Source organism: Ambystoma mexicanum, chromosome 9 (assembly GCF_040938575.1).
Source record: "Ambystoma mexicanum isolate Mex_15411 chromosome 9, UKY_AmexF1_1, whole genome shotgun sequence".
NCBI classification, from domain to species: domain Eukaryota; kingdom Metazoa; phylum Chordata; class Amphibia; order Caudata; family Ambystomatidae; genus Ambystoma; species Ambystoma mexicanum.
Window position 1 is genome coordinate 59,478,532 of NC_090931.1, and position 1,068,941 is coordinate 60,547,472.

The following is a 1,068,941-nucleotide window of genomic DNA, read 5'->3' on the forward strand; positions in this document are numbered from 1 at the left end:
CTCCAGGTAAGATACAACGGTGCCCATATTGCAACCAGGGCCACAGTGGAGCGCACATTCGAAGTGCTCAAGTCATGCTTCCGCTCCCTTGACCGCTCTGGCGGGCAGCTACTCTATGCACCCCCAGTAGTGTGCAGGATCATTGTGGCAGCATGTATCCTGCACAATGTTGCAACACGGCAGGGTGTACCGGTGGACATGGTGGTGCCCCCACATCCCCAACCACAGGCACAGGCGCTGCCCATGGGAGGGGATAGGGCACGTGGCGAGGAAGCCCGGACCCAGCTTGTGGCCACATTTTTCACCTAAACTCCCACAACTGCGGAGTGCACACAGGCCTGGCATATACCAGGTGACAATCAATGATGACAAAGAGACAGTCAACTGTCACAACCTTACCACCCTGAGAATGTTACCACGGAAGTGCTACATTGTGTGCATCCCTAGCTACTTAAACATAACCAATCCTGTGTGACCAAAAGGAACACATGCAAGGTGTGTATCACACCCCCCCACCCCCGTAAAACAGGCCATCACAATCCCTGGTATGTCACCCAAACCCTCCCAACCCACATCGCCCTTGTCTGCCACACCATGACATGGCATGCAATAGCAAAAGGCCAACACATGACCAATAAGATACGAAGTGACATGTCATAAATGAAAACTGGCATGAGACAATGACGCCTAACATGGAATCAGATGAAATGACTGACCAACAACCTCCCACACATACAAAGTCAGACACAAATGCTTTCCACCAGTCGTAGCATGAACACAACACTGAATGCCTGTTCACATGCACATTGGACATGGCAAAATCCCTACTCCCGAACCTGTGTGCTGTGTGTGTCTCCTGCAACACACTGCACAGCACAGAGCACAGTGAGCAGCCATTGTGTTGCAGATACACCTTGAGCATCACATGAAAATGATAAATCAAATCAATAACCAAATGACGCATGTCCAGGATCCCCAAATGTTCATAGATCATGCGCTGCAGGGACACAGCGGGCCCCAGAAGACAATCTGTGTGCACCTGTGGCCATGGAAGGGTGGTTGTATGTGTGGTGGATCATTGTGCAACTGTGTGTGTCATTAGGGACATGCACTCAATATATGCATGTGAATAAAGTGACCCTCAGTGTCCTGGACACATCACATGTGAACATTGTCCATGTGAACACCCCAGCATGCCAAACCACACCAATCCCCTGACACCTGAAAAGTAAAGACAACACAGGAACAGGCATTGACCAGCACAACACATCATGTACATAGTACCCCACAATTACAATGTCAGAGTGCCCAAAACAGTGTAGCCCAAGCCATCTGTCCAACCCCAAAGGCCCTCACTCATTTACACATCACTGTGACCTTCTGAACAACTGTGTCTGGGGTATGTAGCCTTCTTCCTTCAAGTCTACCTGGCTACAGGATCACCCTACCCCTTGGTCTCCATGTTCCAGCTTGCGTGTAAATAGGGTCCAGCCCCCTCAGAGGCCACCTTGACTGGTAAAAATACCAAATTGCAGAGAACTCCAAGGAGCCAAACCCACAAACCAGGGAAAAAGCCTGTAGGCACCAAAAAACCCTGGAAGAGTCTCCAGTAGATGACTTGAAGTAGCAGGAAATGTCAAAGCACATGTACAAGCACAATGATAGAACAACCAAGGTAGCACAGTTGAACAATGGTCATACAGGATGGGTACCATTTATGGTACATAACATACAATGAGGATGCAACAACTGATGGGTAGTGCCACAGCTCCGGTGTCCAGGCGCGAACCAACCACCCCCTCTGTGGTCTGGGCGCCTGCAAGGTCAAACTTACACAGGCCTCTGAGTCCCCGGCGGGGAAGGAGGGTCAGAGATATGTTGTTTGGACAGGCATTGGTATGCAGGATAACTGGAAAGAGGGGCAGGAGAGGGGAGTCGGATTGGCAAGGGAAAGTAGTCAAAATACAAAAAAATAATATTCACAATAACACATACTCAATCTGAGAAAACATGTTCATCATGCACATTGTACCAAATGAGTCAAATGCAAGCCAAAGAGAGACTTACCTCTGGGGTGAGTGCTGGCCTCCTGCCTGTGCACTCTCAGGTCTGGTAACAGGAGCAGTTCAATGCTGCAAAGAGAGCATGAGTTACTAATCTGAATGTGTGTTAACAACACACACACACACAACACCATCCATGCCACAAAGTAAGTGACTCCTCCACAAACAAACACTCCTGTCTGCTGCTTTGTACCCATACGTTAGCTTGGCTCCCTCATGGTTCATACACGTCAATGCAGTAAGGCAGGCGCATGTGGGCGCGTGGGAAATGGAAGACCAATGCGTCAAGAATCACACATGATACAATGGTCCCTGGGTGAGCTGCTACACACGTATAGCGAGGTGCAACTTTAGTACAAGTTGTGTTCTGGCAGCTGCGGATTTCAATAGGTAGTGCAGGTGGCAATTTGCACATGCCAATGATATGCACTGCACACAAGTCTGTGCCTCGCAGGGTGTCCCTGTGCGCTGTATACGTTTCTGGCTAGGAACGCTACTGCCCTAATAACTCTGCTCCAATGGAGCAGGGGGTACTCGAAAATATGTTCGATGGCCCCTGCGTGTGCCCCTGACAACTTGTAAAGCCACTTTGCATTCGGCCCTCAACGCATGTCAGCTGTACTGTGCGCTTCTCCAACAATGCCTGGCAAAGCTCCCCAGCAATGGTGCTACTTAGCATGCATGTGCAAGTGGCCTGGTGGAAGGTTGGCTGCGGTGTGGGCTCTTGTGCTGCACACCTTGCCTGGAGCTCCTGGAAGCACGTCTGCTTCTGTTGGATGTCTGCGCACAAGCCCTGTGCTTCTGCTTGCACACACATGCACACGTCTGCACCACCGAACGTGGCCAGTCATCAGGATTACTCGTCCCTGTGTCTACTGACAAAGCTAGTGTGGAGGCTCATTTTCCTGCAGAAAGGGCATAAAAGATATTAACAAGGCTTGAAAGTTCCTGTGTGTGTGTCTGTCTTCATGCTGGTTGTCACTGGGCCAGGTTACAGACCTACATCCAAACTCTTCCCACTATCAGTGTGACTTTGACAGGCCAAGGGTGCAGGCTACTGTCTACAGCATGAAGGGCATCAAGCACATATACAGGCAAGAAAATAACATACATCACAATCCACATCAATTAATGGAGACATCAATCACGTACTCACCCAAATTGATTACAGACATGGGGTAGATAAAACGCTACAAATCCCCACTAGGGGGGTTAACACAAATAGTACAGCAGCAAACAGGTCACAGTTTTGACGAAAGTCCAAAGCCCTTGTGTAAATGTTTGTTACACCGAACCAGCCTAGCAAGCCCATGGATAAGGGAAGCAGGAGTGGCCTATGTGAGTCAGGACCCCAAGCTGCAAACACATACACGAGACAAGCTTGAAGGGCCCAGCTGGAACAGACAGTGGATGCTTTCAAAAGCCACAAAGCACCACACCGTCACATGAATGCACAATAGACAAACAATATTAAACTATATTAACTAATTAAACTAACAATGAACAACCTACATAACCTAATTAAAATAACTATCAAATAGTCAATATTAACTAACTAAACTAAAATTAAAAATCAAAAATGGCCACAAACGACCCGGGGGTGGGGGAGGCACCCAGGAGGGGGGAGGTACAGGGTGCACCTCAACACCCACATGCGATGATGTTGAGACAAAAAAAAAACCTCCATGGGCTCAACGCCTGCACAGCCCGACCTGTGTGGGAGATATCTAGTCGTCCGAGTCAGCCTCTTCCTCAAAAGGTTGACGTAGCACAGGAGCCCGGCCACGCCTAGGTGCAGCTTGCCCCTCGTCGGTAGCAAGTCAGCCGGACGGGTGAGCCTGGTTCTGTGTGGCGATTACACGTAGGTCAGCATGCAGAACCTCCTGTGATACACGTGCTTCCTCTTGCAAGGTAACACGTGTAACACAGAGTTCTTCGTGCGTGGCCTGGGTGGACAACTGATGCACCTCCTGGTAAGCCGTAGCTCAGCCGAGATAGTACGCTCAAGCTGCTCAAACCTCTCCTCTGACCGCACCCTCTGGGACATCAAGAGGAAACCCAGAGTGGATCTGAGGGACTCATACTCAGCCCTCAGGGCCTCCATGTGTGTCTCTGCGTGAGCAGCAATTGCTTGACGCAAAGACAACATTTCAGCCTGGCGTGCCCTGTCTGAGGCCGCCATGCCCAGCCTGAGCGAGCGGGACGTGGACTGTGCTGCCCGCTGCTGGAGAAGCACCCTGCCTAGCAGTGGGGAGCACGGATTGGGCCACACGCTCCATGCTCACAGCAATGTTTTCCATTGCTGCCCCCTGGCGTTCTGAATTGGCAGTCATGTCTTGCTCTCACTCAGTATACTTTGGTGGCGCGCGGCCACCGCGTTGCTGGGCTTGACACCTGCGGGTCCCAAGGACCGGCCGTCCTTGTCGGGTCGGCACCGCCCGCGGCTGCAGGACTACATTCCCCCGTCGACTTGCTGTCCCAGGCACATCAATGACTGATGTGGAGGGTGACCCTGTGTCCCGACCCACCACAGGCGGAGGTCCCACCACCATCTGGCCCCTCAGTGCAGGTGTCGTGGATAGAGGAGCGTCCACATCAGAATCACTCACCCCTGATAAATGGACCTGATGCACAGCCAACTCAACATGGACGCAAGAGTGGTCATCGCAGCTGGACTCATTGCCAGCCATAGACAAGATAGTCTGTAACACATGTGGGTTCTCGTGGTCTACCACCCCACGATGCCCACTTGTGCTGTGTTGCTGTTGTGATAACAACCCTGTGCCTGGCATGACAACACCATCCTCTGGCTCTATTGCGTCATCATCTGAAAAGTGGAGGAAAATAACATCAGTACACATGTCAGAAGCACATAACACACACTTTTTGCTAAAAATCCTTGATAGAGTTGCCTACCTGCAAATTCAGGATTACTTAGAGACCAACAAACTGTTAGGATTGCGTCAATCTGGCTTTCAACCTCAACATGGAACAGAAACTGCCCTTGCTGACCTCAAAAGTCAGATTGATGACATAAAAGACAAAGGCAAGGCTGCCATCCTACTCCTCCTAGACCTTTCAGCAGCCTTCAACCTGGTCGACCATAAAATACTCTGCAACCACCTCTCTTCCGCCGCCCACTTCTCCCCCTCTGCTGTCACATGGATACAGTCCTTCCTTGCCAACAGAACCATGAGGGTTTTTTCATCAGCGGCAGCAGCAGACCCTATCCCAATCACAATGCAGCGTCCCACAAGGATCCTGTGTCTCCCCCACCCTCTACAACATCTTTACAAAGCCTCTCTTTGACAAACTGGACCATCTGGGTGTCACCTACACCAACTACGCAGATGACACCCAGATACTCCTCACCATCTCTGGCAACTACAGTGTTGACGTCACTAGGATCAACGAAATCTTCTCCATCATTCAGGCATGGATGGCCTCTGCTTGAATGATGAGAAGACCAAACTTCTCCTTGTCGGATCACCTAATAACTTACAGAAACTTAGCTCGGACTACACCAACATCATTATCGATGGCAACACTATCCCCATCGCTAAAAAAGTGAAAACCCTTGGCTTTTATCTCGACGCCAATACTAACCTCGCTAAACAAGTAAACATGACCGCTTCAGCCACCGCCTACACCGGGAAACTAATTAGAGCCAATTTATCCACCAGTAGTTGCCTCACGCTGGCTAGGGCTCTCATACAATCCAAGTTAGACTACTGCAACAGCCTTTACCTAGGTGCCAACCAATCTATCATCAACAAACTACAGGTTCTCCAAAATAATGCACTACGACGAGCATTAAACATCTCTAGGCACGAGCACATCTCTGCCACTAGAATCTCATGCAAATGCTCTCCATTCAACAAAGAATGGACTCAAAAACCCTGTGCCTTACCTACAAAGCCTTAAACCACCTAGCCCCTCCCTACCTCATGAGCTAATTCACCATGAAGCCAGCCACCAGAATTACCAGATCCTCCAACACTCTATGCCTCACAGAGCCCAGATTCACCTCTAAAAGAGCCAGCGGCTCGAGTTTTACGGTCCTCGCCTCTCAACTCTGGAACACCCTGCCTCTGAACATCAAGCTGACCAAATCCTTCCAACTATTTAGGAAACTTGCCATTGGATGGTTACTGAATAAAAACCAACCCTAGTTTGATTTAGCCCACCTCAAATTGTATATATTGTACATGCATAAATGCCACAACTGTATGTCTAATTACCTCTGACTGTATATACTGTACATACCCTTTACTAATGTATCATTGTAATTTCTATTTACTGTGCCTTGTAACCTATCCTTAAGCGCCCTTTTACTCCCGGGTCTGGAGCGCTTTATAAATAAAATAAACAAACAAACGAACAAACAAACACACACACATAGACATCACACAGACAGCCAACACATCAAGCAGACATGTCAGACACAACTGAGAACCTGCCATGCATGCAAGGTCACTTTGACATGGCATCAGTGAGTAGGCATGTAGAGCGGTGTAACACAGCTCAGAAGTGGGTTGATGCAGTGCAGTACATGTGTACGTTACCCACTATCTACATGAACAAGTGCATCATGATGTGCATCAATATATGTGAAGGCAGTGCAAGGGCAAGTTCAGGCATCATGTGCAATGTGCATGCAATGGGTTGCATGGTTAAAAGCAAACCACCCCTCCCCCTAGGTGGAAATGCAGGGATGGCTTGCATGGTATCAAAAGGATGACCAGAGACCTGTGTATTGGCAGACAGTGTTGACTAGCATCAATTACATCATCTGAGTCAACTGACAACACAGCAGATGATGATGGGACAGTAAGCAGGACACATGATGAACCCTCGGTGGTACACCCATGTGTGCAGAAGACACTACACCAGTTGGACAGAGTCAGTGGGCCTGAAACAGGGTGAGGCCTGTGCCCCACACAGACTGTCACACCCTAAACATGTGTGGGACGAAGGACTGAGCCAGAGTGGGCATGGGAAGGCTGATGAAATGTAGGTCATCCTGGACCCGTACTACAATGATCATCCAGTCAAGGACACATAGGGGCATGCATGGAATGCACATGGAGCATGAATGGGCACTCATGTCCCTGCGGAGCATCTGCCTTCTGCACAGTCCAAGTGAGACAGCCTGCATGAAGGACAGAGGATGTACCCCACTGCATGTGTCTGGGCGGTTGGCTGGTAGAAGTTTGCATGTACACAGGAGGCTTGAACAGGGCATTGCATCACGGCAAAATGATGCACACCAATGCAATGTTGAAATTGGGGTGCAGGGGGGTGGAGGGGGCAAGGGAGCATGCCTACGTGGAGTACCCGCATGCAGGCAGAGGACACATGCACGTCAGTCATGCAATGACATAGTCCCAGTGCTGATAGGAAGGACACCCCAGGCTACACACAGAAGGGCCAGTGAGCTGGAACATGGACCGGAGGGGCATCCGGGTGACTAGCATGTGAGCAGGGTGCAAGTGTGGTGATGAGGACAGTCCCCGTCTACTCTACATGTCCACCATCCTGCATAGCAGGCATGCATCAGTGAAGCATTGCATGACTTGCACATGAGAACCATGTACACATGACATGTAGTGCCAGTCATGCACAACACATCACATAAGTAAAACACACATGGCCTCAACAAACATGCAACAACACTCACTGGACTGGGCATTAAAGTCCTGCATCTCTCCCACTCCTTCGACCAATTCTGGTGGTATGAACTCCGCAACGAGTGACTCGTGCGGAGTGAGGTCTTCCTCCTCAGGTGCTGGCCCACCGCCAGTCACCAGAGTCATGTTGTAATTTGAGGCACGCTTAATTTTAGCGCTGCGTTTGAGGTCATTCCAACGCTTTTTGCACTCTTGCGCCGTGCGCACCTCATGGCCGAATGCACTCACATCTTCCGCAACTTGCTTCCAGTGGGTATCACAATGGGCAGCCGTAGTTTGACAATTCGGCCCCACTAGCATGTCACGGTTGTGGTCCCGCACGTAGCTCACAGGGAAGTCCAGTTCCTGCTTGCAGAAAGGCTTCTTCCTCAACGTGCCGGAGGCCGTAGCTGTGTCTGGGGTCCCAGCCTGTACTGCAGGTGCAACCTTCCTCCTCTTGGACGCTGGTCCGGACCCTGGCTGGCAAATGCCGCCCTGATCAGTATGGGCAGTGGCGCTGGTGGAATGAGCCGAGGGAGTGGCAGGTGGAACATGGAGTGAGGCCCTGACTTGCGTCAGTGGCTGCTGGGTGCCCTGGAATGGACCCTGTGCAGCAACATCCGCTGTACCAGGGTCGTTGACCGGGACTGTCCTGGTTGATAGACTCACAACCGGGGTATTGTCGGCTGCATCTGCCCCTGCACTTGCCAACACCCGGCTGGTCGGGGCAGCAGATGACATTGCTGCCCCAGGGACACGTGCCTCAGTCAGGGCAGCCCTGCGTACACCTACGGTGTGCCTCCTGACCACCTGGGATTGTGCCAGGGACTCTTCAAGTGCCAACGCAGCCTGCACTGGCAGACCCTAAGCCTGGGTGGTGGTGTCCACAGATGCACCTGCAGCTACCACTACCCTTGGGCCCGTGGCAGTAAATGAAACGGACTGCCGGGTCACATGGGTGCCAGTGTCAGATGCAAGAACTGCATCTCCTGGAGCCGCAGGGGGTGGTGGCATGACTGCACCAATATGTGGCACAACATCGTGCCGAGCTGGCGCACCCCTACCTCTTCCCACTCTGCAGCCACCCTGGACACCCTGGAGTCCCCCTACTCCCTGGTCACCCAGGCCACGTCCCTGACCACACGCACCATGTGGAGTACGCCCAGCTGAGGCGCCCCTAACCTTACGTGGCCTCGCAACCATGGCGCAGATGGAGTAGTGCCGGCACAGATGGAGTAGTGCCAATGGAAGGTGTACACGACAATTGTCCTGGGCAAGTGGGGTGAAGGGGGTGGGATACAAGATGTTAACAGCACCCCTGCACCTGCAAGGCTGTATGTGACCCCAGTGATGAAGTGACAGGTCACGCAATGCTCAGCCACCCCAAAACTGCAGTAAAAACCGTGCACGCAACCCCTGGTAGCCCACGTGTGTGGAATTAACCTTCCGCAGTACGCGGTGGCACCCAGGGACACGCAGGCTACTATGACCTCGAAAACAGGTACGCGATACACAGGGGCACCCGCAGTGGGAAAAATAGCGTGCATGACTCACTGTCAGACTAGCGTGATAATGAAAAACACACGTAGCCAATACCCCCGCCAAAGGAAGAGATACGTCCTTGATCCGCTGTGAAGTTGTGATGGCGCGCAAAACAACACGAAGTAGCAACACACACGTCGGTCCCCACGAAAGGCACGTACAGCGAACTTCTGGCCCTGCTCACCTTTAACCCATGCTGAGGCAAACGCCTGTGCGCGTCACATCACTTACGCGCTTAGGCCCTTTCCTCGGATTACACGCATTAACACGTGGACGTGCTGGTATTTCATGTGCTGAATCACTATGCACCCGTCACGAGGAAAACGCCTGTGCGCGTAACGTCACAGACGCGCTTACGCGCTAAGGGCCTTTCCTCGAATTACAAGCTGACGTGCAGTTTTTTCACGTGCCAAATCCCTCCGTATCAAGCTGGCCACGCGACAACACACGGAAGATCACGCTCCTGCCCAGAAGGCCATTTTCCTGCCCCCCAGAGCCCCGAGCATGCTCCCACCTGCCATCTGCTGCTGCCTGCCTGCTGCCCACGTGCTCTGCTATTTGGTGCCTGCACATCAGCCATCTGCAGGGGTCCAGTTGCTGTGTCCACCCCTGCTGGAACAGAAGACTCCCGACTGGTATACCATCGCTCCACGGCCCAGCCCCAGGACCCAGTTGCCCACCCACACCTGCCAGAGAGGCAGAGGGCTACCAGCTTCAGCGATAAGGAAGTTGGTATCCTGGTGGAGCAAGTTCTGGGGCATTATGATGCCCTCTTCACACCATCGCGCATCGACAAGGAAGGACGGGAGAGGATCTGGGAGGACGTAGTGGTTGCCATCAACGTGGAGGGGGTGGCAACCCGCGACATCAAACACGTCTGGAAGCGCTGGGAGGACTTCAGGTCCAGGACCCTCAGCAAGGCACGGCGCCTCTTGAAGGCAGAGGATGCAGAGGGGTGCCGGGTCAGCCTGACCAACATCCAGATGAGGGTTCTGGAACGCATAAGCCCAGCGCTCCACGTCCAGATCCTTCAGAGGCAGACCCGTCTGGAGTTGAGCGGTAAGTGGCCATGCATGTGCAGTGTGCTGGTAGTCAGCTACTTGCCTGTATGTGTGACATAGGCCATGTATGGATGTGTGTGTGCAGGGACATCATGGTGCTGCATGTGAGATCAGTCATGTGTGAACCACATGGATGGTGCATGTGTTCCAATGCAACATGTGGAGCAGCATGCGGAATGCACACATGAATGCATGCCTGTCTCTGTTCTTGGTCATGGATGGGGTGTGAGAGATGGTTGCTGCTGTCATGGACATGTATGGTGTACATGTCTGTGTGTCTGAGTAGCGTGTGTGTGACTTTTAAATGCCATGGATGCATGACACATGTCCGTGCAATGTGTTGATTCACTGATGCAGTCTAGTCATCCTTGTATCCACTGTGTAGGTGTACGAGGCCAGATGCATGCCCCTCCGGTGATGTGTGTGCATGGGATCAGTATGACCCATGATGCATGTGAGTTTGAAGACAACATTTATGTCAATAGATGCCCTTGTACATGGATGCTAATGTTGATTGCATGCGCTGTGCCTGTTTCTCTGCATGTGTGTTGGCTGCATTGACCTATGTGTTGTGGAGGGACAGGATGGAAGTGACGTTTGACAGTGCCACTCACGTGCTATTGCTTCCTGTCTAGGGGACTATTGTACAGTACCCTGATGCTTGTGTTCTATGTCTCCCTCTACACAGCGTTGCGTGAAGAAGAGGGCGGAGACGGCGCTGTGGAGCAAAGTGGCGGGGATGCCTCCACCGGCCGGCGACGCAATGCCCAGCCACCCTCCCAGGAATTACCATCATCCGGGAACGAGGGGACTGGTGCCGCGTCTGCCACTACGGCTGCAGCGGAAGGGCCGGGTGAGCCCCCACAGGGGCTTGCGATGGCGGAAGATGGTGCGGAGCCATCCAGGTTGGTGGTCTACACAAAGGAGGAGAAGGCCTCTACTGAGCCGCACATGGGGCCTGTTGGGGGTGGTACCACTGGTGCAAGTGGTGCAGGCCAGGGCCATGGGCAGGAGGCAGCACAGGTTGCCACAGAGGGGCCTGTGCATGTCACTCTCCCTGACCCTGTGACTGCACCACCATGCACCAGCAGGGATGCCCCGTCCCAGACCCGTCCGCAGGTAGGGGGGAGGCCCACGTCATCTGGCATTCCACTACCTGCGGACGAGGAGACCCATGACCGTATGGGGTCCATCGAGATTGGTGTTGCATTGCGCACACGTGTCATTTGTGATGATGTGTGTGCTTCCTGGGGGGACCACGCACGCCATCACGAAGAGCTGCGTACCAACGTGGCACAGTTGGGAGGGGCCCTGGTCGGAGGGTTCCTACATGTGTCGAGCACACTGGCGGGCCTCTCCTCCTCTGTGGAGACTATGCGCCAGTCGTTCTCCCTGCCGTCTTCCGGCCCAGATTCCACCAGGGCCCCCTGTGGACCTGGCCCGACCAACATAGCCAGCTTGGTGGAGATCACATCCCTGCCACAGTCAGGAGTCGGAGATCCAGCAGGGGTGGACACCCCACCAACTGGAGACCAGCAGATGGAGGATGTGCCGGCATCATCGGGCAGGGCACATGGACAGCAGCAGCAGGCTCAAGGTGGGAGTGATGATGGCTCCGGGCCATCAACATCAGTGGGGCAGGCATCGGCCGGAGGGCAGGAGGACCCTGGAATGGGAGTGTCTTCCATGTGGCAGCGGTTGGGCCAGCGGATAGATGCGGAGCGGCGGCGGGCGGAAGAGGCATGGCTCACCATGGTCAGTGCAGAGTTCTCCATGCGCAGGGTGTTGAGGCGGGCTGTGTGCCTCGAGGCAACTCGCAGGGAGTTGGAACAGGCCATGACTGCATCCCTGCGAGACCTCGGGGCCAGGGGAGAGGCCCACCTCCGGGACATCGACATGGAGTTCGATGATGCCCTGGCCCAGGACATCACAGAGTGAGCCATAGAACTTGCACGCCGCCATTGTATATAGTTAGTTAGTGTTAGGTTTCCTTTCTGTTTTTATTTATTTTGGGGCGCTTGGACAATGCCCCACCTTTTTGTTTATAGTTGTTCATTAGGTAGGTTTTTTTTAGGTTTCCTTTCAATGTTTGGGCTAATGGACCCTAGATTTGTACTTTGTATCTAGTTCTACACTGGATTTCACTTCTTTTTTTTTTTTCATGGATCAATGGTTTTGTCTTGTTTTTTCACTTTGGATTTGTTTTGACGGACAGACACTTTGGACCCATGTGCTTTTGGATTGATTTGGATTCTGCTTTCACACATTTGTATTTTATATTTTGGACATGCAGCTTTTTCTTCATTATTTCGATTATTGTGTGCTTCATTTCATTCCCTTGCTTTTGTGTTTAATACATTTTCATTTCATACTTCAATGTGTGGTAGTCTCTCTTTGGTTTCATGCATGTCACGATGTGTGCTTTCTCTATCCCATGCACCCATTGTTTGTGTGTGACGGAAATGTGTTGATGTGCATACTTACACAAAGGAGTTGAAGAAGGGCACTAGGTGTTGTTTCGGTGTGTTAATTAAACAATCGTATTGCACTTGTATTTGCTGGTGAAGTTTTAGCCTGGGGCTACCAGTCTATATAGGTCCTATCGCATAAGGACCCAAAAATATAACCAAAGAAAAATAGAGTGAATTGACTCTATTAGGACTGGTGCTCTCAGTTTGCCCTAAAGATAGGGAATGTCCACTTTTGCACTGTGTGTTTGTATTTTCGTGAAGATTCAAATTCTACATTGGTCAGACACAACGGACTGCCAAAATTCGATGGAATGAACATCTTTCATGCATAAGGAATCACACAGTAACTTCGGCAGTGGCCAGGCATTGGCAAGAGAAACACCATAATCTGGCACAGATCAGATTTGTAATCTTAGAAGTGGTCCGCAAATACAACAAATATGAGAATCTTCAAAAAAGACTCGACCAACGAGAAACATTTTGGATTGATCGACTGAGTTCTTTGACACCCAAGGAACTAAATGGAAAAATAAACTATATGTGCTACCTATAAATATCCACTTTGTGGATTAACATAGTTGCCTTGTTCACATCCAGTTCCACTGTCCCGTCTTAATTTGATGATGGCCTAACTGTATCACAGTCCCCCATTTTTGAGTTGACCCTTGCATGTGCCTCCGTAATATTCCTATCTTGCTTACTGAGTATTGACTCCCTCCCACCCTTCCAGACAATGTATTCATGTCGTAACTCCGTCCCACCCCCCATGACATTGAATTTGGCCCCTGATTTGGTTTCTATCTCTGCCCATATTAATACCTTTGACAGCTTGTCCTAAGATCGGGTCCTCCTCTAGGACCATTTTTTGACACCCTGCTATTAAGATGTGTATCACTTTAATTACCAAAGACCTCCTTTTATTGTATTCACGAATTGCGCTATCAAGATGTGTACCACTTTAACAATCCAGTACTTGCTTTTACTTCATTCATGCAATGCGTGCACAACGAGATTTCTCAACACATACAGGCATTAGATCGCCGGAAGAATCATATCTAGTTTTACTTCAATAAGCACAGCGTGGTCATAGCGACAGTCCCGCCTATTGTGCTACCACAGCGGTGGGACCCAAGGCGTACGTGTTGTCATGTGATGCCTTTGGATCCCCATGGCAACGCATACATTCTGCTCCCGTCACAACATCCAGTTCTACTCCAATTAGCACAGCATGGTCATGGCGACAGTCCCGCCTACGGTGCTTGCACAGGGGTGGGAGCCAAGGCGTACATGTTCCCACGCAACGCCTTTGGATCCCCATGGCAACGCATAAATTCTGCTCCCGTCATTCGCGCTTGCGCCCCTGCAGACGCGTTTGACCAGCACGGAGCGATTTTGCTGAGTAACGGTAAGAGTTTGTCTCGCGCTCCAGATTAGAATGTGTTGAGTGACATACCTTAGTCTGATTACTTTTCACATAACATTAACAGGTATACTCAGACTGGACTCTTCTCCCACGGGACCCACAGCCATTTGAACCATAAGGTACTTTTAACCAATTACCTAATTGCCACATGGTTAAATTGAAGATCGCAACGCGAGTGACATTTCCGATCTCTAATAAAGATTTCTTTTTTCTGTTTTTCCTAATCACCACTTCACTGTTGGAACATTTATAACACACCTTGGAACGGGTATGTGTGATTACATTGCGTTTGTTTTTGGAATTACTGTCAAATGATTATTTTATGATTATGTTGATTCATTATTTTGAAATTGTGAACGATTGGGCATAATGAAATAATTGTACGGCCCTGACAAAGGTTTTAACAACTGAAATGCATTGGCAAACGTACATAGAATTTGAGCCAATATCTTTATGCCTGGCCTCATTGAATACGAAGTAGAATATTCAAGTTGGTGTGAAATAAAAATATATTTTTTAAGAAAATGATGTACAGTATCTAATTTGAATCTTCACGAAAATATGAACACACAGTGCAAAAGTGGACATTCCCTATCTTTAGGGCTGCTGAGAACACCAGTCCTAATAGAGTCAATTCACTCTATTTTTCTTTGGTTGATGTGCATACTTGCATTTGGGATGCATCATGTGATGGGGATTTCAATGTGGGGTGGATGTAATACCTTGTTGTGTGTTTAGACTGAGGTGGCGTGGGGTGTGATTTGGGTGGCCATGAGGCCCATGATTGTGGATCGTCATGACGTGTTGGGGGGGACATGAGTCGGGGCCTGCTGGCAGGTGCCTGTCACTGCTGGGTGTGTGAGTGGGTGGGGGGACATGAGTCAGGGCCTGCTGGCAGGTGCCTATCACTGCTGGGTGGGTGAGTGGGTGGGGGGACATGAACGGGGCCTGCTGGCAGGTGCCTGTCACTGCTGGGTGGGTGGGGGTGCGGGGACATGAGTCAGGGCCTGCTGGCAGGTACCTGTCACTGCTCGGTGGGCGGGTGCAGGGGGACATGTGTCGGTGCTCACTTGTGCATGGTGACATGTGGGCTGCCTGCAGGGCCTGGGGAGGGGGGAGAGGGCACACCTGGGAGGACACATACTGCCAATTCACGTTGGGGCACCCCAGGAATACACGTACCCCTCCTGCTGCAGCTAAAACACATGTAAAATGTCCCGTGCACCCCCAAAATAGACGTACCCCGCTTGTACAAGGCCTATCGCATGTAAAACATCCCACGCACCCCCAGAATACAAGTACCCCTCCCGCGGCAATGAAATTGTTTGTAAAACTCCCCACGCACCCCTCAGAATACACATACCCCGCTCGGCCAAGGCCTATCGCGTGTAAAACGTCCCACGCACCCCCAGAATACATGTACCCCTCCCGCGGCAGCGAAAACGCATGTTAAACTCCCTGCGTACCCCTCAGAATACACGTACCCCGCTCGCACTGGGCCTATCGCGTGTGATACTTCATGCGCACCCCCGAAATACACGTACCTCACACGCACAAGGCCTATCGCGTGTAAAACATCCCGCGCACCCCCAGAATACACGTACCCACCCGCGGCAGCGCTAACGTGTGTAAAACTCCCCACACACCCCGCTTGGCCAAGGCCTATCGCATGTAAAACGTCCCGCGCACCCCTCAGAATACACGTACCCCTCCCGCGGCAGCGAAAACACGTGTAAAACGTCCCGCGCACCCCTCTGAATACACGTACCCCGCTCGGTCAAGGCCTATCGCGTGTGATACTTCACGCGCACCCCTGAAATACACGTACCCCGCTAGCACAAGGCCTATCACGTGTAAAATGTCCCGTGCACCCCCAGAATACACGTACCCCGCTCGCACAAGGCCTATCGTGTGTGATACTTCATGTGCACCCCCTAAATACACACAGGCACCCCATCCACCCTGGGCATGCCCCACAGGCAGCCCACGCCACAGGGGGGTGCTTTTTCTACGCTGTTTACCTGGCGCAAACGGGGTACGTGTATTCAGAGGGGTGTGCAGGGAGTTTTACACATGTTTTCACCACTCTGCGCCTCAGCTGCTTATGGATGTTGAAATCCATGAATACGCTGTACGCTGAAATGGGTTTTGGCGCACACGGCTGGCGCAGACTGCCGCACGCGCACACTGTGCGCCAGCCGCGTGCGCCACTTGTGCGCCGAATTCTATGAATTACCCCCTGTATGTTTAAACTCGAATATGTAGATAAACGTTATGTCGTAAATCTCCCCCCGTCTCACCTGAGATTGCTTCTTGCTCTATTCCGTGGGAGGATTCCTCTTGTGGACGGATCGGGTCTTGTATAGGCTCGCTCGAGTCTCGTCCGGCTGCAGAGCGCTTTCAGAGTTCCGGTAAGGCCGCTGTTCCAGGATGTCCAGGAAAAAGGTAGCGGTCGCTGGGAATCAGGATTCCGGGAGCAAATTAGAGGGAAGGGGTGAAAGGAAGGAAGAAGGAACCAGGAACAAGTGATAGTGGATTCGCCGAACAGCACACACACGTCAAGTCACTACCTAATGATAGCATTGAGACGTGAGGGGCCGCAGGGGCGTGGCCAATTTATAGAACGTGCCGTGTGCGACGTGAAGGCTGGTGCGAGGCAAGTCGCTTGACGCGGCCATGTTGGGAGTAACAAAGAATACAAGCCCCGTCGGGATAAGGACCAGGAAGTCCAGAAAGGGCAAGTTCTATGGTTCATGACAGCATGCCTCCTCCGAAGACCTGTTCCACCAGGTTTGCCCGGGTGTATGAGATGGAATCTTCTAAGCAATCAAGGGGTATTTAAGTTAGAAACTGGTTCCCAGGTTCTCTCGCTAAGAGGATATCCCTTCCATTCAACCAGGTATTGAAGTCGACCCCGTTTATACCTGGAATCGCATATTCTGGACACTTCATATTCCAGCTGATCGTCCACAACAACAGGACTGGGTCTGCAGGATTTTCGGGTGGATTGGATGTAAGGTTTCAATAGGGAAGTGTGGAAGACTGGGTGTATTTTCTTCCAGGAATCAGATAGCTTGAGTCGGAATGAGACAGGATTGATGATTTCCTTTATGGAAAATGGTCCATGATACCGAGGGGCCAATTTGTTTGGCCGTAGATGTCGCGGTAATAGTTTCGAGGACAACCAGACTTGATCACCAACAGAATAAGAAGGCGCTGGTCTTCTTTTGGAATCCGCATAAAGCTTAGTGCGTGTTTGAGCCTCTTTCAATTGTTCCTTGACTTCCTTGTGTATGTTGATGAGAGTCTGTATCCATGAGTCGAGAGTAGGTACTGGAGTGGGTTGTGGAAGAACAGAAGGTAAAACGGACGGGTGAAAACCTTGACTGCAATAGAAAGGGCTGACCCTGAGTGCTGAGTGATCGGAATTGTTATAGGCAAACTCGGCCAGGGGTATGAGAAGAGACCAGTCATCCTGAACCTTGGTGGCAAAACAACGAAGATATTGCTCCAGAGTTTGATTTACACGTTCCGTGGCTTTGTTGGTTTGTGGGTGATAACCTGATGAGAGAGCGCATTGGATTCCTAGAATACGACACAGATGTTTCCAGAATTGTGAGACGTATTGAGGTCCTCGGTCCGATATGATCTTGGAAGGAAGTCCATGAAGACGGAAAATATGTTCCAGGAAGATTCCAGCAAGTTCTGAGGAGGATGGTAGTTTATACAAAGGTGTAAAAAGAGCCATATGAGTGAACAAGTCTATGGTTACCATGATGGTCGTGTATCCTCGGGAAGGTGGTAATTCCACAATGAAGTCTGTAGCAATAAACTCCCACGGTCTTGTTGGCAGCGATGGTTGCAGTAGAAGACCCGCCGGGCTCTTGTTATCATGTTTGTTTTGACTGCAGATAGCACAATCCTTGACGTACTGTTGTACGGCGGTCTTCATTCGAGGCCACCAAAACTGTCTTTGTATAAGACGGAGGGTGTTAGTTATACCACGATGACCGGAGTGAAGGGTATCATGCCAGAGGTTTATTATCCTGTGTTGTAATTTCTGCGTAGGAATGACCAGTGCATTGTCCATGAATAGATATTCTTCCTTAACTCTTAGATTCCATGGATTCTTCCTTGAAATATCCTTCCAGAGGTCTGAGGACTGGGTTTGCACTCGGATTTCTTCCAGGAGGTTGATTGCTTGAGCTACAAAGATAGTGTGGGGAAACATCTTAGGATAGGCCTTGTCCTCAGTGGCTACGTAGTCAGGACGTCGAGATAAGGCATCAGCAATCATGTTTAGTGATCCGGGAACATGAGTGATTTGGTATTGGCTGGGCAAAGAAGTAGGCCCAACACGCCTGACGACTGTTCCTGCACACCAACGACTGTAGAATTTGGAGATTCCGATGGTCTGTGCGATCCTCAACTGGATATCTTGCACCCAGAAGTAGGTGTCACCATTCAGTGAAGGCTTGGCGGATGGCCAACAGTTCCTTCTCCAGGACGGAATAGTGTGTCTCGCTGGGAGTCAGGGTTGGGAAAGGTAAGCAATGGGGTGCTCCAGTCCATCCTTAAGTTCCTGTTTCAAGACAGCCCCTATGGCGTAGTTAGAGGCATCCGTTTCCACTAGGAATGGGCGATTTATGTCAGGCTGTGTCAGGTTGGGGGCTTGCGTGAACTCTGTCTTCAATCGTTGGAATGCTTTATCTTGCGGCGTAGACCAGATAAAGGGGGTGTCTTTCTTCAATAGAGCAACGATCAGCTGAACGATCTCGGAAAAGGTAGAAATAAACTTCCGGTAGAAGTTGGCGAGCCCCAGGAAGGATTGAACTTGTTTCACAGATGTGGGAGCGGGCCAAGCCAGTATGGCCTTTACCTTTGAAGGGTCCATACCAATTCCTTCTGGGCTAAGGATGAATCCTAGGTAGTGAAAAGAAGTAACGTGAAACAAGCATTTTTCGGGTTTGGCTAACAGTTTGTGTTCACGAAGTCGTTGTAGTACTGCCTTTACATGTTCTTCATGTTTTAGAGGATTCTTGGAAAAAATGTATATGTCATCCAGATAGACAATGACAAAGAGGAACAACATATCAGAGAACACCCTATCCATAAAACTCTGAAAGACTGCGGGAGCATTGGCTAGTCCAAAGGGCATGACTAGGTATTCATAGTGACCAAAGGGTGTTCTAAAGGCTGTTTTCCATTCGTCTCCTTCCCGGACACGGATTAAGTGGTAGGCACCCCAGAGATCCAACTTCGTGAATATTACGGAGCCTCGCAAAGCTTCCAGGATATCTGAGATCAGGGGCAGTCGGTACCGATCTTTGAGGGTGCATTGATTTAAGCCTCGATAGTCGAGGCAAGGTCTGAGTTCCTTGGTATCCTTCTTGGGAACGAAAAACAACAAAGCACCCGCTGGAGATTTCGAGGGTCTTATGGTGCCGTTTTCAAGACTGGTGTCTAGGTATTCCCGAAGGGCCTTTATCTCAGGTTCGGAAAGAATAAACATTCTGCTGAAGGGTATTACAGCTGAGGGATCTGTATCTATGGCACAGTCTTCGGGCCTGTGAGGGGGTAAGGCTTGGACTATGGCAGTAGAAAATACATCAGCATATCCCTGATAGGCCTCTGGAACTTGTATGATATTGGAAACCATGAGTGGTGTTTCTTGGTCTCTTGGTGGTTCTTTAAGAGTTATCGATATCAATATCAGATATAACACAACTATCTCTGAAAGCCAGCACACGGAAAGGCAACTTGCAGGTGTAGACGCTGCTGTGTATGAAATGCAAACAGGAAGGGAGAGCCATTCTAATCTGTCGCCGCACACTCCATTAGTCGCCTTCCAGTCTGAGTGATTGCTGGAGTGATAGCTACACGCTGCAGGCGGCCGTCAAACGAGGACAGCGGGAAACGCGTCCTTACTGAGCGAAGTCATCACTGGAAGCCGAGCGATGTAATTGGCGTAAATTGTGTATATTCTAAAATGACAGAGTATTCCGCCCATGTGGGAGGCACTAACAATGGGAGAGGCTGGCAGGAAATGGGCAGGAGGCATAGAGACATGGCCGGCCATTCTACTCGGTGTCTGTAAACATTGCATTCTTCTGTAACAAGTCATCCGGTCACAGGCACCTGGAGCTGATGCTGCTGTTGCAGGAACCAGGACGAAGTCCGAGGTGGAATTCAGCATGGCGGCCTAACCTCGTGCTTACGGGTGATCCCATTGTCTGACAGAGGCACATTCCGCGAATGCAAAAGTGTCAGTGTTAAAGCGCAGGGGCGGATGAGGTCATGTGTGTGTATTTTGAATGTCAGCGTTGCACCATTGGATTCCTCTGTAAAGTACTTGATGGCGACAGAAGATTTTCTGCTGACAGGTGTCGTGCATTTCCTACCTATAAGAATACGCAAATATTTGCATTCTGCCTGGTTTGCAGTTCTGCTTTTGTCCCTCACTGGAACCATTCCTCACCACCTTCCGCAAAACTCTGAAAACTACCCTCTTCACATAAGGCCCGACACACTAGCACGAATACTTATCATATATCAGTTGTAATATATGACCAAATGCAATATTTGTAACAACAGTATGAAGTTTTGTAGTATTCATAATGTGTCAACAACCGCTATCATGCCTGTAACCTGTAACTAAGTTATTGCAAGTAACAGCGCCTCAATGCCCCTGGGCTGCTTGCGTGCTATATAAATATAAATAAATAAATAAATAAAATCGATGAGGGATCCAGGGATAGACAGTGGGACATACAGAACTCTGAGCCCAGGAACAATGATCCTGCTGTCCAATTGATATACGGATTGTGTTTTTGTAACCAGGGCATACCCAAAACCATGGGGTAATGGGCTGATTTAATGATGTCGAATGTAATCCGCTCTTGATGATGGTTTATGGAAAGTTGGATCTCTTTAGTCTGCAGGCTTATGGGTCCTGTAGAGAGGGGTCTTCCGTCAATTTCTTCCACCGGCTGCATGGTGTTTCGTGTCTCGTACGGAATATGATGACTAACAACCCAGTCTTGATCAATGAAAATTCCCACAGCTCCACAGTCCACCAAGGCCAGAATGGGATAGGTCTTGTCTTTGGAGGGCGACAGGAAGGCCTGTAGTATCACCAAATTGTTTTGTCCAGGAGAGTTCAAGGATGGAATTGATGTAGAGCAAACATCTCTCTCCCGACACCTCGCTCCATCTAGGATCGGGAGCTGGCGTTTCCCGAACACCGTGGAGGGGCTAGAGGGCATTCTCTGACAAGGTGTTTATCCGAGGCACAATATGTGCAGAGGCCTGTGTGGATCCTTCTCATCCTTTCTTGAGGGGAAATAGGCCCACGAAAGGCCCCTATTTGCATGGGTTCCGGATCTATGTTAGGGGTTGGGGCAGAATCAGATTTAACAGAGATCTTAAGGGGATTCTTTTGAAAGGGTGTCTTGGTCTTTCTTCTTTCAGCCTTTCTTTCCTGGATTCGGAAGTCTATTTGCATGGCTAGATCCATAATATTTGCATGGCTAGATCCATAAGAGCCTGGAATGAACTAGGACGAGCCACCCTGGCTAATTCATCCTTAATGTCCTTGTTTAGACCCCTGCGAAATAGAGTAAAACTTGCTTCTGAGGACCAATCCGCTTCCTTGGCCAGTTGTTTAAATCTAGTAACGTACGTTAGCATATCCTGAGTACCCTGTCGGAAATCAAGTAAGCGTTCCTGAGCACTAAAAACCTGTTCTGGGCGGTCGAACATGGTCTTGAGTGCCTGAATGAATCTGTCATAATCATCCAGGAGGGCGTCCCCTGAGTTGACTAAGGGAGTGGCCCAGGTCAACGCGTTCCCTGTGAGGTGCGAGATTATGAAGCCCACCTTCGCCCTAGAAGTTGAAAAATAATAGGGCTTAAGAGTAAAATGCACCAAGCAGGAATCCAGGAATCCACGTAAGGATTTTGCAGAGCCATCATATTTGTCTACCACTCCACCCAGTAACATACTGTCTTTGTTAGCGGGGTCGCGAGACAAAACAAGCTGCCTTAACGCAGCATTCTCAGTCTTTAAGTTCTGTACTTCAGTTGTGAGCTCTTGCATGCCACGCATAAGGTCCTGGACTGCTTTCTCCATAGCATTATCATTGTCGGCCGTTTGGTGTCTCAAACTGTCGTAAATCTCCCCCCGTCTCACCTGAGATCGCTTCTTGCTCTGTTCCGCGGGAGGATTCCTCTTGTGGACGGATCCGGTCTTGTATAGGTTCGCTCGAGTCTCGTCCGGCTGCAGAGCGCGTTCAGAGTTCCGGGAAGGCCGCTGTTCCAGGATGTCCAGGAAAAAGGTAGCGGTCGCTAGGAATCAGGATTCCGAGAGCAAATTAGAGGGAAGGGGTGAAAGGAAGGAACAAGGAACCAGGAACAAGGAATAGTGGATTCGCCGAACAGCACACACACATCAAGTCACTACCTAATGATAGCGTTGAGACGCGCGGGGCCGCGGGGGCGTGGCCAAGTTATAGAACGTGCCGCGTGCGACGTGAAGGCTGGTGCGAGGCAAGTCGCTTGACGCGGCCATGTTGGGAGTAACAAAGAATACAAGCCTCATCAGGATAAGGACCAGGAAGTCCAGAAAGGGCAAGTTCTATGGTTCATGACACGTTATTCTAAAAATTGGTATTTTTTTGTTTGCCTAGATTATTCGGAAAGATAACAGTTGCACCTGATGATGGGACTTTGAGTCCTAAAACACGTAGTGTTGGATATAAGAATATTGAAATGAGAGACCATCTTCATTGAAGTTCGACTAATTATATTCAAGATTGTTATCTGAGAGAGATAGATAACTGATACAGTGTTATCTGTTGGTATTACATTTTTTTCTTCTTCTAAGAACACAAAAGTGAGTCCTTTTATGAAATGGATTATCTTTATTATTTGGATTGTAAATTAATGAAATTGAATTGTTGATTTTTACCAAACATCATTTCTTTGTATTATAAATTTCATGTCGCTAATCTGCTATATTAAAATAAATATATTAAAAGTACATGTGGAATTGTGTTTTCCATGAGGAGTGACTAGGTATCTCATCGAGAGATTTGATGGGCTATTGTTAAACATGTTACCTTGGTCCTTGTAGCAAGGATTGTACCTAGGGCGCCTGAAGTGTATCAAGTGATTTATTTGAATTTATTTATTTATGTATTACATTTATATAGCGCACCTAACCCTGAGGCATCTCGGCACGTGTGCTTAAGAATATGGTTACAGACAAAAAACAAACGGTCTTGAGCATAAGGAAGTTGGTTACAACCAGTTACTTTCGACTTAGTCTCATCTTATTCATGGGAGTTGGTTACATCCAATTACTTTCAAGCTTACTTATACTTATATTGAAATGATAGTATTACTCTTCAACAAATCTGATTGCAAAATATTTGTAGTGCACCTCAGCGGACATATGTTACTTGAGCTCCTCTACTCCACCACACCGGCTCGTGCCTCCAGCATTCACTCGCCTCTGCTGGAGATGCCACGCCCTTTTCTGAACCTCTTCTAGTTTGATAACCATTTTTAAATGTCCTGTGCACAGGTGTTTTCACCAAACAACTAGCACGCTCATTGAGCTTGCGGCTACTGTTGCCCTGCATCAACTCCTCCAACCTCCTCGTCTCAGTACCTAGATGATAATTGGAGTCCATTGATGTCAATTGATGACTTAGGTAGTTGTGGGAATTGGAGTCCATTGATGTCACTTGATGCATAGCATTTGGAGAATCTCTCTCAATTATTACATATGAACGATCAGTTCTACATGAAAGGGAATAAGAACTGAAAAAGGTTTTCTTGGAGCTTTTCTTCTTTGGGTCATAGATGGGAGTTTGGCATAAAGGGTGCTGGGAAAAGGTGTCTTCACTTTCTCTGAAGGGGGTGAAAGATGCATGGCAATAGGCCATTAGGGTATCAGGTATCAGGGGGTCTTCCTCATGGGCAAATGGGGATACCGCACCTCATCCAGTGAAGCCATGGCATCTACCGGTAGTTGTCTCCTGCTATGTGATCCTCTCTCATATAGCTGCACCCAGGGTCAGGATCATGTAGCGGCTGCCGTGCCCTGGTCACATGGGAGGAGCTTACCGCCGGGAATCTGTGATGACTCCATTGGATTAATCAAACCGCTTCCGATGTGTGCCGGTCTCTCCCTTTTAGGAATAGTTATTATTCTCTCACATCATTTAGGCAGTACAGGTTTTGCAACAACTCCTTTTCTCTTTTAGCTCTATCTGTTTCCCTTTTATGGTGGGTTATGCTTCTCTTTCCTTACCCAGGCAGTTCAGGTTTGTCAGAATTACTTTCTCACTTTTCTCATTTCTACTGGGACGAGTTTAGCGTTCTTATAATGATTCCTGTCTCGGCTCCCGTTACTTTCTGATTCAGGTGGGAATGTCTCGAGGGGGTTGCGTACAGGTCGCATCTCTACGGGCATTCTCTCTTCTTCGTTCGTCTCCTTGTCGGTGTCTTTGCCCGAAGCAGTTCGTGTCTCTCCCCATTTCGGTATTCCTCACTGAGGAACCACGTCAGCTGTAGCGGTCTCCCATTGGCGGTCTCGGCTTTGTTTTGCCCGGGCAGCCTGCCCACCACTGTAATCTTGTGGTCACCACCACTACTCCAGCTCCACTCGGGGTTGTGTCTGTACTCCTTCAGTCTCCACACAGCTTGCCTCTCTGTTGCTGGATTCCAGCAACTTGGACTTTGTGGGCTCCGCGCTTGTCCGTGGCCCCGCCTCCACATAGCATAATGTTAACAGCGGACCTCCCCTGCTTCAACATGCGATCCTCTCTCTTCCCTCTCCAGAGTTAATGAGCACTCCTCTTTAAATCCACTCATCTCTGTGGATCTAGACTTTTTAGTTAAAGATTCAGCTTGTCAGGGGCAGACCTGGGGGGGCACGCAAAAAGCATGCAGCAAGGTATGCGGTGGCACCTGTAGTGAAGAAACTGGTGGGTGTCCTGCACTATGGGCCACGTGTAGTGAATGTGTGTGGTGCTCAGGTGGGATGGGGAAGGGTGCTGCCATACAGGAGACTGCTTTGTCCTCCCTGTAGGCTGCAGGCGTTGCAAGTGCATCGAGACTACACTTCCCAGCATGCCTCGCGCACAGACAGCCAATCAGGAAGCAGATCGGGCGTGGTACGCCCCAACGCGCATGCGCGAGAACACCGACACGGGGCTTGTGCTCGAGATCGCTGTGGAGGAGGACGTGAGACACCGAGCTCCGTAGGAAAACCCATGCGAGGGGCCCCGCCCCGCCTGATTGAGAGTCTGGCCCCTCGCCGAAACTCAGATAAGTGTGGGACGCATATCCGGGGAACCCAAGCCACGCAATACTCTATCCTAAGAGAGCCCGTAGAGAGAGTTTTGGGAAGCGCAGGGGGCACAGTCTCCCAGTCCATAACGCTCGCCCCTGCGTCGGCATACGAGATAAGTACAGGCCCCGGGGACAAAAGTGTTTAGCAGCGCGAGTCATGCAGGAATGAGGAGCGCAACATTGGCACCATAAAAAGGAGAATACCCGCGCCCCAAGCCACGCGCGGCGAAGTTTACCCAAGCCCCAAGCCACACGCGGCGAAGCTCGCGCTGACGCGTTTCTAACGACCTGTTAGGCGCCTGGGGAAGAAAGTATGAATGCGGCATGGAGTGAATGACCGTGCGTATGTGTGACCTGGAATAACACATACCTTTTCTTTGTAGAGGAAGACGTGACCAGTCCACACCGTTTTTGGAGACGCAGCACAGACTGACAGCTTCCCAAGGACCGAGCACTCGGACCGGACAATGAACCCAAGCTAAGTGTTGCATGCTAGTTTACCTGTGACAGTGGTTACCCACTGCCAATTGAACCGTTCAAAGGGGTCAAATGTTGCTTATGTGATTCACACTTCAGAAAGTGTACTGAGTGGTCTAGCCTGCAGACTCTGCAGGAATTATCATGTGGTGTGTTATGACAATGAAGGTGTGCAGCAGTTGAACCTCACCCAATTTCCCTCTACCTACCCATTACCTCGCCCTACTCCTTTTCCCGGTTTTCCCACAATCCCCCAACCTATCCAATCAACGAGACCCTAACCCTCTTTCCCTGCCCTGGTCGCGAAGGCCTGCGTAAGCTTCGTCTTGCAGGTATCAAGACCAGTGTGGGGGTAGTTGGTACATCCACTCCTGCGCCAGGTATCGGTGTGCAACCCTGACAGAAGCACAAGCCCACGAATAATCACGGCGCCTGAGTGGGTTTGATACCCTCCCCCGTTTCTTGCAACATGGAGGAGATTGCTAAGGTCCTGCAGGACCTGCAGAACGAATTGGCAGCATCTCGACAGGAATACGCTGCCTTATCGGTCCAAGTCCGAAGTCTGGCAGCACAGACCTCGCCCTTACCTGGTTCAGCCCCGATCCCCATCCAAGTGCAAGTGTCACCAGAGCCCACCGTTCCTCTTGCACCCCCAGAGCGTTATGCTGGGGACCCCCAGAAGTTTACTACTTTCATCACTCAGTGCCGCCTCCAGTTTCTTACTAAACCCATGGCCTTCCGGTCCACCCAGTCTAGGACGGCCTTCGTTATTTCGTACCTCACCGGGGATGCTGCTGCATGGGCCAATCCTTTGGTGCATAAGGACGACCCACTACTCTATGACTGGGATGGGTTTCTGGGTGAGTTTGAAAAGATATTCAATCGTCGGGCAGCCACCCTGTATAAGGATAGAGAGCTTTTGACGCTCAGGCAGGGCAACAAGGAATTGGTAACTTACGTTACAAACTTCAACCGCTTAGTAGCGGAAGCGGAGTGGCCTGCCGACAAGCGAATGTCTCTATTCTATCAAGGCCTGCGGGACGATCTGAAGGATCTAATTGCCCAGGTTGATCCACAGCCGGTGGAATGCTCCGACATGATCGATCTTGCCTTACGGTTGGATCATCGTCAGGCTGAGAGACGGGGCGATAAAAGAAAAGGTGAACCTCGCCCGATGGTCCGGTTAGATCAGTCTCGTGGACCTCGTGGGCAAGTAGAAAGGTCTGGTGGGGATGAACCCATGCAAATAGGTTCTGTCCGAGGACCCTTATCCATGGAAGAAAAGGAGCGACGGAGGAAAGAAGGTGTTTGCCTTTATTGTGGTTTAGCCGGGCATTTCGTGCGAGAGTGCCCCACAAAGCCTAAGAGTCAGGGAAACGCATCCGCTCGGCGGTAGTGGGGGTCACCCGACCGAGCTTACTGGAGGTTAGGGCCCCAGTCACGGACAATCCCAATTATGCTCCCCATATTAAGATATTGGGTCAATTGGGCTATTCAGGGCACCAGAGGATGGTATCCATGCTGGTGGACTCGGGTGCAACGGGAAATTTCATTGATACCAAGTGTGTGGTAGCATTAGGGATCTCCGTTTACCCGAAAGAAACACCAGAGCCGGTTCAGGCTGTTGATGGCTCCCCTCTCAGTTCAGGCCCTATTACTCATTGTACCCAAACATTAACCCTACAATGTGGGGAATCACATTGGGAAGAGATCATCTTTGACGTGATTGCCGCCCCACAGTTCGGGATTATTCTTGGATTACCTTGGTTACGTAAACATGATCCAGATATTCGTTGGCTTACTGGTCGGGTCGCATTGAACTCCACTTATTGCCAAACACATTGTAAACCAAAACCCCTCATAGTTCCGTGCATCGTTGGTACTGAAAAGGACCAGCCGGCCAAGACATGTTTCACAGACCTACCCGAAGAATACTCCGACTTTGCGGATGTGTTCAATAAAAAGGCTGCAGAGACTCTGCCTCAGCACAGATCGTTCGACTGCAGAATAGATCTTGAACCGGGAGCTGTTCTCCCGTGCAGTCGTATCTATGCGCTGACAGAGGCTGAAAATGAGCATCTTCGCGAGTATATTGCTACAAACCTGCAGAGCGGTTTTATCCGTCATTCCAACTCGCCAGTCTCTTCCCCCTTATTCTTCATTCCTAAGAAGTCCGGGGAGCTCCGGACTTGTATCGATTACCGCGGGGTAAACCGGATTACCATCAAAAATCGTTACCCCCTTCCTCTCATACCAGTTCTGTTAGACCAGGTACGAGATGCGGTCATCTACACTAAGTTGGATCTTAGAGGCGCTTACCACCTAGTGCGGGTGCGTGAGGGGGACGAATGGAAAACCGCCTTCCGTACAAAATTCGGATTGTACGAATACCAGGTTATGCCATTCGGCCTCTGTAATGCACCCGCAGCCTTCCAACACTTCTTGGACGAAGTTCTCCGAGAGTTTCTAGACATCTGTGCAGTTGTCTATATAGATGACATTCTGATTTACTCTCGTAGCCCTCAGGAACACGTCCAACACGTTCGCGCCATATTGTCTAAATTGCGGGAACATCAACTCTATGCCAAGTTAGAAAAGTGCGAGTTTCATCGTACCACCGTTGAATTTTTGGGGTATTTCTTGACACCCACCGGGGTACAAATGGACCAGAAAAAGGTGCAAGCGATACTAAGTTGGCCATCCCCTGCTAACGTAAAAGAGGTACAATCCTTCTTGGGGTTTGCCAACTTCTATCGACGCTTCGTAAAAAACTTCTCGGAATTGGTAACACCAATCACCAAACTGCTACGTAAGGGATGCACCTTTGTGTGGGATCAAACCGCAGAACGAGGTTTTCGGCTACTTAAGAGCGCTTTTACTAACGCACCTGTCCTGAGACACCCCGACCTTGCTCAACCATTTATAGTGGAGACTGATGCCTCCAGCTATGCGCTAGGGGCCATATTGTCTCAAAGGAATCCAGAAACAGGCCTACTCCATCCGGTGGCCTACTATTCGCGAAAGCTGTTACCAGCTGAGGCAAATTACACCATTGCAGACCGTGAATTACTTGCCATCAAAGCCGCCTTTGATGAATGGCGACATTATCTGATGGGGGCTCGGCACACAGTGACTGTAATAACCGATCACCGGAATTTACAATTTATCCGGACTGCTAAAAACTTGAGCCCGCGGCAATTGCGTTGGGCCTTGTTTTTCGCGGAATTTGATTTTATAATTACATATAGGCCGGGGACTAATAACCGGAAGGCCGACATACTGTCACGGTACCCTGAACCTGTCAGTAAATCAGAAAATGTTCTACAGACTATAGTTCCACTAGCACGTATAGTGGGTGCTACGACTGGACCATTTGAGATGATTCAGCAAGAATTATCCATGCAGGATTTGCACAAGTGGTGTGCAGAAGACCCGCAACACCAGGTAATTGCTGGACTTCCGTATCACGGCCAGCAACTCTTCTTACCCGCTACCAAACTCCAAAAAAAGGCCATGTCTTGGTGCCACGATTCCCCTCTTGCGGGCCATCCAGGTAGAACCAAGACCCAAGAACTGGTATCACGGTATTTCTGGTGGCCTCAGTGGCGGCGAGACGTACAACAGTATGTGAGTAACTGCGATACGTGTGCACGCAATAAATCCGACCACGGTAAACCAGCAGGGTTGTTGTGCCCATTGCCAACACCCTCGGCACCCTGGCGCTCCATCACTATGGATCTCATAGTAGACTTACCAGCAGTACAGGGGTTTACCTCCATCATGGTGGTGGTTGATACGTTTTCTAAAATGGCACACTTTATCCCTTGTATGGGAGTACCAACCGCAGGTCAAGTCGCAGAGCTATTTCTTCAACATATAGTACGCCTCCATGGACTGCCCTCCCACATAACAACGGATAGGGGACCACAATTCACCTCCCGCTTCTGGCGTGAATTCTGCAAAATCATAGGAATGGATGTGAGCCTGACATCGGGCTATCATCCGGAAACAGACGGCCAAACGGAGAGGGTCAATCAGGGGCTAGAACAGTACCTACGCTGTTTTATTGCCAGTCGGGAAGCAACTTGGTTGCAACATGTATGGTTGGCAGAGTTAGCATACAACAACGCCAACCATACTTCCACAAAGCAATCACCCTTTTACTGCCTTTATGGCTACCACCCCAAGGTACTCCCTGTTGCATTGGCAGAATCCAAGCCAACCCTTCCAACCATAATAGGACGGAGGAAATGCATGGAACAGGTGTGGAAAGAGGCGCAGGATAATCTTGTACAATCCAAGACCATCTACAAGAAATATGCTGACAAGCATCGTCGAGCCTGCCCTCAATATCGAGTGGGAGACATGGTTTGGCTCTCCACTCGTAATATAACTTTACATGGACCACGTAAATTACAACCACGATATCTGGGCCCTTTCCCCATAGAACGAATCATCAATCCCGTAGCCGTGCGTTTAAAACTGCCCCCTCAAATGAGAATACATCCAACGTTCCATACCGCATTATTGAAGCCAGCCCCTAAGGCTACCACGACCCGAAAACCACCACCTGTCCTAGTCCAAGGAGAACCTGAGTATGAGGTCCAAGCAATCCTGAATTCTAAAAGGGATAGGGCAGGACGGGTTCTGTATCTGGTAGATTGGGTCGGGTATGGGCCTGAAGATCGCTCTTGGGAGCCCTCAGCTCATGTACATGCCCCAAGACTGCTGCGCACCTTCCATCGCAACTTCCCAGATAAACCCCGGCCTCCACCGGCCTTCCGTGGGGGGGGGAGTGATGTCAGGGGCAGACCTGGGGGGGCACGCAAAAAGCATGCAGCAAGGTATGCGGTGGCACCTGTAGTGAAGAAACTGGTGGGTGTCCTGCACTATGGGCCACGTGTAGTGAATGTGTGTGGTGCTCAGGTGGGATGGGGAAGGGTGCTGCCATACAGGAGACTGCTTTGTCCTCCCTGTAGGCTGCAGGCGTTGCAAGTGCATCGAGACTACACTTCCCAGCATGCCTCGCGCACAGACAGCCAATCAGGAAGCAGATCGGGCGTGGTACGCCCCAACGCGCATGCGCGAGAACACCGACACGGGGCTTGTGCTCGAGATCGCTGTGGAGGAGGACGTGAGACACCGAGCTCCGTAGGAAAACCCGTGCGAGGGGCCCCGCCCCGCCTGATTGAGAGTCTGGCCCCTCGCCGAAACTCAGATAAGTGTGGGACGCATATCCGGGGAACCCAAGCCACGCAATACTCTATCCTAAGAGAGCCCGTAGAGAGAGTTTTGGGAAGCGCAGGGGGCACAGTCTCCCAGTCCATAACGCTCGCCCCTGCGTCGGCATACGAGATAAGTACAGGCCCCGGGGACAAAAGTGTTTAGCAGCGCGAGTCATGCAGGAATGAGGAGCGCAACATTGGCACCATAAAAAGGAGAATACCCGCGCCCCAAGCCACGCGCGGCGAAGTTTACCCAAGCCCCAAGCCACGCGCGGCGAAGCTCGCGCTGACGCGTTTCTAACGACCTGTTAGGCGCCTGGGGAAGAAAGTATGAATGCGGCATGGAGTGAATGACCGTGCGTATGTGTGACCTGGAATAACACATACCTTTTCTTTGTAGCGGAAGACGTGACCAGTCCACACCGTTTTCGGAGACGCAGCACAGACTGACAGCTTCCCAAGGACCGAGCACTCGGACCGGACAATGAACCCAAGCTAAGTGTTGCATGCTAGTTTACCTGTGACAGTGGTTACCCACTGCCAATTGAACCGTTCAAAGGGGTCAAATGTTGCTTATGTGATTCACACTTCAGAAAGTGTACTGAGTGGTCTAGCCTGCAGACTCTGCAGGAATTATCATGTGGTGTGTTATGACAATGAAGGTGTGCAGCAGTTGAACCTCACCCAATTTCCCTCTACCTACCCATTACCTCGCCCTACTCCTTTTCCCGGTTTTCCCACAATCCCCCAACCTATCCAATCAACGAGACCCTAACCCTCTTTCCCTGCCCTGGTCGCGAAGGCCTGCGTAAGCTTCGTCTTGCAGGTATCAAGACCAGTGTGGGGGTAGTTGGTACATCCACTCCTGCGCCAGGTATCGGTGTGCAACCCTGACACAGCTGCTCTTTTCTCTTGTTCCTTCTTCAAATCTTGCTAATTGGAAGTATTGGATATGGGAAATGGTCCTGTATATGCCATTATATCGCTACAGGAGGTCCTTCACAGGTGAGGTCACACTTGCCTCGACTCCTAGGGAGGGTGTTGCGGAGCGGGCTCACCTTCCTAGCCTCAAAGGGAGGGGCTAACCTTGGGGAGAAGTGACGAGTTCCCTTGATTTGTCATGATGGGTATTAGTTGCAAGACAGGGGGGCCTCATTACGAGGTAGGTGGTAAGGACACCGGTGCCGGTAATCCCTTACCACCCTATTCCGAGGTTCCTTAGCTTGTCCTTTCCTAACGCCTGGTTTTACCAGGCGTTATGGAAGGGACCCGTTAAGGGACTTCAGAGCTAATAACGGTACCGCAAATTGCAGTACCGTTATTAGCTCCATCCCCATTCCCATTGAGCCCTGTGGGGGCTCAAATGGGAATAGGGAATGGGTCCCGGAAAGGGGGTTTACTGGGTCGGAATGGTTGGAATGCCCCGGTAAGTCCCTATTTCGGGAACCCGGACCCGGAATACGGTAGCCATGGTGCTAATAGCACCATGGCTACCTCCTACCTCGTAATGAGGCCCATTGACATCACATAGCCAGGTAATCACGCCATTGGGCCTCATTACACGGTAGGCGCTAAAAAATGTGATTTACCGTCATGGCGCTATTAGCGTGTCCGCCATCGTAGGAGACCGCTAATAGCGTTCCATTACGAGTTAGCGGACACGCGCATAGGGCCATGCCGGTAAATGACCCTACCGCCATGGCGGAAAAGCACCTTACCGGCTCCGACCAAAGTGCTGATAGCACCTCCGCCCTCATGCTGCACGCTATTAGCGGTCACCGCTGTTAGCGGTCACTGCTATTAGCGGTCACCGTAAAACACCGGAACCGGAAATAGCGTCATCGCACCGGAACGGGAAAGAGCCCGGCGGCCATCTTTAAAAACACAATCCATTGCCATCCCCTGCACTCAGGACCTGCAGCAACACCACGACTGGCAAAACCACATCCCAGAAGAACAAACAATGCCCAAGGCCCTAAAGAAAGCCGATGCGCGCCAGCGCAAAGAACGCTTCTCAAACGAGGAATTGAAAATGCTGGCAGACACCCTGGCTGCAAATGCAGACGTAGTGTTCGCTAGCGACATGCGGCGCCCGGCACTCCTGAGAAAAAAGGAAATCTGGGCTGAGGTGGCGCAGAAAGTCAGTGCGGTGGGCTCCACCCCCCGCACCGTAAAGGACGTGCGCAAGCGGTGGGATGATCTGCGCCTCCGTGTACGCAGCATTTTATCGGCCAACAGGAATCTGGCCATGGGCACAGGAGGCGGAGGTGGATCCCCGATGAAGATGCAGGAGTGGGAGGAGACATGTGCCAGCACCATTGGCATAGAATCCATCGAGGGAGTGGGCCGAATGGAGTGTGGTGTGGCAACAACGTCAGACGGAGGTGAGTGACCACGCAAGACACAGCAATGCCAAGCATGAGTCCCTCCCCCAAATGTGAATTGGGAATCAGCTAATGGATGGGGTCATCACACACACATGTACACAACCCTGCATATATGCCCTGCACATCCCCACACAACCACATGCATGCAGCACCTCACACACGTGTCACCCTGACACATGTCCGGATGACCCACCCATCTGGCCAACAACCTGCAGGCCCAAAGTAGATGTCCAAATCCAAAGAACTGCAGCAACAACAACATATGCATGATGCACGTTGACCCATCACTGATGTAATCCCTGTCTTGCTCCCCCACAGGGTCACAATCTGACAGTGAGGAGCTGGACTCTGCAACGCAGGCCCCACCACCCAAAAAGCAGGCCAAGGGAAAGGATGCAGGCACCAGGCCCAGTACATCGAGGGGCACTGGGATATCTGGAGTGGCCCAGCGTTCAAAAGCCACCCACGCAACGACCACACCAAGGGTCGAAATGCCATCCGACACTGTGGCAGCACCCCCACCACCCACCCCCACCACTCAGGAGCCAGTGCCAGAAGGCACACCGTCCGCAGCCAATAGCTCCGTTGGGGAAGCAGCAGCCACGGCACCTATGAGTGATGTGGACGACCCATGTCCAACACCGGAAGGGCAGCGTACACCCAGCCCCCAGCTGTCCCCACTCCACAGCCCATGCAACACATCCAATGGCAGCATCCATGAGGTGCATGCCGGAGATGCAATGGATGGGTCATTCAGTCCCGTGGCGAGCTCACCTGATGTCGGCCACATGCAGCAAGCTGCGCCGAGGAGTAACAGGGGCAGGGCCGCAGACGACACCATGAGCCTGATACGCCAGCGCCAGGAGGAGCTCAATGCCCTGGTTGCCCGGCAAGTGAGCGAGGCTGCCTCGACCAGGGAGGAGATCCGGGTGTTGTCAAGGGACATGAAAGCTGCCATGGACAGCAACACGACGCGCCTATGTGACGAGATGGCCGCTGTGAGGCAGGTCCTAACGCGCATTGCTGAGGCGATGGAGAGCATGCGTCACTCACAGGGAGCAGATCAACCAGCCACGCCCTCGTCTACTAGCTCCGACCAGACAACCATCCTGCGCAGGTCCAGCCGGTCCTTGCGGCGGTCAGACTCACAACCCCCCAATGGTGGTAGTGGAGGAGGGAAGTAGGGCCAGCCTGTCCCTGTTGACACTTGGGAACTAATGCAGCACTGATGTGCACACCATGTTCGGTGGAGTTGTGGGGGGAGGGGGGTGAGGGTGTTCGGTGGAGTTGTGGGGGGAGGGGGGTGAGGGTGTTTGGGGGAGTTGTGGGGGGAGGGGGGTGAGGGTTGTTGGGGTGGAGGGTACATGCACGTTTGAATGTCATAATGCTCAATACACACGTAATGGCATGGATAATCACATGACTGGACATTGATAATTGTGTATGTGTGCTTTATTGTTGAAGGGTGCACTGTGATTATGTCCTCCATACACCCCGTGCCCTGAGCTGAACACCAATTGCACCCTCCTAATCCATGTGCATCAGAAACAATGGTCTATCAGGTGCTGCCGCACAGCACGTCCCTCATGGGCATCGCCACCTGCATGACCTGCAGCCCCCTCTCCTCCATCCTCATCCCCGTCATCATCCTCAGACGGTGGTCGCAGTTCTATGTCAGGGGGCATTGGCACATTCCGTCTGATACACATATTGTGAAGCATGACACATGCCATGGTGATCTTGGCCACCTTCTCATGCCCGTACAGGAGTGCCCCGCCTGACCTGCTGAGGCACCGGAAGCGTTCCTTCAATAGGCCGAATGTCTGCTCGATCACCACGCGGGTACGGGTGTGTGCATGATTGTAGTCCTCTTCGTGCCTGTTCTGTGGGTTCCGCACAGGGGTAAGGAGCCACCTCTTCAGGGGATAACCTGCATCACCTGCATGGGTGCAACAATGGGTATGTGTAAGTGTCTACATAATGTGGAGCGTGCACATATCACACAAACAAACATTGCATATTCAACGACATCCACTGATCCAAGCACGCATGGCAATCAGGGTAACTGCAATGTGGGAAGGTGAGGTGGTCCTTGCAAGTGGACATGCACCATGCATGCATACAGCAGGGATTGCCATGTCCCGCCAGAGTTTAAGTGATTTGTGTTTCCTGGCCCTGGCAACGTTAGTGCCACACTGCTAGTACACTGCCATTCCTTAGTTGATGTCCCCATGCTGTTTGATGGCAATTCTGTGGTGGGGTACGGGTGTGCCTCACCACAATGGCTACAGGGGATCCATTTGTATGCACTCATGTGCGCGGACCATTTCTGATGTTGTTCAGCGTACATTTCAGTTGTGATTTTGATATGCATGTTGCTGATTTGTGTAATGGGGGAATGGTGTGTTGTGCGGTGTGCATGTTGTTTGGAATGGCCTGTTTGGCGTAATGGATTGATATGTTTGCCGTGGCACTCACTTCCGGCATGTGGTTTTGTCTCTGGTCCATTGTGGGCTGCCTCACTGTACAGTGATGCAAATATGTATGTCCATTCTTCTCATGACACAAGTTCACGCCCAGTTGGAGTATGCATCTCCCCCCCCCATTCACGCCCAGTTGGAGTATGCATCTCCCCCCCCCCATTCACGCCCAGTTGGAGTATGCATCTCCCCCCCCCATTCACGCCCAGTTGGAGTATGCATCTCCCCCCCCCATTCACGCCCAGTTGGAGTATGCATCTCCCCCCCCACTCACAATCCACATCACACTGACATGTGGTCGGCCTGCTACTCACCAAGTAGCCACGAACGTTGTCCAGCATGTCGCTCCATGTATCGTGGTATTGTCGAGTTCCGCAGGACCATTGCATCATGGGTTGAACCGGGATATCGGGCACAGCAATGTGTGATGATCTTATTGGAGTCACATACCATTTGGACGTTGATGGAGTGGTATTGCTTTCTGTTACGGTACACTACCTCATTGGCATGTGGGACCAGCAGTTCTACATGGGTACAGTCGATGGCCCCGATGCAACTTGGGATGCCTGCCAGTGAATGGAAGCCAACTTTGGTGTTGGAGATCTCCTGGGCAGTCCGTGGCATGTATATGTCTTGACTTGTGTGCTGCAGGAGGGCATCGAGCACCTGGTTCAGTGTGCGTGAGAATACTGGTTGTGATATGCCATGCATCTGACCTACCGTATGCTGGTAGGTGCCTGTGGCCAAGAAGTGGAGCACTGTTACTACCTTCAGTAGAGGGGGGATGGCAGTACGGATGTCAATGAGACTCACAATGTCGTTGTATATCATGTCTACTATGGTGGTGATGGTATCCCAGTCCAGACGGTACAGGGTGTGTATCTGCTCAGGGGTTAGGTTGACTGGACTGGCTCTGATCCTGGGAATTGGTGGCTGCCTCTGTGGTATCACTAGGTGCACTGGTGGTGCTTGCTGCGCCTGTCTTGCCCTCCTCCTCCTCCTCCTGCGTCTCCTCTGTGCTGCCTGTTGTTGTAGCTGCTGCACAGCAATCATGTCCTCTAGCCCATGTAATGCTGCTAGTATTGCATCCATCTTGGTGTGGGAATGGGTGTGGGGAGGGGTGTGGTGTGCTCTTTTGTGCTGCCAGTCTCCATTGCCTCCACCTGTGCTGATTTTGTCCACCTGTGGCAGGTGGGAACTCTGCTGTGCTCTTTTAACGTGTGGTTCGCGATGCCGGTATTAGCGCCTTGCCGGTAAGGGTTCTTTGGGTCTACTACATGCCGGTATTGCCATGTACGCATGGCTCGTGATGCCGTGATATTAGCGCTATGCCGCTATTTCCGGTCTGAGGGGCCGCGCGCTCACGGACTTGCCGCTAATAGTGCCACCGTACTTTGCGGTGCCGCTAATAGCGGTATGTCCGGTTCGTGATTGGGGAGGGGATTTACCGATACCGGTAATCCCTTACCGGTAACAGTATGTCCCTACCGCTTACCGTGTAATGAGGCCCATAGTCCACCTGTTGCCAACCTATGGCCAGGTAGTAGTACCGTCATGCAAGTGCCTGGCAAATGCCTTTCCAACGCCCACAAAAATGTTGGCTTTGCCAGTGGTTTTTTATCGCTTTTCAAATGGTTTCTTCTTGCTGACTGAAAGGAAGAGAGTTGAAAGAGAGAGACAGACATAAGATTGTAGACGCATGTGCGAGGATCGTTTCATTTTCAGACCTCGCTTAATGGCGGCTGCAAATCCTCGAAAGTGATCAAGCAAACGGCTTCCAATCAGCAGAGATTACAGGCAGCGATGAAAGCCCTGGCGGGAAAAGCCACTGAAACACATTACCCCGGGAATTCAGTGCAATTAATTCGCAGTGTTAAGGCACACGGACAGACGCTTTGTCAATTTCACAGGACACACATCTATCACTCTGTCTTGCTACAGCGCATGAAATGCAGGAGAGAGGCGCCGCGTCAAGGCACCTGAAGGAATAAACCGGGTGAGGCAGAACTGGCAGGGTGCCAAGCTAACACCTGATGCCAGCAGCATGGCGGGTCTTAGAAATGGACCTGCCTGCCAGCTGAGCTCTCCCCGGAGTCTGGCATGAGCAACTTTCGCAGTTACACCAATTATTCCAAAAAGCTGCATAAGCGTGCGCGGCATTGTTACATGGAATCTGGCGGTCCGGATCTCTATACGAATGCAAATAAAAACAAACGCTGGCAGTGGCAGCGTTAAGAAACGGATTGCGCTGCAGTACATTTCTGGCGGGAATTCGGTTTTTTATCCACGTTTTTCGGCCCAATTTACCGTGAACAGAAATTCCACCGTGGTAATCTGCCATCACGTTTCATTCCACGGTAAATCCGGCGGACTGAATGGCAATATTGGTAACCAGGGCCTCCTTACGAATGAGCCTCGTAATGCAGGCCTTGAAGTTTTGCTGTGATCGTGAAACTACCACAGGAATGCCGCCAAACTCAGAATTACGCCCAAACACTGAGCCCAGTGGAGTATCTCCCTAATGCACTGCCCATCACAGTATACCACTAGATCCCAACACTTGCTTTGATGTGAGCTACCTACGTCATGAAGAGGTGTCGTTTGAGCTGTGGATTAATAATAATAATTTGCATGGCTATATAGGGGTTCATGCTGTAGCCTCCTCGTTCTTGGTGTTTTAATAATCACTATAATGACACTCAATAACGAATCCACGTCATGAGAATGAAAGGCTGAGTTGGCCCCGCAGTCGCATTATCTATTCTTTGCTAAGTGCAGGCTGGACCTATATGAGAGGTGAGCACTTAACTCATGAGCTATCCTCCCAGAGCTAGCTCACAGGCGGATCACTCAGAAGGTTTAATTTGCAGTGTGATGGAAAATACTTCACTTGCGCAGCCTGCCAGTTGTGCTGCAGTGTGAGTAAATGTGTGATGTATAGTGTGATGGACTTTGAATTGGGGAAATGCTTTTTTGTGTATCCAAATGCTGGCATACTCCATGTTTGTACACCTTTTTATTAGTGGTAACCTAAACTTTATCCACAGATTGCCACTTTTTTGTGCGTGTATATGTTGTGGGTGCTCGTGAGAGCATGTGACTGTGTGTTTCCTAGTTGTCTGGAGCAGGCCCCCAAATGATATGATACATAAAATGAAAGTCCAGAAGGTTTTTATCCAGAAAGTGGCTTTGGATGGTTAAACGCCTAGAAAGTCTAGACTTGTCATCGATAACACAACTGAATATTCCCCTCTGAGAATACTCGAATGGACCTGAAACCTTTGGCTAAGGTCAAGAGGCTAAGATTTAAAATGAAGCACTGCGACTTCGCAAACTACTCTAACACTGAAGCACTGCAGTCTCAAATCAACGCAGGATGTGAGTCCCAGACGTTCAGGAGGAAATTGCCACAGAAGGCCTGCACTTTGGATGAAATACTGACACTTGCAAGGGAAGAAAGGGCAGTGGACTCGCAAGTGGAAAGCTTTAACACCACAGCACCAGCAGACGCAGTGCATCAACTACAACAGGAGAGGAGACAAGAAGAGCCATTCTGTTTCAGATGTGGATTTGAATACCCATGTGAAGGAACATGGCCAGCCATTGGCCAGTGATGCGCCACGTGTGGCGAAGAGGGACACTTTAAGGCGGTATGTCGACTGACCAGAGAGATGGGGCGAGAGAGAGGCAGAGAGTCGTTCTCCAGGTACAAACCAGACCTCTTCCCTCAGCGCCACAATCATCGGGGGCAACATCACATCCCCCGCAGAGACACAATGACCCTGAACCAAAGAGCGGGAAGCCAGTGACGAGAGATATAAGAGAGAGAAGAGGGAAAGGAGATGATACGTTACTCGTGTGAGACCAGAGCGCAGATCCAGACGCCATGTGCGCTACCTGGTGGAGCAGTCCCGTCTGAATCCGAAATCAGCTTGTCTGGAAGCAAACAACGAAAGAAGGCCTACATATACGCCCTGGGCAACCCAGTGAACACCAAACACAGTCCTACACTGATCATAAAATTGAACGAAAGGCCCACTGAATTTCTCATAGACACCGGGGCTACAGTGAACGTGGTCAGTGTGTGAAAACAAAATCAAAATATCGAGGCTGAGTACCCAAAAAGGAAATACACCGAACACGGGTTACAAAGGAACATACAAAGTACTTTATTTTATACTGAATCCAGTTACAAAAACAGAGCAAAACAGAGCCCTCAGTACAACACAACAAACTCCAGCGTGGTTCAATGTGTTCAGTGAGAGACCCTGTACATTAGAATGCATTGGCTTTTTATACACTTTGTTAGCACGATGTCCAGCCCCACTTCGGGTTAATATTCCACTTAATACATCACCGATCTAGGGTTCATGCCAAGTCTCGAACAACCGCATATAACTGGTTTGCTTTTAATATATGTATCAACAAGCCTATACAGCAACTGTGTATTCTGGGGTTTTCCATGTTAGTCTTCTTAAACATTAATACAATGTGGTTAAACAAGTGTTCTATGTTCAGTATTTGAATACATTGTTTTTATAGTATACTCGTGGATTCGTTTCTTTACACAAGTAATCCCTTACACACAAGTCAACGAAGGACAAGGTCTCAGTTCACGACCTCAACAAGTGGCCTGCAGGCAAGTTACATATTAGCTATGTACAGACTTCAAGACGGCCATGTTGTATTTTGGAATGACATCGTCCACCATTTTAACTCACAGGGTGACTTTTACAAAGCAAATCCTAAAATGGTGGATTGACCTAAAATGGCGGCTTACATTGATTTTAAGGTCAGGACCTTGCAACACGGATTCTTTCACAAGTGACTTTCGAGCAGCTTGGCGTAGGCCAATATACATAAATGTATTGCAATAGGAGGCATGATATAATTTCTCTTTTGACAAGTGAGAAGGTATTCAAGGAACTGCCACAAAGTCCAAAGCTCAACCCAGCGACCGTCGATATATATGCTTACAGAGCCACAACACCTTTCAAGTGTATAGGACAATTCAAGGGATCGTGCCGCTACAAGGGGCAAGAGAAAAGAGTAGTGATACATGTGCTGGCGACAGGCAGCGAAAGTGGCTGCGTACTCAGCTTTAAGACGGCCATCGATATGGGCCTAATACATGTGCTCTACAAGATCATGGTGCACAAGTACATAGATCCAGTACTCATGATAAAGGACCTGAACCCCAATCTATTCAGAGGCATCGGGAAACTGCGAAACAGACAAGTGAAGCTGCACATCAACGAAAAGGTGCGCCCCATAGCCAAACACTACAGGGGCATACCGGTGAATATCCAGAAGAAAATGGAGGATGAGCTACATAAGCTCATAGAACAGGGCATCATAGCCACCACATGGGTCTCACCCATCGTTCCGGTGCCGGTGAAAGGCTCCAATGGAATAAGATTGTGTGTGGGTATGAGGAGACCCAATCAAGCTATTCGAAGGGAAAGACATATGGCACCACGTATCAGGAATATGATACATTTACTAAACGGAGCCAAGGTGTTTTCAAAACTGGACCTGAATCAAGGCTACCACCAGTTGGTATTAAGTCCAGAAAGCCGGAACATCACGACTTTCGTCAGACACCAGGGACTGTATAGGTATAAGAGATTGAGCTTTGGGGTCTCTTCGGCAGCAGAGATATTTCAGGTGGAAATCCACAACGTGATTCAGCACATCCCGAACTGTATAAACTATACCGACGACATCCTGGTTTTCGGGACCAATGTGGGTAAACACAATAAGACCCTAGCCAAGGTGTGTATGGCCCTTGAGGCTACCAATCTTACTCTCAACTCGGAAAAAGTGAGTTTAGAAAAGGCACGCTGCATTTCTTTGGCCACGTGTTCTCAGAAAATGGCATGACGCCTGATGTTGACAAAGTTGCAGCACTCAACGAGACACCACCTCCAACCAACGTCTCAGAACTCAGATCTTTCCTGGGCCTCACCAGTTACTGCACGAGGTACATAAAGGACTTTACCACAGTCAGCAAACCTATCAGAGCGTTGACTAAGCAGAATGCAATCTTCAACTGGTCGGAGGAGTGCCAACGTGCCTTCGAGATCATTCGGGAAAGAGTGGCGCAAGCCAAAAACATGTCCTACTATGACTCGGACTGGAAAACCGAGCTAACAGTTGATGCAAGTCCAGTGGGACTAGGCGCCATCTTGGCCCAAATCGACTCGGAAGACCCAACGCAAACACACATTGTTGCATATGCTAGCAGAAGCCTCTCAGTCACCCAGCAGGCTTATTCTCAGGCGGAGAAGGAAAGTCTTGCAGTGGTGTGGGCGTGTGATCATTTTCACCTGTTTCTTTATGGTAAACCATTTCGAGTAGTGACTGACCATCAAGCACTTCTGTTTTCTCTATGGCAACCCACAGGCCAAAATGCCACCCCGCTTCGCAAGGTTGGGGCTCCTGCTACAGGACTATTCATTCAAAATCGTACATAGACCAGGGAAGGAGGAAAACCCAGCTGATATTTTATCCAGACATCCAAGAACGGGGTGTAACCCTGAACCTAGCGCCCTCAGAGGACAACCTTCTATTAAAGGGCCATAAGGTGGTGATTCCAACATTGTCATGATTCCTGCCCCTCATGTCCCCAGCCCTCCATGTCATGGCCCGGCCACGATCACCTACATGGCCCTCAAGGGCCTCTCCATCCCTCCAAAGACCCATTTGGAGTCAGACTTGGCGCTTGTGGCACCAGACTCACTCATTCCCATAGGATAACATTGGGGATTGGACTTGTAGTGCATTGATGGGGACAAGATGGATGCCCCCACCTATTTCGGTTCCCAGAACTGCATGGTCGGTCTAGTCTTTTGGGTGTGGTTCAGCCCAGAGGCACCTGGGATACCCAGAGACTATTTAAGCCACACCCAGGCTGAGAAACATGCTTTGCGTTTTCTGCACCTGCAGCGTGACACTCACTGTGTTCGGATCGGTCTCCAGTAGGCCTGCATCTTTCTTCTGCGCTCAGCTCCTGCAAGAACAAGAACACCGCTAGGAACAGCCTTACCTTGCGGCGCTTCTGCCCATCAGTCATTGCTCCTTCTGTTCTGCGGGGATCTTCGGCGGTGTCATTCCCATCCCGGTACGCCGCTTCCTAAGGAAACGGGAAAAGAACAGAAAAAAGGCATTAGTAAGCATTCTGCAAATCTTCGCTTATTTTTAAATACTGTACGAGCTTCAAACGCTTACCTGAATCCCAGCCACTCCGGGGGAACTCTGTCTCTGGAACTTCTCATCCATCTGCAAGAGGGAAAAGACACTCCAGGTTAGCATGGAAACATCTAGAGGCGCTGCATACCGCGCTTACCCACCGCATTTGTTCTTCATAACCGGCATCCACGCTGAAAACGTCGCGGCACCTAAAAGACACAGAAAAAGAACTCAGTTCAATGCAAATACGAAAGGGCTGCATCGCGCATCGCGCTCTCACTCACCTTCAGCGCTACTCATCTCAGCAGCACGCCGCCATCCCCGGACGCCGGCCATCATCTAAGGAAGGAAAGGAACAAAGTTAGAGAACTATTCAAAAGACTCATTATACTTACCTGTCGGACTCTTGCCAGTGGAGTAACTAGGCAGCAATGAGCCCACATCAATCAACCCCACTGCATCAATCAATCAACCAGCGCCCCTGCGCTGAAGGCAGGACGGAGGGCACACTATCCAAGAAAACAAGGTGAACTGTGGATCAAAGGGAAGGGTTGGACCCCGGGGAAGAAGGGGTTCAAGCACACAGAGACAATAGGGAGTTAAACTCTACCAATCCTGTGTTTCAGGCCCAGTCTCCAGTCGAATAACCTCCAGGGAAGGGTTCGGGGTCATAAGAGGTCAGAACAGGCTGAATGACGTCCCCGTGGATACCAGGTGAGCGTTACAGAACGCAAAGACTCACATAAAAATCCACCTAGGCGTCATGGAAACGTCAAAAACCAACCAGTTAGCCCACATGTTGGGGCAGCTACGTTGCGAAGTACATGCAGCCAGGCAGGAGACCAACACCCTGAGGAGAGCTGATAGTAGCCAAAGAACGCACTGATGATTTAAGCCAGCAACTTCTCCAGTCACAAGCAGGGCATGCACCATTGCTGGGAAGCATGCCCTCGATGCCAGCGCCATCAGCCAATCGCGTTCAGATAATCCTTCCTGGGGCAGTTCCCTTGGCCCCGACCGAACGATTTACGGGAGATCCCAAGAAATTTGCAACATTCATGAACCAGTGCCACCTGCACTTCATTTGTAGGCTAGGGGCCTTTCCGAATGACCAATCACGGGTCGCTTTTGTGCTATCCTACCAGAGTGGTAGCGCTGCGGACTGGTCTGTACCCTTTGTGGCCCAAGACGATCCTTTGCTGCATGACTTCAGGGGCTTTCAGATGGAGATGGAAAAGCTGTTCGCCCGTCGTACTCATGGGCAGGCATTAGACAACGAACTTCTGTCCCTACACCAAGGGAATCAAGACCTATTAACATACATAGCCACGTTCAATAGACTCGTAGTTGAAGCAGAATGGCCAGTGGAGAAGAGAACCACGTTATTTCATGAGGGGTTGCGGGGGGAGCTCAAGGATGTTCTCGCACAAGTAGTGAACCCCCAAAAGACTGCTCAGAATTCATTGACCTTGTTGTTCAACTGGATCATGGGTTGCAGGACCGAAGAGCAGATCGAACCAGACCGGACCCTCACCCTATGTATGTGCGTTCAAAGGACAATACTGCCCGAACAACGGAAGGTTCAGGAGAACCAATGCAAATCGGGGGGGTCAGATCCCCCTTGACTAAAGCGGAAAGGGATAAAAGGAGACAGCAGCAGTTATGTCTGTACTTCGGAAGGTCAGGTCATTTCCCTAAAGAGTGCCCTGTGAAGCCACCGAGGAGGACGGTAGGGGCCACGGACAAGGAAGATACCATCAAGGAATCAGAAAACTCCCCAGCCCGACAAGTGTAGGGGTCCACTTGTCGAGCGAACAAAGTGAACTAGAGACCTCCCATTTTGCACTATCTGTGGTCTTGATCAATCACCAACAACCATCTCGGATGCACGCAGTAAGAGCGTACATAGACAGTGAAGCCGTTGGGAATTACATCAACCAGGATCTTGCGGCAAAGATGGGGCTTCCGTTACGCCCTAAATCAACCACCGACACTGTTACCACAGTCGACGGCACGGAAATAGCTTTTTGTCCAGCATCCCAATGCACTGCAGCTTTAACCCTTCTTTGCCAGGATGGACACCAAGAATCTATCGTTTCGACCTCATTAAGGCACCACAGTTCCGGTTGATTTTGGGAATGCCATGGTTGGTAGCTCACAATCCTCGAATCGATTGGCGAGCAAAAGATTTGGCCTTTCCTGAGACTTGCACTCACACATGTTATCGCCAAGAGAAACAACCAATAGACACCAGAACCTCCACGCTTGCGACTGTGGCAATCGGCACCCTACCAAGTGAATACCAGGACTTTCAAGATGTCTTTCAGAAAGAACAGGGTAATACCCTGCCACCACATAGACCATACGATTGCCAAATCGACCTGATACCCGGCGCACAAATCCCTTGTGGGCGAATTTACGCACTCACGGAACCAAAAAACCAGCACCTGAAGGCCTATCTTGACCAATACCTGGCCAATGGGTTCATCCGTCCCTCGAAGTCTCCAGCAGCCAGTCCTCTATTCTTCGTACCGAAAAAGGAGGGGGACTTGAGAACGTGCATCGACTATCGCTCACTGAACCAGATTACCGTAAAAAATCGCTACCCCCTGCCACTGATCCCTGAATTGCTTGATCAAGTCAAAGATGCCCAAATCTACACAAAACTAGACCTGAGGGGGGCATATCACCTTGTTCGTGTAAAACAGGGGGACGAATGGAAAATCACTTTTCACACCAACTACGGCTTGTACGAATATCAAGTAATGCCCTTTGGCCTTTGCAACGCGCCTGCTGCCTTTCAATACTTCATGAACGATGTCCTACGGGAATTGATTGATGTCTGTGCTCTAGTGTACATCGACGATATCCTAGTATATTCCGCATCAAAGCAGGACCACGTTAAACACGTCCGATCCATATTGGAGAAACCCCGTCAACACCAGCTCTATGCCAAGCTCGAAAAGTGCTCATTCCACGTCTCCGAGGTGGAATTCCTGGGCTTTATTCTCAGCCTGAATGGAATCTGAATGGATGTACACAAGTTAGATGCTATCCTGAACTGGACATCCCCAAATTCATTCAAGGGGGTTCAAAGTATGCTGGGTTTTACAAACTTCTACCGCTGGTTCATCCCAGTATTTTCGCAAATCGTGCATCCCATCACGTCATTACTAAGGAAAAGCAACAAAAAGTTCCATTGGACAACAGAAGCTGAGGAGGCTTTCCAGGAACTCAAAGCAAGATTCACATCTGCCCCAATTCCACGCCACCCTCGCCCTGATCTCCCATACCTGGTGGAAACGAACGCCTCAAGCATGGCTATGGGAGCCGTCCTTTCACAAAAGGACCCCGAAACGGGCCAGTTACACCCTGTTGCCTTCTGGTTGCGTAAATTCGCACCCCCTGAACTCAATTACGCTATCACAGACAAAGAACTCCTGGCCATTAAGTCAGCCTTTAAGGCATGGCGGCACTACCTCTTGGGCGCCAGACACACAATCACCGTAATAACTGACCACCGGAAACTCCAGTACCTAAAAACGGCAAATGCCCAATCCTCACGACAACTACGTTGGGCTCTTTTTTTTGCTGAATATGACTATGTGATTACATTTCGACCAGGGGTGAAAAACGGGAAGGCCGTTGCCCTTTCCCATATGGGGGTGGAAGAGCAAGGGTATCAGACCCCTGACCCAATAGCAATCATCCCGAGTGACAAGCTCCTAGGAATCACAGCAACCATAACTCAGAAGGAATTACATGAAGAAATCCAAAACCTGATGAGTCCGGAGCAATTACAAGCGTGGAGTGCACAATGAGAACATTACATGATAAAAGATCAGTTGCCCTACTTCAGTTATCGTTTATTCTTACCAAACCAAGAACTACGAGAACAAGTCATGTCCGGTTATCATGATTCCTTGATCAAGGGACACCCCGGAATCGCTAAAACCCTAGCCAAGGTAAAACCAAATGATTGGTGGCCCACGTGGCGTAAAGACATTATCCAATTCATCCTATCTTGTGGAGTGTGTGCTCAAAACAAGTCATCCAAGCAGAAACCGGCTGGGCTATTACAACCACTGGAAATCCCACCAGCACCCTGGCACGCGTTGTCCCTCGATTTTATTACTGACTTACCACCCAGTAAAGGGTTTAACACTATTCTTGTGGTCTAGGACCTATTTTCAAAAATGGCACATTTCATTCCTCTTAAGGGGCTCCCAAATGCTTCCACTCTGGCAAAGATATTTCTTGAAGGCATTGTACGGCTCCATGGGTTTCCTTCAGTTTTGGTCTCAGACCGAGGTACTCAATTCGTATCTAACTTCTGGAGAAAATGCTGCTCTATGGCCCAGATCGACATCCGGCTATCCACCAGTCACCATCCCCAAACGGATGGTCAAACTGAGAGGACAAATCAGACGCTCGAGCAGTATCTGCATTGCATGTTACACCAAGCTGAAGGAAGCTGGTTCGACCTATTATGGATAGCTGAATATGCTTATAATAATTCCCTAGACACCAGCACTGGGCAGACACCCTTTTATACCATGTTTGGCAGGCACCCACGTACTTCTGAGTTGGACGTTCCTACAACCCTGGAAATGCCAGCAGTCAAAACCTTGCACACAGCCATTTCTCAAACCTTTAAAAGGGCAGCTGAACACCTACTTCAAGCTAAGAATCGCCAAAAGAAGTTTTCTGATCAACACCGAGCAAAGGCCCCCAACTACCAAGTGGGAGACAAAGTCTGGCTGGCATCTAAACACGTGTCCATTAAAGGAGCCCGAACTTTCCGTCCAAGATACCTAGGTCCATTCACCGTCACCTCCGTGATAAATCCTGTGGCGGTCAGACTAGTTTTGCCGTCAAACATGCAAATTCATCCTGTGTTCCACGTGTCTCTCCTTAAACCTGTTCAACCTGGGACCCGGGTAGCAACGCCACCGCAGCCAGTAGTAGTCGCCGGGGAGCCAGAATTCGAAGTCAAGGACATCCTAAATTCAAAGTATGTCAGATCCAAATTATACTACTTAGTAGACTGGAAGGAGTATGGTCCACAAGACAGGACATGGGAGCCTTGTGAGTACATCAATGCACCTCGCTTGCTTAGACGATTTCATCAAAACCATCCAACCAAACCAGGACCAGACAGAAGAGCCACCTTGAGAGGGGCATTGGGGGGGAGTGCTGTCATGATTCCTGCCCCTCATGTCCCCAGCCCTCCAAGATGTCAGGCTGGAGCCAGGCCACCATCACCTACATGGCCCTCAAGGGCCTCTCCATCCCTCCAAAGACCCACTTGGAGTCAGACTTGGCGCTTGTGGCACCAGACTCACTCACTCCCATAGGATAACATTGGGGATTGGACTTGTAGTGAATTGATGGGGACAAGATGGATGCCCCCACATACTTCGGTTCCCAGAACTGCATGTGCGGTTTAGTCTTTTGGGTGTGGTTCAGCCCAGAGGCACCTGGGATACCCAGAGACTATTTAAGTCACACCCAGGCTGAGAAACATGCTTTGCGTTTTCTGCACCTGCAGCGTGACACTCACTGTGTTCGGATCGGTCTCCAGTAGGCCTGCATCTTTCTTCTGCGCTCAGCTCCTGCAAGAACAAGAACACCGTTAGGAACAGCCTTACCATGCAGCGCTTCTGCCCATCAGTCATCGCTCCTTCTGTTCTGCGGGCATCTCCCTCCAGGGAAGGGTTCGAGGTCGTAAGAGGTCAGAACAGGCTGAGTGATGTCCCCGTGGATACCAGGTGAGCGTTACAAACATCTCAAAAAAGGAAGGTGGTAGAGCTGGCTGATGAGGGACCTCGAGGAGTGGTCTCCAAAAAACGCATGCTGCACCAGAAGGTGTGGTTTCCACAGCTAGACGCCATGGTGGAAGAGCTCCTGAAACAGTGCCCCACATGCTGCCACCTCATGCCAAATCGGCATCCAGAGCCGTTGATAATGTCCGAACTGCAGGGGCATATGGCAGGCGGTGGCGGCTGACTTCTTCGCTCTTATTAAGGGGGGGATATGTATTGGCCGTCATGGAGGAGTATTCCAGGTATCCGGAAGCTCAAATCATATCGTCAACCGCAGCACACCATGTCATTCCGATTGTTAGACCGCATCTTCATGGCCTATGGTGTTCCTCAGAAATTGAAGACAGAGAATGGGCCTCCGTTCAATTGACAGAGTTTCACAACGTTCTGCGAATACATGGGGCTTCACCATCACAAAGTCACACCCTTATGGCCACAGGCCAATGGCATGATTGAATGGTTCATGGCCAATCTGAAGAGAGCGCTGCAGGAAGTTTGGCTCACGGGACAACCCTATGAACAAGTGCTCCACCAACTGTTGGGGGACTACCGAAGCATGCCACACAGTTCCACTGGGAAAACCTCATTGGGGGGAATGTTTGATATAGATATCAGGACCCGGTTGCCGCAGGCCAGTCCCCCTGAAGACCGACTGCCACTGGACACCGAAATAAGGGAACGGGATCAGACTGCGAAAGGTCACATGAAGGAATACACGGATGGTCGCCGGAAGGCCCGAGATCCCCAACTCGAGGTAGGGGACGTAATCGCTGTAAGACAACCACAGACTCACAAGCACATTGCAGCTTTTCAAGAGGAACCTCTGATCATCCTGAAAAAGAAGCGCTCCATGATCACGGCCCAAGGAGACAAGGGACTGACCACTCGTAATTCCTGCGACTAAGTGGAAGAGTGGAGATACCCATTGACTATGCCTCTGATGATCCTTATCAAGGGGATCAAGAGGACTCAGAAACGTCTGGCCGGGAGGACCAAGGTGAGAGATCCGGGGCCAGCGACTCTGTTGAACTTTTCAGCTCTCAACTTCAGAGAGCCAGGGATAAGCCTGGCCACCTTATCGAGGAAATGGGCTAGCGAACTGTGTTCCTATTTGTTCATCACCCTTGTTGGGTAACTGTTTAAATTGGACGGTGTCATGTTGACACATAAGTTCCGGGGCACCTGGAAGGCAGGAGGCAGGGAAGTGACGTAGGAGGGCTGGGTAATTAGTTACAGTTAGGACGTGAATAAAAAGGACGCTGGTTGGCATACTTTTCTTACTGCGCAGCGAAGTGCTTGCATGAGGGCCTCACCCAACTTCCAGGCCACTACAAAGTGTGCCAGTACGGGAACAATGGTGCCGGTAGGCATACCGGAACCATTGTTACCGGAACGGCACACTCGTAATGAGGCCATGTTTCCATCCGGGATTATTTTAAGTAAACAGGTGTGAACATCGACAAACTCTAAAGTGTCAAGAATCTTTATCTAACTGGGCTAGTGGTCTCCCCCAGTATTAGGCAGAAGCGTAGCTTTAGGGGGTGGGTGGGGTCCCACCTCTTCCAGTGTGGATCACTCTTGGGTTTATGAGGCCTTGTCGTCTTGTGTGGGGTGGGTGGCTCACCCGGTGAATCAATGTGAACTTGGTGGGCCTCGATTGCCTTATATCCAACAGACATCCCACCCAAGATTTAAAAATAGTTAAGAGGGAGATTTAGCACCAGAAAGAGGGGGGCTTGTTTTTACACGTTTAGTTGCGTTTAGAAATATGAATTTTCAGCGGGGGAAAGTTACAAAAAATGTTGCAAAATAAAATGTTGGGCTAAAAAATTAGGAGTCTACCTCAAAAAGGGGGAGGTTGGGTACCATTTGCCAGCAGGCAGCAATTAGTTGGAAAGGGCCGAGAGGACATGGTAACGTGAACCTCTCATATGTTAGTGGAAAGCCTCTTGTAAAGCGCCAGTGGCAAATGGCCCGCTGTATTTTAGAACAACATTCTTACTGCAGACTACAGTGGATTCACTTGTAATGCAAAAGGTAAAGTCAATAAACTCAAAACTGTACAAAGCGGTGTGATTTACAAGCACAAACAAGTCTGCGTCCTTCCCTTACATTCTGCTCCTCCTAGTGGCAGGAAGGCAGAAAGGGACCAGTTTGCCTTTTAGAAAATAGCACTTTTCATTGGGGATTTTTTAGTCCAAACATAGGGGGAAAGCAAGAAAACAACTCTATGAATGCAAAGTGCAATTTACTGAAAGGCCAGGGTCGGGGGGAGTTGGTAAGGGGCCACTAGGCAATAGTAAACGACTTGTTGCAATGTAGACCTGCCTCTAGATAAGTCAGGGTGCACCATGCCAGGTGTTAGATACTCCACCTGTCCAGGCATGCACACCCACATCATTTTGCGAATCTGGCACTCACGCTCCAGCATTTATTATAGGAAATGTAAGCTTCAATATTGTATATGAACCTAAAACGATGAGCCAAAGCACAGGGGTGGCTCGTTCATAATGGGCAACAGGGCACCGACCTTCCAACCATTTTGGATGCGCAAAGCCAGCCCAGTGCTCCCTCAGCTGCAGCAAACGCTTATCTGCTTTCCCCATTTGGGTCCTCTTCTAGTTGCTGTTGTTACATTCAGCCCTGTCATCAGACTAGTCTTCAGTGGGACATGCCTCGACTAAACTGGGCCTTGCCAGAACTTGTGGATTGTACTGGGCTCTTCCTAGCCCTCAGACTTGATTGCTTTTGCCCCTGGAATCTGTGTCCTCGTGCCGGTGGCTGCCGCTGGGTCCGTTCTGGATTCTTGGGGACTCATGAACTGTTTCTCAGATATTCCACCATTTGGCCATCCTCCATTAAGATTCCTGCCTCCACCCATAACACTCTTAATCAGCAGCCTCCAGAAATGTGTTCACCCCGATATTTTGGACCTTTTGACTGGGGTGTAATTGTCCCAGGAAGATATAAGACCTTAGTTTTGTTAGGGGTAAGCACTGGGCATGCGATTTTCTGAGATCCACAGACCAACAATAAAGCAAGTTTAGGAAGCATAGCTCTTAACTGTACACTTTCATTTTCAAAACCCGACTGCCCAAAAATAAGATATTTCCATTTTGCTCAATACAGAATGGATCTACCTATGCTGTGACAAAGTCTCCAGCCTTATCTTGGGACATCTATCAGTGTCAAGAGGACTGGGAACCTCCCCGAGCTAGTGGATGACGGGCCTAAGGGTTCAGATGGGAAGGATCCTATCCACATGGCTGGTACCACACACACTGACGACCCTGGGAGTAGAAATGTGCCTGGAGAAGAGCATCATATCTCAGGAACTTTAAGTGGCACAAAGGAAAAGATAGCAGAACCGCAAGGGTTAGAACACTTGCAATCTCATGCTCTGTCCACCATGCTGGCCGTTGCCAGAACCGCATCCTATCAATGACCCAAACAAATGCTCACCAACTAACACAGATATAGAGAGGCACTTCCTGCTGCAATGCTAAACATACTGGCAAACAAACACATTTTAGACCCGCAGTTTCCCCTAGATGTTTTAATGTGCTTGTGCGGTCAGAATGGCTGGGGTTGCTGTAAAATATCCCTTTGTAGATACGAAGGAAGAGCACTAATTAATTGTTTCAGGGCAAGGGTCTTCGATACTTCTGGTAGGTTTTTCCTTCCTAACCACCGGGCAAGTTTATTTTGTAGCCAGCCAGCTAATTCCAAGGGACTTTCATTGGGTAGTAGATGGATATCCCTAAATTTTCAAACGATAAAACGCATCCGTTTGTCCCACCCTTTCCAACAATGCCTGTTTTATCTCAGGGAAAGGGGTAATCTCCAAAGAATTCACATTTTGATTTGAAGCCTGTAGGTCTCCTTTAAGTATGGGAACCAGAAAACATATCTTTAATACTTCATCCCAATTAAACTGGGTGGCAATTTGCTCAAAGTTTGAAAACAATGCTCCTCAATTCTCCCCTTCCTGGTATGGAGCACCCCGTGCGGTGCTATCCGGTGTGAGAGTCCTGTTTTTACTTGGTCATGTCCTTCCTGGAATATTTGATCTAATTTGATCTGAAGTTCTACAAGTAATTTGAGGAGGGACTGAAGGGTACTCATTTTGACTCTGGGGTGGTTTGAGAAGGAGGTGGTCTCGGAGCAGTTACTTCCTGCTCCCTCTCACTCATCTGAATCATCAATGGCAGAGGAGGGTCCTCTAGCGTTTCCTCTGGATCTGAATCATCAGGTAGTTTAGAATTACGAGCCATGTGCAGTTTTCAGGTTTCAGTGAGGACAATGCAGGATTTTATCGCTCAAGGTTTTAATCCCAACAGTCCGATGGGTGGGAGTTTATCTATAGGTGTTGCCATACACTTTTGGGATTGTGAGATTTGCCTCTATAGCAGTACTTTGGCATCCCAAAGAAGTCAGAAGAACGACACAGACACAGTGTTGGCATTTCCACTGGTTATTTATTAATTGAAAAGAATAACGCCTATCTTTCCCTATCGCTAGGAGGGTATTCCCTACCTATATAAATAATTAAGGTCCTCGCCAGTCAGAAAGTTTTCCAATAAAAATATTCGGCTATCCAAAAACGAGTTCTACCTGACCCTACCACTATTCTAAGAAACTAAAGGAAGTCAGGAGAATGGCTCCATTTTCCCGACTGTCTCTTCTCAAATAGATTCTTCTTCATTCCAAAGTCCTTTTAGTAGACTATTTTTAAATAGTCCCTTGTCACCTTCTGTAACAGTTCTTGTAAGTCCTTCAGTAGATTTTTAGGCTTGCTCTCCTTTCTCTGGACAATGTTCAATGGATCCCCTTTTCCCTCTGTTTTATCCTTTGATCCAGGCTGCTATGCCTTTTGTATTCCTCTGACATATGTTTTCTTAGGTGGATTAGGTCTTATTGGTGATTAACGTTCTCCCTCTCCTGAGGTGGCTTACTTAGTGTTTCTCCTTTATGGGCTCTACTGGCCTTCACTTAGTATTCCTAGGATTCTCCTTCTGATATTCTCCACTCTGCACTTCTTGCTCTATGGGATATTTTCCCCTCTTCCCAGGGTATTTGTATCCAATGCTTAATGGTCTCTGTTATAGGTTTAATCGTGATTTCATTTCTCACATTGTTACAATTCCAGTTTATCGACTTTCATTTCCCCATCTCTTCAATTTTGCTAGGACAAGTTTTTCCGACTGTATAACAATTCCCTGGTGGCCTCCTGGTTCTCCTGTTCTCCCCGTTACTTCTCGATTGGTAGGGAACAACCCCGGTACCGGCACTCGCTCAGGATCTTCTCTGTGGCTCTGGTTCGCTTTTTCTTGAACTCTGCCGGCGTCCCACTCTAATTCTTCTCCTTCTCTGTGGCCAGGTATGGCTGCGGGTAACCGGATGCCTTGTTGTTCGCTCAGTGTAGTGGTTACGGCATCATTAGATGGGTGCACTGCCCACCACGAAGTTGTCGTAGTCACGTCACCACCAAGACTTGGATTCCTGTCTCCTCGGCTTTCCAGTGCCTTTGAACGCTGGTCCTCCAGCGTTTCACTTTTGCGCTCAGACCACTTCTGAAAGTTGGAGGCTCTCTGGCTCCCCTTGGCTCCACCTCTCTCAGATGTTACGCTGTCAGGGGTTTCCCCTGCTTACACTCTCTCTCTGCCTCGCCTCTCCTCGGCTTGTCCTCCTTTTCCAGTCTACTCATCTCAGTTAAATAGAGGTTGTTCCTTAAAGAGACAGATTCTCTTTCTTGTTTGTGATGACATTTAATGCCTTGTCTTCAGGCAAATCTCTGGATTTCATACTGTTCTTTATTCCTAATAGTCCCATATATGCCATTAAGGTGAATGGTTTAGGGAGTTCCTCACAGGAACGGGATTCCTGGTCCCCAAAGGGGGAGTCTCTCCCGGTGAGGTGTCATGACCACTGTGAGGGGGCACAAGTTGTGCCACAAGCAGGCTCCCACCAGAACCCTGAGGGCCTTAAAACCACTGCAAAAGAGCTCCTGGAGCCAGTCCTGGCACTTTTGGCACCAGGCTCATATCTAGGAAGAAAGGGCTGTTCAAACTAGGTCCCATTTATGTACATGCGCCTTTAAATCCAACATGGAAGCACCCACAGAGTCTAGTTCTAAGAACCAAGCCATGCGGTCTAGTGTTTTGGGTGTGGCAGGCCCGGAACTAGTTTCCCTGGTACTACTTTACCTGGGCTATATAAACCACACCCTGACTACAGAACACGCTTCGTGTTATTCTGCAACCAGCAGCGTGACGCTCACTGTGTCCAGCTCCTGGTCTTCAGCATCTTCCTGTAATCCTGCAAGAACAAGAACAAGATTATTCTGTCTTACCTGAGAAAACACCATCCAGCACTCAGCATCTCAACTGGGCTGCAATCTGTGGAAACCAAGAGAAGAAGAAACATCACTCACCTGTGAGTACTAGCTTAAGGACTTCTGGCGAACCGCTACCACAGCTGCTGTTCGAACATTGCGACCTGCAATAACGAGAAAGGGAAAAACAATATTAGAACGCGCGCTTCCAAAACATCGAACGAAGTCCATCAGTCTTACCTGAATTCCATCGAGCTATGCCACTCTTCCATCCGGAGCACCACAGCAACATCTGCAAAGGAAAAGAGACATATTTAGGTTCGCTTTTAATATTAAACAACCGCACAGCACTGTACTTACCGTAACGGATTCCGGGAGCCTGTTTTTCATCGCGCTCTCATCCACTCGCAGCACCAAAGCGGCCTGTGAGGAGAAGAAGAAGAAAACACAGGTTAGCTTTAAAAGACAATAAAGGCGCGGCACTTCACGCTTTCTCTTACCTAGAAATGTGCCACTCCACCAGGCACGCCAGCATCAAGACCTTCGCACCTGAAAAGATGGAGATAAAGACATTAACGACTTCCCACCATAAACAAAACAAAGATTTACAATTAACAAACCTACCTGCCTACTGGCAGATTCGGGGTTGCAGCGGGCCTGGGCCCAAGGAAGGCGTACTGCACCAGTGAAGCAACCCGGGCAGCTTGCTAACAAACGTCAAGCACCCCTGCACAAGAAACGCAGGACGGATATCTCACCCTACAAACAGCTAAGATAAATTATTCAGCACTGGGCAACTACGCATCCAGGGTTCCAGATCTCAGAGCCTTCCAGACGCCCCTGAGGATATCAGGTGAGCGTAACAGAGGTCCCACTTGCCTCGGCCCCTAGCGAGGGTGTTTCAGAGCAGGCTCACCTCCCTTAGCTCACCAGGGGGGCCGGGGCTCCCCCTTCGGGAGAATGAACAAATTCCCTTGATTAGTCACATTATACACTGGAGCTACCGCTCAAGGCTCAAACTTACCTGAAAGAGGTAGAACAGTCCAAGTAGACCAATCATGAACAAACTCCAGCTCCCCATTTAGGTGCAGATCCTTTCCCAAAGCCTGGGTCATCGAGAGGAAGCACCAGGATATACTCAAGGACTTCTAAGAGAAGTAGAGGTGTGGGTGCTTGGAGATGGTTGTGGCAGATGTTGAGAGCGAGTTGGCGGATCTGAAAAGCAGTGTGTGGGATGGGCTGGGAGAGAGGCAGAGAAAAGCAAATGATTGCTGAACAAAAGAAGGAAGAAATATCAAGAGGTGGAAGGAGGAAGACATTGGGAGGTGAAAATATGGAGGCAACCAGAAGATGAAGGATGGAGACATCACATGATGGTTAAAAGAAGATATCAGGAGGTACTAGGAGGAGAAATCAGGGGGCATAGGAGGAATTAGGGCTGGGCGATATATCGAGTTTTGGAGATATATCGATATTGTTTCAAAATCGATGTAGGATAAGACAGAGGATAGCACAGGGCAATGTGCTGGTCTTGGAAACAAGACCACGCAGAGCAACAGATGTTTGAATCCCGGATATGCGTTTAGAAACCCAACTGGAGGTATTAAGTGTGTTATAAAAAAAACAATTAAATAAATCAAATTAAAAAAAATGAGACAGGGCCTCATTCCAAGTGTGCCAATCCAGAAACAACAGTGGCGGTAAACTTACCGGAACCATTGTTTCCGGACCAGCACACTACGGATTTGCCTGTCGGAGCTGCTGTGCGGGTCAGGGCTGACGCTGTCGGCACAGCAGCCACGGTAGGGAAGCTGTCACGTAAGCACCGGCACCGTTAACAACGGTGCCAGTGCTTCCGTGGTCCCCATTCCCATAGAGTCCCACAGGACTCTATGGGAATGGAGACTTACAAATTGCCGGGACCTGACTCCCCGGACTACAGGCGTTGTAATCCCCCGTTGTTACTGGGAAGTTAGGCACCAGTAATTCATTCCGAGTGCGGCGGCAACCCGCCGGTAGCACTGGCAGGGTTACCGCCGGACTTGGAATGAGGCCCAATATCGTTAACATTGAGCTATATATAATGCATTATTACATATACTACAATTTATTTACATTTTGATATTTACAAAGCTGTTTGTATTCTCAGACAGGACGAGGAACCCTGTATTTGCACTTTATTCTGATCAATGTCTTATAAATAAAGGTTTTTGTGACATCTCACATGTAGTTGGCAGCTTACAACTGAGCATTTAACCCACAAGAACAATATCGAGATATATATTGTATGTCGCCATTCAGCCCAGAAAATATTGAGATGTGACTTTTGGTCCATATCGCCCATCCCTAGGAGGAATACATCAGGAGTTAGTATGAGGAAGACATCAGGAAGTGGTAGAAGAAATACAGCAGGTGGAGGTTGGTGAGGTTGCAGCTAAGCAGATTAGGAAGGAACGAGAAGGCAATTTTCACCAAAAGCAGGGGCAGGGTTGAAACCCAGATCAAAAGGGGTTAAACCCCTAGTGGAAGGAGGAACATGCATCTGGCATCAAGGAGGAGCAGACACAGACAAGGAGTAGATCTGTGGTGAAAAGGAATGAAATCAAGACCTCAAGAAAAGGATGTGATACAGCAATTTTGAGAGCAACTGAGTGGGGCAAGTGGGTCCAACTACCTGCAAGTGGAACATTCCACCAAGGGGCTGGGTCCCGGTTTCCACAGGTTTGGGGTATAATCTACCCGAGGGGACATATGGTAGGATCACTCCCAAATGAGGCCTAGCAGTAAAGTACGACTTTCATGTTGTGGCAGGCTTACTTGACAGGGATGGTGAAGGTGCTTCTGTTTGTCAAAACTCTCAGATGTGGATATTCCAGGAGGGGGACATAATAGCTTAGTTGATTTGTGAGCACTTGACTCTGTCACATACCTCCACCCCATCTTCTAAGTCTCCCTCCTCCTCTACGCTCTTTCTATCTGGGGGTAGCAAGATAGAAAATCCACAAAAGCTTGTTTTCAGCCTTCTCTGTATTCTGGCATTTCTGTCCTTATTATAAACCATCCAGACGAAGGGTGCATGAACGGTTGCCAGTTTAAATTGTCTCCATGTGAAATAATATCTTATGTTATGCACTGCCCACTTTACTGCCAGAGATTCCAATTCTATGAGGGGATAGTTGTGTTCTCATGGGTGTAATTTCTTGCTTATATGTCAAATGGGATTTTGATCTCTGCCTCTTATTTGTGACATGACCGTTGTGACAAATCCAGGGAGTTCTCCCCAAGGGTGAGCCACCTCCTTTTAGAGTAGCGAGGTGAGCCTGCTAAGCTTAACACCTCCTAGGGGACAGGGTAAGTGGATGACTGCCCTTTGAGGACAGGCGGTCCCCTAAAAGGGATATCAGTAATCATCTCTATTCTCAAGACACCAATACCTTTGTTGGCTATATGGGACTTAACATGGGTAATGACAGAAAGTTTCCTGTAAAACAAGGGATGAAAGTTTCCTGTAAGACAAGGGATGAAAGTTTCCTGTAAGACAAGGGATGAATTCCCTGGATTTGTCACTGGAGACAAAGTACATCGAAGGGCCTAAGCAAAGCACCAGCGAGAAGACACCTAGGAGTCCCTGCACTGAGTAGGCGGGAGAGGAGATTTGCCAGCAAGTCACATAAGAGGCTCACCAGGAAGGGGAGGGCCGAGCAGATTGCACACACTTCCCAAAGAGCACCGCTCAACACCATCAGGTACTTACTTGGTGGCTCTAGAGGAACAGGAGGCAAAGCAAGAAAAAGAGAGAAGGGCCCCAGAGAGTGAAAGAACCCCATGTTTGGAATAGGAAAGAAGTAAGGAACAAAGAGGAGGAAAGGCCAGAGTGGGGATAGAAGGAAGAAACCCTAGAGTGGGGAGTCAACAAGAGACAAGCATCTCAGAGGCGATAGACGGAAGAAACACCAGAGAGGGGAGTGAGCAAGAAAGAAGGCCCAGAGTGGGGACAGAAGGAAGAAACCCCAAAGTGTGGAATGAGGAGGAGGACAGCCCCGGAGTGGGGAAGAGGCATAAGAAAGCTTAAGTGGGGAGAGATTGAAAGAGCCCCAGAGTGAAGTGTGAAAATGAGAGACGCCCCAGAGTGGCGAGGGAATCAAAGAAACCCATAATGCAGACTGGGAATTAATTAAGCCCCAGAGTATGGAAAGATTGGAAGAACCGCAGAGTGGGGAGTGAACAGGGGAGAAGTCCCAAAGTGGAGAGAGACTGAAAGAGACCCAAAGTGTGGGACTGAGAAGGAGGAAAGCCCCAGAGTGCAGGAGAGAGTGAAAGGACCCCAATAGGGGAACCAGAAAGACAAAAGTCTCCCCGAAGGGAGACAATTGCAAGCAACCTAGACTGGGATGAGATGCAAAGAGTATAACTGAAACTGGAAGCATAGGCAAGGGCTTATGGTAAAGAGGCCAGCAGCCATCCCTTTTCAGGGGGCAGTTCCCACAAGTATGTCCACAAGTATGTCTTTGTTGACTTTTTCTTTTCTTTTGAGAGGTAGGGAAAGTGACTAGGTTAGAGTAGGATTCCGGACCAATGACTTCATTTATGTTTAGATATCCTGACAAGCACTCTTTTCTTCTTATTTCTGTTATAGAGCAGGGCTTGTATTTAGTGGTTTAGGGAAAATATAGTCCCTTTGAAGATAATAAAAGTTCTAGATATCATGCCTCCATGTCCGTGTCCTGATTCTGACCTACCACACCACCCTTAAGTCCACTAGGGAAGCGTTGATCTGTTTAACAAACTCCTGAGAGAAATAGGGACTAATAAGCATAAGGCTATTACACTGCTGACATGGTTTGGTTGAATCTTCCCCAGTTTGTCTTTTAATGGTGCAGCTAGGTTAGAGAAATTGTGACTAAAACACTGATAGAACCCCACCAGCCCAAGGAAAGCCCTGATGTCCTTATTGTTATTTGGGTGGTGGTCACTCTGAACTGCCCCTACCTTGTTCATATGTGGTAGAAGGAAGCTGTTTTCAACCTAAAACCTAGGTACTTTAGAGAGTTTTGTCTGATGACAGTTGGTGTATTGGAAGTTAGGCTGGCCTTCCTCAAACAGTTTCATATAGATAATGTAATGTAAGTGGTCTTCTAAAGCACCCGTCTGCCATGTGAGAAAAAAGGGGGGTTTCATTAGTGGGAAAGGCAGAGCCAACATTTCTGATGTTGATGGGTGCAGGTCAGAAAGAACCTGGTTATTGAGACCCAATCTGCTTTCTAGGAGTTTGGCGAAGAAAATGTATCTGTAGGCAAGAGTCTGATATCTAACAAGGTACATCGGATTAGGTCTGGCTAGGCGACAGAGCTAAAGAGGCTTGGTTTGTGGTGATGTTCTAATGGCTAGGCCTGTGGTGGCCGCCTGTGTAGGGTTGTGTGTGGTAAGAGAGCTTAGAGTGGAGATGGTTAGTCAACGGAATGGGGGAGTAGGTCTTACAAGGCTAAACAACCTGCAACCCTGCACTACCACCAGTCACCTCTTGCATTCCATCCCATTTCACTAGCTCACTCAACCCCTCCTCTCAGTCAATCTCTTTCGCATACACATCGATACATTGTATCCTGTGTGCAACAAAAACAAGCATCTGTGAGTTGGCAGGCTAGGGGTAAGGGGCTGTCTGTAAACTCCAGTCAATTTCCATAAGCTTTGAAGGCGAGCGTCCCCCAAATAGCACGATCCTCCCCACAATGAGAGACAATAATGGACTCTCCCAGGATGGGAATAAGGCCAGGACAAAGTGCGGGTGAGCTTAAATGGGAGTTTATCAATCGGAATAGGGCATGCAAAGAACTCTGCAAACTCCGAGAGCGCTCTGTCTGACAATAGCAAAGACAGGCGTATATATTTACAAAAAGCGTCATAAAAACCTACATGCTATAGGGGGCACAAGTTTGTGGGGATTGGGTGGCGACGACTAACTATAGGTGCTGCTGCGATGTGGTTTGCCGTGGCTGGAGGACGTCACTGGTTACCCTCGTGGGTTGGGCTGGGCCTGGCGGGTTAGCTGGGCTCATCCGGACGGTGTTGTTGTGCCAACCGTGACCAGTGTCAGAGATGAATGTCTTTCCTGACTTTCTGCCCTAGGGCCACGCACACCGCAGTCATTCAACATTGCAATATTATCTTTCTTGGTAAATCTTCCAATAGGTTATTCTACAGGTTAATGCAACACAGGAGGAATGCACCTAGAGTGGGGTCCTTTGGCAATACATCAATACATGGTTACCATCGTCCTGTTGACCGGGTATCATAGGTCGGCGGGGTTGGGTCTCAGGGCATGGGACAGGCGGTCCACGTTATCATGTCTCGTTAGAAGTCATTATGGATGTGTTCCTGCAGTGTTGCCATAATATTGGGTGCCCTAATTTTACAGGGGCCATTAACCTAAGGTGAGCCGGTGGGTCTTGGAGCCTAAGAAAGGGCGCCTTTGGATCTGTGTTTTAAGGCCAGGGTTTACTGCTGGGTTGTAAATAATTCAGGTGGCAGGCCGTGGCCTTGGGTGCTGCGGGGGAATGTGAATGTTTGAAGCGGCTCCAGCCGAATTGGGGGAGGTGGAGCAGAGCAGCATAGGCCTCTGCTTTTTCGTCTGACAGGCTTCACTGGGGGAAAGGGGAATGGCCTTGCATGTGCTCTCAAAGGTATTTTCCTCGTGTGTTGCAGATTTAGGTGGAAGAGACATAAACATTTACATAATATACAATACTCATTGAGTCTTTTCAAAGCTCACGTTTTTGACATTGCTAGTGCCATCCATATGGCCAATTCGAACATATTACTTATACGCTAAGTTTTTAACAACTACAACATTTTGTTACATGTCTATACAGGTGCGGTAAGTGAGGTAGTAGTAAGGTTGGTGGAGCACGCAGGAACAACCCGCCAATGAGACTGACGGCAGTGGCACATGGTGAGCTTGGTCATACATATGGTGCATTTTCATGCACCCCTTACGTGAGCTCTCAATATGGTTGCATTTGTCTTCCTTTGCACTCTAGCGGCATTAGTTCATTTATGGCGCGGGACCGTGGGGTGCAGTCTTCTTGATGAAACACATAACACGAAAAACCCCCGGGACACTTTTATTATTTGCGCATAGCTACAGGGATGTGGGTGCTTCATCCCTAATGTCATATAAGCACACATTCTGCCATTTTTATGGAGTTTACAGGTTTTTAGTCAGAGGGGTCGTGGAGAGAAAAGTTTCACCACAGGTGGTTTGCTCATTAGTATTTGGGGACTCTGCTTTTGTCAGGGGACCGTTTTACAGTTCTTTTCCAACCAGGCCCTGATGGCCGGGTCATGCTGGAAACAGCGATACACTGCGGAAGGTGAAATGTTACAGGGTTGGTATCTAACACTAGCTCATGTCCGTCGGTTCGTGGGAACAGGCTCTCAGCGGATCTGCCAGAGAGCTGTGGCCACAGGGATAATTGAAACTCTCCAAGGGTGGGTGCCGCGCTGCGGTGCACAGGGCTCAAACCATCTTCATTTCACAAAATGGTTTCCAGGGCCTAGCTAAATTCAGCAGGTTTGGTCAATGGCTTCAGCCAGTGGCCCACCCACCACCTGGGCCCTGGTGGCAGGGGGGACCCCTGACGAGCCATGGACTTCACCGGGGGTGAGGATGCAGGGGAGGGGGGTCTCTTGGACCAATCCTCCCATACATTTCCCCCCTTTCGTTACTTACGTAACGAATACTTTAAATCCTCCAATCTCCTGCACTCTTCCTCGTCAATTATAGCCTCATCCCATGCAGGGGTGCCTTTTATGGGCATCCATGCCCTGCACACCCCTCGCAAACTCTCTCCTCTCCTAGCATATTCATCTGGGGTGCAGGTCAGGTATATACATCCGCTCTCCCCTTCCAAGTCCACCCACACCTCCTCGTACCATTCCAGTATACGGGGCTCTTTAATTGTAGTATGTCATAATTTATCTACTATATCCTTGTCGTGGTACCTGGGCACCATCTGGTATCTTGACGTGTCATCTGTTCCTGTTTGTACCTGTACTTCCTGCATAGTTTGTATTGTACCGCGGGCGTTGCCCATTGTCACCATCATCATTGCACCATTCGGCACGGCGTTAGCACAACATCGAAGACCCACCTGGCACCGGCAAAAAATAAAAAGGAGGAACACTACAGCCGGCATCAAAAATGTGACCGTCATTCCCAGCCACGATGGGACCCAGGAGAAGATATTGTCGAACCATGTGCTTTCTTCTGCTCCACTTTCCAGTTTCATTCTTTCTCCTAGGTTATGTACTGCTTCGATCACGTGGGACAGGGAGCCGTTATCTGCGTCTTCGGAAGGTACGAAAGTGCAGCAGGCACTTCCAATTTTTCGGCAAACACCTCCGTCCATTGCTGTCAACAGGTCCAAGACATACCTGTTTTGCATGGTCATTAGCTGCAGTGCTCGCAGTTCCACTTTTATTACGTTAAACCCTTCTTCAGTATCATTTGCCAGCTGGATCAGCTCCCAACGTGTGATTTGGAGCCACTTTGCGTTTGCTCGCACCTGGATGCTTGGGATGAGTGAGGCAAAGAACGTTTCTGCAGAGCTGAATAATCGGTATCTATCTGGGATCTGTGCCAGCAGTTCTGATGATGCTTTTGATATGTAGTTCGATGATCGTTTGTTTCGGGACAGCACCTCCTCCTTGTTCCCGGAAGACAAGACATATACTTGGGACTCTGCAGTTGCTGGGCCTCATTCTGCTGAGGGTTTTTTCGTGTTTTCTTGCTCCCATCAATGTGGCTTTCCGGGATTAGCATTAGTGCGGAGTGTAGGGTGGCCAATGAACAGCTGCCACCCCAGGATTGTGGGAGGTGTAGGTATGCCTGGTTGCCACATACCCAATAGGTGTCCATTAGTGCCGCTGTCCCTTTTCTCATATCTGGGATGGTGAGGGTCTTGTTACAGTTTTTGTTTACCCCCATGGTGGTTCTCCCATCCCCCTTGAAACACAGTTCATAGTTTATTTCTTTCTGCAGCTTGAAGGGTTTTTCAATGGCCGTTACCCAAGTCAATTTTGAGATATGTTCCTTCCATACTGGTGTGCACGTCTCTTCTATCCATTGCAGTTTCTCTTGTGCCACACCTCGCAGTGCTTCAGCCTTACACATTATCTCTTCGTCTTTCCACTTATTTTCTGAAAAAAGTGTCCCTTGTATTATAAAAAATGGCTCCTCCAAACATACCACTCCTACCGCCTTCGGATAGCAGGTCTTCTCAATCTGCAGCATTTTAAAAGTCACTTCATGTGCCTGGAAGGTGTTCTTAATCCTGCACAACGTGAGATGAAGGAGACATTGGGCATCGACAATAGGCAACTCTTTGGGTAACAATACTTTGGGTGTACCGGAAGCATGGGGAATGAGGGAGCAGACATAACAGCTCTCATTTCGCTCATGTCCGCATACCATTTATTTGTCTGGTGGGGGTATCGTGGGTCTTCCATTTTGTCCAATCCCAACCTATAATATTCATCATATTTCCTCCTCCCTGCCTCACTTTTCCGTCTGTTATTTCTTTTTCTAAGGTATTTCCCAGCTTCATGGGCGATGGACAGTGTGGGCCCCCCTTTCTCCCTCTCCCCCCCCTTTGCCCAGTCATCATATAACGCTTCATATTCCACTGTCATTTTTTCATTCTCTTTCTTCGTACTATCTAGCAGTGTGTTTTCTGTTGCGGGGGGGGGGGGGCACGCTGGTGGGGGTGTTGACCATGATATAACAGAGGGGTTCCGATCATTTAGGCTATGGGCATTGTAATTAGATACTTTTGGCTGGGACGGTGTGCTGTTTCGCATTTTGTCTTGCAAGCTTTCGTTTGGCGAGGTAGCAACATTAGGTGGTGTCATGTAATATCCCCATACCAGCTTAGATCCGTCCCATACCAGAAAATCACCTTCTTTAGTATTTACAATTGCTGTTTCATTTGTCACATTAATCCCGTTAATCCCTCCCCCCTTGTTCATCTCGATAGAGATGAACGCTATGAACCAATACGTAACCAGGCCAAACAAAATTGTAAAAAATAATGTAATGCATACAGACAATCCACACTCATACGAATATCTACATCTCTCAGCTAAAAATTCTCTATATCTAATAAATCTATCCGTTGCAGGCTGCCCGTTAGTTGCCATGGTAGTTCCTGTTTGAGATATAAAAGTGCATTAAGTGCATGTATGTAAACATTTTTGTTGGCACTACCAGTGCCAAGAGGTCATGGAAGGGAGATGGGTTTGGGTAGGGGAGGGGGGTTGGGATGTACAGAGAAGGGAGCAGACAATATACATAATTTTCACGTTATTATTTACACTTAAATTGTTTATTTTTTTTTTTTATCTTTTATCTTTATCGATAACCTGTAATATAATGTTTCTCGTTAAGAATTTTATCTGTAAGTTACACTCCTCCATTCACATATTCATGTTCACTCATCATTTTCATTTGTATTGTTTGCTGTTGTCTGTGCCTCCTCATCCATCTCTTCCTGCACACTATTATATGCCTTTCGCACATCCGTCAAATGTATCCAGTATTTGAGCCCCTTAACTTTTACAGCTGTAGGGGTACAAAATACCACTTCATATGGTCCGTGGAACCGTGGTGCATTCCACCGGCGCACAAAGCTCCGGACATAAATGAACTCTCCTGACATTAATTGTCCCTGTACTTCATGTCCTACATGTGATCCTGTTGTGTTTCCTTCTTCCGTTGTGAATGGTGGAGAGAGCTGCTTTGAGATTGCACGCGCTGCCCTAGTTAGCTTCTTCAGATATTCTGTGAACTCTTCTCCCAATATCGCGGCGCTTCAGTGTGCGTCTGATTGTTGGCGTAGTGGGGAATGTGCAGTGTGCATCCGTCTCCCTGTCACGATTTCGTGCGGGGACAAATGGTGGTCCTTGCTCGGCTGATTCCTCAGCTCAAACAGCGCAAGGGGAAGACAGTAGATCCAGTTTTTCTTCAATGAAAAACACAATTTGGACAGTCTTCCTTTTAACAGTCCGTTCATCTTTTCTACAACTCCATTACTTTGAGGATGATAAATCGAGCACAATTTATGTTTTATCCCCAATAATGTGGTCACTTCTTTGAAGAGCTCGTTCACAAAGTGAGTGCCGTTGTCTGAGCGAATTACGTCGCAAATTCCCCAACGCGGGAACACTTCCCTTACTAGGAACTTTGAAGCGCTCTTAGCATCAGGTCGTGCACATGGACCTGCTTCCACCCACCTTGAAAATGGGCATACAACCACTATCATGTAGCATGCCCCATTACATCTTTCCCCCATATCCGCGTAGTCTATGTGCAGTTCTCTGAAGGGGCCTACCGGTTTTGGAATTGTTCCCCTGAGTGTTCGTAGCATCATTCCAGAGTTATAGATCTGGCACTTTGTGCACTCCATTGTCAGTCTTGATATGTGCTCCTGGAGACAGGGCACGAACCAGTCTTCTTGTATCCCTGCTGCAATGTGTTGTTTTGTGTTGTGTGCTGGAAAGTGTAATTGCTGAAATGCTATTTCTAATAGTTTGACCGGCATCACTACTTTCCCTGAGTTATTTTGTCGCCATAGTAAGTCTGTTGCCGATTGGCTGCACCCTCGTTTTTCCCACACCATCTTTTCATCACCACTTGCCCCTTCCTGCAGCTCTAATATTTGTGATATGGGCATGGCATTGTATCCTTCCGGGAGCTCTTCACTTGTCTTGTGTTGTAACATGTATTCACCTGTATCATGTTTTTCAAAGTACGAGGCTTCCTTGGCAGCAGCGTCCGCTGCCGCGTTCCCCAAAGACACAACGTCTGTGTTGGACGTAGGTGCTTGGCACTTTACTATTGCTACCACTGTTGGATCTTTTAGGGCCTCAATCAACTCCTTCAGTAGTTCTGCATGTTGCACTGGGGTCCCATCTGCTCTTCGAAATCCCCTCCGCCCCCATCTTGCCAGACCTTCATGTACTGTTGTCGTCATGTAAGCTGAATCTGTATATATTGTTACCGCACAACCTTTAGCTGCATGCAATGCTTCTATTAGGGCAATAAGTTCAGCTGTTTGTGCGAGAAATGTGATGGAAGGCGATACTGCATTAGTATCTCATACTGCCCTTCTTCTAACCTCACCACTGCCAATCCCACATGTTTCTCTCCTGTGTCCATGTCAATCGATGCTGACCCATCCACAAAGTACACCTCTCCCTCGCTCAGGGCATTCTCACACACCACCGTGTCCTCCCCTGTTTCCCCTGTGTAAGTTGCACAATTGTGTTCTTGCATGTCCTCTAGTGTGCATGGTTCTGTAATTAATGTTGCCGAGTTTACTGTCCTGCACCGTACCACGTGGATATTGGCGCTGGACAGTATTATTTCATAGGCAGTTGCTCGCTGTGTGGTCAGTGTACTTTTTGATCTCTCAAGTATCGCAAATAATGAGTGTTCCACGAACAACGTGACAGGGCACCCCATTACTATTGTGGCACTTTTCTCAATGGTGAACGCGGCGGCGGCGAGAGATTGCTCGCACGCGAAATGTCCTTGCATCACCGCATCCAATGTGCCACTATAGTAAGCCAAGGGTTTGTGTCCTAGGGAAGTCTTTTGTGTCAGTACAGCTGCCATGAGTGTTCCCTTACAATGTGAGAACAGGTAAAATGTGCGTTCATAATCAGGGTTGGCGAGTACTGGAGCACTCGAAATCAATTCTTTTAGTGACTTAAATGAGTCGCTCATCTCTTCTGACCATTCTATTTTCCTGTTCTCTTGTTGGGCCTCCTTGAGAGCTTGCAGTAATGGTCTGGTGTAGGCTGCATAATCTAATATCCATGCTCTACAATAGTTACACATTCCCAAGAATGCTGCCTAGTGCTGCCACATGCACAACACCATCTGTTGACCAGAAGCATCTAATTCACAGCGCATTACTTACGTTCCTGCCTATTTAACGTTGCCACCCCGCACGGCTGCACATGCCTATGCTGTCCTTGCCTATAACGTGCCACTCGGATACCTCGCATTTCATCTCCTGACTCAGACTGTAATGCCTGCCTAATGCCATCTTGTATCTAGATGACCTTATACTGCGCCTAGTAAATTGTGTTGCACTGCTGCTGGCTGCCTAATTTGTGCCATTTCGCATATAGATGTCCTTGTACTGCGCCTATCCTCTTGCTAAATTCGAATCTAGGTACCCCTGAACCTATGCATTTAATTTGCGTCCCATTGCATTGTTAATGTATCGATTCATGCTTGCATGATCTGATCTACACCCGTACCCACGATAACTACCATAGCTGTGTACACTTACTTAGACCCTAGTTCTCTGGGTGCTACTTATACCCAGGTGTTCATGGCTCACCTCAGTGTGTTGTGCCTTACGGTCGCTAACGGACCACTTTAACTGTGTTGTGCCTTATGGTCGCTAACGGGCCACTTTAACTGTGTTGTGCCTTATGGTCGCTAACGGGCCACTTTAATTGTGTTGTGCCTTATGGTCGCTAACGGGCCACTTTAACTGCGTTGTGCCTTACGGCTGCTAACGGACCACTTTAATTGTGTTGTGCCTTACGGTCGCTAACGGACCACTTTAACTGTGTTGTGCCTTATGGTCGCTAACGGGCCACCTTGATTTGTAGTACCCTATCATCATTAACAGACCATGCACTCTAGCCCATACTGTGTTTCGTGAATATCATGCCCTTTATCACTAGGCGCAGCCCCAGCTTCAACTAGCCACCTGCACTACACTTTGCGTCACCCTAGCCAGACATCTTAGCGAAACAAGGGAAATAAATTCCATCAGCGGACCACCCCAACTACCATGTGCAGAAACTTGACCTCCCTGACCCTCCTAGCTACAATCATGACCTTTGCTACCCTCAGCTCTCGCCCCCCCACAGATAGAAACCTGAGACTCAGGGCAAGGCTACCCTGCATATACGAACCTAAAAGAAACAGTACTAACAATACTGCTAGATTCCCATCTATACAGACACACATGGATAAGCAAACTCTAGCTACGACACCTTTAACTCCAACCTCAACTCCTACTCACCCCCACCAAAAGAAACGCCGGAGTCAAAATAAGCATACAGATACACTTGCAAGTCATCCTATTCCCAATAACACCCTAACTCTTACTGGATCCCTTATCAATGCCAGATCCATGGTAGCTCATGCAATTGAAATTGCTGACATACTAAACAACAGTAGCATTGAGTTCCTTGCCGTAACTGAAACCTGGCTCCATGAGGCAGCAGGACCCTCACTGATGCTAGCCATACCTGACAACTACCAGATCCACAGAGTAGACAGACCCAATGCTAAAGGCGGTGGCCTAGCAATCATCGCGAAAACCACCTTGCCTATCCGACTCACCACCTCACACCCCTGTGCTTCCTGCGAAGTACTCTCAGCTAAAATGCAACTCTCCAACAACCGCACGCTAGCCATTCACCTGATCTACAGGCCCCCAGGTCCCCTGGGAACCTTTGAAGATGATCTTACTACCCTCATAGCGAACAATACTCAAAAACACTCGCAAACGCTGCTGATGGGTGACTTCAACATCGGTTTCAATGAGCCAGGCAATGAAAATGCCCTTTCTATAACATCTATCCTAAATGACCCAGGCCTTACCCAAAAAGTTCTCTCCCCCACACATGCTAAAGGCAGAACCCTTGATTGGATCTCAGAACTCAACTGTAATATAGTCATCACTGCCATCACCCCTCAACTATGGACTGACCACTTTCTAATAAATTTCACTGCCACACTTGACCTCCCCAGCCCCAAAACTATCAAAATGATACCACCACTCCCTACCAGAAGTAAACTACAGAAAAACTTATCCCACTCCTCCTGCCCACTATTAACGGTCTGAAGGACAACACCGACCCAGACACACTAGTAGACACCTTTAACAAAGCTATGTCTCACGCACTAGACACCATTGCACCTGCAAAACTACGCAAAGCTAAGCAAGAAGCCCACCTCAATGCCTGGTTCACCCCCCAGCTTAAGGACCTTAGAAAGCAGAAACGAAAACTCCAAACCATCTGGCGTAATTCGCCCACCAACGACAACAAAGCCAAGCTAACCCAAGCTACAAAACATTACAAGTCTGAAATTATCAACACTAAAAAAAACGTATTCAATGACAGAATTACCAATGCCAAATCGAATACCAAGGAACTATTTGCCATCCTCCGGGAAATGGAATCCCCTATCCAACCATCTGACACGGTCCCAAAGGACAAGATATGGTGCACTAATATACGGAATGCCCTATCAAACAAAATCTCCACCCTCCAACGTTAAATAATGAATAAAAAAGACACCCTCTCTCTTACTGATCAACAAGTGCCTCCAGTAACTGAACCTATCACTATCCCCCCTTTTAGCTTTAAACCCATCTCCATCATTGACACTGAAAAGGCTATCCTCTCACTGAAGCCCTCTAACTGTAAGGGCGACAGCTGCCCAGCTCAAATAATAAAGGACGCTGCCAGAGACTTAGCCCCTTTCATCTCGAAGCTTATCAACTCATCCTTCAAATCCAACACAGTGCCAGCCAACTTAAAAGAATCCTGGGTCCTCCCCCTTCTCAAAAAACAAACCCTCGATCCATCTATCCCGACTAACTATAGGCCTATCACCACGGTACCCTTCCTACTAAAAGTTATCGACAGAGTAGCCTATCTCCAAATTCAAGAGTACCTAGAAGCTAATCATCTTCTAGGCTCGCGCCAATCGGGCTTCCGCCCCCTCCATGGCACGGAAACAGCCCTGCTAGATCTCAAAACCAAAATGGAGGAATTTAAGGATAATGGGAAAACAGCACTGCTACTCTTACTGGACTTGTCAGCAGCTTTTGATCTGGTGGACCATGCAGTCTTATGCAACCACCTCAAGCTGGCTGCCAACTTCACAGGAGACGCTATAGCATGGGTCCAATCCTTTCTAGCCAACCGGACTATGAGAGTGTTCTCCTCTTCCACTTGTGCTGACCCTATCCAAATCACATGTGGAGTCCCACAGGGTTCCTGTGTCTCACCCACTATGTACAATATCTTCACCAAGCCATTGTTCGACAAGTTGGACAGACTGGGCGTCACCTACACTAATTACACAGATGACACCCAGATCCTCATACCCCTTTCGGGCAACTATGAAGTGGACTTGGCTCTGGTGAATAAAATTTACATCCTCATTCAAGCATGGGTGGCCACACATGGCCTCTGCCTAAACGACGATAAAATTGAAATCCTGCTCCTCGGTTCAGACCTCAAATTATCCAAACTCACCCCGGACTATACCTCATTTAACATTGATAACTATCAAGGTTATGCGCGAGGTCAAATCGTTGGGTTTTTACCTCGACTCAGCCCTCACCCTCAAAAAACAAGTGAACTCCCTTGCCTCCTCAACCACCTACACGTGTAAACTCATCCGTGCCGCCAGACCCTTCCTGTCCAGTGCCAGCTGCCTCACCTTGGCCAATGCCCTTGTCATGTCCAGACTGGACTATTGCAACGCCTTATACTCAGGTGCCAACAAGTCGGTCACTGACAAACTCCAGAGATTACAAAATAACGCTCTTAGAGCAGCTCTGAACATCCCACGCAGAGAACATATCTCCAAACACCGGACAGAAGCCCATTGGCTAGAAATAAAGGACAGAATCCTACTTAAAACTATTTCCCTCACTTCTAAATGCCTCAACAATCAAGCACCCCCCTACCTAGCGGAAAGAATCAACTGGAGACCCTCTAACCGACTGACGAGATCTGCCAACACCTTCCTACTGGAAGTCCCCAGATTCAAACTTACCACAGCGGGCGGTGCTAGCTTCCCAGTTACAGCTGCACAACCATGGAACACACTCCCATCCGACCTTAGATGCCCTTTACCCTACACAAGATTCAGATCCTACGCTCTCAAATGGCTGCACAACAACGACATGCTACGACCCTCACCCTAGCGGAAACGGTACAACCTGTTAAAATGTTACTCTTATGCGCTTAACCCAGTTATTTTATATGCATTGTATCACCCACTGTAAGTGACCACTGTTTTGCTGTGTTAGCCTGTGTCAGGCATTGTAACTAAGTTTCGAGTCCTCTTGTACTGCTGCGCCCAGATGCCCACGGGCTCAGAGCGCATTACCAAATAAATAAACAAACAAACAAACAAACAAACCAAGAATTTCTGCATCTCCTTCACTGTTGTGGGTTCTCTCACTGACCTTATTGCTTCCACTCTGTCAGGGATAATTCTTTTTCCGTCTCTTGATATCAGCTGCCCCAGGTACAACACCTCTGTCTGGCAGTATTGTAGCTTTCCCTTGTCCACCTTGTACCCTTTATTCGCCAGCAGCGTTAGAAGTGTTACTGAGTCTTTTCTGCACATCTCTTCATTCTGCGCGCAGACGAGTAAATCGTCTACGTACTGAATGATCGTGCTTTCCACTGATAAATTACCCAGGTCTCCGTGTAGTATGCGGTTGAATATGCTTGGGCTTTCACAGTATCCCTGTGGTAATCTGCAATGTTCGTATCTCTTTCCTCCCAATGTGAATGCTGTCAGGTACCTGCTTTCTTCTGCCAAGGGGATGGAGAAGAATGCGTTTTTCAAATCGACCACTGTGAAATGTGATGCCGTTTTTGGAATGCTGCCCAATATTGAAGCAGGGTTCGGGAACAGAGGGAACTCTTTCTGTATGACATCATTTAGGGGGCGTAAATCCTGGATCATCCTCCATGCCCCTCCCTTTGCTTTTTTGATCGGGTAGATACAGGTGTTACATGGGGAGTTTGAAGGCACTATTATCCCCTGTGCTAGCAATGCATTTATTGTCTCTTTTATCCCTTCCTCAGCTTCACAGGACAATGGATATTGTTTCACTCGGGGCAAAATTGCCCCTTGTTTGAGCTTTATTACCACTGGTGTCACTCCATGCAACAACCCCACATCATGGGGGCCTGTTGTCCACAAATTGTTCGGCACCAGTTGCATGTCATCATCAAAAAACGACGCTGGCGATCCCACCACTGCCATTAATTGGACGGGAATTTGTCTCGTCTGAATCAAAATGTCACAGGGCATTGCTATTTCCATTATTATTTCGCCATCATTTTCTGAATCAGAAAAGAGATCCTCATCAGACAAGTCCCGCAGGGCAATGTTGGCGTTGATGCACAGTACAGTGCGCCATTCACACCCATCTATGTCCATCCCAATCACTGCAATCCTTTTTGCTGATACCTGTACAGCATGCAAGTCTAAAGATACCACTGACCCTGGTGCTATGTCTGGGTGCACTATTGGGCGGAAGACAAATTCTGCGGGTATTCTCCACTCTAGCTTTTTTAGCTCAGGAACTACTTGGGCCAGTGTTTTTAAACCTTCAATGAACATTCTTTCGTCTACTGGCAGGCCACGTATTTCCGGAACAGTTGTTTGAGCCTGTACTACCAGCATTACACGTAATGGGCATATTCCTGGTGTCGAACACACTATTACTCTTTCTGTGAATGATATTGTCATGTTGAGCTTGCTAAGAAGGTCCCTCCCGAGCAAGTTTATTGGCGATTGTTCATAATACAGTAAGGGTGTCTTTACCGTTTTACCCCCCACTGTCACATCCAAAGCTTCTGTGTAAGGAACTTCAATTACAGCCCCAGAGAACCCCTGCGGCTCTAACTTCCGGTTAGATAACTGAAACCGGCCCTCCCTAATGCATGATTTCTCCGCTCCCGAATCCACCATGAATATGAACTGCTTGTCTCCTATCTGCGCCCCTACCAATGGTTCCTCTGCTGCATCGTAGGTGGTAGATAGAACAGGACACGCAAGTGTTCTCTGTGGGCTGTCATATGCTGGGTGTCTCATTGCCCCCCCTGGTTGAATACACTACATGAAACTACTGATACACCACTATAGGGGGCTGGTGCTGGGGCTCCATTTGCTGTCGTTGCGAAAGGATTGCCTGGGGTGTAGTGCATAGTGTTATTGTTCTGTGGGTGATTCTGTGTTCTGTAGTGATGTCCCTGCCTTTGCTCAGTGTACCCCTGCTCTGGTTCTCTTTGTTGTTGCCCCATTGGGAGACCATATGGGCTTCCCGGGTGGGGGTGGCCATAGTGTTCTGTCTCTGGGAATCCGTTGTTTGTTCTGCTCCTACACTCTCTGGAGAAGTGCCCCCACCTCCCGCAGTTCCAACAGCTTCCCTGCGCACCTCTTGGACCTTGCCATCCATTTCCTCCCATTCCCCCGTACCCTTGTCCACCCCCTCTTTGACCCCTGTACCCACCTCGTACCCTCGAGGGGGCCACTCTTGCCACTGCGGACCTCCACTCTGCTCCTGCTCGTTCCACTGCCGTTGCCCTGCTCCTGCCCAACTCGTTGCCATCCTCCCTTGTATTGCTACCAGCCCCTCCTCATCTCCCTCCCTGCTGTGTGGGAGTGCGGCTACTGCTGCAGCGACCGTCACCAGCTTTGTTTGTACTAGTTTTGCCCCGTCTGCCAATCTCCTCTGTGCTATCTCCTTTTCCCTCTCTTTTATCCGTTTACAGTGGTGAACTATTATGCTCTGTATTTCGGGCCATCCTTTTGCTTCAATACCTGCTATTTTGTCAAATACTTTTTGCACCTCTTTTGGGAGCCCCCTTTTTATTATGAAGTAGAATAATGATGTTGATTGATACCAGGGCGTGCCCGTTTCGGCTCTCCACATCCCTTGGACCCGAAAAATGTAATCCATAGCATCTTCCCCGTCATTCATTGTACATTGCATTACTGACTGCAAATCTGGGGTATCTGGAAACGTCTCCTGTAAGGCGTCCCACACCCTGGCACGTACTGTGTTGAAAGAGGCGCCATCATGGCGATCGCAGTCTAATGTTACTCCCGGGAAGCCAGCCTTTACCTATACTCTGTCAGCTTGATCCCCAACTGCTGATACTAGCAAACTCTTCACATCATCTTTTGCTAGAGGTACCCCGGCTGTGTGTTTCTCGAATGCATATATCCACTTGCTTGCCCCTCCTGATAGTGGGGGCAATAACTTTAACAAATTGGCCTTATCCATCTGAGCCCAGGGTATGTAATTTGGCCTTCCTCCACCCCTGTGTATTAGTGGGAGTTGTAACCTCCCCTTTGTTGGTGTATCTGCACTCGTCTTCGTTCCCGTTTTTCCTAATGGTGCCATTTTCCCCAACCTATTCCTCAGTCGTCCTGTCCACTCTTCGTCCATGGTTCTCCCTGAACATGCGCCATCCAACCCCTCGCTTTCCCCTCCCATTGCCATGCTTAGTCTTTCACTTTCCTCTAAATCTTCTCCTATATCACACAGTAGCTCCTCTCTACCTCCTGTAGTCCTTATCTCATCATCAGTGCACCCCTCTCTTCCCTCTAGTTCAACTATTTGGGTCGGTTCTTCTTGTATCCTAAACAGTATCTCTCCTTTTTTCCACCCTTCTTCAATTGTTTTATTCTCACTCTGCGCTCTTGATGCAGGCTCTGACCTAGCAGTATTGAGTGCAGTCCGCTCACATATGCTTTTTATTCTCGCGAGCTCGTCTTTGGCTATAGAGAGCCTGGACTCTAGGTCTCCTGTTAATTTCTCTATGTTCACCATTGGTGTACTTACCTGGTCTCGCTCTCTATGACTCTCATATGGTGGGGGTGCTGTCGGCCCTTGAGTGGTAGTGGTCGTTGTTGGGGGTACATATGTTGGGTCACTGTATCCTTCTGCGGGCACTGGCTTATTTAGTATTGGGTACAACCTAGTTACCTCTACCTGTGGCTCCCCTTCTGGCAACACCTTGTCATCTTTCGGTATCAGTAATGGATTGTCAGTGGTAGATGGCAGATCAGTACCTAATTCCCTTTTCTTAGGTGGGGGTATTTCTTCAAACAGTCTCCATAGGTCTAATATTTCTCTCCTATTGTGTAGCTGCTTCCCCTTGTATTTCAAACAAATGCATGTAGCTACCATATCTAGGACACTCTTGTCAAATGATCCCCCTTCGGGCCATATCTGAGGCAATCCTTCTCCCTTCAGCTCTGTGATCCACTGATCATGATATTTCTTAATACGTTCAGCGTACCCAGGTAGACTCTTGCAAATATGCGATAAGGGTGTTTCTGCCCCCATACTTCGTGGTTACTCGATACGGACGTATATCTGTATATATCTTAATATAGATGTATCACCATATGAGTCTACGTATTTGTGTCTTACTGAGCGTGGGAACCTGCGTGTTTTTCCGCCACCTGTACAGTATGTGAATGGCTGCGCACAGCTTCTACTCTATACACGTTGGGGGGCACGTACAAGAGCAAACCGTCAATAACTTCAGCAATTTTGCCCAACAAATCAAAGAAATAAACACTCACTTTACCACATTACACTCTTCTTTGTTATATTTCTTCTGGTCGCACTTACCATAACCATACCATAATTATGCATTTATGACCACCTTTCCACACTCATTATAACAAATATGTTCTGACACATACGATGCTTACACACTCATAGGCAACACTCTATTCATAGCCCAGTTTGTCCTCCCTTTCCTCCCTTGCCAGCTGTCCCTTTCCGTTTTGCTCTGATACGTATTCGTCTTCTAGTTTTGATGTAAACTTGTCTTTCTACCTAGATTATCTCTTTGTTTGTACTAACCCTGTTTTTTCCCCGTACCCAGAGAGAAGAATAGAAAGAAAATAGCAGTCACTAATGTATTCTCCGTGTCTTCCTTTACCAGACACCTTTATCTCATTTTCCACTTCTTCATATATTCCCAGTACTAGTCAAGATAGCACTATGCAGCGCCACCTTCTACCCCTTCGCAGAGCTAGGTTCCCGTCTCTTTATCTCTTTTCATCTCTTAATCCTAATGGCCATATGCAAAGAAAAAGCAGAGAAAGTTTAGAATGGTCCTTAGTAGACCCAAAGTGTCCCCTTTCAACCAGCCTCGTTCCCTGTCCTATATTTCCTCCCCTACTCCCTTTATGGTCGCTCGCACTCAATACTCACGTGCCCGTCTTGAACCGAGAGTCTCCGAAACTGAGTCCGTCCAGGCAGTGTTGCCGTACGCTCAACCGTCAGCCCCGGCTCTGGCGAGCGGTACTCAAAGGGGATTTTTCAACCGGGATCCCGTACCCTCTCTCTGTTGAGTGCGCACTTCTGAGCGTACCGGTCGCCGTTGGCGGGCGGCCTTCCGGAGCCGGCGCACTGTGCGTATCCCTTTTCGACCGGAGATTTTGTGCCAAAGGGGACGGTAGGGATATATATATATATTAGCAGAAAAATAATAATCACGCTTTCGGGGTCACCACTGAAGGCGAGCGACCCCCAAATAGCACGATCCTCCCCACAATGAGAGACAATAATGGACTCTCCCAGGATGGGAATAAGGCCAGGACAAAGTGCGGGTGAGCTTAAATGGGAGTTTATCAATCAGAATAGGGCATGCAAAGAACTCTGCAAACTCCGAGAGCGCTCTGTCTGGCAATAGCAAAGACAGACGTAAATATTTACAAAAAGGGTCATTAAAACCTACATGCTATAGGGGGCACAAGTTTGTGGGGATTGGGTGGCAACGACTAACTATAGGTGCTGCTGCGATGTGGTTTGCCGTGGCTGGAGGACGTCACTGGTTACCCTCGTGGGTTGGGCTGGGCCTGGCAGGTCAGCTGGGCTCATCCGGACGGTGTTGTTGTGCCAACCGTGACCAGTGTCAGAGATGAATGTCTTTCCTGACTTTCTGCCCTAGGGCCAGGCACACCGCAGTCATTCAACATTGCAATATTATCTTCCTTGGTAAATCTTCCAATAGGTTATTCTACAGGTTAATGCAACACAGGAGGAATGCACCTAGAGTGGGGTCCTTTGGCAATACACCAATACATGGTTACCGTCGTCCTGTTGACCGGGTATCATAGGTCGCGGGGTTGGGTCTCAGGGCATGGGACAGGCGGTCCGCGTTATCATGTCTCGTTAGAAGTCATTATGGATGTGTTCCTGCAGTGTTGCCATAATATTGGGTGTCCTAATTTTACAGGGGCCATTAACCTAAGGTGAGCCGGTGGGTCGTGGAGCCTAAGAAAGGGCGCCTTTGGATCTGTGTTTTAAGGCCGGGGTTTACTGCTGGGTTGTAAATAATTCAGGTGGCAGGCCGTGGCCTTGGGTGCTGCGGGGGAATGTGAATGTTTGAAGCGGCTCCAGCCGAATTGGGGGAGGTGGAGCAGAGCAGCATAGGCCTCTGCTCTTTCGTCCGACAGGCTTCACTGGGGGAAGGGGAAATGGCCTTGCATGTGCTCTCAAAGGTATTTTCCTCGTGTGTTGCAGATTTAGGTGGAAGAGACATAAACATTTACATAATATACAATACTCATTGAGTCTTTTCAAAGCTCACGTTTTTGACATTGCTAGTGCCATCCATATGGCCAATTCGAACATATTACTTATACGCTAAGTTTTTAACAACTACAACATTTTGTTACATGTCTATACAGGTGCGGTAAGTGAGGTAGTAGTAAGGTTGGTGGAGCACGCAGGAACAACCCGCCAATGAGACTGACGGCAGTGGCACATGGTGAGCTTGGTCATACATATGGTGCATTTTCATGCACCCCTTACGTGAGCTCTCAATATGGTTGCATTTGTCTTCCTTTGCACTCTAGCAGCATTAGTTCATTTATGGCGCGGGACCGTGGGGTGCAGTCTTCTTGATGAAACAAATAACAAGAAAACCCCCCAGGACACTTTTACTATTTGCGCATAGCTACAGGGATGTGGGTGCTTCATCCCTAATGTCATATAAGCACACATTCTGCCATTTTTATGGAGTTTACAGGTTTTTAGTCAGAGGGGTCGTGGAGAGAAAAGTTTCACCACAGGTGGTTTGCTCATTAGTATTTGGGGACTCTGCTTTTGTCAGGGGACCGTTTTACAGTTCTTTTCCACCCAGGCCGTGCTGGCCGGGTCATGCTGGAAACAGCGATACACTGCGGAAGGTGAAATGTTACAGTGTTGGTATCTAACACTAGCTCATGTCCGTCTGTTCGTGGGAACGGGCTCTCAGCGGATCTGCCAGAGAGCTGCGGCCACAGGGATAATTGAAACTCTCCAAGGGTGCGGGCCGCGCTGCGGTGCACAGGGCTCAGACCATCTTTATTTCACAAAATGGTTTCCAGGGCCTAGCTAAATTCAGCAGGTTTGGTCAATGTCTTCAGCCAGTGGCCCACCCACCACCTGGGCCCTGGTGGCAGGGGGGACCCCTGACGAGCCATGGACTTCACCGGGGGAGAGGATGCAGGGGAGGGGGGTCTCTTGGACCAATCCTCCCATACAGCTTCAGCAAAGGATTATGGGAGGCAAGAACCTTTGGTTCAGAGAAAAGGCTACTTGAAATTTGAGGCTGCAGTCAGTCATTTTGCCTGGCTTAGCAGGCTGATTCGCAGGCTGCTGAGAGATGCTTTAAAGCTCATTCTACCGTGCACAGGTGCTGTTCTCAGTAGCCTGCTTTGTATTCAACCCGTTAGGGCAAGGCCCACCTTGGGCAGGAAAGAAGGTGTTTGTCAGGCGTTCGTCAGGCATTGGTCGGGCCAGAGGTCAGAATCCTTGCTCATTTCGCTCCCAAGAGGTCTACCTGCTACCTCCTTCAAGCACCAAACTCTTCTCGCACAGTCCAAAATGAAATCCTCCCTCCACTACCACTAACAGACACAAACTCACCAGATTTTGACGTGGAATCAGGCCTTCGGTATCAGATGCTGTAACTCTGCAGGAGTATCTTCACGATGAAAAGCAGAGCAGAAAATATGGAGAATGAAGTGTGGATTACTCAGAAATGTGCAACACCTTGGCCTAAACAAGGGGAGGTGGGATCACTGCAGGATGATGAAGAGCAGTGTGTTGGCAGTGACAGACAGATAAGGTCCAGGGTTCCAGGACTCGGTCTGTGAGCCTCTGAAATGTGACTGGCGCTCCATGTAACCCGAACGGCAGCACTGTGAACTGAAAGTCTGACAGGGGTCGAAAAGGCTGGCTTCTATTTCGCTTCTGTATTCAATGCAACCTGCCAATAGCCTTTTGTTAGGACTAAAGTTGAGATGAAGCATTCTCGACCCAGAGTTTCGACAAGTTAGTCGATTAGTGGCATTGGGTATGCATCGAATTCCAACACTTAATTCAGTCTAACTTTGGTCCTGTTATGGAACAAAGACTATTGGCGACGACCATTCACTATGAGATCTTTTAATCACTCCCATGTCCAACATCTTCCTCAACTTGTCTTGGATAATCTTACACTTCATGCCTCAGGCAGTCAGCAGATTACCCTTTTGGGTGAGATTTTGATTTTGTGAGAAAAAAACATGTACTCTTCCGGGTTTCTCTGACAAGACATCTGGGATGGACTCACTGTACATGGTCTTTGTGGGATTTAAGAGGCAGGCCAGGAGGAATTATCACTCTATTAACCTATATAGGTAGGGGTGTCACCCTTGTGTTAATTTTTCATAACTAGCAAACAAGAGCAGGTTACTAATTGCCTTCCAAGCTTTTAGTTTGTTAATATAATAAAGTTGTGAGGGCTTCCTATGGTCTGCTTTGCCACAGATAACTCCCAAATCACCCCTGACACTAAAGGAAGGTCCAAGGGTTTTAATTAAAATGCTGTGGGGCCTTGGGTTATCCCCCTCTCTCTCATCTCTTGTGGTACGTCCTCCCCAATTCAAGCTTCCGTAACCCTAGGTTAGTACTATCGAACAGTAACCCCCACTGTCTATTTCTGTCTTATTTTGCAGATGACTCCCTAAAATGCTGGCTCACTAAATGTCCCCAGGGATTCTTCTACTCTCACTACCCCCTTACTACTTCCACCTATTCTTGAATTATTATTATTATTATTATTATTAATATCTATTATTATGGTATTCATTGAGCGCAGACCTAGCTTTGAGAAGCAATGGAGCACTTTACAGATGTATACAGCAATACAGATACATAACGGAGCGCATTACAGAGGTATACAACAGTACAGATGCATAACAGAGCACTTTTCAGAAGTTACAACAGAACAGATATACAGCCGGGTGGGATACAGCGTGGCACCAAGGAGGGCTACAGCTGTACCGGGTGGCGGTGAGGAGAGGGGCGGGCGACGTCTAGTGAGTCAGGTAGCACAAGGGGTGATGTGATGGCCTAGGTGTTAAGGCAGAGAGATTCCTTGAAGAGATGGGTCTTGAGCTCTTTTCTGAATTGTAGGATCGTGGGGTCGGTCTGATTCTGATGGGGAGGAGGTTCCATAATTTGGAGGCGCAGGTAGAGAAGGCTTGTTTTCTTGTCCTTTCCTTTTTGCCGTGGTGGATTTCAAGTCTGCATGTGTTCTGGCTTCTGATGGTGTGCTGTCCACCGGAGATACTGAATTTCTCTGCAAGGTAGCTGGGTGACTTGAGGACCGGGGTGATGTGGTTGTATCTGCGTAGACCCTTGATGAGGCGCACGGCCGTATGAAGAACGCGTAGATAGATAGTTGTTTCACGACTTCTGCACTTGCGACTGATCCCTCGTTTACAAAAAAGCAGTGGAAATACCCAACCTTTGTGACGGGAGGACGACAGGAGGCCTTCAAGGAGTGCATTGCCCCCATCCAGGTGGCATAGGACCAGTGCTTGAATGGTGCATCTAAAACTGTCTAGAGGGAGGAAGGGCTTGACTTCCGCAGGAGGGAGAGCTGATACCATGCTGTCTGAGTTTTCTTAGCTATGTGTGTCTTGAAGGAGAGGTGTTTGTCGATGTGGAACCTGGGGACTTGGCACAGGAGGTGAGCTCAGGTGTGAAGCCCTCAGAGTTTATGGTTGATAGCAGGTTCTGTATGTCTGGGTGTTCGGTGTTGTTGGTGAGGAGTAGAAATTTGGTCAAGGGCCTATGGATGTACTTGATGGAGTTGATCTTGAGGTATAGCAGTGTGTGGTCGGCATAATGGTGGATGTGGATGTTGTGTGCGGCTAGGAGGGCTCCAACCGGCTCCATGTATAGATTGAAGATCACTGGGGCAAGGTTGCTGATCCCCATGCACCGATGTCAGGTGTCAGTAAGCGGCTGGTGGTCTACTGTGTCGAAAGCGGCAGAGAGGTCGAGTAGAACCAGGAGGCTGGGGTGGCCCTCATCAAGGATGTTGAGGGCATCATCGACCGTCTGTATGGTTGCTGTCTCCATGCTGCATCTGGGTCTGAACCCGGATAGGAAGGTTTGGAGGAGATTGATGGTGTGTATGTGCTGCTGCAGTTGTGTGGCTACCGCTTTCTCAATTATCTTACCTAATAAGGGAAAGATGGGTGATGGGGCGATAGTTACCTAGGTTGTTAGTATCCAGAGTGGGCTTTTTTAGTAGAGGGAGGATTTGTCCTGTTTTTAGATGGGAAGGAGCCTTGAGTTAGAGAGCTGTTGATGATCTTCGGGTAGGGAAGGAGAGCTACTGCGGGGAGGGTCTTTAAGGTGGATGCTGGGAGATGTTGTCTGTATATGATGTGGCTTTGAGTATGGCCAGGACTTCTACCAGGTCCTCTGTCGAGAGTTTCTTGAATGTTGTCCAGGGTGTGGCGATTTCATGAAAAGGGACATGAGGTTGGTCTGTGGATGCATAGCTGGTGTCTAAGTGCTGGTGAGTCTTGCTGATTTTGTTGATGAAGAAGGTGTTGATGGCAGTGTATTTTTCGTGTGTTGTATGGCAGGTTCTACGTTATTTTGCCGCTGGATTGTTCGTCGCAGGACTTTTCATTGCCGTTTTTTTATTGAAAAAAACTCATCTGTTTATTTTTGTTTTTTTTGGTGGGGGTTACCCCTCCAAACCCCCCGTTTTTTTTTTAATTATTCCCTTTCACCCACAAATATTTATTTAATTTTTAACCCCCCCACAAAAAAATAAAGCATAGTGCTTGACCACTTTGAAGAGGGCTATGCTTTTGTTGTCAGCTTCTGCTATGGTGTTCTCATAGTAGGATGCCTTGGCTTTGTTGATGAGTTGTCTGCGGGGTGCTCAGAGTTCCTTGAGGAGAGCCAGGTCAGATGCGGTCCTGAAGCTGCACCAAGTTTTCTCTTGTTTCCTGATGGCTCTTTTGCTGAGGTTGAGTTCTTGCGTGTATCAGGGTGCTGATGATTTCGGTTTGCAGGTGCGTTGTTTCAGAGCCACTTGTTGGTCGATGGAGGCTGAAAGAGAGGTGGTGAGTGTTTCGAGTTCAGAGCTGCAGTTCGGCTGGGGGTGTTCGGTCCATGTAAGCTGGAGGTTGGCAAGGTCTTCCAGGAGGGTTTCCACTGGGGAGTTCTTGAAGGACCTGAAAGTCCCTCTGATGTTTCATTCCTCCTAGGTCTCGCCTCCACCCTTAAATATTACCTTTCCTCCCTCCTTTGCTCTACTGCTCCCTCTTCTGCACTACTGCTCCCCTGTGCTCTAATTCTCCCTCCTCCCTCTACTGCTCCCACCTCCGCTCTGCTGCTCCCTCCTCTGCAATGATGCTCCCTCCTTCGCGTTACTGCTCCCTCCTATGATCTACCGCTGCCTCCTCCAACCAATACTCCTACTAAAACAACCTCCCTTCACCCTGTTGTCATACGCTTCACATTCACTCTACACTAATTGTTCTATACACTTGCCACACAAACACGCACACTCACACTGCAGTACTTTCCAATAGCCAAGCTAATGTCTCACCTTTTCAAAAAATAGCCTCCACACTCCACAACTTCCTTCTGCTGGTCTGCCTCTTTCTCTTTCTCGGACCTCCCCTTACAACCCATATTTCCTATTTCCTGTCTCCTGCTTAAATTTCTCTCCCTCTGTCCTGATTGCTCTACTTTCCTTAGCCAATCTGATACTATCTTTCCCTCTTGGGAGGTGGATGTGCAAAGGGAAGGCTTTAATAGGGGGTTAAGTTCAGCCCACTCCTTCCAAGTGTTCAGGCAGCAGAGTGTCCATAGCAGCCTGCACAGGGTAGTATCCCAGTTTGCTGCTGGGGTTTGGTTCTCAGGGACCCTGGGTGTAGGTACTATGGTTGGGATGGTCCCAGCTACCATAACGTGTCCCTAGTGATCTAGGGAATACGAGGAAATTATGATGGTGCGCCTGTCTGAGTAGAGAACCGCTCCATGCGCAGCATCTGCATGAGTTCTGTGGCTCCACTATTTCCTCTGCCACATATCTGGATTGCTGGTGTGGGACGTCCCGGCATCCTGAATGGTTGGTAGCATTCAAGGGTGTCTCAGTCTTTGTTGGTTTGGTACAGACGTGGGGTGCTTGTCGAAGTTCTCTATTCAGCTGCTCATCTAGTTCATCTGTACAAAACACAGAGCAAGAACAGCAAGAATCTGATAGGTGAGGCATGTTGTGAGACAAAGATGTACTGCTGTAAATTATGCATGCATGCACCACTGGAAGGGATAGAAACCAGGTCTCCCGATGCCTTAAGAGCCAGGACTTGCCTAGGAAAAACTTGTTGGCAGGTCTTCCCCTCTCCCTCTTGACAATGTCAGACTACAGAGCTTGTTGGACTTTACAGGTTCAGCTAGGCACCACTTCTTTGATTTTATAGGGTCCATGCCATCTAGTCAAAAGCTTATTTTGAGACGTAGGTAGCAGCACTATCACTTTGTCCTCATCACGGCTGTGGCTTTTAGTTGTAGGCTTTCCCCTGTGTGGTAAGTCAGAAATAGGAGAGAGACAGACACAAAGACATTTTTAACATGTTGTTTTATTTTTTAAATTAAAGAAAACCTCCTCTAAGCCCTACTGCTAAAATGAGTTCCCTATTCCAAAAAGATACATTTAAAAAATGGGTGCTTGTCAGGATGTCCAACAAATCAACTTGGTCCTCTGTCAAACCTATTAAACCTAACATCTGCCCTACCACTAATAAAAGACTTAGAATAGGATTGCACTGCTCCTTTGTGAAATCGGTGGTGGCTGGTTTCCTGACCCCCACCAAAGAGTTCTCAAGAGTTTTTGTCAGCTCTGGACCTGCTGGTTCCAATATTCAAATGAAAAGTGTCTCTCAATGTCCTTTTAGCAAAACTGTTCCTTTATCAACTCATCCAGACAGTTTCTGGTTTATCCCCTTCTAAGGGTTGTATTAAGCATAATAGGTTCCTCTGATTTGTACCGGTTAATGTTCACAAATACTGCTTTGCTCTTATTCCAGCTCTGATAGCTCTATTTCCAACCTTGGGTATGCTGCATGCTTGCTTAGCACAACTCTGATTCTGGCTTTAGGTTGTGATATCTCTCACCCTCTTTTTTGTGGTATTCTGATTCTTCCGATTCTCATCCCAGTGTGGGCTATGGTCCTGCTTAGACATGCTTTCATTTCAGTTTCCTTCAACCCCTTCTGGGTCCTCAGTTGATCTGCCCAGGCTTGCTCAGTCACATTTCTGTTGCGGTTTCTCTCACCTCCTCCTGGGGTCTTCTGTTTGTAAGCCCGGCGTGGGCTACAGACCTGCTCAGCCCTATGTTGGTTGCAGTTTTCCTCACCCTCTTCTGGGATCTTCTGTTTATCAGCCCGGCATGGGCTACAGTGTGACCTCACATATGAGCCCATGCAAATCAGCTCATCCTACTTCTGTCTATCGGTATCGACTAGTTTCTGTAGCATCTTCTTCAAAGTTTGTTTGCCCCTCTCCGATAATCCGTCTGTTTGGGGATGATATATTGAGGTGCATAATGTCCAGATGTACATAAACTCTTTCATTTTTCCAATCAATTTTGACATAAAGTTGTTGCCCTGATCTCTCAGAGCTCCTGAGGGAATCCCAGTCACGCGAAGAAAAGATTCATACTTTTAGAATTGCCTTTGTGCAATTACTCTGTAACAGGAAGGCTTCTGGATACCGGGTGGCATAATCCATGATGACCACCAGGATATCTTTTTTCTGATTTATTTTATTCAGTTTCCAACATATTACATAGATTACAGACTCAACATCAAGGTTTAACAACAGTGAGCCTATTTATTAGCATTGTTTAGGTCTTGCAACATTACCATACTCCATGAGTGAGCCTGTGGTATACATAATCAGGTGATGCTCAAACAAAACTCCCTCTCCCCCTTTTCGAGCTAGAAAATAGTGTCCATAACCTTAACAACTACCCTCTTGTGTCTGACCTATCCTCATTTTCGAGTGTCCGGTCTGAACCCAACCTTATATTCCATTATGGCATATATTTAGATGTAAATGGGTGCCACTCTTGCTGTAGACCAATGCCCGTTTCATTGATCATATGTGCCATAAACTACATTTCAAAGATAGATTTATCTTAATTTGCTCATTCTTGTTTTTTTGGAGCAGAATTACTTTTCCAAGCCCTAACCTGGACACTAATAGTAAGCTATGTGTCATATGGCTTTGCTTGCAGAGTCCGTCCTCATACTCCCGTAAGCCAAACAGCACAAGAAGTGGCTCACAAGGCCTTTCCATCACATTCAACTCATGGATCCAAGAGAGGACCTCCCTCCCATATCCCTGGATCAGTGGGCATGACCACCACGTGCCAGTATATACCTAGGGAGCCACAACCTCTCCAACCATGCAGGCTATTATCTGGTACATCTTGGCCAGATTAACTGGAGGAAATTGCTACCCGTGCAGCAGTTTGAACGTGTAAAGCTTGTATTGAGGTGCCACTGATATTCCCTTGACTGACCTACAAATTTTGGACTACTGTTCGCCATCAAGCTCCACCCCATGTCTACCCCCCATCGGTTTCAGATGTGGAGTGGCTCTGAAGGCTCTGCCGTAATGGTTGCCTAGTAGAGCTTTTTTTTTTTAAATCAATTTTATTGTTTTACAACAAACAATCAACATTCAACAAAACCAGCAGTACTTATCATAATACTTTAGCATCTTGTACATATCATTAAGTATCTGCCGTTTACCCGTTGTCCTCCCCACAACTCGAGCCTACTCCACTTTGCATTTTGCTTCTCCTTCTTCCAGTGGAACCTCCCACTTCATATTCTCAACAGATTCCTGGTCGCTTAAGCATGTCTGGGTGGAGACATACAACGTGGCGACTAAGTGTTTCCAGGCCGTCAGGGTGTCTGCTTCCTCCTTCCCTACTACCCGCTTCTTGCCACACTGCCTTTTCGGCTTCGGTCCATTTCTGAAGGTCACTCCACCAGACTTCTACCCTCGGTCTATTGCCTGCCTTCCACCCTATGGCAATTCTGCGCTTGGCAAGTATATATGCCAAGTCCTTAAGCTTGCTCACATGTTTCAATTGGCACGGTCAACGGAACACCCCTATTATGATTGCCCCCACTGATTCAACATTTATCTTGATCCCTTTCTCATTTAGTTGGTGGGCTACTTCCCCCCAGAACTTCCCAATTTCTGGACATGCCCAAAACATGTGTGTCATCCCTGCGTTTACTTCCCCGCATTTGGGGCATGTTTGTCGTTCGGCGTTCTTAAACCGAGCCATCCTCTGGAGAGTCATGTATGCCCTGTGGGTTACATATAGCTGTATTTGTTGTAGCCTCGCCTTCCTAGACACTTTTTTATGGTACCCTTGAGCCCGTTCCCATAACCTGTCACTCATGGGTTCCCTGACTTCTTCTTCCCAGTCTTGTCTTAATTGGGCTACTTCCTTTCCCACCCTGGACATCAATAGCTCATAGATTCGGGAAATCTTATGCCCTCCGTCTGCTATATCATATATATCGTTTCTATGGCCGCGTTAGGTTGATCTTCCAGTATTATTTCAGACCATGTCTCTCTGATTCGCCGTACCTACGTGTAAGCCTGTTTCTTCTGCCAACCCCCCGAATTCCTTTACCTCCCTCTCCTGCCATATGTCTCCCACGGTTGCAATCCCCACCAGTTCCCAGTGCCTATGAATTGTCTTTCTTAGTTGCACGTCTCCACCTGTCAATGCCCCCCTTTATCATAAGAGTTCTGCAACTTCCATAGGGCAATTCTGTTCCTAGTTCCATGCCAAATAAAGCCCCTACATATGCTCTGAAGTTTGGCAAAGAAGTGCTTTGGTATCATGTATGGTATGTTCCCAAATAAATGTAATAATCTAAGCAATACAACCATCTTCAACAGGGCCCCCCTTCCCATCATGGCTAAGGGGAGCTTAGTCCAGAACCTCATGCTATTTTCAATATTCACTGCCGCTTTTTCAGTATTGTGCTTATATTCTGCTTCCACCGTGTGATAATGTCAATCCTCAGGTATCTGAAAGTGTTGGTCTCCGATGGTATTTGTAAGACTGGCAGTTGTTCTCTCGGGACCCCTACATACCTCCCCAGGGGGAATATACACAATTTCTTGGGATTACCTGTAATGCCAGAGAGCAACGCAAATCGCTCCATTACTTCTAAAATGTATTGGAGGTTTTCCTCAGGGTATCTCAAGTATAGTAACATGTCATCTGCATATAATGAAATTAAGTGCGGTCCCTCTTTTGTGTAGATCCTGACTACCTCATATTGCTGTCTCAAATATATCGCATGGGGTTCCAATGCTAGGATATAAAGCATCGGGGACCAAGGGCATCCTTGTCTGTTACCCCTACTGAGTTGCCACCTTTCAGTAATTATTGCTCCCGTCTTAACTCTGGCTAACAGTGAACTACACAGTAATTCCACCCACTTAAGGTACCCGGGCCCCATCCCATATTCTCTCAGAGCTGCCATCAGCCAAGGCCATTTGACAGAGTCAAAGGCCTTCACTGCATCAAGTGATACAATTGCTATCTCGCTCGAGTCCCCTTCTGTGTGCTCTATGACCCGGTGAAGTCTTCTGAGGTCATCTGATATGCTTCTATATGGCACATATCCGGACTGATCAGGGTGTATTAATCTGTTTATGACTCGTCTCATTCTATTTTCCAACACCGCAGTGAGTATCTTGCTGTCTTGGTTCAGCATCGACATCGGTCTATACGACCCGCAGTCTGTGCTTGGCTTGTTGGGTTTGGGGAGTGGGATAATGATCGCCTCTCTCAGGGACTCTGGTAACTTCCCTGTTTTGAATGCCTCATTTAACATTGCGAGCAGTGGAGGGAGCACTTCAGTCCTATACGTTTTGTAAAATTCACTGGGGAGTCCATCAGCTCACGGGGTCTTGCTGGTGGGCAATTGCTCAACCACTGCTTCCAATTCTTCCAATGTAATTGGGGCATCTAGGTCCTCCCGCTCTTCAGCGCTTATTTTTGGTAGGCCAATGTCCTCCAGTGTTTCCATTATCTTGCTACCATCACTCCCCCCCCCTCATCCCCGTACAATCGTTTATAAAATTCAAGGAACTGCCCATTCACGCCCTCTTGGGTATCTAGTATTTGTCCACTTTCTCCCATCGCTGCTCTGAGCGTTGGTTTGGGGGTCTCACTTTTATACAACCATGCTAGCAATCTTCCCGGTTTGTCTCCGCCCGCGTGTTGCCTCTCTATACATTTCTTATAGTTTAGATTGCACAATCTCTCCCAGTGCCCTGCACATTCCTGCTGCAGTTGATTTATGGTTTCGGCATCTTCCCGGGAGTTACCTCCTTTGCCCAAAGTTGCCTCTAGTTTCGCCTCTGCCTTCTGCAGTTCCCATAGTATGCCTCCCTGCAGCCCTTTGAATTTGGCTATAGCTGATCCTCTCATTACCACTTTAAATGCTTCCCATAGGGTGCCTGCCGATTGAACACTCCCAGTGTTATTTTCAAAGTATTCTATAATTTCTTCTCTCAGGTCCTCCCTGAACACTGTGTCTTTTAATGCTTCTGCTCCGAGTACCACATTGGGATCCTAGCCCTTGGAGGCAGATATTTCCATGTTAAGATCAATGGCGAGTGGGCCGAGAGGACCCTCGCCTTGTACTCTAATCACACTATTTCTGCCATCATGTCCTGTGGGGCAAACATATAATCTAATCTTGTATACAAGTTTTGTGGGGCAGAATAATGTGAATACTGTCTATCGTGTGGGTGGTGTAACCTCCACATATCCTCTAGCCGGAGGTCTGTTAACAGGGTCTTTAGGACTTTGGCAGCGGGGCGGGTTTGTCTGACTTCCTGTCTGACCTGTCTACCCTAGGGTCTAATGTACAGTTAAAGTCGCCTCCCCATATCACCGCCCCCACAGGTACGGGCTCATTTTGCTGTATAAGGTCTTGAGGTAAGCCACTGTGTCCTGATTCGGGGCATGTGGAGCATGGCCTTGCACCCGTAACCACCACAGACCGATGTTCCAACACTGACTGGCCTTGTGAGGGGTCTTCCTGCCCATCCCGCCCCCCCTTACAGATGTTTGGGATATGCCAGCACCCATAGTTGATTCACTCACCTGTGACAGTTCCAAGGAATCCATGTCCGATTCACCACCAGAGCCATAGGCTTCCTCAGAGGCGGAGTCACAGTGAGTAAAGGCCAGGATGGACTGTAGCACCAGTGGATCTTCATGGGCTACCACACTAAGTCCTCCACTGGTGCCTGGTTGTGGCCAACTCTCCTGCACCTCCTCCACCTCGTCCTCTGCAGCCAGTGCCTTATCACCAGCACATGGACAGAAAAATACATGAAGACACTTGTAAATAACATATCCCAGACACATAAGTATCATGCAACACATCAACCTGCCATGTCAGTAAGGTCACAAACTCTGCCACGTACGCATTGTGAATGGGAGTCAAGGGTATCATGAAAGCAGACATGGATGTTTGTCAAAGGGCACGACACCATGTGTAGTGCATGGTGCATAGCACCTGCTTCACACACAAGCACCAGACAGGCATAGTTGAGTTAACAGCACCACTGATGCAAATACACAGATGCCAGTTGCATGGCCATGCCTGAACTGTCAAACAGCATGAAATGTAAGTTGGTGCCTACTGTCTGTGATCCATGTACAAAATGCAGAAACACAAGTGTCACACGGTGCTACGATGCTAGGGTGGTGGATCAGAGTGAAGGCAGGCACACCGATTCCATGAGTCCAGGTCACATTGACATAACGCAAGTGAATAGGCATGTAGAAGTGGATACCTGGGTTTGGAAGTCGGAGGGGGCCATTGCAGTACATGGTAACATGCTCAATGTACAATCGAACAACATAACCTGGAAATGCAAAGTTGCGGGCTGACGGCAGTGTAAGGGCAAGTGCATGAATCAAGTGTAAAGTGTTGTCAGTGGGTTGGAGGGATATAGTAAATACCCCACATGTGCGGGTGGTGCCTGGGAGCCAGTGCCATCATCACAGTCCTAGGGAGATACCTGGCCCCAAAACAAAAGGACCATTCACACAGTTCAGTCCTGGGTGAGTTGCAGAGGGAAGAGAGTAGAAGCACAGACCTTTCTGTATAGTCTGTTGCTGTAGCCCAGCATAGGAATTACCAGTCCCCTGGAGACAGTGAGCTGCTGGGGGAAGGAGCTTAGGGAGAATACCTCCTGAAGAGGTACATCTGGCAGGGTGACCTATCAGAGACGTCAAGAGATGTAATGAGAGAATGCAAGTGTGCATAGGAAGATCATCACAGGCAATACGCCATAACCGGTTGTAGCTGGAAGAGGGCCAAGAGAGGCTGGACAGAGAGTGACATGGAATGAGGGAGTGGTGATGAGTATTGGCTCGGTGTGCAGAACATCGTCTGTATGCAGCCTGCATGACAACAAGCACATACCAGTCCACCATGACACGGTCAACCCATGGCAGACATGTAAATGTAGGCATAAGTGCAAAACAATCATGACACTTCATCCAGGCATCATACACATGTCGTGAACACACATGCATCACCACTCACTGGACATTTTATCATAAATTGGCAGGTCTCCCACGCTTTGGATGTGCTCCATATCAATGAGATTACTGACAATCTCTTCATATGGAGGGAGTTCCTCCTCCTCCTCTGGCTGTGTCCCCCCTCAAGTCACCAGAGTAGCAGCGTAGGCGGCACCCAATTTATTCTTGGCTCTGCATCGGAGGTCATTCCAACGCTTGACTACCTCCTAAGGAGTGCGCCTCTCACGGCCCATGGCGTTTATACGATCCGTGACAGGCTGCCAGTGGGCCATACGCTGGGCAGGCATATGTGTGCTCCCTGCCCGCACAAGCAACCCAAGTTCATGCTCCAACACGTAGTCCATGAGGATGTCGAGTTCCTCATTACAGAAGCTCTTCTTCCTCGACGTGTGGGGCTCCTGTGCCGTGCCTTGTGTTAGGGAGAATTCTCATTCTATGGCTAATTTCCCTCATCTAGTGAGTCCCCCAGCAGCTTTGCTGGATTTCTGGAGTTTATTTTTTCACTTGGTAAGAGTGTGAACCTTTTTCCCACTCTTACATGTGTTTTGCCATGTGTATGTCTACTGTTTGTGTGATCTTGGGCTCTGGAGCACACCACTCCATGAGCCCCAATTGTGTGTGTTACACAGCACCCTCAGTGCAGTAACACAGGGTTGTCTCTAAGACTTCCCAATGACTCAATTTTTCTTTGGCTGACTACTGTCCCCCAGAAACAGGTAAAGTTGCCATTAACTTTATGTGGTCACTTTAAATTACAGACCCAGTAAATTCCTAACCCTTTCTGGCTGTGCCTCTTTGAGCTTTGTTTTGCTCTCTTAACATTTAGACTTGGCTGGTGGCAGTGGTATCTACCCTAACCTTTCTACCGCGATTATACTATATAAACATGGTACTGTTTTAGGCTATTATATTAGCCTCAACATAAACCCACTTGACCAAATACTTTTTATTTCGGCTCCTGTCGGGTTTAGTCGCCATTTCTTTTTGTTAATGTCCTTCTTGTGTTTTACTTTGTGTTTTACTTTAAACCAGGGTTGCCTCCTTTGTTGGCCGACCTTTGGCGGGCCTCTGTCCAGAAGCCCTCCTTTGGCGCCTGGGTGTCTTGGTGGGCTGAATGTGAGGGAGGGGTTTATTAACCCCCTGCACAGGGTCTCCTTGGAGACCCAAGTCGCACTTTGTGTCCTTTGGCTGGAGGGGGTGTCCAGGCTGGACAACCACCCTGCTGTGTGATTGACAGCCAGGCTGTGTGAATGGGGGATTTTCGCATAAAAGGCAGGACTCTTGGGCTAGAAGTCAGAGTCGCCACTGGATCTACAAGAACTGAAGAAGAAGTGGAGAAGACGACGGCTGCTGCAACTCCCGAGTCCCGGTGAAGCCCTGCTGCCGTCCTGAGCTATCTACCCTTCAGCGACAGAGAAAATCCAGTCCGGAGTCTTCTTCCCTTGAGCCTGGTGGGACCAACCAGCTCACCTCCAACAGCCAGAGGATCCTCTTCTTGGTCAAAATTGCTGCACATAGCTGTAGTTGTCCGGATAGCCATCTTAAGAGCCCCTCCTGTTTTAACGGAGCCCACCTTATATTCACCATCGCTTTGCTGCTGCTGGCTTCATCCCTGGGTAGTGCAGATCGCTCCAGACATCCTCCTTCTTGTCCCCACGACTGAAGCTACAGGAACCGTGAGTCTGCAGGAACTACCAGGAACAACTGCCGTGGCACCAGCTTTCTTCATACAAATAAGGTACTGTATCCAGCTTTGAGGAAATTGGGGTGAACCCTTTTCTCCTCACCCAAGGCCTGCCCTTGTCTTCCTTCCCTCTTATAACCTTTGCTTCCCTTTTCACAATATTGACGAGTGTGTAGGGCGGATGAGTGCGTAGGGCGGATGAGTGCGCAGAGCTGATGAGTGCGTAGAACAGATGAGTGCATAGAGCAGATGAGTGCATAGAGTATTGCAGAGCGGATGAGTACCTAAAGCAGATGAGTGCCTAGAGCGGATGAGTGCTTAGAACGGACGAATGCCTAAAGCGGATGAGTACGTAGAGCGGATGAGTGCGTAGAGCGGATGACTACGTATAACCGTTGAGTGCCTTGAGCAGACAGAACGGGTGAAGTTTGTGGATGCAATGGGTGACGTATGTAGATAGAACAAGTGATGTATGTGGATGGAACAGGTGACGTATGTTGTTGGGACGGGCGATGTATGTGGATAAGAACCGGTGACATATGTGAATGGAACGAGTGCACCCGAAGAGTCCCGGTGAGTCCCGCTTTGCCCGGACGTCTCGACCTTCTTTGTGTGCTTTTCTAACTTCAGAGGACTGCTACAGAGGACTACTGCTCCCACAAGGTGACAACCTGCAAGGAAACATTGTAATAGACTTTTTTACATATAGTATGAGTACTTATTTACTCTTTATTTTCCTTGTATAGGCAATTTGTCACAACAAGTGGGCGTGTATATAAAATACCGCACGCGCGCGCAACCGGAGGGTCCCGGTGAGTCCCGCTTTGCCGCTTCGCCACGGCGCCCGTGGCTCCCGGGGTTTCGGAGGTACTCTATCCTACTGCTTCCTTTTCTTGTGTGCTAATTTATATATAGCACTCAAATTTGCATAACCAGAGCGGCTAGCTAGCTTAAATTGTTTGTTTGAAAGCAAGGGGGAATCTATCTCGTGGAATCATGACTTCAAAAGGCATCTACCGTTTGACAACAGCGATGCCTGTGAATATTCGGCAGCGAATCATGTCAGAATCTCAGCAATTATATGAAGACCAGCCAGCAGTCAAGGTGGCTGCTAACACCTGCTCAACCCCAATTCTGCGAATACCCCGAGCTAAAACTAAAACAAGCAATAAGAAAAAAGGGGTAGTTCAAGACAATACTGACATTCACAAATATGGATTTGGCACTGCTGGTGTGAGTGTGCCGGCTAGTAAAAACTCCACAACAGCCCCGCCACCATCGTTTAATGGCTCCGGCAACACAAACTCCAACGGGGAAATGTGTAAACTTGCTCCATCATCCTTCAAGGATAGTACACAGGTTGAAGTAGTGCCTAAACCTGATTGCATCAACAGCTCTCTCACGGATAGCATGATTCTACGAAATGCACTTTCGGGAGCGTCTTCTCATGCAATTTTAAATATTCCCAATCCTAGCCAAGAGGCTGTAATTGAACTAGACTCAACAAATTCTTGCTTCTCGGCCAGAGTGGAGGATTCTAACCTCTCACAATCCCCTGATATGTTTTGCCAATCTGGCTGCAACATCTCAGCAATAGATGTATCTTACATTGCTTCCACACCTCGGAGAGTCAGTGGGGACACACAAATATCGTCAAAAAATACTGATCCATCAAAAACCTCACAATTGACTCTAGAGGTAATGAACATTGCACTAATGGCACTCGCCAAGTTATTTGAATCTGTCGACAATACTCTTAAAGATCTCACAGAAAATGTCAACATTATGAGATATGATCAGCTAATTATGACTTCAGCCTTTGATCACCTACAGAATAGTCTTAATGAGAAACTAGATAATGTAATTAAATTATCCAAAGAGTGTTCTCAAACTCTGGCTGAGAAACAGAAGGACCCTTTGAAAACTACTAAAGCTTATGCTGATGTTGACACACAAACAATCAAAATCACAGAGTATCAAACTGTTGTAATTGTATCGGACTCTACTGTATGTGAAAATACATTGCCCACGGTTCAACCTGTGGTCATAAATACATCTGTGCCTTATGTCAAAGGAATAATTACAGAAAAACTTGTAGCATCTGTTCCATTACCTCCTCCACATGACACACAACAGTTGAGTCACCTCAAAAATCTCATGAGTGGCCCTCATGATTTGAAGTCTATATACCCGTTTTTTGATGTAAGAACTACTAACATTCCGATCCCAAAGAATAAATCCTAAGAAAGACCAAGCCCAAAGAAAAACGAAAAATGTAAAGACTGCGAAATTAGTTGCAACTTCTGCAACAAAACAGTTTATTAACAACTTAACTCGTGCAAATAGCAGAGCCCTGGCTGTATCCAATAACATAACAAAAAAATATGCGGCACTGGTAAACCTGAAGAAAACTAAGTTTATTGAGTCTAGTGAATCCACCAGAATGATTGTTGACCATCCCCCACTAAATGAACTAATCAAATTAGCAGCAAGTCAGCAGACACCCCAATCAACTTTTTCTGAGAATCACTCTTTACCTCCCCAAACAGTTCAGGCTGGCAGCATCTCCAAGGAACAAATTGAGCCTCTTAAGATCCCTGTAGATGCTAGACAGCACTAAGGCGTGAAATTGATTTGTATTTAGAACAGCGCAAATTTCGACCCCCCTCCATGCCCATTATAACAAATGGGCCTGCAAAATGCACTTCTGTATTCCCAATTCCAGCTGCACCGTTAGTGATCTCTAATGAGAAAAAGAGTCTGCCTGCCAAAAGAGTATAATTTGTAGAATCGGAGCACTTGTCAACAGAGTGCGCCTCTTCTAAGAACAATAACCATGATAACCACTCCCAATGTGATCTTCAAGAAATAAGAGACTCAATTGCTCGATTATGGCAGATGAATATGAGACAAGCTGGTACACCTATAGAAAGCAAAACACAAAGCCCTCAAATTATGTATCGACAGGATGCTGTCACTATGCCTGGGTCCTCTCAAAAGCGACCACCACTTTCTAGTAAAAAGACAAGCCCCAAGCTAGAAATGAGATATTCCATGCTGCTCTCATGTCGACCTGAAATTACTCCTGTGTACATCATGAATCGTCATAGTATCCTAAAATTTTTCTCTGACACTTTTGAGTTGCAAGAAATCCGATCCGATGACTTAGACCAGATTGAATTTCCCAACCAAAATAATTTGGGCTCAGCTCTAATATGGACGCGCTCCTTAATAATACATAACATCATCTGTGCCGTGAGGGATGCCCTGTTCAATTTGGGATTCTTGATTTCTTGCAACCCTGATAGAAAAAGTCCTTTAAAATCTTGTCTTAAGACTACTCAGAATCCTGTCTCTTACACTGCCAGATAAAATGCTCCTGAATATAAAGAATATAGTCACATCACTAGAGTGCAACTAGAACCTGAAAATGACAAAGTGATTTTAACAGTAATCAGTTGGAATACCCGAGGATTTAGCCATCTCATTAATAACCCTCGGTCCATCTTGGGAGATTACGACCTCATTCTTCTCCAAAAAACTTGGCTGTCTAGCTCCCCAGTTTGGAACAACTATGATATTCATCTGGAACCTGCTATACGAGCAACTAAGGGTAGACCAATGTCAGGTTTGCTAACTGCCACTAATGTTACAACTAACATGCATTTGCACACTCTGCCTGCTGTTAATCCTTTCATACAATGTTCTTATTTTTCTGTTAACTCCATCAAAATAGCATGTCTTGACATATACTGGAACCCGGTGGCCATCTCAACTCAGCTGTTTTTTAAAAATGTGACATCCTCCATGGAGCATATCATCCTGGAAAACAGTATTAACTATGTCGTTATTGCAGGTGATTTAAACGTTCATCTTGTAAATAAGAACCTATCTAGAAAGCAGGACAGAGCTAAATCGTGGAACATTTTTGCCAAAGCATGGAATCTGGTGATGTTGAATGGGATTAGCGTGGCTGACTCTCCTCCCAATCCAACCTGGTCCAGGCGTAACCAAAGCGCGATCATTGACTACATTTTTGTAACTAGAAATCTGTTTGATCACACTTCAGAATTTGCAGTGATATTATCTGAATACAGCGATCATAGACCACTAACCTTCAAACTGACCATGTCATCCTCCCCTTGCCCACAAAGACAATGTCTGCAAGGTGTGGTGAAAATAAATAACTCCTTAAATCGATTAAAATGGTCAGAAAAATCACTTGTTAAATATATAAATCATCTAAAAAGTTTTGATCAAGCAGGTACGAGTCCCAAAATTGTAGACAATGTAGCGCCCCATGACTTAATGCAGCTGTATGCTACATGTCAGAATTCTAAACCAAAAATCCATCTTGTCACTGATAACACTGTTCGCCTCAGAAAAGCACTATTCAAGAAGCAGAAACGTCAAGCTCGTATTCTACCATCGGTTTCTAGAGATGCAGCCTTGAAATCTATTAAAACAGCCTACAGAAATTGGATGATCGAATATAGACGATTTAAACAACAAAAAGAGGGTGAGAGCATACTAATGCATATTCAAAATAAGAACACCGCGCAGATTTGGCAGTTGCTTAACACCACCAATAAGGCTCCACCATTAACTGCACAGCAAAATGGTGTAAAGGAAAATGCTCGGATAAGCCATTTCTCGGCCATCTATGCTGAGCCTTTGCCACAGGAGGCTCTAAGCCTCAAACCAACCATTTTCGATCTAAAATTTGACGAAGATGATATTCGCCATTATATTAACAAGGCTAGCGTGTCTAGAACCCCTGGTCCTGATGGGCTTTCGAACGTAATATTGAAAAATAATGTTGATTTATGGGTCTCAATCTTGTATACTCTATTTAAACTGATCATACTCAACCAAGAACTCCCTAAATCTTGGACCCATTCAATCATTGTGTCGATCTACAAAAAAGGAGATCGGCAAAATCCTTTGAGCTATCAGCCCATTGCACTTTTAGATGTGCCAGGAAAAAATTTCTGTAGATTGATTCTCCATGATTTGAATGCTTGGTCTATGACACATCATCATAGAGATCCTTTTCAAACGGGCTTTGTTTCAGGCTTGGGCACTTCAATTAATCTAACACTACTTAACACCATCAAATCAACATGCATTATACGGAAGCAACCCATATATATGGCCTTTGTGGATTTCCGCATGGCATTTGATTCAGTTGACCGAAATCTTCTCGTAAAAAAACGGATGAAATATGAATGCCCAGATTCATTGATAAAAATGTTGAACCTTTTGCACACAAATACATCCATACAAATAAAGTTGAACATGAAAGGCCTCTTATCCAACATCATCACCACCGCCAGAGGCTTGAAGCAAGGTTGTATTCTTCCATCGACATTGTTCAATCTCTTTCTTTTGGACATTGCAGATGATCTGGCCTCAGCCGCCTCAGACTCACCCAAGATAGAAAACCAAATCATATCTTGGCTGCTATACGGGGGATGATTTGGTTTTAATTTCACAAACCCCAGGGGGCTACAAATTCTCCTTGATACACTTGATCGTTATGTATGGTCCAACAATTTAACAGTGAATGAAGACAAAACTCAAATAATGATATTAAATAAACCGAAATCTTCCTTCTCAAACAAGCATCAGTGGTCAATCGCTGGTCATAAGCTACAGATAGTCTCAGAGTATAAATATCTGGGGATGATGCTTAACAATCTGAAATCGGACAAATCAGTTGAAATAACAATATCAACAAAACTTATGATGCTAACATCTCAAGCAAAAATAATCTTGGCCAAATTCTGTAAGTTTACATGCATCCCGATCATGACCTACTATCAACAAAAGCTTATATCTGTGATCACTTATGGAATGGAATCTGTGCTGCCCAGAACCCAGTTATTCTGGAATCAAATAGAGGCACCATTTTGGAAATCTCTACTGAATTTACCAAAAAGCACTCCTACCATGTTATTAAGGTTTGAATTAGGGCTTTTGTCTATACACTCGCAAGTTACTTGGAAAATGTGTACGTTGTTGGGAAAATGTCTGTTGGGTGTATCTAACCAGAATAGCCTAGCCATTTTAGCGAACCATCTATTAACCTCAAATCAGATATTCCCATCTAAATGGCGAAATCATGTACTAAACGTGCTTGCCAATGCAGAAATCTCAATTGAGTTATTGCTGACAAATCCATCCAGAGCTAAAATCAAACTATATCAATTTAATTGGATATTTACTCAAGAGAAATGCATGAAGTTCAAAGATTTTGAAAGGAATCTCTTTGGTCATAAGAGATTCCGAACGTTGGCTGATTATCTTGTGAAATTCCCTTCCTCTGTCCTTAGAGAGAAAATTCTGAGATTTCGACTAAATCTATGGCCGGTAAATGAGATTTTGTTCAGAAGAGACATAGTGAAAAAAGATCTAACATATTGTCGATTTTGTAAGAATGTATTCCACACAGAAACTCTTTGCCATATTGTCACACAATGTGAGGCCTTCGTGGTAGACCGACTAAAATTGGCCAAATGTATGCAATATAAGCTGAATACAAGATCTGTCAATGAAATTTGGGCTGAAATCTTTAGCACAAAAAGATTTCAGTAAGAATTGCAACCATTAACATACTTGATGCTGCATTTCCGTATGAACAAAAAAACAATACAACTGTCAAATGGAAATGAAAAATGTATTTTTGTTGCTGGTTTCTGACGATTTTGCAGGATAATACCTCCCCCTTTCTTCGACTTACTTGTAAGCCTGCTTATCATGTGTTTTTTCTCTTTTTATTTACTCTTCTTTTTAAATGTAAATGATGTGAAAAAGACTGATTGTAATGTAACAATGATGATCTTTTCTTTTATATATTTGTAAAGTTGATTTTCAACTAAATGAAATAAAACATTTTTTTTAAAAAAATGATATGTGGATGAAACGGATGAAATATGTGGATGAAAGGGGTGAAATATGTGGATAGATCGGATTAAGTAAGTGGTACGGATGAAATACGTAGATCGAGTACATAAAACAACTTAGAAATACTCTGGACGGATCAGAATGCATTGAACGGATTGGAGTGCGTGGAACGGATTGGAGTGCGTGGAGCGGATTGGAGTGCGTGGAGTGGACTGGAGTGCGTGGAGCAGGCTGGAATGCATGGATCAGACTGGAGTGCATGGAGCGGACTAGAGTGCATAGAATTGTGCAACTTTCATGGAAAGGTTTGGAATGCATAGAACGTCTGAAGAGCATGTAACCGACCATATCACATCACCACGCTTACTCTGTTCTTTACACCACCAGTCAACTAGAACACAGAGATACTATGACACCATTCGGTATAACTGTTCTCATACCAACATCTGCCTCATACTTCCCATCACTCTAACTAAACACTGCTGGTTACTCAACCCCCAGCCAGGCGTTCTCCTCAGGCCTAACGCAGCCACAATCGGTCTGGATAAATCCTGCCAGAACGAACACATACTCTTGATCTCTCAACCACCACACCTACCGCTAAGAAGCAGCTATTACACGAGTACCACACCAGCTGCACACATATCCGGTGCTCACACGCACCTTTTGACTCTCTTTACTCTCTCAACTGAACTGAACTTCGGTTCCCGAGGGCGTTCAACCTACCAGCGCCTTCAGACAATACCAATGGTATATAAGGCGATATATAACTGCAAAGTAACATAACAGTAACATAACATATGTATTGATGATGCATATTTCTCGATTTTCTATCAATCCCTGTATTGCCACCATCCTCCCATCCGCCTCTACTGTGGTCTGTAGCAATTGGAAGGGGACATGCGGTGCCACCCAGGTGATCACCCCCCTGGCATAGGCCGAGTACGATGCACCTGTGATGGTGCCTTTCCATTTCCTTTGAATTACCTCTTGTTTCTCTTTCGTAAGGTGTGTTTCCTGTATTAAAGCAATATCTATTTTCTGCCTTCTTAAGTACATCATAATCTTGTTCCTCTTCAGGTAACTGTTGAGCCCCCTGACATTCCAGGTAATTATCTTAAGGTCCCCCATATTTCAGCCAAATCCAATCCCCCCCATTGACTCTCCCGGTCATCTGCTTTAAGCGCAGGTGCGCATGTGTGTAAGCTCGTTTCCCAACAACTAACACTGCAAATCCCCCAACTCCCCTCCCGCTCCCCGCCCTTCCTGTCCCCAACTTTTGCCTAGCTCCAAACCTGGATCTCAGACGAGCCCGCATTTAGTCCTATCTCAGCTTGCCGGTACTTGGAACTCAGCAGGAGGTTACCACACTACCGGTAACCTGTCTAAACTAACAATTGGGGTGTGCAAGTGGGTCCGTTGTATCTCCTGCAATCATGCCTCATTAAATTATGTGCGCCCATTCTTCCTACTTAAACCTGTTTCTTCTCCCAGTTTACACTTGCTCTATCTTATATTCAAGTCCCAATGTCATAGTTATACAGCACCTCAGCCTCTGGAGCCTCCGCCTCACTTCTCTGTACCGTCCTCCTTCTGCGTATCTGTCCAAGCCAGGCAGTTCTGTCCATCTAGCCACTCCATCGCCCCCTCCGGTTTTTTATAAAAAAAAGGGCCCTGTTCCTGTGAAATACTTTCAATTTCGCCGGGTACATTAACATGTACTTGAAACCCGCCTCTCGCAACCTCCTCTTCAATGTCCCATAATTCAATCTCCTTCTCTTCTTCACCAGGATAGTATAGTTTGGGGTACTCCGTGATCGACGCAGATGTCCCGGTAGTTTAGGACTTTGGCAATTATGGATCTCGGGGGGGGCTCCTGGTGGAAGTTTCCTCGTCAAGGCTCTGTGGGCTCTCTCCACTGCAAACCCCTGGGTGAGTACTCCTCCGTCTATTGCTTGCAGTAGCATGGTATCGATGTAGTCAGTGGGGTTCAGTCCTTCTTCTCCTTCTGGAAACCCCACGATGCGTATGTTGTTTCTCCTGGTCCGTCCTTCTGCTTCCTCTGCTCTGTTTTCCAAATTGCCCACTTGTTGCCGTAGTATGTGGATCTCCAAGGCGTGTGACATGCATGCAACTGTGTTAGAGTTTGCTTCCTTCTCCAGTTCACCTGTGCGTTCCGCTATCTTCTTTACATCTTGCCTCAATAGATTAACATCCTCTTGTACCGCCCCAATTTTCAAATCCAGCGCTGTTTTGAATTCGGCCATAGCTGCCTCCGGCTTAGTTTCCCATGCAATTTTCAGGTCCGCAATTGCGTCTAGGATCTGTTGGTCATTTTGCGCTGATGCTGTGTCTGTTTGCGGGTTCTTTTCTCTGTTTCGAGTTCCCTCGGATGACTGAGGTGTTTTCGTGAAATTCTCCATTGTTGGCTGTTTCCCTTTTGTCTTGGGTACCTTGGATGCCATCCTTGTGTTACTTGGCGTGTTGAGTCGTAGTTAGGCCCAAAGCAACTGCACTGCACTGTGACTCACCAGGCGAGATCCAGAGACACTGATGAATCCTTCCTTTATGGGCCACCCACTGTGTGAGGCTGTGCTTCACTAGCACTTATCGCCCATCTCGGGCAATTCCTTGTGGTCAGGCTAGGCGGGTGCTGTCAGCTTGCTCCCAGGTACTATGATATGCTCCAGTTGCTCAGTCCCCCAGGACCTGCAGTCCAGCATAGGCCCTTTGCACAGGACCTCACCGACCTTCCAATTTCGTTACTATAGATCTGGAAGGAGGCCTGCGTGTGACTGTCTCTTGCAGTGGGTGTGCCTTTTAGTCTGTATCTTGTAATCTGCCACTGCAGTTCTGCTTATACAAGGGACCATATACAATCAATGGTGAGCCCCAATAGCCATCATAATCGCATCCCCCAGCATGTCTTGCGCCCCTTCTGCACAAGCGGTTCCTTGTTTCGTGCCTGAATTCCGTTGATTTGGCCCAACTGCACGTATTGTGAGGAAATCGGGTTTCCTTTGCACACCCGAATGCCTCTCTCCGTGCGGATGTCAGTTTCACTCTCTGTTTTACCGCTAGCGCTCTGCACAGTCTTGGGCTGCAACAATGTAACAACCCATATTGTTCCTCGGCCAGGTTCGCTCATCATGTTTATCCGCACGGCTTCTGTTAATGTCAATCAGGGCCACTCTTGCAAGCCTACAGGCTCGTTCTGCCTTATTCTTTCCTCATTGTATGGGCCCCTGGCCATCTACTACACAGCCGCTGTGATCAGCTGTTCACTGTGTTATTTCCTTCATTACCGCCACGCACACGCTCCTCCAGGCTTGTTCTGCCTTATTCTTTTTTCGTTGTATGGGCCGCCGGCTATCCACGACGCGGCCGCACAATCAGCTGTTCATTGTGTTGCGCACCCGCTCCGGCTCCACTTCCAATGTAGGGAGACACACTGCTTCGGTCCTATGAGGCCGCACAGCTGGGCACTTCCTTTGTTCCTATCACGCCGCCATCTTGATCTTCACGTCCATAGGATCTCACTATCTTCGCCTGCTCGCAGTTTCCTCCCTCAGCTGTATTTAATGCCACAATTGCGATCGCTACTTTCACCAGGCATTCATGTTGCTTTGGCTCGAGGTCATCTCCAGCAGCCGGTTTGATATGCGTTTTTATGCCGGATTTTCAGCGTATCGGCGGGAGCCTGCGGATTCCATGTCCACTACGTGGCCATGTAGCAACGCCCCCTGCCTAGTAGAGCTTTGAGATCAAGCCCTTCTCAGAGACTTGACTGATAAGAATTAGCTGTAGGTTAGTAGGATTCCTGGCCAGGTTGTTGCCCCAACATTTATCTGTCATGACACCCTTCATTTGCAGCTATAAAAACACTGAGCGGGAGTCCACTGTAAGGAACTCATGGTGACATCAATAAAGACAGACACAAGTGATCACAGTTAGATGGTGTTTATTAAACTGTAAATGCAGGGTAGAAAAACACCTAACTTAAATATAAATCTAACATGGGATCAAGCGTCGACCATCAAATGAAATATAAGCCAGTCCTTGTGGCGTCTTGTCAAAGTAAAAAGCCTATACTAAAAAAAACAATTAATTACAGAAAGAGTGTGGGATAGGATATTCAAAATAAAGAAAAGAAGTGTTCACAAATGATAAGTCAGGATGGGATTGCCTCGAGGTCTTCCTTTCCCACGTTTTTTAGCACGGGACAAGGTGGGACTTTGTAGCACAGCACACACTCAAGCCTTCCCAGCACAAGCTAACAGTTCTGTATCTTTGATGGTTAAGTCTCTTGGTAATGAAAAGTCTCTTGCCTTCGCGGCATGATGGTCTCAACAAACAAAAACAAAGTTCTGTTCTACGAACACTTTGGATGATGGCTTCACCCCTGGGTGCCCCTCTTCTAGGTGCAGACCCCTCATAAGTCATATTCAACAAATTAACAAGACAGTTCCTTTCTCAGTGAACTTTGGGGTGAACTTTCCACCCCTGGATCTCCCTCTGCCGGGCTCAGACCCAAGATGACAAGGGGGACACTCCCCTTCCCCTTGTCTTGCAATGCTTCTTGCTTTCATAAATCTTAATGTCTTTTTTAACAGGCTTTCAGTCTTTTCACTTGGTTGTCGGCTTCCCTTTGCTGGGTTCACTCTTGCCAATTCTTGGGTGTCGGCTTCCATCTTTCGGGTTCACTCTCGCTGACTTTTATAACAGATTATTCACTGCGTACACCCTTTGGTAAGGTTCACTTCGTTCCACACACTATTCTTGATTGTCAGCTTCCCTCTACCGGGCTTACTCTTGCCAACCTTTACCAACAATTCCTCACAGGACTTTTAGACTTTGCCCTTTTTCATTAGTGTCAAGTTCACTCTATGACAAAGGGCTTCGATCCAAATCCTCACCTGAAGTGTTGTGGGTTTGTACAAGCAGTTTCTTTCTTCCTTTGCCTCTGGATTTTGTTTTCTTTTTGTAGAGATATGGCCTACTGCAAGATTACATCACAGTGATCCCAGTCCTGCAACAGCCAAAAGGGAAAAATGCTGTTTAAGTATTTAAGGCACTCTGCGTCTGTTCCTGAAACATAGTCACCTGTGTGCTTTACCTAGTCTTCCTTGCCTTTGGATTAGGGAACGCCACCTCTACCTGCTTGCACCTACTCTATCCTCCTGCTGCCATCGTTAACACCCAGCTTCTCCGGCCAGCGCTCTGTGCTGTTCCTATGCCATGTAAAATCCAGGCTGTTCCATGGCATGGGGAATCAGTCTCTGGGCGCTCTTTACCCACCCATTACACAGGGAGGGGAGCCCAGGGTTGGTCCCTACACTACACGTACAAACCTACTGAGCTCTGGAATGTCAGGGAAAGCCAGGAATGGGTTATTTAGACCTCAGACTCAGCAATGAAGGGATCAGATATTTGACAGCAACTCCCAAACCTTGCCATAGCTGGTCACCCTTGTACCACAGTTGAAACACGTTTGGGTATGGGAAATTGTCTCTGATCGGCGAAGTCCCAATGGCACTCAGGGGTTAGCGCCAAGATGAAAAATACCTGGTATCAGCTCCTTCCTGTCAGATATCTATGTGCACCAGAAGAAGGACTCAGACTACATTGGGTCATGTTAATGTTTTATTTAAATACAAAGGAAAATACCTTACTTGCCCAGGGTTCGAAATTGCTGGGAGCTATTTAGCTCCTACTTCCACCCTAGGAGAACCCAGTTAGCTTAAAATAAACAGTTACCAGGAGCTACATTTGACAACCCAGGCCAATGGTGGCTTAAGAACATGACTATATGACATTAACTGAGTGTTTTAAAATGTAAATATTAGGACACATTAAAATTGAATGGATCATACATAATTGGCAAAAAGTTTAAGTATGCCCCTCAAGGGTAAGATATACTTGCAGTGCACTGTATACTCGCTCCTCGTTCCCCAGTAATAGCTCCTGCCTACTGGGTGATGCCTGACAACAAGCAGCTGGTTTTAGCTCCTGCTCCTCGAATCTCAATTTCAAGCCCAAGTTGCCCTATAACTATGAGTTTCCCTGCCTAGCAAAACAAAAGCTAAGGGTGCTCGTCAAGTCCAAAGTAAAAAGTCTTCAGTCTGAATAATAAACAACTGACTGACACTACTACTTTAGATAATTCCTTACTAAAATTAAAAAGGTGAGGGTTGCATACAAGCCTCGGTAGGGATTCTGCCTGGCCCAAGTTCTGTTAGACTTGTTTTCAGTCCTCAAAGTACCTTTTTCACTGCAGGACCTTCTTCCATGTCTTTATATCATGTTATGATGTTCAGTCTCTCCTTTTAATAGAGAAATATGTCTCTTGGCACAAATATTTCCATCACTCCAGGATTGCCTGGAAATAACCAATTTCACCTTTGAGGCATTGGGACTCTATCAAAGTCCTAAGATATGTTTTTCTTCACCCAAGTTATTTCACGTAGGTCGGCTGTCCACCCTGGTTCTTCAGACTTTTATTGCTTCCATGGCTTTCTCAGCTCTAATTCAAAGTGTTCTTGTCGCTTTCTTTACCCCCTTAAATAGGGTATTTGTGCACTCAGGTTTCTCGGCTCCCGTAACCTTGATAGCTTCCACAGACGTTATTCACAATTTTCAGATCCCTCTCAATACCCCTTTCATAGGGTGTTTGTACATTCGGATTTCCCAGGCTCCCGTAACCTGGATAGCTTTCACAGCTGTTATTCACAATGTTGGTATCTCTCTCAATCCCCCTTTCACAGGGTATTTGTATGTTTGGGTTTCTCAGGCTCGCCGTCAAACAGAAACAGTGTCCTTCTTGTCTGATCATGTCATTCAGGCTGTGTTCAATGTTGCCTGTGGCAAATACATGAAAAGAAGAATCTTTGTAAAATATAGTTGTTGCAGGAGACATTAGTCTTTTCCGCATCCATATACGCAGGCAAGGGGGTTTGAAATGGATGTCCTTGTCCTCAAGAGGGGAGTCACTCTCAGTGAGGTCCATTTGCCCAGAACACTAAGGAGGGTCTTGCTTAGCGAGCTCACCTCTCTAGCATTACAGTGGGTGGCTCCTGTGGCGGGTCAGAAAAAGGACATGGACATGATGCACAAACTTTTATTAAAGAAAAGGTTAAGGCCTCTAACTTTCCCTCTCTCTATGGGTGGTCCCTGCCTATATTTCTATAATAGCTGTTTGTCAGTCATTCGTGAATGTTGTAAGGGGTCAGTAATAAGAGGCGGACAACTGTTTGTGTTTTTCTCAAGATTAGACAGTTTATCAAGATACAAATTGGCAAATAAATACTTGCTAATCTTACTCTATCAGGGAATTCCCTTGCTGGTCTAAAAGCTAAGGGAATAACTCCTATAATAAACAAACTGGTCCTTACACTAAACAACAAAACATTCAAAGAAGATCATAAACAGCATAAAAGGATAAACAGCATTTAACCAGTATTTTGGATGACCTTCACCTGTCCTGGGTAAATCCCTTCCCCAGGGTTTTTAAAAGTCAATTCTCCAAATGTTCAAATGAAAACAAAAGTCTTGAACCAGTTCTTATGAAGTCCAAGTCAATACAAACGTTAATCAAACAAAAATGTACTGTCAACCATTCTTCGGCTTTCAGTTGAAAAGATCCCCATGCAAGTTCAACCAGGAAAATAGCACCAATGGTAATCCTGGACATTCTATTTCCAAGATTAATAGCAACAGTTCAAAGATTAGGTTAACAACTCCTTCTTCTACAACTTTACAATTGATTAAGACCTCTGCAGAACCTTTGGTATAATTGTCAGGATAATTCCTTTTGGATTGTTGCTCTCCTCTTGACAACTACCTGTCACGATCCTACTCGCCTGCCACCCAGCACCGCTACATGCGTCTCTGCCTTTATTTCCTTGTTTTACCGCTGCAGTTTGGGACTAATCTAATTGCATGTTCGATTCCGGCTTTTGGGTTGAACCGGCAGATGCATTCTGGGACATGTATGCTGTCCAAAAGGCAGAGGGCTGGAGGAGGCATACTAAATACATTTGTTTGCAGCAAGCTACTAAGAGCTGCATGGTGCCTGATTGCATACACCTGTTCCAAGCTACTGCAGGCTTGGCTGCAGAGAGCTGCGGAGCACTTGATTAGAGAGCACTGCTGCTACTGCTGCAGGCTACTGAAGCCAGGGCTGGGCTTAATTGAACACAGCTGCCAGAGTCTGCAATCAGCTCCACCCTGCTGGCCTGCTGGCTGGGAGGGCCTTTATAAGCTCACTTTGAACAGAAGCAGTTGTCAGTCAACTGTTTTCTCTGGGAGTTCGTGCTGGTGCTCCTGTTACCAGTTTTTGACCTTTCCTGGAAATCCTCTTTTGGCCTTTTGATTCCTTTTGCTGTTAATGCTTGCAGCTGCCTCTCCAGTCTGCTGCAGCCTTCTGCCCTGCTTCTCTGGGCTCCCACCTGGCAGCTCTGCCGCACTCTGCTGCCTTCCGCCCTGCTCCTCTGGGCTCCCGCCTGACGGCTCTGCTGTACTCCGCTGCCTTCCGCCCTGCGCCTCTGGACTCCCACCTGGCGGCTTTGCCGCACTCCACTGCCTTCTCCCCTGCTCCTCTGGGCTCCCACCTGGTGGCTTTGCCGCACTCCGCTGCCTTCTGCCCTGCTCCTCTGGGCTCCCACGTGGTGGCTCTGCCGCACTCTACTGCCTTCCGCCCTGCTCCTCTGGGCTCCCATCTGACGGCTCTGCTGCCTTCCGCCCTGCTCCTCTGGGCTCAAACCTGGCGGCTCTGCCACACTCCTCTGCCTTACGCCCTGCTCCTTTGGGCTCCCACCTGTACCTTCTGCCCTGTTCCTCTGGGCTCCCACCTGACAGCTTTTCCGCACTCGGCTGCCTTCTGCCCTTCTCCTCTGGGCTTCCCTGCCTGGCAGCCTTGCCACACTCCTCTGCCTTCTGCCCTGTTCCTTTGGGCTCCTCGCATTGCTTCCTGCCTGTTCCAACTTCTGATATCCTATCCTGTCCTGTACCAGGTTATCTCTTTCAACACTGTTTTCATAAATTTTGGTCCACTGTGGTGTCTCCACTTGAATCCGTTTTACAGTGTGACCCTGGGTTGGTCTCCGTTCAGATCAGATAAGGGAAGACCTATGTTGCCTTTACCTAGTCCGTTGAAGTCGTACCTGCCTCAGTACATGGTCTTTCAGTTTTACCCTTGCACTGAGTACAACAGTTTCCTCTGCACGCCTAAGTCATGACGTTGCTGTATGACTGTTGTTAAGAGTAATCTGCTGGTACCTATCCCAAGGGCTTTCCTTAATCCCTGGAGACCCCTTATCATAGTCCAGTATACCCGTATTTCTGATCAATCCGAGTTGCCCAGCGTACTTGCTTGTCTTTGCCTTTTCTATGTCTCTTTGTTTACAGCCTGCTACTGCAGTTCCTGTGAATACCTGTTTCAACTAACAGCTTGGTATGTACCTTTAATCTGTTATATTCTAGCATTGTCTCAGGATTCTCCCTTTATCTACTTGCATACAGTGAGAGATAGCCTCTGCTCTGGACTCTCCATCTAGACTTGTGACACTACCGTTCTACTGCTGTTACCATGGGAACAGTCTCCTTTGTTCCACAGTATACTACTACATCAACCAACTTCAATGTAACATCTACTGAGAGTTTATACACTACCACAGTTCAGTTATTTCTGCTTACTCTTATTCAGATTTGTTCTTCAGAATTATTAGGCATCTAAAGACAAGACTCTTCAACCATTACAGGTAGACAATGCACTCTTCGGTCCTATACTCCAAGAAAATGGTAGCCTCTTTACCTCTTCAGTCTGCCTTACTGCCACAAGTATAACCTGCCTCTGCTCCAAGACTGACTTTCTTTCCACATCAACAGTCTTCAGCATTACAGATTATCCTCTTCTGTATGACTCTTTTACAAGCACCCACCTCCCTTCCCCAGCTTTGTTCACACCTTCCTGGCTGCAGTAACTACCCTGAAGCTGTATTGCCACTCTTCTAGCTTCAGGTAACAATGTCACACTTGTATCAGAGGACACTGGACCTTTAACAACCTTGTAAATCAGATGGATAGTTCATAATAAGGCTGGTTATGCTTGTTCTTCTAGTCAATACAACAACTTCTGAACTTAAAGAATAAATGCTCTGAATACTACAAGGTTCTGTCTTCAAAGGAAAAACCGTTTTAAGTATACGCGACCATTCTTTCAGATAGAATTTTAACTTTAAAGAGATGCCAGTGATTATTTTCCTGTTCAATATCACAGAGGCGGTTTCAGACTCTTTAAAAGAAATACAATTGCTCCACACGCGACCTTCCTTTGATGCTGCATTCCTTGTAACACTTGTGGAAGTCAACATTATGTTTTCGGAATGTTTTATAACAGGCATTCCTATTTAATGAGAGACACGCGACCACTCTGGCAACAGTACTCAACAATGGAAATAATGGGCTTTTCTTCTTACGCAAGCACTATTGCTCTCCCTAATAGTGTGCGGTTACAGTTCCATTTCCATTATTAAAAGGAACTTCCACAACGATTAACAGTTTATACTCGCTTTTGAACTTGAGTTACTTCTGAGCTGGTAACAGTTACTGACAATGCTTGCTGAGTGAACCTGAACTGCGAGCTTCACTCACCGGCTCCAGGAACACTGCGGTTGTGGGCTGCTTCACTTTCCGGACTTCTTCAACTGCTAATACTATTTCGGGCACTCTTGGGACCCACATCCTTTGCACCATGGTTGTCTCCGGTCCAGCCATGCTAGTTGGGAGTCTCCTTCTCTATTGCTCTCCCAGAGTGCACGGAAAATCATAAATCACCAATGCAATTACAATGTCTAAAAGAAATAGCTGTAATCTTAAACCATCCTAACTGACCCTACCACTAGGAAAACTAACATAGATTCGGAGAATCACTCCCTTCTCCTTGAAGGTACTTTAGTACCAGTCTGTAGACTTATTTATGGAATAGTCTTTTGAGATTTCTTTGATTAAAGTTCTGTAACTCTTCAATTCCTCCCTCTACTTTTCACTTCACCTTGGGATTCCCTTTTGGGGTTCTTTTCCAAGCCATGGAGTCTTGGTTGTTGATGCCAGTGTATCCTAGGGAGATATTATTGTGCAGACAGTCTTTTTCCCTGAGTGCATTACAACTCAGGTGACTTTGTCCCGCTTGCTTCTTTAGATTCAGTGATATGTTTCCTCTTTCTGTTTTCACAATGCATCAGAACAATGTTGATTCATATGTTTCCAGGATATGTCTGTCTCAAAATTTCTACTGGGATGAGGGGTTGACACAATATAATGATCTATTTTGCCCTCACAGTGTTCCTGTTCTCCCTGTTACCTTCTATGATCAAGGGGAATGTCATTGAGAGTCTTGTTCCATGGCGACCTCTTCTAGGTCTTCTGAGTGTGATCGCGTAGCCTTCCTGGCGGTGCTTCTTAAGGTATCTCTCCTCTAAACTATATTCTGACCTTCTAAAGAGGGGCAAGACCCTCTCGGATCCTCTATGCATAGTGGTCTCGGCAATGGTTCTAGGACCGTATGTCCACCACAGGCTTCCCATGGTCTCACCACCATCTCGGTTTCTTCCCTGCTGGTCACTCGCACAGGGGCTATGCCATGGGTATGGCGTCCCAGTACCTTGTGTCAGGCTCCTACCCTGTTGCTTTCTCGTATTGGGGCTGTGCTGTGATTTTGTCATCCCAGTTCCTTGTGCCAGGCTTTTGCCCTGTTGCTCTCTCATACTTGGGCTGCACGTGATTTTAGTGTTCCAGCTTCTCTTGTCGGGCGTCTGACTTGTTGCTCTCTCGTGCTGGGACTGAGCTGTGACTTTGGCTTCTTAGCTTATCGTAGTGGGTCAGCACCAAACTCCCAGGTTTCCTCACTGCTGCTTACTCCGCCCTCCTCTCGGCCTTACATTGTGCAGTGCCCTCTCTAGCCCCCGTAAGCATTCCTCTCTATCCAGGGTATGTTATTTAACTTACTCATCTCAGTGCGTTGCATAGTTTGACTTAAAGGGACATGTTCATTTCCAGTAAGATAATGGTATCTCTGAGGAGTTTCTTCGTCCCATTCTTGATATACAAAGGCTTCTGGTACTGTAAAGCTTGTCAATTAGGCCATAGTGTGTGCAACTATAGGGAGTTCCTCGCAGAAACAGTGTCCTTTTCCCGGTGAGACCCCACTTGCCTCGAACCCTAGGGAGGGAGTTGCAGAGCGGGCTCCCCTCCCTAGGCCTCAGAGGAAGGGGCCTCCCTTTGGGAGAAGGGATGAATTCCCTTGATTCGTCACACTCCCCTCCGGGGAGAAGGGACGAATTGTCTAGATTCATCACAGATCCCAGTGGACATTCGGAACAGGGTGCCACAAAATTCTCTTCGGTATTTTCTTTTTCAGGAACCAGAGCCATTCATTCAAGGCAACCAGATGGAGCAAAGCATTTTCCAGAGGTACCCACTGTTTGATGGTGCCGGGATAAGATGATCAATCATCACCCTCAGTTGGGGAGCCAAGTAGTACGTTTGAAAGTCTAGGAAAGCCATTCTCCCTTTATCTCTCGAAAAAGACTAGAGTGCTTTATGCTATCCATGGCTTGGTTCCCGCCCGCAGGAAATTCAGGAGGGCTGATTTAAGAATTCTAATGTATTTGGCAGGTACCCGTATAAAGAGCATTTGGAACAGGTGCAGGAATCTCAGCAGGATGTTCCTCTTAATCACCTTCAAACACACAATCCAGGATAGAACCAGTCTGTTCCATCTCGCAAGGCCCTTCTTGACCATGTCCCAAAGGGGGTGATAGTTCTCCAGGTATGTCAGTAATTGGGTTTGTTAATGTCACCCCCAAGTATTTCAGTTTACTCGTGGCTATGGCAAACAGGGACCATTTCAAAAACACCACCCTTGAAGCCAGGCTGCGAGCCATATTTCTGTAGCTCCTCTATTATCAAGGGCCGGGTAAACCTAGGTTCCCTAGGCTCCCTCTCTTATGGATCGTATTGCTTCTAGCTTGCCATAAAGCGATAAAACAGAGCGAACACTAGCCAGCATGTTGTACCACAGGCATGGACTGAATGGTACTTTCTTATTAATACAAGGCACATGTGGGGGAGAATAGAAACTGGCGCCCTCCCAACTCCCTCCCCTCACCTCTCAGGCAGGGCTGGCTATTATCAACACCCTGATAGGGTTCCTGCCTCAGATTGAGAAAGGTCCCCCCAACTCCCTTGACAGGATCAGGTCCAAGACCCTGTCACACACATCCACCCTTTCTCCTAAATCTCCATCTTCCACTGGGCATCTAACTACCTAAGGGTACCAAGAAATGAAGTATACATTTGATCTTTTCTCCACTTGAAGCTTTGTTACACATAGGGCAAAGAAGGACAAGTCTGTCCCCAGAAGAACCTCTGTAGAGAGTCCTAGGCATGGAGTTACAGTTCCCTAATACCAGAATTCCCACTGTTGCTTACGGGTATAGGTCAGCATCTTCAGAGACACATATGATTTGGAACAGGGGTCCTGGATAAGGTTCCTCAGAGGTTACGTTACGCTCATCTGGTCTCTGCGAAGGCGTTGGGGCACGGTTGCAGCCCTCCCTGGACTTGAATCACCTCCCTTCAGGCCTCTCCCTCAGTAGAAAAGCTGTGAGCTGTGGTACGTGGTGAGACTGCTCCTGTGAATTATGGAAGATAAGCTCTCCGTCCTGCTACTTCAGGCAGGGGTGCGTCGAATGGGATCTAGTTCCTTTACTGATCCCTGATAAGGATTAGCCCAGTCCAGCTGCGACTATGCTTCTCCTTAAGATTGGTAAGTCTTTCTTGAGCTCTTGTGATGCTGTTTGTTCTGTTTAATGTCGTTATGTTGCTCCCAATTATGCCCGCAATAATGTTTCTCTTCTGTTTTCTTCCCTTAGATGGAAACACGGCCTAGATGCAGCTGTGAGACGTCAGACGCGGCCGGAGGCAAGATGGAGGGTACCGCAATGTTCGACAGCAGGTAAGCGAAGGTTTACGGTAAAGCGCGAGGTATGGAGAAGAGCAACCTTAAACTGACTGTTTTTTCAATGTCTAACCTTGTCTTCTGTTTCTCCTTGCAGGCGCTGCTGTCGACAATGGAGCGTGTCGTGCTGCGGTGCCAAGATGAAGATTTCGGCGTTCCGGAAAGTGTAAAGATGAATACTTGGTTTGCTGAAGAGATTTACCAGTAAGAACAGCTTCCCCCAGTTGGTAAGTATGCTGGCAGGAAGCAGGATGTCCAGGAAGCAGGATCTTCTAAGGTAAGTCTAACCTCAGGCGACGGTGAGCGTTACACTGCTTGCAAGTGCAGAATAGCGCAAAGCACTGGCCTTAAGGATGAGCAACTTATATAGCTGAACTTCTGAAGCCACACCCACCAGGTTCAGCCTGCCTCCCACACCCAAAGGCAATCCATTAACAGCCACACCCAAGAATACACTTGGGGCTGCTTAATGGATAGAATGTTCAGGTTAATGCATTCAGCTTAATGGATGGAATGTTCATGGTTAATGCATCTGGAGTGCTATGTCCATAAATAAGGCTTTTGGTGCCAAATGGATGTTCTTATTTACCTTTGTTCATGAGCCTGGCGACAAAGGCACCAGGTCAATGTCCACCCAGGTCTCCTGTGCATGCGACCCCTGCATGCCTGTGACCCTGACTTCATGACCATGACAGCACTCCCCCTCAAGGCCTCTCTCATGGGTGGTTCTCCTCCCGGTCTTGGTTTGGTGGGATTATTGCGATGGAACTGTCTGATTAAACGTGGAGCATGGACGTGCTCACTGGGTTCCCAAGTTCGGTCTTTAGGTCCATAACCTTTCCAGTCAATTAGGTAATACAATTTTGATCGACCCACCTTGGAATCCAGGATGGATTTGACTTCATTTTCTGGTTCTCCATCTATAATTTTGGGCTCTGGCGGAGAACAAAGCCATGTATTGGGTTTCATTGGTTTGAGGAGGGAGACATGAAATACGGGGTGAATTTTCATGTGAGATAGTAACTCCAATTTCATGGCGACAGGATTGATTATGGACTTTATAGTACAAGGGCCCAGGTATCTTGTGCGGAAAGCTCTTAGACCCTTCAGGGGTATATATTTGGATGCTAACCACACCTTTTCGCCAATCTGGTAGGCGGAAACTTCCTTCCGATGTCGATCAGCAAACAGTTTTTGTCTTTCTTTAACCTTGATCAGATGTTCTGTTGCCTCCTTAAAAACTTGAGTGATGGTTTTATGCACATTTTTTATGGCTGGCATTTCCAGGGTATCACATGGATGAAATACTGATGTCCTCGGATGTCTTCCGTGCACAGTGTACAATGGAGTTTGCCCTGTGCTTGTGTGAATTGAGTTGTTGTATGCATACTCAGCTATCCAGAGTATATTTTTCCAAGAGTCCTCTGACTGTTGCAACATACACCTGAGATATTGCTCTAAAGTTTGGTTGGTTCGTTCAGTTTGCCCATCAGTTTGAGGGTGATGTCTTGTGGACAACCGGAGATCGATCTTGGTAATCGTACAACACTTTCTCCAAAAGGCAGAAACAAATTGAATTCCGCAATCAGAAACTAATACTGATGGAAATCCATGCAATCGAACAATTTGCTCTAGGAACACAGAAGCGGGAGTTGACGCAGTTGAGAGTCCTTTCAGAGGGATGAAATGGGCCATTTTGGAGAATAAATCCACAACGACTAATATGGTGTATCCCTTGCAGGGTGTAAGATCCGTGAGGAAGTCCATCGACAGGGTATGCCAAGGTGCTGGCGGTACTGTTAGGGGATGTAGTAAGCCCGCGGGGTTCTGTTTCTGAGACTTGTGTTGTGTTAGGGAGAATTCTCTGTTAAGGCTAATTTCCCAAACCTAGTGAGTCCCCCAGCAGCTTTGCTGGATTTTTGGGGTTTATTTTTTAATCCTGCTAAGAGTGAGACTCTTTTTCTCCCACTCTTAGGCATGATTTGAGAATGTCCTTTGACTGTGAATTTGTTTTATGGGCTATGGGGTCTTTTACTCCATAGGGCTTCATGTGTTTTTGATATGTGTGTTACACAGCACCCTCAGTGCAGTAACACAGGGGTATCATAGTGACCCCCAAACATAGACTCCATACCCTGGGACTGACTACGGTCTCCCAGGGCATGTAAAGTCACCATTGACTTTACTAGTCTCCAATTGTGAACAGAACCAGTACAACAAACCATCATACTGTGGAAGTACTGGTAGGGGTAATTCGATTGCCCCTGGGTCTGTTTTCCAAGGGGGCATTGTCCAGTCCCCCCTTGTTGAGTTTCTGGCTGGTTGCAGTGGATACCATGCGAAATATTCCACCAGAAAATTTCTTATGGGATTTTCCCATTGATTTTAAACGCACCACTTTTTGGTGCAATGTTAAAGATACCGCTGGGTTATTTATTTAATATTTATTCCCTGGTTGGGTCTTTTTGCCAGGACTCTGTTTTAAAATGGCGTTTGTGTTCGCCTCTGAAACTCTTTGTTCCACTTTTTGGCGGGCTTCTGCACAGCAGCCCTTCAAATGGTGCCACTCTGTCTGGGGTCTACAGGATGTGTGGGAGAGGGATTAGGTACCCTGGACTGAGTTGCCTTGGCAACTCAAGTCACACTCTTGTGTGATTGGCTGTAACGCTCACCTGATTCCCGCAGAGGCGCCGGTTTTGGCTGGGTGAATGCCGTATCTTCAAAGGTGATGTGTAACACACGGTTGGCTCTTTGGGCTGGACCTCTGTGCACCGTATGTCTGACTCGAAGAGTAAGATGTCTGCAGATAGAAAATATGGGATTAATGAACTGGGGTTATTGGGTGCCTCTCTCCTCTTCCCTTTCTCTTCTCCTGTAGAACCCCAAAGGTTAACGCCCTCACCTTAGGTAAGTGAACGCCGAGCTCTCCAACTGCCTCGGGGCAGGGTGCCGTAACCAGTTTCCTCACTGGATAAGGGTGCAGGCCTCTTCACCTCAGAGGACTGCTGTCCGTCGTTAACTGCACGAACGGTAAGTTCTGGGCACTTCAAATGTCTTAAAAGTCTTTTGTAATGATATCTCTTGTTTTGCAGGGTTCCGGCGATGGCGGATGGCGGGCTGATGAGAGTTGAGGATCGAACCCGCGTGAGGAATAGAAGCGCCTGGAAGCACGTAAGTAAGCGCTTGTAGCCTGCTTCAAGATGCGCACTAACTGTTCCTTTTATCTTGCAGGTACAAGTTCGGAGCTTTAGAGAAGCTGAAGGGTGCTGGGATACCCACTGGATTCGGCGTGGGAAGGAGTAATGGCACGTGAGTAATAAAGTTGCCCAATGTCTTTAAACGCACCTTCTTTTGTCTTTCAGATGCGGGATGCAGCGCCGAAGGCCTCCGGAGCGTGCGAAGAGCTGGTAAGCTTTTGTCTTTCAGATGCCGGAATGCAGTGCGAAGACCTCCGGAGCATGCGAAGAGTAGGTAAGCCTTTGTCTTTAGATGCCGGAATGCAGCGCGAGGCGTTGGTGACAGCCGATGGACCAGGTAAGAGATGCGCTGCCACTGAAGACCGTAGTGCTAACCTGTTCTTTCTTTGTCTTTACAGGTGCTGCTGAAGACTGGATTCCAGGATGGTAAGCCTTTGTTCCCTTAGGCCAAGGATCAGAAGCAGAGGACACGATGAGCATTCTGCTGCAGAGAATGCAGAATAACGCAAAGCAAGATTCATCCATCGGGTGTGGTTTAAATAGCCTCCTGTAGTGCTTAGGTGTCTCCTTCCACAGCCTCGCCTAGGTGAGAAAAGAGTTCCTGCTTTCCAGAAGAGTTCCAGTGTTCTGAACCTAGGGAGTGGCTCCTGCCCCACCCAACAGGAAAAGTAGTCCCAAACAGAAGAGGATCAGGGGCTCAACTGGCAGGTAAGTAAGCAGCATGGTCTGCTGCAGGTAAGTCCACCCAAGCATTATGAGCCCGGTGCTTCCAGCGCTGGGACTGGGCATCTTTATGAGCCTGGTGCCACTGGTGCCAGGACAGGGTCCAAAAGGTCCCAATTGGGACTGGCTGGCACTCGGAACCGGGGTTATGGGTCTGCTTCCAAGGGAGTCGGGCAAGTCCTGATCTTTTGGAAGCAGAGATCATGACAGCACCCCCCCTCAAGGCCCCTCCCAAACCGGGATTCTCTGGGGGTTTGGGCTTGTTAGGAAATGTTCGATGAAATCTTTTGATTAGACGAGGGGCGTGGACATATTCTGCAGGTTCCCTGGATCTTTCTTGGGGACCGTAGCCTTTCCAGTCAATCAGGTAAAATAGTTTTGATTTGGAGATCTTGGAATCCAGGATGCTTTTGACTTCAAACTCGAGTTCTCCATCAACTAGAATAGGTTTTGGAGATTTAGTTAGTCGGGTTTGAGGTTGCACGGGTTTTAATAGAGAGACGTGGAAGACTGGATGTATCTTCATGTGAGGGGGCAAGTCCAACTTGACCGCTACTGGATTTACTATGGTAGTGATGGAATAGGGACCAAGGTATCTTGGGTTGAATGTGCGTGGTCCTTTTAGAGGTAGATATTTGGTGGATAACCAGACTTGATCTCCTACTTGATATTGGGGGGCTTCCTTCCGATGTTGGTCTGCTCCTTTCTTGTATTGTTCTTTAGCCCTTTGAAGGTGAGAAACGGCTTCCTTAAAGGCTTGGGTGATTGTAGAATGCAGGTGGTCTACTGCTGGTGTTCCAAGATCTTGGAGTGGATCCAACTCCGAGGTTCGAGGGTGACTACCGTATAAAAGAAAAAACGGGGTCTTCCCAGTTCCCGAGTGGACAGAGTTATTGTAGGCATATTCGGCTATCCAAAGCATATCTTTCCAAGTTTTTTCAGTTTGTTGTAGCATGCAGCGCAAATACTGTTCCAGAGTTTGATTGGTCCTCTCGGTTTGTCCGTCGGTTTGAGGGTGGTGGCTGGTCGAATGTCTCACATCAATTTGAGCCGACCGACAGCAACTTCGCCAAAAATGAGAAATAAATTGACTACCTCGATCCGAAATTAGAATTGAAGGAAAACCGTGCAGTCGGACGATGTTTTCGAGAAATTCTCGGGCCAGAGTTGCTGCTGTTGGTAAGCCTTTGAGTGGAATGAAATGCGCCATCTTGGAGAATAGGTACACGATTACTAGGATCGTATTGTATCCGGAGCATGGAGGTAGATCGGTGATGAAGTCCATAGAAAGCGTATGCCAAGGACGAGGTGGGATGTCAATAGGGCGTAAGAGGCTGGCTGGTTTTTCCTTTTGACTCTTGTTTTGGGCACATACTCCACAGGACATTATAAAGTCTCTGATATCTTTTTTCCAAAACGGCCACCAGAAGTAGCGCTTGATCTTTTCCGAGGTCTTGGTCATACCGGGATGTCCTTCCATTAAAGAATCGTGATACCAAGAGATTACCTTTTTCTGTAAATCTGTGCTGGGCAGGTATAACCGTTCTTGGAAATATAATAGGTTGTCCTTCACCGTAAAGTCCTTTCCCTGCAGATGCCAATTCTGTATGTCTGCTGGAGTTACCAGTAGCCTGGCTTTATCCTTAACTTCTTCTACGGATTGTGTGGCGATTACACCTAGAATTCTTTGTTCGGGAATGATAGGTACAGGTTTAGGATTGATCAAATGTTCTTCCACTCCCATCCGAGAAAGGGCATAAGCCTTACCGTTTTTTGTACCAGGTCGATAGGTAATTATGAAGTCAAACTCGGCAAAGAATAGTGCCCAACGGAGTTGCCTAGAGGATTGAGCTTTTGCGGTTTTCAAATATTGCAGGTTTCGGTGATCTGTAATCACAGGAACGGTGTGTCGTGCCCCCAGAAGATAATGCCGCCAAGCCTTAAAGGCGGACTTGATAGCTAGGAGTTCCTTATCAGTAATAGTGTAATTGATTTCAGGAGGCGAGAATTTGCGGGACCAAAATGCCACGGGATGCAACTGATTGGTTACTGGGTCCTTTTGTGATAGAACTGCCCCCATGGCAAGGCTCGAAGCATCAGTTTCAACGATGTAGGGGAGTTCTGGGCAAGGATGTTTTAAGATCGGTGCAGAGATAAATCTAGTCTTCAAATTCTGGAAAGCTTGCTCCGCCTCGGTAGACCATTCAAAACGTTTGTTTTTCTTTAACAAGGCGATGATGGGCTGGACTATTCGAGAGAATTCGGGGATAAACCTGCGGTAAAAGTTAGCGAAGCCTAACATGCTTTGAACACCTTTTACGGAGGATGGCGATGGCCATTTGAGAATTGCATCGACCTTCTTTGAATCCATACGCACTCCGCTAGGTGATAATATGAATCCCAAGAATTCAACTTCAGTCACGTTGAAAACACATTTTTCCAACTTAGCGAAAAGTTTGTGTTGACGCAATCTCTCGAGGACCATTTTCACATGTTTCCGATGTTCAGTTTCCGATGAAGAATAAACGAGGATGCCGTCAATGTAAACAACAACACACACATCTATGAGCTCTCTGAGGACATCGTTCATAAAATATTGAAAGGCGGCCGGGGCATTGCAAAGTCCGAAGGGCATGACCTGATATTCAAATAGCCCATACTTGGTGCGGAAGGCCGTCTTCCATTCATCGCCCTCTTTTACTCGTACCAAGTGGTAGGCTCCTCTAAGATCCAGCTTTGTATATATGCATGCTTTTCTGACTTGGTCCAGGAGTTCAGGGATCAAAGGTAACGGATATCTATTCTTAACGGTGATCTGGTTCAGGGCGCGATAATCTATACAAGTTCTAAGGTCCCCTTCTTTTTTTGGAACGAAGAACAAAGCTGAGGAAGCAGGGGACTTGGAAGGACGAATAAACCCATTCGCAATGTATTGATCCAGGTATTGTCGGAGGTGAAGATTCTCAGGCTCGGTGAGGGCATAAATTCTACTACAAGGAGGAGTAGATCCAGGTATCAGGTCTATCTGGCAGTCATAAGACCTATGAGGAGGTAGAGAGTTAGCCTGATCCTTCCGGAAAACATCTTGGAATTCTAGGTATTCAGGAGGTAACTGGGGAGCCTCCGAGGAAATTGCTGCCAGTGCAACACCAGGTCGAGGGTGACAAGTAGAGACACATTCTGGAAACTGAACCGTTCTTGCTCGCCAATCGATCTGAGGATTGTGCTTCTCTAACCAAGGAATTCCTAGAATAATCTGGAACTGAGGGGCCTTGATCACATCGAACACGATCTTCTCATGGTGTCCATCTTGACTTACTAGCGTCACTTCTTGGGTGGTATGCGTTACTGGTCCGGAGGCTATCTCCATACCATCCACCGTAGTAATGACGTCCTTTACAGCCTTTGGACAAAGAGTCAGATTCATCCTCAAAACCATTTCATGATCCACATAATTGCCGATGGCACCGCTGTCGACATAAGCTTCAATCGCATGTAATCGATCCGGATGTTCAGGGCTAATGAGGACCATAGGTATCACGAAATGCGAGGTCACGGAACTGGTTTTAACGCTCGGCAAGAGGACCTCTATTCTTGTCGGGCGAGGTCATTTCCCTGCTCAGAGTTTGTGACCCTGGTAACTGTAGCTCCTACTGCCTTCTTGGCTGGTTTCACCGGACAGTCTCGAAGAAAGTGCCCCGAGTTTCCGCAATAGAGGCATAATTGCAGCTATTTTCTCCTTTCCCGCTCCTTTTGTGTTAGTGGTCCTTTCAGGCCCCCTATTTGCATGGGTTCCCCGGAGTCTACTCCTTTGGTAGGAGTTGGTGGTTTGGAAAATACTGGAGCATCAAACTTGGAACGATCGGCCTTCCTGTTCTGCAGTCTGTGGTCAATTTGAACGACTAAGTCAATATAGTCCGAACAGTCTTGCGGGGGATTCACTACTTGGGCTAACACATCTTTGAGCTCTCCACGTAGACCTCTATAAAACAGCATAATCCTTTTGTCCTCAGGCCATCGAGTTTCCACTATCAGTCTGTTGAAAGACGCAATATAAGCCAAAAGGTCTTGATTACCCTGTCGCAATGAAAGGAGCTCATTGTCCAAGGCCTGCCCCAGTGAATGTCTTGCAAACAGTTTTTCCATACTGAGCTGAAAAGCTTGAAAATCATGGAGAACCGGATCATCTTGATTAACTAGAGGGACCGACCAGTCTGCCGCATTGCCACTAAGGTACGAAAGCACGAAAGCTACCTTAGCTTGATCAGTTGGAAAGGCTGCTGGCCGGCATAAGAAGTGCAACCGGCACTGATTAATAAATACTGCAAACCTCTTTGGGTCACCAGAAAATCGTTCGGGCGGAGCCAGAGGTACATTCCCAGGTAGGTTGATCTGCACTGGGTTCGTAGAGGATGTTGAAGGAAGATTTGCCCCTGATGCGGGTAACGGAGTTTGTCCGGCTTGTGACTGTAGCAATTGTCTAGCGAGATTGTCTGTTCGCTCCTTGGAAATAATCAGTTCCCTTCTTAGAGCATTCGTTTCCTGACGGGCTGCATGCACTTCTGCTCTTAGTTCCCCAAGTAACTGGGCTAGCTGGTCGGTATCCGAGGTTTCCATAGCGCCTGGGTGGGAGTTTTGCGGTTGGCTTTGCGTTCTGTAACGCTCACCTGATTCCCGCAGAGGCGCCGGTCTTGACTGGGTGAATGCTGTATCTTCAAAGGTGATGTGTAACACACGGTTGGCTCTTTGGGCTGGACCTCTGTGCACCGTATGTCTGACTCGAAGAGTAAGATGTCTGCAGATAGAAAATATGGGATTAATGAACTGGGGTTATTGGGTGCCTCTCTCCTCTTCCCTTTCTCTTCTCCTGTAGAACCCCAAAGGTTAACGCCCTCACCTTAGGTAAGTGAACGCCGAGCTCTCCATCTGCCTCGGGGCAGGGTGCCGTAACCAGTTTCTTCACTGGATAAGGGTGCAGGCCTCTTGACCTCAGAGGACTGCTGTCCGTCGTTAACTGCACGAACGGTAAGTTCTGGGCACTTCAAATGTCTTAAAAGTCTTTTGTAATGATATCTCTTGCTTTGCAGGGTTCCGGCGATGGCGGATGGCGGGCTGATGAGAGTTGAGGATCGAACCCGCGTGAGGAATAGAAGCGCCTGGAAGCACGTAAGTAAGCGCTTGTAGCCTGCTTCAAGATGCGCACTAACTGTCCCTTTTATCTTGCAGGTACAAGTTCGGAGCTTTAGAGAAGCTGAAGGGTGCTGGAATACCCACTGGATTCGGCGTGGGAAGGAGTAATGGCACGTGAGTAATAAAGTTGCCCAATGTCTTTAAACGCACCTTCTTTTGTCTTTCAGATGCGGGATGCAGCGCCGAAGATCTCCGGAGCGTGCAAAGAGCTGGTAAGCTTTTGTCTTTAGATGCCGGAATGCAGCGCGAGGCGTTGGTGACAGCCGATGGACCAGGTAAGAGATGCACTGCCACTGAAGACCGTAGTGCTAACCTGTTCTTTCTTTGTCTTTACAGGTGCTGCTGAAGACTGGATTCCAGGATGGTAAGCCTTTGTTCCCTTAGGCCCAGGATCAGAAGCAGAGGACACGATGAGCGTTCTGCTGCAGAGAATGCAGAATAACGCAAAGCATGATTCATCCATCGGGTGTGGTTTAAATAGCCTCCTGTAGTGCTTAGGTGTCTCCTTCCACAGCCTCGCCTAGGTGAGAAAAGAGTTCCTGCTTTCCAGAAGAGTTCCAGTGTTCTGAACCTAGGGAGTGGCTCCTGCCCCACCCAACAGGAAAAGTAGTCCCAAACAGAAGAGGATCAGGGGCTCAACTGACAGGTAAGTAAGCAGCATGGTCTGCTGCAGGTAAGTCCACCCAAGCATTATGAGCCTGGCGCTTCCAGCGCTGGGACTGGGCATCTTTATGAGCCTGGTGCCACTGGTGCCAGGACAGGGTCCAAAAGGTCCCAATTGGGACTGGCTGGCACTCGGAACCGGGGTTATGGGTCTGCTTCCAAGGGAATCGGGCAAGTCCTGATCTTTTGGAAGCAGAGATCATGACATTGGCCCAGTGGTGAGCCGCATGTTTGAGTGACAGCTAGGCTGTTGAATGGGGGTTTTTCTGCATAAAAGCAGGGCTTTGGGGACTGGAACTTCAGAAGTCGCCACAGGACCTAAAGAATCCAAAGAGGGGAGAAGCTGAGCCATCTACAACGACGACACCACCGGTGGAGCCCTGCTGTACGAACTCACCACTTCCCCGACAACAGAGGAGATCTTCTTCTAGGAGAGTCTTCTTCCCTTTGAGCTGGTGGGACCAACCAGTTCGCCTTTTTTGCCTTCCTGGACATCTCGTGGTCGAATCGCCCGTGCCAAGCACCCCGGAGGCCGGATAGCCACGCTTCACCACTAACCGCGAATAAAAGGGTTGTACCTTTTAATCGGGAACTCCACGGCTGGTTTCTTCCCTGGCAGTGCAACGACCTCCAGCTTTCTTCCTCGTCGAGATCATCTCTTCCTCTGGTCGAAGCCACGACTTGCACCCGCTTCCAAGAACAACTGCCACCGCTGGAGCTTTCTCACCATTTCAGGTAGTGTCCCACCTGGTCTCCCTTGCAACAGATTGTCCGAGGTGTCCCGTAAATCCTTGACCTTCCAACTGGGTTGACCTCAGACCTGCTAACTTTGCCTTTCTGAACTGCTCCAACATCTTTTTGACTTTTCTGCAAAGACTTTGAGTGCATTTCCACTGTGTGATCTTGGGCACATTCCGCCTGTCTCTCTCCAAGAGTGGGCCTGGCCTACGAACTTTTGGCTCTACAGTAGAACCTGCCTTTCTTGACTTGCTGTGGTTTCTTAAAAGTGTTGGTACTGTGTTATTTCCATACTCTGTCTTTTCTCTCCCTTTTTAAACAAATTATTGGAATGCCATCTACGGTTACACGCTCACCTCTGTTTTGCTAATAAGTGGTGTCTTAACCTAGACTTGTCAAATAATTAACTAGGGAGGTGTATATACTTATAGTGACTGTGTTTGAACTTGCTTGATATATTAGTACCAGTGTATTTTCATAAGTGTGTTCTTAAATAAATAATCATATACTTTTATACCAAAGCTCTAGTCAGTGTTTGCTTGTTCTACTGTATGTTTAGCCCTATTGTGTATACTCTATATACTGCCTAACTCTTCTTGAGAGAAGTCTGACTGCTCAGCCACAGCTACCAGGTAGGTCTGGGTGGTGCAGACCGCTACCAATTGGGTTTACTGCTTACTCCTGTAGTCTTAAACTTTTTGCAGTGGTCCCTAAGGGAACTGCACAGGTTTCTGCCTAACAGGGTTGTGCACAGACTCCGCAGGTTTCAATAAACTGAGCGATGTCCTTTCACCTGGTTGGCCACCAGTAGTTTTGTTTTACCGTAACCTGAGTTTTGGCTATTCCTGGGTGTCCTTCCACTAAGGAATTGTGGTAATTTGTGATGATTTGCTTTTGCAGTTCTTGGTCTTGGACATATAATCGTCCTTGGAAATATGGTAGATTGTCATTGATGGTGTACTGGTCACCTTTTAACAGCCATTCCTGTTGTGTTGATTGATTCATCAGTGATTGCAAACTGGTTTTTTGGTCATCCACACATGTGGTGGCAGCTATTCTGGCTTGAATCCTTTCCTCAGGAATTATGGCCACGGAGTCGGATGTTGTAAAAGCCTCTTTCTCTTCACTTATGCGTGATAGAGCGTCTGCTTTCCCGTTGCGTACTCCAGGTCTATAAGTGATAATAAAATTGTATTCCGCGAAGAAGAGAGCCCAACGCAGTTGACGCAAGGATTGTGCTTTGGTGGTTTTCATGTATTGCACGTTACGATGGTCCGTGCTGACAGTGACTGCATGTCTTGCCCCTAGAAGGTAATGGGCCTCATTACACGGACGGCGGTAAGGGTTAACGGTCACCGTTAATGGCAACGGTGACCGTTAACCCTTACCGCCGTACTACGAGGTCCCTTTGCGGGTTGGAGGAATTAACGCCTGCTTCTTGCAGGCGTTAAAAACCAACCCGCTAAGGGACCTCGGAGCTAATTACGGCACCGCAAAATTGCGGTGCCGTAATTAGCGCCTTCCCCATTCCCATAGAGCCCTATGGGGCAGAAATGGGAATGGGGAAGGGCAATGGCGGAAGGGGGATTTACCGCCCCTCCAACCTTGGAATGGGGCGGTAAATCCCCTTTCCGCCAAGGCGGTGCCGGTAATTTACCGGCATGGTCCAGGGTGCTAATAGCACCCTGGATTACCGCCTTCCGTGTAATGAGGCCCAATGTCTCCAGGCCTTGAATGCTGCCTTAATCGCCAGCAATTCCTTATCTTTGATTGCGTAGTTCAACTCGGGAGCTGAAAATTTGCGGGACCAGAATGCGACTGGGTGTAGTTGTCCTGTCTCGGGGTCTCGTTGTGACAATACTGCTCCCATGGCGATTTTTGAAGCATCTGTCTCAACTATGTAAGGTAGGTCTGGTCGTGGATGTCGAAGGACTGGTGCTGTAGTGAATGGTAGTTTCTACTTCTGGAAGGCTTCTTCAGCTTCTGTCGACCAATGGAACTTTTGATTTTTCTTTAACAAGGAGGTCATTGGATGTACAATTTGTGAAAACCCAGGTATAAACCAATGGTAAAAGTTGGCAAACCCGAGCACGCTTTGCATTCCTTTTGTGGATGTTGGTGAGGGCCATTGTAGGATTGCATCCACCTTTCGTGAATCCATATGTACGCTTTGTGGTGTGAGCATGAAACTGAGAAACTCGACCTCGGTTACATGGAAAAAAACATTTTTCCAACTTGGCATACAATTGGTGTTGTCGAAGCTTCTCTAAGACTGCTTGGACATGGCCTACATGTTCTTCCACAGAGTTTGAGTAGATAAGAATGTTGTCAATGTAAACAAGAGCACAAACGTCCAGTAGTTCACGAAGTACATCATTCATAAAGAATTGGAATGCCGCAGGGGCATTGCATAGCCCGAAGGGCATGACCTGGTATTCAAAGATGCTGTACTTCTTGCGCAAGGCCGTTTTCCACTTGTCTCCCTCTTTTACTCTTACAAGATGGTATGCTCCTCTTAAATCCAATTTAGTGTAGATTTGGGCATACTTCACTTGGTCCAGGAGCTCTGGTATAAGCGGTAAAGGATATCGATTTTTTACTGTGATCTGATTAATGGCTCTATAGTCGATGCAAGTTCTTAAGTCCCCCTCCTTTGTAGGCACCAAGAATAAGGGCGAGGAGGCAGGTGACTTAGACGGGCAAATGAAACCGTTCGCCAGGTACTGATCCAGGTAAGTTCTAAGATCCTGATTTTCCTTTTCTGTCAGAGCGTAAATTCGGCTGCAAGGGATCTGGTCTCCGGGTACAAGATCTATTTGACAATCGTAGGGTCTGTGCGGGGGCAGAATGTTGGCTTGCTCTTTTTTGAAGACATCCTGGTAATGTTGGTATTCAAGCAGTAAGGAGCTGGTGAGGCCCAACACGATTCCTTTCTTCAGTTTCAGATTGGTGTCATCTTTTTTGTAAAATGTGTCGGCACAATCATGAGGAAATGTCGGAACTCGTTTTCGTCAGTCGTTCCTAGGATTGTGGGTCACCAGCCAGGGCATTCCCAATATCATCTGGAAATGAGGAGCACCAATGAGATCGAAAGTAATTTCCTCTTGATGTCCGTCCTGACATAAAAGCTTGACTTTCTCGGTGTATTGTGTCACTGGGCCGGATGATAGCTGAGAACCATCCACAGCAGTGAAGTTTTCCGATTTCTGCTTCTGTCGGAGAGGAAGACCTATTCAGAGAGCCAAATCTTGGTCAATGTAGTTACCCACAGCTCCACAATCAATATATGCCTCCAAGGCATGTATTTTTGATGGTTGCTTGTGATTCACCAAAAGCACTGGAAGGACTAGATGTGAGGTCTGTACGTATTCCTTTTTCATGCTGGACAAGCGGACCCCTACACTTGCCAGGATTGGCGTTACCCGAGTTCTGTTCTTCTTACTCAGTTTTGTCTGTTGTCACAACCGTTTTCTTGGGTGGTTTTACCGGGCAGTCACGGAGGAAGTGACCTGCTTGTCCACAGTATAAGCAAAGCTGTTGTTGTCTTCTTTTTTCTCTTTCTGCTTTGGTAAGGGGATTTTGTAATCCACCAAGTTGCATTGGCTCAGACTGTTCATGTGGTTTAGTCTGATTCTCACGTGGGGGTACGTAAACTGACCGTCCCTCTGATCTAGCTCGATCCATTTTCCAATTCTGCAACCTATGATCGAGTTGCACCGTCAGGTCTATGTAGTCTGCACACCTCTCAGGGGGATTCACCACTTGCGCCAACACATCCTTATGTTCTCCACGTAACCCTTGGTAAAAGAGTGTAGTCCTCTTCTCTTCTGGCCAGTTGTTCCGGGCTATGAGATGATTGAAGGATGCAATATAGGTTAATAGATCTTGTTTCCCTTGTCCGAGTGACAACTCGTTATCCCGAGCTTGTCCTTGTCTATGGCGGGCAAACAATTTCTCCATCTCATGTTGGAAATCCCCAAAGTTCCGGAGTAAAGAGTAATCTTGATTTACCAGAGGTATAGACCAGTCCGCCGCACTACCTCCTAAATACGATGGTACAAACGCCACTTTTGCTTGGTCATTAGGAAAGGCTCCTAGTCTGCACAAGAAATGAAGACGACATTGGTCATAAATACAGCAAACTGGTTTGGGTCGCGAATTAAGCGTTCAGGGGGGGCTAGAGCCACTGCCCCTGGAAGAACCACCTGAACCGGTGTAGATTGTTGTTGTGTGGAAGAATGAGAAGATTGGTTCGTTCCAGGCAGTGGAACCTGTCCTGCTTGTTTTTGTAGCATTTGTCTTGCCAATTTGTCAGTTCTTTCTCGAGTTACAATAAGATCCCCCCGTAATGCATTGGTTTCCTGTCTTGAAGCATGTACTTCAGCCTGTAATTCCCCTAGTAAGAGGGCTATCCAATCTGTTTCTGAAGTTTCCATAATGCCCAAGCAGAGTATTAGAGGCTTCGCGTTCTGTTACGCTCACCTGGTCTCTGCGGAGACGTTGGGGCACGGTTGCTGCCCTCCCTGGACTTGAATCACCTCCCTTCAGGCCTCTCCCTCAGTAGAAAAGCTGTGAGTGGTGGTACGTGGCGAGACTGTTCCTGTGAATTATGGAAGATAAGCTCCCATCCTGCTACTTCTGGCAGGGGCGCGTCGAATGGGATCTAGTTCCTTCACTGATCCCTGATAAGGATTAGTTCAGTCCAGCTGCGACTATGCTTCTCCTTAAGATTGGTAAGTCTTTCTTGAGCTCTTGTGATGCTGTTCGTTCTGTTTAATGTCGTTATATGTTGCTCCTAATTATGCCCGCAATAATGTCTCTTTTCCGTTTTCTTCCCTCAGATGGAAACGTGGCCTAGATGCAGCTGTGAGACGTCAGACGCGGCCGGAGGGAAGATGGAGGCTACCGCAATGTTCGACAGCAGGTAAGCGAAGGTTTAAGGTAAAGCACGAGGTATGGCGAAGCGCAACCTGAAACTGACTGTTTTTTCAATGTCTAACCTTGTCTTCTTTTTCTCCTTGCAGGCGCTGCTGTCGACAATGGAGCGTGTCGTGCTGCGGTGCCAAGATGAAGATTTCGGCGCCACCTCCTCCCAGTACTTGCATTGGGAGCCATCTTTATTTCTCATATGATCATCTTTGTCTCAGTAGGTGAAACTGACATGATGTTACAATAGGACATGGATGTATCAGTCAGAGTGGGATGTGAAATGGTGGTTTCGGGTAGTTTTGGGTTTGGGTGTTGTGCCGCCTATCACCCAGGTTGTTGTCCTTATCCCGGCAGAGAGCTTTCGACTGGGCACCAACGTGGTGCCGGGCCACTCTGCTACTTAGTATCGGCTTTCTCCTTTCACTCGCCTCTTTCATCACATGCTTTATGTGCCACTTTGTGGCTGCCCGCAACCTTCTCTCATACGCAGTCCTGTTCACACAGTTGTCTTCAAACTCACCAGCTGTATGCAAGGTTCGGCTTGTGGCTTTGATCGAGACGTTAAGGGCGATACCACAGCAACTGCACTTCTCCCCCGACTCATCCAGTCAGGGAGGAGGGCTCCTGGTATCTCAGAGGCACCTTACAGGATATGAAGGACTTTCTTCTTCGTCAAACACGTGCTGTGTCCGAGTCTTCAATAGCCCAGCGAACATTTGTCAAACAGGTCAAGGGTACTTCTCTTCTTGGTTTCACCCTGTGACTTTTCATCTGGCTTCCCCGATGCAGCTGTGGCCTCGAATAGCTTTCTCCTTCTCTGGCTCTGCTTCGATCCTCGCCTCGCTCGATGCCCTACTGCTCATAGTGTGCTCACTTGCTGCGCCTTTTATCCGTGCGGGCAGGGGTAACTGGAATCAGGTGTGAGTTCTTAAGGTTAATTGCCTGACTCTGATGTTGGGACATGCTGCACTGAAAGGCTGGGTGTAAGTCTGTCTTCTCTCAGAGCGCTCAGTCCCTGTAGTCGTGTTCGTATACGAAAGGGGGGTGTGGGTAAAGTCAAATAACACATGGAATGAGAAGGGGGAAAGTGATACCGAATCTCTCTATCGGATGTCCCACTCCCCAGGCACCCCACATGATAATGTTAAAGGATATTTATACCACGCACTATCACCACCGGAGTGGTCCCCTGGCGCTCTCTCATCCAGGTGATCCTCCTGCACTGGTCTACCCCTCAGGAACTGATCCAAAACTAATGGCCGTGTCCTGGCCACCTGGATGATGGATCCCAAGGGATTTGTTCGTGAGGCCCCCTTCGATTTCTCCCACTACCAAAAGCTCTCTCGTATCTCTTCCTCTGCCTATCCAGTTCCCACCAGACACTCTTCCCCTACTCTTCTTCATCTAGAAACCTCAGCATTATCTAAAACACTTCTCTTCTTTCATCTCCAAAAGTGGAATAGCTTCTCATCTCAACCTACAAAATATTCAGAAAAGCAGGCACCTCTTCCCTTTCAAAACAACAAAGCATCTCTTAACCACACTTGTCTTCTCAAAAGTGGACTACTGTGCCAGCATCCTCTTTGGTCTCCCCAGCTATGCTTTCTGTTCTCTCGACAAAATCATTAACTTGGTTACCAGGACCCTCTTGGAACTCACACCTAATTCCTCATCCCGTCACCAGGCTGGATGGCTGATGATGCAAAACAGGGCCGGATTAAAATGTCTTCTCCTGCTTCACAAATCTATCCACCATAAGGCCCCACTGCATCTATCCAACTTTACAATCCTCCTCGTAATCTCTGTGTCACTCACCGGTCTGGTGATGAGTTGTTGTGGGATGGCAAAGCTCGGAATTCTATGCTTGCGACTTGATAGATGAGCCTGTGGTTATGTAACCTAGGCCTCCTCTCTTGAAGGAAAAACTATTTTCTGCGATATGCCCCTTTGTTGGTTGAAACAGCCGACAAGGGAACCAATCACTTAAAAGAGCAGGGGGAAACGCACCGCCATATCAGCTGAAAATGAAAAAACACAGGTCAGTGGCAAGTAGAGGCACAGTAATCAAGTGGAAAGAAAGGGAGAGATATAACCACCCGTTTCCCCTCCCGCCTAGAGAAGATAGGTGGAGCTTTCGCAGGACCTTATCCCTCCAACAACAGAACAAGAGGATGGTCTAAGAATCAGGTTAATCAAAGTATTGTAAGGCCAGGAAAGGTGTAAAAAGTAATCCCTTACCGTTCCTTCTGAGAAGTCTAGGATGTCAATGAGAGTGTGTGCTGCAGCAGAAAACGACAGGAGAAAACAAATAACAGGTACGTTAGTAAGGGAGGCGGACCCGGGCAGCAAGAGGGACGCACTGGAGGTGGGATGGTGCACTGGCTGCAGAGCGTTCTGAAAGTGCCCGATAATCAATGCTGAAAATCCAACACAGGTGAGTTTTCTAGTCAGTTTGTGAAGATTCAGTAAAGGAATTCCGTTTCACGTAGCAGAACTCGGCACACAGGTAATCAGTCTGGAGCGAAATATCAAAGCAGCCTGTGTAACGTAGCAGAAGTTTGTACACGGGTAATCAGGTTGGAGTGAAATATCAGAGCAGTCCATGTAACATAGCAGAAGTCGGTGCATGAGTAATCAGGCTGGAGCGAAATATCAAAGCAGTCTAACGTAGCAGGAATCGGTACACAGGTAATTAGGCTGGAGCGAAATATCAAAGCAGTCCGTGTAACGTAGCGCGTGTCAGTACACGGGTAATCAGGCTGGAGCAAAAGTGAAATCTCAAAAGCAGTCCGTGTAACGTAGCAGGAGTCGGCACACGGGTAATCAGACTGGAGCAAGGTTAAGGTAGATCAGGAGACATAGAAGACAAAAGTCCAGAAGTAACTTCAAACAGAAGCAGCGTACAGAGTATGAATGGCGCTTAAGAGTGTTTCGGGAACGAGGCACTGAGCGCCCATTGGTTGTCCGAATCACCCGACACAATGCTGGACGGAGAGGCCACAAAGGCGTTACTCTGGTAACAGCGTGCTCTAGTAGCCCGTTTCCAGGGCAACCTCCAATGCCGGAAGAACGGGGTGGCAAAACGGCCTGTTCTCTGTCGAATGGCTGGAGAAGCCTTGCATTTAATGAGCCTACGAGTGACATGCTTTCCACGAAAACTGCTCCGGGTATGGGAGGCATGCGCAGGCTTCTGAGTTGTGACACTCTGCTCTGCCTCCTTCAATTACTCTTGGGCTCCTGGCCCTCTCTGTGCTTTCTCTCGCTTGTGCTCGCTCTTCTCTTGCACCACTTTCATGGAATTCTTTTCCCCCGGACATCGGAGAAACAGTCCACAGTGATTTGTTCAAAACTAAACTAAAAGCCTACCTATTCACCTCCGAGTTACCCTCTTAAACTACCTCTCATTTGCCTGCTAGATAACATATTTCCCTCGCCTCTAACCTGCCTCTGTCCTCACTTCCACTGCCTCCACCATAGCACTTCACCCATCATGGTCACATCCCGAGCACAGCTGGCCATAACACCTACCTGAACTCAAGGTGACTGTTCCATTTCCTCCCCTCCACAACCTGGTCAGAATGTCCCTCAAACTCACCCCATTGTAAGAATCTCACTACTTCCCGTCAAATCTGATTTCTCATCTATTGTATGTTCTTTTATGATCAAAAAAGCACTGTTCCACCTGTATATAAATAAATTAAAAATGTATACTGTCAGGCTCCATCCTGTTTAGTCTGCAATGGCCTAAAGGATACAGTCTTACTTACCTTACCTCCATCTCGGTCTTTCTAAGGACCTCCAATTATGATAAAATTCCCGCAGTGTTCCTGTGATGCGATGATGGTAACTTCACCCTCTCGCACCCAGTCTCTCCTTTTATAGTTCTTTCATCATCTTTTCATCTGTTCTCCTCCTGTCATCTCTCCTCCTCCCTCCTCAGTCTTCCTAGTTTCTCTCGCAGATTTTTCTCTCCCTGTTCTTTTTAACTTCTTCCCACGTTGGATTTCCTCTTTGATCTTCCTAGGTACTATCTATCTCTCTCTTCTCTACCCTTTGTTTTCCTCCCCTTCTTCCTCCAACTACTCCCTTCAGTCTCTCTCTGTCCCTTCAGTCTTCTCAGACGACATCCTAACTCTCATCCTACTACTTCCTCTTGACCTCCAATCCCTCCCATTTGTCTACCTCATATTATTCTCCCATCTCTCAGAATCTTTCTCTTAATTTCTGACAGGGCCAGAAATCTGTCCCAGTCAGGTGGGGACCTCTTCAAACTGGGGAGTTAGTGGGGAGGGCCCCAGTCCCTATCCATTCCATCTGTGCCCATTTCTTTGCCCAGAGAACCACTGTATCATCCCATGCCTTCACAGCAAGATTTTGGCCAGTGACTTTCTTTTTAATGTTTTACAGAACCCACAATGGCAGTAGCCATCACAACGGAGCAGCCACTGGACAACCAGAAAGGGAGTCGAGCAAGCAATAAGCAGAGAGAACCATGCAGCAGCCCGAATGTAGCAGGCTGATATATGACCCAATGAACCTGGAGAATAAGCACAGAAGTAGAGCGCTACAGAGGGCTTCACCAGTACAACGCCAGCACAGAGATGTTAATAAGCATCACAGAGACACAAAGCATCTCAATAGACTATTTATGAGCAGCGCTGGACGCGTCCCCGTCAATCTGTGATTATACCCCTCATCTGTTTTTCTCCTTTGCTTCTAGATCTCTGGATATCACCCATGGCTTCCATATTAGCTGGACTTCGAATTTGGATTCCTCCTGGATCTATTAAAGGTGTTAAAGGTGCCTCTGCAGTTGTCACTGGGTAGTAGTTCAAATTCACTTAGGTGCATAGATGATGCTGAGCTTGCTTGCTTGTGAAACAGAGCCTCCAGGGAGGGGGAAAGTGATCGGACATGGGCCAGATGGCTCGGTTGCCTGCCCCCCGGAGAAATCCTCTTCAAAATGGACTCCATCCGTGTTTCCATCAAAAGGGAATCTGGTGAAGACGGCAAAGACTGATGGGCGTAATCTGGCCCCACCTACTCTTTCCACAAACATTAATGTTACCCCACAAGTAGACACTGTAGGGCTGTTGCCCCTGAGTCAGAATGATAAAGATTCAAGTTTTTTTAACTCTCCACCGACGATGGCCCAGCGATATGTTCCTGACTTTGATTGTTCTTTTTCTTAGATTGGATTTCCCCCGGTACCTGTGTTATCCACGAAACTAGGCGCTCCATTTGTAACGCACAGGGAGGGGGCTCCCCCATGGGAACACTCGCTGGTGAAGAATAACCAGGTCCTATGTATCCTGGTCTCCATATGAGAAGGTTTAAAAATTGAGACAAAAGCCAATTCAGTGATTCTAGAATTCTGTTGAAATTTGAAAATGTAAAGTTGCAGGTTTTAGCCAAGGAATTTCAGTGTTCTCATGGATAGAGCAATTCAAAGCCCAACATGATACCAACAGTGGAGCCCTCTGTAGAGAACACCTTAAGTGGCTCGAGTGATGGGATTAAGTCTGCATCAAATGTATTTATTTATATAGCGGCAAAAACCTGCAGACATCGGGGCGACTGGGAAAACATAAAGACGAGTGGACATAAGCGAGACAGGACAAAGCAAAAGGGAGAGAAACAGGGTGGTGAAGGATGCCGGAGGATTAAGAGAAAAGCAAGGCTTTCAACCCAGAACCGGAGATTGCAGGGTCCTTTTGTTGTCTGAGGTCACAGGGAAAGGAATTCCATAGACTAGCTGCAGTAGCAGGGAAAGATTTCCCAAGACCTTTTGTGCGTAAGTAATTTAATGGACAAATCAGGTGGATAGAAGAGGACTGCAAGGTTCTGGGAGGCTGGTAAGCATGAATACGATATTTAAGATAGGTGGGGCAGGAGCCGTACAGGCATTTATGCACCAGGGTAGCAGTCTTAAACTGTACTCTTGCTATGACAGGGAGTCAGTGCAATGATTGACGGCATTCTGTTATGTGATCCCTCCTTGTTTTCAATTTAATGATGCAGACTGCATCATTCTGGACTGCCTGGAGTTTGTGTATGCTCTTTTTGGAGGCTCCCTGAGCAGGGCGTTGCAAGAGTGAATGAAGTGAAAATGGTTTCAAACCAACATAAATCTGGAACAATGCCCTCGTTGGGCTCTTTTTGGATAGTGGCATCTGTGAAGGAGACATAATTTGCCTTGTGAGGGGCTCCTCTCAGGGTGAAGTAGAGGACGGTCTCAGTAACGCAGATTTATCTGGGGCTATGAACAATAAGAAGCCACCGCTCTCCAAGCAGTCAACTGTATGTCTGGTGGCTGCTACTTGCAGGGCAATACTTACCTCTGAAGGCGCAGGAGATTGTATTCAAATTTCTACTGAGGTGCTAATTAACCTCTCTCCAGCCCCAAGGCATAAGGTGTTAAAACAGCGATTCTCAGAGAAAAAAAAAAAACACAAATAGAAATGCTTCTGTTTGGACAGTTAATACCCAGGCGTATAGGCATTTCCTGAATAAACTGGTATCCCAGTCGGCAGCGAGAATGGCACTTTCAAAAGCCTCAGGGAGTGACATGTTGCCTCAGGACAATGTACCAATTGCATCTGGCTCTGGAGTGTCCAACAACACCAGTACTAACAAGGGTGCATGCTCAGTACCCCGCAGCACCAACACTCCCGGAGACAAGGCCAGATCTACTGCCCTGGGTCCCTCGAGGGGGCTCTGGTGGCCGTTTCCATGGCCCCACGCACAGTGAAGCAAGGGCTGTGTGAACCGCACATCCCAACTCTGGGTTTAATGGTGGGTAATGATTCAGGACCGCTGGAAGCAAGATCGGATGTACAGGTGCAGCGCCCCTTAAACGTTCAGTGGAATAAGGCGAGCAGTGATGTGGACTGTGGGCATATGGACCCAGAGTTTTGGTGGTCCTTGGAACATCACGAGGATCCCAAATCATGGGACAAAAAGAGTGGAACTTCTGCAGGATCCCGGAAAAAAAATCAGATCAGTGAACCTAAATTGCACAAATATTCTGTCTCCTGCCTAAAGCCCCTAAGTTAGTGGGTATTTCCACAGATGACCCGAGCAAAGTCCACTTCCCAGATATTCATAGGCCAGATCGCTCTGTTGTCTACTTCAAATATAAGCGTGTTGCTTGTGCTGCAAGAGAGAGATTCATTGCGAGTTTTTGGCTTTGAAACTCAAAATGAAGATCTCCGAAGAAACAATGGACTGGTTGTGGCTAATGAATGCGATGAAATCCTAACAATAATCCAGTCCAGAGTCGTGTACAGATGAGGGAGACCTCACCCAGTGGTTTGCTAACAATTCTGATGAGGAGCCTGAGAAACTTAGAAAGAAAAATCGCAGCGTTTTCAAACACAATCACGTTGTATTTATGTTTGCGGTAGCTTCAAAAGCTACCGCAAAAATAAATACAAAGTTTTTAAAGCTGCGGTTTTATTTCTAAGTTTTCCGGGCTCCTCCAGCCCGGAAAACTTAGGAAAAAAAACGCAGCTAGTGCTTTTTTTAATTTAAAAAATAGTACTTGCCGAGATGCAGCTGCAGCTTTTCTGCCTGTAGTCTCCGGTCTCAGTCCTGCGAGTCCCGGCACCAATGAAGGAAAAGCCACTCAGTGGTAGCTTTTGCTTACTACAGTGGGCTATCTTTTCCTTCATTAGTGCCGCAAAAGCAAAAGCAAGCACAGGCGGGCATCCATTTCACAAAATGGATGCCCCCATGTGCTTGCTTTTGTAAATTTTAAGTTTCAAGTGCTCAAAATTTTACATAGGGACTTAAAGTGCCAGTATTTATTTTTATTATTGCCCATCTTTTTGGCCAATCAAATGTTTTGCGCGAAACAGTCCTTTAAACTTAATCTTTCCCCTAACTGCACTATTGCCCTTCATCTCGTCTACCGCCCGCCAGGCCCTGTCACAGATTTCCATGAATTCTTAATCCATGCCTTCTCAGACAATCTTAAGAAATCTTCTAAAATCTTGCTTCTTGGAGACCTCAACTTAGGACTCAATGACCATAATGACTTGAATTCCGCCACTCTCCAGAAAGCCCTTTCCACCCTAGGATTCTCCCAAGCTATTTCGCAGCCTACTCACGAGAAAGGCTGCACACTCGATTGGGTGTCCGCTCATAACTACTCACTCTTGGTCTCAGAGATTGCTCCCATTCCCTGGTATGATCACCATTGCATTAAATTCAGCATCACTACCTCCAAGGGGGCTCCGGAAGTAACTACTCCACTTCCTGCTGCTCTCTCGAGAAGTTTTTGCAAGCTCACTATGGAGAACATCCTGCCCTTTCTCGCAGTACCAGCCCTCCTGCCTCCTTTTCCCAATGACCCAGAACTCCTTGCGTCAGCTTTTAATGTGGCCATCACCCAAGCTGTTGATAAAGTCGCACCGCTTACCCTCAAAAAAGCTATAAAAAAAACAAGCATGCCGACGCATGGTTCACCCAAGAACTAATGGAATTTCGTGCCAAAAAGAGGGCAGCACTTGCTACCTGGAAAAAACACCCTAATGATGCCACCAAAGCAGCCTTTAAGGCCATCTCAAAAAAACTACAAAACTTGCATCAATTGAAAATGCAAAATCAGTGACAAAGGAAATCTTCACCATTTTCAGGGAGCTTGAGTCTCCTGCACCCTCTCCACCCACCATGCTAAAAGATACAACATGGTGCAACAAGATTCAAATGGCCATGCTGGACAAACTTGAAACTCTGCACACCAAAATCCTCACCCACCAAAAAGCCCTCTCTGGCCTACTAGCCAAATCCCTCGACACAGCGCCTCCAACTACCCCAGAGAACCCTTCCCCAGTGTTTGACCTCAGGGATATGAGAGAATCTGAGGTCAATGCACTCCTCAAATCCATCAAAGCTTCAAACTGTAAAGGGGATGCCTGCCCGGCTCAGGTCATTAAAGACTGTGTCTCGTCCCCTACCCCATTCATCACGGCTTTTATTAACTCCTCCTTCCAGTCCGGACTTGTCCCAACGACACTCAAGGAAACATGGATCTGCCCACTCTTGAAAAAAAAGTCTCTCAAGCCACTTGTCCCAGGGAACTGCAGGCCGATTACCACTGTGCCGTTCTTACTAAAAATTCTGGACAAAGCAGCCTATCTGCAAGACCAAGAATTCATCGAGGACAACCACCTCCTCGATCTGCGGCAATCTGGCTTCCGACCCAGGCATGGCACGGAAACGGCCTTGCTCGACTTAAAAAAAATCAAATGGACCTCAGAGATGTGGGCAAACCTGTGCTCCTTCTTCTACTCGACCTATCCCGCTGCTTTTGATCTGGTGGATCACCAGACTCTTTGTCACCACCTCTCCACCGTAGCCAACTTCTCCCCGAGGGCCATGAATAACTTCCTTCCTACAGGACAGAGTCATGAAGGTTTTTGCTGAATCTTCTTGTGCCAACCCCGAGTCTCATCAAATGCGGAGTCCCTCAGGGCTCATGCATTGCTCCCACACTATACAACCTTTTCACAAGGCCACTATTCAAAATCTTGGACTCAATGGGCATCTCATATACCAATTATGCAGATGATACCCAAGTGCTCATCCCCCTCTCGGGTGATTATCTGGCCGACCTCAAAACCCACAACTCCATCTACTCCACAATCCAATCTTGGATGGCAGAGAACTGATTATGTCTCAACAGCGAGAAAACCAAACTTCTGTTAATTGGATCCTTATGTACTTTGAGTAAACTCGACAAGCAATACTGCTCCTTTACTGTTGACAACATCCCTATTGCTGTCTCCCAAGTAATCAAGACTCTAGGTGTGTACATCGAACCTGACCTAACCATGAATAGATAGGTTAATGCTGTAGCATCTGCCTCAGCATACCATTCCAAACTTCTTAATGCAGCCCGACCCTTCCTGTCCTAAGAGAACTGCCTCACCATTGCGAAGGCAATTATTGGCTCTAGGATAGACTACTGCAATGCCCTCTTTGTAGGGACCCCCCGCAAGAACTTGGCCAAATTCCAACTTGCTCAAAATAACACCCCGAGAGCCGCATCGGGCATATCGAGAGAAGAACACATTTCGGAAGTCAGGAGGAAGGTCCAGTGGCTTCCCGTCAAGGAAAGGATTGTTTTCAAAACACTCACCTTGACGCACAAATGCCTTCATGGGTTGGCCCCCAAATCTAGCCCACAGAATTGTCTCCCACACCACCTTCACACCGTCATAGCGGTGTATGCTAACAGAATAATGTCGCCCATCACACAGAGTGCAGGCGGGTGACACTAGCTTCCCCAATAGGGCTACCTTCTGGAACTCCCTCCCACCAGAAAAGCTAACAAAACTAGGCTCTTTGTATGATATGTTAACCCGTGTTCAGTCATAAACTGCAGTACACATGAACCTGAATTTCTACCAGTAGTGGTGGACTACACCACACACAGGAGATTGTTGCAGCTAGGTACGTGCATGCATTACACTGCATCAGGTAACAATAGCACGTCTGAACCCCGCTCACAGCCACGTTTTAGTCTGAGCAATTGCATACCCGATACTTATAGAATGCCAGGTGTGACACGTTCCTGCCATATGCAGCATTCTGCCAGTATCCACATAACTTTGGCTGCACACCAAGCAGTTATTGACATCGTGTCCTCGACCACTGTTTGTAAGGCGGACCCCCCTCGAGCAGCCCAACTCTGAATTCCGAATTGCTATTGCACACACTGTGTTCCTTGCTGGGGGTGGGTGGAGGTCACCCTCTCTTTCCATGAATCCCGCCGCCGGTTTCCACGCTCCAAAATCTCGCACCGTGCGAGACTTCAGGAAACGGCAATAAAGAACGCAAAGAAACTCGTCAAAACGGCGATTTCCACTCCGCCAATCAGCGCACGGGTCCCGTCAGTTGCTGGGCAGATTATGCTAATGTAGGCAATGCGACTGTCTCTGCAGCTACCATTCTGAGGTAAGAACAACTTGACAATTTTCATTTAAAATCGCCGATTTAAAGCCGAAAATGGCCACAAAGCCGGACCGGGAACCCTAAGATTACGGTTTGTAAGTAACTCTATCGGGGCCTTGAAGTGAGCTTTCCGTTTTACGCAGCTGTATTATTCAATGTTTTCCCCTCACCCGCTTCTCCTTCAGCTTCGATGGGCTTGTTGTTTCCCAGTCCCACCCAAAATGGCGCTGTCCCGGGGAGGTTCTTTTTCTTAAACCTCATCTAAATGTGCCTTTTTTACCTCTGGAAAAAAAGGGCGCGAACAGCCTGCACCCGGGTCGGGTCCAAATGGCTTCAGGGTTAGGGGATATTTGGTCATATAAGCCCTTTCTGCCCTCTGCGTGGCAACGGTCACCCCCGCGATGGGTAGCCCGTTGGTTTACACCCGCCGTAGCCTTTTTGGTTTGTTCCGGTTGTTTTTTTTTTTTTTTTTTTGCTGCGTAGATTTTGGGTGGTTGTGGTACAGTCCGTTGTTTAAGGGCGGGCGGTTCTAAGTCTATTGTGCCCACGGGGGTGGCATGGGTAGAAAGGATCTTGTAACGTGTGTTTTGAATGAGGTCGCGGGGCAGGGCAGAGTGTCGTTGACCGGTTTCGGCCGTTGGTCTTGCCGTTGCTCCCGATTTCAAGGAATTCAGCGCCGTTTGGGTACAGAACGACCCCACCTGTGTGACCCCTACTGTGGTGGTGGTTGGGGCTGGCGGTTTGGCAGGGGACGTGCCCCCCCACGCAACCCGTCCTCCCCAACACACAGAGCAGCCAACGTCTTTTAATGGCCTATCAGTATCGGATGTTTTTTTTATTCGGTGCTTTCTACAGCGAAACTGGATGGTTAAATGCAAAATTGATAGCTTTTGAGCGGTGTTTTGCTATAAAATCACGTGTTTCCCAGCGTAACCCTACAAATTATTCCTTAAAAACCAGTGCATCTCTGGATAGTTCAATTTTCCCGTTCACTTGCATTATGGGGCATATTTTAGGAAGGGCAAAGTTATACAAAATATATATTTAGTCTACAAAGTATTGAGTCTCCTTTTAAAGAAGGTTCTCTGTCACTCATTTAATTTCCCCTTTTGGATTGGGATTCAAATTATTTTATGAGAGAGAAGGTAATAATTATCAACACTTCTAATAGAGAAATTGGCACTCCTGCGCAAAAGGAATGGTCGTCATGTATGCCTGTACCCCGAATGCGAGAATCTTTTAGGCAGAGTCAGTGCTCGTGGGAGGGTAGTGCAATCCCTGGAAGGCAGTAGTGAGGTGACAAAGCTCCAGAGGTAGCACATTTATGTACAGAAACCACTACTAAAGCTGTCAACAAAATTGCCTCACTAAACACTTGTTGTGTAATGTGTAAAAAGACCAACACATGGTTCTCACCGGAAACTGTTCAAATGCAAAATAAAAAACTTCACTACACTGCAACAACAAAACAAACCACACATAGACTCGCACAACAGCACACGATGACTACCGACCGTAAAACGCCCCAAGCCCAGCCAACAGATTTACCGGCTGAGGCTGCCAACAGCACATCACTGCTCTCTTGCACTTTTCCAGCTTATTCCCACTAACTCACCCCCCACCCGTCCCTTTTTCAGAGCCGCCAGTGGACCACTACGGTGGTGATAGTGCGCTGTTATTTTCATAAGATTTGGAAAAAATCTTAATATGTCGAAGAAAACATGGAATAGACTAGAATTTCGAAGTCTATAAAGAAGGTTTTATGGATGCTAAGAAGGCGATGTACGATAATCAAATTCCTTACGCAGAACAGGACACTGGGGAACAATTTAAAATCCTGATGGAACTGAAGAAACTGTGCACGAAAGAGATGGAAGGGCCCATTAAAGATGCTTGGTGGTGTTCTATAATCCAAGGGGGTTATGTGTGACAAACTGAAAACAATTTAAGAAAATATTAATGTTAAAATGGACTCAAAAGTGATGAAAGAAGAGGAGAATATAGCAAAGCTAGGTATACCTTAGATGTTCAGCCTGAGTTAAGGGACATTCTGGAAACTTTTCATTTTAGGTCTATGACCGAATCAGAGATAGCTAACATCGTAGGTAAACTAAAACCTACTACACATAAGGATGATATTTGTCAACCTGTCTTTCAAAGATAATTGTGTATCTGGAGAGTTGGAACAACTCATGTATCACCCCTCTACTAAAGACCCCAAACTGGACCCTTTTGTTGCCACTAATTATAGACCTATTACTAACACACTGTTATGCTGAAAATTCTGGACTGCATAGCATATGAACAGATCCTCTGGTCACATGGTCAATAAAAATGTTCTCAACAACTGGCCATCTGGGTTTAGGCCAGGTTTATGGGATCGAGACTGCATTGCTGGATCTAAAGTCCTCCATGCCCCAATCTATTGATAAGGGTCAAATGGTCATTGTCATGCTGCTGAATCTTTCAGCCGCATTCAACCTGGTAGTTCATGCCACCCTGGTTGAAAGATTGCAGATGGTTGCTAATTTTCCGCATGAGATGGCAGCATGGATTAATTCATTTCTGGAAGATGGACAAGTGAGAGCGCAGAGGCAACCTCAGAGCACGAACTTTATGGGGTTGCTTGCATAGGAGGCTTGTCTCTCTGCATCATTATATGATATTTTTATTGCCCCATTGTTTCAGTTGCTTTAGGAGAGGGGAATTCGTTTCACCAATTACACAGATGATGCTCAATGCATGATTCCCCTCTCTGAATTTACATTGAGGACTTTGTAAATATTAATAGTATCTACAAACTGATTCACACTTGGATGTTACAGAACTGACTTGCATTCAATGACGAAAAAACTGAGTTCATGGTTGTGGGCTCTCCATTTGGAATTCATAAATTAGATCCAGTGTACCAACACATTCAGCTGGCTGAGTGTTAGATCACCATTCAACAGACAGTAAAAATATTAGGAGTCATTCTAGATCACACCATAATCATGCAGGCGCAGGTCAACGTCCTAGTATCCACCTCTGTATTAAACTCCTGTCCCAGATACGACTGTTCCTCTCAATCAAAAAATGTGCCACAATAGCTAGAGCCATCATTAGCTCCAAAATAGACTTCTGTGGTAGTCTACTAGTTGATATTAGCAAGGGTGATTGTTCTAGACTCCAACTATTCAGAATAGTGCGGTTAGAGCAGTGGTAGGACTCAATAGAAGAGCTCACGTGTCAGACGTCGGAAGAAACTGCATTGGCTTCCTGTAGAAGCAAGAATCTCCTTCCGACTTCTGTCCATAAGGCATAATTGTTTGGCTGGAAATAGTCCTATATATCTCTCAGAAATGCTGAATCCAAAAACCCAGGCTAGATCACTGAGATCTAATGAGGATAGCCTACTTATGGTACCCAGGACCAAATCGACCAGGGTTTAAAACAAAAAAGTGCTTTCTTTGTGGCAGCTCCAATGGCATGGAACTCTATACCACCCAATTTTAGGAAGATCAAATCAAGAGAACTATTCAAGTCTTAAGACCTTACATGTTCAGATTGATTCTTAGCCGCTGTATCTGACCGTGGCTTGAATTTGTTTATGCCCCTTTGTTGTCATATCTTGTGGTGTTTTTTCTGTGCCCCCCTATGCCTTCCGCCCATTGGTACACGTTCCAAATTGACATAAAATAAAGCATAGCTGTTTGATGAATTTCGTGGTCTCCATTGCAGTTTCTGAAATCTCATGGCGCTAGCCTTCAGAGCATGTACATTTTTTCTGGAATTATGAGAACCGGCTTCAGCACTAGTTTGGAAGACTGTAGGGGAGTTGATTGGCATAGCTAATTGTATGTTGGCCATACCTGCTGTCTTGTGATGTGGGGTACCTGGAAATAGTTGATGCACATACCTGGAATGTGATGTGAATGCCTCTCGCCCCACTAGCTTTTGGCGAGTGTCAACTGCCTTTTTATTCAGTTTATTCACCCGCCATGCTCCTTACGCGTCCATTCAATAAATGGACTGTCACCCGCCCTAAATGAAATCATTTAGGGGACTGAAAAGTTAGATTTATGGTGTTGAGAGTTCATACCTAGCAACTGTCGGACAAAGCCTATTTGGAAAATGGTCCCCTTCATGTCACTCTATGCAGGCGAAATGGAATTGAACAGATGCTGCTACAAACAGCTAATGGATGACCCTAATCAAGTACCTGGCTGACTCCATGTGCTCCCCATTTACTCTATGGATTTTTTATAATGCTGTTGTCTCCCAGATAACCCTATGTGCCTCTTGTTAGAATGGATTTCTAAACTCTGGTCTGGTGGACAGATGTTTAGGAGGCCACCCTTGTTAAATGAACAGGGGGCACTTCTGTGATGATAGCCAGACCAATTCACTGTAGCTTGGAGGCAATCAAGGCTACATCTCAGGAGGAGTGAGGGTGATCTGGGGCCTCCCATGAGCACAAACAGTGAAACGCCAAGAATTGTAATTAGACAGTAGTATATGAAAATACACTATTTATTATAGCCCCAAAAACAAATGAATACTGAAATGCAATAGTAAAATACCACACAAGCAACACACTATGTAATATATATATATACACTCACTGAAGTCGGTGCCAGAAAGTTACTAACGCCACCAATACCTGCAAAGGAAAAGGGGTGAATAACTTTTATAGCACCAATAGTCTTCAGAGATGGAAATTCTAACTTTATAAGTCCAGCCCTAGGATGAATAGAGCCCTGTGTTCAATGTGCGCGTAAAAGCACCCAGTCGTGCATAAAGTCCACAAAGTTCTACTTAGGGTGCAGGAAAAAGTTAGGGGACGAATTCTGAAGGGTGAAACGGGTTCCAAGAGTCAGGAGGAGATCTGCTACAATGAACAAAGCTGTTCCTGACTTTCAGAGGGCTTTAGGAAGTGAATACTTACCAAGCCAAAGAGGAGGCCAAAATAGCCTTCAATGCTCAAATGCGTTTCGATGAACAAAGGGCCACTGGTAAGTGATTTCACTACTCACTGACCTTAGCTCTGTTTTCGTCCATACTTGGCAGGTCTAGAGGTGGTCGTCGGAGGTTCGATTTCCCACTTTCCGTTTGGCTTCCAGGTGCACAGGGGGTGCGGATACAGGTCTGGTTTGGGAAAGGACCTGTAACTCTTGGTTCAGATGAAAAACAAAGAAAACACTGATGCAGCACATCTCCGGGCACAGAAAGGAAGACAAGGAAAACCATCTTCAGTGACTGTCACTGTCCCATAGTGACAGATGGGTACCCAACTCTCGCGGTTTGACACAGCCTCCTATCTCGCGGCCCAAAGGTGCTGGGACAACAAAAACCATCAACAGAAGGATGCTTTGTTGGATAAACTGGGACTCTCCAAAGCAATGGGATTCGGGTGCCAGCCCTCTTCAGGGCGTCTCAGGATCGACCTTTGTTCTGCTCTGCTCTTCAAGATACTTGGTTCCGTCTGCAGGTCGATTTTAACCAGTTGCTGATCTGCTGGAATAAATGCAGGACCCCTCCTCATATCCAGTCAGGCGAGTGCTCGCACCCAGCCACCCAATGGGAAGATCTGCTCCGAGTATGAACTGTAGTGCTCTATTCATGGACCACTGGGGTTCTTGTGCACACCAGAAACTCTGGCACTATTAGTGTGGATTGGGACCAGACAGTCCCGGCCCGCTTCCTAGGTACCTACACGTGACATGTAGGGACCCGCGAAAGAAGAGGCTTTTGTGGGCAGCTGCATGCCTTATAAGGAAATTCCGGCCCTGGAAGGGCAAGGCGAAGGCCAAGGGACAAAATGGCCAAAGGAACAGACAAAGACCTCATGGCACGGCCATGTTAAACACTAGCCACCGTCCTGAGCCAAGTGCGGTAAATGCAATATGGCTCAGTAAAAAGTTACACAAATGCAAGAAAAGGTTACTGCGCCACCAGTCTGTTCCACGGTACATTGTACAATCACCAAAAAGTCCTTAGACGGTGTCTAGGGCCATAAAACACAGACCCCATTGTGCACTACTGTAAGGTACTTTGCGCAATGATAAAAATGTTATCAACAAGTGGCATCAAAGTCGAAAGAGTAAGAGAAACAAAGTTTCTTGCTACTGACAGCCTGAAGGACGTGTCAGTTTCCCCATAACAATGAGCTGAAGCCCAGTGGAGTGCAGCTGAAGCTGTACTCCACTGTAAAAGTCAGGTTAGGATACAGGAACAAATGCAAAAAGTTTGGGGGTCCATGAACTATGGAGGAAAAGTTGCTTCAAGAGAAATCTTTACAGAAATCTTCTCTAACACCTAATCTACAATCCTACATTATATATATTGATATTGATATTTTATTTCTATCGCACTCATACACAAGTGTTTCAGAGCGCGACAAGGCAAGGGAGGGGAACAGTGGAGAACAAAACAGCGATCTTACTAGGTCCAGTGACATTGAGAACGCGCAAGTCCATGGGAGAGGGGGAGGGGAAAGTGCATGGAAGGGGGGAGAAGTGGAAAGTGCGAAGCAGAGGAGAAACAGATAAATAACAATAAATACATAATAAAGGCAACAAACAGTGGTAGTGCAGCCAGCAATTTGCAAGTGCTAGGTTTAAGGCAGCAGACAGGGTAGGTCTGATAAGTGCAGGAAGAAAAGGGGGGGGCTGTATGGGTACAGATACAGACCCCAGTGCAAGGGGTGGCCCGGAGGCAGTGCAGGAGGGTGAGCAGGTACCTGGGCCCGGAGTACAGAGGGTGGCCAGGTGCACGGTGCCAAGAGAGAACAGATCAGCAGGGGAGAGGGTGAGCGAAGGCAGAAGAAAAGAGGAAGGTCTTGAGGTGCTTCCGGAACCAGAGATGGTTCTCCTCAAGTTTTAGAGTGGCAGGGAGGCTGTTCCAGAGGGAGGCCCAAGCCAAAGATAGAGCTCTACCCCCAGCTCGTTTCTTTGAAAAACGACTGACCCCGAGGGAGTTGGAGGTAGAGGAGTGAAGAGCTTGAGAGGGGAGGTATTTGCGGAGGGATAGCTTAAGATATTTTGGACCCAGGCCCCAGAAAGCCTTGTGAACAATGCAGAGGGTTTTGAACTTAATCCTTGCATCGACCGGGAGCCAATTGAGAGATTTCAGAGCTGGAGAGATACGATCCCAGGTTTTGAGGCCAAGGACAAGTCTTGCAGTCCTGTTCTGGATTATTTGCAGAGGGCAGAGAGTAGAGGCAGGTAGATATAGAAAGAGGCTGTTAAGTTAGTCCAAGCTAGAGCGAACCAGAGCTTGGGATACCATGAGCTTCTGGGGGAAGGAGAGGGAAGGCAGAGTACCTCTGAGGAGGTGCAGTAGGAAATTTGACTTTTTAGAGACCTCAGAGATGTGGGCGGAGAAGGAACGGGTGGAGTCAAAGATGCCCTGAGGTTCTTAGCCCCGCAGGTGGGGGTAGGAGGAGGGCCAAGGGAGGCCGGCCAGAGTGTGAGGGGAAAGGATGATGGAGTGCCGATGAGGAGGATCTCTGTCTTGCTGGCATTCAGACAAAGATCATTGGCGGCACACCAATCTTGAATGGCAGTTAGGCAATCAGAGATGAGAGGGGAGGTGGCAGAGGGCAGCCTGAAAATTAGTTGAGTGTCGTCAGCGTAGCACTGGAAATTTGAGCAGAAAGTGGCAATGTAGTGGGCGAGAGTTGCCAGGTATTGGTTGAAAAGCCAGGGCGAGAGGTTATACCCCTGGGGAACACCACAGGTAGAGAGGAAGATAGATGAAAGGAAGGACCCAAGTTGGACCTGAGAGGGTCGATCTGAGAGGAAAGAGGTCAGCCAGGCCAGAGCCTGATTAGTGATACCCAGGTTTTCACGGAGACGGTTGAGCAGGATGGTATGGTTGACCGTGTCGAAGGCAGAAGAGAGATCGAGGAGGATGAGGACAGAGGGAATGTTCGAGTCAAGGTTGGAGAGTAGATCTTCACGGATGTTCAGGAGAGCAGTTTCCATGCTTTTAGCAGCTCTGAAGCCAGACTGGTGGTCATGGAGACAGCCAACAGAATTGGGATGAAGGTTAAGCTGAGAGATGGCCAACTTTTCCAAGAGTTTGCCCAGCAAGGGAGCAATGGAAATTGGGCGATAGTTAGCTGGACAAGAAGGATCAGCTGTGGGTTTCTTGAGAAGAGGATGCACAAAGGAGTGCTTTAGAGGGGAGTGGAAGGATCCCGAGGCAAAGGAGTGGTTGCAAAAATCAGCAAGGGCCAGAGCGAGGGTGTCAATGTGGTCCTTGATGGTTTTAGAGGAACAGGGATGAACCTGTTTTGACAAGGCTTTCATAGATCGGACTTGTCTAGCGATCTCGTCAGGGGAGAAAAGAGGAAAGGACGAGAAGGATGGTGGGGTGTGGCTAAAGGAGGGTCAGCAAGCACAGATGGGGAGAGAGGGGATGTGGGTGGAGAGGGTGGACAGGATGTCCTGGGTTTTTGAAATGAAGTGAGAGGCAAGGGCATTGCAAAGAGCCTGGGAGGCAACAGGAGGGGTAGAGACTGCAGCAGGGCTGGCCAGCTCCTTGCAGATTTTAGAGTTCGGCCGAGTTGTTAGATGCCACGGAGACACAAGCTTGTATGTGGACTCTCTTCTTGGTGAGGATAGGGAGTCAGTATTGCCTTTGTAGCAAGCGACAGGCCAGTTTCCCAGAGGATAAACAGGAAGTCCTCATTTCTTCTCAGCCATCCTACACTTAACCTTAAGTGTAGCTAGGTCAGAGTCAAACCAGGAATTGCAGTTGGCTTTGACTTCAAACAGATCCTCATGACAGGGGCAAGAGCATCAAGCGTATCAGAAATTGAAGAGTAGAGCAGAAACGGCTGTGTCAGGATGTGAGACAGCCAAAGGTGGGGGGGGGGGGAGAGAAAGTGGCGGCAAAAGCCTCAACTGACACACGCTTCATGGGTCGGATGTCCGAGAAGGCAGGTGGCAGTGTTGGGGTAGGCTTGGCTTGGGGGAAGAGAGGGAGAGGTGAGAGGAGAGGAGGGGGTGATTGCTCCAGAAGAGAAGAGTGGTCAGAGGGATGGAGAGGGGGACGTCAGAGGAGATGAAGACATTGGCCGTCGTTACGACTTTGGCGGTAGCCATGCCGCTGTTGGCGGCATGGCTGCCGCCAAAATCGGGTCTGGGTTCCCAGAATGGGGAATTACCGGGCCATTCCGAGTTCGGAGGGCCCCGTAATTCCTCCCTTCAGGAACCCGGACCTTCCCCATTCCAGCCCCCATAGGGCTGAATGGGAATGGGAGAGGGAGCAAACAACGGGCCGATTACGAGCGGCCCGCTGTTTGCTCCCTCTTCCCCTCGCGGGACCCGGTCTGTACGTCTGGTAAAACCAGATGTGCAGAGCGGGCCCCGTGAGGGGACTTTGTAATCAGGCGGTACGTAGTTCACGGCACCGGCACCTTTACTGGCGCCGTTAACCCCTTACTGCCTGACTTATAATGAGGCCCATTGAGTGTGTGCCCTCCAGAGTGAGTCGGGCCAGAGGGGAGGCTGGACAGGGAGAGGGAGTCGCAGAGGTCACCGAAGAGTACAGAGGAGGAGCGAGGAGAGTCTAAATGTATATGGAGGTCACTGAGTAGGAGGAGTTGAGTGGTAAAGGCCAGGAGGGAGGAGGAGAGGTCTGTCCACTCAGAGAGAAATGAGGTGATTTGACCAGGAGGCCAGTAGATGGTAACCACAGTAAGAGAATGGGTAGGCGAGAGAGAAAGCCTACAGACGAGGCATTCAAAAGAGGAGTAGGTCTAAGTGGGAATGATAGAAGCAGGAATCCACTCAGGAAAGATCAGGGCTACCCCCCCACCGGACCGGGAGGATCTGGGTGCTGAGAGGATCTTGTAGACATCAGGGAGGAGAGTGTCAAAGCTTGTGACAGAGCTGGCCGTGAACCATGTCTCAGTAAGACCAAGGACATCAATGTTTAGTTCTTCAATGAGGTGGCAGATGTCAGAGGAGTGTTTGACAGCAGAGTGAGAGTTGAGAGTGGCAATATGAAGAAGGTTGCCAGCCTTAAAGACCTTCCGGGGAGGGATACAGATCAGAGGTACGCCCAGTGGACGAGAAAGAGCCCTAGGAGGGGCAGAGGAGCAGCAGGAGGAGGAGTAGGAGGAGAGAGAGGGCAAGGTAGCCAAGGGGGGAGAGGAGGGGACAGCAGGAGATGAGAGGAAATTGATGAGGCGAGGGAAGAGCCTATCAAAGAGGAGGAGATTGGCCTGTGGCCCTTGGACCATGACAGTGCCATTTAGGTAGACATTAATGATGACTTTAGAGTCGTCGAAGGAAGCCATGAGAACGTCCCAGCGAGTGCCACTATTAATGGGAGAGGAGGAGATGGGGCAGAGCACAGAGACCATATGAGGAGTCCATAGATCTGGCAAAGGAACGGTAAAGAGGATGTCGGTGAGGGTCTGTCTGGCGGAAGCATTGGAGTAGGTGTCGGCGATAGGAAGACCAGGGTTAGAGGACAAGATATCCTTTTTGAACTTCTTCCTACCAGACTTAGTGAGAAGGGAAGGATAGTCAATGGAGAAGCGGTTTGAAAAGATAGGAGAAACAGAAAGCACCATTGGGGTGGAGGAGAGGATAGAGATACTGGGGGGGGGGCTAAGGCAGGTAGTGTTGGGACAAAAGAGTGGTGAGGTCACTGGGCTGGCAATTTACAGAGAAGAAACGGTATACAAGCAAAATACAGAGAATTTCGTAATGGGCAGCAAGATTTGACTTTTTAGCACAAAGCAAAAACAGCAAGATTTGACTTTTCAATCTTGTAATCTGATGTTAGCAAAGGGTTTTAGGAAGCACTGCGCATCAGAAGGACAACATGGGAGTAACAAGCAGAAAGAAAAGTGATAGTCAAAGGCGGTAGGAGTGAGTCCATAAGGAGGGAACTAACCTATAGTTCTGGAGGAGGCAAAGTCAAGGCAGTCTGGATTTCTTATAGGAGTGAGGTGGCAGCATCATTGTGGTTAAGGTGCAGGGAGGACCCCAATTAGTGTTGCGGACAGGGAGCAGACGGGGGGCCTTTTTGCAGAGAGGGCCGGCTGAAGCCTGCCGGTCCCTGATTGGATGCAAGAAAACACTCAGCAACCAATGGGCGTGCAGCACAGGGAGAGGTGGTTCAGCACAGCCTGCCTACACAACAAAGAAAACCACAGCGGCCATCTTGGAAGGGCCAAAAAACAGTCAAGCAGGCAATAGTGGAAAAAAAACTTGTGATTTCAAAATAGCAAGGCAGCTCCAGGTATTAAAAAGCTCAAAAAATGGCAGCACGATGAAAATGCCAAATGAAACAGTCCTTTCCAACAATTTTATGCAAATTTCGTTTTTTTTCTTCTCCTTTTTTTCCAATTTCGATTTTTCAGGTTCAGTAATTCCCTGGAGGTGCAGTAATGCACAGAAAGTGCACCTATCTAATGGAATGGTCAGCAGCCAGGCACAGACTCCACATGTGCAGGAAAAAACAGATGGCCAGGAGGGTGGAAACAGGACCTCACTCACAGTGAGAAGCAGATGAAAGAAACCAGTTCCAGCCAGTGGGCCTTGCTGAGAGGGCCGGCTGAAGCCTGCCGGTCCCTGATTGGATGGAAGAAAACACTCAGCAACCAATGAGAGTGCAGCACAGGGAGAGGTGGTTCAGCACAGCCTGCCTACACAACAAAGAAAACCACGATGGCCATTTTGGAAGGGCCAAAAAACAGTCAAATAAGCAGGCAATAGTGGGAATATACACAACTCCCCACCCACCCGTTCGCCTGTGGACTCATCAAGCTTTCCTTTAAAGCATTGACATACAAAGCTTTCCTCTACCACAGCCCACCCACATTAGCAAAATACCCAGACTGGGAGCAATGGAATTTATTTCGGATCTTGGGCTCTCCCCTCCAGATGAACATATTCCCAAGAGCCACCCCCAAAAACATAGAATCGGGTACTTCTGACCTGCCTCCATCGACACCACCAGTTTTTCATCTGCCTCATCCTGTATCCCACTAACAATCCCTCCCTTCCATCTTTTCTTGGAGGACTACAAGCAGCAACACCATCGAAATGGCAGAAGGTGTGCCATACAACATCACTTTACATACAAGGTGCCACCTCCCCTTCCCCCTTTTGCTATGATGGTCACAACACACTAACCATTATGGACTACATTCTGATGACTACCCCAGTAAAATGCCTCAAACATGTCCACTCCAGATGCGAAACTCATTGGGTTGATCTCACGCAACATCCTCCATTACCGATATGAGACATCAAAACCACCCTAGTTACAAGTCCAAGTCAGTCCTAGGACAATTAAAACAGTGCATGTGTCCTTAATAACAAATGTGAGATGCCAACTGCACACTTTATGGCTTGACTAGGTCTGGCATAGGATAGCCATAATACAGAGTACAGTTCAGTCTGTCCCAGGACATTTTTCATCACATTGGACATGGGAGATTAAGCCCTTCAACGTAACGTCTCTACCTTGTAAGCATGCAGGCCTTAACCCTACTGGGTCCGCCTCGCTCATCAACCAAGGACACAGAACTTTTGAGGACTGATCTATACTGGATTTTAAAAGAAAAGGGCTTCCTTAACTCTGGAGACAGCTAAATGGCATTTTAGACCAGGCTTGTCGAAAAATGGGAATGGTGCTGCTGCCTATGCAGGAGTTCTAGGATAATCCCAGGGATAATAAAATTGTGACGCTGTCAAACTGTCATCACTTAGCAATCATAAAATGAAACCAAGGCCCCCTCCTCACTCTGATCAATACTGTTAGTCCTGAATTAATTCCACAGTAAACTACTCCCGTTTTAAATGTTTTGTCAGCTGCGCAAATCCCATGTACACTGCCACCTAACAGGCGCTCGCACCACTACAGAGCCATGGAATGCACGCCGAATGATTTAACTAAGCCTCTACCCCTCACAGCTAGAACCCTCCTCCCCCTTCCCTTCTTTAAGAAGAGCGATATCAGTGCTGCTCTCTAATCCCTTTGGGCTCTCCTCATTGGATAGACCACTACCTAAAGTGTCACTGCCATGAACCACACAAACCACGCCGGCACAAACAAAACAATGGTCGGGGGATAGAGTAACGACTTTTATCCTTAACCTGCTGGCCTTGTAAAACAGATTTTGCCAGTTTTAACAAAACATGTACATGCCGAAATTCTTACCTAATTAGTTACAGTGAGGGTCTAAATGCTTATTAGCTTGACCTTTACATTGCAATGCATTAGTTTGGATGACTATTTTTAAGGTCACTGAATTAACCTTTTTTGTCTAAATATTGTGGACACTGAAACACCTAATGCGTCTTAAGATTTAATGTATCTAATTATAATTCATGTACTTGTTTTAAATGGTTGACTCCTGCAGAAAGACTGTTACCTGCTGATTTTTATAAATATGTAGCCACACACACAGACACATCTTACCAAGATTTTAAGAGCGCAGGGCATTTTCACTTTTGTAGGACTCTGAACTTACTGTTGGGTGGGAAAGGAGTACTTTTTTAGGGCAAACCCGACAGTCAAGAGATCTGTACTTATTTGGCCAGAGCTCGCCTAAAGGGAGGATTGCTGCAACCTGCATAACCTGCATAAGAGATTTGCGCAGATCACACTATTTAATGCCGGAATCATTCATGGTTTATTTTCTATTTTTTTTTTACGTAAGCACGACTCATTCTTAAGACTCCATGCTATTGTGGTTTTGTCAAGAAATCAGACTGATTGTTCCGTTTTCCTCTTGCAATAAGGCGTTACAGAGCATTGTTTGTATCTTGTTGCACCATTAATACATTGGAATTCACAGACGCTTAGTTAGCCTTGCTACACGTTTCATGAATTTACATAGGGTACAGTATCCATGTTTATAAATATCTTTGTGGAGTCTACTTCATAGGCTGAAGTAGATGGTGACACAGCATGTGTTGGAGCCCAAAATGCGCACTTGCTATTAACTGTTCGCTAGTATCAATTGCCTCTTGGCCAGTAAGAAATGGTGTGCTACCTGTATGTATAGAATTGAGATGGCGGGTAACTGTTTATGGCTAGCTAGTAGCTTACAACTTGATATTTTTACACCCATGCCATTTTACTTCACTTTTCCAGTTCATCCTTCCTATTTTATTAAAATGTTGGCTGCTGGTTCTGAATTGGTCAGACTCTTGGACCCATCAGAAATTGAGAAGTATGTTCACCAGCTGTTCAATAGTTATATATCATTTGATTGCAGGCCTTTCGTTCCTTTTTCACCCTGCCAATGTAATACACAAACACTGCATTGTTTTCACTTGGAGGCAAGTTCTGTTATGACTCCTGTCTTTTGGGATTTTTCAGACACCACGTACAGACTAAACTGCGTTGAGGCGCCAGGATTTCAGCTTCTAACGCAAAGCTCTCGAAACAGGGGTGTTAACCAGAAAAGCCACGTCTTACACCTTTGCGAGATTGTCAAAACAATTCTTTAAATATTTTAAAGTTGGGAGTTCAAGATCTTTGGGTCAACCATTGCAAGTGTACAGTCACTCCTAGAGTTAAAATGAGATCTAGGGATGGCCAACAAAAGTTGTTCAGATGATCGTAAATATTGAGATGGATTGCACTGTTGCATCTTACTTTGTAAGTATTTTGGGGCAAGGCCATGTTCACACTTCAAAACAAGACTGCTTTAAAAATGATTTGACATTTTACTGGAAGACAGTGCATAGATTGCAGCCTGGGAGAAACGTAATCCTTTCTATCTGCCTCATCACGAGTGTGGCGTTAACCCTTAAATGCGGTGGTAACACTATTACCCTATATAAGGCTCCGCCAAATCACGGGCTTGGCAGATTTACCCCCATCTCTGAGCTGGGGCAAATCTGCCGCGGTTTGCGGCGCTATTACTGCCGGCGGTAATACTGCCGACGGTAATGGCGCCGAACATTCCCCATTGCGCCCAATGGGGAATGGGGACTTACCATTCCGCCAAACCCGTGATCCGGCGCTAATGGCGCCGGGGTATTTGTCGGTAGGGCTAATAGCCCGGCTCGTGATGAGGCCCTATGAAGGATAAAAATCAATAGCACTGAATTTTTTGTAATCCGTCTAATTGATATATACTCCGATACCATAGGCAATAGCACATTATCAGTATACAAAGAGATTCCTTTCAGCAAAAAAGCTTTAAATTATACTTTGAAAAGACCGAGCCAGATCATGTTGAAAATCAAATCTTACTATTTATTTTTTTACTTTAGCGATGTACTTTACATTGAATAGTGTAGGGCAAGGTCATATTTTAGAGAAGATTGTGCTTTTTAAGGCCAAAGAGAATATCTTCTATATCTATCATCCCGCATTCAAATTGCCCTTAAACAGCATTTCCTTCCTAAGTTAGTCACATTAAAGCTTGAGATGTCAACTCTGATGATAACCTGCGTATCATCATATGAGTGATATTGAAGTCCGAACCTCCTAAAAAATGTTTTCAAAACAATGGCCCTAATTTAAAGTGTGGTATATTCCAGTGTAAGTTGTCACATTGGAGCTTACAAGATAGCGTATCTATTTAGGTGCCATACCAAAACATTGCCTGTGAGCTTGACTCATTGAGCGACTGTTTTTCCCACTTGGGGGTGTTTATTTAGCCATTTCCAAAGGGAACAAAGTTGGTGAGTGTTTGTATTAATGAAAGTGCCATTGCCAAGACCCACAGGCAGAAGGCAAGTACAGAAAATACAATGATCTGTGGATGACCTCTTTTGAGTTATCCTGTTTTGGCCACTCTTTATTTTCTCATGGTTGTACAGTCAATCTTTTGAGGAGGCGATGTTTACTTAATAGTTGATAGGTTCGACAAATCCTGGAGACACATACACATATAATTGTGCAACTCTTGATGGTGTGAAGAATCCTACGGATCTGTCACTAAAACCCTGCCTAAATTCTCCTCCCAAGTGACCAGGAAAAGGCAGGCGCTTCCTGACTCTTACCTTGGGGGTGGTGTATTGCGGGAGAATCACCTGGGAGGAGACCAGGCCCAGGGTGGGGAGGTCTATGGTTTGAGACACATTATTTGTTATCTGAAAAGAGAAACCTTTCCAGGTTACCAAAACAGCAAATGGCTTATTGTCATTATAATGTCCCTGACCCACATACAAAACCTATGGGTAGAAGTACCATAAAATCTGAGCAAGCCTTAGCTATAAAAAGATGCTTCAAAGCACTTTAGGATAAACCGCTTCCTCAACCCCAAAGTCTGAATGGATAGCAATTTAGAAATATTGCTGTAACTAAATTGTCTTCCCCTATAACAAAACATTGTATTGATTCCTCTATAAATGACTTTTAGGGAAGTAAGTTCACCCTAAAAATTCAGCCAATACTTAAAATAACAAACGTTGTTGTTGGGTAGTACATGTCCCATGATCCCAAGAGTTTGGGGATGAGGAAGAGGGCTGAAGATTGCTATACCAGTAGTCTGGCAATTAAGCCTAACTGCTCACACCAGAAGGAACCTGGGAGGCATAAAAGGCCACCTCAGGGGGCAGGCAAAGGGAGGGAGCTTGAACTGTGGCTCGAGTGAGCGCTGTAATAGCAGAGGCAGAAGGAAGAAGACAGTGCTGGCAAATCAAGCAGAAGTGGGATGCCAGAGGAATGCCGGAAGGTGGATGCAGCAGATTTCATCTGCTTGTTCTGAGGGTCCTGAAGTACACAGCTGTGCAGTGGAAGATATGCATGGAGGCTGTCTTTCCCCATGTGACCTGGATTGCCTGGATTGCTGGGCAGGAGCCGTGTTGGAGAACGAAGCAAGTGGGCGAGTCACAGGTCTCTGCAGCGAGAGGGGCTCCAAAACAGAGTGGCTAGACCGAAGACCCCTTCAGCGAGGAAGGGTGGGTTCCCGAGAAGCGAGATGCAGTAGAAGGTGTTTCCCGAAAGAAGTTGGGCAATCTGCAGAACAAGGATCACAGGAGCCAGTGAGTCAAACCTGGTGTTTTGATTCCTTGTGCGAGCATTGCCGGCCGTTGAAGTCTTTTTAAACAAAGGGACAATGGGAAAGTAGCACTTGCGTGTGATTGAGTAATTCACATTTCACTTTCGTGAAGAGCAAACGTTACAATGGCTGTTAAACCCTTAAAGCTTATAAACTTAAAGAAGACGTTGTTGCGTGTCTTCCATTATATGGAGTAACGTTGCTATTTATATTGTTGAACCTTTAACCTTTGTGAAACCTGTTAAGTCGTGGCGTGTGCCTAACTTTGACTTCCAAATGAATACTGAATTCCAATCCTTTAGTTGCACAAACAATTACAATTCGTGTAAGAAGTGCAGTAATTTAACATTGTAACATTGTAAATGCGGCTGAAGGAGAGAGCAACCATTTCCCAAGCCAAGAGTATGTCCCTATTTGACACTGAAAGCAGCCTTTCTCAGAGCCAGAACTCAATCTTATTCGTACTGTGAGGGCAATAGAAGTGCAATCTTGCCTAAGACCTCTATGTGCTAGCGCTACCTGAAACCAAGAGTTGCACCAAGTTCTTGGGCAATTGTTTGGCTAATTGGCTAACAGTTGGCAGAGAAAATGAGAGATGCTGCTCATAAAGATTGTTGAAGTTGACACAACCTATATTGTCAAAGACTATAAGAGAGAAATGGGTCATAAAGTCAAACTTGGGTTGTTACTGTGGCAGCCAGACTAAGAGAGTCAAAGAGGCTGCTACTCCTTTTGAAGAGAGACATTCAAAGGAAGAGCGCCTTCCCCACGTAAAGGGAGTCTTGTCAAAGTCTGTTTTAAGCAGTCGTGGTTTATCTGATTTTCAGTGGATGCAAACATTCACTGGCCCAAGTAAAGTGGAGCGCTATGAGGCAAAGGAGAATGTCCTCATCATAAACTCTAGTAGAAGTGAAGTTGAGGTGAAAGTAGTACTACCACTGTGAAGTCATCCTGACAAATATACCAATTTTCTTTCTAATATTGAAGCTGTGGCTGTATCGCAAAATACTGATGCTGTGGGCGTATTCCAGTTTGAACAGAGGAATAAGCACTGTTAACCAAGATTCAAGTTCTACTAACCTTCTCAAAGATTGTTTCTTTTGAACTGTATCCAGTCTTCTTAGAGGTTGTGAAAAAGCATTGTGGCTTGGAATAACATTGATGCTATTCCGAGGAAGTGAAAATACTGTATTTCTTCAGGAAGAAGAACTTTGGTGTTGGAACTTTCGTTAACACAACTTTACCTTGCTATTTAATTTCAAGAACTTAATTGAGACTTTGCTTCCTATGTGGATTACCTTTTTCTTTTGCTGAACAGTGGAATTGAACTAACCTGGAATCCTGGGCAAGGGAGTTCTCCCAGGTTACTGAAAAGGTTCACGTGAAAACTGTAACTATGCTGATTGAATTGCCATATATGTTTTCTTTGTATTGTATGCTTAGTGTGAGGGCCAGACATCCTGTGTGAGTGTTTCCCCTTAGTTTTCTTAGGCTGGTGTTTAAATCTTGTGTTTTCTCCAACTGAGTTCCCTGGCGCAAAGTTCTCTTATGGTTTCAGGTTTTGGGTTCTTTCCTCCAATAAAGCGCCACTCTTTCCCCCTGGGTACCTTATGGCTCTTATCTTTCTCTGGCAATTTCCCGCCGTATCTCCCAGGAAGTCCACTTATCGTTATCCTGATGGAACAGCTCTTCTTGGTGTACAGACACTTCCTTTGAGCTGTGACACACTCTGTTTTTGTTGGCCTCTTAGGGGCTGCAATTCCCATGACAACTGCCTATTGACTATGCTGGTTAGGGATGATGGTAGTTGTAGTCTAAAACATCTGAAGAGCCAAAGGTAATAGTCTTCTGCTCTAGGGGCTACCTGCGCTGTCCTCACCATTTACTCTGTCCTTTCCATTTACTCTGTCCTTTCCCACACTGGACTTGTGTTTTGTAAGGTCTTCCAGCAGCACAGACATTTTCCTCCTATGCCAGTGGGACTGTTCTCTGGGATGGTCAGCTTCTCACAGACTGGCTTTGTTCTTTATGGAACAATTTGTTTGGCACATCTTTGCATCAAAATTGAGCCACAGGAGCCTTTCGTGTGTGTCTTTCTCTTTTGCTGGTCTATGAGCTACCACAGGACTCTAATTCGCACTCTGCAGGAACCTTCCATTTCTCCCACCTCACCAACATCGGTGTAGGACTTTTCTCTTAAATGTGGTTGCCTGTCCAACCCCACGCTACCTCTGCAGCAGTCTGTTTCCCCCAGCAGTCTTCTCAGTGTGGATGCTTACTCTGGCACTTAACCACAGCTAGAGTTTTGAGTCCTCTTTGGTGGTCACTCTGTACATCTCCTAAGGGCTGTTAGCCATTTGGCAGCAAGTAGGAGTGATCTGGGTGCACCTCTTGTGCTCTGCTTGCTGAAGGTTTACTCGGATTCCAGAAATTGTCATTTTACTTCTGACTTCGAGGTGAGCACTGTTAAAATGACCCCTCGGGGCACTGAGGTAGGAGTGGCAGTATGGTATTGCATGGATTCCTTACTAATAATCTTCATTACTCAAAGGTACATGACTTGTGTACTCATCACAGCCCATACACCGAAGGCAAGACATGGAACATTAACAGAATTTCAGAAATAGAAACTCAAAGCACTCAATCTCTCCGGCACCCTTTTGTCCTCAAAACTAACACTGGTGGTCCCCTATTTCTTCAAAAAGAAACTAGTAGGGTCCCCCTTTTCCTTATTAGCCCCCAAATGATCTAATTCTGTGTATGACATGGGGAAGTGATCCCTTACATATTTACATATTAGGTTTCAAGAAAACAAACAATGAAAATGTATCTCTTTACCTACAACACACTGTCTGACATCTCTGTCAGTCACTTGTGGGACCCATTCCAATGACTCTACATCTTAATTTAGAATCTTATAGTGACTATTAATTCTGTAATGCGGCACTGCCACATACCGGCAGATTTGACTCCCTTTACTGTTACCCTGGAAACAGTACTTACTCTTTCAGTACCGGCTCTCATGGGAATTATGCCCCGCAATGAAATTACAATGATGATATTCTGTATTTGATAGAATTTATTTTTCCATGAGTTCAGTTGTTGACCTTTACAAACTTGCAACGCTTCATGTTCAAATAAACCTTTTCGATATTTTTTTTTTATTTCTTTTTTTATTGGATGACTTTTCACTTTGTTGATTCTCATCCTTCAAGATAAGACATGGGGTGACTATCTATTTTCCAACATTCTGATTATTAAGGTGCATTTTGAGTGTTAGATTTCATATTGTCAACTTGTTAAGCACTGGACACATTTTTGATCCCACATTATGAGCCTTTGTTCTCTAGCTTCTCAGCAGGGAACTTAAATATACCCTAAGAATTATCAATCCCTACTTTTGGTCCACATCTATTTGCCCATCCATCCATGCACAATCCTATACTTTATATTATAAATATATATTGCACCGTACCATTGACATACAGTGGGCACTACAACTAGTTTTCAAGGATTGTCCCTGCCACCCGTGAGCTAAATTAGTCTTCCTACCTTATTGCATTCCTCCCTATTAGGATACTACAGTCCTTTATAGTTTCATCCATCTTAAAAGGTATGGTGAATTATATCTAGCTCACAGTCTATAGAGCTTAATACTATTGGACACAAGTCCATCATGTTGCCTCTTCCTTCCACTTACCCCATGTTTTTCAAGCGCACATCTATACACTTCCAACTCTTGGCACCTGCACAAATGGCAGCTGACTTGGCAAACCCAGTACTTTCCCTTGATAAAGGCATTTATTTCTAAGAAATTGACACTCCAAGAGTTTTATTTATATTAAACGCCTTAATGACCCTATTGCTAATAGGGACATTCCCTACCTGCTAACCCAAGGGTGCTTGTCAAAATAATAAAGCCTGTCCTCTGTCCAAATTGTATCTTCTGAACTGGCCCTGCCAGTTAGAAAAACAGCTAAAAAGGGAAAGCGGGCAATATAGGGTGCCCTAAATGTTCTTTTGATCTGCCGTCTCCCAGTGTTTCTAGGAGTCTCCCCTGATTTTAGTATCCACAAAGATTTAATAGGAGTCCGGTCTCGTCAAAGTTCAAGTTAAAGAAAAGTCTTTTCCTCAGATATATAGCATAAAGTCTCACATTACAAAAAAAGTATTCTCTCAGTGGTCGTAGATGAAGGGATATCTCTTTTATCTTACTCCAAAACCTGCGTGGATGTCTTCCAATGAGATTACAATCTTGCTTGATTCTGGTTACCCCTTGGGGTGATTCCTTACTTATTTAGGGCCCTCCTGGCTCCGTTAGTTCTCTTGTTCCCAATTTCTTACTTGATTCTTGGGGCATGTGTGTCCCCTCCAACTATATCTTTCTCTTGTGTTTTGGTGTCCGGCTTTGAGTCTTTTGGTTAACTCCAAGATTAGGGGTTGTAGGGCTCCCGTAGTCACTCGTAGTATTTTTGTCTGTCGCCCTCCCTAGACCATTGCGCCTCGTAAGGATCTAGATTCTTCTCTCCCTCGTTCTCTCGCTTTGGTCTCTGTGGCCCTTTCTACTGCAAGCAATCCGCATACCTTCTCCTTAGCAGGACCTGCTCCAGCGATGTGGCTTCGACTCTGTGACGCTGGCATTCTCCCCAGCTCCTGGGCATCCTCTCCTGAAGACAAGCATGAGGGTTTCTTCGCTCGCTGCAGGGTCACTCTCTTTGGTTCTGCTTAGTGTGAGTGGAGGACTCCTTCCTCTCTCGCTCGTCGGATTTGGCATTGGGCTCCAGACCCATCACACCCTCGGCATGGTCACGTCTTCTCTTGGGGCCGGCTCCGCTCACCCTAATCGACTCCGCTCAGACCTAGGCCTCGTCAGCCACGTTTCTTGTTCTCAAGTTTCTTTCTGGGTCTCTCTACGGACCTTCTTCAGGTCCTTCTCGAGGCGGGGCCGGCTCCACCTTCCAATTATGTCGGAGTTCCGCCTCTGCGTATCGCTTCTTCTCCTCCTCCATTCAAGGGGGGGAAGGAGGGGTCCTTCTTTTTTTAAATTCTTAATTGTTATATGTTCTCGGGCATTTGTATAGCGTCTTGATATGATCTCCAAGCGCTGCGGGTTGAACGCCCTCCGGAACTGTAGTCCACATCAGTGGAGTAGTGTAGTATGTAGTGCTTGGGTTCACTCAGTATGTGTGCAGCCAGGACGGTTTACATGATGTATAGCTGCATTCTAATGCCATGGGTGGTACAGTGGTTGAGTGAGATCAGTAGGTATGCAGCAAGGCCAAATTGTCACTCCTACCTTGGTATTTGCATTCTGGTGGTGGTGGAGCTTGTGCATGAGCTTTTGTGCAGCTAGGCTGATTTGTCGTAGGGTACAGCTGCATTCTAAAGACGGTTGAGGTGTTCATGGAGGTGTATAGGCATGTGTGCAGCTAAATCGAATTGATTGAGGGTATAGCTGCATTCTATGGTATATTGGTTAGTGCCTTTGCTGATTGGAGGGAGACCCCTGTTCCGGGTTGCCTTCCAGTGCCTGCCTGGTGTCCGTGTCTATATTGGAGGTTTGGAGCCTTAGTTCTCAGAGATTATCGGTCTAGTGTTGAGTTTTCTGATTACCAGGCTTGAGCGTATCTTTCCCTGCTTGGCTAAGCGATTGCAGGTCTTTGGTCATCCCTGTGTCTCGTTGGGTCTGCAATTGTTTATTGGATGACACCTTCTCATTGGACAGATACATCCAGTTCTGTTCTATCGGGCTTACAAGTATATTCTAGATTCGATGACTGGTGCTCTGTGAACCCGAAGGTCCAACATCAGCATCTATGGTCATCCCTGTGTCTTGTTGAGTCTGCAATTGCTTATTGGATGACACCTTCTCAGTGCGTAGTTACTTTCAGCTCTGTTCTATTGGACTAACGAGTCGATCCTAAACATGATGACTGGTAGTTGGTGAACCTGAGGGCCCAGCAATAGACCAGGCCGTGTTATTGTGGTGTGTCTGACTGACATTGTTATTTGCAGCAGAGATTGGAGTGTTCTTGGTCAGGTGAGTGGTTTGAGTATTGATAGCAGGCAACATCACATCACGGTCACTTGCAGGAGCTTGCCTTGCCAGATTCCTTGCATGATTTAGGAGCGTATTCCCTTGAAGGTCAGTCCATTTCTAATGCAGGAGTATAAGTGGTAGTGGGCCCATTTTTCCCAGGTCCCGGGAACTTGTGTATGAGTGGATGGGTATTCCCATCATAATTTATGGTGTGAATTTTGGAATTATACTGCATTATTGTCCCTTGCGAGAGCTGAGTGTGCTAGCGCAATCATCTGATAGGTGGGTGTAGTGCATATCCGCAAGAGATAAAAGTGCAAGCCCATTCAGAGCATAGGTGATGCTGGGTCCTAGGTACAGGAGTTCAAGGCATTCACTTTCAGACAGATCTGGGTAAGTATCACTTGATCAGAGACCACATTGCATACGACAAGATCGGGTCCAATCATGTTGTTTGACATAAGTGCTACTAAGTAAGATGAACCGAGATGAACATCTCCTGGACTGATAACGTAATGTATACTTGGAGGAAGATGCTGCTCAAGCTCGGTCATGGCGTAAGAAGGTAAGTGCTACTAGGACTCTGCTTTGGAGTCTTGGGTATTAGTTTACAGCTAGAGATAAACATCTCCTGGTCTGAGAAATGCAGTGCATGCCTGGTGGAGGACAATGAGCAAGCCCAGTCGTAGCGTATGGCCACAAGTGCTACTATGTCTTGTTTTTGGAGTCTTGGGTATTAGATTTGTAAACTGATTTAGGGTGGCACAATCAGTTTGTTGGTGCATGGGAGCAGCTAACTGTTTATTGCCGAGCCTTTGGGGTCCTGCAGGTTCCTAGCATTGAAATTAATTGATAAATCGAACCAGCTTCCCTGTCCCGGTTGTTCTTACCTCCCCATATTAATGTTGAAGGTATTTGTACCGCGCACTGTCACGACCGGAGTGGTCCCCAGGTGCTAGGGGCTCCTAGCCATTACTGGCCATTGGTGGTCATTCGAGTGGGCAAAATGGTTCCTTATATGATTTTTAGGGAAAGAGCCAGGTTTGGAGTACTTCCCGGGAAGGCATGTAGTCGTGGCTGTGTCGAATGTGGGGAGGCACCGAGTTCCACAATGTTGGCACCAGGGTTGAGTAGGCGGACCCTCCAATCTTGGCTGAATTGGAGGCGGGGATTACTAGCAAGAGGTCTGTGCTTGACCTTCGGTTGTGGGTGGAGAGGCAAGGCAAAGCATAATCTTTTCTTGTAGGTATTTGGGGCCAACTCTGTGCCTTGCTCAGGGAGTAATGCACAGGATTATTGTTACAGTGTCACGTTAGACAGTACCTTGAGCGCCAGTCCAAAAGTATGCCAAATCCACCGTATTGTTTCTTTTCCATGTGCGTTGGCCTCTTCTGAAGCCAAGATTCCTTTTGAGCTGCCAAGTAAAGGCTGAAAGGCATACCCGACAAAACAGTACCTAGTGAGAGATTCTTTTTCAAACAAGCAAATTGTGAGATTTTCCATGTAAGGGACAACTGTGGCCTGCCACCACAGCGACTCTTTAGGTTGATATTGCCTTCGTCCCTCTTTTCTGTCAATCTTTCGCGCATACTGGTTTAGGACTGTTCTGCCAACGATTCAGGAACATAAAAGTACTCTTTGAACTGTTGAAATAATCTGAAATGCAATAGGCCTTTTTATTTTCGAGGGATCTATAGGGTAGGTATTGGCAACTTGTAACCAGTGGTAATCTTTTGTACTGAAGGACACAGGCAGGTAGAAATGAATACTTTTTAGTGATTTGGGCAGGTTCCAAGCTGCAGAACTAAATGTGCCATTATGTTTTAGGGACATGAATGTGTTTTGTGGTTTTGGTTTGAGAAACACATCAAGCATGTCTCCAGTGGCAGCCTGCTTTGCATGATGGTTGCGATTTGGCATTTCTTTACAACAGGGTATCCTATTTTTGTGTTTTACTTTCTTCGCCATTGTGTGGTGGGTTGAATTTTGTATTAATTGCGTTAGGATTGTTTCTGTTACTGTAGATTTTGTTAATCTAGATAATAGCATTAGGGGCATCTGTGGCACAGTCAACAGTACTCCAGTAACTATCAATCTAAACTGCCCACAATCCCCTACATCCTTATATAAATGTGCGAACCAGATACATAACTCGTAATCGATTCAAAAGAAACAAGCCGTAAAGGAAAATGGGCTTGTCTTGTTCCACAAGTGTACAACTGAAGGGATAAGCCTTGATATGTCACAGCATTACAAATTGTTACATTCCACTTGGGGTGCATATTGACATCAGACCCGGCTGAGAGCGGCTCTGGCAGTCAATACTCTGGGCCTCATCACAAGTTGGGCTGTATTCCTGGCTGTAATACCGCCGACTGTAATAGCCCTAGCACCGACTGGCCCGGAGGTATTACCACCAGATCATGAGTTGGGTCTTAACGGTAAATCCCCTTTCCTGATTGGGTCCATTGAATCCAATGGGGAATTTTCGGTGTTAATACTGCGTGCTAATACAGCCGGCTGTAATACCGCCGTAAACAGGGATTTTCACCTCCAGCAAAAAGCTGGAGGTAAAACAGCCGATTTAGCGCCAAACTCGTGATAGGGCCAGCCCTTAAATGTGGCGGTAATACTGTTACCACTGCATTTAAGGGCTAGAGCCCAACTCGTGATGAGGCCCTCTGTGTTGCAGTGTATACCTTCCACTAACTATAGACATCTAATATAGCTTATGCATTTAAGGGTGTTTGTCGTCCGATGCACCAAACATCGCAATTATAAGGGCATTCCAAGCTTCAAGCTTCAATATTGTTAGTGGTCTCCCGGGATGCTCTCTGTAGAGCGCTGTACCTTTTAGCAGTAGACCATCTTGTGATGTCCCTCCCACCACACTGAGAAATTTGGGTCTACGTTTGTCTTCCATGACCTGGCTATTCTGCCTTTAGCTAGTATACAAATGAGGTCCATCAGTTTTACCATATGTGCTGCTTTTCTTGGTCAGGCATACACAATGCTGGGAGAATGTCTCAAAGAACTCTATGACTGGATGTACACAAACCGCCTCAAACTCAATCCAGGCAAGACAGAAATCATGGTTATATCCAAAAATATGGAAAATAACATCTATATCCCATGGCCCGCAGAACTAGGAACAGCACCCACCCCATTGAAAATAGTCAACGACCTTGGAATCCTAATGGACAATTCCCTAACATTAGAACCACAAGAAAACGCAATGCTCAAATGTTTCTTCCTCTTACACTTCATAAAAATAATCCTACTGTTCATGTCCTTCACTTACGAAACACTGACAAGTATGCCCTCATCATGTCAAGAATTGACTACGCAAACCGCCTCTACCTCGGAACGCATGTTGAAGAAACTGCAACGAATCCAAAATACAGCAGCCAGAACACAAAGGGACCACATAAACCCAGTGCTAAAAATACTACACTGGCTACCATCAAACAGCGAATCACGTTAAAAACGATGTACACACAGAGTAATCCACGGCCAAGGAGTAGAATTCCTACAAAAGAAAATAGCCATTTACCAACCAACAAGAACACTCGGATCAAGCAATTACATCCGCTTGGAAAACCATACACAAGAAAAAAACGTGGGGATCGTCATTCTCCCACCTGGTCTCAGGTCCTAAACTGATTTCCTACAGGAGCTGACGAGGAAACCTCCAGACCCCCTAAATTCGCCCACTCTAAAATCTTTCAGTTGAGAATTGCAAGGTAGGCAACCCCTGGGGGAAAGGGGAATTGGATAAAATAACAAACCTGGTCCGGACAGCTTCTCTCTGCTTCCACACAGAACTTGATAACTGACTGATCTGCAACAAATACAGCATTGGTTATTGAAGCATCCAAGCCCTTTCTAGCTTCTTTCAATATTCTTAACCCTCCCTGTAATTTTAAAGTACCAGGAAGCCTTTGCCTCCTGGTTGAAGGCTATTCCAAGAAACCCTGGCTGCTGCCTCTTGAGTTAGATATTTTGAAAGCTGAACTTGCAAAAACATCTTCTTGAGTTCTTTTAATTTTTTTACTGTTTCCGGACTTCACCACAGTACTTGTGTGTTCCCTTTTTTTTTTAAATATCAAGGAAAATAACCTTCCTAATCTACCTACGAGCAATGAATTATTGACACCATACAACTAGTACTCCTGGTTTTGTAGCTCTTAAGTCTTGCCAGACTGTGTTCAACATTTTCTCCACTTTCACTGCTTCTGAAAATGTACCGCACATTGTGCAGAATAATACGTGCAGTTCCAAGGACATTTCCTCACCTTACTTAAGTCTTTTTACTAACGAACGCTGGCCTCAGAAGATTCACGCAGTTCTAACGACCTCCTCTCAGTTGGAATCTGCCAGAACAGACTTGTATGCGCGCTTCAGTAAAACAGAAAAGTCAGTTCATACATGCGCACTCGCTACAGCTCGGCACGCAATGGTGTCCTTTACCCATAACTCAGTGATGTTTCACACATCTTGGAAAGAGATTGTGAACCGTCGGATATATCGCACGCACAGTCAATTCTTAGTGTTGCAACGTTTAGCGCGTACATGGTTGATCTCACACTTAATTATCTTTTACCAATTGGGGATAGTGGGGCGCTTTCCCTAGGAGACCGGTTCCAGACGCAGCACAAAGCTAATTATTTCTACTAATAAGTGCAGTGGTCCAAGAATCCTATTGCTCCAAATCTCCTATTTCTATGCATTTGAGGGCAGCGCTTGGTAAATGATGGCTGGACATGTGTTTGTGTGGTTTCCCTAATTATGCTCCTGGCTTCTCTTTTGAGTTCTCTTTTCGTGTTCGCAGTAGTTGTTCATTTTACTGACCACCTCCTTCTTTGTTTGTCAGCGCCCTCATTCCTAAGGGTCCATTGATTCGCTATACAGATAATTAAAGTAAAGTACCTTGTGTATCTGCATGTTGGTCAATAACTGGTATGTGTTGGCAATATTTGAAAAGGAGAATACAGATTGGGTAGAGCACTGGAATATGCAGATCACTGCGCTAATCAAGTGTGGAGAGTAGTGGATCCTGCAGCCAGTGAGTGGTTCTTATAAGACGGTGTCCTTCCGACTCAGCGAAGTTGGAGTAGGTGTTGGGGAAAAACCGCACTTGAACCAGAGGTTGGGTCGCGGATGTTGTTAGTTTCCGTAAGTACAATTGAATATATATATATATATATATATATATATATATATATATATATATATATTTATATATTAGTGCTTTAATTAAACAAATGTGCTGACACGTGTTTCAACCCGACAGGGGCTCATACAGTGTGTGGTATACATTGTTGTTTGTGCTCATGAGGTGGAAATCCAAGTGAGTTATGTACTATGTTCCAAAGTGAGATATAGTGGTAATGTGACATTCAAAAGTAGATTAGATTGCTAATGTGCAAATGCAACAATTATATTAAAAGGCTTATCATGCATAATGGTTGTGGTGACAATAGTGGGCAAGCAATTGTACAATGGTTATTGAGCAAATGGAAATATTGACCAAAGAGATTTGATTCAAGTGGAATTGTTGGTGACATGGTTGGATGCATACAACGAATAGTGAAAGCAGTTCATGTCAATTATAATATCGCACCAAGAGGAAGGAAAAAGCAAAGGGAAAAGAAAAAGGAAACAACGGTGTTAGAAGTAGAGGGTGTGGAAACGGGCCTGTCTGATCCAAAGCAATAAAGTTGGATGTAGGTATGGTTCCTTACAGTGTGTTTTAGAGCTAGAAGATTAGTCCCTCAGTCCCCACAGGCCATCCCCACCCCCTGCTCCCCGTGATGTTCCCTTGTGCCCCCACAGTTCTTGCCTGTTTTGCTTGATTCTTCTACCCTGCTCCCCCCTCACCTTCCTCCAGCCTACTTCTGCAGGTGTCTGTCCTGATAAATTGTGGTTTCACTATCACCGTCTTGTGGCCAATGCTGGATTTGACTTTTATGGACTTAATTGTTTCATGGTGCGTCGCCCTTTCTCAACTCTCATGCTGGACCTCCTTTGCATCTTGTACTCATGGTGACCCTGAATCATGCTGTTTCCATCTTCATCTTGTATTCAGGCTTACAACATTATGTGTTACTACTGACTTCTGCAATTGTATTCACTTTCCCCTCTTCCTTCTCCACTCTTTTGACTGCTAACTCTCTGTTCTCTCCTCCTTTCCCTTCTCCCTTTTCTTATCTCCTCCCCTTACTTTCTTCTATGCACTTACTCTATCAGAATTGTCCCGGGACCTAGTATGATAGCAACCTCGTCTGTCTCCTCCCTCCTGCCCTTACTGTTTTTTTTCTCCCCACCCCACCTCCAGCACTATCTGAAATGTTGTCAGGCCTAGTATGATAGTCGCTTGTTTTGTTCCTCCCCTACCTTTCTGCACCCCTCTCCCACACCTTTTGTTTTTCTCCGGCTCTACCAGAAATGTCGTCAGGCCTAGTACGGTAGTCGCCCGTCTGTTTCCATTTCTTTCCCACTCTCCGCCTCCCTTCCTTATCTATGTCTTAGCTCTTGCACTATCTGAAATGTCGTCAGGCTGAGTACGATAGTTAATTTCACATCGTAACTGTTCATGGCCTGTAAGAATGTCATTGTATTTTCCCTTGTTCCCTCCCTTGCCTTGAAGCGCTTTGAAACACATTGTGTATAGGCGCTATATAATAAAACTATCATAAGTAGAATGTGAGCTTCGGCGTGGTGGCTATGTTCATTAACTACCTGTGCAGTAAGCCTAAATGGGGGTTGGTATGGTATCCTAGAGGCCTGGAGGGGGCTGTGATGTAGTAAACATGAGTGTCAAGCAAGGCTAGGGGCGGCCTGATTGGGTGGGAGGTCGCCTTGTGGCTGGCGTGCTGAAGCTTGAGTTCCTGGATTGCTGCGAGAATGAAGTCCGAGAGATGGTCTGCAACGAGGATGGCCTGGAGGCACGGGTTTGTGCTAGTTTGCTAAGAACGGCTGGTCCCATCGGTGGGAATGGGGCTGGTGTGCTGGATGGGAAGGCTGTCTGATGGGTTCAGTGGCATGTCGCAATTTGGAGGGAGTCTGGGTGTCGCTGTGGTTGTGTGGCTGGTTTAAGGGCTGCAGGATAGCAAGCCAGTGGCTGATGCAATCGAGACTAATGGGTGCGGAAAGTGGGACCTGGTGTGGTGGTCTTGGTGAGCAGTGGCGGTGTAGTGTGGCGAACGCTCAGTCTCAGTCAAATGTACTGCAGCGGGTTGTGTTTGAAACGAGAGATTTGCATCTCTAGTCTGCTCCTCTGAAAAATTGGTGGGCCGAGGAGGAGAGGATGGGGGCAGGGTGAGTCTCGGTGGTCTGGCAAGAAGGTGGTTTTTGAATGATAGGGGCAGCAAGGTCAGGCACACGCTGCATCAAAGAAAAAGATAAGTATGTTACCGAGTATGATATTGAACTGCGATGTGTATGTCTGGTCGGCAACAGGAGAAAGGGTTGGTTAGGGTGCGGGCGGGGTCTGGAGGAGCCATATGGAGGGTACAGATCTGTATGCAGTGATCAATAATTCAGCATGAATAGAGTGGAGCGCGTTAAGGTGTGGCCGCGAGGTCCAGGGAATTGTGTGAAACTTCAGTGTAGTGTAACTGAAAAATAGGGCAGCTGTGCATCACTTTCCTGTTGGGCCAGCGAGGCCACTGCAACAAGATGGGCGGTCACGCCGATCTTTCGATGCCAGCCGCCATCTTGGTTTGCATTTAAATAGTTGGCGCAGTCTTTAATGATTGGTCAGCCGAAGGGATGACTGCTGGTTGGTGGATGGTGTGAGAACTGGGAGGTTCACCTAGCTGCAACGTGATGAGCTGATAATGCGAAATTGACAGTGTAGCCAAACAGAGCATGAGTGTAGCGTTGTAAGCATGGTCAAAGAACCAAAATAAGCTGGACAATTCAAACGTTGTTGTAAGAACATTAAATTTGTGAAAGATTGATTTCACAATGTTTGAGAAATATTTACTGCCTGATTCATGGACTTATTTGTGTGAAAAAACACAGATTTGCCCACCTTTCTGCCCGAAAATCCCTGTTTGAAGTATGGGGATTTTCGGACAGAAAGGTGCGCAAATCTGCGTTTTTCACACAAATAAATTCCAAGAATCAGGCAGATAATTGTGTAATGTTTTCTTGTGTAAAACGAGGTCTGCATGGTGGGCACGAGTCCCAGTTGTTACAAGTGGCATGATTATGATGTAGGCCACGAGGGAAGGTGGACGCGCCAAGCATGGCACCCCTGGCACTGATAAAGCGTGCCAAGTGTAGCAATTGGGCTGTCATTGTGTAGCAATTGGGCTGTCATTGTATATCGAGTAAATGTTAGCGTGGGGCTCGGTGAGCGTACCGGATTAAGTGAGCCCTTGGATGCAGCCTGGGTAGATGTGCTCGGGCTGAATGGTAGTCTGGAGGGCAGGTGTGCCTGTGGGCCAGAGGAAGGAACAGGGGCCCCGTTTATTGTGTGGTAGTAGAGAGAAAAGATCATAAGTGGGGAGCTGGGCCTCCAAGAGGGTAGCCAACCTGTGGGGTGGAAATTCAGTATGTGAGGAGAGGAATTGATGGTATGAGAGATGGCATTAGGGTGTGGAAAGCCATAAGGTCACAGTTCACAAAAATACATTCACAAAAATACATTCAGTTCATGTTTAGTATTAAGGCCCTTGCTGACGCATCTGTATTGTCTTAGTTTCAGTTGTCTGTCTCCTCCTCCTCGTGTCATATTTGACCGATTCAAGTCCAATGAATACGATGCCACTCTTGTTGTCCAGCTGGTGCTTCTCTTGGAAGTGTGCGGCTAGTGGGTATCTGGTGTCCTGGGAGCTGAGGAGGCTGAGATGTTCGCAGATTCTTGTCCTCGGTTCTCTGATGGTACTCCCAATGTACATGAGCTTACAAACGCAGATGATTACATACACAACAAATTTCGCTTTGCAGTTAATGACGTGCTCAATTCGGTGACCATGGGTGACAGATTCTGCATTGAGGGCATTTGGGCACATCGAACATGTACCACATTTGTAGAAGCCAGCTGCTTGAGCTGCAGTGAGACAATTTTGACTTGCCAATTGTAATGGTGCCATATATGATGAGCTACGTAGTGATCTTAAAGTAGGTGCTTTAGTGAACGAGAATTGAGGTTTGGATGAGACCCGTTTTAAGGATATCTTCATTGATTTCTAGTAGGCGCCAATGTTTTCTTAGGATTCTCTGCAGTTTATAGCTGTCTTGGCTGTACTGAGTTACTTATCCTAGTGTCCCTTCCCCGAGTTTGTTCTTGACTTAGGGGGTAAGGAGTGCATTCCTGTTAGTGGATCTAGCAGTTCTTATTGCTGTCTTGATGGTTTTCTCTTGGTATTCCCTGCTGGTGAATCTTTCTTTGAGAAGTTCACACTCAGAAATGTATGCTGTATCATTACCGCAAATGAATTCACCCTTTGGTATATTCTCAATGATGTTCTTTCTGTGGGAGCTCGTGGTGAATAGTACTGAGTTCACCCCTGTTGGTTTTCTGAGCATTGTGGTGGAAAAACCTTCGGCGTCCATGGTGATTCGGATATCTAAGAAATTAATGGTGTCCTGGCTCTGTCCCAGTTAGCTGGATACCAAATGAATTGGTGTTCAGAAATTCTTTAAAAGTTTCGAGCCGTTCTGATGTGCCTGACCAGATCATCAGTACATCGTCAATGCACCAATACCGTTTATGGATGTGGCAGTTAAAGTCTGGGTTGGCAAATGCATACACCTGTTCATAGTGATTCATGAAGAGGTTGGCCAATGCAGGTGCATTTGTCGCTCCCATTGCAATGCCCTCGGTTTGTTGGTAGTATATGCCGTTAAACAGACCTTTGTCAGTGAGAACTCCAAATGTTCCTTGGTCATCTCTAGGTGAGAGTAGAAGGAAGCGCAGGCCTTGCATAGGTGTAGTCTATGGCTCTAAGTGCTTGTGTGTGGTCGATGGACTTATATACTGCCTTCAAATCCAAGGTCACCAGTAGATAACCTCTTTTCCACTCAACGGTTTGCAGAATTAGTAGGGTGTGCATTATGTCCCTGAGGTATGTCGGAATCATTGGTACTTCTGTATCTATGACAATAACAATGTACTTGGAGATGGGTTCCGTAACCCATCCAATGCCGCTTAGGATTGGTCTTCCCTCTGGGCAGGAAGTAGATTGTTGGCATGCGTGGGGGATCCTGTCTTAAGAAGTTGTGTTCGTCAACAGTCAAGAGATCTTGTTTGTGCCATTTCTTGATTAGATCGTTAGCCTGCGTTGTAATTGAGGTGGTAGGGTTGGAGGACATTCCGTAACATCCTGGTGTTTCCAAATGAGTCATTTCCATTTTATGTAGTCCAACCTGTCCAATAGGACTATATTGTCGACTTCCTTGATGAGGATCCTGGGATTCTTCTTTAGGTGGTTGTGCGTGTATTTCTTCAGCATTGAGATTGTTCTGGCTTCTGTTCCTGCTTCGATTGGTGGAGTCCTGGTTTGTGGAGGTCACATGTAACTGCTTAATGGAAAATGTCAATAGCATTGTCACCCTGGAGGTTTGGTGTGAATTTGTGTCTCATTTTTAGTTCAGATATCCTCACAGCGACGCCCGGACTCACTCCATATTCCCACACGCCAGTGCACCCATCAGAAGGCCCTCCCACCCAGCACACCAGCCCTGTTCCCACCTCTGGAACCAGCCATTCTGAGCAAACGAGCACAAACCCGTGCCTCCAGGCCATCCTTGTTTTGGACCATGTCTCGGACTTCACTCTTGCAGCAATCCAGGAACTTGCCCTCCAGCACGCGAGCCACAGGGCGACCTCCCACCCAACAGGCCGCCACTAGCCTTGCTTGACACTCATGTTTACTACATCACAGACCCCACCGGGCCTATAGGTTACCAGACCAACCCCCATTTATGCTTACCCCACCGGTAGTTAATAAACCAAGCCACCACACCGGAGCTCACATTCTACTTATAATCTTCTAGCTGTAAAACACACAGTAAGGAACCATACCTACATCCAACTATATTGCTTTGGCTTCAGACAGCCTGGTGTCCACACCCTCTACTTCAACACCATTTTTTTCTTTCTCTTTTTCCTTCCTCTTGGTGTGAGATTATAATTGACATGAACTGCTTTCACTATTCGTTCTATGTATCCAACCGTGTCGCCAACAATTCAAATCTCTTATGTCAATATTTCCATTTGCCCAACAATAACCATTGTACAATTGCTTGCCCACTATTGTCACCACAACCAATATGCATTATATGCCTTGTAATATAATTGTTGCATTTGCACATTGGCAATCTACATTCGAATGTCACATTCCCACTATATCTCACTTTGGAATGTGGTTCACAACTCGCTTGGATTTCCACCTCCCGGGCAATTGTGCATAACCTACTGTGGAAAGGAGAGGCTGCTCTTCTAGAGCTTGCGTAACAAGGCGTTTCCTGGTGTTAAATATTAGTATTAGGACCCTGAAATTGCACTTATCCACTGACGGCCATTGACTATGTGATGCTGTACCTTGTATTTGATGACTATACCTGGATTGCGGGCTTTAACTGACTTAAGATGGTAGTAACTGACCAGTTAAGGCTCTACTGGCCACCAGTGATAGCTGAGTGTGCCCCTGTGAAATAATAACTGCACCCAAGGCACGTAACCGCAGCACCGCACTAGTTAATATAAGTCACAAGGACAAAGGTGTCACAAAATCGCTGTCTATGATATCCTCTTTGTCGAAAGGTCATGTGCTGTCCCTTCTTGTAATGCGACATCCTGTGATGTCATAGGGTTTGTACCCCGGGCCTTTAGGTGAATGGACATACTTTGAGTAGTAAGGTGAGGCATTATCCCTGTGGACTCTGATTGCTGATGATAATCCTGGAGACTAAGTGAGGTGTTCATGGTTAACCTTCTGTCTACATGAAGAGCCGCTACATAATTCAGAATCGCACTCGGACATCATAATGGCCGCATTGGTAGCAATAAAATGGTTTTAGCTTCCTGGCTGAAGGTTCCCAATATTGGTTACTAGTACATGCCACTGTTGCTTATACTCATTCCTGGCAATTTAAACATCTCACCTTTATTGGGAAAAAAGTTGGCTAGACTTTATGCGGGCAGGTATATTCTGGAATTCATAGCACAGATTAAGCATTTTTGTTTGCTGTGCCGCTTTTCTGCAATTGGTGCCTCCAATTTGCGTTTTTCCTGGTTTTCGCATTCTTTCTCTCCAAACTCCTGCTCTTCCCACCAATACTTTTTTGCATTTCCACTTGCCTAACTAACAGAGGAATGTTGTGCTGTAGTGCGTGTTCCGATCTCCTTAAGTTCAGAATTCTAACGGAATGTATCATTATCATTATCTTCTGAGAAGACCTGTGGCTGCGCATCCAGGTAGTACAGCTATTACAGGTCCTGCCTGTAACGCTCTGCAGCAGAAAGGGTGAGGGGCTAAGTCCCAAGTGATGTGTCTGCAATTGTAAACGAGAACGCCCTCCAAGGTGTTGTGCTCATTCTTGTGCTGTGGCATGGATACCATTTGCATAATTGCACCAAGTGCATGCAGCGCGCTGGCTTCTTGCTTGCTCTCTTTGCTATTGCTGAAGAGGGCACATGTGACCTTGTAGTCTACAGCAGGCGAGTCCCCAATGATCCAGAGCAGAGCACACATGCAGCCCTCGCCACTGGACTGAGAATTCAGGGTGAAGGAGGCAAGTATACTGTGTGATGGATGGACACTCTGGCCATTTATATCGACCGCATCATAGCGAGCCAAAGGGTTTCAACCAATTTAGCATTTTTAGGGACCAAATGTGACAATTATTTTGGGCTGTGGGTTGTTTGTTTGTTTTTTTTTATTATTTATAATGTGCAAGCATACCCTCAGGTAACAGTGCGCAGCATTTACAAGAGATTGCGAAGCTTAGTTACAACAAAAAAAATATACATACACGCAATCAAAGTAATATCAGAAATATATACATATATACAACTAGGTGGTAGGTGCAGGCAGAAGGCAGTACACTATGTGCAGATGGCTGGAGTATGAGGGACTAGGATCCTGGGTGCGTTAGGAGGCCTACGTTTTCAAACATGAAACAACCTTAGATCGGAAGTTCTAATAGGGCAAGTCCATTCTGAGAGTTGGTGGTAGGGAATTCCACAGTTTAGCTGCTTTCACTGGGAAGCTGTTTCCCCCTATGGTGGAGCGTTTGAAGTTGGGGACAGAAAGGCAGTCTTTATAGGCAGTTCTTGTGGGTCTCAGAGAGGTCTGTCTGTGAAATCTGTCGATTAAATAGATAGGGGCAGCATTGTTGAGGGATTTGTGCGTGAGTGAGGCAGTTTTTAAGAGAATTTTATCTTTGATGGGAAGCCAATTATTCTGTTAGGAGTATGCTGTAATATGCTCTCTTCTGGAGATACCCAGTGCCGCTCCAAGAGCATTATTCTGGAGAGTTTGAAGTTTTCTGGTGGTGGCTTTAAGTGACCCAAGATAGAGAGCGTTACAGTAGTCCAGGCGGGACAGTATAAGGGCTCTAGCGAGGGTCAAGCAGCTGGAGTCGGACAGAAAGGGTTTGGCTGCACGGATCAGTTTGCATGTGTAAGCCGTGGAGAAGGCCAGGGAGTTCACCTGTCTGTTGAAGGAGAGGTAGAGACCAAGTAAAAGCCTAGTGTTTTAACCTCTTGTCCTACTTTGATGCGATTGCCATCGATCATGAAGGAACAGTAGGCAGGGCCTAATTTCTTTAAGCTAGAAGTAGTACCCAGGATGATGAGTTCAGTTTTATCATCATTCAGGCATAGACCATGTGTGGCCATCCATGCCTGGATGATGATGTACACTCTATTCACCAAGGCCAAATCCTTCCCATAATCTCCAGAAAGCGGAAGGAGGATCTGGGTATCATCTGCGTAGTTCGTGTAGGTGATACCGAGATCGTCCAGATCATCGACGAGGGGCTTGGTAGATATATTGTACAATGTGGGGGAGACACAAGAGCCCTGTGGCACACCGCAGGTGATGGGTATGGGGTCCGCTGCAGCTGTGGGTGAAAAGACCCTCATGGTTCTGCCGTTGAGGAATGATCTAATCCATGTAATGGCCTCAACAGAAAAGTGAGCTGAAGTGTGTAGGTGAGTACATAGGACAGAGTGATCGACCAGGTCGAATGCTGCAGAGAGGTCTAGTAGGAGGAGTAAGGCAGCTTGGCCGTTGTCTCTGAGTTTGTCAATCTGTGCTTTAAGGTCAATGAGAGCAGTCTCAGTCCCATGTTGGGGACGGAAGCCTGATTGTCTATCACCAAGTAAGTGATGTTCTTCCAAATACTTCTGTATTTGTACGTATGCAACCGTGTCCAATATTTTTTAGAAGGAATGGTACAGTCGTTATAGGTCTATAGTTTGTAGGCGTGGCTGGGTCAAGTGTGGTTTTTTTTTTAGCTGTGGGAGTACCCAGGATTGTTTTAAGTTAGTAGGGATGGTGCCAGTGGAGAAGGGGGCATTGATTCATTTCATGATGAAAAGGGAGAGGTCGCAGGCAGCATCTTTAATGAGCTGTGCAGGACAAAGATCACCCTGACAGTTGAACAGTTTCAGTGATAGGATAATTTTTTCTACTTCGAGTGTGGTGACTTTAGAGAAATTGAAGCGGGTGATTTCCCTTAATATAGGCTTCTCAGGCAGTTTGGAAGGGATAGGGTCATTCAGGGAAGCTTTTGTCCGGGAGATTTTATTTTGTAGAGTAGCAATCTTGTTGGCTAAGGCATTTTGGATTTCTGAGCACCAATTTTTATCTTTCGTACAAGTATCTGGTGGTGCTTTAGGGGTTTCTACTTCTTTAAGGATGGAGAATAGTTCCTTCATATTTGATTTTGCTTGTGATATACGGGAGTCGAAGGAAGTTCGTTTTGCAAGGTAGATTTCTTTTTTGTAGAGGGCAGCTAGTTTAGTGAGTTTGTTGGCTGCTGAAGGGAGTTTTTTCCAGGTAGCTTCGCAGTTTCTTTTTTGCTGTCTTAGATTTTTAAGGAATGGCGTGTACCATTTGTTCAAGTGCGTTTTGGGCTTGCTTGGTCTAAGTTTGAGGGGGTGATTAAATCCAATGAGGTGGACATGATTTTATTGTATTCTTCAACCAGGACCTCTGGATTCAGCTTGTTAGGGAGTGTGTTAAGTGTGGGGAGTAAGTTTAGGATAAGTCTTTCTGCAGTGATACTCTTCTTATTTTTCGTGAGTGTGGGTGGGGCCCTGCTAATCGGCAGCGGTAGGGGTCGGGTGGTAGAGAGCGTGAACGATACCAAGTGGTGCTCAGTCCATGCTAATGGTGAGATGTCGGTGATGTTAGCTAGACAGTTATAGTCGGCCACCCAATCGAGTATTCTACCCTTGGAGTGTGTAGATACCGTACATCTTTGGGTAAATCCTAATTCAGAGAGGGTATTAAGTGTGGTACTGGCAGTAACGTCTTCCGGGTCATTGAAGCCCATATTGTAGTCCCCAAGGGTGAGTACTTGGGTGAAGCTTTTAAGGTTGCTAGATAATATGGTGTTAAGGTCCTCATCAAAAGTGCCTATTGGGCCTGGAGGGCGATAGATCAAATGGATGTGGAGAGTTTGGGCATTGGTAAGTGGGACTTTAACAGAGAGTAGTTCACAAGAGGGAACCTTTATAGTAGTTATAATTCTCATGGTGAGACTACATTTGTGTATAATGGCAACATGCTGGACATTCTGGGTGCTTAGTCTCTGTATAGTAGACATGGAGCGGGCGAGGGGCTCATACATTTTTGCTAATCTGGCTCTAAGTCCTAAATTCCTGTCAGTGGTAGAGCTGGGGAGGCTGATGGGTAGCAATGTCTGTACGTCATCTCTATGAAGAGGCGAACTATTAGGTGGCTTAGTGTTAAGCAAAGTCGAGTACATGGTGATAGGTAGTTGAGGTGACATGCTGAGCAGTGCTATGGTGTTTGGAAGGAACAGGAGGCAGGCGACCAAACTGGCGCTCAGGAGGCACATGCTAAGTTTTAGTAATGAAAGGGTATATGGGTATTCGGTGTAAGGTAGTTGGCCTGAATCTAGGACAAGTGCTCGGACCTAAGCCGGTGCCGGGCTAGGCTCTCCCTAGACAGGGGGGGCTCAGATTACATATGGAGAATCGTGTTGGCCGGGGAACAGTGCCTCGATTCGAGTAACGCAAGTAGGCTAAGATGTAATGGGGTGGCGCCTAAATTCAAAATGGTACAGATTACTGATTGCAGTGGGTTAACACCTAAATTTGACATGGCACAAATGGTCTAAAATGCAGTAGGTTAACACCTAAATTTGACATAGCACAAATGGTCTAAAATGCAGTGGGGTACACCTAAATTTGACATAGCACAAATGGTCTAAAATGCAGTGGGGTAACACCCAAATTCGAGATCACACACTTGGGCTAAAATGCCGTGAGGTAACATCTAAATTCAAATAGTACAAATGGTCTAGAATGTACTGTGAAGTCGCAATGTAGCAATGAAGGTGTTGCCATCTTTGGTTGGGTTTATTGGTTTATTTTGCATAAAGCTCTCATGCTGCCTTTATTTGCTCCCCATTGAATTAAGGCGCTGCAGTATGCGGCAATTGCTGCAAGCAGCACTTTTCAGATAGCCACTGGAAACAGAAAGGGAAACCATGCCCCTCAGGTATTATGAAGGGCCTCGGTACGTATAAGGGGAAGTCTATAAACACTGGGCCATATGGCTGTGGGATTTGTCTTGATGCATGTGTAATTTGAGTAGCTTTTCTGCTGCCTTAGCCCAGTAGGGCAGACTATTTACACAAGAAACTAGGAGAACCCCAGAGTTCACTAAGCCAGTTTTCATCATGTCTGCGGAATTTAAAAGGCCACAATGCCCCACTTCTCAGACCGGGCCAGGCGCTGTAAGACTACTTCAGTGTTGCTGGCTGCAGTATAAATACTTAATAAGGAAAGGGGTTGGGCACTAGCTTTTGACTAAACTTACGCTGCACTGAGATAATTCTGACGTGCTCCTATATTGCAGCAAGGTCACAGGAGGAGGAGGTGTTGCCCACACCTGGTGTATTCACTTGAGTGTAGTTTAGCCTGGATACCTTTTCGCTTAAAGTACTATTCAAATTCTTGTTTCCAGTGGGTTTTGTGTAGGTCATATAGGTGGCCAGCTGAGACGTGTTTCGAACTCTCGGGGTCAAATTGATGGGTTTTCAATTGACAGCTGGCAGATCTTTATAGGTTAGCATCCATCTATTCTAGGTCTGGAGAGGTGTTCACTTCTGTTCCTACTGTTTTAGTAGACCTAGGCCCGGGTGGGCAGCAGGCATATGGCTGTATGTTGTATTTCGAACGCTTGCCTGGAACACCAAAGACATTGGTCTATCACGTTAACCAGAGAGCTCTCTGATCTTAAATCCTATGAGCTTGCGGCGGTGCCACAGAGAGCAGCCACTCAACATTTTCCAAAGATAAGCTTATGTTTCACCCCGAGAAGAGTGCCTTTTATTTATTCTGTGTCGTGGAGCTTCCTGGACTTGCTGTAACTTGCCTTTACTGAAGCAAAACATTTGTATTCATTAGAGTAGTTCGTAAGATCTGCAAGTGGCGGAACCTCTTTTTCACACCTCTAGGTGACAAGCTTTGTGTAAGCAGGAAAGGAAGGTGGCTCCATTTGCCTTCTGTGCAACATCTTGCAATGTTTGTCATCTGGAAATTCAGGAGGGTATGTTGAGGCTGCTTCTATCCAATCAAAGTGCCCATCAGTTGTGCTTTGATGGCTAAATCCGCTGGGGGAGAGCTATGCGACAGAAATATGAGTGACTTTGCAGAACTCTTCCAGGTCCGATGCTGCCTTTGGTCGGATTCTCATCTTCAACATTTTTGGTTAACATGTTTTTGAGCCTATACAAAATTGTGGGAGCCCCTCTACTGAGAACGAATATGCTTCAAATGACCTGTTCTATGGTAGGTTTCCCCCTCTGGAAGATCTACAGGCACATTTTAGCTCACTCCACCTTTCACAGAGGAGAACAGTCCATGTACGTATCAGTCTGGTCCCAGCCACTAGGGCAGTCCAGCAACAAAATGTTAGGCAATTCTCCTCTGAGCAAGAGAACCAACCGCAGCCCCAAAGGGGGAGTTGCCTAGCATTTCGGTGCTGGACTACTCTTGTGGGTGGGACCAGACTGATAAGCAAATGGATTTTTTCTTCTCAGAGAATGGTGTATGGAGTTAAAATGTGGTTGTAGATATTTTTGAGTGGAAGACATTCTATAGAGCAGGTTATTTGAACCATGTTCGTTCTCACTAGATGGCTCCCAAAACCGTGCTTAATGTTTTTGAACCTATGTGGCTTCCTTCTCCCTAAATTCAGTGTATTCAGCTGTCCATTCTGAATGTTCACAGCATCCTTTGGCTCCTTGCGTCAAACCCACTGGTGTCCTTTTGTTTGATTTGGGAGGGGTTTCATCCTATCATTTATGTGTTTGTGTATTCGATATTTGTGCAAACTTAAAACTAGGTTTGCTTCTAAACCTGGGAAATGGCCATAGGTACGAGTTGATCATGTGCCGGAAGCTATCCCAAACCGTTGCACTCACGGTTACTTGTTATGTTGCCAACTGGAAATGAGGGCAAAACTGGTCTTGTAATGACCTTGCAGCTTTAAAGCCCCAGCCAAACACGTACTTTAGTTGCAGTATGTGCAATGTGTTGAGGCCACGCCTGTAGAAAGCTCAGACTGCTGACCCACTACTTAGACTTCAAGGCCTGTTTCTTTTTATATAGGAGGTGGTTACACTGTTCATTTCTACAGGTCTGTGGGTGATGCATCAAGGTCACAGCCTGTGAAACACGGCCTGAGCCTCTACATCTGGCCCAGCTCTGCAGAAGTGTAGAATTGAAAGCCAGCAAAGTGAGCAGATGTTGGCCCGGGAGGCAGTGACGTGATGCAGCAAAGGCCCCACAGTGTTTCCTTCTGAGAGATGCAGTTATCTTGCGAGACGCGCTCCAGCGCCCTGTGATGGAGGTCATGTTCGAGCAGCCCTGGCTGTCCTTGGCAGCGTGCGGCAATCATTTATGATGCGCATTATTTTTGACCAATAAGTCAAGCGATCACCTGCATTGAAAATGCAAATCGACATAACGACATCCCAGTCCAGCTCGCACCGGCAGCCCGAGTCAGGAAGTTAATAGGACCTGCTAACCAATCAGACAGCCTCTTCTCAGTGCTAATGTCTAACTGGGCTATTGAATGTGGCAGCGGATATTCGGCTGCCAGTAAAGGGGACTACCGCCTGCCCTAAACCAGTCAGTGCTGCTTTGCAGTACATCAGGTCGGCTGTGGCAGGTAACCAAAACCCTCTAATAGTTACAGATGTGTCGAAATTACTCTGTTTCAACTCGTAGAAAACATTGCCTTGTCACTTTTAATAAACTTTTTAAGATGGATTTGTTAGTACCTTTTTACTGCTTGAAGAAGCTGTTGTGCTCAACCGTTTCATCTTTATTTTCACTTTACAAAGGATTCGTCCATCTTTATTTCTGAATCCAGTTGAGCTTGGGTGAAATAAATCCTCTTCTACTTCCACCCTGCAGCTTTGGAGACACTACAGGAGATCATCCCACTACCAGCTCAAGGTACTTCCTTCTGGAATAGAGTCGCAACTTTGTGTATTTTCAAAAGTGCTGGCGGTGGTAGTGGCACACCTATGCAGGGAAAACGTCCCAGTCTACCCTTATCTGGACGACTGGCTCATAACCATGGATTTTCAGGCAGAATGCCTAGACAACGCACAGGACAGTGAACCTACTCTTCAAGCTAGGATTCCCCATTAACGAGGCCAAGTCAAGTCTGGTACCATGCCAGATGAATCAATTCCTGGGTGCGATTTAATAGATTCTTAACAAGTAATTGCTTACCCATCCACAGAAAGGGTGTAAGCCTTCCTTTAGCGAACTCCTTGTTTCCAAATCGGTGTCCATGTGACGGGAAGAAGTCATGAAAGGGCTAGGGATGCTGGCATCAGGAGTCTACATAGTACCAAATGAGCCACTAAACATGACAAAATTCCAACAAGCATTACCTTGCTTTTAGCCCACTTGTGTTAGTCGGCCATATTTTTCACATGTGTTAGTCAGCCATATCGCTCATTCTGCATTTAGCCTAATTGTATAAGGTAGCAATCCTCTGCCTTTAGCAATCGCAAAGACTAGCCATTCATCACACTTGGAATTGTGAAGATTAACCAGACGTCACACTCGGCTTGTGAACATTAGCCATTCATCACACTTCGATAGATTGAGAAATTGACCATGCCTATCACTAGATAGAACTGCAAAGATTAGTCATACATCACAATTAGTTAGAACCTAAGTAACACTCGCATACAACACTTCTGAGAATGCCCCGTTCAGTGTCCTTGCACCCCCAACCCCTCCTCTGCCCCATTCAGTGTCCTTGTGCCCCCCTGCCCCGCACCCCCCTCCGATGCCCCGTGTTGTCTGCTGTGTCCCCCACCCATCACTGATGCCCCGTTCAGTGTCCCTGTGTCCCCCTCCCCCCTCTGATGCCCAGTCTGGTGTCCTTGTGTCCCCCTCCCCATAAGATGCAGTGTCCCCCTCCCCCCCCCCCTCTGATGCCCAGTCTGGTGTCCTTGTGTCCCCCTTCCCCTAAGATGCCCCGTGCGGGTTTCCTTGCGCCCGCTTCCCTGTGCGGTGTCCCTGCACCCCCTGCCCCCTCCCACCTCTGATGCCCGTGCAGTTTCCTTGTGTCCCCCTCCCCCAAGATGCCACTTGTGGTTTTCCCTGTGCCCCCCTACCCCATCTGGTGTCCTTTGTCCCCCACCCCTCCTCTGATGCCCCATGTGGTGTCCTTGCTTCCCCCACCATCCCCCCTCTGTTGCCCCCTGTGTGTCCTCCTTTTTCCCCCCTCCAATAACTGAATTGCCCACCTCCCTGACCCCTGTGTCTGAAAGTTCCTCCCTCCCCCCACCCGTGTGTCTAAGTGGCCCCCCTCCCTGCCCCCATTGCGGCTGAATGTATCCACCTCCCTCCCCCCTGTGGGACCGTTCTCCCCCCCCCTCCCAGCCCCCTTGGGTTTATGTGACCTACCCACCCTCCCTGCCCCTGCTTGACTGAGAGTACCCCCTCCCACCTCTTGCTCCCTGTTCGACTGAATTGTTGCCCCCCTTACCTCTGTCCTCATATATCCCGAACCCCGCCACTTGTGTCTTGTGCCCCCTTACTCCCCCTGCATTGTCATCATGTATACCTAACCCTGCCAGTTGTTGTCCTGTTCCCCCTTACCCCGGTATTGTCTTCTTGTACCCCTAACCCCACCAGTTGTGTCTTGTGCCCCCTTACACCACCACCATTCATCATTATTCCCCTTACCTCTGCCAGTGTCCATGTCACCATTTGACCACCCCCTCCATTGTCTTCATGTCCGCCCTACCCCACCAGTTATCCATATCCTCCCCCCGCCCACTACCATTCTGTCCATATCTACATGTATCCCCTGACACCCCGTGTGTCCACCTACCTCCCCTTCCCCCTACTTTTTCCTGTCTCACCCCTCACTCCTTGTCCTTCAGTTTCATCTCCCCCCCAATCACTTCCTGCCTTACTCCTTGACCCTCCTGTTCTCCGCTTTCTCCTTGACCCCTTCCTCCCCTCCCTCCTCCATCAAATTCAGTCCCTACCCCAATAGCCGTTAGGCATAGTAAGCCATAGCCATCTGTCTTTGCTGCCTTTCTGCCCCCTCTTCCTTTTCCCCTCATCACTTTTATCACCCGTCCCTTTGACTATTGGTAATAGCTTGTCTGTCTCCCCTTTTTCCCTTCTTGTTTTTATGCCTCTTCTCCCACCTTTACTATCTTGAACACTCGTCAACCTTTTCTAGATAGTCACTTGTTTGTCCCTAACCTTACCCCCTCCTCTCCTATACCCCCTCCCCCCTTCCTCTCGTCACTCTTGCACTGCAACAGTTGTTGTGAGGCATAGTAATAATACTGCTTGCATTGTTCCCTTTTTCCTCCCCTGCCTCTCCCTTATTGTTTCCATGCACTTGTACTATCTGTTAAGATTGATAGTTTTTTTCATTCTGATCTGTTTTCAAGGACATGTTTAGAATGTTTTGTTTTTCTCCCATGTTCCCTCACTCCTTGAAGCGCTTTGAAACACATTGTGTATAGGCGCTATACAAATAATCAATCGACAAACAAACCCTGACACTGGACCATACAGATACAACAAGCCAGTGCACACAACCTTAAATACCTACCAATCTACACATTAAACACACAAACACTTTCCAACATAACAAACATTCTCACAGAAAACAGCCTAGGCATTGGGCCTTACCCGTACGGATACAACAAGCCATTGCACACAATCAACCTTCTGCAAGCCAACACACACAGACGCCAGTTTCTCCTGGTTCTGGAGCTATCCTATCTCTCTCCCTTCACTAACCAACCCTGTTTTTCTTGCAGAGCCACGGGAGCGCCTGGAGACTGCCCATGGGTAGTCTTGCGTGTTCTAAATCAACATAACATGCCATAACTCCCAGATCTTGTGTATTCAAATCTCTTATCCTAGAGTTATTAATCATGCCTTCGATTGTTTCCCTTGTTGACTATTTCATTATATGATTTTTGAGACTGCAAGGCATACCATTTTCGTAGCCTTTTGAAGAACTACATAAGTGCAAAACCTTTTAGTTGACCCTTCGACTTCAGGGCGTAAAATGTGCTTCGGCTCCTACTTATTTCTTCACTATAACACCTTTTTGCTCTCTCCTCCACTTTTTTCCCCCTTTCACCTCCTTGCTGCCACCCTCTCACCCCCTCCTTTCCTTCTCTCACTGGCTCTCCCCTCACCACTTCCTTCGTGCTCTGCCATTCTCTCTTGCTTCACCACTGTACCATGCTCTACTCTGTACATTCCACCACATCAACCTCTCTGCACTTTTACTCGTTTTGTCACACCACCCACCAGTTGTCATATCCATAAATAGCTCTGCTGGGCTCAGCCTTGTAATAGTGCAGTTGGGCTTAGGTGTGTGTGAGAATGTCTGCTTATTGGTTTAGCCCTGTATGGACTACCAATTCTGCACAGGGTTAGTGTTGTGCAGTGGACCACACCATGGTTCGTCTGCCAGAAGTTACTAAGTGTATGTCTGCCACCTTGAAGCAGTTTGATAGCGGTTCTTGACTCAGCATGCCTCCACTAAAGCTACAGTTTGAACTCCTATGGGTGTGTGCCACAATTTGCTCCACCAGTGCCACCTTTGACTCCTCTTCCCTTTCATAACAATTTCGCTTAAGGCACAACATGGCTCGCAGATACTGGCACCTTTTGGGTCTGCAAGCGGCTCACCTCCGCTTTGATATAAACGTTTTCAACATTGCACTTATGCCTTTCAGGCAAAGCCATAGCCCTCGGCGCAGGGACTTCTGCTTATACACAAAAGGCTAGGGATTGGATTGCGGACCAGAGGGACCCCCAGTGTACCCGCTCGGGGGTGCTAGGTTCCCCCCGCTCTTATTCCCTAGCCTCCCACATGTGACTTCGACACACAGCTCAGACATTAAAGTCTCCCGAAATCATAAGGGGTTTGAGCTTGAATGTGTGATGGGAGCTGTAGTTTAAGATCAGAAATCAATTGCATAGTAGACCGTACATTAGGAGTTGATCTCCTGTGCTATTAGAGGATAAACTGCATTCAGCATTGAAAGATTGCCAAGTGTCGGACATGGTGGTAATCTAGTGGGTACATTGTCTTTAGTAATGGGGTAATCCCCGCCCCCCACCAACTTTGAAATGTGTCTATTTCATCAGTTGTTTACTGTTTTTCAAGCTCTTGGGAACAACATCCATTGGTATTTGGTCATAATCTTCTGAGAGGCAAGTTTTGCTACGAAAGGTCAAGCCTTTTCTCTAGGTCTATGATCATATGATACGCATCTGTAGTCTATTTTTCAAAGCTAATCAAGTGTTAAAAGGGCAAATTATAAAATTATATGTCTAAGGAGTTCCGTGCATGCAGTTTAATGTTCTTGTTTCTGGATTTTGCTAGGCGTAATCCTTATTCCCCAAGATTCGTTTTCTAAGGCTTGATCAGGGGGCCGAACACTACTGTGTGTGCCTAATCGCTTAGCGGCAGACTACCCAGTTTTAGGAAAGAAGATTTAGAGTGCGAGCGAGATAGGAATTTTTGGATACACTAAAAAGACCAGCCCAAAACTATATATTAAGCGATTGCTGGATCTAGACCCCATCAGCAGAGAATAAGACCACAACGTGATAGATGAGCCTCAAGGCTAGCGCTGGAAAATCGGGGGTGGTGGTAAGGTTGAGATGTTGACGTTGGTCCCTCGAACATATCGTGGCCTAGAGTGAAAAGTGAAATGGTGCATGCTGAAAATTGGAAGAGTTTGAGAGCAAGTATGAAAGTGAATGGGGGAAGAAATGCTATCTGATGGACAGGGAGAGCATGGTCTTGGGGTGTATTGTGAATATGGTAAGAAAGACAAACGCAAACCTTTGGAACCAGAGCTTAGCAAATAAAAGGGTTCAATCCTCACCATGTTGCCGTCCAGTATTTGCAGCACCTTCTTCATGCTGCCGCCTTTGCTCTTTGCCCTGCTTCCCTTTATGTCCTCTCTTCTTTCAGTCCGCTGCACTCCCAGTAGCCCACCTGCTACCTTCCTGCCTGGTCGCCTTGGCGCTGTCTGCGTTTTTTCACACTGCTAGCACACCCTACCCTTTTTCCTGTCATCAGTTCCTTATGTACAGCTCCTCTCCACCTGCGCTGGATTCAGCCTAGTGCCCCCTCCCCTACCTTGCTCACTTTTTTTCCACTGTGTGCTCCAACTCTCTATTCTCTCCTGTCCCTTGACTGGACTGTTACACTTCAGATCTTGCCACTACTTTCATCTTTCCTGGTCCTCCTCCACCTACACCCATTCCTCTCTGTTTATCAAGGCTGTGTTGCACTCCCCCCGCCCCTCCCCGCCCCCACATCCTGAGGAGTACGATGCCCAGGAAGCACTAGAAATATCACCCAGAGTAGAAAGCTTATGGGACCACAACTGAGGAACAATTTTGGGTGGGTAGCAGCAGCAAGGAAAAAGGGAAGGGAAGTGATGGATTGATGGAAAGTGAGGTGAGGAGTGGGCATGCAACTGTAGTTATTACATAAGGGACCTGGAATGGCACATTATGTGCCATGGGCTCAGATGGATAAGAATAATTTAATGAAAGCGCTCCCGCCCCTCACTGCCGTGGCCGGGAAGTGGATATATGTATTTGAAAAGCAAACCGGTGTTCCATTGGCAGTCCGGGACATGAAAATGTACTGGTCGCAATTGTGGGAGAACAAGCGGGGGACATGTTGGTCAAGGCATGGTATCCAGGACTGAAGCTAGATGACGATGCACACGATGGGGCCCCGTTTAACAATATCAGAGTGCCGGTGTGGGTCACGCTGTAGTGAGCGTACCCTGCCACACCAGACTTGCAATCCAGAATGCAGTGTACCATGGGGGATGAAGAAGACCCTGCACAGTATGTTTTAAAAGTGCAGGAGATGTGGAGACGGGGACCAGTGGGACCAATCTTTTCCCATTTTCTATTTTGTTAATAAGAGGGGATTTCTTAGGGAAGTTCAGAAAGCGCTCAACAAGATGTGGGCGTAGAGGCGAAGGGTGGGCTGAAATTCAGACCATTGTTTTACATCATTGCAAAAGAATCAAAGAACGAGAGAAGGAACCAGCCAAGTGATTGCAAGCAGAGGAAGTGAAGATAGTACAGAAAAAATGAGCTAAAATAGCACTTTATGGGGCGGCAACAGCAGCTGCTGACACTGACTCGGCAGAGCACACTGCAGCGTGTGCAGATGTGAGGATAATGACGTTCAGGCCAGTTGGAGGACAGGGGCAGTGGGGCGGCAGACCTCAGCATCAGTATCTTGAATGCCGCCAAGGAGGTCTGCTGCGGGGAAAGGGGAGGGTTCCAAGGGGATCGAGGGGGCAGGGGGTGGGGTTGGCAGAATAGGACCTCGGGTTGGTATGGGTGGTATGGGAGCTTCTCATTGTTGAAGCAATGGGAAGTGGGGACATTTTGCAAGAGTGTCAAAGCAGACAGGGAGCAGGGTACAACCCCTACAACCACAGCCCCTGCACCACCACAGCCATGTACCTTCCCACCCCCGATGTTCACCTCCATACCCTATGAAATACACAAGGCATACACTTAGTTACCACCAAGACCCCCATACATGCAGGCACAAGCACCACCTAATCTACCACCACAAGTGGCCCAGCAGAACACATTGTACGGTAGACAAATGCCCACATTCAATGCATTGCCAAACAAAATGGTAGCACCTTACCGGGGAGGGGGTCAGCATCGTGGGAGGAAACACCCTTCACATTTCCAGGTACGAACACGTACACTGATTAGGACAGCTAACAGAAAGCTCTTGCATGCCCAGCCCTGTCCATCACTACCCACCCTAACGAGAAACCCTTGGTGGGCGCTGAGATAGGTAACATGTAATTCATCTTTATGGTCAAAACGGGTGCCACTAAATCATGCATCAGTGAGGGAAGCTTGCCACTAGCAGGTGAAACTCTTAACATGCAAGGATTGCATAAATCTGTTGGGACGAGGGTTGTTCAGCCAGCTCAACATGACCATTTACTTCATGGATACAGGGTGGTATGTGCTACCCCAGGCATGTGTGCCTTAAGGGCAGTGGTCATCATACAGGTCAAAGGAGGGGAGGTGGTTTGCAGCATTTCCCGTTGACTCAGACATGTTTGTGTACAGGATAGCAGTACTGCTTGACACAGTGTCCCAGATTGGTAAGGCGTGCTGTTGGGTACCATCAGATTTTATCTTTCGATCCGTGGTGACCCCAGAGCTTGTGGCGGGACCCATACTTTCTCATACTTTCTTGCATATTTTCTTCCTGTGCTCCAGATGCAGCAAGATGTGCCTTTTTACATCCAGGCACCAACGCTAATAACTGCATCTGCATTTGAACTCAGTGGACCGATGACCACTGAAAAGATGGCCACCGCATTCTGCCTGCCTTCCAGCCCCGATATGCCTCCTCCTGCACATGGTCTCCCAGCACAACATGATTGGCCAATTACCCCCACAAATCCAGAAGCACGGCAGAGCCGAGAGGCGAAGCCGGCCCCAGACCAAAGGCCCGGATCAAAGGCCCCTGTCTTTCCCTATCTTTAGATGGCTGCCGATACAGCCGCATTATCCCTAATCTTCAGATCAGTCACTGGAGACATGCTGCACACCCAACTCCCATCCCTCAGCCCGGCACCCCCAGCTCAAGGTAAGAGTTGCCCAAGATGTCCCAGCCCCGAAAGCTATGCGGCCCAACCCTTTCCAGGGATTCCGGAACCTCCTAGAGCGCATCCAGCTTGTGGGCACCCCACCGCTGCACATACCATAACATACAAGCCCCGGCTCCACTCTTCGTTGTGAAAAACGGCCACTTGCTCATTCAACTTCTGCCCTCCACCAGATTCTTGCAGCCCTTATCCATGAACGCCACATCCTCTGCTGCTCGTGCTACTCCCCACCCCGCATCAGCGACACCACCAACCATTACCAAACCCGTCCAACCAGCCACCAGGAGCACAAACGATTGTTGCTGCATTCACCCTACAGATACGGCTACTCAGCATGCCTGTGGGATTCCGCCCTCTATATCCTCACCCACGTGTACTCCATGGCCCACAAAACCTCCCCTCCAGCACTATAAGGAACATTGTGCCACGAAACCGCATAACTCTGACTACAACGACCTACTATGAACTTCACCGATCCACACTTGACCTGTGCACCAGTTTTACAACCCACCGCTGGTCTGAAAATAACGCCCACCACTGTGCGGTTCCAGCCCATACTACCATAACTCACTTTGCTCCTCACTGTGACTACAATGCTGACATTTTGTTGCATAAACTGCGCTGTGCTAACGCTGAACCCATTGATACTAATAATGCTGCCTCTAAATTCCCCTGCCCTAACGTTGACCTCTATGGTAGTAAACATGTTGTACCTATGCTGCCCTGTGCTAGCTCTGATTTTTATGGTAGTAAATATGTTGTACCTATGCTGCCCTGTGCTAGCTCTGACCTTTATGGTAGTAAATATGTTGTACCTATGCTGCCCGGTGCTAGCGCTGACCTCTATGGTAGTAGATATGTTGTACCCTTGCTGCACAAGTTGCCCTATGCTAACGCTGACTTCCCTACCACCCCTCAAACCTCCCCACTACCCCAAGCTCTGCACCACACTACCACGCCACCCCCTTCACACCTCCTACCTGTCCTTAAATGTATTCGCACCCCGGAACACCACACCACTCTCACAAATAGATTAACCACGCTGCCAGCTCCTCCCAAACCCCCCACCAACATTACTCATACCAACTACCCTCACCAGCCCACCTCGACTTTACCTCACCCCACCACCACTCACTGCTAGAAATTCAACTCCCTGTCTGCTCACAACACGCCTTCACAGACTTGCATCTAACCTTCCCATAACCCACACTCCCCAATACACAACCTCCCCTGCCCCAGCATAACCGCCTCACTCACCCGCACAGGCAGCTCCAGACTACTCCACCTTCGATTCTGAACACAACGCCCATAGCATCCCCACCCTCCAAACCCCACCGCTCCCCCCGCCACCCTCCCCGTCCTACTCACACATTGAAGACCACCACCCCAAACCACCATCAAACCCAAAAACTTTGCCTGCGCCCTGATTAATGCTTGTTCCATCTGTGCTCACGCACTCGATGCACACAACCTCATACAGGACCTCAACCTGCTTGCCGTCACGGAAACCTGGCTGCATGATGCAGCAGGCTCAACACTGACCATTGCCCTATATCCTGGCTACCGCAGCCTTAGAACCGACAGAGTTGGATCAGTAGGTGGCAGAGTTGGCATTATAACCAAAACCACCCTCACCATCCGAGCTTCCCCTCTCCCTGCCCTTCCAGGGTACCAACTTCTCCTAGCCAAAGTAGAACCCCACCCCCAGACAACCGTTAACCTCTTACTCCTCTAATGACAACCTAACAAAATCGGCTCCCCTGATATGACATACCCGCACTCATCGCCCCTCTACTTCAACCCAAAACCAAACTAGTACTCTTGGGTGACTTCAACCTAGTTTTTAACGACCCCACAGACCAAAAATCTGCCGCGTTCGCTACAGCCTTCGCTGAGATGAACCTTACCCAAGCAGTCTCCACCCCAACCCATTCCAAAGGCAGAACTCTTGACTGGATCCTATCTACCAACATACCCACCCTAGTCGCCACCCTATCCCTGTACTGTGGACAGACCACCCCGTGATTCAGTTCACCATCACCCCCACCCCCACGCCCATTACCATCAAAAGAACTGATGAACTATCTCTCATCACGGCAAGACACATCCGTTAACTTGGCAAAGAAAAACTGGAACCCACCATTCTAGCCGCCCTCAAACTAGAGCCAGATAGTACCGACCCTGAAATCATCCTCCATGCTTGCAATTCGGCTCACCTCACTGCCCTAGACATACACGCCGCCCCTCCCTCAAAACTTTGTCTCGTTAAAAAAAAAAAAAAAAAAAACCTCACCACAACTGGTTCACTAAAGAACTCATCACACTCTGTAAACTGAAACAAGCCAAAGAACACCTCTGGAGGAAAGACCCCTCGCCCCACAACAAGGAAGCCTTTAAGCCATTTTATCCACCAAAGCCGGCATCTATAACACCCGCATCAGCAAAGCCAGCACCAGATAACTCTTCAAGATTCTCAAGGAGCTCAAAACCCACACCCCCCCCCTTCCACCAGCTTTCCCAAAGACAAAGCTTGGTGCTCCCTGGTCCAATCAGCTCTTATGAATAAAACTCACAATCTCTGAAACAAAACTATCATCAAATAATCCACACTCCAACCCCCCCACCAAGGACCCCCTTGCAACATCTCACTCACCCTTCAAACTCCTTTTTAATTTCTCCCCCATTTCCCCCCGACGTACTCGCACCATCCAACGCCTCAAAGCCTCCAACTGCGTAGGTGACATTTGCCCAGCCAACCTCATCAAGTTGTGGACAGAACCCCTCGCTCCCACCATCGCAAAATGGATCAGTGCTTCCTTAAACACCTGCTCAATCCTCAAATCCATCAAAGAAGCTTAGGTTACACCACTCGTGAAAAAACCCACTCTAGACCCCACCATCCCCACAAACTGCCGCCACATCACTACTGTTCCTTATCTCCTGAAAATACTCGACCGCACTGCTTACTCACAACTCAACTAGAAACAAACAACCCACTTGACACCAGACAATCCGGCTTTAGACCCAGACACAGCACCGAATCCGCTCTCTTTGATCTTAAAGTACAACTGGATCACATCTGCAATACTGGAGACCTTGCCATCCTCCTCTTACTCGACCTTTCAGCTGCTTTCGACGTCGTTGATCACAACATCCTCTGCCACCACCTCACAGACTTGTTCAACCTCTCTGTCGAAGCAGCTGGCTGGAAAAAGTCCTTCCTCAGCGAATGCACCTCCAGAGTCTTCACTGGGTTCGAAGCTGCAGATCCCAACCTGGTCTCTTTTGCCGTCCCCCAAGGATCCTGCTTGTCAACCCCACTCTATAACATGTACACAAAACTACTGTTCGATCATCTGGATAAGCTAAACATCCCCTACATCGACTTTGCGGATGACACGCAGATCCTTCTCAAACTCGCAGGCAACTACAAACTTGACTCTGACAATATCAACCAAATGTTCAGCATCATCCAGGCGTGGATGGCAAACTACCACCTATGCCTCAATGATAAGACCAAACTACTCATTGTTGGCTCTCCCCATCGCCTCAAACACCCGGACCCCGCCTTCATCGACAGCAACACCACCCCTGTTTCTTCCCATGTCAAAACCATAGGGGTATACCTTGATGCCGAACTCAACATGCACAAACAAGTCAAGGCTGTCGCCTCATCTGCAGCCTACTCAACAAAACTCATTTATCTAGGAAATTCCTCACCAGTGACAACTGCCTCACACTAGCCAAAGCCATCATAGGGAGCAAACTAGACTATTGTAATGCCATCCTTGCAGGTACCTCCTCAAAAAACCTAAACAAACTACAGCTAATCCAAAACAACACCCTCAGAGCGGTATGGGGGATGAAACGTTCCGACCCCATCCCCAAGGTGAGACGCACAGCCCACTGGCTGCCGGTCCAGGCTCACATAGAGTTCAAAACCCTTTCCATCATCCACCGTTGCCTACATAATACTACCCCCTACCTACCTCACCCTTCGCATCACATAAAAACTCACTGCATGCAGCCTACGCTCCTCCTCTTCTAGCTCCCTTAACACCCCATGGTTCTCCAGGAAAAATGCAGGAGGATCCAGCTTTACAGTCATTGCTCCCACCCTCTGGAACACCCTCCCCCTAACATCAAAGATGACCCCTCCTATATGTCCTTCCGCAAAAAGATCAACAAGTGCGACTGAATCGGTATGATTGACTCCATGTTTGCCAATGCACCCATGACACTTGCCTGTAACTTATTTTCTATCAATTACCGTTTACTCTGTAACCTCTAGCGCTGTGATACCTCCGGGTCCTGGGCGCTATCAACAAATTCAATAAATAAAATACTTTCTCTAGGTTTACAGGGCCTGGTTGTGTCGGCTAAGTGGATTGTTGTGGTCGGGCCAGATACTCATGGGTGTGAGTGGCGGACTGTGCTGTAAATTGACCAAACAGTTCCCTTCAAAGAAGTGACAGATGCAGAATTGTTTGAGGACAGGGTTGACGATGGAGCGATTGTGTTGGCAATTTGTATCCCTTGTGATATTATGGTATAATCCTGCAAGTACAATGTTCCTTGATGGCCCTTGTCGTCCCGCCTCCCTTCACTGAAACGGACTTCGAATAGATCCAAAAGAGATTAGGGACAACTAATTTCCACGATGTAGAGCTCTTGCAGGGGGTGGCACCAGTTTGAATAACACTCGAGCCAGGCTCAGTACTACCTCTTGCAAAACAGTACCCACTATCCAAAGAGGCAGAGGAGGGGATCCGAGACACCATTGTCGCACTCCTGAATCAAGGGATAATTGTTTCCCCCCAGCCCCCCATGCAATACGGCTATCTATCTGATCAAAAAGGCAAAGTGGGAGGAGTTGGAGAATTATTCAGGATCTACGCTCACTCAATTACATGTCCAGGCAGAATTTACTGTAGTTCCCAACCTTGCAATGATACTGTGTAGCATCCCCAAGGAGGCGACCCACTTTACCGTGGTAGATCTAAAAAATGCCTTATCCATACCCCTGCAGCTCGATTTCCAGTACCATACCATGTTCACGCATGGGGTATGCGCTTTGAGCACACAAGATTGCCCCAGAGGTACCGTGAATCTACCATTATCTGTAATAGGATATTGCATGCTGACTTAGCGAACATTCAAGTGCCCAGTACCATCATTCAGTACGTTGGCAACTTGTTGGTGTTTAGTGACAGTGAGCAGCAGTGGCAGAAAGATTCTATCACCTTCCTGCAACTGCCGGCATACAAGGAGTGCATGGTAGACAAGGCGAAGCTGCAATATTGCCTCTAAGAAGTGCTCTACCTAGGACAGTTGACATCTATTCACGGGAAGAAAATTATCCCTGATTGTACTGCATCAATGCGCAGCACTCCCCAGCACAAAAGTGTCTAAGAAATGCAGACATTTATAGGGTTGTGTAATTACTGTAGAGCATGGATTTTAGACTGCGGCATACACCAGGCCCCTGTTGCAGGGCCTCAAAGAGGGTCAAAAGAATGATCGTAAGATTCCATGGACGGAGGACATGCTCCCCAGCTTCACTGCCCTGAAAGAGGTGATTTCGATTGCCCCAGTGCTAACTTCCCCTTATTACACACACATGTTTTACTTTATTTCTTCTTTCCGTATGCTGGCTATGTTAGACTCTTCATCAAAAATGTTCACTAAAGTCTTACTATATGAATTGAACTTTTGGATCGACACCAACAAGATTTTTCCTCCAAATCAGATTGGCTTTAGACCTTAATCTAGTACATTACACAACCTTCTCATCTTAAGCTCATCGGTGGAACTTTCGTGGGTGCGGCGGAAATTAGATGTTTACTGCGCTTTCATCGATTTTACTGCCGCATTTGACACTGTATGTAGGAACCAGCTATGGCGCAAACTAGCTGAATGGGGGATCCATCCTGGTTTGCTCCGAATGCTTATGCTTATGCTTCTCCATGCAGACACATCAATGAGTGTCCGTCTTAATGCACTGTGCAAACTATCTAAATCGATGTCTACCAAACCTGGTGTCAAGCAGGGATGCATGATAGCCGCCACACTCTTTAACCTATATTTGGCTGACATGATTGCTTCTTTTAACATTCATGCTGCCAACCCAATTAAGATTAGGAGTGTGGCCTTGGGTTGGCTCGCTTATGCTGACGACCTCTTACTTCTTGACTACACGCCAGCAGGATTACAACTGATGCTGAATGCACTAGCTACATACGCATCTAAAAATGGCCTCACAATAAATAACTCCAAAAGTAAAATCATGGTTTTTACACAGAAATTGAGGCCGAGGTGTCTACAATGGTCCCTTTCCAATGCACCATTAGAGCAAGTCTCATCCTACAAATACTTGGGAGTAATTGTCGATGACAAGCTTAAATGGGAACTCCATTGGTCTGAAGTAAAACTGAAATGTGAGACCTTGTGAATGCGTTTAGTGTATTTATCGGTCAAAACAATGGTTATAGCGCATCTGCAGTACTATCTATATACAACTCGAAGATCATATCAATGTTATCTTATGCAATAGCCATCTGGGGCCATACATTTAAAAAAGTTCTTATTAGATTTGAAGCAAAATTATTAAGGCGATTTATTCCGACTCCCTAAATGCATAAGCATAGAATATTTATACCTGGAGTTCAATATAAAGGGCATCTGGAATGTATACATAACACAATGTAATGTTCTACCAACGTTTGATCATTGTGTCAACTGATACGATTATTGTTCCATATACACATGCCTTCTTAAATCTGGAGGTTACCACTCTGATAGGTATAGTTGGCATTTTGAAGCGTATTCATAGTAAGTGGTTATACGAAAGCAGTATCCCATATGTTTCTGGTGACATCAAATATTGGCTTAAGAAGAAAATAAACGAGTCCGCCTTTCAACAGAATATGCTCCACCTTGAAAGCCTAACGTCTGCCACTGAATACTGTTTGCAGAGATGGCATCGTAAATCCACACCGAAATACATTTTGGCGTACCCTAGTCCAAATGTCTTTTGCACGTACCTCCTGATTAAATTTAACGTATCAGTTGCGCTATCACCAAAAAGTTGGATGAACAATACAGCATATGATCATAAATATTGTCGACTATGTGGTAACCTCATTGAAGAAACATTATTTCACCTATTCCCCGAATGTGACCGCCTCAATTGCCTACGCATGAAATATCTTAAGTCCTACAATAATGCTGCTAAAATAACAGACATCGCGGTATTATGGCAAGAATTTCTACAAGGCTACGATGTTAATCTAATTTACTTCATTGTCAGATTCTACATGCATCTTGTACAGATTTTTAAATGTTTTTTATGACAAGTATTGGGTTAATTGTGCCAATCTTTTAAAAGTTTGAATATGTATATTTTGTTTTAACCTTTTATTCTCAACATTGACGGAATTTTAAATTGCGTTATATGAAATGTTATACAAAGCTTTTGCTATACGTATATCAATAAATTAATTATTTACCTTTATTTCTTATTCAAATGGCCAACTAATGGCAGCAGTGCTGATGCAAAAGAGTACGATGGGCCACAAGCCATTGGCTTACTACAGCAGACTACTAGATTATTTGATGCTGGGCCAGTTTCCATGCAAACAGGCACTTGCTGCAGCAAGTTATGTTATGTTACTTTGCATTTTTATAGCGCCTTATGTACCATTGGTATAGTCTCAAGGCGCTGGTAGGTTGAACGCCCTCAGGAACCGAAGTTCAAGTCAGTAGAGATAGTAGAGAGAGTCAAAAGTGCGTGTGAGCACCAGATCTGTGCAGTTGGTGTGGTATTCATGTAGTAGTTGCTTCATTGCGGTATGTGTGGTGGTCGAGAGATCAAGAGTATGTGTTTGTTCTGGTAGGTTTTATCCAGACCGGTTCTGGCTGCGTTAGGCCTGAGGAGAACGCCTGGCTGTAGGGTGTGAAACCAGGAGTGTTTAGTTAGACTGATGTGGGGTATGAAGCAGATGTTAGTATGAGAACAGCTATACCGAATGGTGTCAGTATTTCTGTGTTCTAGTTGAATGGTGATGTAAGGAAGAGAGTAAGCATGGTGATGCGATATGATGGTTTACATGCTCTTTCAAACGTTACGTGCACTCCTACCCGTTCCATGAATGCCGTGCACTCCCATGCACTCCAGTCCGCCCCATGCACTCCAGTCTGCCCTATGCACTCCAGTCCGTTCCATGTGCTCGGATCTGGTCCATGTACTCCAATCATTTCTGTGAATTGTAAGTTGTTTTATGCACCCCATCCACCTTTTTCAACCGTACATTCCACATTTCACCCGTACCTTTCACGTATTAAACCAGTAGCTTCTACATACTTTGTCTGCTCCCCACACACACTCCTCCGCTCCCCACACACACTCCTCCACTCCACACACACACTCCTCCGCTCCACACACACTCATCCGGTCTCTACACACTCATCGGATCAACGCATTCATCCGCTCAGCGCGCTCATCCATTCCACGCGATTCATCCATTCTACCAATTTCATACGGTCCACTCACTTAGTTCATTCATCATGCATTATCGGTTCAGGCCACGCCACTTGGCATACGTACTGGATCTGTTCCGTGCTTTCTATCTGTTTCATGTACTACATCCGTCTCATGTACATGAATTGTCTATTCTGTACTTTCATTTATGCCGTGCATTCATATATTCCATGCCATCTGTCTGTGTGCTCATCAGTCTCCAGTATTCGTCTTTCCAACCTCTTCACTTTATTCATTTCATCAATTTTTTTCATTTTGACCATTGCAATCATTACATCCATTTCATTAATTTAGGCCACATTACTGTTTTCGTACGATTTATTCTTTTTATCCACTTCACTGCATTGATCTACTTTACCCATTCTATTCTGTTTGACCATTTAGTTTACATTAACTGTTATTAGTTGTCGATTTCTCGGTTGGATCTGGATGTTGTATTGTTATTGTCTTATTTTTATTCAAGATCTAGTAGTTTGTTGAGTTGATGTCATTGAGATGTTGTTATTCAGGTTGAGTTAGTTTGAATACGGGGTTGGTTTTAGGGGAAGAGACAAGTTTTCAGTAATTTGCGGAAAGACATTAGAACTTCAGTTAGGCAGATGTGGGGTGTGAGTGTGTTCCACAGCGTGGGGGCCAAAGCTGAGAATGATGATCCGCCTAAACTGACTGAATTTGTTTTAGGTATGACTAGGAGTCCGGCTGAGCCTGATCTTAGAGTACCTGGGGGGTGATAGGGTTTCAGCTTGTTTTGAAGATATTGAGGTCTGGTTTTATGCAGTGCCCGGTGACAAATGCATAAGGTTTTGAAGGTCACCCTGATGGAAAGACCAACCCCTCTGGAGTGTCTATGACAGCTCCTAGGAACTGTTTGGTTGTGCTTGGCAGTAGGCTTGATTTTTTTCTCATTGATGGAAAAGCCCAATTGGAAGAGTAGGTTGATAGTTATGAATGTTGTGCCTGCAAATTAGGGCGGGGGGGTGACTCCTCTGTAATCAGCCAGTCATCCAGGTAAGGGTACATTGGGATTGCCTCCCTCCGCAGGTGCGCTGCCACCACTGCTAGTACCTTTGTGACTACCCTTGGAGCAGATGCTATTCCGAAGGGTAGTACCTTCGGTTGATTTTGCATCGCCCCAGTGGCAATTGCACTTGCCCATAGCTAAGAAGCTTACCCCCTTGGTTTTCATCTACCATGCTCCTTAGGGTTCTCCTCCTTTTACTGTTCCACTCGCCGCCATCTGAAACAACAATCCTCACTCAGCCACGCACATACCTGACACGGCCGATTCACCCTCAGCCACCTGACACTATGTCTCGCCTCAGTCTTGGCCCACAGACCCTGCGTATGGCGACCTCCGCTATGACACCCACCTCAGGCCTCCAACACCTCACTACCGACCACAATCCCTACCTCAATGACCCAGCCCTTTGGATGGAACACTTTGCTAGCAAACCTACGCCGAACCAACCGTGCCCTTCATCTCTTAGAAATAAAAGATTAGGCACCAGATTCCGCATACGCCCTACCCGCTGCAACCTCTCCAAACACACACAACACACACTCCCGGGCCCACCCTCGGCCCTCAACAGCAAACCCCCCTCTACAGAAGTGAAACTGCCTGTCATCAAAGGCGCCCTTATCAACGCTAGATCCCTCCCAGCTCACGCTTTAGACATAGCAGACCTTATAACATCGTCAGATCTTGATTTCATTGCCATAGCTGAAACCTGGCTACATGCTGCCTCCGGTCCTTCACTGTCCCTTGCTATACCACCTGGCTTTAGCATATTGAGATGTGACCGTACCTCTGCCTCCCACTCTAGAGGTGAGGGCCTTGCCATCATCCATAAAATCACTTTGGACCTAAGAGTAACGACCAATACCAAACTTGAATCAGCTGAGCTATTGTCAGTCAAACTCACGTTAACACCCAACCAAACAGCCACCCTCCACCTAATTTACCGGCCCCCAGGCCCTGCACCCTCCTTTGTCGGCGACATATCCACCCTCCTCCTTGACAACGCTAAAACCAACTCACAAATCATCATCCTGGGCGACCTCAACTTGGGACTAGGTGACCCTAAAGATCCTATTGCACTTGATCTGGAAAACTCCCTCTCCAACTCTGGCTTCACCTCGCACATCCAAGAGCCTACACATTCTAAAGGCAGGACCCTTGACTGGCTAGCCAGCTCTAATTGTAAGATCAATGTACTGGCCATTACCCCCTGCCTCTGGTCAGACCACCACATTATCACCTTTAATATTGAAGCCGCCCGCCGCATCCCAACCGCGATAGCGCCGGCTCTCCCGACCAGAAACAAAAAGGACATAACCAAAGAGAAACTCCTCCCTCTACTACTCCCCTCACTTAAAATAGCTACTGATTCCTATAACGACCCGACTGCCTTAGCTGACATCTATAACTGCAGCATGCTGACAGCTATAGATTCTCTGGCCCCCATCAAACTGAGGAAGGCCAAACCATGTGCTCACCTGAACTCTTGGTTCACCCCACAGCTAAGAATACTCCGTAAATCCAAACGCTGCGCCGAAAACCGATGGAAAAGCCACCCTTCTGACGTGCATAAAGACAGCTTCCTCCTGGCCTCGCTCACTTACAAAGCAGCCATTATAGAGGCAAAAAAAGAATCCCTCAATAATCGCATTCTGCATGCTGATTCCAACTCCAAGGAACTATTTAAGATTTTAAAAGAGCTTGAAACCCCTGTTACTCCCCCTGACAGCTGCATTAAAGACAGCAAATGGTGTGCCAACATTCAGGCAGCGTTACTGAATAAAATCACCATGCTTCAATCTAAAATCACAGCCAAACATGCTAGCCTGAAACTGGACAATCGCCCTCCCATCCCAGCATGGGCCCTCCCTCCTGACGTCCCCAACTGCAAACGATTTGCCTTCTCACCGCTCACCATTGCGGAGGTAGAAAACATTATCCTGACGATCAAACCGTCCAACTGCCAGGGCGACCCCTGCCCTTCCCCAATTATTAAGGAGTCCGCCCATGACCTGGCCCCATTTATCACATCCTTCATCAAAGCATCCTTCAAAACAGGAACTGTCCCCGACAACCTTAAGGATGCTTGGGTGATCCCCTTGCTCAAAAAACCTTCCCTCGACCCTAGCATACCCACCAACTACCGACCCATCACCACTGTCCCGTTCCTGCTAAAAATCCTAGACCGTGCAGCATACCTGCAAATCCAAGAGCACTTGGAAGCCAACAATCTTCTAGGCCTTAGACAATCTGGTTTCCGACCCAAACACGGAACAGAGACAGCTCTACTTGACTTAAAAACCCAAATCGAAGTATTAAAGGACAATGGCAAACTTGCCTTATTACTCCTACTTGACCTCTCTGCGGCCTTTGACTTGGTCAGTCACCAAATCCTATGCAAGCATCTTCACTCGGCCGCCCATTTCTCACCATCAGCCACGGCCTGGATTAAATCATTCTTGAGTAATAGATCTATGCGGGTCTTCTCTCAATCTGCAGCTGCAGATCCTTCCCCGATTCATTGCGGCGTCCCCCAGGGCTCTTGTGTGTCACCAACGCTCTATAACGTCTTTACAAAACCACTTTTTGATGTACTTGACTATCTGGGTGTCTCCTATACGAACTACGCTGACGACACCCAGATACTCATTCCCATCACTGGTGACTACTTGGCTGACACTAAGGCCTTGAACGAGGTCTACTTGGTTATCCAAGCTTGGATGGCACAACACCAGTTATGCCTCAATGATGACAAGACTGAGCTCCTCATCTTGGGCACTACGCAACGCCTAAGTAAACTTGAGCCATCCTACCAATCATTTGTCATCGATGGCAACACCATCCAAGTCTCAAAAGACACCAAAACCCTAGGTGTCTATCTTGACGCCACCCTATCCCTATCCAGACAAACAAATGCAGTCAGATCCTCTTCAGCATACACCTGCAAACTCATTGCAGCTTGCAGGCCATTCCTGACCACCCCCAACGCAGTCACTCTGGCCAGAACTCTTATCATGGCCAAAATTGACTATGCGAGCGCCCTCTACCTTGGAACGAGCCAAGAGAATATGAACAAACTGCAAATTACCCAGAATAACGCTATCAGAGCAGCCCTAAACATCCCACGAAACCACCACATCTCGGAATCTAGATCTAACTTACACTGGCTACCGGTCAAACAGAGAATTTCACTGAAAGCCTTAGGCCTCACCCACAAATCTCTAGCTAACCAAGCCCCACCATACCTCTGTAGCCGGCTATCCCGACACGCGCCCACCCGTCCACAAAGAACGGCTCAGACCCACTGCCTAACCATCCCTAGGTTCAAACTACAAAAGGCGGGTGGATCTAGCTTCCCCGTCCTAGCCTCTAAGCTTTGGAATGCCCTCCCTCTCACCATCCGATCCGAAGAGCGCTTTAGTGCCTTCAAAGCTAAAACCAAATCCTGGCTCTCCAACCAGCCATGATGTCCGGACCAGCCCTGGGAAACTCCTGCGCTAATCTACCTTCTGTAAATATGTATATTGCTGTATGCCTTGTATACTATGTGCTGTTCAATGCTTTGAATATATTTAATTGTATGCTTATGTAACCATGTCTAAATTGCGCCCTGATGCCTCCGGGCCGGATGGTGCGCGTTACAAATAAAACAAATACAAATACAAATACAAAATACCTTGAATTGGTAGTGCTGGTTTGCCTTCTTGAAACGCAAGAACCTTCTGTGCGCTGGGAACACTGAAATATGAAAATAGGCATCATTCATATCCAGTGTTGCCATGTAATCACTTTTTTTAGTAGAGGGATTACCTCTTGTAGCGTAGTCATGCTGAACTTTTCTGGCTTGACATATTTGTTTGCAGGGCGCAAATCTAATACTGGGCGCATTGTTAGATCTTTCTTTGGCACAAGGAAGTAAGTTGAATAAATACCTTTGTTTACCTGGTTGGCCGAGACGACTTTAATGGTGTCCTTTAGTAGAAGCGTGGCGACTTCCTCGAGGAGGATATGCTGGTGTTCCTTGGAATGGGTATTGTGTCATGTGGGGTGGTTCTGGGGTTGCTCGAGGAGCTCTATACAATATCGGCCTGTTACAGTGGACAGCACCCATCTGCCTGTGGTGATTGCCTCCCATGCGCGGGTGAAGGTGGATATGCACCCTCCTACTGGAGAGGCATGGGAGGGCACCTGGAGCGAATAGTCGCTCCATTTGAGGTGGAGTGCCACCTCGGGAGGAGTTGCCTCTACCGCGTCCGTGGGATCTGCATGCTCCTCTTTCGTAATTCTGGGAGGACTGACACTGATTGTTTCCCCAGTTAGTACCTTGGCTTTGGGTGTAAGTGGAACCGCTCTGTGAATTTTGGCCGGGTGAGCAATGAAAATTCCTGTTTTCCCTCTGGCCAGATTTATTGGTCAGTTGGCCCAATGACTTGAGAGTATCGTATTCTCCTTTGGCCGTCTTTAAGGCATCCTCGACAGCCTTGCCATAGAGAAGGTGTCTCCCTAGGTGGTCCCCTGGGATCTATCATCCAGGTGGCAGGACACAGCCATCATGATTGGATCAAGTTCCTGGGGGTGGACCAGTGAGGCAGGATCACCTGGAAAGAGGGGGGGGGGGACCTCGGGGAGTGGAATTGGGACACTGAATGGTGAGACGCGGTATCCCCCTTCTTTCAACACATTTTCCCCATCCTACCACATAGGACATTCAAAACCACTGCCCCCAGCCCCCTTTTCCGACATGCACCCTTTCGCACGACATACCAGAGAATGGACTAACACCAGAGCCGTTAACCTGACATGTGTCCGGTCCTGCTAGCCCTCCAAGATTTAAGGAACAGCTGAAATCTCTACTTCTCCAAGGGGAAAAGGAAGTGGAGAAAATAAAAATAGAACAGACTGTGGTCCTCAGATAAGGCACCAATCATGAGGCGAAAGAACCAAAAAAAAAACGAATTACATTGAATCATCTGCTCCTTACCACCCCCACATATCCCTAGTAGACATTTATGCCTCTTTTCCTCTGTGAAGAGCTTAGAGGCTTGATGATGATCGTTTTGAAGAAACATTTCACAATGTTGATGTACTCTCAAAGCTCAACTTTTTTAATGTCTTTTTACTGTAACGAAACTGACTTGAGTACTTCTTGAGTTCTTTACAGTAATTCCTTCAGAATTGAATTTACTGAATTATCAGAACTCTTTAGTTGGTTTAAAATTGTGATTTGTGTTCTTGAAGTAAAGCTGCTTTCCGATTTGCACTCAGATTGTGAGATAATACGCTTCTTGCCTGCTTATTTCACTGCGTGCTGAACATAAACTTTTCCGACTGGAAATGGGTAATTATACACTATTCGACTTTTTCTGTTCATGCGCGTACATGACTTGTCTGCTTTGTATGGAAATAACAGCACTAAATAATTGTCAGAAACAAGTCAGGCAAGAGTAGTGATTAACAAAATTGATCATGCACGCTGTGCTTGCTCTAGCATAGCGCTGAGCCAGATACTTCGGAATCAAACACTGATCCTCATCCGGCAACCCAAGAAACTAGAAGTGTCTGCCACATGGACTTGCGCACCTGACTGGATTTTGAAGCTACACCGAATTGTGACTTCAGTCAGAACGTGCATATTGGTTTGCTGCAAGCCGCGCGTTGAAACTAATAAACTCCTGACTTCTCAAACGCTCCCTTTCAAAAGTTCATCCTACGGCGGTTTCAATTAAAAAATAACTGAATACCTAACTAAATACCTAAAACTAAAAGGATATTAAGAGATACATTCAAACAGTCACTGAAGGCTTTTCAGAAGTTAAACGCTTCTTTCTCTGCATTCAAAAGAAACGCTGCGCTCCCACCAAATAGTACACATTGGGCCTCATTACGAGTTTGGAGGCAGCCATGCCCTTAATAAGGGCATGGCTGCCTCCAAACTCTGGTCCGGGGTTCCCTGAATGGGGAAATACATAGGCTAATTCCGAGCTTGGAGGGCTCGGTATTTCCCCATTCAGGGAACCCGGACCATCCCCATTCGAGCCCTCATAGGGCTCAATGGGAATGGGGAGCATGCTAACAACGGGCCCGTTAATGACGGGCCAGTTGTTAGCATGCTGGCCCCCTCGCGGGACCTGCTAAGGACGTCTGGTTGTCCAGAGTGGGTCCCGCAAGGGGACCTCGTAATAGGGCGATATGGGTTTAACGGCGCCGGCAGCTCTTCCGGCACCATTAAACCCATACCGCCAGGGTCGTAATGAGGCCCATTGTCTTGTCCTTCGCTGAAGGCAATCATGTACATCTTCTTTCCTGGTGCCTAAAGTTCAATTCCTTGTAACTAGGCCCTAAAACAGTGGAGCTTAAATAAACAGGACCTTCCTGATCTGCACTGGAAAATGAAAGGCAGTTTAGAATGTAAGCTAGGGCAACGGGAGACCATCTGCACCAATCAGCGTCCAGCACCATCTCCAGCATGATGGATTGGTAAATTCTCATTCTGAAAACAAACTTGTTAAGGTTCAAACCAACTTGTGTCCCTTTTTTCTATGTATAGCTTGACATAACTAGATTCAGACTAGATAAACTAACTAATGATCTGACCCAAACCTGACAACATGTCCCAATACAAGGGTCAGGCAATTGATCAAAATCACACACTCCTGACTGCCCTTTTCCTTCCCCACAGGGATAAAAGGTGTAGCAAGAGAACACAGTACGAGCAAAGCAGAATGCACAACGAGACAGCTATCCAGGCCCGGCAGTTCAAAAGGAGGAGAAAGGCAGAGAATATGGCGAGGCTGACAAGGAGGGACACAACCTTGCCCTTTTTGACGCAGACCTGCGAAAACTCTGCAGAGCGAATCATAAGATCTAGGACAATAGCCCAAGTGTGTTGCAGCAGATGTCAACGGTCCACAAAGCGTGCTGACGCTGATGAGCCAGAGCGGGGGAGACTCCTGCTTCGTGGTACCGGCCTCGACTCCAGTAAAGAGTAACGCCAAGCGGTTCATCACAGCCAGTGAGTCGAGGGGAGAGCCGATAAGAAGCCGGGCTGTGGTGAATGAAAGACGCAAAATGGCAAGTTCAATCAAGTTCAAAGAACTGTAAAAGTGTTGAGGGGAGACGAGCTTTAGAGGGGAAATGGCACCACGTGGGTGTTAACTCGAGCAACTCTGGTCGATCCCTGTCTGAGTGAAAATACAAATACCAGAAGGCCATAGGAGAGCCACCAAGATAGATCAAAGTGGTCATACAGGAGGTCAAGCAAAATCCCTGTACAGTCAAAAGCCTTTGGCCTAAGAACTGTGAGAAAGCAAGGGAAGTGAATCCTGCAAACAGTTGTGAATGTTAAGTTGGCAAGAGGGAACCCGGAAGAGGGATGTCCACTAGAACTGTTTAAAAAGACATTAGATTTGTAAAGGAAGGAAAAGCCATAGTGAACCTGGTGGAGGGAGGCTGAGAACAAAGAGGGGTCAGTGCCCGAAAGAGAGGGACCCAGTGGTGAAAAATCCTCACACTAAGTGAAAGCAGGAAACAAACTTTCATTTGTTGAAGAAACATTTGTTTTTGTTTCAATATGTCAGGCCCTTGAAGGCAAGAGACTTTCAAGAGAAACGAGACTTGGCCATCGAGGCTCCTGATAAACTGGAGCAGAACTGTCGACTCGTGCTGGGGAAGCTCCAGTGTGTGCTGTGCTCCAAGATCCCACCTTACCCCATATTTAAAAAGTGGGGAAGGGAGAACCAAGCTACTGCATCCTGACATATTATTTGTGAACATTTCTTTCTTTTTTTAAAAACCATCCAACACCCTTTTAATATTAGTTGCAAGGGTTGGCAATAGGTTTCTTAGTTTAGGCCCTTTTTATTTGGCACAACGCCATTAGGACTGCCTTCTTTTCATTTGATGGTCAACACTTGCTCCCATTTTAGATTTAGGTTTAGATTAGGCGTTTTTCCAACCTGCATGCAGTTTTATAAACGCCCTTGAACTGTGATCACTTGTGTCTATCTTTACTGTTGCCATCATGAGTTCCTTACAACCTGCATTCAAGAAAAGCTCCACAATTGTCATGGAGTGCTCCGTAAGTATGTTGAGCACATGGTGTTCGCCATCTTGGAGCATTCCAAATCAATTCAGCGGGCATCAGTCTGAGATCATTCTGTCCAGCCCAAATATTCACATAGTGAGGTGTAAAACAGAATCCTGCCACTTTTTGACAGAACATTGTACAGAAGATCTTGTGATGCATGATTGTGTGACATTTGAGGGGAAGGAGGATGACCTCCCAAAGCGAGAGATGTCCCACTCGAGGGGGTGGGGGTGCTTTTCCTTGACGGGTCAGCAAATATTGATCAGGGGACAGGCTTGAGACATACAGACGCGGCAGTGGTCCGCCTAGTGGATGGTGAACATGAAATAATGGTCCAGAAGAGATTACCCATGCCCTTTTTTTGTTCCGGCCCAGTCAGCTGAACTAGCGCTCATTGCGGCGCTTCTAGCATCTCAAGGGTGCCGCGTCACCATCTATTTGGCCTATGTTACCACCACAGTGCACACAGGACTGGCACGATGGAAAAGGAGGGGATTTAGAAGGGCAGCCCGGTCCCCGGTGCAGCATGCAGCACTGTTAGATAAACTAATAGAAGCACTGTCCCAGCCCTCCCTGATGGCGGTGGTGAAATGCACTGCCCATACTAACAACACAGACTAGGACTCACTTGGTAACACTGCCACGCTTGCAGCAGCCAAACAAGCGGCGTATCCCTCTGTTCCAAATGTTTTAGAGTACCCATTAATAGCACAATACAAAGAGCAATTACCAGACTCCTACAATTCTTTACCAATAGCACAGCTAATTGAGCTTCAGGGTCGAGCGCCTCAGGAAGAAAAGGATCTGTGGTTGAAGAGGGGCTGTAAGCAGTCCCCTTCAGATTTACTGTGGCAGCAGGAAACATCTGGCAAAGTGGTTATGCCACACGAGGTGCTATTGGTCACATTTGACCAGTTTCATCACCCTTCACATGCGTCCCAACACGGTTTATAGTCATAATGTCGAAAAAAAATGTCGAAAATAATAATGTCGACATCCTATACTTATAATGTAAAAAGTCATTTTTTCGAAAAAAAATGTCGACATTTTTTTTTTGACATTATGACTATAAACCCTTAAAACTATCAACACCTCACCCAATACCCTCCTGCAACCCCCCCACACCCCCCACCACCACCCTCCCACCCCTCATATGCAACACATTCTATTTATATATTTATTTATTTATTCAATAAATACATAACCAAAAAAAGGATCATTTACTATGGAGGGAGTCCCCCCCAACCCCCCCTCACCCAACACCCCCCTGCCACCCCCCCACACCCCCCCAACCACCCTTTCACCCCTCATACTCAACACATACCAATTATATATATATTTATTTATTTATTTATTTAGTCAATAATTAAATAAATAAAAATAGTATCATTTACTATGGGGGGGCCCCCCCAACCCCCCCTCACCCAACACCCCCCTGCCACCCCCCCACACCCCCCCTCATACTCAACACATCTTATATATATATTTATTCATACAATAAATTCAAAATTTCGAAAAAATATCGAAAAATTTCGACATTATTGTTTGTCGACATTATTTTTTTCGACATTTATTTTTCGAAATTTTGACTGTCCACATTTTGACTGTCAACATTATGACTGCACACCTCCCAACACCATATCGCTGCAATCATACAGGAGGGTTGGTTTGTTTGCCAGTCTGCAAGAGGCATTAACTACCATGGTTATGCACTGTACCACATGTCAGACCTACAGTACTGGATTTACTTTAAGCACTATCCGCAGTACCCTGCCCCGCCCTACTGGGCCGTTCCATGAATTACATATAGACTATGTGGACATGGAGGAAAGGTGCAAAGGGTTCAGTTATCTAATATTTGTTGTGTGCCATTTCTCCCGGTGGGTGGATGCTTGTCCTTGTGTACACCCGGACGCAAGATATGCGGCCAAGTTCTTGGTCAGGGAGGTTTTTCCTCCATCGGGTTGTGTGAAATGTAATAAGGTCCGATAATGCATGCACTTTTTCAATGAGCTCTTCAAAGTGATCACAGCATTATTGGGCATTAAACATTGGTTGTGCACTATATACCTCCCCAGGCCGACAGAGTTGTTGAGAGGATAACTGGTCTTCTGAAAAGCAAACTGTCAAAACGTTACGCCTCTCGCTCTGTTTAGCATGTGCACCCAGCCCTATAAGATTCACCACTTATCGCCTCACGAGGTGGTAATGGCGGTGCATGCACATGCCCCTATCTCCAATCAGGGGAGCATCTGATGCGCACAGGGCTGCATCTATTCTGGGGGACGAATGTTTTAGCTATTTATGTGCCTTTACCAAAGCCATAACATTTATCTCTCAACAGATTGCATCACCAAGGACAGAAGAAACAATCAGCGCTACGTCTTATTCTCTGCCTATGTCGCTTCCTCTCCAGCTTTTTCCTGCCGATCGTATCTTTGGGAAAAACCTTGTCCGCATGTGGAGCGAGCCTAGGTACAATGGCCCCTTTGAGGTCAATAAAGCTTCTCCCCTTGCGGTAAAAGTCTGTGAGTTGCGCTATTAGGTGCACCTGTCTGATGTCCTCAAAGAACCCCAAGCTCCACCACTCGCCCAAGTTCAGCATAAGGCTACCAGTGTAGGGTAAATACGGCACTCAAAATACTATCCTCCTGGTAGTGTTCCTAAAGAAACACATGTAATTGCACACTTCCCGCTGCTTTCTTGCTAGTGTAGTTTTAATATCGGTTTTTGGAAAACCCAGCGACAAACCTTGGTGATCAATATAAACGTTGCTACCCATTGTTTGCACAAAAAGCTCTTTCTTTCTCTCTCTCTCTCCTTTTCTAGATTATCATTGATGTACACGAGAATATCATTGATGTACACAAATCCAACAACTCCATTTATAAAAAAGCAACACCATCGCGTTCAAGAATATTCTCTTATAACCGTGTTTTCCTCCACATATACTTGTGTTCTGCACTGTATAGCTGGTTTATTAGCTTTTTCTATGTTTTGACTAGGAATTTATCTTGGGTGTAATTTTATATGGGGTGGTCCTATAAAAAGGGCGGGGGGAATAAGAAATGCAAACATTACTGGTAATGGATCTTTCACTAATGACTCTTCAGGTTCTTTAACACGTGACAATTATGCAAATGCAATTACAATGCATAATACTGCGGTCCTTGATACACAGTGTAATGTATTTGTTATACTGCACGTGTCCCCCAGCACCGCATGGGGAAACTTGCAAATTTTCTAATGTTATCATTATGTCCTAATGTGCTTTATGACATAATTGCAAATTATCGTTTTTTTCCTTACATCCCACATTTTGAGAAATGTTTCAAAAGACAAATTAGAAGGGTCAAGTACAACCAGTGTTGAGGCCGCTGGTTAGGTACAATAGAAGATGTGCACCATCCAGTGTTAATAGTTGGTATGCAGACAGTGTCCAGCTTCAAGCTGCAACCATTAACACTGTAGGGAGGTTAAACACCCGGATTCGCATGGTGGGCCCGGTGTAGTGAACATTCTCTCCAGAGTCCCCTGCCGGAAGCAGGTCCCAGTCGTCCCTCATGACCGGGCTGTACCATTGTCTGCCATCTTGGGGCCAGGCAGCTACGTTGTTTCTGACTGCATCGGTTTCTCTAGCGCAACAGGGGGCAAGTCGCCCTCCTGAATCAGATCATTGATGTCTCCAGGTTCCCAGCCCTGCGTTACACCAGATCTTGCTCAACGTAGTAGAGTAGGAAGGAGAGGTCACTGAGCACTCGATGTGTTACTTTAAAGTGTGGTTCATGATCATATACTATACAATGAAAGGCCTGATGTATGTTTGTCTGGTGCCATCATGGGCCCGCTTTGCCTGTTAACACCGGTAGAGGGAGCTGTTGCCTTACGCATACAATAATAAGACTTCAAGTTCATCTTCCAGACAAACAAAATGTGTATTACAACAATAATCACATGCAATTAGCTGCAGAAAAGGCCCAAGACAGGGATACCACTTTAACAGCATACTTCAAGTTGCATACAATAAGAAAATATAGACATTAAAAGAATATATATAAACAGAAATTCATTTGATTAAGCATTATTTCTCCAACAAAATAAATAGCTTTTTCCCCCTATACAGAGGGCTTTCTGTAAATACAATTCTTTTCAGCATATCGCACCTCCACAATGTCTCTAACACTCGAATATATTTGTTTCCGCTCTTTGGCCCGTGTACACGGGCTCGTCTACTAGTTATGTATAAAAGTCTTAGGGTCATACAAAAACTCTATGTGCGGAGAAACCGCTTATATTAGTAAACGTGGTCTTGCCAGTGTAGTCTCCATATACTAAAAAGCCAAGTCATGTTGGCACTTTCAAGTACATTTTACTGCTCTCTCTCCGCAGTCTGTGCTAGCTTCATTTTGGCTTCCATACGCACTGGAAGCTTTTGTCGTGGCCTCAAATATTGGTGGAGAGTAGATCACTGGGTGTTTAACAAATAGCATTGATATCTTTGGAGCACCCTCTGCTAGTGCTTATAAGGTTACATCACTTAGGGACGTGGCTTGGGCAGCCATGGAATAGGCTGCGATCCCTAGGAGCTCCGAGATCCGACGACTAGATCCGGCGAAATACGCATGCTATTTTCATTTATAATGGCTATGGAATGCATGATGAGGCGTGGGAAGGCAGCGTGCTGAACAGGAGAGGGCTGACTGCACGCTCGCAGCCGAGGAACAGCCAGAGAGATACATTGTATCTCAAGACCGGCCGTGAGGTGAACATTAAAATGGCGGCGGCTGCTGCAAACAAAGAGGTCCCGAGGGGCGCGTCCCCACAACTGCATAACTGACTCTGGCAAATGGATACAGTTGCACGAAGTAAGAAGCAATACGAATAACAAAGCATCGATCGTTGTGGGCGGCTGCTAGCTGGTGTGACTCCACTCGGCTGTGCCGAGGCATCTGTGAACTGAAGACATGCGCCTGATGACATCCGAGCACAGGGCACAAAGGGCGGATCAGAGGAGCGGCGCCCATTGAATGCAGGGTCGAGCACTGGCAGTAACAGCTGACCCTGCAAGGTGGAGGCCGGCCACTGGAATATTCGGATGCGAACCCGGGGAGCAGGCAAAGAGCTCCCAGGACTGGTGTTGAGAGCTACAAGCGCTGCGGCTAAATCTCTGGCAGACCTATTGAGGTCACGAACTGCATGAGGCATTGAGAGGCTAGTGCATGTATACACACGGACATAAGTGAATGCCGTGTGAAGTATAGCGAACGGATGGACCCCCTGCTGCGCTGCATCCTGGGGCTGCGAGTTAGGTGAGCCCAGCACTGACTAAGGCACATCGCAACTATACACAATTGCCCCTGGGACAGAAGGTGGTTCGTGGCCAATCCAGGAATAAAGTGCCTTCAAAATCCCATCCCATGACATGACAAAGTGGGAATCATGAGACAAGCTGCTGGTTGATGAAAGTGAGCGTGGGATACACCACGATAAGAACGTACCCATCATTTACATGAGACCAGGTAGACTACGAAGTAAGGAGTAGGGGAGAAATCAAACAAGGTGCCAGTGAAAGTGAGCTCCCGGGCTGATCGACCCATGCTCTAGACGGAGCCGATAATATGCCGTGGGTCAAGGGGCTTGGGAGACGCAGGCAAGATGGTGGAGGGTTGGACTGATGGGGACCCATGATGATGTTATGAGTACAATAGGAGGTGCGGCACCACGAGGAATGAGACACAGCAGCCAAATTGTGACACCAGGGAGAAACAGGACAGTCCTGAGTGACTGCCAGAAGATCACAACGCAATGTGCAAGAAGAGATCAGGGCAAGCACAAGCGCCCAGGATAGGCTCCCTTTGAAGTGGATGGGAGGCGCCAGACTTTCTATGTGCCTGAACCTCATGGGCTGTGACGGAGAAACAAATTGAACAACCCTGAGACATAAACTGACAGCGCACGAATACTGTATACAGAGAATAAACGTGAGAGGACACAATCAACTTGAAATACAATTTCACGCGCCAGAGCACACTGCAACTTGCAGAAGTTGGAACCCCAACGCCTGGAGGACCTGGTAGTGTCACAACAACACCATATAGTTGGAACCAGACACGCAGGAAGGATGGTGCAATGTCACTGAAAGGACTGGGAGCTAAGACTAAACCACCCCAAAATGGAGGTCTTTACAAAAGCGCAGAGGACCCCCACAACAGCGGCACAAAGCATGATGGCAACCCCTGCAGAAGACGCCGTAGAAGGTGATAAGCATCAGATCCTGGCGGCCATAACGGAATGGAGCACCAAATGGGACTCAGCAATGGCGGACCTGCGGACAGCCTTGGAAAACAAAATTGATGCGGTAGGAACTGAACTCGCCCTGCTACGACAAGATGTTGGGGCGCTGGCAGAGAGGACGAGTTGCCTGGAAAGCACAGTGAAAATCAATACAGATGTCAGCGCAAGTAACGCAAAAGAGGTCCACGTGTTAAAACATCAGGTTGCTAACCTTGAAAATCGAGTCGAAGAAGCGGAAGAAAGGGCGAGAAGGAATAACATACGGGTGGTCGGCCTGCCGGAGGGGGAGGAAGGCCAGGACCCCACGAACTATGTGGAGAACATGATCCTTCAGGAGATAGGAGCAGACAAGCTTTCACAGGGGTTCACTGTGGAGCGAGCGCATCGTGCCCTGATGAGGAAACCACGACCTGGAGCCCCGCCGAGACCGATAATTGCGAGTATCTTGAACTATAAAGATAGGGAGAAGATCCTGGAATACTTTCGTAAGGGCGGTACAATAGAAGGAGCATCCACCAACATCACGGCATACCCGGATTATACGATGCTGGTGCAGAGACAGAGATATAGCTACGTGGCCGTTAATGCCAGCCGTGCGCAGCCTCCTCTTAAGTATATGCTTTTGTTCCCGGCAAAGCTTAAGGTGCTGCATAAGAGTAGAGCGCTTTTCTTTGACACCCCGGAGGAAGTGGTGGCATGGCTGGACCTGCAGGGCTGCCCGGAACACGAGGCAGACCGAGATCGTCAGGAGCATGACAATTGAGGAGCCGGACTCATGGACATTGAGGGGGTAAGTGGGAGGGTGGCCCTGTCATGGTGGGGGGAAAAAAAGGAAGATTGGATAGACATTATGTAGCCTTCGGACCTTGTGCCCTGGCTGGACTGGAATATAGTGGGCAAAATGCATGTGAAAACTGCTTAGCACTAGCATGAAGCGTAACAAAATGGGAAATGGGAGCAAAGGGATGGGAACAACCTACCCCTGAGAACTAGTAGTTAAGTGGCCACTAGGGCGACTTGACCCTGCTGAGCCGTGAGCGTAGGTTTGTACGGGACAGGGCTAGATGTGGGGGTGCCTGAGATCCAGGGATGGAGCTGGGCAACAGTTGGGGAGGGTGTTGTTGGGTAAGGGTTGGAAGGTGGGCTGGAGGGAGGGGGGAGAGTTTGGTGTGTATATAGTTTTGGGGAGTTTAAGTTTGATTATGAGCAGCCTAAATAGAAGTGTTGGATGGATGAATCTGCACAGCGCGGGTGGGAGGGATCGGTTTGAGGAAGGGAAGGAGAACTCGAACGTGCCATGGGGATCTTAAAATAATCGCGTGGAATGTCAGGGGATTTAACAGTTATCTGAAAAGGAATAAGGTCATGTTTGTCACGGCCCGCTCCCTTCGCTCCCGTTCTCGCTCCCTTCGTTCCCGCCACTTGGGGGCATGTTTTGGGGTTTATTCCCTACTGGACATTTCCTTTGAACCTTATGCTACAGTGTTCTGATGAATTGGGACAGTTACAAACTTATTTTCCAAGTTTCTTCCCTTCCGGATCCATTCCAGGTTTTTGGCAGCCAGCATGCTACTTAAATCAAATGACTATGCTTCCCAGAATGCCTTGGCTCACTGCTTCACCTCCTGCTTCCCAGAATGCCTGGCTCACTGCTTCATCTCCTCCCTTGCAGGACAAGGCTGGGTGGAGGATAGGCAACACCTGTGGCTGCAGGTGCAGCAGGCGGCACGCCTGAGGGGTGTGCTCGTTTAGCAGCTTTAAAAAGCCTCAGTTTGCTTCAGTCCGGCGCTGGTCATTGTAGCAGTGTTCCTGTTGTGACTAGTCTCCTGTTCCTTGTTCCTGGTTTCTGTGCCTTGTACCTAGTTCCAGTTCCTAGCTTTTGTGCCCAGTTCTTAGCTCCTGTATCTTGTTCCTCTGTCCTGGATTTCGGATTAATGTGCTTAATTGATTTATGCTTTCTGCATTTCCCTTTCTATCTTCCTCTGTCTGCAGACAGCCTTTCTCTGTGCTTTACTATTTGATGCAGCCCAGGTTGCCGGAGCGTTCTGTCTCTTTATGCTGTTCTGGTTACTGAAGACTTGATGCATTAACCTTACTTTTGTAGTATTAGTTTACTGCCTTTTTCCCTTGGTTGGGTGGGAAAGGTTTTCTTGGTAATAGCGTTTCCCCAGCTCCTGATCCTACTTTATTCTGATTCCATTCCATATTTTCCATTGCACTTCAGCATTTACTTTCCATCGCATATTAGGTGTGGGTGTTGTTGTAACATGTTCCAGTGTGTATCCCCTTTTGTTTTCCTCACAAGTTAATATCACAAATCTTACTTGCCCCTGACTAGGGTTAATGTATTTTGTTATCTTTAACACTTTGCTTTTACAGCCTTCTGGGTTCCTGTTTGATCTACAGGGTTCGTGAAATTACTGACATTCTAGTGGTCTTTCCGGTCCTCGTGAGTACTGTTTGAATGTTACTTATTCAGTATTTTACAGAGTGTCAGTTCACAGAATCTGTACTTGCTTGCCCGCTACGTGGGTTTAGCGCCGTCAGTATCTGTAAGAGCATAGTGGGTAAAGAGTTTGCTGACTTTCCTTTCAGTTATAAGGAGGTCTTAAGTGCTTACCCTACATTCCTTTTTTGTATATTGGTAAATACTTTATTTGCACTCCTGGGTTTATACATACACAAGCCTTGGGTATTTTATGCACGTTGTTAGATCCAAAGTTGTTCCCTGTGCAATCCTGTGCACTTTACCTCTTGCCATAGTCCCATAGTCAAGGCCTTCTTCCTTTCTTGACAATGTTGTACCTGCGAAGACAAAAGATAGATATTGCACTGCTGCAAGAGACGCATCTGACACGGGAAAAGATGGAGATGGTTGTAAAGAAATGGAAAGGGGTTGTGGTGGGCTCGACATACTCTGCTTATGCTAGAGGAGTACTTATCTGGGTAGCGCTGCATGTCCCGTTTCAACTATTACAGGAAGTGACGGAAACGGATGGGAGAATGGTCATATTGAGAGGGTTGGTGGAGAATAAGGAGATCAGCATTGTAAATACATATGCCCCCAACCAGAACACAGCAACATATTTCAGAACTCTTTGCACCAACCTTAGTATGTGTATGGGCAGTGCAGTGATCTGGGGTGGGGATTTTAACTGCGTACTAAACCCCAAGGTAGATAAATCTGATGGCAAGATTGATAGACCCGTCCCAGCAGCTAAAGCATTGCAGACACTGCTAGATGACTTTGGTCTGGCAGATGTTTGGAGAACAAAATACCCCCTAGAAAGGCAATATTCGCATGACTCTGCCCCGCAGCAGCTACATACAAGGCTGGACTATATCTTTGCTACGCCGGATGTAATAACAGAGACTACCCAGGCAGAATATAAAGCAAGGGTCCTCTCGGATCACTCGCCCCTGGTTCTCGGGTGGCAATACTGCCCCCGAGAGCACGGATTCCGACATGGCGCCTCCGTGCAGAGGCGCTTAAGGACCCCATTTTTAGAGAGGATATAAGGGAGGAGATTATTAACTACTTCAAGACGTACACGGGTAGCGTTGACTCGGCAAGTACATTATGGGAAGCCTTCAAGGTGGTGATGCAAGGGGTTGCCATAGCAAAATCAAAAGGCCTGCAAGGTGGGGTTTTGACTGACCTTTAAAGAACAGAAAGGGAAATAGAAAAGGCATTAAAGGGTGGAAGTGAAGACATGGAGCTGGTACTTAAGCTACAGCAGAAATGTGCGGAACATTGGGAAAGACTCTGCAACCTTAACTACAAAAAATATATAGAGACAGCATGCGGGAGGGGAAAAAACAGGACGGCTCTTGGCATGGCTATACAAGAGCGAGACTCCCAGACCCACGATCAGAACGATAATAAGAGAAGACTGCAAGATAGTGGACACCCAAGAGGGAGTTAACGAGGAGTTTGCCGATTATTATAAGGTGCTATATGGAGATGAGGAGGGAACTAGTCATGGGGAGATAACGGAAACATTGGAAGATATAGGACTGCCTATGATAAGTGAGGAAGAAAGAAAGGAGCTAGATGCACCAATCACCCTGGAGGAGTTAGAAGAAGTGGTGAGGCAGCTGCCCCCTAGTAAGACCCCGGGGGCGGACGGGTTCCCAAGTGAATTTTATAAAGTATATAGGGAGGAAGTGCTCCCCCCAATGTTAGAAATGTTAAATGAAGCGTTTGAGGTGGGACGGTTGCCAGAGTCACTTAGAGAAGCGATCATAATACCGCTTCCCAAACCCAACAAGCCGGGGCATAGCTATGGCTCTTACAGACCTTTGTCGATGTTGAACCAAGACGGCAAGATACTGACGGCTGTCTTGGCAAATAGATTGCGAAGAGTTAACAAACTAATACACCACAACCAGACGGGCTATGTCCTGAACAGAAATATAACTCATAATCCCAGGCGACTCCAACGGGTTGTTGAATGGGGAAGTGAGAATGAAGGCGAAATGGCGATCGTGTCCTTGGACGCGTTAAAGGCTTTTGATTCAGTCAGGTGGCCGTGGCTGCTGGCGGCCCTGGCGGGGTATGCAATGGGGCCTGGATATATAAGGTGGGCGAAGATGCTATATAGTGAGCCGCTGGCCAGGGTTAGAATGGGATCAGTAATATCCAAGAGATGGAAACTCAGTAGAGGCACCAGACAGGGATGCCCATGGTCCCCAATGCTTCACATACTAGCCCTAGAGCCCCAAGCAATATACCTCAGACAACAATATGATACAATAGGAATCGAGGTGGGAGGGGAACGACACTTGATCTCCTTATATGCGGATGATGTGTTGCTGTGCTTGAGGCAGCTGGAGGAAAATCTCCAGTACATCCTGGAGGTGATGGAGAGATATGCTGTGCTGTCCGGGATAGCGGTGAATCCTCAAAAATATAGTATTTTTCCGCTAGGCAGCTATAAGGGAACCCCGGTGAGACGGTTGCCGGTGCTACAAATAGCATGGGCGGTTAGTTCTTTCCGATACATTGGGATAGACATGTATCACACGGTAGAAGAGGAACATAGGCACAACACCGAGGTAGCTATTGTGAAAATTGAGAAGTGCATGAAATTCTGGGTGAAGTTGACCCTAGTAATGATGGGACGAGGTGCAATGCTAAAGATGGTGGTCCTACATAGGCTGCATTATTTTGGAAATATTCCATACATGATACCAAAGAAGTTTTTTACTAAACTGAACAGTATGTGTAGGGATTTCCTGTGGCATGGTACCCGGAATAGAGTAGCGCTATGGAAGCTGCAGAACATTTACGAAAAAGGGGGAATAAAACTGCCCAACTATGAGGTTTATTATGTGGCGAGCCAGCTGCAATATGTGGCCAAATGGCTCTCGGATGAAGCAAACCCCGAATTTAGGTTGCTAGGACACGATTGCGCCCCATTCCATTTAAGAGCGATGATCTGGCTGCCCATGACAGAAATTAGAGAGCGCCCTAGGATGATGATGCTTGGGTGGAAGATGTGGCGCCGGGCATGCCGGATGATGGAGAACCCATTCTCATGCTCCCCGCAGGTACCACTAGTTGCATTGGCAGGACAAGATAAACAGCTGAGGATGATAATCGGGGACCACTGGGAATCGGTGGGGCTGGTAACGTTGGGGGACATCTGGCGAGAGGGGTCTATTATAGATTTTGAAGGGCTGGGGGAGGAAACTGGGCTACACACGGGCCAGTATATTACATATCACAGGATGGTGCAGAGAATCAGGAAAACATGGCCCGAAAAAGTGTAGGAAGACGAACCAGATGCTGTTATAGAGGCAATATATGATATATCGGAGGGAGGGCATGGGATTTCCAGACTGAACGAGATGGTGATGTCTAAGGTCGGGAAGGATTTAACATAATTGAGTCTAGCCTGGGAAGCGGAAGTGGGAGCCCCGATAGAGGATGGGATGTGGGAACGTGCTCTGGGGTACAACAAGAAGGTGTCAAGGAATGCGAGACTAAAACAGATTCAATTGTATATAACACACAGAGCATACATGACACCTTTGAGGATATCCAGGTTCGAAAATGCGGGACGACAAGCATGTCCCAAATGTAACAAAGAAAAGGCTGCCATGATGCACATGTTTTGGTCATGTCCAGTAATTTAGCACTTCTGGGGTGAAGTGGCACAGAAACTAGCGGGAAAGCGGGTCACAATCATAATAGACACAGCCTGGGCCTGCCTGCTAGGGGGGGTTCCCCAGATCACAGAAACTTAAGCATGTTGATAAACTGAAAGATCTAGCATATGTGCTTGCAAAACGAAGAATTGCCATGGGATGGAAGACATGTCACAGGCCACGTGTGGAGGTGTGGTGGAAAGATTTGCAGAAATGGGCGGAGGCAGAAACGATGGTATGGCAAGAGGCAAGCAACATAGGGGGAGAGAAGGAGGCAGGACCCCTGTTAGCATGGAAATCATTAATAGTGGAATTGTTTGGAACAATAATAGACCTGACAGAATCCACGGGAAGGAAGACCCCGCCACGGGCGGCAGATACAGAAGGTGTGGAATAAATAGGCTCATAAAGGGGGGTGGGATGAGGGGAGCAGTGACCAAATTAAGTAGTGAACAATTGAACTGTTGAAATATGCACTGCATGTTTGGTTTGTATTGTTGTTTGGTTTGAATAAAATTAATAAAAACTTTTATTTACTTTTTTTTAAAAAATTTTTTAAAAAGGTTACATCACTCGACACCGGTGCCCTAAAGTCTTGAACGCCCTACTCTTACGTTTCAGCCCACAGCAAAGCGTTCAATGACTTGTTGGCCATGGAAGACAATCTATTTCTTGTTGACCTTTCTATGACTGTTAAGTGATGTGCACTGGCATTTTTGCTGTTTCTGTTCATTTTCAAAAAGGATTTGCAATGTTCCCTACGGAAGATGTATTTATGCTACACATCTAAAATGGCAAATTGTTTTCTAAGCCATGTTTTCTTTTTTTTATCTATGGATTTTCTGACTCTGTGCTCTGTTTCTTGTTTACAGCCATGTCACCAAAGAGAGCAGTACCCTGTGTGGGAAGACACAGAAGACAGGTGAATCACACCTGTCGTGTCTTGCACTTGTAAGCCCCTGCCGCCAGTGGTCACCTGCCGGTGGAAGGGGACTATGGATACAAAGGATGACGATCCACAGGTGTGGTCCACAGCTGAAGACCCTGATCAGGATACTGCACAGGTGATTCGAAGCTCAGTGTTCCCCCATCGTCCCTTCTCTCCCATCTTTCCCTCTCTGCCTCTCTCTCTCTCCCTTTAAAATCCTGGTCACATCTCTTTCTATTGACTGTTTCGCTACTTATCGTATGGCATTCATTATTTTACCTTCTACTATTTTCTCTTTCTTTGTCCTTTCTCTCTTGATAATCCCTAACCTGTTGCTTGTCTTTTCGTTTCCCACCCTCTGTGCTCCATCTACTTGTGTCCCACTTTCTCCTCTGTCCCTTAGTACTTCGGCCTCTGGCTATCAACTTAAGTCACCCATTTTTTACACATTTTCTTTTCTTCATTGCTATTTAATAACAAGAATTCATCATACGATTATTGAATTTTGCAGATCTCTGTAAATACAATTTTTGTAACAATTTAACCACTGAATTATCGATTAAACCGCATGTGGCACAGGTCTGCGCATCTTGCGGATATGTTACTAAACTCCTTCACCATATTCACCCCTACATATCACAAAAAAAACAGCTCTCTATTCGCTTCAGCCTTGATTAACTCATGGCTAGACTATTGTAATACTCTATTGCAGGGTACAGCTAAAACTATTATTCAGGCTTTGCAAGTCACTCAAAATGGGGCAGTGAGAGCTGTTTGTGGCCTTCTGAAAGAGAACAAGTCACAGAGGCCAGAAGAGGCTTACATTGGCTTCCGGCTAAACACCGGATCATGCATAAGGTACTCTCCATCACCTTTAAATGTCGCAATGGGGTGGCGCCACAGAATCTGGCATATTGTCTCACCACTTGCGTCCCATGTTGGTGCTTACAATCTTGTGATCCGTCGAAATGATTTCACTTGAGATTTCAACTGAAAACCTTTGGTGGTACCATGTTTTGACTGTCAGGCGGCGTCTTTGTGGAACAAACTCACACCTGAGCTTCGGCAAGTAACTTCCCTCACTGATTTTAAAAAGGGCGTCAAGACCCCTTTGTTTAATAAAAATCTTTACTACCCTCTATCTAAGGGCCGTTGTATGTTTCTCTCCTCCTGACTTTCCACAGATTCTATCTTGCCTTTTGTCTTTTTTTGTTCATTATCTGTCCTTGTTTAGCTGTTTGTCCAAGCGCTTTGAGGCCTTTGGGTGATGTATCACTTCCCAAAAATTCATTCAATCACTGGCTTTTAGGACTGGCCACCTAGTGTCAAGTCTTTAAACAAATAATGACACCAAATCACCTAGTTCAGATACAGGGTAAAAGTATTTTGCCAGATATTCACCCAATGGCTTTGCACCATCCTGAGGCCTCTTAATAGTCAGTGATTGTGTATTTTGAATGGATTAGACAATGCACTGCCTCGTTTTAGCTCTTAGTAGTATTGCACTTCTACGACCTTCCCCTTTCTGCCATATTATGGGACATTCCGTACACTTGCCTGTAGCACCCAAAATATTTTTTTATTTTTACGTGAGGGCAGGCGGATGTGCAGCCTTAACCCCACCTTCCTGTGCCTCGCCCTTCAGTAATTTTGCTCTGCATGGATGAGATCGGACACGTGGTAGCACCTGTAGAGTTTGTATTCCGCCTTTCTCTAGTCCTGTCAAATTTTCTTTTTCTTTCGGCCTAGTTCCCATGGTCAACCTTTTCCTTCTGCCTACGCCAGAGCATAAAGGTATTGCAACATGTGTAACCCATCGGGCATCAGTACTTAGCGACAGATCTCCATAACCTCTCTTGTGTCTAGGGACCGACTATCAGTGGAGCTCATGTTTTTGCTGTAACTCTCTATCAGTTCGGACCCTTGAAAGAACACTAAAGAGGTGCGAGGAAGTCTTTCATTGCATTCCTCTGGTCAGCTAAGGTCACCTGAAGAGAAGCGTCGACTGGTAAGTACTCTACTTTTCAGGCACCACGGCCAGGAGACTCCTTTCCGGTACCTTCTGGTGCAGCGAGGGGTCACGTAGGCTCTACCCCTACCGAGACTAATAAAGTGAAAACCAGATGCTCCTCTGAGGTTCCCAGTCAGGGGCTTAGTGAACCAGGGTCAGCGCAGAGGTTCCCCTTACAGGGGCTGAAAAAATGACTGGCTACTCCAAGTATCCTACAAATTCTAAAAGGTCAGAGGTTTGCCCAACGACCCAAAAGATTGGCACTGCAGATGATCCCGTTAAACAGGCTAAAATGGCTCGTAATAAAAGGATTCCTCGCAAGTTTTGAATCCTCAGAGTGTTCAAACCAAGTCCAAGCCGATCACTAAATCACCTGCTATCTTTGTAAATCTGTGACATACTTCACAACAACCACTTCCAAAATGGTTTCTCCTCAGGACACATTGATGACAACCATTTCCTCTGTCTTGTCCTCCTATTCTTGTCGTTGCCAGGCCGAGGTCGGTGGCAAGCATGACTTTAGGCAGAGATACGTTTGTGCCTAGGGTGGAGTGGTCAACACATACCAGAATGTTGTTTCCATCTACATTCTCTTCCCCTCCCATATAATCTTTTCTACAATATGTGGACCCGTGGTTATGAGGGCATTCCTGGCAACAGGTTGATTGATCTGTTGATTCTTGGAGACCAACCCTTTTTCTAGACTGGTTCCAGCTCCTCGACCACAAACGCAACAATATTCCGAAGATGCTTTTTTCGAAAAAAGTTCCAGTTACTGATGTACTCAGAGCCTATGAAAGATTATTTCTGGGATCAGTTAAAGGATCTAATTCAGCAGTCACAGAAGGCCCATAAAGCTCTGCAGTCCTCCTGCACTGTCTCCTGTTGAGCCACAGGAGCATCCACCAGAGCCAAAAGAGCCTGAACACAACCTCATCCCCCCAGACCGAGTAGATCCAGTGGAATCAATTAAGGATAAAAGCGGCACTGATACTCTGGAGAATGAGGATAAACCACCTCTTCAGTGCGTGCATTTACTGATCAGGCTTTGGAATGCATGACCTATCTTGACATTCCGAGGCCATAAACTCCTCCCGTTTAAGCAGGGGTACTGTTGGGTGCCTTGACCCTAAAAGCTTCTGAAGTTCGGGACTTATTCTGCAAAAGAATGTCCTTTTTAGAGGCCAAAAACCATGGAAGAAACTACATTCAGGAACACACACCAGTTGCAAGATTGACTAATGTTTCTGACTACTTTCATCTGAGGATATTCTGCTAATGACCTGCCCAAAACCATTGTCCACAGTATTGGGTGTGGCTGCTCTTTACTCATTCTTCTGCATTCCCTTCTTCCTCTCCCTCACAGCTGCTGACTTAAAAAGAGATATGATTTTAGAGACAGTAGGGAAAAAGATCTTTTGCAACTCTGCCCCTCAATTGAGGCAAGCAAATACTGAGGCTATCTTTGCTGCAGCTAATTTTAAAACTCGGAGTTTGAACAATACATTCCACCAGACAAACTGGAGCATTTTAAAAGTGGCCTATCAGACGCAGAATATAAGCCCAAGATCTTTTGAAGTAGGCGGCCAGTCATGTGCACACCTCTGCTGGAGGGTTTGCAATTGGAGTTGACACCTGCAGGTAAACATGGATGCATGCCACAAAGTGAGCTAAAGACATTGAGGACAGCAGTCCTTAATCTTTTCTTTGAGGGAAAGGATATTTTTTGTAGATCAACAAATGGTGAACTCACACTGACTCCTAAATCCTTGTCAGTCCTCAAAAAACCAAGAACTCACAAACCAGCTTTCCCACAGAGGCCTGTTTTTCATTCAGTATCGGTTGCAGGATTTCAGAGAAGGATGAATCCTTGGCTGTCGTTGCTTCACTCCGAGGGGTAGCCCCTTCCCGTGAGGCCAGGGAGGTCAGGCCACTTCCTGATAGTCCTCCTGCGGTGGTACTCAGCAGGAGGCTCTCATGGGGAGGGGCCCCCTCTATGGGGCTAGTGACGACTATCCAGGGAAAACGCGGTATATTTCAGCTCACCTCACTTTCCTTTACCTTGCTATTTCATGTAGATGTGTCATGTAGATAGTAGCAACAGTACTGGGTCGATGAAGAACCTAGTGGACCCAAGAGAGATCTATGGCAAAGGTACTGGGACTAAGAATAGGCAGGTCACTGTAGAGAGAGTTGTTGGGGAAATACTGCGATGAGGAGGAGGTGCAGAGGTATGAAGAGCAAACTTAAAAACACTATGGAGTAATCTAGTGTTTCAGGAATTCTTATGGGCCAAGACCAATACAAAATAGGGAAAACCAATTAGGGAGAGAAGCCCTCCCTGGAGGAATTGCGATCGTGAGAGCTGAAAAGCAGAGGAGTCTTAAGACGGCGTCCATGGCGCTTACCAGCCTGCTGAGGAGCTCCCACCCCCGTTTGCTGAGAGCAGACGAGCCAGAAGGCTCCGGGAGACAGCCTCTAGAACCCAAAGGCCGCTGGCAGGTGTTATGGAGAATTCTCATAAATGTGCTAATTCCCTTCACCTTAGAGACCCCCAGCAACTTTGCTGGATTTTGAGAACTTGCTTTTATTTACCTGGAAAGAGTGTGAGACTTTTTTTCCCCACTCTCATGTATTTTGATGTGTGTTTTACTCTTGTGTTCTTTGATTATGGAGTTTTAGACAACTCCGTAAGCATCATCTTTTCATGTGATGTGTGTCACACAGCACCCTCAGTGCAGTGACACAGGGAAGCCTTTTAGGCTGCCCCAAGGTTTAAATACCTTCTCTGGGATAAACTACTGTTTCCCAGAGAAAGTAAAGTGAAATTGACTTTACTAGTCTTTTCAAATTCCCAGACCCAGCACACACTATTTTACATTAGAGTGCTGGAGGGGTTACTTAGTATCCCCTATGTCTAGAAACTCATGTAGCAGTCAAATGCTACCCTTTCCTCTTGCAATGGCTGGTGGCTGTGGTTTTACAACAAACTACCATGATTTTTCCCCACCGCAAACACCGGTAGCATTAAATCACGGGAGCCATGTTTTTCAAGATGGCACCTGAGCTCCTTTGTTTAAATGGTGCCCGGTCTTCGTTTTTCACCATTTCTTTTTGGAAAGGTCCTTCTAGAGATTGTCTCTGCGCGCCAAACCAGGTTTGGTCCCTTTGTTCCTACGCCTTTGGCGGCCTTCACGACTGAAGACCGCCTCTGGCGCCTGAGTGTGTGGGGTGGGCGGGAAGTGAGGGAGGTGCCCGAAACTCTCTGTGCTTAGTCTCCTAGGAGACCCGGATGCACTCTGACGAGATTGGCTGGCTGACTGACTGATCGGCAAGGACGGCCACCCAGCTGGGTGTGTGGCAGCTAGGCTGGAATGAATGGGAGAAACTGTTTAAAAGGAGAGTCTCATGGCTTGGAAAGCAGTCGACCACTGGAACGAAAGAACCGAATACGAGCTGGAAGAGGACAGCTGCTGCAACTCCTGGACCGTTGGTTTGCCCGGTGAAGCCCTGCTGCAGGTCCGAAACACCAAGTTCATCTCGACAGAGAAGCCCTTCAAGGATGACTTCTCCCTTTGAGTTGGTGGGACCAAATCAACTCGCAAGCCACCTGGATACCTTTCTCTGAGCTGGTTGTATTTTCCTGAGCGTGCTGCAGGAAACCGACTAGCCAGGGAGAAGGACACCAGTTTGTGTGCTTGACTACAGCTACTGGAATCGAAGATTTGCCAGCTTTGTGACCAGTCCCCGTGCAGTGGAGGAGTCCCTCGACGTCCTCCCTCTTGTCCCCACGACTGAGGCTCAGGAACAGCGAGATCTGCAGGAACTGCCGGGAACAGAATTCTTCAGCTGCATCTTTTTCTTCAACATAAGGTACTGTGAAAACCTGACCGAGAGAATTTACCTCTCACTGCGAAAGTGTGTGAAACTTTGGCAACTTGCAGGCCTAGTCAGCTTGTGACCCGACATCTAAAACCTTCGTATATGAACTACTTCTGAGAACCGTGGCAAAGACTTTTCCGTTTAACTACCAGGACCGTTTTTACTGATACAAGACTCTAGCCCATTGACTTTGGCCTACCTATTGCATTGGACTAACTCCTCTGGTGAACTGAAACTATTTGCACTGTTTAAGAATAATTCTGCTATTCGTTTTATTAACTTATGCCTTTTTGCTCCTACTTCAAATGCTCTGAATACCATTTTGCTCCTCCTTCACAGTTGTTTAAATGCCTCAGAACCGGATAGTGTGAAGTACTGTAGAATATTTTTGTGTGATATTTATTGCCTCCTTGTTAGTGAATGTTTTCTAACTGACTGTGTAATAAATGTAAGGAATGGATCGGGCAAAAAATGTTATCGCAAAAAAAGTTGGGCAATAATACAAAAAATAGATTCGCAATTGAAGCTCAAAATTTACAAAAGCAAGCACATTGGGGCATCCATTTTGTGAAATGGATGCCTGCCTGTGCTCGCTTTTGCTTTTACGGCACTAATGAAGGAAAAGCCAGCCAGCTGTAGTAAACAAAAGCTACCCCTGGGTGGCTTTTCCTTCATTGGTGCCGGGACTCGGAGGACGCAGACCGGAGACTACAGGCAGAAAAGCTGCAGCTGCAGCTGCAGCTGCATCTCGGATTAGACCATTTGATATATGATATGTTATTTACAACACGTTTAATACCCAGAGGTTTCTAAGCACGAACCCGGGGATCGAACATTTGTTGCTTCGTGTCGTCTTGCTTCCAAGGTGAGCACGTTGCCCCGGAGCTATTTTCCTGAGACTTGCATGCATACATACATAAATAAAAACATTCTTGATCAAACAATGGATTCCATTCACTTTTGGTTCCATACAAATGCCAATTAAATTCATAGCTTTGCTCTACTCCAAACACTTTCTCTTAATATTCAACCCAAACTTTCTCTCCCACGGCATTAAGTTTGTCATATTGAGACACCCCAATTTTGTCTCCACCCCATACGATCTGCAGCAAAACCAGAGAAATACCTTCCACACTAATTGCTCCAAGTGTCTCCTGGTATTCCCGACTAAAGCATGAAATATCGTCTTTGGCTCTGCCACCTCCTGATCAAAGGAATGGTGGTACTGCCTGGAAATACCAGAGTTCAATCTAGAATGTTTCATTAGAGAGCTGTGCCTGAAGTGCATATTTAGAAAACCCTCAAATTTGGATAAATTAAATGCATTCTGTTTCCAATCCAGCGTAGTGTTGCACAAAGTAAGTGACAGTTTCTTGTTAAAACACTACTTTCCTCCCATTCCAGACAATGCGATTATCAGCTGAATTAACATTCACATGAGGCGCCCTGCCTGATAAGGTCAAATTCTCACTCTATCATACAGTGATCTTTGTTGAATCCGATAGTGTCATCACTCCTTTCCCAGTGGTGATGTCTCCCCATGTGACCAGGGGACTGCAGCCGCTACCAGATCCTGACCCTCGGGCGGCTATATGAGGGAGGATCACATTGGGGGGGGGGAGGCAGCCCTCAAGGCAGTGACACAACGTCATCTGCTGAGATACGGTATCCCTGTCAATTAAGGGACCTTAGACCCCCTTAAGAACAATCTCTTCCCTAATGGGCTCATGGGTTGTACTTGTCTTACCATTCCCCTAAAAAGTACTGGGACGTGAAAGTATAGGAGTATCCTGAATGAAGATCACTTTCCCAGTACTGTGACGAGAACGATCCCCAATGCCTCTCACAAGAGTTATAAAATCAGTACTGTGATGAGGAAGATGAATGAAGGAATGAGGATTACATGTAAGAATTACATACATCAGTCTAGTCTTTCCCCAAATCCCATTGGCCAGGGCAAGTATAAAAGCAAGGAAAGACTCGGGAAGTATGAGAGAGGCCCTCCCTGGAGGACTTGATTGCAGGATTCGTTTGTTGCAGAAGGGGCCTTGGACTGCTGATCCAGAGGAGAAAAGGGGGAACCCTTGCACCGCTAAAACCTTGTGAAGAACTCTGGACTGCTGGGGGAAACCTGGGAAACTGTGGCCCCCACAAAGGGAGTGAACCCCTAGGCACCAGCAGTGTGCCACAGGGAAGCTGGAAACTCTCTCACTGGGAGAGTTTTCCCGCTCCAGGAGGGAGAAAGGTACAGGGAAGTGAGACGCTGGCTGGAGGAGTCTTATCCTCTCTGTGCTGACCAAGGAATTGCGGGGCTGGTGGGAGGTCCATGGAGCTGACCGGCTACAGTAAAGCCAGAGGAGAACAGACCGCAGGCGATGGTACGCGGCAGCAGGGACGCCATGAGACAAAGAGGAAGAAAGGCAGCTTCCATGCCGTTTGAGCCCGAAGGCACCCAGAGCAGGCGAGCAGGAACTATGAGGGGCACAGAAGCCACAGAGCATAGGCAGCGAACCTGGAGAAAAGGCACGGGCCGCCGAAGAGCCGCTGCAGGCTTGCCGCGGAAGACACAATGCATGCCATAGAGAGCCAGTGAGTCCACCCAAGGGAAGTGGGGAGACCAGGGCACTTTGGCAAAAGGAATGAAACAACATATATGAGAAAACGAGAAACTCCATCCCTTAAAAATAATTCTTTTTGGGAAGCAAAACCTGAGCGAGGTCAAGGGGGGAGGAAAAAAACCCTCACCATGTGAACTTTCGCAAAACCATAACAGTTACGAGTCTGGGACCCGTAGACAAGGGGAGAAAAAACTCAGAGAGGTTAAGGGGAGAGAAAGGAAGAGAGCCCCTCACTTTGTGAACCTTTGCAAAACCACTAGTCTGCAAGTGTGTGTAAAGTGTGTTTGTATGAGAAAGCCCTGTGTGAGGGGTCAGAAATGTGAGGCTGACAACTTTGTGAAAGTTTTTCAAAAGATGCTATTTTATTAACACAAAAGGTTGGATAAACGCCGCACTATCCCTACCCTGACAAGGATTTCCCACCCTAAAATAAACTGAAGAAAACACTCTAACTAAATTATTCTGTTCCTCACACTATATCATAAACAATTTAACATCATACACAACTTAACAATTTATTTTGTATGCCTGTTCAACAACAACAACAAAGTTAACAGTTAAATTCACATCAAAAATGTTTTTCCTCTTTGATTCCAAGATGGCCGCCATGGGGAGAGCACCGTGATTCGATGCTCACCTGAACCTTGGGGCTTTCGAACAAACACCAGCACGCTGAGCCCTCCCCAGGTAGCAAAAACAGAACACAGAATGCCCGTGTAGAAGGGGGCTATCCACTGAACTGTGCAGACTTAACGGGATCCCCCAGAGGGAGAGAAACTGGCAGGCTGCCCAGGCGTGGCCCTGCACAACATCAGAGTACAAGCATATTACGATAAGGATACCCGTGGGGGCAGTCAAACCGGGCGCTCTGAAGCAGGGAGGAGGCCGATCAGAGGACCGCCTGTTACATGGACTGCACACTTACGTGCTCAGTGCAGAGAGTAGCCCTAGCAATTTTCAGAGACGGTCCAGTGGATGCAGAACCTCCAGCCGCACAAGATATCCAGAGACCTGCAAGGAAGCACCGGTGAGGGAGCCACGGAGGGATCGCCTACCCCCCCCCCCCTTCCCATCCAACATAACGGTGAGCGGCTCTGGGGGAGGAGGAGCTTCCACCTGTTCAGATCCCTCGGAGGGGATCGAAGGCTGTACAAAGAGCGAGAGACACTGTGAAATCCCCCCGAGGCCGTTGGGAGAGGGGTACGGGGCATCCCCCAGTGATCCAGAGACATAAACCTGGGCCCCAGATCGAGGGCGGGGGAGTTCTGAGCACGAAGGAGAGGTGCAGTGGGCACTAAGGCGTTACCTGGGGGAGGGGGGGGAGGGGCGGGGGCAGGGGTGGAGAGGACACCCAGACCCATGGTAGGGCACAAACAACGAACTAGGCTCAGCTGGAGCCTGGGGAGCCTGCACTCGGTCCGGAGATGTAAAAGGAAGATAACCAGTAGTATGCCTCAGGCCCACTCTAGGGACATTTAATCCCTCAGTGAGAGTCATTTTGAGGGAAAAGGCAACGCAAGCCACTGTCCAGGGGTCTAGCAACAGCCCACTTCATGAAAGTGGCGTACACCACTAGAGGAGTGCAGTCATTTATACTCCCAAATAACAATCAAGGACAGGACGAGCACTCCAACCAGCGCAAAGCGTCCCTGGCTAATTGAAAACATCTGGGAACCACAGGTGTCCTCCCCACCCCCCCCCGAATTGACAATCTATCATCTAACCTATGGGAGGACTTAAAACCAGTCAACCTATACCTCCATTTGCATAGAAAGCGAGGAGGACTGTGAAGGGCAAAGACTACACTCCCCACACATCGAGAGGGACCAAGGTTGGACCAGTCACTGGCTAGGCCATAGGCCAATGCGGAAAGACTAGGCCCCCAGTGAGAAGTGAAACAAACGACCATGTCCAAAACTAGGGGGGCGGGGGGAAACCTTGAAGGGTCCCAAGAAACCTGAGGGGAACCTCCAGAAAATGTGGTGCAAAGAAGTGCTCTCCCCCCAGTGTGCCCAAGGGCATCAAGACCACACGGACTGGAGTGGGCCCCAAACAGAGGAGGGCCAGGACCAAAATGTGACAGTCACTCCTCAAACAATATTTTATGGACTTTGGTGATAAAATATCAGAAACTGTTCAGAAACAAATGACCATCATGAGAGAGGACTTGGCAGCAGCCCTACATGAGATAAAACAAGATGTTAACAAAATGGAGGAAAGGCTGGATACAAATGAGAAAGCAATACAGTAATTGACAGAGGACTAAAGAAAAACAGATACGTGGGTGGAACGACTGCAACTTACAATTTAGAGTTGCAGACAGAAGATTTGGAGAACAGGTCAAGAAGATCTAATATACAGATCAAAAACATGCCCGAGGAAGTTCCAGATAAAGAATTTGAAGCTGTAGTGAGAGGTATCCGAGGAAAGGTTAGAGGTGAAAATTGAAAGGATTCATAGTCTGCTCCCGTGACCTAAAGACGTCCTTGCGGCACTGCAAGACTACAAGATCAAGGAGCAGATCCTGCTTATATCGAGGAAGGCCCAACAGATTACATACAATGGAGCCAATCTGATGCTTTTTCAAGACTTATCTCAGACGACCCTGGCCAAAAGGAGGACTATGGCTCCAGTCGTTCAGGCACTTGGAGACAAAGACGTTGGATACAGGTGGATGTTACTGTTTGGTTTAGTGTTTGAATGGAAGGGAAAGCAATTTCGGATAACCTCTTATGAGGAATGCCTGAGGATTCTGGGGATTGAGGAAGACGACCAGGAAGTAAGGCCCTCACAAAAGAAGGGGCAAACCGGGCTCAAGAGCTGGGAATGGCCAACAGTGGTAAAACCAAAGCGAAATAAGGGTGGGTATCTACCCCAACTGAAAGGTCCTTGATCCGGAAAGGAATGCGGAAGCTGGCTATCTCCAGAAGAGTACTGAACACCATGATATGAGCAGTGTGTTACAAAGGACAAAGCAAAAAGCACGCCTGGGAAGGGCCAACATTGGGAAGACCATAAGGTGCTCTGAGGGGAAGGAGGGGGCGGAATCTGGAATGGGTTGGGCAGAACCCGCAGATGCTCAGGCTGAGGAGTGTAAGGGGCTGAATTCCTGAGTAGGAGATTCGGGCGGGGGGTGGCTAGAGACCGATTGAGCCCGCTCGTACAGGGGGAGGATAGGGGAGGGTGGAGGGGAGAGGGTAAGAGAGGGAGGAGGGGAGGGGAGAGGCAGAGAAGGGAAGGGAGGGTGGGTGGAAAGGGGGTGGTGGAGTCTGACCAATATAGGGTGTCAAGGTGCAGGAATGCCACACCCTTCTTTGGAAATGGATAGCCTCAAACACCTAGACGACATTTCCCAAAATATAAAAGGGTTAAACTCCCCATTGAAGAGGAATCAACTGGAGAGGTACCCAAGGAGGGAGGAACCTGATATACTAACCTTATGGGAAACCCATATACAGACCCAAGACAGGGAGCGAATGAGACTATAAGGCTTCCCCCAAATATATCAGTCCACAGAAAATAACACGAAGGCTGGAGTGTCGCTAGCAATACGGAAAAATGTAGACCTTCGTGACAGAAATTGACAAAGATGCCCAGGGTAGATGCCTAGCACTAAACTTAAAAGGGAGGGGGGAAGGGGGAGGGATATATGATAGTGACTCTATATGCCCCCAATACGGGACAGGACGCCTTCATTCAACATACCTTGAACAGGCTTCAGAAATTTGCAAAGGGCCCTATAATTCTAATGGGAGACTTCAATTTGGCTTGGGATCCAGAAAAAGATTGATCGAAAAACCAGGGGAGCACAAGGGAAACCATCTAAAAACTTAATAGAGAAGGTGGAACGCTTTACCCTAGTCGACATATGGAGGGAAAAGGAAGGGGATAGGGAAGGCTTCACATTCTTCTCCCATGCCCACAGAGCTTCATCGCGCATAGACTATATCTGATCATCCCTGAAGCTTTTGGGATGGGTGAGGGCAATAGAGGTAGGGGCTATAATTCTCTCAGATCATGCGCCACTGTAACTGAAACTAGGGAGAAAGCCAGGGCACCCAGGTCTCTGGAAATGGAGGTATCCAGGATTCCTCTTTAGGGACGAGGTTCTGAGGAATGAGTTGGGGGGGGGGGGGGATGGGATCAAAGCCTTATTTGAAGACAATAGCATTGAAGACACAACAGAGAAGGCCACAATTACGGGGAAAATGATCTCAATGAAAGACAGGGAAATAAGACTTGTAGAAAAAGACCTGGTCCAAGATTGTTTTGGGAGTGAGTGACAAAATCCGAAAAGAGTACAGTGCCATAAAAGGCCAACTGGAACATATACAGACGAAAGCAGCAGAGAAATCACGAATGTTCCTAAAACATAAATATTACATCAAGGCCAACAACTCTGATAGACTCCCGGCCAGAATGTTGAGAAAGGAAGAGAAGGCTAACACTATTACAGAAATAAAGGTAGCAAGGGGGGGAGGGGGGAGGGTAGGGTGGGATGGGAAACTAGCTCGGATACTAAGGCCGTTACCCCGGAATTCTCTAAATTTTAAATGGAACTATATAACTCTGCCCACCCTAACAAACATTCTCAACAAGCCTACATAGACGCGCGAGAAATGCTACACATTGCTGACCAAGAGAGAGAGCAGCATTAGAAGAAGAAATCGCATCGGAAGAGGTGTGAAGGGTGATTATGACCCTGCCCACCAAAAATCCCCCGGCTCAGATGGGTTTAGTTAAAATGTTATAGGTCCTTCAGGGAAACACTGATTCCACATTTGGTCCCTCTCCTCAACGATATGGGGAAAAGGGGAAAAGTAACATCAACTATGGAAGAGGCCAAAGTGGTCCTAATCCCAAAAGAAGTAAAAGATCCAACCTCGTGTGGCTCTTACAGACCAATATCCTTTATCAATGTTGATGCAAAGATGTATACAAAGGTTCTGGCGAACTGCTTGGACCAGATCCTACCAAACAACATTGGCCAGGACCAGTCAGGGTTCATAAGGACCCGGCAGTGAGTGATAATACAAGGAAAATAGCTCATCTCATAGTAAAGGCCAACTAAAAGAAAACTCCAGCGATCTTAGTGGCTTTAGACACGGAAAAGGCCTTTGATAGGGTGGGGTTCCTCTTCACGGCACTGAAGTATGTGGGCTTTGGGGATACATTTATAATGATGGTCAAAGCTTACTACCGAAATCCATCCTTGAGATTGGCAGTAAACGGTGGGCAATTATCCAAGCCCATCAGGGCGCAGCGGGGTACAAAGCAGGGATACCCCCTCTCCCCACTGCTCTACGCTATATAATTGGAACCACTTCTGGTGGGGAATAAGAGCAAATGAGGAGATAGAAGGGATACCATTTGGGGGAAAGGTCCACAAAGTAGCGGCTTTCGCAGATTACATACTCTTGACATTTATGAACCCAGAGGGCTCTCTTAGGGCAATAGAGAGCGAGATCCTACAATTTGGGAGGGTGGTCGGCTTGATAATAAACTATCAAAACACAGAAATTCTCAATCTCACAAACATGAGAGGGATAGAGGACTGTCTCAAGGTCACATTCCCGCATAAATGGGTGAACAACTCCATAACCTACTTAGGTATGAAGTTAACCAGAACCCCGAATCAGCTCTTCTGGGTTAACTATCTCCCCTGGTTTGAAATGCTGAAGAACAAATTGGTCAATTGGGGCCCACTAACAATAACCTGGTTGGGTAGGATAAACATCATAAAGATGGTTATTTTACCACAACTGTTGTATTATTTCACGACCCTCCCAGTCCAGATTCCTGTCTCCTTCATTCGGATGGTCCAAATATACACAGGGAGGTTTATTTGGAACAACAAACAACCAAGGATAACTAGAAGGGTTATGGTGATGCTTAGAAACAGAGGTGCACTGGGGGAACCAAACCTTGGAGCATACTTTAAGGCAACACAGATTATGATAGTGAGAGGTTGGATGAAAGATGACTCGGGTAAAATATGGAGGGATCTGGACAAAGCTGTAACTGGCCAAGCTGGGGGAGGTACTCTGGAAACCAGGGGAGGATAGACCACAAAGGATGTACCTCGGCGCCATACTGACGGTGGGAGGGAATGCTTGGGATGAGGCAGTGAGTCAGGCTCAACTCACCACGTATTCATCCCCATTTACGCCAATCTTTGGCAATCCATGTTTCACCCCTGGCTACGGAGATGGGGATCCGGGGTGTGGCGGGAAGCAGGCTGCTGAAAGATCAGGGATATGTTTGATGGCCCAGACATCAAGTCATTCCCCCAATGCAAGGCAGACTTTGGAGTGGAAGAGACAGAGAGCTATATATACTTCCAAGTGAGGCACTGGCTATTACAGCCTCACATGAGGGAGGCCGCAACTCGTCCCTCAACCCCTTTCGATAAGTACTTGGTGTCAGAATCTGGAGACAAGCATCTTGTGGGGGCACTATATAAGTTCATCAAACCGGGTGAGGCACCAGCGGAACGGAAATATGTCACTCTGGCAAGTTGGTACGGGCCAAGAGATCAAGGAAACTGAATGGATGCAGCTGTGGGTCAATATTCCCAAATTAGCAAGATTGTTGCAGATCCAGGAAATATGAATTAAATTCATGCTTCAGTGACACCTAACCACAGAAAAACTCTACACGCATTTTATCCCTCAGCCTCCAACTTGTGCTGGAGACAATGTGGAATGGTAGGGACATGGAAACATATTTGATGGGACTGCCCTATAATCCAAGACTACTGGAAGGTAATATGGGAAGCCCTGTGAGAGGCATTAGGTCAGAAGAAAAGTGGTGATAGAGGACTGTCCATCCTGGGAATGGGGCATTTGGAGGGGCTGCCTCCAGAACGAAATGTAAAATATTTATAGTTTTGATGATGGTGGGGCCCCTGGGGGTTGCACAAAAATGGAAAACGAGCCTCTGTCTAAGCACGACTGGGTGAGAAACGTCTGGAACTTTGCAGGACTGGAATGGGCCACCTACTCATTGCAGGGGAAATGCGAAGAATTTTTAGAGGACTGGTCTCGGCTCCTGGAGCATCTCCAGAAGGCTGCTAGAGTGGTCTGGCGCCCAAGAAGGATGAGACTGTTGGGCTTGGTGGAATAAAAACCGGGCGATACTGGCAAATGCGGCTAGGAGGTGAAAGAAAAGCCCATGGAACACAAATAAGGGGGTCGGGACTTTTGGGGGATGTGGTGGGGAAATGTATTGAACATTGTGGAAATGCAAATACAGTTAGATGGGGAAAAAATAAATGTTTCTCCTTCTAATCCGGGTGAATTCCCCTTCCCTAGATTCAAATAGGATTTTGTTCAACAGTTCCAAAAAGGTTAAGGTAACCCTGTATTGTAACAAAGTTCTCTTTGGTTCCAACTTTAAGGATTTGCAGTTCTTGATGTAGCTTCTGTTTAACAACTCTACGTTTGACAATATTAAAGACTTCAACAACAGTTCATATAATAGAGACTTCAGCAGCAGTTCACACAACGCATGCTTCAATATTAACTTGTCAGGATGGCACGATTCACCTTAGCCCCTCATCCCTGAAAGCTCATCCAGCTTCCCCTGCGCACTGAATTCTGCAATTCTTTTGTTTCATTACAACAAGCGTGCCATAGACACAAGGATCCATCTAAAATGGCGGCCGCACTAGTTGTTGTTCGGGTTGCCTACAAACAAGCAGCAGACGAGCCCTGCTGCCCATTGGCCCAACATAGCTACTTCCTGCTCACGGCAGCGCCGGAAGGCAGCAGCCGGCCCTCCCACGGAGGCACCCCAATAAGGCAGAGGCCTGTCTGTGCCTGTCTAGGCTGGTTGAGCCAGAGACCGTGCCCCTGTAAGTACTCAAGCCTTACCGGTCTGTGCCCAGCACTTTGACTTGACATTTTATTTTACCATTCGAGCCCCTGCAAATGGTGCATTTGACTATCATCACTGTGTTGCACCATACGAGCATACCTCTTGTGAGCACTGAACTCAATCCTGTAACTTCACTTCTATCATCAGATCGGTAGCACTGTCAAATACAGCGCATTGAGTATGCCATCATTCTATTACTGCATCGTTAACCTACAGTAGCGATTGCACTAGTCTATTAGCAATTTGCACAGCCCACATTACATGTCTCTGCAATAATTGTACTAATTACATACCTAATGCTAATATCTGACTAGCAGGCTCTGCCGACCGACCTGGAGTGCTCTGTCTACGCTATTGTTTGCTCATAATATGATATATTATTGGTTAAACTTGCATATATGACTCTCCCGATGTTACTGACCCAATCATCCCTCTGCAGCGCTTGTTGATGTTAACGTGGGACTAGCTTCCTTTGCTCTTGGCTATTGCTAGTATGTTGTTTTACTGACTGCTCCTCCATATGTTACTCTCACAATCCTTCTGTAGCGTCTATTGATGTTAAAGTGGGACTAGGCTACTCTGTTCTTGGCCCCGGAATTACGCCAATTTTACTGTCTGCCCATGCCTCTGACCAGAACAGTTGATTGTGCTGCCTATATCAGATTTGTCCTTCTCATCCTTACTTTAACCAAAGCCAATGCTAGACTAGCCTATTCTGTGCTAGGTCGGGAGGTGTTCTATAAACAGAAGCATGTGTGCTTTTATGTGCAGTGCTGGGATGTTCAGCACAGACTATGACAGCATTAAGGAGCAAGATTTGCAGTAGGTCCAAGGAAATGGAATTTGTTTGACCTCCATTGGCAATGCTGTTTTGTTTGCCACTCTGCATGCCGCATTAAATAAAATCCTGTAGAACTGTAAAAGAAGTGTTGACGTTCAGTCCGTACAACTGTGAGGAGGAGAAGGGAACAGAGACTCATCAAACGACATAAAAAACAAAAAAATGTGTAAGCAAGCATGTACATAACAAAAAAACTAAAAAAAACGTTTCTTTTCTGAGACCGTACTACAGACCCAACTCTTATCCTGTTTTACATTTGCCCCACCCCCGCTCCCTCCCTACCAAGAAAACTCAGCGGTTTACGCAGTACTTTCATGCTTCCACGTGCCACATCCAGCCATTTTCTGGATGGGAGCCATGGAAAGGAAACTGTGGAGCGAAAGACACTGTTTATAAGGTTGGTGGGCCAGGTGTGTACTCAAACAGTGTGCCAGAAGGTCTATTTGCACAAAGAAGTGCGGAAGGCTATGGTGGAAGTGAGCAATGTAAGGAGCAGGCTCCCTGGGTGTATGCATCAACTCTATGTATTTCCTTGCAGTTAGTAACATGCAAGGTGTGCTGCGTGTGCCCAATATCTTTTGAAAAGTGTGCAGTAAGCGGGATAGTGCAGAAAACAAAAAACAATTTTGAAGTGTACACAGTAAGTGGCAGGCATCCTACTGTTGTGCATGCATTGTGTGTATATCATATCATATGATGTGTGATTGTATGCTACGACATTCGTTATGCGCCTACACACATGTCTAGCAAAGGACGACGAGGCAAAGGAGGGGAGACCGAGACAAAAAATCTAGTAGGACAGGTGTGACTTAGATCGCTCAAGTGCATGGGTGGAGGGAGGGGAAGGTATTGTACATGGGAAGAACAAATGACAATAAGTAGAAATACGGGCCAATTGTGACAAGTGCACGGATAAGTGTACACACGAGGTGCTGGATGCACTGTTAGGCATACAGGAAACTGTCCTCAAGTGCGTGGTTTACTAGAAAGCCAGTCTAGGGGTTCGCCTGGCAGTGGGAGGTGACATGGGTCCAACATCAGAGTTGTGAGGTATGTAGTGCAGATTAAGTTTATGTCATGCAGTTAGCAGGGGAGATGAGCAGAAACAGCAGACATGAAGAGAAAGACTTTGAGGTGCTTCCGGAACCGGCGATGATTCCCCTCAAGTATCAGGGAGGCAGGGAGCCTGTTGCAGAGGGAGGTCGCAGGTGAAAAAGCACATCTACCAACAACTGTTTTTTTTGCAGAAGCATGTGACCCAGAGAGAGTTGGAGACAGAGAGAAGTGCTTGCTCACGCAGATATATAGGGAGTTAGATTTGAAGGTATTGTGGTCCCAGGGGCCAGAAAGCCTTCTGCATAATGCAGTCTCTTTTCACTTTATTCCTCGTAGCCACTGGGAGCTATTGGCGACATTTCGGTGCCAGAGAAATACCATCCCAAGTTGCGCACTCCTCTTGTGGATACGTTGCAGAGGGCGGAAAGTAGAAGGGGCCAGATTTAAAAAGAGCCTGCTGTAATAGTGCAGCCTACACAGAAGTACAGCTGTGCAGAGAATGATCTTTTGGAAAGTTGCTTTCCCTTGGTACGATACATTCAATGTTGCTATTGATGCCAATTTTTTACGATTTATGTAGGAGGTGGGTTAATGGGGGGGAAACCATTTTGTAGCATTGTCGGAAGGAAAGCAGGGAGTTCCTGTGGTGATATTACACTGTATGATATGGGGCAATAAGAACATTGCAAGCACATATCATATCACTAACGTGCCACTTCATGGTAGGGAATGGGGACAAAAACAGTATACTTTTAAAGAACGTAATGGCCGCTCAGTGGCAGATACCGTGTGCAGAGGCACTTATAACACAGTAATACGCATAGTACAGAAAAAGTTTTGACACCTTAAATTTGTGGTAGTGGGTGCGGAAGTGGATGAATGCGGATGCACACATTTTGCAATCTATTAAGGAAATTTGTAGTGGACGTGCTGGCAAGTGACAGTATACTAGCACGCTGATTTTCTAGCGGTACCTATGAAGTGTTGAGTAGCACAGACCGTGTTAGATGGTAACGTCTTGGATGGCATTGGCGGAATCGTGTGTGCCCATTTACCTATACCCCGTGAGGTGTTGCTGGACAAAAGTAGTGGAAAGGGAAGAAGGATTGCGCCTGCTTTACTGGGGTGTGGCCCTCGCAGTACTTTGAGCACTGCACGTGCTACAATCTGCGCTTTTTACATTGCTGTCCAATGCACATGGGGCTTTCAGAATTATCCAATCAGGTACTGTGGGTGTGGTTCACAGGAAGGGGCGTTCAAACTGCTGTACATTGTACTCTGCGTAGTGAGGCTGCCTGACATGGTGAAACCCATTGTGTTGCCTATAGGTGATGCTGTTCTACTCGATCTGCACAAGTATGCCCTGGAAAGAAACTTTGATGGCAATTTCGGGTTGGAAGGAGTGGTTGCATTTTGGAACAGTGTGTACGAGGGTAGTTTTGCCGACATGGATGCACTTTGCAAAGACCTGGCGACTTTCGGTAGAGGCAATGTTATCGTCATCCATTACGACGGTATGCATATGGGTTACATGTCTTGTTTAGGCTTGTTCCATCGACTAAAGAGGTTGCTAAAGCTAATGAAGAGTATTTTTCCCACTGCCAAGGTGCTGTCCTCATCGATAACACCACAAAGAGTGTAGGTAAATGCTCATGGATGTTGTTCCGGGCCAGATGCAGGAAGGTGTCATCAACAGAAGCATGAATACTTTTTTGTCCGCTGCTGGGATGTTCTTCTGCAACAATGACCTCATTAGTTGTGGAAATGCAGATTGTTTCCAACCTGATGGCATTTCTTTGTCGCCCATTGGTAATGCTGTTTTGTTTTCCCGTCTACAAGATGCGGTGAAAAGTTTACTGTAACAATGTCTGCACAAGAAAACAAAAAATCAAATAGAAAATGAAAAAAAGGTGTTCCTTTAGAAGCATTAACAAAAAAAAGCTCGAAGAGCCTCCCCTTATAACAAACGTCCCCTACCATGGTTGCACGTTGTGCCCCCACGCTCGCACGCAGCACGAAAGCCACATCTGGGGATTTTCAGGATGGTGGAGATGGAAATGGGACTGTCGAGCCACATGGATTGCACAATAACAGTTTTGGTTGGGGTGTGTACGCAGAGGAGTGTTGTACAGAACTGATACTATTACATGGAGAGCTCTTCAATGTCATTGGTGGAAGTGTGTGGAACTTTTTTACAGTACGCAATGACGGGTGCTGCAAAGAAACTGGAAAGGGAAAAAGGAATGTTTCTGCTTCATTGGGACACGGCCCTCTCTGTCCTTGGGGAAACGCATGTGCGCTTACCCCCCTTTGCTGTTAGCTACCCATGCGCTTGGGACAATGGTGAATATTGCAGCTGTGGCACAGCAAGGTCTGTTAATAATTTTGTCCATTACTGTGTGCGTACTCAGCCGGACTAACATGGTTGCTATTAGTTGCAGATGCACTGTAGCACATCAGATTTGGTGTAGTATTACTTACAGGGCAAACCTATGTGGCCTGCTACTTTGTTCACCAAAGCTGCAAACTGATTGCTCAGCACCTCTAGGGTGTACCCTTTTGTAGGGTTGCTGTGGACAACTTTCACCCAGAAAGCAGGCCTACATTGTTCCAAACTATACATACATGTGCAAAGGCACGTTGTGGTGTGTCTGTAAGCGTGTACTTTCCGAAAAACACTCTGTGGTTTGCTCAACCCTGCACTTTCCTGCTGTTCGAGGGTCTTGATCCTGCCCCCGAAATAAGGGCTCACGCCCTGAGTGGGTGCAGTCGCATGGTGATGTCGCCACTGTTCTCCTTTGGGACGGATGTCCGTTGCATGTGTTTTGGGCACACTATGTTTTGCGCACGTGCATGGGTGTCCTTTTCTCTACTGACTAAAACTGCGCCACACGTGCACCAACAATTTAAGGAGACGCTGGGTATTTAAAAGGTGCAGCAGGTGGGATGTTTATCCGCATAGCTACCTGTAGGACGTGGGTGGACGCCCCAACCTAATTAACGTTCCTTTGCATATGCTGCAGAGTGGCGATGTCCGCTGGACACAGAGGAACAGACACATATGCGTGTGCTTGCACTACGCATAAACGTCCGGGCGTACACACATTGATGGTGGACAACATGCGGAGCATGCTGGCGTCCTACGGATACCTCCAATGTCATTGCGGATAGGGCGGATAGCTACAGTGTACGTAGGACACCTACCTTTTTTCTTACTTGCAGTCATTGCAACGAGGACTGTGTGTCACTGAGTCAGAACCCCATTTCAGGTACAAAAAGAATTACCACTCAAACAGTCAGCAACATTCTCATTATTATGGTTTCCTTGTACAGATGCATACACCCCATTTGGAAAGGAAGGGGTAGCTCAAGTACTTATTGTTGGAAAATGCGGATTTGCACAATTTGGTTGTGAGGGGAGGAGGAGACTGATGTATTACCGTAACGTCTCCCATGAAACGGTTTTTGAGGGAATGGGGGGCTCTGACATGGGGAAGTAGTACACATGGATATATGCCAGTGTTGTGTTATTTTGTCTAAATGATATCCTTGTACGTAACCTTTAAAGTGGCACAATTGTTCACTAATTTCTCCACTTTGACTTCCACGCTGTCCATTTCCCTATGCAGAGTTTCTTTCCTATGCCTGTATGCTGTTGTGCAAAGGTTGCCACTTGTACTGCCTTGCTTTCCTTTCCAATATATTGTCTTACCAAAAAGAAAATGTGTTTGTACATGCAGCAATATATATTCCGTTTTTTACGGTTCACAGCACTGTGCGTACCAATGGGGTTACTATAGAAAGTAATTTCCCTCATGACACAATTTTCTTCCTACCACTGTAATGTGCTTGCCATTGCTGCTTTACACCAAGACACATTATGCTTCTGTACTATTGCATACTGCAGCAGCGGTGCAATATTTTACAAAGTTTATTGTACTGATGTTCAGGTCTTTGCATTTTCCAGTAGTTACTCTGGCAGATTGTTATTTCTTGCCCTTTAAAGTAGCAGTGCGGTAAGATTGGTGAAGGCAGACGTCCCTTCTGTTGTTGATGCATTCCGATATGGTGTACTCCCTATGCCTTTGTCCTTTTTGCTTCATAAGTGCACAATTTGCAAATCTACTCTATTTTCCCAGCCAATATTTGCCCATGGTGCGGTTTGTCTGTTATTTGCGTTTGGTGATTGGTACCACTATGTAAGCGAGCTCCTGCCTTACTCAGACGGTTGGGTGCCACACGATCTCTGCAAAGAGATGTATAGTCTGCGACTGCTGTCCGCATTAACATGGTGCCAGCAGATGCACAGTTCTTTTTTACACACTAAGGGTACCCTGCTAAAAACCAATGAAATTCACTGACAAAAAACGTTGTTAAAGGGACGTTATGGTTAAGTTGCACTAGTAAAAACCTATAAACTTCAATGGAAAAACTTTGTTACAGGGACGTTAGGGTTACAGGTAAAACCAAAAAACCTCAAATTCGGATTGTCAATATAATGTTGGCAGGAAACTATCGGAGGTCATTGGGAGAACTCTCATAAGATGCAATGCATTGTTATAAACACCATTGCAGTCCAGTATAGGAAACAAGTAATGCAGAAAGGTAGTCATTGTCTGCAGCATGCACCATAGAGGTGCAATAATCACTTTTTTGCCATTTTGGATAGTAAAATGATTAATGCTTTAGTGTCAGAGTTTTGCCTACTGTAAAACTTGTAATAAGTAGCTAATAACGCCTCACTTACTACATACTTGTACTACTACACACAAAACATAAAGAGACCACAACACACACAAATAAGCCCATATAAAGGGAAAGTAAAGTAAATGTTAAATTTTAAAAGTAGGCAAAAAAGCTGCAGTATTACCAGAAAGTGTTCATACCCTAACTGGTTATCTTCACGCCCAAAAATGATTGATGTGTTTCGGGTCGGTGTATAAGTATCATATGCTGTGACTGACCCCTTAGGAAAGTAGTGTACGAACATATGAGAAGGGTAAGGTCTACAAACATAGTACCTTTTGAATGTTTACTTCCTGACTGTCAGTGAAGAAAACCATCTGCCCTACAATTTTTCTCCAGCGTCTACTGTCGGGTTCGTGCTTCTGCGAGGTGCTGCTTTCACTCACTTTCCAATCCGTAGACTGTAGATGTGTGTGTGATGAATCCTGTGGAGGCATCGCTGATTCCACTGTGATGACTTCCTCCCATGTGGCCAGGGTAAGGAATCTGCTACTGATCCTGACCCTGGGGGTGGTAATATGAGGGAGGATCACATGGGGGAGGGCTATCGGGGGAAGATGGCGTCTTTATTGGATGAGACACAGTATTCTTTCCCTCCCACTGAAGATCTTATAATACCTACGTTTTTGATGGCTTGTTGTCACCATACAAATACTCCTTATTATAGAACTCAAAAACACCTTCCTTTAACTCACTCTAGATGGAGTTCCCGTCATACCTCAAACATACATAACCCACCAACATTTCTTGTTTCTAATGTTTTTCTAAGAAAGACTTCTAAACCTCATCAATTTAAAAATCCTGTGATCTCTATGGACTTCAACTCCCATAAAGCCTCAAGTACTGAGACGAGGAGGAAGAAGTTGATGCAGTTCAAAAGAAACCCCAAACTGAATATGCAGACTAGTTGTTTGGTTGAATCACAAGTGCGCAGGACATTTAAAAATGGCATCTACACTCCAAATGCAGGCAGAACGGGAGAGGAACATGCTGGAGGAAGTCGCGAGAACAGGCATATCCATGCAGTAGTTTGCAAACGTGAGAGTCACATACTGGCTTGGCGCGAAGGAAGGAGAGATGCTGCGGGCACCTTTTGAAGGACTGTCGGAGCACCATGAGTGGCAGCAGAGGCCCCAGGGATACGGTCGCACTAGAAGGCAGCATTCTCTGGTCCAGGTCAGAGAGAGAAGCCGACGGATGAGCGCAGAGCTGAATGAAACACTGGAGGAAGATCTACAGAGCGACAGAGGCTGTTGCAGAGAGGGAGCTTCATCGCGGGAACACTCCACGGGACGGGGACACTGCAAATCACCAGTGAGTCTGCCCAGAGCAATGGAGGACCCCAGGGCGTACCGACAGGCATGTAAACCAGTCCATGAATTAAGAATATTTGCCTAACAACAAGATAAAGCACAAACACAAAACATGACCAAGTCCCCATGTATGAGATGTCAGTTTGGGGAAAGTTGGAATTAAAGGACAGTGAAATTGATAAGAAGTCCCAGTGAAAGGAGTACACCAGGCAGTTGACATATGGGTGGGGGGGGGATACCTGGCAGAGAAGTACACCAGGGGATCTTTAGGACCCCAAAGAAGGATTCCTGGCAGGGAGTATACCAGGCAATCCACCAAAAGCATATAAGGTTATAAGACATTGTGGCAAGATACATGACAGGGGAGTATACCAGGGGGTCTAGGAAGCCCAAAAAGGAAGTCCTGGCATTCAAATAGACAGGCACTTTGGAATTGAGTGCAAACTTTCAAATTGTGGGAAGATACCTGGCAGGAGAGTACACAAGGGGATCTAAAGAACCCATAGGATGATTCCTGGCAGGGGAGTATACCAGAAGGTCCACCAAATCTGTAAAAAACGAAATCTATTGTGAAACTCATCTTATGAATAAGAACCTTTATGAATTTAATACAACGAAACCAAGGAAAAATTGAATGATATGAAATGTATTGTCTGTGTAAGAACTTTTCTGAAACCAACTTAAAGAACCAAAGAAACTGTTGTTTGAAAGAGACACTTTTGCATTCCTACCTAAAAATCGAGAAACTGTTTGAAAGCAATACCTTTGCCATCCCACCTAAACACCAAGAAACTGTTTGGAAGAGAGACTTGCTATTCTACCTAAATATCCAGGGAAAGGAAACCACCCTCTGGATCCAAGCATTTCTCCTTGGAAAATACTTTCTGTTGGATTTATCTATTTACTTTGATTAGGAACACTTTTTGCCAAACATAAGTCAAAGATATTACCTTGCACCCTTAGTTGTTCATTTACAGTGTGAGGGCCAGATTAAAATGTTTTGGACACAAGAATAGTTTATAAGTTTAATGACTTGAGACAGACTGATCTTTAGTTTTAGTTTCCTAGGTAGGGAAACCCTCCTTAGGCTAGGGATAGGGGGGCGTTTATCCAACCCTATTCTGTTTAATAAAGATGTCTGATAATGAGAAAGTTACAACTTTGTGTCGGCCTCTCATTTCTGACCCCTCTCTACTTGCCTAGTGCCCAAGACCTCCACAGCACTTCAGTCTCTGGCTTGCTGTCTCTCCCGTGGTGGCCTCTTCTGCTCTGCCACACCGGTACGTGATCTTCGTTTTTGTGAGCTCTTGAATAGGGGCCAACATCTTCTTCTGCACTGCCTCTGTTGCAGCTGGCATGGGGTCCTTTCTCCCTTGCTTCCCTTTTAATGAAGGCTCTTGCAGTCACCTTTGGGCTGTGACACCCTGTTAAGGCCCAGGGGTTCCCATTCTTTCTGTTCTGGAGGGGTCAGGCTGATCCTCCTGGCTCCTCCAGCACTTCTCAGCTCCCATTTGGCAGTTGGGGTGCAAGGGTTCCCTTCTCTTCTGGCCCAAACAGCCGTCCACAGTTTTTTCCCTTCCGTCACACGAATCCTGCAGCCAGGTCCTCTGGGAAAGCCTTTCACACACTTCCTGAGTCTTTTCTCCTTTTTATATTGGCTTTGGCCAATAGGATATGGGGATGAACTAGACTGCTGACAGTGGGAAGTGATCATCATTATTCCTCTCCCCTTCTGTGTCCCAGTGTTGTGGGGATTGTGGGAACAATAATCCCTTTTTGTGAATATGGTGTAAATGTTTCCATAGGTTTTAAAGTCAAACTGTGTTTGGAAGAAGAGTTGTGGAGCTGGGAAAAGTGTCTTTCATAATTTTATAAGGCGGTTAGGTGAGCGTTGACTTTTGGAATGTGACCAAAGCTTTCCACTATTCTGTATTGGTGAAAGGTGGGAGATATCACAATGGGACGTTAGATTGTTACAAATGGCGTATTCATCCTGAAGGGGAAAGGTGGATTCCGCGTCTCATCCGATGGACTCAGAGTATCTGCCCGGAGGTTGTTTGTCCCATGTGGTCCTCCGTCATATAGCTGCCCCCGTGGCCTGGATCAGGTAGCGGCTGCCGTCCCCTGCCCACATGGGAGGGAAAACAGTGGTGCATCCATCGGATTAATCACATCTCACTACAGCTTTTGCGCATTGTCTGGCACAGCCTATGCAGTGAGGGTTTACAGACATGACGACAGGTACATTGGGACTAAGGCTATATTAGACCTTGCACAAATGAGTAACCTTGGCCTCCCCTAATACGAGTAGCTTTAACACAAGTATCTTTCATCTATTTTGCTTTTCATGTTTTTTATGAAAATAATTCTCTATTATCTTGTTCTTTTACCTCAGGTGCACTTTGACCCAGAACATGGGACAGTGTCGCAAATTGTGTACAGCGACGACCAAGATCGCACACCTCAGCAGGTGGTGTACACATCAGATGGCACCTCTTTCACATCGGTGGACACATCGGAGCACACCCTGGTTTATATCCATCCAGTGGAAGGTTCACAGGTGAGCTAGATTCAGGCAAGCACATGACTCAATTTTCAGCCTTCACTATAGACACGGTTTCAGAGTGCCCGGAGAAGAGGCAGCCTGCCGCCCATACTGCTTTCTATTAGAATGCCAGTCAGCCATTTCATAAATGCAGCCAGTGGTTCCCTTGGGGCACCAACCCCAACAGTGTGTTCTGATTAAATGCAGCTCTCCGAGGATGTTAATGGACTGTGAACTTTAAAACTGCAGCAATTTCCAGTTGAGGGATTGCACTTTAATGTGATCAAATGTAGTTGTACAGCCGCAGGAAGATGGCAAGGAAGGCATTTCAGATGTCAGTGTGTTGGGGAAAGCATAGGAATTACCCTTTTATTCATAGATGAATTGCTCATCCTCCTTTGACTGACGTGACGATATATTGGTTCAGGCCTAGCTTATGTCAGGGTGTCTACTCTGCAGTCATTTCAAAGAGTAATCAGGGGACACTGTTTTTTTTTACACTTTTTTTTTAATGTGATGGGCATTCTGGATTAAAACAATGGCACACTAATAACACATTATTTCTTTGTATGTGCCAGTTTCATATCTCTATAAATGTTAGCTATTTTTGGTGTAGTCATTGTCCTGACTCCCATTCTACAATCCTTCCACTGCCCCAACCTGAACATGGGGGATGCGGGGACAGGGGTGTTGCTAGGTCTGGAAAAGATCAGGGGCTGAGCTAATGTCGGGACGGTCGGGACTGGGGCTAGCTAGCATTTTGGTTGTAGCACCTGAACTTCTATCCGGGGCTACAACCAAAAGACCCGGGGCTATAGCCCCCTTAGCCCCCCCCCGTAGCAACGCCTCTGGCAGGGGGGGTGATCTGTGTAATCCACACCCCGCTTTCCATTTCAATAGGACCAGCTCCCTTGTTTGTTGGGGACGACAGGCATGACGCAGAGCCCACATTCCTTGAATTCTGTCACTCAACTGGGACCTCCCCGTCCATTTCAAAGGTGCCACCTGTCCTGTTCCTGGAGACAAGAGTTAAGATACAAGATCCAGACAAACCTGTAGAGACCCTCATCTCTGCAACCCCTTCAATCAATAGCAGTACCCCACCACCCTCACCCAACTGCACCTAGCACCAGAATCTGCAAATATTGACACTTACAATGGCCTCAAACATCTGGTAAGCACACATAGAAATTCACAGGACAAAGGGCAGGAGTGAGACACCAGAAACTTAAACCCCCACGCATCATCAGACATTTAAGGCAGTTTTTGTACAACCCCCTGTTGAGCGATCTACAACCTCTCACCTTAATGGAGGGCTATAATTAATTACAGTATAGCAATCATTCATATTTACGGGAAAAGAAAAGCAGGACTTCAAAATACATTCAAAATCCCTGATATGTATTAAAAAAATCACTTTTTGGGACAAATTCATTGGGCCATCTGCTTCTATGGAGGCATATCTGTTTCACCCCAAAGATGCAAATTCCACGGCAGACAATCGCAGGGAGACCCCAATAAAGATATCCAGAGCTCGGTTGCAAAACCAGAAGCCCCAGATAAAGTTACAGCACAGCAGATGAAACCCCAAAGTAAGTCAATGGGAAGCTTAGTTGCGCCTCTGCTCCAAAGAATGTCAACACCCGAACCAGAGGGACCCCTGAGAGTGTGTATCAGGAAAAATGTCCTACCCCAAGACCCAGAGGCTACTCGCAGTGGAAGTTTCAGCATGAATGCCTCCAGCATGGCAAAACAGTCCCATGTCAGTAATGGCTTCTTTCCTAGGTGCAGTTTACAGGACCTGGTACAGAGGGGCTTAAACCTTGAGCCAATGATGATCCCCATGACTGAAAAGAAGAAAACGCCTTCCCATAATGACAATCTTCAAGCCGGGAGTGACTAATCTGGTGAGGAAGACTGAACCCGTGAAGAGGGATCTCAATGGCTCGGTGGATAACAAAGGACGGCAGCCCAGAAGAAAGCCATTCCAGCATGGAACTGCGGGTGCTAATCCAGTGCATCCCACAAATCCGATGAAGCCAGTGTTGGTGTCCCAGCACCCTTCTGGGCAACAGCAGCAACTCCCAACCAAGCAGCATGTTCTGGCGGCAAATTGCAGGAAGCGCTGATAGTTACCCAGAAAATAGCCACCCTGCCACCAAAAATAGGTCCATGAGCCAAACAAATAAGAGGTGGGGAGCACAGGATAATTCTATCTTAACACAGACCCTATGATGAAGTTGTATGCAGGAGGTTATGGTATGGGAGCTGGGTGACCCTGGTGTTAAGTAGAATTTCTTAAGAGCTACTGGCCCTACAGACCCCTTAGACCATTTGTTTACTAATGCCTTTACTGAACCGGGCAGCAAATCAAAATTGGGTGGCAGCTTCAGTGAGCACCTCATTAGGAGACTGACAGTAAAAAGGGGTCATCTAGGAAACCAAAATGCTAGCATAAAATATAGGGACTACTCAAACTAGCAAAAAGATCCCTAAAAATTGAATCCTGCCTAACAATGAGGTACGGAGGCAAAAACATTATACCCTATATGCTCTCTTTCTTGCTCATCTTTACCCCGCTATGTCTCAATGTGAGGATTCCCAATTTATTTTTCTGTATTTTTTTATTTGCTTAATCCCGTCGATGGCTTCATTAAAAATCCAGTAAAACACAACATCAAAATCAAACCATATGCTGATGTTGCCTTATACCTGTTAACCCTGTGTGCATTACACAATCATTAAGGCAGCATTGCCTGTGTTTATTTGTTCACTTTAATCAGTTATTGTTTTAGTTACATATGTACATTCTACCAGTCTGGTGGGTGCCTTTTTAAACAATGCAGGTAAGCAGCCTTTGTTTAAGATTGCAAATTATTTGCTTTCTTTTCCAGGGACTCTTCACAGACCAATCCCAGGTAGCATATGTTCAGCAGAATGCCACGACGCAGCAGGTAAAAAATAGAAACTCTGTTTTCTGGATTTTTTCATCCGTTTATTCTTGGATCTTTCACTTGGGAAAATATTCATGTCTGCAGTCTAGAAGATGCCATATTTGTTTCTATGATGTTCTAGTTCCTTGACTTATTTGACAGTGTCAAAGATGGCCTCAAGAAATTCACACCTCCAAAGGATCGAGCAATTTGGTTAATTTGTTGTCATGAGGTGTTTTCGGCTGCCGGGTAATGTGACTAAAGGGTCATTCTAGCTGTTCCCTTAAACTCCCATGGGTACCCTTCACCCTAGTCCAAGCTTCCCTTACACCCAGATTCAGCTGAAACACTAGAGATCTGTAACCCCTATTAGCTAAAGTAGTCTCTCTACAGTGGGAGGGACTAATGGCCAAGGCCCTATCTACTTTACTTCTACCAGGATTTCCTAAGGAGTACTCTGCTTACTAATTAAAGACTCCCCAAATTATGGTACTCCAGGTTAAAAGATACCTGCAATCTCCCAGACACTCTTGTTCGCTCTCCCTCTCTCACTTTTGGTCACTCCTCTCCCTGATCTGACATCTCCCTGCTCGCCTGTCTTCTTCCTTCTCCCTCTCTGGTCTTACTCTCCTATTTTCACACTTTAACTCTCCTCCTCCTCCCAGCAGTCTCCCTCCTACTCTCACACCTTCTGCTCTCTTCCCCCTAGTCCCTCTCCCCCTTCTGTTCTCCCTCTTCCACCTCTCTACCCTTCTACCTTCTCTGTTCCTCATGTCTCCTCACACAATTCTCCCTCCTGTTTCTAACACATTCCTCCTCCGCTTACCACACCCTCTGACCTTTCACCTTCTTCCCACTGCTGAATCACCGGCCCTTTCTCTCTCTCTACTCTCTCCTCTCTACACTATCCTTCTGTAACCCTTTACACCCCCCCCCCACCTCTATTACTATTCGGTCTCTCATGCACTCACAAGCACAGCTGCACTCTTCCATTTGGTACCGCTTCCTCATACACACAGTACCACACCTGCACTCCTATCCAGCAGCTTCATAGTCGTCTCAAAGCTCCATTCTTCCCTCTGAGCTCTCAGTCCACCTCCATGCCTCCTGACCTCACCCGAAAACCCCACACACTGCATGGCTGTCAAGGGTCTTTAATACCTGCAGCTTTCTATTTCTGATTCCCTTCAATGCTCCTCCCTTTTGGTTGCATGTTCCACCTGTAAGGGAGGCATGGTATCACAAGTAGGACACTGACACAAAAGGTACATTTTGTAGAAACCTTTATTCAATTCTTGGTGTTTGAAAAAAAAAACTCTTACTTTGCCCTATAGCTAAGATGGGAGTAGTCTCTACCATCAAATAATAAAGAAAACACAGTCTTAGTCAGACTCTGTCAAATAAAATGGCCTATGCTAACAAAACCTAATGCCTGCTCCATCTCTTATACAAAACGTGTGCAAAGGGGAAATATGTATGCAAAGGAAAATCAGTGTTAGAATATAAAGGATCAAAGTGGCTGAGTCAGCTCTCCTCCCCACATTCGACAGCACAGAGTAAGGCGGTCCCTGTAGACAGGAGGACACGCTCAGGTTCTCAACACAAAACAGTTCAAAATGTGGATTGAGGCCTGCCTGGTCTTCCATGTTAAAGTCACGTTTCCAGCGTGTCTAAAGTTCTTTCACAGTTCAACAAAAAGGGTTCACAGTTCAACCAAACGTTCACGTAGGTCTCCCTTTGTCGGGCTCAGACCTTTTCCTGATGTCAAAGACATTCGAATGTGTGAGGCTATTACTATAGACCTCTGCAGGACCAATTCGACTTTCCCTTCAACTTGCACTCTTGTGTGTTTTGCCCCAGTGTTTCTTGGTCTGTAGTTCAATATCATAAGCACAAGAGTTACATTTTCACTTTCCGCTTCCCCTTTTGCCCGAGTCAATCTTGATCACATTTTTAAAGTTCATTCACTTCGTGGCTTTATAACGTAAACATTTAATCTTTCGCTGAGACTTTGGAATGCACTACTTCCTTTCACCGGACCACTCCGCTACTCTGTATCACAGGTTTCACAGTTATCGATATTTTTAAAGTTCACCACAGGTCTGCCTTTCTTCGCGTCTCATATACACACGTGCAGCCTTCAATTGTAAGATGTATGGTTGCCAGTTCAATCTTTCCTTAACACACACCAGTCTTATATCTCGCTCGCCAACTCAACGACTGTGTGCATTCCTTTTCTTGTATTTGCCTTTTGATTCACGAGTCAAGGTAAACAACACAGGCTTGGCCTCGCCTCCCCAACTCTGTTGTTCACCTGGGAGGGTCGTGGGCGCCTTTTGAAACGTAATGCATTCTTCTTGTCTGGGATTTGGCCTTCTCCACGTATCTCTTAGGATTCTTTGGAGGCAACGACTTCCTGCAGGGAACTCCTAGGTTCCTTTACCCAGTTGCTCTGCTCCAGTAGGTTCGCCTTCGCCCCGGACGTTGTGCTGCTTCTCGTGTTCCACCTTGGTCAGAGTGTGTCTCTATGTTCTGCCTTTTATCTGTGTGGGGATAGCTAATGGGTATTGGATATATGCGATTAAAGCCAAGTGCCTTACTTTGCCTGACCCGAATAGCGGGACATGACTAATGAGATATGTAAAGATTAGTCCTGTTACTCTGTCACCCTCTTCTTGGCCCAGTGTTTGTGTAGCAAAGGCGAGGGGGTCTCACCACTGGTGGCCTCACCCCCACTGCCCGAAGACCCCTCACCCAGGTGATCCTCCCGCACTGGTCCACTCCCAGGAATTGGATCCAAAAGCGATGGTTGTGTCCTGGCCACCTGGACAAGTGCCTGAGGACTAGCGGATGAGACACTGTTTGGTGTCTCACACATCTGACTCTGGGCCCAATTTTCTACTATAAATTTCCCTGGGGTTAGGCCACTGCTGTGTAAGTTCACAAATAATCCTTTAGCCCTGCCCCCTCTGTACATGCACCAATTTTAAATATCTCTGGCATGGTTTTAGGTGGCTGCTGTGTCAGCGCTCTCCTCATTCCAGATAGCATTGAGTATTATGGCTCTTTGGTTGCCAGAGCATCCACATTGAGGCAGGTGTTGTTTTTCTTTGTGCTCGGCTGGGCTTGCTTAAGTCAGAATGGCATGCTGATCTCGGAGGTTCTGGAACGAAAAGATAACTCGGGCCAGAATGGAAGGTGCATGTCATTGGGTAATCAAAAGTGGATCCTGTTATTACACTCAAGGCACATTAAGAGGGGCCAGCAAGGGAGGGGGTGGGGGACCCGGTTCCTTCTCCTTTTGAAGCCAGAATGCCTATTATGGTGGTTCTATGCAACTTTTTTGGGCCCCTCAACTTGCTTTTTTCCTGCTGTCTTTTTTTGGTTCCTTGCTCTTTTTTTGGTGCCCTGAGGGACTTCTCCTTAAAGTCCCCCTGACATTATGTTCCTTTATAGCTTATATAAGGTAAATGTGTTGGGTCACCCCTAAGGTGCCCAGTACCAGGGGTGCTTCTCTGGCACCCCATTTCTTCCCAATGAGATTGTATCACTGAATTGTGTTTAGGGACTAGGTTGGTGGCAGCTGTGCTTTGACTTTACCAACGGTACAAGTCATTTTACTGCATTGATAGCCCAGTGTACCATTTTGGTAGCCATTGGGGTACCAATGTTTTTTTTTTTTTTTTTTTTTTAAATCCTGCTCCCGGACCTTTGTTTTCCTGGGTTTGCCCTTGTCTAGGTGACCACGAATTGCCCTTAAAATTCCCATTCTGACCCTGTGATAATCGCTGGGTTTGTGGCATGAGGAAGATGCCCAGGCACCTTGGTCTAGTGTGGTAGGCCGAGCAATGATGCATCAGAAAAGTGAGTTTTCACTTCTCAAATGTGTTTTATTTTTTTCAAACTTATTTTAAGGTTAAAGGCAAACAACACAGGGCAGTTCTATAAGCAGTTACATGAAGTGCAATGCATTAGTGTACAGTGATTATAAAGACCGATTGGGCATACATTCAATTGAAAAAAGAAGGAAAGGTGAGAACGGAAGAAATCGACCTGGGCATAGTTCTAGATTGCAGTATCATGCCTCATCAGATCGGGGGTGAACTGTAGTTGCTAGATAAACACGTGATTGAGTCAGAATGTCCTTGGGTCTGCTTGTCAGAGCCACTGTGGCTATATACATTTCTTCCCTGTCACAGGTATAGATAAGGTTGCGCAACCACTTTGCCTGCGTTGGGCCACATTTTTATTTCCAGTGATGAAGTACTCATTTATTAGCTATAATAAATGCTACATGAAAAAGGCACATGACTACCACCAACACTTTGCCTATGTCCCCTAAGAGGTACTTTAAAAAAAAAAAAACGGTTTTATTGGCATTTCTAACAGAAAGCAAACGCATAACAACTGCAGTGGGGGAAATGTGCCCATACCCTAGGGATACCCTAGGGCATCAGCACCACCACCTGAGGCCATATGTATACTTGGGGTGGAAACCACCACTACAAATTATCTGAGCAGTAATTAAACAGGTGGGTAAACATTTGTATCAGGTAGCATGTACTGGGTGCACATCATAATGTCTCTCGGAGAGAAGATTCAGTGAGTACCACATGGCAGGTACGCAGTTCGTCACCTGGACATCATAATTGTGTAACAATAGATCAATTTTGGGGCACACTCTGTAGGGGGGAGGATTCTCTGCTTATGTGAGCATATATGATCTGAAAGGGCCCAGAAATCCAGTGGTCTGCTTTTGGAAGGGAGGGTTAGCGCGTATGGTGTTCCCCTCCTCTCGCACATTAACATGAAATTGAGCCATTCGTGTTAGCTAGGGACCCTGCCCCCACACCATGTTTTAGCTATTAGTGATCTGGCCACGATGGACGCCATTCCCACCAGGCGTTTCTCGGCACGTGACCCCTCCTCCACAAGCCCCAACAGCCACAATTCGGGGGAGTGATGTACATGGATATTCAGCATGTTGGAGAGGATCTACTCCACTTTATTCGGGAGATGTCTGCACTCGGGGACAAGACCAGGCCATGTGATAGAAGTCTGCCGGATTTTCATTGCATCTGTTACAACTAGAGGACCTCTTCGGGTAAAAACTATGCATGGGGGCTGGGGAATAATACATCTGGTGTAAATGTATCAGATGAAACCGATTATTCATTGATCTGGATCGGATTTGTGTACAAAGAATGTTCCACTGTTCCGTGGTCAGTGTCTTACCTAGGGAGGATTCCCACTTGGTCATGTAATTGCCGACTTGGGTGCTTCATTGTGATTGGATAATTTTATATAAAGAGGGGACCAGCTTGCTTGTGGTTGAGAGGGGGAGGTGACATTTTGCATTATGAGGGAAGTTGTTGGTGCGTTTGGAAAGCCAGGCCATTTGGAACGACGTATCTCATGGAGCCGAAAGTACAGAAGCATAGTAATCTGTGTCCACTCCCCTCTGTCCTTTAGTTCCTCCCATGAGATAAACTTCCCATTTGGGGCTAAGTCCCCCAGAGTGTGGACCTAAAATGTTGCCGAAAGGTCTCCTCGTGGGTGAGTGGGATACTGCTGACTTGGTATATTTGTATTTGTATTTATTTTATATAGCGCCTTAATCCAAGTCACTTTACAATGAACAACAAAATATACATTAAACATGGGTGAAGGTTGTTTGGTTTGATGGGGTCTATAGGTGTTGTATCTTGTCTCAAGAATGATATTGTGAGGGTGGGTGTTTGTTTTGTTCTGTGTGGTTGTGAATGTGGGGTTGTTATTTGTGAATAGGGTTTAACGGATATGTGATAGTTTCTTTGATCGAAGCTTTAATGACATGTATTTGACAGTGTATTACTGATTCATCTGCTGTTATACATATGTAATATTTTCATTATTGTTGAAAATGGAAATAAAGTTAATTAAAAAAAATAATAATAAATAACCCAAAAAAAAAACATGGAACAGTAGAAGCTATAACAGTAAACAAGAATCAAACCAGAAAATCAGCATGTAGAGCAATTTACATATGAGAAAGAAGAGGAGAGGGGGGGGGGGTCGGAGAAAGAAGGGGGAGTGAGAGTAGTGAGTAAGGTGAATAGTAGGAAGAAGGAAGATTTAGAATAGAAGGGGAAGATAAAGAACAAAGAGAAGGGTAGAAGAAAGAGGGAAAGAAGGGGAAGAGGGGGAAGTGTCATGAACTGTCGCCTGCATCCCTTTTAGACCTCCTGGGTCCTGACCCACAGAGCTCTGAATGCAGTAACCCTCCCAACATGGCCGTCGTATACGAAACGTAGCTTGCCAGCCTTTACGTTCCGCGCTTCACACACTATTAAACAGACACCCCCCCGCTGCGCTGCTCATCTCATCTCATCTCAACGCTGCTGTTAGCCGTAGCTGGATGTGTGCTGCCGGAGTTCGCTCGGGGCTATCCTCTTGAATTTCCCCTTTCCCGGTTCCTTGATTCCTCCTCCTTTCCTTACATCCTCTAAACTTACCCAACTTTCTGGATTTTCACTGCGCTCGAGTCACGGCTGCCGTGCCTCCAGGCGCGGACATTGTTCCTTACTGGTTCCATCCCGGACAGTCTGAACGAAGCACGCTGGAATCCGAAGACCTGCGCACAGCTCTATACAAATCCCGGACTGTCCGGAAGAAGTCACGGGATGGAAGCTGTGGTTCAAGACCTCATGCGAGGCATGCAGGAACTTACCACCGAAGTTCAAAACCTTAAAGCTGAGAACGCTGCCGTAAAACAGCTGGTATTGTCTCGGGATTCTGCTACCAAGGAAAGTGTGTTATTAGGAGGAGTGGTGGACAAATATGACGGCTCTCCAAAGACCCTTTGTGCCTTCCTGGATTCATGCCTAGTGCATTTCACCTTCAAATCCTACTACTTTTCCACCCCTAGAGCAAAAGTAGGGTTTATATCACACCTCACTGGCAACGCATTAACCTGGGCTACTCCCCTAGTCCATTCGGGCGACGCCCTCCTGGACAACTACAATGGATTCGTGGAAGCCCTAAAGGCCATGTTTGATCGTCCTGAGCAGGTTTACAGCGCTCAAGAACGTCTACTTGATTTTAGACCAGGATCCAAGGATATGCTTACCCCATGTCACCCGTTTCAAACAACTTATGAAGGAAGCCGATTGGTCCCAAGAGGCTAGCTTCACCCTCTTTCGCAGAGGGTTGAATGAAGAAATAAAGGACGAGCTAACCAGGGTAGCCCTCCTTAATTCTTTCCAGGCCCTCTTGGATCTTTCCTTGCAAATTGATTTTCAGGAAAGAAAGGCGGAGAAAAACGGACTCATCATTCCCAAAGACTGTCATCGATCATTCTACTAGTCCTGAATCTGCAGTTTCTCTGACCTCAGACCCAGAACTTATGCAACTGGGGGCCTTCCGTGGACCCATTACCCCACAAGAAAGGATGCGCCGTATTCACACTGGTCTCTGCATGTATTGCGCCTCCAATAAACACCTTGTAAGAGAGTGCCCTATTGCTCCTCCACGGCGTTCGGGAAACGCCAGCTCCCGATCCTAGATGGGGCACAGTTTTGGGAGAATGATGTCTGCTCCACATCAATTCCTTCCTTGAACTCTCCTGGACAAAATAACCTTGTGATTCTACAGGCCTTTCTATCGCCTTCCAAGAAAGAATCCTACCATTAGTGGATTGCGGAGCCATGGGCATATTCATAGATCAGGATTGCGTCACAACTCATTTTATCCCATGTGAAACACGAGAGATTATGCAACCTGTCGAAGCAATTGATGGAAGACCCCTGTCTTCAGGACCTGTAACCCTTCAAACCAAAGAGCTTCTTCTCTCCATAAACCACCATCAAGAAAAGATTAAATTTGATGTTATAAGATTTGCCCACTATCCAATCGTTTTAGGTATGCCTTGGTCACAGAAGCATAACCCCTACATCAATTGGGCAGCAGGCTCCTTGTTTCTTGGTTCGGAACATTGTATGTCCCATTGTTTGTCCCTGAACACCTTACCAAAAGCCTCTGAAGACTTCCCAAAGAATCAACAAATACCAGTCACCGTCTCTAATGTCATCCAGATTCCCAGGGCCTATCAGGCATACTCAGAGCGTTTTCAACTGCCATAGTTCAAGCTCTACCACCCCACAGACCTGAAGATTGTGCCATCGATACTGAACCTTCAGCTGTAATTCCGTTTCGAAGAATGTTTATCTTGTCAGAACCTGAAAAGAGGGCCCTCCGGCAATACCTAGATACCAATCTGAAAAACTGAACTATTCGTCCATCCAAGTCCCCAGCGGGCGCCTCCCTGTTTTTCGTTCCCAAGAAGGATTCCAAGGAGCTTAGACCATGTCTCGATTACAGTGGCCTTAATCAATACACTCTTAAGGACCGTTATCCACTGCCTCTCATCTCAGACATCCTGGAAGCCGTCGGAGGCGCAGTCATCTTCACAAAACTAGACCTCAGGGGCGCTTACCATCTTATTCGTATAAAGGAAGGTGACGAATGGAAGACAGCCTTTAGAACACCCTTCGGCCATTTTGAGTATTTAGTTATGCCCTTTGGACTTGCTAATGCCCCAGCAGTGTTCCAACGCTTCATGGACTGGGTATTTTCTGATATGCTGTTCCTCTTCGTCATTGTATATCTAGACGACATACTGATCTACTCCAAGGACCATCAAAAACATGAAGAACACGTATAGGCAGTCCTACAACGTTTACGGGAACATAAACTCCTGGCCAAACCCGAGAAAAGCCTCTTTCACGTGTCCACTGTTCACTATCTCGGATTTGTTCTTAGCCAAGAAGGGATTGGAATGGATTCTTCAAAGGTTGACTCCATTCTATCTTGGCCTGTTCCCACTTGCGTTAAGCAAATTCAATCCTTCCTGGGGCTTGCTAACTTCTACAGAAAGTTTATTCCAGCATTTTCGGAAATTGTTCATCCAATCGTCACGTTGTTAAAAAAGGACACCCCCTTTCATTGGACCTCAGTCCAAGATTCGGCGTTTCAGCGATTAAAATCGGAGTTTACACAAGCCCCCATCCTTGCTGAACCTGACACAAACAAACCCTTCATTGTCGAAACTGATGCTTCCAACTACGCCATTGGGGCAGTCTTGAAACAGGAACTTGGAGATAACTAGAACATCCCATCGCCTATTTCTCCCGCACCTTGACTCCCAGTGAAACCCATTATTCCGTCCTGGAGAAGGAATTGTTAGCCATCTGTCAGGCCTTCACTGATTGGCGGCATCTCCTTCTGGGAACAAAGCACCCAGTTCAAGTTCGCACAGACCATCGGAATCTCCAAGTATTACAATCCCTAGAATGCAGAAACAGTCGCCAAGCTCGCTGGGCCTTCTTTTTTGCCCAGTACTAATTCCAAATCCATCATTTCCCTGGAACACATAACGTCATAGCCGATGCTTTATCCAGGCATCCCGACTATGAGCCCCTTGAGGATTGGACCTTTCCTAAGATGTTTCCCCACACAATAGTTGTTGCCCAAGCAATCACCCTCTTGGAGGGTATTCAAATTCAAACCCAGTCCTCTGAACTATGGAAGGAGTTTAAAAGAAACAATCGATGGAATCTCAAAACAAAGGACGGATACCTGTTCAAGGACAATTGCTTGGTCATTCCCACTCCTGGATTGAGACAAAGAATCACGAGCCTATGTCATGATACTTTCCATTCAGGGCACCGTGGCATCACCAACACTCCATCTAATACAAAGACAGTTTCGGTGGCCAAAGTTGAAGGATGATATCAAGATCCATATCCAGATGTGTGCAGTCTGCAATCGGAATAAACACGATAACAAAAAACCAGCAGGTCTCCTGCTTCAACCGGCGATACCAACAAGACCCTGGGAAATCATTGCCACGGATTTCATAGTGGAACTACCCTCTTCCAGGGGCTACACAACTATAATGGGTACCATTGATTTGTTCACTCATCTGGCTCATTTTACACCTTTATCCAAACTGCCATCCTCATCTGAGCTTGCTGGAATTTTCCTTGAACACATATTCCGGCTTCATGGGCTACCTTCCAAGATCATTTCTGATAGAGGGCCCCAATACATATCCCAGTTCTGGAAACAGTTATGTCGTATACTGGGGATTCAGCGTGCCTTGTCTTCGGGATATCACCCACAGACCAATGGAGCTACTGAGTGTGTTAACCAAACTTTAGAACAATATCTTCGTTGCTTCGCCACCAAGGTCCAGGATGATTGGTCACTCTTAATACCTGTGGCCGAGTTCGCATACAATAATTCGGATCATTCAGCTATCAAAACCAGTCCTTTTTTCTGTAGTCAAGGATTTCATCCTTCAGTCCTACCATCCATTCTTTCACATCCAACCCCACTTCCTACGGTTGATTCTTGGATTGAAACAATAATCAATCTACATAAGGAAGCTAAAGAAAACATGGAAAAGGCTCGAAGAGACGTGAAACTTTATGCTGACTCCAAAAGAAGACCAGGACCTTCATATTCAATAGGCGATAGTCTGGTTATCCTCAAAACTCCTCCCACGTCACTTGCGTCCAAATAAATTGGCACCCAGGTATTACGGTCCCTTTACTATAAAAGAAATCATCAATCCAGTGGCCTTTCGACTCCAAGTACCTGAATCTTGGAAAAGGATCCACACAGTTTTCCATACCTCTCTGTTAAAGCCATGTATCCAACCCTCTCAAACTGCTCCAAGAGCTACGCCAGTGATTGTCAATGACCAACTCGAATAAGAGGTCTCCACAATATGTGATTCCAGGTACCGACGTGGTCAGCTGCAGTACTTGGTTGAATGGAAAGGATATCCACCTAGTGAGCAAACCTGGGAACCCCTTTCAAACATGAATGCCCCCAGGTTGATTCGAATATACCACCTTATCCATCCAGGCAAACCCGTAGGAGCTGGGCTTCAGAGGAGGCATGCTGTCATGGACCCGTCGCCTGCATCCCTTTTGGACCTCCTGGTCCCTGACCCATAGAGCTCTGAATGCAGTAACCCTCCCAACATGGCCGTCGTATACGAAACGTAGCTTGCCAGCCTTTACGTTCCGCGCTTCACCCACTATTAAACAGACACCCCCCCGCGGCTCTTCGCGTCTCAACGCTGCTGTTCGCCGTAGCTGGATGTGTGCTGCCGGAGTTCGCTCGGGGCTATCCTCTAGAATTTCCCCTTTCCCGGTTCCTTGATTCCTCCTCCTTTCCTTACATCCTCTAAACTTACCCAACTTCCTGGATTTTCACTGCGCTCGAGTCACGGCTGCCGTGCCTCCGTGCGCAGACATTGTTCTTTCCTGGTTCCATCCCGGACAGTCTGAACGAAGCATGCTGGAATCCGAAGACCCACGAACAGCTCTATACAAATCCCGGACTGTGCGGAAGAAGTCATGAAAAAAGGTTGCAAGCCAACAGGAAAGACAGGTGGGAAGGGGAGAGACTTGCGACAGGAAGGGGATCAGGGAGGGGAATGAAAAAAAGAGATTTCTATCAGGAGCGATAGGAAGAATAGGAAGGGGAGGAACAGATAGAGAAAGGTAGGGAGTTCAGGTGTAAGGGGGCAGGCAGCTGAAAGGAACAAAAACGAGAAAAGGTACAAGGGGGGGGAACGAGAGTAAGAAGAGATCGGCAGAACATAGGGAGCAAGAGGGGGTGTAAATAAAATGAGAGAGGAGAGGAGAGGTAAGGAGGAGCAAGGTCGTGAAGAGATTTAAAGACCAGACAAAGGAAGTGATATTTAAGTTGGGAATGGAAAGGAAGCCATCCTAGCTGAGAAAGTGAGTTGGAAATGGAGTCATGAGAAGAGAGAAGACAGAGGGTGCGGATGGCCGAGTGATCAAGGGATTTGAGGGGAGCAAGGTGGGAAGCAGAAAAACCAAAGAAGAGAGAAGAACAATAGAAAAGATGAGAAAAGATCAGGGAGGAGATTAAAAGTTTGGTAGCATGGAAGGTGAGAGAGGAACAAACTTATATAGCCATCAGAGGGGAGTACAATTGCGCCAAACCCACCCAGCTCTAGGCTGTGCATGTAACGGCGAAAGGTTGCACCTCGTTTCTCAAGTGACTCTCTGCAATGCCCCACAACAACCCTCTAGTGTCGTTAGGTTGCAAAAGCTCCTTCTCAAAGAGTGTGTGCGGGAGGTCCACTGATGGGGACCATGACCAGACTGAGTATTGAATCTGCGCTGCTTGGAAGTACCTGTATAGATCTGGGAAATCTAGTCCCTGTTGCTCGTACGGTCGAGTCATTCTATCATATGATATCTGGGACTGACCGCTAGCCCATATTAACCGGGTCATCAGGCTCTTGAGTCTTGTACAAAAGCCCGGGGGTGGGGACCAAATCGGGACATTATTGAAGATGGATAAAATTTTTGGTAGGATCACCATCTTAGCAAGCGAGATCCTGGCTGCCTGAGAAATGAGCAAGCGGATCCAAGCGTCCACCCTGTGCTCCATCTTCTACAGCGCAACCACATGATTGTCCCTGTACAATGCTGCTGGGGATGAGGACACCCATACACCCAGGTACCGAATACCCTGTGGGCACCATCCGAAGGCCTTCCCAATGTCATGCCGGGCGACGCAGGGAGTCAATGGCAGGACCTCCGATTTAGCCTAGTTGATCTGTAAGCCAGAGAGATCTCCAAAATCGGAGATCACGTCCACCATGGGTTGTAAATTCTTTTTTGGGAATTTGACATATAGCAGCATATCGTCTGCATACGTAGAAATGATGGAATTGTGGGAGTGAATCTTCTCACCTCTGTGGACGTGGTATTCATGCAGTGCGCAAGCCAGGGGTTCATCCGCAGGAGCAAATGTTATGGGGTGCCTTGTGATGGATACATAGCCTCTGATTGCAAGCATTTCGTGTACACTATGGCTTTGGAGGCAGTGTATAGGAGGCGAATCCACTGAATGTAGGAGGTGCCTATACCTATCCGACAAAGAACTTCGAACTGGAACGGCCACTCCACTGAATCAAAGGCCTTCTCGGCATCCAATGCGGCCACTACAATAGGGATCTCTGGGTTTGTTTGTTTGTTTATTTTATATAGTGCTCCGGACCCAGGAGGAAAAGGGTGCTTGCATTGACAGGTTACAGAGGTACAATATAAACAGGTTATGCAGTTAACAAAAGAAGGGGTAATATACAATATACAACATATACAAACAGTGATATTTAAAGCAAACGGTTGAACCTATATATGGTCTGTACAGTATATACAATTGGTGCTGTGCTTAGTCTGTCTTGGGAATGGTTTTATCCAGTAGCCAACTAATGACTAATTTCCTGAACTGTTCGGATGATTTGGTCGATTTGATGTTCAATGGCAGAGTGTTCCAAAGTTGAGGGGCAAGGACCGTGAAACTTGAGCCACCGGCTCTTTTAGAGGTATATCTGGGCACATTGAGGCAGAGAGTGTTGGACGATTTAGTAATTCTGCTGCTTTGCTTCAAGGTGAGTTTGTTAGTGAGATAGGGTGGGGCTAGGTGGTTTAGGGCTTTGTAGGTGAGGCAGAGGGTTTTTAAATCAATTGTTTGTTGAATGGATAGCCATTTGCAGGAAATTCTTATATGGGAGATGTGCTCACGCCTCGGGATGTTAAGTGCTGCTCGTAGCGCGTTATTTTGGAGAACCTGAAGTTTGATTATGACTTGGTTCGCTCCTAGGTAGAGGCTATTACAGTAGTCAAGCTTCGATTGTATAAGGGCCCTGGCCAGTGTGAGGCAGCTATTTGTGGATAGCAAGGGTCTGCAGGACCTAATTAGTTTCCCAGTGTAGGTGGTGGCTGAGGCGGTCATGTTGACTTGTTTGGAGAGGTTGGTGTTTGCATCGAGGTAGAAACCTAAAGTTTTCACGTTTTTAACAACTGGGATGATGTTACCATCGATGATGAACTTGAAGTAGTCAGGACTAAGTTTAAGTAGGTTATTGGTAGACCCGACTAGGAGGAGCTCGGTCTTCTCATCATTCAGGCAGAGGCCGTGTGTGGCCATCCATGCCTGAATGATGGAGAAGATTTCGTTGATCCTAATGGCGTCGTCGTTGTAGTTGCCAGTGATGGTGAGGAGTATCTGGGTGTCATCAGCGTAGTTGGTGTAGGCTTTGTAAAGATGTTATAGAGGGTGGGGGAGACACAAGATCCTTGTGGGACACCGCAGGTAATGGGGATGGGGTCTGCGGCAGCCGTAGATGAGAAGACTCTCATGGTCCTGTTGGCTAAGAAGGACTGTATCCACATGACAGCAGAGGGGGAGAAGTGGGCAGCAGATGAGAGGTGATTGCAAAGTATTTGGTGGTCAACCAAGTCGAAGTCTGCTGAGAGGTCTAGGAGGAGTAGGATAGCTGCTTTATTTTTGTCCTTGATGTCATCAATCTGACTTTTAAGGTCAACAAGGGCAGTTTCTGTACCGTGTTGAGGTTGAAAGCCAGATTGACGCAGGCCTAGCAATTGATTGGACTCTAGGTAATCTTGCATTTGCACGTAGGCGACTCTGTCAAGGATTTTTAGGAGGAAGGGGAACGTGGTGATAGGCCTATAGTTGGTGGGGATGGCAGGGTTAAGGGATTGTATTTTTTAGAAGAGGGAGAACCCATGACTGTTTCAAGTTGTTGGGTACCGAATTGGATGAGAAGGATAGGTTAATAAGTTTGGAGATGAAGGGGGATAGGTCCCTCGCAGCATCTTTAATGATCTGGGCGTGGCAACTATTCCCTTTGCAGTTGGAGGGTTTGAGGGATGCTATAATTTTTTGGACTTCGGGTATAGTGACCATTTTGAACGTGAAGCTGGGTGTAGTATTGGTAGGGGTGGATGTGCTAGAGGTGGAGTCGTTATTGTTGGATAGTTGTAGTCGTTTGGCCTCGATTTTAGTTTGAAGCCCAGTAATTTTGTTGGCCAGGGCATTTTGGATGCTAGTGCACCATGGCTTGTCTTTCACCAGGTGTCGGTCGTTGGGTTGGGGTTTTCTAGCTCCTTCAAAATGGTGAAGAGCTCTTTGACGGAGGATTGTGCATTGTTGATTCTAACATTGTAAGCTTCCTTTTTGGTGCAGATTATCTCTTTCTTGTAATGGGAGGAGATGGTCATGAGATTGGTTTTGTTTTCAGCCGAGGGAGTTGTTTTCCATAGGGTTTCCAACTTAGCCTTCTGTTTTCGGAGTATTTTGTGTTCAGGTGTGTACCAAGAGTTCAGGTGAGCTCTGGGTTTGCCTTTGCGTAGCTTTAGTGGGGCAACTGCATCAATGGCCGTAGTCATGGTGTCATTGTAGGTGTTAACTAGGAGGTTAAGGTCAGCAGTGGCTGGGATCGTGTTTAGGAGGGGGAGGACCAGTGGCGTGATGGTCTCTGCCGTAATATTGCACTTGTTTCTAGTCAGGCAGGTGGTGCGTGGGGGCTCTGCTTGGGTTTGGGGTTGTTTATGTTAATGTCGAATGGTATGAGGGAATGGTCAGTCCATACCAGAGGTTGTGGGGCTTTGCAAATGATATTGCAGTTATGGGCTGCAACCCAATCAATAGTTCTGCCTTTCTGATGGGTGGGTAGAGTGATGAATTGAGTAAAGTCATGCTCAGATAAGGCGTTAGCTAGGGAGGCGGCAGGGGTGTCGTTAGGGTCGTTATACACTAGATTAAAGTCTCCTAGAATTATGTTTTGGGAGTGGGGCTTAGAGTTCTCGGCTATGAGAGCGGTAATGTCTTCTTCGAAAGTACCTGTAGGGTCTGGGGGTCTGTATATTAGTTGCATAGTGATTGAGCTCTTTGGTGTGGTTTGTATTTTAATGGTGTATTGCTCTCCCAAAATGCACGGACAGTCAGAAATCACCAGTACAATTACGGAGCCAATACTTTGAACGCAGGAAGACACAATAACTTGCAACCACACACTCTTAGAAAATTAATGAGCACTTATACGGCTATTTATTCAAAGCTTAGAAGCAACCAGTGATAACATAGAAATAAATCACAGGAGAAACAAAGAATTCAAAAGAAAATACATCACCGTGAGCGTAACTGGATTCCTCATCTCGCCAGAAGCGGCTGGAAGACCCCGATAACAGCCAGACCGAGAGCACAACAGCCCACAGTTATGCCGGACGAAAGCGTCCCCCTCCGGCTGAAGTCTCACCTGACCGCTCAGGGGTTCCGCATATATGCACCCTTCAAAAGGGGTGGCGATTTCTCGAACCTTCTGGCAACGCACTTGCACACTGATGAGCCGCCGTTGGTGGCCAGCTGGGTCAACCGACAGTAACATCAAGGAGCAAAGTGCCTCCCTCCTCTAAAACATGCACCACGGAAAACAGTTCCATAACTCATCACAAGACATAACAAAGTTAGCTTTCCCAGCAGAAATGTCCTTGTCTGCATACCAGGTTTGGAAAGCATGTTTTCTTCAGCATCGTGAATCTAGCTCTTAGCAAAGTGAGTGCAGCTTTTCACTGCGGCATGAAGTAAATATCCATCATGGCTCCGAGCGATCCCAGAATGGACTGCGCACCAGCGCCATGTTTTAGCTCAAGCATAACAATTCCACCCTTGGATATTTATCTTCCATAGCCCAGTGGCAGAGGAGCCGGTCTCTGAAACCGACGAAATATTAAAACTAAGTTGGGAATGCATTGAATACAACAACACGCTATTATGATAGCTAATATAATGCAAATACAAGCAAAAGCATAACGTAGTGTACCCCCAACATCAGGAATCCATGAAAATAACCAATCCCACCAATTCCCATTATGATCTTGGGACACTTGAGAAATGAGATCCCTCAAACCTCGAATATGACTTTCAATGGATCGTGAATGGTCACTTAGATTGAAACAACACATACCTTCAACTGCGTTACACCCTAAATTATGCTTTAGCAATAGATAATCAACAGCAGCTCTGTTTTGCAAAGTTGCTTTTCTAATAACTTTACTATCAAGGAGTAACTCTTCTAATGCCTGAGAAGTATGATTAAGTCCTTTAACTACTAAACATGCTAATTTAATCAAAGATTTATAACCCCCAGCAGCTAAACCCCAAACTCCCACTAATGAAAGGGTTAATGCTTGAACCTCAGCTTCTGATAGCAAATGCACATGTGAATCACAATCGGGGGATAGACCCACAGACTCGAAAGTTGACCTTTTGCCTCGAGTTATCGCTGGGTGTAAAGGAAACATCATTAGTCCTAATCGAGTTAAGGCACATGGACCTCTGGAAATGTTAGCTGTAATATAAGTGTATGTGATGTTGCCAAGCCACATGAAAAGAGCCATCCTGTTGGAAGTTTCACATGATTCAAATGACTGGCAGCTATCACTGTATGATTACAAGACATAGTATTATTCACACTGGTACATGTGCGTGGCACTCGCGAACATAATCGTTGCTCAAACACTGTGTGATTTTGCGGTTTGGTTAAATCGAGCTGTTGGCATTTGCCAATTTCTTGTGTATTGCATGTCATAAGGTAGCACACATCGCCGTGGGTTATATTATAGGTTATAACACGTGTCAAATTTCTCCATTTGCGATCGGTTTCCTGGCAAAATCTGCAGTACTCATAGACGGAAAAAGATTGCCTAATATCAGAATCTTGAACCAAAGAATCATTGTGTGTGACGCCAAAAATATGCTTTAGAACCGGAACTGGCGTTGGCACTGCTACTGAGCACGTAGTCAATAAGGCTTCAGCATTGGGCACATCAGTAAGGCAAAAGTGTGTAATGTTGAGCACCTGTTGAGCCAGGTATATCCACATATTCTCTGTTTGTGTAATCATGGGAGAATGTTTTCGCCGTCCTGTAAATGCCTCTTGCATGACTGGCATCAAGGTTGTTTTCACTTGCGCCTGATGTGTTTGCCGCATTTCATGAATCCATGTCTTCGGTCTGGCTGGCTTTTCGGCATCGGCATAAGGCTGCTTTTGAACAGCATTACTCATCACTATCAGTATCCCCTTGATCACTGGCACAGATGTGAAATCTTTCGTTGGTAGCAGCCTGCTGTTTAACTCTCCCAAATGGAGTCCATTTAGTACCACAATTACACCAGCCAGACACAGGATCTACAAGGCAAACCCAGAAAAGAGATATCAGTGTTGTACATCACTCTCTCGGGTAACATTTGTCTGCAGGCACATATTGCCCTTTCTTTCTACCGGGCTCCATTACTAAAACTACTTTGTTTGTTTATTTTATTTGTATGGCGCTCCAAACCCAGAGGTAGAAGGGCGCTTAAAAATTTGGTTACAGCGTTGAGAGTATCATTGCGTTGCATACTTCGTACAAGTTTATAATATATACATATATATATATACAGTGAACAATAAACAGGGCATATGCAGTACGTACAATATACAATTTTCAATATAAATACAGTGTCTAAGCCAGTTACTGCACGGGTCTGGTGTTAATGGCGCAATTCTTTGTTTAGATGCCAGCTGATGACCTGCTTTCTAAAGATCTGGAAGGATTCGACAGTTTTGATGTTAAGCGGAAGGGAGTTCCAGAGTTGGGGGGGCAAGCACTGTGAAACTTACCCCTCCGACTCTTTTTAGGTGGAATTTGGGCACTGATAAGCAAAAAGTGTTGGAGGATCTGGTGGATCTGGTGGTAGGTTTCAGGGTGAATTTATTAGCTAGATATGGTGGTGCTAGGTGATTGAGGGATTTGTACATGAGGCAGATGGTTTTTAGATCGATTTTTTTTTTTTTTTTTTTTTTTTTTTTTTTTTTTTTTTTTTTTTGGCGTATGGAGAGCAATTTGCAGGCTTTCCTAGTAGCGGAGATATGCTCTTGTCTGGGAATGTTGAGGGCTGCACGCAAGGCGTTATTTTGTATAACCTGCAGCTTGTTGAGTACGTATTGATTAGCACCTAGGTACAGGCTGTTACAGTAATCCAGTTTGGATTGTATTAGGGCCCTGGCAAGGGTGAGGCAGCTGTTGGGTGATAGGAAAGGTCTGCTGGCCCTAATGAGCTTGCCGGTATAGGCAGCGGCTGAGGCTGTCATATTGGTATGTTTGTTGAGGTTGGTGTTGGCATCTAGGTAGAAACCCAGGGTTTTTACGCTTTTGGCTATGGGGATGGCATGGCCATCGATGGTGATGTTGTTGTAGCTAGGGTCAAGTTTAGTTAGAATTTTGGGGGAGCCGACGATAAGGAGCTCTGTCTTCTCATCATTCAGGCAGAGACCATGGGAGGCCATCCATGCCTGAATGATGGAGAATATTTTGTTGATCCGGGCGGAGTCTTCTTGGTAATTACCAGAGATGGTGAGGAGTATCTGGGTGTCATCTGCGGAGTTTGTGTAGGTGACACCCAGACGGTCCAGTTGGTCAAATAGAGGCTTTGTAAATATGTTGTACAAAGTGGGGGATACACAGGATCCTTGTGGGACCCCGCATGTGATGGGGATGGGATCAGCTGCAGCTGTAGTGGAAAAGACTCGCATGGTTCTGTTTGCCAGGAAGGATTGTACCCATGTGATGGCAGAGGAAGAGAAGTGGGCTGCGGTGGCAAGGTGATTACAGAGGACTTCATGGCTGACCAGGTCAAAGGCCGCTGAGAGGTCTAGTAGGAGTAGGATAGCGGCATTGCCTTTGTCTTTGATTTCATCAATCTGGCTTTTGAGATCAACAAGGGCGGTTTCAGTTCCGTGTTGAGGTCTGAAGCCAGATTGACGTATTCCTAGCAGTTGGTTGGATTCCAGGTATTCCTGAATTTGGATGTAGGCAACTCTGTCCAGGATTTTTAGTAGGAAGTGGACTGTGGTGATGGGCCTGTAGTTAGTGGGTATGGCTGGGTCGAGGGATTGTTTTTTCAGGAGTGGGAGAACCCATGATTGTTTTAAGTTACTGGGGATGGAGTTATTGGTGAAGGATAGGTTGATGAGTTTGGTAATGAAAGGGGAGAGCTCTCTGGCTGCATCTTTTATGATCTGTGCCGGGCAGCTGTCTCCCTTACAGTTAGAGGGTTTCAGGGAGGTGATGATTTTTTGAACTTCCGGGATGGTGACTTTCTTAAACGAGAAGCCTGCGCTAGTGTTGTTGGGTGTGGGTAGGCTAAGGTTGCTGGCCTTATTGTTGAAGATTTGTTGCCGTTTGTCTTCAATTTTAGTTTGGAGTCCTAAAATTTTATTGTTGAGGGCGTTCTGGATGTTGGTGCACCAGGATTTGTCTTTCAGGCAGGTTTCTGGAGGTGAAATAGGGTTTTCTAGTTCCTTCAGAATTTTAAATAGTTCTTTAGTGGAGGATCCTGCCTGCGTGATCCTGGTGTTGTATGTATCTTTTTTGGTTCGGTTTATCTCGCTTTTGTAAAGTGAGGATAAGTTAGTGAGGTTGGATTTGTTTTCCGCGGTGGGGTTAGTCTTCCAGGTGTGATGAGCTTTAGCTTTCTCTTTCCTTAGTAGTTTGAGCTCAGGGGTGTACCACGCGTTCAGATGAGCTTTGGGTTTAGCTTTGCATATTTTTAAGGGGGCAACGGTGTCCATTGCTCTAGCCATGGAATCATTGAAGGTGTCGATCAGCAGGTTTAAGTCAGCGTTGGCTGGGAGAGCATTGAGGGTAGGTATGACCAGTGGTAGTAGGGCTTCAGCAGTAATGTTGCGTTTATTCCTGGTGGGACATGCTGGTGCCATTGGGCAGTGCCTGATTGGTGTTGACCTCAAGAGGGATCAAGTGGTGATCGGTCCATGCCATAGGTTGGGGGTCTTTGCAGGATGTATTGCAATTGTGAGCTGCTACCCAATCAAGGGTTCTGCCTTTTTGGTGGGTAGGGAGTCCAATGAGTTGAGTAAGACCATGATTAGTTAGGACATTGGCTAGGGATGCAGCATGTGCATCGTTCGGGTCTTGGTAGCCGAGATTGAAGTCTCCGAGGATCATGATTTGTGCTGATGGTTTGGAATTTTCGGTGATGAGGGATGTGATGTCTTCTTCAAAGGTCCCAGGGGTGTCTGGGGGTCTATATATGAGGTGGATGGTGATCGTGGTTGTGGGGGAGGTTTGTAGTTTGGCTGAGAGTAACTCGCAGGATGTGAGTGTGATTGTGTCGGTTGGTCTAAGGCCTAGGGCGGATTTGGAAATGATCGCTACACCTCCACCTCTGGCGTTCGGTCTGTCCGCTCTGAGGATAGAGTATTTGTCTGGGATGGCTAGCGATAAATGGGGTCCAGACGCCTCGTGAAGCCAGGTTTCTGTTAGGGCTAGAAAGTCAAGGTCGTTGGTGAGGATAATGTCTGCAATTTCTGTGGGGTGGGCAGCCAGGGATCTGACGTTGAGTAGGGCGCCTTTTAGTGGGGGAGGTGTGGGCTTGTTCGGTGCAATGTGCTTTGTATTAGTTTTGGTGTAAGGTTTGGAGTTGGGTCTAGAAATTGTGGTGGGGAGCCTGGAGCCTAGTCTGTTATTGCGGGCTGTGAGGTTGGGAGTAAGGGATGGGGGGGGTTGGGCCGGGCAGCTTAAAGCGGGCGGGAGGTTTGGTGGTCAGTTTAATTTGGTTAGACTTAGCAATGGGGCTAGGGTGGCTGTTGGTAGGTAGGCCATGGGTGACAATGGAGGTGGAGGTGGAGGTGAGAGGGTGGTGGTAAGTGGGGGGGAAGGGGGATGCGGAGGGTAGGAACGGAGTGGGGCATGGGATGGGGTGGTGTCTGGGGCACCCTAGTTTAGCCAGGCCGTCCTGGTGGGCTATGTAGCTATTGTTGCTACAGGGTACGTTGTTCTGTATTAAGCAGAAGGGGCTAGCCAGAGGATCATGGTCTGTAGATAGAGGGGCAGTCTAGTGGCGCTGGTGGGGAGCAGGCCAGACTATGATAGTTGGAGGTTAGTTAGCGTCGGGTAGAATTGGTCAAGGTACAGCCTGTGCACTATAGTAGCTAGGTTGAAGCACAACTAGTTTTGAAGTTGGAGCATACATCAGGGCACCTAGATGTGGCAATTCCTAACAATGACTAAAATGCATACCTCGGAGGGCACCTGGATGTGACAATTCCTAACATTGACTAAAATGCATACATCGGAGGGCACCTAGAGGTGACAATTCCTAACATTGACTAAAATGCATACATCGGAGGGCACCTAGAGGTGACAATTCCTAACATTGACTAAAATGCATACATCGGAGGGCATCTAGATGTGACATTTCCTAACATTGACTAAAATGCATACATCGGAGGGCACCTAGAGGTGACAATTCCTAACATTGACTCCAAAGCATACATCACAGAGCGCCTAGATATATTACAGCAGGCAATTTAAATGCAAGTTTCCTAAATGCAAATCTGCTAGAGCAGGCAATCTAAATGGAAGTTTGCTGGGACAGGCAATCTAAATGCAGATTTACCTGAGCAGGCAACCTAAATCAAGTTTCCTAAGCGCAAATATACCTAGAGCTGGCAACCTAAATTCAAGTTTACTGGAATAGGCAAGAGTAGGTGGGCAGGTAGCTAGTGGATAGGTACAGGCAACCTGAATGTAAATATACTCGAGCGATTTTAAATGCAAGTTTCCTAAATGCAAATATGCTAGGGCAGGCGATTTAAATGCAGGTTCGATAGAGCAGGGAAGAGTCAGCAGTGAGGATACACAAGTAGCAGACTGCTGCTTGGGTGACTAGGTTTTGCGTTGGTCGTAGATAGACCCAGTTCGGTGAATGTAGCCGTGTGTGTGGCACCCAGGGTAGGACGGTCGAAAGAGCGCAGTGCTCGGGTGCATTACGTGTTGCTTACTAGTGTTGTGGGGCAGGCCGCAGTGGTGCCGACGTTGATTGCTGGTCCTTGCAGTTCGTGGAGGGTTGTTTCCAGGGCATGCAAATAGGGGAAATAAGGGCGCAGGGCGCAACCAGTGCGCAAACAGGCGCAGAACAGGGCCTTTTCATGCGGGCCTTCTCGTTGCGAGGGCCGGCTTCCGCCTTCCAGCGCTGACTTCTGGGTAAAATGCGTTGCTGTTACTTAGCAACGAGAACAGGCCTCGTTTTCATGCCGGGAGGCATGTCAGCCATTTTAGGGGCAGGCAACACAAGGACAATGGCAGCATGGGGCAGCTGGGATGATCATAAGTGGCTGTAACGTGCTCACCTTGCAGAGTGAATGCAGGTAATAGCTGCTGCACGCTTGATACGCTGGTTCTATTCCATCAGATGCGGGCGGTGCAGGCTCCTGCCTGTGGCCTCATTCGACCAGATCAGCATGACTGGCCTGGCTGGGGGGTTGCTGGGAGGGGCTCCTGCCCGCTCCTGAGATCGTTGCGAAGTGGGCTGGGGGGCGCAGAACAGGGCCTTTTCATGCAGGCCTGCTCGTTGCGAGGGCTGGCTTCCGCCTTCCGGCGCTGACTTCTGGGTAAAATGCGTTGCTGTTACTTAGCAACGAGAACAGGCCTCGTTTTCATGCCGGGAGGCATGTCGGCCATTTTAGGGGCAGGCAACACAAGGACAATGGCAGCATGGGGCAGCTGGGATGATCATAAGTGGTTGTAACATGCTCACCTTGCAGAGTGAATGCAGGTAATAGCTGCTGCACGCTTGATCTTGGTCTTTGCCTGATGCAATGACATCTGCGGGCACTGGTGGGCCACTTGGCTTTTCCACCCACACCTTCGCACCCGGTACCATACTGTCTGAAGAGCCAAAACCACGATCCCCACGGGTAGTTAACACTGTAGGAGGCTACCCCTTCTTAATCATGGGCAACTTAACGGGAATGATAATCAATTGGGCCACCCGATCACCCTTGTGGATTGGTAACAATTGGTCCCCACTATTCATCAGGATGACTTTGATCTCGCCTTGGTAATCGGCATCAATTACCCCTCCCAACACTTGAACTCCCTTCAATGCTAGGCCAGATCTAGGGGCAATCCATCCCATATGCTCTGGGGGAATTTGTATTCCAATCCCTGTTTCAATTACAACAATCCCTCTTGGGTCTAATCTGATTTCTTCATGGGAATGCAAGTCTACCCCTGCTGACTCTGGAGTCACCCGATAGGGAGCTAACGAACCTGGGGTAATTTCCCAGTACAATAGGGTTTCTCTGACTGAAATGGGTTGAATCTGTAAAGTAGGAGTCATTTGTCGCATCAAAGGAGTTTCATGCTCATTCACAGGCCTATTGTTTAGTACTTGCACTGCATCAAACGCACGATCACGCCAGCCTGCCAAATTGCCATCTCCAGATTTGCGCAGCTGTTCTTTCAACAACCCATTCATTCGTTCAGTCAGCCCTGAAGCAGCAGGGTAATAAGGCACATGGTATAGCCACTCAATGCTCTTTTCCTGGAAATACTCCTGTATCAGTTTGCCTTTAAAACGTGACCCATTGTCACTTTGAATCTGCAAAGGCACTCCATAATGTAATATGATCTGATCTAACAACCTGATGGTGTTCAGTTGTGTTGCACGCTTGCACGGCAAAACCATCATGTATCCTGAATATTTATCCACAATAGTGCATGCATACTGACGACCTTTGCTGATTGGCAGGGGACCGATATAATCAATCTGCCAAATTTGACCTGGTAGTATTCCTCTTCGCAATGTACCCCGAACAATCTGAGGGATAGGTCTATGCTGTTGGTGTTGGCACACTGGACATTGCAAAGTGATTGTTTTCACTACCTCTAAAGGAATACTGATTCCTCAAGCCTGTACCCACCTGATAGTAGCCTTTTCTCCAAGGTGCCCACATTTCTGGTGAACCCACTTGGCCAAACCCTCCAAATCATCTTCCTGAACCTCTGCATCCACAGATGAAATCTTGGTGTGTTTGTCTGCAACAGAATTAAACCAACGTTCTAATGAGTCTGTGGCACAATGCGCGTCCACATGATACACAGTAATTTCACTTTGTGATAACATTTCTGCAATATCTTGCCACAGTTCTTTTCCCCACAAATCTTTTGAATGAATCTTCCACCCATTCTTTTGCCAGGTTGGCAACCACACCGCCAATCCATTCGCCACTGACCATGAATCCGTGTACACATGACATCGACCAGGGGTCTCTTGTTTCAATGCTTGGTAAACTGCGTAAAGCTCTGCAAACTGACTGCTCTTCCCTTTCCCTGACGTTGTCAAAATCTTTTTTGTCTTGGGATTGTACAACACTGCTTTCCAGTATCGCTCAGTTCCTACATATCGGCTGAGCCATCCGTGAACCAGGCATGCTCTGCCTGCTCCACGGTCAAATCACTGTAAGGTACTCCCCATTTCACGGGAGACTTGCGCTTTTTGGGCACTTCCGGTGGTATGTAATCTGAGGGCGGTATGTTGGATACTTGCTCATGTAATTTCGCAACTCCACCCTTCCCTGATTTGGCTCTGTCTTGAATGTTTACCATTTCCATTTAATTATGCTGGCTTCTTGTGCATGTCCTATTCTATGTGTTTTAGGAGAGCTCAGTACCCATTGTATGATTGGTATTTCTGGCCTCATCAATACATCATGGCCCACCGTCATTTGCTTGGTATCAACAAGGGCCCAATAACATGCCAGAAACTGCTTCTCAAACGGAGTGTATGAGTTACCAGCATCGGGCAACTTACGACTCCAAAACCCCAATGGCACACGTTTCTTGTCCTGTTTCTGCCACACACTCCAGTTAGCATAATTGTCTTGTACAGACACATTCAATTCCACTTCGCCTTCCTTCAATGGCCATAAATCAAGCACCTGCTACACGGTGTCTTTCGCCAAATCAAATGCTTTCTGCTGCTCTTCCCCCCACTGAAACTCATATTTCTTGCGTGTCACTTTGGAGAGGGGGGCCAATATCTGCCCTAAATGGGGAATGTGCTGTCTCCAAAACCCAAACAGCCCTATAAACTGCTGAGCTTGCTTTTTGTTCATTGGAGTGGTGAATTCAAGTATTTTCTGTTGGGCTTTTGGCACCATTTCTCTATGCCCATGATGCCACTGAATCCCTAGGAATATCACTGTTTCAGCTGGGCCTTGAATTTTATTTGGGTTAATCTCCCACCCTTCCTTCTTCAATCCTTCCATAATGACATCTAACTGGCTTTGCACACTGTGCTCATCCTTGCCCTGAATCAATATATCATCAATGTAATGAGAAATTTGTATGTCAGGTTTACACAGTATCTTGTGTAAGTGCTCTGCCACCAGCCGGTGACAGATAGTCTGGTCATGTATGTACCCCATAGGTAACCTTGTAAAGGTGTACTGACGCCCGCTCCAAGAAAATGCAAACTGCTTTTGACACTCTTCAGCAATTGGCACAGAGAAAAATGCATTGGCTAAATCCACAACTGCATACCAGGTCCCCTCAAACTTTTGGAGATTCTCAATCAAGGTAATGGCATCTGGGACCGCGGGCACTAAGGGAGGAGTGTGTTTATTCAAATCACGGTAATCCACCGTCATCCTCCACGACCCATCCCCCTTTTTAATAGGCCAGAGAGGATTGTTCCATGCGGTGGTGATAGGGCGTAACACACCCGCCTCCACATACTCTTTGATGGTGTCTGAAATTTCCTTGTGCCCCCCAGGAATGCGGTATTGCTTCATTGCTACCCGCTTGGTTGCCACAGGCACTTGCACTGGGGGCATCTTCAATTTGCCTACGGTAATGGGTGTGCAGATCAATGCACTCACCCCAAACTGGTACGTTTTGCCTCCAAGTCCCAAAGTCAACCCTTCCAGAATGTCAAAGCCAATTATATATTCAGGCATCGGGACAATCAACACTTGGTATATCTGCCTATTCAAATTGCCTATTTTCATCTCCACTTTCGTTTGTACTGCGGGGGTCTTCTTTCCCCCCGAGACCTGTAATAGTAAATTGTTTGCCTTTAAATTGTGCTGGATTGCCATGAATCAGAGAGGCCTCCGCCCCGGTGTCTATCAATGCTCGCACCCCTTAAGTATTTCCTGGCCCCCAAAAAAATCTTAACATCAACATGGGGCCGCCTATCAACTTTTATGCAAGCAGACGCTGCCGGAGCTTGGCCGTAGCCCTAGTCAAATTTCGAATGAGTGTGACTTGACTCCGCCTCTAGCATTGCACTCACCACCTTCCTCAAATCATCATATGTTGGCTGGTACGGGGAAGGTGTCCCCATAGACCCTTCTTCTGGTTCTTCCTCAGGAGGAGCGGAAGGTGAGGTGTCCCCCTGTGGCTTGGTTACTACCTGTTTCTTAACCTGTTTATAGCGCTCTTTGGCTGGAGTCCTCTTTTTTTGTATAATTCATACATTACTCTGGTTTCAATGCCATCAATTTCTTCTCGTGGCACACCGTCTTTTACCAAAGCCAAAAACATGTCCTTTCTGGACACTCGGGAGTCTCTACTATCTTGCCTCCTGCCTTCAGTTCTTCTCTCACTACGCCCCTCTCTCTTCCGTGTCTTCTCATCACTCTTGTCCCACTCCCCTAAATCTGCCAGTCCACTACCTCATCAGTGGGTTTTGCCCATCATACCTACGAGCAAAGTCATAATAACACTTTTGTATGCGGGTGGTGCAGTTCTAATCGCCATGTTTCGAGTTGAAACTGAGAGCGGGGGGGCGCTGTGGAGCAGCCTGCAAGATGGCTGCCTAGCTCTCTTGCTCCGTGCCCTGTTTGCTGTATATCCGTCTGAATCAGCGGTTCCCTGCTCCATCCGAGGCTGTGACCGTGATCATTACACAGTTTATGGACTCCACGACATTTTGATCTGTGTCTGCCTGAAATCCGTGGCTCCGGGACTGATTTAACCCTGTGTTCGGCGCCCGACAACTGAGGCCTTCGGGGCCGCGTTCTCCAGCTGCGGCCCCGACCCCCCCCCCCTGTGTCTCGTGGGAGTCGGCTTCCGGGCCTGGCCGGGGTGCCAGGCTCCCTCGCCTTGCTGTGCTGCGGGCTGGTGCAGCGGATCGTACCACCTCCCTGCCTGTCCCGCTTCTGGGTCGGGCCATCACGCTCCGCTGGGCGGCGTCCCCTTCCCCGGCCCCCCGCTCATCCTGAGGCTGGGTGCTGGCGGCTGCCTGCCCGGCTCCTCTATCCGCTGGCCCCTGGGAGTGACAGAGGCGGCGGCATCGATTCTGCAGCTGGCGGTTTATTTTCCACCGCGCCGCGGAGTTTCCGGTTTGGCCCCTCCGCAAAGAAGACCCGGATTACGGAGTGCCTCGGTGTTATAGACTGCGTCACGAGGACGTTGCGTACCTGTTCATCTGGTTGAAGACCTTGATGATGATGCCAGGCTGTCAGGAGTCCTGCGTTGATGTGGTTGATGACGCGAGAAGCCAGCCCAGCTCCCGCCCGAATGGAACCGGGTTGGAGATGAACCAGCTCCTAACGCCACGAGTCTGCTCACCCCTGATTAACGTGGCGTCAGGACAGTGCAAGCACTGACAGGGGGAGCCTTTCCAGATGACGATACTGAGTCCCAAGGAAGACTGGATCCGGAAGATGGAAGTCCCAAGGAAGAGGACACAGTGGAAGTTGGTAGGAGGCAGGATCCGGGAAAGGAAGGTAGAAGTATGGCTCACAAGGTTGGCACAAGGCAGAGGGAGGCTGAATGGGCAGGCAGACAAGGTACAAGGGCAAGGACCAACTAATAGACACAGGGGAACCACCCAACTCAGAAGAGGGGAAAGGAACCACCCAACCACAGGACAAGGGAAGGGAGGACAAGGCAAGGCAACTACAGATGTACCCGAGGGTACCAGGAACAAGGAGGACAAGAATCAGGCAACAGGTAAGGAAGGCACAAGGAACCGGCGAGGAAACACGATCCTAATCAAACCGCGTTGAGACGCAGTTTGAATGAACAACCGGGCTCCTTTAATAGGACTGCCAACCCCTAGGAGGCTTGGAACGCAAGCCGTGCCGTCTCTCAAGCGTTGGTTGGCTCGGAGAGAGGCGTGGACCGCAAGGTCCTCCAAAGCGAGTACTCCGTGCAGCGCGCATGCGCGAAGACCGCGAAACGGCCGCCCGCGCATGCGCTGACCAACCTGCCCAGGAAACCCGGAAGCGCCCGATGACCAGAACAACCCAGGAACCCCTAAGCGAAAGCGCGGGTACAGCCTCCAGAACGGGGCGCGCCGCTTCAAGTAAGTGGACCCTAATGCGGGCGGCGTGACACTCGGCTGCTCCGCTCCTGTGCTGGGCCGCCTGATCGCTGTGGCCTTCGGGGCCGCGTATACCAGTTGTGGCCCCGACCCCCCTGCGTCCTGCGAGTGCCGGCTCCCCGCTCTGGATGCCTACCTTGAGTCTCCGCCCAGCTGCATGGAGAGCCTCCGCTGGTTGCGACGGACATATCTTTCATCTTCCCGGCCCGCTCGGGTCGGGCCTTTGCGCGCCTCTGGAGTGGCGCTTCCTTCCCCTGGCCCCTGGTGGAGTGGCTGAGGCGTCGCCATTGGCCCGACGGCGGCCGGATTCTCTCTACAACTCCGCAGGGGCTGCTGGAGCTCCCCCGCGACGAGCATTCTGGGCTGATCTCGTCCTCCGGATTCCCTCGTGACGGCCTGGTCTCCTGCTAATGCCTCGCGGGCCGGCTCCTGCTCCTGGATGGGGGCCTGACATTGCTCCCTCTACCCCCTACATCCCCCGTTGACCTTGGTACTTCAGGTGAGGGACTGGGAGTGCGGTGCACTGGTCCATTTGCATACTGAGGTCCCCAAGGGCTGTGCTCACTCCACTCCACAGGGCATAGGTGCCCCCATACTCACTTTTGCTGCCCTGGACAAAGTGTCTTTAACCCCGGCAGGGCTACGCTGCCCGCTTTGGTCTGTGTGGTGCTGCTCCGCTTCTTGCTGTTACCTTACTGCGGTGCGGCCTGTGGCACCTGGACTGATTCACAAATTGTTCATCCACCCGCCAACACCCCGCACCTGTTGGGCGTCTTTTAACTGCGCTGCTATCTGCACCCCGTTCTGTTGGCCGCGGCCCGCCTTGCTTGTGGTGCGTCCTGCTCGACATTACTTCCACCAGTACATGCTGCCACCTGAGACCACCTGTCGCTCTGCCTTCCCTTGCACTGAGGTACCCACGCCCTGGAACGCACCTGTCTGGTGTAGATCGCACCCTAGCTCCTTTACAGTGGTCGGTCCTGGGTTGGGTCGGTTCCTACATTCTACTAGACTACCCCCTGGGTCTCAGTGTGTCCCCAAACATGTCCAATAGGCAGTGCGGGGCTAACAAAGCGGGTGCAATGGACAAATATGCCAAGACACTCACTAGGCAGGAGCAGGGGGGGGGGTGCCTTGCCTCAGGACGATCCGGATGCACCCTCATGTTCCCCTCAGCCAGACCTTACTACATTGATGGTAACTATGGCAAAGAACTTTGCGTCATTCCACGAAAAATTAGATGACATTAACGCTAGCGTAGCCTCGCTCTGCACCAAACCTGATCAGCATGGCGCCAGGCTGGTTGAGGCCGAGACCAGGATCGGGACCAATGAGGACGAGGTCCACGTGCTCCAAAACACGGTCTCAGACATGGTGCGCGATATGAAGCAGGTCAAGGCGAAGTGCGATGAGTCCAGATCCCGCCGGAACAACATCCGCATTGTAGGGGTCCCGGAGTCGGCCCTCAAAGGCAAAATGGAACAAGCTGTTGAAAATCTCCTGAGAGACCTATTGGGTAACCCTCAACTCTCCCCATTCTTCACGATTGAACACGCCCATCGGGCGTTGGCCTCCTGCCCAAGCTGGGTGACTTTCCCTGACCAATTATTGCTAAGGTTCTCAGCTTCAGGGATAGGGATCACATTCTGCGCTTGGCCCGTGAGAGGGGTGAGCTGAAACTGGAGTCCCAGACTATCCGTATCTTTCCCGATTTCTCCGTCAATGTTCAAATGGAACGCAGGCAGTTCAACGGTGTGAAAAAGCTGCTTAGGGAAAGGAAAGTGGAATATGCCATGCTGTTCCCTGCAAGACTGAAGCTCACCCATTGCAATAAGCTATATTTCTTCACGGTCCCGGATGAGGCGGTTAAATTTATTGAAGCCCTCATACCGCTCCCTGGTCCGGTGGATATTCCGTTGGAGGAGGGCTGAGGTGGCCTGCCCTGACCCCAGTGTCTGGGCCTCCCTCTGCGCCACTGGCGTGTTTGTCATGTGCATTTCCTTGCTATTTTGTGAATCCTTTATCTTGTATATCCATTACTAGTTTTAACTTGTTGTAATGCCTCCTTGAAACCTAATATGTGATACCGCTGTACGATCTATGGTGTACCGCACCGTTCACTCAACTAAGACAGGTTCACGGCAGCAGCGACCCCCGCTGCTATTGCAATGCCGCGTTTGGCTTCTTGTGATCACTCGATGCGCCCCAGTTGGGGGTATAGGCGAGCGTTGCCCTGTTGGGGTTGGCACGCACGCACTTGGTCTTCGGGTGGGTTGCTGGACACTGACGTGTTGTGGGGGGCAGTGAGGGAGGGAGGGGGGGTACAGTTGTGGGATGTTATAACAAAAATGCAAGGTAGTGGTGGCTCTGGGCGCAAATCCACATGCCATTGCATTGATAGCCAACACAGGTTCAACAGATAATGTTACACGCTGCTGGGATCCCCCCTGAAAACCACAGAATGGCTATTAGGTTAATGTCCTGGAATGCCAGGGGGCTCAGCAACTTCACGAAGGCCCGAAGGATCACTTCTTACGCCCAGAGGCACGGGGTCAAAATACTCCTCTTGCAAGAAACCCATGCCCTTGCACACCTCTCGTCCTCTCTTGCTCCGACATGGGGTCCCAACAAATATTACACGGTTTACTCCTCTCGGTCCAGGGGTGTCCTCACCTTGTTTGTTTGTCTGTTTATTTGGTATAGCGCAGAACCAAACCCGAAGGGGTAGCTGGGCGCAAACAGTACAAGATTGCTTAAGAACTTAGTTACAGGAGAAATACACGTTATGCAGTTCGCAATTAAATCAAGAAAAGTGCAGTTTATACAGTTCACGTTAGATCAACGAAATAAAGAAATGCGGAACTACGGTTCAGTCTAGTTGATCGGATGTCATTCAGCTGGTTGCGGGCATCTAGTGTCTATGTGGGAGGGGGAGGTCGAGCTAAGTGTCATTGGCACGGATCCAAGTGAGGACTTTTCTCCTGAAACTAGAGTAAGGTTGGTCCATTCTGAGATCCAAGGGGAGTTTGTTCCAAGTTTGCGCAGCTATGATTGGGAAACTAGAGCCGGCGGCTGTACTCTTTTTGAATCTAGGCACCACTAAGGTGAAGGCGTTGGTCAGTCTAGTGGGACGGTTAGAGGTTCTCTTGTGGATTCTGTTGGCCAGATAAGGGGGGGCAATGTTGTTGAGACATTTGGATGTGAGGGAGAGTATTTTGAGGGTGATCCTGTCTTTGATTTTTAGCCAATGGATATTTTTCCTAAAGGTGGAGATGTGGGCTCTGTTAGGAATATTTAAAGCTACTCTGATAGCGTTATTTTGGAGAGTTTGTAGTTTGTCAAGGATATACTTGTTAGAGCCTGCATTCAATTCACAAGTCCGTGGAGTTTTCTCTTCGTACCAGTCACATAGATCAAGAGGGAAGGTACGTAATCCTCCATTGTCTACTTGCCAACACAGAGTGCCTTGTGGTTAACACGTATGCCCCGAGCATTGATGCACCTGATTTCTATGATCACATCGACGACATGCTCCAAAGATATGTTGGGATCCCGATTATTTGGGGGGGAGACATGAATCCAATGCTAGACCCCGAGTTGGACAGAGCGGGAGCCGCTCCCAGGGTGATGCCCAGGGCCGCCTGCCGCCTCCACGCCCACATGGTCCCTGCTGGTCTGGTTGATGCCTGGAGAGCGCTCCACCAGCTGACTAAAGAGTTTACATTCTACTCTTCGGTGCATGACAGCCATTCCAAGATTGACCTCTTCCTTCTTTCAGCTGCACTCATTGGCAAAACCCTTGACTCGCAGATACTGCCGCGCACCCTCTGACCATTCCCCGATCACATTGGATATAGCTCTGCACCCTCCTCTCCCCTATTGCTCCAACTGGCGATTTAAGTCGGAGGCGTTACACGACATTGTCTTTAGGGCCGACATCCTTGCGGATATCACCTCGTTTTTTGATGACCACAAATGACATGACAGAACAGATGGGGTTAGATGGGAGGCATTCAAGGTCTACATCAGGGGCATGTGTATCTCCAGGGAGGCGGGGGTCCTGAAAGACATTAGGAACTCCTTGCGTCGCTCCGAGTCCAGACTCAAGGAATTGGAGCGCGAGTACGCTTCCGCTCCTTCCCCACCCAAGTTAGCAGAAATACGATCTGAATTAGACACATTTGAGTCCCTTGCCCTCAGCGAGATAAGATACTTTGCCCGACCCGCTGCGGCTCGGCAGTATGGTGAGGGCGATAGGCCGGGTCACACCCTGGCCCGCCTGGCCCGGATCGAGGGGGGTAGAGCCCGAATAGACAGTATTATCGACAAGGATGGAGTCCGGCATTGGTCAGACCAACCCATTCTTGAGACCTTTGCAGATTTCTATGCAACCCTCTACGCTCAGTAGCGCGAGCACAGCCAACAAGATCTGGACATGCTTCTTGATCGCATCCCTTTGTCCCTTATATCCAGTGCCACTAAAGAGCAATTAGACACACCCTTCACCCTGGATGAAATCACTGCAGTCATATCGTCCCTCCCTAAGGGGAAAGCTCCCGGTCCAGACGGCCTAACCGCTGAATTCTATCAAGAGCATGTTTCCCTCCTGGCCCCACGCTTGTACGAGGTATGGGATGAGTCGCTACGCCACGCTACCCTCCCTCAGTCCCTGCGTGAGGCTGTCATCACTGTGCTCCCCAAGCCGGGTAAGCCTCTTGATGAATGCGGCTCCTACAGACCTCTGTCTCTCATGAACACCGACACCAAAATATTCACCAAGATTATAGCTAACAGGTTCCTCTCCATCATGAAATATTTGATACACTCGGTTCTGAGTGGTTTTGTCCCGCCCGCTCCACTGCTCTAAACATTCGGCGACTGTTTAACGTCATCTCTAGAATCGACCCCAATGCCAACGCAGTTGCTGTTACACTGGATGCCCAGAAGGCGTTCGACATGGTTTCATGGCAATACCTTTGGGCAGTGCTTGAGAAGATGGGAATCGGCCCAAACATGCTGTCCTACATCAAACTGCTATATACCAACCCTGTGGCCAAAGTCCTGGTTAATTCTCATCTGTCAGCTTCATTCACCCTCCACAGAGGGACGCGTCAGGGATGCCCTTTCTCTCCTCTGCTGTTTGCGATGGCTATTGAGCCCATGGCGGATAGTGTACGGGATAATCACACACGCAAGGGGATACGACTACAGGATACCCCTGAGATTATATCACTCTATGCGGACGATGTACTTTTGTACATCAGGGACCCTTCGGCCCCTCTTGACCCGATCATTCGTGAAATAATCAAAATTGGTACATTCTCGGGCTTCACCATAAATTATTCCAAGTCAGAAATCTTCCCCCTCACACCCGCAACTCCCCAACCTGTGTGCGAATTCCCGCTCAAATGGGCTCCTGGGGGCATCAAGTACCTGGGGGTCCAGGTGTCCCTCTCGAAATCCTCTTTGCTGACCGATAACTACGAGGCTACTGCACAATATGCCGAGGCCAGAATGAAGAGGTGGTGTAACCTCCCCCTCTCACTATCAGGGAGACTTTTGCTAATCAAAATGGTCTTGGTTCCAAAACTCCTTTACATATTTGCTAATGTCCCACTCTGGCCCGGGAAGCGATACTTTGCTGACCTGCATGCGGGGTTTGCCCGTTTTCTATGGCATTCTGGCGCCGTGCGCAGGAAGTGGCAGCACATGACACTGCCCTATGAGAAAGGGGGCTTCAATGCACCGGATATTGCTCTGTACTGGATAGCCTACAAGCTCAGCACGCTACACACTGGTACGAACACCAGGACCCTCCCCCACATGTTACGCTTGAGATCCTTGCGACAGGAGAGGTAAACGTTATGTCCCTGATCCTTTTCCACTCGTACCACCCGGACGCCCCGGTGGACCCAGTGTCCGCCACCATCAGGACATGGAGACAGGGTTTGTTACCCCAGTCTGACAATCCCCCGTACTACAAATGGCTACCCTTGTGGTCATTCCCGGGCCTAGCCTCCACACAGGATAAGCTCCTTATGCGTCACTGGCTAGACCTGGGATATCATTCTTTTGCTGATCTATTCCCTGATGGGAAATTCATAACCCCGCAGACATGGAGGCCGGGGCACTCCAAGTCCTCACTTGAGTTGCTGCAGTACTTTAGACTCAGAGCGGCAGTTCGAGACATGTGGCCTTCTTACCCGGACGAACCCCCTGAGTCATCCCGAGATCTGTTAAATTGCTAATTCTGCAGGGGGCAGGGGCATAGTGTCCGCCCTGTATAATATATTGATGGCACGGGCTGTAGAACCTCCCCACGCGATCCGGGGTGCTTGGAGCCGGGAGTTGGGGTTAGACATCACTGATGGTATGTGGACAAAAATGTGTGTACACACGCGCAGGGTTTCCCTCAACTCTAGATTTAGATGTGTACAATACAAGCTACTTAATCGCCTGTACTACACTCCTCATGTGGTCGGGAAATTTGCACGGGACCAACCTCACCCCTGCCAGAGGTGCAGATCCACTGATGCGGACCACGCCCACATGTTCTGGTCTTGCGGGGTGTTGGTTCCGTTCTGGGAGGCAGTGCTTGGGGCCCTTTCTGAGATGGTGGGGTTCCGGATCGCCCCGGACCCCCTGGCTCTGTTCGGGCTGTGGGAGGGGACCGAGGCAAGGCGTGTCGCTAAATTCCTGAATGTGGGGGCGATGGTGGCTAAAAAGTGCATTCTGCAGTGTTGGAAGTGGCTCTCCCCCCCCTTCACTGGAGATGTGGTTAAGGGCCCTTACCTGGACGCAAATGTGTGAAGAGGACTATATCAACACGCTGCCTGTGAAAGCTCGTCCCAAAAATATATGGACAGAGTTTTGTGGTTATCTGAACAGCAGAGCGGACTTGGAACTTCTATCTTCTCCTCCATCACCTGCGCAAACGACTGTGCAAGTTGAATTGTAGGGGTCCTTGTTGTAAGTACCCTGTTCCTGTTGATATTTGTGATTTCTGTTGAACCTTTTCTTTGGTATCTGAGCCTTGAAATATGTACTATGAGCTGTTGATGTAATGTGTAATGTGCCTGTCTCTACTTCTTGCCAATAAAGAAAAGTTTAAAAAAAAAAAAGAAACTGAGAGCGGCACGGCCCCCATATGTCCTGGAGCATCCACGTGAATTGCCCCTTTCATAGCATGCTCTCTGACTTTTTGAATTGCCTCTTTCAAAGTATACCATTTTTTTTCTTCACTAGGCCAATCTGTGGTAATGGGGTATTTACGGTTACATGCTTGGGCTGCTAGGTGCAACAAAGACACCTGTGCATCTTGACCATTGTGATCAGGGGGCGGCCCTGCCCTTAAGACCTCCTGTACATTGGTGTCAGTTGACAAGGGTAGAAAACTCGCTGAGTCCGTGCAATCTACCAACAATCCTGCAGCGCCCCCATCTAGCAATCTCACCATCCATGTCAATAAAGGATCCCCTGATTTTTGCCTCAAACGGGTAATAATTTCCCCAACCTCCTGCTGGATGTAATCCTCCAGCGTGGTTAAATCCACCACTCCGCCTGCAGGATTCTGCGGGTGGGGTCCGGCTCGCTGTCTTCTAACGGGCTTAGCCGCCACTGTTTTCTGCTTCATTTCCATTTTGGGGTCGGACTCATTTGCGGAACTACTCTCTAGACTGGTTGAGTCAAAAATATCACCATCCCACTTATCCGGGTCCCATTCCACACCGGCGGTAGCGATTACAGCTGCCACCTTTCTTTTGTTGACCCCTCCCCATCTTTTCCTATACTTAAACCGGGCTACTCTGACTGCTACCCTCTCGGCCACAGCCTGATATGTGTCAGCCTTATCTTTAAAAAGTTTCATTTGAATCTGCTGCATTAACGCAGTCTGCCTTTCTGCAGCCAGCTCTCTTTCTAATCGCAAAACCTCATTTTTCATTTCCAAATTACTTTGATGTATTTTCCTATAAGCATGTAAAAGAACCCAACCTCGCCTACCTAATGCAGCGCATTCTCTGCCACGTTCCACTGGAACTTGTTGCAAGCACACCATTACATCAGACGGATCAGCATCTCCCAATCCCTGATCCCATGTTTCAGTTAGCCCTGCGCCGCATGCCCACGCCTGGGCCAATTTATCATTTGAAGATCTTCATTTGAACTTTAGTCAATTAAATGAAGAAAGCCAACTGGCACTTCAAGTAAAATCCGCCACAAAAGCACTTAAAGAAGGGAAGAAAAGTGTATCCAGTTCCCTCCTGAAACCAATTGCCGCAAGCATACTAGAGGAGAAAAGTACTTTTGTATGCTCTTCCACTGCCGACACAAGCAAATCTGAAGACCTTTTTTCCTTCAATAGAGAACAAAAAAACTTCGGTTTTGAGTACTAAAAATAATTCCTCCAATGGTATGACTGTAGCTAGTACGCCCGCCCCTGTGGCAGTTCAGGCAATGATTCATCAACCTTGTTCAGATTCTTCAACGCTAAAATCCCATCTGGTAACGGTCCCTAATATGTTACCTCAAACTCTTTTACCATGTGCATGTTCACATTTGTTGCATTCATCAAGTGCAGAGGTAGATGGACAACCTGCGCAACCCTCACACGATATTTGCACACCTGCTTCTTGGAATATACATGTCCCTTTGCCTCAAGACGTTACAATTGGTGCTCAAGTGAAGTCCGATCCAACGAGTTTATCTTCTTCCCTTCTGGTGATAAACAATCAGAAGTTGGTTGCCTTCGATGACATCTCCACAGAAACGAAAACGATCATTGGATGGTCCAGTAACTCCCAAACCAATGGTGTAGCTCCCATTAATCGTACATTTTTGATGAACACTCTTTATAAATTTCCCTCTTCGCGCAATATGATTTCACTGGACGTGGAATGGATAAAGCTACCATCAATCAACAACAATCGTATGCTCTGCAAAGTGTTGTCTCCGATCATAGCGAAATCAATCTGGGAGCATAAATCTGATTTATTCTTCCTAGGGTTGGAATTGCAGGCCTTCTCATCTTTTGAAAAGGCGATTAATTTTCTCGAATTCAAACCTACTATGTTGCCCAAGGATCTTAATGGGCTCCCTGGTGGTCCCCCTGATCATTCTGAAAATTCAAAAATTCTTTCTCAATTAGCCTCCCTCACCTCTGCATTTCCACTGCAAACCTATAATGTAAAGAGCTGATCCTGCAATCGTGGATCTGTTGTGGTTTTAATAATCTCTCAACCTGGTTTGCCCACAGTAACATGGAAAGGTTACCTTCCATTCTTTTCCTTCAAGAAACCATGCATTGCAATGAATTTCAGTTTGATGGATTTTCCTCCTTTCATAATGTTGCCTCTCAACCATCGTCCGTGCGGCCGATTGGTGGCATTTCCATACTCCTTAATAATGCTCTATGCTTTGACCTAAATCGCATTGTATCTACCCAATTGTTTCTCTTAATAGACGTTAACATCAATATTGGTGGATTTAAAAATTTAGTGCTGATTTCAATTTACTGGAATCCTTCGACCCTCTCAATTGATGCAGCACTTAACATCCTAAATGATACCATCATGGACATAACCTGCAAACAACCCGAAGCAGAGCTATTCATTCGTGGCGACTTTAATGCTACTTGCATCCGTTAATGTGCCCCCCCCCTCTCACATCTACTAAATACTTTAAGAATGCCTATGCAAATGGAGCAAGATGGGTCAATTTCTTTTTGTATTGGGATCTTCATGTAATTAAATCATCCTGTCTAAAGTCTTTCACTACATGGAAAAGGGGAAATGCTAGTTCTGCCATCGACTATATGATTGCCTCTAAACATCTTTCGGGCATACTTTCTGTCCCCTCATTTCCTCCTTATGGTGATCACGCCATTCTTTCTTGTACTATGACTGTTGAAACATCTTCTTTTGTTAAAATGCATGCGCTCTCTATCATTCAGTCAGACAGACATCTTCTTTCCATTCGTTGGAACATTGCAACTTGTCGCCAACTAACTTTTTTAGTTAATCGCGACTTGTGGTCTGATCTTAACGATGACATTCTCTCTGTCTATTCTCCATGGAACCTACATATGATCCGTTTTCACCTAGAGTCCATTGCAAAATCTAATTGTAAGCAGCACAACAGCTCTCATTCATCATCGCTACTTTCGAACACACTCACTAAGTTGAAAACAAAAAGAAACCATGAATTCAGAGAACTGAGGAATAAGTTCCACTATACCGACACTACAACCTATCATGCAGCTAAAAAAATAAATTCTTCAACGCAAACACAAGAACAGTATAAAAGCGGCCCGTGCGGCATTTCATTTAATAGGGAATCAAAACATGGTTAAACTTATTTGCAAACATAATATTCGCGATATTTGGAAAATCCTGCGGACGGTTACTAATCGGCCCCGTCCCAATTTGACTCAGCGATTGATGGCAAATCATGGTTTACGTTCTTCGAACAAAAATATTTACTTCCGCCGAGATTTGCACAAACTGAAATCTTGGACTTAATTACGCACATTCCATCGATTTGTCCATGGTCTATAGAGGACATCCTTGTTGCAACTTCAAAATTAAAATCCTCAAAGTGCGCAGGACCCGAAGGCTTGCCACCTTGTGTCGTCAAAGATGACCCGCTTTTTTGGGCCACTGTCTTCTTGAGGATTTTTCAATCAATTTTTGTCAATAAATGTCTCCCTCCGTCTTGGGTCAGCTCAATCATCATTCCGCTTCATAAAAAAGGACCTCTGAATAATCCCTTAAATTTTAGGCCTATTGCCCTTATTGATGTTGCAGCCAAAATGTTTGCCCCGTTACTCTTAAAGGAAGTCGAAACTCATATAGCGGAAAACCACATTCTCAACAAAGTCCAGACAGGCTTCAGGAAACATATGGGGACACAACTTAATGCATCTATTCTTGCTCATCTTATAGCTGCTGCACATATTCCTGCTCATGGACCCATTTTCATAGCCTCATTGGACCTCTCATCTGCATTAGACAGCGTAATTCGCAGTAGACTCTGGGTCAAAATGTTAAAGTACAATTTTCCCTCATCATTAGTGGCACTTATTGTACTAATGCATCACAATACTTCATTCAGAGTGCGTATTGCAAGCAATGGGCTACTAACTGAACCTATCCCGACAGCAATTGGTGTAAAACAGGGCTGCAACCTGGCTGCAGTTCTTTTCAATCTTTATCTAGCCGATATCGAAGGTATATGGGACCTTTCCAAATCCAACTTGGTCCGTCTCGGTAAGTTACAACTCTCATGGCTGGCCTATGCCGATGATGTGCTCCTTTTTGACAGCACGCACTCTGGACTTCAGAACAAACTAGAATCTTTTCATCATTTTTGCTTAGAAAATAATCTAGCTATCAACTCTTCAAAATCATCTATTTTGGTACTTTCGGCACGGAACAAGATACGCAAATTTCAATGGCACATTAATTCATATCTCATTCAGATTGTCACACAGTCTACTTATTTAGGTTAGAATTTGTCAAATAACTCGTCTGCATCTTTTTGGCAAAAGGCATTAAATGAAAAAGTATTACCGCTCCAAAACCAAATGAAAATCATCTTTCGGAAATATTGTAAGTTCTCTTTACTGCCTCTTTTTGAATTCTACTCTAAAAAGGTCGAAGCAATTCTCCTATATGGATTGGACTTATGTCTTCCTGACCTTTCTATTTTTCTTAATAAACTACAAGCTAAGCTATGGAAAACCAATCTTGGTCTTCCCGCATATCTGCCTCATGCCATCTTGTGCCACGAACTTGGCCTTAACTCCTTGGCCTCCCGTCATAACTGGCGCATTTTAAACACTTACGCAAAAATGCGCTTCCCAATAGCAAACTCCTTTATATGAAGATTTTCACTTGATGTTGAGAGATTCCCATCCACAATCCATCGCAATCTTTAATAAGCGTATATTGACATTACTCTCTGGTATTAATATTCTTCCAGAGGATCTTCAATTTAAATAGCGCTTAGCACACAAACGCCTTTTCTGGAATGATTGGTCGTCAACATCTTCACAAATTGCTTGTTACTCCTCATTTACTGAATATGCACTATACAGACATAGACAATTGCCTCGTTTGCAATATCTCACGCTCTGCCCCAGTGAGGAAATTCGGAATCTATACTTGCGCTTTCGGTTAGATCTTTTTCATACTAAAGCGAGAACCAAGCATTGGTTTAGTAATTCGGCAGAGTCAATCGATACCGTTTGCAGATTCTGTGACAATGTTGAGTGCATAGAAACCTTAAAACATTTGTTTCTCTTCTGTCCTGCTTTTGAAGCAGATAGACTAAAAGCCATTACCTCTTTTAATTTGACACATACTGTATATGGGCGAGAATGAATCTGGTCTAGATGTATGTGGGGTTCATGCAACTCCATAATCATTGCAACTGTTCGCTTAGTGAAAATCATTGAGACAGCTCTATCTATATAATTTGAGCTCCCATTACTGGACCTTTGTTTTCAGAGTTCTGTTGCTATCATTTGCTTTATTGTTAACCTTTTTTAGCTATCTTTGTGATGGAATTGATTTGCGATGATTGTTTTATGTTTTTTTAACTTGTATATATGTTGCATGGATATATCTGGATTTGTGATATATGTGAATTTTTAAAACCTTTTCTAATATGATGTAAGGATTGTATGTCGATATACAAAATAATTTTGTAAAGATGCGTAAGCATCAAAAACAAAATCAATCAATAAAAACTTTTAATAATAATAATTTATCATATGTACTCTTAGTCCAGCCTGGAATGATAACATCAGAACATTCACCGCTAGCGGTAACATTCTTTTTCCTGAACAAACTACTCATTACTGCAAACAAAAAAAAACCTCTTTATATCTATATATTTTTTTTCTTTCCACACTGCAATCACTCCCACAAGCACGCACACACCAGCAAAAGGGAAAAAAAAAAACAGCTTAACACAGTTCAACACTCACTGCCAAATTACTTTCGCTTGCAAGGTAACCGAAGCCTATCTACGTTCAAACAGATTCTTGAATATTTGGAACAATTCATCACAAATATTCTGTTTGTGACGCCAAAAATGTATTGCTCTCCCAAAATGCACGGACAGTCATAAATCACCAGTGCAATTACGGAGCCAATACTTTGAACGCAGGAAGACACAATAACTTGCAACCACACACTCTTAGAAAATAATGAGCACTTATACGGCTATTTATTCAAAGCTTAGAAGAAACCAGTGATAACATAGAAATAAATCACAGAAGAAACCAAGAATTCAAAAGAAAATACATCACCGTGAGCGTAACTGGATTCCTCATCTCGCCAGAAGCGGCTGGAAGACCTCGATAACAGCCAGGCCGAGAGCACAACAGCCCACAGGTATGCCGGACGAAAGCATCCCCCTCCGGCTGAAGTCTCACCTGACCGCTCAGGGGTTCCGCATATATGCACCCTTCAAAAGGGGTGGCGATTTCTCGAACCTTCTGGCAACGCACTTGCGCATTGATGAGCCGCCGTTGGTTGCCAGCTGGGTCAACCGACAGTAACCTCAAGGAGCAAAGTGCCTCCCTCCTCTAAAAACAAGCACCACGGAAAACAGTTCCATAACTCATCACAAGACATAACAAAGTTAGCTTTCCCAGCAGAAATGTCCCTGACTGCATACCAGGTGTGGAAAGTATGTTTTCTTCAGCATCGTGAATCTAGCTCTTAGCAAAGTGTGTGCAGCTTTTCACTGCGGCATGAAGTAAACATCCATCATGGCTCAGAGCGCTCCCAGAATGCACTGCGCACCAGCGCCATGTTTTAGCTCAAGCATAACAAATGGTGAGGTGCTCGCATGATTTTAGTGGGAGGGATGTAATGGATCTAAGGTCGAGTGAAGATTTGAATATGAATGCTACACCTCCTCCTCGAGCATTGGGTCTGTCGGCTCTGAGGATGGAGTATTTGTCAGGAATAGCAAGAGTTAGGTAGGGTCCTGCTGCTTCATGTAACCATGTCTCTGTGGTAGCGAGGAAGTCGAGGTCTGCTGAGAGGATAATGTCGGCGATTTTGGTGGGGTGAGCAGCTAGGGATCTAACATTGAGTAGTGCTCCTTTTAGGGATGCTGTGTTAGTGGCATTAGCGCTCTTTTTATTGGTGGCCTTAGTCGTCGGCGTAGTGGGCACCTTCCAGGTTGTGGTATGGAGTCTAAGGCCAAGTCTGCTGTTGCGTGCAGAGAAGGAATGGTTAGTAGTGGGGCGGTATCCTTGTGGCTTGGGAGGGTTGGTGACAGTGTCGTATTTTTTAGAAGGGTTGGTAATGTTGGGTATGGTGTTAGCTGGTTTGTTGCTGACATTTGCAATGTGGTATTGGTGAGTAGTGTGTGGGAATGGTGGTAGGGTAGGCAGGAAGGGTATGGGACACAGGATGGGGTGGTGTCTTGGGCAGCCGAGTTTAGGGGGTTCATTTTGTCTATTAGCAGTTCTCGTGGAATCCGGAAATGTTCCAGGGATCCTAGCTGCCTCATACGTGTCTCGTAGATGGGGAGATTAGGAGCTCTGGGTAGTCTTTGTATAGCTCGGCTGTTATCCCATCGGTGCCCGAGGCCCTACCATTGGGAAGGGAAACGATTACTCTGAAGAACTCCTTATCGGAGGGTGTGGGGGGGGGGGGTCATTCAGAGATGCACCCTGGGCCGGGTCCAGCCACCCAGGACTATTCTGTCTATGTATTGTGTTATTGAATCGTAGCCTGCAGTTGTCTGGGTGGTGTATAGCAGAGCTTAGAATTCACAAAACATTGTGTTAATATTTTCACGGTCCCTGGTGGGGTCCCCTCACTCAACGTCTACCTCCACTATACTGTCTAATTGCCGTTCTTGTTTAATGGCCCAGGCCAGTGTCCGGCTTGGGCAGTCTCCCTCACCGTATGTAGCTGTTGCTATTGGGTCCACTAGAAATCGCTCCTCCTTAGCGGTTAGAAGGCCCATGTCCTCTCGTTTTTCGCACAGTCGAGCCTGCACCTCTGGGGAATCTTGGAGACCTCTTGATGATGCGTTCTAGGATAGAGATGGACCTGCGGATGCATTTAAAAACCCCACCATCTTTAGCCATGCAGCAGCACCGACTATAGACCTTAAAGGTTTCACACACAACCCTGGGTCGGGAACCGATCCCACATTAATTTGGAAAAAAGTAGACATTTTTTGTTGAATATCTTCCAGGTAGACCGCGTCTTCTAGAGCGCAGGCTCTACATCGCCAACGCAGCTGCCTAGCTGGTCAGTTCAGGGCTCTGAAATGTACTAAGACTTTGGAGTGATCGGATAAGGTCCTAGGGTGACGCGGGCCAGCTCAGGGGACAGCATGGCATAATACATTCTGAAGGAGCTGCCATGTACACTGGAGTAGAAGGTATATTTCCTGCAAGTGGGATGTAAGACACGCAAGGTACCGATTAGATCATGATACTCTGCTATGGCTGCCCACTTAAAGGCTGCGAGAAGGCAGGTTGGGTGGAGGAGGATCTATCCAGATCTAGCGAGAGGGCCATATTAAAATCACCAGTCCATACTACATCGTTATTCGTGAAGGTGCGCAGGTGGTCAGCTCATCGCTGAAAGAAGTCTGGACAATCGATGTTCGGGGCGTAGATGTGGACAAAAAGAACCCGCGGTGTGTGTGGAATAGGAGGAGAAGTACCTATGGACCCCCCCACAAGGAGCTTGCTGCCCTTGTCCAAGTGTGTTTCCTGCAGGCACAGAACATTCACCTTCTGATTCCCAACATAATTCAAGATTAGGCTTGCCTTTTTACCATTTGTGAACCCCTGTATGTTCCAGGTTAACAGTGTGATGCCACCATCCGGATCACTCACTCTCCCCTGCGTGCCCATTATGTACTGCAGTAGACATTTCTAGGAGAAGTATTTGTGGTATCTTTGGTGACTGTGTGGTAACCTGTGTGGGACCGAGATGCCCCTCTTCAGGGCCTTTGCATGTGAATCCCGAGCCTATCGTGTCTTGACATAACCGAGATCCCTGGGCCCAAACAACATTTCTGGCAAAATTAACCCCAACAAACCCAAATGTCCCTCCCCCACCCACACCAGAACCCATAACAAACTGGCCACATAACCCTCCCCCGTCCCCTTAATGCAACTAGACTGTGACGCCAACAATGTCTTTGTAGCCGCTGGGCACGGGGGTTGTCGGCGGCTGGGTGATCTCCCATGTGTGCAAGGCAGGTTAACCATATGTATTGCTTTGAGTCAAACTGAATGATAGTGAGCCATATCTCTAGGTCCCACATGGCAAGACCGGCAGGCGCCCCGAAGGCATGGGGCGTACATCAACATACATGGCAAGACACACACATACACAATGCATTGGGCGGTCAATGGGCGGGGACCACCCGGCTCTGGGATATCCTTGGCGAACTGCTCCAGTCTCCGGTGATGGGCAGAATGAGACCCTGCCTTCGTGTGCCACCCTGAGATTGGCTGGATACAGCATCGCGCAGCGGATCCCCTTACTCCTGAGAATGTTTTTGACTGTCTGAAATGTTTTCCTCTGATCCTGGACCTGAGGGCTGAAGTCGGGGAACGGGCGTGTGGTCGCAGACTCCCATCTCGTGGTTTGTTTCTCTCTGGCAGCACGGAGCAGACTATCTCGATCCCGGTAACTGAAGATCTGGGCTATGATGGCCCTTTCCGGTGCCCCGGCGGGAGGGTTAGACATCAGGGATCTATGTGCACGTTCCATGAACATATTTGTGACCGGGGGATCTCCAGGGCTTCCAGGAGCAATTTCTCCACAAATTACTCCATATTGTCTATAGGGGTGGACTCCGGGACCCCCGTTATCCGAATATTATTTCTTCTTGACCTCCCTTTGAGGTGGTCATTCTTTGCCACCAACTTTTTGACCGTTTGCTGAAGGATAGCAACTTCGCGCTGTAGGACAGCAACCTTATCTTCCCCCTCGCCTATCCTGTGTTCCGCCTCGGTCATATGGCTGAAAAGCTTATCAATTTGTACTGTGGCTACAACCACCTTATATGTTAGGGCATCTATTTTTGCCCCCAGACTGTCGGTACTAGAATTGAGAGCCAAAAGTGTCTGGTTTAAAACAGAGCAGTCCAGCTGAGTTGGTTTCTGCGTTAAACCCAGGTGGGGTAGGATTGTGGTTGATTCTTGCAAACTGCTCCATCTTGGCTTGCTTTTTGGGTTGCCCATGACGGTGGGACTGCAGGTGAAAGAGCTCTTGTTTCCCCGGTGTCGTGGCCCACCCCAGTGGAGACCCCCGACTATATGATTCAGTGCTGGTTATTTGGATGCCCAGTGGGAGCCGCAGGGTGCATGGTGGGAAGCGCTGCAGTGAGTGGACAGTGCTGTGTCCTCCCCAGTGGATGTCAGCAGGCAAGCCACCTCGCTTTCAGCATCAGGTGAAGCACCTTGGTGGACAGTATGTCGCTGCGGGTGCCTCAGTGCCCAGTTATAGACTGCAAGTGTCAGTGGGGGTGGGGGCGCTGTCTAGTTGCCCCACTGTGCTGTCACCCCTGTTGGGGGCAGAGCCCTGTTAATACTCCCCTGGAGAGGGTGGGGGGCAACGCCAGTATGGTGACAAAGCTGGCTGGGCAGAATCAAGATCTGCCGATCTAGCCCAGGGAGTCAAAGAGCAGCTGGAACACCACAATACATTGTGCAAGAAGGGTCCATGACAATCTAGAGGTAAGGGAGCAGGGAGAATGAGATCAGGCGAAGAAGCCAGAGTGTTCCCTGAGGTTGAAGGAGTCCACAACCAACACAGTTAATGTCAGCCCAGAAGCAAGAGCCCTTGAGTATCCAGTAATTCAAAGAACAGCTGTAACAGCATAAGCTCTCTTTAAATATCCGTTGGTAGCTAGGAAATCCGAGATCAGTAACACCAGTGACAGACTTGAAAATCCAGTAAATCCGCAAAATGAGCCACAACTGCAAGGAAGGCACTCTGGAGATCAGGGATGTCGGCGAGCAAGAACGGGAGCAGGACGTCCAGCCCAGGAGTCCCCCCGGGTCACGAGAAGTGTCAGGGCAGCTGGATTGGCAGCAGCGGGGGTCTGTCACGTCCCATTCGGCTGAGTTCCTTATGCAGGACACATGCTGGTGCAGATTGTGGAGAGCAGAGGAGGGGGGCTCGCGCGGCCAAGAGGAGATTGCAGGTGTTAGGGAGGCACGCTGTGACCCCCCCATACTCACAGTTAGATGTTTCTTGGTCAGCACCAGTATTGGTGGAGGCCCGCAGCCGGCACTCCCGGGCGGGGGCAGAGCCACACCGTACACAGGCCCGGGGAGACAGAGCCAGCACCGCTGCACAGGCCGAGTACCCAGGCCCTCAGTTGTTTTCAGAGGGGGGGCCAGCACGTCCTTCACCGCCGCCCGGCCCTGTCGACAGGGGCCCAGGCTATTGCACCGTCGCTGAGTCCGGGACGTGGACCCTGCACCACAGAGGATCAACGTGGTGCTGTGTGGTTCACAGGCCAAGGGAGCCAGTGCGCCGTGCAGAATGCCCCCGGGCTTAAGATTGGGACCAGTGGGGTACCACCACCCTCTTCTGCTGGATGCACCGTGTCAGGGGCAGAAAAGACCCACCGGAAGCAGAATTCTCACAAAGGATGCCTCTGCCTTCCACACAGTCCTCTCAGGCAGCAGCCATTCTCAAGCTGCACAACAGCTCCCCCCTCAAGGGATACGTGACAGGAGCTAATGTAGGGGTGTATGTCTAACATCGTGTGAAGGGTTGCAGCCACAGTTTCCCAGAAACTGGCAATACCAGGGCAGTTCCAGAACATGTGTACTATGTCGGCTGGGGAGTGGCCGCATTTGATGCACTCATCAGAAGCCCCCAGTGTAAATTTAGAAAATGTTGCCTGTGTATAATGCAACTGATTCAGCAGCTTAAACTGGATTAATCTATATCGGGCAAATAGTGACACCTCCTTAGTGAGTGCACATCATTTCTGCCACTGGACTTCTGTGAATTGAACCCCCGCGTCATGTTCCCATTTCAGTCGTACATTTATCTTTGTAGGTTGAGCATCCAGCACTAGTCTGTACAGTCTAGACACTAGGCACTTAGACTTCCTACTCGTGATGATCGCATGATGGTGTTTCCGGCTCATGCGCGAACTTAGGCCATAACTGTTTTGCCACACCCCTCATTCTATGATCTTGCAGGATAGCTCGTGGACTACTTCCAAGTTTAGCCATGTAGTCATCAAGAGACACAAAAATCCCACTTGGAAAGAGGTCACTCAGAGTCAAACCAGTGCCATCTCCCCAGTATTTTTGCAAATCGGGATCAAAAGTGGGCTCCAAGCCTGGAAAGTTCCAAAGCTGAATCTTTTTAAGATATCCCAGTCTCTGAAACTACCTAGTCCAGGCGTTTACTGTTGTACGTACCCGATCAAAGGTATAGGAGTCAATGTGCCTATCACTATAAAAAAAACTGCCTTATGGTTAGAGGGAGCAGCACTGTATCTCTCAAGCGTCAAGTGCACCACCTCAGACTCTGGAGAATACAATACCTGGCATATTGCACCTTGGAGACCAGGTAATATAATTCCATATCGGGGACCGTCAGTCCCCCGCGTTCATACGGTTTTGTGAGCTTCTCCCAACTCAATTGGCTACACCAGACCCCCACAGAAAGCCCACCATCATGGAGCGAATGGAAGAGACGATGACCCTGCCTGACCAGAAAGGGATGCTGCTGCAAAAATATAGGAGCTTAGGGAGAACTATCATCTTCAACAAGGATAGTCTGCCATATAGGGAGATTGGCAGTTTTGCACAGATCTTAAGTTTAGCCTTTAAATGTTGCATGTATTCGGCATACTTATCCCCATATAGAGTGTGCTGTTGTCTAGAGACCCTGTTATCAAAGTATTTGAACTGGGAATCCACCCAGCGAAACCCCTGCAGCTCAGACATAGGGTGTATGTTGTCAGTGAGGGGAAACGGCTCTGATTTTGTTTTATTAAGGTTATATCCGGAGTGCCTGGAGAATGTATGCACTTCATCCATCACAGAACCAAGATTTACGTCCGGGTCTCGGATGTATAGTAAGGTGTCCTGTGCGTACAGAGATGTGTCCTGTGGAGTACCTGACATACGTACCCCTCTGTGCCCATGCTTAGCTCTGATGATAACTGAGGGGCTCTATTGTCAGTGCAAACAGTAAGGGGGATAGAGGGCACCCCTGCTCGTCTCTCTGTGTAAACCCACACTGGATAACAACATGGAGTTGGTCCGTACTATGGCAGTCGGACGGGAATAGCGTAGTTGTACACAACTGAGAAAGTAAGCCCCTAATGTATCTCTGCAGGACCCTCATCAGATATCGCTGTGAAGCAGAATCCAAGGCCTTCTCGGCAGCTAGGGATGCTGCCACCGCTTTAGCACGTGGATCAATTTGAGTGATGATACTGAAAACCCTACGTAGATTTAGCGCACTGGACCGAGCCGGGATAGATCCTGACTGGTGCGAATGTACTAGGCCAGCCATACAAGAAGTCTGGATGCCAAGATTTTAGCAAAGATCGTCGCATCCGCATTTATTAATGAAAGCGGCTTATATGAAGTGATCTCATTCGGCGCTTTACCAGGTTTCACCAGGACTGTTATTATTGCCTCACGCGTAGAAGGCGGGAGGGAACCAGCAGCAAGAGACTCCTCCATACTTGTAAACCGATGTGGAGCTAGTATTGCCCTATATTTTTTAAACAATTCCACCCCCCCCCCGTTTGTCTGACCCCAGAGCCTTGCCCGACGCAAATAGCAGTGGATATCTCCTTAGAGGTGATAGGGGCATCCTGCGTCCAGATTTGCCTCTTCCAGCAGTGCTGGGAGAGCTATGCCCTCAGATACTGTGTGAGTTCTACATCTGAGCTAACATCTCTTTTAGAGTAGAGCGATGCATAATATGCTTGAAATTTTGAATTCATGTCATCCTCAGCAGCCAGGATAGCAGCAGATCTCGCAGTGATGATGCGGGGTGTGGGGGTAGAATGTAATCTCACTGTCCTAGCAAGAGCCCTTCCTGGTTTATCAGACTCTCCATACCTATAAGCGAGTACCGGTTTAGTGATATATAGTACTACCTTATCTGCCAATTCTTGGAATTTTGATAAGTTGCCCTTGATTAAGGGCAGCGATTTATTTTATTATTTAATATTTTTGAGAAAATAAATGTGTATAGATTTTTTTAAATCATTTGTCCAGCAAAATTCGATTACAAGAAGCCTGGCCTGCCTCTTTAGCTCGCGCAGCTCCTACCTGAGCGACTTTATTTTTATTTCCATAGCGCTGGAACAGAGCCCGTGGGCATAGAAGCGCTGAACAAAAGACAGACGAACAAGGAACATAAAGCAGAATTAGTCATACAGGAGGACCGGTTTCTCAAAGGTCAATTCGGAGCAGAGGTTATTCAATGCAGATGGTTTTTAGACTGCGCTTGAAAGTCTGTAGAGAGGAGCAGGCCCTTGGGTCAGGAGGCAGTGCATTCCACAAATGCGGAGCTGCCAGGGGAAAAGATCCTCCTGATCCTTAAGGGTCTCAGCAGACAATGACAGCAGTTCACCTGGCATAAACACTTTAAATGTTTCCCAAACAACAGAATGGAGTACCACCGAACCACATTGTTACAATTTTGGTGTAGAGTGATTATGTGAGGTTGGGATCCTGCAGCATTGTGGGTGACGCACACCAGAGAGGACTGGGTCTGTGTGAGCATGCGAAGACCAGAGACAGCACAAGGGGTGAGTGGTCAGAGAATGTATGCAGAAGGAGCAAGAACCTGCGTACCCCAGATCCTCTCTGTGGATAGAAGCCAGTTGTCAATCCATGACATGGAATCGTGGACAGTAGAATAGTACATATATTACCTCACTGCAAGGTGTAACCTCCGCCAAACATCCGACAGATGCAGTTGCAACATTATCTGCAAAAGGGTTTGTGCCGTCAAAGGTGACATCAAGGATCGTGTTCATATCTTCACCCCAGACCACAGGTATATCAATATGCCCAATGAGTATATCTGCAAGAGCCCAATAGATGTCGGGGTTGTCACCGTTGGGGCGTAGGATTTGACCAGTATTTGCTGTCTCCATCTAATGTGCCCTTCAACACAACATACCTTCCAAGAGGACCAATATAGCTTCTACCCACAGTGAATGTGACTGTAGGGTGTATAAGTATCATCACTCAATGAGCTTGCAAGTAGTATGTTGTGTAGAACTTTATCAGACCCATTTAGGGACAAAGGACTCGTGTACCGGACCCATTGCGCAAGTCTCCTGCAACAGTAGGACCTTCAGGCCTGACCCTTGAGATATGCCCTCAACCTCCTAGCTTTAGCTGGGTTTTTTAGACCCTGCAAGTCCCAGGATATAAAGGTTACCCACCCCCACCCTGCCCCCAGAGGCTCACCCTCAGTAACATCAGCCATTGACATATAACAGCCACCCCAACCTGATGATCAATACCCATATCAACAGCTTCGGAAATGTCCTGGGGCGCATACATAAAGTTCAGCTAGTGACTTCTCAATTTTTGTAACAGGTTTCCACAGGTAAGGATTAGTTTAACTCCTGCAACTCCAAACTCTAGAAGTAGAACTACATTTAATAAGATGTATCTAACGAAAAGGTGAGCAGGTGGTAACAACACAAAATAAAGTAGACTGCTTGCCGGAATCCCGTATCTCCAGTCGTTCGTCCTTCGCGAATATAAACTAACTACCCTGTTCTGATGAGTCTTGTTCTTCTTCCAAAACATCCTATGCTACAACAAAATGTATTTCAAAAGGATGGCCAGCTTAAAGTTCAAAACTAGTCTTAAGCAGTCCTTTGCCTTCTGGCTACTGTGACGAATCTGGACTATTCGTCCCTTCTCCCCAGTGGGGAGCCACCTCATTTGAGGCTAGGGAGGTGAGCCTGCTAAGCAAGACCCTCCCTCGGGTTATGGGCAAGAGGGACCTCCCTGGAAGTGACTCCTGTAGACCAGCAACCAAATGCCTCTGCAGGAAGCCCCACCCCCTCTCACCTATATGCTGCAACCTTGAAATTGTGCCTTGCTTGACACCAGCGGTTGTTACTTTTTGAGAGAAGTTATCCACTAAGAAAGCCCTATCACATGTATTTCCGAAGAGATGACAATCTCATGGATTAAGTCCCTGAAGAAATGTGAAAAGAGCAAGAAAAGGAGTTGGTGACTTCACAAGAAACGAGTGTGACACACAGAGAAGACTGGCTGAAGAAGAAAGTGTATGGACCTTATAGAAACTGATTACGAAGTAAAGAAACAATGGCACATGTGACAAGCACTGCAGAAAATGCAAATTGTTCAATAACTGTACAGATGCAGTAACGCAAGTAGACTAAATGATCATAGAAGCTGACTATTCGTAGTAAATAGACTGCAGGTGGAGCCGGCATTATATAGAATCTGGACATCGGTGTCACAATTTTAGTAAGTTCAAACCCATGAAGAGAAGAGCCGAGGGCTGTGTCGCAGCTAAAATTAGCAAAAACGTGGATGAGTCTGGAAGGGCTGCCTGGCCTGGTGTCAAGACTGAAGCAGCCAAGAACTAGTTATCTATCCTTGAAGGCAGTTGACGTGAGATTCTGAATCATCCCTTGTAAAGGAGCAAAGAAAGAACACCAAGAGTGCCAAGTTTTATTCATTTAAGACAATTAAATTCTGCAAAATGGGCCGAATTGCGGTCCACTGTCATGTGGGCCGAGGATGAAAATAGAAGTTGGGCATGCAGTTCCAGAACTATATTGTGTGCCTGCTCTCCCCTATGTTCTTCATGGCAAGGATACTTGCAAGGCCAAGTTCAAAGACCATCTTCATGGCAGGAGGCATGGGTGATGACAGATGTTGAGCTAATTGGGTGGTGAGGTTCAGTCAAGTCTACCTCCTGACACCTGCGGTCTGAGCTTACGTGCTAGTGAGCCGAATGTTCCAGACTGGCATGAGCGTGCCAACCAAGGGCCATATAACGAAGGGCCTTATAGTTTGAGAGCCAATGATGTACCGTGTATCTAATAATTCATGAAGATGACTTGCACTAGGGGTGGGCACTAGTTGTCCACCTGACAGTAGATGTCTAATCACAACCCAATCCCTTATAGAAAGTATACTTAGATGTTCTCCTTGAGCCTATCGCAACACCCTGTAGGTTTCTCTTATTTTCCACGTAGTATGACGTCATGTATGACAAACTTTTACTATATAAGTATGATTTAAATTTTTTATTTTTATAAAATGCTTCGAGAGGATGCTGTACGACATCCAGTGATGTCCGTTGTAACTCCCTGTTTTAGACAATTGATATTAAAACAGACAACTTGCCATCTTCCTGAGTTGGTTCTGTTATTTGGTGTAAGAGTTACTCTGCTTTCCATCCACTGCATGACACTGTTAGGGAGAATTCTCAATTGATAGCTAATTTCCCTCACCTAGTGAGTCCCCCAGCAGCTTTGCTGGACTTTTGGAGTTAATTTCTTTCACTTGGTAAGAGTGTGAGCTTTTCCCCCACTCTTACCCATGTTTTGCATGTGCATTTCATCTGTTTTTTGATTGTGGACTCGGGAGTACACCACTTCAGTAGCCCCCTTCTTTTGTGTGTTACACAGCACCTTCAGTGTAGTCTTTGTTCACTGTCTTTTGGCGGGCTTCTGCCAACAATCCCTCCTCTAGGCGCCTGGGTGTCTAGGTGGGCTGAATGTGAGGGAGGGGTGTAGTCACCCCCTGCACAAGGTGTCCTAGAAAACCCAAGTCGCACTTTTTCATGATTGGCTGAGGTGGTTATCCGGGCTGGACAACCCCCCCCCTGCTGCGGGATTGACAGCCAGGCTGTGTGAATGGGGGATTTTTGCATAAAAGGCAGGTCTCTTGGGCTAGAAGTCAGAGTCGCCACTGGAACTACAAGGAACCGAAGAGAAGCGGAGAAGAAGACGGCTGCTGCAACTACCCTGTCCCGGTGAAACCCTGCTGCAGTCCTGAGCTATCTACCCTTCGACGACCAGAGAAGATCCAGTCCGGAGTCTTCTTCCCTTGAGCTTTGTGGGGATAACCAGCTCATCTTCCACAGCCAGAGGATCCTCTTCTTGGTCGAAATCGCTGCACACTGTTGTAGTGGTCCGGGTAGCCATCTGAAGAATCTCTTCTGTTTTTAAGGAGCGCACCTTTTATTCACCGTCGCTGCTGCCGGCCTCATCCCTGTGTGGTGCAGACCCCTCCAGACGTCCTCCTTCACACTGAAGCTCCAAGAACCGTGGGTCTGCAGGAAACTACCAGGAACAACTGCCGTGGAACCAGCTTCTTCATTGAATAAGGTACTGTGTTCTGCTTGAAGTAAGTAAGGTGAACCCCTTTTCTTCGCCTCCAAGGCTTGCCCTTGTTTTCACTCCTTATAACTTTTGCTTCCTCTGTTGACAATATCTAAGTACTCCTGGCAACGTTGAATCTCGAGCTATCCGACTGTGTGATCCTCGACAACAGGAACCCAGTTCCACTTGATACTGGCTCCGGCCTATTGACTCTCGAATTTCTGTCTGAGTGTTCTCTGATTCGGTCTGCCTTGACAAAAGTATTGCCTATTATTTCTGCCCCCAACGCTCTCTGGTTAACTCAGGTGCTAAGTGTGTTTTTGCCCCGGTAACATTTCTTGCCGCGGATACGCGTTTCTTTAGTAAGACCGAACTGTCATTACTGTCAAAAAGTGATCGCAAGTGTATTCACGGTAAAGTCTTTTGTTTCACAACACCAGTCTGTTAAAACATAGGATACTTACCTTGAGTTAGAGTGTACCAAAGTGAATTGGTTGGTTGTAGTGTATTTTACGTGTGATTTTGAATTAATAGAAGTGTTGTGTTTATAACGAATGGTTTAAAAATAAATGTACTTATATTTTTTACCTGAAACCTTGAATCAGTGTTTGCTTGAGTCACAGTAATTGTGGTCCCTTTGTGTAATCTCTGCTACTGCTCATTTACTCTTGAGATAAGCCTGGCTGCTCTGCTACTGCTACCACTTTGACATAGTAGTACAGGCTTGTACCAAAGGTAAAACTTGTATTGCCACCTCTAGTCTTAATAGTGTGTAGTGGTCCCTAAGGGCACTGCACAGGATTCTGCCTAACAGACACACTACCCAAAGGACTTTATGTTCACTCCTCTTGGGGACGAGGATTCCCATTCCGTTAAGGAACTCCCGGTCCAGAGAACATTATCTGCCTAGATGGGAATTGGAAGACTGTTGCATCTCTGTTCAGTCAGTATTAACTTTATTCGGCCATAAGGCCATCAAAGTATAGCAAAACACAACACAAATCGTATACATTTATAATAACTGAAGTTACCATCCAAATCAATGACAAAGAAAAACAGTGACTGCAGTGACTAGGGCCCCCAGGGCAAACCTTGGTACTATGACCCATGTCTCACTCATGCTACATGGAGATAACCATCGTCTTGCAGAGATTACTTGTATCCCATTGGCCAGCCCTTCATCCCACAGTTCAATACAATTGGAGTCAAAGGAACTCTCCCCACTGCAGTGAATTCTTGAGCAGCTGATAATTAGGGAGTGACAGCCATAAACTGTACGCAGCCAATGGGTACACTTAATGGTTAATGAGGCTCTAGATTCAGACTTGCCAGTTTTTCGCCCCAGCCGGCCTTCCCATGCACACGTTTGGACAGTCTTATGCTGTAGGTTTGGGGGTTCAGCACAGGAGCTGGAAGTGGGCTGCATCAGAGGATCCTTCTTGGAAGGGGAATGTTGTGGCCAGCTGGAATTTTCTGATTGAGTAAAGTTGCTATGGTGCTGGTTGGTTTCTCAAGCAATTACTGGGTGCCCCTGATAGCAGCCTCCGGGTACGGTTGTTGAACCTCCATAGCACCACCTCCTCCGTGGCCTTTTACAACGGACAGAAGTAGTTACTTGATGAACTCCAGTTCTCTTAGGAGGTGATTGTATGGAATGTAAATGTGATTGTAATTACATTTACATTCCATTAAGGCACCCTTGTTGGCTTGATCCAGTGTGGGGGTGACAAACATTCTGCTGTGTACGGGTAGGGAGGTAGGATTAGCATTCAGCTGACGACCTTTACTAAGATGCGTGATCTGCTCTTTGTCTTTATGTACTTTAGGGTTTCTTGAGTGTCATGACCACTGTGAGGGGGCACAAGTTGTGCCACAAGCAGGCTCCCACCAGAACCCAGAGGGCCTTAAAACCACTGCAAAAGGGCTCCTGGAGCCAGTCCTGGCACCTTTGGCACCAGGCTCATAAGTAGGAAGGAAGGGCTGTTCAAACTAGGTCCCATTTATGTACATGGGCCTTTAAATCCAAGATGGAAGCACCCACACAGTCTAGTTCTAAGAACCAAGCCATGCGGTCTAGTGTTTTGGGTGTGGCATGCCTGGAACTACGTTCCCTGGTACTACTTTACCCGGGCTATATAAACCACAACCTGACTGCAGAACACGCTTCGTGTTATTCTGCAACCCGCAGCGTGACGCTCACTGTGTCCAGCTCCTGGTCTTCAGCATCTTTCTGTAATCCTGCAAGAACAAGAACAAGATTATTCTGTTTTACCTGAGAAAACACCATCCAGCACTCAGCATCTCAACTGGGCTGCAATCTCTGGAAACCGAGAGAAGAAGAATCATCACTCACCTGTGAGTAGTAGCTTAAGGACTTCAGGCGAACTGCTACCACAGCTGCTGTTTGAACATTGCGACCTGCAATAACGAGAAAGGGAAAAACAATATTCTAAGGCGCGCTTCCAAAACATCAAATTCCATCAGTCTTACCTGAATTCCATCGAGCTACGCCACGCTTCCATCCGGAGCACCACAGCAACATCTGCAAAGGAAAAGAGACCTATTCAGGTTCGCTTTCAATAATAAACAACCGCACAGTGCTGTACTTACCTTAACAGATTCCGGGGGCCTGTTTTTCATCGCGCTCTCATCCACTCGCAGCACCACAGCGGCCTGTGAGGAGAAGAAGAAAACACAGGTTAGCTTTAAAAGACAATAAAGGCGCTGCGCTTAGCGCTTTCTCTTACCTAGAAAACGTGCCTCTTCATCTAGCACGCCAGCATCAAGACCTTCACACCTGAAAAGGAGATAAAGACATTAACAAATTCCCACCATAAACAGAACAAAGACTTACAATTAACAAACCTACCTGCCTACCAGCAGATTCACAGCAGGCCTGGGCCCAAGGAAGTCGTACTGCACCAGTGAAGCAACTCGGGCAGCTCGCCAACAAACGTCAAGCACCCCTGCACAAGAAACGCAGGACGGATAGTTCACCCTACAAATAACTAAGATTTATTATTCAGCACTGGGCAACAAAGCATCTAGGATTCCAGATCTCAGAGCCTTCCAGACGCCCCGGGGATATCGGGTGAGCGTAACAAGAGTGGTATAAATACATTATTCTCAGCCAATGTGATCCCACCCCCCAGCTGCCTTATCAAGGGCAGGCTGGGTGCTGTATTCTGGATTGGATTGGACTGGAGTGGAGTGGCAATGCCACCATCAGGACTGGTTAAAACATCAGACTCCGCTGGGATGGAGGACGGGGATATTTCGAGCTGGGTCAATGACAGTCTATGTTAGTGTCAATGGCCTTGATGGTGTGTGATCCCCTGATGTAGTCTCACACGTATTGGGTACCCCACGGTTAGATAATTCCTCAGGTGTAACACTAAAAGGGACATAGGTGCGTGCGCTTCCTCTGTTCATTCTGTTCACACTCTTAGCACTATTACTTCTCTTTTGAATCTAAGTAGCGACATTTCCTCAATCTCTTTGGTGTCAGGTAATGCTGGATCTCGCCTGAACTCCACAGTGAAAGAGGTAAGACACACCCCTTTTGTTTCAGATGACGTACATTAAACCAAGAGGAACATTGAATCGAGGAGAAAGAATCCTACGCAGAGGCGAGCCTCTGATGAGAAGATGTCCTGGAGGAGCGGAGCCATGTTAGTCTGCGGAGACAGCGCTGGCTTGGCGAACAGGCAAATGGCTAGCTGCATGCTAGAATGCCGGCATCCTGACTGACCAGGAAGCCAAAGTCGGGAAAGAGACAGAAATGGAGAAGCAACAGTCTCATCTGGTGGCGTGAGCAAAGGAAGCCGTGGTGTGCCTGGTAGCCGATGCTGAGACCAGACTGCAGAAGGGACCCCGAACCCCTAGCTCCACATGAGAAATGCATTTGTTGCTGAGACAAGCAGCAACAGGGGAAGCAAACACTCCTGGGGAGAGTACACAATTGAAAGGTACGAATATTGATAATCAAGCTGGGGAAGCTGAGATTGTTGCGGGAGCCTGATAAACCCGAGCAGAGGGAAAGCAAGCTCAGAGGGTCATAGTGCTTCTGTGAGTCCCAAGAAATGAAGACACTGTAAAGGCTGGGGATGCCAACAAGGTCACGGGAGCCTGATAAACCTGGGGAGAGAGAAATCGAGCCTATCGGAGGGCGTATAAGGCGAGTCCTAAGAAACTGAGATCCTTCAACATAAGGGAAGTGAATGCTGCCGAATAGGTAACAGCGTTGAGAGAGGCAGACAACCACAAAGGTCACTGGAGCCAGAAAAACCTGAACAGAGAGGCAACAAAACTATCAGAGAGCCATTGAGCTTTGGAGAACCCTGGGAAACCGAGAGACAGCTCAAACTGGAGAAGTTGAGTACATGTGAGGTTCCAATCAAGTACCAAGTAAGAAATGCGGGTTTTGGATTAAGAAAGCTTTTCTTCCTGGAAAGAAGGAACCATATGGAATCAAGGTTTGACTTACAAACTTACATAGAGGTTGTAAGCTGTTTCGATACGTCAAGATCATTGTACGGAACCAAGTCTAAATTGGCAAAATTGTATAAGGAAACTCTTTTCTTCCTTTAGAGAGAGAATCGTAAAGAACTGAGATTTGATCTATAGAACCCACAGAGGTTGTGAGATTTATTTTGCGACATGGATAATAGATCCAACTGATTGGGCCAGGCTGAAGCCACAGACCGAAGCTATTGCTCGGGCCTCCTTCTTTCTGTCAAGTTTTCCTAAGTGGTAGTTCCTGTTAGATGTTAGGATTTTGACTAAGGACTAAAGACGGTTTCTTCTGAGCACATTACTCTAAGTTTGTTAGGCAGGGTACTTCCCTCAAATTGCATGATAGGCATTTTAATTTGAAATGAATAGCAAGAACTAAATGTGGTAATACCTAGCCGACTCCTTCTGGTTTGCCACACTACCCTAGTCTTTATTACAAAGTGCCTATGAATGACTCGACAAAAATGTCCAAAGTCCAGCCATCATCTAAAACACAAAAACATAATTCAGGTAGGGTGACCTCCTGGTTTTCCCGGGACAGTCCGGGGAAATCGCCCTCCGTCCCGGGGTCCCGGAAGTTTTTTCATTTTAGAAACCCCGTCCAGGGTTTGCAGGGTTGGGTGGCTACGGTCATGAAAATTGTCATTTTATTTCACATCACTTTCAGAATGTTGAAGTTGGAGAATTGGCTCGAACCCCCAACCTTTCAGGTACAAGTCAGAACACTTACTGACTGTGCTACAGAGACTGTCTTGGAAATGAGTTTATGGAAAGGAGAAGTGCTAGAAATATGATTGGATAGTGGTTGTGGGGGCATGTTGGGAGAGGGGCGGTAATTGGTGGGCTGCAATGGGGTTCTCACCCTTGTGGTAAGCCATACATAGGAGATGGACAGGAGGACATATATGAACAGTGTGCTTTATTAAAGAAACTACCTTTTAATCCCTATTTCTATGTTGAATTCCTTAGTCTAGAAAACAACAAACGGGTGCTCGTCAGGAAGTCTCTCAAATTATTTTTGTCTTCTGTCAAAACCTATGTTAACCTAAAATATGCCCTACCACTAAAGAAAGAAAGAAAGAAGGAAAAAGAAAAAAAGAAAGGAAGAAAGAAAAAGAAAGACTAAGCTTTCCCTCAACCACCTAATGGTGGGTAGTTTTCTGACCACTATCACAGAATTCTTAGGGTTTCTTTCAGCTTTTGGCTCCGTAAAACAGTTCCAACAAAAATGTTTCTCAGCTTGGCCTTAGGGTCAAAACAGTGCCCTCATCAGGTAGTCCATACAGGTTTAAACCTATCCTCTCTCCTGGGATGTATTCTCCTGTGCTGTATAAGTCGCTTTTCACTATCAAACAAAAGTTTGTTCATTGTCCCTCCTGGGATTTTCACATTTTCAGCCTCTGTTAGACTCCAGGCTTGTTCATTCAAATTTGCATTATTTCTTCACTCACCCCTTCGTGGGGTAGTCAGTTTCACAGCCCCTGTGTAAGCTATGGGCCTGCTCAGCCTTTCTGTGATTATCACTTTCCCTCCAACTCCTGGGGTAGTCCTAGGGGCTCATTACAAGTGTTCCAGTTCTGAAAGAATTCTGTGAAAAATGCTGGTAATTCCTGCTCCAGCATTTTTTCCAGACTGGCACAGAAATGACGTAGTTACTGGCACTGCTATCCCACTGGTAATTCCGCCAGTAATTCAGGGATATTCTGTGGCAGAGATGGTAAGGGCAGTTTCCCAGAATCCCGCCGGAATTACCAGCGGGATACCGGTAAACTCTTAATGCGGCCCATAGTCCTAAACCATCATGGGTTACGGGCCTGTGCAGCCTTGGTGACTCGTTGCTTCTCTCACCCCCTGCTGGGGTATTAAGATCGTTCTACCCACCTGGACTACAGGCATGCTCAGCCCTGTCATCAATTGCTTCTCTCATCCCCTCTTTTGGTAGTCTGATTGTTAGTCCCATGGGCTATCTCAGCCCATTGCGGCCCTTTTATTTTCTCACCCCCTTGTTGGGTATTTGGGTGGTTAGCCCCGTAAGACTTTTGGGCATTCGCATGCCGGTGCCATGTTTTTCTTTTCTCACCCCTTCTGGGGTATTCGTACCTTTTTAGCCCAGCGTGGGCTCGGTTGCATTCTCACAACCCTTCAACTGCTGCTTGGGTTCTACAGCGGCTCTACTCTGCAGTAGAAGCAGTTGTTCTGCCCCTTGCGGTTTTGTTTCCGTGCCTTTGCTCCGGTTCATGCAGTCTACTCTACTGCAGTGCCTCTTCAGTCTCTTAGCATCTGTGCAATAGGACGCTGGTGCGTCTGGTGGTGTTCTGTTTGAGTTCCGTCTTTTGCGGTTCCCATCTATTCTGGACTCTCTCTCTATGCAGCGGAAGTGCTTCATAGGCTGCTGTCGATCTCCTTCCTCGAAGCTCATTGTGTGGCTGTCGGCTCCTATGTGGAACCAAAAAAGTGTTTGGTGGAAGATTTTGAATTCTTTTGAACCACTGGCATTGCTCTGGGCCACCTTCCACACCACTGTTTTTTAGCTTGTCTGTGCCATTGCAAAAGAGGTCCAGCCATATTCAAATCAGCCAGGTACTGGCACCAATGAGAGCATCCCTGCCCGAACTGCTAGGACAGGTCCCCTCTGCACGGAAACGCAAGCAACCCCAGACATGTTTCACCCTTGTTGGGCCTCCTCAGTGAGGTGCAGCTTGGTTTCCTATGGCGCCGCGAGCAAGGGACCCACGTCTGGGCATACCCTCTCTCACATAGGGAGACAAACTGAAACCAAAAAAGTGTTGGGTGGAAGATTTTGAATTTATCTGAATTTCTGGCAGTGCTCTGGGCAACCTTCCACATCACCATTTTTTAGCCCGTCTGCACCATTGTAAAAGGGGTCCAACCATATTCAAATCAATCAGGTACTGCCACCAATGGGAGCAGCCCTTCCCGAACTGGGGCCCTGTACCTGATAACCCTGGTCAGTTCCCATATAACCCATAAATGTTTTGGACTTTGCAATGAGGTCAGCCCGAATGGGATCCTGCTTGCCCTGTCCCCTAGGTAGGGCATTGCGTAGCAGGCTCACCTTCCTACCATCAAAAGTGACGCATCTTGTGATCAAGAGGCCCCAGTTCTACCAGTACAAACAGGGAGATAATGTCTACGTGAACATCCCGGCCATAGCCAAGTACGAATAGCACTGATTCACCATCAGCAGCGCTCTTGAACAACCAGGTGAAGCTGCATTACTTGTATAGCGCAAAGCTCTCCAAAGGGCTTTTTAAAGCAGTGGCAAAAAGCTCAGTTGTTATGGTATCTTGAAATTGTCGTGGAAGGATAAAGGAAGATTGAGGAAGAGGCTGCCAGTAGTCCAGCCTAAAGAGCACCAGAGCTCTTGAAACATTCAGTTTCTGGGGAAAGGTTAGGAAAGGGAGAGTGCCTCTGAGGAGGTGCAGCTGAAAGTGGGCCTTCTTGGAAAGTTCCGAGATGGGAGGAGACAAGAAGAGAGAGGAGTCAGACGTCACCATGGTTTTTTGCCTCCCAAGAGGGCGAGGGGATGACCCATAGAGGGCGGCCATAGGGAAGGAGGCAGCTGGGGCCTCAATGAGAAGGATCTCAGTCTTACTGCCATTAAGCAGAGATCATTGGCAGCACACCATGACTGAATAGCAAGACAGTCGGGGATGAGAGAGGAGGAAGAGGCGGCAGCAGAGAGGGAAGCTTGAAAGAGAACTTTGTGTCATCAGCATAACACTGGAAGTGAGGAGAGAAGGAGGAGAGCAGGTAGGTCAGAGGGGCAAGGTAGACGCGAGAGGATAGATCCTTGGGACACTGCATGTGGAGAGTGTGAAAAGGTAGAGAAAAGGGCCCATTTGAACCTGGGCAGGTCGGTCGGATCGGCAAGCGTTCAGCCAGTCCAATGCCAGGCCAGTGATGCCAAGGGTGGCACTGAGCCGATTTGTCAGGGTGACACGATTGACCGTGTCGAAGGCAGAGGAAAGATCCAGAAGGATAAGAACAGATGGAGAGTTGGAATCGAGATTTGAGAGCAAGTCTTCATGGGTGTTCAGTAGAGCAGTTTCCGTGCCTCTGGCTGCTCTGAAGCAAGACTGGTGGTTGTGAAGACAACTAACAGATTCGGTGTGTTGGATCAGTTGGGAGATGGCCAGCTTTTCCAGGAGTTTTCCCAGGAAGGGGGTGATGGAGATAGGGGGGTAGTTAGCCAGAGAGGAGAGGTAGCAGAGGTCTTTTTGAGGAGAGGATGCACAAGGAAGTGCTTGAGGGCTAGCAGGAAGGAGCCAGTGGCATAAATGATTACAGAAATCATCAAGGACTGGCGCAAGGGAGGCAATGTTGTCCTTGATAGTTCTGCAGGAGCAGGGGAGCACCTGTTTGGAGGAGACCTTCATAGAGAGGACTTGTCTAGAGACCTCATCCGGTGCTTTAGGCGAGAAGGAGGAGAGTAAGAGGGAAGGAGAGAGGGGGGCCAAGGGAGGCCAGGGAGCTGAGGAGGGAGGTGTGGAGGGTATGGGAGGGGAGTGGAGGAGACTGAGGACAAGATGTTTTAGCTGAGAAATGGGAGGCCAGAGAAGTACAGAGGGTCAAGGATGACCGGGGAGAAGTGGCGACTGCAATAAAATTGGCGAGTTTCTTGCAGATTTTAAAGTTTGCCTGTGTTGTTAGTGATCCCAGAGATGCAGGCTTGGATGTGGGCCCTCTAATTCGAGCCGATGGAGAGTCTGTATTGCCTTTGGAGCAGCCGGCAGCCCAGTCGGTCAGAGGATGTGCCTGATGCCCACCACTTCCACTCCGCAACTCTGCACTTTCAGAGAGGCTAAGTCTGAGTCATACCAGGTGTCGCACTTGGAAGAAGGCTTCATGCAGATCCTCATGACCGGGGCAAGGATGTCCAGTGTGTAGGTGATAGAGAGGTGAAGATTAGCAAGGGCAGAGTCAGTGTGGGAGTCAGTGTGGGAGTCAGTGACAGGAGTGGGATGGGGAATGAAAGTGGTGGCAAAAGCAGCAACTGACACTCGCTTCATCGGGCGGATGACAGAGAGGGAGATTGGCAATGCAGGCAAAGGCTTAACCGGGGGACCTAAGAGATCCAGGTGAGAGGACAGGTGAGAATGGTCTTTCCCTGGTTTGTGCTAGATTTCCCCCTTGATCCAGACCTTTTTGGATTTTAGATGTCTCAAGTTTGACCAGCCTTTCAGTTAGCTGGTGAGGTTTCCTTCTTGTCTCAAGCTTTCTCATCATTGTCTATCTCTGCCTCCTTGCCATCGAGGTTTATACCAACCTTCTTAATGAACTGTCCACTGGCCTGGTCTACCTCCAGTTCTCTGGTTTTCTCTTCTATTTCTCTAGTCCTTCCTGGTCTTACTTAAAGTTGTGGTTTCTCAAGTGATCCCTCAGGGAACTTGGGTGCACCTCTAGTTTTGTGTCTGGTACTCTGGACTGTAGTTTCAGTTGGGATTTCACAGATTTTCCTTCCTGTGCCTTAGGTTCAGCTTTCGGGTTCTTGACTTGCTGCCCAAACCTTGACCTTGGATACCACTGAAGTCTCATGACTGGTCCCTTGTGGATTCAGGGTTCATTCGTCACACTTGAATGGGTTCTTGTCAGTCGAATTTCTTGATACCCTCCTACCACAGGTTCTGTCCTCCTCCATGCCCCTTTTGGCTCACTCGAACAGCCTGTTACTGGACACCTTTCAGTTCTCTTGGGTGTGAGAGTTCCTGTTCAAACATCCTTATCAACCTTTCTTTCCAGAATGAGGTGGTGGGGGTTGTAAAGTGACTTCCAGGCTTCTTGGGATTACTTATATGTTTATTACAAGTACTTAAGTCACAGTTACATGAAGTTATATACATAAGTGGACAGGACATAACACTGGCTCCCATCACCCAGGCTGGGGAGCTCTAACTGGCTGGGTGTGGAATCCTTGGGTAAACATTCCGACATTCACAAGGCAACACTCCAACATGACATCACCAGCTTTCACATGCAGAGACAAGCACATCACAACACATCTCCTTCCTTTACTGATAAACATTACAAACACACTCAGGCACGATATAACACATCTCCTTCCTTTACTGATTCACACTGCACCCACACAGATACATCAAATAGACACAACATATCTCCCTTCTTCTCAAACGTCAACACACACGGACAAGCACACCACAGCATATTCCCCTCCTTTCCACATCCATCACCAGCATGGGGAATATCAATTCTTAGGGACACTCTCCCTACATCTGTAGGCCACTAACCCTACACACCCACCTACACCTTCAAGCATCTGGGGTGATATCTCCAATCGCACTGGTGGATATGCTACCTCCAAATACTCTAGCAGATTCGCTACACGCTACCTCAAAATACTCTTGCGGAGGCGCTACCTCCAATCACACTGGCGGAGGTGCTACCTCCAATTACTCAGGCAGAGGCGCTACCTCCAAATACACTGGCAGGGTGCTACCAAATGACACAAGCAGAAGCGCTACCTACGCATACTCTGGCGGGGCCCTACCCCCAATCACTCAGGTGGAGGTGCTACCTCCAACTACACTGGGGCCCTGGCGGGGTGCTACCAAATGACACAAGCAGAAGCGCTACCTACACATACTCTGGTGGAGGCGCTACCTCCAATTACTCAGGCAGAGGCGCTACCTCCAAATACTCTGGCAGGGCACTACCAAATGACACAAGCAGAAGCGCTACCTACACATACTCTGGAGGGGCCCTACCCTCAAATACTCTGGCTTAGGTGCTACTTCCAATTACACTGGCAGAGGCACTACCTCCAAATAAAATACACTGGCAGAGGTGCTACCTCTAATCACACTGGTGGAGGCGCTACCTCCAAATACTCAGGCGGAGGCGCCACCTCCAATGATACTGGCGGAGGCACTCCCTCCAAATACTCTGGCGGAGACGCTACCTCCAATCACACTGGCGGAGGTGCTGCCTCCAACTACTCTGGTGGAGGCGCTACCTCCTATTACACTGGCGGAGGCGCTACCTCCAAATACACTGGCGGAGGCACCACCTCCAATTACACAGGCCGAGGCACTACCTCCAAATACTCTGGCGGAGTCACTACCTCCAATCACACTGGCGGAGGCACTACCTCCAACTACTCTGGCGAAGGCGCTACCTCCTATTACTCTGGCGTAGGCGTTACCTCCAAAAATACTTTCATGCTCCTCATGTGGGAGGCGCTACCTCCACTATAGTCACGGAGGCGCTACCTCCTCACTTCATTGTAGCACATCCACAGGCTACACACACACTATGGGTGCTGCCCCATTTCACATCTTCTCTGACTCACTCTCGCTCTCACCTCACTTCACCCATTACACTATTTCATAACATCCCAAACCTTGCATCTCTCAAAAACCTGCCTTTTAATGGAGAATGGTACTACGCATTAATTTCCTAATCTACACACATAAAGCCACACTGGAACAATGAGGGAACATGAATGCATCTTATTATGGAGTGATGAAACTCACATACATCCTCACTGTTATGCTTGGAAATGCTACCTCCCAACTCACATAAATTCTCACTGCTATGCTTGAAAGGGAAGTAGAGTATGCTTGGAGGCGCTACCTCCCAGCACCACCTATGGTATTCCGCAACTCCTGTGGTATTCCTAACCACACACACCTCTAACATACCCAAATGGTCACGCAGGCTCTCCACCTTTACCCTGCACAACTGGATGTACTACCATCCAGACAGCTGTGGCACACTCACCACATTTTTCTAGTGTAATGGCGGCGCTACCACCCATACAGCTGTGGTTTCACTCAACCACACTCATACTTGCATATGCACTGGAGTCGCTACCTCCAAACCCGTGTGGCACTTTCACCCACATACAATACATATTCTGGGTGCTACCCAACACTCGACCACTTTGACTCTTAGCAAAACACATGTTTTACCCATGTGCACCCATTGAGTCACATAAAACAACATTTTGCATTACCATTTTGCAAAAATTAAAATCCTAAAAATTCATGTTGCACAATATATATACTTCTTTTCTCACCATTAAAGCAATAGCAAACTATATAATTACATTTCCTAAAATCCATGGTCAGTTTATGTACCACCCTGCATCTTTGTGGCACTCACCCACAATCACTCTGATACACTATGTTCTTGCACCTCTGTGGCAATCACCCACCCATACACTTGTGTCTACACTGCCTAACAACTCAACTTCATAGTGACATTTGCGTACACAGCCCTTATGGCGTAACCAAGAAATATGCACATTTATTCCTACATGTCTATGTTGGCTGCAGTCTACCCTGCAATCCCTCAATGGTTACTCTAACCTCTATCACACCTTGCTACTGACTTGCACACATCTAGGCATATTGTGCATGTTCAGAATGTCCAAATGAGTCCTTTTGAACCTGAAATTCCTCAAATGTGTTAAATCCAATACATTTTAGATCTGAACCTCAATTCCTGCACGCATATATCCACACACAAACTTCTCGTGCACCTCCCATGCTTGTCAATCCTTAATCTGTTACAAACCTAGGTTGGTAACACAAACTTAATGCAAAACAGTTAAAGGATACACTTTGCTGCTCCTGAATGTCCAACGTTATCTTCTGAAAGACCAGATTCGTGACCATCATAATCACTTAAACATAAAATGATACACTGCAACCATTACTTCAAATGCGGTCCTTGTGCCTCCTCTGCAGTCGCAGCACCTTGATGCACCATAACCCAAATTTGCCGCATTCCCTTCACCAGGAACGACATTCATGACAACAATAATGACATCCTTGGCAAATCCTATAGTGGAATTCGGATTTCCTACTGCGCTCTTATTCCTGTCTGATTTTCCGACTCACCGACGTGCTCAGCAGTGCTCTACATCTCTCAGCCGGATAATACCCATAAAATCGTAGGCACACTGTGAAGATGATTCGTAAGGGGGTCTCTCCTCTCACCCCACAACGCTCTTAGGCTTATTCACTCATTTTACGGCCCAATGCCTTCAGCTCTCCTCTTCCTGTGCACGGCAATGCACGTTGCAGGGTTCTTTCCTCATAACATCGTTTATTTTATTCTTCATCCTGCCTCGGTTAATGGCTTCGGCTACCGGCTGGAATCTGGCATGGTGAGTGCATTTTAATATGAACATAATGCTTGAATCTGGCGTTCTATAGCATCGCCGACTCCCTTAAACCAGCTGTGATGTCACCAGTCACACTTCTGCCTCGGGGCAATGCTGATCTTCATAAGCCAAACGTCACTCATGCCACGTACCTCGACACAGCATATGTCACCCTTCAACTTCAATATTTTAAAACGGTTCACTGCATCCAAAACACGATCCGCTTTTGATCCTTGAAAACAAAGTGGCACGCAGGCAGTTTTCCCTGCATCCCTTTCCCTGAGCATACGCTACCAGACTAGCGCTGCCTGGGTCTAATCTTTAGTTCACATTGCGTTTGGGACATGCAGAGCCAGTACTCGCTGCTCACTCCAGACTGTCACTTCAAAATCTTCCCTAACATGGTAGTGGCTCATTGGGGAACCCCTTAGCTCACTGTCCGCAGTCTCACATCCTTCTCCAAGTCCCACTTATGAACTCAAAGCAGACTTACACTCCTACATGGGAGGAAGCTTACTGGGCCTCATACTTTCCCCAAAGCTTACTTTTGGTTTCATATGAGGGTAAACAGCATCACATCCCTGTGCTGCTTGACTGGGGAATGATACTTTGACTGGTGAATGGAAGCATCACTGCAGAGCTTTCTTCTTCACCCCTCAGTACTTCACACTTGCAATGCAACCTCTGACAGGCGACAGCTTCACCCAGCACGCCATACACCAGGAACACCTTCCTACCACAAAGAGTTGCTGCTGGTCATGGCATTAGCTGTCTTCTCTTGCCCGCAGCTCCTTAGCTCCTTCCTCTCTCATGGGAGTCATCTTCACTACGAGCTTTGTTTAATCTACAGGTTTCTTAAACTAATGGGGTGGGATTCCTTCTTCAGTTTAAGGGACCAGGTGTCATTTTAAGCTTCCTTTTATCTTCACTTAACAGACAACACTTCTGGTTTTACTTTAACAGGCTTCACTTCTTCACACAGATTTCTCAATCTTAAAGGCCTAGCTCCCTTCTTGAGCTTCCCTTCAAGGCCCTGCTCCTCTCTTCAGCCCCAGGACCCAGCTCTCCCTCCATTTTATGGGCAGCTGATCCTTCCTGTACAGGGCTTCCTTCCTCTCTTTTGGTGCCCTGGGTGATGGGTCTTACTTGTAATTCGGGGCAGTGTTGTCCTTCTTGTCCACCTTCTTCCTGCACCCCCAGCAGCAGGCTTCTTCCACTTTCTTCAGTTTCCTGCTCGCATGTTCTTCTTTTTAAAACCACCTCGTCGCCAATGTTGTAAAGTGACTTCCAGGCTTCTTGGGATTACTTATATGTTTATTACAAGTACTTAAGTCACAGTTACATGAAGTTATATACATAAGTGGACAGGACATAACACTGGCTCCCATCACCCAGGCTGGGGAGCTCTAACTGGCTGGGTGTGGAATCCTTGGGTAAACATTCCGACATTCACAAGGCAACACTCCAACATGACATCACCAGCTTTCACATGCAGAGACAAGCACATCACAACACATCTCCTTCCTTTACTGATAAACATTACAAACACACTCAGGCACGATATAACAGTGGGTACCTCTCAGGCTTGGGTCTCTTCAGTCCTCCCAACCCTTCAGTCTTCCACCAGACTGTCTGGCTCTTCTTTCCTCCAGGCTCTGTCCTTGAACCAAAGGAGCCAGAACAGATTGATGCATGTCTGATCTGTTTCTTCCATAACTTCCTCTTTTATTGAGTTCACAGGTCTTTCGCTCTGCACTAACAGAGTATGAGCAGACTTGTCTGTTTCTGCTCCATTTCTTTCTTCTTGTGAAGTTTCATTCTCCTTTTTATCCTCCCTCGTGGCGTGGTGCTTCTGCCAGTGTCTCCCATTGATCATTCCTTCTTTTAGTTTTAATTCTGTTTTTGGATTGGTTACTCCCTAACCATTTTCATTTATCCCTATTCAGAGATTGTTTCACTTTACATGATTATCTATTTATTTGACGTACCGGAGTGCTTTCTTGCAGAGTGGGCAAGTCATTAAAGGCTATAGTGGTGTTTGGCGCCATCTCCGAATTCAACTTGTCATGCTGTGCATCTGCTTCTCTGGCTGCTTCCTGCTGCTGGCTCTGGGGTGGGGAATCGCACACAATTCCGCTTCCGTAGTGCCTGCTGACTGCTTTCTTGCAGGTAACATGATTTTGTGCTTACTTGAACTCTGAAGTTAGCATGGATTTGCGAACGAGAGAATATGTGACCCCTTCGTCTAGACTCCTTGTCTTCCTCCTCGCGGGTATTGTCTGGACGGTCTCTGGCCTTCTGGGGGTCTCAAAACGTTCCTCTTTCCAAACCCCTTTGAACGTGCAAATACCAGACCAATGGGAACCCACCTTATTTACCGTCACGCAGGCATATCGGATAGTGGCGGAATAGCTCTCATCCCTCGTGGCCTGCTACCCCACATACCCATATGAGAATGTCAGGGAACTCACCAGGCTACCCCAGAACAAGGCAGGGGATAGTCATATTTCCTCACCGAAGGCCAGTTCTAGTGCTCCATTCCCTTCCCCGCCCACTGGCCCATCCGGGCAGGCCAGCTCTGGGGCCTGAACCCTATTCAGGATAAGGGATAGCCTCCCCAATGGAGAGTCTAAAACTTGCTGTAGCTTTAACCAACTCTCCAATACTGAAAAGAAAGGCTTTCCCTTTGAAGGAAACCTTTTCTGTGACCAACACAGATAGCGCCTACATTGCTCCTGTGACTAGTTCACCTGGCTCATCAAAGGAATTGTGTTTATATGTTGAACTTTAATGGGCATTGGAGGACCCCGAACGCTCTTTCAAGCCTGTAATAGCCCGAATGCAGAGACATTGACACATATAGCAACATTAGTTTCATTATTCCCCAGTCAGTAAATCTCCCATGAAGGAAATATTGTTCCACTTTTGTTGAGACCAAATTTAGTTTTTGAAAATTCTGTAGGCCTTTTTTAGTGTTCGCCCAACTTTGTTTTCCCTGCCTCTTTCTTTGGATCACTGACCTATTTTTGTAGGTCAGCATTGCTTCCACTGAAGTCCACCTGCCACTGCAACCCTTTTTGATTGATTAAGAGCATTTGATCCCCTGCTCACCCTTAAATCTTCTGTTATAGGGGCACTTTTAAAGCACCCCATTAGTGCTCTAGAGTGATAAGGCCACCCTACATTGGTTTTAGGGAGCAGTCTGATGGAAGATGTAAATTAGTTTTGGCTTCACCAGGGGTGCAGACTAAGATCCCTCATTGGTAGCTGTAAGGGTTCAGAAGAAGAACTCTGACACAAATGTGAAATGTTTGGGGCTAAAGACTTTTATTAAATAATAAAGCAAGAGAAAATATATCTTTCCCTGTTCCTGAGAGGGGCTTCCCAGCCTCAACTAAAGATCTAAGGTGTCTGTCAGTATATCTGTTAAAGTAAAAGGGTCCACCATCCTGTGTCATGACAACCTTAGCTCTGCCCCTTACACTCTGTTCCTTACACTATAAACTAAAGAATTAAGCAGTATTGTTCTGGTTCCCCCTTCTCCTGGGTTATGAGGTTCCAAACAATGTTTACTTTGTAGGCCAGGAGAATGCCTCCTTTCTGCTGACGTTTAGTCTCGAAATAGCCTGGTGGAATGACTCCCCTCCCCTGGAAATGCTGGACCTTCCTCCTGGTCTGATTTACCAGGAGAATGACTCCCTTCCCCTGGTCTTCTTTTCATTAGGTTTCACACCTACAACAAGTGTTTAGGGGGGTCTGCGACACTGGCTGTTCTTCTTTGATTGAGCCCACTTAGTTCAGTTCCCTACCAAGTACTGCTACAAAGAAGATGACTCGTATCCCTCTCTTGGGTTTCCAACTCTGGTTTCTCTTCTTCTTTGGTTTGGTCCACTTGGTTCACTTCCCTGCCAAGTACTGCAACGAGGAAGATGACTTGTATCCCTCTCTTGATTTGGGTCCCCGACCCTGGTTTCGCTCCCCTTCCCTTTATGTTCCCATGTCTACCTCGCTTACCAAATACTGACACAAGGGGTATAATCCTGCTCTTTATAACCATACATGTTTTTGTACTGCTGTAGCTTCTAGCCCCTACCGGTCCCCGCACGCATCCCGTTACCTTGCCTGTTCCCGGGATGCATAGCTAGTTCTTCCTGGGGTCCCTCTTTTACTCTGTATGCTGTGCGGGCATCTCTGTGTCTTGTGCCTTCACCTCGCGGGTCTCCTGCCCAGCCTTTGGACCGACAGTATGGACACTGCCCCTTGCAGTCACATCACAGTCTGCCAGCCTCCCGTTAACATCTGGATGCCATGGGGCAAAGGAGTCCCGTTGTCCTCTCGACTCTGTGAGCAGATTGTTCTCGGCTCCATCCTGGCCTCCCCTCTGTCTCCTTAGTGCTTTCCGGGCTTCACGGTCTCTCGTCCTGGTTGGCTGTGTCTCCCAGATAGGTGGTCCTTCTTTGGTTTTTATGGTATAGGAGGAATCATGCCTCCGCAGAAGTCTATAACGCTGCAGTTCCTCCTTGGTATTGCTCTTCATTGTTTCAACCTTGTCCCAGTACCTGGATTACCTATGTTCCTGATCTTTTTTGTCTCAGTACTCTCCAGAACCTTGAGGTAGTCTGCCTTTTAACAGTACATAGGCCCACTGACTAGAAGGAGGTTAGTAGAAGAAAGAGAGGCTAGAGAATTGGCGACATCCAGTGATTCGTCACTTAGCCCAATGTACCATTTTGGTTACCATAGGCCCCCAGTGATCCCCAACATGTAGGTTGCGAGCAACATGTTGCTCTCCTGACCCTACAATGTTGCTCACCAGTTGCACTGGGACATGGTCGGGGCTAAAATAGAACTGTAGGGATGAGACATCAATGGCAGTGTACCCAGAGCCAGGATTCTGGAAGCATTTGCTCTGGAGGCATCTGTAGAGTTAGCTGAGTGGTGGGGATGGCCAATTGAGTGCAGTGGGGTCAAGGGAGGTGGCTGCTGAGATTAATCTCATTGGACTTCAGATGAGATGTACCCCTGTGATTGAAGAGAAAGAAACTAGGCCAGCCTGGACATCCATGTGAATACTATGGTACTGTTGCTGTACAAATGACTCCCCACTGCACCCTTACGTGGGACAGCTGCAGTCTTCAGCACTCTTCAATGTCTTGGAACTCCAGTACACCATGGGGTGCACTGCTGGCACTGCTGGCTGGATCATACACACAATCGGTGCAGTTGCGGCCAAGGGAGCTTTACCCCGCTATTCTGACTGGAATGCCCAACTGGCAAGAAAGATCCAATAAGCTTCTTTTGTACCTGAAAGATACATGTTTGTTGCCACAGTGATTTTTTTTTTGTGTCCAAAATGTTCCACAAGAAATTACATTGTCTTTGTGATGAAATGTGTGTTTTCATATTCTTTGTCCTTAAAGGAAGTGCACCAAGGACAAACAAATTTAACCAAATTCCCATGTGAGTGTTCTGGTGAAAATTGCCAATTTCCGTGCCTTTGTACAGCTGGTACCTGCATATAAAACAAGAAGTGGCATGCATGTGCAAATTTTCATTTTTTAACCAATTCTCATATGCCAATTTCTTTACATATGAGGCTTGTGTTTGTGGGCCCCCTGCCTAATATGCACAAATGTTACATACTTCTTGTATTGCAGTTTCCCGGTGGAAAAATCTCATTGTATGATACTTTGCCTATCTGCCATGTGGCGAATGGACAATTAAAGTGAATAAGTTCCAAATTGTGCAGGATACATTAATTAGTGTAGCTAGGATTGAAATTCACTCAAGGTACTGAAAATAATTTCTAAGCGACTAAATTATAATTTTTGCTTTAATATTGCGTTTCATGCTACATTCTTCCTCCATCTAAATGTTGTTAGAACAGATGTTGTTATTACCAAATGTAGTGTACTCAATTTATTGACCAGGAAAGATGAATGGCTAAATCGGCTCTGCCACAGGTTTGAACTTGCGAAGTGCAGGCTGACCCCATGTCAAGGGTGAGCACTTGGCAGATGAGGTATACACCCATGAACATATAACATGCAAATATCAAGAAATACCCCCACCCCTTCTGTAAAGTGGTCTTCAAAGGTTCCAAGTTGTGTCCTAAGTTAATGGCCTACTAATGCGCTTATAACTATATTTTCCAGAAGATCGCTTGGGGAAAGAGTATCCCAATACACCAGAACATTTTTTAATTCCTATTCACGTATCTTCAATGTAACAGGCCTTGAGTGCTTTAAAAAGCTTCTACGTTTCACAAGAATTCTTAGGGAGATAATCCCCCTTCCCCTTTTCCCCCAAGCCTGGTTGAAGTGATCTTTTAATTATACCATATGCTTTCCAGTGTTCCTAAAAATGCACCAATTGCTACTAAAGATCCTGACAATCCCTTTGGGGACCCCAAAATAAGCCTTTACATTTTGTTTTTAATGCTCCAACTTATGACTGTAACTGTTCAAAGATGCCTAAAATAAACATTTGCCATTGTTATTAAAATTTCCTGAGCTAAAACTCCAAGCATTCTGTAATATTTCTTTCATGTCCCACAAAGTTTTGGAACAATTTTACGGCACTCGTGTCTAAAAATTAAAGATTTGCCACTTAATTTACTAAACCTTCGACTTATATATCAAGTTAATGTCAAATTATGTTAAAGGCCATTATGAATGGCATGGACTAGATTACACTTGGATGATATTAGTATGAATTACTTAGCATTAACTTGTTCTATTAGCAATATTGAGCTATTAGCAATATTGAGCTATTAGCAATATTGAGCTTATTACAGTTATGATTTATGTTGCAATTTTACCACCAACTGAAGGCCCATACATGAAATCAAAGAACAAATGTTGCTCAGCATTCCATCCGACATGGAAACGTTGCTCATTGGTAACAAAAGGTTGAGGACCCCTGCGGGGTACTAATGTATTTTTTTTTTTAAGTCCTCCTCTCTGCCATTTTGTTTAGGGGCTCTTTTGTTCAGGCAAACCATGATGCAGGACTAAACTGCCCATTGTTCGCAAGTTGACTCTTTGATAGCCCAGCCATGCACGCTGTATAGTGGATTAAACTGGTGTAGCCAAGCTCCTGACCCTGGGGTTGCCATATCGCAACCTGTGGGGGTTTTCTGAGATGATTGGCTGATTTAGAGGCCCGCCAGGTTGGCTGGCTACCTAAACCTATGTTTTTAGCTCACTGGTATAATTAGTGGTCTGGCTTAGACCAGCATGTTTGTGTCTTCATAGAAGACCAGTAGTTTCTCGACTACTGGAGCATGCCTGTCATTTCTGGGCCATTGCTGTATTTTTCTGTACCAGATCTTGCCATTTTGGCTAGATCATGTGTCCTGGGCTTACCCTTGCTGGCTGCTGCCTGCCTTTTCTGGGCCTCTCCCATCCTACTTGAGGCTCCCTTCTTTGGTTGAGCCAGGCCTTCTGTGCTAGGACCGTCACTAGGCTGTTTTACTGCAGAATTCCCACTTAACAGATGTAGTCCTGCATTCATGTAGGAAGCTGAATTCCCCTAGAAGGGTGTTGAGGCCCCAACACCCCACCCTTTTTGCTCTTCAGGACCATCCTGGGTCCCACCCCCTATAATCTTCTTCGTGGCACAGTTGTCTATGGCTTGACTGTCTTCCTTTATTCATCGGGCGGCCAGATCGCGCTTTGTTGGTTTTTTACACCTTTTTGGAGTAATCCTCACTGCTAATCGTGCTTCTAGGTCCCACTCATAGGAAGGTGATTGCTCTTCTTTTCCGTCGTCTGGGTCTTCATTCATCTGAGGTTCATGTCCATGGCTGTTTGGATCCTGTAAATGTATCTGGAAAATAAGAATTGTACTCACTGGGTTGTTATCTCTTCTTGGAACTGTCTCTTCTTGGAACCAACCCCTTGAGTACTAACATCCGCTCCCTGGGGAGGTGGGTTATTCACAATGCTTGCTCTCGCAGGTCTTCTCACATGCAGGTCTCGACTGCGTTTCCCTATTGACTTCCATTGGGACTCATCCTGCTACAGTGCATCTTCTGCTGGGCCTATTTATTGTGCATTTGCAAAGTGCTTATACATCAAGAAATTGTGTCTCAAAGCGCCCACCAGGGCAAACTGGGAGGCAACATGGGAACAAAAGACAAATAGAATAAAACTGATGAACAAGAAAAAGATGGTACTACTAGGCCTTGGGAGCATTTGGAGAATTCAAGTGCAGAGAGATAATGGACAAGGGAAGGTGGTAAGTGCTAGGAGTTCCACAGAGGGAAGTGCCAGGGAGTAATTTGCAAGCAGCAGTTAAGTACCTGGCAGAGATCACTTGGTACAGCGTGATCACCTGCCAATAAAAATAAGTGCAGGCTTGTGAGACAACAAGGGCCGGTGGGTGCCCAAAGGCAAGTGCTGGAGAGGGGCAGAAGCCTGAGAGAAATTGGGTGGAAGGCCGGGACCCAGAAGGACACACAAGGGTCCCGGCCACCAATCTCAGCAACTGTGGGGTTTAGCACGGGAGGGAGTGGGGGACGGAGGAGGTGAAGAGGAGTCTTGAGGAGTTTCCGGAACTTGAGGAGATCGGCTCAAGACAGAGAGGAAGGGGGGGAGGCTGTTCCGGAGGAGGGAGCCAGCAGAGGAAAGGGATCGGCCACCAGTTCGCTGCATAGAGAAGCACTTGACATGCAGAGAGTTGGAGCCGGACGAGCGTAAAGATCTGGAGGGAGAATATTTGGTGAGAGCTTTGAAGCACTTCACTTGTGTATAAGCGCTCTATAAATAAACAATTACAAGTTGTAGATAGTGTGGTCCCCGGCCCCAGACAGCCTTGTGGATGATGCAAAGGGATTTGAATGTGATCCTTGCAGCAACCGGGAGCCAGTGTAGAGACTTTACGGCTGGAGAGATACTGTCCCTGGGCTTGAGGCCAAGTATAAGTCTTGCAGCCCTATTCTGGATAAGCTGGAGGAGGCGGAGAGAGGAAGGGGGTAGATTAGGGAAGAAGAGGCTGTTGCAGCAGTCCAGCCTAGAGGGTACCAGAGCTCTAGAGCCATTGAACATCTGAGGAAAAGTGAGCAAAGGAAGGAACCTGCTGAGGAGATGGAGTTGAAAATGGGCCTTCTTGGCAAGGTCCAGGATGTGAGGGAGGAAAGGGAGATGATTCCAGGTTTCTGGCTTCAGATGAAGGAGAAGGGGGGGGGGCATAGAGGGTGGGCAGGTTGAAGGGAGGAAAGAGGGAGCAGGGGTCCCAATAGGAAGGTTCTCCCACAGGCTGGCATTGAGGCAGAGATCATTAGGGGCACACCAGGACTGGATTTCAGATAGGCAGTCAGGAATGGTCTACTAAGGAGAGGATCAGAGGGAGGTTTTAGGAAGATTTGGGTGTCATCTGCATGCATGGATGTATCTTTTCCTGGTCCTGCTTGTTCTCAAATCTGCCTCAGAAGCTTTTCTATTGGGTCTCCTCTGGTCTCCCCTAGGGTATTTTCCTGCCAGATCGACACCTGTGGAGTAGAACTGTGACTTACCCCCTTTATTCGCAATAGATTTGCCCGTTGACTTTGTCACGTTGTCTGAAATGGGGAACATTGTACTCACCTGAAACTCTTCTAATGTGACTTTTGTGGTGATTACCTGCCCCATTGCATTTTCCTGCATCCAGTTTCAGGCCAAAGACTAGCATTTTAGCATGCACCACCAGAAACTTTTAATGTATTTTTAAAGCCATGAATTCTACCTCTGCTTATATGAACACTTGATTGCACAGTAACTATTTCAAGTGACAATAATGTATCTATTTTTCCTTGAAGTGTAATTTCTGTGCTATCAGACTAAATGTATCCTATCATTTTGTGACCTCTGGCTATGTGTAAGAAATGCCACCCATCCCACAGGTCGTACTACACTGACTTTCACATGTGTATGCTCCAAATACTATGTCCTAAAGGTCTAGATATTCTGTGACTTTGTTCGTGTTGGAATTTGAGATCTTGTTTGACTATTATTACTGTGTGGAATTAGATGTCAAGTGTCTGGAGGAAGCAGCAACATCAGGAGGAAATAGTGGTGAACACATGGTGAAAGTTACAAGAGTTGGAGGAAGTGGTAACAAAGATAGTGGAGCAGAATATAGCTTTTCCGGGGGCAGACATGGGCTTTAACAGCCCGCCAGTCTGAGCTTTGCTAGGCCTGAGCTGCAGGCCATTAAAGCCCAGTGCCGCCCGACACCCCTCCCCCTGCCAGGGCGTGAAAGCTATTCACACCACAGGATATATTGTGGTGTGGATCATTTTCATTTATTTGTCCGACGGGAGGTCAGCTCATCACATGGCCATCTTCCGTCGGAGAAAAAAAATGGCCACTAGCATCTAAATGGAAAAGGGAAAAGGTTCCTTTTCGGATGATTGCGGCCATGTTCCAAAATGGACACAGTCATCCGAAAAGTGACCTTGGACCCGGGAAAGACAGATTTTCATTGGTCAATTTGTCTTTCCAAGGTGCAAAAAACAATGTTGTGACCAGGGGCTGTCCTAAGGCAGTGTTGAGAGGGCAGAAGGAGAAATGCAAACCAGGCTGGCAGCGCAGAGCAGGAACAGAGAGGAAGTCAGAAGAAAGGAAGTCCAGGGGCAACTCCTTGGAGGTGAAGAGGGGGAATGAGGTCTATAGACTGATAGTGGCAACTCTTTGCTTCAACTCCAGCCCCTGGAGAGACTCCAGTTGAACATAGAGCCACTGGAGGCAGCACAGCTATGTCTCAATGAAGAACTTCAGCCTGGACGTTTGGAGGAGACTTGTAATGTATTGTTTTTTAGTTGTCATTTATTTAGTGCCTTTCTCCATTTGTATGGCCGAAATGTGCTTTGTGGTAGGAATGCCCTCTGGGACCGAAGTCCAGGTATGGGAACATTCGAAGAAAGGCTTAAAGTGCTTGTGTGCATTTGGTTAACATTAGGAATTAGGTGGGCTGTATAGGCTCCAGTAAGCAACCCCAGAGGTCGGGCATGTGTGAAAAAGACAAGCTGCCCTAATATGGTATTCTAGGCATTATAAACAGGCTACCCTCAAAGTCCACTGGCGCAAAATAGACTGGCTATCGCTTGCCATCTTCTAAGTGTGGATGCCAGGCTGCCCTAACATCTAGAGTCCAGCATTTCTTTTGCGCAATAGATTAGCTACCCTATAATCTTACTCTATATTTTCTAAATTCATAATCGGCTAACATCGGACATCTACTGGTGCAGTATCAAGTATACCTGCATAGTTACAGTGGCTGATTTATGGATCTTCTAATTGCATTGTATAGATTGCCATCATATATCTTCTAGCGCAATGGACTGGGTGACATTATGAGGTGCAAAAAAGTCCTCTCCCAGATCTACCTGGGTGCAGAATATAGCTCACCCATCAATCCGTCCAACCTTGAGAGATCTTCTAAGTTAAATACTCGTGCTAGACATCACAATGTCTCCTAGAGCCGTACCTGTGCAAGTCATAGTATTAATACTTGGTGGAGACATGGAGTTAGAAATCTGTGGGTATGGGACCCACGAATGCCCACATCTAGTTAGCCCACAAAGATTAGCCACCACCTTGGGACTCCCAAGATTTGGCACCCCAGGGTGAGAGACTTTTGCACTGAGACTTTTCCATGTGCTATTTTTACTTTTCTGTTGACTCTCCTTTGTTTTAAAAATATAATACTGCAAATGTCCATTTGCTTGTGTCCTCCATGGCAGTGACTCTTACATGACTGGCTGTAAGTGCCCCACTTATGCTGGCAGATTTAAATAATTGCAATTGGGGACTGTGGTAACTTTGGGGTGGCACTGCATGGCATTCTTTTAAAATCTAGTGAAATGTACTATAGCCAGTCCTGGTTACCTCTATATGGGAAAATGTGAAGTGTATGGCGAAATGCATGGTGCTTTTTTTCAGCTGCTCTGATTTTTGTTGTGTAGGGCCCCAATGACGAGCTGGGTGGCACAGATGTAGACGTATATGGACATTTTCTGGCTGATCCCTGTTGGGTAAGCTCATAATTTCCCTGGATGAGACTAGTGTGAAAGGCCATATGGGGCTTTGACTAAGACTACATACACTGGCTCAGAGTCTGGAAACACATCTGTGAAGCTTGAATGGATTCCTCCCTGTGATGCAAGTTCCTTCTCTCGTTTCCTTTACATCACACCCCCTCTGCTGCCTAGCTCCCATAAAGACAAAGACAGAGGCTTCCTAAAGGACAAAGGGGAAAGCTTGGTTAATAATGGACTGAGCCAAAGGTTTTGGATCGGTTCATTTTCCCAGCGTCAGTGCAACTTGTTTTGGATGAGCTGTCCTTAATAACATATGACTGACTCTGCATGGGTGCTTGATAAGCTCGCCATTTTCTCCCTGGGATTATCTCCCAGAAATTGTGCAAGGTAGTAGGCTTGTGGCAGTTGTGTAACTGTGTCATATCCATAGTATTGTACTGTTGGTAGCCAATTGCCCATAAATGGTAGCTGTTTGGGTACTGTGGCGAATCACAAGAAGGACGCAGATCATCTGAGGACATGTTTCACGTGTTTAAAAAAAAAAAGAAACTTATATGGCCTAACCTTCCCTATCGCTATGGGTGGTCCCTACGTATGTTACTAACGTGCTCATCAGTCATTCATGAATGTCCAAAGGAGTAAGCCAGCTGTCCAAACTAACCTAACTGACCCTACCACTGTGATAACTAATTTGGGTCAGGAGAATGGCTCCCTTCTCCTTGGGGAACTTCTGGTACCAGTCTTCGTATTTCTTCTATCAGTCTCTGTAACTCTCAAAGTGGGCTATTTGCCTTTCTTTCCTCCTTGTAAATAGCATTAGTGGATCTTTTAATAGCTCTGTATTTCTGCTTATTAACTTCAAAGTATTCTTGAAAAATATTATGTTTCTGGTAGGTCTTCCCTCCTGGACAATTAAGATTACCTTGTTCTGGTCTATTTGATTTTGTATAATGTTCAATGGGACAGTTCCTCTGAGCTCTTGCTCATAATATTCTTGTTTTCATGTTCTTCTCTTCGTGCATGGGATACCTGGGAACTTTCCCGTTTCCCCAGGTTATTGTTATGCACTGTTCTTTTCTTTCACTCTCAAAATGTTGAATACTTCTTTCTCTCATATCAAAACACTTAAAGTTCACCAGTTTCACTTTCAACTTTTCCTCGTGAATTTTACTGGGACGGCTTTTTTCCATGGTATAATGATTCCCTCTGGGCCTCTTGTTATTCCCATGTTTACTATTACCTCTGACTCTGAAGGAGAACGTCTTCGGGATTCTTGTTTTTCTGGGAGCTTCCCTATTGCTCTGTATTGCTGTCACCTTCCTTTTGCAGGCGTTCCCTTCCTCGGACCTACTCTTCTCCTCGCAGCATTCTGGTATTCTGCTGAGTGGCCAGACACCTTGTTGCTTTGTGCTTGCACAGGTATAGGGGATAGTTTGTGGGCTGGCTGCCCACCACGGATCCTTTGTGGTTATGCCACCACCTCCCTTGGGGCACCTGTCTGTTCTGTGTCGCGGTTGTGGTGGCTTTGACGTAACTCTGGCTTCTCCCTGTTCAGTACAGTGCAAGCTTGTAACTCGCAGGCTTCATGGCTCACAACTTCTTCGCCTCCTCCAGGTGTTGCACAGCTCAGGGCATGCATGAGTTTCTTTCTCCTTCCGTTGCTCATCGGGTACTCGCTATTCAACGTACTCATCCTAGCAGATTGGATACTTCCATTTAAAGGGACATGTACTCTTTCTGGGTGATCATGAGCTATAAAGTTTTTCTTCATCCCTATCTTGTTATTTAAAAGTCTCTGGTGTTTTAGAACATCCCATGTTGGCCACTGTGTGAACAGCTTTAGGGATATTCAGAATAGCAGTGAAACTGCACCTAAGTGCAAAACATGTCGGCTGGGTTTGATAGACCACACAAATAAAAACCTTCTAAGCAATTCAAGGATTACCTCATGGTTATGTGTAAAGTACTAAGGGCATCCTGCTACCAATTACAAGTTGGTAACTGCTAAGGCAGATATTTTATTTTGGGGGTACTACGGACACTTTTTAGGATCCTTCAAACATTTGAGCTTTTATCCTCTTTTTTTTAATTTCTGGAACAACGAGTCCTTTTTGATGGTCAGAGGAACGGACAGTGAGCCTACACATTGGTTTTAGGGAGTAGGCTGGTGGCCGCTGGAATTTGCATTTGGTTCCCCATGGGCGCAAGCCATTTTACTCTTTTGGTAGGTAGCCCTGGGGGTACCAGTGTATTTTCTAAGCCCTGCTCTCTGCCATTTGGTTTCAGTGGCTTTCTTTGATCTAGGGAACTAGATGAAGGCTTAACACTGTAACCATTTTTACATGAAGTGTTATGCATTTGTAACTATTGGTGAAGGGTATCTAGATTTTTTTTTTGGAGACCTGGCTGTGATTCGGGATTGGTTTTCCACTCTCTAGCCATGTCTTTGAATGTGATGGGTGCAGTTGTATTTTCCAGGTACTTTGCTCAAGAGAATCAGAAATACTGTTGTTTGTTTGTGTTGGACCTGGGACCCTTTTGTGACTGTTCTGATTTTCTTACCACTCATTGTCTTTGTGTTGCTCTCCTATCACCAGGTTGTGGACCTACAAATTATTACATGAGCTAGTTATCTCTTTTAAAATAATGCACTGTTTGTGCAGAAACTAGATGTTTTTAGTTGTGTGTTAGTAATGTCTGGTTGCCTTCCCACTACCTCCATTGTCACTATGGCGTGTACCTGTCTTTGGAAAGTTGGTCCACATTTAAATATAGGGGTGAGGAGAGTCCTAATTAACGTAACTCTTTCAATAATATAATGTGCATATTTGTAAATTGTGTGCGACTTGCTAAAGTGCTTATTTGACCTGCTATTTCTGTTTGATAAGCATGATAAATGTATATATATTTTTCAGTATATCAGTGTTGTCTATTTTTTTAATATATAAGTGTGCAGACTAATTGGGCCTCATTATGACTCTGACGGTACCAGCACAGCCGTCGCCGGAGTAATTTCTTTACGGCGCCTGGGAATGGGGAACTACTGGGGCATTACAAAAAAGAAAATCCACATTCCCATCGAGTCCCATTGGACTGAATGGGAATGGGGAAGACGGATGCAACGTTACCTACCTTTAAGAGAGGGTTTGCATTCTTTTTGGCTGGGTACCGTTGCCCCACCGTAGGGCTAGTGGTTGTACGGCCCTCAGCGGGTTGCTGTATACAATCTGCCTTGGCAATAACTGACCCCCTCAGTGTCACAGATTGGACATTTGGAACCAAGATGTATGCCAAGATCAGGTGCTCAAAGTTCAACATTTTATTAGGGACTATTTACAGGTGTGTATCAACTTAATATAAACCGGATCTTCCCAAAAGAATAACAAAACGTAGGGTGGCCTTCTTCCACAAATATCTCTTACGATAGCTTTCCTAATCTCACGGTTAGAGGTCAGGCATGCTAGTCTCAGCTGTCACTTTTCCAATGTCCCAGAGAAGTTACGTCTCTTCGCTCTAATGATAAAGGTTCCAGGATGTAGCAATCCCTTCTTCTTCTCCGATGAATCTTGGTGCAGGCTTTCTGGGGTTCTGTAACCCAAGCCAGCCTTGATCTGCAGGACCCTCAGGGGTCTCTTACAGATGGTGTTGAGATCTGCTAGGCGAGAGGCAAAAATCCCTACTGCCCTTCCTTCCTGACTGTTCTTCCCATCCTCTTTCTAAACTATCACTAGGCTCCCTGACCCATGCTAGAATCTCGCCCCACCAGTTGGACTCTGCGTAGGGCCTGTCCTAGCCCTCAAGGAACCTTCTTCTAGCTGACTAACCTGCTTCTGGCTCTTCGCCTCACTTGAATACCTTAGTGAAGTCCCAATAAATGTTCTCTGGTGCTTTCTTTATTCTCTTCCATTCATCGTCAGCCCCTGGCCAATCTTCTACACTCTCCTTGTCTGAAGACCTATCATCCTTCAATATTCTCATTCTCCCCTAGCCCCGCCTTCTGCTGATCCATCACTGTATTCTTTTTTTGTCGATAAAACCAATTTTATTCATTTTTCCACCAGCAACAAATGCAAACATTCAACCCTTTGCAACCAGAGGTTAAATATGAGACTGTTTGAAACATAACATGTCCCTCCTTTGAGGAAGGCATGGCATCACAAGTATTGACACTGACCCAATGCATACAATTTGTAAAACCTGTATTGACAGTGTTGGGGTGGAAGAAGCTCCTATTCTACCCTATGACTAAGATGGGAGTAGTCTCGACCATCAAACAATAAACAAAACAGTCCTAATGGAGTCTGTGAAATCAAAATGGCCTATACTAACAAAAACCTAATGCCTGCTCTATCTCTTGTACAAAAAGTGTAAAAAGGAGAAAATGTATGCAAAAAGGAAAAGTCAGTGTTCAAATGATAATGTGGCTGAGCCAGCTCTCATCCCCACGTTAAGCCTCACGATGTAAGGCGATCCTTGCAGGTAGGATGGCGCACTCTGGCTCAGCTTCCACACAGTACACAGTTCAAAGCCGTGGTTCGAGGCTCGCCTGGCTTTCCATGTTGAAAGTTCCTTTCTTTAACTTTCAAAATAATGTTTCAACCAAAACGTTCACAAAGGTTCCCCTCTGCCGGGCGCAGACCTCTCACGATGTAGTTTGCACAAAGTTGCAAGGGGGCTCCCTTCCCCAAGCATAATACACTTCGGGTCCCCCTTAGTCTGGTTCAGACCACTTTCAGATGTCAGTCTTTTTAATGTGTGGCTTTTGGCTACAGACCACCGCAGGACCACTTCGACTGAACGTTCACTATTTACTTTAATGCTTGCTTTTTGTTCGGCTTTTTTGATTCAAACAATGCGCCTTTCACAGAGACCGTTACCTAGTATCGCTAATCTTGCAGCTGTATTTTACTTTTAAGTTCATTCATGTGTCTGTCTTTCTGTGTCTCATCCACGCGTGTGAAGCCTTCACTTGTGATATCATACTGCTACTTCATTCACTTTAACACACACTGGTCTCTCAGTTCGCTTTCAAACTCACCGGCTGTGTGTGCTTCTTTCTTGTTTTGCGTTTTCCACTTTTCGAGTCAAGGTTAATACTACAGACTAGACCTTGCCTCCTCAACTCTGCCATTCACCCTGGAGGGTCGCTGGCATCCTTGAAACGCAATGCAATCTTCACTTTTGGGATCTGGCCTTCTCCACGTGTCTTTCGTGGTCTGCCAGAGGCAACAACCTCCAGTAGGGAAACCCTGGGGTTTACTGCCCACTGCTCTCGTCCCTTGCTCTGCTCCAGTAGGTGTGCCTTCGCCCCAAAGGTTCTGCTCGTTCTGCCTTGCTCAGTGTGTCTTTAGGTGTTGCCTTATATTCCTGTGAGGAGGGCTAATTGGTATCGGGTGTATGCACTTGGGGTAAAGTGCCTGACTTTGCCTGACATGTCCAGTATGATGTGAGAGAGTTAGGGCCTCATTACACGGATGGCGGTAAGGATTTACTGGTACTGGTAAAATACCGGTACCGGTAAATCCTTACCGCTTTACTACGAGGTCCCTTTGCGGGTTGGGGGATTTAACGCCTGCTTTTTGCAGGCGTTACAAACCAACCCGCAAAGGGAACCAGGGAGCTAATTACGGTACCGCAATTTGCGGTACCGTAATTAGCGCCTTCCCCATTCCCATTATGCCCTATGGGGCAAAAATGGGAATGGGGAAGGGCAATGGTGGAAGGGGGAATTACCGCCCCGCCAAACTTGGAATGGGGCGGTATTTCCCCTTTCCGCCAAGGCGGCGCCGGTATTTTACCGGCATGAACCATGGCGCTAATAGCGCCATGGTTCTCCGCCATCTGTGTAATGAGGCCCTTAGTCTTGTTACTCTCAGTCACCCTCTTCCTCAGCCCAGTGTTTATGTAAAAGGGGGGGGGTGGGTTGTGACTTCGGAAAATCCTAAAGAATACCACGTCTCACCATCCGCTATCTCACCTCCACTTCCCGAAGACCCCTCACCCAAGTGATCCTCCCGCACTGGTCCACCCCAGGAACTGGATCCAAAAGTGATGACCTCGTCCTGGCCACCTGGATAACAAGTCCCTGAAGATTAGCGGATAAGATACCCTTTGGTTTCTCACACTCCCGTCCTCCCCCATACCCACCCTCCGTTTGAAAAGCTGACTTCCCCCCACCATCCTTCCTCTCCTTTCCCCCTCATCTTGGTTCTCGTCTCCATTCACAAGCACCTATCCCGTCTCCAGCCATTTCGCCCACATTTTTAGACATTTCTGAAGGGCATCCTGTTAAAATTGATTTTTGAACTCTGACCTGGTGGGCAGAGGTTCAGAAGGCCAGCCTAGATTCTTGGAACAGGGTAACCTTCTGGACAAGTCAGACCAATCAAGGTAGCATTGGCGGCGGTCAAGACTAGATCTCAGGAGGGGTGAGGGTGATCGAAAGCCCACAATGAGCACATGCAGTAAATTACACTACAAATGACTCTTGTCAGGTGTATATATCAAAAATACATATGCATTTATTAAAGGGCTTTTAAATCAAACGCAAAGCAAATATCATTAGTAATAACCAAACCGACACCACACTATATGTCACCGATGGCCTAAAAGAATAGCGCAGAGTATGGGTCCCCAACCTGCAAAGAAAGGGAGCATACAGTGCAAATATTGTTTAGGCAGTCCTTCACAATTCAAACCCTAACTGAGAGGCAGTCCGGTCCCAAAGATGAGTGGAGCCTTGAGCTCAAAAGTACTTTCGGTGCTGGTGCAGGGGATCATGCGATTAAGTCAAAATGGGGTCTCTTGCAGGGGTTGTAGCGACTCAGGAAGGTGGATGAGGCAGTGAAGAATAAGTTCCCACTATTCAAGGAAGGCCTCGCCATTAGGGCAGAACAGGATCCAAGAGTTGGGAATAGCTCGGTAGCACAGGCTACCTTGATAAAGAAGAGTGGCCCTCAGGGGACACTCGTGCGTACAAATTGATGGCTGCACCAGCGGTAACTGGTAAGTGTTGCAAGTACTCACCGACGGTCGGCAAGCTCTGGACCAAACTTCAGCAGTCGAGTCGACTTCAGTCGCAGGTTCAAATCCTGCAGTTGCGCGGCTCTGCGGCTTTCAAGGGCTGCGTTCCAGGAATGATTTCATGGCGGGACAGTGGTGATTTCTCCGCTCCTTATGAAGGGATCAGGCCAATTCTGCTGCAGCAAATCTGAGGACACAGGGTGGCACAGCAACAAGGCACCCATGAAGTTCGTCCCCACAGCTGGCCGACACGGTGACCGCATATGCTCGGGTTCAGGTGTACTCTCCTAATTCCAGGCCTAGGAATGCTAGGTGTGCGAAACTCGGCGGGTGAGTGCCTTATACCCAGACCTTACAGTCTCCAAATACTCAAGTGTCCACTCAAAACGTCGGTGGTTCCAGGGCAAAAGTCCTGTACCAGCTGGTCAGTTCACTGGGCTGTCCAGGAACGCTCGCTTACAGGGTAAATTGGGGATGGCAAAAATAGTTAGTCCCACTATTCCAATGGTTCAAAGCGCTTTTGCAGACCTTCTCGGTTCGATCAGAAACAGGGGGTCCAACGGGATGACAGCAGGCTCAGGGTGCCAAACCTTCCAGTGAGTCACCAGCGGTTCCTCGGTTCTGCTTCTTGGTTTTGGGATACTTGGCTCCTTTACGAAGTTCGGTGTGAAATCAGAAGATCAACCTGGAATGGGTGTAAGATGCCTTCTCTTATCCAGAATCTCCTTCGCGCCAAAACCCAATGAGAGATCTGCTCACATAAAGCCATCCCAGAAGTGGACCTATCATGGACCACGGTGGTCCCAGTCATTCCTAGCATATCAGACATCCAGGCACTCAGGATGTGTAATGGAACTAGACAGTACAGCCCACATCCTGGGGGCACACACACAAGGCATGCAGAAGTCTGTGAAAGCTTTGGTTTGTGCGGGATCTGCATGACCAAATAAGGATTTTCCCAGGTCTGCTCGACCTGGGGAAGGCAAAGGAACAAGATGGCCAGAGGACAGAACAAAGGACCTCATGGCATGGCCATCTTAGGCACTGGCCACTGTCCTGGGCCAAATGCAGTAAACGCGGTATGGACCATAGAAAAGGAAGTAAAAGCTGCCACCAGCTCTGTCCAAGGCACATTTGTACATTCACCGAAAAATCCTTTGAGGATGTCTAGGACCTTAAAATGAAGAGGACCCCAGGGCACTGTTCTGTAAGGTACTTTGTGCACTGATAAAATGTTGCTTAAGAATAGCAACCAAGTGAAAGACTAAGGGAAACAGTCTCCCAGTACTGACTGATTTAAGGGAATGTCTGTTTCTCCCATAACAAAATGAGCAAAAGCCCAGCGGAGTACAGCAGAAGGTTGTGCTCCACTGGCAAACTGTCAGGCTAGGATGGTCAGACAACAGCAAAAAGTTAGGAGGTTCACAACTGGAGGGAAAATTACCCATACATGGAGATCTTTCTCTGTATACTCTTTTCTCAAGCTCCGCACTATAATCCATTTCTTCCAGCCATTGTTGAAAACTAGGTGGCATAGGGGTGCCCCATTCCTTTGCCAACCCTTTTTTTACTCCGTGTCAAAGCTGTCCGAAGCAGTGATTTATCTCTGCCACTAAACCCCTCACACCTTCAGCAAAATCAATTTGAGACAAACAGGAATCATTTCCTCCACCAGCTCTGCCATTTTCCCTCTTACTTTATCCCAAAAGGACTTTACCATGAGGCTTTCCCATACCATGTGAAAGAAGGATCCTGTTTCCCCTTTCCACTTCAAACATAGGGGGGTCATCTGCCCGGCCCATTCGATTCAAGTGGTCCCTACATTAGTAGACTCTGTACAGCACTTTGTACTGTATCAAGCGTAGCCTTATTGTAATGCTTGCTTCCCTTGGCGATCCGAGGGCCTCCACCTAGTCTTCTTCCGCCATAGATCCCAAGTTCCTTTCCCAAGACGACCTAAATTTCGTCAGAGGTTTGGCAGTGAAGCCGTTTAACATCCAGTTAGCCGCGTGATTCCCTTTTCCTTGATTTCCCCTTCCATTAGGTTAGCCTCTAGAGGCAACGTGTCTGGTAGGTCCCATGTAGCCCGTCTCTCCCGGGTCATTGCGTGATGCAACCGGATGTATATGTATCGGTCCCTTTCTATCAGACAATGATTTTCTTGCGGCTGTCGGAAGGACGCGAGTTGGCTTTGTTCAATTCTATGTGCTACCCGTGTGATGCCTTTTCTCTGCCATTTCCGTTGTAGGCCTAATTTCCGGACTTCTGGCAAGTCTACATTGCCCCATATAGGTGCCTCCATAGTTACTACCCCTCCACATCCCATAGCATTCAGGGCCACCCTCCTGACCTCCAGCGCACTGACACCACCCCCAGAGAGCCCTTGTTCTGCCCACCTCCATAGATCACCTGTAGAGGTGGGGTGGCCCCAATCCTGTCCAGCTCCCAAGCCATGTGCAGTCTCACCCCCCCCAACCACCCACTCATTGATCACTAGCAAATGAGATGTCCAGTAATATTGTTGCACATTCGGGACTCCCAATCCTCTATCTCACACCGACCTGAACAGCGTCGACATTGCTATCCACTAGGCTTTGCTACCCCATATGATCTCTCTCTGGAACCCGTAGTCTTTTGCATCGCTCCTTAGCCGGTATAATATCGGGTCCAGATTGTTCTTGAGGTAGTGCACGCTCTCTACTCCCACCCTGATGCCCAAATATTGAAAGTAGGAGTGTTCTATTATTAGGGGGCATCCTTCTGGAATCGCTGCATCCCCATCTTCTACTAGCAGCAGTATTGATTTCTCGCAGTTAATTCTGAGCCCACTGACCACTCTGAATTCCCAGAAGATATCTATCGCTCTAGGTCCTGGTACATTTGGCATCTCCCATATAGAGAAGGACGAAGTCCGCATACAAGATGCAGTCTTCCCCTCCTGGCCCCAGGCTTCACAAACCCCGCACACCAGGGTCTTATTGAATTTGCGCCACCAGGGGCTCCATGGTCAGCAGATAAAGCAGTGGCGACAGCAGAAAGCCCCATCTTGTCCCCCATTGAAGCGGGAAACTGCTCGAGATCCAGCTGTTCTCTTTGACCCTTGCCTCTGAGTCTTTACATAACAATTGGACCCATCCCAAGAATCTGGGCCCAAAACCGAATTTGTCCATTACCGCCCATAGGTATTCCCACCCCACTGAGTCAATAACTTTTTCTGCATCTATCGCCATGACCGCGTGTGGACCCTTCAGGGAGGGGATGGCATCAAATGCATTGTGTAGACGTCGAATATTCATTCTGGTCATCCTGCCTTGCACAAATCCACATTGGTTCGGGTGTATTAGCTCTCTCATCAGTGGTAACATTTTATTGGCTGGAGCTTTCGCCAAAATGTTTGCTTCCCTGTTTATAAGCGAGATTGAGCAGTATGCATCACATTGGTCCGCTGGTCTTCCCTTTATGTATTACTACCACCATGGCCTGACGGAGGTCCGCCAGCAACATTCCCTCCTCTAGACCCTCCAGGATCATTTCATTCATGACCTTCTCCGGCCCCTGCCCACTAACCTCCAAAACTGTACAAGGAATCTTTTCAGCCCCAGCGATTTGCCTGCCTGTAACTGAGACATAGCCGCTTGGATCCCCTCTATGGTGGGATCTAGCTCCAACTTTTCTCTCTGCTCATGGCTCAGTTGGGGCAGGGTTCCTTTTTCTATGTATTGCAAAATCCTTGCTCGATCCCCGGATGAGGCTTCCCCATATAGCCCACGATATTAGTTTGCAGACGCTTCCGCTATCTCTTCGTGCTCTCTCGCGGTGTACCCTCCAAGCTCCCTGATTTCCCTCACCGGTCTTGCGCCCTCGTCTCGCCTCTCTAGCCATGCCAATAAACTACATTTATCCCTGGTATCAAATATTCTTGCCTATTTGTCCCAGTATGTTGCCTGCCCGAGCCTCCTCACGCATCTCTGTTTCGTACTGACCCATCGCTTTGGACAGGTCTCTCCCACTCTCAACTGTGTGTAGACTAACATGTTTGGCCTAAGATTGTTCCACCTCTCTCTCAAGCTGGTCCAGTCTTTCCCTTCTCTCCTTGAGATATTGTCGGACCAGCTGCATTGCCCTTCCTCTGACCACCGCCTTGTATGCCTACCAAAGAGCGAAGTTCTTATCCCCCGTCCCCTGATACACAATCTTTGCTTCTTTCAAGAAGAACGCACTGAGACACCACCCTCCTTTCTGCACCCTCACCCTCCCGCTTATCTGAACCACCAGTGGAGAGTGGTCCGATATCCCTCTTGGGAGATACTGTGCTGAAACCGCCCTAACGGCCAGTGCACCAGGCAGGAACAAGAAGTCTGTCCGTGATCGAGCTGAGCGTGCGTTCAAATAAAAGGAACACCCTGTTCTACCAGATGCAAATCCCACCATATATCTTTCAGCCCTGTGGCCCCATAAATGTTATACGTTTGGTGCGGCAGTGTCCCTGTCCCACCTCAGGCCTCAGTGTCGTTGAAGCCCTGCCCTATCAGTGTGATGTCCCCCCTGTAATTTGCTAACTAGGTTTGAACTAATTGCAGCTATCCCCCTGTAGTGCTGGAGGCGCATAAGTGCAGATGAGGCATATCGTTTCCCCCCCCCCCTAACAGGATGCCCTTCCCCCCGGTCTCTCTCCACATGTCTCACTTCAAGGATAGTGATTTCTTCACTAGAATTGCTACCCATCTGGATCCCCTAGCAAATCCTGCATGCTCCACTACAGTGTACCGACCCCTTCCCAGGAACATGCACATTGTCCCAATCATATGCGTTTCTTGTAGCATCACAATATCCGCTTGCTAAAGTGCTAAGCATTTTGCAACTAGGCCCTGCTTTATCTTGTCCAGCAACCCATTAACGTTCCCTGTCATAGAGCTGAATGATGCTGGCCTAGACTTTACTCCTTCAACCATTCAAAGTCTTACGAATCCAGAGTATATTTGGATTTGGGTTGGCTCCCCCCGCAACCCCTCTCTCCCAGGCACCCCTGGACTGGAACAATAGATTGACAATGACCTGTATATAACTGTGAACCCCCCCCCACCCTACACTTCCCCCCCCAACTTGAAGCATCTGTCACCCCAGAACAAGAAGTCAAACTATGATCGTCCCAGCCATCCGGCCGACGGTCCTGGGTGTGCTGCACACAGAGTGTCTCCAGCTCTGCTCCAGCTGTGTGTCTCTCATGTGCTTTGCCTGCTCCTGGTCACCCCAGCTCAGGCAACGTCTCCAAGCCAGAGACACTGTTATCCACTTTTCACTTGTTTTCTGTTCCGGGCCCTCCATGAGGCCCACTTTCCTCCGCTGTCTTTGTATTATTACGCTTATTTAGGCCCTCTTCGTCTGCCCAGTCCCAGGCCTCCATCAGGCTTTGAAAGAACCAAACCCCTCCTGGTCCCACGATCTGAAGGGTGGCCGGAAAAAGCATGGCATATTTGATGTTGGCTGCTCGCCGTCTCTCCTCAAATGTGTTGCACGCCTTCTGGACTGCTATTTTGAAGTCTGGGTAGATAGTCACTCTGGCCCTTCAACTATTATTGGACCCTACCTTCTGGATGCCTGCAATATCGCATCCTGGTCTCGGCAATTCAGTATTATAGCTATAACTGGTCTTGGGTGGGCCCCTGGTATTGCTCTTCTGGGGATTCTGTGTGCTCGCTCCACAGAGAAGAATTTGGAGAGGCCTGTTGGTCCCATCCACTCTTCAGCCATTGCTCTAGGTACAGTTCCACAAACGGCCCCTCTACTTTTTCAGGAAGTCCTTGCCCCCTTTTGTTATTCCATTAGGCCCTCCCTTCAGCGTCCTCCACCCGGTCTTCCAACAATTTCGATCTTTTCTGAAGCTCCTGAATATATTTTTTCATGGACTGCAGAGCGTCCTCCATGTCCGATATTCTTTGTTCTGCCTCTCCCACACTGGCCGATATCTTTTGCATGTCCTGCGTCAGGAAGCTCACCTCCGCTCCCACTACAACTACCTTTCTTTCCAGCAAGGTCTTGAGTCCGTTATGGCAAGCGGGAGTTTTCGCATGTAGGGTGTCGCTCCCACCTCCTCCCCTCCAGTAGCCACTCCATTCCCTGTCTGACCGTAATCTCCTTGGGGGAAGAGTGTGAAGGCGTCCATTTTTGATTGCAGAGGGCACTTCTTCCCTTTTTCTTTCGCCATAGTGCTCCCCTCCTCCAGTCTGCGTCGTCTCTGACGTGTCTAGGGCTGGCACTTCCCCACAGTTCCTGCACCCTTGTGTGAAATTTCAGGTCTTCCCTTACTCTCCCACGCGTTCCGTCTCTCCCTCGGCTTTAGCTTCTAGAGGCCTTTTGTGTATACGATCCCTCCTGCCTTCCAGAACTTCCTTGACTGTCTCCTCTGGAATTTGGGTACAGTTTTACAGACCCTCTTGGTGAGTATCCAGCACCCTCCTCTCCCCCGCTCATCACGGCCTTCTTACTACCATCATGGCTTGTCCCCCCCCACCCCTGCTGTCTCTTCCTTTTCTTTTGATTTAACAACCACCTTCCCTTTTATTTGAACCATCTACGCGACCATATTCTCCTTGTCACAATTCACCTCCACTTCCTTAGTTACATTCACCACCTTCCCCTCCGGGTCTTACTTACTTTCTCCAACCTTCTAATGTTACTACTCCTGTTAACTGCACTCCAGGTTTTATTTCCAGCCTCCTTCTCTCAGCTCTTCCTATCACTCTACTGATTTGACTTCCTCCTATTTCCCACTTTTCTCCAGCATGGGGTCTGGCATGGATTCACATGCTCATGAATAAAGAATATTCCCCGTCGTCAGGCTGGGAATCCTCGGTAAAGAAAAAACCAGTATCAGTTTCGTTTCTGATCTTTCGTAGTAATAACCAATCACTGGTCTCTGCGTCATACTGACCACAGCCAATGACTGCCCTCTACCTAAGCACCGCCTCTGGCAGCCATCTTCAGATTTTTACCGCACGTTCATGTGTTGGGATCCTCGTGCTATTGCTCTCGAGCGTTAGTGCTATTTTTTCACGTTTTTTCTCAAAAACTTCGTTTTTTCGGTCAAAAGAGCCTCAAGCTCCACCGATTCTCCATCCGATCAACGGGGACCCGTGTCAGATTCGTCTGCGCCCCTCAAGGGTGAAGATTTCGTCGAGCTACGCTTTTGGAGGACTCCAGAAGTTTCTCAGGCCCGGTCATGGCCCAGGAGAAGGGGAGCTCGACGCCCGGAAAGCTGTTCAGGGTCTGCCCTGGATGCCAGCTGCAGAACGTCTTCAAGGAGGACGAACACTCTTTTTGTCTTTACTGCCTACATGAGGACAAGACGCACGTGGAGAAGGACTGTGCGTGCTGCGGCAACATGTCGGAGCAGACCATGAAGGACCGCCATCAACGTCTCGCCAACTGGCTGGAAGGGAAGAGCCCGTCCGGCGAGAAGAAGAGGAAGAAAGCCGAGCGGTCTTCTAAGACCTTTGAGGACGCCCCGGCGACGGGGGTCCAACATAAGGCCAAGCACCGCGAGTCCGCTGGCACCGGGAGCGCCGAACGGTCGGGCTCTACGGGCGCCAGGCAGGGCGCACCCTCCCCGGCACCATCAACCACGAGCCAACGCTCTGGGTCGGGTAAGAGGAAGGCCGAGCACCCGGCGAAGCTCCTGGAGAGGCCCCGGTCGAGCTCGAAGGCGGAGGGGGAGCGAGGCAGTGTCCCCCCCCTCAAGGATAAGGCGGTGAGCGCACCTAGGGTGGTGAAGGCCTTAATCCATCCGGCCAAGCCCTCTATCGAAACTGTCGCAGCGGCCCTGGCTCAGCCTGTGGAGGCTACACCAGTGGTGGCGACCTCGGGGCTCAGAGTCTCCCTGCCACCTTGGAGGGAGTCCTCTTTTGTGCCCATCGATAGGACCCCCGTGAAATCCCCCGTGGGGAAGAAAAAGGGGGGGCAGGGCGTCATCGTAGATTCGGCCTCAACCTCGGAGGAGGAGCTGGTCGAAGTCTTAAGCCACGGCCTCGGCGTGGAAGAAGACCGGCCCGTCGGGATGGATCCCGACGCAGGTGACGACGACATCGTCGAGGGTACCGACGGGGCCCCTGATCGCCCATCGGATTCCCCTCTGCCAGCGCCGCGAGACAACTCGGCGGCCATTTTGTTGGCTATACAGTCCTTATGCTCAGAGATAAGGATGAGACTACCGTTGCCGACGGAACCTCTCCCGTCGGGGGACCCAGAACCGGGACCTTCTGGTGTTCCCCCTACCAAGAAAAGAAGGATCCACCCTCCGCCTCCTTTTCATCCGTCGCGCCCCTTCCAGCCCTCCTCCCCGTCCACCCGAGGGGATGATACGGGGACTGACACGGCAGCGACGGGTACGGACGACGAGGTATACGACGAGGATGTACCGTCGTCGCCTCCCACCAGGGCTTCTCCGCCCGACGAGATTGGATCGTTCCACTCCATGATCACCAGGGCATCCGAGCTTTTCCAACTCTGCCCTGAGGAGAAGAAGAAGGAAGGTTTCCTTTATCAGCGGCGCAAGGCCAAGAGGAAGACGGTCCTCTCAGTGCCTCTATTGGACGACATTTGGGATGAGGGCCTCACCCTCCTCAAGAACCCTTCCACGACGCCAGCTAGAAGAGACCGGTACGAGAAGAAGTACCGGGTCCCGGACACGGCCCCCCTGTGCCTCCGGGCGCAGCCTGCCCCGGACTCCGTCGTCTCCGCGGCGGCCAGGAAAAAAGCGGGGGGGGGTGCGGCCTCCACATTGACTTCCCTACCGGACGGCGAGGGAAAGAAATTGGACGCTATGGGACGCAGAGTCATCTCGTCTGCGGCGACGACGATTAAAGCGGCCAACGCCTTGGCTATCGTGGCCCGCTACGACAGGGAGCTCTGGTACAAACTGGCTCCCCTGCTGGACTTCTTGCCGGCCGACAAGAGGGCAGAGGCCCTGGAGATTCTGCAGGAAGGTGAGGTGGCTTCGGACCACGCCATTACCGTTGCGACGGACATCGCCGACACTGGGTTCCGCCAGTTGGGCAACGGCGTTTGCCTTAGGGGGCGTGGATGGCTCAAGGCTACGGACTTCCGTCAAGACGTTCAGACCAGAGTCCTGGACATGCCCTTCGATGGGAACAACCTGTTTGGGAAAACAGTGGACGATTCCCTTCAGGCCATTAAAGCGGACACCGAGACGGCCCGGGCCCTTGGAGTTCTGCAACAACGACGGGGACGCCCTTTCGTAGCAGCGGAGGTAAGGGCGCCTCCAAAAGTTCCGGCGGCGGTTTCTCCACCTACCGTCAAGCGGCCCGCTCGTCGGCTCAGGAGGCCTACAGAGGACGAGGCAAGCCTGGCGGACCCCGCCGTCGTCGCCAAGGAGGTCAAGGCGGCAAAGCCTCGTCGAAGCAGGATTGAACCGACCGTGGGGTCGGGCCCCCACCGAAGCACCCCGGTGGGAGGCCGGCTGGCGAGCTTCGTCAGCGTGTGGGAGTCCATCTCCACCGACCGTTGGGTGCTGGACGCCTTGGCCCGGGGCCACGCGCTCGAGTTTCAAAGAAGGTGTCCGCACGTCCCCCCCGTGGCCAGGAAAGAACTTCACGTCCCTCAACTTCTCCTGGAGGTAAAGGCGATGCTCAGGAAGGGCGCCATCGAACTCGTCCCAAAGAGGCTTCGGGGCTCCGGAGTTTACTCGAGATACTTCCTCGTGAAGAAGAAGACGGGGGGATGGCGCCCCATCCTGGACCTGCGACGTCTGAACAAGTTCATCAAGGCGCAAAAGTTCCGGATCGTCACCCTCCAGCACGTCCTGGGTCAGCTGGAGGAAGGAGACTTCCTGTCATCGTTGGATTTGGAGGATGCCTACTTCCATATTCCCATCCTAAAGGGGCACCGAAAATTCCTCAGGTTTGTGGTCCAAGGGCGTCACTACCAGTTCAAAGCCCTCCCCTTCGGACTACAGTCGGCACCCAGGGTATTCACCAAGTGCCTTGCACCGGTGGCGGCGCAGCTGCGCCGCGAGGGGATCCACGTCTACCCCTACCTGGACGACTGGCTCATCCGAGCCAAGACGAGGGAGCTCGCCGTGGATCACACGGCAAGGACCGTCCAACTTCTCACGGACCTGGGATTCTCCGTGAACTACGCCAAGTCTCACCTGGTACCCGCGCAAAACGCACTGTTTCTGGGAGCGAAGCTCGACAGTGTCCCTTCTGGCCTCCCCGTCGGAGGAAAGGACCAGGTCCATCCTGGGCAAGGTACAGCGGATGTTGGTTTCCGACGCGGCCAAGGTGAGGTCCATCAAGTCCCTCCTCGGAATGATGTCTTCTTGCATCTACCTCATTCCCATGTGCAGGCTCCGGATGCGCCCGTTGCAGGAGTTCCTGGACGCGCGCTGGATCCAAACTACGGGCGGCTTCGAGGAGAGGATCACACTCGACGAGAGTTTCCGCCGAGCGGTCCGGTGGTGGGGCATCCGCGGGCATCTGACGGCGGGCATGGACTTCCAGACCCCAGACCACCAGGAGACAGTGACCACGGATGCCTCCCTGGAAGGGTGGGGAGCGCACACCGAAAATCTGCACGCGAGAGGCCTTTGGCTCCCGACGGAGAAGTCCCTCCATATCAACGTCCTGGAGCTCCGTGCAGTGTTCTGGGCCCTCAGGTCCTTCCTCCCGTCCCTCAAGGGCAAGGTGGTGAGGATCTTCACCGACAACACCACCACCATGTTTTACATCAGGAAACCGGGCGGAACCAGGTCCCCAGCGCTGTCCAAGGAGGCGCAGGACCTGTGGCATTGGGCCGTCGCCCAAAGGATGTTTCTGGTGCCGTTTCATCTGGCAGGGATAAAAAACACCATCGCCGACTCACTCAGCAGGGAGCTGCGCTCGTGCCACGAGTGGGAACTACGGCAGGATCTAGTGGATCGCCTCTTCCGACAGTGGGGCACACCCCAGATCGACCTGTTCGCGACGGCGACGAACTCCAAGTGCCGGAGGTTCGCCAGCAGGTTTCCCCAGGCGAGGAGCATGGGCGATGCTTTCTCGTTCCCCTGGGAGGGCCTGTTCCTCTACGCGTTCCCTCCTTTGCCACTGCTAATCCGGCTCGTCAACCAGCTCAAGAGGTCACGGTGCAGGATGATCCTCGTCGCACCTGCGTGGCCGAGGCAGATATGGTTCCCGGACCTTCTGGACTTGTCAGCGTCCCCGCCAATCAAGCTGCCGGGGGACGCGGATCTACTCTCCAGGGAAGGAGGCGCCATCCTCCACCACGACCCGAAATCGCTGAACTTGCAGGCCTGGCTCCTGCAGCGCTAGAGTTTGGAGGATACGACATACCGGCCGACTGCAGAGAGGTTCTTGCAAAGGCCAGGGCGTCCTCGACTCTTAAATGCTAAGGACACAAATGGAAGAGGTTCTCTGTCTGGTGCCACGCACAGAAGATTAACCCTCTACGGATTACGGCTCCCCAGGTACTGCCGTACCTGCTGACGCTGGCCAAAGCTGGACTGGCACACGCGTCCATCAAGATTCATCTTGCTGCGATCTCCCGATACACCAGAACCACGGGACGGACGTCTTTGTGGTCTCATCGTCTGGTGAAAGAATTCATGAAGGGACTGTTCAGATCGTTCCCGCCGGTGAAGGCTCCGGCCCCGGCGTGGGAGCTCAACGTGCTGCTGACCAAGCTCATGGGACCTCCGTTCGAGCCTCTGCACTCGGCCCGTTGAAGTTTCTGTCGTGGAAAACAGCGTTTCTTGTGGCCATCACCTCCGCACGACGGGTGGGAGAGATCCAGGCCCTTTCCTGCAAGGCCCCGTACTTGACTTTTCACGACACGAGGGTAGTGCTCAGGACGCACCCCTCCTTCATGCCCAAGGTACCGTCGGACTTCCATCTCAACGAACCCTTGGTGTTGCCTGTGTTCTTCCCGTCGCCTTCGTCGCCGGCTGAGAGGACTTTGCACTCGCTGGATGTGGCTAGAGCGCTGAAGTTCTACGTGGACCGCACGAAGTGTTTTCGGAAGACGTCACAACTCTTTGTGAACTTTGGACCTGTCAATCGGGGGAAGGCTCTCTCGAAGGCTTCCATTTCTAGATGGCTCTCCGGCTGTATCATGTACTGTCATCGGTTGGCAAACCGACCGCTGCCTGGCCGTCCGAGAGCCCATTCCACCAGAGCGATCGCAGCTACCACGGCGTTCCTTTCTGGTGTGCCCCTGCTGGACATATGCAGGGCTGCTACGTGGAGGTCGACGCACACCTTCACGAAATTCTACTGCGTCGATCGGGATTCCAGGGAGGAGTCCAGGGTCGGCCAAGCAGTGCTGCGCAACCTGTTCGCCTGAGGTGAGCCTGGTGAGGAGGTAAGATGCTTAATGTTGAGTTTGATGTAATGCTTAATGTTGAGCCTTTGCCACCTCCCGTGGTTGTGCATGTGTGTACTGCTATGTATTCTTTATTCATGAGCATGTGAATCCATGCCAGACCCCATGCTGGAGAAGGAACAAGTTACTTACCTGTAACTGTTGTTCTCCAGCATGGGTCTGGCATGGATTCACATGCGAACCCTCCCGCCTACCCCTCTGCGGCTCTTCACTTGGTCATACTGCCACTTCACGTGCTTCCAAATCTGAAGATGGCTGCCAGAGGCGGTGCTTAGGTAGAGGGCAGTCATTGGCTGTGGTCAGTATGACGCAGAGACCAGTGATTGGTTATTACTACGAAAGACAGATCAGAAACGAAACTGATACTGGTTTTTTCTTTACCGAGGATTCCCAGCCTGACGACGGGGAATATTCTTTATTCATGAGCATGTGAATCCATGCCAGACCCATGCTGGAGAACAACAGTTACAGGTAAGTAACTTGTTCCTTCTCTCACCTTTAACTTGCGCCAATTTCTTGTCTTCTGTAGCGATCACCTCCTCCTATGTACTGCTGCCCCAGCTTCTCTCTGCATCACCTCTTCGATCCAGCACCTCTCCTGTATAACTCTCTCCCCTCTCCTCCAACAGGAGTCGGCTGCTCCAGTCAGCCACCACAGTGGACTAGGCTGCCTGGCTCTCCCAGATGTGAACTCGGGATCATGATCTGCAGCTGTTAACCAAAAGGTTGTGAGGCTTGGGTTCAACTAGGTTCTCACTTGCTGATTTTTCAGAATTAGGCTGAAGTGGCTGTGCTAAACCTATATGAGCGCTGGTAGCCCTTCTGAAACTGTGTGTGCTCGGGGAGACTTATTAAGCTGTTATTGTGGCGGATGTCCTGCTGCACTGATGTTAGGAGGCAATGGCTAGGTGTTTAAATGTCCCTCCGGGTCTTCCTGTCCTTTAAGGGTTTTTCTATGGTCTCCTTTTTCCAGAAGGCAATCATTTAATTTACTTTTATTCATAAGACTTTTAGTTTATTTTCTAACCCTCAAGAGAAGTTCCTTATGATTAAGGCTCCCTGTTTTCTCTAAGTATTTATTTGTACAAACTGAAAAAAGTGGGAATGCAGGTCTTTTGCTCAGCACTCCAGTTGGCAATCATCATGTTTTGCAGGCCAATGCCTGCGTAAGGAAATTCAATTGAGAGAATCAAAAAAGAAATGGATTTCACTTTGGAGAAGTTTTTCTCAGAGCAACAACAGCAGGAACAGCCTTTTGCTTTTAATGTAAAGATGTATCATTGTTAGAAGTGCAGCAGCCCAGCTCATTGAGCACCCAATCAAAGGCATTTGAAGCGCAACTTTATTTTTTCAATACATTTGGATAAATACTAGTTGCACCTTTATTCTTTTACAAAGCAAAATATAAATGTGGATAAATACAGGTGGAAATGTCGAAATAATAAATACCATTAAACAGGGAGCCTTACTTAAGATGTTAAGATGTATTTTTGTGAAATCTAACTAAAGCGGTTATTTTCACAACACTTTTTGTTGTCTGGTTGTGTTTTCCCAGGTCTTTGTCACAGAAGACATTCTCATTAACGAACCTAAAGGGGCTTGTTGGGTGATCGTTCATTTGGAGGGATGAGATCTATTTGGGAGATTTGTTAACAAGCATAAGGGTAGAATTTCATTATGTGGATTCTGCAGTCTCATTTGAAGAGACCCCTACTCTGTTTGCTTTTTTCCTTTTTTTTTTTTGGTTCCTAATTTTTTGGATGATGGGCCGATTCTAGGGAGATCACCACCTATTCCGAAGGGAGAGCCACCACCCTTTGGGACTAGGGAGGTGAGCCTGCCACATCTAACACACCCTAGTAAACCGCATAAGCAGGGTCCCACTTAGAGGATAGATGTGACTCTCCCTTAGCGTATAGAGACTCCAGCAGTATAAGTCACTATTTTCTCCTCACCTCCAAGCATTAACAGCTTTGTAGGGCACAGGGCACGTAGGGGGTTGGATTTTGCAATGGCCATGTATACTCTTTATTAATGACCGACTGAGCGTAGGCATACCCAGTGAACCAATCCACTTGAGCATCCCTGGAACAGCCTATCACTGAGAAGGCTGAGCATGCCTTGCAGAGCTTAACCCTGGGTGGAGAGTGTCTCGGTAGGACGGCGCAGAGCCCATTGAAAAAGCTGCATAAGCGACTCCGCCCCAACTGAGCTGAGACAATGAGAGAGGGTATCTGCAGGACAACAGGAAGCCAAGCTGAGAAGTCGCCTAACCGATTCCGCACCAACCAAGCTGTGAAAGTAGAAAGCTCACATGGCATAGGTGGAGCCCAGCTGAAAAGTCGCATACACAACTCTATGCCGACAGAGCTGCAGGAACAAGAAGGTAGATGCAGAGCCCAGCGGAAAAGTAACATACCGACTGGCCACCCCAAGACACAGACGAGGAGCCTGGCAGAAGACCTGTGTAAGCGGCCTCGTGCCGACCAGGGAACCACAAGACTCCACAGCTTTCCTGAGGAACACAGCTCAAGGTAATCCGGTACGTGGTTGCTCCAGTGCAGAGGGAGGGGGGCTTAGGAGAGAGAAAAAAGGCCAGATTGAGAAACGAACACTACAGAGAAGGGGAGTGAGAAGGAGAAGAAACCCAGAGTGGATAGGTAGAATGCCACAGAGGGAGAGAAACTGGAAGAACCCCAGACTGGGGAAATCGTGAGAACACCCCAGTGTGGGTTATGAGCGTAAAAGCCTCAACATGGGTAAGGACTGAGAGAAGCAATGAATGAGGAGGAAGAAAGGCTGAACGAATCCCAAAGTGGGAAGAGACTGAGAGCAGCTTGGCTGGAACACCTTGATAGCATCCAAGCACACCAAGAATTGTGAACCTTGAACTTGAACTTTGGGCAAAGGCAGTTTCTAAATAGGGACAGGATTGGGATTAGAAGACTGCAGTCATCCCTTCCAGACCAATAGTTCCACAGAATCTTTCTTCGCTTCTTTTGTGGTTTTCTTTTTCTCAGAAAGGGGAAAATTGTTAGGTTAGCGTAGGATTCTGGGCAGAAAAAAACGTTTATTTACAAACATCCTGACAAGCACCCTTTGGTCTTTCTTTTATAGCGTATGGCTGAAGCTTGTAGATTTAGCGACAGATTTAGCGACAGATTAGGTGAATTTGAAACAAATGAAGCCCTTAAAACAAAGCCTCATTGTATGAGTCCTTATTCTGACCTACCACAGTGGTCAGAGGTATGTGTGTTGAATTTCCCTTGCTACTACATCCCCTTTTACTCCTTAGAGTATATGGTCCTGGGTCGTCCATAAGGACCCAAGGGAAAGGGGTGCTACTTAAGAACACCCTTTTTGGCCTCTGATAATTTCACACTACGCTGACTTTAGGGAGTAGGCTGGTGGCAGCCAATATTTAATTTTAAAAGCCCTAAGTCAGAAAGAAAGAGACAGATTAGAGAAAGAGCTAGAGGAAGCGCTGACGTAGGCACACAATAAATTGGCAAGCTGAAAGACTAAGGAGAATTATAAGGTAAAGGAGGTACAGAGGCAGCTGCCACTACTAAACACATCAAAGGCGGAGAACGCCCTGTTCAGGCTTAAACAAAGATATTAACTGAGCGCAAACAAGGTGGATAAAATGCTAGCCAGGCTTTTGAAGCAACAGAAGGGTCAACGGCACATAGAGGGAATAAACTTAGCAGACGGTGCGATAACTACGGAAACAGGTGGGATATTACAGGTGTTCACTGCATACAAGGAGCTCTACTCTACGGGGAACCCAGACATACAAAAGATACAGGCATTTCTGGAAGGGATAAAACTGACCAAGATTACGGCAGAAGAGAGGGACCGCCTACACTGGGAAATTACGGAGGAAGAGGTGGAAAGGGCGATCAAAAACTTGCCAAGCAATAAAGTACCCGGGCCAGATGGCTTTATGGGGCGTTGGGGGGGGCTTTAGGGTTCCTGGCAAAATTGTTTTAACTCATTTAGGGACGGGGAGGTGGTGATGAACTGCATGACGGAAGCGAAAGTAGTCCTTTTTGGAAAACCAAACAAGGACCCCACAAGTTGCGGGTCATATAGGCCTATCACGCTATTGAATATAGATGCTAAAATCTATACTTCAATATTAGCAGAGAGTAAAGGAGGTTCTTCTGGGGGTCATTGGGCAGGATCAATCAGGTTTTATAAAAGGGAGGCAAACCTGGCACAATACCAGAAGGTTGAGCCATCTGCTAAAAAAACTAGAAATGAGGCAGATATCGGCCCCTCATCTCGTTTGATGCGTTGATGCGATGCAGAGAAAGGTTGTTTTTTTTAAGTGTCACTTGCCCAAATGTTTTTGTTTTTTTGGTCATCTTTATTTAATATTTATTCCAAGAATAACAATCGAAGAATATACAAGTGATAACAAAATATACATAACATTTCCTTAAAAGATGAACAATCTTCAATTGAACATTACAACAAAATTCCCACCCCCACATCCCAATTTGAACACATAACACAACAAACACACACCACATCAACCCCCCACCCAACCCCTCTATCATTATTATTCCCATATAGCTAATCCTGCACCTTAACCAAATAAATCATTAAAAGATCCCCATTTCTCACTATAATCAATCCCCTGATGAAGTCTAGGTGCTTGAGACCTCTCATACCGCAAAAGTGTTCGCATGTCCATTAACCAGTTTTCAGTATGCAGTTTTTTCCTAGATTTCCACACTTTCATGATATGTTTTATCGCCATCAATGCCCTGTCGATCCATTCCGATTAATCACAAATATCCTCACCTCTACCTTCAACTGAGAGGAAGACCACAGACATAAAAGTTCGAGGAAGTGATATACTCGCCACCAGAACAATCCGATCCAAAACATCATTCCAGAAGTCCAACACTCTTTCACACTCCCAGAGCATATGCAAATAAGTCCCTCTTGAACGATTACAACTCCAACACAGATCCGTATCTGCCAGTCCCCTCATATTCATTCTCACTGGTATCCAATAAATACGACCTAAGATTTCTTGGTGAATAAATCGCAGATTCAAATCCATTTTGGCTTTTACGGTCACCTTCCAAACATTATCCCACATTTTCTCAGACAAATCTCTTCCCAGTTCTGAAACCCACTCCATTCTCAATCTCTCCCAGGAACCCTGCATACATTCCTTTAAAGGCATCAATTTAATATATGTAGAAACTACACCTGGAGGAGTACCAAACAATTCACACACTTGGGGTCTACTACCCACTGGACCGCTCAACATTTGTTGTCTCTCTGTCATCAATCGTTCCAAGGACCTATACCGCTCAATCCTCCTATTACTCAATCCACATTGATCAACCAGACAAAGCTTTTGATAGGGTGGAGTGGCCTTACCTGTTTCAGACAATGGCCTGAATGGGCGTCGGGCCTAAATATATGCAAATGGTTAGAGCCGGCTATAGTAATGCTCTGATTCGTTTGGCGGTGAATAATCAAATCTCAAAAGCAATACGCATAGAACGAGGGACGAGACAGGGATGCCCACTATCCCCACACCTGTATGCTATTTACCTAGAACCCCTGCTAGCAGCAGTAAAACGGAACCTGTCCATCAAGAGGGTCCCATTTGGGGGGGGGGGCACAAAACGGCTGCATATGCTGATGACCTGCTACTAACTCTGGTTGAGCCGTAGAGGTCTATCCCTGCCCTAGTAACCACCCTTAAGGAACAGGAAGGGCTGTCGGGCTTAAATAAATATGGGTAAATCCAAGATGTTAGAGGTAAGGCTCTCAAAGGAAATGGCCAGTCTAATATGGAAAAGCTCCCCATTTCGTACAGCAGAGGGAAGTCGAGCATATTTAGACATCAAACTAATGAGTAGGGTGGCCGCGTTATATAAAGCAAACATACTAGACGTGATCAAACAGACAGATTTTACAAAGTAGTCCCCACTACGGATCTCCTGGCTGGGATGCATAAACACAGTGAAGATGGTGACCCTCCCGAGGGTTCTCTATAGATTCCACACACTCCCAATAGCTATTCCGACGGCCTTTTTCAAAACCCTGAATACACTAATCTCTAGATTTATCTGGCAGAATAAACGTCAGAGAGTAGCTATGAATGCACTGAGGTCCCCCAGACACAGGGGTGTATTAGGACTCCCCAATATATATCAGTATTATGAAGCTGCCCAAATCAGAGTGGTCAAGGAGTGGTTCTTGGGATGCACCGATAAAATATGGGCTCGCATTGATGAGCAGTTGCCGGAATGCCCCAGGCAGGCCTCCTCTGGGTTCACGGAAATGAGACCGCCGAATGCTCGGCGCAGTAGGGTCCTATGCACGACGTGCGACATCTGGGACATGAGACTCAAGAAAGGGCACTTATCGATCCCCTCCCCCTTCACTCCATTGTTTGACAATCCAATTTCATTCCGGGTATGGCAAAAGGAGCATTTAGAAGGTGGACGGAAAAGGGGTGTGAAAAGATTGGGGATATGGTATGGGAGGAGGGAAGTAATGTCATTTGTAGACTGCAAAACACAGGTATGGCTGAGAGAAGAGGATTGATTCGAATATACCCAGCTCAGAAGGAGAACCAGCAAGCCGCATTGAGAGCACTAACAAAATTTGAGACATACATCACATCACACTCCGGGACAAACGCCTAGTGGCAGATATATTTATAGACTGCTACAAGAATGCCCAGCTCCAAGACTCTGGCCGTACCAAGCGGCATGGGAAGGTTTACTGTGGGAGGTAATACCCTTGAGACACTGGGATGAACCGTGGAGGAACATTGTAAAGATTACCAGATCACAGCAACTGCGAGAGGCGATGCTCCAATGGCACTACACCACCAGTAGATTGCACAAGATGTTGAGATCATCATCCGAGGAATGTTGGAGAGGATGCAAGGGAGTGGGGGATTGGATGCACATATGGTGGGGTTGCCCTGAGATAAAAGGATTCTGGGAGGAGATTATGAAAAGTTTACAGGAAATAGTCCTGGAAGCTTTACCAGGGACATTAGACCCTGGTAGGGGTTTTAAGACGGGAACTACTTATAATCTCAAAGTCCCAGAAAAGAGCTCTGACAAAGGCAATACTAGCCGCATTTCTAAACTTATCCTGTCCCTCATCACAGTCCTCTGATCTTGAAAGTGGATGAACATAGTGCGAGAACCTTTGATTACCAGATTGCAGTCCTTGTCGGTGACATGATTTCCCTTGATATTCAGATAAGTATACAATAGGACATACACCTTAAAAAGGATACAGGTATAGTACCACCAAAAGGATACAATGTAGTAGGTGAAACTCTTCTCCCAAACTTCACAGACGATTCCTCAGGGAAAAACCCTTTCCATTGATTAAACCCACTGCCCAACAATAAACACGAACAGAGCGAGGAATCAATTGAAAGGGCAAAAAGAACAGAAAACGCCCTCCAATCTGTGCAAAAGAAACAATAAGGTAAGTAGATATCCACTAAGGTTGTCCTTATTCTACGAACGCTAGTTTCCCCACTAACCTGTTAGGAGTCTTGATGCATAGAGGAAAATTCAGTGAAAATATTCAATACAGGAGTCCAAAGGAAAACGACGACTAGGAAGGGAATGTTAGTAGGGAGCTAACCCGAACGGCACGAGGGTCGGACTAGAGTCGGGTTGGTGCACTCTGTATAGCGTCCACAAGTTCTGTGCACAAATGAATATTATTCCATACAGCTGGAATCTTCAAGTGTCCAAAACCCAAATGATATTACTCCATACAGCTGGAATCTTCAACTGTACAAAACCCAAAATAATTGGTATCGAGTACCAACTTGCCCTCAAAATAGAGTGGAATAATTGGTCCTTAAAAAACAGGAAGTATCCTCACTTAGGACATGCAAACTCAAATAGACTAAATGTAGGTAATAGGGCTTGACAAACTTGATAGCTAAAGTTCACACTCGCGTTGTGTAGACAATAATTGCATCCAGTACATTGATGGCAGAAGAGTCACCTGAGTTGTGATAGAGTAGGAACCTATCATCTGCGACTGGATTCGTCTGCCTTCTCTGAACGCTGAACACCGAATGACACGCGTTCTCCTTCAAGTGCCGGACAAACCAGATGAAGAACGTCTTGTGCCAAACACGGAAAAGCTCAGATGAGAATGTTCGTTTGGGAGCAGAACCGTGGAAAGGAAACGACTCTGGAAAAGCAAGTCTAAATAAGTCAGCCGATAATATCAATGATGTGGACAAAAAGTGTTTTCAATTACTGAGGAAAAGAACGCGACTTCAAAACAGAATGGTATCAATCAGAAGCAAGGTGCGTTTTGAGGAAGGCACCTAAATACGTCTGCATCATGACATGCGTAATGTTAAGACGACACGTGATGTTTTGATGCCGGAATACTGCGCCGTCTTGACCAAAGCGCATTAGATGATCTCTATCTGGTGTAGAACGGCTTGGCTGCTGTTCGGAAAGCGTATTGATCATGAATCAACGGTGAGTGTGGTGCTCGATGCATGACAGTCGGCTTTGTTTTCCTATTTCGGCGATATCTATTTTTTATGTGCCAAGAAAACTAATAGGTTTACCTAGATTCTGCACCCTAAGTGCTTATATTGCGACTGCAGCAATATCATGAATCCATTTTCTTTTTGAAAAAATACTTTAGTGGGTTGCGCTTCTGGTAGAAACAATATAAACTATGCTGATGACACCCAGATACTCATCCCTATCACAGGTGACTACATAGAGGACACAAAAGCCTTGAACGACATCTATCAAGTCATCCAAGCCTGGATGGCCCAGCATGAGCTCTGTCTTAATGATGACAAGACAGAGCTCCTCATCCTGGGCTCCCAACAACGACTGAATAGTCTTGACCCTGCCTTCAAAACCTTCAACATTGATGGCATTTCTATCAAAGTCTCCTCAGACACCAAAACACTAGGAATCTACCTCGATTCCACTTTATCACTTAATAGACAAGCCAAAGCAGTTGTCTCGGCATCCACCTACACATGTAAACTCATCACTGCATGCCGCCCCTTCCTTACCGCACAGAACTGTACTATATTGGCCAGGACTTTGGTTATGGCCAAACTGGACTACTGCAATGCCTTATATCTAGGGACCAGCCAACGTAACCTGAACAAACTACATGTTATCCAAAATAACGCCATTAGAGCTGCCCTCAACATCACCAGAACCTCACACATCTCTGAAACAAGGAGAAGCCTACATTGGCTCTCAGTAAAACAAAGAATTTCTCTGAAGTCTCTTACCCTCACACATAAATGTCTGAACAATCAGGCCCCCACTTATCTCTCCTCTCGCTTCTTTCACTACACGCCCACACGACTACTCAGATCGGCTCAAGCACACTGCCTGACCATCCCCAGATACAAACTGCAGAAAGCCGGGGGAAACAGCTTCCCTGTCCTTGCCTCCAAACTTTGGAACTCGATTCCAATAGCTATCAGATCAGAACACTCCCCAACTCTCTTCAAACAAAGATCTAAAGTGTGGCTAGCTACCACTGATGCCTAAATGAGTAAATCTCACCACAGGACATCTTTTTGGTCTGTTAGCCTTCGCCTGTACTGATTATTCTGCTAAACTGTAGATATTGTGCACTGCACATTGTAAATTATGTATAATTACACGGTAACCGCAGATACTGCTGCACACTATTTTGTATACTATGTATAACTTTAATGTATGTATATACTGCACTAACTCTCTATCCAAAATGTAACAATTATTGTACTATACTGACCCTGTCAAGATATGTGCCCGGTTGCCCTTGGGCCTGGCTGTGCTATATAAATAAATAAAATACAAATAATTAACAAATTGGTTGATTTTATATACATTTTAATTTTTCTTTTGTATGTTCTTGCTCATATTTTCATTACACAATTGGCAATTTTTATCTCTATTGCATTGACTTTCATGCAAGTCCAAATTGAAATGTTCTCATTTGCATACATTTTCATGCAACTCTGGTTTTCATTCATATATTTGTAAATTTTTTTCCAATGACATTGACTTCCATATGTTCACATTTGTTTCTCTCAACACGTTTTTCCCCACGGTATGTGCCTGTGGTTCTTCAGGAGAGATGCTAAATTTGAATTCTTTTTCGTTGTGAATGTAGGTCTCTCTGAATTCTTACATATCTTTTTATAATTTTTATTTCATTCATTTTCTTATTTTCAAAATTATTCAGAATACTTAGATCATTTAGGTTACAGTAGAGATGTGTGTTCGTTGCTTCAGTTTGACATTATCATCTTTTAGGAGTATTGGTTGCCTTCTAATAAATTCCAAGTGTTCCTGAGCTGCTGTAGTACGCTGATTATAGTTAGCCAAAGGCGCGTGTAGGCACCTTGCTGCAAGCTCACTAGATTTCCTCCAGTGCGAGAACCTGGCGGGAGAGTGTACCAGGTGTTTTGCGAGTCTGGGACTGGCACCCAAATTGTGATATCTTGAAAAGAGAATTTCAAGGAAGATTCATGCCTTAGGATTTAGAATTAAGTTTGTGGTATTTTGAGAAGAGAATCCCAAGGAAGACTCTTGCCCTTAGGATTTTGAATTGCATTGAATGTGGAAAAGACCTGGGAAGGGAGTCCTTTCCCTTGGAGTCAGTTGCCACACCAAGAAGAGGGGGGTTGCCTATTGGGCTATAAAGAACTTGATTATTCTTTTCAACTTTTTGTTTTGGTGGAGAGAAACCTGGGGATGGGAGCCATTCTCTGGAACTGTAAACATTATCCATTTGGAACCTTTTTTGGATCTATACCTTTTTTTTAGCACTTTTCAAGCCAAAGACAAAACCCCTAACACCTCAGTTACTTTTAAAATGAGAGAGCTAGGATAGGATTTCGGACACTGGACATTTTTGCTTTGGACACCTTGATACAGGACAGGCCCTTAGTTTTTTGATGAGGCAGGGAAATACCTTCTAGATTAAGGTAAGTAAGGGATTTTCCAACCCCCTTTATTGTATTATAAAAAAAGGTTATGCCAAACACCTTGAGTCCTCTGTGTCCCCGTCTCATTCCTGGTTCCTCACAAAGGATTTGGGTGTGGTGCCCAATCTAGTGGGGCAGAGGCAGATCTTTTGGCATGCAACTTAAGTTCATGGGGTCCTAAGGCACATTGCTGTATTGCTTTTTATCTCCTAAAGCTATTGGGTAGTTTGGGGTGTTGGAAATAATCCCCATCTTTGTGTATGAGGGATTGGAGCCACAGGGCAGGGGTCTGAGATGGTCTGGCTACTACCCGATGTGTGCCTCCCAGAAGGTGCAATGAGTGGGATACCCTGGGCTCACCCTCCAGTCCGAGGCGTGGTAAATGGTTTTGAAACACCAGGCCCTCTAGAGATGAAAGCTTTACTTTAACTCTTCACAAATGGATGACCACTGTAAGTAATAAACAGATGGTGCAGGTTGCTGAAAGTGTTACTCCTTTCCAGGTTAACTTTAAAGTTCTTGCTACATCGAGATTGGGCAAAGTCTCCTCTACTGAGGAGATGTGAGGACTAGGGTGGAAGACCGGCTTAACAAACTAGATCAGCCGCAAGAATTTAAAGGTTCTAAATGCTTTTCCATAATGCAGCTAGAAACACAAGAAGGGCCAAAGATGGGGAAGTCCCCCAAAATGCTGCTTAATGTAATTCTTCAAAGTAAAGGGGCCTCATTATAAGTTTGCCGGTTCCGGAACTACGGTACCGGTAAGCTTGCCGGTACCGTAGTTACAGGACCAGTAAACTTTGAGTTGTGCTTGCGGGTGCCTTTATGACCGCCAGGTCTGACCTGGCGGGCAGAGCGGCCTCCTTGAGCACAGCATGTCTGATGCACCGACTCCATTCTGAATGGTAATGGTGCATCTGACCTCCCCATTCCCATTTGAGCCCTATAGGGAATGGGAATATTTTTCTCCGGCGCTCGCAAATGGGCAAATATCCAGTCCGGCAGGACCGGAATGCCCAGGTTATTGCCGATTCGTGGGTGCCGGAAAAAAAACACAAGTTTGGCAGCAGCTGGCCGGTTTTACCAGCAAGGCTACCGCCAAACTTGTAATGAGGCCCAAATAAGGTATGCAGCTATGGCCAACCAACAGTGCTTGCAGGAGGAACTTGAATGACAGTATCTGCTAAGGAAGTAAAAAGGACAAAACATTGTCCAGTGAGGTTTAAAGTGAATTGACTTTGTGATTAACTTACAACTTTCTATTTTAGATCTCATGCACTTGTACTAATGAGTTAGGAGATGTACCTTCTTTAGATCATGTTTGGGGCACTGCTGCCCCTTAATGAATCAGATTATAGATCAGATAAACAAATAGAGACATGATGCAGTGTTCTTGATTACCTTTTTTATTTGGCTCATTGAATAGAGGTATATCATTTTTATTTAAATTATGTTTTAAAGGCTTTAATCTTTTTCTGGTAGGAATCACTGTCGCTACATGATGAAAGTTTACCTCCTATGGAGGGAGTCGATGGCTCTGCACATCTGTCTTTGCAGAGTCCCATTGATAGGTCAGATGCAAAAGATGATGATGACGAGGATGACGATGATGATGAGGATGAGGATGACGACGATGAGGATGACGACGATGAGGATGACGACGATGACGAGGATGAAGACTCTGATTTGGATGAATGGGAAGCTGATCCGCCCCGTCCTTTTGACCCTAATGACCTGTGTAAGTATGACGGCTGCAGCTGCCTAGGGATGTTTCCATTGCCAGATGGTCTGAAAATGGCACTTTTTATTCTACAGCTTACACAGCAGAGGCTTTCTTTGCAGGTAGACCTCTGGTCTGGGTTATCTGACAGTCAGATACATAATGATAAAGTGTCCTATTAAAATGCTGGTTCACTGGTTCCCTGTGGGTTGCACGAAATCGGTCTCCTCATTGTCAATTTGTTTTCTCATTGTTCTTCATCAGGCGCTTGCTTCAGCCAAAGGTATCAAATAATGCTACGCAAACATGCCCTTTTTACATATCATTTTCCTTTGGTTCTGAAAAGCTAGTTTAGGAGTGCAACAAGGTTAGCGTAAGTCTTGGCCATATTCCTGATGATTATGATTGAGCAGCCAGGCAGACTCAGGAGGAGGTAGGCTTGTTGTAATGTACTATTTATTCAAACTGGTTTGCATCAAGTTCAACACACTGCTAGATATGTTAAATCACTATACAGCCTGTGCAGATCCACACTTTGGTAACACCAAAATGGACTACCTACCACTTTAGTATTTGACACATTTAAACATATGCATAAGGGGAAATCTTTCCTTTTACATCATTTATTTTAATGGGACCTGTAGTGGGTCAGAAGGATGTGGATTCTGATTCATTTTAGTGAACTCTTTATTAAAAGAAAAGGAAAAAGGGCTAACTTTCCCTATACTATGAGGAGTCCCTACCTAACAAAACTAGCTAAAGTGTTTATCAGTGAAAAGTCCTAAATGAATCTGTCCACTGTCCAAACTAAACCCCTTGACCGGTGAGAAACCTGAGAGTATTCTCCCAAGTGGATCTCGAGAATCCCTTATTCAGGTGGCCTGGGGCGACCCCAACGCTAGGGGCGGACGAGAGAGAGAGAGCGAGAGAGAGAGAGGATCACCTGGATGGGGGAGCCCAGGGTTGTGCTCAGGTAAATACCTCAGGTGAGACGTGGTATTATACCGAGGAAGAAGGAGAGGTGGATGAGATCAGAGGTCTTTGTAGGCTGTAATACGCCTGCCTCCCTTCCTCCCATTGAATCTCTTGCCCAGATCCAACGATCCCTCCGTAGCTAACCAATCCCCCTATGATCCCAAAAGCTGTTGCACCCAGAAAGTATCTCTCCCAGAATCCCTGTTTTCCTGTGTCCTACCAGATTACTCCTGGTCATTCTTTATCTCCTTCTGGTTATTATTTTCCGAACTCCCTGTGAGCCTGGACAAAACACTACTGTTCCCATAATACCCCCCCCCTATTCATTTCACGTTATTAGTCCTTATCATTCCCTGTTGTTTCACAAACCCTACCAATCTCACCCCTCTGAGTCTACGAAATCCCCTGGTACGAGGGCTATAATTCAGGACACTCAAACCCACCCCACCTTTTCCGACACGAACACCTTTGCACACCATGAAAGACAGCAGACAAACACCAGACCTGTTTTCCTGACATGTCCCAACACAAGGGTCCAGCAAAGTCGCCACAGGGATAAAAGGGGGAGCACAATACGAGCCAGGCAGACCACACGCCAAGAGAGCCAACTCAGCACGGCAGTTCAAGAGGAGGTGAAAGACTGAGTGAACCGAGAGGGTGAAATGGAGAGAAGCAACCTTGCCCTTTCCGAGTCAGGCCCATGAAACCTCCATGGAAGGAATCGTAAGAACGCGAACAATAGCCAGCGTGTGTTGCAGTAGATGTCAACGGTACATGGGGCCCTCCTCTGCTGATAACCAAGCGTTAAGAGATGCTTGCCACTGTGGTACCGACCTTGACTTCCGAGACCAGTAAAACCAAGCGGTTCATCACAGCTCGGGGGGTGAAGGGGAGAGCTGATAAGAAACCGAACTGTGTTGAACAAAAGTAGCAAGCGGCTAATTGAAGAAAGTACAAAGAACTGTTGATATGAAAGGGGAAAAACAGCTATAGAGGAGTGAGGCACCACGTGGGTGCTCACTCAGGAAACTCTGGATGATTACCTGATTGTTGAAACCACTGTTACCAGAAAGCATTGGAAAAGACGCGAGAAGAGGGTCAAAGTGATCATACAGGAGTCTAGTAAAATCCTCTGTACGGTCAAAAGTCTTTGACCGATAGATGATTGTGAAGCTAAGGGAAGAGAATCCTGCATCATAAAAACTGTTCAAGGAATTGTGTGATTGGCAAAGTTGGCAAGAGTGAACCCGACGGAGGGATGCCGATGAAAAAGGGGTGAAGGCTAAAGTCCCGATAAACAGTGTGTTGACAAGTGTGAACCTGACAGAAGGATGTCCTCGGGGTCATCTTTGACTCCACACTTTCCTTCTCCACCCACATCTGAGGTCTCTAAAAAGTCAAACTTCCTGCTGCACCTTCTCAGAGGTACTCTGCCTTTCCTCTCATTCTCCCAGAAGCTCATGGTCTCCCACGCTCTGGTTCTCTCTAGGTTGGACTATTGTAACAGCCTCTTTCTAAATCTACCTGCCTCTACTTTATGCCCTCTGCAACTAATCCAGAACAGGACTGCAAGACTTGTCCTTGGCCTCAAGCCCTGGGATCTTATCTCTCCAGCTCTGAAATCTCTCCATTGGCTTCCAGTGGATGCAAGGATTAAATTCAAAACCCTCTGCATTGTCCAGAAGGCTTTTTGGGGCCTGGGTCCAAAATACCTTCAGCTATCCCTCTACAATTACCTCCCCTCTCGAGCTCTTCACTCCTCTACCTCTAACTCCCTCAGGGTCAGTCGTTTTTCAAAGAAACAAGCTGGGAGTAGATCTCTGTCTTCGGCTGGGGCCTCCCTCTGGAACAGCTTCCCTGCCACTCTAAAACTTGAGGAGAATCATCTCTGGTTCGGGAAGCACCTCAAGAGCTTCCTCTTTTCTTCTGCCTTCCCTTCCCCTCTCCCCTGCTGATCTGTTCTCTCTTGGCACCGTGCACCTGGCCACCCTCTATCCTCCGGGCCCAGGTACCTGCTCACCCTGCCACCCTCCCACACTGCCTCCAGGCCACCCCCTGCACTGGGGTCTGTATCTGTACTCATACAGCCCCCCCTTTTTCTTCCTGCACTTATCAGACCTATTCTGTCTGCTACCTTAAACCTAACACTTGCAAATTGCTGGCTGCACTAACACTGTTGCCTTTATTATTTATTTATTATTATTTATCTGTTTCTCCTTTGCTTCGCACTTTCCACTTCTCCCCCCTTCCATGCACATTCCCCTCCCCCTCTCCCATGCACTTGCGCGTTCTCAATGTCACTGGGCCTAGTAAGATCATTGTTTTGTTCTCCACTGTTCCCCTTCCTTCCTTGCCTTGTCGTGCTCTGAAACACTTGTGTACGAGCGTGATAGAAATAAAATATCAATATCAATAACAGTGAACTGTTTAAAAAGACATTAAGATTTGTGAATCTTACAGATGAGATTGTTTTGACAAGCCGTAGTGAACCCGACAGAGTTGTGATCTTGAGGCTGATCTTGAGAAGGATCTGAGCCCGGAAGAGGGGGACCCAAGAGTGAAGAATTACCACCCCAAGAACAATCGGGGAAATTACTTTTGTTAAGGATTTGGAGTTTATCAGCCCCTAGGGAGCAAGAAACTTAACTACCGACGGTCCTGATATTGGCAAGAACTTTTTGTGGATCTGAGCCCAGAAGAGAGGGATCCAGGGGTGAAGGTCCTCACCCAACGTACATGTGGAAAGGAACTTTTTGTTTATTATTTGAAGACATTAGGTTCTCGGAGGAAAGAGACTTTTTGTAGAAAGAGACTTAATCACCGAAGGTCCCGATACCTGAGAGCGGAATGGCAGTCTCGTGCTGGGAAGGCTCGAGCGTGTGCTGTGTCCCGCCTTGTCCCATGCTCAAAACGTGGGGAAGGGAGACCCTGATTAATTATTTGTATTTATTTTTAAATTTGTTTATTGGCATTTATTATTTTACATTTTGCATGACATACTGCATGCCAGTGCTTAAAGGATTATAAGCATCACATAATAAAAACATTAACATTTTAAACAAAACAACTCGAACTGTCTCCTCTTGTTGTCCCAATGAGGTGGGTCCATGTCTCTTAGCATAAGGCGGGTGGCAGGGGACGGGGGGCTTTTGGGCCAGTAGGGTCCCGTTTGGGCTGTATCCAGTCTCCCCTGAGGCGTCGTAACTTTGGCTGACTAATTATTTGTAAACACTTCTTGCTTTCCTGTGAATCCTATCCCACACTCTTTGTTTGTATTTATCGTAAGGATTGGCAATAGGTTTTTCTTAGTATAGGCCCTTTTATTTGACAAGACGCCACAAGGACTGCCTTATTATTATTTGATGGTCGTAGCTTGTTCCCATCTTAGATTTAGGTTTAAATTGGGCGTCTTTCCAACCCACATATGCAGTTTAATAAACACCCTTGAACTGTTATCACCTGTGTCTCTTTACTGTGGCCAACACGAGTTCCTTATGGACCCTACCACTGATCTAATAACTAAGGACAGGAGAATGACTCCCTTCTCCTGTTGTGTTTGCTGTTTTCTAATTTCAGATCTATATGTTCTCTTCAAATAGTCGCTGGTGAGTACTTTTATCAATTCACACAGTTCATTCAGTACTCTCTGGAGTTTTCCCCTCTTTTCTTGGGCTGTGTTATTTCGTTATTTTCTGTTCTTCCTTTTGACTTTTCTTATCAGTGACACTGTTCCCTTTTTCCCCTGGTAAAGTTGTCCAGTATTGACACATTTCTCCCCATATACTTTCTTTGTTTTGTGATTTCTCTTATTCTCTCAGTCTCTCCTGATTGACCTGAGTATTTATTTATTTGTATTTATATAGTGCACAAGCGGCCCTGGGGCATTGTGGCACTGTTACAAATCATTAACTTTGTTACATGAGCAGAGCAGAGTATGGTACATTCACATTAAGCCGGTTGTACATGTGCATTAGCTTAGTGACATATGCCTAGATTGTTCCGGGGTTACAGGTGAACATGGTTGTGTTGCTAATCTTACAGTAAAACAGCAGGAGAAATGTGTAAGGCAGTGACAAAGAACGCTGCATTAAAAACAAACATGTGCATCACAGTGAAAAACACTACATTAACCAATTACAGTGAAAGTCTTACAGATGTGAGCCTAAAGGGTTCCTTTTATGCAAGGGAACCTGGTACTAGGAGTACGCCCAGAAGGGCAGGTGTATAACAGCAGAAGTACTGATCTAGTTGAAGAGTTTAACCTTAAGTGCTTTGCGGAAGACGGCATATGAAGTTTTAATCCTGAGAGCAGTGGGCAGCGCATTCCAATTTTTGGGCGCGAGGTATTGGAAGCTGGCACCACCCGCCTTGGCTCTTTCGAAGGTAGGGACAGAATAAGGTTGGTGTGTTGGGAACGAATAGGTCTGGAGGAGGAGGTAGGTAATATTTTTTCCGATAGATACCTGGGGGCTGCGAGGGAGGGACACTTGTGTGATAGGAATGGTCTTGAAAATAATTAGTTCTGTGACAGGCAGTCATTGTGCATCCCTTCTCGCCTGAGAAAGATGTTCTCTTTTGGGGATACTTACAGCCGCTCTAAGAGCATTGTTTTGCGTGACTTGTAGCCTGTGGAGGTTTTTTTGCAGAAGTGCCCAAAAGAAGGGCGTTGCAATAGTCCAGTTTGGCCCCAATGGTGGCCCTAGCTATTGACAGGCAATTGTTGGTGGACAAGTAAGGTTTGACAGCATTAATGATTTTGGTGGTAAGTGCTGAAGAAGACGCGGTGGCGCTGACATGTCTAGTCATGGAAAGAGAGGAGTCGAGGAATACCCCTAACGTTTTGACTGCTTATGGCACTGTGATGATAGTTTTATCAATGTTAAAAGTCTTGTATTGATCATCCAGTTTATTGAGGGTGTTGTTGGTACTGACCATTAGGATCTCTGTTTTTTCCCCATTAAGACACACACCATTCGCATCCATCCACCCCTGGATGGTAGCATATATGTCGGAGAGTGTTGCTGCATCCTGTGCATAGGTGCCAGTGAGCGGGATGAGTACTTGAGTGTCATCGGCATAGTTGGTGTAGGCTATGCCGGCGATCATCCAAGTCGTTGAACAGGGGTAGGGTGAAGATATTGTAGAGCGTGGGGACGGTGCAAGATCCTTGAGAGACACCACAGTGGATGGTGCTAGGTCGGCGCATGCCTGCTCTGAAAACACTCTCATACTTCTTCCCTTCAGGAATGATGAGATCCACGTTGTGGCTTCAGTGGAGAAGTAAGCAGAGTTCCAAAGTTGTTTGCAGAGTGTCTCATGGTCAACCTGATAGAGAGCCACTGAAAGATCTAGAAGCAGCAGAAGTCCTGGCTTCCCATTGTCCATTATCTCCCCTAGTTGTATCTTGAGATCAAGTAATGCGGATTCCGTTCTTTAGCCTGGGCGGAAACCAGGTTACCTCTTCCCCAGTATGCTGTTTGCTTCTAAGAATTTCTGGATTTGTGTGTAGGCCACCTTATCCAGAATTTTTAATAGAAATGAGACCGTGGTTATCAGTGTGTAGTTGTTAGGGATCTCAGGGTCTAGAGTAAGGTTTTTTAGCAATGGGCATACTCACGCCTCCTTCAAGCAATCTAGGACCATGTTGGAGCTGAAAGAGGCATTCATGAATGCAGTCATGATTGGGGCTAGTGATTCTGTGCATTCTTTAATGAGGTTAGCTGGGCACGAATCACCCTTACAGTTGGAGGGTTTCATTTTCCTTATAACGGCAAGCACTTCTGTCTCAGCAACTTGTCTAATGGAAAAGAGAATATCCTTTCTGTTTACTGAACTGGTTGCTGGTGGTGAAAGTGCGCTGGCTATTGTCAAGGCCTTTTGGTGGGCATTGATCTTGTCCTGCAAGAGTTCAATTTTTTTGATCATAGTTGTTTGGACCTGTGTGCACCACGTTTGGTCTTTCACAACAGGAGTGGTTATGACTGGTGAGTCCAGTTCTTTAAAGATGGCAAAGAATTCTTTCAATTCCGAGGTTGCATTGGCAATCCAGGTGTTCTACACTGATTTGGCTAGAATTATCTCTTTTTTTATATTGTGCGGCAAGTGATTTGTAAGCAGTTTGGGTAGTCTCTTGAGGTGCGATTTGCCATTTGTTAAGTGCTTTGCACTTGAGCATGTGTAGCTCTTTGAGCTTGGCGGAGAACCAAGAGTGAGCATGTTTCATCTTTTTTGCTTTCCTCCTCTCAAGAGAAGCAGTGGCTTCCACTGCATTTTTTAATAGTAAAGTTGTACAGCTCTGCTAATCCAGAGGGGTCATGTGATAAGGGAGGCTTGAGTGCGGGGTCCTCTAGGAACGGGAGTAGCTTCTCCTTATTGAGGTTACGTGAGGATCTAGCTAGATCCGGAGGGGCAGGCTTCAAGGATTTGGGTACATTACTGGTGGTAGGGATGTAGAAGTGAATAAGATGGTGGTCTGTCCAAGGGGAAGGGGTGTTGGAACTGATGTCCACATTCCAATTGTGGTCCATTATCCAGTCCAGGAGGTGACCTTTGCGGTGGGTGGGGTTGACAACTTTCTTTTGGAAGCCCAGGTCATGGAGGGCTTTTGACAAAGCCTTGGCAGGTTTATCTTTGTGGTTATTGAAGCCCAGGTTAAAGTCTCCCAGAAGAACAGATTTCGAAGTGACTTTGAGGTTATACCCTAGCAGGTGGATAAGACCATCGTGGAAGTCCAGTAGTGGTCCCGGAGGGCAGTATGCTATGTGAATAGCAACCGTTGTATAAGGGGAGAGTGCCAGTTTGATAGAGGGAGTCTACATTGTCACTGAGACATGAGGACGTTTGTCTGATTGCAAGAGTTTCCTTGATTATGAGGACAACACCTCCACCTTTTACCATCGGTCTGTCTTGACGCAGCATGGTGTACCCTAGCGAGAGAGCTAGTGAAATGGCTGGTCCCAAAGCCTTGTGAAGCCAGGATTCGGTCACTGCTAGCGCATCCAGGTCCATGTTGGTGATTAGGTCATGGATATCTGTAGCATGGGCTGGAAGCGACCTTGCATTAATGAGGGCAAATTGTAGAGGGTGGTGTTCTGGTTTTATTTTGTGGATTTTTGCTGTAAAGCGATGGGAAAGATAGGTGTCGACCCTCGAGCTCAGTCTCAAGGTGAGAGGGCACCCAGGACAGTGACTGACCTATAGCTCACTTGAGTTTGTATGCTGCTGAGACAGGTTGCGTGCAAACCCCTAGGAGAAGGTTTCTGATGCTTGTAGGTCTGGGGCAATATGTGTGTTATATCATGCTGATTTATACCACGCATCGCTACCACCCAAGGGAAGTCTGATGGGGCTCACGAGAAGAGGGTGGGGTCTGTTAGTGAGGATAGGATGGGTTCAAAGCCTGGAGGAACTGGCATCTGTGTGCGTTGTCTTGCCTGTGGGAGTTGGTTCGAGATGCCCCGCTTGTTGTAACCGTATGGGTAGAACTCAGTGCCTCGGATGTGTGCTAGTGTTTTTGTTGGGTGTGAGTCGTATGAGGTTAGGTGGGGTTGCGGTCATGCGCACTGGTTAGTTATATCCATAAGGGGGGTCCAGAGTTACGGATGACTGTTAGGTGTTTGATTGTAGCCCCGTGTCCTGACAGCCCCGACATTAGCATAGCCCCGGATCTTTTCCAGACCGAGCAACACTGCTGATTGCGTTGATTATGCTGTAGGAGCAGGAAAGGGGGAATTGGTTAGTACATCAGTTAGTTTGACAGTGCCTTTGAAGTGTGTCTTCGGTGACTGCTCAATGGTACCTTCCAACGTCCCGGGAGGATAGCTCATCGGCAGCGTGCACGTCTTGGAAGCAATACGACACGAAGCAACACAGGTTCGATCTATGGGTCCGCGCTTCGAAACCTCTGGGTGTTTAAGCGCGTTATAAATACGTAACTAAGACAAAAAAAACAAAAACACAATTACTCAACTAAGAAAAACAAACAATTCCTGTAACAGCGCCTCGATGCCTGCGGGCTGTGTGAGCGCTTTATAAATGTAAAAAAATAAAAATAAATAAATTACCTTCTTAGTTGCGGTCCGTCAGCCAGCCCCGCCTCCTTTCCAAGCATGGGGGCTGACTTCCCCTATGGATTTGAGGGCCGAGGGTTGGTGTACTTAGTGTGTTCCTAGTTACTCGGCAGGCATTAATCGGAGCAGTTGCATTTTGGCCTGCTCTGTGGTTGGCAGCTAAATGGGTGCACAGCTGATATTATAGTAAATTTGAGGAAGTGGTGCTTGACCGGGTAACACTAGTTATGTGGATGATGCTTCGATTTAATGCGTTACCTGTCTAGTTGTGGGGCATGACTGGGAGAGGCGGGGAATGTAGACGGTGCAGTATTCTGATCCTCCTTGATTTTGCCGCTGTTATCTGTGACTGCGTCCCTTAGTGTGTTGCTTTTGGTCCGCAAAGTTTTTGCTGTTGTTGTCCCTTTGCGTTTGTCCTTGTCTATTGATTAATCAGGTTTTTAGGCTTTTCCTGAAGGTGAGGTGGTCTTCTGTTCTGTGGTTCTAATTTCTTTGGCCACAGTGTTCCATAGATTAGCAATTAGGCGTGCAAATGCTGTTCCTCTGAATTTGCTCTTTTTGTATTGTTTTAGCTCTATTTATAGGTCGTCGCTTGATCTTAGGTCCCTTTTTGGCTGGTAGCGGCTGACCGTGGCCTGGAGAAATTCGGCTCCTTGTCTGTGTAGGGATTTATGGGCAGTGCCGAGGGCTTTGAATTTGATGCATTTTTTTACTGGTAGCCAATGAAGGCTTCTCAAAGCTGGAGTGAGGCAGTCTCTTCTGCTTAATCTTAGGAGAATCCTGGCTGCTGTGTTTTGGACCCGTTGGAGTTTCTTGGTGAGTCTTTCCGGCATTCGTAGGTAGAGGCTGTTTGCATAGTCCATTCTTGTTAGTATCAGTGATAGGATTGTAAGAGATCTGCGTGGAAAGGAGAGGTGTGGTAGCAACCCCCTGAGTAGTCTTAGGAGATAGATGCACTTTTTAGGGATTGCGATGACTTGCGGTTCCAGTGATAGTTCGTTGTCCATGAGTATTCCTAGGTTATTTACCACGTTTGAAGTCTCCGGTTGTGTCCAATGCCAGTCGGCCAGCCCAGTTGTGGGTTGGTTGTGTTGCTTTCTGCGGCTGAGATCATTATTTCCTTTTTGGCCGGGTTCAGTTTGAGGTTGTTCGTTGTCATCCAGTTGTAGATATCTGTGAGACAGTTGTTGAGGCTGTTGTTTGGTTCCTGGATCGGTTAGTCTGTGAGTTCGAATGACTTTCCTAATGGGGGCACATGTGGATGTTTAAGAGCATTGCGGGGAGAGGCTGGATCCCTGTGGAATTCCACAGGAGATGTTTTTGGTGTTTTAGACGATAGGTGGCAAGTAGGTTCTTTCAGTTCGATTTGTGAGGAATGAGGTAAGCCACCTTAGTGTGGTTTCCTGTATGCCACATTCCATTAGTCTTTTTAATAGTGTTGTGTGGCTGATTGTGTTGAATGCCGCAGATATGTCCAATAGTATGAGGGCAGATTAGGTGCCGTTGTCAGCATTTATTTTCAGGTAGTCCATATCTGAGTGCAGATTCTGTTACTCTCATTGGTCTGAAGCCAACTTGCGAGTGATCGAGTATTCTGTTTGTTTAAACATATTTAAGTAGGATCTTGTATACATGGTTCTCCAAGATCTTCACTTGGTAGGGAAAGTTGGATATACATCTGTAGTTTGGATATTCTGCAATTTCTGGTTCCCATTTTACCAGTGGTTTGATGTATGCTGATTTGAAGTAGGTTGGTATGATTCCTGTTTTAAGTAACAGGTTCATTAGGTTCCGAAAGTGTTGTGCTGGGGTTTTGTGGTTTTTAAAGCTGTCCGGGGGGGGGCAAGGGTCACTTGGAGATCACACTTGATAAGTGTGGAGAAGATTTTTTCAGTAATTGGTTCGAGGCAGATGAGTCTTGCTGTAGTTTGTGTTTCGCCCGTTGTCTATGGGTCAGCGGTTATGGATGTATTAGCGTGGTTTTTGTTGATGGTCTGCTGGAATTACTCTATTTTTATCTTAAGTGGTCGGTGATGCTGTCACATAGTGCTTGTGTCGGGATGATTTTCTTGCAGGATGAAGTTTCTTTTTATCTCTTTGACCCTGAAAAGTTATTTCTGTGGGTTGTTTGCAGAATCAGTTCTTGTAGCATAGTATAAGGACTCCAGGTCTAGGCACTTCCAGTTTCTTTTCTTGGTAGTGTGGTGTATTTCCTTCTTGGCCGGTAAGCGGGTTTGGAGTTTGATGTAGAATGTTAACAGGTAGTGGTCGCTCCATACCGTTGGTGTAGGTGGCGCGGATGCGCATAGTCCTTCTCTGCAGAAGATTGCGTCCAAGGTGTGTTTGGCGTTGTGGGTAGATCTATTTACTATTTGCTTGAAGTGCAATGTTTCCAGGATTGCGCAGAGTGAGTTTGCAAGGTTTCCTTTTTTTTTTTTAAACCAGACTTTGAAGTCACCAGATGTTGAAGTCTCGCAGTATGCCAAGGTTGTCATGGTAGGTTGATAGTATGGCGATGGAGTCTGCTAGCTTTGTCACAAAGTTCGGGTTGTAGGACAGTGGTCTGTAGATCAGGAGGAACACTACGTTGGCTTGTTCGTTGAGTTTGATCTTGATGAGGAGGGATTCACAGTCATAGACGTCAGTTGAGGTGAGTGGTGTGGCTCGAATGTACACTGTGTCATTGCGATTCCACCTCCTCTCTAGTTTTCTCTTTTGGTGTGTTTTAATTTGAAGTTGTTAGTTATGGCTTCATGCGCGGTGGATTTGTAGTTGTCCGATAACCAGGTTTCTGTAAGAAAGAGCACGTCTGTGCCTCCCTCGCTTAGGAGTTCATTGATGTTTTGCCATGGATCTAATGTTGAGCAAGCTGCAGTGTAGTTTGTAACTTCCCTAGTGGGTTGTTGTTTGTTCTTTTGTCAGCCGGTGTGGCATAGGTCGGGTTTCCGTTGTTGCCGGTTCTCTCCTGGTTATGCTTGTTGGGAGGGGTATTTCTTTGGAGGAGTTGTTCTTGTGGTCTGTAGCTTCGTTGAGCAGTCCGATTAGATTGATGGCAGAGTTGTTCGGTTTTGGTTCGTTCTCGTTGGTGCCCGTCCTTTGCGCCAGTCTTTGGTGTCTTTTGATTCTTGTTGGTGTATTATCCATGATGTTCTATGCGTTAGGGAGGTTTGTTTTTTGGAGTGCTGGGTTCAGCCGATTGTCTCTTTTCACTTGCAGATCAGTCTTATGTTGAGAGGTAGTGAGAGATGTAGTTCGTTTTTGCTCTGTTCTTTGTCTGTCCTTAGGCCATTTGGCAGATTTTCTGGAGTTGTGAAATCTTGCTGATCGGCCTCTTCCTGTGCGGCTAAGGTTTCCTTCTTCCTTACATTTCCTATTTCTAGCTTCTTTGTCTTTCTTGTGGTGTGGCATGGTGTTTGAGTTGTGGGTTGAATTTCTTGGAGCAGGAGTCCTCTTTGGATTGGTTTACTTCTTGGTCCCTGGGATTGATGTGATGAATTCTCACAAAATCCCTGCCTAAAATCTCTTCCCAGGTGTCAAGGTGAAGGCAGCTGCTACCTGATCCTGACCCTGGTGGTGGTATTAGCTGGGTGGAACCACCTAGGAGGAGAAGACCACCAGAGAAATGGGAGAATTTAGTTGGGACAGACGCTGTATTTATCTTCTTCAGAGGAGATTTCTACCGTACCTGAATATGTAATTGCTTGTTGCTAGTGTAAGACTCCCCTTCATACAGTTACCCATGTTTATGGTGATGATAGTTCCTGAATGCAACAAGAGAATAATATATACGGAAATCAGTACTTTAATACCCAGATTTCTAATGGGCATAATTCTCCCTTAAATCGGGGTCAACCCTTCATCCGTCTAAAACCCTTCTTTAGAGGACTATTTAATACCCAGAGTAAATTGAATAAAGTTGAATTTGGTATTCCTAAAGGAAAAGGTAATCCGACCATTAGGGACTTCCAAGTCCCATAATGCCCTAAGTACTGGGACGAGGAAGAGGTACTCGGAGGCTCTAAACTGCAAGATGCAGTTTAGTGGTTCTAATGGCCCACACATGAGCGGGACTTTTGAATATATAAGGCCCCCTTGGGAACAGGCCATTAGAACAGCAAGGAGGAGTTGTAGAAGGCCCCAGTAGCAGTTGCAGTGGAGGAAGCAAGGAGCCGCCAGAGCCGGCGTTATTACTAATGCAGATGCCGGTCCTGAGAGCATCTCAAAACCTGAAGTCCTTGAATGCAGAGGCTCCACAGCGGGAAGCGGCCTGGTAACGAGCTTTCCACCTGGAGAGAGGCTCTCTTAATTGTACACTGTGTCCTGTGGCATGCGAGCACTGTAGTGCGCTGGGAGCAAGAGAAGCTCCTTTACTGGTCAGCGCGGGCCACAGGAAATTGAAGCCGGCTGCCTTGTGAGAGGCAGCAACAGCAGAAGCAGAATGAAGCGTGGCAGTTGATCGAGTGGACGCGTTTGCAGACACCGGTGAGTTTACTATTGACAGGTAATCCCGGTACGCTCCATTATCGACTGCTGGCCACTGAAAGCACTTTCGAATACCGAGCTAAAATAAGGAAGTCATACTGGCATAATCGGAACTTGTTAAACAAACAAGAAAGAAAAGGTTACAATCATTACTATGTAAGCCAATACAGTTGCCACGACAAAGAGGGGGCAATACGTAAGCAGGTTAACTATAAACCCCAATGCCAAAGTAAAGAAGAGGCAATACTTCAAACAACATGTAGACCACATTGGCTCAACAACAAGAGGACATTGTTACAGAGAGATTGTAACCATTGTTGCCAGATTGAGGAAGATGCAATAGTTGAAACCTATACCAACAAGCATTGCCAAAGCCAAAGAATGGCAAGTGTGTTAAAGAAATATCAGCAGTTCTCTAATGTTAAAGTGAGAAAACAAGAGTGGCAGGAGGGATGTACTCCTGATAGAGTATCGAGGAGGAGAGAAGCATAACCTGCATTGATGTGGCAAATTCAACAGGGAATAAACCACACCAATGTGTCTCATGCCTTCCCAGAAGAAGTTGCGAATTGTGATGTTCTTGAAAGTTAAAGATAATTTCTTAAGAGGTTTGAAATCCCCACAAAGTACATGCAAAAGTAGTAGGAGCTTTTAGTCCAGGCGGGGGAGTGGTCTAGGGCAGGCATGTTTTCGTGGTAGTCCTGGCAGGTTAGTGGACCAGGACGAAGTCGTTGAAGTACTGTATGGTGATTGAAGATTGTGAAAAAGTTGCAAGACCACTAAAGTGTTTCATGAGTTGTTGTGGAATACTCCAGATAAAACTTTGTTGTTGATGCAGAAGCAATATAAAAGTGTTTTGTTTCTTAAAAGGAAGAAGATGGATGCTTTGCTATGAGTGGAGAGTGTTGTCGAATCACATATAGAAGAATTGTGAAAGTGTTCTATTTCCTAAGGAGACAAAGCTGTGTTGAACATTTTTTATAAGTGGAGAGACAAAGATTTGTCGTCTAAAGGAACTGTTGGTTGAAGTCCAGGTGAAAGACTTTTGGAGCAAGGAGAACTTTGTGATCCAAAATAAGCTACAAAAAGAAACTTGCTTATTTGGAAATTTGGAGTTAGAATCCTACTTTGAATCTGGGGAAGGGAAGCCGACACAGATTACAAAGATATGCGGTTATTCGGTTTATGGCGAGCTTAACTGTTATTTCTGTTACATTTGAATTGCCATATATTTCCTTTGAGTTTGTATGTCAAAGTGTGAGGGACAGATTCCTTTTGTAGAGTTTTCCTTTAGTTTATTTTGATAGGCAGGGGAAATCCTTGTTCTGTTAGGGATAGTGTGGCGTTTATCCCACCCGTTTGAGTTAATAAAATGGCTTCTTTTGAAAAACATTTACCAAGTTGTCCACCTCACATTTCTGACCCCACACATTGAGATCTTTCACTGTTTGTAGTTTAGTTTGTGGTTAGGTGGTACTTGTAGTTGATAAGGTTGTGGTTGTGGAACCAGGGGCCCGAGCCGTCGTCGTTTGGTCGTTTTCCCCTGAATGGGAACCCTGAAGCACCGGGAACCCTGAAGCACCTGCAATGTTAGTAACGGTGCCAGTGCTTCAGTGAAAATTCTGCTGGTAGGGGCCAGAACTACCAGCAGGTCAGGCATGCCGGTAGTTCACAACCCCTACCAGTGGACTTGTAGTTTGGCAGTCTGGAAAAGGTGCCGTAACCATACTTTTTTTCCAGACTGCCAAACTTGTAATGAGGGCCCTAGACTTGAAACACTGCAGCAATGGAGAAGCACCTAGTATTAGAACATGGCAGCAGTGGGACCACACTAGAGGGAAAACGCCCAGATTTCAGGCACTGCACTAATGGGAAACACCTAGAATTGGAGCACAGCAGGGGAGGGGACCCACCTAGAATTGGGACTCAGTAGTAGTGGGGGAACACCTAGAATTGGAATACAGAAGCAGCAGCGGGTAAACCCTAGAATTGGAACACAGCATCGGTTGGAAAAACACCTTGGTTTGTAACACAGCAGCAATGGGGGAACACCTACAGTTGGAAGACAGCAGTTGTGGGAGAACACCTATATTGAAACACACAAGTAATGGGGGATCACCTAGAATTGGAACACAGCAAGTGGCCTACCTGGCCAGTCAGGTGGGGAACGCAGGATTGTGGCCGGGAGACTACGCCGAAGAGCACAAAGCAGACGTGAAGAGTCGGGTGAAGCGCTTGGAGCGCCGAAACTTTTAAAAAGGCACAAAAAACAGTAAAATAGGCACTCAAGGGGTCGGGGCAGCAGATTGGGGGCAAATGATCACCTGCAACACCAGAGCTAAAGCGGTGTGCAGGGGCAAGGTGTTCCTGCTAATATCTTTCTGTAGCGAGGTCGAAACAGCCAATCAGGTGGGGAAGGCAGGCTTGGGGGCGGCAAACTACGCAGAAGAGCAGGAAGTGGCCAGGAAGGGTCGGGAGAAGCATTCGGAGCACTGAAATTGAAAAAAGGAACACAAACAGCAACACTTTGCCTCCATCCCCGCCAACCTCTTTAGTTGCCTTTGCACCTGCTATGGCAACCCATGACATAGTATATGGTAGAATAATGCCACTGTTTTGTCCATTGGTTCTCGCATTTCAAGTCTCTATAGCTCTTGAATAGCCCGAATATATTGAAGGAGATCTTCGTCTTCCCCCATTCTGCGTGCCATAATTGCACTAATATTTGACGTTTCTGGGTACTGCGCCCACAGAGCTTGTCATATGGCCTCTCAGCAGTTATCAAATGGTGAACCATCGTGCGCCGTGTTCTGGGTGGTTACTCCTGGGTATCCAGCCCTTTTCCATACGTCATCGGCAACCTCTCGAGGGTCACCACTAGTAAGCCTTTTATGTTCACCTACTGCTAACTTTTGCCCTGCTGTCATCCTTTCCATTTCGTGTATCCATTTCCCCGCACCCCCGGTCAACGAGGGCAGCCTACACCTCAAATTTTCCTTGTCAATATGTTTCCATGGCATGTATTGAGATCGTACCTCTCCCTTTTCCAGTAAGGGGAACTGTGTCAACCCGCTCTCCCCATCCAATCTCCCGTTGTCTTTGGTGGCAGTGAATGCCCTTGCCAATTCTCCCTTCCTTCGTGCTGGAAGGTCCCTAAGCCTCTGTGTATATGGAGTTACATTGCCCATGCTACACAATGTAACCCTAGACCGATGTGGTCTCTCGTCCTTGTTGCCACGCAATCCCCCGCTGTGTCTCTGTCTGCTCCCCATGTCGAGCTTCGATCTGTGTGCTTTCCTGTCGATCTACGAGCAGGTCACCCTACCCCCTTGTCCTCACCCCTTACTAAGTCATTGTCAGACTCTGTGTCTCCCAAGTCACTGCCAACATCATCCTGAAAGCTTAGTCTCCTTAGAACCGCACCTCCCTGTGGTTCCCCTTCTATGTCTATTAAGTTCTCATAGTACTTTCCTCATGGAGGATCCAGTATTGGGTTTGTCTGGCAGTGTTTCTGCCCTATCACTTTTCCTGCCGTGATCTTGCCCTACTTGCTTGTCTCTTCCTTCGTCATTGTTAAAACTTGCTAATCCCAATCTTAGTCTCTTGTCTCTCACTGTGCGCTTGTCATCCTCTTTGCGTTTGCGCTCTTACGAGCCACTCTATCTCCAACTTCCTTCTCTCACATTTTATCAAAACTTGCTTTTCCTTCTCTTCTTCTGCCCTTTTCCTCGTTATTTCCTAGAGCTCCCTCTTCCTCCTCATCTCTTGTTGCTCCCGCTCTTTCTCTGCCTTTTGCTTTTCACTTTGCACTCTCTTCTGTGCCTCGTTTTCCCGTTTTTCTTGTCTCTCCAACTCTTCCATTATCTCTGCCCACTCCGTTCCTCACTGTTCTCTTTGCAAACAGTTTCTCCCACTGTCTTCTCGTCTAATTTAAGGAGTATTTGTCCTCCTACCCACTAGTTTGATACTAGCCGCTCCCTTCTTTCCCCTTTTCCCCGTCACATCCCCTTGTACTTGTCTGGCTTTAGCTGCGCACCCCTTTTCCACCTCCGGCACTGCTGGTATGACCCCTTTCTGCCTCTCCTCCTTGGTGGAGGTGCGAATATTGGATTTGTGTACCCCTCTGCTGCTCTTAATTCCCGTATATAGGGTATAATCCCTGGGCTCCTGCTGTAGCCCCTTCGTTTCCATGTTCAGGAAGAGGAGGGGAGGTGAGGGCCAAGGACTTTTCAGCGTGGTCTCCTGTTGGCTCAACATCCATTGATGCTGCACTACATCACTTCCATCATCCTGAAACATCTTCCAGAGCTTGAATATTGCCATACGATTGCTCAACTTCTTCCCCTTATGGGGGGGATGTTGTGCTGAGGGGTGGGGGTGGGGGTGTGTGTGTGTGTTTGTGTGTGTGTGTGTGTGTGTGTGTGTGTGTGTGTGTGTGTGTGTGTGACGGGGTGCGTGCGTGTGCGTGTGTGTGCGTGTGTGTGTGTGTGTGTGTGTGTGTGATGGTTCCTGCACATATTTGGAGAAGTAGTAAGTGAATGACAAAAACCACTAACGGACCTCACGTTATTCTCCCATTGCACAGACATGTTCACAAACACACCCAACATATACCCATGGCCGTCGTCCTGCCTCCTAACAGGGATACCAATAGTTCCCGTGTTCAATCTGTGCCTACAGTGTCGCCTTGTAGATAAAACGACTATGCGAGACTTAACCTGAAGAACACCTTCCGTTCAAGCTAGCTCCATGTGCTAAGCCCTATACACAGGGATACCATCATCCATGACCCGAGCTAAAACGCCCAATACACAGGAAATCCAATATTTACAGAACTTCTGTTATCCGTACCCTTAAGTCAATAGTCTGGGCTGACCGCCTAAACCTTTTACTTCAAGATCGAATGTTCCTTAACCACGAACAAATGACATCTACCTCTGCTCCTTTCTCACCTAAACAATACTCAACACCACCCCACAACCAACATTTCTTACCAACCCCTCAATTGCTGTGTGGCTGAGTGAATACTTATACTCTGTGATCCACTGATGCTGCTCGGCCACCAGCTCTTCCCAAAACTGCCACATCGCCCGCCTGGTCTGCTGGGCTACTCACAGACCATGGGCAGAATATTTTCCAGGTGGCTCCTGACGGCCTCTGCACGGGGTGCACCACCTTGTGACTCGCTGTCCGTAGGGCGCCTCACATTCCTCAAGGCACTGTAACGGAAGAGGCGGCTCTATGTCGAATGGGCATAGTGAACCATCCCTCTGCTACCAATTTGTAAAGGTATACCAGAGGACCGAAGTTCGTGCTACACAACAACCGTTAAGCAGAGCACCCAGGGCCCAAAGAACTCTGCCCCCCCCCTGGTAAAAGCCCAAATCCAAGTGCAACTCTTGGTACGATTCTGACCTCGCCACCCTTAAACGCAAGTGTAGGGCGGTGGAGAGGAAGTGTAGGGCATCGGGCGCACCCCCTGACAAACTGGCCTGCCGCCTGCTCCAAAGGGAGTACAGACTCTGTCCTCTCTAAGAAGAGGGCCTACATCCAAACCTGCATCTCTGCGGCATCTAAGAACTCGGCCGAACTTTTCAAAATCTGGCAGGAGCTGGGCAATCCTGCTGCAGTTTCTACCTCTCCTGTTCCCTCCCAGGCCCTCTGCACGGCCTTGGCCTCTCATTTCACTACTAAAACTCAGGACATCCTGTCCATCCTCTCTTCCGCTCCCCCTTGAGCACTATTGTGCACCCCTTTCTGAAGAAGCCCTCGGCCATCCTTCCTCTCCAGCTAACTATCGCCCGATCTCCATCACTCCTTTCCTGGGCAAACACTTGGAATAGCTGGCCATCTCCCAGCTTAATCTGCACACTGAATCTGTTGGTTGCCTCCATGACCACCAGTCTGGCTTCAGAGCTGTCAGAAGCATGGAAACTGCTCTCCTGAACACTCGTGAAGACTTGCTCTCCAATCTTGACTCTTAATCTCCCTCCTGTCCTCATTCTCCTTGATCTATCCTCTGCTTTTGACACGGTCAAACATGCCATCCTGCTCAATCGCCTATGCGATGACCTTGGTATTCCTGATCAGGCCCTGGCCTGGTTGACCTCCTTTGTCACAGACCGACCCTCTTGGGGCCAACTGGGGTCTTTCCTCTCTTCCATTTCTCTCTCTACTTGTGGTGTTCCCCAGAGGTCTAACCTCTTTCTCTGGCTCGTCAACCACTACATGGCACCTGTTGCCCACCGCATCGCTACTTTCTGCTCCAATTTTCATTGTTATGCGGATGACACTCGGCTCTCTTTCAGGCTCCCCTCAGCCACCTTTGCTTCTTCTCTCATACCACACTGTCTTGCCGCCATTCGGGAATGGTCTGCCACCAGTGATCTCTACCTTAATGCCAGTAAGACTGAGATCTGACTCATTGGGACACCCACTCCGTCCTTTCCTCTCTCTTTCTGGCCGCCCACTCTGGGCCCTCTTCCTGCTCCTTCCTTTGAGGCTAAGAACCTTGGTGTCATCTTTGACTCCACCCTCTTCTTCTCTCCTCACATCTCTGATGTCTCTAAGAAGTCAAACTGTCAGCTGCACCTCGTCAGAGGTATTCTTCCTTTTCTCACTTTGCCCCAGAAGCTCACTGTCTCCAGCGCGCTGGTCCTCTCTATGCTGGACTGTTGCAAAAGCCTCTTTCTAAATCTTCCTGCCTCTACTCTTTGACCTTTACAACCTATCCAGAATAGGACTGTGAGACTTGTCCTTGGCCTCAAGCCCAGGGATCGTATCTCTCCAGCTCTGAAATCTCTTCACTGGCTCCCTGTTGCTGCAAGGATCAAGTTCAAGACCCTATGCATCGTCCACAAGGCTTCCTGGGGCCTCGGACAGCTTTACCTCCAACTTTCTCTTCCAAAACATCTTCCTTCTCGAGCTCTCAGCTCATCCACCTCTCTGAGGATCAGACACTTCTCCAAGCAGGGAGTTGGGGGAAGATCTATCTCCTCGCCTGGGGCCTTCCTCTGGAACAGCCTCTCTCAAACCTGAGCAGAACCACCTCTAGTTCCGGAAGCAACTCTAGACCTTCCTTTTTGCTTCCGCTTTCTCTCTTCCTCTCCCCTGCTGATGCACCTGACTGCACCGCGCACTGGTCACCCTCTGAACTCGGGCTCAGGCTCCTGCATGTCCAGTTGCCCTTGCATTGCCTCCGGGGTCCCCAGCACTTAAGGGTGTGTATCTGCAACCCTAAACTCTTATGAGCCACCTGCTGGCTGCACTTGTGAGTTAAGTGCACTTCCCCCTTTCGCTCCCCCTGGCACTTTTCCCTTTCCCTCTTCCCCGCACGTGCGCACTCTGAATGACACAAGACCTAGTAAGATCAGTATTTTGTCCTCCCTTTGTTTCCCCCTCAGTTTCTTGTCACACCTAGGAACACTTGTGTACATGTGTGTTATAAATGCCACACATCATATCATATCCTATAACGGATAGGGATCATACAGGAAACGAGAAATGTACAGCAACCACAGCTCTGTGTCAGGAGCTTTTGTTGGCGTGTGTCGTCACAAGTTTGGGCTCTTCCCCAAAAACCTAACAGCTTACAATATTGGGTGGCTGGGGTGGTAGTGCCTATAGACAGTACCTATAGAGGTCAGCTGATTGGCCCTTGCATGTCAGGTGGCTTTACTTGAGCCTTACCTAAAATTACATTGTTGCAGTGTCGCAGGATTGCCCTTGCCCTTTGCCATCCACCCCTGAATTTGTGTTCCCTGATTGGCTGGAGCGGGTCTCCTCTGGCCTGGGACCCAGCTCTGTTCTCAGCGCTCTGTGTACCTTCTCAAGGTGATGAGAAAGACTGTGTCCCCATTTTACTACTGGTATAACCATTTTGCTTTAGAGAGTGCCTGCAGGTTGCAATGTTGTAAAACACATGTATCAGTTCTTGCCTGCTTCGCTGGCACTACTCCTCTTCCCACCACGGTTAAATGGCTATTGTTCGACTCAGCTGGACCATGTGGGGGAAGACCACAAAATAAAGCTTTTTCAGTCTGCAATTAGTGAGGATTTATTCTGCTATTTTGCAGGTGGCCCCGTCCCTTGAGCCTGGAATGTTCTGCTCATCTCTGACCTTGGCTGCGAGCACCAGCCCTGGACAGTGTGCTGCAAAATCGTTTTTCTTTCATCCCATATCCTGAGGCCTGTGGCTTCATGTAATTCTACTATAGTTATGCAATGATTTCTATATGCCTACATTGTATTATTTTCCTAATGGGTTAGGGGTTCTTGGTCCTTCCAGGTTCCGTATACGACCCTGTAGTTCGATATGGTTACTTACAATAAGCGTCTGCATCCCTTGCTTTCTTGCGTTTCTGTGTTTTGTTAATGAAAAGGAAAGGCTTCTGACAGTATGTATATGTATCTGTCCTCTATCTACACAGCTGTGTAAGCATGTTCTTCGTGTGTGTCCGTGTAACTTCATGCAGGGATGCAAGTTTTCTTCATGGCTAACATTACTATGTCATGGTGTCTCTAATGACGTAAGCACAGCTGGATGATTATCATTAGTCAACCAGGTCCAGTGTTGAGGCACCTGTATCCATGAAGACATCAGCTGGATAAGGTTTGAATGGCTGTCTGGGAGAATATCTGTTTGCATATGTAGAAGTCACTGGCCCTCCTGGGGGATGGCCAAACAATCACTGGCATCTTGAGTGTATGCCTCATCGGGCTGTCATGCTTATAGGGGTCAAGAGGGGCATTCCAGGGACCCTCTCTTCAGGAGTATGAGCGATCCAGTAATTGTTCTCATTAACTTCAATGGCTTTTAACATTGATATGATATGACATTTATAATGCTCCTATACACAAGTGTTTAGAGGCGCGACAAGGCAAGGGAGGGGGAACAGAGGGAAGACAACGATCTTACTAGGCCAGGTGACATTGAGATCGCACAAGTGCAGGGGAGGGGGGGGAGAAGGGAAAAGTGCAGGGGGTAAGGGGGAGGGGCAGTGCAATACATAGGATCAACAGTAAAAAATAAATAAACAAAATAAATCAAACAATAGGTAAAAAGTGCGGCCAGCTTGTGGCAAGTGCAGGGGTAAGTGCAGACATCAAGTGTCAAGAGCTAGTAGGGGACTGTAGGGATACAAAAAACAGCCCCCAAGTGCAGGGGTTGCCCGGGAGGCAGTGCAGGTATGCAACTGGCGGGGGAGGGGACCTGGGCCCGAGATCAATCAGAGGGGTAGCCAGGTGACCAGTGCAGTTTTCAGCCAGAGTTCAGCAGGGGAGAGGAGGAGAGAAAGCAGAAGCAAAGAGGAAGGTCTGGAGATGGTTCTCCTCAAGTTTCTGGGAGGTAGGGAGGCTGTTCCAGAAGGAGACCCCAGCCAAAGAAAGAGATCTACCACAAGCTTGTTGCTTGGAGAAGCGACTGACCATGAGGGAGTTGGCGGCGGATGAGTGAAGAGCTCGAGAAGGAAGATATTTAGGAAGAGAGTTGAAGGTATTGAGGCCCCAGGCTTCAGAAGGCTTTGTGGCCAATGCAGAGGGTTTTCAACTTAATCTTCACAGCCACTGGGAGCCAGTGCAGAGATTTCAGCCCTGGAGAGATACAATCCCTGGGCTTGAGGCCAAAGACAAGTCTTGCAGTCCTGTTCTGGATGAGTTGCATTATAGTCTCTTTCTCCACACTGGGACGAGGACGAGTTGCATGTCTTTCTCCACACTGGGACGAGTATGAGTATTCCTGTGCAGTAGCACCTGGAGCGTACCAAATGCTAGATGGGATTACCACAATAACTGAACTGAGGCCCAAAAACTGGACAGTCTCAAAGAATATGGCAAATACTACTTTATTATCAGTTTAATAAAGTAGGGAAATCTTGCAAAGAAACAGACTGTATTTCACGCACTCAATACTTTTCGGTTACACAAAAGCTGTATACCTCAATATACGTCAGCTACAAGGTCATCCTACGGGGCAAATAGTAAAAAACTTTTAGGCTGAGGGATTGGTTAAGGGAACATATATACCTATGGTTCATTTAGGTGTTAGTAACATCAATAGCTGCCACTTATCTGGTAGGCGTGCCTTGAACTTCCCTCTAACTACGTATAATACAGATAATAACAGAACAATAACAGCAGCAGATTGGCTTCTGCAACAGTGTGTAGTTCACCATTGCATAGGCCCTCATGATTGGTTGCAACTCTTTCAACCTTGAACATTCGGCTTGTTAGGGTCATGTAAGCAAAACGAAACCTAGGTGCGTGGAACAACGTCAGACAACTGCCCATTTGGCTAATTAGCCTACCATCTCTCATCAGTTAGGCCCGTAGGCCCTGAGCCAAGACTTACTCTTTGTAGTTGACCTTTCTGGTTGTTCTCTTCTCCGGAACATTTAAGGGAGTTAAGGTACATTGCGATCTTCGTCTGGAGCTTTTTTAATAGGCCTTGTTTTGCAGTCTTGCACCACGTGTGAGGAGACCATGATTTCGTCCATTCTACCCTTCCATCAATGCTATTTGATTCAATTAAACCGGTGCTTTTACTCTCTTCGGCTTGTTTGCTCTGTCTTACACATGCTTTCCATGCCTTTAATTGTACAATACTTGGCACTCGCAAATGTTCAATCCTTTGTTTAATTTTAAGAGAAATATGTCCTACGTATGGCTTATCCCCTCTGACTCCTTTCATGCCTTGCAGTTGCCCCTTGCTGTGGCATCTTTGATCTTTAGCCAAACAAATATTCTGTGTTCTTGCACAAACTTCTATTCCCACGACTGTCCGGTCTGCAGCCTTGGTCTCTCTCCTTCAGATTTCTCGCTCAATATTATACAGAGTCGACGTCCATTATTGGACGAGTATGAGCATTCAGTAATGATTCTACCACCCTCTCCCGGGTCTTCACTGTAACCTGTGACTGGTAGGGATAACACCGCCAGGTTCTCTGTTTCCTCCTGGTCGTCTGTCAACTGTCAATTTGGCCTTTGATGTTTCCTTCACATCTCTTCTTTCGTGCTGCCGTTACGGAAGTCTCTCTGGTTACCTAGGTACCAGATTATTCTGTTTTGCTGGAGTGGTATCTGCTTTGTTAACTGTACCGCCAGGCCACCGCAGGTATCTTGTGGTCATGCCACCGCTCTTCGTTGCTTTCCTTTTGCCCCTTCTAGGACGCTGTGTGTCTTACAGTACTTCTCTCCTGCTCATTCTTGGAAGACGCCAACCGTCTCCCTCAGGCTTCTGCTTTCACAACTTGTGGACACGGAGCTTCCAGCTTCTGCTTAACGCTGGTATGCAAGCCTTTTCGTAACTCATGGGCTTCTCTCCTTTCACTCCCAACTCCTCCCCTTTCATATACTACGTAGCCATGGGATATCCATGGTGCAGTTAGGTAGCCCTTTCTATCCTCCCTGACTTCTCATCTCCTCCACAGGTCATCCTCCTCATCCCAGTTAATGAGGATTTCTCAGTTAAAGGAGCACTTGCAGTTTCTTCTTGACAATAGCACATAGTGATATTTTCTTCACCTAAGGTGCTATATAAATGACCAATAAATAAATCATTGCAGGATTTCTTAGAAGGGATGTTCTTGCTATGTTCTCTAGGGAGTTCCTCACTGGAACGGGAGTGCTTGTCTCGAAAGGGGGGTCCCTCCCGGGGAGGTCCCACTTGCCTCTACCCCTAGGGAGGTAGCAAAGCAGGCTCACCTCCCTAGCCTCTCAGGGGGTGGCTCATCCTTGGGGAGAAGGGACTAATTTCCTCGATTCATCAGAGACCCCAGCAAATTTGTCTATGTCCTTGAATCCTGGCTGACATTTGATTTATGAACTTATAACACGCATACCACCGGGGGGGACCAGGCACGAGTGCATCTAGGCGCAGAGATAGTCTTATAACAGTTTATCACAGAGGGTCAGCCTATAAAGATAAAAAAGATCTAACTTAGGCAAACAAATGTGTTTTTAATTGTTTCCTGAAAATTAACAGAGAATCGAGACGACGAAGGTTCAGCGGAGAAATGTCTCTCGCCCCAAGTGTTCGTTCTGACTCTTGGGACCTGCAGGAGGTACTGATCTAAGGAGCGCAACAGTCTCTAAGGACGATAAAGCTGAATCTTTGCGCTCAAGTAAGCTGGTGCCATCCCATGGATGCACTTAAACACCAGACAAAGCACCTTAAACAGGATTCTCTGAGATATTGGAAGCCAATGTAACTGCCTTCTGTACTGGAAAATGTCAGCTCTTCTACTTAACAAATAAATCTGTCGAATATCAGAGTTTTGAGCTACCTGTTATCTCTTGAGGTAAACAGCCTTTTTAGCTTCACTCACCTGCTAATTTCATCAAATGACTTCAGCCACTACACCCACAGCCGCAGACCTCCACCCAAGGTACTAATGGCATAGCATAGTGGCCCTAGCAATTCTGAGTACCCCATAGTTCGTTGCTTGGAAATTCAGAAGTTCAGCGGCAAGTGTTAATGCTACTTTTGGTGCCCCATCGCCGTATAGGGATTGCAGGAGCTTAAAGTCCACGTTCTATCACTACCCTTTCCTGTCTGTGGGTGATGGAGTTCGAACATAGCAGTCCCCCGGGTTACCACTAGTGTGAATTGGGAGTGTACATCTAATTTTGTCCTAAAGCTTTTCATTCAAGAAGCATGCTTTTAAACTGCATTTTTCCTGTCTGTTGGCTGTAGTCAAAACTTGCAGGGATTCTTGAGATTTCCTACCACATCCCCTTTGAAACCCTCAAACTGCTTGTCTGTTAGGGAAGGCCTGCACAAGTTAGGGGCCTCGTTTCTAATTGTAAGGCATAGTGTATCATATACGACTTTACCATTTGTGTCGAAGAGGGAAGCTGACACAAACGTGGCCTCTTGGTTGGCAAATAGTTTTATATGTAAGACAAGAAACCCTCCCTGCCCCACGAAACCCTCACTATCCCTATCTTCTAAGAGGGGTTTCCCTGCCTCAAACTAATACTAAAAATGGGCTGTCAGAATATCCGTCGAAATCAAACTCCACCGTCCTGTCACAACCTACTTCTATCACTGTTATGTTATGTGATCAATTTTGTAAAGCGCAACATTCACCCAAGGCATCTTCATGCTAAGGAACTCCAGGTTGGCAAAATGGGGTCTAGAACAGGGGATAGGAATAGACAGCCATGTTTTGAGGGAATTGTAAATGATCTTGAGTAGCCCGCAGGGCCCTGGAAGTGCTTTCAGAATTTGGCTGCGGCAACAGAAGAAGCCTGTCCTCCAACCCGAGAGAATCTAAATCTGGGTACTTGGATAAGACACACATCCTGCGAGCGCAAGGGCCAGCAGGGAACATATGCACCTTACACTACAACTAAATAAGTCCACAGAAAAGTTCCTTCTCCAGAAGAATACCTCCCTTCTCCCAGCAGGTGGGGGTATTCCCAGAAATGTTCTTTGGAAAAAAGGATGTTAGGGGGAACGACGCCCTTCCTCTGACTTGTGGTTCCAACAAACCTTTACAACAGTCAACTTTCTGAAGCAGGACAATGACTCCCTTCTCCTGGTATTGTTTCACACACTCCGATATAGTTCACACAAAAGCCAAGGGGAATGATTCCCTTCCCCTGGTGTCCCTTGATCAAAAGGGCTTTCAGTTTCTTCAACTTCAAGAACCAGGAGAATGACTCCCTTCTCCTGGTATTGGCAAAGTCCCAAGTCCTTCTCAAGGCGTTAGTGGACTCTTCCCTACCACTGCGACGAGGATGCTTTCCTCAGATACTTAATATACTTCTGTCAGGGTTCCAGACCCTTCTCTGGTGGTCAGTGGGCTTGTTGTGGCCAATGTGACGAGGTCATTATCCTCTGATGCTCAATGCGCCCTTCCCAGTAGTTTAACTGTTACTACTGGGTCAACAGAGAGCCTCTCAAGCCTGCCTCTCTTCCACCCCAGTGTCCTCTACGGGTCTCCCGTACCTCCCATTACCTTCATTGGGACTTTGGTATGGCACTGGGGCTTCTCTTCTTCACTTCTACAGCAGCGTGGCATCTCTGCGCTCTCCTGGACTGCTTGGCTTCCTATTCCTGAATTGCATTTGGGTACACTCGTGCTAGGCCCATGGAGACCCCAGCACCTCTCAGGCGTCCTCCGCTAGTGGTTCACTCTGGTCAGCAGACAATATTTGAAACTCCCGCTCACACGAGCTGCCTCTACCAGCTGGGCTTGCCAAAAGTCTTCAGTCCTTCTTTTCTTCTTATACAATGTTGCTAGTCCTGCCCTGGCGGACTGTCAAAGTCCTTTGTTCTTGATGGACTGATCTTCATGCATCCTCAGGGCCACCTCGTAACAGTAATAGCACAGCAAATAATCTTCATGTCTCACGTGCTCATCTTTGTCCTGGTACTTTTTTGTTGTGGTTGTTTCCCCTACAGAAATATATGGATCTACACTTATGGAAGTTGTTTGGCATGGGGGAGGTGTTAGGTAAGGTTGGGGTGTGACATTGGCCAATGGGCTATGCCCCAGGATCGTCCTTATCCCCAGAGGGGGTGTTCCTCCCCATGTGGTCCTCCTGCATTATACCACCTCTAGGGGGCTATTGGATAGCGACCGCACCTCCCTAGCCTGCTCAAAAAGGCATTATCACTGAAAAAATAAAGATGCTCAAGTTTGCACCGAGGAAAAGGTAAGACATTGAAACCTGAGCAATGCACATCACTAAAGTAACTGGGATGTTACTTAGGAAAAAGAAAAGGGACACAAAGTGTTCATGCAGCACTCCACTGAAAGTGGCCTGTGCAACACTGTAAACAGAGACGCATTCCCTTCACTGGTAGTCGTAAGGTCTGACCAGTGGACCCCAATGAAAATGAGAGAGAAACAGGTGAGTGAGGCTAAAGGGCCTCCCTTAACCCCCAAGTGGTGTTGCTAGGAGGCCATAGCCGCAGATCTTTTGGTTGAATCCCTGGATAGAAGCTCAGGGGCTACAAACAAATTGTTAGCTAGCCCCGAGTAACCGACAGTACCAACATTAGCGTAGCCCTGGTTCGGTATGCAGTGATAAAATCGCTGCAAAAATATCGCCATTAAAATAAATTGCGGCAAAAATGCTTGGATTGCGGGGTGTCCCCTTAAATGGTATGGGTCTGGGGGTTGCAGGGGTTCCCCCGCATCCTTTACATGGATTTCTGCGTCAAAACCACAGCATTTTTGCCGCAATACTTTGTGTTCACAGCCATTTTTTCAGCGATTTTAACACATGGAACCACTGGTTCTTTTACAAACCTAGCAACACTCCTGCTTACCCCAAAAATCTTCTAGTAGCCAGACGGAAAGCACATATGCCTCAGGACTCCAATGAAGCCAACAAACGAAAGTTGAAAAAAGACAATCTTTCATAACAATTATGCAATTCCTCACTATGTTAAGTGCGTTTCACACAGCAGCCATCTGCACACTTGATTTGGAGAATGGGGTGGGGTCTGTATTTCAAATCATACAAGTTGTTTTTAAAGAATTGACTTCCAACGTCTGCCACGCTGCGTATCATCTTGAATTTGAAGTAATATGTAATTGACATCAAATTAGGGGCGATTGTTTTTCATAGTAGTTTTTTCAACCTTGTTATACTGTACCAGTTATTTTTTTAACAAACCTGAGCAAAGATTCTGACACGCTATTTTCACATTGCACTGGATATTTTGGGTGCACCTAGATACTGATTTACTGTTTGTTGCAGTTTCATATGTCAATCAATTTTGATTGGCAATTGTCTGTAAAGCTGAGTCAATTTAAACTATATGATTTCCTGTGCCGGGCAGAAGAAGCCTTAAAACACAGAGGTTAAACTTTCAGAAGGCTGGAGCATGTTTGTAAATATGTCAGTTTTAGCTGACTTGCATCTATAGCCATGAACATAAATGGTTGATTAGTTGCTATGAGCCCACGAGAAGAACAATAAAGCACACAAAAACAGTGTGCAACTTAGCCTCTGTTTATACAAATGACTGAATGATTGATTGTTTATTTATTATGCGCTTATATACAAGTGTTTCAAAGCGCAACCATGCATAGGAGAGGAAGACATAGGGAAAACAAGGCAAACAATCTTACTAGGCAAGGTACATTCAGATTATGCAGGTAAACACAAAAGGAAGTGCGTGAGGGCTTGGGGGGGCAGTAGGGTCAAGTGCACCCAGTCCCGTCAGAGCATGGGTTAAGTGCAGAGAGATACCACTCTCATGGGTCATAACCGAAGTGCAGTAGTGCTGCGACAAGTGCAAGGCCCGGGGGCAAGTGCCGGAAACTGGCGAGGAAAGCATGTGACCTGCGAGGCTCTGAAGGTACACCAGGCAGCCAGTCAGCGAAATGGAGCAGAAGTAGAGGAGAGAGAGCGAGCGAGTAGAAAGATGTGCTTAGCAGGGGAGGGGGAGAGAGAAGGAAGAGGCGAAGGGGAAAGTCTTGAGGAGTTTCCGTAATTTAAGGAGATCCGGCTCAAGGCGGAGAGAGGCATGCAGGCTGTTCCAGAGGGAGGCACCTGCAGAGGATGCAGATCTCCGCCCAAGTCTCTGCTTGGAGAAACGGCTCACCCGCAGAGAGTTGGAGGAAGACTAGCAGAAGGCTCGGGAAGGCAAGTATTTAGGAAGAGAGCGTTGCAGATAGAGCGGGCCCAGACCCCTAAAAGCCTTGTGGACAATGCAAAGGGTCTTGAACTTAATCCTTGCAGCCACGCGGAGCCAGTGAAGGGATTTCGGCGCCGGAGAGATGCGGTTCCTGGGCTTGAGGCCAAGGATAAGTCTTGCGGTTCTATTCTGGATGAGTTGAAGAGGACGGAGGGTAGAAGAGGACAGGCTGAGAAAGAGGCTGTTGCAGAAGAGGGCAGGCTGAGAAAGAGGCTGTTGCAGTAGGCCAGCCTAGAGAGGTCCAGGGCTCTGGAGAGAGTGAGCCTCTGGGTGAAGGTGAAAAAAGGTAGAATACCTCTGAGGAGGTGCAGTTGGTAGTGGGACTTTATAGAGTGGTACAGTATACCAAGGATGAGGAAACCAGAAATTAGATGCATTCCCACCGTAAATACGAGAGCCTGGTTGAATATCCAACAATGGACTATAACAGTGGTAAAGATTCCAGGGCAACTCTTTAATCATCAATAATAATTGTAATCAAAACAAGTATTTTTAATTCATAACCCATTTGCTGAATCCTATGTCCAAAACCTTCACATCAGCCAAATCAGAGGCATAATTTAGCATTCACTTAGCAATATCCAAAACGTTAAAATAGAGGGATTGCTGTTAGTGCTCCTAACATACCTTGGGTTGGGCACAGTTAGGTTCTCCGGTTTTCAGTGCCCACACACAGAATCCTATTTGCATGTGCAAGTGCTTGCTTATACTTTTTCATGAGTATTGGAGAGCCTTTTTTTTGTTCATCACTGCCGATGTGATGGTGACTTGTATGGATGACCCAGTAATCACTAGATGTTCGATTAGGCCAGTGAATGAAAGTGCTTATGGGGGTCTCTGCTTTGGTACACTAGACACTGCAGCTTAATTTAGCATGTACAGTAAACCTTGTGTCGGAAAGATGCCCTGTGTTCATTGTTTGTTTATATGTGTCATTCTTCTACAGGAAGCAATCTGAAGTCAATGTCTTTCATTCTTCTTGCAGGGTGTGAAGAGTGCAACAATGCCCACCCTTCGGTGTGCCCTAAACATGGTCCACTGCATCCCATTCCCAACCGGCCAGTGCTCTCACGTGCAAGGGCCAGCCTCCCGCTGGTACTCTGCATCGACAGGTTCTTGGGCGGAGTTTACTCCAAACGACGCATTCCCAAGCGTACCCAGTTTGGTCCAGTGGAAGGCCCTCTGGTGAAACGGACAGAACTGAAAGACACCTACATTCATTTAAAGGTATTGTTCTGCAGTGTCATTACACAAGCAGCTTTGCGGATGTACAAAAGGGAAGGGTGGAGGCATAGGCAGGTAAATTCCAAACATCACCAACACGCTACTAACTGAATCTAGACTAACTAAATCGAGACTGACCAGTGGTGTCAAGCTACATTTGTGAGTCTTACTGCAAGGAATGTGAATGGGGCACCCAGAGCCAGGCAGATTTCATGAGAATTTGACATCTGGGTCTGTAGAATGTAAGGGGCTGCTGATACAGGCATTTTAGTGCAGCATTCATGTCCTGCAGGAGCCAATCGGATGGAGGGACAGGCATTTTATGTCCCAATAACTATTTGTATGGGCCCATTTACCAGTCACCAGTGGTTGCGATGCTACCAGTACGTCGCCACTTTTGTAATCCCTATACCGCTTTCATCTGCTTATGTGGAATTGTTATACAATGTATTACTTTTATGCTTTGTATTTTTATCAGGGTCAAAGATTGTGTATCGTCCCTTTTTTGTGATGTCAGTGGGGCTAAAGGTTATAGACCTGTAACGTCATGTGGGTCCAGTGGATGGGTTTTTGTTGCTTTCTCTGCCTTTATGATTTTAGTGATATTACCCACTTATTTGAGGTTTGAAAAAGTGTACTTGTCATCATTGGAGTGGGAAAATAAGCAAATTCGTTGTTAGAGGTGTTTCAGTTTGGAACACTGTCCCCCAAAGATTGCCAGGACTCCGTTAAACTACATCATGTGTTTTCTTCTTGGTTCCCATCCTGCCAGAAAACTTGTCCATTAATGCAAGAAATGCAGAGTACAAGATCTTAAAATAAGTACAAACGTACTGTCAATTGAAATAGAGAGAATTTCATGTAACATTAGGAGTAGGTTTTAAAAATGTTTTCACAAAAGCATACACGTTGGCCTAATTTTAATATTTGTAATTTTCCGCTGAAATCTCTCCTTAGTAACAGAGCATCATGATCCAACTAGGCATTTTGAGAAATGCTTCACTACAAGTTTGGATTAGATAAACACCCTAACTTTGTATGTATAGGATGTCTGTGTCAGGCATGGTCATGTAGAGCTACCAACAAAACCCAGTAATCGTGTGCTCTGTTTCCCAAGGTGGCGCTCGACAAAGGCAACTGCACAGGACCGGATTTCCTCGATGACCTGTGGTTTGAGCTTTCAGAAGAGTCGCTGTGCAACTGGATGATGTTTGTGCGTCCTGCCCAAAACCACCTTGAACAAAACCTGGTGGCATACCAGTACGGCCAGCATATTTATTACACTACAATTAAAAACATTGAGCCCAAGCAGGAACTCAGGGTATGCAGCCAACGTTTCTCTCATTCTGCATCATATAGTTATCTTTCATTCATTTGAGTTATCTGTAAGGCTGTAATATATATATTCATCAGGAAGCACAGGGGTGTCAGAGAAGAATGATGGGCAAAGGCAAACCTATACAGGTGAAGGTACAGGATATCAAGTGGAGTGGTTGATGGAAATAATAGTTGTTTGAATCAGAATGGTTAACAGAGAGTTTCAGGTGTTTGTAGGGCACACTTCTCTCAGTCTTTTAATTATTCCATTTGGTGCTGTTCTTTGAGAACGTCACGGGTGGTTGGTTGTGAGGTGCAAGATGTGTTTCTTGAGAGATGTCGCTGCTAGATCAGAACCAACCCTTATTTTTGTTTTAATGAATATCTATGATGTTTGACATGTATGGATTACTCTTTTGTGTTTTTACAAAGCTCTGCTGCAATTTTAGGTGTAAACCTACCCAAGACAACTCCAGTGGGATTCTTGGGATTCTTTCAGCATTGCATGAAACCCTAAAAACATAGGGAGTCACTTTTGTATATATACGCGCAAGACCTTTTCCTTCCAGTGATCATCTCCTTGTTCTCTGAATCTTGTGTTCCTGCTATTTACTTTCTTCTCGTCCAACTTTCTCCATATATAGTGATCAGTTCCTCCAACTACTCTGCCTTCTAGTTTACCTTGTGATGTTTCTCTGTCTCCCCCCCCCCCCTCTCTCCTGCTCTGTTTTTTTTTCTCTCTCGATCTCTCTATTTGTTTGTGAGATCATATGCAATTGTGTTCCTCTTTTTCCTTAGGCGTTCCTCTTATAATACAGGGTAAAAATGTATTTGAAAAAAAGTACACAATAGAATACATGCTGTGACAGTCCAGATAAGACTGCTGCTGTGCTCCAGAACTGAGACCAGACCCGATACACTTTAAGGGTTCCTCTGCAAAATACAATGTACAATGTGGCACGTCGGGGTGATGGTATATCTCAAGAAATAAGTGTCAGGATGGTACCAACTAATAAGTATCAGGATTGGTGCTGTGAGTATCCAGATATGAGGGGAGGGCCAGTCTCTCTCAAAAATGGGATCAACAGAATCAGGGACTCCCCCTTGTACCAAGGGGAGTCCTAAATGGAACGATATGTGTCTCAAATTTCCAACACAAGCAATGCAAGCTAAGTGATGGGTGCAAAGTGGTGTGTCTCGAAGTTTCTGAGTCCCAACAAAAGATAATGCAAATAAGAAGGGTTCCATCCATAAGAAGGGTGTTGTTGCTCTTCATACTTAACCAAGAGGGGCTCACTTTGGCCGTAATCATCTTTTTAGGCCACAGGTTTTCGGGTTTCTCTGGATCACTGCCTTCCAGGGATTCTTGCCGCTCTTTTTCGGCAGCAAGGACCATCTACCCAGCTGGGTCATAACCTTGGCGCTTTAGGGTTGGTCTTGCTCAACTTGGTGAGGTTTGGTGGAGAGGTATCGTTGTTTAGTTGCACACCACCCAATTCTCCACCGTTGTCCCCTTCTCCATTCTTATTATGCCTATGCCAGGGGTCTGCAACCTTTGGCTCTCGGGAATTTGTGGTCTACAATTCCCATGATCTGTCTTAATTACCTGCTGACTAAGACTGATGGTATTTTGTGACAAAATTACTTCTGCCCCACAGGAGCATAAGGGTGAGTAGAAAACTGCTTGCTCTGTCCTGACACATCTACAAAAGAAGTGTTACAATGAGGCATTACCTGGTTGCAGTGAAACCTGGCAGGCAGGTCACAAAAGGAAGCCCGGTCCCTCATGGACTCCACACTGCCCAAGGATGGATGGAAACACACCATAACAGCTGGCACCCAAGATAAAGTAAAACGTTGGGGAAACCTTGCAGAGTGGTGAAAAAAACCCAAGATGGTTAGTTGCTTAGTCGTTCAGTGTTTTGGCTGGAGATTTGAGCAGGGAATTCCACAGTGTGCCCACAGCCTAGGTGGAGTGGACAGAAGATTCAGGAGACCGGATGAGGAAACCAAGAACTGCAAAAGAGTCTCAGGAAGAGTAGCAGTAAGTGGGACGAAGACTGAATAGGAATCGAGGAAGAAGGGAGTAAACTGACTCCCGAAGATGGGACAAGGCTCTTTTCCTTGTTTCTTCCTATTCCTTCTTTGTTTTAAAAGAAGGAATAGGAAGAAACAAGGAAAACAGGCTATTAAACACAGGACGCGTCTGCTTAGCACTTGCGTATCATTGAGAAACATAGCTGCATCTTGTCTGCCCAGTGAAAATGTCCTGAATAGCTGCTGATTGATGTAATTCCTGTTTGCCTATGTTGTGGATGGTGGCAGCCATCTTGGTGTGGGGGGCAATGCATACTAGGACGGCGGGCTATCTGTGTCTGAGATAAGACTTTCCATGAAAACTGAAGAACGGCGATAGTCAGTGAGCCTGACAGGATGCCAATACAAGACGAGTGATCCCAATCATAAAGGTAATACAGACACAGTTAGAGATATACCTACTTCGCCTTTTTTGGGGAACATGGGCCGAGGGAAGAGGGGTTTCACTGTGATTCCATAGCAAACCATGCAGCAAAGTATAACCGTACAAAATAAAGGAAATGTCCAATCAAGTTTCTATAAAAATATATACTTAAATTAAACACACCCGCTGCAATAATAACTAAATAGAAAAACACTATGCGAAGCCCACCCCATGGAAAGAACAGAGAATGTGCAAAGATAGAAAGATGTAGTTCTCTGGGAAATGAAACCAGGGGAGAAAGGCCATCATTAGTAATGATTTAAAAAAGGATATGCTCTGGTGTGAACAGGGATTCAAAGTGACCTAGCTAGTATTCACGGCACAAAGATGGACCAAGATGGTAAGTTAACAGTCAATAATACATTTCACTGGTCTTTGTGGTTCGACAATGGCAAAACAAGTACTGTTGATGCAGTTTATTGCGGTTCAAAGCTATGCTTGGGGAATGGTTGGTCGCAAGGGCAAACAGAGTTGGTTCGGCAGTCAGTTTCATGGCGAAGATGCTGGTGACTGTATCCACAGTTTGAGTCGAGTGGGTCAATGCAGTGTTTGATGGTTGCTGTTGGAGAATCCAACAGGGTCAGTTCCACTGTCGGTAAAGATCGGCAGCAAAGATGCTGGTGGTTTGAAAGGCGGTACGAGCGCAGCGGGTGCAGTGAGGACCTTCAAGATCGAGCCGATGCAACGTCACGCTCAGCTGGTACTGTGCGGCTTCAAACTTGTATGAACATTGTGAGGAATTTCTCACATTTACTCACCCGGGATCCTCCGTGCAGGTGGCCAGGGAAAGGCATAGCTTTTGGATCCTTCCCCTGGGGGTGGACAAGTGAGGGGGGACAACCTGGATAGAGGGTCCTTGGGGATTGACGATGGGATACCCTTAGGTAAGACACAGTATACCACATCCTCCTTTCAGGAGGGAATATCTATCCCAGAAGTAGTTATGGGATATTGTGCACCATGTTCCCTGATCTCTGAAAATAGCAGCTGATACTATCATCCCCGAAGTGTTAGAGAGAGACAAACTGGGAATAGGGTACTGTGGTCAAAACACAGTATCACCCTTGTCCTTATGATAATCAGTTTAACCCTCTCCCCACCTTTTTAGGTCACTATAAAGTAGTTCACCCTTAGTCCCATCTTGGGGTATCTAATAGTACTTAGACATGGAAGAACCTTTTAGAATGATGGATAATGCACGTTTTCTCCATTATGGTACTAAGACGAGGAAGAAGCAAGTGATAATAATGAATACCATTTCCTCTCACCACTTTGGTACTGGGACAAAGAAGATACATGAAGGTCAGGCATGTCCAGGTAATCGGGGACAGGCAATAATGGTTAATGGTATACACCTGCTGGCCATTAATGGACTACAGGTGTATAAAGGGTGGAAGGCTGAACCACAATGGAGGAGCAGAGAAAGAGCAAGAGGCAGGACAAGGAGCAGTGCGGAAGCAGAGACACTGAGGAGCCAACCAAAACCTTGGTGTGATCGTACAGGAAGGAGCTCCCACAGAAGGGAAGGCTGACAGCAAGCGCTGCCGAGATGCAGAGGCGTAGCTTTGTCTGAGAGCCTGAGAGTGCAGAGCAAACCACCCAGCGAAGAGGTTTTCCCGCTCCAGGAGAAGCCGTTAACAGGAGCGGAGCTGCTAAGCCCCGATTAAGTGTCTGGGACACTGGAACAACCGAGGTGCTCCAAGGGACCGTGAAGGTAATAGCGGTTTGCGGCAACAGGCAAAGTTGCATTTATTGCATACCGAACTGAATGGCAAAGATAACGTTACCTTAATTGAATGCTGCACTGAATGAAAACACTTAACGTTATCTTTATTGAATACCGAAACTGAATGAAACATGTAAAGTTGCCTTTCTTGAACAACAGCAGTGAACGAAGGAAGCAAAGTTGCATCTGTTGATTAACAAATTGAATGAATCAAACAAAACAGCATTTTGGGAACACCAAATTGAATGAAGAAAACTAAATTACATTTTTTGAATACTGAATTGAATGAGAAATACAAGCCTGCACTTTTTGAATATTGAACTGAATGAAATAAGCAAAACCCGCATTTGTAAAACAATGAACTCAAAGTGATTATGTAAACCAAGTTGAATGAATGACTCTGAGAGCAAAGTGGACAAGAAGGGTGAGAAACCACTTGTATTTTCTCGTTGTGGAGCACCATTGGAGAAACTACTTGCTTGGCTGAATATTGAATTACTGCAGGAAACCTGGAAGTTCCTGGTTGCGTAACCTGTAATGGGTGGACCCTGTGGTCTAACAATGCGCCAAGACCGGAGAACCCTTATATGCTAACAAGGAAGTTTACTGTGGCAGAAGAAATAAAGCAACCTTTGGTGTATACCAGACTTGGGGAAGGGAACCCTAAGTTGCAAATAATTGCTAAAATACAAAAATAAACCTCCAAGAGACTTCTTTTGGTGTTGCCTTTTGATATTGATTTTGGGGAAGGGAACCCTGAGACGTGTTGCCCTGAAATTGCTTATTAAACTTAAGGAAGGGCATTTTGACCTTTACAAAAGTGTTGAACTTTATTGCTTATTTGAACTTGAGGTAGAGCCTCCTGATCTTTACAAAAGAGTGGAACTTTACTGCTTCAAGTCCGAAAGAAGGTAAACTGAACATTGTGAAAAACGTATTGACTTTTGGGGAAAAGAAGCTGAAGAATAAGCTTGAGCTGGAAATGGCTCTGAATTTTACCTTTGGAACACTGTTTAGTTTGTGGTTGACATCCCAGCACATTGTTTTGTATTCGTTGAGAAGGCAAGTACAGGTTTTGGACACAGACAGACTTTTCAGTTTAACATATTGACGCAGACTTTCCTTTGTTTCTTTAGGTAGGGAAATCCCACCTTCACATAGGGCAAGTACGGCCTTACTGAAGCCTGACATTTTCATTAATAATGGCTTTTGTTCTACTTTGAATCTGTTGTCTATCTGCTTCCATGATGCCAATCTGACAGCTTGCAAGTTAGCGGCTCGATGACCGGTCAAGTGTCAAAGGCTGCTCCCAAGGGTCCTGGTGGCTCGACAGGGTCGAACAGGTTTGGTTAGCAGCTTGCAGCGATTTGATGTCAAAAAGACAAACCATGGCTTTCTTTGCTCTCAGGTGATCTATGTCCCACTATGTTGTCTCGGAGACAACTGTAGTCCTTGTTCTCGGTCTCCCAATGCAAGGGAGGCTGGTGCATACTTTCTGGGGTCCTTTACCACAATGTGGTCCTGGGCAGTAGTGTGACTGGCAGTGTTGCATGTCTTATTCCATCAGCAGGCCACCCCCAATATGCCCTTAATGTGGGTAGGGAATGTAGCTCACCTCTGCCTGGGACACTCGGATCTTCAACTCACTGATGGAGGGCTTTATAACATCAATTCTCCCAACATAGGTCCAATGGTGTTTGTTCAAGAGTGAATCGGAGGGGGGGCGTGGCTTGGAGCGCCATCAATGTGGCTGCTCCCCTGATGCCAGCCGTAAGAAGCCCACTGTAACATCAAAAAGATGTGGCTTCCTGTGATCCTGCCGGGGCTCTAACACCCAGGGCCGTCGGACCTCCCAGGGCACCGAGGGACCAAAGATGAGAGCATAACGCTCTTCGTGCACCTGACTATCCTACTGCTTTCCTGCAGCCCCAGACGGCCACGAAAATCCAAAATGGTGGGCGCCCTCACCTCTTGAATCTGGGGATAGCATGGAGGGTCCCTGGGGCGGCCCCAGCACTTGTGGTCCCCCAAGACAGCCGCCCAGCCCCAGCGATCCTGATCTGGGGACCCGGAACTTCCAGGGAGCATGCGGCTACTGCATCGGGCCGGCTCCAGGAGTGAGGCGCCCACGCATCACCCCGCGCAGCTCCTGCTGCAACCCCGGCCTCGGGTGTGGTGCTCGGCGGGGCCTGCGGTGCCCCCCGCTGGGCTAGGGAGTTCCCCGTGACTCCTTCCGACCGAGGCCTGTGGCCTCCGCAGGGCACGGCTCCTTCTCGGAGCAAAGATTCAGCTCCGGCTCCAACGCCTACATAGGAGGCGGCGCGAGGCATGGCCCCTCTTCTGGGGGAAGACCCAGCCCCTGCATTGGAGTCAGAGCGGAGGGCACACAACCAGGTGGGTCCTGCGAGGGGGTGGGGGCCGAAGCACTCTTGCCTGAGCCCCTGCCGGCGGGGGATCGCAGTCCTCTCCCGGTGGTGGAGCTACAGGCGGAGGGACCAGCTCCTTCCAGCTCCCCCTCGCCTTCCCCCACCCCCGGTGGCCCTTGGAATCTTCTGCCACAAGACGCACCGCACTGGAAAGTGCTACCCTGCACCCAGCATTCAGGCCCAAATCCAGGGGCGCCCCGGCCCATCTCCCTCCTGGCCCCTCTCCCTTGGCTAAAGGCGCAGTGGAACCTGGCTCTCCCTCTCCTCGCTGATCCACGCCAGTAGATACCAGCGCAACACAAGGCCTGCACCCTCCCAGCCAGTGCCTCTTCCCCAAACAAAGAAGTGGAGGACCTGCCTTCCCCCTTCCCTCATCGGATTTGGAGGTCCCGCGCCACTATCACCTCATCCTGTGGTGTCTTCCACCTGGGCGGCAATAGGAACCCGGCTGCGCCTTCCAGGAATACTGAACCCCTCCAACCAGCACCACTACTATGGCAAGAACTCACAGCCACCCTACGCCAAACGCAATTGGAGCCACCAGACGGTTGCCCTAACTTCTCAGGTCATCCAGGCCATTAGCGGAGCTCCCAGTCCCAGGCCCAGGCGGTTGTGCACCGAGGCTAGCTCTTAAGAATCAACACGTCCCTCGGACCCTCACTTCTTTGGGCGCCCCGGCCCACCTCCTCACTTAAATTCCATCTTCGATTCTTGAGAGACCATCGCTGTCGGACTCCAGAACCAACACTCCCCAGCCTAAAGCAGCGCCTCCAAGGCGGAAAGCAATCTTATCGCCCTAATATAACTCCTGCCCCACAACCTGGCACCATGTCCAAACAAACAAAAGCAAGCAAGAACGCGGACATAGCCATCATGCTTACAGCCCCAGACAGGGGGAAAAAACCTGACACTGCCAAGCCCACCTTGCAAGACCATCAAAAGGAGGGTGATCCCCCAGCCACCAGAGCGGACATATTAGCATTCATGGCAGACATTAAAGCCGAATTCAGCTCCTGCATGACAGAACTCTCCACCAAACTAGAACAAACCGACAACAGAGTAACTGAGGTGGAACAGAGGCTGGGGGAGATTGAAGACCGCTCCAAGGAACAAGCAACCACGCTGGGCGACATCCAACAAACACTCAGGGCCCTTCAAGATAAGTGCGAAATCCTTAAGTTCAAGCAAGAAGACTTGGAAAATAGGGCCCGCTGCAACAATCTTCGGATTTGAGGTATTCCGTCCTCAGTCCCGGACAAACAACTCACAGAATATGTGGAGGACTTCTTCCAAGCCCTTCTCCCACAACTGGACAAATCCCTATTATTGCTAGACCGCACTCACAGACTGCGCCTGCGCCGGGGGGTAGAATCAGACCTCCCTCCAGATGTCATCACCAGGGTCCACTTTTTCTCCACGAAGTAGGCCATCTCCATCATCAGCCGCTCAAAAGATGAGCTCTCAGGGCACGCCTATCCAGATCTACCAAGATCTCTCTCTCTTAACTCTCCAGAGGAGAAAAGCTCTCTGACCCTTAACCCTCTTCCTTCAAGAACGTCAGGTCCGGTATAGATGGTTTTTTCCAACAGCCCTACAATTCTCATATAACGGTACTCTGAGGAGCATTAGCCATCTGGAAGATGCCAGCAAGATCATGCACCCATCCACCCCCAAGGAGGCCACCTCAGAGGTCTCGGAAGCGTCAGGGAGCCGGGAATGTGCCCACTCCCCACAGCCTAGACGGTCCTCATGGTCAAGAGCTTCCCGACACAACAGGAGGAGGTAAAGGGCACTCAGGCCACACCACATGAACCAGCACCGCATAGTCAAACTAGGCGCCCTGCCTTCCCTTACAATGACTCGCTACTTCCGACACAGCTGACGATTATTACTTCTCAACACGGCGGGCTTCTCCCATGCCCATTCCAAGGTACGTTCCACCTCTGTCTTTGGAAAACCAAGTTAATTCAATGACTCAATTGGCCCTGTTGGCCAGGGGTCTGGCCGCACTCACAATGCCGACCACCCCGCCAGTTAAAAAATTGTCCTCCCGTTGGGGGCCTCTGTTAAAACCCCAAGAACAGGACAACACACACTTAACCTCCACCTATAATGGCGACTAACTATCTCTCCTCCAGCCCCCTCCCGCCGGAGCCCGACACAGCTGGGTCACGGGCCTGTGAGCATCAGACATAACATTTTGCGAGAGTCATTGTAAACGGGCTGAACTCCCCCTCTAAACGCACATCGTTCCTACAGAAACTACAAGATGAAGAAGCCGGGGTGGCAATGCTCCCAAGAAACTCACCACCTCCCAGCAGACTTTGGGCGCCTACGATCCCATTTATATCCACATCAATTCCTCGCCTCCAGGGGATCTAAGAAGGGAGGCACGGCGATCCTCTTTAGGAAAGACCTAAATCCCCAGATCTTGGACTCATTATCGTGCCCAGAGGGATGCTTCATGGCAGTTAAATGCCTCTTACTGGGAGATCTATACACCTTTGTCTCAGTATATGCGCCCAACTCGGGACAAGCAAGCTTCTACGATTCTCTGGGCGCCTCACTCTCGGGCTTCACAGAAGGCCAGACAATAATGGGGGGACTTCAATGGAGTGCCAGACCCCACCAAAGATAAATCTCACCCCCCCCTCCCCGGGAGACTTCACCCAGGCCCTTAGCCTCTTACGCCTATTCAGAACCCTGGAAGTGGTGGACTCCTGGCGGGTGCTCCATCCCACCGAGAGGGACTTCTCCTTTTTCTCCCATGTCCATCGAACCTTCTCAAGGATTGACCTCCTTCTGACCTCGCCCCAAACCCTCCCTTACGCTAATGAAGTCTCCATCGGCCCGATAATCTTATCGGACCACGCACCAATAATCATGGAGCTCCGAACCCAGGACCCCAGAACCAACCCCACATGCAGATGGTCGCTCTACGACCCGATCCTCAACGACATGCTGGTTAGAGACAGGATAGCAACTACTATTAAAAGCTTCCTTGAGGAAAACCTAGCTACAGACACTTCCCCTGCAAACAATTGGGATGCAATGAAAGCGGTGATCAGAGGAGCCCTGATAGCACAAGGGGTGGCATTCCCCCGGAACCGCCGACAAACCCAGCAAGCCCTCGAAGAGGAACTACAAACAGCAGAGGATGCCCAAAAAAAAGAAGGGTTGGTCCCCCAGGACCCAACGAGCCATCCGCACAGCTAGAAAGAAATTAGAGGCCCACTACGCCGAACATACTGCGCAGTTTATGGCCAAGACTAGGCAATTCTACTATGCCAAGAACAACAAAGCTAACAAGCTATTACTAGCCAAACTGGCCGAAACCAGACAAACCAACACCATCACAGGGCTCTGCGACCCACAAGGAAGGATGCATTAATCTCAGTCAGATAAACAACGGCTGGCAATGGACCACCTAACCCAAGTGATGACTGCACCTTCACGGGACCGATCCAAACAGGAGGAATACCTATGGGGGGCATCCCTGCCACACCTGCCCGCCGCAAGGAGAGAGAGCCTAGAAGCACCGATCACAGACGAGGAGGTCGATGAAGCTATTAAAGCCCTGAAAACACGGGCCCTGGGCCTAGACGGCTTCTCCTCGAGATTTTACAAAGTATTCAAATCCCAACTGATCCCCCACCCCCCCCCTCCCCTATGGTGACACTCTTCAACTCATTCAATGCAGGAGTCCACAACAATCCTCCTCCCTAAGCCAGGGAAAGACCCGAGAGACCCAGCTTCATACAGGCCAATTGCCCTGCTGAATATAGACGCAAACGTTTATTCCAAGATCCTGGCCAACCGGCTGTCGCACATTTTTCCGACCTTAATCCACCCCGATCAAACAGACTTTATCCTGAACAGACCGGCAGGGGACAACATCCGGAGAACGCTGAACCTGGTAGACATCGCACACCGAAACTCCCCGGGCCTTGCACTGATGGCTCTAGATGCTACCGAAGCATTCGACAGGGTTGACTGGTCATACATGAAACTCACCCTAGAGGCCTTTGGCTTTGGTCCCACCTTCCAATCCATGATAATGGCCAACTATAAATCTCCTAAGACCCTCCAGAGGATCAATGGCTCCCTATCAACCCCGATTCCCATGACCTGTGGGACAAGACAGGGCTGCCCACTATCACTCCTTCTCTTCGCGCTAACAATGGAGCCTTTTGCCCAAAGAATCAGACGGAGCAAGCTCATTAAGGGTCCCCAAGTAGGGCCATCGCAACACAAAACTGCATTACATGCTTACGACGTTCTTCTGATGCTCTCAGAACCCAACTCTTCAGCTAAACACGCCCTGGCAGAAATAGCTAACTTCGGGATGGTCACCGGCTTCGCCGTCGACTTCTCTAAGTCAGTGGGCCTGGGTGTTGGCCTCCACCGGGAGGAACAAGAGGCACTAATCAGGCTATGCCCGATCAGGTGGAAGAAACAAGCCATCCCCTACTTGGGAGTCCATATTATAGCAAACCCAAAAGACACATACCAGGCAAACTTCCCCAGATTATTCCGAGAACTGGAAGGAGACCTGAAGCGTTGGTCCACTCAGTAAATCTCATTAATGGGTCAGATCACAGCCGCCAAAATGAACCTGCTTCCGCGATTCCTCTACGCCTGCTCCTCCCTCGCAGTGACCATCCCAGAGCCGGCTCTCCAGGGGCTGCAGAAGAAAATGCTGAAGTTCACATGGAGAGGCAAGAAAGCCAGAATCCCCCACAACACTTTGCTTGGCAACTCTAGACTGGGGGCACCGGGGGTCCCCGATCTCCGGGCCTATAGGTCAGCAGCACAGCTAGCACACATCCATACTTGGCAGACCATCACAGACCGCCCTGGATGGGTGGAATTGGAGCAAGCTCAATTACCGCTCGCCCCTGCGATTCCTCCCACATATCCAGCCCTCCCTGAGAGAACACTGGAAGACTCGCCTGCTAACTACCAAACACACACTAAGCTCATGGCACTGGGCCCTGAAACAAAAAGGAATTCCAAGGGGACAAAGCCCACTCTCTCCAATCTTCATAACCCAAACTTCTCGCCGGGGACGAACCCCCGAAACTTCCAGAACTGGATTGACGGCGGCCACGAGACCCTGGAACAGCTATACGCCGGGAACACACCCCGCACCTTTGAACAATGTAAGACAGTGCTCCAACTACTGGAAAGAGACAGATTTACCTGCTCGCACCCCCAGACCCTCCGGGCTGCCACTCGACCCCTTACTCCCCTTGAGCTGACGCTGAAGGACCTATCGTTCCGGAGCAGTATCTCAACCCTGTACAGATGCTTCCTGGGGGACTTCCTAAGCGCAAGAACGTGATGCATGGCCCAATGGTAGGTCGACCTGGGCCACCTGATTGACGACCAAACCTGGGTGGACATCTGGACACGTACCCACTCCTCATCTACCTGTGTAACCAATAAAGAATGCGCATACAAGCTCATGCTGCGATGGTACTACCCCCCTCTTAGACTACACCACATGAACCCATGGGTGGACCCCTCCTGCTGGAGAGGATGCCCCCAACCTGGCTCCTTTTTCCACATGTGGTGGACTTTCCCAAAGATCCAGCAATTCTGGGAACAATGCCTGGTGACTATCAAACAAATTACCGGGATGACACTCCCCATGGATCCCGAAATGGTCCTTCTGGTGGTCCCAACCCCTGGGATCTACCCCCACTCCGGAAACAGAGCGAAACTAGTAACGCAATGCCTCCTGGCCGGCAAAACAGTGCTGGCCCGCTTCTGGAAGTCCCCGGATGGCCCATGCATGGCCCACTGGTGGGGAAAACTATGGGACATCCTGATCGCGGAAAAAGTGACCGCGGCGAGGTCTTGCATCGCTTCCACAATGTCTGGGCCCCAGTGCTGGACTACGATCAGCGATTCCCGGCCTTGACATTTAAACCGCTCAACACTGAATGGGCCCTGAATGAACAAGAGCCTGCCTGAAGGGCGAAGGCGGTGGACGGCTCCGCTGAGTGAGGGAACGGAGGGAGGGAGTCTGGGGTCCGGGGGGGGGGGGTGGAGGGTGGAAGAATATAAGCTAAAGCGAATTGTCACATAGGTGTAAAATCTTTATGCAATGTTGTTTGTAAATTGTCCTGCCTTGGTTTAAAATAAACATATACATTTTTTATTTTAAAAGAGTGAATCGGAGAAAGAGTTGGAAGTCCCTTCTTTTAAAGGTAAAGGTCCAATGGTGATTGGACTAAAACCAGCCTGTTTTTGGGAGTCCAATCCCTATTCTTGAGACAAGTGGTCTTTGCTGTCTGACATTATCCCCAAAGTGATTTGTGTAAAGGGAAGTGGAGGGGACAGGAAGGAAGGGAGAATATAGAGAGGAACAAGGTGGTGGAATCTTCCTCCGAATATGCTGAGCTCCCTCTGTTTATTCTACCTCCACCCCTTTCCTTGTCAATAGCATCAGAGGTCCTTTTGTTATGCAGCAACCTGGTGTGGGGCTACTTTTTTTGGGATGGGCACGTCCTTTAATTCCTGTTTCCCAGGAAACCTCTTGCTGGGGAGCTATCTGCTGGCGAGCGTTGTTACCAGACCTCACAAAGTATCAAAAGGAGATGCTGAATCATTCAGTTTCCTGGCTTGCAAGTTGGCATGGCCTGGCTGTCAGACTAGATTTCACATAACCTTTCCACAGCTGGGTTGTGCTCTCAGTGCTTACACATATGATACCAATTTGATGTAACTTGGATAATGAGAGGTACTGCCATAATAACTTAAATTCGAGTATGGCTTATATTTAAAGTTTACAACTGCACCAGGATATTGACTCTCATAGTTATGTGGTTATGTAACAGGGGTACATGTCTTCAATTCAGCTCCTCTGCTGAAGTGACTGGGCTGTCATTGCAGTTAATAGGGCCCCTGTGCCCACTGAACCTGCTCTGTGCCACAGGAGAACAGGTGCGGCAGATCAGGATGCCTTTTTAGCTTCTACATTGAAGTGCTGTGACCCAGGCTTGTGTTGGATGTCCATGTCCAATCTCTGTTGGGATGTGGCCCAACGCATTACCTTGAGATTCTCTCCCTGCCTGGCCATAGGTCATAGGTTTGTGGTTTGTTTGGAGAGTGAAGTGAGGCCCAGAAATATAGGGTTTTATCTTGTGTACTGGCCAAACCACCGCAAATGCATCACTTTCAATTGTGGCCCAGTTGGCACTCTCGCTTGGTCAAGTGCCTACTTAGGTAAGCACAACAATGTTCTACCCCCTCTGAGTTCAGTTATCCTAACAATGCACCCATACCAAATTCACAGGCCTCTTTCTGGATAATGAATTCCTTCCCATAATCTCAGATCTTTAGAACTGGGGTCTAGCACATGTCATCCTTCATCCTCTGGAAGGATGTCTGACAGGCAGAGATCCAGGTGAACTTCTGCTGCAACTCTTTGGTGGTGACCTCATTGAGACGAAGGGCAAGTGTCCTATACCCATTGATAAAAGGCCTGGAATAGCCTGAGTGTCCCAGGAAGGCTCTCGCTTGAATCTGGGTGATGGGGATGTCCCAACACAACTTCCCTGTAGTTTTGGGCCTGTCAACACTGTTTCTTACTCCCACCTACGGCCTTCTAATTAAGTCACAGTTCCCAGTGTTTTCTGGCACTTGGAGGCCTTGATAGTCACAGCATCCTCCTGCATGGCTTTGAGCACCTGTTTCAGGTGGGATGTCTGGTCTTCCCAGGTCTGACCGAACACTGCTACGTGTGATGAATCCTGTGGAATCCCCCAAAACCCCAGCCTAATGTCTCCTCCCATGTGGCCAGGGAAAGACGGCTGCTACCTGATCCTAGCCCTGTGGGTGGTATTAGAAAGGAGGATCACATGGGAGGAGACGGCTGTCAGTGGAAAGTGGTGACTCAGGAGGGACGCAATATTTATCCTCTTCGGGGGATATTTCCCTAATGCCTATATATCTAATGACATGTTGTTACTGTAAAGGTCCCTTTCCTAGAATTACCCAAAGTGCCAAGTACGAAGACCCTTTTAACAAACATGAAATTGGTGATCAGGAGGCTAATATAACTTCCAGTCGTTATGATTCTACCCAATGCTTAGATCTCGGATCTAAGGGAAGAATATAAACTCCTTTAAAACCCTCCCTTCAATGTAAATCCTCGCAATCTGATTGGAATAATTAAAGAAAGAACAAACAAGAACATTATGGACTCCAAGGCTCCTTAGTACTGAGACGAGGAAGAAGGACCCAGAGTTAGAAAACTGTTGTGAGCACCCAAACGACTGGAAGGACCTGTGTGAAATCTCACTCAAAGTTCATATACATTTCTTATATACATTCTTATACTATTCCTGTTTTCATTGTCAAGCAAGGGGGTTCTGTTATCCACAAAGAGTTTGTGTACGTAAAATGTATTTGAAAATATTTATCCCACAGAAAAAAGGCCTATTGTATGAATGTCCAATGCTTTTTTGTCCTAATGACGATCTTCAGGGACAGTTTCTAGAAGGAATAATACATAAAAGAAGTTGTAAGTGTTTCTAAGAAAAAGGGCTGTTTTTCTAACTACAATCTCCTTGATTGTATCAACACATTTACCAGGCGTCGTTTCCTTTTCTAAGCACAGTTGGTGCTTTTGTAATGTCTGTACATTTTCAGGTCTGGAGCCCCCATACGCATCTGCAGATGGCGCCAGCGTTGATGACATGACGGTAAGAGAAACAGTATGTTTGGGCTATTGTCAGAATTGAAGTTCTCTAAAGAACTTTCCCTAATTAGAGTTATATCTGATACAGGTCACCAGGACAGGAACCCCAAGCAAATTCCATTGAAAGAACACAAGAAGGTATGACTTTGATAGACTACTCTATGAAAACCAGTTTACTCATCGTAAGGACAGGAAGGTAAACATGGTTATACTTGATTGTATGTCAGATGCACCAACTGTGCTTAGAAAAGTAAACGAAGCATGGTAAATATGTTGATCCAACCATCAAAGGAGATATCGTCCCTGAAGATAGTCATAAGGACCTAAATGCATTGGACATTCATACAATAGGCCTTCTATGGAATAAATATTTTCAAATGCATCTTGCGTACACTAACTCTTTAGTGGATAACAGAACTCCCTTGCTTGAGAATGAAATCAAGGAATAGTATGAGAATGTATATAAGAAATGTATATGAACTTTGAGCGAGATTTCACATGGGTCCTTCCAGTCGTTTGGGTGACTCTACCCAGAATTCTTTTTTCTTACTTTGCTTCATACTCCGTGCAAGTGGAGCGTAGTCTGGCAACAGGACCAAATAATAAATATATTCAATAAATAACTGCATATTGAAAAGTAGCAGCAATCTGGCAGTGCCTGCTCAAACCTAGGTAGAAATCTAGTTGTTGTAATGACCAACACCTGAGTGGGACATTTAAACATTTAAAGGACTTTGAGGTGCGGGTGAGGAGGAAGCGGCAGGGAGAAGCTGTACTTGTCGGTGTGGCGGCAGCAGGATGCTGTGTGGAAGATGTGACCGAGGTTGGGACTCCTCAGTTATGCAGAGGGCGTGCAGCGGTTTTGAAGCCAGCGATCCTGTGTGAGAGAGAAGCTCTCTACACGCTGTGAACTTCTCCGGCGTTGGATTTTAACCGGAGAGTGCACAGAGCTGCAAACGCTCCATTGAAGGTCAGTGCAAGTGGCGGCCGACAGGAGCTGTCAGACGCAGAGGAGGTCCTGAAGAGCGAAACAACAGAAGCAGAAATACCAGCGAGTCAGAAGGAGACACCAAGGCATACCAGTGAGTTGGCATGAAGCAGGTCACCCTGGGGCGCTCCAAAGGAGATTGCTAGGTAATAGTAACTCTTTTTAATACCGAACTATTGAATTAAGGCAAACCAGGCATAGCTCTCATAACAAAGGATTCCAAATAAGGGAACATTGTAACCCACATTGCCAGAGAAAACAAAAGTGAAATGCAGATATAACCCGGGAGCAACAATCCTTGGAAAAGATATCCAGGGAGAGAGGATTATAACCTGCATTGTCAGCAGCCAAAAGGATGAACAGCTAGAAATCAAAGACCGCAGCAGCAAAGCCCTCCTTGAAGAATGGATCAAGGGGTAGAGAACTGTAACCTGCATTGCCTAGGGCAAGTGTACCAGCAAGAGGATCATTATCCTTTTTTTTGTTAAATGTCCATGTTGAAGAAGTTGTAAGCCAATTGTGATAGAAGTTAAAAGACTAACCAGAGAAGCAGCTGTTGGTTTAAATCTCCCCATTGATGATTCCAGGGTGGGGAGTTTGGAACAAACCTTACCACATTGTAGTAGTAGGAATTGTATCCTGGAAGGCGAGTAAAGCAGGGAAGGGACCAATTGTAGTTAGTCCTGGCAGGCGAGTACACCAGGAAGAAGATGATTTTAAGAGATCGACCTTTGAAGAAAAATACATTGGTATTTGAATTCTGAATTTATGTTTGAAGAAAAATACTTTTGGTTTATTAAGGAGGAGGATAGTCCCTTTGCCAAGTGTATGAAATATTGAATGGAAAAGACTTTGTATCCTATATTGAGTGGAACTTTGTTATTGAACAGAACTTTCTCGAAACTGAACTTTGTTCCAGAGGATCCTGAATTGATCCAGGGAAATGGAATTCAACCCGCAAGGATTAATGTTTTTCACTTTTGTTTGTTTGTTTGTTTTATTTGTATCGCGCACCTGACCCGGAGGTAATTGGGCGCTGGTGATAGTAATAGTTACAGAGGCATAGAATAGACAATTGTGTGCATTAATACCATTTGAACATACAAGTAAAGTTACAATGGTGAGTATATATAAGTTGAACATAATACATATTATACATTGGGTCAAAGCAGTCATGTGAGCCGATTACCTACTAATTAGTGGTATCAGGAACTGTTATTTTGTGTTTATTTAATATCCAGGTGATAGCCTGACTTCTGAAGTTGTTGAAGGTCTGAATGGTTTGGATATTCTGTGGGAGAGAGTTCCAAAGCTGGCCGGCTAATACTGGGAAGCTGGAACCTCCTGCTCTTTTTAGATTATATCTGGGCACCACCAGGCATGGTGTGTTGGAAGATCTGGTGGTTCTATTGGATACCTTCCAAGTGAACTTATCTGTGAGGTGGGGGGGGCTTGGTGGTTAAGCGCTTTATGAGTGAGGCAAATAGTTTTTAGGGCAATTTTGTCCTGTATAGAGAGCCACCTGTGGTACTTTCTCGTATCTGATATATGCTCTCTTTTGGGGATATTCAGTGCGACTCTGAGCGCATTATTTTGCATAATCTTTTGAGTTTGAATGTATGGTGTGTTATTTTGGGGAGTTTAAAACAGCCAAACTATTCCTATATCATTTTGTTATGCATATAAGTGTGAGAGTCAGATACCTTTTGAACATTAGGTCAGTTTTCTTTAGCCATAGTTTATGTAGGGATATCCTTGTTAGGCTAGCAAAAGAGAGGTGTTTGTCTCAACCCTTGTTATTGAATAAAAGGGCAACTTGTGAGAAAACTCTACCTGTGCGTCCATCTCGCATATCTGACCCCTCACATACCTCATCTAAGTAGGCAACGCTGAAGTCTCCCAGTCCTTATAGTGCATGGTTTACCATCCTCAGCAAGGTAGCAGGGGTGTGTCTTAACCCATAAGGCATAACAGTAAACTGCCAGTGCCCTTCTAAAGTGGAAAATGCTGACGCCTCTTTTGCTTGATCAGTTAGGCTAACCTGCCAGTACTCTGCCATGAGGTTGAAGGTACTCATAAACTTGGCAGCACCTAACATGTCAATTAGCCCGTCTGCCCTCGATATGGGGTGTGGATCTGTCTATGGCATTGTTGTAGTAAGGCGGTGCAGTAATACAGTGGTAACTGAGTTACAACTGCATTACCACCCTTTGTTCCCACAGCGCCGTACTCGTAATGAGGCCCCATATATAGATTTCTATCAATATATAGATCTCAATCCTATAATACTAAGTGTTCTACCATAGGTGCTTATTTTCACCTGTTAGACTTAATTACGGTATATATTTTATTTGGTATGGTTTGTATTCTAGAGATCAGTGTGTCAAATAATTTTACCTTTTGTGACAGCATGCAACCCCCACCGAATAGTTGAGCCTTGTTGCTCTGTCCACACTATTTGCCTTTAAGAGAGGTTTGGCTTCCCTTTCTTGTCCGGTGTGTAAGCGGCCCCATTAAGGTCAGTGGTTGTAGATCCCTCAACAGAGTTCTACAAAAGCTTCCTTAAGTTAACGAGTTATTTATGCAGTTAGGAGTGAATCCGTTGTAAGGATAGCTGTTTCTGGGCTATTAGCCCTTTTCTGGCGAGTGCTAATTTGAGACCCCTCGGGTAAGATGTTAAGAGGGTTTTTCAGAGCCTATTCTGGTGAGGAACTCTGAGAGGACAACTTAAAGGTGCAATCTTAAGTTCTAGACCAAACTCTCAGTGGATTCCTAGCTAGGAATTTAGACTTAGGGGGTCATTACGACCCAGGCGCTAATTGCGCCAACTTTACCACCATGGTGTAAACTACGTTTACACCATGTTGGATGGCGGATTTACCGCCCCATTCCAAGGTGAGTGGGGCGGTAAATCCCCATTTCCCATTTTCCCTTCCCCATTCCCATTTTTGCCCCATAGGGCATAATGGGAGTGGGGAAGGCGCTAATTACGCCACCGTAAATTACGGTGGCCTAATTAGCATCATGGCAGGTTAGCGCCATGGATTTTAACGGCTGCTAAGAGCAGCCGTTAAAATCAGAATAGGCGTTAAGGGTTAACGACGGCGTTAACCCTTAACGCCTGGGTCGTAATGAGGCCCTTAAACTCAGATGGAGCAGGCTTGGTGTGAAGTACAGTTAACAAGTGCAAAGTATAATAAGGAATAGAGATCAGCACAGGTAAGGGTTTCGACAACTAGGCTCACTGTAGCCTTTGCTGTAGGATGCTCGTGGGTTCAAAGCTTTCAGCAATGGTTAGGCCACTCTCATGCAGAGATCTGAGGTCCCTGGAAACAGATGACTCAAATTTGATTCCAGCAGGTCGGTAGGACTCTGCAGGAGCAGCAGACGGGAGTGGACGTTGGTATGACCAGTGTGAGGAAAGATTTTCTTTATACTTTTCTTTATACACTTTTCCCTCCATGGCTTTCAATGGTAAAGTGTTTCTTTTTGCTTGTTTTTAACCCTGTCCTGACATTTTGGAGGTAAGTAAAGCCTTATGCTTTACTTCCCTTGCCTGTTCACCATCCCTATGGGGAAGCGGACTAGTGCCCAAGACTGTCAGTACTGAGAGACTATCTGTGTTTCAACCCACGGACAGGTGGGCGCAGCCTTTCTCGATCTGCTTGAGAATCTGTGCCATCTGAGCCATCAGAAGTGTCCCTGTACCAACGTCTGCCTATGTCCCTGCAACCTCTGTCGTTCCGAGTAGAGCCTTGGAACTTTGCACATCTCCAGCTAATGCCACACCACTCCTGCTCCTTGCCGTCTCACTCCAAGGGAAGCTGTTCTGGGCCTGCATCTGTGTTCTCCACGGTATGATTTACTGTTGCCGCCTGACCGTGGTGACGTTCGTTGGAACACCCCTTCCATCCTCTGAGGTGTCTTAAGGTGGTCTGCCCAGCAGAAGTCTTCATCTCTCTTTGTTTGGGTCTTCATGTGGAAGCTGTATGGAACTATTTGCTGTGCACAGTGACAGACTCCTGATGCCAAAAGTGGCCTCTGCATCTGCGACCCGTGTGCCTTCTTCATCCAGACCAAGAACAGACGATTATGTCCCCAATGGATTCCGGAACACCTACAGTGGTATCTGGAAAAATCCGAGTTGTGGAGGGGAGGTGGCTGGGGATAAATTACCATTCCTGTTTATGCCCGCCCTGTCCTCCCTAGGTTAACATTGGGTGTAAAGTCCTGACCCCAACCCACTCTGACCGGACCTTTGGTGGAGAAACCTTGGTTAGGGATATTTCCCTAGGCTTATCCGTGTATGTTGATTTAGTTGAGTACTCGCCTGATCGTTACTGAAATCGTATGTAAACTTAGGACCTTGCCGTAACCACCACCACAGCCAACTGCATTCTTTATATATAATCTAACCTGAAGAAGTTATACTTTGGAACTGGTGACTTTTGGGCACAAGACTCCAAAACATCTTGGGTTTAGGAAGCTGTTCTTGTGTTGATTCTGAAGAGTGCCTATTCGAGGGGATTGGGTCCTCCGACGTATTCCATATCTGACATGTAATCACCACAGCTGTGCTGCTTCGGAAACTTTTTTCTGCGTCCTGCGTCGATGACGTTGATGCGCCGTCGTCGAGGGCCTCGTCCGACGTCATCCGATGTGATAAGTAGGACGCACAACGCCCGTAGCCTCAGTTCCGTTTTTTCCGCAAACGTGTTGCTTCGTGAATCTCGGTTAACGCCTTCACTCTTTGGAGTTCTGTTCTTCTCGGTTCTTCGAACCTGTTCGTTTTGTGAAAATCCTTCGTGTGAAGATGTCTTCTACTTCGTATTCGACCCCGCGTCCGGGTTTCAAGAAGTGCGGGGAGTGTGGGTCCAAGATGTCGGTGACGGACTCGCACGACGCCTGCCTCTGGTGCCTCGGGGAGGCCCACGACACGGATGACTGTATCGACTGCCAGTCGCTCACGTCCAAAGCCTTACGCGAACGTAAGAAGAAGTTGTCGGTAGGTCGGGTGTCCAAGCCCAGGAAGTCGAAGTCTGCGGGGCTTTCGACGGATGATTCGAGGGGTGACTCTCCGCGTCATCGTCGGAAGTCTCGTGGGTCTCCTTCTAGGAGTCGGTCTCGCCACTCCTCAGCCTCTTCGAGGCATTCTCGGAAGCGCCGACACCGGTCGTCTTCCAGGTCCTCTTCGGAGGACTCTGCCCGGCACGTCGCTTACCCCACCAGCCGTGCGACGCCGGAGGAATGGGCTTCCTTCGGGAAGAAAATGCTGGCGATTCTTGAGTCGCAGGGTACTAAGCCGTCCGCGCCCCCGAGTGGGGTCGGTCGTTAGAGGTCGAGAGACACCGCTCGCAAGAGTGGTCGGCACGAGTCACGGGAAAGGTCCCGTTCGGACAAGGAGACTCGTTCTCGACGTACCCGTTCCAGGTCCCAGTCCTCGACGCGTTCGAGACCGCATGCACCTGTGAGGTCTTCGAGGAAGACATCGACGTCTGAGGCGTCGAGGACGTCGACAGGCTTTCTCGAGGCTCCGGCTCCGAGGAAGTCGTCGAAGCCGTCGACGCTCAGGTCGTCGAGGGACACGCTCAGGGCTCCGGCTTCGAGGGCTGTGTCGACGCCGCCGATGCTGGAGGCGCTGCATCTGACGTCGACGCCGATTTCCTCGACGCCGACCCTCTCGGCGCCGATAACGGTTCTCTCGGCGCCGATTCGCTCAACGCCATCGACGCCTTTCGTGTCGGAGGTACCCCGTGGCACGGGAGAACACCCTAGGAAGGCTCTGGTTAAGAGCAAGCACTCTCGGGTGCCTTCTTTTCGCCACCTGGACTATATTTCAGAGGCGGATGAGGATTCTGATGGCCTGGTTCCTAGTCAGGTTCCAGATGCAATTGTCTCGGGCCATAGTCAGTTTGACGATTTGAGACAGTCACTGCATGATGCCAGTGGACTGGACACCTCTCCGGAGGTGGAGTTTTGTAGGCCTGAGCCTGGCTCTCATGCTGATTCCTCGTACCGGCGCCTTATGGCTAGGCTTTCTGTGTACTTGGGATGGTCTGCTTCCCCAGGGGAGTTTGTGCAGGATGATCTGACGGACATCCTTGATGTTGGTCCCCCAACTAATCCGGTACTGCCGTTCCATATGGCTTTACAGAGAAGGGTGGCAGCGGCTTGGACTGCTCCGGAGAGTCTCCCGGCGGTGGGCAGATCCTTGTCGCGAAAATACCGTCCAGCCAGTAGCGACCCCTGCTACTTGACCAGGCACCCCACTCCGGAGAGTTTGGTGGTGCAGGCGGCCACGGCCCCGGCGAAGCAGGCGTCGTACCCTACCATCCCTCCTGATGGGGACGACAAACGTTTTGATGGCTGGGCGAAGAAAGTGTTTTCTTCTGGTGGTATGGCGCTTCAGGCAGCCAACTCCATTTGTGCCTTGTCTCGTTTCACACACACTCTGTGGAACTGTGTTGCATTAGCGGCTGAACATATTCCCGAAGGGGACGAACGAGATGGTTTCCTTGCTATGGTCCAGGATGGTAAGGATGCCATGTGTGAGTCCGTTCAGTCGGGTTTGGACTTAGCTGAATGCGTCAGTAGGTCCATGGCGGCGAGCACCGTAACACGCAGGTTTGCCTGGTTGGGGAAGTCGGGGTTTGCTCCTGATGTGCAGTCCCGGCTCCTCAACATGCCCTTTGACGGTGAACACCTTTTTGGCAGCAAGGCTGACGAGAGCCTTGAGAGGTTGCAGACCTCAAAAGCTGCAGCGAAGTCGTTGGGCGCTGCAGTTCGCCAACCTCTGCCTTTTCGTCCTGGGGACAGCAGTGGAGGGGTGGTTCCTTTCGCTATTACTCCTTCAGTAAAGCGAGAGGAGCTGGCAGTCAAAGAGGCCAACGCAGGGGTACCAGAGGTGGACGACAGGGTACCCGTGGTGCCAAGGCCGCTCGGGCAGTTGCCTCTTTGCCTTCAGGTAACGCCGCAGCCGCTCCCACTCAGTCATGAGGCCATGTCCCATGGTTCGCCGGTTGGGGGAAGGCTGGCGCAGCATCTTGTAGAGTGGCAAGCCATTACTTTAGATGTGTGGGTTCTGGAGATCATAACCCACGGCTACTGTCTTCCCTTTCGGCACAGGCCTCGCGACGATCCACCGGGGAACCTCTCTTTGCAGAGTCCGGATCCGCTCCTTGCGCAGGAAATTCAAGGCCTGCTGGAGAAAGGCGCCATAGAACTGGTGCCTGTAGCGGAGAGGAACAAGGGATGGTATTCCCCTTATTTTTTGATTTCGAAGAAAGACGGGGGATTGAGACCCATCATGGACTTGCGCGGTTTGAACAAGCTCCTCAGGAAGGACAAGTTCAAGATGGTGACTCTCTCTCAAGTCCTCCAGGCCCTTCAGCTTCAGGACTGGTTGGTGTCACTCGACCTCAAGGATGCTTACTTCCATGTGCCGATCCATCCCAAGCACAAGAAGTACCTGAGGTTCGCGGTTGGCGACTCGCACTTTCAGTTTCGGATCCTGCCGTTCGGATTGACCTCCGCCCGAGGGTTTTCACCAAGCTCATGGTGGTGGTGGCAGCGCATCTCAGGCAAGGGGGGATTCACGTCTACCCCTACCTGGACGATTGGTTGATCAGGGGGAGCTCTCCCGAGCAAGTCCTGGATCATCTGTCCGTCACCTGCCACTCCCTTCACAGGCTGGGCTTCTCCCTCAATTTAAAGAAGTCCCATTTGACGCCAACACAGCGGCTCCAGTACTTCGGAGCAGTGCTCGACACTTCCCTGGGGCAGTGTTTTCCTCCCCAGGTGAGGGCTCTTCACATTCAGCAGATGGTGCACAAGTTTCAGCATGCCCAGACGCTCCCAGCGTTCGAGTTCTTGAGGTTGCTCGGCCTCATGGCATCCTGCATTCTTCTGGTGCCAGAGGCTCGCCTGCGGATGAGATCTTTGCAGTGGGCGCTCAAGACGCAATGGTCGCAGTCCTCCGGCAGGATGTCGGACCCGGTTCAGGTGCCGCCCTCGGTCGCCCGGGACCTTCTGTGGTGGGCCGTCGAAGGCAACTTGATGAAGGGGGCTCCATTTTGGCTTCCCTGGCCGGAGGTGACGATCGTGACGGATGCATCCCTCACGGGTTGGGGAGCTCATGCCAACGGGCTGATAGTCAGCGGTCGTTGGTCTCCGTCGGAGTCCAGACTCCATATCAATCTGTTGGAGCTGAGGGCCGTCAGGCTAGCCCTGAAGGCTTTTCTGCCGACTGTGCGAGGAAAGAGTGTCCTGATCCTGACGGACAACACAGTGGCCATGCACTAACTCAACAAAAAGGGGGGGGCAGGGTCACTTCCTCTGTGCAGGGAGGCGATGCAGCTCGAGTTCTGGGCCATCCAGCAGGAAGTTTCGATCTCGGCAGTTCATCTGGCCGGAGACGAAAACGTGACGGCGGACGCTCTGAGCAGGCAGAGCACGATCTCTCACGAGTGGGAGTTGGCTCAGGAGATTCTCCTGGAGATCTTCGCCCTTTGGGGGACCCCTCAAGTGGATCTCTTCGCCTCCAGTGTCAACCGGAAGTGCGAAAGGTTTTGCTCGTGGGAATTTCCTCCAAAACGAGCCTTAGGAGACGCGTTTGTGGTGGAGTGGTCATTCCCGCTGCTGTACGCGTTTCCTCCAGTTCCCGTCATCCTGCAAGTGCTGCGGAGGTTACGGAAGTTCGGTTCCCGGATGATCCTCATTGCTCCGGCGTGGGCTCGGAGGACGTTGTACCCGGACCTTCTCGACTTGTCCATCTGCCCTCCGCGTCGTCTTCCCTACCGATCTGCTCTCACGGGAGGGGGGTCAGGTTCTCCATCCAGAGGTCAGATCCCTCAACCTTCACGCTTGGCTTCTGAAAGGTTGAGGTATAGGGATTGGGACCTCCCTGAAGACGTGATGGAGGTGTTGCTTTCGGCCCGAAGGCCAGCAACAAAGTCTCTGTACCGTTGCCGTTGGCGTAAGTTCTGCAACTGGTGCAGAGTTCAGAATGTGGATCCTTTTGCATGTGACATCCCCATGGTTCTGTCCTTTTTACTTTCTTTGGCCCACAGGGGCTTGCAAGTGGATACCATTAAAGGTTACCTGGCGGCGCTGTCCATCTTTAAGCGCTCGTCTGAAGAGTGTTCTTACTTTAAAATCCCTTTAATTTCACAGTTTCTGAAAGGGCTCACTAATGTGTTCCCTCCGTCACCTTTCCTGGTGCCCGGTTGGGATTTAAACCTTGTTCTTAAGTTTCTTATGGGTGCTCCGTTTGAGCCTTTACATTCTTGCCCTTTAAGGCTGTTGACTCTGAAAACTGTGTTTTTAGTTGCGGTTACTTCCGCTCGCAGAGTGAGTGAGTTACAGGCACTTTCAGTTAAGCCACCCTTCACTGTATTTCACAAGGACAGGGTTGTCCTTAGAGTTCGTCCTTCTTTTCTTCCGAAGGTAGTGACGGAATTTCATTTGGCCCAGAAGGTTGTTCTTCCGGCATTCTATCCTCTTCCGCATCCTGGTAAGGAAGAGGAGAGGCTCCATAGGCTTGATCCTAGGAGAGCTTTAAGCTTTTATGTTTCACGCATGTCCCGGGTCAGAGTGGACGATCAACTCTTTATTGGTTACGCTGGAAAGCGTTTGGGGCAAGCTGTGACGAAACAGACTTTGTCTCGCTGGATTATTTTGGCCATCTCGGAGTGCTACCGCTTGGCGGGTAAGGACCCACCGGCTGGCTTGCGGGCCCATTCTACCAGGGGTATGGCTGCGTCTACTGCCCTGCAGAGGGGTGTTCCTATTCGCAACATCTGTGATGCAGCCACCTGGGCTTCAGTACATACATTTGTACGTCACTATTCCCTCGATTCCATCCGAGCACAGGATCTGGCCATTGGCAAGGCGGTCCTTTGCTCTGCTATTTGATTGGCTATTCTAAATTTTGATTCTAAATTCTTTCCCTCCTCCTTGCTCTGGTACTGCTTTGGGAGTCTGTCATAGATATGGAATACATCGGAGGACCCAATCCCCTCGAAGAACAAGTTACTTTCTTACCTGGTAACGTTCTTTCGATGGGATGGTCCGACGACGTATTCCATATCGCTCCCGCCCTGCCTTCCCCGCTGCAGAATTTCTTTTGCGATTGCAGCTTACGTTCCGCAAGGCTTTGTGTCTGACTGGCAGTTGACTAGTGTCACACGTTCTGGGGGAAAAAACTACAACTGAGGCTACGGGCGTCGTGCGTCCTACTTATCACATCGGATGACGTCGGACGTCGGAGGAGGCCCTTGACGACGGCGCATCGACGCAGGACGCAGACGCCGAAAAAAGTTTCCGAAGCAGCACAGCTGTGGTGATTACATGTCATAGATATGGAATACGTCGTCGGACCATCCCATCGAAAGAACGTTACCAGGTAAGAAAGTAACTTGTTCTTCTCATTGCATCGGACTACGCCAGCATTGCACTGGTAATTGATTCATATGCAATTCTATTTCTTTTAATGGTGACTGTCTATATATGTTTTATAAGGTTTTGTGTGACATTGCCTATCTGATTTTTATATGCTTAGTGTGAAACTAAAGACCTAACATATAAATGCATTTTTTTATATTTACTATCTAACTGGAATTACTTTGTGTGAACTCATTTGATTGACTTACGTACTGTTTAACGTGTGGGTGACTGGATAAAGGATCATAATCACCTTTTTAGGAGATGCAAAACAGGTTTTGTGGTTAGGTGCCTGATATTACAAATCCTTTTATTCCTAGCGGTGTGCTTTCAGGCAACTTCCTCTTTAATGGCCCTCAGGCATCAACAGACCCGCGTCAGCACGAAGCACTGACGTGAAGCCTGTTTTGGCCTGTTCTGGCTGTTTATCGGCCGTTCGGCGTGGTGCGCTGCCCTCTTGACTGGCAAGTTTGGTAAACACCATGTTGCTTGGATAGAACTTCTGGGTGAGTTGCCTTCCATTCTTTGGCCGAGAGACTCTTCTTCATTCTCAAAGTTAGCTACATGAGGGATAGAGTATTGGCCTTTAGGCATAACCCAGGTCATATAGCGTTAAGGATCTTAAATAAAATCTGTGTCCAAGAGATTGAAGGATTCTCTTTAAGGAAGACGGCTAACATTATGGCACCGTCTTCAGCTTCAGTTAAAGCCGCTTTAGTGAATGCTAGGTCTGCTGTGTCGCATGCAAACTTCACGATCAAATTGATGAACTTGGCCTTGATATGTTTTATTACGGAGATGTGGTTCAACAATATTTCCTAGGCCACGTACCACACATTAGTATCGTCTGGATACCTAATACAAGTTATCAACCATACCACAAAACGAGGGGGAGGGGATTGCTGTCGTTTATAGATCCAGTCTTAGAATTACACATAATGAATTTCTTTGTTGGATTGATGCCAGGGAAGTTATATAAATGTCTGGCTATCACTCACCGCTTCCTGTAAAATTATATTAGGCTACATATCCCCTGGCCATGCAAAAAGGTTCCTGTCCAGCTTGGACCTTTTTTTGATCTAACATTGGAATTAGATACCAGCAAATGATACTCATTGGAGACACCACATTAGCCAATTCAGCGATATTTTGAATAGCCATGACGTGAGACTGTTAAATATATCCCCGCCCATTAACATGGCCACTGCCTTCACCCTATTTTGGTCCTTGGTTCGGGGTTCACCATGCTTAGTTTAGAAGCAGTCTCATTGTCAGACTATTTTATCAGTTTGTTCTCCATTACCTCGGTCTGTAAATTCCCTAGTACTGCCCTATTAAACTCACTACGCACCCTACCTTGAGCTAAAAGACCTGCAGGCTATCTGAGGCATACAATTAACTAAGTCTCTGCCGCCATAACACATTAAATTGTGCTGAGTTCTTTAGTCAAGCAATTGGGGTATTACTAACGAACATGCACCTCTTGTTCAAAGATGACCCAAGAATTTATCCACCTTCTGGTAATCCTCGTCATTAATGCTTTCGAGGAAAGAATACTGACAAATGGAAAGTCTCTGGAGGAAAGAGAACTATTACCTCAGGACGAAATGATAAAATCACTCTGAAAATGGACAAAGTTGCGATCTTTGAAGTCAAGGCCAATTTCTGACAGAACAAAATGTTGACCTCACGTAACAGACCACGAGAATTGTTTTTCGGTGATCACTAATCTATTTCACCCTAGCTGCATTTTAATGGCTCTCAATGCTTTCAACACATTTTTTATCAATAAAATCGATAGGATTTAGGAAACAATACACCACACTCTGAATCGAGCATTAATCTAGCCCAAGGCTAGCATTGCACCTAAGGCTTTATCGTCCCCTCTCCCAGTGCCCTCCCTCCCCCCAATTTGACTTTAACCCTGTTCCTCAGGAGATGATTTTAGATCTATTAAAGGGACTGAAACCCATGATCAATGTATTTTGGGATTTCTCTGCCTGCGCAACCAGGCGGCGCATGCGGCCGAACTCACACAATTTGTTTACTATGAGTCATTATCACAAGGTCGTAGTTCCATCTAAGGTGAAAATCTCCACTGTATCCCTCTGCTTTTGAAAAAATCAAATTGTGACTCAAATGATCTTCAAAATTACCGCCCCATTGCAGGCTTGCCATGGCCAGTTAAGATCCTCGAAAGAATTGTAACGACCCAGCTGCGGAAACTGTGGACTCCATGGAATGGGGATTAACATACCCTTGCCGGCACCTGCAATCTGCTGGTAATTCCGGCAGATCAGGCGCCGGTAACGGTATTAGCGTTTGGTGGTACCCACAGGATTTACCGGCCGGATGCCACCAAACGTATAGTGAGGACACACGCACACACAGCCCTGAACTTCATGTCCTTATTTTATGACCCCAAGATGAAACCAAGTGGGCCAACAAAGAAGATGGCATAAAAATAACCGGTCTTGTAACCTCGAGGAACATTCATTTTGACTACATGGTACTTGAAAAGGCATTATCGCAGTGGAGCATAAAGGTGCACAACTTTGCAGCAGGTAAACGATGAAAAATGATTCAGTGCCACCAGTGTGCTCAGTACACATCCAAAAAGTAACTGGCATGTTACTTACAGAACAAGTAAAAGGACACAAAGTGTCTATGCATCCCTCCACAGAAGGTGAATTCTCCTACATTGGAATTAAAGGTGAAATGTTGAGACACATTACCTGTACAGCATCCATAGAGACTGCCCAGTGTACCCTGAATGAAATGAGAGAAGCAGGTGAGCGAGATCATGATAGGACCTTAACTCAGAAGTCGGTATAGAGTGTTTGTGCAATTTTCTAGGGAACTAAGTTGCAGATTTGGAAATGCCATATCAACAGTACCCAGTAATGATGTTACAGTCTGACAAATTCCTAGAAAAAGATTCACTTGCTTTCAAAGAAAGTACCTTTTCCGACCTAGGGCACTATTCACTCTGAAGCAGTGCAGCACAGGCGATCAGTTTATTGCCTACAACAGCAGCCTGCCACGAAAAAGAAGCTCCTTGTTCACTTGATTCCTCCAAGGTAATTACTTGTTCTCTGTTCCTGTTTCAGGTTTGGTATGCAGCTTCCTATGCGGAGTACGTAAACCAGAAGATTTACTACATTTCCGAGGAGGAAAAGAAAGGTAAGCTGGTTCTTTGTAAAGTGTGCTTCACTGTTTGAACCAAGTTTTTGCACATGGTAAAAAATATTTGCATTTCCCTTTAATGCATTTATTCGTTTTGAATTTCAGTGGCGCACTGGCGCGTGGAAGGGCAACACAATGCTTTATTGGCTCATTGATTTGTCCAGGAGATCTCTGGGTGATGCACTATGTGCCACCTCCAAGGGTCGCATCACATCACTTAGTGCGGGGGTCTGCAACCGTCGGGACCCCAAACATTTTGGACCACAACTAATCTGCCCTAGACAGCATAGCCTGTGGTTTTGGATCATGGTTGCAGATTAAAACGCTGGAAGAGCTACAGGTTGCAGACTACTGATTTAGCAGGTAGCTTTCCCTAGCCCCCATGCTCCCAGTCCCACTCAATAGGAGATGTACGGATGACTGCATCATAGTGTCCTGGAAGCAGTGGGTGTGTCATAATGGCCTAGCTGTGCAAAAGAGCAGGAGTCTGTTTAGAAAAGGGTTAATTTTTCTTACATTGACATTATAATAAAATAGAACAATTTCTGGGACTCCCAGCCTGAGAGGTGGGAATGTTCTAATGTGAATCAATGAAACCCCCCCAATCCCAGAGCTCCACACTTACAGTTAAGTAACTTTTTTCTTCCTTAAGTTTTCCTTTGCTCACTTAGTGAGGGCAGTGTTCCACCAGTTAAAGGGCCTCATTAAAGTCCGGCGCTAACCGAATTAGCGCTGCCAATACCGCCCTTCCGAATCCAGAGCCGGTGCAAATATTGCAGACTGTAAACTCAGCGGCTCTAGTACAGCCGGCGATATTACGGCCACACGAGGCACAAACACAGTCGCATGACAAGTCCATGTACCGCAGTATAAGCGCCGAAAACTGGCGCTAATACCACCAAAAAACACGGCACAGTTACCTCCAGCTGGAGGTAAATGAACACAGGCGCCTGAAATGAAACTGCAGGTTATCCCAGTTCACTCCAGAGGGCTACATAAGGTACACCCCTACCCCAAACACTGTTTCCAGCACCATGCTGCCGCTAGCCACTGTGAGCTGGGACAGGCGGCTGCTCATGCTGCGCCTGGAAGTAGAGATGCAGGACAAACAGGCCAGGGCACAGGGAGTACCTGGGAGGGGGAGGAGGAGGAGGAGGAGGAGGAGGAGGGGGAGAAGAAGAAGAGCCCAAGCAAGGCGTGCACCCATCCCCAGGCCCTCACCGTGGACCCACACTGACACCCAGTTGGTGACCCTGTACAGCCTCAACAGGGAGACCATTACTGAGCTGCTCAGTACAATGAATGAGGACATAGGGAGCAGGATAAATATCTGTTCAGCTGTGCCCCCACTGCTCAAGCTAGTGACAGTATTACAATTCCTAGGTACTGGCACCTTCCAGCACTCTGTGGCCATGATGCACCGCAGTAGCTGGATACCCTCCTGTGGCATGTGCAACACCACATCGCACTACCCACCACCCCAGCCCAGGTCAATGCCATGAAGGCAAAGTTCTATGCCGTAGCCCAATTACCTAATTAGATTGCGGCCCTGGACTGCATCCATGTTGTGTTGGTGGCCCCCCAGGCCCACGAAGCAGTGTACCGAAATCGCATGCACTACCACTCCCTCAGTGTGCAGGTGACCTTGTCATCACCCACTGCTGTGCCCGCTACCCAGGTTCCACCGACGACTCCATAGTCTTACGGAACAGCACACTGCCAGGACATGGAGAGGCACAAACAACAACAGAGATGGATAGTGGGTGAGTAAAACTGCCAGCGCGTATGCATTGTGAGGCACATCACCAAATTGTGGGCTGGGGGGGTTTGAAAATTCGACACAAAGCATGGCATGACAAGGAATTGCAAAACCAGTACCCGATCAGCTCCCCGCACCAACGACAGAGTACAGCCCAGGGAGCATGCACACGTTGAACACTCCTGGATGGACATGCTGATGAACACATACAGCAGCAAATCATACCGCACACATGACTACAGGTACCGCAATGCATCATGCATAATCCAAAGCAATAACAAAGTGCCACATTGCATCACACAACAGCTTCACTACCAGTGCCACACCCATGTCCTCATATACACCCACCCAGCAATGCTGACACACTGCCCCCAGAAGCGTAGGGAAAGCTGAAAGGCAACCCAGCATGAGACATGCACAAAAGCAATACACAGCCACAAGACACCCACAAGGAGCACATGTCACCGACAGACACATCACAAAACCTCAGCTGCAACATAACAGGGAGCATGTGATGCCAAAACAATGCATGATACAGCATGCACAGACATTTGTACAGGAACATGCCAGGCATTGAAGCCCCATGTATATGCACATGATGACCATTGCCATGATACTGTGCAAGTCCACCCCCACACATTTCACACAGACTTAGGTCTGTGCCTCTTCCCGTGCAGGTGACTCCGGAAACCCACAACTGTCTTGGATAATGACCCCTGTGCATGATCCACGAACACTGCACGACAGTCTACAACCACGCACACAGCAGGACCTGTGTGTGCATTGAGCGCACCTTCAGACTCCTAAAGGCACTATTTTTCTGCCTAGATCTTACAGGCGGACCGCTTATGTACGCTCAAGGGAAAGTAGGGAAAATAGTGCGTGTGTGTGCGCGCCACGCTACACAACATCTGCATAAAGAGAAATGTACCCCTACCCCTTGACGTGGACATGCCACCCCCAGATGATGATGACGAAGTTCCTGAGGCAGGGACCACAGCAGGCAACGTCAGAGATGACATGAGGGATGGGAGACTGGCTCGCCAGGCACTGATTGACAATGTCTAAGTGATTTCCCTGGCACAAGCCATGCACCACTGTGTGACTGTCACTTCTGTAAATAAACTCCACGACGCAATCATAAGTGCCCTCTCATTGATGTAGTTCAACTGTTTTATTCTAACTATGTGCCTTGACTATCCCCCCCACCACCAACTCCCAGCACACTATCCCCCACACTCCTCCCAGCACTAACACCCCAGCACACTATCCGTTACCCTCCCCCCCACCAACTCCCCAGCATGGCCACTCAGGGCAATAAGTATCTACATGTCGTCTACAGCCGTGGCCTCTTCACCCCCGCCACCCCCAAGAGATCTTGGGTGGAGATGGTGCTGGGACTGACGATTCGGTGTGCCCTACGGAGACTCCTCTGTAGGAGTTGTAGAAGCAGAAGGGATGGAGCCTGGCGCCTGGAGCTGTTGGCATGTCAATTCATTGCTCTGGCGGACGGCCTCAGCGAGTGCCGAGACACCTTCGGCCATCTCCCTGACCATCTGCCTGTATACTGTTTGGGCGGCCATACTGGCAGCCGCCTCCGCCCGGCTCCTCCTCATGTTCTACACAATCCTGTAGGTGGCCCCTTGTAGGCAGTCACAGATTGCCTGCAGGTGTTCGAAGTGTGTGCGCCCTATTGCCTCCATCTCCCTCTGCGCTCCATCTCTTTCAGCCTCTGCAGCACAGTGCTGCTTGTTGGTGTGTGGCGTATGGGACTGTGCAGTGGCCCTAGGATGTATTCAGGGAAGCCATAAGAGGGTGTGTCAACGTCCAGCTCTGGTGTATGAGCGTGCAGGCAGCAGGGAGGTCTCTCAGGGGTGTGTTGTCCCTGGCGGCGGGGAGGGCTCTCTGGGTTCTGTTGACGCTGGCAGCAGGGAGGGCTCTCCAGGGTTTGTGGATGCTCTGTAGGCGGTGAAAGGTGCACCCTCTGTATTTGAACCTCCAGCTCTGGGAGTGGTTGCAGTGTGCCTTGCGTTGGTTCTGGTGGGCTGTGGAATGGATGTTGGCTTGGCCCTGCTGTGTTGCAGTGTCTCACGGCGGGACCTCCGCCTCAGCGTAGCCTGACTGGGCCTTTGTGGGGGTAGTGGCAGACCTTGAGAGCCTGGGTGAGCCACTCCTAGATGGGCCTTCAACCTCCTCCTTCTCATCTGATGCCTCTGGTGATGCGCGAGTGCCTGTAGGGAACATAGGAAATGCTATCAGGTATGGTTCCCCACAAGTGTTGGCATGCAAGACACATTTGCTATGGTACAGAGTGGGACCCCACACATTTGGGCAAATGGGCATGGTTTGTCAGGGGAGATTGCATGTGGGTACAGCATCATGGGGATGCTTGTAGCAATGAGTGTGTGACACATGGCCAGTTTGTCTTTGGCCTGTGTGTGGGAAGGGCAGAGTGTCCATGCTGTGGCAGCCTGTTAGGGAGAATTCTCCTTCTAGGGCTAATTTCCCTCACGTAGTGAGTCCCCCAGCAGCTTTGCTGGATTTCTGGAGTTTATTTTTTCAACCTGGTAAGAGTGTACATCCTTTTTCACTCTTACATGTGTTTTGGCCTATGTGTTTTTACTCATTGTGTGATCTTGGGCACTGGAGCATACCACTCCAGATGCCTCTCTTCTTGTATGGGTTACACAGCACCCTCAGTGTAGTAACCCAGAGTTGTCTTTTAGACTGCCCTCTTACTCCATTTCGCTGGGTCTGACTACTGTCCCCCAGAGAAAGGTAAAGTTGCCATTTACTTTACATAGTCACTTTTACCACAGACCCAGTACCCCCCATCTTACATGGAGTACTGGAAAGGGCTAATCTGTACCCCTTGTCTGTCTGTACCTCCCTGAGCATTGTTTTGCTCTTTTAACATTTAGACTTGGCTGGTGGCAGTGGTATCTATCCTAACTTTTCTACCGCGATTATATTAGATAAACGCAGTAATACTTTTGGCTATTTTAACAGCCTTAAGCATAAACCCGCTTGACCAAATAGTCTTTCTTTTGGCTCCGGTTGGGTTTATTCGCCATTTCTTTTTGTTAAACTCCTTCTTGTGTTTTACTTTGCGCGGCAAACTAGGTTCGCCTTCTTTGTTCACCGTCTTTTGGTGGGCTTCTGCAGAGAAGCCTTCCTCTTGGCACCTGGGTGTCTAGGTAGATTGAATGTGGGGAAGGGGTGTAGTCGCCTCCTGCACAGGGTATCCTAGGAAACCCAAGTCGCACTTTGCCATGATTGGCCGAGGTGGTTGTCCCGGCTGGACAACCCCCCTGCTGCGTGATTGACAGCCAGGCTGTGTGAATGGCGGTTTTGCGCATAAAAGGCAGGTCTCTTGGGCTAGAAGTCAGAGTCGCCTCTGGAACTATAAGGAACCGAAGAGAAGCGGAGAGAACGATGGCTGCTGCAACTACCCCGTCCTGGTGAAGCCCTGCTACAGTCCTGAACTATCTACCCTTCGACGACTAAGAGAAGATCCAGTCCGGAGTCTTCTTCCCTTGAGCCTGGTGGGGATCACCAGCTCATCTTCTTCAGACAGACGTCTCCGTCGTGGTCGAAATCTCTGCACACTGCTGTAGTGGTCCGAATAGCCACCTGCCGAGCCTCTCCTGTTTTTAAGGAGCACACCTTTTATTCGTTGTCGCTGCTGCCGGCTTCATCCCTGTGTGGTGCAGACCCCCTTCAGACGTCCTCCTTCACAACGAAGCTCCAGGAATCGTGGGTCTGCGGGAAACCAACAGGAACAACTGCCAGGGCACCAGCTGCACCATTGGAATAAGGTACTGTGTTCTGCTAGAGGAAACTGGGTGAATCCCTTTTCTTCATCCTCAAGGCTCGTCCTTGTCTTCCCTCCTTTTTATAACTTTTGCTTCCGAACATTGACAATATCAAAGTACTTTTGGGCTATGCTGAATCATGAACTGTCTAACGGTGTGATCTTCGGCAACAGGTCTCCGGTGTCACTTAACCCTGGCTCCGGCCCTTTGACTTTTGAACTCCTGTTTCTGAGTGTTTCTCGATGCTGTCTGCCTAACCTAAATATTGCCTGTGATTTTTGCCTCCAACTCCCTCTGGGTATCTCAGGTGCTAAGTGTGTCTTTGCCCTGGTAGCATTTCATGTCACGGATACGCTTTTATTTAGTAGACCGAACTGTCAAAAAGTGACCGCAACCGTATCTGCGGCAACGTGTTTTGTTCATAACACCGGTTCATTCAAACACAGGGTACTTACCTTGAGACATACTGTACAAAGTGAATTGGTTAGTTGTAGTATATTTAATGTGTGGTTTTGTTTAAAGGTTAATAGAAGTGTTGTGTTTATAACTGATGGTTTAAAAATAAATGTACTTATATTTTTTACCTGAAACCTTGAGTCAGTGTTTGCTTGAGTCACAGTAATTGTGGTCCCTTTGTGTAATCTCTGCTACTGCTCATATACTCTTGAGATAAGCCTGGCTGCTCTGCTACTGCTACCACTATAACTTAGTAGTAGAGGCTTGTACCAAAGGTAAAACTTGTATTACCGCCTGTGGTCTTAATCATGTGTAGTGGTCCCTAAGGGCACTGCACAGGATTCTGCCTAACACAGCTGATGTATGGCATGCATGCATGCATGCTTGTTGTCTTTCATGCACTCCCCTCCCTGGGTGGCACTCACGAGGTGGAGGTGGCGGCTTACTCCATGTCACTGGCATGGCTCTGTGGGGTACTGCTGTGCAGCGATTGGCAAGGGATGTGTACTTCCCTGTGGCTTGTCTGCCATGCCAATATGGCGCAGGCAAACTGGGACTGCAACATGCTGGTGTGACTACTGCACAGTGTTGTGGTCGCTCATGCTCCACAATCCCGCTGGCAAATGGTGCCCCACCAGGGGTGTGGTATGCATGGCATTTGGATAGGTCAGTTGCCACTCCTTCCCGCTGATGTGATGCTCAGGGGTGCTCTTGGTGCCCTGCCCCATACCTGCTGTGGAGGGTGGCCGATGTGCCACCCCGTCACTTCACCCTGTTAGCATGCCGAGCTTCTGGGTTTGCTGACATGTGTCCCTGTCCAGTGGGGCATTTTATGCTGGACTGTCATTTGTGCATGCACTTTTGTTAAGGGTGTGAGGGGGTTGAGTGTGGAGGGGTTTGAATCACCTCCTGGCTGCTGGCCCCCACCTCCGCACCTCTGATTCCCTTCCATGTCCTGCACTGTGCTGCACTTTTTCTCCCAGGTGGTGAGTACCTGTGGCTCCACAGTGCCTCCATCAGTCGCCAGGGAATCCTGGTGATGTTGCGACAGCAGTCCCTGCACCCTGACCCTCGGGTCTTTCCACCGCTTGCGGCAGTCCTCTCTGTCACGGGCTACACTTGCCACTGCAGTAACCTTTTGACTGATGGCATGCCAGATGGCTGTCCTGCGCTGTCCGGTGGTCTTATGCTGCCAACTGCCATATAGTTAATTGCAGTGAGCAATGGCCTTATCTGTGAGGACCGCCAGCTCCCCTGCACTAAATTTTGGTTTCTGCAGACGATTTTCTGCCACCTTGCTTCTGAAACTCTCCTGAGACATTCTGGCTTTCTTTCCAAGACCGGATGGCTGCAGGAAGTGGAGATATTTGATGGATTGTGTTTTTAAAAATGGCCACCGCAATGCTTCCCGTTCCGGCAATGACACAATTTCCGCCAGCGCTAATAGTGTCGGGTTTGGCGGCGGTAGCGCTATTAGCGCTGGGATTTCAGTGGTAACCCGTATTTGGCCGCAGTTTCGGCCGGGTGCTAATAGCGTTACCACTGAAGTCAGGTGCGCGTTCACACCAGGTTGTGATGCAGCACTAATACCGCTGAATGACCCGGTGGTAAGCTACTTCCGGTCGGCGGAAATTGCGCCGGATTACTGCCTGACTTGTGATGAGGCCCAAAGTCAGCTGTTAGGATGGTTGGGTTATGGATTAAGTAATTGAATTGAGAAACGTTTTTAGGGCTTTACACCACTTGCTGGCTTCTGGGGTTCGGGTCCGCATTGAGACGAGATGTTGTCTTCCCCTAAATCAAGTCAGCGGTCCTGACAAGGTGAGTCCACTGCTTCTACGGAGTTGAACCGGCTGGCGAGTCAAGTGATTAGCTGAGTACCAAAAGCAGCACTGCAGGTCCTGTGGCGACTCAAAGTGTACTGTCTTGAAAAGCATCTTGATGCAAAAACACAGCCTCTGTACTGCTTCTGGCTTCTGAGGTGCTGGAAGGGTCCAGTCAAGACCTTGTCAAAGGGGGATAGGACCCCTCTCAACCTCAGGCAGGAGGCCTGCCTGGGTGGTTTCCAGAGTCTGTCCTGACTCATAGGCGGGGTGAGGGAGTTAGGAGGGCCCCAGTCTGTGTCCCATCCATGCCTACCTTGCAGAATGCTGACCTTCATTTCTCTTTCCTCTATTCTGAACTGTATGATACCCAACCCACAAGAGCGAGAGGGAGCAAAGAGCCAAAGCCGACATAACTAAAAGCCCTGCTGGTGGAGAAGATGCTTGCCCACTGCAAAAGGCGAACACATCGGGCCATCATGTCTGTTCAGACCAATGGCCAGAAATGCAGGTGGACCCTTGTGTGATATGGTGGCGGGGCATAAAGGACTATTTAAAACCTCTAACATGGGAAGCCAGACTCAGAGGAAAGACAGAATGTGATTGGTCCGGAGAACCAGGTGGACCCGTTAACCAATGGGACGGGGAGGAGGCGAGCGAACTGGGCAAGATGCCCTATGAAATGGAAGAAGCAGCTAAGGGGATTGTGGGGTGTTTGGGTGAGATCAAGGGATGAGCAGGTGGACCAAGATACCAGGCAGTGGAAGAACTGTGGTGTGGAGTAGTCTAAAAGAGCGAGTGGTAAATGTGAGATGTTGGTTGGTGAGAGAAAGTGGCCCTTGAGTGAGAGAGTGCATGTATGTTGAGTGAGGAGAGTGATTGAGGCTATGTGCAAGAGTATGGGATTAATAAGGGTGACAGAGGGAGTGTGGCAGGGTTAGGAGTCTGACCTTGTCAAGAGGGGGTGAGGACCCTTCTCATCCCAAACTGGACTACTGTAATGCCCTATTCCTAGGCACCTCTGTCAACAATCTAAAAAAAACCAAATCACGCTAAATAACACGCTCCAGGCAGCGCTGACCATTTCCAAAAGGGGGATACATCTCTCAAGCAAGAAAAGATGCCCATTGGCTACCGGTAAAGGTACGTATACTCTTTCAAGCATGGCCATCACACACATATGCCTTACATCAGATGCCCCACCCGATCTCTCAGAAAGAATCACCCTCAACTCCTCTAACAGACGAGCCCACCGTGCCAACCAGATCTATGTTCCTACGTTCAAAAGATCTAGAGCTGGAGAGTCTAGCTTCCAACACCTCACACCCCAAAACTGGAATGCCCTGCCAACCTCACTAAGGAATGAAAAATCATGCACCACCTTTCGCAAAAACCTAAAAACCTTTCTATTCCGCTAATGTTTAAACCAACATGCATAGTTATGCTTGCACTGTAAGCATAGCAAAGCATAACATTTTGACCCACTCGGTCTCTTACCACCTGTCATTGTCATCACTGCACTCAAAGCATTTAATCTTGTTTTACTACTGTCCCCCGACTGTCACATCATACCTATGTTAAGCTCAAGCCTGCAGTAACAGTGCCACGATGCCTCAGGGTAGCTCTGTGCGCTTTATAAATGCAAAAAAATAAAAATAAAAAATAAATCCTGGGGTGAGAGGCCTACCTGGGTGGAAGCCAGAGCCAGCCCTACCCTAGAGGGGGAAGGTGGCAGTTGCCAGCCTGCTTTTTCAGACTACCACTGCTAATTACCCCATACCTGTCTTGCATGATGCAGGCCAGTTTCTTTCTGTCTTTCGTAAGAAAGTATGTGTTCTAGCATGTCTGGGGATAGAAGGGCTAGAGAGCAGTGTGAGAGAAACTCACAATAGTTGTTGTATGACTACGCACCAAAACAGGCAGCAGAGTGAAGCAAACCCGCCATGTGGCACTGCCCTGTGCATACACGGAAAGCTCAAGACCGCTCCACACAGATATTTTGCTCACCTGTTACGAAGCCAACAATTCAACGAACCTACGAAGCCTTAACACAAAATGGGACAGGAACTGCCAAGCTCACCGAAGCTGTCCACCATTGACAAACCCAGGCAGACTCGCACACAAGAAAGAGGTGGGGCGTAGCGCACATTTGATGTCTTTTGTCAAGCATACTACATCCCAGGGAGGGTGAAGGAATCTTAATCAGTTGCCCAGGTATCCAGAAAGGGAGGATAACCAATGAAAGGCAAAGGTTAAAAGGAGACCCAGGAAGTCGAAACTTGTGGGTTTTTCGGGTGAGGTCAGAGGGATGGGGAAGCAGACCCAGAGACCAAGGGGTGGACAGACTGTGCAGAGGAGCGTGGAGGTAGATTATTCAAGCACTGTGGAAGGTGAGGTATTGGTTGGTAGTGAGCGAAATGGTGGTTGAGGGAGTGGAAATGATTGAGAGACAAGGTTTGTGTGGAGTGGCAGCAGTGTGAAGAGAGTAGTAGTGGTGGGGAGAGAATAGTGGGGAGTGAGCGAGAGTGCGAGAGTGAGTAGCTGGGAAATAAGTTCAGAGGGTAGAAGTAAACAGTGAGGACTGGACCAACGGAGGGATAGAAGATGAAGTGTTAGGCAGAGCAAGGTGAGACGGTGGTTGGAATAGGTGAGTGTATAGTAGGAGGAGATGGGGGAGAGTGCTAGAGAGTCATAGGGAGAGGAGGTACAGATTACGGAAGAAGACCACCAGATGGGGCTTGAATGTCTGGAATGCACAAACCCGGAGTTACATAATCTTAGGGTTTCAACGAGTAGGGCCTCCTAGATTGTTCCATGAGGGATGTTAGACAGATATGGCATTTGCCTTTAGGGGATATCACCTTAAACCAGGATGCTTTTAGACAGTGAGGCTAGTTATCAGCCTGGTGTTGAGACACAACTGGGTTAAGGAGGGTCTGCCCATCCCTAGGATAGAGAGGGACAGCCCTTAGAGTGCTCCTCTACTACAACGTCAAAATAAAACCCTTAAACTGTTTTTGGGAGCCTGTGTGTTCTTGTGACCATCTGTGACATGAGTTAAAGGAGGGTGGGTGCCAAAGAAGGAGGGGTGTGGAGTGGAGTGGAGTGGAGTGTGGTGAGGGAATAGAGAGGAGTGGTAGGTAATGGAGACTAGAGGGAGAGGAGGAGGGAGAGAAGAGTAGGTGTGTTGGGAAAGATTTTCTTTTTGCTGCTTTCCACCCATAGATTACTAGGGGACCCCATTGTTTTTGCTTGTTTTGAACCTGACCTGACGTTTTGGAGGTAAGTTAAGTCTTCTGCTTTACTTCCTTTGTCGTTTTGCTCATTCTTATCTGGAAATTGATCAGGCCATAAGATTATCAATACTGAGGGACTTTGTCTCTCCTAGTGAATTTTCTGTACTTTTACATTTGCACAGCTCACCCTAAAGCATTGCTATTCAACTGTTTTTATACTGATTCCCCCTTGAGTAAACATTTTGCTGCTGAGCCCCTCTTGCGTCAAAATATTGCTGTCGCCCCGCCCCAGATTCCATATCTGTCTATATTTTCTATTGAGAGCAATCACTGTGTTCCCTTTTTAAAGTGCCTCACGTCTCCCACAGTTCGAAGACCGCTGTCCTAAAGTGAAGTGTGGTGAGGACACTTTGCATCCTTATCACTTTTTCTGTAGTTCCTTTTTGGTTACATTTACAATGTGCCTAGGATGAGCTGGTGGCAGAGGATATTTTTTTCTACCGTGTTTTATACTTTTCCATTTATTGAAAATTTGTATTTATTGTATCTGTATTTATTGATTTTATAAAGCGCCTTACGCCAAAGCGCTGTACAGTGGAACTACATAAAACATAAACGAAATAACAGTTGAAGCAATTACAATATGAATCAATCAAACAATAAAACAGTGAGACGAGCAATTGACTGAAGGGGATGGGAAGGAAAGGAAGATGGGACTGGATAGGGGGGAATGGAAGGGAGGGGAAAGGGGATGGGTGGAAGAGGGGAGGCAGGAGAGGGGGGAGAAAGTTGGGGAAAAGAGTGAGGAGGGGGAAAGCAGAAGGGGAAGGGGTTTCAGGGAGGAGAATGGAGAAGGAGAGATTTAAGGGAAGTGCAGAATGAAGTGAAGATGGGGGAAGAACGGATAGCAAGAGGAAGGGAGTTCCAGTGTAGAGGTGCTAGGAGTTGGAAGGAGCGAAAACGGGAGGAGGCACGGGGGGGTTGGGGTGCGGTGAGAAGGAAGTGGTCAGCGGACCGAAGGGAACGAGAGGGGTAGTAGGAGAGAAGGGAGGAGAGATAAGATGGTGCGAGACCATGGAGAGATTTGAAGACAAGGCAGAGAAATTGAAATTTAAGTTGAGTGAAAAGGGAGCCAGCCAAGGTAGGAGAGAAAGGTAGAGATAGAGTCACGGGATGTAAGGAGACAGAGGGTGCGAACAGCAGAGTGGTAGATAGATTTAAGAGGGGCAAGGTGAGAAGTAGGAAGTCCAAAGAGTAAGGACGAGCAGTAGAAGAGGCGGGAGAAGATGACGGAGGAGATTAAGAGTTTGGTAGCATGGAAAGTGAGAGAGGGACGAATTTTGCGAATATTGAAGAGGTGGAAGCGACAGGTGTGAGAAGTGAGGGAGATGTGTTGGGAGAAGGAGAGAGAGGAGTCAAAAAGAACGCCTAAATTATGAGCTTGAAGAGAGATGGGAAGGTTGGAGGGAGGAAAGTGAATGAAAGGGGGAGGAGAAGGAGGGGGAAGAGAGTTAGAGGGAAAGAATATGACTTCTGTCTAGTTGGTGTTGAGAGAGAGAAAGCGGGAAGACATCCAGTTCTTAATGGCAGTAAGGCAGGAAGAGAGTTGTAGGTGGAGGTCAGATGAGAAGGAGGAGAATGAGAGAAAATGGCTACTAAAGGTGGGTAGCGCCCTCAGATGGCTGTATCACTGTCATAAATCACCAATGTATCAACTGAAAAGGATACGGTAACCAAAAAAGGATACAATTTGGTAGGGCTCTTCCGGATCCTATTTTCACACGACTTGATTGTAGGCAGGTCAAATTAGACCTTCCAAATGATACAACTCTCTGACTGGATGAAACAGGCAGAGAGATGGATCACTGGAAAGGGCGTGGGAATTGTGTAGGAAGTATGCCTAGGATAGATAAAGTATCATAAACTGTCCCAATCGAATTACTAAGATAACACAGTATTAGCATTAATTCAGACACTGACCTTATGGCAAAAACTGAAGTAATCCACGAATGTTTCTTGAAGAAAACCAGGAGTTGAATAAACGACAAAGGAAGGGAAGATTAGTAAGGGAGACTTATCCCGAACGGCACGAGGCTCTCGCTAGATACCGGGTTGGTGCACCACAGGATAGCGTCCAAAGTACTGTGCACAATAACTTTCCAATAGTTCATGAATTACTTCCTTTCCCACGATGAACAAAAATTAGAAATTTCACCTGTTAACTGTCACAGGTACCAAAGGTTCAAAATAGTTCAGAAAACCACGTGCAGGATTGCACGCGATAGAATACACTCAGCCAGGCCAGCCGCGTTTGAAAACAGCGTCCGCGTGTAGATATTTAGCACGCGAACAGGATACACGCAGCTCAGGACAGCCGCGCTTGCAGACAGCGTCCGCGTGGAGATTTGACACGCGAACAGGATTCACGCAGCCCAGGACAGCTGCGCTTGCAGACAGCGTACGCGTGGAGTTTTGGCACGCGAACAGGATTCACGCAGCTCAGGACAGCCGCGCTTGCAGTCAGCGTCCGCTTGGAGATCTGGCACGCGAACAGGATTCACGCAGCTCAGGACAGCCGCGCTTGCAGACAGCGTCCGCGTGGAGACTTGGCATGCGAACAGGATTCACGCAGCTCAGGACAGCCGCGCTTGCAGACAGTGTCCGCGTGGAGATGTGGCACGCAAACAGGATTCACGCAGCTCCGGAATTAGCGTGTGGAGGAAACACGCTCAAAATAGGCCAAAGAAGTTGCTGAAGGGAATGCGAGAACGCAGGTCCGGAGTTCAGCTACCAAAATGCCAAAATTGACTTAATCAGAAGCAGCGATCAGAGTTTCCACGCTGCTTATGTATGCATTGCCGTAATACACGTGACAGACCTAAGTCACATGAAATTTAACGATGTGAAAAATGCAGACGTCGTTTTCCGGGCAATGCATCGAACAACCTCCATTTTTAGTAGAATGGTCTAGTGGTTCTATGGGCGTAACTCATTTTGTATGGAGAGGTCGTTCCTGGTCCAGAGATATGTCCAGCAGGCATGACAGTGCCACCCCCCAAAGGAGCAGCCTCTCCCCTTTTCGAGTGGAATCGCCTTAATAAAGCTGGAGCATGAATGTTAGACAGAGGTTCCCATGATCTATCCTCAGGACCATAACCTTTCCAATCCACCAGATAATATGGTTTCCCAGACCGTAACCTCATGTCTAGAACGTCTTGTACTTCATATTCGTCTGACCCTTTCACAGAAATAGCAACAGGCCGTATAGGCAATCTAGTAGCATCCGAGCACGGTTTGATGAGTGACACGTGGAATACAGGATGCACTCGCCACTGTTGTGGCAATGCCAGACGGACAGCAGCCGGATTTATAACGTGGAGTACTTCATATGGCCCGATGTATTTAGGCAACAATTTCTTTTTACCGGGTATCCTCAAGTTTTTTGTGGACAGCCATACCTTCATACCTGCTTTGTAGACAGGTGCAGGGATTCTATGAGCATCGGCATAGGTCTTATCTCGTTTTTTAGCTTGCTCCAATTGCTGCTTAACTTTCTTCTGTAGACTCTTAAGATCTCTAAAATTACGTCCTGCTGCAGTAGTATCCAAAGACAAACTGGAATCCAAAGGAATGGATCGTGGGTGTTGCCCATACAAAGCATAGAAAGGTGAAGTACCTATGGCACTATGATAGGAATTGTTATAGGCGAACTCCGCTGCCGGCAGAACATTGAGCCAATCTGACTGAAACTGCAGGCACAAACATCGCAGATATTATTCCATAGTGCTATTGACTGTCTGTCCATCCGTTTGAGGGTGATAAGCACTAGACAATCTGTCATCAATTAGTAATGCCGAATTTAGTGCTCTCCAAAAACGTGACGCAAATTGTGAGCCCCTGTCAGTGATTATCACTGAAGGTAGACCAAAAAAACGGAATATATGCCGGATGAATAGATCAGCCAGACCAGCAGCTGTTGGTACACCAATACAGGGGATAAAAAGCGCCAATTTTGTAAAGTAGTCCACCACCACCCATATGGTATCGTAGCCTTTATTTCTTGGAAGTTCAACCACAAAATCCATTGATATCATGTCCCATGGTTTTTTGGGAACAGGTAGAGACTGGAGTAAACCCACAGGTTTGCCGGGAGTGTTCTTGCATTGACTGCATACCGAACATGTTGAAACATAATTTATAACATCTTGTGTTATAGACGGCCACCAACACCATCTTTTCAGCAACTCTAGAGTCTTCTTCTGTCCAGGATGGGCGGCAATCAAAGAATCATGACCCCAACTGAGGGCCTTGTTCTGAGTGGTACTAGTTGGTAGATAGAGTACTCCTTGTTTAAAAGGCAAACCATTGTATATCTCAATATTCAATTCCTGAATTAATTGTGGATTTAGTTTCACCCACTCCTGTAACTCGTTTTTTAGGGAAGGTTGTGCAGAACAACTACATATCACGTGATCTGCCAACAACTTATTTTGAACCGATGATTCTTCTTTCACCTCTTCACCGATGCGAGACAAAGCATCCCACTTGACATGTTGTCTGGCAGGGCGATAAGTAATTTGAAAATCGTATTGAGCAAAAAAAAACATGCCATCTGGCCTGTCTAGCTGTAAGCCATTTCATAATTTTGAATGCCTGAAGATTTCTATGATCCGAATACACCACCACCTGATGTTTGGCCACAAGAAGATGATGTCGCCATTCTTGGAAAGCATCCTTGATTGCAAGTAATTCACGCTCAGTGACAGTATAGTTTTGCTCATATGGGGTAAGTTTGCGTGAGAAGAAAGCAACTGGATGCTCCTCCTTAGTTTCTGCACAAACTTGCGAGAGTACAGCTCCTGTAGCGACACTGGAGGCGTCTGCTTCAACGATAAACTGACCATCCGGATCAGGATGTTGAAGTACAGGTGCAGTGGTAAATGCTTCCTTTAACCTCTCAAAAGAAGCTTGAGCATTCTGGTTCCAACAGAATGGAACTTTAGAACTAGTTAAAGCTGTCAATGAGGTCACTGTTTTGGAGAAAGAACGAATAAATCTGCGATAAAAATTTGCAAAACCTAGAAATGACTGTAATGACTTGACATTGTGTGGAACAGGCCAATTCAATATGGCCTTCACTTTGGAACGACTCATTCGAACACCGTGATTGGTAATGTCGTAACCCAGAAATTCCACTTCTTGTGTATGAAAGACACATTTCTCGGCTTTAACAAAAAGTTTGTTCTCTCTGTCTTTGTAAGACAGCTAACACGTGTTTAACATGTTCTGGAAAAGATGATGAATATATCAAAATGTCATCCAAGTAAATCACCACGAATTGGTCCATCATATCTTTGAAGATATCGTTCATGAAGAACTGAAATGTAGCGGGAGCATTACAAAGACCAAAAGGCATCACTAAATATTCATAAAGGCCATACTGCGTCTTAAAAGCGGTCTTCCATTCGTCTCCTTCGCGAATGCGAACCAGATTGTAAGCACCGCGCAAATCCAATTTAGAGAAATACTTGGAAGTTCCTAATTGATCTAACAGAACATTAATCAGTGGTAAAGGGTACTGATTCTTTATGGTGATGTCGTTAATAGCCCTGTAATCAATGCAAGGCCTTAGATCTCCTTCCTTCTTTAGAACAAAGAATAAAGGAGAGGCAGCCGGCGATTGAGATGGCCGTATAAATCCCATATCAAGAGCTTTATCAATGTATTCTTTCAAGACAACATCTTCTTTGAGAGTTAAAGAATAAACTCGACCAGTAGGAATTTTAGCTCCAGGAATTAATTCAATTGGACAATCATACTGCCTATGTGGAGGCAGCTGTTCTGCCTGACCTTTGTCAAACACATCAGCAAAATCTGCATATTCACTTGGTATATGTGTACCGCTCTGATGTACCACACTAATAGTGGAAATTCCCCCAATAGAGGCCAAAATATGTGATTTATTTGACACCACCTGATTGGTAAAGCAATGTTCGTTGCAAAAAACGGAAGGATATTGGATCAATCCCGTAACCCAGTCTATGGCGGGATTATGAAGAGTCAACCATTTAAGTCCAAGTAATATTTTGTATTGAGGAGCCGCAATGACATCGAAGACTATTTCCTCCGAATGACCATTTGATAAAGTCATCTGAATAGGTACAGTCTCCTGAGTTACTATACCGGAAATCAAGACTGATCCATCCACAGTATTAACAGTTTCAGGTTTGTTCTTGTCTATAAGGGGTATAGAACATTTCTTGGCATATGTGATATCGATGTAATTATTAGTGGCCCCAGAGTCAACCATAGCCTTGGAAACCAAGTCTTGATCATCGAAACGTAAAGTCATCTCAACAGCTATCGGTGCCTGCGCTGGAAATGTAATGGAGTCCGATGTAACACTCGACACAGGGACTCCTGCTACTGTCGAGTTTTGGCGTTTCCCGAAGGCTTATTTGGTCTTTTAGGACATGCTGCAAATAAATGCTCAGATGAAGCGCAATACATACACAAGTTATTTTTCCTTCGGTTCTCTCTTTCGGCTCTAGACAACCGGCCTCTCACCGCACCAATTTGCATTGGTTCAGGATCATTCGAAGAAGGTGCCGGTGTATCAGAACGAACCGGTGCATGAAGGAAAGGTTTTCTCTCTCCTTTGCGGGCATTTCTTCGGGCATCAATTTGTAAAATTAAATCAAGAAATTCTGAAAAACCTGTAGGAACCACTGGGACCGTGGACAAGGCATCTTTGAGTTCTTCTGAAAGACCCTTGTAGAAAACAGCCGTCTTCTTGTCTTCCGGCCATTGGGTTTCGGCTGTTAATTGGTTAAATCGTGCAATGTAAGCCAACAGAGGTTGAGTGCCTTGTTGTAAATTCAGCAACTCCAGATCTGTGGCTTGAGTAGCGTAACGCATATCAAAGACTTTGTTCATAGCAGCCAGAAGATCATCGCAATCGTACAACAAGGGGCTATTTGATTCCAATAAAGGATTTGCCCAAGCAGCAGCTGTACCCCCCAAATGGGAAAGCACAAATGCTGCTTTAGTAGTTAGATCAGGAAATGAATTAGGCCGGCAAAGAAAATGAAGTCGGCACTGATTAACAAAAGTTCTATAGGTTTTAGGATCACCTGTGAACCTTTCCGGGGGAGCCAAGGGAAACTGTGTGGTTATAACCACTTTAAGAGTTTCCTGTGATAATGATGGTGTTGTAGTCCCAGATGCAGTGGCTACTGGAACCCGTGCTCCTGAGGAGTGGCATGCATGGCATCTTGCATAACATCCATTCGATGCCGTAGCATGTCCTGGCCCGTAATCATTTCATTTCTCAAGTCAGTGATTAACTGAGTCAAAACAGTTAAAGGATCCGTACCCTCCATGGCTTCTGATTCTGTCATAAATCACCAATGTATCAACTGAAAAGGATACGGTAACCAAAAAAGGATACAATTTGGTAGGGCTCTTCCGGATCCTATTTTCACACGACTTGATTGTAGGCAGGTCAAATTAGACCTTCCAAATGATACAACTCTCTGACTGGATGAAACAGGCAGAGAAATGGATCACTGGAAAGGGCGTGGGAATTGTGTAGGAAGTATGCCTAGGATAGATAAGGTATCATAAGAAACTGTCCCAATCGAATTACTAAGATAACACAGTATTAGCATTAATTCAGACACTGACCTTATGGCAAAAACTGAAGTAATCCACGAAAGTTTCTTGAAGAAAACCAGGAGTTGAATAAACGACAAAGGAAGGGAAGATTAGTAAGGGAGACTTATCCCGAACGGCACAAGGCTCTCGCTAGATACCGGGTTGGAGCACCACAGGATAGCGTCCAAAGTACTGTGAACAATAACTTTCCAATAGTCCATGAATTACTTCCTTTCCCACGATGAACAAAAATTAGAAATTTCACCTGTTCACTGTCACAGGTACCAAAGGTTCAAAATAATTCAGAAAACCACATGCAGGATTGCACGCGATAGAATACACGCAGCCAGGCCAGCCGCTCTTGAAAACAGCGTCCGTGTGTAGATATTTAGCACGCGAACAGGATACACGCAGCTCAGGACAGCCGCGCTTGCAGACAGCGTCCGCGTGGAGATTTGCCACGCGAACAGGATTCACGCAGCCCAGGACAGTCGCGCTTGCAGACAGCGTACGCGTGGAGATTTGGCACGCGAACAGGATTCACGCAGCTCAGGACAGCCGCGCTTGCAGTCAGCGTCCGCGTGGAGAGGTGGCACGCGAACAGGATTCACGCAGCTCAGGACAGCCGCGCTTGCAGACAGCGTCCACGTGGAGACTTGGCACGCGAACAGGATTCACGCAGCTCAGGACAGCCGCGCTTGCAGACAGCGTCTGCGTGGAGATGTGGCACGCGAACAGGATTCACGCAGCTCCGGAATTAGCGTGTGGAGGAAACACGCTCAAAATAGGCCGAAGAAGTTGCTGAAGGGAACGCAGGTCCGGAGTTCAGCTACCAAAATGCCAAAATTGACTTAATCAGAAGCAGCGATCGGAGTTTCCACGCTGCTTATGTACGCATTGCCGTGATACACGTGACAGACCTAAGTCACGTGAAATTTAACGACGTGAAAAATGCAGACGTCGTTTTCCGGGCAATGCATCGAACAACCTCCATTTTGAGTAGAATGGTCTAGTGGTTCTATGGGCGTAACTCATTTTGTATGGAGAGGTCGTTCCTGGTCCAGAGATATGTCCAGCAGGCATGACAATCACAAGGTTATTGCTTGTAATTTGGCCATATTGTTCTTTGGCCTTCTTCCTGCCTTCTCGGTTAAAAATTACCATACATGGAAAGCCTTTTCCCTGGACAGAACTGCTGCTTTCCCCGGGAAAGAGATAGTTTGTGTGTGAGCCTGGATGTGGGGTCTGCGACTGTCGGGTCCCAGTACACATCCTGGTGCATACATGTCAGTTGCTGGTTAGATGAGTTGGCTATCCTAGATTGGATAGCCACTGCCAGCTTGACTGGTGCAGATCCTTCCCATTGGTGGACCTGGGCGAGCTTCAAGTCAAAATCTACTGTTCCCGCAATCCCCTCGGTTTAGTTCACAATCCCGGCTATCCCTGTTTGCTTCACAAACACTGCCAATCTCATTCTTCCAAATTTACCAAAACCCCTAGGACGAGAATCATAATCCCATACACCTCTTCCTCTCTATATCCCGTAGGATACTCTAACACTCTAACCCCCCCCACCCTTCCGACAGGCGTATGAACTGTGTGTCGTAAAGGTTGGCAAGAGTGAACCCGGCAGAGGGATTCTAACAAAAAGGGCCGAGGCCTGAAGTCCCTATGAACAGTGTGACAATAGAAATTAACATGACCAAGGGATGTCCACAGTGAACTGTTTGGGCGAAAGTTGGCAAGTGTGAATCCGGCAGAGGCAGGCCGACAAAAAGGGGTGAAACCTGAACTGTTTAAAAAAGACATTAAGCTTTCTGAATGCAAGAAGCTTAGGGCTCAGAGCTCAAGAGAGGGAGATCCAGGGGTGGAACTTCATCACCCAAAGTTCATTGAGAAAGGAACTGTTTAGTTAATTTTGTTGAATACAACTTGTGAGGGTTCTAGGACCGGAAGAGGGGGGCCCAGAGGTGAATTCTTCACCCAAAGTATACGTGGGACCGAACTTTGATTTTGGTTTATTGAATGCATCAGGCCCTCGAAGGCAAGAGACTTTTATTTCAAAGAGACTTAAACATCGAAGAACCTGAAAGCTGGTACGGAACTGTCGACTCGTGCTGGGAACGCTAGAGTGTGTGCTGTGCTCAAGAGATCCACCTTGTCCCGTGCTCAAAACGTGGGCAAAGGAGACCCCTGGCAATCACATCCTGACTTATTATTTGTGAACACTTTTTTCTTTACTGAAAACCCTATCCCACACTCTTTCTGTAATTAGTTGTAAGGATTTGGCAATTTTTTTTTTTTTTTTAAGTATATTCCTTTTTACTTTGACAAGACGCCACAAAGACTGCCTTATTTTTCATTTGATGGTCGAAGCTTACTCCCATCTTAGATTTAGGTTTGGATTTGGAGTAGCCGTTTTTCCACCCTGCATTTACAGTTTAACAAACATCCTTGAACTGTGATCAGTTCTCTGTCTTTACTGGTGCCACCAGGAGTTCCTTACATTTGGTGTCAGAAGTGGGATATGATCCAATTGATGATAGTTGGAGAGCCCACTTAACCGTGGAGAACACCAATATAGATTTCCATGCCTATCCTCAGAAATCTTAGATTCAAGAAACAAACCCTATCCAACCCCTTTTTCCCTCAATCAATGGTGAGAAATCTATGGAGAGCAGGAGACCTCCTTCCAGCCCTTAGAACAGAAAATGTGAGTCCAATTCTTTCCCTTGGCCTCCCTTGACCTCTCAAGCTATTTCACCTGTCCGAAAGAACACTTATCTTTTTTTGTCATCTAGATTATTCGCTACAGGGAAGGGACAAAGTCTTAGTTTCATTACAACTAAAAGTAAGATGTCCCTCGGGCTGGTCCTTCTGCATTTTACCCTGTAAGGAAGGCCAAGTGAAAATGTTAGCCCTTTTTTCCTGCGAAGTCAAATTCACTGTTCTCCTCCTGAACTTTTCCTCAAACACCATAAAAATCCATAGGTGAGACAGAGTAGGGATCCTAGTGTATGAACCTCCTTGGAAACCACCTAGAGAGAACCCACTATATGCGACCTTGGGGAAATATCTTCCCAAAAAACATCAGGAGGAGAACTAGAAATCCCTTCTACCGACTTCCAAGATGGCCGCGATGCTGAACGCAGCGTGACAGTAATAAGCTGCAATCAAGCCCTCCCCAGGCACGAGGATCCGAGCACGTACCCCCGAGCAGCAAAGGGAGGAAAAGGAGATCAGCGCTTCCCACAACCGACACAGCAAACAGCCACGATCCATCGGAAAGAAGCTCCACATTGGGCCAGTCCCTGCACAGGTAGACGACGGGGGGGGGGGGATCTGATTGCTTCCCGGCCAACGTCGGCGCCGCAGAGGGCGCAGGACAGAGAAAGCTAGGCAAACCTGTGTGCTCGGTCCCCGATCCAGGGGGGGCTCAGGGGAGAGTCCACCCTCCTCCCCGGTGAAACCGGAGAGGTGGGCCCGCATCGCAGGAGAGGAGCGGTGGAGGCGGGGTCCTATTAACAACAGCACCGGAGAAGGAGCAGAGGAGCTGGCAACTTAGCTGCACTCAGACTGGAATTCCCAGGCACAGCGGCGCAGACAGAGAGGACAGTTCCCAGGTTGTGAAGTCTCTGCTGCAGAGGGACTCCCACTGGATGCAGCAAATTATCCAAATAACAAGTAATTAGGGGGGAAGGCGACACACGCCCCATGTACACATAAGCCCTTGCTCACAAGAGTGACAACGCTGCAGACCACCCACCCTGCCGACCCGGACCTCCTATCTGGAGTAAAAATTGCGAGCCAGCACAAGCTAACCCGAGAGGACACAGTGTCTCGAGCCCATCCGAGCTCTCACACCCAGCAAGCTTCTTGAAAAGGGGAGTAGGCTTGCACAGGGGCCACCGGCAGAGACCGATCTAAGCACTCTAAGGGACAGCGTCCTGATCCGTCTCTGCAATATCACATACTCCACCACTGGGGCGAGCTGAACACTTCTCGAAACACAGATCTCAGGGTGTAGACCCTGGAGAAGGCTCCCCCGGACACTCAGTGGTAGCGAGGCGTGTGCGAAAGACAGTCCCACAGTGCATCTTCGGGGGGGATGGGCCACAACCACGAGAGAGTCTCTGAGAACACTCTAACCGCCCCTTATACTAACTTTAGAGGTGCGCTCCACGAATACAAGGCCCACCAATATCTGCCTCCCGGCGGCCCACGCCCCCCCCCCACCTCCTCCAGCACCCAGTGACGCCCGGACAGCTTTCTAGGGGGCCATGGATCACAGGGACAGGACTTGATCGCACCCAAGGCGAGAGGAACAGACCCGATATTGCAGAACCCCTGAAAACCGAGAGGCAGGGATCAGGAACCAATTAGGAACGACCTAAGGAACGTGCTGCAAAGCTGATCTTTTGACAATGTCGAAATCTAGGGGGAAGGAGCAGCCAACCTACCTCCCTAAAAGGACCCAAAATGGGCCAAGAAGGGCCCCTTGCCAAGATCTGGGCTACAGACCCGGACCTCGCCGGGGGACAACAAACAGACATTGCCCCCCGAAACAGGAGAGTATCCCAACCAGGAGGGGCAAGACCGTCCGGTGACCCAATCCCTATACAAACAGTTTTTCAACGACTTCGGGGACAAAATAACTTCTACGGTACAAAAACAAATTGACGTTTTGAGAGAGGACCTGGCGGAAGGACTGCAAGAAAGAAAGCGAGACATAAACAAAATGGAAGAGAGGGTGGATACCAATGAAAAAGCGATCTAGGAGTTCGCAGAGGATGCTAGGAGAGCCGACGCCCTACTGGACCGTGTCGGCGGCCACACACAACCCGAGTTGCAGACAGAAGACCTAGAAAATAGATCTAGGAGGTCCAACATCCATATCAAATGCCTCCCGGAGGACACACATTCCAAAGACCTAGCAGAAGTAGTCAAAAATATCTACACTGGACCCCTGGAACCTGAGGCCTCCCCGAAGATCAAGTTTGACAGGATCCACAGGTTTGGCCCCTGCAGGCAAAAACCGGGGGCAAAACCGAGAGATGTCCTGGCAGACCTCCAGGACTACACAACCAAAGAAACAATACTCCTCAAAGCAAGAAAAGCAAAGCAAATTACATACAATGGATCGGAAATCTTCCTGTATCAGGACTTAGCTCAATCAACCCTCACCAATAGGAAGAAAATGGGCCCCAATCCCAGCATTCTTGAGGGTCAGAGAAGTCCGATACAGATGGGCTTTCCCATTTGGCGTCCTTTTCGACTGGCAGGGGAAGCACCACAGAATAACATCATACGAAGAAGGAGCTAGCCTCCTGGGGATCGGAGACCAACAGTAAACACAAGTTCGCCCATCTGAGGCCCAACAAAAAAACCACAGACTTTGGGAATGGTCCACAGTAAGATCCAAAAGACCCAGGAAGGGGGATACCAGCCCCTCCTCAAAGGTCCGCTTGCAGGAAAACATCAAGATAACAAGTCTCCCACAAGGACCCCCGATTGAACACACATTTCCGTAGGGGCCCACAAAAGTCATATTTCGCCTGGGCAGGGCACAAAACAAAGAGGGTCTGCAGAAGGTCCCGGAGGGAGGGGGAGGAGGGATGTTTGGAACGGGTTCGGGCGAACCTGCACAGGACAGTTCTGGCGTCTGTCATGGGTACAATTCTAGAGACACCAATTTGAGGGGAGCTAGATGCTGGTTGAATCCACCCAGACCATGGATGGGAGGGTGGGGGATGAGGGGGAAGGAAGGGTTCAGGAAGGTGGGAGGGTCAAAGGCGAGGGGGGGGCCGAGAGGAGGAGAAGGGAAGAATGAAAGGGGAGACCCAGGAGACGAGCCGGAATCACACAACTAATAGACTAAGCCTACGCGATGACGCTCCGCAATAATAACCTAACATTATTATCCCTAAATGTTATTGGCCTCAACTCCCTAATCAAAAGGAAAAAAATAGAGCGATTCTTAAGAAAGGAACGCCCTGACATAGTAATCCTGCTGGAAACCCATGTCCATTCCCGTGACAGAGGTAGAATTGGGTTCTGGCGATACACCCGACTCTTTCAGGCGATGCCACCCAATAAGAAAGTGGGGGTCCTGTTGGCACTGAAAGGCGGTATGGACTTGATGCCGAATGGGACGGATAGTGATGGTTTGGGGAGATAACTTGCTGCAGCTCTGACGGGGAGGGGAGAAGCCTACACAGTAGCAACATGTCCCCAATTCAGGGCACGATGCATTTATCCAAAAGGCATAAAGCAGACTCGAGAAATTTGCAAAAAATCCCATTATTCTAACAGGGGACTTTAACATAGAGTGGGACTCCTCCAGGGATAGAAGCAACAAGGGTCCAGGTGCATAAGGAAAACCATCGGGGAACTTAGAGGAAAAATACACAACCTGAAACCGGTGGACACGTGGAGGGAGTTGGAGGGCGACAGGGAAGGGTATACCTTCTCCTCACATATCCATCGCACGCACTACAGGATATATTACATATGGCTCTCCAGGAGTCTCCTGGGCCGAGCACTGGGGGTCACGTTGGAGACAATAATACACTCTGATCACGCTCCCATAATAGTAAATCTAAAAAAGAACCGACGCCCGGCAGGCCTATGGAAATGGCGCTATCCATCGGCTCTGTTTATAGATGAGGTGCTGACCCGAGAGCTCACGGAAGGGATAAGATCCTTTTTTGAGACTAACAAGACCGAAGACACGAGCCCACAGACTAGATGGGATGCCTTCAAGGTGACTATAAGGGTTCAGATTATTGTCATCAAAGCAATGAGAGACCGAGAAATGAAGCTGGAGGTGACGCTACTAGAGGCCAAACTAAAGGAGGTAATGTTCTGCATGGGAACAACACAGAGCGCGGACACTACAAGAGAGTACAGGTCTACGAACGGCCAACTGGATCTAATACAAACTAGGGCAGCAGAACATACGCTGCTATCTTTGAATCAAAAATACTACATAAAAACAAACAAATTAGACAGGTTACTGGCCAGGTTATTAAGGAGGGAAGAAAAGGACAAAACTATCCTGAAAATTAAAGAGACCGGGACAAGACTAGCTCTAACAATGAGGACATCGAGAGAGAGTTTGTTAAATTCTACACTAGGCTTTACAGATTAGACTAACCTCCTCCAGCGTTACAGGAGTCCTACTTAGAAAAGATTGACCTGGTGCGATTAACGGGGGAAGAAAGGGAGGCCCTGGAGCAGGACATATCCTGTGAAGAAATCAGGGAAGCAATAAAAACACTACCCATTAATAAAACCCCAGAACCAGACGGCTTCTCCGCCGAGTTCTATAAGACCCATTGAGAACATTTACTACCCCACTTGACCAACTTGTTCAATTAATTTCACGCAGATAGGACCATCACAGAATCCATGGAAGAGGTGAAGGTGGTCCTTATCCACAAAAAAGGGAAGGACCCCACAGACTGTGGAACATACCGCCCCAATCGCCCTGATCAACATAGACGCTAAAATGTATACGAAACTTCTAGCAAATGTACTTGACCAAATTCTTCCCCGCATAGTCCTCCAGCCAGATCAATCAGGGTTTGGTTGGGGGCGCCAGATCTGCGATAACATGAGAAGAATGGTGCATTTAATTGAGAAGGTGCACAAAAAAGGAATCCCCGCTCTCCTTTTGGCCCTAGACTCTGAGAAAGCTTTTGACCATGTGGAGTGGGGATTTCTGTTCACCACCATGAAAAAGATGGGCTTTGGAGACACATTTATCGAGAGGTTAAGGGTTCATTATCAGCACCCCTCCTCTGACTGTCCATAAACGGCCAGGTCTCAGAGCCAGTAGCAGTGCAGCGAGGCACAAAACAAAAGTGCCCTTTGTCACTAATACTTTATGCAATCACCTTATAACCATTCTTGACAGAAGTGAGAGCAAACAAAGAGATAGTGGGAATTATGTTTGTGGTAACAACACATAAAATTGCTGTCTTCGCGGAGGATATGCTCCTAACAATCACCCAACCAGAACTCTCCCTGGGGGCAATAGAAAACAAACTCAAGCAATTTGTGAGGGTTGCAGGGTTAAATATAAATGTGCATAAATCCGAAGTTCTCAATCTCACAATCCCAAAAGTATAACAGGAACTCAAAACGGGCTACCCTTGCAGATAGGTGGAACGGTAGGTACATAACCTACTTGGGAATGAAGTTAACCAAATCCGCAGAGGAATTTTATCAAGCAAACTACCCACCCCTGTTAGAAAATCTCAAAAGCAAACTGATAGACTGGTGTCCCCTATCCATAACATGGCTAGGCCAAATAAATGTGCTAAAAATTGAGACCCAAGTTGGATAGACCGGCATAGATGTACAGCAGCACAATACTCTCCCTGGTAGGAGACTTGTGAGATAAGGCCATCAAGCAGGCGCACCTCACTGCCTACCCGTCTCCTTTCATGCCGATATTCGGCAATGCGCAATTCACTTGGGGTATAAAACGTCCACTTTTATTAAATGGCAGAAAGGGGGATGCCAAAAGATCAGAGGCATGTTCGAGGGGAATCAAGTGAAACAATTTAGCCAATGTAAAATGGACTTTGCTCTGGGGTAGGTGGAGAGATATCGTTACACACAAATAAGGCACTGGCTCCAACCCCCCACTATGAAAGAAGCAGCGACGCACCAATTAACACCCTTTGAAAAATATCTGACCACGGACCCCATAGACAGGTGGGTGCTAGCTTCGATCTATGCGCACATAAAATCAGTCGAGGACCCGTTTCAAAGGCCTTTCATGAAAAGATCGGAGTTGTCCACATGGCACACAATAGAGGAGACCGAGTGGGATAAGTTGTGGTCAAACATCCCTAAACTCAAGAGATCCCTCCAAATACGGGAAATCTGTGTGAAAATGCCTTTTCAGTGGCACTTAACGCCAACAAGGCTCCATAAAATGTACCTGAGGGAATCAAAGTATTGTTGGAGGAGCTGCAGGATGGAGGGAACATGGAATCGCATATGGTGGGGACTGCCCCAAATTAGGTGAATACTGGGGAAGCATACAAGAGGCGATAGTTCAAGTATTGGGAGTGAGGGGGGGAGGCAATAAGGGTCTAGCACTGATGGGCCTTGATGGGAACTTAGAGGACCTTTCTATCGAAAGCGGATTGCAAAGTATACATCATCTTGATGATGGCGCGGCTATAGAGCTGGCCGAACAATGGAAATCTAAGATCCCTTGATGGACCATGAATGGGTAGGGAACATTTGGAACTTTGCAGCCCTACAGTGGCTTACAGACTCCCTCCAGGGAGAACACCAAGCTTATCATGCAGACTGGTCAAAGGTCCTGGACTTTGTACAAGCAGGATCAAAGGGAGCCTAGTGCCCAAGGAAAATGCATCTCCTCAGCCTAGTAGAATAGCCCCAGAGGGAGCAAAAAGGTTCGGGACAAACCCGGAGCCCGACCAGGAGGGGAAGTCGCAGCAATTCTCCCTTAACATTGAGGAGCAGATTGACTCAGGAAGACAACCTCCATCCATGGACCTTTGCCGGACAAGAGGGGTGGGGGGGGGACGAGGGAGGGTACAACCATTGTTGAGACGCTTTGTTTAAAAAATGTGAATAAAAAAAAGTACTATTCAAAGGGAAAAGTAGGGGGCAAGCAAGAGAGAGAGAGAAGGTGAGCAACCGAAATGGGAAGATACCAGAAGAACCCTTTACTGACCAGTAGGAGCAAAAACTGGAGAACAGTCATGTTAGCAAAAATGTTTTTAGCCCCCTGAATAAGGATAGGAGAGCGTCAACGTCCACTGTATCTCTAGAAGAATCGGAGACCTCACAGTTACGATCATGCCCATTCTGTGGAGCGAAGGGCCATGTTATACAGGTCTGCTGTGAAGCCATAGAAGAAGAGTTGATGGCAGCTCTAGACAGGGAAAGAAAGATAGACACAGAGAGAGAGAAAGAAAGGAGGGAACTCTTTAAATCGTTCCACGAACAAGCCCTGAGCAACTGGGAAAGGGTTGAAAGGTCCAACAATGCCAATCTGGGTTATATGCTAGAATGCTTGGAACAACAGTCTGGGTGTTCCCCGGTAGAATATCTAAGTGAAAAACAGCAGTCCAACCAGCATAGGGGAATGGTGTCTGAGAAACCTGAGGGTATTCTCTCAAGTAGATCTTGGGAATCCCTTATTCAGGTGGCCAGGGGAGTGCTGGCGCAATCAGATCCCAACCCTGGGGGTGGACAAGCAAGGGAGGATCACCTGGGTAGGGGAGCACAGGGTTGTGCTCGGGAGAAAGCCCCAGGTGAGACGCGGTATTATACCGAGGAAGAAGGAGAGGAGAATCAGGGTCCTTGAAACCTTTGTATGTTGTACGACATCCATCTCCTTTCTCCCCAATGAAACTCACTTATTAAAATCCGGCCACCCATACACCTCTGATAAACCAATTAAAAGCCCAAACCTTGTTACAGTAGGAAACAACCTCTCTGAATCACTGTTTTCATGTTGCCCCCCAGAATAACCCCAACCATTCTTCTCCGTGTCCCTCTGATAATTCATTTCCAAACACCCAATCTACCCTGACAACACTACCGTTCCCGCAATTCCCTCTGTTCAATTCACAATCCGGCTATCCATGTTTGCTTCACAAACTCTACCAATCTCATTCTTCTGAATTTGCCCAAACCCCTAGGACGATAACCATAATCCCATACAACACCTCTTCCTCTCTATATCCCGTAGGATACTTGAACACTGTAACTCCCCCCTTCCAACACGAACATCTTCGCACAACATGAAAGATAATGGACTAACACCAGAGCTGTTTACTTGACATGTCCCAATACAAGGGTCAAGCAAAGTCAGGCAATTGACCAGAATCACACACACCTGGCGGCCCTTTCCCTTCCCCACATGGATAAAAGGTGGAGCACAAGAGCACGGGGACGAGCAAGGCAGACCGCACAACGTGAGAGCTAACTCAGCACAGCAGTTCAAGAGGAAGCGAAAGAAACCACAGCCGGTGAGTCGAGGGGAGAGTCGATAAGAAACCGAACTATGTTGAACGAAAAGTAGCCAACGGCTAATTTGAACTTTGGAAGGTTTACAGAAACTATTGATGCAAGTGGGGGAAAACCAGAAACGGAGGCGTACGGCACTATGTGAGTGCTCATGCAGGAAACTCTGGCTGATTACCCGATGATAGAGACTACCGTAACCAGAAGGCCTCGGTAAGAGGTGAAGAGTTGAAAGTGGTCATACAAGGTCTTGTAAAAATCCTCTGTACCGTCGAAAGTATTTGACCGACAGAGGATTGTGAAGGAAAGGGAGATGAGACCCGCTTGGTGAAACTAGCGTATGTACTGTGTGTGTCGTAAAGGTTGGCAAGAGTGAACCCGGCAGAGGGATGCTAACAAAAAAGGTCGAAGTCTTAGGTCCCGAAACACAGTGAACTGTTTAGCCAAGGTTGACAGAAGTGAACCAGGCAGAGGGATGCTAACAAAAAGGGGCAAGGCCTGAAGTCCCTATGAACAGTGTGACGATGTTAGGGAGAATTCTCTCTTTAGGCTGAATTTCCTAACCTAGTGAGTCCCCCTGCAGGTTTGCTGGATTTCTGGAGTTTGTTTTTTTCTCCTGCCAAGAGTGAGACTCTTTTTTCTCCCACTCTTGGACATGATTTATGGTGTTCCTTTGACTGTTTGTGTTCTATGGGATATGGGGTCCTTTACTCCATAGGGCCTCATGTGTTTTTACTATGTGTGTTACACAGCACCCTCCGTGCAGTGACACAGGGGTGTCATAGTGACACCCCACCATAGACTCCATACCCTGGGACTGACTACTGTCTCCCAGGGCATGTAAAGTCACCATTGGCTTTACTAGTCCCAAATTATTTACAGAAACCGGTACAAACCATCATATTGTGGACGTACTGGTCGGGGCAATTCGATTGCCCCAGGGTCTGTTAGTCGAGGGGGCACGTCTCCGTCCCCCCTGATCGAGTTTTGGCTGGTGGCAGTGGATGCTACTTTTTATATTCGACCGCGAATATATCCCTATGGGATTTTCCCATTGTTCGACGCTACCAACTTTAATTATTTAATTCTCATAGCCTCGAACATACCGCCGGTTTATTTATTTAATATTAATTCGCCGGTTGGTATTTTTTGCCAGGACTCGATTCTAAAATGGCGTTTGTGTTCTCTTCTGCGACTCCAACCCAAGTCGAGCCCTTTGTTCCACTTTTTGGCGGCCTTCTCCACAGAAGCCTCCAAAAGTGGTGCCACTCTGTCTGGGTACGACAGGGGGTGTGGGAGGGGGTTTAGGCACCCTGGACTGAGTTACCTTGGTAACTCAAGTCGCACTCTTGTGTGATTGGCCCAAGTGGTGAGCTGGCCGGCTCACCACTTAGCATGTTTGATTGACAGCTAGGCTGGGTGAATGGGGGTGTGCTGCATAAAAGCAGGGCTTTGGGGACTGGAACTTCAGAAGTCGCCACAGGACCTGAGAATCCGACGAGGGAGAAGCTGAGCCGACCTACCAGGACGACACCACCGGTGGAGCCCTGCCGAACCGACTCGCCACTTCCCGACGACAGAGAAGATCTCCCGGCTGGAGAGGCTTCTTCCCCTGACTCGTGGGCACAACCAGTTTACCTTCTTTTCTTCGCATCCCAGGACGTCTTGTAGTCGAATTGCCCGTGCCAAGCACCCCGGCAACCGGATAGCCACTTACCACTGGACCACGAATCAAAGGACTGCTCCTTTTACCTGAGAACTCCGCGGCTGGTTTCTTCCCTGGCAGTGCAACGGACTCCTGTCTTCCTCCCCGACGAGATCCTCTCTTCCCCCGGACGAAGCACCGACTTGCATCCGCTGCCAGGAACAATTGCCCCCGCTGGTGTATTCTCACCACTTTAAGGTACCGTGTCCGCCAGGCCTCCCTTTCTAAAGATTGCTACAAGATAATAATAATCCCTTAACCTTCTGGACTGGGCTGGCCGCCTTGACCTTCTAACTGGTCCCTTTCTTTGGTCCAACTCTTTTTGAACCTTTTCAAGACTTTTGTGCACTGCAACCGTGTGACCTTGGACACATTTCGTTCCGATCCTCTTAAAGTTGATCCGGCCTACTGAACTCTAACTTCACGGTTTTTCTTTGCCTTCCTCTCTTGTTGTGTTCTTATAAAAGTGTTGGGATCTGTTTCAATTTATACTCTGCTTTTCTCTCCCTTTTAAAACTAATTATTAGAGTGCCATCTGCGTTAAGCGCTCACCGCTGTCTGAAAATAAGTGGGGCTTTACTAAAGAATTGTCTAATATTCTTTTAAGGGAGTGTATATCTTTTAGTGACCGTGTTTTTGAATTGCTTACTATTAGTGCCTGTGTGTTTTTCTAGATGTGGTTTTAAATAAATAATTATATCTCTTTTACACCAAGCTCTGGTTAGTGTTTACTTGCTCTACTGTGTTCTTCTGACCTATTGTGAATACTCTGTTTACTGCCTAACTCTTCTTGAGGGAAGTCTGACTGCTCGGCCACAGCTACCAAGTGAATCTGTGTGGTACAGACTGCTACCCAGTGGGTTTACTGCCAAACACCTGTAGTCTTAAATCTTTTGCAGTGGTCCCAGAGGGAACTGCACATGTTTCTGCCTAACAGACGACAGAAGTGAACCTGACCAAGGGATGTCCACAGTGAACTGTTTGGGCAAATGTTGACAAGAGTGAACCCGGCAGAGGGAGGCCGACAAAAAGGGGTGAAGCCTGAACTGTTTAAAAAAGACATTAATATTTCTGAATGCAAGAAGCCTAGGGCTCCGAACCCGAGAGAGGGAGATCCAGGGGTGGAACGTCATCACCCAAAGTTCATTGAGAAAGGAACTGTTTAGTTAATTTTGTAGAATACAACTTGTGAGGGTTCTAGGACCGGAAGAGGGGGGCCCAGAGGTGAATTCTTCACCCAAAGTATACATGGACCGAACTTTGATTTTTTTATTGAATGCATCAGGCCCTCAAAGGCAAGAGACTTTTATTGAAAAGAGACTTAACCATCGAAGAACCTGATAGCTGGTACGGAATTGTCGACTCGTGCTGGGAAGGCTCGAGTGTGTTCTCTGCTCAGGTGATCCACCTCGTCACATGCTCAAAACTTTATATTATTGAAAACCCTATGCCACATGCTTTCTGTAATTAGATGTAAGGATTTGGCAATAGGTTTTTTTAGTATACACCTTTTTATTTTGACAAGAGACCACAAGGACTGCCTTTTTTTCATTTGATGCTTGAAGCTTGCTCCCATCTTAGATTTAGCTTTAGATTAGTCGTTTTTCCACCCTGCATTTATGTTATGTTAACTGTATTTGTTGAGTGTACGTTCGCCCAAGGCCATCCTGGCGCTGGGGAGGTGAGGAAAGATTCTGAGTTGCAGTTCCTAAAAAAGCGGGGTCTTTAATTTCTTACGGAAGGCAAAATGGTTGCTAGTTTCTCGCAAGGGAAGGGATAGGTTTTTACATGCCTTTGCGGCAGCGCCTTAAAAGGCGCAGCCTCCCTTACAGGCTAGCTTGAAGCGAGGTACTGTCACCCGCAAGGTGGCTTGTGATCGAAGAGTGCGAGTAGGCATGTAGTGAATGAACTTTGCTTGCAGATATTCTGCTCCCATGTCGTAAAAGGCTCGGGGCACTATGCACATGGACCTGAACAGAATCCAGTGAGCGACGGGGAGCCAGTGAAGTTGCCTCAACAGAGGAGTCGTATGGGCTCCAAAAGGAGGACGGATGATAGATCTGGCAGCAGCATTTGAAGCAACTGCAAACGTCCGGTCAGATAACCGGGTTGCGCCAAATATATAGAGTTGCAGTATCAGTACACTAAGGACAGGGCAGCCACCACCGGAGCTTGATTGGCTGTAGGAATAAAGGGGAGGACCTGCCGGAGAACCCGAAGTTTGAAGTGCCCGGATTTACAGACCGCATTAACCTGTTCATCCATGGTCAAGGTGGCAGAAATCCGCACTCCAAGGTTCCTGACTGACGGGGCAGGAGTGGGAAGGGGGCCAAAAGAGGTGGGCCAGAAATCAGCCGTCCACAACAGTTGAGGAGTAGAGGTGCCTACAACCAGGACCTCAGTTTTACTGGCATTCAGCTTAAGCCAGTTCAGTGTCATCCAGGTTCCAAGTTACTCCAGACATTTTCTTAGCCGACTGGCCATATTGGATTTTGTCCGGTCCAGACGGACCAAAATCTGGGTATCGTCGGCATACGAGTAAAAGCGAAACCCAGGAGACTCAATAAGGAACAGGAGATATCTTATATAAATGTTAAATAAGATAAGAGACAGTGCTGAACCCTGAGGAACTCCACAGAAGCGAGGGGCAGGGGCCGAGCAGAAAGGAGGATGGGAAACTGATTGAGAGCAATCTGTCAGAAAGGCTTTAAACCAGTTCAGGACTTGGCCAGAGATACCGGTCTCAAAGAGCCGAGAGATAAGAAGCGAGTGGTCAATGGTGTCGAAAGCAGCTGACGGGTCTAATAGCAGGACTGCTCCGACACCGCCCTAGTGAGCAAGGCGTAGCAGGTCATCCATCACTGAATTTAAGACAGATTCAGTGCCTTTGCCAGGCCGAAAACAAGATTGGAATGGTTCGAGAAACTGAAGATTCCAGGAACATAGATAAAAGGGGGGATACCAGTGTCTCCAGGACCTTCATCAGAAATGTCAGAAGTGAGATAGGGCGATAGTTGGCCAACACTTAAGGGTCTAAAGAGGGCTTCTTGAGCAGAGGGCTCACTAAAGCATGCTTGAGTGAGCATGGGATCGTTCCTGTGGAAAATGAGATGTTAACTGCTGAGGTGATGTGGTTGATTAGATCAGCAGACGTCTCCTGTAGGAGAGCCAAAGGTATGGCATCTGCAGGGGATGCAGATTTTAATTTCTGAATGGCAGACAGAACTTCGGAATTAGAGAAGAGGGGAAATGTCGACTAGGAACCTCCAGTAGGAGGGGGTTTCACAAAAGCTGTGTCCGCGGTAGTCGCCGTAGCCTCAGCTTTTATGTTGTCCCGGATGGTAGCTATCTTAGACAGAAAAAAGGTAGAGATGGAGTCGCATAGCTCTTGAGAGGGCGGGACTGCATCTTGACCTGTCTTTGGCGTGGAGAGCAATTGGACTAAATCAAATAAAGCTTTTGGTTTATTGATAGCCCTTTCAACCGTCTGCCCAAAGTAGGCTCTTTTAGCTTTTACCACTTCTGTGTGGTAAGCAGCAAGAGCGCTCCGAAAAAGGGTTTTGGAATTGGAAGAGTAACATATACGCCATTTTCTTTCAGCCTGCTAACAACAGAGTTCGCTTTCTCTAAGTTCTTGTGAGAACCAGGGTTCCAGAGGCCGACTATGTTGTTTGCAGAGTTTAGAGGGCCAGTGCATCAGCAGTCGTTATGAAGGCGTCTTGTAACGTCGTCAAGGAGCAGCTCGCCACAGCGCTGCAGTGTAATTGTATTGAGCTGATCAACTCAGATTTGGATACACCTTTCCAACTGAGTGGCGATGTCAGCATAGGAGGGAGGAATGAAGATAAGGTCTAATATGTTGCCACTTTTATGAGTAGGAACACAGACCCCTCAAAGGAGGCCTAAATCAGCCATCAATGTTGTGAAATGGGCTACTCGTTTAGCTGTGGCCAGATTAGTAGGCAGATTGAAATCCCCAATAGTGATCAAATCAGGGTACTTCACTTGTAACTCGAGCACAATGCGGTGTCGGCCCCAAAACTGTAAGGGTGAAGGTAAAAGAGATTAAGATGCGGGTCAGAATGCATTCCATTTTTAGAGAGTACTTGGGGACCAGACTAGAGACTTTGTAGTTGATTTTGTGAATCAAAGCCACCCCACCACCAGGATGGAGGGATATATGATCCTCACATATTAGTGTATAGTTTTCAGGGAGAGATTGGACAATCACCAGGCCAGATGTATCTCTGAGCCAGGTTTCAGTTAAAAAGAGAAGATCAAACCCCTTGCAGGACAAAAGGTTTAACAGTTACATTTACAGTTTAATAAACACCCTTGAACTGTGATCACTTGTGTCTGTCTTTACTGTTGCCACAAGGAGTTCCTTTCAGACCCTGGTACTTGTAGATGCAGTGGAAGGTTCGCTTAAGGAATGTTCTATATTTCAACTCATTTTGCAGATGTTTTTCTGACCAGCCTGTAGCAGGAGCAGGCTTCCCAATAAGTTTTGAAGGGGGAGCGCTTCTCTCTAAGAGTGACGCAATGACTGTAGATGATTCTTTAGATTCATTTCGTCTTTATTATGAGTTGCCGCATTGCTTTGGGCTCTGATTTTGTCAAATGGCCTGTAAAGCAGCCTCTTTTCCAACTTCTATGATTGAATGTTCTGGCAGGTTTTTTTTGTTTTTTTAACAGGGATCCCTTGTTTTTTTTTCAAGGCCTACCTATGTTTGAAACATCCAGAATGTTCCTGCATGTATTTGACATCTGTCAATTTGTGTGTGCTTAGAGTAGTGTGAGAGCCTGCACTTTGTCTTATTCCGATTGAGTACTGTGACGAATCGCGAGATTGCCACTTCTCCTGAGGGGGTCGGGGGGTGATTTTCCTTGCGAGGCTTAGGAGGTGACCTCGCTATGCAACATTCCTCCTAGAGGAGGCAGCAAGCGGGACCTCACAGGGAGACTCCCCTCTTGGGGACAAGAACTCCCGTTCCGCAGAGGAACTCCCTATGGGCCTTTTTCTTGCACCAATAGTAACATCAAGGCTTAAGAAAGACTCGGCAGATCAAGCCACTATTTGCTACTGTTACACAAGTTCGAAGATTCAATCTGAAGAAAAGTCTAGTGGAACCATTGCGAAGAAGAAGACAAATGAGCCAGTAATAACAATTGCTCAGCGTTTGAAAACCCACAATACTGTGGCGAGGAGGAATGAGCAAGTAATGAAGAGTGCACAACTAGAAACTAAAGAGGACTATAGTTTTCCACTGGGGAGGGCCCATCAATGTAACTTAAAAAGGAAATAAGGACTACTGTCAGGGAGATGCGAAACCCTAGAGTTTCAAATTAGCTATGTGGTGAAAGCTGAGACAGACTGGGAGATCCTCCACGCGGAGGAAGCAACCAGCTGGCGTATGCAAGAGGCACCAAAGGAGCTGAAGGAAGAAGAAAGCTGGCAAAGAGAACCACGAGAGAGAACCCCATTTGGGAGTGGCTCTCTCACCCAGGAGAGGTGGACTGTGCAGTCCAGCAATAATGCAGAGACCACTGTAATGGTCCTGCTGAACCACAGAGAAGAAGCGGGGAGACACAGAGTACAAGTGGAAGCAGCCCTGAACAACCAAAGCAAGATCCCTATCCAGAAGGCAGGCCTGGTGGCGCTGACTCGTGAGAAGCAAGGTGACTGGGAAGGTGGGAGACCTGGGAGGCAACACAGGAATAACGAGTACTTGCATCAAACTCGTCCCAGTGAATGGTCGTATACGAAGAGAGTGAAATATATCACAGGATTTATCATGCTCTTCCCTGTAACACGAGAAAGAACCGAGAGACTGAAATACATCACAGGACTTATTATACTCGTCCCAGTGACCCGAGAAAGAACCAAGAAGGTGAAATACATCACAGGCTCAGCCTACTCATCCCAGAGATAAGAGAAAGAGCAGAGAAGGTGAAATATATTGCGGGACTGATCCTATTCGTCCCGGTGATGTGGAACTAAAGCAAGAGACTGAAACTCATCTAAGGACGCATCCCACTAGTCCCAGTATTCCTTGAAAAGGCAAAGAGAGTGAGGCTTATTATAAAGCCTATCTATCTTGTCTCTGTGATGTGAGAGAGAATCAATACAGTGAGAAGATAACAAATCACAGGATTACGGAGAACAGGAATCACATAAAGAAGAACTTTATTGCCCCAGAGATATCAGAAAAGCGCAGACATTCAGAGACAATTGAGAAAAACATAAAAAGAAAAATCTAAGGTCAAGAGCGCCAAGGAGGAGAAGGCTACAAAGCCCAGAAAGGGGAAGCAAGCATGTGGATAAATCCCGTAGGAGAACTGAGCAAGCTAATGCAAGAAATAGCCAGAAACTATTTAAAAATCTCATCTTGATGCTGGAGAAGCTTATCCAGGAGTTGGTAGTCATTTTCCTGGCCTTTTTGTTATTTTGTCTTAATGGTAGGGTCAGTGTAGTTTAGCTTTGGACAGAGGACAGACATATTGCTTTGGACTTCATGTCGGATGACGAACACCCTAGTTAGTTGTGTTATGTAAGGAACTCATGGTGGCAACAGTAAAGACAGACACCAAGTGATCACAGTTCAAGGGTGTTTATTAAACTGTATGCAGGTTGGAAAAAGCCTAATCTAAGATCTCCCTTCCCCACGTTTTGAGCACGGGGTAAGATGGGATCTTGGAGCACAGTACACACTTGAGCTTTCCCTAGCACTAGTCGACAGTTCCGTTCCAGTTTATCAGGAGCCTTGTTGGCCAATCTCGTTTCACTTGAAAGTCTCTTGCCTTTGAGGGCCTGACATAAATAACAAAAGTTCCTTCAACAAAAAGAAAGTTTGTTTCCTCGTCTTGTTTAGGGTGAGAATTTTCCATCCCTGGGACCCCCTCTTCTGGGCACTGACATTGTTCCTTTGGTGTCTTGGGTGATCAGTTTTCACCTCTCTGATCTCCCTCTTCCGGGTTTTTAGATCCTATAACAGTTGTTATCGATATCAAGGCCTTTGGCGCGCACCGAGGAAGTGCCCAGAAGTGCCTGTTTGGCTGGGAGGACTGTTGCCCTGACCATCTCTTTGTGGATATTGTACTGCCCAGCACTACTCTTTTGTACAAGCCCCGCCCACCTAACGTAGCCCGCAGCATAAAGTGGCACGTGCACAGGCACCCCGAGGAATTGTCCAGAAGTGTCTGCTTGGCTGGGAGGACTGTTGCCCCGACCTTCTCGTCGTCGAACTTGTACTGCATTTCCTGTAAAGCGTAGCATTACTCATTTGACAAATTACTTTACTGAACTTTAATAGTAGCCTTTCCTATCTATCACCGTTTATACCCAAGTATAAGTGGCTAAAGTGTGTTTATTCATGTATATTTTCAGTTTAGTACAAGCCCCGCCCACCTAACGTAGCCTGCAGCATAAAGTGGCACATGCCCACAAGTGCCTGTTTTAGCTGTTCGGCGGTGCGCAGGCTCCATCTGATTTATGCTATTTCTTTTCTTGCATTCCGCCACATGTCAACGTAATGTTGAAACCCTGGTTGTGTGCCTCTAACATCTCCTTACGGCTGCGGTAAGAAATATAGCACTTAAGTTGTCATTTCCATTGACACGCTTGGTTCTTTGTCTTTATCCGTCTGTTGCATTTGTAAGCAGCCATCGGTCCCAGCTGCTGTTGATCTTGTACGTACTTTGTCCTCACATGTCGGGCTACCTGTAACCACTATGAGTGCTAGGAATCGCTGCATAATTAGGATCTAATGCCACCACCATGCTGCTGTACCTTGTTGATTTCTCTTTTTGCACATAGTCACACGCCGATATGATTTACTGGGGGTACTGGGTGCAGGTAACATTATTCCAAATTTGTTTAGGCTAATGCTTTCTCCGATTATATAAACTGTAACCCACAATGTGGGGAACTTGAAGTCACCTTGTAAACAAGATGAGTGTTTGACGCATTAACTACGCAAAGCAAGTACAGTGCGTAGTCTTTTTTTTCTCACCAACACTTAGTATGCACAGTTGTGTGCGTTGTGAGGCCGTATCTGTCCGGTCTATGTTATAATTGTTGTAATTGTTTTGGGGTAAGGATCCTGTGCGAGAACATTAATAATTAAATACTAGTTTTCATTTGACCCCTGTTGGTCAATGGTCTTTCCACTAGCAATCAAATTCAACCATTCCACGCTCACACTCTTAATATGGGCGTGCTTGAATTTTTGCTTAAGTGATCAAGTCCCATTTTTCCTCAACACATACCAAATCGTATTGTCCATGTCATTAACTGCAACTCAACACAAATAATAATAAAAAAAAAAGATTTATAAAAAAATTCTAATAAAGGGGGATTTAACTTTAGTCCCCTACCCTGTGCTCAATATGGTCGGAGGACTGCGGAGTGGTAGAAATGGTGCCTCAGAACCTAAAGCTGTCTATTTTCAACCCAGATTCACCACAGCTTGATAGTCTGTGTAACAAATCGGCACAGACACTTAAGTCCAAAGCAGATAACGCCACAGAAACACCTAGTTATGCTGCGATAGTGCCAAACAAAAAGTCACTCTCTCTTCACAGTTGTGCTGCTCTGGCGTCTAGTTTTGCCAGTGCGCAGGTACATCATGCCTCGACATTTAAACAAAAGTCCTTAACTTATTCTCTGCATGAGGTGTGTGACATGGAATTCCCGGTGCTTGACATTCCCTCAAATAGCTCTGCTAACTTTACAAACCTCTCTCTGGCACCTAATCCTGGTGAACGTTTCAATTACTCCCTCTCGGATGTCTCTGTGTTAGCCCAACGGTAATGGCTGAACTCGGAAAGCGAGTTAGATTGTCGCTTGGACCTTGCACTCCCACACTTTTTCCTCCAGATAACATTGATGAAGTGCACCTTTATAACACTGCAACCTCTATACACACCGCTTTGAATTACCCTTCTTCACTAACTTCTTCGTTTATAAGGGATTCAATTGCCCCTCTGGCTAGTTCCCCTACGCATGCTAAAAACAATGTTTCATGTGAAACAAAGGGGTTCAATACTCAGCATAATTAGGCTTCACACTCTAACAGCAAGAAACCTCCTCACTATAACCAAGGAGCCTCCTACGTACATGCGTCGCCTGTCCAAACTCATTTATTCCAAAACTCTAACACCTCGGAAACCTATTCATTTTGGTCTTGACTCGAATCTTGAATTCATTGTACAAGGGTCACGAAACAACACACTACGAAATTCGAAATATGAAATCCACTTTATCAGACATTTTGGCGAAGTTGAATAGATTGGAGGAGTTTGTTTGTGCTCAAAGTTTCTTGATGTTAAAATCCACACCTATGGTGGAAACTAAAACAACCTCTACCGCCTCACAATTTTGCAAAATGGAAAACAAACTTGTATGTAACTTTGCAACATAAACCGAGGCTCCCAAAACAGCACCATCTATGGAAAAGGTTCATATGCCTCTGTTGTGTGCAACTTGATTCTTTATGTCCACACAATCTAAGAGAATGATGGCAATTTATAAATATCAATGCCGAAAAGATCCTCGATTTAGAAAAACACGTGCAATCTCATCAGGTTCCAAACATTCCTAAACAAAGTAGTTGTGTAATTAACATCACGGATACAGTGGAGACGCACTTGGTGAGTGATGACCCAAATAGTCTGACCCCTCTAACAGTCTTGATTTACGCATCTGAGACTACAATAGTTCCAGATGCGCACCTCATTACAGACAACAAGCAACTGCTGAAAGATTCCACTCCTCCTTCTCAATACCTTTCACGGAGAGCCAAAGGACTAGAGCTCAGAGCTATAAAGAGAAGAAATAATAGAATGAATTCCAAAGAAACAGTAGGAAAAAAATCTAAAAACCAGGCGATGCCCAAGATCACTGGCCAGAATACCAATTTGAAAAAGCTTTTCACCCTACCCATTGATGACGGGTTACTCTATCTTCAGCAGTTGAATGAAGAAAGCAAATCCCTTTTACAGGTAAAGGAAGATACTTCCATCAATCAATCAAAAACTGTTGCTGTGCCTAAAAGCAAGAGCAGAAAAAGTCGAAGTCAAAATGTTCCAACTGTAGATGAGACGTAGGATCCTGTAGAGCTCCCTAATTTCAAAACGATACATTCTATTGAAGTTCCATCTCATCTCATGACGGATACTATCGGGGTTAAACAGTTATCCATCTTTTTTCCTGTGATAGAAAGAAAAGTCAACGTTCTCCGGTCCCTAAAAAAAGGTGTTGCATCCAATAACAATCTTGCAGTTTCTGAGACCAATCCTTCTTTTTGCTCAACTTCACAGCCCTTGAAAGAAATCACTCCAACAGCTGCTGAAAGCTCTAGTTTAACTGCATTAGATATTACTCCAGGATTCAAACGATCCTGTGAACCATGAACCTATATCCAAAATCTCCACTCTTATGGGTTGGTCCAGTGATCCCAAAATCATTGGTTCTTCAAGATGAAATTGTTCATTTATACTCAATATTTTCAATCAGATTCCCTCATTGAGGATCTTAAATTCAGATGACATAGATTGGGTAACTTTGTCGTTACAGAATAATAACAGAATGATATGCCAACTCCATTCATTCATCATTTTGAAATTGATTTGGGACCATCAAGTTGATCTGACACAACTAGGTCTGCACCTCTCCCTGTTCCAATCTAAGGAAGAGGCACTCACTTTCATTGAATTTCAGACAAATGCTCTTGAGGAAGGCAATAGTCTCTCCGCTACGAATGATACCTCTAAATTGCCTAGTGCAGAGCTTATGTCTCAGTTTGCGGCCATTGCAACTAATATAAAGGATTGGTCTTGGGTTCAACCCCTACTTAAAGCAATATCGACTTTGAGCAGTACGAATTCTAAACCGTAGCCATAATGGCCTCACCTTTCAATCTTGGAATTCATATGGTTTTAAGAATCTATCCACATGTTTTAGTATACATACATTTTTCAATAAATTGTCCATAATATTCAAGAAACCATGTGCCAGCAACACTTCTGCATTCATGGATACACTACCCACACTGCACCAGCTATCGGAGGATTCTCAGGTAGACCCTTTGGTGGCCTTGCTTTCCTTGTAAACAACAAGTTAAAAGCTCACTCTAAGCTCATATTCTCCTCTGAAGAACTGTTGGCAATTGAATTATTCACACATGATGATTTCAACATCATGTATCTACTAATATGTTTTTTTTATTGGAACCTGGCTAAGATGTCCATTACAACGATCTTTGACCATGTGGATACAGTACTACAGAACGCGTTTATGCGCAATCCCAACTCTGCGGTGATCCTAGGCGGAGACTTTAACTCAACCTATTTTGATATAACTAGTGAGCAACGTGTACACCCGACTACTCAATATGAACTTTCTTCCTCATAGAGGACTCAGTTGGGTGACAAATCTCGCGGCTTAGGATATCCATATAGTTGAGATGGCTAATAAAGAATCCTCTCTCACCTGGCAAAGAGGCGCTCAGCAATCTGTGATAGACTACTACTTCGTATCGGCGAACCTACTTGCTGCCTGCAATCCAATCACAACAACCAAGGTTGGATTGAGCGATCACATGGTAATTTCACTGCAGGTGTCTTCTGAATGTAAAATCTTTTAAACTGTTCCTGAATTAGCACTTTTTGAATTTGAACGGCCATTATTATCCGTTCATTGGAATATGAACTTATGCAGACAGATCTGGAGGTTGCTACTCTAAAACACCTCAAAAACAAAACTTTAAGGGCGATTTAAAATAGATCATATGGCACTCCAACATTATCTAAAACTAAAAAAAAATCACACAGACTTGCAAAAATAAAATCCAGGCTCCCAAACATAAACTGTATATCGCTGATAATCAGAAGATGATTTATCACCTTTGTAAGCTCAACTCAAAGTCACTTTGGACAATGATAAAAAAGAGCAACCACTCATTCCCAAGCCGAGGCTTGGAAACAACATGTGACTCAAGCATTTTGGCTACCTCTGTCACATGTGCATGTATCTTACCAAAACGTGAATACGTCTACCATGGAACGTATCCAGTGGTCTTTCGAGGACATCCAATGGGCCGTCAACAAACTTAATTTATCAAAAGCGGCAGCTTCCTGCTTGCGTAATTAAGTCAGATCCCGTTTTTGGTCCGGTATCCTCAAAGTAAAATGTGAACAAAAATGTTCTAAACCAATCGTATTCCTGACTCCTGGATCATATCCATAATAATTCCCATTTATAAAAAAGGGAATCCATCGGAACCATCCAACTACAGACCCATCGCCCTCATGGATGCATCGTACAAGGTTTTTTCCATCTTGATACTCAAAGACCTTGACCGGTTCATTCAAGACCATGATTCCTTATCTCATTATCAAACCGGCCTCCGTAAGAAAATGGGTACTCCCCTAAATGCTACTGTGCTTTCACATGTTCTAGAAAAATCTAAGAAAACGTATATTGGACCTGTATATATGGCCTTCTTAGACATGAGCTCAACATTTGATTGTGTTATACGCAATCATTTGTGGCTGAAAATGGCAAAGTTTTGCATCCCCCCCCTTTATTATCAATATCATGTCTCTGCTCCATCTCAACACCCGTTATAGGGTTCGCATAAGTCAAGAAGGCACCCTAACAGACAAGATTTCAACTTATACAGGGGTTGAACAAGGGTGCAACTTGGCATCAACACTCTTTAATCTTTATTTATGTGATTTGGACGCCATCTGGTAACGTGAAAACACTTTTCCCATCAGACTTGGTCAACTTCGTCTTCATTGGCTAGCGTTTGCGGACAATCTTATTTTATTTGATAGGACACCGTATGGTCTGCCAAATAAATTGCATATCTTTTCCATTTATGCCCAACAATACAATTTACACGCTAAAACAGGCAAATCGAAAATTTACATTTTTGAATAGCCTTAATAAATGAAGAACCAAAACCTAATTTCGACAGTGTATAATTGAGGAAGCCCCAATTCACCCTATCAAAGGCCTTCTCAGCGTCTAAAAAGATCAACAATATATCCTTTATCTCTGAGTCTGGCAAACTCAATATATCTAACAGTGTTCGAATATTGTCATATCCATACCTTTGCTCCATGAATCCTGTCTGAGATCGCTCAATTAACTCACCCATATATTATTTAAGCCTCACCGTCAGTATCTTGGTAAAGATTTTTAAATCCACATTAAGTAAGGAGATAGGCCGATAATTACTGCACTTAGTTGCATCCTTTCCAGGTTTCAGGATTACTGTGATGATTGCCTCCTTCATTGAATCCCATAACCTCCCCTCCCTCAAAATACAATTATATAACTTACATAAAATCGGTGCAAACACTTCATCATATGTTTGATAAAATTCCACGGCTAAACCGTCCATTCCTGGAGATTTACCTTTATTCATTTCCCCAATTACCGACAAAACCTCTAGGATGGTAATCAGGCCTCCACAAAACATCTACCTTCTTCAGAAAGTGTGGGGAGGGCAATTTTCCCAAAGAAACTATCAAAATCATCCATTTGTGGGGCAATATCTTCCGTATACAATTTAGCATAAAACGAACGAAAACATTTGCCTATTTTATCTTTCTTAATCTCGATATTTCCAAATTCATCAACAATTTTTTGAACAAACACCCTTTCTGAATAACTCTTTAATCTATTTGCCAACAATTTACCCGCTTTATGCCCTTGCTCTCAGTATTTTTGCTGGGATGGAATTGTAAATGGGAATATTCTAGTGTGAAATATTTGGGTATCTATATTACTCAGGATTTTAGAAAGTTAGTGAGTTATAATGTGGATAAAGTTTCTTAGGCGGGACATTATGAGATGGGGACGTGTCAATCTTACTCTTTGGGGTAAAATGAATGCTTTTAAAATTCTTTTTCTACCGAAGGTTCTGTATGTTGTTCAATCTCTGCCTCTGCATTTTACAAAGGGAGCATTTGCACGTATAGATAGGTTGTCTCAGGACTTTTTGTGGGGATTTGGGAAGAGAGCCAGAGTTCCCTGGTACGTTTTGGTCCGGAAAATTAAAGATGGGGATTTTGGGTACCCGATATTAACAAATTATGGTAGTGGTTTTTTATTGAAGAAAGTGTCTGATTATACTGGTGAAGATCTGAGTCAGGTGCCGTGGTGGGTGCAAATTGAGATGTAGCGGTTTTTGCCTTATGATATTAAATGTTTGTTTTCTTTTGGAAAGTTACCTAAGAAGGTGCAGTGTTTGAAATCAGTATTGGCTATCAGAGATGCATTGTCGTCATTGATAGTGGGAACTGGACAATGTCTTTTTATTTATGAGGAGGCATCCCTTTGGCATAATCCTGGTCTGCAGTTCAATAATAAGGTACTGAATTGGAAAAGTTGGGTTCAGAGAGGCATTCTAACTATTGGTGATGTCTGGAGTGATGATGGAGTAGTACCTTTTGGTAGTTTAGTGGAGAAGTTTGGGTTACGGAACAGGGAATTAAAAAGGTATGATATTCTGGTAACTTTACTCTCAGAACGAAGAGAAATGAGGGATGCTTCATTTTTGAAAAAAAACGGAAATGTTTAATATATTGGTTATTGGATCTCAAAAGGTGTCTAATTTTATGCAGGTTATGCAACCTGATGGGCAATGGTTGGATTAATGGGAAAAGTTACGTTTATCATGGTCAGAGGAGTTAGGCAGGGAACTTACACCAAGAGAATGGGAAAAGATTTGGAGAGTCCCGACAAATGCTAAAGTGGATTTGCAATTACGCTACATTCATCAAAGGATATTGGGCAGAATATATTGGACCCCAGTGCGTATGTGCAGATTGAGATTGGTTGACGATGTTGGGGTTGTAGAAAAGAAAAGGGTAATCTACTATATATGTTGTGGAATTGTGAGAGGGTGGTGAGTTTTTGGAGGGAGGTTGACAGGATTGAGCAAATCTGGAACATTATTTATCCACGCAATCCCTTGGCAGTCATCTTACTATTGTCCAGTGGTGGGCAGGATGTAAGCTGGGTGATATTGTGTGGGGTGAGCAAAGTTTTGTTGGTGGCGGCTAAACAGATGTTGAAGGTCTGGAAGACACAGAAGAAACCGACAGTGGAGGAGTGGATTTTGGATGTTAAAGTTTTGTCAAGATTTGAAAATACTATGTATAGTAAACAAAACAAGGAAACCCTTTATTAAGAACTGTGGGGAAGCTTTATTGATCTTTATGGATGATGCTGGATTGGGTTATAGAGTGGAGTGAAATGGTTTATTTTCAGGTAACATAAATATTGGGGGGGTTTGTGTTGTTTGTGTGGTTGTCTTGTTTTGTGTAGTCTTACTTGTCTGTTGACATTTGTTTAGTGCATCTGGTTTTGCTTTAGGTTAGTCTTAGTCTAGTATTGTAGAATATAGAGTTACGGTTTGCAATTCTATATAATTGTCTTATGCTATTGTGTACATGCTGTGTGTACCTGTGTTCAATTACCTATGGTGTTGATACTGTTGTTTTGTTGTACCTTGTTGGAAATAAGAAATAAAGAGTTAAAAAAAAATTTAAAAGAACATTGACATTCTTTCTGGTAGGAAAAAGCTCACCTCCTTCAGATGGCTGCTAGATGGGTCACCAATTGAACGCACTCCTGAACTATGATATTTGGGATACAAGCTATGTGACATCTCATCATTTGCAATGTGGAAAAATTTTTTAACTCCGAAATTAAGACCCCTCATCTCGCAGCTGAACATCCTATATGGAAAGTACTACAAATGTTCTGTCATGCCGGCCATATCATTTTACACTCTCAGGGTAGAATCCATCCTTTTATATGGGCTGGATATGTGCCTGATTGATATAGATAATATTCTGGATTCATTACAAGGGCAAGTCTGGAAACACACTCTGGGAATGGCTAATTCTTTGCTTAATTCCATCCAACAGCACAAATTGGGACCGTATTCTTTGTCTTCTAGATTTCATTGGAGACAATTGAATAATTACGCGAGAATGCAAAATCCACCTCGGAAATCATTATATGAAGATCTATTTAAGATGCTTCTTGAAGCCTACCCTCTTTCTATGCTACAGTTTGACACCAGAATGAAACAGCTCATGAAAAAGATAGATGTTACTTCACAGGACCTTAATGTATGTCCAGCTTATACCAAAAAGAAATCATACGAACATGATTGGTCTCTCACCAACGAGGTATTGGGAGGATACAGTATATATCAGGAATATGCTCGATTCTGTAGAAAAAGGATGCTGAGATTGTCCTACCTCCTGTGTTTTCCATGCGACAAAGCTCGGGCCTTGTATATGAGGTTCAAATTTAACTAACTGTATACCAACAAACGCATAAAACATTGGAATGCCGGTATTACTTTGAATTTAGGTACATGCCGTTTTTGTGGGTGCAAAGAGCAAATTGAACCCATAAAACACCTTGTGATTTATTGTCCATACTATGAACATGCTAGAATTGAAGCCCTGGGTAAATTTAATATCGCTACGACTAGTTTCTCCAGGCAACATCTTTGGACAAGATGTATGTGGAGGGTTAAGAAATTGCTTGTTCTTTCTCTTGTACGCCTTCTAAGCACAATCAATGTTGATTAAAATTCCCTTTGAGAGGAAACAGTAGCAGAGAACAATGTTTGACACAAATGTTGATGGAGACCGTGATGCAACTCAGCTTTGATGTGGTATACCGTGTCTTGTTTTCGGTATTCTTTCACTGTAAAATGATACTCTAATCGAGAGGTCACAATAGTAGATCCCTATGTCTGACGCAATGTTGATGGAAACCGTAAGGCAAACTAGCATTGAATTGGCATATCAAGATACGTTTTCGGTTTCTTTACTCTGTAAAATCATATCAAATAGCAAAAACATCTCTGTAATGAAATGCATTTAAATTGCGCTTCTTGTAACAATCTTATAAATTACACTTTTCTAGAGTGGATCATGTAGTGTTGTCCACTATGTACTAGCCGACCATTGAAAATGAAATTTCAAAGAGCCTTTCTTGGGTGACCACTGGATAAGAAACATATTTTCTCTACTGTGTGTTTCAGAACAATTTGTACCTGTGAATTCCCACTTGTGTTTTAAAATACTGCACAAAATGTGCACTATTATGCTCTTAGTTCCACTGCTTACACAGCAAAAGAGAACACAATCTTTTAATGAATGTCGGATTTTTATGATGACATGCAGTAGTTAGTGCCACCTTTTTCTTAAACTTTGTACACAAAAACGTTTGCACTACTGCGCACTTTGCACTTTTGTAGACATCAGCAACAGAGAATGTGATTTTAATGTATATTTATATGTCTTTTATGATTTTAAATTCAATGTTTGTAATGGTTTTTCAAACCAAATGCAAATAAAAAAAAAAAAAGGGTCTTTGGGGTTGTGGTTTCCTGGTCCCTCGGCCTGATAGGCTTCTCAAGAAAAACAACAAAGTTCTGTTCTACATATTTCTCGGGTGATGGATTCACCCCTGGGTTTCCCTCTTCTGGGCACAGACACCTTCTCTACTTACAGCCACACTCTGGCTTTTCTCGGATGATGGATTCCTCCTGGATCTCCCTTGTTCGGGCTCAGACCCTTTTCAAATGTCAATGTCTTTTTGAACAGTTCATAGTGAACATCCCTCGGCCGGGTTCACGTTTGTCAACACACTGTTTCTTGTGACGTTAGACTTGCCCACTTCTTGCCAGCATCCCTCAGTAGGATTGACTCTTGCCAACTTCACATTCACTGTTGTTTGCAGGATTCACTTCACTTGCTTTTTCACAATTCGTAGGTCAAAGGCTTTCGACTGTACGGGGATTTTGCTTGACCTCCTTTAGGACCACTTCGACCTAACCTGGCGGCTGTCTACGGCCTTCTGGTTTCTGTAGTTTCACTCAGACGAGGATCGACCAGAGTCTCTCGAGTTAGCACCCACGTGGAGCTGGTTCCTTCTGCAGCTGGCCTCCCATTTAACTTTTTTACAGTTCTTTGAACTTAATTCAATTTGCCACTCTGCGTCTATCATCCACCAGAGCCCGGCTCTTATCGGTGCTCCCCTCGAATCACCGGCTGTGATGAACCGCTTGGCTTTCTTCGTAACTGGAGTCAAGGCCGGTACCACGGTAGCAGGAGTTTCCCTCGCTCTTGCTTATCACCATCGACACACTCTGTGTACCGTTGACATCTGCTGTAACACACTTGGGCTATTGTCCTCGGTCTTGCGATTCCCTCTGCGGAGGTTTCGCGGGTCTGTGTTGGAAAGGGCAAGGCCGTGTCTCTCCTTGTCAGCCTCTCGATATTTGCTGCCTTTCTCCTCTTGAACTGCCGGGTCTGGATAGCTGTCTTGTCGTGCGGTCTGCCTTGCTCCTTGTGTGCTCTCTGGCTCCACCTTTTATCCTTATGGGGAAATGAAAGGGCCGTCAGGTGTTTGTGATTCGGGTTAATTGCCTGACTCTGCCTGACCCTTAGTTTGGGACATGTCAGGTAAATAGTTTTAACATTAGTCCGTTCTTTAACATCGGGTAAGAAAGTGTCAGAAAGAAAGGGTTTGTCTTGAGAAATTCTATTATTTGTCCTCGGGGTGTTGGTGAATTCAGAAAGGTGAGATTGGTGGGGTTTATAAAGCAAGCGGGAATGACCGGGAGTAATATCATAAAAAACAGGGGGGATTGTGGGAAGGGTAGTGTTTTTTCCTCAGAGTAGACTGGGTATTTGGGAAAGTATAACCAGAGGGATGTGGAAAGGAATGGCTGGGAGTGTTTGGGTAGGAAGCAGGAAGATGGTGATTCTGGGATAGATACTCTTTGGGTACAACCGAGTTTGAGATTTTAGAGGATATGTTCTGTACGGAAGGGTTGTGGGATTTAGGTAGGAGAGATTTAATGGGAGGAAGCAAGGCATATATGTTATATTTATTTATTCTATTTGGTTATATGCCCAAAACCTAGAGGTATCACGGCGTAGGTTACGGTGTAGTAACATAGTTTCTGGTTACAGGGCAAGACATAAGTGATTACAAAAACATGCAAACTTACAATATGGTTACAGCATAAAAAGGGCACTTACAATATGGTTACAGCATAGTGGGGTGACAATTATTATACAGACATGGTTAGAATAAAACAATTACATCAGCCCAGTGGTTGGATACAGGTTGTGAGGGGTCATGGGGTTAGAATTTGTTAAATAGCCAGGTTTTAGGAGTTTCTTAAAATGGGTGTGGGGTGTCTCATTGCTAATGTTTTTGGGGAGTGAGTTCAAAATTCTGGGGGCTGCTACCGGGAAGCTAGAGAGGCCCGTTCTGGAATTCTTGAAACAGGGCACACGTAGCTGAGTGTTTGTGTTGGATATAAGGCTTCTGTTTGAGGTTTTCAGGGTGAGACAGTCATTCAGGTAGGTAGGGGCATTGAGTGCAATGCACTTGTGTGTAATGGTGAGGGTTTTATGTAGTAATCTTGCTTGTATCTGGATCCAGTGTGCTTCTCTTTTGGCTTGAGAGATATGGTCTCTTTGTTTGATACCCAGTGCTGCTCTAAGAGCTTTATTTTGCAATAATTGCAGTTTGGCAAGGTTTTTCTTTGAGGTGCCTCGCAGGAGTATGTTGCAGTAGTCTAACTTAGACATGATGAGCGCTCTTGCTAGGGTGATGCTGTTGTGTGTAGAGAGAAATTGATGACTAAGGGAAATGAGCTTGGCTGTGTAGGATGTGGAAGACGCAAGTGAATTGATGTGTTTACTCATAGTGAGGCTAGAGTCTAGGTAAACCCCTAGCGTTTTGACTTGGTTCGAAATGGGAATGGGTGTACCATCTAGAACCATAGAAGTATAGTCTTGAGGTTGTTTTTTGGCCTACACTGAGAATCTCTGTTCCGTTTAAAAGCCTTGGGATATTGTCCGCCTCTTCCTCTACCTCGGCATAGTACTGCGTTTCACTGTGACTATTTTCTTGAGTACAACTCCGGGCTTCCCCATCTCCTGAGCCTTTCTTGCTCTCTCACCCCTAGAGTTGGAGTCTGAGATAATCAGCTCTTCATTGGCCACCTGAATAAGGGTCTCTTGCAGTTCACTACGTGAGATACCCTCAGGTATTTTACAGTTAGGAAAGGAAATCCATAGAATAGGGCTAGTGAGGCCTTTTCACATATTATTTAAATAACATATCTTAAAGTATACCACCTCTTGGTCGTCTCCTTCTTCTGACCTACCACAGTACCTTGAACACAAGTGTGACATCTTTACTGTACCTCCAGCCAGAGTACAAGTTGCATTGAACCTTTTTTGTTTCTTGCAGTTCTCCGGGAGCAGGAAAAGAATTGGCCTTGCTACGAATGCAGTCGCCGGTTCATGAGCTCGGAGCAACTCCAGCAACACCTGAACACTCATGATGAAAAAATTGAATTCTACAGCAGGTATTTGTTATCCATAGAAAAAAACGAAAATACCTAAAGGGAAATTACTAAATTTATTTTGTCGAATTTGTTAGGGATGTTTGTAAATTTTAATTGAAAAATAGGTAGGGGTGGGGTGAGTGTATAAATTAAGGTAGAGGAAAGTGGGAGTGGTGCAAGGGGTTCTCCCCCCGCATTATAAAAAAAATAGGGACAAAAAGTAAAAGTAATTTTAGTTTTTCAACCAAATAAAATGCGGTCATTTCTAATTGGGTATTTTATTTTCAGTTATTTATTGTGTACACTTCCCTAATGTTTGAGCTAAGAATATGGTTGCAGAGCTACACCTGCTACAGAATACAAATGTTCACATGTATTACAGGTGTAGGTCTGTGAGAAAAGGTTAAGCATTATTGCTCTTTTTCTCTTTCATTTCCCTCTACTGATAACTCCTCCCACTCGCTAAGTAGTGTTATGACAAGAAACTGCTAATGTTTCTGTTGGGTTAAAAATTAAAGTAAATTAAGTTGCTCTGCTTGGTATGGTAGGTCAGACATCGAAGATGGACAACTAGACATGGTTCCAACGATTCACTTTATTGAACTAAAGAAGACCTCTCTCTCCTAACCCTACTGCTATCAAGGTTCCGTATTTTAAAGATTAATAAAAGAGTGATTGTCAAACAAAAAGTATAAACCTCGTCCTATGTACAAACATATGCTATCCCACTAACTGATCCCCTACCACTAATAAAGGAAAACAAACGTGTGGAGAATGAGACCTGCTTCCCCGTCCTGGCATGTGCTGGTGGTGCTTGACTCCTTCCCAAAGTGCCTCCCTCTGACCTTTGCCTACTCGAAAAGTCCAAATGTCTCTGGGCTCTATTTTGGAACTGCAGGCTGAGGGCCTGCTTATGCAGTTCAACATTTAAGTCCCTTGCTTTCCTTCACATGAGGGGACTCCTGACCCCTTCTAATAAAAAGTCGAATTCAACACCAATATTTCTCTAAGTAATTCTGGAATTTGACGTTTCAAGCTTTTCAGCTCAGATCTACCCCCCTGGATTGTTGCTCTCACTTTTGTAGTTTTGGTACCCCTTTGTAGGTAGGGGGACTCACTTTCACTTTCTCCAAGTGGTCTCCTCTCTTGTTGAACTGTTCTGAACTTGGGTATGGACCCCAATGCTTACAGTGCAAACTATTTTGAACTTTGGGAAGGGAACCCCAGGGCTTTTGTTGGGAGAAGCTTTAACTTGGGAATGAGAACCCTGGTCATGACTTAAATTCTTTCCTTTCTTTTTGGTTTCCAAAGGAGCACTTTGAGACTTTGTTATACAACTGTTTTCACACTTGGGGAAGAGGGTGGAACAGAAGCTCCGAGCTGGAAGAAGCTCAGAACTTTGGGGTTAAACACTGTTTTGTTTTAGGTGCTGATATCCCTACACTTTGTGTCCAAAATCTATACTTGCCCTCACAACTAATGCTATACAGTCTTCAGTTGAACTTCTTGATTTACACGTTCCTTGCTTTTCTTTAGGTAGGGAAATCCCACCTTAGTATAGGGCAAGTTAGGCCTTTTTCCATCCTGACATATAAGTTTTAAAAAGTGTTCATTTTAAGATTTGAATCTGTTGTCTGTGTCCTTCATGATGCCTTCACAGTACACAACTTCTTTATGTGAACCCAGTATGGGCAGCCTTTATAGAAAAATATTCATGAGCAGCTTGTAAGTAAATAAATAAATACAGGACAGATGTGGGCAATAAATAGCACAGCTAAACCAAATTGGTCCTATCAATAACTATCATACAGCATTAGTATGACCAGCGGAAACATTTGTTATCTAACGGTATAACTATGACTGTCCCAGGGGCCTTAATCACCCATTCATCCCCTTCTGTGCATTGTCAAACTGCTATAAAACATATTTCTGTGGAATAAAGACAGGTTGAACACTATGCACTATTCCTTTTCGATCCTAAACAGTTTCAATGGTGTGAAGGGTCAGAAAAGTGAGACGGAACATGTTGTAAAGTTGTCTCAACAAATCCCATTTCATTCTATTTAAAGGTTGTATGAACGCCTCACTATCCCTACCCTGACGAGGAATTCCCTGCCTGAAAACTACATGAAACACTCTAACAAATCTGTCCCTCACACTCATTCACATACTAAATGAATAAGGAAATGCATGGCAGTTCAAAATAACTCAATGTAATTCACAATGTAACCACAGTCTCTCTTCACATCCTGGGCGAATTCCCCTTCCTCAAGTTTAAACATGATTCTGTGCCACAGTTCAAAAAAAGAACACAAGGAAAACCTGGATTTCAACAAAAGTTCCAACGCCGTCTTATGCCACTACAACTGGTCAATGGAAAGTTCCAACACAAAAACAAGGCTTCTCCTCCTCCTTGAGCAAGTTCTCAGTTCATAAGTAACAGCAATGATTGTCTTGCTCAGGATGGTTTTTTGCCACAACTAAACAAGTTCCAAAGAAATGCAGTTCCTCTGCAACAGCTTTTACTCAGCTTTTCTTTAGCACCACAAACAACATAAATTGTCTCTGCCAGAACCACTCCGTAGCGCTTCTTCACCTGCTACCTGGTTTACTCCCCTGCCAGGCCTACTTCTCCAAAGGTTTGTCATCCGGGTTTACTCCCCTGCCCTAACAACGTTTCACATCAACAGTGCTTTTGTGATTTAGATCAACTGACAAAAGATTCATAACACTTCATATTTTTCAACAAATGGTAGCTTCAGCAATTGCAACAACTCTTTAGAGGAAACAAGATTCACATTGGTGCTGTTTGTTATTCTTTTACTAATGCTGATCCTTTCCTTCTGGATATCCCTTCCCCAGAAGGGCAGCCTTTTTGCCATTCTTGTTTTCCCAGCACACCAATGACTGTCAAGGATAGGGTTTCTTTCTGCTTCTCCCTTGGCTTTTGCAATGTGAGTTTCTACCAGCTTTCACCAAATGTTGGACACAATATGGGCAATAAGTTTCCCAGCCTGTAGACATTCATTGGCCTTCTTCTGCTGTTGACAATCTGGTCTAAATTGCACTTGCCTAAGTTTTAGGGTCTTTTGCCTTGGGCAATGCTTGTAGGTCTTATTTTGATCAATATTCTCTCTTGGCTACTGCAATGCGTGTAGGTCTTAGTTTTTAATATCGTCCGTATGGTTTTCTGGGATTCTTGCACCTTTAACATTACAGTCATTCACATTAGTTACAAACTGTTGCTTTTCACTAGTTAGATGTTTGAAATCACCTTGGGAATCACTTTCCCTCTACGCGAGAGCCGCGTCTGCTGTTTCTCAATAGTATGGTTTTCAAAATTGCACTCTGAGCTTCTGTCACTTTCACGCGTGCAGTGCTCACTCACTGAATGCCTGCCCGGGCTGCGTAAAGGGGAATGGAGCGCTCCGGGGTCACTACAAACTTGTGAACCACCAGACAAGACACCCGCCTCCATTCCCTTCGCTGCTCATAGGACTTCTGCTTTGGTAGCTTCTTGCTTCTCGGCAGGCTGCTTCCTTCAGTCCACCTTTGCCCACACCACTGGTATTTGGAGCCTCTTGATTTGGAGATCTTCTGATGCATGCCAGCCACGAGAAATCTCCCCAAGGCCCTCGGGCACACCCTAGCCACATGAGATGGCCTCTCGGGAAGGAAAGATTCCCTTGCCTTCCGCTTCCTGCTGCTCAGTCTCTCCAACACGGGTCTCCCATGGGCAAGCTTCTTTCCTACATGCTTCCCGCTGTGCGACGACTGCGCTTCCAACTCCGGAGACACAAACTCTCTCAGGACTGGAAGCTGCAATCTGCCACACATGGGTCCCGGCGTCCTCTCTCTCCTCCAGCTTCAGTACGGAAGGTCTGCAAATGTCGCGCTACTACTTCCTACTGCTACTGTTTCTCTCCTGTTCCTCCTGCACTCTCATTGCCTGCACCTGAGGGGAACTTTTAAGCCTCTGTCTCCCTTAGGTGTGGGTCATTGGGATTAATGAGACTTCTCCTACAACTATGCACCTTTTCAGCCCGCTTCCTCATCCCAGTACATGGGGAATTATGGGACTTGAAGTCCCTAATGACAATGTTAGTTTTCTCCATTTCAGTTATTTTACATTAAGCCAGTAGAAAAGTAGGGCTTTGGGGAAAGTTAAACAAGGGGGTTTCCCATTCCTCCTGGCCTGCTTCCCCCTCATGTGACCCTCCCTCAGAACACCACCCCCAGGGTCGGCATCAGAAAGCGTCTGCCTTTCCCTGGCCACATGAGAAGGGTCCCAGGCCAGGTTTTCTGGGTGAATCATTGCTGATTCATCACAATGTCCTTTGTAACTACACCTAGTTAGCCTGGGTTAAAGATCTCTCTCATCTTTCAAGTGCTTCCTATGCATGTGTTAATGTTCACAACCTATATAGCAATACAAAAAAGCGGTAGCTGCAGTCTACAAACAGTGACAACCTATCTGCCACTGACCGATCAGACGGGGGCAGGAGGCAGTTTCTAGGGGGTAGGCAGTACAAGAATATTTGATAAGCCGATTTGCGTGTCCAAGGAGATAACTTGCTGTGTGCAGGACATCGGTAGAATCAGCTAGGCAGGGTTGTTCTTTGGCTTCTCAGGTGGCCATAACACAGGGGCTTAATGCACAAAAGGTTTGATTTTCCTGTCGCTGAGTTATGGTGGCTCTGCTGTGCTTGAGGTGTTGCTTTCTTTAGATTTAAACTTGTGCTTAACTTGTCAAAGGGCCCATAGGGTGGATGTAGACAGACCTTCGATGTAGGTTTGGGTATAATGGGTGACCCCACATGGGCAGTTCTGTGTCAGAGGAGTAAGTGGCCACTATGATCCCAATATTATTTTCCCAACGCAGTGTCTGGAAAGGGAGGATTTACCCTTTCTCTTGCTGTGTCAAACGATACTATATTAAATAAGGCTTTCTAACGCTTTCCTTAACACCAACAACAAGTGAACAATAAATGGCTGTGACTTATTCTTTACTGTCAATTCATCCAAAGACAACATCCCCTCTGGGATCATTTGCCATAAATATTTTACTGAGCACAAACCAAGAAAAGATTACTACTGACCAGCTCACACTATGACCTCCTAATCAAAAACAAGCTCCAGTTTTACTTCACACGAGTGCAGAGTGGCTTTAGAGTTTCTTATTTTTGTTTTTCTTATTTTCAGTTGTTTAACGTCTGGTCGGACGCTTGTAAGTACTGATACACCACCCTCTACACACCTGGTAAGCAGGGCACTCAAGTCTGGGTCGGCTTTATTGTTTCACAGTATGAAAGCGATAACTTGACTCCCAGGCAGAGGTATGTTATATGTTGGGATGAATCCGATGGTATCATCACTTATTTCCCGGCTGACGACCTCCTCCCATGTGGCCGGTGGGCGGCAGTCGCTATTTGATCCTGACCCCGGGGTCGGTTTTAAAAGGGGAGGATCACATGGGGGGGGGGAGATAATCTCCAGGAGAGGAGTATGGTATCATCGGGTGAGAGATAGTAGCCCCCTTTCCTTTCTAAAGATACATCTCTGATTCCCATGCCCTTATATCCTATTGTAACACCTTCCCTCTTCCATTGTAAGGAAGGCATAGTATCAAAGTAAGACACACAAGTGATCACAGTTCAAGGGTGTTTATTGAACTTCATCAAGGGGTGGAAAAACGCTTTTCTAAACCTAAATCTAAGACAGGAGCAAGCTACGGCCATCCTATAACAATGATACAGTCCTAGTGGAGTCTAGTCCAATAAAAAGGGTCTATACTAAAAAAGAAAAAACTATTGCCAATCCTTAACCGCTATGCTACAAATAGTGTGGGATAATGTTCACGAAAATTGAATAAGTCAGGATGTTCAGTCCGTTGGCCTCCCTTCCCCACGTTTTTAGCACGGGACAAGGCGGGTCACTCGAGCACAGCACACTCTTAGGCTTCTTCGGCACAAGGTCACAATTCCTTTTACTAACACCAGGGCCTTCTGTGACCAATTCTCTTACGTTCAAAATTCCTTGATTCAGAGGGCCTGATGTACCAGAAATAGAAAAAGTTCCTTTCCAAAATATTCAAGTCGGGCGATTCACTGTTCACCCTAGATCCCCTCAGCCAGACTCAGATCCTTTTTCATACAATTTGCTTCTCTGTCGGGTTCAGACCAACTTTAGTTCACAGGCATCCCTCAGTCGGGTTCACACTTGCTACAGCAATATCTTTTCGGGTAATTTATAGTTCACCCAGGATCCCCCTCTTCCGGCCTCAGATCCCCTTTTATTCAATTAGTCCCCGTCAGCCGGGCTCAGACCAATTTCAATTTGCAGGCATCCCTCAGTTGGGTTCACACTTGCCACATCAATATCTTCTCGGGTGATTTGTGGTTCACCCCGGATCCCCCTCTTCCGGGCTCAGATCCCCTTTTATACAATTAGTCCCCCCTTCAGCCGGGCTAAGACCAATTTCAGTTCACAGACCATCGAAGACTTTCGAATGTGCATGGGATTCAACTTAACCCGCTGCAGGACCACTTCGATTTCACAGTTCAATAATTCTTGCACACTCAGTTGGATACCAAACAGACCTTCGAATGAGCACCCGCGTGGCGCCGGCCCACTCTGTATCTGGTACTTATTTCGGTTTCATAAAGTTCAACCGCATACAAGTTTTCTTTCTTCATACAATGTTGCCGCTTGCAACCTTCAGCGTAACACAGTGCGGTCTTCTATCAGTTTCTCCAATTTACCGGCTGTGCTGAACTCACTGCCGTTGCGTTGCTATCGGAGTCAAGGGCAGTCCCACGGCGGCAATTGCTTCTCTGCACCTTGGCTATCAATGCGGGGGGGCCCGTGCACTTGTGACACACAATGCACTGTTCGTCAACTGCAATTCCAGGTCCTATGTTTCTCCTCCTCGAGGTCTCTTGAAAGTCGCGGCCCTTCTCAAAATAGGGCAAGCGTAATTCCCTCCTTGTCGCCCTCTTTGGTCTTGCTGCCTTCCTCCTCGGTTTAAACTGCCAACTCTGTATTGCTGCTTCCTCGTGCGTTTTGCCTTGCTCAGAGTGTGCTTTCGTGCTACACCTTTTATCTGTGTGGGGAAGTAGGATGGAAGTCGGGTGTGTGTAATTATCAGTAATTGCCTGACTCTGCCCGGCCCTTGTTTTGGGACATGTCAGGTATACAACTCTGGTGTTAGTCCGTTGTCGCTCACAATGAACTGCACGTGAGAAAGAGTTCATGTCAGAAAAGGGGGTGGGGTTGAGCTTCTAGGTATCTTACCTGGTAGGTTGGGGAAAAGGTGCTATAAGGAAGGGGATACCGCATCTCACCTTTCGGTGTCTCACTACCACTCCCCGAAGACCCCCTCATCCAGGTGATCCTCCCGCACTGGTCCACCCTCAGGAACTGGATCCAATAGCGATGGTCGTGTCCTGGCCACCTGGATGACAGATCCCCAGGGACTAGCGGGTGAGACACCTTCAGGTTTCTCACACCACCCATGGAGAGTAGTAACATTCTTTTGTAACACCCCAAAGGCATACTCTCCAAATCTAACCAGCCTTATAAAATTATGAAAGACACTTTTGTCAGTTCCACATATTTTCTTTCAGACCTAGTTTGCCTTTAAAACCCATTGCAAACATTCATGCATTGTTTACAGGAAGGGACTATTATTCCCATAATCGCCACAACACTGGGACGAGAAAGAGGAGCGGAATCATGCAGAGCACATGAATCCACGAGCACAGCCAGTGCTCTAGTGGCAGTTGGCACACACCTGGGCCGGGGCAGTTAAATCAGAGAAACAAGGAACAAAGAGAAGCTGCTGGCAGGAGCAAGTTGCTCCTTTTCGTGCGAAGGAACGCCTGAGAGGAAGTCGGTGGAGCCAACCGGCTCAGGAAGCAGAAGGGAGAAGGCTGCTGGAAGCGGATGCTGCACGGCGAGAACGCCAGAAGCCAGTCGAGTGCTCCTTGGCCTTCGCCAGGGTTGGAGTACAGCACTTTGTTCACCGGAGTCCCATGCGAAGCAGACGAGCGCAGCAGAAGCCTCAAGAAGCAGGAAAATGGTTGAGAAACTGTTGCAAAGTAGAAAGCAGCAGGAGACCGTCATTGGCGGGCCTCGGAGGAAACAAGAAACACGATGAAGAATCAATGAATCCATGGAGGAAAAACAGGGGCGTATTGGTGGCGACACCAAACTGAGACAATTGCACTTCTCCAGCACAGGGTCTGGCATGGATTCACATGCTCATGAATATTCCCTGTCGTCAGGCTGGGAATCCTCGGTAAAGAAAAAATCAGTTTAGTTTCTGAACTGTCGTTCTACTAGTAACCAATCACTGGTCTCTGGGTCATACTGCCCCCAGCCAATGACTGCCCTCTACCTAAGCCCCTCCTCTGGCAGCCATCTTCAGATTTTTACCGCACGTTCAAGTGTTGGGAGTCCTCGTGCTTGGCTTTCAAGCTTTTACTGCGTATTGCATTTTTCTAAGAGTTTACTCTTATTTTTTCGGTCAATTCGAGCCTCAAGCTCCACCGATTCTTCTTCCGATTAACGGGGACCTGTTTCGGAAATCTCTATGCCCCTCAAGGGTGATTTGTCGTCGAATTTCACTTCTTGGAGGATTCCGGAGGATCTTTGTGGCCTACCCCGCGTGGACATGGCCCAGGACAAAGGAGACTCGACGCCCGCTGGACCCAAGCTGTTTAGGAACTGCCCAGGATGTGGACTGCAGAACGTCTTCAAGGAAGATGAGCACTCCCTTTGCCTCTACTGCCTGCACTCCGACAAGTCGCACATGAACATGTCCGCCCGGACCATGAAGGACTGTCGTACATGACTCGCTAACTGGCTGGAGGTGAAGAGCCCAGCAGCAGGTGAGAAGAAGTCTGAGCGGTCTTCTAAGACCTTTGAGGGTGCTCTGGCGAAGGGGGCCCAACAGAAGGCAAAACACTGCGAGTCCGCGGGCAGCGGGAGCGCCGTTGGTTTGGGCTCCTCGGCTGCCAGGCTGGGCGCAACATCACCAACGCCGTCAACCACGAGCCAACGCTCTGGCTCAATGAAAAGGAAGTCGGAGAACCCGGGTAAGCTTCGGCAGAAGCCCTGGTCGATCCCGATGGAGAAAGCCAAGGAGGAGCGAGGCGTTGACCCTCCCCCCACGGTGAAGGCCTCAGACACGCCTAAGGTCGTGAAGGCCCAGATTCACCCGTCTAAGGCCTCGATTGAGGGAGTCGTGGCAGCCCTGGCGAAGCCCGCAAAGGTGACCCCAGTGGAGGCGAACCCCAGGCATAGAGTTTCGAAGGGATTGTGTCCTCCGACGTATTACTTATCTTGATAGATCATCTCCAGCTTGCTGGCCTCGGAATTTTTTTTTCAGTAGAGGGCGCTGCGTGTCGACGTCCCTCGAGCCGATGTCCCCCGACAGCCTCCGTATCAGCGCCGACGTCATCATGCGTATAAATAGACTCGCGCAGCATCTGTTGCTCAGTTCTGTTTTTCTGCGCTTTGTGGGCCTCGGAATCGCGTTGCTCAGTTCGTTAGTCAGAGAATATATTCTTCATTATTCCTCGAGAATAAACCAACTCTTACTCGATGGCTTCCTCACCCGAACCGACGACTCCACGGTCCGGCTTCAAAAAATGTCAAGATTGTGGAAAGAAAATGTCGTTGACAGATCCTCACAGGATCTGTTTGTGGTGTCTGGGATCGGAGCATCAATGTTCCGAGTGCGAGGACTGCATGTCCATGACGGCGAAAGCCTTGAAGGAGCATAAGGGGAAGCTTGAGAGAGGTAAGACAGCTAAAACTCCTTCGAAAGTTTCTTCGGCAGAGTCGAGACATTCGTCTCCTCGCCGACACAGAAAACATTTTCGGTCTAGGTTTCGAAGCAGTTCCCACCACTCTTCGAGATCCAAGCATTCAAGTAAGAGACATTGAAGATCCCCTTCCTCGTCTTCTTCTTCTGTTTCTCCGGAAAGAGTCACCTGCCCCACAAAACATAGCTCTCAGGCTGAGTGGGAGGAATTCTGTAAAAGGATGCTTAGCGTTTTTCGAGAAAGCGGCCTCGACCCCCTCGAAGACAGCTGAGGGTGATACCCTGGGTGTAAGACCCGAAAAATCTAAACGCAGCGAGTCGTTGCACCCGGCGGGCGAAAGAAACTACTCGAGAGCGTCACAAACCCTCGAGAAAAGGCACTGTGCCATCGACGCCAGCGTCGAAGGTCCCTTCGATGCATAAATCTGCGTCATCAACGCCATTGTCGAAGGGCTCATCGACGCATAGGTCGATCGAATCGACGCCGTCTTTCGATGCCGAAAAAGAGTAAACCCATGGCCGTCACTACCTCACAGCCAGTGGTCATACCCAGAGCCTCTAACATGACTTCGGGGTCATCGACAACCTCGATTAGGATCCCGATCCTCTCGATTTCTTCGAGGCCACTTCCAATTTCTCGACGCCTTTTTCGGTGTTTTCGAAGCCTTTAACGTCCGCTTCGACGACGTCGACATTTTCCCAACCGATTATGACATTTAGCCCCTTCTGCTCTGGAAAGGGGATTTAAGCCATTTCCAAGGTCTGATCATTTCAGACCTTTGTCCTCAATCTATGAGGAAGGGGAGGATTCAGATCAAGAAAGACCCTTTGGGTTGCAGAGATCTGCAACACCAGAACCAGAGGAATTTACCTCTGAGGAAAATAGGTTCAAGGACCTTAGAGAATCCTTACATGAGGCAAGTGGGTTAGATACTTCCCCAGAAATAGAATTTGCCAAGCCAGACCCAGGGGAACATGCTGAGACCCCTTACAGAATTTTAATGGCAAGAATCATAGAATTCATGGGTTGGTCTACACCTTCACCTGCATTCCAACAGGATGACCTTACAGACATCTTAGTCAAAGGCCCACAGGAGGATCCTGTAGTTCAATTTCACGCTGCATTACAAAGAAAAATATTGGCTAACTGGGAAACTCCCGGCGGTTAACAAGAAGTTATCAGCCAAATACAGGGTATCTACTACTGACCCTGAATTTTTGTCTAAACATCCAACTCCAGAGAGTCTCGTTGTCCAAGCAGCAACTGCATCAGGCAGTAGATCGGCACACCCTACTGTTCCACAGGACAGGGATGACAAAAGATACAACTCTATGGCTAAAAGTTTTTTCTGCATGTAGCATGGCGTTGAAATCTATTAACGCTACTTGTACGCTCGCAAGGTTCAGCCATACACTTTGGGAGTGTGCTTCATCAGCGGCTGACTGCCTCCCAGAGGGAGAAGAAAGGGAAGCGTTTCTAAACATCATTAAGGATGGTAAAGACGCAATGTGCGAATCCCTTCAAACTTGCATTGATTCTGCTGACAGCATCAGTAGGGCCATGGCGGCAAGTACTACAACCCGCAGATTTGCGTGGTTGCGAAAGTCTGGGTTTGCTCCAGATGTACAAGCCAGACTTTTAAATATGCCCTTTGACGGCTCTTCTTTGTTTGGTAAGAAGGCGGATGACAGCCTAGAAAAGTTCTCAGACATCCAAAGCAACAGCAAAATCCCTAGGTGCTGCAATCCGTCAAACGCCATATCGCCCCTCAGGCACCTCGTGGAGAGGTAAGTCCTTTCGCTTTTATTCTGCATTCGGAAAAGGCAGAGGACAGTCGGTTCAAAGAGGTCAAAAAAGATTCACCCAAGGTGGACGGGGTAAAAATACAAAAGCCGCAGCAGCAGCAGCAGCAGCAGGTACCTCTTTACCCTCGGCACCTGCATCAGCCACCTCTAAATCACTCTGAGGACTCTCCTCACAAGACACCAGTAGGGGGCAGGCTAACTCAACATCTGACGGAATGGCAGGCTATTACGTCAGATGCTTGGGCATTGGAGACAGTTGCCCAAGGTTACTGCCTGCCTTTTTTACGCATTCCTCAGAGTCATCCATTGGGGAACAGCTCTCGGAAAGTTCCAGATCCGCTCCTCTTGCAGGAAATTGTAGACCTGCTGGAGAAAGGTGCCATAGAACCGGTACCTGTAGCGGAGAGGAACAAGGGCTGGTACTCCCCCTACTTCCTAATACCGAAGAAGGACGGAGGACTGAGACCTATCTTGGACTTACGAGAATTGAACAAGTTCCTCAGGAAGGACAAGTTCAAGATGATAACTCTTTCTCAGATCCTTCAGGCCCTCCAGCTCCAGGACTGGCTGGTATCTCTGGACCTTCAGGATGCTTATTTCCATGTGCCAATCCATCTCAAACACAGGAAATACCTGAGGTTTGCAATTGGCGGCTCGCATTATCAATTTCGAGTTCTGCCATTTGGGCTGACCTTCGCCCCGAGGGTCTTCACCAAGCTAATGTCGGTAGTTGCTGCAAGTCTAAGGAGGGAAGGGATTCACGTCTACCCCTACCTGGACGATTGGCTGATCAGAGCTGTATCTCCGGAACAAGCTCAGATCCAGCTAGATTATGTCTGCCACTTCCTTCACAAACTGGGCTTCTCCCTCCATTTAAAGAAGTCACAGATGATACCATCACAGAGACTCCAGTTCATTGGAGCGATCCTGGACACTTCCCTGGGAAAAGCCTCGCCACCAGAGGTGAGGGCTCAAGATATTCTGCAGATGGTCACCAAGTTTCAAAATGCCCAACGTCTCGCAGCCTTCGACTTTTTGAGGTTGCTAGGCCTCATGGCATCCTGCATCTTCCTTGTGCCAGAGGCTCGTCTGAGAATGAGATCTCTTCAGTGGGCACTGAGAACTCAGTGGTCGCAATTCTCAGGGAGAATGACAGACCTCATTCAGGTTCTGGACAAGGTGGCTCGAGACCTTCAGTGGTGGGCCTGCCAGGAGAACATCTTGAAAGGAGAACTGTTTTGGCAACCATGGCCGGAGATAACAGTAGTCACAGATGCCTCACTCACGGGGTGGGGAGCCCATACCAACGACTTGACAATCAGCGGTTGTTGGTCTCCATCGGAGTCCAGACTACATATCAACCTGTTAGAGCTGAGATCAATCAGATTAGCACTGAAGGCTTTTCTGCCATCTGTACAGGGGAAAAATGTCCTGATAAGGACGGACAACACAGTGGCCATGCACTACCTCAAAAAAAGAGGAGGCGTAGGATCACTGTCTCTGTGCAGAGAGGCGATGCAGCTCTAGTTTTGGGCAATCCAAGAAGGAATCTCTATATCGGCAGTTCACTTAGCTGGAGAGAAAAACTTGACAGCGGACGCTCTGAGCAGGCAGAGTACAGTCTCCCACGAGTGGGAACTAGCTCAGGAAGTCCTTCAACAGATCTTCACCCTTTGGGGAACCCCTCAAGTGGATCTGTTCGCCACCAGCATCAACAGGAAGTGCGATCAGTTTTGTTCAAGGGAATTTCCCCCGAGAGGAGCTCTAGGGGACGCGTTCGTAGTGGACTGGGTGTTTCCACTTCTGTACGTGTTTCCTACAGTCCCTGTAGTTGCTCAAATGATCAGGAGGTTGAGAAGGTTCCGGTTCATGTCCATCTGCCCTCCAATTTGTCTTCCACTCAGGGAGAATCTCCTCTCGCAGAAGGGAGGTCTGGTTCTCCATCCAGACATCAGAACCCTCAACCTTCACGCTTGGTATCTGAAAGGTTGAGATACAAGGATTGGGACCTCCCAGATGACGTCATGGAGGTGTTCCTTTCGGCAAGAAGGCCAGCAACAAAGTCTTTATACCGCTAGCATTGGAACACATTTTGCAGCTGGTGTAGAGAAAAGAATTTCGACCCCTTTTCCTGTGGTACACCAACGGTGTTATCTTTTCTACTCTATTGGGCAAATTCGGGCCATCAGGTTGGCACTATCAGGGGCTATCTCGCAGCGCTATCGATCTTCAAGCGCACTGCAGAGGAACCATCGTATTTCAAGTTACCCTTAGTAATACAATTTCTGAAGGGATTAACCAATGTCTACCCTCCAAGACCATTCCAAGTTCCCTTATGGGACTTAAATTTAGTCTTAAATTTCCTGATGGGTACTCCTTTTGAACCACTCCACTCTTGTTCACTAAGGTTTCTCACCCTTAAAACTGTCTTATTAGTGGTATTGACATCTGCTAGGAGGGTGAGCGAATTACAGGCTCTATCTTGTAAACCCCCTGATACAATTTTTCATAAAGATAAAGTTGTCCTACAAGTGAAGCCTAATTTTCTCCCAAAAGTGGTTTCTGAATTCCACATCACTCAGAAGATTACCTTGCCTTCATTTTATCCTCCTCCCCATCCTGGGAAAGAGGAAGAAAGGCTGCATAGGCTGGACCCAAGGCGGGCTTTGAGCTTTTACATTAGCAGACTTGCTAGGATTAGGCAAGCAGACCAACTGTTCATAGGTTATTCAGGGCACAAATTGGGATTACCGATAACAAAACAGACCATTTCCAGATGGATTATTTTAGCCATTCTGGAATGTTACAAACTGGCAGGGAAAGAGCCTCCTCAAAATCTTAGGGCTCATTCAACCAGGGTTATCACAGCCTCTTCGGCCCTCCAAAGAGGAGTACCGATTAGAGACATATGTGCGGCTGCCACATGGTCGTCTGCACATACCTTCACAAGATTTTACAACCTGGATTCATCCTCTAGCCAAGAGACTAGATTTGGCAAATCTGTGTTGCACTCTGTTCACTCTTGAAGGGAAACATGACAAATTTACTCCCACCTCCAGTTACACACCACTGCTATGGGAGTCTATCAAGATAAGGAATACGTCGGAGGACACAATCCCTTCGAAGAACAAGTTACTTCTTACCTGGTAACGTTCTTTCGATGGGATGTTCCTCCGACGTATTCCTTATCGCCCCTCCCATCCATCCCCTCGGTAAAACTTCCCTTGTGGTTACAGTTTACGCTCCTTCTGGGTCACTAACCAATTCATGTAAAACAACTGTTAACGTCAAAACGGAACTGAGCAACGGACGCTGCGCGAGTCTATTTATATGCATGATGACGTCGGCGCCGATACAGAGGCTGTCGAGGGACATCGGCTCGAGGGACGTCGACGCACAGCGCCCTCTACTGAAAAAAAAATTCCGAGGCCAGCAAGCTGGAGATGATCTATCAAGATAAGGAATACGTCGGGGGAACATCCCATCGAAAGAACGTTACCAGGTAAGAAGTAACTTGTTCTTTCCTGCCATCCCGGAGGGAATCGTCTTTCCAACCTATCGAGAAGACCCCTGTGAAACCCTGTCCGAGAAGGAGGGGGGCACAAGAGTCCTAACGGACTCAGATACCTCCTCCGAGAATGAGCTGTCTGCCATCAAGGCAGTCCTGGACAAGAGGTTCGAAGAGGTCAGGTCCTACGGGAAGGATCCCGACGAGGCGGACTAGGAGTGCGACGGTGGAGCCGGCGAGGAACGGCAGGCCGAGGAGATACCAGAGGACACCACGCCCCTGAGATCGCTTCCATCGCAACCGATGCCTTCGCTGCAGGACAGGTCGGAAGACATCTTTCTGGCTTTGCAGACCCTGTGCACAGAGATAAGGACAAGGTTGCCCTTACCTCCAGCGGACGATCCAGCGGCGCCAAGACCGCCGGGGAGTCCTCCAAACAAGCAGAGGCGAGTCTATCCTCCCCCACTCTTCCATTCTTCACCTCCATGCCCTCTGCCGAGGGATGAGACGGGACAGAGGCGACGAGCGACGAGCGATGGTGGCGATGACGGAATGGATCTCCAGTGGCCCCCTTCCCGGGCATCCCCTCCCGACGAAATTGGCTCCTTTCACGCCATGATCGCCAGGGCCTCGGCGCTTTTCCAGCTGTGCCCCAAGGAGCAGAAGAAAGAGGGATTTCTTTACCAACGACGTGAGGCCAAGAGGAAAACCATACTCTGTTCCTCTGTTGGACGACATCTGGGACAAAGGGCTGTCTTTTCTGAAGAACCCGTCCACGGCCCCTGCGAAGCGAGACCAGTACGAGAAGAAGTACCGGGTCCTCGACTCCGCTCCTATGTGCCTCAGGGCGCAGCCGACCGCGGCAGCCAAGAAGAAAGTGGCCGGGGCGATGACGTCATCTTCCACTTCCCCGCCGGACGGCGAGGGGAAGAAGCTAGATGCCTTGGGACGACGGGTCATCTCATCGGTAGCGATGACCATCAAGGCGGCCAACGCCCTCGCGATTGTGGGCCTCTGTGATAGGGAGCTGTGGTTCAAGATGATCCATATCCTGGACTTCCTCCCGGACAACAAGAGGGCGGAAGCCCTTGAAATCTTGCAAGAGGGCGAGGTGGCTTTGGATCACGCCACCATGGTAGCCACAGAAATCGCTGACACTGGATTTCGTGAGATGGGCAACAGCGTTTGCCTTTGCCGGAGTGGTTGGCTCAGGGCCATCGACTTCTGTCAGGATGTGCAGACCAGGGTACTGGACATGCCCTTCAACGGAAACAACCTGTTCGGCAAGACAGTGGACGAGTCACTCCAGGCCATCAAGGCTGACACTGAGACGGCCCATGCCTTGGGCACTCCATCAACGACGGCCGTCGTTTTGGACCTCCGGAGGCAAATCTCAGGGTGGTGCCTCCAAGGATTCAGCGGCAGTTCCTCGTCGTACCGCCAGGCGGCCCGCTTCTTGTCAACAGGACTGAACCGGCCGTGACGTCGGGACGCCACCTGAGCACCCCGGTGGGCGGCCGGCTGGCGAACTTCGTCAGCGTGTGGGAGTCCATCTCCACCGACCGTTGGGTGCTGGATGCCCTGGCCCACGAGCACACTCTAGAGTTCCAAAGGAAGTGCTCCCGTTTCCCACCTGTGGCCAGGAAAGAAAACCACGTTCCACAGCTACTTCTGGAGGTACGAGCAATGCTGAGAAAGGGCGCGATAGAACTCGTCCCAAAGAGGCTCTGGGGCTCTGGAGTATACTCGCAGTACTTCCTCGTCCTGAAGAAGACCGGCGGCTGGCGGCCCATCCTAGACCTTCGCTGCCTCAACAAATACATCAAATCACAGAGGTTCAGGATGGTCACCTTTCAGCACGTGCTAGGACAACTGGAGGAAGGTGACTTCCTGTCGTCACTGGACTTGGAGGATGCCTACTTCCACATCCTCGTACATAAAGGACATCGAAAGTTCCTAAGATTCGTGGTCCAGGGGCGGCACTACTAGTTCAATGCACTGCCCTTCGGGTTCAAGTTGGCGCCAAGGGCCTTTACCAAGTGCCTGGCACCGGTGGCAGCGCGGCTGCGCCTGCAGGGGATGCACGTATACCCCTACCTGGACGATTGGCTCACCCGAGCAAAGACAAGAAAACTCGCCATCGACCACACAGCGAAGACTGTCCGCCTGCTCACGGAACTGGGGTTCTCGATCAACTTTGCGAAGTCCCGCTTGGTACCGTCGCAGGACGCCCTGTTCCTGGGAGCCAGACTCGACACGATGGCGCGGTTGGCATCCCCGTTGGAGGAGTGGACGAAGGCCATCCTGGGCAAGGTACAACGCCTTCTGACCATGGAAGTGGCCAGGGTGAAGTCCATCAAGTCCCTGCTCGGCATGATGTCATCTTGCATCTACCTCGTGCGTCTGTGCAGGTTGCAGATGCGACCACAGCAGGAGTTCCTCGACGCGTGTTGGATGCAAATGGCGCGAAGCATCAAGACAAGATCTCCCTCAACGAGACTTTCCGTCAAGCAATCCGGTGGTGGGGTACCCGCGCGCATCTCGCGGCGGGCATGGACTTCCAGACCCCAGCGCATCAGGAAACTGACGACGAATGCCTCCCTGGAGGGATGGGGAGCGCACACCAGAGATCTCCACGCAAGAGGCCTTTGGCTCCCGGAGGGGAGGTCCCTGCACATCAACGTCTTGGAGCTCCAGGCCGTGTTCTGGGCCCTCAGGTCTTTCCTTCCGTCCCTCAAGGGCAAAGTGGTACGGATCTTCACCGACAACACCACCACAATGTTCTACATCCGGACGCAGGGGGCACCAGATCCCCAGCCCTATCCAAGGAAGTGCAGGATCTGTGGCACTGGGCCGTCTCGCAGGGGATGTTCCTGGTACTTTTTCATCTGGCAGGAGTAAAGAACATCGTCGCCGACTCACTTAGCAGGGAGCTGTGCTCTTGCCACAAGAGGGAGCTTCGGCAGGATCAAGTGGAGCTCCTATTCCGACGATGGGGCAATCCCCAGATCGAACTGTTTGCGACGGCAGCGAACTCCAAGGGCCGGAGGTTCGCCAGCAGGTTTCCCCAGCCTGGGAGCTTGGGCGATGCATTCTCCTTCCCCTGGGACGGCTTGTTCCTGTATGCATTCCCACCGTTGCCGTTGCTTCTGCGGCTCATCACTCAATTCAGACGGTCCCGGTGCAGGATGATCCTCGTCGCTGTTATGAAAGATTTCAAAATTGTATGTAATTTTCCCTCCATGTGTCAACCCCCAAACTTTTTTGCAACATGTAACAAGAGTGCAATGTAACTTACTTTACAGCACCCTTGGGTCTCTAGTCTTTCCTAAAGCCCTAGAAACTCTCGCTGGACTTTTTATTAACTGTGCCGATGTGTCATAGGCAGGACTGGTGGCAGCTATCGTTTTCATGTATTTTTAACCCTTTTCTTGCCATGTTAACCGCACTTGACACGAATAGGTGGCCTGGTCCCAAAATGGCCATGCCACGAGGTTCTTTGTCCTGTCCTTTGGCCATCTTGCCCCTTCACCTCCCCCAGGTCGAGCCGACTCGGGGCAGTCCTTATTTGGTCATGCACTTCCCCACAAAACCCAAAGCTTTCGCGGGCTTCTGCATGCCTGGTGTGCGCCTCCAGGATGTGGACTGGGATGTCTGTTCCCAATACACATCCTGGGTGCCAGTTAGTCTGGAGTGTCCTGAATGCCTGGGACCACCGTGGTCCGTGATTGGTCCACGTATGGTGTGCGTGTTTGTGAGCAGATCTCCCATTGGGTCCTCTCCGTTTTGGCGCGAAGGGAACTTTGGATAAGGAAGCTAGAAACACCACTACCATGTCGATCTCCTGAGTTCACACGAACAAAGGATAAGGAGCCAAGGATCCTGCCACAAGAAGCTGAGTCGAGGAACCGCTGGTGACCTGCTGGAAGGTTTGGCACCCTGAGCCCGCTGTCGTCCCGTGGGACCCCTCTGCCTCCGATCGTCCTAGAAGGTCTGCGAAGACGCTTCGACCCATTGGAATAGTGGGATTAACTATTCTTGGCACCTTCAACAAACCCTACAAGTAAGCCTCTTCGGAAGTGTCCCTTGGCCAACCAGTGGGCTGACCAGCTTACACGGGATGTTTGCTCTGATACCGCCGGCGTTTCGAGAAAGCCCTCGAAACTTGGCACCCTCACACCGAATTTCGTACACTTGGTATTCCCAGGTCTGAAGTGAGACGAGTGCGCCCGGACTGGAGTAAATGCGGTTACTGCTACAGTGAATCTGGGCCGATTCCTCCTCCCAGAGCGGAGAAATCGTCACTGTCCCATTTGGGAATCATCGCTGTATCTCTGAGTCTACACGGTGTCGAGACGTCCTGATTGTCGCAGTCGAACCGGCCAGCGAAGTGGACTGTACTTGGGAAGTTTGGGTCTGCCTGTGTCGGGGACCGGTGAGTAATCCTTACCCCAACCGGTGGCCCCTAGCGCAGGAGCCCATTTTTACGCACAAAGTGGCCCCCGAGTGCCCCTTTCCTTTCCACGGCTATTGTGAAATAGTGACTCCATCCCGTACTCTTAAACTGCCTCTGCCCTCAAGTGGAGGTCCTATTCGAATAGTGGGAACTTGTTCATCGGCTCATCCATCTTCCTGAGCTGCTAGCGACCCTTGAAGAGACCCTATTTTGTCCATTGGCACCAGCGCGTGCATGTACTATTGAGCGTAAGGCTCTCCTCTTCGTAGGGCTTGGACTGCCTCTGAGTTAGGTGTATTCTTGATGTTGAACTGGGACTAAAAATTACCTGCACTGCCTGTTTTCCTCCCCATCTAGGTGGTCTACATATTTCGTGCTTCTAATCCCTTAGACCCCTAGGGTCTTGTATATATATTGTATTGGTTGTCTTTAGTATTACTGTGATTCTTTGCTATGGTCTATGTTACAAAGGCCTTGTAATAAATGTGTCTATATTTTTAATAGAACACCTGTTTGGAGTAATTTGTAAGTGTCCTTGCTTTGTGTGCTCATTGAGGTCTTTCAGTCACCGTCACCCCTCTTGAAACTTAGTCTTGACCGCCTGCCATAGCTACCCTGATTGGTCTGGCTTGTCCAGAGGTTACCCTGTTCGAAGAAACTAGGTTGGCCTCCTGAACCTCTGCCCCTCCTGGTCAGAGTTCAGAAATCCTCCTTAACAGTCGCGCCGGCGTGGCCGAGGCAGATATGGTTCCCGGACCTTCTGGACTTCTCAGCATCCCCCCCCCCCCCCCCCCCAGTCAAACTGCCGACAGATGCGGATCTTCTTGCCAGGGAAGGAGGCGCCATCCTACATCATGACCCAGGATCGCTGAACCTGCAGGCCTGGCTCCTGCAGCACTAGAGTTTGGAGGCTATGATATCCCGGCGGACTGCAAGGAGGTACTTGCAAAGGCCAGGATGTCCTCGACTCTTAAGTGCTATGGACATAAATAGAAGAGGTTCTCTGTCAGGTGCCGTGCACAGAAGATCAACCCTCTACGGATTACGGCCCCCCAAGTGCTGCTGTACTTGCTGTCGCTGGCCAAGACGGGGCTGGCACATGCATCCATCAAAATCCAGCTGGCGGCTATCTCCCGCTACACCAGAACTCCAGGGCGGTCGTCGCTGTGGTCTCACCGCCTGGTGAAGGAGTTCTTGAAAGGACTGTTCCGCTCGTTCCCGCCGGTGAAGGCTCTGGTCCGTTGTGTAAGCTCAACGTGGTGCTGACCAGGATCATGGGTGCTCCATTCGAGCCCTTGCATAAGACCCCGTTTCTTGTGGCCATCACCTCCGCACAACGAGTGGGAGAGATCCAGGCCCTCTCCTGTAAACCTCCATACCTGACATTCCACGAGACCTGGGTAGTGGCGGGGACGCACCCCTCCTTAATGCCCAAGGTGCCATCGGACTTCAATCTCAACAAGCCCTTGGTGTTACCTGTTTTCTTCCCATCGCCTTCGTCGCCGGGTGAGAGGACTTTGCACTCGCTGGATGTAGCTAGAGTGCTGAAGTTCTACGTGGAACCCACAAAGGTTTTTCGGAAGACATCACAGCTGTTTGTGAACTTTGGCACTGTGAACCAAGGGAAGGCCCTCTCGAAGGCTTCCATTTCCAGATGGCTCTCCAGCTGCATCATGCACTATCACCGGTTGGCAAACCGATCATTGCCCGGCCGTCCAAGAACCCATTCAACCAGAGCGATCGCTGCTACTACGGCATTCCTGTTTTGTGTGCCCCTGCTGGACATCTGCAGGGCTGCTATGTGGAGGTCGACGCACACCTTCACGAGATTCTACTGCGTCGACCGGGATTCAAGGGAGGAGTCTCGAGTCGGCCAGGCAGTGCTGCGCAACCTGTTCGCTTGAAGGTGAGCCTGGTGAGGAGGTAAGAGATGCTTAATATTGAATTGTTGAAATGCTTAATGTGGAGTGTTTCCACATCCAGTGGTTGTGCATGTGTGTACTGTTATGTATTATTGTATTCATGAGCATGTGAATCCATGCCAGACCCCATGCTGGAGAAGGAACAAGTTACTTACCTGTAACAGTTGTTCTCCAGCACGGGTCTGGCATGGATTCACATGCGAACCCTCCCTCCAACCCCTCTGCGGCTCTTCTCTTGGTCCTACTGCCACTTTACGTGCTACCAAATCTGAAGATGGCTGCCAGAGGAGGTGCTTAGGTAGAGGACAGTCATTGGCTGGGGGCAGTATGACCCAGAGACCAGTGATTGGTTACTAGTAGAAAGTTCAGAAACAACACTGAAACTGATTTTTTCTTTACCGAGGATTCCCAGCCTGACGACGGGGAATATTCATGAGCATGTGAATCCATGCCAGACCCATGCTGGAGAACAACAGTTACAGGTAAGTAACTTGTTCGATGGCGAAACCAAGAGAGGGAGAGAGAACAGTAACTGTTTAATAACTGGAGAGAGAGACTGAAAGAGCTTCGAAAGAGGAGAGACTGTCAAGTTTGTCAATGCATGTTGCAAGCATATAAGAGCGACACTAAAGAGATCATATATAAGAAACCAAGTATATTAGCCAGTGTTGATGAAAAGCAGAACCATCAAAGATGGTAGAGTGAGCAGGAGCTCACATTTGAGGGAAGCCCTATTAGGAAGAGTACACCAAGCACAATTAAAAGTGTGTTTTCAAGAAGCCCTAGCAGTAAAGTATACCAGGCAGTTGCAAATGTGTAAAAGAAATCCTGGTAGGGAAATACACCAGGCAAGTTGGAAGTAAATACAACACAAGAACTAGCCTGCAGGCTGTGTTGGTTTAAGAGACTTGCAAACAAAAACCCTTGCAGGAGAGTATACCAGGTATCCCGACCACAGATAAACGTAAAGACAATCAGTTTGAAGATAAGTTGTTGTTGACCCAAGGGAACGTCAAGAACTGTTATTTGTAACCCAAGAAAGCAACGAGATCCAGGGGAAGAGAAGGACCCGCTGGAGCAAGGATACCAATCCTTGATAGATTTCTTATTGTGGGAGTTACTCATTTGTCCTTTCTTTTGAACATTTACAAGGCACTCAAAGCCAGAGACATAATCTTTTTCACCTCAGAATTAAATTGTGAGCTCAGGTATGGAAACTGGGCTAATGCAGGGACATCAAGGCCTTTTTCCAACCCCTTTTATGTTCTAATAAAAGTCTTTAGCCAAAATCATGTTCAACTTGTGTCCGAGTATAATTCCTGATTATATATATATATATATATTTCTGAGGCTTGTGGAATCTGCTTAGATCACATGCTGTGCATAGGCCGACATCTAGTGGAAGCTGCGGAGTATTACAGTTTGTTTTTCGAAACTCGAAAATGGGCGTCGACACAGGCGTGCCAGTAATACTATCCCTAGTGTGACGTCCACTGTACCCAAGATCCCTCACGCGTCTAGGATCCTCAGATTGTTTTTTTCCGCCATACTGGTCGGAAGCATCTTGCGGAGTCCCCTGGCCTTAGCCATACTTTTGCTAATTATTGAAGTTTAAAATTATTTATTGACATCCTTCCCCACCCCAACGTCGACCCTCGACACTCGACGACGGCTGGAGAAGACATCGACCGTCGGCTGCTGCACGACGGATCTGGGCCTCGGAAGGCCGCTGGCCTCGGCCCGGGCCTAGTAGGCCGCTGGCCTCGGCCCTGCAAGTAGGGAGAGTGGGGGGTGGTACATACTCTTCACTCTTGGTATATAGGTACACCTTATATATTTCCTACACTTACCAGCCCGCTGCCTCAAGGTGCGTATGGAGGGTACCCCTTTCCAATTCTGCCCCAAGTGCAACCGCAAATACCCTTGGGTCGACAGGCACGCCACGTGCAATCTCTGCTTGCCGAGGGACCACCCCGAAGCGAACTGCAGAGCGTGTAGTAGGTTTAGGCCTAAGACACTTAAGGACCGTTCGACAAAGCGTTGGGCCCACCACGCCAGGCAGGCGGCCATGGCAGCGGAGGGCGCCTTCAGCGATGGCAGCGACGCTGTACTTTCGGACGGCAAGGGCATTACCGCGTCGAAAGACTGCCGAGCGCAGGTCCCCGACCTCGGAAGGTTGTCCGGCAGGGCGGCTATGGGGAAGACCCCCGGCGACGCAAGCGCTACACACCCTACACACACTAAGCACACTAAGTCCAACCGAACCTCGACGACGTCGACTTCTCGGAAAGAGGCACAGATAGAACGGTCCGACTCGGTGTCCTCTGGGCGCTCTCGATCGAGATCGCCTCATGACACAAGGCAATCATCCACTCTTGCCAAGAGTGCCTCGCTCCCTAGATTAACGGAAGTTCGATCGTCGGAAGACGAAGACGACTTCCACCCCCAGGCCGCGCTCCAGGAGACCGAGGCCGCAGTTAACACCAGCGAGGCCCCACGCTCGAAACACACAGTACCTCTCCCGACCATCGACGCCAGGCGTCGAAAGTCTCTGGGGCCTCCAAGGGGCAGGGAAAACATTTTTCCACGCACGGGGAGGGGGAGAAACAGCGGAAAGCACAGCCTTCCACCCCTGTAAGACCATCCTTCCACCCTAAGCAGACAGACAAACACAAATCTACTGGGACATCAACATCCAGCAAGGGTACCCTTGATAAGTCCCCTAAGTTGCCTACTAAAGTCATACCCTGTTCCAAAGAATGGTCCAGTGAAGACATAGACAGGGTCATGTCAAGGATGTCTTCCTTAGCTGATTTTTATGACAAAAACCCAGAACATTTCCTTTCGTATGACCCTCAAGGGGCCACACCCTCAGGCTCCTCTGATCCTATCCCCCTAAGTAAAAAGGTCCGGTTCGAAAGACCTGAACCCTTCGAGGTGCAGCCTTACTCTACTCCATGCTCTACTCCACACCCCAGATACCAAGGACAGCCTTTCCCTGAAGGGGACCAGGAGTTTGAAATTATGGAGGAACAAACCGGGACTGAATACTATGCGGATGATGAGGACCTGGAGGAGGTAGAAGATGAGCAGGAAATTTACAGAGTAGATTCCCCGGTAGAGAGCGAAGCCCCAGTTACCGACTCGCCAGTTGATAACCAGCCCCTCCTTAATGAAGTTCTCGCTCGCGCAGCAGAACATTTTCACATCGACACCCACGGTGTACAGGAGGAAAGGGACTTCGCAGAAGAGTTGGTGGGAGAGAGGAGGCCGGTCGCTCAGACCATCCCTATCCTTAAATCCATCCAACGTAGAATAGATCCATCCCTGGTGAATCCTAACTTCACCAGAGCCGTCAACCCCAGAGTCGAAAAACTTTTTCGGGCAGCCCAGTCTGACCCTCTTTATATAAGAGGACATCTTAAACCAGACTCCCTAGTGGTTACCAACACTCGGAAGAGGGCTGGGACACCCTTATCGTCGTCAGAAGCTCCTCCCGACAAGGAGAGCAAAAAACTGTACGGGTTTGGCAGGAAGGTAGCCTCAACGTCCGCCTACCAAGCAAGGATTGCAAACTCCACCACCCTGTTGGCAAGTTACAACTGCCATCAATGGGAAGAGGTCGCGGCGCTCATAGCCTCTGCTCCTGAACCGTTAAAGGGCCAGTTGGCTCGGGTCTCGGCAGAAGGGAGAGCCGTGTCTGGTTGCATATTAAAAGCAACTTTCGACGCCGCGGACAACGCAGGAAGATTGATAGCAGAAGGTACTGTTATCAAGAGACATGCGTGGTTACGGCAGTCGGGGTTCAAAACAGAAACCCAGGCTTCATTAATAGACAAGCCGGTGGAACCCGATCTATTGTTTGGGAAAGCGGTCGAAGACGCACTTAAGAATGCCAAGGACGAATACGAGACTCTCAAATCCCTTGGCCAGCTTACCAACAAACCCCCTAACCAGAGGGGGAGCAGTAATTTTCGTCGCCCACGCGGCCAAAATTCACAAAGAGGCAACTATGCCCAAGGACAGGGTACACAATGGAACAACAACCAGCAGTCTACCCAAACTTACTGCAGGGGTAACAAGAGAGGTCGTGGAAGAGGCAGAGGCAACCCCAACAACGGAGGTGGCACGCCTCCACCAAAGCAGTGACGCTCAGTTCAGGGTCCCTTCTCACGCAACCCCAGTAGGGGGACGCATTTCCAACTTCACCCAGGCTTGGGAAGGGATCACCTCAGACAGATGGGTGCTGTCAACAGTGTCCACAGGATATTGTATAGAATTACTGCAGCGTCCCCGGAACCACCCTCCACGACAAAGAATACACTCCTTAGAACATCAGAAGATCCTTCTCGAGGAGATCGCCATTCTGCTAGAAAAGGACGCGATAGAACTCGTCCCAGGACACCAGGTAAACAAGGGTATCTATTCAACTTACTTCCTTGTGCCAAAGAAAGATTTGACAATGCGCCCAGTATTGGATTTACGGCCTGCCAACAAGTATGTCAAGCCCCAAAAATTCCGTATGACCACGCTACAAGAGGTAATCCCCCTCCTAAAAAAGGGGGATTACATGGCAACCTTGGATATGAAAGATGCTTATTTTCATATTTCCATGCTCCCAGCGCACAGAAAATACTTGCGCTTCAAGGTGGACAGTCGCCACTACCAATTCAAGGTACTGCCCTTTGGGATAGCTTCAGCACCAAGGGTATTCACCAAGGTACTGGCGGTGGCAGCTGCACACCTACGCAGGGAGGCAATCCCAGTGTACCCTTATCTGGACGACTGGCTCATAACGGGGGAAACCCCAGGAATTTGCAGGTCAAACATTCAGAGGACTATCGACCTCCTCCACGAATTAGGCTTCTCTATCAACGAGAAGAAGTCAAGTCTGGTGCCAAGCACCTCCAAAACAGTTCCTAGGAGCAATCCTAGATACTCAGAAAGGGTTGACCTTCCCTTCGGAAGAGAGAATTCGGAATATACTACTGCAAATTCCACATTATCAGTCAGGTCAACAAATAACGGTACGCAAAGCAATGCGGTTACTGGGCATGATGGCGTCCTGCATTTACCTGGTCCCACACGCGCGTCTGCGCATGCGTCCCATGCAGGAATGGTTGGCGAAACAGTGGTCTCAGGCAAGTGGTCAGTGGGACGATCTAGTGGTCGTTTCGCCAACACTCGTACAGAGCTTACACTGGTGGACAAGAGAGAATCTCGCAAGGGGAAAACCCTTTTACGATCCCGAAGTACAGGCAGTGGTGACTACAGATGCATGCCTAACTGGGTGGGGAGCTCACCATCTCCACCACACAGCTCAGGGTCTCTGGTCTCACTCAGTAGCCAAGAACCACATCAACCTGCTAGAGCTTCTGGCAGTATTCCGAGCGCTTCAGGCGTTCGAGCCCCATCTGCTAAACTTGTCGGTGCAGATCCAGACGGACAGCACGACAGCCATGTTCTATCTGAACAAACAAGGAGGGACTCGTTCGCCAAATCTGTCCAAGCTTGCCCAGAAAATCTGGATATGGGCACTCAGACGGAACATCTTCCTGTCATCACAACATGTTCCAGGGGAGCTCAATTCCCTAGCGGATGCCCTAAGCAGAGACTCCCTCCCAGAAGAACACGAATGGGTCCTTCACAGAGATATCGTAGAACATCTCTTCTCTCAGTGGGGTTTCCCCACTATAGACCTATTCGCCACAAGCGAAAACAAACAATGCCCGGGAATTGCATCCAGGTTCCCCCAGCCAGACTCCCAAGGGAACGCCCTGTGGATGAACTGGTCAGGGATGTTTGCGTGCGCTTTTCCACCAACTCCTCTCATCAGGAAGGTGGTGTACAAGATGAACAAGGAATTGATGACGCTCATCCTAGTTGCTCCCATGTGGGCGAGACAACCATGGTTTCCACACCTACGCAGGATGGCGGTGTGCGAGCCCATCAAACTCCCAGCCTGGTACAACCTACTGTCCCAGCAACAAGGTCAAACGGTGCACCAGAAACCCAACTCAATGAACCTGGCAGCATGGCTCCTGAGGTCATAGAGTTTGGGCATCTCAATTTACCACAGAGGTGTATGGACATCCTAAAAGAATCCAGGAAACCAAACACAAGGCACTGTTACTTTGACAAGTGGAAGAGATTCGTTATTTGGTGCCAGAATAAACAAATCAACCCAGTTGATTGCACTCCTTCTAACATTGTAACATACATGCTCCACCTGCTGGACGCAGGTTTGGTTTTTAACTCTCTCAAGGTACACCTGGCAGCCCTCTCGGCTTACACCACATCCCATAACAGAGTATCGTGGTGGAAAGTACCAGTAGTTAAAGCCTTCATGGAAGGAGTAAAGAGACTTCACCCTCCTATTTCGAACCCACCGCCAGGATGGGACCTCAATGTGGTGCTAGCTAAGCTCATGGGCCCCCCTTTCGAACCCATGCATAAAAGTAGTCTCAAACACCTGACTTATAAAACGGCCTTCTTAGTAGCCATTACCTCTATAAGAAGGGTCAGTGAAATTCAGGCTCTGTCAGTGCAGGATCCTTTCTTTACTATCCACAAAGACAAACTGGTTTTACGCACACACCCTAGGTTCTCACCTAAATTTATATCTAAGTTCCATGTAAACCAGTCCATCGAGCTTCCGGCTTTCTTCCAGAACCCGCAAAGCTCAGCTGAGGTGAAACTACACACCCTTGATGTGCGTAGGGCGGTCCTCTACTATGTAAATAAAACCAGACCGCTAAGGAAAACAGATCAACTGTTTGTCTCCGTAGCTACAGGCAGAGAGGGGGATCGCGTCTCTAAAGGCGCGATCTCGAAGTGGATTATCAACTGTATACAGCTGTGTTACTCTCTTTCTGAAAAAACTCTGCCTTTTACGCCAAGGGCCCATTCTACTAGAGGCATTGGGGCCACTCTGGCTTTCATTGCAAATGTTCCCCTCGACACCATTTGCAAAGCAGCTACTTGGAGCTCTATTCACACTTTTACTCAGCATTACTGCATTGACACTCATTCCAAGACAGATACACAAGTGGGACAAGCGGTTCTAAGACACCTGTTTTCTCATGACCCTTCTCACATCCCACCTCCTTCTTCTGGTACTGCTCGCTAATCTATGCACAGCATGTGATCTAAGCAGATTCCACAAGCCTCAGAAGGGATACATTACTCACCGTAATCGTATTTCTGATGCTTGCATCTGCTTAGATTCACATGCGACCCACCCTTCCTCCCCTCCGAGAGAAGGCGCATGATTGCTTGTAGTCTTACCTTTCTGTCTATCTGCTTGGATTATCTGTACTCACGCTACTCCTCATGCTTCTTCATGTCAGAAAAAATACAATCTGAGGATCCTAGACGCGTGAGGGATCTTGGGTACAGTGGACGTCACACTAGGGATAGTATTACTGGCACGCCTGTGTCGACGCCCATTTTCGAGTTTCGAAAAACAAACTGTAATACTCCGCAGCTTCCACTAGATGTCGGCCTATGCACAGCATGTGAATCTAAGCAGATACAAGCATCAGAAATACGATTACGGTGAGTAATGTATCATATATATATATATTAGTGTGAAGTGTGAGATTCTGACCCAGCTGACAAACTGGGGAACCCATCCGAATTCCATGTTAGTTGTGCCACTGATCTCTTTTAAAAAAAAATGTTTTTATTGATTTTACAGTATAACATAGGTATCAACATTTTCTTCAACTCCCCTGAACTTCCTGAACCCTCCCTCCCTCGGTGGGTTGTTCGGCCTGGGTGTGAAGAGTTTTACAGTATGTCCAGAATTCTGATGTTATGCAGGCACCACCGTAGCATATAGTCACTTTGTAAGTACGCTAGGATGTCACCCCAGTCTTTGCAAAAGGCATCGGGGGATCCTTGTAGTTTATATGTCATCCATTCGAGTGACACAAAGCGCTAAGGTTTTTGGAGCCAGTCATAGATCGTAGGCAGTGTTTTTTGCTTCCATTGTTGAGCAATCGTCAGCCATGCGGCTATCACTACAATCATCACTCCCCTCTCTTGTATTTTCGTATGGGACCCCTGACCTGGTTCCCACGTTCCTGCCATCCTTACCCTATCCCGGAGTTGGTCTATTCCCTGCATCATTTTGCCTATTTGGGATTTCACCTCTCCCCAGAACTGTTGGAGGTTCGGGCAGCTCCACCATATGTGCCTCCAGTCCCCTTTGTGAGGCATCCTCACCAGCATGAGTCACTGGTGGCCGGGTACATTGCGTGGAGCCTCTCTGGGCGTAGTGCCATTGTAGTATAACTTTCTGCCACATCTCTCTCACTTGTATTGAACGCGTTAGTTTGGGGATTATGCGCCATACGTGTTCCCATTGTTCCCTTGTGATGGATTCGCCCAATATTCTTTCCCAGCGTTTCATATAGCTCCGCCGTATTTCTTCCCCCTGGTCGTTCAGGAATTTGTAGAGATTAGAGACTGGGCCTCATTCCGACCCAGGCGGTAAGGGGTTTACGGCAGCGTAAACAGCGCCAACCCTTACCGCCTGATTCCGAGGTCCCTTAGCGCCATGGAGGATTTAACACCTGCTTTTAGCAGGTGTTAAAATCCATGGCGCTAAGGGACCTTGTTGTTAATTACGCCACCGTAATTTACGGTGGCGTAATTAACGCCTTCCCCACTCCCATTATGCCCTATGGGGCAAAAATGGGAATGGGGAAGGGTAAATGGGGATTGGGGACTTACCGCCCCGCCTACCTCGGAATGGGGCGGTAAGTCCGCCAACCACCATGGCGTAAACGTAGTTTACGCCATGGTGGTAAAGGTACGACCCAGGCGGTAACTTACCGCCTGGGTCGGAATGAGGCCCACTATCTTTTTAGACCTTGTGTCTGTTATCATTTAGGTCTCAAACAGTGTTCGCTGCCTGGTGGCTGCATCTCTGATGGGCGGGAGGTGAGCCAGTGCTTTAGTTGGGTATATTTATATTCCTCCCTAGTTGTTATCCCCAGTGTTTGTTTGCATTCCTGGTATGTCATTATGGTTTGACCCCTATACATATCTCTTATCTTGCAGCAACCTGCCTGCACCCATTTGTTGTACGTGTTCCATTCCATCCCCTGTTGAAAGTCCGTATTCCCGAACATCGGGATGAAGGGTGATGGGAATGTTGTTACGGCCCCTCTTTTGACTGCTTTGGCCCAGGCCTCTATCCCCGCTCCCAAGACTTCGCTTATCTTAGTATTGGGATGTCTATGACGTTTATGTAGCTACACCAGGTTTGAGAGGGGGGAGCCCGCCACCGCCCCATCTTGTCTGGCCCAGATTTGTTGGGGAGATTGCACCACCCATTCCCTTATTACCCTTAATTGTGCTGCTTCGTAAAATCTACAGAAGTGGGCGAGAGCTGGTCCTCCTTGGCTTTTTTGTACTGTCAATGTCGAAATCGAAATCCAAGGAGAATTGTGTTTCCATATGAAGGTGTTTACTAGTTTGTTCAATGACCTGAAGAATGGTCTTGGGATCTGTATTGGCAACGTTTGGAAGTAGTAGAGTAGTTTTGGTAAAACTGTCATTTTTATAACGGTCAATCTCCCACACCATAAAATGTTGAGGGAATTCCACTTTGCTAGGTCTGTTTTTAGGTTTGCCAGGAGTTTTGGATAGTTAGCGTTGTACATTTGTCCAATTGAGGACATTAATTTGATCCCTAGGTATGTGATTCCTTCCAGGGCTTTGTTCAATTGTGTGGATTGGTACAGCCTATCTATCGCGGGTGTCCTCTGTTAGGTTTCGTATTTCTGACTTTTGTTTGTTTATTTTTATGCCGGAGATGGAGCCAAAATGGTCTAGTTCGTGTATCGGCGCCAGGAGAAAGTGCTCTACGGTCATCAATGCTATAAGCATGTTGTCAGCAAAGGCCTTAGTTTTGTGCTCATCCCCCCATCACTATACCCTTTACCTGTTGGGTTTCTCGAATTCGAATCAGGAGTGGTTCTAAGAATATGGCGTACAGTAAGGGTGAGAGTGGGCATCCCTGTTTAGTGCCTCTACTCGGGGGTGGGGGTGCACTCTCGACAGGGTTCCGTTCAGGGCTATTCGCTGAAAAAGGTGAATTATAATTGCCTTTGATCATTTTCAGATAATTTACCACAAATCCCATGTATTCCATGGTGTGGAAAAGTTGTGTCTACTCCACCCTGTCAAAAGCTTTCTCCGCGTCTAGGGACACAAGGATGGCTGGCTTGTGGGTTTGTTCCACTTTCTCGATTAAGTAGCTCACCCTGCGAGTGTTGTCTGCGGTTTGTCTCGTGGGTATGAAGCCCAATTGGTCCGGGCCAATGTGTGTCGTGCAAGTCTGTCCACTAGGATTTTTGTGTAAAGTTTGGCGTCCAAATTTATTACAGCTATCAGTCGATATGACCCCGGGAGTGCTGGATCGTTTCCCTGGGGAAAACCACCAGTTTAGCTTTGTTCATAGATCTGGTTATGTTCCCTTTTATCTTGAAGCTATTGAACAGGTTAGTTAGTTTTGGGGCAAGCACATCTTGGTGGTACTTATAGAAAACATCCGGGTATCCATCAGGGCCTGGAGCTCTATTTGTTGGGAGTTGTTTTTATTGCATTTAGGACTTCCTCAAATTGTATGTCCCTATCTAATATCGCATTGTCTGAGTCTGTGATTTGGGAGAGAGTGAGTTTTTCTAGATGCTCCTTCTGTCTATCTTCCCGTGGTTCGTCTGACTTGTATAGGGTCTGATAATAGTCCCTCAGTATTTCCCCCATTTCCTCGTTGGATGTCTTTATTTGGCCATGTTTGTCTTTTAAATTCAGTGTCTCTGTCTTCCGCCCCTTAGCTGTCTGGCCAGTAGTTTATCCGCCTTATTGCCACTAATAATAGTATTTATGTTTAAGTTGTAAGAGTGCTATTTCTGCTTTTTTGCTTTGTATCATTGTTTGTGTTTCAGGGCTAGTTTTGCTTTCCTACTGGGGTTGTTTGTTACCTCGTTTTGAAGTCCCTCAGTTTCCCCTCTAGTTCTTCCTCCCATCTGTTTCGCTGTTTGTCTATTTGTGATTTTATGGCTATAAGGTCGCACCATAGTACCGCTTTGAAAGCGTCCCATAAGATGTCCTGTGGGGTTTCACCTGTGTTATTGGAAAAGTAATGATCGATCTTGTCTTTTATTGTTTCCACTACAAAACGATCTTGTAGTATGTGTCAGGAACCAAGATTGGAAGCATTGGTATCGATGGCGGTTCAGACGGTGAACGGTCTAGTCCTCATCCAACATGGCGCCCAACAGGTCAATGGAGCCTATATATATCCGGCTCCGCCCACTTTTCGGCGCGTTGTATCTGTTATTTCACGCTCTCATCGCGCCTACCTCGGATTATTGCCTTCCTGTGTATTTCTCCTACTCCTTAATTCTCCCTGATTCCCTCTCATTACTCCTATTGCCTTACCTTCCCTTTATCCCGTGTTCGCTACGGTCTACTCGGCACTCACTTTCTCCGCGGTTACTACAGCTGCGGTACCCTTCCGCTCCTCTATTTTTTCCTTACCTTAAACTTCACCCTCGCTCTCCGGCCGCGAAGGTGCTCGCGCACTGTGTTCCGCGTCCGGAGGCAGGAGCTTTCTTACGTGACTTGCTGTTCCTTCAGCCCTTCTGACTGGTTGTTTCTTCCGCTCTCACGGAAGCGCTGTGCCGGTTGTTGTACCGGTCGCCTCCGAGTTTCCTAGAGCCTTTGTCCCTTTCCTACCTTTACGTCCCCTGCGGCGGATACCTACCGGCGAATGGTTCCCTTCCATCTCGTCAGATTCAGGGGTTAGTACTATTCCAGACTGCGCCTTCTCTCGGCAGTCCTTTTCTTTCCTTCTCTTTCCTTCTCTTTTCTTCTCTTTTCTTCTAATCACAGTATCCCGTTACTTTTCTATACCTTCCCCATACCCTACTTTCAGGGTCTGATACCCTTGCTCCGTGTCCTGATTCCCGGTCTCTTGAGCTCCTGCCATCTCACACGTTGACTACTCCTTCAACTCGGACATCATTGAACCATACCATCCAAAGAACCCATCTAGGAACTAGGGTTTTTTCCGCCTTCGGGCTTTTTCCCTAGACTGAGGCTGGCCCCCTGGGGTTCCCCGGTGATAGGTTCACTCTTCTGTCAAGGTGGCCTCCGGAGGGGCCAGACCTTATCTTCACGAAAAGAAGACCAGAACACCGAAGGTCAGGGTTCCAAGGACTATAAAGAAGCCAGGCAAAGTTGATACCGAACCTAGTGTACGTGCCTCGGAGGAGACAGGTGAGGAGAAGGGGGAGGTGGACTTGGATCCGGACAGAATACAACGCCCTGAAAATCCTAACATGGCTTCCTTGGAACAATACCAAGAATTGGTAGCGGCAATGCAGAATCTCACAGTTGAAGTCCAAGCCCTGAGGACAGAGAACATAGCACTCCGACAACAGGTAGTCCTGCATAGAGACGACCGTGGAGACCTACCTGCGATGCCCCCTTTCCTTTGGCAAATATAACGGTTACCCGGGAGGAATGAAGGAATTCCTTGATGCCTGTGGTGTATATTTTGCCTTCCGTACCCATGCCTATGAATCGGCAAAGTCGAAGGTTGGATTCATCATCGCCAATCTCACAGGAAATGCTCTGGCTTGGGCAACTCCCTTGGTTGCCAGAAACGACCCTTCCTTGGTTGATTATGATCGTTTTATAGAGGGCTTCAAGGAACGATTCGACAGACCAGAGGTACTATACTCCTCTTTAGAAGCTATCCTGGATGTCGAACAAGGGAACACAGACGTGCAGACCTACATCGCCCGATTTCAAAGACTAGCAGGACTATAAAGAAGCCAGGCAAAGTTGATACCGAACCTAGTGTACGTGCCTCGGAGGAGACAGGTGAGGAGAAGGGGGAGGTGGACTTGGATCCGGACAGTATGTCTGTTGGAAATGTCCATGTCCAGATCCCTCACCGTGTCATGTGGAGGTTAAACGTTGCCGTTATAGGGGCGTGATTCAATGTTGCCCACCTTTCCCACTAAACCCGTGGATGCCCAGATGTAGTTTATCCTTGGCTGGGAGTTATGAACATGTGAGAAGTGGGTGAAGCCTTGCGTTTCCCCACTTGTGGCGCGCCATATGTCATGTAGGGCTAGTGTTTCGAATGTCTTTTTCAGGGCTTTTGAGGGGGTGTTTGTCCCTGATTGTGACTTTGAGCTTCTATCTAAGCTGGCGTACCACGCTAGGTTGAGGTCTCCCCCCTAATATTATTTCCCCTGTGGCGAATCCCTCTAGTGTCATCAGTGCCCCTTTTATAAAGTTGTCCTGCCCCGTGTTAGGGCATAAATCGAGGCTAGTGTCGGAAGCTTTCCTCCTATATCGACGTTGAGGAAGAGGTAGCGCCCTTTCATGTCTACTAGGGAATTCTGGACACCTGCATTTAGCTTATCTTGTAGGGCGATTAGGACTCCTGCTCTCTTTTCTCCTGCGTTCGCTTGATATATTTGTGATGCCCCCCTGATTCTAACTTGATTCCTGTCTGTTTTCTTAATGTGTGTTTCCTGATGCATCAGGATGTCAGCTTTCATTCTCCAGACCTGTCGTACTAGTTTTTTCCTTTTGATCGGAGTGTTCATCCTCCGGACAGTATATGTTAACATTTTCACTGATTTTGTGTTCCCACTAGCCATATCCCGATCGTCTAGTTCCTGTAACCTTGAGATCCCACCACCGGTTAATTCTCCCCTTATCCTCTCCCGCCCTCCCTCCCCCTTTTCTGTATCCCATAGCCCGTATCCTCCCCCCTCCCACCCAGAGGCTCACTTAGCCCATGAGAAGGGGCCAGGTACCCAGGAACGCATGATTCCAGGTGTGTCCCACCCCATTGTTATGGTGAGGTTACCTCCATGTCTTTACTTGCAGGGCCTTAGGGTTTGTTTGTGCTTCATTTTCTCCATCCTCCTTGACTCCTTTTTACCACTGTCTTCCAGTCCTCTGGTTTGCCTGGGCCTTTTGTTTGCGCTTGCGCCTGTTCTTGGTCATCACCGTATTCCTGGTGCAGGTGCAGGATTTGTTCCCCTTCCTCGCATGTCGTGTCCTGTGTTGCCGCCCCTCCCTTGTAACAGGAGCCCGAACGGGATCGTCCATTTGTATCTTACTTGATTGGTCGTTAAGTTTTGGACACTTGGACCAATTCTTCTTCTCTTCTGAAGCATGGATTGTGCGAGGTCCTGGTAATAGTTGTACTTCTTTCCAGTGCACTCTGAATGGTCCCATTGTTCTTGCTTTTTTCAGAATTTACTCTTTATGGCCATACAATGTTACTGCTGGTAGCACGTCCCTTGGTCATGACCCTGGTTCGGTTGATCTTCTTGAGCCTACTTGGTGCAATCCGTCGACCTGGACTGGGTTTCCAGGTCCCCTGCTAGTACTTCTGAGAATGATTGAAGGATCGTATCGGCTAGGTCTTCTAATATTGGATCTTCTTGATCTGTTTTCCAAATCCTCACATTGGAGTTCTAAGTTGCTGGATAGGCGAGATAGGTGTTCTAGGACCACGTCTGTTTTTTGGGGGTGTCGTCCTCTATATGTTGCACCACTTTTTCCAATGTGTCGGTTCTTTCCTCCAGTTTCGCAGTGTCCATCTTTACCTCCTGTGGAGATTGTTTTATGTCCTCTTTCAGTGTTTTGAATTGTTCCTGGTAGGAGAGTAGACATTTGCTCTGGAATTCTTTGAAGCAATTCTGCATGTCCTCTTTAGTCATTGTTTTCTCTCCCATTGCCTGCCGCTCCTGGGCAGGAGGGTCTCTACTGGGTCCCCCCATCTCAATGTCGTTGTGTCATCCATGCTCCACAGCGTTTAGGTTGCTTCCCTTGGGGGGGATAGTTGTGCTGGGGTTGTGGATTTCAGTCTGGATTTGGACATAGATGCTATTGATGTGGTTGTTTTGTCTCACTGTAGTATTCTTTGAGCTGTGGTTTGTTGGTCTGTGTACGATCTTTGGGAGGGTCCCACCTCCCTTCCTTTCTCCCGTTCCGCTTTGTGGAGGGGAGTTCTCTCGCCCCTTTGTCTTCCCTGCCCTCTTCCCTGGTGGCCTGGCATGGTGTTGCTTCTCTCGCTGGGTCCCCTTAGGGGGTTTGGCTTTTATTTCTTGTGGTATGGATGGGGGAGCCTCGATGACCCTGCCAGGGGTAGGGCTCTGTGTTGCGACGTAGGTGTCTCATGGGGGCCTTCCCCTCTCTTAGTGTTGGAGGCTTTTATTGTTTCTGCCCCCTCCGAGTGTGCTGTCCTTGCTTTTCCTTGCTTTTCATTGATAGCTTATTTATGCTTGTGCATTGCAGTGTGGTTTGTGCAATTCTTGTGCGCCACTTTATGCTTCAGGGGGTGCCCCTCCTTTAGTTGTACTCACTATGCCTTTGTGTCGCATCCGTGGCGGGTGCCCCTTGTCGGATGTTGGTTGGGCTTACTGCCGCCGTTGTCCCCCCCCCTTCATCGCCTCGCAGGGTTGTCTCCATCAGGGTGCACCTTGCACTCTGGATATGTGGCCGTGTTGTGCTGCCTCCGTAGTGGGACTCAGTTAGGGCGGCGGGCGTTGCTGCCTTCTCCCTGCTGTGTCCGTTGCTCGTTGGTGCCCTGGGTGGTCCTATGCTGCTTGCGCATGACTTTGCTCTCCCACGCCTCTTGATTTGCGGGATCTTCTGGTCTTCGGTCCCCCCCACCGGTTGGCACGGAGTTCGACGCCCCCCGACTGGGTTCTTCGCCGCCGCCGATGGCGTGCTTGCCACACTTACTTTTGCGCCCCCATAGAGGGATTTTGAGCTGGCACGTTATATGGTGTTCCCCGACAGGTATCTTCTTGCTGGTGGTATGTTTCCCTCTCTTGCCTTAGCGAACCCAGGGAGGGGCTTGGGCGTGCACTTTCTGTCCCTCTTTTCGGCGTCTTTATTGTCCATGCAGTCGCTTTTCTCGGCTCGTCTGGGGGCCTGCTACTGTCCTGGAGCTGCGTTATGGTCCGGGTTTGATTGTTTTCCTTGCTGCGTGGGCTATACCCTCATGGCTCTTCCCTGCTCGCTGGAGTCCACTCCTGTTTACGGCTGATGCTCCGTCGGGGTGAGGTTCACAGGCGGAATGGCTTTTTTGTATTTCTTGTTGGCGCAGCCTGGGGGTGGGGGGGGGAGGCACCTAAACACGTCCTCCTCTGTCGGCCGCCATCTTGGAATGTGCCATTGATATCTTAAATGATACTCACTATCCAACAACTAGAAGAAGAAGATTTTGTATTTGAAACAACTGCGGATAAGACCATCGTTAATATTAAACAAAGAATATTGAATACATTTACTTTTTCCATTAGATATCAACAGCTATTTTTCGGGGTCGCCCTTTATTGGACTCTTTAAAATGATCAGACTATGATATAAAACCAAAAAATAAACTCAGTAGAAGTTAAAGCTCGGATAGATCATCGCCCCAATTAGGTATAAAACCTTGCATTAAGAGACTCCCCTGGATCCCTGCCAGGAAAGAGAATTTGGGGGAACCCACTCCACAGAAAGACACACTGACCCAAGAGAAGTAGGCCAGACTCGAGGAGTAGAAGAGGTATTTTCCTTTGCAACTAAGCAGACAGAGTTTGGTTCAAGATTCTAATTTCTATAGCTTTGAAAAGGACACTGGCTTTGTTGGAGAGAAAGATACCAGTAAAACCCCTGACATAGCAGAAAACCCTAAGATTGCTTCTATAGAAAATCTGTTCTCATTTAACTGCCCACCAGATCCAAGCCGAAGATCGGTTTCAAACCGGGCTGGATTGAATTATTGCCTCTCAACAGAGACCTACATTACCCCATGGGGGGTGTGATAATTCTGAGAGCATTCTCTCATTTATCCCTCTTGGGGTCCCCTCTTGGATGACTAAAACAGGGGCGAGGCCGTCGGATCCCAAACCTGGGAGTGGACAATCGAGGGATGATCACCTGGGTGGAGGGTCCCTGGGGATGCCAGAGGTCGAGACACAGTATTCCCCCTTTCTTGATAATGACCTATCCTACCCTCCCTCAACCTAAGTAGGATATTGCAGTTCAGATCCTAAAGTCCCCTCTAACATTACACAAGGTACGGAAAGAGGAAGATGCCTCAAAGAGTAATGCAGATTACCTATAGAAAGCACAACTATAGTACTGGGACGAAGAAGATGGATCCTATTTTATTTATTTATTGTGCATTTGTTAGGTGCTTATACAGTAAGTCAATTATGTTTCAAATCGCCTCAGGGCAACAGGGAGGGAACATGGGATTGAAAAACAATGAATACAGTGGAAGATCAAGACAAACCTACTATGCCTTGTGAGTATTCAGAACGTGAAGTGCAGCGTGAAGAGGGGACGTGGGGGCTGGGGGCAAAGTGCTGGAATGTCCATGCTCGTGGGTGAGCAGCAGATAAAGTGCATAGTATGGTAAGTGCTATGCGGCCTGGAACCACATTGGGTAGAAAGTGCAAGCCTACAGGATTGAGGCTGATGGGTGCTGAGACAAGTGCTGAGAGAGGTAGGCAGAGCTTGGGGCGATTGGTATGGGAGACCAGGTCCCCGAGGCATATGTAAGGGCCCTGGCCACCAATCACAGCGACTGTGAAATTAGCAGAGGAGGGACGAAAGGAAGGAGAAGGTGAAGAGGAAAGTCTTGAGGAGCTTCCGGAATTTGAGGAAGTCCTGCTCAAGAGGAAGGGGAGGCTGTTCAATACGTAAGGGAAGCATGGTATCACAATTATGACACTGACACAAGAGGTACAAGTTTCAAAACCTTTATTCATTTCTTGGGGTTTGAAAAAACTCCTACTTTGTCCTATAGCTATGATGGGAGTAGGATCTACCATCAAATAATAAAGAAAACGCAGTCCTAGTCAGTCTGTCAAATAAAAATGGCCTATATTAAAAAAAAAAAAAAAAAATGCCTGCCCTATCTCTTATACAAAAAGTGTGTAAAGGGGAATGTGTATGCAAAGGAAAGACAGTGTTATTACATAAAGGATTCAATATGGTTGAGTTTGCTCTCCTCCCCACGATGGACAGCATGGAGTAAGGCAGCCCCTGTAGACAGGATGACACTCTGGCTCAGGTTATAAAAAAAGGCAGTTTAAAACATGGTTTGAGGCCTGCTTGGCCGTCCACGTTAAAGTCACTTAAGTTCACAAAACGTTATTTCACGATTCAACAAAATCCACGAAGGTCTCTCTCTGTCAGACTCTGACCTCTCAAGGCATCAATAGTTCACGTAGGTCTCCCTCAGTCGGGCTTGGACCTCGCTATCATGGCACCTGTAGGGGTTCCCTTGCCCAAGCTTTATTCACATTCAACAAAAGCACCTGATTCAACATAGATCTCCCTCAGCCGGGCTCGGACCTTGCAATCACAGCACTTGTAGGGGTTTCCTTCGCCAAGCTTTATTCACATTCGTTAGGTGGTTCCCTTCCCCTAACTTATTTCATGTTCTAGATCTCCCTCAGTCAGGCTCTGACCTTTCACTGATGTGCAACTTTCAAATGTGCAAGGCTTTTCCACAAACCTCCGCAGGACCACCTCGACCTTCACTTCAGCTCTTCCCCATGGCATTTGTCCCAGTGTCTCTTGGTCTGGGTAGTTCCACAACACAATTGTCAAAGTTCAAAGAAGTCTCACTCTTAAAGCAATCACCTTTGTAACTCCCCCCCCCCCCCTTTCGGCTGGGTTATTCTTGACTATCGCATAGTTCAAAGTTCATTCACTTTGTTGCTTTATAACAAATATCAAACATTTTGCTGAGACTTTCGAGTGGTCTGTTTCTTTTTACTGGACCACGCTGCTACTCTGTATCACTGGCTTGATAGTTACTGCTGACTTTAAAGTTCACTACATGTTTGCTTTCTTTCACATCTCATCAGCACACGCGCAACCTTCAATTGTGAGATACACTGTTGCGGCTTCAATCTTTCCTTGATACAAACCGGCCTTTCATGTATTTCGCTAACTCGCCAGTTGTGTGCATTCTTTTCTGTTCTCTGCTGCTTTGATTCTTGAGTCAAGGTTAATACCACAGGCTTGGCCTCGCCTCCCCAACTCTGCCGTTCACCCGGAAGGGTTACTGGCATCCTTGAAACAAAATGCAGGCTTCTTCTTGTCCGGGCTTTGTCTTTCTCCGTGTATCTCAGTTTACCAGAGGCAACAACCTCCTGCAGGGATGTTCAGGGTTTCCCAGCCCCTCACTCTGGTCACTCGATCTGTCGTCCTGCTCCAGTGGGTTTGCCTTCGCCCCGGAAGATCTACTCCTTCTCGTGTTCCACCTTGCTCAGAGTGTGTCTCCATGTTCAGCCTTTTATCCATGTGGGGGGAGTTGATGGGTATCAGATGTATGTGATTATGGTTGAGTGCGTGACTTTGCCTGACCTTATGAACGGGACATGTCCAGTGGGATATGTAAGGGCTAGCCTCTTTTCTCTCAGCCCTCCTCTTCCTCAGCCCAGTGTTTGTGTAGAAAGTGGGTGGGGGAGGTGGTGGAGTTGGGATGTCGGAGAATCCTATAGAATAGAATAGAATAGGATGGGGTATGGGCATGGGAAAGTGGGGGATACCGCATCGCACCATTGGTTGTTTCACTCCCACTCCCCAAAGATCCCTCACCCAGGTGATCCTCCCGCACTGGTCCACCCCCAGGGTCTGGATCCAAAGGTGATGGCTGTGCCCTGGCCACCTGAGAGAGAGAGAGAGAGAGAGAGAGAGAGAGAGAGAGAGAGAGATCCCCTGGGACTAGCAAATGAGACACCCTTTGGTTTCTCACAAATAAGAGGGAGCCAGCTGAAGAAAGTGATCGGCCGCCGGCCCTCGGTTTAGCTAAACTATTTACACACAGAGAGTTGGTGCCAGAGGACTGCAGAGCTCTAGAGGGGGAGTATTTAGTAAGAGAAAGTTGCAGATAGCATGGTCCCAGGCCCCACACAGCCTTGTGGATGATGCACAGGGATTTGAATTTAATCTGTGCTGCAACCGGGAGCCAGTGAAGAATTTTTTGGGCAGGAGAGATGCAGTCCCTGGGCTTAAGGCCAAGGATACGTCTTGCTGCCCTATTCTGGATTAGCTGGAGGGGGCGTAAAGTGGAATAAGGTAGATTCAGGAGAAGGTTATTGCAGTTGTCAAGCCTAGAGAGAAGCAGGGCTCGGGTAACATTGAGCTTCTGGGGGAAAGTGAGAAAAAAGGGAGATGTCCTTCTCAAAGGAAGAGTTGAAAGTGGGACTTCTTGGCAATGTCCTGAGTGGGAGGGAGGAGAGAGAGGAGATGAAGATGACTCCAAGGTTTCTGGCTTCAGAAGAAGGAGCCGGGGAGAGCCTATGGAGGATGGCCAGAGTGAGGGGGAAAAAGAGGGAGCAGGGGTTCCAGTGGGAATGATCTCAGTCTTGCTGGCATCGAGGCAGAGATTGTTGGAAGTACACCCGGACTGAATGGCAGAAATGCAGTCAGGGATAATGGAAGATGCAAGAGGGCCAGCAGGAAGTTTGAAAGAGTTGTGTGTCATCTGGGTACACTGGAAGTTGGCGGAGAAGGAGGAAATGAGGAGTGCTACCTGAGCAGGGTAAGTGTTGGAAGAGGCAGGGGGAGAGGTCTGAGCCCTGGGGGACACCACAGGTGGAGAAGGAAGTAGGTGAGGAGAAGGTACACAAAATGACTTGGGACGAACGACAGTTAGGAGGGAGGTAAGCCATTCCAGTGCCCGCTCCGAGATACCATGGGGATCATGGAGCTGTTTTATGAGGATGTAATGGTTAACCGTATCGAAGGCAGAGGCGAGATTGAGTAGGATGGGATGGCTGGAGAGTTAGAGTCCAGAGAAGGAAGCAGTTCTTCATGGGTGTTCAGAAGTGCAGTTTCCGTGCCTCTGGATGCTCGGAATCCAGATTGATGGTCATGGAGACCACCAACAACTTTAGTGTGTAAAGTTGTGGAAAGGCCAGCTTCTCCAGCAGTTTCTCAAGGAAGGGGGTGATTGAAAAAGGGTGGTAGTTGGCTGGACAGGTAGCGTCTGCTGAAGGTTTTTTCAGGAGGGGGCGCACAAGGGGGTGCTTGAAGGAGGATGTGAAAGATCCAGTGACAAAAGAGTGGTTGCAGAGATCAGTGAGTACAGGGGCAAGAGAGCCAATGTTGTTCTTGATGGTTCTGGAGGAACAAGGGGAGTTTGGAGGAGGCCTTCCTGGAGCGGACAACTCTGGTGACTTCTTCAGGTGTGACAGAGGAGAAGGAGGAGAGAGGGGAAGGAGGATAAGGAGCCGTAGGAGGCAAGGGAATCACGGACGGGTTGGGCGGGAGGGTAGCAAGGGTGCTCAGGATGTCCAGAGTTTTAGTGGTGAAGTGTGTGGCCAATGCGTTATAGAGGGCCTGGAACGGAAGAGGGGAGGAGGAGACTGCGGAAGAGTTGGCTAGTTCCTGTCATGACCCTTGCCCCTGGCCCTCACTGGCAAGTCAGCCTTCCAGTTAGGGCCAGGTCAAAGGCCTTAAAACCTCATCCAAGACTCTCTTGGAGTCAGTCCTGGCGCCTTTGGCGCCAGTCTCATAACCATCATGAAGACCAGTATTAGAATGGGACTATTTATTTGGGACTATTTAACTTGGGGGGTGGAGGGGGGGGTTCAGTTAACATGGAGGCACACACATAGCTCAGGTGCAAGGAACTGAGCTACGCGGTCTAGTCTTTTGGGTGTGGCAGGCCTGTTACTACTTTACCTGGACTACTTTGGCTCTGGCAAGGCTGGGAATATTTTACCTGTACTACTTTACCTGAGACTATTTAAACCACAGCCAAACAGCAGAACATGCTTTGCGTTATTCTGCTGTGGGCAGCGTAATGCTTAGCGTGTCCAGTTCTTTGATGCCAGTTTACCTGAAACCAAGGACCTGCAGAGAGAGAAGGAACACTACGAAACTTACTTGGAACAGTATCCTGTCTTCAGTCCATCGCTGACTTCAGTTCCACTCACCTGAAGGTACGAACTCCATCATCCGGCACCGCATGCATCCTGGAATACCAGAACCTGGAAAGAGGAGAAAGAAAGACATCATTAGTAAGCGTTTACTCACGTTTCCTTCCGAATGAAGAAAGCCACACAATTCTTACTTGGGTAGTCATCTCCTGGTCAGTATCATTGCTGGAACTTTATGGTGCTCGGCGAGGAACGTCGCAACCTGCAAGGAGAGAAAAGACACAGGTTAGCAATTTAAAAGGCGAAACAGCGCTGCGCATTGCGCATTACTCACCGGACAGCATCGCACACACCGCGCTTTCGCCTACCGGCCCATACTCATCTTCAAACTGCATGACAACTCCAAAATACCTTTCCATACCTAAAAGGAAAGAAGCAATACATTATTATTCAAACTAAGAGGAACATAAGAACTGCAAATAAAGACTGTAAAGCAGCAAACCTACGGAGTCGCAGCAGGCCTGGATTCCCAGAGGGGGGGCTTGCACCAGTGAAGTAACTTGGTTGCTGCTCGCCCCCCACATGTATGCGCCCCTGCCACGAGGAGCAGGACAGAGAATCCACCTTCTACAATATTAAGGTGAGGAGAGGGCTCAAGGGGGAAGAAGGAGTTGAGGCCAAGGGAGGTGGGAAAACATAAAGACAATCTGGTATTGAATCCAGCTCTCCTATATTGCAGACCCATCTTTAACCAGAGGCCTTACCAAGAGACCAGGAGAGGGTTCGAGAGTGCAAATAATCCAACCAGGGCTGGGTGGCTTCCCCGTGGATACCAGGTGAGCATAACAGTTCCCTGCAGATTTAAGAGTTCAGCCATGTTGTTGGATGCACCTGATACCCGTGCCTGGATGTCGGTCATTTTCTTGGTACAGATGGAGAGTCTGTATTGCCTTTGGAGCAGGCGTCAGGCCAGTTTGTCAGAGGGTGAGACTGAGGTTTGCCACTTCCGTTCCACAGCTCTGCACTTGCGTTTCAGGGCTGCAAGTTCAGAGTCGTACCAGGTGTTTCATTTGGAGGCGACTTTCAGGCGGATCCTCATGACTGGGGCAAGAAAGTCAAGGGTGTTGGTAATGGCCAAATGGAGGTTGCTGAGAGCAGAGTCGGTGGTAGAGTCTTGGGGTGGGGGGAGGGGGGAGGAAGGTGGATGCGAAAGCAGCAACTGACACTTGTTTCATCGGACGGATGTTCGTGAACGAGGTTGGCAGGGCTTTTGCAGGGGCAGTGAAAGGGTAGAGGGGAACCAGGTGCGAGGAGAGGAGAGAATGGTCTGAACAAGAGAGTGGACTGACCAGAAAAGGCGGAAGAGACTATAGAGCTGAAAGACTGGCATATCCCAGTAATTGGCCTAATTTCAGCCAGGCAAACCAGGCAAGTCAGTCACACCTGAAACGCCAAGATAGGGTTCAGGTGTATAAAAGGTGGGACAGAAGAGAGTCAAAAGGCAGATGGAGAAGGAGTAGTAAGCGCAGCAGAAGCACATGTGTGGAAGAGGAGGAGCGTGGTGGGGGTTGGAGCTGTAGTGGGCCGCTGGAGATAGCCGGTGGTGCCGAGATCGAACCAGAGAGGCTGGGGTCTAGTCTCATGAGTGGCAAGAGAGCTGAAACCCCTTCCTGCAGAGGCCAAACAAATGGAAGTGAAGTCCTACTGAGCCACTCCCCAATTCCAGAAAGAAGGTGCTCATTAGCGCTTGGCGTTAGAAGTACGCCGAAGTATCAGAGCAGCAGTGTGGAACGCCTTTGTGGAATTAGAACTAACAGGGAGCAAGACTATGAAAGAATCTTGTGATAAAGAGTTGCATGTGGAACTTCAAGGAAGCCCCGGTGAGTTTCAAAATTGTAAGAAGTCCTGGAATGCTCTGCACGCAAGTGTGATTGTTTAAAGAAACTGTATCCAGTAACCAGAAAGCATTATTGAACACTTCTCTAATGAGAAATTTTACATGCGCATGAATACCAAGTAGCAAGCCATTGTTGAAGTTACGAAAGGGCTTTTGTAAATTGAAACTTCAATCTCGAATGAACTTTCCCATTACAAGCAACTTGAATCTTCATTTTCGAAGCAGTTTAAATTGGAAATATGAATTGGGAAAGTGTTGAGAAAACGGCATGTGTAAAATGAGATATTGTGGAAGAAAATACCAGTATTATTAAGGGCCAAGAGAGAGAAGCTGCTAATGAAGATGCTTTATAGAAAACAAGTGAAGCCGCCGAGGGGAGCTAGTGAAGTGTGAGCAAAATGACAAAAGAGTGAAATCGAACAAAACAAAGTAAAGGGAAGGCTGTAAATGAATGCTAATCAAGAGAATTGCTAGTGAAGTATATAAAAGTGAATTTCAGATATGCCAAGAATGGCAGAGATATTAACCAAGGAACTTGGTGAGTTGATTGTGGACCGTTAAAGTAATCTAAGCCAAAATGGCCAAAAGCTGGGCCAGGGCAACTGGTTGCGTGATCTGTAATGGCTGGGCCGTTTGGCCTGACAACTGCGCCTAGACCAGGGAGCACCAACAGACCTAAAGAGTATTGAGAAAGAACTGTGAAAGCTACATGGGTCACTGGTTGCACGACCTGGAATGGGTGGACCGTGCTGTCTACTAACTGCGCCACGACCAGGGGGGCTCCAACAAGAAGGTAATGGAAGGTGAAAGGAACCTATGAAACATTGTGTGATGCGGCCATTGTATTAAAAGTAGACACAGACACATGTAATACAGTTCAAAAACCTTTTTTGGACTGGTAGGGATGGGAAAATACCTAACTGGACCTAACTCTAAGGTGGGAGTAGTCTCGACCATAAAGAAAATAAAAGGAAGTCCAAGTCTGTCGGTTGAAAACAAAGTGGCTCTCTGTGTCAAATCTATGCTTACTGTGAGAAACCTGAGGGTGTCTCACTTACTAGTCCCCTGGGATCTGTCATCCAGGTGGCCAGTACACGGCCATCGCTATTGCATCCAGTTCCTGGAGGTGGACAAGTGAGGGAGGATCACATGGATGGAGGTCCCCTGCGAGTGGCAGTGGGACACTGACTGGTGAAACGCGGTATCACCCTTCTTTAACAGCTTTTCCCCATCCTGCTATGTAGGATACTCAAACTCAACCCCTCCCCCTTTTCCGACACAAACACTTTTGCACACCATGAAAGATGACGGACAAACACCAGAGCCGTCTACCTGACATGTCCCAACACAAGGGTCAGGCAATTTACCAGAATCACACACATCTGATGGCACTTTCCCTTCCCCACAAGGATAAAAGGTATAGCACGAGAGCACACTACGAGCAAGGCAGATAGCACGACGACAGAGCTATCCAAGTACGACAGTTCAAGAGGAGGAGAAAGGCGGCGAGAAACGAAAGGCTAACAAGGAGAGAAGCGACCTTGCCCTTTCCAACCCAGACCCACAAAGCCTCAGTGGAAGCAATCATAAGACTGCAAACAATAGCCTGAGTCTGTTGCAGCAGATGTCAACGGTACACAGCGTTGATAAGCAGGACAGAGAAAGACGCCTGCTACTGTGATACCGTCCTTGATTCCAGATACGAGGAAAGCCAAGCGGTTCATCACAGCCGGTGAGTCGAGGGAAGAACTGATAAAAAACCAAACTGTGTTGAATGACAGTCACAAAGTGGCAAGTTAAGAAAAGTTAAAAGAACTGTAAACTGTTAAGGAAAAACCAGCTGCAGAGGGGTCCGGCACCACGTGGGTGCGCACTCGAGAGACTTTGGTGATCCCTCGTTGATTGAAACTACTGATACTAGAAGGCCGTAGGAAAGCCGCAAAGAAAGGTCAAAGTGGTCATACAGTGGTCTTGCAAAATCCTCTGTACAGTCGAAAGTCTTTGACCAGCATACGCCATAGAAACCAAAGGAAGCAAAGGAACTGTAAAATTGGCAAGAGTGAGCACGACGGAGGGATGCCTACAGAACGGGCAAAGCATGATGCCCGATGAACATTTTGAGGACCGAGAGTGAGCCCGACAGATGAATGTCCACAGTGAACTGTTTAAAAAGACATTGGCCCTCATTACGACCCTGGCGGAAAGTGACTGACCTGACCGCCATAGCGTAAATAGCGTTTCCGCCATCGCACGACGGAGCAAAGTGCGGCCAATTCCGACCCATCGGGCACGAGCACTACGCCATGGCGGAAGTGCAAAGTCCGCGATGGCGGAAATGTCCCCAAAACGCTCCTCACCGCCGTCGTACGGCGCCCTAGGTGCAATTCCGCCACCCATCTTAGCGGTCACCGTAATGAGCGGCAACCAGAAAGTACGGTGACCGTAAACATACGGAAACGGAAGTAAAAACATGGGCCCGGAACGGGAAACAGCACGCCGTACACCTATAAAATCAGAATTCCCACACAACCATTAAAAATACTACCCTGAGACACATCCCAACCCGTCATCCACCCCAGTGAAAGCAATAGAAATGGGAAAAGTAGCGAAAAAAGCGTGCGACCGCAAGCGGCAGCTCCACTTCTCCCGTGAGGAACTCACCGTGCTTACAGAGACCCTTCAGGAGAATGCTGCCGTCGTCTTCTCCACGCAAATGACCAGGACGGCACTTGCGAACAAGAAGGCCATATGGGCCCTGGTGGCACAGCGGGTAAGTGCGGTGGGGACCGCACCCCGCAACCCACAGCAATGCAGAAAGCGATGGGACGACCTGCGGATACGCGTACGGAGCATACTATCCGCCAATCGCAACATTTCCACAGCTACCGGGGGAGGATCGGAATCACCCATCAAGTTGACCCCCTGGGAAGAAATCTGTGCCTCCACCATTGGAATGGAGAGTATAGAGGGAGTCGGAGGGATGGAGAAAGGAGTGCAGACATCCGAAGAATCCGGTAGGTGGGCCAACTAATACAATGCCAAATCCACAATGTCCAATCATGTGAAGTACCATGTGTCCACATAGTGCAACAGTAACACATGTCCAGGAGAACGTCCACATACATTGGCCTGACAGCGCACTTTAAAACTCACATTAAATACATAAATAATTAAAAATCCTAAAAACACCCTCTACACGTGCAGCAGGCACACCCTAACTGCAGGCTGCAAAACAACTGCATCCTCATTCCACACAAAAATGAAACCACCTCCAAGGCCCCGACCCAAATCACCCTCAGGTACCACCCCAATGCATGTGATACATTGCCATTCCAATTTCAACAGACCCATGAATAACGCTCGCCCTCCTTTACTCCACCACAGGGTCTGATTCAAACGACAAGCTCCAGGACACCCCTACCAGCACACCTGCAAAGAGGGCCAAGACCAACGGCCAAAGACCCTCCACCTCAGCTGCACGCATCAAGACACGGCAGCAGCACAAATCAAGTGGCAGCACACAGGAGGGAACTTCAACAGGCACCCCAGCAGCCAGCATGCCCACAACAGCACCACCACAGGTCCCCCCAATGGATGCCACAGAAGGCACTGCCTCTGGTGGCAGCAGCACCATAGGTGACACTCCATTAATGGCAGCATGCTCCGACACAGAAGACGGGGATGTCGAAGTAAGATCCATCCATGACCTGTCTCAATCCCCCTGTTTGTTTCATCCCGTACACCATGAGGATACCACGCAGGGGCACCCACAAGACGACGACTGGCCATCCCCCACAAGCCCTGTGGCAAGGCAACATGAGGTGACCAGCCCCTCTGTGACACCACCGCAAATGGCCATGGCACAGCAGAGGCAACAGTCCCTCGACCAGGTGATCGTGCAACAGCAGCAACTGGCCACGCTCCTCAAGGACCATGCTGATGAATGTGGGGGTACTAAGGCAGCCATAGAAACATCAACTGAGACACTTGGGGCAGAAATGGAGAGAAGCACCGAGAGCCTGAGAGTACAAATGGAGAGAAGCACCGAGAGCCTGAGGGGGAACTGCATGCGACGTCCAAAGACGTATGTGCTGAACTTGCCGCTGTGCGCCGTGTGCTCACTGAGCTCTCACAAACCCTTAGGGACATGCATGGACGTGAGCAGGCAGAGACATCATGAGTTGCAAGTTCCGTCCAGGGCAGCCCCCAACGTAGATCTGGGAGGAACCTGCGCTCCACAGGCAGGGGTGCCCCTGATACCCGGAGAGGGGGCTTGCAATAGCGTCTGCCCACTGACAATGAGCATCTTTGGACACTGGTGTTCGGGGGGGAGGTAGGAGGGTGGAGGGGGTGTGTTGGGCTCACTTGGGTGGCGGGTCGATGGGGTGTGTAACATAATCTCACATATGCTATAAACAATGCACGATCATCCAATGAGATGTGTGGACATTGATCTTTGTGTACGAGGCCTTCATAGGCGTACAGTCCATATTGTGCATGTTCCAGACACACACAGTGCCACAAGTCCCGTGTCCATGTATCAGCCACCAGGCGTGAGTGCTAGAAGCATGAATCTATGAGAATCTGACGAATGTCACGGCCCTCCTGTGCCTCGCGGACTCCTTGAGGTGCTGCCACATCCCCACCCTCATCATGACCATCTTCAGGTGCTTGCAGTTCTGCGTCAGGGGGCATGGGCACATTTCTACGTACGCACATGTTGTGTAGCATGACACATGCCATGACCATCTTTGCAACCTTCTCATGGCGGTACAGGAGTGCCCCGCCAGACCTGCTGAGGCAGCGGAAACGAGTCTTCAGTAGGCCGAATGCCTGTTCTATGACTACACGGGTACGTGAGTGGGCATGGTTGTAGTCCTCCTCATGCTGGTTCTGTGGGTTCCGGAGTGGTGTAAGGAGCCATCTCTTCAGTGGATACCCGGCATCACCTGTATGTGGAGAATAAAGGATGTTTGTGGAATGACATTGCTACGTACGCACCCCCCCCCCCCTTCCTGCCAGGTCATTGCCGCATCACATACCCCACATTATCATGCATGAAATGAGACTCACCGAGTAGCCAGGATCTGTTCCCTGCGTGTCGCTCCATGTAGCGTGGTATAGTAGAGTTCCTCAAGACCATAGAATCATGGGTTGATCCAGGAAATCGGGCACAACAATGTGTGAAGATCCTGTTGGAGTCGCACACCATTTGTACATTAAGGGAATGACATTGTTTTCGGTTGCGGTACTGGGCCTCCATGGCATGTGGGACGACCAGTTCCACATGGGTGCAGTCGATGGCACCAATGCAACCCGGTATGCCGCCAAGTGCATGGAATCCCACTTTTGTGTTCGTAATTTCCGGCTCCGAGCGTGGTAGAGAGATGTAGTCGTCTGCGTGCTTCAGGAGGGCATTGAGCACTTGCAATAGTGTCCGTGAGAGCAGTGGCTGTGAAATGCCATGCAACTGTCCGACTGTGTGCTGGTAGGTGCCTGTGGCCAGGAAGTGGAGTACAGACACCACCTTCAGTAGGGGTGGGATGGCGGTTGGGCTATCTATCATGCAGACAAGGTCAGCCTGTGTCATGTCCACAATGGCGGTTATGGTGTCCCGGTCCAAACGGTAGAGGGTGTGGATCTGCTCAGCAGTGAGGTTGAACGGATGTGCTCGGAGGCGTGGGATTGCGGGCTGCCTGCGTGGTGGTAGTGGCTGTGCTGGTGGGCCTTGCTGGCCCTGCCTTGCCCTCCTCCTCCTCCTGCGTCTCCTCTGTGCGGCCGGTTGTTGTAGTAGTTGGCGTTCGTCTTCTTCCTGAAGTTGGAGTACTTGCAGTGCTATCAGGTCCCCCAGGGCCAACATCGCCAGTCCTGCCGGTAGCATTTTGGAGTGGGTGTGGTTGTGGGAGGGAGTTGGGTGTGCAATTTATGTGTTTTCAAGCTGTATTGCCTCCACCTGTGGTGATAAATTCCACCTGTGCAAGCTGCAATCCCCTTTGGGCGAGCACGTCCCGCACACAACGCTGCAATTCGACGCATGGCATCTTGCCATTGCAATCATGTATGTCATCCCGATGACAGTGTGATATTGGTTCATATGTTCATTCTGCTATGGTCCCATTGCTTCACATACTATCTTTGCAGTCGCGAACAAACTTGTGAAGGGTCAGTGGAATGTAGTACTCGATTAACGGTGGACCCTCATGCAGCACTGTACCGAGGTTCACCGACGGGCGGGGCGTCCCATTTGTGAGTGAAGCCAGTTGCCATTTTCACACACTGCCGCACTACATAGATGAATTTGTGATTTGAAGCGGTCACAGATGCCTTTTCGACGTGATGTTGCAAATGAGGAATTCGAAGGACAGCGCTTTCGGTTTTCAGCTAGCGGCGAGGAGACGCCCACAGGTCTGACTGCAAATATAACGTTCTATTGTTTAATGTCCTTGGGACAGGGGCCATGGCGAGAATGCTATGATTGATATGAATAGTATGGGATGCGCAATAGCGTAGTGGACGATAAGGCAGGACGTTCCCAAATACATGTTACTTCACAACACTAGAATTCCGGGCTGGAGAACAGTGGATTTTGCAGACTGCATTACGCACAGACTCAATGGAAGTTTCAAATGTGATGTGAGTAAATAATCAGGCGTTTTCATACCGGGATGAGGGAATGATGTATGGATGCATGGACAGATGATTTGATGGAGAGTTTGCCATGTACAGGGCTTTTTGGAATCTATCCACCTCCCCTGCGCTATGTCATGCAGAGCTGCCATAGTGGGACCATCGTCTTTCTGCCCTTGTTGAACCCTCCCTGTCTCGACGCGCCTTCAGGCACTTGTGTCTATGCACGTTACTAATCCCATCTAATGGATTCTGTCTTCAGACGCATGCACACAAACACTCGTTTGTAATGGTGTTTTCACCTCGATTTTTATGGTTGTGATTCGCAAGTGATTTTTGGGTGGGTATAATCCTTTTGAGTGGGCTAGCATGCATATGGCTGTAGATTTAGTGTGATCATTGAAGTGAGTTATACAAATGTAGTTCTGATGGCCATACTATTCTTTTTCATTTCATTTGGGTGACAGGTATCTCCTCCCCTTTTGCCGCTGCCATCTGTATGCCACTCCTGCAGATGGCTTTTACTCCCGACACCTGCTGCTTCGTGTCAATCAGTGGAGCACCATTACGATCTTATGGGACGATCGCCAATGGGCCACATGCCCTTACGCAGTGCTAGTGGCTAGGAGCAACATATCGTCCTTTCTGCTGGACTAGTGCCTACCTAATGGGACGGCCCTGCGGTTCTAGGCGCTTCCGTGTTGCCTTTTTGAACGTGAATGTAGCCCCTGTGTACCATGATGGAACAGGGCGTCACACAAGCAGAAGCTGGTCATTTATTGCGGATGCAGCCCACAATACTGGAATGTATTTTGGAGTTCATGACCTAATGGCTGTATGGCCTTGGTGGTTTTGTGGTGCATTAAATTTCTATTCTGTTTTTGTTTGTCTCATTTTTCTGCTCATATTGCTGTACTTGGACCTTCACATGCCTGTGCTGCATCAGTGCGGCAATGGTGCCATGGCAGATATGGATGCCCACTCACAAGGCACTTGGAGCCCCTGGATTCATTTGTTAGTTGGCATGCATGGGTGACTTGTACATTTCACTGGTTGCATTGTGTGACTTCATTGCACCTACGAGGAGTTGTGCAATGTGGCCAGGGAGTGGTGTACAGGCACTCAGTAGGGCCGTTTACGGTTGATTCGCGATGCCGTACTTCTCACCATGGCGGAATGGTACTTTCCGCCATGCTTGATGGCGTTAGGTACATGTCCGCTAGGGTCGGAATTCGCGTACCGTTGCGCCATGGTGGTAATTACGGTTTGGCATGGCGCGCGTGCGCGTACTTGGTGCAGTTAGCGTTGGCGTTCGCTACGGTGTCACTAATGGCATCGTACTTTACGGTGACGGGTCATAATCGCACCGAGCGCTATTCGATGGCGGTATTGCATTTCCGCCATCGTTTTTCGATTTCCGCCAGGGTCGTAATGAGGGCCATTAAGATTTGTGAATACGAAAGGTGAAAATATCTTGGCATACAAGCCATGGTGAACCTGGCAGAGAGAGGCTGATATTCGAGAAGCGTCTGAGCCCGGAAGAGGGGGACCTAGGGGTGAAGAAGTATCACTCAAATAGAGGCAAACAGTTGAGACGGGTCAGAGCCCAGAAGAGGGAGACCCAAGGGTGAATTATCACTCAACGTGAATTGGATAGGAATTTTTTGTTTGTTATTGTTCATCTGAGGCAAGAGACATTTTGTAGAAAAGAGACTTAACCACCAAAGGTCCTGATACCTGAAAACGGAACTGTCATCTCGTGCTGGCAAAGCTTGGGCATGTGCTGTGCTCCGGAGTCCCGCATTGTCCTGTGCTCAAAATGTGGGGAAGGAAGACCCCTGGCTACCACATCCTGACTTACCATTTGAGAACACTTCTTTCTTTCTTGTGAATCTTATCCTACACCCTTTTGTATTATTTGTAAGGATTGGCAATAGGTTTCTTAGTATAGGCCTTTTTATTTGACAAGGCCCCACTAGGACTGCCTTACTATTATTTGATGGTCGTAGCTTGCTCCCACCTTAGATTTAGGTTTAGATTGGGTGTTTCTCCCACCTACCTATACAGTTTAATAAACACCCTTGACCTGTGATCACTAGTCTGTCTATTCTTGATACCATGCCATCCTTACATTACCCACACCACTCTAGAATGACAATTTGCACAGGCTGGATAAACTCAAATGGTGTTCAAAGTAAAACCGGATGGCACCGAAGCTTTTCCACAGCTCCCTTCCCCAAGTTCAAGACACTCGGGTTCACCACTGTTAGCAGAGTTATGTTTCTCGTGTGTCTCCCCTGCAGATGCTCTCTATTTCGCTCGCTTTTCAGTTCATGCACAGCTCCCCTTCGCATTAGGAGCTTCCTTCACTTTCCTTCATTCAAACAGAATCTTTCGAGAATGTTAAATTATCCACGCGACCACTCTGTTACTTAGTATCTCTTCATTGTTATGCTTTGTCTTCTCGTCATTTTTACGATCACAGCTTCACAAATTTCAATAGGCGGGTCCCTGACTTGCAACTTTGTATTCACTTGTGCATTCACAAACCAGCCTTACCTTTATAAACGGACTCAGCGGTTGTGTTTTGCTTTGGCGGTTCTTCGTTCTGAGGTCAGGGTCTCACCGTCTGCCCCTCTGGGCCCTCCTTCTCTAGTCCAGCTGAGCGAGCATTTCTTGGACACCAATTTCCAAGGGATCAGCACGCTTCTTGGCTCCTGTACTTGGACTGTTCTGGCCCCGTGGAGACACGGCTCCCTCGCCACGCTATTTCTCGCTGCTTCGTTTGGCAGCCCCTAGTGTCTCGGCTTCCTGTGTTCCTCCAGTAGGTCCTGGGCAGCTCTCCTGCTTGTGCTCCTACTCGTTCTCCTATTCACTCATTGTGCCTTCTGTGCTTGCTGTTTTTATACGCCCTTGGAGTGTTAACGGGCTGCAGGTGAAGGTAGTCAGTTTTAAGTGCCAGGCTCTGCCTGATCTTATTAGTGGGACACATGTACTGAGAGTATACGTAGGCTTCTAGTTGCATCTTCTTCCCAGTACTTAAATGATATTTCCCGTAGGAGGTCAGCATAGCTCCTATCTACATCTTCTTTGTCTCAGTACTTGAATAGTACATTGGGGAATGGGTACTTTGGCACAAACAGTACCCCATGAAGACAGAGGGGTGTCGGGTAAATGAGTGTCAGAAAAGTGGTGGGGGATACCATGTCTCACCCTTGGGTATCCCCTCCCCAATCGCTGAGGACCCTCCACCATGGTGGTCCTCCCTTGCTAGTCCACCCACTGAGTCAGGCTCTAAAAGTGGTGGCCCTCCCCAGGCCACCTGGGTAAATAATCCCTGGGGAATAGGAAGGGAAACAAATTGTCAAAAACAATTGCATCATAAAGAAAGAAGTGCTTTTAGCTTGGGGAAGTGAGCCCCGAGCTTCTTATAAACTGCGTGGCAAGTGAAAGTAAAGCGAAAGCCTCTAAACTCTGGAGAATAGAGCCTTGGGCTTTCTGTTGAGAGTCGTGAACTGATTGAATGTTACAAGAGAAGGTTGAAACTTGGGGAAGGGGAACCCTGAGCTTTTATAGAACATTGAGTTTTCAAGACAAGTGTGTTTTGGACTTGGGGGAGGGTGCCCGAGATTTGGTAAGTTAGCCAATACAAGCCATCACAAGAAACTGTATCCTGAACTTGGGAAGAAAGCCAAAGGTGGCTCTATATTTGCTTTTGAACACTATTTGGTTGACTGAGAACATCCCTACACTGTTTAGTATTAAATGTGAGAGCAAACGTAGGTTTTGACACAGACCTGTTTTTATTTTGGACTAATGACCTCAGACTTTCCTTAGTTTATTGTGACTGGGATTATCCCACCTTAGTTATAGGGCAATTTAGGCGTTACAACAGGGGTCCCCAACCTTTTGTTACCAACGAGCAACATTTCCATGTCGGATGGAATGCTGAGCAACGTCCGTTCTTTGATTTCATGTATGGGCCTTCAGTTGGTGGTAAAATTGCAACATAAATCATAACTGTAATAAGCTCAATATTGCTAATAGCTCAAAATTGCTAATAGAACAAGTTAATGCTAAGTAATTCATACTAATCTCATCCAAGTGTAATCTAGTCTATGCCATTCATAATGTCCTTTAACATCATTTGACATTAAGTTGGTATATAAGTCAGGCAAGGCACAACAGATTATTGGCAGACAAATATAGTGTCCAACACATCAGTACGGTGTGGGAGGCATACAAAGTGGTAATAAGAGGAGAAATGATTGCTGCTAACGGGGGTGGGGGGGCCTAAAATCAATCACGGAATTGCTAGCACGCGCCGAAGAGGAGCTGAAGGAACTGGAAACCTTAGCCTCTTCGGACCCATGCCACATAAACGGAACAGTAGAACTAAAACAGGCTTGCCTGACACACTGGGAGTCACTAGGGAAACTTAGCTATGCGAAACACACAGAAAGGACCCACGCCCTAGGCGATTAGCCCAGAAAGCTACTAGCGTGGCTTTACAAGCGCAAAACCCCCAGAAAACCGATCTGCCTAGTCCAAGGCCTAGGCAGCCAGGAAGCACATACGCAAGCTGGAATCAACCTGGCATTCACACAATACTACCAGGCACTCTACACCGACCCCTTACCACCAACCGACACCGATATCGATGATTTTTTAGACAACATCAGACTACCACACCTGGACGCACAACTAGCAGAGACCCTTGAGGGACCTATCACCCCCGAGGAGGTCATGGCCGTCATTAGATCACTGTCCTCTGGGAAAGCACCAGGACCAGATGGACTCCCAGGAGAGTTCTATAAGACTTATGAAGATATTTTCGCCCCACCATTATCCCAGGTATTTAATGAGGCATATGAACTAGGCCACCTCCCAGATACCATGAGGGAAGCCCTTGTCCTTGCTAAATGTGGATAACAAGATCCTGACAGCGCTGTTGGCAATGAGGCTGCGTAAAGTCATCCCTCTCCTAATCCACCAGGACCAGACCGGATACGTGCCTGGTCGATCCATCACCAAAAATGTACGTAAGCTGCACCATGTCATATATAGCACAGAAAGCAGACCGGAAGAGAGCGCAGTGGCGTCCTTAGACGCCTCCAAAGCATTTGATTCGGTCCGGTGGAAATGGCTTCATGCCACTTTGATCAAGATGGGAATAGGGCCAAGCTTCATTAAATGGGTTATGCTCACCTACACCAACCCCGCTGCCAGAGTGCGCACCAACAACACCTTCTCCGACAAATGGAGGCTGTTCCGGGGCACTCGGCAAGGATGCCCCCTATCCCCCACGCTATACATCATAGGTATCGAGCCAGTAGCTGCGTACCTCAGACAGGAGTACGGAGATGGAGGCATAGTAATAGACGGGGTAACCCACTTGGTCTCCATGTATGCTGATGACATGCTTCTATACCTTAAGGACCCCGTACACATTACCCTATGTATTGGAGACTTTGGAGGGATTTTATAGGGATACTGGGACTCAGATCAACTACAATAAATCTTGCCTGTACCCCCTGGCTGCCCTCAGCAAGTCCAGCGCTGAAACCCTCCCAACTCTAGACCTCAAATGGGAACCCATCTCCTTCAAATACCTAGGCATTACAATTCACTGTGACCCCAAGACGGAACACACGTTGAATACAGCAAGATCAAAAGAAGGCTTGGAGAAATCAATGGACTTTTGGAGCAAACTACCGCTCTCGGTCGCAGGTAGAGCAAGCCTCCTCAAAATGGTTGCGCTACCTAGACTTCAATATTTTTTCACTAACATCCCAAACAATATCCCGCAACATTTCTTTAAGGACCTGAATAAGCTCTGCAGGAAATTTGTGTGGCAAGATTGTAGACACAGAGTTGCATTGGAAACACTGCAAAGACCTTACGACAAAGGTGGTCTCAAGGTCCCCAACTTTGAACTTTACTATTTAGCTGGCCAATTGAAACATGTGATCCAATGGATGGCTGATGATGCCTCATCTGACACTCGCCTACTGCAGCCTGCAATCCCCCAAATGCTACTCGGGGATCTGCTTTGGAGCGCACCAGGAACAAAACAACAATACACACACCTAATTCAACTTGGGACCCAGATGTGGAAACGAGCCTGCAAAACTGTTAAATTGTCCGATCCCTACTCTCCACAGATCCCGATCGCTGCAATCATGCCTACCAGACCAGGAGACCAAAAGACGATCAGAGACATATGGGAGTCATTTGGCGTTGCTACTCTAGGAGATCTAGTGGGTGAACAGGGTATCCAAACGTTCACCGAGCTACAGGAGTCCTCGGGGATACCAACAGGACAGTTCCTACTGCACAACGCCGTAGTAAAGAAGCTGGCAGGCCGCTGGCCCACAATAGAGAATCTCGACACAGGTCATGAGTGCATCGAGAACTTGCTGAGCACTGCAAAGGGGGGGCCACAAAACCTCCAGAATCTATGACACTGCTTGACTGCACCACCCAGCAGGATCTCAAGTGCAAGGAGAATTGGGAACAGGAACTCAACTTGCAGTTTGAAGACACAGAATGGGAAGCCATAATGCATTACCATAAAAAAAATAACCAGAAATGCCCGGCTACAGTTTATACAATTCTGCATAACTAATAGACATATCTCATCCCAGACATCATCTCCAGGTGCAGTGGAGCTGGAACCAAGGTGTGCCCCAAATGCAACAAACCCTGTGCTGGGCTGACCCACATGTTCTGGGGATGCCCTGCAATACAAACCTTTTGGACACAAATCAAAGCCAAGGTGGCCGAGGCGGACATCACCTTAGAGGTACAGACTCCTAAAGCATGCATCCTGGGGAGATACCCTAGAAACAAAAAGAACAAGCCTCTAAACAAACTCAAGGACCTAATGTACATCCTAGCGAAAAGACGCATTGCCATGGGCTGGAAAAGCCCCAAAGCCCCAAGCGTGACACTATGGTGGAAAGCCCTTCGGAGATGGTCGGTGGCCGAAACGGGGGCATGGGAGACCGCCCAGCGTCAACAAAAAACAGACACTTCTAACGACCTTCTCCAATGGGTGGCACTCACAGTGACTGTTCTTCCCGAAGGCGGATAGTTCCTCTTATGAGGACACGAATAGCCCATGAGAACCTTTGGAGCGCAAAGTTTGCGGTGCAGTACCGTATGGTCTTGGAAAGTTGGGAGGGAGGGAGGGAGGGATGGGGAGGGGAGTTATTTTGACTTGTTTGTTATATTGTCAAGAAAATAATAAAGAAATTAAAAAAAAAAAAGTCGGTACATAAGTCAAATGTTTAGTAAATTAAGTTGCACATCTTTCATTTTTAGACACACGAGCGCCGCAAAATTGTTTAAAAACTTTGTAGGACATGAAAGAAATATTACAGAATGCTTGGAGTTCTCTCTCAGGAAATGTTAATAACATTTAATGGCAAATATAAAATTTTAGGCATGTTTGAACAGTAACAGTCATATGTTGGAGCATTTAAAACAAAATTCAAAGGCTTATTTTGGTGTCCCCCAAAGGGATTGTCAGGATCTTTAGTAGCAAATGGTTAATTTTTAGGAACACTGGACATCATATGGTATAATTAAAAGATCAGGTCTGACCTGGTGGGAAGGCACCCGCTCGCAGACCTTTACGGATGCACCGACACCATTCATGAATGGTGCCGGTGCATCCGTCCTCCCCATTCCCATCGAGTCCAATGGGACTCACATGGGAATGGGGAGTAATATTTTCCGGCTCCCGGCAATGGGCAATTACCGGTGCCGTAATGCCCCGGTAAGTCCCCATTGCCGGACTGCGGTGGTTTTTTACCGGCATGGCTACTGCCAGACTCATAATGAGGCCCAATGTCGTTTTGTGTGGAACATTTTGGACACAAAAAATCATTGTGGCAACAAACGTGGATCCCTCGGGTACAAAAGAAGCTTATTGGATCTTTGTTGCCAGTTGGGCATTCTAGTCCGAGTAGTAGGGGAAAGCTGCTTTGGCCACAACATTTTCTGCACTGATTGTGTACATGAGCCAGCCAGCAGTGCACCCCATGGTGTACTGGAGTTCCAAGACAATTGAAGAGTCCTGAAGACTGCAGCTGTCCCAGGTATGGGTGCAGTGGGGATTTTTACAGCAACAGTACCATAGTATTCACATGGATGTCCAGGCTGGCCTAGTTTCTCTCTCTTCAATCACAGGGGTATATCTCATCTGAAGTCCAACGAGATTCATCTCAGCAGTCGCCTCCCTTGAACCCATTGCACTCAATTGGCCATCGCGACCACTCAGCTAAACTCTACTAATGCCTCCAGTGCTAATGCTTCCAAAATCCTGGCTCTGCGTACACTGCCATTGATGTCTCATTTCTAAATTTCTATTTTAGCCCCAAACCATGTCCTGGACCAACTGGTGAGCAACATTGTAGGGTCAGGAGAGCAACATGTTGCTTGCGAGCTACACGTTAGGGATCACTGCGTTACACCATCCTGACTATTCTTTCATAAAGGTTTTTGAAACTGTTATCTTGGATGTCTGTGTCATCTCTTGATATCATGCCTGTCTCACAGGTGTTACATACAACCTTACAAGGAAGGGGAAGACCTGGGATATTATTTCCTCAATTGAGAAAGGTTGGCACATTAATTCCACTGGGAAGAGGAAGTAAACAATTGTTATCTGGCTCCTTTGTTGGGAGTGGAGCTACACAATTCATATCAAATGTTAAATCCTTTGGGTACAGCTACTTTGGAAGAAATAAAAGAAGGAATGTTGCGAAGGGTGGGCCAAACAGATCATTTTTATAAACAAAAACTAAGAAACATCAAGTTAAACCCGGTAGAAACATCTGTAGAATTGGGAGTCCGAGTTCATATTACTGTGGCTTTATGGCTCGGTAAGAAAACGTTGCCCAAAATACTGGAAGCCATAATCATCAAGCAGTTTGTAAACTTGCCCCCCTATCTACAACTGGCAGTCCTTCAGTTGAACGGACCTAGTTTCAGAATGGCTATAGAAACAGCCCAAAATCATGTCAAAGCCAATAAATATTTTAAAAGCTTACACTGGAGTGAAGAACCCAGAAAAGATCAAAAAGGGTTTCCGTGTTCCCCTTTCCCTGCAAAGGATAGGAACCAAGATAACTCCCTTAAACTAATATTAAAAGATCTACAGAGGGGACAAAGAAAGAGGGGAAATGAGGCCTAGGTGTCAGGAATCAGGGGTGGAAGTTATGGAGTCGCTGGAGGTACTAGTAAGCTGTGTGCAACGCTCTAGTCCTCACCCAACATGGCGGAGTCTTCTATAAGTGCTGACTCCGCCGCCTATTTCGGTGCGTTGTATCTGTGTTTGTTCACGCTAACGCTCCGTTGCTCTCAGTGCTTACTTTTTTTTCTTCGGCTTTTCGTAGCTGTTTGTTAGCCTTCTAATTTCTATCTGTGCTACAATTGTTGCAGTTGCTGCCTTTTTCATACGCATTTTCTCTCTGTCCCCCTTTGGCCCCTTGCCGCCCTGCATGCTTTCTTCTTTCGGCTTCTCCGCCGTTCCCATACTCCCGCCTGCGGTTCCCCAACTGCACACGGCTCTATTTTTTTGTCTTACCTGCTTCGGCACCTTGCCGTCTCTGCTCCCCGCCTGCAGCCCTTCTGTCTGTACGCGGCTCAACCCTGCACTTTCCCGTTCGGCTTCTCTGCCGTTCTTTTCACTCCGCCTGCAGCCATTCTGACTGTGCGCAGCTGTTATTGCTCGATTCATCAACCTTCCGCGTACCCTGCTGTTATCGGCTCCGCCGGCAGTCGGAACGCGGCTCTCTCTTCTCCTCTCTATGGTCTGAATTTCTGCACCGCAGTATCTAGCCTTCCTCTCTTCCACCTGGGTGCAGCCTTCTATTCCTTTCTTCGGTTTACTAATCATCCTTAGTTTTTTTTTTTTACCTATGCAGTATTCCTCTTCTTGCTTCTATTCTTTGAAACCTCTCATTTTATCCTGATAATTACTTGCAGGAGAAAAACATTCTTGCAACTCCCTGTTCCTTTGCCTATATAGAGGAGTCTGCCTCTGATATTCGATATAAGACCACTAATCTGCCATCAACCACCTTCTGTGTCATCTTCCGGCATTTCAGCTGTCAAGAGGTGTTTCCTTCACTCACCTTTGGTTCCTAAAGACTGAACACCTCATCTCCTATAATCAAGATCCACAGGGTTTTTTCTGCCTTTTGGCTTTTTCCCTGGATGTGAGGCTGGCCCCCCTGGGAGCCTCCAAGACAGGTTTCCACCACTGTCAAGGTGGCCTCCGGAGGGGAGAGACCTTATCTACACGAGAAGAAGGTCTGGACTCCTAAGGACAAGACTTCAATCAAGAAAAAGAAGCTTCCAAAAACCAGTGTCATCTCAAGGAACAAACCTCCGAAGAATCAGGTGAGGAGCAAGGGGAGGTGGAACCGGAGTCTGACACTAGGAGGGACGAACCTATAAACCCACCTCCACTATGTTTTTCCTGTGGACCGTGTGAGACAGACATGGTATCAAGAGAGACACAGACTCAAAGATGTTAGTTTCAAAACCTTTATTTAAGAAGGTTCTTGGGTTGGTGTAATGCCTATCTGCCCCTAACTCTAAAGGGATGGTTCCCTTAACTGATGTTTCTAAGAGGTGTCAAAGTCTAAAGAGTCAAAAACAATAGTCTTTCTGTGTCTAAACCTATGCCTGCCCTCACTTTTTACAAAAATGTGTTAGGAAGTCTTCAAAAAGGTAATGTTCTAACTTGATGGGTCCGACTTGATGGTCGTGCAGTTATGTAATGCCTCCGTCCCCAAGTACCGCTCGAGCAGAATGTAAACACTGCCCTAGCAATCTTTGAGGCCACAGGTGGGAGTGTCGTCGTCAGCCTGGTACCGGGAACGCCGGAAGGACCCCGGAGTGCTGTAAGGCAAAGGGTTATAATAAAGGAAACACCCAAAAGGCAATTGGCAGAGGGAGCAAACAAGATGCAGTGACACCAGCTTACCTAAAAGGGGTGGATTATAGGTAAGAGACCTATACAGACAGCAGGGGAACCCACAGCAGGCTGAGATGATGTACTTGGCAGTCCTGAAAGCACCTGGTGGAGCAAGAACTTGATCCGTGGCAAAACTTGAAGCAATCCGAGGTTTGCAGAAACAGAAGGGTAATCCAAAGGCAAGTCCAGAGTACAAACAGGTGTCAGGCGTCTGGGAGATCAGAGAGCACGCCAGAGTCCAAGGGTAATCCGAGAGCAGGTCCAAGTGAAGCGTTCCAAGGTCGAGGCAAGGAGAGTAACAAGAAGCAAAGGTAACGCCTGGCAGTCCTCCGTAGAAGTAGCTGTGAAGCAAAGTGTCTTGTTTGCCGGCTTCTTTTGAAGCGGCGAGCGGCGTCACGTGACGTATCACATGACCGGTCGCACGCGTTACGTGGAACGCAAGGCGGCCAGCGATTGGGGCTGCTGGTACTTCTTGGTATCCTGGCGTCGCCGGCTGTGCAGGAGGCGCCATGGCAACCGCCAACGCGGAAAAGGGCGAAAAGAGGCGGGTCCGCCCAACATGGTATCCCGCCTGCCGTGCTTCCCCTGCTGATGTGAATGGAGAACATGACGGCGAGAAGCGCCTGATGAGAGAGAGAGGTGTGAGGGGGGAAGTGGGAGATGGGGTGTGTGTGAGGGCGTGACGGGTAAAGAAAATACTGGTTCAACAGAAAATAGGAAACCAAGGTTGGCTTCAGGTGACTTTCTCACCATGTGTGGGGTGGTCAGCTTCACAAAAATGAGTTCCACCAACAAAGGGCTGTTCATCAAACCTTCTGCATAGTTCTTGTCACAGTCTTACACTTTAAATGTCTTAAGTTCCTTGGGATTCCCTTCCCCAAGCTTAAGCTCTTCCAAGTTCCAGAACACAATCAAAAGAAATACTCAGTTCCTCTTCAAGCTCCTTGGGGTTCCATTACCCAAGCTTTAACTCCTTTAGCATCAAAACCAATAAGCATTCTACTTCTCTTGGATTCAAACACAAGTTCAGCTGTCACAAAATAATAGGTATTCCACTTTGTTAGGCATCTCAGGGTTTCCCTTCCCTAAGCTCAGACCCCTCTTGGATTCAAACATGAGTTCAGTTTGTCAGGATGTACCTTTCCTTTTATATTCAGTTCTTATATTCTGTTCCCCATCTGCTGGAACCCTATGTCGACAATGTCCAGCGCCACTGTGATGGTGTGATGCGATGCTACCTCCCATTCCTGCAAGATAGTGATTGCCTCCATTTTCTTGTCGCCGGAGAGGAACTTCAAAATCGTCCCCAGCTTTTGCGATGAGCATGTGAATCCATGCCAGACCCATGCCCGAAAACAATAGTTACAGGTAAGTAACTTGTTCCTTCTTTCATAACATTTCATGTGTGGCGTTCAATCAGAGACTTTCTAAACTGCCAGGTTCTTTGCTTCTCCTGGGCGTGACCACTCTGATCGGTATCCCCTCTCTTTATTCCTTGCTCTTCCTTTTAACCTCTCAACTTCAGGTGCTTCCTGCACCCCTTTCTTGCTTTCCTTTGTTTCTTTTACTTTCTTGTGCACTCTTGCACCTTCCTCTACTTTGTTCTATTGGTATTGTGCCTCTTGCAAACTTTACATACTTTCCTTCCCTTAACATGCACACTTGCACCTGTTTGTTTTCTTCCTGTTACTCTGCACACTTTTACACTCTTTGAATGTCTTCACTTTCCCTCTGCGCCACTAGCTCCTTTTCCTTCTTTCTGCTTTCCTTAAACGACTTTCTTAAGCTTTCTCTTAATTTTCCGTGCTGTGCCGCTTTACAAACTGTGTCTTTCTTTTGCTCCGCTCCAATCAACTGCACACTCCAGAGTTTCTCTCTCACTGACCTGAAACTCACTTGTCAGCGTCGCGTTGTTGACTGGTTTCTCTGGTTGAGTTCAGGGTCTCACTACCTGCCCCTCAGGCACCCTTGGGACAGGCACCAGTCCCAAGGCAACAAGCATTTTGACAGACACCAACAGCAGGATGCAGGCTGCCTCGCTCCAGCTCCTTGGAGGCACAGCTCCCTAGCCACGCTGCAGCCCTTCACCAACACTGGGCTAGCGCCTCGGCAAGCCGTTCTCCATGCTTCAGGTCCTGCTGCTCTCTGCTCCTTGGCTTCTCTGGTCAGGACAATAACCCCAGCTTGCGCACTCCTCTGTAAAAGACCACACCTTTTCTAGTAGAACGAACAATCAAGTGGAATCAGGTGTGAGTGGTCATTACCAAATGCCTGACCCTGCCTGACTATTAGTGGGACAACTGTTCTTTCTATAGTAGGTTTCCGTTACTTTCCTCATGTTGTTTCTATGGGTAATCTTCACTGATCCTAGTTGCATCCGTGCGTCAGTATTTGCTAGAAATGGGCAGCGGGAGATGGGGTGAGGTTGGAAATGCCCCATGAATGCTGAGGGAGAGTAGGTGTGAGTATTAATGGGGAATTGGGGGAATACCATGTCTCGCCCTTAGGTATCCTCCTCCCAATCCCTCGTGACCCTCCTCTCCGGTGATCCTCCCTTGCTTGTCCACCCCCAGGGCCGGGATCCAAAAGCGATGGCCTTTCCCTGGCCACCTGAATGGAGGATCCCAAAGGAACAGGTGGGAGAATACTGTCAGGTTTCTCACTACAGTCAGGTCATTCGGCCAGGCACTGTCATTCAAACAAAAAGGAGGAGCCCATGGAGATTGATTATATGATGGGAAGGGATTGGGAAGAATGTAGTCATCCTGAAGAGGAAACTATTGAAACTGCCAGTAATTTGGTCTGTGGAATCACGCCGTTTAAAAAACCCACGACTCAACTACCATACATGGGGTACCAGGAAAGGCATTAATCGACTCAGGCTGCAAACAGTGGTAAGAGCTGACTTTATCTCAGCTAGCGATTTCAAAAAGGGGGCCTTCTATAAAAATTACATGTGAAATGCCAGAGGAAACTATAATTGGCACAGACTTTCCCAGTTTCGGTAACATACAGAAAAATGCAAATGGGACCTCCCTCACATATTACTCTTTTACTTCCTGGGAAGAAAATTGATTTATACCAGAAAACCCTATCTGGAGATGGGATACCAAGGTGGAAGAAGAAAATCTCCACACCCTTCTCTGCCATCGTCCCGTTTGCTCTCCGTATCCCCCCATTCCCCCTACCCATCCTATCACCCCACACCCTATCTGCCAGGAAGGCCCCAGCCACGTTGCCCTGCTCGTAATATTTCTATCTCGTTTACCTCATCCGCTTGACCACCTCACCTATGGAAATAGAGTGTAGCTCTTGCCTTTTATCCCTTATAACCCTCAGAAGCTTTCCCCTATCCGTCTGCTTGGGTCATCTGTGCTCGGAGTACTTTCAGTTTGCGCCACAGCCTGGTTTCCACTAGGTCCCTTTCCCTTTTTTTCCAAGCACCTTCAGAAAGGAGCAGTCTCCTGAATGTTCCCTTTGCAGCCTCCCATACTGTAGACATGCCCACCTCCATGTTGTCATTCATTGCAAAGTATGCACCTATCTCCTTCCCTTGGAAGTCCCTGAACACCTAGTCCCTTACCAAAATATCGTTGCACCTCCATCGTGTTTCCCTCCTCGGAGGGCTCTCTACCTTCGAAACACCCACCAGTAATTTGTGATTCGACCGTGTTATCGCTTCCACTCTAGGACCCTGTGTTATTGCATCTTGTTTCCAGGGTGCCATTAGCATATCTATCCTAGTAGTGGTTTGATGTGGTGGGGAGAAGAATGTGTATCCTCCTGGCCCGGCATGGTGTTTCCTCCATATGTCCGTCCATTGGTAATCTTGCCGGAGGTGTCTAAAATTAACATTTTTGTTGGTCTCTGCCCTCTGCCTGTCCCCTTTAAGTGACCAGAAATCCGTCCATGGGTCTCCCACCAGGTTGAAGTCCCCTCCCAGGGCAGTGACAACCTTTGCCCATCCCTCCACCATCTTGAATATCCTGCGTAGGAACTTCACCTGCCCCGCATTAGGTGCGTAGACCGTGGCGAAGGGTGTATTATACTCGCTTGTGATAACACTTTATCCCCAGGAACCTGCCCCCAAATCCTCTTTTGATCTGTGTCCCTGTACGCTGAAATATTTTCTTGCGGTCCTTATGAGAGGCCCAGTACATCGTGGCAACGTCCCTCCTCTTGATTGGGAATTCTGCCTCGTTCATAATGAGTTTCCTGAAGAGGACTGTTAAACTCTGTTTATGGAACATATTACCCGTCAGTGATCTTTTGTTCTGGTAGCTCAAACCATTGACATTTAGCATTTCTATCCTCAGATCAGCCACCACCCGTCGCCCATATGCCAGCTGAAACTCCTTGAGTATAGCGGGAGCCCATATCCCCCATCCTTTGCATGGCTGACTGCATGTAGTACCCCTTCCCTTTCGTCCCCCTTTATCCCCATCTCTCACCCCACTTCCCTCCATGACCTCGGTCCCACACTACTTGCATCGCAGTGCAGTGAACCGAACCACCCGGGCATGCATCCCTGCCCTGGTTTCCCAAACTTCCCTTGTCTCATTGAACTATGTAGCCTTCCGTCAGGCTATCTCTGTTGGCTTCAACTCTCCTCCTGCCCTACCTCCCAAACCTTCATATCAAATGATGAACCAGCTCCGGGGGTTCGACCCCAGAGTCTGGCTAAAAACCTCACCCAAGAGTGGGGTGCCAAGTTTCTGGAACACCTTGGCGCCCTGGATCTTGTGTCGTCTTTGCAGTGTTCCCAGTCCTGTTGCACCGCTGGTTTGGCTGGGTCCTTCTTCTGTTCCGCCCCCACCAGGCCCCTGTCCTGTGAGTTGCTCCAGAGCCTGCTTGATATAATCTTCCATCACCATTTGGCGTCTCTCGCCCTCCCATTCGTAGATAGGTGCAAAGGGATATGCCCGTCTGTATCGTATGCCTTTTTCTCTGAGCCATCTAGTCAAGGGGCTGCATTTCTTCCCCTGGCGGAGTATTTGGGCCGCAAGGTCTTGGAAGATGGCCACTTTGGTGCCGTCTTATTCAATGTCCCCCATGCGTCCAGCTTTCTCGAGAACTGCTACCTTATCTCTATAGTAATGCAACTTGGCTAGGACTGAGCGAGGCCCTCTACCCCCTCCGCCATCTCTATGAACCCTGTCCAGAGGCACCGTCTCCCCTTCCTTGGAGCCCAGGACAATCCCCATGATCTTCTGTATCTTTCGTTGCAGTCCAGCTGAGGTTTCACCCTCTTTTTCCCGTAGGCCGAAGAAGCGGAGGTTGTTGCACCTCTCTCTGTTCTCAATGTCTTCCACCTTTAGCCGAAGTTCCTCCTCTCACTCCTCCATTTCTTGAAAGGTGTGCCCCCACTTTGCTTCAAGGACCACAGGTGAGGTTTGGTTCACCTCCAGACCTTCCACCTTGTCCTCCAGAGTAGTGACTCTTATTGAAAGGTCTGCCACTTTGGCGCCAGTACCAGTCCTCATACCCTGTATTTCCTCTAGGATCACCTGAATGTTACTTTTAACAGAGCTGATTTCAGCTGTACACTGGGGAGTGCCCCTTTCTAACTCATCCGGGCGGCGGCATGCAGTGCTGGTTAACCACCCTCCCCCAACCCCAGTCCGTTCCTTTCGTGCCGGCTCCCATGGGGCCAATGGGCTCTTTCTTTAGGTTGTTTAGGTGGGCTCAACTAACGGGCTCTTTCTCCGGGGTCTTGCTTCGCGAGTGCCCCCTGCAATCTTCTGGATCAGTCTACTGCTGCTTGTCCATGTCCCCTCCTCCCGGGAGACCTTAACTTGTGCTCCTTAGTCAGGCGTCAATGGGGTCCCGCTCTTCAGTATCACCTTTGCCCTTCGCCCTTCTTTGTATCTGTGGCGAGAGGGGGGCGCCAGAGCGTACCTGGCCTTTCGCTCCGTGCTCCACCCTCCCCTCAGGGCTGGGGTGTCCTTGTGGGGCTGTGGCTTTACCTGTGCTTGCCGATACTGGGGAGCTCCTCACTGTGCCCTCTCCTGCCTGGCCTCCCAGGGGGCATAAACACTTCCCAAGCGCTTCACTGAAGCTGTGTGGGCGGTCAAAGGGGTGCAGGGCTGCCACTCGCCTCTGGCACCTCGCTGTGTAGTCCTCAGAGCCTCCGGTGTGTGTGTCTCTCTCTCTCTCTCCCCTGAGCCGCGGGAGGAAGCAGGAGGCTGTCCCTCTCCTCCCCGTCCTGTTTTGCCGTTTTGTTTTGGCCGCCCATGGAGGCTTGGGGTCCTCTCCCCGAGTGCCGGATGGGGGTGCCTCTGCTCACGGGCACCTTGCGGGCATGTTCTCCGGGCCCCAATGTCTTCCTCACCGGCTCTTCTCACTGTCCCAGCCCGCTCTGCCTCCTGCTGGGCCAAGAGTGGAGGCGGGGTGCTGCCAAGTCCTGCTGCGCCTTCTCCTGTTGCCCGCCACGGGGCTATGCCGGCATCAGTGGGGGCCTCAGCCCAAACACGGAGGGGGGGGAGCGCCACTCTTCACAGGCTCCTCGCGGGCGTGCTCCGGGGGCCTCCGGTGGCCCCGTCTCCCCCGTGTCACTGCATTCGGGCCGCATTGCTTCCCGGCCTCACGGCTGCTCCATCTCAGCCCTCCACATCAGGGGATGCCTTTCCGGCACACAGCGGGGCCAAGGGAACTCAGAATCCCACTTGTCGGGTGCTGCATGTCTTCTGAGGCCCCGGGAGCTATTACGACTGCTCTCCAGGACTCAGCTCAGCAGTTACTCTGCCATTCACCAGGGCAGGGAACAGAGTCTTCCACTTGGGCGTCCATCTTGCCCGCACCCCTAGTGGTCTCCCCAGTATTAGATCATTTGTTTTAGTCAGGCCCCTTTATGTTTGTTAAGCTGCCTAAATAGCGCTTAGCGCTGTACATGAACCATCTTAAAACACCATCAGTACGTCTAGTTTATGAGTAGCCTGAGGTTGATTGAACCCGTCTCTAAGTGCCCACATGTGTGTCTTGGATATGCCCTTGCCCAAAGAGTTTGATACTGCTTTTCGGTCACTGCTTCAGGAACTGAGCTTTCCACGTCCATAGTCGTGCTCTGTCATGGGCTGGCTCCTCTTGTTATTTATCTGGCTACAACCAAGGGCTTTATCCTCGCAACCTTTTCTCCTTCAATTAACAGAAAGACAGAGACGATGAAGGATAAAAATATTTTGTAAGTTGACACTTTTATTTTCTCTTTCATTATTATCCCAGTCATCTCCAACTTGTACCTCTGCCCCCTCCTCTTAAAGGAATAGATAGAAGAACAAGGTGAAGGTGAATGCTTCTGAACTTAAGTGGCATTTGCTGCCCGTTCTGGTACCAAGGCTTCCCTAGGCTACCGCAAGTGCATCCAGATGTCATGGTGTGCATCTGGCCTGAGTCAGTAGTAGTAAAGTCGGTCTCCTCCTTTTTGGAATTTGCAATGTTAAAGACCATAGTGATGAAATCCAGAATTTCTGAAAAGAATCATAGATTTGAATGTTTTACTCTTTTGTTATTGTCTGCCTTCTATCATACTTTTAAAATGTACACATGGCACAGACAGTTTCTTTTAAAACGTGCACATGGCATGACCCATGCACCACTCTGTGACACCACCCCCATAAATAAACACGACAATGACACAATCAGGAATGTCCTCGCATTGATTTTGAACGGTTTTTATAGAATTAAGTGCCCCCACTATCTCCCCTCCCACCACCAACTCCCCATCACACTATCCCCCCTCACACCACCAACACCCCATCACACTATCCCCCTCCCACCAACAACTACCCAGCGTGGCCACGCAAGGAAATCCGTGTCCCAGAGCCTTGCACAGCCGTGGCCTCCCCCAACCCCTTTGCCAGACCCTGGTGATCTTGGGCACAGAAGGCACTCTGACTGTCGCCACTGAGTGCCCTGCTGTGACCCCTCTGTGGGCGTGGGTGACATGGATGGGACGATGACTGTCCCCAGGTTTTGCTGCTGTTGCACCTCTGTGCTCTGGCGTATGGCCTCAACCATTGCAGAGACGCCCTCTGTCATTTCCCCGATACGTTTGGCGTCAAGTGTAAGGGTGGACGTGTTTACTGTCTTCTCAGCCCTTTTCCACGCCATGGCATGCACAACCAGACGGGTAGCCACCTGGATGCTATCCCTGATAGCCTGCAGGTGTGCAGTGTGGGTGCGGCCAATCTCCTGCTGTCTGCGCTCCATGTCCTCAAGCATCAGCATGCTGCGTGTCGAAGTGTGCTGTGGTGTTGAGGGGCTCTGCACTGCCCCAGGGCTGTATGCAGGGGAGCCATATGTGGGAGTATTCATGTCTGGCTGTGGTGTACGTGCACGCTGGCGGCATGGAGGGCTCTCTGGGGGGTGCTGGTGGCATGGAGGGCTCTCCGGACATTGTGGCCCTTCGGCAGGTGATAGCACCGGGCTGGTGTCCCCCTGTCGCCCTGGTAGCAGTAGTGGCCTCTGCGGCAGGGCCTCCGGCTGCGGGAGTGGGTGCAGTGTGCCCTGCACTGCCCGTGGTGGCTTGAGGTGTGGATGTTGCCTTGAGCCTGCTCTGGTGTGGCATTACGCGCTGGGACATCCGCCTTGGTGTGGCCTGTTTGGGCTTTTGCAGGGTGGTGGTGGCAGATCTTGAGGGCCTGATAGCGGCGCTCCCAGATGGGCGGTCATTCTCCTCCTCCTCTTATGCATCTGGCGATACGTGAGTGCCTGTAGGGGACATAGGAAATGTTGTCCGGTATCGTTCACCCACGTGTGTTCGCATGCAAGGCACAATTACTATGGTACAGAGTGTGACCCCACACAAATGGGAAAATGGGCATGGTTGGTCATGGGAGGTTGCATGTGGGCCCAGCATCATGGGGTTGCTTGTATCGATGGGTGTGTGACCCATGGCTTGTTGGTCTATGGCCTGTGTGTGGGTAGGCCAGGGTGTCCATGCTGGGGCAGCTTACATCTGGCATGCATGCTTGGATTCCTTCATGGCCCCACATCCATCCCCTCCCTGTGTGGCACTCACAGTGGGGGGCTTAGTCCATGGCACTGTCAGGGCTCTGTGCAGCTTGCAGGGATGCTTTGTGGTGCACAGTTATTGGCATGTTGGGCACATGTCGTGTGTGAGACATGTACTTCACTGTGTCTTGTCTGCCATGTCGACATAGCGCAGGCCTACTGGGGCCGCAACATGCTTGTGACTGCTGCACGGTGTTGTGGTCGCTCATGCACCTCAATCCTGCTGGCACAGGGTTCGCCAGTAGGGGTGTGATGCCCATGCATTAGTTGGTTAACTTGCCTGATCTTGCTGCAGCTGTGTGGCTCAGGGGTGCCTTTGATGACCTGCCTCATGTTTGATTTGGGGGGAATGCTGATGTGCCACCCCGTCACTCTGCCCTGTTGGCTTGCCCAGCTTCTGTCTGCTGACTTGTGTCCCTGTCCACTTGGACATCTTATGCTGGGATGCCATTTGTGCATGCATTTGTGTGGGGGGGGGGTGACTCACCTCCTGCTTCCTGTCTGCTGGCCCCTGCCTCCCCACTGCGGACTCCTTCTCTTCCTTCAAAGTCCAGCACTGTGCTACATTTCTCCTCCCAGGCAGTGAGGAACAGCAGCTCTATAGTGCCTCCTCCAGTCGCCAGGGACTCCTGGCGGTTTTGGGACAGCAGTCCCCGCACCCTGACCCTCCGGTCGTTCCACCGTTTACGGCAGTCCTCTCCACCATGGGGCAGGCTGGATATTGCGGTCACCTTCTGGAAGATGGAAGTCCATATGGCTATCCTGCGCTGCCACGTAGGCTGCTTTGTCAAGTTTGCTCTAGCTTTTCTCCAGCATGGGGTCTAGCATGGATTCACATGCTCATGAATATTCCCCGTCGTCAGGCTGGGAATCCTCGGTAAAGAAAAATCAGTATCAGTTTCGTTTCTGATCTGTCTTTCGTAGTAGTAACCAATCACTGATCTCTGCGTCATACTGACCACAGCCAATGACTGCCATCTCCCTAAGCCCCGCCTCTGGCAGCCATCTTCAGATTTTTACCGCACGTTCAAGTGTTGGGATCCTCGTGCTATTGCTCTCGAGCTTTAGTGCTTTTTTCGCGCTTTTTCTTACGAACATTTTCTCTTTTTCTGTCAAAAGTGCCTCAAGCTCCGCTGTTTCTTTATCCGATCAACGGGGACCCGTGTCGGATTCTTCTACGCCCCTCAAGGGTGAAGATTTCGTCAAGCCACGCTTTTGGAGGACTCCAGAAGTTTCTCAGGCCCATCTCGATCATGGCCCAGGAGAAGGGAAGCTCGACGCCCGGAAAGCTGTTCAGGGTCTGCCCTGGATGCCAGCTTCAGAATGTCTTTAAGGAGGACGAACACTCCCTTTGCCTCTACTGCATGCATGAGGACAAGACGCACGTGGAGAAGGACTGTGCGTTTTGCGGCAATATGTCGGAGCGGACCATGAAGGACCGCCATCTGCGTCTCGCCAACTGGCTGGAAGGGAAGAGCCCGTCAGGCGAGAAGAAGTCTGAGCGGTCTTCTAAGACCTTTGAGGGCGCCCCAGCGACGGGGGTCCAACAGAAGGCCAAACACTGCGAGTCCGCTGGCACCGGGAGCGCCGAACGGTCGGGTTCTACGGGCGCCTGGCAGGGCGCATCCTCCCCGGCGCCATCAACCACGAGCCAACGCTCTGGCTCGGGTAAGAGGAAGGCCAAGCACCCGGCGAAGCTCCTGGAGAGACCCCGGTCGAGCTCGAAGGCCCCATCGGAGGGGGAGCGAGGCGGTGACCCTCCCCCCCAAGGAGAAGGCGGTGAGCGCACCTAAGGTGGTGAAAGCCTTAATCCACCCGGCCAAGGCCTCTATCGAGACAGTCGCGGCGGCTCTCGCTCAGCCTGTGGAGGCTACACCAGTGGTGGCAACCTCGGGGCGCAGAGTCTCCCTGCCACCTTGGAGGGAGTCCTCTTTCATGCCCATCGACAGGACCCCCGTGAAACCTCCGACGGAGAAGTAAAAGGGGGGGCAGGAGGTCATTGTGGATTCGGCCTCAACCTCTGAGGAGGAGCTGATCGAAGTCTTAAGCCACGGCGTTGGCGTGGAAGACCAGCCCGTCGGGAGGGACCCTGACGTAGGAGACGACGAGAACGTCAAGGGTGCCGACGGGGCTCCTGACTTCCCGTCGGACTCCCCTCAATCAGTGCCGCAAGACAACTTGGCGGCCATTTTGTTGGCTATACAGTCCTTATGCTTGGAGATAAGGACGAGATTGCCGTTACCACCAACGGAGGAACCTTTCCCGACGGGGGACCCGGAGCCAGGCCCTTCTGGGAGCCCTCCTCCTAAGAGAAGAAGGATTCATCCTCCACCTCCTTTTCAACCATCGCGCCCTGCTCAGCCCTCCTCCCCGTCCACGACCCGTGGGGATGATACGGGGACTGACACGGCCGCGACGGGCACAGACGACAAGGTTTACGACGAGGATCTCCCGTCGTCACCTCCTCCCCGGGCCTCCCCGCCCGACGAGATTGGATCGTTTCATGCCATGATCGCCAGGGCATCCGAGCTTTTCCAGCTCTGCCCGGAAGAGAAGAAGGAAGGTTTCCTTTATCAACGGCGCGAGACCAAGAGGAAGACGTTCCTCGCTGTACCTCTACTGGACGATATCTGGGATGAGGGTTTCGCCCTCCTCAAGAACCCATCCACAACGCCTGCGAGAAGGGATCGGTACGAGAAGAATTACCGGGTCCTGGACGCGGCCCCCTTGTGCCTTCGGGCACAGCCGACCCCGGACTCGGTCGTCTCTGCGGCGGCCAGGAAGAAAGCGGGGGGGGGGGCCTCGGCCTCTACGTCAACCTCCCCGCCGGATGGCGAGGGAAAGAAATTGGACACGATGGGATGCAGAGTCATCTCATCAGCAGCAATGACGATTAAGGCTGCCAACGCCTTGGCTGTCGTAGCCCACTACGACAGGGAGTTGTGGTACAAGATCGCCCCCCTGCTGGACTTCTTAACAGACGACAAGAGGGCGGAGGCCCTAGAGATCTTGCAGGAAGGAGAAGTGGCGTCGGACCACGCCATCACGATAGCGACGGACATCGCTGACACTGGATTTCGCCAGTTGGGCAACGGCGTGTGGCTTAGACGGCGTGGATGGCTCAAGGCAACTGACTTCCGTCAGGACGTGCAGACCAGAGTCTTGGACATGCGTTCGACGGGAGCAACCTGTTTGGGAAAACAGTGGACGATTCCCTACAAGCCATCAAGACGGACACGGAGACGGCCCGGGCTCTTGGTGTTCTCCAGCAACGACGGCCGCCCTTTCGGAGCAGCGGAGGCAAGCAGGGTGCCTCCAAAGGTTCCGGCTGCGGATTTTCCACCTATCGTCAAGCGGCCCGTTTGTCGTCACAGGAAGCCTACACGGGACGAGGCAAGTCGGGCGGACCCCGCCGTCATCGCCAAGGAGGACAAGGCGGCAAAGCCTCGTCGAAGCAGGACTGAACCGGCCGTGGGGTCGGGCCCCCACTGAAGCACCCCGGTGGGAGGCCGGCTGGCGATCTTCATCAGCGCGTGGGAGTCCATCTCCACCGACCGTTGGGTGCTGGATGCCCTGGTCCAGGGTCACGCGCTCGAGTTTCTAAAGAAGTGCCCGCGCGTCCCCCCCGTGGCCAGGTGTCACGACGCGTCCGTCCTGGAAGTTGTGGACTCGATGGAAGAAACACTAACGGAACCATTCACTGCGGTCTAGTGTCCGGACTGCCGTGCCACGCCCCCTGAGGCTCAACGTTATCTACGCACCGGACAGCTACGCCGGTGCGTTGCAACCCTCTGTTTCCGCTTTGGGTTTACACGCTGAAGTTTCTTCCTTCGCGCTCTTCGTGTGAGTATTTCTCTGCCCTCCAGCTGTTTCCCCGCTGGGTTTCTGTTTCCTGCTTTCCTCCGCTATACCTCCCGCTTGTCGCCTGCTTACCTTGTTTGTCTGCATTCCGCGCTCTGCGCTTCTCTTCTCTGGTCCATTTACTACAACCCTCGTTTCCCGCTCCTCTTCGTGTGCGGATCCTGCTTCCACTCAGCTGCATTCACTCTCTTCCCGCTACCGCCTTGTTGTGCCTGGATTTCGCTTTGTTTGAATTTTGGAAGAGACTTCTGGGAATCGTAGTCTACACTCTCCTGCATTCCATCCTGCAGCAGTTAACCATCACGCCAGGGTTTTTTCCGGCCTACGCCTTTTTCCCTGGAATTAGGGGCGGACTCCCTGAGGGTCCCACTGCCGAGCAATCTGTAAACTTGCAAGGCGGCCTCCAGACGAGTCCGTCCCAAAACTTACAAAGAGAGACAAGAGGGAACTTGGAGAAATAAGAGAGCTCCTCTGAGGAACAAGATACAGGTGAGAAGGAAGAGAGGAAGGATCCTGGCATTTACCTTAACATAGAATCCCCCAAATCTGAGAGATTGCAAAGTCCAAAGATGGCCAGTTTGGAGCAATATCAGGAACTTGTCAATGCAATATCAGGAACTTGTCAATGCTGAACTACAGGCAGTAAAGGCCGATAATAATGCATTAAAGGCGGATAATGCTGCTCTACGCCTACAAGTTACACAAAGGGAGGAGGTACGAGATGACCTTCCTCCTATGCTCTTGCCATGTGGCAAGTACGAAGGAAATCCCAAAGGAATGAAAGAATTTCTTGACGCCTGTCAGGTCTACTTTACCTTTCGCCCAAGGATGTTCGTATCTGACAGAGCCAAAGTCGGTTTTCTTATCTCCAATCTAGGAGGTAATGCCCTAGCTTGGGCAACTCCGTTGGTGACCAATTCCGACCCTATTCTAGCTGATTATGAAGCCTTTGTTCAACAGTTCCACACAAGATTCGAAAGACCCGAAGTTCTATTCACCTCATATGAGAACCTAGTGGATACTAAACAGGGTTCTCAAGATGTACAGACGTACTTGTCAACCTTTCAAAGGATTGCAGCGGAAACGGGATGGCCGGATTCCGCCAAACAAACCCTCTTCAGACGGGGTTTACTTGATGAGATTAAAGACGAACTCTCGAGGGTAGCTAGACCAGAATCCTTCCAGGAACTGGTTACTCTGGCTCTTCAGATAGAATACCGCATGGCCGAGAGACGCACCGAAAGACGAAGATACAAGTCTGGAATATTACCCTCCTCATCCTTCTCCTTTATTCCTACACCACCTGAAAGAACCGTGCAACAAACAGAAGAACCCATGCAAGTCGGAACTGCACGAGGGTCCCTAACTGCAATCGAGAGAAAGAGACGTAAAGACTTGAACTTATGTATGTATTGTGGTTCTGAGAAACACCTCCTGCGAGATTGTCCGAATGTACCTCCCAGGAGATCGGGAAACGAAAGACCCCGACCCTGAACAGGGACAAGGAAGGGGTTCAAACGGCAGGTCCCTGTATCACTAATACACCCCAAGTATCAGATGCCTCACATCAGTTGATGGTTTTACAGGTGGTTCTAGATTGGAAAGGAGGACACTCTGTAGAATGTCTGGCCATGTTGGATTGTGGAGCGGCAGGGAACTTCATGGACGATCAATGGGCTCTAGATCATGCTATCCCCAGAAGAGCGAAACCTCTCCCAATCCCTGTAGAAGGGATGGTACCCCTTTGTCCTCGGGCCTTATCAGGCAGGAGACTCAAGAACTGGGAGTAAAGATGAAATTTCATCAGGAAGTAATGGTGTTCGATCTCATAAGAGCAGCGCACTTTCCTATTATCCTAGGCATCCCATGGTTAAGAAGGCATAATCCTGGCATTGACTGCACAGCCAATGTAGTGGAATTCCGCTCTGAACGATGTTTTCGGTCCTGCCTATCCAACAAGGAACAATTATGTCCTCAAGTGTCTACTCTTTCTGTAAGAAGTATCAACACCATACCAAGGCACTATCAAGGTTATGCTGATGTGTTTGCAGACGTTCAACCCAGACCTTTACCTCCAAGTCGCAATGAGGATTGTAAGATCGATCTGGTACCGGATGCTGTAGTTCCTTTTGGACGTATGTTTCCATTGTCTCTTCCTGAAAGGGAAGCTCTAAGAGAATATTTGGACACCAATATTCAAAATGGTCTTATACAAGAATCCACCTCGTCAGCCGGAGCATCTTTATTTTTTATCCCCAAGAAAGGCACCAAGGAGCTCCGACCTTGTATTGACTATAGGGGTCTTAATAGCTTGACCATTCTGGATCGGTACCCCATGCCCTTGATTAAGGATATAATGGAAGCAGTGCAAGGAGTCAAGTGGTTTACTAAGTTAGACCTAAGGGGAGCATATCATCGCTTGAGAGTACACAAAAGGAGACGAATGGAAGACCGCTTTCCGGACTCCCTTGGGTCATTACGAGTACAAAGTGATGCCTTTTGGGTTGGTCAATGCTCCAGCTCAATTCCAGAGATTTATGGATAAGATTTTCTGTGATCTTTTGTTCAATACAGTAGTGGTCTATCTGGATGACATTTTGGTATTTTCATCAACCCTAACACAACATCGTCAGCATGTATCAGAGGTACTCCGAAGGCTCAGTATTCATCATCTGCTAGCCAAACCAGAAAAATGTTTGTTTGAGGCTGTTACAGTCCCTTATCTGGGATTTATCCTGTCGGAAGGAAGGGTAGAAATGGATCCCAACAAATCCTCAGCCATCCAAAACTGGCCCACTCCAAACTCAGTAAAAGATATACAGAGGTTCATAGGACTGACAAATTTTTACCGTAAATTTATCCCGGGATTTTCCAACATTGTCCTGCCCATCACAGCCTTACTGAAGAAAGGCACACGATTTTGCTGGAATAAAGAGGCCGATATGGCTTTCAAACATCTCAAGGAGGCTTTCATTTCCGCACCCTTCCTCAGGCAACCCGATCAAACCATACCTTTCATTGTAGAGACAGATGCCTCACAAGGAGCTATTGGAGCTGCTCTCCTCCAAAAGGAGGAAGATCGACTGGAGCATCCTGTTGCTTATTATTCTAGGACACTCTCCCCGAGTGAAAAGAATTACTCTGTAGTAGAAAAGGAACTGTTGGCCATCAGACAGGCCTGTGAAGAATGGAGGCACCTTTTACAAGGAGCTAACTTCCCGTTCCAGGTACGAACTGATCACCGGAATCTTAGTGTACTCAAGAGTATGGAATGCCGAAATTCTCGCCATGCCAGGTGGGCATACTTCTTCGCTCAATATGATTTCAAACTAACATACTTACCAGGAAAGGAGAATCACCTAGCGGATGCCCTCTCCCGGAGTTTTGGGGAAGAATCGGGTTCATACTCCAATCACGAACAGTTACTTCAAGGGAAGAAATTCATAGGAACAGTCAACACCTTTTTACAACAAGTGTTAGAAGCCCAAGCAAGATCCACAGTCACACGTTTTCCATCCTTAATCAAGAAGGGTGAATACTTGTTTAAAGACTACCAGGTGTTCTTACCGAATTCCGGACTACAGTCTCAAGCACTAGCCTGGTGTCACGATCTACCCACAGCAGGACACAAGGGTCGAGCGGCCACACTACATCTACTAAAACTTTTGGTGGCCGACAATGGTCAAGGATGTCTATGCATATGTATCTTCTTGTCCCACGTGTGCTCAAGGTAAATACAGCACGGCCAAGCCACTGGGCCTTCTCCAACAGGATTCATTACCTGCGGGTCCCTGGCAGCATATATCCATGGATTTTATCGTGGACTTACCTCCGTCAGAAGGATTCACAGCCATCATGGTTGTAGTGGACTCATTCAGTAAACTTGCTCATTTTTCCCCCCTCCAGGGTACTCCATCTGCCACCAAGACTGCAGAAGTATTTCTGAAAGACAGTCAAACTACATGGTCTACCACATACAATAGTCTCGGATCGAGGGACTCAATTTACCTCAAAATTTTGGTCCTCGTTGTGTAAACAATTACAAATCCAAAGGGCATTGTCTTCCGGATTCCATCCCGAGAGCAATGGACAGACCGAACGACTAAACGCTACACTGGAACAATACCTCAGATGTTACTGCAACCAGACACAGGATAACTGGAGCCAACTTCTATCCATAGCCGAGTTCTCCTATAATAATACAGTACATTCGGCGATTGGTATGAGCCCTTTCAAATGTACTTATGGATACGAACCTCGACATATCCCACAGTCAGTGATTCCAACCACTAACATACCCACTGTAGATCAATTGTTGAACACCCTCAAACAAACCCACTTGAGAGCTCAGGAAACATTAACGGCCAGCCGTCAATCCTATAACAAATGGGCCGACAGAAAGTGACGAGCAAATCCGATCTGGAAGCCTGGAGATAAGGTTTGGTTATCCACAAAATACTTACCAAGGCGTATACGTCCAGGAAAATTCACTCCAAGGTATATTGGCCCATACATCATTGAACAGCAGATCAATCCAGAAGTTTTTGGACTCAAGCTACCCTGTTCCTTACGAAGGATCCATCCAGTGTTTCATGTGTCCCTTCTTAAAGCTTACAAAAAAGATCTATATCAGACAAATCAAGAAATGCATCCCAAACTTAGAAGAAGATCCCGAATATGAAGTCTCTCGAATCTTGGACTCTTGTTACAGACACGGGGTTCTCCAGTACCTCATACTTTGGAAAGGATACCCTTGGACTGAAAGGTCCTGGGAACCTGCAAGAAACCTCAGTGCACCTCGACTACTACGTCTCTTCCATAGAAACCATCCAGGGAAACCCGGAGGGGTCCAGAGGAGAAGAGGTTATACTGTCACGACGCGTCCGTCCTGGAAGTTGTGGACTCGATGGAAGAAACACTAACGGAACCATTCACTGCGGTCTAGTATCCGGACTGCCGTGCCACGCCCCCTGAGGCTCAACGTTATCTACGCACCGGACAGCTATGCCGGTGCGTTGCAACCCTCTGTTCCGCTTCGGGTTTACACGCTGAAGTTTCTTCCTTCGCGCTCTTCGTGTGAGTATTTCTCTGCCCTCCAGCTGTTTCCCCACTGGGTTTCTGTTTCCTGCTTTCCTCCGCTATACCTCCCGCTTGTCTCCTGCTTACCTTGTTTGTCTGCATTCCCCGCTCTGCGCTTCTCTTCTCTGGTCCATTTACTACAACCCTCGTTTCCCGCTCCTCTTCGTGTGCGGATCCTGCTTCCACTCAGCTGCATTCACTCTCTTCCCGCTACCGCCTTGTTGTGCCTGGATTTCGCTTTGTTTGAATTTTGGAAGAGACTTCTGGGAATCGTAGTCTACACTCTCCTGCATTCCATCCTGCAGCAGTTAACCATCACGCCAGGGTTTTTTCCGGCCTACGCCTTTTTCCCTGGAATTAGGGGCAGACTCCCTGAGGGTCCCACTGCCGAGCAATCTGCGAACTGGCAAGGTGGCCTCCAGACGAGTCCGTCCCAAAACCTACAAAGAGAGACAAGAGGGAACTTGGAGAAATAGAAGGACGATATCTACAGAGAGCTCCTCTGAGGAACAAGATACAGGGGAGAAGGAAGAGAGAGGAGGATCCTGGTATTTACCTTAACATAGAACCCCCCAAATCTGAGACCAGGAAGGAACATCACGTCCCTCAACTTCTCTTGGAGGTAAAGGCGATGCTCAAGAAAGGCGTCATCGAGCTTGTCACAAAGAGGCTTCGGGGCTCCGGAGTTTACTCAAGATACTTCCTTTTGAAGAAGAAGACGGGAGGATGGCGTCCCATCCTGGACCTACGACGACTGAACAAATTCATCAAGGCACAGAAGTTCCGGATGGTCACCCTCCAGCACGTCCTGGGTCAACTGGAGGAGGGCGATTTGCTGTCGTCGTTGGATTTGGAGGATGCCTACTTCCATATCCCCATCCTAAAGGGACACCGAAAGTTTCTCAGATTCGTGGTCCAAGGGCGTCACTACCAGTTCAGAGCCCTTCCCTTCGGATTGAGGTCAGCACCCAGGGTGTTCACCAAGTGCCTCGCACCGGTGCGGCGCGGATGCGCCTGGAGGGGATCCACGTCTACCCCTACCTGGACGACTGGCTCATCCGAGCAAAGACAAAGGAGCTCGCCGCGGAGCACACGGAGAGGACCGCCCAACTACTCACGGACCTGGGATTCTCTATAAACTATGCCAAGTCCCACCTGGTGCCCGCTCAAGACGCGCAGTGGTGCTTCTGGCCTCTCCGTCGGAGGAAAGGGCGAGGGCCATCTTGGGCAAGGTGCAGCGGATGCTGGTTGCGGACGCGGCCAGAGTGAGGTCCATCAAGTCCTTCCTCGGAATGATGTCTTCTTGCATTTATCTCATCCGCCTGTGCAGGCTTCGGATGCGCCCGTTACAGGAGTTCTTGGACGCTCGCTGGATCCAGACGACGGGCAGCTTCAAGGACAGGATCACACTCGACGAGAGCTTCCGACGAGCGATCCGGTGGTGGGGCACCCGCGCGCATCTGACGGCAGGCATGGACTTCCAGACCCCGGGCCACCAGAAGACAGTGACCACGGATGCCTCCCTGGAAGGGTGGGGAGCGCACACCGAAAATCTGCACACGAGGGGCCTTTGGCTGCCGACGGAGAAGTCCCTCCATATCAACGTCCTGGAACTCCGTGCAGTGTTTTGGGCCCTCATGTCCTTTCTTCCGTCCCTCAAGGGCAAGGTGGTGAGGATCTTCACCGACAACACCACCACCATGTTCTACATCAGGAAGCAGGGCTTCCAAGGAGGCTCAGGATCTGTGGCATTGGGCCGTCGCCCAAGGGATGTTTCTAGTGCCGTTTCAACTGGCAGGGATAAAAAACACCATCGCTGACTCGCTCAGCAGGGAGCTGCGCTCGTACCACGAGTGGGAACTACGACAGGATCTAGTGGACCGCCTCTTCCGACGGTGGGGCACACCCCAGATCGATCTGTTTGCGACGGCGACGAACTCCAAGTGCTGGAGGTTCGCCAGCAGGTTTCCCCAGCCGAGGAGCATGGGCGATGCTTTCTCGTTCCCCTGGGAGGGCCTGTTCCTATATGCGTTCCCTCCATTGCCGCTGCTGATCCGGCTCATCAACCAGCTCAAGAGGTCACCGTGCAGGATGATCCTCGTCGCACCTGCGTGGCCGAGGCAGATATGGTTCCCGGACCTTCTGGACTTGTCAGCGTTCCCGTCAATCAAGCTGCCAGTGGACGCGGATCTTCTCTCCAGGGAAGGAGGCGTCATCCTCCATCACGACCCGAAGTCGATGAACTTGCAGGCCTGGCTCCTGCAGCGTTAGTTTGGAGGTTACGACATACCGGCCGACTGCAGAGAGGTTCTTGCAAAGGCCAGGGCGTCCTCAACTCTTAAATGCTACGGACACAAATGGAAGAGGTTCTCTGTCTGGTGCCACGCACAGAAGATTAACCCTCTACATATTACGGCTCCTCAAGTACTGCTGTACCTGCTGACGCTGGCCAAGGCTGGGCTGGCGCATGCTTCCATCAAGATTCATCTTGCTGCGATCTCCCGATACACCAGAACCACGGGACGGACGTCTTTGTAGTCTCATCGTCTGGTGAAAGAATTCATGAAGGGACTGTTCAGATCGTTCCCGCCGGTGAAGGCCCCAGCCCCGGCGTGGGAGCTCAACGTGGTGCTGACCAAGCTCATGGGACCTCCGTTCGAGCCTCTGCACTCAGCTCCGTTGAAGTTCTTGTCGTGGAAAACAGCGTTTCTTGTGGCCATCACCTCCGCACGACGGGTGGGAGAGATCCAGGCCCTTTCCTGCAAGCCCCCGTACTTGACTTTTCACGACACGAGGGTAGTGCTCAGGACGCACCCCTCCTTCATGCCCAAGGTGCCGTCAGACTTCTACCTCAACGAACCCTTGGTGTTGCCTGTTTTCTTCCCGTCGCCTTTGTCGCCGGCTGAAAGGACTTTGCACTCGCTGGATGTGGCTACAGCGCTGAAGTTCTACGTGGACCGCACGAAGAGTTTTCGGAAGACGTCACAACTTTTTGTGAACTTTGGACCTGTCAATCAGGGGAAGGCTCTCTCGAAGTCTTCCATTTCCAGATGGCTCTCCGGCTGTATCATGTACTGTCATCGGTTGGCAAACAGACCGCTGCCTGGCCGTCCGAGAGCCCATTCCACCAGAGCGATCGCAGCTACCACGGCGTTCCTATCTGGTGTGCCCTTGCTGGACATCTGCAGGGCTGCTACGTGGAGGTCGACGCACACCTTCACGAAATTCTACTGCGTCAATCGGGATTCCAGGGAGGAGTCCAGGGTCGGCCAAGCAGTGCTGCGCAACCTGTTCGCCTAAGGTGAGCCTGGTGAGGAGGTAAGAATTGCTTAATGTTGAGTTTTGGATGTAATGCTTAATGTTGAGCCTTTGCCACCTCCCGTGGTTGTGCATGTATGTACTGCTATGTATTCTTTTATTCATGAGCATGTGAATCCATGCCAGACCCCATGCTGGAGAAGGAACAAGTTACTTACCTGTAACTGTTGTTCTCCAGCATAGGTCTGGCATGGATTCACATGCGAACCCTCCCGCCTACCCCTCTGCGGCTCTTCACTTGGTCATACTGCCACTTCACGTGCTACCAAATCTGAAGATGGCTGCCAGAGGCGGGGCTTAGGGAGATGGCAGTCATTGGCTGTGGTCAGTATGACGCAGAGATCAGTGATTGGTTACTACTACGAAAGACAGATCAGAAACTAAACTGATACTGGTTTTTCTTTACCGAGGATTCCCAGCCTGACGACGGGGAATATTCATGAGCATGTGAATCCATGCCAGACCCATGCTGGAGAACAACAGTTACAGGTAAGTAACTTGTTCCTTATGTTTCAATGATTATCCCTTTTTATCTCTCTTCGTGTCCCGGGATAATAAGGGGGATCTGTTCAACTTATTTCGTGCCCTCTGCTTCCCACCAACCGGCCTGACCCTTTCCCTACCTTTGGGAACTGTTGTCGCAGTCTTCCGATCTGTTCTGGGAGCTGAGCAGGGCTTCTGCACTGCTCTTGCTTTCACTGTTCTGTCTTCTGCGGCTCTGCAGTGGTAATCTCTCCCTCGTGTACCCTGCTGTGCATCCTTCACTTGTATTTGCTTTGCCGGTCGAGCTTCTGTTTTCAGCTTTTCCTCCTCAGTGGTTCTGCAGCAGGAAGCTTTCTCTTGCCTACCGTACTGCGCATCCCTCGCTCAGTTTGGCTTTGTTGGATTCTCATTCTTCGTTGGCAGTGTCTCGTGCCGTGCCTCTCGGGTCTCTCACCAGGGAGCTTGCGTCGCGTTCCTCACTCGTCCAGGGCTGTCATGCCCTGACTTGATTTGACTCCTGTGAGAACCCAGAAGTGTCTCACCCACTAGTCCCCAGGGATCTGTCATCCAGGTGGCAAGGACACGGCCATCGCTTCTAGATTCAGTTCCTGGGGGTGGACCGGTGCGGGAGGATCCACCTGGGTGAGGGGTCTTCGGTGAGTGGGAGTGGGACACTGGATGGTTGGACGCGGTATCCACTTTCCTTTAACACCTTTGCCCCATCCTACCAGGTAAGTTATTTAGGAACTCTACCCCTATGCCCTTTTACAACACAAACACTTTCACACAGACAGCCCGCTATGAGAGAAAGCAGACAAACACCCGAGCATTATACCTGACGTGTCCCAATACAATGGTCAGGCGAGGTCGGGCAATTACGGACCTTCACCGGCATTGAATCTTTCATGGATTCACATGCTGTCAATATTCCCCGTCGTTAGGCTGGGAAACCCCAGTAAATTTGACTTAGTAATTTTCCTATGGAAAAAATGTACACCTTGAGTGTACTATCAATGTCGTTGTGGGTGCTGTTGGTACCCACCAATGGGATGTCAAGTGTATAGCTCCGCCCCAACAGCTTCCTCTCAGATTTCAGCCGTCTTCCGAGCTGTTGGGATTCCTCGCTTGTCTCTCCTGAGAGAAAATGTAATTTCTTCGAGAAACATTTTTTTTCTTCACATTTCGTCTTTCGGTGCAACCGTCCTCGAAATACATCGATTTCCACTTCCAACATGGAAACTTCAGGACCTAAGAAGTTTTTATTCATGCCATGTGAAACCTGCGGGCTAAAACATTTTTATGAGGGGGACAGGCACACAGAGTGCCTTTACTGTCTATACCCGAACCATTCGGCTGACGGATGTGTCATCTGCCAAGGGTTCTCTCAAAAGACCCTTCAGGACAGGAACCAACGCCTTATCTGCTGGCTCAATGAAGGAGTGTATCCAGCGTCTGAGTTTGGCTCGTCACGTAGTGGGAGAGCAACCACTCCCTCTGACAGGAAGTCACCATCAAGACAGAGGTCCAGATCCGAGGAGCCGGTGGTAAAGAGGCGAAAGACAGCTGAGGCGAAATATTCTTCGTGCAAGATAAGGCCAAACACTCTTTACCTGTAAAGAAACCACTGTCCTGTGGTGAAAAGTCCCATTCAGTGTCCAAACACTCTTCCAAGGGTAAATCGTCGAAGTCGCTGTCGGACAAACCTAGAGAGAAGGGCTCGCACCCATTCCTCAAAATCTGCGGACCCATCCAGGAAATCTCCTCTGTCGATGGACAACCATAAAACAAAACAGACATCCTCCTCAACCTTGTCGTTGAAACAGTCTACCTCGAAGTGTAGCAAAAAACACAACTCGTCGTCAGAATCGCGCAGATCCTCCTCTGGCCAAGAGTCATCATCAAGACACCAGTCAACGACCAAATGGACATCAAAGCTGACGTCAACACCATCAACGACGGCATCGGCGACAACTGCATCTTCGACAGGGTCTATGGCTCGTCTCTAGTCGACGACCACTTCGACGACCACCACTGTGTGAACGACTAAAAGTCACCTGCTGAAAAAATGACTCATCCATCGACCAACAGGTTGGAAGTTTCAGAATTGCAAACAGAAGACAACATATTGTCCCCCAATGTTATTTTAAAAACCCCAACTGGGACCACGATACAGCGGGACCAGGTTCTCCTGGGAATGTCTGTGATTGAATACCCAGTTGTCATACCAGAAGACATTCTGCAGCATGAGATTACGTCGGATTTTGAGCCTCAGCCATACAAATGCCAAGGTGTGTTTGACTCTGATCCTAAAGAAGTAACTTCTGATACTCCCATCCAGGAACCAGCTAGAATAATAGACATGCTTTTAAGGTCTGACGCCTACTCTGCCATCAACATCTGCAGGATTAGGAGGCATGCAGACACAATACTCCCTTATAAATCCTCAATCCCTGCTTTCCATGCAGGTCCTTACTACACTGCAGTCTCCGTTAGGTCAGCTTGACGCCAGACTTCCTCTTCCTCGAGCTGAAACAGTTCACCCATATGGAGATCCACACGTTACCTCTCAACAAAGGGATGCAACTGATCCCTCTTGAGACCAGGGCACACGCCGTAGGATTCAAACACCTCCTAGACCTCCACCTCCACGTACATTCAGTCCACGAAGGTGGGAATAAGAGGAAGGTGAATTGGTCGACACAGACCAGGACACTGATTTGAGGGATACAACTTCCACCGCCTCCTTCAAGGAGAGCTGACACATGGGACACAGATCTGGACCAAGATGCACCAGGTAGCCCGGCTCAGCCTTCATCTCCGGACAATTTTAATTTTATTTTATTTTATTACATTTGTTACTGGGCCAGAACCTTAGGTATCACAGCGAGGTTACAGACCACTTAAAAATGCATACATTAAGGAGGCCGGAGTGGCGCAGTTAAATTGGTAAGTAATACATGGCATAGAAACGGAGAACATGCAGTCAATTATCAACAGAACAGAAATATATACATTGGAGAAAACATATTACATAATTACAGGGTGTTATGCTGGCTATATTTATTGGTATTGGTTGAATAGCGAAGCTTTTCACTCCATGATGTCCAAAGCATGGCAGGAGTTTGGCCTAATTCTGGATGAAGAGAAGGATTGTTTCCTCTTCGACCATATGGGTAAACGGAGGAAGGCAGCCTTTTCTGTCATTTTTCGATCACGTGTGGCAGGAGGGCCTCCGTACCATGAAACATCCTTTTATGGAGCCTGCGGTGAAAGGAAAATTGGAGAAGTTTAAGGCGCCAGATACTACTCCGAAATGCCTCACTTTGCAACCGGCTCCAGAGTCAGTGGTCTCAGCGGCAGCAAGCCGCAAGCTTCGAACACAGCATAAGTGTGCCACTCCGCCAGACAACGAGTATCTAAAGATTGATGCCTTTGGAAAGAAGGTTCTCACCATTGGCCACTTGTTGGAGTTAAAGCGTCCACAAATCCCTATCTCCCCACTACAAAGGTATCTCACCCACAGGTAGCTGGGCACAGCAGTTTACAAGTATACTTAAAGCTTAGTTACAACATGGTAAAGGTACAATAATAACATTTGGGAATTAACTTGTCAGGGGAACAAGGCAATATACAGAGGACAAGTGCAGTGGTCGATACAGTCAACTGTTACAACAGATAACTGAAGAGATAAGAGAGTGGTTGAGCTGTCACGTACGTATATAGGTACAACAAAGCAGGCAAATATTAGTTGTCATTGGCTCGAAACCAGTTTAATATATTGCGTCTGAAACTAGTGTATGGCTGTCCAGCTCTGAAGGCTGAGGGGAGTGCGTTCCAGGATAAAGCCGCTTTCACAGGGAAACTGGCTCTGCCAGATTTTGGAGTTTAAATCTGGGAACTTCTAGACACTGAGAGTTGGATGATCTCGTGGGGTGGGTCCATGTTCTTCTCATAATTCTGTCTGAGAGATAGGGGTGCTGCATTGTTCAGGCATTTAAAGGTGAGGTAGACAGTATGTATAGAGCGTTACAATAGTCTAGTTTGGACATTATTAGTGCATTGACAAGTGTGATGCAGCTAGCTTTGGAGAGGAAGGGTCTGCAAGCCCTGATAAGTTTGCTTGATAGGCAGTTGAAGATGCCATGGCGCTAACTTGTTTTTTTAGTGATAAGGTGGAGTCAAGGTAAAATCCTAGTGTTTTTACCTCAATAACTGCTTTAATTACATTGCTGTCAATATGGATGAGGCGTAGCTGGGGCTACGTTTTTTTAGGTTGGCATCCGAGCCCATAATCGGGATCTCCGTTTTATCGTCATTTAGGCAGAGGACATGTGATGCCATCCATGCCTGAATGAAGAAGTACACCTTGTTTACCAAGGCCGTGTCCACATCAAAATTGCCCAAGAGGGGTATCAGGATCTGGGTATCGTCTGCATAGTTATTGTAGGTGATGCCCAGTCTGACCAATTTGTCGAAGAGTGGCTTGGTAAAGATGTTATACATTGTCGGTGAGACACAAGATCCCTGTGGAACACCACAGGTGATTTGGTTTGGGTCTGCGGAGGCTAAAGGGGAGAACACTCTCATTGTACGGTTGGCTAGGAAGGATTGTACCCGGACTATAGCATCACTCGAGAAATGGGCGGCTGACACAAGATGTTTGCATAACACTGCATGATCCACCAAGTCAAATGCTGCTGATAAGTCGAGGAGGAGTAGCATAGCTGTTTACATTTGTCCTTCAGCTCGTCGATTTGAGTCTTTAAATCAATTAGTGCTGTTTCAGTACCATGTTGTGGTCTGAATCCGGATTGGCGGGAACATAGTAGGTGGTTGTTTTCAAGATGCTTCTGAATTTGGAGGTAGGCTACTCTTGTCAATTATTTTGAAGAGGAACGGGACCGTAGTGATTGGTCTATAGTTTGTCGGGATGGACGGGTCTAATGTCTGTTTCTTCAGTAGCGAAGAACCCAAGATTCTTTGAGGTTGTTAGGGACTGCGCTGGTCTTGAAGGAGGAATTAATTAGTTTAGAGATAAACGGTGCTAAATCTCTTGCTGCGTCCTTAATGATTTGTGCTGGGCAGCTGTCACTCTGACAGTTTGAAGGCTTCAGAGAAAGTATGACTTTTTCAGTTTCTAGTATAGAGATATTAGTGAATCTAAAATTTGTGTCGGTACTAGGTAATGCGGTAGGTAGGGTAGATTGCATTTCAGTGGAGAGAAGGGAAGCTTTTTTGTTGGCTATTTTGGTCTGTAAGGTGGCTATTGTATTAGATAGAGCATTTTGGATGCTAGTGCACCATTGCTTGTCTTTAAGGGCATTGCCTGTGGGTGGAATGGGGGTTTCCATTTCGTGGAGGATGGTGAACCGCTCCTTGGTGTTTGAATTGGTCTTGGAAATTCTGTCATTGAGCGTATTGCTTTTAGTGAGGATTATTTCTTTTTTGTACATATTAGCAAAATTAGTTAGCGTGACTTTGTTTTTGGCCGTAGGGGAGTGTAATGCTAAGTGTGATACGTCAAATGCTAAGAAAACGAGCCATCGAAAAGATTCCTCCCTCAGCAAGAGGAAAGGGAGCATACTCCAGGTACTTTGTTGTAAAAAAAAAAAAAAAACAGACGGCAAGTGGCGCCCTATTCTGGATCTAAAGAGATTCAACAAAAACATAAAAAAACAGAAATTCAAAATGGTAACGCTCCAGGAGGTCATAAAAGCTGTTCAGCCCCAGGAATTATGTTAGGGAGAATTCTCTTATAAGGCTAATTTCCCAAACCTAGTGAGTCCCCCAGCAGCTTTGCTGGATTTTTGGGGTTTGTTTTTTTTCTCCTGCTAAGAGCGAGACTCTTTTTTCCTCCCACTCTTAGGCATGATTTGAGTGTCTTGGACTCTGTGTGTGCTTATGGGCTATGGGGTTTTTCTTTCTACTCCATAGGGAATCATCTATTTTTGTATATGTGTGTTACACAGCACCCTCAGTGCAGTAACACAGGGGTGTCATAGTGACCCCCAAACATAGACTCCATACCCTGGGACTGACTACTGTCTCCCAGGGCATGTAAAGTCACCATTGACTTTACTAGTCCTAAATTGTGAACAGAACCAGTACAAACCATCATATTGTGGAAGTACTAGAAGGGGTTAATTATATTGCCCCTGGGTCTGTTTTCAAGGGGACACTGTCCAGTCCCCCCTTGTCGAGTTTCTGGCTGGTGGCAGTGGCTACCACGCGAAATATTCCACTGGAATATTCTCTATGAGATTTTCCCATTGATTTTAAACGCAACACTTTTTTGTGCAATGTTAAAGATACCGCCGGTTTATTTATTTAATATTAAATTTACGGTTGGGACTTTTTGCCAGGACTCTTTTCTAAAATGGCGTTCGTGTCTGTCTCTGTAACTCTGACCAAGGTCGAGCCTTTTGTTCCACTTTTTGGCGGGCTTCTCCACAGAAGCCCTCCAAATGGTGCCACTCTGCCTGGGTTCCACAGGAGGGGTGGAGGGGTGAATTGGCAACCTGGACTCCGTTGCCTCGGCAACCCAAGTCGCACTCTACTCTGATTGGCCCAGTGGTGAGCCGCCAGGCTCACCACTTAGCTTGTGTGATTGACAGCTAGGCTGATGAATGGGGGTTTGAATCCGAAGAGGGAAGAAGCTGAGCCATCTGCAACGACGACACCACCGGTGAAGCCCTGCTGCAACTACCTCACCACTTTCCCGACAACAAGAGAAGATCTTCTCCTGGACTAGTCTTCTTCCTCTGAGCTGGTGGGACCAACCAGTTTGCCCTTTTCGCCTTCCAAAGACGTCTCTTGGTCGAACCGCCCGTGCCAAGCACCCCGGCGGCCGGATAGCCAAGCTTCACCACTTTGACCGCGAATGAAAGGACCGCTCCTTTTATTGACGAACTCCGCGGCTGGTTTCATCCCTGTGCAGTGCAACGACTCCACGTTTCCTCCTCGACGAGATCCTCTCTTCCCCTGGTCGAAACAACGAACTGTAACCGCTGCCAGGAACAACTGCCAACGCTGGAGCTTCCTCTCTGTTTAAGGTACTGTGTCCTGCCTGGCCCCCCTTTCTTCGGTTTGCCCAAGGTGACCCTTACATCCTTGGCTTGCCAACTGGGTTGGCCCCAGACCTCCTAACTTTACCTTCTTGAATCGCCCCAACCTCTTTTGAACATTCTGCAAAGACTTTTAGTGCATTTTTAAACCATGTGATCCTGGGCACATTTCACTTTGCTCCCTTTTAAGTGGGCCTGGCATATGAACTTTGGCTCTACAGTCTATACTGCCTTTATTCCCTTGCTGAGAACTCCTAAAAGTGTTGGGACCTGTTTTATTTCTATGCTAAGCCTTTTTCTCTCCCTTTAACTGAACTATTGGAGTGCCATCAGATTATGCGCTCACATCTGTTTAACAAATCGTGGTGTTCTAATTCTGACTTGTCTAATAGTTATTAAGGCAGGTGTGTATACTTTACCTGACTGTGTTTTTAACTTGCTTTTGATTTGGAGTGCTATTATATTGCCTAAAGTGTGTTTTAAATAAATAATTATATACTTTTTATACAAAGCTCTGGTCAATGTTTGTTTGCTCTACTGTGTTTTTAGCCCTATTGTGTATACTCTATATACTGCCCTACTCTTCTTGAGAGAAGTCTGACTGCTCAGCCACAGCTACCAGGTAAATCTGGGTGGTGCAGAATGCTACCAATTGGGATTACTGCTTACTCCAGTAGTCTTAATCCTTTTGCAGTGTTCCCCAAGGGAACTGCACAGGATTCTGCCTAACAAATTCCTCGCAGCTTTAGATGTAAAAGATGCATACTTCCATGCGCCAATACATCCAAGACACCCAAAGTTCCTCAGATTCGTAGTCGGCGAAAGTCACTATCAATTTCGGGTATTACCTTACGGCCTCAAATCAACACCCAGAACATTCACGCAGTGAATAGCACCAGTAGCAGCCTTCCTACAGAAACTAGACCACCACGTTTAACCGTACTTGGACGATTGGGTAGTTTGAGGGTCAACGTATCAACAAGCCTTATCGTCTCTCAACCAAACAGAGATTCTGCTTCAACAGTTGGGCTTTACAATCAATTATGCAAAGTCCTCTTCAGTTCCCTCAAGGAACTTGGTTTTCCTGGGCGCTCAATTCCTTACAAACCACAATCGAGTCAAACCTTCTGCGTAAAGAATAAAAAAAATTATAGCTCTAGCGAACTCGTTCAAGCCAAACAAACTAGTCCCAGTCCGCTCATACTTAGCTCTTCTGGGAACCATTTCCTCTTATTCCCCACTGCCAGCTACACATGCGGCCAGTACAAAAGTTTCTGGTGACCAGATGGTCCCAAACACGGTGTTCCTGGTCAGACATGGTAACTATCTCCCGGGCTCTATCAAACACACTGAAATGGTCAACATACCCCTTCAACATCGCCAAATGAATGCCACTAATAGAGCCAAATTACCATCTTACCATTGTGACCGATGCCTCTCACGTGGATTGGGGCGCTCATTTGGACCAGCACCAGGTCAAAGGACTCTGGTCCCCAGAGGAAGCCTTACCACACATCAATGTACTGGAATTATGAGCAGTGCACTGGGCTCTAGAATCCTTCCTTCATTTGATCGAGAACTCGGTGATGCACGCCCTCATCCAACAACACAACCACAATGTTTTATCTATGGAAGCAGGGGGAGAACGCGATCAAACACTTTCGCCTAAGAAGTACAGACCATCTGGCAGTGGGCCATCCGGCGCAACATTCTACTGCAGATCTTCCACTTGCCCGGGATGCAGGACAAGCAAGCAGACACCCTCAGCAGGGACTCCTCGCAAACACACAAGTGGCAGCTGCACAGCATCCAGACAGCCAAAATGTTCTCAAGGTGGGATCATCCCCCCTCTAGACCTTTTCACTAGCTCCGACAACAAGCCGTGCCAGAGATTTGCCAGCAAGATCCTGCATCCCGACTCTCAGGGGGACATATTTCTGTTCCCTTGGAACAGAGTGCTTTCCTTTGCGTTCCCTCCTTTTCCTCTCATAAGGAAAACGATACAGATGATACACAAAGGTTGTTGCAGGATAATCTTGGTAGCCCCGAATTGGCCCAGGCAGACCTGGTTCTCTGATCTTCTTTAGTTGACAGCAGACGATCCAATTAATCTAGGATCTCGGGCCAATCTGTCCCAGAACAACGGGATGATCCTTCATCATGACACAGGTTCTATCAAGTTAACAGCGTGGCTCCTGACCACTCCAAATTAGTCCATTTGAATATCCCTCAGGACTGCCGGCGCATTCTAGCAGCAGCTAGAGCCCCTTCTACCAATCTTTCCTATAGCCGAAAATGGAAAGGATTCTGTGCATGGTGTGCACAGCAACCTAACCTGCAGCCTGTAGCTATAACACCTCATATCCTTCCTTATCTGCTAAAGTTAGCTACAGGGGGTCTAGCCATCAATTCAATCAAGGTGCACTTATCAGCCATCTCCAGGTTTACATGGAAAATAAGATCTTTTCCTCTCTACAGTGACAGGCTAATCAAACACTTTTTAAAAGGCCTTTTTTTCGTACCTTCCCGCCAAAGAAAAGTATTCCACCTGTATGGAGCCTGAACCTGGTCCTGGCAGGGCTTATGAAGCCTCCATTCGAACCTTTGTCGACAACCCACATCAAGTTTCTAACTTTGAAAGTGGCTTTTTTAGGGCCCATTACGTCTTCTACGTCGGAGCACCAAGCCATGGTTACAGACCCTCCATATCTACGGTTCATGAGAAACAAAGTGGTTCTCTCCACTAATCCTCATTTCATTCCTAAAGTACCTTCAGAGTTTCATAGAAATGCTACCATATCTGTACCCACATTCTTTCCAAATGCAACTTAGCCAGCAGAAAAGGGCCTGCACTCTCTGGATGTCAAAAGGGCATTGAAATATTATTTGGATCGCACAAAATCCTCTAGATCAACTAAGCAGCTGTTTGTTGCCTTTGGTCCATCCAATAAAGGAAGATCCATATCAAAACAAGGCTTTTCAAGATGGCTTTCATCTACAATCTCTTTCTGCCATACCAAGGCCAACAGGCCGTTGCAATCGGCCCCCAGAGTGCACTCTACTAGAACCACAGCTTCCTCAGCGGCTCTTTGGTCTGGGGAACCTATCAGGAACATTTGCCAAGTGGCAACCTGGGCAGTGGCCCACACTTACACCAGGCACTACTGCTTATACCAGCAACACGCTGAGTATGTGCAGATTGGACGGGCAGTCCTTCAACCACTGTTCCAATAAGGTAAGCCCTGCAACTTCTGGAGTTGTTTCCTTCCTCTTCTTGAAGAGTTATTATTTTCAAATTAATGCAGACACATGTTACAGTATCTAAGCTCTGTTTGCCTGGTTTCCACCTCCGAATAAGTATACTGCTACACAATCTATTCACAGCATGTGAATCCATGAAAGATCCAATGCTGGTGAAGGGAGTAGTTTCTTACCTGTAACTCCCATTTCTCTAGCGTTGGTATCTTTCATGGATTCACATGCGCCCTCCAGCCTACCTCTTCAGGCAAACATCCTCTTTGAGGGGTATCGTCCAGCTGGAGTGGTTAAAATCTGAGGATAAGCTGCTGAGGCCGAGCTATACACTCGACATCCCATTGGTGGCTACCACTAGCACTCACAACGACGTTGATAGGACATTCAAGGTGTCAATTTATTCCATCGGAAAATTAGTATAAAAAAATGTTTTATTTGTTTTCATACTACAACCAAACAAAAACAAAACCACAAACAGTTCCAAGGCAATGCTTCATACACAGACATCAATATTCAAATCACATTGCTACTTAATACTACTCCTACCCCCCCTATTACCACTGCCTCCCGCACCTGTGTCCACCAACCCGCCTAGTGTCAGTATTTCCTTCCCTTTTAACATCCCGATTCCCTCTATCTGCCCGGGGGTTCTATCCCCTCCTCCCTCTCTTGGGTCTCCATCCCAAACGGAGACTGCAGCACCCCCTCCCAGGCCGAAATCCTCGTACTTTCTCTGTGACAATGCTGATGCCCACCTCTTTATATCCCACCATCATTCCTCCAAGTCTGGTCCTCTGCCATTGCAATTCTGCGCTTAGCCAGTATGTACGCCAAATCCTTCAATTTGGTGACATGTTCTGCCCCTTTAGGGTGCAGCAAGCAACCCAATAGCCGAGCTGCTGGGGCCTCCACATTCAACACCAAGCCCCCTCTATTCATTCTGCCGGCTATCTTCCGCCAATATTGTGTCACTATCGGGCACATCCAAAACATGTGAAGCAGGCCCGCCTCCACAATCCTACACCTGGGGCATACCTGCTCTGCTGCACCTGGGAAACGTGAGATTCTTTGGGGCGTCATGCAAGCTCAATGTGTGATCTGCAGTTGTATCGACTGCAATCTCGCATTTCTCGATACCCTCTTATGGTATGCCAGGACCCCTGCCCATTGTGCATCTGTGAATGGGGCCCCCAAATCCGCCTCCCATTTGCCCCTTACGCCAGGGATGTGGGTGGCATATTGCTTAGTAGAAAGTCATATATCCTAGATATGACATGGCCTCCTTCAGATATATCATATAAAATGTCTACCACATCATGCTGTTCCTTCAATTCGCTATACGTTGGCCACCTCCTTAATATCACACACTTAGTTGTGTTATACAACAAATATTGGCCCCTGTGCAAGCCCATGTGGTCACTTAAATCTGTGAAGGGAATAAATAGGGCATCCCGCAAAAGGTCTCCTATTGTGGTCACTTTGTGAGATTCCCAGTAGTCTCGTATCGTCCGTCTCGCCTGCACTGAAGAAGCGACTACTGAGACCAGGGGGATCTGTATGGAGAACGTGTCTGTAAGCCCTAGTACTGCCATCGACCTGTCCCAGATCTATACCCCCAATGACACAAGGTGCGTTCCAGGCCGTTCCCGGGGCTTCCTATTCCACACAAATTCCTTCAGAAAAAACTGTGCAGAATCAACGTATCCGGAGTCGGTTCATCTGTAAGCCAGTCCGCCACGAAATGCAGCTTTCCTGCAATGCAGTACAGATCAAAGCGTGGGACCCTAATGCCACCCTCCTCATACAGCCTATGTAACGTGGAAAGTGCTATCCTGTTCCTGCCCCCCCAAGACCCCGTTCCACAGAAAGCATCTACTAATGCTGTCTAATGTTTTGAAAAAGGACAGTGGAATGTAGTGCGGAACATTCACAAAAAAGTGCAACAACCTAGGCAGCACCACCTTTTTCAGCAGTGCTGCCCTCCCCATCATGGAAAGAGGCAACCTGGTCCAGAATTTCATGGAACTTTGTATTCCAGTTAGGACCTTTCTCGTGTTATTAACATGGCCCTACAGCCGGGTCATGATATATATTCACCCCCAAATATCTAAACGTGGACACTGTCCACTGTAACTCCCAACACTGGAAGCTCGTCCAACTCCACCTTGTGCAGACCAGCTAGCGGGAACAGCACAGATTTCTCAGCACTGATCGTAATATCTCCCTGCATATAGCTCCAGCACCTCCAGCAATAGCTCTAGATCATCTTCGGGCTTTTGTATATACAACAGCGTGTCATCCGCACACAATGAAATCAAATGCGATGTACCATCAATTACAATACCCGCTCCTATGTACTTCATTCTGAGGTATTGTGCTATTGGTTCCATAGCCAGGATGTAAAGGAGGGCGGACACTGGACAACCAAGCCTGGTACTCTTACTCAGTTCCCAGGCATCCGATATGCAGCCACCTGTCTTAACTCTTGCCATCGGTCTTGTGTACACCAGTCTAACCCATCTAATGAATGCCTGCCAAAACCCAAATCTGCGCAACGTTGCATGCAACCAATCCCACCTCACCGAATCAAATGCCTTCACGGCGTCCAGCGTGGCTATGGCACACAGAATCTCCCAGTCTGCCGTGCTATTTCTCACGTGGTGCAATTGTCTCAGGTTCCAGGACATGCTGCGTCCCAGGACGTATGCTGTCTGATCAGGTTGCACCAATGTATGTATTACTTTCTTCTTCCTATCCGCCAGTACCAAGGTCAACATTTTATCATCCTGGTTTAACATTGATAAGGGCCTATACGAGCTGCATTCCTCAGCTGGCATGTGTGGTTTGTGCAGGGGTATAATGACAGATTCCCTTAAGCTTGGAGGGAGGACACCAACCTCATAAGAGTCTGCAAAGGTGTTCAACAGATGCAGGGCCAAGCTCTGAGCATATTCCTTATAATATTCTCCAGGCAGCCCATCTGTACCCGGCGTCTTTCCTGTCGGCAGGGACCTAATTGTCCCTAATATTTCTTCAACCGTGACAGGTCCATCCACGCCGCTCCTTTCCTTCTGATCTAAGGTGGGTAAGACTATCTTGCCAAGCACCTCATCCAGATGTTCCTGCGGTATCAAGGGTCCCTCTTTATACAAGTTATACAAGTCCTGGTAAAACTCCTGAAAGGCCTTGTTAATTCCAACTTGGGTATAATACATATCCCCCTCTCTCAAGTGTATCAAGTGGATAGGACTTTGCTTCTCTTCCTTCTTATACAGCCATGCTAATAGTCGGCCTGTTTTATCCCCTTCTTTGTGTTGCCTTTCTATATATTTGGAATAGTTATGTTTACCCAGCCTTGCCCAGCACTCCATACATTTCTGTGTTCGTTCCGCAATCTTCATTACCTCTGGTGAGGACTGTTCCAACTTCCTTAATTGCTTTTCCGTCAAAGAAAACTCTGTTATTGGTTGCCTGAACATTCCCAGAACCTGCTATGGTGGCCCCCCTAATAACTTTCAATGCTTCCCAGAAAGTTCCCACACCGTCCATACTACCTTCATTGTACTGGACATACTCCACAATACTTTTTCTAACGCAATCTTGAAATGGGGGGTACTGTAGAGATTCACCCCTGAGTCTCCACATTGGTATTGGAGCCCTCGGGGGGGTTAAACCGCCATTGAAGGCTCAGCGGGGCATAATCGGACAGCACCTTACCCTCGTACTGAGCCTTAGCCATCAAATGTGCAGTTTCCTTCCCCACAAACAACTAATCAATCCTGGTGTGTACTCCGTGCGGTGCTGAATAGTAAGATTAGTGTCTAACCTCCCAATGCAGTACACGCCAAATATCAATAAAGTCAAAAGCCCTTAAGTGCGTGCCCAGTGCCTTAGCTGATGGGGCTGGCTTGCTATACTTGTCATCAGACCTGTCAACAGAAGTGTTCAGCGTGCAGTTAAACGCCCCCCCCCCCATGTAATAGTATTGTTTCTGTAAGGGCCCAGCCTCTTATAGAGTGACTGAAAGAAAACTGTTGTGTTATGGTCGGGGCATATGTTTTTATGATACAAGTGTCAATATTCTCAAGGAGACCCTGTACCAGGACCATTCTACCCTCGTTGTCCTTTTGGATTTGTTGCTTTAAAAGGTACCATTGGCGCTACCCATATCAGGACGCCCAGGCGTAGGCAGAGTATGGTGAGCCAAACACTTGTACATCCCATTTAGTTGTCAACAAAGACTGCTTTGCAGCTGTCAGGTGTATCTCCTGCAGCATTGCAATATCTACCCTGCTTCTTTTTAGGTACGCATGGACCCTGTTCCTCTTGATACATGCGTTAAGCCCCCTTACATTCCAGGTGAGTACTTTGATTGTACCAGCCATAAGCTTCTCAACAACTTGGCGAGGCTACCAGCCTCTACCCCTATAGGTGGTGCCCTGTTGTCGCTAATTGGGAATCCTTTTAAATGTACTACTTTACTACACATTTTCGGCACTCTGGTGGACAAACCCCTAAAACCTCCCCAAAACAACAACAACATCCCAACGTCTAGCTTTGCGTTCAGGCTTAACGGCTTCCCACATCGTCCCTTGGCATATATGTCCCCGGATGGTGCACAGCAGGTGGGCTCATACAAGTGCCCATGAAAATTGAGCTTGGAGGAGGTGGCTCCTCACCGCCATCAGTCCGGTCGCACTCCATATAGACCGTATCGTTAGTCAATAGCCTCTCCTGCTGTATAAGCCAATCAAACAATTTAAGCTTACGTATGAAAAACATACAGTAAGAATGACACATAGTATAATGGCAATAAAAGTAGTAAGCGCCTCAGCCAAGCAGCGCACTTCCGCAGGGGCCCGTCCGACCCTCGGCTCCCAACATGATTCCATCGTAGCCTCAGGCCCAGTGGCAGTCCACCATCCTTTAGGTAGTATCCCTCCTGCGACCCCTCTGTCCATCATGGTCCATTTCATTTGCTTCTCCCACGTTCTTCTCTCTCCTCCTTTCCATCTGGACCTATTTTCTCTCTGTCCATCCAAGCCTGGGCTTCCTCAGGAATGTCAAAGAACCAGGCCCTGTTCTTATGTATAATCTTCAATCTCACAGCGTATATCGGCATATATGTCAAGCCCGCCTCTCTAAGTCTGGCTTTGGCCGCCAAAAATTGCGCCCGTTTGTTCTGCACCTGGAAGGTGTAGTCAGGATACACGGGTAACCCGGCCGAGGCTCTCTGCAACACTCCCCCTTGTCTAGAATAGGCCAGTATCTTCTCCCGACCTTTGTAATTCAAGACCTTTGCGATTATCGGTCTGGGGCGTGCTCCCGGTGGCAGGCGTCTAGTTAGCGCTCTATGTGCTCTCTCTATTGTGAAGGTTGCCAGGTCCAATCTCCTGAAGCAGCCTGTTCTCAATGTATGTAGTGGGGTCTGCACCTTCCTCACCCTCGGGTAGCCCCACTATTCGGATATTGTTCCGCCTGGCCCTGCCTTCCGCTTCCTCCACCCTGTTTTCAAGGAGGCTGACCTGCTGCTGCAAAATGTGCAATTTCTCTTGCATTTCCTGCAGCCCTTCTGTGTTCTCGTTAGTTTGAGTCTCAAGGATGGTGGTGCGCTCCGCCAGACCGGGCACATCTTGTTTTAGCAGCCACAAGTCCAGTTGATGTGCCGTAAATTTGCTGTTCCTCGTCCTTCACTCAACACTACTAGGACATAGCCTGCCACCCCTGCATCCGGGGTTCGTCTTCAGAGAATCTGCACCCCGTGGCCGAGACCAGATATCGCCACTCATGAAATGTCCAGTGTACATACACTGCCGTCCTTCTCCAGCCAGCAGAGTCGTCTGCACAAGAAGGGGTGCTTCAGTCCTTCTAAGAAGCAAGCTTATGAACCTTCCTCTGGTGGGATAGGTAGGCGGTCTGCAAATTACACCTGCTTATGTTACCAGTGTACCAGCTCCTCCACTTCACCTCTTATAGCACACCCTGCACAGCCTTTCCTGTGTTTATTGGCACAACAGCAACTAGAAGTGTCCTACCACTGAAGTGGCTATCCAGTTATTCCTTGATTTTGGGCTTGAATGTTAAGAAGGTGGTGTGGCCCTTTAACATTGCCTTGCAGTCATTGCAAGCAGCTGGCCAGCTCCCAGTCTTTCCCCTTCAGCGTCCTTGCAGCAAGACTGGGCAGTTTGCACTGTCGGCTCAGCGCTCAATTTACAGAAGGGAAGCTCCGTCCCTCCAACAACGCCTGTTCCCTCAGGCCGGGATCGCTCGGCCTAAACCCCGCCCACTCAACCTTGTCAGAGGCACACCTCGGCCGCTGTGCAAAATTCGCACTCTGAGCCCTATGAGGGTGCCTCTGTGCCCCTCTTACCGCATAGGGTTTTGGTGACCTCCACCACACACGCTGGTGCCGGCGGTCTTGCAGGGGCACTCTTCCTCCTTTCCTAATGGAGCTACAAGTCTCCCTGCACAGAATGAATGCAGTCCTTGTGCACCGTCACCTTTCACAACACGGCTCCAGGTCTCCCTCCACACAGCGGGTGTCTTCCCGCTACTGGTGCTGATCAAGCCTTCCCATATACCAGCGCTTCACCTCTGGCAGGGTGCTCTCGCTGCTCCCATCCACCCCGGCCGCCGTTGTGCAGTGCGCACTGTCAGCTCTCTGAAATCAGCATTTTGGTTGGGCTTTGTCTGCAGCTCAAATTGTCTGCTCGCTACACTCAGCCTTCCAAAGCCAGAATCATGCCCACGCTTACTCCAGCACGCTCCCCGGGCTTTCCCATCTGGATTCTCAAAGTTTCAGGTGCAATATCAGCTGAGGACTCTTTCATCGGATCAATCAGGATCCGGTGCGAGCTAGCTCGGGAGCTGACCTACTTCGTGGCAGCTAGCCACGCCTCTTCCTTACTAAGTCAAAGTTAACAGGGTTTCCCAGCCTGACGACTGGGAATATTCACAGCATGTGAATCCATAAAAGATACCAATGCTGGAGAAATGGAGTTACAGGTAACAAACTATTCCCATCACACACACCTAACTTCCATTAAGCTTCCCCACACGGATAAAAGACAGAGCACGAGAGCACACTCTGAGCGAGGCAAAGCACACAAGGAAACAGCAGTTTCGAGATGGCAGTTTAACGAGAGAAGAAAGGCAGCAAAACAGAAGGGGATCGTAAGAAAGGAAGTTCCCTTGACCTTTTCCTTGAACTTTTCGACAAGAAACTGTTACTTTCCAGAAACCTTGAGAATAGAAAGCGTAAAACCAGGAAACCAGGCTGAAGAATCCTGCATTGTATTTCGGGGATACCTGGGGCCCTCCTGCATCAATAATCAAACCTCCAAGAACAAAGCAGCAGCAGTGAAATCCACACAGCCGGTGAGTTGGGGAGACCAATAAAAGACTGGTCTGTGTTGAAGCCAAGCTTGCAAGCAGTAACATAGTATGGAGAGCGCTGGAACGAACATTGTTAAAACTTGTGTGATAAGAGACGCAAGTAAAGTTGAACTGCTGAACTTTCAAAGCAAGATATAATACCTTTGTCAGAGTGGTCCGGCACCGCGTGGGTGCTCAACCGAAGGTCTCTGTAAGGTATCCAGCTGAGAAGTGGCAAAAGTGAAAGTGAGAAAAGGGTTGTTTCAAGAAGAGAACAAGCAATTGTGAATCAAACTGGTCCTGCGGCGGTTCAAGCAAAATCCTGTGCACAGTCGAAGGTCTTTGATTTTGATGAACAGGGAAAGTTTGGGAAAGTAGATAAATTTGGTCTGAGCCTGGCAGAGGTAGACCAAGAGAAGGTTTTGTGTTAAAGTGAGTCTGAGCCCGGCGGAGGGGCGCCCGGGGTGAACAGTAAATCACCAGAGAAGTTGTACATGTGAAATCCTAAGAACGCTCTCCCAAGGTAATCATAACTGGTTCTATGGAGGGATTCCCTCCCTATGACATCCCCTGCCGAGTACCACCCCCAGGGGAACTATCGGGTAACTACCTCAGCTCCCTGGCCTCATGGGAAGGGGCTTCTCCCATGGAAACGGTGATGAGATCCTGGGATTCATCACACCACGTTCAGTAGCCAGACATGGTAAACGTGAATGTGTCTTCTTAAGGCACATATAAAAGTAACCAAAAATCCCCAGTGTAAAATACTAGGGTGATACAAAATTATCCCCACTGCACTGCAGTGTAAGATGCTGTGTGCACTGTTAAAAAGTTACCCAAATGGGTAAAAAGACAAAAGGAAAACATACTTTCCCAGTACTGATAGTCTGAAGGACTGATCAGTTTCCCCATGACAAATGAGCAAAAGGCCAGGAAGTACACTTCTGGTCCAAAAACAAAAGCAAAATGTTTGGTGTCCATAGAATATGGAAGGAAAGTTGCCTAAAAGAGAAATCTTCCCTAACAACCACCCCCCCCAGACTAGGTACAGGGCGATCTAATCCATCCCTGGATGGGTTTCCTGTTCCACTCAGTAATACATTCTGGACAGACCATCAGCATGCTATGTTGTGTACCTTGCCTATGTTCAATCGTGAAATCAAAGCCTTAATGGCTTATGGACCACCTGAGCAACTTAGTATTCTAGCTACATGGCCTTACCAAATTGAGCGGTTAATATAACTGACCATGACTAACATCATCTTCTTCAGCATTTCTTTACATGTTCCATGAACAACAGTATCATTGATCATCTACAGAACTGTTTACATGCTCCATGTAAACATGTTAAGCTCCTGTCTAGATTTGATATTCCTTATACAGTAGTTTTAGCCACTTGTATTCAAGTACATACTTTTCCACTATAGTCATCAATCTAGCTGTCTATAGGCAAGATTAACCTACATGACGTCACTTACGCATGCGTAATATGACGTTATCTAAACCAGAGAATGGAAACACATTGCGAAATATGTCTGGTAGGTCTGGAGATTCCTCAACAGACTTTATCATTGAGAATGTTAGCGGCCCAGGACCACCAGGACCTATCTTCATTCATTTCTAGAATGATTTAACATTTGTGACGTTGTACGTGCATGCGCGATATGACACCCCCTTAACCGACATCTGTCTTATTTATTTATGTTGTAAATACAGACTCTGTATATTCTTTCTACAAATGCAATTTTAACATTAGGACAAGAGTCGCCCTAGGGCAACAAAAAATTAAAACCCTGTGTTTCAGCAGGCTCCAACAATCCTCTATACCTGATGTCACTCGCGCATGTGCGATATGACGTCACGTATATTTGGGACTCGAAATACACCGAAAAAATATACCCTCTTAGGTTGAAACCTCCCTAACGAAGTTTCATATCAAGTTCCTTTTGGTCTAAATCTCACTATTTCGACTTTAACGATTGTTTTGTGATACCAACACCCAGCAGGTATCAAAACACCGACATCACAAGCGCATACGCATAGTGATGTCAACACACGTATACATAAGCACGTAGTTAACACAAAATGGCCACAGGTCATCGGGTGAATCCAGGGTACACATGCAGCCACAGCTTCCCGCATCCAGATGTGGATATAGAAGTATGTTTCTCAGCCGCTGGGGCTTAGTATCTTCTTCAAAGGCGTCCCTGCCTTTTTTTAGAAATGGCTACTCGTGACCACTGTTCATTTTCAGGCTTTGCATGGCCTTAGAACAACTCAGTATAACGGACTTCCTCTCGTTCTCATGCTGAACCAAGGCTACATACACGACCATATTTGACCTACTAACGGTCAATCCACACGAGACCACAACTTTGGTAAGTTAATTCCACCTACCTTTTAGAGGATAACTTGTTACTGATATATCAAACGTATATACGTTGAGCATAAAAATCCACCTTTGTTCTTTTTAGTCCTATACAGCTTTACCAGAATGCTTCTTCTGAAGGCATCCTAAGTAGAAACCCAGACCAGATAACTCACTCGTACGTTTGCGGGACCATTCCCGTTGGTAAGACACACTCTAACTTTAGGGATAACTGCCAAGTCAATTAGCATGAATCTCATTTTTTTAATATCTTGTGTTTATGCAGAGCACATTTCTAATTTTCTTTATCCAGACTTCCTTCCATCCAGGCTAAGAGGGTGACAAACACGGCTTCATGCCGGCACTCGTCTAAAGCTACGTACTCTTCGGATTGTAAGACTAATCCATTTTTCTTACACTTCAACAGTCTGACAGAGCCACTAGGTCTTCTTTCTATCTTTTTGAATTTCCTCGTATTTATCCCTAGTCTACAGATACTTCCATTTAGTTTGGATCGACAGAATCTCGCCCTAAGTACAGAAAACCAGGGGAATACAACACTTGGCCGAAGAAACGCACTGTCATGCATCGCCCCTGGAAGTGCCTGCAGAAATGGAAGTACACCTAACATGGCGCTTCTGTGTTCCATTGTATCGTTCTAGTCTATTTCCATGATGGCCAACGTATGTTTATCTATGGAGAATTGGAGACTATCCTTGTGTTGTATCGTCTATGGTTCCCACCCAGTGTTTCTGTGTAGTTCCAGTGACTCTCGGCAGTGCAACGCTCCGCTATATTCCTCTTCTCGTGCAGTTCCCTCTACGTTCTGTACTGTATTCTGCACTCGGGTGACTATTCCTTTTCTTAAGGTACTGGGGTTGTTTATTTCTTCCTATTTCCTTTCTTCACGACTCTCCTCCTTTCTTACCTCGTATTGCTTGCCTACTCGCATTTCTCCTGTCTCTGTACGTTTCGTCATCAGAGTTCCATTTCTTTTCTCTTTGTACGGCGCCTTCTCTCTGCCGCACGGGTGAGTCGCTACTTGCAACACTGTATCCCATTTTTTCCTTGCCCACCGGTTTAAGCAAGTTAGCCAGCCTTACCTTTCAGTTTTGTTTCCTTTTTCTTCTGGATTCGGCTTCCCTCCTCCCTTCAGTGGCTCTGCTTCTGCCTTTCAGTCATTCTTCCGATTTTTCATGATAAACTTTTCTCCTCCACACCACTTACCTCTGCCGTACTATACTTACTTTCTACTTACTTTCTACTTCCCTTTGAACTGAACTATCGTCAGCACTATTGTGCTTCTATTCCTGTGAAGACACGCCTGCTTCTTTTCCTGTGAAGACACGCCCAGGTTGAACCTTTGGGGAACTACGAATCCTAGAGTTCCTTTCAGCGGTAACGGAGTATTGTCAGCTGACTTCCGTTTTCTCCGGAACTACAATTCCCAGAGTTCATTGTACTACCAAGATCCGTCTCACCAAGATACAATCTACTCCATTGGAGGACAATATTTGGATCCAACAACCATACTTCACCTAACAGGGTTTTTTCAGCCATGAGGCTTTTTCCCTGATACTTTGGGTCTTGCTCCCTGGGGTTCACCTGGTCTGGTTACCACTCCCAGTCAAGGTGGCCTCCGAGGGAGCACGTCCTTACCTTCATGAGAAGAAAGAAAAGAAACCTATAGGACAGAGGAGACCGCGACGGAGGAAGACTTCAGAAGCGTTGGACAGTTCCATAGAGGAAACTGGTGAGGAGGAGTGTGGGGAACATCTTTGGGAGCCTGACGCGCACTGGTTCCCCCTTAGGATGTATAAAAAGGTCAGCATCCCATTCTCCGCTCCCCAAGTAGGGGTTTCATAAATCAATCATCTGATCTTTACTTCTACTAATGTAACTCAACTAGATAGCTATATTTATACTTACCATACAACAAACATGTAGAAAGTGTCTTAGATGTATGTGGGCTAGGAACCATCCGAACGAATATTAAGAGGTGAAATTGAATGAAGGGAATACAGACACATCAGCTATATAACAGTGTCTTTTTCATGAAATGTCTTTAACATGTTGGGTACAAATGTGTTGATTCGCAGACAATATGATTTGGCATTTAAAAAGAATCATGCCCGCCTTTTGTTGTATAATGAAATTGTATTTAATGTAAACACAGTAATATTATTAAGTCCAATTCTTTAACGTTTTTCCTTTTAGAATTATTGAAAACACTACCTGCCCCTGATGAAGTGAAACGCGTTGGGCTATTTGAAAACATAAACACCATTACCTTTTACTTTATATTGTCAATTGAATATTTGTTGTGACAAACTATTCCCAGTTAAAATTATACAAATGTTGGTCAACATAATTTAACTTTTCACATGCCACACCTGTAACACCTATATTAGGAGTCCAGGTTTTTTGGTAAAATAGCTCAAAGCTCAGGCTATAGATAGTGTGCAGGGGACGCGGGTTCCCTATTTGGGAACAACACTTTTGTTCGCTCCTGTACTGCCGCCAGAATATCGTTGATGAGGGGCATTGGATAGCAGTCTCTGATGGTATTTTTTTTCAGACACCTGTAATCTATTCAGGGTCCTAGTTCCTTGGTGTCTCTTTTTGCAGGACAAAAAAAAAGCTCCTGCCGGCGACTTTCAATGTATAAGCCCATTCCGGAGGTTACTGCCCAGGTATTCTTTGAGCGTCATCTTTTCAGGAAGGGACAATGTATTCATACGGCAGAAAAGGAACAAGATTATCTGCATGTAGATCTATTGCACAGTCCTCAGGTCGATGAGGTGCAAGATCTTTTGGCATGTTCTCTTCAAAGACATTGCAGTAATCCCGATAGGCTGAAGGGATGCAATGAATAGCTACCGACGGACTGGGTTCCTGCAAGACCACAACTTTAGACTTGTTAGCAAGGGTGTCTTCGAAGCAGTGTTTCTGACATAAAGCAGAGGTAAATTGTACTGTATTGTTGGACCAATCAATCTGAGGAATGTGCTTGCGAAGCCATGGTATTCCCAGTATTATGGGAAAATTAGCAGCATGAATGCGATCGAATATTAGTCTTGTGGTGGTTGTTAACATCCATGAGAACTGGACAGTTCTTGGTGTAATAGGTCCAGAACTCAGAGGCTGTCCATCAACTCCTTCCACGGGTTGTTAATCCTCCTGGTTTCTCCTTGGTATAGCCTCTTTCTCTGCCCAAAGAGTGTCCATAAAGAGACCTGCAGCTCCGCAATCCTTGAAGCCTTATCTTGACTCGAAGAACCATGTTATTTAGGGTGTCTGGCAGTTCTTTCAACATTGTAGAAGGACAAGTAGTACAACTCTGAATTGCCATCCCTTCTAGGATCGGGGTCTTTCATTTCCCTGGTGTCTAGGAAGCACCTCTGAGCAGTCCCTAAGAAGATGACCCTTGGATCTGCAATACAGACCTAATCCTTGATTCCTTCTCCGCTTTCTTTCATCAGGAGGCAACAACCCATGAGCGGTTCCAATTTGCATAGGTTCTTCCTGAACGGGATCCCCTCCGGAAGGCATGGATGGCAAGGACCGAGGAACAGCTGTGACTGTTCTGTTCTCTCCTCCTTTCTTTTCTACGCTCCGATTGTCTGAATTCAATCTGTAGGGCCATGGAGACCAATTCAGCAAAGGAGAGGTACCCTTGCTGATTCATCCTTTGCATCTTCATTTAGTCCTCTCCTGAAGATTCTATATTGGGCTGTCTCCGGCTACCCTGCTTCAGTAGCTGTCTTCTTGAAATTTGACAAATGGGCTAGCACACTCGAAGTTCCTTGGCGAATGTCCAGGAGGGATTTGCACACAGGAAAGGCTACCTCAAGTCTTTCAAACATGTCCTTTTTAGCTTGAACAAAGGTTGGATAATTGGTTAATAGTGAGCTTGTGGAGGTGACCAGAAGAGTAGCCCTGGCCAGAGCATTGCCGGTCCTGTTAGAAACCAAGAATTTGAACTTTGCCCTGTCAGAGGCATAAACAGTGGTTTGGAAAATAAACTACACAGGGCAAGAGTTTAAGAACTCTCACACTGTTCAGGGAGATCCATCGAACTTTCTGGATGCTAGAGTCAAAGGATGTACATCTGCACTCAAAGCGCCCTTGATAGTAACCATCTGTCTCAGCGAAGCATTTTCTGCCTTTAATTTCTGAACTTCTAAAGGGTCCCTGTACTGCTTGCACTAATTCTTGTAGTTGCTACATCTTGTTTGAGGTGTTATGGCGTTGCAAGCTCTCAGAAAGGTCGTCAGAGCGCTCACTTGATAGTTGCAATGGTTCTAGCACCTTACTTGGTCCCTCCACGCTTCTCTTGCCTTTTTTTTTTGTTGTTGTCCCTTGGTGTTGCTGGTAGGTTCACGTGACCCCCAGCAGTACCAATCAGTTAGGAATGGAGTCTGGACAATATGGTCTAATGGTCTTGGAATTTTCTTGGGCTGAAAACTCCAAAGAATCATCAATGCATTATGAATATTTGAGCTACACTCCTTTGTTCACAGAGGAACTCCACACATTCCTCTTTCTCCAGACCTACTGGTACACTTTTCTCAGATGTTTTAGCCATCAGTTTTTATTAACAAAGTGGATATTTGACTGATGTTACTGCGCTGTCCCTTCTCAGTGTTCAAGGTTGGGAAACATGTTCTAATATAATTCCATGCTGAATGATCTTAAAATACATATCTATATTTTTATGTGTATTGTGTTCAGTAATCATAGTTTCCCTGGTATGTTAGAGCTGGAAAATGGGAAACAGCGGTGAGAGCCAGGTCAGCATCCATTTTATGACATCCCTATCAATGACCCTCGCTCTTTCTCCTTAATCTTTATTTGTCCTTTCCACTCCTCAGTTACCTTCATCACTCATCAGTCCTCAATCTTCATTCCTTTTTCTCACACCTCATGCCTACACTGTACATTTTAGCATGGTATCGTGTGTCCTGTGACCAGCTCAGTTCTTGAAAAGTTTTTTTCTTGGAGCCAATCTTCTGTGTGTGATTTTTTTTTTTTTCATTTACAAAGTGCTAACACTATTTTGCAATCATTTGCATCAAACATTCAGGAAGCCTCTTTAAGTGAAACAAGTGTGTCTCCTCTATTTTGTGAAACTAATCGAAAAAAATAGAAATTAACAAACTGTGTGTGTTTTGTGTCCTGTAGGCCCCGGGCAAGAGGTCGTGGAAGAGCAAAGAGGCGCTTTGGGCCTGGGAGGCGCCCGGGTCGGCCCCCGAAGTTCATGCGTCTGGAATTGCCCAGTGAAAACAGACGCAGATGCCTCAGTGGAGTACAGGTAACTTCTATTGTACAGCCATTGCAGTTAAAATAAGATATCTTAAAAGTATGCAGAGCTGGCGAGAGAGTGTATTTGTTTCTTAACCACAGCTCATGGTGTTCACTTGCCTTAATGCTGACTAGATACTGGAGCATTATTTAGCTATTGATTCTATCAAGGTCTGCTAAAAGAAACATGAATGTTCCTCATCATAGAATGTTTAATCACAGTGAGGAGACTTGTAGCTGGTTAATGGAAGTCAGTTTGAAAGCATCCTGGTCCTGGCCAGACCCTTGTCTCTGCATCCTATGTTTTGCTATCCAGTAGGTACCTGCACCCTCAATTGTCCCAGATGTCAAAGTTATAGCAATGTTAACACAGCCAGGATTCCTGCCTGAACACCTCAAGAGATGCACACTTAATGAGTGACCTTTTAGCAGGGATTGGTTTCATGAGTCAGTCATTTCCCCTTTAAGCTTATGTGGTCCCACTGTTAATGAAATTCAGAACAAATAATAGATAAGCGAGGTAGATTTAGGGCAGTCAAAGGCAATGGTCCAGTCTTGCAAGTGCTGTAGGAATCACTGGACATTTAAAGCACTGAAGAGTTTTTAAAGTTGGTAATTCAGACCTTCGAGTCCCACATATGAGATGTACATTCAAAATGTGTATTCAAAACCCTTTCTTAACCCTTTGACTACCTTTTAGGACGTATATAAAAATGCCTGATTAAAATGGTTCTCTTCAGCCTGTGGATGCATATAAGTTCTAATCTCCATTGGGAGTCGTATGCCTGACCGTCTGGCCCCTCTTGGATGTGGGGAGGGTTGTTAGGAGGGCGCCATCAAAGGGTAAATGGTTTGCTGATCCTGGAACTCTCACCATGTTCAATCCGTTGTCTCAGCAGAAATGTCAATTTAAAAAGACCAAGAGCCACAACATGCAGAATTTGAAGGCTAATTTGTTTCTCTGGAGCTGTGTTCAGAAACCCCACTGAGATCAGGTGAACGAAGGTGTGATGGTAGTACTGAGACCTATTAGGGGTATTGTTCTAATGTGCAGAGCAATGTGCCCAAGACCTGCTCAATGGAGAAAGTGTCAAATGTCAATCGGTAATCCAGTCCCAGTAGCCATTGTACTCTTTCCAGATGGATCTCATGCAGGAATCCTTGCTGAAAATAAGTGTTAAACCATCTGCTCGTACCCTGATTCTATTTTTATATCTCGTCTTAAGTTATTTGGTCTGCGTTTCATTATGTGGAATGTATTAGTGCGCAGAGTCTTTTCCCATTGTGTCCTGTCCTTAAAGTGATAACCTTAAATATTGAGAGGTCAGTTGAATCTTCTGTTCATACATTTGTTGATATATTGCGCTTAATTTTAAAAAAAAAAGATTGTTTATAAGATGTACGATTTAAACTATGTCAAACACAAATATATTTTTTTAATGTTAAAATTGATTGAAAAAGAAAATTACACATTGGAAGACTTTAGATAGGTAAGTGTAGGTCCAACACCCACCACCTTCTTTAAAAACAGAAAATAAACCAAAAAAAACTTGAACTAAGAAAAGGGCAGCATTAAAGATATGGCAAAGATGGGACAAGAGGTTTTCAGAATGACAGCAGGGGGAAATGCAATTTAAGCATATCAATGACAAAACAAACATAACCGAAATATATAGATTTCCAAATGTGCATTTTCCACCTCAGTGATTTTAATATATACAAAAAGCAATATGTTTTCGAAATTATATTTTCAGATTTTCATGTTTCAAACTTAGTTTCTAAACTAAAGATCTTCTACGACTTTTTGGTCTCTGCTGACAAGGGCGTCATCTGTGACAGTATCTTTAGTAGTGAGGAAGTCAACCCACTGCAAAATGGACTTAAGTTAATCACTTTACATGTTTAATATCCATGATTATTTTCTTATCACGTTTCAGACAATCCTGGCATGTGCAAATTGGTTTGCAAATAAATCCCCTTATAAGACATTGGTTCAAGGGACTTTGCACTGTGGCACCATATATGATTTGACATGATGCATTTTTTCTTCCAAGGGCCAATTTGATGATGCCAGGCAGGCTACAATGAATGGTTACGGGGAGCAGGAGCAAGGTCTGCCACCTCTCTCCCAAGGAAGAGACACTCAGTCTACTGTGCAGCAACAGACCGAGACCAACTCGCTGCAGCACGAAGATGCTGTGATGGTCCCCTTGGAAAGCACTTTAACGGCGGAGGACATGAGAAGGGCAAAGCGCATTCGGGTGAGTCTGTGACTTGTGAATTGCTGCTCAGCGTTGGGCAGGTTCTATTTCAGAAGTAACCTATGTTGCAAGAAATATATCCTTGCATGAAACCCATGGGGGAAACTAGTCTGGGAGATGTCGGGGCAGCGTGGAGACATGAGGTGTTTCTGGTTTCTTTACCAATTATGATCACAGGAATAAAGACCTTTTCCTAGCACTTCACCACACAAATGGGGAAATGCATCTGGCTCAGGGGCATAGTTGCAATAATGAAACGCTGGTAGATATAAGGTGGATTCTATGGCCCTGTTGAACAGAGTGCAGTGATGGACTTTTCACAACCCCCAAGCCTGGGAAATGGAAGTGAGCAAGTCTGGAGCAGCGGTGCATGCTTTGTGCTAGAAACAGACTATAACATAAAACCTCCCTAATTAACTGTCATGCAACAGAAGAACTCATCAAGGTGAATGAGGGCAGCTTGGACTGACCAGCATTATGGTTGCATATTGGTTGCAGCCACAATGCAGATGCACTGTCCTTGTATACCAAATATCTGGGACACTGATCTGGGTGAAGCAGGAGTGTGGATGCATTACTGCATATAAGGAAGTCTCCGCTCTACCTACTATCAGATTGCAGACACCACACACTTGTGGTAGAGCAAGTGTGTGTGTGTGTCTTGTGGGGAACAAGGAGAAGGATGCACTACTGCTTCTAAGGAGAATGTGGTACTAGCTGTTACTAGAGTGCCAAATTCACCCTGAGCACAATGCAGCATATAAATTCACATAGGTCAGTCAGCAACTAGGTTGATCCGATATCCATTGCAAGTCTTTGAAAGATGTACTCACACATCTTCCGCCATGGAAACATAAACTTGACCAGAATAAACTCTCCCTGTGTTAGAAAATGCAAGCCTAATATTTCCATTTGAGTAGCTGCCAGTGGTGAACGGTGAATTGTTTAATTGGAGGGACATAAACGTTTCTCACAAATATGTGGGCATGACCGAGCATAGCTAGCTAGCCTGAACCAATCAAGTGGTGTGCTCGGGGTCTGAGGTGAGTTTTGAAGGTAACTCATGAAAATATTCAGTACGACAAACCCACAATGGTACAAGGGAATCGTCATCATTTACTGTATTTCAGCGTTAAGCCATCAAAGTATTTCAAAACAATTATAAAACATTACACGTATTTGAAACTAAACATCTCATTCATAATACAATTAAATAAGTTTAAGTGCAGTGAACCTAGTTTCCAGTTTTATCCCATAAGAAACTCAATTCATTGCAGGGGTTTCTCAACATGGGCTAAAGAAAGATCTCAATAAGATTAGGACACCAGTAGCTGTAAGGGTCTTGGCCGGAGGGGGTCACACAGTGTCCTTTTCCCCAATGGGACAGCATTTGCTCCCGAGAGCACAGGCCACTGTCGCATGGTTTCCAGAGGATGAGCACTTATTTCTATTTCAATGTGTGCCGAGCAGTGGCATCTCCCATCAAAGCTCAATATGGCCCTAGGTAAGCCTGGGGGGTGTAGAGGGGAGGCGCTTAAAATCGATTCTAACAAAGTCATGGGCATCCCCCGCCGCCCCCTGGCAGGAGATCCTGGTGCAGCTTGCAATTTGCTCCCGGGTTATGAATAGGCATCCCCTTATTACACGAACCCAGTGAGTGCATTTGTTTAGGAGTTACTCACTATCTTCATACTGATTTGGGCCCAATTTGGGGACCTTATGTAAATATATTGGAACCCCCTGCCTGAACTGCTGTAGGCCTACTGGATTTGGCGGCCACTGAAACGCGAACCATCCTACTTGCCCAGTCAAATCCAGCCTTTGCCTTGGATACGCCATCTGCCTTCGGGGTAGAAATCTTTGTCAATGTAGGGAGGGTAATATAGTGCGGGCTCTCAGTAGAATCACAGCCACTTGTGTCCACTGTGGATGGGTGAACCTTTATCAGCTGGAGCCCTTATGATGTTAATACTTACTTTGTTTCCACTGGGAATTGTCGAAAGGCCGAACTCTTGCATCATAAGCAGGGATGCCAATGGATTTAGCATTGTATACTTTAAGTGCAGGTATTACCGCTTGACCAGCATCGTATGAAAAAAGTGTAAAATGCCCATATTACTTGGTATGATCCGACATGCAACATAGTCGATCTGGGGTCGCCAAGACTTTTAATTCGAAAATCTAATTTCTAAGTAATCGAAGTTGCTAACTCTGGTCTGTTAAGATCTACTGTATCAACATAAGAAGTGGGGATTCTTTTATAACTTTTCCTATGACAGATAAACACCTCAGACTTACTTTTATTGACTACCATACTTTTAATATTCATAAAATGTACGTACGCATTCAATATCCTATGTAGAGCATTTGATGCTCCAGCTAGTAACACCACATCATCAGCATATGCTAAGCAACTAGTTTAAGCGAAAGGTTAGTTATCAGAAAAACCTTCATAATATCTGTTAAAACTGAATCCAACTCATTCTGTTACAAGTTAAAATGTAATAAGGAGATGAGACAGCCCTGGTCGGCTCCCTGATTGATGGGGAATTGAGTAGTACATTAACCAACTAGGGCATACGAAACAAAGACTTCCGTACGCAATTATAGTTGGCTCAAAATACTCAATAGGTCTAGATCGATACCAAGCTTCAACAAATGGTTCCATAATAAGGGTCTGTCAACTTTGTCGAAATCCATAGATACATTCATGAATGCTGTTGATTTTCCTTTTTGAGTAAAATGTTCCCCACTTTGTGAGTACCCCAGCCTTTTTGCTGGACTATTGCATTTTTGGATTGATTTTCCTGAATGAGTTGGAACCTTTTTCCATACTCACTCATTCTTTTACTCTGGTCCTGGGAACACTTTTTACCTATTTTTGGTACTTATTAATAGAGTTATGCTTTCCTCCATCTTTTCTGGCATCTACCTTTTATTATTGAGGCACACTGAACTTTCTGTGCAGTGTTGCTGGGAGCTCTTTGAGCCTCGCTTTATTATTTTACACGTGCCAACACATGTTACCAGGACAGGTTGACACCTTTTTGTCCCACCTGCATTCCTAGCTATTCAAGACTGAACAATGGATTGAATCAGAGACCTTCGAGAACGTGTTTCCCTGAACACGCGACCACTCCGATACAAAGTACTTCTCGAACCACCAAGTTTAAATACTCACGCCCCGGGTTTCTCAATGACTTGAAACTCACTGGTTGCATTCAAAGGCTTCCCAGCAGCATGGATCGTACAGCCTTCTGCACCTCATGTCGGGGATCCCACTCCTGCCCCTCAGGCACCTCTGTGTTGACATCCCAACACAGGGGAACGAGCAATCAACGGGACATACCTGACCTTCACAACTCTTAGCAGGCACCTTCCGTGTGCCAGTACCAGAGTGGTAAGAGTGTGGTCTTGATTGTTCTTAGTTGCCTCTTCTTCGTTCGAGTACTTTCAAATGTCAAATTGGGAGAAATGAGGGGAACTAGCTTATAACAGCCCATGATAATGGGGGAAGGGTTGAGATGGTCACTAATAGACCCTCCACCCTGGTGATCCTCCCCCCGCTTCTCCACCCCAAAGGTCAGGATCCAAGGGCAATAGCCTTTCCCTGGCCACCGGCCACCTGCGCAGAGGATCCAAAGGGTCTAGAACTGAGAATACCCTTGGGTTTCTCACACCACCAGACACCTTCGATGTGCTCACAATCACTGCCTCACCATACTGCGATTTAAGTGCAAAATAGCTGGTGGCTCCAGCTTCCCGGTTCGCACTGTCACCCTCTGGAACAACCCGCCCCCTTCCTCCACCTGTCCAGGAAGAAACTCAAAACATACTTGTTTAACTAACTACATTGTACCCATTTGTTGACCAACACAACTGTAACAGCTTGCGAACCAAGCTCACTGTACCTATCTTCACTACCCACCCTATCGTAACAGTGCCTAGATGGCCATGGGCTTTGCGCTTTACTAGAAATGCAAAATAAATAAATACAAGGAATCCATCACCTTTCACTTTATCTACAGACCACCACACAGGAGTGACTCTTTTTTACTGATGGCATTTCCAACTTACTCTCCTCTGCCAAACTAGTAGACACTGCTTCTCAGAGATTTAAACAGCCCTGAGTCCCACAGCGACAGTCACACTGGAAACACACTTTTTTAACTTACCGCGTCTATGGATTGTGGTAGGTCAGAAGAAGTAGACAGATCAAGTGGTAGCATTGTTACAGAGATTTTATTTAAATAACACTTGTAAAATGCCACACTAGCCTTATTCTACAGATTTCCTGACATAACGCAACTAATTAGGGTGCTTGTTGTCTGTCGTGAAGTCCAAAGCAAGAGGTCTGTCCTCTGTCCAAAGCTAAGCTACACTGACCCTACCACTAAGACAAAATAACAAAAAGGCCACGAGAATGACTCCCTTCTCCTGGATAGGCTTCCCCAGCCTCAGTATAAGATTCTTAAATAGTTTTTGGCTACTTCTTGTATTAGCTTGTTCAGTTCTCCTACAGGATTTGTCCATGTCTTTGGTTGCCCTCTTTCGGGGCTTTGTAGCTTTCTCGTCCTTGCTGCTGTTGGCCTTAGATTTTCTCTTTTTATGTTTTTCTCAAGTGTCTCTGAAAGTCTCTCCTTTTCTGATATCTCTCGGGCAATAGTGTTCCTCTTTATGTGATTACTGTTCTCCGGAATCCTGCGATTTGTTATCTTTTCACTATATTGATTCTCTCTCGTATCACTGAGACAAGTAGGATAAGCTTTGTTAGGGAGAATTCTCAAAAATGTGCTAAGTCCCTTCACCTTAGAGACCCCCAGCTACTTTGCTGGATTTTGAGGACTTGATTTTTTTACCTGGAGAGAGTGTGACCCTTCTTTCCCACTCTCATGTATTTTGATGTGTGTTTTACTCTTTGATTATGGAGTTTTAGACAACTCCATAGGCATCATCTTTTCATGTGTGTCACACAACACCTTCAGTGCAGTGACACAGGGAAGCCTTTCAGGCTTTCCCAAGGTTTAAATACCTTCTCTGGGATAAACTACTGTTCCCGAGAGAAAGTAAAGTGAAATTTACTTTACTAGTCTTTTCAAATTCCTAGACCCAGCACACCCTATCTTACAATAGAGTGCTGGAGGGGTTACCTAGTATCCCCTGTGTCTAGAAGCTCATGTAGCAGTCAAACGCTACCCTTTCCTCTCAAAATGGCTGGTGGCAGTGGTTTTACAACGAACTACCATTTTTCCCGACCGGGAACACTGGTAGCGTTAAATCATGGGAGCCATGTTTTTCAAGATGGCATCTGAGCCCCCTTTGTTTAAACAGGTCCTGGTCTTCTTTTTTCGCCATTTCTTTGGGGAAAGGTCCTTCTAGAGTTTTGCTCTGCACGCCAAACCATGTTTGGTCCCTTTGTTTCATCGCCTTTGGCGGGCTTCAGGACTGAAGACCGCCTCTGGCACCCAAGTGTCTGGGGTGGGCAGGAAGTGAGCGAGGTGCCCGAAACTCCCTGTGCTTAGTCTCCTAGGAGACCCAAATGCACTCTGGCGTGATTGGCTGGCTGACTGTCTGGCAAGGACAGCCACCCTGCCGGGTGAGTGGCAGCTAGGCTGGAATGAATGGGAGGAAACTGGATGAAAGGCAAGTCTCTTGGCTTGGAAGGCAGTCGACCACTGGAACGAAAGAACCTAAGATGAACTGTAAGAGGACGGCTGCTGAAACTCCTGGACCGTTGGTTTGCCCGGTGAAGTCCTGCTGCAGGTCCGAATCGCCAAGTTCACCTCGACAGAGAAGCCCTGCAAGGACGACTTCTCCCTTTGAGTTGGTGGGACCAATCAACTCATAAGCCACCTGGATACCATTCTCAGAGCTGGTTGTATTTTCCTCAGAGTGCTGCAGGAAACCGAATAACCAGGGAGAAGGACACCAGTTTGTGTGCTTTACTACAGCTACCGGAATTGAAGATTTGCCAAGTGTCAGCTTTGACCAGTATCAGTGCAGTGCAGGAGTCCCCCAACATCCTCCCTCTTGTCCCCACGACTGAGGCTGAGGGACAGCGAGATCTGCAGGAACTGCCAGCAACAGAGGTCTTCAGCTGCATCTTTTTCTTCATTGTAAGGTACTGTGAAAACCCGACCGAGAGAACTTACCGCTCACTTTGAAAGTGCTTGGAACTTTGGCAACTTGCAGGCCTAGTCAGCTTGTGACCCAACATATGAATCTTTCTTTTACAAACTACTTCTGAGAACTTTGGCAAAGACTTTTCGGTTTGACTACCAGAACTGCTTTATCCTATACAAGACTTTAGCCCATTGACTTTGGCCTAACCTATTGCATTGAATCAGCTCCTCTGGTGTACTCAAACTATTTGCACTGTCTAAGAGTAACTGCATCTTCTTTTTATTAATTTATGCCTTTTTACTCCTACTTCAAAGTAGTTTAAATGCCTCAGACCCGTACCGTGTAAAGTACTGAAGTATATTTGTGTGCGATATAGATTTCCTCCTTCTAGTGAATGTTTTATAACTGACTGTTGAATAAATTAATAAGTGTTAACCAAGAAACCTTGAGTGTAAGAGTTTATTTGAATACTTGTGATTGTAGACCTCTGTGGAACATCCTTACAGCTCACATTCCCTCTTGAGATAAGCCTGGCTGCTCTGCTCCGCTACCACAAACTGTGTAGTACAGACTTATACCAAAGGTTGGTTTTGCTTACACCTTTAGTAATAGTTGGGTGTAGTGGTCCCAAAGGGTACTGCATACAAAGTCTGCCTAACAAGCTTTATAATAAGTCTCACTCTCCATCTTTTTTTGTAATACTGAGACTAGTAGGATGCGACCCTAGATTAGTTTCAGTCTCTTGCTTTATATCCACATCACTGGGGCGAGTAAGATGAGTCCCATAATATATTTCACCTTCTTTGCTCTTTCTCGTATCAATGGGACGAGTAGGATAAGTCCTGTGATGTATTTCACCTTCTCAGTTCTTTCTCATTTTACTGGGACGAGTAGGATAAGCCCAGTGATATATTTCACTCACCTTCATGTATGACCATTCACTGGGATGAGTATGATGCAGGTACTCGTTATTTCTGGTATCCCTACTGGGTCGTCCACCTTCCCAGTTACCTTGCTTCTCATGGGTCGGCGTCACTCGGCCTTCCTTCAGGATAGGGACGGCTTCCGCTTGCACTCCGTCTCCGCACTCTGTCTCCCTGCTTCTTCTCTGCGGTTCCTTGGAGCCAGCGTAACAGCAGTCTCTGCATCATTGCTGCAATGCACAGTCCACCTCTCGTGGGTCACGCTGCCACTCGGCACTGGTTTTCTCTCTTGTGGTTTTCTTTTCGCCTGCTTTCTTCTTCCTTCGGCTCCTCTGGTGCCTCTTGCGCATATCGGCTGGTTGCTTCCTCCCCATGGAACATCTCCCAGTCTCTCTCAGCTTTCACCAGGTTGCTGATTTGAAACTCCCAGGTTTCACATCTTCCAGACAGTAGTCCTTCTTTCCTTTTTATGTCACATTGATGGGTCCTCCCCAGCGGAGAACTATAGACCTCTTTGATTTTCTAGTTGAGCACTCTTCATTACCCTCATTCCTCATCAGTCTTGTTGCTTTCCAACCACTGAGCAATTGTTATTACTTGCTCATTCTTCTTCTTTTCAGTGGTTCCACAAGACCTTTGTTCAGATTGAATCTTGGTTACAGTAGCAAACAATGGCTTGATCTGTTGAATATTTCTTAAGACTTGATGTTACTGCTGGTCCAAGAGGAAGGGTGTTGGGGAGTTCCTCTGTCGAAAGGGAGTCCTTGTCCCCAATAGGGGAGTGTCTCCCTGTGAGGGCCTGCTTGCCGCCACCCCTAGGAGGAATGTTGCGTACCAGGCTCACCTCCTTAACCTCACAAGGAAAGGCTCACCCCTTGGGAGAAGTGACAAAATCCCACGATTCTTAGGACCTTAAGGAAATTGTGCTCTCCCCCATGCATAACAAAGGCAACAGCCTAGATGTATTCTTTACATCATCCCCCCTCATCACCTGCGCAGATCTTATCCCACTCGTCTGGTCTGACCATGCCACCAGCCCACTGTTGATCACCTATACGACCTGGCCCACAAAGGTCAGGCTAAATGCCCTCTCACTCAGCGCCGCTCATGCAAAACCTTTCCGGTCAATGAGCTAGAAGCAAACTTTGCAGACTTCCCCATCACAGGGATAGATTTGGTCCTCCTAGAATTATTCAACAACTCAGCTGTGATTCTGGTGCTGTTATGCCTGCTGGACATATCTCTGGACCGGGAACAACCTCTCCATACAGAATGAGTTGCGCCCATAGAACCGCTAGACCGTTCTATTCGAAATGGAGGTTGTTCGATGCATTGCCAGGAAAACGACGTCTGCATTTTTCATGTCGTTAAATTCACGTGACTTAGTTCCGTCACGTGTGTCACGGCAGTACGTACATAACCAGCGTGGAAACGTCAATCGCTGCTTCTGATTAATTCATTTTTGGCGTTTTGTAGCTGAACTCTGCGTCCTCGCATTCCCTTCAGCAACTTCTTTGGCCTTTTGTAGCGTGTTTTCCTCCACACGCTAATTCCTGGGCTGCGTGTATCCTGTTTGGGTGCCAAATTTCCACGCGGACGCTGTCTCCAAGCGGGCTGTCCTGGGCTGCGTGTATCCTGTTCGCGTGCCAAATCTCCATGCGGAAACGCTGTCTCCAAGCGCGGCTGGCCTGGCTGCGTGTACGCTGTTGCGTGCAATCCTGCACGTGGTTTTCTGAACTACTTTGAACCTTTGGTACCTGTGATAGTTAACAGGTGAACATCTATTTTTGTTCTTCGTGGGAAAGGAAGTATTTCATGAACTATTGGAAGGAAAACGACATCTGCATTTTTCACGTCGTTAAATTCACGTGACTTAGTTCCGTCACGTGTGTCACGGCAGTACGTACATAACCAGCGTGGAAATGTCAATTGCTGCTTCTGATTAATTCATTTTTGGCGTTTTGTAGCTGAACTCTGGACCTGCGTCCTCGCATTCCCTTCAGCAACTTCTTTGGCCTTTTGTAGCATGTTTTCCTCCACACGCTAATTCCTGGGCTGCGTGTATCCTGTTCGGGTGCCAAATCTCCACGCGGACGCTGTCTGCAAGCTCGGCTGTCCTGGGCTGCGTGTATCCTGTTCGCGTGCCAAATCTCCACGCGGACGCTGTCTTCAAGCGCGGCTGTCCTGGGCTGCGTGTATCCTGTTCGCGTGCCAAATCTCCACACGCGGACGCTGTCTTCAAGCGCGGCTGTCCTGGGCTGCGTGTATCCTGTTTGCGTGCCAAATCTCCACGCGGAAACGCTGTCTCCAAGCGCGGCTGGCCTGGCTGCGTGTACGCTGTCGCGTGCAATCCTGCACGTGGTTTTCTGAACTACTTTGAACCTTTCGTACCTGTGATAGATAACAGGTGAACTTCTATTTTTTGTTCTTTGTGGGAAAGGAAGTATTTCATGAACTATTGGAAGGTGATTGTGCACAGTACTTTGGACGCTATCCTGTAGTGCACAAACCCGGTATCTAGCGTGAGCCTCGTGCCGTTCGGGACAAGTCTCCCTTACTAATCTTCCCCACCTTTGTCGTTGGTTCAACTCCTGGTTTTCGTCAATAGACTTTCGTTGAATACTTCAGTTTTTGCCATAAGGTCAGTGTTTTGAATTAATGCTAATACTGTGCTATCATAGTGCGTTTAGTTTGGGACAGTTTCTTATGATACTTTATCTATCCTAGGCTGACTTCTGATACAATACCCACGCCCTTTCCAGTGATCCATCTCTCTGCCTGTTTCATCAGTGAGAGAGTTGTATCATTTGGAAGGTCTAATTCGACTTACCTACAATCAAGTCGTGTGAAAAAGGATCCGGAAGAGCCCTACCAATTGTATCCTTTTCTGGTTACCGTATCCTTTTCAATTGATACATTGGTGATTCATGACAGGTGCACACTCATGCCTCCCTAAAAACCATCTCGCCTAAGACCACCCTTTGGGACACCCCCGAGCTCGAGCTCGCCTTGAACAAATGCTCAATCAGAGCCCTAGAGACAGTGATGCAAAAACCATAAACCTGGACATTTCATAAACCTCAAATCTCTGTGTCAACCGTAGAATTCTGATCACCGAGGCCAAAGCCGCTTATTACTCCACTATTGTGGCAGCCTCTAACAGGAGCAAAGCCCTCTTTGAAGCATTGTACCAAACCCTCACCTGACCCTGTGGTGCAAGCAACTCAGGAAAAATGCAACAGAGTCAATAACCATTTTATAAAAAAAAAAATAGACCAAATTTGACAGATCTTCAAATCAACCTCCCACAACATTACCCTCCTCCCCTACATTCCAGCATACAAACTGTCCCTACTTCCTTTTCTGATGATATCATCCCTGGCTCCATCAATAAACAATTGATGGGCGTGGCGCTCAGTGCACTACTCAGCATCATTAATGACTCCCTCACAAATGGGTCATTCCCAGACACCAGTAGACAGTTCTCATATTACATCTTCTTTTTTAAAACTGCCCTCGGCACAGACCACCTGGCCAACTACTGGCCCTTTACGAAACTCCTTTTGGCAAAATCTTGGGAAAAATAGCCGTTACACACCCACCCACTCACTCACCCACCCACCAGAATCAATCAACTTCACCTCCTAAACGACAATCAGTCTGTGTTCCGTCCTAAGTGTAGCATTGAGAAGGCCACTATCCAAATGGTGACGATACCCTCCAAATAATAGATAAGGGCGACTCATGCCTCTCCGTCCTCCTTGACCTCTCAGCTGCATTTGACACAGTCGACCACCATACCCTCCTCCTCGCTGACAGGGTGGGATTCTCTGGGACTGTCCTGAATTGGTTCATCTTGACCTCTTGGACAGACACCATGCTGTCCAGATGATCACATTGTGTTCTTACCGACTCCTAGTCTCCTGCAAAGTTCCCCAAGGTTCCATCCACTCACAGATCCTTTTTAACCTTTACTTGGAGCCTCTGGGTACACACTCAGACCAAGATATAGCCATCCACCAATATGCAGACGATACTCTGTTGTACATGAGGATAAAAAGCCCACAGGACATCATTCGTCTCCGTGATTAACTAGCCATCATCCAGTCCTGGATGTCAGCTGCCTACCTCAAACTTAACCCCGCCAAGAATTAATTTGTTCTCAAACGCTAAACAACTTGTCCATCAACGGCTCAAGGATATGTGCCAACTGTCGGATTCAGTAAAATCCTTTGGCCTCAGCATTGACAGCAGCCTGTCCTTCCAGAAACACATAGCCAAGAAGGCCCAAACATCCTGGCTCCCGATCTCCACCCTTCACGAAATAAAACCCTTCATCTCACTGCATGACTTCCAGGCCGTAGTGCAGGCTCTTATGGTCCCGCACATCGATGGGGAAAATTCCCTCCTGACAGGGCTCCCAGCTGCTCACTTGGCTCCTGTGAGAAACATGAAGGTGTCTCACCCGCTAGTCCCCAGTGATCTGTCATCCATGTGGCCATAACACAGCCATTGCTTTTGCATCCAGTTCCTGGGGGTGGACCAGTGTGGGAGAATCATCTGGGTTAGCGGTTTTAGGGGCGTGGGAGTGGGACACCCGATAGCGAGACACAGTATCCCGTTTCCTGTAACACCTTTACCCCATCCTACCAGGTAGGATACTTAGGAACTCAACGCCCCCTTTCCAACATGAACACTTTCTCACGAACAGCTCGTTATGAGAGAAAGCGGACTAACACCTGAGCCGTAAACCTGACACGTCCCAATACAATGGTCAGGCAGGGGCAGGCAATTACTGACCATTACACACACCTGACTTCCATTACACTTCTCCACATGGATAAAAGGCGGATCACAAGAGCACACTCTGAACGAGGCAAAGCACACGAAGCAGCAGTTCCAAGATGGCAGTTCAATACAAGGTGAAAGACGTAAAACCAAAAGTGATCGCAAGGAGGGAAGTGCCCTTGACCTTTTCAACGTGGAACCGTTACTTTCATGAACCTCTGAGAATTGAAAACGTAAGACCAGGAAACACGACTGAAGAATACTACATTGTGTGTCGGAGGTACCCAGGGCTCTCCCGTGTCAATAGTCAAGACAGGCATAAACGCTTGTCGCCGAGGTACTGTCCTTGGCTCCTACCACAAAGCAGCGCCAGTGAAGTCAGCGCAGTCGGTGAGTTGGGGAGACTGATACCAGAACAGTCTGTCTTAAAGCCAAGGTTACAAGCAGCAACATTGTATAGTGCACGTTGAAGCGAACATTGTATGAAGCGTATGTGATCATCGACGCAGGTAAAATGGAACAACAGATGAGTGATGGAACTTTGAAGCCAAGATACAATGCCTAGGACAGAGTTGTGCGTGTCTCTGTAAGGTATCCAACTGAAAGAGTGACAAAGAATTGTGAATCGAAGTGGTCCTGCAATGGGCCAAGCAAAATCCTGTGCACAATCGAAAATCTTCAATGTTAATAGTGTAAAGAAAGTGAATGACAAAGTAGATGAAGTTGGTCCGAGCCCGGCAGAGGGAGATCAGCGGAGAGCTTTTGGATAAAGCAAGTTTGTGCTAAAAAGTTAAATTAGAATTGGTCCGAGGCTGACGGAGGGAGACTAATTGAAAATTGTGTTAAAGAGGATCTGAGCTCGGCTGAGGGGGATCCGGGGTGAATAGTGAATCTCCTGAGAAATTGAGTACTTGTGAAATCCTAAGAGGAAAATTACTTATTTTTTGTTTGTTGCATCAGACCCTCTGAAGGAAGAGACTTTGAGAGGCAAAGAGACTTGAGCATGGAAGGCCCTTATGCTAATGATTGAACTGTATCCTCGTGCTAGAGAAGCCAGAGACTGTGCTAAGCTCGAGTGTACTGCCTTGTCCTATGCTGAAAACGTGGGGAAGGGAGGCCAACGGCCTGAACATCCTGACATATAATTTTGTGAACACTTCTTTCTTTTTCGTAACACTGTTTCTCACACTATTTGTATTTAGAGGTAAGGATTGGCAATAGGCTATTAGTGTAGGCCTTTTTATTTTGTCAAGACACCACTAGGAGTGCGTTATTATTTGATGGCCTTTGCTTGTTCCATCTGTAGATTTAGGATTAGATAGGCGTTTTTCAAACCTTTTTTAAAGTTCAATAAACACCCTTGAACTCTGGTCACTTGCGTCTGTCTTACTGTTGATGCCATGCCTTACTTAGACTCCCATAACGCAGTCCACCACACTGCAGCATGTCTGATTACAGGTGCGTGGAAATGTGCCTAAATCACTTCTGTCCTAAGCGAACTTCATTGACTTTCTCTACAGGCCAGGATACTATTCAAGACTGCAGGTATCATCTACAAAGCAGTCTCAAGTAGCACACCAGCATACCTGGCACCTAAGCTTCACATATCTGTTTTTTCCACATAGCCTGTTGGTCCTTGTGCAGCAAATCGACAACCGGCTCACATCACTGCTAGTCCGCAAAGAGAGGACCCTGTGACGATTCCCGAGATGTCATCACTTCTCCCCAAGGGGGGAAACCCTTCCCATGACGCCAGGGTGGTGAGGCTGCTACCCAATAGGCCCTCTGGCCGTGGTACTCAGCGGGAGGATCTCATGCTGGCCGTGGTACTCAGCGGTAGGATCTCATGGGAGGAGACGTCCCCTCTGGGGACAAGGGAGGACATCTCGGTAGAATGCGTGATGACACTCCTCACCCAACAAGAGACCATAAGCCAGTTATTGCTAACTGGCGCCACCTTTAGTGCACTCCTAAGGGGTAAGTACCCCACTGTTACTCAAACTGTTACTAAATCTAAAAGGCTAGACTGGTTGAGTTAAACATAAATTCAGTAATAATTCTCAAGTGGCTGATTGCATACAATCGGTGAGTAACATTTGAGCATTCATGTATGTGTTATGAAACCAATGAGGCAGACAAAAACACGCATAAATGTCTGTATTACACAACGAAAATCAAATTACATATAGTTACAGAATTAAAAAAATACAATAAATAGTCCTATACAAAAAGAAGGTAAGTAAAAGAAGCATTCAAAAATAAAGTGTGTTGCATCACAGTCAATGGTCCTATACCAGTAAATTTAGATAACAGTAGTGCTATGTTCACATCTGCACTACTATTACATAGGAAATAGTTGATACACAAATTAAATCTCTTGGGGTTGTGTCCCCTAAAGTGCTCCAGTGATGGTAAACAGAGTTTGCCGACACGTTTCGGATTATAACAAAATCCTTCTTCAGGGCTTGAGCGTATTCAACTTTCTTAGCTTTGTACCGCTTGTTTCAAAAATGTGTCTATAAGGTAATATAAAGTAATACACATCAGTATGTGTCACCCAAACCTATATTTACTAGTCAGTATAAGTGAAAGTAATCTTAGAAACGGAACTGACCTCCTTGCCATTGCCAAATGACTCCAGGTCCCTCAATGGACCTGCAACAATATCAAAGATAGCTTAATTAGAGGATGGAACACCTCTTATCAAACTGAGGTGAGTGTCAAGCTAAGGTGTCCCCTAGTAACAATGGTAATGGGAAACTTCATAAAGGAAATAGCACTTACCCGACTCCGGGTCGGAGTGGAGGGAGAAAGGGCTGTAGGGATGTGCGCAGAGTGGCTCAGAACTGTAAGACATAATGACAAAGGAAAAAACTAAAACCAATGTCAGAAGTCTGCGTAAAGGCGCAGAGGTACCTAAAGAGTAGTGTGGTACTAAATAATTAAAGAGAAGCATACTGCATGCTATGCTGGCAGTGTACTAACGCTCCAAGGAACACAACCGTGGATCCGATAAAATGCGTATGTCTCTGAAGGTATTAAAAAGTGAATGAATGACTCGCGGTAAACACCGTTTAGAATGCTTTTGTCGCAATTACTCCTAAGAACGGAGTAATGGGCAAAAGCGACAGCCAATCGCAGTACACCCAGTGTGACAGGGTTGACATTCTATGTAAAATCAAAAGGGAGCATACCATGGGCACTGCCGGTAAACCCTACAGAAATTGAACACGGGAGTCCATTAACGTGGCCCAACCCGCTTAAATACACAACCTGCTACGGTGTGAGAGGACTCATAAAACCTGATCACAAGGTGTCAGTAGAGTGCTGTCTTACCTGGTGCTCGATACAACGTCCAGGCACCGACTAGAATCCCGATCGCTACTCAATTGAATCCTTGGAAGTAAGTATGTGGTCAAGGACGCCCACGCATGCGCGTGGCGTCCTCCCAATGGCGGCGGCCATCTTGGTATGAGTATGGCGCTGGTGCGTTGCCTTGGCAACAGTACCCTCGTTCCTCCACCCCGAGTATGCCGGGGTCGGAGTGGATCGAGGGCATGCCCGGACTGGGCAGGTGTGTCTCACAGAGAGACCCTACATTCAATTGCTTGGGGATGTGAAGTAAGCCCCCCAGCCTGTAAGGAGGGAGCAAAGTCTTAACAGCCGTGATGGCACCGTAGACTCGAGGAAAAAGCTGGACTCTGTAAGTAAAATGCATAAAAGTAATGAAAAGGACGGCGGGTGGAGTGTAATACAGCCCAATCCTCACAGCCTGCGTCTTACGAGGGAAGTGGGAGGAGCAGCCTGCCCGGAAAAAATCTGGTCAGGTGCCCCTAGAACCCCTAACAAAATCTCTGCAAAGTGTAAAAGTGTACGAGGGAAAATCAAGAGAATAGAGGGGGGGGAGAAAGGATGGGGCATCTCCCCCAGAAAGGATCAAGTCAAATGACCCAAGGACCCGTATTCCCATATCCCAACAAGTCTACGAGTCTCTGGGGTGATGGCAAGAAGGTCAGTGATGGTATTGGAGCCATGAGTAACATCACAGAGTCCCAAGGAGTCCCAATCAGATTGTTAAAGGCATACGTGGTGGTACCATGATGATAGTCATCCATGTGTATTAACAACACTAACCATTGTGCGATGTCCAACGATATTACTGATCCAGTATAGTATCCATTGTTCCCCTCACCCAACACCCTATCCACCTCCATTCCCCATAGACCCTAACACTTTGCCCAGTACTCCTAAGTACCTTTTGTAAGTCAAGACATACCGAGACAAAGAAGAGTAGGAACTACCAAAAGGAAGTGTACTGGGACGAGGAGGAGGTGCAGAGCCATACATAATGCTCCATGTAACCTGGGTGAGCATTCTAGTTAACCATAGCAGTGTGAGATAAAAAGCAACAAAGGACTATCAATGTTGGTTAGCAATCCCAGGAGGAACTGAGGACCAGAAAGCTGCTGGGCGCAGGAAATTCAAGTGGCTGCAGTCAGGGACGCCGAAAAGAAGCTGACTGCATCTCCACCGGGTCTGACGTTGGAGGCCCTTGGTAAAGCAATACCCTGACCTCTCAGGGGAGGTGAATCACACAGTCTGTAATGTGTACGCGTACTACGGAGAGACAGGAGCTGCAGAGATGCTGCAGTGCAGGAGAATCCAGTGGAAGCCAAGAGATACCCAATCAGAGCAAGAAGATTCAGGAGTAAGCGAGCTGGCCGGTAAACCACAGCTGGTCTCGGGTAGACTTGCCAATAGGTGTAGTTCTGCCAGTGCAAAAATAGTTCAAGTTAAAAGGGTTGCCCTCGGATCCTTCCACGTAGGGCTCTTGCAGTATGTCAGTGGGGTTTACAATGTCTCTGGGTCTCTTGGGGTTCCCTTCCCCAAGCTTCGATCTTTCTAGTTCCAAACAAAAAGACACCGTTCCTCTTAGGCCTTTCAGGGTTCCCTTCCCCAAGTCTACCCCTCTTGTCTCAAAGTTCAACAATGTCTTTAATGGGCCTCTTAGGGTTCCCTTCCCAAGCCCAGGCCCCTCTTTACGGAGTTCAACACAAAACAAATTATAACACAATTCTTCTTAGACTTTTCAGGGTTCCCTTCTCCAAGCTTGGGCCTCTCTGTTTCAAACACAAGTTCAGTTTGTCAGGATGTACCTTTCTCTTACATACAGTTTCTTTCATATGCAATCCTTTCATGGGGTAGCATCAGAGGCTTTCGAAAACGCCAGGCTCTTTGCTCCTCCTTAGCATCACCACTCTGATCTTACACCCCCTTTTATCTTCACATGCTTCCTGCACCCCTTGTATCTCTGTGTTTCTTTCACCTTTGTCGTGCACACTTGCACCTTTTTTTGCTTAACTTTCTCTGTAGTGTGCCTCATGTACACTTCCTTCTTTCTATTGTGCGCACTTGCACCTTCTTTCGGGTCGTTCCCACCCTTTACTTACTTCACTTCTTTCAGTCTGGACTTCACTTTATTTCTGCGCCGTTGGCGTGCTTTCCACTTTCCTTGTTTCTTCTTTCTGTCCTTTTATGCTTTAATTCTTGCTTTTCGATCCGTGCCACTTTCTCCCTTTCCGCTCCAGCCAACCGCATGCATCCGAGTTTCTCTCTCTCAATTTTTCGAAACTCACCAGGTAGCGTAGTGCTGGAGAGGGGTCTTTCCTGGATGCATTGGGTCAAGGTCAGGGTCTCACCACCTGCCACTCAGAGACCTTTGGGACCGGTGCACGTCCCAAGGGAACAAGCACTTCGCTGAACACCGCCAGCAGGATACAGGCTGCCTCGCTCCGGCTCCCTGAAGACACGGCTCTCTAGCCAGGCTGCAGCCCCTCACGAACACCAGGCCAGCGTCTCAGCACGCCGTTCTCCTCCGGATCGTCCAGGCTTCTCATCCTGCAGCTCCTCTGGTCCAATCACCATCCCAAATTTGCACCCTCACCTGTGCAGAACCACACCTTTTATATTCCTCAGTGGAGTCAGGTGTGATTGATTATAGTAGAATCCCCGACTCTTTTAGTGGGACAGTTCCATGGTAGTTGGTAGTAATCTTTCACCTGTTTCTAATGGTTTTTCCATAGGTAATCCTCATTGCTCTTAATCGTCTTTGCCTCTTCCTCGTCCTAGTACTTCTTGATAATGGACATGGGGAGTTGGGGTGTGAATCAAAATACCCCATTAAGGCTGAGGGAGAGTGGGTTGGGGTACAATTGTGAATGGGAGAATGCCATGTCTCGCCCTTGGGTATGCTCCTTCCAATCCCCTGTGACCCACCAATCATGTGATAATCCCTCGCTTGTCCACCCCCAGGGACGGGATCCAAAAGCGATGGCCTTTCCCTGGCCATCTGAATGGAAGATCCGGGGGGAGTAGGTGGGAAAATCTCACAGACCCTTCCCCTATGCGGTTTAGACTGAATTGCTTCACAGGGGAACCTCAAAAGGAAATCTGTTTCTTTGTTCTCGGTCCTTTCGATGTTTCACTGAGAAGCAATAGGGTTGCAAGCCCAAGAACCACTGCATAACCCTTGGGTTAGACTCTTTCCTTTAACTTATCCATATTAGGGGGGTGGGGGAAGTAGTCAGTGATCAATCGAAACATTTGACCTAAGAAATAATATTTGAGATGTATAGTGGCCCACTTGATTTCTAAAGCTTCTAATTCGATCACTGAATAGTTCTTTAACCTGGGAAACAGTTTTCGAATCGCATATAGAATGGGATGTTCTAGCCCGTCATGGTTCTGAGATAATACTGCACCTAAACCAGTCAAAGAAGCATCAGTCTGTAATATGACGTCCTTAGAAAAGTCTTCTACCTTAAGAATAGTGCTTTGCAATAGTGTTTGTTTGAGGGCCTCATAGCATACTTTGTCCTCTCCATCCCATTTAAGTTTCTGGGGTTTGGCGTTTCATAGTTTGTTGGTCAGTCTGGCAGTTTTACTGGAAAAGTTAGGTATGAATCTCCGATAGTACCCAATTAACCCTAGGAAAGATCTTAAAGTCCTTTTTAGTTTTGGGTCTAGAGGATTCTAAGACCGCTCTAACCCTTTCCTCTTGAGGTTGAATGCTGCCATTTCTGACAAAACCCCCTATGCATTAAGCAGCAGGTTGGGCCAACTTGTATTTTCTTGGGTTGGCTGTTAATCCCGCTTTTCTTAAGGCTCTTACTACAGTGTATAGATGGTACCCGTGGCCTACCTAGGTTCGACTGTGGATTACAATGTTGATGAATGCCCCGTAAAATTCCAAATAAGGTTGAAGAATCTTGTCCATCAACCTTTGGAAAGTTGCTGGGGCACCATGTAACCCGAAGGGTAAGACTTTAAACTGATAGAGACCTAGTGGGTGGCAAAGCTGGTCTTTTCTTTATCTGGCCCATTTATTGGGACTTACAATGCCCCTTGGTTAAGTCTAGAGTTGACAAATAGACGGCACTCCCCAATTTATTGATAAGATCGTCAATGCGAGGCATTGGGTAGGCGTTGAGGGCTGAGATGTTCGCTTTTCGGAAGTCTATACAGAACCTACAACTTTTGGTCTGGTTTTTTCACTAACACAATGGGAGAGGACCACGGACTGGTAGATGGTTCAATTATGTTGGCCTGGAGCATTTGCTCTACCTCTTAGATGACAATATTTTTACGGGCCTCAGGTATTCAATATGGTTTAAGATGTTACTACCTTGCCTGTAGGGGAATGGATATGATGGTATATTCCTTCCATCCTTCCAGGCTCTTAACGGAAAACATCTGGGAATTGTTCTAGCAAGTCCAGGAGATCTTGTTGTTGAGTGTTAGTAATGTCAGAGGGAATTGGAGTATTATTATTCACCTCTTCTGGTATGAAACAAGATAACAGCATGGCATTAAGACTCAGAGATGTTCTCCTTCCACTCTTTCAACAAGTTTATATGGTAGATCTGCGTCTTCTGGCGACTGTCTGGTTGGGCGATCTTGTCATTACACAGTCCTGTCTTGTCCAATACCTTATATGGCCCATGCCATTTAGAAATAAGATTGTTTTCGAGGGGATTGGGTCCTCCAACGTATTCCATATCTATGACAGTAATCACCACAGCTGTGCTGCTTCGGAACACCTTTGGGCGTCTGCGTCCTGCGTCAATGACGTCGATACGCTGTCCTCGAGGGCCTCCGTCGAGCCGACGTCACCGGATGTTATAAGTAGGATGCACAACGCCCGTAGCCTCCGTTCCGTTTTTTCCGCGTACGTGTTCGTTTAGGATATCTCTGTGCACCTCGGTTCTTCTGGTTTCTGTTCTTTCGGTTCCTCGAACCTGTTTGTTTGTGAAGATCCATGATGTCTTCGTCTTCTCCTACCCCACGGCCAGGTTTTAAGAAGTGTCGGGACTGCAGGTCCAAGATGTCGTTGACAGACTCTCACAACGCCTGCCTCTGGTGCCTCGGTGAGGACCATGACACGGATGATTGTATAGACTGCCAGTCGCTTACGTCGAAGGCCTTGCGGGAGTGTAAGAAGAAGCTTTCTGTTGGTAAGGTGGCCAAGCCTAGGAAGTGGAGATCCACTGGGCTTTCGACTGACGATTCGAGGGGCGACTCTCTGCATCGTCGTCGTCGGTCTGGTGGGTCTCGGTCCCGGAGTAGGTCCCGCCATTCCTCTGCCTCTCCGAGGCACTCACGGAAGCGCCGGCACCGGTCGCCTTCCCCGTCCTCGTCCGAGGACTCCGCCTGTCGCCGGGTTGCTTGTCCCAACAAGCCTTCCACTCCAGCCGAATGGGATTCATTTCAGCAGGAGATGATGGTGATTTTTCAGTCGCCGGGCTCCGGTCCGTCCGCGCCGTCGAAAGACGCCAGCCGTGACCGTGCTATAGACACCATTCGCACGCCTTTCGGCTCGAGCGGTCGTCGCGATCACCGGGCACCTTCGAGGTCCCGGTTGGACAAGGATGGTCGCTCTAGACATGCCCGTTCCAGGTCGCGGTCCTCGACGCACTCGAGACCGTCGGAGCCTGTGAAGTCTTCGAAGAAGAAGACGTCGACGCCTTTGGCGCCGAGGTCGACGAGGGACTCTCTCGAGGCTCTGCCTCTGAGGAAGTCGTAGACACTATCGGCGCCCAGGCTGTCAAGTAAATGCTCGGGGCTCCGCCCTCGAAGACTGTGTCGAAGCTGTCGCTGCCACGCTCCACGCCAATTCCATAGACCCCTTTCGAGGCTGTTTTGACGGAGGTACCCCGTGGCACGGTGGAACCCCCTAGAAAGGCTCTGGCCCAGGCTAAACATGTCTTTGTCCCTTATTCTGTGCCCTCATTCCAGCCTATGGATGATATTTCTGAGGTGGATGAAGGATCTGAGGAAAGGTTGGTTCCTGATACGGTACCAGATGGATTTTGTCTGGTAATAGCCAGATTGAAGACCTGCGTCAGTCGTTGCACAACGCCAGTGGTCTGGACACCTCTCCGGAGGTGGAGTTCTGTAGGCCTGAGCCAAGCACCCATGCCGAGTCCTCGTACCGGCACCTTATGTCGAGGGTAACGGAATACTTGGGGTGGTCTGCGCCACCAGTGGATTTTCTGCAGGATGACCTGACGGATATCCTTGACCAAGGTCCACCAACTGAGCCGGTACTGCCATTCCATATGGCCTTGCAACGAAGGGTGGCGGCGGCTTGGACTGCCCCAGAGTCTCCCGGCAGTGAGCAAGTCTTTGCCGCGGAAATACCGTCCAGCCAGTAGCGACCCCTGCTACTTGACAACACACCCTACTCCGGAGAGTTTGGTGGTGCAGGCGGCTACGGCCCCAGCAAAGCAGGCGTCGTACCCTACCATCTCTCCTGATAGGGACGACAAGCGTTTTGATGGCTGGGCGACGAAAGTGTTTTCTTCAGGGGGTATGGCTTTACAGGCAGCCAACTGTGTGCCTTGTCTTGTTTCACGCACACTCTGTGGAACTGTATTTCGTTAGCGGCTGATCATATTCCCGAAGGGGAGGAACGGGATGGTTTTCTTGCTATGGGGCAGGATGGCAAGGATGCCATATGTGAGTCCGTTCAGTCGGGTCTGGACGTGGCAGATTGTGTTAGCCGGTCCATGGCGGCGAGCACCATAATACACAGGCTTGCGTGGTTGCAGAAGTCGGGGTTTGCTCCTGATGTGCAAGCCCGGCTCCTCAACATGCCCTTTTGATGGTGAACATCTTTTTGGCAGCAAGGCTGACGAGAGCCTTGAGAGGTTGCAGACCTCAAAAGCTGCAGCGATGTCATTGAGCGCTGCAGTTCTCCAACCTCCGCCTTTTCTTCCTAAGGGACAGCAATGAAGGGGAGGTTCCTTTCGATATTACTCCTCCTTTAGTAGATCGAGAGGAGCTGCAAGTCAAAGGGGCCACCGTAGGAGTGCCAGAGGTGGACAACAAGGTGCTCGAGGTGCCAAGGCCGCTCGGGCAGTTGCCTCTTTACCCTCAGGCAATGCCGCAGCCGCTTCAGCTCAGTCATGAGGCCATGTCCCATGGTTCGCCGGTTGGGGGAAGGCTGGCGCAGCATCTTGTAGAATGACGTGCCAGTACTTCCGATGAGTGGGTTCTGGAGATCATAGCCCACGGCTACTGTCTTCCTTTCCGACAGAGGCCTCACGACAATCCACTAGGGAATCTCTCGTTAAAGAGTCCGGATCCGCTCCTTGCGCAGGAAATACAAGCCCTGCTGGAGAAAGGCACCATAGAACTGGTGCCTGTAGCGGAGAGGAACAAGGGATGGTATTCTCCTTATTTTTTTATTTCAAAGAAAGACGGGGGATTAAGACCCATCATGTAATTGCACGGTTTGAACAAGCTCCTCAGGAAGGACAAGTTCAAGATGGTTACTCTCTCTAAAGTCCTCCAGGCCCTTCAACTTCAGGACTGGTTGGTGTCTCTCGACCTCAAGGACGCTTACTTTCATGTGCCGATCCATCTCAAGCACAAGAAGTACCTGAGGTTTGCGGTTGGCGACTTGCACTTTCAGTTTCGGGTCCTGCAGTTCGGATTGACCTACGCCCGAGGGTTTTCACCAAGCTCATGGTGGTGGTGGCAGCTTATCTCAGGAAAGGGGGGATTCACGTCTACCCCTACCTGGACGATTGGTTGATCAGGGCGTGCTCTCCCGAGCAAGTCCTGGATCATCTGTGCCTGGGGCAGTGTTTTCCTCCTCAGGTGAGGGCTCATCACATTCAGCAGATGGTACACAAGTTTCAACATGCCCAGAGTCTCCCGGCGTTCGAGTTCTTGAGGTTGCTCGGCCTCATGGCATCCTGCATTCTTCTGGTGTCAGAGGCCAGGTTGCGGATGAGATCTCTGCAATGGGCTCTCAAGATGCAGTGGTCACAGTCCTCCGGCAGGATGTCGGACCCTGTTCAGGTGCCGCCCTTGGTCGCTCAGTACCTTCTGTGGTGGGCCGATGAAGGCACTCTGAGGGGTGCTCCATTTTGGCTACCCTGGCCGGAGGTGACGATCGTGACGGACACAACCCTCACGGGATGGGGAGTTCATGTGAACGAGTTGAGTCAGCGGTCGTTGGTTTGCGTCGGAGTCCAGACTCCATATCAATGCGTTGGAGCTGAGGGCTGTCAGGCTTGCCCTTAAGGTTTTTTTGCCAACTGTGCGAGGAAAAAATGTCCTGATTCTGACGGACAACACAGTGGCCCTGCACTACCTCAACAAAAAGGGGGGGGGCAGGGTCACTTCCTCTGTGCAGGGAGGCAATGCAGCTCTGGTTCTGAGCCATCCAGCAGGAAATTTCGATCTCGGCAGTTCAACTGGCCGGTGACGAAAACGAGACGGCGGACACTCTGAGCAGGCAGGGCGTGATCTCTCACGAGTGGGAGTTAGCTGAGGAGATTCTCCTGGAGATCTTCGCCCTTTGGGGGACCCCTCAAGTGGATCTCTTCGCCTCCAGTGTCAACTGGAAGTGCGAAAGGTTCTGGTCGCAGGAATTTCCTCCAAGAGGAGCCTTAGGAGACGCGTTCATGGTGGAGTGGTCCTTCCCACTGCTGTATGCGTTTCCTCCAGTCCCCCTCATCCCGCAAGTGCTGCAGAGATTACGGAGGTTCGGTTCCCGGATGATCCTCATTGCTCCGGCATGGGCCCGTAGGACGTGGTACCCGGACCTTCTCGACTTGTCCATCTGCCCTCCACGTCGTCTTCCCTACCGAGACGATCTGCTCTCACGGGAGTGGGGTCAGGTTCTCCATCCAGAGGTCAGAGCCCTCAACCTTCACGCCTGGCTTCTGAAAGGTTGAGGTATAAGGATTGGGACCTCCCTGAAGACATGATGGAGGTGTTTCTTTCAGCCAGACGGCCGGCAACAAAGTCCCTGTACTGTTGCCGTTGGAGAAAGTTCTGCGACTGGTGCAGGGTTAAGAATGTGGATCCTTTTTCATGCGACATTCCTGTGGTTTTGTCTTTTTTGCTTTCTTTAGCCCACAAGCGCCTGCAAGTGGGTACCATTAAAGGTTACCTGGTGGCGCTGTCCATATTTAAGCGCTCGTCTGAGGAGTGTTCTTATTTTAAAATCCCTTTAATTTCTCAGTTTCTGAAAGGGCTCACTAATGTGTTCCCTCCGTCACCTTTCCAGGTACCCGGTTGGGATTTGAACCTTGTTCTCAAGTTTCTAATGGGTGCTCCATTTGAGCCTTTACATTCTTGTCCTTTGAGACTGTTAACCCTTAAAACTGTATTTTTGGTTGCGGGTACTTCTGCTCACAGAGTGAGTGAGTTACAGGCACTTCCAGTTAAGCCACCCTTCACTATGTTTCATAAGGACAGGGTTGTCCTTGGAGTTCGTCCTTCCTTTCTTCCGAAAGGGTTGTCGGAATTTCATTTAAGCCAGAAGGTCATTCTTCCGCCATTTTATCCTCCTCCGCATCCTGGTAAGGACGAGGAGAGGCTCCATAGGTTAGATCCTAGGAGACCTTTAAGTTTCTACATTTCACGCATGTCCTGGGTCAGAGTGGATGATCAGCTCTATATAGGTTACGCTGGAAGGCGTTTGGGACAAGCTGTTACTAAGCAGACTTTGTCTAGATGGATTATCTTTGCGATTTCTGAATGTTACCGCTTGGCGGGTAAGGACACTCCGGTAGGCTTACGGGCCTGTTCTACTAGGGTTATGGCTGCCTCGACTGCCCTGTAGAGGGGTGTTTCTATTCATAACATCTGTGAAGCAGCCACTTGGGCTTCGGTCCATACCTTTGTACGACACTACTCCCTAGATTCTATCCATGGGCAGGATCTGGCCTTTGGCAAGGCGGTCCTTTACTCTGCAATTTGATTGGGCATTCTAAATTTCTATATTCTAAATTCTTTTCCCTCCTCCATACGTTGGTACTGCTTTGGGAGTCGGTCATAGATATGGAATACGTCGGAGGACCCAATCCCCTCGAAGAACAAGTTACTCTTACCTGGTAACGTTCTTTCGATGGGATGGTCCGACGACGTATTCCATATCGCTCCCTCCCTCCCTACCCCGCTACAGAATTTCTTATGCGATTGCAGCTTATGTTTCGGCAAGGCTTTCTGTGGTCATACTGGCAGAAGATTGGTGCCACACATTCTGGGGAAAAAACTACAACTGAGGCTACGGGCGTCGTGCGTCCTACTTATAACATCCGGTGACATCGGCTCGGCGGAGGCCCTTGAGGACAGAGTATTGATGTCATCGACGCAGGACGCAGACGCCTAAAGATTTTCCGAAGCAGCACAGCTGTGGTGATTACTGTCATAGATATGGAATACGTCGTCCGACCATCCCATCGAAAGAACGTTACCAGGTAAGAGAGTATCTTGTTCTTCTGTGCCAAAGTCACTTTATCATTCAAAGCCTCTTACGACGGCCTGAAACGAAAAACAAATATTCAGCGGTTCCTTTCGCCTCAGGATTCCTATGTGCAACTTCTTGGGTGATTTCGATTCACCACGGATCGCCCTCTGCCGGGCTCAGACCAAATTCACATACTTTTCCACACTTTCTCTATTTCATCGAAATCGAAGATTTTTCGACGGTGCGCAGGATTTTGCTGGACCCGTCGCATGACCACTTTGATTCACATATATTCGTTAATTTTCAAATTATCTTCTCCTACCAGGCTCGAATCAAATTTATCTACTTTCGTCACTCCTCCACTGGGTATCTTTTATAGAGACCTTTGATTGAACACCCATGCGGTGCCGGACCACTCTGTCAAAGGTATTGTAGCTTATTTCAAAGTTCAATCACTCAACAGCAGTTTAATTTCACTTGTGCTCCTTATCACACGAGTTTTAACAATTTTCATTCCGGCGCTCGCCACAAAATCTTGCGGCTTGCAACCTTAGCTTCAACACAGATCGGTCTTATATCGGTCTCCCCAACTCACCGGCTATGTTCATTTCACTGACGCTGCTTTGTTCTTGGAGCCAAGGTCGGAATCACGGTGGCTGGTTATCCATCCCGCCTTGATTCTTGATGTGGAAGTGCCCCGGATACCTCAGACACACAATATAGGATTCCTCAGCTTGGTTTCTTGGTCTTACGCTTTCTATTCTCGAGGTCTCATGAAAGTAACGGTACCTTGAAGAAAAGGTCAATGGAACTTCGTTCCTTGCGATCCCCTTCTGTTTCGCCGTCTCTCGTAAAACTGCCATCTTGGAACCGCTGTTTCCTCGTGTGCTTTGCCTCGGTCAAAGTGTGCTCTCATGCTCTGCCTTTTATCCGTGTGGGGACGTGTAATGGAAGTCATGTGTGTGTGTGTGTGTGTGTGTGATGGTTAGTAATTGTCAGATCTCGCCTGACCATTGTATTGGGACTCGTCAGGTATACGCCTCGGTGTTAGTCTGTTTTGCCTTATCGCTGGCTGTCCGTGAGAAAGTGTTTGTGTTGTAAAAGGGGGGTGGGGGTTTGAGTTCCTAAATATCCTTCCTGGTAGGATGGGGTAAAAGTGTTATAAGGAAGGGGATACCACGTCTCATCATCCGGTGTCCCACTCCCATTCCCCGAAGACCTCTCACTCAGGTAATCCTCCTGCACTTGTCCAACCCCCGGGTCTGGATCCAAAGGTGAAGGCCGTGCCCTGGCCACCTGAGCAAAGGATCCCCGGGGTTTGGGCAGTGAAACATCTACTGGTTTTTCACACCTGGCAGTATACCTCTTTACCCCGGTATCAAGGCCATGCTAATCTGCTATAGTCCCTGCTGTTGAAGTCGGTTCAAATAAGACTCTGCCTGCACTGCAGGAACGTTGAAAAGAAAAAATATAAGATACCTGCTTAGAAGCAAGGGGTCGGTCATAGGGCCTAAGGGGGGAATGGTCAATCCGTGTCCCATGGAAACGATGTATGAGGAACAGGTCCCAGCTCAGGGCCTAATCCCAAATGTTTTTCCGCAACGCAAACCTAAAACGTAGAAGCAAGCATTGGTACGGGATTCAGGTTCCTGTGTTCATGTGACAGAAAGGACTATGCCAACAGATGAAATTATTTGAAGTCTCTGGCCCCGTGTTAACTAATATTGAACAGCAAATGAGTATGCTACAACAAACGGTAAACAAGTGTCTATAAAAAGAACTACATGATGCAGCTACCAGGGTGGATAGGTTAAGTGTGTCACCCGGGCTATTTGACACAAAGATCACTTCTATTTCACATGATTTGACCAATAGTGAGTACGACATGGGTATCGACGACGTGGAGAGGGTGGAGCGCTAATCTCTAATCTTTGAAGGATAGGTTAAACAGGGAAATGACCACGAAGATACGAGTTTAAGTTCTCTAGCAGCCGTAAATATGGTCTTAACAGTGCTTCATATGGTTGTATGACACAGTGTCCTTTGAGATCAGAGCTAATACGCCCACTCTGAGGGAATTACGGGCTTTGCTAATGACACAGCAGAGGACTGTACAGTGTGTAACAGAGCATGAGTATACTTTGGAAAACCATATGGTAACATCAGTGCCCAACCATCTCCCAAATCCTTCACTGCCAGTGACCACCATTGCCTCTGGCAAACCCGACAGCACTGAAATAACAAATACTCAAGAGCCTGCTTTAGCCAAAACAAGAATTCTCCAGCATTGGATCTTTCATGGATTCACATGCTGTGAATATTCCCTGTGGTCAGGCTGGGAAACCTTGGTCACTTTAACTTAGCGTTTTCCTATGGAAAACTTCGACACTTAGTGTCCTATGGATGTCCTTTTTGGATGCTTTAGGCCCCACCAATAGGACGTGTGGTATAAATTGCCCCGCACCCGCGGCTTCCCTATAGATTTCAACCGTCTCCAAACTGTTGGGATCACCTCGTGTTCTTCGTGTTTGTGCACGTGCATTTTTGGTATCGAGAGCTACGATGGCATCGTGGGCCCAGAAGAAGTCTCTTTTTCGGCCTTGTGCTACTTATGGCTACAAGAAGGTGTACGAGAGCGACGGCCATATGGATTGCCTCTACTGCCTTTACCCCCATCACTCGGCAGAGACCTGCAAGATATGTCGGGGGTTCTCGCAGAAGACTCTGAATGAGCGCAATCGGCGGCTTATATGTTGGCTCAATGAGGGCACGTACCCAGCTTTGGAGGTGGGGTCGAGCCAGAATATTTCTTCGGAGCGGGCTGTGAAGTCCGCGGAACATCACTGTACATTGTCGGCCAAACCTCCGGCGAAGAAACATTGTCCTACTTTGCCAGCGTCGGAGGTGGGGAAGAGCAGTAAGTCTTCATCGAGCAAGCAGCTGTCGAAGGGTGCGAGTACCTCTTTGTCCAAGCATGGTCAGTCGGACCATTCCCGGGGGTCTGGTGGTAGGCCCGAGAAGTCAACGGCGTAGGAGAAAGGCTAAGCCGAAGGAATCTTCATCGAAGTGCTCGTCATCTGGGAACCATCACAGGGCGTCGTCCAGCCGGGAGTCTTCCAAACACCGGTCCAGTTCTTCCAAGAAATCCGGGTCTCCGGTGAAGTCGACGCCGAGGGAGGTGGTTCCAACAATGACCTCGTCGACGGTGGATCAGTCGTCGGCGGTTATACTGCAGTCTACGGTCCTGTCGTCGGCTCTGTCCACGACAGTGATTGACAGTGGACCGATGCTGTTCTCGTCCACACGAGTGAAAACGGAAGAATTGTTGTCAACAAGCGGGGCGTGGCAGTCCGCTGCTTTTGATTCTCTTCTTCCTGACAACATTCTGCATCAGGATCCGGCGACTTTTTCGGTTTCATCTGAGGTTGAGGACAACCAAGGTCAGGTGCTGGGCCCGTCAGCTTTGGGTCTACAAAGTGTGGGGCCTTCGACGTTGAGTGGAATGGGAGCTGGTCCGGCCGGTTATCCGCTGCTTAACCCGCAGTCTCTTTTGTCATTACAAGTACTGTCCACGCTTCAGTCGTTGTTGGAGCAGCTGTATGCAAGGTTGCCTCCTCCGAATGCGAGTCTGGCAGTGCCGGTGGTCGAAGTGCCTGGTGTAACACTGAGGAAGTCTCCTCTGGCACGGTTGCCATTGCCGTTGCCGGTGGGGGTAGGTCGTCCACAGTCGCATCCAGAAGAAGGTGAGCTGCCAGAGTCTGAGCTAGAGAGTGTTCCGCTGGACACTTTGTCTACTGTTTCGTCTTCACCGATGAGGGACGATCCGTGGGTCACGGACGTGGAGGTGGAGCAACCTCGGAGTCCAGCGCAACCCTCTCCCCCAGATGATATTAGGGCATTCCACACCATGATGTCTAAGGCGTGTGTGGAGTTTGGATTGGCGCCATAGAAGGAGAGGAAGGACCGCTTCCTATTCAATCATATGGGCAAGCGGAAGAAGGCTGTCTTCTCTGTGCCTATTCTTGACCATGTGTGGCAGGAGGGCCTGCGCACGATGCACCATGCGTTTTCGGAGCCGGCTGTCAAAGCTCATTTTGAAAAGAAGTTCCAGGCTCCGGAGTCAACCCCAAAATGCTTGGTGTCACAGCCCACGCCAGAGTTTGTGGTGTCGGCGGCGGCCAGCAGGAAGGCCAGAAGTCAACACAAGTGCATTAAGCCTCCGGACAGTGAGGCCAGGAGGCAGGACTCCTTTGGGAAAAAGGTCTTGGCGGTTGGGGCGACGACGGTCAAGGCGGAAAATTCCTTGGCAATCATGGCCCGATATGATCGCGAAAGGTGGCCTCGGCAAGCCCCAATTCTAGAACATCTGCAGGAGCAGCACAGCAAGGACGCCATGCTGTTGGTGCGTGAGGGTGAAGAGGCCTCCAACCACAGCATAAATATTGCTGTGGACCTGACAGAATCGGGATTTAAACAAATTAACAATGGGGTGGTGCTTCGACGACAGGCCTGGTTAAAATGCACTGACTTTCGGCCAGAGGTACAGTATAAAGTCATCGACATGCCCTGTGAGGGAGAGCACTTGTTTGGTTAAAAGATCGATGAAGCCCTGAAAGGGATGAAAGAGGACACGAAACCGGCCAAGTCCTTAGGTTCCTTACACAGTGGGCGCTCTTTTCTCTCCTTTCGACTGTTCCGGGGTGCTTCAGGTAATGCCTGGTTTGCTTCCTCCAGGGACCGTTGTTACAATGGATCCAGTTACTCCTCTCAAGTGTATCGATGGTCGGCCCAGTCGGCGCAGAAAAGTTGAGACTTCCAGGCTCAGCGAAAAAGGGGTTCGCAGTCCTCAGCATCTAAGGGGAGGCAAGCTAAACCGCAACAATGACTGCTTTATGGACAATCTGCTAGGGGGCAGGGTGGCTATGCACGTGGACGAGTGGAGAAAAATAACATTGGATCGCTGGGTGTTGGGCATGGTGCGTCTAGGCCACTCGTTAGAGTTCAGGTGTCCCCGGTTCCTGTTCCACTGGTGGATGTTTTACAGCCGCATCTTCAAATACTGCAGCAGGAGGTGGTTCTCATGCTGGAGAAAGGGGCAATAGAACCTGTGCCGGTGGCAGAGCGGGGTCGAGGGGTTTATTCCCGCTACTTCGTGGTGAAGAAGCTCAACGGCAAGTGGAGACCCATTCTGGATCTTCGGGCATTGAACAAGACTCTGCAACGCCTGAAGTTCAAGATGCTCACTCTTCAGGAGGTCATCCGGTCGGTGCAGCCGGACAAATTTCTGGCGTCGTTGGATCTTCAGGACGCAAATGTTCACATTCCTATGCAGCGAGGGCACCGCAAGTTTCTGCGGTTTGTCGTCGGCGAGGAACACTACCAGTTTCGGGTCCTCCCGTTTGGCTAGAAGTCGTCTCCCAGGACGTTCACGAAGTGTTTGGCACCAGTGGCAGCGTTCCTCCGACGGGAAGGTCATCATGTATACCCCTACCTGGACGACTGGTTGGTGAGGGGATCCTCACCGGGGAGGGCTCAAGACAGTCTCGTGGCAATCATGCGGCTTTTGCAACGACTGAGATTCGCCATCAACTTCGAAAAATCATTTTTTACGCCGTCCAAGGAATTGGTGTTTCTGGGGGCAGAGTTTCTCACCCGGTACAATCTGGTGAAACCCTCCAATGAGCGTGTCAAGAAATTGCAGCAGCGAGCAGGCGTGAGTGGAACGAGGGCACCATTGTGAGGGTCTGAAGTTACATGTAGCTGTTGGGGGCCATGGCTTCATGTGTCCCGCTTCTGCCAAATTGTCATCTCTTCATGAGGCTGATGCAAGAGTTCCGAGAGGACCGATGGGCGCAGAGTCGCGGGTTATGGTCGGACAAGTTGGTGGTCAACAGAAGTCTGGTGAACGCTCTTCGCTGGTGGACATGCACGGCCAATCTGGTGCGGGCATGCCGTTGCTGGAGCCGGAGTTCCAGTTTACAATTGTGGCAGACGCCTCTCAGGCAGGATGGGGGGCTCATCTCGCCGATTCACAGGTGCAGGGCCTGTGGTCTCGGGGGGGAATCTATGTTCCACATCAATGTGCTCGAGTTGAGAGTGGTGCAGTGGGCCCTCAAGTTGTTTCTGCCATGCATACGCAGATCGGTGGTGAGGGTATTGACGGACAGTACCACCGCAATGTTTTATCTAAGGAAACAGGGGGAACACATTCCAGGGTCCTGTCAAAGGAGGGGCAGGCTGTTTGGCATTGGGCTCTGGCTCAAGATATCAGCATTGTGGCCTATCATCTGCCGGGGTGTTGAATGTTCAGGCAGATGCACTCAGCAGGGATGCCGGCCAGCTGCACGAGTGGAACCTGAAGGAGCAGCAGGTTTCGATGATCTTCCGGCGATGGGGGCATCTCCTGTTGGATCTTTTTGCAACAGTAGAAAACAACCAGTGTTGGGAGTTCGCCTGCAGAGGGGCTCATCCAGAGTCTCTGGGGGATGCGTTTTCCTTCCCGTGGATGGGACGGTTCGCGTATGCATTCCCCCTGTTTCCGCTCATTCAACAGACCCTCCAGTGGATTCGGAGATACCAATGCCGTGTGATTCTGGTGGCCCCGTTCTGGCCCAGACAGACGTGGTTTTCCGATCTCCTTCATATGTCGATGGAAGAGCTGATTCGGTTGGGGCAGGCTCTGGATCTCCTGTCTCAGGACGAGGGCAAGGTGTGGCATCACGATCAGGGCTCTCTCAGCCTGGCGGCTTGGCTCCTGACCACTCAGAGTTCAGCCATTTAGGTATTTCCCAAGACTGTCGACGCATTTTGGAGGCGGCGAGGACACCGTCCACAAATATCTCATACGAACATAAATTGAAAAGATTTTGCGAATGGTGTAAGCCCCACCCTAGGGTTGACCCTTTGCACGTTTCTCTGGCACAGGTTCTCCCGTACCTGTTGCATTTGGCAGAGGGGGGCCTGGCTTTGTCATTCATTAAAGTGCATTTGGCAGCGATATCTAGGTTCACTAGGAGGCGACATGCTGCTCCTCTGTTCAGTGATCGGTTAGTGAAACATTTTTTGAAAGGGTTGTTTCGAACGTTTCCGCCTATGAAGAAGTTTGCACCGGTGTGGAGCCTTAATGTGGTACTTTCGGTTTTGATGAAACCGACTTTTGAACTGATTTCAACGACTCCCTTAAAGTTTCTATCATGGAAGGTGGCTCTTCTGGTGGCAATGACTTCGGCCAGACAGATATCAGAGTTGCAGGCACTGGTCGTCGACCCTCCATACTTGAGATTTCTGAAGGACAAGGTCATTCTGGCCACTAAACCCACACTTTATATCCAAAGTGCAGACGGCATTTCACAAACTCTCTTCTATTGCTTTACCCTTGTTTTTTGCTACGGTATCCACGCCAGCGGAAAGGGCTCTGCATTCTCTGGATGTTAAGAGGGCTTTAAAGTTTTATTTGAATCGCACTCAGGACTTCAGGAAGTCAAAGCAGCTGTTTGTGGTTTACGGTCCGTCCAACAAGGGACAGGCTATCTCCAAGCAAGGACGTTGGGTTTCCTCTACAATTTCGTTGTGCCACTTGAAAGCTGGGAAGCCTTTGAGGGGGGTTCCTAAGGACGAGATCCACGGCTTCGTCGGCGACGTTATGGTCAGGGATTCCGCTGGTGGATATTTGCTAGGCGGCCTCCTGGGCGGTGCCGCATACCTTCACCTGGCATTACTGTCTGGGGCAGCAGCATGTGGATGAAGTGCAGGTGGGCCATGCAGTCCTGCAATGCCTGTTCCAATAAGGTAAGCCCTGCAGCTTTGCGGTGTTTAATTTGAACTTTGTCTCTTGATGGGTTTGTTGTCTCATGTATGTGATTAAGTGTTGTTTATTGGTTTGCCTGTTACACTCCGCCATGCATGGGTGGTACTGCTATGTAATCTATTCACAGCATGTGAATCCACGAAAGATCCAATGCTGGAGAAGGGAGTAGTTTCTTACCTGTAACTCCATTTCTCCAGCGTTGGTATCTTTCATGGATTCACATGCACCCGCCGGCCGCCCCTGCAGGCAAACCTGGTTCGGGTTTCCTCTACTTTGGAGGTTAAAATCTGAAGGGAAGCCGCAGGGGGCAAGGCTATTAATACCACACGTCCTTTTGGTAGGGCCTAAAGCACCCAAAAAGGACATTGATAGGACACTAAAGTGTCGAAGTTTTCCATAGGAAAACGCTAAGTTAAAGTGACCGAGGTTTCCCAGCCTTACGGGGCATATTCACAGCATGTGAATCAATGAAAGATACCAACGCTGGAGAAATGGAGTTACAGGTAAGAAACTACTCCCTTACGGATCCTGAAAGGCAGAAAAAAAATTGAAAAATGTAAAGGGGCCATTAAGACAAAGCAATAAAGGATCACGCAAATTCTTGAGCAAAATTCTGCAAGCACAGCAATCCAACAAGTCGTCAGATCCAACAGAGCCGAAAGTCAGACGGAGCATAAATAACAGCACCAAGAATGTGGATCCAAGGACTCGGCTTGATTCATCTTTAGTATTAACTCGAGCTACTACAAGGGGCAATCCTGGGAAATTGACAAACTTTAAGAAGGGGACCCATCAACATGATACGAATCAAGCAATGAATGAGGCTGAGAGGAGTTGGCCTGAGTAAGGGTCCGAAGTGAGGGGGCTAACGAAAGAACATAAAAAGTCTTGATTTCTACATAATGAAAAGGGAGACTTAAGCAGCCTAGTAAATCAAATTCCTACAACCTTGCAATCCATGAGAATGCTCGTGGATGGTGACTCTTGTTACAGACCCTAGTCATTCCCGAGGTCGGAAGCTAAAACAGAAAGATCTAGGTTGCAGAGCAAACGAAAGTAGAATGCAGAATCCTATAATCTTTAAGTTGGTTTTTGATGAAGAAAGCAATACACAGCTAAATGGGGCTCAATTCTGGACCTACTGTCTTCTGTGCCTGCCCTAATCACCATCGCCTCCACGAATCTACAATTTGTACATCTTTACGACAAAGTTTGCCTAGGAAAGTGTGCTGTGTTCTTTGCATCAAAGGTAGTTGAAAATCTAGTGCCTCTACATCAGGAGGATATCCTACTAAAAGGCTATGAGAGTAATGTTATGGAAGTATTAACTAAAGAAGACACCTATCCAAGAAAGAATGTAACAATTATGAGACACTTTGATAATGATCATCACAGGCACTTCCCAAGGGAATCTTCTGGATGGAATGGCTTCCTGGCTCCCTACCAGGAATTCCAGCCTGCATACCAGGATTTTAAAAATCGGCTACGAAGTTGGAATTCGCTGGGTTTTAACCCCTTTATTCAAAAGAAATAGTTTAAAATTTTACAGAGATATGATTACATAGTGTTCCAAGAAACATGGCTTACTAGTTTCCCAGTTTTAGATTGGTTTCTGCTTGATTACAAACCTGCCAAGAAGCGAATGAGGGGCTGCATTTGCGTGGTGGGGGATCTGTTAACAGCTATCGCCAATACAAATTTGGATCAGTAAAAGAATTGAAATGTACATCTGAAGCTGCATTGGTCACTGAAATAATTGACTCAAGCCATAAGAAACCGGTACATATGTTAATTATAAACATCTATTTTAATCCAACCCGATGTGTGTTGAATAGGACACTGGATGAACTGGAAAATATTCTATTAGACTGGCAACGATTAGCTCCCTCCAGTCCAATCATCATGGGTTGGGACTTCAACTGAGAATGTAACATTTGTGACAATGATCTAGTCCCATTTGATGAAGCAAATTGTGATAGGTCAAAAAGGACTTTGTTGGGCAAAACATGGTCTGCTTTCTATGTAAAATGGGGTTTTGTACAATCGAATTTTTTATTTGAGGGAAAACTCTGGGATGTACCCACATGGCAAAATATTGATATTGATATTTAATTTGTCTCGCGCTCATACACAAGTGTTTCAGAGCGCGACAAGGCAAGGGAGGGGAACAAGGCAGGATCTTACTAGGCCCAGTGACATTGAGAACATGCAAGTGCAGGGGGGAGGGACGCGGGAGAGTGCAAGGGGGAGGGGAGAAGTGGAAAGTGCTAAGCAGGGGTAAAAACAGCAACAGCTGGTAGTGCAGCCAGCAGGGTGGCAAGTGCAGGGTTTAATGTGCAGGCAGGGGTGGCTGATAAGTGCAGGAAGTGGACTGTAGAGTTACAGATACAGACCCAATTGCAGGAGTTGCCAGGAGGCAGTGCTGGTGAGTGGATGGGTCAGCAGGGACCTGGGCGCGAGGTCAGGGGGTAGCCAGGTGCAGGGTACCGAAACAGAAAAGTCAGCAGGAGAGAGGAAGAGCAAAGGCAGTAACAAAGAGGAAGGTCTTGAGGTGCTTTCAGAACAGGAGATGGTTCTCCTCAAGTTTCAGAGATGCAGATAGGCTGTTCCGGAGGGAGGCCCCTGCCGAAGAAAGAGATCTACCACCAACTTGTTGCTTGGAGAAGCGACTGACCACCCTGAGGGAGTTGGAGGTGGAGGATCGAAGAGCTCGTGTAGGATGGTATTTACGAAGAGGGAGTTGGAGGTATTGAGGACCCAGGCCCCATAAGGCCTTGTGGACAATGCAGAGGGTCTTGAACTTAATCCTTGCAGCCACCGGGAGCCAATGCAGAGATTTCAGTGCTGGAGAGATACGATCCCTGGGCATGAGGCCAAGGACAAGACTTGCAGTCCTGTCCTGGATGAGTTGCAGAGGGCGGAGAATAGAAGCAGGCAGATTTAGAAAGCGGCTGTTGCAGTAGTCCAGCCTAGAGAGAACCAGAGCTCTAGAGATGGCGAGCTTCTGGGGGAAGTAGAGGAAAGGAAGAATACATCTGAGGAAGTGCAGTTGGTAGTTTGACTTCTTAGAGATGTCCGAGATGTGAGGAGAAAAGAGTGTGGAGTTGAAGATGACCCCGCGGTTCTTAACCTCACAAGTAGGAGAAGGAAGAGGGCCAAGGGAGGCTGGCCAGAGAGTGATAGGAAAGGAGGGTGTAGGTGTGCCGATGAGGAGAATCTCCGTCTTACTGGCATTAAGGCATTGATCATTGGCGAGATGAGAGAAGCAGAGGAGGTGGCAGAGGGAAGCCTGAAGACGAGCTGAGTGCCATCCGCATAGCACTGAATTCTGGAACAGAGAGCGGCAATGCGGTGTGCAAGGGGTGCCAGGTATTGGTTGAACAATCAGGGAGAGGGGTTAGACCCCTGGGGAACACCACATGTAGAGAGTGAAATAGAGCAAAGGAAGGACACAAGTTGGACCTGGGAGTGTCAGTTGGTGAGGAAAGAGGTCAGCCAGGCCAGGGCCTGATCGGTGATACCCAGGTTATCACGCAGACGGTTGAGCAGAATGGAATGGTTGAACGTGTCAAAGGCAGAAGAGAGATAGAGTAGGATGAGAACAGAGGGGATGTTAGAGTCGGTGTTGGAGAACAAGACTTCACTGATGTTTAGGAGAGCAGTTTCCGTGCTTCTGGCAGCTCTAAAGCCAGACTGATGATCATGGAGACAGCCAACAGAATCAGTGTGAAGATTAAGCTCGGAGATGGCCAGCTTTTCCATGGGTTTGCCCAGAAAAGGAGTGATGGAGATCTGGCGATAGTTAGCCAGGCATGAGGGGTCGGCTGAGGGTTTATTGAGAAGGGGGTGCACAAGAGAGTGCTTCAGAAGGGCAGGGAAGGCTCCAGAGGCGAAGAAGAGGTTACAGAATTCGGCCAGAGCAGGAGCAAGGGTGTCTATGTGGTCCTTGATGGTTTTGGACGAACAGGGAAGAACCTGTTTTGAGGAGACTTTCATAGATTTTCTCAGGGGCGAAAAGGTGAAAGGAAGAGAAAGTGGGAGGGGGGGCAGCTGCAGGAGTGCCAGAGGTTGGTAGAGGAGAGAGGAGGGGGAAGAGGAGGAGAGGACGGGAGGGTGGACAGGATGTCCTGTTTTTTTTTATAGATGAAATGAGAGGCCACGGCTGGGCAAAGGGCCTGGGAGGCGACAGGAGTGGTAGAGACTGCAGCAGGGTTGGCCAGCTCCTTGTAGATTTTAAAGAGTTTGACAGAGATTTGGCGGCCGCAGAGATGCAGGCTTGGATGTGGGCTCTCTTCTTAGTTCGGACCAGGAACCGGTAATGCCTTTGGAGCAGGCGGCAGGCCAGTTTGTCAGAGGATGTACAAGAAGCCTGCAATTTCCTCTCAGCCACCGTACACTCGCGTTTAAGGGGAGCTAGGTCGGCGTCGTACCAGAAGTTGCACTTGGCTTTGGGCTTCAAGCGGATCCTCATGACGGGGGCAAGAGCATCCAGAGTATCAGAGATAGAAGAGTAGAGCACGGAAATGGATGTGTCAGGATGTGAGTCAGCCAGAGGAGGAGGAGGAGGAGGAGGAGGAGAGAAAGTGGCGGCAAAAACTTTAAATGACATGTTTCATGGGTCGGATGACCAAGAAGGTAGGTGGCAGAGTTGAAATTGGCTTGGCCTGCGGGGTAGAGAGGGAGATATGGGAGAAAAGGGGGGAGGGATCACTCCAGGAGAGGGGAGTGGTCAGAGGGATGGAGAGGGGGTGGTCGGAGGAGATCAGAGCATCAAGCATGTGCCCTGCGGAGTGAGTCGGGCCAGAGGGGAGAATGGAAAGCGAGAGAGAGAATCGCAGAGGTCACAAAAGAGTACAGAGGAGGAACAGGGCGCATCAAGATGGATATTGAATTCGCCAAGAAGGAGGAATTGAGTGGTTGAGGCCAGGAGGGAGGCGGAGAGGTCTGCCCACTCAGATAGGAAGGAGGTGATCTGACCAGGTGGCCAATAGATGGTAGCAACGGTAAGAGAGTGGCCAGAAGAGACTGAGAGTCTGCAGACAAGGCATTCGAAAGAGGAGTAGGTCTGCATAGGAATGACAGAGGCAAGAATCCACTCAGGAAGATCAGGGCTACACCTCCTCCGGACCTGGTGGATCTGGGTGTGGAGAGGATCTTGTAGCCGTCGGGGAGGAGAGTGTCAAAACTCGTGACAGAGCTGGCCGTGAACCATGTCTCGGTGAGACCGAGGACATTGAGGTCAAGTTCTTCCAGGAGGTGGCAGATGTCAGAGGAGTGTTTGACAGCTGAGCGAGCGTTGAGAGTGGCAATATGGAGAAGGTTGCCACCCTTGAAGGACTTCTGGTGAGGACTACAAATCATAGGTACGCCCTGCGGAAGTGTAGAGGGAGGTGTAGACAGAGCCAGAAGGGGGCAGGAGAGGAAGAAGGAGAGGGCAAGGTAGCCAAGGGGGAGGCAGAGAGGGGAGGCAGGGAAGCAGAGGAAAGGATAGAGGGGACAGCAGGAGATGAAAGGAAATTGATGAGGCGTGGAAAGCATCTTTCAAAGAGAAGGAGGTTGGCCTGAGGGCCGTGGACCAAGACTGTGCCATTCAGGTAGACAATGGTGAACTTGGAGGAGTCGAAGGCCTCCCAGGGGTGCCACCATTAATGGAAGAAGAGGAGAAAGGATAGAGCACAGAGACCATATGAAGAATACATATAAAGAGTCCAGAGATATGGCGAGGGAACGACGAAGAGGATTTCGGTGAGGGTCTGTCTGGAGGAGGCGCTAGTATAAGTGTCAGCGAAAGGTAGTCCAGGGTTAGAGACCAAGATATCCCTTTTGAACTTTCTCCTACCAGACTTAGTGAGAAAGGAAAGGGTAGTCAATGGAGAAACAGTTGGAAAAGGAAGGAGAAACGTAGAGCCCCATGGGTGATGTAGAGGGAGAGGAGGGAGAGAGAAGCAGAGGGTGAGGGTCAGGATAGGACCAACGTAGCAGAGTAGCACAATGCAGTCACTGGGCCAAACACAATTGGAACAGTGTGTGGATGCACAACTAAACTCAAATTTGAACAGTGGTTGGCTTGGCCAGCCATTGTTTGCCTTGTTTTGTAAAGGCCATGAGGTAACAAAGCATCCCAAAGTTTCCTGCAGTTTTCGCTTGTTCCCTACCAACGTTCTCATTGTGCGCAAGCACAGCTAGTCTTGTTCTGGCGTCCATACCGTCTATGCCGAAATGCAACCTTTTGGGCCTGTACTTTAGACAATATTGTGGAACACCTCCAAATCTCCGGTATGGTCTGTGAGTCCCTTCAGGTCTCTTGAAAGTGTTTTATCGTACACGATCTTCTCAAGAGCTTTGTGTGGAGGTGAACATGGCACCAACCACTTCTTCTTGCGTTCCTGCTCCTTCGATAAAGGTCCATGTGCACATTTGTTTAAATGTTTGGTTTTCTGTCCATGAGTGTACGTTGGAACAATGGTGCATCAATGAACGCCATTTTTCAAGTAGAATTTCTACAGACCCATCACAAGTTTTGGTGCTCCACCAAAGATGGTTGCTGATAGCCTGACAGCACTTTAAAATATTTTCCAAACCCTTTTTTCGAAGGGATTGTGTCCTCAGACGTATTCCTTATCTTTGATAATATGTTTCCAGCTTGCTGGCCTCGGAGGAAATTTGTTTCTGTAGAGGGTGCTGCGCGTCGACGTCTGCCTAGTCGATGTCCCTCGACGGCCACCGTATCGGCGCCGACGTCACCATGCTCATAAATAGCCACGTGCGGCGTCCGTTGCTCAGTTCCGTTTTTCCGCGCTTCGTGGGGCCTCGGAACATCGTTGCTCAGTTCAGTCAGATAAACTCATCTACATCTACTCGAATATACCAACTTGTTCTCATTAGCATCTTCATCGGAACCGACAACGCCGTGATCCGGCTTCAAGAAATGTCGAGAATGCGGTAAAAAAATGTCGATAACGGATCCACACAGGATCTGCTTGTGGTGCTTGGGAGTCGAGCACCATTTTTCAGAGTGTGAGGACTGCATGTCCATGACGGCGAAAGCCTTGAAGGAGTGCAAGGGGAAGCTCGAGATAGGTAAGTCTGTCAAAACCTCCTCGAAAGTTTCTTCGGCTGAGTCGAGGCATTCGTCTCCTCGCCGTCAAACATTCCCATTCTAGATCTCGAAGTAGCTCCCACCATTCGTCGAGATCAAGACACTCAAAGAAGAGACGTAAAAGACCCCCTTCCTCGTCGTCTTCTGTTTCCCCAGAAAGGGTCTCCTGCCCCACAAAACACAGCTCTTAGGCTGAGTGGGAGGAATTCAGGAAGAAAATGTTAAGCGTCTTCGAAAAAGCTGCTACTACAGAGTTGATCTGGCCGGCCTACACAGTAGGGAGAGTGGGGTCGGTGTGGACATTTCCTTTTTAAGAATGCCTTTCCCTTTCCTCTCTTTGTTCCCTTGGTCTTGTCGTCACTGTGTTATTCCTGCGCTATGGACATGACTCCATTTAGATTTTGTCCTTCATGCAAGGCGAAATTCCTGTGGAAAGACAAACACCTTAAATGTAATAGGTGTCTTCCCCTTAAACACAACGAGGCGGCCTGTGCGGCTTGTAAACTGCTGCATCCTAAGACCTTAAAGAAGCGGTGGGCGGCCTACGGAATGTCGCAGGCTGAGAGTAGTTCCGCTGACGCCGCAGAGTGTGGTGAAGGGCTTAGTGATGACCAGGGCTCCAATTCGGAGGCCATTGACCTCACGGCGGAGCGCACTCGCTCCGCGTCGTTCGTCCCCGGCCCCACTAGGCACGACGTGAGTCCTGCTATGGGGACTGTACATACCGGTGACAAGGACGCACACTCTTTCCACACTAAAGACACAACCCCCGGTCCGTCTTCGACAAAACAGTCGAAAGTGTTCCATAGCGCCAATGGGCACACCGGATAGTTTGGCAGTGCCCGCCCATCCTCATGATCAGCAGTCCTTCCCGCAACCGCAGATGCGTCCGGGCTGTCTAAATCAAAGGGCGCTACCACCAATGTTCAAGCGACCGTCGAGACGCATCAGAAGAAGGCGCCGACGTTGCACAAAACCCCGGTTACACCGAAAACAACTGCGCAACCGCCAGCCCAGTCCAAACACTTTACTGTTACACCAAGTATTACCGAAAGCATTGCTAAGATCCTTTCGGCGGCAAATCAAGGAACACCGTCAAAGGACTTGTTGAAACCTAAGGATAAACCTAAGGACTCGTTGAAACCTAAAGATAGTCCTAAGGACGCGTCCGAAGACACGCTAAAACCATCGGAACCTCGAAAAAACATTTCAGAGAGCCATGTGTCTCTTTCTTTGACGTTAAACGAAAAATCTCGACGTTCTAGAGAAGATCAGCTAGAAGAGCCTTTTCCACCCCTAGACGACTCTGGCTTCTCATTATGGACCAGGTAGAAGTTTGAGGGGTATATGAATAGGTTAGAGAGATTTGTGGAGTTCTCAGAGAAGTTCACACCCAAAAGGCCTCAAGAGGAGAGCCTTTTTACTCCTGTGGCAACATTTCAAAAGACCTTTCATTCCTTTCAGGAGGAAGAGTCTTATGACCTCACTGAGGATGCGATCCCTACAGGCCAATTCATTCAAGATGAATAGCCCTTTGGGGACCCTGCGGGTGATCCCATTGACCCCACAGAGGGTTGGGAAGACGACCACGGCCAGCCAGTCGACACTCAGCCTTGGGTATCACCTACCCCAGCACCGGAACCTTACGCCCTGTGCATGGATTCCCCCCTACCACACCTGCTCGACAGGCCTCCCCAGTTGACTCCCAGATGGGATTTAACGCTATTTTAAGGAGGGCGGCGGAACATTTCCAGATTGCTACTCAGAAAGCTGTACAGAGGCTGATTTTGTTGAGGACATCTTAAAAGAAAATCCGCCAGCCAGCCAAGCTATTCCATTGCTGAAATCAATCAAAAAACACTTAGCTCCTGCATTGTTGACAACTGCCCTAAAAAAGGGCTGTCAATCCTTGAGTCGAAAAACTGTTTCGCACTTCCTCTTCTGATCCCTTCTACATCAGGGGACATGCTACTCCAGATTCCCTGGTGGTAACTACAACCAGAAAGAGGGCGGGGGTCCCCCTGTCCACAGGGGAAGTGCCCCCTGACAAGGAATGCAAAAGGTTATACGCACTGGGGAAAAGAGTCACAACTGCAGAGGCATTTTCCAATTGCATAGCTAACAACACCACTTTGTTGGATAGCTATTCAGACGTACAATGGAACATGCTACAAGAGGGCCTTCAAGATGTCCCTGAACCGTTGTGGGCTCGCCTGCTTTCCATTGTACCTGAGGGCAAACCGGTTAATCACAGTATTCTCAAAAATACTTTGGATGCTGCAGAAACCGCTCTAAGGACCTTAGCATAAGGTACCCTCCTAAAGAGGCATGCCTGGTTATGAAACTCTGGTTTCAAACCAGAAACCCAAGCTTCATTGATAAATAAGCCGGTGGAGGAGACCAACTTATTTGGGAAAGCTGTTGATGAGGTGCTTGAAACAGCTAAGAAGGAACACAACACTATCAAGACCCTGGATCAAATCTCCCAGAGGCCTTCCCAAAGAAGAGGGGCGGTTCTCGACGTTCCTTTTGTGGCCAATCTCGCTCCCCTCACAACCAATATGGCTCTGGAAATAACTGGTCCTCTCCTCAGGGTATCGGCTACACCAACCCGTATACCCCAAGAGGTCAACGACGTGGAAAAGGAAGGGGCCGGAATTCCACCCATAGAGGCTCCCCAGCCTTAAATCAGAAATGACCAGCAGATTCGGGTCCCTTCCCACACCTCCCCGGTCGGGGGCCGGCTAACATCCTTTCTTCAAGCATGGGAGGGGATAACAGACCAGTGTGTACTCAAGACCGTCGCCCACGGGTACTGCATAGAATTCTGCCAGACCCTCCAATTCAGACCTCCACGATCAAGACGCCTGTCGCCGGAAACACCTGCGCATCCTGCTGCAAGTGGTCGAGATCCTGCAGGAAAAGGGTGCCATAGAAGTCGTACCTCTTCTATAGGTAAACAAGGGTATTTATTCAATGTACTTCCTTGTACCCAAAAAGGATCTCACCATTCGCCCTGTACTAGAATTGCGCCCAGCGAGCAAATTTGTCAAACCTCAAAAGTTTTGTATGGTCACTCTGCAGGAAGTAATTCCCCTGCTCACACAGGGAGACTACATGTCAACATTGGACATGAAAGAAGCATACTTTTATATTTCAATGTTGCCAGCACACAGAAAATACTCAGATTCATGATAGAAGACAAACACTATCAGTTCAAAGTACTACCCTTCGGCATTGCCTCAGCACCAAGGGTATTTACAAAGGTACTGGCAGCGGCACACCTGCACAGGCTATCCATCCCAGTTTATCCTTACCTCAATGTCTGGCTCATGACTGGGGATTCCTACGGAATATGCCTGTCAAAACACTCAAAAGACGATAGACCTCTTATTCAGCCTGAGATTCTCCATCAAAGAGAAGCAATCCAGCTTAGACCCCAGTCAAGTCAAGCAGTTCCTAGGGGCTCTAATTCGAATAAAGGACAGCCTCCTCTTCCCCTCCAACGAGAGGGTCCAAAACATGTTTCAAATCCCTCAATATGTAGCCATTCGGGAGGTGATGGTACATAAAGCTATGAGACTGTTAGGAAAGATGGCGTCCTGCATTTATTTGTATCCTCACGCGCAGTTGCGCATGCGTCCAATGCAAGAGTGGCTCAACAGCCAGTGGTGTCAGGCCAGCGAACAATGGGACGATCTACTGGTTGTCTTGTCAGCCCTCGTTCTCTCTCTGCAGTGGTGGTCGAGGGAAAACCTCTTGAAGGGAAAGTCCTTCACCACCCCCACAGCAGAAGCCACTCTCACGACAGACGCATCTCTCACGGGTCGGGGGGCTCACCTGCTTCAGCAGACGACGGACAGCATTTGGTCCCCAAAAGTAGCATCCAACCACATAAATCTGTTGGAGCTGTTAGCAATATTCAAAGCTCTGAAAGCCTTTCAGATACTGCTGCAGGGAAAGACGGTCCTGATCCTTACAGACAGCACCACGGCCTTCTACTATCTGAACAAACAAGGGGGCACTCACTCTCCAGGGCTGTCCAAACTCTCCCAGAACATTTGGAAATGGGCTCTCAAACACATGTTCCTGTTGTCACAATATATTCCAGGGGAACTAAATCTTCTGGCAGATGTACTCAGCAGATTTCCAGCTACCCATGGAGTACGAATGGCGATTGCAAGAAGGCATTGTCTCCAACGTTTTCGTAGATTGGGGCTTCCCAGAGACTGACCTGTTCGCAACTCTGGAGAACGCTCATTGCAAGACTACGCCTCCAGGTTCCCCCAGAACCGTTCCAAGGGGAACAGTCTCTGGATCACATGGTCAGGGAAATGTTTTTACGCTTTTCCCCCCCGACTCCCGTACTCAACAAGATTGTGCACAAGATGCACCAAGAACCAGTCACTATGATATTGGTGGCCCCAATGTGGGCTCGCCACCCTGGTTCGCTCACCTGATGGAGATGTCTCTCTCTCCCCCAGTGAAACTACCTTGCCCATACACCATATTATCTCAGGACAGGAGAGAAACACTTCACCCGTGCCCGCAAACTCTGAATTTAGCGGCTTGGCTCCTGAGGTCATAGAGTTCGGGCACCTCCAACTCCCTTAGAGATGCATGGACATACTTAGAGAGGCTAGGAAACCTAACACCCGATATTGCTACTCCAGTAAGTGGAAGCGCTTTGTGATCTGGTGCAATTCCAAGAGCATCAATCCCATTGACTGCTCTCCTACCCACATTGTATTGTACCCGACTCATTTACTAGACTCAGGCCTGGTTTTTAACTCACTAAAGGTTCACTTAGTTGCTCTTTCAGCCTACACTACGTATAAAACAGAAGGTGTTGTGGTGGAAGGTACCAGTTATTAAGACTTTCATTGAGGAAGTAAAAAGAATTCATCCCCCCATTTCTTATTTTTCTTTTTAAACGTGTTTATTTTAAGAAGGCAGGTTATCATAATACATAACTTAAACATTTGCGACATGATGCATAGTACAGTACAATACGATTCCTTTCCCATTCCCTCCCCCAGTCTCAAGTTCCTTCCCCCCGCTCCTGCTGGGGATCCCCAGCTTGTACTGTTCTCCTGGCCAATTGGGGCTTAAATATCAAAGCTGGGACATTTTGGTCATAGTCGAGGACCGGACCCCAGATGTTATGAAAGCGATGTAGAAGGCCTGCTCTGGCAGCAGTCACTCTCTCAGCTATCAAGATATCCAAGACCTTCACCCACCAGAACGGCATGAGGGGACCTTCTGCCGTCTTCAAGGTGCGGGCTATCACGTTCCTGCCCGCCAGTAAGCATTGGGATAATAGTTTGGCCTTAGGTCCTGACCTTGGGTAGATTCCAGGAATTGGAGCTCCAAGGAGAATAGGTTCGGGATCTAGGGGCAGTTGCACCTGAGTAATGTCCGCAATCGTCACCAGGCATTGTTTCCAGAAGGCTTGGGCCTTGGGGCAAGACCACCACATATGGAAGAAGGAGCCTTCTTGGCCACATTGTCTCCAGCAGTGTGGGTCGAGAGTGGAATGCATGTGATGGAGTCTTAAGGGCGGGAAATACCACTGAAGGAGGATCTTATAGGCGCATTCCCTATTTGTGATGCAGGATGAAGAGGAGTGGGCCCGGGACCAGATATCAACCCAGCGTTGGTCCTCAATAGGATGGCCCAGGTCTGCTTCCCATTGGACCATGTATCGGGGCCTGGAAGTTAGGAAGTCCGGTGGAGGCGTTTGTACAGAGTAGAGATTCTCCCTCGGGGTGGCAGCTCGGTAAGGGTCAGTTCAATGGTCGTTGGGGGGCGGGTGGCTGCCTGGCAGTCTGTGGATGAGTGCAGCAGTGGCGCAGCTGGATGTACGTGAACCTATCCTGTTCCTGAATCTTGAAGAGTTCTTTACATCGCTCGAAGGTGCAGGGTTGACCCCCCTCGAAGAGTTGTCCCAGGGTCTCCAGGCCTCCTGTGATCCAGGGCCCAAAGTTTTGAATTGACGGGCCAGGTGAGAAAGGCGGGTTCATGAACACTGGGCGAGGGGGCTGAGTCCCACTGGAATCTTCTTTAGTTTCAGAGCTTTGTCCCAGACCAAAATGGTATGTTTGGTGGTCGCCAGGAGTTCCCGCCATCGCTGCCGTTCCGGAGGAGGGTCATGTGGGAGAAGGCATAGAGGCAGGGGTAGTTGCGCCTGTTCGAGGTCCACCCATCTAGGGCGGTTAGTAAGTATTTGCCATGATTGAATACAGGCCAGCTGGGCCGCCATCTGGTACTTTTGTAGATCTAGAACCCCGAGACCGCTGAGCCTTGAGTTGCCCAGCATCGTGGATTTAGGGATCCTGGCTTTTTTCCCCCTCCAAATAAACTGCAGCCTTTTCTTCTGTAGGTTTCGGAGGGCTGGGGCCAGAATCGGGACCGGGAGAGAGGAGCAAGCGTAAAGGAATCTCGATAGCAAGTTCATTTTACACGCCGTGATATGGCCCATCAGCGAGACCTCCTGTTCTGCCCACCGCTTGAGGTCCGCCTCCAAGGCCGTAAATAGTGGAGGGAAATTAGCCTGATAAACCTCGCTTGGGTTAGCTGGGATCTGGACCCCCAGGTAACTGATTTCGCTGGTCGCCCATTGCACTGGGCATAGCGAGATTAGGGCTTCTCGGTCCTTCGAGGATAGGCCCACTGTGACCCTTCCATAGCTTGCTATCTCTGCCAGGGCCTGAGGGAGGGAGGAGCGGGGCTCCGTAATGGTCATAAGGACATCATCCGCGTAGAGGGCCAGTTTATGAAGCGCTGAGCCCGATTGGAAGCCTTTGATTGCAGGATTCAGCCTGATCCGCTGGGCGAACGGCTCCATAATTAGTGCGAAAAGGAGCGGCAAAGGTGGACATCCCTGTCTGGTTTCACAGGTTAAGTCGATAGGGGAGGAAAGGGTACCATTGACTCTGAGAAAGGTTTTGGGCACTTTATAGTTAGCCAGTGTCATAGTGCAGAATTCTGGGCCGAATCCAAAAGCTTCGAGGGTGAGCCTCATGAAGGACCAGTCTACTTTATCAAATGCCTTAATTGCATCCAGGGCCAGAAGCACCAACTCCCGGGAGTCTCGGGAAGCAACCTCCACCAGATCCAAGGTCCTGCGGATATTGTCAGCGGTGGGACGATGTTTGAGGAAGCCTGTTTGGTCGGCACTGATTATCTCTGGCAAAACCTGGGAGAGGCGTGTTGCTAGAATTTTGGAGTATATATTAGCGTCAATATTAAGTAGAGCGATAGGTCTATATGACGCAGGATTCCTCGGATCGCCTCCAGGTTTTGGCAGCAAGACAGTGATTGACTCTTGCATGGACGGGGTTATCGTGCCTGTGGTTCTGAATAAATTAAACAGCTGCACCAAAGGCGCTAACAATTTAGGTTTGAAAATCTTGTAGAACCTAGTCGTAAATCCATCCGGGCCGGGGGCCCGGCATTTAAGGGCTTTTATTGCCACGTCCACTTCCTCGTCGGTGATCGGCGCCTCCAAAGAGTCATAGGCTGCCTTCTTTAGTCGGGGCAGCGCTGCTTCCCATAGATATTCCTTTTGTTCTCCCACGTCTCGCACTGGAGCGGTCATCACCTGGGTCAGGTGGGCTGTTGCAAGCCGAAGTTTGTCCTGGTCGGCGTATTGAATTTTGCCATGTTGATCCCGTAGACCCACAATCGTGGTGTTCCTCCTTGTCTTGGCCAGTTTGGCCACTAGTAATCTATTTGCCTTGTTGTTCTTAGCATAGTAAAACTGCTTAGCCTTCGCCATTTGGTGGGCATTATGTTCAGCATAGTGGGCCTCAATCTTCTTTTGTGCTATCCGGATAGCCCGCTGTGTTTTAGGGGTCCAGCCCTTCTCCTTATGGAACCTTTCAGCTTTTTCAAGTTCTTCCTCGAGGCTCTGACTAGTTTGTCGTCGATGCCTGTGGTAGGCCACTCCTTGTGCAATCAATTCCCCCCTCACCACTGCCTTCATTGCATCCCAGTTGTTGGCGGGGGAGGTGTCTTCGCTGGGGTTCTCCTTGAAGAGATTGGTGATCGTGGTTGCAATTGTATCTCTGAGTGGCATTTTGTTCAGAATCGGCTCATATAACGTCCATCTAGGCTGTTGGGGATTAAGTGGTCCCTGCACTCAGATCTCCAGGGCCACCGGGGCGTGATCAGACAGGATTCTGGAGCCAATTGCTACATCGTCGGTGAATGTGAAAATTTGCGGGGATACCAAGAGGTCTATCCTGGAGAACGTTCTGTGAACATACGAGTAGAAATAGAAGTCTATTTCAGACGGATGGAGTACCCTCCACGAGTCCACCACCCCTAAAGTTCTGAACAATTGCAGGAGAGCCAAATCTGTAGCGAAGTCCCCGGAAGAGGGCGGGTGCGACTTATCTTTGATGGGGTCCGGGACCCCATTGAAATCACCCCTAATCACAATCTGGCCTTCCAGGAAGGGAGAGAGAGCTGTACTTAGCGACTCATAGAAAAGCGCCTAGCCTGAGTTGGGCGCATACACTGAAACTATGGAGTACAAATGTCTCCGCATCAGACATTTTACCGCTATGTATCGCCCCTCCGGGCAGCTCATGGAATCTAGAATCTGAGGGTTCAGCCCTTCCCAAACAGGATTGCTGTGCCGCCTCTAGAATTCCCAGATGCGAAGAGTTGCTTTGGAAAGTTCTGGGAGCGTAAGCGACTGTAATCCACCGGCAGTAGGTGAGTCTCCTGTAGCATAGCCACTGCAGTGTTGTCATTCTAGAGTTTCTGCAGGATGGACTTGCGTTTTGGAGGTGAGTTCAGTCCCCTAGCATTCAGGGAGACAAATTGCAGAGTCTGGTGTTCCGGGACCAACTCCGGGGGCTCCGATAAATTCTGAGGGGGGGTGGGGAGATATAGAGGAATTAGCCATCATGTCGCGGAGTGTGCAGCCATAGGTCTCCCTGCCTTTAGGGTTTTTGCTCGGACCGCCAACAGGAAGACCAAGATTTAACTAGGGGAGGCAGACTGTTTGTGGGTCGAAAGCCCCCCCTGGCCAACAAGGCCAACGAATAATGAAAGGCCAACATGGCCAAGATCATCAATAGTCTTGGTGGATCATTCCAAGGACTCATTGGTGGAAAGTACCTTGGAGCTGGGCATGAGCCGTCGAATGGTGCCTGCTGCGTTAGGTATGGCGCTCATCTGTGTTCCTATGGGTGCTGCTCGGCTCCAGAGTGCAGGGCCGGCGAACCGGGAGTGTAAGAGCCGGCGACCTCATCAAGGGACCCCGATAGGCTATTTCCTCTTCTGGAATCTCGGAACATTTGACCAGGAATTTTGTGTGGGGTCAGGAGCCGCCACAGGGTCCGAGTCGGCCGTCGCCTCTATGGGCGGTGAAGGTGAAGGGCTAGAAGTGTCCGGGTTGAAGATGTTTTTAGTATCTTCCAAGTGGCTAATTCTCCTTAAAGAGCCTTTGTAGGAGAATTGCAAGGCAGTGGGATGAAGCCATCTGTAGCTGACTTTTTGGGCTTGAAGAAAGGTAGTCAACGGGCGGAGGGCTCGCCTCCTCTGGAGCGTGAGAGGGGATAGATCTTAAAAATCTGGAGAGAGGCCCCCTGGAATGTGATGTCATCCTTGGAACGGCTGATCGCCGAGATGGCTTCCTTTGTGGTGAAAAAGTGCACCCTGGTGATAACGTCAGGTGGGCCATCCGATTCCACTCCACGACGAGGGTTCAGCCTGTGGGTGCGGTCCAGGAGCAGTTGCGAGTCATCAAGGTCAGGGAGGAGGGTTTGAAAGAAGAGGCCCACTTATTCCGCCAACCCCTTGTCAGGGATCGAGGCAGGAACCCCTCGGATCCGGAGGTTGTTGCGCTGGGCCCTATTTTCCAGGTCCTCCTGTTTGTATTCCAGAATGTCGCATTTGTTCTGCAGGAGTCTAATTGAACGCTGGACCTCGGCTAAGGCGGAGGTATGATCCCGGGAGCGATCCTCAACCTCCCCCAATCTCTGTTCCGCCTCTGAGACCCTTTTGTCTGTACTCTCAAGCTTGGTAGAAAGTTCTGTCATATAGGACCGGAATTCTGCTTTGATGTCTGCCATAAACACCTGGATAGCTTCTCTGGTCGCCAGTGGTCCCTTGTTATCCAGAGATTCCTGTGAGGCAGAGGGGCAGGAGTCCCGTTTCTTCGTTTTTTCAGATTTACAAGAGGAGAATGTCAGTATAAAAATGGCCTCACTTAATGCACGCTCAGCAGTGGCTCATGCTGTGGAAGTGGGAAATTTAATCCAAGAGTTGGATCTGGAACTCCTATGTCTAACTGAAACGTGGTTTACAGGAGGGTCACAAACAATATTTCATAAGCTTGTACCCGAGAAGTACACTATTCAGATCATCAATAGAGAGGAGGGGGCATTGCAATAATTTATAAATCCTCCCTGGCCATTTCACACATGGAGAAACTGGACTGGAACAATAATGCCCAGTTCAGGGAATTCTCAATTTTTCGGTCCCATACTCAAGCTATAAAAGTGATGTTGGGCTATAGACCACCTGGCCCCCTACTTAACTTTTTGGAAATACTAGATGCACACCTCACCTTAATGGGAAGTAAACATAAAAAATTACTATGTTTAGGAGATTGGAACATTTGGTTGGAGAGGGATAATACCCATCCCAACCATGGTGCCTTGTTGGAACTCCTAGGCAATCATGACTTAGACGTTATTACCAGAGACCCCCCCCCCATAATAAGGGTCACTGTTTAGACCTCCTAGCAGTAAGAGGAGGGGTTGCACAATTCTGTAAATCTATCCGCCTTCTGTGGTCAGACCACTACCTGCAATTATTCTCTATTAAAGGATCACATAAGGGGAAAGGGCGGGAGGCGACTCCAGTCTGGGGCCGGAGGGCAGCGGATTTGGAAAAAATCTCCGGAGAGGAAGTGGAGAAGCAATTGGCAAATCTAGACCCTGGCCTCCCTTGTGAAGAATTTTTCAATAAAGGAACAGCCATCCTAAAAGAGTTATGCAATGAATACGCATCGCTCAAACTTAGTTAGTAAAAAATCCAAATCTTGGTTTAGCCCAGCACTGGGGTTGATGCGTAAACAGGTACGCCAGGCCAATAGACTATGGAGGACCTCCAAAGCAGATAGCGACGCTGAGAAGGCAAGAGCCTGCTTAGAGGAATATAAAACAGCTATTTTTGCTGCAAAAAAAGATTTCCTTCAAATTGAAATCAAGCAAGCAGGTAACCAAGCCAGAGCCTTATTTGAGGTGGTGGGAAGGTTTAGGAACCCCAAATATATGGCAGTGCCCACAGCTGACTCAAAGGAACAAGCTAATAAGTTCAATCGCTTCTTTGACCAAAAAATTGTGGATATTCTGGAAAGTATTACTGAAGTAATGACTATAGAAAAGTGGGGAAAACCTGGAGAAGAGAGAGGTGGAGGAAAATCAGGAAGAAGAGGAGAACTTTTGTTTTCAGGCCATTGAGAAGGAAATAGCACAAATATTAAAACTAAAACCCACAAAAGACCTGGCCTTTCCTATGCCAGCTTGTACCGCCATTCGTTTGGCGGCTAACCTTGCCCCATTTATAACTTCATTTATAAATAAATCGTTGAAGGAGGGCTGCGTTCCACGCTCCCTCAAAGGAGCCATGGTAAAACCATTATTGAAGAAGCCGAATTTAGACCCGATGGTGCTGAAAAATTATCGCCCGGTGGCCAATTTATGTTGGCCAACCAAAATTTTGGAAAAAGTGGTTTGTAGCCAATTTCAGCAGTTCATAGATAGCAAAGACCTGTTAGACGAATGCCAATCAGGGTTTCGCCCTAACCATGGGACAGAGACCGCCCTCTTGGCGGTCCAGGACGATTTACTGGACGCTGCAGACAGAGGAAATTCTACCATACTTTTGATGCTTGACTTGTCTGCGGCTTTTGATATGATCAACCACAAGACCATCCTTCAAAGGATTGGAAAAATAGGGAGAGCTTCCAAAGTAGTGGTGGACTGGTTCGATTCCTTTCTGCAGGATATAACCCAACAGGTGACCCTGGGAGCCTTTCTATCGGAACTAATACAGCTGAGCTGTGGAGTACCCCAGGGGTCAGCGCTTTCACCTCTGATTTTTAACCTGTATATTCGACCACTGTTTGACATCTTGAGGAAACATGGCCTACGTTTCCATTCTCATGCCGCCGATACAGATTTTTGTGGAGACAGTGAATCTGCCCGAAGCATTTGAAGGGATCATTAGATGTATGCAAGACATAAGAAAATGGATGGCATGCAACCAGTTGCAGCTTAATGAGCAAAAACAGAGGTGATACTGTTCAAATCAGAGAAAAAGAACAAAAACATAGAACTAAATATGACACCACAGATTCTGGGCGAAGAGATTCCATTCGCAAAGAAAGTGAAAAACCTTGGATGTATATGGCAAGAGAATCTGGCTAGTGAGGCACAGGTAGGGGCCAAAGTAAAAGCCGCATACCATTCCTTACGGATGCTCAGGAACATACTCCCCTTCATAGCAGCCCAAGATCACTCTGGTTGTAGGAGCGCTGGTAAACTCGCATCTTGACTATTGTAATAGTCTGATGATGGGGATTCCAGCGAAACAGATGTTGAGACTTCAGAGGGCACAGAATGCAGCAGTTAGACTTATAGCCCACTTAAAGAAAAGAGATCATGTTTCAACATCTCGGAGAGCACTCCATTGGCTTATGGTGGAGGATCGAGTAAAATTTAAAGTGGCATGCCTCATGTATAAGTGCTACTATAAAACTGCACCCAGATACCTGATCACAAGAATTCACCATCCCCAACCTACTAGAGACCTCCGGTCAGGAGATAAACTTCTGGTGGATGTTCCAAGTACTAAATGTACCTCGAAAGGCAATAGGTTTTCTGTATCTGGCCCAAAAGTATGGAACGAGCTACCCGTTGCCATACGATCATGCAAGTCTCTAGAGGGTTTCAGGAAAGAGTTGAAAACCTACCTATTCAAGTGAACCTAACTATAGGGCATATACAGCCCCCTCAGCTCCCCACAGCCAAATGTCATTTCTTAGTTAACAAATGCGCCCGAATGCAGTTTGGTCTGCCTGGTGCGCGTTTAGAAATAATCAAAATCAAACATCAACATAGCTGCTATATCCGAGGACTTGGTGGATTTCTGTAGTTTAGTCATTGTGTTGCTTGTCGGCAGCGAGTTAATGGCAGCCAAGAGCTCCGCAGCCATGAGGGTGCGTCGCCGCGGGGGCAGCCAGGCACTCCCGGAGCCTTGCAAGGAGCTAAGGTGTGTCACTTCACTCATGCAAATTATAGCCTTGTCCGCAGGGAACAGGGCCGTGGGCCGGGGCGCCCCAGGAAGAGTTCAGAAGGCTGGAGGGGGAGAAGAAGAGTAAAGGGACTTGCACGCAGGCCAAGCCTACCACCAGCGCAGGTCCAGGGTCCCTTGGGAGGGCGCAGAGTGTCCAAGCGGGCGCTGAACCGCTCACCCACAGAGGTTGCGAGGCGCGATGAGGAATCCACCAGGGGCCCCCGAAAACGGCTCCCACAGCCAGCCGCCGCGAAAACCCTCCGGCGTCCCCCCGGACCTCGTACCGGGAGTTGTGGCCCCCACCTCTCTCTGACTGCAGGGGGGCCACCAGGCGTAGCTCCGGTGCGGGATCCTCCTGATGTTGACGCAGGGGCGGGCAGCGGAGGGACCTCTCCGCACGCCGATCGCCTCAGTCGCGGCCCCCGCTGCCAGGGATCCCCCACTCGGATTCAGGCATGGGTGTCTGTGCCATCAGCTGGGCTCTGTGCGTCGGCGTGGATCCCTAAACCGCGGGGCCAGCCTCAGTCGGTGCTCGTGGGAGGTCCGCGAGGAAGCTCTCAACGTTGCATCCAGGGCTCTAAACCGGCTCCCCCATCCGGAGCCACGCCAACACCTCCTTCGCTCCGGCGCTTCAGGGGGGGAGGGACGGCCCGCTCCTCACAGACAGATAGTCAGTCCCCTCGCCACACCCGGGCGCTCAACTCCCCCAGCCTGTGTGATGCGACAGGATTCGCCTCCATGTCCCTGTGGCGTATGCGCACAGCCGTGCGTCCGCCATCTTGGTTTTCTCGGGCGGGGGAGGGAGCCAAGCTCAGGACAGCGAATTGGAGTACAAAGCTCCGATATCAGCCAGCTTGTTCTCCAGCGGCTCCCACGCCTGCGGCCGAGGTCGTTGGATCGATTAGAGCCCAGGAACCGCATGAATTCAGGCACGGCAGCCGGCGATCCACGGGCGGCTTCAGAGGAGCGACCTCATCGAGTCGGCTCCAAGCCACGCCCCCTCATCCCCCCATTTCTAACCCGGCTCCCGGATGGGACCTAAATGTGGTATTGACTAGACTTATGGGGTCTCCTTTCGAGCCCATGCATAAAGCAAGTCTTAAGGATCTTGGCTACAAGACCGCCTTCCTAATAGCTATCACTTCCATAAGAAGAGTCAGTGAACTACAGGCCTTCTCAGTTCTAGACCCCTTTATTACAGTTCACAGAGATAAGGTGGTTATGCGCACTCACCCTAGGTTTGCGCCTAAATTTATTTCAAATTTCCATGTGAACCAGTCCATAGAACTACCAACCTTCTTCCAGAACCCCTCCAACATGGCGGAAAGAAGCCTGCACACACTAGATGTAAGCAGGACAGTCATGTTTTACCTGGAAAGAACTCGACCACTAAGAAAGACAAACCAGTTTTTCGTTTCAGTGGCAGCGGGTAGAGAGGGAGACCCTGGGGGTCATTACAACCCTGGCGGTAAGGGGTTAACAGGGCCGGTACAGATGCCGGCCCCGTTAACCTCCTATCGCCGCATTACAAGGTTTGCTCGCGGGACCCGCCAAGGATGCCTGGTTTAACGGGTCCCGCGAGCAGACCAGCATGCTAACAACGGGCCCGTCATTAACAGGCCCATTGTTAGCATGCTCACCATTCCCGGACCCGGTACCTAGAATGGGGGTACGCATGCCGCAAATAGCGGCATGGCTACCTCCAGGGTCGTAATGACCCCCCCCTGTCTCCAAATTTACTATCTCAAGGTGGATTGTCAATTGCATCACACTCTGCTACACTCTTGCTAAGAGAGAATTGCCCTTCAAGCCTAGAGCACACACTACTCGAGGCACAGGGGCTTCCATAGCATTCATTGCAAATGTTCCCCTAGAGTTCATTTGCAAAGCGGCAACCTGGAGTTCTGTACACACCTTTACAAAACACTATTGCCTAGACACTCACTCTAGGTCTGATTCTCAGGTGGGACAAGCAGTACTAAGACATCTTTTCACTACTGTTCCTTCTCACAACCCACCTCCAACTCTGGGTACTGCTCGCTAGTCTATGCACAGCATGTGATTCTAAGCAGATAAACAAGCATCAGAAGACATGCATTACTTACCGTAAAAGCATTTCTGATGATTTTATCTGCTTAGATTCACATGCGCCTGTTAAGGAGAATTCTCCAGAATGGCTAATTTCCCTTACCTTTTTAATCCCTCAGCAGCTTTGCTGGATTTCTGGGGTTTTATTATTTCTTTTAACCTGGTAAGAGTGTGAACTTTTTTTCTCACTCTCTCATGTATTTTGCTGTGTGTTTTACTTTTTGTGTTCATGGATATGGAGTCTCACCAACTCCCTAGGCATCATCTTTTTACTGTGCGTCACACAGCACCTCTAGTGCAGTGACACAGGGTTGTCTTTTCAGACTTCCCACTTTAAACTCAATTTTCTGGGACTGACTACTGTCTCCCAGAACATGTAAAGTTGTCATTGACTTTATTAGTCTTTTTAAATTCACAGACCCAGCACACACTATCTTACAATAGAGTGCTGGAGGGGTTAATACTTATCCCCTTTTGTCTGATTCTCATGTAACATTTTTATGTTACCCTTTCTCTAAGATGTGGCTGGTGGCAGTGGTATCTACCCTTTTTATTTTACCGCGGACTATGAAACTAGTCTTTTGTACCATTAGAGGTTATGGTGGTAGCCTCGAACTAAACCGGGTAATCCACTTTTATTTTAACTTGGTTCCGTGTGGGTTTTTTCGTCATTTCTTTTTGTAAAGGTCCTTCTCGTGTTTTTCTCTGCCCGCCAAACCAGGTTTGTTTCCTTTGTTCGCCGCCCTTTGGCAGGCTTCTGCACAGAAGCCCTCCTTAGGCGCCTGTGTGTCTGGGGTGGACAGGATGTGAGGGAGGTGTTTGAGACTCCCTGCACAGGGTCTCGTTGGAGACCCATGTCGCACTCTGTGTGATTGGCTCTGGTGACTGTCCCTCCAGGACAGCCACCCTGCTGAGTGATTGACAGCTAGGCTGGTGTGAATGGGGGAAAACTACTTAAAAGGCAGGCCTCTGGGACTGGAAGGCAGAATCGCCACTGGAACAAGAGAACCAAAGGAAGCTGAAGGAAGGAGACTGCTGCAACAACTGGAAACCCCGGTGAAGCCCTGCTGCAGGTCCGAATTGCCTGAAACTTCAAACGACAGAGAAGACCTTCTAGGAGACTTCTTCCCTTGAGCCTGGTGGGACCAATCAGCTCACAAAGCCCCTCAACCTCCTCTCCAGACTGGTTGAATTTGCTGTGCAGTGCTGCAGGATTCCGGATAGCCAGTGGGAGAGAGTCCATTCGTGCTTTTAAGGCGCGCACCTTTTATTCGTCGCTTTGCTCTGCTGTTGGCCAGTTCCCTGGGCAGTGCAGGAACATCCAGACGTCCTCCTTCTTGTCACCTCGACTGAAGCTCCTGGAACAGTGAGACTGCAGGAACTGCCAGGAACAACTGCCTCAGCTAGAGCCTTCTTCATCTTTAAGGCACTGTGCAAAATTCGTCCGTTCACTCCATCCGGCCGCAGTGAAAGTGTTTGAAATCTTTTGCCTCGGCAAAGGCTTGTCCTTCTCTTCCTTTTCATATAACTTTTCTTCCGACCAACTTCGTTTTGAACTCTTGGCAAAGACTTAACCGCAAACTACTTTGAACTGTGTGACCCTCTGCAAAGACTCTGAACCATTGGCATTGGCCCAGGCCTATTGACTCAAATCATAGTTGTAGCCTTTTCTAGATTGCCCTGCCTATAACTTGTTGGTACAATTGATTTTTGATAACCTTGTCTTTCCTCCCCTTTAAATTGCTGGAGTGACATTTTGCTCACACTTGATTTTGAGCTTAACTTCTCCAGAATTGATTGGGTGTTGTTGTAGTATATTAAGACTGTGATTTTCTGCTGCTTTATGATAGTGAACTGTTTTCTAACTGACTGAGTAAATAAATGTATATTCTTTTACCAAGAATCCTTGAGTTAGTGTTTGTTTGAATCACTGTAATTGTTGTCCCTGGTGTAACCCTTGATACTGCTCACTTTACTCTTGAGATAAATCTGGCTGCTCAGCCATCGCTACCACTTTACTGTGTAGTACAGGCTTGTACCAAAGGTGAAATTGTACTTGCACTTGTAGTCTTAATTGTGTGTAGTGTTCCCAAAGGGTACTGCACAGGATTCTGCCTAACAGCGCCCACCCTTCCTCCCCGCTCAGATGGAAGGAACAGAGATGTCTACTGCTTTTTTCTCTCTTTTCTGTACTCACTCACGATAGTCATAAGCCTCTCTCACGGCAGAAAAAATACAATCGGAGGGACCTCGACGCTTGATGGATTTTGGGTACACTACACGTCACGTTAGGGACAGTGTTACAGGCACGCCCATGTCGACGTCCCCTTTTGATTCTCGAAAGACGAGATGCAATACTCTGCTGGATGTCAGATTATATGCACAGCATGTGAATCTAAGCAGATATAATTATCAGAAATACTTTTATGGTAAGTAATGCATGTAATCCTCTGCCACCAGTCCTTCTTAGAACCATCATGAACGTGTCGGCAATGTTACTCAAGGAAAAGGGTTAGAAAGTAGTCCTGTCGCACTTCAATGTGAGGTGATGTGTGTAGTTTAAAAAAATTAGACATGGGCCACCTGCACTGATAGCCTTACATGTTGGCCAGTGCCCCAAAATAGTTTAACTGGGCAAGGGAAGTAAAGAAGAATGGCAGGTGTCAAACAGTTTCAAATAGTTGTGGGGTCCCATTGATGGAAACGGAAGGAAAGCTGCAAAAAGAAAATCACTCATAAGGCATTCACTTAGGCAGAATACTCCTTTTGATTCCTTGCTAAAGTAAAAGTATGTGTAGCCTAGCTGGAAGTGGGAGGGATGGGACTGTCATGTCTGAACCCACATTCCAGACAGGGAATGGCTCTTGCTCGTCCGACATGAAGGCACAGAAGCTGTCCAGGATTGGAAAACTGTGATCAGTTTAAATGATTCAGATCCTTGCCATTGGTGGACTGAGGCAGCCCCCAACAAGAATTTAGGATGAGAGCGGGTCCTGCAACTGTTCACCAGATAGCCGGTCTACAGGTAAGGTGCGTACAAGGCCTTTTTACGCATGAAAATCTTGTAAATACGACAGCTTTATTATTTTCATGTGTACATTTACACACAAGTTTAGAGCAGAGGGCAGTGCAAGGTTCAGGTTACTTGACAGAAACTAGAATGCATCTTTTGATTGTTATCTACATTGATGGATGTAATTGCAAGCTATGTAGAAAAGCCTCTGTAACAGAATGTATTTCTTTGAAGTCTTTCAAAAAAGAAACTGCACACTGTGATAAAGGGAATTATTTCTTTCCATTCAGCTTCTGCTGTGTTGATGCTCATGGAGCAAACGGAAGCACTGTGAATATTTATTTTCCTAGCATTTTCGGATTGTATAATTAATAAGATGGAAAACTAAGTTGCAATTGAGAATCAATCTTTCTTAACAAATTGTATTTTTCAGAGTTCCTGTGCTGTGTGCATAATCGTGCAGAGGCAGATAATGTGTACACTTATAATTTAATTTACACTCTAATGAGAAAAACTATGTGTAAAATGATGACTATGAACGGTCTAGTTTACATCCATTCAACCTTGCAGTCAATGGGGTACATTACTATAAATGGTCACTGGCAGCAGACTCTATGGCTCAAGGGTGAGTGATTGTCAATACACCAATCACTGGTGTTATAGCCTCAAATCTTCAAGACTGCAATTAAACCATCCAAAACCTGACTCTCCAGGAAGTGCAAGCGCTGTTCAAAAACAAACAAATGAGTTATATTTGTAATTGAAATAGAAATTCAGCAAAACCTGGCCCTGTGATAATCCAGATAGGTATTTCACTTTATATAGCGCTTCATACATGGTTCGTCAAACATCTAGGCACTGTGATTATTATACCTCAGTCGATATCAGTTTACAAACTCTGAAGGATGTTAGACAATAAGCTAGCTCAGCCAGTTGAGTGCTCATTGCTGCGATCTGTGCGTGATCTGTAGATTGCAGGTTCGAATCCTGGCAAGGCCAGCTCAGCCTTTCATACTTTCAAGGTCGATAAAAGAGTACCGACTTCGGTTTGGTGATAATTGTGATAAATATGTTCTATGTACAGTGCTTTGCCAAAAGCTCTATATAAATAACCATTTGTCCATGAGATTAGATCTAGAATTTAGTGTGGAGTCCTTGCCTCTCTGCACTGTTGTATCATAACATTGGCATACCATTGGGTAGTTATATCTCCAGGAAATGCAGACTTTCATTAAACATCAGAAGACAATTCTGAACTCCAACCTCTAAACACACAATACAATTCATGTTTGCTGTACTATCTATTTGGCTAGGTTTTTGTAATTTCAACATTTAAATATATACAGGAGAGATCAAATGACCAAACCTTAGAGACATAATGAAAGGTGTGTTCTGTCACAATGCAGAAAGGTGCTGCATAGTAATTATTTCCATGCTGTTTTTTGCACACGTCGGCTGGATGTCGCACACATTTTACTCTCTTGCAAAGCAGAAAAGTAATTTTTACTCTCTTGAAATCACATTTACTCTCAAAGTTTAAAAATACTCCCACCTCAAAATCCTATCTGGAGCACTGCCAGATAGTCAACAGGAGCACCAAGACCAAGAGGAAGAAACGCACAATGCTGAAGACCTGGAAGACTGCTGCTGAAGTCAACTCGCGGTGAAGTCCTGCCTCTCGTTTGGTGATGCAAGACCCTCGCCTGTACTTACCTTTGGACTGGTGGGACCGACAAGTCCAGACTCCTGTATGTGAACCCTACTGCCAGAAGCCTCTCGGGATCATCCTGTGGTTTGCCCAGCTTTGCAAAAGGCAAATCCAGTGCAGCGATCACCGTATAGAATTGAGCCTGGGATTCTGCAAGTCGTCAACTTGTGCCCTAGGACCATTCCTTGTGCTGTATCTGCTCTCCTGCCTGAAGAATGGCCTTCTTGGTGCTGAGACTTCTTTCCAGACACGTGTCTCGCCTTTTGTTCTCGGATCGGGGTAAACTTCCCTGATGTCTGTCTCTGACATGTCATTGGGTCTCCGTTCATTGTGGGACCTACTGGTTCTTAAATGCATTTAGAATACTTTGTATGCTAATATCTTCATAATGGCTTTTGGGTTACTTTTACAATGTGCCTAAGACAGGCTGGTGGCAGCACTGACTTTTTTAACCGTTTGTGACATTTCACTCATGCACTTTTTCATTTACCGTGAATGGTTACTAAAAATGGCTAGCACCCTAAAATGGCTGTGCCGCAAGGTTTTTACTTGTTCTTTGGCCATATTGTTCCTTGGCCTTGTTCCTGCTTTCTCAGGTCAGGAAATGCCTTATATGGAATATCCTTTCCCAGGGAACCATCAAATAGGAGAGCAGAACAGCCATCTAGTCAGGACCATTCTTGAAGCCAATTTCATCCACTGTACCCACAACCCCTTGTCCCCCTGCAACTGGACCAATGGCAGAGGTAAGTGTCCCCAGCGATCTGAATACCTAAATGCTGTTCACTTAGAAGATCAGAGTTCGGTGTGCAAGCCTGCATACCTGTTTTCTCACCTCCCTTCCTGCCTTAGGGATTGTGTGAACATAAACCCCACGCCCAAATTCTCACTTTTCTGGTCGTGATTGGTGGAGTTCTGGCCAGAATCCCCTCTATGGTTTAACTCCTAGTGTGTTGGAATTGGTACAGGGACCCCTAAAAGCTTTCGACTTACACTTTAAACTCCAAAAGTATTTTATTCTGGAACCGTGACCAACCTGTTGTCCAATGAGACTTCCACAACTTCATGCTCTGTGCACAGGTACTTACTTACCTGGGACATAGACACTTTTGAGGCAATATGCTTCCTTGCATCATAGTGGAGGACTGCTTACACTATAGGGGGCTTATCATTTCAAGGCAGTGTATATGGTTACTGTTTTTAAAGCAGTGTTTCTTCATCCTGCTTCATTGATTTGGACTGCTTTGACTGTTTCGTTGTAACGTGTGGGTAACCTCACCTAGAGCTCTTCAACTGTGCACATGTGTGTGTCAGTAGTGTTCTTTAGTAACAACGGCTTGACTTTTACTTTAACTGCTTAGAGTTTGGGCTTAATAAATTAGTACATTTTTGTACTCCTGTGTTGCTGGTCTTATTTGAATTCTCAATGTTGGGTTAACTATATTACTACACCACCTCCACAGTCAGTCTTACTGCTCAGTTTGCGTTACCTTTATAGAGTTGGGCAGACCGAAGTGTCACTTACCCAATTTATTGACTAGGGTGGCCTCTCAGAACACTCCCAAGTACTGGTTCTGAAAATCCAACTTAACAGCAGCGGAGAAAGGTTGGGTATGTTAATCCTCAAAGTCTAGAGAGAAAATCCTGGTACTCTTGATGCCAAAACATTCCCAGGGTGTCATTATTATTACTGAGAGACTGGCTGAAGAAGAGTTGTTATTGGGACTGAGTCGAAAACCGAAATGTCACTATGCCGAAAGGATGGAGAAAGTGGGAAGGGCGGTGGTGTTAGTATTTTATAGATAACAAAAGTGCAACATAGAGGGATCAGTAGTCCGTTTAAAGGAAGGCATCTTTTATATTGCTTCTGTGAACCATGTAATCTCCATTATTTCCATTTCAGGTCTTGCATGTTTCGCTGCTTTCCATCTATGAGTTATTTGTTTAGTCTCCAGCTTTTTCTTTGTGAGTGAAGCTTAATTACACCCCTAGTACAGAAATGCTGCTTGCCAAAATGTAGACGTTTGTACTTGTACTGTGACCGAGGAGTGCTTCGACTCTCTCTAGGATGTAATCCCTTGTGGGCTCTGTGATGCTTCCCTTTTCTAGAAGGGATGGTCAGGGGGCGCAGAAAGGTCAAGGGATCCATAGGGGCTGCAATCACAGAATGCAAAGGCAGTACGTGGAACGCAGACTTGAGTTTATAAAGTTTGCTTACTGATATACCTCCTACTGTGTTATTGAGACAACTGTTCTGTAGCCCTTCTTTATTCATTAATTCTCTTACATACTGTACTCGGCCCTAGCACATCATCACTGGGCGTTCTTTATCTTGTATTTGGCCACAATGTTGAAATATTGCCATTTTACCATGGTTTGAGTGCCCTAGAGGTTCAGTTGAGCACAGAGTGAGTGTGGTCATTCTTGCTGAGCAGTTCTTTCCATTCAGCATGCATGCTCTTAGGGGCGGCATGTGGGGCAGTCTCCTAGCATATAGTCTAGTTCGGTAACCACATCTCTTTCTCTCTTTATGCGTGCCTGCTCAGCTGGAGCTGCAGGTAGGATACTGCTTTCTGTGCATGAACATTGACGGGTTTGTCTGCAAATATTACCCCTTGCCTCCAAACCCATGATGGCCTAGCTGAGAGCAGCAACATGTATGCTTCTGTTTAATTCCATAAGTGTGAGCGTTGAATGAAGGAGACATTGGTGCAATGCATGGGAAAAAGCGCAGCTCACTTCTCTGGTACGATATCATTTTGGGTTTAAGGTGGTTTTATATCTGTGCATTGTAACATGCTTTCTTGAGACTCGATCTCAAACCATATTCTTTGCATAATGTATTATTATCTCAAAATATAGTGAATTCAAATCTAATATGAATATTAATTTTATGAGCGAATCAATACTTGTAACAGAAAGTGAGCAATGAGTACACGTGGAGTTGTCAAAGGGGCAGTCTTTCCCAGCTGCCTCACTTCGCCCACAGCACTTCATAATGCACCCCCTAGACCATTCTTGAGGCCCCCCCCATATAGTGGAGCAGCACATCTTTAATCTCAGCGGCTGCAAGATGCTCATAGCAGGGCTTCTCACATCTATGCGTTGGGACCAGAGTGGGGCCAACAGAAGCTTCTGATTGCTTCACCTGGCGAGGCCAAGGGTTCAGTCATAGCCAACCTGGTAATATATTAAAAATAGTCACTAGGGCCAACGCACTGCCAGACTTCGGTTACTAATTAAACATCTGGGCACATCAATATAAAGTTTGAGAAACCCTGGCTTGCAGTATCTGCATGCTGTACAGGAAGCTTCCTGACCTAGAGCCCACAGTCCTATTGCATTCTTGGAACACCTACACAGTCTACATTGCATGCTTGCATAGTGCAAAGCTCTTCATATCCTCATCAAACACACTGTCTCCTAGTCTATAATTGCATATTAGGCAACTCTGATTTTCCATTGCGATTTCCCTGCACCACCTTATGCAAGGGGCACCACAACACTCTGCCAATGTGCCCACGTTTCACTGTAGTGTATATATACCATGTTATATAAACCTCTTTCCAATCAGTGCGTGTGACGTAATCTAGCTCTGCCCATGCACCCTCATCTCAGTCATATGCAAATCAATGCTAGAGATGTTCTGCCACTTCGCAAATTCCCTCAGAAATCATGTTGTAAGGTGATCTATCCTTGACCAGTGCATGTCTGGGATGTTGCACCCATCTACTGATGTCAGATGCCCACCCTATTGCATGCCAGGAATATTGCAGTATTCTGCTAAGGCATGCCACATCTTATTGGCATCTTCGATCTGCTAGGTATTCCCTTTGTCGATTATCTACTCCCTCAGCTTGGCTTGATGCACCCCCTTTTGAGTTCAGTACTGGAATATTAACCGTCTGTGAAAGAACCTCACATTTCGATGCACTAAATCATGCTATTCCATGCTTACCGTTATTTGAGACTGCCTCTACAATTTTCCGCATCTCTGTTCGTTGTAATTCTTTTCTTTAATTTCCAGAATGCAGCTCTTCAGCACCTTTTTATCCGGAAATCCTATCGCCCATTCAAATGCCTGCAGTGTGGGAAGGCATTTCGCGAGAAGGACAAGCTGGACCAGCACTTGCGCTTCCATGGACGGGATGGCAACTGCCCCCTGACCTGTGACATTTGCAACAAAGGTTTTCTCAGTAGCACCTCCCTGGACAATCACATGAAGTACCACCTGGAGCAGAAGACCTACTCGTGTATCTTCTGCTCAGACTCCTTCGACCGACTGGACATGCTGAAGGATCACGTTGTGATTCACGTCAGCGACGGCTACTTCACATGCCCCACCTGTAAAAGACGATTTTCCGATTTCATACAGGTAAGCTTTCAGACTTGAATGGAAACCTTGCATTTTATAGTTGTAATGATCTGTTCTGCCCATACAAATCTGCCAACACATTTGTTGGTCCAAAACTCTTCACGTGTGTGGTCCATCCATACCTTTTATGGAAAGATGTTCATTTTCTTTTGTTTACATTTAAGTAAATATTCTGCTTTAGTGTACGAATACTAAAACTGTCCACATCACTCCGTTAATAGGATTGCTTTCTGATGCTCTTCGATAAGACCTTTTTTCCATGTTCGGAAAAAAAAATGACTATACTTTCAGGTTGTGTGTGTGTGTGTGTGTGTGTGTGTGTACATATGTAGGTTTCTTCTGTATCATTAGGTGCTGCCTTCAGGCTGCTTCAAAGCGCTCTTGGGTAAACGGGTACAGAGCAGGAAGCACCAATGAAAGTGTTATGGATTTCCAAAATCAGCCCCAGTGAGAGGATTTTGGGAGGACACTCTATTTATGGTAAACGGTGATGACGCAAAGGTTAGCCAAAACGCAATCAAGGTAAGGTAGGGGAGCTGCCAAGCCTTAGTCTCCAGAAAAGTGTGAGTGTCTAGGGTTATGCTGAGTCCAAAGAAAGCAACACTAATAATTCAAGTTAGACACTAGGTATATCAAAATAAAATTATTTAATAGGCCTTTACTTACACACTAGACATATAAAAATCACAGGTAAGTATTGTTACACTTGCGACATGGGTCAAGAAATTCGGGAAACACTAGAAGATATAGGTCTGCCCACTTTAGACGACCTGGAACGAGCAGATTTAGTGGCCCCAATCACCTATCGCTATAAGGGGTTTTCCCTGCCTCAACTAAAATACTAAAGGGGTCTGTCAGAATATCCTTATTTTAAGAGTCCACTGCCCTATGCCAACATTTCTTCTGTACCGTACGTACACTTCTAACTAAACTAGAAGGTTGCGTCAATGTTTTTGGTCGCGGAGAATGACTCCCTTCTCCTGGACTGGGTGGCACAGTTCCGGTTCCACGTTTTTAACCAGGGGGAATGACTGCCTTCGCCTGGTCCCACTACTTCACAAACATAACACTCTGTTTCAGAATGTTCACTGGTCGTATCTCCAGGGGGAATGACTCCCTTCCTCTGGCCTCAAGGTTTCGTACTCGGTTCTCTCAATTGTCAAGAGAATTACTCCCTAATCCTGAATGTGGCTTTTAACCAAACTGGGAGAATGACTACTTTCCCCAGGCTTCTTGGCTTTTCCTTGTGGATGTCGCACCACTTCTCTAAAACATCCCCACTAGAAGTAGAAAAAATCATTCTTTCACTCAAACCATCTAACTGCAAGGGCGATACTTGCCCAGCACAGTTAATAAAAGACGCTGCCAGAGACCTCTCACCATTTATTTCTAAATTAATCAATGCCTCCTTCACATCAGGCACTATCCCAGCCAATTTAAAGCATTCCTGGGTGCTCCCACTTCTCAAAAAACAGACCTTAGACCCACGTATCCCAACCAACTACCGCCCCATTACCACTGTGCCATTCCTCCTCAAAATATTGGACAAAGCTGCCTATATTCAGATACAAAAACACCTTGACTTGTATAAGCTCCTAGGAGCTAGACAATTTGGTTTACGTCCACTTCATGGAACGGAAACCGCCTTAATTGATTTAAAGACGCAGGTCGACGAGCTGAGGGATGGAGGAGGAACACCACTCTTGCTCCTACTTGATCTCCCAGCAGCATTCGACTTGGTCGATCACAAGGTACTCTGCAAACACCTGGATTCTGCTGCCCATTTCTCTCCTGAGGCCATCAAGTGGCTAGAATCTTTCCTCAGCGAAAGAACAATGAGAGTTTTTTCCCCTTCGGCCGCAGCTGACCCTACCCCTATATTATGTGGCGTTTCCCAGGGTTCCTGTGTCTCGCCTACCCTATACAATATCTTCACCAAACCCTTGTTCGATGATCTGGACCTTCTGGGTATCACCTACACTAACTATGCAGATGATACACAGATTCTCCTCCTGCTTTCTGGGGATCACAGGAAGGACTCGCAATTGGTGAACAGGGTATATCTCGTTGTTCAAGCATGGATGGCCACACATGGCCTGTGCTTGAATGACGACAAGACGGAGCTGATAATCCTGGGAACACATATGAACACCAAAAAAGTAGGTCAGGAATTCTCCTCCTTCAACATTGATGGAAATCCTATCAGGGTCTCCAAGGAAGTAAAAACCCTCGGTTTCTACTTGGATTCCACACTATCATTCGACAAACAACTAAAATCCTTGGCCTCCACCACCGCCTACAACTGCAAACTGATAAGAGCAGGCCAGCCTTTCCTCTCTAATGACAGTTGCATGATCTTGGCTAGACCACTTATCCTCTCCAGGATCGACTACTGTAATACCCTTTACAGTGGCGCCAACAAATCTGCCATCCAGAAACTTCAAACGCTCCAAAACAATGCTTTGCGAGCAGCGCTTGGCATAAATAAAAGAGCACACATTTCCACCATTAGACGTCAACACAAATGGCTATCTACAAACCACAAAATTCAATTAAAAATGATCTCCTTGACACATAAAGCTCTTAACAACGCCGCCCCAAGCTACCTCACGAACAAAATACAAAAACAAACCTCCATCAGACCTATTAGAGCTACCAACACTAACTGTCTGGTAGTACCTAGATTTAAACTAACCACGGTCGGTGAGAATAGTTTCCCTGTGAAGGCGGCTATTACCTGGAATCTATTACCCAACAATTTAAGAGCAGATCAGCCGTACCCACTATTCAGAAGGAATGCTATCCAATATCTTATCTCCAACGACCACTATATATAGGTTTATAGTATTCCCAGACCTGACACTGGTCCCTCTCCTCTGTCTCACGATATGTTATGCGTACCATCTTCTATGTAACTCATCGACCTGCACGATGATGGTCCTGCACATTTGTATACTATTACTGTATCTTGTATAATATGTATAACTTGTATAATATCTATAATATCCATTACTGTATCCTGTATAATCTGTAACGATGTAAGCTTCACATTATCCTACCTGCTGCGCCCTTCTACCTATGGGTCTGGAGAGCATTAGAAATAAAACAAACAAACAAACTTTACCCTGAGTGATATTTGTTGTACATCCCTCACCAAAGGGTTTTTGGAAAAGCTGCCTTAATACCTGCATGCAAACAGCGATTTGGCTGCAAAACTACAGAGAGTAACATTAGTACTGTACGTAAACCTGGTTACTTCCAAATGGAAACAAGTTAAGACTGGGTCCCGCTCAGCCCTACAGATATGGGGTGTGTAAGGGTGCAAATGTAAGAGTCTGACACAATAGTGGCATTGTGATTGACAAATACTTTTATTCAGGCAAAATAAAGAGGAACCCTAGCTCTAAGAGGGTTTTCCTTGCCTCTAATCCAGAACTAATGAGTCGGTCAGATTGTCCAAGTAAATAAAGAGTCCACCTTTGTGTCAAAATACTTACTTCTATCCCTCACACCTTATTATAACTAATAAGAAAAACGCTTGTGGGTCTTCTTGGTCCAGAATAATGACTCCCTTCTTCTGCACAATGACCTTCAGTTCCAATCGAAGGGAGAATTTCACCTGTGAGAATAACTCTTTTTCTCCAGATCTCCGTTCCTTTCTGAGGAAGCAAAGTTCCAGCTTGTAGCATCTGAAGGGTTCAGTTCCAATGCAAAAGAAAGTCCCGATGTAAACATTGTTCCTGCATGAACATTATTGTACTTCACTATCCTTCTCCAGGTATATGGTTCTCAATGTCCTTACAGAGCGGGGGGGAATGACTCCCTTCTGCAGGCCTTCTTTTGACTGGTTTCACGATACCCAATCTTCTGGGAAGACAGCTGGAGGTATTTTCTCCTTCTCCCAAGGTCTCCTTGATTTCCAGTTCACAAGGGCTGGGCGGAATGAGCCCCTTCCCCCAAGCTCTTATCAGACTTTCACAGTTAAAGCACAATCTTCAGGGAGGAATACGTCCCTTCCCCTGGCTTGCTTTGCACTTCAAAAGTTCTTATTTCACATGAGTTCCCAATCTTGTAGATGCAGCTTCCGACCTGTGTGTTCCACCTGACCGGGTGCTGCAGTCCTGGTTCCCTATTCTGCCAAGTACTGTGACTATGAAGACGACTGGGGTTGATCTTCATAGGAGGATGCTGGTCCCAGACCCATGCGATTCTCTTTCCTTGGTGTTACAGTTCCTTTTCACTAGGGTCTTAGCTTGTACCCCAGGGGCTTCCCATAGGCCCCAGTATCGTAGCTCCAGTGTCTACCAGTGCCTTCTGCTACCCCTTCCAACTACCTCGGTAGTCCTTGTACCTTTAGAGTCTCTAACTTCTCGGGAAAGTGTTGGTGGAGGGGCGTGGGGTAGGAAGGTGTGTTAGGGTTAGGTGTGCCATAGGGATACCATTTTCTCCCCAGGTCGTCACTAATCCCATAGGGGGATTCCCTTCCCATGAGATCCACCCGAGGAGTACCGCACCCAGAGGAACTGTCGGGTAGCGGCCCCACCTCCCTGGCTTCATGGGAAGGGGTGTGCTCTAGCACCTTGAAGCGTCTGTGTGCTAGATGGAATTACCAATAAAATATCTCAGACCAAATAAGACAGACTCAAAGGAGATGTTAAAATACTGCTTTAATCTCAAAGAAGTAAAGCTTGGTGAATAAACACTCATCAAATAGATTTATGTTGGATCACAATGTCTTTTCGATCTGAGTTTATATAATGCTAGATGCATCATCTATGACATCATCCTATGTGGCAAACTGTAAAACCTATCGAGGGGTGGGATTGGATTAGGGGAACATGTCTACATATAGATAGTACGTGTTAATCCCTAATTGGCGGTCTGTCAGACAAACCCTGAGCTACTTCTATACACGTGGTGTAATATACTCATCATAGCAGAGAATCTGGCAGCAGAGTAATACTTTGGAACATTGTATGTAAAATCTCATGGCAGGCTTTTCTGTTTGGTTGGTAACCCAAATCCAACCTTGGACATTCGGCTCACTAGCAGCACGTAGATAGGATTGAAACCCAGGTTCTTGGAGATATGTCAGCTCTCCCCTTGTTTTCCCAATTAGTCTACCCTCTCTCATCGGTAGGCCTCATGCCAGTTTCTTCTGTTTGAAGGCTGACCTTGCCAGTCTGTACTGTCGCGAGACATTCGAGGGAGTGTAGGCAAACCATTATCTTAGCTTCAGACTTTTGCGAGCGCTCCATCACGTGTCAAGAGACCATAAATGTGTCCATATCGGCAGTGCATTTAACACCATTTGATTCAATTATGCCTGGTGCAGTTGCTCGCTCTTGGCCTTTCGAGACTTCCTCACTCTAGCCCATATAAACCTTTTACACTTTTAATTGCCCAATACTTGGCATCTTAAATGTTCCTATTCCCCCTAATCTTAGAGAAATATGTCTACGCACATGGTCTGCTCGTTAGACTCCCTTCATGCTTTTCCTTCATCTCTCGAAATAGCATCCTTGTTTCCAAGGCAATGTCATACTCTATTTTGCAAGGGAAAAACAACTTCATCATCTTTTCACTTTAAGATCCTGGGCTCGTATTTTGAGGTAGCCGGGTTGATTGGCATAATCCGTCGTCCATCTTCTGATGGTCGTCCTAAACATTGAATATATACCTCTTATAAGCAAGCTGCTATATGTTCTTTCTACCTTGTTGTGTTTATAATTACTATATCGTGTGGTACATGTTTCTCTTAGTGATTTATTTACATAGTCATTCTTAAGGATTTTCATATCGTTTCAGCGTATGTTCTTACATCTTCTTTATGATATTCCTTTGCTGTTGTGCTTTTTTTAACGCACATCCATTCTGTTCATGGCTGCATTTCGACAGCTTGTCAAAGTACATCCTTTTTGGTAACTTTCCTCCACTATGTCAACTTGCGGGTACACTCTGAAAGATTGTCTGAGTGCATATAGTTTCTCATATACTCGACGTGGTGCAGGAATATTGCAAGGATTTAGGCATGGGTTCCCCATCATGGCTCTTCGTCTGTCATCCCAATATGATGGTGGCAAGGGGGTGGGACTAAAGAGAAAACGGGTACCTCCTCCTCTACAGGGGCTTCCCCTATGGGAGAACTGACGATATCTGGGAATTCGTCACAAGTGTATCTGCCACTTTTACTCCCTCAAAATAGGCAAATACTTCCAAAAAATAAAAATAGTGAGTAAAAACACTCACTACAAAAATAGGCGTAGGAGCTGGTCCTCCTGCTTTCATTCACACAACTCCATGGATCTGTTTGGATAAATAGTACAAGTATTGCCACAGGAAGAAACTCTACTATTATCACAGCCTGCTCTGAAGAGGTAAAAATGTACATTTTAAATGTCATGAATAACTTGGTGCAGGGATATATTTACTAGAAAACATTTGTTTTACAGTTAAAACATATGTTTATTTGCTTATTACATAATCGCATTTGGAATGGGTCTTACTTTTTTACTCGCTAAAAAATAATTTGACACCTAACTTTAAAATGAAGAGTAAAATACTCCCACTTAAAAATCTAATCTGGAGTACTGGTCACGCTTCTGCCTAGTCTGACCTAAGGTACCCGGATCATTGTTGCATTTTCTTTTCTTTAGTCCTTTTTTACTTGACTGACTTTGGTTTCTTCTGTTTTGGTATTGATTGTCTTCATGGTACTTACTAAACGCTTGCATTGAAAATACTACATAGTCCTTAATGCACTTTGTCAGGATGGCGCTTGCCAAAAGAACAAAAGGTTTTCTGTCTCATGATCTGATTTCCTATTATTAATTAAAGTTTGGGAATTTTATCTTTGCTTTACTCTACAGTATTGTAGCTTTACGTTTGTTTTTTATATTGTTTTATTTATTTTTCTCTCTTGTTCTTGCACTTTAATGGCTGAATCGCCAAAGTAGGGTATACTAAATGACTGACTAGTATTATTTTTCTCACCTCTGGTGTAGCTCCCATTGGTTGAAAATAGAAACTCTATTTTCGACTCAGCAGACCGCGTACACCAGTAGAATTTTGTTAGGTCCAGGGGATCTTTAGTTTTGTAACTTGAATAAAGGCAAAGGGTAGCTCAAGGGGACTTCTCCAGCATTGGATCTTTCATGGATCGACATGCTTTGAATATTCCCTGCCGACAGGCTGAGACTCCTCAGTAACATTTTATTATAGCTTATAACAGACCCTTTAGGCTCACTTTAGTAGCCCATCCATGTCCTTTTGGGTTCATTGTGCCTGAGCCAATGGGACGTCGAGTGACAAGCCCCACCCAAGAGGCCATCTTCAGATTCTAATCGCACACCGTGCTGAGGAGTCCTCAAGGCTTTCTCTCCTGGAGAAATAAAGCCAGAAACCAACATATTTCCATCAATGCTCGAAAATCTTTCTTCAAAAACAACATGCTTTTACCTTTCAAATATGGAAGAAAAGGGTAAAGCTCTTTTCAAAGCATGCCAGTCATGTGGAATTAAAAACCTATATGAGGGAGACAAGCATTCTGAATGCATTTATTGTCTATATCCTAATCACATCGGCACAAAAACCCTTAAAGATAGGAAGAGGAGACTAGCCCTTTGGTTGAATGAGGGCAGGCACCCCCGCCCCCATCAGAGGTTGAACCCTCTAGAAGTGTGGTGGAGGACAAGTCTGGCAGGACAAAGACTCATGAAAGGGCCATGTCAGAAGACAGAACTACTTCTTCTGCTTCTTTTAAATAGAAAAAGGAAGGAAAAATTGAAACGTCCATCCAACGACGACCTCGCAGATGAGACCCAGCGAGAAAGAAAACTACAACGATATCCACAGGAAGCACTCCGTCAACGAGCGCTACGTTTGCTGCCATCACCCAAAAACCATTGACGGCACGTCCACGATCGTCCGCGACCCACTCATCGTTGCCCTGCTTCGTCAACGTCGACACCAATCAATCCATCGTCTACAACCTCATTGGCGTCAAAACACTCAAAATCAATGCTGATGACTATATCGCCTACACACCCATCAATGCCAACCATATCTTCAAAAGCCCCGCCGGCAGCATCAGCTGCTCCCTCGAAGACTGCACCGTCCACGGAAATCCAAATAACGTTGACGGTGTTGGCGACGGTATATGGAAAGTCGCCAACACCTCTCCTGTCTGCACTGTCAATGGGGTGGGGGCAGAAAAGGGACATTATAACGTCCTCAACCATAGGGACACAGAAAACATTGAAAACCAGGGAAGCTGAAGAGAAATTAGGAAAATTAAAACACAAACATAGGCCTGGAGGCATACACATTCTGGAAAAAGGAAACCAGAACCAATTGGAGACTCTGTCCCTGTACAAAGCCCAGTAGTCCTCAAAATACCTGTCAGGTCTGTGCAATCACAAAGTATCACAGACGACCACATCATAATCATTATCTACTCTCTAGTCTCTACTTCAGCAATTGGATACTAGGCTGCCAACCACAACCACAGATGCCCAATGATGCACAAATCCCTTCGGGAGAACCATGCAGGTCTAATGCTACAGCAAGGGAACAACTTAACAAACCTAGCGGTAATACACCCACCAGGCATACAACCTCACCGTAGAGGTCACCTGTCAAGCCTATGAGGCATATGCGACAGCACAGCCCCACTAGAAGATGAGGGTCTTCTCCAACTAGAACACAATGGTCTTCTCCAACTAGAACACAAGGAGGTTCTCCAAAACCGCAACTTTCTCCATACAGTAAAGGACAATTACAGTCCTATACTACGGACGATGAGGGAGACTATGGGGACACTGACACTTCTACCACAAAATCACCACAGTTAGACAACTGGATGGACACCGACTTGGGTCTAAACCAAGACGCTGAGGAACCATCACGTTAGCCTCCATCTGATGACATAGCTGCTTTCCGCAATCCAGTCCAAAAGGCGTGTGAAGAATTTGGCCTAATTCCATCGGAGCAGAGAAAAGATGGTTTCCTGTTCGATTTAATGCACAAGCGCAGGAAAGCAGTAATGTCAACACCCATTCTCCAGCATGGGGTCTGGCATGGATTCACATGCTCATGAATATTCCCCGTCGTCAGGCTGGGAATCCTCGGTAAAGAAAAAACCAGTATCAGTTTCGTTTCTGATCTGTCTTTCGTAGTAATAACCAATCACTGGTCTCTGCGTCATACTGACCACAGCCAATGACTGCCCTCTACCTAAGCACCGCCTCTGGCAGCCATCTGCAGATTTTTACCGCACGTTCATGTGTTGGGATCCTCGTGCTATTGCTCTCGAGCGTTAGTGCTATTTTTTCACGTTTTTTCTCAAAAACTTCGTTTTTTCGGTCAAAAGAGCCTCAAGCTCCACCGACTCACTATCCGATCAACGGGGACCCATGTCGGATTCGTCTGCGCCCCTCAAGGGTGAAGATTCGTCGAGCTACGCTTTTGGAGGACTCCAGAAGTTTCTCAGGCCCGGTCATGGCCCAGGAGAAGGGAAGCTCGACGCCCGGAAAGCTGTTCAGGGTCTGCCCTGGATGCCAGCTGCAGAACGTCTTCAAGGAGGACGAACACTCCTTTTGTCTCTACTGCCTACATGAGGACAAGACGCACGTGGAGAAGGACTGTGTGTTTTGCGGCAACATGTCGGAGCGGACCATGAAGGACCGCCATCAACGTCTCGCCAACTGGCTAGAAGGGAAGAGCCCGTCCGGCGAGAAGAAGAAGAAGAAATCTGAGCGGTCTTCTAAGTCCTTTGAGGACGCCCCGGCGACGGGGGTCCAACATAAGGCCAAGCACCGCGAGTCCGCTGGCACCGGGAGCGCCGAACGGTCGGGCTCTACGGGCGCGAGGCAGGGCGCACCCTCCCCGGCACCATCAACCACGAGCCAACGCTCTGGGTCGGGTAAGAGGAAGGCCGAGCACCCGGCGAAGCTCCTGGAGAGGCCCCGGTCGAGCTCGAAGGCCCCATCGGAGGGGGAGCGAGGCGGTGTCCCCCCCTCAAGGATAAGGCGGTGAGCGCACCTAAGGTGGTGAAGGCCTTAATCCATCCGGCCAAGCCCTCTATCGAAACTGTCGCGGCGGCCCTGGCTCAGCCTGTGCAGGCTACACCAGTGGTGGCGACCTCGGGGCTCAGAGTCTCCCTGCCACCTCGGAGGGAGTCATCTTTTGTGCCCATCGATAGGACCCCCGTGAAATCCCCCGTGGGGAAGAAAAAGGGGGGGCAGGGCGTCGTCGTAGATTCGGCCTCAACCTCGGAGGAGGAGCTGGTCGAAGTCTTAAGCCACGGCCTCGGCGTGGAAGAAGACCGACCCGTCGGGATGGATCCCGACGTAGGTGACGACGACATCGTCGAGGGTACCGACGGGGCCCCTGATCGCCCGTCGGATTCCCCTCTGCCAGCGCCGCGAGACAACTCGGCGGCCATTTTGTTGGCTATACAGTCCTTATGCTCAGAGATAAGGACGAGACTACCGTTGCCGACGGAACCTCTCCCGTCGGGGGACCCAGAACCTGGACCTTCTGGTGTTCCCCCTACCAAGAAAAGAAGGATCCACCCTCCGCCTCCTTTTCAGCCGTCGCGCCCCTTCCAGCCCTCCTCCCCGTCCACCCGAGGGGATGATACGGGGACTGACACGGCAGCGACGGGTACGGACGACGAGGTATACGACGAGGATGTACCGTCGTCGCCTCCCACCAGGGCTTCTCCGCCCGACGAGATTGGATCGTTCCACTCCATGATCTCTAGGGCATCCGAGCTTTTTCAACTCTGCCCTGAGGAGAAGAAGAAGGAAGGTTTCCTTTATCAGCGGCGCGAGGCCAAGAGGAAGACGGTCCTCTCAGTGCCTCTATTGGACGACATTTGGGATGAGGGCCTCACCCTCCTCAAGAACCCTTCCACGACGCCAGCTAGAAGAGACCGGTACGAGAAGAAGTACCGGGTCCCGGACACGGCCCCCCTGTGCCTCCGGGCGCAGCCTACCCCGGACTCCGTCGTCTCCGCGGCGGCCAGGAAGAAAGCGGGGGGGGGTGCGGCCTCCACATCGACTTCCCCACCGGACGGTGAGGGAAAGAAATTGGACGCTATGGGACGCAGAGTCATCTCGTCAGCAGCGACGACGATTAAAGCGGCCAACGCCTTGGCTATCGTGGCCCGCTACGACAGGGAGCTCTGGTACAAACTGGCTCCCCTGCTGGACTTCCTGCCGGACGACAAGAGGACAGAGGCCCTGGAGATCCTGCAGGAAGGTGAGGTGGCTTCGGACCACGCCATTACCGTCGCGACGGACATCGCCGACACTGGGTTCCGCCAGTTGGGCAACGGCGTTTGCCTTAGGCGGCGTGGATGGCTCAAGGCTACGGACTTCCGTCAAGACGTTCAGACCAGAGTCCTGGACATGCCCTTCGATGGGGACAACCTGTTTGGCAAAACAGTGGACGATTCCCTTCAGGCCATTAAAGCGGACACTGAGACGGCCCGGGCCCTGGGAGTTCTGCAGCAACGACGGACGCCCTTTCGGAGCAGCGGAGGCAAGGGCGCCTCCAAAGGTTCCGGCGGCGGTTTCTCCACCTACCGTCAAGCGGCCCGCTCGTCGTCTCAGGAGGCCTACAGAGGACGAGGCAAGTCTGGCGGACTCCGCCGTCGTCGCCAAGGAGGTCGAGGCGGCAAAGCCTTGTCCAAGCAGGATTGAACCGACCGTGGGGTCGGGCCCCCACCGAAGCACCCCGGTGGGAGGCCGGCTGGCGAGCTTCGTCAGCGTGTGGGAGTCCATCTCCACCGACCGTTGGGTGCTGGACGCCTTGGCCCGGGGCCACACGCTCGAGTTTCAAAGAAGGTGTCCACGCGTCCCCCCCGTGGCCAGGAAAGAACTTCACGTCCCTCAACTTCTCCTGGAGGTAAAGGCGATGCTCAGGAAGGGCGCCATCAAACTCGTCCCAAAGAGGCTTCGGGGCTCCGGAGTGTACTCGAGATACTTCCTCGTGAAGAAGAAGACAGGGGGATGGCGCCCCATCCTGGACCTGCGACGTCTGAACAAGTTCATCAAGGCGCAAAAGTTTCGGATGGTCACCCTCCAGCACGTCCTGGGTCAGCTGGAGGAAGGAGACTTCCTGTCGTCGTTGGATTTGGAGGATGCCTACTTCCATATTCCCATCCTAAAGGGGCACCGAAAATTCCTCAGGTTTGTGGTCCAAGGGCGTCATTACCAGTTCAAAGCCCTCCCCTTCGGTCTACGGTCGGCACCCAGGGTGTTCACCAAGTGCCTCGCACCGGTGGCGGCGCAGCTGCGCCGCGAGGGGATCCACGTCTACCCCTACCTGGACGACTGGCTCATCCGAGCCAAGACGAGGGAGCTCGCCGTGGTTCACACGGCAAGGACCGTCCAACTTCTCACGGACCTGGGATTCTCCGTGAACTACGCCAAATCCCACCTGGTACCCGCGCAAGACGCTCTGTTTCTGGGAGCGAGGCTCAACACAGTGTCCCTTCTGGCCTCCCCGTCGGAGGAGAGGACCAGGACCATCCTGGGCAAGGTGCAACGGATGTTGGTGGCCGACGCGGCCAAGGTGAGGTCCATCAAGTCCCTCCTCGGAATGATGTCTTCCTGCATCTACCTCATTCCCATGTGCAGGCTCCGGATGCGCCCGTTGCAGGAGTTCCTGGACGCGCGCTGGATCCAAACGACGGGCAGCTTCGAGGAAAGGATCACACTCGACGAGAGTTTCCGACGAGCGATCCGGTGGTGGGACACCCGCGCGCATCTGACGGCGGGCATGGACTTCCAGACCCCAGCCCACCAGGAGACAGTGACCACGGATGCCTCCCTGGAAGGGTGGGGAGCGCACACCGAAAATCTACACGCAAGGGGCCTTTGGCTCCCGACGGAGAAATCTTTACATATCAACGTCCTGGAGCTCCGTGCAGTGTTTTGGGCCCTCAGGTCCTTCCTTCCGTCCCTCAAGGGCAAGGTGGTGAGGATCTTCACCGACAACACCACCACCATGTTTTACATCAGAAAACAGGGCGGAACCAGGTCCCCAGCACTGTCCAAGGAGGCGCAGGACCTGTGGCATTGGGCAGTCGCCCAAGGGATGTTTCTGGTGCCGTTTCATCTGGCAGGGATAAAAAACACCATCGCCGACTCACTCAGCAGGGAGCTGCGCTCGTGCCACGAGTGGGAACTACGGCAGGATCTAGTGGATCGCCTCTTCCGACGGTGGGGCACTCCCCAGATCGACCTGTTGCGACGGCGACGAACTCCAAGTGCCGGAGCTTCGCCAGCAGGTTTCCCCAGGCGAGGAGCTTGGGCGATGCTTTCTCGTTCCCCTGGGAGGGCCTGTTCCTCTACGCGTTCCCTCCTTTGCCACTGCTAATCCGGCTCGTCAACCAGCTCAAGAGGTCACGGTGCAGGATGATCCTCGTCGCACCTGCGTGGCCGAGGCAGATATGGTTCCCGGACCTTCTGGACTTGTCAGCGTCCCCGCCAATCAAGCTGCCGGTGGACGCGGATCTGCTCTCCAGGGAAGGAGGCGCCATCCTCCACCAGGACCCGAAATCGCTGAACTTGCAGGCCTGGCTCCTGCAGCGCTAGAGTTTGGAGGATACGACATACCGGCCGACTGCAGAGAGGTTCTTGCAAAGGCCAGGAAGTCCTCGACTCTTAAATGCTACGGACACAAATGGAAGAGGTTCTCTGTCTGGTGCCACGCACAGAAGATTAACCCTCTACGGATTACGGCTCCCCAAGTTCTGCCGTACCTGCTGACGCTGGCCAAAGCTGGACTGGCACACGCGTCCATCAAGATTCATCTGGCTGCGATCTCCCGATACACCAGGACCACGGGACGGACGTCCTTGTGGTCTCATCGTCTGGTGAAAGAGTTCATGAAGGGACTGTTCAGATCTTTCCCGCCGGTGAAGGCTCCGGCCCCGGCGTGGGAGCTCAACGTGGTGCTGACCAAGCTCATGGGACCTCCGTTCGAGCCTCTGCACTCGGCCCCGTTGAAGTTTCTGTCGTGGAAGACAGCGTTTCTTGTGGCCATCACCTCCGCACGACGGGTGGGAGAGATCCAGGCCCTTTCCTGCAAGGCCCCGTACTTGACTTTTCACGACACGAGGGTGGTGCTCAGGACGCACCCCTCCTTCATGCCCAAGGTACCGTCGGACTTCCATCTCAACGAACCCTTGGTGTTGCCTGTATTCTTCCCGTCGCCTTCGTTGCCGGCTGAGAGGACTTTGCACTCGCTGGATGTGGCTAGAGCGCTGAAGTTCTACGTGGACCGCACGAAGTGTTTTCGGAAGACGTCACAACTCTTTGTGAACTTTGGACCTGTCAATCAGGGGAAGGCTCTCTCGAAGGCTTCCATTTCCAGATGGCTCTCCGGCTGTATCATGTACTGTCATCGGTTGGCAAACCGACCGCTGCCTGGCCGTCCGAGAGCCCATTCCACCAGAGCGATCGCAGCTACCACGGCGTTCCTTTCTGGTGTGCCCCTGCTGGACATATGCAGGGCTGCTACGTGGAGGTCGACGCACACCTTCACGAAATTCTACTGCGTCGATCGGGATTCCAGGGAGGAGTCCAGGGTCGGCCAAGCAGTGCTGCGCAACCTGTTCGCCTGAGGTGAGCCTGGTGAGGAGGTAAGATGCTTAATGTTGAGTTTGATGTAATGCTTAATGTTGAGCCTTTGCCACCTCCCGTGGTTGTGCATGTGTGTACTGCTATGTATTCTTTATTCATGAGCATGTGAATCCATGCCAGACCCCATGCTGGAGAAGGAACAAGTTACTTACCTGTAACTGTTGTTCTCCAGCATGGGTCTGGCATGGATTCACATGCGAACCCTCCCGCCTACCCCTCTGCGGCTCTTCACTTGGTCATACTGCCACTTCACGTGCTTCCAAATCTGAAGATGGCTGCCAGAGGCGGTGCTTAGGTAGAGGGCAGTCATTGGCTGTGGTCAGTATGACGCAGAGACCAGTGATTGGTTATTACTACGAAAGACAGATCAGAAACGAAACTGATACTGGTTTTTTCTTTACCGAGGATTCCCAGCCTGACGACGGGGAATATTCATGAGCATGTGAATCCATGCCAGACCCATGCTGGAGAACAACAGTTACAGGTAAGTAACTTGTTCCTTCTAGACCATGTTTGGGAGGAAGGTCTGTTGCTCATGAAAAAAAGCCTTACTCAGAACCGGCATTGAAAGGCTGCCTAGAGAAAAAATGTAAAGCATCGGAGGTGTCCCCAAAATTCCTTACATCTCAACCAACCCCTGAATCGGTGGTTTCAGAAGCGGCATGCAGAAAATCCAATACACATGATAAACAATGAGCAGTTTCACCGGACAATGACAGCAGGAAACAAGACGCATTTGGCAAGAACATTCAAGCCCTAGGAGCCATGTCAATAAAGTCAGCACATCTCTTGAGATACAACCAGGAGATGTGGAACCCGATGGCTCTGCTAATAGAGAATTTGCCAGAATATCAAAGAAGCAGGCCTTAGACATCCTGCAAGAAAGGGAAGATACCTCAAATCATGCAATCAACATTGCAGTCGATATAGCATAGACTGGGTTTAAACAAGTCAATAATGGTGTTGTGCTACGAAGATGGGCATAGTTAAAATGCACAGACTTCAGGGCAGATGTTCAGGCAAAGGTAATGGACATACATCACAGCGGATGGGTAACCCCTAAACCATGGAACTGGGGAACAACAATATATCACAAGAAAATCCCAAAGGGGAAAAAAGGAGTTCACATGGAAGAGTACTATATTAATTTGAGTACTCAATTGTGGAGACTAGAGGCGAAAAAGAGAAGGAAGCCCAGTCATACATATTCACGTTTTCATTTTTGATTTATTACCATTATAAAATAGCATAATATGCAAACATCACGACAAAAAATAAAATAGATGAATTAATTTGTAGTATAAAGTACTTATCAAATCTAATGCTTTACACCATTCAATCGCAATTTGATTGCCACAGTTCATAACCTCGTATTACTCAAGGTAAAATACCACTGTCTCATTTTTAAATTTCATTCAAATAGTGGAAATGCTGTGGAAAAAGCGAATAGTTAACAGTTGGATAAAGTGCTGAATGTAACCAAGTGCTAAGTACCAAATTGTTAATAAGGAATAAAGTACTGAATGCAAAAAAGTGCAAGGTGCCGAATGCAAAAAGTGCTGGGTGCCTACTGTGCATACATGATCTTCAAATATCATAACAGTTTCGGCGAAATCAACCTATCTGGCTCAATAAAACGAGCCAGTAGTCGCCTTCTTCAGGGCGCACTGAATATTGCAAATGTGAACCTGGAACATACTAATGCTTGAATTTTTGTCTATCATTCAGTAGTTCTCACAGGTAAAACTTTGTACAATTCATGAGGGCTTGATTGTAGATCTGGAAGTCTGTTTAGAGACGTTAACCCTAAAGTTGGTGTTGTGCTACGAAGATGGGCATAGTTAAAATGCACAGACTTCAGGGCAGATGTTCAGGCAAAGGTAATGGACATGCCATTCGAGCAAGACCAATTATTTGGTCGCAAAATTGAAGGATGCCCTAAAAGCCATAAAAGCAGACACAGATACAGCAAGATTACTTACAGCGCTAACCGCCAGATGCACCTTACAATCCTTCAATGGAGCCTCAGGTCGTTCCACAATGACAAACGGGGGCACAAAAGGGTACCGAAGAGGAAACTCTTTTTCGCAGACATACTACCAGGGGTATCGCAGGGCGTTCTCATACAAACAAAAAGACTACAAGCAAGCCCCTAGAAGGCGACAGACAACAGCCGCCTCTAGGGGCATGTAGCAGAAACAAGCCTGATGCCCATCAACCGGTTGCACCGTTGGCCCAAGTACAAAGTGGGAGGCAACCGACAATATCATCTACAACACTGGCAACAAGTAACCACCGACAAATGGGTGTTGGACATCATACAAAGGGGGCACGTCATAGATTTCCAAGGAACCCCTCCTCCGACGCCCCCAATATTCCAACTTAAACATTCTAAAGTGCGAAGTAGAAACACTACTCACAAAAAACGTAATCAAATAAGTTCGAAAGCATCAAAGGGGCAAAGGCACCTACTCACGATTCATCGTAGCCAAAAAACCAGATGACTCATAGAGACCATTTCTGGACCTAAGAAGTCTTAACAAATATGTCAAGAAACAAAAATTCAAAATGGGCAACCAAGCAGAAGTAAAAAAGTCAATAAAGTAGGGCGACTTCCTGCCGCCACTAGACCTCAGACGCATACATTCAAGTTCCAATTTGCAAAAGCAACAGAAAATTACTAAGATTTGCCGTGGGCACAAATCACTATCAAATTAAAGTCCTCCCGTTGTCACAGGTTTCCCCCTTTCTCACCTGTTTTCGCTGCTTGATGTATTCCCTTGTAGAGGTTTTCTTCCTTATAGTTCGGGTCTTGTACAAGCCCGCTCGGCCGTGTTCGGCTTCCAGTGTTCATTCAACTTCTTGTCCGGGATCGATAGTAAACTCCAGGAAATCCCGGAAGAAATAAAGGGAAGAAGCACTCGTAGGCGGGTGCACGGATTCCGGGAGAAGGTTGGGAAAGAAGGAGAAAGGATAGAATGAAGCAAGGGTCCGGGAACCAGGAGAGCAACAAAGTTCAGTGAAAGCGAACTACGGAGCACACGTCTAGCCACAGCTAACAGTAGCGTTGAGACGCGCGGAAGCGCGGGGGTGTGGCTATTTTATCGAGCGTGCTGAAATGAACGTGAAGGCTGGTAGGCAGCGTTCAGTGTTTGCGACCATGTTGGTAGTACAACAGAGTGCAAGCCTCGACGTGAAAGGGACCAGGAGTCCCAGAAGGGGCATGTCCGATGGATCATGACAGCATGCCTCCTCCGAAAACCCATCCCGCCAGGTTTGCCCGGGTGTATGAGATGGAACCTTCGGAGTAACCTGGGGGTATTCAAATTGGAGACGGGTTCCCAAGTGCGTTCACTGGGTGGATATCCTTTCCATTCCACCAGGTACTGGAGCTGACCACGTTTATATCTGGAGTCACATATTCGGGAGACTTCATATTCTAGTTGGTCATTGACAAGGACAGGGCTAGGTCTGAGGTTAGTCTGAGAGGTCTGGATGTATGGCTTTATTAGAGATGTATGAAAAACTGGATGGATCTTCTTCTAGGAATCTGGCAATTTGAGGCGGAAGGCCACGAGGTTGATGATTTCTTTTATAGGACAAGGCCCATAATATCGGGGAGCCAGTTTATTTGGCCGTAGATGTCGAGGCAGTAGTTTCGCGGATAACCATACTTTATCGCCTATTGCGTAGGAGGGCCCTGGTCTTCTCTTTGAGTCTGCATAATGTTTGTTCTGATTCCGGGCTCTTTCTAGCTGTTCTTTGGCTTCTCTTTGTACATTGATAAGTGTTTCAATCCAGGAATCGACTGTAGGAACCGGTGTAGGATGGGGGAGGACAGAAGGTAGAACCGAAGGGTGGAACCCCTGGCTACAGAAAAAAGGGCTGATTTTAACAGTTGAGTGATCCGAGTTATTATAAGCGAATTCAGCCACAGGTATTAAAAGGGACCAATCATCCTGGACCTTGGTAGCAAAACATCAAAGATATTGTTCTAAGGTTTGATTCACACGTTCAGTAGCTCGGTTGGTTTGGGGATGATAGCCTGAGGAGAGAGCACGTTGAATTCCTAGTATTCGACAAAGGTTTTTCCAAAACTGAGAAATGTATTGGGGTCTTCTGTCCGATATTATCTTGGAAGGGAGACCATGAAGCCGGAATATGTGTTCCAGGAAAATTCCAGCAAGTTCTGATGAGGATGGTAGTTTATACAGGGGTGTAAAATGAGCCAAATGAGTGAACAAGTCAATGGTGACAATGATAGTCGTGTATCCCCTGGAAGGTGGCAATTCCACAATGAAGTCTGTAGCAATAAATTCCCAGGGCCTTGTTAGTAGTGTAGGCTGCAGTAGGAGACCCGCCTTTCTCTTGTTATCATGTTTGTTCTGACTACAGACAGAACAGGCTTGGACGTACAGCTTTACTTCAGTCTTCATTCTAGGCCACCAGAATTGCCTTTGTATGAGACGGAGGGTATTGGTAATGCCCCGATGTCTAGAGTGAAGTGTATTGTGGCAAAGGTTTATTATCCTTTGTTGTAGTTTGTGTGGGAATGACTAAAGCATTATCTTTGAACAAATATCCGTCCTTGGTTTTCAGATCCCATTGAGTCTTCCTTGAAATGTTCTTCCAGAGTTCAGAGGACTGGGTTTGTAAGCAAATTTCTTCCAGGTGGCTGATTGCGTGAGCTAAAAATATTGTATGGAGAAACATCTTAGGGAATGTCCGGTCTTCAGGAGGTTCGTAATCAGGACGTCGAGCGTTCCAGGGACATGGTGAATCCTGAACTGGTATTGGTCAAAGAAGAAGGCCCAACGGGCTTGACGGCTATTTCTACATTCCAAGGCCTGTAATACTTGAAGATTTCGATGGTCCGTGCGAACCTGGACCGGATGTTTTGCTCCTAAGAGTAAATGACGCCACTCGGTAAAGGCTTGACGGATGGCTAACAGTTCCTTTTCTAAAACAGAGTAGTGGGTTTCACTGGGAGTTAAGGTCCGTGAAAGATAAGCAATAGGATGTTCCAGTCTGTCGTCGAATTCTTGTTTCAGAACTGCTCCAATGGCGTAGTTAGAGGCGTCTGTTTCCACTAAGAAGGGCCGATTGATATCAGGTTGAGTCAGGATGGGAGCTTGAGTGAAGTCTGTTTTCAAGCGTTGGAAGGCTTCTTCCTGAGCTGTTGCCCAATGAAAGGGAGTGTCTTTCTTCAACAAGGCAATAATCGGTTGGACTATCTCGGAAAAGGAAGGTATACATTTCCTATAGAAATTAGCTAAACCAAGGAAGGACTGGATCTGTTTCACGGTGGTCGGAGTTGGCCAGGATAGTATAGCCTTTACCTTGGATTGATCCATTCCAATACCTTCTGGGCTAAGAACAAATCCTAGACAGTGGACAGTAGGGACATGAAAGAGGCACTTCTCAGGTTTTGCCAGGAGCTTGTGTTCACGTAGCCGTTGTAACACTGCCTTAACATGTTCCTCATGCTTGAGTGGGTCCTTCGAGAATATTAATGATGACAAAAAGGAATAGCATATCCGAAAACACCTGATCCATGAAACGTTGGAAGACCGCCGGGGCGTTAGCAAGTCCGAAAGGCATGACCAAGTATTCATAATGACCAAAGGGTGTCCTGAAGGCTGTCTTCCATTCGTCACCTTCTCTAATACGGATCAGATGATAGGCCAATTTGGTGAATACCACGGCTCCTCTTACTGCTTCCAGGATGTCTGAGATCAAGGGCAACGGATATCGATCCTTTAGGGTGCACTGATTTAGGCCTCAATAATAAAGGCAAGGTCTGAGCTCATTGGTGTCTTTCTTTCGAACAAAAAACAATGATGCTCCTGCTGGAGATTTGGGTGGTCGTATGGTGCCATTTTCAAGGTTAGTATCTAGGTATTCACGGAGGGCCTTTTTCTCGGGTTCAGATAAAATGAACATCCTCCCAAAGGGGATCACAGCTGAAGGTTCGGTTTCAATAGTACAGTCTTCTGGTCTATGAGGAGGTAAGGCTTGAACAATAGCAGAAGAGAACACATCAGAGTATTTCTGATAGACTTTAGGAACCTGGATGATGTTTGAGACCGAGAGTGGACCTAGATGGTTTGCTGAAAGTCCTTCCGCTGGTGTTGGAGCGGTGTCCAGGGGTAGGCAATGAGACATGCAATGTTCGGAACCCAGGAACAAGGAACCTGCTGCCCAAATGATGTATGGATTGTGTCTTTGTAGCGAGGGCATTCCCAAAACCAATGGGTAATGGGCAGACTTTATGATGTCAAACCTTCTCGCGACAGTGGTTTAGTGCTAGCTCAATTTCCTTAGTCTGGAGGGTTATTGGTCCTGAAGAAAGGGGTCTCTCCAATTGCTTCTACAGGTTGCATGACATTCCGGGATTCGTAGGGAATATGGTGTTTAAGGACCCATTCTTGGTCTATGAATATTCCCATGGCCCCACAGTCCACTAATGCCAGAATGGGGTAGGTGTTCTTCTTGGATGGCGATAGAAAGGCCTGTAAAATTACCAGATTGTTCTGTCCAGGAGAGTTCAAGGATGGTATAGATGTGGAGCCAACATCTTTCTCCCGAAACTGCGCTCCATCTAGGATCGGGAGCTGGCGTTTCCCGAACGCCGTGGAGGAGCTATAGGACACACTCTCACTAAATGTTTGTCCGATGCGCAATACATGCATAAGCCAGTATGGATCATTCGTAATCTTTCTTGGGGGGGATATTTGTCCACGGAAGGCCCCTAATTGCATGGGTCCAGGTTGGTTAATAGGGGCAGAACTATCTTAGGATTTCGTTGGGGTCTCTATGGGATTCTTCTGGAAGGATAACTTGGTTTTCTTTTTCTCTGCCTTCCTTTCCTGTATGCGAAAGTCAATCTGTAGAGCAAGATCCATAAGGGCCTGGTATGAACTTGGACGTGCCACCCTGGCCAGTTCATCCTTGATGTCTTCGTTCAACCCTCTTCAAAAGAGAGTGAAACAAGCTTCAGGGGACCAGTCTGATTCTTTAGCCAATTGCTTAAATCGTGTAACATATGTGAGCATATCCTGGGAGCCCTGCTGGAAATCGAGAAGGCGTTCCTGAGCACTATAGACCTGATCTGGGCGGTCAAACATGGTCTTAAGTGCTCGAATGAATCTGTCATAATCATCCAGGAGGGCATCTCTGGCATTAACTAATGGTGTGGCCCAGGTTAATGCATTCCCGGTAAGGTGTGAAATAATAAAGCCCACTTTAGCCCTGGGGGTGGAGAAATAATAGGGCTTAAAAGTAAAGTAGACCAAACAGGAATCTAGGAATCCACAAAGGTTCTTTGCTGACCCATAATATTTGTGAACAATGCCCAATAGTACGCTCTCCTTCGTGGCAGAATCGCGGGATAAAACCAATTGCTTTAGCGCAGCATTCTCTGCCTTTAGGTTTTGTACTTCGGTTGTTAGTTCCTGCATGCCGCGCATAAGATCCTGAACGGCCGCCTCCATGTCTGTATCGACTTCGGTCAGGTGGCGTCTCAATCTGTCACAGGTATCCCACTTTCTCACCTGTTTTCGCAGCTTGATGGATTCCGTTGTAGAAGTTTTCTTCCTTATGGTTCGGGTCTTGTACAAGCCCGCTCGGCCGTCTTCGGCTTCCAGTGTTCGTTCAACTTCTTGTCCGGGATCGATAGTAAACTCCAGGAAATCCAGGAAAAAATAAAGGGAAGAAGCACTCGGAGGCGGGTGCACGGATTCCAGGAGAAGGTTGGGAAAGAAGGAGAAGGGATAGAATGAAGCAAGGGTCCGGGAACCAGGAAAGCAACAAAGTTCCATGAAAGTGATCTGTGGAGCACACGTCTAGCCACAGCTAACAGTAGTGTTGAGACGCGCAGAAGCGCGGGGGTGTGGCTATTTTATCGAGCGTGCTGCAATGAACGTGAAGGCTGGTAGGCAGCGTTCAGTGTTTGCGGCCATGTTGGTAGTACAACAGAGTGCAAGCCCCGACGTGACAGAGACCAGGAGGCCCAGAAGGGGCGTGTCCGATGGGCATGACACCTGTTTGGTCTTCGATTAGGCCCCAAGAACATTCACAAAATGCCTAGTCCCTATTGCTGCGTCGTTCAAGAGAGAAATATATCATGTGTATCCATAACTTGACGATTGGTTAGTACGAGCACCATCCCACCAAGCAGCGGAAAAAGCGAACCAGCAGGTCTTCAACACCCCTTTAAACTTCAGCTTTGCAATAAATTCAAGCAAAACCTGCCTCAGGCCATCAAACAAGCTGGTCCTTTTAGGGGCACAGTTCAACACCAACGAGGGCCGGATGTGCCCCTCCGTGGAAAAGGCAGCATCCATACCCCGCCTAGTCATGAAATGTATTCCCAGAGCCAGAATCATGGTCAGGACCGCCATCCAACTCTTAGGCACCATGTTATCTTGCATTCCCCTAATCAAACACTGCAGGTTGAAAATGAGACTGCTAGAAGAATTCCTAGCGGATCAGTGGTCCCAACTAACGGGGACGTGGAATGACAAAATAACAGTAACAAGGTCAGCTTGCAGTGGTGGCTCACACCAACACACATTACCAAAGGAGTCCCATTCAGGGATTCCCCCATTCCAGGAGACCCTAATAACGGATGCATCACTCGCAGGATTAGGCGCACACACAGACCAGTTAACAGTAAAAGGCTGTTGATCCCCGACCGAGACACAATTCCACATCAACATACTGGAGCTCAAGGCAGTAGCACATGCCCTTTGCTCATTCCAGCCGGTGCTCAGTGGGAAAGTGGTACGAGTGTTCACAGACAACACAACCACAATATGTTGCGTGCAAAAACAGGGAGGCACGAGATCAAGGGCACTGTCCAGGAAAGCCCAACAGTTGTAACATTGGGCCATCAATCAAAAAAACCTGCAACTGCAGGCTTTTCACCTTCCAGGAGAGGAAAACGAAACAGGAGATCAGCTCAGCAGAGCCAACGACCAGTCACACAAATAGCAACTGGCGGTCAGGAAGCTCCAACAAATCTCATCGATCTGTTTGCCACGTGGGAGAACAAAAAATTTCTGCGGTTCGCGAGCAGGTATCCGCACCATCAATCACTAGGTGATGCATTTGCACTGTCATGGGAAGGAATGTTCGCCTTTCCCCCAACGCCAAAGTCCTGCAAATGATTGCAACATACAAGTACACAGTCATTCTCATAGTCCCAACATGGGCGAGACAACTGTGGTTCTCAGAACTTCTTCACCTCTCCCAGGACCACCCAATCCCTCTGGGTCAGGACCCCGACCTGTTGACGATTTGCAACCAACAGGTCAGACACCACATCCCAGGGACACTCCACTTATAGGCTTGGCTCCTGACTTCAACGAGTTTGCACACATCCCACTTATGCAAGAGTGCATAAACATCCTAAGGGCCGCCAGAGCATAGTCCACCAACAAGTCATATGTGTACAAGTGGAATAGGTTCTGCCCTTGGTTCTCCCAACAAGTGGATCCGTTGGACGTGGAGCCTCACCAAATCCTACCATACCTTTTACAGTTTGCAAAAGACGGTTTGTCTCACTCGTCCATCAAAGTGCATCTAGCAGCAATCTCTAGATGCACCACGAAGCAAGGGAAAAGTCAAATTTTCGGATCCCGCATTGTTAAACACTTCATGAGGGGTCTATTCCGCACTTATCCCCCTCAAACGAAAATACCACCTCATTGGAGCTTAGACACTGTGCTTTCAGCCCTCATGAAACCCCCATTTGAACCAATGGCAACTACAGACATAAAATGAGTGTCCTGGAAGACTGCTTTTTTAGTGGCAATAACGTCCTTCCGACATGTGTCAGAACTACATGCACTATCCGTTAGGCCTCTGTATCTACCGTTTGAATAGAACATGGTCATCTTATAAACAAACCCTTTGTTCCCAAGGTGCTGTAAAACTTCCACCTGCAAACTGAAGTAACCCTACCGGTTTCCTTTGCACATCCGTCCACACCAGCGGAACAAGCCCTACGTTCACTCGACCTGCGTAGAGTCCTGAAGTTCTACATAGACAGAACCAAACACTTTCAGTGAACATCTCAACTACTTGTGGCTTTCGGCCCTCCGGCAAGGGGCGACCGATTTTAAAGCAAGGTATTGCCATATGGGTTTCCACTGAAATTACCACAGCGCACATCCAGGCTAAGCTACCAATACAAGGACCCATCTGTGCTTATTCCACTAGGACAGTGGGGTCTTCAGCAGCGATGTGGACAGGGTTCCCCCTGTCAGACATATGCCGCGCAACAACATGGGCAGTTTCTCACACCTTCGTCAAGCATTACTGCATGCAGGGACAAGGAGAAGATGAAGCACGAGTGGCAAGAACCATCTACAACTCTTGTTTCAAAAAGGTATGCCTTCTCCCTTCACACCTCCTGCTGAACATTCTTAACTGCTGTGGCAATCTATTCAAAGCCTGTGAATCCATGAAAGATCCAATGCTGGAGAAGGAGTATGTTTCTTACCTGTAACTCAGGTTCTCCAGCATTTGCATCTTTCATGGATTCACATGTTCCCACCTACCGTCCCTAAGGGAACAAGGCTACTTTACACCAACTCTCATCACAATGGGGTCAGAATCTGAAGATGGCCTCTAGGGCGGGGCTTGTCACTCGCCGTCCCATTGGCTTGGGCACAATGCACTAAAAGGACATGGATGAGCTACTAAGGTGAGCCTAAAAGTTCTATTATAAGCCATAATAAAAGGTTACCGAGCATTCCGAGCCTGTCGGCAGGGAATATTCAAAGCACGTGAATCCATAAGATACCAATGCTGGAGAACAGTAGTTTCAGGTAAGAAACATACTCCTTGTCCTCCCTTCTTGTCCTCTTCTAAAGAGGCTGTTTCACAATGGTGCTACTTTGAGTTTGTCCACACATTTCTCCAGGAGGAATGTTTTGTAATATGCCATTGTATGTACATTTGGTTAGCATTAATTCCTCACTTGGGAGCAAGCTCTCTGCAAGTGGTGCTACTCTTCAGAATGTACTTGTGTGCTGTTCTGAAGGTGATCAGGCAGCTCTAGATTTGGTTGGATTTAATACAGACATCTTTGTGTGCAGCCCTTTTCAGGGGCAGTAGCCAGGTGTTGGGATTCTTCGCATTTGGGGGGGGGGTTAAAGTAGCCAGGCATTTGAAAGTGTGTTTGTGTTGAAGGTTGATCCAGTAGTTGATGTATTGCCAAGTGTCCCCATAGATTGGTTTTTATGAAGATAAAGCATTTGAAGGCTAGTATTGCTTGGGATGGTGGCCAGTTGATGTGGGCTCTTTTATTGATTTATGTAATGGATCTGGCTTTGAGGTTTGAGGTTTTGTGTGCAGGCAGTTCTTCAGTAAGTCCTCATGTGGCACGTGGTGGTAGTTTACAAACGTGTGGGTGAATATTATTATATTTTTCCAATTGTGATACAGCTCAGTTGCGGTGTCATTAGTTTTGCATAATGTTGGCGGTTATTATTTTGGGTACGTATGTATCTAAGATTCCTGCTTAGTTATTAAGGGAAGGAGCCACTGCGTGACACCAAATATTTCCTTCCATGTGCATGCCTACATTTATCTGTGGAATCCCTGCTCAATTACCTCAAGGGTGAGTGATGCAGTTCTATGATCAACTCTGCCGCTGTTCATTCTCTCTCTCCTTTTACCACTAGGTGAGAGCTATGAGCTCTGGACTTGTACACTCTTTAGTCACTACATTGAATACCTTACCATTGTGTTGTCAAACAGGTGAAGAAGCATGTGCGCAGCTTTCACTCAGAGAAGGTTTACCAGTGCACTGAGTGCAATAAGGGCTTCTGCCGGCCTGACAAGCTCCGTCTTCACATGCTCCGACATTCAGATCGCAAGGACTTCTTATGCTCCACCTGCGGCAAACAATTCAAGGTAAGCAAGGGGCGGTCAGTGGCAGGCAGAATTCAGCCACATTATTTTTCATTGTAGAACAGTCACTCTTCCTTAATAATTGCATGCTTTCAATTGGTGCATTGACAATGTGATATCTTGATGGGAGGGGTTGGAGCCCAGAAATGTGGTGCTGACATATTGTAATATTTGCATTGGTGAGATTATATCTGGCTTTTCTGCATTGCTGGTGTAATGTACATCTAGTTTATTTCACCACAATGTAAAAGGCAAGTGCAGGAGCGGTATCTGTCACAGGCAGTGGGACAATAAGGGTTTGAGCAAGAATGTAACCAAATAGGATGTAGCTCTGTACAATGGTGCAGGATCTAGAAAGAACTACATAGGTGAGAAGAATGTTACACTAGGAGCGTAGTCGTTAATTCAAGTGTTCCAGTGTATAACAGCATGTTGTCAGGATCACACGGCATCGCTCAGTTTTCTTTAGGTTCCGGATCTGAGACTGTTGTATAGCAATTGCTGATGAATGTTGACACAGCTGGGCTTTGATTGCTTGGCTTCTAGATGACATTACATGTTGTACTACTCTGCCAGATGCAGATCAGGCTGCATAACAGTATATACACCACACAGCCAAGAGCAGTTTTGTTCCTTGGGTTCTGGCAGCTCTCTGGCTAATTCTTAGGGAACCCCTCCTTCGATTCTCACAAGGGAGTCTTGTTTTCCTTAGTTCCTTACCAGTTCTACCAGAATGCGTTTGATGGCTCTTAGCTGGCCTAGACTTTCATCTTGTTCTTTAACTCTGCTTCTCTTGGGGCCCTTAGGCTGTTTGATCCTTCCAGCCTCTGGGTTCGCTATCCCTTTTACCCACCCCACAGCCCCACTGGTTTTGTTGTCTGCCTCTGAGGAGCACTTACAGCCTTTGGCTCTCTAGGCTTGGCCAATGCTGGTTCTCTGTTGTGGGCCTCTTTTCTGCCTCCAATGACCTCCTCCTTCTACAGTTCATTAATGTCTTTCAGCCTCTTTCTGGTTCACTGCCATTGTCCCTTCTCGGTGTCCTCTTTCTGGTAATGTTTTGTTTGCTTTCATTCTGCTCTTGCTCTCCTCCAACTCTGTTCTTCCTCTGATCCTTCCTCCAACTTCTCACAGATCTTGCCCTCCTCCAACTCCATCTTTTCCCCGATGCGTCCTCCTTCTCCTCACTGTCAAGCCATCTTCAAACTCCCTCACTAATGGCTTGTGCCTACCCTCTTCAATACTCTGGCTCTTACATGGATCTGGAACGATGAGGCCCCTCTTATTGGCACTGAGCCATGTTAGTGGATTCAACCTGGGATTGGATGGTGGCCATTGGTCTCTCTCCTAGGCCATGTGTTCCTACTGATGACCCTATTGCTTGTTGCTGGCCTGCAACACTGTGCCTGTATGATTAGCAAATAAAACTCTTGTTTGCTATTCTCTGGTTTGTTTTAGCTCAGTGACAGGTTAATATACCTTTGACCTCAGGTTTGGATCTACCACTTTACGGACCAACCTACACACTAATTTATGGACAGGACCATAATCCTATACCAGTAAAGCACCATAGCCTTGAGCTTTGTCCACTAGGAAGGGTACACATTTTTTTGTTTACCTGCAACACTGTGGGCCAAAGGTTTAAAGAGGGGACCCGCCATCTTAGAATCGGACAGCCTTGTCATGGTGGTCACCTGATCCCACTATGGTCTCTTTAGACCTCGCACATGGAACATCTTGCTGCAGATCCCCTGTGTGCCTCTAGGAAAGTTGAGAATTTACATAAGTGACGCAATATAAATGTGGGTTGACAATTGGTTTATTTAGTCTCAAAATAAGGAATTGGTTGTTCCAAATACTTTTAGGAACTATGGGATGTCTAGAAATAAGTCATCAAATGACAACAGTGTCACAGATGGGTAAACACAAAATGGGTGTTCCATTGAGAGTTCAGCACCTTCAGTGGTGTTCTTTTGAAACATGAAGTTCATACCTGATCTTACACACCCTTGTCACAACACAATGTCCAAAAGATGTAGAAAACGGCAAGTTCTAAGCCTATGCTTAACAAGTCCTTAGCATCCACACTAATCATAAAGATATAACACATATGTTTCAATTCTTAACTAAGAGAAGAAAATCACAAAACCCAACTCTACAATGTCCATCCCTATTCTTATAACACAAAAGAAAGTCGTTTCACCTGGGAAGGCTCTTCCATGGTTTACTCAGTCTGAGCTCCTCCTGTAGTCCTCTCCCAGGTCTATGGCTTCTCAGACATCTCATCCGTCGTCACCTCAGCCTCTTTATCTCCCAACTTGAACTGGTCTCCTCATTAGGGCTCCTCACTGTACTGTTGGATTTCTCTCCAACCTCCGGTAGTCCTCTCTACCAAAAAAGGTCTCTGTCACACCTTTGCACTTAGGGTCAGTCTTTCACAGATGTCCCTGTTTCATCACTTGTGTAGTTCTCTACAAAACCTCGTTCTCAACAGTCACTTCATTAGATCTCTCCACACTCTGGTTCTCAGCATTCAGTGTTTCAGATCTAACCGCAAACTGTTTTTCAGCATTCACTTCAGGTCTCACCATAACCTGGTCTTCAGTATTCAGCGTTGTTCAGATGGATTTCCAAAATCAACCCTTGGGGCGGATTTTGGGAGGCCAGCCTATTATGGTGAATAAGCATACACTTAGAATTGCCGAACCCTGTCAATGTGAAGTAGCAAAGCGGCACGTCTTAGGCTCGGGCGGGCTGTGAGAGTGGTTTAAGGCTACAATTAGTCTATACGGAACAACACCAATGATAGAAGGTAAGTACAAACATTTGCGATGATTTATTAGGCCTTTAAAATACAGGCTAAGCGTAAAACCTCTTGTCAAATATTTTCACACACTTAACTATAAAACAGGTATACCCCTCATTGATTCTTTTTCTCGCTCTGTTTTCTTTTTCTTGGTTGACCAGAGAAAGGACAAGTTGAGAGAGCACATGCAGAGAATGCACAATCCTGAACGAGAAGCCAGAAAATCAGATCGCAACGGTCGCTCAAAGTCTTCAAAGCCTCGCATCATTTCCACAGACTACGAGAGCTGCATGTTCAAGTGCCGGATGTGCGTGATGGGCTTCCGACGACGAGGCATGCTGGTGAGTTGCAGTAATCTTTGGGGCTGGTGTAATAGGGGGAGCTGTGCGGGCAAGAATGCCATGCTGTCTTTAAGTGATATGTATGTCCTTCGTGTTGGCTGTCACTGATACATGGACCACTTCACTCCTCCTTGTGTTCATGGGATCACAGACTGACTCACTACTGCCCAAGCTTACCTAGTGTTTGAGGTTAAGATGACCAACATTTAGGATAGCAATGTGGTGGTTAAAAGGAAGTGTAACACCAACAGAACATTCAATAAGGAAATGGGGAGGCATATATATGTCGTGCAGGTGTAAGGGTAGAATTCAATTTTTGGGTTTTCTTGTGCCAAACTTTGGGGGTTCTGTAAGGGTGCAGAAGAAGGAATCTGAAACAAAGGTGGCATATTTGGGGCTACAGACTTTTATTAGTAAAATAAAGCACAAGAAAGCCCTAGCTTTCCCTATTCCTAGGAGGGGTTTCCCTGCCTCATGTAAAGATCTAAGGTGGTCAGGATGTCTGTTAAAGTAAAATTGTCACCTGTCCTGTGTCAAGAAAACCTTACTTCTGGCCCTACAATATAAACTAATAAACAAAGTAGCACTTTGCTGATTCCTGGAAAATGCCCCCCTTATCCTGGCGTTCAGTCTCAAACAACCGGGCGGAATGACTTACTCCCCAGGTCACACAGTTCCAAATAAAGTTCCAAATAATAGGTCTGGCAGGACGATTCCCTTCCCTAGATCACAAACTTCCAAATAATGCACACTGTTCCCTTGTTGGGCCAGGACAATGCCTCCCTTCTCCTGGTGTTCAGTCCCAAATACCCTTGCGGAGTGACTCCCTTCCTCAGGTCATAAAGTTCCGATATAACAGTTACTTCATAAACCAGGAGAATGCCTTCCTTTCCCTGGCGTTTGATCTCAGTCTCAAATTAGCCTGGGGGAATGACTCCCTTCCCCAGACTTGTTGGACCTTCTTTCCGGTCCACGTTACCAGGAAAATGACTCCCTTCTCATAGTAGTTATGACATAATCTCTTACAACCAGGGGGAATGACCCACTCCCCCAGGTCTTCTCCTCATTAGGTTTCACACTTACAACACTCAGCTCTGAGTGTAGTGAGGATCTGTCACACTGGTTTCTCTTTTTCTTTGGTTAAGTCCACTTCCCTGCTAAATCCTGCCACGAGGAAGATGACTCCTATTGCGCTCTTGGTTTGGGGTTCACAGCCCTTGTTTCTCTTCTTGTTTGGCCCACTTGGTTTCAATACTGCCACGAGGAAAATTACTCGTATCACTCTTCTGGGTGGGGTCCCCGACCCAGGTTTCTCTCCCCCTCTCTTTATGTCCCCCTTGGCTGCCTCGCTTGCCAAGTACTGACACAAGGAAGTTAGTCCTGCTCGTAATCTCGGTACAGGTTTTGTGCCTCCTGCTGTCATGACTGGCAAGCCGAAATCCGCAGGAGCTGATGCTGATCCAACAGATCCTCACAAGGAGTTCCCTGCTCAACCCTATTGTATACACTTGAGATGAAAACCCCAAGAAAGGGAAAGGTGTAGTGGATAAAACAACAAACGAGAAACTGCAGACTCTCAACCTTCTGGCTGTCCTCGAAATCTGTGGTAAAAACCAATGTACCTGGTTACATATACACAAGTGACTCCTACCTTCTTGGAAGAAAATGTATTACAATGTTAAGCTATTACCCGCTGAGCCTCCGGCAATTGCTTGGAGGCTAGAATGTCACTAAATTTACCTTACTAGTGAGTAACCCATGTATTAGTAGTTTACCTGTTCTGGAAGAATGAGTTCTATAGTTCAACTCCTTTTGAAACTATCTCAAATGAACAGATTCAATATTGTAATAGTGCTTCACTTCAAGACTAAGGTTGTAGAGCTTGAATTTCCTCCAAGTCTTCCATAACCCAGGCTGTTGCCTATTGTCCTTACTTCTATCTCCAAAGGACTAAATGTCTTCTGCTGAACTAGTCTTGATAATCAGAAGGGAGTCTTTCTTCTCTTGTATAAACACTTGTAATTACTTTCTTTTCTTCTATCTTGAATTATGAAACTAGCTTAATGCATTGTAACTTGTGTGTCTCCTTTAAAAACTGTAGTTCTCTTTCTACTGCTATGCGTTTGAGTCAACAACATTGAAGCTTAATCGGTAATGAGCAGTCTCTCAGGAATTGACCTTGCCACCGCCCCCGCAATTGCAAGATAGGGAGCGGGAGATAATATTAGTAGTTAGTTTTCGCGCTTCATTAGTACTCTACGTTGATTCTGAAGAGCGGGCGCACAACCGCGCTAAGTAAACAGCTGGCCCACACGTATAAAGACACCCGCTCCAGCCGTATAAATTATTACATTGACTTCTCGCTCACGCCTCCTTCCCGCGCTGGAGATCAAGCGGCAGACTCGTGCGTACGACGGTCTTTGTTACTAACGCACCCCTTTAACACGTGCATTAGCATATTCAAGATTGTGCTCTCTCTCGAAGGATACACCACGTCATGGAACACACGCACATTTAACCGAAACAGGCTTGCGCACAGCACAGATAATAACAAGTAATGCTTTGCCACTTTAAAGTCTGAACTGAAATAAAGTCACAACCTTCTGCAGTCTTTCGCTAAGCGCAACTCTGTCTTCCTTCCTGTATCAGTTTAACAGTCTTGACACAGTGCGCCTTGCTTATTTTTTCACTTCTAATAATTTACATGAAAATTTTCTATTTACAGTTCTGTTTTACATTAAGTTGCTGAAACTTTCTTCTCTGTTGGCTCTAATCAAGTAACTCAACAGTTTGTCCTTACTTTAGACTTCAAATGAACTGCAACTTAGGTTTGTTAGGCGTTATGCTTTCTCTGGTTTTTGGAACTCAAAATGAAATACTCACACTTGCAGTCTTCAAGGTTGCGATTTCCACTGCTTCTGCTGACTCCTTACTTCTGTGATGCTTTCTTAGGACTCTAGATTGGGCCTAAAATTAAGGAAAAGTATAAAATACAACCAGTCTCTGAGTTTCTAGGGATAAAAGGCAGTTCTAGAACCCTGCACCTCAGCCAAGTACCCAGGCCATTGTCCTCCCAGCCAATCAGATCAGCCCAGCATTCCTCCATCTTAAATTGGGAAACCTACAATACTTATTCTGAAAGAAACAGCCCCCAATCTTATGAACCACTACAGGCCTGTTCCAATCACCAGCCCTGACATCTGCACCTTCTGGCCCTTACTAGTCCCTGTGCCGCTCCGATTAGCTTGGCTACACCTGGGATGCGTGGCAGGTTCTTTCTGGGGTCCTTCTCCTGCTCTGAGTGCTGCGTGGGCTTCTCTGCAGCTCATTTCCTTCACCTTGCGGATCTCCTTCCCGACCCTTGTAGTGACGGTATGGACGCTGCTTCTTGCATTTGTGTCACCGTTTGCCAGCCTCCTGTTACCACCTGTACGCTGTCGGGTAAAGGAGTCCAGTTGTCCTCTTGACTCCGGGAGCAGACTGCTCTCAGCTCCATCCTGCCCTTCTCTGTCTCCTTCGTGCTTCTCGGGCATCATGGTCTCTCCTGGTTGACTGTGTCTCCCCGACAGACAGTCCTTCTTTGGACTTTATCGCGTAAGCAGGACCACACCTCAGTGGAAGTCTATACCACTGCAGTTCCTACTTTGTAGTATTCTTCATTGCTCCTGCGTCCCACCTCATCCCAGTACTTGGGTTACCAATGTTCTGTGAGAAACCTGAGGGTATTCTCACTTCTACTCCCCTGGGATCCTCTGCACAGATGGCCAGGTAAAGGCCATTGCTTGTGGATCCTGACCCCAGAGGCGGACAATCGAGGGAGGATCACCTGGATGGAGGGTCCTTGGGAATTGGGAACGAGGTACCCTCAGGCGAGATGTGGTATTCCCCATCCCTTGTCCAAGAAGAAACCTTTATTGCAGGGGCCATTATGGGATACTGTTATCCACGCCCCATTGGCTGAGAAAAGAGTATGCAAGATAGATCCTCAGTCCAAACGTGTTAGGAAAAGAGCAAAAAAGGTTCAAGATCACCTGGGTGTAGGTCTGTGAGGACTGGGAGTGGAATGTCTTTTCAGGAGAGACATGGTATCCCCCTTTCCCTAAAATTGATCAACCCAACCCTTCCCCGCCTTTATGGGGTATTTTGAATCCACTCCCCTAACTTCCTCATGTATGACTGTTAGAAGTACTGGGGTGAAGAAGAGGCAACTAGGAGCAATGAGGACTGTGTTCTTACCACTATAGTACTGGGCCGAGGAAGAGGCCTGCTGAGAGTAGGCGAGGTCAGGCATGCCCTCTTAATGATGGCCAGGCCTAATTGTACAACAGCACCTGCAGGTGTGTAAAAGGCCCAATCTAGTTGCTGGAGGAGGTGGAGCAGGAGAGGATGAACCAGGAGACACTGTGGCGTTGGAGGAGCTGCAGCGGCGAGGCAAGAGAATGCATCAGGAAGCTGTGTGCATGCAGCAAGTTAACGGTTCACCGGAGTACAGCCCGGGTGCTGGGGCTCTGTGGGTCCGCACAAAAATCAAAGGGAAGCTGTGCCTGGAGGCTATCCCTTTTCAAGGCATTCCCTGTGCCCATTCTCCTGGAATCAGACGGTGACCCAGGAGTGCCTTAGGAGCAGAAGGCGTCCTGAAGCTGAGGACCAAAGGCCGAGAAGTCAGCGCTGCAGAAACACCGAAAGAAGAAACCAGTGAGTTTCTATGCAAAAGGAAACTCGGAATGCAAAAGTTTGAAGTTCCGCAGAGGATTACTATGTATCGGAGTGGTTGCATGCAGGGGTCATGTTGTTTGAAGTCTCTTAATGAAATCCTCATTAGTCTTTGAACAAATAAGTATACTTTGTATCAGAGTGGTCACGTGCATGAGTGTGAAGCCCACTGGGGAAATAACGCAACTTCACCCTGACCACAGAAGCTGAATGGAAGTCGACCCTCCACCCTAGGTTGGCACAGGTTCCTGATTATGGGTAACAGGTCACCATGTGGCAGCCAGCGGGGGAAGAGGGTTAGGGAGAAGTTCTGGATACGTAGGGGGACTTGGGAACACCAGAAAGAGAGTTAGGAAACGTTAATGGATGGGAAGGAGGAGTAAAGGGAATCCCATAACAGTTGTAACCACAGTAACATGTATTAAGCTTACCCTCAATTGGATGACTAACCCTAACTCACTTGCGGTACCTCCTGACACCTTTACCCTCATGTGATACCAGAATGCTCTTCCTTAATCAAGAGCCTCAGTTCTCAATCCTTCACTCTCCTGTCCTCCAGTGTTAACATACTCATACATGCATAGCATGACTAGAAGCAGATGGTTGCAAGATAGTGTACCCAACACATGAAAGCACATACATTGGTCCCATAGAGACTCAGAAGCACGAATAACATGGGGCACAGAACAACATAAAAGCGTAGCGATGGTTGCAACAGCAACAATGATTCTTTCCTGTTCTTTCCTTGAGCAAATCCTCCCCATGGTGTAAGGAATTGTCTCAAGAATTCCACACTTAGCTACTGTAACTTATCCCTATGTATTTGCCTGCTGCCGCAATGACACAGTTTTGCCTTTATATGCCCCACATGTTAAACGTTCTCACACTAAATTATACGTTTTCTGTGCGGCACTTATCTTTGGCCTAGGGAGCTGTCCCCAGTGCCCCCAGGCGTTAGCAGATGAAGCGTGAAGCCAGGAAGGACACGGCAGCCCGCTGAACTCCTGACGTCGCTGCGAGGAGTGGGCGTTGCATGCGCCAATCACCGCGTTAACTTGGAGCGGAACCAACAAAGAGTACAAAGCTCCCCCAAGCACGCCTCCGCCTCACCCACTCTCCTGCTGTTCTCATCCTCACCAAAGATGAACCCCACCTGCTCCTGCCCTCGGTCCGTGCCTGCATAATTCCGAATCACCAACAAGCAGGAAGGGCAGAGGCGGGGCTTAAGAAGCTGTCACGGCAGCCTCCCTAACACTTGTCAGGTCACGTGACCACCGCCCAGCACCACAGGAATGTACGTTTTCCCATGAATAACAGGCATCTGCTGCCTGACACCACCAAATCCTGTTAGCCCTGGTATCGTGACTCCTGCCACAGCACACCAGACCAGCACCTCAATTCCCAGTCCTTACAGTGAGAAGGTACGTTATCAAAAGCCTCCCAGTGCTGTGCACATTACAAAGGCAACTTTCACAAGCCTCTAACAAAGAAACTAAATGAATGACACCATCTTTAATTGTAACAAAGGTCTTCGAGTGGGATCTGCGTGGTTTTTCCGTCGTGGAAGGTTTGCACATTTCCCATGCTAACACGCATTCAAAACCCCTATATACCCACACCCACACCCCCACCCACACCCACAACACTCCCCCACCCACACCCTACCCCCTACCACATCCCCAACATAACCAAACCCTACTTACCTTTCCTTCACGCTGTGTCCCTGCAGTAGCAGTTCCCTTTCACTTCTGTGATCGGGAACCGGCGCTGCAGGGTCCTTTTCTTTTTTCTTTTTTTTTCCGGAGCAGCAAGGGTTTCCCCTGCAACTCCCGCTCACTATACTGTAAAGTATAGCGAGCGGGATGTTGCAGGGGACAATGCTGCAGCCCCCGTTTTTTTTTCTTCTGGTGTGCTGCGGGGGTGTCCCCCGCAACGCCCCGCTCGCTATACTGTAAAGTATAGCGAGCGGGGCGTTGCGGGGGACACCCTGCAGCCCTCGCTTTTTTTTTTTTTACTTTTTACAGGGTGTGCTGCGGGGATGTCCCCCACACCACCCTGCTCACTATCGGGGGACACCCCGCAGCCCCCGGCTTTTTTTTTCCTGCATTTGTCTGGGGCATGGGGGGCTGTCCCCGGTAACCCCCGCTCACTGTAGTGAGGGTTTAGTTGTGGGGGATAACCCCCCAGCCGCAAGTCTGACCCCACCAAAAGACCTAAACACACACCACGAAAAGTTCTGACTTTTGGTAGTCCGAACTTTTCGTGGTGTTTGTTTTACGTCTTTTGGTGGGGTCGGACTTTTATAGTCGGACAAAACGTACAATACCTTTGAGTGCTGGGCACATAGGCACCATACAGAGACAGATAACATCAAGATGAAATAAATGAAACTTTTGCTAATTACTACGAACATCTGAGTGATGGGCACATTGTTAAAAGCATTATACAATGACACAACACCAGTGCAAACTGAATGAAGATCTTTAATACCTATGAAATTCAGACATAGATGAATTCCATAGCAAAATACTTTTTTTGTGAATGTAACTTCCAAGTGAACTTTACAAGCACAATTTCTTTTTGAACTTACAAGTGAACCTTAAACAGAATTCTAACAATCGCAAAGGAGTTTAATACAAGTGAACCAATAATACTTTGGGATCTAGAGTGAATAGAACTTTCGAGATGAACTCTGATCAATGTTTAAACTACAACCTTCTGCCAAATGATATTGTTATACCAAGACGAACCACATCCAGAGGGCACAAGTGTGGCGCGGACAATTAAGGAAGCTGGAAAATATATTTTTAAATTGGAAGCAGATCTTGGGGGGAAGGGAACCCTGAGGTTTAATATGCTTTTAGTGGTTGGTACTTGGGCAAGGGAACCCAGAGTATTCGTTTAACTTTATATCTGAACTTAAGGCAATCCTGAGACATTTATTTGAACTGCTTTATACTTGGGGAAGAGAGCCGAAGGAAAGCTGTGAGTAGGACAGAGCACCGAACTTCGTGTTGATCACCGTCTTATTGGTTACTGACATCCCTACACATTGTATCTATTAGTTGTGAGGGCAAGTATGGGTTTAGGACACAGTCAGATTCCCAAGTTGAACTTTTGGACTTTGACTTTCCTTAGTGTTGGTTTGGTAGCGAAATGCCACTATAGGATAGAGCAAGATGGGCGTTTTTCCATCCTGACTTTTAAGTTAAACTTTTATTGTTCATTCAGAATCTGTTGTCTGTGTCTTACTTGAAGATGCCTTCACAAATGGGGTCAGGTGTGGGATGTGGATCAACCGATACAAGTTGAGGGACCCTTATGTGATTAATAATTCAGCAAACCTCAAAGAAGGATATAATTGTGAAGTACTAGGTCACCAGCGTATCCTAGACCTAAAGAAATATCTTGCACATCAGTTGCAGATTCCTGTTACTTGACAAGACCTATTTTATAGATCAGAACTCCTCATAGATACCCATACACTGACTGCATACCATTTGAAACATGAGGACAAAATCCTCCACGTAGATTGAGAGTCACACGCTTATATTCGATACAGAGTCTTATACCCTATAAGAACAGAGCCATAAATGTCAGCCATCTCTCTTCCTTCCTCTCCCATAGAGCCAGTAAGAGAAGATCTGGAGGTAAAATCTGATACCACTGAGTATCTAGAATGTATGTCTGGATCCGACTCTGACAGAGGATCAAGTGATACCCTATCTTCTCCTACTAGAATAGGATCTATAGAAGGGATATTAGCACAGTTAGCTAATAACCAAATTGAAGGGGAGAAAAAACTACAAACAGGACTAGAAAAGCTTATAGCAGCTCAGGAAAATCCCATCATTCCCCAGGGAGTCTTGCAGCCTTGCAAAGATGGAGATGACCTGGGAAATTGTTTGCTGAACTTCGATATGTTAGCTCATAAATTCAACTGGAGAAATGACTTTAAAATTGAGTATTTAGGCCCCTTTTGAAAGGAGAGTTAGACCTCTTATCAGCTGTTGAATCTCCCTGGAACTGCATTTTTAGCCGATATTAAAAAAGGACTTATACAACAGGCGGGTCAAACTGGTAAATTCTACTGCCAGAAAATGAGAAATTTAAGATTGGGTCCTGGAGAAACACAATTTGAGCTCAGGGAGCGGGTTAAAAATACTTTGTCATTATGGCTAGGAGGAAAAACATTGCCTGAAGTATTAGAAGCTTTAAGCTTAGAACAGTGTATTCATTCTTTACCTCCTTTACCCCAATGGGCTGTTCTACAAGTCGACAAACCCACACTCTCATTAGCCATTGAGACTGCTCAAAACCTCTCTGATGCCAACAAATATTTCCATTCTTTACGTAGACCTGAAGAGAGAAAAGGAGAAACAAAACCTCCTTTTTTTTTTTCCTAAAGAGGGGGTCGAACCCCCATACAGGTTCCGAGAGGTATCCAGCGGGGAGAAAATAAGCATAGAGAAGAGATCTGAACCCAAACCCAAGGAAGAACTGGAGAGAGAAGAGATTAGAATAACAAAACCCAACATTTTAACATGCTTTTCCTGTAGCGAGCCTAGATAGAAATTGTCTCTTAAATTGAAAAGAGGAACCCATGGAAATCGTGTGTATGGTGAGAGGTGTTATGACACCTGTACTCTGGGGTCCCGCTGGCCTTCTTGCTCTTACCTCAAGGGTTTCCTCGCATCTGCGCTGTTGTGCTCCATGGGGTCTCTGCCGCTCAGCCCTGTCTTGGCGGCTAAATCCCCGGTGGCGCATATCTCAGGTCCGCTCTGCAGGGTTGTGGAGTCCCGTGGGGGCGACCATTATTTCAGGACCGCGCATGTGCGGACTTCCGTGTCCCACATTTTGCACATGCACGGAACATCTTTTCCTACGGCAACACAGGCTTGCTGTTCCAGCCTCATTCCCATTTTTGGTTCCTATTTAAACTGCCGGTTCTCTGCATTTTAACGCAGTTTAGTCTTGAATCGCGCCTCGCTCCTTCAGTCCCTATGATTTCAGTTAATTGCTTTGCCCTCCCAGAACTTGCTACCATCTTATTCAGCCTTTTCCCGTGTTCTCTCTCTCGCTGTGTCTCTTCTTGGTTTCCCTCTCTCTCTTTCTTTTTCTCCTTCTGCCAGGTCTTTCTGCCTCCCCCATACTTGCCTCTGTTTTTCCCCAGCCTGTATTCTGGCTAGCCTTCAGTCAGAACCCTTTACCAGTCACCCTCCTGCAACACTCCTGCCTTCAGTTTGTTTCCCCGTCTACCTTCAGCCTGAGTCATTCCTGCTTTCAATTCTATGCAACAGTAATTTACGCTTGAATTCGTTTTCTGTACAACACCATCCTGCTGTCTGCAAACCAGCATTCTGACAATAACAATTGCTGCTGATTGTGGATGTACTACAAACATACCTTCTTGGACAACTGCATTTGTTTGGCCTTCCCTGTCAGTAATTGCACTGTTCCTGCGCCACGAAAATCTGGGGAATTGGTTCAGAAATCCCCAGTCGCATCATGGGGAGTTTTGGATTAGTTACTTGCATCACACTGACAACAAAACTATCATCATCGACAGTCTGGCTACCACATCATTACCAGCACAACAAACAAATACGCAGCACGCACGTGCAACTCCTTACTAAACAAGAGAAAAGTGGGACTATCCAGGAAATAATGCAGAAATAGAAGTCCAAAGTAATTTCTTTTGTGGAACATGGCCACCTATAAGTCAGGGTTAGGGGGAATTCTCACAATATGCTAATTCATCTCTACCTTAGAGACCCCCGGCTCTTTTGTTGAACTTTGGGACTCTGCAGTTTTTAATTCTATTAGTTTTCTGTGTTTATATTCTTTGGATATGGAGTTTTAGACCACTCCATAGGCATCTTCTTTTTCATGTGTGTTAGACTTCCCAAAGGTTTAAATACCTTCTCTGGGATAAACTACTGTTTCCCAGAGAATGTAAAGTGAAATTGACTTAGACCCATCTTACAATGGAGTGCTGGAGGGGTTACATAGTATCCCCTGTGTCTAAACACTCTTTTTTTCTTTTCAATACAAATTTATACAAAAATTAAGACACCTCATAATTCATGCAAGAGTAAAATTTGCTGATAAACAAAAATAAAAAATAAAAAAATGAAAATACAATTTATATATAGAAATTAAACAATGTGACATTTCTAATTAAAAATCATTTAGCAAAATAAAACCAAAAGACAATACCCAGGTATTCATAAGATGATATTCTAAGAATCAAATGTAGTCAAGGTAGAGAAACGAAAATCTATATATAAATGATCTAATATATATATTTTCCATCTAAATACTTTGCAGATTAGAGTAGTTGTCGTTGACATACTTATATATTTCGGTTATATTATCTCAGCACTAAACAAAGTTTCCTTTAATTTTAACTCTTTCAAAAAATTGACAACAGCTATTCTTATGGTAGTAATCTGGGTATTATAAATTCGATGCCAGAAATTTTCAACTGAGAGAGCAATATGTGTTTCAAAATGTTTTTTGAAACATTCTATTCTCATAGTCAACAGAATAGGACATTCTGCTACCAGATGATATAAAGTTTCTGCTTTTTCAGTTTTTTTACAGAATCGACAAAAGCTCTCTATTTTGCTAATGATTTTCCATTTGGCTAAGTTACTTTTTGTGTACCACCAATTCATTCTGAACCTTAAAAAAACATTTCTTGCCTCAGCACCAGGGAACTTTAACAAATAACTTTCTGATGTCCTCATTTTTTTAATGACGATTTTATGATGTAGAGCATGGGCAGTTCTTTGACATTGTTCGTATGTGTTTGTCCAGTCCCAAATCATTATTTTTTCTTTTGCTTTTTCAGGATTCATTATCAATAGTTCTTCTGCGATTTCCGTTTTTATCAAATAGTTCCTAACTTGTTGGCGCCAGATGCTAACTGCTCTATGTTCACTCGTTCTCATATAACTCGACAAAACTTGCAAAAGGGAGAAATTATCCTGTTGGACTATAATAGACTTTCTATAGAGACTACATAGTTTTCACATATACATAGCATTTAGTGAAGAAATACCCAGTTCGTATCTCAATAAACACATCTGAGAAGCTTTTGGCACATGCAAAACCCTCTTCCAAAATTGACCTTCCAATCTTTGCCAGACCATCTCATTTCTCCACGTCTTAGATTCCGCACCATAAAGAATAGTTGGTACTACCTTTTGACAGTAAAAAGAGATTATTGGCTTGAGAGAGAATGTACAGAAGCTATAATTTATGATAGATGCTTGCTAGGTTGAAGTACTGATTTTTTTTTTCCAATTCCTCTAGATAAGGAGCATCTACTTTAGACGTGTTTATGTTCATACCCAGGTATTTATATTGGGACAAGTTCTCCAAGATCTTTCCCCCCAGGGCCAAAGAGAGACGAGATGCTCTTGCATTTTTGTTGTGTACATTCTTTAGAATTTTAGTTTTTGCTACATTGATCACCAAGGCATTTGCTTGCACATATTCCCCCAATTGAGCAAGTAAATTTTGTAATCCCTTTGTCGTTTTTGCCAACAGGACTAAATCGTCAGCGTAAAACATGCACGGTATGGGATGCTTACCAAGGCGTGGTGCATCTGAGAGAACTCCCCTAAATTTCTTTACTATATCTGAAATAAAGAAATTAAAAAGTGTTGATGCTAATAAGCACCCCTGTTTCAGGCCCTTGTATGTTTTAATCGAATTGGATAAAGCACCGTCCATAGACAAGCGCACTTGTATCGAAGTGTTCGTATGAAACTGCATTATCCAATGTCTTAAATACTTTGGGCACGAAATTTCCTTTAGCTTTCTGTGCAATAAGGATCTTGAAACCGAATCAAAAGCGGTTTCAAAATCAATAAAGGCCATATACAGTGATTGTTTTACCTGCAATTCATGATGTTTAATGGCATCCAAAAGCCACAAATTCACAGAGGTGCCAACTCCTACTATGAAACCTGTTTGGTATGGATCATTAATTCCTGATTCTTTGGTCCATCTATTGAAGTCTCTCAAGAGAAGCTGTGAGAATATTTTCCCTGGCGCATCTAACAGCGCGATGGGCCTATAATTTTTTGGGTTCAATTTGTCCCCTTTTTTGTAAATTGGGACGATGATTGACTTTTGCCACGAGACGGGATACTTTTACTAGCAATGATTTGATTGAAAATTACTCCTAGAATGGCAGCCCAGATCTCGGGATTAGATCTTAACATAACATTAGATAGGCCATCAGGGCCAGGGGCTTTTGATTTACTTAGCTTTTTAATGTACATTTCAATGTCCAGATTGTCAAAGGTCAGCTCATGTTTCCCGTCCAGACTACAATCATATCTTTTCCCTGCATAATGTGTATCCTCTGTGTCTAAACACTCTTGTAGCAGTCAAATGCTACCCTTTCCTATAAATGGCTGGTGGCAGTGGTTTTCTAACGAACTACCATGATTTTTCCCAAACGCGAACACTGGTAGCTAAAAATCAGGGGCGCCATGTTTTTCAATATGGTGCCCAAGACCCCTCTGTAAAAAACGACTCCGGTAATCTTTTTTCAACGTTTCTTTGTGGAAAGGTCCTTCTTGTGTTTAACTCTGCGTGCCAAACCAGGTTTGGTCTTTTTGTTCGTGAGCCTTTGGTGGGCTTCAGGACTGAAGTCTGTCCTTGGCGTCTGAGTGTCTGGGGTGGGCAGGAAGTAAGGGAGGTGCCCGAAACTCCCTGTGCTCAGTCTCCTAGGATACCTAAATGCACTCTGGCGTGATTGGCTGGCTTGATTGTCTGGCGAGGACAGCCACCCTGTGGGTGAGTGGCAGCTAGGCTGGAATGAATGAGAGAAAACTGTTTAAAAGGCGAGTCTCCAGGACTGGAAGGCAGTCGACCACTCGAACGAAAGAACCGAAGAGGACAGCTGCTGCAACCACTGGACCGTTGGTTTGCCCAGTGAAGCCCTGCTGCAAATTCGAATTGCCAGAACTTCATTCGACAGAGAAATTCCTTCAAGGACGGCTTCTTCCTTTTGAGTTGGTGGGACCAATCAGCTCAGAAGACACCTGGATACCATTCTCAATGCTGGTTAAGGTTTAGCCAGGGAGAGGGAAACCAGTTTGTGCCTTGAAGCAACGGCTACTTGAGCTGAAGTAACTCCATTTTGTTTGCTCCGACGATGATCCCGTGCAGTGCAGGAGTCCCCCGACGTCGTCTCTCTTGTCCCCACGATTGAGGCTCAGGAACAGCGAAATCTGCAGGAACTTCCAGGAAACACTGTCTTCAGCTGCATCTTTTTGCTCACTTTAAGGTACTGTGCCATCCGGTTAAGAGATCCTAACTCTCGTGGTGAAAGTTAGTGAAACTTTCCCAACTTGTAGGCCTAATCAGCTTGTGACCCAGCATATCTTTCTTTTTCGTCTAAACTACTTCTGTGAACTTTTACAAAGACTTCTCGATTTGTTACCATAACTGATCTGTCCTATCCAAGAACACTAGACTATTGACTTTAGCCTGGCCTATTGAATTGAACTGACCCTCCTGGTACACTGAACCTTTGCATTGCCTAACAGAAGTGTTTTCTAATCCATTGTACAAACCTATGTCTTTCTATTCTCATTGAAAGTAATTGAAGTGCCATTTGGCTCCTTTTTCAGGGGAGCTCAAACTGTCCCCACAGTTTAGGATTTTTTACTGTAGTATGTTGGTGTTTTATATTAGGTTGATTTCTACTAGTGAATGTTTTCTAAATGATTGTGTAAATAAATGTAGAAGTATTTTTACCAAGAAACCTTGAGTGTAAGTGTCTACTTGAATCACTGTGATTGTGATACTTTTGTGTAACTTCAACTACTGCTCACATTCCCTCTTGAAATAAGTCTGGCTGCTTAGCTCGCTACCAGAAAATGTGTGGTACAGACTTATACCAAAGTTTGGTTTTTGCTTACGCCGGTAGTCCTAATTGTGTGTGGTGTTCTCAGAGGGTACTGCATGCAATTCTGCCTAACAGTCAGCAGTGGTCAATGCAATCTCAGTACACGCCTTAGGAGAATCTGGCAGTAAACAAACTGCAGTGAGGGCTGATCTAGCCTCCCCTGAAAGGTTGCAGAGAGCTTCCCTACTGAAGTACATGGGGATCAGGAAATCTATCCTAGATCAAAGGTCCCCAGTCACGTAAAAGGGGTAACTACTAATTTTCCATCTGCCATTATTCCTGGGTTACCGAAAGAAGCCATTATTGGAACTGATTTCTCATCATTATTATACAAGGTCAATCCTTCCCAGACCTCCTTTTCTCTGTCTAACAGGTGGCGAAAAAATTCAGGTGAAGCAGATAATACTGTATGGGACTGGACGGAGATCAAAACAAGGTTACAACAGGAACCACCCCCTCAAAACCATACAACATCAGTCCCTTGTGCGGGAGGCTGTTTATATTGAGAAGGGTATGTGAGAAGCATGAGGGTATTCTCACTTCTACTCCCCATGGATCCTCTGCACAGATGGCCAGGGAAAGGACATTGCTTGTGGATCCTGACCCTGGAGGCGGACAACTGAGGGAGGATTACCTGGGTGGAGGGTTCTTGGGAATTGGGAGTGGGGTACCCTCAGGTGAGATGTGGGATTCCCTATCCCCCGTCCAAGTAGAAACCCTTATTCCAGGGACCATTGTGGGATACGGTTATCAACGTCCCATTGGCTGACAAGAGCATGAGATATCCTCAGTCCAAACGTGATCGGAAAAGAGCAAAAATTGTTAAAGATCACCTGGGTGGAGGGTCTGTGAGGACTGGGAGTGGAATGCCTTCAGGAGAGACATAGTATCCCCCTTTTCCTACGACTGATCAACCCTTCCCCCGCCTTTGAAATTGTTTATTCGTAAAGCGCTTATACACCAGTGAAGTGCTTCAAAGCGCTTGAGTATTTTGACTCTACTCCCCTGACTTCCTCATGTATGACTGCTAGTAGTACTGGGATGCAGAAGAAACAACTAGGAGCAATGAGGACTAAGTGCTTTTACCACTCTGGTACTGGGACAAGGAAGAGGCCTGCTGAGAGTAGTGGAGGTCAGGCATGTGTGAGAAACCCGAGGGTATTCTCACTTACAGACATTGGGCATCCTTTGTTCAGGTGGCCAGGAAAGGGCCGTCACACTTGGATCCCAACTCTGGGGACGGACAAACAAGGGTGGATCACCTGGGAAGGGGATCTTTGGGGACTGCGTAAGAATGCCCTAAGGAGAGACGCAGTATTCCCCCTTTCCAACACTCCCCTACCCAATACTCCCTCATTTGTTATGGGATACTGTCAATCAAATCCCAACAAAACCCAGTATACTTCTATAACAACACGAAAGAAACACAAAAGGAAAATAAAACCGCCCTTGTGCACTCACCCCCTTCACCCTGACAAGATTCCCCAAGATGTTGCTACATTCCCCCCCGACAACTACAACTCCCATAATTCCTTCCCTCTGTTTCCCAAAACCACTGGGACGAGGAAGAGGAGAATACCCATAGGTATCGATACACCATTGGTTCATATGTGTGATCTCCATTTTGTCCCATTAACAAGGTCAGGCAGAGTCAGGCAGGTCTGGACAAGTACTCACTCCTGACTCTCATTACTCCTCCCCACCAGTATTAAAGGTGGAGCAGAAAAGCATACTTTGAGCGAGCTAGGGATGCTGGAAGGTGTCAAGACGACAGAGGAAGATCAGTTGAGCTGCACAAACCCTGGCAGACCTGCAGGATGAGGAAATCACCACACTGGACCTTTGAATGCAGGAGAGGTTGCAGTGAAGGGAGAGACCTGTACGTCCAGGAGGTAAAACTAGGGACAGCTGGGGTGTCCTGGCTGTGCCACACCAGCGCTCCTCCTCTGGGCCAAGCAGGCAAGCCCAGCTCTCTGAGGGTCAGGCGATGAGACCCTGACCTCAAGACCTATCCCCATTGAAGCTCCTACAGGTCCCAAAACCAGAGGAGGCCGTTTTGGGGAGCTGTGAAGCAAGAGCAAAAACCAACCAGGTGCATTCTGGGACTGGAAGTCCTGAGACATTTAATTGCTGTAAAATGGAAGCGAGGCGACGCACTAAAAGGAATGATCTTTTCTGAGTAAGGCCGTGTACAGCAAGACGCTACCCTCCCGGGTGAACGATCGAGTTGGGGAGGCACCACCAAAAAGGCAGAACCAAGGATGTGACTACAAGAAACCACTAAAGGAAAAAGCCGTCGATCGTAACCAGTGAGTCAAGGAGAGTGATAAGCCTGGTATGCGCGAGTGCAACAAATGTAACAGACACCAGATTGATTGAACATGAGGATAGGCGAGAGTGAAGACGACTTCTGCATGTGCAAGCAAGATCCATAATAACTGAGTGGTCAGGGGAAAAAGAAAGAGCCGCTCATTTGAAGTTCTCAGGTGAAATGTATCGTGAACTGTAAACTATGGGAAGAATAGCAACTGGGAGACAACCGTAGCCTTGGTAATCAAAATTGACATTGATGGTGATGTGAATATCAGAAAAGGCTTGGGACCAATCGAGGGAAACAAGACATTGACGCAAGATAAAAAAGTAAACTACAGGCTCTCACCCGACTGAGGGAAGCCCGACTGTGTGAGGATTGTGATATAAGACATAAGCGTGGGGAAGGGAGCCCTGTGCTTGTTTGTGCTGAACTTTATTTTTGAGAGGTCTGAGCCTGGCACAGGGGGACTGTTGTGAACTGTTTTGAAGGAGCATTAAACATTGAAGGGTTTGATCCCGGCTGAGGGAAACCTAGCGAAAATCATAGTTAACCTACAAGGACAAGGGAAGCCTTGCGAGGGAAAGAGGATTTGAGTCCAATTGTGGGAAGTCCTGAGAAGAGTGAAAACTGATGAACTGAGCTAGGAGAAAAGCTTGAGCCCGACTGAGAGGAGCTAATGATGAACAGTCAAAAGACAGAGCAGGCTGCCAAAACTGCTTGCTTAGACTGAGTGTGTTCAAGTGCTGATGCTGTCCAAAATGGGAAAGAGGAGACTGTCACCCAATTTTGCCATCCTGACATTTGTTTTCACACTATTTTATTCCCCCCTTTTTTAAACCATTTCCAAAAATTTAGAAGAATGAGAGTGAGAGCAGGCATTAGGTTTTCTAGTTTAAATATTATTTGGACAAGACTGACAGGGCTATTTTCTTTTTATTTCGATGGTAGAGCTTGCTCCCATCTTACAGTTAGGGCTAGTTAGGAGTTTTTCAAATCCCTGCAATATAAATAAAGGTTTTCGAAACTGTAACCATTGTGTCTGTCGTGCTTATGATACCATGCCTTTGTCACACATGTCCCCTTAATGATGGTCAGGCAGGGCTAATTGTACAACAGCATCTGCAGCCTGTTAGGAGGCTGCAGGTTTATAAAAGGCCCAATCTAGTTGCAGGAGGGGGCGGAGCAGGTGAGGGTGAATCAGGAGAAGCCGTGGCATAGAAGGAGCAGCAGCGGAGAGGCCAGAGAAAGCAGCTGGAAGCTGTGTGCATGCAACACATTGACGGTTCAAGTACAGCTTGGGTACTGGGGCTCTGTGGCACCGAGCGAACAACAAAGGAAAGGCATGCCTGTAGGCTGTCCCTTTTGGAGGCATTCGCGGTGCTCATTCTCCTGGAATCAGATGGTGACCCAGGAGTGCCTGAAGGGCAGTAGAGAGAGTACTAAAGCTGAGGACTAAAGGCTGAGAAGTCAGTGCAGCGGAAACACCGAAAGAAGCAACCGGTGAGTTTCTATGTGAAAGGAAACCCGGTATGCAAATCCTTGAAGTTCAAAGGAGGATTACTATGTATTGCAGTGTTGCGTGCAGGAGTCTCGTTGTCGAAGGTCACCGAATGAAAACCTCATTAATCTTTGAACAAATAAGTTTACTTTGTATTGGAGTGGTCACGTATATGAAAAGGTACGTTATCAAAAGCCTCTGAGTGCTGTACATGTTACAAAGGCAACTTTCACAAGCATCTAGCAAAGAAACTAAATAAATGACACCATCTTTAATTGTAACAAAGGTCTTCGAGTGCTCGGCACATTTTATAAAGGCACCATACAGAGACTTATAACACCAAGATGAAATAAATGAAATGTTGCTAATTACTACGAACTTCTCTGAGTGCTGGGCATGTTGTTTAAAGCATTATACAATGAAACATTACACCAGTGCAACTGAATGAAGATCTTTAATACCTATGAAATTCAGACATAGATGAATTCCATACCAAAATACTTTTTTTGTGAATGCAACTTCACGGTGAACTCCAGTTCCCCTGCCACTGCAACTCTTCACCTGATGTGCTCCCTTACTACCAAATTGACTAATGGGACTGGAGTGTTTACGCACCCCATTTTGATCCAAGTGTGATATTATCACTGTGAAGGTGTGCTTGGGAGTATACTGGTGGAAGCTATTCTTTTGTTTTGGCTACACCAATGTTGTAGATCTTTTTAGCGCACGAGTTGCCCAGTGGCGTATGTACTAATATATTTTTATGTTTTCCCTCGTGTTTTTTTTAGTTGTTTGCATATTTGCAGTGGTGTTTTCACTGCAGCCGTTTTTGCAGTGTTGGGAAGGGGTGTCCCCCCCCCCCAGCTGCCTCTAACTCACCCTCACCCTGCCCCCACTCACCTTAGTCCCCTAACCCAAACACACACCTGTATTTTTGTTTTAAAAAAATGCTTCTCCTTTTCATCCCTGCTTCTCCTTGCCCAGGAACCACTTGCTGTGCTCTTCCTTTGCTTGTTCCAGCTCTCCTTGCTGAACTGTCTGGCCATTCTTGCTGGCCCTTACTTACCTGCAGCTCCTTCTGGCCCTGGTGCCTATAAATGGGAGCCCCTCTCGCTGTGATGGCCTGGATAGTGAGTGGCTGTCTGCTCTAAATCTACTCTTTGTCTTGAGTCACTTATTGTTCTCATTGTGGGACTGTCACCTGTTGCCTGGAGGGACCCTTGATATCTTGTGAGCTTCCTTTGACCCTTTAGGGGACCTCCAAGTTATCTTCCTACTGTTTTGTCCTTTGCCTTTTGGATTGTCTTCTTGGGGGTCTTCCATGCTGGGGTCACTTTGCCTGGGTCCTGCCTGGAAATAGGTTTCAAGTCGCTCAGCGCAGACTCCAACCACTGTCGGGTCCAAAACCAACACCCAGACTTGCCTGTCCACCAGCCATTCCTGACCCGTACCACTGTGACTACTCCTTCCTGGGTCCTTAGATCTCAAATTCGTAATTGGTCGCTCCCTCCAGGCTCTCCTGACAATTGGGGCAGAGGTTTCGGAATCCATCAGGGAAACAGTCTTCTGTGCTCAGTCCGGTTGAGAAAAGCCCTTGGGTCTGTGGGTACAGAAGTCGCTTTTGGATGCAGGATTTACTTTTGGTCAGTTACAGTGCTGGAATCTCTGTTGCAGACACCTTGCAGCTGAACACCCAAGACTTTTGCAGAGCAGGTAACCTCAGGACACCTGTACGATTTGAAGAAGAATGATTGTCCCTGGTTGTGGTGACTCTAGTTGCAAAGGAGAAGGTCTTGCATGGCTTCCGTTGACGCACAAAGTCTGAAAATGCAATTGCAGGTACTTGGTAGCTTAATCTAAAGAGCCTCGAAGTTCCATGGAACAGCTGCAGTGAGGTAGCCCAGGAGAGAGCAGGTCGGTCTACCGGTTGGTGCAGGGGCTCTTCCAAAGGCTCAGAAGGAACAGATCCTTGAGCAAGGGTTGAGACTGATTGTTCCCACTTATATAGCCGTTGAAGCACCAACAAAGGTGTTCTAGAGCTCAGGCAGAGGAGCCAGAATTGACCGCGAGTCATCAAAAGACTGCTCTTTTTCATAGAAATCTTGGCATGAAAGATTATTTGAAGAATGGCTGCAGGAGTCTTCCTTTTATCTAGGATCTGGACTGGAAGCTTGCCCAGGTCCACCAATGGTAAGGTTCTGCACCATTCAAACTGGAACTGGCTAGCCACTTGCCACAACATCTGCCCAGCAAGAGACGTTCAGGCACCTGGATGTGGATTGGGACCAGACAGTCCCAGCCACCACATCCGGGCCCTCACACATAGACACTGCTTCTTTGCCCAGGAAAGCAGCAGCTAAAGGGCTTCCCATAATTGGCAATTCCAGATCTGAGATGGCAGGAAGAAGGCCAAAGAACTATATGGCCCAAGGACAGTAAACTCCTTGTGGCACGGCCATCTTGGGGTGCTAGCCAACTTTAGTAGCCATTGGCGGTAAATGCACAGGTGCATGATTAAAACGTATAAAACACAGTAGAAATATATCCTCTGCCACTAGCCCATCCTAGGCACCGCACAGCAGATAACCAAAAGGACACTACAGAAAAAGTAAAAAGGATACAAAGTAAGTGTGCAATTGTTAGAATAAATTGACAAAGAGTCTTAGTACTGATAATCTTATGGACTGATCAGTTTCCCAATAAGAATGAGCAAATATGCCTGGGAAGTAAGACAGAAGGCTTTGCTTACCTCCAAAAAGTCAGGTCAGGAGTATAAAACAAAACAAAAAGAAAGGGTGTCCAATAGACCTCTGTGGGAGGAAAGCAGCTAAAAAGGAAATGTTTTTTAAAAGGTTCTATTTCAAGGAAGGGTGATAGTTCTTATCTTTGGCGCCTTTGAGATTCCAGAACACATCCGAGTCACAGAGTGTCTGTCGCTGGGCAGAATGTTTGGCCAGTGGCTGTCATGATTGTACAGCTATTGCCACTCAGAACGATGCAGATCTTTACAATTGGTGGACCTGGTGGCGACTCCAGTCCAAATTCTGGATAAAAGGAGGACTCCTGCCACCCTTCTTGAGATCATCATTGGAGCCAAGACCCCTGTAGAAGTGCAGCCTGCTGAAGACCTGAGGATGACCATTGGAGCTGACCAGTATTGCCAATTCCTGTTGAAGCCTTGCTTCTCGGTACTGATCTCAGGAAGGCTCTTGACAGTGCTTCAACCCGTGGACCAGTGGGACCAACCAGCCTCGATCCTACTGAGCCTTCAGAAGTGTCCTTGGGCCTCCCGGTGTACTGACCAGCTCTCTCCTGGGCTACCTCTCTGAACCCTGTAGGCTCTCCAAGGGCATCCTTGGAGATTGGAGGATCTTCAACTTGTGCTACAAAATGCCGGTCCATGCATTGTCAGCCTTCCAGTCCCAACAGAAACCGCGCAGGGCCTGCATTTTTGTTCGCAAACCGAAGATCGCCTTTCACCGCCTAACCATGGTGACTCCTGCTTAATCACACCTTCTTCGATCCCCAGAGATTTCCTGAGGTCACCTGCTCTGCAAAAGTCTTTGTCCTTTCATGTCAAGTGTGCCCAACTGGCCAGTCTCTTGGGTCGCAAAACAGGTGATGCGACAGACCAAAACTGAATTCAGAGTCTGAAAAATACATCTGCACCCCTGATTCCTGGACCTCGCTCTACCGGATCAAGCCTAGAAGTAAATGGGCCCAGTGGATTCTGGAACATCCCTCTATAGGGTTGTATGGGTGTAAAGTCCTAGCCCTAGCTCTCCCTTGCCTGACTAAAATTGTTCGTAGTCTGGTCATGCATTCCCCATGAGCCTTCCCTGGTGTGGTGAGAGAGACAGGAAGAGAACTTTTCTCGAATTCTGGACCACTTAACTGCAACCACTGGCATCGTACAATCCGATAGTAAGCAGTAGAACTTGTGGAACTGGTGACTCTAGGGCACTAGGCCCCATTTCATTTCAGAGCTGGACTTGCTAAGGGTTAGGGATCTAATATTAGGCTTGCTCCTAAGTGTTTCTACTATATATTTCTACTTTTATACTTTCCTGCGTTTACTGGTTTGTGTGCCATTGTAGCCCTAAACCACGCATACACCCCACCTCAGTCTAAAACCTAGCGCTCTGCTACCATCCCTTGACTCGGTTTCGCTAAACTTCAGTGTCTTTCCTGTTTACCATAATAGGCTGGCCTCTAATAGGAAGGTTTTCTCTTTTGGCAATTTTCCCTTCATGGTTTCTATAGACACCCCAATCATTTTGCTTTGTTTTTAACCTGTTCTGACTTTTTATGGGGAAGTAAAGCCTTCAGCTTCACTTCCCATGTCTTTTGCTCATTTGTTATGGGGAAACTCATCAATCCTTCGACTCCCAGTACTGGGAAACTGTTTCCCTTTTATCTTTTAGATTTTTTGTTACTTTTTAACCTTGCACACAGCATCTTACAATGCAGTGCAATGGGGATACTTTTGGATCACCCAAGCTTTTTACATGTGGAATTGTTGGTTACTTTTATCTGTGCCTAAAGACAAGCTGGTGGCAGCAGATGTATTTTTACCATGTTTGTGGTATTTCTATTGTGCACATTCATGTTTACCGTGTATGACTACTAATTGTGGCCAGTGTCCTAAAATGGGCGTGCCAAAGGAATTTCAATTGTTCTTAGCTATTTTTTAGTTTGGCCTTCCTCCTGTCTTGCCAGGTCAGGAAATCCCACAAAATGTCATGCATTTGCCTGGAAAAGCTGCTGCTTTCCCGGGCTACTGCTACCCTTGTGTGCGTATAGCCCAGGAAGTGGGTGGGACTGTCTAGTTCCAGTTAACATCTGTGGTTCCAGAGAGTCTGTGTGGGGCATGAGTGATGCACCCTGATTGGACAACTACTGGCTGTTTGAGTGGTGCAGATCCTTACCATTGGTGGGCTTGCACTTGCTTCCAGGCTGGATTTTGGATAAGAAGGGGATTCCTGCAACTATTTCTTCAGATCCGCATTGGATCCAGGAATCCCTCATAGATGAATGGCCGATTAAGGATCCGAAGAATACTCCTGAAGAGGCATGACATGCCTTCCTGCATCTGACCCGGTGAAGCCCTGTTGGACTACCTGATCTCCGAACGACTAGTGGGACCAACAAGTCTTGACACCTTCTTGAGGACCCAGAAGTGTCCCTGGGCCACTCAATGGAGTGACCAGCTCTCTTGTGGGCTACCTCGCCAGAAGTATCACAGTGGATCTTCGGTGGTCGCCGGCTTTTGGTCTAAGTCGCCTTCCCTCCGAATGTCAGCATCTGAGCCTCAAAGGATTTGTTCCTAGTGAAGCTTCCACCACAACTGGAAGAGTGCCTGCTGTCGTCTGTGTGCGGTAGCCGTCGCTGGAACTCGCCTTCTCCCATCATGTGATGCATCCTGAGGAGGCCTGCATCGGTGAATCTTGCATTTATTCATCACCAGGAGTTGCATCTTGCATCTGGATTTGACTGAAAGAATCCTTACGCCCACAGCTCATATTCACCTCTCAACGGAACCAATGGCAGGAAATCCAACCTCCAGCAACCGCACCCCCCCGTCGACCCAAGTCATCTGGGAAAATTGGAGTCAGGGGAGGTAAGTAAACGCAAAGCGGGCAGTCTCTTTGTATCCTAATCTTCCATTGCACTGCCTTTTGGTCATCGAACCTGGGTAGTATTTCCTGAAAAATAAGAACACAATTTACTTACCTAGTACCCTTGCTGAATATCTTCTTCAGAACAATCACCAACACAAGTAAAATTAGAACTTGCCTCCAGAGACTACATTCTGGGGAGAAGCAATGTGGATCCTGTAACTTTGTGCCCAAGGCCCCATTCTACTTGGAGATTGGACTGCTGAAGTTAGGAGAATTCACTTGTGACTTTGTTCCATCTTTACTGTACTTACCTTCTGTGTTGAAGTCATTTAAATGCATGTTAAGAACCTATGGTGAATGTATGTATGTTTAATATTGAGTATTGTGCGATAATATCACCTGCTAGTTACATTTTTTTAGCGTTTAAAAAGGCTTAAATGTTTGTGTTTTAAACATTACTGTCTAAATTGAATTATTGTGTGCTTCAGTGTATGGACTCATTGTACACCTGACCCCACTCACACACTCCTGAGAATAGCCGAAACTGCTCTCCAATGCTGCCTTCATTGGGTTTTGGCTAACCTCTCAGAGTTCCTTGCTCACTAAAACTAGGGTGGCCTCCTAAAATCTGTCCACCAGGCCAGATTCTAGAAGTCCATCTTAACAACCTCTTGGACTCTATCCCTGAGGGGGATTCTGAAACTCCATGTTAACAAATACTATGCCCTTGAGGGACAGAGTAATGTGGGGTGTTCCTGACAGCCTCAAGGGCCTCTGTGACTGTTTTGCCTGCATGGTAAAATGTCTGGTTCCCTTTTCTTCACACCCCCTACCTCGTATGTATTGTGTGCTTACCACAGGTATAGAGCCTAGAAAATAGAACAAGATTGGGCTGTCTTTTGGATATTGTACTATTGCTGTGCCGGCACTAGGGATTGTTAACCGTATGTTAATGTTAAAGGTATTTGTATCGCACACCGTCGCCAGGGGAATTGGTCCCAGGCGTTCGGGTGAATCTGCAAACAAGAAGGCGGGAATGGGTTGGTCGGGTGAAGAGGGAATAGGAAACTGAGAAAGTGGTGTGCTGTTAAAAGCTTCCGTTCGATTTTCACTGTGTGCTGAGCTTTGGTGTGAATATCGGACTGATGTGAGACATTGTGTTCTGTTGGTGCAGTTTATGTGTTTGTTTTTTGTTGCGGTGTGGTGAAGTGCATACGGTTTGCTGAGCGAGAGGATGGTTGTGTGAATTCAAGTGTGAGTTAGGTATGCAGAGATTTGAGCATAGGGTTAGTGGGGTATGTCTTAGTCCTTATAATTCTTGTTCTATGTATCCGGTTGTTCTGTAGGTAGGCATATTTTCATTTTTTACTTTCCTGTCCATTTGTCATGAGTGGTGGCATGGCACATTCCATGCGCCCCTTTTCGCTACATGTTGTGCTGTGTGTCTATCTGTGCTAGTGGACCCACATTAAAGAATAGGCGTAAGGAGACTCCTCAGACATGTGCTCTGTTTATACATATGCCATGTATTATGTGCTTAACTACTTATTTGTTGTATATATTATTCAGTATATCGGTGTGGTTTATGCCTGTGAAGATAGTTGTGTGGACTAATTGTGCCTTTGTATCAGCCTGCAGTTTTCTCGCATTCTGGAATTGAAACGGTCCATAACGCCACTAATTGCCAACCCCTGCTTAAATCCCCCAATCCACTTCCCCCGCCCCTGCTTCTATGTCTTGAGGCGGATTTGGATATTTTCTGCATATAGTTGACATTAATGGCCAACATTCTGGAAAAGCTGGCTATGGTTCTACACAACTCTTAAAGGTATCTACAATTTAGACATTATTTCTGAACAGATGTTGTTGGCACATTAGGCTCCAGGTGAACACGTTTGCTCTCTGTATATTGTGGCATAGATGGGTCCTTTTTCACTTTCTTCACTTCACATTCCTTTCTCATTCTCTGCAGGTTAATCATTTATCCAAGCGCCATCCAGAGATGAAGATCGAAGAAGTGCCGGAGCTGACACTGCCCATTATCAAACCCAACCGAGATTACTTCTGCCAGTACTGTGACAAGGTGTATATGTAGGACACTGCCCATCATCAAACCCAACCAAGATTACTTCTGCCAGTACTGTGACAAGGTGTATATGTAGGACACTGCCCATCATCAAATCCAACCGAGATTACTTCTGCCAGTACTGTGACAAGGTGTATATGTAGGACACTGCCCATCATCAAACCCAACTGAGATTACTTCTGCCAGTACTGCGACAAGGTGTATATGTAGGAAACTGGCTGACTGCCATCTGTAAATAGTTCCCGAGTATCCCACCCACTTTATTTTGATTAGTAATTTTTTCATTAGATTGGCAACCAAGGATTAATTTCATGTAGAACTAAAACTCCTTTCCGTCACTGATCGATTTTGTATGCTGTGCCAAGTCCCTCCAATTTCATTCTGTATTCAGGATCTACTGTCGCTGTGCTCAGGTCCAAAGATTCTCCATAAGCAACCTATCCGAAACAGATCCCAATTCACCAATTTTATCCAAGCCTAAATAGGCTTTGTTTTGCCATTTGGTTAGGATTCCACTTTTCACTCTGTCCCAATGAGCCCATGTCCACCAGCTTTAGGAATATTCCCCTATTTCCCCTTGTAACATGAACACCAATTTCACCTGAAGTCGAGGAACCTGCTACGCTTTTGAAGGGCCCAGCCTGTTTAGAGCTTCGCCATAGATCCCTATTTCACCATCTACAAAAACTCCCTTTTCATCCTGCGAGGAGGTACCTCTATTCCAACTTTTCGGAGCTCCATTTTCATCCTAGGGTGGGCATCCCCTCTTTCACATGTAAAAAAAAAAGGAAACGTTTTGACTTTGTATAAACGATTCTCCAATTTGATACTGTTAAGAAACATTATTTACCCTGCAAATAGGATTCCACTATTCAGCCTAGTGCAGACATTTTGCGGTTACATTGTATCAATGTTTTGCGACTCTCCCTAGTGTTGACATTTATCACCAAAAGCATTTAATCCAGGGATCGAATTCTCCTTTGAGTGCGTGCATTTTGCATGTTCCATTCTGCCAAGTATTCACTCCTTTTTTTAAAATAAATTTCCCCACCTCAAAATATCTTGCCTTGGTTGATGAGAACAATAAACTAATGCATAGGCTGATCATGTGGTTCTTACTTTTGTAGGCTCTACCTCCACCTACTGGCTGATCTATTCTCATCCACAAAATGTCTTGCAGGTTTACAAGAGTGCCAGCAAACGTAAAGCTCATATTCTAAAGAACCATCCTGGCGCCGAACTACCACCAAGCATCCGGAAACTGCGGCCAGCGGGACCGGGGGAGCCAGACCCCATGCTTAGCACCCACACCCAGCTCACAGGCACAATAGCCACCAATCCTGTCTGCTGTCCGCACTGCTCCAAGCAGTACAGCAGCAAGGTACAGCACGCTTTTTCTTTTACCTGATATTGTAACCTAAATGTTTTCTGCACATAGTGTCTCAGGACTTTAGATGCAAAATAGTTCACCTCTATAATTGGGTGGTATGTAGGGTCAGTACTAGCTCATAATGCCATCTCTGGCAAGGTGATTGCCAAATGGATGAAAAGCATTTACTAACTGAAATGGATGGCTGAGTGAGATGCCAAGGGACAAAGGCCCTTTCACTGGACTGCAGATGATGGGAATTAATATAGAAATGCAGCTCCCCTCCACGCCCTAGATGACTGCCAAAGACTTTACATCACTAGAGTTGAAAGGCTCCAACTTGTACTCCATAAACTCAAGCAGTAACTTTCAAGGGACTTAATGGGCTCTGAGGACCTTGAGATATTGAGATACAGGCCATACAGCTGCTGGGGTAGGTGGGTGAGATTTGCATATTTTACAACTACGATGGCAGATATAGGTCATTGTGATGTGAAGGAAAATCTGCTGTCCTTTTGAGTAGCTCAAGTGATGCATAACTGAGTTATCAGCAAGGGGGTGGGGCACAGCCATAAAAGATGATGTGATCTCCTTCCCAGAATACCTCCATGTGATTGTACTAAGAATGGTCTGTAATAAGTGAACTTGATGTGGAAGCTTTCTTTCCAGGGGAACCCCAGGAAATCTGCTGACAGTTTGTTTGATCCTGACATGATTTTTGCGAGTGGGGTATTTTTAACCAGGGTCAATTGCTCTGATTTTGTTTTGGGGTCACCAGTTAGGCCTGTGCCATAGCACCAAACAGTGTATTTTGAGCCAGGTGGAATTACAATAATGGTCACAAATCAAATAACCGGTCAGACTCCAGTAATATGGCAAAATACTACTTTATTCTCCGTTTAATAAAGTAGAGAGACCTGACAAACATCGGGCTGATGCATGCACACTCACAACCAAGTTTGATTACATAACAGTCTTATACCCCAATATGCATCATCTATGACATCATTCTACCTGGCAAAATCCAAAACCTGCCAAAGGGAGGGATTTGTTAAGAGAACATATCTACTTATAAAATATAAGGGTTAGTGCTTCATTGGCTACCCCTTGTCTGCATGGCATGCCTTGAACTACCTCTAAATGCATACAGTACTGATTATAGTGGACAAAACATCGAGGGATTGGCTCTTGCAACGTTCTGTGTTAGGTTGTCTCCCAACCTTGGACTTTTTGGCTCCTTTGCAGCACGTACGTGAAACGAAACTTAAGTGTTTGCATCCCATCAGACTACTCCCCATTTTCGTAATTAGTCCATCTCTCATTGGCAGGCTACAAGCCAAAGTCTCTCATTTGTAGTTTGACCTTGTTGCTGCTCACTGTCCTGAAACATTCAAGGGAGTGCGAGCACATCACTATCTTAGCTTAAGGCTCTAAAGAATAGTTTTTGATTTCGACTTCTAAGTCAAGTGTTAGTGGACCACAAACTTTTCAATTTCAGCCTTCGATTTACTGCTATTTGATTTAATTAAGCAGGGTGCTGTTGTTCCTTCTGGCCTCTAGAGACTTGCACAATCTATCTCATATGAACTTTGTATGCTTTTAAATGACCAGTAGTTTGGCTCTCACAGATATTTTCGTCTTCCTTCATCTAAGAAGAATGTCTTAACATTCAGAGCTTATCCGCGTATTCCCTTTGTGCTCTGTGCTTGTCCTTTAAAAATTGCATTTTTGCTCTGGGCCAACCTTGACTCATTGTCGCATCTGCTCACGTGGCTCCTTCCACGTCTCCTGATACTTACAGCTTCAGCCTGTCTTTGAGGTAGCTTGGTTACATTCAACGTGAACCGTCCTCCATTTTCCTGATATAGCTGTCCTTGCCATGTTATATATTCCTCTATAGCAAGCTTATATACATTGTCTTTCTACCTTGCGTTACTGTGTATTTACAGTTATTGGTTAGTAAGTTGCTTCTTTATTTTTTAGATTCATGATCACTTTAGCTTTAGGTTCATGTTACTCTTAGTGCTTCCGTTACTTCATTACTTAGTATTTTCAGATCGTTTCACATAGGTTCATATATTTTCTTCATGACATCACTTTGTCCTTGTCAGATTTCATTTAACGTCATCCAAGATATTCACTCATGCATTCTGACACCTTGGCAAACATCCTTCCATGTAACTCCTATGTGATATCCTTCCACACTTTTAGTGCGAGGGTGCATTCTGCATGGCGGTCTGAGTGCATAACATCTCTGATACACTCGATGCGGTATCGGAACAATACAGGGGGTCCCATCTATAGCTTTTCTCTGACTGTTTCAGTATGACGGTTTTGAGTGGGCGGGGACTGGCAGGATAGCACCTACCTGCTCCTCTACATTCCCCCCTCTCGTTGAATTTTTGACCAAATTCTCTTCTTCCATGGTCCTTATCTTCTCTTAATCATTTATCAGCATTTTCTCTTCATCTGGCTTCTTTTTTTGGGATACAAATCTTTGTCACCCCCCTCAGGTGTCCTGCATTCTTTTTGTGTTCATCCAGACTCCAGGACATGTGGCAGTACTCTCCAGATGGTGAACTTAATATCCAACGTCCCAAATATCTTTTCTGATCCTTTGGATAATGGAACTTGGGTGCAAGAGGTACTTTTCTTTATATTCTCACAGGCACTGGCTTCATTTTGCATCTGTTCACCCGTTCCAGCGTCAATGTCAATCATTATCCTCATCCCAATAACTTTCTTGTCCGTCTTCTTACATTGTCCCAAGATGATCCTAGCAACACGGACACTAGTATTGCTAAAAGCATTTTGAAAGCATTTGCTAGCCAAATTGCAATCCATGAGAACAGAGATGTAAACCAATCATCTTCAATTTTGTATACTTCCTCCATCTTGATTCTGTCAGGGTTCCATTTTCGTCATCATGGGCAGGTATAAATGTACAGCAAGAAGGCCCAACCTTGGCGCACCCGCCTCTTTCCATTGCTGTCAAGTCCAGGACATACTTGTTCTGGAGGGCCAAAAGCCTGATCGCCCTAATTTCTTCTCGGATTGCATTAAATCCTTTTGTCTAATTTATTGTTTGCAGCAGCTCCCATTTTATAATCTGCACCCGCTTGCCATTTGTTGCAGCCTGGAGTCCTGGCAGGAATATAGATGTAAATATCACTGCTGTTTTGCTAAACAGTTTATGTTCATCTAGAATGTCATAATATGAATTTGCTGAAAAATAATCCTCTTTCTTTTTGCGATAGAGGTTGAGCGATCTTTACTTCCTCAAGTGTGCATCCATTTTCGGGAAATGTATTGTCTGCAAGTCGCTTTGTGGTACTACCAATGCTGGTATACTTATTAGTACCAATGAGCCCACTCCTGCCCACTTTGGCGGTAACTTCATATATGCTCTGGATCTGCAGGCCCAATAGTGACCCATTAGTACTGCTGTTCCTTCATGCCTGGAACGTCAAAAGCTCGACCACACTTTTTTCCTACTTTGATTGTGCCATTATTTCTGAAGCATAAGGAAATATTTTTCAGAGGCAGTATTTGCACGATTGACCCATGTCAACAATCTTTCAGTCTTAGGCCACTGGTCTTTACATTCTTTTTTCTGGGTTCCTCACAACTGCTTCCCATTGTTCGGTTAATGCTAATGTTTTGCACACAACCAATCATTCAGCCCATCCTTCAGGAGTAAGCACTGTTCCTTTTATTTATAGCCGGCCACTTTCCAACCATTCTCGTTTTCTCCCCAGTCTTGTCTTCACATTTGAGCACCTTATTTTCTTCTGTCTTAATTCCTGCTCCATGTATTCCAGGCTGTTCATATTTTATTTTACGGTGCTTCGTTTCTTGTTTTTCTCTTGGGTTTATATTTTGTACATAATTGTATTCTCTTGACGATGTTGCTTTATTCACCCTCACTGCAGATGCTGTCCTGCCTTGAAATTGTCCTCTGGTTAGGCAAAGTGCAAGGTGCATCAGGCAATGTGCCTTTTTCACTGATACTTTTGTAGCTATGAATATTTTAGATGTTCCCAAAGCGTAAGGTATAATGGAACACACATCAATTTTCATCTGACGTTCTCCTTCCCACCTATTCCATGTGCTGGTACTGTGAGTAATTTTTTTAATGAGACAAATTAGCAAGCTATGTATTTATATCTTCCTTGTTTTCTTCAGCATCCCTTTTTAATTTGAAATAACCTCCTAGTTAGATTGAAAAACAGGCTGTTTGTGCTTCTAGTAGGGACAATAATAGATGTTTAATTAATACCTTCTATATCAGTACTACCTTTTGCCACGTTTCTACTATCTATAATAATGAGAAAACTACAAATCATAAGACCCATAGAAATTAACATTAATATCCCATGAAAACCTACTAACTTTCTGGATGGTAAGGAGTCTCTAAAATGTTGTGATGGTATTTATTCCTCTTTGTATTAAGGCTGGATAATTCTGCAAAATGTAGGAAAAAATAACAGATAAGTGTGTATACTAGTGTGATTATGGTCATCATAAACAATGATTGACACTTTTCTTTCTTCTTCAACGTCCAGGCTCTTCTTTCATTGTTCCTTGAAACCTGCCTAAAAGGATTGTTCCAATGTTACTGCAGGTCTATTTACTCCTTATCAAATTTGAGAACCAACGATCTCTAATTGATTAAAAAAAGATATTAAATTCTAATCTATTGTCTGTATGTGAACTTCATTCTCTTGTTCTCGTTCCTAGACGTTTGGCGAGTCTGCATGCCCTGAACTACTTCTCTTGCTTTGTTTGGATGGATCAGTACACACGGAACTACTTCTCTTGCCTCTCTTTGGATGTCTTCGGGAGGGGACGATTTTTCGCCTTTATATGGTTTGACATCATGTAGATGTAGCCACGCTATTTGTCCCTTCAATTTTACTGCATTGGGGCTAGCTTCCTCAACCTCATGGGGACCCTCAAAATGGGGTGTGTCTCCTGGATACAATTGTGGAGGTTAGAGTAGATCTTCAGTTTCATAAAAATCAGTATAAGTATAATTGGATATTTATAACACGCTTAATACCGAATAGGTTTCTAAGCGCAGATCTGGGATTCAAACCTGTGTTGCTCTGTGTCGTCTTTCTTCCAAGATGAGCATGTTGCCACTGCCTATACTACCCGGGGATTGATTGTCTTTTTTGCTTTTTTTTTACCCCTCCTTTCAGTTTTTGATTTGTTGACACATGAAAGAAACACTTGCAATCATTGTTGTTAAATAATCATGCATCTCATCACCTAATGCCCTCGCTACACTGTCTGCATAAGTTCTTGCCCTATTTGGAGGAGTCAATGGGGTACTCCTACAACATCCAGTCACCAACTCATGAGGAGTTAGGTGTTGATCTGAACTAGGTTGGTTTGTTAGTGCAAACAAAGCAAGGGGCAGACAATGCAACCACCCCTTTTTTAAAGGGATCTTAATTTTGGCTGTTCTCTCTTTAAGAAGTCGGTTTGGTCTCTCACAGATACCATTGGCCTGTGGATGATAAGCAGGCGGAAATATGTGTTTTACACCTAATAGAAGTACTATTTGTTCAAAAAGTTAATTTACAAAGTGCGGTCCGTTGTCAGACTGCAAGACTTTGCACCCTCCCACCCCCACCTTGGGAACACCTCACGTACAAGTTACTTGGCAGCGCACAAGGCATCAGGTGTGCGCATGGACCTGCCTTGATCCATCTAGAAAAAGGACATACTACGACCAGCATATATATATATATACATATGTATCTGTGGCTGTTGCATATCTGTAGCATATCTACATAATCTATAAGTAGATGCTGAAATGGGCCATTAGGTCTAGGGATTTCTGCTCTTACTGTTCGCAAAGTGTGCCCTTCAGTAAACTTTTGCCACACTATGCAATTCACAATGAACTGTGTCACATGTTCCAGGAGATTGGGTGAGAACCACTCTTCTGCAATTGTTGCAGCTAGACTCTCTCGAGTCGTGTGTGCTGTGTCGTGAAGCTGCTCCAGCGCTACTCTCAATAATGTTAGAGGCATAACTGGCTTTTCAGTACTATCCTGCCTCCAAAATGCTTCCGTGGGGGATAAAGAACACCCCCAGCTTCCTCCATAAATCCTGTTTTTCTTGTGGTGCTTGACCTTGTATTTCAATTAACTGAACAATAGGCCACGTGTTAAAAACCCTCCTTTACCAACATGCATCATCCTGTCCTTTGTTTAACATCTTCTTTCTCTAAACTGAATATGGATGGGTAATAGGCCGCTTTTTTGGCCTCTGCAGCTTTGTTCCCGCATGAAATTAAATCTTCTCATATAGAATGTTTGTTTATTTATTTGTTAATGCGCGCCAAACCCTTAGGTAGACGGGCGGAACAGTACACAAATTCTCGAAGCTTAGTTACACGCAGGTACATGCAGGTGAGTGCAATACAATATAGTACAATACGATATAATACAGTGTATAATACAGGTTATAATACAAGATATAGCTGATCAAGGTGCAGGTCAGGATCAGACTGGGCATTTACAGAGTGTGCATATTGGGTATATACATATTAATACATATTAGTGCAGCATATAGTACAGTGTCAGATCTTAGCTGACCAAAGGTGCGAGTCAGGGAACTGATCTAAGCATAGTCTAGGTGGAGGGTAATGTTGGAATGTCAGAGATGGGAGGAGGTTGTTATAGGTCGTTGGTGCTGAGCCAATTAATAGCATTGTGTCTAAATCTGGCATAGGGTAGTGGGCGTCTAAGGTCAATAGGAAGGGAGTTCCAGGATTGCGCAGCGTTGACTGGGAATCTGGTTCCTCTGGCTGTAGTCAGCTTGAATCGAGGGGTTTTGAGCATGAATGAGTTGGCAGATCTGGTAGGTCGGGTCGTGATTCTCCTCGAGATTCTATCCGCAAGATACGAGGGAGCCAAGTTGTTTAGGCATTTGGATGTGATGGAGATAGTTTTAAAGAGGATTCTGTCTTTTATTTTTAGGCAATGGGTCTCTTTCCTGGATTTAGTGATGTGGTCTCTGGTTGGGACATTCAGCGCTGCTCTTAGGGCATTGTTTTGCAGTCGTAGTTTGTCTGTGACATATTTGTTGGCACCAGAGTACAAGGCATTGCAGTAATCTAGTCTGGATATGATTAGAGCATTGGCCAGGGTGATACAACTGGCCCTGCAGAGGAATGGTCTGGCAGCCCAAATTAGCTTGCAAGTGTAAGCTGTTGTAGAGGCAAGGGAGCTAACTTGCTTTTTAAGGGTGAGGGAAGAGTCTAGATAGAAGCCTAATGTTTTTACTACAGGCAAAACTGTGATGATATTGTTATCAATGTTGAATGATGCGTAGTTTGGGGATAGTTTATTTAGGTTAGTCTTGGATCCGAGGAGCAGTATCTCAGTTTTATCATCATTCAGGCATAGGCCGTGGGTCACCATTGTAGGTGCCTTTCCCCGGCTTACTACGTGTGAGTGAAGAAGTAAAATAGCAGATACAACCCCTTGTCGGGGAAAGAGGCACTGAGACCCGGCTGCAAGAGTTCAAAGGATGGTTTATTTCTCCAGCTAGGAAATAACCCAAAAAACTCTCCCAAATCTCATTACATCATACTTGTATTTATATTAGTTAAAGTAACTCTAACAAAAAATGCTAAATGGACCCGATTGGCCAGACGGTGTGGTGCTGTAGGTGTGGGTTTCATCTCTTCCTCCTGGTTGGCTGAGTAGCTGACGGACGTCAAGCATCTTGTGCTCCATGCAGGTCAGGGTCCGGTCACTGTGGTCACTACCTAAGCTAATATGTTACACACTAAATAACAAATTATTTAAAACATTTTATGCTACTTGTCACATTTCTACATAAGTCACACACAATGATTATTGTCAGTACAATTGGGTCATTCGTGGCTTTAATTGAAGGCCTTGACCTTATTGTGCATGTAGAAGAATCAGGCTGTGTTTCGCATCTTTTCCTAGGTTTCAAACTCCTTAGTGCAAGTAAAAGCATATATAGTAGTGTGTATTGGGTGGATTTCGCAGCACAGGCGAGGGTCTGGCACTTGAAAGAAATGCCTTACAGGGGGTGCAGGGTCAGGATGGCAATAAATTTTTCTAATGGGGGTGGGTGGCTTGCACGTTTATGAGGACGAATCGAGCAGAAAGTGCTTAGCTCATCCTGGTTCACATGCCGGTTCTCAGACGAACAGTGATCTCAGAGGAAGAAAATTGTAGCATATTGATTGTTGCAACTTTCTCCAGCTTCAGCGTGAGAATGGAAGCGCAGAGCTTTCCTTCGCAGGGGGAGTGCAAGGGTGGGGGCCAGCCAGCTGCCTGCGCGCCTTGTGTGTGTGTCTCTGTCCTTGGCTGCTGCGGTGGAAGGGGAGCTGAGCATGGCTGTACTATCGCAGTGAGGCCTGTGTACCCAAGATGGAGTCGAAAGGGGGCACAAAAGATGGATGCCCCGTGTCTTGCTCAGAAGTCCCATCTATGTAGCAGTCAACCGTGGTTAACTTTACATAAGGGCAAGGGGCAATCCCACTACCGGAGGCATGTGGTCCAAGCCTTGTACTGAGGAGTGTACGCTGCGAGGGGGCCTGAGGACCCCTCGCTCCCATATATTCCCCCCTTTCGTTACATCTAAAGTAACGAACTACTTTATCTTGTTCTTTCCGTTCTCCCTTCGGTAGCGATCAGCTTCAGCCACAGCCTCATCCCAAGCAGGTGTACCCCCAAACCTCGTTATACCATAGCAAGTTTTTTGGTTCTCTAATGGTAGTGTAATGTAGATTATCGACCACGTCCCCATACTGCCTATAAATGGCAGTCATCCTATACTGTGGTGTGGTGTATTCTCCGGTTTGTACTTGGGCATCTATCATGGTAGCCACCGTAGTCTGTCGACCCACGGTTACCATCATCATTGCTGAATTAGGCATATTATTTTCACAGCATCTTAGTCCCAGTTGGCACACACAGAATATTAGGAGAAGAAAGACTATAATGGGAATTAGTATCTTCGCTGCGATGTTCACCCATGATGGTATCCAGCTGAACAGTTCGTCGAACCATGTGTTGTTGTCTACTCCACCTTCTGCTCTCATTCTTTCTCCTAAATTATGCACTGCTGTTATCACATGTGACAGTGTCCCGTTATCAGCATCGGAAGTTGGTACGAACGTGCAACACGCCCCCCCCAATTTCTTTGCAAACACCACCGTCCATCGCCGTGATAAGATCTAAGGCATATCTGTTTTGCATCGTCATCAAGCGCAATGCTCGGAGCTCTATTTTTATGATGTTGAATCCTTCTTCAGTGTCGTTGGCCAGCTGGATGAGCTCCCAGCGTGTTATCTGCAGCCATTTCGCGTTTGCCCTTGCTTAAACGCCTGGTGCTAGGAACGATGCAAAGAATGTTTCTGCAGATGAGAAAAGCTTATACTGTTGTGGGATTTCAGCAAGGAGTTCTGACGATTTGGACGAAATATAATTGGATCTTTTGCTATGTGACAACTTGGTTTTCAAGGTTTCTTCTGACAATAGTTCGTATGCTGGGGCTCTGTGATTGTCTCATCGGGCGCTGTCGATGGTTCAGCCGATTGCCCTACTGCCGATGTGTCAGTCGATTGGCCTGCTGTCGATGTGTCAGCTGAAGGCCTTGCTGTAAACTGGACGTGGCTCTCTGGTATCACCATTAGTGCTGATTGAAGTGTGGCTAGGGCACAAGTGCCCCTCCAGGATGCTGGGAGATGCAGGTAAGCTTGGTTGCCACATCCAGTATATGTCCATTAATGCAGCAGTGCCTTTTTTCATAACTGGCATTATTAAAGTCTTATTGCACTGACGCACGGTTCCCATGTTCACCTTCCCTTCTCCATGGAAGCAAAGTTTGTGTGGTATTTCCTTTTGAATCTTTATGGGTCTCTCCAGGGGTGTGACCCATGTCAGCTTGGTGATATGCTGTGACCAGATGGGGATGCACGTTTCTTTTGCCCATTCGTATGTTTCATCTGGCAGTCCTCGAAGCCCCTCAGCTTTGCATTCAATCGTTTCATCATGCCACTTGTCATCTGCATATCTTGTCCCTTTTATAATGAAAAATGGCTCCTGGAGGCAGATTACTCCTTGTCGTCTGCTGGTGCAAGTTTGTTCATTCTCTAATTTTTCCATAGTGGCTGTGTGTGCTTGAAATGTCTTTTTTATTCTACACAGCATCAGATGAATCAAACATTGGGCCTCAGACAAGGGTACTTCCTGTGGGATTAACATTTTTGGGGTTCCAGTTGCGTGAGGAATAAGTGAGCACACGTAACAACTTTCATTACTTTGCTTGCTTTGCTGCGGCGCTCATGTCTGAATACCATTTGTTTGATTGGTCAGGGTGTTGGGGGTCCTCTATTTCATCTAACCCCAGGTTATGATAAATATCGTATCTGTTTTTTCCCACCCCCCCTTTTTCTCCTCCTTCTGTTTTTTAATTGGGTACCAACTTGTGGATATTGCAGCGGGAATATTCTAGACCATGCTTCATCTATGTTGTTCATGGTGACGTGTGTATTCAGTAGTGGTTTCTGGTGTAGTATGTGTACGCATGCTTGTATTTCTGGAATTAGTTGACCAATAGTAATCATCATTTACATTCCATCCAAGCTCTATTTCCTTGGCTACAGTATTATTCAACAATGGAATAGCAGTTTTGTTTTCGTGCAATTGTTCAAGGGGCAACGTTATATTTTTACTATTCAATTCAATGTTATAAGTGTCCTTCAAGATAGCCGTTGCTTTAGTCCATATTAGTTTAGACCCTGGTTTTGTCACATCAGTTCCGCTCCCCCCTTTGTTCATTTCATTTGCCACATATAAAACATTATACCAAATAAGATAAAACATCATTATTGCAAATAGTATGGCAGCATATTTTATAACACATTCCAAATTATTTAATCTACTGGCCCTAGTGGCATCCCTATTTCTATCTAACATTTCAGCTTGCTCAGCCATTTCTTCGCATTGGCTCATGTTGAACCTATGTGGGCGAGACAAATTCGTTAAGTCATATGAAAAGAAACATAATTGCAATTGTTCATTCTTTTTCATTTCTTTACTCAGTTAGACATTTAACAATTCCTTTTCATTTCATTTCATGGAAATAATGAGGAAAAATAGAAAAAACACGATTTATATGAGAAGAAAAGAAAGAGAGATTGAGAGAGAGAAAAAATATGTAAAACCTTTGCTTTTCCCCTATACTTTCCCTGTCTAAGTTGCAATTTTCATCATGTCAACCTGTGCCAGTATTGGCATCCACACAGTCGGTTTCATTTTGGGGAGGTGCAACACTGTGTGCCCTTCTCACGTCTGAGAGGTGCACCCAGTACTTTAACCCCTTAACTTTTACTGCAGTTGGGGTGCTGTACACCACTGTGTAAGGACCATGAAATCTTGGTGAATTCCACCTTCTTACAAAATTTCTGACAAGAATCTGCTCCCCTGGCATTAAAGGCCCCTCCGGGCTTTCTGCTGTCGACATGGAGATGTCTGTTGCTACATCTTCAGTAAATGGTGAAACAATTTGTTTTGCTATGCTGCGTACCGCGCGCGTTAGCTGTGCTAGGTATTCCTTAAACTCTTCTCTCTGCACTGTGGCAGCCCTGTGCACATCAGACGCCCTCCTAACAGGGGAGAGCGGTGTGTGCATTTTCCTTCCCATCACGATTTTGTGTGGGCTTAAATGATGATCCTTGAATGGTTAATTTCTGAGTTGGAACAGTGCTAGGGGCAGACAAAATAGCCAATTGTTTTTCAACATGCTGCATAATTTCGATAAATTGCTTTTGAGCAGCCCGTTGATCCTCTCCACAACTCCATTGGCCATTGGATGATAAATCGAACATAGTTTGTGTTTCACCTCCAGAAGGGAGGTCACTTCCTTGAAGAGGTCTTTCACAAAGTGCGTTCCGTTGTCTGAAGGGATCACGTCACAGATTCCCCACCACGAGAATACTTATCGCACAAGGAGCTTGGCAGCACATTTTGCATCAGGATGGGGACAGGGGCCCGCTTCTACCCACCGTGAAAAAGGGCATACCACCACAATCAAGTATCTTGCTCCATTACATCTTTCTCCCATATCGGCGTAATCGATATGTAGTTCTCTAAATGGACCTGTAGGGCGTGGCAAAGTGCCACGCAGAGTTCGTAATGTCATTCCTGAATTATAAGTTTGGCATGTAGTACATTCAATCACAAATTTAGACAAGTATTCGTGTAGATTAGGAACAAACCAATCCTCTTGAATATCTGAGGCAATGTGTTGTTTTGCAACGTGAGCTGGGAAATGCAGTTGTCGGAATGCTACTTCTAATAATTCTACGGGCATCACTACCTTGCCTGTCGTTTCCTGTCTCCAAATGAGATCTGTGGCTGATTGCTTATACCCTTGTTTGCCCCACAACTCCTGCTCTTCTGGTGGGGCCCTTCTCTGGAGTTCTATCAACTGTTCCATGGGCGTGTTATTGTATGCTTCTGCTGGTTGTTCTGCTGTGGTTGTTTTTACAATGTACTCTTGTTGTCTTATTGAAGTACGAGGCCTCCTTCGCTGCTGCGTCGGCTGCTGCGTTCCCCAATAAGACGGCGTCTGTGTTATTGGTATGGGCTTGGCATTTAACCACCGCTACTACCGATGGTTCTGCTAAAGCTTCTATTAGTTCATTTAGCAATGTGGCATGTTGTACAGGGGACCCGTCTGCTCTTCTGAACCCTCTCCTTCGCCAACGTGATAGCCCTGAGTGAACTGTGGTGGTGGCATAAGCTGAGTCTGAATATATTGTCACGGCACAATCTTTGGCTGTGTGTAACGCGCTGATTAGTGCAGTCAGTTCGGCTGCTTGTGCAGAGTAGTGTGAGGGGAGGCGTTTTTGAACAATCACTTCATATGTGTCTTCTTCCATGCGCACTACCGCCATCCCCACATGTTTCTCTCCTGTCTCTGAGTTTATGGATGCTGACCCGTCTATAAAATAAATTTCTCTTTTCTGTAAGGGCGTTTAGCTTGCTTTGGGAATGGCATTGCCCTCTGCCTCATATGTGCTACAATCGTGTTCCTGTAAATCCTCAGTTGTGCATGGCTCTGTAATGAATGTGGCTGGGTTCACTGTCTTGCATCTGACCACATGTATATTTGGACTTGATATTATTATTTCATAAGCAGAGGCTCTCTGTGTTGAGGGTAGATTTTGATCTTTCCAAGATAGCAAATAACGAGTGTTCCGCATATAGCGTCACTGAACATCCCATTACGATTGTGGCACTTTTCTCAATGGCGAAGGCCGCTGCAGTGAGGGCCTGTTCGCAAGCGAAATGTCCCTGCATTACTGGGTCTAATATTCCACTGTAGTATGCCAATGGTTTGTGGCCTAGCAATGTCTTTTGTGTCAATACTGCTGTCATTAATGTTCCATTGCTGTGTGAAAACAGGAAAAATTCCCTTTCATAATCTGGATTTGCAAGGACAGGGGCGTCTGAAATAAGGTCTTTTAATCGAGAGAATTGGGCAATTGTCTCCTGTGTCCATTTTATTGGGGCTCTGTTCTTTTGTGCTTCTTTCAGTGCGTGTAGTATTGGCCGTGTGTATGCTGCGTGATAGAGGATCCACGCTCGGCAATAGTTATATATGGCAAGACATTTCTGCATGTCCTTTGCCGTTTTTGGTAAAATAATGTGTCGAATGACCGCTGCTCTGTCTGGTAGTATTCTTTTTCCATCTTAAGATATCTGCTGGCCAAGATACACAACGTCCGCAAGGCAGTATTGTAACTTTCCTTTGTCCACCTTGTATCCCTTGGCAGCCAATACATTAAGCAGTGTTATCGAGTCTTCTCTACACTCTTCTTCTGTTTTGCTGCAGACGAGTAAATCGTCTACGTACTGTATAATGGTGCTCCCTACATCTATGTTGCCAATGTCTTCTCGTAGTACTCTGTTAAAAATGCTTGGGCTCTCGCAATACCCCTGTGGGAGTCTGCGATGTTCATATCTGCTGTTTCCTAATGTAAAAGCTGTAAGGTACTGCGACTCTGGTGCGAGTGGCACAGAGAAAAGGGCATTTTTCAGATCAATGACAGTGAAGCAAGTTGCCTCTTTTGGTATACTGCACGATATTGATGACGGGTTAGGCACTAAAGGGAACTCTTTTTGGATGACGTCATTGAGTGGGCGGAGGTCCTGGACCATTCTCCACGCCCCTCCTTTTGCTTTCTTAATTGGAATAATCGCTGTGTTGCATGGGGAAGTTGATGGTACTAAAATACCTTGGCTTAGGAGTGCATTCACTGTTTCTCTAATACCTTCCTCTGCTTCTTTGGATATTGGGTATTGTTTCACTCTGGGTGGGAGGGCACCTGGCTTCAGTTTTATCTTTATGGGAGTTACCTCGTGCAACAATCCCACATCGTGTGGCCCTGTAGTCCAAATTTCAGGTGCTACCCTGGCCATGTCTTCTTCAAATATTGTCGGTGGGGCCTTTATGTTAGCCATGAGTGGGTTGTGTATTTCTCTGTATTGGATCATAATGTCACATGGTATGCTTATTTCCATTATTATTTCTCCATCCCCTTCGTAATCAGTAAACAATTCTTCATCAGTTACATCTTTTAGCATTATGTTTGGCTCTATACATAGCACACTTCTCCACTCGCGTCCTTGCGTGTCCAGGCCTTTGACCACAATGCGTTTGTTGGAAACTTGATCTGCCTCAATGTCTATAGACATAATTGTGCCTGGCAATACATCTGTTGGTGTGATTGGGCGGAATATGAAGTCGGATGGTATTCTCCACTTTTTTTGTGTTATTTCAGGCACTACTCGGGCTAATACCTGTATTCCATAGACGAACATGTCCATGGGAATCCCTCTTACTGCAACTTCCTTTGTAATTGTGCTTATTATCAAGAGTGTCCGTACGGGGCATACCCCTGGTGTCGAGCACACTATTCCTCTTTCAGTAAAAGCTATGGTCATGTTTAACTTACTGAGCAAGTCTCGTCCCATAAAATTGATTGGCGCGTCTTCGTAATAAAATAAGGGTGCACGCACTGTTTTTCCCCCCACTGTTACATCAAGATCTTTTGTGTAAGGAACTTTTAAAATAGCCCCAGGGAACCCCTGCGTCTCCAAATTTCTTCCCGAGAGCTGAAACCGCCCTTCTGTGAGGCATGATTTTTCTGCTCCAGAGTCTACCATAAAGATAAACTGCTTGTTTCCTATCTCTGCCGCCACTAGTGGTTCCTCATTTGCACTTTGTGTGGTGGATAGGACTGGACACGCAAGTGCTCCCTGTGGGCTGTCCTAGTCTTGGTATCTTTGCTGACCTGGCATTGAAAAAACGTTGTCACCCACGACCGTTACGCCGCGGAATGGTGCAGGGGCACCGTTTGCGGCCGCTGCAAAAGGGTTATTGTTTATGTTCCCTACTGGGTTTTGTCTCGCCATGGGCTGTAGTGCGTTTTGCTTTTGTGGCTGCTGCTGCTGTTGCTGCTGTTGTGGGGCTGGCTGTCTCTCTGTTGCATTTGGGGGTCATAGCAGTATTGATCCTGTTGTCCCCCCCCCCTTCCCATTGGAACTCCACAAGGGCTACCTGGGTGTGGGCAACCCCACCCCTGTTCATTGTTCATGGGCTGTTGTTGCTGCCCTTGAAAATACCCTGATGGTCGCATTCTACAATCTCGTGAATTATGTCCGCATCTTCCACAATTCCAACACGACCCCTGTTGTCTTCCACTTGGTCCTTGCCCACCATACCCTCTCATTCCTCCATATCCTCCCCTTTGCCCGCGGTACCCACCTCTTCCTTGGGCCGGCCTGTTCTGCCACTGCGATCCTTGGCATGGCTGTTCCTCTCCGTTCCACTGTCCTTGGTCCTCTCCAACCCACTGCGCTGCTATCTCAACGGGCTTTCCTCCCGCGTTTTCCTCTCCTTTGTTTCCTCTGTCTGCTGTTGCACTGGCAGTAATGGCAGCGACCTTCACTAATTTAGTCTGTACTAATTTTGCTTCGTCAGCCAGCCTCTTTTGTGTGACCTCCTTTTCCTTCACTTTCATCCTCCTCCAGTGGTGTACAATTATGCTCTGAATTTCAGGCCACCCTTTGGCTTCAATCCCAGCTATTTTGTCCAAGGCCTTCTGCACCTCTTTCGGCAACCCCTTTTTAATGATAAAATAGAATAAAGCTGTTGATTGATTCCATGCCGTACCAGTTTCGCTTCTCCATAAGTCTTGCACTCGCAAAATGAATTGCGCAGGATCCTCGTTCTCCTCCATCGTGCACTACATCACTGCATGTAAATCTGGAACATCTGGAAATGCACGCCGCAATGCATCCCACACTTGTGCTCGAACATTGTTAAATGGTGATCCATCGTGTCGGTCACAGCTCATCGTTACTCCCGGGAACCCTGCCCTTTCCCAGATTGTGTCTGCTTGGTCCCCGATTGCTGAAACTAATAGACTTTTTACATCACCTACAGCTAACGGCACACCTGCCGTGTTCTTCTCAAATACATGTATCCACTTACCTGCCCCTCCCGTCAGCGGGGGGAGGAGTTTTAACAAGTTGGTTTTGTCCATTTGGGCCCACGGAATGTAGTTTGGCCTACCTGCTCCTTTATGTATCGGTGGCATTTGTAGTTTCTGTTTCTTTCCCGTTCTGCTCGTCTTCCTTTTTTTCGTTTTACTTACCAGTATGTTTCCTATCCTCCCTGTTCGTTGTCTTAATCTACCTTGCCATAATGGTGGTGATAATGTGTCTGGGTAACGGCGGTTTGGCACTGGGGAACCCTCTGCGGCAGCTGCCTCTTCGTATTCATCTAAATCGTCCCATATTTCTTCTATTTCTGACTCTAGCTCGTTATTATCCTCCCAGTTTTCCTTGGGTTCACTTCCTTGTCTTTCACCCTGGTCTCCACTTTGTTGACTCTCTGGTGTATCTGGGCGTATAATTCTCACTGGCTTGTTATTCAATTGGAACTGGAACTGCCCTGACTGCCACTCTTGTTCTTGCCTCTGCTGCGATGACGTCCCTTGTGATGCTATAGATTGTCCTGATACCGAGGCTGCTGGGGTTGCATTGCTTGCTGCCCCTATCGGAGGTGTGAGATCTGCCAGTGACAGCGGGGGTACCTCCCCTCCCCCTGGCAGCATTTGCCCTTTGTCACATAAAGCTCTTAACCGTGTTATTTCCATTTGTGCGTGTGCTAGCTGACGGTTCAAATCACCTGATAAACGTGCTATATCCACAGGAGGTGCGCTTGTGGGGCCGTACAGGCCTCCTTTGTCATATGGTGGAGGTTCAGGGGCTGTTGCCCCGCCCTGGGCAGTGGCGGTGGGTGGTATATACAGGGGTTCACTAAACCCTACTGCTGGCCTAGTCATTAAGGGATAGATTTTTGTTACTTTGTTTTCGGTTGTAGTTGTTGAGCATTCCCCTTTTGGTGTCCCGCCTACTTCTTCTGGGTTTTTCTGCTTTTCTGTCATTCGGCTTGTACCTACCTCTGCCGTGGGGGCAGCTTCCTCAAACATTCGCCATAAATCTAACACTTCTCTCCGATTCTGTAACTGTTTCCCTTTATATCGCGCTAACAAATGTGTTGATACTAGGTCCAACACTCTTTTGTCAAATGATCCTCCTTCTGGCCAAATTGGTGCGACCCCGTCTCCCTTTATCTCAGTGATCCACTGATCGTGATACTTCTGTATCCTGTCGCTATAAAGTGGAAGGTGCTGGCAAATATGTGCTAGTGGTGTTACTCCCCCCATGGCAATGTTTCTTTTCCTTTCTTGTGTATTCTAGTACCTTTGAATCTCTTCCCACCTCTAACTTGGTATGTCAGTTACAATATGTGGAAATAATACGTTCTTTATCAATGTTCACAATTACCATATGTCAAATTAGCTTCCTGAGAGGTGTTACCTGATCACCCCTCACAGTTTATTTCTTCTGCTTTACCTTATATCAATCACAAATTACTTGTATTAAAATACTTTAGCGTGTTCAACAAGACATATACATAAAAGCAGACCAACAAACATATAATCATGCAACATACACATGCACTGCCTGCGTGCATTTGTTCTTTCCCTATTCCCGTTACTGTCCTTGTTTTTTCTTCTTCCCTATATTACCTACTATTTCGCATTCACTCCCCACCTCTTTCACCTTTATTATGTCTCAAGATTTCTTACTTCCACGGAAAAAAATTTCTAAAAACTACTCTGAGCCGACACGAGACCCCTACTATTTTTCTCTTTATCTCTATTCTGCACTTGGTTGGGACAAATGCTACGCGGCGCCGCCTTCTACCCCCTATGGGCTAGGATACCACTTCTCTTCTTCTCACTTCTTACAACACCTAATGGCCATATAAAGGATAGATCAGAAAAGCCTCACTGTCACTCACGCAGACCCTATTCTTAGATACCTTCTCTTTGTTACTTATTCCCTTCTTCCCGTATTTCCCCTTACCTTCCTTTGGGGTCTTTGCAACCGGGACTTCACGTGTTCAGTCAGGTACTCCGAGGGTCGCCGCTCACGGCCAGACCTCGCTCATGTCCGTCCCCCAACCAAGCCGTGGCCTGCCTTGGCGAGCAGCTTTTTCGATCGGGTATTCGTCAACCGGGAACCCTTGACCCTTTCTTCTTGGTGTACACAGTCTGGTCAACCGCGGAGGCGATGGTTCTGCTGGGCGGCGCCCTGTATCTCGCTGCCGGGCGGCGCAGGCCTCAAGGCACCTCTCTAAATCACGTTGCGGGGGTCACCAAAAATGTTAGGTGCCTTTCCCCGGCTTACTACGTGTGAGAGAAAAAGTAAAATAGCAGATGCAACCCCTTGTCGGGGAAAGAGGCACTGAGACCCGGCTGCAAGAGTTCAAAGGATGGTTTATTTCTCCAGCTAGGAAATAACCCAAAAAACTCTCCCAAATCTCATTACATCATACTTGTATTTATATTAGTTAAAGTAACTCTAACAAAAAATGCTAAATGGACCCGATTGGCCAGACGGTGTGGTGCTGTAGGTGTGGGTAGCATCTCTTCCTCCTGGTTGGCTGAGTAGCTGACGGACGTCAAACATCTTGTGCTCCATTCAGGTCAGGGTCCGGTCACTGTGGTCACTACCTAAGCTAATATGTTACACACTAAATAACAAATTATTTAAAACATTTGATGCTACTTGTCACATTTCTACATAAGTCACACACAATGATTATTGTCAGTACAATTGGGTCATTCGTGGCTTTAATTGAAGGCCTTGACCTTACTGTGCATGTAGAAGAATCAGGCTGTGTTTCGCATCTTTTCCTAGGTTTCAAACTCATTAGTGCAAGTAAAAGCATATATAGTAGTAAAAATGCTTAAGGTTAGTAAGGAGTGTATTGGGTGGATTTCGCAGCACAGGCGAGGGTCTGGCACTTGAAAGAAATACCTTACAGGGGGTGCAGGGTCAGGATGGCAATAAATTGTTCTAATGGGGGTGGGTGGCTTGCACGTTTGAGGACGAATCGAGCAGAAAGTGCTTAGCTCATCCTGGTTCACATGCCGGTTCTCAGACGAACAGTGATCTCAGAGGAAGAAAACTGTAGCATATTGATTGTTGCAACTTTCTCCAGCTTCAGCGTGAGAATGGAAGTGCAGAGCTTTCCTTCGCAGGGGGAGTGCAAGGGTGGGGGCCAGCCAGCTGCCTGCGCGCCTTGTGTGTGTGTCTCTGTCCTTGGCTGCTGCGGTGGAAGGGGAGCTGAGCATTGCTGTACTATCGCAGTGAGGCCTGTGTACCCAAGATGGAGTCGAAAGGGGGCACAAAAGATGGATGCCCCGTGTCTTGCTCGGTACTCCCGTCTATGTAGCAGTCAACCGTGGTTAACTTAACATAAGGGCAAGGGGCAATCCCCCTACCGGAGGCACGTGGTCCAAGCCTTGTACTGAGGAGTGTACGATGCGAGTGGGCCTGAGGACCCCTCGCTCCCATACACCATCCATGCCTGAATGAGGATGTATATCTTGTTCACCAAAGCCAGGTCCGTTTCATAGTTGCCAGAAAGGGGTATGAGGATCTGGGTGTCATCTGCATAATTTGTGTCGGTGATGCGCAGTCTGTCCAATTTACCAAACAGTGGCTTGGTGAAAATGTTATACATGGTGGGTGAGACGCAGGATCCCTGTGGGACTCCACATGTTATTTGGATCGGATCAGCACAGGTTGAGGTTGAGAACACTCATAGTTCGGTTGGCTAGGAAGGATTGGACCCATGCTATGGCTTCCCCAGTGAAATTGGCAGCAAGCCTAAGGTGGTTGCATAGAACTGCGTGATCCACCAGATCGAAGGCTGCAGATCGGTCCAGTAGAAGTAGCAATGCAATTTTTCCATTATCCTTCAGCTCCTCAATTCTAGTCTTGAGGTCTAGCAGGGCTGTTTCGGTACCATGGAGGGAACGGAAACCTGATTGCCGGGAACCTAGCAGGAGGTTGGTGTCATGATGCCTACCCCCGGAGCATCAGGCCATGCCCAGCACCCCCGGAAGCAGGCATCATGCCCTCGGGTAAAAGCCCAGCGGCCTCTTATAGGGACTCTTTGGACTCAGTCCTGGCGCCTTTGGCGCCAGGCTCATGTTGGACATCAGTCCTGGCGCCATGGGCGCCAGGCTCATAAAGGGAGGTGTTTTGTGCACTTACCTGATGCAGACCATGCTGCACGCTTCAGGCCTCCCTGAGACCTGAAAGGGACTATTTTTTCATAGGGACTATTTTTTCACTCGGGCGTGGCCAGGGAAAGATACATACCTAATTGGGGAAGGATACATACCTGGGACTTCTTTGGAGGCTATTTAAGCCACGCCCAGACAGCAGCTCATGCTTCGCGTTGTTCTGCTTCCTGCAGCTTAACGCTTACCGTGTCTGCTCCTGCTCCTGGACTACAGCCACGCCCGTCTTGAACCTGGAAGACCTGCAAGGAAGGAAGAGAAGAGAAGAGAAAGGTGAAAACCAAGGATTATTTCAAGCTTCTTACCTGCATCCGGAATCTTCTCGCCAGCATCCCTGAAGGAAGACTTCAATTTAAAAGCATCGCGTTGCTCGCTGCAGCGCCACGCTTCACTCACCTGTCCTGTCCTCGAGACATCTCCCGGCTCCATCGCGGCTGTCAACATCGGATGCCACATCTCTGCACCTATGGGAGAGAGGAAGAAACAAAAGGTGAGCAGAAGGACACACAGAAGGAAAGCCTGATTAACAGCCATAATACTTACCGGCTTTTCTTCCACATTTCGGGTCGGCGCCGCCCCGTTGGCAGGTACCGTACCCCGGCCCCTATGGGGAAAGGACTAGAGACATTTCAGAGGAATGATAAGGACATCTAGAGGGATCGACCTCATTACTACTCACCTCGGCAGGTTAACCCCTCGACGCATCGCCTTCATTCTGCACCTGAAATAAAGGACAGATCACAGGTGAGAAAGACAGCATAAAGGGGGCCTCACTTGAACTTTGAACTTTCATACTTACGGCGCCTCCCTCAGGAAAGTCAAGTGGATTTTGCCAGCGCCATTCTGAAAACCAGTGAAGTAACTGGACGAACGCGCGCCCCTGCACCAGAAGCAGGATGGAGAGTTCAACCTTCCAAACAATAAGGTGAGCTTAAACCGGGTTTGGAGAGGAACGGAGGGGGAAGGGGGGAGCTAGCGCACCATTCTGCAGACTGTTAATCCCCTTTCTCATCTGCAGAAGGATATTCCTACGGGCCAAGGAAGCACGATTTGGAGGTCCTGTCCAATCAGTGTTCCGGGTCCTGCGTATCACGCTAGAAGAGGCCGCAGTAATCCAGACTAGATCAGCGCCCCGTGGGAACCAGGTGGGCGTTACAGTTGGCTTCCAGGTAGTCCTGGATTTGTAAGTAGGTCACTCTGTCAGTGATTTTGAGAAGGAATGGCACGGTAGTGATGGGTCTGTAATTGGTTGGGATGGATGGATCAAAGGTTTGTTTTTTGAGTAGGGGGAGGACCCAGGATTCTTTCAGGTTGGTAGGTACTGTGTTAGATTTAAAAGATGAATTTATAAGCTTCGATATGAAAGGGGCTAGGTCCCCGGCTGCATCCTTTATTATTTGCGCAGGGCAGCTGTCGCTTTTGCAGTTGGACGGTTTCAGGGAGAGAATGACTTTTTCAGTGTCAATGATGGAGATAGTTTTGAAACTGAAGGGAGGGATAGTATTAGGCTTGATAGGCAGTGGTGATTTTTGATCAGAGCGGGGCAAGGAGTCCTTTTTTTTTGTTATTTTGTGTTAGATTGTGGTAATTTTATTGGATAGGGCGTTTTGTATATTGGTACACCATATCTTGTCCTTAGGAATAGTGTCTGCTGGTTGTAGGGGGGATTCCATTTCCCGGAGGATGGAAAAGAGTTCCTTGGTATTGGATTTAGCTTTTGTGATTCTGTCGTTTGAAATATTTTTTTTGTATTAATGATTTCTTTCCTATAGTGCTTGGAGAGTTGAGTAAGTTTAGCTTTGTTGTTTTCAGTTAGTGAGTTGCGCCAGATGGCTTGAAACTTTCTTATTTGTTTTCTTAAGCCCTTAAGTTGGGGTGTGAACCAGGCATTTAAGTGTGCTACTTGCTTGCCTCTGTGCAGTTTAGTTGGTGCAATGGTGTCTAGTGCAGTGGTCATAGCTTTGTTGAAAGTATCCACTGGGGTGTCTGGGTCAGTGTTATTGTCCAGGCTATTAATAGCCTGGAGGAGGAGGGGGATGAGTTTTTCGGTAGTAATATATTTTTGACTTCTAGTGGAGAGGGGGGTACCATGTTGATAGTTTTAGGACTGAGGAGATCGAGTGTGGCGGTAAAGTTTATTAGATAATGGTCTTTCCAGAGTTGTGGGACAATGTTGGTGATGGTGATGTTACAGTTGAGGTCTGATATCCAGTCAAGGGTTCTGCCTTTGATGTGGATAGGGGTGAGGACTTTTTGGGTAAGCCTGTGATCATTGAGTAGAGCTGCAATTGAATTGGCGTGTTTGTTATTTGGATCATTGAGTCCAATATTGAAATCGCCCATCAGCAAAGTTTGGGAGTGGTTTTGAGAGTTGTTCACTATGAGGTTAGTGAGGTCGTCTTCAAAGGTCCCTAGTGGTCCTGGGGGCCTGTAGATCAAGTGGATGGTTAGTGTGCGGTTATTGGATAACAGAAGTTTGGCTGTGAGTAGTTCACAGGAGGAGCACTGAGGAGAGGTGGCAAGCCTAATGGGCAAGGTGGCTTTGAAGATAATAGCTAGGCCGCCGCCTTTGGTATTAGGTCTATCTACCCTTAGGATCTGGTAATTATCGGGTATGGCTATTATCAGGGTGGGTCCTGCAGCCTCGTGGAGCCAGGTCTCTGTAATGGCGAGTAGGTCCAGGCTATCGCTATTTAGGATGTTTGCAAGTTCGGTGGCGTGGGCGACCATGGATTTTGCGTTGATGAGTGACCCTGTTAGCGTTAAACAGCTCTTAGGGTTAGGTTTGTGAGAGGGTTTAGTTGTGTATCTATTTTGGTTTGAATACTTCTCTATGTGAGAGTGCTCTGGCATTGAGATATGAGTGATTGTTTTAGTTACCTGTGCTCGTTTGGCTAGGTGGTGGGTGGAGAGGAGTCCAGTGGAATTGCATGTTTTATTTCTTTTAGGTTCATAGATGCAGGGTAGTCTTGACCTAAGTCTCAGATTTCTGTCTGTGGGTGGGCTTGTGCTGTAGGTAGCAGTGGCCGTAATTGTGATAAGAAAAGTCGTGAGCATGAGAGTTGGGATAATTATATTATTATTCATGTTAGGCAGGAGGTAGTGGGCAGTAGGCAATTAGTTAGCGTTCTTAGTAGTAGCGATTAGTCTTAGGAGTCGCTAAAGGGCTGCTGTAAGATAATAGTCAGGCATACGTTTCAGCAGGGGGGGTGATCTAGTTGAGCTACGAATGCAGTGCCCAGGTAGGATGTGCAATTTCATTGGAGGCTGAAATGTAAAGCACCTATATTAGATAATCCTAGTATGGGGTAGCAATGCAGTGGTGTTAGCTTGAATTTGTGACAGTAAAGCTAAGGATGCAGACAGCTGGTTCAAACAATAAGGGTTCACCTGGGCTTGACAATCACAGTACAAGGTTAAAATGCATTAGATTAACAATGAGGTTCACCTAAGTTCAAGAGTCACAGTGAGGCTAGGAAAGTAAGTAACTAGTTGAAGTAGTGTGGCTTCACCTAGGGTTGACAATCGCCGTGATGGCTAGAATACATATGTTTAACAAAGAGGGTTCACCTAAGTTTGACAATCACTGTAATGGCTGGAATGCATACATTTGGCAAAGAAGGTTCACATAAAGGTTGACAATCATAGTAAAGGCTAAGATATATTAGTTTAACAGAGAAAGTTCATCTAGATTTGGCGGTCATAGTAAGACTAAAAGTAATGTGCTAAGCATTTTACGATTGCTAGGGTTAATGGAAGACTCAATGTTTCTATAAGCCTATCCAATAGAGCCGCATGTTGACAGATCTGCCTGCACGATTGACATCACATAGGTGGAGTCGGAGTACACTGTCACTTCCTCATCCTCAAAGCTTTGCAGCACTTCGTAGGTGCCACTACTTCTGCAGCCTGTGCTGAATAACTCAAAGGCAATCTCATGCTTGTTACAACCTCAAATTCACCATCTCTATTCAGTTTTACTACCGCTGATCCCGTATGCCTTTCCCCAGTCGTCTGATCAATTTCCGCCCTCCCGATGGCATTTTCTCTAACTTGGAGGATATCATTATAATTCTCAACATACGTTGTACAATCATGTACATAGTCATCCTCCCCTAATGGGTCTGCTATACATTTAGCTGGGTTCACTGTCTTGCATCTAACAGTTTTAACTTTAGGGTTAGAAATGGTTACATTGTACTCTGATGCTCTTTGTGTGGTCAGTGTACTGTTGGGCTTCTCTAAAATTGCAAATATTGCATGCTCTACAAATGTCATTGGGCACCCCATCGTTATACTTGAAGCTTTTTCATTTGCAAATGCAGCAGCAGCTAAAATTGCTCACAGGGGTAGTGTCCCTTCATTACTGGATCTAGAATCTCACTACAATATGCCAATGGTTTATGTCTATGTCCATGTCCTAATGTTGTCTTCTGTGTATGAACTGCTGTCATAACTTCTCAATTTCAATGGGAGAATAAATAAAACTCTTCATTGTAATCTGGGATCCCTAACACAGGGGCTGTACTAATTGCTCTTTTCAATTCTTCAAACCCTTCAGTCATCTCGTCTGTCTATGTTATTATGCTTTAATCTACCTATGCTTCTTTAAGCCCTTTTAAAAGTGGTAGAATGTATGTGCTGTAATCAAAAACCCAGGCCCTGCAATTATTGCATAAGCCTAGAAACTGCTGCATTTCCATCACTGTTTTTGGTGCTTCAGTTTGCATGATCACCTCTGCTCTTTCAGGTGTCACTTTTCTCCTCTCGTGAGAGATCAACTGTCCTATATGTAAGACTTCTTCCTGACAATATTGTAATTTCTCCTTGTCTACCTTATATCATTTCTATTAAAGTATGGTCATGAATTTAACTGAGTCTTCTCTGCACCTTTCCTCTGTCTCACTGCACACCAAAGTGTTATGTCTACATACTGAATTATTGCACTTTCAAGTTGGACATTACCCAAGTCCATCTGGAGTACGTTGTTAAAGATTGAAGGGGACTCGCAGTACCCTTGAGGCAGACTATGATGTTTCAGGTGTGTATTTATATACGAAAAGGAAGTCAAATCCTGTGAGTCTTCGTGAAGGGGAATCGAGAAAATGCATTTCTTAAATAGACAAATATGAAATATTTGGCTGTGGATGGCATATTACACAATATCGTCACAGAGTTTGGAACCAAAGGAAACTTGGCTTCTACTATATTGTTTAGAGGGTGAAGGTCCTGGATAAATCTCCACGACCCCCCTTTGATTTTTTGACAGGTTATACAGAACACTTCATCTCTAAAACTCAGGACATCCTGTCCTCACTCTCTTCCTCTCCCCTATGCCCTCCTACTCCCTGCTCTTCCTCTTGCCCTTCTGCAGCCACCCCTCCTCCCTTCTCTCTGCCTTTCCCCTGTTTTCCGCAGACAAAGTTTCTAGACAAGTCCGATCTATGAAAGTCTCGTTGAAACAGGTTCTCCCCTGTTCCTCCAAAACCTTCAAGGACCACCTCGACTCCCTGGCTCCTGCCCTGGCTGATTTCTGCAATCACTCCTTCACCACTGGAGTCTTCCCATCCCCCACTTAAGCACTCCCTTGTGCACCCTCTTCTTAAGAAACCCTCTGCTGACCCCTCCTGCCCGGCTAACTATCGCCCAATCTCGATCACTCCCTTCCTGGGCAAGCTCCTGGAGAAACTGGCCATCTACCAGCTGAATCTCCACACTGAATCTGTTGGTTGTCTTCATTGCCATCAGTCTGCCTTCAGAGCTGCCAGAAGCATGGAAACTGCTCTCCTGAACATCTGTGAAGACCTGCTCTCCAACCTCGACTCCAACACCCCTTGCATCTCTCTTCTGCCTTTGATACTGTCAACCATGCCATCCTGCTCAACCGTCTCTGTGATAACCTGGGTATCGCTGGTCAGGCTCTGGCGTGGCTGACCTCTTCCCTCTCTGCCCAACCCTCCCAGGTCCAACTTGTCTCCTTCCTCTCTGCTGTCTTTTACTCTATATGTGGTGTCCCCCAGGGGTCTAACCTCTCTCCCTGGCTTTTTAACCAATACCTCGCACTCCTTGCCCACCGCATCGCCACTCTCTGCCCCAACTTTCAGTGCTATGCAGATGACACCCAGCTCATTTTCAGGCTACCCTCGGCCTCCTCCTCCTCCCCTTCCCTCATCTCTGTCTGCTATCCAGGAGTGGTGTGCCGCCAATGACCTCTGCCTTAATGCCAGCAAGACTGAGATTCTCCTCATCTGCACACCCGCTCTCCTCTTCCCTGTAACTCTCTGGCCGGCCTCTTTGCCCTCCTCCTGCTCCCACCTTTGAGGCTACACACTCTCCTTCTCTCCTCACATCTCTGACGTCTATAAGAAGTCACACTACCAGCTGCACCTCCTCAGAGGTATTCTACCTTTCCTCTCTTTCCCCCAGAAGCTCACTGTCTCCAGAGCTCTGGTTCTCACTAGGCTAGACTATTCCAACAGCCTCTTTCTAAATCTGCCTGCTTCTACTCTCTGCCCTCTGCAACTTATCCAGAACAGGACTGCGAGACTTGTCCTTGGCCTCAAGCACAGGGATCGTATCTCTCCAGAACTGAAATCTCTGCACTGGCTCCCAGTGGCGGCGAGGATTAAGTTCAAAACCCTCTGCATTGTCCACAAGGCCTTCTGGGGCCTGGGGCCTCAATACCTTCAACTCTCTCTTCCTAAATATCTTCCTTATCAAGCTCTTCGCTCATCCACCTCCAACTCCCTCGGGGTCAGTCGCTTTTCCAAGCAACGAGTTGGTGGTAGATCTTTCTTCGGCTGGGGCCTCCCTCTGGAACAGCATCCCTGCCTCCCTTAAACACGAGGAGAACCATCTCCAGTTCTGGAAGCACCTCAAAACCTTTCTCTTTGCCTCCGCCTTTTCTCCCCCTCTCCTCTGCTGACCTCCTGCATGTTACCGGAACTGCACTGGCGACCTGGACCCCCTCTGATCTCAGGCCTAGGTCGCCCCCTGCCAGCAGCACACACCTGCACTGCCCACCTGGCAACCCCCGCACTTGGGGACTGTTCTGTATCCCTACAGTCTCCCTACCAGCCCTTGAGACCTGATCTATGCACTTACTACTGCACTTGCCACTTGTTGGCCGTTACTTATTATTGTTATCATCTTTCTCATGTACTACACTGTCCCTGCCGCCTACCGTGCATTTGCACGATCTGAATGACACCTGGCCTAATGGGATCGCTGTCATGACCCGGCGAAATTGCCCCTTCTGGACCTCATGGTCATTGTCACAAAGGGCTTGTACTCCTTCTTCCTCCCAACATGGCTGTACCAAGCTCCGTGCTATGCACTAGCTTTCACGTCGTGGCACGTACTATAAATTAGTCACGCCCCTGCAGGTCCGCGCGTCTCAACGCTATCTTCGGTAGTGACCCGACGTGTGTTTATTCTCTACATTGATTTCCTTGATCCTCTTGCTTCCTTCCTTGCCTTTATCCTGTTCCCGGATTTCCCCCCTACTTACTCGTTCTTCGCTAATCCTGGATACCCTGGAACCACGAACTTCCCGGAACTCTGAACACGTCCTGCAATCTGACGAGGCTCGGGCGAGCCTATTCAAGACCCGAACCATCCACAGGAAGAGTCCTGCAGCCGAAAAAGGGAGATCCCGATCACAGGTGAGACGGGGGGAGATTTACGACAATCGCTGTCTGTCCTCCCTTTGTTCTCCGCCCTTGCCTCGTCGTGCCTTGAAACACTTGTGTACAGGCGCGTTATAAATGCCATATCATATATATCATGAATCTGATGGCACTAATATGCCTTGCTTCTTTAATGCGGAGATAGTCTCAAATATACCTTCATCCGCCTCTCTGGACATAGGGTATTGCATTGCTCGTGGTAAAAGAGCTCCTGATTTTAATTCATTCTTGACTGCACATATCCCTTTTAATAGTCCCATATCATATGGGCCTTTGGCCCTTTCACTAAGTCTTCCTGAAATAATTGCCGTTTTCTTTGCCATTCTCTGCAGTATTTCTTTATTCTTCATTTTAATCCTATAAGTAATACCAGTTCATCGTCAAAATAGTAATCTCTAAATAGTTCTTTGTCTGTTAAATCTGTCAACCTGTATCCTACACTGAGGGCTATCACTGTTATCCATCCTCTTCCCTCATTGTCTGTTCCTTGCAGCATCACCCTTTCTTCTCTGACCACTGCTGCTTCTAGTTCTAAGGGAATGATCTGCCCTTCCTAATCATCCATAGGAATTTCTGGTCATCCGGTATTCTCAATATTTAACCTTCCAACTGTGTTAACAAAAATAATAGAATGGTCACTCCATACAGAAATACTTCTGAATCCAAAGGTGGTACTCGTAATGACATCTGGCCTGCAAAGGCTAATATAAACGCTCCCACATTCACATAGTGTATCCCTGCAGTAGAGCACACTATCCCTTTGTCAGTAAAAGATCTTGGCATGTTAGGTTTCATCATTAAGTCACATCCCAATATATTGACTGGCATCTGCTTAGTGTATAATAATGGCATTGACTTGTCATGTTTTCCTATAGAAATTGGTAATTCGTCTGTAAAAGGAACTAAATTTGTCTCTCCAGAGAACTCTTGAGCATTAATGGCAGTACCTGACATTGGGTATTTTCCCTCGCGTACACAGGAACGAGTGGCTCCAGTGTCTACTAAAAATGAAAATGTCTTGCCTCCTATCGTCACCTTGACCCTTGGTTGCTCTTGTGGGGGTCTGGTGTCATTGATAGTATTGAACACATCAAGTCACTCTGTGGGCTGTCCTATTGTGGATATAAATTCATCCGCGTACCTGTGAAAGGATTTCCTCCTTTAACGGTGTTACTCCCCATTTTGGGTGCAGATGTCTGTTGGGTTCCTGGGGTCATGCTCCATTGTGGTACCATAGCCTTCTGTACCTGTGTTTGCTGAGTTTGTGCTTGTTGTGTTTGTCTGGGTGCCTGCTATGGTTGCCTTCCAGCGATTGCACTTGCAGCGGTGCTGCTTTCATTTGTTGGGGTTGCGCGCACATATGTCTGTGCATACGTGTGATCTTGGGCATTATATTGCTGTGGTTCTGCATTATATTGTGGAGCATAACCCCCCCGTACTCCCCTCATGGAGCTTGGCAATTCTGTTGCATGCCTCCCCTACTTCTGCATGTCCTAGCTATATGTTGCATTCTCCCACAATGCCAACATTGTTGTGGCTGTCCACCATTAAATCCTCCTCTTCCTTGAAAGTTTTGAAATCTACCTCGTCCTCTTCTAGGCCCACTTCCTCTTTCTCTAGGCCAAAAAGTGTACCCAGCTTTCTTCTTATTTTTATCCTGCATTAATCGGAAATGATGCACGGTTGTCAATTGTATCTCTGGCCATGGCGTCGCTTCCATTCACACCTTCATATGTTGCTTTCATCAGCGCTCTCCCCTAGAATAGCAGCTAGCAACCCTTTTATGTCACCTATAGCTAAAGTCATTCCTGATGCCATCCACTCCAATTCATCAATCAATTTCCCTGCTCCAGAAGTTAAACTCGCAATTTACACCTTAAATTATCCTTAGCCATCTGCGGCCATGGTATATATTGCGGTCGTCCTCCCCCCTTCTCCAATAATGGGGATTGTGAAAACCCTGATTCAGAATCATATTTACTTACACTGCTTGTCTTTAAAGCAGAACTAACTTTGCCCATTTGTTTCCTGCCTGGTATTGGTCTCAACCTGCTTACATATGGCAGGGATATAGCCCCTGTACTACACAATCGTACGGGCGGTCGCTCAGTATATGGTGTTGATTCTGGTGTCCTCTCTTTAGGGTCCTCTAAATCTGACCATTTTACCCCTTTGTCTACACTCAATTCTTTCGAAAACCTGCATGCGCCCTCATTCTCTTCCCTTTCTTCATCTGACATCATTATACCCCAGCTTGAGTGACTATTGTCTCTTTCCGGGACATCACAATCTAATCTGTTTAAAGACAATGTTCCATACTTGTCTCTTATGACGTTATGTCATTTAGGGAACCTTCTATATTCTGTTGTGTGCCATACCTCCCTCTATCCCTCATTTGCCTATTTAGTTTCCTAAGCCTCTGCCCTGTCTTGTGCATCTTGCCCACCGGCCCATGCTGATTGCGGCATCCCCTGCAGCTCCCTACAGGGCTGTTGTGACCCTCTCTCTACCTCCAGTCATTCTTGTGCCTCAATCGGTACTATGCTCCTATAACATAAATATTCTATTTCATTGTCTTTTAATCCCCTACCCTGCAACCTACGTACTTGAATTCTCTGGGCTTCTATCTCTTCTCGTTTCTTCTCTTCTAGCCACTTTTTCTTTCTGTGCCTCATATCTCCTCTGTTCTTCCCTTCACTTGTATACTCTGTATCCCTCCCTTCCTTGTATGTGCTTTCTTCTTCTTTCTCTTTTCCCGCTCTTCTCTCTCCTCTCTTTCTCAAACCCCATCAATGACTTTATCCTCTATCTACAGCAATATTTGTCCTCCGACCCATTCATTCTGTACTATCGTTATTTCCTTAGCTTTATCTTTTATTTATTTCTGCTTCCCTGCTTCTTCCTCTCCATTTGTCTATCTTGTCTGTCCCTCCTCTCATCATGCTGTTTACTTTCATCGCGTGATGCTATATCCTTGTGTTCTCTGCTCTTACTCTTCCACATTATCTTCACTGCTATAAGCGAGGGGCGCATATGTTGGATTAACATACCCCGTCACTGCTTTTAAGTCCTTTAAGGGATAAAATCACTTCTCCTCTGTATTCACGCTGGAGGGGAAAGGGGAGCCGAAGGGGTTTTCTCCTCCCCTTTATGCTGATTGAGCATCCACTCTATATAAGCTGGATCTTCTTGCTCGCTCTAGTACATCTTCCAAAGTTCTAAAATGGCCAACCTTTTCTGCAGCTTTTTTCCCTTATATGTGGCATGTAACTATGTCGTCATATGCTGTAAAACGTCTTTTGACAACAAACCACCTTGAGCCCACAGCATGAGTGTCTTATTGGTCGTGCCTCAAACCCATTCTGAATGGTATTTCCTGTTTTTCGCTGTGCATATAGGTAATGTCCTACATAAATGTAAAAGAGGTGCATTCCCCCATCAACACATATCGGTTTTGGTCGTTGATACCCGTTGTTTTATTCGATTCTTTATTTGATCAAATATACCATGCCAGTCAATTGGTGCAGATACCATCAATCGTTGTTTATTATCCCAATCGAAATATATTTTAACTGCTCACTTTATTTTAAACAATGTATGCAATGATATTTTGTTTCCTCCTTCGTTTACACTTTCTACTAATCTTTTTTTAGATCGTTCTTGTATTAGTATGTTAAGAGTCTCTTCTTTACTTGTATATTATTTTCCATTGATTTCTCCCTTCCCATTTTAGTAAATGTTTCCCCTCTCTGTTTCACACTCTTCCGGAACTTCATATGCGCTCTTCTGCGGGCCTTGCCTCAGGAATCTTAAATAACTTGGTGTGTACCCTTCTGCCCTCTTGGGATCAGGAATCAAGGTATCTTTTTCCCTTTATAATTTCCCCAGAAAATCCTGTTACTTTTTACACGTATTTTATTTACAACACAATCCCTCCCCCTATTTTTGCCATGCTCATTGTTCTACTTACATCCATGACTCAGTTTGCGTCCTAGTCGTTTTAACCCACAGTGGCTTAAACGGAAAATGGCTAACCTCGTATCAGCCCTGTCCTTTCAGTTCACTTCCTTGTGGGCCGTCTTCCTCCTAGGTAGGGTTAACAAATTGTCATATGTGGTCTCTCTTTTCAGGCTGTGTGTAAAACAACTAATTTGAGCCAGGCAAGGGGCTGCAAACAACTCCAGTACACATCCTAAACCCTGTGTGAGTTCATGACTGTCCAGGTGAACGCATTGGCCTCATCCACGGCTTATACATGCAAACTAATACGAGCTGGGAAACAATTCCTATCAGATGACAGCTGTCTTATCCTAGCTAGAGCCCTCATCTTATCAAAATTAGACTATTGCAACGCCCTTTACATAGGGACAACCAAACAAATCATCAATAGAATCCAAGTGCTCCAAAACAATGCACTTAGAGCGGCACTAAGTATCCCTAGAAGAGTACATATCTCAGAAATAAGACGTAAACACAAATGGTTATCCACCCAAGAAAAAATCAACCTCAAATCTGCCTCCCTTATCCACAAATGCTTAAACAACAAAGCCCCCCGCTACCTCTCAGAACGCTTCAACAGAAAAAATCCCACTAGACTTACAAGGACAGTCAGCCCTAACTGCCTACTAGTGCCCAGATTTAAACTAGCCACTATTGGAGGATCCAGCTTCCCAGTCAAGGCAGCGCAATTATGGAACGCCTTACCTCATGCACTCAGATCTAACCAAACGTTCAACAACTTCAGAAAGAACACCATAAAATGGCTTACTGAGAAGGAGATTTAAATGACTCTCTACCCTTGCACTTCCACATGTACTTCACCTGACACGCAATGACCTGCTATATTGCTCGTTCGCCACCGACCTGCTATATTGCTCGCTGACCATGGATTTGATTGATTGTCTGCACTTGTTTTACCTTGCAAAGTCAAGTAATGGCCACACTACATGCTCTGTAACCTGTAACTTGTAATGTATGTAACCAAGCTGTAAACTTCCTTGTTCTCTTGTGTCCTGCTACCCCAGGGTCCGGTGCGCACAATAAATAAACAAACAAACAAACCTGAGCTCTCTCTCTGCGATTGGACTTCTGCCAAGAATTCGACTGTTACAGCTACCTTTATAGGGGGCATGGCTCTCCCCAGCCCTGGTTCCTGTACATAATAAGGAGATGGAAACCATTCTCATAATCAGCCATTGGAACGACGTATCCGATGGCTGAGAGGCCACAGAGAGATACTTGAAGACTGATGCTTGGACAACCATTGCCCAATCCATCCATCACAGGGGGGAAGCTCTGCACTTTCTTCAACAGGGAACACCTTCCACAGTGCCTCCCTCACTTGAACTGGTGGGCCTAATCAATTCTGCGTCCTACATTGGCAAATTTGTCCTCTGGAGCTCAGAAGATTTCTGGGTTTTAGCTGTATGTGGACTCATCCTGTTGCCTGGGTGTTGGAGAGCTGAAGACTGTGAATCTCACAGTTAGCCTTGGTGTGGGACCTGGACCTTGTTGATCTGCTCCTGTTTCTTTCTGCTATGATGAGGAGTCTTGCTGGAGCCTGTGTCCTTGATTATTCATCCTCTTATCTGAAAACTGTTCGTGGGTTCACATCGACTGCTCATCTTGACTGCAGTATCCCACTGGTGCAAAATCATTGTGGGATCAGAAACCGAGGACCTTACTGAGGACATTCGGTATCATGATATCTCTAATGGATTCCAGAACTGCTGAACCAGGAGACCCATTTTTCCTAGTTTTCAAAAGGAGAAACCCCTGCATCTGTGTCTCTTGTGCCCCTAGCTACCATTGGTGAGAGCAGTTTTCCCAAATGCCCATAACTAGGATCTTTTATTGCCCTGATCAGGGTTTGAAGCGCTGAAGAGCATATCTGTTTTTTTTTTTCTTCTTGCTTCTCATCCAGTTCTTTTGGGGCTAAAGTCCTACCCTGCAAATACCTTTGGTGATTGAACCTGGGTATAGGAAATCTGTCTCTGGTCCGACTAGACATCCAGGATTGGTAGCTGCCGTTTCCCTATACAGAAACTTATAACCCATAAAATATCACTATCTAGTTCATCTGACTAACAAATTGAGCCCTGTGTTTACTTGTAAGAGATGTGGTGACAAGGAATGACGAGACTAACCATGTGATGCCACAATGGTTGCTATAAACTTTTATTTGACATAAAAACCAACCGATATGTCCTTAACTCTAATGGAGGTTCCCTACCTAAACTAAAGAAACTCGGGTGCTCGTCAGGAAGTCTGTGTGAGTCCAAATCAAAAGGCGCCTTCCCAGTCAAAAAGGTTCCTACTCTATCCCTGTTACTTCATATAATGGTCAGCTCCTGCTGTAATCCAGGAGAATTACTCCCTTCTCCTGGATGTAAAGGCTCCCAAAGAATCTCAGGTGATTCAAAACAAAAGTTCCATAAAATCTCCAACTTCTAGAAAGCAAACCAAAGAGTTCTACAAGATCCACGTGGGGCTTGGAAAATGACTCCCTTCTCCTAGCTGATTCCCCAATGTCTTTCAGAGTTCTCAGTAACACTTGCAGTTCCTTTACAGCGGCTTTTAATTTTGTCCCCACTGGGCCGATTAAGATGCTCCTCCAGTCCCTCTCAGCACTGCAATCTTGTGGAACTGTCTAGGGAATTGCATTACAAAATGGTTCACTACTCCATTAACTTCTTAATTGTTCACAATCTCACATCTTCCCGGCCCCCTCCCTGGCTCATACTTGTTCCTGTTACCTTCTCCCGGGAAACTCAATGGTTTCACCAGGGGTCGTGGGTCCACTTTTGTCCCTTCTACTGCTTTCTTGATGGCCTGTTACTGCGAGCGGTCTTGGCAAAGTTGTCGGACCCCTCGGTCCACCCGCGACCATTTACGCCACCACCACAGTCTATTGCACTTTCCACACATTTGCCTATGTGGATCTGCTGTGGGCTACGGCAGTCAGTCTTGGAACCGCTGTCGGACCTGACGTTCCACCCACTACAGGTCACACCACTGCCTCTTTATCGCTCCAGGTTTACTACGCCGCTTCCCAACCGACTTGCAAGACAATTCTCGGGTGTGCCACTGCTTCTCTATTCAGCTTTGGAGACGTGTCTCTCTTCAGTGTTTCGGAACCCAAGTCCAGTTTTAGGGCTTCGCTGTGGCCCCTTCGGTCTCCGGGTTCTCCTTCTGAACGTTTTACAGCTTTCAGTATGCTAGAACCGCACGGGCCATCGCTAGACGGGTCAAATGATAATTAAGAACACAGTCCTTCTTTGCTGTTCAGTTTAAATAGCGGGGACATCCCCAGCGTACCGTCAGTCCAGTTGACAGCAGCTGATTGAGCCTTCGTCCTGCTCAATTGTCGCGTTCTCAAGTTCTTCGTCACTGTACCTATGACATCGGATGGTTTGATATTTCAGAATAACAAATAGTTTCGGACGTGAGCTATGTGTGAAATTTGGGCATTTACATCAGCCTGCAGGGTTGGGGTTTAAAGGGGTCGTGCCTCCCAATCACGTCCTTATCCCCAGGAGAGGAGTCCTCTCCATGAGACCCTCCTGCATGTTACCACCCCATAGGGGCACTATTAGTCAGCAGCCTCAACTGCCTAGCTTAATGGAAAGGGATTCTTCCCTGGGGAGAAGTGACGCTATCTGAAGGATCCTCACAGAGAACTTTGGCGAACCCTTAAAAATTGGTTACCTACTTGGGAACCAAGTTGAACACCTGTTTCTAGTTTATTGTTGGACTCATCACGTTTAGTTAAAGTATGCTGGTGTTGCATTATAATTTTAAAGTGTGGTAGGTTCACATTTGGACACCTTAACTGTAACTATATGTGTTAATGGTTTTTACTTGTATTCTACCTTGATGCATAAATATAGTCAAATAAATTATTATTACTTACCTTATGTGAGAAACCTGGAGATATTCTCCCATGTAGACCCCGAGATTCCTCTATTCAGGTGGCTAGAGGAGGGCCATCGCTTTTGGACCCCAACAGTGGGGGTGGACTAGCGAGGGAGGATCACCTGGGTTGGGGGAGCCTGGGGGAACAAACATGGGAAACCCTCAGGTAAGACACGGTATCCTACTGGGACAGTAGGGGAGGGGGATGTCGTCCCTGAAGCCATCATGGGATATGTGGGTGCATGTATCCATGATCCAAGAAGGAAACCTAAATATAGTAAAGTAGCAAAGGCAGGAAAATGTAAAGATCGGAGGGAACAGAATCTTTTGTTTAGCCTTGACACTGATTTATTCCCCCCGACCTCAGATCTCAGGACTTGTTGTCAACACCAGTCTTTCCATTACATGTTACCAGCAGTAAGAAATAACCTGGGGAAAGGGGAATTACCTAGGATATATGAAAACAAAACCATGGGTTCCCCTTCTTCCCTCTTTCAATCATCATATTGTTACATAACAATTAGGAGTCAGTATCAGTCTCTCCCCGGTCCCTCCACATCCCCCATTTCCAACATATACTGAGATGAGAACGAGGCGACCCAGAGTTAAAAAGATTATCTATGGGGAAAATGGTGGGGGCGTGGCCAAGCAGCCATGGAGTAGGCTGCGATTCCTTGGAGCTCAGTGATCCGACCTATTGATTTGAAGCAAAACGCATGTGTTGACGGCTGATTCCAGCGAAAAAAGATACTGTATCTGGGTGAATACTTCAGGCAGAAGATGAGCGTATCGGCGAGAGAAAGTGGACACAGCAGATTGAATTACGCCACTTTGAGTCCTGTTCCGAGAGTGGCGCAATGGATACTAAGATGGCGGCTTGCCAACACAAAGGGACCCCCGGCGGCACTTGAAATCGGGTGCCAGGCGGCAGTGAACGGACTGCAGGCGTGCAGCGCGGATGGAACAGTGAGTGGCCGACTACCAGAGAGAAGGCCACGAATAGCCCGAGAGGATGTACACAGCGTTGGGCCACTGGGCCATGGGATGGGCGGCACGTCCTTGGTGCTCCCACTAGACCAGGACGATGTATACACGAAACGTACAAGAAGAATGACAGCGTTCACAAAATAAGGTGGAAGCGTCGAGCACGTAGGGATTACATCCTGAAGCTGCACCGAGGAGTGGATGAGCAAATACGGACACAATAAGTGGCGCTGAGACCTGTACGCCCGAAAAAAAATGACGACCGATCCTGAACAAAGGATTACACTGGTGGACTGTGAAGCGGCCTCGTAAGGGTTGGGACGCAGCAAATGGGTATATGCATCTTGTAGGTACCATCGGCCTTTGCAAGGTTGCATCATGTCGGTGAAAAGTCTGAGAACCAAGACCAGACAACCCACAATGGAGGTCTTCGCGAAAGCGCAGAGGACCCCCACAACATCGGAGCAGAGCGCGTCCACGACTACTGCCGAAGAAGCCCCAGAAGGTTATGAGCACCAAATCCTGGAGGCTATATCGGAGCTGAGCACAAAGTGGGGCGCAGCAATCGCAGACTTACGGACCGCCCTGGAGGGCAAAATCGATGCGGTTGGGACTGAACTTGCCCTGTTACGGCAAGATGTCAGGGGACTGGCAGACAGAACAAGTGGGCTGGAGAGTGCAGTAAAGACCAATACTGATGTCAGCACAACTAATGCAAACGAAGTTCATGTGCTCAAACAGCAGGTTGCTAACCTTGAAAATCGGGTGGAAGAAGCGGAGGGAAGAGCGAGGAGAAATTACATACGGGTGGTGGGCCTGGAGGAGGGAGAGGAGGATCAAGACCCTACAAACTACGTTGAAAACATGATCCTACAAGAAATAGGAGCAGATAAGCTTTCGCAGGGATTCACGGTGGAGCAGGCGCACCAAGCCTTGATGAGGAAACCGCGACCTGGGGCTCCGCCGCGACCTATCATCGCGAGGATCTTGAACTAAAGAGATAGGGAGAAGATCCTGGAATATTTTCGTAAAGGTGGGACAATACAGAGAGCATCCGCCAACATTACGGCATACCCGGATTATACGATGCTGGTGCAGAGACTGAGATACAGCTACGTGGCAGTCAAGAGGAGGCTGCGAGCAGCAGGCATCAAGTACATGCTCCTGTACCCGGCAAAGCTGAAGGTACTACATAAGAGCAGAGCGCTCTTTTTTGACACTCCCGAGGAGGTGGTAACGTGGTTGGATATGCAAGGCTGCCTGGAACAAGAAGTGGACCGTGACCGGCAGGAACAGGACGGCTGAAAAACTGGTGCCACGGACATTGGGGGTACCGGATTATACCGGGAAGCGAGACTGGTTGAACACTGGATAGCATTCGGGCCTTGTGCCCGTGATGGACTGGAATATAGTAGGTAAATTGTAATTGGAAGCTGCATAGGGTTAACATAATGCGTAATACATTTGTTAATAGGAGCAATAGGATGGAGGCAACCCACCCCCGAAATACTAATAGTTAAGTGGCCATTAGGGCGACTTTACCCTACTGAGCCCTGAGCATAAATTTGTGCTGGACGGGGCTAGATGTGGGGGTGCCTGAGATCCAGGGATGGAGCTAGGCAACAGTTGGAGGGGGCGTTGTTGGGAAGGGGTTGGGTGGGGGGAGGGAAGTTTGGGGTGTACATAGTTTTGGGGAGTTTAAGTTTGAACATGAGCCTACATGGAAGAGTTGAAGGGTTGTATCTGCATAGCATGACCGGGAGGGTTCGGTTGGAAATGAGGGAGGAAGATATCAAATCGCTATGGGAGATCTCAGGATAGTGACGTGGAATGTCAGGGGACTTAACAGTTAAATGAAGAGGAATAAGGTCATGCTGTATTTAAAAAGGCAAAAGATAGATGTTGCATTGTTACAGGAGACGCATTTGACGCAGGAGAAGCTGGAGCTAATTGGGAAAAAATGGAAAGGGATTGTGGTGGGTTCGTCGTACTCTGCTTACGCTAGGGGAGTGCTTGTCTGGGTGGCACCTTATGTCCCGTTTCAGCTACTGCAGGAAATGGCGGAAACTGACGGGAGGATGGTTATATTGAGAGGGCTGTTGGAGAATAAAGAGGTATGCATCGTGAATACGTATGCTCCTAACCATAACACAGCGGCATACTTCAGGACTCTGTGCACCAATCTTAGTATGTGTGTGGGAAGCGTGGTTATTTGGGGCAGGGATTTCAATTGTGTAATGAACCCCAAGGTGGATAGATCTGACAGCAGGATTGAGAGGCCCACCCCAGCGGCCAAAGCATTGCAGGTGTTACTAGATGATTCCGGCTTGGTAGATGTATGGAGAGCAAAACATCCCAATGATAGGCAATATTCGCATTATTCTGCCCCGCAGCAGCTACACACGAGATTGGACTATGTCTTTGCCACGCCGGATGTGGTGGCAGAGAGCACTCCAATAGAACACAAGGCGATGGTCCTCTCGGATCACTCGCCCCTGATTCTTGGGTGGCAATACTGCCCCCCAAGGGCGCGGATTCCAACGTGGCGCCTCCGAGCGGAGGCACTCAAAGATCCGGTCTTTCGTGAAGACATAAGAGATGAGATCATTAACTATTTTGAAACAAATACTGGTAGTGTTGACTCGGCGGGTACACTATGGGAAGCTTTTAAGGTGGTGATGCGGGGGGCAGCCATAACTAAGTCAAAGGGCCTGCAAGGTGGGGTTCTGGCTGACCTACAAACAGTTGAAGATGAACTAGAAAGAACATTATGAAGTGACAGTGTGGACACTGAGCTAGTACTTAAACTACAACAGCAATGCGCAGAACATTGGGAAAGGCTCTGTAACCTCAATTATAAAAAGTATGTAGAAAGACAGCACGCGGGAGGAGATAAAACGGGTAGGCTTTTATCATGGCTGTACAAGAGTGAGACCCCTAGACCCCCGATTAGGACAATAACTAGAGAAGATGGCGATGTAGTAGACACTCAAGAAGGAGTCAACAAGGAATTTGCGGATTATTATAGGGTGTTATACGGGGACAAGGAGGGAAGTAGTCAAGAGGAGATAACCGAAACACTAGAAGATATAGGATTACCTAAGATAAGTGATGAGGAGAGAGAAGAGCTTGATGCACCAATTACCCTGGAGGAGTTGAAGGAGGTTGTGAAGCAGTTGCCCACCAGTAAGACCCCAGGAGCAGACGGGTTCCCTAGCGAATTTTACAAAGTATATAGAGAAGAAGTGCTACCCCCAATGCTAGACATGCTTAAAGAAGCGTTTGAGATGGGAAGGTTGCCGGAGTCACTCAGAGAAGCGATCATAATACCGCTTCCTAAACCCAACAAACCGGGGTATAGTTGTAGCTCCTACAGGCCTTTATCGATGCTGAACCAGGACAGCAAGATACTGACGGCTGTCCTGGCAAACAGATTGCGGAAAGTAATTAGTAAATTAATCCACCCGGATCAAACGGGCTATGTTCCGAACAGGAATATAACCCATAATCATAGGAGACTCCACCGTGTGATCGATTGGGCGGATAGAAACGAAGGCGAAATGGCGATTGTATCCCTAGACGCAGTAAAAGCTTTTGACTCCGTTAAGTGGCCATGGCTGCTGGCGGCCCTGGGAGGTTACGGAGTTGGGCCGGGTTAGATCAGGTGGGCGAAAATGCTATACAGTGAGCCGTTAGCCAGAGTTCGAACGGGATCAGTGATATCCGAGAGATGGCAGCTTAGTAGAGGTACCAGGCAGGGGTGCCCCTGGTCCCCGATGCTTTACATTCTAGCCCTGGAGTCCCTAGCGATATACCTCAGGCAACAGTACGATACGATAGGTATTGAGGTTGGGGGGGAGCGGCATCTAATATCCTTATATGCGGATGATTTATTACTGTACCTGAAATACCGGAAGAGAATCTTCAATATGTCCTTGAAGTGATGGAGAAATACGCAGGGTTGTCCGGCATTGCGGTAAATCCTCAAAAATCCAGTATATTCCCCCTAGGTAGCTATAAGGGGACGCCGGAGGAAAGGTTGCCGGTGTTACAGATACCATGGGTGATTGGTTCTTTCCGTTACCTTGGCATAGATGTGTATCACACCGCAGAAGAGGAACATAAGCACAACACAGTGGTAGCTGTTAAGAAAATCCGGAAATGCATGAAGTTTTGGGAGAAGTTGCCCCTAGCCATGATGGGACAGAGGGCAATGCTTAACATGGTGGTCCTACCTAGGCTTTTACATTATTTTAATAATATCCCACATATGATACCCAAGAAGTTCTTCACTGAATTGAATAGTATGTGCAGGGACTTCCTATGGCATGGTACCCGGAATAGAGTAGCGCTATGGAAGTTGCAGAACTTCTACAAAAAGGGAGGTATCAGGCTGCCCAATTTTGAGGTCTACTATATAGCAAGTCAATTACAATATGTGGCCAATTGGCTCTCTGACGAAGTGACCCCTGAACATAGGTTGTTTGGGCGGGTTTGCACCCCATTTTACTTAAGGGAAATGATATGGTTGCCTGAGACGGATATGAAGGAGCACCCTAAAATGATGATGTTGGGGTGGAAAATGTGGCGTCGAGCTTGTCGGATGATGGAGGACCCATTCCCGTGCTCCCCGCAAGTACCGCTGGTCGCATTAGCGGGAGGGAACAAGCAGCTGAGGGCGATTATCAGAACCTACTGGGAATCGGTGGGGCTGGTAACGTTAGGGGACATCTGGCAAGAGGGGACCATTAGAGATTTCGAAGAACTTGGGGAGGAGGTGGGATTACACACTGGCCAATACGTTACATACCATAGGATGGTTCAGAAAATTCGGAAATCGTGGCCTGAAACAGTGTTGGCAGAGGAACCAGATGCTACTGTGGGGGTAATATATGACATATCGGAAGGGGGGCATGAGATTTCTAGATTGAATGAGATGATGATGACCAAGGTGGGGAAGGAATTGACACATCCGAGACTTGATTGGGAGGAGGAGGTGGGGGCCCCAATGGGAGATGGGATGTGGGAACGTGCCCTGGGATATCACAAAAAAGTGTCAACGCTAGACTTGAACAAATACAGCTGTACATAACGCATAGAGCATACATGACCCCTCTGAGGATATCTAAGTTCCGGAACCCTGGGCGACAGGCGTGCCCTAAGTGTGACATGGAAAACGCTAACATGACACACATGTTTTGGTCATGCCCAGTAATCGAAAGTTTCTGGGGTGAAGTGGCACAAAAATTAGCGACAAAAGGGGTCACGCTTGTCATAGATACGGCCTGGGCCTGCTTGCTGGGAGGGTTCCCCAGACCACGGAAACTTAAACATGTTGAGAAACTTGGAATATGGCAGGAGGCGAGCAGCATGAGTGGGGAGGAAGAAGTGGGTACCTTGATGGCATGGAAATTATTAATAGCGGAACTGTTCGGATCTATATCGGACCCGACGCAATCCGAAGATGGTGAGACCCGGCCACATGTAGCAGATGCTGAACGCGAAGTACAAATAGGCTCATGATGGAGGGTGGGACTTGGGGAGCAGTGGCAAAATGGAAAATACAAATGGTGTCTAATGGAATTGTTGTAAATTACACTGCATGTTGGGTTTGTTTGTATTGTTGCTTGGTTTGAATAAAATTAATAAAATATTTTTTTTTTAAAATCTATGGGGAAAATCACTATAGTACTGTGAGGAGGAAGATGAATTGAGATGTCTACAACAGTACACCACTAGCATGTCCCTTTAATGAGGTCAGACAGAGTTAGGCACTTGCCGCTAACTATGCGCACCTGACTTCTATTGAATACCGACCTAGGTCTAAAAGGTAGAGTTCTGCCAGAGATACTGAGCAAGCTGTGGGTGCTGAATGGGCTGTGGGAGCTGAACTCCTGGAAGCTGATCGGGAGGAGAGCGGGCTGCCGAGACGCTGACCCGGTGTGTGGGAAGAGTTGCCGCGTGGCGAGGGAGCTTTGTCTCCAGGTAGCCGGATTGGGGCGTGCTGAATCCTGTTGCTCGTGGCCAGGTAATTACTCATTCCCCTCGAAGGTATCCAGGTCTCTGGGATGTCTGAAGGCCAGTGATGAGACTCTGACCTCGACTCTGAAGCAGTCAAGCCTTTCCTGACAGCATTGCGCTAACCAGTGAGTTTCACTGAGATAAACCCGGTTTGTGTGTGTGATTCTGGAGGGGGGGGGGCTTTAAATGAGAGAAGAAGTGTGCGAGCGGCACAAAAGAATAAAAGAAAGCGTTGAAAGCATGTAAAGAATGCACAGAAGAGGGTGCAAGCAACCCGAAAAGGAAAGCAAAAATGAAAGTTTAAAGGTGCAAGCAGCACGGAAGGAACTAGGAAAAAGGAAAGCATGCAAGCAGCACAGATGAAAAGGAAAGTGACCGTGTGCAAACGGCATGGAAGAAAAGACATAATGAAGAGGTAATAGGAAAAGAGTGCAAGTTGCACAGAAAGAAAGAATGAAAGATGCAAGAGGCATAAGAGAGAAAATGAAATAGAAGAGAATACAGAGGGTGCCAGAGAAATGCGGAAAAAGCAGAGTCCCATATATTAGGGACACCACAGCTGCCAATTTAAAATAGAGAAAGCAAGTAAGAAGAGGGGGCTGTGTATCAGAGTGGTCACGCATAGGGGACAGTAAAGCCAGGCATTCTCGAAAGTCTGATGCTGCCCTAATATTGAAAGAGGAAGTGAACAGTGTAACTTGAAAGAACGTGGAAAAAGGGGGCGCTACACTGAAGGTGAAGTGGGAGCAAAATCCCCAAAGTGTTATAAAAGGCTGTTCTGACCGAAAGAGAAGGAACTATGTTTTGAAAAGTGTACACTGACAAGTGTTTTTACGAAGTTGTTGTAAATCATTGATCCCAGAGGGGCCACAGCTTGGGGAAGGGAACCCTGAAAGACCCAAAAGAGACTGTAAGTTGAAAACTGTTGAAACAAGGAAGGCCTACGCTTGGGGAAAGGAACCCTGAGAGGCCTGAAAGGAATTGTGAATCTTTTTGGAACCAGAGGGGCCTAAGCCTGGGGAAGGGAACCCTGAGAGGCCCATAGGAATTGGGAACTTAAGCTTGGGAAAGGAAGTCCAAGCGAACCTAGGAACCTTTGTCGACATTTTAGAACAAAAGGGTCTCAAGCTTGCGGAAAGGAACCCTGAAAGCCCGAATTGAACTGTTGGTTTTGAGAAGCTTGGGGAAGGGAACCCCAAAAGAACTTGAGAACGTTTGTGAATTGGTTTTTGTTAAAACTGAGGACAGTGCCTGCAAGAGCCTAAGCCACGTTTTTGAGTTACATTACTTTGACTTGGGAACGTTTGTGAACTGATTTGTTTCAAAGCAACAAGAGCCTCGCCTGGAAAATTCCAAGTGCACCTTTTAAGTTTAACTGTTTTGAACGCTGTCCAGTCATAGTTTCGAAAAAATAGTTTCTACGTGCAAAAGTTTCAGCACAAAAGCATCGAAAAGAAGTTTTGAATGCATTTTTTTTCATGTTACAGGTTTTATTTTTTTTCATATAGAAAAAAACGTTTGTTTTAAAAAGAAAAGGGAATGGGGGGAACCCCCCCCCCTTTAAAAATATAAAACCAAATAAAAAATGCATTCAAACCTTTTTGTTTTCGGTGCTTTTGTGTAGAAACTTCTGTATGTAGAAACGTTGACTGTCGAAACAGTCACTATAAACCGTTTTGAACTGGCAGAACCAATCCTGACGAAAAGGCCACTTGAAACCAGCCTTATTTTATACATCTTTTTGAAACATCATTTTTCTTTTAAGAAGACCCAGCACAACATTTGTTCCAAGAGTGAGGGCAGGTATAGGTTTCACAGACAGATTTGTATTTTTAGACCTAAGGACTTCGACTCTCCTCAGAAACATCAGTTGAGGGAAACCCCCCGTTAGAATCGTGGCAAACTAGGCATTCCACCAACCCTAAGACTTTAAATAAAGGTTTTCAAACTATTATCCTTTGTGTCTGTGTCTCTCTTGATACCATGCCTGCCTCACATAATGTAGACGATTGTTTGCTCGACTAACTCGCCTGTACTTTACACTAAGCTTCTGATCTGCTCAGCCTAATCCTTACCACTCATTCAGTACCAAGTAAGATTTTGTTAGGACTTGAACCTTGCATGTTCATTGTGGTTGGCTTCTCTGAATCCTACACTAATACTGATTCGCAAAAATCCTCCTAACATGGTGTACACACACACATATCTTCTGCCTAACACTATCATCTATATCAGAAAACTCCATTGCTGAACTATGTAAAAACAGAGCTGCCACTGCAGATAACCATTTTTTCTTCCCTACAGACGAAGATGGTGCAGCATATTAGGAAGAAGCACCCACAATATGCCCAGCTGCCAAACACAATTCATGCTGCTGTGATCAACTCTGCACCTGGTGTCCTCAATACTGACAATGCAAGTGGGGAGGCTGTTGTGGTAAGGCAGCAAATATTGAATTTGTTGACAAGATTAAAAAGGGCCGCATTTGGTTATTTGCAAGGTCCCCGGGCCCTGCTATTGTGAAATATACATTGGGACATCTTTGCAGGATTTTCCATAAGAAGAGCTGCACCCTGTGTCCCTTGCCAGGAGCCAATACATACAGATAATGTGAAGCTGGAAAGAGGTTATGCATGGAATATCTATCATCATGTTATGTTATTTTTCATTTGTATAGCGCCTCCTGCCATAGTTTATGGCATCTGAACATCATCTTAGTAAATTTAAAAAGCAAATGGTCAATGTTCCTTATAAGGCAACACATATTTTGATGAATAAGAATCCCACTTAGCTCATCATCGCTAATTTTCATTATGTCTGTTTATTAAATGACTGAACACCTACTATGAAGACTCTGTCCAGTTTCCATTGTATCCAGTGATACATGATGAAAGATTGTCAGCATATCAGTTTGCATGACCTATTCCATCATTACCAGCCTTAACAGCCCTCTCTCAGCAGGTTCTAGCTTATTTTGCCCATGGCAGAAAGACAGGCGGCCAATGCACCCCACATGGGTCTCCTCCTCACTATGCATTGAGGCTACAGCTAGTGGCAGACAGAGCAGTACAGGCACTGTCTGTGTGGGGCCACTGACAGCACCTCTCCCAAAGAACATTCTTTCATTCTTTCCCCCCACCCCCGATTTTATTTATTCTTTTTTTTTTTTTTATTTGGTTTTATTGGTTTTGAAACAACAACAAAAAAAAGAAGAGTTGAAGCATTTCACTTGTTACATCACTGTTAGCATATGGTTACATTTGAGAAACAGCATTAGAATCTCATCATTCAATAAATCGTTGCTATATTCAAGTCTGTTCCTTGGTTGTAACAGGCAAAATAACATAACCCGTACCCTCCTACCTCCCTCCCCCTAGCTGGGCAGACATCTTTGAGACATCACTTTTCTCTATCAGTATGATCACAGTGGATAGAGTTCTACCCACTTATCATGTGGTCCTCTACAGTTCTGGGATCAACACCTTTTCTCAATGAGGGCTGTAATATTTTTGTTTTTACTCAGGGTCCAGTGTCATCATCTGATTGGGAGTCCGTCGTCTCTGAAAGATGTTTACTTCGGAAGTCTGACCATAAGGTCTCGCATTGGGACGCTTTGTTGTGCAAAGAAGCAGTGATCGTCTCCATTGTGTAGATGTTGGTTGATAGGCAGACCCATTCTTTCTTACTTGGGACTGTTTTGGATTTCCATTTTGTTACCAGCAGCGCTCGGGCTGCGAGGAGTAACTGTGGGGCAAGACCTCTGAGTCTGGTCCATCCACCCTCATCTCTCTCCAGTCCAAAGAGAATCAGACGTGGATCAGCATCTCTTTGTATGCCATCTATGTCTTTGATCCATGTCAGGACTTCCTCCCACAATACCTTTGTGTGGGCAGCTCCACCACATGTGCCAGTAGTCGGCTGTCTCTCCACATTCTCGTCAGCATCTTGGGCTCAGTGTCTGAAACATCCGGGACAACTTGAGTGGATCGTATTGCCATCGATGTAAGAGTTTAATGGCATGTGATTTATATTGGGTGGATAAGGATGTTTTGGATGCAGCTTTACACATCAATTCCCATTGTTCCGGGTCTATCTCCTCCCCCAGGTCCCTTCCCCATCAGCTCCTGAGACGTTCCGTGGACCCAGCACCTGCTTCGATAAGTTCCCTATACATTAAGGATATCAAATCCTTAAGTCCAGACTTTGAGTCCAAGATTTGTTCGAATGGGGTCAGTTCTCTCTGGAGCTTTTCCTTCCACATAGGTTTCGTGAGGACTCCTTTAATCTGAATGTATTGGAAGGTGGATAGTGGGCCTATCCCTAGGGCTTCAGTTAAGTCCGGAAGAGATATGAAGTTGTCTTTTCTCTGGAGTTGCCCTACTCTTTCGAGGCCCGCTTCGTACCAGGGTTGGAATCTACCTACGTCGGGTATTTGGTCGTTCATACCAGGGGACCATAGGTGGCTCAGTGGAGACGGCCAGGTGGTAATCTTGTTCATTCCTTTGCCTGGTTGCCAGATTGTCCATATAGTTCGCAATATTGGATGGCCCTTGATTTTCCGCTGGATTCTCTTACGGGGGGTCCATAACCATTCTGACACTGTGGCTGGAGAGAAATAATGGTTGTCCATGTGGGTCCAATATAGGTCATTGTGGTCACGCAAGTGAGGGATAAGGACACGTAATTGTGAGGCTTTATAATATCCTTGCAGGTCGGGAAGACCCACTCCTCCTCTGTCCTTAGGAAGCGTCAAGGTATCATACCCGATCCTCGCCCTCTTCCCCTGCCAGAGAAATCTCAACATGAGCCTTTTGGCCTCTACGAAGAACTCATTTGGTAATTCGATTGGTAACATCTGGAAAGGGTACAGAAATCGGGGGAGGCATACCATTTTAATGGCGTTAATCCGCCCTAACCACGAAATTGTAAGCTTGTCCCATCTTTGCAGGTCAGCCGAAAACTGCGAAGGAGCGGGGGGAAGTTAGCCTCATATAAATCTGTTAGGTTTTTAGTGATCTGGATGCCTAAGTATTTAAGCACAGAGTGTTCAAGTCTAAGGCCTAGGGGAGAATACCTAGTTTCGTCTTCTTCTTGCGTACCCTGTAAAGGGAACAATATTGATTTAGACTTGTTTACTTTAAACCCAGAGAGTTGGCCATATTCCTCTAATAATTGGAGAGCGTGCAGGACGGATACAGAGGGGTTTGTAATGTGTAAAAGTATGTCGTCAGCATAAAGTGCTAGCTTATATTCTCTAGTCCCCAATCGCATGCCTTCCATTCTGGAGTCGGCTCGTATATTTTGGGCTAGCGGTTGCAGGGAGAGCGCAAAGAGAATTGCGGAGAGGGGACATCCCTGTCTAGTACCTCTTCCTAGTTTGAACCACCTGGAGTATTCCACATTGACCGAGATAGACGCTTTGGGGGATGTGTATACTGACTGTATACCCTTCCTGAATCTCGGCCCTATCCCCACTTTGCAAAGAACCGCCCTCAGAAATCCCCACTCCACTCTATCAAAGGCTTTTTCTGCGTCTATCGACAATAGGGCAGGGTTTCCTGATAGCTCTGGTGATCGGATGAGATGGAGAGTTTTGCGCATGGTATCTGCCCCTTGCCTACCCAATATAAATCCGACTTCATCATTGTGTATGAGGTGAGGGATTAGTACTTCCAGCCGAGCAGCTAGTACCCTAGTATAGATTTTGGCATCTAAGTTAAGTAAAGAAATTGGGCGATATGAGCTACAGTATTTGGGGTTCCTTCCCTCTTTCGGAATCAGTTATGAGGGCCTTTGTGAAGGAGTCGGGGGCTGTCCCTGTCTCTAGTATCTCATTGAAGAGCTCGGTCAGGAATGGTATAAGTTGAGCGCTGAAGGTTTTATAAAACCCAGCAGTGTACCAGTCCTCTCCAGGAGATTTGCCTACAGTGAGTCTTTTGATTACTTCTCGGACCTCGGGTTCAGATATCGGGGATTCTAATAGGTCAGTTTCAGAGTACAAGATTTTGGGCATATCCACCAGGGGGAGAGAGCGATCTGTGTCTGATTGGCCTGGGGTCACTTCCGAGGTATACAATCGCTCGTAGAAGTTGGCAAAAGTCTCTGGTATGGTGTAGGGGGTGGGGGGGGGGTCGTGGGATTTTCTTCAGTCATCTCTTTCACTGTTCGCTCTGCCCTTTGTTTTCTTAATCTAGCTGCCAGTAGTGCATCAGCTTTGTCCCCTTTCTCATAGAATTTCTGTTTGAGAAATTGAAGTTTGCGCACAATTTGTTCGTGTTCCAATAGTCTGTTCTTCCCTTTTGCGTTGCGCTGTACTAATGTTGTCATGATTTTCTCCCAGGTGTCCCCTGTTCTCGCTTTCAAGTTTGCATATTTCAGACCTAAGCCTGTGCTCGATCTTCCTTTCCCTTTTCTTGGTAGACCCTTCACGTATCAGAATACCTCTCCAGGTGGCCTTACCCGCGTCCCATACTATTTGTTTGGAGACTTCCCCATTGTTGTTTAGTTTAAGGTATTCCTCAATTTCAGCCGCCATTTCAGTCTTAAATACTGCATCTTTCCACAGGCCTTCATTACAGCGCCACTTCCCACCTGGAACCGGCAGGTCTGCCCATCTTATGTCTGACAGGACCATATCGTGGTCTGACCACGTTATCGGAATGATTTCTGACAACGTCGTGGATTCAAGGAGGTCCTTGGTGAGGTACAAATAGTCGATCCGGGTAAAAGTTTTGTGCGGATTAGAATAAAATGTGTAACCCCTTTCATGCGGGTGTTTAATTCTCCATACATCTTGCAAATCATATATCTCCATTATGTCGGAGAGTCCCGTGTAATCACTTCTCGGTTGGTTTCTTATCTCAGGGTTGCCTGGTTCCCAGTCTTTGGTCGGGTCTGCCCACAGATTAAAATCCCCTCAGAGAACAACCTGGCCAGATGCTTCTAACATTATTTTGGGTATTTTCCTCTCTAGAAACTTGGATTGTCCTATGTTGGGAGAGTATATTACTGCCACTGTTACTCTAACCTTTGCGATTGTCCCGGATATCAGGAGGGCACGCCCACTCACATCAGACCAAGTCTTTTCCACTTCAAGGTTGATTCCATTTTTAATCAAGATTCCAAGCCCTCCTTTCCTGAGCGGGCCTGAGCCCCAGAATTCTTTTCCCCCTCTTTTCCCTAGTATCCCCCTCTCTTCTCCCTTGGCGAACTTCATCTCTTGTAGAAGGAGGATGTCAATTTGAGATCTACGGAATTCCCTTGCCACCAATGATCTCTTGGTTGGTGAATTGAGGCCTTTCACATTAAGCGTTCCTATCCTAAGGGACTCCCTGCCCTTCTGCTCTTCAACCGGTGCCATTTTCAAAGTATGTCAATCGTAGATTTGTGACCCGCATTGAGTAAATGTATCTTACATAGAGACTCACATATTCTTGAGCAGTCTTTTGTGTTGCCGCTGGTGCATCATATTCTATGCATTTCTTGTCCACCCAGCCCCCCACCCCCAACCCCTCCCAAATTGACGGAGTTCGTGCAGACCCAAGTGAAGACACATATCCGGCATCGAACCACCCTTGGGGACCGTTACTGCACGTCCCCAAGATCACTATAACATCATAGTCTTGACTGAGCCCCCAATTCCCCCCATTCCCCGTTTACATGGCACAAGTCTCTTTAGAGCCCATACATCCTTAGGCAGTTCGGGTCATGGACATATGTATTAAAATGTATGTCATTTTACCAGTGTTGTGATTCATCATTTCTTCCCCCCTGGAGGGGGTATTACCTCTCTGGTATTTTCTTGAACCCTTGACTCGTTTCCTTCTGGGCCCCTGTATACGCCACCCTCTTTCTTCTCGACGCGGGTCCTCTCGACCATTTTCTTCCGTATTTGGACCAAGGAGAACTGAAATACACGCCTTGATCTCCTTTTCCGAACTCAGCTTGATTTTGTTCCCATTATATTCAAAGAACAGAGAGAAGGGATATCCCCATCTGTATCTTATATTCTTTTCCTTCAGATGTTTGGTTAGGGGGGCACACATGCGTCGGAGTGCCATGGGCATAGAGGCTAGATCTTGATATATCGTGATTTGGGATCCTTGGAGGGTAATTGAGTCACTGCTTCTTGCTTTCTCTAGGATCCTTGTCTTGTCCTGGAAGCGGTGAAATCGAGCTAGGACTGATCTAGGTCCGCCTGGGGGTCCTCCGGCTCTGTGTATTCTCTCTGTCTTTGGTTCATCAACCTTATCATCAGCAAGTAAGAGTTTGATGATGTCATGCAAGGTGTTCCTCAGATCACTCTCCGTTTCCCCTTCTCGTTCCGGAATTCCGAAGATTCTCAGGTTGTTCCGTCTCTCCCGGTTTTCCAAGTCGTCAAGCTTAAGTTTGAAGCTCTCTTCACGTTGCTCCAATTCAGTCATCCGCAGTCTAATTGTACCTCCAGGGTATCTATGGACGCTTGGTTATTCTCAACCCCTTCCAGCCTTTCCTCCATGGTGTCCAGTCGTTGGGTGATTTTGTCAATTTTGCAGCCGATACTGGCACCCATATTTTTAATTTCTCCCAGGAGAGCAGCGATGTCCCCCTTGGTAGCCGCGGACTCACTCACCGAGGGGCCTTGATTCGCCATGGTAGAGTCCAGATTCTCGGTAGGGGTCGGGACGTAGGAGAATGTAGCTAGTTTACCCTTTATGTCCATTGGTCTCCCGAAATACTGTGGTGTTGCTTGGGTTATTTGAGCAGCAGATTGCAGAGGAGGCACACGCCCCTGAATCGGGGGCTCTACCCTCCGCACGGCGATGCAGGTGTGTGGAATCAAGGAAAACCGAATGTTCAGATCTCTACAGCGGTGTAGTAGGACTGAGAAGGTGCCTGAATGCTTCACTTCGTGCTCCACAGTCCGGACAGCGCTGCTGATTTGGGTCCGATGACGTCACCAAAGTTTGGAGAAGGACCCCTCACAGGTCTCGACGTTGGTGCTGCTTGTTACGGTGTGGGACTAGCAGGGGTGCACCTGAATTCGTTCAAGGTATTGGGGGGGCAGGTTGCCCCTCCACTGCTATGTGGGACTTCCCAGGCTTCCAAGAGTTTCTCTGCCTGTGGTCCTTGTGTGTAGAGGAGGCACACGCTCCCGACTCGATGGCCTGACCCTCTATACGGTAGTATAGTGTAGTATCACGTAGACAAGGCAGCCCGGATATTCCTTACCAGATTAGCGAAGCGCCGGGGAGATTCACTTGGTAGTCTGCGGAGAATCTTGCAGGATTGGGGGTGCACTTCCCCAGCAGTCTCACTGGTCTGCACTTTTCGGCCGTACACTGCCCTGTACAGTGGACTTGCTCTTTTCACTCCATCCCCTGCTGCCGTGATTCGTAATTCCGGGTCAATTCGGCCCGGTAGAGCATCAGCCACCCTCCCAGTTCTGCTCTAATGTGGCTCGCGGTCTGAGGCCGCGTTCAGTCCGGGGGGTGCCGGTCTCCTTAGCTGAGGCGCTCAGGACGTGCCTCTGAAGGGGGCTTTAGTGGGCTTGTGGTCCGGGGAGCCCAGTATGCGGTGGTGGATGGGTACTTCCGCCCTCTCCTGACCGCGGTGACTAGCGGTCTTCTTGCGGTGGTGGACCTCCCCTGGGGGGGTCGCGAGTAAGAGGAGTGTGGCGTTCGCCCGTAGAGTGCTGCGCTGGCAGCGCGTGGAGGGGCTGCTTAGCAGACTTCCCCGCTCCGTGGGTGCAGGGGGAGGCTCCTCACCTTCGTTTGCCCGCGGGCCTCTCCGGGTCTCCGGTGACACGCAGGTCGGGAGGATCTGCCGGGGACTCCTTCTGCGGTCTCCGCCTCTGCCGCGGGCACACAGCGTTGCCTCCCCAGACGTTCAGGAGAGAAGGGGGAGGAAGGAGAGGTTGAGGGAAGCACTTTGCGGGCCTCTTGTCCAAACCTAGGCCGTCCCGTCGGATTCACTGTTTGGCAGCCGTATTAGTCAGCAGGGTTTCACTTTCACTTTACACGTGCTGTAGAACACGTTTGTTCGGACGGTGCTTTCTCCGCGTTCCCCTGGTCGATTTCGTCCATGTTTTTTCCTGGGTGTCGGGGGGGGGGGGGTCTTCGTATAACTGCTCCTTACTTCATTGTGCGGGGGGGGGTCGTGAGACGGGGGCTCAAGTCGTCACAAGGACCCACGGCATCGGAGCTCACACGGAAGCAGGGCTCATCCGTGCGCCCCCTGGTGGCCAGTCCGTTTATTTATTCTTTTAACAGTTATACAAGCAAACAATCAAAATACAATATTTCTAATATATGATATGCTATGATATGGCATTTATAATGCGCCTATACACAAGTGTTTCAAGGCGCGATGAGGCAAGGGAGGGGGAACAAAGGGGAGACAGACAACGATCTTACTAGGGCAGGTGTCATTCAGATCGCGCAAGTGCATGGGAAGGGATAAGGGGAAAAGTGTGTGGGGGAAGGGGAGGGTAAAGTGCAGTACATGGGATACTAGAATAAATAAGACAAATAAAACGGCCAGCTAGTGGCAAGTGCAAGGTAAGTGCAGACATACGTGCTGGTAGGGGGACTGTAGGGATACAGAAAAACAGTTCCAAGGTGCAAGCGTTGCCAGGGAGGCAGTGCAGGTGTGCAACTGGAGGGGTCTAGGTCCGAGATCAGGCGGGTGGAGAGGTAACCAGTGCAGTTTCAGCCAGGAATTCAGCAGGGGAGAGGGGGAGAGAAAGCAGAAGCAAAGAGGAAGGTTTTAAGGTTCCTCCGAAACCAGAGATGGTTCTCCTGAAGTTTCAGGGAGGCAGGTAGGCTGTTCCAGAGGGAGGCCCCAGCCGAAGAGAGAGATCTACCACCAATTTCTTGCTTGGCGATGCGACTGACCCTGAGGGAGTTGGAGGCGGATGAGCGAAGAGCTCGAGAAGGAAGATATTTAGGAAGAGAGTTAGAGGTATTGAGGCCCCAGGCCCCAGTAGGCCTTGTGGACAATGCAGGGGGTTTTGAACTGAATCCTCACAGACACTGGGAGCCAGTGCAGAGATTTCAGACCTGGAGAGATACGATCCCTGGGCTTGAGGCCAAGGACAACGTCTTGCAGTACTGTTCTGGATGAGTTGCAGAGGGCGGAGAGTAAAAGCAGGCAGATTAGAAAGAGGCTGTTGCAATAGTCCAGCCAAGAGAGAACCAGAGCTCTGGAGACAGTGAACTTCTGGGGGCAGGAGAGGAAAGAAAGAATACCTCTCAGGAGGTGCAGCTGGTAGTGCAACTTCTTAGAGACGTCACAGATGTGAGGAGAGAAGGAGAGCGTGGAGTCGAAGATGACCTCAAGGTTTTTACCCTTGCAGGTGGGAGCAGCAAGAGGGCCAAGAGAGGCCGGCCAGAGAGTGGCAGGAAAGGAGGTAGTGGATGTGCCGATGAGGAGAATCTCAGTCTTACTGGCATTAGGGCAGAGATCATTGGCGGCACACCACTCTTGGATAGCAGACAGACAGAGATGAGTGAAGGAGAAGAGGTGGCTGAAGGTAGCTTGAAAATGAGCTTAGTGTCATCCCTAGATGAATACATCTTAACCCAGTTTATGAAGGAAAATAATTTGAGAGAGGGGATAAAAAGAGTAGAGAATAAAAAAGTACATTCTTTCTGACATGTATATTGCTTGCCATGTAACTGGAGCTATAACCCGCTTTGCACTGCTCTCTGGACTGGAGCAGTGGCAGGATTTGGGCTAGTTGTAGTGCCAGTGAAATTATTAAATATGGCTAGATCTTGAACTCACACAATTTCAGCATATTTTTCTTTGGAACCAACAGCACAATTCCTTTTTTGCACCAGCGTTAAGACAGCACCAATTGTGTCTTGCAATTGCATTGCTAATTGCTTACCTGTGCAGAACCAAATAATCCCAGTACTTGCTCTCGCAGACCTTTCTTATACCCAGGGGATTTAATTTAGTATTCCAAAGTTTTGATCACTCACAGGAACAAAACCAATACCTTTTATCATTAGCTGCAAAAGAAAATGTATAACGTTAGCACAAGCACGCAAAATATTCCTAAACAAGAAATGGTCAAGAAAGGTTACTGAGAGCCCTACCTGCTTATGGCGAGTTGAGCCCCTCCACCCCTTCCCCACTGAGGCAGCTACTGGTGACCAGGTAGTGACAAATAAGATGGCCCTAACTCAGCAGCCCTACCAGCATGAAAACAGATCTCAGAAGAAGAAACAACTAAATCCTCAGCTAGAAATATGTGCAAAAAAATCCAGTTCACAGTTGAAACCTTAAGTTCAATACAGACAAGTCCATCCAATACACGCCAGAAGAGAATTAACCATTCTGAAATTCTTAAATGACCAGAATCCAAAAGCAACAAAAATCACAAATATATTAGCCACTGTCCGTCATCCGAAAAAGCAAACCCAAAAAGAAAATCTGGGCTTGATGCACTGGAAAATCAGTCCAAGATCTGTTCAGACAAGGATGAGCAGGCTGCAGCCTGGGATAGAAGTCTGCATTGCTTCACTGAAGTGGAATCTGACTGGAAACAACACAGACTAGGAGGAGGGGGTACATCACAAAGCATAGCAGAATTAAGAGAAGGTGTTAGGGCAGAATCACATTTTTGGGGCTTCTTCAGTCTCTTTTTATGGGACCCCTACTCTTTTTGCTTTTTTACCCTTCATTTTGGGGGGTTTCACATTAATTCTGGTGGTCCGAGGGACTTCTGAAGTGCCCCTGCCACTTGATCCCCTTTTCACTCCATAAGAGTATATGGTCCTGGATTGCAGCTTTCCTTCCATTGACATCAATGCAACCCCCAACTTTCTCGTATCATTTGACTCTTGTCCTGACTTTTGGAGGTAAGTAAGACCTCCTGGATTTACTTCCCTTGCTTGGCTCATCTGTTTTGGGGGCACTGGTCAGTCCCTAAGGCCCTTTTATGAGATTCCTTGTTGTTTTTAAGATGCACACATCACCTTCAAGTGAAGTGCTGCAGGGTCACTTTGTATCCCTTTTCCTTTCTTTTAGTAAAGTTTTGTTACTTTTATTATGTGTCCAAGATGAGCTGGTTACAGCATATATTTTTCTACCGTGTTTTTGATGTTTCTCACAAGCACCTTTGCATTTTACCACATAATGCCATTGCAAGTACCATATACTCAAAATGGCCATGACAGATGCTCCTCAACCTGTCCATTGGACCTCTTGTCCTTTGGCCTTCTTCCTGCCCTCTCAAGTCAGGAAATGCCCTTTCGTGGGTAAAGCGGCAGTGTGAGTATCTGGCTGGATGGTGGGGCCTGGGACTGTCCAGTGTCAATCTGCAGTTTGGCTAGGGGTATATCAGTTGCAGGGCAGATGTTAGGGCATGAGACGGTTTATGATTGAACACTTCTGGTCAGTTTGAGTGTTGCAAACTGTTACCATTAATGAGTTTGGGGACAACCCTGACTCGAGTTTGCGATACAGGGCAGAGTTCTTCAGATTGTTGCTTGAAGCCAAGTCCCCTACAAAGAGTTCCAGCCCACTGAAGGCGACCGTTGAGTATTTCCAGCATTGCCTCCATCCTAGTCCAGGTGAAGCCCTGTCTCTCGGGACCTGCTTTAATGGTCCAGCTAGATGTAATAGAGGCTCGACAGCTGAGAATTGAGGCCATGTCGGCTGAGCACAACCGCCACATCAAGGCAATAAGCCGTGCCATACGCAATGCCATACACAATGCTGCCAAGAGCATGGCAGGTGGTAATGCGTGCACCCGTAGAGTGGTGGAGGGCTGTACAGCGGCCCTGACTGGATTCGGACAAAGAGTATGCGAGCTGTGTGCGGGCCAATCTGCACAAGCTTAGCAGTTGCAGGAGGCAAACAATCTGCTCCGCCAGCAGCTGTAGTTATCAGGGGCCATTCCATCTACTTCTACAACACCCACAGAGGGATCCTTGGAGGCTTTGCCCAGGCGCCGCTCTCTGCACAATCTCCCACGCCGCTCACCAGAGGGACCCGGACGTGAGAAGTGCCCATGACAATCCTAGATGGACATGCGCAGTTCTGCCGGGCCCTGGGAACAAGGGCCCACTTGCACTGTTTTGGGGATTTCTGGGGGGGGGGGCGGGGATTGTGTGCTGGGGAGTTCACAGGGGGCAGGGGGGATTGTTCAACCAATTATAAATACCATTCATAATGCATACAAAGCATGGGCATTCATGATTGTGTCAAAGTGCTCTTTATTTTACAAGTGATATGTGTTACATGTTCCCATCCACCGGATCAAACATAGTTGTCATTCAAGGCCTGTCTGGCCAACCTCCCCTCCCTCACCCCCTCCCTGTGTACATGTGCCCCGGCTTCGGGCACATTTTCATCATCACTCCCATCCCCAGGTGGCTGCCCATCAGCATCGGGGGGCAGTGGCACATGCAAGGCACAGGTAAGTACAATTTTGCCAACTTTCTCTGGTGCATACATCAATGCCCCTCCCGTACGGTCTAGGCACCAGAAGCGTGCCTTCAGCAGTCCAAATGCCCTTTCCACACAGAAGCCTGTACGCCAATGGGCAATGTTTTATGCCAGCTCAGCTGGAGTGTGTGGATGACGCACAGGGGTCATGAGCCATGTGTACTGTGCGTATTCAGAATCACCTGCACGGGAGAGAATGCAGACGTAAGGGCAAGGTTGGTTCAGTGGGTGTACAAGGCTCAGTCATCAGCGACATTGGCAGCAGAATCAAGTATGTGTTGAAAAGGTTCATGCTACCTCAGTGCAATTTTGGCATACAGCCTTCGCCTTCTGGGACATGCATGGGCTGAGGTTTACATGCAGCAGTATCAATTAATATGTGAATGCTTATGTGTGCCACACTCATGAAAAACACGTACACTATTTTCCATATAGTAAAACCTTCACGTATGAGATAATGTTGCCACTTCAATCTTTAGCACACACCGGTCTCTCAGGTTGCTTGCCAACTCTCCGGCTGTGTGCGTTTCTTTCTTGGTTTTACAATTTCCAATTCACGAGTCAAGGTTGGTACCACAGGCTTGGCTCGCCTCCCCAACTCTGCCCTTCATCCGGTAGGGTCGCTGGCATCCTTCAAACACAATGCAGCTTTCTGATGTGGGATCGGGTCTTCTCCACGTGTCTTTTGCGGCCTGTCAGAGGCAACGACCTCCAGTAGGGAACTCTTGGGGTTTTCGACACGCTGCTCTCATCACTTGGTCCGTCTCTCTGCTCCAGTATATTTGCCTTTGCCCCAGTAGTGCTGCTCATACTCGTGTTCTGCCTTGCGCAGAGTGTGTCTCTACGTTCTGCCTTTTATCTGTGTGAGGAGAGCTAGTTGGTATCAGGTGTATGCACTTGAAGTCAAGTGCCTGATTTGGCTTGACCCGATTAGCTGGACATGTCCAGTACGATGTATGAGAGTTAGTCTAGTTACTCTGTCACCTGCTTCCTTGGCAGGGGAGTTGGGACCTCAGAGAATCCTAAAAAATGGGATGGGTTAGATGAACAAAAAAGGGGTGGGTACCATGTCTCACCATCTGCTGACTCGCCCCCACTCCTGCGAAGACCAATCAACTAGTTGATCCTCCCGAACTGGTCCACCCCCAGGAACTGGATCCAAAAGCGATGGCCATGTCCTGGCGACCTGGATGACAAGTCCCTGAGGACGAGTAGGTGAGACACTCTTTGGTTTCTCACAGTACCAAGATCTTTAATTCAGTAATTGGGGAAACAATGCTCGCTCCAACAATTACATTCAATTTTAAGATGAGAGCAATAAATTAGCGGGCCATAATCCACAACTAACTAGAACCCTGATGCCAGGTGAACTTCCCGGGTATACCTCCAGTAATCCCGCTATTTAATAATGACGAGCCCAGGGTGGTAAGAGTACTGTGCCTTTAAACCATATTTACCCTTCCTAGTAGTGGCAACAATGGGTGACAGGTCATCTAAAATAGGCAAATCCATATTGGCCATAAAACATGTAGAATCCACGTCCCCTCTAGTATATAAAAATAAAAACACAGAACACCTCCAGGTATGAACAAAATTCGTTGAATCTTATCCATGTCTGCCACCCCCTCATGTCAGTAGAAGTTTAACAATAAGATCTTCTTAGGGTGCTTATCGAGCTGCATCAAAATCTCTGTCGCAAGGAACCCCTGCTTTATGCTAAACTCCTTAATATAGAAAATAATAGAAGATTTGACAACACTCATCATCCCCCCTGCAGGTCAACCCCCCCAAACCCCCTCTCCCGAGTAGCAGTTGAAAACATAGCTTATAACCATCTAGAACTGGGCAAGAGGTCAACCACGTTTCTTGAAACATACATAATCATCTTTTTTTTCAAATAAGAGCCCGAGTTGGGCTCAGTAAACATGATTATGGCCATGACAATTACAGGATAGTACGAGGAAGAATGAATTGTCATTCCAGAACTCTCATGGAAGATGCCAGCGCACCTGGGACCCAAGACCAATCTTTCTTCTTTAGTAAGACCTGGTCTATCATTTCCTTACGACTTAATTCCCAATATTTTACAAACTTGTAGCATTTGATGCCCTACATTATACACTTGTGTGGAGCACATAGACCCATACTCTAGTTGTAACCTATTTGCTTTAGGGGTTCTGACTCTCTGATAATAGTATGCCCTTAGGTTTGGCACATCAGCAAATAGAGCTAGAATGTTCGAACGGTTCAAAATCAAAGGTGTATTGTCTCAACAGAGTCTCTCTACTAATACTCTGTTGTAAGGCTGAAAATTATCCCCCTGCTAAAATTCACTTTCAGGGTATGCTTTGGGCCCGCCAGAGCTGTTATTTTTTTACTTGCTTCCAATTACCCTGGGAAAGCACTCTGGGCCATTTGCGCCCCTCAAGACACTAGTAGTTGGAGCAAACCCCATATTTGTCCACAAACACCACTGGATTTCTGTTGTTGATCGTGCCTTCACACCACTGACTGAGCCCAGGTCACTGACTCCCCTCAGGAGATTACATACCTTTAGTGGCCAAGACTCTGTTTGCTTGTCACCCACAGAGGCGACATGTATGAGAAACTTCCCAGACCTTTGTATCAGGCCCTATACTAAAAGTGGCATGACTTCGAGGACAGACCCCCATGGATCTCCCTGCCCACACACAATCATCCTTTTCCGTTTGTATGTCGGTAGGGACTTTACAATCAAAAACAACCCCTGAGGCTTGGTTTACATCCGATTGACAGATGACAAACAAACAATCAATTTGAATAGCAGTAGGACCTTTATCCCTAGTGTCAGCCCCAGCTGATAAATTCACAACAGATTGAAGAAAACCACCCAAACCCAGTGACTGTCCGCTTTGGGTAGTTTGAAAATCACTCAAAACCTGATTATTAGAGGCATCACCAGAATGAGGAGTCGCGCGTAATCGTAATTGTGATATATCAATACTGGGTGCCTGATTAACTTTCTCAGTTTGTATAGCGACAGAAGCTGTACCGATTGAGGCTGCAATTTAGTGCACAATTAGGGCAGTACACATACTCGTAGCCACTGCAAAATTCAGTGGCTTCAATGTTGCTTGCGCACAACTGTTAAAGTACCTCCCACCAGCTGTAACCGTAGGAGCACACTAGCTTGACTCATACAGTGTACTTTTCTCCTCTTCTGATGCAGTATTTATCTTGGTCTGATGTCGAGAGGTTCCACCATTCGTATTAGAGAGACTGGTGGATTTTCTCCTCTGTGCAAAAGATTCCTGTATGGTCTGGTTTTTCAAAACATTTCTTGATGAACTCCTGCTGGCCTTAGATGGTTTCACATTCTCAGATTTCTTCACCAGGGGTGTTTTACCATTCTTAGTTTTAGTAAGGGATTTCTTGCTAACAGGCTCTGTTATTTTTACCACTTTCTGCTTTGTTTAAACCCTGCATGTAAGCATAGAGACCTGTATCGGCGCAGTATCATTAACCAAGATAGGCACAGATGTCACCCTCGTATCAACAATTTCCACTTCATAAGCCTGCTGCACGGAGCCTGCAGCTTATTAGGAGGAGCCCGAGAGTTGAATTTATCTATGGTCATCCGGTCAGAGGCCCTTTCCCAACCCTTCCTTGATCAGGGCCAGAGTGCTCCTTCCCTACAGCCAATGAGAGTCACTGACTATGTGCTGGGCCTCAGGAGAGGATGGCACTTGTCAGGCTGTGGTCAAACATTGGCATGACCAGAAGGCCAACACCTTGTTTTGGTTATGGTACCTACAAGGCAGAGGGCCTTACAGCACAAATGGATTGGACCCCTCAACATAGTGGGTAAACTTGGAGAGGTCAATTGTTTAGTGTAGTTTGGCAATCCCAAGGAGGCCCCTAGGGTATATCACACTAACTGTCTGAAAGCTTATGTTTCCAGGCTAGAACTAGGAGCTTTGCTTCTAGTTTCTGATCAAGTGGAGGAGGAGGATCTCCTCGGGGGACAACCCTCAGATGAGACAATTGAAGGAGCAAAACGCTCTTCAGATTTGACTCTGCAACAATAGGAGGGGAGTGCAAGGCTCTGTTAAATCAGTTTGCCTCCCTGTTCTTACTGACACCAGGTTTGACTGCTTGGGGCCAGCATGATATTCTGACTGGTGACAGTCTCCCTGTCAAAAGCAGGGGTTATAGAATATCAGATGATGTAAGATACCATATAAAGGAAGAGGTCAAGAAGATTCTTGATCTTGGGGTTATTGAGCCATCTACAAGTCCAGTTGTACTAGTACCAAAAGCAGGAACCAAAAAGTTGAGATTCTGTGTGGACTATAGTGCTCTTAATGCAGTCACCACGACTGATGCCCATCCTTTAGCCAGGACAGATGAGCTGGTGGGAAAACTTGGTTCAGCCAAGTTCCTCAGTTCATTTGACCTGACATCAGGCTATTGGCAAATAGCGTTGACAGACCGTGCCAAGGGGAAAACTGCATTTTCCACCCCAGGAGGCCTCTACCAGTTTAAGGTTATGCCATTTGGACTAAAAAAAAGCACCTGCTACATTTCAGAGGATGGTGAACCAAGTTTTGAATGGGTTGGAGGACCACTTGAGAAGAGCATCTTCACCACCTAGGATATGTTTTGCAGGCTCTGGAACAGGCCCATCTGACCATAAAGGCTAGTAAATGTCAAATTGGTCAGAGAAAAGTGGTCTACCTTGGACATAAGGTAGGAGGAGGTGAAATAAGGCCATTGCCTAGCAAAGTACAAGCTGTACAAGACTGGGCCACCTCTGCTACTCAGACCCAAGTGAGAGCCTTTGTAGGTCTCACTGGGTACTACAGGGACTTCATGGAGAGCTATGGGACCATAGCTTCTCCCTTGAATGTGATCTCCTAATCCAAATTCCCCAAGAAGATCAGGTGGAATGAGGAGTGCACTTAGGCATTTGAAACACTGAAGAAAGCCCTTTGTCAAGCTCCAGTCTTGAGAACTCCTGACTACAACCAATCCTTCAATGTACAAACAGATGCTTCTAACATAGGGTTAGGTGTAGTTTTGAGTCAACTGGATGAGAAAGGCAGGGAACACCCCATCTGCTTCATCAGTAGGAAACTGAAGGACCGTGAGACAAGGTGGGCAACTATTGAACGTGAATGTTTTGCCATTGTCTGGTCCCGGAAGAGGTTTAGGCAATACTTGTATGGTTCTACTTTTGTTATTCAGACAGACCAAGAACCTGTGAGATGTTTATTGCGGATGAGGGGGGAGAATTCAAAATTAAGGTGGTCAATCAAGGGTTGATATTTTCCATAGAACACAGGTCAGAGTGTAATCCCCAAAATGCTGATGGTCTCTCCAGAATGTATGACTGACTGGAATAGGAGATTCATCCAGGAGATGAGTGTTGGGGAGAATTCTCATTTCTGTGCTAATTCCCTTCAACCTTAGAGACCCCCAGCTCTTTTGCTGGATTTAAGGACTTTTTAATTTTTACCCTGGAGTGATTGGGACCTTTTTCTCACTCTCTAGTGTTTTGAGCTGATTTGGATTATGTGTTTGCTTTGTTTTTGGAGTCTGACAAACTCCATAGGCATCTACTTTTTGTATGATGACACACGGCACCTTCTGTGCAGTGTCACACAGAAATCTGTTAGATTTCTCTGAAGGTTTAAATACCTTTTCTTGTGTGAACTACTGTTCCAAGAATAGTAAAGTGAAATTGACTTTACTTACCTTTTCTCTTTGTAGGTCCAGCACACACCATTTTATGTGGAGTGCTGGAGGGTTACTTAGTAGCCCCTTTTCCTACCTACTTGTTTACCATTTATGTTACCCTCACTACTTTAAATGGCTGGTGGCAGTGGTTTAATTTTCCTACCATTGTGCTTTTCTACCGCAAGCTGAATCTTCAGCTGCAGTATAGCACCCATGAGTGACCATTTTGTCAAAATGGCACCGGTCTTCTATTTTCGACATTTGTGCGCCAAACCAGGTTTGAGCCCTTTGTTCATTTTGCCTTTAGCGGGCTTCAGTACTGAAACCTGCCTCTGGCTCCAGTGTGTCTCGAAGGGCAGAAAGTGAGGGAGGTGTCCGAAAACTCACCTGTCCTTTGTCTTTAGCAATGCCTGAATGCACCCAGTCCTGATTGTCTGGCTGGCTGGTTGGCTGGCTGTCCTTGCAGGACAGCCACCCTGCTGTTTGAGTGACAGCTAGGCTGTGCATGAATGGGAGAAAACTGCTAAGGCGAGGGTTTTGGGACTGAAGACAGAGTCGACCACTGGGAAGAACAACCTGACGAAGACCCTGTGAACGAAGCTTGCTGCATCTTCCTGGACCGTTGAACTGCCAGGTGAAGACCTGCTGCTGTGCTGAAACTCCTTTTTCTGATCGAAAAGAGAAGCTCCGGAAGGGACGATTTCTTCCCTTGGGTTAGTGGGACCAACTATCCAAGAGACGAACTCCACTGGACCACCTTCCCTGACTGGCTGTACTTCTTTGCTGCTGCAGGAACCGAGTGGCAGGGGTCGAGAAATCTGTAGTAGAGTGCAACGTCTGTAATCTGGACAGAAGCTCCAGTAGTCTCCACAGGACCCTCCAGAAGCAGAGATATAGAGCAGTAGAGTCAGCGGCTACCCAGGCCTAAGGCGTGACAGGGGGTCACAATACTCCTTGCAGGAGAGCTAGGAGAATACTAGCTTGAAAAAGAGGTCACCGTGGAGTTCAAAAAACAGGAAGATTTATTTTTATAAGAAGACATATTTACAGAGTTCTTTATGTGCCGTGGCACATAGTATATGCATACTTGAAGTACATTTGTAGTTTGCATATCGGTGGGTTAGTAATCATAAAATAGTGACAAAATATTCCATGTATTGTTTACATTCACAATACATTTAACATTGTCGACACATTAATTGGTGTTTCTGGTTCGGTAGGTTACAAAAGGGCAGTGGCTGGATGAAATGGAGCAGTGCTGCAAAGTAGTACCGAACTGTCTTCAGGACATCAAGTCATGGTCGGACTTGGTTAAGTAAGAAGGGCTTCATCCTATAGTTTAAGAATGGAGAACGCATTTAGATACGGTGATGCAAAATTTGACAAATAATGAAAATAGAGCTGCAAGGAGTCGACCTACCATGTGCAAGTAAGTGGACGCCATGGCGGTGGTCTTTTTTGCCCAGCTGTTGATAAATACGGATGGGGGGGGCAATCTGCGTAAGTCAGATACCCAAATCTATTTTGAAGGGGGTCAAAAATGACAGTGCAGTAATTATTGGTTGGATTAGAAAATTGGGGTACAGGTAAGATCTTGTCGTGCGTTGTTTGGTGATTAGTTTTCGAGTAAGGTCCATCTAATTGAATGACCTTTGTGGGTTTTGAATGCATAATTAAGGCTGATAAACGTGCTTATGCGGTTGTTTACAAAAGTCGGCCAAAGAGACGTGACTAGGTCACAGAGTGTTTAAAAATGCATCAAGGTGCAAGGAACTTAGCCGTGACTGTGCGGTTGGTGCAGGAGATCGGGAGGACTGTTGTTATAATTACCCTGTGAAATTGTAATGGCGGCCGAGGAAAAGTGACTAGGTCATGATCAGTTTGTGTCGATTAACATTGAAACCAGGATCAAGGCGTGAGAGAGTCCAGACGCTTGGTAGATAAGCGCTGAAAAAGCAGCAGTGAATCACAAACGTGAGCGGACTAGTTCTTACCTGTGCCGAACTGAGAAAGAGCTGTATCACTGCAAGCTGTTTGTGCGCATGTGTGCCCTGGAGGACAGTTATTTAACCAGAACGAGGCTAAAACAGGGCGCGATCGCGCATGTGCACAAGGGCAGTGTCTGAGTGCATGCATAGCGCTGGGGCGTCAGTCCTCAGGCAAACCAACGTCAATAGTGCATGAACTAGTATTTAGGTACAATAAATACTGGTTGTAGAGAACAGGCTTAGTCATGTATGACAGCATTTTGTATGTGAGCTGGTCGGAAAGCCAGGGCTGTACACTGTTTGAAACAAACATGAGCTAGTGTTTTGTCATAATAGTTAACACAAACGTAATCTCATCTGGAGACCTTAGGATAAACAATTCTGGTAATTCAGAAAAAGATGACTTTGTTGTAAAACATCCAAAACATTAAATGTACAAAGAGGTATGCGCGAGTCATCAATATAATTATACCAAGAAGGAATATGTACTTGGTGCGGCTGCAATGACATAGTTGTAAAGCATCTGAGCATGAAAAATGAAAAATCATGAAAAAACACAGGCGGGGTAAGAGAGAATAATCAATGTAACAATACAAATGATTGGTGCGGTTGCAACAATGGTACATGTCTAAAGGACCGATTGCGATGTTTTGGAAACAACCGGTGCAGACTTAGTGGTTACAGGAAAAAGTATTGCATCAGATTTTACATACGGCTTAGCTTATCGCATTGATGTGGGAACCCTGATCTATTTGTTGAAGAAAAGGTTCCATTCAATGGAAATATTCAAGCCTTGTCTAACAGAGTCAAGGCGGTAAATCCATTTCTGCTCGAGTTTACGAAGTGCAAGGTCTCTATTACCCCCACGTAAGGGGTTGCCCACTGTTTGCAGTATTGTCCAGAAGATATCGTTGTGGGTATGCTTCATGGCTTTGAAGTGTGCCACTAGGGGTTTGTCTTCTACTTGGTTGCGTACACATGACCGATGTTCACAAATGCGTTGTCTGATTTCTCTCTTGGATTTGCCTACGTAGATGAGGTCGCAAGGGCATTTGATGATGTAGACGGACCATTTGGTTTTGCAATTGGTGAAGGAATTTAGGGTCCACAAGTTTCCTTTCAAGTCGATGGTCTTGAGGTTTGACGTCAGTGTGCAGACGGAGCAATTGCCACACTTGAAATGGCCTTTTACTGGCGGCAGGTTCCATAGAGTGGGTTGTGTGCTGCTTGAGACATCCACTTCCGTGTACGTGTGTACGAGGTAATCTTTTAGGTTGCGGCTGCGTTTGAACGCAAATCTAGGTTTCTCTGGTGCGAAAGAGTCAGTGTAGAGCTTGTCCCAGTGTTTAAGGACCACTTTTTTGATTGAATTACTTAATGGAGTGAAAGTCGTGACGCAGGTCATTTTGGTGTTAGACTGTTCTCTTTTAGTTCTGGTGAGGCAGGAGTCTCGATTGGTGTGTTTTACTCGTTTCCTGGCTTGACGGACGATGTGGCTGGGGTGCCCTCGTTCTTTTAGGCGGGTTGCGAGTTCTTTGCTTTTAGATTCATACTCGACCAGTGTAGAACAATTCCGCCTAATCCGTAGAAACTAGCCATACGGAAGGTTCATCCTGAGGCTTGATGGATGGAAACTGGAGTACTCGAGTAGAGTGTTTTTGGATGTCGGTTTGCGATATAAGGTGGTACTCAGTGAGTTATTTTGATTTTTGCAGATTTCAAGGTCTACGAAAGGTATTCTGTCTTTGTTGAGGTCTATCGTGAATTTAATGCAGTTGTTCTGCGAGTTCAACCATTGTAGGAACAGGTGAAGATTCTCTTCGGTCCGTTTGCAGACCATGAATACGTCGTCAATATATCGTAACCAGCAACCGATCGAGTTTTTGAAAATGTTATGTTCATTGTAGATAGAATTCTTTTCGAAGGCGTCCATGAACAAGTTGGCTACATCCGGTGCAAAAGTAGCCCCCATACTGGTCCCGTGACACTGCTGGTAAAAAGTCTGTTTAAAGATGAAATAGTTCTCCATGAGGGCTATTCGGGTGCATTCAAGAAGGAATGCTGTAGCTGGTTCCGTTGATGTTCTGTTGTCTACGTAGGTTTTAAGTACTTGTAGACACTCCAGTTGTGGGATGCTTGTATATAGTGACTCTACCTCTAGCGTTACTAGTAGGTCTTCTGGTTCAGCTTGTATGGTGACTAGTTTGTTTATCATGGCTGTTGTATCCTGGATATAGGACAGCATTTTGCAGATGAAAGGCCTTAGGAAGTGGTCTATGTAGATGGATAGTGGCTCAAGGACTGATCCAATGCCTGCCACGATAGGTCTTCCAGGTGGATTTAGTGGATTTTTGTGGATCTTAGGGAGCAGGTAGAGAGCTGAGATGATCAGGTGTTGGTTTACCAGAAATGCTTTCTCGTCGTCGTCTATCCACCCTTCATCATGTGCATGACCCATCAAACTCGTGATTTCGGACAGGATCCTGAATGTAGGGTTAGAGGGTATCTGTCTGTAGAATTTGGTATTGGACAATTGTCTGGTGACTTCCATGTCATACAGGGTGTTGCTCCAGAGTACAATACCACCGCCCTTGTCTGCTGGTTTAATGAGAAAAGACGTGTTGTTTTCTAGAGATTTTAGTGCCAGTCTTTGTGGTGCCGAAAGGTTGTTCTTGAAGTGGGTTTGTTTATCGAACATGTTACGTATTTCAAGGAGAATGCGATTTTCAAAAGATAAAATCTCTGGGCATATCATCGAGGAAAGTGGAGTGAAAGTTGACGGACAACGGGGCAGACCCCGCTACCAAGGCCAACACCCCATGCGCACACGGAATTGGACCCCACGAGCGCAACAAACATGGTGATCCCCATTTTTAATCTTAGCGATCACACTTTGTCGACGAATTAAATTGAAGTCCTGAGCAAAGGTCTCAGTTTCATCCTGAGCTTCAGCGCTGATTGTTTTAACACAGAGGTCGAAATACGCAAATTCTTCCGCACTATTCGTCTACGCTATTTTTTCAGAGATAGCCCAGAACAAGAAAGACCGAAATCCACTGGCCTAAAACCTCCGTCAACTTTCACTCCACTTTCCTCGATGATATGCCCAGAGATTTTATCTTTTGAAAATCGCATTCTCCTTGAAATACGTAACATAACAGCTGGGCAAACAAGACCACCGCCATGGCGTCCACTTACTTGCACATGGTAGGTCGACTCCTTGCAGCTCTATTTTCCTTATTTGTCAAATCTTGCATCACCGTATCTAAATGCGTTCTCCATCCTTAAACTATAGGATGACACCCTTCTTACTTAACCAAGTCCGACCATGACTTGATGTCCTGAAGACAGTTCGGTACTACTTTGCAGCGCTGCTCCATTTCATCCAGCCACTGCCCTTTTGTAACCTACCGAACCAGAAACACCAATTAATGTGTCGACAACGTTAAATGTATTGTGAATGTAAACAATACATGGAATATTTTGTCACTATTTTATGATTACTAACCCACCGATATGCAAACTACAAATGTACTTCAAGTATGCATATACTATGTGCCACGGCACATAAAGAATTCTGTAAATATGTCTTCTTGTAAAAATAAATCTTCCTGTCTTTTGAACTCCACGGTGACCTCTTTTTCAAGCTAGTATTCTCCTAGCTCTCCTGCAAGGAGTATTGTGACCCCCTGTCACGCCTTAGGCCTGGGTAGCCGCTGACTCTACTCCTCTATATCTCTGGACCTCTCAACCCTCTTGAGTCAGGCCCCCAACAAAAAAGAGGGTTCCGCCCATTTTTTCTTCCCCCTCCAGAAGGACAACCAGAGCTCGAGTCCCCTCACGAGAGTGCAGGACTCAAGGAGTGAAGGAAGCCCAAACGGTATCCAAGATCCGCGGTGATGCTGTTTACCGAGCGCTGAAACCGTGAAATGCTGCTGATCCGAAAAAAGCCCGTAGCTGCCGCTGACCTCCGAATTGCTGCTGCAGGAGTTCCCAAACGTCCTCCCTCTTGTCCCCACGACTGAGGCCCAGGAACACAGGATCTGCATCACTGCAACCTGACAGAAGCCAGCTTTACCACTCTTCTTCTAACTAAAGGTACTGTCCTGACTTGGGGTACTTACCTCGGTGTCTGTAGCTTGCTCTTCCCAGTTGAGACTTGCAGTAGCTGCTTTGCTAGAGTTGATTTAAGCTCTAACCTTGCATGATAGAAATTAATAAAAACGTAAAAAGCTTGTGACCCTACAGTGATTTTTCTTCAACACAACTCTCTAACTTTGTGCCAGACTTTTTCATCTAAGAAGTGCCTCCGCTCCATAGACTTTGCTCCAATTGACTTTGGCTGTCCTGGCTTCCTGCAGACTCTTCTAGTCCATTTGAATTTGGTACTTACTGTCTTTCATAGGTGATGCATTGGTTTTAAACTAATATTGCTGGGAAAGGTTTTTATCTAGACTTCATTGAAAGAGAACCTGTTCCGAGAACCTGTTCAGCCTTTTTTCCTTCCCTTAACCTTTCCTTTCTAAAAACCTCAGAATCTACCAAGTGTACTAGTGATATATAAATGCCATTACTGTCCTAGTTAGTGAAGTCACCTCATGGTGTAGGAAGTGTGTAAGAAGCATCTCGAAAGAGTATCTACTAGCTTTGTGTTCATTCTGGAAAAGTATTTCAAAGTATATTTGATTGCTGCATATGTTGCCCTTTTTAAAGAATGCCTCTTTAAAAACGACTGTTAAATAAATGATTATTTTAACTAAAAACCTTGAGTCTGAGTGTTCCTTGGCTGCTTGTATTTGTGGATGTCATTGCTACAGCTCTACAGTTCACCTTTACCCCTCTTGAGATAAGCCTGGCTGCTCAGTCACACTACCAACTTGTGTAGTACAGGCCTATACTAATAGGTGGGTTACCTAATACCAAGAGGACAAGAGTTGTGTAGTCTCCGACAGGGTTACTACTTCAATTGTTGCCTAACAGATATTGCCTGTGATAAGTGAGATCTCAACTTATCTGGCTCCAGATGTAATAAAGATTTCAACTCCAAATCTTGAGTAGCACTGTCCAGCTTCTTTATAATTGCTTGCAGTAATACGGTATGTGTTTTAACGTCAGATTTGATGTTCTCAAATAGTGTTGCAAAAGTTGATAACTAATAATTTAGTGCCGCCAAAGCATGTCCATCTGTGTCTATGATGGGTTGCTCCGTCAGTAGAGGAGAGATCCTAACCGACCTTGGGCACAGGGTTGAAATATATATGGACAAAGAGTCATCCGATTTGTCCCCTGAAAATATGGGTGGAGGGTTATCACCCAAACACTGTTGCGACCCACCCTGCACCGTCGAGTCTTGTGTTTTAGCATCTCAGCATCTGAAACGCAGGGAAAAAAAGTAGCCACCGACCCTGAGAGCCCGTGATTTTCCAAGGGACAGTAGGGTGCGTTAACTGTCATAGATGGACCAACACCACTAAAAAAGGATGTTATTTTCCTATCCTTCTTATTCAAGGCAGTAATTAGTTCCCTCTGCTCTGAGGGAATGTCCCCTTGCTCGACAGCTGAGCACCAGGTACGCTACTAGACCCTACTTCTCCCGGTGACATTGGCAGGGGGAGCGAGGGGGCCATTAAACATTTGGTCCTCCAGAGATAAAATACCTGGCTTTGCAGGGCTCCTCGTCCCATACATCTTTGGTCAAGTTATGTATAGACTATGGTGTAGACACTGTTACTAATATGAAAAAGCAAAATAAATACATTTCGGAGGCTTGTGGAATCTGCTTAGACCACATGCTGTGCATAGGCCGACATCTAGTGGAAGCTGCAGAGTATTAGTTTGTTTTTCGAAACTCGAAAATGGGCATCGACCTAGGGCATGCCAGTAATACTATCCCTAGTGTGACGTCCACTGTACCCATGATCCCTCACGTGGGTAGGACCCTCAGATTGTTTTTTTCCACCATACTTGTCGGAAGCATAGTTGCGGAGTTCCCTGGCTTTCAGCCATTTGTGATTAATTATTCATAAATTCCTTGTTCCTCTTATCCCACATCGAGACTCCGAAGATCGACGCCAGAACTGAAGAACAAACAGCCGTCGAGACTGCATGACGGACTCTCGGCCTCGGAAGGCCTCTGGCCTCGGTCCGGGCCTCGGAAGGCCTCTGGCCTCGGTCCGGGCCTCGGATGGCCTCTGGCCTCGGCCCTGCAAGTAGGGAGAGTGGGGGGTGGACCTACTCACACTTGTTTATTTCCTACATACTCACCCGCTGCCATATAATAACATATGGAGAGTACTCCATTTAAATTCTGCCCCAAGTGCAACCGTAAGTTCCCTTGGGTAGATGAGCATAACACCTGTAACCTCTGTTTGCTTAGGGACCACCCCGAAGTTAATTGCAGAGCGGGTAAGCTCTTTAAAGCTAAAACACTTAAGGACCGCTCCACCAAACGTTGGGCCCATTACGCCAGGCAACTTGAGGCCATGGACGATGTGGGTTCCTTCAGTGATGGCAACAACGCCGCCGTTTTGGACGGTGAGGGCACTGGAGTGTCGTTAGACAACCAAGTGCGAGGCCCCGACCTCGGAGGACTGTCCGGCGGGGCAGTTATGGGGACCACACCCGGCGGCATGAATGCTACCCATACACCTACATCTAAACACACTAACCCCTCCCGAGACTCAATACGTGTGTCGAGCGAGCGGCAGAAAAAGGCACAAAGAGAGCGGTCCGCAGAATCGGTGTCCTCTGGGCGTTCCAGGTCTCGATCGCACACAGCAACCGTCAACGATTGCTAAGGGTGCCACGCTTCCTAAAGTCAGAGGTTTGGTCGCCAGAAGACAAAACGGACCTCCACCCCCAAGCAGCACGTTCTACGTCTGCCTCCTGAGTCTCGACGTCCCCCCCTCTAAATCTCTATACCCTATGGAACCCACCTCCGAATCTCGACGCCAGGCGTCGAAAGATTCAGGGAAGCCTAAGGAGTCAGGGAAACACTCTTCCACAGATGGAAAAGGGGACAAACATCAGAAAAAAACGTCTGAACACCAGGTTCAGAAGGACAAACATGGATCTTCTGAAAAAACAAAGACCCCTGACCCTGTCACTAGGCCTAAAGTTGTCCCTCCCACTCCAGAGGATATGGGAATGGAAGATGAACCTCAACAAGAGGTGATTGTTCCCAGTTCTAAGGAATGGAGCGCTGAAGACATCGACAGGGTGATGAGACGCATGTCTTTTATGGCAATTTTTTACGAGAAAAATCCTGATTACCTATCAGAATACCCCTGCTACATCTACTCCTTCCGGATCCAAAGACCCTCAGCCTCCTAGTAAGAGACCTCATACTGAGACTCCAGTTCAGGGCCTGATTTCAGACCCACTCACTATTCAACCTTACCATCAGTATGCTGAAGATCCAGACATACAAATACTGGGTGACCAGGTAGGGGTAGAATATTATGGGGACGATGAGGACCAGGGTGAGGAGGAGAAAGACAAGGCAGAGGCCTATAGTCTCGACTCCCCTGTTCACAAGGACCCACTGGTGAATGACTCACCTTTGGATAATCAGCCATTACTAAATGAGGTCTTAGCTAAAGCTGCAGAGCACTTTCAGATAGACACTCAAGGGGCTCAAGAAGAGAGGGACTTTGCAGAGGAAATTATGGGGGATAGGAAATCCGTTGCCCAAGCCATACCAATTCTGAAATCCATTAAACGCAGAATTGATCCCTCCCTGCTCACCCCTAACCTTACCTGGGCAGTGAACCCAAGAATAGAGAAATTATTCAGGACCGCCCCCTCGGCCCCACTTTATATAAGGTGTCAGCTTAAACCCGACTCATTGGTCGTCACAACCACCAGGAAAAGGGCGGGTACACCTCTAGCATCCTCGGAAGCTCCCCCAGACAAGGAGAGCAAAAGGATAAATGGGCTAGGAAGGAAAGTGGCTTCCACCTCTGCTTACCAGGCAAGAATTGCTAATACCACCACTCTGCTGGCAAGTTACAATTGTCACCAATGGGAGCAGGTAGCTGCGCTCATTGCCTCCGCACCTGAACTTCTAAAGGGCCAGTTGGCCCAGATTGCGTCAGAAGGGAGATCGGTGTCCGGATGCATTCTCAAGGCGACGTTTGACGCAGCGGAAAATGCAGGCCGGCTCATCGCAGAGAGCACAGTCATCAAGAAACACGCCTGGCTAAGGCAGTAGAGGTTCAAACCCGAGACACAAGCCACTCTGATCGACATGCCGGTGGACCCAAATGTCTTGTTTGGGAAAGCGGTGGAGGAGGCACTTAAAACAGCAAAAGATGAATATGACACCCTTAAGTCCCTTGGTCAGCTAACCAATAAACCAACGAGGGAATAATAATTTTTTCATCGCTCCCGCGGCCAGAATTCCCAGAGAGGGTCCAATTACTCCCAAGGGCAAGGTACATCGTGGGGAAACAACCAACAGGGCACCCAGAATTTCACCAGAGGTAAAAAAAGGGGCCGTGGTAGAGGGGCAGGCAGGCCAGGTAGAGGCGGTACGCCTCCCAACAAACAAGGACGCTCCGCTCAGGGTCCCTTCCCATGCATCCCCAGTAGGGGGGCGCATTCCCAGCTTCACCCACGCATGGGAAGGGATCACATCGGACAGATGGGTGCTGTCCACAGTGTCCGCGGGATACTGGATCGAAATGTTGAAGCGCCCCCCGCGACCATCCCCCAAGACAGAAAATACACTCCTTGGAGCACCAAAGAATACTGCTCGAGGAGATCGTCATTCTTCTTGCAAAGGACGCGATAGAACTTGTCCCGGGCAACCAGGTAAACAAGGGTATTTATTCAACTTACTTCCTTGTGCCAAAAAAAGATCTAACAATGCGCCCAGTATTAGACTTACGCCCTGCAAACAAGTATGTGAAGCCTCAAATATTTCGCATGACTACCCTCCAAGAGGTAATCCCCCTGTTCCCAGCGCACAGAAGATTCTTGCGCTTCAAGGTGGACAGTCAGCACTACCAGTTCAAGGTGCTGCCCTTCGGTATAGCCTTGGCTCCAAGGGTATTCACCAAGGTACTGACGGTGGTGGCAGCGCACCTACGCAGGGAGGCAATCCCAGTGTATCCTTACTTGGACGACTGGCTCATCACGGGGGAGAACCCAGTAATTTGCAGATCCAACATCCAAAGAACGATCAACCTCCTCTTCGAATTGGGCTTCTCAATCAACGAGAAAAATCAAGCCTGGTGCCAAGCACCTCCAAACAGTTCTTAGGAGCTGTCCTAAACACTCAAGAGGGGTTGGCCTTTCCATCAGAGGAAAGAATTCGGAATCTATTACTGCAAATTCCTCAATATCAGTCCAGTCGTCAGATAAGGGTTTGCACAGCGATGTGTTTGCTAGGCATGATGGTGTTATGTATTTACCTGGTTCCCCACGCGCGCCTGCACATGCGACCCATGCAGGAATGGTTGTTGAAACAGTGGTCTCAGTCAAGTGGTTAGTGGGACGATCTAATGCTCGGTTCGCCAGCACTAAAACAGAGACTTCGCTGGTGGACAAGTGAGAATCTTTCAAAGGGAAAACCCTTTTACGATCCAGAAATACAGGCTGTAGTCACGACAGGCGCGTCCCTCTCAGGATGGGGAGCACACCTCCTTCACCACACAGCGCAGGGCCTCTGGTCTCACACAGTGGCCAAGAATCACTTCAACCTGCTAGAGCTTCTGGCAGTCTTCAGAGCGCTTCGAGCGTTCGAACCCCACCTATCGAACCGGTCAGTGCAGATCCGAACGGACAGCACAACACCAATGTTTTACATAAACAAACAGGGGGCCACTCGTTCGGCAAATCTGTCAAAGCTTTCCCATAAAATTTGGATATGGGCACTCAGACGGAACATTTACCTGTCATCTCAACATGTTCCAGGGGATCTCAATTCACTAGCAGACGCTTTGAGCAGAGACCCCCTCCCGGAAGAACACGAATGGTGTCTACACGAGGAAGTCATAGGAGACCTCTTCTCACAGTGGGATTTCCCCACTATAGACCTATTTGTCACAAGCGAAAACAGACAATGCCCAGGATTCGCATCCAGGTTCCCCCTGCCAGGCTCCATTGGGAACGCTCTATGGATGAACTGGTCGGGGATGTTTGCCTACGCTTTTTCCCCAACCCCTCTAATGAGGAAGGTGATGAACAAGATGCACAGGGATTCGATGACGCTCATCCTAGTTGCTCCCATGTGGGCGAGAAAACCGTGGTTCCCGCACCTGCGCAAACTGGCAGTGTGCGAACCCATCAGACTCCCGTGCTGGCACAACCTACTATCTCAGCACGAAGGACAAACAGTGCATCCTCAACCCAGCTCGATGAACTTGGCAGCATGGCTCCTGAAGTCATAGAGTTTGGCCATCTCAATCTACCAAAGAGATGCATGGATATCCTAAAAGAATCAAGGAAACCGAACACAAGACACTTTGATAAATGGAAGAGATTCATTATTTGGTGCCAGAATAAACAGATCAACCCGGTTGATTGCACACCTTCCAATATTGTCACCTACATGCTCCACCTGCTGGACGCAGGGTTGGTATTTAATTCACTCAAGGTACACCTGGCGATGTTGTCAGCCTATACCACCTCCCACAGCAAAATGTTGTGGTGGAAAGTACCAGTGGTTAAGGCCTTTATGGAAGGGGTAAATAGACTCCACCCTCCAATTTCGAACCCACCACCAGGATGGGACCTTAATGTGGTGCTTGCTAAACTCATGGGCCCCCCCTTTGAACCCATGCATAAAGCTAGTCTCAAACACCTGACATATAAGACTGCCTTCTTAGTAGCCATTACATCCATAAGAAGGGACAGTGAAATTCAGGCTCTGTCCGTGCAGGATCCTTTCTTTATGGTTCATAAGGATAAACTGGTTCTACGAACTCACCCTAGGTTCTCACCTAAGTTAATTTCTAAATTCCATGATAACCAGTCCATTGAGCTACCGGCCTTCTTCCAAGTACCCAAAAAAAGGTCTGCTGAGGTGAAACTACACACACTAGATGTGCGACGAGCGGTCTGCTACTACGTAGACAAGACCAGACCGCTAAGAAAGATCAACTGTTCATCTCCGTAGCTACAGGCAGAGAAGGAGATTGCGTGTCTAAAGGTGCCATCTCCAAACGGATAGTCAAATGTATCCAGCTGTGTTATTCCCTTTCAGACAAAACTCTGCCTTTTACTCCAAGGGCCCACTCTTCAAGATGCACTGAGGCCACTCTGGCTTTCATTGCAAATGTACCCCTTGACACCATTTGCAAAGCAGCTACATCAAGCTCTATTCACACCTTTACTCGGCACTACTGCATTGACACTCATTCCAAGACAGGTGCTCAAGTGGGACAAGCAGTGCTGTCATGATGCCTGCCCCCGGAAGACCAGACCAGGCCCAGCAGCCCCGGAAGCAGGCATCATGCCACTTGGAGCATGCCCAAAAGCCCCAGTTAGGGGCTGTTTGGGTACAGTCCTGGCGCCTATGGCGCCAGGCTCATAAAGAGAGTCAGTCCTGGCGCCATGGGCGCCAGGCTCATTATTGATAACTTACCTGAAGCAGACCATGCTGCATACTCACCTGAGGCAGACCATGCTGCATGAAGACTCAAGCCAATGAGGCTTAGGAGGGACTATTTTACTGAAGGGACTATTTTGTTACTTGGGTGGGGCTGTGGAAGAATACTTACCTGGATCTTCTTCCAAGGCTATTTAAACCACGCCCGGACAGCCACACGTGCTTCGCGTTATTCTGCTTGCTGCAGTGTAACGCTCACCGTGTTTTCAGCAGCTCCAGTCTTCAGCCACGCCCGCTTCAGTCCTGGGACTCCTGAAACAAGAAGACAAAAAGGATAAAGGTTAGAACAGGAGTTTTAACTTTAATCCTTACCTGAATCCTGATCCATTTCGCCACGGAACTGAAAGACAGAAGTCCTTGAAGCATCGCTTCGCATTCCTACGGCGCCACGCTGAACTCACCTGCTTGGCGGTACTTCAGCATTCCATCACGCTCTCTCCATCTCGCGGCCGCCCTCCGACACCTAAGGAGACAAAGACAGCAAGGTGAGCAAGGGGACTCTCTAAGGCCATACAAGCTACCCCCAAGGACTTACCTGATTTACCACGGGAGGTACTCGCCTCATTTCGGGTCGGCGCAGTCAACTCTGCTTCATCGCCGTACCCCGGCCCCTAAGGGGAGAAAGCAAGGACAATACCAGTTACCCCCCACAAAACTTACCTGATTTACCACAGGGGTCTCACCTCATCTCGGGTCGGCACAGTCAACTCTGCTTCATCGCCATACCCCGGCCCCTAAGGGGAAAAACACAATAGACTTACCTGAATCTTACCGAGTGCCATTTGGAAATCTTCAAGTGGATTAATCGGCAACTTGCAAGGAATCTGACAGAGTGAAGAGCAGACATTTGAACTCTTATGAACAATTGGACTTTAGAGTCAATACTGGAACTCACCAATTCCTCTACGCCAGTGAAATAACTGGTCATCAACGCGCCCCTGCGGTCGACGCAGGATGGAGAGCTCATCCTTCCAAACCATCAGGTGAGACTAAGGAGGGGACATCAAGAGTGATCAGTGGGAAGACAACGGGAGTGGGGAAGGTGGGTTGACACTCAATTCCACGGGTGGTTAATTCCTCTTCTCCTTTGCAGAAGAATATTCTTGCGAGCCAGACAAACTAGGCTGAGCGGGCCAGTCCAGTCAGTCATCTCAGCGCTACTCGTCACGCTGGTGGAAATAACAGCGGCCCAGTTCCGGTCGACGCCCCCGTGGGAACCAGGTGAGCGTAACAGAACGCGAAGCCTACCCACAAATAACCACCTGGGCGTCATGGAGACCTCGGAAACTGATCAGTTGGCCCAATTATTAGGGGAATTAAGGGCCGAAGTGCATTCCGCCCGCCAAGAAACCAATGCCCTCAGGAGGGAACTGATAGTGTCAAAAGAACGAACTGATGAGTTGGCCAGACAACTATTACAGAGCCAGGCTGGACAAACACCTCTACCAGGACTTGGGGCAAGTCCAGCTCCTGTACCATCGAGTAACCCGGTGCAGATAAATTTACCTGGAGCCGTTCTTTTGGCTCCGCCTGAACGCTTTGCCGGAGACCCAAAAGGGTTTGCAACATTCATGAATCAATGCCGCTTGCACTTTTTATGTAGACCTGGAGCTTTCCCAAACGATCAGGCCAAGGTAGCCTTTGTACTGTCATATCTCAGCGGCAGTGCTGCGGATTGGTCCATTCCACTAGTTAACCAGAATGATCCGATTCTTCGAGATTTCCAGGGTTTTCGAACAAGCATGGAAAGACTATTCGCCCAACACTCCCGAGGACAGGCTTTGGACAACAAACTTTTATCCCTACGTCAAGGTAACCAGGATCTTTTATCTTACATTGCAACTTTCAATAGATTAGTAGTGGAAACCGAATGGCCTGAAGCCAAGCGAATCACATTTTTCCATCGAGGACTCTGAGGAGAACTCAAAGATGTTTTGGCCCAAATCGTGAACCCTCCTCAAGACTGTGCTGAATATATAGATCTAGTGGTCCAGCTCGATCACAGACTTCAAACCAGGAAGGCTGACCGAACCAAGTTTGAGAACAGGGTGTTGGTTAAAACCCACATAAGCTCCAAGGGAGTAGATGTCTCAGAACCAATGCAAATCGGGGGGGGGGGGGTAAAGGACCCCTAACCCAAAAGGAGAGAGATAGAAGACGGCAACTGCAATTATGTTTATATTGCGGAACTGCTGGTCATTTTCTTCGGAACTGCCCTGTAAAACCACCCAAGAAAGTTATAGGAGCAGCAGACGAAAACCATGTGAAATCTGACTCGGGAAACGACCACGCCCGGCAAGCGTAGAAGTCCGCTTGCCGAGCTTAAAGAAGGACACTCTGACCTCGCATTTCACCATACCCATGGTCCTTGTAGATCCAGAGCAGCCATCACGCATGCACGCGGTAAAGTTGTACGTAGACAGTGGAGCCATAGGAAATTACTTGGACTGGGAATTGGCTACCAGGATAAATCTATCTCTCACCCGCTAGACCACGGCCGATGTTGTCACCACTGTAGATGGAACGGAAATCTTCTCTGGACCCGTAACTCATTCCACTGCAGAGATGACATTGCTGAGTCAAGATGGGCATCGAGAGGCTATGATGTTTGACTTAATCAAGGCCCCACAGTTTCAGCTGATACTAGGGATACCTTGGTTGGAAAAACATAATCCCTGTATTGATTGGCGAGAGAAGAGACTAACCTTCCCAGAATGTGCTCACACCTGCTACCCAAGGAAAACTCAAAACTCAGTCCTGGCCCCAGTAATTCCAGTAGCCATGCAATTACCTGTTGAATACCAAGACTTTCAGGATGTCTTCCAAAAGGAACAGGCAAACACCTTACCACCTCACAGATCGTATGATTGTCAAATAGATCTTGTACCTGGAGCACAACCACCTTGCAGCAGAATCTATGCCCTTACGGAACCCAAAAATCTTCATTTGCGCCAGTACCTAGACCAGTACCTTGCTAATGACTTCATTCGCCCGTCCAAATCCCCTGCATCTTCAGCTTTGTTCTTCGTACCGAAAAAGGAAGACGACCTTAGAACATACCGCGCACTGAATCAGATAACCATCAAGAATCAATACCCACTGCCTTTGATCCCAGAACTACTAGACCAGGTGAAGGATGCTTGTATATACACGAAACTAGACCTTCGGGGGGCATATCATCTGGTACGTGTCAAAGAGGGTGATGAATGGAAGACTGCTTTTCACACCAAGTACGGACTATTTGAGTACCAGGTGATGCCCTTCGGACTATGCAATGCACCAGCAGCCTTCCAGTTCTTCATGAACGATGTCCTCCGAGAGCTTATCGACGTTTGTGTGGTTGTTTACATCGACGACATCTTAGCATACTCTTTATCAGAATCTGAGCATGTAAGCAACGTCCGAGCAGTCCTAGAGAAGTTACGCCAGCATAAATTATATGCTAAACTGGAAAAATGCATCTTCCACACCACGGAAGTGGAATTCCTTGGATTTATTCTGACCCTGAGAGGAATCCGGATGGATACACGAAAAGTGGATGCCATTCTTAATTGGCCTTCGCCAAGTTCAATCAAAGGAGTTCAAAGCATGCTTGGCTTTGCCAATTTCTACCGCAGGTTTATCCCGGACTTCTCGCACATTGTACATCCCATCACAACACTATTGCGAAAAAACAAACGCTTTGTGTGGACAGAGGAAGCCGAGAACGCCTTCCAAGAGTTAAAAGCTAAATTCACATCTGCTCCCATATTAAGACACCCGCGCCCCGAACTTCCCTACATAGTGGAAACAGATGCATCCAGTTCAGCCATGGGAGCAGTCCTTTCCCAAAAGGATCCCGAAACTAACCAGCTTCACCCAGTGGCGTTTTGGTCAAGAAAATTTTCAGCCCCCGAATTAAACTATGCCATAACCGACAAGGAGCTGCTGGCCATCAAGTCCGCCTTCAAGGCTTGGCGGCACTATCTACTGGGTGCCAGACATACCATCACGGTCATCACCGATCACCGCAACTTACAATACCTAAAGACAGCCAAAGCCCAATCTTCGCGCCAACTCCGTTGGGCATTGTTCTTCGCCGAGTTTGATTTTGTAATAACCTATCGACCAGGTTGTAAGAATGGTAAAGCAGACGCCTTGTCCCGGATTGGAATGGGAGAAGCAGAAATAACTTTAGAACCCGTACCCATAATTCCGGAACAGAGAATCCTTGGCCTGACTTCCATACAGACACTGGAGAACATTCAAAACAAGATCCACCAACTCTTTGATTCCGTTGCCCTACAGGACTGGGCAAATAAAGGTCCAGAGTACTCTATCATCGATGATTTACCTTATTACCAAGGTCGGCTATTTTTACCGCAAAAGGAACTACAGGAACTTGTCATTTCCCATTACCATGACACCTTAATAGAAGGGCATCCGGGTATTGCAAAAACTGAAGCTAAAATTAGGAAGCAATTTTGGTGGCCTACCTGGCGAAAGGATGTCAAGTCATTTGTCATGTCTTGTGGCATTTGCACACAAAATAAAGGGCAAAAGAAAAAACCTGCTGGATTATTGCAACCATTAGACATACCACCTACCCCTTGGCATACCTTGTCATTAGACTTCATCACGGATTTACCCCCGTACCAAGGTTACAATACCATTCTAGTTATTGTAGATCTTTTTTCTAAAATGGCCCACTTCATTCCTTTAAAAGGGATACCTTCAGCTTCAATCCTGGCCAAGGAATTCCTTGAAAATATTGTCCGCCTGCATGGCTTTCCTTCAGTGTTAATTTCAGATCGGGGCAGTCAATTCATTTCACATTTTTGGAGGAAATGCTGCCAACTGGCACAAATTGATGTTAGGCTTTCGACCAGTCACCACCCTCAGACCGACGGTCAAACGGAGAGGACCAACCAGACTCTTGAACAGTACCTCCGTTGTATGCTACATCAGTCTGAGGGGAATTGGAAAGTCATTCTGTGGATCGCAGAGTATGCGTACAATAATTCCGTACACTCAGGAACTGGACAAAGTCCTTTTTTTACCAATTATGGGCACCATCCTCGAACCTCGGATTTGGACTCACCCCAGCATTTAGAGATGCCCGCAGTGGACCATCTCCACGCTGTTATCACACAAGCCTTTAAAGAAGCAACCATCCATTTGCAAAAGGCTAAGGAAAAATACAAAAAGGATGCGGATCAGCACAGAAGTGAAGCTCCTCAATACCAAATAGGGGACCAAGTATGGTTAGCCACTAAGCACTTGCCACTCAAGGGGACTCGGACCTTTAACCCCAGGTATTTGGGACCTTTTTCTGTCAAGGCAATTATTAACCCAGTGGCCGTCAAGTTGGACCTACCTGCTCATATGCGAATCCATCCCGTTTTCCACGTGTCTCTTTTGAAGCCAGTGCAACCAGGAACAAGGCTAACCACTCCACCTGAACCTATCCTCATAGACGGGGAGCCGAAGTCAAGAATATTTTGGACTCAAAAAAGAGTGAGATCAAAACTCTTTTACCTAATTGACTGGAAAGGTTATGGTCCACAGGAAAGGTCTTGGGAACCTAGTGACCACGTGCATGCACCTCGTTTAGTGAAGAGGTTCCATCGGGAATTTCCAGACAAACCACGGGCAAGGGGGAGAACGACTTTAGGTGGGGCCTTGAGGGGGAGTGCTGTCATGATGCCTGCCCCCGGAAGACCAGACCAGGCCCAGCAGCCCCAGAAGCAGGCATCATGCCACTTGGAGCATGCCCAAAAGCCCCAGTTAGGGACTGTTTGGGTACAGTCCTGGCGCCTATGGCGCCAGACTCATAAAGAGAAAGTCAGTCCTGGTGCCATGGGCGCCAGGCTCATTATTGATAACTTACCTGAAGCAGACCATGCTGCATACTCACCTGAGGCAGACCATGCTGCATGAAGACTCAAGCCAATGAGGCTTAGGAGGGACTATTTTACTGAAGGGACTATGTTGTTACTTGGGTGGGGCTGTGGAAGAATACTTACCTGGATCTTCTTCCAAGGCTATTTAAACCACGCCCGGACAGCCACACGTGCTTCGCGTTATTCTGCTTGCTGCAGCGTAACGCTCACCGTGTTTTCAGCAACTCCAGTCTTCAGCCACGCCCGCTTCAGTCCTGGGACTCATGAAACAAGAAGACAAAAAGGATAAAGGTTAGAACAGGAGTTTTAACTTTAATCCTTACCTGAATCCTGATCCATTTCGCCACGGAACTGAAAGACAGAAGTCTTTGAAGCATTGCTTCGCATTCCTACGGCGCCGCGCTGAACTCACCTGCTTGGCGGTACTTCAGCATTCCATCACGCTCTCTCCATCTCGCGGCCGCCCTCCTACACCTCGTCATGCATGCTGGATGTGGTTCTACCTCTTACGCTCATAGAACAGCTAGACCGTTCTATTCCAAATGGCGGTTGTTCGATTCATTGCCGGGAAAGCGACGTCTGCACTTTTCACGTCGCTAAATTCATGTGAATTCTGCTTCGTCACGTGAGCTACGGCATTACGTATATAAGTAGCGTGGAAACTTCACTCGCTGCTTCTGATCGAATCATTTGGCGTTGTGTAGTTGAACCTCCGATCTGCGTCCTTGCAGTTTTGCTCAGCTGCTTCTTGGGCCTTCTATAGTGTGTTTTCCGCCACACGCTGATTTCCTGGAGCTGTTGGTTCGCGTGTAATTCCACACGCGCACGTTGTCTTCAAACGCGGCTGTCCTGGGCTGCGTGTATCCTGTTAGCGTGCAAATCCACAAGCGCACGTTGTCTTCAAGCGCGGCTGGCCTGGGCTGCGTGAATCCTGTTCGCGTGTAATTCCACACGCGCACGTTGTCTTCAAACGCGGCTGTCCTGGGCTGCGTGTATCCTGTTAGCGTGCAAATCCACAAGCGCACGTTGTCTTCAAGCGTGGCTGGCCTGGGCTGCGTGAATCCTGTTCGCGTGTAATTCCACACACGCACGTTGTCTTCAAGAGCGGCGGACCTGGACTGCGTGAATCCTGTTCGCGTGCAGTTCCACAAGCGCACGCTGTCTTCAAGCGCGGATGGCCTGGATTGCGTGAATCCTATTCGCGTGTAATTCCACACGCGCACACTATTTTCTTCGCGGCTGTTCAGAACCGCGTGTACTTTGTTTATTCCACAAAAGGGCGCTATTTCCGACTCCTGCATCTGTGATATTAACAGGTGGATTTATTCATTTCTATGCCTTTCTCTACGTGGGAAGGAAGCTTTTCAAGGACTGTTGGAAGGTGACAGTGAACAGTACTTTGGACGCTATCCTGTGGTGCAGCAACCCGGTATCTAGCGTGAGCCTCGTGCCGTTCGGGATAAGTCTCCCTTACTAATCTTCCCTTGTCGTTCGTTCCAATTCCGGATTTTCCTCAAGAGACTTCTGCTGGATTCTTCTACACCAGTCATAAGGTCAGTGTGTGAATTAATGCCAAATACTGTTCTATCATAGAGAGTCGATTTGGGGCAGTTTCTTATGATACTTTATTTTGTTCTAGGCTGACTTCCTATACTTTACCCACGCCCTTTCCAGTGATCCATCTCTCTGCCTGTTTCATCAGTCAGAGAGTCGTATCATTTGGAAGGTCTAAACTTGACTTCACAACTATCAAATCGTGTGAACAGGGATCCGGAAGACCCTACCATCTGTATCCTTTTGAGTACCGTATCCTTTTCAGTCAATACTTTGGTGCTTTATGACACACCTAAGGAGACAAAGACAGCAAGGTGAGCAAGGGGACTCTCTAAGGCCATACAAGCTACCCCCAAGGACTTACCTGATTTACCAAGGGAGGTACTCACCTCATTTCGGGTCGGCGCAGTCAACTCTGCTTCATCGCCGTACCCCGGCCCCTAAGGGGAGAAAGCAAGGACAATACCAGTTACCCCCCACAAAACTTACCTGATTTACCACGGGGTTCTCACCTCATCTCGGATCGGCACAGTCAACTCTGCTTCATCGCCGTACCCCGGCCCCTAAGGGGAAAAACACAATAGACTTACCTGAATCTTACCGAGTGCCATTTGGAAATCTTCGAGTGGATTAATCGGCAACTTGCAAGGAATCGGACAGCGTGAAGAGCAGACATTTGAACTCTTATGAACAATTGGACTTTAGAGTCAATACTGGAACTCACCAATTCCTCTACGCCAGTGAAATAACTGGTCATCAACGCGCCCCTGCAGTCGACGCAGGATGGAGAGCTCATCCTTCCAAACCATCAGGTGAGACTAAGGAGGGGACATCAAGAGTGATCAGTGGGAAGACAACGGGAGTGGGGAAGGTGGGTTGACACTCAATTCCACGGGTGGTTAATTCCTCTTCTCCTTTGCAGAAGAATATTCTTGCGAGCCAGACAAACTAGGCTAAGCGGGCCAGTCCAGTCAGTCATCTCAGCGCTACACGTCACGCTGGTGGAAATAACAGCGGCCCAGTTCCGGTCGACGCCCCCGTGAGAACCAGGTGAGCGTAACAGGTTCTAAGACATTTATTTTCTCATGACGCTTCTCTCATCCCACCTCCTTCTTCTAACACTGCTCGCTAATCTATGCACAGCATGTGATCTAAGCAGATTCCACAAGCCTCAGAAGGGATACATTACACACCTTAATCGTATTTCTGATGCTTGTATCTGCTTAGATTCCCATGTGCCCGCCCTTCCTCCCCTCTGAGAGAAGGCGCATGGATGCTTGTAGTCTTATCTTTATATCTGCTTGGATACTCTCTATTCCCGCTACTCCACATGCTACCTCATGTCAGAAAAAATACAATCTGAGGGTCCTACACGCATGAGGGATCATGGGTACAGTGTATGTCACAATAGGGATAGTATTACTGGCACGCCCTAGGTCGACACCCATTTTCGAGTTTCGAAAAACAAACTGTAATACTCCGCAGCTTCCACTAGATGTCGGCCTATGCACAGCATGTGAATCTAAGCAGATACAAGCATCAGAAATACGATTACGGTGAGTAATGTATCCCATATGACTCTGACCACCATCTGCCAGAGAGTGCCAAGACTGCTCCCGACTAAGCTCCCAACTTGGCAACGCTCCGCATTGAAACAGGGATTTTATAGAAGTGGCTTCTCCTCTGCCCTGCTGAAAGACAGCCGAGACTGCGCCCGACTCAGCTCCCAACTCTGCATTTTATATTTCTTCAACCACTTTTCTCGCTCTACTTTACAGAAAAGTGTTCTGCCTTTTCTTTGACTGATTGCTCATAGAGATGTTTATGTGTAAAGCATTGTGTAATCTCTGTGGGACTACCTTTGCTGTACATATATGTGTAGGTGTGTGTGTAGAATATAGTTAATAGTATTCGTAATTTTGCCTGCATGTGGAGTCCTAATAAATAGAGTAGAATTATACATCTGTGTGGACCTCTGTTTCTTGACTATCTCCAAGTGTTGATAATTGTACATACATGCCAAGCCCCATATCTACTAAGTCACAGCCTTATTGCTCAGCCTGCATTACCGAGAGTGAGTGTGGGTAGACCAAGTGTGGAAAAGGCTTGCTTATAAACTAGGTTGGGCTTCCAACCTGCCACACCAGTGTTTTAGAAAATCCCTCCTAACTGCTATCTAAGATTGTTGTCTTTTCTACATAATTGACGTGTGATTACTTTACATGCAGTACTTATAATGAAGAGCAAATCTATTTTTCACTATATCTGTTTTCTGAATTCTGCTGCGTAATCTGTATGGTCCATCCTATCCATAGCTTCCAGCCACTATCCCTCCTCTGAGGGGTGAAAGCTGTACCTCTGTGTAACTAACTTGTATGGCAGTGTTTGGCGAATCCCTGGAGGATTACACCATGTCAGTGCAGTCCTGGCTTGCTTTGTTACTTTTCAGCTTAGTGCAAGTACCTATAGTTTCAAGCTGTAGCACAGTGATGATGGCATTATTGTATATGCAGCTTAATAATGTAAGCCGTGGAGCAGAACGTTGTGCACATTCTAGCCACTTCAATGGCTTCTGACCATTTCCTTGGTTGATTAGCATAGCCCATATATCATAGGGGCACGGATAAATAGCATATGTGTTTTATTGTAATTACAGACAACGGATTTGTTGACGCAGGCCATGACGGAATTGTCTCAGACTCTAACGGACTACAGAAATCCACAGGGAGACTATCAACGGATCCAGTATATTCCTGTGTCCCAGTCCACTGGAGGCCTTCAACAACCCCAACACATACAGCTGCAAGTGGTGCAGGTTGCACAGGTAGGGCATCTCTTGCACCTAATTTTTGCGCTCTGGCTCATGAAATGTTGCTCTCTCTCTCTCTCTCTCTCTCTCTCTCTCTCTCTCTCTCTCTCTCTCTCTCTCTCTCTCTCTCATCATAGGTCACAAGTATTGTAACTGTCAGTTCCAATTGATGTGGTACAGGTGTTAGGCTACTTGTCACTCATCCTTTTCAGGTGTCTCAGGTTGGCACATATGGCATACTCCTTTCTTTAAGCACAAGACTGACATCTGTCCCTGGACTTCTTCTCTTCTTCGAAAGTAAGGGTAATTAAAACTTGATGTTTTTTCAGCTGGTCCAGATAATGCCACTGCCATTCACCCTCAGGTGGTGCTACATCAGGGGCCCCCAGTTATTATGGGTTGGCACCTTTCACTACTCTAGTTTTAGGGGGCTCATGTAGTGAACACTTTCTTGCTTCTTTTCTCAGCTGGCATCTAAACCTCTTTTCAAAGGTGGCACAAGTAAGGAACCTATCATTTATGTGGAACATCTGGGACTAGAGCATTTAGAAGTGCTATACACAGGACTGTAGCGTCTAGAAGTGTGCCTTCATTCATTCATGATGCTGGCTAACAACCCAAAGCCTTAAGCTTCATCGTACCTGCTAGATTTCTTTTCGCTTCACAAGAAATGTTTTCAACTTCCAGAGGATCACAAACATTGAACAAATGTGTGCTAACAAGATTAATTTGGGTTTACTCCAATGCACACGCAATGACTATCAAACGTATTTAGTCTTGGAAACGGCACACCTGTGACAAAGCGAATCTGGGGCATGCAGATTAAATAAACGATTATTTATTTTAGAAAGACCAAAACCGGCATATTTGCAAAACAAATGTACTTGCTTAAAGCAAACAATTAAGATTGCTTTCTTCAAAATGGAGAAAGTTGCCAAGAGGTCAAAATGTACAGCAAATTCAAAGATCCGTCTGCCTCATGAAGAGATGAAATTTAACAATACATTAGTACTGGGAGGGGTAGTTCTGAATGGAGAATATAAAAGCCCCCACGGACCCAGAAGACACACAAGAACATAGAGCAGAGAACAACGATGCAGGTGCATTGGTCAATGCCAAGTCTGATGCGGGCTACAGAGGCGAGGGGGCAAGGATCAAGAATCCGGAGGGTAGCGCAAAGACTTCCTATGAAAAAGGAGGTGGGAGGGGGATGTTCTGCCAGTGGGCAACTAAGATGAGCAACGAAACACGTAAACGCCCACAGACCCATTGCACGAAACGTGGGAGGTTGTATACGTTGGGTTCTCTTAAAAACATGCACATTCGAATAGATATGGCAGCACCTTGCAATGAGCTGTGGTATTTAGGGCAATCGTTATTAGGCAGCATTACAGCAAGTGTAGCAGGTGTGATGTTAGAACAACTTTGCCCTGGAATGTGATCGATCGCAGAAATAGACCTCTATGAAACCCAGGACATCCTGTCCACATTCTCCACCACTTTCTCCCCCCACCGCTCTCAGGCCTGCTTTGGCTGCCTTCTCTCCTCCTTCTAGATGTTTCCAGAAAAATCCAGTCGATGAAAGTCTCATCTAAACAAGTGACCCCCTGTTCCTCCAGAACCAACTCGCTCCAGCCTTGGCCGATTTCTGTAATCATTCCTTGGCCACTGGCCCTTCCCCTCTCTTCTCAAGCACTCCCTTGTGCACCCCTCCAACTAAAAAAGCCTTCTGCCGACCCCTTCATTCTGGAAAACTATCACCCGATCTCTATCCCTCCTTTCCTGGGCAAACTCCTGGAGAAGTTAGCTATCTCCCAGCTAACCCTACACACTGAATCTGTTGGTTGTCGCCATGACCTGGAGCTGACTTAATCTGGCCTCAGAACAGCCACAGGCATGGAAACTGCACTCCTGAGCACCCGAGAAGATCTGCTTTCAAATCTCCACTCTAGCTCTCCCTCTGTCCTCATTCTCCTCGACCTTTCCTCTGCTTTTGACACGGTCAACCACAAAATCCTGATTACTTGTCTCTGCGAAACCCATGGCATCATGGATCAGACTCTGGCTTGGCTGAATTCCTTCCTCCTGGACCAACCCTCCCAGGACCAGCTTTGTTCCTTTCTCTCCACCACCTCTCGCTCTCGGTGTTCCCCAAGGCTCTACCCTCTCCCCCTGGCTCTTCAACGTCTATCTAGCCCCTTTGGCCCTCCTGGTCTCTACCTTCACCTCTAACATTCAGTGTTATGTGGATGACACGCAGCTCTCTTTGAGGCTACCACCGGCCTCCTCCTCGCCTATCTCTGACTATCTGCTATTCAGTCATAACAAGATCTGCCTCAACGCCAGCAAGGCTGAGATCCTTCTCATTGGGACCCCTCCACCCGCTTTCCCCTCTCACTCTGGCCACCCTCCTTGGGCCCTCTGCCCTCACTCTCTGGTGAGGCAAAAAACCTTGGAGTGATCTTCGACTCCACACTCTCCTTCTCTCCACACATCGCGGACCTTGCCAAGAAGGCCCACTTCCAGCTTTACCTCCTCAAAGGTATTCTCCATTTTCTCACCTTCCCTCAGAAGCTCACAGTCTCCGGAGCTCTGGTTCTCTCTAAATTGGATTACTGCAACAACCTATGTCTCAATCTTCATACCTCTACACTTTTCCCTCTTCAACTCATCCACAACAGGGCAGTGCGACTTATCATTCACCTCAAGCCAACAGACCACATCTCTACGGCCCTGAAATCCCTCCACCTCCCAGTGGCTGCAAGGATCTTCCTTCCTAGAGCCCTTCGCTTGTCTACCTCTAACTCTCTGCGGGTGTGTCGCTTCTCCAAGCAGAGATTGGGGATAGAATTGTCTCCTCTGCAGGTGCCTCCCTCTGGAATGGCCTCCCTTCCTCTTTCTACCTTGAGCCAGACCTCCTTAAGTTCCGGAAACTCCTCAAGACCTACCTTTTCCCTTCTTCTTTCTCTCTCCCTCTACCCTGCTAACCTTCCCTTGCTCCTGCTCCGTTTGCTGCCTGGCTGTCCTCTGGGTCTTACAGGACACCAGCTCCCCCCTCACCAGTCCCCCTGCACGTTCTGCCTTGAGGAAGCCTATTCATTCCGTTTTAAACACTCAAGCAAGCAGCTATACCCTGTCATAGAGAGCTGTTTTGTCAAAGAGATAGATCCTTGTTTTTAGAAAATATGTTTTATTGTAAAAGAAATGAAGGTGCATTTTCTAAAATAAATACTATGGTTCTATACATGTTTACAATTAAAATGATCAAGTGTTAAAGTGGAGAGTAGCATGCAGAAAAGCAAATGCTTTGAGAGATTTTATATTTCCTGAGTAAAACATGTGGATTTTTAACTGTGCGAGTGTCAAATGACAATTTGCTTAATAAGTTCAAGTTTAGATGGGTTTATAGGGTCCAGGGAAATGAATGCACATGTGTCTAACATGGCATGGTAAGTTCCAATCTCCGGGAGGATCTGCATATCTGTAAAGAATGTATTCCAAAGCACTCGCAACAAAATTGCATGCATCTAAATTTATGTTGTGTACTGGCTTATAATTGTCCAAATCTGTTTTGGAAACATAACCCAATTTTCACAACACTTTAGGGCATATCTGCCTCCTCTCTTTTGCAGAACCACTGTCAACCTTACAAGACAGACAAGCACCCATGCTAACAGAAATCAGTCTCCCGATTTCCTCCTCTCCACCTCCTGCTTCATCTCTCTATCAAGTGTTTGTAGCATCTACTACATGATTCTCTATCCTCTTATCTTCCCCTCGCTTATATTCTGTCTTTCAGTAGCCCACAGTCTGGATATGCTTGACAGAGGCATAGTACGCCACTCCACGGACAAGCGTAGGTGCCGTACTTTATTGGTAATTTGGTGCAGTATAAATAAATAGTAACATAACATGACATGCATCAAATTCGGTCACATGAACTACTGGGACAAGAGCCACTCTGCAAGTTTTTGTAAAATAAGACTGTGCCCCTACGGACCTGTAGATGTCTATACCCCCTACCCCACTCTTATGGCAGACAAATAAATATGATAGCCAAGAGTAGAGATCAACCAGAAGATGTGATGAGAATAACAGTCAAGTGCAACAATAACGCAAATAAAAGAAATAATTAAAAAATCCCATAACAGCAAATGATAAAGTAGAAAATTGGAGTTGGCTTGCCGGAGTATTGGGAGGATGCAACTACATTTTTGTTTTTTTTTAAACAATTTTTTATTAACTTGTGCAACAAACAATCAACAACCCAGCAGTGCTTGTTATAAAACTTTAAACATCATGTAAATATCGTTAAGTATCCCCTGCTTACCCATTACCCTCTCCCCAACTCGAGCCTACTCCACTTCGCCCTCTGCTTTTTTGTCTTTAGTGGTACCTCCTCATCAGTGTTCCCGGAGGTATCATGATCGCTTGAACAGGCCTGGGTGGACCCCGACAGTGTGGTCAGGGTTTCCGCTTCCTCCTCCCACCCCTACTGCCAGCCCATTTCTGGAGATCGTTCCACCAAACCCGTACCTTTGGTCTGTTGCATGCTCTCCACCCCATGGCAATTCTACACTTGGCAAGTATGTAAGCCAAGTCCTTAAGTTTGCTCACATGTTTCATTTGACGCGGTCTAGGAAACCCTCCTACCATGCATGCCCACACAGATTCCACGTTTAGCGTGATCCCTTTCTCATTTAATCGGTGGGCTACTTCTCCCCAGAATTTCCCAATTTCCAGACATGCCCAGAACATGTTTATCATCCCTGCATTCACTTCCCCGCATTTGGGACATGTTTATCGTTCTGCGCTCTTGAATCGAGCAATCCTCTGGAGGGTCATGTACGTTCTGTGGGTTACCCATAGCTGGATCTGTTTCAGCCTCGCGTTCCTAGACACTTTTTTATGGTACCCCTGAACCCGCTCCCACAACCCATCATTCATGAGTTCCCCTGCTTCCTCCTCCCAGTCCCGTCTTAGCTGGGTCACTTCCTTTCCCACCCTGGATATCAGCAGTTCGTAGATTTGGGAAACCTCGTGCCCCCCTCTGCGACACCAGGATGCAACTACAGTTAACACCAACAAGAAAAGGAGGCCGCATATCTTACCGGAACCTGGAACACGAGGGGGTTCGCACACTTGTTCAACAATACATCTCACAGGTTAAATGATATTGAGATACTGTGCCCGTAAGAAACCTGGCTCTCTGAAGTTCTGATCGTGGAGGGCTACGAATTAACTATAAATCCTGCCATACGGGGAAGAAAGGACGCCCCATGGCAGGTTTGATCACATTAATTTAAAAAAAGAGTGGATGCCGTGTTATTAGCGTGAACAATCCAACTTCATACATTCAGATAATGGCAATTGACACTCCTAATGAATTTAAGGTGGAGGGGAATAGGATTTATATCATAAACATGTACTGGCACCACAAAGCAGCGGGCACTTTCTCATTTGTTGATCAACAAACTGAACTAATTGACATCAAAAATGTGAATATGTGCCCAAACATAATACTGTACAGAGATCTCAACATTGAGTGTATAACATCAAGGCGCGTAGGAAAGTCTAAAAGTCTAAAAGACAAAAGGATGAACAAAGCAGACAATTGGTGAGACATTGGCAAGAAGAAATGGAGGCAAGAGATATGTCCATTCTTAACGGAAACACTAAAGGTGACATCCCTCCAAGAGTCAACTGGAAGAGAAACACACAAGAAATGATCTTGGACTATTTCTAGCACAAAGAGTAGCCAGCCACCTTGCACGTCATCACCATGAACTAGAGCGATCATAACCTAGTACAAATAACATTCTGCGGCCAGTTAACAACTCCATCACACTCCTGGAATGCATCTTTGTTTGTAGAACCCTGTAGAAACAGATCACGGCTAAATGCCAGCAATATCAAGAACATTGTAAAACAATATCGAAATGGGCAAACTTGAGACTACGCTAATAAAGTTGACTACAGCCCTTTATTATGTATGTATTTATTTATTTGGATTTGTAAAGCGCGCTTACGCATCGAGGCGCTGGTACATGCAATTTGTAAGGCGGCGTGATTCAGGGTTACATCAACAGCTGGCCAACATGAATTCTTAGTTACACATATAGTTTGACGAAAGATAATGGACAGCTCATGCAATGGTTAAACATTAGAGACATTGATTGAGTTTCAACAGAAAAGATGCAGTCAAACAAATAACCTGGTTTTGACAGCTTTCCGGCAGGCTATGTGGGAGTTGATCATCCTGATGTGCGCAGGTAGAGCGTTCCAGTGTGATGCGGCCATGGCTGGGAAGCTGGTGCCGCCTGCGCGGACTCTACGGTTTTGGGAATGGCAATCCTGTTTGCATAGGCTGTTCTGGTGGGTCTGGATGAGGTGTGCTTGGACTAGTTACAGAGGTGCTTGGTCATGAATGCATTTCTGCGTAAAGGCAAGGGTCTTAAAGATAATTCTTTCTCTAACGGGAAGCCAGTGCACCTTTCTCCTAACCTCAGAGATGTGGTCCTTTCTCGAGATCCCAGTAGTGGCTCTGAGGGCATTATTTTGGACCAGTTGGAGTTTGGCTATTCTATTGCCTGAGGTTCCTAAGAGGAGGGCATTGCAATAGTCCAATCTCGATCCAATTATAGCCCTTGCAATGGTGAGGGAGTTCTGTTGAGATAGGAAGGGTCTGGGTCCGTTAATCAGTTTGTAGTAGTATGCCGAGGATGAGGCAATAGCACTTACTTGTCTATTCATAGTCAGATTAGAGTCAAGATAAACACTCAGGGTCTTGACTCTTTGAGACACCATGATAGGTATGTTATCAATGGTGAAGGAGCTATACTGACAATCTAGTTTACTCAGGCTGGGGATCAAATTAGCAGGAGATCAGTTTTGTCACTGTTAAGACATAACCAGTTTTCTGCCATCCAGGATTGGATTGTTGAGTAGATGTATTTAAGGGTGTTCATGTCAGACTTATAGTCACCTGTGAGAGGGATAAGCACCTGGGTGTCATCAGCATAATTGGTATATGCGATGCCCAGTGGTTCCAGCATGTTGAACAGGGGCCTTGTGAAAAGGTTGTAAAGGGTTGGGGCAATGCAGGAGCCCTGTGGGACTCTGCATTTGATGTGGCTAGGCTTGGCACAAGCTGAGTCGTAGAAGACATTCATAGCTCTTTCCTGTAGAAACGAGGTGATCCAGGCACATGCCCTGGGGGAGAGGTTGGCCGCAATAACGAGGTGGTGGCAAAGGGTCTTATGATCCACAAGGTCATATGCGGCAGATAGATCAAGGAGTAGAAGGAGCGCGGGTTTGCCTGCATCTCTGATATCTTCCATTTGATTTTTTAGGCCTAGTAGGGCCGTTTCATTGCCATGTCGAGGACGGAATACTGACTGCCGAAGGCCAAGAAGGCGGATGACTTCAAGGAATTTTTGAACTTGCAGATAGGCTGCCTTGTCCAGGATTTTCAGTAAGAAGGGGGCAGTGGTGATGGGTCTGTAGTTCCATGGTGAGAAAACAGGGACTTCACAACAGTGGGTTCAAGAAAAAACATGTTTGATCTTGAAATCCTTAAAAGGAAAAGAGAGCTACGAAAGGAACTCTGACACATAGCGCACTTACAAAATGGAAATCGCCTTGCTGCGAAAAAAAAGGCCAAGCAAAAGTACAAAAACCGGTTGATTTCGCACAGGCATGTATAAGAACACGACGCGGAAATCATGATGAGTACCATTTCTTATAAAACTCAATACAAGTGCCCCGCAATAAGCCATTTAAAATAACCTGGTTTCGGAAACACACTGGGTTAATCACTATAATGAGTTATATTAAAAAAAAGGTATCTCTAAAGCTTCAACCTTTCCACAGCTAGCCAATTGGGTTATCTGCTTCGAGAAAGACGACATTTTGAAGAACATCAAACAAATCGGCTCCTCCAGGGCACCAGGCCCCGACGGAATCACAAATCAAATGTTGAAGGAAAATCCTGTGGACTGGGCCGAATTCTGTATGGATCTGTTCTCCACAATAACAAAGGAGTGTGCAATTCCGGCGTCATGAAAGAGTGCGATCGTGGTCCTGATCTTTAAAAAAGGTTGCAGATCCGACCCAAATCATTACGGTCCGATCGCGCTCCTTGACGTTGTGGGAAAGATATATTCGCCTCTCAAATTCAATAACAAATGACAAAATGGATTAAAACAACACAGTCATATGATTCGAGACAAACGTGTTTCATCAAGGGCGTTGGATGTGCTCTAAATCTGATAATAATCAATCTCCTAAAAATGGAGACAATTCGACAAGAAACTAAGATGTACCTTGCATTCATCGATTTGGCACACACCTTTGATAGTGTGGATAGGGAACTATTGTGGCAAAAACTAAAAAAAATGGAAATGCCTAAACAGTTTGATCATGGCATTGAAAGAACTGCATACCGACACTGTAATAAGAATTCGACTTGACCAAGCAGGCACCTTATCTGCACCAATAAAGATCTTCAAAGGTGTCAAGGGTGTCCATTGGCGTCTATTCTCTTTAACCTGTTAATTTCCGACATCGGTGAGACCACAGGGAGTAATGCTGCTTTCCTGCCCAAAATCAATGGCAAACATATTGGTTGGATGCTATACGCGGACAACTTAGTCCTCTTAGACGTCACCCCGATTAGACTTGAGCGGAAACTCCTGTTGCTGGAAAAATACATAGCAGTGAACAGGTTAAACATTAATCCAACAAAATCAGAAATATTAATCCTCCAAAATCTAAAAGGAAGGAAACGTAACACCAAAAAGAAGTTCCAGTGACACCTGGGAAAGAAACATTAAATTGCTAAATCACACCAAATACCTTGGTATGTGGATTACTTCCAACATCAATGATGCAACCTGGGTGGACAAAATAAAGGCAAAATGTGAACAACTAATAGCACAGGCAGTGCTGATCAACAGAAAGTTTGGCAAATGTTTTCGTTAAAGGCTGTAATCGATTTCTACAGGCAAAAAGATGTTCCTGCACTGATTCATGGAGCTGAGTGTGCTTTAGGCTGCCCCTGGTCACTATGGGCAATGCTTGAAAACAACTTCTGGCGAACAAGATTTTGGTTGCCGAAAGGAGTTCCAAAGGCCTGTATGAGATACGAACTGGGCTTAACATCAGTAAATGCTAGAGTGGTGTGGAGTTTGCTCACTCTTTGTAGAAAAATTACAGCGGAAGACAGACCTCCTCAATTCAACATTCTTCACAACCCGAGCAGCACTAAAAATTAAACAACTCTGACTCAATGGGCTGAACGGTGTGAAGAAATCTTGGAGAACCTCAATGCCAACGTGGACATGGTGGTATTGAATCTGGACTTGGTCAAAAAGAAACTCTGGCTCCAAGACTGGATTAACACCATAGACCAGAGAAACAAGCATAAACTGATGAAAAATGCTGTCAGTGAGGTAAAAGCTCTGAATAAGTTACCAAACTACATGAAAACATTCCCAAGCAAACTCTATAGAAATCTCTATATGAAATTCTGCCTTAAGCTATTTCCAACTAAAGAGGTTCTAAGTCTGCGGAAAAATAGTTTATCACAAGATTCTAAATGCAGTTTTTGTGATCACACAGAGAAAACGCTGAAGCATCCAACACTCTTCTGTCCCGAATTAAGATCTTTGAGAACCAAACTTTTTGGACCTCTCATAGACTAGGAAACACACATGAGTGGTGAAGATTGGTGGGCATCGTGTTTTGGTGGAACAAACAAAAACAGACTTTTGCACTGACAATCTTCTTGGACCAACTAGCCAAATTATTGGTGATGGAAGACAAAACACTGAAATTGGAAACAAACGTAGATCAACTCCACGGGATATAGTGGAAAGCAAATCCAAGCCAGATACGATGATGAACTTGGTATTCAAAGGAGGAGTTCAAATTGTTCTCATGATGAATGCCATTGATAATGAACATCCTTTTTTTTGCTTTTAAACTTTATTAGGTTTTGGTTGGTAACAAACATAGAAGTAAATACAAACACAACATGTCAGTGAAGGAAACGACAGGTCCAAAAAGGAATAACAAACCCTATGCATACCCCCAAACGGAAGTGCCAATATCAAACAAAGTACTATGATGGAGACAATGAACATATGAATAAGACAAGATGAGGAAAACAAAAAGAAAAACAAAGCAGCTTCAACTTTTCATACTGTCAAGGGAGGGACCACAATCAAGCGCTACAACCCACAGGGACCGGGGGGCGGGGGGTACATGCTATTGGATCAAGTCACCTGGGGTACTCAGGCGTGATCTGTCTACCTCATGGAGTGATGAGGTGTACAGGGATTCTTTCTTCTCACACATATTCATATCGTTGAACCATTCGCAGTAGGAGGGGGGGGTCTGCGTTGTCCCCAAGTCCTTGCAATCATCAATGTGGCCACTACTGAGGCCATTGCTATCAATTTCACATTGCCCTCTGAGCCTGGGTCATGTAGGGCAAGGAGCCATGGTTTGGGGGCGCTTAAATTACGGGCTTCTAATATTTCAGACATAGTATCCTTAATGCAATCCCAAAACGGGCGTACCAGTGGACAATTCCAGGCAAAATGGATAAAGTTAGATTAGATTAAATTGATGGGGCTCAAGTACATGCAGAAAGTAGTTTCCTGACAACAGAAATATGACCACGGTAGACCTCCATCATTTTAAAATGGATCCACAGTTGCCTAGCAAATAAATAAAGCCTTTAAGTCTGATGGGAGTTTAACAGTATTGAACAGACCTAGCAAAAGTGCTGTGTGCAGAAAGCCAAGATTGACTGAGAGCAGCTGAAAAACAGGCGCAGACAATTCAGTATTTAATAGCAGAATATGTATGTTTCTGTGGTGTGATTCATGAAACAAAACTGGCTTATAGTCAGGAAAGATAAGATAGGGAAGCTGACCTTGGACAGAATGTACTAGAAGTCTAAAGCAAATGTGTCGCACTGAAAATTTGGGAAACTACCTAGTCTTGCTAATTTGCATAAGGAGTCATGTGGTGTAGAAAATGGGGAAAATAGCAAGTCATCCTGAATAGAAAGTTTTTTTTATGTCCAATGTGGACACAGATATTTTGACCTTTTAGTAAAATGAACAATAAGAATGTATTAAAATGAAAGGTCCAAATTAGCATAAATTGTTGCACAATTTGTTACCAGTGTATAAAACCCATGGTATATGTATTACAAGGGAGAGATATTACTTTTTTGACTGTGAAGAGGAGTGAATAAACACATTCAATCCCAGCTGACTGATGTCTCCCTTCCTCACCCAAGAAGTATGTGCATTGTCAGAAGTGGCTGGCTGCAAGAGAATTATGGCTAAGAATTAATCTTTTAACATACCTAAGGCTGAGGCCTCAAACTCTGGTTTGCAGTCAGCCAATGTATGGCTTGAGGACCATGCCAGCAACTATATGCAGCATAAAAAACTCATGCCATGGCACCCAAACGTGAAATGTGTTTTGACGGGGCATCCAACTGTGAGAAAATCCAATCTGAGCAAGACGTCCAACTGTGGAAAGCACAATATAAGCAAGATGCCCAACTGTGAAAAGCATGATATGGGCATGGCTCATAACTGGGACAACCCACCCCAAAGTGCTGCTGCTCCAATGTAGATTAAAAACTTAGAACCTAAAGAGCCTCATAGAAAATACATCATTTTACATAAAAATAAATATTTGGGGGTTTTCGGGATATACACTCTATTTTAGCCACTAGAGGTGGTCTATAAATAAGAGTGACTATACTCCAGTATACTACAAAATATCTAGTATATAATAGAAATAAAACGGCTTCTCAAACAGAACACACTGTAATGTGACAGGGTCAGAGACTTGACCCTGTCTGGGAGGATAGGGACCCCTCCCAAATTGGGGTAGGAGGCCTCCTAGGGTGAATGCCAAAGCCTGTCCTACCCCAGTGGTGGGCTGAGGAAGTTTGGTGGGCACTACCTGAATTCCCCCCCCTGCCCCCAAATGCGCCTTAGAATTACTGATCAGCACTATCAACCCGACATCTATTAACAAAGGAAAGCAGTACTCACTCCAGCCTTCTACCAGTGGACACTGACCCGACATACAGCGGAGACCACAACAAAGTCTTAGTGCCGCGGACCAAAAGGGGGCAGGGCTATAAGGGTCTTTTGATACTATTGCAATCCAGCGGTACAAACCCGGGGAAAAAGAAAGCCAGACATTGGGCCCCAAAGTTAGGTAGAGACAACATAGCTAATGAGGAGGGAAGGGAGAAAACAGGAAACCACAGGTTTAAAAGACCCGTGAGAGGTACAGAGCATTTGGAGTGAGAGCGAGCCGAAGGACGGAAGATGGAGCGGATCGCTGAAGAGTCTGTGGAGAAGTTTGATACGAGTGCAGGTGAGACATTGTGTGTGAAAGAGAGTGGTACCTAGTTGGAAGAATGATGCAGGGATGGGCGATTGTATGTGAGAGTGAGTGGTGAGAAAAGGGGTCTAAGAGGTAGTAGAGGGGTAGTGTAGGGACTGCGAGAGTAGAGTACGAGTGGATGAGCAAGTGAGACTGAATGAGCAGAAGGAGTGAAAGAGAGAGTGGCAGTGACTGGTAGCACAGGGAGGAGTTATAGAGGAAAAAGCTAGGAGGGTGGCAAGAGTAGTTGGTGGACGAAGGTAGCAATATATAGCTAGGAATGAGAGTAGAATGTGTGGGAGAGTAGAGAAGGGAAGACTGGAGAGAAAGGGAGGTGAAAGTAGGAAGGAGGAAGACGAGAGAGGGGGTAGGGCGAAGTGGTGCAGATCATAAGGGGGCCTAACAGAGAGAGGAAGATAGTGAAAGGAAGAGTGCTTGAAAATGCAGGCACTAAATATATTCCTTCAGACCATTGCTGGGGAATACTAGAATAGGGTATTCTTAGAAAATGTCCAGAGGGAGGCAAATCAATAAGGCCTCACCGATGGAGAGGATTCTTTAAACAGGAGGGGTTACCGATCCCTATGACTCATTCTGAACTTTGTTGACAGGGAAGCCTGGCTTAGGGTGGAGGGAGGCCTTGGGGACCAGCTAGAACAGCCCTTTAGATACATGACCATACAGTCTCAAAACCAGCAGAACGCAGGCATAATAGACTTGTTAATAAAAACTCTTGGACCATCTGTTGAACTTATGAATTTTCTTAAGACCATCTATGGCAAGTCATGTCATTGTGGGGTTGTTCAAGCACTGATCTAGAGGTCATCCACTAGAGAAAAATGAAAGGAACATCAGAGGCAGGATACTCCTAGTTTACTGCAGCCACTGAGCCATTTAATACAGAGATCTGGGAATTGGAAGTGGAACTCTAGTTTCTTACCCTGGATTCCTCTGTGAAAGCGTCAGATGATTCCTAGGAATTTGCCTGGTCAGTAGGCACATGGACGGAGTACTTGGGGAAATCAGAAGTCGTGGGCCAGAAGCCAAAGATCAATCTGGGGGAGAAGATCTGCGAGGCCTGGGAGAAAACCATACAAGTGAGAACAGCTAAAGGTAGTGGGAGGGGCTTACAAACTGAATTTAACACTGTGCCGTTCAAAGACTGGGGAGACCCTGTCACAAGCCGCGAAGAATATGAATCCCCAGTTGAGCCTTTAGTAGGGTCTGAGTCGAAGGAATTCAAGCCCCCATCATGACAGATTTATTGAGGACTTTGTTTGAAGCACAGCTGGCAATAAATAGACAACATCAAGAAGCCCTACGTAATGGCAGACTGGGACAGCCAGTGGTACCCCCGTCATATTACAGAAATGGACTAGCGGGAAAGACACACGGCCTTCCTTGGAAACTTTGAAAGAGTAGCTTAGACTACAGGATTTCCAAGCTCTAAACCCAGATGTAACTACTCCCTACAATGAAGTGAAATGACGACCAGGATATGACCAAGAGCATCATTGTCTGAGCCTCCACCATCTTCAATTATGACAGGATGAACCCTGAGACCGAAGTAATACTGATTGCAGGACCTCATGAATAAATGGACGGGACAGAAGAATTACAAAGAGGCCAAAGAACTGTTAATCCTGGAACAATTCACTGACTCTTTGCCTCCATTTCTACAGAAAGTCCTCTACCAACTTCAAGAGCCCTCTCTTTGAAGAAGCCATTCAGATGGCCAATACCCACTGAAGAGCAATGTATTCTAGAAAATCACAGGTAGAAGAGGAATAAATCCAGTAAAGTGAAACCAGCCGCCCAGATGAGAGTAGGAGATTTTGCAGGAAATCTGTTCCTACCAATAAAGATCAATGGCAAAAAGAAAATGGAAATCCCAGCCTGAGATAAGAGGAGTGACCTGGGCCTCTCCCAGAGTTAGGGGTTCGATGTTGTGTGTGGCAAACCCAACCCAAACCCATTGACAGATTTAGTCCCGAGCAGAAAAAAGAAGAGCCAATGGAGATTGGGCTGCTATCTCCCGGAGCCCAGGGGCAATTTTCCCTCGAAACCCCGCCGGAATACGAGAATTAGTTTGTGGTACAAGAACACCTTGCAGATTCGGTCCCGGAGGAGCAAGAACACCCAGAAGTTTGGGCGGTATATCCCACAGGATAGTGACAAATGATTTCATATCCCAAGAAGTTCCAGGAACAATCTGCTATGGCCTTGTTGACCTCTGCAAGCCGAAGGACAGCCATACGAGCAGACATAAGCGAAACCAGAAGAGCGAAGTGATGGCTCCCTATCACAAATCCTCTTTGTTTATAGGTACCTGGTACTCAAGCCATAGTAATGATCCAAATACTAAGACCTTTCACATCCCCATGTTTATAATACCTGGTTTGCCAGAGGAAGAACTCATAAGCATGAACTTCCCCACATTTAGTCTGTGCTTATTGATTTTCAAAGGTGGGCAGGCAAATGGGGTTCAAATCGGGTTGGCCTGGGAAGAAATGGTGGACCTAGAAGTGTTTTTCAAAGTTGACCGATATTACACCATGCAAACAAACCAAACTTCCCTAAACGGGGCCTGGGTGGGATCTCCTACAATTAAGGTTTGACAAATGATTCCAAATAGTGAATTTGAAAGCCCAGTTCTCTGAAGGCCAGTCCAGCACTGGGTTGAAACTCCTGTGACGAATTGGGAGATTGTCACGTCTCCCAAGAGGGGAGCCTCTTCTTGTGAGACTAGGGAGGTGAGCACGCTATGCAATATTCCCTTTAGGGGTAGCAGAAAGCGGGATCTCACAGAGAGAGACTCCGCTCTTGGGGAAAGGGACTCCCGCTCCCAGAAGGAACTCCCTTTGCATCTTACACAAGGGACAAAGAAGGAAACATCTACCTCACCGATGTCCTTCTACAACTGTTAATGTGGTGCCTCTACTAAGGAGTGTCCACTTGATACTGACACAAGGAAGAGTAATAAAGAAGGAGTAACTGCCTGACACTGAGACGAGGAGGACCAATGGAATGAAGCATATTCTGGGCCACACACAATAGGACTGTGGCCTGAGCTTAGGGAAGCCTAAATGTGTTCTTATAAAGCTGGGAGGAGCAAAGCTAACATGAAGAGAGACCTGGGAGTTTCGAACTGGTTGTGCAGAGACAGAAAAGCTGGTCTTCCATCTATCCAGCAGAACAGAAGATTGGGTGTCTGAGAAACACCTGAGGGCTGGGAGCCTACCGAGAGGCTCTGCCATGGACAAGCATCCCAGGAAGGATTCTCACGTAAAATGACCTAGTTAGAGGTCAGAGGCAGAGGTGAAACCTCTCTGAACTAACTGTCGGCGTGGAGGTGCACCTGGCGGTACCAACAGAAGAAACAAACGAGAGAAGCACTATGTACCTGAAATACAGTGAACAAGGGAGAGATTGGGAGAAAAGCCTTGTCTAAGCACGAAGCAACATCCGAAAAGTACACCGAGCCGTACTGTGGAGCAGACCGAAGGAAAGCATGGAAGCTATCCTACACCAAAGAAACCAAGTATTGAGATGAGACGCCAACCCAGTGACACAAACCTGAACCCAGGAAGGTAATTGGAAGTGCAGGAAACCCGGGGAGAGGGGCGGATATACAGAGTGGGTATACTCTAATCGACAAGACAATAAGAAGTGGTAATAACTACGGGACCCCTCGTACTTGCCTGCCTAGAAACGGAGACAATAAGAAGAGTGAGAATAACTATGGGACCCCTCATATACATCCCAGTAGTAACTGAGATAATAACTATGGCACTCTTTATACTCTCCATAATATCGAAGGGCATAAAAGGAGTGAATCCAAACCCTGGGTACATTACGCAGATCCCAGGGGAGAAATGGAAAGACCAGGAGACCTAAGATTTAGTCTCTTAGAGCAAGAACCCATACTACTGCCAGAGAGACAAAGAGACTGTCAACAGGAACCATACAGAGAAGAATCTACTGGTCCACAACCTTGAGGATAGTATAATACCAAAGAAGCATGTGGATAGGATTATCATAGAGGAAGGAATCCATTGGAAGAGGGGTGTAGAGTCTGGTTAACAGATTAGATTTCCAGGTCTACCTTCCGTTCTTGTGGTTCTAAGGATCAAGACACAGAAGAAGTTAGCGGTCAATAACCCTGTAGAACGAATTTTGAGGAATCTAAAAGGATTATCCAACAGGACGTGGACAAGACCTGTAAAGGAACAGAATGAACTTGTGAAAAAGATGGATGAACGCTACTTGAATATTCTGTATTAAAACGGAATAAGTCTATTGGGAAGTAACCTTTCCAAACACTGGAGAAGGGAGTGTAACACATTTGAGGAGGTTGTCCCTTCTCCCCTAGGGGGGAGACCTTTCCCATGGGGCCAGGGTGATGCGTCCAGAGTATAATAGTCCCCCTGGGGGTGGTGCACCGAGGGAGAATCGCATGAGGGAGGAAACTCCTTAAGGGATTAGGGACGACTATGTTCAGAGAACACTGTATGCCCCCACAATAGTACACCTAAACCCTTCTCCAATATTCATCCCTCCCCTCCCTTTGGTTGATACAGCCAATATCTGTTATTGTCAGGTTAGTCAACCTAATATACTTTACAAGATACAAACCCGTAGAAAGTGCAAAGTGTAATACATCTGACTCTATGGCGTGTACTGAGTAGATGATGACCAAGAGTCCAAGGATCACTATGGAGAAGCAGAGTGAGCGATCTAGCTACTCAACGAACCTGACTGTCCCAAAGCAACTCTCTTTTCCAGCACAGGAGTTTAAATATCCCACAGCTGAGTTTCATCAGCAGAGCGATCCTCCATGCAGGAAATCGGCAAGCCGTGCAGCAGCAAAAGGGATGAGAGCCAGCAGGAGGAAAGCCAAAAGCAGAGGAGGAAAATGCAACCGAGGCCCCAGAAGCAAGGACTGCTTGCGTTGCTGCCATGTGGATTCTTCGGGCATCCAGAACACCAACAATTCGTCCTGGAGAGAGGAGGCACTGCCCGGAAGATGCCGACCATGACAAAACTCCAAACGCGACTAGGGCCTCCAGAGACGCAGAAGCCTCTCGGGAAACGCTGGTACCTATGAGAAGGTAGCAGACAGGTACACAGGGTACCCGAGTGGAGCAGAAGATCCGGGGGAGGGAAGGGGGGAAGGCGGAAGCTGCATTAATATATTTAAACTCCTGTGCTGGAAAAGAGAGTTGCTTTGGGACAGTCAGGTTCGTTGAGTAGCTAGATCGCTCACTCTGCTTCTCCATAGTGATCCTTGGACTCTTGGTCATCATCTTCTCAGTACACGCCATAGAGTCAGATGTATTACACTTTATTCCTGCATCTTTTTGGCTCTGCTCCCCCTGGGCAGAGCTAAGGCACAGTTTCCATTTCCTGGTCACGGTGGCTGCCCAGGGGCCTGGAAGCTGCACTCACCAGAAGAACCCTCCAACAAGCAGCAAGGGAAGGTGCAATCATGACAGATTGCAACGCCTTCACCCCAAAGAAACAATGGATCAGCTACAAGCGGCCATAGCCCCATGAAGTGCAGAGAAAACAGAGAGCATTCATTGTTAATAAAGAATCCCCTGCCAAGGGCAACGCGTGGTGCAGCCTTGGTGCCGACCACACATGGGGAGGGGCATGTCCCATTTTACACCATTTTTTATTGTGTTACTGCACAGAGCTTGTAGGGATCCGCACAGTTATCGTAATCCACATGATGTAGGAGGCTGGCGGGGGTGTTAGAGCTGTGGCCCTGCCAGCACTGATTTATATGCAAACAGCGGAGCCGAAAAACACAGGATCTTCAGTCAGCATGGTAACAGAAGGTATATTTCATTGGCTGTTTCTCAGCCAATTAAACTTCTTATGTGACTGTTGTGGGTGGTGTCAGGTGAGCGCACAAGTTTTCCTACTTGCCGAGCAGAACCCAGAAGAAGAGGCACATGTGTGCGGTGTGGCCATGTTGCCTTGGCCCTTGTGAACCATTAAGTGAAAAGCATGTGCCACTGCCCCCAGTCTGTACCACAGCAGGACTAGCTACTCCATTCAATGGAACAGTAGTCTTCTCCAGCTGTGGTACAGCAGGCATCCAGATTCCCTGCAGTTTTCCACGCTCTCCTCATTGTCTCCTCAGTCCACCCTGTGACATTGACAACATGGTCATGGAGGTTGGTGTGGGGGGCACACGGAGAGCGCCAGCGACCTGAAGTCTTGTGTGCCACCGCGACTGCACGAGATGGAATGTCGAGGCTGGGCCCAGGTAGAGATGATCATGGCAGGCACAGGTCCAGAGCGAGAGATGTCTCCTCCTCTCCGTCCCTGTCGCTCATAAGCATGTTGTGTGCAAAGCGGCAGGCCCAGCCTGTACCGCGGCTGGACTACTACTCAAATTCATTGAATGGATGAGTATAGTCCTGTCCAGCCGCGGTACAGCAGGCAACTTCTGCCAGCTTCTATTCCCTGCCTGAGAGTGTGTGACTCAGTGTGCCTGGCTGCCTGTCCGTGTCTGTGCAGCACTCTGCAGAATAGATTTCGACGCTCTTCATCTCCCCACTCCCTCGTCCCTCCTGTGATCATGGAGGGTGGTGGGTGGGGAGACAGTGGCCACCGGTGGTCCATGAGGCTGGGCCCAGGTAGATGGCAGGCCCAAGTGAGAGATATCTCCTCCTTTAGGAGACATCTACTCTCGGGCCATTGTTATGAATAAATGGTACACTCTGTGGTTAACGGCTGTCTTTATTTCTTATCACACATCAACTGTATACATGGGGCAGTGGGCACACTGCTGCTTCTCCGAAGGTGTCTCTTAATATAGAGCACAAGGTAGGTTGTGCTTGCAGGCCAAAGTTCACTCTCTGGTAAGGAGGAACGCCGGTAGATGACTGCTCTCCCCGGCGCACACTTTCAGACTTGCTTGCTCTCAACGCTTCCCGTTGGCATCAGCTCCCATTCTCGCGAGACCTCCGCGCTCACGGGTGTCGCGAGCTGTGGCTCTACATACCTCCCTTTGATGAACAAGTTAACATTAACCCATCACAATCATACTTCACTGGTCTTCTCCGATCTCTCTGAGGCCGAGTCACCTTATCTCCCTCGTCTGCTCCTGTGTTTTCACTTTCGCCTCTTTGGTCGAGCTGCTCTGCCTCGATACTGGGTACCAGGAGGAGTTCAGGAGCCGGTTCTCTTGTGGCGGCCAGTTCACACTCCTTCATCGCGGGGTTGTCGGGTCTTGCATGGTCATACAGTTACTGTTCTGAAAACGGTGTCTCTGGTGGAGCGTCTCTCAAACATGGCCACTCTTTGCATGTTCCACTTGCGCCCGTCTTGTGTGCATACGTGGTGGGTAAATCTTTGGACTACCTGGATGGGTCGACTGAACTTGGAACCTGTTACCTGGTCTTTGTGCGGCAACCGGTTTTTGACCCAGTCACCTTCTTTGACTTCTCTGGGTTGCTCTTCGTAGGTCATTGCATAACTTCATCCGATTCTTGCTATTTTGTAATCTCTGCACCACATCCTCCATGTCTACATCATCCTCCCTTACCCGTGACAACCATGGAGGAACTAATGCGGATGCCGCTCTTCTGCCCCTTAACATATGAAACGGCAACACATTTGTGATGCCTTGGGGGGAGGGGGGGTCAAGCGGTGAGCCACAATGGCCTCCTTGACAGTCTTAAATGGGTCCTTGTCTGACGCTGTGGCCAGTTGGAGTGCCCCATTAATAAATCGAGTAATCCTCTCAACTAGTCCATTGGCTTGTGGGTGATACAACGCTGCCTTGATCTCTGAAATGTTATTTTTCATAAAGCTCTCCATTTCACACGATGCCAACTGAACTCTGTTGTTGATGACTATTTCTTTGGGCTACCCCTCTTTGGAACAAGGCCGTTAGAACTTCAATTACATTTGCTGTGATGATATTCGGTACAAACTCAGCCTCCACCCACTTTGATAGGTAATCAACCATGACCACTCCATATCGATTTTCTAGGGACCTTGCTTCTAGCGGGCCTATAAAGTCCAAGTCTAGTTTGTGCCACACTCCCTCTGGGACTTCTTTGCGTACGAGCAGTGCTTGTCTTGTTTTCAATATTTTGTTGCTGTGCAAGCATTTGTGGCATCTTTCTATCATCACATGGATATCTTGATCCATGGCAGGCCTCCAGTATGCTCCTTTCACACGTCTTGTTATGGCGCCTCCCAGATGTCCCTGAATGGGCCCTGCACAATATTATTTTTCTCATGCTCAGCGGTGGAATACCTGATCACCCTTTATTAATAGGCCTCCTGCCTCAAATATTTCCTCTGCCACCTTCCAGTATGGCCTCATGGCCTCGGAATGGACCTTTCCTTGGGCCACTTTCTTCTAACCCACTTGGGAGCCTCACCATTGTGGGATCCTTGCTTGATTCTTCGTTCCAGTGACCCTCACTCATTTCTAAGAAGTCCTTGCTCTTAAGATCCTGTAATGATGCCACCACACAGTTGTCCTTGAGGAATGTGGTAGCCTTCTCTCTGTTCTCTGGTAGTCTTGACATGCAGTCCAATTGGGCATTTTTCCACCCAGCTATGTGCAAGATCTCGTACGTATACTCTTGTAATTTGACTGCAATGCATGCTAGCTAGGCCGTTGAGGTTTTCGTCCCTCCAGATCTCAACATGTGGATCAATGGTTTGTGATCCGTAACCAACCGAAACTTGGTACCCCATATGTACATCCTAAAGTATTCTCCTGCCCATGCGCAGGCTAACCTCTCTTTTCCCACAGTCGAGTAGTTCCTCTCCGCATTGGACAATGCTTTGGATGCAAATGCCACTATGTGTTTGGTATCTCCCTTCTTTTGTGTCAACACACCGCCTAGGCCGTAGACACTGGCGTCCGGTGTGATGACAGTGCTCCATAGCTGGTTGAATGGTTGCAGGCAGAGGCTCTCACTATCCTTTTTTTTATGGACTGAAATGGCAGTTTCTGGTCCTGCGACCATACAAAACTCTGCTCCCTTCTTGAGCAAGTCCCTCAGCGCCGTTGTAGTTTCCGAGAAGTTGCGCAGAAATTTGGCATAATATTCAGCGAGCTCGTGGAACGATCATAGTTCATCCCTGTTTGAGGGTGCCGACACCTTTTACAATAGCTTGCAACAGGTTCTTTTTTTAGACTAATTGCCTCGCTGGATATCCTGTACCCTAAATATTCAACTTCTTTGACTGTCAACACGCATTTGTCATACCTTAGTCTTACTCCTGCATCCTGTAACATGGTGAGGGCCCTTCTTATGACGTTATCATAATTCAGGTTATCTTCAGCATACATTAGGATATCGACCTGAAAGTACGAGATGTTGCTTACATTGTGTAATAAAGAAAAGGAAAGAAGACCAAGAATGAGACTGCACCCAGTTTGAAGAAAATAATATTTAATGTGTTGAGGAGCCCTTTGTGATGACACGTGTTTCGGTCCCTTAATAGACCTTTCTCAAATCAGGGCTGATTATAGTGAATATACAGTAATTAAGTGCCAAAAATAACAAAAAGACATTATGTTAGATCACATATTGTACATTAGCAAAAGAATGAACATCGAACAAAGAAACAAGTCACATATCCAATTCATATGGATGATAAATCAAAAAGCAAAACAATAATGCAAAAACAAGATGACAAACAAAAATAGGTGGGGGATTGGGAGGGACGGGAGGGGTTCAAGAGAAGGGCATAAAAGGCTCAGTTAGTTAATGCTTTGTCCATTATCTCATAATACCTTCTTACAGTGTATGGTAAGTAATAGTTGTATTACCTCTTATTCTTTGAACTGCCCCTATTATTTTAGTTTTTGCAGAGAATATCCGCTCCCATTAACGGGTTAGATCCCTTTGAAGAAATGGCATAAATTAAAATTAACTAAAGCATTTTGCAGATGCCGCTCAGCATTGTTAGGCTAATGTAATAGGCAAGGTTTCACCCAAGGTAATGCACATCTTAAACCAGTTTCTTAGTTCCCAGTTAATGTACATAATTAGGTTTCCGTAAGGATTAGTAGATGTTGCCAGTGGCTTTTTAAGAATCCTGTGTTTAATAGTCGTGTGATCACAATACTATTTCAGTTATATAGATTAAATCTTAGTGTTCCGCCAGACTCGAGCCAGCGTGCTATTTAAAGATGCAGCACACACGGTGCTCGCGGTCTTTCATTACATTGAAATCGTAATGGGAGAAAGAGAAAAACCGCCGCACTTCTGAGACGGTCTCTCACCTGAAACTGCATGAATCGCTTATAATCACGTGCCGAGTGTCCGAAGGGGGCGTCCGAAGGGGTCCCCTTCGTTGTTAAACTAAGAGTGAGTCGCCATGACGACGTACTCCAAGAGTAGTCCGTTCTCTAATTTTGAGGCCTTTGTTGTTATAGTATCGAAAGCGGCGGCCATTACTAAATGGAAGAGGTTATGTGCTTCATGTATTACTCGACCTAGTCCATTTAAAGAACTAGGTCATTTAGGTGCTTGTTAAAGAGTGCTAATTGTTTAGATTCAAATCATCTCAGAATCCACCGATCATTTATTTGTTTATAAAAACGATCTGTATATTGTAGTAAGTCAAATTTAATTCTTTGTTCAAATACTGTCTGTGATAGTTGCTTGGGTGATGGCTGCCTACTGCAAGAAAAAGTAAATTAAATGCATTTAGGTAACATTATCTCAAAATATAGTTAGTTGCCATTAGTGCTACCAGGCCAAATGTCTCGAGCATATTTTTAGGTAACATAAGTGTGTACAGAGGTTATATCCTAAATTCAAAACAATTATCAAAAAAGATTGCAAGCATGATGACGTAGTGTCAGGGTGATACATTAGTATGGTACCAAATTTTCAAACTTGGCCAATCTAGAAGTTATTACATATTTGGTGATATTTAAAGTAATCAGGATGATTATATCTGGTTCCTTTTAAAGAAAGGAGACCATTAACACTTCTACTTTGTCTCTACCCACCATTTCCTTGTACTTGTGGATGGGTAACATGGTCACAACTGACCCAGAGTCTGCCATCACCCTCATTTCGTTACCATCCACCTTGATGTCGCAGTGCAGCTTTGCTCTCCTGGCTCTCGAGCTGTTAACCATTATTATGATTGGTTTTCCTTCTTCTGACTAACTGTTTCCACTCGGTTCCTCATTCACACAGATAGACGTCACTTTCTTGTTGCGCCACCTGCATGTGACCGACATGTTGCAAAACCTTTTGCAGTTGGAACATTCCTTGTTCCTGGCCGGGCACCAAGTGGCGTGTGCTGGTGCATCTGAGACATGTAAGGGGTTCCCGCCTACCCCACTTCTCTTTTCTGACTTCATGTGGCACCTTCTCTGTCCTACCTCTAAACATTACAGCCTGCACATCCGAGGCTGTCGAACATCCTTCAAACTCCTTGTGTCTGCCCACTGTTGCTTCCACTGCTCTCGCTACTGAATAGCTTTGTCCAGTTGCATCTCTTTCTCAAGGATAAACTTATCCTGTACTTTCCTGCTGTTGGTGTGCCGAGTGAGCATATCGCAGATCATGTTCTCTGCTTTTTTCCAAAACCACACAGCGCCACCAATTCCCGCATTTTCGTCAGTCATCTACAGGTTCAGTAGGCTTCTGCTTTCGGCCGTATAACCTGACTCTGTGCAGCACAGTGTTCTCCTTGTTGGAGAACCTCTTCACGATTCTCCTTACAGCTTCTTTGTGCACGTCGTCTGTCATCTGTAATCACTTCGGGTGTCAGACTGGCTAAAACCCTCTGGCCTTCTACCCCCAACGCGTTGAGCATATTTTATTTATTTATTTCATTTGTATAGCGCGCAAACAGCCCGGGGGCATCGTGGCACTGTTACAGGTACATGACATTTACTGTGCATACATGCAAATTGTTATAAATGGCTTCCAAGTAGAGTATATAAAGGATATTGGTGGCGGTTAGTGATTAGGAGAATAGCTGCGTTATGAGTACTTTTCTGAGTACTGAGCAAGATCTTTCTGCTCTGAGTGCGGGGTGGAAGGGAATTCCATTGTTTGGCTGCTAGGTATGGGAAGCTTGCACTGCCTGCTTTGGTGCGTTTAACCTTGGGTAGGACCAGGTGGTCAGTGTAGGGTGTTCTGGTTGAGTGTGCTTTGATTAGTTTCTGGGAGAGATATGGGTGGCTGTTGCAGAAAGAGCATGGGCCCAGAATCGGGGGCCAACACAACCAAACGCCTCCCCCAAAAGCAACATAGCCACCTGAGAAAAGACTTCTCAACTCTAAGAAGCATGATGCGGGGTCAAAAAGCGAATTCAAAAACTCTGACTCATAACCTCATAGTGTAACATCTGGACAGCAATGATAATCTCATCTTGAACAGAAGTAATGTAATGAAACTGCTCCATCACGTCCCAAATTTTATATCAGTCGTGTCTGAGGACTTAACGGTTGTCGAGTTCTTTGACGAAACTCGAAATGACAAGATAGTCCTCCATATTCAATCTAAAATCATCGTTGATATTATTCTGGAATCAAGCCCACTTCTGCTGTCTCTCAGTTTTGAACTACATAAGGCACAAGATCCATCTCCACACTTGAACAGGGAAGTTAGTGAAATCTCACTGACTTCCAAAAGAGTCACATTTTGGGATGCCTTATTCCTTGGCCCATAATACTGACAAAAAAAAACAAGCAGAAGCCCCCAGCATCACCACACGTTGCGACTGAGGCGCAAACTCCTAAGCAGACGGAGGAAGACATAATGTCATGTCCTAACAGACAAGTCAAATTTGGTCCTGAAAAACAAAAATCTACACTCCAACCACGAGATCTCATCGAAATCACTGTAGAAGGCGCAAAAACCAAAGAGCACTTGGATAGTGGAGCTATGGGCAACCTGACGCACCCAGCCAACACGAACAACTGGCATTGGTTGGCCAAATCGCTTCAACCCAAGCCACAAAAGTAATGCCAAAATGACAAGGTAGCCCTTGGAACCATTGTCGTGTCTTGGAACACAAGAGGTTTTCTTCATTTATTTCACACAGAATGGCTGAATGGATTGGGGTAACTTGCTTACAAGAGACCTGGCTGTGCCAATGCCCAATAGTTGATGGCTATGAAATTGCTTTTAATCTGGCCATAAAGAAGGGGAAAGGTCGACCGATTAGCGGCTTGATAACTTTTGTCAACAAGAATACCGCTTTTCGGATTACCGAAACAAAAAAACTGTCCCCATTTATCCAAGTTACTACTCTGAGAAAGTCTTGTGCGAGTGGAATCGGCCCGGATTTGTTAAAAGCTGTCAACCTATATTGGAACCATTCAAGAGCAGGTAGAAGATCATTTATAGACCAAGTGACTGCAATCTTAGACGGAATGTATGAAGATGAACAATGCTCTGATGTGATAATATGCAGTGATTTAAATATTGACTGCTTTAACAACGCAACAGTCCCATCGACTCAGCTAGCACATGAGTGGTGCTTAGAGATGGACCAAAGAAATCTTTTTATGCTGAACGGAAACAACTTGGGGGACATACCGGCAGTGCCGACATGGAGAAGATCTGCTCAGAAATCAACGATTGATTACATATTCGTGTCAAACGACATCCACACCAGAGTCAAAAACTTGAAGGTGGTCCCCATGACTCACAGTGATCATGACATGATACAAATGGAATTAATTGAACACGACAGTCCCAATCCTGTAGTATGGAATCACAAGGTTGTTGTTGAGTCTAACAGAGTATGACTCAAATTAAACAAACAAGCTATCTCACAAATAGCTGACCAATATCATCTGAAAAAAGAGACGTTGGAATATCAACACCTTTTAACCCAGTTTATGGAAAAGAAAACTGGCCTAAAACACTGCAGGTTTTTGCCAAAACACAACTTTGATCTTGAGATCCTAAAAAGAAAAAGGTTGATGCGTCAGGAAATTCGAAATGTCTCTCGTGCAGACATACAAGCATCTTTACCCAAGGAAAAAGGCCATTAAACAAAAATATAAAAACTAGTTGAAAGCACACACCTAACCACACAAAACGATGCAGAATTAATGCTAACCAAACTGAGAAATAAAAACTCAGCAGAGTTCTGGTGGCTAATTAATCAAACAAAGACAACTCAGGCAGCCCTACAAAGTAATTTGGTATCAGTGGCTGATTGGCTCTCACACTTTACTGAGTTATACAGCAGGAGTGAAAAACATCCCATGACACATACAGCTGCAGCTACACGGTGGGACCTCTCTTTTACAAAAGAGGACATATTGAGCACGATAAACAAAGCAAGTGCTTCACGAGCCCCTGGCCCCGACAGCCTCACAAATTACACAATTGAACAAAATCCGGAGTCATGGGCTGAAATTTGCTTCACCTTATTTGAAAGGATCTCCTGTCAATGCCGTACACCCCAATCCTGGAAAAGTGCGGTAATAGTAACGATCTTTAAAAGGGTAATAGAGCTAACCCAAAAGATTATCGGCCGATAGCTCTATTGGACTTACTAGGAAAAGTCTCCGCCACACTTCTTCAACGAAAATTGGGCGACTGGGCGACAAAGAACCATCACATTGACATACGACAAGCTGGTTTCGTAAAGAATGTTGGTTGTTCTCTAAATCTCCTTCTTTTAAACCTGCTCAAAATGGAGGCCTTAAGAACAACTCTAGGGTCTACCTCGCACTAATTGACTTGTCAGATGCATTTGACAGTATAGACGGAGACATATTGTGGAACAAACTGGAAATATGGGGCTGTCCACCGAGTCGGTTAGCCGCAATTAGAGATCTGCATACGGCCACTAACATCAGGATCCATCTAGACCAAAAAGGAACTCTCTCGGCACAGATTAAGACCTATCAGGGAGTGAAACAAGGATGCCCACTGGCCTCTGTCATATTCGGTCTTTTCATATCTGACATCGGCGAAGCAATAAACGCAGCTCTCTATTTTCCACCGAAAATCAACGGGTCACACTTTAGCTGGCTACTGTATGCTGATGATTTGATTTTGTTGGACGTCACTCTGATCGGCCTCCAAAGAAAAATAGATGCAGTCAAATCATATGTGGAAAGGAATAACCTACAAATAAACACAAAAAAATGTGAGATTCTTGTATTCTAAAACTCCAAAACAGTGTGTAAAGTGAATAGCAAAAAGTTTGCCTGGACACTGGGCCAAGAAACCCTGAAAATAGTGGCAAACTCGAGATAGCTTGGCATGCAAATTAATACGAGCATTAACGACGCTCCTTGGGTAACAATTGCCAAGAGTAAGTGCAGACAACTCGCCTGTCGAGCCTCTTTCTTAAACAGGAAATATGGAAAATTCTCTTTAAGACCGGTAATCAACTTTTATCAACAAAAAGTTGTACCGGCTCTTACTTATAGAGCGGGAAACGCCTTTGGCTGCTCACACGAATTGTGGTCAACGCTTGAAAACATCTTTTGTGTCAAGGTGCTGAAATTGCCAAAGGGCACATCAACAGCATGTATACGCTACGAATTATCCCTGACAACCATGCACGCAAGGCTTTGTTGGAATTTAATATCACTCTTTCGAAAAACCAGGGCCATCGAAAAAATCCCACACTTCGAAATCCTGCACGGATCGGCTGCAAACAAAAAAGACTTTCTATCGACCTGGAATAAATGTTGCGAAGACATACTGAAAGAACATGACATCAACTTGGACATGCTTAATGGAAACCCTGATCTGGCCAAGAAAGAAATCTAGCAAATTGACTGGAACCGAACTGGCGAGCAAAGATGGACCAACAGACTCAGGAATGCCCCATGTGAGGCAAATGGACTCAATAAATTACAACGTTACATGAGGGATTCCCTTACCAAAACTCAAGACGACTCTACATGTATTTCCGTCTCAATGTCTTTCGGACAAAAGAGTGTCTTCGAGTCTGGGCTAAATTCCACACTCCTTTCCCGACATGCAGGTTCTGTAACAATGAAGTTGAAACCTTAAAGCATCTTATTTTGTTCTTGCAAAAACTGCGACCATGCAGATCTATCCACTTAAGCCCTGTGCTCTTGAAACAGCCGTCCTATGGTGCGCAGGAGACTGGTGGCAGAAGATGTATGAAGGTGTTGACAGCAAGTTGACTAATTTCTTGAAGGACATAGAAAACCTGTTGACACTCAACAGTATCGATGCATAGTGACTCTAAATAGTAAAAAGGAAAAAAGCATTTTTGGAACCACGTGGACATTGTGAAACATTTGAATAAGGCCAGATGTGTGAAATCTGTATGCTGTGTATTTTAAAGATTTGAACAAACCAATAAAATAATCTGATCTCGTCCAGCTGATTTCTCAGGTCTAGGAGCGCTGACTCAGTGCTATGGCCAGGGCGGAACCCAGATTGGCGCATTCCTAGGATGTGGTTTGTTTCAAGAAAGTTCTGTACTTGCAGGTAGGTTGCACGATCAGAAATTTTTAGCATGAAGGGGACAGTTGTGATCGGTCTGTAGTTGGTGGGAATAGCGGGGTCCAAGGATGCTTTTTTAGGAGGCGGAGGGCCTAGGCTTCTTTGAGGGTGGCTGGCACTGAACTCGAGGAGGAAGCAGCATTTATGAATGTGGTGTTGATTAGAGTTTCAGCGCAGTCTTTACTGAGGTTGGCTGGGCAGGTGTCCCCTTTGCATTTAGAGGGTTTGAGGGTGTTGATGATTGTTAAGGTTTCAGTTTCTGATAGGTTTTTGAAGCAGAACTGTGGGAGAGGGCAGATGGGTGAGTTGGGGGGTATGCATGTGGCAGCGGCAGGAGGGGCCTTAATGTGTTTAGCTGATTGACTGACAATGTTCTTGTTCAGTGTGTCTATTTTACTTAGCATAACCTTTTGGATATCCGTGCACCAGTTTTCATCTTTGGTGATGGTGGGGGTGGGGTGATATGATATGGCATTTATAACGCGCCTATACACAAGTGTTTCCAATTCCCTAAAGATTGAGAAAATCTCTCTGGTGTCAGATTTAGCGTTGCAGATTCTGGAGACAAATGAATTGGCTTTGGCAGATATAATAGCTGACTATTGTTTGGCAAGTTTTGCAAAGTTCTATTTCAAAGAGAATGTGTGATTTTTGTTGCCAATGTAGTTGTGCCTGGCGTTTGAGGTTACGCAGTTCTAGGAGGCCATGGGTGAGCCAAGCGCATGAGTGCCTGACAGGTTTGGCTTTGCGAGGGAGTAGCAGGGCTATGGAGTTAACTGCCCTGGTTAAGGTGTAGATATCTACTAGTGCCTTTGGGTCAGTAGTGAATGGGGCTTTAAGGCAAGGGTTGTACAGCCAGGGCAAGAGGTTTTCTTTGGTGAGTTTCCGCGAGCTGCGTGTCACATCTGGTGGAAGTGTTGTGGAGGTAACTTTAGGTTTGGATGGATTTGGGATGGTGAAGTGAAGTATGTGGTGGTCGGGCCACGGGCAAGGGGTGTTGGTGCTTACAGTGATTTTGCAAATAAGGTCGGCAATCCGATCTAATGTGCAGCCTTTGTCATGGGTGGGGATGGTGATGTGAGTGAAACCTAATGTTTCAAGTCCTCTGGCAAGCGAGGGTCATTGGGGACATGGAGGCCCAAGTTGAGATTTCCACGCATAACAATTTTGGTGGAGGTTTTGATATGGTCTTCAAGGATATGAAGGTTTTCCTCTGAAGTTATGAGTGGTGCCATGGGGGCAGTAGATAAGGTGGATGGTGATGGGGCAAGAGGGTGATGGGGACAGTTTGAGGGCTAGTAGGTCTACATTTTCCCTCAGGGAGGTTTGGATCTGGACTCTCTGGTTATCAGCGGAACAACACCACCTCTTGCTGTTAGCCTATCATTGCGTTAGATGGTGTATCCAGGAGGGATGGCTAAGGATTGAGCAGGGCCTGATGCCTCATCAAGCCATGATTCTGAAATGGCTAAGGCTTTCAGGTTATGGCTGGTGATGATATCATTGATTTCTAGAGCGTGAGCATTAAGGAGCGTGCATGGATCAGGGCGCAAGTCATGAAGGGTTGAGTTCTGGTTGCTGTGGTGTGTTCGTTGGTACATGTGATCAATTTTGGTGGATTGGTGGCAGTGATGTAGTGGTTGCCTGTTGGGGTCAGACTGAGGGCTTGGTGTGCTTGTTGTGCTGCGTGCTAGTGTGAGCATTACTGTGGGCTGGTGTTGTGGAGAGCGAGCAGCCTGGTCGGGGGGGGGGGGCATTTGGAGCAGTAATAGCATTGTAGGTATTGAGCAATTCAGCACTTAAAGGGGGTGCAGAGGGCATCCCGTATGTAACATTACAGGCATTGAGCAAATCCGCAATTAGAGGGGGTGCAGAGAGTGCCTTGCATGTAACATTGCAGGCATTGAGCAATTCAGCAATTAGAGGGAGTGCAGAGGGAGGGGGTTGCCATAGGCACCCTTGCAATGTCTCTGCAGGAGGTGGCATCCTGGGGCCAGTCTATAATTTGCTGTGTACAGTTTGTTGCTTCTTTGCTGTGCCTGGACAAGTGTGGGGTCGCAGGCGGCGATTGCGTACAGCTGCCTGTAGTGGGTGTGCAGGGTGCAATATGATACTGAGCAAGCCCTTATTCTGAGGGCGCGATCCGTCAGTGGTCCTCTTTGCAGCCCAGTAGGCGGTGAGGCAGGGATGGGGAGGGGAGGGGACTGACGGATGAGAGATGGCAGCATGAGCGATGGTGGCAGGCTGCAGAGGGGAGCTTTGCCGTAACGGAGAAGCTCCCTTCTTTGTGATCGTTGGTATGTGCAGATGGCATATCCTTTTGCTGCGCGTGGCGTCCAGGCTCCTAATCTTGAAGTAAGATCAAGTGCATTTCTGCCTGACAGCCTACGGGTGAAGCGGGTCTGGTTTTCGTGCAGGCGCGCGAATGCGCGGACCAGGGGGTTGATGGGGTTGTAGTCCCTGCACCTCTGTAGGCTGTGATTGTGCACTCGCATGAAGTCGAGCTTGCGCAGCGGGCTGTTTGCACCGACTCATGCAGGTAGGAGTCATCCGCGTTTGTGTAGCATCTAGCTTGGCTTTCTGCAGTAAAGGCAAAACGTGCGTACGGGATGCAGCCATCCCAGTCTCGTCGCTCACCTTACCTTACGCACAGGTGCGTGTCTGAAGTAGTTGAGGGCCTAACTTCCTCACAGCTGCGAAGTCTGCGCCGCCCTCTGCTTCCACATATGTGACGAAAAGGGGCTCCCCCTGAGGCCATGGCATCATGGACCACCTACATGGAGATGGCAGGAAGGACGGCGATCGGGTTGCACCTTGCATTGTGTCTGACGTGGGTCCTCGTTTACTTGCTTGTTGCCATTTAGGTTATGAATAAATGGTACACTCTGTGGTTAGCTGCTGTCTTTATTTCTCATCACAAAGCAACGATATCCTTGGGGCAATGGGCACTCACACTGCTGCTTCTGCCAAGGTGTCTCTTCATGTAGAGCACACGGTGGGTTGTGCTTGAAGGCCCAAGTTCCCTCTCTGGTAAGGAGACGCACCGGGAGATGACTGCTCTTGCCTGACCTCGGCGCTGGCTGGTATCGTGAGCTGTGGCTCTACACTACAGCCATGTATGTGTCTGCCATCCCTTTCTCTCACAGCCGCGCACTGGTGCAGCAGGGACAGCTGCCAATGTGCGGAATACTTACCCACACACATAGTGAAAGGGGCGAACAACTTGCTTTTTCAAAGCAGTGCTTTAAAACAAGGTGTTCGAAAGCTGTCCTCCTTATGTGCACATTAGGCGAATTTTCCTGAGGCACAAGTCCATCTGTTGCCTCCACCAGTGGGGAATTGTTTATGGACTCTGCGCTGATTTCTGATTTCTGATGGTGATGCATTCCCAGCTTAGTGCCGGTGACCTCTGTTCCCCAAAAAAACAGACAAAAACCCAATTCCTGCAGACTCTTTCAGACGATTTCTGCAACACTGTTTCAAAAAGAGCTTTTTACAAACACATTTCTACCAATTACATCTGGGAAGAGATGTGTTCAAGCTCCTGAATTGCTGACTGGTCTCAAATCCCGGCTCATCCACTTAACTAAAGTGCGTGCTCCTGTTAGGGAGAATTCTCTGTTTAGGCTGAATTTCCTAACCTAGTGAGTCCCCCAGCAGCTTTGCTGGATTTCTGGAGTTTGTTTTTTCCATCCTGCCAAGAGTGTGACCCTTTTCCTCTCACTCTTGGACATGTATGTGTGGAATTCCTTTGAATTGTCAATGTGTTCGATGGGCTATGGGGTCTTTTACTCCATAGGGTCTCATAAGTTTTTCTATGTGTGTCACTCCGCACCTTACGTGTCGTGACACGGGGGCGCCCTAGCAGGTCCCCCCACCATAGACTCCATACCCGGGGACTGACTACCGTCTCCCCGGGCATGTAAAGTCACCATTGGCTTTACTAGACCTAAATTTGCTAACAGAACTAGTACCAACCATCTTATTGTGGACGTGCTAGTAGGGGTAATACGATTACTCCTGGATCTGTTACTCGAGGGGGCACTGTCCCGTCCCCCCTCGTCGAGTTTTGGCTGGTGGCAGTGGAAACTACTTGTTATGTTCGGCCCCGAGCATAACCCTATGGGATTCGTCCCATTGTTGAAGATTGATACTGTTTTTCGTTAATCTCCAACGTACCACCGATCTACTTATCTTAAATAGGTTTATCGAGTGGTATTTTCTGCCAGAACTCGGGTTGTAAAATGGCGTCTGTGTTTTTCTCTGTGACTCCTAAACCAAAGGTTGAGCCCTTTGTTCCACTTTTGGCGGGCCTCTGGACAGAGACCCTCGAAGGTGGCGCCATTCTGTCTGGGTTACCTCAGGGGTGTGGGAGGGGGTTTAGACACCCTGGACCGAGTTGCCTTGCCAACTCAGGTCGCACTCTGAAGTGATTGGCCCAGGTGGTGAGCCTTCCCGCTCACCACTTAGCATGTGTTGATTGACAAGCTAGGCTGAATGAATGGGGGACGTCTGCATAAAAGCAGGGTCTTTGGGACTGGATCTTCAGGAAGTCGCCACTGGACCTAAAGAATCCGACGAGGGTAACGCTGAGTCGACCTGCACGACAACACCTCCGGTGAAGCCCTGCGGAATCGTCTCACAATCTCCCGACGACAGAAGAGATCTCCCTGCCGGAGAGGCTCTTTCCCTGGCTGGTGGGAACAACCAGTCTTCTTCTTCTTTGTGCTTTTTGGTCGCCCAGGACGCAGTGGTCGAATTGCCCGTGCAGAGCACCCGGCAACCGGATAGCCACTACTCCTGCACCGTGATCGAAAGGTGGTGCCTTGTGACGGAGCACTCCGCGGCTGGTTTCTTCCCTGGTGGTGCACCGGACATCTTCTCTTCGACGACGAGAGCATCTCTTCTCTTGGCCAAGACCCGTCGTGCATCCACCACCAGGAACAACTGCCCCCGTCGGAGCTGTCTTCCACAACAAGGTACCGTAACCGCCTGGCTTCCCTTTTCGATCGGTTCGTGTGAGGTATCTGATTCCTCTCCGTTCCGTTGGGTTGCCTCCAAGCTTTATTCACTCTTTGTTCTGAACTGGTTCAACCTGTCGCTAACCAATTTGCTAAACAAGACTTGGATGCATCATCCGTAGAGACTTTCCAGGACATCGTGCCTTGCCTCTCACCGAGTGGGCCTGGCCGCCGAACTGTATGATCTAGTGTGATTAATGCCTTCTTGCCTTGCATTTTTACCCGCTTCAGTACGAACCGTGTTGACTTCATTACCTGCCTTTCTCTTCTCTCCCTTCCTCACTAAATATTTGAGTGTCATCTGGGTTGAGGTATACACCTCTGTCTGAAAATAAGTGGTGCCGTAGAACCTCGAGTTGTCGATATTGTGTTTCGGGGGATTGAGCTTTATTCCATTCTGCAGAGTAATTGTATTTTGAGTTGTTTGCAGTGATTCGCTTTAGTATTTTTCGTAGACGTTCTGTTATCAATAAATAACTTACTATCTTTATACTAAAGCCTGGTTCCGTGTTTACTCGTTTTGCTGCGAAAAATTACCCTATCTTGTGTACTCCCTATACTGACCAACTTTTCTTGAGAGAAGTCTGACTGCTCAGCCACAGCTACCAATTGAATCTGTGTGGTACAGACTGCTACCAAGTGGGTTCATCGCAACACCTGTAGTCCTAAATCTTTTGCAGTGGTCCCAGAGGGAACTGCACAGGTTTCCGCCTAACAGCTCCTGGCCAAATTATTTGATTTCACTAAACTGTATATCTGCTAAAACAAAAAGTCTATTGAAGGTATTCAGCTCACACTGTCTGCTACTTCAAACCACACCTGATGTTTCCACATGGGTAGATGTTACTAGGGGGTAATTCATATACTGGACCCCACAGTTTGTCTCTCCTGCCTTACACATGGCACTGTGTTTTTACTTTAACTTCCCATGATACCATTGCATATTGAAGACTCCATCTATAATATTTTCTGCAATATCACTGATGTCACTATTTTTGCAAAGAAATGGGGGCCCCACACCCCTTTTGCCACCCATTGCACTGCAAATCCTAGGGCTGGCCCTGGCACAGCGAAACAATACGTTAGAAGTTCTAAAAAAAAATACAGAAGAGCAGTCCACCCACCCATTGGCACCTCTGATTCTGCCACATGCTACCCACGTAGAGATGTGCTTGGCATAATAAGTGTGAGATTAGAAGTTGCAGAATGCTAGAAGGAGCCCAGACTGTGAGACCCACTGACATCTAAATCACACCCCCCCATATGATTTAACAGAAGATTCCAAGATGCCTCCATAACACTGAGGGCATTCTGTGATTCCAGTCGTTACCTACCATTTATGAAACTAATAGCGTCTGATACTTGTAGTCATTTGGTTCACTTCAACTGAGCCAAATGGACTGGTTTTGCAGAAAGAAAGCATGGCTGGGGTCCTGGTGATTTGCACAGAGGCCCTGGAAGCACCCTTAACACAATTTGGGTGCCTTCTTTCTTCTGGAATCCACATCCCTGTACCAAGCCTTTCCAGGCTTTTATTTTCACCCCAGGAAAGAAGTCCTAGAGCCATTTTTATTGGCCAGGCTGAAGATGGACTGGTGTCTGTGGAGATGCTACATAGAGGCGGGCGGGTTTAGAAGCAGAGGGCTGTCTCCTTTGTCCCGGTTCATCACATATCTGGTACACACTTTGCCAATTTATCTAGTACCTTACCAAATAGATTATTCTTCAAGCCACTATTGCCATAGCCCATCATATTCGTTCATTCAATGGTAAGGAGAAATTGTTACACCATTTTAATAGCTTCAAACATGTCCATTTAACTAATTACAGGTTCCTGATTTAATGCGTTAATAACCGCAGCCTTGGGCACCACTGCTCTCTGGTAGGCTCCCAGCTGCTGTAAAACCCAGCCGCTCTAATGAGCAGAACACTCCAACCATTTCTCAGTGCACACATGTGACCTAGACATTTGCTATCTCTTCTCACTGCCCTTTTCGGTTGATTGTATTTACCATCCAGTACTAGTAGTCGCATAGTAGAATGTGTTTTTTTGATTAATGTAACCATACTAAATTAGGCTTTCTTCAAACAGTATGTTCCAACTTGCCTCTAGCGTAAAGAGTTGCTGGTGGCCCATCGCTCTGCTGGACGCTTGGCAGACCTTGCATCTCCGCTTTTCCACACTGTCAAGGTCGCAAATGTATTAATTTTGACTACACAGGAAATTTTGTAAACACATGAGCAACCCATATGAGAACCTTTTGTGTACCCAAAAACTCTTTAAAATAATGAGTTGAAATAATAAGTAGCTGGCAACAGAATAATTATCCTGCAATTAAACAAAACCGGTCTAAATGTTGACAGGTCAGTGAATCATGAATGCGAGCCTTAATTTAACCATGCACACCCCACATCTTGTGCAGGAAGTGAACCTAGTTTTTAAGGAAAAACAATATCCCCCTCTGTTGTATTTGTAATTATTGTAGTGCTGTCATGGGGCTTTTGCAGTTTGCCACTGTAAAGAAGTCATGGTATAAAAATAAGACACACAAGTGATGACAGGTCAAGGGCGTTTATTGAACTTTTATCAACGGGGTGATAAACGCCTATCTAAACCTAAATCGAAGATACGAGCAAGCTACGACCATCAAAATAATAATAATAGTCCTAGTGGAGTCTTCGTCAAAATAAAAGGGCCTATGCAAAAACTGTTGCCATTTTTTATCCTTAAGTTATAAATTATGTGGGGGAATGTTCATGAAAAAGAAAAAAGTGTTCACAAAATGATAAGTCAGGATGTGTACGCCGTTGGCCTCCCTTCCCACGTTTTCAGCACAAGGTGGGTCACTCAAGCACAGCACACTCCTGGGCTTCTTCTACACGAGGACACAGTTCTACCACATTCACCAGGGCCTTCCTTCGCCCAAGTCTCTCAGGTTATCCAAAAAGTCTCTTGCTTCAGAAGGCTTGATGAATCAAACAAACAAAAATCTCCTTCTTGAATATTCACATAGAGTGATTTACTCTTCACCCGGGATCCCCCTCAGTCGGGCTCAGATCCCCTTTCCACATTTGGCCTCCCTCAGCCAGGCTTCAATTGTGTACCGTAAAGTCGAAGTGGTCCTGTAACGGGTTAAGCCAAGTCCCGTACACATTCGAAAGTCTTCAATTGCTAATTACAGTTCGTATTTAGCAATTGAAGACTTTCGAATGTGTACGTAACCCGTTACAGGACCACTTTGACTTCACGGTACACAATTCTACACTCTCAGCTGGATGCCTGACAGAGTCCTCCGAATGAGCACCCAGGTGGCACTGGACCACTCTGTATATGGCATCTACCTTGGTTTGAAAAGTTCAATCATTCCTTGGATATTCCGTTTTACTCGCGTCTGTCATCACATACGCCTTACACTCTGTTCTTTGCAGATTTATTCATGCAATGTGCCGCTTGCAACCTTGAATCTAACACAGATAGGTCTGCTATCAGTCTCCCCGACTCGCCGTCTGTGCTGACTTTACTGGAATGCCTTTGATGTGGGAGCCAAGGACAGTACCATAGGGGCAATCGCTCCTCCCCGCCTCGGCTATCAATGTATGAGACTCCCGGGTACTTTCCACCCACAATGCACCTTTCTGCAGCTTCAATTCCCAGTTTTATGTTTCTTATCCTCGAGGGTTTGTGAAAGTAGCAGTCTTTTTCCTCGCAAAAGGCCAAGGGCAATTCTCTCCTTGCAACCCTTTCTGGTCTTGCCGCCTTTCTCCTCGTGTTAAACCGCCCTCTTCAAACTGCTGCTTCCTCATGCGTTTTGCCTTGCTCAGAATGTGCTTTCCTACTCCACCTTTTATCCGTGTGGGGAAGTGTGATGCAAGTCAGTTGTGTCTAATTATCAGTAATTGCCTGACCTTTGCATTGGGACATGTCCGGTATATGGCTCTGATGTTAGTCCGTTGTCGCTCACGATGAACTGTCCGTGAGGAAGTGTTTGTGTCGTAAAAGGGAGGGAGTTGAGTTTCTAGGTATCCTCCCTGGTAGGATGGGGAAAAGGAAGGGGATACCGCATCTCACCCTTCGGTGTACCACTTCCACTTCCTGAAGACCCCTCTCCAGGTGATCCTCCCGCACTGGTCCACCCCCAGGAACTGGATCCAATAGCGATGGCTGTGTCCTGGCCACCTGGATGACAGATCCCTGGGGACTAGCGGTGAGACACTTTCAGGTTTCACACACCACATTGGGATGTGCGCTACAAGGGTTCATTCAAGCATATTGGAGAATAAAATAATGAAACGGAACTTCCCTTTCTCATTGTCCAGTGTGCTGGTCCATTGGGAAAGCATGTGGTCAACCATACTTCAATATTTCTGAGAATGTTACCTGTTATATCATGCGCCAAGTAACAATTGCTTTGTAATTGTAATTATTTATTTGTAAAGCGCTTATACACAGGTGAAGTGCTTCAAAGCGCTTCAACGCGCGAAGGGAACAAGGGAATACAGTTGTCTTTCTTAGGCCTTGAAGTTTCCGAATTATCTAACAAAAATAATTAGCATACTAGGCCAGCGGCATTTCTACTAGTGCAAGTGCATGACAGGAAGGAATGAGAGAAAGGGGGGCAGAGGGGGAGAAGGAAACAAGCATACATTCAATAACTACAGTACTATACCTAATGACTTGTCGGATAGTGCAAGTGCATGACAAAGAGTGGGGAGAGAGAGAGAGGGCGGGGGACAGGAGAGGGAAAAGATCATACAGAACAAAAAACTACCATACTAGGCCTGGCTAATTCAGATTGATTGATGGTTGGTCATCACTAATGCGCCTGTGCACATGTATTTCAGACACAACCAAGCAAGGGAGGGAAGAAAGAGGAAGGACAGGACAGACAATCTTGCTAGGGCCTAGTACATTCAAGGTTGTGCAAGTGCGCAGAAAGGAAATGGGAGGGGGACAAGTGTGCCCAGTCCAACAGGGGCCTGGGTTAAGTGCAGGGTGGCTGCCCCTCTCATGGAGCGTGTTCCGAGTGCAGTGGTGCCAAGCAGAGTGCAGAGCCCCGGGAGCAAGTGCAGGACTGGCGGGGGAGCCTGGGACCTGTGAGGCTCTGGAGGTGCACCAGGTGACCAGTCAGCGTACTGAGCAGTTGGGGAACGAGGTGATGCGGCAAATAATCGAGCACAGCCATTAATTTAAGCATAGGAGTATCGGTACTGTATGGCTGGTACTATTGGGCTTTTGGTCATCCTGGAGGCCAACCACAACGGCCTGTATGGTAATCATGGCAAGCCTGTAGCTGGTAGTTGTTGTTCATGGTGTGAAACATTGAAAAATATGCGGTGATGGTACAGAGTAGATGGAGCGCCAACACTCAGTGGTAGAGCTGGGGCCAGCCATAAGTGAGTGATCATTGAACCATCTGCAGTGAAAGATTAGAGCTCAGTCCTCAGTAATGGATCCGAGAACAGTCTTCAGTAATGGATCAGGGGGACAGCAGACTGACAGCTCATTTTCACAGCACTCCTTAAGTGTGTGGTTAACGGTTTCAGACTGAAGGAGAGGGTTAACTTCAGGCCATGTTTGTGTAGATTTGCACATTTTGGAAGCCATATTTGCAAACTTTTCGTGAGATGAAACCTCTCCCGCCGCACCGGCATTGATGTGGGGCAGTCTCGCTCACCGTGATCGCTTGCAAATTCGACCTGCAAAATCTGCGCCCCAGCACCTTTTCAAAGTCACCAGCCTCCACTGGCTACGAGAGTTGATTAATACTGTACAGGTGCTGTCTGAAGAAATGCAGTAGTTAAAGGCAGAAAATGCCTATTTATGGCTTGCGTTGTTAAACTGTGATATGTCCGCAGTAACTCTGTTGCCCAATACTTCTCAGATTGAGAAGTTTCAGGGGAATCCTAAAAACGTAGAGTTCCTGGATGCCTGTCTGGTGTTTTCCTTTCTCCTCTGTGCCAAGGTTGGCTTCAATATCACACGTTAGGTGGATAGTGCATTGGCTTGGGCTGCTACATTGGTGGTGGCAACGATCCAATATTGGACAACTATGCAGGGTTCAGAACTGCATTCAAAGGCATGTTTGATCGCCCAGAACTTACTTACACCAGTCAAGATACTTTACTGGACTTCGTTCAGGGATCATTGGATACCATGTCCTACATCACAAAGGTCTGTCAGCTTGCCCAGTCCAATGCTGGCTTGAGAGAATGCCTGGTGGAATATATGCTGGTGGAATGTTGTGGTGTGAGTGCCCCTGTAAGTTCCATGAAGGTGAGTTGGAGTGAAGCAGCCTGTGGGAGTGGAGGCCGGTGGATGTCTCCTGTGTACCTTCCAACTTACTTAGCCTTGGACTTACCCGATATTTATACCTTGTCATTGGTACTTAGTAAAGAAGTTCACTTCCCTTACCTGCAGTATTAGACTTTCATTTCACCCTGCAACACTGGCGACGAGTTGGCTTGATGGAAGGGCCAGGAACCTGCAGCTGTCCAGAGTAAGCAGCGCCTAGAAGCAAGGAAGGAAGCCCTTGAGACCACAGGAGGGGACATCGACCGCCCCCTCCCCGCCGACCAAAGGTGAGCTGACCCCTGCCCCTTAGCCCAACAGCTGTTGCAAGGCAGGAAGGAGGCAGCTGTGGGCGCGAGTTGAGTCCTAGCAGCAGTTAGAGCAGCACATCCCTTTGGGGCCACCTTGCAGTTTCTGGCCATTGGGACAGCACTTCTCAGTAGGGCCACCTTACAGCATTTGGCCTCTGGCGGCAATTGGAGCCTGGGAGATATTAAGGAATTGGAGCACCAGTTATCAGTGGGGCCACCTTGCAGTTTCTGGCCATTGGGGCAGCACTTCTCAGTAGGGCCACCTTACAGCATTTGGCCTCTTGCGGCAATTGGAGCCTGGGAGATATTAAGGAATTGGAGCACCAGTTATCAGTGGGGCCACCTTGCAGTTTCTGGCCATTGGGGCAGCACTTCTCAGTAGGGCACCTTACAGCATTTGGCCTCTTGCGGCAATTGGAGCCTGGGAGATATTAAGGAATTGGAGCACCAGTTATCAGTGGGGCCACCTTGCAGTTTCTCGCCATTGGGGCAGCACTTCTCAGTAGGGCCACCTTACATCATTTGGCCTCTGGCGGCAATTGGAGCCTGGGAGATATTAAGGAATTGGAGCACCAGTTATCAGTGGGGCCACCTTGTAGTTTTTGGCCACTGGAGGCAGCTGGTAATTTTATTTATTTACATTTTTTGTACCATGTCACATGCCTCAGGGCGCACATAAAAAAAGACGCACAAACATAAGAGAGTCAGACTAAAAGAGAACTGAAGAAGACTGGAAGCCTGTTAATCAGGACTGCGATTGAAGAGGTGAGTCTTGACGGCCTTTTTAAAGGGCAAGTAGTCCTTAAATTGGCACATAGAAATGGAGTTCCAGAGAAGAGGGGCTTCGATGTCAAAGCTTGTGCCGCCAAAGTGAGCCAGTTTAAATCTTGGCTGGACAAGTACGGGAGCTGCGCTGACCAAAGGCTTCTAGTGGATGTTTTGCTCTTGATGCAATCCGATAAATATACTGGGCTTGAGAGAGATAAGCACTTATGGGCAAGAGTGAGGGCCTTGTGTGATATTCTCTGCTTCACAGGAAGCCAGTGTAAGGTTTTCCTGAAAGTGGAGAGTTACCAGTGGGGCCACATTGCAGGTTGGGAGACAGAGTAAACATTGACAGGGTAATTCATAGAATTTCGCAGAAAAGTGTCGCAAGCGGCTGGCGCAGAGTGTCCGCGTGCGATTGACTGCGCCAGGCACGTGCGCTAAAACCGATTTCCGCGCACAGCGTATTCATGGATTTCATGCTCCCAAACCAGCCGTGGCGCAGAGTATCGCAGCGACCCTGCAGCAGCGCCAGTAACGCCCCCAAGAACGCCCTCGCGCAAGGAAAAGCCAGCAAAATCGCTAAATCATCGCAAAGGGCTGCGCTAACCCTGGACCAGTTTACAGGGCAGCCAAACAAGGAACGCAAAGCGGGTAACGTGCATATCAGGGGTACACGTGAAGTCATACACGCGATTAGCCAGGGTAAGTGTATTACAGGGGTACACGGGAAGTTTAACACGCGATTGGCCAGGGTACGTGTATCAAAGGGGTACGCGGGAAGTTTAACACGCGATTAGCCAGTGTAAGTGTATTACAGGGGTACACGTGAAGTCATACACGCGATTAGCCAGGGTACGTGTATTACAGGGGTACGCGGGAAGTTTAACACGCGATTGGCCAGGGTACGTGTATTACAGGGGTACGCGGGAAGTTTAACACGCGATTAGCCAGGGTAAGTGTATTACAGGGGTACGCGGGAAGTTTAACACGCGATTAGCCAGGGTACGTGTATTACAGGGGTACGCGGGAAGTTTAACACGCGATTGGCCAGGGTACGTGTATTACAGGGGTACGCGGGAAGTTTAACACGCGATTGGCCAGGGTACGTGTATTACAGGGGTACGCGTGAAGTTATACACGCGATTAGCCAGGGTACGTATATTACAGGGGTACGCGGGAAGTTTAACACGCGATTGGCCAGGGTACGTGTATTACAGGGGTACGCGGGAAGTTCAACACGCGATTGGCCAGGGTACGTGTATTACAGGGGTATGCGGGAAGTTTCACATGCGATTTGGCCAGGTACGTGTATTACAGGGGTGCGTGGGAATTATCACACGCGATTTGGCTTGGTACGTGTATTACAGGGGTGTGCGGGAATTATCACACGCAATTAGGCTGGGTGGGTCCTCACAGGTGTTCCCTGTACACCCTCCACAGCCCCTGCAGGCAGCCCACAAAACAGGGGACTACCCTGCACACCTGCTCATGTCCCCCTGCACCCCCACCCCCCAGCAGTGCAGGGGCACCCTCCACCAGGCCCCCACTCATGTCTCCCACCACCCCCACCCCCCAGCCACCAGGGGCACCCTCCACCAGGCCCCCACTCATGTCCCCTATCACCCCCACCCCCCCGCCACCAGGGGCACCCTCCACCAGGCCCCCACATATGTCTCCCACCACCCACACCCCCCAGCAGTGCAGGGGCACCCTCCACCAGGCCCCCACTCATGTCTCCCACCACCCCCACCCCCCAGCCACCAGGGGCACCCTCCACCAGGCCCCCACTCATGTCTCCCACCACCCCCACCCCCCAGCCACCAGGGGCACCCTCCACCAGGCCCCCACTCATGTCTCCCACCACCCCCACCCCCCAGCAGTGCTGGGGCACCCTCCACCAGGCCCCCACTCATGTCTCCCACCACCCCCACCCCCCAGCCACCAGGGGCACCCTCCACCAGGCCCCCACTCATGTCTCCCACCACCCCCACCCCCCAGCAGTGCAGGGGCAGCCTCCACCAGGCCCCCACTCATGTCCCCTATCACCCCCACCCCCCCGCCACCAGGGGCACCCTCCACCAGGCCCCCACTCATGTCTCCCACCACCCCCACCCCCCAGCAGTGCAGGGGCACCCTCCACCAGGCCCCCACTCATGTCTCCCACCACCCCCACCCCCTGCCACCATGTGCAGCCCCCACCAGGTCCTCACAATGTGCGTATTGGTCAGCCTCCACAGCCAAAAAGCCCTACCAAGTAACCCATTCACCCACATGGAAAAGGAAATCACATGTTACACCCCCAATGTTCATGAAGCAAATGAACCCATGTCCGTCACACACATATTTTCCAATTGAATGGGAAAACACACAACATGACATGCATGAAACCAATGAGATGAAACCACACAGTGAACAATGTAAAAAAAAATGTATTAGAAAAAAATACGAATGCTAAAGAAAGAAAACTAACTACAATGTAAATGTGAAAAAAGAAGCTGCATGTCCGCATAAAAACACAAAACTAGAAAATCTAATCCAAAAAATGTTGTCCAAAGTGAAATGTCAAAACTCTCCGTGCAACAAAGAACTATGTACAAAAATAACAAGGGTCCATCATCACAACAGAACTAAGGAAACCTCCTAAAAAACCTACCTAAATATCAACTATATACAAAAAGTGGAGCAGTGTCCGTCGACTCCAAATCATAAGAAAAAACAAAGGAAACCTAAAACTAAAGAACTATATACAAAGGCGGCGGGCAAGTCCAGCGGCTCACTCTGTGGTGTTCCGGGCCAGGGCATCATCGAACTCCTGTTCGATGTCCCGGAGGCGGTCCAGTTCCATGGCCCCGAGGGTCCGCAGGGACGACGCCGTGTCCTCCTCCAACCCCCTGCGGATTGCCTCGAGCCACTCGGCCCGCCTCAGGGCCCTCCGCATGGAGTTCTCCGCCCTGACCATTGTGAGCCGCGCCTCTTCCGCCCGCCGCCGCTCCGCACCTATGGCGTGGCCCAACCGCTGCCACACGGAAGACACTCTCTGTCCTGGGTCCTCCTGCCCTCCGGCCGATGCCTGCCCCTCCGATGTCGAAGGCCCCGCGCCTTCATGGCTCCCACCATCTTGCTGCTGCTGCTGCTCTGCCTCTGCCCGTGCACTGCCTCCTGCTGCCTGCACATCCTCCGCCGGCTGGGGTGCAGTTGTTGATGTGGCCACCCCTGCTGGACGTCCGACTCCCGACTGTGGCAGAGATGCCTCCTCCACCAGCCTGGCCGCACTGTCAGAGGCAGCTCCACAGGGCACCCAGGTGACTGATGGGTGGGAAGATGGCACAGAGGACGACTGGCGCGTAGGGGGTCCAGTTGAGGAGGGGGTCGGAACAAGCCCCATCAGACGGAGGAATCCGGTCTGGGTGACCTGTCCCAGCAGGCTGACGTGGTCAACGAGCCATTCGAGATGACGTGCAGTCTCTCCATGAAAAGACTGCAGGTCACCTCGCATGGCCCGTTGACGCAACGCCACACCAGCCAGGACAGGCTCAACCCGGACCTGGATAGCCACGTCCGCAGGCAGAGGAAGGCCAGTTGACGTCAGCTCATCCCCTGCCTGAAAACGGGTCTGGACGTAGGCATCCCTGCTGGTGCAAGATGATGCAGGGACAGGATCGGGGACAGGATTGCACACAGGCACCTCCGCGGCCGCCTGTGCTGCCTCCTGTCCCTGGTCCTGGACTGCACCACTAGCACCAGTGGGATCCCCACCTCCAGACCCCGTCTCTGGTGCTTGCACGGCCTCCTCCTCCACCAGACCCCCCACCAACCTGGATGACTCTGTGCCATCTTCCCCTGTTGGGCCCTGTGGGGTCCCAGCTGCCCCTTCTGCTGCCGAGGAGTCCAACTGCAACCTCCGCCTCTTGGACCTCCCCCCGGCAGCTGCGGCCTGGGACGCGGCACCGGACTCCTCACTCCCCGACGAGATGACAACACGGGAGGGGAGCCGGGCCTTGCGTCTCCGGCTGGCGGTCGGATCCCCGCCGCTGTGCTCCACAGCACCTTCTCCGCCCTCTTCATCAGTTGACGCTGCAGACAGGGAGAAACAAAACACAGGCATCAGGGCACTGTACAATGGACACATACACGCATGACAGTTGCACATGAGTGGCATTGGCAAACCTCAGACATGTCATCACAATCCCCAACACACATGTCATTGCAACTGGCACACATGAGCCATACCACAGCCATATCGCAACTGCCACCACCATCCCCACACATACAACAGCATCAGCAGCCAAAGGGGAGCCATACATCACATGCAACACAGGAAGTGCACCACACATGTACACACACCACCACACTTGCATGCATGTCTACACCTCTGCCAAGTGTCGCACTGTTCAGACGGGCATCCATGTCACATCTGCCAATCAGGCTTCCACATACCGCTGTCACATGCATCCATGTAGCATCACTGTTGCACCTTTGACAAATACACACACATGCACATGTACACAGTGCTCATACATGCAGCCGAAAACAACATACATGCCTGACATCACGGACATGTCTACTTACATACACATTCATCCAAACATGTGTGCACGCACAACTGCATTTGCCATGCAAGCCCACACACACAAGCACCATCCATGTCTCACACATTACAGCCCTCGCATGTGTCAGCCCCACGGCCCTGTACACCCCCACCCATACTCCACCCCATACAAACAGATGTGCAACTGGCACAATGGGGAATGATCACCACACGCCCTGCTCACAACCAGGATGCATGTACACTCACCGCTCGACTCCAGACGGCTCTGCTTCTCTAGGACCTGGACGTGGAGCGCTGGGGATATGCGTTCCAGGACCCCCATCTGTTCTTCCGACAAGTGGCCCCGGCGCCCCTTGGCATCCGCTGCCTTCAAGAGGCGCCGGGCCTTGTTCAGGGTCCTGGACCTGAAGTCCTCCCAGCGCTTCCTGACATGTTGTAAGTCCCGGACTGCCACCCCCTCCGCGTTGATGGCAGTCACGATGTCTGTCCAGATCCGAGTCCGTCCTTCCTTGTCGGCGCGGGAACTTCCAAAGAGGGCATCATACTGCCCCAGGACTTGCTCCACCAGGACACCAACTTCGGTGGCACTGAAGCTGGTGCCCCTCTGCCTCTCTGGCCGGGGGTTGTCAGTGGTCACAGATGGTGTTAGCCCCGACATGACAACCCCAGAGGCAGGAGTGGGTGGGCAACTGGGTCCTGGGGCTGGGCTGTGGAGCGATGGAATTCCAGTCGGGAGTCTTCTGTTCCAGCAGGGGTGGTCACAGCAACAGCACCCCTGGCTGATGTGCAGGCAGCAAATGGCAGTGCACGTGGGCAGCAGGCAGTCAGGCAGCAGCAGATAGCAGGTGGGAGCGTGCTCGGGGCTCTGGGGGGCAGTAATTCGGCCTTCTGGGCAGGAGCGTGGTCTCCCGTGTGCTCACGCGTGGCCAGCTTGGTACGGAGTGAATTGGCACGTGAAAATCCTGCACGTCAGCGTGAAAACCGAGGAAAGGCCCTTAGCGCGTAAGCGCGTCAGCACGCATACGCGATTCCATTGGACCAAAGGCCCTCAGCGCGTAAGCGCGTCTGTGACGTGACCCGCACGGGTGTTTCCCACACAGCACGTGATGACAGAGCACACGTGGAAAGACTGCACGTCAGAGTCTCATTGCGTGTGATTGGTGGAAATGGCCGTACACCGGGATACAGGTGCGCTGACGTACTTGCGTGTGTAAGTGTCCGCGCACACCTCATATACACGTACATAGGCCAATCGCGTGTACACGCACTTTTGTCCAATTACACGCGATGAGACTCTGACGTGCAGTCTTTCCACGTGTGCTCTGTCATCACGTGCTGTGTGGGAAACACCCGTGCGGGTCACGTCACAGACGCGCTTACGCGCTGAGGGCCTTTGGTCCAATGGAATCGCGTATGCGTGCTGACGCGCTTACGCGCTAAGGGCCTTTCCTCGGTTTTCACGCTGACGTGCAGGATTTTCACGTGCCAATTCACTCCGTACCAAGCTGGCCACGCGTGAGCACACGGGAGACCACGCTCCTGCCCAGAAGGCCGAATTACTGCCCCCCAGAGCCCCGAGCACGCTCCCACCTGCTATCTGCTGCTGCCTGACTGCCTGCTGCCCACGTGCACTGCCATTTGCTGCCTGCACATCAGCCAGGGGTGCTGTTGCTGTGACCACCCCTGCTGGAACAGAAGACTCCCGACTGGAATTCCATCGCTCCACAGCCCAGCCCCAGGACCCAGTTGCCCACCCACTCCTGCCTTTGGGGTTGTCATGTCGGGGCTAACACCATCTGTGACCACTGACAACCCCCGGCCAGAGAGGCAGAGGGGCACCAGCTTCAGTGCCACCGAAGTTGGTGTCCTGGTGGAGCAAGTCCTGGGGCAGTATGATGCCCTCTTTGGAAGTTCCCGCGCCGACAAGGAAGGACGGACTCGGATCTGGACAGACATCGTGACTGCCATCAACGCGGAGGGGGTGGCAGTCCGGGACTTACATGTCAGGAAGCGCTGGGAGGACTTCAGGTCCAGGACCCTGAACAAGGCCCGGCGCCTCTTGAAGGCAGCGGATGCCAAGGGGCGCCGGGGCCACTTGTCGGAAGAACAGATGGGGGTCCTGGAACGCATATCCCCAGCGCTCCACGTCCAGGTCCTAGAGAAGCAGAGCCGTCTGGAGTCGAGCGGTGAGTGTACATGCATCCTGGTTGTGAGCAGGGCGTGTGGTGATCATTCCCCATTGTGCCAGTTGCACATCTGTTTGTATGGGGTGGAGTATGGGTGGGGGTGTACAGGGCCGTGGGGCTGACACATGCGAGGGCTGTAATGTGTGAGACATGGATGGTGCTTGTGTGTGTGGGCTTGCATGGCAAATGCAGTTGTGCGTGCACACATGTTTGGATGAATGTGTATGTAAGTAGACATGTCCGTGATGTCAGGCATGTATGTTGTTTTCGGCTGCATGTATGAGCACTGTGTACATGTGCATGTGTGTGTATTTGTCAAAGGTGCAACAGTGATGCTACATGGATGCATGTGACAGCGGTATGTGGAAGCCTGATTGGCAGATGTGACATGGATGCCCGTCTGAACAGTGCGACACTTGGCAGAGGTGTAGACATGCATGCAAGTGTGGTGGTGTGTGTACATGTGTGGTGCACTTCCTGTGTTGCATGTGATGTATGGCTCCCCTTTGGCTGCTGATGCTGTTGTATGTGTGGGGATGGTGGTGGCAGTTGCGATATGGCTGTGGTATGGCTCATGTGTGCCAGTTGCAATGACATGTGTGTTGGGGATTGTGATGACATGTCTGAGGTTTGCCAATGCCACTCATGTGCAACTGTCATGCGTGTATGTGTCCATTGTACAGTGCCCTGATGCCTGTGTTTTGTTTCTCCCTGTCTGCAGCGTCAACTGATGAAGAGGGCGGAGAAGGTGCTGTGGAGCACAGCGGCGGGGATCCGACCGCCAGCCGGAGACGCAAGGCCCGGCTCCCCTCCCGTGTTGTCATCTCGTCGGGGAGTGAGGAGTCCGGTGCCGCGTCCCAGGCCGCAGCTGCCGGGGGGAGGTCCAAGAGGCGGAGGTTGCAGTTGGACTCCTCGGCAGCAGAAGGGGCAGCTGGGACCCCACAGGGCCCAACAGGGGAAGATGGCACAGAGTCATCCAGGTTGGTGGGGGGTTTGGTGGAGGAGGGGGCCGCGCAAGCACCAGAGACAGGGTCTGGAGGTGGGGATCCCACTGGTGCTAGTGGTGCAGTCCAGGACCAGGGACAGGAGGCAGCACAGGCGGCCGCGGAGGTGCCTGTGTGCAATCCTGTCCCCGATCCTGTCCCTGCATCATCTTGCACCAGCAGGGATGCCTACGTCCAGACCCGTTTTCAGGCAGGGGATGAGCTGACGTCAACTGGCCTTCCTCTGCCTGCGGACGTGGCCATCCAGGACCGGGTTGAGCCTGTCCTGGCTGGTGTGGCGTTGCGTCAACGGGCCATGCGAGGTGACCTGCAGTCTTTTCATGGAGAGACTGCACGTCATCTCGAATGGCTCGTTGACCACGTCAGCCTGCTGGGACAGGTCACCCAGGCCGGATTCCGCTGTCTGATGGGGCTTGCTCCGACCCCCTCCTCAACTGGACCCCCTACGCGCCAGTCGTCCTCTGTGCCATCTTCCCACCCATCAGTCACCTGGGTGCCCTGTGGAGCTGCCTCTGACAGTGCGGCCAGGCTGGTGGAGGAGGCATCCCTGCCACAGTCGGGAGTCGGACGTCCAGCAGGGGTGGCCACATCAACAGGTGCACCCCAGCCGGCGGAGGATGTGCAGGCAGCAGGAGGCAGTGCACGGGCAGAGGCAGAGCAGCAGCAGCAGCAAGATGGTGGGAGCCATGAAGGCTCGGGGCCTTCGACATCGGAGGGGCAGGCATCGGCCGGAGGGCAGGAGGACCCAGGACAGAGAGTGTCTTCCGTGTGGCAGCGGTTGGGCCACGCCATAGGTGCGGAGCGGCGGCGGGCGGAAGAGGCGCGGCTCACAATGGTCAGGGCGGAGAACTCCATGCGGAGGGCCCTGAGGCGGGCCGAGTGCCTCGAGGCAATCCGCAGGGGGTTGGAGGAGGACACAGCGTCGTCCCTGCGGACCCTCGGGGCCATGGAACTGGACCGCCTCCGGGACATCGAACAGGACTTCGATGATGCCCTGGCCCGGAACACCACAGAGTGAGCCGCTGGACTTGCCCGCCGCCTTTGTATATAGTTCTTTAGTTTTAGGTTTCCTTTCGTTCTTATTATTATTTGGAGTCGACGGACACTGCTCCACTTTTTGTATATAGTTGATATTTAGGTAGGTTTTTTAGGAGGTTTCCTTAGTTCAGTTGTGATGATGGACCCTTGTTATTTTTGTACATAGTTCTTTGTTGCATGGAGAGTTTTTACATTTCACTTTGGACATAATTTTTTTGATTTGATTTTCTAGATTTGTGTTTTTATGCGGACATGCAGCTTATTTTTTCACATTTACATTGTAGTTAGTTTTCTTTCTTTGGCATTTGTATTTTTTTCAATACATTTTTTTTTTACATTGTTCACTGTGTGGTTTCATCTCATTGGTTTCATGCATGTCATGTTGTGTGTTTTCCCATTCAATTTGAAAATATGTGTGTGACGGACATGGGTTCATTTGCTTCATGTACATTGGGGGTGTAACATGTGATTTCCATTTCCATGTGGGTGAATGGGTTACTTGGTAGGTCTTTTTGGCTGTGGAGGCTGACCATTACGCACATGATTGGGGATTGTGAGGACCTGGTGGGGGCTGCACATGGTGGCAGGGGGGTGGGGGTGCAGGGGGACATGAGTGGGGGCCTGGTGGAGGGTGACCCTGGTGGCTGGGGGGTGGGGGTGGTGGGAGACATGAGTTGGACATGGGTGGGGGCCTGCTGGCAGGTGCCCCACAGTGCTGGGGGGTGGGGGTGGTGGGAGACATGAGTGGGGCCCTGGTGAAGGGTGACCCTGCACTGCTGGGGGGTGGGGGTGGTGGGAGACATGAGTGGGGCCCTGGTGGAGGGTGACCCTGGTGGCTGGGGGGTGGGGGTGGTGGGAGACATGAGTTGGACATGGGTGGGGGCCTGCTGGCAGGTGCCCCACAGTGCTGGGGTGTGGGGGTGGTGGGAGACATGAGTTGGACATGGGTGGGGGCCTGCTGGCAGGTGCCCCACAGTGCTGGGGGGCGGGGGTGGTGGGAGACATGAGTGGGGCCCTGGTGGAGGGTGACCCTGCACTGCTGGGGGGTGGGGGTGGTGGGAGACATGAGTGGGGCCCTGGTGGAGGGTGACCCTGGTGGCTGGGGGGTGGGGGTGGTGGGTGACATGAGTTGGACATGGGTGGGGGCCTGCTGGCAGGTGCCCCACAGTGCTGGGGTGTGGGGGTGGTGGGAGACATGAGTTGGACATGGGTGGGGGCCTGCTGGCAGGTGCCCCACAGTGCTGGGGGGTGGGGGTGGTGGGAGACATGAGTGGGGCCCTGGTGGAGGGTGACCCTGCACTGCTGGGGGGTGGGGGTGGTGGGAGACATGAGTGGGGCCCTGGTGGAGGGTGACCCTGGTGGCTGGGGGGTGGGGGTGGTGGGAGACATGAGTTGGACATGGGTGGGGGCCTGCTGGCAGGTGCCCCACAGTGCTGGGGTGTGGGGGTGGTGGGAGACATGAGTTGGACATGGGTGGGGGCCTGCTGGCAGGTGCCCCACAGTGCTGGGGGGTGGGGGTGGTGGGAGACATGAGTTGGACATGGGTGGGGGCCTACTGGCAGGTGCCCCACAGTGCTGGGGGGTGGGGGTGGTGGGAGACATGAGTTGGACATGGGTGGGGGCCTGCTGGCAGGTGCCCCACAGTGCTGGGGGGTGGGGGTGGTCGGAGACATGAGTGGGGCCCTGGTGGAGGGTGACCCTGGTGGCTGGGGGGTGGGGGTGGTGGGAGACATGAGTTGGACATGGGTGGGGGCCTACTGGCAGGTGCCCCACAGTGCTGGGGGGTGGGGGTGGTGGGGGACATGAGTTGGACATGGGTGGGGGACTGCTGGCATGTGCCCCACAGTGCTGGGGGGTGGGGGTGCAAGGGGACATGTGTTGGTGTTCATTAGTTCAAGGAGACATGTGCCTTTGCTGGGGGGCATGCCCATGTTGGGTGGGCTGCCTGCGGGACATGACCAGGGATGCAGGGTAGTCCCCTGTGGTGTGGGCTGCCTGCAGGGGCCGTGGAGGGTGTACAGGGTACACCTGGGAGGACCCACACTGTCAAATCACATGTGGGACTCCCCGGCACCCCTGAAATACACGTACCGTGCAGAAATCGCGTGTAAAACTTCCCGCGCACCCCTGAAATACACGCGCCCAGGCTATTCGCGTGTAAAACTTCCCGCGCACCCCTGAAATACACGCGCCCAGGCTATTCGCGTGTAAAACTTCCCGCGCACCCCTGAAATACACGCGCCCAGGCTATTCGCGTGTAAAACTTCCCGCGCACCCCTGATATACACGCGCCCAGGCTATTCGCGTGTGGAACTTCCCGCGCACCCCTGAAATACACGGGCCCAGGCTATTCGCGTGTGGAACTCCCCGCGCACCCCTGAAATACACGCGCCCAGGCTATTCGCGTGTGGAACTTCCCGCGCACCCCTCAAATTCACGCGCCCAGGCTATTCGCGTGTGGAACTTCCCGCGAACCCCTGAAATACACGCGCCCAGGCTATTCGCGTGTGGAACTTCCCGCGCACCCCTGAAATACACGCGCCCAGCCTATTCGCGTGTGGAACTTCCCGCGCACCCCTGAAATACACGCGCCCAGGCTATTCGCGTGTGGAACTTCCCGCGAACCCCTGAAATACACGCGCCCAGGCTATTCGCGTGTGGAACTTCCCGCGAACCCCTGTAATACACGTAGCCCGCTCCCCCAGGCCCGATCGCGTGAGGAACTTCCCGCGCACCCCTCAAATTCACGCGCCCAGGCTATTCGCGTGTGGAACTTCCCGCGCACCCCTGAAATACACGCGCCCAGCCTATTCGCGTGTGGAACTTCCCGCGCACCCCTGAAATACACGCGCCCAGGCTATTCGCGTGTGGAACTTCCCGCGAACCCCTGAAATACACGCGCCCAGGCTATTCGCGTGTGGAACTTCCCGCGAACCCCTGTAATACACGTAGCCCGCTCCCCCAGGCCCGATCGCGTGAGGAACTTCCCGCGCACCCCTCAAATTCACGCGCCCAGGCTATTCGCGTGTGAAACTTCACGCGAACCCCTGAAATACACGTACCGTGCAGAAATCGCGTGTAAAACTTCCCGCGCACCCCTGAAATACACGCGCCCAGTCTATTCGCGTGTGAAACTTCACGCGAACCCCTGAAATACACGTACCGTGCAGAAATCGCGTGTAAAACTTCCCGCGCACCCCTGAAATACACGCGCCCAGGCTATTCGCGTGTGAAACTTCACGCGAACCCCTGAAATACACGTAGCACGCTCCCCCAGGCCCGATCGCGTGAGGAACTTCACGCGAACCCCTGTAATACACGTAGCCCGCTCCCCCAGGCCCGATCGCGTGTGGAACTTCACGCGAACCCCTGTAATACACGTAGCCCGCTCCCCCAGGCCCGATCGCGTGTGGAACTTCACGCGAACCCCTGAAATACACGTAGCCCGCTCCCCCAGGCCCGATCGCGTGAGGAACTTCACGCGAACCCCTGTGATACACGTAGCCCGCTCCCCCAGGCCCGATCGCGTGAGGAACTTCACGCGAACCCCTGTAATACACGTAGCCCGCTCCCCCAGGCCCGATCGCGTGAGGAACTTCACGCGAACCCCTGTAATACACGTAGCCCGCTCCCCCAGGCCCGATCGTGTGAATAACTTCACGCGAACCCCTGTGATGCACGTACCCTGCAAATCGCGTGTGACACTTCCCGCGCACCCCGGTATACATGCACACGTATTTTTTGTCAGCGGGTGTCCGTGTTTGTGGGTACCCCTTTGCACGTCATTTTTCCTGGAGGGCCACAGTATGGGACATTCATCATGGCAGTATATAGGTGCTATTTGTTGGCGCACCTTTTGGCGCACATTTCTTACAGCCGCAGAGACGCTACCGCCTCCTTTCTTGTGGCGGTCGTGTTTGTGCCTGTGCGCTGGTTTGAGCGTGCGCTTTTTTCCCCTATTCTATTCCATGAATACGTGTTGTAGGCGAGCGTGTGGGCGTTCCGCGCACTTGTGCCCTGTACTTCCCCCGTGACGCCCACGTTTTGGCAAGTTGTTCCCCATTCCGAGTGTTACGCCCGTGTTCCGCCTACTTTTATTGCGTGCGCCGCGCTATGTACGAATTTCGCTGTGGCCTGTGCGATTTTCGCTGTGACCTGGCGCACGCTGTTAGATGGCCTGTGCGCCAACGTGCGCCAACGTGCGCCGCGCACTTTTTTTTCGCACATCCGCTGGTTTTCTCGCGCACGGCCTTCCATGAATCGACGTGCGCTGCTTTTCGTGCGATTTTCGCACGTTCACTGCGATTTTCGCTATTCCACTGCGATTCGCACGTTTTTGCCCACTTGCGCCGCGCTAATTATTCCATGAATCGGCCTCTGAGTGTTTATAAGATTATTGGGTTCGACCCAAGGGTTTTTTTTTGTTTTTGTTTGATTTGGTCAGCCCTGAATATGGCAGTGATCTGATGTAGTGAGTTTGCTTACTAGAGAAGTGGGCCGCTTTTCAGCAGTTGGGTGTGGGGTGTGGTGAGCTGTATGCCTTTCTGCTGACCTGGCTGCCATTGGCCATTGGAAGTTGAGTAGGAGCTGAGTAGGAGCTCTGCACCTTGCAACGGCCTCTCTGCAATGTTGTCATCAGTGGTCTGTGGGGACATGGCAATTGCTGGGAGGACGTTCCGAGAGCCATGTTACGCACAGCAGTTCGGAGAAGCAGCAGTGTTTGTCTACCCAGCGAGAGGTCTTTGGAAATGTTAGAGGAAAGGATCGGCATGCGTCATGTCCGCATGATAACGTTGCTGGCCTTGTTTTCATCCATAATGAGGATGTGCCTGTGCCTTGCATTCGGATAGTCTGCGTTGCAGCACTGGAGTGTGGCACATGGCCTGCTGTGATGAGCGGCAGGTTACGTGCTAGCAACATGAGTGGTTTTAAAATCGAGAGACACCTCGTGGGATATGAGCATCATCTGGACAAGGTACTGTGATATTGTGCCTCACTGCCATGCGTTGTGGGCACTGATTAAGAAGCAGCATGGAGACCAGTACTGCGGGTTATGATTTGCATTGAGACGCTATGCTGTCCGTGGTATCCAATTGTCATGTGAGGCCTGTAGTTACTAAGGTCCTGCGTGCATACAAGATGATGCAGTTCCATTTTGGGTGGATGTTGGCTTTAAGTGGGTATGACTGTATTTGGATTGGGTATGACGTTGGCTATTGCGAGTATGTTTGACATAGCCTCTGTTAAGTTTAATTGCACGGTATTGAGCATGTAATTATTTTATGTTTGCATTCATTTTGGGGTGATCCATTCATTAATAGCAGTGTATCTTGTATTAACGTTTTTCTTCCACTTGGCCAAAAGGTGGACTTGGACGCCAGCATTTTAGGGGGTAGTCCTCTTCCACCTGCTGTGCATGGCACAATGCTTCGCCTGTGCTCTGTTTTTTTAACCTTGGTCATTTCTTCTGAATTAGAATAGTAGAAGATGGAGGGTGTGCTGTGTTTCAGTGCACCTTAGTTGTTTGCAGCAGGATGAATGAGGGTGCTGTTTTGGGATTGTGTGGAATGGTGGTGGGTTGAGAGTTAGGGCTGGTTCCTGTGTTTGAGTGCCTGTTAGGTCTCCAGACTTTGAGTGTTTCGTATGGTTGCTTGGCTTCATTGTAGGTCATTGAAGGGACGAGGTAAGTGGGAGCGGGTTTCCTTGTTCTTCGGAATGGAGTGAGTAGGATTTGGGTTGGAGCTTGGAGTTGAGGTGGCCAGAGTGTTATTGGTTTTATACTCTGGTTACATTACCCGTGTATTTCCCTTGTGCGTCTTTCCGTACCTTGACCTTGGTTTCTGTTGAGGAGGGAGATGTTGTCTTGTGTTCCCTGCCTTGGTCCTGCATGAATGCTTGCTTGACAACTGCAATCAATTAAACAACACATCACAGGCTAGCCGATTGGGTTGCTTACTGACTGAACCTCCTTAAAGATTAACACTTGCTTGAGAGAATGCCTTTGGAATTTTGTGGTGTCAGTTGGAGTGAAGCTGCCTGTGAGAGTGGAGGCCGGTGGATGTCTCATGTGTACCTTCCTACTTTCTTACCCTTTGACTTACCTGATGTAAATACCTTTTCACTGGAACTTAGTAAAGAAGTTCACTTCCCTTACATGCAGCATCAGACTTTCATTTCACCCCTCTACAGAAACCTTCTATTCCTTTCCAACAAAAAGAGTTTGCTTTACCTGTCCCGGGAGATGATGGACGTATGCTGGAAGGAGGGCCCATTGCAGCGAACACCCCGCCCGTTTCCATGAGGATTCATCGTCGTGAGGAAACCAAATCTTTTGATCTGATACAGCCCGCTAACTATCCTGTCATACTGGGAATGTCGTGGCTAGAAGAACACAATCCCTTCATAAACTCAAAGGCCCATTCCCTTTTTATAGGCTCAGAATACTGCATTACGAATTGCCTTTCTGCCTCTATGAATGAAGTACAATTTGCCATCCTCCTGTTGGGTAATTCACCTGTACCACAAATACATTGCTAAACACATGATGAGTACCGGGAATACCAAAAATGTCTTTGAAAACGACAAACGTAAACAGTTACCTCCGCACATACCTGAGGACTGTGCCATTTATTTACTGCCTGATGCTGAAGTTCCATTTAATCTGATGTACATCATTTCCCCTGTAGAAAAAGAAGGCTTATGGGCTTAGTTGCAAGACAATATCGCCAATGGTCTCATAACGGAGTCCAATTAAGTCATCTGCTAGAGCCTCACTCTTTTTTGTGGCAAGGAAGGGTCCGGCTGAATTGGGGTCTTGTATTGACTGACTTAGACAGTGTCACAAAAAAGGATAACTATCCTCTTCCCTTGATCCCGGACATTCTTGAGGCCGTTAAATCAGCACAGATCTATACTAAACTTGAGTTGAGGGGTGCCTATCTTCTTGTTCGAATAAAGGAAGGTGACGAATGGAAGACCACCTTCCATACACCGTTTGAGCACTTTCAGTATCGGGTGATGCCTTTTGGGCTTGCTAATGCCCCTGCTGTTTTTCAGAGGTTTGTGGACCATCTGTTCTCTGATCTTTTGTTATGTACTGTGATAGTTTATTTAGACAATATACTTATATTCTCTGAGCATGAGGAATGTTATGGAGGATTCTCAGAAATGTGCTAATTCCCTTCTACCTTAGAGACCCCCAACACTTTTTGCTGGACTTTAGGACTTTTATTCTCTATCCTTGAGTGAGCAAGACCTTTTCCCCACTCTCTCATGTATGTTTCTTTGATTTGGACTCTGTGTTTCTTTTGACTTTGGAGTCTGACAAACTCCATAGACGACATCTTTACATTGTGACACACAGCACCTTCCGTGCAGTGGCACAGGGGGGAAGTCTCTTCAAATACCTTCTCTTGGTGAAACTACTGTTTCCAAGACGAGTGAAGTGAAAATTACTTTCTAGACTCAACCCACACTATCTTACAATGGGGTGCTGCAGGGGTTACTTAGTATCCCCCTTGTCTAGTTTGTCATGTAACATTTTTATGTTACCCTTTCTAACATTGATGGCTGGTGGCAGTGGTTTACTTTTTTCTACCATTTTATGTTTTTACCACGGGCTGCAACTGCAGCTGCACTAAAGCACCCATGGGTGCCCATTTTGTCAAAATGGCCCGGTCTTCTTTTTTCGCCATTTCTTGTTGGAAAGATCCTTCTTGCAATTTACTCTGCGCGCCAAACTAGGTTTGGTCCATTTGTTTGTTTTGTCTTTGGCGGGATTCAAGGGTGAAGCCCACCTCTGGTTCCAGCGTGTCTGGCAGGGGCAGGAAGCGAGGGAGGTGCCTCGAAACTCCCTGCGCTTAATCTCCTTGGTTACAGGAATGCACCTAAAGGTGATTTGGTGGCTGGCTGTCCTTGGAGGACAGCCACCCTGTTGTGTGAGCGACAGCTGGGCTGCGGATGAATGGGAGCAACCTGCATAAAAGGGGAGGCTTTTGGCTTGGAAGGCAGTCGACCACTCGACGAAGGAATTCGAAGAAGAACTTGGAAGAGATGCTTGCTGCAACTCCTGGACCATTGGTTTGCCTGTTGCAACCCTGCTGCATTGCTGAAGCTCCAAATTCGCCTTGACTAGAGAAGCCCTGCAACGGACGACTTCTCTTGGGTTGGTGGGACCAATCAACCCCAAAGTGAACTCGTATGGACATCCTCTCAGAGCTGGCTGTACTTCCATTGCTGCTGCAGGAACCGATTGCTAGTGAGGGGAACACCAGAACCAAGTGCATCATTTTAAAGTCTGACCCAAGCTCCAGGAACATCCTCCGGACTCCCATGAAGCAGGACTGACCAAGCCTAAGCCACCTCAACAGGGTGTTGGACCCCAGATGCGAGGAAAGTCCATAGAGGTATCTGAGAACCGCGGTGGTGCTGTTTGCGAGAGCTATGAGAAGCTGAAACTGCACCGCTGATGTGAAGTTTGCCCATTGCTGCCGCCAACCTTCGATTTGTAGTGCAGGAGTCCCCAGACGTCCTCCCTCTTGTCCCCACAACTGAGGTGCAGGAACAGGATCTGCAGGCCTACACAGGAACAAAAGCCAGCTGGAACCAATTTCTTCTAACCAAAGGTACTGTAAAACTAAGGGGACTTACCTCTTGTTGTGTAGCCTTGCTAGTTCTCAGTTGAGACGTGTCTTTGTTGCCTTTGCAGAGTTGCTTGCAGCTTTGCCCCTCATAAGCCTCCCAGCTTGTGGTCTACAGTGATTTCATTTCTTTACAAAGACTTCTAAGACATTGTGCAATACTTTTTACCTACCTAGAAGATGTGCTTCAGCTCACCTAGACTTTTGTTCAATTAACATTGGCTGTCCTGGCTCCATGAAAGACTCTTCTTACCTCTGACTGTGTGCTTTACCTTTCCCCCAGGAAAGGGCTAATTTACTTTGCATTGAACAGCTTTATATATACAACACAAAGTTACATACATATATACACACATTATGCATTTCCATTTTAAAATAAGTCAAAATTGGTAATCACATTTTAATACTGTTTACACTCAAGTTTCGTCAGTTCAATGACCATAAATAACAGCCTCATACAGAATTAAGATCTAGAGGCAGTTCTCTAAAACACAAATATAAAATTACCCAATTCATGACCAGCCATTAAAAATAATTATTATTTTCAGATAAAATGTTAGCATAAAATTAACATCGTCTCTTTTCGGTGTTCAGTCATTTGATCGAATACAAAGGATCGAATGACAAAAAGTTTGAGTCAAAAGGATCGACATTTTTTTTTTCAAATGCTTTTTTTTATGTTTCGTTTTTTAAAATTTAATATAGTTAAAAAAATGTTTTTTAAAGAAAACAGGGGGCTGAGGGAACCCCCCATTAAATAAAAATGCATTCGACCCTTTTTTTTTCGGTCCTTCTGACTCGAAAAAATTGCATTCAAGCCTTTGTATTTCGAACCTTTAACCTATAACCTCTCCTGTCATGTAATATGGCCATATCGCTGACATTTCACTACCATCCAATGTATTATCTTATGATTTTAAAAAAGAGGTGTGAATCTTAAAAGACTTTCACAGTAAACGAGCAAGCGTTCTAGTTTCTCCTCCACGCTGCACCCACATAGGCGACACAATCTTTCTGCTCACGATCTTTCCAGACTTGCTCCTAAAACTTCTAGAGTTTCACAAATCTCATTGAGATAATTTCAGAAAATGTATGGATTCCGGTAAGCTATTATGTACCGGCGCAAGGTGGTCCATGTTTGCCTATATAGGCAATATCGCCCGCTAACCCTCTTAGTCGCTAATTCAACCAGGTTGCTCTCTTGACTATACACTTGCATTTTCAGTTTTAGCGAGGATTTAAACTTATTTTGAGATAGACAATTAGGTATCTCGTCCTAACCATCTGACCATTTCTTATACTGTTTGATGATTTTCCCGATAGTGCCAATAGTATTGTACTGATCAGTTTTCAGATAGGCTTGCATATAAGCAAATATGATTGTGTCATTGTCCATTAACAGCAAGTTTACATAGCACATAACCATTTTTCGCAGGCATTTCATCACAACACCTTTCAGTTCAAATTCCAAATAGATGTACTCGATTGTTAGATTCTTCGGCATTCTAAATAGTTTCCTAATCAGAAAAGCTTCACATTTTTTGAAGTCATTGACGTAGTTATACCCCTAAATCTCACAGCCATATAATAACAAGGGCAAGATTTTATCAGAATATAATAATGGGATTGCCTGCGTGGAGAAGCCGACATTCTTCCCTATAAAGGAACTTAATGCATTAGCTGACTTCATACATTTTTCTTTAGTAGCTTTCCAATGGTTGTCTCACTTTAACTTTTCATCTATCATATTCATATTCATCATAATATTTGTACACTTTAACTTGTTCCAATTTGATGTTTTCAATATCCCAAGTATAATGTTTGGTGGCTTTATTTCTACTAAAAACCATGGCTTTACTTTTTTGTATATTCACTTTCAGGCCATTGATGCTAGCGTATTCCGATGAGGCATTTAGCAGATTTTGTAGGCCACTAGCGGTAAGATCTAACAGTAAGATCTAACAGTAACAAATCATATACGAACCAATTTATCTTTGCGGTTCCAACTTTTACTGGGCTAATCGGCAAGTTCGTAATGTGCATAAACATGTCAGCTAAATACAGGTTGAACAGGGTTGCCGCTACAATGCAACCCTGCTTGACCCCCCGATGCGTATCTATGGGAGCTGAAAGTTTACCTTTGCCATCTAGGCGAATGCGAACAGTTGTATCTGTGTAAAGCAACATTAACATTTTCAACAGTCCCGGAGGGATGTCCCACGCACTAAGTTTTCTCCAGATCTTATTTCTAAGAATGGTATCGAATGCTGCACTGAAGTCTTTAAAAGCGCAATAGACATTGCATTCACACTGTTTCCAGGAGTATTCGATTCCGATGTCAGCATGAGAATATTGTGCATCGTATATTGCGCTTTTGGGCGAAATCCTATCTGATTAATTGGCAGAGTATTCTTAGCTTTGATCCATAGATTTAACTAAGCCAACAGGACCCTAGCAAATATCTTAGATGAGATAGCCAACATTGCTAGTGTACAATAATTTGCAGGGTTATCCCACACCCCTTTTTTGTTCACGGCAAGCAGATGACTCATATGCCATGTTGCTGGGATCTTGCCACTGCGTCCTATTTTTTTTAAACAATATGTAAAGTGTGTGTGCCCATAGATCTGGTGAAAGTTTCAATAATGCATTACTCACCCCATCTGGTCCCGTGGCACGTGACTTGTTGAGCTTTTCAATTATTATTACAATATCTAGTACACTTATTTCACTACACCATGTCACATTTTGTAGAGGAAATGGTTGATCAGATTCCACACTGGAACTTAAGGTAGACTTAATGTGATCAATCCATTGGCTTTCAGAGATACTGTTTATAGTCGGTTCTCCTTTTTTTTTTGCTCCACGCAGTACTTCCCAGATAGTAGTGTTATTCTGCTGTGTCGCAAGGGTTGCAATTTTTTTCCACCGTTCTAACCCCTGAAGTTTTTTATGATGTAACCATTTATGGTACACATTTTTACATGCCCGAATATATTTTGCCTTAGCACATGAGTTACTACTAGATGTCACAAAGCTGATCACTGTGGCAATTGACTTACAGAGCAGTTTCTTAGCTACTGTTATATCTTTATCACAGTATTATCGTTTTCCCATCTCCTTGTTTGATCGCTCCAGGGCAGATATATAAGACCTTATTGCGCTATTGTTGGACCCTATAGAATCCATCATGGCAGAGAATGAATCAACAATATTGGATTCATTAGTACTGAATCCACATTGCATGATAAAATTTGGAACGATCTTCACAACTTGATGATTTACAGAAGAGAGATTTTTGTCATGCCACTTAATGCGATTATGTGCTTCGTTCAAGGGTATCTGACCATTTTTATCATAACTAGCTGGTGGATACTTTGTTAACATAGGAACCAACAGAACACATAGAGGAAAGTGGTCACTCTCATGGTGATGCCCTATCGCCATGTTGACTGTGAGAAGTATGCCACTATTGTTAGTAAATACATAGCCAAGTGTGGACGTTGCACGCCCATCTGACTGTGTGAAAGCCAACTTTGCATCACTAGGGCAGCCACTGTTTAATCTTATGAAGCCGAATTTGTCAATAAGTTTAGCCCAAGATCTACCTTGGTGGTTTGATGTATCATTACAAATTGGTTCTGATGTAATTATATATTCTTTATTATGGTCAAGTTGTGTAACGCCTATTTTTGCATTAAAATCACAGACCATCCATAAAGGATATTGGTGAGAATATTTCGATAAGGTGGTAGCTACTGTTTTAACATTTTCTTCTGTGACTATTAAATCCAAAGGGATCATATATATTAATGCACACTATGAGATGGTTCAAATGACTGATTTTGACTACCTGGACATAGTTTGAAGATTGCTTAAGTGCTGTTGCTACCCATGGAGACTTTACCGACAACAGCAGCTCACCCCTTGATCTCCCTTTAGGCGCCTTGGAGGCTACTTGTTGCACTGTGCTACGACCATCAAAATGCACTGTCTCCGTGAGCCATGTTTCCTGCAAGGCCAATAAAATAAATAAACCAATTTCAGATATAAGCCCATCCTCCCCTAAAATGTGTGTGTATCCACGTGTGTTCCATGAGCAAATAAGGCTAACATCACAGCGTATTGACTTAGTGTTGTTTGAAGGCGACTGGCAACCATTGCCAGTAGCCAAGACTTTCATTCATTTCGCCTTCATGTATATGAGACACTTCCTAAGTCTGGACCGGTCTTCCCTCTGTAGCAAATTCTTTTGGCCATCGCCAGGTCGACCTTCTACAGTTGTGCATTCTTTATTTATGTTAGGCTGAAGCGGACCCTTACTTGTTTATCCCATAGCATAGACGGTTCAATAGCTCTAGGTTTAGATTCAGGGATCCACACCACCTTACTTGACTAGCCCATTTGGAAGAGATCCACGTCAAATCAAAGAATATATTCTAGAATTGCACGAGATTGGAACCAGATATTTTTCTGGAATTCAGATACCTGTTCTACTTGATCGACGATTTTAATGTCTTCAGTATTTATCACTCTCAAAGTTACTACCGAGTGAAATATGCATAATACCGCAGTTCTATTAAGCGGAGCCCTATTTCTTTCCATTGATACAGGTTTAAGTTGGAGGGCTCTAATATAACCAGCACGGTCATTTCTCGAATCAAGCGTGGATTTCATTGGGCAGAGTCATTGCTTTCTTGTCAAGTGCCTGGTAGTCTACTTTGTTTCAATGGCTTAGAGATGTGGTGATCCACTTTGGAGATTTACTTGTGGTGCAGGTATCCTGATCTATACTAATGTCCTTATTCTGTGAGGCTTCATCATTCTGATGCAAGCAACCCTTCACAGAATGATTACCGTCCGGTGGGGCGGGGGGGGGCAGCAATCTATTTGATTTAGCTGTGTTGCAGATTTTTCCAAGTGAACAGGTATTGTAGCTTGGTCTATCGTCGTGTGCGCAGTAGTCAATTCTGGCACTACACATGCATTCTTTCTAAGTGTAGTTCGGTTATCATATATACATGCATGACTAATAGGGGTAGTTTTTCACCATTTTGTATTAATAGTATGTTTCCTTTTTACATGGTATTTGCCAATATTTGGATTCTACTTTGAGGAGGACTTGAGCCTAGCATTATTCTGAGCCGATTACATTTTATCAGAACAGCTAATCTCTGAGAAATCTGTGGATGTACTATGGTCACAGACCGACTTCTGACCACGATTGATGCTTTTATGCAGTAATAATGACTGAAGATCTAGTTTCTTCTCTATATTATCTGGCTTAAGGAAAAGATGGTTCAACAGACTGTGAAATGCATCAAACATTTCGTTTGATGACATACTGTTGTCACTTATATCTGGGATCTCAGGAATGTTTTTTTCACTCAGGTCTTCTATCACTCTAATTTGCTAACTGCAACCTTTACCGATGTTACAAACTTTGCTATCAGTAGCTGGTGATTTTGTGGTCGATTTTCTGTTTCGGCTTGAACACATCGGAGGAGCATAGAATTCATGAGTATCAATGTCTATGTGGCTAGATGAAAAGGACATCGCCATGTATTCTACTTCAGCTTCATCAATCATATTTGCATTTGTATTTTGTTAATTTGTATAGCGCACAAGGCCCGAGGGCAATCGGACGCATTATTTAGTTTATTTATATTGCACTCTAAATCAATATGAGTTGACTGGTTATTGATAGAGAGGGGAATTTCATTGTCTCTGGTATGTATTATAGCCTTCACTGTTTCTTTCAGTAGAGGAATGCTACTTAGCATTGGCACCCGAAGGTTTTGGCACTCACGCATGGAGTCAGGATCAGGCTGTACTTCAACATGATCACTGTCCACAAGAGAAGAAGATGACATTACACCTTTAAGAAATGTTGAGCTCACGCAGCCTAAAGCCTCACTGAGCTCAGCTACTATCTCTTTAGCAGCAGACTCTTCGTCAATTTGTTCTAATTGCTGATGTTTCGTATGAATTTTGGGGAAATATGCACGGTCATATGTTTAGGTTTCTCATTTATACTAGGTTTGCAAATGGTCTTGGGTGTGACAATTCTTTGACCACGCCGCAACACTTTCTGCGGGCTCACCTTTATTAGTGTAGGTGGTAAAACTGCCTCTATGTTGTCACACTGTAGAGGAATGGTAGTTAGTCATTATGATAACGATTGTAGTTTGTGTATTGTGGCTTTACAACACTGATGGGGATCTACACTGGTTGTTGACAACTATAAGCAATGAATCACTTGTTTGTGTTTACTCGATACGTATCCTACTGTCTAGATTAGTCTAGTTACTAGTGGATACGCTTTTTGCTTCAGAGTTATATAAAATAGATCTATGTAGCAGCTAGCACATCCACGTTCTATTCTCCTATTGGCCCAGCCAAAAGACCCAACCCTTGTTTTAAACTTTGGTATGTATTTAAGCTTTGGTATAACTATCTGCCAGTCTGCGATTCTCGGAGCAATGCTTTCCACAGATTATTAGTGTAAATAGTAGGTTATTTTACACACACAAATCACAAAGGGGAAAGGAAAGGGTCACACCACAAGTTGTGGAGCTACGTCAGCGTGGATGATAATTGCTAGACTCTCTAATTCGTAATCAGGAACCAGAGGCACCGGAGGCCCTATTTAAAGTCTGTTCAGCGCATTCGACTATCACATCGAGTCATAGACGTCCCAACGCGCTATGATGTTAGCGAGGCACTGCTACAGCCGCGACCTCGCTATACTCTATAAGCTGTGCACCGTTCAGCGGGGCTGGTATCAAGAAGCTAACTAGCAAATACTGTAAAGCTAGACAGCGGACTGGTATTCTTTGGCCCCTCCTAACGCTGCCAACAGTGGTCTCTGCTTAACAAACACAGCCTTGTAACGGACTACGTAAACAGTGCTTACAGCATTTGTCCGTGTGTAGGACTAATTAACCAAGAAATAGATTTTTGAATTTATTGTGCAGAATAATGCGATATCTACTACCATGAATGCCCCAATGCGCCTGACTTTGCGGACGCAGTTACGACTAGTGGGATGAAAGCACAGAACTTTCGAGCAGAGTGCTCTGGCTGTGGCTGCAGCTATACAGCGAACAGCCAACAGCATTTGACGGAGCACTTGCTTGCATGCGCATGCGGCCGTGTTTTGTAGTGCCTGCTGGGAAGGGGGCAGAGCAAGGAAAAATTTCCCCTAAAAAAGAGAAAAATAAGGTTTTGTAAATCTACAATTATGTCTCAACACACTATAGCTAAGGGGCAGTATATTCTTAAGCAGTTAGTCCTTAATAAAGCCAAGTGGAGTCAGGAGGAGCAGCGTACCAAGTCTTATGTAAGTCCAGTAAATCCAGTAGGGTTCCAGAAGAGTTCTAACATCAACACAGCCAACAGCACTTGACAGAGCTCTTGCTCGGATGCGCAATTCACTCATCTTTTCCTTTTGAGACTCACCTCAGTATTGCTCTAAATGTACCAGTGATATATTAATGTCCACAGTGTCGTAGTTATTTAAGTCAACTCAGGGTGTAGGAAGGGCCTGTCCGTCATCCCAAATGGGTATCTAATGATTTATTGAAACGGAGAGTGTCATTTTGAAGTATATTTTTGTGTTACATCCATTTGCTTCCTTCTAAAGAAGGCTTGTTAAACTGACCGTTAAATTAATAAATAATTGTTTAATCAACAAACCTTGAGTGCAAGTGTTCATTTGGATGCTTGTCACTGTGAATATCCGTGTAGTAACCCTACATATCACATTGACCCCTATTGAGATAAGCCTGGCTGCTCAGTCACTCTACCAACTTGTGCGGTACATGCTTATACCAAAGGTTTGGTTTACTATTGCCAAGAGGACAGGCTGGTGCAGTTTTCCAAAGGGGACTGCATACAATCTAGCCTAACAAGGTAGATTATCCCCACCATGTCCGTGAAGTGTTAAAATGTCTACAGGATAACCATCTAAAGGCCAAACCCGAAAAGTGTTTATTCGGGTCAAGGAAGTGTCTTATCTAGGATGTGTACTATCTGACAAAGGTATCTCTATGGACCTGAGGAAGGTCAAAGCTATCCTGGACTGGAAAACTCTGCAATCTGTGAAGGACATATAGCGGTATTTGGGATTAGCGAACTTTTATTGGAACTTCATCCCATCCTTTTCTCATATCATTTTACTCATCACTGCCCTGCTAAACAAGAACGTTCCCTTCTTTTGGCCTAAATAAGCAGATCATGCTTTTCGGTGGCTGAAACAGTTATTCACCACTGCTGAAATACTTTGTCAACCGGATCCCAAAAGACCCCTTATTCTGGAGACCGACGCATCTGCCTACGCTTTTGGAGCGCTTTTGAAACAGTTGAATGATGATGGCATAGAACACCCGGTGGCATATTACTCCCAAGACCTTGTCGCCTGCAGAAACACACTATTCTGTTTTGGAGAAGGAGCTCCTAGCCATAAAGTTAGCTTGTCAAGAAGGGAGACGCTTATTGATGGGTTCTCTAGTCCCTATTTTAGTCCGTACTGACCATCGGAAGCTAAAATGTTTACAGGAATACGAATGCAGAAACAGTCGACAGGCCTGTTGGGCACATTTCTTTCAACATTATGATCTGTTGTTTTTATATAGCCCAGGATCAAAGAACATAATTGCAGATGCTTAATACAGGAGTGTGACACCCACCTAAGAACCTGCTCTAAGTAAACTCAAAATTCTTTCCCCTAAATCCTTCTGGATACATTTTTACAACGAGTAAAGAATGCCCTGCATCAGAACATGGTGATGATACCTGGTGAGTTACAAGCCAATTCTGGTCTATTGTTCCACACTCAACAGCTGTACGTACCCACCCCCAGAACTACAACTAGAAGGCATGCAGATGTGTCATGATACCAGAATAGCGTGACATAAAGTCATCCATGCTACTACCATTGAATTGACGAGAAGATATTTCTGGTGGCCCACTCTTACTAAAGCTCTTGCACGATAAGTTAAAGCCTTTCCTACATGTGCCCAGGCTAAGAGCATCTAAGGAAAACCTATAAGAAATCGTACTTACTATAGCCAGGGACGTCATTTGGCAGTCGCCAGTTGCCAGGGGTCACAGCTATGACCTCTGGGGGCTGCCGTTGCAACCCCTGGGGACTCCCTTGCACCCCCACATTTTTCAAACAAAATAATTTCTTTAAGAAAAGAAAACTGAAGCTCCTGGTGTAGCGGGGGGCCCGTCACACAAGGTCTGGTGGGTCTCCGGCCCAGTCCTCACCCTTCAGGGTGAAGGCTGGGACGGGGAGGTGCTCAGTAGGGGTTGGAGCTGACCGTGACATGTGGCACATGTTGCATGCCACGTTCAGCACCTACCCCTTCTCCCTCAGCTTCCTTGCAGCTCACATACAGGAACCAGTTTTAGAGCAGCATGGAGAAGCCGAGGGTGGCCTGGAAGGACGAACCAAAGCTGCAAGAAAAAGCTAAGACTTAAAAAAAATATACGATATGTATTTTGCATGTGTGAAGTGCGTGTCAGATGTGAATATTGGGTAAATGATAACTAATGTGATGTGTGTTTTCAGTGTTCCGTTTGGGTGGGTGTGTACCTGTGTATAGAATGCAATGAGTGGATGTAAGAGAAGGTGTGAATGAGTGACTGGTGGATGAATGAGTATGAATGTGATGTGTGTTTGTAAATGTGCTGGGTGGGTGGGTGTGCCTCTGTGTAGAGAATGCAATGAGTGGATGTAAGAGAAGGTGTGAGTTAGAGGCTGGTGGGTGAATGAGTATGAATGTGATGGTGTTTGTTTGAATGTTCTGGGTCGGGGTTGGGTGTGTGCCTATGTGATGAATGCAGTGTGAATGAATGTGAGAGGGGGGTGTATGGGTGAGTGACCGGTGGGTGAAAGGGTGTGCATGTGTGTGTAATTCCCTGGGGATCACTGGAGCATTTTTGCCACATCCTTTATTGACTTTCTATGTTTTACTGGTATTTTTGGGTAGAGAAAAGTTCATGTGTATCATCACCTGGCTAGAGCGGCATTTTGGTGCAGCCTGTCTAGCCATTGCTTACTGTGGCATGACATTTATTACTCGGTATCTTTTAAAAAGCAAGCATGATAAGTAGTGTTACCGTGCTATACTGGTGTATATTGTTACTGTAGCATGACATTTTTATTAACTGAGCGTCAATGATGAATCAAGCATGATAACTGTTCTTATGGGTCTAAACTGGCTTACATTAGCACCAGTTTGGACAGATTTTCATATTGTGACATGTCACTTTTAATGGCCAAACCAACGGGAGTATTTTCTTACATAGGAGTACTGGCAAATATTGGCAGAGCCAGTTTTGTGCCCAGTGCCAGTAATACTATAAAAAAAATCTTAAAGCGAACATGAGAATGCTCTTATATGGGAAAACTAGCATATGCTGGTGGATCTAGCATGTACATGTATGGGCACAGCCATCCTGAACATGTTTTTATACTGGCATATATTGCAGGGTTGGCATGATAATGCATTGGGAAATGCCCTGTGCACTTTTGGTAACTTGCATCTATTGTACTTTTTTCATGATTTACCGTACACCCTACAAAACAGATTGTTGGCTTTTTTCCCAAAATGTTGGCCTTTTACCCACATTTTCACAGAAAGTGTGCTGTGTAATGCACCATTTCAACACATTATTCAAAACATTTTCTTACGGGAGGGATAATAATCTCCCTTGACCCTCCCAAACCCATTTTCGCTACACTCGGTCGCAATTACATACTTGTGGAAAATATGTACACCCTCCATAAAAACAACTCAGCAGCCACCACTGGTGGCTGGTAAATATCTGGCAAAACAAGAGTTGATGGCTGGAAGGTTTAGAATAAATCTTGACCTCTGGCATTGCTCTGGGCAACCCTCCAGACCGTTGTTCTTCGCCTGCCAAGCCATTACAAAAGGGGAAAGACCACATGCAAATCAGGCTTGGTCACGCCCCCAAAGGGGTAGTCTAGCCCGAACTGCTAGGTCACATCCCTTTTGCACGAGACCACAAGCATCCCCAGACATGTTTCAGCCTTGTTGGGCGTCATCAGTGAGGAATAACTTGGGTCTCTAGGCCCAGCAGGCAAGGGACCCACGTCTGGGCATACCCTTCCCACTCGGGTGACAATAGGAAAACAAAAGAGTTGATAGCTGGAAGGTTTAGAATAAATCTTGACCTTTGGCATTGCTCTGGGCAACCCTCCAGACCATCGTTCTTCGCCTGCCAAGCCATTACAAAAGGGAAAGACCTTATGCAAATCAGTCTTGGTCCCACCCCCAAAGGGGTAGTGCAGCTCGAACTGCTAAGTCACATCCATGTTCTTTCCCCTTCTGTAATGGCTTGGCAGGCGAAAAATGATGGTCTGGAGGGTTGCCCAGAGCAATGCCAGAGGTTACGATTCATTCTAAACCTTCCAGCCATCACCTCTTTGTTTTTGGTATACATGTGGACCAGGCACCACCCCCTTCTTTCTACGCTACGTGTGTGAAAGATTTAAACTTTGATTAAAAACATTTACTTCTTTCACTTGCAGTAGTGCATGCCCATGCAGCTGCATAATCATCATGGACATTGCGCACACATGGTGGTCGGGCTGTGGAGTGGCGTGCCCTGTGCTTTAAGGAGCTTGAGGGGGTGGGGGCGCAAAGAGTGGCTCGCAGAGGCGCTGCCAAATTCTGTGCTATGCCATTAGGAACCACTGGGAATGACAAAGGGGTAATTTGCAGTGCTCACCTTGAAGTCTGCCAGTGAGCTCCCGGGTGAGAAGCAGTTTGTGGGTATTTTCAATTTAAAATAACTGTGGTGCCACAGATTTATGTGTGCAGCAATGATATTACATTAAATAGTGGGGGCTTTTTAAGTCCTCTGGCGCCCAGTATTCTGCATGGATGATAGAAACTATGGGGGGTCTTGGGTATATTGAAAGAACCTTTCCCAGGTATTATGCTCCAGCAAAGATAACATTGTCAGGTGCACTCCCCTCTGTGCACGCAGACCAGTCTAATAGATTTCTTCTATTGTAGTGCTAGCTGACTCATAGCTACATTTAAAACCAGGGAATTATGTCGATACTAAATCCTGGTCCATGATTAAATTTTCAGGCCTTGCTCATGCAGCATTTTGCTTCTGGGTAGACCGCAATGCACGCCTCCCCATGTCAGTGCTTTTTTGGCTAGTTTAACACAGCAACGCCACAGATAACTAGTACTTTTGTGTCCATTGATCCATAGATGTTTCATACACAAGCTGTAGCCTCCATTAGCGATTTCGGTTACCCTGTTACAAGTAAGGCATTATGTATGATTTACACATAGACCCCACGTCAAATCTGGAAAATGACATTCCCTGAATGTGTGATTGTGGACACATCACGCATCCCTCTGTGCCTCAGTTCTTATATGTGGCTGAAAGGAGAGCGCCTGGAAACGCAGGTGCTAGACGCATTTGAAAAATCTGAAGGCCGTTTGCCATCACTTTCCTTGATGTCACTTGGGGCGGGGTCAAATGACATCACTTCCTCTGATGTCATCGGGGGGTCAAAAGTTGTGCAATGTCCCTTCCGCTACTACTGGCATTTTGGTGAAATGACGCGCCTGACTATAACCACTGACTTCATCATGGAATTACCACCATCCAATGGGTATACAGTCATAACGGTAACAGTAGATGTCTTTACAAGGTTAGCCCATTTTGTGCCGCTCAAACTGCCTACAACTGAACAAATGAGCAATGTAGTTGTCAACGAGATTTTTCACCTGCATGGGTTCCCTCACAACATAATCTCTGACAGAGGAATGCAATATACGTCCAAATTCTGGTCCACCTTGTGCGAAGCCTTGGGGATTAGTCGTTTTCCTCAGTATACCACCCAAAACCAATGGTTTAACAGAAAGGAACAATAAAACTATTGAACGGTATCTCTGTTGCTTCTCTGCTTCTCTTTTGCCACTCAAAACAACAGGGCTGATTTGCTTCCCATCGCAGAATTCTCCTATAACAATACTCCTACGTCCCTGGGGGTACGAGTCCTTTTTTTTGTTGTTCTTATGGTTACCACCCTCTGAGCATACCATCTTCCTTACCACAAAGTACCAATGAACCATCAGCAGAAGAGCATAATCAATCGTTACTCACCACACAAAACTTTGCATTGGACAATTCGAAAAAAAGGCATGCCAAGACACCAAACATTTTGCTGCTAGAAAACGTACTGAAGCACCTGCATACAGAGTTGGGGACCAGGTTTGGTTATCATCCAAACATCTGCCTTGGCATCTACACTCGTCTAAGTTTTCACCTAAATACTTTGGACTGTTTAAAATCATAAAGGTTATCAATCCTGTAGCCTTCAGATTATCTCTACCTTCCTCCTGAATTAGCATCCGTCCAGTTTTCAATTCATCCCTTTTAAAGCCCTATTTCTTAGCACCTGAATTGCATTAGTTTGCTGTTCCGCCTCCTGCGGTTCTTTTGGAATATGCAATTGATGCCATATGTGATTCCCGGTATCATCGAGGCAGTTTGCAGTACCTTGGAAACTGCAAAGGCTATCCAATTAGTGAGAGATCCTGGGAGCCGGTTCAGCATATTCATGCCCCTCGCCCTTTACGTCTCATCAGTCCTTTCCATGGAAACCAGGTGGCACAGCTTGGGAGGGGGCACGATGTCATGACTTACCGGTGTACACAGACAGCTCCAATATGGTCCATTTGGCATCGCTGGAAATACTTCCGCCCTATCCAACATGACAGATGACAACACGTGATTACACGCTTACAAACCCCCAAGGATTAGGCTGTCCCTGTGCCCTAGGAATACTTGCCTCGCCCTATAGCTTTGATTACCAACTCTTTACTGATGACACTCAAACCTTTTTTCTTCTTTCCCTCCCTCACCCCAGCCATTTTAGGACGGACATTACCAGCTGTCTTTTTGCAATCAGTCACTGTATTGCTTTCCGCTGCCTCATGATTGAATTTTTAAAACAGAAGTTCTTTCTCCCAGAGTGCAAAGCCATCCTTACTCCTCCTCCCTTCTACCACCTTCCCGCCTGACCTTCTTGGTCCGTCCCCCAAAGCTTGTAACATTGAGGTCCTCTTTGATAAGCAACCTTCACTTCAACAATTCCTCACTGCCACCATATATGTTGCTTCCATTTACCTGGCTAAACATTTGTAATCTTTGTCCTTTCATGTTCTACTCCTTGGCCCTCCCCCTTGTTCCTTCCTCTGTCTAGACAAGTCCTCTGCCTTGCTACCCACACTCTCTACAACCTATCCAAGCCCTCCCCCACATTAACCAACTGACAACCTACCGACACCTTGCTTGGTGGATTTCCATGCACAACCGCTCCCTTTTCAATTTCTTTCCAGTCTACAAAGGTATCAACGGTTGTTCCCAGTACTTGGCAGAGTGTATCTCTGCCTACTCACTATCTCGTTCCCGCCACTTCTCCTCTGCATTCAACCTCACTGTCCCAGGTCCCACTCTCTGCCTCCTTCACCAAAAGCGCCCAGCTCCATTGGAACCCGGTGCCTATCATAATCAAAGCCAGCCCCACTATGGATCTCTTTAAAGCTAAGCTTGGCTTATATGTCACCTAAGGGCCAAATATGAAACACTCCCTGCTGCCTCCATCATCCCTACCTCACACCACCACTCCCTCCTTGCTGCATAATAATGTAATTTTGTATATGTTCACAGTACTCTTCTTTAGTTTGCAGCACTTGCCCCTCTAGGTTAAGGTTACATTTGCAAGTCACCTTTTTTTGTTGTTGTCCCAAGTCACCTTTTTTTGTCCCTCGTCTGCGCCCAACTTTGTTCATGCACTCATAAACGGGGTTGGCATTGGTTCTCATCTTTGTGCTGTTATACAGGCACCCTTCGTGGGAATGCCTCCACCATCTCCAAAATTGCTATTGGGAGTCATTTCCGATTGAAAGTGAAATCGCTGATCTTCTAATAAATACAAATCAGAGATGAATTCCAATGAAGCCCCACTAGTCTTGGGCTGAAAAGACCTGTGATCACGTTGAGGAGCTCTAGGAACACTTGGACATGCACCGGACATAACTCTCTAATTGTATTACAGGTAGGACTCTCAAAAATAAGAAACAGCCCCTCATTTGCTCTGAATATATCTATTGCGTGTAGGTAATTTTGTACTTTGGAATGCTCCCCACTTGTTCCAATTGGTAGGTCACAAATAATATTTTCAGATTTAAAAACCTGGGTGTCGTGTGTTTGTCTTTTCTTTGGGAATGCATATATCTAGTTCATTCAGGCCTATTTCACCAAGTCACTGGCATCCCTCTTGGCCTGCATATTTGTATTTTGAGGATTTATTTAGCACACAGCACCAAGAATTATCAGTAAAAGTGGAAATTGTAGGGAGGGGACTGTGAAACAATTCCTTGCAAAATGATTTGAAAGAAGGATTATTGGTATTCAATTTTCTTGCTGTGTTTCTGGCTCTTTTTGTCCTCAGTCTACATCCCCTCATCCTTCCCAGCATTCCACGGTGGATGTGGGCCAATTGCACGACCCGCAGGCCTATGCTCAGCATACTATTGAGGTCCAGCACATCCAGGTGTCCGATACAGATGCAGAGAATCAATTGTCATCGCAGGTATGTGCTGGCACAGAGGAATTCTCCCTTAATAGTAGCATACCAAGAATTTTTTTTCCTGATGATACTCGATCAGAGCACCAAGTGGTACTGAGCACCCTAGCATCACTGTTTCTTTTTTTTTTTATAACATGTTTTTATTGAGGTCTCGACAATTGCAGCAGCGCCCAGCAAACACAATATATAGTAGTATGCATAACAATATTGTTGTTAAATACATAAATAACAGTAGTAATTTAAACAGTTGTTTCGATATCAGAAAGCATGTCACAGAGGTATGTCCTGAATGGGCCCCAAATGTCTTTTGGCCTGCTCATGCTCGGTTGGGACAGCACGAATTGTTCCTCGCATTCATTGATGTAGGTTAGTTCACGTAAGAACACGTCCATGGTGGGGGCAGCCGGGCTCTTCCACAACTTCAATATGCATCTTTTAGCTATAACACACGACACATTGAACAATCTTCTACGCTTCTCGGAGCATTTACCTATATCACCAAATAAGTATTTTTGTGGGGTCAGGTGCGGGGGAATCTGTGTGACTTCATTTAGCATTTCCGCTACTTTCTCCCAGAAACGCATCACAACTGGACACTCCCAGTACATATGATAAGACCCCGCTGCCGGGGACCCACATTTGGGACATTTGCCTGGGTCATCTGGTGTGAATGTAGCTATCCTGGCGGGTGTGTAATGCAGTCTGTTGAGGATTTTAAATTGTATTTGTCGAAGCCCGGCATTGAGGGAGACTCGCTTTGTTAGTGCACAGTATCTCGCCCACTTTTCTTCTGGTATTGGCATTTTCATGTCCACTTCCCATTTCTCCCTCACCTGGCTTACCACTGCAGAGTGAGTCTGCATTGCCTTGTAAAGTCTGGAGATTCCCAGCCCACCCCGCACTGTAACCAACTGCACACACGGGTGGGAAGGGGGTTCGTCTGGGAATGACGGCCAGCGACTGTGATATGCTGATCTCATTCGATAGTACTGCAATGTCTTGAGCTGCCCACCTCCCACGCCCCTGGTGAACACCTCCAGGGTCACGAATTTCCCCTCTAGGTACATATCGCCTATTTTCATCTCCCTGCCGGGGTCCCAGGTTTCCTGTATATCGGTATCGAACGTGGGGGGGAGGCCAGGGTATTTCCACAGGGGCACCTCAGGGTTATATGGAGTCTCTATTTTCAGCCTTTTATATATCGCTCCCCAGGCTTTTACTGTGCAACTCACAGGGTCGAACTCGCAAGAGTCTTTATGTCTTGTGTTGAAGATCACTGATCCAATGTTAGTGGGCTCGGTAGTGTATTCCTCTATTTGCGCGTGAGGGGAGTTGTCACAATCATCGTACCAGTACTTTGCAAATTGTGCTTGTGACACAGTATAATAGAGCTCAAAGTCTGGTGCGGCCATTCCCCCCTTCTCGTAGGGTTCTGTCATCTTTTCCCAGCTGATTCTGGCTGTCTTCCCGTCCCACAGAAAGGACACCACCATAGAACGAAGTCTAGAGAAGAACTCTCTCCCTGGCCATATGGGGATGTTTACAAATAGGTATAACAATTTCGGCAGTACGATCATTTTAAGAATGGCAATTCTACCGTGTAGTGAAATTGGGAGACGCCTCCATATCTGTAATTTAACATTAAGTGTGTGTAGCGCCTGATCGTGATTGTCGATGTATAGTGTTTGTTTGTTACAGGAGACCAGTACCCCGAGGTATCTGATGTGGTGTGCAGACCATTTAAGGCCACAAATATGAGCCGGGCATCTTGTGGAGGGGGTGAGCGGGAACACCTCTGACTTGGAGTTGTTGACCTTGTATCCAGAATATTCTGTAAATTCGTTAATATCTGTCATGATGGGAACAATGTTTTTGTCGGGTTCGCGAACATAGAGTAGCGTATCGTCCGCATATAATGATATTATTTGGGTGGCTCCCTTCAGTGTTATGCCTCTATTATCGTGTCTCAATCGTATCGCCGACGCCATGGGCTCGATTGTTAAGGCAAAAAGTATAGGGGAGAAGGGGCACCCTTGTCTGGTACCCCTGCCTAGTTCAAACAATTGGGACATAGTTCTGTTTGTGTGTACTTTCGCACATGGAGCTGTGTAAAGCAGTTTAACACACCGAATGAAAAATGGGCCAATCCCAAATGCCTCCAACACCGAGAACAGATATTCCCAGGAAACCGAGTCAAACGCTTTCTCAGCGTCCAGGGATATCGCCACCGCTTGTTTGTTCGGGTTGATCTGTGACATTATGCCAAATAGCCTACGCAAATTGAGGGCGGTGGACCGTTGGGGAATGAACCCGCTTTGATCGGCATGTACTAGTGCTGGCGTGATGGGTAGCATACGGTTTGCCAGCACTTTCGCGAAGATTTTGGCGTCCACGTTTATTAGGGACAGGGGCCTGTAGGATGACATGTCTTGAGGCGGGCGGCGGGGCTTGGGCAACACCGTTATTATGGCCTCACGCATTGTTTGTGGTAAGGATTGTTTACCCAGAGCCTCCCCCCACACCTCCAGCAGAACTGGGACCAGTTCTTCCCGGAATTCTTTGTAAAATTCCACTCCCAGGCCATCCGAGCCCGGTGCCTTACCAGACGTGAGCCCCTTGATCGCTTCAGTGAGCTCCTCTGCCGTGACTGGTTGCTCCAGTATGAGCCTGTTTTCTTCTGTGAGTTTAGGGAGATCCAAGGCGGCCAAATAGGCTTTGATCTCATCAGGGGATTTCCTATCTTGGTTCGCGTACAGTGCTTTATAGAACTGTACAAATTCATCATTTATTCCCTGTTCACTTGTTACCATCACGTCTTGCGCCGTGAGTATAGACGCAATCGGGGCCACTTTGTTTTCCTGCTTGACCAGATTGGCCAGCATTTTCCCAGCCTTGTTCCCCTCCCCGTATCTCCGGGCTCTGGAAGGGGCTGCTATATAGTGAACCTCCCTCATTGCCAATTTATCGAATTCCCTAAGAGATTTATGTATTTCAGAGAGGGTATCTCCACCATGTGTTCGGCTATATGTCTCCTCCAATACGGTTAGTTCCCTTTCCACCCTTTCCAGGTCTCGGCGTACCTCTTTCAGTAGGCCCGTTGTTTTGGATATTAGGACCCCTCTTGCCCACACCTTGAATGTTTCCCAGACTGAGGAGATATGGTCCACAGACCCAATGTTGTCTGTGAAGAAGTCGGCAATGTCTGTGTGCAGGCTTTCTACTACGTTTGGATCTTTTAATATACCGGTAGGCATTCTCCACCTCCTGGCCGGCTTAGGGGCACCCCTGATAATAATTTCCATGGTCACTGGGGAATGATCAGACAGTGTACGGGGAAGGATTTCGCAGCTCTGTAAGGCGTGTGAAGTGCCTGAGGGGATAAACCAATAGTCGATGCGTGACTCACTGTCATGCACAGAGGAATAGAACGTGTAACGCTTGCTTGTTGGATACAGCACCCTCCAGGCGTCCAGCAGGGACAGCTGCTGCATTATCTGTTTCAGAGCTAGCGACGTCCTAGATGGTGGTCTAGGTGTCTTGGCTGACCTGTCCAGGGCCTGGTCCAGCACAGCGTTGAAGTCACCTCCCCATATTATGTTTGTTGCCTCATGCTTAGCAAGGATTTCAAATATATGCAAGTAAAAGTCTGGGTCCTCAAGATTAGGGCCATAGGTATTTACCAGGGTTATCTGTTCGCCAGCAATTTCCCCCCAGACCAGTACATATCTACCCATCGAGTCCAACAGGTGGCCTTTTTCAATGAACCCCAGTGATTTGTGAATCAGAATGCTTACCCCCCTGGATTGTGAGGAGTAGTTCGTGGAGAACCGCTGCTTACCCCATTTCGCCAGTATTTGATCATTAACCGTGCTCTGCGCATGCGTTTCCTGTAGCATTAAAATTTGGGGCCCGTGCCTACTGACATAATTGCCTACTTTTCTGGTTTTCATTGGATTGTTTAGGCCTCGGACATTCCATGTCATTAGTTTAACCTTTAACCCATCACCCATTATCTGTGCGTGTGGTTTGTGTTAAGTTTCGACAACCGTTAATGCACATGTATTCAGGACTGGAGCGATGCCAGCACTTGTGAGACCGTTTTCCAACCAAACCACAACCTTCAACTGCCCACATTTCCCTCCCAAACTGAAACTCGTCTGGGCGGTGATCACAACAAAAGAACTTACCCTTTGGCCCTATCCCTCCCACCACCCACATCATCTGCCCCAACTTGACGATGAGCCCAAGTAACTGATTGGAACAATCCTGAGGGTGCATCGTCGCAAAGCAATGCTCAGCCGTCTGGCCGCCCATGCGGGAGGCTCTACGGCCCGATTACGTCGGATTTCGGTTCAGTTTAGCTGTGCTGACATTGTAGTGAAAAGAGAAACAAACTGCAACTGGTAGGGGGGAGTCTCATCCATCCACCGGATCGCCTCTACCCTCACCCGGGCAGGGTCTTGCATTCGGGTCTCTTGCGCGGTCTCTTGGGGGCAGTGGGATGGAGGCCTCGACGTATGCCAGTGCCTCTACGGGGTTTTCAAAAAAGTGGGCTCTACCGCCATGTTGAATTCTCATTTTTGCAGGGAATATTAAGGCATAGGGTGTGTTGCGGAGTCGTAGTTGCTTTTTGACCATCTCGTAGGACCTGCGTTGTGCCTGTACATTTGCAGAAAAGTCCGGATATATATGTATTCTGTTGTCTTCATAGTGTAGTGTCCCCTTTTCCCTTGCTGATCGAAGGATCGCATCTCTGTCCCTGTAGTTGAGTAGACGCGCAATGATGGTTCGGGGTGGGGCGCCCGGCTTGGGGGTTGGTGCCAGGGTGCGGTGGGCCCTTTCAACAAGGAAGTGGCCGGACAGGGAATCCTCCCCTAGTACAGATTTCAATAGCTCCTCCACCCTTCTCTCCATGGAGCCCTTGCCAAACGACTCTGCCACTCCAACAATACGGATGTTGTTTCTGCGGGATCTAGATTCGAGATCCTCGCACTTATTCTGCGTCTTGCGGAGTTCTGTCTGGAGTAAGGCTATGTCACGACCATGTTGTGTGAGCACGTCTTCATTTACACCTATCCTGTTTTCTGCCTCCGAGATGCGTGCGCTTTCCTTCTCCATTCGCGCTTTTAAGGAGCCGATCGTCGCCACAATGTCGTCTAATTTCACATTGACCGCCAGGAACCCGTTCTGTACAATTGTAGCCAAGCGGTCCAAGGGGTCCGAGTTTTGAGCATCAGACGCTTGTGTTGCCCCTCCTGGCGTCTCCTGTTGTTGGGAGTTTGTGTAGGAATCCATTGGGCCGGTCTTTCTCACCCCCGTAGTTTTTTTCTCAGTGCGGCCCATTGGGTGGCGTTGCAACTTCTAGGGTGAATTGTGCTCTCCCACGTCTGTATGCTGCCGGCCACCAATGACCACCAGCAGCGGTTCTGTTGCGATGTAGGTTGGGGGGTGGGCACCGGGATATACAATCTCGTCCCCGGGGTGCTGTGGTGGGCCTCCGCGGTCCCCGTATAAAGCAAAGCCTCGGCCTTGAGTATGTCGGGAGTGCAAGAGGTTGGCGTTCAGCCGTTGCCTTGTCTTTACATCGAGGGGATCCAGGTGAACTTCTGGCCTGCAGCTCAACCGGGATGTAATGTAGTGCCCCCACCGTCCACACCGCAGTCCCCGTGTAGGGGCGGATGAGTGTTGGAATTAAGCGGCCTGGCGGGCCTCACTGTTCAAGGTGTATCGCAGCGTGTATGGGAGCACGGGGCTGTCCCTTCGCACGGGTAATCTGTGCGTTTGGCGTCCAGGCAGATTTTGCTGCCGTCCGTAGCACGTACCCCCACAAGACCACAACGGCGGGGAGTGTATGCTCCCGGGGGGGTCCCGTGAATAGGATGTTTATTCCTGGCGCCTGTGTCGTTCGCCCCCGCTCCCGTGGCACGGATGTTCCCTGTGGGGGGGCGCTGGCCCCCTGTCCGTCCACCTCCCCGGTCCGCCCACTTACTTCACCAGCTACGTCCTAGCTAGGCTTTGCCGCGGGCGGGACCGGAATCAGGGGGCTGGTGTCGTCGTCGCAGCGTTTCCTCGCCCGGTCTATCCTGTGGCCTGAAGTCCGGAGCGAGGGGGTCTGCTCTCCCACCGCCGATCGGTCCAGCAGGAGGATGAGTGGTGCGTCGCCGTCCTCAGGCAGCGTCCGTGTTCAGGCAGGTTGCTCCTCCCCCACAAGGCCGCTCAGCCGTTTCAAGCCCGGGGCTCGAGTGCGAATCGCCCGGAGCCCACCAGTGGCCAGGCCGCCGCTCTGCAGGCGCTGCCGATACAATCGATGATTGCTCCGCCGTCTCGAGATCCACTCACACAGCCTTTGCAGGATGTCTTCCAAAGGCATTCCCCAGCAATATTCTGCAGTAGCGCGTCGGCCAACGCTAACCTGGAAGGATTTATTAATAAAAAGGATTACGTTCGAGCCGGAGCTCTTCACCTAGGCGGCCATCTTAGCCGTGCGCAACAGCGCCCCCCGCATCACTGTTTCTTAAGCAAGCTCATATAAGGTGCAAATAAACATGCCATCTCTTGGGAACCCCATATATTTGTGTAGCCCCCCCTTCCCATCAGTCTCCTTGCTCATGTTCGCTGCTTCATACAAAATAATCAGAAACCTGCAAATGTTTAATTATCTTCATATACCGCATGTCCCTTTTTCCCTCCAGACTTAATATCATTGTTAACCCACTCCCCTTTTCCTTCCATCGTCTTACCCATGATAAAATAGTTCTGTCGTTGAACCTTAAAGGTGGCAGATCACATCCTTGAAAAGCATTAATATGGAGGAAGGCATGGAAAGTCCATTTGACAGTCATTATAATGAGGAGTTTAGTTTTCATATAGCAGTATTTTCTCCTAGCAGTCATGAATGAACGAGATGAGAGGCATTTAATCCAAAGGAAATGGAACCCAGGCAAACAAATGTTTGTGTCTGTGGGATGCAAAGGTATGCTACCATTACATTGCCCCACATTATTGCAAATTCGATTTCATCTAACTATTTTGGAAGATATTGCTGCAATATAGAGTGGGGGTGAGTTTGAGTATTAATTAAGGTGGGGAGTATATGGGAGGGGCTGCAGGGGGTCTCCCTTGGAAGTTATTTGCAATGTAATCTGCAAAAGAAATCTTTGAAATCGAATTTGCAATAATGGTTTTGATGTAATTCCATAAATCCGGATGCAAACACAAGTGAAATCATTCACTAATGCTCTTACCTCCTGATTAACATTTCTCAAACACATTACTTGGCTTGCATCTAATGCAGCGTTTTGCACATTGGAAAGCCTGAAGTGTATATATAGAAAGTTGACATAAATAACAAAGGGAAACTTAGAATGATTCTAAAGAATGTCAGATGTGGTGTGAGGTGTTTTGTGCAACAGCGTGCAGTCAATTTCGGCTCTTAAAAATAAATTCTCTAACTTTGTGTCATTCATGCAGGGCGTTGGAGAGCCACTGAGTCCATCGTCGCACGACACAGAGCAAGACCTTAGTCCTTCTAACATGCATACTCCAACGTCTCAAAGCCAATCCTTGCAGCAGCAAGCTACATCTGTTCAGCATGCGTATTTGTCCAACTCTTGGAACCCCTTCCGGGGTTACCGTAAGTATTAAGCACATGCTGTTTCAGGTAGGGTTAGGGGCCGTCATGGTATTACCATTTTCCTCTTTGAGGCATCATTAATAAACAAGACCATGTGTTCCCATGTACGATCAGTTAGCACTCCCCCATGGGACAGTACCATGCCTTCTACATACATGAGTAGATAACCTGCGGACTGCAGTGGCTGGAATTACCTTTAAGTCTCTGCACATTCAGATGCCTCTATGGATAGTCTCCCATAACCCTTATGAGAAGAAGCACCAAATATCCACATTAACTTTAGTGGAGGAAGGCCTCCTCAACCAATGTCTTCTGCCTTCTAAAGGTAGCTGTCATTTTGAAGCCAGATTCTCTAAACTTTGGCAGATGCTCCCGCACACCTCATGCATTGAGAGCAGCATTTATTTATTATAAAGGTTGAATCAGCACAGATTTATGATTTGTGAGCTGCAACGAACATAGAATAATTATTTGAATTGACGAAAACCTTGGTAACTATTCTCATGTCCTCTCCAATGGTGGCTTCATCACAGCAGCATAGTGGTCTAACGTGGCGTGGCAAAGTGAGACCAAAAGAATACTCTAGACCATCAAAATATAGTTCAACAACTCTTTTTAATTAAAGACCCTTTAAATTAAAGGGTTGAATGCTTATAGGGCAGGGGAATGTTCAGGAACATAAAAACAGGATGACCTGTCTAGAAACTGGTCAGGATGCTTTACCTAAAACAGTGTGACGGTTTTAGTCTGTTGGAGACTCGAAGGACAGGACCCTTGCCTTGCCTAAATATAATGCAAGGTACTGAAAGGAATGACCATCTGCAGCGTCCAAGACTTACGACTGTAACTAAAGAGGGAATAAATATGCCTAGTTTTATCAGGTTGGTGAACTGGATTTGTTGAACGGACCTATTCAAGGGGATGCCTAGACTGAGTTTGCTTTTGTCTACTCTTAAGGCACACAGTCTTTGGTACATAGTGTGTCTTCACGGTGGGAGCTTTTGCTTCCGTGTTTGTGCTGGTCTTGCTAGTTCCGGCAGTCAATAGCACCACTCGAATGGAAAAAAGAGAAGAAATCCCTACACACCAACTCATGGTTTACTGAGGAACTGCACTCCATGCGATCCCACAAAAGAGCAGCACTAAAAAACTGGCAATCTGACCCCTGCACCAGTACCAAAAACAAATTCAGTTTAATCTCCCACCAATACAAGACAGCTATCAAAGATGCCAAAGCCAACGCTTTCAACACTCGAATCTCCAATGCCAAATCACACTCCAAAGAGATCTTTGCCATTTTTAATTAGCTCATCTCCCCCCCCCCCCATACACCGGACGAAATTATCAAAGATGAAGCTTGGTGTACCAGCATTCAAGCTGCCATGCTACACAAAATTGACCTTCTCCAAAAGAAAATCAAAGACCACTGCAAAACCCTTCCTCATCAGACAGGAACTAAACCTACCAACACCCCACCCACCTCGTCCAAGCCCACCATACCTGACTTCTCTTTCAGAAACGTCACTGAATCAGAAGTTATCAACCTACTAAAAAATCTCAAACCCTCTGTCATGCATGCGCCATGGGCACATCCATTTTTGCTCCATTTGGACTTTACTAATTAATGATTATGGTCATCTAACTACGCATACCATAATGCACCTGGCCGCAAGCATTGTTTCCTGGCCGTTCCTATTGGATTTCTATGGAACTACACCCCCCAGAAGCCTTAGAGTCTGGTCCTGCTTCCACCAGCCCAGGAACAGAAAGGGAGGTGGCCGATTGCCTGCAGGTGTGATTCGCCAGGTGAAACCAATTGGCCTGCCTCTGTGCTGGGCTAGGCAGTATATAAGGCTGCTGTCTGCAGTGGCTCAGCCTCTTGCATTGAGAGTCCTTCCTCCACCTTTCGCGAGTGTCTTCGGATCCTTGTATGCTGTTTATCCTCACTCCTGCTTGGACCCTGCCTTACAGCTTGTTACACCCTGCTGCCTACAGCCCTAGCCTTTTGGGCTTCCTGCCTTGTTGCTTGCTCCACCCTGCTGCCTCCAGTCATTGCCTTCCAGGCTCCCTGCCTCTCAGCCCTGCTCCTCTGGGCTCTCCACACGGCAGCTGATCACGCTCTGCTGCCTTCCAGTCTCCGCCCTTGCCCTGCCGGGCTCTCCACCCTGCAGCTGATCACGCTCTGCTGCCTTCCAGTCTCTGCCCTTGCCCTGCCGGGCTCTCCACCCTGCAGCTGATCACGCTCTGCTGCCTTCCAGTCTCCGCCCTTGCCCTGCCGGGCTCTCCACATTACAGCGGATCACGCTCTGCTGCCTTCCAGTCTCAGCCCTTGCCCTGCCGGGCTCTCCACATTGCAGCGTATCACGCTCTGCTGCTTTCCAGCCTTTGCCCTTGTCCTCTGGGCTCCCTGCTTGCAGCCTATGTCACACCGGCTGCCTTAGCCCTTGTCCTCAGGGCTCCCTGCTCTGCAGCCTGCCTCTCTCCGGCTGCCTTTGCCCTTGTCCTCTGGGCTCCCTGCTTGCAGCCTATCTCACACCGGCTGCCTTAGCCCTTGTCCTCAGGGCTCCCTGCTCTGCAGCCTGCCTCTCTCCGGCTGCCTTTGCCCTTGTCCTCTGGGCTCCCTGCTCTGCAGCCTTCCTCACTCCGGCTGCCGTAGCCCTTTTCCTCTGATATTTCTACCTTACCGTCCCACTCTTGTGGGCTTACTCCTTGCCTTTCTGCTCCTCTGAGCGCTCCACCTACCTTTCTGTCCTCTGCTATCATATCCTGTTACTCGACTTTCCCTTCCTATCCTTCTGCTAGTTTGCTATCATCTCCTTTCCTGGATTTGTCTGTTGTATTTTCTCTTGTACTGTTTGTAGACCCTTTGTACAGAGCTTGTCTGCTGGTTCCCATCAGTCAACCTCTGCCCCTTCCCTTGTCTCGTTTCAATATCACAGACACCCATAGCTGCTGTTCCAAGTTATGAGCAAACAGCGTGGGACTCTGTTATAGCAAACTGTGCATAAGGCTAGAGTATTTCCAAGGTTCGTGGAATACTCTTTTCCTATTCTGCATACACCCCAAGAGGGTATTCACTCTATACCTTTTCCCGTGCTACTCTTTCCTATTCTTCACTCCCTTTCCTTTCCGCGGTGTGTGTTCCTATCTGTCCACTTTATTTCAACACCCAAACTCGTCTGGGTGTCTTGTGCCACTCGTATTAGAGTGCCATCCGTGACACCCTCCCCCTGTAAAGGCGATATTTGCCCACCAAAACTAGTCAAAGACTGCGCAAACTGCTTTGCCCCGCTCTTCACAGCTTTCATCAATGCGTCCTTTAAAACAGGCATCATCCCAGCTAACCACAAAGAGACCTGGGTCCGGCCTCTCCTAAAAAAACCTACTCTCGACCCCTTACAACCAAACAACTACAGACCTATAACCACGGTGCCATTCCTGCTGAAATTACTGGACAAAGCTGCACACTGCCAAATCTAACACTTTCTGGAAACACACTCCATCTTCGGGACTAGGCAATCAGGTTTCCGGAAAGGACATGGCACTGAAACAGCTCTGGTAGATCTCAAGAATCAGATCACTCAAATCATGGACAAAGGCAAGCCCGCTCTTTTGCTCCTTTTAGATCTCTCAGCCGCTTTTGATCTGGTTGAACACAAGACTCTCACCTCACACCTCACACACTCAGCCAACTTCTCTAAAGAAGCAGCCCTCTGGATCACCTCCTTCCTAGAGGGAAGAGCCATGAAAGTCTTCTCAGACATCGCCAACGCCACTCCCACGACAATCCACTGCGGGGTCCCTCAAGGATCATGCACTGCACCCACACTCTATAACCTGTTCACCAAGCCCCTCTTTGACAAACTTGACTCATACGGTATCACATACACGAACTACGCAGACGACACACAAGTACTTCTACCCCTTTCAGGATCATACAACAAAGACGCCAAGGCACTCCACACAATCTACTCCGTCATCAAGGCATGGATGGCAGTTAATGGCCTCTGCCTCAATGGAGACAAGACGGAAATCATGATATTAGGTCAACAGAACATCCTAGACAAACTTGACAAACTGTACGCTAACTTCTCCATTGACAACTCCATCATCCCCGTATCCACAGCTGTAAATACCCTGGGAGTATACCTTGACTCGTCACTATCGATGACCAGACAAGTCAGCGCAATCACTTCCGCATCTGCACACACCACCAAACTCATAAACGCCATCAAGCCCTACCTCTCTAAACCCAATTGCCTCTCTATAGCGAGGGCAACCATTGGAGCCAAACTGGACTATTGCAACACACTCCTAGCAGGCACATCAGCCAAAAACCTAAACAGACTTCAAGTCACTCAGAACAATGCTCTCCGGGCCGCTCTTAGTATCCCAATAAGAGAGCATATCACCCAGGCCAGGGTCTCAGCCCAATGGCTCCCGGTCAAAGAGCGGATCACTCTCAAATTCCTCACCGTCACTCACAAATGCCTGTCTCTCTCTGCCCCGTCCTATCTATCAGAAACCATCTTCAAACCATCCTCCTCCTGTCCCACTAGATCGCATTACTCCAATCTAATCTGCATCCCACGCATCAAAAAAGCCAAAGCCGGAGGCCTAAGCTTCCCCTACATTGCAGCCAAGACCTGGAACGCTCTTCCTGCTGACATTAGAGCGGAAAACTCACTCCCTATTTTTCGCAGGAAACTGAAAACCTCCTTCCTAGTATAATAAATAAGAAACTCTCAGGAATCCATGTAAATATACTGCATTGCTAATGTATTCATGTCCACTGTAAATACTGTACTTGTATGTATTACTGTATCCTATGTAACTAAGATATTGTCTGTAACAAGCGCCACGATGCCCCCGGGCTGATGTGCGCTCTACAAATCTGAATAAATAAATAAGTGTGTGGAGCTCAGGGATGCAGGCTCCTTGCTCTTGCCTGGCCTTTGCAATGGTTGCTGGACGCCCTGCCCACCACCACGCTTTTGTGGTCGGACCACCAGGAAAGATGGTTTGCCTTCCGACTAGGTTCCTTTCCTGACCAAAAGCCTCTTGCTTGGTCAGCGTACATGCTTCATAGCCCCCAGGTCTAACTCCTGCTAAACTACCGCTGGCTCTGCAGATAGCTCCTCCCCTCCAGGATGTGTTTCCAGAGGCTCACTTCTGCATATCGTGGCTGCACCTCCTTCCATACGGGTTGCACCCTGCGTTTCTGGTCCCTCTCCATTCACAGTTCTTATGTCATCACAATCATCTTCTGTTAAGGCGGTCTTCAGATGAGTCTGCATCACCTGAAGCCAACAGGGTGGAAGGAGGATTGCTGGTATTTGTAGTTGATATCTGAGGGCAAAAGGTGCTTTCAATTCCCATGTAGGCAGACAATGTAGTCCGTTCCCAGGGGTCCTCCTTGGACTGTGAGTCCTTGTCCCTGAGAGGGGAGTCACTCCCAGTGAGGTCCCAGTTGCCAAGATCACTAGGGAGGGCCTTGCGGAGTAGGCTCACCTCCCTAGCCTCACAGGGGCCAGCTGTTCTCTAGGGAGAAGGGACACAGCTCACATACACACACAAATTAAGATCACACAAATAATATGGTATTTGTAATGTGCCTATACCCAAGTGTTTCAAGGCGCAACGAGGCAAGGAAGGGGGAACAGAGTGAGGACAGCGACAACGATCTTACTAGGCCAAGTGACATTGAGATTGCGCAAGTGAAGAGGAGGAGGGAGGGGAAAGGGGAGAGGGTAGTGGGTAGTGCTGTACATGGGATCAAAACAATAACAAGAAGTGCAGCCAGCAGGTGGCAGGTGCAAGGTTAAATGCAGACAGCAGGTGTCCAAAAGTGCAGGTAGGGGGACTGTAGGGTTATAGATACAGACCCAAGTGCAAGGGCTGTCGCGAGGCAGTGTGGGTGTGCAACTGAGCAGGCAGGGACCTGGGCCTGAAATCAGAGGGTAGCCAGGTGACCAGTGCAGTATCCGACAGGAAATCAGCAGGAGAGATGAAGAGAGAAGGCAGAAGCAAAGAGGAAGGTCTTGAAGTGCTTCCGGAACCGGAGGCGGTTCACCTCAAGTTTCAGAGAGGCAGGGAAGCTCTTCCAGAGGGAAGCACCAGCCGAAGAAGGAGATCTACCACCAAATCGTTGCTTGGAGAAGCGACTGACCCTGAGGGAGTTGGAGGTGGGGGAGCGAAGAGCTCGAGTAGGAAGGTATTTACGAAGAGAAAGTTGGAGGTATTGAGGACCCAGTACCCAGAAGGCTTTGTGGACAATGCAGAGGGTCTTGAACTTAATCATTGCAGGCACTATGAGCCAATGCAGGGATTTCAGTGCTGGAGAGATACGATTCCTGGGCTTGAGGCCAAAGACAAGTCTCGCAGTCCTGTTCTGGATGAGTTGCAGAGGGTGACGAGTAGAAGCATGCAGATTTCGAAAGAGGCTGTTGCAGTAGTCCAGCCTAGAGTGAACCAGCACTCTAGAGTGTTAGGGAGAATTCTCTTATAAGGCTAATTTCCCAAACCTAGTGAGTCGCCCAGCAGCTTTGCTGGATTTTTGGTTTTTTTTTTTCTCCTGCTAAGAGTGAGACTCTTTTCCTCCCACTCTTAGGGATTATTTGAGGTATGTCTTTGACTTTGTGTGCTTATGGGCTATGGGGTCTTTTACTCCATAGGGTATCATCTGTTTTAATGTATGTGTTACACAGCACCCTCAGTGCAGTAACACAGGGGTGTCATAGTGACCCCCAAACATAGACTCCATACCCTGGGACTGACTGTCTCCCAGGGCATGTAAAGTCACCATTGACTTTACTAGTCCAAAATTGTGAACAGAACCAGTACAAACCATCATATTGTGCAAGTACTGGAAGGGGTTAATTCGATTACCAACGGGTCTGTTTCCAAGGGGGCACTGTCCAGTCCCCCCTTGTCGAGTTTCTGGCTGGTGGCAGTGGTTACCACGCAAAATATTCCACCAGAATATTTCCTATGGTATTTTCCCATTGATTTTAAACGCACCACTTTTTGGTGCAATGTTAAAGATACCGCCGGTTTATTTATTTAATATAAAATGACCGGTTGGGTCTTTTCGCCAGAACTCTTTCTAAAATGGCGTTTGTGTCCGTCTCTAACTCCAACCAAGGTCGGTCCCTTTGTTCCACTTTTTGGCAGGCTTCTCCACAGAAGCCCTCCAACTGGTGCCACTCTGTCTGGGTTCCACAGGATGTGCGGGTGGGGGAATGGGCACCCTGGACTGCGTTGCCTTAGCAACTCAAGTCGCACTCTGTTCTGATTGGCCCAATGGTGAGCCGTCCGGCTCACCACTTAGCATGTATGAGTGACAGCTAGGCTGTTGAATGGGGTTTTTTCTGCATAAAAGCAGGGCTTTTGGGACTGGAATATAAGAAGTCACCACAGGACCTAAGCAATCCGAAGAGGGGAGAAGCTGAGCCATCTGCAACGACGACACCACTGGTGGAGCCCTGCTGCAACAACCTCACCACTTTCCCGACGACAAGAGAAGATCTTCTGCTGAAAGAGTCTTCTTCCTCTGAGCTGGTGGGATCAACCAGTTCGCCATTTCGCCTTCCAGGACGTCTCTTGGTCGAATCGCCCGTGCCAAGCACCCCGGCGGCCGGATAGCCAAGCTTCACCACTGTGACCGCGAATAAAAGGAACGCACCTTTTAACCGACAAACTCCGCGGCTGGTCTCTTCCCTGGGCAGTGCAACGACTCCAAGTTTCCTCCTCGACGAGATCTTCTCTTCCCCTTGTCGAAACCACAAACTGCACCCACTGCCAGGAACAACTGCCACCTCTGGAGCTTCCTCAACTTGAAAGGTACTGTGTTCCACCTGGCCTCCCTTTCTACGGTTTGCTAAAGGTGACCCTTAAATCCTTGGCTTTCCAACTGGGTTGGCCCCCAGACCTTCTAACTTTACCTTCTGAATCAACCCAACCTCTTTTGAACATTTTTACAAAGACTTGAATGCATTTCTAAACTGTGTGATCTTGGGCACATTTCACCTTGCTCCATTTAAAGTGGGCCTGGCCTATGAACTTTGGCTCTACAGTAGACTCTGCCTTCACTAACTTGTTTTGGTCTTAGAAAAGTGTTGGGAACTATTTTATTTTCATGACCTGCCTTTTTCTCTCACTTTAACTTAATTATTGGAGTGCCATCTAAGTTATGCGCTCGCATCTTTTTTGACAAATAGTAGTGTTTTGACTTAGACTTGTCTAATAATTCTTAAGGGAGGTGTGTATACTTTTCTGATTGTGTTTGAACTTGCTTTGATTTATAGTGCTAGTGTATTTCCTTAAGTGTGTGTTAAATAATTATATACTTTTGATACCAAGCTCTGGTCAGTGTTTGCTTGCTCCACTGTGTTTTTAGCCCTATTGTGTATGCTCTGTATACTGCCCTACTCTTCTTGAGAGAAGTCTGACTGCTCAGTCACAGCTACCAGGTAAATCCAGGTGGTGCAGACTGCTACCAATTGGGTTTACTTCTTACTCCTGTAGTCTTAATCTTCTTGCAGTGGTCCCCAAGGGAACTGCACAGGATTCTGCCTCTAACATAGAGACAGTGAGCTTCTGGGGGAAGGAGAGGAAAGGACAAATCCCTCTGAGGAAGTGCAGTTTGTAGTTTGACTTCTTAAAGACGTCGGAGATGCGAGGTGAAAAGGAGAGTGTAGAGTCAAAGATTACCCTGAGGTTCTTAGCCCCACAGGTGGGAGCAGGAAGAGGGCCAAGGGAGGCTGGCCAGAGCGTGACAGGAAAGAAGGTTGCAGGTGTGCCGATGAGGAGAATCTCTGTCTTACTGGCATTAAGGAATAGATTGTTGGTGGCACACCACTCCTGGATAGCAGACAGTCAGACATGAGAGAAGAAGAGGTAGCAGAGGGGAGACTGAAAAAGAGCAGAGTGTCACCCGCATAGCACTGAAAGTTGGAGCAGAGAGCGCCAATGCGGTGGGCGAGAGGTGCTAGGTATTGGTTGAACAGCCAGTGAGAGAGGTTAGACCCCTGGGAACACCAGAGGTAGAGAGTGAGATAGAGAAAAGGAAGGACCCAAGTTGGACCTGGAAGGGTCGATCAGAGAGGAACAAGGTTAGCCAGGCAAGGGCCTGATCGGTGATACCCAGGTCATCATGGAGACGATTGAGCAGGATGGCATGGTTGACCGTGTCAAAGGCAGAAGAGCGATCGAGTTAGATGAGGACAGAGGCGAGATTAGCATCAAGGTTAGAGAGCAGGTCTTCACGGATGTTCATGAGAGCAGTTTCTGGGCTTCTGGCTGCTCTGAAGCCAGACTGATGGTCATGGAGACAACCAATAGATTCAGTGTATAACACTTAAAATAGTAAAATCTATTCTAAATAATTGAAACCGATGACACTGAGCAGTAAAAGTAAATACAAAACACAATACTAAACACTATAGTATGCCTTAGAAACCTAAAGGCCCCTCTTACATAAGCAGTCTTCTCTACCAGGTTAGTAGACATAGTACCTCTAAAAGAGTCAATGTCCCATGTAAGTTCCTGTTTGGAGAGCACAAAGTCGAAAAGGTTCCCTAGAACAAGCTTTGGCAAAGCCAACAGTGAGTACAATCCGAGATGTAAAGCAATTGGAGAGTTTGAAGGTAAGTAAACCATTGTTAGGGGTACTCTCCCACTACACTACGGGTTACAGAGGCATGGGCAGGTGGGTTCCTTGGCTAGCAGTGCACCAATCGCGACCAACAAAGGGAGAGTTAGCAAGTGGACTTAAAGACCATACAATGCCCATGACAGAAGTGGGGGGTGAGAAAGCAGGTCGGCTATGGTTCTGGACTGGTTAGTCCAACCAGACCAAGGGTCAAAGCACTGACGGGGGGCTTCTTGGATTGTTGCAAGAGAGACAAGGCTTCACCAGAATTTAGCTATTGCTGGTCATCCTCAACGCCAGTATTTGGGTCTACGGCACAGTGCTCCTCTTCTTCTAGATCTTGGCTCCACTCTATGATCTGGGGAACAGCTGCAAGACTGTTCCTTTTATCGCACATTCAGGCTGGTGTTTGCACCATTCTAGCTGGCAAGGGATGTCCAATCATGGACAGCCTCTAGCCCCACAACTGCCCAGTAATAGACATCCACTTCCTGGAATATGGATTGGGACAAGACAATCCCATCTCCCACATCAGGCCAGGATGCACACGCCTGGGAACTCCAAACTGGAGTCTGCAACAGTGCATGCCGTATATGACATTTCTGGACCCACTAGGGCAAAAAGAAGACCAAGGAACAAGATGGTGAAAGACAGGGCAAAAACAGCATGGCATGGCCATTTAGAGTATATGGAACATCAAAATGCTATTATGTGATAAAAAAAAAAACAACTATACATGCAAGTACACTGAAAAAGACAGGAGAACATAATCCGCTGCCACCAGCTGGTCCTGGACACACAAAAAAAGTAACTAAAATGTTACTCATGAAAAAGGGATACATAGTACCCCTGTAGCACTTGTGCTACAGTAAAACAGGAATGGAATCTGCACAGGAGACGGATACACCCTGCACTGGTTACCACAAGGAATAATAAATGACCCCAAAAGAGGAGAGTTGAGCAAGGGGTGTAAAGCAAAAAGTCTTTACTTGCCTCCAAACGTCAGGCTTGGGTCCAAGCCATAGCAAAAGGCTCGGGTTCCATAGATGTCTGCTAAAATGGATTTCTAGAATCTGGCCTTGTGGACAGATTTTAGGAGCCCACCTTTATTATAGTGAACAGGGGAACTCTGAGGTTTGCCCAAACCCAATCAAGGTAAATGTGGAGAGCGGTCAAAGCTATTTGAATGTATTGTGTACTCCCATGTATTCCTCATCTTTGATATACAATATCCAGCTTCAGCTGCTTCACAATTTTTTGTTTTCGGCAGAGGGCGCTGTGCGTCGATGGTGTTGACTTGATGTCCCTCGAGGGCCTCCGTCTCGAGGATGTCATCGAAGGCATATATAGCACGCTTCGGTTCTGCTTTTCTCGCGAATGCTATCGCTTCGAGAAATACAGAACGCTTCCATACTTCATATGACTTCATTACTGCGAGAAATCGAGTAGGTCTTCTTCATCGACACTGACTACCCCGAAGACCGGGTTCAAGAAGTGTCGAGATTTTGGGTCAAAAATGTCATCGACCGATCCACACCGTATGTTTATGGTGCCTTGGGGTGGAGCATAACACCTCGGACTGCTCCAAGTGCCAGTCGATGACAGGAAAGGCCTTGAATAAACAAAAGGGGAAAATGGGACAGTAGGTGCAAACCCCAAATCATCTACCCTGAGCAAAAAACCTTTGACCGACGGGTCGAGAGGCGACTCTCCTCAGAGGAAGAAAGTTAAGAGGTTGAGCTCGAGGAGTGGCCTCTCTGAGGTCTTGAATCACAACTCACCAGTGGGGGCAGACTGTCTCAGCATCTAGAAGAATGGCGAGTCATTACTTCAGATGCTTGGACATTGGAAACCATAGCCCATGGGTACTGCCTTCCTTTCATACAGAGACCTCAGAGCAATCCACCGGGGAGCCTCTCATTGAGGATTCCAGATCTGCTCCTTGTGCAGGAAATATTCACTCTGCTAGAGAAAGGTGCTATAGAACCATTGCATGTAGCGGAGAGGAACAAGGGATGGGATTCTCCTTATTTTCTAATACCCAAGAAGGACGGAGGACTGGGACCCATCTTGGACTTGAGATACTTTGAACAAGTTCCTCTGGAAGGACAAGTTCAAGATGGTCACTCTTTCTCAGATCCTTCAGGCTCTCCAACTCCACCATTGGATGGGGTCATTGGACCTTCAGGATGCCTATTTTCATGTGCCAATCCATCTCCAGCACAGAAAATACCCGAGGTTCACAGTTGGCAGTTCTCATGATCAATTTCGAGTTCTGCCATTCGGGCTAACCTCCGCCCCAAGGGTTTTCACCAAATTGATGGCGATGGTGGCAGCGAGTCTCAGGAGAGGGGGGATTCACCTCCACCCCTACCTGGATGATTGGCTGAACAGGGTGCGTTCTCCCAAAAAAGTCCTGGATCATCTCAGCGTCACCTGTCACTCTCTTCACAGATGGGGCTTCTCCCTCAATAATAAGAAATCCAATATGACACCTTCTCAAAAGCTCCAGTTCATCGGAGCTGTTCTGGATACATCCTTGCGAAAGAGCTCGCCACCCGAGGTGAGGGCTCATGACATTCTGCAGATGGTCATTAAATTTCAAAGTGCCCAGCGTCTCGCGGGCTTCGATTTATTTTTGAGGTTGCTTGGCCTCATGGCAATTCTGCATTTTTCTGGGGCCATAGGCCTGCCTGAGAATGAGATCCCTTCAATGGGCTCTCTGAACCCAATGGTCCCAGTTATCAAGAAAGATGTCAGACCTACTTCAGGTTCCAAACAGGGTCCCACAGAATCTTCTGTGGTCGGCGTGTGAGTCAACATTCTGAAGAGATAACCCTTTTGGCAACCATGTCCGGAGATAACAGTAGTGGCGGATGCCTCACTCACGGGGTGGGGAGCACACCAACGATCTGACAGTCAGCGGTTGTTGGTCTCCATCAGAGTTCAAACTACATATCAATCTTTTGGACCTGAGGGCAATCAGATTAGCGATGAAGGCCTTTCTGCCCTCCGTACGGTGAAAGAATGTCCTGATAATGACGGACAACTCAGTGGCCATGTACTACCTCAACAAGAGAGGAGGTTTAGAGTCACTACCACTGTGCAGAGAGACAATGCAGCTATGATACTGGCAATTCAAGAAGGAATCTCCCTATCTGCAGTTCACCTAGCCGGAGAGGAGAACACAGCGGCGGACGCTCTCAGCAGGCACAGCAGAGTCTCCCACGAGTGGGAACTAGCTCAGGAGGTTCTTCAAGAGATCTTCCCCCTTTGGGGAAACCCTCAAGTGGATCTGTTCATGACCAGTGTGTCAACCGGAAGTGCGAACTGTACGGCTCAAGGGAATTTTCCCCAAGAGGAGCTCTAGGAGACGCATTCGTAGTGGACTGGGAATTTCCACTCCTGTACGTGTTTCCTCCAGTCCCCATCATTCCTCACGTGATCATGAGGTTGAGAAAGTTCAGGAAGCACATGATCCTAATTGCTCCGGATTGGGCCAGGAGGACGTGGTACCCGGACCTTCTGGACGTGTCCATCTGTCCACCAATGCTTCTTCCACAAAGAGAGGACCTACTTTCGTGAGAGGAGGGTCGAGTTCTCCATCCAGAGGTCAAGACAATCAGCCTTCAAGCTTGGTTTTTGAGAGGCTGAGATACAAGGATTGGTACATTCCGGAAGACATAATGTAGATTTTGCTTTCGGCCAGGAGGCCAGCAACAAAGTCTTTGTACCGTTGGAATAAATTCTGCAACTGGTGCAAAGACAAGAATGTAGATCCTTTTCTGTGCAAAACGCTGGATGTTTTATCCTTTCTACTATCTTTATCCAATCTGGGGCTCCAGATTGGTACTATTAAAGGCTATTTGGCAGCACTGTCCATCAGGGTAATGTTCATATTTCAAAATTCCACTAGTGACCCAATTTCTAAAGGGACTCACCAATGTGTTCTCCCCATCTACTTTCCAGCTTCCAACTTGGGACCTTAATCTGGTATTAAAATGTCTTATGTGTGCACCCTTTGATCCTTTACACTTGTGTCCTTTAAGGTTGTTAACCTTTAAAAACATTCTCTTGGTAGCCCCAACTTAAGCCTGTTGAGTGAGTTGCAAGCACTTTCATCCAAGCCACCCTTTACTATCTTCCATAAGCATAAGGTTGTTCTGAGGGTTCAACCCTCATTTTTACTCAAAATCATTTCTGATTTTCACATAGGACAGAAATATGTTTACCTTCTTTCTATCCCCGCATCATCCTGGCAAGGAGGAGGAGAGATTACACAGGTTGCACTCGTGCAGAGCTTTGAGCATATATCTAGGCTGTCAAAACTTTGCATTGATGATCAGATTTTCATTTGTGAGGCAGCAACGTGGTCGACGATTCACACGTTCACAAAACATTACTGCCTAGAGTCTTCCCTCGGTCAGGATGGGAGCTTTGGAAAAGCAGTCCTGCATTTGATTTGAACTGAGGGACCTCCGCAGCCCTTTAAGATAAGATAGCTATACCCTTGAGATGGATGGGGATGCAGAATGTATTCAAACATCAATAATGTATACGACTCAGGTAGTTGGCAAAGGATAACTGTTTTAATATCAATTATCTAAAACAGGGAGTACAACGGACATCAATGGACTTTTCTCATCACAGTCTCAATGCGTCCTGAAAAAAAGCCTGCTTATATAACAATAAATTGTCATCGGTGACGTTAACCCACGTATTACAAACGTCATCCTACGTGGTAAACTACAAAAACCTAATGGCGAGTGTGATAGGGTTTAAGATGATCATCTAAGTATACAATCCATACTCGTCTAGGGCAGTGGAATAATGTGATAGCCTTCTTAACATCAGGTGGGGCATCTAAGCCCTTCCCCAAAATATGTCACTATGAACGTCACTAAATACACGACGTTTGAATGGCTACACAACTGTAGGACCCTTAATCATGCAGTATCCTATCATTGGTTGGCTTCTAGCCTCCGTCCGTACCTTCCCACCTACGTATAGCAGCATGCAGGCTGAGAATCCAGGTGCTGGTGAGCTCGTCTTAACCATAGCTTCCCACCAATTAGCATGTTCATACATCATCACCTCAGTGGTCTGCCATCAATTAGGGCTTTCAACTCGGCCTTGGAAATGTTCCTTGCTCTTGAGAATTCAGGGGAGTGAAGACACGCTCTGCCTACATGCGTAGGTGTGACTATCCTGCTCGTCCAACTTCTTCTCCCCACGTGACTGAAGACCACGAAATAGAGCTTCTAGTGTATTAAAATACTATTTTCTAATAGACCTCTGACGTCTTCTTGTTTTTGTCCATGCCTTCTGAACAGGAGCTTAATTCTTTCACACGATTTGTATCCAATGTCAACTTACTTCAGCCTGATATGGCCTTGGCTTCTTGGCTCATCCAATCTCACCTTTCTCAGTTTTCGCCTGTAATTCACTTGTTTTCTATCTGTGACACAGTGAAAAAGCGGTGTTTCTTCTTTTGCTCAGCTCTTCTTTTGTACATAGTGGAACCATCCATTCTTTACTGACTCCAATATAGTCATACGTTGGCGCATGCCGCAATATATTCACTATAAAGCTAGCCTCAAGAATACTTCATCTGATTGCGTTTCTCTGCATGTATACATGTAAAACAGCTTAACATCTTCATCTATCTTGTAGCATAAACATCTTCATCTTGATCCCAAAATGACTCTTCTCTTTGATACGTTCTTGATGTTTTATAGAATATCTGCATTCTCTAGTGTCTATATCTCTTCTATGCACGTCAGTCTTGCTTCGTGTGACATCACCATATATCTTCGCCATTCATTTGTCCTGTTTCTTCCGGAATTTCATTCAAATGACCATCGTACTGTCTCTTATGCAGGTATGGTTTCCTCAATGGTAACGTTGCTTCCAAGATTCTGTTAGGTATCAGTATTTTCACTGCTACCGCACGTGTCTCACACTCTGGCATCCAACATATAGGCGCTATGGGTGAAGTGGTTGGGGTATTTGGCTCCTTCTCTACAGGTTCCTGAAAACCTTTAAGAAACTGAAATTCGTGCTCTCTCCACCAAATCTAATATTGCTTTGGGAGTCTATCAAAGATGTGGAATACGTGGTTGGACACAATCCATTCGAACAACAAGTTACTTACTCCTGGTAACGTTCTTTCGACTGGATGTTCCTCCCATGTATTCCTCATCACCCTCCCAACCTACCGCACAGTAGAATTTTCCATGCTATTACAGCTTTTGCTCCTTCAAGGTCGAGTACGGTCATTCCTGTGGTTGTGCGGGTATTTCTACTGTAAGAAAAAACAGAGCTGAAGCCAACAGGTGCTGCGCGTGCTATATATACCTTCGATGACATCCTCCTCAAGACAGAGGCCCTTGAGGGACATCAAGTCATCACCGTTGACGCACAGTGCCCTATGCCGAAAAAGAATTACAAAGCAGCTGAAGCTGGATATCATATATCAAAGATGAGGAATACTTGGGAGGAACATCTACTCGAAAGAACGCTACCAGGGCTAAGTAACTTGTTCTTCTCAGGCGAGTGGGGTCAGGCATCCACAGTGAGTTCACACAGTAAAGAACACAATAATTCAATTTAGAGAGGAATGTATACAAATACAGTATTTATTCCAGGCTTTGAACACAAACTAATACATTTAACAAGCTGGTGATCATATTGCACAGCACTCAATAATAAAAATATATACAGTCACCATAAGTTCTTAAAATGCATTCAGTGACTTAAGTCAACAAAGGAGGTAAGTAAAGTGATGCAGTAATGGAACCAAGTCGCAAGAAATATTCCCTAGCTTCAGAAGTCAAATCCCTATGAAGGGTGGGGCCTTGTTCCCAAAAGTCATAATGCTTCTCCCCATAATGTATATATAGCAGGTAAGTTACTTGTGTTGGTGATTGTTCAAAAGAAGAGATGCAACTAAGTTACTTGGTAAGTAAAATGTGTTCTTATCTTTCAGGGTGTTACTAGGTTCAATGACAAAAAAGCTGTGGAATGGAAGGATACAGACTTGTTCTTCGTGTTATCATATGGAGGACAGGGATACAAATGCTTTGCATTTACTTACCCACTGCCTGCAATTTCCCCAGGTGACTTGATGGGTCGACTAGGGGTCGGATTTCCAGCTCTTTGTTCCAGTGAGAGGTGCTGTTAGGGAGAATTCTCATAAATGTGCTAATTCCCTTCACCTTAGAGACTCCCAGCAACGCTGCTGGATTTTGAGGACTTGATTTTCTTACCTGGAGAGAGTGTGAGCCTTTTTTCCCACTCTCTCATGTATGTGATGTGTGATGTGTGTTTTACTCTTGTGTTCTTTGGTTATGGAGTTTTAGACAATTCCATAGGCATCATCTTTTCATTTGTGTCACACAGCACTCTCAGTGGACTAACACAGGGAAGCCTTTAAGTCTGTCCCAAGGTTTAAATACCTTCTCTGGGATAAAGTACTATTTCCGACAGAAAGTAAAGTGGAATTGACTTTGCTAGTCTTTTCCAAATTCCTAGACTCAGCACACCCTATCTTACAATAGAGTGCTGGAGGGGTTACCTAGTATCCCCTATATCTCGAAACTCATGTAGCAGTCAAATGCTACCCTTTCCTCTCGAAATGGCTGGTGGCAGTGGTTTTACAACAAACTACCATGATTTTTCCCGACCGCGAACACCGGTAGCATTAAATCGCAGGAGCCATGTTTTTCAAGATGGCGTCTGAGCCTCCTTTGTTTAAATGGGTCCCGGTCTTCATTCTTCGCCATTTATTTTTGTAAAGGTCCTTCTAGCATTTGTCTCTGCGCGCCAAACCAGGTTTGGTCCCTTTGTTCCTACGCCTTTGGCTGGCTTCAGGACTGAAGACTGCCTCTGGCGCCCGAGTGTCTGGGATGGGCAGGAAGTGAGGGAGGTTCCTGAAACTCCCTGTGCTTAGTCTCCTAGAAGACCCGAATGCACTCTGGTGTGATTGGCTGGCTGACTGTCCGGCAAGGACAGCCACCCTGCTGGGTGAGTGGCAGCTAGACTGGAATGAATGGGAGGAAACTGTTTAAAAGGCGAGTCTCTTGGCTTGGAAAGCAGAGTCGACAACTGGAACGAAAGAACCGAAGACAAGCTGGAAGAGGACGGCTGCTGCAACTCCTCGACCATTGATTTGCCCGGTGAAGCCATGCTGCAGGTTCGAATCGCCAAGTTCATCTCGACAGAGAAGTCCTTCAAGGACGACTTCTCCCTTTGATTTGGTGGGACCAATCAACTCTTAAGCCACCTGGATACCATTCTCGGAGCTGGTTGTATTTTCCTCAAAGTGCTGCAGGAAACTGAATAGCCAGGGAGAAGGCACCAGTTTGTGTGCTTGACGACAGCTACCGGAATTGAAGATTTGCCTTTGCCAGCTTTTTGACCAGTTCCCGTGCAGTTCAGGAGTCCCCCGATGTCCTTCCTCTTGTCCGCATGACTGAGGCTCAGGAACAAGATCTGCAGGAACTGTCAGGAAAAACGTCTTCAGCTGCATCTTTTTCTTCATTGTAGGGTACTGTGAAAACCCGACCGAAAACACTTGCCTTTCTCTGTGAAAGTGCTTGAAACTTTGGCAACTTGCAGGCCTAGTCAGCTTGTGACCCAACATATGAATCTTTCTTTTACAAGCTACTTCAAAGAACTTTGGCAAAGACTTTTCTGTTTAACTTCCAGAACTGCTTTATCCTATACAAGACTTTAGCCCATTGACTTTGTCCTAACCTATTGCATTGAATCAGCTACTCTGGGGAACTCAAACTGTTTGCACTGTTTAAGAGTAACTGTAATATTCGTTTTATTAATTTATGCCTTTTTGCTCCTACTTTAAATGATCTGAATGCCATTTTGCTCCTCTTTCAAAGTAGTTTAAATGCCTCAGAACCTGATATTGTGAAGTACTGAAGTATATTTTTGTGCGATATAGATTGCCTCCTTTTAGTGAATGTTTTTTAACTGACTGCGTAATAAATGTATAAGTGTTTTACCAAGAAACCTTGAGTATAAGAGTCTATTTGAATACTTCCCTCTTGAGATAGGCCTGACTGCTCACCAGCGCTAGCACAAAACTGTGTAGTACGGACTTATACCAAAGGTTGGTTTGGCTTACACCTGTAGTCCTAGTTGTGTGTAGTGGTCCCAAAGGGTACTGCACACAAACTCTACCTAACAGGTGCCCAGCAGCTGCGGGTGCAAGGATTTGTCTGGTTGAGTCCAGGAGCAGAGTGTAACCCTTGGCCATGGAGAAATGCAAAATTGACTGATGCAGCCCTCTTCAGAAGACTTCACAGGATGCGGAAGGCGATTTGCAGCGATGGCCACCGCAGTTGATGGGAGGTGTCCTTTTAGTCACAGATGTAGAAGTCGTTCCAGGACAGGATTCCTTGAGGCTGGGAGGCTGAAATTCATCAGGAAGGTGACTTATACCACAAGATGGTGACCACAAAAGCTCTGACTGCAAATCCGGAACGGCAACGGTTCTCACAAGCTAGCACTTGGAGAGCTGAACAGTCCACTGGCTGGTCCAGGGACATTTCAGAAGGCACGAGACATCTGGATCCTCAAACACATCGAGACTGGTTGGTTCCACCAGTCCAGGGATTGAAGCACTACACAGGGCCTTCGCAGATCAGGTAGTCCAACCGGACTTCACCGGGCCAGATGCAGGAAGGGGATGCTGGGCTTCTTCGGGAGTCTTCTTCAGATCGTCAGTTGACTGTCAATCTACAAGAGATTCTTGGCTCATGCTGATCTGATGAAATGGCTGCAAGAGTCCTCTTCTTACCCAAAATCCAGCGTAGAAGCAAGTCCAAGCACACCATTGATAAGGTTCTGCACCATTCAAACCACCAGTAGTTGTCATCAGGGACAACTACTGGTTTCAATCATGCCCCACACCCAGACTTTCTGGCAGCACAGATGTGGAGAAGGACCAGACAGCCCAACCCCTTCCTGGGCCACACACACAAAGGCTTCACTAGCCCGCGAAAGCTGAAGCTTTCCCAGGCAACTGCATGATCTTATATGGGATTTCCTGACCAGGCGAGGCAGGAAGAAGGTCAAACAACGGTATGGCTAAAGAACAAGCAAATATCTTGTTGTGGCTATTTTAGGGCATTAGGCCCATTTAGTAGCCATGCGCGGTAAACACAAATGTGCACACTAGAAAATACACACAAATTGTAAAAAATATAGTTGCTGCCACCAGCTTGTCTTTAGGCACAAATAAAAATAACCAAAAATCCCAAATGGTAAAGGCTAGGTTGATTTCAAAAGTATCCCCTTTTCTGGAAGATTAACACAATGTCGGAGACCCTGTCCAAGGACTTGCTAAAGGGACACAAGCAGCAGCTTGGGTCAGAGGTAAGAGGGTGGTACCCTGCACACCTCTTTGTGCACTCCAACGCTTTGAAGCGAATTTTCGGACTAAGGTAAGCAATACCTTTGTCCCTACAGTACCTTTGGTTTGAAGAAATGTTCGTGTCTGTATTCTCCTCGATGTTGCAGCTCTGGACCTGACCCCTTGGTCTGATGAAGAAAGGCAGGACAATGGACAGGACCTCTCAGCAGCAGCAAGGCTGGACTGGGAACAAAAAGAGGCCCCGGAAATGTTTTTCAAAGTTGCCCATTCTACAACATACGAGCAAGCCAACCCCTCTAAGGAAGTTTTGGGAGTTTCTCCCACAAGAAACAATTGAAACAATTAGTCCAAATTGTGCATTTGGATGCATATTTACTAAGGAAGGCATGGTATCAACAGTAAGACAGACACAAGTGACCACAGTTCAAGGGTGTTTATTGAACTTCAACAAGGGTATGATAAACGCCTATCTAATCCTACATCTACAGATGGGACCAAGCTACAACCATCAAATAATAATAATGCAGTCCTAGTGGTGTCTCGTCAAATTAAAAGGGCCTATACTAAAAAAACTATTGCCAATCCTTAACTCTAAATACAAATGGTGTGGGGGTACTGTTTATAGAAAAGAAATGATATGTCAGGATGTTCAGGCCGTTTTCAGCACGGGACAAAGCTGTTCACTCGAGCGTAGCACAATCTCTGGCTTCTTTGGCACGAGGATACAGTTCAATTACTAGCATCAGGGCCTTCTGTGCCCAAGTCTCTTTACTTCTCCAAGTCTCTTGATTCAGAGGGCCTGATGTACCAAAACAAATGAAAAGTTATTTTGCTCTTACAAGTACTCAATTCAGGTAATTCACTCTTCACCCTTGAACCCCCTTAGCCGGGCTCAGATTCCTTTTATACAACTGTCGTTACTTTGGATCCCCCTCTTGCAGGCTCGGATCCCATTTTTCAATGTTCAGATAATATTCTTTCTCAGGTGACTCAAGGTACACCCCAGATCCACCTCAGCTGGGCTCAGAGCCTTCCTCTTAACCAATTAGTCTGCCTGAGCCGGGCTCGGAGCAATTCCAGTTAGTGTTAACTATCGAAGACTTTTGAATGTGCACAGGGTTTAGCTTGATCCTTTGCTGAACCACTTGGATTTCACAATTCTTTTTTTACCTTTGCCATCTCTCAGTTGGATAACTAACAGAGTCTTTAGAATGAGCACCCACGTGGCGTCGGACCAATCTGTATAGGGTATCTGTCTTGGCTTCAAAAGTTCAGTCACTCATCTGCTGTTTTAATTATATTCGCATCACTCGTCACATAAGCGTCACACACTGTTCTCTTCAGATTTCTCCATACAGTGTTGCTGCTTGCAATCTTGGCTTTAACACAGACCGGTCTGGTATCAGTCTCCCCGACTCACTGGCTCTGCTGACTTTACTGGGGCTGCTTTGTTGTAGGAGCCAAGGAGAGTAACATGACAGCAAACGCTCCTCCCTGCCTTGGCTATCGACGCAGGAGAGCCCGGGTACCTCTGACACACAATTCCAGTTTCTTCAACTTTAATTCTAGGTCTTTTGTTTCTTATTCTCGAAGCCTCGTGAAAGTAATGGTCTTGCTCTGAAAAGCTCAAGGGCTCTTCCCTCCTTGCAACCCTCTCCGGTCTTGCCGTCTTTCTCCTCGTATTGAACTGCCACCTTGCAACTGCTGCTTCCTTGTGTGCTTTGCCTTGCTCAAAGTGTGCTTTCGTGCTCTGCCTTTTATCCGTGTGGGGGGAAGTGTGATGGAAGTCAGGTGTATGGAATGATCAGTAATTGCCTGACTGTGCCTGACTATTGTGCATACGGTTCGGGTGTTAGTCCGTTTTCTCACAGTGAGCTTTCCATGAGAAAGTGTACGTGTCGGCAAAGGGGTGGAGGCTGAGTTCCTAAGACTCCAACTTGGTAGGATAGGGAAAAGGTGTTAAAGAGAAGGGGATACCTTATCCCACCTCCACTCACCGAAGACCCCTCATCCAGGTGATCCTCCCGCACTAGTCCGCTCCCAGGAACTGGATCCAAAGCCATGGCCGTGTCCTGGCCACCTGCATGACAGATCCCTGGGGACTAGCGGGTGAGACACCTTCAGGTTTCTCAACTATATTGGGATTAAAAGTAGTTAAACACAAAAGAGGCATGTGGAGGATGAGGAGAGGTGGAAGAAATGGGTTAGGGTGCATGGAAGAGTGAGTGTAAGAGGAGCTGAAAACAAAGGTACCCACACAAGAGGTCCATGGTGCAGAGGCCCACTAGGAAATATCCAGAGTTCCTTGTAGGCCAGTCCATCACTACACCCATGTCTACTTTCCTGGAGGAAAATGAGATATATCAGGGAAATGTCTGTGCACACAAGGGCAATGGTTGTTCATAGAATGAAGGAAGGGTCAAGGACATTGGCGGAGGAACAGCAGCTTCCAGCCAGAGACTTTTGCATTTTAAATTGAAAAGGCTACGCTTCCATAAGGACCCACTATTGTTCATGCCAGCAGTACCCACTGTAAGAAACCAGAAGGTGTCTAGTCCCCGGGGATCTGTCATCCAGGTGGCCAGGCCAGGACACGGCCATCCCTTTTGGATCCACCAGTTCCTGGGGGTGGAAGGGTCTTAGGGGAGTGGGAGTGGGACACCGGATAGAGAGATGCGGTATCCCCTTTCCTGTAATACCATTACCCCATCCTACTAAGTAGGATATTTAGGAACTCTAACACCCCCCCACCCCTTTACTACACACAAACACATTCACACAGACATCCGGCGATGAGGGAAAACGGACTAACACCCAAGCCGTATACCCGACGTGTCCCTATACAGTGGCCGGGCAATTACTGACCATCACACACACCTGACTTCCATTAAGCGTCCCCACACTGATAAAAGGCAGGTCAGAGAGCACACTCTGAGCGGGGGAAGGCACAGGAGGAAACAGCAGTTCCGAGATGGCAGTTTAACAAGAGAAGAAAGATGGCAGACCAGAAGGGGATCGCAAGGAGGGAAGTTCCCTTGATCTTTACGATAAGGAACCGTTACTTTCCTGAAACCTCGAGAATAGAAAGCGTAAGACCAGAAAACCATGCAGAAGAACCCTGCATTATGTGTTGGAGGTATCCAGGGCCCTCCCGCTTCAATAATCAAGGCAGGGAGAAGTGCCAGCCACCGTGGTACTGTCCTTGGCTCCAAGAACAAAGCATTGTCAGTGAAATTAACACAGCCGGTGAGTGGGGGAGATCGATACAAGACTGGTCTGTGTTGAAGCCAAGGTTGCAAGCAGCAACTTTGTATGGCGAGCGCTAGGAGCGAGCATTGTTAAAACGTGTGTGACAAAGGACACAAGTAAAGTAGAACTACTGATGAGTGATGGAACTTTTAAAGCAAGATACACTACCCTTGACAGAGTGGTCAATATCGTGTGGGTGCTCAGTTGAAAGTCCCTATAAGGTATCCAGCTGAAAATTGGCAAAGTGAAAGTGAGAATGAGAGAATACCAAGGAAAGAGCAAGTAATTGTGAATCGAAGTTGGTCCTGCAACGGGTTCAGCAAAATCCTGCGCAAAGTCAAAAGGCTTCGATTTCTAAAGTAAAGAAAGTTTGGAAAAGTAGACAGAGTTGGTCTGAGCCCGGCAGAGGGTGATGAATTGAAAGCTTTGTGTTAAAGTGGGTCCCGAGCCAGGCAGAGGGGGGCCCGGTATGAATCAAAAGTTACCAAAGAAGTTGTACATGTGAAATCCTGAGAAGAAAGAAACTTGAATGTTTGTCGTGTTGCATCAACCCCTCTGAAATAATAATAATTTGGCATTTATATAGCGCTACAAACCCTCAGGTATCTGAGTGCTGCTTATTACCCACGGTTTGTGGTGCTCATTTATCAACCTCGGAAGGATGAAAGGCTCAGTTTGGCCCTGCCGGGATTCGAACCTGCGTTAGCCAGCTCTGCACGAATGTCAAAGCGAACGCTCTACTCACTGTGCCACTTGATCGGCTATAATAAGAGACTTTGGATGACAAACAGACTTTAGCACAGAAGGCCCTGATGTTTAGGTTTTGAACTGCCACCTCGTGCTAGAGAAGGCAACGAGTGTGCTAAGCTTGAGTGTACCACCTTGTCCCATGCTGAAAATGTGGGCAAGGGAAGCCAACGACTTGAATATCCTGACATATCATTTCTTGAACACCTTTCTTTTGCATAATATTGTTTCCCACACTATTTGTATTTGGAAGTAAGGATTGGTAATAGATTTATTAGTATAGGCCATTTTATTTTGGCAGACTTGACTAGGACTGCGTGAGAAAGTGTTTGTGTTGTAAAGGGGGGATGTTGAGTTCCTAAATATCCTAACTGGTAGGATGGGGTAAAGGCGTTACAGGGAAGGGGGATACTGCGATCTTTTAAAGGTTGATGACAAAGGTTCGGGAGCAGTCGATGGGTGCACCCGTGTTCTGGGCTTCATGCGCATGGAAAGAAGTGAACGGCCACCAGGCCGAGGATGTGTGGGGGCAGTCGGAGGCACCCTTGGGGTGCATATATTATAATGGCAACACAGATGAGGTTAATATCCGCTCATTATCATGAGACCGCCAGCCAACAGGGAGCTTAAACACTAAATGCCCTTCTTTGTCAGCAAGTGGCTGATGTGGAGGAACCAGTGTTAGAAGGCAATGAGCTGATAACATTTCTGTATAGATCAAACGCAGCTTGCAATGAGAGCACTGCAAATCGCACATTTTAAGCACCAGAACAGAAATATAGAAACGCATATTTACCACGTATTCCTCATCGTATCTCGCCAGCTTTGCTGCTTCAGAAAAAAGGATTCTAGGCAGTGGGTGCTGTGCACGATGTCGTGGCGTTGATGTCCCTCAAGGGCCGTTGTTGATGTCATCAGTAGTATAAATAGCTTGTGCCGCGCCCGTAGGCTTCAGTTCCGTTTTTTTGAAAGCTTTCGCTTCGAGTACTAATGGTGCACTTTGTTTTTCTGTTTTTCTGTCGTCAAATGTCTTCATATTCAACCCTTTCAACCCCAAGCTCGGGATTTAAGAAATGTTACGACTGCGGGTTGAAGATGTTAATAACCGATCCTCACCGTGTTGCCTGTGGTGTCTGGGCTTCGGGCACCGTACCGATGACTGCGGATCCTGCCAGTCCATGACTGAAAAAGCTCTCCGGGAAAGCAGAGGTAAACTGGCGGTGGGGAGGCAAGCTTCAAAGAAGGAAAAGAAGTCTGGGGAGTCTAGAAATTCCACTTGGCCTAAACGGTTCAAGAGGTCCCGTTCGAGGAGTCGATCGAGGCAGTCTTCGTCATCTTCGAAGAAGGAGAAGATACGCCATAGGTCTCACTCTTCTTCATTGGATTCCTCTACTGAGGTGCTCATGTGCCTGACTACGTCGGATTCCCCACGTAAATGGGATTCCTTTAGAGTGGAAATGATGCAGATTTTTGAGAATGCGGCCTCAACCCCCTCAAAAGAATCACGCAAGAGCCATGCCCCGGTCGCTCCTTCAGATGGCTCATGGAAGTCAAAGGCTACTTCGCTAAAGCCAAAGCCAAAGCTAAAGACTCAACGGAAAAGGGGTCTAAGGTATCGACTCGAAAATCGAGTCCATCTCGGATACCGTCGAAAAAGCTTAAATCATCGAGGCCCTCGACGATTTTGACGCCATCGACGCCGACCACTTAGATGCCAAAATCGAAGGCGATTCCTAGTAACTCGACCCTTTTTATTTATTTATTTGGATTTGTATAGCGCACAACAGCTCAGGAGTATCGTGGCGCTTGTTACAGTGAGGGGTGACAACTTAGTTACACAGATAGCAGAACAGAGAGGTCCCAACTTAGTTACATAGATTTCGAACCGTCTTTGACACCGCCGACTGAATCTTCAATCTCATCGAAGCCCATACTGGTTCAGGAAAAAGCTTTTAGGCCTGTACCAAAAAATACTTTTTCAAGTCCATGTCATCCATTTATGAAGAGGAAATTGCTTCTGATGAGGAGACTTCCCCATTTGGGATGAAGTATGGCACTCAAAATGTACCTGAAGAGCTCCTTGACCCAGAGTCAATGATGAAAGAACTTTGTAACTCCTCCAGTCTGCTAGTGGACTAGACACTTTGCCAGAGCTGGAATTTGGCAGGCCTGACCCCTCAGAGCATGCCGATTCAGGTTACAGAAATCTTACGAACAGAGTATATGGGTGGAGTAGGGCTTCCCCATCATATGAGCAGGATGACATGGCAGACATCCTGGACCAGGGACCTCAGAAGGACCCAATATTGCCCTTCTATGAGGCCCTTCAGAGGAAGGTTGTGGCCAATTGGGAAGCTCCAGAATCTGGATCTGCTGTGAACAGGAACTTCTCTAAGAAGTACAGACCCTCTAGCAGTGATCCAGACTACCTCACCAAACATCCTATGCCTGAGAGTTTAGTAGTTCAGGCTGCTACTTTAACAAAACAACTTTATCCCCCCGGATAGAGGCGACAAGAAGGTTGATGCATGGGCTCGCAAGGCCTGCACATCGGGCAGCATGGCCTTGAAGTCTACTAACGTCACCTGTACCTTGGCTAGATTTTCTTATACCCTGTGGGACTGTGTTGCCATGGCAGCTAATCACATCCCGGAAGGCGAGGAAAGAGACGGCTTCCTGAATTTAGTTAAGGATGAGAAGGAGGCGATGAGAGAGTGTCTCCAGTAAGGCCTGGATACTGCTGACAGCATCAGCAGATCCATGGCTGCAAAATCTGTACTGCGCAGGTTTGTGTGGTTGAGAAAGTCTGGGTTTGCTCCGGACGTGTAGGCCAGACTGCTCAACATGCCCTTTGACGGCTCAAGCTTGTTCGGCAGCAAGGCGGATGAGAGTCTGGAGAAGCTGCAGACCTCCAAGGCAGTGGCAAAGTCCCTTTGCACCTCCATTTGACAACCTCAACAACCCTATTCACTCAGTGGTCCCAATTTTCAGGGAATATGTCGGATCAACTGCAAGTTCCGAGCAGAGTTGCTCAAGTTCTTCTTTGGTGGGCTTGCAAGGACAACATTCTCGGTGGAGAATCTTTTTGGCAACCATGGCCGTAGATGACAGTAGTGACGCACGCCTCACTCACGGGGTGGGGAGCCCACACCAACAAACTGACAATCAGTGGTCGTTGGTCTCCATCGGAGTCCAAATTACACATCAACCTGTTGGAGCTGAGGGCAATCAGACTAGCGCTGAAGGCCTTTCTGCCCTACAGGGAAAACATGTCCTGATAACGCCCTTTTGTTACAAACATCTTTTTTGATGCAGCAATTGCTGCAATAGGGCCTAGCTATTCAAGCTTATTGTTGAGCATTGACAAGCTCCTTTCCAAGACTAGTTATTTGATTCATTGAGGGAATTCTTCTACTCTTTTCTTGTCTGTCCGGCACCTCTCCCTGACCCCATCACTCCCGTTCCCCCTCCCCTTCACACATGATGGAACACACTCTGAGCTTTACAGAGGACCAAACAAATGAAATCATACAGGGCCCTTCATTGTTCAACATGCCAGGGGCAATACAGGTCACAACCTCAACGGCCACGGGAGACGAGTTATTGAAATTAAAAAAGAAATGCTTCCGTACTGAGCTTCATGGCCACTTCCTTAGGGAATATTTGAAAGCCAACTTAATCCCAATGGGCCTTACGGTACACAATGAACCGGCTCTATTCTTGGAAGATCAAGAGTATATGATTGGGTTCAGCCGAATTGCCACTAAATGCAGCCGAGATCTAATGGTCCTAACGATCACGACGGCACAACGTATACACCTTCGAATCCAACAAGATCTAGATAAGGAGGAAAGAAAATTCCTTAGCAACACCGCATTGGACAATGCAAAGGACAAACTAAAAGAGATTAACAAAACCATGGACCAATTCATATCAGATACACTAGAGAAAAAACATAAAAAACTAGCCAAAGATATGAACGAGTTCAAAATTGAAAAAATATACCCATATTTAGCACCCGAATTCAAGGAGGACAAGGAGAGAGCCCAAAATAATGCGGGAGTAGGAAGACAGAGAAAAAGATGGGTCACATTTTCTGACACCTCTAGCTCCGGATCAGATTCGGGAGATCAAAACCAACAGCCTAGACAACAGAGACCCCCTTATTTTCAACATCAGCCGCCTTTTTTAGGCAGAGGGGGTCCCGGCAATATGTTCTGGGGCCCCCCACCATTCCAAATGTACCCACAGTGGCATCCCCCTCAAGGGCGCCGACGCAATCGCCGACGCTAATTAATTCCGACATCCTGCCTATTTTCAATCTCTCTGACCATAACCTTTCGGACGAAGAAACAGCTGTTCTAAGCAAAGGCCTTTCATATGTCCCGACTAACCCTACCAACTGGTTTACCCTGGAAAGTGAACTCCAAGGTTTTTTTCGCAAGTTACGCCTGAAAACATTCTTTCAAGACTCTGAGCCACCTGACATGGAAGAGAGTACAGGACTTAAACCTAAATCCACTTTCTGTCCCAATGACAACGATACCAAACCAGCCTTGATTACATTTGAGAAATGCGTCTTGCAGGAAATTAGAAAACTGCAGAAGAAACAAGTACCTTTACGACACAACCTCACCAATGGACAACAACAGGCACTTAGAAAATTGTCATCTAACAACAACATTGTCATCAAGACAGCTGACAAAGGTGGAGGTATAGTCATACAAAGCGTGAGCCAATACAAGGGAATGGTTGCAACACTTTTAGAAGATGGCAACAATTACAGAAAACTGGCCCAAGATCCCAGTCAGGCCATACAACGGGAAATTACCACCAGCACCAACTATGCTCGGGAACAAAATTGGATAACGGAAGATGAGGAAACATTTCTGAACACTTCTGAGGGAAGAATTCCTGCGTTTTATGCACTTCCCAAAATTCACAAGGACGCCACTAATCCACCTGGTAGACCTATTGTCTCAGGATGTGGCTCCATCTTGGAACCCCTGTGCAAATTTATAGATTTTTTTCTCAAGCCCCTCTGCCAACGTACACCGACGTACTTGAAGGATACCATGTCTACCATCAATATCTTCGAAAATCTTCCTTTTGATAATAACCATGATACTCTTGTCTCACTGGATATTAAGGCACTCTATACCAGTATCCCACAGACATCAGCTCTGGAATGTATAAGACACCATCTCACTCATCATATGGAGCAAAGCAGAGTGCCCATCAATTTCATTCTGGAGCTCCTAGAAATTGCATTGACAAAAAACTTTTTCACCTTTGACGAAACCTTCTATCTTCAAATTAGTGGTACTGCCATGGGAGCAGCATTTGCCCCAAGTTTAGCTATCATCTTTATGGCAGAATATGAAGCTTCATTTGTGCTGAATCAACATAACCCATTTCTTGATAAAATTCAGAACTGGTACAGATATATAGACGATATTCTGTTTATCTGGAAAGGTACCACACCAGAGTTAGCTATATTTCACACATGGCTGAACACTCAAGCTCCAGAAATTCAATTCACTTTGAACAGTAGTCAAGCAGCTATACATTTCTTGGACTTAACTATCATCACAGATGACAATAAACTCCGATGTACATTGTATGGCAAAGAAACTGATCGCAACACATTGTTACACTTTAACAGTAATCACCCGCAAAGTCTGAGAACTAATTTACCATTTGGTCAGTTCCTAAGAGTTCGTAGGAACTGTTCGGAAACTCAACAATATCGGCAGCATGCATCAAACCTTGAATCCAAATTTTTGGCACGCGGCTACCCTAGGAAACTACTTAAGAACACACGTAAAAGAGTTCTATGTATCCCAAGGGAAACTTTACTCCAACCTAAGAATCGCGACATACAAGAAGAACGAATCACCTGTGTGACTACTTTTGGACCAGATACTAATAATATTAAAAAGATTATTAAACAATTCTGGCCCCTTGTCCACCAAAATCTTCCTGATGAACCATTACCCAGGATGGCTCTTAAAAGATCTAAAAATCTTAGTGAATGGCTCACACATGCCCGCTTGCCTAAAAAGACATCCAGAACAGGACTCTGGGATCTTAGAACACTTATAGGCCACCACCCATGTGGTAACTGTACATCTTGTAAGTATACAAGCAAAACCAAATCCTTTACAATCGAAGGCAGAGAATGGTTCCTTCGACAATTCACCAACTGTAAGACACCCAATGTGATATACGCCATAGAATGCCCATGCGGCCTCCGGTATGTGGGACAAACTAAAAGACCGGTACACAAACGCATCGGTGAACATTGTTCAAAAATAAGATGTCATGCCATCTCAGCACCACTGGTCTCCCATTTTTTGGAATTTAAACACACACAAGACCAGTTGAAATGGTGGGTCCTTGACAAAATTCAGAATACTTCCAACATCAAAAATGCTTTAAATTACAAGGAAGCTTGGTGGATTTTCAAATTACGGACAATTGAACATGGATTGAATGAAGCCTCCCCTTCCAGATAATCTTTTTTGAGTCGACATCTACAGAATCATTCTCTATACTTTATAGGCGCGAATCCAGCAAGTTGGATTTTTACATCAATATTCCATCTTTGCGCCCCAGACCCTTTTCACCCTAATACCCTGGAGACGTAGTATCTCCAGATGACACTAGGATGTCTTTACTCCGTGTTATATCATTCATCCTATGTTGTTTTGCTACCCCCTCTAGGGGATCCATACTTACAATGCCCCATCGAGAACCTTATGGATCTAACACTGTCCCTTACATCCTCTTGTGCTGTACCAGAGGCCCATTGCCACCTCCACCATATGGTTTCCTCTTATACTATCAGGTCACTTTTTCCTTACTATACACTGAGGCTATAGGGAGCTTTACACACACTTATTCTCCCTATCCTCATCCTTGTGACATAAATAGGGCATACTGAGCCAATTTAGAGCGGCTCGCTTTTAGAGCGATTTGATGATTAAGAATTAGAAAATACGTTTTTTCTATAGTGTGTTATCAGTACACACTATATTTTCTCTACTTTACCCTTCTTTCCCCCAGGCTCACACCACTAGCCACCACCAGACGACGCTATGGCCCGCACACAGGACGGGCGGCTTGCGGTGGACGCTATCCTCGCAGCGCATGCGCGAGTGCAATAGTGTCCCCGTTCGCCAAAAGGAACAGCATACAGAGGTTGCGATTTGGAACGCCCACTCGGGAGGGGTTTCGCATCCGCCATCGTTCTTGGACGTCGTTGCAACCTGTGTGCAAGACAGGAACCTTTTGGCCGATGCAGCCTCTACAATACATGCGCGAGTGGAGTAGTGTCCCGGTCCCGACTTGCGACACATGCGCACTTCGACAGCTTTAATCATCAGCCGTAAGCGCATGCTCGCAATTCAGCAATACACCGTCCAGTTGAGGTACATCCCGGACGCAGCTCCAAGCTTTCCATCTACTTACAGCGGCCAACGAAACTACGCTTTTCCTTTTCCATAACCGCTTGAAGGTAGGCTCTAGTTTTCAGCAGACTCACCCAGCGCCACAAACTCTGCTAGTTTAATACAGCACGGCATTCTTCCACGCCATTTTGCCATAATCTGCCCCTCTGCCTTTCACAGGAATTACATCAATATGAATTGTCTAGTTCAACCTGCCTGGGAATGGTTCTGGACACACATAGCTGTCTAGGTACTTGCAAGGCGCAGCCTCACCACAGCCTGTTCCTGTGCCTGGGTAAGATAAAGAAACATGCTTAACCTTGACATTTATAAGTCTTATGACAATTAGTTGGCATATTTTAGTTGTAAATAGTAATTCTACACCTTTCAAACATCACATGCCTTTTCCTTTGTTGTATGTTGTGATCACCAGCCTCTTCGGCGGCCATTTCCGCACATACAAGAGTCGATTGAGAAGACCAATATTAAAGACACACACGCAGTCCACAAGTTCCATCACGTCCCCTCCCTTTCCAGTCCGGACACACCCAAGGTGAGTCTGTTTTTAATTCCCCCCCCACTCCAGAATACACATCTATATGTGTTTCTGAGCTTACTTTTCCTTCTTTTTAACTGTAGACCCAGCCACGCTTGCTCTTAACATACAAATTCGAGCGAGCCCAGTACTTAAAATAGATTTTTTATGTTTCTTTTTTTCTTACACATTACTTTAGGCTTTTCCAATCCTACTGGCCCAGAAGAAGGCTGTCCACTCAGAAGCCGAAACGTCATTGCAGCAGGCCTGTACCTGCTGTGAGTTAACTATCAGGGATTTTCAGTTCCCGACGTAGACCAAGGATTGGCAACCACTATACTAATGTGCAAGATTTTCATCACAAACAGGATTTTGCCTGACTAAATAGCCCTCAGAATAAAAAGTCAAGCCATATACCTCGAATGCACTGAATTTTGGGTATCACTATCTTGGTAACATTGCATCATAAATTTGTTGTGTCAATATTGGATGTATTAGAATTCATTATTGCTTTACTAGAAAACTACTACATTAGCAAGAATTATTTTTGTGTATTTGTTGTTTTAGTTTTGAATATTAGGAACCAATCGATCTTTGAGAATGGTTTTCACACAGAAAATAGTCTTCTGTTAAATCCAAAATTGTTTTCCAATTTTTGACCCCATGTTTTCTTCTTAGATATGGGTAAAACGGGTTCTAAACAATGTTTCCATTCCTTGACCATATATAATGTCAATGATTCTTTTATGTTTATATGTTGATGATTTGATTCTCACTTACAATACATGTAAATAAATACATGTCCCCTGAATCAAGGGATTTAGAAAAGCTGTTGTGATTTATTCGAATAACATTGGTTATGTCTCTAAAATGTGGGGATAATTTGAATATTTGTACGCTGGGGTTAAGGTGATTAATCCCAACTCCACTACAGTTCCTTATAAATAACACAACATTCGAAAACTTGAGAATGGTTTAAATTTTCCGGCGGCTACCAACCCCTTCAGTTATATATACTGATAATGACAGACAACACAGTGGCCATGTACTTACCTCAAGAAAAGAGGAGGTGTAGGGTCACTACCACTGTGCAGAGAGGCAATGCAGCTCTGGTTCTGGGCAATACAAGAAGGAATCTCTCTGTCGGCAGTTCACCTAGCTGGAGAGCAGAACACAGCGGTGGACGCTCTGAGCAAGCAGAGCACAGTCTCCCACGAGTGGGAACTAGCTCAGGAAGTCCTTCAGGAGATCTTCACCCTTTGGGGAACCCCTCAAATGGATCTGTTTGTGACCAGTACCAAACGGAAGTGCGAGCTGTATTGCTCAAGGGACTTTCCCCTAAGAGGAGCTCTAGGAGACGCGTTCATGGTGGACTGGGAATTTGCACTACTGTATGTATTTCCTCCAGTCCCCGTTATTCCTAACGTGATCAGGAGGTTGGGAAAGTTTGGGAAACCCATGATCCTAATTGCTCCGGATTGAGCCAGGAGGACGTGGTACCCGGAGAGGATCTTCTCTCACAAGAGGAAGGTCGAGTTCTCCGTCCAGAGGTCAAGACGCTCAGCCTTCACGCATGGTTTCTGAGAGGTTGAGATACAAGGATTGGGACCTCCCGGATGACGTAATGGAGATTTTGCTTCAGCAACTAAATCCTTGTACCGGTGTCATTGGAATAAATTCAGTAACTGGTGCAAGGACACGAATGTGGACCTTTTTTAAATGTGCTTTCTTTTCTGTTGCATTTGGCAAATCTCGAGCTCCAGATTGGAACCATAAAATGATACCTGACGGCGCATTCCATTTTTAAGCGCTCCTCTGAAGAAGTCTCCTATTTCAAATTACCTTTAATTGTTACATTTCTGAATGGACTCATTAATGTGTACTCTCCAGTCCCATTTCATGTCCCTGCTTGAGATTTAAACCTTTTGTTAAAATGTCTAACTTGTATCCCTTTCGAGCCTTTACATTCCTGCCTGTTAAGACTCTTAGCTCTGAAAACTGCACTTCTTGTGGCATTATCATCAGCCCACAGTGCAAGTGAGTTGCAGACCCTTTCATGCAAGCCTCTCATACTACGTTTTACTCGAGAGTAAAACCGTCATTCCTGCCGAAAGTAGTCTCTGACTTCCATTTGTCGCAGAAGATAACACTACCAACTTTCTACCCTCCTCCTCATTTGGGCAAGGAGGAGGAGAGGCTGCATAGGTTGGTTCCATAAACGGCTCTAAGCTTTTATGTTGCAAGAAATTTGCCATGATGATCAAACTTTTGTGGGATATACTGACCCTAAATTGGGCCTTGCAGTAACTAAACAAATCATATCCCAGTGGATTACACTGGCTATTGGTGAATGCTATAGACTTGCAGGAAAGGACCCACCGGAAGGGCTTCGAGCTCGTTCCACGAGGGGCATGGCAACTTGCGCGGCTCTCCAAAGGGGTGTCCCTATAATTGACATCTGCTCAGCGGTGACTTGGCAGTCTATTCATACATTAGTTAAGCATTATTGCCTGGACTCCTCTTCCACTCAAGGAGGTCATTTTGCTAAGGCAGTCCTTCATTCAATTCACAATTAATTTAAATAGTACTCCCTCCTCCAAATTGTCACTGCTTTGGGAGTCTGTTAAAGTTGAGGAATAAGTGGGAGGACACAATCCATTCAAAGAACAAGTTACTTACCCCTGGTAACGTTCTTTCCACTGGATGTTCCTCCCACGTATTCCTGATCGCCCCTCCCAGCCTTCCCCACCGTACAATTTACGTGAATTACACTCTGCGTTTCCTGAGCGCTTGCGGTCTGGGGTATGCCTGGTTAGTTCCTCGATTGGTGGAACGAAAAAACAGAACTGAAACCAACGGGTGCGGCACAAGCTATTTATACTACTGATGATGTCGACGCTCGACAGCGGCCCTCAAGGGACATCGACGGCACAACATCGTGCACAACGCCCTCTGCCGAGAATTATTTTTCGGACGCAACAAAGCTGGCAAGATACGAATATCAAAGATGAGGAATACGTGGGAGGAATATCCAGTCGAAAGAACATTATCAGGGGTAAGGAACTTGTTCATTGCTGTGTTAAAAGATTGCTGACTGACAACATGGGGGCAGTTTCAAATGAAAGGGGCTCAAGGCCCTAACGACGTCCCTGACAGCCACTGCTCGCCCCTCAGGTGAGCTGTGACCCACTCGAACCATTGGCTAAAAAACGCACATGCTGCGCTTTCCCGAGAAGGGTTTATAGCTCCTTTCTCAAGTTCAGGCCATGGAAAACACTCGAGGGTTGCTTATTCTGCAAGCGCTCCCTTTTGCTGACAGAGCAGCTTTGAAAGCTCTCTGTTTGAAAATGCAGGAAGCAAAACTGAGCGGAAACAAATGCTTGGAATTACAAAGCAAATGAATTACACAGAAAAGAAGGCAGTGAGTCCCTCTTTCAAGTAGGGCCCACAAACTATGCGGGCATTTAGTGGTAATTGCACTGCACTATTTCACGTAATTATTTTGTTTTGATCTGCCCTTGTTTTGCATGTTGCTCATGTTTGCGTACACGCAGTTAATAAACACGAGTTGGCAGGTAAGCGATGTGTGCCATCGAATATTTAGCAAGGCAATGAGGACTCCCAGAGCGGCATAAGGAAACTGCTATTAGCACGGACAAAGCCACAAATAAGCACTGAGAATAAAATACAAAGGATCCCTTTCATCTGTTAATTATTACAGCCACGGTTTGAGCTAGTAACCTGCTTTTGGTAACAACTCAATGTGACGCTACCCAGAATATTCACTTCACTGAATGATACTCCATCCCCTTCCTCCCAAAAAAGAACAAGGCGCGTGTAACCAATAACTCTGTGCGCCCCAGTGCTGTCCTTGAAACTGGTACAGTGCATTTCAGATTATTGAAGTGACAAACTAAAATTGCAGGCGAGGTCGTGGGTGTCCCAAGGTGATGGTCATGTTGCTTCCGACGGTGACTGGGGAAGAGAGGCGACTGGCGAGAGAGTGCACATGTGCACAGTGGCACTGGTGGTGGCAGCATGCCTGGAGAGGCGAGGGAGGCACTATAGCCAGCAGCAGGGGACCCAGGGCAGAATAGCAGAGGGCCGCCACCGTTGGATGTCTTCTTACTACATCTTCTTGGCTAAGTGAGTGGGTACTCTGCTGAGCCTCAGGCCTCAGCTTCAGCAACAGCCAGTTAGACTCGCAGCGCAGGTCGCTTTTGTTGCAGTTGAATGCAGCTCATCGCCGAAACGCAGAGCAAGGGCCGCAGCGCAGTAGGGCACGTGCATTTTCCTATGACACCCTTCACAATGAGCAGGTGCGAGCCCCAAATCGATGGGCAGAATGCATTGTGAACTAAACCCACAGGGTCTGGATCTGGGTGTCAGACTAATGTATGTTCCCCATCCCCAGTCAGTGCACCAGGCAATCATAAATATAATGAAGCATCCAGCAAACATTGTTTGATATTGAACGGGCAGCTCCAGTGTATGTATACATTGTATGTATACTTCCCCCAAGAAAAGAGGCTCTATGTGCCAAAGGCCTACTGTGGAAACTCCCAGTGTGCCAATCCACGCCTGAGCAGCAGTCTCCAGGGAGGACCTCTTGCACGGATTTCATCAGCTTCTCTGGTCAGTCTGCGGTTTTGGCACCTTTACTGCAGCACCAACAAAGTACTCGATTTGCCAGGTCAATCTTCTTCGATTCCTGGAGTCCTGCACTCTGGTGAGGGAACTTGAATGAGTTCACCTGGAGCTCAGCAAAGATTTGGACGGATTCGGCCTTGGTAAGACGATGCACTACGATTGGGTTGGAGGTCTCCTGGTATTTGCTGTCTGCAGCTCTGGAATGCCTCAGCACCTCGGGAGATGGCTCAGATTATAGTTTGTCTTAGGGCTGGTTGTTCGTCCTCGTCGGAGTTCCTCTATCGCATAGAAAACCGGGTCAGGGCAGCAGTGCTCACTCCCGGGTGTTGTAAAGGGTTTGCGGGTGTCTCTGGTCATCTTCTTCAGTTACTTCAGTTTCCAGTGGTCGACTTGCCCTTCACCTCCGGAACCTCGCCTTTATTCAGTTTCAGTACACTCCTCTGCAATCTCTTTCAGCAGTTTACAGAAAGGGGCGGGTGGCTGTCCATTCAAGAAAGCCAGACCCCCAGTGGGAGCTGGTTCCATTCAGGCACTCGGGCAGACAAAGAGCAGAGGAGTGTAAAACTCATCCTCCACTTCCTGCCTGCCCAGATACACTGGAGTCTAGGCGGGGGCATCCAAGGTTTCCCACCAAAGGCAAAACACTCACACAGACCTCCCCCTACCAGAATGGTAGAAGGGCTAACATAGAACAACCACGCTAGAAATGGCGAAGAAATAAAGAAGCCCCCAAGGTAGTACTTGGGTGCCTCTATTGCGCAATAGTCGGTAGAACTCATCCACTGCCACCAGCCATAATTGGAAGGTTGTCTGTGACTAAAAAGTCACAGGAGCAGAGAGAAGGGGGAAACTAATTAAGGATAAGGGAACCCAGAGGGTTCCCAGCAACACTGCCCATAAGGATTTGTGTGCTTGCATTGCCACAGGATTACGAGCATCAGGGCTGGTGTAAATCTCAATTTTCGTCCATAAGACTCCATTTGTGATTTTTGCCAGATTTACCAAGCAGTAAATTCATGATTATTGGAGGTAAAGTGGAGGATCTACTAACAGCTTTTTGCCGGAGGTTCATCCTCCCCTTCACCTCAACACCTGTAATGTGGAAGCAGAGGCAGCAACAAATTGCCATCCGTTTTACTGCACCACTGAACTTGTAACGAGGCACGTGCCAATAATGATCCAGTTAAATAATATATTTCTTGTATTTACTGCCTCTCCCTCTCCCTGCTACAAATAAAAGAGCTGTGCTAACGTGTTGAATCGGCAAACAGTAACATTCTATTTTATCACTGTTTTTCTTGCTCTTTTCAGCCGGTCCTGAGATTCAAATGATGACCATTCCTCAGGGTCAGTATGTGATTACCGAGGCAACCATGGCTGCCCCTGTCAGTTCAGGCCAGATGAAGTCACTCACACAGGTAAAAACAGAGGAAGGCTTGCTGCAGGAAGTGATGTTGTTTATGAAACTTGTTTAGTGTTATTGCAAGTAGAGATTGTGTGTGGATGTTCTTGTAAAACAATAACGCAACTGTGAGTAGTAAAATAGTTAGGTGGCAATCAAGCAAACACTTTTTTTTAAAAGCCAGTGTTTGGTACCTTCTTTGAAAGAGACATGATTGACGGTAAACCCCATCTCACAAAATTGGGATTTTACCTTTTGGTGTTTACTACGACTGTGATGTTTGTGAGAGCCTAGTGTGATGAATCCCAGGATGTCGTCACTTTTTCTGAAGGGGGGAGTCCCTTGCCATGAGGCCAAGCTGGTGAGGCCGCTACCCGATAGTCCCCCTGGGGGTGGTACTCAGCGGGTGGATCTCATGGGAGGGAACCCCCATTTGTGACCAGTGACTACCATATCAGGAGAACGTGGTATCCCCGCCAATCATCTGACCCTAGACCCTTTCCCTACTATAAGCCCATCTCTCCTCCTCCACCTCCTCCCTCTCTACCCCTACCCTCATATACCATGTCCTTTTGTAGCCCAGCAAAGTAGAGAGTAATGAGATGATGAAGAAGATCTCTAATGAGTTAGAACATCATGCCTCCCTCAGTACTGGGACGGGGAGGAGGCGCGAAGCAGTTCAGAATACTTACCAGAACCACTTTTTCCATTCTAGTGCTTCTCAAGGGCAGATTGGAAGAAGCTGTATTAAAAGTAAAGAAGGACTTGACGAAGTGTCAAGCCCTCTGTGCTAGGAACTGCAAGACCAAGCACCGAACATGAGTGAAGACGGAAGCTGACAGGGACGCCGAGAACAGAGAGAGAGAGAGAGAGAGTCTGAGCCTGGTCCAGGATGTGAGGACCACACGGCCAGAAGACGGGCTAAAACTGCGGGCATCCCGGAGATCCGGGAAGGCAAGAGGAAGGAACCACACTGCCGGGAATGCCGAAAAGACTGCTTAGCTGCCACAGAGCGAGAGATTCTCCCGAATGCCACCGGAGCTCAGTGACATAGCCCAGCTGCTCCGGAGGAGTCGACATCGCGCAGACCGCACAGCAAGGTGTGCAGGTGACCAGAGAGGTGCTGAAAGCCTAAGGAGGTAGTGGCACGAGCTGAAAGGCTGGGACAGTATGGTCTGAGACCCTGCAGCCATGGGAGAAACGGTTGATTAGACGTGGGCTTGTACTAAAGCTTGGCAGGAGAGTAAACTGAGCCTACAAATTGGTAAACTAAAGTCAGAAGTGTGAGTCTGGAACCCGCACCCATATAAAGAAAACTGTGAAGCTGATGGACATTACATGCAATACTTGGCAGGCAAGTAAACCAAGTCTGTATGAGACACCACAGCTTTGGAGAGCAGCCAGACTGTTCTTTTCTGTCGCTGTACCTGGTGGGAGGAAACCAAGTCTGCCAGCTAGGGTCAGGGACCCACCACAGCTTGGGGCATGCATCCAAGTTGTTCTTCTTTGTCGCAGTGCTTTGTGTAAGGAAACCAGGTCTATTAACCAGGGTCAAGGACCCACTCCAATTTGGGATCACACCCTAGCTCCTTTTGTGTGTGCAAATTGTGCCCGGTGAAAAGGAATCAGGTCTACCAATCAGGGTCTGAGACCCAGGGACAGAAAAGAAGGGCCAACCAGGGGACGGGATTTCCCCCAATAGTTGTTGAATTTACGAGGAGCCTGAACAAGGCCGGGGAAGGGAGATATTCCTTAATTCTTCAAGGTCTGAAGATTCCATCATGTCTTTTGTCCAGGGGGAGGGTACCACTCCCTTTGGGCTAGAAATGCCAAACCTTTACTTAAGTTTAAACTTAGTTGTGAGGGACAGAGTTAAGATTCTGACATTGGACATTGGGACTTTTGCTTTGGACATTTTGACACTAGTTATTTCAGTTTAGGCAGGGAAACCCTTCTTAGAGTTAGGGTGAGATAAGGTATTGTTTTCCCTTTTACATTTTGAATAAAGGTTTCTAATAATCACTGTGACCCCTCCGTGCCAGTCTCTTACTTCTGCACCCTTACACTAGCCAATATTTTGGTGGTTATTATGGCACTTTTGGTATAACCTCCTGTTGCGGGCTGTACAACCACTGACCCTGTGGTGTGGCAAAAGCACCGACCCAAAAACAAATCTAAGCATCTCTCAAACAAAGTTAGGTAGTGCGGCAGAGCGATCAGGCTTAACTCTCAGGTAGGGGGAGCAGGCGTCACAATGGTACAGTCACTCCACACACATTCCTAGAAAATAAACTAGACTGGCATACTAAGAAATATATACATTAATTGTGTTACACATGTGTATCTATTAGGACAAATAAGTGCTTCAGAAAGTAACAGACATTGTATAAAAATAAACGGTTTATTATAAAAACCGTAAAGTCAATCACAAGATTCCTCACCCCAATAATTAAACTTGGGTCCACTATCTACAGACCACACAACATATTGGGAGAGGGGAAGAAAGAACCAGACATATACATATACATTTAAAAATACCTATTGCCTGCACAGAAAGTCCTAACAGCCACAATAATGTTGTCGAGTGCACATTTTTCCCATAGCTTCCCAGTCATTGCTGCAGAGGAATCCTACTGGGCTCTCCGGAGAGCTGTTAAAACCTGGTTGTTTGCTATAAATCTGCTACACCAATCACCATCACTGAGTATGCTACCTGTTGGGAGCCGATGCTTTGTATACTCGGACTGTAACCTCCTTTTTGCTGTGTATACTCTGACTGTAAAAGCTATCTATTTGTGTCTTATGGCCAACTGCGCTTTACAAATAAATAAATAAATACCTGGTGGTAGGCACAAAACACATAAAGACAAGGGTTGGGGAGAAGGAAGAACCCAACATTATTTTAAGACGACCCATTCCTGATTTTTGGTGAGGGAAAGAAACTTTAAATATTTAGGCAGTACATTCAAGTCTCTGATTTCTTGGACAATGATGAAATATTTATATGGCCTTGTATCTATAGCACTCTTGAATGGTATTACACCAGTCTGCCCTGTATAGTTTCTGCTTAGCCATCATGGGTCTGCTTATCAGCATTTCCAATACCTGTGATATTTAGCCAGTTTAAGCATTTTTTCTTCCATACCCCTAATAATCCCCCATCCCAGTCCTAAACACCTGTCGTAGAATCAGCAACATAGAGCCACTCTTATCCATAATAGCCTTAGTCTTAGCGGATAATCTGTATCAGGGTGCCTCTCGGTAGTGCCAATATTCTTATCCAAAATTGTCCCTCTAATCTATTCCAAATCTCTGTACACAGGAACATTTTTCCTTCCACTCCATATGTCCTGATAGGGACCACCTTTTGTTTATAGAAGTCAATAATGGCACATATGAAAAGCGACCAAACATTTTCTGGATTGGTAACCCATGAGACTCTGCTGTAGTCCTTTTTAATTTCAGATCATTATAAGGGATTTCTGACCCTGATAGATTCAGTAGGCTACCCAGATATCGATACCGCAGGACCCTTTCCAGAACTATGTTCTCAACCTTCACCATCATCATTTTGGTTCTAGTTGTTTGTTTAGGGGCCAGGGACATTACTTTTGTTTTTGCAGTGTTTATTATGAGCCCATTCTCTTGGCAGTTTATTTCCAGCCCAAGGTATTGTTTTTCAAGTCCCACCGGCGTCTGATCAATCAGTACCAGATCATCCGCGTATAGGAGCCATTGAATTACATGGTCTCCTATCTTCAAATAGGCCCCAATATCTGCCAAATATAAATTATACAGGGCCAGGGCTAACATACACCCCTGTTTCAAGCCTCTTGCAATTGAAATTGATTTAGACAGAAGCCCCTGGCGATTTAGCCTCACCTGTATTGAGGTGTTATTATAGCGGCCCTTTATTAAATTAAGTAAATGTGAGGGGCCACCCCATTTTTCTAGTTTCCTCCAAAGCCTGGCCCTGTCGAAGGCTGCTTTGAAGTCCACAAATGCTAAGTAGATGGTCTGACCGGTGTGTTTTGCTTGTTGTTTAAGTAAATCTAATGAAGGCAAATTAATGGCAGTGCCTAGTCCCACCACAAACCCTGACTGGAAGGTATCCATTATGCCGCATCCCTGACCCAAGTCGACAGTTTGTTTAAAATCAGTATCGCATATTTTAGCTGAGATATCCAGAAGTGCTATCGCGGGATCGTTTTGTGGTTCAGCCTGTGAGCGTTTTTTGTAAATTGGAACGATCACTGATTTCTTCCATGAATGCTGAATGTTTCTATCCCTGATAACTAGGTGAAACATAGTAGATAGTATGTCAGCCAATTGCTCAGGAGGCGCCTTTAACATATCGTTTGACAGCCCATCCGGGCCCGTCACTCAGGATGTTGAAAGCCACGCAATAATTCCCAGTATGTCATCTTTATCAAATGAAAGTAACCATGGTTTGTTGGTTATGTTTAACTTGGTTGCATCTCTCTGACTTATGGTTTTGAGTGCATATAGATCTTGGAAGTGGTCTATACAGGCTTACTCCGCTATCATATTAGCCTGTAATTCTTGATGTTCCGTACCCTGCTAAAATCACCCATTTACCTGCACTGTTCTTAGTTGCTAATGCTTTCATCATGCATTCTTCATTTCTCTGTAACATTCGAGGTTTATATGCACGAAGCCAATTCTGCTTAAGAGTTTTTTTTTCGTCTTTCTGCCGGGTCCCTAAGTTCCAGACACAAAATTTCCTGTCTAAATTCTTTTTTTTCTCTGCCACCTGTACATCATACGCATGGGTATACTTCCTTTGGTTGGTCATTCAGCCTGGTCCTTTTATCATGACCTAAGATTAACTGATAGTACATGATCTGGGTACCTAGTCCCACCAATTGCTGGTTGAATAATTCCAGCTTGGTCGGTGTCCATTTAAATAGTTTTTTCCAGAGGAGACCTTCAACTTTGCTCCATAAATGTGTCTCATACAGTGAGAGCTTGAGACGGCCCAGCTAATCAAGACCAAATCATGGTTGCTACTATTCTGAGGGATCACTATAAGGTCCTGTATTGAATCAAACAGCCCTCTGGAGACAAAAAAGTAATCCAGAATGGGCTCCTGATTCCCCCTGGACCAAGTCGCTCTAAGGGCCGTATCCCCCTTTTGAGTACCATTTACCATTAGCAAATCTCTAGATTCCTTCAAATCCAGCCATGCCTTAGATCTTGCTCTGTTTGTACCATTCCCCTCCGTCAAAGAGAAAATATTTAAATCACCCATTATAATGATTCCTTCAATTGAAGTTTCTAACATACATAGATCCAATAATCGATTAACCGCCCTCAAAAATGCATCTGTATTTATTCCCAGGGGATTCCAATATAAATTAATAATGCCCCACGAGGCACCTGTTTTATGATTCAGGATATCCCAATCAAGTCCAGTTAGCTGGGAAAATATATTGGGGCGGCCCATTGCGACATTCTCAGCCATCGATCCTTTCTGTATGCAGTAATTAGCCCCGCAGTTGGTCTACCCTGTTCCCCCTTAGTGTTCTGTACTGTGGCAAGAGTGTACCCGTCCATAATGATCTCCTCTTGCGGGCAGGTCTCCTGCCAGCAGGAGATATCTAAATCGCTCAAAGCTTTGTTTCCTTCTCGCCACAGGTGGAAATTACCTCTCGTGTTCCACTATAACAATAGTTTCGAGGGGATTGGGTCCTTCGATATATATTCCATATCTATGACAGGTAATGTCCACAGCTGTGCTGCTTTGGAAAATCTTTGGCGTCTGCGTCCTGCTTCGATGACGTCGATGCGCCGTCCCCGAGGACCTCCTCCGACGGCCGACGTCACCCGATGTGATAAGTAGGACGCACGATGCCCATAGCCTCAGTTCCGTTTTTTCCGCGAACGTGTTCGCTTCGTGAATCTCGGTACGCCTCGATGGAGTTTGCTGTTTTCTATTCTCGGTTCGTTGAACCTGTTCGGTTTGTTGTGAAGACCTGCTTGTGGGGATGTCTTTCTCATCTTCAACCCCGCGTCCGGGCTTCAAGAACTGCGGGGACTGTGGGTCCAAGATGTCGGTCACGGACTCGCACGACGCCTGCCTCTGGTGCCTCGGGGAGGCACACGATATGGACGACTGTGTCGACTGCCAGTCGCTCACGGCAAAGGCCTTGCGGGAACGCAAGAAGAAGCTGTCGGTAGGCCGGGTGTCTAAGCCCCGGAAGTCAAGGTCTGCGGGGCTTTCGACAGATGACTCGAGGGGCGACTCTCCGCGTCATCGTCGGAAGTCCAGTGGTTCTCCTTCCAGGAGTCGGTCTCGCCACTCCTCCGCCTCTTCGAGGCATTCCCGGAAGCGCCGGCATATGTCGCCTTCCCCGTCCTCTTCCGAGGACTCCGCCCGTCGGCGGGTCGCTTATCCCTCCTTGCAAGCGACACCGGAGGAATGGGCTTCCTTCGGGAAGCAGATGCTAGCGATTCTTGAATCGCAGGGCACCGGTCCGTCCGCGCCTCCGAGTGGGGTCGGTCGGCACCCGTCGAGAGACACCGCTCGTATGCCTTCGGGCTCGGGTGGTCAGCACAGCTCGCGGGAGGGGTCCCGCTTGGAGAAGTGTAGCCGTTCTCGCCATGCCCGTGCCAGGTCCCGGTACTCGACGCGCTCGAGACCGTGTGATCCTGTGCCGTCTTCGAAGAAGACGTCGACGCCTGTGGTGACAAGGTCATCGACGATTTCTCTCGAGGCTCCGCCTCCGAGGGGGTCGTCGACGCGGCGGCACCTAGGTTGTCGAGAGAAACGCTCGGAGCTCCGGCTTCGAGGACTGTGTCGACGCCGCCGATGCTGGCGGCGCTGCAGCTAACGTCAACGCTGATTCGCTCGACGTCGACGCATTTTCTGTCAACGCCGGCGCCGACTCGTTCGCCGCCCTCGACGCCTTTCGAGGCGGTGGTGTCGGAGGGGCCCTGTGGCACAGGGTTTGCCCCTAGAAAGGCTATGGCTAAGGGCCGGCACTGCTTTGGTCCACAGAGGTCTTCCTCTCCCCGCCTGGTGTACATTTCAGAGGGTGATGAAGGCTCTGATGGCGGCCAGGTTCCGGTTACGGTTCCAGATGACCTTATCTCGGGTCATAGCCAATTTGATGACCTGCGGCAGTCGCTGCATGATGCCATGCCAGTGGACTGGACACTTCTCCGGAGGTGGAATTTTGCAGGCCGGAGCCTGGCTCTCATGCCGATTCTTCATATCGGCGCCTTATGTCTCGGGTTACCGAGTACTTGGGTTGGTCAGCTCCCCCAGGGGAGTTCGTTCAGGATGATCTCACGGACATCCTTGATCTCGGTCCACCCACTGACCCGGTTTTGCCTTTTCATATGGCTCTGCAGAGAAGGGTGGCGACGGCTTGGACTGCTCCGGAGAGTCTCCTGGCAGTGGGCAAGTCTTTGTCGCGAAAATACCGTCCAGCCAGTAGCGACCCCTGCTACTTGTCTAGGCACCCCACTCCGGAGAGTTTGGTGGTGCAGGCGGCTACAGCCCCGGCAAAGCAGGCGTCGTATCCTACCATCCCTCCGGATAGGGACGACAAACGTTTTGACGGCTGGGCGAAGAAAGTGTTTTCTTCAGGGGGTATGGCGCTTCAGGCGGCCAACTCCATATGTGCCTTGTCTCGTTTCACTCACACTCTGTGGAACTGTGTTGCATTAGCGGCTGAACATATTCCCGAAGGGGACGAACGGGATGGCTTCCTTGCTATGGTTCAGGATGGCAAGGATGCTATGTGTGAGGCCGTTCAGTCGGGTTTGGACTTGGTGGATTGTGTTAGCCGGTCCATGGCGGCGAGCACCGTAATGCGCAGGGGGTGCGTGGTTGCGGAAGTCTGGGTTCGCTCCTGATGTACAGTCCCGGCTCCTCAACATGCCCTTTGACGGTGAACACCTTTTTGGCAGCAAGGCTGACGAGAGCCTTGAGAGGTTGCAGACCTCCAAAGCTGCAGCGAAGTCGTTGGGCGCTGCAGTTCGCCAACCTCCGCCTTTTCGTCCTAGGGGACAGCAATGGAGGGGAGGTTCCTTGCGCTATTACTCGTCCTTCAGTAAAGCGAGGGGAGCTAGCAGTCAAAGAGGCCATCGTAAGAGTGCCAGAGGTGGAAACAAAGGTACTCGAGGTGCCAAGGCCGCTCGGGCAGTTGCCTCTTTGCCCTCAGGCAACACCGCAGCCGCTACCACTCAGTCATGAGGCCAGGTCCCATGGTTCGCCGGTTGGGGGAAGGCTGGCGCAGCATCTTGTAGAGTGGCAAGCCATTACTTCGGATGTGTGGGTTCTGGAGATCATAACCCACGGCTACTGTCTTCCTTTTCGGCAGAGGCCTCATGACAATCCACCAGGGAACCTCTCTTTGAAGAGTCCGGATCCGCTCCTTGCGCAGGAAATTCAAGCCCTGCTGGAGAAAGGCGCCATAGAACTGGTGCCTGTAGCGGAGAGGAACAAGGGATGGCATTCCCCTTATTTTTTGATTTCGAAGAAAGACAGAGGATTGAGACCCATCATGGACTTGCGCGGTTTGAACAAGCTCCTCAGGAAGGACAAGTTCAAGATGGTGACTCTTTCTCAAGTCCTCCAGGCCCTTCAACTTCAGGACTGGTTGGTGTCTATCGACCTCAAGGATGCTTACTTCCATGTGCTGATCCATCCCAAGCACAAGAAGTACCTGAGGTTCGCGGATGGCGACTCGCACTTTCAGTTTCGGGTCCTGCCGTTCGGATTGACCTCCGCCCGAGGGTTTTCACCAAGCTCATGGTGGTGGTGGCAGCGCATCCCAGGAAAGGGGGGATTCATGTCTACCCCTACCTGGACGATTGGTTGATCAGGGGGAGCTCTCCCGAGCAAGTCCTGGATCATCTGTCCATCACCTGCCACTCCCTTCACAGGCTGGGCTTCTCCCTCAATTTAAAGAAGTTCCATTTGACACCAACGCAGCGGCTCCAGTACATCGGAGCAGTACTCGACACGTCCCTGGGACAGTGTTTTCCTCCTCAGGTGAGGGCTCTTCACATTCAGCAGATGGTGCACAAGTTTCAGCTTGCCCAGAATCTCCCAGCGTCTGAGTTCTTGAGACTGCTCGGCCTCATGGCATCCTGCATTCTTCTGGTTCCAGAGGCTCGTCTGCGGATGAGATCTTTGCAGTGGGCAATCAAGCTCCAGTGGTCTCAGTCCTCCGGCAGGCTGTCGGACCCTGTTCAGGTGCCGCCCTCGGTAGCCCAGGACCTTCTGTGGTGGGCTGTCGAGGGCAATCTGATGAAGGGGGCCCCATTGTGGCTGCCCTGGCCGGAGGTGACGATCGTGACGGACGCATCCCTCACGGGATGGGGAGCTCATGCCAACGAGTTGACAGTCAGCGGTCGTTGGTCTCCGTCGGAGTCCAGACTCCATATCAATCTGTTGGAGCTGAGGGCCGTCAGGCTAGCCCTGAAGGCTTTTCTGCCGACTGTGCGCGGAAAGAGTGTCCTGATTCTAACGGACAACACAGTGGCCATGCACTACCTCAACAAAAAGGGGGGGCAGGGTCACTTCCGCTGTGCAGGGAGGCGATGCAGCTCGAGTTCTGAGCCATCCAGCAGGAAGTTTCGATCTCGGCTGTTCATCTGGCTGACGACGACAACGAGTCGGCGGACGCTCTGAGCAGGCAGAGCGCGATCTCTCATGAGTGGGAGCTGGCTCAGGAGATTCTCCTGGAGATCTTCGCCCTTTGGGGGACCCCTCAAGTGGATCTCTTCGCCTCCAGTGTCAACCGGAAGTGCGAAAGGTTTTGCTCGCGGGAATTTCCTCCAAAAGGAGCCTTAGGAGACGCGTTCGTGGTGGAGTGGTCATTCCCACTGGTGTACGTGTTTCCTCCAGTCCCCGTCATCCCGCAAGTGCTGCAGAGGTTACGGAGGTTCGGTTCCCGGATGATCCTCATTGCTCCGGCGTGGGCCCGGAGGACGTGGTACCCGGACGACGTGGTACCCGGACCTTCTAGACTTGTCCATCTGCCCTCCACGAGACGATCTGCTCTCACGGGAGGGGGGTCAGGTTCTCCATCCAGAGGTCGGATCCCTCAATCTTCACGCTTGGCTTCTGAAAGGTTGAGGTATTAGGATTGGGACCTCCCTGAAGACGTGATGGAGGTGTTGCTATCGGCCAGGCGGCCGGCAACTAAGTCTCTGTACCGTTGCCGTTGGAGAAAGTTCTGCGACTGGTGCAGAATTCAGAATGTGGATCCTTTTGAATGTGACATTCCCATGGTTCTGTCTTTTTTGCTTTCTTTGGCCCACAGGGGCTTGCAAGTGGGGACCATTAAAGGTTATCTGGCGGCGCTGTCCATATTTAAGCGCTCGTCTGAAGAGTGTTCCTATTTTAAAATTCCTTTAATTTCGCAGTTTCTGAAAGGGCTCACTAATGTGTTCCCTCCGTCACCTTTTCTGGTGCCTGGTTGACATCTGAACCTTGTTCTTAAGTTTCTTATGGGTGCTCCGTTTGAGCCTTTGCATTCTTGCCCTTTGAGGCTGTTCACTCTGAAAACTGTGTTTTTGGTTGTGGTTACTTCCGCTCTCGGAGTGAGTGAGTTACAAGCACTTTCAGTTAAGCCACCATTCACGGTGTTTCAGAAGGACAGGGTTGTCCTTAGAGTTCGTCCTTCATTTCTTCTGAAGGTGGTTTCGGACTTTCATTTGAGCCAGAAGGTTGTTCTTCCGGCGTTCTATCCTCCTCCACATCCTGGTAAGGAAGAGGAGAGGCTCCATAGGCTTGATCCTAGGAGAGCGCTGAGCTTTTATATTTCGCGCATGTCCCGGGTCAGAGTGGACGATCAACTTTTCATTGGTTACGCTGGAAAGCGTTTGGGACAAGCTGTGACGAAACAGACTTTGTCTCGTTGGATTATTTTAGCTATCTCCGAGTGTTACCGCTTGGCGGGTAAGCACCCTCCGGCTGGCTTGCGGGCCCATTCTACCAGGGGAGTGGCTGCGTCTACTGCCCTGCAGGGGGGAGTTCCTATTCCTCACATCTGTGATGCAGCCACCTGGGCTTCAGTACATACTTTTGTACGTCACTACTCCCTCGATTCCATCAGAGGGCATGATCTGGCCTTTGGCAAGGCAGTTCTCTATTCCACAATTTGATTGGGCATGCTAAATTTGTATTCTAAATTCTTTCCCACCTCCTTGCTTGGTACTGCTTTGGGAGTCTGTCATAGATATGGAATACGTCGGAGGACCCAATCCCCTCGAAGAACAAGTTACTTTCTTACCTGGTAACGTTCTTTCGATGGGATGGTCCGACGACGTATTCCATATCGCTCCCTCCCTGCCTTCCCCGCTGCAGAATTTCTTTTGCGATTACAGCTTGTGTTCCGCAAGGCCTTGTGTGTCTGACTGGCAGAAAACTGGTGGCACACATTCTGGGAAAAAACTATAACTGAGGCTATGGGCGTCGTGCGTCCTACTTATCACATCGGGTGACGTCGGCCGTTGGAGGAGGTCCTCGGGGATGGCGCATCGACGTCATCGACACAGGACGCAGACGCCAAAGATTTTCCGAAGGAGCACAGCTGTGGACATTACCTGTCATAGATATGGAATACGTCGTCGGACCATCCCATCGAAAGAACGTTACCAGGTAAGAAAGTAACTTGTTCATCTCTGCTCAAATTCCACTTGGTCTATATCTCTCGATTCAACAACCCTCAATCGTGGGATTTTGTGCAAGAGGCTTAACACATTCAATCGATTCAACGGCAAAGGTGTAGAATATCCTGTAGATATTCTAGGAGAAGGCTTTGCTTATTTAGGCTTTTTCACCTGCTCTCCTCGATTCTAGATACATATTCCAAGTAATCATTGAATTCAATTTGTTCCATCTCATTTGCTGGGTACTGGCTATGCTATTGTATCTCTGTCTGGGTTGGCCCGGCTATGGTATACACAATGTCTTGATTCTCCAGGGCCTTCCCACAAGACAGAAACTCCACCTCACATCCAGCCGACTGTTTCTGGACTTTACGCAGTGCTAAGCATCTCTGTTCTATTCTATTTAAGTTTTCTGACCAGAGTCAGGTTCTCACTTATGTCCAGATTCAGAGGGGTAGGTTTTATTGTATCCAATTCACTTATAAAAATCTTCCGTGATTAGAGGGTTAATTTGGTAAGATCTCTATTTCAGTTCCTGTAATATCGTGCACTGAGTAAGTAGATAAATCTAAATGTTCTCTGTCATATCCGATGCCCGCACTATCTCTGGTGCGGTTTGTGTCCACTCCATCTGGGTTTAGTTGTTGTTCATCCTTTGCTGATTGGTGAGGCTTTGTTCTTTTTTTTCCTTGCTCCTCTCGATCTTTTCTTCTTTGTAGGTTTTGTTTGATTAGTTCTTTTCTTAACTGCCAAGGTGTGAATAAATCTTCTGGAGGCAGCAGTTTGCCCTCCCTTAGACAATTTTTAATTTTTTTGTTTTTTTAGGTTGTTTATCCAGCTGGCCCAAAGGTGGCTTCTTTACGAATATTGGAAAAACCAGCGGATTGGAGGGTAATTCCGACCCTAACTGTGGATCAGCCATTCCTATCTTGTGAGCTTCCAGCAGGTCTGGGACTTTCTATTCCCTTAGGTAATCCTCTCTGTCCAACTCCAGCTCCTGAATATCCTTTCACAGAATTTGTAGGTCTATCTCCCTTATCTCAAGTGGAGGAATCTCCCCGCCTGCCTTATGGACTCTGTTCAGATCACTTGAATTACTTATCTCTATAGGTGGTTCCTGTACGAGGGTTATATCTCTACGAGGACTCACACTCTCATATAAGCTCTCGATCTTTGTCACCAGTGAGAGTAACAGGGTCGAATGCATCACACTTTTCATTTAGTGCTTCATAGAGTTTGAGCAGGGCAGAGAGAGACGTGTTCATTACAGCTAAAGTGATTTCCGTCGATGAGAGTACTGGATTAGCCCATCCAAACGAATGCCTTGGTGTTGGTTGCAGAAAGGATGCTGACAGTGATGGAGTGGTTCTGGATGATAACGATGAGTTCCCATAAAGTGCCGGTGAGGCTGAGAGATGCATCTCTTCTTGATCATGTACGATTGCGTCTTTATCGAAAAAGCCTTCAATGGGGTTTTAGGGTTCAATTTAATGGCAATGGCAGTGTCCGGAATACACCCAGGTGAGATAGAGACACTGGATTGATTAATATGCCCATCTTGACAATGATCTCTGTCCATGCTGTCCCCTTGGTTCTACTCTGGTTGTGTATGATATGATAGGTTTTTTATAAAGTGCTTAATACCCAGAGGATTCTAAGCGCAAACCCGGGGATCGAACCTGTGTTGCTCCGTATCGTCTTGCTTCCAAGGCGAGCATGTTGCCCCCGAGCTATCCTCCCATGTATAGAGGGTTCTGTTATTCTTATGAAAATGAACCAACAAGGCTCTTTCAATATGCGTATCTGGTGGAGGCTGTCACAATGTATTTCTGTCTGCCGATTGCATTTGTTCCAAGATATTTTGGTTTTCCTGCTCTAGTGAAGTTATTTTTTCCTGTTCATAATCAACATTGAGTCATCTTTTGAGAGACTGTTCACTCTATCAGCGTGGAATCCGATATTTCTTCAAGTGAGATTAGTTGTTCCACTGGGTATTTCCTTAACGCCACTTCAGAGTGTGTTAGACCAATTGCAGGAGCCACAGTTTCCTGCCTCTGAGGCTTTGTTTGGTAATATTTCTGCAGGAAGGATCGAATGTCTTGAGCGCCTTGGCCCAGGACTACGGTTTTCAGTGTCCGGGTCTCCCCTCGCTGATGCACTTCAGCTCCTAATAAAACCCTTTTTGCCGATGGGACAGCTAGTTGCTGTTTGTCCTTTGGCATTGCAGATTTTAATGTATAAGTGTAGGACATCCCCCTCCGGGCAGACTGGCTGCCACAGTCCTCCAGGGGTATATTTTCAGCATGATCCCCTAGCATGAAGAGGTACATAGCGGGGTGCTCAGGGGGTTAACCAATTTCCTTGATGAATAGATAGTCTTACCCGAATAGACTTGACGTCCAACTTCTTACTTTGAGGATTCCGTCAGTGTGTTGTAAGCTTGTTACCCTTCCCTCGGCTGGTCCTTCTCCGCTTCAGTCTCCTGGAACACAGAACACACAGCCGCACGCTGCTGCGCTCTGCCAGGGGTTATCAGTGATTTCCCAGCCGCCTCCTGACAATGAAAATGGTAAACAGACTTCAATGTGTAGTTGGTTACTTCTCTCCACCTCGACACAGAACACACAGCAGCAAACCCAACATTATAACATACAGTTTATAGTCACAAAAGATTCCTTGCACCAACACCAATAAATAACAGCATTTACGGCCCTCCAGCGAATAGTATTTGAAAAATACAAATGCACATATCACAGTCGAAATACAGGGCTAGATTGTTGAAAACAATTCTAAAACGCAGCCAAAGGCCATCCACCAAAATGTAGATAATTTTTAGCAACAGCTACCAGTACCGAACAATTCATGGAAAATAATGACAGTACTCTTAAAAATCAATGCATTGTAAGCATGTATTTAAAAAACAAAATGTTATGTTTTTGGCCTAGAACTCAATATGGATACAGCCAAAATGTCCAGGGGCAGGAACACACCTCCAAATTCACTTCAGGCGAGTTCCAGAGTGGGTAGAAATTCCCATTCAAATCAATGAGACAAATTCTGTAGGCCCTCTGCGTGCATAGGTAAAAGACAGGTAAATGCCGGTTTCACCCCAAAGGTGAGGATTTGGCAGCAAACCACCCCAGACCTAGATAGGACTAGAGGAAACACCAAAGAACCAGAAGCCCCATATGAAATTGCAGTACAGGAGGAAGGCCAATGTTTTCCAACGAGGAAATATCGTAAAGACTTGCTTTCGAAAAGGCTCGACCCCGGACCAGAGGGACCCCAGAGGGTGAACATTGAGAATAACCCACCACCCCAGGAAACAGAGGTAAGTGGTTCATGGTATTCGCCTCCAGAAAGTCAGTTCCCAGAAGCTTAAACATTCTAGTAAGTACATGCTTTTTTTCCTAGGTGTTGTTCACAGGATCCGGTTCCCAGGAACCTGAGACCATGGTCAATGACTACCCCCACAACGGAAAAGATCAAACTCCCTTCCCACCATGGAGCCTCTCAAGCCTGAATCAAAAGCAACAATGAGTAAGACTTGCAGATGGTAGAGAACCTGGCAAAGTGGAATCTGGTGGCTCAGCGTGCAAAGGGAGGCAGCAACCCAGCAGAAGAATGTCAAAGGGACAAAGGTAGGGGTGACACAGGATGAACCAAGAGGCATGGGATGGGTATTCCAATACTCTTCCAAGTAACGGCAGTGACCAGCACCAAGGCAAAATACCATGACGGTAAGGGGCAGGCAAGTGGCAGTAAAACAGCCTGTTGACGATGCCAGCTCAGACGGCCTGACCCAGCAAAAAGAGGAGTCAACAGAGGATGCTGGAGAACCAGGAATGGCATCCAGCAGCAGACAACCCAAACCAGAGATGTGCCCAGGTCACTACATTCAGCCAGAATGGCTCTCCGAAAAGATTTCTTTTTGCTGCTTTCGCTCCATAGACATCTATGGATCGCCCCCTGCCCCCACCATTTACTATTCTTCGTTTCCAGACCCGACTTTTAAGGTAAGTAAAGCCTGTTTGCGCTTTACTTACCTTGCTTAGCTCCTCTTTTTCGGGGGCACTGATCAGTCCCTGTGGCTATCAGTGCATTGGGACCTTTTACCTAAGGTGGTAAAACCTAGGGTACAGTAGGAGGTGGTTAAACCCAAGGAGGAGGAAGAGAATAATACATTGGATGCCGGAAGTGACAGAGGTGGTCGTAACATTAGGCGAAAGAAAGTGGCACAGGAAGTGAAGCCAGACTACATCAACTGGCAACAGAGCTATTGGAGGTGGCACGCGAGGTTGGGGAGTGTAAAAGGGGAAAAGGAGATAGCCCCGAGGATATTGTGCCAAAAGGAGTAGGGGGTTTGGAGGCGCTAACTGCAGATGGAGAAGGTAGAGCATGCCAAATGGTGGTAAAGAATGAGAAGGAAGAGTTAGCATCAGTAGATGAAGGAACAGAAGATGAGGTGGCAAGATCAGGTACTAAAGGAGGGACCAGGGAGAAGGCAGAGAGAAGCCCTATAGTGAAAGGAGCATTCCAGCAGCTAGGAGGGCCCTGGGTAGAACCAGATAGTGAGAGGTGGAATTGGATCTGCCCAGCAACAGACATTCAGGCACCAGGATGTGTACTAGGTCCTGACAGTCGCAGCCCCCGCATCCGACCTCAGACATAAACTGCCACTTTGCCCGTGAAAGCAGCAGTTTTCCCCAGGAAAGGGCATTCCATATATGGCATTTCCTGATCTGTGAAGGCAGGAAAGAAAAAGGCCAAAGAACTGCATGGAAAAACCTTGTGGCACAGCTATCATATGTGCTAGCCACCTGTAGTAGCTATTTGGGATCAATGAAAGTGTACAAGTAAAAAGGGTTAAACAAAGTAGAATACATCTTCTGCAATCAGCTTGTCGTAGGCACATTGTAAAAGGAACCAAAAACTGCACATCATTTTAGGGTGATGCGTACAATTGTAGCGATACAAGAATTTCTAAAAAGTGAGACCTATTCCCTCACTGCTGATAGTCTTATGAATTGATCAGTTTACCTAAATGAATGAGCAAAAAAACAAGTGAAGTAAAGCAGAAGATCTTGCTTATCTCCAGAAAGTCAGGTCAGGATTCAAAACAAGGCAAAAAAACTGTGTCCCATAGAAACTGTGTTCCTCCTATGGGAGGAAAGCATATGATATTCACAGTTAGGTTTGGTGGTCCTGAAGATACCCAGGCTCATTTCAGGCTAATGATGAAAAAGGAACTCTGCTTTTGATTGTACAACTATGGAAGGCCACCAAGATGCCGCGATGAGCAGACCAAGTGACAAATAGAACCACGAAATGCCAAACTGGAGGGGTAGCCCATCAATGGCCCGGAACCGCCTACATGAACCTTATTGAGACGGGTATCACATAGTTCTCAATGGCAAGGATGTACAGAAGGTGGGCAGGATCGTCGATAAGTAATGTGGCTGAGGGAACAAGGAGGTATGTTCACTACTTGACCTACAGTGTATAAAACCACTCCCTCCTGCCCCCTAGAGGAACCCCAGGGCTGAAACATCTACATGAATGTGTGGTTCTGGCGGTTGACACCTCTACTGGATGCAGGACTGGATCAGATAATTGGCGTAGTCTCGGGATGTGGAATGGTATGATCCGGGCACTGGTCAGAGCTTAGATAAAGGAATGCAGAAACAAAGCAAGGGCCCACAAACACCCTCCCGTTCATAGAAAGAAGTGAAAGAGTTGTACTCTTGAGGAAATGCCAAAGAAACCAAGGACAGGATAGGTCCCGCCAGTCCTCTCCCTCACAGGATATGCTCTGTTGGACAATAAAAGTAACTGCTTCAGGACAGATAGTGAACAGTACTCTCAAACACTCATATAAATAGATGGCTGGCATCGACATATTGTGGAGCATCAGAAGAAGCAGGCGGACACAGTAAAGACATTTCCACTATATATGTTTACATTTTTTTAAAAGGGGCTGTCGGGATCCCAATTCAACACCATATGGGCTTTTTGCCCTTTACATCTGGTCCTTTGGCATATCATCCCTTTTCAGTATCCTCAGCACAATCCATTGGAGACTTTGATTTAAAGGTATCCCCTCAGTTTCTTGTTGCTGATAATGTAGGTTCACCTTATCTTCATGAAACTGATAACATTCTGATGTACTACACAAGTCCATGTAAGCCATCACTTGGAGGGCATTGGGGGGGGTTCCTTCAATCTGGGTTGCCCTGATCTTCTCGGAACTCTGTTTGAAGGGTGAAGTGGGAGGAAACAAAAAAATGAGGGACAGCATCTTGGGGGATGTCTGTACTTTACGCACAAATAGCATGCATGTACCTCGGTGGGAGATGGCAATAGAGATTTTTCTATCTGGAGTATTAGTGATTCACTATCTCAGGAAATGTCCTGCAGTTTTACCCGCTCCAACTGCTTCGATATCTCAAACCGTTCTGAACAGTACAAAATTTTCTCAGACTTAAGTTGTTCTTCCACCTCTTTGGTTTCTACCAAAAACTCTCAGGATTTTCTTTCTCTATTGGGAAGGGTTTTCACTTGGTACTTGGAAATTAGAAGACCCTAGGTTTCCTCAGGAGGTGGTACATCTTGTATTGAGTTTATTAGGGTTATTGTCTATCTTTCTCAAACCATGTATGGTTTGAAAGACATTTCCAGGGGTTCTCTGCACCTCTAGCGCCCTTCTCTCGGTTTGATATATTTTTCAGGAGGACCTCCTATATCAGATACCTCACCAACTCTTTGCCCTGGATCTGAATTGAGTCGTGAGAGTAATTTGGGATGTTGAGGAGCCGAATAGTTGCCTGTTTAATAAATAAAATTATGCAGACAAGAAAAACCCTTTGTAAATGAAAAACACACTTGAGAGGAAACTGGGAAGTGTCTACTTGTACTTTGAAATGTTGCTTTTGGGCCTTCCCAGTCTTTAGTCTTTCCGGCTCTAGCAAGGCACTGAAACACAAAAGGAGTCCTCACAACTCCAATTACATAAACATTGTGGCATTATGTGGGTCACCATTATGAATGACACTATTATAAATGCATGTTTATGCTACAATACCGTGTGTATAGAGGCCTCAAGACCTGCTTTAGGAACACCAAGAATGAAAATATTTTCACAGTGGCAAGGCAGGAATGTATTGTTGAGACCAGCCTTGTGACTCACCCCTCCCACCTCCCTGGAAGATGATCTGAACTTTAACCCGTTACACAGATATTAAAGAATAGACCCTTCCACTCAAGTCCTGTCACACTATCCACATTTAAGTGACAGCTATTTAAATATACATAAAGGTACATAACTCTCAGCTTTTTGTGGCATTCGCTAGGGTGAAAACACCAGATTTTGTTTTGGTCCTCTCCCATTGGATCTGACACCCATGACCCCACCCTGGCAGTCGTCTGGACCGCTTGTTACTGGTAATTTTGTGCTGGTCAAGTGTCAAGCTGTGAGAGGCTCAAGTGTGAGGGGAGGCGCAGCCGCTCCTTGCAGTAAGAGGGCAGAGGAAGAGAGCCACAGAGTAGTGAGCCACTCCATAAAATCAGGGAGACCTGTGCAAAGTATGTCTGCAGTGAACCATGTGACCAGTGACCCACTCCTAGCTGCTGCACTTTACAAAACTGTGTGATCCTGGCCCTCAATTCCCAGGTCAACGAACGCTGGAGCCACTTGGAAACGTGTGACACCGGCCTCTAGGACTACTAAGAAAATCTATGAATTCACATGTATTGATGGCTGTACCTTTAGGCACAAAGATTTGCTGGATACATCCCTCAAAACACGTTTCCAACACACATTGGCAAGTAACGACTAGAAGGTACATTTAAAGGACTTCCATAGTGAGGACATCCCACAAATGATCCTCCCCTGGTTGTAGCATCTCTCACCACATTCAGCCTCCTCTCACCCTGCCAAGACCTCTCGAGGGTACCCCTAAATAAAAGGCAGAACCAGTTTTCAAAGGTGGAAGTTACAAATGCTGCAGCAAGCTTTATTGCAGAAAGCCAGGAGCTATCTTACAGGTGATTAATTTCTCCACCACACCTCAGGATTATTCTACGCTGGCTGTGGCTTCTTAAGCACCTCCCCCCTCTGTCAGTGTCCAGAGCACCCCGTCGGGTAGACCCCTCCCTCCATAACCATTCCCTCTCTACCCATGGCCATTTCTTTGTTTTACTTTTCATTTTCGTTTTTCTTTATTTTATTTTCAGTTCATGTACTTTTCTTTCATTCTATTTCGATTCGCTTGTTCGAACATTCTAAAACTTAGTGTTCCTGTGCTTTTCTCAATCCATTTTCTATTCAATTGTTATTTCTAATATTCTAATTCTCAGTTCTTTCTTCCCCATTCTACCCGTCTTCATTGTTCTCGTACTTTAGTTCTAATTCCAAATCTTTTCCTTCTCCCCCACTACCCAGGCCCCTCGTCTAACCCCCCTTTCATACCTGAGTCTTTTCTTCCTCCCCCAGTGCTTCCGCCTCCACTTTAGTTTTATTCAATTTCTGGTGCCCCTTGCTTCCATATTCAGTTATATCTATTCCCCAAGTTGCCTGCCCATTTCACCCCCCCTGGCTCTTAGCCATCATCCCCCCAGCAAGTGTTTCCCCAACTGCCTAATTTCTCCCAGACCTGTGAACCTTTTCTCCCCCAGAGCCTTTTCAGTCCCACACTCTTCACCTTTCCCCACTTCTTTCCTTACCCAACTGCTTCCTTACCTCACCCTCCTTATCCATTCCCCAAATTCTTTCTTTACCCAACCCTTCTTGTAACCACATTCTTCTCATTCCCCCACAACTTCCCCTCAGTTTCCATTCTCCCTTCCCTTCCCCTCAGTATCCATTCTCCCTTCCCTTCCCCTCACTCTCGCCCCCCTCGCGTTTGGAGTTGGAAGGACTTCCAAAGGGTAGCTCAGAAGTGCTGGAGGAGCCAAGAGGCCCAGTCTGGCCCCTCCAGAAAGAAGGGGAACCTCTGGGTATTAGCAGAATGCCGCAGCCCAAAGGTGTCTGCAGGCTACCTCACAGGCAGGGCAGTCAGGGAGAGAGATTTCTGTGCAGGCTGCAGCAGAGGCAGCGCAGGAGAAGATGTTGGCTCCAGAGAGAAGGCTTTCGAGTCCGGGAGACACATGGCGGTGTGTCGGAACCGAGGCGTACGCAGAAGGAGGCATGCCGAGCGAGAGCAGGAAGTGCCTAGGAGACGGCAGGAGCTGCAAGAGAGTTCCTGGGCGTTCAGCAGCTTTAAGAAGCAGCGTTCTCCAGGCCAGGACCTGAAAAGAAGCAGGTGTGTAAGCGCAGAGCCGCAAAGGGAGACAGAAGGACATCTGCAGCATCCAGAGTGGGAAGCAATCCTCAGAGCCCCACTGCAGAAGCGCAAGTAGGACCATAGACGCAGGAGAGAACCAGTGAGTGAACCCAAAGCAAGTGGGGACCCCAAGGCACTCTGGCAAACGCGCCAATGACCGGTTGAATGTTTTGATGTTACACATACCGAAAATACAATAAGTTTTTTTGAATGCAGAAAGGCAAATTACAGAACCAAAGCCCAATAAGAAATTTGTGTGAATGAAAAAAGGCAGGGTACAGAGGCAAGCTTCAATCAGATACAAGTGCATGAGATGCAAGTGTGGGCTAGATTTGAACAAATACTACAGCAGAAGGATATACCGAGTACACCACAGTGTATACAGTTTTGGTGATACAGAAGATTTATGAACTGCATGTGTAGTCCTGGCAGGGGAGTATACCAGGCAAGTGAAACCACAAGAGAAGTCCTGTTGGAATTGCACAAAGATCTCTGGCAGGGGAGTATATCAGGAGAGCTGCAAAGCTACAAGAAATACAAAGAGGAACAGTGTTTGCTAGACAAAAGAGACATTTTTGTTAAAGATAGACTGTTGCAGAACTTGTTGCCTAACAGGAACATTGTGAATCCAGGAGAGAGATACAAGGAATTGTTAGTAAAAGGGACATTGCCATCCATTTCAAAACCAGGGGAAGGGAACTACCCTCTGGGTCCAGGGGCTTCCACCTTGGAGAACATTTTTGTTGGAGTTATTCTAATCTTTCGTTGTGCAGGCATTTTTGCCAATATCATGTTGGGGGCATTTCCTTGCACCCTTTGTTTTGTATGTAGTTTGAGGGTCTGGGCTGCTCTTCAGTTATTGACATCCTGACACAGACATATCCTTAGTTTTTGGTTTATAGGTAGGGAAACTCCTCTTCAGCATACGGTCAGAGAAGCATTTTCCCAACCAATTTTCATTTAAATAAAAGTCTTTAACCAAATACATGATAACTTTGTATCCGGCTTTCATTTCTGACCCCTCACATCAAACTAACTCTAACTGAACCTACCACTATGTTAACTAACTTAAATGAGAGCAAGAGAATGTGTCCCTTCTGATTGTTTATTAGAAATGCCTCTTCTTTATTCCAATGTTTTCTTAGCAGTCTCTTTGAACAGTCTCTTGACACCTCCTTGATAAGTTCTTGCAATTCGTTCAGGACATACTTAGGTTTTGCTCCGTCTTTAGGGATAGGTTATCGACAGATCTCCTTGATGCACTTCCTTTTACTCTGGTGTGAAGGCATCACGAAGCAGACACAGACAACAGAATTAAGTTTGGTCAACAAAGTTTTATTAACTTAAAATGCAGAATGGAGTAAGGCCTAACTTGCCCTATGCTAAGGTGGGATTTCCCTACCTAATGAAAACTAAGGATAGTCTTGCTAGGAAGTCCAAAGCAAATGTCTGTCCATGTCCAAAACCTATACTTGCCCTAACGTTAAACTGTATGTAATGTATAGGGATGTCAGAAGCAAAATGAGTAGTGTTAAAAGTAAAGTTCAGAGCTTATTCCAGATCTTGAAATGTAATCCGTTTACCATTCCCAAAGTTCAAAATAGTTCATAAGGCACAGAGGTTCCCTTCCCCAAGAGTTTAAATCTCCCAGCTTTTCAAAACAACACAATTCCTTGGGATACTTCCCAGTTCTTATAATATTGTGACTTTTCACTAACATAGGTAGTTCAGTTTCTTGATTTTAAAATCCCTTTAGAGGTTGTATAGCGCAAGCTTCTTTATGGGGGCTTTCAGTGGCTTTTCGATCTAGGCGCAGTTGTCGGACCATACGATCCACTCATTACAGGTCACGCAACCAATACCTTTTTGGCAGATTTTCCATGGACACTATGCCACTGCATCAACTTGAGAGTGATGCTTGATTTATTCACCTGTACCACACTCTCCTGGCACTGTCCCGTGGCTTGGTTGGCCACAATGCACTTGTTACACTTTCTTGTATTCTCCTGGCTCTTGCCAACGTGTGCTTTCTCATACAGTTCCTTGAATTCTCTTGGCTGTTGTCAATGCTTGTTTTCTCATATAAGGCAGTTCTTTGTATTAGAAAGATTCACAAACCTTATTTCACTGCACTCAATATTCAAGATCACTCAAAGCTTGATTTCACTCTGCTCGATATCCAAAAGTACTTATATTTGCTTCTGTTTAAATCAATGTTTATTGCGTGCTTTGCATATTCGCCTGCCAGCCCGGTGTTCCCCCTTCTTGGTACACTCACCAGTCAGAGTTTACCGCTTTGCTTTGAGGTCTGCTGCCGCCTCAAGTTCTTTCCATCACGGGCGGTGCCTTGCTTATTCTCCCAGTGGCTTTGCGTGACTCCACTCACCCAGCGATGATGTTCCTGCAGCTCGGGACGTTTATGACCGCTTGTGTCGGTCACGCCGCTCTCCCTCTCGCGGTATGCCACTGGGCTCCAGCGTCCCTCAGATCTGCTTCCTGCTGCATAAACTCTGCATCTTTTAACGGGTCTCGAGCGCTCTGCTTGCCACACTGCTGATCCGGCGAGGACTACCTGTACCAAGCAGTCCCAAGCCCTGCGTCCACAGCTGACTCCATTTCCATAAAGTTGTCGGCTTTTAAAATTCCTGCCACCATGATTAGTCCAGAAAAGACAAGACCGCTCACTGTTGAAAAGCTAATCCGGTCTTACTCTTGCCGTCGTCCTCATCCTCGTCTCAGTACACAGCTGAGGTCAGTATGTGTGTGTATCAATAGAATGAGGATGTGTCTCTCTAGTTGGCGTCTTTCTCGTCCCAGTGCCAAACTGGTGTTTTTCAGGAAAGTGAAGAACAGGGAAAGGGCTGATAATAGCCTACAAAGGCTTGAGGGATGGAGGGTTCATTATGAAAAGGAAATGGGGGATACCATGTCTCACCCAAGGATGTCCTCTCCCCAAGTCTCCTCCACCCAGGTTATCCTCTCTTGCATATCCACCCCCAGGGTCAGAATCCAAGAGAAGGGCGATGGCTTTTCCCTGGCCACCCGAGAAGAGGAAAAAGGGGGAAAAAAGTGAGGATGTCCTGAGGTTCCTCACACTGGGCTAAACTTGTATGCCTCTCTGAGTCTTGTAGCCCAGATGGTCTTAGTTTGAGTATGCCTTGTTCCGATGCAACCTTTCCCCTCTCCTGGGGGTTCTCACTTTGACTGCATCTCTTATTGTAAGGAAGGCATGGTATCGACAGTAAGAAAGACAAATGTGACCCAAGTTCAGGGGTGTTTATTGAACTTCAAAAAGGGTTTGAAAAAGTCCAATCTAATCCGAAATCTAAAGATGGGATCAAGCTATGACCATTGCATAATAATAAAGCAGTCCTAGTGGTGTCCTGTCAAAATAAAAGGGCCTATACTAAACAACCTATTGCCAATCATTACCTCCAATTACAAACAGTGTGGGAAACAATGTTATGTAAAAGAAAGAAGTGTCCAGGAAATGATATGTCAGGATATTCAGGCTGTTGGCCTCCCCTCCCCACATTTTCAGCACGGGACAAGGTGGCACGTTCGCGCTTAGCACAGTCTCTGGCTCTTCTAGCACGAGGGTGCAGTTCAAACATTTGCATCAGGGCCTTCTGTGCCCAAGTCTTTTTGCCTTTCAAAGTCTCTTCTTTCAAAGGGTCTGATGCGACAGACAAACAATACATTCTTTTCCTCTCAGGATTTCACACGCACTCAATTTCTCAAGTGATTCACTATTCAACTCGGATCCCATTCCCCTCAGCAAGGCCCCTTTACCACAATGCTCGTAGGATTTTCATGTATCCAATTCATGTATCCAATTTCTCGAGTGATGCACGGTTCACCCCGGATCCCCCTCTGCGGGCTCGGATCTGCCTTGACACAATATGCAATCAGTCTCCCTCTGCCGGGCTCGGACCAATTTTGATTTACTTTAACACAAACTTGCTTTGACCCAAAGCTCTCAGCTGATCTCCCTCATCCAGGCTCGGACCAACTTTATCTACTTTGTCATCAACTTTCTTTACTCTGTTAACATCGAAGACTTTCGATTGTGCACAGGATTGTGCTTGACCCGTTGCAGGACCACTTCAATTCAGAATCCTTTGTCACTCTTTTGCTTTTGCCTCCTCTCAGTTGGATACCTTACAGAGAACTTTCAATGAGCATGCACCCGGTGCCAGACCGCTCTGTCTAAGGTATCGTATATTGGTTTCAAAGTTCAATCACTCACCTGTTGTCCAATTTTACTTGCGTTGGTTATCACATACATTTCATACACTGTTCAGTTCAGCATTCACCATACAATGTTGCTACTTGCAACCTTGGCTTCAACACAGACCGGTCTGGTATCGACCTCCCCAACTCACCGGCTTTGTTAATTTCACAGGTGCTGCTTTGTTGTAGGAGCCAAGGACAGTACCACAGCAGTAGGCGATTCTCCCCTGCCTTGATTATCGACGTGGGAGAGCCCCGGGTACCTCCGACACACAACGCAGGAATCTTCAGCCTGGTTTCCTGGTCTTATGCTTTCTATTCTGGAGGTTTGGTGAAAGTAATAGTTCCTCGTCAAAAAGATCGAGGGCGCTTCCCTCTTTACGATCCCCTTCTGTTTTGCCGTCTTTCGCCTCGTGTTAAACTGCCATCTAGGAACTGCTGCTGCCTTGTGTGTGTTTGCCTGGCTCAGAGTGTGCTCTCGTGCTCTGCCTTTTATCCGTGTGGGGAAATGTAATGGAAGTCAGGTGTGTGTGATAGGCAGTAATTGCCTGACCATCGTATTGGGACATGTCAGGCATACGGCTCCGGTGTGCGTCCTATTTCCCTCATAGCGAGCTGTCCGTGAAAAAGTGTTTGTATTGTGAAGGGGCAGGGGCAGTGGGGGTGCGCGAGTTCCTTAAGTATCATATCTGGTAGGATGGGATAAAGGTGTTACAGGGAAGGGGCTATCGTGTCTCGCCATCCGGTGTCCCGTTCCCCGAAGACCCCTCACCTTGGTGATCTGCACTGGTCCACCCCCAGGAACTGGATCCAAAAGCGATGGCCGTGTCCTGGCCACCTGGATGACAGATCCCCAGGGACCAGCGGGTGAGAGACCTTCAGGTTTCTCACCTTCTCTTATTCATAGGGTATTTTGATTTCCCATTCGTAAATTACTGGACTTCATCTCTGTCTGTCTCCTCTCTTCACTTCTTAAGTCATCGGGCACCTTCCCCTCTTCCAATTGCATTTGTGCCAAGTCTCTAATTACTTTTATTCATTATTTGTTATTCTCCTAATCGTGTTTTTCACAGTTCCATTTAAATAGTTTTCAATGCAGTCTCTCATTTGTCTCACTGGGACGAACGGTGCCCCGGGGGCCTCCCCCTTCTCCTGGTCTCCCCTGTGAGAAACCTGAGGGTATTCTCACTCCTAAACCCTCTGGATCCCCTTCTCAGGTGGCCTGGGAAGGGCCATCGCTTTTGGATCCCGACCCTGGAGGTGGAGAAGCAAGGGAGGATCAACTGGGCGGAGGGTCCTCGGAGATTAAGAGTGGGGTACCTCTAGGTGAGACATGGTATCCCCTTTTCCCTATTCATGGCCATTCTAACCCTCCCCCAACCTTGATGGGCTACTGCAAGACCTCTCCCCTCATTTCCCCACCTTTGACATTTGAAAGTACTGGGACAAGGAAGAGGAGACTGCGAGTAATGAATATTAGACCTTTATTTTACCACTCTGGTACTGAGACGAGGAAGATGCCTACAGAGTACTTGAGGGTCAGGCATGTACCCTTAATCATGGTCAGGCAAATCTAATTAGGCACCCACACCTGCAACCTGTCAAGGGGCTGCAGGTGTATAAAGAGAGACCAGTGAATCAGAGAAGTGAGCAACAGGGAGAACTGTGTAGGAGAGACCAGGGGACCCTTTCCATGAAGAGACAGCCATGGTGGGACCTGAAGAGGAGTCAGGACGCTGGCCAACATCCCTGAGGTGTGGGAGTCTCTGTGACAGTGATTGAGCAGCAGAGGCTGCGAACAAACGAGAGAGAGAGAGTGGACGCTGTCCGCATCCACCCAGAAGCAACAAAGTTGCCAGCGTATGCAGAAATCCAAACAGCATGTGTCACTCACTGTCAGGAATCAACAGGGAGCCAAGTGGAATTGAAGCTGAGTCCAGGTCTGGTCAGCTTGATATGATAGGTTATTTATAACACGCTTAATATTGATATTTTATTTCTATCGCGCTCGTACACAAGTGTTGCAGAGCGCGGCAAGGGAGGGGAACGGGAGAACACAAAACAGCGATCTTACTAGGCCCAGTGACATTTAGAACGCGCAAGTGCATGGGAGAGAGGGAGGGGAAAAGTGCATGGAAGGAGGGAGAAGTGGAAAGTGCGAAGCAGAGGAGAAACAGATAAATAACAATAAATAAATAATAAAGGTAACAAACATTGGTAGTGCAGCCAGCAATTTACAAGTGCTAGGTTTAAGGCAGCAGACAGAGTAAGTGTCAAGACTTGATGGTCACGAGGAACAAGAATACCTCCGTCCCGAAGCCACCAACAGCAAGAAAATAGTCACTGTTCGAGGATTAGGGCCACAGGTGGAGAAACACAATACCCGTGTGGTCCAGATGATTGCTGTAAGGGAAAAGGAACAGGTAAGATCAGGGACACACAAGGCAGAACTATACAGGGAGGATAGAAGCTGGAGAACCAAGTTTATCAACAGCGAGTCCAGGTATGTCTTTGCCAAGGGAGTTGACTAAAGATGATCCAAGGGACGGTCCGTGGTCTGTAATTCTAAGAGCTGAGGAATCCGTAATTGGTAGTCCGTGGTCAAAAACAGTAGTTCCAGGTAACAAGAACGAAGAGGAGGCTCCAAAACGGCATAAACAGTTGAGAAGCGTTGTGTAGCATTCTGGAGCTCCTTAAATACCTGGAGACATGTCACGTGATTACTAAGGACGCGTTACGCGTCACGTGACCACTGCGTTGGTCGGTGGAGGCTTGAGCGTTGCTGGATCCAATGAGAATGCGGAATGGTCCAAAGAGGCGTAGCCGTTACCACGACTACCCGCAATGCCGTGCCATGATAAGTCTGTTGTTGGGGAGTAGGAGTGGCGGAAGCCATAACACGTGGTTCGGTGAAGGTCCGGGTATTATGCAGGTTTGATGCCCCTAGTGGTTGTTTGCCAGAGGTGGCCCGATTGTGCATGGAGGACATACGCCAGGGGAGTCGCCACTTGAGATAAAGGCGATGACCCCTTACCTGACGTTTTCTCCGATGGCCTCCCCAACTCCTCCCACCAGCAGAAGATCTGATCTCAAGGGAGGGAATGGAGAATGATCTAACGTGAGAGCTAGTACCCGGTCTGGGACATGGTCGGGAAGGAGCACAAGGTTGGGTGACTGAACGTGCTGTAGGCATGACAGTAGGTTTGATAAATGCAGGAAGAAAAAGGGGGAGGCTGTATGGGTACAGATACAGACCCCAGTGCAAGGGGAGGCCCGGAGGCAGTGCAGGAGGGTGGCAGGGTGAGCAGGTACCTGGGCCCAGAGGACAGAGGGTGGCCAGGTGCACGGTGCCAAGAGAGAACCGATCAGCAGGGGAGAGGCGGAGCGAAGGCAGAAGAAAAGAGGAAAGTCTTGAGGTGCTTCCGGAACCGGAGATGGTTCTCAAGTTTTAAAGTGGCAGGGAGGCTGTTCCAGTAGGAGGCCCCAGCCAAAGACAGAGTTCTACCCCCAGCTCGTTTATTTGAAAAAACGACTGACCCTGAGGGAGTTGGAGGTAGAGGAGCGAAGAGCTCGAGAGGGGAGGTATTTGCGGAGGGATAGCTGAAGGTATTTTGGACTCAGGCCCCAGAAAGCCTTGTGGGCAATGCAGAGGGTTTTGAATTTAATCCTTGCATCCACTGGGAGCCAATACCCAGAAGTTTCTAAGCGCGAACCCGGGGATCAAACCTATGTTGCTCCGTGTCGTCTTGCTTCCAAGGCGAGCACGTTGCCACTGAGCAATCCTCCCGAGCTCAACCTTAACCCAGGCTTAACCAGCTTAACCTTAACCCAGGCCTCCTCACCTGAGGGAGCTCTTTCTCTGGATGCACCTCTCTGCTGATAGCAGTAATGCCCAGACAGAGATGTGGATCGAATGAAAGAGCAGGGATACACACCGCTATTACCCAAGTTGTCAAGGAAATTAGACAGTGGTTAATGTGAGTCAGGATCACACTATCAAACACACCAGCAGACTCTCGAATTACCCTGAAATTAATGACTCGGGATTCAGGATAGGAAACTGTTTGGTCTGAAGAACAAGAGCCTAGAAAGAACGAAGTACTGTGAATATATGGACTCTGACTACCCACAGAATAGCGTGAAGATAGAATGGCTCTTACTGCGTGGTATTGACACATGGCTGGATGGATATGGGAATCTGGAGGTAAAAGTAAGCAACACCGAATGGTGTAAAACAAAAAATTGGGAAGGTTAGTAGGGAAGGCTCAGATTGAAGTCTTGGGGACGGGAACCCTGAGACTTGATGAACTATAAATAATGTCTTGAGGACAGGACCTCAAGACCCTCATTGTTAGAACTGTGTTACATTGAATTTGGGGAAGGGAACCCCGAGGATTGAATTGTAGTGCTTTGAACTTGGGGAAAAGAACCCTGAGGAGTTTTTGGAACTGTTTGAACTTAAACATGGTAAATCCTGAGAACATTTTATGGAACTTGGGGAAGGAGAGCTGAGGAAGAAGCTAAGCGCTGTAAAAAGCGCAGAACTTTGTGTTCATCACCTTTCCTTTCATTATTGACATCCCTACATGTTTAGCTTTAGTTTTGAGGGCAAGCATAGGTTTTGGACACACAGGGCCTCATTACGAGTCCGGCGTTAACCGAGACGGTAAAACCGCCTGGTTAACGCAGGACTCTTATTACCATTCCGCCGCCATGATTCCCGGAATTACCGAGGCATTACAACCCCGGTTTTCCGGCAATCACGGAGGCGGAATGGTGTAAATCCCCATTCCCATTGAGTCCTATGGGACTCGATGGAAATGGGGATCATGGAAACACCGGCAGCATCTCGTAATGCTGCCGGTGTTTCCTCGTCCGCCTGCATGCGGGAGGTGTTAAACCCGCCAGGTCAGAACTGGCGGGAACATCACTTCCCGCCTGCAGGGGTCAGACTCAGGCGGTCCGGAAACAACGGTGGCGGCAGGTTTACCGCCACCGTTATTTCCGGACCGCCTGGATCGTAATGAGGCCCACAGACTTTTAAGTTGAACTTTTTGACTCGAACTTTCCTTAATTAGGTTCAGGTAGGGAAATCCCACCTTAGCATAGGGCTAGTTAGGTCTTTTACCATCCTGACATTTAAGTTAATAAATAGGTTTTGTTTGAACCTTAAGTCTGCTGTCTGTGTCTTGCTTCATGACGCCTTCACAGCCTGTAACCACTTACTGTAGAAGGGAACGTGGTATGGCTTGGCACTCACTCGGGTCCTCTCCTGCTTCGTGTTTAGTGCTTCTTGGTGGCACTCACTCAGGTCTTCTCCTGCTTTGGGTTTTGTGCTTCTCGGTGTCACCGGCTTTCCGTTCTCTCCCGCTGCCAGGTATGGGTGCGGGCACCAGGGAGCTTCGCACACTCCACACTGATAGTTTTGGCGGGGTTCGCCAAGCGTACTGCCCACCGCAATGTCTAAGCCACAGCCAGACCTAGGATTCTCTTCTCGCTCAACGCCTTCTTCGTTCTCACAAACACCAGCACTCTGGCGTTTTGGACTGGCGTCCGCTGCTTCCTTGAAAGTCACGGGCTCCATGCCTCTCCTCAGCGTACTGATGTCAGGGGGCTTCTCATGCTTACCACAGTCTCTCTGCCTCCACTTAACCTCTCCAAGGTGCACTGCTGTCGGGTGACTTGCAATTCTCTCTCTCTCTCTCTCTTTTTCACTCTCTCTCTCTCTCTCTCTCTCCCTCTGTCTCCCTTTCTCCCTCTCTCTCTCTCTATCTTCCTCTCTTTTCACCGTACTCGTCCCAGTTAAATATACGTCTCCCCTTAAAAGAGACTAGTTCCTTTCCTTTTCCAAAAAAGTTTGTTTCAGCATTGTCTTCAGCCAAAAACCCAGAGAGTATTCTTCGTAGCAGGTAGCATATACGCTGCTATGGTGGAGGGTTTAGTGAGTTTGTCACCACAGGAATGTGAGTCCTTGCCCCCTGAGGGGGAGTCTCTGCCAGTGAGGTCCCACTTGCCAAGACCTCTAGGGAGGGTCTTGTTGAACAGGCTCACCTCCCTAGCCTCAAATTGCAAGGCTCCCCCTTGGAGAGAATGAACGAATACCCTTGATTCGCCATAGCCCTAATTCCCGATTCTCCCCCGCGACACCCCCCTCCCGCGTGCCAATCTGTTTTTGAGCAGACCACTTCGAATGGATTGTGTCCTCCCACGTATTCCTCATCTTAGATAGATATATCCTTACCTTCAGCTTTGCTGCTTCGGGAATTTTTTCTCTCTCCACCAGAGGGCGCTCCACTCGAGGCGACGGCGTCAATGTCCCTCGGCGGCATCTGTCGAGTGTCGACGTCATCCGTAGTATAAATGCCTCGAGCACGCCCGTTGGCCTCAGTTCCGTTTTCCGTTAGCTTCGGATCGAAATAAAACGACGCTTCAGTCTTAAGCGATTATGTCATCTTCCTCGAACCCATCTACTCCGAAAACGGGGTTTAAGAAGTGTCTAAGGTGCGGCAGAAAACTGTCGCTGACCGACCCTCACCGTAACTGCCTCTGGTGTCTCGGGTCCGAACATCGGATCGATGACTGCGGTTCGTGCCAATCCATGACCCACAAGGCCTTGAAAGAAAGACGAGGTAAACTGGCGGTGGGGGAGGAATCCTCGAAGTTTTCTTCGAGAGGGAAGAAAGACTCGGCTGAGTCTTCGGCAAAACACCATGAAAAATCACGATCGAGGAGTAGATCAAGGAAGTCCTCTTCTTCTTCGTCCAAAAAGGCGAAAAAGAGACGACACCGATCTCCCTCTTCTTCTTCTTCTTCCTCGACTTCGGAGGAAGTTATTACTTGTCCAACTAAACACGACTCCCCTAAAAAGTGGGAAGCATTTAGAGAGTCCAATGATGATTTTTGAGAACGCGGCCCAGACCCCCTCAAAAATGTCTGTTGAAGGTCATGCCTCTAGTCACAAAAGTGACGGAGGAAGGTCTAAAACTAAGAAGTCTGACAAGAAATTGTCGAGGGTGTCTTCTAGGGACTCTTCCCAGACACCTAAAAAGACAGACTCTACGAAAAAGACTTTTGACGTCGATAAGTCATTAAAGACTTCGACGAAAACATCTTCGAAGCCTCTGTCGAAGGCTGTCGAGTATAAAGGGTCGACGACCCAACAGAAAAAAGTCACGTCGAATATTTTATCAACGACCTCGAAGATTTCTTCGACGGCGTCGAGTGTTTCGAAGACTACTTCGACAACATCGACTGCCTCGAAGATTCCTTCGACGCCATTTGTAGTGCCTTCGAAAACATCGAAGAATACCTCGATAACATCGAAGGTAACAGCCACGACTTCGACGCCACCGACGCTTCTGTCGACGTCGACACCAGGGTTGAAACATATTCCTGAAAAAATATTTCACCCTGAAAACAGACATGATTTTTTCCATACTATGTCATCTGTATATGGAGAAATGTCATCAGAAAATGAAGAGTATGAAGAACAAGATGAACCCGAGGTTACATCAGCAGGGGTAAAATATGGGACAAGAGATGTTCCAGAGGAATTAATAAATCCTCAATCAAAAATGCAGGATTTGTATGAATGTTTACAGTCTGCAAGTGGAATAGACACATCTCCTGAATATGAATTTGAGAGACCAGATCCAGCAGAACATGCTGATCTGGGTTACAGAAAACTCATGAATAGAGTAACAGTGTTTATGGGGGTGGGGTAATAATGCACCTGTATACCAGGATGATGACATGACAGATATTTTGTCAGGAGGTCCTCAACCAGACCCCATACTTCCTTTTCATATTGCCCTGCAAAGGAGAGTAAATGCTGCTTGGGAAAGACCGGGATCTAGTCCAGCAGTAAATAAAAAATATGTGGCAAAATACAGACCTTGTATCTCTGACCCAGAGTATTTGAGTAAACATCCTTCTCCTGAGAGTCTGGTAGTTCAGACAGCCACATCAACAAAAAATGCATACCCCACTATTCCCCCTGATAGGGATGGCAAGAAAATAGATACTTGGTCGAAAAAGATCTTTACATCAGGGAGCATGGCTCTGAAGTCTACCAATGTATCTTGTACATTGGCTAGATTTAATTATACTCTGTGGGACTGCATGTCAGCGGCAGCTCAACACATCCCGGAAGGAGAGGAACGTGATGGTTTCCTATCCATAATTAAGGATGATAAGGAGGCTTCGGGAGAATGCCTTCAAGCAGGTTTGGCCACTGCTGACAGTATCAGCAGGTCCAAGGCGTCTAGCGCAGTGCTACGCAGATTTGCATGGCTAAAGAAGTCAGGTTTTGCACCAGATGTTCAATCTAGACTCCTTAACATGCCATTTGATGGCTCGAGGTTGTTTGGCAGCAAGGCGGATGAAGGTTTGGAGAAGCTGCAGACCTCCAAGGCAGCGGCAAAGTCACTTAGTGCCGCTATACGACAACCTCAGCAACGCCCCTACGCAGGCTCATCTTCCTGGAGGGGTCGTCCCTTTCATTTTTACTCCTCATTTGGGAGAGGAAGGGGACAGGCCAATCAAAGGGGGCAAAGAAAATTTTCTCAGGGGCGAGGAAGAGGCGCTAGATCTGCCCCAGCAGCAGCATCTGTCCCTTCAGCCGCTGCTGGAGCTGCCGCAAAACCACTCTGAGGTTTTGACTCACAAGACCCCAGTGGGAGGCAGGATCTCGCAGCATCTGACGGGGCATTACTTCAGATGTTTGGGCACTGGAAGCAGTATCCCAAGGTTACTGCCTTCCTTTTCTAAAGAAACCTCAGAATCACCCACCGGAATACAACTCTACCAAAAACCTGCTCCTGTTGCAGGAAGTTTTAACCCTGCTACAGAAAGGTGCAATAGAACATGTACCTGTAGAGGAGAGGAACAAGGGTTGGTATTACCCATATTTCCTCATTCCAAAGAAGGACGGAGGACTGAGACCCATCTTGGACTTGAGAAACTTGAACAAGTTCCTCAGGAAGGACAAGTTCAAGATGGTCACTCTTTCTCAGATCCTTCAGGCTCTCCAACTTCAAGACTGGTTGGTATCATTGGACCTTCAGAATGCTTACTTTCATGTGCCAATCCATCTCAAGCACAGAAAGTACCTGAGGTTCGCGATTGGCAACTCTCACTATCAGTTTCGAGTTCTGCCTTTCGGGTTGACCTCCGCCCCAAGAGTTTTCACCAAGTTGATGGCGGTAGTGGCAGCTAGTCTCAGAAGAGGGGGGATTCATGTCTACCCCTATTTGGATGATCAGGGCACGTTCTCCAGAACAAGTCCAGGATCATCTATCCAAGACTTGCCACTTCCTTCACAAACTAGGGTTTTCTCTGAATTTAAAAAAAGTCAAACATGATAACATCACAGAAGCTGCAGTTTATAGGAGCAGTCTTGGATACTCGTTCGGGCAAAGCCTCGCCTCCCGATGAGAGACATCACCACATTCTGCAGATGGTGACAAAATTCCAGAATGCCCAGTATCTACCGGCCTTCGATTTTCTCAGGTTGCTCGTCCTGCATTTTTCTGGTGCCAGAGGCCAGATTGAGGATGAGATCCCTTCAATGGGCCCTCAGGACTCAATGGTCCCAATTTTCAGGGGAAATGACAGATCTCTTACAAGTTCCAACCAGTGTAGCTCAGGACCTACAATGGTGGGTTTGCAAAGAACACATCCTCAAGGGACAATCTTTTTGGCAGCCATGGCCGGAGATCACTGTAGTGACGGATGACTCACTCACGGGGTGGGGAGCCCACACCAACGATCTGACAATCAGCGGTCGTTGGTCTCCATCGGAGTCCAGACTACACTTCAACCTTTTGGAGCTGAGGGCGATCAGACTAGCGCTGAAGGCCTTCCTGCCCTCTGTACGGGGAAAGAATGTCCTGATCATGACGGACAACACAGTGGCCATGTACTATCTCAACAAGAGAGGAGGAGTAGGGTCACTGCCACTGTGCAGAGAGGCAAAGCAGCTCTGGTTCTGTGCAATACAAGAAGGGATCTCTCTATCTGCCATTCACCTAGCAGGAGAGCAAAACACAGCGGCGGACGCTCTGAGCAGGCAGAGCACAGTCTCTCACGAGTGGGAGATAGCTCAGGAAGTCCTTATGGAGATCTTTGCCCTTTGGGGAACCCCTCAAGTGGATCTGTTCGCAACCATTGTCAACAGGAAGTGCAAACTGTACTGCTCAAGGGAATTTCCCCCGAGAGGAGCTCTAGGAGACGCATTTGTAGTAGAGTGGGAATTTCCTCTTCTATATGCGTTCCCTCCAGTCCCTGTGATCCCTCAGGTAATCAGGAGGTTGAGAAAGTTCAGGAAAACCATGATCCTAATTGCCCCGGATTGGGCCAGGAGAACGTGATACCCGGACCTTCTCGACATGTCCATCTGCCCTCCAATATGTCTTCCAAAAAGAGAGGATCTTCTCTCGCAAGAGGGAGGTCACGTTCTCCATCCAGAGGTCAACATACTCAACCTTCACGCATGGCTTCTGAGAGGTTGAGATACAAGGATTGGGACCTTCCAGATGATGTTATGGAGGTGTTGCTTTCGGCCAGAAGGCCAGCAACAAAATCTTTGTACCGGTGTCGTTGGAATAAATTCAGTAACTGGTGCAGGGATAAGAATGTGGATCCTTTTGAATGTGACATTCCAATGGTATTATCTGTTCTATTACATTTAGCTAATCTGGGGCTCCAGGTTAAGACAATAAAAGGATATGTAGCAGCGCTATCTATCTTCAAACGCTCATCAGAAGAAAGATCTTATTTTAAGATACCCTTAATAATACAATTTCTAACAGGGTTTAAACAATGTTTTTCCACCAGTACCTTTTCAAGTTCCTGTGTGGGATTTAAATTTGGTACTTACATTTCTGACATGTGCACCTTTTAAGCCTTTACATTCTTGTCCGTTAAGGCTTCTTACATTAATAACTATACTTTTAATTGCATTGACATCAGCCCGCAGAGTAAGTGAGTTGCAGGCACTTTCGAGTGGTCGTCCTCACACTATCTTTCATAAAGATAAAGTTGTCCTTCGAGTTAAACCATCTTTTCTGCCAAAAATAGTTTCAGACTCATCTGTCGCAGAAAATAATTCTACCTGCGTTCGTAAGGAAGAGGAAAGACTGCATAGGCTAGATCCCAGAAGGGCTCTAAGCTTTTACGTCTCAAGATTGTCAAAGATACGTCAGTGTGATCAACTTTTTGTGGGATACACTGGCCGTAAATTGGGACTAGCCGTAACCAAGCAAACATTATCAAGATGGATAATTTTAGCCATAACAGAGTGTTATAGGCTAGCCAGAAAAGATCCCCGTGAGGGTTTAAGAGCCCATTCAACTAGGGGCATAGCAACTTCAACAGCACTTAAGAAGGGTGTCCCTGTGCAAGATATTTGTGCAGCAGCTACATGGTCATCCATGCATACTTTCATCAAACATTATGCTTTGGACTCAACTACATCTCAAGGAGGTTTATTTGCCAAATCTGTACTACATTCGGTACCTGACTAAAAGGCATCTGTACTCCCGCCTCCAATACAAAACTGCTTTGGGAGTCTATCTAAGATGAGAAATGCGTGGGAGGATACAAGCCATTCGAAGAACAAGTTACTTACCAACTGTAACGTTCTTTCGATTGGATGTTCCTCCCACGTATTCCTCATCGACCCTCCCATCCTACCCCACAGTACAGTTTACATGGTTTACACTCTAAATTCTTTCAAGGCTTGGGTCAATAAGAGGCACGCCTTTGTTTATAATACATGGGCTCTGATACGAAAAAACAGAACTGAGGCCAACGGGCGCGCTCGAGGCATTTAGACTACGGATGACGTCGACACTCGACGGATGCCGCCGAGGGACATCGACGCCGTCGCCTCGAGTGGAGCGCCCTTTGGTGGAGAGAGAAAAAGTTTCCGAAGCAGCAAAGCTGAAGGTAAGGATATATCTATCTAAGATGAGGAATACGTGGGAGGAACATCCAATCGAAAGAACGTTACAGTTGGTAAGTAACTTGTTCTTCTAACTCATGCCCCTCCTCAACAAAATGTTTATTATTTTTGTGTTTCTTAAAGTGAGCCACTATCAGAACAAGGAAACAACAAAGACTAGCAAAGTGAGAGCCTATGTCAAATACACGTGAACCACAGACAAGCCACGACCTGACCAAGAGCAGGCAACTCCTTGGGCTTCTGTAACACCTTCCCAGCATATTGTAGGAGAGGCCAGTACAGCGACAAAACCCATGCGCGCAGAGGTTGTGCAGTGCTGCTGGATGACAGCGGCAAGCACACATCACTACCAAGAACACCCTAGACCACCAGGGACAGTCTTGAGGGTCACAGACCCTCACAACACTGGGACTTAACTCAGGGGTGTCGGGAAACGGGCCCACTAACGAACTTCATGGGCCAACATTACTGGACCGCGCCCGTCCCACATAGGGGAAGTGCGCATTGCAAGGAGATGAGGAATCTATGACTGACGCTCTTGGCTCCATTTTTCCATAATACCGAATCGGTGTTCTCACAATCCTTGTGATCCCCATTACTTAATGGTAAGCAGGTGTCTATGATCATTGTGGTAGTGCACTTTACATGTAGATCATATGAGCAATTGGAGGGAAAAAAAAGATATAACAGTTCTGGAAAACAAATAGACTTAAGACTAAAGGGGCTGTGATGTGCGATGTATCACATCATTTTAGACATTTTGGATTTTAGGGGAACATGTGGTACCCAGGTGTATTGTGATGTATGATGAAATCCCGGGAGGATAGCTCAGCTGCAACGTGCTCGCCTTCGAAGCAAGACGACAGAGTGATACAGGTTCGATCCCCGGGTCCGCGCTTAGAAACCTCTGGGTATTAAGCGTGTTATGAATAACCTATCATATCATATCAATTTGTATGGAATTATATGATGAATTTGTAAATCCTTTATGATGTATGGAATGTTGATTAGTATAAAGGTTTGATACAAACCACATATATACTTATTTATTTGTTTGTGTGGCTTATACATAACCTTCACAAAAACAAATCGATATACACAAGAAAACCTAATCTAAAAAGGTCATCATAGAATACTAAAAACAATATAAATGACAATTAATGCAGAACAGATAAGAAAAGATTATACTTTGAGTCAAATGTTTCAAGAAATAGATATTCAAATACATTCAATATCTAAAATATAACTTCACTTCTCCACTTAATAATAGTTCACAATATCGCCCTATGGCCAAATCAATACATAAGTAGTACACATGGTATACCTACATTATCCTATCAAACCAAGTGCTAATATTCACTGAAATGCATCTTTAATTCATTGCGTTTATTCAATTTGTGTAGAAGGTACTAATTGACAGATATTTCTCAGAAATCTAACTACAGCGAGCTGCAGCGAGGTATCTTTCCCATACAGCATTTCAAGCCATAAACTTTCAAGGTCCACATTATCACTGTTTACACATTTCAGAAAGTGATGTACGCGTTCATTTCTCAGTAAATTGCAATATATTAATAGATGCTGCTGTGTCTCTGATAACCCAGATATGCCACAAAACCGGCACAGTGATGGAGCTTCATTCCCTCTCTCTCGTAAATCTATAATTTCCCTAGTCAACAACACATTACATTTAAAGCGCATAAAGAATTACGCCATCTTTCGTCTGGGTATTTTATCAACTATGGCTCCATGCTACCTACTCTTTTGGATCCAGATACCAGGTATTTATACAGTATAGTTCTTACAACACTTAGACAAGTAGTATTCCAGTCCAGTAACTCTGAGTATTTTGTTGCCTTATTTGGGTTAAATATAAGCATCTCACATGTTGCCCCAAAAGTAGCTAGATATGTGAAGGACTCCATTGCCAGTTCCTTTAGAAATTCAGAGACACATTCCCCAGCATATTGTAGATGGTATCTTTAGAACTGATAATCCATTTTCTAAATAAGCACACTCTGCGCCACATAACCATGCTTCTAATGGAGCTCAGACCCAACTCATAGCACAAAGCTTCCAGCGGAACACACTTAGGAAAACATCTAAACACAGACCTTAGTATCCTTGCCTCGTATTTATCTAATTCCTCAATGGCCCATCTCGGAAAGAGTTCTAAGCCGTAACACAATTGCGGAATCAGTTCACACTTATAGTATCGCAGAGTCGGCACAAATGAACATTTTCCATATTTAGCAAACATTTTTTTTAGATAGATTATTTGAACATTTACCTTTCCATCCAAAAATGGCCTATAGTTCAGCTTTCTTTTGTTTCCAAAAATTGGATATCCCAGATAACGAAGGTGAGATTTCACACTCAGTTTTTCATGATTCAAAAACCATACTGGGTTTCCCCTGGTGACGCTACAGTGAAGCAGTAGAATTATTTTATTTTTTTGCATTAATCATAAGCGAGTTTGCCATTGTGTACTCTCTAAATACTGTTAGTAAACGTTGCAGTTCTAACAGAGTATCGTCAAATAACATAAAATCATCTGCATAGGCAGTCCAAGATACCTTAACTCCCTCAATTGTCAGTGGTACGAAGGCAACTGCCTCTAGCGCATCCCCTGCATCCGATACATATAGGTTGAATATTGTCAGAGCGAAAACGCAGCCCTGTCGCAGGCCGTTGGTAGCATTTATTGCCTCTGACAATGTTACCAGGTTACATAGACGCACCTGTAGCTTCGAGCCTTCATGCAGATGGTAAAATATCGAAAGGAGGGAAGATGGCAAGCCAATTCGATATAGCTTCCCCCAAAGGATACTCCTATCCACCATGTCAAACGCCATAGTCAAATCTATACATCCTACATAGATTGGTGTACTTCCCTGTTTCCATTCTTTCTGTTGCAAGATATTCATTAAACACCCCCCTGCATCAGTGCCAACATTTTTACGGAAACCAAATTGCAGCTGTGATAGGATCTTATTTACCTCTGCCCACTCTCTTGGATATGTTTCAGTACCAGACATGCAAAAACTTTAGAGTCCGCGTCCAAGAGTGCAATTGGTCTATAATTTGCGGGGGACGACCTATCACCTTTTTTGTAGACTGGCACTATATAAGCTATGCGCCATGTATTCAGGATTTCTCGCACCTTAACTATGTCAGTGTAGAGAATAAATAAGATCTTTGCCCAAACATTCACATTACCCTTGAAAATGATATTCGCTAACCCATTAGGCCCAGCCACCCTAGAAGATGATGCTTTACATATTAACATTTAATATCATTTTGTTCAATTGGAAAATCCCATGCAGGTTGAATGACTAAATTCGGCAATGGATTTTTAAGCTTAGAATGGGCATAGACAGTACCAAAGTGTCCCCTCCACTGCTGTTCCGATATTGCACAAGTTTGCATTTGGGCCTGTTGTACATTTCGATTACTCATTAGAGCCCAAAAGGATCTAGCTGACCAATCCCTTAATGCTGCCGAAATAGCTTCCCCATCCACCTGAGATAGATTTGCTCTATGGGCTTTGATTTTATTCTTCCATCTATTTTTAATTTCTTTCCTCTGGGCCTTCTTTTCGGTCGGGGAGAGATGCCGTTTGCATAGATGTCTCAACTCCCTAAGTCGGTTATTGTTTAATGTTCTAACTTCTGTATCATAAGTATGTAAATGCGTTATCTTCCTTTCATTAGCACTAGATACAGAGACTGTCTGGTTAATAGTTCATAGTACATAGTGATCAAAGGTGGGTACAGTATACAGCGTTGCTTTTTTCCCAAGGCTCGTATTATCATTATGCCAGGTAATGCGATTCCCAGATGCGTTGACCAAGTATGTATTTATACATGCCCCGTATTTCGCATCACCCTCCATCCCCTCAAAATGTACCTCCAGTATCTTATGATCACTGCAGATAGTTTTCCTCATGCTCAATAAGCTTGCCAGGGCATATAATGGAGTTGAGAGATGTAGTCAATTTTAGTAGAGAATTTACCATTGAACCACGTGGCTGTGTCTGGCAAATTACCCAGTAACTCTCCTGCATTAATTAGTCCCCATTCTTCAAAGAATTTACACCATAATTGACCCTGAGAAGTCTTGTTAATCTCATCTCCCCTTATGGTGCAATATTCCGTTCCAAGGGTGCGTTTCCCCCCATTGTCTGCTGGAATTTCGACATTAACCACCCGCAACCACTATCATCACATATGGGTGGAGTAGAGAAGCTTCTTCCATAATTGCCCCGAGCGATTCTAAAGAGTCCATTATATGATTTTTTACATTCCAATAGATGTTGACAACCAAATAATTACTGGGACCTTCACAATTCGATAGTCTAAATAGTACAGCTAAGCACCATTTTGGTAATCGAAAGATTTTTATAGTTATAGGTCCCCAATCCACATGTATAGCAGTGATGAGACCCCCAGAGGGCCTACCCAATTTCCCAAACCACATATACGTATTAAATAAAAATTAATTAAAAAAGACATAATTCCCAAAACTCAGGCCAGAGTCACAATTCAGTAGATGCTGGCGTTCCCATTGAAATAGATGCGAAAGAAGCTGCAAACAAAATCTTTCGAACACTCTTTACAGTTAATGGTGAATTCTGATGTTTTTATGGGAAAAATGCAGATGTTCATGCAAAATGATTGATTGTGGGTGCCAGTTATAACTGAGACCTTGCAAAATTATTGAGATATAAATCCAGGTTGGGGAATGGGAGGTTTTGGGAAGAGGGATGACTCTGCTGGTAATTGGGGCCATGGATCAAAGCAAGAGCTAGAGTGAAGAGAGAGAGTACTTGCACAGGCCTGGCCGGTCAGCCTGACCCACGGTTCACATAGATGTTAGCAAAAGCCAATAAACCTGGGTGCTAAGGGTTTTATGAATGCAATTCCCTTTTATAAAAAGACACTTGCAAGTGGAGTTTAATTCATGAAACCTGAACAGAGATGGCCCTTGTGGAAACAAGGAAAGTGAGCTCGGACATGATTTCTTTCCAGATTGCCCACTAGGGAGAGGATTGTGGTGAAACAGGAGGCGGAATGGTGGCATAGGTGCAGGAGCAGCTAAGTGTGCAGGAATGTGTTATTTGAGCTACAGTGATGCTGTCTGGTGGGCGGGGAGCAAGGGTCTGAGGCTGTGGCCGTGAGGGTGCACAGCTCTGAGGGTGCACAGCTCTCAGGCTGCACTAAGCATGGTTGTTGTGCAAGCAACTAACACTAGTGTTTGGAGCAGCTTGATTGACGGAGCTTCCTTACCTAAGTGCCAGTAGTGTTCATAGAAGGAAGAACCACACGATTTGTAAATGTAAGCCTATAATTGTTTGAAACTGCCTTACAACCGTGCAACATTGCTTTCTTTGCTTGAACACACTCAGTATAGGGATTTCATGACAACTCCCAAGATGAGAAATGTCAGGAGCAGAGATGAAGGTCTTTGATATATCTTGTGGAAAAGTCAAAACATTAACCTTGTTGAAATCCTTTGCCTTTTAGACCCATTATGTGATCTCTGATGGACAGAGCGACCTCGAGGGGAAACCAGATCCGTCGCTCTCTGAGGACGTGACCACCGGCTCAGAGCACATGGACACCCTAGACCAACAAATCACTGATCCTCAGCAACTGACACAGTACATTATCACCACGACGACCGACGGGAACGGGAGCAGCGAAGTGCATATCTCAAAACCCTGACCTCGCACAGAGGTGAACAGTAGCCCCTGCTGTCTCCAGGTGGACCGTGGCATCTACAAACTCTTTTGGCCTCTGTGCTACTCGGAGTCCTTGGTTATTCATATCATAAACAAGAAATACATGTCTGCACCTCCAGGAGGAACAGGGCCGGTGTCCTCCAACTCGCCAGTGCCACTAAGCTGTTTACAATCTTAAAAAAACAGTTAGCACTAACCGAGTCGGTCGGCGGAGCAGGAAACGTGACGTCAGAGCCAGGGTTTGCTCATTTTTTCCTCTTGCCCCCCAACCCCTCACCAGATTGTCTTATTGCGGTTACCAGAGCTACCTGTAACATCTCAGCCATGTGTACTACAAAATGATATCCCCTTTTTAAAAATAGTTACTGTAATTGAACCATCTTTGCTCTTTCATGAACATCAGCATACAAATGCAATTGAAAGTGGCACTATTCCCAGATACGACAGCAGTAAATAGTCACAGTTCTTTTTCAATCTCCTTCATAAAGTATTTTGAAGGCCAATAGATAGAATGACAGTGTTGGTTACAGTTGCACAGACTGATCTGTCAAAGCTATGATTGGGTACAAACTTTGAAGGAGCGCTTTGGACACTTACCCGCCCTTTCAATCAGAACAAATGACACATCAGATAGGCTTCTTTCTATGATTGTAGCCTGGGTTGTGTACTGTTTCACGAAAGACTGGAACTGAAAGTGTTACTTGCGCGTCTCACTCCACCAAGAGCGCCAATGTAGCAAATCATTCTCCCATCACCCTTTCTCACATCTATTTAAAAATGCTTGCCCTTTTCACATCCCAACTTTCTTCCTTCTCAACAATCAAGTAGTAATCTTTCACTATATCACTCACGTACTACATAATCCTTCTTTTCTGATCATCTGATCCCCAAGCCTTCAAATCATAGTGGGTATTCAACACTGGCCCAGTCCCATCGCCTTTCTCCACTCTTAATACCACACTGAATCGCAGATCTGTCTGCTTGAATCCCCTGATCCACCATGCTCCCTCCCCCATTCATCCACATCCTATTTTAATTTAAACAAGTACCATCTTGGAACTTCATATAACAATGCTGTAATGTCTTCATTAATTTAGTATAGGAATCATGGAGTGTTTACTTATTAGAAATAAAACGGTTTTCAAATGTAAGAAAAGTTTGCATTTAATTACTTATTGGCAAACTTAATATAATCGAGTTAAAAACAAAACACTCACATTTCCTACTTGTTCGATGACCAAATTGTAGCGTTTTGGATTGGTTTACCTTACACTGCAAGTAAGTAGTCCATTTCAAGATGGAGACTGTAAATTAATTTGGATGTTGCAGTGCTTTCTCTGCTACTCTGTGTTCCCACCTCCCCAGAAAAGATCCCATGGTCTACTCCCTAAATAATAATGTTTCTAAGCACCATACCTAACACATTTTCCCTCCCACTTTTAGTCCAGTAAAAGGTGCACAATTCGATAGGTTGGTGCCTGTGTTTTGGGGTTCCGGCTCTTTTTTGTCTCTTGTGTGGTTGCTGCCATCATACTGATGAACCAAGGGGCCTTTGGGGGAATACATCTGTGGTTTTGGTTAAAGGATCTGGCTTCTTTAAAAACATTTCACTGTACTGAGGAGATCAATGCGAGATGGGGGTGGCCCCAGGGAATGGGGCACCCCAGGAAACGGGGTGCTTCTGGCCGGAGGACAAATAGCAGCGAGGCTTATATTTGCCTAATTCTCGAAGGCCGTCTCAGAACTCCACTGGAATGCGAAGAAATACTGACTTTTGGTAAACTTTTCGATCTCAGCTGCTGCCTCGCATCTCATTGTAGAGACTGTGGGAGGCCTTATGCCCACAGCATCCATTGAATTTGGATTTTGTTATTTATGCGTGTATGTTCATTAATGCACATTTCTGTGAATTGTTGTTGCGTCGATAGTCTTGTGTTCATGGCAAGTGTAAAAACTCATGAATAAATATTTTTTTAATAACAATTTCACCAGTTTGAATTCTATACAAAAAAGGGAATGAGTTCTCTTTGAAATGCATTTATACCTATTTGCTCCACAATGTCAAATTCAGCTGTGTTCAATTCACAATGCACATTCTAGAAGCCTTTGCAATGGCATTGCAGCAGCTGCTGGCATCTATCGTTAGCAGTCTTTACATCTCCTTCAAATCTCCCTTCACAAGCTGGTATTTTTCTGCCAATGCCTTTTTTGAGGGAAAGTCCCCTTCATGCCAACTTCTTAAATTAAAGGTTTATTTAAAGGTTTATTGAATCAATAAAACACATAAGAAACTTCTTAAATTAGCAGATCTTTTGAAAGGGGTTTCACATGCATCGAATAGTTTTGAGTTTTATTTGCATCTTTGTCGGGTTCATTACAAGTATTTGGTTATTGGTGAAACGACGGTGTGTTTTTTTTGTTTTTGTTTTTTAGAGCATATTTTTATCCGTAGGCCCCATTCCAGGTTGAGTTCTTAGTAACATAGGCAGTAAATTAAGAAATATTGGTGTAGTAAACACTGCGTGGTAAGGAGTAGAAATACCATTGTGAAACCACCAATAATTTCTCATAATTTTACAAGTAACACCTTTGCTCCTAAACTATGTGGCTACATCCCAAAACCTATGTTCTCATAAGGGAACTAGGTCTGCTAGTACATCCCAATCATTAGCAGCAAAAAACTAGGCACGGCATTAACAAAAGTCCCCAGATTAGATGTGTACTTCATCAGTGTGCACAAGTGCTTAAACCCAGGGATGATCACATACAGTGATTACATTGCCCTTTCGAATTCACAATTTCAAGTGCCTGGAAAAGCAAAGCATTTCCGTACATGTGTGTGGAACAGGCACAATGTGCAAAAAGGGCCATTACAGAGCCTTCTGCACATTTCTTGCGCTTAGAACAGGGCTATGAAGAACTGTTCCGCATGCATTTACACCACTTTCCGAATTCTGGATATGGCATATGAAGAATAACTACATGTGATCATATGTTCATAGTATGCAGAATATAACAAGTGTGCAATGGCAAACTCATGCATACAGCAATCTAGAGCAGAATTGGTACTTTATCCAGATAGAGGATCTGTCACATTTCCATAGTAGAGGCATTCGTATAGGTTCACACACTACATAACAGGGAGAGTATGGAGGACAGTGTACAGAACAAGCCTTACCTCGCTGTAGCGTTGCAATGAAATGAGGGCAACATTTAAAATGCATGTGGGATGGTACAGATGTCTCCTGCCATGCGTGTGTTGGTGGAGACCAGAGGAGAGCACAGGCCGTGTCTCCTGTTGGTGGTGTGAGCATTAAAGGAGCCTGGGAATGCAGCCACCATAAGAACAAAATAGGGAAGGATATTTTCTGCAGCTAGGTTCACATCATGGAGAAAGGGAAAATGCTAGTCCACATGATTAAAATGGATAGAGTGGCCTTAGGTTGTAAGCAGAAAAGGAGTGAACATTGAATAGTTAAAAGCGATAGAGTGGGAAAGGAGCCCTTTCAGTGTAAGCCTACAAGGAATGGTAAGGGGAATAGTATGGAAATATGGAGGAGCAGAGCACTTCATCCGGATAAAATAACAATTCTGCCCCAGTTGTATGCATCTAAGTACTATGCAGTCATTTCCTTAACCACTTGCCAATTGTTTTGTTTAACTACTGTGACGAATCTGGACAGTATGTCCCTTCTCCCCAGAGGGGGAGCCACTCCCTTTGAGGCTAGGGAGGTGAGCCAGCTAAGCAAGACCCTCCCTTGGGGTCTAGGCAAGTGGGACCTCACTGGGAGTGACTCCCTTCTTGGAGACAAGGACCCCATGCCGATAAGGAACTCCCCGTCCGGAACATGCTATCCGCCTATATGAGACTTGGAAAGACTGTTAACCCTGTTTTGAATTTAACGAGTAATAGCATTTTTACTATCTCCTTGCCTTCAGATAATGCTGGATTCCGCTTGAACAACAGAGTCAAAGAGGAAGAACACACCCCTTTTTGTTTGTGCTTGCATGTATAAAAACACAAGGAACTTTGAATCAGAGAGTCTGAGAAACTCCTACGCAGTGGGAGCACAGAATCCTATGCAGAGGCATCCTCTTACAGAAAGATGTCCTGGAGGAGCATGCCACGATAAACCGGGGAGCCAGTGGTACCGCGGAGAGTGAGCCAAGCACTCGGACGATGCCGGAAGGCTGGCATTCTAACCGACCAGGAAGCCAAGGTCAGAAGGGAGATGGAGAAGCAACCGTTTCATCTGATGGAATGACCATGAAGCTGTGGTGGGCCCGACAACCAATGCCGATACTAGACTACAGAAGGGAGCCCGGAACCCCAAGCTCTACATGAGAAGTGCATTTACCGCTGAGCTAAGCAACAGAAGCTAAGCAAACGCTCCCAAAGAGAGAATGCAATTGAAAGGTACTGTGAGAAACCTGAAGGTGTCTCATCCAATAGACCCCGGGGATCTGTCAGTTCCTGGGGGTGGAGACCAGTGCAGGAGGATAACCTGGATGAGGGGTCTTCGGGGAGTGGAAGTAGGACACCGGATGGCGAGACACAGTATCCCCTTCCTTGTAACAACTTTTCCCCATCCTACCAGTTAGGATACTTGGGGACTCAACCGCCCCTGCTCCTTCCCGACATGAACACTTTTTCATGGACAGCTCACCACGAGCGAAAACGGACAAACACCAGAGCTGTATACCTGACATGTCCCAATACAATAGTTAGGCAAGGTCAGGCAATTACTGATCATTACGCACACCTGATTTCCATCACATTTCCCCACACGAATCGAAGGAAGAGCACGAAAGCACAATTTTAGCAAGGCAAAGCACACGCGGAAGCAGCAGTTCCAAGATGGCAGTTTAATACAAGAAGAAAGACGGCGAAATCAGTGAGGGTTGCAAGGAGGGAAGTACCCTTGACCTTTTCAGACCGTTACTTTCGTGAGCCTTGAAAAATCAGAAACCTAAGGCAGGGGACTAAAGCTAAAAAAAACCTGCATTGTGTGTCGCAGGTACCCGAGGCTCTCCCGCATCGATAACCAAGGCGGGGAGGAAGATTTGCAGCTGTGGTACTTTCCTTGGCTCCTACAACAAAGCAGCACCAGTAAAGGATGCATAGCCGGAGAGACTGATACCAGACCAGCCTGTGTTTGAACCAAGGTTGCAAGTGGCAACATTGTATGAACAAATCTAAAGAGAACTGTGTGTGAAATGTATGTAATGAGAAAACCAGAGGAGTGACAGAACTTTTGAAAGCCAAGAAAGATACTGTAGACAGAGTGGTCCGGTGCTACATGGGTGCTAATTCGAAGGTTCTTGTTAGGTATCCAACGGGTTGGCAACTGTGAAAGGAGAAGTTAAAGATCAAAGTGATGCTGCAACGGGTCAAGCTAAACCCTCTGCACATTCTAAAGTCTTCGATAGTTTAATACAAACTGAAATGGGTCCGAGCCCGGCTGAGGGAGACTAATTGTGTAAGAGGAAGGATTTGAGCCTGGCTGAGGGGATCCGGGGTGAACCGTCAGTCACCCGAGAGTGAATATTCTCTGAACATTGTGAAAAGGGGAATCTGAGCCTGGAAGTGGGGGATCCAAGTTAAATCAAAAGAATTGAATACTGTATTCTCCCATTTGGACCCCAGGAATACTCTATTCAGGTGGCCAGGGCGGAGCCTTCGCCCTTGGATCCAGAACCTGGGGGTGGACCAGTGCGAGAGAATCACACGGGTAGGGGAGTCCGGGGTCATTCTCATGGGAATACCCTAGGTGAAACGCAGTATTGTAATGTTTCCAATGCACCCCTACCTGATATCCCAGCAGTCTTTATGGGCTGTTGTCACCAAAATGCCCCTCCACCCTCCAAGAGCTTTCCCTTACGGAAAGGACAGCAAAAACAACAGGGAAAATTCAAATTACTTCTAAAACCCAAAACGTATTTTACCTCTCCACAATACTACAACTCCCATAATTCCATTCCCCCATTGAAATCCACAAGGACTGGGACGAGGAAGGGGAGAGAGCCGACAGAAGAGGTCAAAGTGATCACACTGAAGGTCTAGTAAAATCCTTGTACAATCGAAAGACTTTGATCCACAAATTTGAGAAAGTAACAGGGGAAGTGAATCCCACATGGTGAAAGTAAAAAGGGGAAAGTATTCCCGTGAACATTACAAGTGAAAGTGAATGTGAAGTTGGGAAGAGTGAACTCAGAAGAGGGGTGCTAACGAGAAGGGGGCAAAGTCTAAAGTCCCGAGAAACAATGTGTTGACAAAGACAAGGGATGTCCACTATGAACTGTTTGAAAAGACATTGAGATGCTAAGGAGGGGACAGGAGTAGTACACTGTCCCGCTGGTCGTTTTGGAATCCGACCCTCACGGAGGGAGAAACCAAGAGACGCTGTAAGGCAGGAGAAGTACCCTGTACCACTTGTCTAAGAGAAGGATCAGCCCCAGAAGAGGGGGACCCAGAGGTGAGCCGTTATCACCCTGATCATGTGATCCCGAGAAAGGGAGGTTCACATTGAACTGTTGAACTGACTTTTTGTAAGAACAATAGCAGAAGACTTGTTGAAAGCCATAGGGAACCCGGTGGAGAGAGACCAACAGTCTAGACAGATCTGAGCCCGAACGAGGGAGAAACAGGGGTGAAGTTGTCACCTAAAACCCATTAAGAAGAGGAACTGTTTTTGAAGGGTCAACCCAGAAGGAGGAACCAAGGGTGAAACCATCACCCGACACAAACTGCCAAGAGAACTTTGTGTTTGTTTTATTATTGGATACATTAGGCACTCGAAGGCAACAGACTTTCGGAGAAACAAGACTTGGTCATTGACAGTCCTGATTGCTGCCATTGGAACTATTAACTCGTGCTGGGAAAGCTAGAGTGTGTGCTGTGCTCCTGGCTCCCATCTTACCCTGTGTAGAAAACATGGGGAAGGGAGTCCCAGGCTACCGAATCCTGACATATTATTTACGAACCCTTCTTTCTTTTCCTGAAAACTATCCCCCACCCTTTTTGTATTAGCTGTGAGGTTTGTCAATATGTTTCTTAGTATAGACCCTTATTATTTGACACAACTCCTCCAGGACTGCCTTATTTTTCATTTGATGGTCGATGATTGTTTCCATCTTACTTTTAGGTTTAGGTTAGGCGTTTTTCCAACCTGCATACAGCATTCATTTTTCAATAAACACCCTTGAACTGTGATCACTTGTGTCTGTCTTACTTGTTGCCACCATGAGTTCCTCACAATACGTATAGGAGGAAAGGAACTTTGTGTTTTGTTTTGGTATATCAGGCTCTCTGAATCAAGAGACTTTGAAGTAAAGAGACTCTGGTACAGAAGGCCATGATGCTGGTAACGGCACTGTATCCTTGTACCGAAGAAGCCAGAGTGTGTGCTTTGCTCGAGTGAACCGCTTTGTCCCGTGCTGAAAACGTGGGAAGGGAGGCCAACGGCCTGAACATCCGGACATATCATTTTGTGAACACTTCTCTCTTTTTTTCATTACACTACCCCACACTATTTTGTATTTAGCGGTAAGGATTGGCAATAGTTTTGTTTTAGTATAGGCCTTTTTATTTTGACAAGACTCCCCTAGGACTGCATTATTATAATTTATGGTCGTAGCTTGCTACCCTCTGTAGATTTAGGGTCAGATAGACGTTTATCAAACCATTGTTGAAGTTCAATAAACACCCTTGAACTGTGGTCACCTGTGTCTGTCTTACTATTGATACCATGCCTTCCTTACAGTACAAGCATTAATACTCAAGGCTGGGGAAGCCTGATAAACCAGAGTACAGACACAGCAAATCTATCAGTGGGCACAAGGGCATTGGGAAACCCTGAGAAGCCAAACAATATTATTATTCCGCCGACCTACAGTTAAGGGGTGTATAAGCCACTTTTACTCCCTAAAGATAGCAAATAATCGCAAAAAATGGAAATAGAGAGTAAAAATTCTCCCAACGAAAATAGGAAATACACACAAGGGTCCATGCCCAGGCTCCTGGATATGTTTGGACTAGTAGTACGTGTAGTGCCAGGGAAGAAACTATTATTATTACTGATCCAAATGGGTGAAACGGTTCTTTTAATGTGCATTGATAACTAGTTGCAAAGAAGTGTTTATTACAAAAACAGTGCAGCTTTAGAATTAAAACATCTTTTTACACGCTTATTAAATACTCCCTTTGGGAATGTCAATTACTTTTTGCTCCCTAAAAAATCATTTTACTCCTATCTTTAAAAAATAGGGAGTAAAATACTCCCACTACAAAATGGCATCTGAAGCACTGATAGTCCATGATGGAGAAGAGATAGGGGTTACTGCGGCCCGGAAAACCCACACAGGCAGACGCCATACCGAGGCCCTGCTCGAGTAAGTCTGACATAGGGCCAGAGGACTTTGAGAAGCCCAACAAACCTGAACTCTAACATACAGAATTGGGAGTAAAATGAACCTGGAGAGTTTGATCCTGTAAGAGTAAGACCGGGTTACTGTCAGTCACTAAGAGGGAAATGGTGTAGTCACATTAAACAAACCTTGTTTTGAGTGGGAAGAAGGAAACCTTAGGCAAAGACTTGAGAAGCTGAGATCTAGAGCCAATGGAGAGGCCTGAGAACTGCATTATACGGACGTTTTGAACTTTACCAACATTTTGATAGACTCTTACAAGAAGTTTATGCAACTGGTAAACATCCTGTTTCCTCGGAAGAAGGAATACTGGATTGATGAACTTTCTAAACGCCTGCTTTGAGGAGGAGTCCAAGTGTTGGGCCAGGCAGAGGTTCCATGCAGAGGCCTTGTCCTGGTCTCCTTTCTTTTTTGATTTTTCTAAAGTGGTAGGGCCAGTTATTTGGTTAGGATTTGGACAGAGAACTTTTTACTTTGGATTTTGAAGTGCACCCTTAGTTTTAGATTTGTTAGGAAAGGAACTTCCCTCATAGTTATAGATATAGCTAGGCATTTTATTTTAATGTTAATAAAAACCCTTGAACATGGCATTAACACGTCCAACTCCTTCTTCATTATGCTTTTCATTTGCCTTAGTCTCTAAAAATGCCTCTTGTGGAATAAAAAAAAAATGGAAAGAGTGATAATTTTGATAATTCTTTTTACCGGCAAAGGCATAAGTAGGGCCTGAATGGATATGTGATGGTCAGTTTTCAACAATTGTTTGGAGAAAACGAAGACTTTGTGCAGTGCGATAAAGAGAGACAAGTCAAGTGTTCATGCAAAACATGTGTGATGTAGTTCAACACCTTTATTGTGAAGACAATATTTTGTGTTGGAAGGAATGCCTAGAAGTCCTGGGTCCTCAACTAAAACTAGGGAGGCCTGGGCTAAACCGAACATGTCAGTCTCAAGGATCCCTGGCTAAGCCTAGGTTTTTTTCTGATCCAGCAATTGCTAGCTTCTGGTTTGTGGGCTCCCTTCCTAGGTTCCTGGATGTCATGAACAACACAGAGCAAGGATATATGTTCCTCCTTGCTCTAGGGGATACCTTGCCAGTAGGACCCCTCTGCCTTGCCTGGGTAATCGCATTACTATTAGGTGTGGGACCTGACCCTGTCATGAGGGGCTTGCTATCCCTATCGACTTGGGGCAGGAGACCTTCAACAGGGTTTACCCAGAGCCAGCCCTGCCCCAAAAGCGTGGTGTGAGTTTTGGGAGGGCCCAAGTCTTTGTCACTTCTACCTGTGCCTTGGTAAATATGTTGAGTACCATTGACTCTTGTTCCAGTCCTGTTGTGCACAATGCTCACCAGCTTTCTTTCTCTCCTTCCACATGACTATGCATACCAGGATGTCTAGCGGTGGTAGCCCAAATCAGCAGCTTACTGGAGAGTCATGCAGCATCAGGCGAAGTGGCTGGAGAATAATGCACGCATTTCACTGGCAATACAGCAGCTAGAACCATACGGGAACTCCAGAAATGACTACTTTAAGCAGGCCACCATTTCCAAGTGCCAGTGATCCTGCGGGTGAAAAGGGGACAGGGTTTAAGGTCGATTATATGTGTGTATATATATATATATATATATATATGCTTTGGCTATTATAACCCGGCTCCTCTGGAAAAGACATCCAGTGGTCTGCCGGGGAACCGGCTGACAGGGTAAGGCAATGACAGGGGACAGAGGATAAAAGGGGCAGTGTAACGACGACAGTGTGGGTTGTTCGGATGAGGTCAAAGAGAGGAGCAGGAGGACCAAGTGACCAGGCAGAAGAAGCACAGTGCAGCGAAGCATGGAGCAGGTTTGTCAAGAGCATGTGCAAGATAAGATATTGATTTCTGAGAGGAAGTGGTACTTGGGTGTGTGAGTGCATTTAAACGGGTTGTTCACTAAAACATTTTGTTTCAAAAGATGAGCCATAATCAAAAATATATGTACAAAATATTTTTCAAGAAAGTTCCTATGTAAAATTTTCGGGAAATGAGGCTCAAAGATTTGGCATGGGGGCATCCATTTTGTGAAATTAAGCAGCCTCCTCTGTTCATGTTAAGCTCTGCTCTCGCGGCAATAATAAAGCAAAAGCCCCCTACTGGGAGCTTTTGCTTGCTGCTGCCAGAGAGCAGAGCTTAAAGGCATGGTCTAGTAAAATGTTTTATTGTCCCTATGGGTCGGCCATGTGTTTTTAAGCCTAAGTGGCTCGATTTTAGAAAACTTTCCTATGGACCTTACCCGAGTTTTCGTCCATTAAACGCACGCGAAAACAAGCACCAGGGAGCCGCCATTTTCTGATAATCCTATCTTTTCCCCTATCGCCCTGGCTGACCTGCTTTTGCGGCACTAAATCAATTCCCCCGCCCCTGAGCCTGTCACCAGCAGACTCGTACTGCCCATTTCCCAACGCCAAAGCACGTCTTTTGTCAACATTCGCTGCGCTTCAGCTAATGACGTGTCGCCATGGAAATGGCAGGACGCCTCTTTCCTCAATAAGTATAAACAGACCGTTTCACAACACACAGCAGCAGATTTTCGATTCCATTCCTCTCTCTGTGTTACTTTGAGTATTCTGTGACTCATTTCAGTGCTCTGGTCAGCTACCTTCGCCGCTTGTAGCCCGTGTGAACAGATACCAGTACCACCGCTATAAATTATTTTAGTTTGTTTAACACACAATGGCTACAATAATGCCCTACATGTACGAGCCCGAGTATACCGAGGAGGAACTACTGGAAAGGGAAGCACGCGAAAACGATGGGGATTCGGACGGCAGTTGGCTGGACGAATCAACAGATGAAGAGCCTGGGCCTAGTCGAATGGACGGCGTCTCCACCTGGTGCACATGCAATCGGTGCGAGCTAATGCCAACTGAGGACGAGAACTGCTGCTGCCGAGAAAACTCGGGATGCCTGGCCTACATTTCGGAAGGCGAGCCACGACCGCAATGCATCACCGAGCTGCCAGACTTCGGGGCAGCCTGCCTCACACGGGCCATGTTGAGAATAATGATGGTGCTTATGCATGAACTTCGCGCAACTGTTCGTCCTCGTAATCCGAGTAACGAGTAAGTATATTCTGCTTGTCATGCCACTCCTATTTCATGTTCTTCTATATCCAAAATTACATCTACATATCATTGTAACGCATGTAAGTCGTTCAATAATGTGCATTGTCTAGATAGCATTTGTCCGTGCAGAATGCCATTAGTTACAAGAATTGTCATTGACAACAAACGTTTATTAAACTTATCTTGGTCATTTAAAAACAGTTTGTTTCATTCCTTTTCACGGGTGGTACAGGCTGGTGGCCTATCGTTCCTTTACATGGTGGCTCCACGGGTGGCTTGGACACCGCGTTCGAAGAGTGATACCCGCCTGTGCCGTTCGTGCCATTAGAGAAACGTTCCCGAGTGACAGCGGTCAGTACAGGGGATTTTCTCTCGCTGTGCTGCAACCTGACCTGTATAATCTTTAAAGTCTTGTATTTTTGTGTCATGAAAATAAGATACAAAATAAAACACCACATATATTTTAACAACGTTTGTTTCGATTTTTTAAATGAATCAAGTGTGTCTCCATTCAAGGATGGACGTCAGACATCTGTGCTCCGAATGGGTGAAGGTCTGGTCGCTGTGAAGCAGGGTGGTCACTATCTATCTAAGCTAACATAACATATTCTCGATAATGCATGCACTAAATAACACTTGTTCAAAGTCTTTCAGTAGGTTATGTCTCTATAAAAGTCACACATATATCTATACTAACAATTACCATTGGATTATACAGGCCTTAGGGTCTTGACCACTATAATACACCGGTTGAAGTGTGGGTCTGTGCTCACATGAATCTCCGGTATGTGGCATTTGTTATTGATAAGCAACGATATACTATCATTGATATAAAGGCGGTTCGCGCCAGTGGATGAGCGCTGGCATGGGGGGCTGTCAGGGACGCGAAAGGCCAAGGTGCCAAACTACATGTACACTTCAAAAGGTGTCCCACGCCAAGGGGCCATCGGTCACATGGCCTCCTCAGACCCCGTGTCTCCAGCCAGGCCTCCCCTTGAAGCAGGCCGCCCCCCTGCAATCCACATAAGTGTGTCTCCATTCAGCAGTCTTCCTGTGCCTTATCTGCACGCCCCAGGGCCATCCATCCCACCCCCATGTATCAAAGGCGGTTCGCGCCGGTGGATACGCGCTGGCATGGGGGGCTGTGACGGGCGCAAACGGCCAAGGTGCCAAACTACATGTACACTTCAAAAGGTGCCCCACACCAAGGGGCCATCGGTCACATGGCCTCCTCAGACCCCGTGTCTCCAGCCAGGCCTCCCCTTGAAGCAGGCCGCCCCCTAATACCACGACATACATACGTCATTCATTCACAAACACACCCCAGTTTCTAATACTTTAAAAACCACTCGATATGTCTCATGAGAACATCTTTGTGCTTTGCAAGTCAACTCCTGAACGTGCTACCTGGGAACCACTGAGATCTATGCTAATCTGCTCATCGTCGTGCTATCCGTGAACTTCTGTGACCGCTTCGAGCATACCCATCAGTGCGCTACCTGTGGCCATCCACCTATTCTCCCGCAACATACTGCTCTGCTTGCTGAATCCAACTGTTTGTTGGTCAAGGTAAGGCCATGTATCCTGGTCATATTTCGCAGATTTTTAAATTTCTATCTATTTGCGAGTAGAGTACCCAATAGTGCTATGTTCATTGGTCTCATTGCTATTGACTTGAATTTTCATTGCTATGCTATCAATAGATCTATTTATTTTCATCTGGGTGAATTGTCATCGAATTGCATCCTTCGGGGGTCCAGTCTATGATGTAAGCATGTTTCCTTCTCGTGCAATACAGAACATCCAAGGGATGAGTCACATGTTCAGTTTTTAGTCACATCATTTATACATTTCTGGAATTTATGCAAATACTAAGCCGCACATAATGAACTGGTATAGTTCCTGCGACCAAACCAAACCTTGCATTGATCATTGTATGATTCATTTACTTTTGTATCAAATCTTTATTCTTGAAGATTGTATAATAATGTCGATATTTACTTTTCAGATTTATCAACAATGCCTGCCTGTTCGATTAGCGGTTGCCCTTCGAAGACCCATGCTAAATCTGAAGGCACTACAATGCATGTATTCCCGAAAACTGTTGATCGAATAAGAGAATGGGTCAGACATTGCGGATATCCACTGGATGAGCTGGAAAGTAGAGTCCAACAAGTCTTACAGGACAAGAGGGGTGATCGATACCGCATCTGCAGCTGGCACTTTTCCTTGGACATGTACACAACATCTTGGGTAACAAAGAAGAATAAACGGCGAACGACACGGAAATTGCTCAAACGCTATTCCCACTCTATTCGTCCACATTCCGCCACCGGTGAGTCAAGTGTCCGGATTTAGCTTTAGGCCTTGGGGTAGTGTGTAGGTATCCGAACAGATTAATTGATATTGTAGGTGTTCTATCCCTTGTAATAATTTCGATATTGATATGATTGTATAGTTTTTTGAATAATGACATTTACCAATATATTCTTTTTCGATTTCATAACCCACAAACGCAATGTATATATATGGGAACAGGGAACTGTGCTGTATTGAGCATTTTACAAGTATTCTGTCGCCTTACATGGCTATTTTTAATATTGGCATTTCATTATCAATCATTAATTTACCTTTACAACTTCTTGACTATCCCTTGAATCTGAAGCAAGAACATTCTACATCCTTGATGTGGTCGCAGGTATCAACCACTTCTAACGCATATCAGGTAATCTTACTAGGCTAATCTGCTACAGACCTGTTTTATGCATGTCAAGTAATATTTTTATTTTATCGTGTAATCATTTTACCGAATGTTTGGTTAGTGCTTTCCAATTGATATACAACTTAGTTATCGTCCACTGGTGTTTGTTTTCGGTTATAATTAGTGTTATCCATACTAATGCAAGTACTGTCTTTCAGGGAGATGCTGAAGCGTCCGCCACATCTACAACATTTCTAGATGTCCTTCAACAGCAGGAGGTATGGATACTGACAGCTCCATCGAGCGTCATCATCAGAGCTGGAATTCTTGTCGTTTGATTGTTCTACACAATGTTTCATTCGTGGTTAGCCGTTGATATGTACCTGTGCTGTCGACCCCAGGTGTGTGTTATGTTTTCACTGTTGTAATCCTCACTAATGCAAGTACTATGTTTCAGGCAGTTGATGGAGCGTCAACCCCTGCACTTGATGCAGAGCCTGACATTCAAGTAATTCCAGGGGAAGTGGAAGCGGGACCATGCGTATACGAATCGGCGTAACAGCTTTCGGAAGTGCGCACTACATTTGCAACATCCATAGATATTCTTCAGCAGCACTAGGTATGGATAATGACAGCTCCATCATGCGTGATCATATAACGTGATTCCATTTGCTATACTTTCTTCCCTATTAACGCAAGTGCTGTGTTTCAGGGAGACGACGAAGCTTCCACTACAATCACAACATCCAATTTAGATGATGCAGATGTAAATAAATCGGAGAAATAAGTCGATGAAATGTGATCATATTTAGATTTTCCTTGATTCTTTTGGACAATGCATCATTTGCGGTTATCTCTTTATATGTACCTGTGCGTTCGACCCCAAGTCTGTGTTATGTTTCCAATATTGAAAACCATACTAATCCAAGTACTGTGTTTCAGGGAGACGACGGAGCTTCCACCACAATCACAACATCTCATTTAGATGATGCAGATGTAAAGGAATCGTTGAAATAAGTCGATGAAATGTGATCATATTTGGATTTTCCTTGATTCTTTTGGACAATGCATCATTTGTGGTTATCTCTTTATATGTACCTGTGCCGTCGACCCCAAGTGTGTGTTGTGTTTCCAATAATGAAAAGCATATTAATGCAAGTACTGTGTTTCAGGGAGATGCGGATGCCTCCTCTCCAATACAACCATTCATGGCAGTCCATGCAGAGCCAGAGGTATGGATACTGACAGTTCCATCGAAATAGATCATCACTGGTCGAATACTTGTCGTTTGATTGTTGCACATAATGTTTAAATCGTGTTTGGCTATTGAGATGTACCTGTGTGTTCGTCCTCACGTGTGTTTTATGCTAACAATATTTTGATACATAGTAATGAAAGTACTATGTTTCAGGGAGACGATGGAGCCTCATTCCGTGCTGTCTATGCGGATATAGAAAATATAGTCGTTACAGCGCAAGAGGAAGGGAGGACATGCGGAAACGAATCGGAGCTACAGCGTGCAGATGTTGAAGGTTGAGTCAAAAAAGTTGCAAAGAAAAAAAAACAAAAAAAAGGTTAGTTACAACCAGTAAATAACTCTAAAAAAATGTTTGTGCTGGGGACAATTTTATGTTTTTTTCCAGTCAATTCTACTACACTCAATCTTGTGTTTAAACTGAACATCCCTTTTCCAATCTCTCCTCCAGTTACCCGTGGGTGTCAGAACTATACACACACAAGCGAATGAGAGATGTGGCTTGCCAGACCGTGTACACTATGGAGGAACTATTAATTGAGGCGAGGCGTGTTCAGGCTTGAGATGCTCATGTCCAATGGCCAGAACATGAATTAACTGTGTTTGGAGACTACAGCAAAGTTGCATTGGACCATAGCTACAGTGCGACCGCACCACCACAAGAAGATGTTATTGAATGTATTAAAGATAGCTCTGAAGTAGTTGCAGATCAATTTACACAATCTACACCCGCCAAAAATGTAATTTGCCACCAAAAAACCTGTCGACATTGTTGTGTTCTCCCATCAATGTTGAAGTAATAGATGTTGAAATGACAGAGAATGAACCAGCCGCAGCATCCATAGACGCATCAGAACTTGATATCAGCGATATTACTTTCCAATGTGTTGAAATCTCCACAACGTCAAAGGCCGAAACAACGTCGACGCAGGATGACAGTCTAATGAAAGAGAGCAAATACATTGTATTCAACAGTTGTTTGATGGAAATTATAAGTATGCTGAAATGTGTGCATTCCATTAGAGGGAAAGTATGTGGGAAGCCATTGATTAATGTGACTCGTCAAATAAAAGGCAGTAACGTCAAAATAAATGCCGCCTGTAGATTAAATCATAGGTTCTCATGGTCTGCACAACCGATGCTGGGGAAACTGCCAGCAGGCAATCTACTGTGTGCAGCTGCATCACTTTTTAGTGGCTCCAGTTTTAGAAAGTTAGAGGCTTTCTTTCAGTTTGTGGGACTCCATTTAATTTCTAAAGCGCTGTACTACATATACCAACGTGATTATCTGTTTCCGGCCATTAGTGATGCTTGGAAAATTGAACAATTGTCTCTAGCAAGTACATTCGAAGGCAAACGATTCAGGCTAGCCGGCGATGGACAGTGCGACAGCCCTGGATTTTCTGCCAAGTACTGCACCTACCACTTTCAGGACATGGATAGTAAGAAAATTGTGAGTTCGGTGGTCGTGCAGGTAACACAATGTACATCCTCAGTGGCCATGGAGAAACTAGGTTTTATAAAATCAGTGGAATATCTACAATCGAGGGGAATGCACATCGACCTCATAGCCACGGATAGACACGTTTCAATTGCCAAGACAATGAGAGAGTAGTTCCCACATATTAAACATCAATTTGACGTATGGCATCTTGCTAAATCAATCAATAAGAAAATCTCAGCTGCAGGGAAAAAAAAAGGTTTTGAAAGTATTTTGCAGTGGTCACATTCTATCACCAACCATCTTTGGTGGAGCTCAAAAACTTGTGAGGGGTCAGTGGAAATACTACTTAAAAAATGGCGGTCACTGATGCACCACTGCACCAACGTTCACCGCTGGACAGCAAATGAACATTTCCACCAATGTGAACATGGCCCTTTGTCCCCAGAGGAGGCACGGAAGAAGAAGTGGTTGATTCCATCTTCACCGACACACAAAGCCATTGAGAAGTTTGTTTTCGACAAAACTCTATCAAGAGATTTGAGAGGACTGACAGAATTCTGTCACACAGGAGATTTGGAGGTGTTCCACAATATGTGCCTAAAGTACAGGCCAAAGCGCTTGCATTTTAGCTTTCGGGGCATGAAACATCGCACTCTACTAGCGGTCTTGGCCCATAACAGCAATGTCGGACGTGAACAATCTAGGACTAGGGGTAAAGTAAGGATGCCTCGCTACACTAAGGTGTTTTCAAAACGAAGTAAGCATGGGTGATCAAACCAGTCTATGATGAAATGCAGTTCGACTTTGTGAAAGGCCTTATTGTTGCTGTGTTAGAGAAGCACAGATATGGAATTTTGGACGTTTCTGTGCAGAGCAGTGATCCATTGCCACAGAACATTGCGACTGTGCCATGCCGACCCGAAGCACAGCTGATTGTGAAGTACAAATCCCGGTTTAAATAATTGCAATACGATTGTTTTTTTGTAAGTAAATGTTATTGTACAGTGTACCTGTAAACCTAACCCCTACCTTCACCATCATGAGTGGCGAACAAACTGGGTGTCATCTTTGAATTCTCTCTATTCACCTCACATATGTGTATGTATATATTTTTCTCATGTCTCATCTCATGTAAATGTAAATGCTGCGCACTGTTAACGGAGGGGAGGCTTGTGTATTGCAAATAATAAAACAAACAAACAATAAATCTCACTTTTAACTCAACTCCTGTGGTACTTTATACTTTCCCTGACCTTCCGCCAAAAATTAAATGTCTCAATTTGGGCTGCAAAGCTCGCAGACAACGGGGACAAAATTGGGGCACTTAGAACGCGCCAGCCAAGCGGGCCGTGGCATTTGGGAGAGAAGCCAGTTCGCATTTGCACATTGAGACGCACTACATAGACGGATTCTTAACTTCAAGTTCTCCCAGATGCCTATACTACGTGATGTTGCAAATAAAGAATGCGAAGGACAGCGCCCAGATGAGGCCCACAAGTCGCACTGGAAGTATAAGGGTCTATTGTTTTTTGACCTTGAGACAGGGACCAATGCCGAAAGAACTACATTTGAAGGGAGTGCGCAATAACGTAAGAGACGATAAGGCCGAAAATTCAGAAACTAGACCGAATTTCATTTTTAGGTCAGTATACGAAAAATCATTGTCAAGAGCACGGTCCGTTTTACAGACTGCATTACGAAGAGACACAATGGAAATTTCAAATATAATGTAAGTAAATCTTTACACGCTTTTATACCGGAATGAAGATTTAATGAATGGATGCATGAATAAATGAATGAATGAAGAGCTAGGAAAAGCAAGTAAAACTGTTCGTAGTGGGCACATGGGCATGCAGGTCCACTGGTCTCACCGATCTCGGTCCTTGGCCCAGCCACTTTTCCCTGCACTACGGGACTGTCTCTGTATCCTTCAGCCCCTTCTCCCGGCATGTACCTTGCACTTGCCACCAGATGGCCCTATTATTTAATTTGTATTCAACTAACCATGTACAGCCCTTCCCCATGCGCGATCAGAAAGACACCTGGCTTAGTAGGATCGTTGTCTGTCTGCCCTTGTTCCCCACATGCCTCGTCACGCCTAGAAACACTTGAGTATAGGCGCGTTACAAATGCCATATCATATATCATATCATTCCTCACGCATGTATACTAACTGTCGTTTATCATTGTATGTTGGCCTCTATTTATTTTGTTACTTTTCGCATTGATTTTTAGAGACGAACATACTCCATTGAACTATCCTTGCAAGCAAATAGTTTCTGATTGGCCGTAATAAATAAAATGAGTAATATTAATGAAGTTTGGCTAGCGAGACTAATTATCATTTTTTTGTTTTCATAACAGGTATTTGATCCCATTCTGCCACTGCCATCTGTTTGAGACACCGGCGGATGGATTCTTCAGCAGACACCTGCAGCTTCGTGTCAACAACTGGAGCACGATCACCTTATTATGGGACGATCGCCAAGGGCCCACATGCCCTTACGCTGTACTAGTGGCTAGAAGCAACATAACAACCTTTAGGCTGGACTAGTGCCTAGTTGATGGAACAGCCTTGCGGTTCACCGTGCTTCCAAAGTGATTCTTTTTATGAAAATGAACACCCTGTGTACCATAAAGGAACAGCGCGTGACTCAAGATGAAACGGAACAGTTATTGCGGATACAGATAAAAGAAAATAAATGGCTTCCGGAGTTCATATGGCAATTGCTGAATATTCTCTAAACATTTAATGTCAAATAAATGTACTTTACCAAATGTACCGTGTTGCTGTTTCATTTTAAAGTACAGTTTCATATTCCGAATTGTGGCGCGCTGTGTTGTGAGTTGATCTGTGTTGGTTTCCGGGTTCTGTGTGGAGTCGCCCAGAAGACGACTGGGCGCGTTTGCCTACGCAGCACAGTAACGTCACGGGGAGAGGCGGGGAATATGAATGTTTTGATAATGTCAGGCTCAGGGGCGGGGGAATTGATTTAGTGCCGCCAAAGCAGGTCAGCCAGGGCGATCGGGGAAAAGATAGGATTATCAGAAAATGGCGGCTCCCTGTTGCTTGTTTTCGCGTGCGTTTAATGGACGAAAACTCGGGTAAGGTCCATAGGAAAGTTTTCTAAAATCGAGCCACTTGGGCTTAAAAAAACATGGCCGACCCGTAGGGACAATAAAAAATGTTACTAGACCATGCCTTTAACATGAAGAGAGGAGGCCACCACAGTAATTGCCTTGACTTTAATTTTATGTTTTCTGTGTTCCCCAAGCCAGGGAAATAAAATGAAAGGCACAGCCATTATAAATATTTTCCGGCTGCCGGCGGAGTTTTCATAATTGCTGTGACTTTCTTTTCTAGTTTCCCGAGCACGGGAAACTAGAAAACTAAAGTTGCAGCAATTATGAAATACTCGGCCGGCGAAGTATTCAACATTGCCTGAACTTTCTTTTTAAGGCTCCCAGGCTCCCCCTGGCTCGGGGGAGCCTGGGAGACTTAAGACAAAAGGTGGGGCAATCATAAATACAACGCTATTGTATTTATGATTGCCGTGCCTTTCTTTTTAAGTCTGCCGGGCTCCCCCGGCTCGGGAGAGCTTGGGAGACTTGAAACAAAATTCACAGCAATCATAAATACAACAGCGTTGTATTTAGAATTGCTGGCACTTTCGCTTTAAGTCTCCCGGGCTCCACCAAGCCGGGGGAGCCTGTGAGACTTAAAAAGAAAGCCACAGGAATAATAAATACAATGCTGTTGTATTTATAAATGCTGATACTTTCGCTTTAAGTCTCCTGGGCTCCCCCAAGCCAGGGGAACTCGGGAGACTTGAAACGAAAGACATAGCAATCATAAATGCAATGCTGTTGCATTTATAATTGCCTGGACCCTTGCTTTAAGTTTCCTGGGCTCCGCCAGCTCAGGGGAGCCCAGGAAAGCAGGCAAAAAAGAAGCACTCACCAGCAGCAAAGGGCAGGAAGGAGCCTGGCCGCATTCTCTGCTCACCGGCTGTAATGGGCAAAGGCTCCCCGTAGAGGGCTTTTGCTTCATTATTGCCACAAAAGCAGAGCTCAACACAGGCACAGGAGGCTCATTCATTTCACAAAATGGATGCCTCCTAGAGCTTGAAATCTTTGACTTTGAGTTTCATTTCCTCAAAATCTTACATAGGAACTTTCTTTAAAAATATTCGTTATATATTTTTTTATTAAGGCCCATCTTTTGAGACCATAACATTTTTGAGTGAACTTCCCCTTTAAGGTGACAGTGATATTAAGGGAGAGGGTAGGTGAATGTGATTGAGAGTGATGGGTGAGTGAGTGAAAGGAAGGTTGTTGTGAATGGGTCGGTGGAGGAGAGTATAGTAGAGTGTAGTGTTGTAATTAGTAGAGGGAGTGGAATGTGGTAGTGAATAGAGGGAGGGAGCAATGGAGCATAGTGGGAGAAGAGATTAGTAGAGTAGTAGTTGGAGAGTAGTAAGATCAAAGGGTGGAAATACAGAGTAAAAAGGAACATTGACGGGTCAGAAGAGGAAGTGTGGAGGAGAGAGGGTGGGAGGAATCTCAGGGTGAGGAATACAACAGATGTGAGAGGAAAATGCATATGGAGCCTGGGTAACTTGAAGGCATTTAACCCAGGTGTAAAGATAATTCTGATGTGTTTGGGAACTCTGGATAGGATTCATTTAGGAATTCCCAGAGGGAGTGAGAGAGGGAAGGCATTTACCTTCAGGCCATCACGTCTAGAAAGTCCGAATTTGGACAAAAGGATGGCCTTTAGTGAACCTCTCTGCAGAAACCTCAATAAAAACCCTTGAATCTACTCTGCAAGTTGGTATGTTCTTGGGGTCATCTGTGCCAACAGCAAGAATGCCATCCCCTATGTTAGGGCTGTTGTGAGGCTAAACTTATTACCCACCAGCCAAGCGTCGCCCACCTAGGTTTGAGCTTCATCAGGTTCTGGATTCTTCTTTCTTAGGGCCTTTGGCCTGTTACAGCTGAGGAATCAATCAATGACACAAAACCATCTATAAGTTAACTGTTCTTTTTATTTTGCACAACCAAAGCAGGCAGTAGTCTTTGACTGAGCACCCATCTTTGGTCTCTCAAGGGCTGTTGCCCACAGTCCTTGATCCTCTTTACCCTACTTCAGGAAGGAAATCTTTGCCAGCAAACAGCCATTCAGTTTCTGGGATTTGTAGTGTCCTGAAATTCTTTTAAGGCCTTCATTGTTTCTTTCTTGACCATTGCTAAAATCCTCAGTCATGCATTGGTCTACCTGGACTCTCCTACTAAATACCCTACATGGTACCCTGCTGGGGGGGGTCAATCATCAGATAACTGTGCAGCTCGTTAGATCTTGTTATTTTATTAGCAGTCTCCTCCTGTTTGTAAAACAAGCTTGTCTCTTTGTGACCTAGGCGTATGCTCGCTGATTCGGGTTCATATCAATTCCTGGCCCCTCCTCCACCACTTCAGTAATACTCTTTCCACCCAGGTTGTGAAGGCCATCCCATGCCTGGTACTCCTTCCTGGCTCTGCTTTCTGTTGCTCCTCTCAGAGTTTTACGCACCTCCTAATGTTAACCTCCAGCCTTTGTTCTATCGCTCTGTCTCACAACTTGTCCTTTGCCATTTACTCTCTCCTTCTCCTGCCATCTATTTCCCCAGGTGTTCCTCTGCCTTTTCTAGTGTAGGCTTTACGTTCTTCTTTCCCCTCTGCTGATGTTCTTCTCCTCTTCCCCTTAGCCAATTTGTATTCTTCTTTCTGTCTCTCTGCCGCCTCCTCCTCACTTTCTCATCTTCGTGTCTTTTCTGCACCTTCACACTATAGCTCCTGTAAGGAAGGCACGGTATCAGGAATAGACAGACACAAGTGATCACAGTTGAAGGGTGTTTACTAAACTGTATAGGTAGGGTGGAAAGACGCCTAATCCAAAACTATCTCTAAGATTGGAATAAGCTACGACCATCAAATAAAAATGAGGCAGTCCTAGTGGCGTCTGGTCAAATAAAATGGCTATACTAAGAAAAACCTATTGCCAATCCTTACAACTAAATACCAAAAAGAGTGTGGGATAGGATTTACAAAAAAAGAAAGAAGTGTTCACAAATTATAAGTCAGGATGTGGCAGCCGTGGGTCTCCCTTCCCCACGTTTTGAGCACACGCTCGAGCTTTCCAGCACGAGACGGCCGTTCTGCCTTAGATGTCAGGGCCGTCTGTGGTTAAGTCTCTTTTCTACCAAAAGTCTCTTGCCTCCGAGGACCTAATAGCCTCAAAAATAACAAACAAAATGTTCCCTTCAAATGTATGCTGGGTGATGCCTTCGCCTCTGGGTCCCCTTCTTCCGGGCTCAGACCCTTCTGGACTGTTTGCCTCCCTCCGTCGGGTTCATTGCGGCTTTTCACAAATCAATTTCTCTTTTGGCATTCACAAATCTTAATGTCCTTTTAAACAGTTCATTGCGTACATCCCTCTGCCGGGTTCACTTTTGTCAACACACTGTTCCTTGGGACTTTAGACTTCACCCCTCCTTATTGGCATCCCTCCGTCAGGTTCCCTCTTGCCATTTCACAAATTCTTTCACTTCTGATGCGGGATTCACTTGCCTTGCGTTCTCAATGGTTTCTCGTTCAAATACTTTCGACTGTACAGGGATTTTGCTAGACCCCTTTATGACCACTTTGACCTTTTCCTCACGGCTCCCCTAGGGCCTTCTAGTATTAGTAGTTTCATTCAACACAGGATCAACCAGAGTCTCTCGAGTGAGCACCCACGTGGTGCTGGACCCCTCTGCCACTGGTCTTCCTTAAGCAATTTACAGTTCCTTGAACTTTTCTCAATGTGCACTCTGCGACTTTCATTCAACACAGTTCGGTTTCTTTATCGGTTCTCCCCTCGAATCACCGGCTGTGATGAGGCGCTTGGCTTTCTTTGTATCAGGAGTCAAGGTCGATACCACGGTAGCATGCGTCTCCCTCTGTCCTGCTGATCTGCATAGGCATGCTCTGTGTACCATTGACATCTGCTGCAACAAACTTGGGCTATTGTTCGTGGTCTTACGATTCCTTACGCAGCAGTCTTACGGGTCTGGGTTGGAAATGGCAAGGTCGCTTTTCTCCTCGTCCGCCTTTCGGTTCTCGCTGCCTTTCTCCTCCTTTTGAACGCTGTGCCTGGATAGCCGTCTCGTTGTGTGGTCTGCCTTCTCGTCTTGTGCTCTCGTGCTCCACCTTTTATCCCTGTGGGGAAGGGAAAAGGCTGTTTGGTGTGTGTGATCCTGGTCAATTGCTTGACTTTGCCTGACCCTTGTGTTGGGACATGTTGGGTAAATGGCTTTGATGTTTGTCGTCTTCCGTGATGTGTGAAAGTGTTTGTGTCAAAAGAGGGAGAGGTAGAGTTTCTGAGCTTCCTATATAGCAGAATGGGGAAAAGGTATCAGGAGAAGGGGGATACCACGTCTCACCCGTCGGTGTCCCACTTCCACTCCCCGAGGACCCCCAACCAGGTGATCCTCCCTCAATGGTCCGCCCCAGGAACTGGATCCAATAGCGATGGCCGTGTCCTGGCCACCTGGATGACAGATCCCCGGAGACTAGTCAGGGAGACACCTTCAGGTTTCTCACACTCCTAACACCCACACTTCCCTGATGCTGCAGCGTGCTTATCTGCTTGCACAGATACAGGACTGGGGCTCGTGAGTGTGAAATTTCTGACTGCTGCATATGTGTTATGAGAAAATATAGTGATTGGGTAAGTGCTAAATGAAGTGCAATCTCCAAACTGATTGGCTTGGTATGGCGGACTGCTTGCTTATGGGATAAAATGGCCTTTTGACATTCTGTATTCATTTTGCTCGTTATCTGGGGAGGCTGGTGGATTTTAACAGCTATTTCTCTTCACTTCTGATCTTGCCTGCAGGCTGCAATGGTTTGAGGTGAGCACGGCCTGAGGTAACATAATATAGTGTACACTGCACACGTGTATGTCTGAAAACTAATTCTCGTAATTAATATGTGGCCCATGAGCGACTGGCACTTCTGTGCTCCATAACTTCCTCTTAGCTTTTTTTGGGACATCGCTGGGTTCCCAGGGTGTATGGGATAGCCTGCAAAAACAAGTCTATCAATGAGATGTGGAACTTGGGGGATCCTACATACATTGCTTGCTGAGCATGAATCACTGTGCAGGTGGCATCCCCCATTGTCGCCCTACTTCCATCCACTAACCGCTTGCCTTTGACATTGTTACACGCCTGCCCTCTTTGTTGAAAGCTGCATTTGCCTCCTGTGAGAAACTTGAGCGCGTAATCACATCTACTCTACTTGGATCCTTTGCGAAGGTGGCCAGGGAAAGGCCATTGCTTTTAGATCCTGGGGGTGGAGAAGTGAGGGAGGATCACCTGGGTGGAGGGTTCTTGAAGATTGGGTGTGGAGTGCCATTGGACGAGACATTGTATTCCCCTTTTCCCATTGATGCCCAACCTAACCCTCCCCCGACTTTTATGGGCTATTATAAGCCAGCTCCTCTCATTTTGCACGTGACCCTTGACAGTACTGAGATGAGGAAGAGGAGACTGAGAGTAATGCACACTGGGCCATGTCACCACTTCGGTACTGGGATGAGGAGGGTGCCTGAAAAGTGTAATGAAGATCAGGAATGTTCCCTTAATCATGGTCAGGCAAATTCAATTGGCAGTCCACACCTGCAACCCTTTCACAAGTTGCATGAGTATAAAGGGAAACAAAATGTGCGGCAAGAGGAGAAATGGGGAGACCTGTGGGAAGTAGACCAGCAGGAGACCCATTTTCTGAAGAAGCAGCCGTGGTGGAACCTGTGGAATAGCCAGGACGCCGGCCCTAATACCAGAAACCCTCCAAGGCGAGTTGGGTCATTAGGTTTTTGCAGGAACAGGAGCCTGTATGGCGAGAAACCAGCAGTCAGAGCTTGGAGAGCACCGGCGAGAGTGGGACGTGATCCAGCGAGGCCAATACAAGCCCCTAAGTGTGAGCAGTGCTCATAGAAGTTGACCCGCTGACCTGCGAGGCTGCAAGAGGTCGCAGGAGCCGCAGTGGAACCACGCTGAATACTGGTGAGTGTCAGGAGGGGCCCACTCTGCATCCGGGGGGAATTCCTAGCGGGTGGCGAAGAGGTAATACATTACCGAAGTGACGGAAAACCCTGAAATGAAACATGCTCGATGCATATTGAATACCGAACCAAATGGGAACTTGAAATTAAACATGTTGAACATTTATTATCCACTGAACGGAATGAAACCTCGTAAATAATGAAGTCCATCTTTATGGACAAAGCAAGTAATAAACAGTCAAAGGGGAAGTGCCCATATGACAACAAATAAGAGAAGGCACCAGTGTGAAAGAGTGCCATAGAAAGGTGGGAGAAGAGTAAGACTGCCACACACCGAACGTTACAAACCAAATGCAGTGCAGCAAGGCCAACGATTGGCAAGAGGTGTGTGACATACTTTGGCAGACCAGTAGGCTACCAAGGAGAAAGCAGAGGAGTGTAAATATTATCCATGAAGGCAAGAGGCCAACAAAGAGAGGGTTCTTTTTTTCGCAACCTGTAATGGGTGGACCGTGGGGTCTGACAACTGCGCCTAGACCAGTGAGCCTTGAACTGTGAGGACCAAAAGACATTGTGGAATAAATCAAGTGAATAGGTCAGACAATCCAGGAGTATGGTCAGGTTGACCTTGAGTGTGTTAAACCTTTTGTTTGAAAGACTAAAATAAATATAATTGGCAGAGCTGATGTCTTGATGAAGGGCGTCCCGAGGATTGTGTGGAACTGTATTACCTTGAGTAAGAGAGAGGTAATTCTGAGACTTTTGTGGCACTTTCTTGAACTTGGGGAAGGGAAGCTGAAAAGGAAGCTGAGAGCTGGAAGAAGCGTAGAACTTTGTGTTGATCACCATTTCTTTGATTATCCCTACACATTGTTTAGCTTTAGTTGTGAGGGCAAGCATAGGTTTTGAACACAGACAGACTTTTAAAAGTTGAACTCCTTGACTCAGACTTTCCTTAGTTTCGTTCAGGTAGGGAAATTCCACCTTAGCATAGGGCAACGGAGGCCTTCTTCCATCCCTTATTGAAAACTCTGGGGTGGCTTTCTTAGGTTACATGTGATTTCAACGAATCACAAAACAACAAATTAATTTTTTACGAACCCAGAACACCTACTTAAAAATAACACATTGTTTTCTTTGTTTTTGGGGAGTTGGGGTTCCCCCCCAAAACATTTTTTTTTCATACTTTTCCCTCACCCCCATAACTACTATTCCCATTCCCAACTACATATATATTGTTTTAACAAACTGGTTATTTATTTTAGGTGTTTTTGGTTCGTTACAAATTCTGTTAATTTTTCATTCATTAAAATCACTGCATACCCTTTCTTTATCCCTGAGTAGAGTACAAAATAGGAAATTCCATGTTGTTACACCCACAATGTCTGGGGCAATTTCCAGGTAATCATCCCAATCCTTTCTGAAAGGTTCCACCCTGCTCTGATCATTCTTGACTGGGACTCATAGGAACCTGGATTGTCATGTGTCCCTTTTACTGTGCTTTGTGTATACATTATGGGAAGGAAGGCTGTTCTGTCCACAAAATTATCTTTCCTCAGTTTGCTGGGCATTTCCTCAGCTTCTACCGTGATCTTCTCTCGGTCAAGATCTGCTTGTAGCTTTGGATAGATTTCCCTGGTCATTGTTGATTTAAATTATGGGTAGGATCTTGTTGGTGAGGTGTTGCTCAGGGAGGGTGAGGTCTACTCCAATTAAGGTTTGGTGGCTCTCAAAGTCCAGATGGGCTGTGGGGACTTGGCAATCCAACTCATGAAGGACGTACTAGAATTCACATCCTGCCTGTTGGGCTAACACATCCATTAATTTCCTGAGTTCAACCTCTCCTCCCCGTTTCCCTCCTCTACCATCTCAATTTTCAGGGAGATGATCAGGTTAGCATTGACTGTTATCTGTTGGTGCCACGTGTGCTTTTTCAGGGCATATCTAAGCAATTTGCCTCTTCACACAGGCATTTGCCTCTTCACCTCTGATCTCTTATTCCTCTGGGGGGCAGTTGGGCTGACTGCTCTCCTTCAATGGTCCCAAGCTGATTCCTCTCTTGAATGAGGCTTCAGCATGGTCAGGGGGAGATTGGAACGCTTTGATTTCTGGTGGCCGTGGAGTGTCATAGAGTTTTCCAAAGGCTGCAGGTGCAGATCCCAATCTTCTGGAAATATTTAGGATCCTGGCCTATCATTTCCAGGAATCAAAATACTCTTAGTCACCATCTAGGTTTAAAATCTGGTAGGCTGCTTGCACCTTGCCAGTCAAAGAATGTGAGAAACCTGAGGGCAGCCTCACACCTACTTCCTTTGGATCCTCTTCTCAGGTGGCCAGGGAAAGGCCATCGCTTTTGGATTCTGACCATGGGGGTGGAGATGCGAGGGAGGATCACCTAGGTGGAGAGACCTTGACGATTGGGGAGAGGATGACCGTGGGTGAGCCATGGTATCCCCTTTTCCTTGTGATAACCAACCTTGCCCTCCCCCAGCCTTTATAGGCTGTTGTCAATCCCATTCTATCATTCCCCCTCAGTCACACCAATCTAGTACTCGGACGAGGGACAAGGAAGAAGCGACTAGGAGCAGTGCACACAAACATGTAATTTCACCACTGTGGTACTGAGACGAGGTAGAGGCCTGTAGGCTGTTATGATGGTCAGGCATGTCCAGAAAACACCAGTAACTATGGTCACGCAATGCTTAAGGGCTCGCACCTGCAACAGTGGCTGCAGGTGCATAAAAGGTGGAACCGACAATCAGCGAGGAAGACCAGCAGGAAAGAAGCCAGGCTGTGTGTGTTGGGCCTGAGGGGAGAGAAATCCTGTCGAGAAGGAGGCTGCCGAGAAGGGTCCTGCCTTGAGGTCAGGGCGCCGGCAAATATCCAGGAGAGACTACAACGCCGAGGCCTGGGCGGGCCGCGAGATGGTCACAGCGGTTCAAGCCTCCTTGGTCGGTTGCCCACAGCCGGAGTGGGCATGAAAGAGACCCCAGTACTGCAAACTACTGGCAGCGTCTGCAAGTGGAGAACAGAGCTCCCGGCAACCCACAGAGAGGTTTCCAAAGTACGAGCGTGGCTCGCAGCGTTACAGAGACGTGGAAGCCGAGCAGAGAGAAAGGAAAGAAGACACCTGGAGGAGCCGCCAGGGTCTGGTGCGTGAACAAAAGGCAAAACTCGTACTGGGGCGGTCCTGGGGCTATTGTGAAGAAAATGTAATTGCCGGATGAATGAAAATCGAATGCAAGCGAAAGTGAACCCAAAGTGAGGGGCTACACAAGCAAGTTCAACTATGAGAGAAAGCCTCGAGATGTAAGCATTATTGAATACTGAAGTAAAGGAAAGCTTTGAGAAGCTTATGAATGGAAAGCAAGCAGGTGTGAAATGCACATAATAAATACAGAAAGGTAATGAAGTAATCTTGTGAGATAAAGTGACAAAGCAAGTGATGAACATTACTGAAGAGTGTGAAAGTAATGTGGTGAAGGAAAGTAGACACCACAGAGTGAACTGTGTGAAAAGAACACATTGTGGCAAAGCCAGGCGACTGGCAAGGAGAAAACACATTGTGGCTAGGCCAAGAGACTGGCAAGGTGAATCCAAAAGTGAAAGTGAACCAAAAACAGAGGCAGTGAAAAAGAAAGCCAAGGGCATTACGGCCCACCTGTAATGGGTGCACCGTGTGGTCCGACAACAGCGCCTAGAGTGAGGCTACTGTGAGGCAGGCATGTTATCAAGAGACATGAAACAGACAACAGATGTATAGTAGAAAGCTAAGGGAAAGTCTGTGTCAACAAGTCCAAACCAAATGTCTGCCTGTATCAAAACCTATGCTTGACCCCACAACTACAACAAAATCTAGTGGGGAAATGTTCTTAACCAAATGCTCAAGTTCAATACAGTTTCAATGTAACTTCGTTTCAAGGAGGTTTGATCTTGTTCTGAAGTTACCTTCTGTAGGTTCACTGGCATTACAGTACGCATCAAAAGGAGGTCTTGGGTTTCCCTTCCCCAAATTCAAATGAAATTAAGTTCATAAAACACTGTGATCTTGGGACTCCCTTCCCCAAGATAAACACTCTCAAGTTCTTTGGTACTCAGGGTCCCCTGCCCAAATTTTATACTGAACGGTTAACTTGCTTCCTTTGTTCACAAGAGAATACATGGGCCGTATGACCCGTCTTTTGGTTAGCTTCACCAAGGGCACACACTTCTTTGCTGCTTTTCCAATATGTAGCTGTTTCTGGTCTAAGCGCAGTTGTCAGACCACATGATCCACCCATTACATGTTACGCAACCAGCAACCACGTATCTTGCCTGTGATTTGACTCTTGATGCTGGTAATGTCGGTGTTAGGAAACTTCCTGGTCTAGGCACAGTTGTCAGACCACACGGTCCACCCATCACCGGTCACTCAACCATACGTTTCCCCAAAGCCGTTGTTCAGTAATATTCAAAACAACTCTTCACTTTCACATAATACTTAAGGTGCCTTGCTGGTATTAGGTTACTTGCTATAATTGATTGTGCCAGAATGTTCATGCAGTCTTAGTCAATTCGGCTTTCAATAAATGTAACTTTAAGTTGTGCCAACTTGAATAACACCTTTTATGCAGCTCTGTATTCAATAAATGCAGTTTTCACTACTTCCGTGGACCGTTAACAATTCCAAGGTCCCATGAAGCCCTCAGGTGTTCCTAGTGTCTCTCAAACCTTACCGGATCTCTGTAGCTCCATTCAGTGGCTTCTTCCTGAGCGGGAAAACCAACTTGTTAGTTCGCCAGGTGCTCCATTCAGCACACTCCGGCCTTCATGCTTGGCTCCGCCTCTGCTCCCTGGCAGCACCTGCTGTACGCCTTCCCTCACAGGGACTACCAGTCCTGCACAGTCACCTCTGCACAGCAATTCCTCGGTTCTCTTCTCCTTCTGCGGCTGCACTCCCCATGTGCTTTTGGTTTCCACGTTTTATACCCTCCTTTATTACTAACAGGCTGCAGTTGAAATGCAGTGTATTTAATTGCTTGACCCTCCTTGAGCCTATTAGTGTGACATGCCTGATCTTCATTGTCCTATCCCTTAAGACCATTCTTCTTCGTCCCAGAACCAGAGTAGTGTTTATATAGGAAATCTGCACTACTTCTAGTTGCCTCTTCTTCTTCTCAGTACTTAAGGGAAAACTATAGGGTAGTATGGGATGAGATTGGCAATAGCTCATAAAGGCTAAAGAAGGGGAGGGGAGGTCAATATCAGGAAAGGGGGGGATGCCATGTCTCACACCCTCTCTCCAATCCCTAAGGACCCTTCACTCAGGTGATCATCCCTCACTTGTCCACTCCAAGGGTTGGGATCCAAAAGCGATGGCCCTTCCCTGGCCACCTGAAAAGAAGATCCATGGGGAGTAGATGTGAGAGTACCTTCAGGTTTCTCATAATATCCTGTTTGTGAAAGTCAAGGAAACCTACAGATAAGCATGAAAGAGACTGCTGAAGTGGAAGCAAGAGAGCAAGCTGTGTAAACTCTCAAGGAATCAGGAGTGTGAAGTTCCCCTGGAACTAGTTTTGAATATTAAGAGACTAAATTGAAATGTGAGCTGGCAAGCTGGTCAAGTTGATGTCTTGGGGAAGGAAAACCTAAGACCTTGTGAACTTTGCTGTTCCCTTGGGGAAGGGAACCTCGAGGCCCGTTTGGAACTGTTATCTTCTTGGGGAAGGGAACCCAGAGACTTTGTGGCACTGTTTTGAACTTGGGGAAAGGGAGTTGCAAAGCAAGCAAATAGCTGGAAGAAGCTCAGTACTTTATTTTGGGACACTGCTTAGTTTGTTGTTGGCATCCCTACACATTGTTTAGCTTTATTTGTGAGGGCAAGCACAGATTTTGGATACACTGGGCCTCATCACGAGTTGGGCGGTATTGTTACACCTTTCCAACGATGGCAGTCTAGACGGCATTGGTCGTTATACAGATCTGCACTTCGCGGGAACTCCAAGATGGCGGGGAATCGCCGGCACGGGAGGATTGACATTCTAGTTGCTGCACGTCTTTCACTCACGCGATCTAATGATCACGTGACTGCTTTAAAAGACCAGAAACCTTCCCTTCAGTGCATCGCTTCTGCTCAGTACGACGCTTAGTAAGTTCGCTATTCACTTTTCTGAAAGATTCCAAATTATATCCATCGATATTACCTTAATTTCTTTTCTACTTTCATCCCAGTCAGTATTCCAGCGCCTCCCGTCCTTCCCGCAAGAACCCCTTTTGCGAACTTCCGGTCTCTGCATTCTCTTCCCGTTCAGGTTTCGCCTTCCCGTGCAGAATCCCTCTTGGGCCAGCCTTCTTTCTCAAGACAGTGAGTCACCTTTTCTACAGAACCAGGACTCGTCTCTTTCCCCTTCATTTCTATCACTTACCTTGTGCTTCATCCAGAATCTCCAGGTCTTTTCGGAGCCCACTCTCCCGACACCATCTCCCACCTAAGGAATAGATCAGTGAAAATGTCACACCAGTAAGTGAGGACTACTTCCAATAGAATAACAATCCCACTCTATCCACTCTCATACTCCACTTCTCTTCTTTCTTCTGTAGAGAACTCCGCTTCTGCTGCTACAAACCTTGCGCCAAAGAAGAGATCGCTACCCAGAAGCACTCGTCAAGACCACCCAGGGTTTTCTTCCCCAGAGGGTTTCCCTGGGGCTCCTGTCTCTCCCTCTCTGGCATTCAAATTCCCCGAGATTTGGGGAAGGCAGGGGTCTCCGGGAGATTCTCCCTTGCTGCTCCAGGAGATTGCCATCAGAGCAGGTTAGTGACCATAATTGATTGACTGCCTTTAATTGTGACAGGTATCCTGTCTGGGATACCGACCAACTGTATTTGCATTACCGCCCACATGTTGGGCAGTATTACCGCTGGATCAAAGGTTGAGCAGTAAACGTAATTCCCCATTGGGTCCATTGGACCCAATGTGGAATTTTTGGTGCAATTACCGCTGGTGGTATTACCGCGCAGTAATTGCACCGAAAATCAGCATTTTTCCAGTGTGTTGACCAGCTCATAGCTGGGGGTAAACACGCCATACTCATAGTTGGGAGGACCCTTAAATGTGGCGCTAATAGCGTTACCGCCGCATTTAAGGGCTACCACCCAACTCGTGATGAGGCCCACAGACCTTTAAGTTGAATTTACTGACTCAGACTGTCCTTAGTTTTTTTTTTTAGGTAGGGAAATCCCACCTTAGCATAGGGCAAGTTAGGCCTTGCACCATCCTGACATTTAAGTTAATAAAAGCCTCTTATTTGATCTTTGAATCTGTTGTCTGTGTCTTGCTTCATGATGCCTTCACAGGAAGCAATAAGCTGTCCCTAGTATTATGTGATGAATCCTACGGATGATCCCACACTAACTCCCTTCCTAAAGTCTCCTCCCAAGTGGCCAGGGAAAGGCAGCCGCTTTCTGATCCTGCCCTTGGGGGTGGTGTACTGCGGGAGGATCACCAGCTCGGAAAAAGGGCCCAGGTGAGGGAGTGAAATCCTTAGGATGAGACATGGTATTCATCTTCCTCCTAGGAGTATAGTTCAGCAATGCCAGAGTCTGTAATGTCTTGTAATAAACATATGGTTGGCCCACAAGACATCCATTCAAATGGGGGCAAAACCACTTATACACTCTGACGGTATTCTCCCACCTACTCCCTCAGGATCTTCCATTCAGGTTGCCAGGGAAGGGCCATCGCTTTTGGATCCTGACCCTGGGGGTGGACAAGCGATGGAGGATCACCTGAGTGGAGGGTCAGGAGGGATTGGGAGGACTCGTATTCCCCCAGTTCCAGTAATACACCAACCCACTCTCCCTCAGCCTTCATGGGGAACTTTCAATCTCACCCTATCTCCCCCTCTCCATTTCCAACCAATAGTGATACAAGAAAGATGCAATTGGGAGCAGTAAGGATTACCCACAGGAAACAACATGACGAAACCAAGGGAAACCGACTAGAGAAAGAACTTAAACTGTCCCACTGATAGTCAGGCATTTACTATTTATCACTCACACCTGACTCCACTTGACTGTTTTCACAACTATGAAAGGTGTGGTCTTTTTCAAGAGAGGGAGCAAGCTGAGGATGCTGTTTGAACCAGAGGGCCAAGGAGCAGAGACTGACAGAAGCTGAGGGCGGGAGGAGAAAGGCGTGCCGATATGCTGGCCCAGTGTCTGTGAAGGGCTGCAGCCTGGTGAGGGAGCCGTGTCTCCAAGGAGCTGGAGCGAAGCTGTCTGCATCCGTCTGGCAGTGTCCAGGAAAGTGCTTGTTCCCTTGGGACCTGTGCTGGCCCCAAGGGTTTCTGAGGGGCAGGAGGTGAGACCCTGACCTGAACCCTGTGTATCCTGAAGGGATTGCTTGTCAATGCGACGCTGTCTGGTGAATTTCGTTGAAAAGCAGTGAGAATGAAACTCAGGAGCGTGCGTGTGACGGTAGCAGAGTGGGATAAAGGCACAGAATATAAAGTGACACGGAGCGAAAAGCAAGCAACGGAAGGTAAAAAGGTTTTGAAGCTGAAAGCGTGCGAAAGACACAAAACTGAAAGTGAAAAGCGGAAAGTGTATAAAGAAGCGCTGAGACAGCGGAAAGAAAAGGAAAGGTGCAAATGAGCACCGGGATGACAGAATGGTGTGGAAAAAGGGTGCAAGTAACCCACAGCGAAAAGCAGGGTGCAAGTGAGCACCGAAAGGACAAGAGAAGAAGGCAAGAGGCACAGGAAGGAAAATGAAAGTGCCAGGGGCACAGAAAAGGTGAAAGCAAGCGAGAGGCATGCAAGTGTGCACGAGAAAGCAAGAAGTGTACAAGTGTGTACAAGAAAGTAAGGAAGGTGCAAGTGTGCACAAGAAAGAAATCGAAAGACACAAAGGCGAATAACAAGAGGTACAGGAAGCACCTGCAAGTGAAAGGTTTAAGAAGGAAGAGCAAGGAGTGGGGTTACAGATCAGTGGTCACGCCTAGGAGGAGTAAGGAACCAGGCGGTTTTGAAAGTCTCTGATTGGGTCCCACAAGTGAAGCGTGTATAAAAGAACAGTTTTTAAAAGGAAAGGTACATCTTGAACTTGTATTTGAAACCGAAAAGGGGCATGAGCTTTGGGAAGGGAACCCTGAGAGGCCTAACGAAGAAAGCAAAGTGCATCCTGACAAAACTACATTTGTGTTGTAAACTGAAAGGGGCTTGAGCTTGGGGAAGGGAACCCTGAGAGGCCTAACCAAGTTGGATATTTATTGTTTTGTAGCATTGAAAGGATTGAAGCTTGGGGAAGTGAACCCTGAGGAGCTTCAAATGGAACTGTTATATTTCTTTTGTCGTGTTTGGAACTTGAACACGTGAAACTTGGGGAAGGGAACCTCAAAGAACCCAAAGACATTGAAGGTATTTGAGAGTATTGCAAGGGCTTTGTGGAGAAGGTTTTATGACCAGCACTGTTTTGATTGAACTCATTTTTGTGAAACTGACCAATTTACACCTGATGAGAAGACCACCTGAAACCAACCTTGGTTTCCTACTTTTTATTGAACCACTATCGTTTTCTTTTAAGAGACTTCCTAACACATTTTGTCAAAGAGTGAGGGCAAGCATAGGTTTAGACAGACAGATTTTTACTTTGTACTTTAAGACTTAGACAGCCCTTGGAAACATCAGTTAAGGGAACCATCCCTTTAGTGTTGGAGCCAGTTAGGCATTACACCAACCCAGGAACTTTAGTATATAAAGGTTTTGAAACTAGCATCTTTGAGTCTGTGGCTCTCTTAATACCATGCCTGTCTCACAACTCTTAGACTTGAGGAGAAATCAAAATCCTTCTAAGGTTCTGGAGACCTATAAAGCTAAGAAGCTCCCTTATGCGCAAGGAGGCAGTGAAAGGAAAATGGGGAACAACAACAGTGTAAAATAATTGCCTTTTTTCTGTACAATCTGGGTTAAAGCCTAATTCTCGTAAAGTTCCTTTAGAAACTGTTATGAGGAACAAATTGAGGTTTGATTGCAAAATGTCAGTTCAGTGAACATTGATAGGGTAGGTGACCAAAGAGGAGCTGTTGAACCCGTAGTGCAGTAGTTTGTTTCTTCCCACCAATGTAACACTCAGGTGTGCATAAAAACAGTCTGAGCATTCAATTGGTTGAAAGATGTTTGAAGAAGGAACAGGACACGCTGGAACCCCAATGACTGCAATTTCCTTCAAGGTGCTTGACGACTGCACAGGACGAGCTGGAACCCCACTGGCTGTCAGTAGGGTAATGTGCATAACATGTCAGGCATGAAATACGACAGTAGGTTGGAACTAATCAGCCCCTGGAATGATACAAGAGCTTACGTAAGACAAGGATAAACAAAAGAACGAACAACTAGAAAAAGAACAAGAGGTAAGATTTCTTACTTGTATATCCGTAAGAAGAGATTCAAGCGAAGAAAGCGTGATGTTGTTGGTATGGACGGATCCAAAGGGAAAGTCCAAGAACGCAGTCTCACACGTGCTGTGGGATTTCTTGGGTCCAACACAAAATCCTATCCCCGCCGGCACGCGTACGCCTAGGGTGTAATGCGAGCTCCCAAGTGTGCTGCAGGCAGTCTCTAGTCCAGCACCAGTTTCCTATTCCCGCCGGCATGCGTACGCCTAAGGTGTTATGCGAGTTCCCAAGTGTGCTGTAGGCAGTCTCTAGTCCAGCACCAGTTTCCTATTCCCGCCGGCACGCGTACGCCTAGGGTGAAAATCCTTCTTTCAGACGCAAATAAACAATCCAAACAACAAGTCTGTGAGCGGTCCGGGTCAAAATCCAAGTAAGCAGGCAAGGTGAAAACAGGAGACGTGAATCTGAGCCAAAAAGGAAGTCCGGGTTGTAGCAACAGGTCAGGGCAAAAGTACCGTGGGTAAGACAAGAGCAAAATCCAATAAACAGGCAAAAGGTCGAGAAGGAGCAAGAACCAGGATTACAAAAACGCCACTGCTGTATTCCAAGGAAAATGATCAGAAGCACCGAAGCAACAAAGGGGCGGCCCTAAATTTGCATGGCCACAACACGGGAGTCACATGAACGGGAAACAGCAGAAACACGTGACTGCAGACGTACTAGCGGCCAGCGTCGCCATGGCAACCCCCAATGCCTTCGAAACAAGCCTTTAAAGGAACGGAAGCGTATAGTGTTGTTCCTAGCTATTTTGACCCCCGAAAGTCTGTCGGGTAAGCGAGAAAGCCCACTAGGATCCCATGTTCTGACACAAAACAGCATAAGTAAGAAAAGCAGATTTTTCCTTTAGACACTTCAAACCCGAGGTACTGGGACGAGGGCTGAAGAGGCGCAAGGTTCCAGGAGTGGTCAGTTCATTCATGTAGATGACCCACACCTGAGGGAGACTGGGAGGCTTAAAATGCCCTCTGAGGTGCAGGCCATAGAGAAGGAGTTATTTCTGCTGGTGGAGAGGAGAGGAAGGCAGAAGGCACGTCGTTCGAGTTGGCAGCCCAGACAGAAGCTGGAGGAAATAGAGGACGCCGAGACCATTGCAGGGCAGATTCCAGCTGCCGGTCCTGAAAGGGTCTGTATCCCCCCACAAATCTGAAGTGCAGAGGTTGAACAGCGGAAAGCGTGCAGAAGGAAGGCTTTCCCCCTTGTGACCCGTTCTGCAGAGGCTGCGCAGCAGGAAGCATGCAGGATGCTGTTTTGGGGGATTTGGGTTGTTTGTTCATGTATGATTTGATCACGGGTGAACTGACCGAAATATAATAGCTCGAACATACCGTTTGTACTTAGTTACTAATATAGTAAATAAACAATAAAAAAGGTAAATATGCAACTGTGAGGGACGATGCGTTGTCTATAATAAGTATTCCATTCCAATATAAGTGAAAGGAAAGTCACTTTACTGGAAAACCTAGAGACGAGTGGAAGATAGAAACGCGGGAAAAATGTAAACCACAGCAGCATATGAACATGGATATACCGAATATTGTTAGTAGAGCTGCAGTAGCTGGTGAGATAGAAAAGGAACAGAAGCTTTCTGCAGGACAATGCACGTCATTTGGCACCTTTTGGGTTGCTTAGCAAAACAAAAACACCAGAATACTTATGTTCGCATCAAGTTACCAGTGTATCTTATGGACAGTCTGGGTGTGCAAGCACATAATTGCTTAGAGATGCAAGGTAAGCATTTGTTAGCGTCGAATAGGAGCAGGTTCAGACAGCCACTCAGATGTATGTTATTCTGGTGTCTTGAGCACCCATGCACGGGTTAAGTTGTATTGCAGATGACGTCAAAGATACCCACTGCGGGTGGTTGAACAAGTGCTAGACATGTGGGTAGAATGGGTAAGTGACTAGCTTAATTGAAGGCATGAGTGATTAGTTGTACAACAGCCGGTGGCTAGGGTACCAATTTTTGCATTTTCCCATATTAGCTTTATCGTAATAGTCTGCTGCCCACCAGTAAAGAAACCGTTAAAATAAAATGATTGTCACTGGTGACCGTACTCTTTTAGTTACCTGTCTAACTCATGTTATTGGCGCTTCACGCCAATTTACTATCAATCAATAAACATACCTTCTTGTAATGCTGCATTAAAATGCATTAATCGAATCAGAAACAAGCCCATATTATGGAAACATTTATTGAAATAACATTTTGAAAATAAATACAAATGTAAACTTAGAGCTTGTGAAACAGCACACCAGGTTCCCGAGCCCAATACCACAAGCGGCCATACACTGAAAAGGGGGTAGAGGGACAGAAGTGATTGTTTCCATGGCGATGCGATGTTCCATCCCATGCATTTGGAATCTCATTTTCGAAGTCTGTTTTTGGATTCATAGTTTAATGTAGCCCATATTCAAAAAAGTAAGTATAATGGGACAAGGGGGAATGTAGCATTATGCTATAATATTGCTTAAAAGGGCAATTTGAAAGACGAGCAAAACGGTAAGAAGGTAAAAAGGTAGACCCGAAAATCGGTCAAATGTACCATTCAATCAAATAAATTTGAACAAATTGGGTATTTCCGTTTCAGGTGGCTGGCGTGCACCTGTGAGCCTCAAGGTCGTCCCTGGTGGCTGGCCTGCACCAGGAGGCCTCCAGAGCAGGAGCAGCTCCAAGTGTAAGTGGCACGGTCGAAGGCAAAAGAGGCTACCAAAGAGGTTTGCTGTATCGTGAAGAACCGGAGCAACAGAAGTCCTGCAGAATGCAAGGGGAACAGAGGCACACGTCTGAACCGGTGAGTGATTCCGGAGCGCTCTGTCCCCGTTCGCAGGCTGGAAGCAGGCGTGCGAGTGAAAGGCACTCACGTAGTAGCAGAACAAGTGGAAAAGCAGCAGTTGTGTGTGAATGAAACTAATACACATGCTGGTTTTGAATAACAATGATAAAACAGCGAGGCAGCACTCATATGAGAACGCAAGTGGTTCCCAAGCTACTTATGCATATCTAGCTAGGGAAAAGCAGCGAAGATCTGATATGAAAGTGCCCATTGACTGTAATCTTGGAAGTGGGAGTTTTTGGAAAACCCAATCAACTGTGGGGTTGACTTTATTAAGAGTTGATGTCCATAAGCTTGCCCAAGCCAAGAGAGGCTGGAAATAAGACAAACACTATCTGGGCAATATTGCAAACAGCAGAAGGGGGCTAATGCAGGCAATGTGAACTCTGGAACTAAGTGCCCATATTATATGCAACACTTGGTACATGTTGGGAATTCAACAGATGGTCAAACCAGGGGAGAGGTAGAAGGAGATCCTATCCCTGTCAGACATTGGTTGTTTGTGAAGTGGGGAAACAAGAGTGACAAAAAGGCTGCCCTTGTGAAGACAAGTGTCCAGAAGGTAAAGAACATAATAGACAGAAAAGTGATGAATAGCATCACTGTGACTCTTGTCTTCCCTAAAAAGATGATGAAAGAATTGAAGCTGTCATTTGTTGAATACTGTGAGGCTGTTGAAACCTCTTGTCAGTGATATTGAATATAAAAGCACTTGTGGTGAAAAGTTGTTCGGGCAGGGGAATATACCCGAATGGCAAACTGTTGAAGATTGTAGGCCTGTCAAGGAAGCAGGACAAGTGGAAGTTGGTGCAGTGCTATAAGGTGGTCCTGACAGAGACATTATTTGTTTTAGTAGTATTTGAGGAAGAACTAAGCAAGGCTGTTGCGAAGATGTTCTACATCATCCTGACCAATATAAACATTACTACTATTGAAGAACAACAAATCTATTCAAAGAAGAAGAGGAATCTTGCAATCTATGTGTTGGAACTTTCTGTTGACAAGTTGAAGTTGCATCAAACTATATTGGAACTTTGTTGCAAACTTGGATTTCCTTGTGTTCTTTGCTTGAACTGTAAAGCAGAATCATGTTTAAAAACCTGGGGAAGGGGAGTTTGCCCAGGTTGTGAAGAGAGACTTTGATTGCTTCGTGAATTCAAGCATTATTGTTTTAAACTGCCATGTATTACCTTGTTTATTTGTTGTATGGTTAAGTGGGAGGGACCGATATCCTTTGGTTACAGTGTTTCCTTTAGTTTATTTTAGGCAGGGAAATCCTAGTCATGTTAGGTATAGTGAGGCGTTCATCAAACCTTATATTCGAAAAAAATGAAATGTATTGAGAAAACGTCACAACTTGGTCCGCCTCACATTTCTGACCCCTCACAATTCTTTCTCTAAATGGTCAGAGCTACTCACTCTAAGTTGGTGAAAGACACCAAGTTCTTTTTATTTTTTTTTTATTTTTTTTTTTTATTGAAAAACTACAGTTTGAAATTACAAACTTTTGTTTCACATCAGCTGAATCACCAACGAACCAGATCCAACAAATCAAATCAGAATTAGGCAAATCAAAACAATCCAAAAATTTGATGTCAGATATCTGTTTTCAAAATCATATCAAAATAGTTCACGGTTGCACAAACAAGTTGTGTACTGTGACCAGTGATAATCCTGGTCCACCACGTCTCCATGTCATCATCCAGAGGTGCAAACTGACCAAGATGCAACGATCGCTGGGTAGTTGTTCGCTGACATTCCACTAATAGATGTTTGGTGGTTTCTATCGAAGATTCACAGAAACGACACAGATTATCTTTTAAGGATGGATCCTTTCTTTGCCATAAAAGTTCCTTGGTTTTTAGGATGTTTGCTCGCAACCGTAAGAATTGAGCTCTATGATAACGGGATGGGCAATGCAAAAGGTAGCGAGCTGGTTCGTTAAGTTTTCGACAGTCATGATCCATCACTTTGGTTGACTTCAGCTTTTTTCTTTCGTCATTATTGATGCTCCATGCCCAATGATCAAATTTCTTTTTTGCGTGTTGTGGACGAAGTAGGAGTTCTTCATTGCTGATATTTGCTGCAGACAGATACGCCACTAGTTGGCCAAACCAGATATTAAGAAGCTAGAACATTTTTGGCATCTGGTGGAAAGCAAACAATTTGTATGCCGGTTCCGGCGCTTCCAAGCACATTTTACGCAGCGTTGCTATTGAGTTCCACACCATATTCATGTGTAGAGAGTTGGTGGCTAATTCATATCTCACAATAGAGATAGAAGTGGACTGTGGGAGCTTCAAAACCTTCCGCCAAAAATGACCTTCTAAAACATGCCAGGTTTGCTCACTTTGTTCTAACCTGCATTAGCCCCGAAGATCATTACTGGCACCACTTTTTGCTGGTAGAATTTAATGACAGGTTCCAGAGAAAATTTGCCATAGATCCTGTTGATTTTTACGGCTTGTAGTGATAGTTTCTTCATTTTAGAAGTTAGATCTGTTACCCATTGCTGTTCTCTGATAGAGTTGTTGAATTGTATACCCAAGTATCTTATTGAATCAACCGATGAAATAATTGCTTCTGCAATTTTCCACCTAAAGGATTTATCCTTTTTTCCTTTGACATTTCCAATTGAAACAATCTTTGTTTTTGTGGTGTTTATGGTTAGTTCATTTAGATCCATATATTTTTGCAGGCCTGTTAGTAGCCTCTGCAGCCCAATTTGCGTTCGGTCCAGCAGTACCAAATCGTCCGCGTATACGATACATTTAATTGCGGTTTGATTTATTTTGGGCGAGAAGCATGGAATTTGCATGAGAAAAGTTGGTAGGTCTGCCAGGAACAACTTAAATAGCTCTGCGGCTAAGGGGCATCCTTGCTTGACACCTTTTTGGGTCATGATTGAATTGGTGAGCAGCCCATTGTTATTCAGCCTCACTTTGATTGAGGTATGAGTATGTAACGCCATTATTGGTTCCAAGATAGATGCAGGACAGCACCATTTCCGTAGTTTTGCCCACAACAGGTTGCGATTTACACCATCGAAAGCTTGTTTCAAATCGATAAAGGCAAGATGTAATTTGCCATTTGATTTCATGGTTTCCAATTTTAAGATTGTTAGGATGAGTAAATTGACATCAACCCCAACACCTTTTGTGAACCCGGTTTGCCGTATATCATTTATTTGCACGGTTTCCGCCCATTTGGCAAGTTTGAGACGCAAGTTTGAGCCAAATATTTTACCGATCGTATCTAGCAGGGCAATTGGGCGATAGTTGTTTGGGTCGTCCCAACTGCCCCGCTTATGAATTGGAACGATAATCGCAGTCTTCCAGGAATCAGGCAATTTTTTTGCCAAGCTGATTTTTCTGAAAAGATTTCCAATGAAAGCTGCCCACTCATTTGGATGTCGTTTTAAGTCGATATTTGAAATCAAATCTGGCCCAGCAGCGCGTGAGTTCTTTAGCGCCTTGATAGCAATAATAAGATTGTCATATTCCATTAGCACGTCCCATTGAGTGTCCACAGAGCTCGATGTTATCACATCATTACCATTTGAGTTTTGGAATACCAAAGAAAAATGCGATTCCCATATGTCGCCTGAGATGGTGTTTATTACATATGGGATACTTTTGGAGAAGTCCATATTCAATATCTTCCAGATATCCCGGGTGTTTTTTGTCATAATTAGACGTAACATGTGTTCCGCACGATCTTGCTCTATTATTTGCGCCTGCGACCTTGCCCAATTTCTATAGAGTGTGCGTCTAGCTTTTATCGCTTGTTGAGCTTCAGATTTTGGTAAGTTTTTCTTATATTGCCTTAAATCCTTCCGCATTGCCTTTTTCTCATCGTGCAGCACCTTACAATAAATATGTTGGTGAGACCGACCTTGATTTTGAGACCCAACTACAGGCATTTTAAAGGCAATCAGCAGGGCAGTATAATCTGCCACATGATTATCTGGAATGTTCATAAATTTCGTGCGGAGCCCTTGGATTTGTTTGCCACTTAATCGTAGACGATTTCCACCTGAGTTTACTTCTAGAATGATGTTACTTGAGCAGTCTGGCAATGGCATTTCCATCACTATGCAGAGTTTTAACAGGCAGTGGTCGCTGTAATTCATTTGTTTTATTTCTAAGTCAACAACCATGGTTGCAAGGTTACTTGATATCCATATGTAATCCAGAATGCTAGTGGTGGCTTCACGGTGCCACGTTGGCTTAGCAGGGATGTCTCCTTTAGTTCCATTTAGCATGTGTATATCACGAATCGACATAGCAGTCTGCCCACAGCTCTCTCTTTCCTTAATCAAGGCGGGAGGGACCAACTGAAATTTCCCCGACGAATGTTCAAACCCGAACCAGTTGCAATTCAGGTCCCCGCAGCAAATCACTGATATGTTGGTGTAGGTCAACATTGCGACGTCGATTAATTCAGCGATTGCGGATATAAAGATGTCTGATCTGATCTTTGTCGAGTGCCAGTAAACGTTTATGATCAGAAGGTATTTCCTCGCGTTAGCTTTCTTGCCAGTTGTGTGTATGATTGTACCTTGTACATATGGATTGGGATTTTTAGACTCTAGCACAGCCCATGAACTTGAAATCCTCACCATAGTTATAAGGCCAGAGCTTGGACGGCCTTTCACATTTTTTATCGCTGGATTTAAGATTACAGTAAATCCATCACAAATGGGAGGTGAGCAGAGCCAAGTTTCTTGCAAACATATAATGAAGATATTTGCTAGCGGTGTTTTGAAATCATTAAATAGGTGCTTAAATCCACATGTATTCCAGGAGATAAAAAGGGTTGAGTTGCCAGAGTTGTTTAATCGTGGCTAATGTTGGTTTCTGGGCCCATTATCCTTGCTATTTTTTTCTGTAGCTTTCCTTTGCGGAACTTGATGTGATCTTGAGTTCAATGAGTCACACATCGATTGTCTTAGAGCAGCTGCATCAACTGGTTTCATTGGTTTCTTGTATCCTTCTTTGGAGCCTTCAGATCGATTTGGAACTTCACAATCTGGTTCAACCAGAATTTCAAAACCGAAAAACAGCAATTCATCACTAGCATTTAAAAGGGTGCTGCGTACCGTAGCTGAGTTGATATGTAGCAAGACCTGGTCTGAACATGTTTCAGTAGCATACTCCACGATTCGTATATCGTCAGAGATGATGGTTCGCAGCGAAGGTACGCACTTGAATAATTTCAAAATGTTCGTTCGATTTAAATTTACTTCAGCTTCTTCGCTTTGAATGTTTTGTAGCCGCAACTTGCGGCAGACGCTTTGCTCTCTGCGGTGGGTCGATTTATGTACTCTACTTTTAAAGTGATTACGTAGGTTGCTCTGATTTTAGGTAAATTTAGGATTCAGTTGTGAAACCACAGCTTGGGCCTGAGGCGATTTATCTGAGCCTCTCGAATCTCTTTGCCTGTGCGCCATTGTTGATTTTGTTGGTTTTGCAGCATCCTTATTTGTACTCGCATCAAATGACTGAGAAGGGGCATCGCGAGAATGGGACAGAGAGTCTACTACATCGTGCTCATCTTGCGATGGATAGATGGACAGATCACAAAGATTTATTGATGTAGAGGTGATTGTGATGTTACTGGACTCCGACTCAGAAATTAATCTTCTGCGTTTCAAGGCAGGTTTGAGTTTGGCCTTCGTAGGAAGAGGGCAGGCCACTCTTTGCGATTCGGCGTCTACCTTTAACTTTTTGTTGTTTTCTTTCTGCTTAAATAGGCTCTGTCTTGGTGGCGTAGAAAGATTCCTTATAAACGCTTTGGTCTTTGAAGTGCCAGCTGGATTAGAGCTTTTTGAAGGATTTTTTAATGATCCACAACCTTGTTTCCCAATTGGTTTGGTAGGAACCACTAATGGCTCAGTTGACATGGCTTTGGCAGGACCAGTAAAAATGCCAAAAGACGAAAACTGGACATCTGGGGCTACAGGTTTTGTTTGACGTTTGTCCAAGAAATTTTCTGTGCTGACGCCTTTTATAGTTATTGCTTTCGATTGAACTACAAGAGGTCCTGCACAAGACTCATCAATGATAGGAGAAACTGCAGTAGGAATACTAGGCAAGGACTTCGCTCCTTCAATCATGATTTCGTTGTTTGTATTTTTTTTGTTTGAATTTTTTTGTCCCACTTTATCATTAGAAGTTGGGGAATTGCTCACAATTGTTCGATTAAGATTATGAGAAGTGGAGCCACCAACTGGACACGTGTTTGTGCTCTTATGACATAGAGTGACCTTCTCACATACCATGTGACATTGACAGTGTCGTGGTTGTTTCATCAAGTCAAGTACGTCATCGACAAGTTTCTCTTGTTTTTGGCTGTTTCGACGGGCTAGGTCGTGATGCCGTTGTTGCCATTCTACTGTTCGTTCCGCTTCTCCCTGGATCATGTCTTTGAGAGACACATTTGATGATTCCACCTGACCCATTTTCTGAGTTAGATTCACTAACAGCGCACTTTGGTCTTGTATCTTTTCACACAGGGCTTCATACAGTTTGACAAAGGGAATCATCGCCAGCGAGGAAGCTGCTAGGACATTATTATGAATTTGCATCGTGGCGGCCATCGAGATGCTGGCTTTTGCCGGGGTTTGCCCGCTTTTATCTCCCCCGTTTTGTGAAAGACTTAATAAGTCATTCGATTGAGCATATGTTTCGTTCATCAAGTGGCCTTTCCTAGTCGTCTCAGGGCCAGTGCTTGTTTTGTTCCTTTTGTTTTGCATTGTCGGAGTGCTTGTAATGAGCTTTGTGTGCTCCGATATTCGAGTTGAGATCCGCGATTCAGGTTTTTGTGTATTCGTAATCATAGACTTGCCCTGACTTGTCTTAGAGCCAGAGGGCATTGCTTTTCCCAATGGTGATTGACCAAGCTGTTGTGTGGTATCATCGCGCTGTTTGTCCAAGCTGGTCATTGTGGCCAGACCATGTTGGCAAACAAGCTCAGGCCGGTTGATAGCCGCACTCAATATAGGGTTCTTCGTATGTTGCAGTCGTGGGCTTGGACTCATCAACGATGCTTCACACGGAATAACCACAGATTTCTGACCAGTAATTTGCTTTGAAGGATCAGGAGACGGAAATGAAGATGATTTAGCGATTTTGTTAGCATTGATCTCGTTGTGCTTTCGATTTGCTGATGCATGAAAGCGTAACATCTTGTCATCAAAAGGTGTCATTCCTGAATGAGTTGCGTGAAATTGAAACTGATGAGGGTTAGTTGATGATAAGGCGTCTGGGACCTCATGAGTCGAAGCTTGAGCGTTTCCTGACAAACAGACCGTCGCCCTGAGTATATCAGCTTCACATATTTTGTCTTCATGCTTAGCGAAGGCTCTTACAGAGCTATTGGATTTGGTTACAGGAGGACAAATATCATTTTCCTTGGCCGGTACCTGTCCCGGCTCGCTGTGCACGTGGCCAATCGGCTCAGAAATATCTGAACATTTTTGGAGTGTGTTGATTCCTAGACTTGACATGGGCGTTTCGGCATTTTCATTTGATGCAGATACAACATGAGACGCTGCCATCAAGTCTGCATCCGTAATTTTGAATGGAGAAAATAACTTTTCTGGAGAAATGGGGCTCGATGTAACTTCATGCGGTGCACAGATCGATTGTGACTGTAATAATGGTGTTAAGTTGGCTAGAGATAACAATCTCAATGGTGGTGACAAAGGCGTGATTTCCTGGGCGGGCGCCTGTTGCAGGTCACGCGCGGGGAGACCATTTCCATTCCCTTCATGTGCGGGAGATACCACAACATTATTGAGTGGTTCTATGATCATAGTGTTTGCATCTGCTGAAACTGTCTTGTCAACGGATACCGTGTCCAAGAGCAGAAGTGAGCTTGATAGAGCCACATCAGGCCCCGCCGGCATTGGATCCCCACCCCCTGCAATCAACACAGGCACTAAGAATGAGTTGTGACTTATCCGATGTATTAGATACACTCAAACAGGTGATTTCATTGGGGGTTCACTTGTAGTAGCCGGAGTCGGCAGGTTGACAGTTTTTTTTCTTACCTTGCCGTTTAGTATAGCGTCATTTTGTAAGGCGGTCCAAGGATTCAGCATGCGACGCTGCTGAAGTGTTTTATGGCGAGTCTGTGGGCCAGTTTTCTTGCTCATAGGGTCCGTCATGGTGCGGACTAGGGAAGACTGTAAAGATCGCCGCTGAACTCCTGTGATATTCGGTGGGCTTTTCCAGCGCCAAACAGCCGCAAAACAGTCGGCGCCCTTCACCCCTATCAGGCTTAACGCCGCAAGAGTGCGCTCGCCCTGATTTCAATGGCAGGCAGTGTCACGTGAGCAGTCACGTGAGCGTCACGATGCTCCTCCCCCTCCAGGAAGTGGGTGTCAGTGAGGCGCGAGTTAAGGAAACTCCCAGCGCTATTCTCCCACAGCCAGCACAGGTGCAAATGTTCGTTTGCCTTTCACATCAGATTCACTGCAAGGAGAAAGTCAGCACCGCTCGGCTGCGCTCGCCCTGATTTCAATGGCAGGCAGTGTCACGTGAGCAGTCACGTGAGCGTCACGATGCTCCTCCCCCTCCAGGAAGTGGGTGTCGGTATCGGTGAGGCGCGAGTTAAGGAAAATCCCAGCGCTATTCTCCCACAGCCAGCACAGGTGCAAATGTTCTTTTGCCTTTCACATCAGATTCACTGCAAGGAGAAAGTCAGCCAAGTTCTTCCTTTGCCTCTCCTTCTGTCACCTTCACCTCATCCTCCTCTTGCCCTTCGGTATCCATTGATGTTCTTACTCATCCCCAGTCTTTATCCTTCTCCAACGTTCTTCGCTCTCTTCTTGTCCTGGTCACCTCTTCTCTCTTTTATTTCTCCTCTCCAGCTTCTCCTCTCCACCATGCTGCTATTTCACTATGATGTACTCTATACTCGCCTCTCCTGCACCTCTGCACTCCTACTCCTAACACCCACACTTTTCTGTTGCTGTGGCACACTTATGGTTACACAGGGACAGGACCGTTGCTCATGATTTCGAAATTGGTGTCGGCTCCTTATCTGTAATTAATGGGTATGGCGATCGGATAAGCTCTGCATGAACTATTGTCTCCCCAGCTGATCAGGTGGTGAGTCTCCCATCTGTAGGTACTTTCCATTTCTGATCTCATCCTGAAACCTACATGCAACTGTATGAGATGAGTGGGCCTGGGGTAATACAAAGGCACTCTGTTTGCTATGACATCTCTCAAAAAAGACCAAAGCGCATAATAATTACTACATGGATCACAGAAGTGGGTTCGCAAGCCGTTGGCCCCTTCAGTATTCCATGACTCTTATAGGCTATGGGGAGACAGCAAGGTACCCTGGGGTAATAGGCATAATCTGCACACAAGGCTTTGGATGGGTGGAGAAACCTGGGGGATCCCCCATATATACTGCCTCATGGAATGGGTGGCAGGCTCTGGCCGCCAGGATCACCTCACGCCCATTCAGTCGCCACTTACACATTGTCACAGATCCCTGCCTGAATCTGGGACATGGCTTCGAATAAGCTTGTAGCAAAATGTCCTCCTTGTTGTTTGTATCACAAAAAGAAGAGAGTAGCCCTGCCCTCATAATATCTCAAGAAGGATACCAGAGGTCAGTGTGATTATTCAGTATCAGAACTCAATACCATGGTTGTTCTATTTACACAATACACCTTCCAAATAAGTTCTCCAAATCTCTCAAAAATATAAAACTCCATATATTCAAATTGGTACCCCTTTGCATACAAAACCCAATAAACAAATTAAAAAAAAAAAGAAACGTGAGACAGACACATAGGTATAGTTTTCTCACAAGTTTTCATTTTATTAAATGATAAAGGGTAAGACAAGCGCCTATCTTTCCTTAGCCTAACACGGATTTCACTAACTAACAAACTAAGGCTAAAGGAAAATGACCTAATGTCCTAAAATATCTGTCCCTCGCACTAGTATATAGAACAAGATTATACATGAATGATTTGGCTGTTTAAACTTCACAAAAAAACCTATAAATTCAAACTAAAGGAAGTTGAGTTTCAAGAAAAGTTCTCTTCCACTTAATGTAGAATACAAAGTTCTTTCCATTCAATATTTCCTTCACTTGGCAAAGTGACTATCTTAGCTCCAAAGGTTTGCTCACACTTCAGGATAATTATTAAAATTTCCACAGCCTCCTGTTTGGTAAACCAAATGACTTTCTCTTCACACATCAATTCCGAAGTCAAATGTAAGTGTTCTTTTCTCTGAAAACCAATCACTTGTTATATTTCTCCTTTATAAATAACACCTCATTCAGGATAGTTCAATCAAAAGATACACTTTAGGCAGGATGGTTATGCAACATTTAATCAAAACAAGGTAGTGGAATTGCTACTTCTTTTCCACCACAACCTTCTACAACATTCACAGTACTTCAAATGATCTTCTTCCTGGTACACTCACCTGCCAGGACTAACTACAATTTGTCCCTTTCCTAGTTTACTCGGCTTCCAGGATAAAATTCATACAACTTGTACTCTGTGGAAAGGCTTGTTCCAAACTTTCCACACTTTAGTCCTCAATGAGGAGAGTTGAACCGACTGCTCCTGTGGTGGTCTTTTGACTTTCAACACAATTGTCTTATATCTTCTTCCACAAGTATATTGCACAAAAGGACTATGATTCTCATATTGGTCTGTTTGCCTAAGGCAATGCATGTTACAGTTCTCTCCCCCTTGACCCCTTTTAGAAGGAGGGCTTTGCTCCTGCAGTCTCTGATTTCTATCTACACAACCATGTGGCTGCTAGTAATGTAGTTTACAACTTTCTCCCTCAGGGTATCTTGTTCTGGGGTTTGGCAATGCAGGTTACAATGTCCCCTTATTGCATACCCCTCTCTAGGAAAGTTGTCCCATTTGCTTTACTATTGGCCCTCTTTGGCTTTGGCAATGTGGGTTACAATATTCCCCTATTTGAAATATCTAAATAGGAGAGTTGCGCCCAGTTTGCTTTAATTCAAATGTTCAGTATTCAAAATGATCATGATTACCTTGCGGTCTCCTTCGGAGTGCCACTGAGTCACCTGCATCAGGCCAACTCACCGGTATGCCCTGCCTTCTCCTTCTGACTTCCTGGTATTGCTTCTGTATTTGTCAGGACCTCCTCAGCATTTGACAGCTCTTGTCAGTCTGCCGCCGCTCCTGCTGACCATCAATGGAGCTTTCGCAGCTCTGTGCACTATCCAGTGAAAATCCAACATCGGAGCAGTTCACAGTGCAGAGAGAGCTGCTCTCTCCCTAGGGGTAGCTGGCTTCAGTACTGCTTTGCATTTGCCCATCCTCTGCATAAACCAGGAGTCCCGACCTCTGCCACGTTTTCTGCACGGCATCCTGCTGTCAGCACAGCGCCACTCCAGCTTCTGCTTCTCCCTGCTGCTTCTCTTTGGCCCGCACCTGAAAGGCCTTTAAATGTTTAAAGGTCCTGCTCACGTGTGGGTCATTACAACAACTAGACCGCTCATCACAGTTCAGTAACTCTGGACCCCTCTTCCTTGTCTCAGTACTAAGAGCATTATGGGACTTGAAGTCCATAATGTTCTTGTTTGTTTTAAGCTCAAAATCATGAGTTTTACTATAAGCCATTAAGAGTGTATGATCATTAGGGAAATTGTTCAGATGGTTCTATCAGCGACTGGCCTTACCTCAGATGTCTGGTTAGCAGAGGTATTGACGAGATAAGGCCTGTCTTCCCGAGAAGCCACCTCACGTCCCTGATAGGGAACAGTGAGTAGAAGCAACCTCCCTGGAAGAGCAACCCTGAATTGAGGAGGAAACCTGATCCAGGAGAAAACCTCCTCTGCTGGTCTGAATTAGTTAGGTTGAAGATGGTAAATGTAAGGTGAAATAGTCACAAGAAGTAGGGAACTGAGCAGAGCTCAACGGACTGCCCAGTTTTACACTGTGGAAGGCGGATGGCACTGAGAATGCCCAAGAGAGGACGCGAGCAAAAGGATTCCCAGGGAAAGCAAGTAGTTTGCTCAGAGTAAGCACTGTAAGCACAGAAGAGGGAAAGGGAATGAAACCTTGTGGTACAGAGAAAAAGTGAGGAACGAGGAAATAAAAGGAGCGCTGGCAACATAGGAATATAGTTGTGACACACCGAATACCTGAAGTGTGCCTCTTTTATGTCTGCTGTGTTCTCATAGTCCCCACTGCTGGCAGCGGCCATCTTGGACATCTGACGTCATCAGCCACGTCACGAGCGTTCCGTAACCGACACCATCTTGAGATGGGACGATTAACATAGAAATGCCAACCCTTCCATAACGATGTGATCTGAAAGAGTCTCCATGTTGCCCCGTATGTAGGCGGTTGCGTAACAGGTTTCCCCATTCCTCCTGACCCGAGTCTCCTCCCTTGTGATCCTCCCGCTAACAGAGAGAGACTCCCCTCTTGGGAATAAAGACTCTTTCTGATGAGGACCTCCCTTTTCATTATCCTCAAATACCCCGTCCAACCCTATCAGTTGACAGAAAACCAGACTCCTCTTACATATGTTATTGTAATGTAATGACAGAAGAAAAGTATCTGCCTGGTACTGTGAAGCATAAGAACAAAGGAGTGATAAAGAATGCCTGTCTGTTAAGTACTGAGACAAAGAAATTAAAGAAGCTATGTAGAGTATAACTCAACACAAAGGAAGGACTATCCTAAAAAGCTGGGGAAGCTCCAGCTTTGCGTAATAAAAGTGGGAGGAATAAGAGAATGTCAGAATGAGACGTGAAACTGGTGACTCGGGGAGAATGCTGCTTCACCTGGCTACTGGGAGAAAAGAATTGACTGCAGTGCACGAAGTGGGAAACCAACTCAAGGAAGTTGGTTGCATGGATGTTAGTCCCAGGAGGGACATCCATAAATCAGTGAGGAGAACACACAACCTGAAGGTGCTTAACCTAAAGCACACCAAAGACAGACACAGGATGATCGTTTTACAGACGGAGGAAACCGAAGCAAAGGAAAGAGAATTGTGTGGTGGCATGAGGGAATAGAGAAACCCATACACTCTACTCGCTGATACCATGAACGGCCACAGAGGTGTGTCCAATGAAGTTGAGTGTGTGGTTTGAAGAGCCATCCTGACCGAAGACCGAAAAGAGTCAGATGCTGACCCGGTGATGCAACCCCAGTACAACAAAGGTAATAGGGAGAGTGCAAGACCCGGGGCACAGGGCATGTGTGACACATATGTACAAGTACAGAGAAAATACAAATATAACGATTGGAGAGAGTCTACTTGTCCCCGTAAGTGTCAAATTCATAAGAAAAGTGAGAATCATTCAAGGGCTCATCATACTCGTCCCAGTGAATGGCCAGTTCATAGGAAGAACAAGAATAAAATATGGACTCCACCTACTTGTTCCAGTGAGGAGCTAAATAACCGAAGGAAGAATTGTTGGGAGCATTGTGAGAAACCTGAGGGTATCCTCACACCTGCTCCCCTTGGAGCCTCTTCTCAGATGGCCATGGAAAGGCGATCGCTTTTGGATCCTGACCCTGGGGGCGGAGAAGCGAGGCAGGATCACCTGAGTGGAGGGTCCTTGCAGTTTGGGGAGAGGATATCCACAGGCGAGACATGGTATCCCCCTTTCCCTTCTGAAGATCAACCTCACCCTCCCTTAGCCTTCATGGGCTATTGTATATCATTTTCCATAATTTCTCCTCATTCAACTCACTATGGTACTGGGACGAGGAAGAGGTCTGTAGAGTATAGTAAAGGTCAGGCACGTCCCAACTACTCCACTAATTGTAACCAGGCAATTGCAATTTGGGACTCACACCTGCAACCTGTCACGCGGTTGAAGGTGTATAAAAAGGGAGGAGACCAGCAGCATATAGACCAGCAGGAGAGAAGCCAGGCCAGGTGTGTCAGGCATGCGACCAGCAGGGAATCCTGTGTGCGAGGAGGCAGCCATGGTGTGTCCTGCAGGAGAGCCAGGATGCTGGCAGATGGGGCAGGGCGTGCGGCAAGAAGGCCACAGGTGGGGAAGCCTCATTTGTCGGAGGTCGGCAGCCAGAGCTATGGACACAGAAGAAAGAAGAAAGGTGACAGCGGCGTTCGTGGAGCAAGAGCAGATCTGCTAGTGAGATCCGAGAAGAAAGTGAAGTGCGAGCGGGACTCGCGTGTGAAAGCAAATGGGTCGATTCCAAGATGGCGGCGGAGAGGAGAAGATGTGCCTGAGGCGGCTCCGCTCCCCCTCCCACGCCGCATCGATAAAGAAATGCAATAAAGCAGATTCCTCGCCCGATCGAAGCAGCAAAAGATCGGGGACAGAGGACACGAGAAGGAAACCAAACCTGTGGTACAGAACGCGTCCGTAGGGAGGAACAAGAAAAGCAACACCCAAAGGGTTCCCGGTGGGGCCTTCCCAGGGCCGCCGCACACCTATAGACGGACACCGGAACCACGCATCGGCAGCAGCAGGGAGAAGCCGCGGCGAAGAACGAAGGAAGCACCAGGCACGGAGGTGCGGCCGTAGATGAAGACTCAGCTGGCCGCGAGGAGGGGAAACCTATTGAGCAGAAGGACATCGGATAGCCAGCGGGAGCGGCAGGCTCCCCTCCCCCCACCCCACGGGCCCCAGAGACCAACAGACTCTGGCACGCGGGATATTGCCGGCAGCAGAGGGATCCACGAAAGGCGCACAGATCGAGAGGTAACGCAGCCCGCCCTAGTGGGGAGGGAGTGCGAGGGAGGCGGCTTGCTTGGCCGCAAAGATCAGAAGACACAGGGAAGGAGCACCCCCATACGCCTCACAACACAGAGAGGAAATGCCCCCATTGCCCCCCCATCCCTGCAATGCGAAAACCAACAGGGGCTTGCACCGACGCAGGAGAGTCCTGCGACACGCACACCACAACCCCAGAGCAACGCGAAAAGGCAGCAAGGTCCCCCCATCAAAGAGAGCAGGGGTGACATCCAGAAAGAGGTGAGCCCAAACACGAAGCATGGATGAGGGGAGAAAGGGCTGCACAAAAAAAAAAATGTGGGCGACATAGAAACAACTAAGGTGGACACAGAGGACCAGGCTACAAGATAATACTGGTTAAAGGAACACCATACACAACAAGGGGCGACAGCTGGGGAGAGATGACACCACACCGGCGCAGGGCAAGAAAGCTAGGCCCAGAGCCCAAATAAGTGGGAGAGCAGGAGCAAAGAGGAGAGCGGGGCCGGCATAACAAACACAGAACCCCCAGGGGATACAAACACGGGGGCAAGAACCAGAGACGACACAAGAGACCCAAGGGCATACTGCATCACCGGGAGTCACCGAGAGAGCGTGCACATCAGGACAAAACTCTGTAAGGCAAAACAATTATCAGGCAGATTAAACAAAGAACCATCTGCACCTATGTCCAAGTCCAGGGGGAAGCAACAACAAGTGGGCCAACAGACACCTCAAGGGAAGCTTGACCAAAATCTGCCACAATTCTGGGGTGCAGACCATACAACACAGGGAAAAAAGAAGAACCAAGAGGATCACGCTGCCAATACGGATATGGAAAAATCAACCGCAGAGATGGTGACAAAAGGATATGAAGGCATGGTTCGGGGAACTGCAAGCACAATTCATGACCACAGTGCAAACCCAATTCGAGACAATGAAGGGTGAAATGAAAAGAACTAAGGACAGAAGTAACAAATATAGACGAGAGGACAGATACTCTGGAGAAGATTGTGCAAAATCTAGAAGAAGAAGAGCAACAACACGCAGAGGGCCAGGAACACATAATACGCCTGACACACAATCTTGAAGTACAAAGTGAAGACTTAGAAAATTGCTCAAGAAGGTCGAACATAAGGATAAAAAATATGGTGGAAACGATTGAAGAGAAATACTTAAAAGAGGCAGTCCAGCAAGTTTTCAAAGACATTCTAGACGGAAAAGAAGATGAGGATGTACCAATAGACGGGGTACACAGAGTAGGCCCAAAGAGAACGGGAGAACCGGGTGCAAGACTTTGCGATGTCCTGGTAGCGCTCACATCATATCCCCAAAAAGGAACAGATCCTGAGACCAGCAAGAACAATGGAGCATATCCGCATGAATGGACAGGACATCCAGCTTTACCAGGACTTAGCGCAATCAACGCTATTGAAATGAAGAGACACGGGCCCAGTAGTGCGAGAGCTAGCAGCGAAACAAATTAGGTACAAATGGACATTCCTGTTTGGACTTCTGTTCGTATGGGACAGGAAGAAACGCAGGATAACAACATGTGAAGAAGCAATGCAAATAATGGCAATACAGGACCAGAAGAGAGACCACCATGACAGAGAAAGAGGAAGATCGACCCCAAGGACATCCACATGGGGATGGATGACGAATGATAGAAGAACGAAACGACCACAGACAAAGAAATAGGAGCACGGCTGGGAGCGGAAGGCACCCAACAGAAGAGGATCACAGCCCAGAGTAGATCCTCCATTCCGATCACTCACGATCAAGAGACGAGCGAGCAATCCACACAAACCAGGTGCCGGGAGGGGGGCACCCAGGGCGTAAGTTGGAATCGAGAAAGGTTTTAGGACACCCAACAAGTTACCCCTGAGGTGATTGAGGGCATGGCGCAGAAGGCAATACGCCAGAGAGATCATAGGAACCAGAGCCCTCCTCAGGGCAACTATGGGGGTGGGGGGTATTGGGAGCCTCGCAGTTTGGGGGAGGCCGAGTTGGAAGGGGGGGGGGAACGGAAAGGACCAAACACATCCATCACCAAACAGAGTATCTCAATTAAGAATCCAACAAACCAAGGTGGGATGGGGCTAAAGATACTAACATATAACGTAAGGGGACTGAATTCCCTGATTAACAGAAAGAAGCTCGAACATTTCCTGCGGCAGGGGAAACACGATAATGCTACAGGAACCCCACATCAAAGCACAGGATAGAGGCAAGGTTAGATTGAAAGGATATAATCAAATAGTACAAGCCAACCCCCAAGAGAAGAGAGCAGGGGTGTTGATTCCCTTCAGGAACACAGTGAATGCGCAGATACTGCATACAAAAGCAGAAAAACAGGGCATATATGTCCTAGTGAACGTGAAAATAGAGGGCCACCCCCTCACGATAGTGGCACTCTATGCACCAAATACAGGGTTTCTTAAGGATACATTAGATAAACTGGAGCAGTTTGCAGTAGGGGAGATAATATTGGGAGGGGACATGAACATAGCTTGGGACCCCAACTTAGATAGATCAGGCCCACGACAACAGGTTCAGGGAACCCCATCCAAGACTCTGTGACAGAAAATGAATAATTTAGCGCTGGAGGATGTCTGGAGACATTTGTATCCTACTCAAAATGGCTTCACATACTTCTCCAACGTCCACAACACTATGTCAAGGATAGATTACCTGTGGGTCTCGACCAGTCTACTGGGGAGGATAGAACAAGCGGAGACTGGCTCTATCACATTATCAGACCATGCCCCCTGTGGGCAGACATAACACCAACCCAAAACCGCTCGGGACATTGGAGGTGGAGACTCCCAGAGGAAATAATCCGGGACCCAGTACTAGGGAATACACTCAAGGAACACATGCTAGAATACCTCACACATAATAACCTCCCAGAAATATCTAAAGAGACCCAGTGGGAAACATTTAAGGTAGTAACGAGGAGCCACCTGATAGCATTAAAGGCACAAAGGGATAAATAGAATCGCAAATGGGAAGAAGAGCTAGAATCAAACATAAACGCAATCCAGGCAGAATTGGTCCAGAAACCAACGATTAAACTGCAGAGGTCCCTGAGGCCCTCCAAGGGCAGCTGGAATCCCTCCGCACCAAAAGGGCGGAGAGAGACCTATTCTATATGAAACACTGGTATTATATAAAGGCAAACAAAGCAGACAAACTCTTAGTGAGACAACTTAGAGGGAAGAAGCAGAGTCAGACTGTAAAGGCACTAATAGATGGGAAAGGGCAAATGAAGACACAAACGTCGGAAGTAGGGGACATCTTTCGCCAATTGTATCAGAATCTATACTCCTCGGAACATCCAGACGAGGGGCAACAGAGATCCTACCTGGAAGGGGTTCCCCTCCCGAAAATATCGGAAGAGGAAAAGCAACAATTAGATAAAGAAATCACTGAAGAAGTGGTGAATTTAGCAATTGGAGATCTCCCGAGGAATAAAGCCCCGGGACCGGACGGCTACACAGCACAGTTTTACAAGAGCTACAAAGACATAATAGCCCCACTCCTAACTGACCTATTCAATTCATTCAAAGAGAGAGGTAACATTACCCAATCGATGAATGAGGCTAAAGTGTTGGTCTTCCACAAACAAGGGAAAGATCCGCAACTCCCAAGCTCGTACCGCCCGATAGCATTAATTAATTTAGACGCAAAATGATATACCAAGATTCTAGCAAAAAGATTGGCGCCACTTCTCCCGAAACTGATCCATCAAGACCAGTCAGGATTTGTCCCGAACAGGCAGACTCATGACAACATCAGCAGAGTGCTTCACTTGGTGGAAAAAATAGGAATAACACAAACCCCAGCCATAGCACTGGCACTCGACGCGGAGAAAGCGTTTCACCGCGTTGAGTGGTCACTCCTCTTCCTCATATTAAGACAAATGGGTATGGGAGATTCCTTCATAAATATGATACAGGCAAATTATAGCTCCCCAACAATACGAATAGCGGTGAACGAGGAACTGTCCGAGAAAACACACATAGAGAGGGGGACGAAACAGGGTGCCCGCTAGCCCCACTTCCATATGCGCCATTCTTGGAACCTTTGCTGTCCCGAATAAGAAACAATCCGATCATTAAAGGTATAGATATGGCAGGTCATTCTCATAAAATCGCAGCATATGCGGATGACATGTTGGCAATTCTGGGAGACCCCGAGAAAATCCCTCCCGAACCTTCTGCAGGAGATAGAGACATTCGGCACATTGTCGGGATTGAAAATTAACAGGCAAAAATTGGAAGCCCTGTTACTGGTGGGAGATGATGCACATATCCAATCAGTCGCATCGACGTTACCGTTGAAAGTGGTGAAGGGGGGGGTTAGGTACCTGGGGATCACTCGGACAGGAAGATTGGATGCAGTATATGCCCAAAATTATCCCCAACTCCTAGAAAAAATCAAACGGACATAATGAAATGGAACCCACTTTCGATATCATGGTGGGGCAGCATTACTGCGGTCAAGATGACCATATTACCTAGACTCATGTATCTCTTTCAGGCTCTACCTATTAGAGTCCCTCCATCCGTCTTTAAATCCCTGACAAAAGTGATACTAGCGTAGATATGGCAGAATAAGACCCCCAGAGTATCAAGAGCGGTCCTAACGGCTCCGAGAAGAGAAGGGGGCTGTACACTCCTGCACTTCCAAAAATAGTATGAAGCAGCCCAATTATGGGTTTTAAAAGAATGGATACCGGATAACTCGCAGAAGATATGGGCGGCACAGGATAGGGCGGTGGGGACAACCCCCACCAGACATCTTCTATGGCTAGGGAAACAGCATAGACACCCCAATGTGCAAATTAGCGAAATCATGAAGGCGACCCAAAGTGTCTGGGACAAGGCAACTCAGAAAGGCTCACTAACAAAAGATCCATCCCCATTTATGCCACTATTTAGAAACCCAGAATTTCCAACAGGATTAGAAAAAGGGGCATACAAGAAGTGGGAGGAGGCGGGATGCAAAATGGTTGGAGACATGCACCAGGCGCAACAAATACGACCCTTTGCGGAATGTATGGAGTTATTAAACCTAAATGCGACCGACAAATACATCTATGACCAGCTTCAACACTGGCTGAACACCCCCAGAATTAAGAGTGCAGCGACAAGGGAGCGGACACCATTTGAGTCATATATTATGACACACACACGGACGAAAACGTTTCATAAATACCTCAGCAGAGGAGGTAAAATGGCAATATATAAAAAGATGGGAAAGGACATTAAAAACCACACCAGCAAAGGAACAATGGGACTACATATGGGGGGCAATACATAAACTCACGAGAGCGATACAGACCAGAGAAATGTGGATGAAAATACTCATACAGTGGCATTATATGCCAGAAAGACTGCACACGATGTGTCAGGCTGAGCCCGTTCCTCCCCCTGCTCCTCACCTGTGGCTTCCGTTTCGCTGTCCTTGGGGGATGAAGGCTGCTTTCGTAAGGGTTTAGAAGGGTCTTTGGTTAGTTTCACCTTGGACTTCCTGTCATGGAAATAAGGTCTGGCTCCCTCGGAGGCCACCTTGACAGGAAGTGAAACCTGTCTCGGGGGGCCCCGAGGAGCCAAACCCCAGTTAACAGGGAAAAAGCAGAGCGGCGTCAAAAAACCCTGTAGTTGTCCTTGATGCTGGTACTGGTTCAATAACACGATGAAACAACAAAGAGGCTGATGGATCTTCCGGTATGCAGGATGAGCTTCTACAAACTGCAGGTATGAATGGTGACTCCAGTAAGAAGTTGACTTGGGTGAAACAGGAAGACTCGGGTAAAACAGCAAGACTCGGGTAAAACAGCAAGACTCGGGAAGCAGGAAGACTCCGGTAGCAGGAAGACTCAGGTAAACCGGGAGCCTCAGATAAGCCGGGAGCCTCAGAGAAGCCCCTATGCTGCCATATACAGCAGAGAAGGAATGGGGGACGTGATGTCACTATCCGCAATGCTGAAAGTAGGCGGAGTGGGAGGAGAAAGAGTACGGAAGTCGTACGGAGTACAGTGAGTAAGAAAAGGAAAAAGTAAAGGAAGAAAATGAATAAAGGCTAAAGCCCCCACTACCCAGGAAAAGTAGGAACCACGAGCGAATTAGGGAGGAAGGCGAAGAACCGCGAGGTAGGCGGAGTAAGGAGCCGCTAGATTGATTGGCGAGACTACCGAGGGTTAAAGTAAGGAAGAATGAATCGGGAGCGGCAGAGTGCCGAGAGAGAAAAGGATAAGCGGTTACAGAAGGTGGAAGACAAAGAGGGAGCAAGTGTGAACTGGGGTGAAGGCAGAAGCTGCAAAAGGTAGTAGAAGGCTGCTAAACGAGGTTAGCGGAGGAGCGAAAGTATCGGCAAGTAAACACACAGATACAATGCGCCGGGTGGTGGGCGGGGCCTGCTCTTATAATGGCGGCAGCCATGATGGTTGAGGACTAGAACGCGAACCGAGGTTCTACCTGGTGTTATTCTTCCAGTAATGCCATAGCTTCCATCTACGGTTCCTGACACGATGTTCCGAAACTCACCAAACTCATGCTGGAGAGGCACATATGGTGTGATTGCCCGGCCCTCCAACACTACTGGGCAGAAATAAAGACACAGATGCAGTCAATGTTCCCAGACATGGGGTGCCTGGGGGAAGAAGTGTGGCTATGTGGATTATGGGACCCAAAGGAAAGAAATGTAAACACGACACAGAAACGCAACTTCATGGGACTACTGATAGCCGCATGGCTGGAAATAGCCCAAAAATGGAAGCAGAAACACCCACCCCTGGCAATAGACTGGCCACGCAGAATCTGGTCACATCTAGCTATGGAGCGCATAACGTACATTATCCAAGGGGAAGCCCACAAATTCAGAGAAGACTGGGGCAGAGTTTTGGAATTCCTACAAGGAGACTATATGGAGCAATGGTGCCCACATAAAATACGGATACTAGACTTGTTCAATTAAAGGCAGACGGAAATACAACGGAAGTTGAACTAACTGACCTTTCCGGGGGAGGGAGGGAAAAGGGGGATGGGGGAGGGGGTTGAAACGTTCAAGCTGATTGTAATATGTAAGGAAAATCAATAAAAACATATTTTTTTTAAAAAGAAAGCAAATGGGTCGTTGGAGCCGGAATCGAAAGCACAGCCGCCCAGAGAGACGCCATGGACCGGTGAGTTTAGTGGAAAGAGCACTCGAACCGGGCGCTCCCGGTTCTGCGTGAGAAAGCCGAATTTGATGCAGAATGAATGGGAAAGCCTACGCCTGCTGAAATTAACCCAAAATAACGGTTTGAGAGGGAAGTACAAGGACAATATAATATGCAAGCGACAGAGTGAAAAGTCGCACAATTGAATACTGAACTAAGGTAGGGCTTTTGGCAAAGATGTGCCTTGATGACAAGTATGTGTGAAATTCAAATATTGCATATTGAAAGCAAAATACGAGTCGTATGAAGCGTAAAAGAAAGCAAGTATGGAATATTTTGTGAGAGCATGAAAGTAAGGGGCTGAAGGAACAAAACTACCACAAAGTGAACTATATATGAAAATACATTGTGACATAGCCAAAGGACTGGCAAAGGAGGGAACACATTGTGGCAAAGCCAAGAGGCTGACAAAGAGAAGCCAAGTGAGTGTGAACATCACACAGGTACAAATACAGAAGAACCTGTGTAGGCTAAAGAGCCTAGGGTCACTGGTTGCGCAATCTGTAATGGGCGGACGTGTGGTCTGACAACTGTGCCTAGACCAGGGAACCCCACTTGTGAAAGCCAAAGAGGTTGCTGAAAGGAAACAGGAGAAAACAATCTGATTGAGCTGTCAAGAAACCAGAAAGAGTATATAGGAGGCCTGGAACTGCTGTTGAATATTGAAAGAGTGAGAACAAGTACAAGAGCAACTATCTTGAATTTGGGGAAGGGAACCCCAAGTTTTTGTGGAACTGTCTTGAACTTGGGGAAAGGAACCCCCAAGGTTTTGTGGAACTTTCTTGAACTTGGGGAAGGGAACCCTGGTGTTTTATGGAACTGCCTTGAACTTGGGAAAGGGAATCTCAAGATATTTGTGGAACTATTTTGATCTTGAGGAAGAGGAGCTGATAAGTAAGCCAAGAGCTGGAAGAAGCTCAGCACTTTCTTTGAAGCACAATTTCTTTTATAGCCGACATTCCTACACATTGTTTAGCTTTAGTTGTGAGGGCAAGTATAGGTTTTGGACACACAGACGTTTAAGTTGAGCTTTCTGACTCAGACTTTCCTTAGTTTCTTTAGGTAGGGAAATCCCACCTTAGGATACAGTTAGGCCTTAAACCATCCTGACATTTGAGCTAATACATTTTTTTTGTTTGAACTTTAAATCTGTTGTCTGTGTCTTGCTTTATGATGCCTTCACAGCATATACTTATTCATCCTAAAGAACAGATTAGGGTTGTGAGGCATAGCCCATATTTAGAGACTCAGTCAAGAATCAAAGAAAGCTCAGAGGGGAACTTGAAGAGTCAAGGGATCCAATATAAAAGGGCCTAGAAAACCCCTTGGAGGAACTGAAGGACTTATTATGGCAGATGGCAAAAGGCTATCTGAAGAGCCCATGTTGAGGAGAACTTTGGACTGGGTTTGATTCCGAACAAACAGAGGGTAAATTCCTTCCTATACAGTCCATACACTTCTTTAAGGGTCCTCCACTATTTATCAGGTGGATCAGCATCCCACTCATGACACCATTTGTAAGGGTCAACACCGGGATTACAGTAGTCTGAACATAGCACCTATTGGAGGTACAACTCGATGGTTCTCTCTGTTCCTCATAGATCACACTTCCATCCTCACTCATATGCCTTATATGGTAGTACGCTTAAGCCTTTGAATTATACTAATATACTAAACTTTTTATTTATCAAACACTGTCAAAATATAATGCAAAAATACACATGCATCTTCATCAAAATACTCTACTGGAGTTAATTTGTTAAAAAGGCATTTGATGATAACGGTGGGGTAAGTGAGTCAATCCGGCACTCCTGCATACTTTACATCTTAGTTCTCGTTGACCGTTTTGTTCGATGGTTCAAGATGGCTGGTTGGTGTGGATTCTTTCCACTCTTGGTTCTGTTGGACTTACTTAAGGTGTGCCCGGTATGCCGACGTTGCCGTTACCGGCATGCCGTTTGTTACGGCAAATCATGCTAAAGCATCCAAAAACCCACACAACGGCACCATCAATGCCCTTGCCACCGGCACCGGTATACCGGTACCGGAAACTACGTCATTGCGCCGGAATGGGAAATGCAACAGCGGCCATTTTTAAAAACACAACCCATTGCAATCCTCAAAATTTGTCTTCAATCTGCACATCTTCCACCCTATTCTTCATTCTCCTTTTTCCAAGGCCAAGGATTTTCTCTATTTAGTCAATTTCTGTTTGTTTTATTTGTCCTTTGGCTAAGTTCAAGGGCCCCTTAATTCATAGGCCAGTCTTTTTAGGATCCACTGTTTTGTGACCACACAGGACGTGAACCCCCAATCTTCTGATTCGAATAAAATAGTCAGTTGGGGGGCATTAGATTGTTTCTGGGGAACACAAGGAAGGGGAAGTTTCATAAAGAGAGTCTTCAGTTTTAGTTGCAACTGGGCATCTGGCTGGGTCCCTCAAAAATCCTTTTCATGACAAGGGCTTTTCTCCCTGCTTGCAGGATCGGTTGCCTTTAATCACACGGAGTGCAGGTTCTGCCCGTCCATCTGTAATATAAAAGCTGGGAGAGTTGCTTGAAAATAAGTACATTTTTATCATCAGTACTTCCTCCTAAAACCTAAACAAATTACATTTCTTTAAAGCACTCCTACCTCCTAAAACAATTGCTACTGAATTTCCATTTTTCCTAATATGATAGAATGACTGCTTCTTTTCTCCCTTTCATGATTATCTTAGTGTCACACCTCTGCTATATATATATATATATATTCATACATATACTGGCTGATAACTAGGTGTTTCTATGACATGAGACCATAAAGCACATACATTGTTTTTCTTTCATTTGCCCCATCTTTTCATGGGCTCACACTCCAATTAATTCCTTATAGTGTTTTTATTCTAAGTGACAAAGGAAACATTTTCCCTGTGGTTGTGTCATTCTTCTCACCACCAGAGTTCCTCTGTTCTCTTCATGATAAAAATAATAAAAGACAAAACAGACAACATACCACATTTTTAAAGAAAATCAAAAAAAGGATGTTTTCTTCAGCCGCTCCCCTTCTTTCTTCTTGGCGTATCCATAGCTAATATTGTTTTTTGCACCCTGCATAAACTAAAATAGAGGTAAAGTCATAATAAGCTAGCAAAGCAAACAGTTATTTCCTTAAAATAGGCATTGATTATTCATTTTTTTCCTTCAATATGATGTTGCTGTGGTCATCTCTTTGTTCCCTCAGCTCAATAAAGTGCAAAAACCTGTTTTCTTGACAAATGGAAACACCATTGCACTTTAACTAGTCTTTTCTTTTGAATTATCATAAATATAGTGGCAGGCCTTTTTTATGTTTTTTGCTTTTGAATTATCATAAATATAGTGGCAGGCCTTTTTTATCTTTTTTGCTATGCTGAACATTTTCTCTGTACTTTTGTAGTCCTCCTCCTGATGGCATGGGACCGCGGTCTCTTCTTTCTTTGCTGCATTTATTCTGTTAAGACATAATTAACATTATTTGTTGCCCTTCTTACACTAATCTTTTCTACCCATGGTATTTGAAAATAAGCACTGATCCTATTAAGTACATGCAAATGTGGCATATAGGCATACAATGTTTTGCCTATCCCTAAAGTTTCATGCATTTGCCAAATGTACATATTTGACATTCCTTATGGTCAGGATTACAAAACGGTTACTCCACCTTTCATCCAAATGTCTTCATTAGATATGGCCATACTCTCATATATGTCCTATTCTGTGCTCACACCTTTCTTGGGAAACATGCTCCCTATTTTAAAAGACTGTGGGCCTCATTATGAGGTGGGCGGTAAGGGGTTAACGGCGCCGGTAAAGGTGCCGGAGCCGTTAACCCCTTACCGCCCTATTACGAGGGCCGCTCGCGGGTCCCGCTAAGGACACCTGGTTTTACCAGACGTCCTTAGCGGGTCCCGCGAGTGGCGCAGCATGCTAACAACGGGCCTGTCATTAATGGGCCCATTGTTAGCATGCTTCCCATTCCCATTGAGCCCTATAGGGGATCAAATGGGAATGGGGATGGTCCGGGTTCCCTGAATGGGGAAATACCGGGCCCTCCAAGGTCGGAATGGCCCGGTATTTCCCCATTCAGGGAACCTGGACCCGAGTTTGGGGGTATCCAAACTCGTAACAAGGCCCTGTATCTCTTACTACCCTTTTCTGTACTGACCTGGGTCCGCTTTCTCATGATAATGATCATTAAGTTATTCACACACTTACTGTGTCCACTGGTACTTACCTTTTCTTTTTCTACTTGTCCACTAGTACTTAACATTGTCATAATGTTTCTTCCCATTATATCGCTATACTCCGCTATGGTCATATAGACATTCCTCCCGCGCTCTAAAAATGATCATTTTTCATCTTTAATACATAAATCAACATTTTCACATTACCATAAACAATGTTCTTGTTACTTACTCTCATATGTTCTTTTGTGCAATTCTGCTAGAAGTTCTCTCATACTGTTAGATCAATCTTGGCTGTCCATACCTCCTTGGCCTTTCATAAATGACATTTATTTCATGAAATATGCTACACTGATCAATTTAAACATGCACCATCCATTGTTGTTCATTGTTTGAAAATCAAAATATTTAATCCACACCTTCCTTCATGTCACAATGTTATGTTTGTCCCTTTATTTACACCCCTTATCAATATATTGTTGCTTTAATATTCATTCATTCATGTTTTCCCTTTATTTATTTCACTCCCTGGATTGACGTCAGTCTTTTGGTTATGAACTTCTCACTTCAGCGCTTTAGTTTTAACTGTTTATTATCTTATATTAATTAGTTTAAACAAAACACAAACTCCTATACTTGACATATTATAATCCCTTCCATATGTGTACTTTTATTTTGTCCCGCTACGTACATTTCTACTCCATTATCTTAGTGGATTTATTGTCTTATCTTTTTGTGATCTCTTCTGGGAATTTGATGCACACTCTTCTATCTGGCCCTGTCATTTGGAATCATTGCCACTCTTATGTGAAGTTGTATAGTGTGCACCCTTCCTGTTTCTTCTTGAGCCTGAACATTTAAGGTATCCCTATCTCTCTTCCATTTATAGTCCTAAAAAATCCATCTACTCCTAAATTGTATTTCATCAGGACATAATGTTTCTAACTGGGGTTCCTAATGTAAAGCAAAAGCAGCCTATATGTGTGTGTGTTCTCATTGCAGCATTGAATTCCTTCTTTGACTACCTACATTTTATTTATGTGAGTTGAGCCTGTGACCCATTGATTGCCTATGCGTCCACGCAATTGTCTGTGTGGGTGTGTATGTATGTGTGCACATGTGTGTGTGGGTGCATGTGTGTACTTATATATGTGTGTGTGTTTATAGGCGTGTGTGAACATGTATGTGTGTGTGTATGTGTATCACTCCCCCTCTCCTTATAAGCATATCATGACAGGGACTCTAACCTAATTATCTCAATTTTTCCCCAATCTCATGAAAAATAGCTTCTCTTTACATAGCTCCAAATTCCACTTCTTTCTACTCCTTTTAATAAATCAATTCATCATGCATGATAATAATCCATATTGTGCTCAATAATTGTGCCAAGCCTTCCTTGTTTTTCCTTGTCAGCTGCCAGCCTGCTTATACTTATTCATCTAAACAAACCCTGCAAGAAATCTAAATAATATACTCATTATTCTTGAAAAGCATACTAATCAGGGTGTGTGCTCTATAGAAATACTCCTTTGACCTAATGACACACTCCTTTACATGTTCAGGCCTTAAAAATACTAGTGATTGCTTGTGTGTCTACATAATGAATCCCTAAAAAGAATGGATGTTATCTCCTAGTTTCTTACTGAGTTCTTTCTTCAATACAACTGTTAATTTGTTATAAAATGTATCATGATTGTTTATCTATAGTGTGTGTAACCTTAGCCCTGGTGCGTTTGAGAGTTCTTCCTCTCATTACTTGTTGCTTCCCCATTCTAGATACAAATGCATTGCATCAAACACCAAGCATCTGTGAACACTTCATTGTTCAGACAGAAGCAATAGAAATCGGATGCCTGGGAGGATTTTCATCATGGTCTTTATTTGCTGGAATAACAGGACACACTCAAAGACATTTTTGCCTCTAACCTGCTTTATAGTCTTTTAAGATTATGCAACATGTGTATGCAAATGACCACCTTGTACAGGGTATACTTTTGATAGGTCACTTTAGTCAGAGAAAAAAAAAACATAGGCATAGCTAGCATCCACAATTTTATCTGACGCACAAAACTGATATGTGACAGTGCTCAACTCCTACCAAGAACATCCTCCATGCATCAATGTCTAATCCTTATCTGATTGCTGAGGTCCTGCCAAGTTAGTTTAGTGCTTAACTCCCTTAGAGCAGATATATGCTCTTTCTTATTGCTGCCAAAATAATATAGCTGGTCTCTCAAAACAGTTTGCATGACACACGCTGTGCCCTTTTCTATAAGAACATAGATAAATGTATCTAAACTTCCCTTAGTTATCTGGCTTTATCACAATCTTGTCTACCTTTTCTGCCAATTTCCATTTTTAACCTAACAATCCTAATTATCTCACTGCGAGATGCTGCCAAAGACTGTCTCCAAATGTATCAGCTTCTGTTGCTTGTCTGAAAACTCTTGGCATGGTTCATAGTCATCCACACCTGGCTTAGGACTGGAAACCATTTTGCACTTGAGTATTCATTTTGAAATATATTTTTGTCTGACACTGTATTTTTCTTCAGGGAGCCATTCTTTATTTAACTAAGCAGCCCTCACTTTGTATCATTTATTCATAATATATCCTTATACACTTAAGGTATGTGTGTTATATTTAAAGCACCCTTAATTTCATGGGCCATCCCAACCCAAATATGCGCATTACCATGTGAATTTTTTACTTTTAATGAAGGCAATCTAATCCTGATTTTTGCAATGATGGAATTATTTGATCTGCCTATTAGGTTATCTATATTCATTTGAAGGGGGATGGGTTGGCACACCCTATACAGGTTTCTTATCCACTCTCCCCTCGACTCGCCTGCTCTGATGAGCTGCTTGGCTTTCTTTCTCTTTGGAGTCAAGGCTGGTACCACAGAGATAAGCATCTCTCCCGGCTTGGTAATCAGCGGAGAAGGGTCTTGTGTACCGTTGACATCTGCTGCAACACAAGCTGGCTATTGTTTGCGGCCTTACGATTCCTTCTGCAGAGGTATCACAGGCCTAGGTCGGAAAGGGCAAGGTCACTTCTCTCCTTGTCACCCTCTCGATATGCGCCATCTTTCTCCTCCTCTTGAATTGCAATGCTGAGTTAGCTCTCCCTTTGTGCGCTCTGACTTGCTCGTCCTGTGCTCTTGTGCTCTACCTTTTATCCCTGTGGGGAAAGGAAAGGGCCATCAGGTGTGTGTGGTTTTGGTCCATTGCCTGACTTTGCTTGAGCTTGACCCTTGCATTGGAACATGTCAGGTGCACGGCTCGGGTGTTAGTCCGTTGTCTGTGGTGTGCAAAAGTGTTCATGTTGGGAAAGGGGGGGGGGGGGCTGGTGTTTCTGAATGTCCTATGTGGTAGGATGGGGAAAAGGTGCTGTAGGGAATTATAACCCTCATACTGGGACGGTTGGTTAACTTAAATGGGTGAGTTTGGAAGGGGTTGTGAAATACCTGAGATTGACAGGGATTATTGTCGTGAAAGGAACAGGGGGGATTGTGGGAATGATAGTGTTTTCTGAAAGTAGACTGGGTGTTCAGGAAAGAATAATCATAGGGACATGGAGGAGAATGATCAGGAGTATTTGGGTTCCTAATAGATTTACCATCGGCAGAGAGGTTGTTGGAGTTTGGCAAAGGAGGTTCCGTTGGTACAGCCCATAAAAGCTTCAAAGATCTCATTCCTTTCTTCGATATGATACTGCATCTCACCTTGGGCATTTTCCTAAACATAATGATCCTCTCTCACTCGTCCACCCTAGGGTTGGGATCTGAGAGCGCCAGCCCTTCCCTGGCCATCTTAATAAGGAATTCCTGAGGTCTACTTGGGAGCATAGACTCAGGTTTCTCACACAGGATAGTTCAGTAGTTGGCTTTCCTGCCCCACATTTTCAGCACGGGACAGGGCGGCATGTTTGAGCTTCACACAGACTCTGGCTTCTTGGCCACGAGGAAACAGTTCAAAGCACAGGTATCAGCGCCTTCTGCCAAAGTCTCTCTCCTAATGACAGTCTCTTATTGCACAGGGCCTGATGTAACAAACAAACACCAAAGTTCCTTTCTTTATCAGGATTTTCACATTTACAAATGTGCAACTGGTCTTCCTCGTTCGGGCTCAAACCACGGATCTTCCTTGTTCGGGCTCAGACCCCTTTGTATCAAAAACTGAAGACTTTCGATTGTGCAATGGGTTTTGCTTAAACCGTCGCAGGACCACTTTGATTCATTCCATTTCTCATTCTTAGGGTTTTACTTTCACTTCTGCCACTTCTTGGTTGAATACCACAGAGACCTTCGATTGAGCACACTCGCACTGCCAGACCACTCTGTCACGAATATTGTATCTATTCTACAGTTCAAACATCCATCAGCCATTAGGCTTTCCTGGCGTCTTTCATCACATGCGTTACCAATCTCTATCTTTTCGTTCTTCATACAGTGTTGCTGCTTTCAATCTTCACTTCAGCACAGACCGGTCTTGCATCGGTCTCCCCAACTCCCTGGCTTTCTTTGATCTTGGCGCCAAGGACGGTACCATGACGGCTATTGCTTCTGCCTGACTCGTTCAGCCGTGCAGGAGGGCCCCGTGTATCTAACACCCAATGCAGGATTCTTCAGACTGGTTTCCTGGCCTCACGCTTTTTAATCTGAAGATTTCTAGAAAGTAATGGCTTTCCGCCGGAAAGGTACAATGGTATCTCCCTCCTTGCAAATCCTTCGTGGTTTGACGTCTTTCTTCCCTCGTTCAGCTGCCGTCTTGAAACTGCTGTTCCTTCATGTGCTTTGCCTCGCACAGAGTGTGCTCTTGTGCTCTGCCTTTTATCCGTGTATGTGGGGAAGCTTAATGGAAGTCAGGTGTGAATGATTACCAGTAATTGCCTGACCTTGCCTGACCATAGTAGTGGGACATGTCAGGCACACTGCTCGGGTGTGAGTCTGTTTTCTCCCACAGCGGCCCATATGGAAGTGTTTGTACAGGGAAAGGGAGGCTAGAGTTCCTATATATCCTACCGGGGAGAATGGGGTAAAGGTGTTGCAGGGAGAGGGATATTACGTCTTCCCATGAGGTGGAGGTGCCCCACTCCCAGAAGACCCCTCACTCAGGTGATCCTCCTGCACTGGTCTAACCCCAGGGTCTGGATCCAAAGGTGATGGCCGTGCCCTGGCCACCTGAGAGAGAGACCCTGGGCACTAGCGTGTGAAACACCATCTGGTTTCTCACATAAAGCAGCAGGGCCCGATCTTATCCCGGCGGACCTGTTTAAGGATGAGGTGCGTATTTGGGCCCCTGTTTTGTGCAGGTTATCCAATGCAATCTTAAGGCAAGGTGCAATCCAAGAATCATGGCGCAACGCCCCAATAATTGCTTTGTATAAAAACAGTGGGAGGACCCTTCCAGCAAAACATTGCCCGATATCTCTCCTTGACAGTGCAGGTAAACTCTTTGTAAAAATGTTTTTAAGGTATCTTCAAGAATGGGCAGGTAGAATCAATGTCATAAGCGAACTCCAGACTGGCTTCAGAAAGAATAGAGGCACCATAGATCACTGTTTTATGCTTCATATATTGATCCAGAAATACACTGTTTTGAAGCGAATGAAACTATATGCTGCATTCCTCGATCTGAGGACTGCGTTAGACTCAGTATCCAGGAAAACCCTGTGGAATTTGCTCAACTTGTTAAAAAAACTTTATTTAAATAGGTTCATGTACACAACAATAAATAGTAAACAAGTGCACTGGCATGTTAACATAGAGAATGAGAAGAGGGAGGGGGATGTAGGGGAGATAACGATACATTGTGCTCAGCTGTTGAATGATCTGGCAAGGGATAATGACTTGCGCCCGCCATGAACGACTGGCAGCGGTGAAGGAGTGATGATGAGGGGGGGAATTTGAGGCTAGAGATGAAGGGTGGATTGTCCCTGAGTTTATGGGATTAAGAGAATCTGGTGTCCGACTGCGGTTCCGGGGGAGGAGGAACGATGATGCCTTATTTGGGAGGGGGAGGGTGGGAAGGGGGGGAGCTGTGGGGGGGAGGGTGGGGATGGAGGGCTGAGTTTTGGTATTTAGGGGCAGGGAGTTTGGGGAATGGGAAGGGAGGGTATGGGAGTTTGGGAATTGTTATAGCGAACTGGTACTGGAGGGTGTTCTACAGAAGGGGGGGAGTTGGGGGGGGGGGATTTGTTGAACTGTCTCACTTTTTCTATCTGTTGGAAATCAATAAATAAAGTTTTAAAATAACATAGAGAATGAGGACCCAACAGCAGAGTCGGCTTTCAAGCATTTAGTCCATATGTAAAGACTCACCCGTGTCTCACACCCTCCCAAGCCAAATACAAACGCTTTCCCCAGCATCCCCGAAGCCACCACAGCAATATAACATACATGTTCTGAGCATTTCCCCCGTAGTATGGTACACTCTCTTCAAACCACCTCCTCCCTTGAAGACCGCATCATCCGTACTGGGTCCCAAATATTTGAAGGTCGGGAGCCCGAAGGTATAGTCCTAGGGTACTCCTGCTCCAAGTCATAACACCAAGCCAGGTCCCTTAACCATTTAGACAGTGTTGGAGCTTTGGGGCTCGCCGAAAGCATAAGTATACAACGTTTTGTCAGTAGCATACAGCTAGACAGAAATTTCTTCCTACTCCCTAAACCACCTGGCATCCACCCAAACATACTGTTGTGACCCGAGTCATTTCACCTTCACTCCGCTTTGCTTCTCGGAAGACATGGAGACTGCCGTGGCATCTATCACAACGCCAATGTCAGAAAAACTTAATTTCCCGGCTTCCCCGAGTGCAGGGCGGTCACGTGACTCACACGCAGCGTTCCCCTCGATTTCCCCGTGGTACGGCTATATTAGCAGTGGAGAAACGCTGCTCTAGTGCTCCTTAACCGTTGGACTTGTCATCGTGTTGAGTCGCGCTTCCTGATACTACTTGAACTCCTGGTTTTCTGATTTTTGGATTGTTCTCTGGCTACGTACTTCGGAATTGTCCTGTTACTGTGTCCCGGCGCCTTTCTCCTCCCCTCGTGCTTCATCTCCTGTTACCGGACCCCTGGCTGGCCATCCGACTCGGCTCCTGCGTTGCCCCTCATCGGATACCGCGTTCCCCGGACTCCCCGTCCTGCTTCAAACCCGACCGCTGCGTGTTGGCACACACCCCTGTGTGATTCCGTGCGCAACCACAGCATGTTGAACCAGGCTCTCTCCGCGGAATACAGTGTTACTGTATTGGCCGCAGACTGCAAACACGATTCATGTAACTGGCTTACACCTCCACGGGACACCCTACGTCCTAAATGACTCCTGCATGTTTTTTGGGTAATTTTTGGGTCACTTGTGCTTCACTCATTTAGGTGGAATTGCTTTGGGACACTTTGCTGCCTGTTTATGTTTACTTTGTAACACTCTGCTGCTTTTGGAGGGATTTACTGTGCATATTCACTTTGGGACGCTTTGCTGATTTGGAAGGGTTCTTTTTATGGATGCTTTGCTGATAAGGAAGGTTATCATTAGGACGCTCTCCTGTTGCATTTTGGATTGTGCTTTTCCTGGACATAAGTTGCGCCCTCGTGCCGTTCGGGTTAGTAAAGCTGGACGTTTTTTTCCTGGAATCAATCTGAACAGTATCACCTGCTTTCTTCATCACCTCTTAACTCAATGTAGGTCCTTTGCCTTCACTCTAATCACAGCAGGTAAGAGTGGGGTTGCTGAGGGAGGTGCAACAGGGACTTGTTGATATAACAGAATTTCATTGAAATGTGTCTTTTTTCCTTAGCTCTGTTGCTGGTCCTGACTTTTCACCCAAGCGCCTGGTCTGTCAGGTGCTTTTTCTGTACTGCAGACTGCGCTCTTGGGGGAAGGTTTCACTAGCTACGGTCTACTGTTCAGCAGCTGCAAGTCTGAAAGCGAACAGTACTATCCAAGGGGGTACTTTGGTTGCCTTCATTGGATCACGACACATACAACATGGGATATTTAACAGAACTTTTCTATTAATCTGTTAGGACACTTACCTGGCCTTCTCGCCGCACCCGTTCCCGGACGTGGCGGTTCTACCCCTGTTACCAGCTTGGGAAGCGTGGCTGTGGGCAGCGGGTCGGCGCTCGCTTGCGTGCGCGCGCCCCGCGGGTAACCAGGAACGGGCAGGCAAGCTTGTGTTCCAAGCCTCGTTCCGGTGCCCGCTCGGCCATCGCGCATGCGCTGTCCCGCTAGCGGTCCACGCCTCGCTTTCGTGCTGGACGCTGTAAATAGCGTCCAGCCCTCTACTGCTTGTGTCTTAACGCGGTTTGTCCCCACTTACCGTCGCTTGGTGCCTCGCATCAGGTCCCTGCTCCTTGGTTCCTGTTTCGTTGTCCCGACTACGGGCTGCCTTACTCCTGCTACCCGCCAGTTCCTCTCCCTTCCCTGGGTCCAATTCCTTTGGGATTAGCTCCCTTGGCTCCGTGGCTCTTAGGAGGTTGGGGGGGGGATTCCCATATTGGCCTTCTCCCTCTCCTTGGGTCTCCCTGTTCCTGGGTCCATTCTCTCTTCCTGACCTCCTTGTTTGCCTTGAACTTCTTGTCACTTTGGCTCTGGGTGCCAGCCCTCCGGATTATCAACTGCCTTGGTGGATCGTGCTGAAGACCTCTCGTCCTCCAGTTGTGGCTTTCTACCGGACCGCACCAGCTCAACCTAGTCACCTCCCTGTCAGTGCTTGCACTGTCCCGACGCCACTGTAATCCACAGGGAGGTGAGCCAGTGGCGTTGGGAGGTGATTCCAATCCATCCCTGTTCCATTAGGGTTGGGTCGGGGTCGCTTCCTAGCGTTGCGTTATCCACATTCGGTTTGGAAACTACCAGTCTGGCGTCACCAGTGAGACCAGCAACTGAAAACCCAGGTACGCAGCGCTCCAGAGACGCACAGCTTAACATAATCATATTTTCCATTGCTGCCACCACCTGGGTCCAGAAGGTGACCAATTGCGGGCAGCTCCACATAACATGTATGAAATCTGCATTATTGCTTTTACACCTATAACATTTTCCATCACAGTTGCTATCAAACTTTGCCTGGACCACAGGTGCTACGTATGCCAGATGGAGCATTTTGAGCTGGATTAGCTTAAAGCAGGAGTTAATTGCCACTTTCTTCGTATGAACACACATAGATTTCAAACTTGCGTCCCCCAGTTCTTCGCCTCTATCAATTTCCCATTTCGATCTGCTATTAATTTCTGCCCGAGGGATGTCATTCAAGTACATGGCATAGATTGTAGCTACTAAGCGCCTACAATTCAGAGAGTTCACTAAGAATTCCAGCAGTGCTATCGTATAGGACTCTCTCACAAATGAGTGTGGCCATGCCTTAAATGCTTCTTTGTGTCTATGAAATTGAAACGCAAACCTGAAGGATTCCCCTATTTTGGATATATTGACCCACTCAACAGCATTTCCCCACATCACCAAGCTGCATTTGCGCAAGAAACAGCAATATGGCTGCGCTGGCTCCTGTGAGCAACAGGGCCTCAAAACTGCATTTTGCAGCAACAAAAAGATGGCTGCTGTAACGGTCCGGAAGAAAACACAAGGAGCCAATTACCTCTCTTTAAAAAATGGGATATCCAGAGAAAACCCAACAATAACCCCAGGGGCAGAAAACCCAACAATAACCCCACCAACAATAACCCCAGGGACAGATAAATTAGAGCAAGCAGATACACACAAACTTGGCGTGTGGTGGGGCAGCGACGTGGAAATGAAACCAGAGCCCCGTTCAATTAATATGTTGACATATGAGGAAACGTCCACGGGAGGTAAAGTTAAGGAAACATCAGGAAATGAGGCAGAGAACAACCAGAGCAGAGGAGTCCGCATGGAGAGCCGCTGACCAGGTCACAGCAAGCAGACCGAACCGAAACATGGTGACGGGACGGCAGAAACGCTGCGTTACGATTCGGCAGCCCCGCTGCTTTGTGAAAGTGACAGTGTACCTGGGAACGGGAGCACGGCGAATTACACACCAATGAAAATACACGGGGCCGGCAGCCACAACGGGACACATAAAAATAAGCACACTTAACTACATTTCTGGGTCCCAGCTGGGGAGTTGGGGGCGGCAGATTGTGGGGAACGAAACCGGACCGCATTCTCCTCAGCGTCGTCCCAGGAGGAAGGGGGCGGGGCTTGGAGGGGTATTTATAACCAGGGAAGCAAAACAGGTCCTGATTGGCTAATGAAGCTATGTGTATATAAAGCAGAGTCAATGAAAGGTATGTCGGTTCATTCTCAGTTTTGTTGCAGAGCCAACCAGATGTGGAGACAGGAGCTGCGGGAGGCTTATGGGCGTACGAGGACTAAAAGGAGACGTTATCCAGAGGTCCTTACTGCATCCCCTGTAAAGAACCTGGAAAAGAAAAACGGCATGAAACAGAAGAATAATAGGAAGAATCCTTCTGTTGAACCACTTTGATTTATTTTGGACAATATTTTCCTGTCTTTGTTTTGTGAGTCCAATAAAGACAACATTTTCTTTTTTAAAACACCGCCTGTGTGCCTTATTATCACAGCTGCACTGTCCTGCCAAGCACACTTCAGGCAGGATGGAACAACTGGACACACTGAAGGAGCGTGCCAGTGTGTTCTGAAACATATAAATGGAATAAAGTGAAAAGGCAGCACTGCTTTGCTGAAAACCCAAAATTCCCCTTCAAAATGATTAAAAATGCTACTTTGACGCTAATTCCATCTGTTCTTTCTTAAACTACTGTGATTAAAAAGGCCCTGCTATGCCCAGGATATTTCATTGTGCCGCAGTAAAAGCAGGTCTGATTTCTGAATGTCAGGCCCTGTCAAACCAATTCTGACAGAAATTGATAAGGAACTCCACTTTTACTCGCAAGGGAACATGCGTTTATTTCCAAAGGTATCCAAAACTAAGCAGTTCAAAGAGAATTTAACTGTCTGAGCCAGGTCAGTTTCAATATATCTGTGCTTCAGAAAAAACTCCTGCTTTCAAGAAAATGACTTTGGCTTCAAAGGCAGTGTGGGAATCTGATGGAGCTGCCAAATCGAATTTAAAGAAAGAAATGCTAGCTTTTCACCACACATGCAAAAATGGGCCTTTGCACACTGAAGGAAAAAAAAATGGCCTGTTTAAAAAAAGGAAATTGGTGAATGAAAGCTTGCCTTATTTAGCAATGTAAAGGGGTTGTGTGTTGGTGATGATACACACAGAGGCTATTTTATTCCACAGGTTTGTTTTAATTCAGGACCCAAAATAAGAAAATAAAGATTTTAAAACACATGGGCTGAATTTGTAAGCTCTCAAAAACCAGTTATTCCAGATGCCAGAGCTAAAAGCTTCCCCCTAAGGAAGGGAGCCACACCATAAACTCTCAGCAGATACTAACACCTAAATGATAATTGCTGGGTGGGAAAGATTCTAGTCTAGGGGAGCCCTCTGACAATGGATCTCCCAGGGCAAGGGAGTTTGAAGTGTGAAGGGGCAATAAAACCTTCAATCAAGCTGAGAAACCCCCACCTTGCTTTGAAGGAAATGACAGTTGGTTGCAGTTGAAGGAAGAAAAAAAAGTGGTCCAGTGACAAAGGACTGCCATGTGTTTCCAAAGACAATTTCATAAATAAACTTTAAAGACTTTTATCTCAGCAGCAAGACTTTGTAATAATGTAGAATTTTCGCAGAGTAAAAGTGAATTTTTGGGCTTTCTTTTAAGACTTGGTAGAATTCATTGACACCGTGGGGCCAGAAATGGCCAAGTATGGCGGATTACAAGAAAAGCATCCATGTTGCAAATGCTAATTTTTGTACATGCATCCCTTACAATAATCCACACCCATGTATAAAGTTATAGAATTTTGAGTAATATAAATACCATTGAAAAGCGTGAAAAACTGGTGGAAGGGCGAAACAAGGTCTCACGGATTGGAGGTTTGGACTGCAATGTGCTGCACAAAATATGTAACCTGTGTATATAATTTGCTAAGAGATTGCAATTGTATAAATGTATGTTTGTGGCAAAATAGGATTTTAGTTAAAGTAACTGTGGGAGGTTTTTGGACACTGTAAAACTCACATCATAAATCTGACATCATTTTCCTGAAATCCAACCAGCTGAGAGCAAGGCGGACACTATCACCCTTGTCCAATCCCGTTGTTAGTCGTGTTTAGTTAAGCCTGCCTCAGTCATATACTTGGATGATGTCACTATCAATTATAAATATGATTCGCTGACTAGAACCTATGACAGCCACTCTTCCTGACGTTCCTGTGCTGCGTTCCAGTTCCACCCATCCAGATTCCAGATCCCAACTACAAGGCCAAAGCATTACTGACCATCCTCCAGGGCCCACTGCAAAACCCAAGAATTGCTGATCCTGTTCCAGAAAGACCTCAATTCTGAAAACCCAGTAAAATCCCCAAATAACCAAAGGGGAAAGCTGTGGTGTTTTTGGGAAGAATCTTGATATCACTAACTGCATCCTGTCCTCCTGCCATCCAGCTGACCCTTAGTATCCAGTGACCAGAATTGCCAGTCCAGAAGTGCCATCCGGTGACCAGAACTGCCCCGCAGTTTGCCAGGCGACCTACCATGTAGTGACCAGAACCGTTGACTGTCCAAATCCCAAATTAAAAGTGGACTGTGAGTATTTCACCACCCCGTAGAAATCCATAGTGAATAGTCTTGCCTTTGTCCTTATCCCACTCTCTAAGTCATCCTATCCTTATCCTGATAGCTTGTTCAAACTGTCAGAATCATTCTTGCAACCTTGCCCTTGATTTCTAGTGCTAGCGCCATCTCCTAAGTAATTCTGCCTTGTGTAATACTAAGCCATTAGTCCTATTCAGTGTATTTCACCCGTTTATATTAATAACCGTTTGAGTAATTTAAGGCGGGAATTGCAAAAGTGCAAAGTTTCCAACGTGTCATTTTGCTGCAATCTGTTTTAAACTTTCCGCTCAATTTCGGACTGTATGATTTTGCTAATCCATTCTTTGTGATTATTAGTGTCTTTGCATTGTTGCTTTAGTGAGGAATTATATTTGCTTCAAGGTTTTTAACACACATTCATTATTTATTTGTCCATTTCCGAGTGCCATTTCATAACATTGCAAGGGGTTTAAAACCCGTTTTTCTGTCTTATTTGGCGAGGGAAGGTCAGATTTGGATTCTGATTCTTGCCCATTATTCCTGATTACCTGCTGTGTCTTTCTATCACTTCAGAATTCAATTATTTGAGGGTTGAGGGAACATTGCAGGTGGAGATTCTAACTTCGGTGTTATCTGTCCTAAATCAAAAGGTTCTCCTATTCTGCTGTGCTGTGTATATGTTCCACTAGAAAGTTAAACCCAGTGCATTGCTCACATTCTCATTGTAATTATCACCCCATTGGTGATTCCTGCCCCATATTAAAAAGGGTATGATTTCTTTTGAATGTTAAAATAAATAAATAAATATTGCATTTTACCAACCAGCCTGGTTCATGGTCCATTGTGACCCGGGGTATTTGAAAAGGGGGTGTGATATGAGTGGTGTACCATCTCAATATTGAATCAATATAAAAAGATAAGCATTTTGGTTGTGTGCTGCATACTAGGCCGAGACCAAGGTGTGTGTCGGCTGATTGAAATCCTTAACATATTTGGGGGCTCGAGTCAGGGATTGAGTTTGGTTACCACCCGTGCAGTCTAACACAGCAGACCAACCTACAAGGTAGTGCTACTTTGTGTGGTTGGAACACTGGGTTACACTGTACAAGCGCCTACCAAAAACAAATACTGTAAGTACCAGGCCTGTGTTTAGAAAACTAAAATCAACCCCAAAATAAACAGAAAAGCAACAGAATTCAGGTTACCCTTATACAAATAAATACATTAATAAAGAAAGAACATGTCCAAAATGACCGTAGTAAAAATCAATATGGCTAGGGAGCACCTCTTGCACAAGCTATTTGTCAGAGGTGAGTGGCCAGGACAGGATGAAAAAGCCTGGCTACAATAAATAACACAACAGGTCACTGCCATGAACCTGGACACGTGGCAGGGCAGTGGCCTATTACACCTAGCTGTGAGTGAATTATATATGACCCCAAAAATTAAAGATGGGCAAATCAAAATTCCCAGAATCACTGAGGAAAACACGACTCTTGCGCAGAATCAAGTTGAACTGTTAAATAAAATCCAGATTGAGCTAGATTGAGCAGAAAAATTACAGAAGAGCCGAGAGTTGGAGGTAGAATCTGGAAATTATATCATAAAATTAAAAGAAGATTTGGCTCTCGAACAGCAAAATAATGCAGATAAAGAGGCCCAATTAGACGCATCAAGACTAGAGTGTCAGGAAAAGGTTGGCTCCCTAGAAGAGAGTCAACAGAAGCTGACTCAACAATTAACCTTTAACGGGGCCTGTTCAGGACAAATAACCATGTTGCAAGACCAGGTCGAAAAATTGAAAGAGGAAAATAATAAATTAATTATGAGAGACCACCACTCTCAAGCAGAATTTGATGAAGAGTGCCAGAAATCCAATACCATCAAGAAACAAAGGGATGAACAGGCTCAACAGAGGGACACCCTAAATCAGGAGAAAGACGCCCTAGGCAGGGAGTAAGCAAATTAAAAACAGTTCCAGGGAAGTGAGTTAGCCCTCCAGAAACTCAATGAACTCAAAACAGAGTATGGGACTCTACTGGAGCACGCCAGACGGGTAGAAGGTGCTCTGCAAGAGAACACCCAGACCAAAGATGCAAAAACTCAGGAGGCGAGTCTCCTGCAACAGAAATTGTCTCATTATTCCCAAACCATACAGGAAGCGCAGAGAGACAATGAGGCCCTCTGTGAAAAGAATGATGGGCTCCACAAACAAGTGGCAGCACAAGAGCAGGTCAGAGAGGCCAGTAAAGCCTTGATAGATGAACAAAATACTCAGATCTTTGCTTATTATCAAGAAGCAGGGGCTGAAAAGGAGAAACTAGCGAGGTTGGAGAAAGAGGGTGCTAGATTTAATCCTAACTGGAGGGACCCTGAACAGGTAGAGAGGGACAGGGCAACCCCTGATTATAGCATAAGGACCTCTGTACTAAGGGACTCAAACCCATTTAACACTTTGTGCACTGCTGACTTCATGGCTGCCGGTTCACGTGAGCCGGAAGCCATGAGGCTTACAGAAAGTGATGGATGGGCGTCCCTGTATAGATACCCAAACATTAAGGCTCATGTCTCTGACAAGGAAGTCTCCTATGAGGGGAGGGTCAGGGAATTAGATCCACAGAAATATTACTTCCAACTCTGCTGAATAAATCGAAACTCTATTAATTTTGCCTGTACCCCTCTTCTGCGGCGCGTGCTCTACTATTGTTGATCTCACGCATAGTCCTTGAGTAGACTGTCCTGTGTCCTCTCATAGTCACCTACCTATATTGCTAGGAAACTTACGCTTGGTTGTGCATACAGTACACCACAGCCCCGCATCAACCACAACACAGTACTTTGCCAATTCCGTGAAGCTATAGCTCAGCTTCTGTGTAATGACTTAAATTAGCTCAACCTGAGTCAAACGTGATTTATGATGCACATATCTGTACTAGTATGTTCTATACATTTTGTTATCTGCCTATCGTGCGCAGATTTGAATCAGCCTACTTCTGCATGTATCTGGTCAAGCCTTCCCAGTACTATTTAGAACCAGCTCATCCAAAGTAGAACTGAACCAGCCTACCTTGTATAACTGTGAATATGTCCATTATGTGTAGACTTGAATCCATGCAACATTATATAATTATGAAAGAGGAAGGACTGACTACCGCTCAGTCTCTACTGATTAGCTTAGTCCAACTACTGCTTAGCTCCCACCGCTTACTCAAAACTCAGCTACAGTAATCCCTAACTTCTGAGTCCCTTGGACTACCACACTTCTTGTTCCCAGACCTAAAATGCGTACATTAAGGAGCCTTCTGCTCTCCTCTATTATATTAACTGCTATAGCTTATATACACTTAACCTTCCTAGCTCCCACCTACTAAACCACTCCCTTCTTTAGAATGGCCTTTACTCATAATATTAACTTGACTCACAGTCAATTGTCAGATAAATCTACCTGGGTACTTCAGCAACCTTTAAAGATACCAATCCCAACCTTGTAACACTACTACCAGAAATGAAAGACTCCGCGCAAGGTTAACCAAACTATTTGAACCTCTAGCTAGAACTCTTACCATCCCAAACGGAAGGAATAAGAACGTATACTCTGAAACTCCCAAATACAAAGAAAAATGCCCACACAAATCTTTGCATGCATATGTGTCATTCAACCACATCTCTTCTAAGACTCAAAGAACCAAAGCCTCACCAACTTTAGCTGCCCCCATTCCAAACCTTAAGGGTGCCCTAGTAAACGCTTGTCCGCTGGTCGCACACGCATCAGAGATATCTGACATTATCCAGTCAGACCATCTCAACTTTTTGGCGATCACCGGATCTTGACTACATGCCGCTGCAGGCTATCCCTAATGGATACACTATTTTAAGATCCAACAGAAATGAAGCACGCGGAGGAGGCATTGCCCTCATTGCTAAATCTAATCTCCCTTTTAGACTAGCGCCCCCCCCTTAACATTAAATCATGTGAGCATCTCACATCTAATCTCACTATTAAAAACACCCAGACTCTTACAATCCATCTGATATAGTCTCGGGAGGATAGCTCAGGGGCAACATGCTCGCCATGGAAGCAAGATGACACGGATCACCACAGGTTCAATCCCCGGGTCCGCGCTTAGAAACCTCTGGGTATTATGTGCGTTATAAACAACCTATCAAATCGTATACAGAACTCCAGGCCACATCGGAACATTCGAGGAAGATATATCTAACATCCTTTCCAACAACCTAAAAAACTCTTCTCAAGGCCTACTCCTCTGCGACATAAATTTAGGATTCAATGATCCTAACGATCCATCTGCCACTAGAGTGGCCAATACTTTAACTGAACTAGGCCTGACTCAGACAGTGCTTCTTCCTATGCACAATACAGGAAGAACACTTGACTGGGTAGCAGATTACAACTGCAATGCCTTAATATCGTCCATATCTCCTCAGATCTGGACAGACCACCACCTAGTATCCTTCTCATTAAAGACTGATAAACCTACATCCATGTCTATTTCTCTAGCCCCATCCATTCCGACAAGGAACAAAAAGAACATTACCTATGACAATTTACTCCCGCTTATTCTCCCTACTCTCAATGCACTCCCTGAAAACCTAGGGCCGGACGCTTTGGTCAAGGAATATAACCAAATGATGTCCCACCTCATCTCATGGTACATACCACAGTTGAAAACATTACGTGCTAAAAACGACTCTGTGAAACTAGCTGGAGAGCTCTACCATCTGAGGAAAATAAGATGAACCTTAAGACTACAACGGCCCTCTACAAAAGTGAAATACTTCTAGCTAAACGTGAAACTTATAATTCTAGAATTTCACAAGCCAAATCCAGCATGAAAGAGCTTTGTCATTCTGAAAGAGCTTGAAACCCCCATCCCAGTGCCGGACAACTGTATAAAAGATGAACTCTGGTGTAATAATATACAGCAAGCACTAGCAAATAAAATCACTACTTTACAATCTAAAATTGCCAAAAAAGAGCCTCTCTAAGTAACACTTCCACTACTACTATCAACCACGTCCCTCCCAACAACACTGCAGAATCGCTCTGCTTTAATTTCTCCAAAGTTACCATAATTGAAACCGAAAAAATTATTCCATCGCTGAAACCCTCTAACTGCCAGGGCGATCAATGCCCTGGACAACTCATAAAGGATGCAGCTAGAGACCTCGCCCCTTTCATTACAAAACGTATTAATGCCTCTTTCTCATCAGGTATTATCCCTCCAACCACAAAGAATCTTGGGTAATCCCATTACTTAAGAAACAGACCCTTGACCCGGCTATACCTACAAATTATCGCCTGATTACTACAGTGCCTTTCCTCTTGAAAATTATTGATAAAATCGCCTACTCACAAATTAAAAAACATTTGGAATCTAACCTCTTACTAGGACCACGTCAATCTAGTTTCCGACCCCAGCATGGGACGGAAACAGCTTTAATAGATCTTAAGGCCCAGATTGAAGAACTTAGGGATAAAGGGAAATCAGCCCTCCTCCTCCTCCTGGACGTATCGGCTGCATTCAACCTCGTGGACCACGGGGTCCTATGCAGTCATTTGGACACTGCTCCCCACTTTTCAAAAGAAGCCATAACCTGGATACAATCCTTTCTTAGTAATCGGACCATGAGAGCCTTCTCTCCTACTGCAGCTGCAAACCCTGTCCCTATCACCTGTGGAGTGCCGCAGGGATCATGTGTCTCACCTACCCTATATAATATCTTCACAAAGCCCCTTTTCGATGATCTGGATCATCTTGGTATCACCTACACTAACTATGCAGATGATACTCGGATCCTCCTACCACTTACTGGTGATTATGAAAAGGATTTGGCCTTGGTGAATAGGGTGTAACTCATCATCCAGGCATGGATTGCTACCCACGGACTATGCCTGAATGATGATAAGACTGAGATCATTATCCTGGGCACGACCTCATCCCTCAAAAATCGGAGTCCCAAATACTCTGCCTTTAACATCAACAAGAATAGTATCACCGTTGCAAAGGAGGTGAAAACTCTGGGTTTCTACCTGGACTCCACCCTCTCCCTCAACATGCAGGTCAGTGCCATGGCATCGGCCACGGCATATACCTGTAAATTGATTAGAGCAGGTAAACCCTTCCTGGCTAATAACATTTGTATTACCTTGGCTAGGGCACTCATCTTGTCTAAATTAGACTATTGCAAGGTGCTATGCATAGGGGCTAACAAACAAACTATCAAGAAAATCCAACTCCTCCAGAACAAAGCCCTCAGAGCAGCATTGGTTATTGCGAGGAGAGATCATATATCTGACACAAGAAGAGCTAATAATTGGCTTTCGACACAAGACAAAATTAAACTAAAAGTTGTCACTTACATACAAATGCCTGAATAACGCGGCACCTTGTTACTTGACACAAAGACTTATCAGGAATGTCTCTAACAGAACCACCAGACTATCCAATAACAACTGTCTCCTAGTCCCAAGATTCAAGCTCTCAAACGTCGGGGGCAATAACTTCCTGGTTAAGGCTGCCCAAGTCTGGAACTCCTTGCCCCCTACATTAAGAGCAGACCAATCTTACCCTAGGTTCCGCCAAAACTTAATAAAATGGCTCAAAGACTCAGACTACTAGGCCTGTTCCCGACATCGTGCACCTATGCCAATTATGCTGTTATCGGTCACCTATTTTGACCACTACTGTATACTGTATTTGACATCTACGACTCTGCACTTATGTATTGTATGTAATTACTTGTTACTCTCTGTTATTGCCATTGTATGTTATGTTTCTACATCTTATACAATCTTATGTACTGTACCACTTTGTTATGCAACTAAGCTGTAAACTTTCTTATGCTTTGCGCCCTGATACACTCTGGTCTGGTGCGCAATACAAGTAATAAAACAAACAAGGGACCAGATGGTCCAATTTGATGAAAAACCCAATGAAATGAGACCCAATAAGAGCATCCTGAAGACCTCTACCCAATTGGGGCAGTGGGGGATACTCTGCCAAACCTGGGAGCAGGGAGGAGTCAGAAGACTACTCTCCTGAGCACCACAGGAATAGAGAAACTAGGCCCCTCCATTCTGCAAGCCCCTCTCAAGCTCGCAGAATCCGGGAGAGCCTAGATGATCACGAGGGGACCTGAAGTAGTAGCGCCTCTGAGGGCGAGTGGACTCGGGTGACTAAGCCAAAGAAAGCAAACAAACTCAAGAGAGTTGTGACAAAAGACCCTATTAGGCAGATTAAGTCCCTTAGGAGTGTCATAACCCTATACCATAAAAATGCAAAATATTCTGTTTGGGAACACTTGGAACTCTATGAGCAGATGAGGGACACTTTTCATATGAAAGACAACCAGAATTGCATAGAGTATGTAAAATGGACATTCTCCCCTGAGTACTCCAGTTTCTTTGCTTGACTGGAGGACCAGAACCATGCAAGATGGTCCACCTACAGGGTGCCCATCTTGAAACACTTTTGCGCCCACAGAAACCCCCAGGAGGCTCGCAAAGTGGCCTACAATCTGCAGTGCGGGGAAGATCAGGCCCCATGAGAATTTGTGCAGGAGCTCAAATGCGCCTTTGCACAAACCACTAGGGGGGTGCGCACGGATAGCAGGGAGTTTGTAACCACCTTCTTTCATGCACTCCCCAAGTATATTATGACCCAGTTGGTGAGGGACTACCACGAGAAAAGATCTCTGGACTGAGTCATAGAGCAGGCGACCCGCATTTATGAGGTCCGAAAACCTGCAGAAAATAAAAATCTGGCCAAAAACCCCAAACCAGCCAACACCCCTGCTGCTGCTAAAATGGCGGAGGTGAAGGTTGCCCCCATTTTAGATCTAGAGATGGGGGCCTAAAAATGAACCCACACCAAATCAGCAAAATCAAAGACCCAGAAGGCCTTCAGGCCAATCACAAACAGGTGGCAGTCAGGGAGGTCATCCCGGTAATGGGACCCCTAACGCCTCTGATTATATCAGTCCCCGATACAAGGGCAACCGACAAATCCTGGGGTATGTATGGACTCCCCCAGCCCAAGGGGGATCCAATCAGTTAAGTACTGCCCCGGGAAACTTCCCTCCTAATTTCGCTCAGAAGGGCAGTCATTCCCCAAATGCTGGGTTAAGTTTCTTCCCCCGATACTCATAAAACCCCAACCTGCAGGACAACCCTCCTTTCATTCCCCGATTTCAGGAACCCAGACAACCCAATCTGGGAGAGGAGAGGCCAAGGTTGGAGGGTTACCAAAATTTGCCGTATTCAGGGTACAATGGGAGAAGGGATAGTTACCCTTCCCGTGATCCACCTAGGGTTGACCAGAGACCCCCGTACCAGCCGGGAACGGGTGTCCCAACTGGAGCTCCAAGTCCAAACCTTACCCAGGATCTGGGTCGCATGTTGAGTGCTCAACAGAACCCTCAGATAAACATGGCGGCTCAGAACCCCACAAATCAAGGGTCTGGTACCCCATAACAATGACAGGGCGGGAACCCTGACAACTCACCGGTTCCAGAGGAGGCACGGGGGGAATGGGATGTAAAGCCCTAGAGGAATCTTCCTTCCTTACTCGTGAAAAGCCCCTGGACACCCAAGAACCAGAACAAAAATTTCCTGCCCCCGAAAATCTGCAACCCAAGGAACAGAGGGTGGGTAGGAGAAATAAAGAACTCAAAAAGGCCCATTTTGTGGAGGAAGTTAGTGTCCTCCAATTTGAAGGCGGAGAATCTTTAGAGGATTCTGGGAAAAAGATCTTCTCCTTCAGGGACGGGGGAACTCCTCCCAAAGAAAAATGGGTCCCAAGAGATCTAAATGAGGACTGGGTGGATGTGGGGACGGAGGCAGAATCGCCCATCCTTGAACCCCAGAATGAGCATCCAGGAAACCCAATAGTAACTGTCAGGAATCAAGAGTCGTGAGGATTAGGAAAACTCCGTCCCCAAGCACCGAACAGGGAGATAGTAAACACTCCCTGTTCAGTTATTTAGGCCACAGGTGGCAGGAGAGGAACACCGGAACCCCTTGAGCGGCTGCAGAGGAAACAGGCAATTAGGTAACCACACACAACAGTCACTTGTTAACAGACCACAACAACTATAATGAAAAATATGACACCTACCGAAGTGAGAGGGGGCCGAGGACCCGGAAAAAACCCAGGAAGAGCAGGAAAGTTACTCAGGATCCCCCCAATTGGTTTATCCTGTACCCTCAGGATTGGAAGGCAGCAGCGAGAAATGTCCGTAGCAGCGGCACAAAGCAAAGCTGAAAAGCCCTGGAAGCACCTGAGATGAAAGGACAAAAGGGGGCCAATCCTTTGCCCAAAAGGCGGAAGGTCTGCTAAGTTGACAAGAAGTCCAAAGTATGTGAAACAAGTTTGGTAGCCGGGCAATCAATCCGAGCATGGTACCAAAACGAGATCCGGAGCAGTCCGAGGAGCAGGAGCCATTGTCGACGTAGCCTGAGGAATCAGATGACCATATAACAACGTTGCAGAAAGGGCTAGGAAAAGAGGCAGTCCATGAAACGTAGTCCGAGGTGGGAATCCAAAGAACAGGACAAGAACCAACAACGAAACGCCAAACGCCGCAAAGACAACAGCTAAGAAGCTTAGAATGCGCAAATCGTGGCTGTTTATAGGGTTGCCATGGTATTCACGACACGTAATCGCTGATTCCTTACACCTGTAAGCTCATTACAGCCTGCCGACCCTTTATCACACCAGCCAATTGCACTACACTAGCCAGGACTTTGGTCATGTCCAAAATTGATTATTGTAACGCCCTCTATTTAGGCACAAACCAATGCAATCTTAACAAACTTCAAATTATCCAAAACAACGCCATTAGAGGCGCATTCAACATCCCTAGAAACATTCACATCTCTGACACCAGGCGGAGCCTTCATTAGTTATCAGTAGCGCAAAGAGTTACTCTCAAAACACTTGCCATGACGCATAAATGCCTTGCCAACAAAGCACCTAACTACCTGGCTTGCAGATTTGCCTTGCACATGCCCAACAGACTGCTCAGATCATCCCAAGCCAATTCTCTCTCCATACCTTGCTTCAACCTACAAGGAGCAGGTGGGACCAGTTTCCCTGTACTTGCTGCAAAACTATGGAATACACTTCCTACCCTTATGAGGGTTGAACCCTCTTTTCATGTCTTTAAGAGGAAAGCCAAAGCTTGGATTATTGCCAAAGACATTGGGCCTCATTCCGGGTTTGGAGCTAACCATGGAGTAATTAGCTCCATGGTTGCCTCCGAAACCGTCCCAAATCCGGCATGGTGAATGGAGTAATTACCGGTCCATTCCAGGGTTGGAGGGACCGCTAATTCCCCATTCACCTTTTGCCCTTCCCCATTCCCATTTCTGCCCCATAGGGCTCAATGGGAATGGGGAAGGAGGTAATTACGGCACCGTAAATTACGGTACCGTAATTACCTCCGAGGTACCTTTGCGGGTCCCGTACTTAACTCCTGCTAAAAGCAGGAGGTAAGGAAGGACCCGCAGAGGGAACTCGGAATACGGAGGTACGGGATTATCGGCACCCTTACCGGTGCCGGTAATCCCTTACCTCCAACCTCGTAATGACCCCCATTATCTTGCAGTAACTCCCCCTAGCCATAACCACTGCTTTCTCGCATTAACATGTCTACGTTGACTAATATTATGGAAATCCTTTGATCCTACACTTAATTGTACATATTTCTGCTTGACAATCTAGCATGTAGCTTATTGCAATTGTATTCCTTGTCTGTATAACTGTAATGTTTCTGCTCTCATCTCTGTATTTTTATCATTTATGTTATGCGCTTTTTACATGTAATTGTTTCTGTTCACATCCCTGTATATTATCATTCCTATCATGCCCGCTGTTATGTAACCTAAGTTATGCGCCCGGATGCCCTTGGGCCTGGTGTGCTTTATAAGTAAATAAAATACAAATACAAATAAATACGTGACGTGTAATGGACTGTGGAACCATAGCAACGCGGCGCCCTGGCAGACGTGTAGACAAGCGCCAAGGTAGTTGCCAGCGTAGAAGTGGCTGCAGCCGTCCGAAGGAACGAAGAGGCATTCGATCCCTTTGGGTGCGTGAGCTGGTTTGCAGTGGAGCCAAAAACATGTGTCCCCACTGCTGCCCTGGGAGGGAGTGAGAACTATGGGTGGGCGTGCTCTGATGCATCGGGAGCCTAGTAAGTGCATTCTGGGATAATGAGTGCGTGACAGTAACAGAGGGATCCCAAACCTCACAAACCAATTCTGTTGACTGCCTCCAAAAAGGGGCAGGGGGTAGCCCAGAATCAGGAAAAGGAGAGCCTGAAACTCCCCAAATATCCGAATGCAGATCCCCAAACTCCCACACAGAATTATGTCCAAACTAACCCTGTGTCGGAGTCAAAAATAAGGAAATTGACCACCCAGCTTGCCCAAAATGCACATTATCTTTGCCCCCTTGAGGAGAAGGAGGGTAGATTTTATGCCCCGGTCCAGGTGCAAGGGCAATGTACATTTTCAGCGCTGGTGGACACTGGATCCCAAGCCACACTTCTGTCAAAAAGTGCTTTTGATCAGTTAAATTCAGGAAGGGGGGAGAGTTACCAGATCCCTCTCACTCCACTTCCTGGACAACTCCAGAACTTCGATGGGAATGAAGTTCCTGTCAAGGGGACTGCGAATTTGGAAATAAAAATTTGGCGACACAAAGTGAAACACCCGGTCATAGTCGTGACTCCAGAGGGCCTACCCTGTCTACTAGGGATGACATCTTGCGCAGGTTGTTCCCCCCTAATAGACTGTGTGAACAAGGTCCTCTGGACTCAGACTAACCCGCCAATAGAATTGAAACAGAGTGTCAACTATGTTAGTTTAAATGGTACATGCCACATGGTTGAACAAAAACCTGATCATATTGAGTTTCATTTCCAGAACAATCAAATACCTGACGTGATAGTAATTGCTGTAGGACAACAAATTGGTAATGGGAACTTCTCTCCATTCCTGAAAATTAACCTTGACATTTTATACCAATTCACAATCTGAAAATCCCAATTCCATAGTCAAAAGTGATGAGAAACCAGCTCAAGGTTAAGCTGACATTCAGAAAATTAGAGAAAAGTTATTCATCCCTATTCAGTTAATGAGGGGAAGGAACCTGTTCTCACCCGAGTGTGTGTGAATAATGGTAAGAGCTTCATCAGCGAAGCCATGTTCCGAAAGCTCCCAAAAGATCCAGCCATCCCCACATTTAAACTGATCGATAAGTGGGAAATGGGCCTGGAAACTCCCAATTCCAAACATCTTCTGCCTAGCAGGTGTATGCTCAAAATCTCTATAGGAAACAAAAGCATAGTACATAATTGTTGGGTCGTGCGAGATGTCCCTGCTGCATTCTATTTAGGCAGTGACATTCTCAATCGTTTTGCCATTCATTTGGATCTGATAAATTACAAAGCCTGCTTCCGACTAGCGGTTAATCCCATGGACTTTGATGATTCAGAAAAAGCATTTCGGTCAGCCCATTTGCTGCCGTATGCAGTTGAAGTTCAAATTAGAGAGGTCACCATCCCAGGACGAACACGACTATTCCCACTTGAATTAAGAATTAAAAACGGACAGAAACTGCAAAATCCTGACGCATATGTACACCTCAGTGCCCATCTCCAACAGCATGGGTTGGTGTTAAACCCAACACCATTCCAATATTGATTAGAAGTATCACTCTTGCACAGGCACCATTATTGGAATGGCGGTTGATGACCCACATTTTGCCATGGATCTAGGTAATTAACCGATAGGACCAATCCTCAATGACTGTTTTGACAGTGATATTGACACTGACTTACCACCAGACAGGATCTTCACCCGGCAAGGGTTGAATTTCCTGGTGTACTCTTCCTGCCCTTACGGTAAGGAAGAGGTGACTTGTGACATCAGGCAGGATGAGGTGATCTTCCAGGTCCACAATGACAGCCTCGCCTACCTGAAACCCTCTGTCCAGGTAAATACTCTAACCAGGGACCTCTCCAACCAGCTGGAGGAGGCCGCTGAGATATCAAAACCGGAAGTTTTTCCAGGCTTCAGGCAAATGGTTGAAGAACGAGTCAGCCTAGATGATGCCTGTGAGACTCCGGAGCAAAAGTTGAAATAGGTGTTCTTAGATTTTCAAGATCTCTTTGCGGTGGACTTGTATGACTGTGGTCGCACCGAAATCCATACAACAACAATTCCCACGGACCCTGGAATGACTCCAGTATTTGTGAAGCAATACCGCTTGCCTCTCACATCCATGGAGTCCCTGACGGAAATAATGAAAAACATTGAGTCTCGTGGGATAATTCGTCCAGTCCACAGCACATTTAATAATCCGGTGCTGGGGATTTTAAAACCGAATGGCCAGTGGAGACTCTGCCGACCTGAGGGAGCTAAATAAACGGGTCCATATGTCCCGATGGCCTCTCCCCTACATTGACATGGGGCTGGCCGCGATCCAGGGGTCAAAGGAATACACTGCCATTGACCTGACCAATGGGTACTGGACCCTGCTTTTCAGTAGGGAGGACCAATACAAGCTAGCCTTTACCTTTGGGGGGCAGCAATACAAGTGGGCCCGGACTCCCTTCGGATACATCAACTCCGGCAACAAATTCAACATCTTCTTACATAATGCCATGCCCCACTTGGGTGAAAGGAGTAACCTGGCCTATGTGGATGATGTCCTGATAAAAAGCTCAACTGTGGAGGAACACATAGTGGAAATAGTTATGTTCTGACACAGTTGAGGGTTGCCGGAGCAAAACTGTCCTTTCAAAAGGCACAGTGGTGCAGAACCCGTGTCAACTTCTTGGGGCACGAAATAACCCCTGAGGGTCTCTGTCCCCAGGAGAAGAAAGTGGAAGCACTCCTAAAACTGAAAGACCCTTCGACTCTGCGTGAGCTAAGAAGCCTCCTTGGACTGACTAATTACAGTAGGAAGTTCATTGAGGATTACACAGAGATCACAAGACCCCTGATCCATCTGTTGAAGGGGGGGGTCAAGTGGGAGTGGGGTCCAGAACAAGCCGAGGCAGTAAAGCAACTCAAAAGAAGCCTCTCACAAGCGCCTTGTCTAGCTTACCCTGTCAAAAACAAGGAGTTCTTCTTGGAGACAGGGTTGTCGAATACATGCTTGACAGCAGTATTATATCAAAAGCATGATAAGGTCAATAAAGTAATCTCCTATGCAAGCAAGACTTTATCCTCTGTGGAGGAAAAATTCAACGATTGTGAGAGGGCACTCCTGGCAACGCTGTGGGCATTGAAAAATTAAAGCCCGTTCATCCAGGGTGAACACATCATAGTGGAGACTCCACACCAGCCTTTGCAATACCTGCAAAATGACAGAATCCGGGCCGGAAATGTGAGTAATTCCAGAATTACTTCCTGGATTCTGTAAATGCAAGGCTTTCCTGTGGAGGACAGATATGGCCAAAACAAGAAGAGTCCCCTCGCGCAAAGTCTGGCTGACTTGCATGATTGTGCCAGAGAAAACTGTCTCGAGGAGGAAAGTCTTAAAACCCAGGACAACATGGAGGCGTACCTGAATTCCCTGCACAAAATTTATGAAGAAGACTAGTGCGAGGGAATGCCCACAGTTTATGTGGACGGGTGCCCCAACCGTGTTGATAACAGGGAAAATGAACTGGTGGCCGGCGTTGGGAATGCCTGGGTGAATGATGCCCCACAACCCTCCGCTGGGTACAAAATCGGTCCCCGCAGTAGTCCGGTGGCAGAGTTGATGGCGGTTCATCAAGCCATCCTCACTGCCATCCAACACCAACTCCACAAACTGGTCATAATCACTGATTCAGATTATGTCCGGAACGGGTTCGTGGAGCATCTGGTTAATTGAAAAACCAGAGGCATGCTATGTGCTAATAATAAACCGCTTAAACATGGCAAGCTTATCCAAAATATTGATGATCTGGTCACCTCTAGTGGGATGACCATCTATTGGAAGAAGATCAAGGGTCATTCCAGAATAGAGGGACCACACAAAACTGGAAACAACGTAGCTGATCAGTTGGCCAAAACCAGAGCCATCCAGGGGGATCTCCTTGAGATCGTGTCCCTGTTGGTGGAAATCCAGGTCACTGCTATCACTAGGTCCCAGACAAATGCTCACAATGAACTCTCAACTACCAATGGAGTAAGGAGACCCCAGATGCTGATTTAATCACGGCACAAAAAGGGATCCCATTATTGGTAAATTTTATCAACACATTGAGGACCCTGAGAACTTTCCCCTGATGGATACCGATTACATTGGAAAGAGGACCTCATGGTGTTGATTAAATGTCCAAAAAGGCTCTGAATCCAAGACGGTTTGTTGGTAAGGAGGTCCATATCTGGCTGTGACCAGTAGGTGGTCCCTACCTCATTCCGAAGCCTGATGCTAAGTCACGCCCATGACGCGGCCCCAGCCGGTCATCGGGGCTTTCCTCCTGCTTTAGAAATCTTGCATACCGGCCACACATGGGGCAGGATCTCGACCAATACCTGAAGGGGTGTCTTGTGTGTGCACATTTTCAGCCAACATCACTCGCACACCGAGCTCCCCTCCAGAAGAGGGGGATGACACTGCCTTGGTCAGATTTACAAGTAGATTTCATCGGGCCCGTGATTCGCTCCTCTAGGGGCAAAAAGTACATGTTAACCATAACATGCTTGTTTACCCAATGTATCCCGGCCCCAAATTGCAAGGCAGAAACAGCAGCTGCACTGATGATCAATCACATCTTCTCGTGTTTTGGCCCACCCCAAAGGATTGAGTCAGACCGAGGTAGTCGCTTCACCAGCAAAGGGATGACAAAGATGTGGGAGATACTTGGGGTAAAAAGGAAACTTCACATGGCATACCAACTGTCCTCTAGTGTTGGAGTTCAGACGTACAATAAAACCACCGTGAGCATTCTAAAAAAGTTGGTGGCAGACTCTGGGCCAAGTTGGGACATCCTATTACCGCTTGTCCTGACGGCCATCAGATCTACACCACCTTCTACAACAAAGATGTCTCCATTTGAGCTGATGACTGGACGACGAAGGATGGTGCTACCTCAGCATCTGCTCTATAGAACACAAGAGCAGATGCTGATTAATGCCTCCACAACTCATGAGTATGTTGAGAATCTAAGAAAACACCTTCAACATGCTTTTGCGTACGCTCAACGGAATCTAGAAATATCTGCAGAGGGGATAAAGACTCAATATGATCTAAAAATGGCCAAAGAGGAATACCAAGTTGGAGGCAGGGTCTACTTGTACAATTTCCAAATTGAAGAGACCAAAGAGTGTACATTTTTGCCTAGCTGGTGAGGAACTTTTGAAATTGTAGATAAAATCTCACCTGTTGCCTACAGAATCCACATCCCCAAAGGCGAAAGGACAGAAGAGAAATGGGTCCATATTAATCAGCTAAAGATTTGTCACCGTAGGCACACTTTGCAAAGAATTGAAGAGCCCAGAGAGAATCAAATAGAGGAGACATCTGAAACATGAGGAATAAGAAAAAGAACTAGAAGGGAACAGATAGAGTTTTTGGTATAATTATGTAACGGAGAGTATTTTTCTTCATTATCAATTGTCATTGAATGCCTGCGTATCCCACTGCTGTCAACCCGATTGGAGGGCAGTTAGTGGGAAATTGTAGTAACCTGTTTGTGTTCTCTTTCATAGATTTGTACTGGTTGCACCATCACTACCAAGGATGACCTCCTCGGGGACCTGGAAAGAAGAAACCCAAGGAAATCCAGGGTTGTCACTCAATACCATAAAGGAAGATCCAAGAGAAAGCTGGGGGTGTCATTCCACGTTCCGACCAGAGACAGCTAGAGGAGCGTGACACACCGCTCTCTGATGGAAGAAGGACTCATACCTGACCGATCCTCCTTTGTCCCATGAAGAAATCCCACTTGCCCGATTCTCCCTCAACTTGAAATCTCCGAAGAGTCGGGGGGGAGTATATGGGGGATATATTGACGCACTCAACAGCATTTCCCCACATCACCAAGCTACATTTGTGCAAGAAACAGCAATATGGCTGCGCTGGCTCCTGTGAACGCCAGGGTCTCAAAACTGCGTTTTGCAGCAATGAAAAGATGGCTGCACTGTCCTGCCAAGCACACTTCAGGCAGGATAGAACAAGGGGACACACTGAAGGAGCGTACAATGGTGTTCTGAAACATATAAATGGAATAAAGTGAAAAGGCAGCAATGCTTTGCTGAAAACCCAAAATTCCCCCTCAAAATGAAACTTTTTCACCCTTTAAAAAAATGCTGCTTTGATGCTAATTCCATCTGTTCTTTCTCTTAAACTACTGTGATTAAAAAGGCCCTGCCATGCCCAGGATATTTCATTGTGCCTCAGTAAAACCAGGTCTGATTTCTGAATGACCGGGCCTGTCAAATCAACTCTGAGACAAATCAACAAGGAACTCCACTTTTACTCGCACAGGAACACGTGTTTATTTCTTTCCAAAAGTGTCCAAAGCTCAGCAGTTCAAAGAAAGTCTAACTCTCTGAGCCAGGTCAGTTTCAATATATCTGTGCTTCAGACAAAACTCCTGCTTTCAAGAAAAGGAATTTGGCTGCAAAGACAGTGTGGGAATCTGATGGAGCTGCCAAATCGAATTTAAAGCAAGAAATGCTAGCTTTTCACCACACATGTAATAATGGGCCTTTGGAAACTGAAGGAAATAAAATGGCCCGTTTCAAAAAGGAAATTGGTGAAGGAAAGATTGCAATTTAGCAATGTAAAGGGGTTGTGTGTTGGTGATAATAAACACAGAGGCTATTTTATTCCACAGGTTTGTTTTAATTCAGGACCCAAAATAAAAAAATAAAAATGTTAAAACACATGGGCTGAATTTGTAAGCTCTCGAAAACCGGTTATTCCAGATTGCAGAGCTAAAAGCTTCCCCCTAAGGAGGGGAGCCACACCATAAACTCTCAGCAGATACTAACACCTAAATGATCATTGCTGGGTGGGAAAGAATCTAGTCTAGGGGAGCCCTCTGACAATGGATCTCCAAGGGCAAGGAAGTTAGAAATGTGAAGGGGCAATAAAACCTTCAATCAAGCTGAGAAACCCCCACCTTGCTTTGAAGGAAATGACAGTTGGTTGCAGTTAAAGGAAGAAAAAAAAGTGGTCCAGTGACAAAGGACTGCCATTTGTTTCCAAAGACTATTTCATAAATAAACTTTAAAGACTTTTATCTCTGCAGCAAGACTTTGTACAAATGTAGAATTTGTGCATTGTAAAAGTGAATTTTTGGTCTTTCTTTTAAGAGTTGGTAGAATTCATTGACACCTTGGGTACAGAAATGGCCAAGTATGGCGGATTACAAGAAAAGCATCCATGTTGTAAATGCACATTTTTGTACATACATTCCTTATGATAATCCACACCATGTATAAAGTTATAGAATTTTGAGTAATATAAATCCCATTGAAAAGCGCAAAAAACCGGTAGAAGGGCGAAACAAGGTCCCACTGACTGGAGGATTGGACTGCAATGTGCTGCACAAAATATGTAACCTGTGTACATAATTTGCTAAGAGATTGCAATTGTATAAATGTATGTTTGTGGCAAAATTGGATTTTAGTTAAAGTAACTGTGGGAGGTTTTTGGACACTGTAAAACTCACATCATAAATCTGACATAATTTTCCTTAAATCCAACCAGCTGAGAGTGAGGCAGAGACTATCACCCTTGTCCAATACCGTTGTTAGAGGTTGTTAAGATGGATTTCGGAACTCTGACCTGGAGGGGCAGAGGTTCAGAAGGCCAGCCTAGTTTCTTGGAACAGGGTAACCTCTGGACAAGCCAGACCAATCAGGGAAGCTATGGCAGGCGGTCAAACTAAGTTTCAGGAGGGGTGAGGGTGAATGAAGGACCTCAATGAGCAAACAGAGCAAGGACACTTACAAATTACTCCAGACAGGTGTTATATCAAAAATATAGACACATTTATTACAAGGCCTTTGTAACATAGACCATAGCAAAAGAATCACAGTAACACTAAGTAAACCAACACAACACCATCAATACAATGTACTCACTACCTACCGACCTGAGAGTTGAACCATCCTTCCACCGTTTCAGACAAAGCGCCAAAACTTGGCTGCTGGCCAAAGAAGCCTAAATCGCCGACTTATTACAACACAATTGTGCACAAACTCATACCGTGCAAATACGTCATAATTTGTATTTTGTCTGTAACTACGGTACAATGTGTATATTTTCAGCAACTGTATCACAATGTCCTTATCTCATGCAATGTTCACCTACTCATGCAATATTTACCTACTCCTACCATGCCTGTAACTCCTGCCTGTAACACGCTCACAATTGTGTAATCATGTCAAGCGCCTGGATGCCCCAGGGCGCTCTATATAAATAATAAACTTAACTAAACTAAACTATATACAAGACCATTGGGGTCTAAAGGGTTAAATGCATGAAATATGTCGACAACCTAGAGGGGAAGGAAACAGGCAGTGTAGTTAGTCTTTAGGTCCTGTTCGACATCGACAATACACCTAACTAAGAGGCAGTCGAAGCCCTAAGAAGAGAGGAGCCTTGTGCTCAATAGTACATGCAATGCCAACGCACACGGTTGTTCCAATGGGCAAAATAGGCTCTCTTCAGGGGTCTCTAGCAGCTCGGGAAGGTGGATGAGGCGATGCAGAACAAGTTCCCACTATTCAAGAAGGACCTCCACTTGAAGGCAGAGGCAGTTTGAGAGTTCAGGATGGAGTCGTTATTTTGCAATGGCAGTGGAAAGGAGAGGGGCCCCCAGGGGCCTCTTGTGTTTAAAAATGTGCTAGGGGCCACTTGTTGGGGTATGGAGTACTCACCGATCCCCGACTCAAGCGGACCCAAACTTGCCAGTTCAGTCCACTTCGCTTGCAGGTTCGAATGCAGCAAAAAGGACATCTCGGCACCTTTCAGTTCCTGAGATACAGCGATGATTCACAAACGGGACAGTGGTGATTTGTCCGTTCTGGGTGGATGAATCGACCCAGGTTCACTGCAGCAGGATCAGGGCCAAGAAACTCACAAATGCAGCAGACTTGCAAAGGACGTTGCCGCGGCAGCGCAACACGGTAACCGTGTTTCCTCCGGTCCTTGCGCATTCGTCTCACTTTACACCTGGGAATGCCAAGTGTACGAAATTCAGTGTGAGGATGCCGGGGACACAGAGCTAGCAGTATACCAGGTTTCGAGGGCCTCCCCGAAACGGCGGCAGTGACAGAGCAAAGCAACTGGGTAAGCTTGTCAGTCCACTGGTTGGCCCAGGGACATTTCAGAGAAAACTTACTTGCAGGGTTTGATGAAGGTGCCGAGAATAGTTAGTCCCACTATTCCATTGGGTCGAAGCGTCTTCGAAGACCTTCTAGGATGACCAGATACAGAGGGGCCCCAAGGGACGACAGCGGGCTCAGGGTGCCAAACCTTCCAGCGGGTCACCAGCGGTTCCTCGACTCAGCTTCATAGTTGCAGGATATTTGGATCCTATCCTTTGTTCAGTGAAAACTCAGGGGATCGACATGGTAGTGGTGTTTTCAGCCTCCTCTTATCCAAAGTTCCCTTTGCGCCAAAACGGAGAGGACCCAATGGGAGATCTGCTCACAAACACACATTCCATACGTGGACCAATAATGGACCACGGTGGTCCCAGTCATCCATGGCACTCCAGACTCTCTGACACCCAGGATGTGTATTGGAACCAGACGTTCCAGCCCACATCCTGGAGGCACACACACAAGGCATGCAGAAGCCCACAAAAGCAATGGGATTCAGGGGAAAGTGCATGACCAAATAAGGACAGACCCGGGTCAACTCGACCTGGGGAAGATGAAGGGGCAAGATGGCCAAAGGACAGGACAAAGGACCTCATGGCATGGCTATTTTGGAGCCAGGACACCTATTTGTGCCAAACACGGTTAACATGGCAGCAAAGGGTTAAAGATAATGCGAAAAGATAGCTGCCACCAGTCCCGTCCATGACACATCTGCACAGTTCATAAAAAGTCCAGCGAGAGTATCTAGGGCCTTTGGCAATGACTATAGACCCAAGTGTGCTGTATGGTAATATACATTGCACACTTGTTACATGTTGCACAAAAGTTGCAACACGGGAAAAGGACTAACAAAGTCTCCCAGTACTGACTGTCTAAAGGGCATGTCAGTTTCCCCATAAAAAGTGAGTGAAAGCCCAGAGGAGTGCAGCTGAAGGCTGTGCTTCTCTGGCAAAGTCAGTCAATGGTGTCTAAACAGCAGCAAAACGTTTGGGGGTTGACACATAGAGGGAAAATTACATATAATTATGAAATCTTTCCTAACAGAGGCGTGTTTAGTTAAGCCTGCCCCAGTCATATACTTTGATGATGTCACTATACATTATAAATAAGAGTCCCTGACAAGACTCTTGTGTCTAGACAGACACTCTTCCTGACGTTCTTGCGCTGCATTCCTTTTCCACCCATCCAGATTCCAGATCCCAACTACAAGACCAAAGCATTGCTGACCCTCCTCCAGGGCCCACTGCAAACCCAAGCATTGCTGATCCTGTTCCAGCAAGGCCTCAATTCTGAAAACCCACTAAAATCCCCAAATAACCAAAGGGGAAAGCTGTGGTGTTTTTGGGAAGCATCCTGATACCACTAACTGCATCCTGCCATCCTGCCATCCAGCTGACCTTTAGTATCCAGTGACCAGAATTGCCAGTCCAGAAGTGCCATCCGGTGACCAGAACTGCCCCGCTGTTTGCCAGGCGACCTGCCGTGAAGTGACCAGAACCGTTGACTGTCCAAATCCCAAACTAAAAGTGGACTGTGAGTATTTCACCACCCTGTAGAAATCCATAGTAAATAGTCTTGCCTTTGTCCTTGTCCCACCCTCTAAGTCATCCTATCCTTATCCTTATCCTGATAGCTTGTTCAAACTGTCCCAATCATTCTTGCAACCCTTCCCTTGATTTCTAGTGCTAGCGCCATCTCTTTAGTGATTCTGCCTTGTGTAATACTAAGCCATTAGTCCTATTTTGAGTGATCGGACTGGTTCTGCCAGGGTTGGGCGCTGGGGGGAGAGGGTTGAACTTGCGAATCAACCCTGGAGCTTATTGTGTCCCTCTTTGGTGGTTTAGCCTGAATACTCTAGTGCAAAGTGAAACTGTTCTTGTCACAACTGATTTCCTTTCCTATTTCACAGCTCTATTTTACTCAAAGCGCACCTTTTTATATCTTGCATAACTCATCCAATTTACCAGCTAGAGACTTAATTTCACTTCCATATTGTACCTGTGATATATAGCTATCCCCCAACCAAATAACCAAATCAGTGTATTTCACCCGTTTTTATTAAAAACCGTTTGGGTAATTTCAGGCGGGAATTGCAAAAGTGCAAAGTTTCCAACGTGTCATTTTGCTGCAATCTGTTTTAAACTTTCGACTGTATGCTTTTGGTAATCCATTCTTTGTGATTGTTAGTGTCTTTGCACTGTTGCTTTAGTGAGGAATTATATTTGCTTCAAGGTTTTTAACACACATTCATTATTTATTTGTCCATTTCCGAGTGCCATTTTATAACACAGCAAGGGGTTTAATATCCGTTTTTCTCTCTTATTTGGGGAGGGAAGGTCAGATTAGGATTCCGATTCTTGCCCATTATTCCTGATTACCTGCTGTGTCTTTCTATCCCTTCAGAATTCAATTATTTGGTGGTTGAGGGAACATTGCAGGGGGATATTCTAACTTGGGTATTATCTGTCCTAAATCAAAAAGTGCTCCTATTCTGCTGTGCTATGTATATGTTCCACTAGAAAGTTAAACCCAGTGCATTGCTCACATTCTCATTGTAATTATCACCCCATTGGTGATTGCTGCCCCATATTAAAAAGTGTATGATTTCTTTTGAATGTTCAAATAAATAAATAAATATTGCATTTTACCAACCAGCATGGTTCATGGTCCATTGTGACCCGGGGTATTTGAAAACAGGGTGTGATATGAGTGGTGTACCATCTCAATAATGAATCAATATAAAAAGATAAGCATTTCGGTTCTGCGCTACATACTAGGCCGAGACCAAGGTGTGTGTCGCCTGATTGAAATCCTTAACACCAAGCTTAACTTTAACTTGCTCCCATGAAACAAATGACCCGCTGGATAAAAGTCCACCAGAGTTTGAACCCTGTACCACGACCAATTGTATCATCGCATGTTGGAGCCAGGGTAGGAATATTCCAAACAGCAAGCTGTGGAGCATACGGAAAAGGCACCTGCAACCTACGGCAAAGTCTTCCCCATGCATGCACTGCGCTTGCCGCCAGATCAAAGAGGCATCTATCATATATCTTAAATGAGAGTAGGGAACTTTGTAGGGAGTACAGGGGTGTCAACCTCCTTTCCAGCTTAACATGCAGGAATTGTCCCGATTTCGGCTTCCAATAGGAGACAAAGGACACCTGTGCTGCCAAGGTAATACAACTCAAAATGCAGCAGGCTAACTCTGCCCTTTTCTCATGGCCTCACCAAATACTCCCACCTTATTCAAGGCAGCTTCAGACTCCACACCAGCTTGACCATTAATTATTTTAACTCTGCAAAAAATTGGGAACCCAGCCATTGGGACATTAAGAAATAGATACAGCAATATTTTGTCAGAATAATCATCTTAATATTCGCTACCAGAAGTGAGATCGGGAGCGATGCCTAGCAGTCGATTCGGCCTCTAAGCTCCTCCATTTAGACCCCATAATTATCCTGACAAAGCTGCGTCTTAGACCTGCTAATATATTCCCAGGTACTTCGCAGTCACTTGCTTCCATCTGAACCCTATCGCCCCGACAGGTCGTCTCGTATTCTCATTTAGCGGGAAGAGAACTGATTTGGACCAGTTCACCCATAACCTTGATATATCCCCAAATGCTTCTATTTCCTGAGAGAGTGGGGTCAAGTTACTGTCGGGGTTTTTAATATACAAAATAATGTTGTCTGCATAAAGCGAGCTCAGCTTGCGGGTGCCCCCGAATGCCAGTCCCCTTTGCACATAAAGTCGCTTCAGACTCTCAGCCAGAGGCTCCATTGCTATAGTAAATAATAATAGCGATAGCGTGCACTGCTGCTTTGTCCCCCGCCCCAGGTCGAAAGCCTCAGAATGTCTCTCAAACAGCCATATCCTCGCTGATACCCCAGAGTACAGCATTCGAACACAGGACACAAAGTAAGAAGGGACCCCTATTTTATCAAGCACTGCAAACAAGTACTCCCATGCAACCGAATCAAAGACTTTCTCCATGTCCAACACTGCCCCAATTGCCTGGACTGAGGGATCTACCTGCGCCAGCACCCCAAAGAGCCTTCTAAGGTTAAATGCCCTGCTCCTCCCTGGGATAAAACTAGTCTGATCTATGTGCATTATAGAAGGGAGGAAAGGCTGCAGTCTGCTAAGATTTTGGAGAATATTTTAGTATCTACATTAATGAGAGAAATCCGTCTGTACGATGCACAGTTCAAAGGGGCCGTATCTGGTTTCAATATCAGTGACTATGCCTTCCTGCATTGTGGGAGGCAAGAGTCCAAACTTCTAAGCCTTTTCTCAACACCTAAAGTAGATATTTTGCAACCAGTGGTCCAAATTCCTTAAAGAATTCAGAGGTTAGCCAATCCGACCCGGTGCCTTATCCGACGGAAGATTACTAATTGTGATAATGATATCTTCAACCGTAATTTCAGCATTCAGAGCCTCCACCGCCCTTGCACTAAGCAATTTCAAGAGAGCATTTCCCACAAATTCTTGTAAGTTATCAGGATACTCAACAGGCCTCGCAGCATACAGATTCTTATTAAAAAAACAGAATTACACCAGTATCTCACGGGTCCATCACCAGCGTTCCTTCGAAGCGACGTATTGGTGCTATGTCAGTCTGTCCTCTTGGGCGACCTAGCATTTTTGCTAGGTACTGTAAGGAACTCATGGTGGCAACAGTAAAGACTGACACAAGTGATCACAGTTCGAGGGTGTTTATTAAACTGTATATGCAGGTTGGAAAAATGCCTAATCTAAACCTAAATCTAAGACGGGAGCAAGCCATCAAATAATAGTAAGGCAGTCTGAGTGGTGTCTTGTCAAATAAAAGGGCCTATACTAAGAAAAACCTATTGCCAGTCCTTACAACTAATAACAGAAATAGTGTGGGATAATGTTCACAAGAAAGAAAGAAGTTTTCACAAATGATAAGTCAGGATGTGGTAGGAGGGGTCTCCCTTCCCCACGTTTTGAGCACGGGACAAGGCAGGACTCCGGAGTACAGCACCCGCTCGAGCTTTCCCAACACGAGACTACAGTTCCGCTTTCAGATATCAAGACCGTCAGTGGTTAAGTATCTTTTCTAAAAAAAAGTCTCTTGCCTCCGAGGACCTGATGTGTTCAAAATAATAAACAACAGTTCCTTTCTGCTTGTATGTTGGGTGATAACCTTTCACCTCTGGATCCCCCTCTTCCGGGCTCAGATCCACAAAAAGTTCATAGCGATATCAGGACCTTCGGTGGTGTGAGGAACTCATGGTGGCAACAGTAAAGACAGACACAAGTGATCACAGTTCAAGGGTGTTTATTATTAAATACAGGATGGGAAAACGCCTAACCTAAACCTAAACTTAAATCTAAGATGGGAGCAAGCGTCAACCATCAAATGAAAAATAAGACAGTCCTAGTGGCGTTGTCAAAATACAAAGGGCCTATACTAAGAAAAAACTATTGCCAATTCCTTACAACTAATTACAGAAAGAGTGGGAGATAGGGTATCAAAATAAAGGAAACAGTGTTCAAATAATAAGTCAGGATGTGATTGCCTTGAGGTCTCCCTTCCCCACATTTTTAGCACTAGACAAGGTGGGACTTTTTTATTTTGCATTTTTTAAAAGCGCTCAGACAGCCTGGGGGCATCGAGACTCTGTTACAGGAATATTTTTTGTCTTAGTTGCGCATTTACAACGTGCTTATCAACCATAGGTTTCTAAGTGCGGGCCCGGATATCGAACCTGTGTTGCTTTGTGTCGTCTTGTTTCCAAGGCGTGCATGTTGCTGCTGAGCTATCCTTTGGGGATTTTTGGAGCACAGCACACGCTCAAGCCTTTCCAGCACGAGCCGACATTTCTGTTCTAGCTGGCACAGCACATGCTTGAGCCTTCTCAGCACAAGCTGACAGTACCATTGCAGCTATCGGGTTCTTCGATGATAAAGTCTTTTTTTTTAAAGTCTCTTTCCTTCGAGGCCT

At 47.2% G+C, this 1,068,941-nt stretch overlaps 1 protein-coding gene and 1 long non-coding RNA gene across 4 annotated transcripts; one reads left to right on the top strand and one right to left on the bottom strand.

Moving 5' to 3' along the window:
* The first annotated feature begins 141,231 nt into the window (after window positions 1-141,231).
* On the top strand, window positions 141,232-966,466 carry PRDM10 (PR/SET domain 10). Of its 3 annotated transcripts, none has more exons than XM_069614145.1 (22): window positions 141,239-141,357; window positions 222,758-222,949; window positions 249,554-249,718; window positions 252,598-252,657; window positions 364,666-364,921; window positions 396,072-396,313; window positions 397,428-397,631; window positions 427,549-427,621; window positions 479,411-479,528; window positions 589,494-589,623; window positions 591,668-591,874; window positions 656,539-656,886; window positions 683,313-683,468; window positions 686,430-686,609; window positions 712,662-712,772; window positions 713,956-714,156; window positions 759,799-759,930; window positions 801,346-801,513; window positions 875,716-875,856; window positions 883,324-883,486; window positions 921,475-921,581; window positions 964,261-966,466. In XM_069614145.1, exons 2-22 carry the CDS (start codon window positions 222,881-222,883, stop codon window positions 964,459-964,461), a joined length of 3,432 nt encoding a protein of 1,143 aa, XP_069470246.1. In that variant the 5' UTR covers window positions 141,239-141,357; window positions 222,758-222,880; the 3' UTR covers window positions 964,462-966,466. The 3 variants fall into 3 exon arrangements, with proteins under 3 accessions (XP_069470248.1, XP_069470246.1, XP_069470247.1); XM_069614146.1 differs by lacking the exon at window positions 141,239-141,357 and adding an exon at window positions 141,362-141,449; XM_069614147.1 differs by lacking the exon at window positions 875,716-875,856 and having other exon boundaries at window positions 141,232-141,357.
* Window positions 966,467-1,027,376: 60,910 nt separating this feature from the next.
* Window positions 1,027,377-1,029,018, bottom strand: LOC138489574 (uncharacterized). Its single transcript, XR_011274817.1, has 2 exons — window positions 1,028,713-1,029,018; window positions 1,027,377-1,028,261 (listed from the first exon to the last, which is right to left on the bottom strand). It is a non-coding gene; the product is annotated as an uncharacterized lncRNA (long non-coding RNA).
* Window positions 1,029,019-1,068,941: the final 39,923 nt, after the last annotated feature.

Coding starts and splice junctions, on each gene's coding strand:
- PRDM10 (XM_069614145.1), top strand. CDS start 222,881: ATGGATACAAAGGATGACGATCCACAGGTGTGGTCCACAGCTGAAGAC. Junction 249,719..252,597: donor ATCCAGTGGAAGGTTCACAG/GTGAGCTAGATT, acceptor TTTCTTTTCCAG/GGACTCTTCACAGACCAATC. Junction 589,624..591,667: donor GATGCCTCAGTGGAGTACAG/GTAACTTCTATT, acceptor TTTTCTTCCAAG/GGCCAATTTGATGATGCCAG.